The 1,153,433-nt window shown below is 45.9% G+C and overlaps 3 protein-coding genes across 5 annotated transcripts; 1 reads left to right on the top strand and 2 right to left on the bottom strand.

Moving 5' to 3' along the window:
* Window positions 1-13,712: 13,712 nt before the first annotated feature.
* CYFIP2 (cytoplasmic FMR1 interacting protein 2) lies at window positions 13,713-293,545 on the bottom strand. Of its 2 annotated transcripts, none has more exons than XM_069653932.1 (31): window positions 293,442-293,545; window positions 246,119-246,284; window positions 225,467-225,556; window positions 207,116-207,193; window positions 205,796-205,897; window positions 205,380-205,561; window positions 200,555-200,651; window positions 200,261-200,389; window positions 177,482-177,586; window positions 173,630-173,721; window positions 171,092-171,209; window positions 169,658-169,777; window positions 162,242-162,367; window positions 139,708-139,874; window positions 138,322-138,469; window positions 124,515-124,668; window positions 124,262-124,418; window positions 122,898-122,994; window positions 120,335-120,411; window positions 118,666-118,774; window positions 118,024-118,143; window positions 117,457-117,656; window positions 83,770-83,857; window positions 81,835-81,978; window positions 80,396-80,486; window positions 59,101-59,231; window positions 58,373-58,445; window positions 46,886-46,980; window positions 37,051-37,289; window positions 35,621-35,768; window positions 13,713-18,236 (listed from the first exon to the last, which is right to left on the bottom strand). In XM_069653932.1, the coding sequence occupies exons 2-31, from the start codon at window positions 246,233-246,235 to the stop codon at window positions 18,069-18,071; spliced, it is 3,762 nt and encodes a 1,253-aa protein (XP_069510033.1). In that variant the 5' UTR covers window positions 246,236-246,284; window positions 293,442-293,545; the 3' UTR covers window positions 13,713-18,068. The 2 variants fall into 2 exon arrangements, with proteins under 2 accessions (XP_069510033.1, XP_069510032.1); XM_069653931.1 differs by having other exon boundaries at window positions 37,051-37,319.
* Window positions 293,546-426,827: 133,282 nt separating this feature from the next.
* On the bottom strand, window positions 426,828-923,379 carry ITK (IL2 inducible T cell kinase). The gene is made up of 17 exons (XM_069653933.1): window positions 923,177-923,379; window positions 848,189-848,293; window positions 794,916-794,997; window positions 719,156-719,284; window positions 646,753-646,793; window positions 623,459-623,610; window positions 621,098-621,163; window positions 592,906-592,960; window positions 587,419-587,498; window positions 584,580-584,713; window positions 576,843-576,917; window positions 576,461-576,632; window positions 574,896-575,112; window positions 499,696-499,760; window positions 498,688-498,806; window positions 449,518-449,675; window positions 426,828-432,649 (listed from the first exon to the last, which is right to left on the bottom strand). Exons 1-17 carry the CDS (start codon window positions 923,312-923,314, stop codon window positions 432,578-432,580), a joined length of 1,860 nt encoding a protein of 619 aa, XP_069510034.1. The 5' UTR covers window positions 923,315-923,379; the 3' UTR covers window positions 426,828-432,577.
* A 159,597-nt stretch (window positions 923,380-1,082,976) lies between these two features.
* Window positions 1,082,977-1,131,138, top strand: MED7 (mediator complex subunit 7). Of its 2 annotated transcripts, none has more exons than XM_069653939.1 (4): window positions 1,082,977-1,083,117; window positions 1,088,812-1,088,910; window positions 1,089,241-1,089,333; window positions 1,130,274-1,131,138. In XM_069653939.1, the coding sequence occupies exon 4, from the start codon at window positions 1,130,294-1,130,296 to the stop codon at window positions 1,130,984-1,130,986; it is 693 nt and encodes a 230-aa protein (XP_069510040.1). In that variant the 5' UTR covers window positions 1,082,977-1,083,117; window positions 1,088,812-1,088,910; window positions 1,089,241-1,089,333; window positions 1,130,274-1,130,293; the 3' UTR covers window positions 1,130,987-1,131,138. The 2 variants fall into 2 exon arrangements, with proteins under 2 accessions (XP_069510040.1, XP_069510041.1); XM_069653940.1 differs by having other exon boundaries at window positions 1,083,012-1,083,117; window positions 1,089,244-1,089,333.
* The last annotated feature ends 22,295 nt before the right edge of the window (window positions 1,131,139-1,153,433 follow it).

A 1,153,433-nucleotide genomic window follows, 5' to 3' on the forward strand; every position in this document is an offset into this window, starting at 1 on the left:
CCCGAACCCCTCTACAATCCTATGCAACATACCCACTGAGGCTAAATATTTCACGATGATCGAACTGAAGAATGCGTTTTTCTCAATCCCGTTACACCGTGACTCACAAGACCTGACGTCATTCACTTTCAGACAAATGCGCCTGAAAAGCACAAGGTTGCCACAGGGGTACTGTGAGTCCCCGTCTATATTCAATAGAGTCCTGCAAATGGACCTAAGCAATATTCGGGTGGACAGTGCTGTGTTGCAGTATGAAGATGACATTGTGATCTGCAGCACCACTGAAGAGCAATGCAGGCAAGACTCTGTCCAGCTACTAACTATACTGGCTGAGAAGGGATACAAAGTTGACAAGGAGAAGCTGCAGTACTGTCAGCCAGAAGTATTGTACATAGGGCAACTGATTTCACATGAGGGGAAGAAAGTGACCCCAGAGAGGTCTGAAGCTATCATGAACACGGCCAAGCCACGCACGATAAAACAAATGCAAAGCTTCTTAGGCCTGTGCAATTACGTCAGAGCATGGGTCTTCGACTACAGCTCATACAGCAAGCCCTTGCTTCAGGCCCTAAAAAAGGCTCAGGTGATGAGGGAAGATATCGAGTGGACTGAGGCAATGGAAAAGGGGTTTATAGAACTCAAGGGGGCAATTTGTAAGGCCCCAGTTCTCAGGATTCCTAACTATGCATAGGAGTTCTAACTGTTCTCACATACCGATGGTAATTTCATGACGGCAGTGCTCTCACAGCGAACCTCGCTGGGGTACAAGCCCCTAGCATATTACAGCAGCAATCTGGACCCAGTCATGAAGGCCATTTCCCATGCAAACAAAATCTAGCTGCCGCCGTATTCGCCATCGAGAAGGCGTCATCCATTGTGATGGGGTGCTCCATGACACTGTATGTTGAGCACTCACTGTTCGCCATACTAGAGAAGCCAAAGGGCACACTGACATCTCAGAGAGTATCCGCCTATGAGGTGATCATCTCTAATCCATCGATCAAAATAGTGTGATGTAAAAATGTAAACCCTGGTACGTTCATAGCTGAGCCAGTCACAGAGGGAGAACCTGTACACGACTGTGCGAACTATGAGGAATTCTATGATGAGATCCCTAGGGTGAAGGAAAATGCCCTGGCAAGTGGAGAGATCATCTTCATTGACGGGTCTTCGAGAATAGGCCAAGAAGACAGACAAAGGTATACAGGCGTGGCCGTGGTGAAACACCTGGCGAAAGGGGAGTTTCGAGTACTCGTTACTGCACAAATACCATCTCACTATTCAGCACAGGCTGCAGAACTATTGGCACTGATACTCGCCATTGAGAATCATGCAGACCAGGAAGTAACGGTGTACAGTGACTCCGCCTATGTGACGTCCACAGTGCATGCAGGCTTAGCACGGTGGAAGAGGAGGGGCTACCTCCGAGCAGACGGCACGCCAGTGCAGCACACAGCCTTATTGGACAGGCTGATAAAAGCACTACAGCTCCCAGTGGGCACAGCGGTTGTGAAATGCACCGCTCATACAAAGGGGATGGATTTCGTGTCACGTGGAAATCATGAAGCGGACACGGAAGCCAAGCGCATGGCATCCAAAACTGAAACAATCATGGACGTGGGGGTGGCACGTACCCATGAGCGGATGATGCTAGCGCGAGCCACACCAGAAGCTTATAGCAATATGGGGCAGACTCAGCTAATGGAGCTCCAGAGGGAGACACCTCAAGAGGAGAAAAATCTGTGGAAGCGTCGGGGGTGTTCTTTAAACGCCTCCGACGGGTTGTGGAGGCAAGACAGCATTGGTAAACCAGTAATGCCTGTCGCCCTTCTGAAAGTAGCACTAGAACAGCTTCACTACCCCATTCACATGTCAAAAGAAAACATAGCCGCAACGCTCGCAGAAGACTGGTTCACACCGAATTTAGCAGAGCATGTTGCATTTTTTATGGTGAACTGCATTATCTGCCAGCAGTTCACCGCTGGGCACACATTAAAAGTAGTGAGAGGAATCATTCCCAGACCAAATGGACAGTTTCAGCACTTACACATCAATTATGTCGATATGATTCAAGTGTGCAATGGGTACAGGTATTTAATTGTGGTGGTGTGTCCATTCTCTAGATGGATGGAAGCTGGTCCCTGCACACACCCCAACGCTACCTGTGCTGCCAAGTTCCTAATGAGGGAGGTGTTCCCTAGATGGGGGGTGTGCGAAGTAATGAGATCAGATAACGGGGCTCACTTTGTAAATTCAGTTTTCGAACAGATTAGCTTGTTGCTTGGTATAAAGCACAAGTTCTTGTCGGCGTATCACCCTGAGTGGAACGGGATATGTGAACGGATCAACAGCTTGCTCAAGGAGAGGATAGCCAAGTTGAAGCTCACATTAAAGAAGGGATGGCTGCACTGTCTACCATTGGCATTGTATGCACTTCGGAACCAACCAGGATCCGACCATCATCTCACGCTGCACAAGATAGTTACAGGCAGAAGGATGAGGGCCCCTCTTACTCCCCGAGATAGATCTAGATGTGATGCCCAGCCAACTAGGGAGGTTCTGGGAGCAGAAATGAAAGACTATCTCTGTCTGACATCCAGTGCCTCCGTCATTACAGACCAGCTGCAGCGACGGCGAAAAGGGGACAGCGCAACAGAAAATGCTGATACAGACGCAGCTCAAATCCTTGGTGTGCCCCTCGTCTTCCCTGATGACACAGTATTGGTGAAGAACCACACAAGAAAGAGGTGGGACGAACCAAGATTCAATGGTCCCTTCATCGTAGAGGACTGCACCCCGTCCGCTGTCAAGCTCAAGGGCAAAAGAGCCTGGATCTTCCTAAATGACATTAAACCCTACATAGGAGAAAGCCCTCCAGCTGCATCCAGTTGTGAAGAAGCTACAGACAATGGGAAAGAACCTCAGCACGTGCAGACAAGATCTATGACGAGGAAGAAGGACGCATGAGCAGAAAAGACAAGATGAAAAGAGCTCTTGTGAAAATCTTGACCTTACACCAAACTTTTACCCTAAGCATTGAAAGGGATAAAAGCAACAAAACGAACACTCTGTGCAGCCAAGGATACAGGGTAAAGAAGAGAATCGCGCACCCAAAGCCGCAGTAATGCTACTCATATAAATGTTTAGAGCCACATTGAACACTGAAAAGACCCTAAGACTCTGATAAGCGGAAAGTAAGACATTCCTGAGAACCAAAAACAATATCCCAAAGCAACCGGAACCAAGACTGTGCCACAAAACTCATGGTCTCCCCCAGTAGGAATATTACAAAGGATGTGCTTTCCTGTTTCCGATTAGTATTAGAGACATATGCATCACTCGTAGGGAGAGACACAAGCATCCCAGATTTCATCCAAAATCCAGCTAACAGGAATATAATACAGCAACTACTGACTGTCCTAGCAGAGGATTTTGCCAAAGTGCCAGAGTACTGGGAATAAGGACAAATGCTGCCACCTCAAGTGATCATCAATGAACTAACTTACACCCTATTTTTCCGAATCATAGAGGAGTGCCCAGGAGCTGTCGGGAGAACCACAGATACCCTAACCTTCATCAGAGACCCAAAAAACAACGAATTCCTTAACCAAGTATGGTACAAACTAAACTACATGGTTGCAATCCACGCAGCAGTAAAGTTTAAAAACTGTTCGCGTCAAAAGAAAGGATTGTGATCAGGACCCAGCAAACAAGGCAGATGCCTCTGTCACCCGCAGATACCCAGCTGGCTCACAATGTCATGCTCAGACTAGTCACAGACTATCTAGAAATGGTAGGAAGGCCTGCAGATGTTGATGTCAACACCTTCCTTAGAGATCCAGCCAAAGCCCCACACATGGGCACACTTCTCCATGGAATAATGCTCCAGGTGGAACTGTCCAACTTCCAGCGAGAATGCCTAAGGAGATTCCAGTGAGACCTTTCGCCGAGGGACAGATCGAGGAGACAAAGACTGTTCACGCTGCAAGAAAGGCCTGTGATCTAGAGACTCGAAAACAAGAGCAAATGCCGTTGACACCAGAAGACAGCAGATACGCATACCGAGTCTTCTTCCACCTCATTGAGAACTTTCCAGAACTAGTGGGTAGACCCAACAATGGTGACGTATCCACATTTCCCAGAGATCCAGTGAAGAACGCTCAATCAAACAGGCTTCTGAGAGCCATCGTAGCACAACTAAGAAGCAATTATGGACATCCACTGCTAAGGAGAGCCTTAGAAGGAGGAGATCCAAAATAGAACCTTTCATCATCTTACCGCCGTGGAGCAGGCAGAGGAAAGAGACACTGTTCTTCGACGTGTCGCCGAGAGACCGAACACAAGAACTTCACCATCTTATTTTTCTTTTCCTACAACCTTCCCATTTTTCTATTTTTTCATATGGTCACTTCTTATTTTGTGATTTTAACTTGTTTTTTACCTTTTCCATATGTTCATTTTAATTTTTTTTCCTATTTTTGCAACTCTATTTTTGCGAGTATAGCTCAGTTTTCCTATTTTTGCCACATGTACACTTTCAGTTTTTATTTTTTTGTTTGTTTTGTTTTTACTTTTTCAGCATTTCATTTTGTGTGATTTTGTAGCAGTTCCATCGTTTTATTCTTTCGCATTGAACTGTTTCCAGCATGTCCTCAGGACCAAGGCAAATCCGAGGCATTCATTGGGACCTCACCTGCTACAGATACGCATGAACAAATGTGAGGCACCAGATTGGATAGCCTAACCTTTCTCCATAGTCTAGCTAACAGAACCGTGCTGCATTCCCAGAGACTGTCATCATCACCCACAAGAGGGGGACACTTAAAAGCACTCGACACTTTCGTAATAATAGACCTTTTGAACTGTGAGATCAAAGCACGAAAAGAATAAATAATTAACTATGGACTTTATCGAAATGGGGGCCCAGAACAGTAACATAGTTCTACCCCCAGCAGAAGGGCGCCTCCACATCCCTGGAAGAAAATGCTGCAAATTATCGTTCCGAACGATAATGTGCATATGTACAGTGATAATTGTTGTTTTCCTATTATTAACAATCAGAACTGTTTTCTTTATTGGTGAGCGAAGTGTCCCACTATCAGTACGACCAGAGGATAATGAACGTCAGGGTCACACAAAAGCAGCCAGCCCCTATATAGTGATTCCAGTTCCAAGAAAAGCTAATGATGAAGCAAATGATTTGACATTGAATGTAATTAGCAGTGATAAGTATATACATAAGATAATGAATGGGGAGAAAAGCATGAGACAAGGACACCAAGAAATGAATGATAATGTAGCACTGACCACAGCACGCACCCACACACAGAGTGCACACAAACAAGGGCAAGTGTCAATGGCTACAAGGCTTCCGACGAAGGCAGCAGAAAAGGAGGGAATGCCTGCCAAACAATCGATTCCAGAAAACAAGGAAAATGCCCAGGAAAAGCCAAGTGAAAGTCTAAAGACAGAGGGAATAACAACATTCCTCAAAATAACAGAGATGGCCACTAAAGAATTCACAGAAAAGACACAGATGCTAATAAAGTATTTGTTCCCATTCATAGCCCAAGCAAAGAAACTGCACGAGGAGCTGAAGAACAGGACTATAGAAACTATGACAGCAGGCACACCTGCTCCAACACAAGGAACAAGCCGCAAGCCCACAAAACAGCCTCAGGTTGGGAGGTTTGCGAACAAATGGTGGTTAGGGGAAACTGACGACAGGCTACAAAAGGGAGGGAAAGGAAACGCAAAGCCTTCTCCTACCATAGCGACACAGTCGAGACAGCCTGCCCCACCGAGATACCCGAAGTGGAGAAGCAGCATAGATGCATTCAGAGACATAGTCATAGCTAACTACAGAAGAACGCTAAGAATCAAGAGAAGCCCTCGCGAAGATTCCAATGAACTTAACGACTACCTGGATAGCACAGCCCATCTTGGAACATGAAGGAAGTAGGACAAAGGCAGTCAGAAGGAGAATGCTTTTGTCTGTGAACTCCTGCCATACAGTATGTGAAAATCCAAGATCTTTGTGGCTGTAGAAATTGATGTCCAGACAGCACACTGTATGTCACACGTAGCAATGTGCAAGACCAGAGGCCAGTTCATGGGCAATGATGCCTCCCTGAAATGGGCAACAGTAGCAACTGACCCTGACGAGGATGATTATGTTCAGGACATAAAGACAAGAAACAAAGCCCATACTAAGAATCATGTAATCACATAAGAGAACCCTGGAGTGAAGGGAGCTGGAATTAGACGGGAAGTGAATCAGAAGCTAAACATTCAAGGAAAAACTCCAGAGGAGGCTCGAAGTTGGAAGAACAGAGGCCAAATGCAGATTTGGGGGACAGTGCTTTCACCAGACGGATGGGAAAAGGGAGTGGTGATCTGCAGAGCCTGGATGGTCATTGGTCAATACGAACCTACCCTCAACATAGTACGGAACAGAAGCAAGCCATTATGGCCAAAGCTCGCAAAATTGCTCACATGGGTCGAAGACAGAGGAGGACCCCTGCAGATGGTACCACTGGAAAGCCCAAGGTTCTTCTTCAGAAACATTGGTACAAGGAAGATGGGAGAAAATCAGAACTGTGGACGAGTCTTTGACGCTCCACGAATGGTACATGGTACTGCAGTAATAATGGATCATTACTGGGCATGTGGATCCAAAGCATATATAAGACTTCCGAAGAACTGGGGCGGCATATGCACAATAGTAAACGTCCACGTTCCCGCACTAGTGATCCCAAAAAGTGACCTGAATATTGACTGCTTCCCGAAAGCAGATGCTCATCTGAGGAAAAGGAGATCTGCAGAGCTAGTATCCCGAATGAAGAGAGAGAATTACTTTTCTACCAAATCGAAAGAAGCATTCAATGCAATCCCATACGAACACAGGCTGTTTAGCCTCACCTCATCAGTATTTACAACAATACTCTTGCCACGCATCCAAATACTAAATGGTTGCAGATAACCAGATGGGAATTACTGCAGACCATCAACACCACTGTAAAAGGATTCAACGCGATCAAGGAGGAACTGAGAGCAATCAGACTGATGACCCTCCAAAACAGATATGTGCTTGACATGATCACTGCAATGGATGGAGGTGTTTGTGAAAAAATTGGAGAATCATGTTGCACATTCATACCATCTCATGATGAAGAGAATGGAACCCTCACAGAGGCCATAAGCATGTTGACAAAGCTAAAGAATCAAATGATTGACGAAACGGATGAAGTGGACGATGACAGCTGGTTTGGGAACCTGTTCCCATGGGTCCCGCAATGGATGGCTGATATATTCAAGTTTCAGGGAGCCCTGCTAGTAATGATACTATTAGATTTCTGTGTGATCAAAATAATCATCACACAGTGCCAGAAAACAGCAAAGAAAGCCATTGGGATGAAGATTATGGTCGATGTAGAGCCAGGGTGGAAGCCCAGAGACCTGACCGATGAAGAGATAAAGGACTTTGTGAAGGCCAGTGAGTTTGCACCAGAAGGAACCACATTTGCATACCCTAAGAAATGAAGAAAGTATGAAGGAAAATGGATTTACTGCAGTCCAAATGGACAATGCCAGCTAATGACCTGGAGCTTACATTCGCTCCATCAAGACTGATGTCGTTTTTGATCTTATTCTATAACATTGGTGAGACGGGTATGACTATGGCGTCCCTCTCCTGCTGTGAGCCATCTGATTTTTGCTCACCTTTTTATTCCCTTTTTTTTCTCCCATTCCCCGGTCTGATCTTCTTTTCTTATCATAGTATATATGTGGTTGTTTTTATTTTTCTTGTATCTGAGGATCTTTCCTCTCTTTTTAACTCTGTTCTGGCTGCCTTTGATCAGACCTTCCCTTCCTCTCCCTCTACCCTAATGTATTTTCCGTTCCTGTCTCACACCCATCATGGGAGGCCCCAATTATATCAATACTACATCGGTTCATATTGTTCAGGCTTTGCTCATCACACTTTGGTTCGATCTTATCTCATACTTATTAGTGGCTCATATCCAGTCCCTACAATTACTTATTCATTTCAATGGTATTTAAGTGTGTGACTTGGAACGTTAAAGGTTGCAATAACCCAATAAAGGGAAGCAAGATTACTGCACATCTCAATAGACTCAAGCCATCACTGGCATGCATACAGGAAACTCACCTATCAAATACTGAAGCAATGAAGCTCAAGTCCCTTTGGATCAAAGACGTTATCTCAAGTTCGGCTGTGGATAAGAAAAATTGGGTTGCTATACTCCTAAACAAGAAATTATCTTTGAAAATTCAGGATCAAGGTGCCGATACCAATGGATGGTGGGTCTGGGTCAAGATTATGATATGCTCAGTCCATGTTTCTATCCTTAAAGTCTATGGTCCCACCCTACCCGACCCTGGCTTTTGGACATCCCCGTAACAAATGATTCTCAAAAATAACTTTACCAATCTTATTGTTTGTGGTGATGTAAATCAGGTTCTTGACCCGTTCCTTGACCGAAAATCTAAATGTATGTTCAAAACCTCAAAAACTCACAAAGACTTCTTGAGATGTCTTGCTGAGACTGGACTTATTGACTCATGGAGACTTCCCCATCATACGCAGTTAGAATAGACATTTCATTCGCCTCCACATGACACACTCTCTCGCATAGATTACATCTTTTCTTTCAAATCTCTTACTGACACTATTATTGACTCCACGATTTCTAATATTATATCGGATCATGCCCCGGTCTGCACCTCTTTAAGTTTGAAGACATATCTAAACCATCATCCAGAAGGACAATTAATAATGACTTTACAGGATCCAGAGTTTGTTCAATCTGTACAGTGATTCTTACAGCAATTCTTTGCTGAAAATCTTGATGGCAACACCTCTGTTGTCAAAAATTGGGATGCATTTAAGGCCATGCTTAGAGGTCATATTATGGCATACTCTGGGGGGAAAAAAAGAAATTACACCTTTACAAGTTTTAAAACCAACTTTCGACAGGCGAAAAACATTACTACCATGACTCCAGTTCCATGAATCTTCGACAGGTTATGGCCTTACACTTCAAAATCAATAATGAGCTCACGGAAGTAGCGGCTGGAACCTTACTTAAATACAAAACTAAGATATATCAGACTACAAACAAGGCCGGGAGGTCATTGGCCTCATATCTTAAAATCAAGAAGGAAAAAACATACATATCACACATTAAAGAAAAATATGGCACATTCCTCACTCATCCTAATAATATCCTTCAATGTTTTAAACAATTTTATTCAGAATTATATACTCCCGAAACCACGGTTCCCCCTGAAGACATTAATTATTTTCTTCACAGGATTAAGAGACACTCCTATTCTAAACTTGACTTATCACACCTAGAGGGTGACATTTCACTTCTTGAAATTGCACGTTCCATTAGGGGATTAGGTAGAGGGAAGGCCCCTGGGCCAGATGGTCTCTCTATGGAATTTTATGATAAATTGGCTCATTCCCTTACTCCTAAACTTAAAATGTTGTTTTCCTACTTTATTTCGCAGAAATCCTCCTCAGGATCTTTTTCGGAAGCTTTACTCATCTTATTGCCCAAAACTGACAAAGTTCCCTCACTTCCCTGTAACTATAGACCAATCTCTCTCATTAATGTTGAATGCAAAATGTTTGCCAAAATTCTGGCCAATAGGATTGAATCGTCTCTTCCAGTGATGATCAAATCTGAACAGGTTGCAAGATTATTATTTGATGCCTTCCATGCAATCTATAAAGATAAAAAAGACAAACAGGGCTATGCTGCAATTGTGCTTGACTCAGAAAAAACCTTCGACCGCGTCAACTGGGACTTTATGTTTCAAGCGCTTTGCTGGCATGGGTGTGGCGAGCAATTTATCTCTTTAGTACAACTCCTCTACTCCTGTCCCAAATCATCCATCATCATGAACGGTCAATCCTCATCCTTCTTTCCTTTATAAAGAGGCACTAGACAAGGCTGGCCCCTGTCCCCCATCCTCTACATTCTCTCTCATGAACTCTTGCTAGAAATCATTAGATCCGATAGACACATTCCTGGAGTTCTATTATCAAAGTTGCTGCTTATGCAGATGACATTCTTATCCTCATTAAAGACCCCAAACTCCACATACCTCACCTGCTTGATAGACTTCATCAATTCTCCCTTGTGTCTGGCTATAAACTTAATAAAGAAAAATCAGAGATGTTACTTTTTAATTCCTTTTGTGTTAAACATGAATTAGATGTCTTCAGCTTCAAATGGTGCAACGATCAATTAAATATCTAGGTATTCGCTTTGCACCCGTTGGGAGTTCAGCTGCATAGAACTGCTCCATTCCCAAAATCACAGGAGTCTATCGGGATAATGAATTCCTGACCTTAGTCTGGCACCTTCAGAACTGGGGCTCTGCACAATCCGCCCTTCAAATCCTGAGTGGAGGTTTGACAGACGGGGGTCCAAGTTACCTTTCTTGACATCTTTTTTGAAGTTACATTATTCAGGGGCATGGCAATGGTCTCATACCCCTTGATGAATGACCGGCAGAACCCCATGAGACCTAGGAAGGCACTCACCCGTGCTTGTGTGGTGGGGATGTCCCAATCCTTCATAGCATGTACTTTGTTTTCAAGAGGTTGTTTGTTACTTCCACCGACCTGCTGGCCTAGGTAAGTCACTGTGCCCTTCGCTATCTGACACTTCGTAGCCTTGATAGTCAGACCTGCATTCTGCCGAGCCTGAAGCTCTTGTTTCAGGTGGGATATGTGGTCCTCCCAGGCCAGACAGATCCTGGTTAACCGCCCTCTAAAAAGTGGCAGGGGAATTCTTCAATCCAAAGGGCATAACAGTGAATTGATGTCTTTCTAGGGTTGAAAATGCTGACCTCTCTCTTGCTCTGTTTGTCAAGTCAACCTGCCAGCTTGTATATGGGAGGCCCAGGATTGCCTGGTGGCTGCAGAAATTAGCACGATGCTCGATTGAAGACTTGACTTGAACAAGAAGCTTTGGAAAGACCCAGAACAGCATTTATCAAGACATACTCTAGGCAATCTACTATTTCTTTCTAACAGACCCAGATCGCAGCAAGGCCCTTTTTTGGAATCCACAAAATGCTCTCTACATTATAGGGACTGTGGTAGCAATAGGATCAATGTGAAATAATCAAAGAGGAAAAGACTGCTGCAGAAATCTGCGGAGTGGAAAGCTTTGCATTACCATAATATTGAACCCGCATTATCCTACCCCCGCTCCCTACTTACCTTAGCTTGTTGCACTTACCTGCTCTGCCGCCCGATCCTCCTGTTGCCCTTCCCCCTGCGACTTTTCTCCTACTCTTCAAACCGGTAGGGACTGCAGTGGTAAGGTCCTTTTTTATTTTTTATTTATTTTTCAAAAAAAGTTTTTGTTCCTCACCACACTCCTTCCTTATGAAGCGGGGGACACCCCTGCAGTCCCCTGACCCCATTATATCAAACCTGAGAAGTGGGCGATACCCACGCAACCCTCGATCGATATAATAGGATTGTTTATTTTCATGCCGAATGCGCATTTTTTGTGCATTCAGCCTTTCATATTCAACATTTTCGGTCAATTTGGTAGCAATACGCTAGGAATCTCACCCACACTGAGTCCCCTAACTCTAGTGGCCGGTAACCCAGATTTCCCACCAGGAATGCAACAGGAAAGCTATAAGACTTTGAAAACACAAGAGCAAATTACTTTGGCTGAGGAAGGACGACCCTTCACCGTTGAGCAATGTAAATTTAAATCCCAGATTTTGTAGGGGCAACAGTTCGTTATATACAGCTGCAACCATGGATTTCAGAAAGAAAGGAATAGATAGCTGAAACTAGACCATCTTGGGCCTGGTACTATTATGTCTGAGGGTACATGCCGGGGGGACCACAATTCACACTAGTTATTGGATAGCACTACAGTGGAGTAATTCCTTCAGTAAATTCTTGACTGGAAGACTATAGCGGTCTCTGAGGAGTCCTGGTCCTACATCTGACCTCAAGCACATAAAGCTCTGAGATGCACGTCTATAAAAGAATGCTGCTATAAAATTTGCTTTAGGGAGCACATGACTCCCCAGGAGCAGCAAAGAATATATCCAAATGTGTCTCCCTTATGCTTGAGAGGTTGCGCTCACATGTGGTGGGACTGTTCTAAAAGAACTCTTGTCTAAGGAGCTAAGCAAGATCAGGAACTGACCAGAGGACATCTGCCCTAGGTCAGGCCCCACAGTCACTCCTCTCTTAAATGCTGTATGCTTAACATGACTCACTTCTGGAAATCCACACAGGACGTGGTAATTACTCAATCGCCAGTGAGGGTCTGGGACGCGCGAGCCATGGAAAAGCTCCTAGCATTGACGTTGGATAGGTTCCAGTCTTATCTTAACACTAGGCGTAAAAGATAGAGAATATATATTCAACGAACCTGAGATTTTACCGTATTATACAAAGACATTGGGCCTCATTACGAGGTATGCCGGTAGCCATGCCGCTATTGGCGGCATGGCTGCCGGCAAAACCGCATCCGTGTCCGTGTCCTCGGAATGAGGATTTACCGGACCATTCCGAGTTCGGATGGCCCGGTAATTCCTCACTCGAGGACACGGACACGGTTCATCCCCATTCCCATTTCAGCCCCAATGGGCTGAATGGGAATGGGAGAGGGAGTAAACAACGGGCCATTACGAGATGGCCCGTTGTTTGCTCCCTCTTCCCCTCGCGGGACCCGGTATGCACGCCTGGTTTTCCCAGGCGTGCTTAACGTGTCCCGCGAGGGGACCTCGTAATGTGGCGGAACGGGTTGAATGGCGCCGCAGCCTTTTACGGCGCCGTTTAACCCGTTCCGCCAGGGTCGTAATGAGGCCCATTATCCCTCGGTTGGGGACAGGTAGTCGACAAGGACGGGGCATGCAATAAATGGTATGATAAGGCAATTATCTTTTGATATCACATGTATAAACCTACCTGAGTGGTGAGTGGCTGGAACTTCTCACAGGTCCAGTTATATTCTGAATATTTTAATTGATCCTACATCAATAGTCTATATTGATTTGTTTGTTTTGCATCTTGATAACTCTTTTTTGTTGTTAATTTAAATCAAAATAAAGCTTTGAAAAAAAGAAAGCTTTTTGAGAAGTAATTTCGGTGACTATGTTACTTTTGTGCAACCTTGTGACCGTTTTGATGGCCCTGTTACTTTACAAGGCACCGCAAAAAATTAAGATGCAACCCTGGCCATGGCCTGGCATCTAAGGGAAGAGCATTGCCATGATGTCCAACAGTGGCAACAAGAGGCAAAGGAGCAGATAGAGTACTGTCATTCTTACAGCCACATGCACTGAGTCACGTGGCACACCAGTATGTGGGAACTAGAATCTCGTGCAGATCAATCATTGACCTTATCACACCCACACCAGAAGATTACACATGTTGCTCTATCAGAGATACCCAGTGAGTGATGGGAAAGAGCTTGTCGTCCCACACTTAGCCTCATCATATGTTTATCTCTCACACTGGGATCCCACCAACCGGGCCCTGCATGCTCACCAGCTCTTCCCCCACCACAGACATTGACCACCACCAAAATACAGCCCCACAACTGCTATGCAAGACCACCCACCAGGCAGATACTGGGCCATCCACCAGGTCACTGCCCACTCTTCACATCAACACACCAGAGACACGTAACAAAGAGGTGGGTTTCCATTTTATACAATAACAATAAAACAATCATACGCAGTGGTTCAAGCACATTATACAGGGTTTCGGGGTAATCCTGAGGTCCCGCAGGGCCCCTATGTAACACTGAAGAACAGAAATTGGATCCTGAACAAACACAGTTTGCTAGGAAGCAGATTTCAAATAAATACTCATGAAATATACAAACTGAAATAATTAGTCTGGATCTGAACTGTGTGATTGTTCTTGAAGGATGGCCCCAGCCTGATCCATAAAATGAGTCCAAACAGCGGGCTGGGTTTTAACAGTGCATTGGGAGGTCTATTGTGGTTGTTCTAGAATTGAATGATGGGCCTGGCAGATGTGCTGGCCTGTTTGATTTGTTGGGTCTGCACCATGGGCTGGGCCTCAATGGTGTGTGGGACTTGAACATTGTTCAATGTATGAATGATGTACTTAGTAGGAGCTCTGCTGTTGGTCTGAATGATGCAATTACTTTTGAACGTTGTGCTTCGCCCAGATGGCGTGCTGTGCCCTAATGCTGTGCTAGGCCCAAATGGTGCAATTGGTCTGGGGGATTGGGGGTGCAATGGATCTGCAATGGTGCGATAGGCCTGAACGGTGTGATGCAGCGGAATGTTGTGCTGGTTCCGGGTTGGTGCAATGGATCTGAACGGTGTGCTGATGCAGAATGATGGGCTGTATGATGGGCTGATTTTATAGGACTCATTGCAGGGATAGCCCATTTGCCGACTTCTTTTACCAACAAATGGTTAAAGGAACAGCGATCGCCACTTAAAATCACACAAAGGGCATTCAACGCGAGGGTGGGAATAAGTAAACACCTCTGAAAGGGAAAAAAAGGTAGCCAGGGGTTGGTAGATGTGAAATAGGGCACCACGTAGGAGAGCATTGTATCTGGATGGGAGGAGTTGGGTAGATTGTTTGCACAGGTTTAAGAGTGCGCCTTTGAGGGTTGTATCGCGGATAGAAGCATGCTGGAGGGTCTTGGGTCTACCTGCAATGATAGGATAGAACTCCTGAGGCTCCACATGTTCACAGACTCACTGGCATAGACACTGCAGGGTCTCCGGTTCACCTGCACCAGTAAGAGAGTGCTCCTCAGACGCTGGAGTTTTGCAGGTTCAACGGTACAGGCACAAAGTCTCCTCTGACACAGAATTTCCTCATAGCAGGTTCGCCTGCACAAGCTCCTCGTGGCGTGGGAGTGACTTGGGTTCAATCCCACAGGTAGCGGAGCGCCTTAGGCACGGCAGGTCATGTGTAACAGAAGATATCTGGGGTGGCTGTTGCACCGTAGGCAATACTGACTCTCAGGAGCAGACGTAGGAAGAAGATTGTCCCCTGGGAAAGCATGTACTTGGATTGAAAGGGGGCCGGCCCCCCGGTAATGCAGAACCTGAGCTTTACCGGCACAAGTAGAAGAGATATCTGCAGGCACACGTGAAAAGGTTATTCCACAAAGACACAAATGAGATCCAGAAATTCTGCAGATCTCAGGGTCATCAGCACACGAAGTAGAGAGATCGGCAGACATGGCTGTTTTCTCAGAATGGGCCACAGTGGTGGAAGTGTGAGGTGTGTGGGTATTGCAGCGTGTTTTCACCTGCGGAGATAGAAGATAGATCTACAAGCAAGGTGGCTTCACAGGTGAACCTGCGCAGGTGGAAGAGAGATCTGCAGGGTCTACGTTCATCGGCACAGGCACACGAGGTCCTCGGGCACTGCTATCTCTTCAGATTCTGGTAGATGACACATCAAGGCTTCCTGGACACTAAAGGGTCTCAGGCAATGGCCCATTGAGCTCTGGCTGCCAAGCAACTACTCCTCTCATGACACGCTGTATACTCCGGAACAGAGTTTTAACAAGAGTCCTTTGACATACAGATGTTGCTCCAACTTGACTTCTTTGACTTCAATGAGGTTAAAAGGAAGGTCATGTCTGCCTCATAAGGGCCACACGTGAGCCCTAAGCCCTCCTCTAAAGGAGCCATTGATCATCTGACACCTCCATTATGTTTTCTCTCGCAACATTTCTGGCTATTACCTCCTCCTCACTTCCCTTATCTCCGGACTAACAATTCTTTCCCTACTTTTCCCCCAACCTCTGACCCACCAACTAGCAACCATTGTCCATGCTGCTCCTCCCCTAACCTCCCATCACCTTCTATTCCTGCATTCTTTCAGATCACTCTTCTCGCTGTTATTCCTTTTTCTGATCTTTTCCCTACCTCAATCATGAGTCACTGCCTCTACACCCTTTCATGTCACGCCGGTTCCTATGCCCCTACCGCCTCCCTCACTCAAACTACTTACCTTCACAGCCCCCGCTCACATCATTCACTTAAATTACATTGCACCTTACTCACCTCACTTTCCTGCTCCACTCTGACATCCACTCCCCACTCAGCTGAACTGCCCCTGTGCACTGCACTTCTCACGCCATTCATCTGCCCATACAATTATTCTACCTAAGAACCACTTATGGGACTTACTTTTCCCACCAGCCTTCATCTCAGTACCTCCTTTTCCCCTGCACTCCCTTCTTATGCCTATGAACTCCTATCCCATCACACTCATTCTTTGCCCTTGCACCACCTCACTGTGCTCATTCAATCCCTGCACTCTGCCCATCTCACACCTCTGTGTGTGCCTCTTCCACCTGGGACATAGTCGCCACACAATTATTGAACCCTTTTGCGCTGCTTCACTTGATTGTCTCCCTCAATTTGTACCTGCACCCACTCACCTTACTCCCATCCAAACACAACACTGCCTGTTTTGCACTTGCCTTTGAAAACCCTCACCTCAGTGCACACCACGGGCTTCCTGATAGGCGCAGTTTAAGATCTAACTACTCAGGACAACTGCAGACTCCTGAATCCAGACTATCCCTGGTGAAAGAAGGGTGCTTCCCTGTAGCAGCACCACGGCTTTGGAATGCACACCCCCTGATATGATATGATTGCTTATTTATAACGCGCTTCATACCCAGAGGTTTCTAAGCGTGGACCCAGGATCGAACCTGTGTTCCTCCATGTTGTCTTGCCTCCAAGGCAAGCACGTTGCCACTGAGCTATCCTCCTGAGACATCTGAGGACTTGTTCCTCTTTGTTAACGTTTAAACAAAATCTGAAAACTATTTTCTTTGAATGATTCTGCTCCTGCTCCTGATTCCAATTTTCCTTCTTATGTTCTGTGTGAGTTAGTCCGTCCTAGCGCTTTTATGCCTATGGGCCTTGTTCAAGCGCTTTAGAAATAAATTAAAGAAATAAACCAGAGCCCCTACTCTCTGATTCCTAACTCACGTGCTCTGCCCAACACAATCCACTCACTTAACTCTTCCCAGCAGCCCTTGTACACCCTCTCCCCCATTCAACAATTATCCTTGCACTACCCTTCACCTCACTGCCTTCCTCGATCTCATTTCAGTCCACTATACCGCGCTCCTCTGTCGGTTCCATGCACTTGACACACTTGCTGGACCTGCACACCCTATCCTCAGTCCCTTTTCTCAGCCACCTCCTCATCCCCTGACTGACCTGACCGTTCCCTCACCTCACTCACAGCAAATGCCCGGGAAAACCTTCTCACATTGGAAGGTTTAACCTTCCTATTGGTTCATCTGACTCACTGTGTAGTTCTGTTTGACTGGTATTTATCTCAGGCAGCTTACTGTTATAATAGCTACTTTGCAGAATAAACAAAACTTTCCCAAGAGCAATTAATCATTAATTCTCCTTTATAGACCTAGGACACCTGGTGATAACAACAGAGGACATCCATGCTAGGGGTATGCCATATATGGCGGAGGAGAAACGCCTTCTGGCCACAAGCCCCAGTGCCTGTGTCTCGCGTCACATGTTCCAGCTGATCAGATACTTTTGTTTCCTGCTCGGCTGGTGTTTCTTTCAAGTCTTTGAGAAATCTTTCTTCAGACATGCTCGCTAACCTCCTGGTGCTGGTCGTATTTGTTACAAAATGTTTGCAGCCATAGCTGGGTGGTTTTGTAAGGAGATTGCCTCACCTGTTGCTTAGTGTATGTAGGTTGCTTGGGTTGCTGAGCTGGTGGTTGGTATGAGAAGGTTGGAGGGATCATCTGCGATTTCAACGTGTGTCAAATTTGGCTGTGGGTATTAGGCATAAGGAAGGAATGTATGGCCCTAGAATGTTGTGCGCTAACTTTGTTTAGGGATAGAAATAAAATCAGTTGAACAAAAAAGTTGACCATGCAGAGGTGTCTACGTGTTCATCCACTGTGAGCGGCTCGTGACGCAGTATTAAAAGTCTGTCTCCCATAGGGAAGTCCTTATGCTTTGCCGGTGGCTCGAGGATGTGCACCCACTCAGCAGGTGGTGGCTAGCGATTGGTGGATAGGGGGCTGGAAGCAGCGCACATGCTCCACAGTAGAGCTGTCCGTCTCCACAGACTTCATGTACTTGTTGAGGATAGCAAAGATCTCATTGTTGAGGATCTGATACTTGCGGATGCGGTCGGCCATCTTCTTCAGGGGCTGAAAGGAAAGAAATACGAACATGACGTTATGGTCTTTGTAATGGGGTGCAAATAAACAGACTTAATTATGGCTATCCTATCTAATCACCACCCACCCACCTACACGGCTACAAAACAACTGTCACAGTCTAACAAACATGGGAATACATTCATGTTAATTGCATTTCTTTAAACCGATTTAAAAACTGTTTTGAAATGCTTATGAATTTGAGTCCTTGAATTTGAAAATAGGTGTGGGAAGAGCATTGAGTATGTCCTTGTTCCTTGCTCACGTCCACTCTATTTTAGCATCTGCCTGCCAGCCATCGGCGTGGTGGATAGGAAAGAAAGACACGTAAACTGTCTATCTAGTGTGCACGTCCGCTAAGGGACACGCCAATATGGTTTCCAGTACTGAAACATGACTTCCACTAAGGCTCTCTGCAGCTGGGAGCCTGTGTTTGTGAGACTCTTTACCACTAGGTTCCTTGCCACTGTGGGTCAATGCGTTGAGGTTCTCTACCACTGAAGGACTTTGACATTTGATCATTTTGTCACAAGCACCCATGCTTTAGACAAGGGCTCTGCAACCTATGGCTTTCCTGCTGTTTTGGACTACAACTCTCATCAGCCCTATCCACTATGTGCTTGAATAGTGTAGAAGGGGGCTTAAATGTCACTGTGGTCCTTCAAAATGGAATAAGGGGGAAAGAGTCTCTTTAAAATAGAGTAGTTCTTGTCTTTGGTTGCTTGACAGCATCGAGTTGGTCTTCTAGGTGCTATGACTGTGGTCAAACCCATATTGAGATGCTCGACTCATGCCGTCCCGCTGGCGAGTTGGTGTCAAGTCTGTTTCGAGAAATCAACGTTCGAGACAGTCAAGTCAATGGCTACCAACAGTTCAGGATGGCAGTCGAGTTGTTGATAAAACAATGCTTCTGCTGGGTCGAGGCAGTATTTGAAACCATTGAGTCGATGGCTTGCTACATGCAGGAATGGAATTAACGATTGGGTTGACCAATGCAGTCTGCAGCAATGGATGGAGCAGGCATCTGGGGGGCTCGAAGTGCAGCAAGTGGTTCAAAGGTTCGCACAGTGGCCCTGTGGCAGTTTAGAGTGTTTTGAGAGTGGCTGAGCTGCCTCACAGACATCTCGAGGTGATGAAACAGGGTGCAAGTTGCATCTGAATTTTTGTGTTGATGGGAAGCCCAATCCAGGCTCTCCAGGAAAAGAGGAGTCCTTCATTTCTGCACTTCCGATCCAGGAAATTGGATGGCACCTACAGATGGTTCTTCACCTCCAATGAGCATGATTCTGGCTCCAGTGCAACATTCATTACAGGGGCTTTGACCCAGAGCAGTCCACCCTCACTGTTCCCTGTGAATGGTCAGGGAACAGAGCTTTGCCTTGGATGCCTTCTGTTTTCACCTCTCTGGCAGAGGACTTTGCAATAGACTATTCCCAACAGAGGTCAAGTGAATCCTTCTTGTCATTAGAGTACAAAGATGAGACCGAGAAGGATTGTCAGAGGTGTGAGAAACCTGAAGGTACTCTCACATCTACTCCCCAGGAATCCTCTGTTCAGGTGGCCAGGGAAGGGCCATCGTTTTTGGATCCCGACACTAGAGGTGGACTAGCGAGGGTGAATCACCTTGGTGGAGGGTCCTTGGGGATTCGAGATATGGTACCTGAAGGCGAGACACGGTATCCCCCATTTCCTGACAGTGATTCGCCTTACCCTCCCTTAGCCTTTGCAGGATATTGCTGCCCAGATCCTACTTTTCCCTTGAAGTCAGACCAAGTACTGAGAAGAAGAAACAAACCCCAAGAGTAATGAAGATTACCTATGGAAGAGACCACTATAGTACTGAGATGAAGAAGAGGGAGCTGAAGGGTATAGAGCAGAAGGTCAGGCATATCCTGTTAATTGGACTAATTGTGGGCAGGCAATTGAACCTGGGATTTCATACCTGCAGCCTGTTAGAGACTCACAGGTGTATAATAGGTGGCGTCCACAAACACCAATGGCAGCAAGAAGACTGTGGATTGAGAGAGGAGAAGAAAAGCCTGCACAGCCCATGAGAAACCGGAGAGGAATGGAACGCTGGGACGCTGGAGAAAGTGACAGTATAACTGAGTGTCACTGCGTGGCGAGCGAGCCGTGTCTCCAAGGAGCCGGGGTGCATGAGAGAAGGGAGCCGTGGAAACAGGCGGTCCCTATGCTGTGTCAAGAGTTGTTCATTCCCTGACTGGAAGCACAGTCTAGGGGTGTCTGCGGGGCAGGCAGTGAGATCCTGATTGTACGAACTAAGAAACTGGGAAAGGACCGTTACGCGACAGGTGAGTGCCAATGAATGAGAGAAACCCGGTGCACGTTTGAAAGTTGGAGTGGTCGCGTGCAGGCAGCACATTCTCGAAAGCCCCCTGATGAAGACCGAATGATGAAATAGAGGAATGCAAGGCCAACAATGGGCTAATGAATAACAATGTTTCAACAAAGTGGTCAGGTTTAAGGAAGTATATGTGTTCAAAAGACTCTGAACAGTTAAAGGACAATTCTAAAGCAACGCAAGCTAGTGAAATTATGAGAGTTTTCGGTAATTAAGCAGCCGAGGGGAGCAGTTTAAGCTGCATTTGAATCTTCCAAGTGTGATTAACCCAACAATCCTAAGTTAAGGGGATAAAGTGCTTAGGTAAGGGCAACTAGTTGTGTGCCCTGTAGTGGGTAGACCGTGCAGTCTGTCAACTGTGCCTAGACCAGGGAGCCCCAACAAAATGACAAGGAACTGTACAAGCAACCGCGAAACCAGGAAGAGCGGAATATGGGTTTTGAAACAGTGAAACAAGCTTGGGGAAAGAGAAACCTAAGCTCCCACTGAATACTGTCAGATTATTGGTGAAGCAAGACTGTAAGCTTGGGGAAGGAAGACCAAAGCTTCTTGGGAGCATTTCTTCTAGTTGCTGTGTACCAGCACCTGTGACTTGGTGGAAGAGCCTTGAACCTTTTTTTGGAACATTGTGTTGTGAACCAGTGCTTGAAGCAAAACTACTGTAAGGGGTCCTATCCAGGCTGTCGTAATAAGTGCCCTTCCCCTTCTGGCATCATACCCAGAGTGTGTTGTCCCACAGGAAAAACAGTAAGTTGTAGAGAGCACTAGCAGAACTCCCCTCTCAGCCTACCTTGCTCCTCTTGCTACTTTAGTTTTGCCCCTTCCCACTGGACACCAGTGTCTGGCATTGTGGTGTCAGTTATGTTAGTGCTGCCTTTGAAGCAGCACCTTCTAGGAGATCTCCTGGGGAGGCTTCCTGTGCCCTGGGAGAAAGGTGTTGCCCTTCCTGCAGGAGGTTCAAAGAAGAAACTTCCGGGCCATTGTCCCACATGGCAGTAGTGGAGACATCCACGCAAAGTGGCTAATACACATTGCCCTGTTATACCTGAGACCTGCTCAGAAAGCTGACAATAGAATGGTATAAAATAGTTGTTGCTATATTAATAGTGTGATCCTATCAGTCGCCATGCCAGAACCAGGCATGGCTTATATTTAAGGTTTACTCTGCCACCAGTCGGACTAGGTTTCATAATTATTATAATTTTATATCAGAGATGCAGATAGTTACAATAAATCCTCCTCAGACTGCTGTCAGTAAGGCACATGTGGCCAATGAGTCTGACCTGTGTCACTGCAGGGCTAGTGCTGAGGGTCTGTAGACTATCTCAGCAAAGGCAAATGTTTGCACTATGAGTTTGGCCTGAGACGCTTATGAAAGAGGGGGTCTGATTAGCAGACCTCTCTTAAAAAACAGAATTACATGCAACATTTTAATTAACAGAAATCCCAAACGTGTGTGCTATCCCGCCCTCACTAGATGGCATTCTGTCATAGCAAGTGTCTTATTTTCTGATTACCTGAAATCCATTCACGCGTCTACAAGTGGATTGGTTTTCTAAAACCCAATTCACTGATTTCCTTTCTGTTTCCATATGAGATGGAATTATTTCTACTATTTGTACTTCCTACCTCCTCATGATCTACCTTGGTTTTGCCTACGCTTTTCTATACTAGGTTTTGGTTGGTGTTGGTTTTATTAGTGTTCTGAAAAGCCCTTCATAGCTCTTTTCGGGAGCATTTATATAGACTCGGTTAATTCAGCATTTGTGTTGCCATGTGCCTCTCATATGCTCAGTACAGCACACTTACGTTGAACTAAAAGTTACATGTGGTTTGCTTTTGAGGCTAGTTTCCTGTCTTCTCTTATCTGGGCTCTTTACTCTATCTACTACACCAACCTTATCGTGTCTGTCCTCTGACTTCCTGATAAACTGTGGTGTACCCTTGAAGCCATACTGACCACCCATGTGCCTGCTCCATCTTCTAAACCCTCAGCGCAGTTGATTTGCCAACTATTTCTCATCAAAACCCTCTGAGACCCGAGACACATACACTGTTCTCCTATCCCTCCCCCTTCTCTTTATATCCAACTAAGCACCTGCTGCCGTGCTTATGTTTCTTCCATCCCACAAAGCTTGAGGAAATGGCACCTCTGCCTCAAGCAGCAAAGCCCCATCTATGCTACTAACAATCCTGTTGCTCCTCAGATGATCACCACTCTAGCACCTTTTCCTTGCTATTTCCAGTCTAGCCCAGAAGCAGGTGGCTTCAGGACCCATCTCCACCTGCTTCAAGATAGTGATTTTCCTAGCCAATATAACAAATTCACTTCTGCAGCCCGCAACAACTTAGCCCGTGTCTAGTCAACTGGGCCACTATTGACAAGCACCTGGAAACCAACCAGAGTAAAGCTCAGGTTTAGGATCCAGCATAGGTTATGGCCATTCTTAGATTGTAATCTTACTTACTTTCCTTGTGAGCATTTCCATATTCTAGAGGTAGCCCCTAAAAATGACACCCCATTCTGAGTTGCATAAGGCCTTTTAATCACATGCAGTATCTTTGTATTGGTTTGGAAGAGGCTCAAGTGCTGCTACGAAAGTCAGTTGTCGCTCTCTAAGAGTTATCTCCCGAGCAAACAGTGCTTCCTGATTTATTTGTGTTTCATGACCTTTTAAATGGTTAGGTTGATAAGTTGCTTGCTGTTAACCTTTCATTGTGTATGATGTTGGCAGGAGCACTGCCTGACCTTTGTCGTTTTTTTGTGCACCTTTTTGCTTAGCATGCCAAGTTTACTAGTGCAGCTGCTAACAAGTTCTACAGAGACTGCTTCCACCAGTGGAAGATGATTGGCTCCTGATGTAATACTCGTTCTCGTCTCGGGAGGATAGCTCAGCGGCAATGCAGGTTCGATCCCCGGCTCCGCGCTTAGAAACCTCTGGGCATTAAGCGTGTTATAAATAACCTATCATATCATGTCATACCGGGCGCACTTGGGATACTCTGAATGGCAACCCATTTCCATTGCTGACTTTATCTCGATAGGTTTGGATATTATGTCTGCTTTGTCACAGGCCCCATTTCATAGCAGTAAAGGCAAACACATACCTGACATATTCCACCATAGGAGGTGTGCTACCCACAGATGTGAAGAAAGCTTTCTCCAGGCCTGCATATGATCTGCTTCCCTAAGGGTCAGCATTCTCCATAAATGAGAAGTCTTTGCCAAGAGCTCTAGACAGCAGAGGCCTCTATGGGCGCGCGTACCTTCTCACTGAGAAAGACGCTGCATGAGCTGAGCATAATACGGGTACCTGTGTGGTGATTGGTTCTTCTTTTCACCAACCAAAGCTTTACCCAGCACAGCAGACAATATAGGTCCCTATGGAGGAGGAGTCCCACCTCATTAAACTCATCTTTCTCCATAGCTACATTCATTATAGGTCCCTGTATGACTGATTGTGGTCAGGCACAACCAAGAAGAGTTTCAGGCAGATTGAAACAGCTAACAATCCTGTATTGTCAAAATGAGTGGCATGGCTTGTCACGATGCAGTGCGGAGTGAATTACCAGAGCTCCCGGGATCAATCCTGTAAAGATCCTTTGCACCTGGACCCTGAGGCTGATTTTTGACAATGCAGTGTCGGAGGTTCTAGTGCGCGACACTGCCAACTCCTGAGCAGTTTAAGCTCCTCGTTCAGCTGATATTTCTGGGTCTTTGAAGCGAGATCACAGCCAAGATGGCAGCCTTTGCCGGTCTCGAGCTGACTTAAGAGGGCGAGTCCGGCTGGCCTTGATACAGGGACCTGTGCCAAGACGCTGATGCCCTGGTGCCGCATGCATATCCATGCCGTTCGAGGTGCTGGCCTCTGCGCCTGCTGGGGGTTCTCCCCCGAATGACATCCTCTGAGCAGAGCTGTGAGGCAAGTCGGCGGGACCTGGCCTTGAAATTCCTGGGCGGGCTGCCTGCATTGTACCCGATGGCATATTAGGGCATGCTGCACTCCGCTAAATAGTGCCTGCCAGTGGATTCAGCGGCGCGACGCCGCACGCACAGTCAAATCGTACCCTGTGGAGCCCCTGATCCTACTGCGGGGGACTGCTACTGATGACACAGAGCACTGTACAGAGGCGAAAGAAAGTGGCCCTGAGCCCGGCTCCTGCAGATGTTTGCTTAGAGTGGGACTAAACGCTTGCTGACTACAGCCCTGGGTGTGAAGTAGGTCTGCACTGGGCATGCTGCATGACTACCTATGGTCTGTGAGGCAGAGGGGGGAGCACCCTGGTTGTGAGCATAGCTGTATTTGTCAGGACTGGCTGGGCTGAATTGGTGCAGTGTAATGGCCTGAATGCTGGGATCTCTCTTGCCTTTACCCTGACAGCGTGACTCTACAGGCTGTGGATACTTCAGCTGGGTACCCAGCTAAATTCTAATAAAAGTGATTGGAGCCTCCGCCCAGTGGGCATCCTTTCTCTATACGGAGTATTGTGCGACCCTACTAGTGCTGAGCAGATTGACTGGTGAGCGGGATGTTGGCAGAATCCCCCTTTGATAGCTGATACCGCCTTCTGTACCTCTAGCTACGCCTGCCTGCGCTGAGCTTCTTTGCTTCTTCAAGCCCACTCTCTACACCTTGCCGAGGTGACTTGTCCTCATGTATGCAGTGTGACCCTGCACTAGTACTTGGGTGCCACAACTGTACACACCTTTTGTGGGCTGATACCCTGCTGCGTGGCTACGCTGACAGTTCCAGAGGATTGCAGAAAATATGCTTTGACTGCCCCTGAGTGGTCAGTGATCCACAGGTCTTTCCTTGTACACGACATGCCGGAAACTAAGACAAAGGGGAACCAGAGGAAGACCATCCTGGGTTCGTTCAGGCCTAAGAGTTCCCAGAAAGATCCCTCTCAGGGGCGTGAGGTTGCCCCGCAGACCGATGCCTCTTTGCCACAAGAACAGGAGGATAAAGTGATGGCAGCGATTGCGGCACTGCGCACCTCCATAGAGTACAAAATTGAAGAGGTCAAGATAGACGTGAAACTCTTATGTCATGATGTGCAATCGCTATCCACCCGAGTGGCAGACAATGAGGAGCAGATCTTGCCTACGAAGGTGAATACAGAGATGCTGAAGGCCACGGTGGAGGAGCTGGTGTGTAGAAACCAGGTCCTGGAACAACATGCTGAAGATGCCAAGGGCAGGTCCCACCGAAACAATGTCCGCATACTGGGACTCAGTGAGGGCAAGGAGGGAACTGACCTAGATTGAGAATCTACTGCTGCAGGAAATTGGCCTTGGACAACTATCGCAGGGCTTCACAGTCAAGAGGACACACAGATCGTTGGCCCAGCGCCCGCCTCCGGGAACCCCTCCACGACCTGTTGTCACATGGATCCTTAATTTCCAGGACCAAGAGACAACACTTAAGTGCTCAAGTGAAGGGGTCACAATCAAACGCGGTTCATCATTATTGGCTATTTACCTGGACTACACCCCTCTAGTGCAAAAGAAGAGGAACATGTTTGTACCAACTAAAGAGAGGCTTTGCAATCTGGTACTCATACCGACTAAGCTCAAAGTTCTCTATAAAGGCAAGTCCTTATTTTTTTAATACCCTAGTGAGGCCAACCAATGGATGGACGAATGTGGCATGTCATCTGGACCTGCAGAGAGAAAGGGAGATCCCGAGACTGGCTGATTGACACTTTGTAGACAGGCACGTGGCCTGCCCTGCTATGGGACCTTGGTTGAATTCACAAGTGCATGGTGCCGTCTTGCTGAGGCTTAACAACGTCTCAGGAACAGGATATGAGATCTCCTGATCTGAACTTGGTACAATAAGATATGACACAAGCCGCCCATGACCCTGGGGCAGATGTGCCACTGGGGGAGTCCGTAATGGCTGCCTCCTGCTGGGACCTCTGGAGTATTTCTGTTCTTGGGGGGTGGGAAGGCTTGAGAGGTGTTACTCAGTTGTGCAGCTTGTTCTTATTCACTATTATGGTTTGTTCTTGTTCAAGTTCATTTTTGTTGGTTTTGGGCAATGTTATGGCGAGGAGGATTGAATAAGGGCACTTGACGTGGCTATGGGTGATTCATGAGGGAGGGGTGGGGTAGACATGAGTGGGGACATGGGCAGGACATGTTGGCAGTGCAGGGCGGTGACCAGGCGATGCCTATTCATGTGTTGCAGGTGAGTTGTGGATGCGGTTGGGCTCTTTGCTCCTTGATTGATGACTACGCTTAAGATTATATCATGGAACGTCTCCGGGGGATATCCACGCACTTGTTGGCAGAAGAGCTCACTAAAATCACTTCCAAATGGGGGAGGTGTGGGATATGGTTTGTTGTACTCAAAATACACTATGGGTGTTCTGGTGTGGGTTGCTGGATAGGTATCATTCAAGTTCAAGTTGGTCAAGGTGGAAACTGATGACCAGGGCAGATGAATAATTGGACGGGGCTTCATTGAACATAGAGAGGTCTGTATTGTGAACTCATATGCCCCAAACCTTGATGCCTCTGGCCACTTTCGCTCTCTGTACAAGAGGATGACACATCTTAGGGGTCTCTTCTGGATATCTGGGTAGGCGGTTTCAGGTTCTATGTTCTTTCATCGCCAGGTATTTCCACGCCTGCATTTTAAAGTGTATAAAATAACGAAAAAGATCATCAAATGTTTTTTTATGGGGCTCCACCCCTCTAAACCCCCCTCCCCACCTAATTTTAACTATACCTGACCCCCAACCCCTTATCTACACTTTCCCACCCCCCCCCCCAAAAATAAGTTTTGTTATTTTTTACACGTTTAAAATGCAGGTGTAGAAATGCCTGGCGATGAAAGGCCATTGTACCACGATTTTAATTGCACATTGGATCCCACATTAGACAGATTAGATTGCAGATACACTCAACACTACCCTGTGGCCAAGACCATGCATACCATGCTGCAGGATCTCTCCTTAGTCGACATTTGGCAAACTCTCAACAGGGATAGTCAAAGTTTCTCCTATTACTCTGCTACGAATTCACAGGGAAGCAATGTTTGATTGAGTTTGTGAGCACAACATACGCTGGCAAGACAATTTCTGATCATTCTCCACTGATAGTAACCTGGGTCCTTCTGGGCTCGATTACCCCGGTCCCAACCTGGCATATGCCTGCGAACGCCCTCTCTGATGACATATTCCAGGGCTACCTGGCAGATGTCCTAACGCAATACTTGGCTATTAACGTGGGCAGTGTGAATAGATGGAGTGCGGTCTGGGAGGCCCTTAAGGTCCTGATACAAGGCAAAGTGATTGCCAAACCCTGGGCTATTAGGAAAACTTTAACCTCTGAGGTGGGTAGACTGGAGGACAATATACAGGAGATTGAGGGGATGGGCAGTGAAGAGGGCCCAAACAAAGAGGTCCTACTGCCCCTGCATACTACATTCACTGAAACCTGGGAACGACTACGGAAATTTGACTATGGTACATACACTTCAAGGATGCATGACGAGGGGGACAAGACTGGTCGACTGTTAGCATGGCTGTGCAAGAATGAGAAGCCCAGGCATGCATTTACTGCAATTCTCAAAGAATGTGTTGAAATCTGTCAGTCTCAGTCAGCCATTAATTATGTTTCTAGTAGATACTATGAGGGGATTTATGGTGTGAGTATCAATGAGGTTCACTACACTGGCGCATGTCACTCTGCCTAAGATCATGGCAGTACAGGCCACAGCCCTGGAAAACACCCATAACTGAGGATGAGTTGCAGAGTGTCATACTGTCCCTGCCATCTAGCAGGACTCCGTAAAGCCTCTGGTGACAAGTTGGTGCCAGTGCTCCTCCAAGCATTTGAAGAGTCTTATAAGACGGGTATCTTTACCGATAGTATGTGTGAATCCACGATTGTACCAGTTCTTAAACCCAGGAAACCACACTGCCTGTGCGACTCCTATAGGCCTTTGTCGATGCTAAATCAAGACGTTAAGATAAAAACTGCACTATTGGCTGGTCAACTAAAGCGCGTCATTGGCTCTATAATACATTGTGACCAGACTGGCTTTTTCCCGAATAGTAGGACTTAATTGAATCTGCACAGGCTCCTGTACGTCATTTACAGGTCCCAGATGCACAATGCACCCTATGCAGTGGTCTCGTTGGATGCCATCAAGTCTTTTGATTCTGTTTATTGGCAATGGATGTATGCTGCATTAGATGGCTTCGGAATTGGCATGGGGTTCTCTCTGTGGGTTAAACTAATTTATTTTGCAGCAGTGACTAGAGTGCATACAAGTAAACATCTATCCATGGCCTGGAATATACATAGAGGCACCAGGCAGGGCTGTCCTCTGTCGCTGATGCTATATATATGATAGTGTATCTATATCGCGCTCGTACACAAGTGTTTCAGAGCATGAAACACAATGGCGCATACATACATACATACTGGTGTTGGAGCCGTTTGCAGTGTTTCTGTGCTCTGAGTTCACAGATGCCAGATATTGTTCGACGGGGCAAACCATTTGATCTCGTTGTATGCCGATGACTGTCTTTTATATATGCATGACCCTGCACATAATCTCCCCATGGTGCTGGAGGTATTAAACCATTTTGCAAAGCTTACTGGCATCTCCTTCAGTAAACAAATGTCCTCTATATTCCTGCTTGCTGGACTCCATACCTGTAGTCTGGAAGAACTCCCATAATTGGGGATCTGGTGGCAAACCCAGTCATTTTAATATTTGGGGGTCAACATCTGGCACCTGGCTAGTCATATGCAAGTGGATGGTGAGGGCTGTGCAAGGGACGTCGGCATCCATGAACATTTGGAAGCGATTGCCACTCTCGCCGATGGGGAGAGTTGCATAAGTCAAAATGGTGGTGTTGCCTCGACTATTGTACTTCTTTGCTAATGTCATGTTCCTTATCCCGCGCTCGTTTTTATAATTTTGAATATAATGGGTTTCTTTGGGGTGGGAAGAGGCATAGAATTGCACTATCTACGCTGAGGTTGCCTTATGAGGACGTAGGGCTCAATTGCCGTGGCTTGAGCTGTACTACCTGGCGGCTCAGGCACAGTAATTAGCTAAATGGTTGGAAGATGATCTAACATTGGACACCTCGCTGATGTGTGGCGCTATAAGGCTGGTCATTCTCAAGGAGACTCTGTGGCTTGCAGAGGGCTGCTTACCACATAGGCTGTACATATTAGACATGGGGATGATGATTTGGCATAGGATGAGAAGGGTCCTGGGGTTAAGGTGCCCATACTCCCCGAATATGTCTTCATCTGCGAGCCTATGTTGGGACACATGCGACTTGTCCTTATTTTGAAGATGGTGGGAAGGTCTGGGCCTTGCCACTTGGGGGGGTCACCTTTAAGGACAGGGTTATCAGGGACTTTTCGGAGGTGGTTGATGAGTATGGGATAAACAAGGGACATTTCTTGGGGTACATGAGGCTTACTAGCTTTGCCAAGGAGAAGTGGCCCATATGGCCAGTGGAACCCAAGTGTGATGAGGTACTGACCATCCCCACACCCTCTGGTCCCCTGTGATGTTCCCTTGTGCCCCCCACCCTTCTCGCACACAGGTGTTGCCTGTTTTGCTGGATCTTTCTACCCTGCCCCCATTCCCTCCTTCCAGCCTACTTCTGCAGGAGTCTGTCCTGATACATTCTGTATTCACCATCACAGTCATGCGGCCAATGCTGAATTTGACTTTTATGGACTTCATTGATTGTGTCACCCTTTCTCAACTCTCATGGTGGACTTCCTTTGCATCTTGTACTCATGGTGCCTGTGAATCATGCTATTCCCATCTTCGTCTTGTATCCTGGCTTGCAACATTATGTGTTACTACTGACTTCTGCAACTGTATTTGCTCTCCCCTCTTGCTTCTTCAACCTTTTTGACTGCTTACTCTCTGTTCTCTCCTCTCCCTTTCTCCCTTTTCATATCTCCTCTCCTCCTCCCCTTACTTTCTTCTATGCACTTACTCTATCACAATTGTACCTGGACCTAGTATGATAGCAGCCTCGCCTGTGTCCTCCTCCTCCCTTTACTTGTCCCCCCCAACTCCAGCACTATCTGAAATGTCATCAGGCCTAGTACGATAGTCGCTTCTTTTCCTCCCCTCCCTTTCTGCACCCCTCTCCCTCACCTTTTGTTTTTCTCCGGCTCTACCAGAAATGTCGTCAGGCCTAGTACGATAGTCGCCTGTCTGTTTCCATTTCCTTCCCACTCTCCCCCTCCCTTCCTTATCTATGTCTTAGCTCTTGCACTATCTGAAATGTTGTCATGCTGAGTACGATAGTTAATTTCACATCCTTACTGTTCATAGCCTGTAAGAATGTCATTGTATTTTCCCTTGTTCCCTCCCTTGCATTGAAGCGCTTTGAAACACATTGTGTATAGGTGCTATATAAACTATCATATCATATTATAAAGCTTGGAGGATGGTTGGAAACCCATGACACGCCTATATCAGAGTCTGCTTGTGGGTGCGAGTGTCTGAGCTGCACGAACCAGAGGTGCATGGGAGGCAGACTTAGAATGTGTGCTAGAGGATAGTGTGATGAAACCGAGATGATTCACCCAGAAAACCTGGCCTGGAACCCTTCTCATTTTGCCAGGGAAAGGCAGATGCTTTCTGATCCTGACCCTGGGGGCTGCAAAGAGAATCACATGGGGGGGACAGGCCAGGAAGAATCGAAAACCCACTTGTATAACTGTCCCCAAGACCACAAACTTCTAATGGCCTATTGTAAAATAGAAACTGTTAAAAAACATTGTGGACTTCAAGTCCCACAATTCTCAACATACTGGGACAAGAAAAAGGACTGCAGAGGCACAAGACTGCAAGTTTCAGCCTATTAGGGATAATGACCTCCACCTGAGGGCGACTGGGAGGCATAAAAGGCTGCCTCAGGTGCAGACCATTAAAAAGATCAGTCGAGAAGGTGGAGTAGTTTTGACATCTCCACAGGGCAGCGGAAGCAGCAGTCAGATGAGAGCTGAGACGTCGGGGCCACTGTGGTGTGTAAAACGGATACCTGTCCTGAGAGGGTCCCTTATACTTCAATCCTTGATTGGAGAGGTTGTGCAGCGGAAAGCGCACCATTTAACAGTTTTCCCCATTGTAAGACAAGCGCCGGTGGCAGGCGAGAACCGGAGAGCTGTGAGAGACAGGAGAGCTCTGCTGTTGTCAGACACGGAAAAACAGAAGCAGAGGACCTGGAGGCAGCAAGGCAAACGGACACAAACCCCAGACCCGGTGAGTTCCCTGTTAGATTGTGACCCCAGAGTGCTTTGTAACCACCCGCTGGCCAAGTGCAGGGGCCTTAAACTCAGAAATAACATAAGTCAAGTAAAATAGAAGAAAAGGAAAGTTTCTGAATACCAAACTAATGTAAAGCGGGCTAATTATTCTGTTGCAAACCAACCTGATTTTAAAAGAAGCAGATGGTAGAACACAAGCCTAATTATCAGACTAGAAGGGTGTGATTACAACATTTTGGGTCATATGAAAAGCCAACAACAACAAGAGAGGGCAATAACACAAGAAGGAAATGCAAACCACTGTTGCCAAAGCCAAAAGAGAAACATTCCAAGGCAATTTATAAAGAACTAGTATTGGTCAAACCAAAAGAAGGCAATTGAGAATGTCATTGTTTGTAGAGACTATTGACCATATGTAAAGGAAGTCATAAGAGGAAATGGCTTACACCTACATTGCCAAAGCCAAAGAAGCGTGAAAGTAAGACAGAAGCATCATCAGAATTTGGCTAGTGTGAAAGGGGAGAAACAAGATGCCAGGAAGGCTGCCCTTCTGATAGAAGGCATTCAGAAGGAGTGAAACCTAACCTGTATTGAGTGTGGCAATCACAGATGTGTAACAAATAGCACCAATGTGGTCTGCCCTGAAGACATTCTTAAACTTGAGGTTGTGGGGCAAAAGGCATTTCTAGCTGGTTTGAAGACAACCCTTACCACATAAGTTAGTAGTTTATTCTGGCCTCGCAGGAGAGTACACCAGGTCAGATATCTTTGTAGTATTTTCTTGTGTTCTGGCAGGAGAGTACACCAGAACTGAGAACTTTGTAGTAGTTGGCCTGGCAGATGAGTGGACCAGGTGTGAGCCATTGAAGTAATGTGGTGTGGTTTAAATTCTCAAAGAAGAAGTTGAAGAATCACTAAAGTGTTTTTGTGGATTAAAGCAGAATCATCCTGACAATTTAATATCACTGAAGCAAGTGATGTGAACTGCTGCAGAATAATGTTATAGTGTCAAACAAATGGTTTTGTGAACTGATGCAGAAATATCCTGATAAAGACCTTTTTGTTGAAATTAATGAAGTAAGGACGTATTATTTGTTGCAAGTGGAAAAGAGGAAAGCTTTGTTGAACACTTGTAAACTGTTTGTTGAATTCAAGTTAAAACATTGTGTTATCAAGTTGGAACAAAAAGAGAACTGAAGTGGAACTTTTGATATGAGACAGGATTTCCTTAGCCTTTTGGAACTGTTGAACAAACAAAATCCTGCTTGCATCTGGGGAAGGGGAATTCACTCAGATTATAAGAAGAGACAGTTGTCATGATGTGGACTTAACTGTTACATTTGTTGCTTTTGAACTGCCATATATTACCTTGTTAAGTTGATGTATGTATAAGTGCTATGAACAGAAACCTTTTGTTAGAGTGTTTCCTTATTTTAGGCAGGAAATTCCATGTCAGGGTAGGGCAAGTGAAGCATTTATCCAACCTTTTGAGTTAATAAAATGGGATCCTTTGAGAAACTTTCACAAACTTGTCCGCCCTACAGTTCTGACCCCTCACAATAGGATAGGCAGTGATATGCAGCATTGGAAAAAAGGTTTCTAGAAACACACAATTCCGTCTGCTGTAGTTGAATATCCTGCATAGGACAAACATGACTGCACACAGGGTTGCACGCTATAATGAAAGTGCGTCCACGGGATAACCATAGTGTGTGGGTGAGCCTGCATATTTCCTGCATAAGGTTTGGCTATGCCCTAAGGTGCGCTCCTTCTGGCTCCAAATTCAACATGCACTGGAGGCAGCGGTTGTGTGTAGGTATGCCTGCTGGGTGTGTACCCCCACCCAGACACATTTAAGCATGCAGTTAAAGTTATGGACCTGGCCTACATTCTTTCCAAGCGCAAAACTGCCATGTCTTGGAGGATGTGTGCAGGTCCCTGCTACACTGTGTGGTGAAGAGATTGGTTAAGGTGGTACAGGGCCTTGAAAAGTGGCATGAATGAGCCCACTCTAAAACTTGTTCGCTTGGAAAGCACTCCTGCAAGCGGTTACCCCGCTTCGAAGATAAACCCCTTTGAGCGATCAGTAATACATGCACATCTGTCTTTGGTATTTTATACATTGATTCACAGATTCATTTAATTTGTTTTGTGGGATGTACTGTGCTGAATCCCCCTGCAATGTGTGATTTAGATACCTGTGCCCATTCGTTTTCCGTGCCTATTATCAAGAAATGTGCTATTCAATGCTTATGTTGGCCTGTTAATAGCCCAGTTTTGGGGTTTTATTGTGTTTGTTTATGTTTATAGTGTTTCTTTTCGTGCTTATCCACAGAATTGTAATAAAAAGATTTTAAAATAAATGAGTGGCTTGCTGGGGACTGCCTTGTGCTTCTGGTTTCTGTCACACAGATCTACCCACTAATGTCGACTGCACGGGGAGACGCCCACTCGTCTGCTTTGCCCACCCCCTGCTCAGCCCCACACATGGGAGCCTCTTCTCTCTGCTGACATTACAATTGGCCAGCAACATTTCGCAAACTTGAAAGCAACTTTTTGCAGTGTCAGTGTAAGAAAATTGGAGAGTTACCAGAAAATAATGCATTTCTGAGTTCACTTTCTCAGGAATGTGACACGCCTACACAAACATCGTGTCTGTATATGTACACCTTTATTCTATGTCCCGGTGTTCCTCACTAACAACTTCTGCACTCTACTGCCAACAACTATATCCCTCTATCCCTATTGCATGTGACTAGCCAATAAACATGTATGCTGCCACTCTGGGGCCTCTACTACACCCTACGTGCAGATCTGCTGTTCTATTTCTCCTGGCCTATCTTTACTGCGTTCTGCTGCTCTTATTGGCCCCTGCTGATTCTTACTGCCCGGTGCTGACCCTGCCACACCCTTATGATTCTCAAGTGTAACCCGGGCTGTCACTGTCCAGCAGGGGAGTTGCTAGGTCTGGAAAAGATCCGGGGCTACACTGATGTTGGAACTCTTGGGACTGGGGGCTAGCTAGTCTTTTGGCTGTAGCTCCTGAGATTCTATCCGGGGCTACAACCAAAAGATCAGGGGCTATAGCCCCCGTAGCCCCCACCTAGCAACGCCCCTGCTGTCCAGCCCATGTGGCCCCTTTCTTTCTGAAGGTTTACTCAGCTCCTTCACATGCTCCAACGGATGTGTGTTCCTCACTGCTTGACCATTCTAGCACAGGGTGCCTTTTATTGCCCACTGATGCCGATTGCCACAACAGAGGCTGTCATAGCTGCTTGAAGCTGGCTCCTGCTAGCACCCTGCTGCTCACTAATGATCCCAACTGCCTCTTGCTTCATCTATTGGTCGGCTACCACTCCGCCCCTCTCACCTATTGACATCAATTACCCTATGCTAGCCCAAACTGCTCACTACTGATAGCCCCAGCATCACCCGACTGCCCACATTGGTCCGTTTCTGTCGACCGCTGCCCTTAATACCCTGTGATGCCCCTTAATACTCTCAGATAACCCAGACCATATCCTGCTACCCTTTCTATCCTCTACTGCATCACCTGTTACTACCAATGGGGCACTCCTGCTACCATTCTCCCTACTACTGCCAGCTGACACAGGCCTAGATGTACCAGCCCATGGCCCAACCTGTGTACAACAGCCACACCTGTGCAACTTTTGCCAGCCAGAGGTGGGAATAAAGGCCCTTTAGGGAGACCCAGGGTTGCTCAGCAGCCCCCATACTTACCACGTTCTTTATGATCTCGTCTTTGCCGTCCTGCCGCTGTACCTTCAGTAGGTGGTAACAGAAGTCAAACAGGTCAAAGCGGCGCTGCTGCCCAAGCAGGACTATGACGGCGCAGCCAGCCCAGTTCAAGCCATCTCCAAAACACTGCCTGTGGAGGGAAAGGGGTTATCAAACAGGTTCTTCTGGAAAGATGTAATGTGTTGAAATGAGGCGTATGGTTGCAGGGTTACACGAGGAGCTTGAGTGGCGCAGAGATGCTGCATGTTTCTTTGACACTGCAAGCAAAGGTATATTGTTTGCATTTATCTGTAATTAGGTGACTAGTTCCACTTTTAGGGCCAATATGGACCTACTGATGATGCCCTAGAAGATGGCCAAGTAGTGGTTTTCCCTAGAGGGACAGTGGCAGTACTAGAGGTACATAATGATCATGGGTGTAATTTTAGGGGGGCCAAGGGTGTTTATCCCACCACAAACGTTTGTGGCACACCATTTTGTCCCATTCATTTGGCAGGGGCCCCTTTCCTTTAGATGTCATGTCCCCCCAACATTTTCAGCACAGTTACTCCATTGATAATGATCAAATGGCAAGGGCTATACGGTGTGAGATAGGGGGAGGTGGCCGAGGAACAAGTGAGGCTGGAAAGTGTGGGAGATATTCAGTGTCTCAGCACCATACTTGCCAACATGACCCATTACAATCTGTAGGTGCGTATCCAGTCCAGTTTTCTTTCTTTGCATTCTCTGGTGGAAAACTGCCAGCTATTGTCACAAACTTTAAAATAGGCAGGATCTGAGGCATCTTGAACCCTGGCATTCAGGAGAGACTTTGTATTGGTCAGGTGTACTACTTAAGACAGGATGGGTGGCCTGCTGATACTTGGCACCTACGCATGATCTGCACAACACTTAGATGTTCGATGTAGGGAAGGATCTTTGCTCAGCAGAGAGGAGGCAGGCTGGGCAGGCTCAGTGCTTGACCCATCTGTGGCACTAGCCAGTGTGAGGTCACATTTCAATCCATGTGGTACCTCTGACCCCCTAGCACTCAACCCTAGGGCAGTACTGTTATGTATTGTTTTGGCATACATATGTATGAGATGTTGTATAGATAACATTGCATTCTGGAACTTGTAGTCCTGGATTTCCTCTTCATAAATCCAGGACCAAATGTTTCAGAATGCAAAGGTAAAATGAGAAGTGGACTAGCCTCTCCCGAATGGAATGGATAATGTTGACATGTTTGATGTTCGCATGGTGTGTTGTCCATGTGAAACAGAGTGGGTGCAGCAATGTAATGTCAGAGGCAGATTTTTTTTATTTTGGCTTTTTGTGAAGCCTTCACACCCCTATTAGTCCGCATCCAGTGAGAACTACTTACTCGGTATGGGGTGGTGATGTGGCTGAGGCAGCACATTGCTCCAACTTACTCTGCTGTGAACTCATTGGTTCCCACGGGGATGCAATAGACAAACTGCATGGCACTCCAGAGGCGGTGGAACTCCACGCACTCATCCACGTGCATGACGCCGTTGGTGGGAGGCGGACCACGCCAGATGGCGTCCTGGAGATAGCTGCGAATCCGCGTCAGGATCACCTCAAACATGGACAAGCCGCAGCACAGGCGCTCCTTAGTCAGCAGGTCCCCTTCTCGGGCAATGGCAATTTGCTGAAATTGGGGCGAGCGGGAAAAGAAAAACTGAGCTTTAAATCCAGGCTGTCTCTGCCCTTCTCACTACACACAAACACACACACTCATTCTCGCCCTCTGTTTCTCGCTCATTTCCCACTCTTACTTTCTCTCTCACTCTCACCTTCTGCTCTCTTTGTCTCCCCCTCGGTCTCTCTCACATAGGCTCTTTCACCACCCTCTTCCTCCAATGCAACCACTGATGAAAATGATAGGCGGGGAAGGGATCTGGGGCCGCATTACAGAAACTATGCACTGGTGCAGGTGCAAAGTTACACCATATTAGCACTAGGATAACGTTTACCATAGTGCAAAATTGGGGCTCGAATTAGAAAATATTTACACCATGACAAGCATACCTGCCTACATTTGAAAATCAAAATTCCTGAGATGTATGCCCTGCCCACAGCAACACCCACCTGTCAAATTTCAGCCAACAATTCTGTCAAATACTTTAGCTGGTGCATCTAGCATGACTAATATACAGTAACCAGCGCGGCCTGTAACCAGCGCGGCCTGAAACCGAGGCTGAGCCTCATTTACATCAGCGGTAACCGCCGGCAGGCGGATCACGCCGGCGGCCAGCTCCAAGGCCACTCTAAGGCCTGTTGGGTGCCTGTTCGGAGCCGTAGGAGCCAAGGGCCAGGATCTCTGCCCTTTCAACTCCAGGATCTCTCACTATCAGAAGTTGGAGTCGCCCTCAGCCGCATTATACTGATTCTAAACATGTATGGTACATTGGCCATGTACAGCACCATGATACCTATCAGCTTAACTGAACTGTTTTGGTGAGTAATGCTTAACTACATAAGACGGCTAAGTTCTTTTAAGAAATAACTGAAGCGATACACCTACATTTGTAATTGTTGATTTTCTAACAACAAAAGCGGTAACAATCACCAGCTGCGCAAATTCTGAGATTTTCTAACGTTAAACAAATTGTACGCATTTCTTAATGTGTGATTGGAGCTCTCTCACTTACTGAACAGCTATCATTCTATAGTACTCAAGAAGCAAGTACAGTAGACACGAATACATGTTTACTCATACACAGCAATGCCCTCAACACCACAGATCCTTCTTGGTATCATGCGCCCCCCCGACCATGTGGTAGTCTTTTTCTACTAACTGGTCCAACTTGCAGAGTTATCTATATGTCTGTAGCCATTTCTAGCCCAAATGTGATTACCGAATTTAGGTGAACCCCTTGCCTACTTGCATCTACTTGCACATGCCATTTTTAGCCTAAATGTGATTACTGTTCTTAGGTGAACCCCTTGCCTACTTGCATCTACTTGCACATGCCATTTTTAGCCTAAATGTGATTACTGTTCTTAGGTGAACCCCTTGCCTACTTGCATCTACTTGCACATGCCATTTTTAGCCTAAATGTGATTACTGTTCTTAGGTGAACCCCTTGCCTACTTGCATCTACTTGCACATGCCATTTTTAGCCTAAATGTGATTACTGTTCTTAGGTGAACCCCTTGCCTACTTGCATCTACTTGCACATGCCATTTTTAGCCTAAATGTGATTACTGTTCTTAGGTGAACCCCTTGCCTACTTGGATCTACTTGCACATGTCATTTTTAGCCTAAATGTGATTACTGTTCTTAGGTGAACTACTTGCCTACTTGCATCTACTTGCACATGTCATTTTTAGCCTAAATGTGATTACTGTTCTTAGGTGAACTACTTGCCTACTTGCATCTACTTGCACATGCCACCTTTAGCCTAAATGTGATTACTGATCTTAGGTGAACCCCTTGCCTACTTGCATCTACTTGCACATGCCATTTTTAGCCTAAATGTGATTACTGTTCTTAGGTGAACCCCTTGCCTACTTGCATCTACTTGCACATGCCATTTTTAGCCTAATTGTGATTACTGTTCTTAGGTGAACCCCTTGCCTACTTGCATCTACTTGCACATGCCACCTTTAGCCCGAATGTGATTACTGTTCTTAGGTGAACCCCTTGCCTACTTGCATCTATTTGCACATGCCTTTCTTAGCCTGAGTTGCGAACTCAGGTAAACCCCCTGTCTATTTACACATGCCAAACCGTACAATGTACCTCAGCAAGAGCCAAACAGCCACCCTACTGTATCTCCTCATACATATATTACACCTTACCATCTTCATTGCCACCATAACCATGTACCCTGCAGAAAATGCACCCTGTCCAACCCTAGAAAGAAACACTAGACTACGAGCCAGACTACCCCGTCTCTACGAGCCCATCTACCACAACAAGAGACCCACCCTGCAACACACCAAAATCCACCCGAGCCACATCACACCCTGCTACAACTCCACCCAACCCAAACTCATCCCTATAACAATCCAGGATACACCCAACACTACCACTATATCCGGAGCTTTGATCAACGCCAGATCGATAATGGCCCACGCCACAGAAATAGCAGACACCTTATCCTCAAACAACCTCGACCTCCTAGCTATCACTGAATCATGGCTGCACGAAGCAGCAGGCCCAGCACTCTCAATAGCCATTCCAGAAAATTACCAAATAATCAGAATGGACAGGCCCAACAACAGAGGAGGCGGCCTAGCCATCATAGCTAAAACAAACCTCGAGCTAAGACCACTGCCTCAAGCACCTCTCAAATCCTGCGAACTCCTAGTAGCCAAACTACCCATCTCAAACTGTCGCACCTTAACCATCCTTCTAATATATAGGCCACCCGGCCCCATTGGCTCATTCGAAGCAGACCTATCCAGCCTCCTAGCCAACAACATAAAAGACACCACCCAAATATTATTGCTAGGCGACTTGAATCTAGGACTAAACGACCCTGACGACAAATCAGCACAAGCTATAGCCAACATGCTAGATGAACACGGCCTAATCCAAAGAGTGCTCACCCCCACCCATAATAAAGGTAGGACCTTGGACTGGATCGCCACTCTAAACTGCGACACCGTCATTACCAAAACCACTCCCCAGCACTGGACAGACCATCACCTCATTGACTTCACCTTATCTCTCAATAAAGAAGTCAACAAAAGAAAAATCATGGCACCACCACTACCCACTAGAGCAAAAAAAAACATAACCCCTGACAACCTCCTACCACTACTACTGCCAACCCTCAATGCTCTCCCCGATAATCTAAAACCAGAACGCCTAGTAGAAAACTATAACAATACCATAAAAAAAGGACTAGACATCATTGCCCCTCTAAAACTGCAAAAAAGCAAACAGCAAGCCCACCTGAACACCTGGTTCACCCCACATCTGAAAGAACTTAGACTGCACAAAAGAAAACTTGAAAGCCAATGGCGCAACTCCCCTACAGAAGAGAACAAATCACAACTCAAACTTTATGCAAACAACTACAAAAAAGAAATTCTACTCACCAAAAAGAAACTATTCAATGAAAGAATCGAAAAATCGAGCTCCAACACCAGAGAACTATTTGCTATACTAAGGGAACTAGAATCCCCTATACCCCCACCAGACAATATAATTAAAGATAAAGTATGGTGCACCAGCGTCCAAAACGCCCTAACTAATAAAATCAAAACTCTCCAAACCAAAATCGCTCTGAAAAAAGACTCTCTCACCACCAATGAAGCATCTCCCAGCAACCACGACAAAACAGCCAACCGTCCAGGCCAGAATCTCTTCAGATTTACCAAAATATCTATCCCAGAAACAGAAAAAGTTATAGCCTCACTTAAACCATCTAACTGCAAAGGCGACAACTGCCCTCCCCAGATAATCAAGGATGCTGCTAGGGATCTAGCCCCCTTTATAACCAAGCTGATCAACGCATCCTTCTCCTCCAACACCATACCAAGTAACCTCAAAGAATCTTGGGTCCTGCCTCTCCTCAAGAAGCAAACCCTAGACCCCGCTATTCCCACCAATTACAGGCCCATCACCACGGTGCCATTCCTGTTAAAGATAATAGATAGAGTAGCATACCTGCAGATTCAGCAATATCTTGAAACTCACAAACTACTAGACACCCACCAATCAGGCTTCAGACCGAAGCACGGCACCGAAACAGCCTTAATCGATCTTAAAACCCAGATCAATGAGATTAACGACAAAGGGAACACTGCCATGTTACTACTCCTCGATCTGTCGGCAGCATTTGACCTGGTAGATCACGCAGTCCTGTGCGAACACCTGGCCTCAGCAGCCCACTTCTCGAAAGAGGCCATAGCCTGGATCCAATCATTCTTGGACAACCGAACTATGAGGGTCTTCTCCACCCTAGCCTCAGCAGACCCCATTAAAATAACCTGTGGGGTGCCCCAAGGCTCCTGCGTCTCTCCCACCCTCTACAACATCTTTACCAAGCCCCTATTTGACAAGTTGGACAGACTGGGTGTCTCATATACCAATTATGCAGATGACACCCAGATCCTCATACCCCTTTCAGGCAACTACGCTTCAGATACGGCCTTGGTAAACAAAATATATCTCATCATTCAGGCATGGATGGCCACACATGGTCTATGTCTAAATGATGAGAAAACCGAAATCCTGCTCCTCGGATCCAATACCAATCTCAAAAAACTCAGTTCCAACTATAAGGCCTTCAACATTGATGGCAACACCATCACAGTGGCCAAAACAGTGAAAACACTAGGCTTTCACCTTGATGCAACCATGTCACTAAAAAAACAAGTTAACTCACTAGCATCCTCCACCGCTTACACATGCAAGCTAATTAGGGCAAGTAGAGCCTTCCTCACCCAAGCTAGCTGCATCATCATAGCCAACGCCCTAATACTATCCAAACTGGACTATTGCAACGCCATGTACCTAGGAGCCAACAAATGCATAACCAACAAACTACAGACACTACAAAACAACGCTCTCAGAACAGCCCTCAACCTACCCTCCAAGGAACACATCTCCAACAAAAGGAGAGAACACAAATGGCTTAAAATCCACGACCGCATCTCCCTCAAAACGGCATCACTCACCTACAAATGTTTAAACAACGCAGCCCCCCCCTATCTCGCATTCAGAATAAAGAAAAAAACGTCCACCCGCCCCACCAGATCGATTAATTCCTACTGCCTGCAGGTACCCAATTTCAGACAAAAGAAAACCGGCGGCAGCAGCTTCCCTGTCTTGGCAGCCCAACACTGGAACGCCCTCCCACTCTACATTAGGACAGACCAATCCTACTATAGCTTCAGGCGAAACACCCTCACTTGGCTGCGGGCCAATGATCCTCACGACTAACCCTGCCATCTAATCTGATCATGCCAGTGCTATAACCTGACTACCATGCACAGCCTTAAATATGTAAATATGTAAATGCAACCGAACTGCCCCTATGCACAGCACTAATTATGTAAATTTGTAAGCTTTCGCTCAATTATATGTATATATGCACATCCCACACAATGTAACTGTAAATGTAATGCTCTTTTTCTCATGCCTATCTTATTCTGTAACCAAGTTTTTATGTAATCCTATCTTCCTGACCTCTGTTGCGCCCTGTTACCTCTGGGTTTTGCGCGCTATACTAAATAAATAAACAAACAAACAAACATAACCAGACATCTTGTGATCTTCCTGGTTTCCACGTTAGAGGCATTTTTGCCTAGGCGACTAATAATGGTAAACAATATGAGCAATGTTATACACCAGGCATGAAGAGAATATGAAGAGACAAGGGAGATTATTTCGGCGGCGCCGCCACCTTTTGCTTACTATAGCATTGAATGAATGCTTTTCAGGGCTATAGTAAGCAAAATGAAGGCGGCGCCGCAGCCAAAATAATGCTGCTTTCAATCCAATGACATGGATTGAAAGCAGTATTATCACAGCGGTCGGTGGTCGCATTGAGGCAAAGGAAAGAAAAAGTCAGAGAAAGCTGGCTGCCAGCAGCGGCCTCATATCGTGGTGCAGGCAGTGGGCACTAACATTTCGTGCCGTTTCCGGGTCCCGCCCACTTCTCCACCCGATTGGCTACCGGCGGCAGCCAATCAGGTGGAGAATATGACAGGACCTGGAAAGAACAACAACATTCTTGAGATTGCAGGGTCTTTTCCGGAGACCCGGAGAAATGCCTACAATTCCGAAGTCTCTGGAAAAATTCTGGTGTCTCTGGAAAAATTCCGGAGGTTAGGAAGGTATGATGATAAGTGCAATTTTACATGGTATAAGCACTAGGCCAAAAAAATCCTGAGTGCAAAAAACATGCACTTTAAAGGCATTTCGGCACCAGGGCAAAGTTGGCCCTAATGCTAATATGGTGCAACTGGCCCTTGCACTGGTGCAAAGCATCTGTAATCTGGTCTCTGATGGTGTGAGAAGTGAGCTGGCAAAGTGCATTAACAAATAAGAGACAGGTGGAAGAAAGGTATGGCGAGGATGGCAGGCGGAGGGCGACGTCACAGGCGACATGCAGGGAGTGGCTGTTAACATCACATGAGCAGGCCAGGGTAAATATTGGATGAAGTGACGGCGCAGGCCACAGCACCCGATCTGTAATAATTAATGTACTGTTTACTTTATTTTTAGGCGCTTATGCAATAAGACAATACTGTTTCAAAGCGCCCACAGGGCAAAGGAGGGGTGGGAATATATTAACATACATTAAAACCACAATGAAATAAGAGCAGTGGGGGGAAGTGGAGCAAAGGACAAACCTACTATGCCTTGTGGTTATTCAGAACGTGCAAGTGCAGCAAGGAAAGCGCACAAAGAAATGCACAAAAAACATGCCTCAATCAGTTACCAACCCAGGCAGCATACAGCCATGCTCTGAAAGTCTAGCACCAGCCCCTCAGATCCAGAAGGATGTCCCGCGTTGTTGTCTGGTCATGCAAACTGGCCAGCCTGGATTCAAGCTTGGATGCCGTGGACGGGGGTCTTCGGTAGTGGGGGAGCCCTTTTCACCCTGTCTCCCCAAATCTCAAGGATGACATTGGATGTGAGGGCGCAGGAAGGCCCCATTACCCCTTTTCTATAGACCACAGAGGCGACAGGGGTTTGTGCAGAGTAGGAGAACTGCCTTCAGTCTGGCCCGGAGGCCGCTAGAGCACTTTGCCGGAGGGGGCATATGGCTTCTCTTGGGGCAATGGTCAATACCATGTTACTAATTTACAAGTGGTGGAAGCTGCCTCAGGATGTTGGAGGAGCCCAGGGGGGACCAGGCCGACCCTAGCTCGGCTACTAATCAGGGCTCAAGGAGTGTCACGGTGCAGAAGCCCTCATCATTCTTGAGATCTGAGGGCCATTGCGGCTTCCATCATGGATAAAGTATGAGGTATTGTATTTACATTGTGGAGGTCTAGGTCCTCTGATAACCTCACATGTGCAATCACTTTGGATAATGTTGGAAATGGTGTAGAAAGTAATACATAGGTACAGAAACACATTTTAAGTATATTTCCGATATGCACAATACTACCTTCCTGATTAAATCAATGGTATCGCCAACAAGAGATACAGAACTGAACTCAGATGTCCTTGTGTAGTATATGACAAATATATGGCCAACTGCGACTACCTATCACTAAATCACTGCCGGTCTTGAGGTTGAAATGGTTAAAAGGATACAAGATGTATCATAATGTTCCCACCCAGGGAATGTATCAAATAGCCCTATACATTTAAACCTATGTAAGTACTATCAACACCTAAACGTATGCCAGAGCAGGACTAAATATGTGATTTAAATTATATTGATTTAATTAGTACAGCCCATTGTTTAAATTAAAATGTAAACACATGTATCAACAACTTCTAAACGTATGCTGTATGAAGATAAATATAAAACATCTATCTAGTTCATTAGTAGAGCCCAATTAGTGCAACATTTGCAATTAAGCACACTGTGCTTGCACTAATTACTAAACCCCCTGTCATAAGCTCAATCAGATGGTAGAATAAAATGCATTTAAATAAGTTCTAATGCATCTAGTCATTATTGATCGGAGCTTCACAAGAGCCATGGGATTGGTTAAAACAGAGGTCTTCAAACTGTGGGGCGCGCCACCCCAGCGGGGGGCGCGGCCGCATTCCCAGGGGATTTGAGGGACGGCGAGTCCCCAGCATGAAATGTTTTTTAAAAAAAGATATATATATATATATATATATTTTTTTTTAAATGGAGGAAATGGACAGGGGTGGCTCACAGGGTCGGACTGGGGCATACAACTGTCTTGGGCACCAATAAAAAAGTGTCCCACAGTTGCAAATAGCAATTCATTCCTTCAGTGACAGACTGTTTGAATAGTACCCAAGGTTTCTTTTTTGTTAAAATGTAAGCAAATTGTAATATTTAAGGAAAATGTGTTCAGCAACAATGGTCAGAACTACTAGCTGCATAGTGAAGTAACTCATCAAACTGGCCCAAATTGGCCAAAAAAGTGGCCCATTTAAGCCAAAAAACTGCCCAACACTAGCATTTTTGGTCCGGGCATTGCCCTATTGCCCTATAGGCCAGTCTGAGCCTGGTTACTCATCCGTAATGGGCGAGATGGCGTCGACCTAGTGGCCCCCTCACACATTATGGAGGAGCCAGCCCAGTGAAACAAACTGTCAAAGGGAAACACCCCCTTTGACAGTTCAGTTCCCCAGCCGCACATGATCACTGATCCATGCAAGGCTGGGGGAGTTTTGCTTCGCAAACCTTGCATAGCTCATTGGAAATGCTGGCTGGGGAACGGCATGTCTGTATGTGTGAGGGGGAGCTCCTGCGCCTCCTTGCACATATGGACGGAGCAGCCTGGAGCAGGGGGGAGCAAAGTGCTTGCTGTGTGAATTCTGTGTGAATGAGGGTGTGTTTGTGTTGGTCCATGGAGCTGATTTTGGCGAGTGTGGGGGGAGGAGGGTTGTACAACAAAGGCATTTTAAAAATGCCTTTGTTGCACAATTCCCTACCCACCTGCCAAATTCAGCTCTCTTTCTGAGGCTCTGTGGAGCCCAGGGGACAGGGATGGTATCTTTTTACTATCATAGATGTCCAGTAAAAAAATATCATGCCTGCCCCCTGGGCCACCCAGTGCCAATTGAGAACTGTTTGGCTTTTTACCCAATTTATTTAGTAAGTATGCACTAAACATTTTACATATATTTTACAACATTTTAACCCATTATTTAAAAAAATTCCCAGGGGGCTAACCCTAACCCCAACCCCCCATGATTGGTTTGTACTCCCTTGCTGCGCTCGGTCGCTATGGCATATCTGGGGGAAATATTTATGCCCCTCCACTTAATAAATTGACCAGCCGCCACTGGACCTGGGACTGTGCTGGGAGTAGGGTGGTGGAGCCCAGGTGCTTTGCTGGGAGCAGGATGGGCGGGAGCCATGGGATAGTAGTGGGAGCAGGGTGGGGAGAGCCCACAGTCTGTGGTGGGGTGGGGAGAGCCCAGGGACTGGGTAGGAGTGGGTTTGAAGGAGCACAGGCACTGTGCTGGGAGCAGGAAGGGGAGCCCAGCGACTATACTGGGAGTAGGGTGCGGTCAAGGTTTGCGATAGTTCATAGCCATTTGGACTTACTGTCCATTTGGTATTTTTGGCCATGCTGACATTCCCTCCTTCTGCACCGCTCCCACACCTCATTCCTTACCTGTGGTGTTCCCAGCCTTTCAATCAGCGGCACCAGATGCAGCGGGGCGTACTTGGCTTCCAGCCGCTTCATGCGGACCTCCAAACGCTCCCCTTCTGCAAACAGCAACAAAATGCAACAATATATGAGAACTGGCATTGTAGGAGCCAAGCACATGATTGCCAAAACTACTGGGTCTAAAGGTCTGTGTACTCAGTGTCAAACCAGTAGAATCTGCTGTTACCAGTCCTGGATCCGGGGGTTGGGGCATCTGTGGGCAGGAGCAAAGGGAGAAGATCGCAGGTGTCTACTGCTCTACAGGCATTCACGCATAGCACGTCTCCAGACAGAAGCAGAGTAGCCACGGCTCAAGGTTCTGTTGGCCTAGACCCTATGCAGAAGGTCAGCAGGTAAGAGCACCATGGCAGAGCGGGGACGTACTAGCTAAACCGCTCCAGAGAATCTGTTGATAGGAGCAGACTAGCAATGGTTCTAGAGTCTATCGGTCTACTGCTTGCCCAGCTCAGGGCATCTGAGGACAGTGGCCTCATGGCCGTGGCTCCAGGGTTTAGTGATCTACCATCCCAGCGATGATTGGGGCACAGAACCATCAGTAATAATGATTCATTAAAGAGACAAGCTCAGAAGATGATGGGTGAGAGGGAACGGGCAGTCACAAGCAGTAACATGTAATGAGGAATGCCAGAGGTCGGGAGACACTGCAAGGGTCTCCGAGAACTACTGGGCAATCTATGGCCTTTACTGGAGGTACTGCAGTGAGCGGTGTCTATGAGCGATACATGTAGTAACTACTGATGCCAAGTAGTGGTAGTACGCATGTGAAGCATCTCTGCTATAATGAGCCGCTTTTTGGCACTGTGCTAACATGAGGTGATAGATCAGGGTTAATAGCGCCTCTGAGGCGATGGCTCAGCCTGGCAATTGGTCAGAATTCACAAAAGACTATGGCTAGAAATCTGACAACCAAATCTAAGGAGAATGATTAATTATTCAATAGAATGACTTTCGGCATTTAAATGTGTATATCAAAGAGTGAGTGATTCATAACGTTTATGTAGCGCCAAAGCTAACCAACCTGTCTCTCGATATTCCGAAAAGGAGCATTATCAGGAAACTTAACAGGAAGGACGCTTAGGTTCGAATGGGAGGCTCAGATCACCAGCGCAAGTTGGTTCCAAGCTTGTGCCCTCCATGTTGTGAAACATCTACCACTCTGCCAGCTCCTTTTATAAGTTGGAACTTCAAGCAGTTTTATACCACTGGGTCTGAGCCCAGCTGCAAATTCACCCAGGTTACCAACCCTCTAAGGGTGATGCTTAGTGACACCCACCAACACACATGAATGAGATCCGAGCTGAAGAGTTCAAATACAATGCAATTCTTTCTTTCTGTGGTGACTGAAAAATGGGCAGAGTGACCACTAGAAATCAGTTTTTCAATAACATATTATACCTGGCTAAAAGCATGGTCCTGAAACCCGGCCATTGATGACCAACGATGTGACCAGAAGGGCCATACGTACCTGTGCATGCCCTGCGTGGTCCACAAGCAGGAGGACCAGAAGGACCACAGCCCAACATGTCATGATGGACTAGTCTGGAGAATGCCTACTGCATCGAGCAGCATGGACCCCGGAGCTATCCGCAGGATCACGTGAAAAATGATGTTGCCCCTCCCAGCCCGACCTCACATGTCTGTATAAACAATGTATCAGAACTAAAGCTTTCAACTGCCTAGGACTTAACATTTCAAAACACCCACAGCACAGGATTTTACAAACCCAGAGCTTCAACTGGAGACACTTCACTCAAACACACTCAGCACCCTTGACAGAGAAGCTGCACCAAAAGGAAACCGGAGATTGAAGAGTTCAATAAATGATACCGCTAAGATTTTTCCAGCATAATAAACCTGTGCCCAGAATCTAAGCTGTCTACTCAGCAGAACAAACACTGACACACAGAATATTTTCTGTATGTCCTGCGAATTTGGGGGAACCATGTCAAGGGCTAAAGGGTATCTGTTGGTTCAGGACCATTCCTTTCTAACGTATTAATATTAATCTGCAGTATCGCATGAGAAATGATTGCAACCCCACCACCTCACATGTCTGTATACAAGATTTATCAGAACTAAACCTTTGAAAATGCCTAGGTATAGTCATCTGTCAATCATTGTCTGGAAAACAAATGTATAGGTACATTGAGATCAAAGATCGAACCCTAAATAAAGAATTGCTGCGCATACGGTAATAGGCATTTATAAATGTTGAGATCAACTCAGCGCTAGGAAAGAAGGGGAGAGTTGGATCGTGTAGAGAGAAAAAGAGGTGTACAGTACTCCGTTTTTTTGACTTTTTTAATCTTGTGCTGTTAATGTTTAGGCTGTGCAATAATTCTTGGGAGAAACAGGTGCAGAATTTTACCTTTAGGACATATTGTGTTTCATGGGCGCATCTACACCATATTCGGTTGCCATGGCCTCAACGGGCACGTGCAGTTACCCTTTGAAACATTAGAGGGGCATTTGATATGTGCATAAGCTCGTACCCGAAAGACAGTACTGACCCTAGAAATGCCAAAACCTCTGTGACCAGAGAGGGCTGGTCAGACCATGTCGCTTGGTAGCGCCTTTCCTAGTGCAGAGGAGTGATGGTAAAGCAGGTGGAGTCTAGGCAGCCTTTAAACTCGCAAAGAAAGGAAAAAGAATAGATTGAAACTAACATATCAATGTCCCAATGCAATCACCCAGGCACGAGACACAAAAATACTAAAAAAATAAACAAAAAGAAGCAGAACCCACTCCCAACAGCTGTAGGCCCGTTGCCAAGCAGATGGCAGCGGGTAACACTTGCGTTACTAGGGGGCATTAGCCAATGGGGCGCTCTCTATTAAGTGCAGTAAAAGCTCTAGTTCACTAGTGACATCATATGTGCTTTTCGGCAAGAACGCCGATTTGTGATGTTTTTGTCTTCTAAGGTGTTCCAATAAGACTGCGCATGGACTTTCACGGATTGCCGGAATCGACACCGGATGGGATGCAGGTGATTGGACGTGTATTTTCTTTTATGCCCATTGATCATGCCACATAATGTTGCTTCTGTATGCATAAGAGCACCGTGCATTGTCGAAACCTGGCTTTGTGTTTGACAGGAAGTATTTGGTATGCCTTTGTGTAAGTAAACACAGGGGAAATGTTTTTTTGTCAGCTGTGCGTGCCGGGCTTACGCTCTCTGTTGACATTATATGTGAGCTCAGGCATGGGAGTGTACAGTTACAAGAACAGTGTTTACCCCCACATTGTAGTCAGGAGCAAAGTATAATCTTGTTGCACTAGATTGACAGGCCAGGTCATTACAATAAGGGCGCCATGGCCATACGGTGTTGTGTACTGGATTGACGTAACCCAAGCCACTAAAGGTAACAGGGCCTCCCAGGTTGGGGTTGGTGGGTTGGACTAGTTCATCCAGTTCTGTGTCATTTTTCTTCTTGCCATTCTGGTTGCATTGCAATTGACAGAACTGAATGAGCCACTCACACCAGACGAGAAACAACAGTAACGGAAGCTTTGGGCTCGAAAGAATTGGTTGAATCCGATTTAATCGAATTTAAAAAAATGATTTTTGCTCCAAATATATGTGGGGTGTGGGTTAGGGGAATATTTGATGTGGGGAGATTAAGGCAGGGCTGATGGGGGACGCCTCCCACATATATTTGCAGCAAAGTAAAAAGAAAATTTGTTTTCGAGCAAAAAGATTTGACCAGATCACATAGAACGAAAACAACGTGAGAGCTCTGAAATAGATACGGGCAGTACACACCTATGAATAGCGCGTGTTAAACGATAGCCTAGTGAAAAAAATAAGTCTAGCCAAAATCACAATGGTTCATATGAATCCCATGCTAAACAAATGGCGATGGGACACCGAGCACATGGAAACTTGGATCTATGTAATTTCCTCGAAGGGATTTCACCGAATCCTGTTTCACTGATTTTATTTTATAGAATTCTACCGCAATAAAATGTGGGGGAGACCCCCACACCTTCTCAACTCCCCTCTCCGCCCCCCACGCATCCCCACCTTTCTAAATAACTAACCCCAACCCCCATTTACATATTGGGTGTAAAATACAGTATAAAAAAGGTTGGTGGAACGGGATTCATGAAAGTGGCCAGCGATGAAAAGAAGTAATACCAGAAACTTCACTAGAACAAAAAGGAAATGCTACACAAAAAAATGCATATCACATGGTGCAGCAAAAAGAAGGATGGCTTCATAGGCGCACCCGAACATAAGGAAAAGAAGGCGGAGTCAGATGCGTCAATGTAGGCAAGTGGGCAGAGAGCCCAGACAAGATCACGAAGCATTCCTCTAGAAAACCCCAGCTGGAAAATCAGGAACATGCGTTTCCCATCATACTCTTCACCACAAGCAAGCGCCTGTGGAGAGAAGAAGCCCAATTGGACATACAGCACGCCATAAAACAAGAAATTCGAAAACAGGTTCAAGAAGAAACGAAAAAAGACCCCAGTGTAAATTCAGCCAATGAGAATTGTGGCGAGTGGACGCCTATTATAGTGTCGGGCTGAGCTAATCAAACACCAGATACAAGCGGCATGGCGCCGGAGTCCCTGAAGTCACTCCTCATAGTAGCCAGGATAAGAGGCATACGAAGGGAACACATGCATAGCGTTGGCCATTGACGACACTATGGGGCTCATTGCGGGTGTGCCGGTCTGGTAAAAAGGCTGGAAAAAATGCTGCAATTTTTACCAGACTGTCACGCTCCAAGTTTGCAGTTAGAGGCTCTGATCCACCAGCAGGCCTGATCTGCTGGTAGTTTTGGCCCCTACCGGCAAATAATTGCCAGTAGATTTGTGCCGGCGATTGCAGCAAACCCATTCCATGGGAATGGGAACTTATCGCCGTTGCCGGCACCCGTAATATCTCGGTAATACTAGGATATCGGGCACCAGTAATAGTAACAGTAAGGCGAGTTTGCCGGTAACCCACCAGAATTTCCAGCGGGTTAAAGGCAAACCCGTAATAAGTCCCTATGTGTCTCTTTACCACACCAATGAGCCAAAACTGAAAAAAGGCCCAACGAAGCAAAAAGGGAAAATGGATGCCCAACTAGAAAACCACAACTAATAAGACTTCATATCACACGGAAGGAAAGACCCTCAAACACGAGTGTGAAGGTCCGTCCACATAAGGGTTCAGTTCATGCCAACGCCAGCCAACCTGAAGAGTAAAGGAAGCTGGCAAAGTGGAGGATCTCTTTTGCTTCAAGTGAACACCAGGAAAAACATGTGTAAAAGCCCGCCACATTAAACACCAAAAATACAAGGGGCCATCCAGGTGAGCTACTTAAATTCAGTCTATACCATTACAAATACAAACTACCACACCAAACAAAGAATATGCGTACAATGGATAACATCCCTACGGCACAATAAATGTTCTAGATACTTTAAGAACATAAGCAAATAGACACAACATACCCCATTCCTATCAAAGGCCAGGTGAAATGTGATGGTTAACAGCACTTTCTGACTCCGTCAAAATAACCTCAGAGCACCTCAGAGCACCACAGACCTAAAGAGCAAGCGAGCAGAAAGGGACACCGCGATGCAGGTGATTACGTTCCCTCAGCCATGTATGGAACAGCAGGAGTGGCCAAGTTTCCCATTCTTCACCTCTTGTAAACCTGCTTCTCTAACGGCTCATTTGCATCATTAGACAGGATATACCCACTGGGTTACAACCAGTGCTTTAAATGGAAAAATAGAAGTACAGGTACTCACCAATGTAGGCTTTCAATGGGCCGGGGCTCAGACCCTGTAAGGTCAAAAAATTGCTCTTGTGCGTCTCCCCGCCCTCAAATTCTCCTTCTTCCCACCCAGTCACAAAGCTCTCTATGTGTCTCACCCGTTATGTGTGTTTTGCTCCTTTGTGTCTCACTATCTATTTGTATCACTTTCTTTTTGTCTCTCTTGCCACTTATCCCCGCTCCAATCATAGTTTCACCCTCTTTCTCTCTGTGTAAGTCCCTTTGTTCTGCTCTTAGGTCTTGGGACCCTGACACACTGAAACATCACAATAAGTGATTCCAACCAAAATCTCAGTATAATGGTGTACTTTTAAGTCATTCACTTGAAATTTGATTCTGTCAGCCTCAAGCATTTACCTCTCAAAGACGTCCATCAATCACAAACTGAATTTGTCCTGTTTTGACACAAATATTGCCATGTACAAAAGTTGGCAGGCTTTGAAGGAAAGGAGGGTCAGAAAGACAACTAATACCATTGAGTAAGCATGATCTATAGCTAATCTGGGGTGCTTAAAGAGAAAAGTGACTGATCAACTCTCACAATCCCCACTGAAACCTGCAGAGGGACGCAGGATGGCTGGATAAATGAAATCTTTAGGGTCTTTTTTTCCCGTAGGACTTTCAATTTTTGAAAAAAAGGACACAGTTAGAGTAAATGATTTGTCCATGATCACACACTTTGCTTAAGCGGTAAAACCAGGATTTGAGCTCAGTCTGCAATTTAAACTCTTGGCTACATATCTAAGTATGTGTTAAGGTTTGGGTTTGAAAAGATTACTTATTTTAATAGCAATACATTTAAAAGTACGCAAATTGCATAAAACACTAACTTGACATTAAATAAATCGTTTAAAAAACATGTGGAGCAAAAATAGGATAATAGCCTTATTTGACCCATCCTGACTAGAAGATTACACTAGAAGCGCACAAAGGTGTGTATGCTTTTAAAACTGTTTTCACACAGAAATAAACATATTTTTAATTTGGGTTCACAGTTAAAGAAAATGCAACACAATGCATGTAATGTTATGCTGCCCTCCCATGTATTAGTCACCCCCTTCCCCATTCACACCTCTTAATGGACAGTAGTCCTCCTTCAGGCAAGCACCCCTCTTCCTGGGCTATCAACCTCTAATTGCCCTTATTGTAATCCTTTGTTGACACAGAGCAAACTTCAGCAAGACCAGCTGTGCTTTCCTGCACTTTAAGACACAGTGAACTCCAGCTGGGCCGAGCAAATAAGGCACAGTGGCAATGAGTACCGGTACTCTCCTCGAGTTTGGAGAAGTCCTGGTACTCATTACGGCCAAAAATAAGAAGTGGGGTACTGAAGGCCGGATAGAGCCGGCCCATTTAAAGCACTGGTTACAATATCACCTGCAAAACGCGAGTGGCCATTGTCTGGTCTGAGGAGAGTTCACTTGCTCTTCCATCGAGCATTTAGTGACGCAGAGCAAAACTAGCTACACAATTACAAAGATGCGTTGTCCAACCCCCTTGCATTCATTAGAATGTATAATAGGCTCTCTGCAACCACGTGGTCACTGGTAGCGCATTTCACAGAGACGGGTCCTAAATGCTCATAGAAAAGCATTTTCATCCCTGTTTGGGAAATGGAAATGCAAGTGTGGCAGCTGTCGTTTTGAACCACGGCTGTCACACTTAAAGAACAAATCATGACCCGGCGAGATATGACCAGGGCATAATGATTTGCGCCCACCCCCCACGCATGTTCCCAAAATGAGCGCATCTCATTCCTGCGCCCCAAAACATTTTGAGAATCTGCCCCTTGGCTAGTTGGGTTCAGAAGGCGTGGCTAGAACTCATCCAGATCCATTCTTGTGTCATGAAGCATACCCAAGCATGTGTAAAGAAATACATTATATTTGCATTAATTCATTTTTAAACACAAGATATTAAATACTGTAAAAAATCATATTCATTAATTTCTTTTTGGATCATTTTTTATTCTCATACAAAAACGTATTGCACATTCGCACCCGGGAAGGGGGCTCAGCCAGTCAGTTGGCTGGAACAGTGGGCGAGAATACACAGTGTACTGCCCACTGTTTCCAGCCACCCGAGGCCCTTCCCCAGGTGGCACCATGTTAATTGTGGGGAGGCAACAGGGAGGTACTTCCCCACCCTCCCAAAACAAAACAAACCCCTTTCCCATCCCTTCCCTTCCTCCCCACTTACCTGCTGGAGCAGAGCTTTGTGCTCCAGTCCCAGCACTCCTCCCGCCCGTGGTATGAGAACTGGTTTGAGAACTCTGGGGAAACATGAAGGACTGACCAGGCGTGCAGAGCGGCACCCGCAAGCAGAACTCGTAATGTGGCGGTATGGTAACAACAGCGCTGGTAGCACTACCGGTGTCCTTGTTACCTTACCGCCACATTCGTAATGAGGTCCACTGAGTGTCTGCTTCGCGCAGACTGTAAATGCAGGTCTTTACTTACAAATTCAGGTCTGCTTTAACGTCCCACACCCATCTGAAGGAAGAACACTGGTATGGTCAAAACACTACATTTTAGCATTGCCACTCGCGTTCTGGAAGGGGAACTGTCATTTCAATGATAATTCTCACCTGCCCTGTGCTTGGTTACAGTATCAGAACATTGCACCAAATGTCATGGATGACCGCAAAGGGCAATGTTGGCCACTTACATGGACTCTTAGCACTGACAGCTGGGAGTGACTACTGGTATAAAAAAATCAACATTCAAACAAATCCCAGCTCTGGGGCGACCTGAGGAGGTGGCTTAGGCAGCCAATAGGCAAATAATGCATGAGTGTAAATAGTGTTTATGTAAACACTTCTGCATGACATACCCTAGTGACATGTCGTAAATGGCACTGACAGTTTTCTGTGTCTTTGGGAGGAAACTAGTTTAAGCGAGCCAGAGTCTAACCTCCATCCAAAGGTGGTCTAAATGGAATGTTTTGTGGCAGAGAATAGTGCTGTATCCAAACTAAGGCTCTGCAGAAAGTTGGGTCTCTGCACTTTAGTGCAAGAGAAACTACTACCTGAGAGGCTGGTAATGGACAGCGAAAGGGTTGTGCGTCCACCTTCTGGGTGAATCTATGTATCCTTGTATGATAAGCCTTAGATGTTATCTTCCCGACACAGTTTCATCACTTAACCAACAAGTGTTTGCGCTTGCAAAATAGTGCCTTCCATGATCAGAAATAGAAACACGTTACTAATGCTCTCACTCTCTTGTCTGGCTTTTTTTGTAATTTTTTTTAAATGTATTTATTTATATAGCGCCGTAGCCCGCAGGCATCAGGGCACATTACATAAAACATAATTAGAACAAAGACAAACACAGTAGACACGAACCACTGACACATACAAAAAAGCACATTTAACATAATGGCACTGGCCTAACTAAGCAGCGCGGTCAGAGAACATCTCTGAGAGATGAGGGTGCGACCAGGAGAGCGAGGCAAAACTGTAACAGTTAATCATTGCTTCAATTTATGGGTAGCTGTTGTCTTGTAGAGATAATACATATGTATAGAAAAAAACACTTTAATATATAGTGAGAACAAATGTCTATTCTAACAGATTAGCTGCCAAAAATGGCAATTCACAGCATAGGATAATTGTAAAGGTGTGCACTACTTTGCTAAGTATTTGTCGACAGATATGTACGGGTTGCTGTAGAATAATCTATACCCGGCCACACACAATGCTGACAGGCCTAACAATGTCATGTATCTGTTGCAACACCTATACACACATGTTCTACGAAACATCCTGCTGGAATAAGCCTATGCCCTCGCTATTTCCTGAGGTCTTCCTTTTCTCCTGACAAAGCATTGTAGCATCTGACAGGACACACTTTTTGGCGCATGGCAATTCATGACAAAAGGGGACTGCAACACGCATACATTGAGTACTGCATCTGCTCAAATAACGTACTGTACGCCAAATTCTGGGCTCTGCGAATGCTAGCAGTGGTGTTCCATATGAATACTGCCAGTGGTATTTCAGGTGGACTTTCGGCAGAAAGCCCACCTATTTTTACCGCCACCAGAGAGGTGCAATTAAAAATTACAAATTGGCCTCAACTTTGGTAAAACTTGTTTTACTGTCAGATGCCCAGTACTTCCTTTCAATACAGTAAACATATTTGCGAGGAATGGGCAATGGTAAGGGGTGAAATGGTGGGAATCTGAAATATGCCCTATCACAACCATACCCATGTGATGTAGAAGACCCTCTTATTCATGCCCATGTAATGTATAAGAGGGTCGCAACTGACCCTTTTGTGCATTAAAACATGTATAGTACTTTACATTATCCATATCCGTTTCCACATTGGAGGTGGAACTGGCACACAAATATATATATATATTTTAGAAAATACCACAAGCGGAGATGTTATTTCTGGAATATCTCAGAGATGATATATTTCATGAAAAAAACACACACAAGGGGGTACATTTACTTCAAACAAACCAAAGCAATATATTTCCCGCTGCAAAGCCCGTGCCAGTGGTAAATTAGGACATGGCATATTAACAAGAATGTGCTCCTCTGTTATGCACAGGGCGAAGCCTTCTCTGGAAGTTAACACGTCCATGTGAGGTGACCAGAGCTAGGGGATGCATTGTTGGAATTGAGAGATTCCCCTTGGCCCTCTCCTCCCTGTCCTCTACCCATCCCACCTCTTCTGCTATCCCTGCATCCAACTTTAACCCCTCCCCTCCAAACCCCCCCTTGATGTTGCCCCTCTGCACAGTGCTGCTTTGCTTCACAGCATATTTGTGCTTTATAAATGCCATACATATATACATAGCTACACAAAGTTTGGTAGGGCTGGGTCGAATCATTCGCGATGCATGGAGCTGACTCTAGGTCTGCGAACAGGCCTTTCGGAAACAACCTCCTGTGCTTTTAGTTGGACTTGCTGCTGGATGAGAGAGACAATGGGCCTCATGATAAGTTTGCCGGTCCGGTAATAACGGTACCGGTAAGCTACCGGTACCGTTGTTACCAGACCAGCAAACTAAGAGTTCTGCTCGCGGGTGCCTTCCCGTCCAGCAGATCTGACCTGGGGGGCATACCGGCACCCGCGATCAGAGCATGTCGGATGCACCGGCACCATTCGCGAATGGTGCCGGTGCATGCGACCTCGCCATTCCCATTGAGCTACATGGGGCTCAAATGGGAATGGTGAGCATTTATTTCCGGCGCCCGCGAATGGGCAATTACCGGGTCCGGCAAGGCTGTAATAACCCGGTAGTTGCCCATTCGCGGGCACTGGAAAAAAATTATACCAGCGGCAGCCGTACCGGTTTTACTGATATGGCTACCGCCAGTATCGAGATCAGGCCCAGTAAGAGCTATTGATAACTTCTCAGTATAAGTCCCAGGCAAAATGAGGGTGGAATGGGAACTTCCTGCCGTTGCCGGCACCCGTAATGTCCTGGTAATACGAGGATATCGAGCACCGGTAACAGTAAAGCGAGTTTGCCTGTAACCCGCCGGAATTTTCAACGGGTTACAGGCAAACCCGTAATGAGCCCCTGTGTTTCTTTACGACATCAATGAGCCAAAACTGAAAAAAAGGCCTAAGGCCCAACGAAGCAAAAAGGGAAAATGGATGCCCTACTAGAAAACCATATAGGTAGGAAGTCTTACCTTTGATGTAGACTCGTGGTAGAATGTTCTGGAATGGTGCCGCATGCAGCAGATCGCAGACTTCCTCCTGGGACTAAGCAGCGTGGAGAAATAAAACAAGGAAGCGTTTTAGGGAGCGCCCTCTATTCGTGGCCCGAATATATTACCATACAAAGAATCAGGTGGAATTTAGCAGGGAATAAATACATCAACAGCCTAAAGCAAAGGGTGTACGTTAGAAACGGCACAAGGAGGAACCCTGCATCCGCGAGGCGAGGATATAGGATCCCATCACACACCCTTCACCCTGGGATGGGAAGGTGAGGTAACCCATCCCAACCCAGTCTACACTCCCCATGGGAAAGGCAAGCAAAGGACAACAGCAGAAAGCCTTAGAACAGTAAGCATGAAGCACCCCAATGCAGACCTATCAGTCCATCGGGGAAGGCTGGAATAACCTATCACGGACCCAACACAACAAAAGGGGGAACGGCGCAACCCTGCACAATTCGATGCAGGAGGATGCAGCCATCTGCTCTGTGAGGAGATAGGGACCTGCCTGGCCGCACTGGAGAATGGCTGCACCCTGCCTTTAAATGAGCAGACAGAATGGCTGCTTCTCGCCTTCTGTAAGAGGAAACACCTTTAATCTGGTATACCCGGTAAGGAGACGGGGGGAGGGTTGCAGCCTGGCTGTTCTCTGACAGGAGTGCAGGGTTGGTGCTCTGAGAGGGGAGGATAGTTCTTACCAGCGCCTGCTCAATAAGAAGGCAGAAGAGAATAGCGTTGCCCACTTCCCTCAGACTCTGGAACACGTCCGTCTTGAGCTCCGCGTATTCTATGATATCCTTTAGCTGGTGATGGAAAAACTCCAGGATACCTGTGGAACCAAGCAAGAGAGGCTGAGAGATAGAAGACTACAACCACTGGGGACGTCCCAGCAGCACCAGAGAGTCTGCGAATGGAGACACATCTGACTGCAACTTCCAGTACCAGGACAGAGGAGCAAAAACCATAATGTAGACTGGGGCCATCTAAGGGTACGAACATGTGGGAGGAGACAGGAGAGGGAACATGGGAGGAGACACTGCATTCTATCCCAGCAGCCGTGAGACGTTTGTGAAAGGAGAAACAGGAAACATCAACAACCAGGACTAGGGGAGAGCAGGAAAAACATAAGGTAGCCAAACACCATCTAAAGGACACTGGAGAGGGAACATGGCAGGAGGTACCTCATCTGCTACAACCAAGGCCACCGCAGTGGCAACAGAAGGATAATGCAAATGGGGACATTAGAGATTCTAATCACAATACCAGCGGACAGGAGAGAAAACAAATGGTAGCCTGACACCATCCGAGGAAGACCATACAGGAGACGTCACAGACTGCAACAACTGAGATGCTTGCACCAGCTCATGGAGGACAGCTCAAAACGGAGTGCAACCACTCAGAAAAGTGGGACAGGACAGAGAAAACATATGGCCGCTTGAGACCATTCCAGGAAGGCAAAAGAAAGAATGTGGGGTACTTCAGAAACCAAGATTAGGGGACGGGACACAGGACGTGTGAGAGGGATGTGAGAAAATGGCATGGAGCTGCACTACCGGCACAAGAGGGAACTGGGGTTAACTACAGTGTAGTGAGGATAAACACGGAGCCGGAGAAGGTTTCAACCTTCCTTTATTATTCGCGCCAGCAATTGCCTAGCGCAGGTTTTCCTCTGCTGTGTCCACTCCCGGACAGAACATCTCCCCCCTTCGGGCAAACAAAAAGTCACTCACAATTTGTCCTCAAATCTCTTCAATAAGACATACAGGTCTTCTGATACACCTGGTGGACCTGGTCTGATGTTCTTCCTGCTGAACACTTGGCTCTTCTTCTTCTCTCATCTGCTCTTCATGTGTCACAGCAGCCCCTTCCTCCTCTTGATCTTCCTCTTTGTAGAGTTTGAAGTGGGAGACGTTTTGAGTAACCACTCTCCCGGGGGAGCAAGCAGTTATCATTGTTCCATTCACATGAGATATCGTCAAGTGTTCTGGACCAAACCTTGAGTCTGTTTCTTTATCTTGTAGTCTGCATACAAGCACCCTGTCATCTATTTGCAGGTCAGAGCTTTTTGCTCACCATCTGTTATCAGAGTACTCCTTCATCTCTTGCTTCTTACGGGCATCTACTTCTCTAATCTGCTTCACATTGTCGCTCACTTCATCCGTAAGATGAAGTAGTCAGGTGCGTGTCTTCCTGCCAAACTAGTTCTGAGGGACATTTTCCTGTTGTGCCATGTGGCGAGTTTCTATAGTCCCTCAGCATGTTGCACACAGCCAGGTTGAACGACATGTGTCTTAGTTCATTTTGCTGGAGAACTCTTTTCAAGCTGCCAATTCATCGCTCCACCCAGCCATTGGCTGGTGGCCTTAGTCGAGCAATTCTTCTGTGATGGATTCCCATGTACTGCATGAAATTTGCAAATCCCAGACTGCTGAAAGGTGGGCCATTATTTGACTTCAGGACTTCTGGAATACCCCACAAGGAGAAAATGTTGTCCATTACTGGTATGCCAGTGCTGGCTGCTGTAGAAGATATTTGATGCACCAGAGGAAAAAGAGAAAACTGGTCCATAGTGACCAGCCAATACTTGTTTTCTTCAAAGGGGGCAAAGAAGTCCCTTGCAGGGTGGGTCCACGGTCGTTCGGGCATGTCTGACATCACCAAGGGTTACACCCTATTTGGCATAGGTGGCATGCATTGATGGTGCACTCTACCATTTGGTGCAGCCCAGGCAACCACTTAGTCTCACTAATTTGTCTTTTTGTGGCCACAATTCCACAGTGACCTTTGTGTGCTAGATCGATGACAGATTGTCGTGGATCCCTGGGAATTACTATTCTATGTCCTCTCATGACAAGTCCTTCCACCAATATTGATAGTTCTTCTCTCACGTTCTTGAATGCAAACATTTCCACAGCGAGGTGGGTTTCTTGTACTTCACTGGTGCTGGACAGATCTCTTCATCTCCCGGGTCGTATTAGGTTGTGTACCTTCATCAGCGTGACATCTCGCTTAGTGTGATCTAGAATGGTTTCAGGTGTGATTGCTCTGGGAGGCCCATGGTATGTGAGAAAGTTAACATATTCTTCAGCTTGGCATTTGTCAGTGGAGTCGTCGCATGGTAGTGAGTGCCGCGACATGAAGTCTGCCGGGTTGTATTCCTTGCCCAGTTCGTGGATAATCATGAAGTGAAAGTCCTGTAATCTCAGGCCCCACTTTTTTATTCGGGAAGGTATCTTGCATTGAGAACATCCATAGATAGTCACCAGGGCCTGATGATCTGTCACGATTGTGAATGGTTTTCCCAGGAGAAACATTTGGAAGTTTTCACATGCCCAGAATACGGCAATACCTTCCTTCTCAGGTTTTCAGTACATGGTTTCCAACTCTAAAAGGCTATTGCTGGCATAGGCAATGACTGTCTGGGGAGATTCTTGTCCCGGTTGATGCTGTGCCAGAATTGCTTCCAGGCAGACTGGGCTGGCATCGACGGCCATTTCTGTGCACAGGTTCAGATCAAAATAGGCCATGCGTTCCGCTGATGCAATGTCATTTTTGATTTGTACAAAAGCGTCTTTGCATTGTTGTTACCATTGGAATGGCTACCTTGCTTGGTGAGCTCTCTGAGGGGTGCACTGGTAGTCGCGAAATCTCTGAGGCATCGGCCGCAGTATCTGGCCATTCCCAGGAACAACCTGACTTCATTGACATCTTTGGAGGGTGAGATCTTTGAGATGGCAGTGACCTTGTTCGGGTCAGGGCTCCTGCCATCTTGTGAGAAAATGTGTCCATAGAACTTGAGATGTGACTTGTGAAAGACACATTTATCTCTGTTGAGTGTCGACCCAGCTTCCACCTGTGCCATGCACAGTTTTAGGGCGTGATCATGCTGTGCCATCGTGGCTCCAAATGTTAAGATGTCATTGCTATAGTTGAAGCAATTGTTCACATGGTGAATCACTCTCCTCACACTCTCCTGAAATATCTGAACAACCGAGCAGATGCCAAAACTAAGTCTCTTATATCTGAAGAGTCCAATCGGCATGGAAAATGTGGTGATGTACCGTGATTGTTCATCTATCACAATCTGATGATATCCTTGGTTCAGGTGAAGTTTTAAAAACACCTTTGCATCCAGGTGCATTCCAGGATGCCTCTCGTGCCCTGTTGCCTTATTCGCTTGGCACATGTCTAGGCATATGCATATCTTGTTGGTGGATCCTCTCTTGGGAACAGCGACTATGGGGGAAACCCATGGAGTTGGGACCATCAGCGGGTTCTATTATGCCTTTGCTCAATAGCCATTGTATTTGCTCTTCCACAAGTGTTTGCAACGGTACCAGAATCCTCCTCGGATGTTGAGCAACCCGGCGGTACAGATTAATCTAAGTGGAGCGTCACAGGACTTCCTTTGAGACACCCAATGCCTTCAAATAAGGTCAGGAACATCTATCTGGCCGAGAACCTGGGCTGCATGTTGTATGTCACCGCTGTGTTCTCCATCTCAATGGCTGTGGGGTGACGTAGTCGGTTTCTCCCTCTCCGGGCAAGGTGCGCAATACAAATAAATAAATACAAATACATGGAACTCGGCTTGTGTACACTCCTCTTTATATCATAATGTTGTGGAGAAATGTCCCTGATTTTGTACGGGCCCTCTCGCTGCCCACTGGAAAACCTCCAGGTCAGAGGGATTTAGTCATGGAGGAGACATAATTTTGCGATATTCTGACACGCACATAATGTTCAGAGTGGCGCCAAGGTCAATGAGGAATTTGGCCTGGTGGACTCCTACCAGCAGGTTGAGGTCGCCACACCGTTCATCGTGTAGGCGTAATCACACTGAGTTGTTTCACTGGGGCGTGAGTGCTAAGGGGACCTTCCTGTCACTTGTCTCACCTCACACATGCATCTCCCCTTGGGCCACTGCTGCATGCCCTGATCTCTTGTTTGGATGATGTAGAGCTGTACCCCAGCGATCGTCCAGGCGAAGCATTGCAGTTGACAGTCAGGTGATTTTCCCGGCCAAATTTGGTGCACGCATGTCCGAATGCAGGACACTTCACTCCTTCTTGATGGGGAAATGCAAGACCACATGAATAACATCTTCCAGATGACACAGGTCCTTTGGAGATGTGGCTGCTAGCGGGCCCCCCTCGGACAGATGACGATACTTGGTAGATTTGCTCTCTCCCGGGCACTTTAGAGATTTCAATCTGTGAAGCTTCTGCGTCTGCCCTGGATTCTGTCCTTGCCATTTGCAATATGGTAGCTAGCGTGAGAGGTTTTTCTGAATGATGACAAACATCCCCCTTTTATTCTCAGTCGAATGGCCTCTTCATTCGAGAACGTGTGAAACTCACAATGTGCTACCGGCTTGCGGAGACGAGTTGCGAAGGCGTCCATCAATTTACCCACCAGCTGGCAGGCCATGTTGAATAGGTATCTCTCATGGTCAGTGTTACATAGAGGGTCAAAGTACGCACTCAGTGCTTTCTTGAGGCCTGGATATGTCTTAACTTCCTCTAGCGGGAACGTGGGTATGAGGTCTTCTACCTCATCTCCGATTAGATATACTAGCAACCTTCTAGCGAACTTGTCGGGTGCATTTTTGTAATGGGGCGTGCAAGTAATTTTTAAATCTCCTATCTATTTCTCCCAGTGGGGTCCTAGGGCTTGCTGATCATTCATATCAAAGGGCCAAGGTCGCTGAAAAGCTGCTGCACTGTGTGCAACTTGACATCGTGGAAAGTAGTTGTCCCTGTGAAGGCCTCAAGGATTCAGGTGAGAATAAACACACAGAGCCGCAGAAGGTTTCAACCTTTCCTTATCGCGCATGCGCAAATCCCTGCATTCCCATTGGCGGGCGCCTCTTATGACGGAGCTTACGACGCTCCATTAACTGTGTCCTCTCCAGGACACAACACCACTGACTGCAACAACTGAGCCTAATGCAGGGGAAAGCCTAAGCCACCGTCTCCCTCACCGAGAAAGAAGTAATGGTGTAACAGACCACCAACCTGATTCAGAAACACTAGCCAGCACTGAAAAACAAGACCGGACCCCCTCCAACACATGGGGACTGAAATACAGGAGCATCGGAGCATGCCAACAGCCCGAATGCTGTCCGAACCGAAGTGAGGGAAGCACCCGTGGAAATGACATGGCGTGCGCAGCAAAGACCTTCCCCCTGCACAATCCCCCAGCCTGACAATAAGCGGGGGGGGGGGGGATAAAAGCCAAGCTGCCACCCAGGGAAACAAATACAAAGCCTGCAAAACCGTGGCTCACAGGTAACGAGCCATGGCCTAACTAGCACACAGCAGTGCCCGCACTCACATGCACCAGTAACATAGAGCCAGCCCCACGCCCTGAGCCCCAACAAACAGCAAAGCAATAAAAGAACCTCTGCAGCACGCAAGAACGAGGCTACCGTGAGGGCTGAACGCCACTCCCAAGCGCAAAAAGGACTAAACAAAAGCGGCGATTCCACACAGCAACCTGTGACCGCCTCTCATACCATGTGAAGTGGAGCACACAACAAACTTTGTCAGCGCAATCAGAAACGCTGCCCCAACGCACAAACGCACGGCAAACACCCTGCACACCCTGGATCAGAGCACCAGGATCAGGCTGCACAGTTTCTGTTAGATGCCAGCGGACATGGAAACAAACAAGGCGGAAGACCAGCCAGACATACCCAGGGCAGACCAAGATAGTTCCACCAAAGTGGTCATATGACTCCTATTAGGGGAAATCAGGTCCATCAAGTCCATCCAACCACAAAAGTCACAGACCTGCAGTCCGCGATGGTTAAAGTAGAGGATTGCGTAGAAGCACTCGAAAAAAAACAACTATCAAGCGATCTCAGAGTCATGAGCAGCTAAGCCCGGTTCCAGGATCTGGCACTGAAGCTGGACGACATGGAAAACAGAAAACGCGGACAAACGTTTAAATCATGGGCCTCAGCGAGAAACCGGGCGAGTCGCCATCTTCCCTAGAGAATCAAGTAAAAGCCCTGATAGCCTCACTCTTTGATCCCCCAGCAGCCACGGAATTCGTGTTTGATAGAATGCACAGAGCCGGGGGTCCAGCAAATGGCCCGAGGTCAATCCTAGCCAAGTGTCACTACTACCAGCAAAAAACAGACATCTTGCAAAAGGTGAGGGAGAAAGAACCCATCCTATTTGAAGGATCTACTATCAGAATTTTCCAGGACCTTTCAGCACTAACACTCCTTAAAAGAAAGGGCTGCCGCCCGCTTACAAACTGGTTACAGAACAAGACTGCGCTACGGGTGGGGGTTCCCCTATTCATTGAACTTTGAGTACGTCGGAGAAGACTACTGCTTTATATCCAAAGAAGAAGTGAGAGGAGTCCAGGAAGGGCTGCGGACGAGCACACAGGAAACGCGACGGAAAGGCGCGTGAAAGATAAGGGGCCCCATGGACAAATTAATAGCCTCCTCCCAATCCAGGGGCCGTTCGCAGGTCTCAAGGATATCTAAATGCTGTAACACTCTGTGAAAGCAGTGGCAACGCTGGCCCCACAGAGAACTAAAAAGCTTGCTAACTCTTTATCGTTGGCTAGCCTGGCCTGAAAGGCAAGCTTTACACCCATGAGTAGGGATCACATTGGAAAGGAGACAGGGACGGAGTTTGAGTGAAGCAAGGGAAACTCAAGATATCATCCCCTCATGTTAAGGTCTACGTGATGTACTTAGAAGAATGGTTGGTTGGTTCATTGTTTTTGCATGTTTTCTACAGTGGTTTATTAAATAGCTCTGTGAGGGGCCTCTGTATTGTGGCCCTTACTACTTAAGGATGTCTCAATTAGTGGAGAAGTGCCAATGGAGGCACCTTTCAGAGGGAGGGAAGAGGGCTGGGGAACTCACATCAGAGACGGGAAAAACGTCCAACCCAAAGCAAAAAAACGAGGACAGTATAGGCAAAACAAGCGTTCTCAACACAGGAACTGTTCATTACCTTGGGTAAACACTGAGCGAACAGATCCACAGACAAAGGCAAAGGGGGAACATCTGAATTCCCCCCAAAAGCATTCCATGCTGGCTAGAGAATTTAGACTCTCCACGCTAGATGTGCTGTTTGTCCAGGAAAGAGAATTCAGGGTGGGGGGGCGGAGACCTAGGAGGAGTGCTATGGGCGTTAGGAGAGCACAAGAAAGGAGGGGTAGGAATTGTTTACAGGAAATCCTTAGATCTCCAAATCACACAGGTTCACAGAGAGAAGGAGGGGAGATACATAGTGGCTAATGGGAAGGTAAGAACATGCAAAGTAACTCTTTGCTCAGCCTATATGCCGAATCAAAAACAGCTGGCCTTCAGCAGAGACCTCTTTGCCTTTATATACAGCTGAAAAACGGGTTTGTTGATAGGCAGGGGGTGCGGGGGGGAGCTTCAATGTAATATCAGACCCTGCCATTGACTGGGATTCCATGAGACAGGGGGTGGCTCCCCGCCCTGTCCAGCCGGCGAACGATTTCCCGATCTCCTGCAAGCCAACTACCTGATTGACACATGGAGGGAGGCGCACCTGCAGAAAAAAAGCATTCACCTTCTACTCCCCTCACATCTCACATACACATGTATAGATAATATACTCCTAGAAGCAGCCAATGCATACACCATACAAGCAGCGGCCATTGAGATAACAGGATGGTCAGACCACGAAATCTGCTTATTAGAACTTGATGTACACCTCCTCTCCGCAAACTGATCATCTGTAATGACATGCTTTATAAAGACCCAGTCTTTAGGGACACCCCGGTCAAGGAAATAAAAGGCTACTCCACCAGCAATGATACAGGGGATCTTGCACTGAACACAATATGGGAAGCAGCCATAGCTACATTACAGGGCGTCCTAATGTCAGAGACAGCATTCAAAAACAAAAACAGGCTTCTAAGACAGAATGCAATAAAAAGGAAATTAGAGAAAAGGAAAGGCTCCTCCAAACCCAAATACTGCTCAAGGAGGAAACCCTGGCAAAAATTGGAGCACTCTGAAAGGAGCTGGGCGAAATATGGCATAATAAAGCGCTGACTCAACTCAGGTACCTAAAGCAAAGATTCTACAAGAAGGGTGACAAGGCTCACACCAGAGGCGTTGCTAGGGGGGGCTAAGGGGGCTATAGCCCCTGGTCTTTTGGTTGTAGCCCCGGGTAGAATCTCAGGAGCTACAGCCAAAAGACTAGCTAGCCCCCAGTCCCAACAGTTCCGACATCAGCATAGCACCGGGTCTTTTCCAGACCTAGCAACACCCCTGGCTCACACTATGCTAGCCACGCGCCTCCAAGATCAGAGAGCGGACAGAGCAGTCCTCAAACTAAAAGACAAATAGGGACAAGAGGTAACTCACCCAGGGGAGATAACAAAATGCTCAAGGAGGAAACCCTGGCAAAAATTGGAGCACTCTAGAAGGAGCTGGGCGAAATATGGCATAATAAAGTGCTGACTCAACTCAGGTACCTAAAACAAAGATTCTACAAAAAGAGTGACAAGGCTCACACTATGTTAGCCATGCGCCTTCAAGCTCAGAGAGGGGACAGAGCAGTCCGCAAACTAAAAGACAAATAGGGAAAAGAGATAACTGACCAGGGGAGATAATAAAATGCTTCTCCCAATTCTATAACACCCTATACAGCACGAAAGGTAGCAGCACCAAAGAGGGAACAGCCCAACACCTGAAGACTTCCTAACAAACCCAAATGCCAAATGAGACCCTACTATCATTAAATACCCCCATAATGATTGAGGAAGTCCCGGGCACCATATCCAAACTTAAGGCAGGCTCAGCACCAGGGCAGGACGGGTTTACCACAGCTTTTTACAAACCTTATAGCAATTCTCTAGCCCCATTCTTAATGAGATACTGGAGTCTGGCCAGGCCCCAGCCTCGTCACGGAATCCAGAATCATAGTTATTCCAAAAGAAGGCAGAAACAGCAGGGACTGTGCATCATATCACCCAATATCACTAATAAATGTGGACGCCAAAATATACGCTAGCATCTTAGCAGGTCGTCTTGCCCAAGTTCTCCCCCAACTAGAACACACAGACCAGGTGAGCTACGTGAGAGGCAGACAGGGTGCAGCCAATGTGTGTAAGACCCTAGACCTGATCACCTCAATCAACGACCGAAATGAGTTCTCTACCCTGCTGTTGATTGATGCGGAAAAGACATTCGATAGGGTGGAGTGGCCCTTCTTGCAAGCATTGATGGTCTGGGCTGGATTAGGGAGACAATGGATAGAGGGCGCACAGGCACTATATCGAGAAGCAACAGCTAGAGTAATAGTAAATGGCATTGCCTCAAAAGCCTTCCTCCTTACACAAGGCACAGGTCAAGGCTTCCCCCTGTCATCCCTTTTATTTGCTCTGGTCTTAGAACCACTCGCGCAAACCATCCGAGCAAACACCCACATACACGGAATGATCAGATCAGGGCTCGATTACGAGCTAGCATTATTTGCCAATGATATTTTAGCATACCTGACCCATGTGACAGAGTCTGCCCCAGCCCTCTTAACATCCCTAGCAGAATATGGAACGCTATCCGGATTTCGTATCAACCTAAACAAGACTGTAGCCCTCCCCTTAAAATAGCCTTTCGCTCTCCCAAATCACTCAATTACAGAAGGGGGATTTCAGCTGTGAATATAACATACATAATACTTAGGGATAGTGATCACTAAAGACCTTCCAAAGCTGTTCAGTGCAAGTTTCACACCCCTATGGAACATAATCAACGCAAACATGCAGAATTAGTCCTAAATAATGCTGCCCTGGACAGCGCGCTTCACATCCATAAAAATGAACATACTCCCAAGACTACTGTTCTTCTACCAATCGCTCCCAGTGGTAATCCAAGAATTGTTCCATACAGAGGTCAAACGTTCACTACTCAAGTTCCTGTGGGTGGTCCAGATGCCCAGGGTTTTCGTACAAGACCTTGGTGATACCCAAAGTGAAGGGAGGCATGGGATTCCGAGATCTCTCCGAATACTATAGAGCATCCCAACTACGAGTGCTGGTAGACCACTTGAGGGTTAATGTAGAAAATCAGTGGGTTGGCCTCGAAAATGAAATATTTACCCCAGTGACCCTGAGCGAATGGCTTTGGGTCCCCATCAGTTCTGTGCCACGTACGATCCGTGAACACCCTGTGCTCGAGGTGCTGTGGTACCTCTGGCATGCTTCACAAAAGAGGTGGGGGTGACAACCTGGCCATCACTACTCAGTTGTATATGGGCACACACTATAAGAGACTTTCTATTAGACCCGAATAGCTTTCAGCCCCAGTACGAGGGAGGTCCGGTAAGGGCAGGACAGATGTGGAAGAAGGGCACCTTCATAACAAAGCAGGAACTAGAAACTGCCCTACAGGGCGTCGCTATCTCACCACTGTGCTATCTGAAGCTTAGAAGCTTGCTGCTAGACTCACGCTGGGCCGACACCCTTAGCAGGCTACTCATCCCTTTAGAAAGTATCTTGAAAGAGAGTCAAACCTCCAGAGGGCTGATTGTGTGCTTATATTCCTCTCTAATCAACAGAGGTCATCTACCAAAGCCAAACACACAATGCAAATGGAAGAGCCGGGTCTGCAAGATAGCGAGGAAGCCTGGGCAACCATATACAGAGCAGTCTGGTCAACCTCAATCTCAATGCAGTACAAGATGCATAATGAGAGGCTACTATTGCGAAGGCACCTAACCGCACAAAGACTAGCAAAAATGTATCAAGGGGCTATGCCACATTGTTGGAGAGGGTGCTCTGAGGTTTGCAATTACTGGCACCAGTGGTGGAGCTGCCAGAAAGTCCAGACATATTGGAAGGACGCCCTAGGATGGATACAGGCCGTTGATGGAATACACAGAAACCTATCTGCACTGCTCCTATTGTTCGGGGTGGAAACAGAGGTGGAAGAGGTATACACAGTGCTGTCACACATGCCCAGAAACCTGTTGCTAGCAGCAAGAGTATGCCTGACAAGCCGATGGAAATGCAACATGCCCCACAAAAAAAGAATGTTTAGCCAAAGCACGCGACATTTACGAGATGGAAAGCATTACAGCCGCATTGCTAGAATCATACTCCCATATTGACATGACGGCTCCCCTTTCTTGAATACTATGCAGCACACAACAACACATAGGCACACAAAGCACCGTAGTAAAGATAAGGCGACACCTATCAGAAGATTATTTAGCTTAATAAGCATTGAAACCATGACAGGACGAGAAAATCTGATGGCAAGGTGTGTCCCCCGGAACTGTGCAGCTAGGCCTGCAGAGGAGTAAAGCAGACCTGGGAAAGAAACAGCGCCTGAACGAGAGCTCATACTTATTGGGCCCTGATGTGAGGAGCAGGTGGTGGGGTGGGGGAAGGGCAAAGAGAAGGGCATTTTGCAATTTCAGCCTTGGCAGCAATGAGCAGTACAGCCACTCAGAGTAGGCCGTGCATAGGATGCTTCTTTTGTACCGTTGCATTTATGGATATTTCATTTTGCCTCGCTATGCACTGTAACATTAAGTGATATCTGTCATGACTGTTCTGGAACGTGTTGTTCCAGTTTTCGCTGTTCTTGCTGTTATACCAGTGTTTGGTGCAAACATACAATAAAATCTAATGTAAAAGAACAACCTATAGACGGCTCTAAACCATATTATCCGAGGGACTAGAGGAGCTACCATGAGGCTGGAAGGCATTGCAGAATAAAAGACTGGAGACCAGAGAACAAGAGCTTGGACATAAGGCAGCTCATCAGGGAGTAGGAGACACGTGGGCAGGCGATACCAAAGAGTGCCGCATCTCACAACATTCAAGAGAAGCAGGAGACCTTTGACTGGAGGTGTGAGTGGGTAGTAGAGACTGCCCCGACCCAAAGCATCACAATGAATGTGAGCTACTCCAGCCTGAAACAACCTCAACTGGGACCCGGTGATAGGAGAGAACAGGATTGAACGCAACAGACACTGCAACAACTTACACTAGAGAACGAGAGAGTAGAACATGGAGACTGTCACTTGAAGGGGGTGCCTGAGCAAGAATCAGAGAGAAGACACACGCATTGGACAATCTCATCCTACGGGAATAGGCCCCAGCAGAAGAAAGCGGGCAACAGACGCTGCAGACCAGCGCGTTATGAGAGGATATCAGAGGAGACACTCTAGACTTGCATGAACCGGAGCATTTGAAGGGACACAAGAGAAAGTGAACACGAGTGCAGTGATACGGCTGACTCCACGCAGACTATCCAAGGGGAGCTGTAACAGGCCAAGCCTTGAAAGAGGGATAGTAAAAGGTGGTCAAGGGGGTGGACGCTCAAGGTCTGCAGCCGTGCTAGACTCTTGCTAACTTGCTCTTGCATCCTGAAGTGGATGGTTCCACGCAAGCTCAAACAACTGTGATCAAACATAAATCCCAACCCATACATATCCATGGATCCTGTGACCCCACACAAGTCATCTCCTCTAACAGCCTCCTGGCTGCCAGTCGCAGCTGCGATACTGCAAAAGAGCACTGATAAAATGTAGGATCTTCTACCTGCAGCCCACTCTTTTTCTCTGGAACCCACTCTCACATGGTCTAGCTGCCTGCACTGACTGTAGTCACACAAGGCTGGTGTATAAACGAATGTTCTCAATGTTAGTCTTCCAGATGAAGCATATGCAAATAATTATTTTTTATTTTTCTGCTTGAGGCTATGCTGCTTTAGCCCAGTCTCGATTGGCCTATTGCAATTTGGCATTCTTTGGCCTTACCAGAGGCGTTGCTAGGGGGGCTAAGGAGGCTATAGCCCCAGGTCTTTTGGTTGTAGCCCCGGATAGAATCTCAGGAGCTACAACCAAAAGGCTAGCTAGCCCCGAGTCCCGACAGCTCCGACATTAGTGTAGCCCTGGGTCTTTTCCAGAACTAGCAACACCCCTGGGCCTTACTTACCCAAGTGCATTGGCTCAGCACTCACACCATGATTATCTTCAGACTTTGAGTGCAGTATCCAAGACCATCACCCAACAGAGGGACATCCTCTTAGCTAGAAGGTTTACGCTGTGGGATCTCTGCTTTACTTTCTAAGGCCTCACATTGGGGCTTCGTGTTATAGTCCCTGGCTGAATGCTGTTCAGTCCTACTTCCCAACTATGGATTCATATAGAATGTGTATACATGTGTGTGAGTAACAGCTCAGGAGCATGTTGACGAGCGCTTGGCCTGTGAGTGTTCCGAATGTGTCACTTGGGGGCCTTTGCTTGAGTGCATTTGGGTGGCCTCTCCTGTTAAGTAACAGTAGATATGTATAACAAAGAGGCGTATAGCTGGGTGTGCCTGGGCTACCATCAGTCCTCTTTCGATTATTACACGCTGCTTTAAAGAGACGAGGCGTGGTGGCAAATGACAATGCATTACTTACCGTAAAAGAATTTCTGATGGATGTATCTGCTTAGATTCACATGCTGTGCATAGTTCGACATCCAGTGGTCACTGCAGAGTATTGCATTTTGTTTTTCGTAGTTGAAAAGTGGACGTCGACAAGGCGTGTCTGTAATACTATCCCTATAGTGACGTGCAGTGTACCCACAATCCCTCACGCGTCGAGGTCCCTCTGTTTGTATTTTTTCTGCCCTGAGGGAGCCTATTAGACGTGAGTGAGTACAGAAAAGAGAGAGAGATATAGGATGTCTATGTTCCTTCCATTCGAGCGGGGAGGAAGCGTGGGCGCATGTGAATCTAAGCAGATACAACCATCAGAAATGCTTTTACGGTAAGTAATGCATTGTCTTCTGATGTTTGTTAATCTGCTTAGAATCACATGCTCTGCATAGACTAGCAAGCAGTACCCGGAGTTGGTTTGTGAGAAGGAACAGTAGAAAAAAGATGTCTTAATACTGCTTGTCCCACCTGGGAATCAGATCTAGAGTGGGCATCTAGACCGTAGTGTTTTGTAAAGGTGTGTACAGAACTCTGGGTTGCCGCTTTGCAAATAGACTCGAGAGGGACATTTGCAATGAATGCTATGGAAGCCCCAGTGCCTCAAGTAGAATGCGCTCTTGGCTTGAAGGATAGTTCTCTCTTAGCAAGAGTGTAACAGAGAGTGAGGCATTGGACAATCCATCTAGATATAGTGGATTTTGAAACGGCATCTCCTTCTCTTCCTGCTGCCACCGAGACAAAGAACTGATTAGTCTTTCTCAGAGGTCTAGTTCTTTCCACATAAAACATGACAGCTCTGCGCACATCCAGTGTATGCAGGCTCTTTTCTCCCAAATTTGAAGGGTTTTGAAAGAACGTTAGTAGTTCTATTGACTGGTTGACATGGAATTTAGAAATGAATTTTGGTGCAAACCTAGGGTGTGTGCGTAGAACCACCTCCTCCTTGTGAACTGTTACGAAGTGGTCTAGTATAGAGAGCGCTTGTAGTTCACTCACTCTCCTAATGGAGGTGATAGCTATTAAGAAAGCAGTTTTAAGAGTGAGGTTCTTAAGGGATGCTTTGTGCATGGGTTCAAAGGGTGACCCCATAAGCCTGGTAAGTACCACATTTAGATCCCATCCGGGAGCTGGGTTAGCTATGGGGGGGGTTATCCTCTTTACTCCCTCCATTAAGGCTTTAATAACTGGGACTTTCCACCATGGCACTTTGTGTTGAGAAGTGGTGTATGCGGAAAGTGCAGCTAGAGGAACTTTAATAGAATTAAAGACCAATCCTGAGTCTTATAAGTAAGTCAGGTAAAGAACAATCTGTGTGGGAGAGCAGTCAACGGGGTTAATGCTCTTACCTCTACACCAGATGACACATCTCTTCCACTTGCTAGAATAGCAGTAACGAGTGTTAGGTTTTCTAGCCTCCCTTAGAATGTCCATGCATCTTTGGGGGAGCTGTAAATGTACAAATTCTATGACCTCAAGAGCCAGGTTGCTAAATTCATTGTCTGTGGGCATGGGCGTAGCGTCCCGCCCCTGTCCTGTGACAGCATGTTGTACGGGCAGGGTAGTTTCACCGGTGGAGATAGAGACATCTCCATCAGGTGAGAGAACCATGGCTGCCGGGCCCACATCGGGGCCACTAGTATCATGCTGACTGGTTCCTGGTGCATCTTGTGCACTATTTTGTTGAGAAGGGGAGTCAGGGGAAAAGCGTAAACAAATTTCCCTGACCATGTTATCCAGAGACCGTTCCCCTTGGATCGGTTCTGGGGGTACCTGGAGGCGTAATCTTGGCATTGGGAGTTCTCCAGAGTTGCGAATTTCTGGGAATCCCCATTGTGTGAAAACGTTGAAGACAATGTCTTCTAGTAACCGCCATTCGTACACTGCGGGCAGGGGGAAGTCTCTGCTGAGTTTGTCTGCTAGCAGATTGAGTTCCCCTGGTGCAAGTTGTGACAACAGGAACATGTTGTGTTTGAGAGCCCACTTCCAGATGTTCTGGGACAGCTTGGACAGTCCTGGAGAGTGAGTGCCCCCTTGCTTGTTCATGTAGTACATGGCTGTGGTGCTGTCTGCGGACCATCACTGTCTTCCCTTGCAGGTGCGCCTGGAAAGCCTTCAGTGCTTTGAAGACCGCTAGCAGTTACAGCAAGTTTATGTGTTTGGACGCTACACTCGGAGTCCAAACTCCATGTGCAGTCTGATGAGATAGGTGAGCCCCCCAGACTCTGAGGGATGCGTCTGTGGTTAGAGTGGCTTCCACTGCGGGGGTGGTGAATGGTTTCCCTATTACAAGGTTTTCCTTCGACCACCACCATAGCGGGAGAACCAAGGCCTGCAAGACCACCACTAGATCGTCCCATTGTCCGCTAGCCTGATACCACTGGCTGTTGAGCCACTCTTGCATTGGGCACATGCGCAGGCGCACGTGAGGTACCAAATATATACATGACGCCATCATTCCTAGCAAACGCATTGCTTTGCGTACCGTCACCTCTCGACCGGCCACATATTGAGGGATCTGAAACAGCATATTTTGGACCCTCTCGTTGGAGGGGAAGATGAGGCCGTCCTTTGTTCGAATTAGAGCCCCTAAGAATTGTTTGATCTGGCTGGGGTCTAGGCTGGATTTCTCGTTGATGGAGAAGCCCAGTTGGAAGAAAAGGACTACAGTCTTTTGGGTATTTGAGCAGCATGTCTCATAAGGATCCCCTGTTATGAGCCAATCGTCGAGGTAAGGGTATACTGGGATGGACAACCTGCGCAGGTGGGCCGCTGCCACTGCCAGTACTTTTGTGAATACCCTCGGTGCTGACGCTATGCCGAAGGGTAGCACTCTGAACTGGTAGTGTTTGCCTTCTATCATGAACCTGAGGTATTTTCTGTGCGCTGGCAACATTAAAATATGAAAGTATGCATCTTTCATGTCCAGTGTTGTCATGTATACTCCCTGTGAAAGCAGGTGGATTACTTCCTGTAAGGTCACCATAAAAAATTTTTGAGGTTTGACAAATTTGTTCGCTGGGCGCAGATCTAATACAGGGCGCATGGTTAAGTCCTTTTTGGGTACAAGGAAATACACTGAATAAATACCTTCCGTTACCTTTGATAGAGGCACGACCTCTATTGCTCCTTTTAGTAGCAGCAGTTCCACTTCTTGAAGAAGGATGGCGAGGTGCTCCGGTGATAGGCGTCGTTCCCTTAGGGGTCTATACGCGGGGGACCGACTGAATTCTATGCAGTAACCACGGGCTATAGTTGACAATACCCAGCGGCTTGATGTTATTCCCTCCCATGCTGGTAGGAAAATGTTAACCGGCCCCCGACCGGCGATGTATGGGAGGGGACCCGAACCTTCGGGTCATTTGGTGTTGGTAGCCGGGGAACCTCTGGGAGTGGGGCCCCAACCTCTACCCTTGCCACTGCGTTGTCCTCTTTGAGTGTATTGGCCACTGGTTCCCTGAGTCGAGGACCAGTTGCCTGCAGTGTACTACTGTTGTTGTTGTTGTTGACGATGGCCTAGAAAAAAGCTTTTGTTGCCGAATCCTCGCTTATTGGGAGGCCTTGAGATCTGGTCTAAAGTCTTTAGGGTGTCGAAATCCTTCTTAGCGGTCTCAAGTGCGTCGTCCACCTCTTTCCCAAAGAGGTTAGAATCCTCGATTGGTTTGCTTACGAGTGACACCTGGGTCTCTGGCTTTAAACCTGAGTTCCGGAGCCAGAGATGACGCTTCAGAAGTATCCCCTGGACTAAAGAACGGCCAGCCGTTTCTGCAGCATCAAGTGTGTTTTTAATGATGCTCTGGTTAACCAGAGTTCCTTCGGTTACAGTGGTTAACAAGCAAGTTCGTAAGGGCTCAGGGACTTCCTCAAGGTCTTGGCGTAACTTCCCCCATTGGGCATCAGCATAACTTGCCAGTAAGGTATTATTATTGGCAATTCTGATGGAAAAAGCTGCAGAGGCTGTAATTTTCTTACCCAGGGCGTAGAGTTTCTTTCCTTCCTTGTCCGGGGGTGCTTCGCTAGTTGAAAGCGGAACCCTTGCCCTTTTCCTTGTGGTAGTTACTACCAAGGAATCTGGTATTGAGTGACCCTTAATGTATAATGGGTCCGATGGAGAGGGAGCAAACAGTTTTTCAATTCTTGTGTTGACCCCTCTAACCAACGCAGGTGTAGACAGCGATGGGATGATTTGTCTCTTAACTGAGGCGAGGTGGGGAATGGTCTGGCTAGTGGGAGATTTTTCCTTAATGATTTTTTCTACAAAATCAATATCGGGAGTAATTTCCCCAGTCTCAATTTCAAAGTGTGCTGCTGCTTTCCGTAGTAGCGCTTTGAAAATGGGTTGGTCATCTATAGGTGATGGGTTAATGACCGGTGTGGTTTGAGGAGGGGAAAGGTTCAGGATCTCAGGGTCTGTAGACGCTGTTGGGGACTGCCAAGGCTGTGAGCCACCAACATCTGGGTCTTCTTCGAAGCCCCCCCCCCACCCATGTCAGGGTTTTCCTCAAAACCTTCTTCTTCAAGGTTCTGTTGGTCTTCAGAACCTTGAAGAAGAAGGATCTGTTGGTCACTATCTAAGAACTCCTCATCCTCTTGAAAGTGAGTCTTTTTCAGTGAGGTCACAAGTATTAGCCTCCTCTTGAAGGGGGTTAAATAGTCTAGGATATTTAGCACTGGGGTCCTCATGAAGTACCTCTCTTGGCCTCTTGGGTGTTTTATGTTCAGGAGTGAAACTGAGGTCGTGGTCGGAGACTTCTGAGACCCATCTCAACTGTTTGGCCACTGGCACTATCTATTGTGGCCCTACATTTTGATCGACCATTCTTTCTATAAACTTTTCTGATGAATCATATGTCATTAAATTCTTTTATAGATTTTATATTGTATACCCATTGGTGCTTGGTATGAGTGGATTGTTTGACGGATGCATGTGGATGAATGCTTGGACGTATGAATTTTACCATTTAGATGTGTTCTTACAAAGTTTTTCCTGCTATGTAAATTGCTGCTAGAAGTGTAGATTAAATCATGATTTGATTCATATATTTAAATTGTATCAGGTCTAATAAAAATCCTTGATACCAAATCATTGAATTGTATCCTCTGGATGTCTTTCTGTGATTAATTATGTTCAGGAGTGGACATAAATCTATCCAGCTTGTCCAAACATGATTGTAATCTCTCAAATGTCCAATGTGGTAACCCAGAACGGTCTGGTGGCATAAAGCGAAGCTCCTCCGCCTGTAACCTTCTAGATCTGTCCCATAACGTCGAGGATAAATTCCCTTCGCCTTCTGAGAAACCTTCTCGTAGGCTAGGGCCTTCCTTCGATGGCGGGAGCAGTCCCTGCCTCCCGTCCGGCATTCTCGGCGTCTCCCTGGCCTTGTGAGTGGGGTTCAGTGTATCACTCACCGCCCGTCTCTGGCCGTCAGTGGAAACTATACGAGCCAAGCTTTTGACGATGAATTTCTCTGTCGAGGGTTCGTCTGGCGTCGTGTTGGGCGGTGCCAGGTCTCTTTCGGCAACGGTCGCACTCTTACGAGGCACGTCGCCTGGCGTTTTGGTGGTAGCGCCCAGTCGCTAGTCGCGTCTGCGGTGGCTGGGAGGGGTTGCGACCCTTACGGTCAGTGGAGGACGCCGATAGGCCTGGCGTCTCCGTTGGCGCTAGGGCTTTCTTCGTCTTCGACGAAGAAGTGCCATGGGTTGTGTGCTTATGTTTATGTTTTCTGTGTTCGTCAGTGTCGCCGGGGTGTTCATCCCCATAAGTAGGGCGTGAGGCGAACTTGTCGGGGCCAGGGACAGATGCTGAGGAGCGGGTACGCTCTCTACAGAGGTCTACAACCTCTGAAACGGAGGTCGGGTTATCACTGTCCTCGTCACACTCGACGGCGGCTGCGGTGGTTGAGGAATCAGCTCTAGACATAGCGTAGGCTGCCCACCTCTTGACCCTGCGGTCCTTTAAAGTCTTTGGGCGAAGAAGCTTACAGGCCGCACAGCCATCCGCGTTGTGGTCGAGGGGTAAGCAACGGTTACACCGCTTGTGCTTATCCTTCCATGTGAATTTGCCCTTACAGCGTGGGCAAAATCTAAAAGGAGTCCTCTCCATAGCTGAGGATACAATTAAGAGTGATAACGACCCTGAAGGAAAGGGGGGTGAAAGAGAAAGGCATTGTTAGAAGAGACAGAAATGTCCCACGACCCCCACTCTCCCTACTGTTTTAGGCCGGCGAGGCCGGGCCACGTGTTCGGCAGCGCCGAAGGATCGCCTCCGTCTAAGTCACCGCCGTCGAAGTTCTTAATCGGCTGTGAAACAGCTTCGCCGTCGAAGGAGGGATCTGATGTAATATATAAGAAATATTTAATATTTAATTGTATTATAAGAAATAACGACCAAAGGGTCAAATAAATGTTTTGCAATTTCTCTCGAACGAGCTCCGCGTTGAGGCGACCAATATCTAGGCGGAAAAAAACAATCTGAGGGACCTCGACGCATGAGGGATTGTGGGTACACTGCACGTCACTATAGGGAAAGTGTTACAGACACGCCTTGTCGACGTCCCCTTTTCGACTACGAAAAACAAAATGCAATACTCCACAGTGACCACTGGATGTCGGACTATGCACAGCATGTGATTCTAAACAGATTAACAAACATCAGAAAACTAATTTACCAAACTTCTGTCTTGGATCACTATCTACTGTGAGCCTCCAGCTCAGGATTACACGGCTTTTCGTAGCAAGCATCCAAAAACCTGTCAATCTATGAGGTAATGGGTGCACTCCTCATAACCTTTGGTCTATCTTACTGCCAGGATACTCCGGATGATACAACAGTCTAACTTACACCGTGCATTCTTACATTCAAACATGCATACACGTGCAGTTTTCCTCATATTAACCTATGCAAATTGCGGTACCACAAACAAGTAGTCTTGCACACATTCAAACACAAATGCAGACGCTGGCATACTCACTCATGCAACCTGCAATCCCACACAACAGCAGTCCCTCACACATCCACTCGAGCAATCTGTGGTCCTGCCAACAAGCAGTCTCTCACACATTTAACCATGCAAACTGCAATCCACTCCCAATGCAGACTTTGGCATGCTCACTCATGCAACCTGAGGCCAGACCCAATAGCCCCCTCTCAAACGCTCACTTGATCCTGCATACATCATACATGCAGAGTGTGGCATGCTCATTAACGCAGCATGCGATCCAGACACTTGTTCTCTTGCTCAAAGAACCTGTCACGAGACACTTGTACACATTCCCATACACTCATTCTTGCAGTCTACTGTATTGCATTCAGGGAGGCAACCGCAGCAATGGATAGGAATGAACCCACTCTTTTACAGATGAATTAAGCATCTAGGCTATGATCCTATTGGCAGAGACTCCTGCACGTGCAATCATGCAGGTTACTGTGGCGAACTTATGCAGGCTTCAACCCACACACACATGCAATCTGTGATTCCACACCTGGGAAGACTGGTACACTCACATGCACAGCACAGGATCTTACAGGTGCACAGACTATTGTGCACTTACCTGGAGAGCCATACTCATGTCTTGGCAGGCGGCAGATTTTAGGCATAACCTCAATCAAGGTTTTCACGTATTGCAGAACTGTTCCCTGCAGCTGCAGAAGGGAAGAGTGAAGCCTGAATGTGATCACTGGCAAATATTACAGCAACACAAGAGCATGTAACCGACCATGACAGCAGCATTGTGGCATGCAACAGAACACAACTACAGCATAGAGGCATACAACGGCACACTACAGCACATGGGCATGCAGCAGAGCGCTACAGTAATACAAAGCCATGCAAGAGCTTAATATACCAGCACAAAAGCACACAACAGAGCACTACTACAGGACAAAGACACACAACAGAATACTACGAGAGCAAAATAGTGTATACACGGAACACTAGTGCAGAAGAAGGGGCGGCACAGAACATGCTACAGAAGCACAAGTGCATGCAACTGATCAACAAAGCACCACAACGCCATGTACCAGACCCCTGGAGAAATATCAGGGAACACAATAGAATACGTCAGCATCACAGGCTTAGTTTGTTCATCAACGCCACTCTTCTAGAGCACAAACTGTGACGGCTTCCCAAGCAATGGACATACTTGAAACCAACACCTGTCCTCCAATGCTGCCTGGAACAGTGCTACTCTGGGCAGACTTGGCAATGTGCCACCAAATACTGGGCGGGAGTCAATGAGGAGCGTGGCACAATGCTACTCTGGGCAGACTTGGCAATGTGCCACCAAATACTGGACGGGAGTCAATGAGGAGCGTGGCACAATGCTACGCTGGGCAGACTTGGCAATGTGCCTCCGAATACTGGCCGGTAGTCAATGTGGAGCGTGGCACAATGCTACGCTGGGCAGACTTGGCAATGTGCCACCAAATACTGTGCGGGAGTCAATGAGGAGTGTGGCACAATGCTACTCTGGGCAGACTTGGCAATGGGCCACCAAATACTGGGCGGGAGTCAATGAGGAGCGTGGCCCAATGCTACTCTGGGCAGACTTGGCAATGTGCCACCAAACACTGAGTCAATGAGGAGCATGGCACAATGCTACTCTGGGCAGACTTGGCAATGTGCCACTAAATACTGGGCGGGGAGTCAATGAGGAGCGTGGCACAATGCTACTCTGGGCAGGCTTGGCAATGTGCCACCAAATACTGTGCGGGAGTCAATGAGGAGCATGGCACAATGCTACTCTGGGCAGACTTGGCAATGTGCCACCAAATACTGGGCAGGAGTCAATGAGGAGCCTGGCACAATACTACTCTGGGCAGACTTGGCAATGTGCCACCAAATACTGGCCCTAAATCAATGAGGAGCTGTCTATTGGAGTGTTCATCTTAAAACTCATTGGAAGGTGGAAGCGGGTAGGAGTATGACCCCATTCTTGCTCAGGGGCTGCTGGGAATGGCTGGTAAGGATCAAGCGGCTCAGGCAACCTACCAGGCTCTTGACTATCTTCAGCAGCTCCTCCATCACCACGGCGATGCCCTGGTAGCCCAGGAGGCGGCAGATGGTCTTGAAGTGCGGCGGACCAACGAAGTTCCTATAGGAGCTGTAAATGTGACTGTAGGCGATGTTGAGAGGCTGAGAAAAGAGAACGAGAGGAGGGAGTCATTGCCCGCCATAGGCGATGGAGAACATGTTGCACAGATCCCATAGAGAGAGAACCGCTGCTCGTGGGGGGATACAGACCTTAGTGTACGCAGGAACCCCAGAGCCAGTCATGGCCTGCAGAAGAGAATGGAACTTGGTGGGTGCAGCAACCTCACAAGGTCACTGCGCATAGGAGGGAACCTAGATCTGTGTGTGCAGGGACCCCAGAGTGTTACTGCTACCAGGTTAGTGTGAGGCACAGTGCATGGTGATACACTACAGCCTAACAGTGTGATTTCTTAAAGGATTGTGAGAGATACAAGTGTGAACCGGGACATTTTTAAATGTTGTTTTATTTGTCATTGCATGATCTTTGGTTTTGGGGATTTCACCCTAGACGTTCGCAAGCTGGTAAGTAATTTTCTGTTATGAAGACGAGCTTGAATTGCTTCCTGTGACAGATGCTGTAATTAAAGCACTGGGGGCTTGCAATTACTGGGCCCAATGAACATAGCCAGTGGACTCTGTGTATGCCAGTGTGAGGCCATACAATTACTGGCCCCAATCAACATAGCCACTAGACTCTGTGTATGCCACTGTGGGGCCATGCAATTACTGGCCCCAATCAACATAGCCACTAGACTCTGTGTATGCCACTGTGGGGCCATGCAGTTACTGGCAGCCAGTGGACTCTGTTTATGCCAGCGTTGGGACATGCAATTACTGGCCCAAATGAACATAGCCAGTGGACTCTGTGTATGCCACTGTGGGGCCAAACAATTACTGGCCCCAATCAACATAGCCAGTAGACTCTGGACCACATTACGACCCTGGCGGTACGGAGTGAACGGCACCGTAAAAGATGCCGGCGCCGTTCACCCCGTACTGCCGCATTACGAGTTCCCCTCGTGGGACACGGTAAGCACGCCTGGGAAAACCAGGCGTGCTTACCGAGTCCTGTGAGGGGAAGAGGGAGCAAACAACGGGCCATCTCGTAATGGCCCGGTAAGTCATCATTCCGAGTACACCAGCATGGGACCATGCAATCACTGGCTCCAATATAGCCAGTGTACTCTGTGTGTGCCAGAGTGAGGCCATGCACTTTCTGGCCCTAATGAACATACCAAGCGGACTATGGGCCTCATTACACGGTAGGCGGTAGGGGATTACCGGCACCGGTAAGGGCACCGGTGCCGATAATCCCCTACCGCCCTACTACGAGTTACCTTTGCAGGTCCTCCCTTAACGCCTGGTTTTTCCAGGCGTTAAGAACAGGACCCGCAAAGGGACTTTAGAGCTAATAACGGTATCGCAAATTGTGGTACCGCTATTAGCACCTTCCCCATTCGCATTGAGCCCTATGGGGGCTCAAATGGGAATGGGGAAGGGCCCTGGTGAAAGGGGAATTAAAGGCCCCGCCAACCTTGGAATGGGGCGGTAATAGCTCCATTCACCAGGGCGGAGTCGGTAAGGTTTTGGAGGCTGCCATGGCGCTGTTAGCGCCATGGTTACCTCCTACCGTGTAATGAGGCCCAATGTGTAAACCAGCGTGGGGCCATGCAATTACTGGCCCCAATGAACATAGCCAGTGGACTGTGTGTGCCAGCGTGGGGATATGCACTTTCTGGACCTAATGAACATATCAAGTGGACTATGTATACGCCACTTCAGGTGTTAGTGGGTAGTGGATGCACTTCGTATCCAGTTTCATTGCCTTGATACATCACAGTCTATGCCTCCCTTACCGGTAACTCTGCATTTAGTGCGTGTGGTTTCACTGACCTTTGACCCATATAAGTAGTAGGGCTGTACGTTAGCGGGTTTGTCCCTCTGTGGTTCCTGGGTGAATGGTATGGCAGTTCGAACAAACCTAGAGAAGGAAATGAGGGTGCAGTTAGAATGTGAGAGAAGAATGCTCTTATACGGGTTGCCCTACCTCATCAATGAGGGGCAGCACATGAGGGAGCAGATATACGAAATCCTGTGCAAACACTACTAGGACAAAGTATGCTATCAAAACACAAGCCCCCATTTAGTGCTACCAGGCGAGAACCCGCAGGGTTTAGTGGTGTTAAGATGGGATTTCAACGGAAAATGCATACTGTGAAAAAACACATTTTTTATGATTTTCTTTCTTCTGCATCAGTATGATATGCAAAAGTATTTTTCACATAAGAAAGCTTTGGTAACGCGCTCTGCAGCACACATCGCAAGCGTCCACTTGCCGACAGTATGCAGGGTCTTCGAATTCCATAATGCTCCAGTCACCACTCTTTGCAGTGTTCCATAATGTATGCCCCACTTGTTGAAAAAGATTTCCAGAAGCCACCCTCAACACAGTGCAAGGTCCCAAACCCATCGGAGCTCATTATGCGCATTTAGTTATTGTTCATTTATAACATGCTTAGTATCAGCGAGCGGTTTCTAAGCGCGGGATGGGGCTTCGAACCTCTGTTGCACTGCGTCTCCTGCTTCCAAGACAAGCCCCTTGAGCTGTCCTTCCTCCGCAGATAACACTGTCACCCAGTTAGCACAGTTATAGCTCTCAAAGCGGTAATGAAGGTCCTGCGGCATTAAAACACTAGTCCAAACTGAGAAACCCACTGGAATGCGTTGGCTAGATGAACATTCTGGGTTATGGCTGGTGTTGCATTGTTATGAAACCTGAGAGCAAAGTAAGGCTTACATTATGAATCTCCAAGCGATGGGCATTTCAAAGCTTCAATTTCTAGGAAGGCAAAGGTTTGTCATCATCATGTAGTTTGGTTCATGCAGACCACACTGCTACTCATCCTGGTGGTGGGGTTGCTATTTTGTATAAAGATACTACTTGGTGTAGCACATCTACTCACTCCCTTAAGATAGAATGCTTTCTCATACATATTGCTACCTCACCAAAGTCTACTCACACCATCCTAGTAGGATACTGCCCCCCAGGAGCGGATGCCTCTTTTTCCACTGCCTTTCCCGAACTTATATCAGAGCTTATAACTAAATACCCCAATCTTTGGATTGCCCGCAATTTTAATTTATCACCTAATACTCTTAACCCTAATCAGGCTATGGCCTTCTTGTCACTTATGGACGACCTAGGGCTACCACAGCTGATTACTGAGCCCACTCATCAGCTGGGTAATATTCTCCCCTCCCCGTCCTCTCGTATGGTCTGATCATTCTCTAATTCTGCTTTCTCTTCTCCATCATCTTCCTATTTCCTCGGCCTGTAAACCTGTTTCTCTCATACGTGACTGGCGGAAAGTATCTAAATCAGAGCTTGCTACCACCCTTTTGAAACAACTCATTTCTGTTAGTTCTCCCACCCTCACCTCAGTTTAGAACATCTTCTTCGAGGTGGCCAGTTCCGTGGCACCTCTCGAACTGTTCAAAGGAACTAAGCATAAATCTGAGCCCTGGTTCTCTGAAGATCTTAAGCTAAAAACACTGGCCTGCAGAGAAGCCGAAACGAATTGGAGAATGCATTATTTGCCATCGGCTAAACTCACTTTTCGTACACTGCTGTCCAATTACCACAAGGCCATAGTTTTAGCAAAGAAGGCCGTCTTTGGATCCAAGGTAGAAGCTGCTATTAATAAGTCTAAGGCCCACTTGGAACTAGTTAGCTCTCTCTCTGCTCCGACAAAAACAGGCTCGGCGGTTACTCCTTCCCAAGATCTGTGCGACTATCATCTTTTTTCTCCTCAAAAATTGAAACTATTCGTGGTGACATTGCTAAAGTAGCCCCCGCTACTGGCGATCGTCCATGTTTCCCATGGATGCCTGTGCCTACAGCCCAGTGGTCCTCATTCCCTGTGTTCTCTGATCTTGAGACACTTAAGACCATTCAGGGTCTTAAATCTGCCTCTCCGGCAGCTGCATTCCACTTGCTATGATCAAAGACACTGCCAATGAGATACTTCCTTATTTTACCACTGTTATTAATGATTCATTCCAAACTGGCACGATACCCTGCCAACTGAAACATGCGCTAGTGCTTCCATTATTGAAGAAGTAATCTCTTGACCCTGAGGTAATGGCTAACTTTAGACCTATTTCTTTGTTTCCCTTCTCCATGAAGGTTCTTGAGGCCTTGATCTCCTCTATTCTCTCTTTGTTTCTTGAGTCTCGCGGGTTCTTTAATCCCTTTCAATCCGGCTTCCGCCCCGGAAGAGGAACTGAATCTGTCCTTAATTCTAAATGAACGATCTTTCTCGGGTAGAAAGTTGTTAGATCTGTCGGCCATGTTTGACACGGTTGACCACTCCACCCTCCTGGCTCGACTGTCCGATGCTGGTATCTCAGCTCAAGTCCTTGACTGGTTCAAGGCTATCTTATCCAATCGGACCTAGTCAGTATCTCTGCCACCTTTCTGCTCCCTTCCTAGTTTGCTCTCCTGCGGAGTCCCCCAGGGATCTGCCCTCTCCCCTATTCTATTTAATATGTATATCCGCCCTTTTTTGCTTCTTATTTTGTCGCATGGATACTACTCTTACGCGGATGATACACAGATTCTAGTCCAGCTTGATCTCACTAGAGCAGACACTGCGACTCAGCTAAGGAGCTGTCTGGAAAATCTCGGCACTTGGATGGCTGCAAACTGGCTGAAGCTCAACGGGTCGAAGACAGAGGTGCTGGTGGTTGGCACCTCCAGGACCCTTTCCTTTTGGACCCCTGAGTTCTGGCCAGTTTCTCTAGACATCTGCCCCACCCCTGCTGCCACAGTTAAAAATCCTGGTGTGACACTCTCCTCCTCTTTATCCAGGGCACCCCAAGTTGGTGCCGTATGCAAGTCTGGACAATTTAAATTGCGTGCACAGCGCAAGGTGCTCCATTTTGTTTCGACAAAATACCACGCTCCCATGGTAGCTGCCTTAGTGCTGAGCACCACAGACTACTGTAACTCCCTTTACTTGGGTCAGCAAGGCTACCTTACCAACTGCCTCAAGCTGCTGGAAAATGCAGCTGCCCGGGCGGTCATTCGTCCACCTTTTCGAGCCCACATGACCCCGCTACCTCAGGCAACTACACTGGCTGCCTATCGAGAAGCGCATTCTTTTTAAATCTATGTGTATTGTGCACTGCGCCTTCTACAAGCAGGGTGCAGAATACATCCAAACCAAATTTTCCTGCTATGCGCCGTCTCGTCCCTTGCGCTCTCAGTCTGCTCTTCTGATTTTCATCCCCCTAGTCAGACTCTCTCGCATTGTCTCCCACTGTCGCTTTGTGCGGTTGACAACCATTTGTCCTTTCGCCACGCCTTAAAGACTTATCTTTATTAGGTTCACCTAACCTACTGCTGCTCTTCTGTGTCACCTAGCGCCAATATACCTCCGGGTGTATGTGCGCTTTAGAAATGTATATAACATAACATAACATACATAACATCATAGCACCTGCTTCCGATGTTTGCGTCTCTTTGCAGTTGATTTAAGACAACTTCATTTTCTCTGTACCCCTTGGCTCTCCAGATGTCTTGGACTACAATTCCCATCCGCCTTAGACAGCATAGTCAATGGTGATGGATCTTGGGAGTCAAAGTCCAAAACATCTGGAAAGCCACAGTTTGCAACCCACTGTTCATGCTATTAGTTCTAGATGTGAAAAGGATTTCTATGCATTTGGTTTTCTTTCGTATTCTCCATGTCCACCCAACGTGTTTCAGCCACTATTCAGCACAAACTATGCAAAACACAATAACCATTCTAAGCAGAGGGTTTTCATCAAGTTATTTGAGCAAGAGAGTGGACTGGTATCGTGCAGCGCCAAGTTGCATTTACTGGGTGGGGTTGAAGTTTCTGGTAGATGAGCTATTTAGCTCCTGCTGGTAGTTCAGCAGAGCCTAGTTAGCTTGACAAGAACAGCAAACAAGCACTACTTTTGGCTCCCCAGGCCACCCACCTCTGACTAGCAGCATACCGATCTGACATTAAGTCTGTGTGCTTGGTAATGTCTACAAAGGAGCATTATGACACATGAACACAGAACGATGTTGAGGGACTGGGATGGTTACAATTCTTTGAAAATTGGGAGCTTGAAATGATCAAATTGTAGAATAGGCAGCGACTATCGGGGCAGACGTAACTGGAGAAACGGAGCAATGGTTAGCACGTTAGATTACATGTTTGTCTGCCCGGAAATGTTACTGCTTGTGGAAGATATGGTTGTGGCATCTAATACATGGAGTGACCATGCTACCCTAGTGTGCACATTATCTATTCCTGATGGTGGTAAGGAGTCTGGTGGTTTGGAAAACATAAAGGTGAACCACGCGGGTGCAAGAATTCGCTGGTCGGATAAGAATGTACAGCTAGCCGTAGATGCCCTGTCTGCGCATAGATACCCTAGTTTCTCCGAATTTCAAACGATGACCATAAATGCAATAGAAAGCTGGATTTATGCATTCTCTGGAAAACATGCGACTACCCCAGTAAGAGTCATGATCAGAGAACACGGAAAACAACTTCCTTATGACAGACAGATTCGAGATGCGAAGAGAAATCTGCTGAGGGCAGACATTAATCACAACGGTTGGATCATATCACGCGACTACTAGCAGAATTAAGAACGGATATCGAGCTATGATCAAGGCCAAGAGAAATATTTAACGCATTAAATCCTGGCAAAGTCTAGTGGAGACTATCTGTTCCAGAAAGTCCCGTAACATCTGGTCACTCCTTAGTGAAGCTAGGGGGTCTACGAAAGGACAGTTAGTGAACCTTATTGGTAGTGCTGAGTGGGTAAGGTTCCTTGAGAGTCGTAATGTATCCTCTAAGTTTGAGGAAACAATACTGGTGAGTAGTGTTCCCTTAGAACCTTCTATTGATATATTGTATGACACGCTCCTGGTCGAGATTAAATTGTTGAAGTCTTCTAGAGCCCCGGGGCCCAATGGGCTGGCTAACATAGTCATCAAGTGCCATCCCGAATTCTGGGCCACATTGCTCACCATCTTGTTTAAGAGGATTTTAGCTGAAGACAAACTGCCTTGCTCTTGGCAGACGGCGGTCCTAATTCCAGCATTTAAAAAGGGAAATCGCCTTGACCCCAATAATGACAGGTTACTCTCTATGTTGGACACGACCGGTAAGCTATTTGCCTCTCTAATACTTAAAAAGCTGCAGTTATGGGCGGATCAGGCAAACATCCTCTGTAAGTTTCAAAGCGGGTTTAGACAAGGTTATTCTACCACCCACAATCTCTTGGTCATGGACATTATGCGCACTAGAGTGCGGAAGAGCGGGCAACCCCCCATGTATGCGTTATACATCGACTTTAAGGCTGCATTCAACTCTATCCCAAGAGGTAAATTGTGGTCGAAGCTAAAGACGATGGGTTGTCCACAGGGTCGGACTGGGACAAGAAATAGGCCGGGTCACCCAAAAAAAAGTGGCCCACCCCTCGCCTCAAAAAAGTGACCCACCACTCGCCTCAAAACCCTTGACCTCTGATGACATCACCAGAAGTGATGTCATTTGACCACACCCCAAAGTGACGTCCCAGGAAGCGATGAAACACGACCTTTCACCACTTGACAAAACAGGAAGTGGCATCAAATGGCATTGTTCCTAAGTACACTAGGAAAAATATGGTTATGATTTCACTAATGTGATATACATTTCATACAAGAATGGATCACCATATGTATCATTAATATCTGTGTGTTTAGATCCATATGGTCAAATTAATGTGAAGCGAAGCAGACGTTCAAGGCCAAATGATAATATGTTATTGAATAGCACTTACGTGAAGCTCTTTTTTATAGAACAAATATGCATACAATATCACTCAACCTGTGTTGGTACTCATTTATCAACCTAAGAAGGATGAAAGGCTTTTTGTAAAAAAAAAATCGGATTTTTTTTTCTTTAGATTTTCATTTTTTTTCTTCCAAACCGGCCCAGTTGTGGCCAGAAACCGGTCCCCATGCCGCAAGGACGATTTCGGCCCGGCCACGGGCCGAAAGGCCGAGGGGCCAATCCAAAGCTGGTTGTCCAGATTACCTCCTCTATTATCTTTGGTTGTTACATCATAATACCACTGTGAGACTGAAATTAGATCAGGAAGGCCATATGACTGAAGAGGTCTCACAGATTGGACGGGTCAAACAGGGGTGTGTCACTGCTCCCCTTGTGTACAATTTATATGTCCACGATACCAATAATTTCAGCCAACAACTGTCCCGCTAGCATTGGCAAAGCTTCTTGTCCTGTCTGAGCTTACGCAGATGCCCTGATCATATTTGACCATACCATTAGTGGGCTATGTAGATCTGCCCTTGCGCTTTGGGAGTATTCTGAAAGAAACGGTCTCACTATCAATTTAGAGAAAATCCAAGTCATAAAATACACTAGCAAAAAAACTGCACGTGTCAAGCTTTTTGTTGGTAATGTTGAAATCTTGTATGTTCCGCTCTACAGATATCTTGGAATGGATTTCAAACCTAGCGGCGACTATTCCACTACAAGCAAAGACGCACTATTAGAGCTGTACAAATAACCGCACTGTTCAATAGTTTTACCATTAAGCAGGGTGGCTTTACACTGTGTGGAACCCGTCAATTGTATATCCAAGTATTGTCCCCCATGATGATATATGGCCTTGAAGCGCTGGTACAAATAAACAAACAAACTAACCTGGATTGGCTGCAGGTTATCGAGGGGACATTTTGGCGGAGGATTCTAGGTCTCCCAGCCTGCATTCCTATGGCTCTTATAAGACCCGAGCTAGGGCTGATCTCCCTAAAGGCACTAGTTCTGAAGAAGAGGGCTGAGCTCTATCTGAAAATTACATGTGAATCAGAAAATGCACTAGTTGCTGCAGTTTATCAGGAAATTAGTAGAGAAAGCACTACCTGCCTGTTGACAAGTTATATGGAAAAATTGTTGACTGATATTTGTTGGTCACGTAGAGGTGGGTGTTTCTCAGAGGCTATGCAGAATGCATTGGGGAGACAGGGAGACCTATGGGATTGGTTGGAGAATTTTGACCATCTCCATAGGCTAAATAAGTATAAATTTGTACAGTTTGGGGTCTACACATTTAAGAAGCCCCAGAAATACCTGAACCTATGTCCTTCCAAGAGGCTTAGAAGGTTCATTCTCTTATTAAGATTGGAGCAGCCCCCCCACTAAGACGACAACAGGGGTGATGGACAAGATCCCGATGGAACAGCGATCTTGTCGTCTTTGTAATGTTCAGGAAATCCCTGAGATGGCCAAGCATTTGCTGACCGAATGTCACGCTATGGCCGACGTATTTAAATGTTGGTAACTATGCACAACTGGGAAATTATCGGGGAGATGTCCTTTTGGACACATTGTACAAACACTGATAGCATGCACTTGCTAACTGCCCTCTATAACATCTGGCTTAAGGTAGAAGCCAAATTGGGTGTATCATTATAAGGGATGGGGGTATAGTCAATATAAGTTTATGCTAGTAGGAGGTATTTTAAACATCTCTGGGCTGGCTATTTTTAGCTCATGATGAACTTGTGAGGATATCATTTAAAATGAAACGGAGGGATGCACATAGCCAAAGTTAGCGAGAGGATTCTGAGCAGTGGTTTGACTGTATGTTTTTAAAAAGATGTTTGATGGCAATCACGATATATGCAATTTAAATTGTAATATGGAAAATGAAGTTTTTAAGTTTTCCGTTTCTGTTTTGGTTTAACTGTGTTTTATGGGCATATTAGTATAGTTTATCTTTATATTTTTCTTTATATATATATATTTTCTTATGTCCTTATGTGTAAAGTTTATTATGTAAACTAAATCACATTAAATATATTAATTAAATATGACACATTTTGTAGACATTTAAAGCATAATGGATCAGGCATTAGTGGGCAAAACTGCATAGCCTGTCTGTCATGATGAAGCTAGATTTGCCTCTCCGAGGTAACCTGCCAGGGGTAATTGTAATTGTAATTAGTTATTTATAACGTGCTTAACAGTCATAAGTTTCTAAGCGCAGACCCGGGGATCAAACCTGTGGGACTGGCCTACAGGGAACGCTGGAGATTTCCCAGTAGGCCTCCACACCCTTGTCTTCTTTTGTGTGGTAACCTATTTTTTTTCCACATTTTCTCATAGGAAAAGTGTTGGGCTTGCTGAAAATGTGTAATATGGGGCCACTTTGAACATTATATCCAGGGCCTCTTTTGGTTCCCAGTCCACCTGTGTAACCAGCTCCTCGTTCACCAGATGTAGCACCGCTTACCAGGAGATGCCAGATCCTAGGAGCTACAGGTGGCTGCTGCCCATCAAACCTGTAATTCGATGCCAGATACAGAATCTATTCAATAGCTTCTGGGATGGAGAGATATCGGTAGGAGTGTCAGATATTCACGTCAGTGGGATGGAGCCCTCTGTGCTCTCGAGCAGGATCCATGTATTCAGCTGTAGAGCATTAGGCTAGTGTAGAGTCAGAGGACTAAGCCCTAGGGGTAATTTTCCCCTGCACGTTTGGTACATTAAATGCACATGTTAAACAATGTATGCATGTTTTTACGCACTGTGCAGTTTTTGTTTGTGGACTTGCTTTGGGCAGCGGGGCCCGGATCACAATTGCTTTTTGGAATTGGTCTAAATATAAAACGGACCCCAGCCGCCGCCTGGATTTCCATGATGTACACACAACCAGTGACAAAATGGACGAAAACTGCATGGAGAGCAATGCCTGCACATATGTGCAATCGTAGGTTGCACCCTACATGCTATTTACTGGGCTATCTAAAATGACTACCCCCTTATTGTCTTGTAATTAAGAGCCTTTTTACAGAAGGGGTTTGCAGGTGTTTCGATGAAACCCTTTTTAGGGCGCTGTTAAAGCGTGGAATTTTCATCAGCCTCCCACTATATGCCACACAGATACAATATGTAAATACCGTGACCTATTAAAATGAACATTGTTAAAAAAAATTAAAAAAAAGAAAGATAAGGTGATGGGTTTGTGGGTGTCTCCAACATAGAAGGAGCGGTATTAGGTGTAAAACAGGAAAGGGAGTAGTGTTGTGCATACATTTGGGACCACCATAACATCACATTGCTTTCACTACATTGATATTGGTGACACAAGTGTGTGCCTTACAATGGTAGGTTGATGAAAAATGAATGACATTACAGAGTACCAGAAAGAGGAATTGATGAAAACACATAGAGCATCAGAGGCCTTCCTGAATGTAACCAGTGCTCCCTGGCATTCCAGAGGTGTCCTCAAGGTGGTAATGACCGGCTCCTAGAGCTAAAGTATGGTTGAAGAAATCTGATCGATGCTGAGGAATGTGTAAATTTTCTTGAGAAACGTAATGAGACTAGGGTTGTTAATCTCGAAACATCTGGTATACCTATACAAGCCCCGGTGCCATTTCAGGTGAACCTAGAAGAACTTATAGATAAGATCTCCAAACTCAAAGCCTCACGGGCACCTGGTCCAAACAGGCTTTCTAATCTCCTTATGAAGAAAAACCCAGTATTCTGGGCCAACCTCCTAAAAATCTCTTCGAAAAGGTGCTACAAGAGAGGAGAATACCTGAGACTTGGCAAAAAGCAATTCTAGTCCCCGTATTTAAGAAAGGAAATAGATCTGATCCGGGAAACTACGGTCTGCTCTCGATGTTAGATTGTTCAGGTAAACTATTTGCCTCTTTACTCTTACAGAGACTGCAGATTTGGGCAGAAAATTCAGGTATCCTGGACCGCTTTCAAAGCGGATTTAGAACGGGATACTCGACCACGCATAATTTACTAATTATGAATAGTCTCAGAGATAAATCCCTGTCAGCTAATAACCCTCCTTTGTATGCCTTATATATTGATTTTAAGGCGGCTTTCGACACTGTTAATAGAGAAAAATTGTGGAAGAAGCTGAGGGGAATGGCATGCCCTGAAGGAGTGCTCCATTACCTACAACTCCTGCACCAGAATACTTCTGTTCAGCTGAGGCTAGATGGAAGTGGATCTATTACCAGGGCGATAAAACAAATTAGAGGGGTGAAGCAGGGATGCGTAACTGCTCCCACATTGTATAATTTGTTTGTGTCTGATATCCCTGAATATTTGCGCGCGGTGCGTAACTGTCCCCCTAAAGTTGGTACCCAACATTGCTTAGTTATGGCCTATGCGGATGATGTGGTAATTTTTGACCACACGTTTAGCGTAATCCTCCGCTCGGCTGAGAGGCTCTGGGAATATGCAAAAGTGAATGAACTCACTATAAACCACACGAAAACAGAATTGATCCTGTATAGTCATGGTAAGGTGAGCCGCCCGAGAATGACGCTGAGAGGTATGGAAATTCAATATACTCATTGTTACAAATATTTGGGAGTGGAATTTGACTCTAGTGGGAATTTTCAATCCTGTGTGCAAAATCGTAAAATAAAAGCGGCCCAATTAACCGCTCTGATATGCAAGTTTTCTCATGATCAGAGTGGATATTCTATCTGGGCGGCCCGCCAACTCTAAATCCAATGTTTTGGTTCCTATGGTGATTTATGGATTGGAAGCCTTGGTCGATCTTAACCTTGATTGGCTCCAAATATTGGATGGTAAATTCTGGCGCAAGCTTTTAGGTCTACCACAGGGAGTACCAATGGCGATATTGAGATTAGAATTAGGCCTACTCTCATTAAAAGCACTAGTCTTAAAGAAAAGAGCTGACCTTTTCATTAAGATGCATATGAACAGTACCAATCAACTTTTGATGACGGTGAAAGAGGACATAACTGGGAACAAACAGATTAAGCTTGTGAGAGAAATGACCACTCTATTTGAGATGATCGAGTGGACATCCAACTGGGGTGATAACTTTGAATACTCGAAATCCCAAATGGGGGAGCGATTAAATATTTGGGACTGGCAAAACAACTTTAAACATCTGTAAAGCCTACACAGCTGTGGGTTTATATCCTATTTACTTTACACCTATAGAAGGGCACAAGGATATTTGAACCTATGCCCTTCGGATAATTTAAGACGCTTTATATTACTCTTGCGTATTAACCATTTACCTGTGTTAACTGTGATAGGACCTGAATGGGCCATTCCAAAACTAGAGCGATTTTGTAGGATGTGTAAGAACGAAGCCTCACCTGAAACGGCGAGACACGTCCTTATGTTATGTCCCAGGCTGAGTCTAATTTATATAAAATATAAAACACTATAGTAGTTATGTCCATAATTTAGACCACATCAAGTCGAAAGACCTTTGGTATATTGTTATTGTTATTTTGCATTTATATAGCGCCTTATATACCATTGGTATGGTCTGAAGGCGCTGGTAGGTTGAACGCCCTTGGGAACCGAAGTTCGGGTCAGTAGAGAGGGTGAAGAGAGTCAAAAGGTGCGTGTGCGCACAAGGTATGTGTGCAGCTGGTGCGGAGTTAATGTGGTAGCTGCTTCTTAGCGGTAGGTGTGGTGGTTGAGAGGTCAGGAGAATGTGTTCGCTCTGGCAGAATTTATCCAGCTCGAGTGTGGCTGCGTTAGGCCTGAGGAGAAACGCCTGGCTGGGGGTGTAAAACCAGCGGTGGTTACTTAGAGTGATGGGGAGTGAGCGGGAGATGTTGATATGAGAACAGTTATACCGAATGGTGTCATAGTATCCCTGTGTTCTATTTGAGTGGTGGTGTAAAGAGGAGAGTAGGCGTGGGGTGTGGTATGATATATGTTCTTTCAAATGTTCCCGCATACCAATGCATATTATGTACGTCACGCAATTTATGCGATCAGGTACACACTCGCGCATTCATAGTTCGTCTTGCGTGCTCTAGTCTATCCCTCATTTTCAGTGTGCTTCATGCAGGCTCTCATGTGTTCCATATGCATGCACTCCCGTCCTCCCCGCGCATGCACTCCAGTCTGCCTATGCGCTCATCCGGTCTGCACGCTCATCCGGTCTGCTCTACACAGGCATCGGCTCCATGCAGGCATCCGCTCTACACAGGCATCCGCTCTACACAGGCATCCGCACCACACAGCTATCCGCTCCACACCGGCATCCGTACCACATGTTCTCGTCCGCTCTACATACATTCGTCCGCTACATACAGTCGTCCGCTCCATACAATCGTTCGCATCCACACCCGTCCACACCCTCGTTCTATCCGCATGCTCATCGGATCCACACACTCATCTGGTCTATCCACTTATCGGCACAGCATACTACTCGTCTGCATGATATATTACTCGACCGCTCTACGTATTTGTCGGTTTCTTACATTCGTCCGCTCCCCTCATTCATCCGTTCTATGAATTCATCCGCTCTACGTACTGATCCGCTCCATGTATTCGTCCGCTCCACTTACTCGTCCGTTCCTCCCATTCGTCCGTTCCACCCATTTGTCCGTTTCACCCATTCGTCCGTTCCACACACAGACACATACACATCTGTTCTGCAAATTTATCCGTTCTACGTATTGACCCGCTCCACACACTTGTCGGCACCATATTCACTCACTCCAGATATTTATCGGCACCACAGACTCATCCATTCCATACACTCATTTGCTCCACCTTCTCATCTGTTCCACACATTTGTCCGCTGTACATACTCGTCCGTTCTATGTACACCGCTCTCCTCATCGTGCTCGTCCGATCCATTCGTTCATCCGTTCTACGTATTCGTCGGCTCTGTTCTACGTGTTCGTCTGTTCCACACACTTTTCTGCTCTGCGTACTCGTACGCTCTGCTCCCCACACTCAGCCATTCCCCACACTACATATACATATGTGTATTAATACCCTGAATGCAAGTTTACATCTGGCTCTATACAGAGATGGCATATGGTTAAGGGAAAACTCGAAGAATAGTTATTCCCCCACTCAAAGTCTGCTAAAGAACTACCGGTGATTGGTGATTGATGCTCAGTAACCCTTGCAAATAGGGCTGGGGACAATTTGGCTTTGGGGGACAGACTTTGTAAGAGAATGATTAAGGGAGTGATTGATTAATGGTTGGACTGATAAATTACATCACGGTATCTTTCTATCTATAATTTCATATAGCACAGGTTTATGTGAAATTAAGGTTAGTGAACACTTCTATATTGTATTTAATAGTATGAAAAATGAAATGAGTTATCTGATGAAGTTATGTGAAAGAATAGAGGATGATGAAACTTGAAATTTGATATTTGTATATGATGATGTTATTTATTGTATTGTGTAATTGGTTATTTTTATGGAATCATGTGTAAAGTTTTTGTTTATAAAACTATATCACATTAAAAATAAATAAAATAAATAAATAAAGTATGGTTGTAACATTCGCAAAGACTTGGAGTTTTAATATTTTGCCTTATTTCTATTACCTAAGGATGTGCTGTTCCAGTCAAAGCAGGGACCAGGAGTGGGAGGAGATGGAGAAAAGTGACAGGAGATGTTCAACCCAGATTGTATCTGAGCACTGAATGAGACTGATCCCCTACTTTGGGTTCTTCTGGCTAGGATTAATTGCATGCATGCTTGAGGCTAGGAGCTGGGTTGCGAGTGGCGCATGTGCATCACTTGGAGGGTGAGGAACATCGCTCGTCATTTTAGCCATTAATTCAGCCGAAGCACAAAGTCAAGGATGTTTCAATGGAGCACAGACATGCTTCCAGGGCTTGGCATTGGTCTTGCTTTCTGGCGAGTGTGCATATGTTGCTGTGCTCCTTCAGTGGAGGCATTGAAGAGGAGTCATGCATGCTGAAGATCTTGTGTGGACAGAGGCACAGGTGAAAGTGAAGAGGTAAGTTGGAGGAGCTGATGGTAAGGGCATAAGGGGAGTTGCTAGGAGGGGTTGACAGGAAGGAGGCAATTCAAGGACGGGAGGAGGCTGACACCCTGCTACTCAGGATCCTTAAGAGAAGTGGTAGAGCAGAGCTCTTACATCTACATAATCGAATCATGGGGCAACGTCCTGTAGCCACACAAGCCACACACACCCTTGGTCTGTCACTTCAAAGACATTTTGTAATGTCCTGGGTATATCAGACCTCTGCCTTTCCATGACCTCAACTGTAGCAGGTCAGGGTGACTGTGTCAGTGTAAGATTGTAGTTGGGTGACTACAATATGTCCGCAAATGCTTCAATGTTGGTGAGAGCATACGCAGATCTGTAGCAAATGGAGATTGTGGTGCGATAGTGTTTTTTTAAGAAGGGCTCTGATGACAATTTGTTTGAGGGGAGATGGGGAATTCCATCTTTGATTGGTATGTGGACGAAGGCAACTATTCTTCAATGTCAACTCAAACCCAATAACATCATAGCAATCATTAAAGCAAGAAAACACTATTTCATGTACCTTCCATATACTACTAGTGTTCTGCCATCATATGTCAAAGTTGCATTCATGACATGCCATAGATGCATTCATGATATGCCTGGTGGTATCCATGATATCCAAGGTCCTGACATCATAGACCAAAGGAACTGCCATCTAACATGAGATTCAGCCTCATATGACCAGGCACAGGATTCCTACATAGTGTCCATCTTGCATGCACAGTTACAGCTATCATATCCCAGGTAGAGTCTTATATGCCAATGTACAGCCTAATGCAACCAGGAACAGACAAACATACTCAGATACAGACATTGGATAATGTGCAACTTCATGTGCCAGGGAAAAGCTTTCATATGACAGGTAAAGCCTCACATGTGAAGAGGAGGTATTCATATGGCATGTTCATCCTTGTATGCAAGGAGTTGCTCTCATATGTCAGATGCAGCCTCATATCCCAAAGTACAGTCATTTTATGCCGCATTTACCCAACTAATGCTAATTGTATACTCAAATGCGGTAATTGCACAAAATGGGCATTTGTCTGGTGTGTTTACCCCCAGCTACAAGCTGGGGGTAAACATGCCAGACTCGAGATTGGGCGGACCCTTAAATGTGGCAGAAACATTGTTAATGTCACATTTAAGGACTACGACCCAACTCGTGATCAGGCCCATGTCTTGAACAGCCTCTAATGTCAGACACAATAAACATCAACTACCATTCACAGCCTCATTACACCTGTGCCCATGATGGAGTCGGTACAGGTGTATTTACCACATTCAGCCTTGTATACCCAGGCGCAGCCAGCATCTGCAAAGTGCAGCTTCATGTTCCCAGGCAGTGACATTATTTATCAGACAATATGGCCATATGCTATGACACACAATATACACCCTAGGACAGCCATTATATACCCAATACTAACTTGTATGCCTGGCACTATCTTGGATGCCCAGGAGACACCCTCATATATCAGATGGGGTATCCTATGCTTAGGTACAGAAACCAAAGGCCAGGTACTGCCCTGTGGCTATTTAATGCCACCTTATGTTTGCGCTCAGAACAGACAAAGGCTATGGCACTCACTACAGCATTAAGTAGAGACCACTGCTTTATTTATATTATTTGAGTACTAGTCTAGAAGCCCGTGTACACGGGCCAAAGTGCAGGATTTCATTAACACAGTAGGACCACTATATATCGTAAGGCAACCGCTCCTTCTAGAAGCGACAACAGGCGAAGGTGTGACCGCATCTGACAGTCAGGGGCAAACATACATCTGGCATTTTATTATATGGTTAGAAGATATAGTATCAATTATCTTCATTTATTTAATTCACGAGTAAATCACTTTGTATATATCGTGTTACACATAAGTGTGAAATCAAGATTTAGGGCCTCATTCCGAGCTTGGCGGTAGGGGATACCGGGCACCGGTAAGGAGACCGGTGCTGGTAATCCCCTACCGCCCTATTCCGAGGTCCCCTAACGGGACCCGTAAGGTACGTTTGGTCGGACCAAACGTACCTTACGGGTCCCGTTACGGGACCATGGCGCAAATAACGGGCTTGCCATTCGCGAGCCCGATATTTGCCCCCTCCCATTCCCATTGAGCCCTCTGGGGGCTCAAATGGGAATGGGGAATGGTTTGTACAATGGGGATTTACCGGTCCCTCCAGGGTCGGAATGGACCGGTAAGTCCCCATTGGACAACACCGGAGCCGGTACCGGTATGGGAGGCAGCCATGGAGCTAATTGCTCCATGGCTACCACCATACTCGGAATGAGGGCCTTAATGTTGTGCCCTGTTTCAATATAAAACTGACAACCTGCAGACATAATAAACATTAATCAAGTATCAAAATTACCCAGAATTCTAACAATTGTAACACATAATATAAACTGTGTAAGTTGTACATTTCACAATTTTAAAGTACCGACTTGGTGTTATCATGCAAACTGTTCTCATATGAATAGGGCTTTAAGTGGACCAGGGCTGAGCCCCGGGAGTCTCCCAAAACCGCCAGACTTATACTAATCACAACAGCCCAGACAGCTACTTTTATTGGTGTGGGGGATTCGACCAATGTCACATTGCACTGTGCTATTCCGTAGGTGTTGGGTTTCGTTTGTTTCATTTAATAGACTTATGTGTCAAGTAGTCTATTGAGTGAAACAAAAGAAATCCAGCTTCTACGAAATAGCCGGTGCTGGATTTCTTTTGTTTCATTTAATAGACTGCTTGACACATAAAGCCTGTAATGAGCTTTATGTGCCAAGCAGTCTATTTTTTATTGGCAACTCTTTTTATTGGGTATTTGCAAAAACTTGTTGTAGTAAACAACAGTACTCCCAGCCAGCCGAGGCACAGGTGGGGCATTAGAAATGGCCCACCTCCCGTCCTTCTCCCGCCTCCCAGTTTGCATAGTTGCACGTTCATAACATCCCGTTCTGTCCCCCCCCCATCTGTCACACAAGATACGTGGTCTTATAACAATTTGTGTTCGAGCCACGATAAGTCTTTACATGTATAACTGTTCGCATGTGGTATAGCAATGTCGCAATATTGTTCTGCATTTCCTACGTTCCCAGTGGTCAGCTTGAGAGTCATCATAGGTACCTGTATGTGTTTCAGCATAGACCAGGCCGCATGGGGTGTTCAGGTCTCATCCCCTAGGCTGCAGGCAGTGATCCGTCAGATATGAGTGTCCAGCAGTTCCCTAAAGCGATCAGAGAGCTCTATATTTCCCTCCATCAAGCAGAGTTTGGTGAGTAGAGCTAGCCATGCCTGTCTGATGGCTGCTTTATCTGCCTTCCAGTGGATGATCAGGAGTTTGCGTGCCGAGAAGCGGACTATGTTTGCTAGTTTCCTGACCATATTATCGGTATGCCAGTCATCGCCATCCAAGCCAAGAAGCAAGTGGCCCGGATCGAGTTCAATTGTGGCTCTGAGGTCTCTGGTGAAGTTATTAATCATTCTCCAGTATGCCTTGATCTGTGGGCACGTCCAAAGGATATGGCCCATTGTGCCTAGCGCCCCGCAATGTCGCCAGCATGCAGGTGATTGTGTGAGGCCCATCCTATAAAGTTTGCAGGATGTGTAATATAGTCTCTGGATCAATTTAAATTGTATTTCCCTATTACGAATATTATATGATATCGCAGGTATGTTATCAAAGAATGTGTATATGTCCCCAGGTCAATTGGTATGTTTAGGTCATTGGATCTTTGTGCTGCGGGTATTTGATTGCATTGCGAATTGTTCGGGGTACAACTTGTGTAAAATTATCGGAGTCGTGGGAATTTGGTTAAATTCTGTTCCAACTCCAGTTCACCCATTGTCGGGTTTGCCTGTAGTGATTGTCTGGTTGTGTTCGAACGGATCATCGCGATTGTGGTGTGGTAATGAAGCTATTTGTTGTGGTGTAGTGTTTGGCTAGCTTCGTGAAAGACGATAGGTGCATCCCCGTAAAAAGTGTCCATCATCCTGATCCCAGGCCAGTGAATGTTTTGGTTTTGGTGCAGTACATGGTCTAGACCAATTGAGAGAAGTGCACGGATGCTGATCCACGCCGGGGCTGCCCGTGTGTCTGAGCCCATAAGTGATCTCATCCTGAGCCATTGCAATAGCATCGGGCCTATTAGTGGGTGTGTCTTAATATGGTTAGGGAGTTTGCTTAGTTGTATGGCAAGGACTTCCAATGGGGCGAGCGGCGCCAGCAGGGACAACTTTACAGATCTCCAGCTAGAAGTGTCAGTCGTATCGAGCCAGCGTTTAGCCCAGCAAATCTGGGCAGACTGGTAGTTTGTCTGCCAGTAGGGTACCGGGAGTCTGCCATCATTTTTAGGGGTCTGGAAAACCTCCAGCTGTAGCCTTGCCTTTTTCCCCCTACACTTGAATTTAGTTAGATGCGTGTCCAGGTCTGCGTACATTTGCTGTGATGGGGCACAGGGGAGCATCATTGCCAGATATATGAGTTTGGGTAGGGAGTTCATCTTAAATGCATTGATGTGGATCATCGTAGATCTTTGGAATGGTTGGCGGATAGTTTTGTTCCGTGATTTCGTGAATAGTCGGGATATATGAATCCCGAGATATTTGATAGATTGCAGTTGGAGGCGGAATGGCTTAACCCCTCCCAGGTCCCATGGAATGTCGGGTCTGAGTGGGAGGATCTCTGATTTAGTCCAATGAATTATGTAGCCTGTCATGGGCGCGTAGTCATGAAGAATTTGGCATAGGCATGGGAGTGATACCATTGGTCTGCTAATATATATAAGGAGGTTGTCCGTGTATAGGAATACCCATTGTTCTTCCCCCGTATCACCCCGGTCCAGTCTGGCTCTGTGCATAGTTTTTCTGCAGGTGGCTCGATTGAGAGTGCATACAGAAGAGGGGAGAGAGGACATCCCTGTATGGTGCCGGAATGCAACTTGAAAGAGTCTGAGGTGATACTGTTTGTAGTGAGTGTGGCTGTGGGATTGGTATACAACAGCCGTATGCGCCCTATAAGAGTTGGTGGAAAGCCGTATTCTGTCAGCGCTCGGAACATGAAGTCACATCCGACTTTGTCAAACGCTTTTTTGGCGTTGATTGTTAGCATTAATTTGTCTGGGTCACATCATCCTGCTAGGATGTGCAAAAGACGCCTCATGTTGTCAACTGAGTGTCTGGAGTGGACAAAGCCTGCCTGGTCTTTCTGTATTGATTGCAGGAGACCCATCTCTATTCTCTGTGCTATACATTTGGCCAAGATTTTGACATCTGCGTTGATCAGCGAGATTGGCAATACGATCTGCAGTCCTCAGGGTCGTGGCCCTTCTTGTGAAAGACAATTATATTGGCTGTCATCATCGATTGAGTGATTTGGCCGTCCGATTATGATTCTGCATTTACCGCTTCTAGCAGTGGTGCGAGGCGGCCCACGATTGCTTTGCAGAGGTCAATGGGTAGTCCGTCCGGTCCGGCTGCTTTGCCTGCCGATAAAGAGGCTATGGCCTGGGTTATCTCTGCGGCGTCAAGTGGTTTCCCTAGCTCGGCCTTTTGTGAGTCATTGTTTGCAATCAGAGTTTTGCAAGGAAGATGTCTATTTGGGACGTTGATGTCGGGTCTGGGCAAGCATGTAGGTCACCGCAATATTCCGCAAATCTTTTGTTAATATCATCTTCGCCCGTCATTAGAGTTCCTATGCGGTCGCAGATAGCGGTGATACTTTGCGAGGCTTGTCTGGTGCGGAGGGCGAGTGCCATTAGATGGAGTGAGCGGTCGCCATCCTGATACTAGGCCTGTGACCAGCTGGTAAACAATTTTTGTGCTTGTTGTGTGGTGATTTGTATGAGGTCTGCTTTTAGATTACTGAGTTGGCTATTACTGAGGGAGACGGAGACTAAAGACCCAGGGAGACGGAGGCAACAACTCCAGCCAACCCTTACCATCCCCCACCGCCCGTACAGCCACAACTAGGTACCACAGGGCTGTGGAACAGACGAGAAACCACCAATCACCCCACAATCGGAAGTATGGACACTAGCAGCTGCGCTAATCATGTGGGGGGGGGTGAGGAGCATGCAAAGTTATTAAGGGAGCGGGCGGAGGGGACAGCTAAATCCTCAAACGGCCTCGATTGCAAAAACGGGCACATACCTCCTGAGGCACAGGGCGTACAAGCATCCCGTCGTGTAAGATTACACGAGCCCAACTGGCTCAATCCAGGATAGAGATACCAACTAACCAATACCACTAACAATTTCCTTCTCTGCATACACCTCTCAAACTCCAAATCAAACACAACCATAAACCTCTAGCGCAGCAAACCGCAAGAACTTCACTACACTGCAACAACAAAACAAAACACACATAGGGCCTCATTACGACCCAGGCGGTAAGTTACCGCCTGGGCCCTGACTTTACCACCATGGCGTAAACTACGTTTACGCCATGGTGGTTGGCGGACTTACCGCCCCATTCCGACCTTGGCGGGGCGGTAAGTCCCCAATCCCCATTTACCCTTCCCCATTCCCATTTTTGCCCCATAGGGCATAATGGGAGTGGGGAAGGCGTTAATTACGCCACCGTAAATTACGGTGGCGTAATTAACTCCATGGTCCCTTAGCGCCATGGATTTTAACACCTGCTAAAAGCAGGTGTTAAAAGCGCCATGGCGCTAAGGGACCTCGTACTCAGGCGGTAAGGGTCGGCGCTGTTAACGCTGCCGTAAACACCTTACCGCCTGGGTCGTAATGAGGCCCATAGACTCGCACATCAGCACACGACGACTACCGGCCGCATACACCCCAAGCCCAGCCGACGGAACCACCGGGCTGAAGCTGCCAACAGCACATCACTGCAATCTTGCACTTTTCCAGCCTCCACCCACTAACCCACCCCTCCCTCCCTCTTTCAGAGCCGCCAGAGCGCCAGGGGACCACTCCGGTGGTGATAGTGCGCGGTACAAATGACCTTTAACATTAACATTAACATTAACATATATTTGCGTACCTTGAGTGCGTTTGTGTAGGGCTCCAGTGCTTGACATGGCAGCAGTAATCTGTGCTTCTTGTTCTTTCCAGCCCTTCAATTTATAAGATCATCTAGAGATACATTGCCCCTGGAGGAAGGCTTTATAGGTGTCCCAGCATGTACTGGGGGGATATCCTGGGGTCAAATTAGCCTGCCAAAATAACTCTGTGTCTGTTTCGAGGTGTTCAAGAAAGTCAGGGTAAGCTAGTGCTCCCAGGTTTAGGCGCCAAGGCGGTCTCTTGCTTGACTTTGCCGTGAGGGTGATATGAAGGAGTACAGGTGCGTGGTTTGATACAGTTGTAGGAAGTATTGTGCATTGGCCTATTAGCGGTAGGGTGGATGCGGGGTCAGCCTGGAGTAGGTTTTGTGTCGATTTGAGAAGAATGTGTAGTCACAGCGTTGAGTGTGGAGGTCTCGTCATGCGTCCACTAGTCCAAGTTGTGCCATGAGAGTTTGCAGGGATGTGCATTTGTGTGGGGTTGGGAGTTGTGTTAGAGGTGCACACTGTCTGTCCAGCGTCAGGTTCTTTGTCGTTTTCCATTCTCTCCCTATAAGGGTAAAGTCTCCAATATACTGGGCGCAGTTTATGAATATGTGAGTAAAAAAAGAGGGTGAATCGGTATTATGAGCAGATGTTTAAGAGGGTCAGGGGTTGTTGTCGGATATGCCCCTGAAGCAGAACATATCTCTCTTCTTTGTCCACAGTATGGAGGGTGTGTAATGCAATGCGCTTGTGAATTAGGATCGATACCCCTTGTGTCCCCCGGTGTGGGGAATGTGCAGCTGTCCCGACTAACCCGTGGTATAACCTTCCCTCTTCGTGTTTGTCTAGGTGTGTCTCTTGTTGCAGAGTAGGTCTCGAAGGTGATGTATTATTCATCTTCTTTTAATAGGATGGCCTATGCCTTGTACATTAAGGGTCACCAGTCGTATCATAGACATCTCTTTGTATTTGGGCATTTGTGAGGGCATGTTTATATTTTGGGTGGAATAGCTATATTGGAGGTTCTTAAACTGACAGCAAAGTGTATACTTGTGTGTGATAACTATCCTCAACAAATCAACCAAAATTTCAAACATAGCAACCATAATATTAACATTGGGACCTTAGAACATTATCCCAATACTAAAACCTGAAAGCCCATTGCTCAGTGAGTAGAGGGGGAGATTAGGGATATCTCGCCCCCGCCCCGAGCATGCCGGTAGGCCTACACAGGGTCACGGTATTAGAAAAACTAGAACAGTGGGGTGTGGGGGACTAGGGATGGCCCAAGGCATTGGGTGGGATATTGTGGTAGTAGTCGCGTGATTGGAGCCATTTACATATGTGACAGGATGTCAACGGCCTATTCTGTTTCCAATATCTTGTAAAAGCCGGTTGCAGTTGGGTAAATCGTAGGTGTGGGTAGAGAGGTTATGACCATGGTAGGTGCCTCATCGTATATTGGGGTCACATTATTATGGATTTTATAGGCTGCCGACATTCAGGTTGGAGGTCGGGAGTCTTTTCGGCCTAGTCCACTTGGTCGCCTGCCGGACCGTATTCGTTTGCTCTTTGGTCACTATTGTTGGTAACATTGAGATGATTCAGCTTGATTAGGTGGGCCTACGTCTTCGATTTAGGCAGGAAATTCGATAGATAAAATATCGTGTTGGCCCAAGAAGCGCCAGGCTGCCTCTGGGTCGTCGAAGGACTATCATTTTTTGTCACTTTGGATGCACCAGATGGCCAGGCATGTTAGGTAGTATTTGTGATTTCAGCCTTGAAGTGCCTCGAATATGGGACCAAATATTTTCCCCTGTCGTGATACTTTGGCGGAGTAATCATTAAACAGGCAAACCTCTGTCCCTTCGGATCATATTATGCCTGCTGCACAATAGGCGCGTAAGATGCCCACCTTGTCTTGGAAGTTTAGGAGTCTCATGGTGATAGGTTGTGGCCGGTCTCTGGTCGCTGGTTTTGGGATAGTGGCTCTGTGAATTCTTTCAATTGCAAATGTCTTTGGTTCAGGAATGTGTAGGTGTTCATGGAGGAAGCGATAGGCATATGCTTCTAGGTCACGTCCTTCCACTTGTTTAGGCAGGCTGATGAGACAGATTATTGCGCCGTGAGTGGTTTTCTAGGCCCTCAATCTTGGACCCGAGTCATTGGACTTCCCTTATCAGATCGTTGAGTTATGTTGTTGCTACAGCACTGCCGTCTTCCGGTGCACTAATGTGTTGCTCATTGTCTGTAGTGCATTCTGCTTGAACGTTCAGGCGGGTCTGTACGTCCAGAATGTCGCGTTTAATTTCCTGGACTGTGGTGTTTGTTTCCTGGGTTCACTGACCTATGGCCCTCATTTCCGTGAGGATTGCCTGAAGTTGGTTTTGCACATCCATCTTGGGGTGTTGCCGTGCAGATCGGCGTAAGGATGCTTCACCTGGAATTATTTCAGAGTCTTTGTTATTGTTGCACTCTGATGAGGGTTGTGCCATGTTCACAGGGTGGGTGTTTTAATGGTGGGTTAGTTGTTTGTAGTGGGTTGTGGTCCGTTAGATATAATTCAATGTCCCAGGGTTGCCGTCTCACCCCGTAGGTGGGTATTTGCACCCGATCAGTGCTCTCTTGTTGGGGTATGGATTGTAAAATTCTGCAGCTGCCTGCTTATCAATAGGGTTAATCTCCTGTTTCCACTCTGTTCCCATGGGGTGCCACTCCTGTTGTAGTCGGGGTTGCCAACAGGGGGCCAGTTGGGGCCCTTCCCCCGTTAATCAGCTTTAAGTAAGTGCCCGGATGGTGTTCTCCTCCTCTGTCATTTGTCTATGCCAGTAAGGACTGAGGGGCCAAGTCGCGCTTGCAGATGTTTGGGGGACTTCTGGTGTAGCACATTTGTTGCAGCACCCGCTGGTGCTAGATAATGTTTGTTGGTGGTGCTTGGGGGGGGTGCCGGGGTATTGGAGAGATTCGTAGCAGGGGCGGGCGACTTACCGTAGTTCTGTGTCATGGTGTTGCTCTCCTGAGCACCCTGTGCGCTGGTGAGTGTTGTCGCCCTGGCTGGTTCTCAGCAGCTTGTGGGGTTCCATTTCGTAGCCTCTTTGGTTGTTGCTGTGACTGTCATGCTCACGAGGCGTCTCTCCTTCGGCCGCGTTCAGAACTTTGGTGGGTTGGTGGGAGAGGCACCTGGTGGTCCCAAAGCCTCGATCCCGTTGTGGTTGCTAGTCCACTCAGGTGGTGTAGGCTCCTGTAATGGGTGTCTGGAGTAATGTGATGCGTATTCAGCCCGTTTCCGATCGGGTATGAGGCTCTGTCACCACCTCTACTACGACGGCCTTCGTGGAGTCTTTCCAAATGGCGGTCTTTCCGTTGAATTTGCTGAATGAAGGAGCTACGCAGCTGATCCTTGCAACATGCTCCTGCTGTATATAGCAATGGATTTCCAATTTGCGCTGGTAATACGGCTTATTTCTTGATAGTTTTCCGTCCACGTCCGGAGCTCAATCACCTTGCCGCCATCTTGATCCGGCTCTCAGGTGCACCGTCCTCCTAGCAGTCTAGTTAATGAAACAAAAGCAATTGTGCACCTGTGAAATAGCAGGTCTCGGGTTCGAATACCCAGCATAGGACAATAAAAAAAGAGATTTTTATGGTGCTAGGGATTCGAACCCGGGCCCTGCCGGTGACAAGGGAGCGTCACATTGAACCATGCTATTTCGTTTGTGCTCAATTCCTTTTGTTTCATTCAATAGACTGCTTGACACATAAAGCCGTGGCAACCAGTCTTTTGAATGAAACAAAATTGAGCACAAGTGAAATAGCACAGTGCAACACTGGCTGGCAGGGCTCGGATTCAAATCACCAGCACCGGACAATAAAAAAAAAGTAAGACAATTTTTCTTTTTTATTGTCTCATGCTGGGGACACTTCAGGCCATGCCCATCATTTAGGCCTCCCCCCTTGTTGCAGCCCCCCTCGATTTCTCACTCTACCTTAAGCACTGTATAAAAAACCATGTAAAACATCTTCTATCTCTGTGTTAATTTATTCCCATAGTACTCCTCAATCTTTAGTGCTTTTCCACGCTCCTTTCCCACACAACTGCCATTTTATCTTCTAGAGGCTTTGTTGGAAAAAATTTCTTGAGGTGGCTCAGTGTTCAAGCAAATTCCTCTGCCCAGTGTCGGGTGCTATCTCCTATCACCTCCGGAAGTGACTGTGGCAAACAAGCCTTGTGGACTCGCCAGACCTTCACAGGCCATAAGTGCTTCTCAAATCAGCAATGTGCTGTGCTGAACTTGGTGTTGGGATGTAGCAACTGCCATTGTCTTGTGGCTGCTCTCCCCACCTTTGTTTTACTTTCTGGAGTACTGAAGTGGAAACAAGGTTTGACGTGACCCTATGTTCCAGCAAACTCATGTGTCTATGTTTGTGATCTACAGATGCAACTGTAAATTAGGTCAGCTCTCTCGCCCCTACTCAGTCAGGTGCTCTAGGGTGTCCTGTCCAGCTGCCTTTTGAAAGGGTGCAATTCTAAGAGTAGTAAACCACCTACTGCTAGATCCTGTTTGACCCTGGCTTACTCTGATGTAGTAAATAAGGTGACCTGCAAGAAACAATACCTGTTACTCTATACATCAATATACACCCCGCACCATCCACCACAGCCATGCAGCAGACACTGAGAGATGTGCCAGACCGCAAGAAGAGCCTACTAAGCCTCTTTAAGTCTGAAACCTTAACATGGAGCCCTGGGAAACTACTGAAAGCAACCTTGGACAACTCAACAGCACTGGTCCAACCTGCAAACCTACCCTGAAATGACAAGCACAACATGCCTCGAAATCAATGCACGTTCTGTCACACGCACTCCTTGGACATTTATTACCTTCTCTTCATCACAGAAACCTGTCTCTCAGATGATCAGACCCGATAATCCGCAAGACTACCCCATCAGGTATCAAGATTATCTGTGCTAATCACAAAAATAAGAGAGGATGTGGCAGTGCTCTGGTTCACAGAGACTCCTTTGTAGTCTCAACACCCCCCATTGACACCATCCCATACTGAAAATTGCTTGCTCCATCTCTCCCACAGTTACACTAAGCTTCCTCTTAATCTACAGACCTCCCTCCTACAGCCCACACTTTGCTAACAAACTTGACGCTGCTACTGCCATCCCGCCTAAAGATCGCCAACTGCTAACTATAATTGTAGATTTCAACATCTGTCTCTAGGAAGAAGACGACGCTATTACGAAGTCACTTGGAGTGAACCTTGCTGTATTACACCTCAGACAGATGGTTAAGCATCTCAACCACATAGCTGGACACACTCTGGATGGCATTTTTGTAATAAAAACATAATTTCTGTCTGCCCTCGAGTGCACTTCCCCTGGGGAGAGCACTCATCTATCCCGTTCAGAATGTTCACAGAGACACCACCCCACCCACTACCTGCACAATAACCATCAACCATGACCAGACCGTGGAACGAAATACACATCAACTCCCTACTAGAAAGACTAGAATCAACCAAACCCACCATCCCCACAGATGGACCAACAATCACTCTGAATGCAAAACTCTGCCACATTCACATCTGGATTATTTTTGTCTTGGACTGTATTTCCCCAAAGAAACCTTTAAGAAACTATCAAAAATAGAAAAAAGCCAAATGATTCACCCCTATACTAAATCACATAAAAAAGGAAAATCTTAAATTGGAGAAAAAACAATCTACAGACTTGCAAAATCGACTACCATCAACAGTTATGCCTTGACAGGGCTGAAGTATTCAAAATAAAGAAAGCGCACTACTCCAAATGCACTCATTCAGAGTATCACAATGAAGGGTAATATATAACATCATCAAAGAATTCAAAAACCAGACAGCCTGCAACGCAGCCCCTACCCCTACATAAGAGCTCTGGGGCCAGATTGCTGCACACTTAAACCAAAACATCATCAACACCCAGGATCAACTTGACAATAAAGGATGCTCCCACTCACATGCTAGCAACGAGATCCCACCAGCACCTCCCTTGGTGGTGTTTGATTGTCTGGCGCACACACCAACCCACCCCCCCCACTCCACTCCCCTACTTACCTGTTTGCACGCCACCTGGTCCCCTTGGACCCTGCAGCGTCAGATCCATCCCTCTAACACAGGTCAGATCCAACGCTGCAGGGTCCCTTTTTCTTTTTTTTACCGGTCCCCCGCCTCCCATGTTGAGGAAGCAGAGGACACCCCTGCAACCTCCCCAAGGCTAATACATACCGATCATAGGGAGTGGGGGACACACCCCTGCAACCCCGGCTCCACATGTTCGGTATGCATTATCCTAATTGTTCATTTTTAATCGGTCGAATGGTACAGGTCAAATTAAGTCAAATGTACCATTCTACCAAATAAAAACGAACAATTATACTAATACCCCTCCCATCACCTCCTCTCTATTGTCTTTCTGGCTTCTGTCTGCAGAGGATTTACACGCTACCATTGACTCATGCAAACCATCAGGATCTCCTGAGGATCCATGTCCCACCGATATTTAGAAATAAATCATAAAATCTCCAGATGTGGCACCCATCTTTCTATCCCGGATGACACGGTACCAAGCAGCATCCGAGTGATTAATGGAGGCATTATAACATGGGCAAGAGACTTTATTCTCTTCTTCGAGATGCAGATTTGTGCTTCATAATAAACGCTGGAGCTCTGCAGTGACCTGACACATTTATATTACAGACGTTTAGCAGAATAGCCTGTCATTTTCAGGTTCTTTGGAGATGACATTTGGAATAACTTCAAAATTATTTTCAGCGTAGTAGCTGAACCAGCAAAACTTCAATTAGATTTTTTTGCCTTGAAAAAGACCATAGAAGGTCAAAACACGTGTTGGCAAATCCTTCTGGCTGATCACAAGAATTTGAATACAAGATACTTTGGACATACACCTGCGTGTTTCTGTTTTTGTTGAATCACAAACAGTCTTCTTATTGACAGTTGCTTTTAAATATTGGGAATCTAGCAGCGCAACCTACTTAGTGGAGCCCAACCCTTCTGGGTTTTGTTACATCTTTCTATCCCTCCTCAACGACTCCATTAGTATCAGAAGAGCCCAGAGCTTTCATCAGAAAACTTCTGGAAACATTCATATATCATCTGGGAAACTCAGAGCGCACGCTCATCCTGCTAGACATCTCGGCTGCTTTTATCAGCATCAGTAATGAAATCCTCCTGTAGAGTACCCCAAAGATCCACATGCTCACCTCTACTTTTCAACATCTACATGACACCCCTACTAGACATCATCAATAAATCTGGTATCTCGTGCTACAACTACACGGATAACCCACACATAATCTACAAATCTTTGAACCACCCATCACAAACACTCCAGACATTTAAAATTGCCTTTAATATGTGGACACCTGGATGATAGCAAACAGACTCAACTCAACGCTCACAAAACCGTACTGATGCGCTGTAATCCTACATGTTCTAACTCCACCACAATCCCTTGGCCTGACGAGATGGGCCCTTGTCCAAACCCATCAACCATAGTAAGGAGTCTTGGAACAACAATGGACAATACCCTCACTCTTGATCCACAGGTCAAAGCCATTATCAGAAGCTGTTTCTCCCAGTTGCACATGCTATGCCAAATCTTACCTTATTTAACATTCACCCACAGGGCCATGGAATAATTTCTCTAATACTATCCAAACTAGACTATACAAACAGGCTCTACCTCAGACTCCTAGTTTACCTAAGGAGGAATATTCAAAGAGTTAAAAATGCAGAAGCAAGACTACTTCTCAGAATGAAGTGATTTGAATATATCACACCAGCATTACGTATTCTCCACAGGCTACCCATAAAAAAGGGTTCATTTCGTAACTTTGTGCATTGCCCATCGTTCATACCAAGGAGGGAGCCCTTCCTCCTTCAGAAGTAAGTTTCTACACTTAGGTTCAGTGATTCTGCACTAGTACCAATCCCCAACTTGAACAAGAAACAGCAAGGATGATCCACTTCTTCATTCCAGCCACAAAATTGTGTCTCAACCTACCCCAAACCTCTCCACCTGGAGGTGAACCACCTGAATTTCAAGAAACAGCTGAAGACTTGGCTTTTCAACCAACAACTTTGAAAGAAATTAAAAACAATAACAACCGACTAAAAACTGTGCACCAGAAACTTGGACTCATTTACAACAAGCAATTTTCAAAACTCTTGGCACTACTATCTGTGGGGAACCAATTTGATTCATGAAACCTGTGCTACATGACACTGATCCAACTTTAATCTCAGTGAAATCTACAACCAAGAGCTAGGAAGAGACAACTTGCTTCCTTCCTTCCTCCCCTTATACCTCAATTAACCCCTCACTACTAAAATCTTGCATCCCTACAATTCCAGAACTCCTTCTCCAGCTGCAGTGTACGTAACAGATTCAGACCCTACCCAGCTTCTATCAACAACCATGCTGTGAATTTTTGCACTCCACAATCCGGGGGCTGTCCATATGCCTAACCTGCCAGGTCAGTACCAACCACAAACAGCATAGAGATTTTCATGATGGCACAAAGGTAAAGGGTACTTTCAACTTGACCCATCAGCGACAAAGTTTACTGCATCTGCATTCCCACTATACAACTAACACAGGGACGTCATTTCACCAAAATGCCAGGGGTAGCAGAAGTGACATCACACGACCCTTGACCCCCTGATGACATCACAGGAAGTGATGTCATTTGACCCCACCCCGAAGTGATATCACGGGAAGCGATGGAACATGACCTTTCACCTGTTGACAAAACAGGAAGTGACATCACATAGCATTCATTGTACACTACGAAAAATATGGTTACAATATCACTATAATGTGATGTACATTTCATGCAAGAATGGATCGCCATATGTAGAGTTAAGATCAGTGTGTATAGGCCCATATTATCAAATTACTGTGAATGCAAGCAGACGTCTATGGCCAAATGATAATGATGTGTTATTATATAGCACTTACGCTTAAGCGCTTTATATAGAAAAAATATACATCCAATATCACCCAACCTGTGTTGGTACTCATTTATCGACCTCAGAGGGATGAAAGGCTGAGTTGAGGCGTTTAAGAACAGACTAAATCAGTGACTCACCCCCTGAAGTGTGCCTGAAATAAACCTTTAATGAGTCTAGCAATGATTGTATAGAATTCCAGAAAGACACATCATTTGGTTTCGTATTCCTTCATATTTAGGGTCAGTGCTGAAAGTGTTAGACTTGTGGCACTCCTGTTCTTATTTTTCTTATTATTTTTAAAGGGCCTGAACATGAAAGCCAGCCAGTCCAGGAGCTTGCATTACAAAAAACGAAAAAAAAAAAACATATTTTTTTTCTTCTTTTTTACAGAGGTCGCAGGGGAGACCACAGAGGTCGCAAGGGAGACCTCAGAGGTCGCAGTTGCGACCCCCAAATGACGTCCCTGAACTAACACATGCTGCCATCGTTTCTTACAGATCCATGCGCAGCAAGGCTACCATTATTAGCAGAAGGGCACTATAGAAGACTACTTTACATTACATTATATTAGGAATTGCAAAAATGGGTAACTGTGCTTCAATCTGCGTGAAAATGACCCTGGGAAAAAGCCTCCAGGTAGGTGATTTTTTTCCCTTGCATCCCAAAAAGCCTTACCCCACATATTCAAGCACGGGTATTATTTACTATTCTAACTCCAGCCATACAATAATTGGGGAAGTGCTTGATTTTCTTTGGAGTGCAAATTTGGGGAAATGTCACCCCCTGGCGACTTTTTCCGAGGCAATTGTATCACTGCATACCCTTCAAATCTACATGACATTTTGTACCATCTATAATTCCCAAAACTAAATTGATTGTGGAGTCCCAACAAACGCAGTTCCTCTAACACTGACAAGTCCGATATGGTGTCAATGGGTCTGCTAAACGCCCCCTCTCATAATAATATAAAATGCTTTATCTCACCATTATTTGATGTTGTATGAACATCTTCAACTGCTGGTGGCAGCAGAAACATGTCCTTTAGTTTTTAATGAGAATAGGCCTGCTAATTCTAAAGCAATTTGCAAAATAGAGGTGGAAAAAGAGGAAGGAGTGAGAGTTCTTTTGATTCTAAGATTGCTTCCTGGGCAATTACCTCTCCAGCAATTTGGATATTAACGTTGAAGATACAACCATATAATCTACTACAGGTGCAGATGCTCCTGCAATTACTTTTGTAATGTATCGTTCATATATGGATAATCTCCTTGTTCATATCAATTTCCAGTTTTTGTGAAGAATGTTAGGCATTACACTGAAACCTTATGTCATCGTACGATATCCATAAAACATCATTAAAACCAGCATGCAAAATGTGCACCACGATATATAAAACCATAATGCAAAATATTTATCAAGAATGCTGAATATATTCTTGATTTGAGTCCAACATTTAATAAAATAGTGAATAGAGGCATCACTATTACCAGTCATAAAGAGATACTATAAGGAGTCTATATCCCTTGTGCAATCCTACGGCAGACAAATATTTTTGTCTTATGCGGATCAGAGAAGGGCATTCCGAGTGAATCTTTAGAACTTTCCACACATTGCTCACTGCACAATCTACAGAGCCTTTCTCCTTTCCGGATGTTGTTCCAAGCACCGGTAACTTCTAATGTAGTGGTCGTATTAAAAGTTACTTTTAGGTATTCCCACACCGAATAGTTACCTAAATGGGCCTTGCTATACTTGGGTAAAGAGGTACGATCTGACATATACTGGACAAATAACTCCGAGCGATTCTTCGCGGCTAGTGATGATTTAACACAGTCTCATTAATTCTGTCCTTGAAATCCATAAGCTTTAAGCAGTGTCTGGCTGGCACACACATAAAGCTGGGCGACTTACTTTCTGTATTCTGTTCCCACCAAAGGTTGATTAAACTGTATTGTGGTATTTGTCCTACTATAAAATGTCAAACACTTACATCTAAACAATCCACTAAATTTAATTGGAAAATAAACTGGATGACTCACGATTGCTTCGCTGAGCATTATACCTCGATTCCTCTTTCTTGCTCCCCTCCTATATTGTGAGACCATTTTAACAATAAAGTGGTATGGGTTTGCGATAATCTAGCTCTCTTGCTTATTGTATAGATAAACAGAAAATAACCATTTATTGGAGTTTCAGGCTTTAAAAGGGCATGACAGACAAGCTGAATAGACAGAACCAGTTGTAAAACTCGTCTTACTCATGGCCGTAATTTTAGGGGGGGACAGGGGTGTTTGCCCCCCCAACTTTCATGGCACACCATTTTGTCCCCATTCATTTGACTGGGGAACCTTTTCTTCAGATGTCATGTCCCCCCCAACATTTTCAGCAAAGTTACTCCACTGGTATTACTAGTTATAAAAAAGCAAACACAGCAAAAAAAAACCCATGTGTCTGCCGTGCTGCTGTTTGCAGTGGGGGTCTTTTTCAAGCTACCCTTGTTGCACTGCCCGTTGCCTCATTAGTGCTTCTCTTCCAGACTTTTGTTGTGTATCAAAAAGGTCCCAAATGTACACAGCACCTCTCTCCGATGCTGGCCATTTAAAGGGGGATCTACCTTTCACCTCATCCCATCTTTCATCCTGCTCAGGGCTCTTGCAAATCGTCCCTTAGAAGGAGATGTCTCCCACTCCCCCCGTAGCTACATCTAAATTTGGAGAACTTTTGTTGTAGCCTACGGTTAGCCAGAAAGCTAAAAGGACTCAAATATTACATTTGAACTTTCAATTCAACATCCTCTTTGGACTTCGGTTATTAGAACAGCGTGCTTCGAGACTTATAAGGTGATCGTTTTTGGATGCTCATGCTTTCCTGAGGTTGTACTCAGCCTGCGATCCTAGGAGCATGACTGGTGCTCCCATGGCAGTGCTTACTAAGTGGTTGAGTGATTCGCTGTCAGCTAGGGCAGTGCTCAATATGTGTTTTGAGCCTGGACATGAGTGGTACTGCTGAGTCTCTGTTTAGGAAACCTCTGATCTATCTCCAAGGTTTTCTTCCAAAATGGCAGAATAAAAAATACTGAATGCGTGATTTGGCTGAATTTCGGCCGTTTGAAAAAATCCAACGGATGAAAAATTCAACCAAATCATGCATTTTGGGGGCTAGGGGTTGCAGGGGTGTCCCCCGCAGCCATCCCAAAAAAGAAAAAACGAAAAAGGCTGTGGGGGCACCCTTGCTCGCTATACTGTGAGCGTTAGTTGCGGGGGACCCTCCTGCAGCTGTTCCAAAAAAAAAAAAAAAAAAATGAAAGGACCCTGCAGCGTCGGTTCCCAATCACGGAAGTGAAAGGGAACATGCGTCGCAGGTACACAGTGAGACGGAATGTATGGTAAGTATGGGGGTGTGGGTAGGGGTGTGTTGGGGGTGTGAGGGTGTGGGTAGGGGTTTGGGCAATTCAGTAACGTTCAGAGGAGAAAAGACCAAAGATTATTTCGAAAAAATAATCTGTCTTTTCTCCCTCGAAAATTTCTGATTAGGTCTTTCAATCACAAACCTCCCAGGGACTAGAAATCCAAGACTAGTCTTGCGGACAACGCCCAGTATGTGTTTGGAGTAGAACGGATTACCTGGTGCAGTGCTGAGTATATGTTTGGCGTGCTCAAGAGCTAGCTATGCACTGACCTGTTGGTGGAACCATTGTAGCAGTAGTTCGGCAGGAAGTCAAAGTTGAGTTCCCAGAAGACGTGCAGGGTGTTGCGCCCATAGGGGGCAGAAACATTGTGATTGGCTTCTCGGAACATGGCGTCAAAGCTGTCCAAGGTGAGGTGCTTACACAGCAGGCGATGTGTCAGACGATTAATCTCCAGCAGCCACTCCAGCTCCTAGAGAAGAGACGGCCAACACAATGCAAATCACAAAAAAAAGAAGAGCCCTGGAACACTCCACCATGACTAAAATGCAGGGCTAACACTGCAACGGAGTCAGAGCACTTTCCCCGAGCGCAGAAACAAGAAGCCAATCCGACTACTGACCTCTGGACTCCCTCCAAAATCAAACCATAGCCAATATCCAACGACTGAGCCACATGACCAGCCTCAGAACTAAGCCACTCCACAGAAGGCGAGTCAAAGGGCACAGGCCTAAAAATAGAGCCTGACATCAAGCCCACTTTATTGAGAATTAAAGCCCTAATGTGGCCCATTTTCCCCAGGCTCCCACCACCAAGATGACACCCTTTGGAATTCGTACCACTATAGATGTCAGGTCTTCACTCTCAAAGCGGCTGATTGCTTGGTCCAACGATTTGTACATAGCGGCAGATATCCTTTGAGTGATGAGGCGATTCAGGTCAATTGATCTTCCCAGCAGCTGAAAACAATATCAGTAGATAGAATAGTGAGTGAACTAGCCTGCGGCGACCCCCCCCTCAGACAGAACACATTCTCAACCACTGTGAGAGCCATCCGTACTAAGAAAACAAGAAAATTGTGAGAACTGCACTTTACAAAAGTAGCCTATCATAACATAACTGTAGGATGAGAGAAAGAGATGAAACCTCAAAATAAAGAAGGGAATGAAAGATAGGAAGAGAGAGACATACAAGAAGAGTGGGGATGTGCAAGAGAAGGCAAGAGGGAGAGGGTGCGTGAGAGTAAATAGGACAGTACGTGTGTAAGAAATGACAGCATGAGAGAAATAAAAGAGAGGAAAAGGCCATTAGTGAGCATATGGAGTGGGGGAGGTGAGAAAACTCGAGATGATACTGCTCCATCTTAAGGGTATAGTACTGATCCCTCTATCCCTCTAGCTCATATCCCTCTGTGTGACATACTAACAGGTGTGCAATAACAAGGAGCAGGCAGCATCCCGGATTGGGTGACCATACAATACCTGAACATGTCTCTGCTTCAATAATGTTTCATATCGGTTTGACGGTGGGTAGGGAATGATCACTCCGTAGTTCTTACACTCTGCGCGGAAACGTTTGTCCAGCAGGACGCTATAGAGAAAAGAGCAGAGGCTGTATGAATTAAACCCAGGAACAGTGACAGTGTTGTAACAGGTTCAGCCTATTGCTTTTGACCCCAGCGTATTATTCCACACAGATGATCCAGCTTTCCACTACTATCCCTAGACCATACTCACACGCTGCCTTCCAATGACGTTTCCAGGGTAACCGTTCTTGATATGATATGATATGGCATTTGTAACGCGCCTATACACAAGTGTTTCATAGGGATGTAACGGTATAACGGTATACCGTTAAAGATACCGTGGACCACTTAATTGAACAATAATAACCGTCACATTGTTTATACCGGTATACCGTTTATACCGTTAAGTGTGCTTTTCAATCTAATTTGTAAAGGCTGCAGTAAGTAAGTGCTGCGCAGTCTTGGTCTTGCACTGTTGGATGTGCCGTCTGCAAAGTAGTTTCAGTTGGAGCAGTTTTTAATGCCATTCCATAAACCACACGTGCCTGACACAAAATCAATATGTTAGCAATAGGAAGAATAAATACAGTGCCAAGAAGGAAAAGGGTTTACTTTGGGTTGGCGGCTTTGGGGTTTATATATTTATAATGGATAATGTTTGCTAAACATATGACAATGGGGGATTTCCCTGGCTCTATCATTGAATTTACATATAAGTCACACTGCGAAATTCACTAATCTCTGTGGGTATTCCCTGCTGCCATACCAAAGGGTAACATGTCCGTGATTACTGAACACCTTTTGGCCCGTAAGTAAACTAAAGGCTGTAACGTAAAGAGAGAGTGTGTGTGTGTGTGTGTGTGTGTATGCGCACAAGCGTATACTACCATCCACCTCCATTGATCTGTGGCATGCAGGTTATCAAGATGGCAACATGTTCATCTTCAGCAGTAGCCAGTGGGGGAGCTAAAAGCCTAAATGACCACTTAAGAAAAGCTATTCAGTTTGCTTTGCCAGTCGCAGCAGGGCTCCCCACCCCCCCTCCTCCTCTCGACGCGTGTGTTTGTTGGAAGCAAGGGGTGGCATTTCAGTGAAAAGTATGTTGAAAAGCCCAATTCTGGCCATGGGTACCTGTTTTTTTTTGTGTTGTTAAATCTGACAATTTATGACCTTTTAGAAAATATTTGTTAAGATATGTTAACTCCACCTGCTATACCGCGATAACCATGATATACCGTCATTTGGCAAGAAGGTTATCGTACCGTCACAAAACTAATACCGTGACACCCCTAGTGTTTCAAGGCGCTTTCATTATCAACCCTAGAGAATATATAAACACAGCCTTCCTCGAATGTCCCATGATCTTACACACACAACCATCTGCCAACATTACAGGGTCTTACCATACCAGCCCTGCCACTACAACAGCCGGTCACAATCTACTCCACACTGTCAGGACCCACAGACCCTCCCTTAGGTCATCTCTGTCTTTGAAAGGGCCATGGAACCTTCTGAGGCTTTTCCCCAAATGATAAGGTGTACTGCACCTGTGTGATCACTGACGAAAACACGTTTCACACTCTCTCATATCTTGTGCTTCACTCACAAGGAAAACATTCTCGTACCTGCCAGACATGGCCTTGTAGTATGCAAATATCTGGTCCGATAACTTGTACACAAACTGATCGAAGCAAAGATTCACCTACAAGAGAAATCATAAATCAATAATCAATTAAGGCAATGCACATTATGGCTAGTTCCCTTTCCCAGATCTAGCAATATATAGTTACAAAAAGGCAAGGTCACATGGTTCAGTGAGAAATTCCTTAAAACTGAGCAAAAGTCTTGAGAATGCATTATAAAACACTGGGGAAGGATGAAATGTACACACAAACCAAGATAAGTGGGAATGGCACATCTGCGAACATAAGAGGTGGATAGTAATGATACAGGTTTTTAAATAGTGCTACATGCCAGATTCCAATTGCTTCTAAGCACTGCAATAAAAGCTGTTATATTGCCTAATTTAACCATTCTCAAGTTATCGACCTCAGAAGAATGAAGGGCTGTATTCAAACTTGCAAAGTGAAGGAATGCTCCATGTTAGGGGCAAGCTCATAACTAATAAGCTAGCCACCCGGGCTATTAGGCTGTGTGACACATAATGCTGCGGAAATAAACCCAAGAACCTAACAGAAGGATAATAAGGATATTAATTATAGCAATAACAGGTTCTGAAATAGTGCTTCATGCCAGATTCCTTCTACTTCTCAGCACTGCTATAATAGCTGCTATTATTGGTGAATGTAAAGGGTATCAAGTTAAGGACCTCAGAAGAATGTAGGGCTAAGTAGGCCCAGCCTGGATTCAAGCTTGCAAAGTCCAGAATGTCCCCATGCCATGGTCTAGCTCTTAAACTGTAAGCTAGCTAGCTGGATTAACAGGGTGAGTGACACATCACAAAACCTTCCGTAAGGCTGAGGAATTAACCCACAAACCTCAAGAGAAGGATGATAATGACAACAACAAGTTCTTAAGTAGTGGAACATGCCCGATTGCTTCTGCTGCTAAGCATTGCAATAATATCTGTTATCATTGCTCAATGTAACAGTTCCCAAGGTATAGTCCTACTCCTCAGGAGAATGATGGGCTGAGTAGGCCTAACTTGAATTTAAGCTTGCAAAGTGCAGAATTTGCCCATACATTGTTAACCCTTAAACTAACCGGTTGGACTGACAGGATGGAGGACACAACATGAGACGACCTTACAAGTGGCTGTGGAATAAACTCAAGAACCTAAGATAAGGTGCAGGACACACCACTAAAGAACCAACAAGAACAGAAATAACTTGCCACATCAGAGCACAAGAGAACATGAGGAATATACCACCACAGAGCCCAAGAGAAGAGGAAGGACACATCACAAAAGAAACTAAAAGAGGGTAAAGTGCACCCCACAAAAGAACCTAAGTGAAGGTGAAAAAGACACTGCACCTGGAAGAATGGTCAATGCGTGGTAAGTATACATTTTAGATGTAAAAGGAGTGTGGGAGGCCCTCTATTGAGAACAAACGTGGGTCAAATTCCCTGTTCTATGGAATTTCTTCTACTCAGGAGGGTCTACAACCACATGTCCCGCTCACTGCACCCTTCTTACCGCCAGTATTAACTCTGACTGACAAATCTAACACACCTCGCTTGGAATCATATTTGATACACAGACAGGTGGAGGCATTTGTAAATTACTGATTGTATAGGGCTGAGGAAATACAACCTACAACTCTAGATTTTAGAAGGTTATAATAGCCTATTTTGTCATTTTAAATGACTTAAAAAGCTTACATGGGCTCATGGCAGTCATCTTATTATTTAAAATCAAATCATTATGCTTTTTACATATCTAGTATTACACCTATGCAGTAAATATGCTCAACATACAGGGAACTATGAAAATAGCTCCTGAGGAAAGTTACACAATTATTACATAGGAAGAGAAACATGTTGAGCCTACGTCAGGAACATTGTACATATGACTAGAATGTATATTGTCTCATTTTATGAGTACTGTACCCTCGTGTTCACAGTGGTGTATGATGAAATACAGAGTTCAATATTCCCCCAGCATTTGCATATGGTCTTTTCCCTTTTGTAATGGCTTAGCAGGTGAAGAACCAGGTCTGCAGGGTTGCCCAGAGCAATGCCAGAGGTTAGGAGGCATTCTAAACCTTCCAGAAATCACTGCTTTTGTTTTGCAAGATACTTTTTGACCATAAAGAGGCTGAAATAGACACCGGGAACAATGAAGCAAGCAAACAGACACACTTTGGTTCCTGGAAGAAATGGAGGGACACAAAGGAGAGGGCACATAGCCTGTGGCTTTAGAGAAAGGTTCAGGACCTACCTCGGGCACCTAAATAAATATGAAGAACAACCATAATGAATGGAGTAAGTTGATAAACCCACCTGATGCTGAACCATGGACAAAAGGTAATGACACACTATTGGACACAGAACACACTTTCCTGGAGCATGGCAGAAATGCATAGGACAATTATTATGCAGACTGTGTCTCCCTCCTCTCTCTCCTGTTTTTCTCCATATAAATCCCCTCCTGGCTTTCTTTGAATCCCAAACAATAGTTGTTTTTGCCTAGATTCAGAAGGATGTGCCCCACCACAACTGCTGTACCTCTGCCTCAATTTCATCGTAGAGGAACTGCTTCTTGAACTTGGTGAGTGCATAGTATGCGCTGTCATTGTACAGGTCCAGGGGGTACAAGACATACCTAGGGAAAGCAAAAAGCGCGTTATTGGGTGCACACCAGGCATTAAGCCCCCACAGTATCAGCACACCACACAATTCTAGGGAACAGACAGAAAAGCAGAGGTGCCTTTTCATAAACTTGTGTTTCCATGGACATAGTATTAATACTGAATGAATCCCAGAAACAACACATCCACAGCATTGGGGTAACAGTTATCCAATAACAGCAGGTTTAAAGTTATTGCATTTAAACCTCATTTTTCTAGCTGGGTTGCTGCTTTTGTACGGTGCTGTCACTCATTGTAACACACTTCAGAATGTAAATTTCAACACAGTGATATGCATGCCAAGATGTCCCGCAGTCCCCGGTTGAGGTTCTTCCCCATCTGGGCAGGTTGTCCTTCTTTTATGTGAATAAGGGAAGAGCTACGACTCGAGGTAAGGAAGAGCAGGGACCCATGAAGGAGGAGTAGCAGGCTGGCAGGGAGGGGAAATAGTGGCGGGGATAGAGCAGGGAGTGTGGATAAGGCAGTGGGCCAACAAGGAAGTGAACAGAGCACCCAGAAACCTGCGGTGAGGGCAATGGCTGAATGGTGGCACCAGCGGACACCCAGAAGTGTGCAAATAGGTCAAAGGGACAAGAACACAGTGTTTGAAAGAAGTTTGCAAAACAAAGTGTGAGATACATATAGTACCTCACACCTGGAGGGTGGAACCATCCTGTGGCGTTTACATGCAATTAAAAGGGTAATTTTGAAAACTCAAGTACAGATTTGACTGCTTCAAAATAGGATGTTTTGAAAACAAAATTGTCATCAATTGAATGCAAATTATACATCAAGCTTTTTTACCGGTAATATCGGCAGGATACTGGGAAAGTGTCCTTACCATCTTTGCCGCCCCATATCCCAGTTTTACCGGGATATAATGGGTAGCAGACAGCCTGTAAGTTCCCATTCCCATCGGATGAGATTGCATGAATCACTGGCACCAGTATTATTGGTGATTCAGACATTTCTTTGTGGGTAGGTGCCTGATCTACCTGCAGGTGGAATTACTGGCTTTTTATGGCAGGAACTGCACACTTTTAATGTGGCCGTAGGTTTTCAAAGAGAACCACTCCATTTCCATAACTCCAAAAGTCTCCACCCAAACATTGAGAGAACCTGGACACTCATTCATCACTTTGAATAACCACAAAGGATTCCCCAACCATGAATCAAGCAGGAGCACATATGAAAACTGAGACCTCACTCACCCACCCCCTCAGTGACCCAAGGTATACCTACTCCATCATGGAAGGCTCCTTGGTCTCCAGTATGTGGTCGGTGAGAATCCAGGGCATGGACATCTCAATGGGGAACTGGATCCGCCGGCCCATGGTCAGCTCCAGGAAGAACTCTCTAAACCAGAGCTGGGACAGGTCACAGCACTGCTGCAGGGCTTCTGAAAACACACAGAGAGTTCACAGGCATCAGGGCTCATGGCGACATCCAGCTACCGACATTGGCTCTGAAGAAGCCGGGAGAATGACACACTCACCACTACAGTTCAGCAAGTGTGTGAAGAAAAAGGAGTGCTTGTGGAACTCCTCGATGGCGAGAACAATGGGCCCATCAAGGCTGCTCCTCAGGGTCTTTTTGGATCCGCTCTTGTCAGCGATGAGAGACTCCAACATTGTCCGCACCATGTACAGCTTAAAGCAGAAAACATAGATCAACATTGACGAGACACTGCCTTAACTGTGAGCGAAACAAAGTGCCCAGAGAACCTTCTCCGTTATTAGCCTGGGAGAACGCCCAAGACACAATCTTCAGGACTGCAGAATGCAAGACCTACAGAAGGAAGAGGCAGGCATGACATGGCACTAACGTATGTCACCTATTTCTGACACAACCAGATGAGCGGTACCCATTCCCCATCTGTGATGAAATGTCTGGAATGTGCCTTTGTGACAGACATGATAAGGAGATTGTGGTGGGCTTCAGAGTGTGTACTGCGCCATGCCAGACCCTAGCCTATTTCTCCACATGTATCGGCTGATTGAACTAATCGATGAATCACAGAAACCTTTTATTGGTTGCAACTAAAACCAGGAGACTGCAAACTGCTGCATTCCAGATGTTTTGGACTACATTGCCCATGATTCCTCACCTTACCAGATTCGACAATACAACTCAATCCGCTACAGACTATTATTTCATTACGAAATATCACTTTGGTAACTGTGTTAAATTAAATATGAACAAAAACAATTTTAGCGACCACTTTTTTCTAACATTGTTGATGACAGGCTATGCTAGGACTAGAAATATGCAACAGGGACCGGGCCTGGCTACCTTGAATTATCAGGCAAATGATGTATCGTGGTATGATGAAAATATAAAAGCATTTGCTGTCTATATGGGGAAAGTGTATCGGAAACATAATCGAGCCTGTTTCCCTGGGAGCTTCTCTGAATGTTCAGATATTCAGAGCTATGCCAAACAAGTCTCTGGTTGGACACAATGGGCCTAATTCACAGACGCGTTTTATAATGGCAAAACCCTCTCTGAATTAGGCACAATGTTCCTTCACTGACAGGATTATGGTTGGGAGAGCAATTACTGTGGAAGGCAGCAAAATATAAAAAAACAAGATTTCCCCATTAAATTTAGAAGAAAACAACTTAAAATATATTTTAAATATATCTTGCTTAATAGCAAGATGGTGGATGAATATATAAACTCAAAGCAGTATATTAAGCGACAATACAAATATTGGTTATGACACCATAAAAAACCTATATATCTAAATAATTGTCAGAGATATTGAAGATTCTTACAAAAAAATATACGCATGCTTTCTGGAAATATATTACTCTCCATAATGATCACTTAAGAAAAAACAGGGCATGCCTATTTTCTGAAGATAAATTGAGAGATTATAGTGAGGCAAATCATACCAACACAAGGGAGGAGAGATACCATAGGAATAGAAGAGAGTAAGTGTTAGGAAAGATTCTCTTTTGCAACTTTCCCTCAATAATTTGCTATGGCACCCCATTCATTTTGCTCTGTTTTTGATCCTGTACCAACATTTTAAAGGGAAGTGAAGCTTTCAGGTTCACTACCCTTGCCTTTTTCTGATATGTTATGGGGCAACTGATCAGTCCTTCACACTATCAGTACTGGGAAACTCTCTTTCCCTTTCAAATTCTTGTATTTTTATATTGTACACAGCATCTTACAATGCAATGCAATGGGGACACTTCTGTGTCACCTTATATTTTTACGCAGAGGATTTTTATATGTGCCTAAAGACAATCTGGTAACAGCAATTAAAATTGTACTATTTTTGCATTATTTTTGGTGTTCATATTCGTGTTAGCCGCATATCGCTACTAAACATGGTTAGTGCCATAAAATGGCCGTGCCACAAGACTTTCATTTGTTCTTTGGCCATTGTGTGTGTGTGTGGTGTGTGTGTGTGTGGTTACTGGCTGTTTGAATGGTAGATCCTTGCCATTGGTGGGCTTGGACTTACTTCCACCTCGGATTTAGGATAAGAAAAGAGGACCTCTGCACTATTCTTCAGATTGACGTTGGAGCCAAGAATCCCTCGACGAGGAGCAGCCAACTGAACACTCGAAAATGACTCCTGAAGTGGCCCAGCATCCCTTCCTGTGTCTGGCACGGTGAAGCCCTGTCTGATCGCTCAAGACCCTGAGTGGTGCTTCAGCCCTTGGACTAGTGGGACCATCTAGTCTCTGAGCCGTCCCGAGGATCCAGCCATTCAGAGCCTTTGGCAGTGTCCCTGTACTGCCCGGTGGACTAGCCAGCTCTTTTGTGGGCTACCTCACCAGAACCGTTACCATTGCGAAATGCAGTATGGAACTTTGGTGCTTGCCAACTTGTGCCACAAGTAGTCTTGTCCATGAATTTCATCATTCCACCTTCAAGGGGAGCTGCTCTGGAGGATATTGACATGTGATTTGGTTCCCTTCAATGACTGCATCTAAGTTACTTTCCTTCTTTTCTGACTAAGTTACCAGATGTATATTTGAACCTATGGTGAATTGTATATATTTGTATGATAGAGTATTGTGTGATAATACTACCTGTTAGATTCATTTGTCAGAGTATTCATAAGACCTATAATAAATAACTGTATTTTTATAATTGACTGTCTAAATTGAATGATTGCATGCCATACTGTGTGGTCTTATTGAGGGCCCATGCACAAACTCATGCTCACCTGAGAATAAGCGTTGTCTACTGTTCATTGCCACCTTGATTGGGTTTCGGTTAACCTCTCAGAGTCCCCTGTTCACTATAACTAGCAAGGCCTCCTAAAATCTGTCCACTGAGCCATATTCTAGAAATCCCATCTTAACAGTAAGGTGATCAAATTAGTTGATTATATTGAAGTTTTTTATGTAATCAACAGATTAAATACATGAAGAGCGCCAGGGCCGGATGGGTTGGCAAATATCGCTCTGGTAAAGCAACCTGCTCAATGGGCCTCTGTTCACGAAAATCTCGGAAACGGGGAAAGATGCCTTCATCCTGGAAAGATTCATTAGTGTTTCCCATTCATAAGAAGGGACCAAAGCAGGAGCTAAGTGCATATAGATTCATATCACTTTTGGATGCATTAAGCAATGTGTTAGCTAATTTTGCAAAGGTTGTGGGACTGGACAAAGAATAACAACATTTTGGGTTTCGAATGAATCGTCTTTCAGGAGAAATGTGCCAAGAATGAAAACTTAATGATATTAAATGCATCTGCAAAAGAAGTTACATAAAGAACAGTTCTCCTCCGTGTGTGGCCTATGTCGATTTCTCACGAGCCTGCGAAACTGTGTGCAGGAAATTCCTGTACAAAAACTATACAAATATGAATTTTGCCAACAACTGCTGAGATGCACAGAAGTGCTTCACACAGATACGACTGCTAAAGTACATCTAAATGGACGTAGCAATGTCATATGCAATCTAAAAATTGACGTGGGACTAAAACAAGCTTGTGTTTTTGCACCACTGCTCTGTAACATCTATATAGCTGATCTATTGGGGGCCTTGCAAGACGCATCCTCCTTTCCACCAAAGCTTGGTCTGTATGAAGGACATTACTCATCCTATGCTGATGATATTGTGTTAGACGATCAAATCCCGACAGGGGTTGCCAAGATCCATCGATGCACTCTCCCAGGACGCATCGACAAATCACCTAGAGATAAACACGTCCAAACCAAAATCATTTACCCCAAGAAAAACACTCCATCATAGTAGCAACTTTACTTGGTACCTGTTTAAAAATCCTCTGCAAGCTGTTCTGGAGTTTAAATACCTGGGACTTTCCAGGAAAAACAGATAAAATGTTTACAGGAAAGCGGTTTAAAAACTGTGGCTTTAGGAGGCCTTTTGCGTGGCATTGAAGGTAAACTAGGACGCTACTCACTTATTACAATGTTGAAATTATATAAGCAAAAATGTGTACCATGCATATTATATGGAAAGAGGGTTTCTGTTTCTGGCAACTGCACTCGTGGCAGCGTGTAGAATAAGGCCAATTCAATGCATTAGTGCCATTGGTATCACCGCTCAGGCCATGGCCTGGCTGACCTCCTTCCTCTCCGATCGACCCTCCCAGGTCCAACTCGGGTCCTTCCTCTCCTCCATCTCTCTCTCTACCTGTAGTGTTCCCCAGGCTGTTCAACCAATACCTGCCACTTCTTGCCACTTTCTGCCCCACCTTTCAGTGCTATGCGGATGACACTCAGCTCATTTTCAGGCTCCATTCAGCCACCTCTTCTCCTTCTCTTATCTCTGACTGTCTGTCCGCCATCCAGGAGTGGTGTGCCACCAATTATCTTTGCCTCAATGCCAGCCAGACCGAGATTCTCCTCATCGCCACTCCTGCTCCCTCCTTCCCTGTCTCTCTCTGGCCGGCCGCTCTTGGCCCTCTTCCTGCTCCCACCTGTGAGGCTAAAAACCTCGGGGTCATCTTCAACTCCACACTTTCCTTCTCTCCTCACATCTCGGATGCCTCCAAGAAGTCACACTACCAGCTACACCTCAGAGGTATTCTTCCTTTCCTCTCCTTCCCCCAGAAGCTCACTGTCTCCAGAGCCCTGGTTCTCTCTAGGCTGGACTACTGCAACAGCCTCTTTCTAAATCTGCCTGCCTTAACTCTACGCCCTCTACAACTCATCCAAAACAGGACTGCGAGACCTGTCCTTGGCCTCAAGCCCAGGGACCGCATCTCTCCAGGACTGAAATCTCTGCACTGGTTCCCAGTGCCGGCGAGGATTACGTTCAAAACCCTCTGCATTGTCCATAAGGCCATTTTGAGTTACCACCCAGGGGTGGACTGGGAACCAAAAGGGGCCCTGGAAATATTGTTCAAAGTGGTCCCATATTACACATTTTCAGCAAGCCCAACACTTTTCCTATGTAAACATTTGGAAATTAAACATTTTACCAGACAAAAGAGGCCCAGGGTGCAGAGGCCTAATGGGAAATCTCTGGAGTTCTTTATAGGCTAAGTCAACTCTCTGACCACCTAACATAAATAACATTGTTTCTTGTACACTTATTGGGCCTCATTCCGAGATTGGAGGTAGTCAGGCGCTATCTGCGCCATGACTGCCTCCAATAACGGTACCAGCACCGGTCTCGTTCAATAGGGTCTTACCGCTGTAGTCCGACCTTTGCGGGACCGGTAAGTCCCCATTGAAAAAACCATTCCCCATTCCCATTTGAGCCCCCATAGGGTTCAATGGGAATGGGGAAGTAGCTAATAACGGTACCGCATTTGCAGTACCGTTATTAGCTCTGAAGTCCCTTAGCGGGTCACATCCATAACGCCTGGTAAAACCAGGCATTGAAGGAGGGACCCGCTAAGGGAACTCGTAATAGGGCGGTAAGGGATTACCGGCACCGGTTTCCTTACCGGTGCCCGGTATCCCTTACCACCCTACTCGTAATGAGGCCCATTGACTTTTAAGCTTGATAAGAAGTTTAAGGTTTTGTGTGTTCTATCTTATATAGTAGGCATACTGTCAATGCCTGTGAAATGGCAACAAATAACCTCAAATAACAAACTCAACTGAGAGGCCATTGGTAGTCCTAACCTGGCTTCCAGGATTTTCGGAGTTTGTATTTGACCCCTTCTGATTAGCAAGTATTGAATCTCTAATGAAGATATATTAGAGTCTTAATGTGTGCTGTCCAAGGAACTAGCTCACAGGTCAACCCTTTACCTCTCATATAAAACAATATTTGACATCATGACTTATACTCCTGGCCTGGCCGACTCTGCACTTCATCCTTCTGAGTTTGAGGAATTGAGTACCAAGGCAATGGCAGTTTATTAGATACCAATTCATTGTTCTTGTTCATCAATATCAATCAGTGTTTTGCATGTGTTTTAAACTTACTTTGATATTTTAAACCTACTTAGAAATGAGCAAGTTGATGTATGCACTTTTCCACTTAGCCCCTGAGATTAGAGACTCAAGACTTCACCTCAGGTCAGAGGGTAGGGACATTCCATATGGCTACCCGCAAGAGAAGACCTGTTCTCCTATTATGATATAAAATCGGGGGTGTTTCCCACCGGCTATCATTATTTTGATTTTCTATATGCAAATTATTAAATGTATTCCCTCTACATATTGTTGAACTTTACCTAACGTTGTAGTTCCTTCACAGCCTGATCAAGAGTCACTTATGCACATCAATACATTACATGTGGCTTCTTTTATTTTGTGGTGAGGACTTATCTGTGTGGGCGTGCACAGACACACCCTCTATAGATCTCTCAAAATAAGATTGTGAACCTGTTTTTTCTGCTGTCAATTGGTCCCTGCAACCTAATTCCATCTGCACGCAGGGTGTAGATTCCGTAAGTATTTACAACTGAAACAAGCTCATACTTTTACTTTTATCCAGCACCAATCAGGATAGTTATCTCTACACATTTCTGTTGACAATGCCAAGCACTCATTAGAAGCACTCTGCAAAGCTGCTTTCCCTCACCAATATATTGTGAAGGCTACCGGGTGGGGGTGTTCCCAAACCCCCACCTCCTTTTTCTTGAGATAAGCTTCCATTGCCTCCACTCTTCCTGCTGTCTGACATTTGTTGGTACCTGGGCTATACTTCATGAACCAAGCTGTAAGAAGGAAATTGCCAAGCTGTGCAGCCTCTCAGTAGTGCTGGAATGCTATCACGGTTTCCTGCATGAACAAAGAGTTGCCCCAGAGTCTGGACTGGCATGTTTTGAAGTCCTTTGTGATGTAAGTACTGAGAGATTCCCTAAGAATCTTAAGGGTTGTAGATTTAATTTTCCTACAGGCTACCTCTTGCACCTCTTATGTGGTTGAAACCTGTTTGGTGGCATTGTTTTAGGCATTTAGTGCAGTTTTGTTTGAATACCACAGCATTGTGACACATTGTGGTGACTCTAATGGGGACAGCACTCTACGCTAATTAATCCAAGGCAGCTGATTACTGAATTGCATTCCACATGCTTGATGGTAGAGGTATCATTTTTGGGGAAAACTGAAGTTTGTCCATAACCCTCTTCATTAGTTCTTGGAAACGTACGCGCCCCTCAGTCAGCGCCACCTCAGTCACCTCACACCAGCACCATTCCCATAAAGGTGAACATCAGAGAGTTCTACTTTTCCAGCTGGCCACCGACCAATAACAACACAATCCTTTGTATTACCACATTGAACCACAGATAACCCTTTGTTAGCTTGGTTTGTGGTGCACAGCTAGAAAAGATGTTGTACTAGAATCTGTACCCACCTTAATTCATATAGGGCAGATATAGCAGGGATATTATGCGCAGTTGCTGTTCAAATAGCGCCTTATCTATGGTTGGTCAATGAGGGAGTTGAATGACACCCTGACCCCATAAATATACTAGCTCTGAGACAGTTCAACTGAATTCGGCCATGTACTGTTGTGATACATTGATCTCCAAGTGTGCCTCTTCTTCCTTGAAAATGGTGGTAGCTGGAACCGCCTTCCCTCTGGGTTCATGGAAATGGCTTTCCTCCCACATCTTCATTGGAATTGCAAAGGCTCAAAGAGATCCTGGAGGTGTGCTTGATGCAAGCCCTTATCCATCCACTAACCATTCATGATCCTGATTGAACAGCATGTCACTTAGTTTGCAGCTCCTGCATCACGGGCTGCAGTGAGGTACTGGCTAAAAGGAGGTGGGAAGAGTGAATCCCCTTAAGCAAAGAGACCCATGGGTTATTATTCTGTCTGGTTGATAAACACATCCACCTACACCTCGAACCCTGCACAAACAACCCACCGGTTTCCAGTTGCCACTCTGCTTTGCATAGCTACATGGTACCCTTTAGGAAAGGCAAAGCCTGCATACAAGTTTTCTTCTCGAAGGTGCAGAGACCGTAGCACCCAAGCTGCAAGTGCTCCATTCACCCACACCCCCACGGAATGTGATCACTGTATTAGACTTGCACCGATGCAAATGATAGACAAAGTGCAACATCAGAACCACAATGTCCCTATGCTTACCCTGCTAGCGTGCAAGCAAACACCCAACCATTCAAAGATACCGTTCCATTCGTGCATACAAACTAATCACTGCACAAAGTATGCCGCATATTTCCTGACCTGTTGTCCTTAGGAGAACCTCATATGTGTCACTCAGAGGGTCTCCAGGATCCCTCAACTGACCATGACTGAAACAATGGCTAGAAACATGGGCATACCAAATGCTTAATTTTTCAAAAGAGTCATATACAAAATGTACAGGTTATGTTTTTCTCAGTGAGAGAGCAGAAGAAAATATGTACCCAGTGTCACATCTAACTCCATGGTTTCTTGTGTGTGTGCTTCAGTGGTCTTGGTAGTGATCAACAGCACCCTGAGACACTCAGTTTCTTCCAACATTGTCTTTAACTTGCACTGATGGATAGAGAGTGTGATTTGAGAAGGGCTACCTACTAGCATAATATGCATTGTTTAGTTGGTATTGCTGCTTAACCTGGACATTTGTCACAGTATGCACAAAGAGTCATAATGAACAAAACATAGAAAATAACAAACACAGTTGTAGGCTCTTCTGCCTGGTCGCTCTAGTCCCTTCAAGGTCTTTCCGAACCCCAGCACACACTGAAGTGCCTATCCATTCTCCCAGCAACTCCACACATGCGGCCAATCAGTGTGATTGTGAGATTCCTGCAGAACACGCATAATGGTAACATATGTCTCCAAATACTAGGCTGGTCCGAACCTCAGCGGAAGCCTCTGTCATTATTGCTCTTATACTAACAATACCTATTAAAACACATTCTCCCACTTCCTTAAAGATATCTGGATTTTCTTTTTGTTTGAGTTTTGTAAATCTTTTTTATTAAATGTTTTCAAGGGAACAAGTAAGAACAATACAGACTGAGTACATTAGTGACGTTAGAACAATATCAATAATTACATTCTTAGATGTGTTTTGACTTACTCGTTCCCTCCCTTCCGCCTTCCCCCTCCACTACACCTCTTCCCCAAATGTATAGCCCTCTTTATTATTCAATGTGTAACTCTTTATAATGTTACTCCTCTCTCCTCCTCCACTTGTCATTTAAAACATATCTTGTGGAAGTCCACTATAGTACGGAAGAGGATGGCAACAAAACAATCAATAGTAAGAGCAAAGTGTGAGGAGGGAAAAGAGGGAGATGGAAGAAAAGAAAGGGAAAACGAAAAGAAATGGTAGAACAAAGAAAAAGGAAAAACAAGGAAAAGTAAAAAAAAGTGTTTTACAAATACAAATCATTGAAAACATCCCATACGGCACCATATCCTTCGATTGTACTCAATCTCTGATATGTTACTTTCTCCCTGCTTGAAAGGATAGAGAGGTCAAGTGGCCAGTCATCAACAGATGGTCTTGCATCACTCGTCCAATATTTTAAAATGTGCTTTTTAGCAACTATTGATGCTCTATATGTCCAGAGCAGAAAATCAGCAGACAACCGGAGATCCAAAGGGAACAAACCAAGCACACATATTAATGGAATATGAGGGAGAGAAAAATCTAGTACTAGGTCTATCCGCTTCCCAGAAACCAGCAACTTTTGGGCATGATCAAAACCTGTTCCAACATCTGATTTAAAATTCCAACAAGTATCATCTTGGATAAGTTGGCAACGTTTCATCTTTGAAGGGGACAAAGTATCACCCTCTGCTGAGTAAATCTCAAGTCTAAATCTATTTTATATCTATGTGGTCCTGTACAGGTCCGGTTCCATTCACTATCCAAAAGATCAAAACCTGAGTCCACACTCCATATTCCCCTTCCACATTCGGATGTCACATTAACTTCCGTTGGTGTAAGAAGCTTATACAAACTGGAGGCTGAAAGTGGTTCAATTTCAGACAAGTGCAAAATGGGGGAACACTGCGTATAACACTGTTCAGTGGTGCAAATAATAATTCGAAAATCCCACAAAGTACACAATAACGGCGTATTTCTGACAATTTCAGCTTATATTTAAATCTCAGGAACTCAAAACTAAGCATGGACGTCCGATTGAAAATGTGCCAATTTTTCCAGATACCCAAAGACTGCCAAGAAGGCCACGATAAGGAGTGATTATTAAACTGAATTGCTGAGTTCCCCCAGGTTGGTGACTCCAAGCTCAGAGGTATTTTATCCCTGATGTTTCACAGCTTTTCTTCCAATTTTTCAGGACATGCCAAACAAAAGGGGGAGATTTATCAATATTTAGTTTCTTATCCATACTTAGGAGACAATCTAGGGGAACTGGACTAACACAAGATTTTTCTATTCCAACCCAATTCGGAAAAGTCACCCCTCAGACAGAAGTGCAAGGTGCAAAGAGAAAAGGCACTTTGATATAAAGGGATATTTGGAAAACCAAATCCTCCTACGCATACAAGTTTAATTAGTATATCTCTACCGATCCTAGATCTGCCCCCCTGTCCCCATAGAAAGTTAAGAAAAACGTTGTCAATGTCATGTATTAAGCTTCCAATTAATGGGAATGGGAGCACACTAAAAACATAAAGTAGTTTTGGAAGTAGAGCCATCTTAATAACATTGATTTTGCCCCACAACGTCAGGTTCAGTCTACTCCATTTTAGACACCATATGGTTATTTCAGCAAGTTTAGCATGGATATTACAAGTCAGCAGCGCATTTACTTGTCTAGAGATTTGTATACCTAAGTATTTAAATCCATTATCTGCCCAAGAACTCCGTTCAACACCCAGGAGGTCTCTATGGCAATCAGGTGATATAGGAAAAATCAACATCTTGGAAACATTAATCTTGTAAATGTATACATGGCTGAACACCTGCAGAGTTGATACTAACTCTTTAAATGATGGCTCAGGGTCAGAAAGCAAGACTAGAAGGTCAACCTCATACAGTAGGACCTTTGAGATGCAGTCAGCCAACGAGATACCTTTAATACCATAATTTCCTCTAAAAGAGATGGCCAGTGGCTTGATCAAAAGAGCAAAGAAAAGAAGCGATAGGGGAGAACCCTGCCGAGTTCCATAATAAATTGGAAAACTATCATACAAGCAACCATTCACCAAAACCTTTGCCTCAGCCTCCTTATATAATGCATTAAAAAGCCTTAATACTCACGATCCACAATTAACTTTAATCAATACGTCGAAGAAAAGACCAACTTACTCTATCAAATGCCTTTCCCGCATCAATACTACCTGCTGCGTAAGGTTCCGGAGAGCCACACTTCAAATGAACTACATCCAAGAGCTCTCTTAACTTGCCTGGGCTATTGCTACCAAAGATTAAACCTGTCTGATTTCGATGGATCATCTTTGGCAACAATGGGTTAATGAGCACAGCAAAAATCTTTGCCAGAAGTTTGATGTCAGCATTTAGCAGAGATATGGGTCTATAATATCCACAGCATGAATGCTCTTTCCCAGGTTTAGGCATCACAGAGATCACTGCAGTTTTCATAGAATGGGCCAACTGTTCAGAATGAATAATCTCCCTAAATAGGTCAACCATAAAGGGTGCAAGTGAAGCACTAAATGCGACATAGAATTCGATCGGGAATCTATCCGGGGCTGGGGATTTGCCAGGGGACATCAGCCCCATTCAGTCAATAACTTCCTGTACTGAAATGTCTTCCTCTAGTGGAAGTCTATTACTATCATTTAATTCAGGAATACCAATACATTCTAGAAAATCAACTACTTCAAGATTATCTATAAAGAGGACTAAAACTTCCTAAATGCACCACAAATGTCTTCTTTTCTCCTCAAAAGGTTGCCATTGTATTGTTTCTATGTTCACGCAACTGTCATCAACAACTGGCGTGGCTACAGCAAACAATGAGTTATGTGAGGAGGATGGTTGGAGAGGATGGGCTGCAGGGGGTCTGCAGAAACCATCCTCCCTCCAAGGAACCCTAATGAGAACTGCCACTTCTGATTAGTGCTCTGACTGAGTAGCTCTCTGCACATCTCCACAAAAAACAGTGTGAATAATCGTAAATCGCAGATTATGAATTCAAATCAATGCAATAATGCATTAATGGTATGACTTGCATTTGGGCAAATATTTAATTTAGATGACTCAATTAACATTCCAAGTTACGCTCGCTCACAAACTGGAGAACATCCTATGCCGACCAACCCTGTCAGCACTGCCTAGACATAGTCCTATTTTTATGTTGACTGACACAGTCACATTGTGGTCCTATTTTTTTGTTTTTTAAATTTGAAAATCTGCTCACTCAGATATGCAGCCCTTGTTCGCCCTCTCAACTCTTTACAAAAGTCAGTGAGCCTCCTACCTCACTTCTTACACCACAAACTCTCCAGACAGCTACAGCCCTGCACACTCACTATGCCCCTCCTTCTTTGGCATCCTCAGATGCATTGTGGGAGAGGGGACTGTGGTAGCTCAGCAAGGCTCTAACACTAAAGCATATGCAGAGGGGGAGGAAGAGATAAGGTGAGAGGCTAAGAGAGAGAGAGTGAGAGAGACATATATAGCGAGAGAGAGAGAGAGAGAGGGAGAGCGTACACATGCTAGGTTAGTGCATGATACACTGGGTACTGTTGATTGTTTCTATTCTACGGAAGACATTTTACTTGATCAACATGTTTATTTATTGTATACTTTGCAGGAACTGGTGAAGACTCTTGCTCACACAAACCCCTTTGCTGGAATGCCTGATGCTCTTATACCCCCATAGCTCATAGATGCGGTAGTTTGAGCCATGACTCTTAAACATACTTCTAATCTCTATGCCCACTGCACACTCAGTTTCTCATGAACTTACTAGGTTTCAAAAGTGGCAACGTTACTATGTGACGAAGGAAAAGAACCTTGTTTCGGGGATAACCATGCAAGGTGCAGGGCAGGGATGTCATTTCACCAAAATGCCAGGGGTAGCGGAAGTGACATCACATGATCTTTGACCTCTGTTGATATCAATTGATGTCATTTGACCCCCACCTCGAAGTGATATCACGGGAAGCGATGGAACACATCCTTTCACCCATTGACAAAACAGGAAGGGACATCACATATTGTTACTAAGTACACTACAAAAAAATATGGTTGCATATCACTATGTTATATACATTTCATACAAGAATGGACCACCATATGCATCGTTAATACCAGTGTGTATAGGACCATATTACCAAATTACTGTGAATGCAAGCAGATGTCCAAGGCCAAATGATAATAATATGTTATTATATAGCACTTATGCTTAAGCGCTTTATATAGATCAAATATACATACAATATCACCCAACCTGTGTTGGTACTCATTTATCGACCTTAGAAGGGTGAAAGGCTGAGTTGAGGTGTTTAAGAACAGGCTAAATCGGGGACTAACCACCTGAAGCGTGCCTGGAAATAAACCTTTGAGACTAGCAATTATTGGATAGAATTCCAGAAAGACAAACTATGTGTTATTCCTATTCTTTCTTATTTAGTGTTACTGCTCAAAGTGATACACCTGTGGAACCCCGTTTTTTAAGAGGCCTGAAGAAGAAAGTCAGCTACTCCAAAAAATAAATAGCCACATGACATTGGCCACAGCCCAGGAGCTTACATTAAAAAAAAAGAAAAGTGAAAATAAAAACGTTTTAAAAATAAATAAATTCTAGGGGTAGCAAGGGAGATCATAGGGGTAGCAAGGGAGACCTCAGGGGTCGCAACTGCGACCCCTGGCAACCCCCAAATGACGTCCCTGGTGCAGGGTGTTCCTGTTGGTGTCAGAGTACTATATAAAATGATTCATTAGAAATCACTCAATCTGATTAAAGCCCTTTCGGAGCGGGGCACAAAAGACATACCTGAGTGCTTGAAGGTCCCACAGCCCGCCGCGGAACCTTAATGTCAAACCCTCCCTTGGGGTCCTTCTCCCCTCTTAGACACGGATCGTTGGAAGGCTCCCGGCTCCCTTCCCAGTCACAGATTGTCTTCCGTATTGCCTGAAGGACACTTGGAAAACAAGAAAGCCAATAACTTTGAGAATGACTGCATAAAATAAGAAACCAATACCACAGCAAAAGGCCTAGGATGCAAAAGGTGGTAGTTTACAATTCAAACAGCCATTATCTGCCTTCCTATAATTGTATTGTCATTCCATGAGAAATGCCATTCAACGTCCCCCAATCAGAGAAACATGACCCAACATCTTTATGGGGGTGCTTCACACTTTCCAACATTACAGGTTGGATGCATTGTGAGTTTACCACTTGTACACAATTTTAGGAAGGTTTCCTGCATTCAATTTGTGGCCCCTTCAACTTTGTTACAAAAATGATTTGTCCAGCTCCATTTGAGATTGTCTCACTGAACACCATCTAAAACCTGTGTAGCCCAGAATTTCACCATTCCATATTAAATACCTTTGCAGTGGGTCGAAACTAAAGCAGTCTAAGGTTTGTACTATGTTTGCTTCATGGCACAGGTATAAATCCTGCCTTTCCCATTGAAAAAGTAGACTAACATATCTTTTGTGTTTCTTGTTGCATAAGCCTCAAAAATGTAAAGCCATTTTGGGTGCTCAGTTCTCTTGCCTTGATTCAATACATTTTGCAATAGTGTCTGAGCTAAATTTGGAGAAAGCCCCTTTTCACCATTCCCTATCACACTCGCAGAGAAAATGGCAAAACCATTTCACTCCATTTAAAAATATTTAGATAGTATCGACTGGGGCAAAAACTGTTTGCTCCATTCGGATCTACAGCAACAGCAGAACTGTGACTAAGGGCATGGCCTCACATTTCTTTTAGCACCAGTGCAACCATTAGATAATCTGGCCTGTGGTCAGCTTACTGCCCATAATGCCTGAATCCCACGATGCTCTTCTGCCCCATATAATGCAAGCTAAAAAGTCTACCGAAGTACGGCCTGGTCCTACGTAATGCCCTTCTTCCTAATGCAATGCTCGGAAACCCTCTCTTCTCCTATACTCCTCTGTGGTACTCAATGCACCACAATTCCCCATCGCGGTGTGGCTTTAAAGTTCCAGAGACAGGCTTCTCTCAGGTGTAATCGGCAACCCGCCCCCTTGCCAGTAGGTACAGTTCTATGGTTAGCAGCAGCACGTGTAATCGCTATTGGGACTCTACAGATGGAGATACTACACAATGCCCAGGGCTCAAGCCATGGATCTGCTGGGCTCCTGATTCTGGGAACCCCTACTCCAAGCACCACCAGTTCTCTTTACTCACCTGATCAGAACGTTCTTCTTCTTCCGGACGGCCTGCCTGAGAGGCTCCCGCAGGGTCACTTGGGCGAAGTCCTGCAGGGCGGCGTAGATCGTGTTTCTGATGGCCTGGTTAAAGACGCTCTCCATCCTACCCATGAGCACCTGCAGACCTTTGATCATGGCAATCACCTATGATAGGAGACAAGGGGCACCATGGTTACTCATTGGACGGAAGGAAAAACAGAGGTACTAAAGGACAATGTAAACCACAAGGAAAATTAAGAACCCCCCCCTCACCCTCCTCTGTGACGCCGGAGATCGGAGCTCATGGCAGACAAAGAGAATGAGGAAGGGTTCCTTGTAACAGCACTGCTAGAGAACATCAGGGTCAAAGAGGGAATATGGAAGGCCCCAAATCATTGGAAAAGCCAATAACTAAGGTACCATGAATTGGAAAATGTTTTTGCGAAGTGTGTAAGTGAAGTATTTGTGAATGCAACAAGGAGTAGTTATGCAAATTAAACATTACTTCTGTAGTATTCAAAAGGGTAACTGTTTGTAAATGCCGGTCTTTATGTTTTGCATCTTTTGTTGGTAATATGTGTTGCTGAGTATGACACGGTCAGAGGCCTTACTCTGCCAAGAGGCGATAGGGACCCCTCTTAGCCTGGGGTGCGAGGCCTATCACAGGGATTCCCAGAGTCAGTCCTGCCCAGAGGAGGCGTGGTGTGGAAGTTGGGAGGGCCCCGTCTCCAGCTGCCCCCATGTATGATTTGAGTACCATGGTCAATCATCCGACAACTGCGCGTACCAATTCTGCCCAGTGCCTTTCTGTGTGTTCCACAGGACTGCCATTATCAGCAGCAGCCTTACCAGTGGAAGAGACGATTAACAACCCTACCCAAGGAGAGACACAGCCAAGCGGACGAGACACAAAGAAGACTGCGCAGCAGGCAGAACACACAAAGTGGCTGAGCATCTCGCACGAGGACACTGCCAGCGCTAGTCAGTGCGCGGCGCGTGCCAGCATTTCTGACACACTAAGTGACATTAAACTCACCTCGGAGCAGAAAACTCACCAAACCACTATCTTTATAACCCATGGATAGTAGGGAGAGAATGAGTAGGTGAGTGGGGAAGTGAAAGGAGGATGACTGTGGGTGAAGGTGTGGGTGGAGGGAGAGTAGTAGTGAGGAGAGTAGCAGTAGTAAAGTGGAGACGGGAGCATATAAATAGTGTGGAAAGGGGAGAGTAGTAGCAGTGTACAGGGGATGGGAGTAGTGTTGTGGAGAGGGGAAAACAGTGGTAGTGTGGAAAGGGAAGATTAGTGGTGGGGTAGAGAGGAGAGGGGAGTGGTGGTGTGGAGAGGGAAGAGTAGCAGCAGTTTGGAGAGTAATAGTAGTGTGAAGACAGCAGAGGGAGAGTAGTAGGGAGTAAGATCGGATACCCCAATGATTGCAGGGTGGAGGTAGACAGTAGAGAGAAGAACACCAGAGGGCTGGAGGAGGAAGTGTCTGAGAGAGATAGAGAGGGGGAGAGAATGGGTGGAGTGCGAGGGAGGCGAGTAGGAGGATGAAAGGGCGAGTGACACAGAGGCATAGGGAGAGGATCATCATAGCCTAGAAGGATAATATGAAGTGGGTCCTGAGTGTTTGGGAGGCACACGCCGTTACCTTACGTCACATTGAGGAATTTAGAGCAGGGGCCACTTATACTGCTCCCAGAAGGAGATTTAGATAGATTTGGCGTTTGCTTTTAGGCCACTACTTTTAGATAGATAACTGTGTAGCTAGTAGGGGCTACTGATAATTAGTGACAAGTCTTGGCTTGGGGGACGTCTGTGCTAGGATAGAGAGAGGGGCCCCTTCGCAGGCCCCTTGGCTATTCTGAGAATAAGAACCCTTGCACCTCTTGGAGAGTTGCTGTGCTCTTGAGGACAGCTGTGACATAATGTAAGTCAATGTGTAATCCATAACATGCACTTCCAACACTGACATGCCTTTGGATCACCAGAACGGACACCTGGATCATCAGGCGCTTACATCAAATGGGCATATGCAGCAGTTAGGAGGGGGGCTCTATGGCAGAGGCCAACCCACAGTAAACCTCCAGGGCTTCGCCAATAGTTAGAACACCCATCCCTGGCAGTGGGACATAGCCTTTAGGCAACACTGGCTTAGGTTACAGATCAATCACAAGGGAGACCAAGTCAAAGGCCACCCACACTGCTTATACTGTACAATATATATGCATTTTTATGTGACAAGAAAAACTGTGCTTTGAGTTTAAGCTTCACTACAAGGTGACACTAAATATATATACATAAAACACTAAGACGTCCAAAAAAGACACCGCCCAGTAGTCAGATAATGGCTAGAACGCATTTCAGACATTACAATGTATAAGGCAGGCCAGCAAAACTGACTTGAACGGTCCATCCTGAACCCTTCAGCAAATCTACAAGAGTCACAGGTAAGGAGGCATGTATTTCAGGAGAGGTGGAAATCGATACGAAACGTTCTCCCATACCATACCATAACATAGTGCAACGACAATAAGTACGTGTGGTTAATGCTATATAGATGTATATATATATGTATATATAGATGGGCGAGTATTGATTTACAGGTCCCTTGAGGAAAGGATATCAGACACTATTATTAAGAGTCAGAGGGACCCACTGCATATTTCGACATCCAGGTTCCACCACCACAGATGAAGGCCAGGAATGGCTGCAAGTAAGGCCTCTGCACACTTTGGAGATTAAGACATTTATGCACAAGTATGCACAAGAGACCTCCACATGAGAATGGCAACACGTCCAGCTGAGTCAGAAGACCTGTGGAATACTACTGACGCCAATGGTTGCAAAGGAAATGCTCCGCGCCTGTAGTTGACTTCAGGATCCTGGCTAAGGAAAGCTTCTGCGTGATGTCCCAAAGTGCCGTGAAAGGACAGACGATGCAACTGGCAATGAGCAGTCTTCAAGTGACCCAGCCAGGGCATGTTGTCAACGAGGAGGAAACAAAGGACTTCAGCTCCAATGGGCTAACGTAGCCTGGAGGCCACAGGCAACAGCAAGTCCATGAAGAATATGTAAGAAGAGGATGACACAGAGCATGGGGAGAAGCAGGTGTCCAGATTCAAGCTGAGGACCCCACTCTAAATGTGCAGACCATCCTGGCAAGCCTAGATCGGTGGGTACCACAAGCCAGAAGAGCATTCCAAACGCAGAGCAGGGTGTCAAACAAATTGCCCCCACAGTTTAAATAGAGGGAGGGAGACACTTTCAGTAGGTGTCATGATGCCTACCTCCAAGGAGCCAGACCAGGCCCAGCTACCCCAGAGGCAGACATCATGTCCCCGAGGGAAGTCTCAGCAGCCCCAAGTAGGGGCCCTTTGGACTCAGTCCTGGCGCCTTTGGCGCCAGGCTCATATTGGACAAGAGTCCTGGCGCCATAGGCGCCAGGCTCATAAAAGATGACTGTGTTTAAAGGTGCTTGGTGTAAACTTACCTGATGCAGACCATGCTGCAACATCCGGGCCATCTAGAGGCCTGAATGGGACTACTTTATCTTTGGGGACTACTTAACCACACGGGTGTGGCCAGAGGAAGAATACATACCTGGGAGGAAGGATACATACCTGGAACTACTTTGAAGGCTATTTAAGCCACGCCCAAGCAGCAACTCACGCTTCGCGTTGTTCTGCATCTAGCAGCTGGACGCTCACCGTGTCTGCTCCTGCATCCTGACTTCTGCCACGCCCTCCAGCATCCTGGAACACCTGCAAAGGGAGAAGAGAATAGGAGAAAGAAGAGTCCTTACCTGCTAAACTCTGCATTCTGGAGACATTTCGCCGACGATCCTGAAAAGGAAGACATTCATTTTAAAAGCAAATCGCGTCGATCGCTGCAGCGCCGCATTCCACTCACCTTTACTAGGCACCTCCATGTTCATCAGCGACCATCTGGATCCGCAGCCACATTTCAGCGCCTAGGGAGAAAAAGACAAGAACAAAGGTGAGCTAGGGAAGAGAATAAGAAAACCTTAATTTGCCATCATAAGACTTACCTGTTGGGTCATTCCCACTTCATTTCGGGTCGGTGCCGCATCCTGGCATTTCCGGACCCCGGCCCCTAACGGGAAAAAAGAGACATCAGCGTTAGTGAGCGAATGCTAAGACATTACCTGAACGCTCATTAAAGACTTACCTGATATCTACTGGAACTGCACCTCTCACTTCGGGTCGGTGCCATATCTCCGGCATTTCCGAACCCCGGCCCCTATGGGGAAAAAAGACACAAGCATTAGTGCATTAATGCAAGGACACTAAAGGAACCTCTCATCAAACAACTCACCTGAGTTTCCTTCGTCGGTTCCATTGCTCATCTCGGAATCTTTGTTCTGCACCTGAAATAGAGACAACGGACAATTATTATTTCGGGCTCATACTTATAAACAGAATTCTCACAGTACTTTACCGGGAAGGTCAAGCAAACTTGAACTCTCTACAATCCATGATCCAGTGAAGTAACTGGATTACAACGCGCCCCTGCATCAGAAGCAGGATGGAGAGCTCGTCCTTTCAGAGCCTAAGGTGAGGCTTCACGGGGAATCGCAGAAGGGTTTCGTGGAGGGTGAGAAGGGAGTGGGAGGCTTACACATTATCCCGCAGATTGTTAATACTCCCTTTTCACACACAGAAGGATATTTCTGTGAGCCAGACAAGCCAGATTTGAGGGGTTTGGTCCTGTCCATCTTCCGAGTCCTGCGCTTCACCATAGAAGAGGCAACAGCACTCCAAACCAGGCCTGCGCCTCCGTGGGAGTCAGGTGAGCGTAACAGTAGGCTTCACCTGGTCGAGAGAAGTTGAGCTTCACCTTACGGAAGTTGGCTTGGCCAATGGTACGTTTAGTAGTCATGTTTGTGTCCTTCCAGGTCTTGGTGATGCAGTAAAGACCAGTGGTTGACTGAAGAATGGCTCCCCAAATACATCAAAATGCTCAGCAGGCGGTGATCCTTGCCCACCTATCAGGAAACAGGCATGCATTCAAGCTCTGAGTGGTTATCCAATCCTAGATAATCAGCTCAGAGACACCTGTGAGGTAATTCAAGGAGAGGATGTTGAGTAGTGTGTCTGGACCAGGGCTGGACCAGCCTACAGGGAACTCTGGAGTTTTCCCGGTAGGCCTCTGGACTGTGGCCCTCTTATGTGTGGTAACCTATTTTATTTTCAAATATTCTCATAGGAAAGGGGTTGGTCTTACTCAAAATGTGTAATATGGGGCCACCTTGAAAATGTTTTCCAGGGCCTCTTTTGGTTCCCAGTCCACCCCTGGTCTGCACCCTATACCAGTCCTTACCAGTCCCAAGCACACAGCTGCCCTTACCTGGCTATTGACAGAGTCCACCAGGAGGCATGCCCATCTATTGGCATGTCCTACCCTTGAAAGGAGAAAGAAGACCAGCAATGGCAGTGTGTCCAGAGACAGGGCTTACACAACCAGGTAGCCCTTTTGGGTCATTGTGGTGGTCACGTTTGCAGTCAAAATAAAGATGCACAGAGGTACACCAGTAAACTATATAAAAATAAAGATGCACTGCCACCATCCTGCCAGGGAGCCAATATTAGGACATTGAGAAATACATTTGAGAGAAAATTAAATTCTCCATAAGGGAAGTAATACATAGAAACCTCACCTAGCCCTGTTGCCCCTTTCTCCTCCTCGGTAGTGTATCTTCCTGTTCCACCCGGTAGTACTCCACCTGTAAAGCCTCTCCCCTCTTTCCATCTGACTGCACCTGTGTGGCGCCTTACCCCCTCCACCTGGAGAGAGTCTCTGGTAGAGCCTCACAGGCAGTCCCTCCATATGTAGCATTTCCTCAGCTTCCTATGTCCCTGGGTGAGATTTGAAACAAGAAATACCAGGGCATCCTCTGGGTCTCTGCCCTTGTCTAGTTTGCAGGGCAACAGGCTTACTGGGGCTGATTGCAGCACAATGCAAACAGCAGGCTCTGCACATTCCCTGCAGCTCTGGCAGAAAAGCGCAGGGTGAGTGAAGGCCAAGGGCAGCGTAGGTGTAGGAACGGCACTCCTGTCTGAAACTATTTTGCCCACTGGGCTTTACTCATGTGGGAAGTGGATAGACCATGCTGCTTGTTCTGCAAAGACAGGAGTTGCTGTGGCTGTAAGCACAGCTGGTTGTGGCAGCGTGCCCCTCTGAATCCTCATACAGCCACCCCCTATATTCTGCCAGCAGGAGGACAAGCGAGCAGTAGCCGAGAGGGCTGTAGGAGGAGAGAAGGACACATTGAGAATAGTTCAAGAGGAGGATGGGTGGGTGGCGTACAGGCAGAAAGACCAACTAAAAACAGTTTGAGAAAGAGCAACAGCAACGGTTCTGAGGAGAACTAGGACCTCGTGGCATAGGGGAAAGGTGCCTGAAAGGCACTGTGGCTCAAAGAGAGAGGTTCAGGAGCTCTCAGCAAACTCTAGTCCATAGTACAGGTGCTAGCTGATCTAGCCAGGACAGGGGTACCCTTTGGCTCCTCTTAGCTCACTTAGATATTACAATGGCCGAGCAATCAGCAATGAAGAAAATAAACTAGAAATAAACCAGCATGAGAAAGGCAGTTTTCTGATTGACAGAGCAGGGGGTGCTGCTGATGATGCACAGTAACAGGGCTTACACATATGACCACTTTGGTACCTTGAGAAGATATTTCAAAAGGTCATACACCAAAGAGTTTGGAGGCCTTCTCTGGAAAGACTGTCAAATGCTTGGGTACCGGTTCTAAGTGACTGTTTCGACAGTCAAAGTTTCGACTGGTGAAAGTTCCGACACAAAAGTGTCCAAAAAAATTTTTTTTTTATTTTTTTTTATTTTTATGGGGGGTCCCCCCAAACCACGTTTTTTAAAAACACCTATTTAAGTATACCAGATTAAAATAAACCCTTTACTATTTAAAAAAAAAAAATCGAAACTTTGATTTCAGCACTTTTGTGTCAAAACTTTTACCTGTCGAAACTATTTTTTCGAAACTTTGACTGGACACCTTGGCTACCCTGTCTCGAGAATCTTACATGTTTTCAACTTGAGCTCTCTAGAACTCAGCTGAGAGGTTGCAGAGGCCTTGCTCTGTCAATCCAGCAACATCGATGAGCAGGCGTACAAGAGTCTCACTAAGAAGGAGCAGAACTGGGCTAAAGACAGAGTATTGAGACAATGGCAAAGGGCTGACGGGTCTGCTCGAAGGTGAACCCCCAGTGATGAAATGCAGCTGGCATACTCCAGCAATGGCCATCATGTAGGAGCGCACTCCAATGAACATAGGTACTTTTTTTCTTAGTTCTTGTTTTAAAAAAATGTTATTAACATATTTATGCAAACACATCACACGGTATGACGATCCACATAGCAGTTTCCCCAAAAATCTTCCTCAAATGTCCCCATACAGCCTATTTTTCCTCTGACATCTGTAAATCTCCCTTTACATAAGTGAAGGTTTGTGCATCTCCTCCACATAGGTTTCCACTTCTGGATGAGTCATAGGGCCTCATTACACGGTAGGTGGTAAACCATGGCACTGTTAGCGCCATGGTTCATGCCGGTAAATCACTGTTACCGCCTTGGTAAAAAGCAGGCGTTAATGTACCAACCCGCAAAGGGACCTCGTAGTAAGGCGGTAAGGGTTTACCGGTACCGGTAAAATACTGGTAAACCCTTACCGCCTACCGTGTAATGAGGCCCTAGAATCAACTTATTTGCCACCAATGCACCCCTGAACAGCCATTTTTTCTGTGCACTGGATAGGTCCTCTACCAGGCTGTCTTCGCCCAAAATTAGAGTCTCAAAATCATGGTACAGAGACACCCTCAGAACCTTGTTAAAAATCAAAATCAGTATACTCCAGACATATTTCACTTTGTTACCTTCCCAAATCATGTGTTCCAGGGTGCCAATCCTGTGAGCACACCCCCAGCAGGCATCAGTTTCATTAAGGCCCTGTTGTATAAGCGTTCAGGTGTCCAATAAACCCTATGCAGAATCTTGATTTTTCCACTAGGCTTAGCAATGAAAGGGAAACATTATTACATAAGTTTGACCAGAGTGTTTAAGACATCTCCTCAGACAACCTTGCTGATCATGTTTCTAATTATACCCTATTGCTCTATGTGTGAGATAATATGAGTGCATATACTTGATGTCCTTCGGTCTATGTTCTTAACACCATCTCAGCCGCATCGATTTGGCACATGTGTCCAATTTTCAAAACTGCCCTTTAAAGATAGCAATATTCTTGAACAGTACAATTAGCTATGCTTTTAATATCCTTCAGCTGCTTGAAAGTCAGCCATTTTCCATTTATCATGATGTCCCCAATCTATTTTACGTCACCTACAAACACTTTAGGCCAAAATAACATTTTGTTTTCCTTCCTTAATCAATGGATTAAACCCAATGGAGGAATCAAGTTGTCGATACAGGTCAGTCTGCATCGAGTTTAGAAACTTCTTCCAAGTCAACCTAAAATAATCTGTTAATACAGCAGAGGTAGAAATCCGGGTAGGTTTTGTAGACAAAATAGCCTTTGGCAATAGAGGACCATACAAACTAGCCTCTTCACAGGTCCAATCATCCGAAACAGGCCTCAGGAAAGGAGCAATGTGTTTGATACCGAAAGCCAGGTGGTAGGCTTGGAAATTAGGTACACCCAATCCTCCTCTGTCTGCTGGAAATTGAAGTTTCCAAAGCTTGATGCGTGGTGGTTTATCATCCCAACGGAAGCCCTGAATCAGCCTGTCGATATCTGCCCACACATTCTTTGTTGGGAATAAGGGTATCATGCTGAGAACATAATTGAATTTCGGGTCACTCGTCATTTTCAATGCGTTGACTTTCCCCCACAGCGGGAGGTTTAGTATCTTCCATCTCTCCAGATCCGATTTCAGATTTGAAACTACCGTTTTCATATTTGCTGACATGATTATGTCTACTGATCGTGTCAGCCAAATACCCAGATATTTAATGTTGTAGGGACACCAATGAAAGCCTAATACAACTATATTTGTCTTAGTACAGTATTTTGAAAATGGCATAGCATCTGATTGGTTACAGGTAATTTTGTAACCAGATAGGCTTACGAACCCTGGGATCAGATCCATCAATGTCAGTATGGTTGTCACAGCAGTTGTTGGCCCTGCCTATAGCAGCCTGACCCACCCTTTGAGATCTTCTCCAAGTTCAATTTCTCCAAGGCCTTGAATAAGTAACTCCATTCAATTCTGTCAAATGCCTTCTCAGCATCCAGAGACAAAACCACTGCACTCTGGTCCAACTGATTCGCTTGTGTAATTGTCTGTATTAACGTCTGCATATTAGTGCCTGCGTGACTCCCTCGCACAAAAACAGATTGATTCTGATGCACTAGTTTTAGCAAGACCTCTTCCAGTCTTCTTGCCAGCCTCTTCAGCACATTTTATTGTCATTGTTAATAGTTCTTCTTGTTTCATTCCAACATTTTGTTTGGCAGCTGCAGACCTCACACAGTCAGCTACCAGGAATTTCCAGTCCATTGCCCTTGCCTCTTTGTTGTACAGATCCACACAGGAGAGGTGGCAACCAATAACTCATTTAGGGAAGGTTGTTTGAGGCGTGCAACAAAACTATTGGGTACATTTGTATTGTATACTTGTATGTTTTTTTGATACTTTTCTTATCCCTGTACTGAAATTGTATTTTTAAAGAGGTTGTTTAGTTCTCCGCTGCCCCTAGTGATTCTTGCCTTACAAGAATGTAAAATAAATAAGTGCACGTATGGCTGCAACAGCTGTATCACTTTGGTCCATCAGATGAAAAATGTCTGGCACTGCTCTGGATTGTACTTCTGAGTCGGCTGGAGAATCATCCCTGGGTACTTCAGAACAGTATCTCCTTGAATTATGTAAAGGTTGCGTCACAGATGGCCTTGGCAATCCACAAACAAGAATAAGATATGTTTCACCGGGCTTTACTACGATTGGATAGGCATTTCGAGGATGCAGTAGTAATAGTAGTAGTAGTTTGCCATTTATAAAGCGCCTCTATTATTATTATGGCCTTAATGCGCTTGTGGGGGCGAACACCCTCGGGGACCGAAGTCCAAGGTATGGGAAAATTGGCAGAAGGGTTAGAATGCATGTGTGCATTTGACCAAACAGAAAAATGGGTGGTATGGCCAAGCCACAGTAAGCTACCCATGATGGTCAGGCCTGTGGATGTGTGCTGGCAGGTGGTCAGGAGAATGTACGAGTGCAAGAGACTTGTTATGTGTCCAGCTATACTTGATTTGTATTGTTGGACTTAGCTGTATTCTGATGGCAGACATGTTGTGCAAAGTGTTTTAGTCTGATGCATGGATGTGAATGCGTGCGGGTAGGCGGCCGTGCCAGCGGCTAGTTTCCACCAAAGTGGTGTGTGACTACGTACCTGCATCTTGAGCATCAGTTGGCATTTTGCTTAGAAGTGCCTGTGGAATCAGCTTGTCCGGTCTGCTCCGAGATGATACTATACCTTGTGTTCGAGCATATACTGGGCAGGCACAAAAACAAATTCATGGTCTAGGTGTTATGAAGGTAACTATGAGGTGGGAAAGGTTTGTCAGGAGGGAAGGGCCAGGTTTTGAGGGCCTTCCTGAAGGCGAGGTGATCATCTACACGGCAGATGCTGAGTGGATATGAGTTCCAGAGGGTGGGAGCTTGGACGGAGAACAAGGATCCTCCAAATCTTGTGGAATTGAAAGTGGGGATCACAAGGAGGAGCACAGAGCCAGATTTAAGGTTTCTAATTGGTTGTTTAGCGTGTAATGGTGTGTTGGAGGAATCCAGGGTCTGTATTGTGGAGGGCACAGTGTGTAATGCGCATGGCCTTGAAAGTCGGCCGTTGGCTGATAGGAAGCCATGGAGTACCCTGAGGGCAGGAGTGATATGTTCTCTGGGTGAAAGGGAAAGGAGGAGTTAAGCTGCAGAGCTTTGTATTGGTTGGAGCTTTCTGAGCTGAAATGCAGGGGCGCCCCGATTGAGGGAATTGGCATAGTCTAAGTGGGAGAGAATGATGGCTAAGATTGCTGAGAGTCTGTGGTGGTAGAAGAGATTAGGGAAGATTCATCTGAGGATGCAGAGGTGAAAATGGCATGATCTGGAGGCGGCATTGATGTGGTGAGAGACTGCTATATCTGAGCCCAAGGTGCATTCTAGGCTCTTTACTGAGCTTGATGCTGCTGGCAGGGTCAGGGGGTGGGTTGAGGAAGAGTTAAGGGTTGCCGCAGATCAGAATTTTGTTTTTTACCAGGATTAAGGAGTAGGTGGTTAGCCGTCATCCAGCGGTCAATTTCTGAGTGGCAGGAAGCAAGGTCGGGATGGGAGGAGGCCTGACATTTTGGAAATCTTGAACAAGATCTGGGTGTCATCAGCCTAGTTGTCGCAGGTTACGTTATATGCGCAGATACATGCAGGTTTGGGGCTTAGGTAGAGGCTGAAGAGGAGAGAGGACAGGGAGGCCCCCTTTGTGACCTCTTTGGGGACTGGGCAGGGGGCAGAGGAGAAGGGTGGGAGCAGTGTGACTTGTGAGCAGTTGGTGTGGAAGGAAGTGATCCATCTTATAGCGGAGTCCCTGATGCCTTGAGAGTAGAGTCTGTCCCTGAGGATGGAGTGTTCGATAGGGTCAAAGGCAGCCAAAAGGTTGAGGAGGATGAGTGCAGCACCACCTTCTGAGTCTGGCATTCTTATGATGCCACCCCAGATGGAGACAAAGGAAGATTCAGTTCCTCAGAGGAGTCTGAATCCAGACTGGGCAAGGTCGATATGGACTGACGGATACCCTGTTCTAGCCTCAACTTCATGTGGGTGCCCTCCACCCTAGCCCAACCATCCCTACTTACCCACAACAGAAATCTAAGACACAGTAACCCCTACGGTCTAGTTCTACATTAATCTAAGCAAGGGCTTAAAGGTTGTGGCCTTCTCTGACTCTCTCCCTCTGAGAATTTCCTAAAGGGATCCTATCAGTGATTTTGATATGTTAAGAAAAAAGGCTTCTCAGTTCTTCTCTCTATTCAGTCTCGATCTTTCTTACTAACTCTTTCTCCCTTTATGTCTCTCTGCGTCTTTGTCCCCTCCTATAGTCTCTTACTTCTTATCATTTTAGCTGGGGGGGACTGAGTCCACCCTCTGAAAAAAGTGGGTGGACTCCGTCCCCCCACGTGTACCCTTGACTTGAGCCCTGGTTATGGTTAAGTTGCTCAACTCATAGGAAGAGCCATTTTTGGGTGGCTTATAACGTTGCTCCCCCTGGACGAATTCTCACCAAACTTTGTAAAAAAAAGTATATGGCCCGCCCTGAATTTTTATGGTAAGTTTGGTGAGGTTTCGTAAAGGAGGGTGGGGGGTAAGTTATAGGGTGGGACCTACATTTTAGTTTTTTTTCCATAGACTGAATGGAGGAGAATTTGCCCACACCTACAGTTGAAACCGCTGGACGGATTTCACCAAATTTGCGGCAGGAGCAGCGGCTTGGTCCCGAAAGCGCGCTTTTGTGAATTTGGTGAAAATCTGTCCAGAAGTGTTTTTTTAAACAGGCAAAATTTAGGTTAAAACAAATGTGTGATATCTGGCTCCGCTCCGCGGACCCATTTCCCAGTTCGCTCCACAGACCGGACTCCGATTGGCCCAGAGGGCCGCGCCAAGTCTGTGAACATTCAACGCGCCTGCTGATTGGCTGGAGGGAATCGTGATGTGCATCACATTTTTCTGAAATGCCCGCCATGTTGTATCCGTGAGTATCCGTGGATATCCGTGGCTATCTGTGGAATAGCGTGGCGGCGAAAACGGCTGGAAAACATGTTTTGTGGCATCTGGTGTTGGGTAGAGGGGCTGCAAAGGGTGGGGGAGTGAAAGGGTGAAAGATGGTTCATATGATATATTTGTTTAGGTGGAAGAAAATATATATATATATATATATATATATATGATACATTACTCACCGTAGTCGTATTTCTGTTGCTTGTATCTGCTTAGATTCACATGCTGTGCATAGGCCGACAACTAGTGGAAGCTGCGGAGTATTACAGTTTGTTTTTCGAAACTCGAAAATGGGCATCGACACAGGGCGTGCCAGTAATACTATCCCTAGTGTGACGTCCACTGTACCCATGATCCCTCACGCGTGTAGGACTCTCAGATTGTATATTCCTGACATGAGGTAGCATGAGGAGTAGCGTGAGTACAGATTATCCAAGCAGATAGATAGATAGATAGATAAGACTACAAGCATCCATGCGCCTTCTCTCAGAGGGGAGGAAGGGTGGGCGAATGTGAATCTAAGCAGATACAAGTATCAGAAATACGATTACGGTGAGTAATGTATCGCTTCTGAGGCTTGTGGAATCTACTTAGATCACATGCTGTACATAGATTAGCGAGCAGTGTTAGAAGAAGGAGGTGGGATGTGAGAAGGGTCATGAGCGAACAGATGTCTTAGAACCGCTTGTCCCACTTGAGTATCTGTCTTGGAATGAGTGTCAATGCAGTAGTGCTGAGTAAAAGTGTGAATAGAGCTCTATGTAGCTGCTTTGCAAATGGTGTCAAGGGGTACATTTGCAATGAAAGCCAGAGTGGCCCCAGTGCCTCTTGTAGAGTGGGCTCTTGGCATAAAAGGCAGAGTTTTTTCAGAAAGGGAGTAACACAGTTGGATACATTTGACTATCCATTTTGAGATGGCACCTTTACAGACACGATCTCCCTCTCTGCCTGTAGCTACGGAGACAAACAGTTGGTCTGTCTTTCTTAGCGGTCTGGTCTTGTCTACATAGTAGAGGACCGCTCATTGTACATCTAGAGTGTGTAGTTTGACCTTAGCAGAGCTTTTGGGTTCTTTGAAGAAGGCCGGTAGCTCAATAGACTGGTTAATGTGGAATTTAGAAATGAACTTAGGTGAGCACCTAGGATGGGTTCGTAGAACCAGTTTATCCTTATGAACAGTAAAGAATGGATCCTGCACTGACAGAGCCTGAATTTCATTGCCCCTTCTCATGGATGTAATGGCTACTAAGAAGACAGTTTTATAGGTCACGTATTTGAGACTGGCTTTATGCATGGGTTCAAAGGGGGGGGGGCATGAGTTTAGCAAGCACCACATTAAGGTCCCATCCTGGTGGTGGGTTCGAAATTGGAGGGTGAAGTCTCTTTACCCCTTCCATAAATGCTTTAACCACTGGTACTTTCCACCACAACACCTTGTTATGGGAGGTGGTGTAGGCTGACAGCGCCGCCAGGTGTACCTTGAGTGAATTAAATACCAATCCTGCGTCGAGCAGGTGGAGCATGTAGGTGACAATACTGGAAGGAGTGCAATCAACCGGGTTGATATGTTTATTCTGGCACCAGATAACGAATCTCTTCCATTTAGCAAAGTAACAGTGTCTTGTGTTTACATCTCTGTGGTAGATTGAGATGGCCAAACTCTATGACTTCAGGAGCCATGCTGCCAAGTTCATTGAGCTGGGTTGAGGATGCACTGTCTGACCTTGGTGCTGGGATAGTAGGTTGTGCCAGCACAGGAGTCTGATGGGTTCGCACAATGCTAGTCTGCACAGGTGTGGAACCAGGGTTGTCTCGCCCACATGGGAGCAACTAGGATGAGCGTCATCGATTCTCTGTGCATCTTGTTGACCCCCTTCCTCAGAGGTGTTGGTTGAAAAGCGTAGGCAAACATCCCTGACCAGTTCATCCACAGGGCGTTCCCCCTGGAGTCTGGCTGGGGGAACCTGGATGCGAATCCTAGGCATTGTTTGTTTTTGCTTGTGGCGAATAGGTCTATAGTGGTGAAACCCGACTGTGAGAAGAGGTCTTCTACGACTTCTGTGTGCAGACACCATTCGTGTTCTTCTGGGAGGGGATCTCTGCTTAAAGCATCTGCTAGTGAATTGAGATTCCCTGGAACATGTTGAGAGGACAGGTAAATGTTCCGTCTGAGTGCCCATGTCCACATTTTCTGGACAAGCTTGGACAGATTTGGCGAACAAGTCCCTCCCTGCTTGTTTATGTAAAACATAGCTGTCATACTGTCTGTTAAGATCTGCACTGACAGGTTCACCAGGTGGGGTTCGAACGCTTGAAGCGCTCTGAAGACTTCCAGAAGCTCTAGTAGATTGATGTGATTCTTGGCCACTGTGTGAGACCAGAGACCCTGAGCTGTGTGGTGAAGGAGGTGTGCTCCCCACCCCGATAGGGACACGTCTGTAGTGACTACAGCCTGTATCTCCGGATCGAAAAAGGGTTTCCCCTTTGACAGGTTCTCTCTCGTCCACCAGTGAAGACTTTGTACAAGTGTTGGCGAAACGACCACTAGATCGTCCCATTGACCACTTGCCTGAGACCATTGTTTCGCTAACCATTCCTGCATGAGTCGCATGTGCAGGTTCGCGTGGAGAACCAGGTAAATACAAGACGCCATTATGCCTAGCAAACGCATCTCTTTGCACACCCTTATCTGACGACCGGACTGATATTGAGGAATTTGCAGTAGTATAATCCTAATTCTTTCCTCTGATGGAAAGGCCAACCCCTCTTGAGTGTTTAGGACAGCTCCTAGGAACTGTTTGGAGGTGCTTGGCACCAGGCTTGATTTTTTTCTCGTTGATAGAGAAACCCAATTCGAAGAGGAGGTCCATAGTTCTTTGGATGTTGGATCTGCAAATTACTGGGGTTTCCCCCGTGATGAGCCAGTCGTCCAGGTAAGGGTACACTGGGATTGCCTCCTTGCGTAGGTGTGCTGCTGCCACCGCCAGTACCTTGGTGAATACCCTTGGAGCCGAGGCTATACCGAAGGGCAGCACCTTGAACTGGTAGTGCTGACTGTCCACCTTGAAGCGCAAGAATCTTCTGTGCGCTGGGAACATGGAAATATGAAAATAGGCATCTTTCATGTCCAATGTTGCCATGTAATCTTCTCTTTTTAGGAGGGGGGATTACCTCTTGGAGAATAGTCATGTGAAATTTTTGGGGCTTGACATACTTGTTTGCAGGGCATAAGTCTAATACTGGGCACATTGTCAAATCTTTTTTTGGCACAAGGAAGTAAGTTGAATAAATACCCTTGTTTACCTGGTTGCCCGGGACAAGTTCTATCGCGTCCTTTGCGAGAAGATTGACGATTTCCTCGAGGAGGATCTTTTGGTGGTCCAGGGAATGTATCATTTGTCTTGGAGGGTGGTTGCGGGGGGGCTCCAGCAGTACGATGCAGTATCCTGCGGACACTGTGGAGAGCACCCATCTGTCCGATGTGATCCCTTCCCATGCCTGGGTGAAGTTGGAAATGCGCCCCCCTACTGGGGATGCGCGGGAAGGGACCCAGAGCGGAACGTCACTATTGGCGGGGAGGCGTACCGCCTATGCCTGGGCTGCCTCTTCCACTACCACGGCTCCTCTTGTTACCTCTGCCGTAACTTTGGGTAGTCTGTTGGTTGCCACTCCACGATGTACCCTGCCCCTGTGCGTAATTAGAGCCCCTTTGGGAATTTTGGCCGTGTGAGCGACAAAAATTACTATTCCCTCTTTGGTTCGTGGGCTTATTAGTCAATTGTCCCAGGGACTTTAGGGTATCATACTCGTCTTTGGCAGTTTTGAGTGCCTCCTCTACTGCTTTGCCAAACAAGACATTCGGTTCCACCGGCATGTCGATAAGGGTAGCCTGGGTCTCGGGTTTAAACCCTGACTGTCTGAGCCAAGCGTGCCTCTTAATGACGGTGTTCTCTGCGATGACCTGGCCTGCATTATATGCGGCATCAAAGGACGTCTTTAGAATGCATCCGGACACGGCCCTACCCTCCGACGCGATCTGGGCTAACTGGCCCTTTAGTGGTTCCGGTGCGGAGGCAGTGAGAGCAGCTATCTGCTCCCATTGTTGGCAATTATAGCTTGCCAGTAGAGTGGTGGTATTGGCTATTCTTGCTTGGTAAGCGGAAGTGGAGGCCACTTTCCTTCCTAGACTATATATTTTCTTGCTCTCCTTGTCTGGGGGAACTTCAGATGATGCTAGGGGAGTACCCGCTCTTTTCCTGGTGGTAGTGACTACCAGTGAGTCATGCTTAAGTTGACCCCTTACGTAAAGTGGGACGGACTGGGCAGCCCTGAACATCTTTTCAATTCTGGGGTTGACAGCCCTGGTGAGATTAGGGGTGAGGAGGGAAGGATCAATTCTGCATTGGATGGACTTCAGAATTGGAATGGCTTGAGCAATGGGTTTCTTGTCCCCCATGATCTCCTTCTTACGCCCCCTGAGTGTCTATGTGGAAGTGCTCTGCAGCTCTAGCTAAGACCTCATTTAGAAGGAGCTGGTTATCTACTGGTGAGTCAGTAACCTGTGGTTCTTTGCGAACAGGAGAGTCTATATTGTAGACTTCTGCCTCGTCTTCCTCCTCCCCATCCTGGCCCTCGTCATCTCCATAATAATTGACCCCTGTTTGATCGTTCAGTATCTCTATGTCTGGATATTCACCATACTGATGGTAAGGTTGAATGTAGTAAGGGTCTGAAATCAGGCCCTGAGCTGGAGTCTCAAACCGAGGTCTCTTACTAGGAGGCTGAGGGTCCTTGGATCCTGAAGGAGTTTTTTTGTCAGGGGTACTCTGATAGCTGAGAAAATGCTCTGGGTTGTTTCCGTAGAAAATTAGCCAAGGAAGACATTCTTCTCATCACCCTGTCTATGTCCTCAGTGCTCCATTCTCTGAAACTGGGGATGACAACCTCCTGTTGAGGTTCCTCTTCTATTCCCATATCCTGAGGAGTCGGAGGGATAAGTTTGGGCATAGTGATAGGGACAGGGGTCTTGGATCTATCTGAATACCTGTGTTTGTCCTTGTGTACCTGGGGTGCAGAAGGTGAGTGTGATGACTTCTTCTGCTGTTTTTCCCCTTCACCATGAGTAGAAGAGTGTTTCCCTGATGTTTTGACCTTCTCTGAATCTTTTGACGCCTTCCGTCGAGATTCGGGGGTGTGTATGGTACTCTCTGACTCTTTCGAGTGTGCACGTCGACTTTCGGAGGCAGATGCCGATCGGGCTGCCAGAGCCGACTCTAAGCGTGCAGCTTGGGGGTGGAGGTCGGAATCGACTTCTGACGACCATACCTCTGTGACTTTGGGGAGCGAGCCACTCTTGGCAACTGTGGACGGTTGCTGTGTGTCGTGAGGCGATCTCGACCTGGAACGCCCAGAGGACACCGATTCTGTGGACCGCTCTCTACGTGCCTCCTTCTTCCGAGAACTCGAGACGCGTGTCGAGTCTCGGCTGGGCTTAGTGTGTTTAGGTGTAGTAGTCTGGGTAGCGCTTGTGTCGCCGGGTGTGGTCCCCATAACTGCCCCGCCGGACAATCCTCCGCTTGGGTGTCTTTCGATGCCCCTGTGCCCTTGCCGTCCGAAAGGGCGATGTTGCTGCCATCACTGAAGGATCCCACCACTTCCATAGCCTCGAGCTGCCTGGCATGATGGGCCCAGCGTTTAGTGGAGCGGTCCTTTAGTGTCTTTGCCTTAAAAAGGCTACACGCTCTGCAGTTAGCCTCGCGGTGGTCCCTAGGCAAACAGAGATTACAGGTGGCGTGCTTGTCAACCCAAGGGTACTTGCGGTTGCACTTGGGGCAAAATTTTAATGGAGTGCTCTCCATATGTCACCTTATGGCAGCGGACTAGTGTATGTAGGAAATAATAACGAGTGTGTTTGTTTCCACCCCCACTCTCCCTACTTGCAGGGCCGAGGCCAGAGGCCTTCCAAGACCCGGGCGGAGGCCAGAGGCCATCCGAGGCCCAAAGTCTGTCATGCAGTCTCGACGGTTGTTTGTTCTTCGGACCGGCGTCGATCTTCGGAATCTCGACGTGGGGGTGAAAGAACGTGGAAATTTAAATGATTTTTAGCAAAATGGGAGAAAGCCAGGGAACTCCGCAACAATGCTTCCGACAAGTATGGCGGAAAAAAACAATCTGAGGGTCCTACGCGCGTGAGGGATCATGGGTACAGTGGACGTCATACTAGGGATAGTATTACTGGCACGCCCTGTGTCGACGCCCATTTTCGAGTTTCAAAAAACAAACTGTAATACTCTGCAGCTTCCACTAGATGTCGGCCTATGCACAGCATGTGATCTAAGCAGATTCCACAAGCCTCAGAAATATATATATATATATATATATATATATATATATATATATATATATATATATATATATATATATATATATATTACATATATATATTACACAGCCACGGTAGTTATGGTTAAGTTGCTAATCCCACAGGAAGAGCACTTTTTCGGGGAAAAGTTATAGGGGGGGGTCCCAAAATTTCTTTTTTTCCCATAGACTGAATGGGGGAAAAACTTTGCGCACGCCTACAGCTCAAACCGCTGGACGGATTTTCACGAAATTTGCGGCAAGCGCAGTGGCTAGGTCCCGAAAGTGTGCTTTTGTAAATTTGGTGAAAATCCCTTGTACAGACTTTTCATGAAAAGTAAATGCACATGTGATGTCATCAGTGATGTCATCAATGACATTTGTGATGTCATCTTTGATGTCCTGGGTGTTAGTCTTAGCAGTGCACGGTGATGGCGTGAGTTATGGTTGCTTAGCTGACCATAACTGGCGAATTTCAGGGGTTTTTCGGTTTTACTTGGAACCATAACGTCCCTTTAACAAAGTTTTTTACTGAATTTCATAGGTTCTTAGTAGCGCGCCTTAACCATAACGCCCCTTTAACAAAGTTTTTTTACTGATATATATATATATATATATATATATAAGGCTTGACTGATAGACAACTATTTTGCATGGCCCTTCCATACATCATACATCCTTCCAAAACTTGCCACAGCTGCTTTTCTTTAAGCTTGGCAAATGCGGTTCTATCAGAAACCCTGAAATATTTTAGGACTGTTTTTTAATATTCACCGAGTAGGGAAGGTGGGGTTCTTTTCTACATAGAGCCCACATAGAAAAATCTTGCCTGCCACATAGCTTGAGAAAGAAAGTCAGAATGGGATAATCCAAGTAGAAGTCCCATTTGCAGGGTCCCTGTTCCCCTTTATTCCACTTTCATTTTATGCACAGTGTCCTCCATAATCTCCCTGTTTCTTTTTGATGGGTGTATGTAGTGCTTGAACATATGCAAATGGATGAACTGTGGAAATGGGCAGAGCCTCTACATTGGGCCACAGAGAACCTCATCCTGATGAAGTAACGATTCTGACTCCGATATTTTGTATGTATGAGTTTGGCGATGCACTACTTTTTTTTCAACTTTTACATTCTTAAAGAGTCTGAAGGAAGGGTACGAACACGGATTGTAACAGATGTCATCACAGCATTGGGAAACACTACCAGCTTCCCCTGAACTCCAAGGGTACAGCCTGCCTGCTTCATGAATACCTGCTGGTGCAGTGTGGACTTCTTTCAAGCAGATCATGCCAGCAGACATCTCATAGGCCAGAGCAGAGGTGTAGCCAGGACAGTCTAACAAGTGGGGCCAGAAGACAATGTAGTTGGGTCCAACACAGTGACATTAACACCTGTAAATGCCTGCACACCACTGCTGCGTGGTCATTTACTGATTCTGGGTGGCCCTTGCCCGCTCAGGCCCTACTCTGGTCTACGCCTCTGGGTCAAAGTGCTGCGGTGAAATGTTTACCACTGTGCTAAACTGAATAGAGCCTAAACGTTTGTCACCTGGCTGCCAGCCTGCAGTGGTGTAATTGCTGTCCAGAGGTGCCTCAGAGTTGCCTAGGGTGCAGCATCCACTGTCGGCATTATGATGCTTCTGGGCAATAGACTCAGAATGGACTACAGATGCACACCGGTTCACTGATAACCAGGAAAAGGCCGTGGCGTCAAGTATATTTCTTAATTATTTTGCAAATTCATACATTTCCTGCAACTAAGAACAATGTATATGTGTTTCTCCAAAGGGGGAAGCAGCCTCACTTAGGAATGGTCCATGAGGTGGATCTGGCCTGCTCCCTTTAAAAAGATTATACTTTCATACCCAATCCATGATCACCCCATTTCCTTCAGTGTTACAGAGATATATAAATTATAGCAGTGACTGGCCTTTCATTTACCTCATTTGTGACATTTTTAATCCTAAGGTTTTAGTTCAATGACATGCATCGTAGTATCATAATTGGAGAGAATTGTGGTCCTAAGCGTGACTTGTAAAATTGTGCCGGCCCATCATCATCATATAAAAGCTTTTAGTGACTTGGCCTTCAACCAAACAGAGAGTGGGGGTACCTCACTAGTGGCATTGTCTTTTCTTTGTGTTAGTGTCCCTCGGTCTGCTATTGAGAGATATTTGTCATAATGATTTCTGAACTTAGTCCACCCTTGACCTTGTGGAGGGCTGATGAAGAACCTCATATACAGATACCTAAATATGAGGCAGTTGGGTAACCTAACACATATGCTTCAGAGTTAAGCACGAAACCTCACCCTTACTATCCAGTGTCAAGAGTGTAACCAAGTCCATATACTGGACATAAGGGTGTTACTTCACTCTTATCTTCCACTGCCAACTGTGTAACTCAACACTTACGAAATTCTAGAAGGAGGTGTACATCCAAGTCCTTAATTTTCGGATCTGTCTATCCGAACACTTGCACTTCAGAGCTAAGTGCACCCTTATTGCTCACATACAAGAGCTTAGTTTCCATTGGGACCTTGAATATCCACATCTAGGATATAAACTAACTTTTGCACTCCAGCTCCTAGTGTGCGGCCCACCACATACCATCAGGGGCCTAGACTCTTACAATGAGGAGATAGGTGTGAATCCCATCCCTTAGACTTCACCTAGGTGTGTTACCAGAACCCAATACTTCAGGCCTAAGTGTGTAACCTGATGCACTTCCGAGCTGTCTATCCATTATCCTCCAGTGCTAAGTGTGTAATCAATCACCTTACACCTCAGAGCCAAATCTGTAGCTTGTAACTGGGCCCTTGCACGCCATACATAAGCATGCAACCTGGATCACCTGGTCACCCACGCTTTACACAACACAGATAAGTGTATAACCTGACACACTCAAGAGAAGTGTGTATAACCTGACACTTACACCAATGAGATGTTTGAAGCCTGACAGTTATATTCCAGAGCTAACTGGCCCACCAGACATGCACACCTGGTTGCTAGGTTTGCAACCAGACTCTTACAATCCAGCACAAAAGCTATATCATGGCACATGCACTACCAAGCTAAGTGTGTCACTTGACACACTCTTGAGATGACCATATAAATACGGCCTCCAGGAAACACAATTAAATTGCATGTTGCTGCTATGTAATAAGGATAATTACTACATTATTAGTGCATGCCACAAACTGGAGTGCACTAATGTATAATGTATATAACCCTCTTTGTAAGTCAGTTAATAAGGCTCTGTTCTCTTTTAAAACAATTTGTTTCCATACCAGGGTCTATCTGATCTTTGATCATCAGAGGCAGGTGACTGGGCAAAGCGGATGGCACACAAACCAACCTCAACAAAGGCAAACTTCTCCTCGCTGGTGTAGTTATAGCGTGTGGCCCGTTCATACTCCTCGGCTGTGCCTGGACAATCCTTGTTACAGAATTTATCGGTAGGGTGAACAAGCTTCCACGAATACTGAAAAGAGAAATAAAGACAGATCGTAAATGAAATGAGAACTACTCTCCTCAAAGAGTTGTCTCTTCCTCCATATCACAGAACAATTATTCACAGCAACTCTGCCCATAAACTGTCATCTATCACCTTATGCTGACGCTTTCTCAATACCAGGCACATTCATGGGGTTCTGAGATCATCACCCATTGGAGGCAATTATGCAAGAGAAAACAGAGAGCATCTGTAGGCAATGGCCAATGGGGGTCTTGTATTGGTGCCTTCAAAGAACATCAGCTTCTAAAGCCAACATCACCTGCTGCCTTTCATGTGGCCCTCAAAGCAGGGTGTTTGTGTTTCCTTCTTGGCGATTCTACTACAGTATAGTCACCTTTTATTTCTGCACTGTCCACTGTACTGTACATGTTCCCCAATATGCATCTTTTGGACCCATTAGGTGGCCACTATACATGTCATTTGAGCCCACTAGCCAAGGCCTGTAGCCCTGGCCAGTGAGAAAGGCTTTTCGCCGTACTGTATATTTTAAAACACTACCGGGCCACTAGTCATGGCCTTTGTCTGTGTCCACTGTACATTTTCCACCAATATGTTTCTTTTGGACCCACTAGGTGGCCACGGCCTACATGTCTTTCGGGTCCACTAGCCAGGTCCTTCGGTCATGCCCACTGTATATTTTAAAACACTACCGGGCCACTAGTCAAGGCCTTCGCTGTGTCCTCTTTCCATATTACACCCCTCGACATGATACCCAAATGGGATTCATTGGGGCCCACTAGCCATGGCCTTCAGCCGTGTCCACGTTCCATAATTGGTTCCTTAAAGTAACCCACTTTCTGAATCATGTTTATCTCAGTGCTAAATTTTGGACGACAAGTGTTTGGTGAGCACCTCACAGCAGAGTGAGACATGCCTTTGAACTCCTGTGTTCAGCAGCTGGCTGTGGGCCCTTTAACTCCTCCAATTCTATTGTGTATTTAAACACCAAGCTCGCACGAAGCGCAGGTGAGAAGTGTGAATGATAAGTGTTTGGTGTTTGGAGTGGGGAGTGGGCTGTGATCTGAGAGGAGCTGCCTCTGAGAACTTTCATTGTTACTGTAAGTCAAACTACGTACTTTGTGAACCTTAACTGTAAATTGTGGTTTATATCGTTTCATGGTGCTGACATGCTTGTGTGACCCCACTGGAGCTGCTATACGTAGTAATATAGGAAGGTTGACTCCTTGTGTGGAAGTGGAGATTACCTGAGAGTTGAAAGGTCTGAAAGGGTGGCATGGCAAATAAGCCCAGCGCAAAGGAAACAGTGTATAATCTCTGTGTGAGTAAGAAACACAGTGAGAGCAAGGTAGTTGCTCACAATAAAAGCACAGAGGCACATTCTGAAGAACTAGCGGCTATGAAGAGCCTGTAATATGGGCAAACGGGACTGGGAAAATAACTTCATATTTTGCAGCTGTAAAAAGAGTTTACGAATAGTAACATGCAAGAGGGGGTGGGGCCGGGAGACTGTTCCAACGCCAAGGAGCAATTTGTAGAAATTGACAATCATTTGTTACTCAACTTGTGCTACTTGTTGCAGACAGAGATAGCGGCACAAGTAGTACCCTCTCCCTTGATTGATTTAATCACACTTATTATCTGTGCAGAATCTAGTGGCGTTTTACCTACAATGGCTCCATCGGCACTATGCCTCTTTTATAACGAGACTCTGCAAAAGCTGAGTAAATACACCAGAGTGGGGAGCCCTCTATGTATCTCGTCTGCTATTTCCACCGTGCAATTCACCTTAAATATCTGCTAAAGCTAAGGGGCAGAGTCAATGAAGAAATAAATCATCAAGGGACATTGTTACAGAACATTGAAGCCATGTTGCTGTCTGCTAATGACAATAGGCTGTCAGAGCTTAACTAAGGAGATAGCGAGAGACACAATGGCTGAGGGCATGGGGTATCTCCCCCACCTGAACAACTAGAGCTGGCCCAAAGGAAGATAGTGAGCATGTAGAAGGTGGATTTGGAGGACTAAGATAAATCTGAAGTATTTCTTAGTCGTAAGCAGCAACGCCAGCTGGAAGCTCAGCAGAAGCAAATGGAGAAAATGTAAATGGCAGTGGGAAAGACTACTGTAGAGGGCATATTAATGGGAATGTACGGTGGACCAAGAAACAAACAAACCGAAAGTCGAGGCATGAGGAGAAGAAAGCAGGAACCCTGACTAGCTGGCTGTTGAAAGAACAACAAGACTGTAATCAATGAGACACAACGGCCAGTGAAGTAGTGATAGGATCCTTCACCGACTCGGATACAAGCACAGAGTCGGTGATAGGTAGATGCTCCACCCCTGAACCCAAAGTTAAGATTTTTAAAAGTTGAATAAGAAACCCAAACAAAACGTATTACCTAGTACAAGTACTGGCAAAAGCTAGCAATGGAAAAATGCAGTAACCTGGCTATATCCAGCATGTATTCAAATAGAATTGATCAACCTACTAATCGATCAGTGTTTCTCAATTTGCTGCAACAAATTCCACCGTTGAGAGTTCTGAGCTGTACAGATTTGGACTTTATGGAAATAATGGAAGGGACATTAATGAACACCTAACAAGTCCTTTGTACTTCTCAGGAGGTGGCAGATCTCATAAGAGCTCACAAGGCCCATTTCCTGAAATTGGGTTTATATTGCATAATGTTAAACTGAAAAGTGATGGCAAGAAGAAAAGTGGAAATGGTTGGCAACATTTTTACCACAAGCTGCAATTAATCAAGGGTGAATTGGTCTCTTGCTTTGTAACACCTGCAGCTTTGGCCATCTGCTGGACTTGGCGGGCTCACTGAAACTGCTGTAATCAGTAAATATGTTTATGCTACAGGAGAGCTGGTTGAGGGGATAGCTGGTTGAGGGGAGAGCTGATTGTTGAAGGCTATGGGATATATCAAAATAAGACACAGAAGGGTCCCTTGTGGTGACCATTTGGGGGGCTGGTAATCGCAGTTAGACATGGCCTGATGGCAAGGGAGATAAACATGCCCACACCTCAGAAGAATGTACTGTCGGTGGAAATATGGACAGGCAGACAAGCTGGTGTACAAAAAATAATTCTGCTGAATGTTTATGACCCGCCAGGAGGAAATTGTACAGATGACATCTTTGCTAGCATCACAGATGTAGTTATGTCTTGGTAGTTGATAGATATAGATAGCATCATATTGGTAGGCAAACTAAATGCCAGGGATCCAGTTGAAGTGGAGGCCAGTAGGTGGGTAAAGACACATTCCATCCTGTCGCAGCCCAAGATTAACCGGGCTGGACACTGTTGGTCTGGTTTCATGGGGGACTGCTATATGGTGATGCTCAACGGACGGACTACAGGAGATATTCTGGGTGAAAACACATTGCACTTTGGAGTAAAGAGCGCTACTGCTGATAATGTATACTGTTCCCATGATTTAATTCTGCATGTTAGAAGCCTTAATATTGAAGCTAATAAGAATAGTGATCACCGGCCTTTGACATTACAGTTGAATCTGCCTTTTGAAAATGTAAATGTTCCTTTCATAACAGGGGCCATGGGTAACAGTGGTTGTAATCGGATACGTTTTTCCAAGCGTAATCTGAACAGGATGGGTAAACATATGAAAGATGAGGGGGATCTTAACCTGAAGTGTTGTCAAATAAAGCCCCAGATGATATTGAATTGTGGATTCCAAAACTGACAACTATGTTGGCTGGGTGAACGTACTGTTAGCATTTTACTCTAAGAGCATTGATTAAAGCAAATGCTTTGATAAAGATATTGTGCTGGCTAAGCGTATATCAAGACTAAAGATCAGGAACCTCTGCCGCAAAGTAGTGGACGTGAGGGAGCACCACATATGGACCAGAAGAGCCAAAGATAAACACATTAATTGGCTGAGATAACATAACAATGCGTTAAAATATATCCAGTGGCAAAATATTCTAAAAGTCCTTGCTGGAGGAAAGATAAAATTAGTTTGGGGAGCTCTGGGGGCATATAGAGGTAATCTTAAAAAGTGTATTCTGAACCCAATTCCAGGTTATAAGTGGATGATATATATAGAAAAGGGTTGATACAACACTCTCTCACATTTTGAGCTAAATTATGATAAAGCTGGCCTAATTATTCTAATACAAAAGTTGAAATGCTCACGAACACCTGATCCTAACGGTCTGGCAAATATCGCTTTGAAGGAAAATCCAGAACATTGGGCAGCATTATTGATGATTTTGTTTGGCAAAGTATGCACCTCTGGTGTGATATCCCAATCCCGGCGGCAATCACTGTTAATACCAGTATTTAAGAAGGGTTGTAGGGAATATACCTGCAAATTACTGCCTCTTGTCCATGCTGGACCTTATGGGTAAAATGTTTGTCTTGCTTCTATTGAAAGTTCTACAGGAATGGGTAGATGCAAGGCAGATACTGAGGACGTTCCAAACTGGTTTTAGAGATGGTTCGTCAACAGTCCACAATGTATTGTTGGTTGATACTCTTACTCAGAAAGCACTGATTAGGCTGCCCCACTGCTATATGTACTGTATCTGGCCGCTTTTCATACAAAACTAAACTATGGGTGAAACTCTGTAACCTTGGAATCCCCCTTAGCTTTTGGAGGTGATAAGACAGTTGCACAAATAAAGTTATGTGCAGTGGCTAGCAGTGGCACAACACTGGCTTTGTGAGTCATGACCGTAGGGTCAAGCAGGGTTGTGTGCTTGTGCCGCTTCTGTTCAATTTGTATTTGTGTGTCCTGCCTCACCATCTTGCCAGGGTAAATTGTTGTCCTCCGAAGCTGGGGGGAGGAGGGTTTCATGTCTGTAGTCTGTCCTATGTGGACGATATTGTGATATTCAACCATAACTATGTGGGTCTGCGTAGGGCAGCCACTGAACTTCAGAGATATGCGGCATCTAATAACTTGGTACTTAACTTTGAGAAAACAAACTTTCTGTGTGAAGAAAATGGCTGTAAGCATCTTTCTTTGGCTATACCCCAAGGTAACAAGTACCTGGAGCTGTAGATGGATAGGGGGGAAATATGTGGAAATGAAGGCCGAAAAGATACGTAAGGCTGCGTTGCAGACTATGCTCAATAAAAAAATTGCTAGCAATACAGCGTGCTATATCTATGCAGATGTCTTAAAACTCGATAAGCATAGCTTTTGTCCAGCCATGTTGTATGGTCTTGAAGTGGCTTACATGACCGATTTGGGTTGGTTAAAAAGAGTTTAAGTAGGTTCTGGAGATCTTTATTTGGCTTTACCCAATCTGTTCCTATTGAGCTGATTCGTTTGGGGCTCGGGTTGCCTTCACCTAGTCCTCAGGTCTTGAGAAAAAGGGATACTTTGCTGATAAAGGCATGCATAGACCCGGAGTGTACATTATTAACGCTCATGGTGCAGACTATGCGTAACCAGGCCAATGGAAATGGACTTCATGCATGGACAAAGTTGTCATTAGATTTCTTCGAACAACTGAATTGGATTCCTAACTGGTCATTGGACTTCTTTAAATTAAAAGAGGAGTTTGCTAATAAAACAGGCACGTGGCACTGAATTGCCAATTACTCTCACTTAGTACATCTTCAGAGATACCAGAGGCATAGCTGCTTTGCTATAAATACATGACTGCACATCCTTATCTACTCATACACACCACAGTAGATTTTATCTTCTGCTAAGATTGGACCATCTGCCAACTTTGACCACGATGGATCCTTGATCGGGTATACCTAGGGAGTCACGTACTTGTCGAATTTGTTTAAAGACAAAGGTGCATTTTGGAAAAACTATCTTAATTCTCATTGATGATTGCCTTATATAATGTATGGAAGGTAACAGTTGCAAAATTTGAAGAGGGATCAGCTCTCTAAAATGATAAGAAATAATGTTTTGTTTGGTGTTTGCAGTTTTTTTAATATATTTTGATAATATTTTTACATCTGGTACGAATAACAGTATTAATGTATATGTTCTTTTTTATGTGATTTTATGTGATATGTGAAATAGTTCTTTGAACTAATATACACATTATATTACGTAAAATAAAAATAATAATAATAAAGTAACCCAGTACCCATATCCTTCAGCCACACCCATAACCCGCCACCTCACTGTAGCTGTAAAATTTCTCTTTTTTTGCATTAATATAATTTTTTAAAACTTTTTTTAAAATACTGTTTTCCCTAACCGCTGTTATATTTGAAATTTACTATAAACACCCACAAATAACCGTGTTAATTTTGTGTGGTGCACTTTCATTCCTCATCCCGCTTTCTACTACAATCATGGTTATCCTCTGTATAAACCCGGATGCGAAAACGATAAAGCACTGAACTTTGTCCCCAGCCCCTCCGCTCCCCCAATTTCTTTTAGTGTCCTCTTTCTCCCTCCCCACCTCTAGCCTGGTGCTATTTCATACTTTGTCCTCCTCAAATGACATTTTGCCCACTTTTTTTAGTTTTTGGCTAACCCCGGTTATACCCGTTAACCCTGTTATCTCTTATATTGAACAAAACAAAATGACGGCTTCATTTTTGAAAGTCCACTGCTGCAAAGCACAATGGGACAAATGTGGCTATAATTTCTCCGTCAAAAATATTTCAACAACTACTGGACGGAATAACCCCCTTACCGGAAATTCAGTCAACACTTCATGCCCAAGTTTTTAGGTACCTGGTCCAATTCCATCCAGCGGTTTAAATCAAATATCTTAAATTTGCCTGTGCTGAGACATGAATATTTGCTAGAAATTACAAAAAATGAAGTGGGCAGTGTCGAGATACTTGTACTCAAATCAGTTTTTTTGTGTCTGTAGAACACCCGTGGAAAACACGTGTTTTTAACACCTTATCTTTGAACATTCATTAAATTTCATCAGGGCTGTCATGTCATCAGGTATTGCCAAACTGGTTGAGTGTTACAGAGGAAAACGTTTTTCTATTTCTCTATGTAAGGTTTCTTGTGTAACTATGATTTCTCTGGCTCATTGCCAAAGATATATATTGGATGGAGATCAATAGTGATGAGTAAAGAATTAGAAACTAAGCATCTACCCGAGTCACCAGTCATTGCGGGGAAGCTGAACTGTACATTTACTGACACGTTCTGAGAACAAACTATTTCTCCGAAGGACCATGAGGCAGCTCGATAGTCGGCTGACAGAAGGTGCACATTAGCTACAAACGCCATCTTCATAGTACAGGTTCTAAATCCTTACCCATCTCATACCTGTTATGCCAATGGACCCCCACCCGTGTGAGATGTGCCCACTGCTTACCACCTCCATGACATGCGCGCTCCACTTGGACAGCAGCTGGAGGCCACGCAAGGCCAGGTCAAAGAGCTCCCGGTATTCCTCATCTGACTTCTGGCTGTCAAGCCCTGATCCAGTCACCACCTGTGAACAGAGAACATGGCCCTAGGGCTGAGCAAGAATCACTTATGAATGTTCAAACAACTACATTAAGGCAGACTGCAACTAAGAGACCTCTACATGGGCACACTGTGACCAGAGACCCTCGAGGATGCACTGGAATCAGAGCCCTTCATTGAGAATCCACCTCAAACACCAGCATCCCTAGAGGATCATCCCTTCTCCTTCTCATGGACCATCTTTGCTCCCCTTCCCTCTGCCCTCTATCCTTTGTGGGCCATTGCACCTTGCTGTTGCTCTCCTCATGCCACCTTTACTTCCCACAAGGGCTCAACCATCAAGGGTTGTCCTTGAAGGACTGTGGCCTCTGCTTCTCTACTGTTCCCTCTTATTGCCCTAATGCCTATTGGCAGCCATCTTTTCAATGTTGTTTTTCTCATATCCTCAGTTTCTCCTCCTCATCTGCATGCCCTCTCATTTAGCCAAGGCCTTCCATTTCTCTGGATATCTCCCCCTTATCATGTTGTGCCCCCCGCCCCAGAGGCCGCCCTTAATTACGTCTTTGCCTCCCCCTACAGAGTCTATCACGTATTCATGCCCTGTCCCCTCCAACAGCCCCCCTTAGCTCTCTATCGCTGTAGCCCATTCCTAGTGACTCAATCATCTAGGGGTTGGAAACAAGTTTACAAGCCCAGAAAAAAATCTAAATGTTGAGTTTACAGATAGCTAACTTTTTGTACAGTTTAAGTTAATGGAAAATAGCATAAAGCGAGCCAACGTTCATAAACTGGGTGAGGAACGCAAGGTTGCATTACTTCAGTTTCACAAGTTTCATTCAAAGTGAAAAGAAAGTAAAGTATCCAATGGAAAACTATTTTAGCCACTCATACCTCTCGGTGGGCAGTGATTATATCGAATAGAAAACAACTAATGAAATTTCAACGAATGAAAAAACAACTAATACAAAAATAACTCATTTTGGAAAAAAACAAAAAATGGGGTTGGGAGTGGAAATAGTGGTTTTGGAGATGGGGGAAAAGTATTACTAAAAAAAAGGTGGTTTGGGTGGGGAATCCCACCAAAACAACGAAAAAGAAATGAGTTTCTTTGGTATGAGTTGTTTTTTATTTGTTTAAATTCAATGTGTTGTTTTTTCATTCGATCAAATCACATGTAACCATACCTCTGTATGGCTGCAGCTCCTTCCTAGTGCCTCACCTTTGCACTCCCACAGCATGCTGCTGTTTGAGCTTGCTCGTCCCTATGCTTTCTCCCCTTCAGGTTTACCTTACGGCCCCTCTAGAACCCATGTTGTCACTACCCCTAGAACTCACTCACCTCACTGTTGCTGTAGCGGGCCAGTTCGGAGATGAAGCGTATGTGGTCGTCTCGGATTTGCACCATCTGCTCGCAGATGTTGTACTGTGGGCTGATACTGCTCTGGGTGCAGGTCCACCTGGGCAGGAAAGCAACACCTGTAAGAGAGGCTGGGAGAGGGTGGGCGGTCGGTGGAACTTGCCTGATAAACAGGAATGAAGAGTATGTGTGGCTGGCAGGGACAATATCAAACTAAGGGGGGGCATTGGGTATCGAGGGGGCAGTAGAGACCCAGAGTGAACCCCACCTCTGGAGGGTGAAGGACCAGCTGGCAACACAGATGAAAAGGGGACAACACATGTCTCAGGCGGTGAGGGGTATGAAGAGACCTGGCGTGAAGCCCATTCGAGGGAGGCGAAGAGGGCCCATAGAGCAGGAGCTGGAAGGGTAGCAGGGCACAGGGTGAATCCAAGGCTGTGCCACGGGAATGAACCAGGGGGGGGGGCAGCTGAGGAGGTTAGAGGGGCTTACGACCATTCAAGGCAACCGTAGCCAATCAGGGTAGAGGTGGTAGTACCAAGGTAACACCAAGAAAGGGCACCAGAAGATCACCAGTTGAAAGGGATAAAACGTCTATGGTGAATGTTAAATAAAGATGAACATAAGAGCCCCAAGTGGTGGGAGGATGAGGGGGATACAGGGGACTGCGGGTCAAAGAAGAAGAGGGGTATACACCGAAGATGGGTTGAAAGACCACAGACAAGACCAGGGAACAAGAAGCTGTTCTGAGATTCACAACACAGGAGGAAGAAGGGTTGATGGCAAGGGAGACTCTGCAAAGAAATACACAGAATGCAGGCAGGATGATGGCAGCTAAGACCTCCAGGTCAGGATATGCCACCCGCTCTCAGGGTGATAACGAGAAGAATATCCAGTGATGACACAGCAATTGCTCCAGCATGGCCCAGCAGCTGCCACTATCTGCTGGAATAGTGCCTGTGTCATTCACCCTCAAAGCATGGATGGTCATAGCCCTGCACCACCTCAAAACCAACCCTCTCCTCCCACCCGGGTCTGTTAGCACATAAAGAAGTGGTCTTATGCCTGCAGCTCTCCAGGCGGCTTGGACTAAAACACCCATGATCTCTCAAATTGAATATGCTGGCTTGGGCAAAGGAACATCTAGAGAGCCAAAGGTTTGCATACTCCTTCCATAAAACATCAACATGAGGGCAATACTTCGGACCTTATAATTGTACCCTCTACACCCTGCTAAAAGGAGTTTTACCACCCTGTAAAATGATTAGGTGGTAACTCTCCAAAATCTGACAATCACAAAGCTCTCATAAAAAGCACCCCTTGAAAGCACTTGTTCACTTACCTTACCCTCATCTACCACCCCAATCCTCTTATATCTCACCACCTCCCTCAAACCACAACCACCCCCCTCAGCCAACAGGAGACATCTGTAGTTGGGCAGCTGCCTTGTGCTCATTGCTATGAACAATATCTTATTCTGAGATTAAATGGAGAACAAGAAACTGCTCAGAGCAACAACAAAGGCCTAGTATGTGTACACACACATGCACGGATATGTACACACATACATGGTATATACAGACACGAGCACGAATATGTACACACACAGGAAAATGCACAGAAGCTGCCATGGTTACACACACACACACGCAAACACAAACATACCCTCACACATGTATGTAGAAAACGTACAGATACATATACATATAAAAAGGGAAATATATAATGGCATTGTCTGCACACACATACACACGTGGCCACACACAAACACACACACACACACACACACACACACACACACGCTTGTTCATTACTCTCCTATACTTGTTCTGACCAAACTGACACACAACCTTCTAAAAGGACCGAGATAGGAAAATACTGGACATATGTTTGATGTTTTGGTGTCTACTTTGCTCTTTTCTTTCTAATGAGACGTCTAAGGACATACACAGACTACACTTTCGGCCGGATTCACAGAGCGTTTTCCTATGGGATTGCGCCATCAGAAAACGCTTCGTTGAATCAGGCCCTTTATCTATAGCCATGTACACAAAATAAAAGGGCAACAGAGCAACAATTTCTTTGCTAAAAGAAAGAAATGCTAGGTACGTAGGTAGGAATTCCAGTATACACATGCACACACTTGCCCCACACACAGGCTGTCTGCAATGGGTGTCTGCAACCTGCACTGCTCCTGATGAAGCCCAGCATAAAGCGGGTACAGAGGATGACACACAGAGGCCACACAGCTAACCTCCTACAAACACACACACACAGGGTTTCCGTCACATGCAGAGCCTGTGTCTCACTCTTAATACAAGCCTCGCATATAGAGCCCTGCCTATATGCAGTCCTGCCCTACACACAGACCCTTACACCTTGCAGACATAACCTATGACCTGCACACGTCCTCCTGTTACACACCCCAATGCCCAGCACACACGTGCACCACACACACCTCAACAGCGTGTCCTCCCTAAGCTCCCAGAGAAGCCAAGAGACATTACGGCAGGCACTCACTTGGACTTGTTTTCCTCATAGTGAGCACTGGTCTTAATGTATCTGGCCAGCTCTATCTGCATATCCCCGAACAGAGGCACCACCTGCAGCTGCTGCAAGAGAGAAGAAAAGGACCTGTCAGCACCAAGCTTCACCCGCAAGCAAGAGGGTATTTCCCATCCCAGACACACTTTTCCCAGGCTTAAGAGACTGCCATAGCAGCACAAGGACTTTCATGTGTCCTACACTCTACCTGTCCCAGGGTATAGAGATCACATTGTTGCCAAGCTGCCCCTTGCCGCAGCAGAGGGACGCCCATCTGAGAAACAGTGTTTTCCATCTAACCCCTGCAGGGCAAACCTCCCTCTCAGCGCCACGCATGACTTGGCAAGATGTAGGGTCTTCATTTGTAGGCACAGTATCTGCCCCAGGACAGAACGATCCCCTCCAGTACCAAGATTCACCTGCCAGTAAATGGCACTCGCACTCCAAACACCTAATTGTGTTGGATACTACTAGGCCACACCCTCTGTGCTCATGACCCGTCTAGACTGGGCCCAGAGTCAGTGGGAGCATGTAGACTGACACAAGACACATGGTAAGGGAAGGACGTGTGCAAAAAGGGCTTCACATGAAAGTGACTGGAAGTCACATCACGAGCACTGTAGATGGCTTGCCCACAAATGAATGCGAGGAGGAAGGGGCAGAGGCAGGCCTCTATCTCTCCGGGGAGATCCATGTGAGACTGCTGGCTCTAAACAAGCCTTATTATTCCAGTACAGGAGGTGTGGATTGCAAAGGTGTGCATCCATTTGCCTCTGTACATCACTCAATTATCCATCAGGAACCATGACTAAGGCTAGGCCTAGATATAGCCAGCATCTGCGACCTTAATGTACTCTTCACTTGCCTGAAAACCAATTTCATTGTGTGATTTCATTATTATCTGCTTCTTTGTCATTGTGGTTGTGTTGGGAACCTTGAGCCATAGAACAATACATGATGCTGTGTTGTGTGATCCCTTTCAATCATGGGAAGGGGTTTTATTGATGCATTTCCCTGAGCCTGAACCTGCCACTGTTGTTTATTAATGATCCAAAAGGGACACATCAATTAAAATCGTATGTGATAGTCAAATGGGCCCTACATCGGGCATGCCTGGTGGCTTTCAGCAAATGATGCAGCTTGTAAACACTAGGGAGAAAAGGTTGCCTGGATTGTTTGTTTATTTATTTATTATGCTCGCCAGACCCGAAGGTATCAGGGCGCAGGACGGCAAACTGCTGTTACCAGGGGCATGAAGTGTTGCCTGCTGCTTTCTCTGCTATTTAATCAAACCTGACACTGTATATGCTGATCTTTACAGCTGACGGAAAGCATATGAAAGCCTGATCGAGGGTTGTACAGCCTTGGAACCCACACATGTAATCATTAAGCCTTGCAGTCCCTGCAGCCAGTCACTACTCAGTATATTAGGGGCACGCCCACTTTGCAGGACCAAAGGAACCGCTACGAGGGACAGGGCCACCAGCAATGGGAAAGCAGAGCACCACACGCAGAAAGGCCACCAAGCTCATCACTGTAGGGCTGTCCAGCTTCTGAGGATGCAGTCAATTACCTTCAAAATGTCCATTATACAAGGGCGAGAGAAGAGAGCCCCAATAAGTTTGGCACTAGTTAAATTGTAGTATAAATAAGGCAAGTATCACAATATAATGGTCCAGCTGCATTCCCAGGCTATACATATATTGATAGCGCTATCACCAATTAGTACATGGAGTGTGCTGGAATGAATAGGCTTTATGACCATGAGTGGAGTAACACAGCTGGAAGAGGGCAGGTAGAGAGAACATTTTCCAGGCCTGACCTCCATAATGCTAGGACAATTAGGCCTGGAACATCTGTAAACTCTTCCCATGTTTCTATTATTAATGTAGGAAAAGGTTTAGAAGGGACAATATGAATGGGCGTGTAGTGCCCCAGTTAGATATTTGGGTACGGAATCAGAGAACCTAAGGAAATATCCGTAAAGGTCTAATGACTGAAGAGTTTGATGATTGGACCCTGAGAGATCCACCAGAAGGTTGGCGGGATTCCGGGGCCATCTTGAGAAGGTATTCTCTTTGATCCAATCTCAAGAGCTATGAAATGGGGCATACAGTGCTGACTGACTAGAGGTCCTGCAGCTCATTACTCTTGACAATTCCATATGGCACCCTAGGTTTTAACGAAGAGAAGTCAGGGTTAAGGAGAGGTGTGTAAATAGTATGTGAGTGACACATCTGGAAACAAGGATGGTTGACAGAGCAATGCGTATTACTTATTACTGCAGGTCTGCACAGTCTATGCACTCAGAAAATGTGAAAAATAGCTTGGTTCTGAGAGACCTGTGGTCAACCAGTCCTCGGGGAGGAATTGGAGTATCCTCGATCCAGCCATGCACAGTTATCCCTATTGCCGCCTCCGGCCACGTACATACTCATTTCACAGCCTGACCTGAAGTACAGAGGAACCACTGTGAAGCTAGATTCAGCCAACACTAACTACAAACTGCAATGAGGGTAAGGCGCCATATTCCATGGGCTCCGAGCACTCTTGAGAAGGACAAACTTACAGTGAAAACAATTGGCCATAAGCTGTTCCCCTCTCCGATCGACCGGAAAGAGCGATGCCTCTTATTGAAGACTTTGTGCAATATTCATGGTGTTGGGAAGATTTTGGGTGGCCATTGCATTGAGATTGGTGGGCAATGCTATTCCTGTTGCACTGGCCATGTCTCCATAAATGACAGCGGGGGATACTTTGAAAGTGGGAAGCTTTAGTGATGCAACCGTTTAGGAGGTATAGGGAGTTAACAGAATATTGCAGTATATTTGCTGTTTACATAGTTTAGACGAGTCCAGGGACATGGTGATAAATGACCTAAAGGGCCTATATTTTCAGAATGTCTATGACTTATATGCTATTGACTCTTATCACCTATGTAATATTGGTAAATTGCATGCCTTTTAATATCAAATGTGAACCAAGACCAATAATGTGCATGTGTTTGTGATGACCAATAAGACAAAGAAGCTAGAATAACAAAGGAATGCCAATAATGTCAAAGGGACCTTTTTTGCATAAAGAACCGCGGGTCCTTCTAACAGAGATATGCAATGTGACTCACCCCAGTGCAGTCTGGGAATGGCCTGCCACTTACAGTGAATAGTGCCTGGATCATCCAGGACCACAGTGAAGCAGATCCACTGAGGCCAAAATGCGACTACTCAAGAAAATAAAACGGACCAATCCGTGACATGGGGCCTGTCCCAGAGATCCTGAGGTGGGATTGGCTCATCAACACCCAGCCTCACCTGGCGGGAAGTGGAAACCCCCAAGGGACGGAGGTCCTACCCAGAGATGAGGCGGTCCAATCAATCTTAAAGTTCATCTGTCGGGAATTCGAAACCCCAATCTCAGAATCAAAAGGTGTACCCCACAGATGAAACCGGCCAATCAGCATTGATGTCCAGCTGCCATTGAAGAATAAGCCCCATATCAGATGCAAGGCCCAGCCCAGAGAGGAGAAGCACCAGCCCGTGCTGGGGTTCACCTGCCCGCAAGGGGACGCCTGAATCTCGGCTATAGGCCCCAAAAAGAATTAAATGAGAAAATAAGCAGTCAGGAAAGAAAGGCACACAGTAAATAGAGATATAGAAATACACAGGGTCCAATCAAGAACAGGAGAGGCAGTATAGACATGGGGAAAAGTCCTTCGAAAATATCAGGAGCAGAGAGAGAACATGCAGACAAAGCAGCATATGCAGCATCTTTACTTTAAGGCACAGTTGGCTTTGGAGAATATTCCGGAGCCCAAACGTCACCCCTGACCTTAAAGAACTTGTCGATCTTGCCGAGGTTGATGCGCTTTTTGGCGTCCAGCTTGTAGATATTACTGATGTTCCCGTCCATGAGATAGAGACCGAAGCCCATCACCTGTGGAGAGAGTAAGTTACACATCACACAGTGTGCAATCAACCTCACCGCGGGCCGATCTAGACCCACTTCATGGAGACCTACATTCACCCCCAATGGGCATCATGACTCCGAGTCAACTTGCTCATGCTTCATGCTTAGCTTGAACTCAAGATTTATTTTAAATGGCCTCACCTCGCATGGGTTCAGAATCACATCAAATGCACTCATATAGTTCACATCATATGAGTGCAACCTCGCGTTGAACGAGTTTACACTCACTGTGCACACCACTGCGCTAAAATCTCAGCACATTCCCATCTCGGAAATTAATCAAAATTGAACCTTTTTTCACACTTCGGCATTGTAGTGATTATTTTATTTTTTCTGGGACTTTCATTTTGAATTTTTTGGTGTTTTGCAACACACTGCATGCATTAAAGGATGCTTTGGTGCAGAAAAAAGGGGGTCGGTAAAGGGAAGAGGGAAGGAAAGAAATGTGACAAAGGAAATAACATGAAGGACTTTGTTAAAGGCATTGATTAGGTGATACATTCCCAAGGTCCTAGAAAAGACAATCTGAAAGTCAATGAGCAGAGACACGGGTTGTCTGGTAGAGATGATGAAACAAGGTCGTGACATGGTAGAAATCCAAGATGGGAGCCTTGCTGGATAAGGAAATTGCACCAAAGTCAATATGTACAAACGCCTGGCCTCAGTGGGATTACTTCCTGCAGTGTAGTCATTCTGAACTTTTGCGGTTTGACAATTTTGTTCACGGGGTGCAAATCTAGGACATGACGCATGGTGAGATCCTTTTTGGGTACAAGGAAGTACACTGAATAGATACCCTCCTTTACCTGATGAATAGGGACGACTTCTATGGCGCCCTTTTCTTGAAGGATCTGCACCTCTTCCAGCAGGAGATGCAGGATCTGCAGGTGTGCTGGTGATAGTCGTCTGCTCTTTGGAGGATGGTATCGAGGTGGCCGGTGGAACTCGATGCAATAACCGTGCGTGACGGTCTTGAGCAACCACTGGTCTGAAGTGATCCCCTCCCATGCGTGAAGGAATGATGACAGCCGTCTCCCAATCGGGGAGGCATGGCAGGGGACCCGGGCTGGCGAGTCACTTTGGTGCGGAGGTCAGGGAGCCTCTTTGGGTGGAGTTTCTGCCCCTATCCTTGCCCCTGCCGTTTCCTCTTTGTTGATAATGGTGCCAGTTGAACCCTGTCCGGAGGAGAATGTGTTACCCCTGAGCTGTATTGTCCATGTGGAGATCTGGAGGAGGACTGCCCCTGAAAGGAACGGCGAGAGTTAGACCCTCCCCGCTGTTGAAATGGTTTGGCTGTTATTTGATTGAGGGATTTCAAGGTCTCATGTTCCTTCTTAGCTGTTTCTAAGGCATCGTCCAAAGCCTTACCAAACAAGTAAGAGACCTCTACTGGCTTGTTTATCAATGAGGCCTGGGTCTGCGGCTTAAACCCTGAATTTTTAAGGGAGGCGTGCCTCTTAAGAAGAGTACCCTGTGCAAGGGTTCGTCCCGCTGATTCTACAGCATCTAACGTGTTCTTAAGGATGTTGTGGGTCACTTGCTTCCCTTCAAGAAAGATCGCCAGCAGACGTGATTGCACTGGTTCAGGGACATCTTGGAGGCCTTCTTGAAGCAGGTTCCACTGCACATCACTATAACTTGCAAGAAGAGTAGTGTTGTTTGCTATGCTTGTCGAATACGTTGCTGACGTGGTGATGCGCTTGCCAAGGGCATAGAGCTTCTTGCAGTCCTTGTCAGGGAGGGGCTGACTGCAGTAGATAGTGGCACCCCAGCCCTTTTCCTGGTGGTGGTAACAACCAGCGAGTCTGGCGTGGCATGCCCCTGAATGTACATCGGGTCAGATGGAGAGTGGTGAAACAGTTTATAAACCCAAGGGTTGACAGCTCTTGTGAGTGAGGGGAGAGTAAGGAGGGTGCAAGGTGCTTCTTGATGGAATTAAGCAAGTTAATAGTTTGGCTTGTTGGAGGTTCTTCCTTTAGAATATCCTCTACAAAATCAGATTCCTGAACAGCTTCCTGAGTGGCGATCTGGAAGTGGTCTGCTGCCCTTTTTTTACAATGGCATTGAAAGCCATTTGGTGGACTATAGGTCGACCGCTGCCTCTGTTGGGCAAATGATGCCTCGGTCATGAGTCGGGGTGGGTGAGAGCCAAGGTACTTCACCTACTGGCTGTTCCTGTTCCCAATCTGGGCAATGGTCAGTTTCATCCTGACCAAAAGGATTGTCCTCATGACCATCTGGATCTCCATATGTCTCCTCTGGGTGTGACACTCAACTACTTCTTCAGGGTGAGTTTGAGTTGGAGTCATTTCACCATGACAACCCTTTAACGGCCTGTCTCTGGGAAAAGCGCTCCCAGCAGGTGCCGATCATATGCTCCTGCGCCCTCCCGACATGAATGTAGGCCAGGGGCCTGGACAGCACATCTTTGCGCTACAGTTCAGCACCCCCCTGACCTGAGCACTTCTGAAAATAAAGCAAATGAAATGTGCACATTCTCTGCTCTCCTTTTATTTGCACTACTATTTGAGACTCTGGCTCACCATGTTCACCTTCTGATTCTTCTGGTCGGGGTTGCCAGCACCTCCATGTGGCACATCGAGGTGCTGATGCTTGTCTCTTTTGGAGGGTGGAATGAATGTGCTCGATCTGCAAACTTTGACAAAATGGCCAATTCTACCGCACACTGGTGCCTTTCGCCCCATGTGTTGGGCACCGGTCTGGGTTGGATAGCAGATCTCTGCAGTAGTTACACATCCAGACGGTCGATGGGATATAGGGTGGTTCTCTCTGCTTTTGGGTGGAGATCTGGCTACGTTCCACTAATCTTCGACGGCCTTGTTTCGCTATAGCCTGTGCTTCTTGGACGCTTCAATTAGAATGCTGCCTCAATTGTCCCGGCCCTCACTTCTGTGCAATTGTGTGAGTGGTCTAGCTCAGGAATATGCTGCAGAGTGAAGCCTGGCTCCTAAAATATCTGCCGGAGAAGCTTATTGGAGTGGCAGCCTTGAATTAGTGGGAACCTCACCCCATCGGTCTCATCTAAGCGGATGCATGGTGATGGTAGGTGGCGAAGTCTTGCATGAAATGTGCCGATGAGCAGAAGTGCTGTCTGCCCGAATCAGTGTCGGCTTGAGGGCTGAAACAATCTGCCCGAGTTCTCTTGGCCTCACCATAGGAAGCGACAGCAGTATTTAGCATTTTAAATGTCTTGTGGATGCCTGGCCCAGCACAGAAGAGCAGGGCGGATTTTCCCTTTGCGTCTGCTTCAGAGTCTTGGGCGGAGTCAAAATATAACTCGAATCTTTCAACCCATCAAGTCCATGTGGGCCCTAGAGCGGATGGCACCCCTTGAGTGTCAGATTCCTGGATGGGATGGCCGCTGTGGCGTGCTTGTTCTGGGTGCGGGGCATTGGTGGGGCTTTCAGTGGGGCCTCACCTTCCTCTGAATTGCCCATCCTGCCTTTGTGACAAGTTGTTAAGCTCTACCTTGGTGTTGGGGGCTGGTGGCAGGGCCTAAGTGCCCCCTCAGACTGCTGGACACTTTCCCAGGAGGTATAACTATATACTGAGCAACCCCCCAAGCCCCCCAGAACGCAGGAACATCAGAGGGGAAGCCAGATCACTGCCACATGCACACTAGAGGCTCAGCCGCTAATAATACCCCAGGCTATAACTAATTACCCAATGGAGCTCTCTGGACGGCGATGAGGCCCTGTTCCTTTTATTGACGTCGGGATGCTTTCCCACTTCATGAAGTGTTATCATGGGTGTGTGCGGGTCTGCTCGCGGCTCGTGCTGTCAATGCACAACTGTGGGGTGCAGGGCAGCAGAACGTTGAGCTGTCACACTTGGCACGCACTCAACTCTTCCTGCATTGCATTTAAATTTCAGGAAAGGCGGGTAAGTTGTCATTTGATGCTGCCCAAGCAGACAAGACATCCTTTCTGTAGCGGCATGTGATTTTAACAAAAAAACTGCTTATACCTGTTCTGCTAAGAATGCCACGACCGTAAATGTTCGTGACACCGAACCCAGAGATCAATATCATACACAGTGAAGCCTGATTTTCACCAATCATATAGAGGGGGATGGAAGCTTTTCAGTGCCACAGAAAAATAAGGTGGAGCACAACACATGAGTTGGAGTGCGTATGTTTAGATGTACCATAGAGAGGGGAAAGCCTTATAGTGCAACCTTTGACCCAGGTGATGTCATGGGAAGTGACATAATGGGGTGAAATCACAGGAAGTGACATCACTGACCCGTGTCTGCGAGCAACACACTGGCTATGTCTTTTTTTAACGCGTCTGCTTTCCAGCAAAACTAAAATGTTGTGATGAAAAGTTTTAAAAGAATCATAAACAGTATCATTGCTCTGGGCAACCTTCAATACGATAAACATGTTAGCCCACATGCACGGCTACAGAAGGCAGACGAGCCATCGCAAACCACTCTTGGTCCTCTGCTACCAATGTAGGGAATAGCCATTTATACTGCACTAATGGAGCAATCCAGTCAAAACGTCTGGGGAATGTCCCTTCTGCAGAGAAACACAAGCAACCCCAGACATGTTTGGAGCATGATGGACCTAATCAGTGAGGTGTAGCTTGATAGCCAATGAATAGCAAGCTAGGGAGTCCACGTGTGTGCACCTAGGGAGACATGATATGATAGTTTATTTATAACGCACTTAATACCCAGAGGGTTCTAAGCGCGGACCCAGACTTCCAACCCGTGGTGCTCCTTGTTGTCTTGCGTCCAAGGCAAGCATGTTGCCTCTGAGCTATCCTCCAAACTAAAACCTGAAAGTGGTGGACGGAAGGCGTTGTATCCATTATAAAGCCTGCCATTGATCTGGGGAGCCTTTCACAGAATGCAGTCAGCCTTGATCTTGCCACCGAAGCATAGTGCCTTCTTTGGCCCTCCCCGTGACATTACAAGAAGCGACATCAAATGAAGTGGATATATAACATGAAGAAAATGTCCAGGAATTCAAACAAATAAAAATCAAAGTTGCTCATATTTATATGGGCGCTGTAATGCTAGGCCCAGGTGAAGGCTTTGTCCCTCCTGCTGATTGCATCTGCCTGCTAGTAACTCATTATGAGCTCCTGCGGCCTCTTAGCCAGGCTACCTTCCCTGCTAATCCAGAAGCTGTAACCTGATGATCTGTCCTGATCTCAGCTCCATCTCTCTTCTAGTCTGCTCTCCTTCTTTACTGGAATACAGTCGATTGCTACTTTAAGGGTGCAGAAAAACGAGGCTGACACACAGGTGGCATGCTGGTTGGTATTCTGAGGGGTTTCCCAGTCTCAACCAAAACAAAACATTCCATCAGGATGCCAGTCCAAAGCAAATAGTCCACCACCCTGTGTCAAAACCTATTCATGTCCCTTACAATCTAAACTAAACTAAGAAAAGTGGTGACCAATGTTCATCTCCAGATGATGAAAACTCAAAGTTCTTCACAAAAGGGTTCAATCAAAGGTTTGCTCAGGTTGTTTCTCCTCAAAGGCAAATATAACAGAAAGTGTCTTGTATTCACAAATATTATGGGGATAACTCCCTATCCCTAACCCTCTTTAGGTTATTCAATGGGTTTCACATTGTCAAGGGGAATGACAAGCTTCCCCTAACTTTTATTAGTTTGACAAGGAACTTCAAATTGCCACGGGGATGTCTCCCTTCCCTTGGCCTTTCTTAGGCCCATTTAGGTAGCCTGCAGAACCAGGTGCTATGACACCCTTCCACAGGCCTTTCTCAGGCTTCAAAGTGCAGTTTGCACTGCCAGGGGGAATGACTCCCTTACCCTGGCCTTTCTTAGGCTTTTCAATGTAATTCGCAGCACCAGGGAGGGATGCCTCCCTTCACTTGGACTTTCTCAGGCTTCACAATGCAGTTCGCAATGCCGGCGGGGGGCAGGGGGAAATGACTTCCTTCCCCTGACCTCTCTCAGGATCCACAATGTAGTCCACAACGCCAGGGGGAATGTCTCCCTTCCCCTGGACTTTCTTTAGGCTTTGCAATGCAGTTCTCAATGCCACAGGGAATTACTTCCTTCTCCTGGCCTTTCTTAGGGTTTTGGGTCATAGACCCAGGTTCTCCTGCTAACTCGTTTGGGTAGAACGGGTTCACTAACCTGCCTGCTATTGCCACGAGTATGAAGCACCAAGAAGGCGCTCCTCTAACTTTTGTTGCAGGTCCCAGAACTGGCGGCCTTTATTATACAGCTTTCTGAGTTTATCCGGTTCACTATTCTGCCAGGTAACGACTTGTATGGTAGGGCTGCATGCCGTTTTCAGAGAATGTCTCACATCCCCCTGTAAGACCTTGACAGCCCCAGTACCTTCTCAGCATCCTCTGGTGCATCTCTGCCAGTCTCAGGGTCCTTGGCGGTCTTCAACGACTTCCCCATTGCCTCCCCCTGTTCGTATATCGTGCCTCTGCAGTCTTCTTTGCAGTGCGCCTGGCATGGCCTTCTCGCGTTGCGTGGTTTGCCGGCACCTCTTACTGGTCTCTGTCTTCTCTTCCTCAGTGTTTGCTTCTCCACGGAAAACCAGACACATACACCTGAACCTCCGGGTTCGTGTCCCAAGCAGTGGCTTTTCTCCAAGGAGGTTCTGCTTCAGCTGCTAGTCCTTCTTCTCTCGTTATACTCAGCCTACTGCTTTATCTAGTATGCTGAGTGTGACTTGGTGGATGATTCTCTAGGGCTCCATGTCTCTCCCTCATCACATTATTTTTAGTTAAGACTTTCGGTACGTCATCCCAGATCTTCCTTCTCTCAGTAACAATACATGGCAGAGGGTAACACAGATGGAGAGTGTGAAGGAAAAGGAGAGGTGTGAGTATGTTGTGGGTACCGCGCTCTCTCGTGATGTCCTCCTGCTATCTCAAAGGGGGAATCCCTCCCCATGAGATCCATCCGCTGAGTATCAGGTAGCGGCCTCACCTCTCTGGCCTCTTGGGAAGGGTCTCCCACTCGGGGAGAAGGGACGACATCATACGATTCGTCACACTACCCTACATGATCAAATAAAGTGTGTACCTCTCCAGATGCTTCATCTCCAAGCATCTAGCCTTATACTCCTTGTAGTACCTCTATGCAACACTGTCACATCCATTAGTGAATATGCAGAAATGCTAGAAATGTGCTGGCCAGGTAAAAACTCACTGGTGACGAGCTCAGATACAAGCATTTTGGGTGCAGATCCCTGCAGTATCAAGGTTTCTCACTTATGGGCAGGTTTCCATCGCATATCTCCTACGCCAGACCAGCTAAGGTTCAGAACAGTCCATGTTCTTCTTGCCCTACATTAGTCAAAGATGATGTGTGGACACCACAGTTATTCTTTGTTTATTATTATTTATTTATTGCAATATGGCTTAAGATAAACCTTTCGCAAATACAACTTCAAACAAATAACAGTCAAACCTCAATACATCTTTTATTTTTTTATTTTTTATTATTTGGTTTATTTGCAGCGCAACTTTTCAAATATTTATACATATATAAACAGTAATTAATCATATATACATACATCCAATAGCGTAACATAACACAAAAGTATAAAACCATACTAATAAATCACACTAGGGTTCAGGATACATTCATCAATTTCATTACCCCAGCTGAAGGAATATTCATCGGTACATAATTACAAAATAATACCGCTACCTCACACACACATCCATTCCCACTCTATGTTAAGAACAAAATGTAGCGACGTACTTAAATACAACCACAGGTCATACATAACCCATGACTTAATCTGAATTACAGATACATGAATATACCACCGGAAATGATATCAATCTTTGTTCCCAATGCCTTTATGAGTTTCTTCGACTCGAGGTAGTACCATTTTTAAGAATTGAACTATCACTATCTGTACCCTCTTCCTTGTATTCGAAAACAACATTTGCCATATTTTATCATTTGCTACCTCAGTGTGGATTGCAAACACATTATCAAAGCACCTTGCCCGAACCTTCTTTAGAGCACAACATTCCACCAACAAATGTTGTAGGGTTTCCCTTTTTTCCGCTGATAAACAGTACCTACAATAATTTCGATCCATTGGAATCAGTTTCCGCCTACACAGGACGTCGCGGGTATCCCATAGATTAAATCTAAACCTTAAGTAGTCAGCCCGAACCTTCGGTGAAGGACATTTCACTAAATACAGCGCCATCATTCCATGACGTTTTATTCCAAATGTCCAGATATTAAAATCTTTATATTGAGTACACTTAGCTAAATTCCTAGCCCAGTCTGATTGAAAGAGTTTCTCTTTCGCACGGTCAGGGTTCGAAATCAACAGATCAAGGGACACATCAACCTCAGCCAAGTAATCTAGCAAATAGTTCAGCCATGTCTTAGGGAAGACATTTCTAGATTTTAGCAGATTATAACCAATTACTTCTAGAATAGTTCCGCCTTTTACTCCCAGCAGGCATTTGTGTAGAAAAGCGCATTGTCTCCACAAAGCCTGAGCGTGAAGGGATAGCAACCCAAATTCATGGCGTATTAGAGCGATTGGGACTGCATTGGGTAGGACTAAAATCTGCTTCCAGTACCTTGCTTCCAACACCTCCCAGTAATGGCATTTATCGGGCAGCCTACCCTCCACACCATATAGCATAATTGGCAACGCCTTCATTTTATAGAAGGACACCACGTGCATCAGGGAGAATTTCCCAAATTTATTAATTAGAATTCTAGACTGTGAAATGAAGTGCTGCAATTTGTTCCCGGCAGATGCCACCTTGGCAGAATTGATTTGTCTATTGGTAATGTCAATCCACAAATATTTGTATTTGGACACCCTTAATAATTTGTATCATATCTTAATAATAGATCATTAACAGTCCCTTTGAAATAATTTAAGAGCAATGTTTAAAAATTGTAAAACAGCAATATACATAGTGCGATTTGTTCGAACTTAACATATTAAACCAAAGTTGATCAGTAAGAAATATTGTTCCATAATTTACACATCTCAAAATTATTTGATGTCTCAATTAAATTAAATATAAGGATTCCATTATCAAATGTTCCAAAGTCTCCACATTTCCCTTGCAAAATCTATATAACCTTCCCAATCTAGGCACCCCCGCTCTAGCGCCGACAACTTCATTAGTTCAAAAAAAGTTCAATTGAAACCATAAAGAATGCATTCTAAACACACAAGACTGGTGTTTGATTAAATACCTGGGTAAAATGTTAAAAGATCTAATATAGTGAATACCTTGTTTGTATACTTAATAACCACATATCTTCTTGTGGTTCTCAGTTCAATCCATTTCAAACAACTATTGTTTAGCCTCAACAGGGCAGCACGTTAGTTCATCAACATTAATTTAATTTTTCGCTAACAGAGTCTTACACTCGTCTTCCCGCTTCATTAACGCTTTACAAGAATTGAACCCTAATTGGGTTCGGATTATGCAAAAAAGGGAGTTATTAGGCGGAGACAAAGTTTTGGCATAAAGCTTTAATTCTTGCCAAATAACTCACAGCATTATTGAGACCACGGCTATTCATCTTCCTGTGGTGATTTCTGATAGGTCTATCCTTTTGTTCACGACACTGAATTCTCCCTGTCATCCTACAGGGGGCACAATTGCACTTGAGAGTCCGAGAGCTAACCCTTTCCTGTGTATTGCTTTAGAATGGGTCAAATACATATTCTGGAGCTGTGCTTGTGCTTGGCATGTGCAGCACACAAGTGCGCTAGTGGTGGGAGCTGCGTACGGGTGTTAGCATCGGGTAGCGTAGGCCAAGGGTGCTTCACAGGAGCGCAGGGCACAACAATTCTGCATGGACAAGTGAAAAAAAGTGGCTGTTGTCACTGACACTTTCCACCTTAATCCAAACGAGATTGAGGTATTACTGTGTGCCTTCAAGAACCTACAAACCTGCGTATTCATATTTGTATTGGAATAAAATCCCGAAAGTATGCCTGTTTGCCCCATGAAATTATGCTCCGAGTTTTAGCTTATTCACATTTTGTGCACTCTGTAATTGTGATTTTCAAAACTATGTTTATGTATCTAAATGGTGAGCAGGTTGATTTGCAAACCTTTTATGTAGCTCCAAACACACACCCTCTTGCCGCCTTTTCACTGATAATTGGATGTCTGCTAATTGGTAGGCTAGACAGTTGGTAGCATAATCATTTCAATGGCTGTGGGAGCTTATTTCAATTTCGGCTGCACACCTGTGTCTTTGGGACAGAGGTTGAAAAAGGAAACCCCAGTGAGTCCCTCTGCCATGCATCCTACACTCAGGAAACCAGGGAGATAAGCCCCTTTCTATTGCCCCTCTCGGCAAAGTCAAGTGGATGCGTCTCCTCCACCCTCTCCAGCTCCAGTTCCTATGCCACTGGTCCAGTGATAATGTTTGAAGTGCTTAGCAATCTGTGCATAGGTGGTGAAATATCCTGGTGTAATTTGCAGACTTTCAAATGTTTTACTTTCCTGTTCTAAAATTATTCTTCTGACGGTGCAACATGTTATTTGCCCTCCAGTGTGGGGTGCTCAGACCGGATGCACTTGTATAGTTAGGTTATTTACAAGCATGCATCTAACAATATAATAAAAGGCCAGATGTATGTTTGTCCCTGTATATTTGTCTGATGCAGTAGCTTTGCCTATTGTTACCGCTAGAGGGAGCTGTTGCTTTAGGATATATAGTGGTCCTACTGTGTTAATGTAAACCTGCACTTTGGCCCGTGTACATGCAGAGGCGTAGCCAGGATTACATGAAAAGTGGGACCAGAAGCTAATGTAGTTGGGCCCACCGCAGTGACATTGAGATCTGTAAATGCCTGCACAGTGCTGTTGAGTGGGGATTTACACATTTTGGGTGAGCCTTGCCAACTCAGGCCCTACCCTGTCTAAGCCTCTGTGTACACAGGCTTTTACACTAGTCAAGATATAAAACATGATGGCAATTCATCATCATCGTTAAAAACACACATGTACAACAATGTATGAGCTAACATGATAAATTATATGGAGGCCCTGCTACTTAGGGTTGAATAAAATTACAGCCGGCAAGGAAGAATAGACAAAATTAATCTAAAATTCTGGATCCCCTACCAATTTCGCTTTTTTTAAGTGAAATCACCTTTAGGTACCTTTTTGATTTTGACAAATAAATATTTCACTAAATTAGGAGTTTTCAGAAAACCTTATTTGTGTGAAATATATGCGCGGCTGAAACAAATAGTGGTTAATACAATATTTTGCATGCTCAAAACAGCTGAAAATGCCCAATTTGTTGAACAGGAGGAATTGCCAAATCAGCCGATTTGGCCCTAAACTCTCCAGGGGTGGCTTGTCCATACCGGGCAAATGGGCATCGACCGCAACCATGCTGGGCGGGGAACTGCAGCCCTCAATGCATACAAGGCACTCCCATACTTCACTGCACATTTAGGCATCCAGTGGCGGTGTTGAGGAAGTGCTCCGGCTTCCCTGCACATCCAAATAGCAAAATGGAAGCTCTCTCTGCTTCCTGTTTCCTGTTTGTGCTGCACGGTAGCTGGAGTGCCACTGTAGCAGGGGTCATCGGGACCAGGCTACAGGTAAGGATAGAATGTTTTATTTTGTGTATGTATGTATTCTTGTATGTCTGTATGAATGCGTGTATCTGATTGCTTGTATCTGTAAGTGGGTGCAAGTGAATGAGAGAGGGCCTGTTGTATATGTGCACGAGTGGATGCGAGGAATGAGTGGATGTATAAATGAGTGTGTGAAGGAGAGAAATGAAAGAATGAATTCATGTTTCTGAATGGGAGCTTGTGTGCCAGGAGCGCTCCTGCCACTGATTGTGCATGGGTGACAAGGAATGCAGAAGGGCTATCAGCAAGGACATGGCATGTTTATTTTCTTACTGTGGCAGGGCATGATTTCATTGGCATCAAGAGCAAAGCAAACATGATGAGTGTTATTACATGGCAAGACTGGATTATTTTGGTGGGTTAATCTGGATCTATTTTCTTACTGTGACAGGGCATGATTTCATGGGCATCAAGAGCAAAGCAAACATGATAAGTGTTATGACATGGCAAGACTGGACTATTTTGGTGGGTTAATCTGGATCTATTTTCTTACTGTGGCAGGGCATGATTTCATGGGCATCAAGAGCAAAGCAAACATGATGTGTTATTACGCTGCAATAAAAGCCTTAGTATTATTACGTGGTTAGACAGGCCTACTTTGGTGCAACTGTTCTGATTAGTTGGCATTGCATTTTTACTGGCATCAAAGGGAGTTTTCTTATGTGGCTAGACTGACCCATATTGGTGCAGTCAGTCGTGACTTTTTTTATTTTTATTGTGGCACAGATATTTTCTGGCAAAGCCAGCAGGAGTATGTTCTTACATGGCATACTGTACATAATGGCAGAGCCAACAAGGACATGTTTTCTTATAGTATCGTTACTGGTATTATGCACAAAGCAAAAACAAATATGTTCTGTCATAGGAATACTGGTAGATGTTGGTGCAGCCAGCATGAAAATGTTTTTTTATAGTAGCAAATATTGTGGGAAAAGGCATCATGAAAATGCATCAGAAAATGCTCCTGTGCATTGTTGGTGACTTGGATCTATTGCATTTTTTACCCTACACAACCAATTGCAACTGTATGGCTTTTTAGCCACATTTTCAAAAATGTGCACTGCAAGATGCAGTTTTGCATTATTTTAGGCATGGGTTCCTTTAGTTGGTTCAGGTTTTTTCGCTACGATGGGTCGCTCCAATTCAAAAGTTCACAAGCCATCACTGAAATTCACTGTTTCTTCTGCCATTTCCCTCACACCTAGCTACAGCTCCAACCTCTATGGAATGAATCTTGTTGGACGTTCTCTTTCCCTATTTAGGCACAGCAAACCGCGCTAAAACGTGTTCAGATCCTTTACAAAGTTGCAACGCTGACTTCACATCTCGCAATCCAAACAATTTCAATGCAGGGACAAGTCACTTTGCCTGGTCGGTTGCTTTTAATGGCAGGAGAAATAGGAAGTCTTAGAACAGAATTTTCCTGCAAGGTTATCAACCGATCATAGAACAATGCTGCCATCTGTAGGGATGAGGGAAACTTACACTTCTTGGCCACGCAATTTCCCTGCTGAAACTCATGGACACTGCCAGAGTGCGATCGAAGGGAAATGCACCAAAATGTCGAATTCAGTACGGCGACTTTGGCGCATTTCCTTTTACCGACTCTTATTATTGCGCCCGAGCGAAGGTTGCAGTGGTGTCCCCCTCTCCTTGGACGCAGTAACGAGAGTCCGGGGTTTGGGGTGGTGTCCCCCGTTTACCAATCTGGTAAGCGGGGGACAAGAAAGATTTTTTAAAAAGCACCCTGCGGCACTGCTTGTGGTGGGAGGGCAGGATTTTTATTTGTCCGACAGGTATTGTTGAAAGAGACTCGTGTTTTGTCGAACTGGAGGGTGTGGGGGATGTCATCCCTCTGCCTGGATTGAGTTCCAAATGGGGTTGGCATAAGAGGGGAAGGCGTGTTTGCGAGTCTCTATGTGCGGCCACCCCTTAATACCATCAGTTTGTATTCATTCATACATCTACTCACAATGCTGCAAGACACCCACCCCAGGACTTCCCCCTATGCAAATTTACTGCTGTCTGGACTTTTTTGTCAAAACTCTTTACTGCAATGCAATAAATACAAATAGAATATGGGGGAGTTGGCAGGCAGAGAGTGTCGAGAAAGGGTGAAGAAAAGACAAACAAGGGTACAACAGCACAGGTCGGTGGGGGTGGCGGGAAGAGAGGAGGAGTAACAGGTCTGGAAGTGGGCAATGCTGCATTTTTGGATAATATGACATTTAGGGGCCTACCCGACTGGTAAATGTACAAGGCAATAGCAGTGAGGTAATGTTAGTCGCGTGTCAGGCATACCCGACTAAGCCTTTCATGCTTCCAAGCATGATGACGAGAACCACAGGATCGGCTAATATTGATTAGGGGGTATGGCCCCATGCTGGTCACGTCGGAAGGCCATTGGGGCTGTGACAGAGTTTTCGCATGCCATGTCTGTGTGTCGTTTAACCTTCTATCACAATGACACGAGTAACGCTAAGGTGAATAATATTAAATGGGGCAATATCATTACAGAGGGGTAGGACTGAAAGACCAGCAGTGCAAGAGCAGTCAGCCGTGTGGCATGTCTGCTTGAGTCAGTCCTTTAGTCTTTGAATCCTTTCATTAACTGCGCGTCCATGAGGAATGAGTTCTAGTGCAGGTTTCTATACTTAACAACAATGTAGGTACGCCTCTGTGTCTCAGTCATGTGTGGCAAAATATGAGCGCACAGAAAATAAACACCTGCAGGTATTGAGCCCTATAACAATACCTGTAAATGTACTTTTTACATATAGATCAACGTCCCCACTGCTGGTCTGTCCTTGTATCAGTGGCAGCTCATTATTATTTTTTTTGGATTGTTTAATTGGAGGGTCATAAATGATTCTAACAAATATAGGGGAGCAAATGAGCTCAGTGAAAGAGCCCCAACCAAGGGTGGGTCAGTAAAAACATTTTTAAATGAATAGGTAAAGATTGTGCCTTTTTCAGCACACTTCCCTTGAAAAAATGGGTAAAAAGCAAGTTTGCAATCGCATTTGTAGGGTGATACATGAGAAAATCCAATAGGTGCAAGTGACCAAAAGTTCACAGCAGCATTTTCCATGGCCCTCATTACGACCCTGGCGTTAAGGGATTACCAGTACTGGTAAGGGTACCGGTACCGGTAATCCCTTAACACCTGATTACGAGGTCCCTTTGCGGGTCCCGACCTTAACGGCTGGTCTGTACCAGCCGTTAAGGTAAGGACCTGCAAAGGGACCTTGAAGGTGATTACGGTACCGCAATTTGCGGTACCATAATTACCGCCTTCCCCATTCCCATTGAGCCCTATGGGGCAAAAATGGGAATGGGGAAGGGTCAATGGTAAATGGGGAATTACCGCCCCGCCAACCTTGGAATGGGGCAGTAATTCCCCATGTCACCATGGCAGATCCGGTAAATTACCGGCGTTAACCAAGGCGCTAATAGCGCCATTGGTTAATGTCAGGGTCGTAATGAGGGCCATGGTCATGATGTCTTTACTCACTAAATATGCCGGTATGTTACATTTGTGCTGGCCGTGCTCACACAGGTTCTTGCAGGTTTTACAGATGGCTAAAGACTCAGAGCTTGTTCAAGGGTTTTTATTTGATTTGTCAAGGTTCTAGTTCTATCCCTCTCTCTCGTCTAGAAAGCACAAATCCTCAATAGTGCAGGTGTCCCTACTCCCCAAGTTAGTATATACCATAGCACAGGTTTCACCTTAAAGTGTAAGTTCGGACTTAGGGCATTGGATTGTGCCTTTCAAACACTCAGCACGATTCGGTCTCTTTCCTATAATGACCACGTACTCCTCTCTCTCCCTTAATTCCTGAGATTCTCCCTTACTACTCTTCTCCCCTTAACTCCACCCCTAGTTTCTTATTCTACTTCCTATGTCTTCTTCTCTCCCTCCAATCTCTTTCATTCCTTTTAAGTCTCTCCTCCACCCTTTGATGTTACTACTCTCTCTCCATGACAGTTCTACTCCCTTCTCTACACTACTCCTACCTCCTCCACACTACTCCCTCCTTCACACTGCTCCCTCCTCCAAACGACTCCCTCCTCCACACTACTACTAAAATGCCATTCACAATCTTAAAAACCCTCCTTTCACTCACACACACACTTCAAATCCACTCCCTGCACTCTCTCTCTTAAGCACACGTGCCACTTTTCCATGCACCCCCACAATGCAGTACCACTTGCACTCACTAGCCAATGCCTGAACTGCTCCAACAATCACCCTGCACTCCTCTCCAGCATCCTTACTTCGACTGCTCTCTTGGTCTGCCATTCCTCACCTGACCTTACCCAAACAACCCACAACTTCCTTTTTCCTGGGAGTCTCCATTCTGGCAGCAGCGGCGCCTGTGTATGAGATTATGTGTGCAGCTTGGCTGATTTTCTCATGGGGTATGACTGCGTTCTAAAGACTGTTGAGGTGTTCATGGAGTAGTGTAGGTATGTGTGCAGCTAAGCCGAATTGATCGGGGGGTATAGCTGCGTTCTATTGTTTGTTGGTGTAAAGGAGAGAATGAGCATATTGGTATGAGTGAGTGTCTGCTTAATGGTTAGAGACCCCTATTCCTGGTCACTTTCCGGAGCCCACTGATCTAACTGTGTCTGTCCTGGTGATTCGGGGTAATGGATCTCCGAGAGAAATTCCATGACTAGTGCCGAGTATTTTATGATTACCGGGTTAGAGGATCCTTGTTTGTGAAGCTCGATTGTAAGTGCCGGATGGCCCATTTTCCGGTTCCCTGGTCATTGTTTACAGCGGGTGGATGGGTATTGCTGACAAGATTATGGTTTGAGTTGTAGAATTATATTGCATCAACGTTGATCCTTCCGAGAGCAGGCGTGCTAGAGAGCTCACTAGTTGGAGGATGTAGTGTATATTCTCAGGAGATAAGAGCAAGTCCAACCAAGCATAGAATGGACGGAACGGATGAAGTGTGTGGAGCGGATGGAATGGATGAAGTATGTGGAGCACAAAGAACGGATGAAGAGTGTGGAGCGAATGGAACGGGTCAAGTATGTATATAAATGCCATTCTGTTCTGTCTGTTGGAGAAAAAAGCAAAAAGCAAAAACAAAGAGGTGATGGCTGGCTGAAACGTTTAGAATTAATCTTAACCTCTGTCATTAGTCTGGGCAACCCTCCAGACCATCGTCTGGTGTGGGAGGCCTGCCAGGGAGGAATACAGAGCCAGTCCTACCCCAGAATGGGACGGTGGTAGTTTGGAGGGACCCAATTCCTGTCCCATCCCCATGTTCCAGTGTGTTTACATGCAGTATCTATTTGCATCACTCCATGTCTAAAACTCCAATATTGCTTTTGAAAAACACTACAGACACAGGAGAATGGTACCTGCAAGTAGGAGAAATAGCGCCCCACTGAAAGTCGTTGTTACACCCTGCCAGAGAGGGAGAGACACCAGAGACTAATAGCCTTTGAGCACTGTCTCTTAGTCCTGTGCGAGTGGCAGGTCAACACCACCAGAGAAAAGGGAACTTCTGAGGAAGGAGAAGGAGCACCTATATGGCTGTCTTCAAAGCCACGCACCAAACGCCTGAAGGAGACAGATGGGGCCCACTAGACAACCAGGGACATAACAGAAAACCCCATCACATAAAAACTGAAATTACCTTAGTGGCGGCAAGGCCAGGCCTCCCCCTCCAACCTGGCTGGGACATTGCACAATATGAACCACCACCATCATTCTGTGATGGCCCAGAGCGTTGAAAAGGGGCAGGGCCTAAGGGACTACATAAAGATTTCCTTGTACCTTACAGCTCCCAGATGGGGAAGACAGAGCCACATTGTTCAGGGATAGGTGACCAATCAAGGTACAGGGAGGGCGTTAAAAGAGATCCCAGGAATAAACTCTCATTGAATGAGGGATGACACCCTAGGAGAGATGCAGTCATGACATCTTAAAGAAATGTACTGAAATGGGGAAGATCCAGGGAGTGCGGGGACTGCGGAAGAGCACCACGAGGAATCACAGTGAGCAGACTAGCCTATTCTATCTAGCCAAACCCAGCTATAGAATAAAAAGGAAAGTAGGACTTACAACGAGGACCAGTCCACCCAGGATGAACCGTGAGGAAAGGCACAGTGTCTGACGTACACGGGAGAAAGCGGGGATGCCCAAGATGAAGGTGAGTGTTCCAGAGATGCAGGAAGGGATGGCAGACTGGTGGACGTAGGTGACAGGCAGTCCCAAGGCTTTGGAAGTGCAATGTCTTCCTGAAGGACGTTTGGTGCTGCGGTGCCGTGCAGACCAAACAAAGCCTTCGCAAACACATTGAGTCCTGTGGCTGACGGAGGAAGCTGGGAGAAGGCAGACGCCCTTGCGAACCAAGAAAACAGGTACACAAAGGGGCTGAGAGACACTGTGAACCTGTGAAAGTGGTGGCAAGCAGAAAAGGGGGAGAAACATACCAAACATAGGGTCTGGGACCCTGACAAACACAGAAAGTTTTGGCAAGTAGAAAAGGGGAAGACATACTCTGAACCTATGGTCTGGAACTCAGACAAGCAGAGGAGGTGGTGGCAAGTAGTAGACGGGGAGAAATACTGCAAACCTAGGGTCCGGGATCCTGAGAGTATGAAGAGGTGGTGGCAAGTGGAGAAGGGGGGTAAATACCCTGAGCTGGTGGTCTGGAACCCTGAAAGTGATATTGAAGAACGTTTACATCTATGATCATATATGGTAGTGCTTGGCAAGAGAAAAAGCCAAGCCTCCCATGAAAGACAAGAGCCAAAGACACCCATAACAGAAATACACCAGTTGCTCATCTTCATAGTTACAGTACCTGGGAGGAAGGTGAACCAGGTTGGCTGTGCAATAGGAAGTACTTGGCAGGAAAGCACACCAAGTTACCTAGAAGGAGAACCGTTGAAACCAGGGGAGTCTGGGACTCACATCCATACTAAGGGCAGTTGTTGCAATAGGTAGTACTTCGCAGGAGAGTACACCAAGTCCACCTAGAAAGAGAATCGTTACAACTAAGCGAGTCTGGGACTGGCACCCACATAAAAAGGACAGTTGTTACTCCTCTTCATAGTCACAGTAACAGGGAGAAGAGTGAACCCGGCTGGCTGTGCAAAGGAAGAGAAACCTGCAGAAGGGAGACAGCCCCTCGGATTGTGAACATTGTGGCTCTTCAAGGAAGTGGAAAAGGAACCAAGGGAAAGAGGTCATTCCTGTGGGACTTGTAAACACTGTGAGAAGTCAAGAGAAAGGAGACATGAGAGAGGAGACATTCTCTTGACCGCTGTGGAACTTTGTTTTTGCACCATTTGGAACTTTATGTTTTGAACTTTGAAAAGAACTATGAAAGATCTGCTGAGAAGACAACCCCTTTGCACTATATATTTAGTTGTTAATGTTGAGGGCTACAGTTAGGGTTTTTGACACGACGGTGGACTTATCTTTATTTTGACATCCTGACGGACACATTTGAGATTTGTGTTGAGGCAGGGAAACTCCTCTTAGCATTAGTGTTAGTGGGGCCTTTCCCCCCAACCCTATTTTGCTTTAAATTGAAGTCTGTAGCCACAAAAATGCCACCTGTGTGCCGATCTCTCACTACTGCACCCTCACATTCCTACATATTCGCTCTCTCATTCACACACGCACCCATACCCCACTCATACATATTCACACGCATAAACATACACCATTCATAAACTCTCTCATTCACACCTGCACCCAGACAACATGCATTCTCATATTCACATGCATTCTCTTATTCACATGCACATGTACAGACAAAACCGTGTATGCTTGACTACACGTACATATATATACGTATATTCTTATCTGCAGATCCGGTCCAGACTCTGCCTGCCAGGATTGCCCTGCATCTTCAGCACAGTACGCTACAGGAACCAGGAAGTAAAAAGAGATTCCTCGTTCACAACGACATGAGCATTGGAGCCGGAGTGCCTCCTTCATGCCACCCCTCATGCCATGAATGTGCCAGGCGGTGCAAGAGTGCCCACAATGCACATTGAAGTCTGCAGTATCCCAGCCTTCATTCCCAATGGGCCATGCAAGCCTGGAGAAGAAAAATGCTAACTGCATTGTATGGTAAATTGGGCATGCATGCTGGTGTATTCTAAACTGTCAAATGGAATCCACGTTTCCTGTTGACAGTTAAAGCCAGACAAGGAACACTCCCTCAGCTGCAACCAGCAGGTAAGCGAGCACTCCATATTTTCACTCTACTGACTTGGCACATGCAAAATAAGTGGCTAGTTGACAGCCTGCCGCCCATTATGTACTAGCCGCCCCTGCCTTTTATGATTAATAAACAATCTCACTCTTTCCCTTCACGGCAATGTAAGGTTAAACATGTACCCCCTAATTTACTTGTAGCAAGGGTTTCAAACCTCAGCCTGCATAACATTTCTCATAATAAGTGGAAAGATGTCCAAAAATGTCTTCAAAAATTGCACGGCAAGTTAACAAAGCTGCTACCTTGACCGGTTCTAATTGTTTCTTTCAAGTTGGAATTATTTCTGTGATATATATATATTTATTTGAAAAAACAGCGTTTTAACAAATTGAACGTGATACCAGAAAACATGAAATAACCGGTGCCTCATTTAGTTGAGGGGGCAAGCTCTCTACATAATTGCTAAGTTCTTTGGATGTTGCATTTCACTCAACCTCTTGAGGCAAAAATATGATATTAGTGAAATGATGGAGTGATGCCACTGTCATACTGTGGACATGGATCAAAATGCTAGACAACTGCTCGGTTTGAATTGCACTGCCTTTTTTTTAATTCTTCAATCTCGCAGTTCAACCACGTATCTCTAACATAAACAAATAGATCAAACCTAAGCAAAAGTTCAACCTAGGCTTTCCCCCAATACTACCTCAGGCTGACGGCTGGCACTCCCCTGTCCTCTCCGTCTACCACAAAAAGGGCCAAAGAAAATCCTTCTCAGAGCAATTTCTAGGATTACCTTTCACGGTTCATTATAGTTCTCAATGGAAACCAATGTGCTGCCATAGTCTCTTCTCATCAGTTGTATCAGATCAAACAATGAAAGGGAAAGCTCTCCTTTTGAAAATCCCCTGAGATCTTGTCATCCTTCCCAGGTTTATCAGTTCAAAAGTCTTTAGGGTAATTCCCCGGCACACAAAGTCTCTCTCTTGCTGGTACAGACTGCTTTGTCCTTCCTTAAGTCTCTCACTGGAATTATCATGTGAACAGCTCTGGTCTTTCTTGTAATATCAGTAGATATCACTGTGTCTCTGCCACTACTTGCAACAACAGCTCTGGTTTTGGGGTGCGGGGTAGGGAGAGATAGCCCGGCCTTCCAGTCCTAGTTTCCACACAGGTGTTCTAGAGAGTCTTTCCACCTTCCCTTCCTGCGTTCATGATATATAGCCTCTCTCCTAACTATCGCCTGAGGCTCACCCTGCTTGATGCCATGCCGCATGCTCTTTCCTATTCCCTCCATGGGGTGGGCTCAACCCCTTCAGGTCAGTGCTCCATCCCTAAGCCCTGCCGTGGGGGGTGCATGCCCCTTTGTGCCTTCCCCTCTGACTATTTCTGGAGTCACCAGTTGAAGAAATGCCTTTCTGTTTTCCAGCTTCCTCCTTTTGATTCCCACCTACTTTCTCCTAATACCTGCTTCCTGCCACCGGATCTTCATCTCCTTTCTTCTCCTTGGGCTTTCATCCTGCCCCCTGAGGTCTTGAGCACCTAATGTTCAAGGCCATCCACCTCCTTGTACTTTTCTTCAAACACAAGATCTTCGCCTCCTTCATTCACCCTTGTCCCCCTCTCACCTGCAGCCCCCTCCACCCCCTCCTCTCTCTCTTCAGTCTCGTTCTCTCCTGAAATGCACACTTGTTCCAAACTCAACTCCTGCCTTACTCTAAACACCCAGACTTTGCTGTTCTCCTCGCAGGCTTATGTATGCTGTTATTCCCTCCTGGGTTAAGCTCTGCTCTAGACGGTAGTTTGACTTTGGTATCTGATTGGCACTTGTTTAATATAGTAATTGTTTCAGGTGTGCTAAAGTTGTTCCAGATTCTCAGGTGGAGCGCAGCTTCAAGAGCTGTGTCCACCATCTTAGATCTGGACAAGGCGTCCCTGTCATGCACATGCAAGTCCAGCTCTGAGAACGGAATTGTGCTCTGCCTTCGTTGCCCACAGTTGTTTCTGCGCAGATGTATGATAAAATCATATTATATATGAATAAATCATATTATGTGATCTGTGAATGCTTTTTTGTTAAAGGGCCAGTGACAGTCTATTGGTAAACCAGGGTGAGGGATGGTTGAGCCTTTTAGCATGAGTCTCTTTCTGTTAACGGCTTAGTAACAGTTGGCTGTTAAATGTGACAGTTCAGTGCCCGCTGTTGGGGCCCGTATCCCCCTGGTCCCTATATCCAGTAGGTGGGGAGGCAACCGGCCCCCAGCATCATGACACTGGAAGTCCCCAAAAGGAGAGCTAAAAGATATTTAAGTGTTCTTTTCTTTATATTTCTTAGTTTCCCACCTCTATAGTTTTCAAAGCATGTTCCTGTCTGGTATTATAAAAAAATATATATGAGTGTACGACTTTAAAAAAAAAACGTTGTCTGTGAGACTTTCAACACTGATAGCTAATGTATAACCCCTAAGCACACCTGCATATGGCATGTACCAAAGAGCAGGCATGCAAGTAAAAGAATGATGCCCTCATCCTTGACTATTTCTCTGGGCCTTTGAAAAAAAGTTGCTGCTGTGCGAAGGGAGAGGCCGAGTAAAGTGCTTGTCAGCCACGTGATCACAGTCCCAGACCAGAAAGGCTGATACGGAACAGGGTTCAGGTGCACTGGAAGTGATGACTCGGGGGACGCTTCCTGGACTGTGCGTGTTTGTTACCAGCAGTTGCCAAGTCATTGGCTTCGTGAACCCCTATAGTGTAAATGAAAAGATCCACACGTTTATTAAATGCCAAGAAACGTAATTATGACCTCTCACCTTCAGGAGCATGTGTTTCTCGCTCGGTGTCAGGTACATCTTGTTTTCATAATAATCCACACAGATGTTAACAATGTCGGCCAAGAGCTCTTCATAGCCAGCAATCACCTCCAGCTGCTGGTGCAGGCACTGTGAAGAAATCAGTGTGAAAAGTGCATTATCCTCTGTGTGCAAATAGCGAGCAGGTCCTTACATGGATCTAGCATAAATCATGACACAGAGCTTGCGAATAGCAAGCAGTCTTACTGAGAGCACCCAGGCAGCGGGGCTGGTCTAGGCTGTACAGACACTGACCTGGGTGATCCGGTTATGATTTGCCAGGAACATGGAGAGGTTCTGGGACTCTTGGATGGACTGCGGGTCGGCCATCTTCCTCAGAAACTGTGCCGCCCTGCAGTGAGAGAAACCACACATTCAAATAGATCAAATCCAAGCAATGTGTTTAACCCTAATGTACAGCGGGTAATGGGATGGAGAGCTCAAGTTATCTAGGGTGGTGTGGCAACCCCTGATCTTTTCACTACGATGAGAGTACCCCGATTTATTTTAGTTCTCCACTCTTCACTCTCCCTGCCACAGAACTCTGAATTTCGACTTGTGTTCTTTTTTTACATTTTGAAATGTTTCCACTGCTTAGTCATGTATGTATGCATACCTCAAAACATGTGCCACATTGCTTTTTAGCTGGCCTCAAAAGCAGAGCATCAAGGGGTAACGGGAGGCCAGAGATTATGGGCATGTGAGCAGAGCTGTGTCCACATGGAATGCGAGATGGCTTTCTGTCGATGTAGCTCAAGGGGGACGTGAATGCGGTGGTGTTAGATAAGCTGAGCAGATGACAACCTGAAGATGCACAAAATGCTGATCAATGACAAGGCCATTCGTATTGTTTGTTTGTTTATTAATTTGTAAAGCGCACAAACCCAAAGGTATCTGGGCGCATTAAGTACAGTTGAAATCGTTATTTTTAGATACATACATTTTTACATTTTTACATTCAGGAATATAATGTAAGCATAGTGTGACAATAACAGAGATAGGTACAAAAGAGAGCGGGCAAGTAGATATGTGTTACATAGATAATGGCTAATAACAAAGAAAGGCATAGTATATGATGCTAGGAGTGCAGGTAGGAGTCAGGTACGCAGGAAGTGTACGACACGTCAGTATCAGTTGTCTTTAGTGGCAAGCCACGTTTTAGTGTTTTTTCTGAACCATAGGAAGGTCTGGTCGGTTTGGAGGTGCAGGGGAAGGGTGTTCCAGTGTTGTGCAGCTTGGACAGGGAAGCTGCTCCCACCTGCTCTTTTTAAGTTGAATCAGGGAACTCTAATACAGCAGGAATGGTTAACCCTTGTGAGGCGAGTAGAGGATTTTCTGATGATTTTTTATTGGAGGTACTGTGGGGCAGCATTGCTCAGGCATTTGTGGGTAATATATACTATTTTAAGTAGAATCCTGTCTTTGATGGGGAGCCATTTAGTTTCTCTTCTAGCCTCTGAGATATGTTCTCTTCTCAGGATATTTAGTGCTGCTCTCAGAGCGTTATTTTGTAATATTTCAAGTTTACTCAAGATCTGTTTGTTGGCGCCTACATACAGAGCGCTACAGTAGTCGACATTTTACATAATTAAGGCTCTGACTACAGTAATGCAGCTCTTAGTTGAGAGGGTTTACAAGCATGGATAAGCCTGCATGTGTACGCTGTTGCGGAGGCTGTAGCATTTACTTATTTACCCATGTATCAGGTGGAGTCTAGATAAAAACCTAATGTGTTGGTCTCTTTGGCCACTTTGATGTTGATGCCATCAATATTGGATGCTGTGTATTGAGCGTCAAGTTTGTTGATATGGGCTAGTACACCTAGGATCAGGATTTCTGTTTTGTTGTCATTCAGGCATAGTGCATGGATAGCCATCTAGGCCTGAATGACCAGGTATATTTTATTCAGGAGGGCTAGATCAGTGTCCTAGTCTCCACAAAGGGGAAGGAGTATCTGGGTATCATCGGCATAGTTGGTGTAGACGATACCCAGATGATCGAGTTCATCAAAAAGAGGCTTTGTGAATACGTTATACATAGTTGGAGAAACGCACGAACCCTGCGGGACTCCACATTTAATTGGGGTTGGATCGGTCGCAGCTGTCTGAGAGAAGACTCTCATCGAGCTGTTGTTGAGAAAGGATTGAATCCAGTCCGAGGTTTCTAGAAGTTAGCTGTCGACGACAAGTGTTTGTATAGGACAGTGTGGTCTACCAAGTCAAACACAGCGGACAGATCTAAGAGTAACAGCAGGGCACATTGCCTTTTATCCTTGAGTAGGTCAATTTGCATTTTTAAGTCAATCAGTGCCGTTTCCGTGCCATGCAGTTGTCTGAAACCCGATTGTCTTAGTGCTAGGAGGTTATTAGTCTCAAGGTATTGCTGGATCTGTATGTATGCATCTTTGTCTATGATTTTAAGGAGGAATGGGACCGTAGTAATAGGCCTGTAGTTGGTCGGTATGGTGGGGTCTAGTGTAGTTTTTTTTACAGGGGTAGGACCCAGTCGTCCTTTAAGTTGGTTGGGACTTTGCAAGTGCGGAATGAGGCATTTATTAGTTTGGTGACAAATGGGCTAAGTCTCTGGCGGCTTCTTTGATTATTTGGGCAGGACATATATCGCCTTGGCATCTGGAGGGCTTAAGTGATGCAATGATCCTTTCAACCTCGGTAGTAGAGACTTGTGAGAATTTGAATGGAGGAAGGCAATTAGGTAGATGTATTTGGGGTTTAGAGTCTAAGTCTGTATTGGTAATGTTGAGTTTTTTGGCTGCGATTCTGTTTTGGAGGGTAGTAATTTTGTTTGATAAGGCATTTTGTATATCTGTACACCATGCCTTATCCTTAATGCAGGGATCTTCTAGGGCTATGGGGGATTCCATTTCCCTTAGAATCGTAAAAGGTTCCTTAGTGCTGGAACTGGCATTATGAATCCTGTCACTGTACGTTTCTCTTTTAGTCCGTAGAATTTCAGCTTTGTATTTACTAGATGCTTCAATCAGGTAGATTGTTTTTTCTTTGGATGGTAAATTTCGCCACTGGACTTCTAGTTTCCCTTTCTCTGCTCGCAAAGCTTTTAGTTGGGGGGGGGGTGAACCAAGCATTAAGGTGGGCTTTTGGTTTACTTTTGCTCATTTTGAGTGGGGCAATAGCGTCTAGGGCTCAGGTCATAGCGGAATTCTATAGTTCAACTAGTTTGGCTGGGTCAGAAGTGTCTGGAGAGGAGTTCAGGGTAGGTATAAGGAGAGGCAGGAGCTTGTCTGCAGTAATGTTCCGTTTGTTCCTTGTGAGGAGAGGCAGAGCTATCAGCTTAATGTTGGAGTCTGTTCTTTTGGTGGAGGTAGAAAAGGAGATAAGATAGTGGTCGGTCCAGGTCTGGGGTTGCACAGATAAGATAGATGTCTTGCAGTTGAAGTCTGCTACCCAATCAAGTATTCTGCCCTTTTCATGCGTCAGTGGTTGACCTTTTGTGCCAGTCCTAATTCAGTTAGTGTGTCGGATCATATCTTAGCCTAGTGGTCATTAGGGTCGAGATAGCCCAGGCTGAAATCACCTAGGAGTAGTATTTTGGAAGTAGTTTTAGTGTTGTCAGAAAGTATGGAAGTGATGTCTTCCTCGAAGGAACCAACAGGGCCTGGAGGACGATAGATTAGATGTATGGTTAAAGTACTGGTCTTGGATGTGGTGATTTTGACTGTTAGAAGTTTACAGGATGTGAAACTAGGTGATGTAGTTGCTCTAAGGCCTAGGCTAGATTTTGCAATGATGGCAATGCCACCTCCTTTCGTTGAGGTTCTATCTGCCCCCACAATGGTGTATGAATCGGGTATAGCTAGTAGAAGGGAGGGTCCAGCCGCTTCGTGTAGCCATGTCTCTGATACTGATTGTGGTATTTGAAGTTTGTAATGAGGTTTATGTTCAGGTTTTATTTGCTTCTGTCTGCCTACCCAATCTCTTTTATTTCTGATGTTTCTACTCTGGGGTTTCTTGAAATAATGAATACCTTTGGACACTTGCACTCTAACTTCACACCTTGCAGTTTTCCCATAGATGATCTGCTCCCCAGGGATCAATCTCTCCAGAATGTGTTCTCTCTAGTCTTGTCACTCCCTCGTCCTTAACTCAACCCTCTAGCTTCCAGACTTGGCCCCCATGCCCCAGATCTCCCTCTCTTCTGAATCCTCCCATCTGAGTTCTACTTCTTCATTGGATTGCATATCGGAGGCCTCCCCTCTATGTAGGTCTCCATTCACCAGGACGTATCTCCCTCCTTATTCCTGACACTGTGAATTCCCTCTCTTCATGGCTCTCTGTGCTAGCTGTCTTTAGTTTCCACTTCCTCAGGCTTTCCTCTCTCCAGGTGTCCATCTACGAAGCTTTCCATTGAAATACCTAACTACAGGTTTAGCTATCCTCAGTGTTACCTCACCTCATGGCATCATCATCACTGATAATCACTCCTCTCCCTCTTCCTATTTCTCGGCAGAGTTCTCTCTCCCTAAGGCTCCCTTTCCAGGCCTCCTTCTCCCCCTGGTTTCAATTCATCGCTAGATCTTTAACTCTGCTGAGTTTTTCTCTTGTAGATCTCCTCCTCTACACTTTTACCTCTCGCAGTGTGCTCCAGGTCTTAGGCCTCAGTGCACATCTCTTCAGGCATCCCTGCTTCTAGGTCTTCTGCAGCCTATTCTGTAGGTTTCTAGCCCCCCCGATCACTTGGATCCCTTCTTGAGATTCCCTAAGGTCATCTTCAACCCACATTTCCCATCGTCATGGGTCACTTTCACTAGGCGTTTCTCTCATGGTCTCCCGTTTTTCTGGTTTCATTTACCACAGGTCTCTTTCTTGCAGAAACCTTTCCATTTCCCCAGGTTTTCCCCATACTCACAACCTCTCCCCCTTCCCCTCTCTATCCATCTGGATCAGGTCTTTCTTTTGTATCAGGTCCTTCTCACCATATGTACCGCTAGACAGGTGTCCCCAATCCCTTCCCCCTACATCTCTCTCTTGCTAGGGTGCCCATCCCCCAAGTCTTGCTCACTCCATTTCCCACTTTCCCTCGGGATTTCTTCTTCCGCCCTTACCTCTTGTATGCAGAGTGGTCATTCTTCACGCTGCATTTCATGTTCTTTAGCTCGTCCAGGACAGCAAACATGTTGATAAACTTGCCCAGAGTAAGGAGGTAGGCCTCAGAAACAAAGTCCTTCCTACGTTCGGCATGACAGAGCCTTTTCACCTCATTACAGAAGCGCTCAATTGCCTTACGCTGCCAAAAGAGAGGAACAGGTGAGAGATGAGCATCGAGTAATAACCAACTGCATCCTCCCGCTCCACGGCTCTCTCCTTCTCCGCAGCAGATGAACCCCAACCTACCATCCTGCCATTGTTTATACAGTCTCACCCTGCCTACTGTTTGCTCACCCCTAGCCACTGTTCTTCTCAGACCATCTCGCTCTGGCGCCCCCCGCCTGCCATGCATTAGACTCCTCCCATTACTGACCTGGAAGTACATAAATCTCATCAACTTGTTCACTTCTGGCTCCAGCACCTCTACAGTCTTCTCGTAGATCTCGACACGGTTTGGCTGCTCATTGCATTTCACCTACAAAGCAAGCACAGGTTCACTGGGAATATAACGGATGTCACTTCTAGGCAATGGTGGGATGACTGATAAGTAATAGCAACATCAATTCTGGGCAAGTGTGATGCCAGTCATGTGTAAGTGTGATGCCAGTCATGTGTAAGTGTGATGCCAGTCATGTGTAAGTGGGGCTCTTAAGCAGTGGCAGAATCTCCCATGAACAGCAAGAACTGCACTCAAGAGTAAATGGGACATCCTTGATAGATAAAACAGAGGGGCTCCTGGGTGACAGCCATCTCCGTCTCTCGTGTACAGCAGGCATGTGGCTTATGGGTGACAAGCATAGTACTTCTAGGTCAAAGGGACGGCACTCATGATGAACAGGAAAGGTGTTCACTGGCAAAAGCAACTCCACTTATGGACAAAAGAATGATGTCACACACAGGAAAAAGGGTTGTCACTCATAGGAACAACAAACATTAATCAAGATCAGCAGTAACATCACTCGTTGGTAATGGGCAGTATCTGATAGAACAAATGGATATTTTTCATATCCCAAAGGGCCATCATAAATTATCAAAGGAAATATCCCTCATCAGCAACAGGCACGTCACTAAAGGGCAAAAATAATATCACTCATTAGCAAACAGGTTGTCATGTATGGGCAAAAGTGCATTACTCAGCGACAACAGAGAAGCTACTCATAGATAACAGGGATATTGAAAGGATGTCATTCATGCACAAAGAAGGATGTCATTCGTGCACAAAAAAGATGTTAATCATGGACAAAAAGACAGCCACCCATTAGAAATAAAAACATTGGTCTTCGAAAAAAGGAATGCCGCTCATTGCCAACCCTTACATAACTGAAGAGTACCAGGGCTCTAGTATATGGGCACCAGGGCCATCACACATGGACAACAGCACAGTAGCACGTGGGCCATAGGGATGTAATTCACTGGCAATAAAGGCATCAATCATGGGCAACAAAGACACATGTCACTCATTGGAAACAGCGGCACCTGCATTGCTCCTGTTCAATGAGAAGATCATTACTAGGCAACTGGTTTATGGAGTAAAAAAGTATCAAGGGTGAGAAAGACATCACTCATAAACAGTCGGTAGGCCACTCATTAGCAATGGTGACAGCTGGGCAGCTATATTAGCCACACACAAATCGGAAATTGATAACCAAGTAGCAGTTCCAGATTTGTGAACACTTGGGCATCTCGCTCATACCTGTGGGATGGCTCGGGAGCAGCTCCTCCAGGTGTACAACATCACTGCATACTCGTGGCCTTCCTCCAGCATCTCATTCTGAAAGACACAGATAACAGACTTGCTAGAAAAAGCATCATAACTGCACGGAAAAAAAGGCCTTCATGCGTGTGTGTGACAGATCTAGCTGTGGCCACTGACAAGAACGAGTCTGCAATGTCACAAGAGGAAATGCGTGACTATGACAGCGATAACATCACCATGCAAAAGAATACATTTTAGGTACCTTCCTTTACTTGAAGTTTTCAATATTATCCTTTGCTTTTGCAACCTGAAAGGTTGTTCGGCGTATCCTGCATGTTGTGTTCAACTGCAATGTGATATGCTCGAGTGTTAACCGGCTTGCAATAGAGGAATGCCCACATACCATTGCCCTAGAAAGCGGTTGCAGATGTAAATAAATATACCTACGAAGTGCATGTCAGGAACCCTGCCACAGGCTCTATGAGCAGTTGCGCATTTGCACATTTTCTTCTGAAACCCAGAGGCATGTCTGCATGGTTCCTAGAGTTATCCCTGTCCAGGGAGGTAGTTTCAAGAAACCACAGCATTCAAACAATCTTGTCTCAAAAGCTTCACCTTTAAGCCTGTGGATAAGGCTCCCAAATGCAACGCTTGAGCCATTAAGCTAATTTCCGGATCACATGGGCTAGGCAACTGGAGGGGGCGGGGCAGTGGAGCTCTTCCCTGTAAGAAAACTGCCACCTACCCACAAACAGATATACATTTCTCTAAAGTCCTGAGCAGGAACCGTGATAGGAGAACACAGGAAACCTTCGTTCCTTCTAAGGCAATAGAGGTAGGAACTGCAGGAAGGCAGCGCTTTGGCAAATCACGTTTTACCAACTGATTCTTTTACTTCTCTCCCAGGTAGGTCTCCCCAGTGTGTCTCAGATTTAGTAAAACTCTTTCAGGATGCCCCGCAAATGTGTGTGTTTTTGCCCTACATGTGACTGAACCTGGGCGTAGAGATATTGATTCCAAGTAGGAAATGGAAAGGGTGCCTCCGAGTGTCTCCTTTCTGAGTCCAGGATCCTTCTCACACAATGTCAATAGTCCCCCTGCTGAGAGGCCGCGGCCCTTGATGAGTCTTCTGCATAGACTCCACTTAACAATAGCGGGAATGGATGCCGCTTTCATGCCCCTGACACAACGCCGGGGCTGTCTGCTATTCCCCACAAAGGGCAAGATTTTCATGAACAGGAGTTTAAGTCAGTGCAGCGGATCCGGTGGCCGATGTGTGCAGATTTGTGGCGGTATGTGGGGGGAGACCCCTTGCTGCAAGTGTCTGGACATATACTAACAATTCTTGGGATGCTTGCAAAAGAAGACTTCTTCTGTCAACCTTGTGAAAACATTTCTCAACCGTGCCTCTTGGTGCGACTAAGGTAAGAAGATCGGGGAGGAAAAAGGCTTCTCCAGTATAACATTTCCCTAAATCAATCGAAGCGCTCCCATAGAAATTGTTTTATCTTATCGGGGGACACCAACGCTCGAGTTTTAGAACCAGATGCAAGTGACGATACAGCAGCAACTGATGCAGTGGACAATAGTTAAGACCTTATTGTTTGAGGTTTGGCCTAATGAGGAGGGACATGTTTTGCTATTATTTCCCAATGGCTGCGGGTTACGGCAAAACAACTGTGGTGTTCATTGTGATAGATCCGCAGGCTATACTTTCAGGCTATACTTTCTTTTTCTCCAGATCATGATCCTGCATCGATCATCTGTTGGTGGATTTAGTAATTACCACACTTTTTAAAACAATTAAAAAAAAATATTTGTATACAGGCTTATTACAAACCTTATGCACAGAGCAGTACAAAAGAAAAACAATTCGATATCAAATACATCAATTGATTAAAATAAAATATTCATATTTCAAATACAGTAATAAAAACATTAATACAATCCTAAACATCGAACATGTTTAAAATACATCTTTCAGTTTCATAAACTTTAAAAAAAACAATCACTCTAATTAATAAAGTTTTAGGCTGTCCGCGCAAAATCTAACTCCCAAAAAGATCAGAATTCAAGGAGTCTACATCGTGTACATACGTGACAAATAAGTCCTCCCTTTTTTACTTTGAAGTGTGGACATGTTATCGTCAAAAGCTTTAGTGTTTCTGAATTGCCATTACAGAAGAGACATATAGTTTGCGTAGCACCTCTAATATACATCTCTGGAGTGTGTATAAGGGTAAAACGAATTCTTCAAAAAGTGTGCAAAACTCGGCGATCAGGACATTGATTTAAATAATTGGGTACACTTCCCCTTTTTTGTTTTCTAAACTCAAATCAGAATACAGTTCAAATGTTGTTCTCGCATCACAGGTGCCACTCCAGTCCATTTCAAAGAGTTGCCTTTTCACTAATACCGGGTCCGATGTCAGGTTTCCCAGAGTAACAATATAAAATTCCATAATTTCAATACTCTTCTTAAAATTCGTAAAACAACTAACACTAAAATCCTCCAGATGCTTACCCACCGCCCGATATAAAGATTCTGAGTTTGCACAATAGAGGTTCCTGTGTAATGTCAATTGCTTTCAGAAAACCAAACAAGACAGAGAGGTCAAACTCAGGTCATATCGCAGGATTACTGCGGCCACACAATTGGGCATCAACAGGACCTTATGCCAGATTAGTCCCTCAAAGCGTTCTAGTTTCAATTTCTCAGATAATGAGGAAGATTCCAAACCATATAACATGGAAGCAATCACTTTCTGATTGTAAAACAAGATCAGTGGTCGTAGCGAGAACCTGCAGTACTTCCTTGAAATGAAAGAGCATTTGGGCCCCAGTTGTTTGCATTTAGCCCTTATTGTATCTTACTAATGTGAACCCCAAATATTTTGTCGAATGGCTTTTGCCCATGAGCCATTTACAACTTATTGACTTGATCCTCTTTCCATTAAAATACAAGACATTGGATTTAGCCGGGTTGACCTGGAATTTAGTTAGTTTAGTATATTCTTTGAATTTCATCAATAGGCGCTGCAAGCCTATAGGTGTTTAATGCATTAGCAACACAACGCTGGCATAGCCTACCCAACAGCAGCGTTCCTTGGCAATTACTGGAGACACAAATGCTTCAATTTACAGGCATTCCCCGAGATCGGAAATATACAGGTTAAAGAGGCAGGGGGCCAAGACACACCCCTGCCTCAGTCCCCATGCATTCAATATTGCTTTTGTCACCTCCCCTTGTGCATTCAACCTCACCTGAATCGTTATGTTTCTATTTATGTGAATTTGGATATCCAACAGGTAGTGCAGGAGCTTACATCTAACGAGCTTGTTCCGCAATCTGGCTCGATCCGATGTATCGAATGCGAGGCTTAAGTCCATATTAGCGATATATAGAGGGTCAGTCCCATCATTGCAAGCGTGTTCTATTGACGAGATAATTACCAGCCTGTTTGCAACGGTCCCGATCCCCCACCTACATCCAGTTTGGATTTTTGACAGTATTTTATTTTGAGTTATCCAGCTTTGCAGCTCTTTAAGCACACAAAATGAGAAAACCCTACAGTCAGCGTTTAGGAGGTTAATCAGCCAATAGCTATGTGGGTCTTGGTGATCCCCTTCTTGTAAATCAGAATTATGTGTGAAGATTTCCAAGAAGGGGGTAAGATCTTACTTTCCAAAATACTTGTAACATAAGCCGTTCGGCCGTGGTACTCTGGACCCGGATGCTGCTTGGATGCTGCTACGACAATCCCTTCAAGTTTTTCAATGCTAATTTCTAAATTCCATTCTCCTTCAAAATCTAATTTGTAAAATTCAATAGAGATATCTTTATAGAGCTGCTTAAAATGGATCGCCCAAACTTTTTCTGTAATGGGGTTTGTTAATGCCTCCTGACAGCTAGTTCCATCACGATTTACAATTGTCCAGAAACTTTTCCCGTCATGCATCCAACATTGCCTCACCATCGCGTTGCATCAATAGATGCTTGTGTGACCTTAGCCAGTTTTGATAACGCAATTTCTCCTATGGGGCCAAATGTGGTGCCACAGCACTGCTATGTCTGGAGCTGCTCCTGCATTGCTTGCTTTCTCCACTCTTTACACGCAGAATGCCCGACAGCTCCCCACCAATTCTTGTGCCCACAGCAGAACGGTGGTGCAGGAAACTGGTGGGGAGCTTGTTGTGTTTCTACACTACTTTTCTCCCAGCCGCAGAATCAGGCCCTTAGGATCAGGAAGAAAAGACTGCCTTGTGTTTAAGACGGAAATGCAGGAGGCAGCACATCACGTGGAGCAACAGCTGGGAGGGCAGCTACACATGCATGGAGTCAATACAGGGACGTGATGAAGAGAATGCAATATATGTATGACTGGGGCTCAGACTGCACCTTACTGATTCTGCAGTAACGATAAGTCACTGCTGATTGGTGTGTACATGCTCAGTGGATAAAAATCAATCAACTATGAGAATAATCTCAACCAAGTGAAAATATTTGAAAAACAGCTAGTGCAATAGTTTCAGCGGTGGGAGGAAGACTATACTGCCATGCTATCAAAAGAGGTCTAAAGCAACCTCCATTATCAATGATTATTGCCGAGCCCTAAATCTGCCAACTAAAAGGAGCAAAACAGGACGTCATTTGGGGTCTCCCTTGCTACCCCTATGTTCTCCCTTGCTACCCATAAAAAAACATGTTTCTTTAGGTGGAAGCTCCGGGGCTGTGGTCAGCGCCATGTGGCTCTTGTTTCTGGATTGGCTGGCTTTCTTGTTCAGGCCTCTTAAAAAATCAGTGGGTTCCACAAGTTTAACACTTTGAGCAGTGACCCTAAATAAGAAAGAATAGGAATAACAAATAATTTATCTTTCTGGAATTCTATATAATAATTGCTAGTCATTAAAGGTTTATTTTAGGCACACTTCCGGGGGTGAATCACCGATTTAGTTTGCTCTTAAACACCTCAAATTCACAATGCAGACAAAAACTTCCAAAAAGCATTTAGAGTAGAATAAGCAACCATTTCGGACTATGTGTTTTGCTTTTCGCAAGTTGCAGTTATATCATGTTTTTTTCTGCCTTTTTTCTGCCATTGTCTCTGTTACAATCATCACAAGATATTTCATCTCGGTTTCCTCGGCCACTTTACAAAAATCCTTGTGGCTAAAAGCTTGTGTACAGTGTAGACATGTTTGACAATAGCATATAAAGTGGCCCTTGATTTCATTGTGCCACAATTAATACTTTTTTGCAATGTGTCTATCTTTCCTATCTCCATGGCATGCTGTTCAGGATGTTTGTTTGCTTGCATGTATGAGGTAATGGGTGCCCAAAGTATGGGAGGCCAACTCAGCCTTTCATCCTTCTGAGGTTGATAAATGAGTACCAACACAGGTGGGTGATATTGTATGCATATTTTCTATATAAAGTGCTTAAGCATAAGTGCTATTTATTAACACATCATTATCATTTGGCCTTGGATGCCTGAATTCACACTAATTTGGTAATATGGGCCTATACACACTGATATTAATGATACATATGGCGATCCTTTCTTGTATGAAATTTATATCACATTACAGTGATATTGTAACCATATTTTTCGTAGTGTACTAAGGAACAATACTATGTGTTGCCACTTCCTCAAGGAGTGAAATGTATTCGATCGCTTCCCGTGATGTCACTTTGAGGTGGGGTCAAATTACATCACTTCCTGTGATGTCATCAAAGGGCAAGGGTTGCGCGATGTCACTTCCACTACCTCTGGCATTTAGGTGAAATTACGTCCCTGGAGCAAAATACAAAAAAATCCTATGTACGTTGTTTTATTGACTTTCCCAAATGCAAATAGACAACTACAATGGCGAAGACTCTCAATATGGAGGTTCCTCCTTCCCTGATAAGATTAATCATAACCACTCCAATATCTGGGTTCAGATCTGTAGAAGGAAGCCTTGGGGATGCACAGCCAAGAGCCAAACATGCCAAGAAATGAAATAAGGTTGCCTTTTAACGCCCTTACTTTGTAACCAGATATTGTTGGATCGATCAAAAGATCTAAAGAAAGCTTGCACTTTCCAGCCTCAAACAGGCATGCAAAACACTCAGGCGTCAAGGTGGCATACTACACACACTGGCCTTCCGGGTGCTATTGGTCGGTTGGGTATTTACTGTGATTCAAATGTCCTCATTGTTAAATAGACGAAGACTTAATTTACTGTATTCAGTGCTACTCAATCATAGAGATGTTTGGGGGTCAAACATTGAAGAAGGTGACTCGTTTGGAATCATAGTAATACATGCAGCTGTGACATCCTAGAAGGTTAGCAGTATGCTGTTACGAAGATTTGTGCACAACCCTCAGGTGAGGGATGTGCAACCATGTAAGCCGGTGGTGAAACAGTAGTTCCAACCAAATGGCAATCCAACCCTCTCCAAAGTGGTATCTATGGCAGAGCTCAGGTGAAAAAGGAATGCTGGTTGTAAAGTTCAGTTAGTCCACACAGTAAACAAAAGAAACCCCCCCAACACTGGCATACTGAAAAAAAAACATACACTTTATTAAAGTCTCACAACTAATCTTTCACAGGTCAAAGTAAGACATAGCATGATGGAACCAGTATATATACAAAAACAGCAGGGAGCCATTACTAGGCAATAGTCCACCCCTATTACTAACATATAAGTCCGCTATCAGGTGAAAAATCATAATTGCCCGCAGGGGACCGTTTACGTTTGCACTTGTGTGCACACAGGTTCTGTCTAGGCAATTTCATTTTCAGCAGTGTGGAGTGCAAATGCAAAGTGCAAAGAGGCGGCGGAAGCCTATTTGTACCTCTCTTTTGCACTCTGCAGTGCAACTAGAGTAAACGCCGTCAGACATATATGCATGGCAGGCAGCGTTTACAATGATTTCTATGGAAGCATCCTGCTATTTGGTGGTGCAAAAAGCAGGAGTATTCCATTGGAAAACATTGGTTTTTATGCCAGCATGAAAATCTCTTGATAGAGGTAGCGATTTTTACACCATGCAATACTTTCTGCACACTTAACCCTGGGAGCCCCTAGATGCAGGACACAAACTAGAATAATGCGTGGCGTGTTACCCTAGGTGACACCTAGTTTCAGAGCGAGATATAATAAAATGTAATGTGCTTTGTCTGGGAGACCCAGCTGTAGGACACAGTAAGTAGCAATGTGATATCTTTTTGTCTGGAACACCTCGATGCTGGACAAAATACATAACAATGACTCATGCTTTTGTCTGGCACATAAAGCAGGGACACATAGTGGGTCTCTGCTTTGATTCATTAAATCAAAGGCCCGTTCACCAGCACGCTCACCATGCTGGTGAGAGGCTCTCCGATCGGATTCATCTCCAAATCAGAGGCCCACTCACCAGCACAGTGAGTGCTGTGGTGGTGAGAAGGCCTCCGATTTGGGGGCATACCCTTCCACCACGCCTCCAAATAAGAGGCCTCCTCACTGTGCTGGTGAGCGGGCCTCTGATTTGGGGGCACGGTGGGAGGAGGTGCATTATTTTGTACACATTCACTATCTCATTCATTTGTGCACCCAAACATGCAATCATTCAGCACACATGCAGCCACGCACACATTCACATTTATTTTTTACCTCAAGCAGCGCAGGTCCAGAATCTGCTCCTCCCCAGGTCCTGTGACAGCTAGCTTCATGCAACATGAACAGGTTCCAGGAAGCGCTTCCTAGTTCCTGCATGCAGAAGCGTGGATGCCCCCTGTAGTATGCCCGGGTAGCTCTGAATGTGTGGGAAGGTACAGGAGTGCCCCCTCTCACATTCAGAGCTGAAGTACCCAATCCTGCATCCCCAATGGGACATGCAAGGCTGGGGAAGCAAAATGCCCAACCTTCCATGGCCCATTGGACATATGCGCAGGGGTATGAACTGTCAAAGTAGAACCATGTTTCCCGATGACAGCTCAAGCTAGCCGAGGGGCACTCCGTCAGCTTTTTTTTGCCGCTGTGGGGGAGCACTCAGGGTTTTTACTGGACTGGCTTGACAGCGACTCATCCAAAATGGGTGGATCGATGCCCTGTCACCCATTATGGACGAGCCACCCCTCCTCTGCAATCCTGCCATTTTGAATGATTGGGGAGGCACAAACCTGTTCAGATCCTTGAGATCTATGATTAGCCTGAACCTCCTGCTATTGGGCTTGGGTACCATTAAGACTCTGGAGTAGAAACCCAACCATCTTCTGAATATTGCCTATTTTCAAGCAGCTTCTGAATGGTTGTTGTCATGTCCTTCCTCTTGAATCTTGTTCTTTGGAAATAGAATGAACACTTTGCCCCAATCAGTGGGAGAACTCGATCGTGTAGCCTGGGTGCACTGTACTCTTGGCCGAAGCATCTGGGGCCAATTGGTCACAAACCCTGAAAAAGCACATCAACCTGCCTCCGATGTGCCAACTGTGGTTGCCAGGATTTTTGAACTTTGGGAGGGGACATGGATTTCCTCATGTTCCAAAGGAACATGCCCTTGCATTGTTCACCACGAGATCTGGTAAAACAATGTTTCCATTGAGATCTGGCAGTGAGGGAACTCCCCTTAGTGGAGGACCTTTTTCTCAATTCTACATGTTTGTCCGCATGAAAGACCTTAATACTTCCGGCCTTCAAAGGGGAGTTTAAGGACTGTGGATTTCTGTGACCCTTCAGGCTTCCATTCCCTGATGTGAACATGGTGCCTTACTGAAATGGGTGCTTCCATAGCCATAGCGGTACACCGGGCACTGTCATAAAATAGATCCAGCATGAATTCTACTTGATGTTACATGTCAACAAGCACTGAGGCACAATCAGAGCCATACTCCATTGCCTCCTTGAGATGTTTTAATCCGGCCAGGACCGTCTCTGCAGCATAGCATAGGATCCATAGGTACTTGCCTGCAAGGAGAGACAAGTGCCAACATTAGGCAGGTGTACACCTTTCTGTCAACCTGGTCTCTGACAGCTGCTTTTTCCCCCAACATGAAAGACTGTTCCAACAAATTGGCCAGAATGTCATTGATCTCAATAGACTCTGGAAATCTGGATTTCACCCTTTTAAGAGGCTAAAACTAGCACATGAAGTGTGGCACTGGAATATGCTTTAGGTCTTTCCACTGTCTCAAAATCTTGTCCTTAATATCTGATATCATAGGTAGCCCCATCCTCGGAATGTGTTTATATTGCCATATATTAGGGTCAAGGGATGCTCCAACTCCCACCTGGACCTCAAAACCCATGTCCTCATAAATCTGCTCCACCACTTTCTCGACTTCCTCCCGATCTAGGTTTTTCCACTCACCACTTCATCATCAGAGAAGGTCTGGGGTATCAAAGTGGAGTAGGAAGATGACCGGCTCGAGGATGAGGAGGGAGAAGAAGGAGACCTCAGGGATGCCATTTGGGGGTCACATGGGATCGCAGCTGCGGCTCCTGTGATCTCCCTTGCTACCCCATTTTTAAAATGTAAGCTCCTGGGCTGTGGCCAGCGCCATGTGGCTCTTTGTTTCTGGAGTGGCTGGCTTTCTTGATCAGGCCTCTTAAAAAAAAACAGGGGGTACCATAAGTGTAACACTTTGAGCACTGACCCTAAATAAGAAAGATGAGGAATAACAAATAATTTGTCTTTCTGGAATTCTATACAAGAATTGCTAGACTCATTAAAGGTTTATTTCAGCCACACCTCGGGGGGGGAGTCACTTATTTAGCCTGTTCTTAAACACCTCAAATCAGCCTTTCATCCTTCTGAGGTCGATAAATGAGTACCAACACAGGTTGGGCGATACTGTATATATATTTGTTCTATATAAAGCGCTTAAGCGTAAGTGCTATATAATAACACATAATTATAATTTGGCCTTGAACATCTGCTTGCATTTACAGTAATTTGGTAATACGTGCCTATACACACTGATATTAACGATACATATGGTGATCCATTCTTGTATGAAATGTATATCAAATTATAGTGATATCGTAATCATATTTCTCGTAGTGTACTACGAGGGAACAATGCTATGTGATGCCACTTCATGTTTTGACAAGCGGTGAAAAGTTGTGTTCCATCACTTCCTGCGATGTCACTTCAAGGTGCGGTCAAATTACATCACTTCCTGTGATGTCATCAGGACTCAAGGGTTGTGTGATGTCACTTCTGCTACCCCTGTCATTTTGGTGAAATGACGTTCCTGCGTAAACCCAATTTGTTTTTGAAGGCGGAGGGCACACCGGAGACAGAAACGTAACTCTCGTTCTGCCCCCCACTCTCCGCCTTCAAAAACAATAAAATCCCTGTAGCGTGAATGGAGGCATTAAGACAGGCGTAACATCATTATGCCTGTTTTTAGGGCCTTCATGTTCGCTACGGGGACTTACATTCATTCAGTCAGTCATTAGCAAGTCCCAAGATGCCATACTAACAATTATTACACAATGCCTAACCCTCTAGCACATAGAAAAATGGTTGATACAAATGCAAACTACACACTGAATATGTATAGTTTAAGATGGAGAAATAGAGGTGGTTAAACTTGCAGCCAAAACGGCAATTTACGGTTTGGCATATAGCACTATCAACAAGGACTCATTAGAAAAGATAATGATACAAACGTTGACACAAGTAAAATAAGTCATTTTCGTATGCAGGAGTGTACTGCAGGACTTTAAAAAGGCAAATAAAATCAGGAGTGCGAGCCACAATTCTAGCCCTTGGCCTACAATACCTGAGACCTAAGGGGAACCCAGGAAAAATATCAATGTCCAGGTAAGCACCTGAAAAAATTACTTCAGAGGGGTTTGAGGTCAGTTTTAAAAGCTCTCGATAGGAATAACAGGACAAAGTCAGTAGGCAGATTTGCAGTTCTGGGAAAAAGGCAGGAAAAATTCCACTTCTACCCCACAGGTGCAAGGAAGACCGAAACTGGCCTTATTGACCACCTGAAGATATCCTCTTAAAGAGATCCAGTTTCAGCTTCAAGGTCCTTCAGCCCCAGGAATAAGAGATGAAGAGCGGGATTAGAGCCAATTAAAATGAATGTTTACCGGGGTTTAAGGTGTACTTGCACAACTCAACCATCCCAGACCAAAGGCAACCATGAGGTAAGTATTTTAAAAAAACAGGACCCAGTGGTAGGTACTCATGACAGCATCTCCTAAAAACGTGGCCCATGATTGGCTAAACAACCCATGGAGTAAATTCTCTTCCATTGCAGACGAAATGCAGGATCTAGTTGCACAACATTTTTCACCCCAGACCAACTACTATGCCAGCGGGCCAAAAGAAGAACAATTATTCTTCCTACGAGAGGGACCCACCAGCTATAAGTTAGAAACAATGGCAGAGATGACTGCAGAAGAATGGAAGAACCTAAACAGGCAGGTTCCAGTGGCTCGAAGGACAAAGAGAATACAGCAGAATACAGCAGAACACAGTCCAAGGGAGAGAACAACAGTGGGGGCAATCCAGGATAGCACAAACAAGCAGATACGATGGGGTAGTGGAGTCCCACCACCCTTTCAGGAGACAGGAGCTTGCAATACCTGGGTACATGGATCGGCCGAATCAAATGGGAAGCTGTGTCCTCAGCCAACCAAGAGAACAAGGAGTAGAATGAGGACAGCATGGAAAGTACGTCCAGCAGCCAAAAATCAACCGGAGGTAAGGACAGGACATAGGATGTGTGAGATATTCGACTATTCGCACGGTGGGTGTGCGCTCGCCTGGGCTTTTTTGAAATTTTAAAAATGTAATTGAATGATGGTAGATCAACTTCCGGAAAATGTGTGTGACTAATCCACACACATTTTCCTATGCTCAATGCACGACATACACATAGAACTGTGTACTCTGTATGGACACAGACTACAGGCTCCATACCCCCTGTCATCAAGGCATCTCAGCGGGGGAGGGCAAACCCTTCCTCCTGCCATGGCCAGTCTAATTAACTAACAAAGGCTCTATGATCCGCTCTTTCCTTTGTTAGCTGCTGGTGGCAGCCTCGCATACTAATCAGAGTTAATTAAAACAGGCCCGCGGGAGGCCTGGTCGCAGGACTAACAAAGGACAGTAAAACCCCAACAACCTTTGATATGCACTGTGTCAAATTGAAGCCAACTCCTGCCTCTCAGTATCAAGGGCAGTGACCTGTCATGTCTGGTACATGTGTTTACAGTAGGCAACCTCTAAAGGGGGAACCCATTTAGAAGGTAGAGGTATGTGATTTGATGGAGACAGAAAGTCTGTTCTCGCCACAGCTTCAAGGGAGACCTGCCGCTTTAACCAGGAACCACAGAGAGCTCAAGTAACCAGTGAGACCCTTTGATCCACAATGGCCTGGAATATGGGTGGGACTTAGTATTACATGTTTTTACCCCTTTACCTTTTCTGTTGCAAAGCCCTCTGGTTATGACCTCATGCATACAGGAGATTGCTGGTGGGGACCCAGGATTGGTTCATTAATGTAGGCTTAGCCTACACCCATTACTGTGGCCCATTTGGCTTTAAAAGAGGGCTGAGCCCCTCTTTTGGGAAGATCATCTAAAGACTTTGCAAGAAGTAACAAGAAGAAGACATTTGGGCCCTGACTGAAGTTACAGTCGGCCTTACAGCTTCCGCCAGTGAAGGAAGACCAGGAGTTCCAAATAGGGAAGCAATATCCCTCCCCTAAACATCTCCCAGGGAACAAAGGGAGATACTGAATCCAGAGGACCCTCCAGTAGCTCCAGAACTGGTACCCATCCAGCACAAAGCATGCCCTGCTAGGATCTGCAAGCAAGCTTCCTAGGCGGGAAGTGCCAGAGAGTCTCAAAACCAAACCAAGGACAAGGCTGTTGCCTGCAACACTCTCCTCAGCTTTGGGCCATCCACCTTAAAGGACAACAAGAGCCCAGTGAAGAAGCTAGGAGGAGTACATTGACAAGCATCAACCAGCAGCCACCTTAAAGGACATTTTCAAGCCCCTCGAGCTGCAACCGACTGCACCGCAGACTGCTGTCACGCCGCAGTCGCCAACGTCGTCTGAGACGCCTCGACCGGTGCTTCAGACCCGCCAACCAGTACCGAGAAAACGATTCCTGACCCCGAGCCGCCATGCAGGCCAGACTCCAGCCGTTCGTCCAGCCTCGCTCGCTGAACTGCCTGCTGCCTTATACCCGCAGCTGTCTCCCATCTTGAACTCTGTCGCACAAGCTGCAAAACACCCTGAAACTAACTCAACCTTGTCGAGCACCAAGGACATCTACAAGCACAAGGTATATTGTGGTTCTGTCCCCCTGGTCCTTCTCCGAAAGACCCTAGTGACATTTTACGACCCATTTCTCCCTTTGTGTTGAAACCAAGTATACTTGAACTATTGCGATTAATTACTATACCGACTACCCTCCTGTCAGTATCGGGAGTGCATCCCTTTTCCTTCTTGAAACTGTCTGTATTCTGCATTCCTTTACAGGGTGGGTTGTATTTTGTAGTTTGCTAGAACTGTCTGTAGTGATAATAATAAAGTAGATATTTTTATACAACCTTGACTGGACAGTCCCTTTTATCATTGGGTAATAATTCTATTTTCGCTGTGTTGCAACTAACCAACGATCCACGACCTTGCAGAGATAAAGCCTGCTGTTCCGTCCACATTACCAAAATTGGACAAGGAGGTTTATAATTTGCTTGTGTTTCCAATCTGTTTAGATCTCTGCTGGTGTACTAGAGGTGTGGGGCTGATTGATGGTTTAGAAACCGATATTCATCCTTGGACCACTGGTTCCCCGGAAGTTGATCCACACAGGGTGCAGCCAGTAGGCCAGATCTGGTCCTAAAAGTGCAGCAATAGCTTATCCACAGCAAAATTCCTTCAGGCTGTTAGCTAACCTGCTGAAATCCCCCAAATCTGAACTGAACTGAGTGGTGGATCAGGGTCTCCCCTAGATACCATCGACACCGGCCCTCGCCTAACCCAGCCCTTTAGTCACCCAACAGGGCTCCTAACAAAGTTGTTGTCAGTGAGGAAATCAGGTTGGCCCCAAAAACTGCCAAACATTCATGACAGCCCACACAGTTCTTGTATTGGCATATCTGGAGCTAATCTATACCAAACCACTTCACTGGGTGCAGGCCTGGGCTCAAAGTGAGCCCATGTGTGCCCAATGGCCATTTTAAGCCTGCCTCGTGGTTTCTCCAAGGAAAGAAAGACACAAGAAACAAAATAGCTGAGAGCAGGATTTTAAAAACTTAATTAGTATCCCAATGGCTAACAATAATATACATTGGGTTACTAAGGCAGTATATTAGCTCGTACTCTTGGTAAAGCCAAAACTAAATTATAGCTGCCTCCAGCCTACCTTATTCCACAAGGTGGAACATCAAATGCAAGGGAGGAGACGCTATTAATTAAGATTTGACAAGGTGATAATCTTAAAACAAAACATACTTTCATATAGCAATAGAGGTGATGAACTGGTACATCTGGAAATAAAAGGAGACAACTCATGCAAAAGCTTCATGTCTCAGGTTACACAGCTGCGGACATCCGTCAACACTCACAGCTCCACTCACTCTAGTGGACTGTCCATTCCGCAACTCACCAAGTCTGATGGCCACGAGGTCAAATCCAGCCCGAAGCCAAGCCACCAAAACAAAATAAAAAGGCTTAGCAGAGTGCCTCTCCTTTGTTGAAAGTGTGGGGCAGTGGAAAAATGTCACTATGCACTCTTGTTAAATAAACACCAAAACTAAACTAACTGCACAAGACCACAACATATGCTAGCATTGTAAGTCATTTTCATGTAGTTGTGGCCACAATCTACTTATACCAGTAATGGTCACTGTAAATCACTTCATGAAACCGCTGCATTCTATGTAAGCCACAATATTCAGTATAAATCCCGTTCATGAAGCTGTGGCCACAATCTATCCATGCCAGTAATGGCCAGTGCAAATAGGCAAATCCAGTTCCAAAACACCCAAACCACAACATGATACGTGTGTGGATGTAATGGGTTGGCAGAAAATGCTGCCAAACTCAGGAGTTCTATGCCTGGAACTCTCCTCAACATATTGACTGAGGATATTTTTATTTTTAATACTGTAACACGTACACGAGTGAAAATCTATCTGGCAGTTCTAAAATTCTGAGGAGCATTCAGGAGAGAAGATTTACAGAGCTGCCTAATCCCCAAAAATGTCCGTCAGGCAGTGGGAATTCACAGGACTACAGAACTTTAAATCTGGAGGTCCGGTGCCCAGAATCCCATGAAAAGATTATTGATGTTACTTTGGAAATTAAGAAATTAATACACAATTTAATCAGTCAGTAACTCACCTTCATTCAGTAAAAATGTGGTTCTGGCCCTGTATAATTAATAGCTTTTTCATAAGTGATCATTCAGGGTTTCGGCTCCCCTGCTGGCTGCATGACTCCTCATACTCTGGAGCTTTCAACCTATTTTGACCACCTCAATTGCTTTAGGATTTTGCCTCAGTATGTAGCAGCAAGGACGGGCTGACAATAATGAACATATTCCCTATGATGGCACCAGTCTTCCTATACTAAAGGCTGTGTCACTTTTAATGTGCTTTGGCTGGCCAAAGACAGACCTCTTTAAAAGGTGTTCACTTGTGTCCGACATTTGCCACCCTACTTTTAGCTCTTTGAGGGCAGGGTGTATACCTGGGCAATAATAATGTTCAAGGAAGGGGCTCATGTTATGCTCCTTCAGTGATAAACACAGAGAGATCACCATTCTTAGTTTGCATTGGGAAACACTCCCATTAGAATGTATGCACCACACTTCTACTTCAGAATGGAGGGTTAGCAGGTCTCCAACCATGATTTTGAAAAGGGCTGAACCGGCAGCACTGCATACAATGTTTTATTCACACGCAGACCTGCTCCTGCCCAACTGTAAAATGGAAATCTATTTCAGGAGAGTGCATTGCAGAGCTGCATCAATAGGTGCACGTGTTCTACTGCGAAAACCGCCTATGAGAATTCCTAAGAAAATTGACCCACAAAACAGGAAATGTGTATAATTCTGACTAAGGGGGAGTATTTCTTAAGGCAGTGAGTGTACATGATGATTCAACCGTTTGTTTTGCGCTTACATTTTTCTCATAGAAGTGCATTCACTAAATCTATACAACTGTTGCGCTTTGCTAATTTTTCGATCCTTATTTTTTAAATCTTTGCACAGTTTTTATAGGCCAGGAATCAAGCAAAATGCTTGAATAGATTAAAACAGAAGTTTGTGCAAACAGCAACCGTGCCAATTCAGGCAGGTAGCCTAGATGGAACCCTTGATTTAGCTTTGTGTGCCACGTGATCCTAACAAAGGGTGTGGCCTGACTGTGCTACAAAGAGGGAAACAAGGATTATGTTTTCTAAAATGAAACTAATAAGGCTGCCCCGGGTTGTCTAACTCCAGGCCTCAAGACCTGGAAACCTGACCGTGTTTTCAGGATATCCCTCATTAATATTCACGAGCAAAATGTGCATAGATTTAGAATAATTATATGCAAATGTATCTCATGAATATTATTGAGGGTATACTGCAAATCTGACATGGATCCGGCCCTCGAGGCCTGGAGTTGGACAACCCTTAGGCACAGCGTACCCCTGTGAGGTACTCTTGTTGAACATTTGGAGGACAAACAACAAAAGACTGAACTTTAAAAAGCCATAATTTGTTTACATTTTAATGAGCATGTGGGGAGAGTATACTTAACATGGGAGAGGCATATTTGCATAATGGAGAGCACAGTACACACACTAAATTCGTGCTCAGCTGCAATCATAAGGGCAGTGGGCACTCATTTCAATGTGATATCACTCTAGTGCTTAGCTGAACTTCTTTGTATCCTGGCAGATCACTCTCAGACTGTGAACTATTTTCACTATTTGTTGATTTTTTCCAAGTAATGACTTTAGATTTAAAGGGACTGTTTAAATGTTCCTTCACTACTTAGGGCCGGCTCGGAGGATTACTTGAGTAGCAGCTTCCAGCCGAAATCATCATCAACCATCAAGGCATTGTTGATGAAATGAAAGTTCCTGAGTGCACTACAAGGACTGTTGCGGGTCATTATTCATAATTAATGTATTGTTACAGCATAAGCTAGACCTGGTTATGAATCTTTTGTTCTTTGTTTCGATGGACGTATCTTTGGGAGGACAAGGGGCCGAAAAGGCGCGGTCAGTTAAGCAATAGTCAGGTCTGCTTTCATGTTGGATGGTTATGTCAAGCATGTAGGGTTCCATATCAGTTTCTGTGGCTTGAACCTTGATATTAGGCTCATTTTAGTGTGTTTATCAGGGTTTTCACCTGAGCCTCTCCCTTACTTTCTAATAATAGTGGAACATCCAATGGGAAGAGTGGCTATTCCATTTAACCTTTCTAGGATTCTGAAACCCTCAATTCTTCAATGAGGTTTTTTACTCTGCACATGCAGCTACGAATTCAAGGGTTTGGCTGTTCAGCGCATCAAGGCCCAAAACCTACCTTGTTGTGCAATTGTTGTGCAATTTAGTGAAAGTTGTCTGCATCAATCTGCTTCCTTGAAAATCATTTCACGAGTTATCGCTTTGTGAATGTTTCCTAATCACTGTGTCCTTGGTACCTTTAAGGGGGGAAGCAAGTCTTCCAATACTCTTAAGTCATCTGTACGCTACCCCCTCTCCCCACGCAGAGCATTCTTCTTCTGGAACGGGGGGAGAGCTTGAGAAGAGCTCCCTCTTGAAGACAACAATGACCAGCATTTCATCAGGTAAGTATTCTGAAGACCTACACCTGAGCTGCCTCTTTCAAGAGGGCCTGAGGTACGAACATGTTAGGAGGAGGAGAAACCTGAGCAGGTCATCCTGACTGGGAACTAGAGTGCAGCTGTCAGCCCGGCCCCCAGATCCCCCCCTGCCCTGCCAAGACCCTGAGTATTTTTCAATGTTACCTACTTAATCCAACTCCTAGCACAGCGGGTGGACTGCTATGGCTATTTTACAGGTCCATTCATTGATGCTCTCTCTCCTGCAAGTTCAAGGTATTAGGATAAAAGTGTGGGTGACCAGTGAACTCTAGCATTTTGTAAATTCTGACCTTACATCGGGTGCAAACAACTAAAGGAAATTAGTTGGCTACCTCAGCCAAGGAAGAGGTGTCTGTCTGCACTGGAAGACCCAGTCGCCTTTATTATACATCATACCCCACCAAGGCAACAGGCACCCCACCTAGTGTAGTGCGCGCCTGTGAAGGTAGTATCGCTGTAGTATCCATGAGAGTATTGGTATGCTGGTTTGCACTATTCAGTGTAATACTAGTGAACGACTCACCATGCTGGAGTGCACCGTTGCTTGTTCAATGTATCTGGCTATTCCTGTTACGAACGCGTTCCTGTCCTCGAAGTTGGTGTCAAAATTTGCCTGCAGAGGAACAAGCAATGAGATATTGGATCTTAGCAAAAGTGGGTTATTGTTTGTAAATACAAACACTGACGACCATTACTGTTATACACAAACAGAAATACTAGTGGAAAGTACTCATAAACATATACAAATGATGACACAGTATTGTTAAATGTATATATACAAAAGCATTCACAGTAAATTAATACACATTCATATACAGCAGTGTTATACACTGATACGATTGATGACACACAATACTACGCTTCTCTGGTACAAACACTGACACACATCCATTGAACAACTATTGACGCACGCTGCTGCACATCTATGGTACAAATGCTACAGTACTGTCAGAGGTAAGAGCCCCATTAGCTCTCCGTCCCTATTCCTCATCCATAATGATGAGAGTGAGTCACCCGGGATAGCAACGATGTTGTTTTTCATTGCCTTTATTGTTTTATTGCATTGCCTTCCAGACTGCCACCCCCTCCCCGCTCCCTCTTAAGGGCCATCTCATGTATCCTGGAATTTTTGGTTGTCCTAGAAAAAACTGTGCATGCGCGTACGTATGGTGCGTGTATCTATGAAGGGGCCCTCCGATTGGCTCAGGGCAAGAAGCCCTGCTGGTGCAGATGCCACATTGTGAACACACTATAAGCCAGCAGCAAGGGTGTGAGATACCCTGTGTGTGCGGGCCGTGCTGCTATAAATGCTGAAATGTTGGAAGAGGCTGGAAAGTCAGAAAAGAAGAAACAACTGAGATTTTACGCTTCCCTGCATAGGAGACACACACATAGTGGGGTCCTTTTGTGTTCAGGCTTGCTTCTCACAAGAAAGGCAGTGACTTGAGTGATGTGTGGAATGTTAACTTTATTTACATCTCAATAAAATACATGTATTATACAAGTTTGTCTAATGCGTTGTATCATTTGCAGTTGCCTGTCTCTTTCACTCCCCGCGTGCTTCCTGTCTTCGAAGCCTAATTCTCTCCTGCCTCCCAGCAGTGTTATTCACTCACAAGTCCTAGGTGTGCTGGGGCAGGTCAGAGAGGGGAGAGAGACTGAGCTCACCATATACCTTCTTTTCTAGTGACAGAAAGGAATGATTAGTACAAGGCACTGTCTCCGAGTCTGTTGCAAAACCTTCTTTCTCTTCTGGATCTGGGTGTTGTGCTGTGTTGTTCTGGTTGAGCGACTGTCATCGATGGAGGATCACCAGTTTCTTTGTGCACTTAATTCTCTTTGTTTCATTTAATGTCCTCACACGCCTCTTATCTACATCAGCATGTTGCTCTTCACTTCCGGGCACTGACTATGGTTGTACTAAGTAGCTGTGGTATTGTACATTATGTTGAACATACCTAGTAGATTTGTTTGGCTGACATTCTACGTGGCTAGCTTTCTAGAATAGTGCCAATCTTGCCAGGTTCCACATTTGTCCATCGTCCATCTTCTAGAACCACATCGTGTTTTTCCATTCTTGGGCACAATTTTCTATTTACTATACTTGAATGGTGTGAGCTGATCCTTAGCTGGCATTGGCACCTTTGCAAGATCTCCCACTTGAGTGGTATGTGTTTTGACTGAATGGGCTGAGATCATATGTGCTCTTCAATCTGTTCTCTTTTGTCTTATTTCATACCTGATGCTGTCAATGCCCTTTTCACCAGTTTATTTGTTGATTGGCATCTGTTGTGGAAACTGATGAGAGCTTACACGTCTTTCTATTAGTGATTCAAAAGGGGGATGCTGCCGTGGTATTATAAAGGGTCATTTGGTGAGCAGTTATTGCTCTGATTGCTTAAGTCGAAAATTCCATCAGAGATGCTGAAGAAGTTGTAAACTCTTTTATGAAGTATTTGCATGATCTACTTGCCCATTTGTTTGTGGGTGATAAAGCACTATTCAGCTGTGAGTGATGCCCTTTGCGTTACGATATGTTGATGTTTTATTGAGGTCAGTAGAACACCATTAATTGTAATCAATTTCTTTGGGTAACATTCCCTTTTCAATCTCTTCCAGTACTGTTATCATTGACAACATTTAGCTCTATTCAATTGGATAGGTGGTCTTCAAATGCTACTCCCTATGTTCCTTCTTCATTCATTTGGTTGAGTGGACCAATAAAGTCAAAGCCCACTTTTAAAAACCCTTTTGATTTAACCCAGGGTGCTTGGCTATTAAGAGGCACACTGACAAGCTGAATAGTGACTGACATGGGTGTCCATGTCAGTTTTCATTCCAGAAAAATACTAAAGCGAGACAACTGGCTACCCCACTCTATGTCCAACCAGGACAGGCGTGGTAATCTACAGAATTATTGTGGTAATTGCTTACACCTTCGAATTAAGTAAGCCAAGTTTATACAAGACATATCTCATACTTTGTGAAAGGGAATGGAACCATCCCACTCAATTAACACACACTAACAACATAACTATTCTTCAATAAGTCCACGTCAATTTATTACATGTTAAGACCGATTTAGAAAAATTAAAAAAGAGAGAGAGAGAGGGAGGGAACAACAGCATATATATTAATCATAGTACATCAAAAAAAGACATATTCTTCTCGCTCAATTCTTAAAAACAGTATGCTTTGTATGGGGTTCATTGCCTTAATAAAAACCACTATGTTCCCTTCAGCAGTTTACAGATACAAGACTATATTATTTGGCTAGTCTATTGTCAAGTGTTGACATGTTTCAGCCTTTTATGGAGATGAAACACTATCCCTAGTGTCTCTACGACCAAAACTTTTTACGGCCTTCTTCAGGACAGACAATTTCTTTCCAGATGATGGACACCTCTTTCAAATCCCCCGTAACAGGTAAAGCACAATATCCTGGTTGGACCTGAGCTTTACGCTAGCTTAATCCTAATCGTGGCAGGGCTTGATTCCTACCCTCGAGTATTCACGGATCAACTCTGGTTTATTCAGAAATTCCAAACTGTAAACACGATGGTTTGGACGCGTTCGCGGTGTGATGCTGGAGCTTGACTTAAGAATCAAGAAAATCGAGTGAGACGCATCGACATATACGCGTGTTGTCTGACGGTGCGCATTTCGAGCTGTGAAGCTTTGTGGTGCTGTGGAGCTCTCCCTGCATAGGGAAGCACGACGCAAGGAACGCTTTTGTTTTGCTTTGTGAATGTTCACATCCAGTAGGAATTGAGTTCCTAGCACAGTTTGGAATTTCCGAATAAACCAGAGTTGATCCGTGAATACTCGGGGGTAGGAATCAAGCCCTGCCACGACTAGGATTAAGCTAGCGTAAAGCTCAGGTCCAACCAGGATATTGTGCTTTACCTGTTACGGGGGATTTGAAAGAGGTGTCCATCATCTGGAAAGAAATTGTCTGTCCTGAAGAAGGCCATAAAGAATTTAGGTTGTAGAGACACTAGGGGTAGTGTTTCATCTCCATAAAAGGCCGAAACATGTTGACACTTGACAATAGACTAGCCAAATAATATAGTCTTGTATCTGTAAACTGCTGAAGAGAACATAGTGGTTTTTATTAAGCCAATGAAACCCATACAAAGCATACTGTTTTTAAGAATTGAGCGAGAAGAATATGTCTTTTTTTGATGTACTATGATTAATATATATGCTGTTGTTCCCTCTCTCTCTCTTTTTGAATTTTTCTAAATCGGTCTTAACACTTAATAAATTGACGTGGACTTATTGAAGAATAGTTATGTTGTTAGTGTGTGTTAATTGAGTGGAATGGTTCCATTCCCTTTCACAAAGTGTGAGATATGTCTTGTATAAACTTGGCTTACTTAATTCGAAGGTGTAAGCAATTACCACAATAATTCTGTAGATCACCACGCCTGTCCTAGTTGGACATAGAGTGGGGTAGCCAGTTGTCTCGTTTTAGTATTTTTCTGACAGTGTGTCTCCCGTTCTGAGATGCTGGCCCCCCGAAAACAATAAATTGAGGGAGATTACCTTTGTAGAGGTAACCAGTATTCATTCCAGGCCACCAGTATTCAGCAGAAAACCATATCATCATGGTGGTACTTAGATGGCCTTGATGAGATTTGTTGATAGGTTCATGTCTTATTACAACAGGTGGTATGATAAATGGTTTCTCATTACCATTTCCTGTTCTGCAGTCAGTTCACTTACAGTCTACCAGTAAAGTTGCAGGTATGAGGGTAAACGTCTCACTGTAGGCTACCCTTTGAATTATGGGAGTGTTCAATGCCATAAATGAGTTAATCTTGATTTGTGTGTTGCAACCACATTTCCTTACTAATGACACCTACATTTTCTAATTCCAAATCTTCCACTGTAGCCACTGTACAGTCATCATTGAGGAACTCTTCACTGAAATTGTGATCATGTGGTAATCTTGAAAGGCAATCCAATTGCATACTGTTTTATCCTGGGAGGGGTTCTCCTTCAAATGTAGATTCTTGAGGCTCGGCCGCCACAAATGCTCACCTAGGTGTAGCTGTTTTTCTCTTATCTTGCATCAGCATGCTGATGAGAAGTTTATGATTGGTGCCGAGTTTAAACGCCCTTGCCCATCTATATTTACAAAAGTATGCTGTGCCCAGGGATATGCCAGCATTTCTTTTGCTATGATCGATTAGTTTAATTCTGAGCAGGCAAGTGTTTTGAATGTAAAGGCTACTGCTTGTTATTTTCATTCTTTCAGTTGAGTGAGGGTTGCACCAATACACCCACTATCACAGAAGAACTCTTGAACAAACCTGGGCGTGGAAACTCAGGAGCAGCCTTCATTTCGGATGAGATGCCAGCTCACCCACTTCAAACTCAAGTTGTTACGGGACTGCCAGTGATGCAGGATGTCGAAGAGGTCCTTTCCAGAGTTCAAAGTTAAAGACCCTGATAAAACAGGTACCCCTGGGTAGCTCCCAAGCTGATACCTGCTAGTGGTATTGAAGGTGGACTTATTGCTTTGCTAATTCTCTAAAGGAAATGTCACAGGCCTCATGAGATGCTTTGCCTTCAGATGCAGAGGGCAGTAAGGTTGAAGCCTCATTAAGAAGACCACAAGCCTCAATCAACCTTGGAGTTAGGGCAGCTTCCTACACTATCTAAGCCATACAGTGACTCCTGGAGGACATTAATGCTATTTGTGCGGTGGTCGAAGATAGATCTGTTTGCACTGACAGCTCGCTAATGATGCACATACATAGTTCCTGTCAGATATAGCATGTTGTGATACATTAAAAGCTTCCTTGTCTGCCTCATCCCTCAAAGAGGGTGCTAGAAGGGATTGGTCGCTGAGATTCTTGAAAAGTTAATGCTGCTCAGAAGGCCTCTCTCCTGTGCTTTCCCTTAATGGGGGGAAAATGCTATTTGGATCACAGCTAAGTGGTCACTGAAACAAGCTGCTGGGTATAAGAACCTGTTCATTCCTACAAGACCACCATCACCCACGTAGTGATCCAGACCCTCCAAACATGACCGATTACCTTTCAGTCTGCCATAGATCCCTCCTAATGTAGGGCAGAGCAAGAGGGAGTGCAACGCCAGCTGTCAGGAATATGAATCCTAAACCACAACAGCAGCTTTCCTGGATATGTCGGATCTTGGAATGGGGCATGTCCTGTCTGGAAATAGAACTATGGGAGGAATAAGCCAACATTACTGTCAAGTTTTGAAACAGTTGGTGCCAGATCAATGGGCTCTGAACAAAATCTGCAGAGAATAGACTTCAGGGAGCTACCAGCTACTACATCTCATTTGAGACCCTGATTCCAGGAATGCTGTGAAAGCAGCTTTCTTGATGCAAGATGTACAAGATCTGTTATCCAAAGACAGATTATTTCTAGTCCCATGGAGGGGAGGCAGAGTATACTCTTTAATTCTCTTCTGTTGCTGTGGATCTTCTGTTGCTGGTGGAAAAGGCTTCTGATGTTCTTCACCCTTTACTCGAGCTGAAGAATATCAACATGTTCATCATAAATACTACTTAGTAGCAGTGCCAACCTTCAATAAAAGAAGCCCAGCGGATCCTTCTTCTCCTTCCTCAGAAGTAAACTTGGAATTCTATTCCTAGATGCTGGTGCATAGAGGGAGACCAGCAAATCCCAGAAAATATGGCTGTTCAACTCATACTGGCACAAACCCGGCACAACAACCTCTATGAACAGATGCCCACTCGCAGTTACATGCCCACTACAGTTAATAGTTAACGGAGGATAGCACAGGGGCAACGCACTGGTCTTGGAAGCAAGACCACGCAGAGCAACAGAGGTTCGAATTCCAGATCTGGGCTTAGAAAACAAACTCAGGTATGGTATTAGGCACATATAAAAATCTAATAAAATAAATAAAATAAAATAGCCAGATGCAACCTCCTCTACATAGAACTACGAACATGAAACAACATTACACACAACTCGTCAGTAAAGAGCTGTGGGTGATTGGTCTCATTCAGGTCAGTCCAATCATGCAATGGGCAAGCACACTATGAGGCAGCGAAGGAGTACGGGAGATCACACTCATTCAGGTTGATCACCCCACTCCATTACCAGCAAAACCATGTCAAGATAGTCCCCCTCCCCGCCAACATCTCATAATCCCAACTCAACAGTTAACACTGGCATATGACAACAAGCTGCCAAGTTCTTCACAGTGGTGATTTCCATTGCTAACTCTTGGGCTCTCATTTCTGTCTGAAACACACACCCAAGGATTCCCAGACACTAACCACCTACAATCACACCAACATCCAGGACTCGGTACTTCCATCCTGCAAGCATCAAGACCATAGGATTCACAGCTACCTTTTCCTCTTCCTCACTAAAAATCCCCCTCCCACTTTTCTTGCAGGACCACATGCAGTGAAGCCATCATAATGGCACATGTGTGCTATACAAAACCACTTTACATTATAACATTTAGAGTGGAAGTCAATTCAATCAACATGTGCTATTCTATCACAATGCATATTTATGCTATCGGGAGACCTGATGTGACTAGCAGACCATCGATTTCTGTGCTTTGTGGAAGCAGATCCCCACTATCCATTTCACGTCATGCCCTTTGGTCGCAAAATTGGCATGCGTATGTTGACCAAACTGTAAGCTCTTGTGGGGCTCTTCCATGCAGGTGATAAGTCCATCCCTATCCAGACAACTACCTTATCATGTCCCAGGCAACAGCCTCTTTCTTAATCTACCTGCCTCTACTCTCCACCCTTAACAACTTATCCAGAACAGGACTGCGAGACTTGTCCTTGGCCTCAAGCCCTGGGATCGTATCTCTCCAGCTCTGAAATCTCTCCATTGGCTCCCAGTGGATGCAAGGATTAATATCAAAACCCTCTGCATTGTCCACAAGGCTTTCTGGGGCCTGGGTCCAACTTACCTTCAGCTATTCCTCTGCAAATAGCTCCCATCTTGAGCACTCCGTTCCTCTACCTCTAACTCCTTCAGGGTCAGTCGTTTCTCAAAGCAACGAGCTGGGGGTAGATCTCTGTCTTCGGCTGGGGCCTCCCTCTGGAACAGCCTCCCTGCCACTCTAAAACTTGAGGAGAACCATCTCCGGTTCCTGAAGCACCTCAACACCTTCCTCTTTGCTTCTGCCTTCTCCTCTCCTCTCCCCTGTTGATTCTACTCTCCCTCGGCCCCATGCACCTGGCCACCCTCTGTCCTCCGGGCCCAGGTACCTGCTCATCTTGCCACCCTCACGCACTGCCTCCGGACCACCCCCTGCACTGGGGTGTGTATCTGTACCCATACAGCCCACCCCTTTTCTTCCTGCACTTTCAGACCTACATGGCCTGCTGCCATCAACCCAGCACTTGCCTTGTTGGCTGCACTCCCATTGTTTGTTGCCTTTTTATTTATTATTATTTTTGTTTTTTTTTTCCTTCTCACTCCGCACTCTCCTTTTGTCCCCCTTCCATGCACTTCTCCTCCTTCCCCCTATATCCTGCACTTGCACGTTCTCAATGTCACTGGGCCTAGTAAGATTGTTGTTTTTGTTCTCCCCTGTTTCCCTTCCCTTGCCTTGTCGCGCTCTGAAACACTTGTGTATGAGCGCGATAGAAATAAAATATCAATATCAATATCAACCCCATTTATTTTAGGATTACTGAGTGTTTGGGAGATTATCCTTAAACCCAGTGGTCAGGGTTTTACCGTGTATCTTCCTTACTTATGTACTAGTAATGGTTCCCTCAAGCTTACCAGGCTCTCCAAATGGTTGTCATGGCAGTGGAACCCAGGCATAATTCTCAAGAGGTGGAGTGGAATGCTTCACAGATACAGTGCACACTTTTCATTTGCACCCAATGATAGAATGTTCACAAGATATATCTTTATAAGAATACTAGCTGATATACCCGGCGTTGCTCAGGCTTTCATTCCCTCATGGGTACAGGCAATTCCGCAAAATTTGGTGCAGATTGGTGAAACAATGTGGAATGTATTTATTTTATTTTATTTTAACATTTGTATGATGCCCAGACTCACAGTTAACACAGCGTTTGTACAGTGTAGTGACAGAGTAAAAACTTTACGGATCATTAAGTCAGTGAGAAGTAGTACAGGCAAAGTAGGAGATGGTTCATCCTTAAAGTGTTAGTCAAACTTATTGAATAACCAAGTTTTCAACAGTTGCTTGAATGCTCGGTAGGAGAGCTCATTTCTTAAGTGTGGAGGTAAGGAGTTCCACAGGGCGGGGGCTGTGGTGCTGAAACTAACTAATTGTATAAGGAACAACGCTTTGCCAAGCCACAAACCAACAAACAAATGTTGACTTTTGCTGAAATCTAGGGAAAGGTGCGGGGTGTCCAAATCTCATGTAGTCATTAATGTCCGGAGGGTCCTAACAGGTGACTGTGCAAAATGTGGTGCAGAATGGTGAAACGGTGTGCAATTGTATAGGGAACAAACGAGAAGCCACAGACTCACACAATTTACACTTTTGATGAAATTCAGGGAAAGGGGTGGGTTTATTTATTTATTTATTTTAATATTTATAACGCGCTTTATGCCCATGGGCCTCAGAGTGCACATAAAAGACAAACAAGGGTCAGGACATCAGCAGGGTCAGTGATCAGGTGGAGTAGGCACGGCGGTTCCAAATTTAACTTGGGTTGAGGTTGAACAAGTAGGTTTTAATTTGTTTCTTGAATAATACAAGATTGCTAGTCAAGCGTATAATTCCGGGAAGTGAGTTCCAATGTAGAGGAGCCTGGACGTCAAATGATGTCCCCCCAAAGCGCGCCAGCTTGTATCTATGCTGGGCTAATGTGGGGAAGGCAGAGGAGCGGAGCTGTCTCCCTGATGTATGTGTCTTCACTCGACCCTTTAGTTATGTTGGACAGGTGTTGGTACAGCATTTAAATGACAGCATCAGGATCTTGTATGTGATCCTGTGTTGTACTGGCAGCCAATGTAATGTACTCCGAACATCGGATACATGGGCGCATTTAGGGTTGCCTGAGTGTCACGTAGCCATTAATGTCCGGAAGGTCCTAACAGGTGACTGTGCAAATCTTTGTGCAGATTGGTGAAACGGTGTGGAATTGTATAGGGAACATATGCAAAGCCAAAAACCCACAAACCCACACCCATATTTTCACTTTTGCTGAAATCTGGGTAAAGGTGTGGGGTGTCCAGATGTTATGTAGCCAGTGATGTCCATTGGGTCCTAACAGGTGACTGTGCACAATTTGGTGTGGATTGGTGAAATGGTGTGGAATTGTATAGGGAACATACGTGAAGCCACAAACCCACACCCAAATGTTCACTGTTGCTGAAATCCGGGGCAAGGGGTGGGGTGTCCAGATAATCTTTAAATCAGAAAATGCAAGGAGAAAAATCACCACACTCGCATGTAAGAAAATTTGGTAAAATAAAAGATACCACAATGTGTCAGGTAAGTAAAAACTGTTTCAGACGAGTTGGTTAGAGTTCAGATAAAGAGATTTTCCTAGAAGGGAAAATGCAGTAACAGGTATGTAAACAGTTTTACTATCTAGACCAGCACGTTTAGAGATGGATGCAAGGGTGACCTGTAGTGCAGATTATCTGAGAAAGTGACCACAAGGAGCAGTTCCTGGAGTTCTGGTTGAGGTCATGACACAGAAGACCATAGGTTAGGAAAAAGAGATCCAGAGATGATGAAATGCATAAAAAAAAGACTTGTCCGCAGCGCAGAAGAGGCAGGAGAGCAATACCCTGGTACCAAAAAAGCAGTTCTGCGTCAGTGTTTGGAAGTTTCCTGAGGCGGTTGCTGTGCACAGTGCTTGGCAACCCACTTAGGTTCAAGCAGTGACACATCGGTGCAGGAGGGACCCAAGAACCGTGGGGACTACAATTATTCATAATGTGGTGATCCCCAGGCTCAAGGTTGGAGCCAGAGGAGTGGAAAAATAAGTCAACTGTGGTCAGGGGTAGTCATCAATGCAGGGTTCCCATGTTGTTCTTGGGCATAGGATTCAACTTCTGAGGATAGGGTAGGTTTGGGGAGACTCCAAGCAAAAACACAATTCCAAAAAAGCTTGTGAAGTCACATTAGAGAGGCACCAGCCATGGAAGAAGAACCAGGAGGCAAGTTCGGCAGTGCAATTACAGGAATAAAGGCTTCACAGACCACTGAAACTTCCCAGTTGGGGGATATGGAGCCAGGGCACTTGCCTGATATCTTTGATTGAAGAATCTCCCATCAGTTCGGCAGTGAGAGTGTCTGGAGTCCTGCAGTGAAGGGGCACATGCTTCTGGACCCAGAGATGCAGGCACATTCAGGGGCTACAAGGAGACTAAGCCTTCATAGAAAAGGAGCATAGTCAGTTCCTTCTGGTCACTGTTGAGAGGCAGAGCCTCGACATCAGTTTCTTAAGAGCGTCTGAGGATGCCGGTGCAGTGCTTTGGTCCTTCCTCCAGCAGCAGGACTTCCAGAGGGCAGGTCCAGAGTTCCAGCAGTAGGCAAGGTGAGTGGGTCTGCTTTTATAATCCCTGGGAAGTAGCGAGTGAACACAGCACCCAATCACACACAAAGAATCATTCAAACAGAAGGCTGGTCAGCCAATGGCAGACCTTTCCCTCCAAGCACATCCATGCATTCTAGAGGGGTCACTCACAAAAAGGACTAAATCCAGACTACCCAAGTCAGGCATATGCAAATGCCAGACATAACTGGTTTCACGATGACTACAGCCCCAGTCTTGGGATACAGGCATCCAGTGGCCCAAGATGGCCACTTAATTTCACAAATACAAACAGAAACAAGGGATAGTACCGTAACCCTTCAGGTCTTTGAGGTAAACAAACACTGTGAGGTGAAATGGAGGGGTGAAAAACGACCCAGCAGGCATAACGGATTCCATCATGTGAAACCATACTACAAGGTGAAATATCCACCGCCAGCCTAGCCACATGACTAACAAAGAAGGTGCACCCGCTCTGGGAAACTATGGGGCACATTTGGGGTTCCCCTTTCTTAGGAGTCATAAAGGCTCTTAAGACAAGGCACATAAAAACAGTGCCACACCCTCGGTCAGGCCTAAGCCTGGTTGTGAGCAAAAAAGAAAGTGAAAAAATATAGAAAAGCCAGCTAAATATAGGAGCCTATTTACTCAGGACAAAGGTGGGCTTTCTACTTAACAATTAGCTTTAAAGATAAACCAGCATACATTAAGTTCTGATAATTCATCTAGATGACACAGCATGACCCCTGGCTTTGCTATCTGACAAATGCCATCCAGGTGTTTGTTCAGAGACAATACTCATAATCCTGTATGTAGCTCTCTGTGACAATCCCATCATTAAGTACAGGGGAATTTGAGGGCAGCATCTCAGTATTTTGACAACTCCCTTATGGACCAGACTTGGGAGCCCCAACGTTAGTCTGAGATCTTGTTTTGGGGTGCACCTCAGCAGAACAAGGACCTTATTATGAGTTTGATGGTATCTTGGTGGTAAATACCACCGGTAAACACCACAACAGATTTACTATTACTGACACTTGGTCCAGCAGAATTACCGCCAGTGTGTCAGTATGGCAGCGTTAGTCCCCATTTATGGAATCCATAGGACTACATGGGGATTTCTGCGGAATTACAGCTGATGGTAATTCTGCCAAAATGATTCTTTTTTGGTGGTAAGGTGTCGCAATTACCTACAGCATTTTGGTGGAGGTTTTTCCTCCACATTACCTCCAAACCCATAGTTAATCAGTGTAATAATGTGGCAGTAATGCAGTGGTCACAACTGTTTTTGACCACACAGCCAAACTCATAATGAGGCGGACTTCCAATGTTTGGTTACAGCTAAGCCCAATATTGCATGAAAATGTGAAGGGAATACATCCTGCACCGTATAGGAGATGGGGTGGGGGGATTAGCTTCAAACACTAGGCCCTGTGCTCCAATGGAGTGAATGAGACCCTTCCCAGGTATTAGAGCAGGCTTTTTGAGAGAGTGGATTTGATTCTTGCTACACAAATTATAATAAAAAACTATGCCAATATATTTATATTCTTCTACGTGATCCTTGATTTCTTAAAGAAAGAAACTAAGAATTTGTTGAGCACCAAGAGAAAATTTACAAGATTAATATTTTTTTTATAGCTTTGCAGTACACTGCAAATGATGTTCTAACACATGGTAGCCCAGTAGCGTCTGATCCAGATAATGGCGTTGACAGCATACAAGAGAGTTTGCCACTAGCTTTGAAGGCAATGCTCTAAAAGCTGTAAGTGATACCAGGAGATATGCCAGGTACAGAGAGAATACAATTTGAGTGAGGGTACACACTTGCTGCAAGTCTTTCTCTGTATTGATTGCAATACAGAGTTGGCCTGAATGTCCCATTTGGACACTGACCCAGGGTTTATGAAATGTCATTTGTTGAATATAGTGATGCAGATGTTGACACACACTACTATATTTACATTGACACACAACCTGATACTGAACTCAGGGAAATGATTGCAACCAGTGCTGTTACATACTGTTACCGAACAGGACGTTGATAAATCTTTCCAGCTCTGATGGACTATGGCAGAATCTATAGCCACTAGACTCTTGTCCAGCTTGGAAAGTCGGCCTATACCCTCTCTCATTGGGAGTAAGTTAAAACGATTTCTTAAAAACACATTTCTAAATTCAGCATTTGGGAACTGCCTCAAATAATTGGGAAGCTGGTTAAGAGCCTTTGTTTCACCTCCCAGATTCACAAAAGATGTATAATTGCAAAATAAATCCTGAGTTCTAATCCAATCAAGGATCCAAAATGTCTCTTTGGCTTCAAATGGGTTTCCGAATCACAAATCTATACGAATATCTGAATCCCCAATTTAATACACACAATTATTTTCCCAAGCTAGAATTAGACTGCCGCTTTTTGAAAGCAATGCATCCTTCATAATGCTGAACAGAGAATTGATATCTGCAGGCAGACACTTCCTATAAAAAGCAATTTTTTTCAATTGGGCCACAACCTGTAAAGAGAGTAAGCCTAACTCAAAATGTAATATTTGGATGGGAAAACGTCTCGGAATGCCCAGTACTTTCTCCCAAAAAAGACCCTCAAGGACAACCCATAACATCGCAGGCATGTTAAGCATAGTTTCTGCAAAGTAGGGACCACCTTCATTTTATAGAATTGGAGTACTAAGAATATGGAAAACCGTCCAAATCTATGATGCAATGCTGACCCTTGAGGGGCTAATGCTCCTGCTTTAGCACTAGGCATGCTGACGTTTGCACGCTCTTTCCCACTTTCATTCAAAATAAAACCTAGATATCGGAATGTGCAGTGGTGGAAATGGAAATAATTCGGAGGGAGATCTAAGGGGATCTAAGCTGCTCTGTGCGAGCGGACTCTGCACACAGGCTCTGTGTTCACAGTGCGCTCACACAGAGCAGCTTAGGTCACATAGGCGAGCCCTCAGGATCGCTGAGGGTCTGCCTTGGCTCATGCTGCCTGTGACATAGTTAGGGGGCGGAGCCAGAAGAGTGCTCATGGCACCAATCTGCTGTGTGCTTCGCCCCCCACTCCCTAGAGTTGTGCGGAAAGCGCTTTTTTCATTTTTTTTCTTTCTTTCTTTCAAAAGCCCTTTAGTTTGTGATGGGCTATTTGGCATTGAGGCTGGCCAGATCCCGAAATCCGGCTACACATCTGATGCCAGATCTCAGATCCGGCGAGAGCCGGCCCATTGGTCAGCGCTGGGAATGTGCCAACTCTTAAAACAAGGGATTTATACAGCCACCAACTGCAATTCCATTTCCTCTGAGCCCTTGTTGCGTTAAGCACCATGATGTTAGTTTTTGCAACATTAACCATGAGGCTATTCCGCTTGGCATAAATCTGCAGCACATCCAACTGCATTTGGAGGCCAATGGGCGTTCGATCCAGGAGAACAAGATCGTCTGCATTTAAAAGCCAATGGATCGGTCACCCATTTATGCGGTGGGGCAGGGAGTGTGTACTTCCTCCAATGCGTCTTTAAATCTAGAATAATTAAATTAAAAAAGGACCGGGGCAAGTATACACCCTTGCTAAATGCCAGTGCCAGGGCAAGTTTGCACCCTTGTTTAAGCCCTCTAAATGTTGGGATGCTTTTAGACAGTTTCACCTGCTGGTTTAATCTAACTTGTAAAGATGTACATCTATAAAGATCCGCTAAAATAGTTAACAAAAAGGCTGGATAATTCCAGGCAGAGGGCTTCCTCCATAAAAGCTCTTTAAAGCCAAGGCTAAATCTATAAAAACAAGATATATTCCAGTACCAGTAGCAAAGACTCTCTTCTTAAAAGGTTTAAAATGAAGCCATTTAATCCGGTACCAACTCTCTTAACAAACTTTGTCTGCTGTATTTCGAATTTAAAAGTATCCTTTACCCATTCATTCAATCTCACTAATACCAAAGCTGCAAAAATCTTTCCAAGGGCATCAAGTAAGGCAATGGGTAGATAGTTTTTAGGGCAGGTCCAGTGCCCTTTTTCAAACATAGGGATGACTATAGCCAATTTCCATGAAGTGGGTACCTTCTTATTCTTAAGGATTTGAGAAATATTTGGTTTAAAAAAATTATGTCCTCCTTCTCAATAACCAGAGACCATTCGTCTGCAGTAGGATAATGGTTAACCTTCCCCGCCCACTGAATTTAAGAAAGAATAAGGGAGAAGTGAGACTCCTATGCCTCTTCTAACACAGGGTTTATTTGCAAGGCCTCCTGTGATGAGCCATCACTCTGAATTATTTTCCAAACCTCCCCGTTTTTTTTATAGACTATTGGCTTGAGCATGGACTTTTCATCTTACTCCGGCATTGTTGCTCAATGGCTATGTACCCAATTTTAGAAGTTTAATTTTAGTTTCTTAATTTCCAAAAAACAAGTGGACTTGCCCACAGCGATTGTATTTCTAACCAAAGCTCGTAGCTCCCTTTTTATCTGCTGGACCAGAGCAGCAAAAGTGTATCTGCACTTATAATACAGTCTGTCCTCACCTCTTCTCTCCTGGCCTCCACCTCCAAGATTCTACTCCTCAGAGACTTCAATATTGACCTTACCTCTCCTGAAGTGGCCTCTAGACTCTTCCGCAACCTCTGTGACTCTCTTTCCCTCTCCATTCTTCCCTCTGGCCTGGCGGGCGCACTCAGCCAGACACACCTTGGATGCTCTCATCACAGCAGACATCTCCATCTCCAACCCTCTCACTACACCTCTCTCCTGGTCTGATCATGCTCTTCTGTCCTCTCACCTGGACCTCCTGGGTCCCCCGGCTAAGCTCCCACCCGCACTGCCAGTCTCCTTCTCCATCATTCGACCAATGAAGCAAGTGCCAGTGGCTGCTTTTGCTGCCACCTTCATTCCCCCTCCTACTTCTGTCACTGACTCTCACACTGACACAGCCCTTACTAATCTTCAAATCTCCATCTCCAACACTCTGGACATCCTTACCCTTGTCATGAGGATCCACATGAAGCCTGCCTCCAAGTGAAACTCCTGGTATGAATCCGACCTGGCCTCTCTGAAACGCAAGTACAGATCTGCTGAGCGGAAGAGGCAGCCTTCAAGCACTTCCTCGAACAGACTGGCCTACCGCCTGCTCCAAATGCAATACAGACCATCCATCCGCTCGAGGAAGAGGGCCTATATCCAAGCCCGCATCTCTGGGGCAACTAACAACATGGCTGAACTTTTCAAAATCTGCAAGGAACTTGCCAATCTTACTGTAGGCTCCATTTCTCCTCTGCCTTGCCTTGCATAATGCACTGGCCTATCATTTCATTAATAAATCTCAGGACATCCTGTCCTCCCTCGCCTCTACACCACTTCCTTCTCCCTCACCGGGTATCAGGCCTCCCCTGGTCCTCCTCACCCTTTCCCTCCTTCTCTCCTCTTTCTCTCTCATATCACCTGAGGAGTTCTCTAGACAAGTCCGCTCTATGAAAGTCTCATCTGACCAGGTGCTACCCTACTCCTCCAGGACCATGAAGGACAACATTGGCTCCCTTGCTCCAGCCTTGTCTGATTTATGCAATGATCCCTTTGCCACTGGATCCTTCCCGCTACTCCGCAAGCACTCCCTTGTTCACCCTCTCCTCAAAAAATCTTATACTGACCCCTCCTGTCTGGCTAACTACCACCCTATCTCCATTACCCCCTTCCTGTGCAAACTCTTGTAGAAGCTTGCCATATCCCAGCTTATCCACCACAGTGAATATGTTGGTTGTCTCCACGACCACCAGTATGGCTTCAAAGCAGCCAGAGGCATGGAATCTGGACTCCTGAACACCCGTGAAGACTTGCTCTCCAATCTTGATTTCAACTCTCCTTCCGTTCTCATCCTTCTTAACTGTTCCTCTACCTTTGATACAGTAAATCATGCCACCCTTGAAATTGGCTCTGTGATACCCTTGGCATCACAGACCTGACGCTGGGCTGGTTGACCTCCTTCCTCTCTGACCAAACTTTCCAGGTTCAACTTGGCCGTTTTCTCTCCTCCATCTCACTCTCCACCTGTGGTGTCCCTCAGGGCTCTATCCTCTCACCATGACTTTTCAACATCTACCTTGCCCCTCTACCCCCTTTGATCTCCACCTTCTTTCCTAACTTCCAGTGTTATGTGGATGACAAGCAGCCCTCCTTCAAGCTTTCCTCCACTGCGTCCTCTTCCTCCTCTCTCATTCCTGACTGTCTGTCTACTATTTAGTCATGGTGCACTGCTAACGATCTCTGCTTTAATGCCAGTAAGACTGAGATCCTTCTCATTGGGACCACACTCCCTCCTTCCCTCCTACACTCTGGCCACCATCCATGGGCCCCCCACCCTTACCCTCCTGTGAGGCAAAAAACCCTAGTGTCATCTTCGCCTCTGCTCTCTCCTTCTCTCCTCACAGACCTTGCAAAAAAGGCCAATTTTCAGCTGCACCTCCTAAGAGGCACTCTCTCTTTCCTCACCTTCCCCCAGAAACTCAATGTCTCCTGAGCTCTGGTCCTCTCCGGGCTGGACTGCTGAAACATCCTCTTCCTCCTCCCTTCGCCCCATCAAGTAATCCAGAATAGGACTGTGAGACTTATCCTTGGCTTCAAACATAGGGACCACACCTCTCCAGCCCTAAAATCTCTCCACTGGCTCCTGGTAGCTGCGAGGATCAAGTTCAAGACCTTCTGCATCATCCACAAGGCTTTCTGGAGCCTGGGACTCTGCTACAGCCAACTCTCCCTTCAGTCTTCTAGCTCCAACTCTCTGCAGATCAGATGCTTTTCCAAGCAGAGAGTGGGGGGTAGACCCTCCCCTCAGCGGATGCCTCCCTCTGGAATGGCCTCCCTAGCCCTGTTAGACTTGAGCTGCATCTCCTTAAGTTTCAGAAGCTTCTCGAGGCCCTCGTTTTCTCTTCCTCCTTCTCTCTCTCCCTCCCCTGCTAATGTCCCCCTCACCCTCTTTTTGACTGGCGGCCTGGTTCCTTCAGATTCTTAGAGGGCACCAGGCCCTCCTCGACCAGTCTACCCCTGCACTTGGTCTCCATTTACCTACCCCCCCACTAACCTGCACTTGCCCTTCTGGGCTACCTTCCCCTGCACTAGCCTCGCTAGGCCTGCACCCCTTTGAGCCCTTCCAGCCTGTCCATCACACTTAGCATGTGGACCTTCTTTCCCCTGCATCCCTCTGCATTCCCCTGACTTGTCCACCTGACCTCCCTTTGGCACTCGCATAACCCTGGGGCCCTTCCGCCCTAACCGGCACTTCTCCCCTCACCTCTGCCCTTCACTTCTTGTTGCTGTACTTGCACGATCTGAATGACACAAGCCCTAGTAGGGCTGTTTTTTTTTTCTTCACCCCTGTCCCACACCGCTCTTGTGTCTTGTTGCACCTTCAAAAACCTTTTGCTGTATAGGCGCATTACAAATACCCAACAAATAAAATAGAAAATAATAACATCAGGTCCTGAGGACACAAAGGAGTCGAGAACTGTGACATATGAGGGCGAAATCCCCCCTCAAATACAAATGCTGACACACATAACAGCTTTATCATGGTTTGAAATTGGTGGGAGCTAGTTAGCTCCTGCTTCTACCCTAGGAGAGCCTGGGTAGTTTAAAGCCAACAGTTACCAGTTACCAGGTGCTACTGTGGCTCCCAAGGCCAGCTAGTGCCTTACAAACATACATATGTGACATTCGTGTTTTTGAATTAGGACACATTTAAATATAATGCTTCATACATAATCGGCAAAAGGTTAAAGTGTGCATCTCATGTGGGAGTTTGATTGCAGTGCTGTGTGTACTAGCCCCACAGTGCTGTGTGTACTCGCTCCTCAGCAGTAGCTCCTTCCTACAGGGTGAGGTTTGACACCCAGGAGCTAGTTTTAGCTCCTGCTCATCTCATCTTAATTTCAAAACCCTGTATATAATGATGCAAATGCTGACACATTGCTGACACATTGCACTTGTATGCAGTAATGCAAAGGCTGCAATTTTGCACTTCTATACCATTGTACTAATGCTGCCACACACCTCTCTGATACATTGACACATATGCTAACACACAGCATTGCTACACTAAGATACAAATGAAGACACAGAGCACTGTCACATAGTTGTATAGCGTTGGCGCACATGACTTTTACACTCTTGACACAAATACAGACACACTGTAATGTCACGTTCCAACACTGAAATTGAACTATTTCAGAACCATGGGTGCTTTAAGAAAGGCAGAGTTGCTGAAACCGCACAGGATGTCAGAATAAGAACGACATTGCCCTGTTCACAGTCACACCTGACTCTGTGGTATGAAACGTCAAGGCTCAGATAGCATTACATCAGTCGGGTGGAGTGCGTGATAGACACAAACGAGGTGACTGAAGAGCGGTGAACCATGGCAAAGGGTTTATGCAGAGGAATGGGAACGTGAGCACTCATGCAACTGGATGCACCTGCAGCAAACAGCGCCCTACCCATAGGGCACTAGAGGAAGCAGCTGTGTCAGTGGGGGCTATGCATACTAACCACACAATGCAGCCAGTGCTCAGGAACTCTGCCCCAAGGCACACGGGTAGGGTGTTGCCAAGACTTCAGGCATCTATGTGTTCCTACTACTCAGAAATCCTTACATGCAACTCACCGGCATAGAGACACGCCCCCGGGCATTACAGCATGCTATGCTCAGGCATATAGAGATGCTATTGGCTCATAGACATGCTATCTGGAGCCAGGAATGCAACTCTCAGGCACTAGGAATGCATCCCAAAGGTCTCCATAAGCAAAGCAAACAGGAATTATAGCAGGCCACTCCTAGATCAAGGAGTGTTACTTACATTCATTCAGGAATGGTTGTAAGTAACACTCCTAGATCAAGGAGTGTTACTTACATTCATTCAGGAATGGTATGCTCCTGCATCTAGGCAGGCTACTCACTGGCACCCCAGACTCAATGCCATCCAACCATTTTTGCAGACATGTGTGCATGCTACTCCTGGGTGCATAACACTTTCTTGAGAGAAGTCCAAGCATGTTCCTACTGTGCCACCAGAGCCATATCTCACATGGATCCAAGGCAATTCAGACATAATACCCAATCACTAAGTAGTGTTTCCAATATGCATTCAGGTATGCCCGGCGGTCATGACACTCGCAGGCAGCCAAAAGTTCCTACTCACATACATCAAGAAATGCTATTCACAAGTTACTTGGAGCGCAATTCAAATGCTTCGATCAGTCTTTACTGACAGGCAAGCAGGCATCAATCAAAGGCAGCCAGGGGTGCTGCTCACGTCCATCTAGCCATGCCGCTCAGAAGCATCGAGGACTACTACTCAGAGGTGCCGTGTGCATTACTCTGATTAGTCGATCACTACTACAACTCCAGGCATGAGGATTCATACATACACGCTTCTTGGCCATAAAGTATGGGATCCTCATGGTGTCCCCACATTCACATGCCACTTCCAAGGAAAAGTATTTTCTTGAAAGAGTGGAAGTGGGGATAGTTGTATGCTTGAATAGGGATGGACTGCCAAAGGAAAAAGTGTGCGGCTTATGACGTAGCCAAAGTGGGAGCGGATATGAGGACATTACGAGGAGTAGAGTGTTTTTCACTCCCAAGTCCCTGAAGCCAAAGACCCGTTCCTACCTGGTACATGATCGAGGAGGGTGGCGGCTCGATGCATGGCTGCTGGTCTGGTAGCGGCAGTTCCTCCAGGAGGTCCACATTGGATAGCGCATCCTCCAAGGTCACATGGGTGGTCATGGTTCCTGAGTGCTCCTCTGCACTTCCAACCTCCCTGGGCAGCAAAGGTCTGGAAAACATGGAAATGTCAAGTCCCACCTCTGAGTATGAACAAAATGTGACGATGACAAAAAGCTCACACCTGAGATACACCGCGACCAAGAGTACACCTCACCCCAGAGACATAGAGCAATCAAATGGACAACATCTCTAAGAATGGCTTGTGATAACACAGCTACACCCACATATCCTGAGAATGATGACACACTTCACATTTGCTTAGACAGGCAGGCCTCATCAAGAAGACTAAGAGCCATTTTTCGTCTGGAGATGGGGACCAATGGCACCAAGCCAACTCCTTACAGCAAAACACAAACTCCAGCCCCTCCGCAAAGAAGGTGAGCGTAAACACACAGCACCGCCCCTGAAACTAAGAGCAATGATATAGACTCCAGAGACTCGGAGCAATCTTACAGGCAGCACAGAGAGAAGGAAAGTGAGAGAAATTCCTACCGCAGAGGTGGAGGCTCGTGGCAAAAGCCCGGCTCACTAGACCCCACGGCCAAGACCTCTGTCACAGAACCATGCCAGAGACAGAGTAATGGCAAACCCCACTCAGAGACAGTGGATGATGACCTAATTCCTTCCTAAGATAGAGTGATGAAACCAACACTACTCAGAGACATAGAGTGATGACTCAACTCTCATACAAGGTGTGGGAGTAACAACATTAACCCTTATCTAATAATGAAGTTGGGTACAAAAGTGCACCCCTGGAGACTAACCCCCACCACAGAGATTTAAAGCAATGGCACAGATCCCACACCAAAAATAAGCCCTAACCCAGGGAATAACCTTTCCCCTGAGACTGCAAGCTCTTACACACATTTCAACCCTCCTGCCCCCCCAAATTCTGGCAGTGCTGCTATGCCCTGCCTAGGCATTTTGCTCATAAAAATCTAGACGTGCTAGTTACAGACACCCTCTCATGTTAGCCATATGGATATGTGCATGCTATTACCAGGTATTTAGGATTCCTTAAAAAACAAAATATGCCAGATAACTCCTGGAAGGACTTACGCGATTTCCCCCAAATCATAATGGAGATACCTTGGCTCAGTGACGAAAAGTATGGGAGCAGTGGGTTACTAGCGAATCATTAGGGGCTGCAGTTGTGTCAGGTAGAGAACAGTAAATTACATCCCGCAGTAATGGATTCCCACAATGCCTTGATACTTTCCAAAAACCAGATGCCACTCAGCAGTGAACTTCGATTGACGTCAAATCTGTTAATCTGGCCACTGTGATCTACATGGGCAAGGATCAACATAGGCATTGTATGCAAATCATCCCCATCCCTCACAGTTTCTGACTACAACCTTATTTTCTATAACAAAGTCAGGAGACTGGCATGCATCAAGCAGACTCTTCTGATTTCTCTTTTAGTGCATTCAAGGAGGCCATTTTCCAGCCAAGAAGTGTTTTAGGTCTTTAAACCTGTTCATTTATGCTGGCGATCAAGATGCTGGTGGCAGCATTCCTGGTTAATCATTCCATGCAGGGGAGTAATGGGAAGGTAGCTAGATGGGAGGGATTGAGTGAGGGTTAAATGGGATATGGGTGGGCACTGGAATTATAAATAAAAAATAAACAGTGAATGTCAACTCTGGCATAAATGAACAGCCAGATTTTCATAAGTCAGACCAGGAGAGTACATAGTGCTTTAGTCAGTCCTAAAAGATGCACCATCGAAGGTGAAGGTCCACCACTGTCCTAGTTTCTTCTAGGTAGTGTTTGAGGAGTTTGTTTTAGCTCATTCTAGCAGGTCTTCGTGCAGACATGGCTAGGCCTCCTATGGTCCCAGATGGGCAGTGTTGGAATTGACAGTGTTTTATGTTATGTAGAGCCCGATACATATATGAACCATGGACTGAGCTAAGCCACAGCTATGTTTTTGGATGCCTCCATAATTAGCAGACGTGATTGGGGTAGTGGTGGAGTATGAGTGCTGATTGGTTGTCATGCACATGAGCCCATCGTGCTGTGCGTCTGTTACATCTTGCTTGGTACAGGGCTTAGGAACGCCCAATTAAGCCCCATCACTGTGCTGTTACCAGTGTATATGTCACAGCAACGTAAATTGGGTAAACGGCCTGGGAACCTGCACGAGAAAGCAAGTGGGAAGAGAGTTGCTGAGTCAGCAACCATTGAGTTATGTGGAAAGGCCCAATAGAGAGGTTACAGGGTTCATAGGAGCTGGGAGCTATTATTTAGCTTGTGCTTCTAGCCTGGGAGAGCCTGGTTATCTTGAAACCAAAAGTTACCAGGAGCTAGATTTGGCTCCCAGGCCAACTGGTGCCTTACAAACATGTGTATACATTAACTGTGAATATTTGAGAATGATAATAAAGAAGAATTAGGACACATCTAGTACACATATAAACATAGTGGATTCCACATAATGGGGAAAAAGTAAAATGTTGCCTCTGCAGGGGAATTTTATATTTGCTGTGTCCTGCGTACTCCCTCCTGATTCCACAGTGGTAGCCCCGCCTACTGCATGATGCCTGACACCCAGCAGATGGTCTTAGCACCTGCTCACTGATCCTTAATTTCAAACCCTGGGGCTGGTGTGTACCGTGTGGATATGCAAGCAGAATTGTACAGGTCCTGGATGGTGCTGCAAAGCCATGCCATGCTAGGCCAAAGGTAGGACGTTTGCTGTTAGTGTAACTGACTAAATGCATCATAACTGACCTTTCTGTATGAGGCTCATTCTGTAAAACCCTATAGAAACCATGATGTTTCTGTACTTTGGGGTCAGGTCCATCTGCAGCATGCCATGACTTCTAAAGGCACACACACCTCCCACTAATGCACAATCTCTGATGATGAGAATTTCGAAAATTGTTCCAAAGGTTCCCCACTGATGTTATGGGATTTATACCATGCAAGGCTGCTATTTACATGTTCTCCCAGTGTCCTGGCGGGTCCGAAATAGGGGTTTGCGGGGTGGGTTAGTGGGGAAAGAGGGAAAATGCAAATTAGATTTTCTGTTGTGATCACGAGTGCAGTCAGATGTACCCTGAGCTCTGCGTGCTAGTCAGCTTCTAGGTGTCCTGTACCAAAAGCATAGAAGCATTTGTGTCCAGAGGAAAGCCTTGCATTTGAGGATGGAGGTCCAAGTGTGGCCCCCGTGACTCCGACCTGACTCACAGCCTGAAGGCCACTGTATATACAGGACCACCCATATGAAACAAGAACCCCACAGGGGGCACCGGACCGAACAAACATAGCCTTGAAAAGGGCCTACAGGTCGAAACACGTGCCGGCTGACCACATGGGACATTAAGAACCCCACCCCCCCATATATACATACAACGGGTGTGTATAACCCAAGAAAATGAAACAAACCTTCTACAAAGCAGCACCTTAAACACAAAACTGTGTGGAAAATATATCATTTCATATATTTACAAAGACAAGGTATCCAGGTTTACTTAAAAAAAAAAAAAAATATATATATATATATATATATATATATATATATATATATATATATATATATATATATATATATTGTTGAAGCAGAAACAGCAAGATGCCAAGAATACATATATCCAGCTTGCACATGCTTAATTGCAACTAACATGGGAAGCCATAAGAACAAAGATGGAAGCTATAGGTGCGCTGAAGTAAATGATGAATGGGAGACAGACTTCGAATACATTGGGTGAGAATACATAGGGAGGTGCCACAGAGAATGAGTTTGTTGCAAAGGGCACCACCACGATTTCTTGAGGAAGACTTGAGGCGAGTACCAAGCATCCTATGGACCAACAGTCCATGTGACGTTGGTCTGTTAAAAGGGCTAGGAGCTGTCAAAATAAAGCTCAAGCCAAGGGCTATCCTAGCAAGGGCAAGACAATATCCCCTATCAAAAGAGGCAGACAAGGGAGTTTATGAGATGATCACCACGTTATTGAAGCAAGGTATTCTAGTGCCTTCGGAATAACACTGTAACACAGCTTTGTTCCCGGTGAAGAAGGCGCCAGCAGGATCGCAGTGTTTTATTCAGGATTTGCATCCTGTTGAGGCAGAATTTCTGCTAGTTCTCAAACCAGCGACAATTCTGTGAAGCATACTGCAGGAATCTACCCATTTCACGGTAATAAATTTGAAGAATGCTTTCTTCTCTATACCACTTCACGAAGAGTCACAGGACTTGACTTCATTTCTATATAGAAACCAGAAGTGGAAACACACAAGATTACCACATGAGTACTGTGAGTCACCCTTTATATTTACTAAGGTCCGCCAGATGGACCTAAGCAACATACAGATGGAGAGTACGGTCATTCAGTATGTAGATGACATTCTGATTTGCAGCAAGTCTGAAGAGCAGTGACGAAATGACTCAGTATACTTATTGACAGTATTAGCAGAGGAGGGTTACAGGGTAGACAAAGCAAAATTACAATATTGCCAAGAGGAAGAGTTGCACATTTTCTGATAACAGAGGAAGGCCGGAGGGTAATTCCAGAAAGGGCAAAGGTGATCTTCAAGACGCTAATGCGAAAGATAGTGAGAGAAATGCAGCAACCTTTGGGCCTTTGTAATTATTGCAGAGCCTGGGTATTTGACTACAGTACATACATGAGGCCACTATTAAGTGGGCTTCATGAGGCACAGAGAGGGGACGGTAACCTATTAAGGACACACAAAATGACTGAAGCATTTGAGGAGCTAAAGAATGCCATATGCACGGATCCAGTGTTAGGGATTTCTGATTATCATGGCAAATGTTATTTGTTCTCACACTCCAACAGAGTAGTGATGACTGCGGTACTCATGCAAAAGACAACCTTAGGACACAAGCCAATTGCTTACTATAGTGGATGTCTAGACACAGTGATGAGAGGACATTACCCATGCGAACAAGCTATGGCTTATGCCGCATTCGCAGTAGAAAGGTCAGTGAGTATCACAATGGGGTGCAGCACCACACTTTACATGGAACATGCCCTCTTTGCGATCCTCGAAAAACCCAAAAGCAGGTTGACTACCTAGAGAGCATCTGGATACGAGGTAATTATCTCAAATCCGGCAATAAAAGTAGTATGATGCAGAATTTTAAACCCAGAAACATTCCTAGCTAAACCAGTGAAAGAGGGAGACTATGTGCACAACTGTACTACGTACATGGAACAGTATGACAACATTCCCAAAGTGGGGGAGAATGCTCGAGGGGGAGAAGTACTTTATATTGACGGGTCCTCAATGATAGACCAGTCGACGGGGGAAAGACACTTTGGGACGGCAGTGGTGAAAATGGAATCAGACGGTACGACTGAAGTAGTAGCGAGCGCAAGATTGCCTTCACATTTTCCAGCACAAACTGCAAAATTAGTGGCAAAATTAGTGGCTCTCATAATGGCATTAGAAGCGAGCAAGGAACAGAAAGTCACAGTGTATTCCAATTCGGCCTGCATGACGTCTACCGCACATGCTGGACTGTCACAATGGCAGAGGAGTGGCTTCCGACGTGCTGACGGCACACAAGTGCAGCACGCACCCGAATTGGGAAGACTCATAGATGTGTTAAAACTCCCATTAGTCATAGCAGTCACAAAGTTACCCTGCACACACAACTAAACCACAGAAGTGAAGCGCACAGCATATCTTACAGAAATAAATTAGATTGATACTTCATCGAACACAAGTATCCGCATGCGGAATACGATCATGAAGGAGGGATATAGTGCATTACTAGCCACACAAATAATGGAGTTCCAAGGGAAAGCACTGGTAGAAGAGAAGGAGCTATGGGTGAAGAGGGGATGTGCAATATCCCCAACAAATGTCTTGTGGCAACAGGAGAGCAGAGGAAAGCTAGTGATCCCAGTAGCATTATTGCAGATTGCACTCATGAAATTGCATCATCCCACTTATCCAAGTAGGAACGTACTTGCCACACACATTGGGAAGAGTGGTTCTGTCCAAATATGGCAGAGCATGTAGCCGCATTTACGGAAAACGACTTGTTCGTAAGAAATTCAATGCAGGCCTTACTTTACGTGTAGTGCGAGGAGCAACACCCTGCCCAATTGGGCTTTCCAACACCTCCATGTAGATTATGTTTTATGTAACATGATCCAAGTATGCCAAGGCTACCACTACACCATAGTGGTTGTATGGCCATTTTCCCAGAATCGGAGCCGGTCCCTGTTCACACCCTGATGCTCTCAGAGCCACAAAATTCCTCATTAAAGAGGCATTCTCACAATGGGGGGTCTGATAATGGACCTCACTTTGTAAACAAGACCTTCAAGAATATCACGGCTCTACCAAGGATCAAGCACAAGTTCTCCTGTGCTTATCAACCATAAATGAATGGAATATGCGAGCGCCTCAATGGCCTGCTGAAGGGAAAAATCACAAAAATTAAAGCCACCTTAAAAAAGGGGTGGCTCGATTGCCTGACCCTAGCCCTATTCGCATTGTGCAACCATCCTGGATCTGACCACCACTTAACACTCCATGAGGTGGTGACAGGGAGACACATGAAACTACCACTTGCTCCTCCTACTAGAGCAATGACAGACACCCATAAATCTGCTGTTGTCCTAAGGGATGAAATGCATGATTATATTGCTTTGATGATGGCTAGTCTTCTTTAATCTCTTGACAGCTTAAATCCTGGCGGGAGAGGTCAAAGAAGAGCGAGGAAGACAACACCCCAGAAATAAATCAAGGGCTTTTAAAACCACCACTACTTTACCTATGGGAGACTGTTCTTCTATGTAATTTCATTCGACCTTGGTTCAAGATAAGGTTCGAGGGAACCTATCTTGTCCAGCAGGCCACTAACCATGGAGTTAAGTTTAGTGGCAAAAAGCCTGGAACTATATCAGAGATGTCAACCCCTGTCGAGGTGAGACCTACTCCCACCAGAACGAAGGCGATTTGATACAAGAAGAAGAACCATAAAAAGGGGAAGCACCACAACCAAGATTGACTCGTTCTATGGCTAAAGTTACGGAAGGACAAAACGCACAGTTAGACTAGGCACACTATCTTTTCTTCACACTAGGTTTTCATCGTGAAAGTAAAGGACTGTTTAAAATACATGATTCCATACCTGCACCAACCTTTCAAGGGTACTTTATTAGATTAGTAATTGAATCAAAGACTGAACAGATGATCCCACCTCGATTGTTCTTTCATGCTTTTATGCTTTACGTGGCACAGACATACCCAGAGTTGACCCACTGAGACCCATCTATTAAAGCCTTGCTCAGTTATACAAGAATACGGGTGGTTTGGGAGCTGTTGTTCTATGCAGCACTCTCACAATATTTTAGACAAAGAGCTTAACCTAACACACTAAAACGCTAATTGAGCATTTTTGAGGCTTTTTGGGTGAATTTTACAGATTGTCGGAGCATTCGGTACTACAAAAATGGGAAATGTAATTCAAACTGCTGTATTTATGTTTTGTGCCTTCTGTTGTGTCTACCTCTTTACTCTTGCATAACAAAGAATTTTATTTTCGCATGCACATGCCTTTACCCCTACTAATGCAACCCCTATCCATGCTTTTACGGAAGCCATATCTGGGCAGATGACAAGTGCTGCCAGAGAGGTAAAAAGACTTAAACGCAGTGCAGATGCAGACTTTGACCAGGGAAAGTCATACATCACTTATTCGGGCCATATTTCTAATAGCATGTGGTACAAGCACATGACCAAGGTAGGGCAAGAAACCACGAAGAAGAGCTGTTATGTATGCTCTCTCATCCCCTATGCCATGAGAACATCCAGGACATTCGTAGCAACTAAAGTTCCAACCGCTAAGAGCACAATGCCTCATGCATTTGTCACTCTGCACCACCAGAGGCCGATTTCAAGGGAGACGGGCCACATTAAGATGGTTGTCGTGGAAAACGTTCTTGTATGAAGATAGTGACATCAAGAATCATAAATGACTACTGGAGTACAGACAAAATAATAGAATACATCTCTGATGGTACACATAAAAGAGAAGCAAAGATAATGACACAAAAGGAATTTCAATTCCCCAGACACAAAAGGAATTTCAATTCCCCAAGATAGGACAAAGGGATATAGGAGGAATGCCAGGCTGCTTGGAAAGACCACAGTTATAATGTATGGACAGATTTACAGAGCAGAAGGATAGAAGGAATGAGTGGTTGGGTGAAAAGCACACACGCTCCTAACAGTTACAGTACAAATTGTGCAGAAGGAAAAAGACAACTGCCTTAAGGAATGGGAGGCAGGTGCAAATTTACTCACCTGGGTAGAAGATGAAGCAGGTCTTATGCCAATTCTAACACTCAAGAGTAATTTGTTATGTTTCCAGAATAAAGAATGCAAGCAAATCGTGAAGATACCAGGCATGAAAGTTGGTACCACAGTGCTCAAGGACTACTACTGGGCCTGCCGATAGAAAGGCGTCCATACAGTTGCCACCTGATTGGGGAGGGATATGTTCTCGTACAGCTAAATATACCAGCATTGGTATTGTCCCGGAAAGACATGCAAGTAGACAGATTCCCCAAGATGGATGCTCATTAAAGGAAGACAAGATCTGTAGAGCTGGCAAGAGTGAAAAGAGGGAACTATGCATCATCAAAAATGGAGGATGCATTGGGCGCAATACCACCAGAACATTGACTGCTCAGCAGGACCAAGATGTTCTTTGCATCCATCGTTCCAGCAGTTCAAGCAAATATGAATGTCAAATATCTCCAGATCATCCGCTGGGAGCTGATGCAGATGATAAATTCAACAGTGAAGTGGTTCAATGCCATGAAAGAAGAATTGAGAGCTGTCAGGTTAATGCCCTCCAGAACCGATACGTTCTGGACCTCCTCACAGCCATTGAAGGAGGCATTTGTGCCAAGATCGGGCCTTCTTGCTGTACATTCATACCTGCCCACGATGAAGAGAATGGGACCCTGACAGAGGTCATTACCCAACTATCACAACTGTGTGCTAAAATGGAAGCAGAAACAGACGCCATAGGGAAGGATGACGGTTGGTTATCATATATCTCATGAATACCATCATGGATGGCTCAAGGTACTGGTAGCAGGATTGGTAATAGGTTTAATCATCTTCTGTGTCATCAGATTAGCAATATTACAATGCAGGAAGACCACTGAAAAGACTGTAGGGATGAAAGTACTACTAGAGATAGAGACCGAAGAAGACGAAGAAACTAAGATGTGTGATGCACTGAAATCACAGTTGACGTAGTGTCCTCTGTTCCCGGCAGGAACTGCGTTTGAATTTCCTTTCAACACACGTGACTATTGGGGAAAATGGGGCTAGTGCAACCCAAGTGAAGACTACAGTTATCTGACTTGGAGTTTGGACGACCATGCAAAATATCAGGGACACCTTGGAGGAATAACAAAATTTTGGCTACTGGAATTGTAAGTGAAACGAGAGAGTTGTCTAAGTAATGTGGTCCACTCGAAGGCCAGAGAGGTATAGAGAACGGAGGTCTAAGTGCGGCCCTCATTACCCCCACCTGACTCACAGCCCGAAGGCAGAGAAATGACAGATGCACCTCAATCCTAGGCCATTCATCACCATTGTCGATGTATAGCAGATGTGAGAAGCGTTGCTCTCTCAGACAGCCATTCAAACCATACCCGACTGACGATATGGAGGAGGTAGAGTTGTCATCAATCGAACAGGTCGACTGACTGTAACTCGAGAAGTTAATAACATAATCACTGACATCATGAGGTAGGTGCACGTAGACATGAAGTACATAGGCATTCATGCACAAAATTATGCGAACATACATTAGATTATTGCAGGGAGACACGAAACAAATGCTTATGACTCACGCAGGTAAATGACGGACACACACTCACACATGATGCCAAGAATACATATCTCCAGCCTGCACATGCTTAATTGCAACTAACATGGGAAGCCATAAGAACAAAGATAGAAGCTATAGATGTGCTGAAGAAAATTAGGAATGGGAGACATACTTCAAATACATGGAGGTGCTGACAGCCTGATTCAGCCAGAGGCAGGCAGACAGAGCTTCCAGCACAGACACGGTGCACACCCTAGCCAAGGATGATATAGAACCTGAATGCCATAAATAAACAGGCCAGAGTGAATGTGGAATTCTATTGAAGTCTAAAGCCAGCACCGAAATGGTGATGTCAGACATGAGGCATATTGAACCAAAAACAGGCCTAAATCTCAAAGGAAAGAAAGTGCGCTTAAATCTCAAAAGTGCAAAGATATGTGCAATGCATTTCAGCAAGAAAAAGAAAGACATGTGGCTGACAATGCTGTTTTACTAAATCCATGGAAAGCTACACTTTTTACTTAAAGAGACAGATAGCAGTGTGTACATTATCTTCAATGTAATACCAGATTGTGATCCTGAAATCTCCAGTGAAACCAAGCGTCTTGCATTCATAATAAATAAAAGAACTCCCTTTTTCCTCAGCCTAAATGGCAGTATACAGAGAGAAGTGCCTAATTGGGTTTAAGGTGAACATGGTTTTGTCATATAAGTGCCCTATATATGGACTATCGAGCAGGGATACTCATGTCTTTTGCAACTGAGAGATTAAAGAAGTACATTAGACATGGATATAAGGCCTTATAAAATGTCATGTAAAATGCATTGTGTGTGAGTTAAAAGCCATTTCTTGCAGAATTCCACATGCAACCGGTCATTTCTTCTCAAATGAAACTTTAACCTCAAAGACCTTTCCTCTGCTGGTCCTCGGGAGTGGGGGTCTGGTTGTTAACAAACAATCAGGTCCATTGTTTAAAAAAATAAAGAAATACACTGCTTTTGATGTAAGCCACGGTGGAAATAGATAAAGCCATGCCTATCTTTTCAGCAAAAGTGACTTTGAGGTCATAACTCCCATAAATTGTGCATTAAAGCGGCAGCCAGGGCCATTACAAGGCCAGGAAGGGATAAGCTAAGATAAACACGAGCCCACATCTGGCTGGTAACATGCTTATGGGGAAATGCAACTTAAGAGAACAAAGGTGGGGGCCAGAGTGAGCGAGGCATGAAATGCTGGAGTTAGTTAATAGAAAAATACATTTTTATTGCATATAAAGGGCAGCATATATGCCACAACGCTCGTTCCAGACTTTTATTAAGGATGGCAGTAACTCCCTTTGAACAATGCCAAAACAATGTGTGTGTGATAAACATAACAGAGGTTATTAAGAAAAAGTTGATTTGGCCCTTCCCTTAATTCCGAGAGATTTGAAAGTTGGTGTGAGAATGAAGAACAACATTAACATGGGAACTATGAAGTGGCATATTTTTCACTGATACAGCTCCTGAGCAAACAAAGAAAAACCATATCTCTGCATAGGAAGGGCGTGCCGCCTTCAGATTAGTATCATCTAATTGGCCTTAAAATGTAGTTCTCAAAAATATATTCATACATATAAAGATTTGAAAAATTAGTGTACTTGCCATGTTGATTGATTTTTAGAGTTTGAACATGCCAAACCCACATGTCAGTTTGGGATGACAATGCTTTCTCCTCCCACAGCTTTTCAAACTCACCGCCCCCCAATCTCCTTGTCTTACTAGCACACAGGAGGGAGGTGGGTAGAGAAAACCAACCAATACCTTCTGCCGGAATCATGACAAGTTTGTGATGTAATTTGCCCTATAAGTAAACCAGTTTGCATCAGAACTGGGCTTTTTCCACTTATTCGGGAGGTAACCTGCTGCTAAACTCTTGCAAGAAACACCTAAGCAGAGAGGCCCCAAATCTTGCATTGGAGCCAGGGACCAGGAAACATAGACGTTGACTGGGAACCCTTGGAGGAGCCAGAGGGGACTATCCTTTACTGACACCCGTTCTGTCCCAGAGGTGCCCTGCTGTTCTCTGATGCCCATTACAAGGTATTTCATGCAAGTAAAGCTATCCCCAAGCCATAGATTGTGTAGGCGCTGCATTTTTAAAGTATTTTTCTAGTTATTTCCCCATAGAAAAATAACCTGTTTGTCTGTGTAGATCATTGGCATATTTACTTAAAGTAAATCAATTAATTCCCCTATAGAAATCATGGGATGTATTTTGTTAGCATTCGAAACTAACAATCTCCTCACAGTGTGTTTTGAGCCAGTATGAACATAAAGATTTGCCAAAACCCTGTTTCCAAGTGAGGGTGCAGGGTGCAAAACGAAATTCTTGCCTTGCATTTGCTTTGCATGTTTAGTGCGAAAAACGAAATTGCCCCTTTGTTCCTGTTGTGCTCTGACCCAAACCACAAAGCCCTGCCTTTTCTTTTTAGGTGTGGAAAAACACATTTTCCCATTGCTTTACTTTCCCTCACATTGCACCTGTGGTAATAAGTGAAAAAACAATGTTTCCCCTTGAATCTTTTTGCAAAGAGTGCATTCCTATCAGAACCCAAAACGATTTTCCCATTGTGTTCCCACTCTCTGTCACTGGTCTTCAATTCAGAGGGGTCAAGTCTAATTGATGTTTGGAGGGTGTGGGCTGCTGGGAGAAAAAAGTATTATAACCAAATCAGCAATCACTGGGTGTCTTAAATTGTTCTTTTTCTGTATTTGTGGGTGATTTGAAAAGAAAGCTGTGGGAGATTGTGACTGCATATCTCAGTATTATCTCTGTGTTGGTGCCATTACGAAAGTCATTTTTGTTCTTGTGTTGCCACAGCATTGGTGGCTGATATCAGTCTGTTTGTCAAATTTGGTTTAAATAAATCAATAAATATCTATTCTTACTATACACTGGCCTGGTTCCTAGTCCATTGTAGCACCGGGTATTTGTTAGGATTGGGTGTGAGACGGGTTGAAGGCCTTACCAAATTGAACCTGAATCAAAATCATAGAGATTTGATGTGCGCCATCTTGATTGGGGGGAAAGGAATCCCTGAGTTGAGTGTGACCATGTAATAAACCGTGACAAAACTGGGGGCTCATGCCAGATTGGCAAAGAGTTTTCACTTGTGACAGTGCATTATCAGCAGACTATTCATATGGGTGTAATTGCATTGCAGTCAATGGAACATTGTGTTGCAATGGGAAGGTGCCATTCAGGCCTGTTCCCTGGGTTTCAGGGTGGTGTGCAGATAAAACAGTGTTGATTTGAGCTGTCATTGTGAGTACAAACTAAGCAGGAACAGGGTTGAGATTTTGCCCTTTCATAGAGAGCCTATTAGGTGCAGAACACATTTTAGAATATGCACCGTAGAAATCAATATGGCCAGGAAGCACCTTCTATCCAAATTGTTTATTAAAGGTGAATGGGTAGAACAGGAGCATGACATGTGGCAAGCTAGAATGATGTAGGAGGTTACCTCTGCAAATGCTATGTGGCAGGATAATGGGCTGTTAAATCAGTACCTGACAGACTTTTATCTGACACAAACCAGCAGAGATGAGCAAATTAAAATGGCTCAGCTCCAGCATTTATGTACTTCCATATGATGATCTTGGAATCATGGACCAGCACCACGATGCCTGAGGGCTGCCTGTGCTCTATACAAATGTAAACAATAAATAAAAATAAATGGAAGAAGGATACCAGGATAGTGTAGCCTCTGTGCAAAACCAATCTGAGCTTTTGAATCAAGCACAGATAGAGTTGTAACAATTAGAGGAAAAAGCGCAATAGAGCCAACCTTCAGAGTTGAAATTAGAAGACATTATTCAGCAGCTAAAAGATGAGTTAGTGACACAAGAGCAAGCAAATTTTGAGCAAATGCTCAATTTTCTGCTATGAAAGAGGAGTATCAAGAAGGTGTTGAAAACCTCAGAGTGAATCAACACGAATTAAGTGAGCAAGTTATTCACAATAGACCCTGCATCGAGGACATTTTTGCATTTCAAAAGCAGATTAAACAACTGAAAGATGAAAATAGCCAGTTGATCATTAGGGATGTCAATTCCCAGGGGAATCTGAACACTCTGAAACAACAGAGAGAGCAGTTCAGAGACGAGAATAGCAAACTGTGTAAAGATAATAGTGCCCTGTGTCAGGAAGTGCATCAGTTAACGACGGACATGGAGAAAAGTGAGTTATGTTCTCAGGAACTGACTGACATGAGGATAGAAAATAAAAAATGAATGGAACATGTGAGGCAAGCAGAGTTTGACATGGAGTAGGCAACCCAGGCCAAATGTGCACAAAGGGAGGAGATAAGTCTCCTGCAAAAGAAGAGGTCAGAATATGCCCAGAAAATACAAGCCTCACATAAGGAAAATGAGTCCCTTTGTGAGGAGAACAAGGAACTCAGTGACCGAGTATTGGCACAAAATAAAGTGCTAGAAGCTACTCAAGCACTGGTATCAGAGTTGTAAACTCAGGCCTCTATATATCACCAAGCAGTAGGGCAGAGAAAAACACATCTGAGAGATTGGAAAAGGACATAGCCAAATACAAACAGGATTTGAGGCACCCCGTTCAGAATGGAAAAGCACCCTCCACTCACCTCTTTACCAGGAACCTCAAGCCAACTCACCACCTTATATGCACAGGGTGCTGCTAACTTCATGCCTGCCAGTTTTCAAGAACAGGGAAACATGAGGCAGCTGGACTCAACCAGACCTAGTCCAACTGAGCCAGAAGGCCAGTCCATATCAGATATTGATGGGTATTCATCTCTACCCAGATTTAAAAATACCCTAGCATGTACTTCTGACCAGGATGGCTCCTATGTTGAAACGATCAGGGAGTTAGACTGACAGAAACTAAAGTTACAAAGGGACCACATGGTCCGCTTTGTAGACAGAAAAGAACCAGGCCTCAAACAAGTATTTTAAAAACCTTCACACATTCAGGGAGGTAGGGGGAATTATCCACCATACCCAGAAGAAGGGATGAGGAAGACGAGTATCCCTCTGTGCGAAAAGGGGAGTACAAGAGAAGTGACACTGAGAGCCCACAGCACCACTGGGGAGAAGAGACCAGACCCTGTCATTCTGGGAAGGATTCCCAGTCTCATAGAGGTAGAGAGCCCCTAGAGGACATGGAGGGAACCACTAATAGTAGCAGCTCAGAGTCAGGGGGTGAGTGGACACAGGTGCAGAGGAAAAGAATGTCTGCCAAACAGAAGAGAGGTCTTGTGAAAGACCCAAATCGGCAGATAAAGGGCATAAAGTGCTTTCTGACTCCCTACCACAAAAATGCCAAATCACCAGAATGGGAGCATCTAGAACTTTATGACCAAATGATGACATCATTCGGTATCCAGAATGATAAAAGATTCCATGGAGTTCGTCAAATGGACATTATCTCTGGGATACTCCAGCTTATTTGCAGGGCTGGAGGGCCAAGATCACCAAAGATGGTCCACCTATAATATGACTACGTTAAAGCATTTCTCCATTCACCGGAACCCTCAGGAGGCCTGCAAGGTGGCCTACAACCTGCAGGGTGTGGAAGACCAAACACCTAGAGAGTTTGTGCAAGAGCCGAAGCGGGCATTTGCCCAGACCTCTAGGCGGGTGAACACAAATAGCTGAGAATTCATTAACACTTCCATGCGCTCCAGAGATACATTATGACCTAACTGGTAAGTGACTTCCATGAGCGTAGGACCCTGGATTGGGTGACAGAACAGTCCACCCAGATTTATGAAGTACAAAAGCTCTCAGAAAACAAAAATAAGCCTAAAAACCTCAAACCATCAACCACACCCACTGCTGCAAAGGTGGCGGAGGTGAAAAATACCCCCATATTGGACTTGGAAATGGGGGGGCCTAAAAATACTCCTCCCACTAAAACTAATAAGCAGAATGAGAGGCATAGGAGACCGTCTGATCCAACCCATTCGGGTGGTATCCAGACAGGGTATCCGACCAACACTGCATCTGACCCTGCCACATATATCAGCCCTAGATACAAGGGTAACAGAGCCATCTTGGGGTATGTATGGACTCCCCTGGCACAAGGGGGGGTCCAATCAGGTATGTACTGCCCCAGGAAACCTCCCTCAAAACTTCCCTCAGAATTTCCCTCTGGACGGAAGAAATACTCCACCCCCCACCCTAAGTTTCTTTCCCAGATACCCTTGAAACCTTAATTTCCAGAGCAATCCTCCTCTCTCTCCCCGGGATTTAGGACAATAGATTCCCACATCAGGGAGAAGGGAGACCAAGGATGCAGGGTTATCAGGGAAACTCTCAATGCCCGAGCTATTCTGGGAGAAGGGACAGCTACCCTTTCCGGGAGCAGCAAAGGTATGAATCCAGACCCCCCTACCAACCAGAAACGATGTCTCAACTGGAGCGCCCGGTCCAACATTTAACACAAATCCTGGGTTGCATGTTGAGGGATCAGCAGAGCCCTCAAATGGAAAATGCTGCCCAGAACAGCTCAACACCCGAGGCTGGTTCCCCGGAGCAATGACGGGAAGAAACCTCTTACAACCAACAGGTTCCAGAGGAGGGGGCCCTTGGAAGGGAGATGCAAAGCCCTAGAGGAAGCTTACTTTCTCACCAGAACAGAATCCCTTGGAAACCTCTGAACCTGAGCACAAATCTTCTACCCCCCCACCCCTGAAAATCTGGAACCTCAGGAACAGAGGGTAAGTATGAGAAGGTAAGTACGAGAAATCCTGAGCCAAAGAGAACCCACTTTGTCGAGGAAGTCTGCATCATCCCGTTTGAAGGGGAAGAATCCCTGTAGGAAATCTTCTCTTTCAGGGATGGAGGGTTCCCTCCCAAGGAAAGATGGGTCCCACAATACCCTGATTTAGACTGGGTAAGTATGAAGACTGATCTAGAGCAACAAATTCTTAAACCCCAACAATGTCACTCAGATGACCCTGAAAGCACTGAGGTATCCTCCCCCCAGACAGGTTTGGGTAACTTTCTTTGGGAAAAGGGCACTTCCCAATCCCACAGATAACTGGGTGCAAAATCTTCTTTACTGATTCCCGGGACCCGACACAGGAAACTATCCAGGATCACACAGTGTGGTAGTTCAATATAAACAAATTAACTTCCAAACGGTCACAAAATTGACATTTTCTTTGTCCCCTTGAAGAGAGAGAAGGAAGATTGTATGCCTCCATCAAGTTACAGGGTCAATATGCATTAGGAGTGCTGATGGATATTGGATCCCAAGGCACCATCCTGTCCAAAAAGGCCTTTGACCAACAAAATTCAGGAAAGGGGGGCGAATCACCAAATTCCCCTCACACCTCTTCGTGGACAACTCCAAAACTTCAATGGGAATGATATTTCTGTTGAAGGGACTGCGGATCTGGAGATCAAAATTGGGCGACATCGGATGAAACACCCGGTGATAGTCGTCACTCCAGAGGGAACACCTTGTCTAGAGGGGAAGGACCTCTTCGGAGGTTATCACCCCTGATTGACGGCATGAACAAGGTCCTTTGGAGTCAGACTAACCGGCCAATCTAACTAAAACAAAGTACAAACTATGTGAGTTTAAATGGCACCTGCCACATGATTGAACAACGGTCCGACAAAATAGAATTCCACTTTATGAATAATGAAGTCCCAGACATCACTGTCATCTCCGTAGGAGAACAAACTGGTGATGGGAACCCTTCTCCATTTTTCAAAAATTAACCTCCCTCCCAGTTTTAAGCGCCATTCCACACGCGAAGGAAATACTCAGAAATTGTATACCAATCCACAATCTGAAGAAATCCCAAATTCCATGATAAAAGATGATGAGAAACCAGCTCAAAGTTTGACCGGCATCCAGAGAAAGGGTGAACAGCTGTTTTTCCCCATTCAGGTAAATGGGGGTGGGGTGGGTGAAGCATTATTCAGGAAACTCCCAAAAGATCATACCATCCCCACATTGAAGTTGATTGATAAGTGGGAAATGGGACTGGAAACTCAAAATTCCAAACATCTCCTGCCTAGCAGGTATATGCTAAACATATCCATTTGCGACAAAAGCATAGAACATAATTGTTAGGTTGTGAGAGATGTCCCCTCCACCTTTTACTTTCAGTGACATTCTCAATTGATTCACAATTAATTTGGACCTAATTATTTACCGCGCCTGGTACCGACGGGGGGGTAACCCCATAGTCTTTGACAACACTGAGAAAGAATTTCAGTCAGCTCAATTGCTGCTGTATGTGGTTGAAGTTCAAGTGGGAGAAGAGGTCCCAGGACAGGTGCGACCATTTACAATTCCCCAAATGATTAAGCGTGGACAGATCCTCAAAAACAAGGATTCCCATATATATTTGAATTATCACCTCCAACAGCAAGGTTTGTATTTACATTTGACACCCCTAGTTGACCTAGACAAATACACTATTTGAATCTTGGTGGATAACAGCGACCCTAGAAGTATCACTTTGGGAGCAGACACCTTTATTGGAATGGCGGTTGATGTCCAACATTATTCTATTGATTTAGGTAATGAGATCATTGGACCAATTCCAAATAACGTTTACAATTTTGATGACGATTTCCCTCCGGAAAAGATTTTCACCCGGTAAGGGGGGAATTTCTGGATGTACACCTCCTACCCTTATGCTGAGGTGACCTGTGACATCAGGAAGGAAGAGGTGATATTTTGAGTCAACAGTGACCACCTCCCATCCTTGAAACCTCATGTCCAGGCCAACACCATAACAAGAGATCTCTCCATGAAACTGGAGGATACCGCTGAAATTGCCAAACCTGAGCTCTTTCCGGGCTTTAAGCAGATGGTCGAAGAACGAATCAATCTTGCTGATGCCTGTGAAACCGAGGAGCAAAAGCAAAAGCTGAAACAGGTGTTTTGGGATTTTTGTGATATCTTTGCCATGGATTTGTATGACTGTGGACGCACTGAGATACATTCACCCTCCATACCTACGGAGCTCGAGATGGCTCCCGCATATGGGAAGCAATACCAGTTGCCTCTCAGGTCTATGGAGTCACTCACGCAGATTATTAAAAACTTAGAATACCGTGGGATAATTGGTCCAGTCCACAGTACCTTTAACAACCTGGTGCTGGGGATATTCAAACCCAATGGCCAATGGAGACTTTGCACAGACCTTAGGGAGTTAAATAAACGGGTCCACATGTCAAGATGGCCCCTTCCCTACATCGATCAGGGACTGGCCCAGATCCAAAGGTCAAAGGTGTATACTGGACAGTACCCGTGAGTAGGGAAGACCAGTACAAGCTTGCCTTTACCTTCAAGGGGCAGCAAAACATGAGGACCCGAATCCCCTTTTGATACATAAACTCTGGAAACAAATTTTATATCTTCCTACATAAGGCCATGCCCGACTTTGGCGAAAGGGGAAACCTAGCCTATGTAGATAATGTGTTAATCAAGAGCTCAACTGTGGAGAAACACATAGCTGAAATATGCTATGTTCTGACCCAGTAGCAGAAAGCCGGAGCAAACCTGTCCTTTCAGAAGGCAAAGTGGTTTAACTTCTCAGGGCATAAAATCACCCCTTAGGGTCTCAGTCCTCAGCTGAAAAAGGTGGAATCATTATTGAAATTAAAAGACCCTACTACTCTGCGAGAACTAAGAAGCCTACTTGGACTCACTGATTATAGTAGAAAGTTCATAGAAGACTATGCAGAGGTCAAAAGACCTGTGGTACATTTATTAAAGGCCAGGGTCAAGTGGGCGTGGCGTTCAGAACAATCAGGGGCAGTAAAACAAGTAAAGAGAAGCCTTTCCCAAGTGCCTTGTTTGGCTTACCCCACAAAGAACAAGGAGTTCTTCTTGACAATGGGGTTCTCAGATACTTCCTTAACAGCAGTATTATACCAAAAGCATGACCGGGTCAACAAAGTAATCTTGTACGTGAGCAAGACTTTGTCCTCTATGGAGGAAAAATTCAACGATTGCAAAAAGGCACACCTGGCAACTGTGTGGGCGTTGAAGAATTACCGCACGTTCACCCAGGGGGAGCACATCATTGTCGAGACACCTCACCAGCCCTTGCAATATCTCCAAAGTGACCGAATCTGAACAGACAATGTGAGTAATTTTAGAAATTCTTCCTAGATTCTGTCCATGCAAGGCATTCCGGTGGAGGTCAGATATGGCCTAAACAAGATGATTCCCCTAGTACAAGGTTTGGCTGACTTGCATGACTGTGGTCAAGAAAACTGTCTTGAGGACGAAAGTCTAAAGACCAAAGACAATATGGAGGCGTACCTTACTTCCCTGCACAAAGCCTATGAGGAAGACACGTGCCAGAGGGTACCCACAGCTTATCTGGATGGATGCTCCCACCGTGTTGATAATCAGAGGGAAAAGGAACTAGTGGCTAGCATTGGGAATGCCTGGGTGAATAATGTCCCAGAGCCCTCTGCTGGGTACAAAATAGGTCCCCGAACTAGTTAGGTGGCAGAGTTCATTTTGGTACATCAAGCCATCCTCACTGCCATGGAACACCAACTTAAAGAACTGGTCATAATCACTGATTCAGATTATGTCAGGAATGGGTTAGTGGAGCACCTGATTAATTGGAAAAATCGAGGCATGATGGGTGTGAAGAACAAACCGCTCAAGCATGGGACATTAATCAAAGCAATTGATGATCTGGTCAACTCTAATGAAATGACCATCAATTGAAAAAAGATCAGAGGTCACTCTAAAATAGAGGGACCAGACAATACTGGAAATGACTTGGCTGACCAGTTGGTCAAAACCGGAGCCATCCACAGGGATCTCCTAGAAACCGAATCCCTGTTGGGGGAAATCCAGGTCGCTGCTGTCACCAGGTCCCAAACACATGTTAATGTTAATGTTAAAGGACATTTCTACCGCGCACTATCACCACCGTAGTGGTCCCTTGGCGCTCTAGCGGCTCTGAAAAGGGAGAGGGGGGGTTGAGTTAGTGGGAGGAAGAAGGGAAAATGCAAGAGAGCAGTGATGTGTTGTTGGCGGCCTCAGCCCGGTGGGTCCGTTGGCTGGGCCTGGGGTGTTTGCGGCCGGTAGTCGTCGTGTACTGTTGTGCAAGGCTATGTGTGTTTTGTTTTGTTGTTGCAATGTAGTGAAGTTTGTGCGGTTTGTTGTGCTGTAAGTTTTGGTTGTGTTTGGTTTTGGGTTTGAGAGGTGTATGCAGAAAGAGAAGTTGTTAGTAGGGTTGGTTAGTTTGCATCTCTATCCTGAATAGAAGCGCTCGGCTTGCGTAGTCTCCCCTGTTGCTGCCAAAAATTTACTCTCAACTGCCCAGTAGAGTAAAGAAACCACAGATGCTGATTTGATTACTGCACAAAAGAGGACCCAATTATTGGGAAATGTTATCAACATATTGAAGACCCTGTGAATTTTCCTCTGACACAATCCGATTATATTGGGAAAGAGGATCTCCGGGTGTTGATGAAGTTTTCCAAAATGTTCCCAATCGAAGACAGTTTGTTGGTACGGAGATCCATATCTGGATGTGACCAGTGGGTGGTGCCTACCTCATTCTGAAGCCTGATGTTAAGTCACGCCCATGACGCAACCATTGCTGGTCATAGAGGGTTTCATACAACCTTAGAAATCTTGCGAGAGGTTGCATACTGGCCAGACATGGGTCATGACCTTGACCTATACTTAAAGGGGTGTCTTTTGTGTGCTCAGTTTCAGTCAAGTTCCCTCACTCACTGAGCTCCCCTACAGAACAGGGGAATGACACTGCCTTGTTCAGATTTGCAAGTCAATTGTATTGGGCCAGTGATTCGCTCTTCTAGTGGAAATAAGTACATGCTGACCGTGACATGCTTGTTTACCAAGTGGATGGAATGTCTTCCGGACCCAAATTGCAAGGCAGAGATTGCTGCCGCCCTAATGATTAATGACATCTTCTCTTGTTTCGGCCTTCCCCAAAGGATTGAGTTGACAGAGGAAGTCATTTTACCAGGGAGGTGATGACAAAGATGTGGGAGATACTAGGGGTGAAGCGAAAACTCCACATTACCTACCACCCAGCCACGAGCAGGGGTGTTGAGAGGTACAATAAGACGATTGTGGGCATCTTGAAGATTTTTGTGGCGGACTCTGCACCTAGTTGGGGCATCCGATTACAACTTGTACAGATGGCCATTAAGTCTACACCATCTTCTGCAACAAAAATGTCTCAATTGGAACTCATGACTGGACGAAAAATGGTGCTACCTCAGCATCTGCTCTACAGAACTCAAGAGCAGACCCTGATCAACGCGTCCACGACTCATGAGTTTATTGAAAATTTACGAAAACGCGTTTGGCACGCCTTTGCATATGCTCAGCGAAATTTTTAAAAGTCAGCAGAGGGGATGAAAACCCACTACGACTTAAATACCACCAAGAAAGAGTATGAAGTAACAAACAGTGTCTACCTGTACAATTTCTAAAGGAACTTTCTCCCCCCCCCTCTTCTGGCTGTCTCACATCCTGACACAGCCCTGTCTCTGCTCTTCTCCTCTATTTCTGATACTCTTGATGCTCTTGCCCCTGTCATGAGGATCCGTTTGATGTCCAAAGCCAAGTGCATTTCCTGGTATGACTCCGACCTAGCTACACTTAAACGTAAGTGTGGGGTGGCTGAGAGGAAGTGGAGGGCTTCTTTCTCATCCTCACCTGCCAGGGAAGTCATTTAGGGGTCACGAGAGGTCACAACTGCGACCTCTGAGGTCTCCCTTGTGACCCCTAAAAAAAGAAAACTAAAAACAACTTTTTTTTTTTTTTTGTAATGCAAGCTCCTGGGCTGTGGCCAGCACCATGTGGCTCTTCACTTCTGGAGTGGCTGGCTTTCTTGTTCAGGCCCCTTAAAAAAGAAGAAAAATAAGAACAGGGGTGCCACAAGTCTAACACTTTCAGAACTGACCCTAAATAAGAAAGAATAGGAATACCAAATAATGTGTCTTTCTGGAATTCTATAAAATAATTGGTAGACTCATTAAAGGTTTATTTCAGGCACACTTCAGGGGGTGAGTCACTGATTTAGTCTGTTCTTAAACACCTCAACTTAGCCTTTCATCCTTCTGACATCGAATAAATCAGTACAAACACAGGTTCGGTGATATTGGGTGTATATTTTTTCTAAATAAAGCGCTATATACTAACACATCATTATCATTTGGTCATGGACGTCTGCTTGCATTCACAATAATTTGGTAATATGGGCCTATACACACTGATCTTAACGATACATATGGCGATCCATTCTTGTATGAAATGTACATCACATTATAGTGATATTGTAACCATATTTTTCGTAGTGTACAATGGTATGTGATGCCACTTACAGTTTTGTCAATCGGTGAAAGGTTGTGTTCCATCACTTCCCGCGATATCACGTCAGCGTGGGGTCAAATGACATCACTTCCTGTGATGTCAACAGGGGTCAAGGGTCGTGTGATGTCACTTTCGCTACCCTTGGCATTTTGGTGAAATGACCTCCCTGTTGCCTGCTCCAAAGGCAATACCGACTCTCTGTCCTCACCAAGAAGAGAGTCCACATTCAAGCATGTGTCTCTGTGGCATCTAACAACTCGGCCAAAATCTGCAAGGAGCTGGCCAACCCTGCTGCAGTCTCTACCCCTCCTGTTGCCTCCCAGGCTCTGTGCAATGCCCTTGCCTCTCACTTTATCTCAAAAACCCAGGACATCCTGTCCAACCTCTCCTCGCCTCCCCTCCTCTCCCCTCTCCGTCTGTGTTTGCTGACCCTCCTTCAGCCACCCCTCCACCCTCCTTCTCGTCCTTTCCTCTGTTCTCCCCTGATGAGGTCGATAGACAAGTCGGATCTATGAAAGCCTCATCAAAACAGGTTCAAACCATCAAGGACCACATTGATACCCTCGCTCTAGCCCTTGTCAATTTTTGCAACCACTCCTTTGCCTCAGGATCCTTCCCCTCCCCTCTGAAGCAATCCCTTGTGCATCCTCTTCACAAGAAACCCACAGCTCATCCTTCTTGTCCAGCTAACTATCACCCAATTTCCATTACTCCCTTTCTGGGCAAACTCCTGGAAAAGCTGGCCATCTCTCAGCTTAACCTTCAATCCGATTCTGTTGGCTGTCTCCATGACCACCAGTATGGCTTCAGAGCTACCAGAAGCACGGAAACTGCTCTCCTGAACATCCATGAAGATCTGCTCTTCAACCTTGACTCTAACATTCCCCCTGTCCTCATCCTAATATATCTCTCTTCTGCCTTCGACACGGTCACATCCTACTCAACCGTCTCTGTGATAACCTGGGTATCACTGATCAGGCTCTGGCCTGGCTGACCTCTTTCCTCTATAATCGACCCTCCCAGGTCCAACTTGGGTCCTTCCTATCATCTATCTCCCTCTCTACCTGTGGTGTTCCCCATTGGTCTAACCTCTGGCCCTGGCTTTTCAACCAACACCTGGCAACTCTCGTCCACTGCATTACCATATTCTGCTCAAATTTCCAGTGCTACTCTGATGACACTCAACTCTTTTTCAGGCTGCCCTCGGCCACCTCCTTTCCCTCTCTCATCTCTGACTGCCTAACTGCCATTCAAGATTGGTGTGCTGCCAAAACATTTTGTCTGAATGCCAGCAAGTCGCAGATCCTCCTCATCAGCACACCTTCACCGTCCTTTCCCCTCACTTTCTCGCCGACCTTACTTGGCCCTCCTCCTACCCCCACCTGCGAGGCTAAGTACCTCAGGGTCATCTTTGACTCCACACTTTCCATCTCTGCCCACATCATGGATGCCTCTAAAAAGTCAAACTTCCTACTGCACCTCCTCAGAGGTACTCTGCCTTTCCTCTCCTTCCCCCAGAAGCTCATTGTCTCCCAAGCTCTGGTTCTCTGTAGGTTGGACTATTGTAACAGCGCCTCTACTCTCCGCCCTCTGCAACTAATCCAGAACAGGACTGCAAGACTTGTCCTTGGCCTCAAGCCCTGGGATCATATCTTTCCAGCTCTGAAATCTCTCCATTGGCTCCCAATGGATGCAAGGATTCAATTCAAAACCCTCTGCATTGTCCACAAGGCTTTCTCGGGCCTGGGTCCAAAATACCTTCAGCTATCCCTCCGCAAATAGCTCCCCTCTCGAGCTCTTCACTCCTCTACTTCTAACTCCCTCAGGGTCAGTCATTTTTCAAAGAAATGAGCTGGGGGTAGATCTCTGTCTTTGGCTGGGGCCTCCCTTTGGAACAGCCTTCCTGCCACTCTAAAACTTGAGGAGAACCATCTCTGGTTCCGGAAGAACCTCAAGACCTTCCTCTTTGCTTCTCCCCTTCTTAGCGCGCTGCTTTTGAAATTGTCGATAAAATCTCACTGGTCGTCTATAAAATCTGCATCCCGAAAGGAGAATAGACGGAAGAGAAATGGGTTAATATCAATCAGTTGAAAAGCTGTCATCCCAGACAGAACTTGTGACTGATTGAAGAACCCAGTGAGGGAAGAGCCCAGCAACATCTGAAGAATGAAAGTAAAGAATGGAAACCTAATGGATAAAATCACAAATTTTCAGGGAGGAAAAAAACGTATATGTCACATCGCCCCAATGTTCACACAACATCACGGAGTAGCTCGCAAACACTCACAAGCTCACACGCAATTCTGCAGGCAGAAGCAACGGCCCCTTACCAGAATTACTGGATCAATGCTTGGTAGGTCGGGTGTTTATCGACCTTCCCTCCTGTGGCAGATGAAATGGAGGTACCCTTTCTGTTGGCGCAACCATTGGCGCAACCATCATCGTTAAAGAGAACTAGGCGTCACGTGATCACCAACTAGAATCACGTGACTCCTCTGCACGCCTTCCTTGCCTTCGTGACTCCATGACGTGACCACTTCTGATTGTTTAAATGCAATTGAAAACAAGGAAACAGTGCTTCACAGCTGCTTACTCGAGTACTGTTTGGCGCTTCGTTTCTATTGGATTTTGGAATTCTACGACCACGGACTTCTTTTTGGATTGATTCTGTCTTCTGCCCCTGAACTGCTACGTTGTCTTGGACATTGTGTTTGCCATCCTGCTACCGACCTCGGATTCTGCATTAACGGACTACCTTACGGATTAACTCTTGTCTGGAACTGCTATAAACATTTCTGGTGTGTGTTCCCATGGATTACAGCTTTGGTGTTCTTCATTAGTCTGCAAGTGATCACCTGTTCTCTACTTTCCATTGAGAACCTCTCACGCACTCTCTACCTGGCGCCAAGCTTTCCACGCATCACTTTCCATTTTTCATAACCATTAGGTAAGCAGTGTTCCACTTCTTCCTGTGTATCTGTTTACTGCATTGCACTGCTTGATTACTTACCCATTGCCTTTCAGCGCTCAAGGGGTCCTTCCGGCAGTTCCTGGTTCCATCTTTGATGACCTACTACACACCTGTGGCCTCAATGATTGCACAGGCAGTGGGTTTATTATGCCTGTGTGGTACTTGGGGATGGAGGTATTATATAATCTGCACGACCATCAAGTTTAGAACAGACTGTGAAGCCTTCTTGGTCGTCCGGATTATGGATCCCTCCGCCGGGGACCCTGTGACTGCTCTAATGCAGGCAGTTGTGGCCCTTAGGACTGACATGGCCGCAGCCACAACCGCAATTCATCATCGTCTTGACGCTTTGCAAAGTTTGCGCCACCCATTGCCCGCTGATGCAGAGTTTGGTGACTCCAGCCCCCAAGTCCAACCACAGCCCACTTCATCCACAACACCTACCCCAGTATTCCTTCCAACCTCGTTTCCACTTGCTGCCCCAGAATGTTACCAGGGTGATCCCCGAAAATACTGTACATTTATAAACCAGTGCAAATGACAAATCCGTTATTGGAAAACGATCATCCTGCTTTGTATGATTTTGAACTTCTTGTCACAGAGATGGCAAAGGTATTCGACACCAAGTACAAGGCCCAATCACGAGACCTAGAACTCTTGGATCTCAGGGTAGGCAATCACTAATCGAATACATTACTCGATTTAATCAACTTGCCGCAGAAACCTCATGGCCTGAAGAAAAAAAGGCGGTGGTGTTTTACAGAGGCCTCAGTAATGCCATGAAAGATGCATTATCTGTGGTTCCATCCCTTCCCTCTGTTTTCTCGGATCTGGTTGATCTAACCCTTCAGGTGGACGCCCGTAAGACCGAGCGTAAAGCAGAGACCAGTTTTTCCCATCAATCATCTCCAGCTATGGCATCTACTAGCTCAGAACCCATGCAAATCGGCGGGATTCGGAGTCCTATAACTCCGGTTGAACGGGAACGCAGAAGAGCAGACAACGCCTGTTTTTACTGCGGAATAAATGGGCATTATGTAAAGGAATGCCCCCGCCGGCCAAGAAATAAAAATCCGGGTTTTCAGAAGGCTCGCCCTTAACATCGGGGGTACGGGCGAGCACTTCATTAACCTCCATTGAACCCTTTTTGGTCCTATCAGACCTATAGTTGTCCAGGCCTTGCTAAAACCACCAAGGAAATTACCCACTCAGTACACTTAGTGATTGATTCTGGGGCCACTGGTTGCTTCATTGACATCTCACTAGCGCATCATCCCAATCTAACATTGATCAAGAAAACACATCCAGAACCCGTGCAAGCAGTGGATGGGACCTCTCTTGCTTCTGGTCCAATCATACACCAAACTGCACCGCTGGAAGTGATAATCCAGGATACCCATAAGGAAACCATGTCCTTTGACCACATCACCACTCCATAGTTTGGTATAATATTGGGCATTCCTTGGTTGAGACAGCACAACCCATTGATCAATTGGGGAACAGGACAGGTGGTATTCGAATCGGATATATGCCAACATTTCTGTCTAACAGAACCCGACTCAACCGCCTCTCCCGCCAGTATTCTCGGCGCTATGGCCTCTTCCCATATTGATGACATTGTCCCTGACGTCCCTACAGCACACAACGTTGGGGCAGTGATGGCTGGTATTCCCATTGAATATCATGACTACTTGATGGTCTTTGATAAAGCCACATCAGAAGGTTTGCCACCACACAGGACCTACGATTGCCCTATTGATTTGGTTCCTGATGCCCCTATACCAAAGGGTAGGATATATTCCTTATCACAATCCGAAGAGAGGGTTTTGAAAGAATACATTCAGCAAGCCCTAAGATTAGGCCATATCCGACCCTCTTGTTCTTTAGCTGCGAGCCCTATATTTTTCGTGCCAAAAAAGGAAGGGGATTTACGCCCCTGTGTTGATTAGACGGCTGAAAGCCATTACTATAAAAAACAGATATCCCATTCCCCCCATCTCCACGGTACTGGACAGATTGTCATGGGCAACCATCTTCACCAAGTTAGATCTGCGGGGAGCATACAACCTGGTCCGTATACGTCGGGGAGATGAGTGGAAGACAGCATGTTGTTCCCGACAAGGGTTGTTCGAATACCTGGTAATGCCCTTCGGGCTATGCAACGCCCCTGCTACGTTCCAACGTTTCATTAACGAGATATTCTTGGACATCCTTGACATGTACGTAGTAGTGTATTTGGACAACATCTTGATCTTTTCATCCTCTTTAGAAGAACACATAGTCCATGTCAAAGAAGTATTATCTCGCCTTAAAAGAAACAACTTATTTGCTAAAACAGAAAAATGTTTGGTTCATACCAGTGAGGTGGACTTTCTGGGTTTCCATATAACCCCTAGAGGCCTATCCATGAACCTGTCCAAAGTCTGTGCTATTACTGAATGGCCCGCCCCATCCAACTTGAAACAGCTACAATCGTTTCTTGGTTTTGCCAATTTCTACCGACGATTCATCGCCGGTTTTTCCGCAATTGTGTCTCCACTAACCGCCCTGACCAGTCCTCTTGTTCCGTTTTCTTGGTCACCCGAGCAACAACAAGCATTTGAAACACTCAAGTCTAGGTTCATCACAGCCCCTGTGCTACAACACCCTAACCCAGATCTCCCGTTTATCCTGGAAGCAGATGCTTCCTCCTTTGCCATGGGTGCTGTACTATCGCAGCCTTGTCCAACCACAGCCCGTCTGCATCCAGTGGCATACCACTCACGGATATTCACGCCAGCCCAGTCTCATTACACGGTTACCGAAAAAGAATTACTGGCCATCAAAGATGCACTTATGCACTTCAAACATGACGACACCATCTTATTGGGGCAAAACATCAGACAGTGGTTTACACCGACCACAAAAACCTACAAGATTTGGCTACACTAAAGTGTACAAACAGTAGACAGGTACGCTGGCACTTGTTTTTGCAGCCTACGATTTCGTAGTGAAACATAGACCCGGTCTTACCCATGGCAAAGCGGATGCGCTCTCCCGCTCTCCTGGGGGGGACTCATTGTCTCTGTTCCCTGACACAATACTAGGTAAAGGTCATGTCATTTTTGTCTGTACCCCATCTCCTCCCATGATATCCATTGTTAAACAATGGGTCTCCCAACACCCGAATGCATTAACAGAATGGTATATGGTGATTCAAGAGGGATTGCCTTTCATCCAAGGGAAGTTGTTTCTCCCCACATGTGAGGTTCGAAATCAGGCGCTTACTTGGTCTCATGATGCCGCCATCAACGGTCACCCGGGACAACAACGCACCTTGGAATTATTACAACGCTGGTGGCCGTCGATGAGGCGTGACGTTGAAAACTATGTAAACACCTGTCTATATGTGCACAGGGCAAATCACATAGGGGTCATCCACTGGGGTTGCTCCAGCCATTACCTATCCCCCCCAGACCTTGGCATACAGTTTCTATGGACCTCATTACAGACCTGCCCCGCAGACAAGGCTATAACACTATCTGGGTTGTTGTCGATTCCTATACCAAGATGGCCCGTTTTATACCCTGTACAGGGGTACCATCAGCCCCAACGCTAGCCCGCTTGTTTTTTTAATCGTTTTTTTGTCTCTTTGGCCTGCCGCAGGTCATAATCTCGGATCGCGGCAAGCAGTTCACATCCCGTTTTTGGCAGGCACTCACTAAACTCCTTGGTGTTGATTCCTGCTTCTCTTCGGCTTATCACCCAGAGAGTGATGGGCAGACCGAAAGAGTGAACCAGGCCCTCGAACAGTATTTGCGATGCTTAACCCTCCAGTATCAGGATTCCTGGCTCTGCTTACTCTATCTTGCAGAATTTGCTTACAACAATTTCAGACATTCCTCTACTGGCTTTTCCCCATTCTACTCCCTGTATGGCCAACATCCCGTACCCTTCCTCTTCCCGATTGTTCATTTACGTGAGGCCCAGATAGTGATGAAGACCAAGGCAGACAAGAAACGGGCGGAGGCCCCTGATTACCATGTGGGTGACCGCGTCTGGCTATCGACTCGTCATTTGCGTATCCCTGGCTGTCGCAAACTGCTACCGTGTTTTGTTGGCCCTTACAGGGTCGCCAAAGTTCTGAATCCCGTGGCTTTTCACCTTTCCATTCCTTTTCTTGGCGTATCAACCCTGTATTCCACACCTCTCTGCTCAAGCCTTGCCCTGCTCCTACCCGTCTCCTTGCGCCTCGTGCCCCTGTCTCTGTGTCCTCCCCGGATGTTTTTGAAGTCAATGCCATTCTGGGTTCCCGTATTCACAGGGGTCAACTACAGTATCTTGTGGACTGGTTGGGTTACGGTCCTGAGGATCGCTCCTGGGTCTCTTCCCGTGATGTCCATGCCCCGCTACTGGTTTCACGTTTCAATAGGGATAATCCCTCCAGCTCACTGGGTCGTGGGCCTTTGAGGGGGGACTCCGTCACATCGCCCAATGTTCACACAACATCACGGAGTAGCTCGCAGTCACTCGCAACCCAACAGAGCAGCAAACACTCACAAGCTCACACGCGATTCTGCAGGCAGAAGCAACGGCCCCTTACCATAATTACTGGATCAGTGCTTGGTAGGTTGGGTGTTTATCGACCTTCCCTCCTGTGGCAGGTGAAATGGAGGTACCCTTTCTGTTGGCGCTACCATCGGCACAACCATCATCGTTAAAGAGAACTAGGCGTCACGTGATCACCAACTAGAATCACGTGACTCCTCTGCACGCCTTCCGTGCCTTCGTGACTCCATCACGTGCCCGCTTCTGATTGTTTAAATGCAATTGAAAACACGGAAACAGTGCTTCACAGCTGCTTACTCGAGTACTGTTTGGTGCTTCGTTTCTATTGGATTTTGGAATTCTACGGCCACAGACTTCTTTTTGGATTGATTCTGTCTTCAGCCCCTGAACTGCTACGTTGTCTTGGACATTGTGTTTGCCATCCTGCTACCGACCTCGGATTCTGCATTAACGGATTACCTTACGGATTAACTCTTGTCTGGAACTGCTATAAACATTTCTGGTGTGTGTTCCCATGGATTACAGCTTTGGTGTTCTTCATTAGTCTGCAAGTGATCACCTGTTCTCTACTTTCCATTGAGAACCTCTCACGCACTCTCTACCTGGCGCCAAGCTTTCCACACATCAATTTCCATTTTTCATAACCATTAGGTAAGCAGTGTTCCACTTCTTCCTGTGTATCTGTTTACTGCATTGCACTGCTTGATTACTTACCCATTGCCTTTCAGCACTCAAGGGGTCCTTCCGGCAGTTCCTGGTTCCATCTTTGACGACCTACTTCACACCTGTGGCCTTAAAGATTGCACAGGCAGTGGGTTTATTCTGCCTGTGTGGTACTTGGGGACGGAGGTATTATATAATCTGCACGACCATCAAGTTTAGAACAGTATACTTATCCATAAATGTACCAAAAACAATGATCATGTTCTGAATTGTATACGTCAAGTGAAAAGTAATGTATAACTAGTTGTTTTGGTGTCAATTTGCATGTCAATTGTACAGGGGAAATTAGTACCTTATAAAATACTTTACCTCTTTTATATTCTGGGCAGATTAAATAACTCCTTGCCTCTATAGGTCGGAGGTGGAGCTACCAGAAAGGGAGGGATCCAGGACCAAAACCCAAAATCTGAAAAGAGTGGAGGGCAGACCAGAGCGCCACTCCATCGGGACAGGGAAAAGAGTGGACGTGCTCTGATGGAGATTCCTCGGATGAACCCAGGCCACAAGGAAACAGAATCCCAACTCTCTCCTTGCTCTTCTCTCTGTCTCACTGGAAGCAAAGTTCTAGGAGAGGGGATATGTAGGGTAAAACATAGCCCCAGAATGCCAGAAATAAAGAAGCCACAGTGATTGTGGAATCCAATTAAAGTCTAAAGCCAGCACAGAATTGGTGATGTCAGACATGAGGCCTATTGAACCTAAAGCAGGCCTGAATCTCAAAGGAAAGAAAGTGGGCTTAAATCTCAAAAGTGCAACGATAATGACAATGCATTTCAGCAAGGAAAAGAAAGACCTGTGGTTGACAATGCTATTTTACTAAATCCATGGAAACCTACACTTTTTACTTAAAGAGATAGATAGCAGTGTGTACATTATCTTCAATGTAATACCAGATTGTGATCTGAAATCTCCAGTGAAACCAAGCTTCATGCATTTATAATAAATAAAATAACTCCCTGTTCCCCAGCCTAAATGACAGTATGCAGAGCGAAGTGCCTACATGGGTTTAAGGTGAACATGGTTTTGTCATATAACTGCCCTATATATGGACTATCCAGAAGGGATATTCATGTATTTTGCAACTATGAGATTATAGAAGTACATTATCCATGGATATAAGGCCCAGGTGCCTTATAAAATGTCATGTAAAATGCATTGTGTGTGAGTTAAAAGCCATTTCTTGCAGAATTCTACATGTAGCCGGTCATTTCTTCTGAAATGAAACTTTAACCTCAAAGACCTTTCCTCTGCTGGTCATGGAGGGGGGAGGTCTGGTTGTCAACAATCAATCAGGTCCACTGCTTAAAAATATAAAGAAATACACTACTTTTGATGGAAATCACATTGGAAATAGATAAAGCCATGCCTGTCGTTTAAGCAGAAGTGACCTTGAGGTCACAACTCCCACAAATAGTGCATTAAAGCGGCAGCCAGGGCCATTTCAATGCCAGGAAACGATAGGCTAAGATAAACATGAGCCCGCATCTGGCTGGTCACATGCTTAAGGCCAAGAGAACAAAGGCAGGGGCCAGAGTGAGCAAGTCATGTGGTGCTGGAGTTAGTTAATAGAAAAATACATTTTTATTGCATAAAAAGGGCAGCGTATATGCCACAAGGTTCATTCTAGACTTTTACTAAAGGGGATAGTAACCCCCTTTGGACCGTGCCAACATTATTTTTGTGTGATAAACATAACAGAAGTTATTAAGAAAAGTTTAGGGTCTTCCCTTAATTTTGAGAGATTTGAGAGTTGGTGTGAGGGTGAAGGACAAAATTAACATGGGAACTATGAAGTGGCATATTTTTCACAGATACGGCTCTTGAGCAAACAAAGAAAAACATATCTCTGCATAGGAAGGGCATGCCAACTTCAGATTAGTATCATCTGATTGGCCTTAAAATGTATATGCATACATATAAAGATTTGAAAAATTAGGGTACTTGCCATGTTGATAGCTGTTCAGACTTTGAACATGCCAAACCCACATGTCAGTTTGGGATTTAAAAGCTTTCTCCTCCCATAGCTTTCCTAACTCACAGCCCTCATCTCCTTATCCCATTAGCACACAGGTGGGAGGTGGGTAGAGAAAACCAACCAATCCCTTCTGCAGGAAAAGTTGGTGATGTAATTTGCCCTATTAGTAAACCAGTTTGCATCAGAACTGGGCTTTTTCAACTCATTCTGTGCAATCCAATCTCTATTCCCTGCTTAATTTTATTTATGTGTTTATAGAAATCACTGGACAGCAACTTACAAAAACGCTTACAAAATTTGACATTGATAACAGAGTAGAGGACATGGGTCCTTGACAGCAGGGTGAGAGAATGGGATTTGAAGGCCAGATGTTGCAGGGGAAGATCAATTCTGAACTAAGTTTGAATGAGGATACAATTTAATTACAACTATTATTTTATTCAAACAGTATTCATCTTTATAAAGCCGCCATAGCTAGATTATAATTCATCAGCAACACATTATCCACACACTAAAATACAATAGAAAACATCACAAAGAACATACACAAAAAAACACATAGGGCCTCATTACGAGTTTGGAGGTAGCCATGCCGTCATTTCCTGCATGGCTACCTCCAAACTCGGGTCCAGGTCCTGAAAAAAGGGAATTACCGGGCCATTCTGACTTTTGCGGGCCCGGTAATTCCCATTTTCGGGACCCGGTACGTCCCCATTCCCATTTGAGCTCCCATAGGGCTCAATGGGAATGGGGAGGATGCTAACTACGGACCCATTAATGACGGGTCTGTTGTTAGCATCCTGGACTTTTCGCGGGCACCGGTATGCACGCCTCGCCAGACCAAACGTGCATACCGCCACCCGCGAGCAAACTCATAATGTGGTGGCCCGGTATGAACGGTGCCGGTACCTTACCGGCAACGTACATACCGCGGCCGCCAGGGTCGTAATGAGGGCCATAAAGTGCAATGTGCAAAAAGATGCCATAATAGTTCATATCCACCAGAAACGTCCTCAAGGTACGGATGTGCAAAAAAGGGGTAATATACACCCACTACTAACAGGCGTAGGTGGACAATGCTGTATTGCCTAAAATAGAACACCTATACATAAGTGCAACAAACAGTAATTAAAAGCCACAGTCTACTAGGCGAGAGCAACTGTCTTCTGAATACTTAAGGACATCTCCTGAAGGGTATAGTTACTTTCCCGTTCCTACTAGTTTCAACATCTCTCCCGCATAAGGAAATGTCTTCATCAGGACAGGCTATCCATGTTAATTTCTTTTTTGACAAGTGCATGGATCAAGTTAGTTCTTACAAGTCACTCAACAGAACAGTGCCTCCAGCAAATCATGGAAAAGTGTTTGGAACTTCCTCTGTTCCTGATAGCATTCATGGTCACCTTATTATCAATCCACTGATCGTTCACTCAGATAGCGTGGAAGGCCTATAGCATAATCCAAATATGAATAAATATATGCGGCACGGGAGCACCATGATGTGAAGGATGGTGGAAACATAATCCAGGGACGAGGACAGGACAGAATAACACAGGAACGGGTTGGTGGAGGAAGTACTAAATTAAGGATGGAGGGGTAAGGAGAGATGGAAACAGGCTGATAAGTAACGTAGAGTGCTAGGAAACAGGTTCTTCAGAAAAGAGAGGGGCTTTCAGGTTGGAGTTAAATAGTGGTATAGTTGTACTAGTACAGAGTGGGAGAGGAAGAGCATTCCAGAGTAGGGGAGTGGGGAGAGGGAGAGAGAAGAAACAGGAGGGAGCACAGTGGGCTCCAGTAGTGGAAAGGAGGTGAGCCGAGGATGATGGTAACGACCGAAGGGGAAGAGTACGGAGTGAGATGAGCAGATAGGTAGGGTTGGGAAGTCCATGGATAGTTTTGACAACGATGAGAAGAAGTTGATACTTAGTTCTTTATTTCATAGACAGCCAGCCAATCTGGTGACGGGCAGAGGAGGAAGAGTTAAAGCAAGAAAAGTTGAAAAGGGTTCAGACCGCTAAGTTGAGGACTTTGTCCAGAGGTGAAGAAGCATAGCTGGGAAAGATATAGAGAAGACTGGCACAGTAGTCAGATCTAGAAAGAACTAAGGAGGAGATTAGCTGTTTGGCAGTATTGAAAGGAAGACCATGACAGATTTTTCCGATATTGTGGAGGTTGAGTCTGTCTGCTGTGGCAGATTTGGAGATGAAGAGCCAGAAGTTGTGAGATGGGTCGAAGATGACACCAATGTTACGAGTGGAAGCAGAGTAAGGAAGGTAGTGAGGAGAGAAGAGAAGAAGAGGCGGGAGGAAGAGATAGTCTGTTTGGCTGAGAAGTAGAGAACTTCAATCTTAGTGGAGTTGAGCATGAGCGAGTGAGACACCATCCAATATTTGAGGAAGAGACGTTTGGACATTTTTAACACCAGCATAAGGCGGGAAAGGAGAAGATCTGAGGGTCATCAGCAAGAGTTGATAGGAGAAGCCGTAAGAGAGGATCAGGGGAGAAGTGGAACAAGGACAGACCCTTGGAGAACTCCAACAGTAAGGGGGCTGAGTGGGGAGATAATGCTGGTCTGGAATGCCTAAAAGTGTCTAGGGGCAAGATAAGAAACAAACCAAGCAAGGGTCTTATTTCTGATGCCAAGGGGGGATAATGTAGAGAGAAGGTCAGACTTGTTGACAGTATTGGAGGCAGCAGAGAGGCAGAGAATAGTAAGAATAGATGAACTGTTTGCATTAAGTGGGGAAGAGATTAAGTTGTTAAGATTGAGGAGTGCTGTTGGAGTAGAATGCAGAGGTCGGAAGCCTGAATGAAGAGTTTCCCAGAGGCTGTGAGTATCAACAAAGTGACTCAATTGAATACTACTCACTCTAGGATTTTGAAATAGTGTGGTAGCAGAGAGACAGGACGAAGGTTGGCAGGACAGTTAGGATCGAGACTAGGTTTCTTAAGGAGAGGGATGACAGTAGCTAACTTATAGGATGAATGAAAAGTAGCATTATCAAGAGAGTAATTGAAGATAGGAGTAAGATGTGGAGCAACATTGGGGGCTACGTGCTTTGCAATGTGCAGGTACAGTCGGTCAGCGGGGGCCCATGAAGGGTTATCCATGAGGAGTAAGGCAAGAATCTCATCAGGGTTGGTGGGCACAAAGGAAGATATTTGCCCTCATTATGAGTTTGCAGAATTACTGGTGGGATACCGGCAAACTTACCTACAATTTCCGCCGCCTGATGTCCCAGTGTTACAGAGATAATACAAGCAGCGGAAACACCAGTAAATTCCCATTATCGGACTCCATGGAGGGGATTGACATTATTTCCTGAACCGGTAATTATGGGGCATGAAATAACCACATTTATTTGCCGATGGGGGCCCGATTTACCTCCAGTTCTTTGCTGAAGGTATATCAGTGAACCCCAACTGGCAAACATGTGGTTTCCCAGTGCAGTAAAAGTGCTGGAATTACTGGCAATTTTACCGGCATTCTTCCTGCACATGGAAGCTTGTAATGAGGGCCATAGTAAGGGGAGAGGAGGGTAGGAGTCATGGAGAAAAGTGGGCAGGAGGAGGAGGTAGAAGGTAAGTGGCAAGGGTACTGTGAATGGTAGACATTTTAGAAGCCAAGGAGAGAGCAAGATCATTTGCAGAAAGAGTGGGGAAGCTGAAGGGTTTAGGAGATGAGAGAATTGAGTTGAAGGATTTCTGGAGGTGCCTGTGTAGGGAGGATTGAGATGAAATGAGAGAGATAGATAGAAGTCACATTTGACCCACTGAACGGCCAAGGAGTAGTTCTGATGAGCAGTGAATTAGAGTTGGAGATCTGAGGAGTGTCTTGTCCTTTGCCAAGTGCAAAGCCTTTTCTACATTGTTGTTGTCAGGATGAGGATGAGAGGTGGAATTCAAGGCCATGCAGGGAAGAATGTAGGAGAGGAGAAGGGAGTATAGAGAGCAGTGTTAAAGTTATTGAAGGCTTTTTCAGTGAATGGAAAGGTGAGTTCTGTATAAGAGGAGAGAGGGTAGTGTAAGTCAGACAGGTAGTCAGGGAGTTTGGAGGAGGGAACCTTGAACTTAGCAAGAGTAGTATTAGATGGAGAGAGTGAGGATGAAGCAGGAGTGGAGATTGAGGCAATGATGGTAGAGTGATCGCAGGAAGAATGACCTGTGGAGATTTTTGAGGCAGAGAGTTGAGAGGAATTGAGAATAAGGTTGAGGGAGTTTCCATTTGAACGGGTCGGCAGAGAGTGGACCGAAGAGAGTGAGTGGTTAAGGAAAGAGAGCTAAAGGCAGTGGATGAGCAGCAGAGGAAGAGGGGAGGTTAAAGTCACCAATGACAATGAGGTGGTGACCGGGAGGGAGAGAGTCAACTAGTTGGGAGAGGTTAACGAAGAATTGATGTACCGGACCAAGTGGCCGATAGAGGGAGATAGTATGTATGCCGTAGGGGGCAGTGATTGTGGAGATAGTGTGTTTGAAAGAGGGAGAAGGAGTGGGAGATAGGAGAGTAGGAGACCTAGGAAATTTGGAATATAAAATCAGTCCTACACCACCACCCCTGCGAGTGATGGGGGGAGAGTGGGCAAAGGCGTAGTCAAGGTCATGAAGGGAAGCAAGGGTTGCAGAATCAGAGGGAGAGATCCAGGTTTCAGTAAGGGTAATGAGGTCAAGAGAAGGAGAACGGGAAAGGAAGAAGTCAGTGGTAAAGGAGGTTTAATTAGAGACAGGCTGCTCATTACAAAGAGCAATAGAAAGAGAGTGAGATGAAGAAGCATAGCGATGATGACCCTGAGAAATAGATAGTCACTGGGATTATATGCTGAATGGAATGGGAAGAAGGGTGGCGTCGAGGAGAAGAGATGCTAGGGATGGGAAGAGATGGTTCTGAGCGGAGGAGAGAAAAAGTCTGGGATTTGCCCTTTACTTCAATGCCCTTAACACGTATAGGCTGGACGCCCATATGGAGCTTCGAAACCATGTGACAGGGCAAAGTCACCATAAGATGACTGCCGCTTTCGGCTCCAGGGCCCTGGTCATGTGATCTAAGACCAGTGCTACGGATTGCTTATTGAACGTCAGTTCTGCTTTCAATAAATACCATTCTATTTTTGATTTATTTCTTCTCGTTAACTTCCAATCTGGATCTTCTCCCACTAACCTTGACTTTCTAGTAAAGGCAGATGCACTTGAATTCCATTACACTCCTTAGGTTCCCTTTCCCCTGTCGCCTCTTGATCCCCCTTCTTGCTACACCTCTGAATATAAATTTGCTTCATTTTCTAAACTACATTGCTTGGCATTTTTGATTATCTATAGGTCCCATGGTTCTCTTTGTACTTTTTGTGTTGATTTTGACTCTCTTCTCTCTGTCCTTCTTTCTCTGGACTGTCTTTTCATCCTCTGTAGCGATTTTAATTTGATTTTTGATGTGATTTCATTTATATATAGTGCTATACCCCAAAGTGCTTCGACAACAAGAATGCAGTACAAATTGATTGCCAATATAGATGAGACAACCAAATCATCAGATGAGCAGATGACATTTGAGACGAGAGCAGAAAAGAGAAAAGGAGGATAGTGAGCAAAGGGGGGGAGGAGGGACAGAGTGTTCCAATGTTTTGGAGCCAGCAGAGAAAAAGAGAGAAAGTGTGAGTCAGGACATGGAAGACGAGGGACAGCAAGAAGAAGGAGAGATTTAGATCAAAGAGAGTGAGAAGGTGAGTAGAAAGAAATGAGAGAGGAAAGGTAAGTAGGATCCAGACTGTGGAGGCACTTAAAGACGAGACAGGGAAAATTAAAGAGGACACATGACTCAAAGGAGAGCCACTGAAGAGACGAAAGAGCAGAAGACATAGATTTGCGAGAAGATAGTAAAAGAAGGACACAAATAGGAGAATAATTAATAGAACGGAGAGGAGCCACATGACTAGCAGGAATGCCTTGTAGAAGGGAGAAGCAGTAAAATAGGCAAGAGAATATCAGAGAGGAGCCAAGGGTTTTAATGACATTTAATGAAAGAAAGGATCTTGCCTTCCGGACATTAAATAGCTGGAAGTGACAGGAATAGGAAATCATAGGAGTGTGTGAAGAAAAAGTGAGAGATGAGTCAAATGTGACCCGTAGATCTCTAGCAGATGAAGAGATTTTAAGATGGGTGGGCGGAATGAAAATGGACAGTGGAGGTAAAGGGTGTGGGGGGCAGTGGAAGCAGGAAAGAATAGAACCTCAGTCTTAGGGGGTTTAGATGAAGACAATGATTGTCCACCCAAGAATGGATGGCGAGTAGAGAAGAGGTGAGGCCAGAGTAAATGGAAGGAGAGAAAGAAGAAAAAGAAAGAAAAAGCTGTGTAAAAGTGGTGAGACAGACTGAAAGAAAAGATGACAGAAGCAAGAGGAATCCTATAAAGGGAAAATAGCAAGGGACCAAGGACGGAACCCTGTGGGACACCATATCAGAGAGCAGGAACTGAGAAGTATGGCAACCCAAGAGACAGTGAAACCAAGTCAAGACAGAGTCCCTGAAACCAAGAGAGGAAAGTGAGCGAAGAAGAAAAGCGTGGTCAGCTGTGTCGAACGCAGCCGACAGGTCGAGGAGTGTTTGGAGTAACGAGCAGACACAAGGGAGTCACAGACAGGAAGAGTAGCAGTTTCTATGGAATGCAGGGGGCGAAACTCAGACTGGTGTGGAGGAAGAAGAGAAAACGAGTTCATGTAAATGGAGAATTGGGAGTAAATCACAAGTTGCAGAGGTTTGGAAAGAAAAGGGAGAAGCGAGATTGGCTGCTAGTGAAAAGGAGAGAAAGGATCCGAGGAGAGTTTCTTAAGAATGGTGGCATACATGACTAGAGATGGAAAGGAAGGTCAAGTGAGGAAGAAGAAAAGGATAGGCTGTTGGAGGAGAGTGACAGAAGGAGCAGCAGTAGGATGAGCTTTAGAGAGAAATAATCACATGTCGGAGGGTGAGAGAGGAAGAAAGGAGGACACAAGGGAAGGTGGGGGACAGGAAGGGAAGGGAGAAGGAGAGGAGACAGAAGGGGGATAACGGATGAGACATCTTCATCTTACACCTATTCACACTTCCTCTTCCCTTCCCTCTCTGCTTTCTCCTTATCATCTGTTGTTCATCTAACCCTCATGTCTCTGGTCCCTCTCTTGACCTTATTTTCTCTCCCCACTCTCCTGACTCCCCTATTTCTGCCTCCAGCATTATTGGCTCGGTTTCATCAGTGACTCGGTATTGTCAGATGACAATATTATCCAGTATATCCCAGTATTATCAGTGACTCGGCATTATGTATTGCTCTGTTTTATCAACTGTTCAGCAATGCCAGTAGCTGATATTATCAAAGGCTCAGTATTGGAAATAGTGTGATATCTTCAAAATCCCCGTGCTATCACTGCCTCAACATTAGATTAACTCAGAGTCATCATTCAGTCAGAGATTGGGAAAGTTGGGCTGAAGTACATTTTGCTCAAGAAGGAGACAGGGAGAAGTTGGAAAGGCCAGGGAAGAGGACAGAGTCAAAAAGCATGAAGAGCTATAATTTGGGTAAAATGGCTCACCTGAGTCCTGGGCCGCATTTGAGGAAACATGTCGGTGTAATTTAGGATCGCTAATCTGCCTCTGTGTCCCAGCTTCCGGTGTCATGGTTTCGGGGCTTTTGCAATGCGACAGACCCTTAGCTTCCCGAATGTTATATTTCCAGTGCCTGGGCAGTATTCGAGCTCTCAGCCTCCTCCATTCCGGTCTCAAGGCGTTATAATATGAGTGCCTTCTGAGTACAGTGTTGAGAGGCCCAGGGCTGAGGCCTGTTGAAGTCCACAGCTCCCAGGGCGCTGGTCCTATACTGTTGGATAGATCCTTCAGATCGGAGTGCTGTGGACACTGGGACCGTGAGTCCTCAGCTACCAACGATCATTTAAGTCCCATATCTAAAACAATGGGTCCCAAGGCCTATGTACTGTAAGAGACAGTAGCGTCCAGTGTGGTAGGCCCAGAGCATGTGCGGCATCAAAGGCCCGAGTCCCCAATGCCATGGCCCCCTGGCCTGTCCAGAGTCAGGGTCCTCCACTCCCAGGATCTGCGTTCAGACGCTCCGGTTTGGTGTCAAATCCCTGAGCTCTCAATGTTTGGGTCTTGCACTGGCCTGCGTGGTGTCAGAGCCCTCAACTCCCAGTGTTGGGACACCAGGCCTGTGTGGCACTGGAGCCCTCCACTCCCCTTGTCAGGACATGAAGCCTCGGTGGTGGCTGTCCATGTCCTCAGCTCCCAGTGCCTGCCTCCCAGGCTGGCCTGTGTGCTGCCGGAGCCCTCAGCAACCTCAGTTGCAGGTTTAAAGGAAACCACTTACTTAACGTCCGCTGTCGTTGCGAAAGGGGGGCCTCCCACTACCTCGCTCTGAGGCAGGAAGTGCTTCACATCAGAGCACCGGGGACCGAACTGCTGCTCTACTGGGCACCGGTGAGATTATTGCGCTAGCGTGTGTGTGTGTTTGTGTGTGCGTCTGTACTGCTGCACTTGGGCTGACTAGTAGGGTTGACGCAAGGGCTCATGTGCGTGACTGTCTACAGATGTGACTGCTTGCATTTGCTATGCGACTGCCTGCATGTGAGTATTGTGGTTACCTCTGTGGCGCTGCTCTGTGACTGCTCGCAGCTGCTTCTCTGACTGACTCAGAGGGGGGTGCAGTGTGATTGCCTGTGAGTGTGCAACTGTGCATCTCTTTCTGTGTTAGGTGCTCTGTGACTGGACGGGATGCCGCCTTCTGACGACTACCCATGTGCGGCTGTTCTGTAGAGGGAGTTATGTTGTAGTCCAGGAAATATGACATCATCATAAGCAGGTGCCACCTGTAGGCTCCGTAACCTCTTCGCGTGTCTATTTGGCATGCAAAGACATCTTCTGGCGTCAAGGCCGGCCCAAGGATTTGCGGGGCCAGCCTGCCTGGGCAGCAAACGATATGTGTGGGGTGGTGGATACTTTGCATATGTAGTGACATCAGAGAACATGATCTCACAGAATAAGTCATTGGAGTGTGAGTATCATGCAAAGTTACATTAAAAGAAGTTGCCAGCAGTACACCAAGAGATAAATACACTCCGTGATGCCCAGGACATGAATGGTCACTGTTGTTATTAAGTGGCAATATCAGGAGTGAGTCCTTCTTGGAGTGACGGACAGCATGAGGCGACTGAGTTCTAGCACTTCTAATTTTGGCAGATAAGCCGCAGTGAGATGTAATGATTTGCCCGGGGGCACACAATTCGGTTAAGTGGTTAAGCCAGGATTTGAGAGCAACCTGCAAGTCAGGCACTATTATTTGCAACAGGTCTTTTGGCAAATGTGGTTTTAAAACGCTATCTGACTGTGGAATGCAGTGCAAAAATAAATGTGATTGCATTTTGCTACCTGAAATAAAGTGTTCTTTTGGCAGCAGTTTCATGATTGCCTTTATGTGTATGCCGAGCGTTAAGCCTGTAGTTATTTTGATGGTGTAAATATTTGGCCATGCTAGGAATACGCCTTTAATTCAGAGGAGGAATAGTCTGAATGTCAGAAGAAATGAATCTCCAGGCAGTGATTTTATTATTTTTACACTATATGGCCAGCTACATGCCTAAAACGGGTCTCCTGCTGTGACCACAGGTTCCAGGGACGTCAGGGCAGGGGCTGGGCCTTGGGCAGAGAGGGCAACATGCTTCTGCTGCAGGGCGAATGGCTTATAGTGCCATCTAAGTCGAACCTGTCTACCGGGAAGACCTCGGGGCAGCGAGAAGAAGGTATTTCACAGGTCTTCAAATGTTAACAGAATCAGCACATGGCCAGGACCAGGGGAAATAGCCTCTCCAGTCTCCAGTCCAACAAGCTCTCTTTCCACATCCCTGGCAAATCATCATGCCTCGCCCTCTCCCCTCCTGTCTCCCCCTCACCCCAATATTTGGCTTTCAGCAATAATGTTTTATAAGGATTACTCAAAAAGTACACAAACATAATAAAAGACTTTGACAAATATGTAAATACTTGTATGCATATGTTAATCAAAAAGAGTGTGATTATAGCATAATTTGCTTCCATCGTGAATAGAAGACTGCAAATACCAGAATGCATTCCAGTGGTAGGCTAAACAATGGCCTGTGGGTTTTGTAAATGTACTTCCAAGACTTAAATACCCACAACAAAAAGTTATGTGCGAAAAGGTAACTTGGTTATTTTTAATTGTTCGACAAAGGGATGCTTCATATGTGATATGAGGAAAATGTGGCATACTACAAAAAACACGTGATGGTGTGTCAAATAAAAAGACAGACATAAGAGTGATAGTTTAAACCTTTTTTGGGGGACACATTTCAGTTGTCTTGGGAGAAGGCATAGATTTGGGAAGCTAAAAGGTGCTTTGTGCTTTTACCGTTCTCATTACCAACATGTTAAGAATGTCCTTTATAAACAGCTTTCACGTTAAATGTTCTTGCAAAACAAATAGTGATAAGTGGTCAAGTATTTGGGAGGCTCTAGTGTGGATATAGGTCTCCAGAACGTCACGGGGTTTGGGGAGGTGACCACTCAGCTTCCCTGGGACAGACAGAAAAAATATCCTCCTGCCTGCAAGCAGCGCGGGCTCTTTAGAACACAATCCATATGACTTGGTACAGATGTGAAAGCTGGTGCTGGAGGGGACCCCATGAGCATAGGGCCCTGGGCGATGGCACAAGCTGCCCATGCCTAGGACCGGCCCTGTCTGACATTATGCAGAGCACCCCACTCCCATTCCACACAATAATGCAGGTTCACTATCTCTCCACCTTCCTGTGACAGAGTACGGCTGTTCCAGAGGATTGGGTGGTTGTATTCTTTCTGTTGGGCCATCTGAGCTTTTGCACCTGGTAATAATACATCAGACTTTGAACGAAGAACCAGCAGGCAACAACAATCAACTGGCAAGTGCTAAGAGGGAAGAAACAAGTAGCAGGCCAGAAAACCCAGAGGAGGCATGTGAAGGGAAAAGAAACTGGCAAACAACATAAAAGAATAAACTGAGGAGTGGCTAATGGAGAACAAATACTAGCAGTCTACAAAGAAATAACTGACCCCTGACCAGGAAATATGACCAACCGACAGGTCACGTGGTTAAATCTCAAGCCACAAAAGAACAGACTTCAGGTTAAGAAAAGAGATACAACTTCAATCCAAGTAGTCAAACTCCAGCCAGGAGAGCGAAACCAACCTCCCATAAGGATAGGAGAACCAACTTCAGATCAGTTATGTAGATCAGTTACGTAAATCAGAGGAAAGGAGAGGAGAATCAAACTCAGGGTAGGAGAAGAGAACACGCCTCAGACTAGGAGACACTGACTAAATTCCGGCCAGGAAAGGCATACTAACCTCGTGCCAGCGGGTAAGTATTAACCTGAGGCCAGGAAAAGAGAACCAACCTCTGTCTAGGAGAGGAAACCTACCCTCAAAGAAGAGAACAGACCTCAGACCAGGACAGAAGAAGACACTTTAGATAAGGCAAGAAAGATTAGTAGAGAAGAAGCAATGGTAGAACAGAAGAGGAGAAATACCCTCAATGCCGCCCCCATCTCAGGAGGGGGAAGCTGGCCACAGGAAATGAAGGAGTACAAACTCAGCTCAGACAATCAAGCTGTAACCAAAAAAGTGATGGGTGTAAAGTTTGAATAAATCGGAACCACTGGCAATGCTCTGGGCAAGCTATACACCACTGATTTCTTTATCCCATCTGTGCCATTAACAATCAAACTGAACACAGAGTGGGATCTGGGAAGTCCTAGCTTCAGGTCACAATATAATAAGTGACCTCAGGAGTTTTGACTAGACCCTATTGTAGAAGTGCCAAGACATGGAATGAGGCTTGACCTTAGATCCAGGGATAATTATACATGAAAGCACACAGGGAGGAAATGACTGCTCCAATTCTCAGGTGAAGGGAACCGCCCTGACCCCAGGACAGGATAAATGACCTTAAGCTTGCAGAGGAAAACGGATCTGAGGCTAGGTGAGGAAGGGAGTGACACCTCAGGCCGAGAAAGAAGTACTGGGAGCCGGGGGAGGGGTGGTCCTGTACCGGTGATGAGAATTGACCTCTTGGCAGGGAAACATAAACTGACCCCACACCCCTTTTGTGTAAATACTGCTCCTGAGCTCCCTTGCTGCCCCTAGGCTCTCTCAATGGCATAGATATTGCTTCCTGATAGGAAGGATGAATGGGTGGGTAACATTGCAATGTGTGTGGGGTGGTGGTGCGGCTGGGAGAATGGGCATGTGGATAACACAGCAGGGTGTGTGGGTGGTGGTAAACTGGGTGGGTGAATAACAGCGTGTCTGGGTGGTGGTGTGGGTGAAAGCATGGGTGCATTGATAACACTGCAGGGTGTGTGGGTGGTGGTAAACTGGGTGGGTGAATAACAGCATTGATAACACTGCAGGGTGTGTGGGTGGTGGTAAACTGGGTGGGTGAATAACAGCGTGTCTGTGGATAGCGGTGCGGGTGAAAGCATGGGTGCATTGATAACACTGCAGGGTGTGTGGGTGGTGGTAAACTGGGTGGGTGAATAACAGCGTGTCTGTGGGTGGTGGTGTGGGTGAAAGCATGGGTGCATTGATAACACTGCAGGGTGTGTGGGTGGTGGTAAACTGGGTGGGTGAATAACAGCATTGATAAAACTGCAGGGTGTGTGGGTGGTGGTAAACTGGGTGGGTGAATAACAGCGTGTCTGTGGATAGCGGTGCGGGTGAAAGCATGGGTGCATTGATAACACTGCAGGGTGTGTGGGTGGTGGTAAACTGGGTGGGTGAATAACAGCGTGTCTGTGGGTGGTGGTGTGGGTGAAAGCATGGATGCATTGATAACACTGCAGGGTGTGTGGGTGGTGGTAAACTGGGTGGGTGAATAACAGCGTGTCTGTGGGTGGCGGTGTGGGTGAAAGCATGGGTGCATTGATAACACAGCAGGGTGTGTGGGTGCTGGTAAACTGGGTGAGTGAATAACAGTGTGTCTGTGGGTGGTGGTGTGGGTGAAAGCATGGCTGGATTGATAACCCAGCAGGGTGTGTGGGTGGTGTGGGTGAAAGCATGGCTGGATTGATAACCCAGCAGGGTGTGTGGGTGGTGCTGGGGGTGGAAGGATAACATTGTAAGGTGTGTGGGTGAAAGCATGGCTGGATTGATAATACAGCAGGGTGTGTGGGTGAAAGGCTAGGCGAGCGTCAGGACCGGTGGACGAATGGGAGAATTGGCGAAAAGCATGGCAGGGCGGTTGGCGTGCCATCCAGATGGCAGGCGGGTTTCCTTGGGTTCATTGAGAGAGCTTCCCCGTGGAGGCTTCTGACTGTTAGGGTCAGCACGGTTCACTGTCTGCGGTTGTTCGGTGGAGGCCGTGGCCCCCGGTGATGGATTATTACGGTGCAGCCCCCCACCGCCGCCTCGGCCAGATCGGGGAACTGTCCAATGTTCTGAAATAAACGCACTGGGCGGAGAGAATATCCGTCGGATAGGGGCACTACTGGAAAACTGGCAGTCGTGGGGGTGCGGCGGGGGTGTGCAGCTGGGTGCTAGGGGGGCCGTCGACAAGTGTGCCGGGTATTGGGGGATGCGGACGAGAAGACTGTGAGACATCGGAAGCCCTGCCCCCACCGTCAACATCATAAAATACAGCAATGGAGACAGCAACATGAACCTTCATCAAACGCACACGAAGTAGCTGATCGTTCCAAAGGGGGAAAGGGCCCCCGCCCTTAATCAAGATGATCACGATAGCCCCCGCTTACCTGGGCCCGGATTGGGGGTGGGAGGGAGAGGACGGAGGATCCCGCTCGCTTCTCGCCTCTCTGCTGCTGCAGCCGCTGAGCGCTGGCTCCTCCCCCCACCATCACCCTCCCCACCCACTCACCCACTCACCCCAGCCCTTCCTGTGACACAAAAGAGCGGATCAGGCTGCCGACCCACCCAGCGAAGCGCAGAGCCGAGCAGATAGAAACAGCCGCCCGGCCCGGCCTATCATGAATTAATAATCACACAGACCCCCCAGACTGCCCACATTGTAAGCACACAGACAGCGGTGTAGATGCAAGGGTCCCGGTCCTCCATGTCCTAGGAGGGTGGTGGGGTGAGAGAGATGCACGCCATAAATACATTACTCAAATTGCAGCGCGAGATGCAGGCGCTCTGGCCCCTCCATCTCTCATCGCAAAGGAAATACATCATTATTTATTTTGCAGCGGGAGATGGAGGAGCTCCCGAACACTTGAAATTATTTGCGGTGCGAGATGGGGGCGCTCCAGAACCCCCATCTCGCGCTGTAAAGGAAATAATGTTTTCTTTTGGAGATGGAGCGCCTATAACTGGAGCCGCAAAGGAACATTTTTGCTGCTCGAGCTAGAGGCGCCCAGGCTCCACTGCGCACGTCAGGAACCAGGAAGCGGCCCTTGCTTCCTGTCTGCGCGGTAGATTCACACGTAAGCCAGGTCACTGGAAATCAGGTAAGAAAAGTTAACTTGTATGTGTGTAAGAAAGTGTCGCATGTTTATAATGTAAGGATCGGACCGGGGCATACAACTGTCTAAGGCCCCAATGAATAAGTGGCCCACAGTTGCAAATGGCAATTAATTCCTTTTGTGTCACACTGTTTTTGTAGTACACAAGGGGGAGGTTTTTCATAAAATGTGATACAAACTGTGCATTTAAAAAACGATGAAAAGATGTATTCAGTAACACTGGTCAAAACTACAAGCGGCACAGTGAAGTAACTTATCAAACTGGGCCACATGGGCAAAAAAGTGGCCCACTTTGACCCAAAAAACATCTCCACACTACCATTTTGCATTTTTGGTTAAGGCATTGCCCTATTGTCCTATACGCCACTGCGAACCTGTTTGTATGTATGATGCTTGCGTGCATGCAAGGCTGTATATTATGTATGTAATATGTGTGTGAATGAGTGAGTGTGTGGTGTGTAAATAAGGGAGTGAATGCTGTGTGAATGTTTGTTTTTGTGCTAGGCACAGAAGCTGATGTTGGTGACGGGGCAAATGAGGTTGAGGGTGGGGTGTGCTAATACTGCATTTTTAATGGGCACCCATGATAAAGCAAGCATGATATGTGTTATTACGTAGCTAGACTAGCATTTGAGTGCAACCAGTCTAGCCATTTCTTACTGTGTCATGATATATTTTAACAGGCATCTATAATAAAGCAAGTATTATAAGTGTTATTATGTGGCTAGACTGGCATTTTGGTGCAGACAGTCTAGCCATTTCTTACTGTGGCATGATTTTTTTTACTGAGCATTTATGTTAATGTTTAAAGGTATTTGTATTGCGCACCGTCACCAACGGAATTGGCCCCAAGGCGCTTATGATAAAAGAAGCATGATAAGTGTTAATACGTGGGTAGACTGGCATTTTGGTGCAGCAGCCTAGCTATTTCTTACTGTGGCATGACATTTTTTTTTACTGATCATCTATGATAAATAGAGCATAGTAAGTGTTCTTATGTGTCTAGGCTGACCTACATTGGAGCCAGTTTGGACATGTTTTCTTATTGTGCCATGTCATTTTTAATGGCAAAGCCAACAGGAGTATGTTCTTATGTGGGGGTACTGGCATACATTGGTAGAGCTAGCTTTGGCAGGTTTTTATAGTATCATTATTGGCATGCCCAAATCAAACATGAGTATGTGCTTATGTATGGGGCAAAGTCAGCGCACCGTCATTTTTGCAGTACGAAATGACTTTGCCTGACTACAGCAAAAATACACTTTGCACGGTTCCATGAATCAGGGTTTGTGTCAGCAGTGCAAAGTCACTTTTCAGCAGTGCAAATTCACTCTGAACTGGGCAAATATTCCATGAATCGGTCCCACATTGTCTTACCTGCACCGCCTCCCCCATTATAAATACACACTCATCATACACAGCTCTCTCATTAATACACTTGTACATAAAATCAGATCCATAATAAAAACCACCAGACCAACCAAACTGTTTCACACGATCAGAAGTGTGACCACTATTTGTTTTGGGGGGCGTGAGGGAGCCATGAAACATGCCTAAAACATTTCTGGAACACATGATTTTGGAAACAGCACCATCTGTCCCCAACACACAAACTCTGAGCAGTCAGTTGCCTCCCCTCCCCCCACACACACTTGCATTAAGTACTCTGCTGACAGAGGGGGTGGGTGCCTTCCAGCAAGGACTCTTTTACGCATGGTAAGCTGGTAATATTGGTCAGAACTAGATTTTACCATTAACGGTAACTTCATCAAAGACGATTTCACGGGGTCATCTGGGGTCACTCACCTAATTACATTTTGGGATGAGTGGTGGGAAATGGGAAATTTCCGAGCAATTTGAGCCAGTAACATAGCCCTGAACTTGATAGTATTTAAGGAATACTTTAGTGGGTGGCTGGAGGATAGAGGAGCACATTTAATTATGTTAAATTAATTTAATATAGCATGTCCAGATTGTATATGTCCCTAGTAACACAGCAGGGTCTGGTTCCAATTTTGCCAGATAACAATGCAAGGCCCGGCTCCTTTATTCCTTGTCAACACAGAAGGACCAGATTACGAGTTAACAAACAGGGCTAGCTAATACTCTCTGGAGACCGGACATGGATGGGGCCGATATCCTGTGGGTTAGAGGGTGAGGTGGTGAAACCAAAGACAATGGGCCAGATTCTGAAAAATTAGCACAACTGAAAGGAATGGAGAGAATGTGCCCTTTTCATTTGCGGTCATTGCTGAAATTGTCAGTTTGCCTTCTTCTCAAAGGTGACCGCAGCAGTTATGCGCTTGGAACAAACTCCTACGCCAAATTAATTAAATGGTCGAAAAATCAACACCCTTAAAAGCGAGACCAGGGTTTTTCATATAGCCTTTAGCAGATTTCCGGGAAATAATGACTTCACCTGGAATTTGAACCAAAAACCAGTGGATGTTGTAACACCTTTTGATTATGTATTTGTGGGGATAGGCCACAAACTAAATTGGAACGCTCGGCTGGCAAAAACGCAAATGAGAGTCTCCCGGCCGTTGGGAGCTGTTAGAACCTTTGCAATAAAACATGGGGCTACTAGATAAATTTGTTTATTTTTTTATTTTAATTTTATTGGTTTAAATTCAAACCTTTAAAATATTACACAAACAAGACAAAACAACAAATAACACAATTACTATTTGACCCCAACTATGCTCCTCCCTTCTCACATCCCATGTCATGGTATTACAAAAGGTTTCACATGACCGGATCTTTAACGTTACTGCTCGTCTATAAGTTTAGTTGACATCTTATGCTGGAGGCCGTTCAATTACATTTTTTAGTCTCTCTTCTATTACGGCCAAGAAGGAAGTCAGGGGCATAATTAATTTCATGTCCAATCCGTTCCACATTCTCTGCCACCATTCATCCGCGCACACAGTCTGGTGGGCATCGTACCACTGGCCCAGATGAATTGATCTTACATCCTTTAGTTCCGGACAGAAAAGCACTAGATGCTTGAGGGATTCCAGCTCTTTATTGCAAAAACGACAAGTGAAATTTGATCCAAAGTTACAAGCCCAATGGCTAGTCTGCTCCTTGGTTTTAATCGCATTTAGCCTGAATAACATGAATAGTCTTCTGGCTTTCGAATTTGGGAAGCGACTCAGGTATTTTTGAAGCACATTGTAGCCTCTTGCTTCAGCAGGAGAGTCTTTCATAGCGCTGGCAGAATGGCGCTCACTACATGTAGCGATCCAATCGGCTCGCCAAATCATCACTTTAGCTGCCGTAGGATTTGAGTGGAGAGTTTCCAAGCTGATGTTATTAGTTAGTAAGAGGTCTTCACATCGTTTCCACAGATTGTATCGCCTCACCAATGTCGGAAATGAAAAGGCTAAAAATTGCAGCTGCCAACGGGCAACCCTGTTTAACCCCTTTGTGCGTCTTGATTTGAGCTGACAGGGACCCTGATTGATCTAGTCGAATAGCAGTTGAAGTGTCTGTGTGGAGTTCTTTAATTGCCGCAAGCAAACCTGCCGGGCAACCCCACACTTCCATTTTTTGCCACAAAGCTTCACGATCAATCATATCAAATGCCATAGAAAAGTCAACAAAGGCAAGATACACGTTCGTGTTAGCTCGCAGGGCTTCCATTTTCAGTAGATTTAGGACAAGCAGGTTCAGAGAACACCCAACAAATTCCACGAAGCCTGCTTGTCTTTCATCCACTCTTTTAGCTGTTTTGGCCCAGGTGATCAATTGTGTTTGCAGCAAAGACATGTAAATCTTACCCAGCACATCAAGCAGGGCCACCGGACGATAGTTTTTCGGTGATGATCTATTTCCTTTCTTGAAGATCGGCACTACTATCCCTGTCTTCCATGAAGTTGGCACTTGTTTTCGCGAGTTGATTCTAGCAAATAGATCCAAACACAGGTCAGACCAAAGATCAGGAAACTGTTTTATCATGAAATTTGACAAGCCGTCAGGGCCAGGCGCCCTAGAGTTTTTCGCTCTCATGATTACCTCACGGATATCTTCCCTTGTAAAGTGTAGATTCCATGATGCTAGGATAGATGTTTCCAAGTTAGGAGTAAGATTTCTGTGGTATAAAGCAGTAAAATGATGCACCCACTCAATTTCTGGAACCAGGCATACTTGCAATGCCTCTTGCGGTGTTTCCATGCAATTAATGGTTCGCCAGAACTCGCCACTGTTCTTATTAGTTAGAGTCCTCAACATAGCCTCAGCATCGTTCTGGTGTATTACAGATCGATGGCTTTTAATCAAATTTTTATAGGATTGTTTGGCTATTTTGTTTCTTGCCGTTATTTCCTCCTTTGGGCCGTGATTGTTTTTCCGGATTTCAGCTCTCATTATTCTTTTGCGCTGCATCACTGTTAGGTCGAAACAGTGTTTGTTCCGAAATGACCAATTTTTCAGCCCGATATTTTTGGCTTTAAATTGCGACAATATAGGCACATATTCAATCTCCTCCAGCGTAGACTTGAATTGGGAGCATATATTGGCCACCTCATGTTCCTCCAGCCTCACACGTAGACGATTTGACTCCATCAGATCTTTTGTGCCCCATTTTTGGCTTTGCACGCCTCTTAGATCTTGAAATTTTAATACCATCATTTCATGGTCACTATTGACCATTGTAAGGATTTCCATGGTTTTTATCCTCGCATGCATCATATCAGAGGCAAAGAGGTAATCGATGATAGAGCTTTGGCCATCACGCTGCCACGTGGGCTTCGCCGGAATGTCCCCATGGGTACAGCCATTTAGCATTGAGAGACCTTGTGCGTTCAGTTCTTCTGACTAGGTTTTAGCTAATTGACCTTTGAAAGAACTCTGTGGTTTGAAAAAGTCAATATTTAGATCACCACAAACTATCAAGCCACTTCCACTGCTTGACTCTAGCAGGTTATCGATAATTGAGGTAACCTGATCGATGAAAGAATATGTCCCGGTCCATCGATGGTTCCAATATAAATTGATTATGTGGATCACATCAAGCGCTTTAGGTGTATCCATGGATTTCCGTATCTCGCAAACTTGAATGTAGGTTGTATAGTTTTTTTAATTCAGCAACCGGTAGCCTGAGGATCGTTTGATCATCGTTAAGAGTCCTGCTAACGGACGCCCCTTTTCCGCCTTGATGGCTGGGTTCAGAGCACATTCAAATCCTGAGATCACTGGCAAGTCGCACATCCAAGTTTCTTGAAGACAAATCAGTTGTAAGTCGTGTAGCCAGTCGTTTTTTAGGAGATGTATGAAGCCGCGCGTGTTCCATGAAGTAAAAAACATTCCTGAACCACACTATTCTTCAAGCGTTAGCTGTGAGTATTAGCGTTCAAATCTGAGGCCATCCATCCTTGCATAGAATCTTGTTCCATTAAGCTGCTTCTTTTCGTGGAAGAGGACTTGTCGGCTGGGCCACCATTATTTATGGTAATTTTAATTTTTGCCATTGGACTAGTTCTAGTTATCACATCTTGCTCTGCCGCAACTACACTTTGAGGGGTGAAAACGGGTTGTCGAACTTTGAGTACTGGTCCGTTCTGACCAGACTGTTCCTGCTGATTTTGTTGAAATACTGTAGTTTTTTGCAAGATCTCCAATGGCCTTAAATTACCCTTTTGAGCAAGCCATGCTTCGCTTGGTCCAGCTTTCATCTCCGCTCGTTTATGCCCTTCCGGGTTCATTACTTTATAAGTATCGAAACCCAGCGACAACAACTCTTCGTCTGCATCCAAAATTACATTCGCAATTATATTAGAGTTTACGTGCAGAATCACCTTATCGGTACACAGATCGTCCGGGAATTTGACAATTTTCAAATCTTTCAAACCAAGGGATCGCAGCCGAGGTACGTCATGGAGCAGTCTTAACACGTTTGTTCTGTTCAAGATTAGTTTGTCACTGCCTTCCAGCCTCTCCAGCATTAGTTTGATCAAAGGAGTCGGTTCCACAGGACGGGCTGTAACCTGACGGTTCCTAGTCTTCTGATGTTGCATCAACGTTTCTGACTGAGGGTGGTCAATTTTCAGGGGCATAGATTCTTCGGCAGGCCGCAACGGCCGCTGCATGCTCTACCTTTCCACTTGCAAAGTTCACCCCATTCAAAAGCCGCTGCCATGGACTACCGACCTCCTGGTGTCTCATCTGCACACTTGTCCTCTGTCTTTCCCATTTTGCTTGTAACGTGATGAACTCCGGGCTCTTGGGTTCTGGGCCCCCATCCCTTGTCTCTGCCACAGGGGGAACTAACTCACATAACCTATCTCTGATCTCTTGTGATATGTTAGTAGGTAATCCTTGAATCATTTGCAACATACCCAGTTTGGAGTTTAGTGCATCTATTACTGAGTTCTTATGCTCACTGATCGATTTTGAGTTCGTTGGCAACAGGGCGACTTTTTGGGTACAAGGTACTTCGAGAGGGGCTTTCGCAAGTTCAACTGCCACCTTCACAGGGTCTACATAGGTTGATAGGTCCATTAATTCCTCATGAATTGCCAGTCCCTCTTCGTTTAGCGGAATTTCCACAACTTTCATGTTATTTCCCCCTGTGTCTACGTGGGCCATTTTGTTCTCCTTGATTCTGTCAGCTAATTTCAAAGTGGTAGTGATAGCTTTATCGACAAGTTGAATCATATTGATGTTGCGAAGGAATTTTCGGGCTCCTTTTTGTTGAGATATTTTACGGGCTGCCATGTTCTTTTGTTTTTTCGTTTGGGGGGGATTTTTTTGGGCGTCCACATTTAATTTAGTTTGAACTTCAGCATCTAGACTTCCAAAAATGGGGAATAGGCCTGCAGATTTAGTAATGACAATAGGCACCTCTTTCAGATCAGAAGCCTGATCCACTCCTATCAAAGGAGGAGATGAGCCAGAAGCCTTTTGAGAGTCCAGTAAGGCTGGATTTGATGCATTTTTAGCTTGCAGAAATGCTGAATTAAACGACATTTCGAGTAAATTGGACTGCCCATCACTTTTACTCTGTGTCTCGCTGAGGTTCTTCGGATTTTCCCCCTCGAATACAACCAGAGGAGAGGCAACCTTAAGCCCTCCATTGGGTGAATTAGTCACTTCCGTTACAAGACTTTCGGATAGCATGATGGACTGGGAAGTCTGCTTCACAAGTTGAGGTGGCCGCGTTATGGCAATCGGTCTTCATGGTGGAGATAGCAGTCTTGGATGGAACTTGTAAGAGAGAAGTCTGATTTTTCCTTACCATGTCTTTCATGTTGCCAACCTTGCCCAACTCCTCTCCCCTTTGATCAAAGTGTGATTTGCGAAAGAGAGACAGTGCTTCCTTCGCGACCTCTGCAAACAATTTTTTATCAATCATGTCATTCCGTTTAGCATCGTTAGCTGATTCTATGCCTTCCAATATTTTTTGATTCGCCTCTTCTTGTTTGGTCCTTTGTGCACCATGCATTACTTCTAGGTGCATCAATTTTGAGTTCATCATAGCCAATAAAGTCGTGACACAACTTGGTGAAAGGTGTAAGCGAGATTGCCATTGCAGACGTTAGGGCTATTAGGAGGTCATTTGAAGGCACGTCTACGCAAGGGTACACAAGGGGCTGGGCACCTACCTCCAGCTTTCCCCTGTGGCTCTCGTGCGGCTCGTGCAAACCGTGCCCGTTCTCTCCTAATTTTTGGAAATGGACGCTCGACAAGTGACGAGTCCCTAGTAGTCGGGTCATCTGACGAGTCCTCACAATTAGAAGATTGACTTAATAGGCTTTGGTTTCTCATCCTAAGCTCACTCCCTACATTATTATGGGCGGGCAATCTTTTCTGAGAATCAGCCACCTTTCCCTCTTGTGACTGTGCTGATCCATCAGAAGACGCAATCTCTCGTGACTTGAGTCTTTTGTAATTGCCGGATCCCCAGATATCTCGATTTACATCAGTAACATTAATGCAGTGCCTTTTTTCTTGGGGGATTTATGTATCAATTCCTGAACTGGGGTAGATTTGGCAGTCCGTTTACATGAGCGGGATTTGTTTAAGTTGATCAGATTTTGTAATACAGAGGACACTACCTCCAAAGAGTTTCTTTTATCAATATGGGATGGATCGTCCCCTACAACCCTCTGCTCGCTTTCACTTTGTGATACTGTGTTAGAAGTGGATGCTTTGAGGTGAGGATCCATTAAGTTTGCATCAGGGGTAGGGGGTAGGTGTTTTCTGAGTGGAGGCAGAAGCCTCGCGATGATCAGCACGTAGCATTTCGTTCGAGTGTGAAATTCCGACCCTGGGAGAATCAGGAATTGCGCTTACTTCTGAGTCGTCATCGGAACCCACAAGGCATCTTCCACTAGACACAGCTTTCAGCCGCCATGCCGACTCAGCATGGGCAAGCGATCGGCTGATTAAACGCGCCTCAGCCAAGTCCAACTGGGGCTGCCCGGCTTCGGAGGCTTTGGAGGAGACGCCGTGCTCGCTCATGGACGCCGCACTTCCATCCTGTCCCCGCCCACCAGTGTCATCAGTAGCGGCCGCGGACAACATCGTGGTTTCCCGTGCCCGCTCAACAGCAGCCTGCATGCAGCCCGGCACCGCGGCCACCAACACAGCCCCCCCATCCCCACATGACGACCACGGCACAGCGACCTCACCAGCCGGTACGTCGTGATCAGTATCGTTGGCAGCCTTGTCAATTAAACTTATCGTACTTGTACATATCGTCTGAGACTGAGTCATACCCTCTGAGTAATATTGGGAGAAAGGGGGGGGCAACAAGGCAGGGGAAGAGGGTGAGTCTGGATGAACAGGGTGCACTAGTGTGTCACAAGTAGGATAGGAGCACTAGTCTGATCTTGAAGGTTCAAAAACATCTTCTACCATCACCACTATTGGATCGTCGGATATTCCTGTGTTTTCAGACACTGAACCGCATGAAAAATATTGGCTCACCTGTTGTTGTCGCGCTCGTTTTGCAGGGAGCTCCTCTAAATTGGCCATGCGTTTTACTTGGGCTCTGGTCCTTGAAATGAGATTAGATGGGTCCATCATTTGTGGAGCGCGGCAGGGCCAACGCCTATGTCACTCGCCAAACAGCCGAACAGTGAAGTCCTCAGCCCTTTGGTCCTCAGGGCTTAGCGCCGCAAGGGCGGCAGAGACGGCCTTTTGTACCAGGTGACCTGGGTCAGGTGACTTGGTCAGGTGGTCAGTTGTTAAGGGTACAGGCACACGCACCTCTGTCTCTACTTCTCCTCTCTTCCTGATAGAGACACTCGCCACAGCCAAACAGTGAAGTCCTCAGCCCTTTGGTCCTCAGGGCTACTAGATTAATGCAATCATTAAGGTTTATAAGGTCAAATCATCTCCTCAATGATGTATGGAGAAGAAGTTTGGGATGCTCAACATATTTTTGTAAAAAACATTTTTATTTGTATTTGGTTGTACAAAACCTATACAAAATAGCTATACAAAGTAGCTCAACATATTAAGAAGCTTAAAGTGCTGGAAAGTTATTGCTTTAAAACCATGGCCAGACTTCCTCGTAGTCTCCCTGTAGTTGTCTAGATGCAGAATTAGGCATGTGTAATCTGAGTTCCATCTTGACTTTCTGCTTCATTAACTTCTATTGGAAGTCATTATCATTAAACTTTATTTAAAGCGTTCGCCCTCTTGGCTTGGGTAGTGATTGTTCTTCTAGTTAATACAACAACTTCTGAATTAAAAGAATAAATGTTCCGAATATTGCAAGATTCAGTCTTCAAAGGAAAAATTGTTTTAAGTATACACTACCACTCTTTCAAGTAGATTTTCAACTTTAAAGAGATACCAGTGATTGTATTCCTATTCAATCTTGGTTTCAAACCCCTTTAATGAAATACAGTAGGTGACACAAAACCTTCATTTGATGATGCAATTCTTGTAACACCTTGTGAAAGTCAGCGTTATGTTTTCGGAATGGGTTATAACAAGTGTTTGCCTTTAACGAGAGACATGCAACCACTCCTGCAACAGCGAATCGCTCAACAATGGAAAAAATAGGCTTTTCCTCTTACGCGAGCACTATTGCTCTCAATATTGCTCTCACTAATAGTGTGCTTGATACATTTCCATTGTTAAGAAGTATTTCCAAGACAGTTTATACTCACTTTAGAGTTTACACGAATAACTTCTGAGCTGCTAAAAGTTACAAGCAAGCAGGGACGTCATTTCACCAAAATGCCTGGGGTAGCTGAAGTGACATCATGTGACCCTTGACGTCTGATGACATCACAGGAAGTGATGTTATTTGACCCCACCCCAACGTCATATCGCGGGAAGCGATGGAACAGGACCTTTCTCCCCTTGACAAAGCAGGAAGTGGCATCACATAGCATTGTTCCTAAGTACACTATGAAAAATATGCTACGATATCACTATAATGTGAAATACATTTCATACAAGAATGGATCGCATATGTATTGTTAAGATCAGTGTTTATAGGCCCATATTACCAAATTACTGTGAATGCAAGCAGACGTCCATGGCCAAATGATAATGATGTGTTATTTTATAGCACTTACGCTTAAGCGCTTTATGTAGAAAAAATATACACACAATATCACCCAACCTGTGTTGGTACTCATTTATCGACCTCAGAAGGATGAAATGTTGGATTGAGGTGTTTAAGAACAGACTAAATCAGTGAATCACCCCCTGAAGTGTGCCTGAAATTGAGTCTAGCAATTATTGTATGGAATTCCAGAAAGACACATTATTTGGTATTCCTATTTTTTCTTATTTATGGTCACTGTTGAAAGTGTTAGACTTGTGGAACTCCTGTTCTTTTTATTTTTTTAAGAGGCCTGAACAAGAAAATTATCCACTTCAGAAGCAAAGAGCCACACGGGGCTGACCCCAGCCCAGGAACTTGCATTAAAAAAAGAAAAAAGACATTTTTCTTTTTTTTTCTTTTTTTAGGGCTAGTAGGGGAGACCACAGGGGTAGCAAGGGAGACCTCAGGGGTCGCAGTTCCGACCCCCTGGTGACCCCTAAATGACATCCCTGCCAGCAAGGCTTGTATAGTGTACTGGCACCAGGAACACTGCTGTTGCGGGCTGCTTCTCTTCCCTCACTTCTTGAACGGCTACTACTACTTTGGGCACTCTTGGGACCCACACCCTTCTGCAGCACGGGTGTCTCTGGTCCGGACACGCTAGTTGAGAGTCTCCTTCACTCCTCTGTCCCTCGGCTTGCCTTCTACTACAGGCCTCTGGCTTCAGCACGGTCACAGCTCTGTGATAACAACTTCTAGGTGCACATGGGGAACGCTCCACTCTCAGCACGACTTCCTCTGTGCAGCCATGGCAATGCAGGATTTAAGAACACAGGACCCTTTCAGAACTTGCAGGTGAAATCTGCTGCCTCCATGCCCCGGCGTCCTTTGTGTGATCACATTTCTCTGTAAATTGGCAGCCTTGTGCTCTGCTACTACTGCTTCTACTACTAGCCCTGTTCCAGCTCTTTCTTCCTCTCCTTCTGCAGCCTTTTATGCCTCACAGGTTTAGCAATTAACTTCAGGTGTGAGCTATTGGTTTCAATTGCCTGACCTGTGCAAAGGCTATTAGGCCTAATTGCCTGACTACATCTACATGCATCTTCACTCCTCCTCTTTGTCTCAGTCCTCACAGGACTCCGGGACATGTAGTCCTCTTTATCAAAGTCAGGTTTTTCTACTTTTTTAATATCTTGAAGGGTAGATTTAATTCCTTAATTAATTGTAACACAGGGGTTGTATGTTTTAACTGTGCTAAAGGAAGATGATTTAGAGAAGACACCCTTTCCGGCATTCCTTTGAAGAGGGGGACCTAAACATTGCCCTTGTGGCACCTACCTGCTCTCAGCCCGTCTACAAAGAAACGAGAAATATAAATCGCTCGTGACCCCCTCCTCTCCTTCATCGATGATGTATTGTAGGTGTGAGAGATGCTATTCACTCAGACAGCCATTCAGACCATATCCTAATGACGTCACAGAAGAGACAAACCTGCATTCTATAGAGCAATTTGACTGACTGCAGCCACATGAAGCCGTTGACGTCACTACTGACGCCATGACATAGATGCGTTACACATGAAGCACACATACATTCCTACACAAATCTACGGAGACGTTTTAGTTTATTGATGATAGACACAAAGCAAATGTGAAGTAATCACGAACAAGGTAAGTGGTATACCTCACTCTTTATTTACTTCTATAACATATGCTTAATAAATATATTATAACCGGCGCCCCGCACTGCCCACATCCACGCCTACGACATCCCTTTCTAACTGTCAACCTCTCACACGTCACATACTCATCAACATTCTCTCACACGCGCAGGCAGGGGCCGCGAGCTACATAGTCGCGTGCTTAAGAGATATCATTAGCATACTACATCACCCCCCCTAAACATTTTAAACAGGAAATAAGAACTTATTTTACATGCAAGCATTTGTGATCAACTCAATATAGTACTACCAATATTATATAATATCTAATGACTTAAACTACATATACATTTTGCATACCATTAAATGTGGTAATGAAACAATTAGAATATCATTACTTATACATTTGTAATATATCTTCACATGTCATAATCTCTGGACCAGAACGGCAACCTTCTCTCTCTTGAACTACGCACACTCCCACTTCCAAACACTTCATCTCCTTGTTGTCGTTGATGTTTACTTCACCAACTTGCCTCACCAAGTCACCATTTCCATTTCCCATTCCATTTATAATATGGTCATCACCAAATAAATCACTCCATCGTCTCTCCATTTTGACTTGCATACACTCTTCATTCTTACCTTCCCACATCCATTTACTAACTCTATCCAGATTCCATACCGATCCTCCCATAACTCTAACCGCTCTCCTGAACACCTGTATCACCTTGACAGGCTTGCTGTATTTAGAGTCACCCTTCTTAACATTCCTTCCAAACTGGATTCGTACAAAATCTCCTGGCAATATTCTCAATTTAAACTTTTCTGAGGGCATGTTATGCATGTTATGCATTTCTTTCTGTTTATCAGAACTTTGTAATCCTGTAATCAAACCTTTTTTCCGATTAACCCATTCAGGATTTAATAACGCATTAGGAGCTCTCCCCCTCATAAGTTCAAATGGAGAAATCTCCATTCCTCTTTTAACAGACATCCTAGTACTCCATATCCTCTCCTTAAGTACTTCATCTACCGGCAGATTGTTGCTCAACGCCAATTCCACTGTTTCTACAATTACACGGTTATATCTTTCCACTAACCCATTGGTTTGTGGGTGGTATAATGACGGAAATCTCCATTCAATTCCTTTTTTCTTAGCAAATTCTTTCATTTCTTTACTTCTGAACTGAACTCCATTATCACTTATTATTATTTTGGGAAATCCTTCCCTTCTGCATATCTGCATTATAAATTTTATTATCTCATCAGTATCAATTTTCTTTACCGCCTTGACTTCTATCCAACCTGAATAATAATCCACTAATACTATCAGGAACTTTTTTTCTCCAATTAATCTTACATATGGTTCAATAATATCAATTCCTATCATCTCCCACGGTGTATCACCTTTGTCAATGTTAATTTGCTTGGACTTGACAATCCTGCAACTCTTGTCACTATTTTGACATGGCCAACAATTCCTGATAAATCTCTCAATCATAATATCCATGCCTGGACACTATTATCTCAAACGCACATTGTTCTTTGTGCCTGTAATGCCAGGATGGCCTTGGTGTGCCTTCTCAATAAGCTCACTCCAAAACTTTCGTGGAGGAATTAATTTATCTCCTCACACTAAAAATCCATCTTCCATGGACAATTCATCTTTAACTTCCCAAAATCTCCTACAACCTTCGCTGATTACCCTTTTTTCAGACCAACCTGACTCCGTAGCCAATTCCTCAATCTACCTTTCCTTGGACATGACCTCAAAAATGACCCCACTATTTCATCATCTAAATCTGCACTTGCTTCATCACTCTTCAATGGTAATCTGGATAAATAATCTGCAATGATATTTCTTTTCCCTGGCAGATACTTCACAGACAAATTGTAATCCTGTAATTTTAAACTGAGTCTGGCTAATCTCGGTGAAGCTTTATACATCCCTCTCACAGTGAGAACTTCTATTAACGGTTTGTGGTAAGTTTGAATTATAAATTTGTTTCCCCACAAATATTTTCTGAAATAATTCACTGCCCATGAACAAGCCAACAATTCCTTTTCTATTACAGAATATCTACTTTCTGTCTCTGAAATAGCTCTTGAAGAATGACTGATTATCTTCTCATTTGCATTCTCATCTATTTGTGTTAACACTGCTCCTAAACCATTTCCACTTGCATCAACTGTGATTTTAGTCATCCTTCCATATACAAATCCTCCCAATTCTACAGAGTTACAGATTCCTCTTTTTATGCATTCAACAGCCTCACTACATTCATTACTCAAAGTAAATTTTGCATCCTTTTTTAACAATTTTCTCAATGGTTCTGTTGTACTTGCAAAATTCCTTACACACCTGTTGTAATATTCACACAACCCTAAAAATGACCCTAATTCATCCTTGTTTTTAGGTTCAGGAGACTCCTTGATTGCTCTCATGGCATCTCTTTTGGGTTTATAACCATTACCATTCACTGTATGACCTAAATACTCTACCTCCTCCACTCCAAATTTACATTTACTATTTTCAATTTTTAACCCAACTTCTTCTAATCTCTTGAGTACTTCCTTCAACCTCCCATCATGTTCTACAGATCCCTTACCAAATACTATTATATCATCTTGATATACAAGGGTTCCACTCAAACCTTTCAACACATGTGTCATAATTCTTTGAAATACTGCTGCTGCAGACGCTAATCCAAAAGGCATACGTTTGTATCTATACAACCCATGTGGTGTTACAAACGCTGTAATATCTCTACAATCTTCTGTCAATGATATCTGATGATAAGCGCTGGATAGATCTAATGTAGAAAAAATATCAGCATTGTCAATACGATTCAACATTTCTGATATAATGGGAAGTGGGAAAATGTCTGTTATAATGTTCTTATTGACATCTCTCAAGTCCACGCAAATCCTAAGTTTGCCATTTTTTTTCAATGTAACTACAATGGGGATCACCCATTCTGAAGACTCAATTTTCTCTATAACTCCTTCATTTTCTAATAAAGTCAGTTCCTGCTCAACTTTGTCAGCTATGGCAAAAGGAATTGGTCTGGACTTTGTGTGTCTAACAGGCGTTGCTCCCTTCTTGAAGCGAATTCTGTGTGAAAAATCTTTTAATAAACCTAATTTCACTTTGCCTTGTTTCTTTTCTTTGACTTCCTTACTTTCTTGTGCTTGACTCTTGCTGGCAACTAGGATTTGCTCTTCATTACATGGATCTAACCTGATTCTCAGTCCAGCTTGATCTCTCCAACCCAAAACATCTACTCCTTTTTCTGCTACGTATATTTTCACTTGAGACCGTCTTTCCTAGAATTGAACAGTACTCGAGAACCATCCAATCATCTTGATCTTGGATCCTTCAAATCCACCCGGATTTAGTATATCTGATGCTTCTAACTTGACCTTTAGGCCACATTTTACCAAATCTTTCCAAGATTTCTTGGTAATAATCGTCCATGGCGAACAACTATCCACCTTCACTTTAAGTTTCCAGTTGTCTAAAAATACTTCACAACTCGGGCATTTAAATTCTCCATCAGGTGGTTCACGTATCAGGAATACCCTTTCTTCATCTGACTCTTCTTCTTCTTCCATAATGGCAAAGACTTTCTTTTTCCTTGTACACGTGACTGCAAAGTGACCTCTTATACCACAGTTTCCACATTTTTGTCCCAATGCGGGACATTGCTTTGCATAAGCGTAATGACCAGTTCTACCACAATTATAACATCTGTCTCCTTCCTTCTGTTGGTTATACTGAACCCTCTGATCATTTTGAGCTCTGGGTTCATTCTTCACCCAATTCTTTCCTCTATATGAACTCCCTCTTTGTTCAAAATTCTTCATTCTGTTGCCTCTTCCTGTATTGACTTCAACTTTATCTATTTTCCTAACATTTGTTCCACCTCTGTCTTTAGGTCGTATTACATTAACTTGAGCTTGTTCTTCTGTTTCTTTATCCTGAATCTCCTTGTTACTCTGGCTATGCTTCTGCATACTTTGCACGGCCTCTTCTTTCTTGCTCCTCATCTCCTTTGAACACAATTGGGTGTGTTCCACACGCTTGGCTATTGCTATAGTTTCCGGCAGAGACGGATTGCCAACCATCCACAATCTGTCCTGTATTATGTTGTCTTTTGAGTGGATGATGATCTGGTCTCTTATCAACTCATCTAGGGTAATGCCATTGCCAAATTGGCACGTTCTTGATAGAACTCTCAATGCAGACACATATTCTTCAATGCTTTCATTTTCTTTTTGTACTCTAGTATAGAATTTATATCTATTTATGGCCACATTGGTTCCTGGAGCATAATACTTGTCTAGTTGTCCAATAGCTCTATCATGTTCATCAGCGTCACCAGCTTCATCTATGGTCAATTCTGGTAATTCTCTAAACTTCCTTTGTCCTTCCAACCCCTATGCGTGTATCAGTAATAGTTTCTTTTTTCGGGATGTGAGTTCCTCTTGTTCTACAGCTTGAATATAGTTTAACCAGAATTCTTTCCATTCTGACCACAGGACCACAGGTTGACCAGGAGTTGGAAGGAAGCTTGCCGGCGGTTGTATGCTGATGCCTTGCAGCATCCTGTATTTATAGTTCTTCTATCTCCTTGTCAATTATTTTCTTACAGTACTTTTTTTTTTCTCCAAGTACTGTGAAGAGGATGAGTGGATCACTGCCCACTCCTCATTCTGCCCGGATGACAGGCAGATCACGTGACTGGGCATATTGCGGGTCCTTTCCTTCAATGTGCTGCATCTACTGCATACACACAGCTTGCAATGATAATCTGGGCCTATAGAGGGCGGGGCACAACTCAGCACAAACCAACGTGATTAGCACGTCAGTTCGGAGCACCAGCTCTTCGCTTTGGCCTAGCCGTGGACCCGACTTGTCTGCACAAACCAACGCAATCCAATGCGTTAGTTCGGAGCGTCCGCTCTCCCTTTCAGCACAAGCCTGTACAGCGCGGTGCAATGGCTCGGAGCATCCGCTCTCCGTTTATGCTGGGAATCAGCACTTCGACTCAGGACAGCTGTAGTCACCGCTCCTACTTCTCTTCGTCCGTGGGTTCTCAGGACGCTGGCATCCTCGTCGCCATTTGAAGTAATCACGAACAAGGTAAGTGGTATAACTCACTCTTTATTTACTTCTATAACATATACTTAATAAATATATTATAACCGGCGCCCCGCACTGCCCACATCCACTCCTATGACATCCCTTTCTAACTGTCAACCTCTCACACGTCACACACTCATCAACATTCTCTCACACGCGCAGGCAGGGGCCGCGAGCTACATAGTCGCGTGCTTAAGAGATATCATTAGCATACTACAAAATGCCTCGGACTCAGATAGTTAGAGGACTGACACACACACTTCTCATTAAGCAAAAAACCGCAAGACGCATAAGAATACATATCAACAGCTTGCTGAATCTCAATGCAACTAACAGGGATGGCCATGCAAATAAAGATGGATGACATAGGTACATTGGAGTGAATGGGAGAGGCTTTGAGAATTCGAGACACAGAGAAAGCTGATAGACTGGTCAGGCTGAAGCTGACAGAACAGGCCTCCAGTGCAGCTACTGTGCACCGACAGCCAAGGACACAGGGGGAAGGAACGTTCCCAGATAAGCAGAGATAATAGGACACCTGCAAGAAGCCAAAGCAGAAAATCCTCATCATTACAGACAGAAGAGAGTCATTTGGTGGTTCTCACACATGAGAACTGAACACAGTGGACAATGCATATTCATTCGAGCTAGGTAGAGATTGCTGTTCCCACTTTACTGAATACAGGGAGATACAAATGTATCACAGATTCAAAGACAAATGTTCTGTCTCACGGTGCAGGAGATCGGAGAAGGTAACTTATTGGGAACATGCAGTATCTTCGCAGTCATTCCCACTACCTTGAGTGTTGCACTTTGCCTGGTACCTGTCCAAGGCTCCAAGGCTGAGAAGACACTGTCTGTCCAATCCCTATTCACCTACTACGATGAGTTTATACAACGTTGCACTGGAAAACCACTTTTCACTAACCTGTAACTTTGTATTTGACACTTTTTGGAGGTGGTCTCAGGAGGAGCCACCAGATATGGTTAACCAATTGGTGCACTAACACACATAGAAGAGTTGATATAGTTCACCTTACTAGCCTATCACGTTATCACGTTCCCGTTAGGTTTTTTGGGATGTAACTGCATCTTGTGATGTCATTAGTGGAGAAAACCAGCTCACAACTAACAAGACACTGATAGTGAGTGTGGAGAATGTTACGTTGTTCATGCAGCAATCCCTGTCATTTGAATGTGCAATAAAGACAGTTGAATCTTGCTCAATGGCTCGGTCGTCTGTTCTTGGTGCAGGGGATTTCCAGGGCCTAGTTCCTCTTGTCTGTAAAACGGGAGGCTGCTAATAATTCCCTGACTCCTTTTACTGGGGGTAGTGAGAGGATGGTTGCGAATACCCCTCAGCAAGAAGACCACCTTATTCCAACACGTGCCTGAAGAACTGTGTTGCAACCCATGAGGACCAGACCAAAAAGACCACACATTGATGTTTGAGAGGTCGTCAGGAGCCGACTTGAAGAAATTCTTGGCTGCTCCCTGTGGGACCCCAAGCAGATTGGATGGCAGAGTGGCTGATTAGAGGGAAATGCGGTGTCCGGGGACTTCAGCAGATCAACGGAGTGTAAGTATAGACTCAGCCCTACTGCAAACATTGGGAAGGAAAAGTTGTTGTTTGTTGATTGTTTTGTGTGATTGTGAAGAAAAGAAACGAAGAAAAGAAAACCTGTATTCTAATTGCTTAGCTTGGTTTATGGATGAATAACAAAGAAAAGACATAAAATACTACCCGTTTCATGCAGAGAGGTTAGTTACGGAAGATTTACATGTGGAAATCCTATGTCTAGGTGGTAAGGTATATGTAACTGGAGGGTCAGCTCATAAACAAGTGGGAGGACTTAAGAGCTAATGATACTTGAAACAAGAGGGATGGCGTCCTGCCACTTACTTTAAGTCTCTTTACATATATATTTCAGTAAAGGCTATGTTATTCAGCATGCATAATATGGCAAAAGCTATTTCATTAAGCTAACTGTCATATGTATTCAAAAAGATGAGCAATTGAGCCCTTCAAGGGTGCACTGTAGCTTTTTATTTAGCCAGTGTTAGTAAATGCAGAGAGAATTTTCTGCATTTAGGTTTAACATGAAACATTTTCATTTTCTGGTGTACATGTGGATCAAATCACATTCATATTATTAAACAGATGCAACAAAGAATGAATGGCAAATGCTTAAGAAAAATTAACAAACAAAACAAACAGATGCACAATCATTGGTGGTTTGCCTAAGTGTGCAATGAATGCCAAGAAACATAGTATATTATTTAAACACAAGGCAAACACCTATATGGAATGTGTGGAGTCAAAACCATGTGTCAGAGAAAAGGCATTATTTTTTTCTGAAACTGGGTTAATTTATTGCTGGCTCCTAGAGAAAAGGGACCTAGTCGTTGGTCAACGTCTAGAAACGGATCGAATTATGGAGCGGGATTGGGGGAATGAAGCCCTCAAAATGATGTGGTCCCGTGACGTTTCGGCGGAAAGCCTTCTTCATGGGCCTCGACTTGGTCTCCCCAATGTGAGACACAAAGGAAAATAGAGAAAAAGAGAGGGGCTCAAATTGTTGTAGAGCTCATCTAGAAGGATTAAATCTGATGCTAGTAATACTGGCATGCAATAAAATCTAATTGGGACCATGTGGGTGAACAATGGTGTCATTGTTCACTGGCTTGCTGGCACTTTGTTACTGACCTGGACGGAAGTCAGAGGGTAGTGTTTTCTTCCAGTCCGTGTTGGCAGAGAACTGGGAGTGGTGTGTAGCGGACCTCTTCAAACTGTAGGAGGAGGTTCCTGAAGATAGGTAGCTGGTGTGCTGGATGCGCTAACGTATGGGGAAAATTATAAAAAACATATATGCATAGGCAAATGAGTATAACCAGAAATGGTAAAAAGCACTAATGTATAGTGGTCTGCTTGACTAGAAAAAATGGCATAAAAGTACCTGAAGGCACAGTCTTGCAGCCACTTGGAGATTCTTGGCTGTGCACGGTTGGGAAAATCCCTTTGAAGGATACTTGTAGATGGCGATCAGGCGGTGGCCCACGTGTTTGTGGGGCTCCCCGGTTTCTGGGGTCTGAATTTAGCCGTGCCTTGGTATGGCTACAGGACCCTAGAGTAGGAAACCAGGGCAAAGTTTAAAAGAAGAGCTAAAAAGATTTGTTGACGCTAATAACATTTCTGAAAGCAGGGGGCGAAAGGCGCCGGCCCGTGCTGTGTTGGTCTGAACCGTAGTGGAAAAGTGGAGCTATAAGCATGGATGGCTTCCGTGGCGGGGGCGATTGACCCCCGGTTTCCACGTGGCTAGGCCTGCAAGAGCTGGCGCAGGTACATTGAAAAAGCAGAGCAGTGTCTCGGGTGCGCACAGCGCAGGTGCAGGTATGGAGTGTCTAAGTCCCTGCGTATGCGCGATCAGTGCAGGCCCGGCGGTTGGCATGGTAACCGTTCAGTTTGTACGGGGCGCAATATTTCTTAAAGGAAAAGGAAAAAAAATGGACATAGAGCCTCTATCGTGTGGACTACAATTAGGGCTGTTGGACAAGTGGAGCGTGTACGAAAAGATTGTGGAGGGCACAGATGTAAAGACCCCATATGCTAGTGGATTCGTATTGAGTGAATGGTAAAGCAGTGTGTTGCTGCGGTGGCTGTGAGCTTCGTATTGTACACAAAATGAACAGTGACACAAGCATTGTGAACCCCAGAGTTACTGTGCACAGCATAAATTGGTTTGCATATGATGATACAGTATATATATGCGTATTCATGGGTGATACCAAGTAAAAGTGAACAATAGCACATGCAGAAAAGATAAAGTTGGCACAAGATGTAACACATTGCAAATACACACTTTTTGTGTACAACATTAATTGATTTGCATGAAATGATTGCGTGTACATTTCCGCGAGTTGTACGTAAGAAAGCACATTGCTAATTAGTGTTCCACTGTATAAAAGATGCAAAGCACCTGACAACAGGAAGACATGTTGTGTATTTGTGCAGTACTACAGCCTGAGTTACTGGCGGGTGTTGATGGCACACCTGACATATTGCTTAAGTACAACAACACAATCAGCTGTCCTATTCGTGTGGGGGCAGAGATGTAGTAGGTCCCCCAAGTTATTGGTTGTACGGGTAGGGACTAATCGGTCATCTGAAGGTGGTTGGCATGGCCTTGTTGAGACCCTTAGTGGTGGCTTTAAGTTTAAAAATCCACCATGATTCCTTATGGTTCAGCGCATTGGATGCATTGGTGGTATTGACTACTGTGTCTACAATCCACCAGTGTATATCGTCCGCACTGTGTTGATACTCCATATAGTGCAAGACTAATGGTGCTGTGTGGACTCGACATCGAATTCTAGAGCGATGTTCGCCAATCCTTTTGTTGAATTGCCTCTGAGTCTGGCCTACATATCTGAGTCCTCAAGGACATTCGATGATGTAGACCACATTTGTAGTTTTACAATTTGAGAAATGTTTGATCTTCCATTCCTTTCCTTCAATTTGGAATGATGTTGTTTTCCTGGTGAACCTGCACACATTACATGTACCACATGGGTGATGGCCCACTAGTTCCTGCATGTTCCAAAGTCTGGTCCTTTGGGATTTTTTATTAAGCCTGGCATGGGTCAGTATGTCCTTAAGATTCTTGCCCCGCTTGAGTGCCATTTTCGGGGTTGGTTCATTCGGGAGGCTCAGTTGTACCAAGGGCCAAAATTTCTTGATGATGGCCATGAGTTTAGTTGTATTTGGGCCAAAGGTAGTCACACATGCCATCAGTTGTTGGCTATCCATATTTTATATTTTGGGGGTAAGTAAGGTTTCACGTGGAGTATATTGTGCTCGCTTGGTAGCATTGCGAACTCATTTTTTTGGGTAGCCTCTGCTGAGAAGTTTGTTTTTCAAGATGCTGGCATGTTCTTTGTATTGTTCAAGTGTCATGATGCCTGCTCCCGGGGAGCCGGTTCAAGCCCTGCGTCCCCGAAAGCGGACATCCAGTCCCCAAGGAAGGACCCAGCAACCCCATATAGGGGCCCTTTGGACAGTGTCCTGGCGCCTATGGCGCCAGGCTCATAAAAGACATCAGTCCTGGCGCCATAGGCGCCAGGCTCATTATGGGAGTGCTTGGGTGCAGGAACTACTTTACCTGTGGGACTAATTTACCATCCGGGCGTGGTCGGGGAAGGATACATACCTGATTGGAGGAAGGATACATACCTGGAACTTCTTCCAAGGCTATTTAAACCCCACCCGAACAGCCACACGTGCTTCGCGTTGTTCTGCATCTAGCAGCTGGACGCTCACCGTGTCTGCTCCTGCATCCTGACTTCTGCCACGCCTGCCAGCATCCTGGATCACCTGCAAAGGAGGAGAAGAAGAGAACAGAAGAAGGAAAAGTCCTTACCTGCTAAATCCGCATCCCGGAGACATCTCGCCGACAATCCTGAAAAGGAAAACTTTTATTTAAAAGCTCATCGCGTCGATCGCTGCAGCGCCGCATTCCACTCACCTTTACAGGGTGCCTCCATTTTCAGCAGCGATCATCCGGATTTGCAGTCACGCCCCAGCGCCTAGGGAGAAAAAGACCAGAACAAAAGGTGAGAGAGAGAAGGGAATAAGGAAAGCTAAATCTCCATGTTAAGACTTACCTGTTGATTCATTCCCTCTTCATTTCGGGTCCGCGCCGCATCCTGGCATTTCCGGACCCCGGCCCCTAAGGGGAAAAGGAGACATCAGCGTTAATGAGCGAATGAAAAGACATTACCAAAAAACGCTCATTAAAGACTTACCTGATTTCTACAAGGATTTCACCTCTCATCTCGGGTCGGTGCCTGTTCCCCGGCATTCCGTACCCCGGCCCCTATGGAGAAAAAGACACTAGCATTAGTGCATTAATGCATGGACACAAGGGGAACCTCTTATCCAAAAACTTACCTGGAAGCCAAGCAAGTTTGGTTCTCACCAATCCGAAAATCCAGTGAAGTAACTGGATACCAACGCGCGCCTGCATCAGAAGCAGGATGGAGAGCTCGTCCTTCCAGACCCTAAGGTGAGACGCTACGAGGAATCACAGAAGGGTTTCGAGGAGGGTGAGAGGGGAAAGTGGGAGGCCGATTGCATTACACCGCAGACAGTTAATCCCCTATTTTCACCTACAGAAGGATACTTCTGCGAGCCAGACAAGCCAGATTTGGGGGCCCGGTCCAGTCCGTCTTCCAAACCCTGCGCATCACCTTAGAAGAGGTTATAGCAGCGCGAACCAGGCCAGCGTCTCTGTGGTAGTCAGGTGAGCATAACATCAAGTTCAGTGCAATTGCGTCTGAGCCGTAAGAATTGGCCAAATGGTAGATTGTTTCTGAGATTACTGGGATGATTGCTCCTTTAATGCAAGAGGGTATTTCTATCTGTTTCCTTCCTATATAGGGAGCAGATCATTTTTTCTTCTTTGGCACTCATTTCCAAGTCCAGGAAGTTAATCATCTGGTTGCTTTTGCAGAGTGTAAATTGGATTTCTTCTGTTTGTTCATTCGCCCAATGTAAAAAGTTCTCTACTGGGGTATCATTGTCCTGCCATATAAAGATGATATCATCGATAAAGGGGTACCGGTGAGAGATCTTGTCTTTGAATGGGTTATTAATGCTTAGGATGTGTTGTTGTTCGTATTCAGACATAAAAATAATAGCCAGACTGGGGGCAAAAGCCGCTCCCATTGCGGTCCCGCTCACTTGGAGATAAAAGATCTCATCAAATGAAAAAAAGTTGTTAGTCAGGGCCAATTCCAACAGTTCCACAATAAAGTTGACTGGGACCTTCTTTTGTGTCATATGTTGTGTGAGATGGTGACGTATACATTCCAAGTCAGCGTCTTGCCGGATGCTAGTGTAAAGGCTGGCGATATCCATGGTGACCAAAAGTTCCCTTGTTGGGTGGAAGGTCAGATTTTCAAATATGGCAATTGTGGCCATAGTGTCCCTCAGGTAAGTCGGTGTTTCCTGACTCAAAGGTTTAAGAAAGTGGTCGACAAACTTGCAGATTGGTTCAAGAATAGACCCACAGCCCGAAACTATGGGTCTGCCTGGGGGATCCTGTTGTTTTTTGTGAATTTCAGGTAGGGCATAGAATGCCAGGGTTCTGCCCTCCGACGTGTTGAGGAAAGTTTCCTCCTTGTCTGATATCCACCCTCGCTCAAAGGCTAATTTAGTTGCTTCCTGTATTTTGACCCTAATTTCCATTGTAGGATCTTTTTTTAAGTTTTTTGTAGTTGGTATTGACATCGAGAAGATTTCTTACCATGTCCTTGTATTGGATGAGATTCTGTACTACTATGTCCCCACCTTTATCGGCCATCTTGATGACTATTTGGTTATTGGAACAAAGGTTCTTGAGGGCTTTGTGTTCATCTTTAGTCAAGTTGGATCTTGTTTTTGTTGTTGTATCCTGTAATTTGGAAAGTTCTTTTCTGACGCATTTTTCAAAGGTTATGATGGAAGGCGCAATCTCATTTTCTCTTGGACTAAAGTTGGAGGGGACTCTTAATCCCGAGTCTTCAACTTGTTCCATGGGTTCCTTGTCTTGAAAAAATGCTTTACGTCTTATGGTTCTAAAAAAGGTTGAGACTTCCTGATCTAATTGGAACCAATTGGTTCTGGTGGAAGGGACAAATTAAATATGAACCGACTGGAAGAAAACACTACCCTCTGACTTCCGTCCAGGTCAGTAACCAAGTGCCAGCAAGCCAGTGAACAATGACACCATTGTTCACCCACATGGTCCCAATTAGATTTTACTGCATGCCGGTATTACTAGCATCAGATTTAATCCTTCTAGATGAGCTCTACAACAATTTGAGCCCCTCTCTGTTTATCTCTTTTCCTTTCTTTCTCACATACGGGAGACCAAGTCGAGGCCCATGAAGAAGGCTTTCCGCCGAAACGTCATGGGACCACATCAATTTGGGGGCTTCATTCACCCAATCCCGCTCCATAATTCGATCCGTTTCTAGACGCTGACAAACGACTAGGTCCCTTTTCTCTAGGAGCCAGCAATAAATTAACCCAGTTTCAGGAAGAAATAATGCCTTTTCTCTGACACATGGTTTTCACTCCACACATTCCATATAGGTGTTTGCCTTGTGTTTAAAAAATATACTATGTTTCTTGGCATTCATTGCACACTTAGGCAAACCACCAATGATTGTGCATCTGTTTGTTTTGTTTGTTAATTTTTCTTAAGCATTTGCCATTCATTCTTTGGTGCATCTGTTTAATAAGATGAATGTGATTTGATCCACATGTACACCAGAAAATGAAAATGTTTCATGTTAAACCTAAATGCAGAAAATTATCTCTGCATTTACTAACACTGGCTAAATAAAAAGCTACAGTGCACACTTGAAGGGCTCAATCGCTCATCTTTTTGAATACGTATGACAGTTAGCTTAATGAAATAGCTTTTGCCATGTTATGCATGCTGAATAACATAGCCTTTACTAAAATATATATGTAAAGAGACTTAAAGTAAGTGGCAGGACGCCATCCCTCTTGTTTCTAGGTGGTAAGGTAGCTCCCTTATGTCGCGCAAGGTAGTTTCTTAGTTTATCTCACAGAGATGTTATCCTATGCGATGGTATAGAAGAAGAACCATGTATTTGTTGGAAAACCCTGGTTGAAGGCATGAAGACGGTCGTATATATATTATGTTGTTCATGTTGTTGTGTTTTGAAGTACTATGAGGCTTTTGGGGATGTATTTTGAAGTATCAAGACCTTTCCCTTAGATTTGTGATGTCATATATAGAGTTCATAAATAGGACAGAGAGTTGTGGTGGAAGTAAAGACCTGTAGTCGGGCATAGACGTGGCGATAGCAGAGTTCAAAAGAAAAGAAATGTGATGGTGAGATGATAGTCCAGATGTTGGACAGCATTGTTCCCTATTGGGCGAGGCTTGATGAGCACATTAAAGAATTGTATGTTGGCCATAAAGGGCAGAGAGCACAGTGTGGGCGGTCCGTGGAGCATGCTCTTGTATATGGTGATGAGCCAGAGAGGTTGTTTGAAGTTTTGTGGATATTTATTGTGGCTTTGAGAGAGCTGATTGAACATTGATGGCAATTGAGAAATGTACGAATTTGTAATGTGTTCAATTCTGTCAAAAATGTCCGACTTGAGGTCAAGTAAGTATCAGTAGTCAGAAAGTACTGTGCCGCCATTGGGGACACACCCCTTCAACATTTGTGCAAATCCCTCCTGCAGTATCAAGACAAAATACGCAAGTAGAGCGCGGAATGAACTTGCGATACAGAGGGCAAAATGGCAATGCCATGGTCCCGAGAGGGCAATCTTTCCAAATGTGTGCTGCAACAAATGACCACGTATTTACATGCCACATACAAAGGGAAAACATTGAGTAAGTGGTTAGCCAGCTTGGAGGTTTGGAAAATCTTTGAGGACAGGGAAGAGGACCCACCCAAGAAAGAGTGGGTGCTGAGCCAGCACGATGCAGGGGGCGAAGCACCCATGGCTCCACCCTCCCCTCCTCAAAACGTAGACCTCACAACAGAAAGACAGGGATTTTATCCCTTGAAGGTCCTAAAAGCAGCAGCAAGGGAAAACCAATCCCGTTTAATCACCACCCGGGTACAGCCATGAGGACACAGTTAGTGGCACGAAGCAAGTGAGCAAGAGAATAGACGCTATAAGCAATGAGCGCAAGGAGCGCAGCAAACTGCAAGGGAAATTAGCCAAGAATGATAGAAGGGCATCAAGATGCAGTGGGGATAGCAAAGTGATGGTGCCTTCAAAAGAGTGGGTAGGAGGACAGATATTGCTCAAATTAGACAGGAAGAAAATACACGAGCATACAAGCACAGAAGCGGAAGCTCGAAGATGCAGAAGGAAGGAAGAAGAAGATAGAGAATGGGCAGAGATAATGAAGGAAGTAGAAAGTAGAGAGAAGGAAGAGAAAGAGGAACAGGAGCAACTGAGAAGGGAAAATAAAAAAGCGGAAGATAAGGAAAGAGAGGACAGAAAGAAAGAGGTAGAGGAAGAAGTTAAGAGAAAAGCAGAAGAGGAAAAGGAAAGACAATTGCAGGTGAAGAAAAAGAAAAGAAGTTTGGAAATTGAAAGGCTTGTCAATGAGCATTGGTGTAGAGAAGAAGAAGAAAGGGATAGAAGACAGGATCGAGAATGGGGCAGCAGTAGAGAAAGTAGCCTCAAGGAGATAGCAGACATTATGACAGAACCAACACAGTTAAATTATGTCGAAGAAGAGGGGATGCAGAGGAGAATAAGGGTACTGTATAGGAGCAGAAGGGATAACGCCTCTGCCCCAAAGCTAAGCAGAAGTATAGCAGGATTTCTGATGAGGGGGGACAACGGCTCAGTAGACAGAGGAACAGAGAAACGATGGGAGAAACATCTGTTAAGGAGCCTTAACTTTGAAGATGAGGGAGAATAAGACAGTGATGATAGTGGGGGAACTGTGAGATCAGATGAGGACATAGGGGCAAGTGACGATGACAAAGGGAGAAAGCCATGCCGCCTATCCAGGAAGATATGTCCTGAGCAGGAGACACTATGCGATGGAGATTAAAACATTGGGAAGAATAAGATAGGACCTGGCAGGCGCCTTGAGCGTCCCAAAGATACATTGCATAGTGCAGATGAGGTTATGCCATAAGCACAGATGTTAAGAATCTTACCCGAATTGAAAAAGAGTGCATATGATGAGGGCATTTGCTGACACCCAAAACCCAGGGAAGCACGATAGGGGAGTAGAAATGAGACCATTTCCACTGTTAGAGAAGGGTTGGGGACAACAACAATATATACCGTGGCAACAAATGGACAAGTATAATTTGAGGTACAAGCTCCCCTCATTGACCGCAGGTGCAGAGAAATGGATATACGAGTTAGAAAAACTGACAGCAGGGATGACACTAGCAGTGGGTGACATGAAGAGCTTACTCTCAGCCATTCTTGGGGAGGTAGCTGACGATGTGTGGAAATGGGCATGGTATCCTGGAGTGACAGCACAGAATACGGTGCATGACAGTGCACAGTAACTGCAGAAAAGCCATATTGTAGGCTCTGAGAGTACAGTATCCAGACACATCTGACATAAGCGTGATTATAGCACACAAAATGTGTGAGGATGAATACCCACTTCAGTATATTCAGGAGATACAAGAGCGCTGGTGGCGTCTTGAGACGAGGGAACTGTGGGACTAAACAGTTGGATTATTTTATCATATGTTGAGCCAAGGGCTACCAGAGCAAGTACAGAAACAAAGAAGTTAGAGGAAATGGAAGCAAAACCATGGTCAAAAATTCAGTTGACTATAGTACATTACTGCCGACTAATGCAAGAGAATGTGAGAAAGAAACGCGAGCAAAGGAAGTAGGAAGAGGCAAAATTATTACAGAGAAACTATCGAAATACACCATTGAAGGGGCTATGTTGACGAGTGGAGAAGGAGTAATCACTCAAAATATACAGAGCTGACTACAAATGGCAGGAGGACATTTTGCAGGAAAGGGGCATATCAGTCAATGGCCACAAGGAAGAGGGATGCCCCGGGGAAGAGGATTTGGATATTGAATGCAGCAGGGCAGAGACAGATTCAATGGGGGACAGCCGAGACCCATGAGGGGTCCACCAAATTGCTGGATGTCCAGGAGAGTTGGTCATATAGCAAGGCAGTGCAGAAATGGAGGCGGATGACAACAGAATGGAAGAGCAACATAGCAATTGACATACCAGCCTGAACAGTCAGACTATTATGCCCAAGATCACATGGAGATGCAGACATACGTGCTGCAAATGACACCAGCACAGCAACCATCGGGACAGCAACAATTGCACATGGGACACACCACAGACACAGGGATACACACAGCCATTGCAGACAACTCAGCAGGCACCAGTAAAGTAGAATGCTATAGACAAGAGACCCACAGACCCCACACTGCAGACTCCAGTAAGGAAACGGGGGGGGGCGACTGTGACAGGAGGCAACCCTTTCACAGGGTCAGGGATGACCATGTATCCACAAAAGAGCAGTCCACAGACTGACCTGATATGTTCATTCCTATCTGTTACACCTGATCCAAACAAGGGACCATGTGTAGGGGTGACCATAGCTGACAAGACATTCTCCTTTCTCATGGATACTGAGTGACTCGATCCTGTATTAGGGTGGGGAGATACCCAATGTCAGGCGTTGCCATGACCGTGCAGGGATTTTCTGGGGCTACAGACTTGGTTCCTTTCACAGACAAACTCCTGATTTCTATAGGAGAACATGACTATACCATACCATTGTTATACTCCCGACAGACATGATAAGCTGACTCAACATGACCATTTCATTTATAGAACAGGGGATAGTGCGCTCGACCCCAGGAATTCACTACATGAACGCACAAGAATGTATTGAAGCCTTTTGCAGACAGACCATGCAGGGGGGTGTGCCAGTGAACCTAGAGCTATTTCAATATGAAGTGAAAGTACTACTAGCATGGCTTTCAGGGACACAAGGTAAATTACTGTGCATGCCTAACAAGTTTTTCTTCAGGCCAGAGATCCCCTTAGATGAGAAGGAAGGACAGGTGTTCACACTGGAACTAGATGTAGTTATAGTAAGGGATGAGAGGGTAGTATTACACAGGACCGATGACTCAGGACAGGCATAGAGAACAGTAATTGCAGTAGAAGGACACAGACTGACTGACTTGACTGACAAAGAGTTATTCCGAGATAACTATTCAGACCTTGAGACAGTGTTCTGCATGAGCATTATTTACTGGGTGATAATTCACTACAGGGAAGTACCACAGAGAATGGCCATGTTGAAAAAAGTGCCAGCACCATTTCTCTGAGAAGATTTAGCATGAGTCCCGAGCATTCTATGGACCAACGGCCTGTATGATGTGGGATTGTTGAAGGGAGTAGGAGATTTTAAGATCAAGCTCAAGCCAGAAGCATTCTAACCGAGAGCAAAACAAAATCCTTTGTCCAGAGAGGCAGACAAAGGCATTTTTTAGACGATCCCTGCATTACTAAAGCAAGGAATGTTTGTACCCTCAGAATCACAGTGTAATACAGCAGTGTACCGAGTGAAAAATGCAAAAGGGGGATCATGGTGTTTTATTCAGGATTTACGTCCTTTGAACTGCATTGTCAAGGCAGAATTTCCACTAGTTCCCAAACCAGCGACAACATTATGTAACATTCCTCCGGAAGCTACTCACTTCACGGTGATAGATTTGAAGAACGCTTTCTTTTCTATTCCACTTCATGAAGAGTTACAATACTTGATATTGTTTATGTATAGAGACACCAAGTGGAAACACACACGACTTCATCAAGGGCAATGTGAATCCCCCTCCATATTCAATAGGGTGCTTCAGATGGAATTAGGGAAGATACAGATGGACAGCACGATTATCCAGTATGTAGATAACATCTTGATTTGTAGCAAGATAACAAAGAGCAGTGCAGGGAGGACTCTGTACAATTGTTGACTGTGTTAGCAGAAAAGGGTTACAGGGTAGACAAGGCAAAACGCAATATTGTGAGAGCAAAGTCTTGCATATCGGACAGGTGATATCCCAGGGAGGTAGAACAATAACCCCAGAAAGAGCTGAGGCAATTTTCAGAACGCAACCACAGCTGACTGTAAGAGTGATGCAGCAATCATTAGGCCTCTGTAATTACTGCAGAGCTTTGGTGTTTGATTTGACAGCACATACACAAGACCCCTTTTTTGGGGGCTCAGAGACGCTCAGAGAGGGGACGGTAAACTGACATGAACAAAAGAGATGACTTACGCATTTGAGGAACTGACAGGGGCAATATGCACTGCTTCAGCATTAGGTATTCCTGATTACCGTGGGGAGTGCTATTTATTCTCACATTGCAATGGAGTGGTGATGACTGCAGTGCTCACACAGAAAACAACCTTAAGGCACAAGCCTGTAGCTTATCACAGTGGTTGATTAGGCCCAGTGATGAGAGGACATTATCCTTGTGAACAAGCACTGGCTGCTGCTACATTTGTAGTAGAGAAATCAGCAAGCATGACAATGAGTTGCAGTATGACGTTATACGTGGAACATGTCCTTTTCGCCATTTTCTAAAAACTCAAGAGCACACTGACCATGCAGAGAGCCTCAGGATACGAGGTGATTATCTCTAATCCAGCAAAAAAGGTAGCAAGGAGCAGAATTGTTAATCCTGTAAGATTTATAGCAGAACCAGTAGAGATGGAAGACTATGTACATGACTGTGCTACTTATACAGAACCTTATGATGACATCCCTAGAGTAGGAGAGAACACACTCAAGGGGGACGAAGTACTCTTTATTGACAGGTCTTCGAGCATAGACCTGACAGCAGGAGACGAACATACTGGGATGGCTGTGGTAAAGATAAAATCTGAAGGGGCAGTTGTGAGACACTCTCACAGCCTCTCCCTGGGGATCCTCTGCTCTGGTGGAAAGTGAAGGTCCATTAATTTTAAATACCGACCCTGTGGCTAGACAAGCAAGGGAGTATCACCTGGGAGGAGAGTCCTTGGGGATTAGGAAGATGGTGCCACACGGCAAGATAAGATATCACCTCTTCCCTAACACTAACTTACCCACCCTTCCCTCAGCCTTCATGGGCTACAATCATTCATGCCCTATGTTTCCCTTTAAGTACCCACCAAGTATGGGAAGAGGAAGAAGCAAATATGAGTAATGCACACTTCATATTACCAACACCACTCTAGTACTGGGATGAAGAAGAGTGGTATGAAGTCATCCAATACCGAAGGTCAACCATGTCCCATTGATTGGGTTCATTTTGGTCAGGCAGGACAAGATAATGACTCACACCTGTGCCCCCTTAATAGGGCTCAGGTGTATAAAGGGAGGAGGCCCAAGCATGCAAGAAGAGGAGAACTGCCGTGATGGAATGGGACCTGGAGGTCTGGATGCTGGCAATGATCCCAGAGGACCTACAGGACCCAGAGCAAGCGAGTCGTGTGGTGGTTGCAGGACTGGGAGCCCTCCAATTCGAAGGCGGCCAGCTCAGCTGCCAAACAGCTGAGAAACAGAAGGGACGCAGTCCACGTCCATTCAGGATTCTGGCATGTGGAGAGAACTGCCTGGCGAGTAAGCAGAGCACAGGAGGTCTGCTTTCCGCTACAGCAAAGGTGAGCAGGTGCAGCAGGAACCGCCGCTGTGGAGCTGCGAACAGCCGGTGAGTGTCAGAGGACACAGGAAGACCGGAGCACTCCCAGGGGACCGCAGGCAAGTAACGGTCCATGAACCTAAATGAATATGAACTGTATTGAATGCCGAACAGAATGGAAATTGCGGTTTGAATGAAACCACGTTATATTGAAAACCGAACTGAATGGAAAGTGCTGTTTGAATATAATCACGGGATATTGAATACCGAACAAGCAACAAGCATTTGAAGTTAAACTGACATATTAAATCTCAGACTGTATGTAAGCAACACTATGAGCAGAATGAAAGCATATGGAAAATTGAACAGTCACTTGAGTATGCTAACAACCAATGTGAGAAAGAACCATACGTCTGTGGCAAGGCAAAAGACTGATGCAGAAGAGTGTTAGACTAACCAAACAGAATACAAGTGTGAGAAATCAGAAGCCCAAAGCAGAAGAGCCTGTGAAGGGGCCAAACAAGGCTAAGGGGAACTTATGGTTGCGCAACCTGTAATGGGTGGACTGTGTGGCTGACAACTGCGTCTAGACCAGGGAGTTCCCTACTGTGCAGATCATACATCATGGATCAAGTCCAGGAGAAGCATAGGGTTCCTGGTTACGTGACCTGTGGTCTGACAACTGCGCCTAGACCAGGGAGCCCTAAATTGAGACAAGCAAGAGACCTTGTGAGTAAACCACAGAAAACTGTACATTGAATGCTAAAGCTAGCTAGAAGACTGGTCAAGTGCACCTATTGTTTTCTTATAATGAACATTGAGCAAGATTGGAGCTGTATTAGTTCTGCAGTGAAATCTTGGGGAGGGAACCCTGAGAGTTGAAAGAACTGAGAAACTCTGTCTTGGGGAAGGGAACCTCAAGATCTCCTTTTTGTGTGAACTGAACTGTATTGAACTTGGGGAAGGCAACATCAAGACCTGACAAGACATTGTTGAGACAAACAGCTATTGGAAGTGTATTGAACTTGGGATGGGGAGCCCAAGAAGAACTTACTTTGAGAGCAGCTAAGACTTTACCTTTGAACAATATTTCTTTGGCTAAGAAAAACCTCACATCATGTTTATTTCTAGATGTGAGGGCAAGCCTAGGTGTAGACCTTTGATTTGGGTTTACGGACATAGAATTCCCTCAGTTTTCTTTATGCAGGAGAAATCCCTACCTTAGTTGTAGGGCAAGGTAGACATTAAACCATCCTGATATTGAAGTAAAACATTCTTTAAAACTTCAGTTCTGTTGTCTGTGTCATCTCTCTTGAATCCCTGCCTGTTTCAGACCACACGTTAAGGAAGGGACCCGCTGAGGGACTTCAGGGTAAATTACGGTACCGCTTATTTGCTCCTTCCCCATTCCCATTGAGCCCTAGTGGGGCTCAATGGGAATGGGGAAGGGCCTTGGTGAATGGGGAATTACCGCCCCGCCAACCTTAATTCCCCCATTCACCAAGGCGGAATCGGTAAAATACCGGCAGCAACCATGGCGCTAATGGCGCCATGGTTACCGCCGTCCGTGTAATGAGGCCCATAGACTCACTACAACTCCCATCAGCCATTGGAGTCGTTGAGTGCCAGGCACACATGAGGGAGGAGGACGGGATCACCCATGGTAAGGAAGCCGCAGACTCAGAAGGCAGAATGCAGCATATTTTACAGAAAGACAGAGTTTGATACCCCATCTAACACACCAATGCACTTTTGCAATTTTGTCTTGGCTATAATTAATTGCCCATTACCCAAATAATAGAGTTCCAAGGGCAAGCACCAATGGAGGAGAAATAATTGTGGATAAGGAGAGGGTGCATGATATCCCCTACGGATGCAGTGTGGAGACAGGAGAGCACAGGAAAGCCAGTGATCCCTACAGCATTGTTGCAGATTGCACTCATGCAGCTGCACTATCCCACCTTAGTAAGGATGTTCTTGCTGCACACATTGGGGAAGACTCGTTATGTCCAAACTTGTCGGAGCTTGTTGCCACTTTCATGAGTTCTTGTGTGATTTGTCAGAAAAACCATGTGGGCCGCACGTTTCGCTTAGTGCGAGGAGCAATACTGCGCCCTAATGGGCCTTTCCAACATCTCCATGTAGATTATGTGGATATGATCCACGTATGCCAAGGATACAACTACATGATAGTGGCCGTATGGCCATTTTCATGATGGATCAAAGCTGGTCCGTGTTCACACCCCAATGCCCAGAGTGCAGCAAAATTCCACTTCATAGAGGTGTTCCCACGATGGGGGGTTGTGCGTGGTCCTGCATTCAGACAATGGACCCCACTTTGTAAATGAGACCTTTGAGCACATTACAACCCTATTGAGGATTCCGCATACGGTTTCCTGTCCTCAAGGAAAACATCGCCAAAATAAAAGCAACACTGAAAAAGGGATGGCTCCATTGCCTGGCACTAGCCTTGTACGCATTGCGCAATTAGCCTGGATCCAAAGCCACCATTTAACCCCTCATGAGGTGATGACAGGACGCTGCATGCGACTTCCACTTGCACCTCCCACTAGAGCACTGACAGATGCCCACAGCACCTCTACTGTCCTAGGTAATGAAATGCGTGATTATATTGCTTCAATGATGGCTAATGCTTCTTTGTCTGGACAGCTCCAGTCGCCCCGGCAGGGGAGGACGAAGAAGGTTGAGGAAGATGATGCCCAATTAACAGACTCTGAACTTCTCAAACAGCCTCTATGGAATTGTACATGCACCTGGTATAAACCCTGTTTCGAGGGCCCCTTGGTAGTGGAGCAAGTGGCAGAGAAGGCCATGAAGCTAGCTGGCAAAAAGGCCTGGAGAGGTGAGACCTCCTCAGCCCAGCTAATAGATGATTGGATGCAAGAAGAAGAAACACAAGGAGAAGAGACACTACAACACATGCAGACAAGATTGCAGACTAGAGCTAGGCAAGAGCAAAAAGAACAGCTAGAATAGGCACACTGTTATTTCCTTACACTAGGTATTCATCGTGAAAGTTCTACTGATTTGTGGCTAATCATTTGTATACCTTCACACATCTGGAGATGCACTTTTCTAAGTTCATCACCACCTCTGAGCCAATTATCCTGTATAAAGTGTTTTTTTATGCTTTCCTTCTTTATGTTGCACACACCCATTGTTCACGGCCAGCGTTAACTTGAGGTAACCCATCAGTCATTGCACTACTCAATAGTAGGAAGATTAGATTCATTTTGGAGTGATTGTTTCTTGCAGCAGTTGCACAATATTATCGCCACAGAGCTTAACTAACATAATACAGCAATAATAATGTATGCCAAAGACGTTTTCAAATGGTTTCACGGACTCCATGGACAATATAAAAGAAATCCAGCAATACAGAATGCAGAGGCTGCCACAGGATTCATTGTGATGTTATTCTCTACCTATTTACCCTCCGTGCATTACAAATGATTGTGTTGTCTGATGCATGCGCTTTGGTACCTGCTAATACCACCACTACCCCTGCTACTGCAGGAACCATATCTGGTCAAATGAGTAGCACTGCCAGAGAAGTAAAAAGACTCAGGCCAAGCGCAGATATAGATTTTCAACACGTAAACGCATGCCTTTCTGATTCGGTCCATTTATCTAACTATGTGTAGTACAAGCACATGGCCAAGGTGGGGAGAGAGACAAGGACTGAGAGCTGCTATGTATGCTCCCTCATCCCCTATGCCATAAGCGCTTCCAAAACATTAATAGCAACAGAAATCCAAATGGCCAGAGCACAATGCCTTAGACACCTGTCCCTCTGCACCAGGTCGGGTTCAAGGGAAATGGGCTACACCAAGATGGATGTTTCAGAAGATGTTTCTGTATGAAGGCAGCTGCATCAAGACTCTTGAAATGATAGATCACTGTTGGAGCACTGACACTATGCTGGAGTACATCCCTGAAGGACAAAACAAAGGAGGGCCAGAATAGTGACACAAAAGAAGTTACAATGCCCAAAGACAGGACAAAGGGAAATAGGAGGAATGCCAGGATGCTGGGGGAGACCTCAGTTGCTAGTATATGGGCAAATATTCACAGAAGAAGGATGGAAAGAGGGAATGGTAAGAAGCAAAGCACATGCCCTCCTGACAGTTCCAGTTGAAATAGTGCAGAAGGAAAATGACGATTATCTCAAAGAATGTGCAGCAAGTGCAAAACTGCTAACCAAGGAAGAGAATGAAGCAGGTCCCATACCAATTAGACCACTTGAGAATGCTTCCTTATGCGTCCAGAATGAAGGTCCAGTGAAGTTTGGAGAGAACAAAGGATGCAAGCGAATATTGAAGATACCAGGCATGAAAGTTGGCACAGCAGTACGAATGGACCACTACTGGACCTGTGGATCCAAAGCATACATGCAACTACCGCCAAACTGGGAAGGAATATGCTCACTAGTGCAATTGAATACATCAGCATTAGTAGTGTCTCAGAAGGACATACAAATGGACGGGTTCCCTATGATGGAAGCACACCAGAGAGAGAAAAGGTTTGTAGAACTGACAAGAGTGAGCATAAGCAAGTATACCTCGCCCAAGATGGAAGACGCATCTGACTCGATACCATCAGAACACAGACTCTTTAGTAGAACTGTGATGTTCTTTGCATCAGTGATCCCAGGAATTCAGGCCAGTGTGAACACCAAGTGGCTCCAGATCACCAATTGGGAACTGTTGCAGATGATAAACTCAACAGTCAATGGGCTCAATGCTATCAAGGAGGAGCCGAGAGCTGTTTGGTTGATGACCTTACAGAAGCAATATGTCCTTGATATGCTCACTGCTATGGAAGGAGGAATTTGCAACAAGATCGGGCCTTCATGTTGCACGTACGTGCCTTCCCACGAGGGAGAAAATGGAACACTCTCCAAGGCATCATGCAACTATCTGCCCTGCATGCTAAAATGGAGGCAGTGAAAAAGCTGACAGAAGATGGCGGCTGGCTGTCATACATCTTTTCCTGTATAACATTGTGGATGGCTAGCGGACTAAACGTTCTGATAGCAGCTTTAGTGCTGGTCATTTTTCGCCTTCTGCGTTGTCAGGGTAGCAATGGTTCAATGAAAAAGAACACCGAAAAGACAATAGTTTCGAAAACCTTACTGGACATGGAGACAAAAGCAGACGGAGAAACACAGACTCTTGACGAATTTTAATCACACCTGAAGCAGTGTCCTCTATTCCCGCCAGTTACAATATTCTCCTTTCACCCAGATGCACGCAACTATTGGGGAAAATGAGTTTGGTGCAAACCTGACAGAGATTGCTGCTACATGACCTGGAGTTTGGCCGAACAAGTAAGAAGTGCCGGACACTTTGGGGGAGTGGTGAAAGTATGGATCCCAAAGCCGTACCTAAGCAGGAAGAATAGTTGTGGTAGTGTGGTCGACTTGTTGACCAGAGGGGGGATAGGAGAGGGGAACCTAAACATTTCCCTCATTGCACCTATCCCACACTCAGCCCGTTCACTGAGAAATGTACATCGCCATCGACCCCCTCCTCCTCTTCATCAATGATGTATCGCAGGTGTGAGAGATGCTATTCACTCAAGCAGCCATTCAGACCATATCCTGATGACATCACAGAAGAGCCAAGCCTGCATTCTATAGATTAAGTCATTTGACTGCAGCCACATGAAGCCGATCAAGTCATCACTGACACCATGACATAGATGCATTAGACATGAAGCACATATGCATTCCTGCACAAAGCTACCCAGACATTTTAGTTTATTGCTGATAGACATGTAGCAAATGCTTATGACTCACATAGTTAGAGGACTGACACATAAACTTCTCGCCAAGCAGAAAAACACATGACACATAAGAATTCATATAGAAAGCTTGCCGAAGATCAATGCAACTAACAGGGATGGCCATGCAAAAAAAGATGGACGACATAGGTACATTAAAGTGAATGGGAGAGGCTTTGAGAATTCAAGACACAGAAAGCCGATAGACTGGTCCAGCTGAAGCTGACAGAACAGGCTGCCAGCGCAGTTAGTGTCCACCGGCAGCCAAGGACACAGGGGGAAGGAACGTTCCCAGATAAGCAGAGACAATAGGGCACCTGTAAGAAGCCAAATCAGAAAATCCTCATAATGACAGACAGAAGAGAGCCATTTTGTGGTCCTCACAGAAGTGAACTGAACATGGTGGACAATTCCTATTCATTCAGGCTAGGTAGAGATTGCTGCTCCCACCAGACTGAATAAAGGAACAAAATGTAGCACAGGTTCAAAGAAAAATGTTCTGTCTCACGGCTCAGGAGATCAATGAAAGTAACTTATTGGGAACATGCAGTATCTTCGGAGTCATTTCCACCACCTTGAGTGTTGCACTTGGCCTGGTACCTGTCCAAAGCTTTGAGGCATTCTGTCCCTGGCGGTAAGGGGTTAACGGCACCGGTAAGGATGCCGGTGCCGTTAACCCCCTACCGCCGCATTCCGAGGTCCCTTAGCGGGTCCCACCAGGGCCGGGTGGTTTTACCAGCCACCCTTAGGAGGACCCGTTAAGGGACCAGGGAACTAATAACGGGCCTGCAATTTGCGGCCCGTTATTAGCTCCTTCCCCATTCACATTGAGCCCTATGGGGGCTTGAATGGGAATGGGGAATGGTTTTCAGAATGGGGATTTACCGGGTCCTCCAAGGTTGGAATGGCCTGGTAAGTCCCCATTCTGACTACACGGCCCCGGACCTAGGTTTGGAGGCAGCCATAGCGCAAATAGCACCATGGCTACCTCCAAACTCGGAATGACCCCCCCTGTCTGTCCAATTCCTATTCACCTACTCTGGTGAGTTTATACAACATTGCACTGGCCAACCACCTTTCACTAACATGTAACTTTGTATTTGGCACTTTTTGGAGGTGGTCTCGGGAGGATCCACCAGATATGGTTATCCAATGGGTGCACTAACACATACAGAAAAGTTGATATAGTTCACCTTACTAACCTATCCCAGTTCATGGTAGGTTTTTGGGATGCAACTGCATTTTGTGACGACTTTAGTGGACAAAACCAGCTGACAACCTCCTAGACACTGAGTGAGCGTGGAGAATATTATGTTTTTCATGCTGCAATCCCCGTCATTTGAATGTGCAGTAAAGACAGTTGAACTTTGCTCCCAGGCTGGGTCTTCTGTTCTTTGTGCAGGGGATTTCCAGGGCCCAGTTTGTCTTGCCTGTACATCGGGAGGCTTCTAACAGTCCCCTGACCGCTTTTACACCTTGGGCATTTAATTTTAGGTACCAAAAAGATTCCTTCTTTTGGCATACTATGTTCTGGTGTTACAACTTTGTATGCTGGTACCCCAGGTGTCAATGGGTGGACTTGCCCATGTCTCCCCACCCAATTAGCCCAACATCTCTCATCGCTCATGCCGTCTGCCATTCAGATTGTCTTTTAACTTGCCCTTGCAAAGTATCATTGCTCTTGAGAATAAAAGTGAGTATAGACACACTCTTATCATAGTTTAGGTTGGCACGCCCAACTCCTATTTCCATCCTTGACTCACGCAACAGGAGACTGTGTTTTGGCCTTTTACAGCATTTAAGTATCTTGAATTAATAAACTTGGCACTCATGGCGTTCACTGTTCGTCAAGGATAGATAACTGGTTCTTGGCCGCTCCATCTTTTGACACCAGTCCAGACAGCTATTCCAGGCCTTTCCTCGATCTTTGGCTGCTTTCTCACTGTAATACTGCTTTCCAATCCTTCTTTCTTCACAGGTCTGAGCTTACTAAATGTGGCGACACTGATGTCCAGATTCTATATAATGGCGGCCCCGCCTGCAGTTTACTCACTATGTATAGCTAGCCTTTAAGATTACTTAGTCTACTTGCGTTGCTGCATCTGTACAGTTATAAAATGGCTTGCATTTTCTGTGGTGCTCTTCACATGTGCCATCTTCATTCCGGATATGAAAGTTTACACTATTCTTTACTTTGTCATCAGATTCTATAAGGTCTATACATCTTCTTCTTCAACCATTCTTCTCAGTGCGTCGCGCTCCTTTCTTGTGTTGTCACAAGACTCTTTTTCTCTCATCTTCATATTCCTTTGGGGATCTCCTCCAAGAGATTGTCATCTCTACGGGGGTACATCATATAGGGTTTTGTCAGTGGATACCTTTTCTCGAAGTCTCTCCGTGGAATAGGCACCATCACTGGTGCGGTGCATGTTGCGATTTCCGGTTTCCAACATATAGGAAGAATGGAGGTGGGACTTCCTGCAGAGGCATTCAGCTGCTCCTCTACACTCCCCCACTCTGGTTGATTCATCAACCACTCCTTCATCAGTATTCACATCCTGGGACCTTCTCTTGAAGAAGTGCTTCTTCAGATTCCAGATCTTCACTACTCCCTTCAGGGATACTGCTGATTTCACATGTTCATCAACACTCTAGGTCATATAGCTGCACTGTCCATTCGGATTACAGTAGACCCACATACTTCCTGTGAATTATTGGATGCAGGAACTTCATTCCCTCAGGTGCTACAATGTTGGCTTCTATATATTTTCTGATCTCTTCAGCTGTCAACTTCTTGGGTCCAAACCCTGACTCGACATCGATCATGATCTTCATTCCTTCTGCCTTCTTTGCTGTCTTCTTCCACTGTGTAATTATTATCCTGGTCACACATAATCCAAACATCACATCACTAATCACCATCACTAACACTGCTCCCAGGAACTTGAAGATATGTGCCATCCATTGTGGAACCCATGAGAAGAAAGACACAAACCAGCTGTCATCTGCAATATCCTCTGCCTCATTTTCCATTTTGTTGTGTAGATTCATCAGCAATGTTATGGCCTCTGTCAAGGTCCCATTCTCGTTATCATGAGAAGGTATTAAACACTCATCATTCACCTTCTGTACTTCTCACACATATCCTGACTTCAATAAATGAGCTGCACAGGACATCAATCATTCTTCCCTTCTTTCTCTTTACTCGTCCAGAGACTAGCAGCTCAGATCATTCCCAGCATCCCGGCACCCACACTGTTTCTACTCTATCTGGACAGTCCATTCTCTTCATTTCCTTTATGACCACTTCTCTTGCCCTGCCCTAGGATATATGAGCATCTTGCTTTTCCATGCAGGCTCCCTTTCCATCTGCGTAGTCTTAATATAATCATCCTGCAATGGAAACTACCTTTTCAACCTCCATCGCAGAGCAGCCCAAGTTCTTTGGAATGTCTTCGAGTCATACATGCAGCAAGATGAACAAGACATCTAGCATCGTATTCTGGAATTTCGCTAGAGATGAAAGTTTAGGCAGCATTCATGGCATAAGGTATGAGAGCACAGATGTAGCAACTCTCCTTAGACATACTCTCTCCCACCTTTTTAATAGGCTGGTACCACATGTTGTGACCCAAATGTGCTGCACTATCTAGATAAGTGTTTATCCCATTATTGTCTTCCTCTGCACTTCTCCTGTGTCTCCTTAGTAAAATATTTGCAGCCCATCAAAACAACTCTAAAGCAGCTCTATGCTGGGTATACAACACAAGGGGCCTTGGCTCTTTGTTAATGGGCAAATCTACAAGAGTTCCTGGGGTTGGCAGAATCAAAGGGACCCCTGCCTTTTTTGGATCAAAAGTATAGAAAACGTGAATCATGAGAAACAAAAAGACACAAAGCATAACTGTGCATATGTATATCACAAACCAACATATTAATCCCCACAACTTATGCAATTCTGGAATCTCTTGGGCTTACTCATTCTCTGAAATCATACCAATTTCATCATTCCTCATTTTTACTGCAATTATAAGGAAGGAAAAACACTTTACTCCGGTGATTGCATTATATTGGATATCTTTGGTAAATTCTCTACTATTGCTAGAAGCAGCCTTCTGATTACAGGGCAATTTCTAGGATCCTGTAAAAAAGTGTGTATGTCCACATCTCTTCTAACAAGGGCTGGATAAGGTCGAATAAACACAAAAACAGTATGCACAAGACGATGCACATCACTTTCAGGGAGGACCATAAATTCAGCCAAACAAATATTCAGTAAGAAGCAAATCGGGGTAGTGTTCACGTTTCCAATTCTTAACCAAGTGTTGTCGTTTAGGGATAGTCGTGATATTTCAGCATTTCTCTAAGGTTCACTTTCAAAGATTCCTGCGGCTCAAGTAAAAGAGTTGCACGCCTACTATAATATCTATAAGGAGTGTCCAAGGGGAGCCACAGTCCGAATGCAAATTTGCATTTTTTCCACTGCCTTTCACCGGAGCCCTAGGATGCCTGCTCTTCACTTGTCTGTAACCTGATTGCATGCCAGGAGGTCGTTCCTGGCACTTCTGCTCAAAGGTAGGAGGATGTATGTGGCTGGAAATGCCACTGCATCTTTCTTGAATTGAAATGAAAAAAATTAAGAAAATAATTTAAAATTGCACTGAAACTTTGAAAATGCAGCATGTTTTTCACTGTGCTGACTGCACCTTCTTAATGCCCCACAGCTCTGTGTTGTCGTAATACGACTGGGATACGACTACTGGGGTGCCCTCCATACCACCCTCGTGGCAATTATAAAATGTCCGCCATATTTTGCAGGCTGTGATAGCAGTCTGATTGCCTCATGAACCGTTAGGTCCTTTTTAAATGAGGAAGCGCGTCATTACATGAATGGTGGTGCAGAATAGCTTTTACACCAATAACCAGACCGACTCAGGAAGTTGGCAAACAAAACGTGTTTTATTGTCAATTGTTTCAAACAGGGAGTACAAGGAACATCAACGGATGTCTCAAAGCAAACTCTCGAAGCATCACATGAAAAAACATCCTTACATAGCAAAAACCTGTCATAAGTGATGTCATACTATGTGGAAAACAAAAAAAAACTATTTTGGATTGGATTGTGATAGGTCTTTGGGGAACATCTAGGTATACTTTATGTAGGGGAGTGGATTGTGATAGGGTCTCTATAATCAGGTGGGCAACTTATGTCCACCCCTTGTGCAAGTCATCCTCAATATTTGTTTGATACACGCCACACCATTGGCTCTCAAACAATAGGGCTCTTCAATACATGACCCTCTATAATTGGTTGGCATGCTTGTTCCCTTCTGGAATATTCTACTCACTAGCAGCACGTAAGCTGGTACCCCAGGTGCTGGTGGGTGAACTTGACCATGCCACCCCACCCAATTAGCCCAACATCCATCATCCCTCATGCCGTCTTCCATTCAAATTGTCTTTGAACTCGGCCTTGAAAAGTATCACTGCTACTGAGAATAGAGGGGAGTGGAAGCACGTTCTTATCTTCAAGTCTCGATGCAGCTTGCCCCTTTCTTATTTCCATCCATCCCACGTGGCAGGAGACCGCGTTTGAGCTCCTTTCTTCGTATTTAATGATATTAGATGAATGAAACTTGGCACTCATAGTGTTTCTGTTACACCTTAACAGGAGCTCGCCTTGTTTCTCACGTTTTTTGTATCTCCTTGAATAGATAACCAGTTCTTGGCTGCCCCAACCCTTGACACTGGACCAGACAGCCTTCTCGATCCTTCCATGATTTTCAGCTGCTTTTCTCTACTGTGCCACACTTTCAGCCCTTCTATTTCACAGGTCCTGGCTTACTAGAGTTGCAACATAGAATTTCCAGACTCTACATATATATATATATATATTGCCGGCACCGCCTGCGTCTATTCATTACGTATAGCCAGCCTTCATGATTACTTGATTACTTAGTCTACTTGCGTTGCAGCATCTGTACAGTTATAAAGCAACTTATATATTTTTTTCAGTGTTCTCCGTACGTGCAATCTTCATTTTGCACATAAACTGTGACAATTCTTTATCTCATCATCAGTTTCCATACGATCTATGCATTCTCTTCTGTAATCATCCTTCTCAGTGCATCACTCTAATTTCTTGTGATGTCACCAACCTCTTGCATTCACTGCTTCACACATCTTCAGGGATCTCCCCCAAGAGGCTATCATCTCTCTGCGGGTACATCTTATAGGGCTTTCTCAATGGATACCTTGTTTCGAAGATCTTTGGCGGTATTGGAATCATGATCGGTGTTGTGCATGTCGCAATTTCCAGCTTCCAACATGTAGGAAGATTAGAGGCAGGAATTCTTGTAGAGGCATTTGGCTCCTCCTCTACACTCCCCACTCTGGTTGATTCATCGACCACTCTCCAATCAGTCTTCACATATAGACATCCTCATCTGAAAAAGTGTTTCTTTGGGGTCCATATCTTCATTACTCCTTTCAGAGGTCCTGCTGACTTTGCATGTTCATCAACACTCCACGTCATGTGGCTACATTGTCCATTTGGGCTTCAGTAGATCCATTGTCCCACATACTTCTTGTGGTTTCTCGGATACAGGAACTTTGTTCCCTCAGGTGCTAGAATACTTGCTTCTATATATTTTCTGACTTCATCTGTCAGCTCTTTGGGTCCAAACCCAGATTCAACATCGAACATGATCTTCATTCCTACTGCTTTCTTCGCTGTCTTCTTGCACTCTGCGATTATTATCCTGATGACACAGAATCCAAACATCATCACCAGTAGTGTGCCAAGAAACTTGAAAATATATGCCATCCATTGTGGAACCCATGAGAAGATCGATGCAAACCAGCCGTCATCTGCAATATCTTCTGTCTCATCTTCCATCTTGTTGTGCAAGTTTGTTTACAACGTTATGGCCTCTGTCAAGGTCCCATTCCCGTCATCGTGAGAAGGTATGAATGCGCAACATGATTCCCAGATTTTGGCACAAACACCTCCATCCATTGCCGTAATCATGTCCGGGACATACCTTTTCTGTAGAGTCATCAGTCTTATGGCTCTCAATTCTTCCTTGATTGCGTTGAATCCCGTTATGGTAGTGTTGATCATCTGCAGGAGCTCCCAGCAAGTGATTTGCAACCACTTTGCATTCACCATCGTCTGGATCCCTGGCATAAAGATAGTTGTGAATACTGCAGCAGTCTGACTGAACAACATGTGTTCATATGCAATAGAATCGAAGGCTTCCATTGACTTAGCTGAAAAGTCATTCTCCCTTCTTGTCCGACTGAGAAATCCAAATTATCGCCTCTTCCTCAGGGTAGCATCTGCTTTTGGAAACTCTCCAATTTTCAGGTCACTCTTCGGAATCACCAATGCTGGAACATCAATGAGTACTATGGAACACAACCCTCCCCAATCTCTGGGCAACTTCATAAAAGCTCTGGATCCACAGGACCAGTAGTCGTCCATTAACACTACTGTCCTATCCTTCATTCCTGGTACATCGAAGATTCGGCCACACTGCTGATTCATTCCAACCTTTCTTGTGCCATTGTTTCTGAAACACAGGGAGGCACTAGCTAGAGGTACTATCTGCAACGGTCCTCTCTTATCATCGACCCATGTCAGCAATTTCACAATTTTCGACCAATGATGCTTGCATTCATTCTCTGCATTATCTATGACTGGTTCATAATATCCTGTTAGTGCTAATGCATTACATACAATCAGGCCTTCAGCCCATCCATCTGGAGTCAGCACTGTTACCTTGATTTGCAGCTGACCTCTCTCCTTGCATCTTTGTATTTCTTCGTGGTTCTTTCCTTGACAGTTGAGCATTTTGTTTTCTTCACTTCTGATTCCTGCTCCGTTTATTGCAGGCTGTTCATATCTGATCTCTTCATTCCTTGTCTCTGATTTCTCGCTTGTCTTTAAATCTTGCACATAGTCATCTTCTCTGGAGACGTCTTCTCAGTCACCTATATCAAGGATGCTTTTTGACCCTGTAACTGACCTCTCGTCTGGCAGAGTGCAAGGTGTGTCAGGCAGTGAGCTTTTTGGACTGCTACTTCTATAGCTATGAATATCTAAGAAGCCCCCATAGCATAAGGTATGAGTGCACAAACATAGTAACTCTCTTTGGACGTTCTCACTCCAACCTTTTTCATGTGCTGATTGCAAACATTATTACCCAAGTGTGCTGTGCTGTCTAGATAATTGTTTAATTCATTATCTTCTTCACTTGTGCTTCTCTTGTGTCTCCCCCTCGCAATTTGAGTGCTTGCATAATACTCAAGAAGCATAGCAGTAATTGTCCTTCCTACAGGGGAAATCATAGGAACATTCGTTTTAGCAATATGCAACCCTACACGAGCTACTGGCGTGGGGAAAATCGCAAATGGTCTCAGCCTTTCAGTGATAGATAATTCTGCATGAGTCACTGCATGAGTCACTGGAGTGGGAAGAGTCACACGTACTTCCTCTTTGCTTGTACCAATGAAGTAAACAGTATGGATCATACTTGAGCATGCATATATTATACACCAATACATTAATCCCCACCATTTACGATTCTCTGAACGTCATTGGGCTTGCTGAGCTTCCAAAACTGTACCATTTTCAAAATTCCTCATTGTGCCCGTGTACTACTTTAAGGAAGGAAACCACCTTTTTTATCAGGCAATTAAATCAGGTAGCTGCAGGATCTGTTCAACTATTGCCAAAAGTAGCCTCCTTATCGCAGCGCCATTTTTAGGATCATGCAGAAAAGTAGGTATGTTGAAACTGCGCCCAACAAGAGCATGATAAACTCTAAGAATAAATATGAAAACATCGATAAGGATCCTATGAGCATCGTCATTTGTCAAACCCATAGAGTCAATCAAACAATTGCGTTGTATGAAAAGAATCAGCATATTGTTCATGTTTCCAATCTCATATCAATTGGCGTCGCTCAAACATAACCAAAATCTGTCCACATTTTCTAAAGTTCAATTTTTAAAAGATTTCTGCGGCTCAAGAACTGAGTTTGCACTCCTGCTATAATATCTATAAAGAGTGTCCGGTGTGAGCCAATGTCCAAATGTACACTTGCATTTATTTAATCAGCAATCTTAGCATCCTTCTTCCTCGTTATTGACCGGGTCTGCACGGGCTGTACTTCTTCTCCTTGTCTTGCTTCCGAAACAATCATTAGTGGTGCATCGGCATCGATAGTGTATGGCTTTACGTCATTCAAATGGATCCAAGCACGTCTCCATTGGACTATCACTGCTGAGGGAGTAACATCCTCCACTAGATAAGGTCCACTTAATCGTGGCTTGTGCCACTTTCTGGTAAAGTTCGGAATTAGAATTTTGTCTCCAATAAAAAGTCTAGGTACAGGTAGTAATTCTGAAATGCTGGTTGCTGAATGGTCTTCGTCTGTGTTCTGAGACCGACACCGCTGGCGCTGGAGTTGATCCGAAATGACAGATATACTAGCGGTCATACATGTCAAATACGCACATTTTCTACAGTTTTCTGGGCATCACTTCTGCTCCTCGATGGAGGAGACAAAGGCGTTCTCATTCGCCTCCCTGTCACTAACTCGTGGGTTGTGAAGTGGTGCTCTGACCCAGGCTGACTGCTTAATGCAAATAAGGCTGGGGGTAGGCAATATAGCCATCCCTTCTTCAGTGTCAATTTAAATTTTGCGATCCTTTCCTTAAACAGATCAATGAGTTTCTCACATATCCTGTTCACTTGATAAGCAGAAGAAAAGTTGTGCTTAATATTCAATATTAGACTAATCTGTGCCAATACTTCATTAATAAAATGTTGCCCATTATCGGATCTCAGCAGCTCACACACTCCCCATCTAGGAAACACTTCTCGTACTAAAAACTTTGCTGTGCAAGTGGCATCAGGGTGTGTACAAGGACCTTCTTCAATCCACCTGGAGAAGGGACATGCCACCATTATCAAATACCGGTATCCACTAGATACTTGCAGCATATCAACATAGTCAATATGTAAATGCTGATCCTCTAATCATTCACAGTGTTTGCCCAGCAGTACACTTTTGACATACGATGCAATTTACTACATAAAATGCAACATGTTCTAACAGGTTCAGTACAAACCAGTCCTCCACAGTAGTTGCTGTGAGGGCCTCCCTAGTTACATGCGCAGGGTAGTGCAGCTGTTCAAGCGCTGCCTTTAATAATGCTATTGACATCACTGGCTTTCCAGTGCCGTTTTGTCACTATAATGCTTCGGAGAGGGATAAAGAACACCCCCTTCGTTTCCATAACTCTTGCTCTTCCTGTGGTGCACTGCCCTTAATTTCCATCAACTGTGTTCTCAGTAAATGATTAAACCCTTCATTTACTACCATAATCGTGACTACGTTCTCCTTTACATCGGGAGTATCAAAACTTGAAATATCTGGTGAAGATGCAACCTTTTTGGCATCTACGTCTGCAGCTTTGTTCCCGTGAGAAACAAAGTCAGTTTGCTTAGTTTGTGCTGTACATTTAACTATCGCTATGGCTACTGGGATTTGTAGTGCCTTAATAAGCCTGTCCAATAACGCTGCGTGCTGCACTGGAGTGCCATCCGCTCGGAGGTAGCCCCTCCTTTTGCAACGTGCTAATCCTGCGTGCACAGTTGACATCACATAGGTGGAGTCACTGTACACCATCACTTCCTGCCCTTCATGATTTTCGAGTGCGACAATAAGCGCCACCAATTCTGCTGCTTGCGCTGAAAAGTGAGACAGTCGTCTTGCACTTGCCACAACCTCGAAATTCGCCATTTGCTATTTTACATCTGACTATTTTAATTGATGGATTTGATATGATCACCTCATATGCTGAAGCTCTCTGAGATGTCAATGTACCATTAGGCTTCTCCAAAATGGCAAATGAAGCATGCTCCACAAAGAGTGTCATAGAACATCTCATCACAATACTGGTAGACTTCTCAAATGCGAAGGCGGCTACTGCCAGCGACTGTTCGCAAGGGAAGTGCCCCTTCATAAATGGATCCAGAATCCCACTGTAATATGCCAAATGCTTATAACCTAATGTAGTCCTCTGTGTAAGCACTGCTGTCATAACTGTCCCATTGGTGTGCGAAAATAAGAAGAACTCCTCATCATAATTGGGAATTCCTAAATCTGGAGCTGTACAAATTGCTTTCTTCAATTCTTCAAGCCCTCCGTCCATTTCCTCAGACCATTTTATTTTCTCATTGTTTACCTGTGCTTCATTTAGAGCTTGCAAAAGAGGACTTGTGTATGAATTATAATCAAACACCCATGCTCTGACATGATTGCATAGCCCCAAAAACTGCTGCATTTGCTTTACCGTTTGAAGTTTTCCTGTTTTCATAATTGCATGAGCTCTGTTATGTTATGTTATATTATGTTATGTTATGTTATGTTATGTTATGTTACGTGATTTTATAAAGCGCACGGTCGCCCAAAGGCATCATGACGCTAGAGAGAAAGGTGTCCACAATCCAGGCAAGGAAAAGCATCACGCGGCTCAGGAATCAGAACAAAAGTGTTTTTAGAGCCTTTCGAAAAGAGAAGGTGTTAGGCAAAAGCTTCAGTGAGGGAAGGAGAGAATTCCAGAGCTGAGTTGCAGCGACGGAAAATGACCTACCCCCCCACCCGGGTGAGCCAAAAGGACGGCACAGAGAGCAGACCAGAAGCTGGGAACATAACGCACAAATTTAGTGTGCAAATATTCTGCTCCCTGGTCATAAAGAACGCGGTGCACGATGCGCAAAGACTTAAACTGGATGCGCTGGGCCACCGGGAGCCAGTGCAAGAAACGCAGTACGGGGGTTATATGGGCCACATAAGGGGACCCGGTTGTCACCCGAGCTGCCATGTTTTGAAGGCGTTGCAGACGGCCTACCAGCCCCTTAGGCTGGGCCAGATAGAGAGAGTTGCAATAATCCACCTTGCTCATAATCATGGCGGCTACTACAGGAGGACAGAGTGTGGCCGGGAACAAATGGAGGGTCTTTCTGATTATTTTCAGCTAAAGATGACCGGTCTGGCAGACCGGTGATACCTGAGCTGCCATTGACAAGTTTAGTCATAAGCACCCCCACATTTTTAACTTTGGTGGAGGGCACCAGGAGTGGGCACAGAGAAGAGGACCAGAAGGAGGAAATCAGGGTGAAGGGACTGGGGGAGATCCTACCACCATTACCTCCGTCTTGGCCCCATTCAGTTTCAAACAGTTGTGGTCCATCCACTCGGCCACGGCTGCCAGGCACTTATTCAAGCGCGCTACCGCCTCAGCCTGATCAAGATCGAGACGGATCAGCACCTGGGTATCGTCGGCGTATGAATGGCATCTGATGCTGAGGGAACAAATGTGGTGCACCAACAGGAAGATATCAATATTAAACAGAATGGGCGACAAAGCAGACCCCTGAGGGACACTGCAGCTGAGGCGGCAGGACTTGGAAGTGAACGGAGGGAGAGAGAGAGTGTGGGACATATCTGACAGAAAAGAAACAAACCAGGCAAGTGCCTGACCTGAAACACCAATCTGGCTCAGATGGGAGAGCAGGACGGCATGGTCAACGGTGTCGAAAGCCGCTGACAGATCAAGCAGAATCAGGGCTCCGACACCGCTGCTGTCAACCAGCCTGGCCATGTCATCCTGAATGGAAACCAGAACACTTTCTGTGCCTCTGCCTGGTCAGAAACCAGACTGGGCGTGGTCGAGGAAATTGGAGGATTCGAGAAAAGAAGTAAGAATGGGGGAAACCAGTCACTCAAGAAGCTCTCTCAGATGTGACCCTTTTTCCCTCATGTGAGATCAACTGGCCTATGTACAATACCTCTTCTTGACAATACTGTAACTTTTCTTTGTCTACCTTATATCCTTTGTCTGCTAGGATAGTCATTAACTGAATTGTCTTCTGTAGTGCTACAAATCAGAATGTCATCCAAGTACTGTATCACAACGCTCTTCAAATCAGTATTGCCTACGTCCATCTGGAGGACCCTATTAAAGATTGATGGAGACTCACAGTACCCTTGGGGCAGACTAGTACGTTTCAGAAGAGTCTGGTGGAATGAAAAGGAACTCAAGTCTTGTGAGTCCTTGTGCAATGGGATTGAGTAAAATGCATTTTTCAAGTCAATCACCGTAAAATATTGCGCCTCTACTGGAATACTGCATATAATCATTGCTGGATTAGGAACTAAAGGAAACTCTGCCTCTACAATCTGGTTAATCTGTCTCATATCTTGTATGAATCTCCACAACCCCACCTTTGATTTCTTTATAGGATACACCGCGGTGTTGCACAATGATTCTGACGGTACCAGAATACCCTGTTCCATCAATGCTGAAATAGTCTTAAAAATCCGTCAATCCGCCTCTCGAGACATGGGGTACTGTCTTGCTCGAGGTAAAATTGCTCCGGCTTCAACTTTATCTTAACCTCCCCTATCCCCAATAGGCCTACGTCATAGGGGCCTGTAGTCCATAAAGCGCTTGGCACCTTCTCCAAGTCTACGTCAAAGAATGTTCATCAGGTATTCTCATAATCCTTCCCACTAAGCCGGGTGGCCATGTCAACAGAATGCATAACCCATAAAGAAAGACTTCTGGCTCTAGAGGCATTCCTCGCAGTGCCAATTGACCTGTAAAAGCCAATATAAATTTGCCCACGTTCATATAATATATAATATGCCACGTTCATATAATATATAATAGTAGAGCATACTATGCCTTCATCAGTAAAAGAAATTGTCATGTTAAGCTTTGTCATTAAATCTCGTCCTAGAATATTAACTGGTGTCTTCCTTGAATACAATAATGGAACATACATGTCACACTCTCCTATGGAGACTGATAATTTGTCACTAAAAGGAACTCGACTCAAAGCTCCAGAGAATCCCTGAACATTCATGGCAATCCCCGACATTGGGTATTTTCCCTCTCGTATACATGAATGAGTAGCCCCATTGTCTACTAGAAAAGAAAAAGATTTGCCTCCTATAGTCACATCAACCCTTGGTCCCTCTTGGGGGTCAGGTGTCACTGATAGTACTGAACACATCAAGTCGGCTTGTGAGCTGCCCTATTGTGGATACATGCATACCCCTGTAGATGTGAAAGGACTTCCTCCCACCACAGTGACACCCTATTCTATGTGTCAGTAATGGTCCTGTGTTTGCGTTCTGCTCTATCTGCATGGGTGCATACTGTGACTGCCCTTGCGGTGGGCTCAACGGTGCTTGCTGTGGCTGCAATGCTTGCTGTATTTGCGGCACTTGTGCCTGATACACTGTCTGATGTTGAGCGAACCCTTCCCTAGCTTGCAAGCTATGTGCTGGAGGATAAGCTGTCCCCCATCTTGAGAAATTGCCCATTCTGTACATATCCTTGACTCCCGCAGGCACTTGCAATGTGCCCTATCATCCCACAAGTCCAACATATAGGAGGAGCTCTTCTGACTAGTGCCCCTTGGTTAAATCCTCCTTGTGCACTCTTATTATCATTCTGCATATTCTGACAACTGCCTTGGTTATTCTTAAAAACCACCCCTTCCTCTGTAGCCCATTCCTCTGCCTCGCGGCACAAACCCATTCCCTCCTTGATCCATTTGGCACTGATTGTTAGTCTGCGATGTGCCCACTGCTTGCTGTATTCCTAGTCCCTCTCTGTTTGTCAATACCGCCCCTTCTATGGCATATTTTGACAATTTCTTCGGAAGTAATTTAGCTTCCTCAAGTTTTCTAGCCTCTTCCTTCTTCCTATTTTTCACCTGTAACAGCCGACAGTGATGCACTATAGTCAACTGTATCTCAGCCCATGGCTTTGCTTCCATTCCATTTGCTTCCATTCCATTTGCTTCCATTCCACTCAAGAAATTCTAATTTCTTGAGTTGCCTTTGTACCTGATCGGGCAACCCCTGACATAAAATGTGGTAAAATACTGCCAATATATAACACCTTTTCTTGACAGTTCTGTAGCTTCTCTTTGTCTAACTTGTATCCCTTGTCTGCTAGGATAGTCATCAACTGAATCGTGTCCTGCCTGCACTCATCTTCTATGATGCTACAAATTTCATCTACATACTATATCACAACACTCTTCAAATCAATATTGCTTAGGTCCATCTGTAGGACCCTGTTAAAGATCGATGGGGACTCACAGTAACCTTGGGGCAGGCTAGTGTGTTTCAGACGAGTCTGGCAAAACATAAATGAAGTCAAGTCTTGTGAGTCTTTGTGCAGCGGGATTGAGAAAAACAAAATTATCAAATCGATCACTGTGAACTATCGAGGTTCAACTGGGATACTGCATAGTATCGTTGCTGGGTTGGGAACTAAAGGAAACTCCACATCTGCAATCTGGTTAATCGGTCTCATATCTGGTATAAATCTCCACAACCCTCCCTTTGATTTCTTTCACAGGGTACACTGCGGTGTTGCATGATGATTCTGATGGCACCAGGATACCTTGTTCCATAAATGCTGGGATAGTCTTAAATATACCCTCATCCGACTCTCGAGACATTGGGTACTGTCTTGCTCAAGCTAAAATTGCTCCTGGTTTCAGCTATATTTTAACTTCCCCTATCCCCTTCAATAGCGCTGCCGCATTATCGCCATTCGCTGTGATATCTCCCTTTTCTCTATTCTATTCCAATATGTGATGATCATAAAGAACACTACTTCATCATCTGTTGGGTCGTCTCTAAACATGTCATCGTCAGTGACATCAGTCAACCTACACCCTTCTTCAATAGCTATCACTGTTCTCCATGGTCTATCTTCATCATCTGTTCCTTCGAGCATTGCCATTTCCCCTCATACTATGGCTGCATCTAATTCTAGAGGGATGGTCTGTCCCCCCTCTTTGTCCATTGGTATCTGTGGTCTAAACAAATATTCATCAGGTATTCTCATAGTTCTTCCCATTAAGCCAGGTAGCCATGTCAACAGAATGCTCACCCCATAAAGAAAACGCTCTGGCTCTATCGGAATGCCTTGCAGAGCCATTTGCCTGTGAATGCCAGTATGAATTTGCCCATATTCATGTAATGTGTTCCAGGAGTGGAACACACTATCCCTTCGTCAGTAAAAGAAATCGTAATGTTGAGTTTTGTCATCAAATCTCTTCCCAACATATTAACTGGCGTCTGCCGTGAATACAACAATAGAACAGACATGTCACACTCTCCTTTAGAGATCAGTAATTCATCAGTAAAAGGAACTCGACTCGTAGCTCCAGAGAACCCTTGAGTATTCATGGCAATTCCTGGCATTGGATATTTTCCCTCTTGTATACATAAACGAGTAGCCCCAGTGTCTACTAAAAATGAAAAAGATTTGCCTCCTATAGTCACATCAACCCTTGGTTCTTCTTGGGGGTCTGGTGTCACTGATAGTACTGAATACATCAAGTCGCCCTGTGAGCTGTCCTATTGTGGGCACATGCATACCCATGTACCCGTAAAAGGATTTCCTCCCACCACAGTGACACCCCCTGTTCTAGGTGTCAATAATTGCCCTGTGTTTGCATTCTGCTGTATCTGCATAGGGCCGTGTTGAGACTGCTCTTGCAGTGGATTCATTTGTGCTTACTGTGGTTGCTGTACCTGTTGCATTTGCAGCGTCTGTGTCTGATACACTGTCTGATCTTGGGCAAACCCTTCCCTAGCTTGTGAGCTATATGCTGGAGGTTAAGCTGTCCCTTGAGAATTGACCATTCTGTACATACCCTTGACTCCCACATACGCACGCAATGTCGTATGTCATCCCACAAGTCCAACATACAGGAGGAGCCCTTCTAATTAGTTCCCCTTGGTTGGACCCTCCTTGAGCATTCTGTTCTCATTCTGTGCATTCTGAAACCCACCTTGGTTATTTTGGAATCCATCCCTTCCTCTGTATCCCATGCCTCTACCTCATGGTACAAACCCATTTCCTCCTTGGCCAGTCGGGCGCTGATTATTCGCCTGCGATGTACCCGCTGCTTGCTGAACTCCCAGCACTTCTCTGCATGTCAATACCGCCTCTTCTATGGCATATTTTGACAATTTCTTCTGAACTAATTTAGCTTCCTCGAGTTTCCTAGCCTCGTTTCTCTTCTTGTTTTCTCCTGTAACATCTGACAGTGATGCACTATTGTCAACTGTATTTCTGCCCATGGTTTTGTGTCCATTCCCACTTGATTTTTCATTTGGCTCTGTACTTGCTCGGGTAACCCTTGACGTAGAATGTGGTAAAATAATGCCACAGTTTTTTCCCTTGGTTCTCTTGTTTCAAGAGTCCAGTGCTCTTGAATGTACTGAATGTAAGCAAGAGGATCGTCATCTTCTTTCATTTTACATGTCATGATTGCACCCATGTCTGACGTGTCAGGATACTGTACCCTGAGAGCCCTCCAGACATCTGGTCTACAATGATCAAACAGCGCTCCAGGTTGTGCTGTGTTCTGTGCTGTCACACTCAAATAGCCTGCTCTCTTCCATATGTCATTAGCTCTGGCTGTTAAGAGACCCTTAATGTCACCTACGGCTAGCGTGTTTCCGCCTGTCATTTTTTCCAATTCATAAATCCATTTTCTCGTTCCCGATGTCAAACTCAGGAGTTTCTATCAACAATTATGCTTGTCCATCTGCGGCCATGGAATACACTGTGGTCTTGCTCCTCCTTTTTCCAATAAGAGAAACTAGGTAAACAGTAACCCACAATCGGCTCCCATCGTCTGCCTATCCATAGTAGGGGCAATGGTTCCTGACCGCCTCCTTAACCTGCTCACATATGGCAGTGATTCTCCTTTCTCACTATACGGTTGTCCTTTGGGACACTCTGGATATGCTATGGGGTCTGGCTTTCTATGCTTTGATTGCTCTAGATCGAACCATCTTACTTCCTTGTTTGCCTGCAGGCTTCCCACGGGGGCACATGCACCTCCTCCCTCTTCCCCATGGAAGGATTCTCTTTCTTCGTCTGACATTTCTAGTCCCCAATTAGTGTTACTCTCATCCCATTCATCCTTATCTAAGGTCAGTGAAGAGGAGGTACCAAGCACAATTTGCACTTCAACCGCCCATTTTGAAGTACCAGGAACATTCACGCCGAAATATGTGACATATGATGAGCAAATAAACCAGCAGAGAGCCACAGTTGGGCTCTGTCAAGAACAACACCTGTTGAAGTACCGATACCTATAAGGTACCCATTGAGAAAATCATATCAACACGTGAGACAGAATGACGATTGTCAGAATGCAATACCTGAAAAAGCCAAGAAGATATTAAAAGAAGACGAATGGTGACATCATAAGAACCTGGACTGACTCACGTATAGAAGATATAATGACCTGAGAATGGTGAAAAAAGACGAAACACCATGGATACGTGACATCCGGAGCCTAGAGTGAAATAATTGATGTCAAGATGTCAGAAATTATGCCATATGCATGATGAAGATATTCAGTTAGTTTAACCGTGTACAAATGCACAGTAACCGCAAGGAGGACAGAAATCGTGAGGCTTGCTTATGTTAAGTACTAAGATAGATTGCGGCAAGCGCCACTTATACATATCTACCTCAAAAGGAGCACTTTATGTGAGTATACATCCACTATGCACAAGAGCAGAATCAACCAAAGGTTACTAAAGGTCTCAAGAGGAGAGCTTTGCAGCAAGCAAACCGAGAATTAAAGACAGAGAGAAACTCAGACGAAGGTAATCATACCAAGAAGCCAAGGTCGTATCGGCTGAAACAGACCAACAGTGGATACAATTAATGAGAGAAAGAACAGAGTATCCTGTGCAGAAAGGTCAAGATAAGCCACAGATGGCAGACGACTGGCAGAATTAAATCAAATACACAAAATTGCATGAAGAATAAGACGATTTCACAGTGTCAGAATCATGTGACCAGACCAGCAGGAAGGGATGAAACTTTCACTGCTATGCACGGACCTTTGCCATGCCCAGACGCCTTAACTTTCCCAGACCAGGAAGTAGACTCCAGGCCAACCACAAAGAAATAATTGACACATGACCACTGAGGTGATGATTGATTGTAGCAATAATTGGAGGTAAGCTGGGGGTACAGACGAACTCCCTGCACCTGGCAGGCTATTCTGCACCCTGCTAAGCAAGTGGAAAAGTATGAGTGGGGTTGATGCCAACCCAATCATAGTGGACCGTGTAATCTAGGGTCCTATAGTTAGTAGAACCAATGAGACGTTGTACTTATAGTGACGTCTACAGTAGCCATTTTGAAGGAAGGGCGTAGTGGGCCCACCTGACATTGCTTATCCAATCCCCTTTCCCCGTTACCATATACAGATATAGTGCCTATATTAAAGTTACCTTCCTAGAACCAATCAAGTTGCATGCTAAGTTTTAAGAGTTACACGTCAGTGATGACAAGTTTTTGATATAAATAATATTTTGTTTCTGAAATTAATTGGAGTTGAAGCGAGAAGGAAGATTGAGCGATTGCTGATATTCATGAACTCCCCGTTTTATGTACTTGTCATTAAACAGACTCCCTTTGCCAAACTATTGAGTTGTAATTATTGATTTGATGCAAGAGTATTAATCTCCATCCCCATCCATCTCAAGGGTGCTGCTACTCATCTTAAAGTGCTGTTTGGAAACCCCCAGTCTTATGGGCCAGCTGGGGTCCCTACTGCACACTTGGTTGCAGAGATTGATGGTTCGATTAGAATCGATTAGATAAGATACCCATTGACCGTTGACATAAGTAACTCCGGGTCCTCGGCAATATCACAAGTCCTTTGTCATCCGGATAAGAAGAATGAGAGGCTCCCCGTAGATAGTGGTTAGTCTAAAGTGAAATCCCTGCAGGGTCGGTCTGAAGGAACCTTTGATTTCCCCCATAAACCGCTTCTGACTTCTACGAGCAGCTAATCGGACAAACAGCAAGGAGAGGCGGTAACGAAGGCGGTGATCCCGAGCATCCAGAGAGGAAAATAAATGCGAACGGTGAGTAAAAAAGACTAAATGCTTTGGCAAAAAGTAAGGGAAGGTGTGAAAAAAAATAACGACAGAGTAAGAGTATAATATATATAAGGGGAAAATATTGACTCAAGGATACCCGAGCAATAGAGAGAGATACCGGGAGGATACCCGAGAACAGAGAGAGATACCGGGAGCATACCTGAGAATACAGAGAGATACCGTGAGGATACCCGAGCAAGGAGGATACGCCCAAATACCTAGGCTTTAATATAGCGCTAGAAGAAGCCTGCATTCAAAGTCCTGAAAAAATAGGACTCTATAGGAGACCAAAATGATTAAAGATGTTTTTGAAAGAAATGTGCTTACATTACATGTAATGACAGGGGCATGAGATTTATGAGATTTATGTAGCCGGCCGGAGTCTGTCTAGTCTGTCGTGTCTGTCTTATGTTTTTTCTTTTGTTCTAACGTCACGAGGTAAGAACATTTTTGGGGGAAATAGGATGAAAATTGTGCGATTGTATAGAAAAAACATTGTATGACATGAATTGATGTTGTTTGAAAAAGTAAAAGTAAAATATTTTTGTGAAAAAACGGGATTGGAACTTGCGATGATTGGTGCTCGCTCATATTGTTGATTTTGGTTGAGAAACGTAAAGCATAACAAAGTGTTATATGAGGAGAAGATAAACAGATTTAAGCATGGAAGACATTACGCCGTTAGTACACTTGTGCAAACAGTTGCCAAAACATGCACCTAAGCTGAAGAAGTGCAGTGCAGAATGGGTTAAAGGAACCGCCCACAAAATGTTTATGCCATGGCCCTAGGGCGGATCGCTATCTAAAACGGCCCTGCAACACATGGCGACATATTTGCACGCCACGTATACTGGCAAAAAGTTAGATAAACGCATAGCTAGTAGCTAGTTTAGAGCTTTGGAAGATGTACCTAGAGGAAAAGGAGGAGGAGCCACCATTAGATTGGCTACTTAACATATGCACAGAGGGGGGTGAAACAGCTTCTGCGCAACCCACCATGTCTGAAACAAAAAGCGAAGCCAGTAAAGACAAAGGATTATACCCGCTGACGAAACTTAAAGCAGCAACGGGATATAGCAACCCAGCATATGAGTCACCTACGCAAAGTAGTGACGAAAGCCAAGATAAGGACAGAGACAGAGATATTACCTCCAAAGTCCCGAGGGACAAGGAGAGGTGTGGGAAAGAAAAAGGAGACTGGGCACAGCAAGTACATCTCTAAACACAGCTAGAGAGGGAAAGGAGATGAGGACAGAACTGATGAAATGGCATTCACACAGACAGAATGGATCGGTGGGCAGATTTTATTGAAACTCAATGGTAAAGGCATTGAGGATGTGAGACAAAAGGGAGAGACAGACGATTCAAAAAGGAAAGAGAAGGAAAAGGAAAAACGATTGAGAGACGAAGGAATCAGAAAAAAGGACAGACAGAGACGAGAGCAGTTGTACCGCGAAGAGCAAGAAAGGAAGCGCGATCATAAGCCAAGAGTAGCTAATGATCAGGACAGGCAGGAACAAAGGAGAATAGAAGAAGAACAACAAAGTATTTGGGAGAAGAGAATAAAAAGACAAAGGGATGAGGAAATACGAAGGACAAATGAATGTAAAGATGCGAAGAAACAAGAAGTAGATAGGGTCAGAGAGGAAGCGCAGAAAGTTCGATGACGATATAGAACGCAAGCGAAGACAGAGAGCACAGGATCTTGAATATTTGGAAAGAGAGGTTAAAAAACCTGATCTAGTAGTAGACTGGGAAGACATAGAAGAATTCTTTCCTGAGTACGATTCAGTACCAGGCACGTCTAGGGCAAATATCGAAGATTACATCGACACCAGAAGCATCGGAGAGACGATCAATAGAATATATGATGAAATGGGGCTAGAACAGGTACCCCAAGGGAGAGGACAGGATGAGCGTCTGGAGAGCACTCAGTTGTATGACACTGAGGATACCTCCCAAAGTAGCATAAATAGAGAGCTGTCCCTAAATAGGTTGACACTAACCAGGAATGAGGAGGATGAGAGGAGTTGCATGAGTTGGGCACAGACAATATCAGATGCAGAAAGAGAGGAATATTGTTATGCTCACCTGGTATCCACAGGGACGCCACCAAGCCGGGTTACTCGCTGGTATGCTTCTCAGCTTTGCCTGGATGTGGTCTGCGGGGAAGGTTCTGCCTGAAAATGCAGGAGGACTGTGTTCAAGACTGACCGACTGGGGTAAGTATCCTCCCTCCACCCCCATATGATTTCAGTCCCTCTGGCGCCCTCTCCTCACCTTGTGGTAGAATTAGGCGTGCTCTCTGTCCTGCCTTCTTTGCAGGGGCGCGTTGTCTTTCATGGGCGAGTGCGGTCCAGTTACTTCACTGACGCCGGCCCGTTTGATATTGTTCAGGTAGGTCTTATTGCTGTTCTTTAGTTTAGTTGCTATCCTGCATGCCTTTCTTTGTTTAAAATGTCTCTTTTTTCTCCTTTAGGTATGTGGAGCTTCAGCGCGGCGAACTGGCTTGGTTGAGCCCCGCTGGTAAATGATTGTGCATTAAGAGCGCTATGATGAGGTAAATAAGCGCTATGCGCAGCACAGCGAAGTCTTGCCTTTGCTAACCTGTGTTTTCCTTCCTTGTAGGTCACGGTGTTCTTCAGCGCGAGTGGAATGTCAGGAGTGGTGCCAGCTGAGAAGCGACCAGCCAGGTAAGCCTTTTGAGCAGTTCGTAATTTGTAAATATCTCTACTGCTTTCTTTAATGTTGCCTCTATCTTCCTCTTTCAGGTTGTTCTGTCCGGGAGGCGTGCAGATTCAAGGAAGCTGTTCCCAGTAGCTGCGAGTGTTTAAAGATGAAGACTGCAGGTAAGATGCTGGTGCTAATGATGTTCCTTTTGTCTCCTTGCAGGTTCTGCTTCTCCGAGGTTCAAGGGAATAGCTGGACACAGTGAGCGTCATGTTGCAAGCTGCAAAGTAACGCAAAGCGTGTTGTCTTGCTCGGGTGTGCTTTAAATAGCCCCAACAAAATAGACCAGGTAAAGTAGTGCCTAGGCTACCACACCCAAAACACTAGACCGCATAGCTTGATTCTTAGGAACCAAGCTATGTGGATGCCTCCATGTTGGCTGACAATACAATAAAGTAGGTCCCAAGCACATTGTTTTTCATGGTGTATATGGCGCCAGGACTGGCCCCATGAGGGCTTTTGAAGAGGATGCTAGGCTCTAGAGGCCCGAGTCCTGACTCCACCTGGCCAATGGATTTGCCAAAGGGGATTTTGGGCGAGGGTCGTGACAAATATGAGGAAAAAGAAGATGAGAGAAGAAGCGAAAAATGCTTCTCTAGAGGAAAGGGAATAAGACGGTCAGATTCTAGTGGGTCTGTACCTAAGGCATCAGAATCAGCCGCACAGTCAGACCGACACAAAGAAGTATCTTATGGTCAGAGGGGGGTGTCTCCACCACCATATGTGAGCAGACAAAGGACATTGCCAGGTAGACAGCAATGCAGGAATATTACCCCTGCAGTGGATAGAAAAATGATGAGAAAGGATAAGGAGTGCCATATGTTACAATTCCTGTTACTCGAAAAGGGAGGAACAAGGCCACAATATATACCCTGGCCACACATGCATCGAGAAAATCTGAAAATAAGCTTCCAATGTTGACATCGGGAGCTGGAAAATGGATACATGAACTAGAAAAGATGACGGGAGGGAACACGTTAGCTATCGGGGACATTAAGGGTCTTTTAATCGTCATTCTTGGTGATAGAGCTGATGATGTGTGGACACGTTCAGGTTACCCTGGAGTAACTACAGTTAATACCGCTTATGATGGAGCTCTTTTTAACAATTGCAGAGCCGCGGTATGGAAAGCATTACGATTGCTATACCCGGATACCTCTGACATGGGAGCTATAAAGACACATAAAAGAAAGGAGTCAGAGGATCCATTGCAGAATTTCCAAGACTTATGGGTGCTGGACACTCGCAAATCTTGGGGGAAGTCCAAACCTGTCTTTTACCATATATTATGCCAAGGGCTGCCAGATCAGGTACAGAAGCAGCTCAAGAAATTGGTAGGAGTAGAGGCCAAACCGTGGTCAGAAATACAGTTGACCATAGCTCACTATTGCAGGCTGCTGCAAGAGAAAAATCGCAAAAAAGAGGCTGCACAAAAAGCTGAAGAGGCATAATTAGTGCAGAAGAAATTGTCGAAATATGCCATTGAAGGGGCAATGATAACTAGCACAGACGGATCAAACCTGCAGCAGGTCAATACTCAAGGGCAAGGTGATCAAGGCAATAATGAGTTTTAACCAAGGGGGAGCGGCCTTCATGTAAGAGGATGGCAGAGTAGTTAGGGAGGTTTCCAGAGTAATCAGGGAGGTTTTCAAAACATGTGAAATGGCAATCAGGATATGTCAAATGGGCAAATAATCAGACCACCGCCAATATGTTGGATGTGTGGAATGACAGAGCATCTAGCACGCACATGCAGAAGCCAAGGAATGGTGCAACATGACCAAGGAGCAAGAGTAGGGATGGTGAATCCACCTGTGTTTTTACAGCAGGGTGGAAATGGAGCTGCACAAAATCACACGGTGCAACAGCAAGCTCCGGGAGCACAACAAAGCTTGCAACCTCTGACAAATTTCCCATGAGGACAGTCTCAACAGTCGCCGAGCAACTGTTACAGACAACAAGTACAGGACAGGCACTATTCAGCTATTGACTTTATTGGCTGAAAAAGGATATAAAGTTGACAAAGAGAAGTTACAATACTGTCAACAAGAAGTGCTGTACATAGGCCAGCTGATCTCACATGAGGGGAAATGGGTTACCCCTGAAAGGGCTGAAGCCATATTAAACACAGCCAAGCCACACACGATAAAACAAATGCAGAGTTTTCTAGGATTATGCAATTATGTCAGGGCATGGGTCTTTGACTACAGCTCTTATACCAAGCCCTTGTTACAAGCCCTAAAGAAAGCACAGGGGACGAAAGAAAAGATGGAATGGACCGAAACCATGGAAGAAGGGTTTGTCGAACTAAAAAAGGCCATTTGCACGACACCAGTTTTAGGGATTCCCAATTATGCAGAGGAATTCTACCTGTTTTCACACACAACTGGCAGTCTTATGAAAGCAGTACTCACACAGAGAACCACTTTGGGGTACAAGCCCCAGGCATATTACAGTGGGAACTTGGACCCAGTGATGAGAGGTCACTTCACATGCGAACAAAGTTTAGTTGCCTCAGCGTTTCTCATTGAGAAGGCTACAACCATTGTGATGGGATTCCCAATGATGTTGTTCATGGAACATGCACTATTTGCCATTCTAGGGAAACCGAAAGGCACATTTTCTTCTTAGAGAGCTTCTGCTTATGAAGTGATCATATAAAACCCATCTTTTAAAATAATTCTATGTAAGATAGTGAACCTGTCTATGTTTATAGTAGAGTCAGTCACTGAAGGAGAGCCAATACATGACTGCGTGAACTATGAAGAATTTTATGATGAGATTCCCAGAGTGAAAGAAAATGCATTGGCAGAAGGAGAAATCGTCTTTGTTGACGGCTCTTCGAGAATCGATCAAAAGTATGGGCAGAGATATGCAGGCACTGCTGTGATGAAGCACACAGCGAATGGAGAGTTTTGACGACTCATTAGTGCACGATTACCATCACATTATTAAGCACAAGCTGCAGAATTATTGGCGTTGATGCTCGCACTCGAGAATAACGCAGAATAGGAAGTGACGTATACAGTGACTCCGCCTATGTGACATCAACAGTGCACGCAGGCCTAGCGCGCTTGAAAAGGAGGGGCCACCTCCAAGTGGACGGCACGCCAGTGCAGCAGGCAGCCTTATTGGACAGGCTGATTAAGGCACTACAACTCCCAATGGGCATAGCGGTCGTGAAATGCGCCGCCCACATGAAAGCGACAGATTTTATCTCACCAGAAAACCAAGCAGTAGACACAGAGGGCAAGCGTGTGTCGACGAAAGATGAAATAATAATGAATGTGGAAATAACTGATGTGCATGAGAGAATGATTGTTGCACAAAGTGAGCCTAAAGGTTACAGTAATATGGAGAAAACCCAGTTAATGGAGCTCCAAGGGGAGGCACCACAGGAGGAGAAAACCCTTTGGAAGTGGCCAGGGTGTTCTTTATACCCCTACGAGAGCTTGTGGTGACAAGACAGCACTGGTAAACAGGTGATGCCTATAGCCTTATTAAAAATAGCACTGGAACAGTTACACTATCCAGCACACATGACGAAAGAGAATTTAGCAGCAGCGATTGGTGAAGACTGGTTTATGCCAAACTTGGCAGAGCATGTTACATTTTTTATGGTGAACTGTATAATCTGCCAACAGTTCACGGATGGTCATACACTACGAGTAATTAGAGGAGTCATCCCAAGTCCCAACGGACCTTTTCAGCACTTGCATGTCGATTATGTTGATATGATTCAAGTATGTAACGGGTACAGGTACCTAATTGTTGTGGTGTGTCCATTTTCTAGATGGATAGAAGCAGGTCCATGTACACACTCAGACTCTACCTGTGCGGCCAAATTTCCGGTGAGGGAGGTATTTCCCAGACAGGGAGTATGTGAGGTCATGAGGTCAGACAATGGACCTCACTTTGTTAACGCAGTATTTGAACAGATCATCTTGTTGTTTGGTATAAAGCACAAGTTTTCTTAGGCGTATCATCCTCAAGGTAATGGTATATGCGAGAAGCTCAACGGCTTGTTAAAGGAAAGGATAGCCAAGTTGAAGCTTACTCCAAAGAAGAGATGGCTACACTGCCTTCCACTGGCACTGTATGCACTCAGAAACCAGCCTGGTTCTGACCACCATCTTACCCCGCATGAAATAGTGACAGGCAGAAGGATGCACACGCCACTTACACCCCGAGATAGAGCTACATGTGATGCTCAGCCAAAAGGGGAGGTGTTAGGATCAGAAATGCAAAATTACTTGAATTGCATGACATATTGTCTTACTGTAATTTCAGGACAGCTGCAGCATCTGCAAAAAGGGTGCAGGGCAGCACAGAACACAGAAGGAGATACTACAACAGACCAAGTTCAGGGTTTACGTGTTCCATAACTGTTCCCTGGGGACAAGTTCCTGGTGAGAAACCAAACGAGAAAAAAGTGTGACGAGCCAAGGTTCAACGGTCCATTCAGAGTGGAGGATGTCACTTCCTCTACAGTCAAGTTACAGGGAAGAAGAGTCTGGATCTTCTTGGATGACATCAAGCCATACAACAGAGAATACCCTCTGCCCTCACCCCAATGCGTAGAGACTACAGACGACGGGGAAGAACCACAGCACATGGCGAGGAAGAAGGACGCATGACCAGCAAAGCAAAGGCAAAGAACTTTTGTGCAAAGTTGTGGCTTAATTTTGGACATTTCCTCTGAGCAAAAAAGGGGATAAGGACATAAACACGGACACTGTGTGCATCCTAGTGCAGGGTGAAGAAGAAAATGACCTGTCTAAGCCACAGCATAGTCTGTTGAATTTGATCCTTGCACTGAGGCACACTGAAGCCTTGATAAGAAAAGGATATGCCAAATTATGACCTTGGACGCATAAATTGGAAGCAAATAGAGTATCCAGTCTCTTTTCATACAGAAGCCTTATTTTAACTCACTTATGGTGTCACGCAGTAGTGATATCACTAAGGACGTTTTGACCTACTTCAAGTTAGTATTGAGATTGTACCCATTGTTAGTGGGAAGGCTCACTAACATCACCAAATTTTTTCAAGATCCTGAAAATGAAAAGACAATAAGGAGGCTGCTCATTATGATTGCTGAGCAGTTTCTTTTGCTTCAGGAATACAGGGAAGACCAGACAAATGTCCCTGTCACCAGAAGATAGCAAACTAGCAAGCAATGTGTTTTTCTGCCTAAATGAGGACTTTCCAGAGCTTGTGGGGAGACTGTTACGCTCACCTGGTCTCTGCTGAGGCGTTGGGGCACGGTTGCAGCCCTGCCTGAACTTGAATCACCCCCTTAAGGCCTCTCCCTCAGTAGAAAAGTGAGCAGTGGTACATAGTGATACTGCTCCTGCGTGGAGATAAGAGTGTGTGAGTGCACCAATCTGTGATTGTTGTACTTCTCGAACCCTTCACCCCAAAGTACGGTTTCTGTGACCATACACCGGCCTATAAAGTTCACCTGTGAATTATGGAAGATAAGCTCTCCGTCCTGCTACTTCTGGAAGGGGCGTGTCGAATGGGATCTAGTTCCTTCACTGATCCCTGATAAGGATTAGTCCAGTCCAGCTGCGACTATGCTTCTCTTTATGATTGGTAAGTCTTTCTTGAGCTCTTGTAATGCTGTTCGTTCTGTTTAATGTATTTATATGTTGCTCCTATTTATTCCCGCAATAATGTCTCTCTTCTGTTTTCTTCCCTTAGATGGAAATGCGGCCTCAATGCAGCTGTGAGATGCGAGACGCTGCCGGATGGAAGATGGATGATACCGCAATGTTCGACAGCAGGTAAGTGATGGTTTAAGGAAAAGCGCAAAGTATGGCGAAGCGCAACCTTAAACTGACTGTTTTTAAGATGTCTAACCTTGTCTTCTGTTTTTCCTTGCAGGCGCTGCTGTCGACGATGAAGCGTGTCGTGCTGCAGTGCCAAGATGAAGATTTCGCCGTTCCGGAAAGTGTAAAGATGAATACTTGGTTCGACGAAGAGATGTACAGGTAAGAACAGCTTCCCCCAGTTGGTAAGTATGCTAGCAGGAAGCAGGATGTCCAGGAAGCAGGATCTTCAAAGGTAAGTCTAACCTCAGGCGATGGTGAGCGTTATGCTGCTTGCACGTGCAGAATAACGTGAAGCGTCTGTCTTGAGGATCGGGGCAGCTTATATAGCTGAGATCGTGGGCACGCCCATTAGGGCCGGTTTACCAGCAGCATCCTGCCACTCCTAGAGAGTGAGCACGTGTGAAGGCAATCCATTAGCAGCCACACCCAAGAATACACTTGGGACTGCTTAATGGATGGAATGTTCAAGGTTCATGCATCCTGCTTAAAGGATGGAATGTTCAAGGTTAATGCATCTGAAGTGCTATGTCCATAATAAAAGCTTTTTGGTGTTAAATGGATGTTCTTGTTTACTTGTTTTCATGAGCCTGGCACCAAAGATGCCAGGACAGTGTCTACCCAGGTCTCCTGTGCCTGTACCCCTGACTTCATGATCATGACAGAGACCTGCCAGCGTTGACGTCCTCACTTTCATCAGAGACCCAGCAAACTCTACAGAGATGAGCATGCACCTGCATTACAATACCATGCATCATTTTGGACATTTCCTCTGAGCAGAAAAGGGGATAAGGACATAAACACGGACACTGTGTGCATCCTAGTGCAGGGTGAAGAAGAAAATTACACGTATAAGCCACAGCATAGTCTGTTGAGTTTGATCCATGCATGGTATTGTAATGCAGGTCGAACATTCTAATCAACATCAGAATTTCCGGAGAAGATTATAAACTTTCCACCGAGGGACAGATCGAGAAAGTGATGCCAGAGAACTTCACTCCTGCTCATGCTGACAACGAAACAACATATCTTCTGGGGTGAAACAGATAAGAGTCATTGGCTGGGAGCTTGTTTATTTTGAACACGCAAACTAAGAGACTTGCTGAACTTATTACCTTATTTTGACATTTTCTTACACAGTAAAGAGAACTGTTTCCAGAGACAAGAGAGAATCTATTATTCAGGCAAAGAAGGACAATTGTTCCAGTATCTGCAACCTACAGGCAGAGGCAGCAGAACCCAGATATAACATTACCTAGAATGTATTAAAGAGTTAGTTTTCTTTCCTTAGATGACCGAGATGGGCAACCAGAATAGTAATCTTGTCCTCCCTCAGGAGGAGAGACGCTCGTTTTGCCCTGGAAATAAGTGTTGTAGGTTAACCTATAGAGGAATTATGTACCTATGAATTGTATTCATCATTGTCTTACTTTCACTGACGATTCGAACTGCACTTTTTATTGGTGCACAAAGTGTTCTGATTCCAGTGCACCCGCCTAATGATGTAAGCATGAGACCCAGGAAGGTGCCCAGACCTTAAATAGTAATTCCAGTTCCTAGAAGGTCTGATAGCGGAATGAGTGAACTTGAAATGGATGTAATGAGCCATAATACACATACACTTGTGGTAACAAATAGATTGAACCGCCGGAGACAGGGTCGGCAGAGCAAGCATGAGAAAAGGTTAATGAAAAACACACACATGCAAACGATGAGTGCACATACACCAGGTCTAGTGTCAATAACTGCAGAACCACAGTCCAAAGAAGGGGAGAAGGTTGGACAACCTACCATGAGAAGTTTCACACCAAGTGAAGCCAAAAGAAAAATGCAGGAAGCTGAACTTTTAAAGAGACATAAGGAGTTGGAGAATAAACAAACAGAGACAGCATTGTCAAACACGCCTGATCCAATGAAGAGAACAAGTACAAATCCTATAAAACTATCACGTGCAGAGATGATAGCAGAATCAATATGGCCGTTCATAACCAGAGCCAGGAAAAGACAAGAGGACAAGGAAAGAATTACCAGACTTTCTCCTAGTCAAAAGGTACAGATGAAAATGCCTGCAGCATGGATGGAGATGCCTGAGAATCCACAAGCAAGAAGAAGCGATATGGATTAAGGATGTGATGATAGCAAACTACATGAAAATCTTGAGTATCAAGAGAAGCACACAAGAAGACAACAACAAACTAAATGACTACCTGGACAGCACAGCACACTTGGGAAATAACATCTGGTACCAACATATGAAAGAAGTTGGATGACGAAATTCCGAGGAAGAATGCTTTGTGTGTGCACTCTTGCCATACAGCATGGGGAAGTCAAAATCTTTGTAGCTGTGGGAATTGATGTCCAGACAGCCCACTGTCTATCACACGTAGCAATGTGCAGGACCAGATGCCAATTCATGAGAAGTGATGCTTCACTGAAATGGGCAATTGAAGCAACTGATCCAAATGAAGACGATTATGTCCAGGACATAAAGACAAGAAACAATGGAAAAACAAAGAACATTGTGATCAGATATGAGAAGCCTGGAGTTAAAGGAGCAGAGATCAGAAGAGAGGCAAACCAAAGACTGAACGTTCAAGGGAAAACTCCAGAAGAAGCTTGGAGTTGGAAGAACAATGGTCAAATGCAAATTTGGGGAACAGTGCTTTCACCAGACGGGCGGGAGAAAGGAGTAGTGATTTGCAGAGCATGGATGGTCATCGGTCATTACCAGGGTACCATTGACATAGTACAAAATGGATGCAAGCCATTATGGCCAAGACTTGTTAAACTATTGACATGGGTCGAGGTCAGAGGAGGACCCTTGCAGATAGTGCCATTGGAGAATTCTAAATTGTGCTTCAGAAATAATGGCACAAGGAAAATGGGAGAAAATCAGAACTGTGGATGAGTTTCTGACGCTCCAGGAATGGTACATGGTACTGCAGTGATCATGGATCATTATTGGGCATGTGGATCCAAAGCATACATCAGACTGCCGAAAAATTGGGGAGGTATATGCATATTGGTGAATGTCCATGTTCCAGCATTGGTGATTCCAAAAAGTGATCTGAATATTGACAGTTTCCTGAAAGCAGATGCTCACCTGAGAAAGAAGAGATCTGTGGAACTGATGAACCGAATGAGGAGAGAGAATTACTTTTCTGTCAAATCAGAAGAAGCTTTTCATGCGATCCTGTATGAACACAGGCTGTTCTGTCATCCGCCACCACAGCGTCAATTGGCGGCTTCTTCCACGTTGGAGACTGCAACCCGGACGAAAGGGTTTTTAGTCCTTCCTTTGTTTCTGGTCTGGGCCCATTGGCCGGACGCAGGGCTGCCGGGTGTTATCTTCTCCGTCAACCCGGAAGTCGCTGCGTTTCACCCCCCTCGCTGATCTTGCTCCAGCGCTACTGGTTCTTTCGCTCTCTTGGGCTCCTCTTGATCCCTCCGCTTTGCCTCGGCTTACAAAGCGGATCTTGGTGCCTGCTAGTGTTGCTCTCCTAGCGATACTTTTCTTCTGTCTTTTCTCCCTCCTCTGCCGCTTCTTTCGCGGTACCCTTTCTCCCTCCGCTTCCCTCGCTGCCGCTGCCTCTGCGGCGTGCGTTTTTCTCCCTTCTCCTCCCTGGCCGCTCTCTCCCTCCTCGGCGGTAAAGTTCTCTTGCATCTTTTTCCTGCTGCCTTCCTCCTTTTCTGGGAACTGTTTTGCTTCCTTTCTCTGGGCCGTGTTCCTCGGTCTACTCAGTACCTACTAGCCACCTTTTTACGCTTGCCTGCTCCTACTTCGTTTAGGACTGTCCCGCCTTCCTACGGAGTTCTTCACGACCCCTCAGCTACCGGTCTCATCTTCGTTGGAATTTCTCTATACTCCACCGCACCTGCATTTTGGACTGTGCCTTCTCCAGCCTTGCCGGCGTGGATCTTCCAGACAGCAACGGTCACTCTGCATCCTCAAGGGTTTTTTCCCCGTGTGGGTTTTTTTTCCCTTTTCTCGGCTTGGTTCCGGAAAAGGAGTCCCGGAACTGCTGTCCATTCAGCGGTCACTGTGGCTTCTTTCCGTGACAGGAAAGTGCCCCTAAAAAAGGAAAGAGACTAACTGAGTCGGCGAAACCTTCAAGACACGGACAACTCAGGAAGTTCAGGTGAGGAGAGTGTGGAGATACAGGGGAGAGACGTGGTTCGACAGCACGAACAGTCACAGATTGAAACGCCAAAGGTTATCAGAATGTCTGCTGAGGACCAAGTACAGGAACTATGGAAGGCTTTCCAAGCAATGTCTCTGGAGTTACAGGGTGTTAAGACTGAGAACGCCCTCCTTAAACAGATGGTAGCAGCCAGGGAAGCTTCCCACCCTCCAGAACTACCCCCATGACGCTTTCGTCTGGAAAGTTTGATGGTTCACCCAAGAGAGTAATAGAGTTCTTAGAGGCCTGTGCCATCTACTTTACCTTCAGACCCCACATGTTTTCAACGGATCAAGCCAAGGTGGGGTTTTTGATCTCCAATATGACAGGGAACGCATTAACCTGGGCCACTCCCCTGGTGACAAGTGGAAATGCCATTCTGCAAGATTTCTCTGGGTTTCAGAGCCTACTGAAGCAGACCTTTGAACGTCCCGAATTATCTTTCACAGCCTGCGAAGATTTGCTTGACGTAAGACAAGGTTCTCTAGATGTACTGTCTTACATCTCCTCCTTCAAGATGCTGGCGGCAGGTACCGGGTGGCCCGAACAGGCGCAGTATGCTGTTTTCAGGAGGGGTTTGAGAGAAGAGATCAAGGATGAGTTGGCCAGATCTCCCCGCTCTCCCACTTTTTCAGATATACTGGCAGCTGCTCTTCACATCGAATACCGTCTCCAAGAGAGAAGGTCTGAACGCCGAAAACAAAGAGGATCGGGAATTCCAGTGGACCCCCCTTCACACTTATCCTCTGGGCGCTCCTCTTCTAACCCTGCCGACGAACCGATGCAGATCGGCGCCACAAGAGCACCCCTGTCATCTGCAGAAAGAAGACGAAGAAGAGAGAAGGGACTGTGTGCATACTGCGGTTCCGATCAACACGTCGTAAAAGACTGCTCGGAATTACCAGAGAAGAAGGCGGGAAACAATTACCCTTGGCGCCAATAGGGACCAGTGTCCGGGGGAATTCAGAATGTTTTCATCGTCCCTACGTTACTCTATCTGTGTCAGCATCAGATTCCCAAGATGATTCCAGACTGATAGTAATATCGGTTAGCCTCAACATCAAGGGTAAATCTGTAGAAACCATGGCCTTACTGGATTGCGGAGCGGCCGGAAACTTCGTGGACACTCTATGGGCAGATAAGATGAAACTGACCTGGATAGCCCGGAAGGAGGGTCAGAAAGTGGAAGGAGTTGACGGTACCCCTTTATCCTCCAGGCTCATTACTCATACCACCGAGCAACTGTCTTTAGTCATCAACAGACACACGGAGGTCCTTCAATTCGACATCATCCGGGCCGCTCATTTTCCCATAATCTTAGGAATCCCATGGCTTCGCAGGCACAATCCCCACATCAACTGGACCGAGAACCAACTGAGTTTCGGTTCCTCATATTGTGCTGCCAACTGTCTTTCGTCAGAAGCTAGGAAAGATCCACAGTCTGTCAGGATTCTCTCGATCGATCATGTGGGGATTCACACTCTCCCTAATTTCTGTGCAGAATTTACGCAAGTATTCCAAGAGAGCCTTCACGCCCGACTACCACCTCACCGGCCAGAAGATTGCTCAATTGATCTCGAACCCAATGCTCTGGTCCCATTTGGGCGAATGTTCTCGCTTACCCAGTCAGAAAAGAGGGTACTAAGGAACTATCTTGATACTAATTTGGAGAATGGGCTGATCCAACCTTCGAAGTCTCCCGCCGGAGCCTCCTTATTCTTCATCAAAAAGAAGGACAGCACCGACCGCAAACCCTGCATAGACTACAGGGGTCTTAATAAGGTGACCGTCAGAGATCGATATCCCATGCCACTCATAACCGACATCATCGAGGCGGTGCAAGGAGCTCTGGTATTCACCAAGTTGGATCTCAGGAACGCATATCATTTGCTCTGCATCGCCGAAGGGGACGAATGGAAAACAGCTTTTCGCACCCCTTACGGTCTCTATGAGTATAGAGTTATGCCATTCGGATTGGCGAATGCTCCAGCAGCTTTTCAGAGATTCATGGATAGGATGTTCTCAGATCTGCTTTCAGTCTCAGTCATAATCTACCTTGACGACATCCTTGTATTCTCCTCTACCATGAAGGAACACGTGAAACACGTTACTCAGGTATTGTCTCATCTCCAGGAGAATCAGTTGCTGGTCAAAGCTGAAAAATGCAGGTTTGCGGTTTCTTCGGTGCACTATCTAGGATTCATCCTTTCCGAAGAAGGGGTTGCTATGGATCAGACCAAGGTTGAAGCTATTCTCGACTGGCCGGCACCTACTTCCATACGAGAGGTACAAAGATTCCTGGGCCTGGCTAACTACTACCGAAGGTTCATCTCTAACTTTTCTGAAGTGGTGTATCCTATTACGCGACTGCTCAAGAAAGAGGCATTCCCGTTTTCCTGGTCAGACGAGGCCAGAAAGAGTTTCAGTCATCTTAAAAGTCTTTTCTGCTCAGCTCCAATTCTGCAACATCCAGATCAGACATGACCATTTATTCTGGAAACGGACGCTTCAGCAGTTGCGGTAGGAGCCGTTCTTCTTCAGGCTATGCAGGGTGTGGAACATCCGGTGGCCTATTTGTCAAAAACTCTTTCTCCCAGCCAACTCAATTACTCTGTGCTGGAAAAGGAACTGCTGGCCATGAAACTTGCCTGTGAAAAGTGGCGTCATCTGCTATTGGGGGCCAGACATCAATTCCTGATCAGAACTGATCACAAGAATCTCAAGGTTCTTCAAGAGATGGAGTGTTCAAATTCCAGACAGGCCAGGTGGGCTCATCTTTTTGCACAGTTCGAATTCCAGGTCACATATACCCCTGGATCCCAGAATAGTTTGGCAGATGCTTTGTCCCGCAAAGACCCCATTAAAGAGCACACAGCGATCAGGAGGGAGTCCATGTTTAACCGTAATCAGATTCTGGCTTGCATCGGATCTTTCCTTCAAGATGTCAAGACGGCCCTAGTTCAGGAAGGACCTCAACTGTCCTTACGCTCCACTTCCCCCTTTCAACAAAAAGGGGACTGGCTTTTCTACAAGAGAAGATTGTACATCCCTAAGGGTCCTCTACGCACTAAGGTCTTGAAGTGGAGCCATGATTCTCGCTCGGCCGGTCATAGAGGAGCCGATAACACTCTTGAGCTCCTTTCCAGAACTTTTCTGTGGCCCAACGCAAAGAAGGAGACCTACGAATATGTTAAAGCCTGCCCGATTTGTGCCAGAGCCAAATATCGCCTGGGTAAACCTTTAGGTCTGTTGACTCAAGTCGAACTGCCGGCTCGTCCTTGGGGACTAATCTCCACCGATTTCATAGTCGATCTGCCAGTCTCTGAGTCCTGCACTTGTATCATAGTTACGGTGGATGCTTTCTCCAAACTGGCTCATTTCTCCCCTCTTCCAGGTCTACCCACTGCGGCCAAAAGGGCAGAAGTTTTTTTCGAGACATCTTTAAGCTGCATGGTCTACCCGATAAGATAATTTCTGATCGGGGAAGCCAGTATATCTCAAAGTTTTGTACGGCATTGTGCAACCGGTTGGGCATTGAGAGGGCTCTGTCTTCGGGTTTTCACTTAGAATCCAATGGTCAGACGGAACGACTCAACGCTACACTAGAACAATACTTACAGTGCTACATCACCCAACACCAAGACAACTGGGTCTCTTTGCTTCCTACTGCTGAGTTCTCGTATAATAACACAAGGCACTCTGCCACCGGACTCTCTCTTTTTTTCTGTACCTATGGGGTCCATCCCCGTTCAGTGTTTCCAGAGGTTCCCGGGTACACCAATTCCCCGGCTGCGGAGGAAGTCCTAGGAAACATCAAGGAGGCTCAAGCTTCTGCTATCCGGAGTCTGGAGGCTAGCAGAAAATGGTCAAAATCCAGTGCAGATCGACACTGCAAGGATTGTCCGGCTTGGGAGCCTGGTGATCAGGTGTGGCTATCCACCCGGTTTCTGCCCAGATGGACACGGCCTTCTAAACTATCCCCTCGATTTCGAGGTCCCTTCCTCATTCTCTCCAAGGTTAATCCGGTTGCGTATCGCCTCCGGCTCCCTTTCTCTCTTCGCCGTATTCACCCTGTTTTTCATGCTTCTCTTCTCAAACCTTACTATCCTGATCTGCACCTTCGGCCCATCCCAAAGTCTGCTCCAACTCAGTCCCCGGAGTCAGAGGAGTATGAGGTATCTCGAATCCGCGATTCCAGGTTTTATTGCGGACGTCTGGAATAACGCTTGTCCTGGAAAGGATACCCTGAGTCGGAGGACTCATGGGAACTGGCTTCACAGGTTCATGCTCCGAGATTGTTAGCCTTGTTTCACCGCCGTCACCCAGGGAAACCCGGGGCGGTTAGGTGGAGAGGAGGGCATACTGTCATCCGTCACCACAGCGTCAATTGGCGGCTTCTTCCACGTTGGAGACTGCAACCCGGACGAAAGGGTTTTTAGTCCTTCCTTTGTTTCTGGTCCGGGCCCATTGGCCGGACGCAGGGCTGCCGGGTGTTATCTTCTCCCTCAACCCGGAAGTCGCTGCGTTTCAACCCCCTCGCTGATCTCGCTCCAGCGCTACTGGTTCTTTCGTTCGCTTGGGCTCCTCTTGATCCCTCCGCTTTGCCTCGGCTTACGAAGCGGATCTTGGTGCCTGCTAGTGTCGCTCTCCTAGCGATACTTTTCTCCTGTCTTTTCTCCCTCCTCTGCCGCTTCTTTCGCGGTACCCTTTCTCCCTCCACTTCCCTCGCTGCCGCTGCCTCTGCGGCGTGCGTTTTTCTCCCTTCTCCTCCCTGGCCGCTCTCTCCCTCCTCGGCGGTAAAGTTCTCTTGCATCTTTTTCCTGCTGCCTTCCTCCTTTTCTGGGAACTGTTTTGCTTCCTTTCTCTGGGCCGTGTTCCTTGGTCTACTCAGTACCTACTAGCCACCTTTTTACGCTTGCCTGCTCCTACTTCGTTTAGGACTCTCCCGCCTTCCTACTGAGTTCTTCACGACCCCTCAGCTACCGGTCTCATCTTTGTTGGAATTCCTCTATACTCCACCGCACCTGCATTTTGGACTGTGCCTTCTCCAGCCTTGCCGGTGTGGATCTTCCAGACAGCAATGGTCACTCTGCATCCTCAAGGGTTTTTTTCCCGTGTGGTTTTTTTTTCCCTTTTCTCGGCTTGGTTCCGGAAAAGGAGTCCCGGAACTGCTGTCCATTCAGCGGTCACTGTGGCTTCTTTCCGTGACAGGCAAGTGCCCCTAAAAAAGGAAAGAGACTACCTGAGTCGGCGAAACCTTCAAGACACGGACAACTCGGGAAGTTCAGGTGAGGAGAGTGTGGAGATACAGGGGAGAGACGTGGTTCGACAGCACGAACAGTCACATGTTCAGCCTCACCTCATCAGTGTTCGCAACAATTCTGATGCCAAAAGTTCAGGTTGGACAAATACTAAATGGTTGCAGATAACCAGATGGGAGTTACTGAAGACCATCAACACGATCATAAAAGGATTCAATGCAATCAAGGAACAGTTAAGGGCGATTCGACTAATGACTCTCCGGAACAGATATGTCTTTAACATGATCACAGATATGGATGGAGGTGTTTGTGCAAAAATTGGAGAATCATGTTACACATTTATAGCCTCTCACGATGACGAAAATTGAACCTTAACAGAGGCCATAGGTATGCTGACAAAACTACAGAATCAAAGGATTGATGAAGCCAACAAAGTTGACGATGTCAGCTGGTTTGGATCACTATTTTCATGGGTTCCACAATGGATGGCAGATGCATTCAAATTCCTAGGAGCCCTGCTAGTGATGATATTGCTCGGATTCTGTGTTATCAAGATAATAATATTTCAGTGCCAGAAAACTGCAAAAAAGGAAATAGGGATGAAGATCATGATTGATGTCGAGCCAGGATGGAAACCCAAGGACCTGACTGATGAAGAAATAAGAGACTTTGTGAAAGCCAGCATTTATGCACCAAAAGGAGCAAAATGTCGGTATTCAAGGAAACACAGAAATTATGTCGGAAGATGGATCTATTGCAGTTCAAGTGGACAATGTAAATTAATTACATAGAACAAAGATGAGCATGTAAGAACAGCAGGAAGCTTGAAGGGAGTCATAAATATATGGACCCCAAAGAGATATTTATTCAGGCCTCTATGTCTGGACCCAAAGGATGAAGTAAAAGCAGATCAAGAAGATGTAGCAAAGATGGATACAAAAGAAGAAGTGAAAGTGGTTGATGAATCGCCCAGAGGGGGGAGTGAAGAGGAGGTGCCAAGCACGATTTGCACTCCAGCCGCCCATTTTGAAGTGCCAGGAACATTCACACCGAAATATGTGACATATGATGAGCAAATAAACCAGCAGAGAGCCGCAGTTGGGCTCTGTCCAGTACCTATCAGATGAACAACACCTGTTGAAGTACCGACACCTAAGAAAATCTCCTGCACAATAAGGTACCCATTGAGAAAACCATATCAACACGTGAGACAGAATGACGATTGCAATACCTGAAAAAGCCAAGAAGATACAAAAAGAAGACAAATGGTGACGCCATAAGAACCCGGACTGACTCACATATAGAAGATATAACGACCTGAAAATGGTGAAAAGAGATGAAACACCATGGATAAGTGACATCCCGAGCCTAAAGTGAAATAATTGATGTCAAGATGTCAGAAATGATGGGATATGCACGATGAAGATATTCAGTTAGTTTAACCATGTACATATGCACAGTAAACGCAAGGAGCACAGAAATCGTGAAGCTTGCTTATGCTTAGTAGTAAGATAGATTGTGGCAAGCACCACTTATACATATCTACCTCAAAAGGAGCACTTTATATAAGTATACTTGCACTATGCACAAGAGCAGAATCAACCAAAAGTTACTAAAGGTCTCAAGAGGAGAGCTTCGCAGAAAGCAAATTGAGAATTAAAGACACAGAGAAACTCCGACGAAGGTAATCATGCCAAGAAGCCAAGGCCGTATCGGCTGAAATAGACCAAGAGTGGATACAATTAATGAGAAGAAGAACAGAGTATCCTGTGAAGATTGGTCAAGATAAGCCACATATGGCAGATGACTGGCAGAATTAAATCAAATTCACAAAATTGCATGAAGAATAAGACGATTTCACAGTGTTGGAATCACGTGACCAGACCAGCAGGAAGGGATGAAACTTTCACACCTACGCATGGACCTTTGACATGCCCATATGCCTTAACTTTCCCAGACCAGGAAGCAGACTCGAGGCCAACTACAAAGAAATAATTGAAACATGACCACTGAGGTGATGATTGATTGTAGCAATAATTGGAGGGAAGCCGGGGGTGCAGACAAACTCCCTGCACCTGGCCGGCTATTCTGCACACTGCTAAGCAAGTTCAAAAGTATGAGTGGGGTTGATTCCAACCCAATCATAGTGGACTGTGTAATCTAGGGTCCTATAGTTAGTAGAACCAATGAGACATTGTACTTTTAGTTACGTCTACAGTAGCCATTTTGAAGGAAGGGCTTAGATGCCCCTCCTGACATTGTTTATCCAATCCCCTTTCCCTGTTACCATATAAAGATATAGTGCCTATATTAAAGTTACCTTCATAGAACCAATCAAGTTGCATGCTAAGTTTTAAGAGTTACATGTCAGTGATGATGAATTTTTGGTATAAATACTATGTTTTTTTCTGAAATGAATTGGAGTTGAAGCGAGAAGGAAGATCGAGTGATTGTTGATATTCATGAACTCCCCGTTTTTTGTACTTGTCATTAAACGGACTCCCTTTGCCAAACTATTGAGTTGTCATTATTGATTTAATGCGAGAGTATTAATCTGCATCCCCATCCATCTCAAGGGTGCTGCTACTCATTTTAAAGTGCTGTTTGGAAACCCCAGTCCTATGAGCAGGCTGGGTTCCCCACCGCACATTAGTCTGCTTAAGGATAAGGCTCTATGCTCGAGGCTGAACAGATTTTCCTCTTCGCTTCATGATTGGAAGACCCGCGTGTGATCTCCCTTTCCTCGGCTTCCTGATTTACTACCTTCCCTTAATTCTTGATAGGCTTTACCTATCCTGTCTCCGATGCTTCCTATATAAAAGTTATTTTCTAACGCTACTCTAGATGGCCCTGATGTTGCTCCCTGTAACGGGAGGAACTCCTCTATACTGCCTCATTGTATTGCTGGGCTTGTCTAAATTACCTCCTTTTGAATGAGGTTAATATCGCTCTCTTCTCTTATGTTCTAGTACCTCATCTAGTTCTCTTCGCTTTCTCACCTCCCATCTGACTCTTTTGTCTTCCTATCTAATATCCTCTCTCCTTCCTCCTGCTCTCCTTTATTCCTCTTCTCTTCATCTCTGTATTCTTTTGTCCTTTAATTTCTGCACTTCCTCCTCTTCCCTTTTCCTTTCTTGCTTATGCCGTTCTTCTATTGCTCTCAGCCTGTTGTCATGCCTCCATTGCTCCTCTGCCCTTTATTCTTTCTTTTATTGCTCCTCCTTATACACCTGTTCTCGCTGCTGTCTCTTTTATGCTCATCTTCCTTTCATTTCTTTTCTCGTTCCCTGTCTTTTCTATCTTGTTCGTCCTGATCGTCTCTTTGCCTTACTTCCTCAATGCTTTTTCCATCTAAGCTGAGCAATATCTGTTCTCCCATCCATTTGTTCTGTACGAGCATTACCTTGTCAGCTTTATCCTTTTCTTGTTTCCATTTCTTAATTCCCTGTTCTATCTCTGTCGATATATTTGATTGCTCACTTTTGTCCCCATTGTCCTCCAAGATTTTAAAGATCTCCTCTTTTATCTTACTCTACTATGGACTATCGTCACTGCTATAAGCAGGTGGTTAGTATATCGGATTACTATAGCCCATCATCGCTTTCAGTTCGTTTAAAGGATACAATTGCATTTCTTCCGTACTATCGCTGTTTACTTCCAACAAGGTAAGGGGAGCTGAAGGCTCCACACCTTCCTCCTTACACTGATTAAGCATCCACTCTTCAGGTGGCAGATCTTCCCTTTCTTCCTGGTACATCTTCCAACACTTTAAAATAGCTAATCTTTTCTCTAATTTCTTTCCTGTGTACGCAGTGTGCAAGTATGTGGTCATGTGTTGCAATACTGCTTTCAACAGTGATCCCCCTTGTGGCCATGGCATGAACATCTTATCTGCCGTGCCTTTCACGCATTCCGCGCTATACTGTTGGAGCTTGGGCATATGCTTTGGCAATGTCTTACATAAATGCATCAGAGGAGTAATGTCTCCCATTGTGACGAGTCTCAATTGACTGTCAATACTTACCAGTGTTTACAAAATACCTTTATAAAAACAACAAATATGAGTGTGCTCCATCAATTGCCGCTGAAAACCTTTATCTCTCCAATTGTCTCTGTCTACCCCTGGATTGGTACCAACCACTTCTCTAGATAGATAGTATAACTTTTTAACCTCATCTCAGTTCTCATACAACAGTTCGTGTCGCTCCTCGACACCTTATTTCAACACAAATACATAAACAGACAAGTCGACTGTTTACATAAAACATGTTTCACCCAATCACACTTACTCTCTGCCCCTATCAATACTCTGATTTACAGAGTTTAGATTGTCACCTTATGGCTACCTGTACTGCATGTAGCTTAGTTTACTGCGATTGAACCGTGAGACAGCCTCCTCTAAAACCGATATCCGATCGTCCAAGGCTCTGGAGACAACAGGTCGATGGGTTGTCTAGAAAAACCATGCTCTGCTACCATGTGAACCCTAGGGGGTCCTAAAATCAGTAACACATCATACTCAGGATGGGATGCAGAATAACTCTTACACCAAATAATAAGACCGGCTCAGCAAGTTGGCAAAAAGTCTCTCCTGACTGTTTTATTTTCAATTGTCTAAAACTGGGAGTTAAAACGAGCATCAACAGACTTCACACAGCATTATCGCAATGCATTTCATAAAAAAAAAAACTTTTATAGCAAAAACTCATCATACGTGACGTCATCCTACATGTCAAATTAAGAAAACCTATGGGGGTTGTGATTGGCTTAAAGGGAACATCAAAGTATACTTTCTTTAAGAGATGGGTTGTGATTGGGTCTCTGCAGTCAGGTGGACAATTTATGCGCACCCCTAGTGCAAATCATCTTCATCAGTTACTAGATACACGGTACACCATTGGGTATCAAACTATAAGGCCCATTGTTATATGGCCCTCTACAATTGGTTGGCATGTTTGTAGCCTTCTGGAAGATTCGGTTCACTAGCAGCACTTAAGGTGGTACTCCAGGTGTCAGTGGGTGGACTTGACGGTGTCTCCCCACCCAATTAGTCCAACATCTCTTATCGCTCATGCCGTCTGCCATTCAGATTGTTTTTGAACTTGTCCTTGCAAAGTATCATTGCTCCTGAGAATAAAAGGGAGAATAGACACACTCTTATCATAGTTCAGGTCTGTACGCCCAATTCCTATTTCCATCCTTGACTCATGTAACAGGAGACCGTATTTCGGCCTGTTTTGCAGCATTTAATTTTCTTGAATTAATAAACTTGCCACTCATGGTGTTCTTTCTTACACCGTAACAAAGGCTTATTCAGCTTCTCACGTTCACTGTTCCTCAAGGATAGATAACCAGTTCTTGGCTGCTCCATCCTTTGACACCAGACCAGACAGCTATTTAAGAACTTTTCTCGATCTTTGGATGCTTTCTCACTACGACACAGCCTTCCGATCCTTCTTTCTTCACTGGTCTGAGCTTACTAAATGTGTGACACCGATGTCCCGATTCTATATAATGGTGGCAACGCCTGCAGTCTATTCACTACGTATAGCTAGCCTTTAAGATTACTTAGTCTGCTTGCGTTGCTGCATCTGTACAGTTATAAAACGGCTTGCATTTTCTGTGGTGCTCTTCACACAAGCAACCTTCATTACGCATATGAAAGTTTACTCGATTCTTTACTTCGTCATCAGATTCTATAAGGTCTATGCATTTTCCGGCTGCCCTCAGGCACCTCCCCTCCCTCTCTCATCTCCGACTGCCTAACTGCCATTCAAGATTGGTGTACCGCCAATGATCTTTGTCTGAATGCCAGCAAGACCGAGATCCTCCTCATCGGCACACCATCTCCATCCTTTTCCCTCACTCTCTGGCCGGCCTCACTTGGCCCCCCTCCGATCCCTACATGCGAGGCTAAGAACATCGGGGTCATCTTTGACTCCACACCTTCGTTCTCCGCCCATATCTCTGAGGTCTCTAAAAAATCAAACTTCCTACTGCACCTCCTCAGAGGTACTCTGCCTTTCCTCTCCTTCCCTCAGAAGCTCACTGTCTTCCAAGCTCTGGTTCTCTCTAGGTTAGACTATTGTAACAGCCTCTTTCTAAATCTACCTGCCTCTACCCTCCGCCCTCTGCAATTTATCCAGAACAGGACTGCGAGACTTGTCCTTGGCCTCGAGCCCTGGGATCATATCTCTACAGCTCTGTAATCTCTCCATTGGCTCCCAGTGGATGCAAGGATTAAATTCAAAACCCTCTGCATTGTCCACAAGGCTTTCTGGGGCCTGGGTTCAAAATACCTTCAGCTATCCCTCCGCAAATACCTCTCCTCTCGAGCTGTTCGCTCCTCTACCTCTAAATCACTCCCGGTTAATCGTTTTTCAACTAAACAAGCTGGGGGTAGATCTCTATATTCAGCTGGGGCCTCCCTCTGGAACAGCCTCCCTGCCACTCTAAAACTTGAGGAGAACCATCTCTGGTTCCGGAAGCAGCTCAATATCTTCCTCTTTGCTTCTTCCTTTTCTCCCCCTCTCCCCTGCTGACCTGTTGTCTCTTGGCACTGTGCACCTGGCCACCCTCTTTCCCCTGGGCCCAGGTACCTGCTCACCCTGCCACCCTGCTGCACTGCCTCCTGGCCACCGCTTGCACTGGTGGACTGTATCTGTACCCATAAAGCCCCCCCCCCTTTTTCTTCTTTTTCTGCACTTATGAGACTTACCCAGTCTGCTGCCATAAACACAGCACTTGCCACTTGCTGGCTGCACTACCACTGTTTATTGCCTCCATTTTCTATTTATATTTATTTATTATTTATTTATCTGCTCTCCTCTGCTCTGCACTTTCCACTCTCCCCCTTCCTTGCACTTTTTCCCTTTTGCCTTTCCATTGGACTTGCGCGTTCTTAATGTCACTGGGCCTAGTAATATTGTTGTTGTTTTGTGTTCTGCCTTGTTCACCTCCGTTACCTAGTCGCGCTCTGAAACACAAATAAAATAGCATATCATATCATATCTTCTTCGACTATTTTTCTCAGTGCATCACACTAATTTCTTGTGACATCACCAGCCTCTTTTTCTCTCATCTTCTTATTCCTTTGGGGATCTCTTCCAATAGATTGTCATCTCTACGGGGGTACATCATATAGGGTTTTGTCAGTGGACACCTTTTCTCAAAGTCTCTCCGTGGAATAGGCACCATCACTGGTGTCGTGCACGTCGTGATTTCCGGTTTCCAACATATAGGAAGAATGGAGGCAGGACTTCCTACAGAGGCGTTCAGCTGCTCCTCTACACTTTCAGTCAAGGATCCGCAGGATTCTGCACAACTTCTTTTTCCTTCTGTTAGCACCCCTCCAACCTATTCAAAGTGTCCATTCCCTTGCTACCATATTGCCTATTATAGATATTGCAGATTACACTTTTTTGTCCAAGATTTAAATCAATAACTAGACACCGTAAATCTGAACAATTTGTGTCCACCGGGTTAACCTGTGCATTCAGCGCACTACTAATCCAGGTGCATAGCCCACCACTTAAACGCCCCACCCACTTACAGATTTTATAGCAGGGATCATACATGAAGAATATCCCTCCAGCATGCAATTCTTGGTAGTCCAGGTATATTGAAAGCACAATATGTCAAAACTTCTCACAAATTCTACCCAATCCAAATCACCCAAATCCCTAGTTAGACCTACAATGTTCTAAGAAGTTTCTTTCAGCCCCCTACTTTTACAAACGTTCCTGGCCAATACAATTTCTCTATTTACAAAATTCAACTTGGCGGTGGCGGAAGATATCAAGGCAGGTTAACAGGCAGCCGAATACCTTGAGAAGGAGCCACTAGTTGACCTACCACATCGTCAGCAGCATATCGTCCGAGAGTGATCCTATTTCCTCAATCAACAAATGTACTTCATTTATGGGGGTAGTCAACCGCACACACCTCTATTGGGAGTGCGCCTCTGCTCTCAACACCGTAATTGCTAAAATTGTCAATGCACATCCAACTAATCTCTCTAGCCTTAGAGATACCATTATTGACCAACGAATAAGAGAAGCGAGTGGTTGGTGTTAGCGTATCTCCGTCGATTGTACTAGCGTTTTGTATACTAATTTTAAAATCTTGATCAAAAGAGTGATCAGTGAATATAACAATGAACAAGTACTGGTAGATCTGGCCAGCAAATCAGCAATTGGAGATTATATTCAGTATCTCCTCCAACATAAAATTGCCCCACCTTACCTGCTGGAATTCCCCAACAGCACTGTACTTCCAAACTACATGCAAATGAATGTTAATGCAGTAGAGTCACTGGAAGTCATCATGGCGAGGAAAAACAATTAGCAGAGCTTTATGACCATGTAGACTGTTGCACCAATACTGTTGAAATATATAAACATCTAGTAATCGAGTGTGAAAGTCTTGGTCTTATTCGTAGAAGCTATCTGCTAGCCTATGGTAACGTGGAGGTGGGATATGCCCCTAAGGAAGTAATATGGGACCTCTTCCCTTATGTGCAATGACATTTGCTTGTTCTACCATTTTACGAAATGTGGGCATTTTATTGAATAGCTATTAGATGAATGTGCGGATTAACTATTGTATTTGTTAATATTTTATATGCATCTTCATACCATTTATTCTTAGCACTTTGCTGTATCGTAATGTTCTTTTTATTGGTTTCGTTATCCGTATAAAGGTCATTTTGATTTGCTCCTCACTCTGTGCCTGTTTCAAAAGGCACAGGCAGATAGATGACCCTCATTTCCGGGCGTGTAAAAGCGCATCCTGTTTGTGAATTTGGGATGTCCTTTTAAATGCCCTGAAACTCCCCGTTGAGGGGGTATAAAGGGCATCTGAATGGGCCCGATTCTCAAAACATTGCACACATGGAAGGAGTTCAGAGAATGTGCTCCTTTCATTTGTGCAGTTCGAGTTCCCCTTCCACAGTTGTCACTATTTTCCAGGTCCTACATAAAGTTATGACAACACTTTCTTTTCTATTTTATTCAGACCGTTATAGATATATGGATACATTTGTGTGAATGTGCATTACAAAACTTGAACCGCTGATTGGGTACAAGCTCTGTAGTTCAGGGGAACTGGATGAGGCCCAAGGTGCTGAGCAACTGTTCCAAAGTGTGTGCTAAGAGAGGAAGCATACCTGAGGGTTGCACCTTTTCTGAAGACTGATCCCCCCCACCCCCTTCGTTCACACCAGACTGACGGCCATGAACTACAGTGTTGAGGCCATCCCTGAAGGGCGCTTTGCTCTGCCCCTGCACAACATGCTCAGCCTTATTTTGAATTGCCTTTGCAGCGACTGTGTGCCTTTCTGGCCTTTTTTTGTATGTATTTCCACACAGACTTTCTGCAAAATAACCTGCTCCGGGAAGTGTACAGACAGAGGGCCTTGGCTACTAACTGAGACTAAATATTTCCAGAAATAACTAAACCGTACAGCACCGTTTTAATGCACACCTGGTAATCGCAAATTGATTTAAGTGTAGACCATTTTAAGCTCATTAAAAAGGGGGCCTCTGGGCTTCTCCCTATTCAGTGACAATAATTCAAACACCTGAAACCCTTCGGTTTCAGTAAAATGCATAACCATGAAGTCCGTTCAAGTGTAAATACAAGCACGCACAACACGCCATGATATGTCACCAGGTGCTGAGCCAAAGGCTTGCACGTGGGCAGTGTGTTTCCATCTAGAGCATCAGCATAGAGAGTGCGGTGGTGTTGTGACCTTCTCTTCCGGTCTATGGGCAATTCCGAAGGGTCTTGAATTTGATCCTTGCAACCACTGGGAGCCAATGGAGAGATTTCAGTGCTGGAGAGATACAATCTCTGGGCTTGAGGCCAAGGACAAGTCTTGCAGTCCTGTTCTGGATGAGTTGCAGATGACAATAAGTAGAGGAGGGTATATTTGAAAAGAGGCTGTTACAGTACTCAAGCCTAGATAGAACCAGAGCTCTGGAGACAGTGAGTTTCTGGGGGAAGGAGAGGAAAGGAAGAATACCTCTGAGGAGGTGCAGTTGGTAGTTTGACTTCTCAGAGACGTCGTAAATCTGAGGGGAGAAGGAGAGTGTGGAGTCGAAGATAAGCTAAGGTTCAAGCAGGAAGAGGGCCAAGGGCAACCGGGCAGATAGTGGCGGGAAAGCGGGGCAAGTGTGCCGATGAGGAGGATCTCTGTCTTACTGGCATTCAGGCAGAGATCATTGGTGGCACACTCAGGGCTGGACTGAGGACCAAAAGAGGCCCTGGAAATAAAGCTCAAAGTAGCCCCATATGACACATTTTCAGCAAGCCCAATGCTTTTCCTATGAGAACATTTGGAAATACCACAGAAAAGAGGCCCAGGGTGCAGAGGCCCACCGGGAAATCACCAGAGTTCCATATAGGCCAGTCCATCCCTGGGCACACCACTCCTGGATTGCAGACAGACAGGGATGAGAGAAGGAGAAGAGGCGGCAGAGGGGAGCCTGAAGGCCAGCTGTGTGTCATCCGCATAGCACTGGAAGTTGGAGCGGAGGGCGAGAGGTGCCAGGTATTGGTTCAACAACCAGGGAGAAATGTTAGACCCCTGGGGAACCCCACAGGTGGAGAGAGAGATAGAGGAGAGGAAGGACCCAGGTTGGACCTGGCAGGGTTGGTCACAAGGGAAAGAAGTTAGCCAGGCCAGAGACTGATCAGTGATACCCAGATTATCACAGAGCAGGTTGAGTAGAATGGCTTGGTTAACTGTGTGAAAGGCAGAAGAGAGATGCAGTACGAAGAGAACAGAGCGGAGGTTAGAATCAAGGTTGGAGAGCAGGTCTTGAGGAGAGGATGCACAAGATAGTGCTTAAGGGTGGAGAGGGAGGGGAAGGTTCCAGAGGCAAAGGAGTGGTTGCAGAAGTCAGCCATGGCTATAGTAAGGGTGTCAATGTGGTCCTTGATGGAACAGGGAGATGGGTAGAATGAATAGGCAGATGAAAGGCTTCATTACGAGTTTGGTGGTATCCTGCCAGTATCACCGGCAGGATATCCCAAAATGGAATTAGCATTCCTGCCGCCTGATATCCTGGTATTTCCGGGATATTACAGGCAGTGGTAATGCCAGTAATTCCCCATTCCATATAGGACTCCATGGGGGGAATAACCTGTATTAATAATTCTGGTGATTTTTTGCCAGTGGGAGCATGATTTACCTCCAGCACCTTGTAATTTCCCGGTGTGAGAAAAGTTCCGGTGGTGGCATTACCCCCACTTTTACTGGCATTTCTTCCACACCGGGATACTTATAATGACTCCTTAAGAATGGGAATTGTTGAATATGAAAGTCAATCATTACACAATGTATAAGGACCCAGTTCTGGCGCGTGGGCAACAAGCTGGACTTTATTGAAATATTTCACATTCACGTACGTTTCAGCCGAGAATTAGACTTCTTTAAGGTCCGGTGAAATTGACCAATCCAGTCGCCTACTTTTCTATGCATTACCATACCAAAAACGAAACTGCAGACATGTGAAATGAAACAAAGAACGGGAGTAGATTATCTGCTCACATCAGGAAATCTCTGATTCAATGTTGTTTTCCATTCGCCAATGGGTTCCTTTAAACAATCCTGGTATTGGTCTGCATAAACATGATGACCTGATTAAAAAATTGCCTATCTCAGTAAGGGAATCTACCCTTTGCCACCATCTTCATTCAAAGAGAAAGGAGGGAGACAAAGTATCCGAGAATGCAGCTGTAAACCTTTAACCTGCAATGCCAGACTGGGAGCCGCGGGTACATTAATGACAGGCATTTTGCTGAACAACTTTCATGTTGAATGGTGTAGTGAATACATCGATTCCCTGGACCAAACATGCTGTTAATACAGCAGTGTACATTTGATCCCTAATAAGGGCGAACCCAGGTACGTAGTTGTTTGGCAGCCTGGAGAAACACCTGTCTTGGGTTGATAATAATAATGAATTTCTTATATAGTGCTACACACCCATAGATCTCAGAGCGCTGAAATAACAGAAGACATTATTATCCCATAGAGTGATACTCAATATATCGACTTCATGAGGATGAAAGGCGGAGTTGACTTTGTCGGCATTTGATCCTGCTGCAGCATGCACAGATATCAGGGGTGAATGCTTAGCTCACTGGGCTATCTGACTGGATAAAGGTACATATAAAGTTACCCTGCCCTGTAAGACAAGAACAATTTCTTACCGGCAGCAAAAGGGTTGCACTTAGGCTGATTTGCATACCCACAAGGCCTTGCTGATGTGGCTCTGAGCTGGAGGTGAAATGCCGGTGATGGCTTCTAGGCGGCATTGTGGCATATGTGACTTGGTTTAAATGGATTAACCTACTTTCACTGGAATCAGAGATGCAAATAGCAGGTTACAAATACGTCTCTGCAGCAGGTGCATTTAAGCACTGGGCTGCCTTGCTGACATTTAAACCTATGAAATGCAAGATAGAGAACAATGTCTTCAAACAGGGATATTAAACCACTGAACTTAATGCGTGCAATTTGAAGCTGTGACATGCCTGTTGCTCCCAGATGCATGCAGTAGGGCCATTAACCCACGGAACTAACCAGAAATGTAAACAGAAATCTACAGGTTTATTCCTGTGCATATCCACAGAGCCCCTGGGGTTAGAAAATGCGGCACATCAAAGAGCCGGCAGATTCAGCATGCACGGCGTATCCCTATATGGTTATGCTAGCCCTATCTGATACACCATATGTTTATCTCTTCAACCCTTCTCCAATAAAAGGCCCTGCAGGGACTTACTCGCTTAGCCTGCAAGTGACTGGAGACAGCAGTCTCAGTATACAGTGTATATATTTCAATATTACATAGCCCGCGTTAGCGGGCGTGTAGTTATGGTTAAGTTGCTAAAACTATAGGAAGAGCACTATTTGGGCGGCTTATAACTTCGCTTCCCCTGAACGAATCCTCCCCAAACTTTGCAAAAAAAATATATGGCCCGCTCTGTTTGGTGAGGTTTTGATAAGGGGGGGGAATATATAGGGAGGTCCCAAATTCCATAGACTGAATGGAAAAAATCTTTGCTCATGCCTAGCCTACAGCCCAAACTGCTGGATGGATTTTCACCAAATTTGCGGCAAGAGCGTCGACTTGGTCCCAAAAGCGTGCTTTTGTAAATTTGGTGAAAATCCATCCAGTAGTTTAAAAAAAAATGTAGGTCCCTAAAAATTAGTGATATCTGACTACGCTCCGCAGACCCATTTCATTGTTCAGTCCGTGGACAGTGATGTGATTGGACCACCGTCGATGTGAAGTCCGCGGACATCGGACACGTCCACTGATTGGATGGTGAAAAGCGGGATGTGCGTCAGATTTTGGAAACGCCCGTCATGTTGGATTTGCGGACTTCGGCCAATGTCCGTGGACATCGCGGTAAAACATATTAAAAAACACAACATTACACTTGTCAAACTTATCAAACAATCTCTGGTGAGGTGAGGGGTGCTGTGGATGGAATGGGATATGCCTATAAGAAGCCAAATAGCTGGTGTTTTTCACCGCAAAAGTCTGCAAACTGTCTGGATGTTCGCAAACAGTCTTGTGAAGTTCGGGGACACTTCAGATGTTCAGGAGCAGTTCTTGGATGGCTTATAACTTTGGCACCACTCAATGAAACTGCATGAAATTCTGGAATTCTATTCTAGATCTGGTACTGAAAGGCTTTGCAAAGTCTGGTGGGATTCTCTAATGTGGGGGCGAAATTAGAGTGGGGGTCCCAAAATAATGTTATTGATGACATCACTGATGACATCACATGTGAAAGTAATTTTGATGAAAAGTCTCTACAAGGGGTTGTGTTTATAATGTTGGTAACAAGATGTCAGGGGTGATTGTGTAATGTTAAACATGTAATAACTAGCTAACAATTCAAGACTTGCTACACACTTGTGCTAGTACAAACAATACATATGAAGATCCACAATGCATACAAATCAGAGGCACATACAGGGAAACTAAAGTAAGGAAGAAAGAAATAGCATCATCAGAAAATATTAATATTATTAAATATTGTCTTCATTTATACAAATGAATTATGTGTTTGAGGCCTGCTTTTGCCCCATGCATGTGCACCATGAGCTGAGATCAAACCCTAAGGAAAGTACTTTAAGAACATATGACAAGATTAACGTCTAGATATACAGCACCTTTTGAATTTTAATATTCTGAATGTCAATGAACAAAACCACCTTGCCTAGATATTTCAGTGAACAAAAATAAGTGAGCCAGATATGTGATGTCATCAGTGATGTCATCAATGACATTTGTGATGTCATCTTTGATGTCCTGGGTGTTAGTCTTAGCAGTGCACGGTGGTGGTGCGAGTTATGGGCGCTTAGCTTACCATAACTGGTGAATTTCTGAGGGTTGTCGGTTTTACCTGTAACCATAACGTCCCTGTAACAACGTTTTTCCATTGAATTTCATACGTTTTTATTAATGTAACTTAACCATAACGTCCCTTTAACAAAGTTTTTTCATTGGATATAATATCTGCATATCCATGTACAGTATATGTATGCATTTTAGTATGCTGCATATTGTATTTATGTATTTATAATGCGCCGGTAACTCTCGAGTTTCAGGGCGCAGAGACATGGACACGAGGACAAAACAGAAAGTGACATGACAGTTCCTAATAGAATCTCAAGATCAGTGGGTCAGGGGTACCGATCTCAGTTGAAGAGGTGCGTTTTCACTAGCTTACGAAAGCGTAATTAGTTTGGTTCTTTCCTTATGTGGACTGGCAGGCTGTTCCAGATACCTGCTGTGATGACTGGAAAGGATTTTCCCAGTCCGGACATGCCTTTGTGTGGCGTTACTGCTATTCTGTTTTGATCCATGGATCTTAGTACGCGGCTTGGAACATAAGGTCGTATTTTGATTTTTAGGTAGCCTGGTGCCTTCCCATGGATGCATCTGTGGGCTATTGTGAGAGCCTTGAAGTGGGTTCTACTCTCCACTTTGAGCCAATGTAATTCTTTCCTAAAGTTACTGATGTGATCGAATTTAGATTTACGTTTGATTATCCTAGCTGCGTTGTTTTGGATAATCTGGTATGCCTGTAGACTTTTTTTGTTGGCTCCTACCATAAGTGCGTTCCCATAGTCTAGTCTGAGCTTCTGCTCCTAGGGATGCTTCCATCATCATTCCCAAGGTTTTCACTTTCTCCCGTACTTTGATGTTTGTGTCTTCGATCTTAAAGTTTGCATAGTCGTGGGATAGTGAGTTTCTGGCTTTGGTGGATCGGAAGACCATCAGCTCGGTTTTGCGGCCGTTCAGGCACATCCAATTGGAATCCATCCATTGTTCTATGATGTTATATATTCTGAGGAGATTGTTGTTGTCAGTTTTGGGGTCTCCACTAAGTTCAGATACCAGCTGCGTATCGTCCGCATAGTTGGTAAAGAATAAATCTGCATGATCTAGGACGTAGCATAGATATCCAATGTAGAGGTTGAAAAGCAGTGGAGACATGCTGGCTCCATGAGGGACCCCGCATAGAATCTCCCTTTCCATGTAGAATTTATCTCCCCAATGGACTCGAGAGGTCCTGTTTTTTAGAAAAGACATTATCCATGTCTTTGCTGCTTGTGAGCAGTTTGCCGTTTTGCCTAGTGCTACTTCGAGCAGGTTATGATCCACTAGGTCAAAAGTGGCGCTGAGGTCCAGCAGGATGAGAAGTCCTGTTTTCCCCTTGTCCATGATGCTGAGCATCTTTGTCTGTAGGTCCAGCATTGCTGACTCTGTGCTGTGTGATGGTCTGAACCCAGATTGTTGAGGGTGAAGTGAGTCGGAGGTCTCAATGTGTGCTTGTAATTGAGCGGTGGTTACCTTGTCCATGATTTTAAGCAGGAAGTTACAGTTCGTTATTGGTCTAAGGTTGCTTGGGTCTCTTGGATCCAGGCCTGGTTTTTTATTATCAGGGGAGTTACTGTGACTTTTTTATGGTCTGAGGGACTAGCTGATCCTTGAAGGAGGTGTTAACAATTTTTGCCAGTGTGGGGGCAAAGATGTCTGGATATTCCAGAATTATTTTGGCAGGTAGGATATTTTCCGTGCAAGATGATGGTTTCATAGCGGCAAGTGTTTTTTCCTCTCTTCTGTGGTGATATACGAGAAGTTAAAGGTTTCTATGTTCTTGAGGGGCTCTTCAGCTGGCATTTTTATTGTTTTAGGTTTATTTAATTGGGCTCTTGTGATTTTGTCTCTAGCCTTTTCTAGCTTCTCGAAAAAAGCTTTCTGGGTGTTGTCGCATTCCTGTTGTGTGGGTGAGAAAGGTGGCGAGATGACAAGGGGTTTGTCTAGAGACTTCAGGATGTTAAAAAGTTTACTTGATACATTTTCTGCTGCCATGATTTGTTTATTAAAGTACTGTTTTTTAGCCTCTATGATTTCTTTCTTGTAGCATGTTTCAGTAATTTTCCATTTTTCCCATTTGACCACTATTAAGTTAAGATAGTTGTTTTCAGTTGGTAGGTGCTCAATCATTTCGCACCCACCACATGAAGATTTGCCTTGGAAGAGTGCAATAGAACTCTTAGCTATTACTGCAACTCCTCCTACATCTCAGTATGTAATGTTTATATCTCAGTGTACAGTGTACATGTTTCAATATATAATATATGCATCTCAATATACAGTATATGCATGCCAGTGTACAACGAATATATCTCAGTGTACAGTGTACATGTTTCAATATTCAATGTATGCATCTCAGAATACAGTATATACAACTCAGTATATAAAGTATGCATCTCAATATACTGTATATACATCGCAGTATATAATGTATACATTTCAGTAGGCAGTATATGCATTTGTGAATCTTGAATTATGTCCCAAAGCCCCCAGATATTCTGCTTCGAAGTTACACTGTCACAGTTTTTCCATATCATTCACACGCAGAGTTTACTGAAGAGAGTTGCATGCGCTGCAGTGAAAAGTGATCTGGCAGGACAAGTACAGCACTTAACAAATGTCCCAGATTAGCTCCTATCTGAAACATGCCGGGGGAAGGGTGGTGTCTCTCTGATGTCTGTTGTTCGGTTACACCAATTTGTGAGTATATGGGAGTAGAATGCCCCCCTCCCCTTCTTGCGAAGTTTGGTGTCTAATCTGACAATGTTGAATCTTTCTGGGGACCTTTAACCCTTGGTAGCTTGAGCTTCTCCGCCCGGTGCAATAACATGGCAGTGAATATGGCGTTGAAATTGGTGCCACTTACTGTGACACTTTTCTGTCAACTGCAAAGGACGTAACTCATGTGGTGAGGTAACATTGAAAATACTTTCATTACATATAATGTGAAGTAAACGTGAGGGGTTTCCTAGCCAGGGTACGTAGAAGTCACTATGGCCTACATAGGTATCCCTTTCACATCAATGTAGATGTACGCCACATCTGCCATAATATAACATAGTGTTCCATTAGTTTCACTCCATTCTTCTTGGACTTCGCTGTGATTTGTGGCGCTGGCTTTGGTTTCCCAGTATCTGTCGACTGTTTCTAGTATTTTCCCCAGTCTTGGTTACTCATGAGCTGTGATGTCAAACTGCCTTGCCGCGCGTAGCGCCAATGATCCCACTGCTCGCTCAGCAGTTCATATAGATTCACTTTACATGACTTAAGTTCTCTCTCAGCCATCTCACAGGCTTGAAACACATTATTCAACTTTTCTTTCAGTTTTCATGCGCTTGCTCTGGTGAAACTTGCTCCAACTTTGTTTCCCAGAATACAACAAATCAGGGTTGGAAAAGCGTGGGCAGCTGAGAGCTATTTAGCTCTGGCTTGTTGCCTAGAAGAGCCTGGTTAGCTTGATACCAACAACTACAAGGAGCTACTTTTGGCTCCCAGGGCCACCTGATGTCGAACACATTCTCCTATGTGAAATGAACTCTTCAATTTTGGTACATTTCGACATGTCTATACAACACTTAAAGCATAAGAGATCATAAATAACGGACAAAATAATATGTTTGCATCTTATGTGATTTGCAGACCCCTATGAGCAAGCTCCTCGTTCCACCGTGGTAGCTCCTGGCCAATGGTTAAAGCTGGATACCCAAGAGCTTTGTTTACCTCCTGCTTATCCAATCTAAATTTCAATCCCGGCAAATGATTCACTTTTTTGTTCATTCTTTTGTAGAGATGTGATGGGCTTGAGGGTTTATTTCCCAGCATGCAACATATGATGTACTTTTTCGTTCAATCTCTGATACTTATGCAAATTATTCAAGTCTTCTCTGACAGTCTCAGTGGGGGTGGTACTGGGAGATGGACCTTACTTCCCAGTATATAAGGATTCGAGATCACTCTCACTGTCTTAGACTTTTGCTGGGTATTGGGCTTTGTTTCTGAGACTATGACAAAGGCTTAAAAGTCTCTCACTACCTTTGTTAGACTTTGTCTGGTGGCCGGATTTAGTTTCCCAGAAGGCACTAAATTAGTCACGTTCTCACTCAGTGGGCCTCATTACAATGTAGGAGGTAGAGTGATAATGGCGCCGTTAGAGCTGCCGGCGCCGTTATCACTCTACCGCCTCATTACGAGGTCTGCTGGCGGGTGCCGCTAACGTCCTTAGCGGGACCCGCTAGCAGACCAGGATGCCCTTTGTTAGCATCCTCCCCATTCCCATTGAGCCCTATGGCGACTCAAATGGGAATGGGGATGTACCGGGTCCGGGTCCCGCGAAAGGGAATTACCGGGCCCGCCAAGGTTGGAATGGCCTGGTAAGTCCCCTTTTGTGGGACCCAGTACCCGGTACCCGGTTTGGGGGTAGCCATGCCGCTAAAAACTGCATGGCTACCTCCAAACTCGTAATGAGGTCCAGAGTCTTTCTAAGACTTCAATTGGCTACTGGACTTTGTTCTCCAGCATGAGCCAAATATTTCAAGCCCTCTCTCATACGCTTTACTGGACCTGGTTTTGGTTTCCCAGCATGCAGCAACTGATTCAAGTTCTCTCCCACCATCACGCTTTGGCTGGGTAGTGAGGTTCATTATCTAGCATGTGCCATATGATTCAAGCTCCATTGCAATATCTTTGTTAGACTTTGCACACATATTGGACTATGTGGAAATGCAGCCAATGATGCTACGTCTTTCTCGCTGTTTTCATTGAACTTTGGTACTGGACTTAGTTACGCTGTATGCATGGGCGTAATTTTAGGGGGCGACAGGGGTGTCTGTCCCCCGCAACTTTCATGGCACACCATTTTGTCCCCATTCATTTGGCTGGGGCACCTTATCTTCAGATGGCATGCCCCTCCCAACATTTTCAGCAAAGTTACTCCACTGGCTGTATGGACCAAAGTATTCACATTTGCTTTGGTGGCTCTTGCATACCGTTTCCCCAGTTATTTCCTGTCCCCTCCATGCCTCTCCTCTTGCTTGCACTTGTTGAACGAGCCTTTGAACCAAGAAAGGCAGCTGGAAGGGAGAGCACAGAGCAATGCAAAGACACCACCTCTGCAGCAGGACAGGACATAACACCTAGTGTGACCTGTAATAATACACTTAACATGTCCCACTTCACCCGAAGTTAACCCGTGGTCGATGTGTGGACCGTATGCAGTCAATAGGTTAGATCATCTGGCTTCTGGTTGGAACAGCGGCCCCAAGTGTGTTCTGAAGTGAGCACCTCTACATTGCAATTACTACTTTGGCATGAGATGAGAATTTCTTTAAAGGTATGAGGAATCCATGAGATTCCAGAATAATACATTCTTTTCTGTGAGTGGTGCTGCCTTCTGATTGGTAGTGAAATAAGACAGCCGGTTGTCTAGACAGGGATGAAGAAGGGTGCATCTGCTCTGCAGGACTCCCACTGAGGCACTAGGGATGAAGACTGGTGCCTCTGCTCTGCAGGACTCTCACTGAGGCACCAGGGATGAAGACGGGTGCCTCTGCTCTGCAGGACTCCCACTGAGGCACCAGGGATGAAGACGGGTGCCTCTGCTCTGCAGGACTCCCACTGAGGCACCAGGGATGAAGACGGGTGCCTCTGCTCTGCAGGACTCCCACTGAGGCACCAGGGATGAAGGCGGGGGCCTCTGCTCTGCAGGACTCCCACTGAGGCACCAGGGATGAAGGCGGGGCCTCTGCTCTGCAGGACTCCCACTGAGGCACCAGGGATGAAGACGGGTGCATCTGCTCTGCAGAACTCCCACCGAGGCGGCCAGAAACTTTGGGGCAGATATTAAGTCAAACAAGAGCACCCTGCAATGCAAATGAATCCCTTGTAGGCAGAACAGTAGACACCTCTGATGAGCTTCCCTTATGCAGACGTGACACTGCACATCCTTCAGATCGATGGACGCTGAACATTCCTCCATTTTGATGATAGAAACGGATCTGCTGCAGTTTTTCCATCTTCAAATACGTTATGGTTGGTTATTTATAATGTGTTTAAGACCAAGAGGTCTTCTAAGTGCGGACCCCCGGATTCGAACCTATGTTCCCTTGCGTCATCTTGCTTTAAAGGTGACCGTGTTACCCCTGAGCTATCTTCCTGGACCAGGTTTTCAAGACAAAACTATTGATTGCACTTAGGTGGATATCACCTTTACCACTGGAGATTCATCACCAAGCAAATAATAGAATAATCTTGTGGCTACCTTTCTTCTGGAGGGATGAGGACTACTGCCCCTTTCGTGACAAGGACTCAGGTACCCGCCTGGCAGTGCTCTACCTGAGTCTAATGCGCCAGAGATCAACCCACGGCTACATAGGGTGCAAAGGAAGGAAACTATCACACAGCCTTGTTTAATGACTTCCAGCAGCCAGCAGTCCCCAACCAGTGCCTCTTCAGTGCCTCTCCTTCTCCTAATTTCTCATGGGAACATGCTTACAAGCCACCACAGAAGTAAAATTGGCATGTAGAGTAGCTTTACGCCCATCTACATAAATGGATGTGGAATGCCCCTCCCCCCATGACAAGACTGAATATGTGAGAAAATATTCCCCACTGACTGAGTGGAAACAGGAGATGCTGGCCATGCAGATACAGAATGTGCGAGGAAATATTCCCCAGTGACTGAGTGGAAACAGGAGATGAGGGCCATGCAGATACAGAATATGCAAGGAAATATTCCCCGGTGACTGTGTGGAAGCAGGAGATGATGGCCATGCAGATACAGAATATGTGTGGAAATAGCTGCAGTGACTGAGTGGTCACAGGAGAAGAAGCTCCAACAGTCACCGTAGCTTCTGCATTCTTAGATCTCTCCAAACCCTCGGGCATGGAAGTAGTCAGAGATCTATTCTGGAAATCAGACAAGACAGGCACTCCCGCCTGCTCCCAGGCAATTCTGAAGGCTTTAGGCTTAATCCACTAGGGTCTATTGTCATCCGATTGAGAAGGGGTAGCAACACAGAGCCTAAATTTAGCAGCAAGTAAGTCCACTTTCCTAGCAATGGTCTCATCAGTGGGTAAAAAACAATGACTGCAACTGTGGAAGAGACCGAGAACTAGGGTCCATAAATAGTGACAACTGACCCCACTTTTGTCCCCTTGCTGCCATATAAAATGAAAGCTGGCAGTTCGCTCCGCTTCTTCCTTTCTGGACATGACATCACATGCTGACCTGAAGCGAGGCCTAACTCTTCCGAGCAGCTTGTCCAACTCCTGCACTCACCTGGACATACAGGGGCAAGTGGGAAGGGCTGAGGCCAAAAAGGACAAAGAGTAAATGACTCTCTGGTCACTGGGCCATCTTATTGGCTGATGACCGACACTCAAAGTATAGGAGGGAAGCGCACGGACAGACTTCCTCTTTGTGGCTCAGAAAGAATTTGCCACTGGGGATGAAGTAGCATCTGCCATTTTGTTGTACAGAGTTGCTAGTAGACAATTTTCTGCACCGGGTAAAGAAGGTGAAATGATAAGTGGAGAAAGGCTTGCAAATTGGGTAGTGCCAGTTGGTGCACTGGCTGCAATGTTATCTTGCAGGTAGTTGAGCCAAGCTACGGGCTGTCACCAGTGTCAGCACCTGCACACTGTTGGCAGGGCATGTGGAGGGGTACATGAGGATGAGTAAGGACCACTAGAGCATCCCCTACCCCCTCTACCCCCACCCAGAAAGAAACACAGAAGGGGGGTGTAAAGTTAAGAAAGGATAGAAAGTTGATGATGGGGCAAAGAGAATCAAAGAAACAGCACTAACAAGGGCAGGATATAGGTAAGAGAGGGGAATAAATGGAAGAATAGAGCTGTTAGGAAAGATTTCATGATTGCAGGTAATTTTCCTTCCATGTGGCAACCCCTAAACTTTTTGCTATTGTTTTTAACCTTGTTCTTGACTTTGCCAGAGAAGTACAGCCTTCTGCCGCACTTCTCTGGGCTTTCGCTCCTTTCTTACAGGGAAACTGACATGCCCTTAAGACAGTCAGTACCGGGGAACGCTGTTTCCCGTAGTTTCCTTTATCATGTTGCGGCTTTAGTGCAACATGACACAAGAGGGCACTGTAAGCTAAGTCACAGCTCTCTTGGGTCTCTAGCCTTCTACAGACCCCAGATACTCTTTTAGGATGGTATTTGATCGGTGCAAGTCATTCAGGGACTCGAATGGTGGCAGCGATCGTTTTGTTTATTTTGAGCTCCTTTTGGCGTTCTGAGCACGTTTTTCGCACTGAACCCAAAATGGTGGCCTGGCTCCCAAAATGGCCAGACCACGAGGCTCCTTTGTCTTGTCCACTGACCGTCTTGCTCCCTTCACCTTCCCCAGGTCGAGAGACCCGGGGCCTTCCTTATTTGGGCATGTACTTTCCCGCGAAACGTGGTTGCTTTCGCGGGCTTCTACATGTCGTTTGTGTGCCTCCAGGGTGTGGGCTGGGATGTCTGGTCCCAATACACATCCTGGGTGCCAGAGAGTCTAGGGTGGTGTGAATGCCTGGGACCACCGTGGTCCGTGATTGGTCCACGTATGGTATGTGTGTTGATGAGCGGATCTCCCATTGGCTCCCCTCCGTTTTGGCGCGAAGGGAACCGTGGATAAGAGGGGGCTGGAAACACCACTACCAGGTCGATCTCCTGAGTTCTCACGAACGAAGGAATACAGGAGCCAAGTATCCTGCAACCACGAGGCTGGACCGAGGAATCGCTGGTGACCCGCTGAAGGAATCCTCCTTTGCACTGCTGTCGTCCTGTGAAACCCTTTCCTCCTTTGATCGAACCAGAAGGCCTGTACTGGTGCTTCGACCTTTGGAATAGCAGGAACAGCTATTCCCGGCGACTTCATCAACTCCTGCCAAGTAAGCCTTCGGAAGTGTCTCTGGGCCATCCAGTTGACTGACCAGCTTACAAGGGAGTCCTGCTCTGTAACCGCCGCCAGGTTGTGTTGTATTTCGAGTCCTTGTCACTCTCCCACGCTTCGTACACTTGGCGTTCCCAAGTCTGAAGGGAGGAGTGTACATTTGGCTCGAATACACACGGCCGCTCCGTTGTCCTGCTGCGGCAACAAACTGTGCTGGTTTCGACGATTGGGACGTCTTTTTGCTCTACACGACTACGAGGCGTTCCCTGCTCTTCTGAACCTGCCAGCTGCTGAAACTAACGTGGAGAAGCCTGGGTCTGCTTGCTTCGGGGACCGGTGAGTAGTTTAGCTAGGATCTGGTCGCCCTCCTGCAGTATCCCATTGCTTTTCCCTGCTGTGTAAAAACAGCACCCTTTTGGCCGTACTCGCCCTCTGCTTCTGCCCGCTGTGGAGGCTGCGCTTGAGTTGCGGAACCTGTTCTCCTTCTGCTGTGCACTAACCCGAACTGCCTGACTTCCTCCGAAGAGCTTCCCCTTTTGCCCGTTGGCACCGGCGTGGCAGGTACTTTGAGCACAAGGCTCCACTCTTCGCAGGGCTCGGACTTCCATCTAGTTAGGTGTCTCTGAAGGCGAACTGAGTCTAAAGCGTTATCGCACTGCCTGTTTTCCTTCCCTTTCAGGTGGACTACATATTTCGTGCTTTAAACGCTTGCGACTGTGTATTTGTATATATATTGTGTTGATATGGTATGTGTTGGTTTAATATTGTGATATTGTGATTTTCTCGCTACGGTCATTGTTTTAAAGGCCTTAAAATAAATGTGTATCTATTTTTGATATAACAACTGTTTGGAGTAGTTTGTAAGCGCTCTTGCTTTGTGTGCTCATTGCGGGCTTTCAGTCACCCTCACCCCTCTTGAGACCTAGTCTTGACCGCCGCGATCGCTACCTTGATTGGTCTGGCTCGTCCAGAGGTTACCCTGTTCCAAGTAATTAGGTTGGCCTTCTGAACTTCTGCGCCACCAGGACAGAGTTCAGAAATCCGTCTTAACAAATTGGTGTACAGCGGTGGGATACGACTGAAGGTATCCAGTGTTGCGCTCTAACTAAGGCATTTCAGGTTATTCCAACCAGTACACGTAGTGAATTGTTGTAGTATAACTTTAAAAAGGCCATAGTCCTATCAAACAGTATGGAAACAAATACCTTGTTAACTTTAAATGCTTCCAAATCAGAAACGCTGAAAAAGATGTGTGCGGAGAGAGGTGTTTCCTCTCAAGGCACAAAATTGGAAATGATCCAAAGAATCGTGGCGTGGCAAGAAGTGCAGCTTGACGCTATAACTTCTGAGGACAGTGCAGAAGGTGGTGGGGCTGCTCTCACTGGCAGAACCGACGGTTCTGCCGCTGCACTGATCCATCGCGACCACGAGGACAGGGAGGATGTAATGTCTAATGTTTCCTCTGCCAGTGCTGATGGGGAGGCTATGCTTGAATTCAAGAAGCAAGAGCTGCGGTTTAGGCAGCAGGAGCTTGAATTCAGCATAGCCAAACTAAAAATCGAACAGGCAGAAAAACAAAAAGACAGGGATCACCAGTTGGAACTGGCCAAGCTTCAGGTTGCAAATGGGTCCAAGGGTCCTGGACATGGGTCTGGGGCTTCCTCTCATCCACGGTTTCCAAAAGATCTGCTCAGTGTGTATGAAGAAAGGAATGACATTATGGACTGGCTGAATGCGTTTGAGTATGCATGCGAGGTTCAAGAAGTTGACAATGCTGATAAGATTGCGTGGTTGCTCAGTAGACTGCCCCATTCTGGCTGTAGTGCCATTATGGAAATGTCGAAGGCTGAGCGGGCTGATTTCGCAATGTTAAAGCAAACTCTCATTTTAAAGTTTGGGAAGACTCCGGCCCAATATTTAAAGCGTTTTCGAGAGTATAAGAAAAAGGAAGGTGGTACTTGGGTATCTTATGTCGCTGAATCCTTGAAAAACTTAACTGGCTGGGTCGAAGGTTATAAGGTTTCTACCTTCGAAGGCATGATAAATCTTGTCATGCTGGAACATATTTTTGCTTCTTCTTCCCCGGAGCTTAAGCAGCATTTGGCCGATTCGAAGGAGATAGATCCTAAGAAGCTGGCCATTGCAGCAGACTTATGGGTGTCACATCGAGTGTCCCATAAGGACAAAACTCATCCTGGTAAGCAGGAGGACGGGAAAAAGTCCAAAGATATGGAGGGTGGGGAATCTGCTAAATCTTCTTCCCATAAGGGCCACAAAAAGAAAAACAAGGGTAAGACACAAGAGAACTCACAGGGTAGTGGAGGTTCGCCTCTGAAACAGAACTCTGGTTACAATAAGCCTCCCTACGTTAACAGACCCACTGGGGCTTGTTTTTCTTGTGGAGCAACTGACCATGTGAAGGGGGATCCCCGGTGTAAGGTTAGACCTTTGGGGGTCCACTCCGCTAATCTGGCCTTCTCCTCCTACGAGGAAGAAGAGATTACAGGAGCATCCTTCTCCTCAGACTCATTTCCCAGCGGAATAGAGGCTGAGGTAGTTTTAGTGTCCCTGGGTTCCTGGGAGCCTAAAGTCGCAGAGGCTTATGCTAGGATTCCGGATAATACCAAGCACTACTTTAAAGACAGTGTGCTGATCAATGGAGTGGATACTCCAGCTCTTAGGGATAGTGGGTGCAGTCGCACTGTAGTGGATTCTACCTTGGTAGACTCAGAGGAAGTTGCCAGAGCTACTCTGATGCCCACTAAGTTGGCTGACGGCCCCCTCCGTATGTTTCCAGTAATACCTGTAAATCTTACTTTAAATGGTACAGCAGTCAGGATTCCAGTGAGCATTCAGAGAAACGTCCCGGGAAAGGTCTTGTTGGGTAATGATCTCAGAGCTTTAGGGCTCGTAGGAGACACTGCCGAAAGACCCTACACACGGTCTCAAGCACGGGCAGCATTGGCCAAGTCCAATACGCCGCCCCAGCCAAAGGGGAAACCCAAGGCGAAAGGAGTCTACAAGTCAAAACGAGGGAAAGAGAATATTCCCCCGAGCTCGCCTACCACTGCGGTGGAGGAAGTTGGTCAATCGCCCGGGCCTGACGAGGAGGTGGCGATGCCTGAAGTATTCGACCCCAACGATCATCCTGAACTAAAAGACTTGTTAGTTGAAGGAGGTCCTGATAGGGACGAATTCAGTAAAGGCCAACGTGAGTGCCCATCTCTGGAAGGCCTAAGGAGACAGGCCTGCTCCCAGCTTGAGGGTGAACCTCCTGGGATGCATAGGATTTACCAGGAAGGTGGACTCCTGTATAGTGAGCCCACAGAGTCTACAGAAGGAGACCATAGGAGGTTGGTGGTTCCCCTTGCTGTTAGGCCCTTCCTCCTGCAGTTGGCGCATGAAGTTCCCCTTGCTGGTCACCTCGGTATGAGGAAGACCAAGCAAAGGTTATCCATGCACTTCTACTGGCCCAAGATGGGGGAGCAAGTAGAAAGTCACTGCAGGAGTTGTGCCTCCTGCCAGTTGTCTGGTAAGGTTGGCGCGACAATCCAAGCTCCGTTGGTACCGCTCCCAGTTGTGGGGGTACCATTTGAAAGGGTAGGGATCGACATGGTTGGTCCCCTTGACCCGCAAACATCCTCAGGCAATAGGTTTATCCTGGTGCTGGTCGACCATGCAACCAGGTATCCTGAGGCCGTCCCATTTACAACTGTAACTGCCAAGCCAGTTGCAGAAGCTTTACTCGGCATGTTTACTAGGGTTGGCTTCCCTAAAGAAGTTGTGTCGGATCATGGCAGCAACTTTATGTCGAAGTATAGGCAGGCTATGTGGAAAGAATGTGGGGTCACCTACAGGTTCTCTTCTGCATACCACCCCCAGACCAATGGTCTGGGGGGGCGTTTCGACAGGACGTTAACGAGCATGATTGGGGCTCTGGAGGAGCCCCAGAGAAGAAAATGGGATCTTCTTGTTTCATGCTTACTGTTTGCCTACCGAGAGGTACCACAGGAGGGTGTTGGCTTCAGCCCCTTCGAACTTCTGTTCGGTCATCCCGTACGGGGACCCTTAGCCATCGTCAAAGAGGGATGGGAGATGCCCACTCCCCCTGTTACTACCAATGTAGTTGATTATGTGCTAGGGCTCAGAAAACGGATGGTACTTCTGATGGGCTTGGCTAGTGATAAATTGAAGGCAGGGCAAGCGCTGGTGAAACATTGGTACGACCAGAAAGCTTCCCTCATTAACTTTACACTTGGTCAGCAAGTCCTGATCATGAATCTCATAAGGCCTCGAGCTTTACAGGACAAATGGTCAGGCCCTTACCCAGTGGTGGAGCCCCTGGGTGAGGTTAGCTATTCAGTGGACCTTGGAAGGCCTGGACAGGCTCTAAAAGTGTTTCACGTGAATAGGCTGAAGGCTTTCGGCCCAAGCGTCGAAATCGCAGCACTGCTACTGGCTTCAGACGTTGCGGGAGAGGAGTCTGAACCTCTCCCCGGCCTGTTCCCAAGCAGTCCTTCAGATAGCTCTTTTGAGGGTGTCCGAGTGGCCCCTCACCAAAATGGACAAGGCTCAGTGGTTTACCTTGGACATGAAGTAGGTGGAGGGAGGAGACAGCCTCTACTCAGTCAGGTACAAGCAGTACAAGACTGGCCTACCCCCACTACGCAAACCCAAGTGAGAGCCTTTTTAGGACTCACGGGGTATTACCGCACTTTTGTGGCAGACTATGGCACCATAGCTGCTCCTCTGACTGCCCTCACAACTCCGAAGAAACCCAAGAAGGTAACTTGGACCGACGAGTGTGAGAAGGCCTTCAATGGCTTAAAAGACTCCTTGTGCCAGGCCCCTGTCCTAAGGGCCCCTGATTATCAAAGACCTTTTATCGTGCAGACGGATGCCTCTGACACTGGGATAGGAGCTGTACTATCACAAGTAGATGAGAAGGGTAAGGAACACCCTATCGGTTTTATTAGTTGCCAGCTTAAGGACAGAGAGCTCAGATGGTCCACGGTAGAGAAAGAATGTTTCTCTGTTGTGTGGGCCCTAAGGAAGCTGAGGCCCTACCTCTATGGGACCCACTTCACTGTGCAGACTGACCATAAGCCGTTAAAGTGGCTAATGAACATGAAGGGGGAGAATCCAAAGTTGCTTAGGTGGTCCATAAGTCTACAAGGCTTCGACTTCACTATTGAGCATAGGCCAGGTGTCCAACATAGCAATGCTGATGGGTTGTCCAGAATGTTTAACCGACCTGAACAAGAGACTCATCCAGGGGTGGATTAGTTCCCCCTGTCCATAGTCTGGGAGGCGCGAGTGTTAGGAAAGATTTCATGATTGCAGGTAATTTTCCTTCCATGTGGCAACCCATAAACTTTTTGCTATTGTTTTTAACCTTGTTCTTGACTTTGCCAGAGAAGTACAGCCTTCTGCCGCACTTCTCTGGGCTTTCGCTCCTTTCTTACAGGGAAACTGACATGCCCTTAAGACAGTCAGTACCGGGGAACGCTGTTTCCCGTAGTTTCCTTTATCATGTTGCGGCTTTAGTGCAACATGACACAAGAGGGCACTGTAAGCTAAGTCACAGCTCTCTTGGGTCTCTAGCCTTCTACAGACCCTAGATACTCTTTTAGGATGGTATTTGATCGGTGCAAGTCATTCAGGGACTCGAATGGTGGCAGCGATCGTTTTGTTTATTTTGAGCTCCTTTTGGCGTTCTGAGCACGTTTTTCGCACTGAACCCAAAATGGTGGCCTGGCTCCCAAAATGGCCAGACCACGAGGCTCCTTTGTCTTGTCCACTGACCGTCTTGCTCCCTTCACCTTCCCCAGGTCGAGAGACCCGGGGCCTTCCTTATTTGGGCATGTACTTTCCCGCGAAACGTGGTTGCTTTCGCGGGCTTTTACATGTCGTTTGTGTGCCTCCAGGGTGTGGGCTGGGATGTCTGGTCCCAATACACATCCTGGGTGCCAGAGAGTCTAGGGTGGTGTGAATGCCTGGGACCACCGTGGTCCGTGATTGGTCCACGTATGGTATGTGTGTTGATGAGCGGATCTCCCATTGGCTCCCCTCCGTTTTGGCGCGAAGGGAACCGTGGATAAGAGGGGGCTGGAAACACCACTACCAGGTCGATCTCCTGAGTTCTCACGAACGAAGGAATACAGGAGCCAAGTATCCTGCAACCACGAGGCTGGACCGAGGAATCGCTGGTGACCCGCTGAAGGAATCCTCCTTTGCACTGCTGTCGTCCTGTGAAACCCTTTCCTCCTTTGATCGAACCAGAAGGCCTGTACTGGTGCTTCGACCTTTGGAATAGCAGGAACAGCTATTCCCGGCGACTTCATCAACTCCTGCCAAGTAAGCCTTCGGAAGTGTCTCTGGGCCATCCAGTTGACTGACCAGCTTACAAGGGAGTCCTGCTCTGTAACCGCCGCCAGGTTGTGTTGTATTTCGAGTCCTTGTCACTCTCCCACGCTTCGTACACTTGGCGTTCCCAAGTCTGAAGGGAGGAGTGTACATTTGGCTCGAATACACACGGCCGCTCCGTTGTCCTGCTGCGGCAACAAACTGTGCTGGTTTCGACGATTGGGACGTCTTTTTGCTCTACACGACTACGAGGCGTTCCCTGCTCTTCTGAACCTGCCAGCTGCTGAAACTAACGTGGAGAAGCCTGGGTCTGCTTGCTTCGGGGACCGGTGAGTAGTTTAGCTAGGATCTGGTCGCCCTCCTGCAGTATCCCATTGCTTTTCCCTGCTGTGTAAAAACAGCACCCTTTTGGCCGTACTCGCGCTCTGCTTCTGCCCGCTGTGGAGGCTGCGCTTGAGTTGCGGAACCTGTTCTCCTTCTGCTGTGCACTAACCCGAACTGCCTGACTTCCTCCGAAGAGCTTCCCCTTTTGCCCGTTGGCACCGGCGTGGCAGGTACTTTGAGCACAAGGCTCCACTCTTCGCAGGGCTCGGACTTCCATCTAGTTAGGTGTCTCTGAAGGCGAACTGAGTCTAAAGCGTTATCGCACTGCCTGTTTTCCTTCCCTTTCAGGTGGACTACATATTTCGTGCTTTAAACGCTTGCGACTGTGTATTTGTATATATATTGTGTTGATATGGTATGTGTTGGTTTAATATTGTGATATTGTGATTTTCTCGCTACGGTCATTGTTTTAAAGGCCTTAAAATAAATGTGTATCTATTTTTGATATAACAACTGTTTGGAGTAGTTTGTAAGCGCTCTTGCTTTGTGTGCTCATTGCGGGCTTTCAGTCACCCTCACCCCTCTTGAGACCTAGTCTTGACCGCCGCGATCGCTACCTTGATTGGTCTGGCTCGTCCAGAGGTTACCCTGTTCCAAGTAATTAGGTTGGCCTTCTGAACTTCTGCGCCACCAGGACAGAGTTCAGAAATCCGTCTTAACAAGAGCACATGTCAAAAGAGGTAATGTGAATATCCAGACAGCAAGGTCTGGACATGGAGGTGTCCAAACAATAAACTGTGCACCTGGTTTTGGGTAGAGAGTCTGCCACTAGCAGGAGGGCCTAAAGGGGAGAGGCACAAGGTGGTGGCTGCCACAGCATTGAAGAGTGGAAAGAGCCAGTTTGCCTCTTCCATGGACAAAGAAGTGTGCAGGTTGGCCTAATAAATAGTCAGATGCGGGCTTGTCGAAGTGTGTTCGTGCATTTGGGCTGCAGCCCTTCACTGTTGGGGGCCTCCTGGTGAGTAGGCGAGGGGCTTCTGTGGGAGCAAGGGAGGTGAGGACTGGATTCTCAGTGGAAGAAGGGGTCTTAAAAGAGGGCAACCGATGATGTCATAGCGTTACACCATGGACCAAGATGTACACCAACACCATATGTTATAATTCACTATCTTTATTAGGGAGTTGGCTCAAGAATGGCCAACCCATATGAAGTAAATGGGATGTTCCCTAATGAACAAAAGGTCAGGATGGTTCCCTTTAAATGGGATCTGTTGCCTTTTCCTTTGTAGAACTGCCCCTCATCCGGTGTCTTTTCTCCGGAATGAAGGTTCCTAGGCCTCCATGACCTCAGAGGTAAATGTCCCAACATTTACAGCTCATACATGGATTTCCGCATCCCTCCTGGTATCTGGGGCTTTAGGGTGATGCAAACCTTTGTTTTTTGTCTGAACGAGATGCAGGATTTCTAGGGTGCCATATATCCCACGACTCACTCAGTTTTGAGATCTTGTCAGCAAGTGGCCTGGGTTTCTAAACACTTCTTTTGCTCGACCTCACTCATCTTGCAGTAACCTCCCTGACTCCGTCTCGTTCCTGCTCCCCCATGTGGTCCTGCATTGGGCCATACAAACCTGTCAGAAACTGCCTTCTCTTTCTATCTATGCACTGGTCCTCTTTATTCACCTCAATTCTTCTCTTGCTACCTGATATTATTGTCTCTGCTTTTACCTCTTGGGATGTTGCCATTTGGTCCAGCCCAGCCTCTCTGCCCACTGAAGTTACCTCTATACCACCTCCATTCTCATCACTCTCGCGTCTATTATTACCTCCTTAATGACACTTCCACCATATGCTGTTACCACCTCCTCCTTGGCTACCACCCTACTCCTGGGTTTCAACCCAAGCCCTAATATTGAACACTTATCATGCAATTGTGCAACCTCTGATGTTATCCCGTCCTCTATTACTCCCTCTGCACACTCCTGCTCTATCCCACCCTCTTTTTTTTTTTTTTTTACTGCTCGGTATGACCCATTTCAAACACAAATTGAAATCACGCAATTGATCAGAAAAATAAGACTAAAACAGTTTTTTCAAGACATCACAGAAACAGAAACGGGGAAATTCACGGATCTCCGACCAGCCTCACAATTCTTCCCGCCCAGCGAGAGTAATACCCCTGAGTGCAACACCTTCGAACAAGCGCTCCTAAAAAAAGTAGAAACAATGGAAAAAGAAAACAAATTTACACACAACAACTACAGTAAAGCGGAAGCAGAGGCTCTAAAAACTCTGGCTAATGATGACACGATAATAATCAAGCCGGCTGACAAGGGAGGATCCACGGTCCTTATGGATCTACATGATTACCAGCAGATGGTTAATACCTTGGTGCATGATCCGACCAGCTACAGGGTTCTACCCTGTGACCCCACTCCATCCTTAAGAAGACTCATTGGACCAATAGTGGAAGAGGCACTTAATGAGGAATACATTAATGAAAAAGAAGCCTCTTTCCTCACACCGACACACCCAAGGTTACCAGCATTTTACGCATTACCAAAGGTGCAGAAAGGGATAACACCTATACCTGGAAGACCCATAGTATCAGGCATCAATTCAATTCTGGAGCCCCTGTCCCAATACGTAGATAGATTTCTACGCGATAGGATTTCAAAGATGACATCTTACGTGAAAGACTCCACGGCAATATTAAATCTGCTCACTGCACTTTCCTTCGACAGAACTAACCAATGGTTAGTAACAATGGATATCGAGGCATTGTATACCAGTATCCCCCAGCGGGAGACAGTCGAAATGGTAAAAAGAACCCTGAACAATGACCAAAGTATAACACCTGGAAATGCAGGTTTCAACACTGAACTTGCCGAAATAGCACTAACCAGAAACTTTTTCATTGTTGAAAATACATTCTACAACAGATCTCTGGAACAGCAATGGGCGCAACCTTTGCGCCCAGTCTAGCGAATCTCTATGTCGAACATTTCGGAAAAAGGAATTTGTGTATGCAAATACAAATCCCTTTCGGGATAAAATAAAGATATGGAAAAGATATATCGACGATGTCTTCATGATATATCAAGGGACAAACGAGGAATTAACAGCATTCCATCAGTGGCTGAACAACTGTAATGGCCATTTAAAATTCACCATCGAGGCCAACAGGACAGATACACACTTTCTAGACCTCCATATCACCAACCAAGGGGATAAACTGCTGGCACGGGTCTACAAAAAAGACACCGACAGAAACTCATTGATGCAATATAACAGTTACCATCCAAGATCCTTGAGGGACAATCGCCCCTTCGGCCAATTTCTCCTTTACCGCAGAACATGCACAAGACTGGAAGACTACAAAGAACAATCTGGGGCTCTCAAAAAACAATTGAGGAGAAGAGGTTACCCAAAAAGAATCATTAACGACACATGTAAACGGGCAAAGAATATACCGAGGGAAATCACGCTCCAACAACACAAAAAAGATGAAAAGAAAGGAGAAATACCGGCAGTAATGAGTTATTCTCCCATGTTCAACAACATCAAAAGGGAAATTAAAAAACTTTGGCCCATCCTAAACACAGGCTCCAGTTCCCTGGCCTTACCAACCTTCGCTATAAAAAGACGCCGAAACCTACAAGATAGTCTGGTGCATACTATGAAAGAACAAAGTGACCACGAGGCAGAGAACACAATTTGGGGAGCAACCAAGCCGATGGGACATACACCCTGTGGAGGATGTTCAATGTTTGCACAAACATCAAGAAGCAAGTCCATTGAGATTGGATGGCATACACCATGGCAACAAAGAAGCTTCACCAACTGCAAATCAAAAGGGGTAGTTTATCTTATTACATGCCCATGTACCCTTCGATATGTGGGCATGACCACAAGGGAAGTGAAAAAAAGACTGATTGAACACAAATCCTGCATTCGTACTAAAAAACTAACAGCCCCTCTTGTGAACCAATTTGTTGAAAAAGGACACACACAGGATGATTTCACGTGGACCATTCTTGAAAAACTAGCTCCACCAAGAAGAGGCGGGGATTTTGGCCAAATGCTTCTCAGACGAGAACAACTTTGGATTTTTAGACTTGACACAGTAAAAACTGGATTGAATGAAGAAATCCAGTGGAACAATTTGGCCTTAATGAGATAACTATAATGTGTTTGCCAAGAAGCACTGCTTGTACCACAGCCTGACAACAATGTATCTCCTGCACATGTGGAACCAACTTTCCGCAGTCAACCGGTGTTAGTGCCCTTATAAATATAAAACAATCAGATCATGTACCAGAATCATATCTAGACTCTCGGTCCTGATATTATATCTCAATTAGAAACACCAAAACATGTAGTTCGACTTCTAACACAGCACCATTGACGAAAAAAGTGGACGGATACATGTGTATGAGATACGATGATTGACTCTGTTTTGGAATACCAACCTGTATTTGTACTGTAAAATCTAGGGACAGAGTGATGCTGCATCCATTGGTAAATCATACGGTACTTAACACTATCTCATGAGAAAACCCCTAGCCCCAGGTCACTTCAAAATGGCCGACGGCAATGATGTCCAACAACACCAACAACGGACTGCTTATATGTGTCCCCGTTGCCGGGCAACTGTTGTCTAAACAGAACTGCGGCGTCCCGAGGCCAGATACAAGCGGCCGCTTGAGAAAACACACGGTGAGTGGCGCCCATGCGATTTCTCACGCGTCAACTCAAAGAGACACTCCCAATGCATACGGCCCGCGCACGAATGCAAGCAATGGGTTGCCATGGCTCCCATGTTTGAAATCGGTGCATTTCACCAAGCGAGCGCTAGCACTAAGACGATTTATGCCATCCCAAAAGGGCATGTAGCTCCCTAAGGGACAATAAGCACCCTCGATCGTGTGCTTCGGTCTGCCATCTTGACGGCCGCGTACTCGATCGGGATCTACACAGGGCACCCATTAACTCGAAAGAGACGCTCCAAATGCATATGGCCCGCGCACGAATGCAAGCAATGGGTTGCCACGGCTCCCATGTTTGAAATCGGTGCAGCTCGCCAAGCGAGCGCGAGCACACGATTTATGCCATCCCTTAAAGATAGCGCTAAAAACTAGAACCCAATGAACTTACCCCTGTGGTATTGGTATTTTTTGAAAACAGGACAGTAAGGGATCTCTGACATATGCCCCATGTTACCTTGCAGGACTCGAGAGACGTACCATCACAGGCAAAAAACCTGGCCAACAGCTTGCACACGCCAGAGTTTTTGGAAGGTAACCACCAACAATTAATGTCAAAAAAGTGTCATAAAAAGAGTCCAAAATAGCCAGAATGATCAGACTGTTCAGAAAATCCTAGTGTCTATTAATTTGTTCTAAATAATTTAAGCACTCCTTTATTTAGATGATGAAAAAGAAATTATAATGACCTCAAGACCCAAAACCCACTCTGGTTTTTGTTTCTCTTAGGTGAATGGGCCAACGGACCGCGTGCCCCTCACCTGCCCTTGATCACCTTGAGACATAAGAAAATTATGGTCCTGAAGAAGATGATAAATAGCCATCATTGAAACCGGTCGACCACCTTTTAACCAAGGATATCTCCGAAATTAACCAGGGATACCCCGTGAACTAGACCATAAAAACACTGTACTATGGATGAAGTTCCTTGTTTTTAACCACTTTTTACAAACAATCTGTTTGTTTCCTGAACCATCAACGAGTGATTTGTAACTCGGGGACCACACACTTCCTATGAAGGTAATTAAAAGAAGATAAAACAGTTCCTCTCTGAAATGTGGCTCCAAGTTCCTCTGAAACAAAACAGTTACCCTAGAAATGGGCAGAAGCCCCATACACCCCATGCCTAAGGACAGAAGCCCCCATATAATATGAGGAACCTTCTGTGAATATTGTTCTTGGAGGTCATCCACTAATCGGCACTAGAGCAAGAATCAACCTCCACACTGAAATAAGGTGGACCACCCCAAAAGTGTTCATGTGTGTTAAAACATTGTTTCAATTAACACTTTGGAAAAACTTTGAACCATTACTCATTGTTTCCCTGAATGTGATCCACTATCCCACCCTCTGTCATTGTCATCAGCTTCTTCGTTACCACCTGCTCCTTTTCTCGCTCACCTTCTGAGGCCACCACACCCTTCATTTATCGTTTCGCTCTCACAACCTTTTTCTGCTCCCGGCTCCTGCTGTCTGTCTAACATCCTCCGTCTCTGAAGGCTCTGCTTTTTCTACCACCTTACTCCAGCCTCTATAACTTGAGCTTCCTTCTCCTGCAACCCACGTCTAGAGAGCAACCGCGGCTGGCTGCTTTTATACAGTATTCTCCCCTCCTCTTAGTTGGAACTTCCTGTCAGAGTTTGCACTTGTGGTTGGTAAATGGTTGATGGCTAGGATTGACTGTTGTCTTTAAGGGCTGTTGTGGTTGCTTTGGACTCAAGGGCAGGTCGGACTGGGGGATAAAATTGTCTTGGGTACCAATGAAAAAGTGGCACACAGTTGCAAACGGACATACATCCCTTCTGTGACCGAATGTCTGAGTAGCACACAAGGAGGAGGGTTTTGATCCAATGTGATGCAAATTGTGCTTTTTAAAGAATATTTATTCAGTAAGACTGGTCAAAACTACTAGCCGCATGGTGAAGTAGCTTATCAAACTGGCCCACATAAGCCACAAAGGTGGTCCACTTTGACCAAAATAAATGGCATTTGGATGTTTTGGTTCGAGCATTGTCCCTTTTGGCCAGTCCGAGCCTGCTCAAAGGGCTGGACCAAGCCTATAACTACCAGTTCATTATCTTGTATTCTAATCTTCCTCCACTGAAACTCCTTTGTGCTGCTTGTTGAGCTCTTCAGTGTTTCCAGAGTGTGTATTGGAGACTGTAGACACACTGGATACGTTTACATAACACTTACCCTCACCCTTTATGTCTAACCTGTGTGCGCAGGGAAACAGAAACATTATATCCCAGATGTGAGCCTTTGCCGAAGATTTTTATTTTATTTGTTGGGTATTTATAATGCACCTATACAGCAAATGATGTTTCAAGGTGCACTTGCCGAAGATCAGTACGTCTGTAACTTTGTATTCGTCAATCTTTAGGAAGTCACAGATTTGCAGCAGTGAATTCACAGTACCGCAGAGCTCACCACTGGTTTTGTGAACACTAGCAAAGGACTTTTTTAATGAGTCGTGTCAATCCGTAACTTTATCACCTCTAATTGGTGAGGGGGTTCACCAGTGTTGCCTTACAAGGGTCCACGAAAGGTTTGTGCTGGGTTGGAGCTCAGAGGATAGGAAGGGGCGAGGCTTCACGCCCACGTCTTCCCTGTGGAATGGCAGGGTTGCCACACATGGCCATTACTTCAGCCTCTACAAAGATCCACATGCAAACACATTTTTTAGCTATCATTTTAGGCATGGAAATGTTAATAAAACGTTGATACATTTGGCACAAGTTGTTGGATTTGGCCAGATCAGTTGCATGCCAAATTTGGTGAACCTTCATGAGTGGGAAAATAAGTTGCAGAGGAAATCCTGTTTCTCTTGTGTAGAACCTGGCTCTTTAATTAGCAAGTCTACCCTACAAGAGGAAATACAACAGATTTGTGGATAATCTGCAGGTCGGAGATTGAAAAGGTGAGTAATTATTGGTGCAAATAAAAGCGAGATTTTCATACATTTGCGGGTTGGAAAACTGTAACAGTAGAAAAAAACTTTGTAAGGAGTAGATATTTCCATATTTATGGATTCGGTTCTGTTTTCCTTTGTATTTATGTACAGAAACTAAACGAGAAAAGAAAAGATCCTGCCCTAGATGAACTCCAGCCACTGGAAGATTTGCAGATGAGATGTATAGTCCAATATGTAAACAATGTTTGGTAATATATATATATATATATATATATATATATATATATATATACACACACACATTCATGAAGGATGCAAGATATGCAGCTCATACATACATACAGATGATGGGCACTTACCTGCTGAAAAATGTTATTTAAGAGAATAGTTAGCAATACTGATATGCCTTTTTCTGGTTTGCTTTACAGATTTTGTGCCTGGTGCGCCTGGCTGGTGTAAGTGTACATATCAATGTTCTCCATTTGGACAGATCAAATCAAATAATGGAGAAGCAAATTCAAAATGTCTCAAGTGTGCAAAGGATAAATGTGAAAGTGATTCAAACGGAGAAGAAGATTCATGAGTTACTTGATGCCAAGGCAAAATCCCAGCCGCAGCAGGCACAAAGAAACAGATTCGAAAAGCCTTGAGGACAACCCAAATACAAACTGCTCAAACAGCAAATATCTGGAAATACTTGGCTAAAGAAATACTGAAGATCTCTTTTTCCTGCCTATTGGACACCTATAATGGAATGGACTTATTGACAACATGTTTAGTTTAGTAGCAGTGCCAAAACCTGCTTCAACTTTAAAACAAATTTCAACGTGATACATAATGACTCATCAATGGAGAACGATATTCATCAATCTTTTTCTGTTTATGAATATTTCGCTTCTGTCAGGAAACCAATGACACATGGAAACACCTCACGAAAATGCATATGTATAATATTGCTAAAGGAGATATGCGTTTCATAATGACTTGAACATGAATAAAGAAATCAACAAAACTGTGTTTGAAAAATGATTATGTGCTCGTACCCCAAGCACATGCACCAATGTCAACAATACTATGACTTATAATAATACAATGGTAGCTGCTAGTTATTTGAATTATGTTATTAACCATTTTATTTTGCAGCTAGCAAAATCCAGCTAGCAAAATCCCAGGGTGGAATGTAATGCATTTAAAACATGTAATATCTTTGACTCAAATTTGGAGTCTAGGTGAAATGCATCCTTGGTGCACAAGTGACCATTTGACTTCAAGCCTCAGTGAAAGCTCATTTGCTGAAGTAGTAGAAAAACAGCTTGCTGTGTGTTCAGGCAAAGCTTGTTTTGCATTCCGCAGGGAGCTGAAACCAAGTCCTCTCGGCTCCCATGCGAAACACAAGGTGTTTACGTATCTGTGAAACTGTATTGGCTGTCAAACTATCTGGAAAAGTACCGAGTTGTAATTGTGTATGTCAGAGTGGGAGATATCAGATAAGGATGGAAAAGAAAAAGTCACTTTTGCTTCTGCTGGGCTGAGACCTATCTTGTTATCCAGTTCGTTCCTGTGGCGAGTGTCTCTTTGCCAACCTGGGGTTTTGAAAGCTGTTCAGTGACACTCTTGGCAAAAGATGAAGTCGTGCATACAAAGGCCAATGGTGATGTAACTGATTCTTTAATTCTATAGTTTTATTCTTTAACATTTATCTGAGTTAACGTCCAGATAAGTGCCAGTTTTATAATCTAATTGACAGTTGACAGAGTAAGTGAGTTCTTGTGTTCCAAAATGCACACTGCTTTCCTGTTTTTGTAGTGCATTAGGGAAACTCATAAGCAAACTATATATCTGAGCACTGGGATTTGGAAGAGCAAAATAATCATCTATAACAAAATACAAAATCAGTGAACATTTCATCAATAAGTGACCAAGGAAAGAAAAGAAAAAGAACACCCAATCAGTACAAATTTCCTTCAGAAAATCTTTTATGAAACCCCAAATTGTAGTTAAGTGAAAAATCAAGTTAGAGTCATTACCTATCATAAGGATGTCCCAAATGTTGCCTTTTGTTCCCTTTATAACTTCCAAATTAACATATGCTAGGGCGTGTTTGCTCCGTATTACAGCGAGGCTGTCACGTTACAAAAGCAAATACATTCCAAAGCATTACTACCACAGAGTCTACAAGATCTTGCAGATCTACTTATTTTTTCTCACTTCCATTTATTTAATGATTCAGCGAGATTACATTTTATTCTCATGTAATCCCAAAGAACTTTGTTGTTCAGCAAATAATATAAGTAGAGAGACATAGTTGTTCGCTTAAGAAGATATTCTTTGTAATATCCACTATTCACTTTTGTTGCCAGTTCTACTATTTTTTGCTCTTTGTTACGGTCATAGATTGCTTTTTTAATCAAGGTTTTAAAGGTAATTGTGGACAGTAAATGATATACAAGGACAACAATCTTGAACATTATTGATTAGAAAGGAGTGATGTTCCTAGCAGCCATAGAATGAAGATAGGCAGGAGAAGAGCCTAATTTATTGTTTTGATGTTTAGAAATAACTGTTTTAAGCTCTTTTGAAAGATAGTTTTTTTAAATGAAAATGATGTTATAAAACATACTCTATGTTATCTAAAGTTAGGACTGCAAGTAAACCAGGCCTGCAAGGAGAGGCTTTGTTTGAGATTGTTTTTTATATGACAGCCATTTGACAGTAAGAACACTATGCTATTGCTGACAAAAGGAGAATGCTCACTAAAATACATTGTTTCTCTCACAACTGAGCAGTGTCAAAATGGCGGACATCTTGGGATAAATAAACCAGCCTTCCTCGGTTAATACAATAGCACACATATCTTCTACCAGGTTGTGTCTTGTAAAAAGCCAGAAACTTCCACAACCACCCCAATTGGTGAAAATGCAGCAAGGCCCAAATGTCAATTATACCTGTGCAGCACATCACCATAATAGCTCCTATCCCATGGGCTGCAATGCGAGACCCAGCTCCGAAGGCCACCAGGCTGGGCTTGATGCCCAGGCATCACAATATGCACAATATACCAGTTGTTTATATACCCTGGCAGCCAGTAGTGATGGACAACAGCAGAAAGGGGGTAGATCTGTGGATCCTGTTGCCCATTATGGTTGGCAATCAGGCAGCATTGGACCAAAAAACCAATAGTGTGTCCCACAGACAGAATCCAGGCTGATGGCTGGTGTGCAACTGCAGCCGTCAGCTATGCATGCATGACCACATGTCAGTGGCTTGGCACAGGATCCCCTTGGACAACAAACATCGGCTCCAGACTCTGTAGCTGAGGTACTGATGCCAGGGAGGAGGATGAAATGCCTGTCATAGTGCCAGTGGCATTGGGCCTGCCATAGCTTGCTCCATCTGCTCCATCTGTCAGTACCATTTCATTGCAGTCCCCTTTACATCCTTCATGCATGGGCTACGCTGCTTCACCAAAGAAAGGTGTGCACCCTTGAATATGGTCGGTCACGGTGCCACAAATCCTGCTCATGATGTTGAGGGGCTAACAAGGCTTGTTGTGGTCTGTCCTGTGCATTCATGGGCACCTGAGGTAGGTGTAATCCTGATGTTGTCCCTGCATCTTGACACTTAAATCCTGTTGTGCAGGGCAGATGCCATTGCTTGGACCACTGCCATGCCACCATCAAACTAGGGTTTATCTGTGGCAACACAGTCCTCCCTACCACTGACTGGACCAAACCCATAGTAGGCGGAGAAGCCTGAAAGCACCACGACACAGGCCCATTGAATGACATGCCTGCGCCATGATGTGGGTGCCCATGACACATTGACTAGTGAGACGCTATGTATGCTGACCGCAGCTTCCATAGTGCCTTGCTTCAAGGTCACACGTACAGCTGTTCTTGCCAATTCACTTGCCCATACCACTTCTCAACTATGTAACATCCTTGCCAGATCATGACGCACTTCCGGTTACCCAAAGTGAGACATTTGCACAGTTGGAATCAACCGCACTCATGTGCTTGCATGAAGAATCTAGCAGTGGAAGTGTCTATGCATGAGGTGTACAGCATTTTTTTAAACTGTGTTAAGTGTATTTCTGTGTTGTACGTGTTCACGTGTGCATGATGCTCTGTTGGCATTGGAAATCACCTTTGTCTATGACAGTGTGGCCAAAGGGCCCTGTTGGGATATATTAGGCCATCTGCTAGTAATGCGCTAGTTTGCTTAAGTCTTGGTCTCGGCATCACAGGTGCTTGATTGTAAGCGATGCTCCTCGTGAAGATCTGGGGGAGGTCATTGAACGTTGCGTCAGCTTTTTATCCTGAACGACGTACATTTGCCATTAGGCATCCTCACGCATGAAGGGATTAGGGGAAGAACCGCTCCGCCTCACGATTGAGGACTGCCGGATCCTGATCCTTTCGATGCAGAAGGGCAGTGACACGGCCTGTGTGTTTGGGTGAAGGATCGCATGCATGTCTACATGTAGGGCCCAAGGCATAGCGATCTTATGCAACATTGCAAAAGGTAGCATTGCACCCCATGGGTTTTGTGTATAGGTGCATACCAGTTTTGTGACCTACCTTCCAGAAACGTGTCTTCAAGTCAAAGGTCTGTTCAGTGGTGCCGCTGGTGGACACATGCACGGAATGATGCCTAGGCTGTGGAAGATGGCTGTGGTTATGGAAGGCATCCCAGGACACGGATGCAGAGACATACGCTGAGAAATGCTGGAAAAGGTCATGTCACTGGGTGACCCCTGTTGACATTCCAGATACAAGCACTTTGTCAATTTACATTTGCCTGCAATGTCTTATGTGTCCCTTGCAACGTTATCATGTGCAAATGGTTGTCAAGTGATGTCATGTCAAGCCATTTCATCTAGGTTTGCTGTGTGACCACATATATTTCCCATGTGTATCTGTCTGGGAACCCTCAATTTGATGCTGGCAATGTTAAATGTTTATCTAATGACCGTGGGCTACCTAGGAACATTGTCAGTGTTACCCCCTATTGAGGATGTTCATGCGCTGGGGATGTACTGACCAGGCACGGGCGGTGTTTGTAATCTTTAGCCTGCAACTATCCTGCAGCTGATAAGCACGGGAAAGCCTAACGGTCATGTATGGCACTAGGAAAGTTGGTAGCAATCGTCAATCTAATGCCATTGCCAATCTAATGCCAATGCCCCTGAATGCGATACAGGTGTTCAGGTCAGACGGGTGCCTGAAAAGCCACATGTGAACAGCCCAGTGATCCAAGCAATACGGGAACACGGGAATCATTGTAATGCTACTGCCCATTCCGATGCCTGGCCTGCACTAACCGTGTAATGCTGCCTGGGTCATATAAGGCGTGGTAGCAATTGGTGCAGGCTCCAACACTGGCTAGCTTCTAAAATTCCACTGGTCTGCTAGAAGGATCCAGTTGCCAGGAAAAGCATGGCTGCTAGAACTTGCACATGTGCTGGCATTGCATGTGGGTTCCTAGACTCCACCTACCCGGCTATAGCAGGACTCTATTTGGGGGTAAGATGCTCTCCGTTAGAGGCCTACAACTATGGAGCAAGCTTTCCAAGATTCTTCGCAACGAAAAATGCCATCTCAAACACAGGGAGGCATTCAAATGCTTATTTTCGGTGAGGCATTGCTGAACTGACCTGGTAGATCGGCGCCATTCATTACATATTGTTGAAATGTACATTTGTCAGCTGTGAAAGATACCCGCCTGTTTAGCTGCATTATATTTTCCCATCCCCCTTACCTCCATTTCCACTTTGCCTTTCACTTTCCTTCTCTCGCCCCCTTCGATTTTGGGGCGCTGGAGCAGCGGAATACGCTTGTATGCATCTGAAAAACATACACGCAAATAACGTATTCTACTTGTCCACTAGTCTATCACACATGGCGGAAAGCTCTGCCTGCAAAGATGGTGGACATTTTTACAGAAATACTCTCGCCTACCTTCTCCTCCAGTTCCATAGCAGTAGAGATAAAACACTTTGAGCCGCCATTTTCCACGGAAAACCGCAAAGGAGACTGGTTGTTTATTTCATTCATTCCGTCTCCTTCTCGGAGGGGTGAACAGGTGCACATTGATGAGTGTTGTTAGTAGGTTGACCACAGGGCTGGACTGGGAACCAAAAGGGGCCCTGGAAAATATTTTCCAAAGTGGCCCCATATTCCGCCAAAGGCGCAAGCACAGCGTGTGAGCCCAACCCTTCTATGAGAGTATAGGGAGTATCCCCCAATTAAATGTTGGATAAAATGAGTCAAAATGAGTGCATTTAAAGTATGTTTTAAGCATAAATGAGGTGCAAAGACTGGCCCAATGCGGATTATGTAATAGTGACCAGGTTTAGATGTATTGTGAAGCACAATATCTCCTCACAGAAGCACACAAGATGAACAGGCCATTCTTCAGCAGAATGTTCATATGGATGACATATCTGCCTTAAATTGGGCTTCCTGAGCCCCAAGTCATGCCCGTTTGTCTCATATTAGGCACATGGAAAAGATGTCTGGGTCCATTAAATAAAATCAACATCATTTTCACATCATCAAGAAATGTAGACAGGACATGGGCACTGCTGAACCTTTGAATAAAAGAACATGTGATTGTGGACATATCAGTGGTGACATCACTGGGAAACTTCTAAGCTTTTGTTTATTTACATGTTTATTAATTTTATATTCTAAGCTTTGTGATGGTCTTAGGACTGCCATTAATTCATCTATATATACAGAGCAATGGGAATTCTAAGGAGAGCTACTGTATATTCAGTGTCAAGGCGCTACTTAGCCGTACTACTTTATGTTTAATGGGAATTATTGGTGCTTAAGGGAATTCATATTCATTGATGGCAAAAGATGCAGGCCTTCTACAACATGACTGCTATGATGGAATCATACATGAACTTCTCAGCAGCACTGCTGTACTTTACATGAGCAGTAAAGATACATTTCAGCAGGATTGTGACCTTTGAACAGAAAAGTGAAGGCGCTTTCAGCAGAACTACTATGCTTTGAAATTTCCCGGACTCATACTTTGCAGCAAATTGCTAGACTTGGAATGTGAAAGTACAGGAACCTCCGAGCAGGGCTGCTATACGTTAGAGGGCCAGAAATGTCACTGCTGTGAAGGACAACCTTACTCTGAAAGCGACAGTACCAACATTGTCAAGCATAACTGCAATACATTGCAAATCCAGTACTGGCACATATCAGCAGAAGTGATGATGTACTCCAAATGGAAAAGTGTTGGCACCTGTCCCTAGGACTGCCATACTCTGAATGAGGCAGTACGGGCACTTGCTAGCAAGATTCCCATGCTCTGAAAGCAATCGTAACATCACAGCTTCGTAGCACTGGCATATTCAATGTTCATGTGTTGGCACTGATGAGCAATACTCCCATGCGCTGAGATGGGCAGTACATTGTTGCAGCAGGATTTATATACTTTGAAAATCAGAATACTAAGGTATTATAACAGCACTGTTGTGTACTCAAAAACAGCAAGTGTGAACACAATCTGCTACAGCTCACCTCCTGCCAGCCTCCACTATAGTACAATTCCTAAGGGCTTGGTGCGCTATATAAACCGCTAAATAAATAAATACATGCTTAGATCCCAGCCATCCCAATGCTTCACGTTATCCCTGCCTTCCCTCAGTCCTATCCCGGCACCACAACAAACCCTCCCCTTCCACACCCATTCATTTTTCATTGGTGCCCAAAGCTATTTTATACCCCAGTCCGACACTGCATGCACAGACAGAGCCAACGGTTCTGCCGGTGGGCCGCAGCCCTCAGTGTTGGTTTTCTGGTTTGTTAAGTAAAGTGCTTTCGTTACGAGGCATAACCCCGGTTGAGGTTAATTGCCCCCACCACTCCTATTTTTTGTGTGCCACCTCTACATGCCTGCTTCCCAGAAGACTCTGCCTAGTTGACGGCACAAACAGGGTATCAATAGGAGGAGACCGGCTTTGTATTAGCACAGCGTTGAATTAATTTACTCCTCCAGATGTATTCCCCCCTTTGAAAATGTTTTGAAAAGTATATTGGAGAACAATACTTTAAAACACTGAGCCTGATTTACAAAGGTTGTTCAATTTCAATGGGTGCATCTCATTATCAAAGGCTTTGTGAATAAGGCCCTGTGTGTTTATACCTATGCAGACATACCAGCAGTCTTGGGCCGATGCACAAAACATGGCATGGTCCGTGGCGAATGATAGCACAGGCGTAGCAGCAGCACCTAAACCAGTAAAGCATCAGAACCACATGCCTGTATGCTCCACAGATTTCTCTAGAGAAATATCTGCCTCTGGCACGTCTCCACCCTCCTGCACTCTCTCCCGCAGTTCACATCCCCAGGCCAGTAGCAGTTTATGCTTCAGGCACCGTTTTCCTTTCAAAATCCTACCGAACCAGGCCCTTGGTTGACCTACTGAACTATAATCTGCGCGCTCTAGTATCATCATTGTTGCATAGAAGCACATTTCAAAACAGCATTCCGTAGCCTAGGCTTTCTTTTCTTTCAGCAAAGTAAAATGTATATCTATGTGTGCGCAAAATAATAATAAAAGACCCAGAGCGAAAATACTCGCTGACCATTTTATGTTTAAACCGCAGATGCAGTCTACTCAAGGAAGCCCTACGAGGCTAGGGTCTGCCAGCAGTGCCGATCGTGCCGCAAGCACTCACTTAATTAAAACCAGAATTACAGACATTTCCTCTAGCCCGGCAGTTGCAGATGGCTTCTACATTTTGGGGTTTTGAAGATTGTTTCTACTAGATCCAGTTATGGTATTTTTTTTCTATCGGAAATGGAATCATTTATGTCCGGAGAAAAACAGATCGTATCTATTGGTTACATTCAAATATCCAGCCTACCCAATATACATCATTTAACACAGCTAACCAGATCCAATGGGAGGTTCACCAAAGTGCCATTTCCATGCTCAAAAGTGTCAGAGTTAGGCCACTCGGCCTTCAACACTGAGTGGCGGCCAAGGCAGGAGCAGGACCGTCACTGTGCAGCCAGTCTTAGGCTGAGTAGTGTGGGTTCACTTTGCTTCTCTTACCAGGTCCCTACCTAAGTAATAAATCACAGACAACTTATGTGTATGGAAAAGTTGTAGGCCGTAGGCATTTTACACTGCCATATGCTTTTGGGCACATTGTGTCCAGTCCCGAAGTTGCCCAAGGCTCCTCCTGAGTCCTTGTTATCCCTGGGCCTTCATTCCTGGGCACATGCCACCTACGACGTGTCTTGGACCGTGTACCAAAAGAGTACTCGGCGTTCCTTCTTCCGCCTGCTCCTTCGTTTCTTGGACTGTGTACCGAAAGAGTACTCGGCGTTCTTACTTCTGCCCGCTCCTTCTTTTTTGGACCGTGTACCGAGAGAGTACTCGGCATACCGGCTCCTGCCTGCACCCCTCTTCTTCCGTTATTCTTGTAGGGTGGGTTGGGTGGCAAACGTTTTTCCTTCCCCTTCTCCAGGCACTAAGAGCCTACCCGAGAGAGGTGAGCTCTTACCTGGTTTGTGCCGCCTCTCCTTTTCCAGGCTTACTTATACCCCCCCGGCCCTTTGTTCCTTCCTGGGGGCGGCCGGGTTACCCCCCCGACCCACTGCTGTTACATTTCGCACCTTCCCAGGTGCTGTTTCCTGCCCTTCCTGGGCTTTTGTTTCTTGTGGCGCCATTCGGACGCCCCTCCCTATGCTTTCGCGCCGGTTTCCCCCACCCCGCGCCTAAACTCCCAGACCCACTATCATCCCGCATTTCATGCGGCCCGGGGACTGGGTCATAGGCTGAGTAGTGTGGGTTCACTTTGCTTCTCTTACCAGGTCCGTACCTAAGTATTAAATCACAGACAACTTATGTGTATGGAAAAGTTGTAGGCTGCAGGCATTTTATTTTCTCACAGAAAATACAACACAACAAAATATTTACACTGCCATATGCTTTTGGGCACATTGTGTCCAGTCCCGAAGTTGCCCAATTCTCCTCCTGAGTCCTTGTTATCCCTGGGCCTTCGTTCCTGGGCACATGCCACCACACCTGAGCGGGTGTTCCTTACGTCCGCTCAGGTCCCCCCCAAAAGCACCTTACCTACAACCCCGTTCTTGGAGTGCCCTAAAAATGTTGTTGGAGAAAACCCCCATCCCTTTCCTTGATAGGTGCACCCCATCCTGGTGAAACATGTCCGTATTGTTCCGGTGTAAGCCATGTCTTATGAAATGCAGCCCTGTGCTCTTGCAGTACTTTTCTACTGATTTATTTAGTTTCTTTCTGGCTATTTCAATTGCGTGGCTCTTCTGTGCCCCATACCAGACCCTTCTTGGTATTATCTCTGACATAAAAATCTCGGTTTTCCACCAGCTGCGGGCTATGCTATGCAGCTACTCGCAGATGTTCGTTTGTAATTAACCCCTGTTTGTGCTCACCAGGTCGTTCCCCCCGAGATGTATAACCAGGTACTCGGGGGGGGTCCTTAAAAACCTATCAGGTCCGACAGCCTGTCGTGGCTGTCCTCCCAGTGCATCCCCGGGAGGCCCCACCAGGACGTAATTGTGTTCCTGAAATGTAGTCCTTGCTTCACCTCTTCCAGCCACCTGCCCGCCCCGGTCACGAAAGAGTGCCCCACTATCCATGCCGATTTGTATGGTCCGGCCTCCGTCTTGTATGTCAGGGCATTTCTGGTCAGCTTGTCGAGGACCCTTTCTTTTCTCCGTTCTTCTCCCACTTCTTTTGAGTCGACCTTGTGGCCAACCGTGCTTTCCTTTCTAGTGCCTCCAACGGGACCCATGCCTTCCGCGGCGTGGGCGTTCTTTCCTTGTCGGCGTCCGGTCTCAGCTCCCTGAATTTCTCCCACTGAAAGCGAGAGATTGCATCAGCCACCACATTTTCTTCCCCAGCGATATGCCTCGCCTTTATGCATGTATTCATTTTTAGGCTTTCCAGTGTGATTGCCCTCATTAATTCTAATACTATCATGCATGACGCACTTCCTTTGTTTAACACGTGCACCACCGCCATGTTATCTGACCATACTGCCAACTCCTTGTTCCCTAGCTCTTCTCCCCATGCGCATAACGCAACCCATATCGGGAAGAGCTCCAACAGCGTTATGTTCTTTGTCCATTCCGCCACTTGCCACGATTTTGGCCACTTGCCTGCACACCATTTTTCCCCCAGTATTGCGCCAAAACCAAAGCCACCTGCTGCATCGGTGAACAACACCCTTTTACCTTCCTCGTTCACCGGTGAGCGCCATATTACTGCCCCCTTGAAGTTTTTCAGAAATTCTGCCCACACTTCCAGATCTCTCTTGATTCCTCCCCCTAGCCTGACTCTGTGGTGCCCCTTGGTAGCAACTCTCGTTTTCAGCTCGATACTTCTCTGGAACACCTTCCCCTGCGGTATGACTCTTCCTGCGAAGTTCAGTTTTCCTGCCAGCGCTTGCAATTCTCTCACTGTCGCTTTGTTTCTTCCTTGTAGTTCCTTTATTGTCTTCAGCAGCTCTGTCACCTTGTCCTTCAGGATCCGACACCTTCCCCTGTTTGAGTCAATTTCTATACCTAGGAATTGGATAATATGCGTTGGGCCCATCGTTTTCTCCTCCGCCAGAGGGAAACCCCACTCGCTTGTTATTTCCACAAATTTGTCCAGGGTTGTCCTGCATAGCTCTGAAACTTTGGGCCCGACAAATAAGAAATCGTCCAGGTAATGTACCATCATGGACTCCCTCATCTCCTGTGTTACTGCCCATTGTAAAAATGAACTTACCCTCTCGAAATATGCGCATGAGATGGCACACCCCATCGGGAGGCATTTGTCGACGAAGTATTCCCTCTCCCAATGCATACATAACCACCTTTGTGATCCGCTGTTGACTGGCAACAGGCAAAATGCTGATTTAATGTCTGCTTTCGCCATCCATGCCCCTTCCCCCGCTTTCCTGACCAGTTCCACTGCCTCCTCGAAGTCTGAATATGATACCGTTGCCTCGCTCTGGGCGATGCCGTCGTTCACTGAGGCCCCCGGGGGGTAGGATAGGTGGTGTATCAGCCTGTATTCCCCTTCGTCTTTTTTCGGCACCAGCCCTAGTGGTGAACATATACATTCTTCGAATGGTAAGGCCGTGAAAGGGCCCTCTACCCTCCCCAGTTCTACTTCTTTCCTGATCTTACTGGTCACTATATCCCTGTTTTCGATTGCCGATTTTAGATTCCTAGGAATGTCTTGCGCTCCGTGCCCTGTAAACGGGATGTTAAAACCTTCTCTAAAGCCTTGTCTGATTCGTTCTGCCGTTTCTTGGTCGGGGTATTTCTGGAGCCACCTTTCCATCCTCTCGATTTTTACCGGCATTGCCCCTTTCCCGCCCCAGTTCTTATTTCCACGTCTCATCTCTTCTGCCGCTTGGATCTGCGCCCCTTGTGCACTTGGAGCTGCTGTGGTCACCCTTGCATCTCTCGCACTTGTGGCTGAAATTGCACTTCCATCCCCAGCTACAGGGTACCCCCTTTTCAAAGCTCCTGCATTGACCTGGGTCTGCTCGTGCTGTCCCCGTGCTCCCACTGCCCCCCCCTTGTGTTGTCGGGGGCAGGCTGCTCTGCCACCCTCTCTGTGACCCGTAATTTCTGCTCCGAAAACTCTGGTCTTTATTTCTGTCATAGCTGGATTCGTACTTTCGGATCTATAATCCGCTTTGTAATTATCCTGCCAATACTGCCTTCTCTTCTGTCCCCCTGTGCTCCGCTCCTTGGAATCCCATTTCTCCTTTAGCACGTTAAATATGTAGAGGTTAAAGTTTTCTTCATCCCAGCCCATATCTGGAAAGCAGTCCATCTCCTTTCTGAACTCGTGGTCATATTCCAGCCATGCGTCCCCTCCAAACGCTGCGTGGACCTTCAGCACCCTCTGCTGATACGCAACAAATGCTACCCCGTCTTCCGGGAATTTTTGTAATATAATTGTAGACATTATGGTGAAGGCCGACATCAAGTTGTCGAAACTCCTCACCACTGGCCCCTTTTTTAGTAAGCTTTTCTCGTCCTCCTTCATGTCCTCTAGGGCCACATTCATCCCCCTTTTTTGACAATCTAACAATGTAAATATATCAATCAATTCCTTCCTCCATATTTTTTCCTTTACTTTGTCATTTATGTACCAAGCCATCGCTTTCATCGACCTGCCCTGTGCGTCTTTACCCATGGTTGGCCTGCCATATTTCGTCATGAGTGGCCCCTCATTTTCCGTCGCTGCCACCGTCGGTGCTGCCCCCGGTGGTGTGGCCCCTGCCCCAATGTTTGGCCCTGCCGGTGCTCCTTGTGGTGTCGGGATAATTGGTGCTCCTTGCGGCACCGGGACTACCGGTACCCCTTGTGGTGCCGGGACCGGGGTTTCCCTTGGCTCTGCTGGTGCCCCCTGTGGTGCCGGGACGGGGCTTCTCTGGGTTCTGCCCCTCCCCCCCTGCCCCTCTCTGTCTTTCCCTGCTCACCACTCCCCTCCATTTTACCCAAGCCCTTAGATGATCCCTTTCTTCGTCATCACTGCTTGATTCATCTGATGAACTCCCCTGCTGCTCCTACCTGGATTTCTTCCCCCGTCTGCTCTTCTTGTCATTGGTTCTGGGCGACTTACCCGAAACCGTGACGTACTTTTTTAACATTTTTACTATTTTATTCCCACCATTATTATTCACAGTACCTTTCTTTTTATCTTTTTTCTATCTCTTGGTCGGTGCCTCCGTCTGTCCCTCTGATCTCTTCGACTCCGCTCTTCCCCTTTTCTGTCCTTGCGGTACCTCGTCTTCTCCTTCACTGCTGCTGGGCTCTATGAACAGCAGAGGTGACGCTGAATTTGCACTTTCTTCTTTCTGCATTACTTCCAGCACCAACTCTTGGGCCCTTTTCGCTCTTCCTTCCGCCATCCTTCTCGTCTGAATTCTGTCAGTCACGCTTCTGACCACGGCGAAAGTCCTTTGTTCGTTCACAGTTGGTACTTCTGGGTTGCTCCTGCTCCGGCATCATTGTAGCCACTGCAATCAGAATGAAATTTAGAGAGGTAGAAAAGTGCGTGAGCCCGCAAGAGCAAACGTTTTTCCTTCCCCTTCTCCAGGCACTAAGAGCCTACCCGAGAGAGGAGAGCTCTTACCTGGTTTGTGCCGCCTCTCCATTTCCAGGCTTACTTATACCACCCCGGCCCTTTGTTCCATCCTGGGGGCGGCCGGGTTACCCCCCCCCGTCTACTTGCTGTTACATTTCGCACCTTCCCAGGTGCTGTTTCCTGCCCTTCCTGGGCTTTTGTTTCTTGTGGGGTCGTTCGGACGCCCCTCCCTACACTTTTGCGCCGTTTTCCCCCACCCTTCGCCTAAACTCCCAGACCCTCTACCGTCCCACATTTCATGCGACCCGGGGAATGGGTCAGAGGCGAGCAGCTCAAAGTCGGAGCTGCCTGGGCAGCCTGGCTGCTTCCTCCAGCCCAGGCCAGCCGGCCAACATAATGCTACACTGTACACCTGACCCACCCCTACCCACCGGAACTGTAACCACAAACATGTGAATGTAAACGGTTTGAAAAAAAAAGCATTTATTATACGTCGATTAATAAAAACATTTTTTCACACCCCGTTCTGGAACTGCCACCAAGCGCTGTCATTGTAATATCACTTGAATGCCAGTGCCACTCGTCGGAAATCACTGCAGGCCTGCTAGTGCACATTTACTGCCTAACTGGTGCACCTGCGCACTGTGTGACTACGAGAACGCACCACCGGCTGCTGCCAGCATCAATGCACATGCCCCTCCTCATCATGTGCAGACGCCGTGTGACCCGCGTCGTTGTTAGGTCAGCCCAGCCCTACTGTGGAAGAAAATAAATGTGCAGCGTGAATGGGCAGCCAATTCAATGCAAACCACCCAGCCTGGCTGGATGTTTGCAGCACGATTAGATCCTCTGTATCCTTCCACTTTGCCAAAGAGGCCTATACCCCGAGGCCTACCGGGGAACATCCCGGTGTCTCGGTGGGGCAGTCCAGCCCTGGTTGACCAGGCGTCTTAGTTTTGCTGCGACTGTCCCGGAATAAGGGCCTCTGCCCACCTTTTTAATTTAAAAACTCCTGTCCCGGTTTTGTGAATAGGCAGGGCGGCCATTGCCAGAATCACGGGTGTGACTGTAAAAGTCCATTTATCGAACAATTATAAACCAATAGGTTTGATATTTTACAGTAAGCTGTCCGGCGACAGCCTTGAACTCACAACCTTTTAGATAGTAGTACGATGCATAGTGATAGTGCTGATGGGTATTCAAGGTAGTCAATTTCAAATTAAAGTCCCATTTTTATGTTGATGCCCTGTCCCAGTTTTTATTTTTAATATCTTATCACCCTAGTTCAGGGGCGTTGCTAGGGGGGGGCAAAGGCGGCTATAGCCCCTGATCTTTTGGTTGTAGCCCCGGATAGAATCTCAGGAGCTACAGCCAAAAGACTAGCTAGCCCCCAGTCCCAACAGTTCTGACATCAGCTTAGCCCCGGGTCTTTTCCAGACTAGCAACTCCCCTGCCCTAGTTTTTGGCCTTGGCCCTTCCTCTGTACCATGTATCTTTAGTGGTGGTGGCTGTGATTAGTTCTGCATTTACTGAGCCACACCTTGGTCTCTCCCCACTGCGCCCCGCTTGTATATGCAATGCAGGGCTCATATGCTCTGTCCATGGTTGCAAATTCATGTGCAGTTTATGGGCACACACTGCCAGTTGTGCAGTGGCATGCTCTGTTTATGCAACCAAAAAAGGTTTACTTGGCCTGTTGTGAAATGCCTGCATTTGGTGCATGCCCAAGTGGCGCTTGAAACCGTTCACAAGTGACTGCCATTGCGCCAATTCTGTTTAGTGAAGGTGACCCCCTACTGTGAAGCATGAAGCCCACATTGCAACCTTAATTTTCTTCTCCTAAGAATACCTTTGCATATGGTCCCCGAATGCTCATCATTCTCTGCATGACTGTGGCGCATAAGCAGCACATTCCCCTACAGCATTCTATTCTTTGCATGGCCCAAGTCAACTATCTTGGAACTATATTTTAACTTGTAAGAAGCATGCTCAGTTTATCATACATCTTAATGTTGTCATTCGCTTCAATCCATTCTAAGACCTATATTTCTTTGTGAGTTTGCTTTGATGTTTTAATGTTATATATTATTGTCAAAGACATTGCTGTTACATAGATCGATGGTATGTGCTGATTGACAAATAAAGCGAGCTGAAACTTTTCTCTGCAAAATTTGTGAAAATGTTCATTACTTAAAAATGTAAATGGTGACGCTTTTTGAAACATTGAAACATTCTTCTTTTTCTGCCTGGAAAAGAAATGGGGAAGACTCTCCGCGCCCATTCCCTTCGGTAACAATAGTGGCTTTCTATGTCCTCCGATTCTGTCCCACCAGCACCTGAGTGGACATCCAGGCTTCCTGCCCATGCCCAGTGTTTCTGTTTGTCTTCTTGAATGTTTGAACGTTTAAAGGTGTTGTTTAACCTTTCCGGTCCAGGCCACCCTCCCCAAGGGACCCTTTGCGTTTCTGTCCAAGGACACGCCACCTCCACTTCGGAGGCCCATTCCTCCTCCGCCAGCTCAATCCTTCCATTGGCTGACTCCCCTACTTTCAAGACATAAGATGGAGACACCACTGCCGGAAGTGGAGGAGACGGCCGGGAGGAGATGAGCCAACCCAGAGGTGAACATGTTATGGAATAATTACTACATTTTCTGGCACCAGATGATTTCCTGATCAGATAAAGGTGAGGATGACTGCCTACAACCTCCTTTCCTGATTCTAATTTTATATCATTCCTAACCCATGGTGGTGGAATGGAGATTGGTTGGTGACCCTAAACCTCTTAGTGACAGCTATAAAGACACAGTTACATTGCTAATTACTCTTCTGGGTGAACATTGGCCAAATAAATCAGTTGTCAAGCTGCTCTGGCCACTGATGTGCTGGGCCTTCCCTCTTTCTCGTCTTCACCTGCATCTGTTGTGGAATGTGGAGGCGTGGGCACTGTACTGTGTGGAGCACCTCGATGGCCTCATTGGAGAGATGCTAAGCAGACTGCTTTTGTTTAATGAGTTCAAGTACATTCTTGGATCACATTTTCTAATGAGGTCTTGATATCGTAGGTAACGCTCTGCTTGAAGATCAGAATCGTGTGCATTCATTTCTAAAGAAGGCTGGGGCACGTCCAGCGCATGGTTTCCTCTCGTGTGAATGTTGTGTCATGGCTCAACACCCTTCTCTTTGTAACCTTTTCTTGACCTCTTCCAGCATCCTGGCTGCCCATGAGGCTTCCCAAATAATGTGTACAGCTCACCAATGGTTTGCTTCCCAGTGGGTCCTACAGACCTCCTCACCAGTGGCAGAGTAAATGATCACCCACCTCCCACCTATCTAGCCCATATCAGGGAGGGCATTTTAGGAGTGCTGGCACAGTGTTCACGATGGACCTGGTGAACCTTAAACAATAGGTCTCATACCAAGGATTTCCAAATTCAAGGATTAAGGAAGAATATTGAACAAGAGGGAAGGCACATGTAATCCTGTAACAATATAGGCTCCTTCAAGGGATGAAGATCAAAATGACACCTGGAGGACGATCAAAATGACATGGAATGACAAACTTCCATGGAATGACGAGGAAGTAACTGAGACATGTTCAGCTGGATCGTTAAGGCTTTTGAAACGGGACTTCAACTCGAATTTTATTCACCAAAATACATTTTTTAGAATATTTTGACTCCAGGTAAAGCATGCATACTTGCAGTTTAACAGTCCATCTTTTGCTGAGCTGTCAATCAGGCCCTGAAGATCGGAAATATCTTCTGTGTGACTGTAGAAGGCTGGTGTCTTTTTGGCTGGGTGGGTCGGGCGGGCTGGCATTCGTTTTTATCGGCCTGCACCCATTATTTGTCCATGGCATTTGCCCTAATCTTTACTAATTCATCGAAATGTAAAAAAGATGTTGTCCCGAGCTGTCCAGCATTGGCAAATAATGACATTCGGTTAATGGGCTTCAGTAAACAGGCGGCCTTGGAGAGAAATGTATTCAACAGCAGAGTATCATGCGATGTGCTGTCTTCTTTTTATGAATATTGTTTTACGGGTAGTTTGGATGAAATTCGGATACCTTTATGGACTTTTTTATGTCACGTGTGGTAATGTAATGGTGAATAACTTTCTCATGCCTGAGTTTTGCAATTTGGATTAGATTATTCGAATGTACATTTAGAGAAAAAAATGATTAAAATGTGATGTGTGGTAAAAACTAATTGTGTGGTATTTCTGGAAATAATTTACTAGGGGATAACTGTCTGGCACATTTTATTGCTTCAAGGTTTGTTTTTCCAATATCAGATAGTAAAAGGCACTGAAAATATTACTTGGGCGACCCGTTCGCCGCACTGTAAATTGGCTACAAGGTTGAAATGCTGGCCTCCAAAATAAACCACTTAAGGAGATGTTTGGAGGCTTACTGGCAGAATCGGGCAAGAACAGTGAGTTTTCTATTCAGAATTATAGAGCTGAACCTTTACACATTGCCACTGAGCAGGTGCCTCGCTGCCGCAAAAAAGCAGGACATATTTGTAATATGAGAGGTTTTATTTACACATAAGGTACAAAACTAAAGAAGAGAATTCACACTAGCGCTATACACACATAGTTACGCGAGAACCGAATAAGTTATACAGATGATAAAATACATTTCACATTGAAATATACAATTCTGGTCTAGTCTCACGGTGATGGAACAGTTTTGGGAAGCTACCAAAGGTATGATCATTTGGGGGCACGTGCGCTCCTGCTGGTGGTTATCTTAGCTCTCTGGTTGCAGGCTTGCTGTCTCCTCCAGCCAGCCCTCCAGGTGAGAACGGCACCGGTCTGTTTGCACTTCCTAGCCCCGTCAATATTATGGTGGGTTTCAAAAAATGCAAGGAAAAATATCCTTCTACCACGTAATGACATGTGTGACTTGTGAACTGAAATGGCCTATTTTACTCCCGAAAATTAGGGAAGCTCTCCCAACCAAGAACACAGCAAGTAACACATACGCAGGTGCCTGCCTCTTGCTGCCGCCGTTCTGCTGCGTTAATGCGCTCACAGTGCAGGCTACACTCAGGAGATCTGCTATTGCGCTAGCTGATATCCACGAGTTGCACACGTGGATCTTTCATCCATGGTGATTATTGGAAGCAAAGAAGTATTACAACAAAAATAACTTTTTTTTAATTCAATGATAATTCTACTTGCCTACAAATACTCCAATCAACAGTGAGAACTACATCTTAACTCCCTCAAAAAACACTTTCGGTCTTAAATGACTAAATTAAGGAGTATAATACTCCCATCTCAAGGAGCGGGAAGTTGGGAAAAGATGGTGTATTCTCCAGGACACACAAACAGTGCTTTCCATCTTACTAATAAACATGCTCGCATCTCCAGTGCTTAATGTGTACATTAATAAATGCCAGGCCCACATATTTTCTAGCAAACCTGTGCCATGACTGGGTGGCAGTCCGCTGCTCACAGCTCCCCTTCCACCACAACATAATTTGGACAACAGCAGCAACAACCACCGGCTCTTTGGGTAGTAGTTGTGTTTTGAAATATGACCACCATTTTTTAACTGCTTCTTTAAACACATCATCCTCGTTGCCATTTTCCCCTGATTCTATCGATGACAGGAGGAAACATTATGACCATCTACTCACAGAAAAGAGAGAAAAGTGCTTTCTTCTTGTAACAAATGCAGACACAATCATTCCTAAAATGGTTGACTTTTGACTTCTGCAGTTGTATTCGCTCTCCCCTCTTGCTTCTCCACTCTTTTTGACTGCTTATTCTCTGTTCTCTCCTCCCCTCTCCCTTTTCCTATTTCCTCCCTTCCTCCCCTTACTTTTTTCTTCGCACTTACTCTATCAGAATTGTCCCTGGACCTAGTATGATAGCAACCTCGTCTGTCGCTCCCCCATTCCCTTACTGTTCCCGCCCCCTCCAGCACTATCTGAAACGTTGTCAGGCCTAGTACGATAGTCGCTTGTTTTGTTCCTCCCCTCCCTTTCTGCACCCCTCTCCTTCAACTTTTGTTTTTCTCGGGCTCTACCAGAAATGTCATCAGGCATAGTAGTCGCCTGTCTGTTTCCATTTTCTTCACACTCTCCCCCTCCCTTCCTTATCTATGTCTTAGCTCTTGCACTATCTGAAATGTCGTCAGGCCGAGTACGATAGTTAATTTCACATCCTTACTGTTCATGGCCTGTAAGAATGTCATTGTATTTTCCCTTGTTCCCTCCCTTGCCTTGAAGCTCTTTGAAACACATTGTGTATAGGCGCTATATAAATAAACTAGCATATCAAATCATATTAATGTAACCGTCAACCAACTCACCAAGATATTCTGTACGTCTACACTCAGCACAGGAACTCCTCCTTGACAGTGCCTTACCCCTGGCCTGGTGATGATCCTGTTGTTGTCCTCTTCATACAGAGTCCCCACCTGCCCCACTAATGGCACTGACCAGTAAGCAGCAGTAATTAGTCATGTGCCCGTGTGTGTTTAAGACTCAGTGAGTTAGCAGCCTCACACGCGCCTTTGTATTGGTGACTGAATGCTGACTGCACACCTGAAGAAAAAGGGGAAGTGCCCAGCTTAACACTTGAGCTTAACTAGTGAGATGCACCTGGCAGAATGGCTGCTGCCTGCACCACACACCTGAACTACCTAGCCTGTTGCGGCGAGGCTGCCAGTTACTACAATAGCACAGTGGCGTTACTATCATGCAGGCTGACTAAAGCAGTGTGCTGGCATGAGCCACCAGTGGTCTAACCTTCTGGTTCATTGCTATTCATGAAACTGGATATCTAGCACATTAGCTTTGCTGTGGCACCAACTGCTTGTTGTGTGACTAAAACTGGCTGACATTTAAAAAGCAAAGTTGCCAAAACACCACTTCATAATTGAACTGAGTTTGAGAAAATACGTTCAGGTGCTCAGCTCTGTTAAACACCTGAAAACATCAAGAACTGCTGAACTCCCTGAGAATCTACCCCACACCATAGGCTTACCACAGATGGCTGGGCCTTGCTTTGTGTTGTGGAGTATGTAATCCCTTACAGAGAGCCTAAGAAGTGTTATGATCTATCTATATATTCTTCAGACGGAAGCGTGGACAGGCCAAGATTGCATCCTTATTAGACTGTAAGGTTTGTCTTATCGGTGCCCTTTATATGCGTGAACAGATACAAAGAGGCATCACCAGACAAGCACTTGTAGACAAGAGAGTGTGTCTTATGCTGTACTCTTTGCTCCTCAGGGAGCCAGTGTAACTTCCGGCGAGCCTCTGACACATGCGCTCGTTTCCTGAGACCACATACCGCACCAACCGCTCCATTCTGCGCGGTTTGCTGTTTCTTCATATTAGCCTGTGAAGTGCCAACCAGCAAACTGTTGCAGTAATCGAGCGTCACAGTGGCAGATGCCACTACTGCCCTATCCTGCCCAGATAGGTAAGGACTGCCACAGGAATGTATCCATATATGAGCATGATGAGCTCAAATACGCTACATGCTTATATGATGTTAGTTGAGAGTCTAAGTAGACTCCTAGCATTTTAATGTGCTGGTCAACGGGAATATTACCTGCAATCAGAAAATTACTGTATTGGGGATTCATTTTCTTTAACTTGGCACCAGTTCCAATAATCAGCAACTCAGTCTTCTCATTATTAAGTGCTTACGAGTTTCGACCATCCACAACTTGATGGTATGCAGCATTAATAACGAAAAATAAATAACAACAAACATTTTCAATGACACCTGAATAACGACAAAAAAGTCTAATGTTTTAGTAAAAGTATATATAGGGTGGGGTTACGGATTAAAAGGGGTAGGGGTAGTTGGGGGAGGTAAACAAACTGTAGAAACACAGGGTTTGGGGACCCCCCCAAAATTAAAAAAGAGAAACAAAATATTAAAGTGTCACTGAAAATGTATGTCGTGATTTTGGTTGTCGTTATAAACACATGGAACTCACTGGATTGCTGAGAAGACTTAGCTGTCCCTTTCCACATCTCTGGAATAAACCTCAGAAAGTTCAAGAAGAATCTGGGTGTCGTCCACATAATTAGCAAACTGTACACCCAGACTGTCCAGTAGGTGATATAAGGACTTGATGTAAATATTAAACGACAGGGGAGAAAGACAGGATCCCTGTGGTACACTGCAGGTCAAGAGAACAAGAGAAGATTGATTGTCCTTCTTTAATTCCTCTTGCTTGTCTAGGCCCAAGAAAAGATCTGAAGCACTTTGCGGCACTGTCCGAGCATTTCCCTATTGGGACCAGACAGTCAATCAGCAGCTCATGAGCAACCAGGTCAAAAACGGCTGACAAGTCGAGTAACAGGAGCAGTCCAATTTGACCTTCATCACCAATCTTTACAGTGTTGGATTTTAAGTTCAATGGTGCTCTTTCCGTACCGTGTTTTGAACGAAACCCCGACTGGCCAAGTCCGAGTATTTTGCGTTGCTCAGCAAATTTACAGTACTGATGATAGGCAATGTTGTCAAGGAGTTTCAACAAAAACGGTGTGTTGGTTATAGGTTGGCAGCTAGAGCTGGATCCAAATTATCCTTTTTTTTAGAGAGGAGGAATACAAGCTACCAGCAAACATTTTGGCACCTGGGCTTCAGAAAAGGACATATTAATACATTTTGTCACCCAGGGTAGTAATGGGAGAAGACAGTCTTTGAACAAGGAGGCAGGGAAGATGTGTCCTTTACAGGAGACCAGTTTCAAGGCTTGCACAATGTTTTGAACCTCAAGTTCCGATAATTCCTTAAAGATAAAAGGTATCCTTGAAGTAGACGATTCTAGCGTAGCAGTCTGTGGCTGGGGTTCAGCCACTTGTTCCCCCAGCAGCATAACATACTTGGTAATAGCATCTTGGTGGCAGGCAACTTTCTGAGACAACTCGTCTTGAATGTGCTGACACCAATCATCATCCACCGTAAAACTAGATCTTGTGGTTTTTCCATCCAATTCATGCAGGATGGAAAAGAGTTCACGTATATATTTTTTGACTGGCATCTTATAAGCTACAAGTGTGGATGTGCTGGAGTTCTTTCACCAGCTCCGTTCAGCTGTTCTTTTGTTTATTTTAAGAAAATTATCTTAGTACTGTACCAATAATTATGCTTAGATACCTTTTTTGGCCTAATAGGACGTAAAGGGGCCAGAGTATCAAAAGCAATATTAGTAATTGTTCTAAAGTGCTTTGTACGGTTTTCCAGAGACATGTAATTAGGGATACTGGCCAATAGTGGAAGCACCACGGAAGCAAGCACTGCAGAAGTCACGTTCCTAGTATTTCTTACCATAAACGGTTTCATTACCTCAGGAGAACAAGAGATCAAAGAGTGAGGCAGTAGAAGATTAAAGAAAATACCTGAGGGTTCGGACCAGGGACAGGCATCCACTTTTACATGTGTGATGCTGATGTTTCTGGTTAATATCCAGTCCAGGATATGTCCTCCACTATGTGTAGGAGTCTACAAATTGTGTAAAAAGTCAGATTCTTCCAGTAAATTCAGCAAAGACACTGCATCCAAGTCCAGAGGATTATTTGCCCAGAGATTAAAGTCCCCCACTACAAGAACATGTATTGATGGAAAGCCATAGACCAGTTTACATTGGATGTTATAGTGGGACAGATATCATCTAGCAGGGACCATTGGCCTGAGATGGAAGACTGAAGGTACTAGAACTGCTGGTTGTGTACAGAATAAAAACAGAAACTAGGTGAGGAAGCTCATCTCGTTTCATTGCATAATGGATGAGCCCCCTCCTTCCTGACCTGTGCTGTGTTCGTGTCTTGCACATTCATGGGTGCATTTGTGTGTGTCTCTCTTTCCCTCTCTCACACACACAGTCACACACATGCCTCTTTCCCTCTCTCTCTCTCTCTCTCTCTCTCTCTCTCTCACGCACACACACGTGCGCGTGCGCGCGCATGTCTGTCTCTCTCTCACACACACTCTCTCTCTCTCTCCTCTAGCAGCACTGCTCTGGTTCTGGGACTCTGATCACAAGACACATGTCAGTTGAAAGGCTCAACATTCCCCACGGTAGAGTCAGTGCCATCTCATGCCCGTGGCCAGTTCCTCGTGAAGCCTCTGGGTTTTTGCCTCCCCACCTCCAGAGCCCGTGGGCTATTGTCTTAAACATGGTTCAGTACAGCATGTCCTGGAGTGTGCCTGGGCGCACATGCGTTCCGCGAAGCTCTGGAGCCAGGGGCCTCATCTTGTTTCCTGAAGGTGGTCGTCTGAACAGGGAAGCTCCAGGCTACTGTTCGCACTCGGGCATTTCATTTAGGTGGCAGAGCAAGTCCGAGAAAGATGGTCTCTCTTCTGGTTTCTGGGGTGAACAAACATAAAGAATTATACATCACAAAAAAGGAAACTTTGAACTGTTGCATATTAAAGACCAAATGTGCAGGGACATGTGATGGAGAGAAAGACAGCAAGCACTGTGCCTGATGAGGTGAGGCAACTCAACTGTCACGCCTGCGTTAATGTTGTGTGCCAAGCTTCAGTGAAGAATTCATAACACCGTTTCTTTATTTTAAGCAGGGTCCCACCCACTTCCTGTGTTCACTGCGGGGTCCTGTGGGTGTCATAGTGTCACTGGGCAGCTGCAAATAAACACACCTTATGTGTACTCAATGGGCTGCTAGGGTCCATTTAAACCAAGGAGAAGAGTCTGGGATTGCATACTTGCCAACATGACCCATTCCAATCTGTAGGTCGTTATCCAGTCCTGATTTTATTCTTTGCATTTTGACTTGTAGTTCCACGTTTCCCATTATAAAACTCAGACTATATGTCTCAGAATGCAAAGAAAAAACCAGGACTGGATAATCACCTACAGTTTGCAACGGGTCATGTTGGCAACTATGGATTAGGGCGCCTATGGGTCAAGCGACTCTTTGTGTAATGGTTATATTCTTCTCTCTACGTTCCACATGCTTAGGTACATTTCTGCAAATAAATCTACTTTACAGAGGCGAACACAGATTGTATGTCCATACCTGACGGTCCTGTGATATGATATGGCATTTTTTGACAAACAAGTATTGTATTTTATTTATATAGCGGGTCGAGCCCTGAGGCAACTGGGCACATTTCTTGGGTACATATAAGGTGCATATTTACAATTACAGGCATGGTACATAACATAGTTTACAAGCATAGATTAACAGGTAATACAGATAGTACACACAGTTTGCAGGCATAGATAGTACACAGCAGTAAGTATATACAGTATAGAGAATTAGAAACCAGAGTATTTACAGCTAAGGAGTGGGTTAGTTTTCGTTCAGACATAGCCAGGTTTTGGCCTCACGATGGAATTTGTGGATGGAGTGTTCTAACCTGATGTTGGGAGGTAGTGCATTCCAAGTTTTGGCTGCTAGGGCTGGGAAGTTTTTGCCCCTGCCTTTTGCAGTTTGAACTTTGGTATGATGAGATAGTTGGAGTTGGAAGATCTTGTTTGTCTTAATGAAGGTTGGAGTCTGAATTTGTCGCAGAGGTATTTGGGTGCTTGATTATGTGTACATTTGTGTATGAGGGAGAGAGTTTTGAAATTAATTCTTTGGTTGTTTGAGAGCCAGTGAACACTGTGTCTCAACTGTGAGATGTGTAGTTTTCTAGTGAAGTTGGTGGCTGCTCTTAGCGCATTGTTTTGGTAGATCTGTAATTTATTTAGATTGTGCTGACTAGTGCCTAGGTAAAGAGCATTGCAGTAGTCTAGCTTGGTTAGTACGAGCGCCCTGGCCAGGGTGTTGCAATTTGCAGTTGTCAGGAAAGGTCTGCATGCGTTGATGAGCTTGCATGTGTAAGCAGTCGTAGAGGCGGTAACGTTAATTTGCTTGCCAAGAGAGATGGAGGAGTCAATGTTCATACCTAGAGTTTTGACGTCTTTGGATACTTGATGTAGTTGCTGTCAATATTGAAGGTGTCAAATTTGTTGTCAAGTTTGTTAAGTCTGGCTTGGGTACCTACGAGGAGAAGCTTGTCTTGTCATCATTGAGGCAGAGCCCGTGTTGTGCCATCCAGGCTTGGATGATAAGGTAAATGTCGTTGAGTCGTTGTGAGTCTGTGTCGTGGTTGCCTGTGATGTGTATGAGGATTTGCATGTCATCAGCGTAGTTAGTGTAAGAGATGCCCAGTTGGTCGAGTTTGTCAAAAAGAGGTTTTGTGAATATGTTGTAGAGTGTGGGGGAGACACGGGAGCCTTGTGGAACTCTGCAGGTGACAGTCGAAGAGGGTGCAAAGGCAGAGGGTGCGAACACTCTGGTTGTTCAGAAATGACTGGATCCAGGTGATCGCTTCGTTGGAGAAGTGGGCTGCTGAGGAGAGATGATTACAGAGGATTTTATTGTCGACCAAGTCAAACGCTGCTGATAGATCTAGTAAGAGAAGGATGGCAAGATTGTCTGATTCCTTGATGTTTTCGATTTGGGTTACTAGATCTATTAGGGCTGTTTCGGTTCTATGTCTGGGTCAGAATCCGGATTGGTGTAGCCCTAGCAGATTATTGCTTTCAAGGTGGTGTTGGATCTGCAAATAGGCTGCTCTGTCTATGATCTTCAAAAGGAAAGGTACGGTGACGATGGGTCTGTAGTTGGATGGATTATTGGGGTCCAGGGATGGTTTCTTGAAGAGTGGCATGACTCACGCGTCCTTGAGGTTTGTGGGGATGGTATTGGATTTGAAGGAAGCATTGATAAGTGAGGTGATAAACGGGGCAATCTCCTTCACTGTTTCTTTTATGATAGGTGCTGGGCAAATGTCACCCATGCATCTGGACGGTTTGAGACTTAGTATTATGTCTTCTACTTCTAAGATGCTAAGTAAGGTGAATTTGAAAGTGTTGAGATGGGCAGAGGGTGGTATAGTTGTAGTGGTAGCAGGCAGGTTATTTGTTATATTGGCTTTTTTATTTTCAATCTTTCTTTGTAGGAGCTTAATTTTGTCTGATAAAGCCTTTTGGATGTTCTGACACCAGGTGGCGTCCTTCAGACAAGTTGTAGGAGGAGGTGTGGGTGATTCTAATTCTTTGAGTATTTTAAACAGTTCTTTGGTATTAGATTTAGCGTTTTGAATACGTTTGTTATAAGAGTCTGATTTGGCTAAGAAAATGGCAGATTTGTAGGTAGTAGAGGCTGATATGAGGTTTTCTTTATTAAGAGGTGATGGAGTATTTCTCCAGCTGGATTCTGCTGCTCTTTTGATTTTCCGTAGAGTTCTCAATTGTGGGGTGAACCAGGTATTGAGGTGGGTCTGGGGTTTGACTTTGCGAAGCTTTTGAGGTGCTATTTTATTGATGGCATTTAACATGGTAGTGTTGTAGAGGTTTACCAGGTGCACTGGGTCTTCATTAAACTCGAGGGCTGTGTTTGCTTGTAGGAGCAGTTGTAGAAGTGGCAGTAAGTTTGAGGCTGTTATGTTTTGTGTGTTTCTTGCTAGTCTCGGGGGGGCTGTGGATTTCTCATGGATATGGGGAACTATTGGAATGGAGACGAGGATGGCATTGTGGTCTGTCAATGCGAGAGGGTGGTTAGACATGATAGAAATGTTGCAGTTGCAATCAGCGATCCAGTCTAATTGTCGCCCTTTGGAGTGTGTGGATTGTGAGAGCCTTTGAGTGAGGCCTAGAACGATTATGCTGTTGCTGATCTCTGGTGCATTTTTGTCATTAATATCATGAAGCCCTAAGTTAAAGTCTCCAAGGAGGAGGGTTTGTGAGCTTGGTTTAGCCTTGTTTGGTAGCAGCAGTGATAGGTCTTCTTTCGAAAGAGGAGAGTGGGCTGAGATGGTCTGTTTAGGTGATAGCGGTAATTTGAAGGCTAGGTGTTAAGTCGATGGGAGGGTTTGGCTGGGGGCCTTTCTGATGCCTAGGTAGGACTTAGCGATAATAGAAACGCCACAACCCTTGGTGGATGTTCTGTCTTGCCTGATGATGTTGTATTGGTCTGGAATGGCCAGCAATAGGAGGGGACCTGAAGCAGAGTGCTTTTGTGAGTTTGTCTAATATGTTTGCCTTATGTATGCAAATCTAGTTACTGAATTCTTTCTGAAACAAACTTTTTCAAATAAATAACAAAACGCCATTATAGAGTACAAGGTTGTCATCAAGTCTCTCCTTCTGCCAAGCAAGGCCTCTCACTCCCGAACAGAACTACCCGGTTCGGAAATCTGACCTCTCATTTCTGCATAGTGTTAAATTCTTTCTTCTTTTTTTCTGTACAACGTGTTAACGGGTATTATTTACAATTGGTCGGTTATGTTTTCTGTGTGAAGTTGGTTGGGTAGTTGCCAATGCTTTAAGTGGGCTGAGAAATCGAGGGGGTGCTGTAACAAGAGTGTGTGGTCTAAATGATGGGCATGGCCTGAAGTGTGCTGTTCATGTCGGTGCAAGGTGTGGAACCCAAGCATTTTGAAAAATGTTAATGTTCACCAGCACACATTAATAATTAACAAGCAAAATATCATAAGTCTTATGCTATATTGAAACATCGCAAAACATATCAGTTTGTGCCCAAATGTATGGTCTTAATAGAATAAAAGGGAAAGAAATGCCCCAACTTTGACAGGATTCTGGGGACAGCTAAAGAGAAACACAAAAGGCATCCTACCAGAAAACATAAATCCACATATTGTTTAAACTGCCAATCAGGATATGTGTCACGATCTATGCCCCTGACCCCCTCAGGTATAACAGCCCCCTGGCAGCAGTGGGGCTAAAGCCCTTCAGACCGGCCCCAGGGGCCTTAAAACTCCATAAGAAATATACATGGAGTCAGTCCTGGCACCTTTGGTGCCAGGCTCATTATCAGGAATAAAGCAATACCAGTTTTAGCCCTTAATCTAACATGAAGGCCTATTACATAGCTCAGTTCTTTATAATCAAGCCATGCGGTCTAGTGTTTTGGGTGTGGCTGGGCCTGGAACTATTTGGCCTGGAACTACTTTACCTGGGCTATTTAAACCACACTCAAACAGCAGAACACGCTTTGTGTTATTCTGCACTCCTGCAGCGTAACGCTCACTGTGTCCAGCTCCTGCTCATCTGCTTCTCCGGTGGCCCGATCCTGAAGCCCTAGATCCGGATTCCATTAATAACCTGGAAGAACAAGAACAGCATTAGCGAGCAAAAACACTTACCTGTGAAGTAATCAGCCTTGAATCCATCCTGCGCTTCGCTTACCTTGCCCATCTCCGGAGTTCGCCTCAACCTGTAAATGTAAAGAAACAAGGACAGCATTAATAACAATTCTTACCTGGGCAAGCAGCGAGTCCTGGCAGCACCCTGCACTTCTCTTACCTCGTCCATCTCCGGGTTTCACCGCAACCTGCAAGGGAGAAGGAACAAGGTCAGCATTAACAAAGCACTTACCTGGACAAGCAGTGCTTCGATCGCTCATCACTCCGGAACATCACTGCAACCTGTACAAAGAAGAGAAGAGAACACAGGTTAGCAATTAACACCAATAAACAGTGCAGCGCTCCGCGCATCAATAGCTCACCATGGTCTTCACCATTGGCGGGGCAACTCCGAGATCACAACCATCCCTGTGAAAACAAAAAGAGACATTGTTAGGGAACAGCGTAGTGGAGCAAGACGCCGAGAAGATAGAGAAAACAGAGTGAAAGAAAGAGACAGAATAAAGACGGCAAAGACATTATAACTCACCTGGAAGACAGCAAGCAGAGTCAGAGATACAGCCGGTCTGGACCCGACATAAGGGTACACGGACCAGTGAAGCAATTAGGTCCACGGAACGCCCGCACAAACCACGCAACCCTGCACAGAGACGCAGGACGGAGAGTTCAACGCACAAAAACCTAAGGTGAGAAATAACCCCAAGGGAGTGTATTTGGACCAGAGGGAGGTGGCAGTCCACCCATCACAGAACCAGTATCTTAACCCTCCATTCTCCTGTTATAGGCGCTACCCAACGTCTGCCACATAACCAAGCAGAGAGGGGTCCAGGATAGCGCTTAGACTTCCAACCAGTATCGTGTGGCGCCACCGTGGATACCAGGTGAGCGTAACAGAACACAAAGCCTCAATTAAAACATCCAGCTGGCCGTCATGGAAACATCAGAAACTGACCAACTAGCCCAGTTACTGGGAGAATTACGGGCCAAGGTGCACTCCGCCCGGCAAGAAACCAACGCCCTTAGGTGGGAGTTGATTGTCACCAAGGTCCGCACCGATGAATTATCCAGACAATTTCTCCAAACACAGGCTGGGCAGGCTCCGTTGCCAGGAAGTATTCTGTCAGTTCCAGCCACATTCGTCAATCCAGTGGGGGGACCCATGAAAATATGCAGTATTCATCAACCAGTCCTGCTTCCATTTCCTTGTAGACCCGCAGCCTTTCCTAACGATCAGTTGCGGGTTGCGTTCATTCTGTCATATCTGAGTGGCAGTGCCGCGGATTGGTCCATACCGTTAGTAAGCCAGAATGACCCACTCCTGTGGGATTTCAGGGGGTTTCAACAGGAGATGGAGAAGCTGTTCGCCCGACATACCCAGGGCCAAGCTCTGCATAATGAACTTCTGTCCCTCTGCGAAGGCAGCCAAGATTTGTAACATATATCGCCACTTTTAATAGACTTGTCGTTGAAACTGGCTGGCCTGAGGAGAAACGAACAGTGTTAGTCCATCGAGGATTACGGGGGGGATTGAAAGACGTCCTAGCTCAGGTGGTAAACCTGCCAAAAGACTGTGCAGAGTTCATCAACCTAGTGGTGCAGGTAGACCACAGGCTGTAAGATCGAAGGACAGATCGAGCCAGAATGGAGAATCGGACTGTGTATGTACGCTCAAAGGAGAACTGTCCGCGTTCATCAGAAAAGACTTCGGAACCCATGCAAATTGGGGGGTGCGGAGCCCATTAACCAAGGCCGAAAGAGACAAAAGGAGACAACAGCAATTATGCCTGTACTGTGGGAAATCAGGTCATTTCCTCAGAGAATGTCACGTAAAACCCCCTCTGTGAACAGTTGGACGAACAGAGAAAGAAGGAGGAGAGCAAGAGTCGGAAAACTTCCAGGCCCGGCAAGCGTAGAGGTCTGTTTGTCGAGCGAAGGAAAAGTGCCACAGACCTCACACCTTGCCCTGACTGTGATTTTGATCAGTCACCAACAATTGTCTCGGATGCATGCTGTGGAGGCATACATAGACAGCGGAGCCGTTGGTAACTTCATAGACCAAGGCCTGGCAACAAAGATAGGGCTTCCCCTCTGTCAGAAAATGACAACTGAGAAGGTCACCACTGTCGATGGCACGGAGATAGCTTCTGGTCCTGTAACTCAACGCAAAGCAGAATTGACCCTTCTGTGCCAAGACGGACATCAGGAAGCCATTGCGTTCGACCTTATAAAGGCCCCTCAGTTCTGGGTGATTCTAGGAATGCCGTGGTTGGTGGCTCACAATCCTAACATCGACTGGCAAGCCAAGAAATTAGCCTTCTCCAATGAGTGTGCTCATGCATGCTACCAAGTGGAAATGCCATCATCTGACCCATAGATACCTGTCCAAGATAAAGAGGCATTGGTACTAGGTGTAACAAGTACACTACCAAGCGAATACCACGATTTCCAAGACGTTTTCCAAAAAGAACAGGCTAATACCTTACCCCCTCACAGGCCATATGACTGTCAGTTCGACCTCTTAGCTGGTGCACACATCCTGTGTAGTTGAATTAATGCACTCACCGAACCTGAAAATCTCCACTTGACATCATATCTGGACCAATACCTGGCAAACGGTTTTATCTGCCTGCCCAAATCCCTAGCAGCCTCGCCCCTATTCTTCGTACCCAAGAAGGAGGGGGACTTGAGAACGTGCATCGACTACTGCGCACTAAACCAGGTAACAGTTAAAAACCGTTATCCTCTACCCCTTATCCCTGCAAAGGTAAAGAAACAAGGACAGCATTAATAACAATTCTTACCTGGGCAAGCAGCGAGTCCTGGCAGCACCCTGGTCTTCCCTTACCTCGCCCATCTCCGGGTTTCACCGCAACCTGCAAGGGAGAAGGAACAAGGTCAGCATTAACAAAGCACTTACCTGGGCAAGCAGCGCTTCGATCTCTCATCACTCCGGAACATCACTGCAACCTGTACAAAGAAGAGAAGAGAACACAGGTTAGCAATTAACACCAATAAACAGCGCAGCGCTCCGCGTATCAATAATTCACTGTGGTCTTTGCCTTCGGCGCGGCAACTCCGAGATCACAACCATCCCTGTGAAAACAAAAAGAGACATTGTTAGGGAACAGCGTAGTGGAGCAAGATGCCGAGAAGACAGAGAAAACGGAGGGAAAGAAAGAGACAGAATAAAGATGGAAAAGACATTATAACTCACCTGGAAGACAACAAGCAGAGTCAGAGTCACAGCCGGTCTGGACCCGACATAAGGGTACATGGACCAGTGAAGCAACTAGGTCCATGGAACGCCCGCACCAACCACGCGCCCCTTCACAGAGACGCAGGACAGAGAGTTCAACGCACAAAAACCTAAGGTGAGCAATAACCCCAAGGGAAGGGATTTGGACCAGAGGGAGGTGGGAGTCCACCCATTACAGAACCAGTATCTTAACCCTCCAATCTCCTGTTATAGGAGCTACCCAACGTCTGGCACATAACCAAGCAGAGAGGGGTCCGGGATAGCGCTTAGACCTCCAGTATCGTGTCGCACCCCGTGGATACCAGCTGAGCGTAACAATATGTTTTATTGCATGAGTCAATTCTAAATTTTTCACAGGTGAAATAGCACAAATTATTATACTACATCTTTAACATTACGATTCAATTAAATTATTTTTTTTGTGATTTTTGTAATCATATTTATATTGTAGAAAACACAATCATGGTTACATATTAAATTAATGTATTGTCTTATTGAGACATAAATAGAACATGAAGATCAAATATCAATCGACCAGTTGTGATGAGTCACAAGATGAAAGTGACAAACAAATAGAACCTAACTTTTAAAATTTAACAGAACTAAACACAGCATTCTAAAAAACTGTGCAAATGAGTTGCGAAATTTGTACAAGGTCAAGTGGTAAGAAGATATATTTGGCACTGACTCATATGTTTTTCTATCTCTTTTGTGTTGCTGCACCCCCCTCACTCGCAGGCCCAGAACCAGTGGCTGAAGTGGAAAAAACAAAAAAAGTAAAGGAACGGGCTAAAAGAATATGCATTTAAATGTCTACCTTTAGTGTGTCATTGTTGCCCATGGCATGTCGTTTTTTGATGCAGCCTTCACTTCTGAGGCTGCATAAAACTGCATGCTGTGGGGGACAATGACATATTAGTGGTGGTCATTGAAATGCAATCACCCACCACATGCACCCCCACAGTGAGAAAAGACACTTTTTCCCTTTCCCCATGCTGGGAATTCAACCCTAAACCCTGCCGGTGACAAGCCAGGGTCACATCGCACTGTGCTATTTGGTAGGTGCTGGGTAGCTTTAGTTTCATTCAATAGACTGTTTGACACATACAACCTGCACAGGCTTTGTGTGTCAGTCTAATTGAGGTATGTAATTTGTTCTCATAATGGATTCCTTCCTCCCACAGATTCCTCATCAATGATAGACTCCCATAGTAGTAGCTAGTTCTGGAGGTTGGAGGTAAGCAAGGACACCAACTAGGTCAGAAACTTCTGGAAGACTGCCATACCAAAACAGACGTCCTTACCTGAAAGGGAATCTAACAAGTAATGTTTACCGAACATGGGCAGAGATGCCCATGTTGCCACCTGGCAGATATCCAGGACAGGGACTCCCCTCTGCAGGGCAGCGGTCGCAGCCACACCTCTGGCAGAATGAACCCTGAGAACAACATGCCCATGCCCAGCCTTACCAGCCATATTATAGCATTCCGAGATGGAGAGAATGATCCACCTTGACAGTATGTCCACAGCCCTGCTAGCAGAGCGCCAGCATAATCAACGAAAGCTGGTCATCTTTCCTGGCCTCTCTCGTCTGAGCGATGGATTTGCTCAGGGCCCACACCGGGTCCAGCCGAAGGAATCATTCTTCTCCCTTGGAAGGGTGATGCAGAGGAAAAAACACAGAAAGATGGATCTTTTTAGAGAGATGAAAATCTGAGACAACCTTTGGAGGGAAGGAGGAGCTCACTCTCAACGTCACCAACCAAAATAGAGTCAAGGCATTCTTTGACAGTGCTGATCTGCAGGTGCAACAGCACAGCAAGAAATTCAAAACAGGGGATAACGGGCAGGGTTAAGGGTACAAATCCCTCTTCGGGCACCAAGCCAAAAATGTACAACACCTGTAGGCATAATTGGACTTCGTTGAGGGTCTCTGAACTGATCAAGGACAGTGTCCAACAAGTCCCACTCCCTATATCTCATCCTATCAGTAGCCACGCATGAAGGTTCAGGCTGCTGAGGTTCGGGTGGTGGACTCGCCTCTCCAATTGGGATAGTAAGTTGACTCTCAGCGGGAGGCACCAGGAAGGGCGGGTGTACAGAAATTCCGGGTACCACATCCTTCAGACCCAATCCAGAGTGATCAGAATCAATGTGGTTCCGAACAGTCACAATCTCCTGAGAACCAGTGCAATGACAGGGATGGGCAGGAATGCATAATGTAGGTTGAATATCCATTCTACCATTAGTGTCTTCCCCAAAGCTCTCTGGTGAGCAGAACAACTCGCACTTCCTGTACACACTGGAAGTTAAACGATCTACTTGAGTAGTCACCCCCAGAAGGAGAAAATCTCCTCTATTACTTCCTGGCATAGCGCCCACTCATGAGAGGCTGAGGTTTGTCTGCTTAAAGCATACGCCGTGACATTCTTTCTTCCAGAAAGATGAGCCGCCGTCAGAGAGACATTTTTCTGTAGAACCCAGAACCACAGTCGCATTGCTTCGCTGCATAGCAGAAAGGACCCCATTCCACCCCGCTTCTTGAGGTAGTGCATGGCCACTGTGTTGTCAATCAGGATCAGCACAGTATTGCTTTTCACAGAGGCGAGTAAAGTGAGGACCTCCAATGTCAGAGATACATCAGTGAACAACGTCACTAGGGGCCTGGAACGGATGAAACAATGCGCCTCTCTGCAAGTTGTCTCTCACGGCCCACCACACAAGGTCTTGAGCCACTCGGGTAGAAACCTGCAGGAGGTCTGACATGTGGTCCTGAAATTGTGACCATTGTCAACGAGGAGCCACTGAAGTGTTCTCATGCGCAGCTGATCCTCCAGCAACCACTAGGCCTAGTAGGTCCAAAAAGGCTGAGGAAGGGACTTGTCATTGGGATTGGAGGACCTTTACCATCCGCGAGATGTTCACCACTCGGTCCTCGGACAGGAAAGCCCTGCCCAGGGGAGTGTCCAAGAACACCCTGAAATCAAACATCATGGCACACTGAAATCTGAGACTTTTTGAAGTGCTGGGAAAAGCATCCCTTGAGGCGACCCAACACCACTGCTAGCAGCGTGGTGCAAACGATAGGACACAAAGAAAGACCGAATGGCAGGACCTTGCACTGGTTGTGATGCTGTCCCACAACAAACCTTAACTACTGCCTGTGCTTTTGATGAATTGGCAAATGGAAACAGGCATCCTGAAGGTCCAGTGAAACCAACCAGTCCTGCAATTCGAGGGCTTGCAGTATCTGGGCTAGAGTAACCATCTTGAATTTGTCCATGCATAGGAACCAATTCCGTAGCCACAGATCCAGTGTTGGACGTAAGAACCTGCCTTTCTTCTGCGGAACCAGAAATAGGTGCAATAGCACCCCTTATCTCATTCTGAGTGAAGTACTGGTTCTATGCTTCTTTTTGTGAGAAGCTGACAGACCTCCTCCAAGAGGGTGGAATCCACAGGCAAGGTGCTGCTGTTAGGGAGACAGTAGCCCTGTTGGATGACCTGTAAGATCCAGTCATTGGACCGAGCTGAAAAGAAAGTCTCCCCGCTATCTCTCCAGAGGGAGTTCGTGGTAGAAGAGGTTTTGCACAGATGGGACAGTGGCCACAGCTGCTCCACCTCTGGGGGCACCTGTACCCCTTCCCCTTGGGAAGTGTCTGCTCTGATATCTGGATCATTTGACCTTGCCTGTGAGGGACGTAGGAGGCTGAGGGACGAAACCTCTGACCCCTCGAACAAGGAGCAGAGGGCTGTTGAACAGCCAGACCCAAGGACTTTGCCGTAAACGTTGAAGGCTAGAATTTCTGAAGAGCCGTCATCGACCTTAGCACCAAACAAAATTCTGTCAATCAAATGGCATGTCCAAAAGCTTAGCTTGAACATCATGCACAAAACCTGACGTCCTCATCCAGGAGTGATGCTTGATCACTGTTCTTGTAGCCATGAATCGCCCAACAGAATCTGCAGTCAGGACTTGACACAGATGATTGTAACGAGTGGCCTCTCTGCTGCCCTGGACCATTGACAAGTAGCCCTTTCTCATCTTCTCTCTGGGATGTGGTCCACTGCATTGGCTACTGTGGTTTGCAGCCTGAAAGAGAATTTCTCCAGGGTACAAGAGGCATTGATTGCACAGAGGACAAGGCTAGCCAAGGATGCAAAAACCTTCTTCCTCCAGGCGTCCAGGCTTTTACTCACCCTTTCAGGGAAAGAGAAGGGAGGGTGCATTATTTCAGATTCGCAGTTGAGGCCTGTAGCACCAAGCTCTCGGGGTAAGTGTGAGTGACAAGAAGGCTGGATTCAAGTGCCAGGGCGGTGCATCCTAGCCAGTTACCTGGCAACTGCAGGTGCAAAGATGGACCTTTCCCCCACATCCAATAAGGAGGCATCTACTGCAACTTTGAAAGGTAGCAGGGTTTCCAGCATGTCCATCAATCTAAGCTGAATCTTAGGCCTGGGTGGAGCAGATAACTTCAGGGCATCACCCACTTTAGTTATTAGTCTCTGGAAGGATGCATGAGGCTTACCAGGGGTGGGGCTGGAAAGATGTCCAGGTCGGGGTAAGTGTCCAGACCAGAGGCCTCCTGAAAATCATAGGCCAGCATCTGGACAGCTTCACTTTCCCCATAAAACTCCTCCGGAAAGTCTCTCTCTGCTCTGGAGACTAAAGGTTCCATAACAAAGGGCACCTGATCTCCCTCTTTATCATAGATTTCATGCATCTTTGACATGAAGTGTTTCAAGGGGAAAGGAGCATACTCTCGGAAGAGCTCCTGCTTCCGCAATGCCAATTGGCACTGACGACGTTGAGGACAAAGTCATAGCCGGTGCAGAGACTTGGGCCGAAGGTGAAGTTTAACAGCGCTGGGGAATTCTTCCCTCTTTGGGTCCAGGCCGGAGCCTCTAGGCATGAGGGAGTGATACCGTGCGGAACCCGACTTGTCCCAGAAGACATGGTGGGTCCCGTTGGTGCTGAGGCTGAAACTACCGGCACCTTGGCAACAATGTCAAACACCTTGAGGTGAAAGTTCTCCCATTAATACAGGTTGGATGATTCGGTCAGAAAAGGTACTTCAGCCGTCTTTTCTGGGTATTCCTTGGAGCGGTGGCTTTTCTTCTAAAAGGAAGAATGTCATTAAAAGAATGCACTCAGGAAGCGAGACCGCTTGAAATGTTTTTTGTTTTTCTCTTTCTCCTTTCCCTTCTGCAGGGGCGATCTCTCCTCGGATCGACATTCCACGTGGCCTCAAATGGGACTGCGCAACTTCACCCTCAGTCTTCTGGACGTAGGTGAAAATCTTTGCCACCCTTTTCCAGAGGGCCTGTGGATGCATGGACTGGCTGGACGCGCAGTCCTGGATGTTGTCATCCTTGCCCAACAGTAGAGACAAATCCTGTACAGATCCGATACTGACATCAGCCGGCCGCAATCTGCACAATGTTTGAAACTGAATGCCTTCATTTGATTGGGCATGATGACGAAGAATCATTTTGAAACATCAAAAAGTATGTTCCTGAAGTGAACAGCGTGCACAGAAAAAATTAACCGATATATATGTACTTGTCCCAACGCCATGTCTAAAGAACAGCTGCTCTGTGGATAGGATATCATAGATGAGGAATCAGTGGGAGGAGGGAATCCATAAAAAATGTGGCTCATATAGATCATGTGTACTGAGAGTGCTTTAGTTAGAAGAAAGTTTCTCTTTTATTTTTTCTTGAGCACTATACATAGGCAACAACCTCTTCCAAGGGCAACATTTTCCTTCAAAAATTGATAGGTTTTGCTCTTTATCTCTTACATTACCAGAAGTGTCTCGTTTAAGGGTCTGCTTTTAAATCAGTTCCCCTGAATAATAAGTAACTGTTCCTTGTAAAGTTCTTGCCAATATTGCTGACCTCAGAGATAATTCCAAATCAAAACATGATTTCATTTAAAAATGCATTTGCTGGGAGAGCACCTGATTGCACGCAGGCAGATTTGGTGGGTAATGCAACAACAGGGCATGACTTGGTTCCATTCGGCCAGGAGAGAAATAGCATTGTGGGCCTTCCCAGGCAGAGGATACCATGCACATATTCGGAGGTCAGCAAGTGACTCAGGGAATCCAGCATTCGACACCATACAATTGAAGTCGACTAAAAGGTCTTCTGGAAAGATTGTTGAATTGCATTTAATTTCAATATGAGGTATCTGGTCTTCAACACACAATACTGATTAATGATGTTTTACATGTTGCTGTTGAGTACATTCAGTAAATAAATAACTGCAAATAGTTTTCAGCTTCGTGTATAATAAGAGTTCCTTTTCTAGATACTGAGGTTGATGGGTAAAACATGTTACCAGGCCCTAAATGGACTTGGTAACTGAAGTAGCCTGTCTCCATGCCCTAGATATGGGTTTGCAAAGCCATTGGGTTACCAATTCTTAATGCCCTTGCTCTAGAACAGGGGTCTGCAACCTTTGGCTCTCCGGGTGTTTTAAACTACAACTCCAAGCTGTTCTACCCAGTATAGCCAATGGGTATGTATCAAGGTGGTAGTAACCCATAACATCTGGAGAGCCACAGGTTGTAGACACCTGCTCTTGCTTACCGGTGCAGCCAGTCAAAAGGCCCTTGATATGGGCAGAAGAGGTCCCTTGTTCTGATTGTCAGCAGGCAAATGATTATAGGAGGTTGAAGTCTCAGAGTATGCCTGTCTTCAAGCACTGTTTTTTAACAGGCCGAGGTCTAAAGCTGCATGTCACCAGGCCTTGGTGTTGGAAGAGTGAGACTCTGTTTGTAGGTGGGTGCCTTGGTTAGGAGGAGTGATGTCCATGTTTTGGTTTGTAGCCAGTCACTGAGTATGGTTGGGTAAAGTGTCTGGGTCAGTATGTATCTATGAAGAAAAGGGGTAATGGACCATATGTACAGATGAACGTTTGAATATGTAGTAGATTGTACACTCTCATGAGTAAAGGACATGTATATATGAACATGTGTAACACTTAGTGTTAACATTCATGATTATGACTAGCAGAATGCAATAATAAGACTGCTATAGACAGACCTAAATCGAGGCACTGTGAATGTTGGAGAAAGAACACGCTGATCAAAATCATTGTGGGGTATTGGACTGAGACGCCATTGAAACAGATAATTCCCCTTTTTAAACAATAACCTTTTTCAGCAACAAACATTCAAACTAGGGAGATCATTTGCTTTATTAGATTTGCTGTACCTAATACATCTGACACAATTATACAATTGCACACATTTAATAGGGCTTCATTCGGTATATTGTAACTAAATCTACAAGCACAGGCCATAATTTGGAGCGCATAAGAATCATGGCACGAAAAAACATTTGTTTACAATCGGGATGCCATCGGCGCCATAACGCGATTACGTCACTACGGCAATGCGGCATGTCAGTATAACTGGTGGCCATTTTGCGGCTATCTGTGTTTGGCATTTGTGAACTCGGAGGCGGCCACAAGCTCACAGAAGGATATACTTCCATTTCATTAGAGCCAAGTAAGTGCAGACTAAAATATGACATGATTCACTATACATTGATCCACGTATTGTGATCATAGACTGATTGGGGAACACTTACCTCTAGATATAACAAAAACGTTGCATGACATAATTAGGGAAATACTATCTGGCAGGTGAACCACTGGATGTCCACAATTGTGACCTCATACTGAGGTGAATGGGTTACTCTCATGTTTTTAATGAAATTATCATTCAGGTCACAAATATAATACAAGATAATCTATGAAAAATTACAATATGTCTAGACATTGGTGTGTTTACTCCTAGAACAGAAGTGGAACTTAGTTTAGGGGACTATTGAGGAACTCATCATGTCACTCACTGCCAGTTGAAGCACAGGGTCTACTTAAAGTTAAGTGATGTAAAATTAGGGTAATGATCGCTAACAAAGTTAGAAATTGTATGCAATCTAAAAACTTAGTAAGGAGTCTGTCTCTACAGGTCAAGATATGGATAACATAAAGGACTTGAACGGATATAAGATGCAGGTGAGATAGCTCAAGGTTATCATCCTTTGCCTTACACATGCATCAATTCATTTTTGAAGTTTCTTTACAAACCGTCAATTTGTGTTATCTGGTTAACAACAGGAGCAAAAACAGTCTAATTGAGTGACTAAAAAGGCAGCATAGTTTTGCACTTTGAAATACCCGGGAAACTACGAGGTACTTATGTCAGAAAATGTATTTTTATATAATGAATATTTCACGAAACTGTGTTAGCAACATATCAAGGAATAATTGGATACCTATTTATACCTTGCTCTGGATTATTTATAAAAACATTTATTGAAAATTACCCCTGATGAAGAGAACAATTCTCAAAACGCATCTGCCCTTTTTAAACATTTTAAATCTTTTTCTGTACAGGTAAATGTTTGCGAATGAATGCATATTTAATTTTTATCTGAAAATTTCTTTATGAATATAATTGTCTTTGAATACAAGCAATAACTGGGACCTACTTATGTAAATTTGTTTGGCGTTTAGCCTAAGATAGTGTGCAGGGGACGGGAGTTCCCCGTATTGGGCACTCACACAATTTCATGTATGTATGTATACCGTCTATGTGCCAGGGCTGTCTTCTCACCCCCGCACCTTGATTTCTCATAAATCATAAACCTTTAAGGGACTAACAAAAACAATAACTAATTATCTTCAAAGTAAGGGTGTATGTGGTGCAAAATATCAAGCGTCAGTATGTATCTAGAGCCTAGTTTTGTATGAAGGGGATCTCCAGGCCCTCATCCTCACTCACCTCCATCCAGCAGGCCTTCATTAGCCGGTAGGTGTTGTGCGTGGCCAGCTTGGGTTTGAAGAGCCGAAGCCCAGCAGAGATATCCTCAACCACTTCTGCATTACTTCTATTCTCAAAAGGGATCTTCCCCTCTGTGAAAACTTCCCACACCAGCACACCTGTGGGAAGAGATGATCTCAAATCAGACAGGGGCAGTGAACCCTGGCACATCGATCACTTGTGGTCAGAAGCAGTGCACAGACCACCATCTGTCAACAGACACCATCACCCACAGAGAGACACACAAACAAACACACACACCAAGGCCAGCAAAAACACACCACCTCCATGAGGGCCCCCACACCATACCCATTGGTGTTGTGTCTCTAATTTACATGCCTGCAATATATGCATCATGGTAATGAGCACACCATTCTCTCATGTGTATTTTCTATTGCATCCCACACCACCTTGCTCCAGTTAACATCCCTTCTCTTGGATTGCATTTTTTCTGATTAAGTATACACTCATCCCAGTGATCACTCTCACTCACCCTTACGTTTTAATTCCTCCTCATGTTGTGAGTTATGTCTGTATGTTTTTGTCTCCCTGGATATTCCCTCTTTTCCTCTTTCCCACTGTCCTTGACCCCATTTCCTTTTCACTGCAAAGACCAGAATCTGGCTGCCACCCTGAGGAGGGTCAACATTTACATGGACAAGACTCTGCCCTTTAAAACCATTACGGTTGTGACATGCACAGTATAAAAGACAAATAGCATGGTACAACGCTCTCAAGGATTTCCGTACTGACCACAGATATGTAAGACTGGTGTGGAAATGAAAGTAAAGGCATGAGAAGAACTGGGGGTATAGGGCCAAAATAGAAATAAAAAACGCTGCTAATATGTCATGGAGTTGCAAAAAAGGGAAGTTGACATTTCTAACATAAAATCAAAGTGTTTAAAAAGCTGTCTAGTGGACTGACGGGCGCAGAATGAGATACATAAATAACATATATATATGCGAATTCGGGGATGAAAAGTCCATATGCCTATATCCGGTACCTGTGCATCGGAATATATTGTTTATGCACTCAAATGTACATGCAATAAATGGTATATAGGGAGCATCAAATGCAAACTAAAAATATGAATTCAACAGCATGTCAGAGCAATAAAAAATCGAGATTTCGCATACTCCATAGCCAACATTTTTTGGGAGAAACATGAAGGGAAGTTATGTGACTTTTCGTTTTCTGGACTATGACAATTTAACATTGGACCAAGGGGAGGAAACAGGGAAAAACTTTTGAGGCAACAGGAGACGTGTTATATCATCGATTTTGAGAGCAAAATCCCATCTGGACACAATATCGATGAGGAACTGTATACCTATCTGCGTGAATAAAACAACATTAGACCCATCGATCAGACATGCAGTTTTTATGATTTAGTCCATTTAAGGAGATATGATATCCAATTTCACGTTTCTCTCAAGTCCTCTGGAAGATATGGCTTTCATCAGATATATGCATTTTAGATGAATGGGTGATTTTCAGGAAGAGGTTTTTCATCTGTACCTATGAAGCATTTTTCTTTAATTCTCTCCCATGGATATGAGTCCGGGAAAGAAATAAAGGTGTGTCCATTGTAAAGGCAAGATCATGTGACCAAGCTACGAGTAGTATCGAAACGCGTCATCCATTGCTGGTTTTCCGCTGTTTGTCAGGCTGGGCGAGGGCTGGAAGCAATAACAATTTGAAACCATTTTTGGAATATTAAAGGAAATTTTAAATCTATTGGACTGTGGTGCAGTGTGTTTGACATACTGGAACTTTATTCTACTTTCCACTTCGTGAGTGCTGCTCAGGGCTACGCCGACGTACTGGTGTAGAAACGTTTGGAAAATATATAGAATAAACAACTCATTTTACACAAACTCTTTTTTCTCTTTTGTAGCCTCTCCTTTAATGCTTTGAGGTAGCGTAAGAGCCTTTAAGGGAACTGCACGTATGTGTCATGCGCCACCCAGCCGATTGGCGGGTACTTCCGCGATGGAGGCTCCGGCGCCGACCGTAATTCCAGCACGTTGTGTTGTTTGCGTGAAGTCACGGTCTAGTCTTCCTTCAACATGGCGATCGCTGGGAAGTATATAAGTCCTCCTCTCCCATCGATCAATGCGTTGCAACCCCCGTAGCTTCCGCTTCAACCTTTTGGGTGAGACGCTAGTTTTCCGCCTTGCAGCTTGGCCGCTCTGTCTTTTCGCCTTATCGCTCCTTGCGATACCTCTTGTTCTTCCGCTTCTCTTTCTCTTTACCTTTCTGGTTCTGGGTCAGTTTCTCTTTCAGTTCCGGCGGCTCTCCCCGGCTCCTCAGTCTCTCTCTCTCTCCCTCTCTTTCTCCTGGTTCCCGTGCTTGAGCTGCCCTTTTTGTGAGAGCGCTTCCTGGTTTCCGTCGCCTTCGGCTCTGCTCCGCCACCTCAGCCCGCAGTGGCCGTCCATCTTCACTTCTTCGACTGTTGGTCTCTCGTACTTTCCCAAGAAGGACTTCTGTCTCGACCTCCTGCCTCGCAAGGGTTTTTTGTGCCAAGAAGGCTTTTTCCCTTGTCGCCTACTACGGGAGAGGAGTCCCAGGACTGCTTGTTTCAAGCATTCACTGTGGCTTCCTCTCGTGGTAGGCAAGTTTCTTCATCCACAAGAAGAGATTTCTGCGCTCGTTGGCGTCTCAATACAGACGAATTGGAGGATTACCACTCAGGTGAGGAGGGGAAGGGAAAGGAATTGGACAGATTGCAACGCCCAGAAACCAAGATGTCGGCGGAGGAACAGATCCAGGAACTCTGGAAGGCGGTTCAGGGGTTATCACAAGAGTTGCAGACCGTCAAGACTGAAAACATAGTTCTACGACAGCTTGCCACTACCCGAGATGTTCCGCCTGCCGAACTACCCCCAATGACGCTCCCCTCAGGGAAGTTTGATGGTTCACCAAAGAAGATAAAAGAATTCTTGGAGGCGTGTGTGGTGTACTTTACCTTTAGGCCTCGTGCTTTTGCTACCGATCAATCCAAAGTTGGGTTTTTGATCTCAAACATGACGGGCAATGCCCTTGCTTGGGCCACCCCATTGGTTACCAGTGCCAACCCCATTCTACACGATTTTTCCGGGTTCCAGGGTCTACTGAAACAGACATTTGAGCGACCAGAACTAACTTTCACTGCCAGCGAGGACTTGTTGGATGTAAGACAAGAGGCCTCAGATGTTCTTACATACATATCTCGATTCAAGGCTCTGGCCGCAGAAGCGGGTTGGCCGGAACAAGCCCAGTATGACATATTCCGAAGGGGCCTTCGAGAAGAGATCAAGGACGAGCTAGCCAGGTCCTCCCGACCACCAGCCTTTTCTGATTTGCTGTCTTCCGCATTACAGATTGAGTACCGCCTTCAGGAACGCCGAGCTGAACGCCGCAAGCACCGCCTCACGACGGGTTCTCCTGCCTCCACTCCGTCTACGTCCTCTTCTTACCCTTCCTCCCATTCCTTCGAAGAACCAATGCAGATTGGGGCTACCAGAGGCCCTCTTTCGTTTGCTGAGCGAAGACGGAGAAAAGAGAAAGGACTGTGTGCCTATTGCGGGTCAGAGCAGCACCTACTTAAGGAATGCCCGGTGGTACCAACCAAGTCACAGGGAAACGAAATTCCTCGGCGCCAGTAGGGACTTGGTTCCGAGGATCATCTTGCAATTTCCTATGTCCCTACGTATCTCTCTCTATTACTGCTCCCAGCACTTTGGAAGATTCCAGGCTAATGGTGATTCCGGTATGTATCGAATCCCGGGGGAGATCCATAGATGCCCTAGCCCTCTTGGACTGTGGGGCTGCCGGAAACTTTGTGGACACTCTGTGGGCTGAGAAGGTAGGCCTTCATAGAGTAGCCCGTAATGAAGATCAAAAGGTTGAAGGGGTGGACGGTTCTCCCCTCTCTTCGGGCCTGATAACGCATACCACGGAGGAACTAGGAGTCACCATTTTCCAACATACAGAGGTGCTCAAGTTCGATATCATCCGAGCAGCCCATTTTCCGATCATACTAGGAATAACTTGGCTGCGCAAGCACAATCCTCAGATAGACTGGACCTGTAACCAGTTGAGTTTTCTGTCTCTATTTTGTAAACAGCATTGTTTCTCAAAGTCATTTCTGAACAAACACCAGACCGCGACGATATTGACAAGTGATCATGTGGGTATTCACGCTTTGCCACATTTTTGTGTACCCTACCAGGAGGTATTCAAGGAAACAATACCGGCGAAGCTGCCTCCTCATAGGCCGGAAGACTGCTCTTTGGAACTAGAACCAAATGCTTTGGTCCCTTTCAGCCGGATGTTCTCTTTAACCCAATCTGAGAGACGAGTATTAAAAGGGTATTTGGATACTAATCTGCAAAACGGTCTTATTCAACCCTCCAAGTCTCCGGCAGGAGCTTCTTTGTTTTTCATAAAAAAGAAGGACTCCTGCGATTTGCGTCCTTGCATCGACTACAGAGGGCTTAACAAGGTAACCATAAAAGACCGTTATCCCATGCCCCTCATTTCTGAAATCATAGAGGCTGTTCAAGGGGCTCGCATTTTCACCAAACTGGACCTACGTAACGCATACCATTTGCTTCGCATTGCCAAGGGTGATGAATGGAAGACGGCATTTCGCACCCCGTTCGGGCTATACGAATACAAGGTTATGCCATTCGGATTGGTAAATGCCCCAGCTATATTTCAGCGGTTCATGGATCGATTATTTTCCAATCTGCTTTTGGTCACGGTCGTCGTCTATCTGGATGACATTTTGGTTTATTCATCAGATCTCGATTCCCATATGCTTCACGTGACTCAAGTACTAGAGCGCCTTCAACATTACGAACTTCTGGTCAAACCAGAAAAGTGCGTGTTCTTGGCCTCCTCAGTGCATTATCTGGGATACGTTCTCTCTGGGGAGGGTATCTCCATGGATGAAAGCAAGGTCGAGGCCATACTGGGTTGGTCCTCCCCTGGTAATGTGAAGGAAGTACAACGGTTTCTTGGTCTCTCGAACTTTTACAGAAGGTTCATACCAAACTTCTCTGAGGTAGTACTTCCCATCACAAGTCTCTTGAGGAAAGAGTCAGGGCCTTTCCTGTGGTCACCAAAAGCTGAACAGGCTTTTAGGAATCTGAAGAGATTGTTCTGTTCCGCTCCGGTTCTTCGTCATCCAGATCAAAACCTACAGTTCATTGTTGAAACAGATGCATCTGCCATGGCTATCGGGGCAGTACTTTTGCAAACCTACAATACTGTGGAACATCCAGTCGCCTATCTCTCTAAAACATTATCCCCCAGCCAACTCAATTATTCGGTTCTCGAAAAGGAACTACTCGCGATGAAACTGGCTTGTGAGGAGTGGCGACATCTACAGATGGGAGCACGTCATCCCTTTATCCTCAGGACCGACCATAAAAATCTCAAGGCCTTACAAAACTTGGAGTGCGTGAATTCTAGACAAGCCAGATGGGCCTATTTCTTTGCCCAATACGACTTCCATATCACTTATGTACCTGGCACCTCTAATAAAGTGGCGGACGCCTTGTCTAGGAAGGAGATTCCCGGGGAGGGTGCCCTTTATCCTCGGGAGACCATGTTCAAAAGGAATAAGATCCTGGGATTTATCAATGTTTTCTTTCAGGAAATTAAGACCGCTATAGCTTCGGAAAGGTCAACATCCTTGAGACCACAAGGAAAGGCATACACCGAGAGGGAAGGTTTAGTGTTTTTTGGTAACAGACTGTACATTCCGGAAGGTCCTTGGCGCAAGAAGATCATTCGGTGGTGCCATGACTCATTGACTGCGCATTATAGAGGAGTGCTTAACACAACCGAACTCATCGCAAGGAGATTTTTCTGGCCAAAGTTGAAAGGTGATATTAAGGACTACGTCAAGGCTTGTCCGACATGTGCCAGAGCGAAATACCCCTCTGGGAGGCCTTTAGGTTTGCTTACCCAACCAGAAATGCCAACACGCCCATGGGGTCTCAGATCGACCGATTTAATTGTGGACCTACCGGTGTCTAATTCCTGTACCTGCATCATGGTGACGATTGACACCTTCACCAAGTTGGCGCACTTTTCTCCGCTGCCTGGATTACCTACCGCCACTCAAATGGCAGAGACCTTTACAAAAGATGTCTTTAGACTGCACGGCCTACCAGATAAGATCATTTCCGACAGAGGTAGTCAGTACGTCTCAAACTTCTGGAAGGCTTTGTGTTCTAGGGTCGGCATAGAACGGGCACTTTCTTCTGGTTTTCACCCTCAGTCAAACGGCCAGACGGAACGACTAAATGCCACCCTAGAGCAATACCTGAGATGCTATGTCAACCAACATCAGGATAACTGGGTTTCTCTATTACCCACAGCGGAATTTATGTACAACAATTCCACCCATTCCGCTATAGGTCTCACTCCTTTTTTTTGCACGTACGGAGTGCATCCTCGATCCATTTTTCCCCTGATTCCAGTGCCCACCAATTCTCCTACTGCAGAATCAGTGCTCCAATCCATTGGGGAGGCGCATAAGACAGCTAAATGCAGTCTGCAAAGGAGCAGAATCCGGAACAAGGAACAGGCGGACAAACGCAGGCAGGATTGCCCCGATTGGAAACCGGGGGATAGAGTGTGGCTCTCTACCAAGTTCCTACCTCGATGGGTTCACCCTTCCAAACTTTCTCCTCGTTTTCTAGGACCTTTTTCCATTCTGTCTAAAATCAATCCTGTTTCTTTCAAATTGAAATTGCCTCCTCCTCTCAATCGCATTCACCCTGTTTTTCACTCCTCTCTTCTTAAGCCCTTCACTCAAGATCCCCACCAAAGACTCCTTCCTCGTCTTCCTATGCAGGGTTCTGGGGGTGCTAAGGAGTATGAAGTTGCGGCTATCCGTGACTCCAGATACTACAGAGGTCGATTAGAATATCTGGTCTCGTGGAAGGGTTACCCGGAGTCGGAGGACTCCTGGGAGCCGGTCTCCCACATACATGCCCCCCGATTGCTGAGAGGTTTCCATCGGTGTTTCCCGGGTAAGCCTGGGGGTCCTCGTTTTGGAGGGGGGCATACTGTCATGCGCCGCCCAGCCGATTGGCGGGTACTTCCGTGATGGAGGCTCCGGCGCCGACCGTAATTCCAGCACGTTGTGTTGTTTGCGTGCAGTCACGGTCTAGTCTTCCTTCAACATGGCGATCGCTGGGAAGTATATAAGTCCTCCTCTCCCATCGATCAATGCGTTGCAACCCCCGTAGCTTCCGCTTCAACCTTTTGGGTGAGACGCTAGTTTTCCGCCTTGCGGCTTGGCCGCTCTGTCTTTTCGCCTTATCGCTCCTTGCGATACCTCTTGTTCTTCCGCTTCTCTTTCTCTTTACCTTTCTGGTTCTGGGTCAGTTTCTCTTTCAGTTCCGGCGGCTCTCCCCGGCTCCTCAGTCTCTCTCTCTCTCCCTCTCTTTCTCCTGGTTCCCGTGCTTGAGCTGCCCTTTTTGTGAGAGCGCTTCCTGGTTTCCGTCGCCTTCGGCTCTGCTCCGCCACCTCAGCCCGCAGTGGCCGTCCATCTTCACTTCTTCAACTGTTGGTCTCTCGTACTTTCCCAAGAAGGACTTCTGTCTCGACCTCCTGCCTCGCAAGGGTTTTTTGTGCCAAGAAGGCTTTTTCCCTTGTCGCCTACTACGGGAGAGGAGTCCCAGGACTGCTTGTTTCAAGCATTCACTGTGGCTTCCTCTCGTGGTAGGCAAGTTTCTTCATCCACAAGAAGAGATTTCTGCGCACGTCGGCGTCTCAATACAGACGAATTGGAGGATTACCACTCAGGTGAGGAGGGGAAGGGAAAGGAATTGGACAGTATGCTGCATAACAATATGTGCATTAATTCCCCGTCTCTGTGAATACCATTCCACTCCTCGCCTCAGCACGTGGAACTGGCTAGCCTCAGAGCTAGGCATCCTCACTATAGCAGTGCAACTAATTTGTTCCACTTGAGGCAGGACGTAGCATTTTGCTATGAAAAGTTTTAGCCAACACTGTTGGCTGGAGGCAAATTATACTTTTGGCATTGTGTGTGTGTGGGTGGATGGGGTGTGTTCTACTTTCTTCCTCCACCATATGCAGAAATGTCGGCATGTCTAACCTGGCTGCCTCTGGAAACCCCCTGAAAAGAAATAGGTGTATTCTAAAAATGCACTTCTTTATCAGGCGATAATGTGCAATAGTTTGTGCTGTGTCATGCCATATTGAGCCTGGCCCAGGGCTTTGCTCCCAGAGGAGCCATGGTTCAAACCCACCCTTATTTACAAGTGCCCAGATTTCCTGACAGCTTCCCTGTCTGTTGATCTGGGCCATTCTGTTTGCGCCGCAGGGGAAGTGTAAGGGCTTTGCCTGCCTGGTTTATTTGGCTTGGTTTCAAATTGCCTGGGATCACTATGGCACCCTGGAACCGTAGTAGACCTAAAGGCCTGATTGCTTCCAAGCCAAAGACAGTGCTCAGTAGCCTTAAATATTTTGCACAAACAGAGAAGCTTTCAGAATACTGTGGTGGGGTGGTTTGGCACAGTATAAAAACTTTGTACTTTAAAGATGATGAACTGGAGGCTTGCAGCCCTTTAAGATGAGCAGCTGTACCCTGGAGATAGATGGGGATGCAGATTTTATTCATAAATCAATAATCAGGATGACACAAATAGTTGGGTAAAGTTTGTCTGTTTTAATGTTAACTATCTTAAAACAGGGAGTACAAAGAACATCAGCAATCGCTCGATACTCTGACTCTAACTACTTCATTACTAAGTTGGGTTCTTATACCCATAATTGGTCATAGCTGACGTGTTGACTTGCATTATTCCAATGTCATCCGACGTGGCCAACTACAGAAACTTATCGGGATGTGGGATTGGTTCTAAGTGAATAACTAAGCATAGGTTATATATCTGTATGGAGTAACGGAGAGAGGTAATAGGATAGTTAACATCAGGTGGGGCAACTAAGCCCTCCCTTCAAAATGGCCACTATGGACGTCATTAAATGTATGACGTCCCATTGGCTACACAAACTATAGGACCCCCAACTACGTGGTCCCCTACGATTGGTTGTCTACTAAGCCCCGTCAGTGATTTTCCACCTATGTGAGCAGCACGCAGACCGAAACAACCAGGTGCCGGTGACCTTGTCTTGATACCAGCTTCCCACCAATTAAAAATGTAATCCATCATCACCTCAATGGTCCAGTGTCAATTAGAACTTTAAAGTTGGCCTTGAGTCTGTACTTTTCTCTGAGAATTTTGAAGGAGTATGGGCACTATCCGGCTTCCGTGCGTAGGTGTGATCTTCTCGTCCGTCCAACTTTCTTCCATCACGTGACTGCACACCATGAAATTAAGTCTTTCTGTGTATTTTATTTTATTTTTGAGAGTCTTCTGACGTATTTTGTTTTTGCTTGACCTTTCTGAACAGGAGCTTCTGTTCTTTCACATTAATTGTATCTAATGTCAGCCAAATCCAGTTTGACAAGACCTTGGCCTTCTTGGCTCAGTGAACTCCTTAGATGCATTTTTTTTTATTTGATGGATTTTCTCAACTGCGACACTAGAATGAGGCCTTCCTCGCTGTTCAGTACTGCTTTTTACGTAGTGGAAACATCCATCCTTTACTTGTCCATATGTATCTATGATGTATACATGTATATGTTGGCGCTTGCCGCGATCTAACTATTTTAAAAGCAGGTTTCTAGCTTCATGATTACTTTGCTGCTTGCATTACATTGCATCTGTACACGTTTAAACTAGGTTTCTTCATCAGCTTTTTGACATAAGTTTCTTTATCCTGATCCGAAGATGTCACTTATCCTTTGTATTTCTCTGTTCTTTATAAATCCTCTGCCTCTCTGGTCTGGTTATCTTTCTATATGGGTGTCGATTCAGCTTTGTATAATGTCACCATTCATCCTGGTCATTCAGCTTCTTTGCTTCTTCATCAGGAATCTCGTTCAAATGGCCATCATATTGTCTTGGATGCAGGTATGGTTTCCTCAATGGGTACTTTACCTCCCATATTCTCTTAGGTATAGGTATTCTTATGGGTACTGCACAGAGTCCACGCTCTTCTCTTTGCTGGTTCACCTGTTCGGTATACGTCACATATTTTGGTTGATACGCTTCAGGTAATGTAGGCGGGGCAGGTGGAGTGGGGGTACTTGGCCCCTCCTCTACAAAGGGAAACAGCATGGGCAATTTTGCAAATTTTTCAGACAGTGGCACATATGGCAAATTTGCATTTCTGACATACAATCTCTCACAAATGTTTTCATGAAAAAGATTTGCAGGTGAACAACATGCACAGATCAGTGGCGTCGGGTTCTGGGGATTTTCCGGGGCCATGACACCAATTGGGAAAACCCATCTGCACTGTGCAAGGAAACAATGTGTATACACTTCCTATGCCACTTCCCTATAATCTAGGCAATGGCAACCCCTGGGAAATTCATGAATTGGTTTTCCTGGTGCAGATCACTGTTTCTCCTGCTGTGAGCCCATTTTGGAACACAGTTACTTGGGTTGCATGCCCATTCTCTCCGCTTTGGCTTGTTGTCTGGCTGCTGGGGAGCCCCTCAGTGCTGATCTCTAGGTGCACTGGTGTTCATACTGTTGGCTGTGACTCCAAAGTCCTGTGAGGTGACCTTAATGCAGCATAGAGCCAGTGCTGTACAAGCAGCAAAGCATGTTCTAGCCTTAAGGTAACAGTAAATGCACAGTAACATACATAATAGAAGGGTGCCAGACTATTACTGTTCAGAATGACAGACATCTCGCCCTTCTCATCCTACCTACCCTGTTTGTACCACATCCACCTCTGCGTTCCCCACAGTCCAATGAACTAAGCTTGGGCTATATTTTCTCTCCATAGATGTTATGTATTACCACTAATACCAAAGACTTTTTTCCACTATGCTCAGCAGTGCAACACTAAATTTGTATCCGATATGAAAAAAAGTTACTGCATTCACTTATTCACCAGTGCAACACTATATGCAATATAAAACATGCAATATAAAACATTTCTGATGCATTAACTCAATGTTGCAGACAAGTGGACATGTGTTGACTGTTTCTTTGACATATTGATGACCAATAAACCCAACCAAAACATTGGAAAGGAAAAAAGACTATCAAGACCAGACGAGGAAGCAGTGAGACTGCTGGCAGGGCAGACACTGACTGGTAATGTTTTTACTTAAAACCAATGCTTGGTGTTATTAGCTCACCCATTGCTGGCACCTGCATTGGTTATTTTCACAAGGGAACCGCCATAGCTGCTGGTAAACGTAAGCATCTCATGTTAGTGGATGCTTTGCAGCTATGCATGTCATATGCCATTTACTCAGTGATCGAAGTGAAGCGGGAACAGTCGGGAGCGGTGTTCCACTACTTTTTATTTTTCCTGTTTGCCATTCCTCTACTTTTTTTACGACCATATTCTCCATTCTATACAGAGGATTTGTCCATTCATGTGCCTGTGCAAGTGTAAAGTTATAATAGGAGCCTTAGTTACTAGTCACTTAGATTACTGCAATGCCCGGCCGTACCACCTTGTCACATGTGGCACAAAGCTTCCGCCTACCCTCTCCAATGCCGAGACCACAGTTCCACTACTTTTTTCGGTAAACAGATAACAATGCATTTACTACAGGGTACTAAATGTTAGGTTTTCGTCTGCAAGACACATTTAATGCTGAGGATTGTGTGCGTCTTTTCACACCCATCTCTGCTAAGAACTTCGTTAACCCAGATCTGGCTCTAATATGTGGGTTCCGTAGACCAGAGCAGTAGGACTCCAATGTGGAGCAATTTAGTTTGTGTCCCATGGTTTGAGTTATACAGGAAGAGGTAGGGCCTTCTCTTTGCTGCATATCGTCAGGACTTGATTATGCAATTTATATTTTGCATGTTTTGGCAGCAGGTTATTTGAGGTAGAGGGGTAGAGGGGACAGCAGTTGATTTTAAAGTCATTAGGGTGGCTTTCTAGGGAGTAACTAGATAGCCTTCCTGACAAGCCCAAGCTTCCTTCTGTCCCAACCAGATAGTCTCACTCGGCTGGATCCTGTACCTACCTCGTGTATTCTCCCAATGCTTTGTAGGGTCCTGCCCTGTCCTCCCCTGGGTTCCCTAACGTTCAATGGTGGGATTCTTTACTTATGGCTGGGGAGAAAAACCCTGGAGCCTGGGGAATCCTCCATCTTCCTCCTACAGGACTTACAGCACAGAGTGGGTGGTGGCACCCTTTTCGCAGGGTCAGTCCAGTCTTATTACCCTACCTAAAACATCGGAAGGGTCTGAGCAGGCAAGGGCCACCCAAAATCTGTAAATGACCACTCAGCAGCGTTGTGTGGGCATTTACCAGTGTTAATGTCACTGCGGCGGGCCCAACTACATTAGCTTCAGGCCGCACTTGTTAGACAACCCTGGCTACGCCTCTGTTGCAAAGTAGTCTTTAGTAAGATGTGCTGATACCCCCTAATCAAAGGAAGCTTAGAAAAGGTGAGAGCTTCATTGAGCAGCTGTACATGGCATTGATCATGGGTGGAATGTGCCTTTTCCTCTGAATGGCCTCATTGGGAAGTCTGATGTCAATGCATATGCTATTCTTTCCATTGGAGTCCCTTCTCAGCACTAGAGCTATAGGGGACACCTAGGAGGCGTGACCACTGACCGGCGCAGTGCTGTCCTGGTCAAGCGATGACTATAGCTTATCTTCAACTTGCTTCTGAACCATGAACAGCAATCCAGGATACTGTTTGGCTACTACTAGTTTTAAGGATTCATCATTGTGTAACTTGATTTGGCACCCTCTCAATGTTCCTAGATCATGGAGTGATGTTGGTGAAAGCTTCTCAACAAGTCTGAACTTCTCTAAGGTTTCCGTTGTTATATTTTAATTGGTTATTTATAACGTGCTTAATACCCAGAGGTTTCTAAGCGTGCACCCGGGGATCGAACCTGTGTTGCTCCGCATCATCTTGCTTCCAAGGCGAGCGCGTTGCCCCTGAGCTATCCTCCCGAGAGGAGCAAAAGAGCTCACACCATCATTCTCAGTTAGTAGAAAAGATAGAGACAACTTTATTATCTAGTTAGAAAATCCACAGAGCTACATGTTCCCTCTAGAAGAACAATCTTACAACAACCTGACCCACGCACCGACCTACACCTTTATAGCTTCTAACCTTGTGATCGAAAGGGAAACCTGCTGAAGATGCTTTGACAACAAAGATTCATGGTCCAGTCTCTCAGATGAGTCCTCTCTCCCTGCTCAGTTATTTCTGGAAACAAAGACAAGTCTGACGTAGATATAGGTGTCTCCACTGCGCTGATCGCCTGAAAGAGAACCTTCCAGAAAGCTCTTGCTTAAGCGACAATCAGGATCGCCATCATCCTTTCAACACAAGGTTGCATCTTTCTACTGTTATCTGCTCAAACCCTCAGTCTGGATGGCCTTTTCCATGTGACACCGTTGGTGCCCCGCACAGAACAGATGCCCTGGCAGCTTCATGGCTCAACTCAAAAGATGCTATTTAGTCGCGCATGTGAGTTTAACAGAGAAATACATAACACAACAATAACTGAACCATTATATAAAAAGCCCATTATGATTAGCTGTAAAAGGGAGATTGTTAGAGTGTCTATTCTGGGCACTGACATTAGAGAAAAGCACAAGTGACATGATAAGATCATGTGACCAAACACCAATAAAGAAAACATGAGACATAATAGATCAGCACCCACACTGAGTACAATATGGGGATCGGGCCATTTGCATAGCAGATTGGAAACAGAGGGCACATCCACTGTGTCCCTCTCGTTGCTCATGACACATATCTCAGAATTGCCCATATGGACTTCATCACAGGGTTGCTTGATCTTTTTCTTCTCCTGGGAGGATTTAGTCAGACCCAGATGATATAGGTCCATCTGTGCTAGACTCAGCTCAGGTCGACCTCTCCTGTACACGCAGGTCGCTTCCCCCAAGATGTTATCCGTGGTGGTGTCACCTCATTATTTCGTGGCCGTAAATGCAGAATTTTGAAATGTGCATTTCAACGCATTTATATGTGGGGGTGGTGGATTAGGGTAATACATATTGTAAGAGCAGTATGTTGGGAGTTGCAGCGGGTCTCCCCCGCATAGAAGTGCATTGAAATGTGTGGGGGGGTAGGTATTTTTGGCTACAGTATTTTATTTTCAAGAAAATCGCATAGATCCATCTGTGGCCCTTCAGTTGATGAGGAACTGTGTAAGGTACTAACACAGCATGAACCCACTAATGTCTGTGGCTGATTTCTCCCCTATTGCAATAAATGTATCTACTTAACTGATGGTGACAAGAAGGGGACAGAGAGATGGCAGCAGTGTGTTCTTCTGTCACCACCTGACACACTCTGTGTGTGATTTGGTACAACATTCATCCTGACAGCTGAAGGGAACCGAGTTCCTTCCTTTCTTAGAAGATCTTTGCACCAATTACAGCTTTGCCCTACCAGTAGTAATAGAGAAATCTCTATTACACAAGTTGTATGTGTGTCATTTGAGAGCCACCATCATGAAAAAATGGCAAACAGCCACATGCTGGAGGGCTGCCATGGACACTGGCATCGAAGTGGCCATGCACAATGGCAGCATTGTCCGTTCGATGACAAAAGACTGTTAGCCCAGAAAACTCCCCTACATAAAATGAAGTGCCCTGATCGTCGGTGGTACAGGCCTGTTTTGGACTTTGTAGGCCCTCTCAACCGCATGCTGGAATCTGAGAAATATGAATAGTCTAATAGAACATTTGAAGCATTGATAGAACAGTACTTCTTTAGTGAAATCAAAACCACATCGACATACGAATTCCAGCGGAAATCTTCCAAAGAGAAGGATGCCCAAGTAAACTCGTAAAACAAAGAATATAGATCAAATCCCACAAGATGAAAAACAAAAAACACAGCAGTCACCCTCTTTGACGCTGTTATATGTGCATCTCACAAAAATATACATATTCTCAGAATTATAGTATCATATATGCTTTACAGTATATTTACATTAGGAATTACCATATAAGGATTTGATCAACTGTTGAGCAATGCATTTTACAGAAGCTCAAAAATAACTGTAGTTCACAAACATGTTTATGTATCTGTTAAACAACATTCACATACATGTTATGGCCACATGCCACATTCAAACTTATATTTTTTGTTGTTGTTGCCATTCATGTGCCAAAGCAATGTCAACATGTTCTTTAGTCACCTAAGAAACATAGCACCTTCTAAGGTTCCATAACAGTGTATATGTAAGGAAGCATCCTGTTCAGGTGAGCAGATTCATCTTGAACAGGAGGGCCTTCGCTTATGGGAATACATACTTATGGGAAACTTACCTGGACTCTTGGACGTCCTTTACTTCAGAATGGCGATGAGCTGAGCCCCTGGAGGACCTCCTGCTCTTTTCTTGCTTCATACTTGCTGCCTTCTGCTTCTTCATCAGAACGCTCCATGGTTTCGGCTCTTTGTGCTCTCTACTGCTGCAGCATTATCCTGGCTTCCTGCTACCCTGCGTTCCCATAGGCTGAAGAGAAAAAATCCCTGTCTGCTTAACGTGGTCCTGAGGTGGATCATCCGTTGCTCCGGAGCGTTCTCTGAGTAGAGGACCCATTGCCTTCCTGCTGCCTGTCACCTGAACTTCGCTATGTGGCCTACGTTTCTGGCGCAACCTACCTGCCTTGCCTGATACCAGCTTAAGCAACTTGCGCAGACCCAGTTGCCAACCACGGACCTACTTGCCAGCCACCCTCCCAGCAAGCCCTGCATTGGTGTTCTTTTCCGGCTCTCCCACTGAGAACGCACCAACCCTTAATGGAATTGTGGAACCTCTCCTGCTTGCATCTAAACCTCCGCGTGTACCTGCCTGTGCCAGTCTCTCAGGAACATTTTGACTTGCCAGTAAGAGAACCGTGACCCTGTGGATTACCCGACGCATGTCGGCGACTGCGTGAATGTACTGCTCTGCTACTGCTCCAACAGGCACTTGTTTGAACGCTTTGATAGTATTTTATTTTATGTATTTAATTGCTACTCCTTATGCTCAATGACAACAGCATGCTTTGCTTCTTACCGGATCTGTTGACTCTATCCTGTAGAGCTGTAGTACTCTTTGCTAAACGTGGTATTTGTCAAAGGTCCACACCACGCACACGGTCTCACTGCCCCTTTTATTGGTTTTATTTCCACATTAGGATGAAGGCTTGCAGGTGATAGGATTCCCTACTTTCCCAATTACCAGAATGTATTGCATATTGAATTCACATGGTGTTTTATTTATCTATCTTCTGCTATTTAATTACTACTTCACATTGTATTCTGTTCTCTCACATACAAACATGGAAAACCTGCCTCCCCATTTTCTTCAATCTCCTGGCGAGCCACTGGTTCCATGGGAGACATGGAAAAGTGACGTTACAGCCATTCATGGTCCAAACCTTAATATGCAGAGGCTGAGAGCACTCTTGATGCACTGTTTGTGCCATGAGGCCAGGAGGATTTTAAAGAGTCTTCCTGATTTGTCTCCAAACCCCCCAGGGGCAGGTGAAATTTCGAGTTGCCCTCTGCTTATGATATTATTTTAAAAAGATTAGATAAACATTACGAAAAGAAGGTCAGTGTCATTTTACAGCAATATCATTTCAGTTCAAGAGAACATGCCAAGGATGAGTCCATTGAATCCTTCATTACTGCCCTTAGGGAACTTGCGAACACTTGTGACTTTGGTCCCTCCTATAATGAGCGTCTTTGTGATTAGTTCATGTTAAAGGTCAAGGAGATTCAGATAAGAGAAGAAATCTGGTCAAGAGGTGACCATAGCTTGGAGGAGGTGTTAGAAATTACCAAAAGAGTTCAGCATATGTTGACATGTGTTATGGAGTTAGATACTAGAAAACACAAAGACACCATCAATATAGTATCTTCTCAAAAGTCAAAGTCAAAACCACTGAAAAAGAAACCCTTGATGAAAAGAGATGATAAGGAGGCAAGGGGTGATAAAAAGCCTCTAGGCCATAAACCCTTAACTTCTCCATGTCCTAGAAAAGTGCTTCTCACTTAGCTAATAATCCCACCTGTGCAGCAGACAAAGCTCAGTGTGGGAAATGTGGCAAGAAGGGCTACTTCACCAGGTGTTGCCAAAACATGTCACGAAAAGTTGTGAAGGAGACTCATATTTGGAGGACGAATATCCAGAGGAAATTGTTTCTGATCATGAACATTCTGGAATTAGTTGGTCTGTATGTAAGGTGGGGCCTTCTAGAAATCTTGATGTGAAGCCTCACTCAATTGTACCTGTGAATGGAGTGGCGGTAAAAATACCTATTGATTCAAGATCAGATCATACAATCATTAATAGGGATACTACGCAGTACAAAAGTTCTAATGTTAGTCTCAAATTAAGGCCAGTGCCTATGGTGGTTCAAGAATAACAATATTGGGGTGATTTATGGCAACATTGGAGTGCAAAAACAAGATTACTAGGGACAAAATGTATGTCTCTGACAAAGGTGGATGCCTTCTGGGATGTTATCAGCAATGTGATATGGGTTTGACGATTAACCCCAAGGATCCTGGCTGTTTAGCCACTATTACTCCAAAGCCCAAAAACAACATTCCTTTTGTGTTTAGGGAAAGGTTAGGCTGTTTGAGTAGGACGTGTCACAAAATTAAACTGAGAAAGGGGTCCATACCTATAGCTAACAAGATATGTTCCACTTGCTCTTAGAGAAGAGGTCTCCAAGGTAATTACCAGGTTGATTAATGAAGACATTATAGAGCTGGTGGAGGCTTCTGAATGGTGCTCCCCAGTGGTGGTGAGGAAACCCAATGGAAGTGCCTGCCTTTGTGTTGGCTTAAGAGCTTTAAACAAATGTGTTGTAGTCAATCGTTTTCCTCATCCAAACATTGTGGAGATGGTCAGTCCTACGGTGGGTGCTAACATATTTTTCACACTCGATTTATCATCAGACTATCATTAGATTAGACTCCATCCTGAGACCTCACCACTTTCATCACACAAGATGGCACCTTTAGGTTTAAAAGGATGCCTGTTGGTTTAATTTCTGCAGCAGCATTTTTTCAAAGAATGATGAAGAAAGTGGTGGGTAATGTCTTCTATTATCAAGATATATTTATTTTTATGTCTTGAGTATTTATAAAGCACCTATATAGCAAATGGTGTAGCAAGACAGGGAGAGAGGGAAGGAAGAAGTGAAAAGGAGGGTCTTGAGACGCTTCCAGAACTTAAGGCGATCCGGCTCAAGCCTGAGAGGGGCAGGGAGACCATTCCAGAGGGAGGCTCCTGCCAAAGAGAGTGATCTAACCCCCATTCTGTGCTGGGAAAGGAGCCTGATCTGCAGAGAGTTGGAGCTAGAAGACTGACGGGCTATAGCAGGGGGGTATTAGAGTTGGACATAGCGGGGTCCCAGGCCCCAGAAAGCCTTGAGGATGATGCAGAGGGTCTTGAACTTAATACTTGCAGTCACTGAGAGCTAGTGGAGAGATTTTAGGGCTGGAGAGATGTGGTCCCTGGTCTTGAGGCCAAGGGTAAGTCTTGCAGTCTTATTCTGGATTAGTTGACGGGGCGAAGAGAGGATGAAGGCAGATTGAGGAAGCGGCTGTTCCAGTAGTCCAGACTAGAGAGGACCAGAGCTCTGGAGACGTTGAGTTTCTGGGAGAAGGTGAGGAAAGGGAGAACGCCTCTGAGGAGGTGAAGTTGAAAGTGGGCCTTCTTGCAAGGTCTGCGATGTCCGGAGAGAAGGAGAGAGAGGAGTTGAAGATGATACCCAGGTTTTTAGCCTCAGAAGAGGGTGAGGGGGTAGACCCAAGGAGGGAGGCTTGAGAGTAGAAGGAGGGAGCAGGAGACCCAATAAGAAGGATTTCAGTCTTACTGGCATTAAGGCAGAGATCGTTAGCAGTGCACCATGCCAGAATAGCAGTCAGTCAGGAATGAGAGAGGAAGAAGAGTAGGCAGTGGAGAGAAGCTTAAAGGAGATCTGTGTGCCATCCGCATACCACTAGAAGTGAGGAGAGAAGGTAGAGTTCAAGTGGGCCAGAGGGGCAAGGAAATGTTGAAGAGCCACAGTGAGAGAGAGCCCAGAGGGACGCTGCAAGTAGAGAGTGAGGTGGAGGAGAGGAAAGGCCCAGTGGAACCTGGGAAGGTGATTCAAATAGGAAGGAGGTCAACCAGTCTAGTGCCAGGTCCATGATACCAAGGTTATCTCGTATCTGATTTATGAGGGTGGCATAATTCAAAGGAAGAGGAAAGATTAAGACGGATGAGAACGGAAAGAGAGTTGGAATCGAGGTTTGAGAGCAAGTCTTCACAGTGTTCAGGAGAGCAGTTTCCATGCCTCTGGCTGCTCTGAAGCCAGACTGGTAGTCGTGGAGACAGCCAACCGATTCAGTGTGGTGGATCAGTTGGGAGATGAACAACTTCTCCAAGAGTTTGCCCAGGAAGGGGTAATGGAATTAGGGCGGTAGTTAGCCGGGCAGGAAGGGTTGGCAGAAGGCTTTTTAAGGAGAGGGTGCACAAGGGAGTGCTTGAGGGGTAGTGGGCAGGAGCAAGTGGCAAAAGAGTGATCGCAGAAAGAAGCCATGGCAGGAGTGAGGGAGGTAATGTTGTCCTTGATAATTCTGGAGGAGAAGCAGAAAACCTGTTTGGAGGCGACTAACATAGAGAGGGCAAGCTTAGAGACCTCATCCGGTGCTATGGGACAGAAAGAGGAGAGTAAGAGCGAATGGGAGAGCGGGGCCATGGGAAGCCTAAAAGGTGGTGAGGGAGGGGAGTAGAGGAGAGTGAGGACAGGATCTCCTGAGTTTTGGTTATGAAGGGGGAGGCCAGTGTATTCTAGAGGGACTGGGATGGAAGAGGCGAAGAGGAGACTGCATGATTGGCGAGTTCCTTACAGATTTAGAACAGTTCAGCTGGGTTGTTGATGGAGGGGACCAACAAAGAGGATGCCAGTGATAGTCTGCCTGGAGGAAACCTTGACGTAGGTGTTAGTGATGGGCAGGCCTGTGTTGGAGACCAGGAGATCTTTCTTGGATGTTTTTCTTCCTGTCTTCAAAAGAGAGGTAGGATAAGTGATAGAGTAGCAGTTAGAGTTCATAGGGGAGAGGGAGAGCACCATAGAGGGAGAGGGCTGAGAGAAGGAAGTGAATGAGAGACAGATAAACTGCACAATGCACAAAGAACTCACCAGGTGGCCTAGCAGAAAGCATTAAGGATTAATTGGGTACCTGATTCAAAGGAAAAGATGAGCATATACAAGGTTATGAAGTTCGGAAGCGGTTGTGAACCTGTGTGCACCTCTCAGGTGCGCTTGGGCAGAGCAGAAAGAGAGGTGGAAGGAAGGCGAGGGAGATATGCCATGTGAATCCAAGTGCCCCCTGGCGGAGACTGAAAGCAAGATGGCGGGCGCAAAGTGATGCGAACAAAGGAGGAGAACGGGCACTTGTGGGATTAATGGTGCCGGCTGACTTGAGGGACACAGTGAGGAGTAGCTGGGGGATGCGCTGTCAATGAGGGCCGAGGGGTGCAGTGGAACAAAACATCCCAAAAAAATGAAAGAAGAGAGAAATGGATGCAGAGGTTCTGTTCGCCCAGCTACGTGGAGAGAAGCGGAATGACGGTGGTTCTGTGGTTCTCCGGTCTTGGGCACAGTGATCCGTGCAGGGCAAGTGCCGCGTGTGCACCTTGAATCAATGATGGGGTTGTCAGGCCCAGTGTCAGAACAGATTCCTGTGGTATCGATTGTCGCATCCTCGCCCCAGGTTAGAATGAATATCCGCATGTACTGGGAGGCCAGTGGGGTGGCTTTCATAGGGGATTTTTTGCAAGATACTGTTTTCATACCCTTCATAGAGCTGGCACAGCAGGCGGGTGTGCATGGAGGACAATATATGTTACATAGCACTATTAGGAGAGAGATTACAAGTAGGTGGCCTGCATATGGTGAGTTGATGGAGAAACATTCTATAGTGGACATCCTATATAATCTAGCTGAGGGTGGGCATACCACATCGCAAATATACGACCTCCTACTGACCAATGGGTTTGCCTCCCCTCTGAAGATAAAAAGAAAATGGGAAGAGGATTTAGAGGTGACTTTTGCAGAGGCACAATGGGTGAGGATACTAGGATACCAGAAGACGGTGTCACGTAATGCGAGACTGCAGCTCATACAATTGCTGGTGACGCAGAGGGCATATTTGACACCTCTGTGGATCTCTAGACTTCCAGGGGCAATAGCACAAGGTTACCGCAGGTGTAATAAATGTGATGGATGCGGGAATGCTTCACATGTTCTGGGCATGCCCAGTGGTGGGATTATTCTGGCAGGGGGTGGTGAAGAGAGTACAGAAGGCAAGGTTGGAATTGGATGCGCTTTCCCCCGGTGCATGTCTGCTGGACTGCTTCACACGCCACAAGGGCAGAACACATGTTAGTAAAATGAAGGGTTTGGCGTGCATTTTGGCTAAATGCAGGATAGCCATGGCATGAAAGTCGTTTAGAGACCCAGGAGTAGAAGAATGGTGGAGGGATCTGTATAGGTGGGGAGTAGCAGAGACTGCGGCTTGGAAAGGAGCGTTGCAACGAGATGAGTCAGATGCCTTGGGAGGAATTGGTGAATGGGAGGGTTTACAAGACACCTTGTTTGCCAAGACGGATGCAGAGGCGGATGACTTCAGAAACAGTTTATGTAGCTCCTACCTGTTCGGAATGCGATGTGCTTACAATGTAAATGAGATGCAGGCAAGGGGGAGGAGTTTGGAGCTTGGAGGGGGGAGAGGTGGCAGGGTAGGTTGGCGTAGTATTTAGCATATGTTATGAGTTGATGTTTGTTGATATGGCGTTTGTATGTGTGGTGTCAAGTTTTTATTTGTGTTTTTGGAAAATGAATAAAGCAAATGTAAAGAAAATAGTGCAGTAGTCTAATGAAGTGTGGAGTGACCACCCATGGGAAGGAAGAACAAATGACCAAGCTTCAGGGCCAGGGGGGCACCTATAGGCGGCACAGAGAAAAACAGCACAGGAGCACGCCAGCTCTAATTGCCTTCAGTCATCTGTCTCCACAAGAAAATCGCGCCCGGCAGGAATCAAACACAGGGCCATCGTAAATGATACATGACCAGAGATGCAGACGGTCATAGTATTCACTGTCAGATAGTTCCAGGGCAATACTTTGTGTTCAAACAAAGCAGGTGATTTGGCTGTCAAAGCTACGCCTGCTTCCAGGTTGCAATGTTCTTTGGTCCATCTTCCTCCAGGCAGGAAATTAGGCAGACAAATTCGGTGGAGATGTTAACCGGATGATGCAGAGCAGCAAGCACGTTAAAATGCTTGGGCAGAGCTCTTGTAGTAGGAATTTAGCAGGATAACGGGTGCAGCTGCCGAGCTCTGGGTTGCTTGAAACTGGATAGGGAGAGCCGCTGGTAGGTGAGTCTGGCATGGCTGCGTGATCTGGCTCGACACTGAGCGCACCTTGGCTGATTTACATTAAGGAAACAGATGGAATGAGTCCATCGGTTCCTACCATAATCTGGCAATGATGGACTCTCTGCTACACCCACCGTTGCTTCTGTAACTCAGGCCACTGATGGGATGGCCTTCTCTGCCCTCTCCATAGAGGCAATGCCGGCACTATGCAATCTGGGCGGGCACCACACTCCACCCCTCTTCTTTGCCTGGTTGCCCTGCTCCGATGGGCTCTTCGCGCGGAGGACACTGCAGACTCCCGGTGCGCCAGAGTATTAAGTGGCAGACGCCCGCTCCAGAGCAAAACCGTAACCACCCAGAATCCACTAAATGCTGCCAGCTGCACTCTCCGTACCTCGCTGTTCAAGGTACCCATCTGCCAATGCAGACCTCGGTCATCCCGCGCAACAGAGGGTTCTTCACCTGAATGCAGGTCTCAGGAGTTGGGTCCACCGCCTGGTGTCACAGTGTCTCCCAGCCCTCCTCCCTAATAAGTTGGCATATTAGTGATGGGCTCCTCTGTCAAAGACCATGACATAAAGTTAAAAATAGAATTATTAAAGCTTAGTCTTGCCGGATTAACTTTACAGAAGTCTAAATGTTGTTTTAGCACTTCACAAATTGACTTCCTTCAACATTCCTTGTCGTCTCTAAGAAGTCACACTACCAGCTGCACCTCCTCAGAGGTATTCTTCCTTTCCTCTCCTTCCCCCAGAAGCTCACTGTCTCCAGAGCTCTCTCCAGGCTGGACAACTGCAACTGCCTCTTTGTAAATCTGCCTGCCTCTACTCTCCGCCCTCTGCAACTCATCCAAAACAGGACTGTGAGACTTGTCCTTGGCCTCAAGCCCAGGGAACGTATCTCTCCAGGACTGAAATCTCTGCAATGGCTCCCAGTGGTGGCGAGGATTAAGTTCAAAATCCTCTGCATTGTCCACAAGGCCTTCTGGGGCCTGGGACCTGAATACCTTCAACTCTCTCTTCCTAAGTATCTTCCTTCTCGAGCTCTTCGGTCATCCGCCTCGAAATCCCACAGGGTTATTCGCTTCACCAAACAGCGAGTTGGTGGTAGATCCCTTTCTTCTGCTGTGACCTCCCTCTGGAACAGTCTCCCTGCCTCTCTGAAACTTGAGGAGAACCATCACCGGTTCCAAAAGCATCTCAAGACCATCCTCTTTGCTTTTGCTTTTTCTCCTCCTCTCCCCCGCTGATCTCCTGCTGAATCTGATACTGCACTGATTACCTGGCTACCCTCTGATCTCGGGGCCCAGGAACCCCCCTCCCCTGCCAGTTGCACACCTGCACTGCCCCTCTGGCAACCCTTGCACTTGGGGACTGGTTCTGTATCTCTACAGCCCCTACTAGCACTTGACACATGATGTCTGCACTAGCCACCAGCTGGCTCCCATTTTTTATTTGTTGTCTTTATTTATTTTACTGTTTTCCTATGTACTGCACTACCCCCTCCCCTTCACCCTGCACTTTTCCCCTTCCCCGTTCTCCTGCACGTGCGCAATCTCAATGTCACCTGACCTAGTAGGATCGTTGTCTCTGTATTCCCTATGTTTCCCCTCCATTGCCACATCGCTCCTTGAAACACTTGTGTATAGGCACGTTATAAATGCCATATCATATCATATCATATCATATCATATCATATCATTGCCTGTCAGGGGATGGGATATCTCGCAGAGAAGGTTTAGTTTCAGCCATTCTGCAGACTTCACCACCCAAAGATAAGCATGATGTTATGTTGTTTCTAGGAGTAGTTGAGTACTACTCAAATTGTGAGAGGAACATTTCTGACAAACGTATAAACTAAGAAATCTTTGCAAAAAGGGACAAATATTTGAAGGGATTAAAGAATGTGATTCAGAGTTTGGTGACATCAAGAATTCCATTGTTAATGCATCCATTCTATAACTATTTGTTACATCCAAAGATATCTTCATAATGGCTGATGCCAGCAGGACTGGTTTAGGTGCAGTCCTCATGCAATCTGATAAAGAAGGTGACATGGTGGTTGCGTTTTCGCCTCCAGGTCACTAAAAGATGCTTAATGTAGGTATTCAGTCATTGAAAAAGAGGTGCTGTCGGAGTCGTGGGCAGTCAGGAAATTTAAATCTTTCTTATGGGGCAGAACATTTTCCATAATATCTGACCACAAACCTTTGGTGGCAGTCTTCGTGTCAAAGGGGTTTGATGGAATTTCCAGATGAATAATTAATTGGTTGACAGCCGTACAAGGTACCGATTTCGATATTAAATATCCTCCGGGGAAAAGATAATGTCATAGCAGATTGTCCCTCATGAAATTCAGTTGACACATGCAATGAAGACATAGACAAACAGGTGCAGGATGTCTTCTGGATCTGCAAGGAATCTATTTCACATGATGGCTATCTGACATGGGTTTAGGAGCATTCTGCAGAATAAAAGATGAATTAGGAATAGAAGACTCACACTTGGTAAGAGCCAGTCGAATTATCCCTCTTTCTGGGGTCATGAAAGAAATTATTAGAGTTAGCTCAAAATAGCCACATGGGCATATCTAAAACAAAAGGTATCCTTCCCTCATAATGGTGGTTAGGACTAGATTCTGAGGTAGAAGAGATGAGAACTAACTGTACCATATGCACTTCATCTGACAAGTTCTTAAACACATTTTCAATCACCCAAAACCATAGACCTACCAACATTTCCATGGGAATAAATTGCTTTGGATATCTGGGTCCAGTGCTCCAGATAAAAATATTAAGTGGTATTTTACTTTCTCTTTCTTAAAGTTGGGAGTAAAGTAAAAAGAATGTTTTTAGAGAATAAAAATGAAAGTCTAATTCCCAATGGGAGTATTTTATAAGCAAGTAGAGATGTGCTTTAACTGAGAAATGGAAATGTTTTTGTAATAATAATTTCTTTGCACCTAGTTAGTGTTACGAAAGATTTCATCAATGTGTCATTTTCCCCCCATTCGTGGACCCTCCTAACTGCTTGCTTTTTGATTGGCTATCCTATCCTGACTTTTGCCAGTACCGGGGTTTTTGCCCACTTGTTATGGGGAAACTGACACGTCCTTCAGACTGTCAGTACTGGAAAACTATGTTTCCCTTAGTCTTTGACTATGCTGCCATCCTCAAAGGATTTTTGGTGTATGTACAAGTGTGCCTGGGATGAACTGGTGGCAGCAGTTACTTTTTATAAGTGTTTTAATTCTTTTTACAGGATCACATCGTTTTTACCGCATTTGGTTCAAGACTGTGGCCAGGTCCGAAAATGGCCGAGCCATAAGGTCTTTTGTTCTGTCCCATGGCCATTTTGTCTCTTGCTTTTACCCAGGCCGAGTAACCCAGGTTTTCCTTATTTGGGCATGCAGCCTCTGGCAAAAACCGATCTCTTTTGCAGGCTTCTGCATGTCGCGTGGGTGTGCCCAGGAACAGGGTTGGGACTGTCTTTTCCCAATCTACACTATTGGTGCCAGGATGTCTGGAGTACCTGAATGACTGGGACCACCATGGACCGTGATTGGTTCATGACTGGGATGCCTGCATGAGAGCAGATCTTCGATTGGAAGTCCTCGATTTTGGCGCAAAGCTAATCTTGGATAAGAGAAGGTGCTCTGCATCCATTCCATGTCGATCACCTGAGTTCTCCCTGAACTACAGAAGGAGCCAAGTATCCTGTACGAAGAAACAGACTTGTGAACCCACCGGAGACTCATTAGAAGTTTTGACACCTTTTGCCCTTTGCTGTCCCATTGGCCCCGTTTTCTTCCTCGATCAAGAAGGCCTGCCAAGGCAATTTGCCCCTTTGGAGTAGTGGGAACACCTACTCTCGGTGCTCTCTGCTTACCCACTGGACAAGTCCCTTCGGAAGTATTCCTGGGCCATCCAGTGAACTGTTCAGCTCTACCTCAGGGTATCCCGCAGAATTGCCGCTGTCTTCAGTTGAAGCCCGGGACTTGGGACATCGCTTGCTTGTCGTCCCATGCCCTCTCCCATCAGATTTTGCAAGCCTAGCTCCTCTAGGCCCCGAATTAGGAGAGTGCGTAACGCTGCCCACATCTGTGGTTCCTGCATTACTACCTGTTGGTGACGGTCACTTAGGTGCCTTGCTGACCTGCTCTCCTGTGCCCTGAAGCCTAGTGCACTGGAATTGTTTTTGTATCTCCTTCCGAAGCTAAGAAAAGGCAACTGTTGCATCAAAGATGATTGTTTTATCCCACAGCCGCTGAGAGCCGCAGCACTGAGAAACTGCAGGACTCGAACGTACTAGTGACCTTGACTAAACTGGCAAAGTTTTGTCCAGACTGTGCCGAGGGTCGGTGAGTACTTGCCTCATTTACCGGTGGCCCTCTGGCACAATCGATCTCTTTTACGCACAAATATCCCTAAAAAGGTATTCACTTTTGGCTGGGTTAACCTGTGCTCCCTAGCTATTCTCACCTTTTGAAAGGGCTGATCCTACTCAAATAGTGGGAACCAATTCTTCATCGCCTCAAGCCCCTTCCTGACATGCTACAGCTCTCCCAAGAAGACCTGCTGTTTGTTCTGCCTGCACAATCGTACAGTTGAGCATAAGGCTTCCCACTTCTACGGTTGGACTCAAAAGTTAGGGAACGACTCCCAAGAATTGTCTAATGTTCCTAGTGTGCTAACTGACCACCTTGTTTAAAGGTTGTTGTTGTGTTTTACTCCTTTGTCGCATTAGGAAACATATTGTATATATTTTATTTAGTAAAAATATTTGTGTGGCAATGGTTTTTATATAACTGAAGTTTACTTGTGTCTATTTGTCCAGCCCACAATAAATGTATAGATATTTTTCATATACACTTGTCTAAGAGTAATTTGTGGTCCATAACTGTGTGCACTCATTGTGGGCTTCCGATCACTCTCACCCCTCCTGAGACATAGTCTTGACCGCCTGCCAAGCTACCGTGATTGGTCTGGCTTGTCCAGAAGGTTCACCTGTTCCACTACACTAGGGTGGCATCCTAAACCTCTGCCCAACAGGTCAGAGTTTAGAAATCCACCTTAACAGTTATTCATACACATTAAAAGATACATGTTTACTTATTCCGATCAGGCAGTAATAATAGTAATTTCTGCCTGTGGGACTACTGCGCTGCTGGTCCAAACATATCCATGGAGCTGTGTGAGTGATTGCAGGGGCAGAAGGTCATATGTGTCTGTTTCCCATTTTTTGTTGGGAGTATTTTTACTCCCTATTTTTATTTTTTAGGAGTGTTTGCCTGTTTCTATGGATAAAAGGGCCTGATACACCCCTTATCTGTAGGGCTGACTGGGTCCATTAAGGTCCAAAGTGGGGCAAAATAAGTATGTGATAGTCATGATGGACATGTATTCAAAATGGGTAGATGTAAGATCCGTTAGTGAGGCAGACCTCAGGGCAGTAATCAAATTCATGAATGACATTTTCCGAAGGGAAGGTATCGCAAAGAACATATAAACTGACAATGGTGTCCAATTCACCTCTAGTTTGATGAAAGATTTTTGGGATAATATGGGGATTGACATCAAGTCTTCTGTATTTCACCCTTCAACTTACAGAATCATTGAGAGGTTCAATAGAACGTTAATGCAAAGAATGCACTTGTCTATTCATGCAGGAAGAGAGAGAGTAAGGTTAAAGAATGAAGCCGCAAAAGGTGTGTATGACAAAAAAATGTATCTTACACTCACAAGGGTAGATCGTGGAGATCAGGTCTAGATACGATGACCAATGGGAGTATTTAAAGGTGAGAGCAAATTCAGTGGTCCATTCACAGTGGACAAAGTACTGAACGATGCAAAAGCCTAAAACACGGCTCTTTACCTAGAGCAACAATGTTCTCGTTATGCCTACTGTATGTGTTTACTGTAACCACAGTACTTCGCCTAGATGCCTCCAGGTTTTGCGCGCTCTAAAAATGAATAAATAAGTGATGGACGCACATGGAATAAAAGCAGGATTGCCTTAAGGCCTCACTTGGAGTGAACTACATATTTTATAATTCATCCACAGGAAGGGAGCTGTGTTATATGTGCATCTCACAAAAATATTCATATTCTAACAATTATAGTATCATACATGTTTTACAGTATATGCGTATGGGGAATTACCAGAAAAGGACTTGATTAACTGTTGAGCAATGCATTTTACAGAAGCTCAAAAATAACTGTAGTCAACAAACATGTTTATGCATCTGTTAAACAACGTTCACATACATGCTATGGCCGCATGCCACATTGAAACCTATACGTGTTTATGTTGTTGCCATTCATGTGCCAAAGCAATGTCAACATGTTGTTTAGTCACCTAGGAAACATAGAACCTTCTAAGGTTCCATAACAGTGTATATTTAAGGAAGTATCCTGTACAGGTGAGCAGATTCATCTTGAACAGGAGGACCTTCATTTATGGAAATTAATTCTTATGGAAAACGTACCTGGACTCCTGGACGTCCTTTACTTCAGACACCCTAAGCCAATAGGCAAGTTTAGATGGCAAATTGCTTTATAAATAAAAGCCTACAGTTGGCAGCCGTGTCAGTGATTGATAGGAATAAAATTGCCCTCATGGCACTTCTATCCCACAGAATGGCACACACTCTATGATGGAGTAAGCCCCTAGGAACTAGTGAGGTGATGGCATGCAAAATCAGAACTGGTACGCCCCTAGATATCTGCCATTAGCGGGGCCCCGAGACAGCAAAGAAGAAAAGAATTGCAAGATGCAAGACATGCACTCAGAGCACCGACAATACATCGAGAGGATTGCCTCAAAATCAATCTGCTGTCAGGAATAAAGAAACCCATTCAAAATATAGCAATCCACAATGGGTGGCGAGAGTGCGGCAAAACACATACCCTGGGTATCTCGGAGTGGGCACTGGACTGGCTGACCTCCTTCCTAAGTGACCGCCCGTCCCAGGTTATTCTGGGCAACTTCTCCTCCCCCATCTCTTTCTCCACCTGTGGTGTCCCCCAGGGCTCCAACCTCTCCCCTTGGCTTTTTAACACTTACCTTGCTTCTCTGGCACTCCTCATTTCCACCATCTCCCCCTATCTTCCAATGCTACACAGATGACACACAACTCTTCTTCAAACTACCTGCTCACTCTTCTACTTCTTCCATCATCCCAGACTGCCTATCTGCCATCCAGTCCTGATGCACTTCCAATGATCACCGCCTCAATGCCAGCAAGACTGAGATTCTTCCTATTGGGACCCCTGCTCCCTCTTTCTTGCCCTTACTCTGGCCATCCTCTAAGGGCTCTCCCCCTTCTCCATCACCTGAAACCAGAAACCTTAGAGTCATCTTCGACCCTTCTCTCTCCTTCCTCCCTCACATTCAGGACGCTGCCAAGAAGTCCCACTTTCAACTCTTCCTTCTCAAAGGAATTCACCCTTTTCTCACTTCCCCCAGAAGCTCCAAGTCACCAGATCTCTGGTTCTCTCTAGGCTTGACTACTGCAATATCTTCCTCTTGAATCTACTATCTTCCCCCCTACGACCTTGCAGCTAATCCAGAATAGTGCAGCAAGACTTATCCTTGGCCTCAAGCCCAGGAAACCACATCTTTCCTGCCCTAATAGCTCTTCCTTGGCTCCCGGTTACTGCAAGGATCAAATTCAAATCCCTTTGCATCATCCATAAGGCTGCCTGGGGCCGGGGACCACGCTATCTGCAACTTGCTTTTACTAAAAACTCTCCCTCTAGACCTCTACATTTCTCTCGTACTAACTCTCTGTGTGTCAAGCGTTTCGCTAAACTGAGGGCAGTTGGGCGATCTCTTTCCTTAGCCGGCTTTCTCTTATGGAACAACCTTCCCCTTCCTCTTCATCTTGAGACGGATCTCCTCAAATTCTGGAAGCTCCTCAAGACTTTCCCTTTCACCTCCTCCTTCCCTTCTCCACTCCCCTGCTAATCCCACAGTTGCTGAGAATGGTGACCACGGGGTCCTGGCCTCCCACACCCACTCGCTTTCAGCCTCCACCTGCCCGCCTTGGCACGATTGGCCGACGCCACTGCAGGCATGCACTTACCGATTTATTTCAGCCTACCGTCCCTAGCACTTCCTACATTGGTCACTTACACCTTCTGCTGATTCGCGAGCACAGGCACTCCAGCACTTACCCCCACTCCCTCTACCCCTCTCTTTCTCTGCACTTGCACGTTCTGAATGCTCACAAGGCCTAGCAGGTCCGTCTTTACCCTCCAGTGTAATACTTTGCTTCAATACCAAGTTCCCTCCCTGTTGCCCTGTGGGCACCTTGAAACACAATTTACTTGTTGTATAAGCGCCTAACAAATAAATAACAAGAGTATGACAATGGCCCTGCAGCCCTTACTACCAGCAGCTTGGGGCACAGTGAGGATGAGGAGGATCACTGCGAACGTCGAGAAACCACATTCCAGAGGGATGCCAATCTATCATAGAAGATGGAAGTCCCTGGGGTGGACTGGGAACGAATAGAAGCCCTGGAAATAATTTTCAAAGTGGCCCCATACTAAACATTTTCAGCAACCCTTTTCTAGTGAGAGCATTTCGAAGTAAAATAGGTTACGAAACAAAAAAGGCCCAGGGTGCAGAGGCCGACCGAAAATCTCCAGAGTTCCCCCTGTAGGCCAGTCCAGCCCTGGGAAGACCATCTGCCCATAATGAGGCACAGGAGCATCTTCTGAAACTCCAACGACCTACAAGAACACACATACGTCTTCCCCTGATATAGCGAGCATGTGTTTGTTTAGTGTGTACACCTGAGCACCTGTGTGCATGAATTCTGCCTTGGCAATGAGGACAGGCCTTGAGAATAGTTCAGTACAGGTGCACCGTTCAGTTTGGGGCTGGCTTTTGGGAATGGATGCCGGGTTCTCCACACCTTGCCCTGTTAACTCGAGCATGGGTTGGCAGGGGCCTTTTGATGGTATCAGGTAATATTATCCCCGTATGTATGGTCGCCGTAAATATCGCATGGAAAAGGTTGTGGCGATATTATTTGGGTGACCATATATATGGGGACAGGGGATATTGTTCCATGGAATAATGTCGCCACAAAAAACGGCCATTTTTCAGCGATATTTTTGTATGGCGAGATTTTTGTGGCGAAATTATTACACGGAACCCTTTTGATCGGGTGCTGCATCTGCAGTTACTGTGGCCAAATTTCCATGATGTAGTCAGCTGATGTCCGAGAGCTCATGTCCCACTAGCAGCCGTAGGGGGCCTGCCAGGGAGAAACACGCATAGAGCGTCTGGCCTCACGAGGGGGGCGAGGAATGTGCTGCGTGCACGCACGAGGCTTAGATGGATGGATAATCTCTCAGACGGGGAACAATGGCGTGCGCCACTGGCAGCCAGGCTCAAAGCAAACACCAGCGGGGCCCCTCTAGTCCACAGACGTGAGCAGGGTGCTATTCGGGGCACGCTGGGATTTAACTGCAGGCTTTTAGAGAGGCCGCTTTAATAATGTGTCAGATCCCAACTCAAATTCTGCACACCCCCCAAAAAACGGCGGCAGTATACTCCAGAGTCCTGCCTGGAAGGTCCCTCCAATCGGATTTAGAAATCATTGCTCCCAGTCACAGACGCCCCCCTCTTTATTCTCTGCTAAAAATACTTCTCATGACTTTCAACGAATGCAAAAGTCCGGGTGCATACTTCTCATCGCGTTTTATACTGTTTTTTATGGAAAATTGAGATGATTTATAATCGTATGAAAATCCAATGATGTATGGCAGGTGGCATACGTCACGCTCCTTCGCCTGTCAGATGGGCTCTTCACTGTTGTAAATGTTGAATTGAAACTGAGGTACTGCACACAACCACTCACAAACAGAGCCACGGACAGACTCCCACGACAGAACAGGAGTGGCCTTACACAGACAGGGAGTTGTATACCTTGTGACGCACAAGAGCAAGTGCATGGAAGGGGGTACATTAAATCCTGGGTACTTTACTACTCACACAACACAACCCACATTTCTGCAGGTAAGAACAGCAGAGTTCAGCCCCTGTGGAAACAGGTACAATACTTGATTTATTAAAACCACCAAATAACACCAGTTTTACAAAGACAGTTCGAGGTAAAACGCCAACGGATTGTTAGTTAGTTCACATATCGCAAAATAACAAAAGAGAATTTTCAAAAATGTATTTATTTTACTGAAGAGAGTGTAAAAGTGCCTCACCAACCAGCCCACACCATTCTCAGCCATTTAGAAAATGGCAAATGCGTGCAAGACCTCAGAGAGTCTCACCTTGATAATCGTTAGACAATCGTTTTGTAAGGCAGAGTGCAAAACTGAAGATGAAAACCTGGCAAAATCACCTTTATTCATTAATTTTAAGCTCTGTCTTGCAAAAATGTAAGCACTGCCTGCAAATTACACTGTGCAAAAGGCGTTTATTGATGGATTCCAATGGAATCCAACTGCTCTTTCAAATCGGATGGCATTGGAATCCATTTGCATTACGCCGGCATGAAAATCACACGCAAGCGTAATGCGTGGTACTCTTCCAAGATGAAGAAGGAAAATGCAGGGATGATGCAAAGTAAGTTTTGTGCCCCTCCTACTACTTGGAAGGGGATGAAAATGGGCTGGGCGCAAAATCAAGGTATAACGCATTGCACCTTGCCTTTACGCTTTCATTGTCTGCTCCGACCTATTTTTAAATGAGCCCCTTACTGTTAACCTATGATTTTGAGACAACAAATGAGAAGGGAAATCCTATGGAGTCTCCATGCCATGCCTCCCCTTGCTCAGGAAAGTCAGGCTGGTGGATATGTACATCGGTACCCCCAAGCCCACCACACACTGTGAATTGGGGGTGGTAAGTCTCTCCCCTGCAATCTGCGGTTCCTATAACCCGTGCATTTATCCATTTGTCCCAATAAGCCTTATCCTTGCTCGTTCTTCAGCTCCTTTCATTTCCCCTTAGTAAGGAGACAGTTCTTCATTTGGCAAAATTGGCCGCAGAAAATAGTTCTGACGGTGCGGCGCCTGCTATGTGTCCAACAACCTGCTTCACCCTTTTCATGCACAGAGTCCACAGTAGGCCCAACTCTCCCAACCCTTTGTGCCTGAGCCCCGCCTGCCCTTGAAGGTGTTCGTGGGTGGGGAGAGCACCGTTTCTTTGGGGGAAGCTGAGCCTTTATTGTTACCACCAGACGCCCCTGCCACTTAGGCTCCCAAGAGGTGCTGGTCCGAGAAGAGCAAAGACCCTTCCGGCTTTCTCTTGGCTCATTCGGAGTCTGTCTCTTGTGATTGGTCGCCCAAACACCGCCATGCCACATGTGGGTTACCACCCACCGTGGCTCCCTCCTTTCCATCATTTACAATTCCAAGAGCTTTGCACACACATTCCAAATAAAAGAGATCCATCCCCATTTCTGACAAATGAACTCTGTCTTTTAGATAATATTCCGGGGATTTCAAGTTAATGAAGCCATGTCTGATTTGTTGGAAGCCTCTGCCCCTGCAGAATTTCGACATAGTGCAATTCAATTTTCTCCTTGATCTTTCCACTGCAGCGTGGTTCTCTGACCACCTCCATTCCTGCCTGGGAATTATTTCAGACCACACAATCTCGGTCTCACCCAGCTGCGCCAACAAATCCTGCAATCAGAACATCATCTCTTTCAACAAAGCCCCCTCCCCAGGCTTGTCAGGTCATTCCCGCTCAGGTGGATGACCAACACCTCTGGCTTTTTCTGCTTACCCAGCAGCTTGCGAATATGCCCTTGCAGCTGGGCCCATTTCATCCCGGGCACCCCATGCCACCATATCCGGTATTCACCAGCCGTCAGCTCCTCCTGCTTTGGCGGCCAGCTTGCCCGGCCCTCGATACAAAGGAATGCCCTAACACCCAGACAGAACGCCTCCACCTCCTCTGTGCTGCTGCTAGTGGGAAGGAGATGAGAAGGCAGCAGGGTAACTCTACATTTTTTCAGGCCTGATGTATCTTTGAAACACCCGGATGTTCACCTCCCTATTCGCTTGATTTCCTCAGACACTAGGCGCCCTGCTGCTGCAGAAGTGGCTGCCCGATCCTAAAAGAATGTGTCCCCGGACACCCCCTCAGTCAGCCCCATTTTTTCCAAGGCCATATCCATGAACTTTCTAAACTGAAAGCGGCTCAACGCCGACCCATCCCTGTGCACAAGCAGTGGAAACCACACCTCAGACGGCCGCCTTTGTTGGAGATAGTTCGCGAAGGCCGCCACTGGGCAGACTATACTCCCCTGGATGGCCTGGAGTGTCACCACAATCCCCATCCCTTTCTGTTCGTTTTTTGACCTTCTCAAGTGAATGTTCACCCGAGCGTTCGAGACCTAGACGTCACCTAATCGTAGAAAACCGGAACCCTTGCCCTCCTTGTTCTCTGGTACTAGATCTCTCACCCTGAAGGCCCCAAAGAAAGCGACTGTGAAAGCTGCTGTGAACAAACCCCTCTCCGAATCGTTTCTGCATACTACATTTAAGCATTTAATCAAACCATGCAGTTTCACAATGTCAATGGGCCGCCTGTCATCTGGTTTCTTCACCACCTGCTTTGCCCAACCTTTATAGCCATAGCAATGTAATGTTCCTTAGTGGGGTCACATTCACCACGTAGCTTAGCATAATGCGCTATCGCTGCCAAGTGATACGCCATCCAAGCTCTGGTTTTTCCAGAACGCCAACACCATCCCACAAAGGCCGCACTGGTAAATCCTTCTGCCCTTCCGACAGAATTTTGCTCTGGAATGCCCAAAACCGCTCCCAGCAGGCCCTGTATCTTATGGCTGTGCCGGGTGCTAGAGCTGTGTGTATCAGAGAACTTAGATCACCCCAATCATGCCCCACCAGTGATCCTTGAACCGAGTCATCACCTTCCTTGCTTCTAGACAGTTCCCTCGGAACTTCTCCCACTGTAAACGAGAGAGAGAATCAGCGGCTACATATTTGACCCCTGGAATATGCCGAGCCCTGACCTCGATGTTCAATGCAAGCAAGCTCTTGGTGAGTTCTTTAAGCAGTTACAACACCCTTGAATTGTTGGATGACACCTGATTGATGATCTGGACCACAGCTAGATTTTCCGATCATAGCGACACCTTTTTGTTCTTTAGCTGTTCACCCCACATTTTAAATGCTACCACAATGGGCAATAGCTCGAGCTCCACAGTAGTACACCATTGAACTCATCTAAAAATGTTTCCCAAATCCTGAGATCATCCTTTACCTCGGGCCCTAACCGGACATGTTGGGAGGCATGTTGCAGTCCCATTGTTTTAAGCTCGATACCTCTAGCAAATACTTTCCCAGTAGGGATGACTGTCCCCGCAAATTTGAGGTTACCAGCCAGCGACTGCAGTTCCCTCAGGTTTGCTTTGTTCTTACCTTTCAACACCTTGATCGTTTCTTTCAACCTTTGCACCTTGTCCTAGGGGAGCTTGCACTCGCCCTTGACTGAGTCAATTTCGATCCTCAGAAATGTCAGGGTTGTGAATGGACTCACTGTCTGCCCCTCTGCTAGCGGGACCCTCATAACCTCCATCAAGCCCTGGAATGTGCTCATGAGAGCCCTGCACTCCCCGGTCCTTTCCTTGCCAATGAACAGGAAATTATCAAGATAGTGCAAGACCCCGCCCTTTTGTACCCTCTGTCTTAATGCAAACTCCAGGAAGGTGCTGAATGCTTCGAAGTATGAACATGAAATAGCACAATCCATTGGTAAACATTTATCATAGAAATACTTGTCCCGAACCTTGAACCCCAGCAAATGATGACTCTCCTTGTGGATAGGTAGCAACCTGAAGGCTGACTCGATGTCTGCCTTTCCGATTAGGGCACCCCTCCCTGCCGATCTTACCGTCTGTATAGCATCATCCAAAGAGGAGTAATGTACCCGGCACAGCTCCTCCGGTATGCCATCAGTCACAGATTCCCCTTCCGGGAAGGAGTGGTGATGGATCAAGTGATACTGGCCCTCATCCTTCTTGGGAACCAACCCCAACGTGACACCACAAAATTGTCCATAGGTGGGCATGAAAAAGGCCCGCAACTCTACCCAGTTTGATTTCATTCCCCACCTTTTGTGCCACCACCTCCAGCATCTGTAATGCCGACCGCAAGTGGTTTGCTTCCTTGCCACCCAGTTTTCCTGAAAAGGGGATCTTGAAACCCCACCTGAAACCTTCCCACAGCAATTTCTGCATGGGCGGTAGATTATTATTCCCGTTTTGGCTTTTCCTTGGGCTTTGCGCTGCTCTTATGTTTCCATTCACTTGAAGAGGAGCTGCTGGCCCCAGCGCTTCCACCCTTTGTATGCCTATATCGACACGCCTTGCCAAAGGGGCAGTCCCCCTCAGCAAACCTCCAGAAATCTGCTTGCTCCCCCTCTACCCTCTCTACCTCTCCATACTTGGGTTTTCTCCCCTTGAGGCTTGACCCCAGATTCTCTGGCAGGCACCATCTTATCTATGTATCCCCCGACGTCCACCTCATCCCAGGACATAGCAGGCCAGACTTGCATTTTTAGCCTAAAATCCTGGTCTTATTCCAACCATCCCTCGCCCCCATATTTCAGGTATAGGTCGTGGATATATTGCTCATACGCGATCATTGCCAATGCATCCTGTGGGAATTTCTTCAGCATAATGGACATATACATTCTAAATGCCTTGAGCCAATTGTGGATGGTGGCTTCCAACTTGGCTCTCTCCCTTTCCCATTTCTCCTTCTCTTTCTCTGACAGGTCCTTCAAGCCCTCCTCTAACGGTACCACCCCCACCAGGTCGAAGATGCCAGTAAACTCTTTCCTCCAAAACTTTTCCTTAGTAGCCCATGGGATGTGCCATACCAAGGTGTTCACTGCCACTCAAACCGGTGCAAAGCCTGGCATTGGTCTCCCATACTGGGTTACATTACCCCAAACTCCACCCTGCCCCAGTTTGGATGGGGTTGCTGCAGCTGATTGCGACCCTTGGCTCTCCCCACTCAAAGTGTGGACCCCGGTCCCTTGCCCCCACCATGACAGCCCTTGTTGTGATCCTGCTGGAGATGCCACCTGGGGCAAATGGCTAACTCCTCCTAAGGGGCCAGCGCTGGGTAAGGCAACAGCCTGAAACCCCCCTGCTGGAATGGCCCCCACCTGCGGGAAATGGCTAACCCCCCCTATGGGGGCTGCACTGGATAAGGCAAAAGCTTGATACACCCACATCCCAGGACCCCCTGGACCCTGATTCAGCACTTGACGGTTTATCATCTCTGCATTATTTACTATATTCTTAGCAATATTGTCATTATCACATACTGCCTGACCATGTCCACACTTCCCCCATGCTTGCATGCACTGCATGAACATACCTTTCACCATCTCTAGGGATGTGGGTCCATCCGCAGTTACTTCCACCGGTCTGGTTACAGGAGTGCTGGGCGTACAACCACGGTTCCCTGGAGCCTCAGCAGGTGCTGGCACCGGTAGGGCTACATCCTCCTGCGCCCTCCCTTTTCCTCTGGGTTTCTTGCTGGTCTTGGCTTGTTGTTTGCTTGCTTTGGCCCTCTCAGTCTTGGTCCTTTTCCTCTTTGATGACTGTACCTCCTCTTCCTCACAGTGTTCCTCTGCTCCTTCTTCCCATACTTCCACCTCCACTAATGCCTCTTCACTGGCACTGTCCTGAAACATTAGAGGGGAGTCCCCTCTTTGGCTGGGACTCGCTGCTTCCTGCCCCTTTTGTAGGCCCATTGTGTCCATCCGTTTGGGCCCATGTATTGCAGCTGCCAACCTTGCCATGCTCAGAAATGCCTCAGATCCATCCCTCTATGACAAAAGGTCCCCCAAGTGGCTTGGGATCCTAAAAGGAGCTATTCCAATGCTCCGCTGCTTCAACCAGGCGACCCCTCCTACTGTCTTGCCACTTCACTGTTCGATGCGGCCTGAGGCCGGAAATGTAAGCAAATCCTCTGTGGTTTCACCCAGGCGGCCCCTCCTAATATCTTGCCACTGCACTGTTCGATGCGGCCTGAGGCTGAAAAAATAAACAAATCCTCAGCGGTTTCACCCAGGCGGCCCCTCCTACTGTCTTGCCACTTTTAATTGCTCGATGCTGCCTGAGGCCAAAAAAGTAAACAAATCCTCTGCGGTTTCACCCAGGCGGCTCCTTGGACAATAGACTGCAACAACTGTTTCACCGCTCGCGGCCCAGATGCAGTCACAAGTTTTAATTTACAGTTTCACCCCTTGGCGGCCCGGGTTTAATGTTCGGTAGTCCTTTCCCGCTCCTTCTTATGCTTCTTTGTGTGCTCTTCCTCCGACTCACTCCGCGTTCTTCCCTGCGCGCCGACCGCTCTGCTCCGCTGCACCGGCTCTTAAGGTGCTTTCCTCGGTCCCACGTGGAGCCTCTCCTGCTCTGCTACCGCTGGTGATCGCCGGCCATCAGCTCCGTGCTCCTCCACAGCAACGGGCACCCACGTGGCTCCTCCTCAAATGCTAGGCCTCCCAATGGTTGTGCAGCTCCCTCTCCTGAGCGGCGACCCCTGGCACCAGCACTGCTGATCCCTCGAACATCTCCTCGTCAAGGCTGCTGCTTCCCGGCTTCCCTCCTTCCTCCCACGACGCATCCGGGCAGCACTTCGGGACCAACTGCAAAATGCTGCTGCTTCCCGGCTTCTCTCCTTCCTGCCACAACGCATCTGGGCAGCACTTTGGGACCAACTGAAAAACGAAATTCCTCCTTCCTCTGTGGCGGGTGTCCTACTGCAGGGGCTGGATGCTTCCTGTAGTAGGACGCCCGCCGGTTATAAAGGGGTTACCCCGCCCCTTTCTTTTGTTAGCCCTTTGCGGGCTTCTGGACGCTTTGCCGCTCTTTTGGCCGGTCCCCTCCCCCTTAGCCAAGGGGGAGGGAAGAGGAGGAGGACCCTTCCCGGGTTATCGGGGTGCCTCCTCCATTTTTTGGATTTCTCGTTGTCACCTTCACAACAGTTGCACAGGGACTATGTTATGTTTATTTTGAATCATAGCGCACGCACTGCAAAACACATTTGCTTCTTGCCGCTTCAGCGGCATGTTCTTCAGAGCAGTCCAATTCTAAATTTCAGGGGTGCTCGAAAAAGGTTTTGAGCGCAGCCGAAAATGCCATGAGTCTGTTTGTGTGTGTCAGGTCCTTTTGGAGACTCTTCCGTAAGCAGGCAGCTGAGCCTGTAAAATGTCTCTTTCTCCTCTTTCTGCATTTAGTTTCGGGTCCAGCAATTGATGGTCTCTGCCCAGGGTTCTTGTAAGGCAGTGGCAGTTTTTTGCAGGTAACATCGTTTTATTTTAGCACAGGCATTTGTAGGCCAAATACTCTGTCTAGGATCATGCAGGAAGGAAGGACTTAAGCCATGCGGCGGCTGTGGTGGCGCGGCTGCATATGCCTTGTAGCAGGTGCATAAGGATGTCGAAGGCTTTGTAGAGGTTGAGCAAAATAAGCATGACTAGGTGTTTGCACTCCACTGAGTTTCGTAGGTCATCCCATGCTGAGACCACGGCTGTGTTGAGAGTGTGTTGAGCAGTCCAGGATGTTCTTTGCTTCTATGTGATCTCAGCGTTGTGAAAATACATTTTTCCAGGATGCTTGTACTCCAGGGGAGCCCAGAAATTGGGCAGTAGGTCTTAAAAAGCTGTTGAAAAGGGAGTGTGTTAGGGTGAGTACTTGGACTGAGTAAAGGAAGCTGTAGATGATTTTACTGGTGTGGCTGCACAATATGGCTGTGTCAGCGGCCCGGTGCAGGGATCGCTTGAATCCTTACCGGGTTTGGGACACTGACATGCTCTCTAAGAAAATTAGTTCTAATCTTAAATTGGTAGCGGACTCTCTCGCACCCATGAAAGCCAATACAATATAATCTAAAAGGAAACCCTCCAATCCTTGGTTCTCCTCTAAACTTCAATCCCTGAAAGCTGCCTCTCTTAAGTTATTCTACTTCTGGAAAACTAACCAATCTCCTATAGCACTATCTAACTATAAAGTAGCCGCCCATAACTACAAAAGAGCCATCACTGAAGCCAAGAAATCTTACCTGGACTCCAGAATACTACGGCCACCTTGAACTCTAAGGAATTATTTAAAATTCTGAAAGAACAAGAGACTGTTCCTGAACCTGCAGTATCGATGATCATAAAAAATGACGACTGGTGCTTGGATATCCAGAATGCCATGGCTAACAAACTGAATGGTATCCGTGAATCCATAGCTACCAAAAAAAGTTCATTTGACACACAAGGCACCCATATAGTCAATAACACTTTTACCAGGGATCCAGACATCCCTATCTTTGACTTTGCACCCATATCAGAAGAGGAGCTAGCCTCTATTATCAACAAAATCAAAGCAACCAATTGCACAGGTGATCCATGTGCTTCTACTATCATTAAAACATGCCCCCCCCCACTATGGTACAGGCCATATGTAAATTTGTTAATGCCTCTCTTCAGAATTGCACGGTCCCAGATGACCTGAAGCAAGCTTGGGTTACCCCATTATTGAAAAAACCCAATTTAGATCAAAATGTACCCACCAATTACAGGCCAATAACTAACACCCCTTTCCTTTTAAAGATATTGGATCGGGTAGCTTATAATCAACTGGCTCAACATCTTAACTCCCACCCCATCCTCAACCCCTTCCGGTCAGGGTTTAGACAAAGCTTCGGCACCGAGACCTCGTTATTGGATCTCAAGTCGCAATTACTTCAAAGGATGGACAATCAGAAGGTCTCGCTCCTTATTTCTCTGGACCAATCGGCAGCGTTCGACCACGTCGACCATGGCATATTGGCAGAAGGGCTTATGTCAGTAGCCAACTGCTTGCAGGCCGCCACTAACTGGCTACTCTCCTTCCTATCTAATAGATCTAGTAGAGTTTGAGCCCATAATGCCAAAGCCCCGGCAATCCAGATACACTTTGGCGTTCCTCAGGGAGCCAGCCTGTCACCTTGCATATACAACATTTTCATCACTCCTTTCTTTGCCCACCTTGCCTAGGAGGGCATTTTATTCTCTAACTACGCAGATGACACCCAATATGTCATCCCTCTCACTGGGCAGCATGACCAGGATGAAAAAGAACTTAACCATATTTTCACCATCATTGAACTTTGGATGATGTGGAATAATCTTGCTCTTAACTGTGGAAAGACGGAACTTATGATAGTGGGCTCTGATAGCATCTTGGCCAAATTAGACCCAGCCTATAAACACTTGCAGCTTGGAGATGCCTTGATCCCCACTCTTCCCAAGGTAAAGATTCTGGGGGTGTTCTGGACCAATCGCTCACCATGAACTCTTATGTGGCCAGTACTGTGTCTTCCACCACCTATTATATTAAATTGCTATCCCACTTGCGACCACTTATCTCTCAACCTAACGCAGAGTCCATTGCTCGTGCGATTATAGGCTCAAAATTGGATTATTGCTGCACCCTACTAGCAGGTGCCAGCAAAAAGACCATTAGCCGCCTTCAGGTGGTTCAGAATGGAGCCGTCAGAGCTATCTTTGGTCTTGCCCATAGAGCACATATATCTGAGGCACGTCGCGCCTTGCACTGGCAGCCCGTGGAGGCGCGTATTACCTTCAGACTTATGGTCATCACCTTTAAATGCCTTAAGGGCACTATGCCTACCTACCTACAAAGGTACATAGGAATGAAACCCAATCTCAGAAATCTGCGCTCCAATAATCAGAACATGCTTCACCAACCCAAATTTAAGACCAAAAAAGCACAATGGGGTGCTTTTGTCTTTGCAGCACCGGCCATCTGGAATACCTTACCAGGTCAGCTGAGAAACTCTGCAGCCCTAAGCAACTTCAAGAAGGACCTAAAAACCTTCATCTTCAAGTAGTAGTATATGATTCTCAGACTTTCTTCTCGGTTCCCGGTTCTCACGGTCTCTTCTTTCTGTTTTTTTGTTCTTGTCCACGCCCTTACACCTATGGGTTTACGGCTGCGCAATATAAATGCAATAAAGTAAAGTAAAGTAAAGTGTGAGCACTTCATCTTCTTAGGTGTTGGTGAAGGCAAAGCTGTTGGCTTGGCAGGGCAGTGGGGCGGCCTCTAGAGTGATGCGAGAGTGCTACCCTATCACCTTTTCCTCAATGAATGATTGAGCGTCTTATTCTTTGCTCCTTTGCTGATAAATATCTGGCAAGGCCTTGAAAAGCGTTTAGATCCGGGGCTTTTAGACCCGGATCACTTGGGGATATTAAGTGCTTGAATATTTTCAGCAGCTCCTTGGTGCTGTTGATAGCTTCTTGGATTAAGTGGGAAAGGTATTGTTTTTTTCCCTGAAAAGATGGCTATTTGGTACATGGGTCTATTGTATCTTTAGTTCCAGCAGTGGCATGTCCAGGGAGTGGCCGGTGCTTCCCCTGGAATATGATTGGCCAGCCCAGGTGCCACCCCATTATCCAAAACTATGATTATTATGTGTGTGTAAGCTCGGACTTCATGCCCCCCCTGCATAAGTCAGTGCCCCACTTGGGCCACCCCAGTCAAGAGTCAAGAGTCTGGACACTCCCCTGAATTCCAGCAGTGCCTTCTATTTCTGCACCCTATTTGAGTTACCGGGCATACCATGGGCTTCTGCAGGTGCACTGGGTTCCTTTCTGGAGTGGCTGCAGGAGTCACGCGTTTGTGCTAAATGGCTGCAAGAAGAACTGGATGAGGCCTTGGGAGCAGTTGTCCATCTGTGTGTCTCTGAAGAGGTAGTGAAGGAGTTTCTTGACTGAGTCCTACTATACTGCTTTGTTCTAGAATTTGTGATTCAGGCAGGCTCATAGTAGGTTAATGGGAACAAAATGGCACAATGAATGGGCCATGTGACCCAGGGGTGGTGGGATAGCGAGTACAGAGAGGGGCTTTCACCTGTCAGTGCTGGAGGAGTTGCACATGTAGGGCCACTTCTTGTGCCAATTTCTATTAGATTGAAGTATGTTGAGGTTTTTGCACTTCATTGAACTCCTTGGACAAGGGGACAGTGTTATCCACTAGCCAGAAGTTGAGCTCCCCCATGATAAAGAGGTGCTTGGAGGAAAGACAGAGCTGTTCAATGTGTGAGGAACTCCTTGGATGGGCTTGAAGGAGATACTAAGTGACACGTGGTGCAGGTTTCTGGGGACAGTTCTCATCGATTGCCATAGTGTTCACAATTGTTGCTCAAGGGTATTGAAGAGGGGAGATGGCGAAGGGGTTTTTGTAGACTGTTAAACCTCCCCCATGGCCTTTGGGTCTGTTGATGTGAGGGAGTGGGTCGTTTTGGTGCAAAATGCTTTCAAGAAAGGGGGCTTTGTGGAATCCTGCCTCTATGAAGAAGGGCAGAACAAGGTTTTGAACAGGAGAATGCACGATTTGTCTTTACAGATGTTTTGGACGACAACCCTGTTGTAATGTTTGTGCAGTCTTGTCCTGTCCTGCTGGTCATTGATGTATGCTGACAGAATGTTGGTGAGTGTTATGATTGACAGCTCAGGAGAATGTTGGGTGAGTGTTGCATCTGAAGGTTCCATGTGTATCAGCTGGGGGCCTGGGTTGGTGATGTGAGGATGGCCAGTGGGAGTACTGCAAGTCTACTTACCTGTATCATAGTCAAGAGTAACTGGATCTATATACTTGTAAATATGTACTGTAAAGTCTCCTGGAACTGCAACTGAGGCTCCACAGCTCGTCTATGTGTGAGTATCATAGTCAAGAGTAACTGGATCTGTTTACTTGTAAATATGTACTGTAAAGTTTCCTGGAACTGCAACTGAGGCTCCACAGCTGGTCTATGTGTGAACCATTGAGATCTCTACCATCAACCACAACAAACCCCACCAGCCCTAGCTAGCACAATAAGTGGTCAGGGATCATGGGAAGTGTAGTCCAAAATACGGGGTGAGTCACAGGTTGCGGACCATGGTTTAGGATTATGCTGATGGTGGATTACTGATTTTTTCCTTGAAAAACGAGCTCTAGTAGAATGCTGAAAATTGGCAGGATTTTCCACTTGCAAAGATTTCTTTCATTAACACAATTATGGGTTCATGCAATTTGCCTTAGATAAGTGCAAAATAGTAATATCTCTGCAAAAGATTTCCAGAAAATCCTTCTTCTGAAGAAGTTTACGTCCTTTGACGAATTTGGAAAATGTACATAAGATCATTAGATGGGTAGCTATCAACAGCAGGGATATAATCCTCCCAGGGCCTTTGAGTGGCACCTGATAGACAATGAGCAGAAGCTCGAGAAGCCCATGAGGTCGTTAGGAACTCAGAAGAGAAATAAATCCAGTGGTCAGTGGTTGAAAGCTACCCATCTACATTTTTATATTGTGCGTGCCCCCCCCTGTTTAGTTTTTCTGCAGGGCTAAGACAGCCCATGTGGTGCACTCACTGAAACTGACATGCTCGGTGGACATGTTCCGGGGTGTAGAGGAGCAGCTGAGTGCCTCTACAGGAAGTCCCGCCCCTATTTTTCTATGTGCCGGAAACCGGAAATTGCGACATGCGCAACACCAGTAATGGTACCTATACCACGAAGAATCTTTGAGATAATGTATTCACTAAGAAAGCCCTATGTGAAGTATCCCCGAAAGACTGATGAACTCCTAAGAGAAGCACCTGAAGAAGTGTGAAGATGTGAAAAGGAGACGTTGGTGACGTCACGAAAAGGTAAGAGGGATGCATTGGGAAGGATGACCAGAGAAGCAAATGCATAGGTGATACAAAATTTGATGGCGACGAAAAGAATCGAGAAGGCTTTTTTGTGCAGAATGTAGATTGCATGTGTGAAGAGCTCTGCAGAAAACACAAGCTGTTTTATAATTGTACACATGCTGCAACGCAAGTAGACTAAGTATTCATAAGACTGGCTATACATAGTATATAGATTGCAGGCAGTGCCACCAACATATATGTATATAGAGTTCTGGACATTCGATTGTACATTTTAGTAAGCGAGTCTCCATGAACAAAGACGGATTGGAAGCTATGTGTGTTGCAGCAAAGAATAGGCTCAAATTCGAAGCAAGACCAAAGAGGCTGTCTGGCTTGATGTCAACGACTGGAAGCAGCCAAGAACTGGTTATCAGCTGCGACGAACAGTAAAACGCCGAGGCATCCCTTGATAAGTTGCAAAGAGAGAACACCATGAGTGGCAAGTTTCTTTATTAAAGACAATTAAAGGCCAAAATACGAGCAAATTCACAGTCTCTGATCACGTGAGCTGAGGGTGAAAATAGACAATGGGCATGGTGCACCAGATTGAAGATATTGATTGCTCACACTCCCTTATATTCCCAGAGGCGAGAAGCTACTATAGACAATGTGAATGGCAGGCGGCATGAGTGATGAGAGATGTCAGGCTAATTGGGTGAGGACATACGGTCAAGTTCACTCACCAGCACCTGGGGTACCAGTTTACGTGCTGCTAGAGCATCAAATGTTCCAGAAGGGTACAAGCATGCCAACCAATTGTAGAAGGCCGTATAACAAAGAGCCTTATAGTTTAAGAGCCAATTTAGTGTTGTTTTTCTAATTATTGTCGAAGATGACTTTCACAAAGGGATGGCATGAGTGCCCACCTAATTATAGAGACCCAATCACAATCCTATCGCATATAGAAGGTATACTTAGATGTTCCCCCTTCAGCAAAACACAATCTCCCATAGGTTTTCTTAGTTTGCCGCGTAGTATGATGTCATGTATGATGGACATTTAGTATAAATGCGTTGTTTTTCATCAAATGCTGTGAGATCATGATGTGCGAAGTCTGTCGATGTCTGTTGTACTCTCTGTTTTAGACAATTGTTAATAAAACAGAGTTATTTGCCAACGAGAGATGGTTTTATTATTTAGTTTGAGAAGTTATTCTCTGTCCCATCCATAGTACGACATGTTTCCTTGAGTAAAAGGGCCTCTAGGGTTCAGGGGACATGCTCTGGGCTTCTGCGCTGACAGAGTTGCACATTCATGTAAAGAGGGATCTGGGCCATCATGGCTTCCATCCTGTCTAAGATGATGAGGGGGAAGCAGAGCTAGGGTGACCAGACATCCAGGTTTTGCCGGGACTGTCCTGGATGTGGGTGCTCTGTCCCCCTATATCAAGAATATTTTTCAAATGGAGAATTCAGTGGTCCCGGTTTTTGGTAGTAGGTCTTCATAGCTGGCAGACAGGAATGCTCAATCTCGCACAAACGAAATGCTGCATTTTACAACTTAAGATAGTGTTAGCTTGTGATAAATTAATTATAATATGTGTTTATTTGAACAGTAACACTTAAGCCACCTTCTCCTGCAACCACTATTGAAGTGTAGTACCTGGACAGCCACTTTCGAAAGTTAGTCCTACTTTTTTGTTAGTTGCCCTGTAACAGTTTATTATTTCTTAAATCTGGTCACCCTAAGTAGAGCAAATGTTATATTTCAATACCATGATGTCATTGCAGTTGATTATGAATTCAATAATCCTCTGCTGTGACATCTCAGTAGGAACATGTGGCCTTTTAACACTAGTTCAGTCGCTAAGGCCATAAACAAACAAGACCTATATACAGGGGTGGAAGGGATGAGGGCACATGCGTACATGAAAAGGGAAGACCGCAAAACACATATGCAACAGGAGAGACATATTAAACATGTTTGACAGGCCAGTCTTGCTATTTTTTTTTTCATATTACAGCCCGGCATATCAGAACAATTCCTTACCTATGAGGGGGTTCAATATATACATTTATGAATCTTGAATCTTGAATCATGTCCATTGCTTTAGTGGGGTAAGAAATTGAGGGGACCAAACAAATCCAAAGCTGTGTATTGCTACCCAGCAAGCCCAGATGCACTCAACAGGGACAATAAGTACCCTCTATTTTAAATCAAAATTCATTTAAACATCTGAGTCTCGGCTCTTGTATCAGCAAGGTTAGTGACTTTGACTCTTTTCACTTTGATAATGGATTTCTTACAAACTGAAGAGTTCTACTGAAAAATCTTGTTTCTTTTACTACTCCACAGAGACTGTGCTATGACTTAATGGTTATGAATATGAAAAATGAAGTCTATCCCCTGAAGATGGTTCTTTGAACCGAAACGCGTCGGCCTCTTTTGTTATATCTAAATATGAGACTTCATTTGTAAATTGTTGAATGGTTGAACCTATGCATTTAGAGCTTTGTAAACTGTAAACTGCTATACAGATTTGCAATTGTGCTGCTCTATACAAGCTGTTTTCTATCTACGCCGTTTGTTCCTACTTGTGTTATATGGAACACCCACAAGTGCTCTTTCCATATGTAAATAGAGTACACTGATCGTACTACTTTTTGTTTATTCATGTACGACTTATTGGATTAAGAGGATTAAAATCCAAAGTTAACTCTAATGTCTTGGTTCTGATTGTTCCATTCATGTCACACCTGTGTTTACAATTTATCCTTATTAACACCGTTAAATTGTGTAATGACATTTTCTTTTGGAAACTAGAGAAACTTAGGCGGTGTTTGTACACCGTAGAATTTACGCCCTGTTGGCGCAAAATGTTTAAATGAATTTTGATTTAAAATAGAGGGTACTTATTGTCCCTGTTGAGTGCATCTGGGCTTGCTGGGTAGCAATACACAGCTTTGGATTTGTTTGGTTTTCTGTGTACCAAGTGGCCTTGTGACGACAGCCCGGTTGCACCAGAAGTCTTTGTATAACATTTGCACACTATTTCTTGTTGATACATTCTTATTCACAATCCTTCCACTCTCAAACCTTTATTTAACTTGGCTGTGCACCCCTATACTTCTCCGTTTTAAGAAATTGAGGGGGCCATAATTTGGGGGTGTGGCTTCCATGATGGGTGTGGCCAGAAAAGTGCACAAACCATAGTAAAGTATGCAAGCAAATATATAAATGTATGTAAGCATTTACATATTTGTATGCGTACCTTACTATGGTTTGTGTGTTTTTCAAGCCATCTTTTATAAACATAGAAATAGGTAACATATTTCTATGTTTGTAAAAGTTGACTTGAAAAGTACACAATTCAAGGCATCTTTTATAAAGCTTGCCAACGGACAAAGACTCCTCGGACTCGGTGATCTGTGCTCTGCTCTGCAGAGCAGATTAGATCACTGAGGCCAAGGCGTCTTTGACCCTCTGCAAACCTGGGGGCTCCGTGACCTAATCTTCACATTTGATCACAGAGCCCCAAGGTTTGCCGAGAGTCAGTGACCTGCGGAGGGGGTGGAAAAACAAAGGGAAAAGAACTTCCTCTCGTGACTCCTCACGCGAGGGGTCACAAGAGGAAGTTACAGTGACTGACAGAAGTGCCAGCCAGCCACAGCGTTGTTGAAACTGCAACTTCCAGTTTCAACAATGCTGTGGCTGGCTGACACTTCCTTCAGTCACAGATTGTCTGACTTTAAAATGGCGGCTACATCTCGCGTCGTGGCTACGGCCGTGGCGGGATAATGTGTCCCGCCATGGCGTGGTGTGCCCGGGATGCTCCACCTCACTTTTTGGAAACTGCCGGGGCCCGGCTCCGGCTTGCCCCGGCCCACTTAAACACTGATTATGTACCAAACAGCCCCCATACCTACCGAATGACCAGACATCTGACTTGCTGCTGTACCGACCATACCGGAAAACCTCTGGAGCTGACCATTTAACTGGAAACTTGCTGCCAGTGGAACTGGTGTACTGGTCATCAAGGACAAACCTAAGAAGACAACACGAAAATGGTATGGATGGGAATGTGGGGTCTTGCAACTGGGGTGTACAATATATGAATATTACTACAGCAAACAGTAAACAAACAGTAAACAATGGGAAAATATATGTTCATCATGTCTTGCATGGATTTATTTACGACACAATGCACAGGTTAATTCACTACACAAAAATTGATTAATTTTCCGCAAGTACACAGTCTAACTGAGGGATCTGCAACAAGCTGCTCTCTAGATGTTTTGGGCTACGACTCCCTTGATCCCTCTCAGATATTTATGCTGGCTATGGCTGATGGGAGTTGTAGTCCAAAACATTGGGAGAGCCGAAGGTTGCAGACACCTGGTCTAACTCATCATCCACCATACAGCATAACGTCTTGCACAGACAGGTTAATACTTAATCACACGTTATCCAGTGCACAGCCTGACTGATCACACCACAGAACACGACGTGAGCCGTTTAATTTGCCACACAGTTCATGGCTTATAGCATAGTACATAGTCACCAGAATGTCACCAAACTGCACACTGTGCACACATTAACATACCACATACTGCGCTGCTTGGATCACAACAAAGCACACGAGACAAACCACCATAGAAAAAACATGTATCGCATGTCTCGGTATGTCACACAGGCAATTTTAAACCAACACACAGCACAAAGTGTAACTTTCGACTAAGTGCGCAATTTCATTCAGCACATTGGGTACAGTTTGACTCGTCACAGGGTGCACAGTTGACTCTCCAGTCTCCACCCAATGCATGGTTTAATTTGCCACACATGCTTGGTGAGTGGCTCAGATCAGCAAGCTGTGCACAGTACTCAGATTACGTCATTATGCAATGAACGTGAACATGGCAGAAGGCGCAGTTTACCTCGTCATTCCAAAGTCTGACACCTTCACTACTTGTGTTTCTCCAACCAGACAGTTGCGGGCAGCCTGCAGTGGGCAACAAGCAGAAGATAAAGGAAAGGGTACTTACTAATGGCTATGACACAGACCACACACAACTCATGCATTTGTATGTATTGAAATCTCTTGGCATTTTGAACAAAAACTCTGCACATAGGACATATGGGAACATAGCTCTCACAGGGGTTGCTTAAAACGATGAAGGATTGAGAAGGGGGGAACATATGATCGGCGGTAGTATTGTGTAGAGGTACAGAAAGAGGGGACAATAATAGCAGGATATAACAGGACAATTACAAAAGCCTATTTACAATGTTATAATCAATAATTACACTATTACTTACATGTATGGGTGCACATAGGGAGTGGGGAAGAGAGGGAAGTGAGGAGAGTATATGTGGCAGTGGTGGTGGGAAGGGGTGCTCTCCAGAACGAGGACATGCCTTTTTAGAGCCATCTTGAAAGCACCCGACGAGGAGGTAGCCTTGATGGTAGGGAGTTCCAATTTTGAGGAGCAAGAAGAGAGAAGAGGCTCAAGTGTGAAGTAGCAGAGGGGGGTCAAGGAACCCAGAGGTTGAGTATGGCTAGCAGTGGATTTAAAGACTAGTAGGAGACATTGGAAGATGGAGTGGTTTCCCATTGACAGATACCACAGTAGGAGTCACTGGTGGGAGGTGTGAGCTGAGCTGAGATGAAGGAAGGTGTGGACCGCAATGTGAATGAATGACCTTGTCTAAGGGGGTGAAGGAGTAAAATGGGAGGCCCACCTGAAGGCTGGAGCAGTAGTTCAGTTGGCTATGGGTAAGCATGGATACAAGCGTTTTGGCAGAAGGGAATGCCAGGTGGGGTTGGATCTTGCACATGTTCAGCATGTAAAGCCTAGCAGACATGGCAGTGGAGGTGATGAACTGTTTGAGGTTGATGAAGAAGGGGTGCCTGGGTTACAAGATATGGGGTAGGAGGGCGGTTGTCAGAGGGGAGGATAGTCGGCAGAGGGGGCGAGGAGTTCAACATGAGAGAGCAAAGTGCCATCCAGTGATTTGTGGTGGACAGTCAGATTTTGGTGGTAAGCTCCTGGGTAAAGGAGGGGAATGAGAACAAGATTTGGATTTCATCAGAGAACAGATGGTAGGAGAAGCCAAAAGTAGTAATGAGTTTGCCCAGTGAGTAGGTGTACAGACTGAATGTGAGGAGACACAAGACTGGCCCCTCATCACTATGACAGGAAGAGGAGTGTCTGATGACTCATTCCACTTTACAGAGAAGCAGTGACCAGACGTGTTAGACGCAATCCAAGTCAAGGCAGGGCCCTGAGAGCCAATGTGGGCAAGATTTGGGAGAAGAGAGTGGTGATTGACCACGTCAAAGGCTGCTGAAAGGTCAATTAGGATTTGCATAGATGACAGTTAAGAGGGGTGGGCACTTGTGAGTAATTTGGAAACATGAGTGAGGGCTCTTTCGTGGATTAACTGCTATGAAAGCTGGACTGGAGAGGCTAATAGAATCCAAAGGTCTCCAGTTTAAAAATAAAATGTTTAACACTTGTATTTGTCATTTTCATCATACAGCACATTACTGATCCACACTTGTTCCGAGTACAATATTTCTGGCTCGTACATTCAAATAACATTACAGTCCTTCGACAAGGGGGGGCCAGCCCCACTCCCAAGAGCCCCAGCTCTCCACCTCCTCTTGCTCCCCCCCTTCATTCTACCCCCTTCTCAAGCCAGCCACCCACTCCCTGTGAACAATCAAGACCCCCCACTCTAGAGCTTCAATCTGGGTCACCTAATGATCTGTGGTGAAGGTAGGTCCGATCGTGCTTCGAGCTTATACCAAACTTCATGCCACACCATCCCCTGGTGTGTGCATCCATGAAGCACAATCCATTTAACCCTGCATCCACTTGCAAATCTCCCTACACCACTCCCCTATCCTGGGTCCAGCACATGACTTCCAGGCCATTGCAACCGCTCTTCTGACCAGAATAAGACCCAATGATACCAGTTGGAAAATAGCCCTGCCTCACATACCCTTCCAACTGAGCCACAGCCCCAGTATACAGTGCTGGATCTTGAGTTGGATCCGGGCGCAAACCAAGTCAAATATCTCTTCACAAACCCCCTTCCCAGAACCCCTTTACCCAATCACATACCCACCACATGTGCAGAAACGTCTAAGTTGTTCCCCAACACCTCCAACCAGCTGGATCCATTCTCTTCACCCTTACCAGGTTGACATAAGCCAGCCTCGCAATCTTGTATTGTGTTAATTGAAAGCGCACATTCCTGGAGACCTGCTTCACATGCATGAGTACCCTGTCCCATTGTGGGATGTCTCAACCCACTAGTCCAGGCCCTGCAACATTACTGTGCATTGCTGGCAGCAGAAGCATCAGAAATGGCCACCAGAAAGCATGCTGCTCGCTAAAAATCACCAGAAAGTGCGCAGTAAAAATCTGAAAAATAGGCCGCCATCCACTTTTGCCTATGTCAGTGGTAACACAGGAGACCACTGCCAAAACCCACCATTGGGCTACCCACAAAGTAGCCTGAAATCACTTGAAAAAGCAATGTTGATTGCCAAAAAGAAACACAGAACTGTTTGGAAATCCGTTTTTTCTTGATTGTCAAACATGTGCAAAAATCATGGCTCACAAACCACCTAAAAGATCCAACCTCCTTGTTGGGTGTTCCACATTATTCTACTGCAAGAATCCACATAAATACAAGCAAGAATCATATGTTATCAGAACAAAATCCTCTTTTAAAGATACTTGATGGAAAGAAAGCTGTCAAAAATGGTTGCAGTACCGTTACTCGCCTCCGACAGGTGCTGCCGATCTTTAATTCTGACAAGAGAACTGGTGTTTCAGACTTTAAATATGCCAAAGAAGAGAATTCCATCAAAATGCCACATAAGAGTGCCACACATTGATTTTCATGGTGAAAAAGACTGGAAGTAAACATATGTTTGCTTATTTTAAATTTATAAATGTATTTTTTTTTCACAAGGAACTATGTTACAATTGACCACAAGGTAACCTCATTCAGTTAAAACTTCCAAGAGGCCTTCTTCCCCTGAGGAACTCACACCTTGTTCATTCCCACCAAAAGGAGGATATCGCATTGGCATGTTAATCAGGAGGGGAGGAGATTTCCTCTGCTGGCCGGAGAAAGAAACAATGGGTTCCTTGGGTTGAATAGAAAATGCTAATTCGGGTGTAACTGACAAACAACTGTTCTGGCAGGAAGGCAAGCCATGTGATCCTCTGACTCAGCCCAGCTCTGGTGGCGGGCCAGACTGAAAATGTGGATTGAAGTTGGAGTAAATGTATGTTTTGGAAAAATGCTTATAGCAAAGTGTACTGAACTGACAAAAATATGAAACTTAGAGATTGTAAAATTAAAATTTCACTCACAGTTTAAGACTAAGCTGGAATCTGTGCAGTGTTCTGAGACTGAACCCCAGAAATTATTCATATTGTAGCCATTGTGTTTATGTTAGGAACATGAAAAATTACAGAAATGTGCCCAGATGGGATGTGCATGCATATATAAACATTGGTGCAGAACTAACATTGAGAAACCCACCAAAAGCATGAAAAAGTTGTCATTTCTGAAACAAAGCTCGAAGGAACATGGGACTTGAACAGAGACGTGCCTTAATCTGTGATGTGTATATGTAATATCAACAAGTTGTGCATCTTGGAAATGTGTTGTGTGGGTAAAATAGATTTCCTAAGTAAAGGCAAAGGGGAGGGATTTCCTTTGGGCCATAAACACAGTGTCACTCTGACACATATGACACACTGCTCCTGTCTCAAATCAGGAGAGGGGAAATCCTCTGACCTATCAGATCCTTAGAGGGTTGGGCATAGATAATCAGCCTCCCCAAACACTTTAGAAATGGATAAATAGGGACTGTTGAGGACCCAGAAATACACACTTTCCACTCATCAACTGATTTCTTGGCGAATCACCCTGCAGGAAGAACCAGGCTCCAGACATAGTTCCAGAAACCAGACTCTAGAACCAGACTCAAGAACTTTGAAGCAGAAAGGCCCAACCCAAAAGCTGAACTCTTCTCAGCTGGCCTTCGAAATCTTAAGCAACCTGATTCTAACCCCTAAACTTCTAAGGGGTACCACAAAATCCAACAGCCTGGCTGAGCTGTTTTGCTATTCTAGCTAAGAACCCCGTGCTAGAACCAAGATCTAGATCCGCATAGCAGAGCTGTAACCCAGAACCCGTCAGATCCAGTCCAAGAGGCTGCGCTGACCAGAGTGCCTTGCAGAGAGCAGAGTCCAGGTGCCCTGAATCCTGTCCGGTGGCGAGAGAATCCCAGCCAAACCCTTGACCAGATCTTTGATGGGCCCATTCCATTCTAAAGCCATAGGAGTGAGTACTTAGTCTAGAACTGTCTATAGTCATCTCTTAGTTTAAAGTAATCCTATTCAATCCATTTCAACCTGTCCAGAACTGCATTATAGAATCTTGTGTCCATCCTGAATTCTTCTCATTATATAGTCTGTGATAATTGTAGTGATAATCATCTGTGCGCTGATATTTTCTGAAGAAAGTCAGGTGTCCTGGCGCACAACAATCAGAGTGGAAGGCGCCCTGTTCTGGTGGTTGTCCCGTTGGGTATCTTGTACTTTCATAGCCCCTTAGTATAAGTCCATATTGGTTCCTAAATCTTTAAAGCGCATCTGTCTTTTTTGAAATCTTGACTCTGTTTCTGAAAAATCTACCTTCACAAAAACCTCTGTGACGTTTGAACCGCACGTCCTAGAAACGTCATCTTAAAGTTAACATCTTCAGCTTTCCAACGAACCCAACATGACCTGCCAGTTCCTTATCGTTTTGCTGTAATCGCGTTTCCCGCATGCGGAAAAGCTGCCCCGAATTTGCCATTTGGCTCAATTTCACTTCATAGAAAAACTGCTGTTTCTTGATTTTAACTTCTGAATTTCGTTTTCCATTTGCTAGTCATTCTACAATCCTTGCTAGTGTTGACCTGAACCAATCCAAAGCCACTCTCACTAGTGCTGAATCGCCTTTAGCGAATTGAAATCATTTTTGCATTTTCCCATTTATTGCAAATCACATTCAAAAGCATTTTGACCTGTTTTTAAAGCTTTCCTGTTCTCTCTAAGCTTGCTGGGGGAAAGTGGGATTGAAACTGCAATTGTGGATTGTTATTCCTGATACCTCTGTGCCCTCATTCCATCCCTCCATATTGCATAGTGGGGGGGAGTGAGTAATAACAGGGGGAAAGAGTGATCTCATTGTCTTTGGTTGAAGTCATATCAAGTTTTATTTCTGTGTTGCATTCTTTCCTATCATTGCCATTTCTTGAACCCATACAAAGTATTCTCTGATATATATTTTTTTCCTATTCCTACTCCTAACTGATTAAACAGATTGTTGATATTGTAATATTACCCATTGCTGATCATTGTTCATATTCATAAGTGTGATATTCAGATATTATTGATATTTATAAAAGTGTAATCAATATATATTGTTCAATTCTTCAAATAAATCTTTTAAATTGCAAAACAAACCTACTTCTTGGCTCAGTGAAGTCGGGGGAATTCAAAGAGAGGTGGGTTATATAAGGGTACATCATCCAGAATTAAATGAACTTTTGACATAAAAATATATAAATAAGGGTTTCCATTGGGCATCCCATACCAGGCATTGACTTAGTTGGAGTGTTGGATTGAAATCACTTACACCATTCACCATCCAAAAATTGCCCCTCATATCCCTTGCCCATTTATCCCCTCAAACCCATGTCTACCTGTTTATCAAAGGTGGCTACTACCAACAATTCTCATTTTGTAACTCTCATTATACCCAGATACTGAAATACACCCTCAAGGATCTCCATCCCATACTGCACCAGCTCCCTGTCCACCTCCGTTGGTAATGTATACATCACAGATTTGGATTAATTAACTACCAACCCAGAAAATATGATGTCTTCCCCCTCCCATATGCAAGCCCACAGCTCCATGCCGCTTCTGGACTACCCTTTTTAATGGTTCAATGACCAGTGCAAATATTAAGGGAGACATCGGGCACCCCTACGCATACCCTGCTGCACCGCCCAAGGATGCAATATCACCCCATTAACCTGCACTCTCGAGGCAGAGTCCCCATATTGCAGCTTCACCCATTTGGTAAATTCGGCCTCCAACCCCATCCTACTCATGACCAGCCACTGAAAGCCCTAGGCAACAGAGTCAAAAGCTTTGTATGAATCTAGGCTCACCACTGAAACCCTTTCCGATGCATCCCTGTACTTATTCATGATCAAAAGCAACCGCCTCAGATTACATGAAGTGGACTTTCCTGGTATGAAACCTGTTTGGTCCGGGTGCACCAGCCCCTGTATAACCAGTGTCAAGCTTCCTGCCAATATCTCACACAAGATCTTGACATCCACATTTGTCATGGACAAAGGATGGTATCAGACACAGTCCCTGCCGTCTCTGCCCTCTTAAGGTAGGAGTATCACCAGGGCCTCCAACATCAATTGTGGGAACCTACCCCGCTCCTTAGCCTCCAGGAACATTTCCAAAAGCTTAGGCAACAACAGCTCTTTGTACACCCGTTAAGCTTCCACCATAATACCATCCATTCCTGGAGTCTTACCCGTACCTAGTCCCTCGACTGCTCGCTCCACCTCGTGAATATCTTCTCCCCCAACAGTACCTTCTGATTCTCTGTGATCCCACTAAGGGCCACTTCCTCCATCCACTGCACTGCAAGCTGTGTATGAAAACCGTCCCTATCTCCATACAGAGAAGCATAACATTGCTTAAATACCATTCATATACCTTTCCTTCTGGTGATCAGTGTCCCCTTCCGGTCCCAAACGCCATCCAATCCCATCCCCGCTGCCCACTCTCCTTCCTCACCAACAAGGCCAGGAACTTACTGGCTTTGTCCCCCTCAGAGTGCTGCTGAGCTACATACTCTGCATATGTGTGTGTGTGTCCAACCGTTCCCTTGTCCCCTGGAGACCGCTTCATGCCCCAACCACAGTATCAGCAGGCATCCTCCCCCTTGCCAGTTCCTGTTCCAACAAGGCTACTTTCAACTCAAGACCCCTCACTTTCTCCATTAGGGGCCAATGCAAAATGGCTGAGATGCACACCCCCTAATAAACACCTTCAGCATCTCCCACTACGTGAACCTATGCGTTGTGGAGCCCCAATTATCCTCCAGGAAGTGCTGGATCTTATCTCCCAGCGAGGTCTGGAAGGTACCGTCCAGCAGCATCCGATAATGAAAACCTCCATATGGGTATTGGTGGTCTAATATTTTTCCTAACCAGTCCCACAGTTAAGGGTGCATGGTCTGATAACGTTCTAACGAGAAAGTTTGCCGATAAGATCAGGCAAAACCCCTCCTTCCCCACAAGGATGTAATCGATGCACGAGTAGGACCCGTGCACTGCTAAGAAATAAAAATATCTGAAGGCCCCGCCATTCAACACCCACCATGCATCCCATAGACCCAATTATGCAGCTATCCGTAATAGTGTTTTAGTCTCCGATCCCAGTGGTCGAACCGTAGCCCTCTCAACATCCCTTGTGCAGTCCCTCACACAATTAAAGTCCCCACGTTATAGAAACCACCAAGCCATCCTGTGTTCTAGTATGCGATCTTGCATCTGTTGAAAAAATCAGCCTGGGACACATTCGGGGCATACGTTTCCAAAAGAAATAGGGACGTCCCAACGCTCTCACTTCAACCGCCACATATTTCCTCTCTCCATCAATAATGGTGTCAATGACATGCAGCCTTGTAGAATCCCTGATCCATACCAACACCCCCCTGGAGTAGGACAAGAACGTCGTACCAACTACTGTACCCTTCAATGCCCCCAGCATGTTCAACCCCTGAGCGTCAAGGTGAGTCTCCTGTAGCACAGCCACATCCACTTTGTGTCTAATGAGATAAGAGCGAATCGTTTCCCTTTTCACTACATTATTTAATCTTCTAACATTCCAACTGATTAAATTCAGCGCTGCCATGAGTAAATCTGCACTTGCATATCTCCAAATCCTCTATTCCCAGAGCCTGGAGCAGAACCTATATGTGTATGACAAATTAAAAACAAGCAAACCCCAATACCCCCCCTCATCCCTTCCCTGCACCTAATAACCCCAACAATGGGTGCAACCCCACCCCATCCCAGAACCCCCAACAATCCCCTCCCTAACCTGTCAATCTGAGGTTCTACCACTACACCCCAACCCGGCTATATGGCCAGCCGCGAAAGTGAAGGGAAGAACACTAGAGGTGGGCTTCGCCTGCCACCCCAAGGAAGCCATTCCAACATTTACACCCCAAAATGGACATCCATTCCCCCCTCCTACCTCTCCATGGAGCAACATTCCCAAGACCTGAACTCACCAGCACAAAACGTGAGCCCCTAATTCAATGCAGATGCACTGCCCAAAAGACACTCCCTCCGTCCCATTAATACCAGTTCCAAAAAGGCAATTGAAATAAATAGGGTCTGCTCCTACACCGCCCCACACAGAAGCGGCCGTCCCCTGCCCAGCCCATCTCTCAACCAATTTGCTCCAGTTCCAGCATTATCGGATGAGTGCTACCGACCGCATCAGCTGTGCAGTCACCACCAGCTCCATGGGGATGCACCTCATTCACCACAGCCAGTTTGCTGTCCTTACTTGTCAAGGGTTATGACCCATGTTGAATCCTTAGACTGGGTAGATGTGGGGATGAGCTGTCGCCGCCCACATTCACGCCAGAATCCAGGAGAACTGCGCAGTTGGCACAACACCACTCCAAAGATACAACCTTCTGGTGGGGGGTTCCACATCACCACTCTACTGTAAGGATGCCATCAAAACAATGTTAAGCAAGGGTCCTATACTATCAAGCAAAAGACCACTCTATTGAAATGCAGTAATTCAAGACAGATCCCAAAAATGGATGCAATACCGGTACTCACCACTATCAGAAAGCCGGCGTTTTAAAACCACCAGACTTTTGTGTAAAACTGAACAGAGGAACCCAAACCAGGCCCAGGAAAGACTTGCTGAGAGGTGGATACAATGTAAGACTATATTCTGAAATGACTTGAAGGAAGTAATTATTTAATGTACATGTAAAAATTGTAAGTTTTGATTTAAACTGGGAACTAAAGTGACATTTAGCTGAATTCTGCCTGACAACAACCCCCGACAGGAGTTGAAACTTGATCAAACTGCATTCCCAGGCCTGGCTGCCTCCTGCTTCCCCACCAAAAGGAGATGACACCTCTCTAATTAGATTAGGGGAGGGGCACCTGCAGGAGGTTGAACAAAGCCTTGTCCTGGACTCAGGCAAATGTTATATTGGGGGGGCCGTAAAGTGGCTTCCTCTTGGGAGAAGTGGGAGGGGCAGTGCCTCTGCTAGCAGCTGAGCTTGGGGGAAGTGGATAAACCAGTTATTCCACCCTGTGATGTGGGAAGCCACACCCCTTTTTGACCAGGGCATCATTTTAAAAAGATAGATAACTCATAGTGCGGACTGGTCAAAATTATATAAGTAATATCATTATTCTTGTGATTTTTCTGTGCACGTTTTAAGAGGTGTTAGGACCCTGTGGTGTATTCTGGGGGGTTGCTAGCGGAAAATAGGGTATTACTCCAAATGTCTGCATGTTAAAATCTGACACGTCATCAATTAATGTCCATACTCCTTGCGCACATGTGTGTAATTTTTGGTAAATGTCCGATATTGGGAAACCAGTCAAAAAGCGCAAAATGTTGTCATTTTTGAATGCAAGCCCCCAGGAAGATCAGAGGCGGACAAGCGTGGACCATAAGGAATATATGTGTACATGTAATGTCAACCACTTGTGTATCTGGGAAATATGTATTTGAATCAAATATAGATTTGTGGGCAAATTGACCAGGGGAGGATCCTCTGACCCATAAACAGACCTCATCATGATGACAATCCATTTCCTTCCCCCAATCATGGGAGAGGGGAGAATTGGGCCAATGACAAGTAGAGAGGGGCAGGCTCAGTTATGCCACGCACACACCCACTTCCAAAACACATAAAAAGAGACTTCTGGGACAGGTAGAGACATTCAATTCCATTTGCTGCGGAGCATGCTGACCGACGACTTCATATCCAGAGATCCAACATTTAGACTTCCAAGCTAAACAGAGACTACAGAAATTTGAACCAAGAAGGCCCACTGCAAGCAAAAGTATTTGTCAGCAGGCCTCAAAATCTTTTGCAAACTATTCAACAGCCGGGCGAGCTGTTTGAATTCTTTGCCAAGAACTTTTGCCTGAACCACAGACCAGACCCAGACCGCTGTGAGTTGAACCAGAGATCCGGATCGCTGTGAGCAGAACCGGTGCCTGATTGACCCGTCGAGCAGAGAGAACCGCCGCTGGACGTGCTGACCAGATCCGTGACGAGGCCCATTCATTTCAAAATTAGGAGTGAGTATCCGCCAGAACTGTGCAGAACCCAATCTCTTAGTTAAAATAATCTAATCCAAACTATTTTAACCTAATTAGAACAGCCTCCTAGAAATCGTGTCATCTGCCATTTTTAAAGCTGCACAACTGTCACCTGTCGATTCTGCAGCTGCAAGCTGTCACCTGTCATTTTGAGTTTTACTTTAAATCCGAAAATCTACCTTTATTAAACCGTCCGTATCTCTGGAACCGTTTATCCTAGGAACGAGATTTAACTTTCCTCTGAAAGCTTGGAATCTAAGCTTGCCAACAAGTCTAGAACTGACTTCCTACTCCTTATACTTCTACGCACTCGCGAAATTTACCGCGATTTGCGATTTGGCTCAATTTATCCACTTGTCAAAATAGCAGCTCCATTCCTTCCTTTGTTAAAATCCGTTTGCAACCTGGTAATAACTCATAGAGCATTGCTAAAGTGAGCCTGAACTAATACCAACAAGCATCTCTCACTCACCCTGAATCTCTAGAGGGAATTAAAATCAGTTAGCACATTTTCCCATCCATTGCCATCACATTTAAAAGCATTTTGGGCCTGTGTTTCAAACTTCTACCTGTTTCCTCTAGGCTTGCTGGGGGGGAACTGAATTCCGTATTGTATTTGATTGTATTCCTGAAGACTGTGTCGGTTACTTCCATCTCCTTGCATTGCATATAGGGGGGGGTGAATTGTGTATGGGAGGATTGGTCCAAGAGACCCCCTCCCCTGCACCCCCTTCCCCCTTGTGAAGTCCATGGCTCGTTGGGGTTTCCCCCTGCCACCAGGGCCCAGGTGGTGGGTGGGCCACTGGCTGAAGACATTGACCAAACATGCTGTATTTAGCCAGGCCCTGGAAACCATTTTGTGAAATAAAGATGGTTTGAGCCCTGTGCACCACAGCGCGGCCCCCACCCTTGGAGAGTCTCACTTATCCCTGTGGCTGCAGCTGTCTGGCATATCCGCTGAGAGCCCGTTCCCACACACAGACAGACATGAGCTAGCGCTAGATGCAAACATTGTAACATTCACCTTCCGCAGTGTATCACTGTTCTCAGTATGACCCAGCCAGCGGGGCCGGGGTGGAAAAGAACTGTAAAATGATCCCCTGACAAAAGCAGAGCCCCCAAAAACTAATGAGCAAACTACTTGTGATGAAACCCTTCTCTCCATGGCCTTTCTGACTAAAAAAACTGTAACCTCCATGAAGATGGCAGAATGTGTGCTTATATGACATTCGGGATGAAGTACCCACATCCCCGTAGCTATGCGCAAATGGTAAAAGTGTCCCGGGGTTTTCATGTTATATGTTTCGCCGAGAAGAGTGCACCCCAAGGTCCCATGCCATAACTGAACTAATGCGGCTAGAGTGCAAAGGAAGACAAATACAACCCTATTGGGAGCTCATGTAAGTGGTGCACGAAAATGCACAATATGTATGTCCAAGCTCACTATGTGTCACTGCCATCAGTCTTATTAGCGGGTTGTTCCTGCGTGCTCCACCAACCTTACTACTACCTCGCTTACCGCACATGTATAGAAATGTAACAAAATGGTGTGGGTGTTAAATACTTAGCGTATAGGTAACGCGTTTGAAATGGCCATGTGAAAGGCACTAACAATGTCAAAAACATAAGCTTTGAAAAGACTCAATGAGTATTGTATATTATATGAATGTTTATGCCTCTTCCACTTAAATCTGCAACACACGAGGAAAATACCTTTGTGATCATATGCAAGGCCATTCCCCCTTCCTCCCCATTGAAGCCTGCCAGACGAAAAAAGCAGAGGCCTGTGCTGCTCTGCTCCACCTCCCCCAATTCGGCTGGAGTCGCTTCAAACATTCACATTCCCCCCGCAGCACCCAAGGCCACGGCCTGCCACCTGAATTATTTACAACCCAGCAGTAAACCCCGGCCTTAAAACACAGATCCAAAGGCGCCCTTTCTTAGGCTCCACGACCCACCGGCTCACCTTAGGTTAATGGCCCCTGTAAAATTAGGACACCCAATATTATAGCAACACTACAGGAACACATTCATAATGACTTCTAACGAGACATGATAACTCGGGCAGCCCGTCCCTTGCCCTGAGACCCAACCTCGCGACCTATGATACCCGTTCAACAGGATGATGGTAGCCATGTATTGATGTATCACCAAAAGACCCCACTCTAGGTGCATTCCTCCTGTGTTGCATTAACCTGTAGAATAACCTATTGGAAGATTTATCGGGGAAGATAATATTGCAATGTTGAATGACTGCGGTGTGCGTGGCCTTAGGGCAGAAAGCCAGGGAAGACGTTCATCACTGACACTGGTCACGGCTGGCACAACAACACCGTCCGAATAAACCCAGCTGACCCGCCCGGCCCAGCCCAACCCACGAGGGTAACCAGTGACGTCCACCGACCACGGCAAACCACATCGCAGCAGCACCTATAGTTAGTCGTCGCCACCCAATCCCCACAAACTTGTGCCCCCTATAGCATGTAGGTTCTCATGACATTTTCTGTAAATATATACCCCTCTCTTTGCTATTGTCAGACAGAGCGCTCTCGGAGTTTGCAGACTCCTTTGCATGCCCTATTCTGATTGATAAACTCCCATTTAAGCTCACCCGCACTTTGTCCTAGCCTTATTCCCATCTTGGGAGAGTCCATTATTGTCTCTGATTGTGGGGAGGATCGTGCTATCTGGGGGACGCTCGCCTTCAGTGATGACCCCGACAGCGTGATAATTATTTTCTGCTAACATATATATATCCCTGCCGTCCCCTTTGGCACGAAAATCTCCGGTCGAAAAGGGATACGCACGGTGCGCCGGCTCCGAAAGGCTGCCCGCCAACGGCGACCGGTACGCTCAGAAGTGCGCACTCAACAGACCGAGGGTACGGGATCCCGGTTGAAAAATCCCCTTTGAGTACCGCTCGCCAGGGCCGGGGCTGACCGTTGAGCATACGGCAACACTGCCTGGACGGACCCAGTTTCGGAGACTCTCTGTTCAAGACGGGCACGTGAGTCTTAAGTGCGAGCGACCATAAAGGGAGTAGGGGAGGAAAAATAGGACAGGGAACGAGGTTGGTTGAAAGGGGACACTTTGTTACTACTAAGAACCACTCTAGACTTTCTTTACTTTTTCTTTGCATATGGCCATTAGGATTAAGAGGTGAAAAGAGATAAAGAGACGGGAACCTAGCTCCGCGAGGGGGTAGAAGGCGGCGCCACATAGTGCTATCTTGACTAGTACTGGGAATATATGAAGAAGCGGAAAATGAGATAAAGGTGTCTGGTAAAGGAAGACACAGTGAATAAATTAGTGACTGCTATTCCTTCTATTTTTCTCTCTGGGTTTACGAAAAAAAAAAAAAAAAAAAAAAAACAGGGTTAGTACAAAAAAAAGAAAAGATAATATAAGTAGAAAGACGAGTTTATATCAAAACTACAAGACAAATTCATATCAGATTAAGACGGAAAGGGACAGCTAGCAAGGGAGGAAAGGGATTACAAATTGAGCTGTGAATAGAGTGTTGCCTATGGGTGTGTAAGCGTCACATGCGCCAGAGCGTATTTGTCACGATGAATGTGTAAAAGTGGTCATAAGTGCATAATTATGGTGTGGTAATGGCAAGTGTGACCAGAAGAAATTTTACAAGGAAGAGCGCAATGCAGTAAAGTGACTGTTTCTTTTTGATTTTTGGGTAAATTTGCTGAAGATATTGATGGTGTACGAAGGGAGGTTTGCTTTTGTATGTGCCCCCGAAAGTGTACAGAATAGAGGCTGTGCGCGGCCATTCTTGTATTGTACAGGTGGCGGAAACACACGCAGGTCCCCACGCGCAGTGATACACAAATACTTAGATATATCCGGTGATACATCTATATAAAGATATATGAGAATGCATTACTTACCGTAAAAGCATTTCTGATGGTTGTATCTGCTTAGATTCACATGCTGTGCATAGGTCCGACATCCAGTGGTCACTGCGGAGTATTGCATTTTGTTTTTCGTAGTCGAAAAGGGGACGTCGACAAGGCGTGTCTGAAACACTATCCCTATAGTGACGTGCGTTGTACCCACAATCCCTCACGCGTCGAGGTCCCTCTGTTTGTATTTTTCTGCCCTGAGGGAGCCTTCTAGACGTGAGTGAGTACAGAAAAGAGAGAGAGATATATAAAGGAAGTCTATGTTCCTTCCATCCGAGCGGGGAAGAAGGGCGGGCGCATGTGAATCTAAGCAGATACAACCATCAGAAATGCTTTTACGGTAAGTAATGCATTCTCTTCTGATGTTTGTTAATCTGCTTAGAATCACATGCTGTGCATAGACTAGCGAGCAGTACCCGGAGTTGGCGGTGGGTTATGAGAAGGAACAGTAGAGAAAAGGTGTCGTAATACTGCCTGTCCCACCTGGGAGTCAGATCTAGAGTGTGTATCTAGACAGTAGTGTTTTGTAAAGGTGTGCACAGAACTCCAGGTAGCCGCTTTGCAGATGGACTCAAGGGGAACATTTGCAATGAATGCTATGGATGCCCCCGTGCCTCGAGTAGAGTGTGCTCTTGGCCTAAAGGGCAGTTCTCTCTTAGCAAGAGTATAGCAGAGAGTGATGCATTGAACAATCCATCTAGAAATAGTGGATTTTGAAACTGCATCTCCTTCTCTTCCTGCTGCCACCGAGACGAAGAACTGATTAGTCTTCCTCAGTGGTCTGGTTCTTTCCATGTAGAACATGACCGCTCTGCGTACATCTAGTGTGTGCAGAGTCCTTTCTCCCAAATTGGAAGGATTTTGAAAGAACGTTGGTAGTTCTATAGATTGGTTTACGTGGAATTTAGAAATAAATTTCGGAGCAAACCTAGGGTGAGTGCGTAGAACCACTTTATCTTTGTGAACTGTAACGAAGGGGTCTAGAATAGAAAGAGCCTGAAGTTCACTTACTCTCCTGATGGAGGTGATAGCTATTAAAAAAGCAGTCTTAAGCGTGAGGTGTTTAAGAGATGCTTTGTGCATGGGTTCGAATGGAGAGCCCATGAGTCTGGTAAGTACCACATTAAGGTCCCATCCGGGAGCTGGGTCAGCTATCGGGGGGTGTATTCTCTTTACTCCCTCCATGAAGGCCTTTATAACAGGGATCTTCCACCACGACACTTTGAGTTGGGAAGTGGTGTATGCAGAAAGTGCCGCTAGGTGGACTTTAATGGAGTTAAACACTAGACCTGAATCCAATAGGTGGGTCAGGTATAGGACCACATGTGTGGGAGAGCAGTCAATAGGGTTGATGCTTTTACTCCTGCACCAGATGACAAATCTTTTCCACTTGCTAGAATAGCAGTGGCGAGTGTTCGGTTTTCGGGCTTCCCTGAGGATGTCCATGCATCTTTGCGGGAGTTGTAGATGTCCGAACTCTATGATCTCAGGAGCCAAGCTGCTAAGTTCATGTTCTGGGGGCATGGATGCAGAGTCCTGCCTTTGTCCTGAGACAGCATGTTGTACGGGCAGGGGAGTTTTACTGGGGGGGATAGAGACATCTCCATCAAGTGAGCGAACCATGGTTGTCGTGCCCACATTGGGGCCACTAGTATCATGGTCACTTGTTCCTGGTGCATCTTGTGCACCACTCTGTTGAGAAGGGGAGTCGGGGGAAAAGCGTAAACAAATTTCCCTGACCATTGCATCGACAGACCGTTCCCCTTGGATTGGTTCTGGGGGTACCTGGAGGCGTAACTTAGGCATTGTGAGTTTTCCAGGGTTGCGAACAGGTCTATTTCTGGGAATCCCCATTGTGTGAAGACGTTGAAGACGATGTCTTCGTGCAGGCGCCATTCGTACTCTATGGGCAGGGGGAAATCTCTGCTGAGACTGTCTGCTAGCAGATTGAGTTCCCCGGGTACATGTAGTGATAGTAGGAACATGTCCTGTTTGAGAGCCCACTTCCATATATTCTGGGCCAGCTTGGACAGGCCTGGAGAGTGGGTGCCCCCTTGCTTGTTGATGTAGTACATGGCTGTGGTGCTGTCTGTAAGGACCATTACTGTTTTGCCTTGTAGGTGTTCCTGGAAGGCTCTTAGCGCCTTGAACACAGCTAGTAGCTCCAGTAGATTTATGTGTTTGGATGCTACGTTCGGAGTCCACACTCCGTGAGCAGTCTGATGGGATAGGTGCGCCCCCCATCCTGTGAGGGATGCGTCTGTGGTTAGAGTGGCTTCCGCCGCGGGTGTGGCAAAGGGTTTCCCTTTTTCCATGTTTTCCTTTGTCCACCACCGTAGCGAGAGAACTAAGGCCTGCGAGACCACCACTAGATCCTCCCATAGTCCGCTGGCCTGACACCACTGGCTGTTGAGCCACTCTTGCATTGGGCGCATGCGCAGGCGCGCGTGAGGTACTAAATAAATACACGACGCCATCATTCCTAGCAAGCGCATTGCTTTGCGTACCGTCACCTCTTGACCGGTTACATATTGAGGGATTTGAAACAGCATGTTTTGGACCCTCTCTTTGGAGGGGAAGACGAGGCCGTCCTTTGTTAGAATTAGAGCCCCTAGGAATTGCTTGATTTGACTGGGGTCTAAACTGGACTTCTTTTCGTTGATGGAGAAGCCCAACTGGAACAAAGGGTCTACTGTCTTTTGGGTATTGGAGAAGCATGTTTCGTAAGAATCCCCTGTTATGAGCCAGTCGTCGAGGTAAGGGTAAACTGGGATGGACAACCTGCGCAGGTGGGCCGCTGCCACTGCCAGCACCTTTGTGAATACCCTTGGTGCTGATGCTATGCCGAAGGGTAGCACTTTGAACTGGTAGTGTTTGCCCTCTATCATGAACCTGAGGTATTTTCTGTGCGCTGGCAACATTAAAATATGAAAGTATGCATCTTTCATGTCCAATGTTGTCATGTAATCTCCCTGAGAAAGCAGTGGGATTACTTCCTGTAAGGTTACCATACGAAACTTTTGGGGTTTGATAAACTTGTTCGCTGGGCGCAGATCTAATACAGGGCGCATGGTTAGATCCTTTTTGGGTACAAGGAAGTACACTGAATAAATACCTTCCGTTACCTGAGATAGAGGCACGACCTCTATGGCTCCTTTTTCCAGCAGTTGTTGTACTTCTTGGAGAAGGATGGCAAGATGTTCCGGTGTCATGCGACGTCCCCTCGGGGGTCTGTAGGATGGGGAACTGTTGAATTCGATACAGTATCCGTGGGCTATGGTGGAAAGTACCCAACGGTCTGACGTTATCTCCTCCCATGCAGGAAGAAAGGATGTTATCCGGCCCCCGACCGGTGTTGCATGGGAGGGGACGCGAATCTTCGCGTCACTTGGAGTTGTTGGGGGCTTGGGAGCCTCTGGGGGTGGATCCCCGACCTCTCCCTTTACCCCGGCGTTGGCCTCTTTGGCTGTACTGCCCACTATTGGTCTGGTAATTGGTGGCAGGGTATTGTTGATGCTGACTTTGTTGTTGTTGTTGGCGTTGGCCACGAAAAAAGCGTTTGTTGCCATAGCCGCGTCTGGCAGTGGGCTTAGAGATTTGGTCAAGAGTCTTGATAGTATCGAACTCTTTTTTAGCCATCTCTAGAGCTTCATCCACCGCTTTCCCAAAGAGGTTAGAGTCTTCCACAGGTTTATTTATTAAAGACGCCTGTGTCTCCGGTTTAAACCCTGAGTTGCGCAGCCATACGTGGCGTTTTAGGAGTATTCCCTGCACTAGGGAACGTCCCGCTGTTTCTGCCGCGTCCAGAGAGTTCTTTACAATGCTCTGGTTCACCTGGGTTCCTTCGCCAATAGTTGAAAGTAGGCGTGTACGTAAAGGCTCCGGTGCTTCCTCGGCGTCCTTGCGCAGTTTGGCCCACTGCGCGTCTGCATAGCTAGCAAGCAAAGAATTGTTGTTTGCAATTCTTGCTGAGAAGGCAGCCGAGGAAGTTACTCTTTTTGCAAGGGCATATAGCCTTTTGCCCTCCTTGTCAGGGGGTGCCTCACTGGTGGAAAGTGGTACCCCTGCCCTCTTTCTAGTATTAGATACTACTAGGGAATCCGGAATGGAATGTCCCCTAATGTAGAGCGGGTCTGAGGGAGAAGGAGTGAAAAGTTTTTCAATTCTCGGATTGACCCCTCTGATCAATGCGGGAGTGGCCAGCGAAGGGATGATTCTTCTCTTCACTGAAGCTAGGAGGGGAATGGTCTGGCTGACCGGGGGTTTCTCTTTAATTACTTTTTCCACAAAGTCTAATTCTGGAGAGAGCTCCCCAGTGTCCAGTTCGAAATGTGCTGCTGCTCTGCGCAACAGTGCATTGAAAGTGGGCTGATCGTCAATTGGAGACGTGTTCCTAACCGGTGAATTGTCAGGAGGATTTAGGTTTAGGACATCAGTGTCGGAATATACTGATGGGGATTGCCAGGGGTGCGAAGGTCCTTCTTCAGTGTCTTCTCGGAAGCCTTCTTCTATAATGTCTGTTCTGTCTTCCAGACATTCCTCCTGGTTCTGTCCTTCATTGTCCATGAAATCATCTTCTTCCTCGAAGTATTGTTCCTCCCCAGTGAGGTCATATACATCTTGGAAGTCTGAGGCTGTGTCCTGCAGGGGATCGACTAGCCTCGGATTTTTGGCCCTGGGGTCCTCCTGAGGCCCTTCTCTAGTCCTCTTGTGAGTTTGAGAGGCCTGGGTGCTCATGAACCTTTCCATCCTCTCCATACAGAGGTGGAGTCTTTCCATTGTTTCATGGGGTACCCCAGAGCGGTCTGGCGGGGGAAACATAGGGTTATCTAACTCGAAATGGCTCGACCTCTCCCAAAGCGTCGAGGAAAGTGTCCCGTCGCCCTCCGAAAAACCTTCAGGTGTGTCGGGTGACTCCCTGACTAAAGGGGGTAGTCCCTGCTTTCCTTCGGGCTTTTTCGGCGTATCCTTTAACTTATGCGTAACGCTCGACGTAATCTTCGGCGTACGCTTTTGGGCGTCGGCTACAGCGATCCTCGCTAAGCTATCGGCGACTCGCTTGTCGGCGACTTGTTTGTCGGCGGAAGCTTGAGTTTTCGACGCTATGGGTATCGAACGCTCTACGGCGGTCTGCGCTTTCTGTTGATGCGCACCGGCCGATGGTTTGGTGGCAGCGCCCTTGTTTGCCGAAAGCCCAGTCGCAGGTCGCGGCTGCGGTTGCGAGAGGGGCTTCGAACCCGAACGGTCCGAGGAGGCCGCCGGTGGAACCTGCGTCTCCTTGGGCGCCGAAGCTCTTTTCGACTTCGTCGAAGAAGAGCCGTGGGTTGTGTGTTTATGTGGATCTTTGTGTGCGTCTGTGTCGCCGGGGTGTACATCCCCATAAGCAGGGCGTGAGCCGAGCCCGTCGGGGCTGGGGACAGACGACGAAGCGCGTAAGCGCTCCTTAGAGGGGGTTTCGACTTCCGTAGCGGAGGTCGTGTTATCGCGTTCCTCGTCACTGTCGGTGGTAGCAGCGGCGGGTGAACCTTCGGCCTTCGACATCGCGTAGGCCGCCCACCTTTTAACCCTTCGGTCTTTTAGAGTTTTAGGCTTAAGAAGCCGACAAGCCGCGCACCCTTCCTCCTTGTGATCGAGGGGCAAGCAGCGGTTCAACCGTGAGTGCTTGTCCTTCCAAGTGAATTTGCCTTTACAAAGTGGGCAAAACCTAAACGGTGTCCTCTCCATAGCCGAGGCAATAAATTGCGATAAACACCCCAAGGGAAAGGAAGGGGAAAGGGAAAGGCATTCTCAGAAAGACCCAGAGATGTCCCACGACCCCACTCTCCCTACTGTATATGGCCAGCGAGACCAGGCCACGTGTTCGGCAGCGCCGAAGGATTTCCTCCGCTCGACCCTCCGTCGAAGATTTTGCTCGGCGGAGAACAGCTTACAACTGCGTCGAGGGAGGGATTATTAATATTATGTGAAAAAAACGACCAAAGGTCGAGGAGTAGCAATGTCTCTCGAGGAGCTCCGCGTGAAGGCGACCAGAAGCTGGGCGGAAAAAAACAATCTGAGGGACCTCGACGCGTGAGGGATTGTGGGTACAACGCACGTCACTATAGGGATAGTGTTTCAGACACGCCTTGTCGACGTCCCCTTTTCGACTACGAAAAACAAAATGCAATACTCCGCAGTGACCACTGGATGTCGGACCTATTGTCAGGAGTGGAGCTCACCTGTATCTCGGTGTCTGATTCACTGGAGGATAATTCCGATCCGGGTAGTTCTGTTGTGTCTTCGGAATATCCTTTTTTTGAGAAGAGATAGGGTCTGTTTCGGGAATGCGCCACAATGGTTGCCTTAAGAAACAGACTGCAAAAATTATGGCACCCTCCCTCTACAGCCCAATATGGGGGAAAAAGCCAGTGGCATAAAAAACCCCGGTTGTATTCAATTCCGAAACTGAAGGAGGAGGAGTGTCTGAAGTCTTGGTTTTGAGATTCCAGCTAACAGTACATAAACAAAGGCAGAGCCGAAGATCTCCGTGGACGTTCTGAAGTAGAGGCTGGCAGGAGAATTCCAAGTATGTAGTCTGTAGAAACAGGAGCTGAAGATTTCACAAACCACCTGGGATTCAGATGGAAGGCAAGCCAGTGACAAGGAAGCCAAAGGAAGAAGGGCTTCAGGAGGGCGAATAAGTGGAACACAAGTAAACAAAAGATGGAGGAAAGAAATGAAGGAAGAAAAACGTACCCAGAGAAAGGATACTACCAATCTTATGAAATGAAAAAGAAACTCACCGAGCCGTTATGAAACCGGAGCCTTAGAGGTAAGTGTGTATAACGAATATCGTGAAACACTTAAGCAAAGGAGAAAGAGCAGGGGGAAAAGAAAAGGGGACGGTAAAGGCGATAAAGATGGCAGAGAATTGCCGGTAGCAAAGAAAAGTATAGAGATAGACCAAACGCAAGTCTGAAATAAAAACGAAAGATAACACAGCGAAATAGTAAGACCGAAAGGAACTGGAGTCAGGAGGACAAGGTAGGAAGAAAAAATACAGGAGGGGGGGACGATTCCAAGGCTGGAAAAACGCTAGGAGGACTGGAGTACGAGGCTTCAGTGGAGCGAGGAAACGAAGATTGTTGCAACGCACTGAGGGGGCGTGGCTAACCTCGTTATGAATGCTCCAGAAACGTAACGACTAGAACGGCGCAGGAGATGCCGTATTGTGTAAGTTAATGGTGCTTCCATCGGGACCATAGCTTCCAGCCCCCCGCCCTCATGACAGTATGCCTCCTTCTTGGGGTACCGACCCCAGGCTTACCCGGATAGAGGGTGTGAAACTGTCGTATACATCTGGGAGCTGAGAGATTATTCACAGGTTCCCAAGAGTCCTCGGCTTGAGAGTAACCTTTCCATCTCACTAAGTACTGGAGTCGACCTCTGTAATATCTTGAATCCATTATCCTCTCCACTTCATATTCGTCTGCCTGGGGATTAGTGTCTTTTAAGTGAAAGGTTCTTCTTTTCCTGTGGTGTGGGTCTGGGATGAACTTTTTCAACAGAGAGGAGTGAAAGACCGGATGTATCCTGCTGAGCTGAGAAGAGAGTTTCAATCGGAAAGCCACAGGATTAATGCGAGCAGTGATGGTATAAGGGCCCAGATATTTGGGAGAGAATTTAGAAGGATGTGTCCAACGAGGTAAGTATCTGGTTGAGAGCCAGACTCTATCACCAACTTGCCAATCAGGATTCTGGATCCGATGTGTATCAGCTTGATGTTTATATCGAGCTCTACTCTCCTGGAGGCTGATAAGGGAGTTCTTCTGTGTTCTGGTAATGTTTTCCAAGAGAGAGTCTATCATGGGTACACATGAAGCCTGAATATCACCCAGGGGAAAAGAACGGGGATGATGACCAAACACACAAAAAAAAGGTGTCATTTTAATAGCCGAGTGAAGGGTATTATTATAAGAAAATTCGGCCATTGGAAGAAGAGAGACCCAGTTATCTTGTTGTTCGTTAACAAAACAGCGAAGATACTGCTCCATAGTGGCGTTGAGACGTTCCGTCTGTCCATTAGACTGAGGATGGTATCCTGAAGTGAGGGCCCGTTCTATTCCCAGTAGATCACATAAGGTTTTCCAAAAGGTTGAAGTGAACTGAGAACCTCTGTCCGAAAGAATAGTTTCTGGGATACCATGGAGTCGGACGATGTCCTTTAGAAATACCTGCGCCATCTCAGGTGCAGACGGCACTCCTTTCAGCGGTGAGAAATGGCCCATCTTACTGAAACTGTCTATGGTTACCATGATTGCTGAGTATCCTTGAGACTTAGGGAGATCTACCACAAAGTCGGTAGAGACATGTACCCACGGAGTTGTTGGAAGTTTTGGTTGGTGCAATAACCCAGCAGGTTTTGAAGTCAGACCCTTGCTTCGGGCGCAGATAGGACAAGAACCTACATATAGATTAATGTCAGACAGCATGTTAGGCCACCAGAACATTCGTCTAACCAGGTCGGAAGTGGCAGCTAAGCCCTTGTGACCAGCAATCCGTGATTCATGACCCCAATGAAGGACTCGTGACTGTAGCTTGGTGTTGGGAATGAAAAGCTTTCCTTTGTAGAACCACAGTCCTTCTTTCTTGATTAATTGCTCCTGAACCGGCTTGGAAAGAGGTAGTATAGCAACCGGAGTCGCTTCCTTGACGTCCTGTAGAAACCTTGAGATAGTATGGACAATTCGGACCTCAGGTAACAAAAGTTCCCCCTTAAAGGGTGGATTGACCCAACTGGAAGGGCTACGAGATAGGCTATCCGCTAGGATATTCTTGCTGCCCGGGAGGTATGTAATAAAGAAATCATATTGGGCAAAAAAGTAAGCCCATCGGGCTTGTCGAGTATTCTTACACTCCATTTGTTGTAGCACTTTAAGGTTGCTATGATCAGTGCGGATCTCAAATGGATGTCTTGACCCTTGGAGGAGATGTCTCCATTCTGAACATGCCTGCTTAATGGCCAGTAGCTCCTTCTCTATAACAGAGTAGTTGTTTTCGCTAGGCGTAAGCGTGCGAGAAAGGTAGGCTATTGGATGTTCCTTACCATCGTGTTCTTGTTTGAGAACAGCCCCTATTGCCCCTGAAGATGCATCAGTTTCAACCACAAAGGGCCTTCGTTGGTCTGGCTGTTTGAGAATAGGAGCCGAACAAAATGCCTTTTTTAATCCTAGGAACGCTTGTTCTGCCTTGTGATTCCAAATAAAGGGAATATCTTTTTTGAGAAGTGCTGTTATTGGAAGAACTTGCTCAGAAAAGTTAACGATAAATCGTCTGTAGAAATTTGAAAGACCCAAAAAGGCCTGTACCTCCCTTACCGAAGAGGGGGCTGGCCAGGAGAGAATAGCTGAGACTTTTTTTTGATCCATCTCGATACCATGTTCCGATAGGATAAAACCTAGATAGGGTACCGAAGGTACTGCAATCACACATTTTTCCGGTTTAGCCAAGAGTTGATGGCGTCTCAAACGTCCCATGACTTCAGTGAGATGACCCTGATGTTGAATAGGGTTACTCGAAAAGACCAAGATGTCATCTAGGTATACTATGACTGAGACAAATAAGAGATCAGCAAAAAGATGATCCATAAACCTCTGAAACGCTGCTGGGGCATTGACCAAGCCAAATGGCATTACTCGATATTCATACAGCCCAAAGGGTGTACGAAACGCCGTCTTCCATTCGTCCCCCGCCTTGACCCTTAAGAGATGATAAGCACCCCTAAGGTCTAGCTTGCTGAATATACATGATCCTTCAACTGCCTCCAAGATATCTTTTATCAAAGGCATTGGGTAACGATCTCTCACTGTGATCTTGTTTAAGCCCCTATAGTCTATACATGGGCGTAGTTCACTTGTGTCTTTCTTGGCTATGAAGAATAACGAAGCTCCTGCTGGAGACTTGGAAGGACGAATCAATCCGTTTTGGAGATTTTGATCTAAGTATGTCCTCAAAGCTTGTTTTTCTGGTAAGGTTAAAGAGAACATGCGTCCAAAGGGTACAGTAGTACCTGGAACGAGATCGATAGCACAATCTTCGGACCGATGAGGAGGCAAGTCTTTGGGTATTCTATCTTCAAACACATCAGCAAACTCATGAAAAATGGGGTGAATGTTAAGAACCCGAAGGGAACCAGAAGTTCCGGATGGGCTAGAGATCACGGTTGCTTCCGTCTGTTTAGAAGAGCAGCAGTGTTGGAAACAGAACTCAGAGTCGAATTTTATAGTGTTAAGGGACCAGTTAATAACAGGATTGTGTTGACGAAGCCAAGGGATTCCCAATATTATGGGAAAATGTGCTGCTCTTATCACATCAAAGGTGAGGGTTTCCTGATGAAGAGAGATGCATATCTTGATGTCGACAGCAGCTTGTACAATAGGTCCTGAACATAAGGGACGGCCATCCACCCCTTCCACCTTCTGTTCCTCTGTCTTATCTACCAGAGGAATACCTTCTTGTTTAGCCCAATTGATGTCTAAGAAATTACCAGCCGCCCCACTGTCAATGAGGGCTAATGCATTCTTTTTTGGACAGTTCTTGCACTGGAGTGACACTTGAAGGACCATCAGTCGGGCGTCTTCTCCTGACATCTGAGCACAATGTGAGCCTTCCACTGAACCCCGGTAAGCGGCTCCTTCTAAGACCGGGGTCCGTCGTTTCCCCGACGTCTCGGGGGAACCTCCGGGCAATCCCTGAGGAGGTGTGCATCTGACGCGCAGTACATACATAATCCCTTTTCCTTCCGTCGGTTTCGTTCTGTGGTTGAAAGAGGACCCCTGGTCGTACCAATCTGCATGGGTTCTTCGCTGGAGCGATATGACCCTTGGGTGGAAGTAGGTGACGGTCCAGGGATCGAAAATGTCTGAGTTCGGGTCTTTCTTTTCTCAGATCGTCTTTCCATGAGTCGGTAATCTATCTGCAGGACTAAAGTGTACAAGTCGGTTAATGTCGCCGGTCTAGGAACTCGGGCCAATTCGTCTTTTAGGTCGTCATGGAGACCTCTTCTGAACGCCGTGTATTGCACTGTGTCTGGCCAGCCCACTTCCGCCGCCAGCTTCTTAAAGGTAGAAATATAAGACATTAGGTCCATCGAACCTTGTTTAATATCAAACAAGGCTTCTCCAGCAGAAAATCCAATCTCTTGTCTTTCAAAGGTTTGGCGTAGCAGGGTTGTGAAAGCATTATAATTTTGTAAAACGGGATTGTTGGATGTGACCAACGGAGTTGCCCAGGCAAGGGCATTACCGATCATGTTGGATATGAGGAATCCTACACGAGTGCGATCTAGAGTATAAGTAGTAGGTCTGAAGGTAAAGTATATCATGCACGCATCCAGGAACTCCTTAACCTTTTTGGGTGAGCCATCAAACTTTCCTGCTGCCAAAGACAATGGGGGTAAATCCGTCTGGTGGGCTTCTCTGGCGACTGCCATTTGACGGAGAACAGCGTTTTCTGCCTTAACTCCCTGCAGTTCGAGGGAAAAGTTCTGAACAGCGTTTATTAGCTCCTGGACTTGTTCTGCCGTAGCCATTTTTGGGCGTTGCAATCTGTCAGGAGTGGAGCTCACCTGTATCTCGGTGTCTGATTCACTGGAGGATAATTCCGATCCGGGTAGTTCTGTTGTGTCTTCGGAATATCCTTTTTTTGAGAAGAGATAGGGTCTGTTTCGGGAATGCGCCACAATGGTTGCCTTAAGAAACAGACTGCAAAAATTATGGCACCCTCCCTCTACAGCCCAATATGGGGGAAAAAGCCAGTGGCATAAAAAACCCCGGTTGTATTCAATTCCGAAACTGAAGGAGGAGGAGTGTCTGAAGTCTTGGTTTTGAGATTCCAGCTAACAGTACATAAACAAAGGCAGAGCCGAAGATCTCCGTGGACGTTCTGAAGTAGAGGCTGGCAGGAGAATTCCAAGTATGTAGTCTGTAGAAACAGGAGCTGAAGATTTCACAAACCACCTGGGATTCAGATGGAAGGCAAGCCAGTGACAAGGAAGCCAAAGGAAGAAGGGCTTCAGGAGGGCGAATAAGTGGAACACAAGTAAACAAAAGATGGAGGAAAGAAATGAAGGAAGAAAAACGTACCCAGAGAAAGGATACTACCAATCTTATGAAATGAAAAAGAAACTCACCGAGCCGTTATGAAACCGGAGCCTTAGAGGTAAGTGTGTATAACGAATATCGTGAAACACTTAAGCAAAGGAGAAAGAGCAGGGGGAAAAGAAAAGGGGACGGTAAAGGCGATAAAGATGGCAGAGAATTGCCGGTAGCAAAGAAAAGTATAGAGATAGACCAAACGCAAGTCTGAAATAAAAACGAAAGATAACACAGCGAAATAGTAAGACCGAAAGGAACTGGAGTCAGGAGGACAAGGTAGGAAGAAAAAATACAGGAGGGGGGGACGATTCCAAGGCTGGAAAAACGCTAGGAGGACTGGAGTACGAGGCTTCAGTGGAGCGAGGAAACGAAGATTGTTGCAACGCACTGAGGGGGCGTGGCTAACCTCGTTATGAATGCTCCAGAAACGTAACGACTAGAACGGCGCAGGAGATGCCGTATTGTGTAAGTTAATGGTGCTTCCATCGGGACCATAGCTTCCAGCCCCCCGCCCTCATGACACCTATGCACAGCATGTGATTCTAAGCAGATTAACAAACATCAGAAATAAATATACATTAGTATCGAGCAACCACGAACTATGGGGGCAGAAACACCATTAGCACATATTTGTAAGAATCTACCTGGGTACGCTGAACTCATTAAGAAATATCACGATCAGTGGATCACAGAGCTGAAGGGGGAAGGATTACCCCAAATATGTCCCGAAGGGGGATCATTCGACAAGAGTGTCCTAGATATGGTAACTACATGCATTTGTTTGAAATACAAGGGGAAGCAGCTACATAATAGGAGAGAAATATTAGACCTATGGAGATTGTTTGAAGAAGTACCACCACCTAAGAAAAGGGAATTAGCTACTGATCTACCATCTACCACTGACAATCCATTATTGATACCAAAAGACGACAAGGTGGTGCCAGAAAGGGAGTCACCGGTAGAGGTAACTAAGTTGTACCCAATACTAAATAAGCCAGTGCCCGCAGAAGGATACAGTGACCCAACATATGTACCCCCAACAACAGTCACTACGACTCAAGGGCCAACAGCACCCCCACCGTATGAGAATCATAGAGAGCGAGAGCAGCTAAGTACACCAATAGTGAACATAGAGAAACTAACTGAAGACCTAGAGTCCAGGCTCTCCATAGCAAAAGATTAGCTCTCGAGGATAAAAAGTATACGTGAACAGACTGCAATTAATGCTGCTAGGTCAGAGCTCACATCAAGAGCGCAGAGTCAGGATAAGATCATTGAGGAGGGGTGGAAGAAGGGGGAGATATTGTTCAGGATACAAGAAGAACCGGCCCGAATAGTTGAAGTAGGGGAGAGGGAGGAGCGCACTGACGATGAGATAAGGACTACAGGAGGTAGAGAGGAGCTATTGTGTGATATAGGAGAAGACTTAGAGGAAAGTGAAAGATTAAGTATGGCAATGGGAGGAGAAAGTGAGGTGCTAGATGGCGCATGTTCAGGGAGGACCATGGAAGAAGAGTGGGCAGGACGACTAAGGAATAGGTTGGGGAAAATGGCACCACTAGGAAAGAACGGAGTGAAGGTGAGTGTAGACAAGACAACAACGGGGAGATTACAACTCCCACTAATACACAGAGGAGGAGGGAGGCCGAATTACATACCCTGGGCTCAGATGGATAAGGCCAATTTGTTAAAGTTATTGCCCCCGCTATCAGGAGGGGCAAGCAAGTGCATATATGCATTCGAGAAACACACAGCCGGGGTACCTCTAGCAATAGGCGATGTGAAGAGTCTGCTAGTATCAGCAGTCGGGGATCAAGCTGACAGAGTATGGGTAAAGGCTGGCTTCCCGGGAGTAACTTTAGATTGCGATCGCCATGATGGCGCCTCTTTTAACACAGTACGTGCCAGGGTGTGGGACGCCTTAAGAGAGACGTTCCCAGACACCCCAGATTTGCAGTCAGTAATGCAATGTACAATGAACGACGGGGAAGGTGCTATGGATTACATTTTTCGGGTCCAAGAGATGTGGAGAGCAGAAACGGGCACGCCCTGGTATCAATCAACATCATTATTCTACTTCATAATAAAGAGGGCTCTCCCTAAAGAGGTACAAAAAGCACTTGACAAAATCTCAGGTATTGAAGCAAAAGGATGGCCCGAAATACAGAGCATAATAGTTCACCACTGTAAACGAATAAAAGAGAGGGAAAAGGAGATAGCGCAGAAAAGATTGGCAGACGAGGCAAAATTAGTACAAACGGAGCTGGTGAACGTCGCTGCAGCTGTAGCCGCGCTCCCACACAGCAGGGAGGGAGAAGAGGAGGAGGAGGGGCTGGTAGCGATACAGGGGAGGATGGCAACGAATTGGGCAGGAGCAGGTGAACGGCAGTGGAACGAGCAGGAGCAGAGTGGAGGTCCGCAGTGGCAAGAGTGGGCCCCTCGAGGGGGAAGAGGTGGGTACAGGGGTTGTAGAGGGGCTGGACAAGGGTACGGGGGAATGGGAGGAAGTGGATGGCAAGGTCCCAGAGGTGCTCCGGGAAGCTGTTGGAACTGTGGGAGGTGGGGGCACTTTTCCAGAGAGTGCAGGAGTAGAGCAAACAACGGATTTCCAGAGATAGAACACTATGGTAACCCTCACCCGGGAAGCCCATATAGTCTTCCAATGGGGCGACAACAGAGGGAACAAGAGCAGGGGTACCCAGAGCAAAGGCAAGTGCATCACTACAGAACACAGAATCACCCACAAAACAACGACATTATGCACTACACCCCAGGAAACCCCTTGGCAACGAACGCCAATGGAGCACCAGCACCAGCCCCCTATAGTGGTGTGTCAGTAGTATCAGGAAGTGTCTTCAGCCAGGGGGGGGACAACGAGACAACCAGCATAGGACAGCCCACAGAGAACACTTGCGTGTCCTGTTCTATCTACAACCTACGATGCAGCGGAGGAACCAGTGGTAGGGGTGCAGATGGGAGACAAGCAGTTTATATTCATGGTGGATTCGGGAGCGGAAAAATCATGTATTCGGGAGGGCTGGTTTCCGTTATCTAACCGGAAGTTAGATACGCAGGGGTTCTCTGGGGCTGTAATTGAAGTTCCTTACACAGAAGATTTGGACGTGACAGTGGGGGTTAAAACGGTAAAGACACCCTTACTGTATTATGAACAATCACCAATAAACTTGCTCGGAAGGGACCTTCTTAGCAAGCTTAACATGACAATATCATTTACAGAAAGAGGGATAGTGTGTTCGACACCAGGAATATGCCCATTACGTGTAATGCTGGTAGTGCAGGCTTGGACAACAGCACCGGAAATACGTGGCATGCCAGTGGACGGAAGAATGTTCGTCGAAGGCTTCAAAAAGCTGGCCCAAGTAGGCCCGAGCTAAAAAAGTTGGAGTGGAAAATACCCGCAGAATTCATATTCCGCCCAATAGTGCGCCCAGACATAGCACCAGGGTCAGTGGTATCCTTAGACCTGCATGCTGTCCAGGTATCAGCAAAAAGGATTGCAGTGATTGGGATGGACATAGATGGGTGTGATTGGCGCACTGTACTGTGCATCAACGCTAATATTACCCTACGGGACTTATCTGATGAGGATCTCTTTTGTGACGCGGAAAATGATGGTGAGATAATAATGGAAATAGCAATGCACTGTGACATTTTGATTCAGACTAGACAAGTTCCTGTCCAGTTGATGGCAGTGGTGGGAACGCCACCGTCCTTTTTTGATGATGACATGAGACTGGTGCCAAACAATTTGTGGACAACAGGCCCCCATGATGTAGGTTTGTTGCATGGAGTGACACCAGTGGTAATAAAGCTCAAACAAGGGGCAATTTTGCCCCGAGTGAAACAATATCCATTGTCCCGCGAAGCTGAGGAAGGGATAAAAGAGACAATAAATGCATTGTTAGCACAGGGGATAATAGTGCCTTCAAACTCCCCATGTAACACATGTATCTACCCGATCAAAAAAGCAAAGGGAGGGGCTTGGAAGATGATCCAGGATTTACGCCCCCTAAATGATGTCATACAGAAAGAGTTCCCTTTAGTCCCGAACCCTGCTTCAATATTATGCAGCATCCCAAAAATGGCATCACATTTCACAGTGGTTGATTTGAAAAATGCATTCTTCTCCATCCCCTTGGCAGAAGAAAGCAGATACCTGACAGCATTCCCATTAGGGGGAAAGAGATACGAGCATTGCAGATTACCTCAGGGATACTGTGAAAGTCCAAGCATATTCAACCGCATACTACACGAAGACCTGGTTAATTTATCAGTTGAAAGCACGATCATTCAGTACGTAGACGATTTGCTCGTCTACGCACAGAGTGAAGAGACGTGCAGAAAAGACTCAGTAACACTTTTGACGCTGCTGGCGAATAAAGGGTACAAGGTGGACAAGGGAAAGCTACAATACTGTCAGAGAGAGGTGCTGTAACTGGGACAGCTGATATCAAGAGACAGGAAAAGAATAATCCCTGACAGAGTGGAAGCAATAAGGTCAGTGAGAGAACCCACAACAGTGAAGGAGATGCAGAAATTCTTGCGAATGTGTAACTTTTGTAGAGCATGGATATTAGATTATGCGGCCTACACCAGGCCATTACTGCAAGCACTCAAGAAGGCCCAGCAAGAGAACAGGAAAATAGAGTGGTCAGAAGAGATGAGTGACTCGTTTAAGTCACTCAAAGAGCTGATTTCGAGTGCTCCAGTACTCGCCAATCCTGATTATGAGCGCAAATTTTACCTGTTCTCACATTGTAAGGGAACCCTTATGACAGCTGTACTGACACAAAAGACTTCCCTAGGACACAAACCATTGGCCTACTATAGTGGCACATTGGATGCGGTGATGCAAGGCCACTTCGCGTGCGAGCAATCTCTCGCCGCCGCCGCGTTCGCCATTGAGAAAAGTGCCACAATAGTAATGGGGTGCCCTGTCACGTTGTTTGTGGAACACTCATTATTTGCAATACTTGAAAGATCAAAAAGTACTCTGACCACACAGCGAGCAACTGCTTATGAAAAAATATTCTCCAGCACCAATATTCACGTGGTACGGTGCAGGACAGTAAACCCGGTAACATTCATCACAGAACCGTGCACACTAGAGGACATGCAAGAACACAATTGTGCAACTTACACAGGGGTAACAGGGGAGGACACGGTGGTGTGCGAAAATGCCCTGAGCGAGGGGGAGGTGTACTTTGTGGATGGGTCAGCATCGATTGACATGGACACAGGAGAGAAACACGTGGGACTGGCAGTAGTGAGGATAGAAGAAGGTGAGTATGAAGTACTAGTAAAGTATCGCCTTCCATCACATTTCTCAGCACAAGCAGCAGTACTTATTGCCCTAATAGAAGCATTACATGCAGCTAAAGGTTGTGCAGTAACAATATATATAGATTCAGCCTACATGACGACAACAATACATGGAGGTCTAGCCAGGTGGGGGCGGAGAGGGTTTCGAAGGGCAGATGGGACCCCAGTGCAACATGCTGAACTACTGAAAGAATTGATTGAGGCCCTAAAAGATCCAACAGTGGTAGCAATAGTGAAGTGCCAAGCACATACGTCCAACACAGACGTTGTGTCTTTGGGGAACGCGGCAGCGGATGCTGCTGCCAAGGAAGCCTCGTATTTTGAAAAACATGGAACAGGTGAGTACATATTACAGCACAAGACGAACGAAGAACTCCCAGAAGGATACAATGCCATGCCCATATCACAAATACTAGAGCTGCAGGAAGGGGCCAGTGGTGATGAAAAGATGGTGTGGGAAAACAGAGGGTGCAGCCAATCGGCAACAGACCTATTATGGCGACAAAATAACTCAAGAAAAGTAGTAATGCCCATCAAACTGTTAGAGATAGCATTTCAGCAATTACACTTTCCAGCGCACAACACCAAACAACACATTGCAGCAGAGATACAAGAAGACTGGTTCGTGCCATGTCTCCAGGAGCACATATTTAGATTGACAATGGAGTGCACAAGGTGCCAAATATACAACTCTGGAATGACGCTACGAACCCTCAGGGGGACAATTCCAAAACCCATAGGGCCCTTCAGAGAACTGCACATTGATTACGCGGATATGGGGGAAAGGTGTAATGGGGCACTCTACATGATAGTGGTTGTATGCCCATTTTCGAGGTGGGTGGAAGCAGGCCCATGTGCGCGACCTGATGCTAAAAGCGCTGCAAAGTTCCTAGTAAAGGAAGTGTTCCCGCATTGGGGAATTTGCGACGTAATTCGCTCAGACAACGGCACTCACTTTGTGAACGAGCTCTTCAAAGAAGTGACCACGTTATTGGGAATAAAACATTAATTGTGATCGATTTATCATCCTCAAAGTATTGGCGTTGTCGAAAAGATGAACGGACTGTTAAAAGGGAGACTGTCTAAATTGTGTTTTTCGTTAAAGAAAAACTGGATCTACTGTTTACCCCTTGCGCTGTTTGAGCTGAGGAATCAGCCGAGCAAGGACCACCATCTGTCCCCACACGAAATTGTGAGGAAGACGGATGCACACTGCACATTCCCCACTACGCCAACACTCATATGCACATAGAAGCGCCACGATATTGGGAGATGAGTTCACAGAATACCTGAAGAAGCTAACTAGGGCAGCGCGTCTAATCTCAAAGCAGCTCTCACCACCATTCACAAGGGAAGAAGGAAACACGACAGTGTCCCATGCAGAACATGAAGTACAGGGACAATTAATGCCAGGAGAGTTCATTTATGTCCGGAGCTTTGTGCGCCGGTGGAATGCCCCAAGGTTCCATGGGCCGTACGAAGTGGTATTTTGTACCCCTACAGCTGTAAGAGTAAAGGGGCTCAAATACTGGATACATTTGACAGATGTGCGAAAGGCATATAATAGTGTACAGGAAGAGGTGGATGAGGAGGCACAGACAACAGCAAACAAAAATGATGAAAATGATGAGTGAACGTGAACAAGTGAATGGAGGAGTGTAACTGACAGATAAAAACGATGACGAAAGAGATTATATTACAGGTTAAATAACGATGTGAAAAATATGTATATTGTCTGTTCCCTTCTCTGTACATCAAAACACCCCCCCCACTCCCCTACCCAACCCATCTCCCTTCCATGACCTCCTGGCACAAATAGTGCCAACAAAAATGTTTACATGCACGCACTTAATGCACTTTTATATCTCAAACAGGAACTACCATGGCAACAAACGGGCAGCCTGCAATGAGTAGATTGATTAGATATAGAGAAGTTTTATCTGAAAGATGTAGATATTCGTATGAGTGTGGGTTGTCTATATGCATTACATTATTCTTTACAATACTGTTTGGCTTGGTTACTTATTGGTTTGGGACGGATCTAAACTGGTATGGGGTTATTACACGACACCACCCAATGTTGCTATCTCGCCAAATGAAAGATTGCAGGAAAAAATGCGAAACAGCACAACTTCCCCGCCAAAAGCGTCTAATTACAATGCCCATAGTTTAAATGATCGTAACCCCTCTGTTATATCATGGTTGTACAACACCCCCACCAGCGTGCCCACTCCCGCAACAGAAAACACACTGCTAGATAGTATGAAGAAAGAGAATGAAAAAATGACAGTGAGATATGAAGCATTATACAATGACTGGGGAAAGGGGGGCGAAGGGGAGAAAGGGGGGCCCACACTGTTCCTCGCCCATGAAGCTGGGAAATATCTTAGAAATAACAGAAGGAAAAGGGAGGCGGGAAAGAGAAAATATGACGAGTATTACGGGTTGGGGCTGGACAAAATGGAAAATCCACGACACCTCCACCAGACAAATAAATGGTATGCGGACATGAGTGCAACAGCTAAGCAAACAACAAATGAAAGCTGTTATGTCTGCTCCCTCATTCCCTATGCTTCAGGTACACCCAAAGTACTGCTGCCCAAAGAGTTGCCTATTGTCGATGCCCAATGTCTCCTTCATCTCACGTTGTGCAGGATTAAGAACACCTTCCAGGCACATGAGGTAACTTTTAAAATGCTGCAGAATGAGAAGACATGTTATCCAAAGGCGGTAGGAGTGATATGTTTGGAGGAACCATTTTTTATAATACAAGGGACACTGTTTTCAGAAAATAAGTGGAAAGATGAAGAGATAATGTGCAAAGCCGAAGCGCTGCGAGGTGTGGCACCAGAGAAACTGCAATGGATAGAAAAAACTTGCACACCAGTCTGAAAGGAGCACATCTCAAAATTGACTTGGGTAACGGCCATTGAAAAGCCCTTCAAGCTACAGAAAGAAATAAACTATGAACTGTGTTTCAAGGGAGACGGGAAAATCATCATGGGGGTAAACAAAAATTGCAACAAGACCCTCACCATCCCAGATATGAGAAAGGGGACAGCGGCCCTCATGGACACTTATTGGGTATGTGGCAACCAGGCATACCTGCACCTCCCACAATCCTGGGGTGGCAGCTGCTCATTGGCCACCCTACACTCCGCACTAATGGTGATACCGGAAAGCCACATTGATGGGAGCAAGAAAATGCGAGAAAGAACTCATCAGAATGAGGCCCGGCCAACTGCAGAGTCACAAGTATATGTCCTGTCTTCCGGTAACAAGGAGGAGGTGCTGTCACGAAACAAACGATCATTGAACTACATATCAAAAGCATCATCAGAGCTACTGGCAGAGATCCCGGACAGATATCGATTATTCAGCTCTGCAGAAACTTTCTTTGCCTCACTTATCCCTAGCATCCAGGCACGGGCAAATGCTAAATGGCTCCAAATTACACGCTGGGAGCTGATCCAGCTGGCGAATGACACTGAAGAAGGATTTAACGTAATAAAGGTGGAACTGCGAGCACTGCGGTTAATGACTATGCAAAATAGGTACGTCTTGGACCAGCTGACAGCAATGGATGGAGGAGGTGTTTGCCGAAAAATTGGAAGTGCCTGCTGCACTTTTGTACCTTCCGAAGACGCAGATAATGGTTCCTTGTCCCATGTGATCGAAGCCGTACATAACGTAGGAGAAAGAATGAAAATGGAAGGTGGAGCAGAAGAGAGCACATGGTTCGACAACATCTTCTCCTGGGTCCCATCATGGCTGTGAATGACTGTTAAATTTTTGATGCCGGCAGTAGTGTTCCTCCTTTTTATTTTTTGTATGTGCCAGGTGGGTCTTCGATGTTGTGCTAACGCGGTACCAAATGGTGCAATGATGATGGTGACAATGGGCAACGCCCGCGGTACGATACAAAACATGCAGGAAGTACCGGTACAAACAGGAACAGATAACACGCCTAGATTCCAGATAGTGCCCATATACCACAGCGGGGATATAGTAGATAGGCTATGGCACACTACAATTAGAGAGCCCCGTGAACTTGAATGGTATGAGGAGGTGTGGGTGGACTTAGAAGGGGACAGTGGTTGTATATATCTGACCTGCACCCCGGACGAATATGCTAGGAGAGGAGAAAGCCTGCGAGGAGTGTGTAGGGCATGGATGCCCATAAAAGGCTCCCCTGCATGGGATGAGGCTGTAGTTGAAGAGGAAGAATGCAAGAGGTTGGAGGATTTAAAGTATTTGTTACTTAAGTAACGAAAGGGGGGAAATGTATGGGAGGATTGGGCCAAGAGACCCCCCTCCTCTGCAGCCCCTCCCCTTGTGTAGTCCATGGCTCGTCGGGGGTTCCCCCTGCCACCAGGGCCCAGGTGGTGGGTGGGCCACTGGCTGAAGACATTGAACAAACATGCTGTATTTAGCTAGGCCCTGGAAACCATTTTGTGAAATAAAGATGGTTTGAGCCCTGTGCACCACAGCGCGTCCCCCACCCTTGGAGAGTCTCACTTATCCCTGTGGCCGCAGCTTTCTGGCAGATCCGTTGAGAGCCCGTCCCCACGAACAGACGGACATGAGCTAGCGCTAGATGCAAACATTGTAACATTCACCTTCCGCAGTGTATCACTGTTCTCAGTATGACCCAGCCAGCGGGGCCGGGGTGGAAAAGAACTGTAAAATGATCCCCTGACAAAAGCAGAGCCCCCAAAAACTAATGAGCAAACTACTTGAGATGAAACCCTTCTCTCCATGACCTTTCTGACTAAAAAACCTGTAACCTCCATGAAGATGGCAGAATTCGTGCTTATATGACATTCGGGATGAAGTACCCACATCCCCGTAGCTATGCGCAAATGGTAAAAGTGTCCCGGGGGTTTTCATGTTATATGTTTCGCCGAGAAGACTGCACCCCAAGGTCCCATGACATAACTGAACTAATGCTGCTAGAGTGCAAAGGAAGACAAATACAACCCTATTGGGAGCTCATGTAAGTGGTGCACGAAAATGCACAATATGTATGTCCAAGCTCACTATGTGTCACTGCCATCAGTCTTATTAGCGGGTTGTTCCTGCGTGCTCCACCAACCTTACTACTACCTCGCTTACCGCACATGTATAGAAATGTAACAAAATGTTGTGGTTGTTAAATACTTAGCGTATAGGTAACGCGTTTGAAATGGCCATGTGAAAGGCACTAACAATGTCAAAAACATAAGCTTTGAAAAGACTCAATGAGTATTGTATATTATATGAATGTTTATGCCTCTTCCACTTAAATCTGCAACACACGAGAAAAATACCTTTGTGAGCATATGCAAGGCCATTCCCCCCTTCCTCCCCATTGAAGCCTGCCAGACGAAAAAAGCAGAGTCCTGTGCTGCTCTGCTCCACCTCCCCCAATTCGGCTGGAGCCGCTTCAAACATTCACATTCCCCCCGCAGCACCCAAGGGCACGGCCTGCCACCTGAATTATTTACAACCCAGCAGTAAACCCCGGCCTTAAAACACAGATCCAAAGGCGCCCTTTCTTAGGCTCCACGACCCACCGGCTCACCTTAGGTTAATGGCCCCTGTAAAATTAGGACACCCAATATTATAGCAACACTACAGGAACACATTCATAATGACTTCTAACGAGACATGATAACTCGGGCAGCCCGTCCCTTGCCCTGAGACCCAACCTCGCGACCTATGACACCCGGTCAACAGGACGATGGTAACCATGTATTGATGTATCAACAAAAGACCCCACTCTAGGTGCATTCCTCCTGTGTTGCATTAACCTGTAGAATAACCTATTGGAAGATATATCGGGGAAGATAATATTGCAATGTTGAATGACTGCGGTGTGCGTGGCCTTAGGGCAGAAAGCCAGGGAAGACGTTCATCACTGACACTGGTCACGGCTGGCACAACAACAATGTCCGGATGAACCCAGCTGACCTGCCCGGCCCAGCCCAACCCACGAGGGTAACCAGTGACGTTCACCGACCACGGCAAACCACATCGCAGCAGCACCTATAGTTAGTCGTCGCCACCCAATCCCCACGAACTTGTGCCCCCTATAGCATATAGGTTCTTATGACGTTTTCTGTAAATATATACGCCTGTCTTTGCTATTGTCAGACAGAGTGCTCTCAGAGTTTGCAGAGTCCTTTGCATGCCCTATTCTGATTGATAAACTCCCATTTAAGCTCACCCGCACTTTGTCCTAGCCTTATTACCATCTTGGGAGAGTCCATTATTGTCTCTCATTGTGGGGAGGATCGTGCTATCTGGGGGACGCTCGCCTTCAATTGCCACCAGGGGAAAAGTGAACATATTATCTCTTGTGAAACCATATCAGTTTATTTTCTGTACTGCATTTATTCCACCTTGCATTTCCTTGAAACCATAAAGCATTTCAGCTACCTCATCCTCTATACTACTTCTAAATAACCAAATCAGTTTACCATTAGAACATTATCCATTGTTGATCACTGTCAGCTTTTAAGTGTGATATCTAATATTAATTTATTATAAAAGTGTGATAGATATATATTGTTTTTTCTCAAATAAACCTTTTAAATTTGCAAAACAGACCTACTTCTTGGCTCAGTGGGGTCTGGGGGATTCTAAGAGAGGGGTGTTATATAAGGGTTGTCATCCAAAGTACATGAACTGGACCTAAAAATATATCAATAAGGGTTTCCCTCAGCATCCCAGACTAGGCATTGACTTAGCTGTAGTGTTGAAGTGAAGCCGCTTAACAAAGTGGGGGCTCGTCCGGGATTCTGGGTTAGATCTATCACTTGTGCAGATTAATACAGTGTGCTAACTGACAGGAGACATGGATCCGGTCGGATCACCACTCTGTGCTACGCTGTAAAGCACTCCTCAAAGGAACGCTCTAAGGAAACGGTCTGTTTTGCAAAAATAAAATACAAACTTCTGTAAATCAGGAAGGAACTCAAATTCCAGAATGACGACACTGGTAGACATCAAAATAGCCAGAGAGCACTTCTTACATAAGCTATTTGTGAGAGGTGAGTGGACTCATCAGGACCAAACGGTCTGGTTGCAGGCAATCGCGCAACAGGTCACTGAAACAGGGTCAGATTTATGGAGAGATCAGGGTCCCCTACATGTGGCCCTGAGTGAACTATATATGGCCTCTAAAGCCAAAGATGAACATAATAAGATTGCCAGGATAGCGGCATATTTGTACCTATATATGGGAGCCATGCAGGACAAATGTGCTGAAGGCCAAGATCTGGCAAATAGGCAACAGATGGCGTTAGAGAAGGCCCAATCTGATCTGGACTCTTCTGAGCAGAGGCTGCTCAGGAGCCAGGAGTCAGAAAAGGACAGCAGACAGTACATCACTAAAATAAAGGAGGATATGGATGTGCTGCAACAGGAAAAGGCGGACCAGGATACCAGATTTCTGGCCTTGCAGAAGGAGTACCAAGAAGGTTTGGACTCCCTACTGCAGAGCCAGAAAAAGCTGGAGCAACAGTTAGACTTCAATAGGGCATGTGCTGAGCAGGTAGTCACCCTGCAAAGCCACCTAGATAGGGAGAAGGCAGAGAGCAATAAACTGATGTTGAAAGACCTGAATACCCAGGCAGAGTTTGACCAGGAGCGCCAGAAAGCTGGTGCCTTCCAAAGGCAAAGGGACGACCTGGCGGCCCAGATGCAGGCTCTTAGTCAGGAAAGGGATACCTTAGGCCAGGGAGTCTGCCACTTAAAAAGGAAAATGGAAGAAAATCACCTGGCCCTCCAGGGACTGGGTGACCTCCAAAAAGAACACCAGAACTTGTTATAGCACACCAGGAGGGTGTAGGATGCTCTGGCAAGAAAGGAACAGGCCAATAGGGACACAGCTCAGGAGGTAACCCTGCTGCAGCAAAGACTGGCCCAGTACTCCAGGACCAATCAGGAGGCACAGAGAGAGAATGAGGCTCTCTGCCAGCACAATGATAGGCTCTAGGAACAGGTAGTGTTGCAGGAGAGACTGATAGAGTCTTGTAAGGCCTTAACTGAGGAACTGAAAGTGCAGGATCTTGCATAGCAACAGGGAACAGGGGTGGATAGAGATGAGGTTCGCTGGGAAAGAGAAACTCCTGAGCATAACCTCAGGAGCCCTAGTAACAGAGGCCTTCATATCTCCCAGTCCCTGGACTCTGCCACCCCCATGTCCCCTCGCGCACATGAGCCCAGGGCCATGGGGATGGCAGATTACTATCCAGCTAGAAGTATGGGACTCATAGGCCAGTACCTCCCAGGAATGGATGGGCGGGCATCCGGGTATGGGCACCCAAGCACAGTGCAATTTAGTGGGGAACCCCAGGAGAGTAGGCCCATTAAGGGCATCCTGAAAACCTCTGCCCAGTTAGGTCAGTGGGGGCGGTACCCATCAAATCCTTGCAGCAAGGAGGGATCTGAAGACTCCTCTGAGCATTACAGGACACAGGAGACCAGGTCCCCACATTCTGCGAGCCATTCCCAGGCTCGCAGAATCCGGGAAAACCTGGAAGATCAGACGGGCACCTCTGGGAGCAGTGCTTCTGAGTCAGAGGATGAATGGACCAGGGTTACCCGAACCAAAAAGGCCAATAAGGCAAAAAGGGCCTTGCTTAAGGACCCATTGAAACAAATAAAGGCAATAAGGAGTGTCATCACGCCTTATCATAAGAACGCCAAGTATTCTGTTTGGGAACACTTGGAGCTCTATGAGCAAATGATGGAGACTTTCCATTTGAAGGACAGCAGTAGCTGCATCCAGTATGTCAAATGGACCTTCTCACCAGAATACTCCAGTTTCTTTGCAGGGCTGGAGGATCAAAACCATTCAAGGTGGTCTACATGCAGGCCGGCCATCTTGAAACATTGTTTCTGTGCACAGAAATCCTCAAGAGGCTCGCAAGGCAGCCTACAATTTGCAATGTGGGGAGGATCAGGCCCCACAAGAGTTTGTGCAAGAATTAAAGCGTGCTTTTGCGCAGACCACCAGAAGGGTACGCACGGATAGCAGAGAATTTATCAATACGTTTTTCCATGCCTTACCCAAATACATAATGACCCAGCTCGTGAGAGATTTTCATGAGAAAAGATCTTTAGACTGGGTCATTGAACAGGCTACCCGGATCTATGAGGTGCAGAAGCCCATAGAAAATAAAAGCAATACCCAGAAAAATCCCAAAACCAACAGCACCCCTGCTGCTGCCAAGGTGGCAGAGGTAAAGGTTGCCCCCGTTTTAGATTTGGAGATGGGGGGGGCCTAAAAACCTGCCTGCAACAAATAATTCACAGCCCAGAAGGCACTCGGGCCAGTCGCAGACAGGGAGTCGAGGAGGTAGTCCCACAAATGGGGTCCCTCACTCCCCTGATAATGTAAGTCCCTGCTACAAGGGAAACCGACCCATCTTGGGTTATGTGTGGACTCCTCCAGCCCAAGGGGGGGGATCCAGCCAAGCACCTGACCCAGGGAACTTCCCTCCTAACGGCCCCCAGGAGGGCAGAAATTCACCAAATCCTGGGCAGAACTTTTTCCCCAGGTATCCACCCAATTTCCAGGCCCAAAATCATCCATCCTTCTTTCCCCAATTCCCTGAGCCCAGACAACCTAATCCCGGAGAGGGGAGGCCAAGGGTGGAGGGGTACCCGAATCTTCCCAACCCAGGGTATTACCAGAGAAGGGATAGCTACCCTTCCCGGGATCAGCCCAGGGGAGAAAATAGAGCCCCGTATCAGCCTGAGCGTGTTTCCCAGTTAGAGCGCCAGGTCCAAAATATGGCACGGGATCTGGGTCACATACTGAGGGCTCAACAGAACCCTCAGATGAGCATGCCACAGGAGAATGTCCCAAACTCTGGACCTGGTGCTCCAGAACAATGACGGGGGCAGCACCCCAATAACCCACCGGTTCCCAGGGAGGAGGCACAAGGGGAAGGGGGGTGTAAAGCCTTGGAGGAAATTTCCTTCCCAACTTGTAAACAGCCCCTGGAAAACCAGGAACCGGAAACAAAATCTCCTGCCCCTGAAAGCCTGCCTCCCAAGGAGCAGAGGGGGGTAGGAGAAACAAAGGACCCAAACAGACCCACTTTGTGGAGGAGGTACAGGTCTTCCAATTTGAGGGAGAGGGATCCTCAGAAGATCCTGGGAAAAGGATCTTCTCCTTCAGAGATGGGGGAACTCCTCCCAAGGAAAAATGGGTCCCAAGGGATGCCAATTCAGACTGGGGAGATGTGGAGACTGAGCTACCGCCGCCCATCATCTCATCCCAGAACCGACAATACCAAAATCCCCTGGGTCAAACCCATCCTGATGACTGCCTCCAAAAAGGATGGGGCGGCCCAGAACCCGAAACCATTTCCAGTTTCCAACTTTTTCTTTCAGATTCCCCAGGCTCTTCACAAAATTCTGCCCAAATCTCTTCGCTAGCTATGTCCAAAACCAGAAAGTTAGCCCACCAGTTGTCCAAAAATGTGCATTATCTGTCCCCCCTTGAGGAGAAGGAGGGAAGATATTATGCCCCGGTACAAGTACAGGGGCAGGGTACAATTTCGGCACTGGTGGACACTGGATCCCAAGCTACCCTTCTGTCCAAAAGGGCCTTTGATGAACTGAATGCAGGAAGGGGGAGAATTACTGTATTCCTCTCACCTCTCTTCCTGGACAACTGCAGAACTTTGACGGGAAGGAAATTCCTGTCGAGGGGACTGCAGATTTGGACATCAAAATTGGGCGACACAAGGTGAAACATCCGGTCATAGTAGTGACTCCAGAGGGCACCCCTTGTTTACTAGGGAATGACCTCCTGAGAAGGTTTTCACCCCTAATAGATTGTGTAAACAAGGTCCTCTGGACCCAGACTAGCCGACCAATAAAATTAAAACAGTGTCAACCATGTTAATTTAAATGGCACCTGCCACATGGTTGAACAAAAATCTGACCAAGTAGAATTTCACTTCCAGGACAACCAAATTCCAGACGTGACAGTAATAGCAGTAGGACAACAGACTGGTGATGGGGGGTCCTCTCTATTTCTGAAAATCAACCTTCCTTCCAGTTTAAGGTGGTATTCCACACTGGAAGGAAACACCCTGAAATTCTTTACTAATCCACAATCAGAAACTCCCACTCCTATAGTCCAGAAAGATGTGAAATCAGCTCAGAGCCTGGCTGATATTCAGCAAATTGGAGAGCAGTTGTTCATCCCTGTTCAGTTAAATGATGGGAAGGACTCTGTTCTCGCTCGAGTGTGTGTGAACAACGGTAAGAGCTTCATCAGCGAAGCCATGTCCTGCCAACTCCCAAAAGATCCAGCCATTCCCACATTCAAACTGATAGACAAATGGGAAATGGACCTGGAAGCACCTAATTCCAAACATCTCCTGCCAAGCAGATGTATGCTCAAGATCTCCATTGGCAACAAGAGCATAGTCCATAACTGTTGGGTCGTGCGAGACGTCACTGCCGCCTTTTACTTAGGCAGTGACATTCTCAATCGCTTTGCCATTAGTTTGGACCTAATAAACTTCAAAGCTTGGTCCTGATTAGCGGATAATCCCATGGGCTTTGATGATCAAGAAAAAGCATTTAGGTCAGCTCAATTGCTACCTTATGCAGTTGAAATTCAGCTAAAAGAGGAATTCACCATCCCAGAAAGAACCCGACAATTCTCCCTGGAAGTGAAAGTTAAAAGAGGACAAAAATTGAAAAACCCTGATGCTTATATTCATCTAAATGCTTCTCTCCAACAGCAAGGGTTAGGGGTAAACCCAACACCCTTAGTCAACATAGAACATGACACCATTCCAATAGAGGTGGATAACAGCGACTTAAAGAATATTAATCTAGCCGCAGGCACCATTATTGGAATGGCGGTTGATGACCGACATTTCTCCATTGATTTAGGAAATGAACTGTTAGGACCGATCCCCAAGGACTGTTTTGACAGTGACAGTGAGGACAATACAACACCAGACAGGATTTTCACCCGGCATGAGGGGAAATTCCTGGTGTACACTTCTTGCCCTTATGGTAAGGAAGATGTGACTTGTGATTTCAGGAGGGATGGGGTGATTTTCCAAGTCCATGCAGACTGCCTTTCCCACCTGAAGCCTCCAGTCCAAATCAGCACTCTGACCAGGGACTTCTCCACCCAGCTGGAGGAGGCCGCTGAGATAGCCAAACCAGAAGTCTTTCCAGGCTTCAGGCAGATGGTGGAAGAGAGGGTCAACCTAGCTGGTGCCTGCGTGACTCTGGAACAGAAGCAAAAGTTGAAACAAGTTTTCTTGGATTTCCAAGATCTCTTTGCGGTAGACTCATATGACTGTGGTTGCACCGACATCCACACCACAACAATTCCCACGGACCCTGGAATGACTCCAGTGTTTGTGAAGCAATATCATTTGCCTCTCGCATCCATGGAGTCCCTTACTGAAATAATTAAGAACCTTGAGTCCCGGGGAATAATCCGTCCAGTACACAGCACCTTCAATAATCCGGTGCTGGGAATATTGAAGCCAAACGGCCAGTGAAGACTCTGCGCCGACCTTAGGGAGCTCAACAAACGGGTCCATACTTCCCGATGGCCTCTGCCCTACATTGACCAAGGGCTGGCCCAGATTCAAGGGTCACGAGTATTCACTGCAATAGACCTGACCAATGGATACTGGACCGTGCCTGTCAGTAGGGAGGACCAATACAAATTAGCTTTTACCTTTGGGGGCCAGCAGTAAACCTGGACCCGGTCTCCCTTCGGATACCTCAACTCCGGCAATGAATTCAACATTTTCTTACATAAGGCCATGCCCGACCTGGGTGCGAGGGGTAACCTGGCTTATGTAGATGATGTCCTCATCAAAGGTTCATCTGTGGAGGAACACATAGCGGAGATCCGTTATGTTCTGACACAGTTGAGGGCCGCCGGAGCAAAACTTTTCTTTCAGAAAGCACAGTGGTGTAGAACCCGTGTTAATTTCTTGGGGCATGAGATTACTCCTCAGGGTCTCTGTCCCCAAGAAAAGAAAGTGGAAGCACTCCAGAAACTGAAGGATCCCACAACTCTGCGGGAATTAAGGAGCCTCCTTGGACTGACTAATTACAGCAGAAAGTTCATTGAGGGCTACGCAGAGATCACTAGACCCCTGATTCATCTCCTGAAGGGGGGGGTCAAGTGGGAATGGGGTCCAGAACAATCCGAGGCAGTAAGACAACTCAAGAGAAGCCTCTCACAAGCGCCTTGCCTAGCTTACCCTGTCAGAAACAAGGAGTTCTTCCTGGAGACAGGGTTCTCTAATACGTGCTTGACGGCAGTATTATACCAAAAGCATGACAAGGTCAATAAAGTAATCTCCTATGCGAGCAAAACTTTATCCTCTGTGGAGGAAAAATTGAACGATTGTGAGAAGGCACTCCTGGCAACGGTGTGGGCATTGAAGAATTACCGCCCGTTTATCCAGGGGGAACACATCATAGTTGAGACACCACACCAGCCTCTGCAATATCTCCAGAGTGACAGAATCCGGGCCGGAAATGTGAGTAATTCCCAAATTACTTCCTGGATTCTGTCAATGCAAGGCTTTCCTGTGGAGGTCAGATATGGCCAAAACAAGAAGAGTCCCCTCGCGCAAGGTCTGGCTGACTTGCATGATTGTGCCAGAGAAAACTGTCTCAAGGACGGAAGTCTAAAAATCAAAGACAACATGGAGGGATACCTTAATTCCCCACACAAAGTCTTTGAAGAAGACAAGTGTGAGGGAATGCCCACTGTCTATGTGGATGGATGCTCGTACCATGTTGACAACAACGGGGAGTAAGAACAGGTGGCCGGCGTAGGGAATGCATGGGTGAATGAGTCCCCAGAACCCTCCGCTGGATACAAAATTGGTCCCCGAAGTAGTCAGGTGGCAGAATTGATGGCTGTGCATCAGGCCATCCTCACTGCTGTCCAACATCAACTCCACAAACTGGTCATAATCACAGATTCGGATTATGTACGGAATGGGTTCGTGGAGCACCTGGTTAATTGGAAAACCAGAGGCATGTTATGTGCTAATAACCAACCCTTCAAACATGGGAAGTTAATCCAAAATATTGATGATCTGGTCACATCGAATGGGATGACCATCTACTGGAAAAAGATCAAGGGTCATTCCGAAGTAGAGGGGCCAGACAAAACTGGAAATGATTTAGCTGATCAGCTGGCCAAAACCGGGGCCATCCAAGGGGAAATCCAGGTCACTGCTATCACTAGGTCCCAGACAAATGCTCACAATGATCTTTCAACTGCACAATGGAGTAAGGAGACCCCTGATGCTGATTTGATTACAGCCCAGAAGGGGGATCCAATAATTGGTAAGTTTTACCAACACATTGAGGACCCTGAGAACTTTCCCCTGACGGATACCGATTACATTGGGAAAGAGGACCTAAGAGTGTTGATGAAATGTCCAAAAAGGTTCCGAATCCAAGACGGGTTGTTGGTAAGGAAATCCCAAGCTGGCCATGATCAGTGGGTGGTCCCTACCTCATTCCGAAGCCTGATGTTAAGTCACGGCCATGATGCGGCCACCGCCGGTCATAGGGGGTTTCACACAACACTGGAAATCTTAAGAGAGGTTGCATACTGGCCACACATGGGGCAGGACCTCGACCAATACTTGAAGGGGTGTCTTGTGTGTGCACAATTTCAGCCATCATCCCTCACACACCGTGCGCCTCTCCAAAAGAGGGGGATGACACTGCCATGGTCAGATTTGCAAATCGCTTTTGTAGGCCCGGTAATTCGCTTGTCTAGAGGAAACAAGTACATGTTGACCGTTACATTCTTGTTTACCTAGTGGGTGGAATGTCTCCCAGCCCCAAACTGCAAGGCAGAAACAGCAGCTGCCCTGATGATTAACCACATCTTTTCCTGTTTCGGTCTACCTCAAAGTATTGAGTCAGACAGAGGTAGCCATTTCACCAGCGAGGTAATGACAAAGATGTGGGAGATACTGGGGGTTAAAAGGAAGCTACACATTGCTTACAGGCCAGCTTCTTCTGGAGCAGTGGAGAGATACAACTGAACCATTGTGAGCATATTAAAAAAGTTTGTGGCAGATTCTGGGCCAAGTTGGGATATCCGATTACCTCTGGTCCTAATGGCCATCAGATCTACCCCTTCATCTGCAACTAAAATGTCACCATTTGAGTTGATGACCGGACACAAGATGGTGCTTCCCCAGCATCTGCTCTACAGGACCCAAGAGCAGACACTGGTAAATGCCTCCACAACTCATGAGTATGTGGAGAATTTAAGGAAACACCTTCAGCGTGCTTTTGCCTATGCTCAGAGGAATCTAGAAAGATCAGCTGATAGCATGAAAACCCACTACGACCTGAAGAACACCAGGAAGGAATATACTGTGGGGGACCGGGTCTATCTATACAATTTCCAAAGGAACCAGGCCAAACAGCGAACATTTTTGCCTACATGGAAGGGACCCTTTGAAATTATAGACAAGATCTCCCTGTTGCCTACACAATCTGCATCCCAAAGGTAATTTGGCGGAAGGGGAAGATAAGTGGGTCCATATTAATCAGCTGAAGTGTTGCCATCCCAGGCACACTCTGCAACAACTGGAGGAATCCACTGGAATCCCAGAGGGGGCCGCTCCAGAGTAATTCAGTTCCAACACTAAAATATCCCACATATAGTCTCTAAAATATTATGATGCTTGTAAGCCACTGTCTCTGAATTATATCTTGTTTTTCAAAATTGGAATGCTATGTCTATTAAAGTATAAAATGTATATGTCGCCCCACTATATCAATAGTGGGGGAGAAATGTCTATGAATAGGTAATGCCGCTTTTGCTTTATCATCCTAGGAGAGAGGAAACCATGGAGACTGACCATGGAGGACGACTGGGGACCGGGAGCAGAGACCCGAGGGGCCCGGGGTACCGGCCAATATTCCCATCAGGACCTGTGAGGAGAACCGATCGATCCAACTGGGTGGAGGAAAAGATGCTGAACTGTGCCATCTACAGAATTGGAAGAAGATAATGCGGACATACCAGCACAGGGCTCAAAACATCCTTGGCACGCGACTTCCCCTCGACTCGAATCAAAGCGCAGTCGGGCGGGGGGCTTTGTCAAGGATTTTGACCCATGTTGAATCCTTAGACTGGGTAGATGTGGGGATGAGCTGTCGCCGCCCACATTCATGCCAGAATCCAGGAGAACTGCGCAGTTGGCATAAGACCACTCCAAAGATACAACCTTCTGGTGGGGGGTTCCACATCACCACTCTACTGTAAGGATGCCATCAAAACAATGTTAAGCAAGGGTCCTATACTATCAAGCAAAAGACCACTCTATTGAAATGCAGTAATTCAAGACAGATCCCAAAAATGGATGCAATACCCGTACTCACCACTATCAGAAAGCCAGCATTTTAAAACCACCACACTTTTGTGTAAAACTGAACAGAGGAACCCAAACCAGGCCAAGGAAAGACTTGCTAAGAGGTGGATACAATGTAAAACTATATTCTGAAATGACTTGAAGGAAGTAATTATTTAATGTACATGTAAAATTGTAAGTTTTGATTTAAACTGGGAACTAAAGTAACATTTAGCTGAATTCTGCCTGACAACAACCCCCGACAGGAGTTGAAACTTGATCAAACTGCATTCCCAGGCCTGGCTGCCTCCTGCTTCCCCACCAAAAGGAGATGACACCTCTCTGATTAGATTAGGGGAGGGGCACCTGCAGGAGGTTGAACAAAGCCTTGTCCTGGACTCAGGCAAATGTTATATTGGGGTGGCCGTAAAGTGGCTTCCTCTTGGGAGAAGTGGGAGGGGCAGTGCCTCTGCTAGCAGCTGAGCTTGGGGGAAGTGGATAAACCAGTTATTCCACCCTGTGATGTGGGAAGCCACACCCCTTTTTGACCAGGGCATCATTTTAAAAAGATAGATAACTCATAGTGCGGACTGGTCAAAATTATATAAGTAATATCATTATTCTTGTGATTTTTCTGTGCACGTTTTAAGAGGTGTTAGGACCCTGTGGTGTATTCTGGGGGGTTGCTAGCGGAAAATAGGGTATTACTCCAAATGTATGCATGTTAAAAATCTGAGAGGTCATCAATTAATGTCCATACTCCTTGCGCACATGTGTGTAATTTTTGGTAAATGTCCGATATTGGGAAACCAGTCAAAAAGCGCAAAATGTTGTCATTTTTGAATGCAAGCCCCCAGGAAGATCAGAGGCGGACAAGCATGGACCATAAGGAATATATAATGTGTACATGTAATGTCAACCACTTGTGTATCTGGGAAATATGTATTTGAATCAAATATAGACTTGTGGGCAAATGGACGAGGGGAGGATCCTCTGACCCATAAACAGACCTCATCATGATGACAATCCATTTCCTTCCCCCAATCATGGGAGAGGGGAGAATTGGGCCAATAACAAGTAGAGAGGGGCATGCTCAGTTATGCCACGCACACACCCACTTCCAAAACACATAAAAAGAGACTGCTGGGACAGGTAGAGACATTCAATTCCATTTGCTGCGGAGCATGCTGACCGACAACTTCACATCCAGAGATCCAACACTTAGACTTCCAAGCTAAACAGAGACTACAGAACTTTGAACCAAGAAGGCCCACTGCAAGCAAAAGTATTTGTCAGCAGGCCTCAAAATCTTTTGCAAACTATTCAACAGCCGGGCGAGCTGTTTGAATTCTTTCCCCAGAACTTTTGCCTGAACCGCAGACCAGACCCAGACCGCTGTGAGCAGAACCAGAGATCCGGATCGCTGTGAGCAGAACTGGTGCCTGATTGACCCGTCGAGCAGAGAGAACCGCCGCTGGACGTGTTGACCAGATCCGTGACGAGGCCCATTCATTTCAAAATTAGGAGTGAGTATCCGCCAGAACTGTGCAGAACCCAATCTCTTAGTTAAAATAATCTAATCCAAACGATTTTAACCTAATTAGAACAGCCTCCTAGAAATCGTGTCATCTGTCATTTTTAAAGCTGCACAACTGTCACCTGTCGATTCTGCAGCTGCAAGCTGTCACCTGTCATTTTGAGTTTTACTTTAAATCTGAAAATTTACCTTTATTAAATCGTCCGTATCTCTGGAACCGTTTGTCCTGGGAACGAGATTTAACTTTCCTCTGAAAGCTTAGAATCTAGGCGTTCCAACAAGCCTAGAACCGACTTTCTCCTTATACTTTTACCGCAATCGCGATTTACGCACTCGCGAAATTTACCGCGATTTGCGATTTGGCTCAATTTCACCACTTGTCAAAATAGCAGCTCCATTCCTTCCTTTGTTAAAATCCGTTTGCAACCTGGTAATAACTCATAGAGCATTGCTAAAGTGAGCCTGAACTAATACCAGCAAGCATCTCTCACTCACCCTGAATCTCTAGAGGGAATTAAAATCAGTTAGCACATTTTCCCATCCATTGCCATCACATTTAAAAGCATTTTGGGCCTGTGTTTCAAATTTCTACCTGTTTCCTCTAAGCTTGCTGGGGGGGAATTGAATTCCGTATTGTATTTGATTGTATTCCTGAAGACTGTGTGTGTTACTTCCATCTCCTTGCATTGCATATAGGGGGGGTGAATTGCCACCAGGGGAAAAGTGAACATATTATCTCTTGTGAAACCATATCAGTTTATTTTCTGTACTGCATTTATTCCACCTTGCATTTCCTTGAAACCATAAAGCATTTCAGCTACCTCATCCTCTATACTACTTCTAAGTAACCAAATCAGTTTATCAGTAGAACATTATCCATTGTTGATCACAGTCATCTTTTAAGTGTGATATTTAATATTAATTTATTATAAAAGTGTGATAGCTATATATTGTTATATTTCTCAAATAAACCTTTTAAATTTGCAAAACAGACCTACTTCTTGGCTCAGTGGGGTCAGGGGGATTCTAAGAGAGGGGTGTTATATAAGGGTTGTCATCCAGAGTACATGAACTGGACCTAAAAATATATCAATAAGGGTTTCCCTCAGCATCCCAGACTAGGCATTGACTTAGCTGTAGTGTTGAAGTGAAGCCGCTTAACATACTGACATATACCCGTCCTGTATAGGCCTCCACTAATGAGCCTCTCAGTTGCTGAGGAGTGCCTCCACCAAACGGTTCGTGCCCACACCCCACTCCCCTCTTAGGGGCTGGAGTACCGGGTGGTATAGTGTCCAACTAGTCCCACATCTCACTTGGTCGCTGAAAGAAAAAGGAACGGCCCTCCATTAGCACTTTCAGTCGTGCTGGCAAGAACATCATATACTTGTATCCGAGGTCCCTTAGCCTCCGTCACACCACGTCGTATGAATTACTCTTCTTCAGTACTTCCTGTGTGAAATCAAGGAAGACCAAAATCCTCATGCCGCCCACCTTATATACTGTGGTTCTTCTTGCATCTTGAAGGATCACATCCCGATCATGAAAATATAACAGCTTTGCTACTATGGCCCGTGGCAGCGCACACACTGGGGGTTTCCTTCCGGGAAATCTGTGTACCCTCTCAATAGTGAACCACATCAAGAGACGCCTGATTTCCAAAGTCTCCACAAAGAGCTGGTTCAGGTATAACTCCATGCTTGGGCCTTCCTCTCACTCTGCAACCCCAAATATACATATTTTGCTGTGCCGTGAGTGGCCCTCTGCATCTTCCAAACGAAGTTCCAGTGATCTTGTGGCTGCTGTAAGTGCATTGATCCGTGATTGCAGCACTGTCACTGTGTGCCCACGGATACTGTTTGCACTTTATTCTCCAACGATATTCTTGAGTCTTGTATATCCTCCAGAAGCCATCCCATCGTCACGCTTTCTTCTGCAAATTCCGGGCCTCTTTTGTCATCCACCGGGGGCATTTATGGTGTAGGCTGATTAGCTTTGCCACCATACATTGTTCCAGTTTCTGCTGTTGGGCCTTAACCATCGTCTGGTTGCAGAGCTACTGTGCCTCTTCCACCTGTACTATGGATCACACCCTATCAGTTATAGACAGACCACAGTCACCAGCAAGTTGTCACCACTTCACTCTCCCTTCGAGTCCACTCTGACCCTTGACGAACCACAGACAGCAGAAATGTCCCTCTTCTTCCAGTACAGGCCTGCAGTAAGTTCAACCTGCTCTTTGGAGAAGGGGTTCCCCTTGGTCTGTTTATAGACCTCCTCGTGGCCCGTTACTCTGGAAAGACCATCACAGTGCACTTGCTCGTCCACCTCCCTCATGTCTCCAGCACTACAACGTAGCCAGTTTCCAGCAGCCCAGCGAACAAAGAGGCGCCTCACTACTCTGTCGGCCTCTCACAGCCCCTGCCAGCTGAGGCAGATTGAAAACGTGTACCCGCTCTTTTTCTCTGGAGTCACAGCGGGCCACCAACAGCACACTGCCGCCTCAACGGGCCCATAGACCCCACCTTCAGCACCCGTGGCAGCCAGCACCTCACCTTTCTCAACTCAGTGCTCCAGACCTCTCCTTTGCAAAGCAGAGCCTGCAATGCACATCCAGCGCCCGCTACGTGTCCGCTCAGACCACGGGCATAGCAGCAAGCACCCAGCGGGGCACGTACAGCAGCGGTCTCGCTGGGACTGTCGCTCGGGATCCTTCTCTAGAATTCCGGTTTGAGCAAGCGTTGCACACCATTTGCCGCATGCCCATTCAGAGGTCCAAGCCAGGAACAGACAGAAGGCGTCATCAATTCTCCCATGTTCACACCAACCGGGGCACAAAACCTTCAGGGGCTCATCGTCCATCGCAAGTTGTGTGAGGGTGCGGGATATGTCAAGATATCTAGGGATGGCTCCCAAGGTGCGACAGAGCTCAAAGAGAGGCGGCCATGATGGTCTCCAGGTTTGAGCTGATTTGGTTGAAGACCACACGTTCATGTATGGAAGGCATAAAAGCCTTCTGTCTTCCATACGTTAACTCCTATGGAGTGCATGTTCCATTAGGGCGTAACGTTAATGGAAGTCATTAATGGAAGGGTAAAAAAGCCTTACAATAATGACATGCCCCTTTTCCATTCATTTGTATGATGGTGGTGCTTTTACACCTGCCATTAACTTTACACTCAACATGAGCTTTTAAGGAGAGGGAGGGAGTCGGCAGAAACACAAGATGGTTTCTCCCCTCCTCTTCGCTATACAAATTAATGAAAATTGGGCATGACGTTAATGAAAGGCGTTAATGGAAGGTGCTTTTAAACTTTTACTTAAGGCTTTTACACCTTTCTTTAACATCACGCCTTTCATTAACATCACACACCATTTTTATTCATTTGTATGGCAGAGAAGAGGGGCGTAACGCAACTTGCGTTTCTGCTGCCTCCCTCCTTCTCCACCATAGACATGCCACACTGGGCCTCTCTATGGAGCCTGCTGGTTTAATGCACCAGCATAAATCAAACGGACTCCATAGGGATCCATTGTACTCGCAGATTGCCATGCTTGCATGGCAGGCAGTGTGTACAATTAAACGCTGACTATCATGGCCATAGAGCAGGCAGCATTTAATTGTAATTGTAAACACTGTCTTCCATGCAAGCATGGTAGGCAGAGTTTTTTCATTTGCACGGCGGAGTTTAAATGTGCAGGGCAAAAGGCGGCGTACAAGCGTGTATTTTCAATTGACAGCATTCCAATCCCCCATCAATGTCCTGAGTTTTTCAGGGATCTTTCAATGAAACTGTCGCCCAATGCAGAAGAATAAGCATAGGCATCCTTCTCCCAAAACCTATCAGTGGTGGTATAACATTTCCAAACAATCAAATACTGTAAATCATCTCCACAAGCATGTGAACAACTCAGTGCCTCAATCAACATATTATCAAAAGAATCCAATTTAGAAGGTTTTTACTGAGATGTCTGGAAAACGGGCTGGATCTTCCATGCACTATGCAACTTTAAATGAGTGGGATTAATAATCTGTCAACCAAAGAAGGGCAAAACAATTGAGCAAGGCTTACATAGTGACTGACCGAGCTGCCAAAACGTAACAATTAAATCTTATTACCAACTGCCTATTTGAAGAGATTTTCTCCAGGACCAATCAGTGAACTCTTTCAAAGCCCTTCCACATTCCTCCAAATTAAGAGCCACTATGTCACCAGCACCATACAGGCCACCATAAACGGCGTGGAAGTGGGAGCCAGCTGCTCGAGGGGAATCACTCCAGGAACAACGTGTGGATGGAACCCACACAAACAAACGAGAAGCTTCAGCTCATTAGCAGAATGCGTCACATTTTTACAAGCAAACTCTGCTTTGGATAGCCACATTTTCCAGTTAGATCCACAAAGCACTGCAGATACTTCTCTAAAGTGTAATTGAAACTCTCTTTGTAGGTCTATCGGTTTGTTGGGAACTGTCAGGGGAAACAACCCTTTCCACTCCCAAAGCTGTGCATACCACTCCCGAGCGTTTTGTAATACATTGAAAACTTCCATCAGGAATAATCTTACATGATATCTCATACAGGCAAAACATTTTAATAAAATTATTCGAGCAACTTCCACATCTGCAGGCAAACCCTTCCATGAAATAAAATGTGCTATCATGGAAATTGTTATGATGTGTCTTGGTAGTAATGCTATGGGAACATGGAACGCCACTGTGGAATGTATACTCTTGTGTTGTTACTCCAGATTCTACTGACAGCAGTTTGCCGATTGGAGCTGAAGGGAGAAGGCTGACGACGGCACCAGCAAGGTGGAAGCTGTCTGCTGGATGAACTTTGCATCAGCAAAGTAAGTGATTGCCCCCTGCAGAGGTTACCCTCAATGAAGCAATGTGCATGCGTATCGGCAGCGCTCCCAAACGCTCCATTTATTTGTATTAACGGCCATAGCAGGAGCTTTCGCTCTGAAAAGTAAACAAAAAAAAAGGACCTTACGACGTTCTCCGGCATGCATCCATTTCTGTTTTTCAGTGTTGGGACAATGCTTCATCGCGCGTGTGTGCGTGAGTGACCCGACGTGTTAATGTGATTCTGGTTGCCTTAACAACCACCTTCGCAGTGCTCTACTCTACTATAAAGCTACCGTATCTCACCTCTCTTGAAGTACAAGTCTACAGTGTCACCAATTGAAAAGGGGTTACAGGCATCCATCACAGCCTGCAGTGCAATTCCATATCACAGCATTTAAGGAACAAAGGTTGCAAGTTTCCCAAAGAAGAATAAAATGGCAATGCCTGGCGTACCAGGTCCTCCTGTGTTTATGGCTTCATCTGGTCCAGTTTAAGTAAAATGGGCCCGATGGAAGAAATGTTTTCTTCATTACTTAAAAGTTGCATGTGGAGGCTCTTACTCCAAAGATAGAAAACATTCTTTATTGATGCATTTTTTTAGATATTAGGGGCAACATATCTCTGATACGCTCCCCCCATTAGTTGCGGATGGTGGAGGTGACTCTGCAAATGAATTGGATATAGCCCTGCGTATGCTAGATTTGCATTTCAATCCTAAAACAAGCACTATTTTAGAGTGGTACAACTTTGGTGTGCAGATTCAAGAACAAGACTAAAGTGTTGAAGTATATCTAACAGCTTTGCGCCATTTAACATTGTCTTGCAAATTCAGAGACGCTTTTGGTGCACACATCAGAGATCAATTTATGATCCATTGCAATAGCAACAAAATTAGGGAAGAACTGTGGTTAAAGGACAAACCCACCTTGGATGAAGTGTTGGACATTGCAAAACGTGAGGAACATTCCTTGACATGTGTGGCAAAATTATCAGAACATGAAAATAAGGAACCCAAAGGAGTAGCAAGCCTCGTCTGAAGGAGAAGGAGATTGTCACATAGAGAGCATTGCAATTAATGTTATCCAGGATGTTGATGAGGAAGAGCGTGAGAGTCCTTATGCCAGTATTGGTGTGAATGGTAAAGAGGTATCGATGATTGCAGATTCAGAAGCAAAAATATCGCTTATGTCTAGAGAAGTGTTTGATGTGGTGGGAGGTGATGTGCAAAATTTGATTGAACCATATGTGAATCCTGGTGGCTACAATCTTGACAAGATTGAATTATTAGGATACTTCAATGCCCAACTTGACTTAAGGGAAGAAGCGCCTAAGCAAATATGTGTGACAAGAAAGGGCGCTGCATTGTTAGGATGGCGTGACCAAAAAAGGCTGCATATTAGGCTTAAATCCAAACACACAGGAGCAAGTGTTACACATAAATAATTATATTTGAGAGAAATACCGGAAGGTATTCAGGAAGAGCATGGGCAAAGTAAAGGGAGTGAAACATCAGATCAGCACCGTTGGTATTGAGAGATAGTGTAAAGAAAGAACTCGATAAACTGCATAGTTTAGGTATAATTGAAAGAGCAGGTGGGGTCCAATGGATAATGTTAATCTGTGGAGAAACTGAAAATGAACATGAAATGATCCTAGAGCATGTGCTGGAGATTTTAGAAGAAAGGGGTGTGACTTTGAGGGAAAGAAATGTGTTTTTAGAAGAAACAAAGTGGAGTACTTGGGCCATGAAGTATCAAGTGATGGTATAAAGCGGAAATATGATATGGTGGATGCTATAAAAAGGATTGAAAGGCAGTATCTAAAGGTGAGCTGGGTTATTTTTTGGGAATGGTAGAGTTTTACCAAAAATGTGTTGTAAATGTTGCGGATAGGGTAGCGGAAATGAGGAAGTTGCTTAAAAAGGGAGAAGAATTTGTCTGGAGTGAAGGGTGTGAAAAGGAATTCTGTGAGATTAAAGACAATGATTTGGCACGTGCTTTCAAAAGTTTTGATACACATAGAAGGAGTATGATTACTGTGGATGACAGTGATAAAGGCAGTGGAGCTATTTTTTTCTCAGCTAAGGAGAGGGATGACGAGGAGATAATCGCTCATGCTTCAAGCGCATTAAACGGATCCCGTGAGGAATTACTCTGTACTGGAGAAGGAGGCGTTAGCTTGCCATTGGGCTGCTGAGAAGTTTTGCAATTTTGTTTGGGGTACAGATTTTGTTAGAAGGACTGACCATAGACCACTTAAAAGTATATTTGAGTTGAAGGATTTAAACAAGGTGTCGTTGTGTGTGTTACGACTTGGTTGACAAGAATGCAAAGTCACAAGTTTGAGGTTCACATTATTCCTGGAAAGGAAAATGTCCTGGCTGATTGTTTGTCAAGTTTGGGTGGACAAAAAGATGAAGGCGAGGAGGTTGTTTCAGACATGGTTTTTGTGACCCATGATGGGATTGTGAGTAGAGAAGAGTGGCTAGACGCTGTGAATAATGAGACTTTGGTACGCGTCAAGGATTATGTTCAATCAGAATTGCTGGAAAAGGCTGCACTCAGTGAGGGATAGAGGCCTTTCTGGGAGGTGCGCAATGAATTATGTGTGGTCAACGGATTATTATTTCGATGGGAGCATGTAGTTGCCCCTTTATCGATTCGGAAGAAAATTATGGATTTTGCACATGAGGGTCATGTAGGAGTGACACAGACCAAGGAAAGCTTCAGAAGTGATTATTGGTGGCCAGGTTTTGATCGGCGGTATGTGGAGAAGAGTTTGGCTGGTTGTATCGAATGTTGTAAGCTAGGAAAGGGTGAAATATCTAAAAAGCAACCAATGGTGGAAGTAAACACACCAATAAAGGTTTGGAATGATTTGGCAATGGACATTTTAGAGCATATGGATTTAGAAGGAGGACCAGCAAAGTTTATCATTGTTCTAATAGATGTGTTGTCACGGTCGACAGAGTTTAAAATTGTGCATAAAACTAGTGGGGAGGCCATTGTGGAATTTGTTCAGGAGGTGTTTGCTAAAGAAGGAATTCCAGGTAGTATACTTACTGATAATGGGACACAATTTACTGGAGGATGTTTTGTGGATTATGTAAAGAGGTGTGGTATAAAACATACAAGGGCAGCATTATACCATCCAGAAGTGAATGGCATGGTGGAGAGAGTGAATAGATGCATCATGGATGCCATTTGCATGGCTGGTATGGGTGGCAAAGATAAGATGTTTATCCAGGAGAGATTGTACGTGCTGCGGATGTCTCCACATGCCGTCACAGGGATCAGTCCCCGTGGCTAGGAAGGGCCAGACGGACGTGTGGCGGATGAACTAAAAGGGAAATTAAAAAAGGACAAAGTGGGGTGCGTGATCAGAGAGATTCAAAAGTGCAGAAAGAAGGAATTGAGGGTTGAGTGTGGTGATTGGGTGAGGATCAAGAAAGGAGTGGTGAAGAAAAAAGGAGATCTGTTGTATTCTAAGCCAGTGCAGGTTTACGCCTTTATAAAAGGTGAGGTGAGGGTGAGGGGTGGCCAAGTGTGGAACAAGAACAGGATTGCATTGATTAAGAGGGGATATGTAGGATGAAGGAGAGGAGATGTGTTATGATGTGGCTTGGTAGTAATGCTATTGGAACATGGAACACCACTGTGGAATGTATATTATTGTGTTGGACTGACAGCAGTTGGCCAATTGGAGCTGAAGGGAGAGGGCTGTGCTGGGGGTTATTCCTTGTTATCTTAATAAATGCTTTCTTAAGAGCTCAACGTGTAGTATCTTACCTTACATCAAAAATGTATCCACAGTAAACATTATCATGGTATTCTCTTCAGACCAAGTAAACTCTACTATAAAATCAGTCGAAATTATATATCCAGGGTGGAGGCACCATCTAATGCTCTCAGTAGTCCAGCTGGGGATGGGCAAAATGATGACCTATGGTCACAGACCTGAGAGCCAGAAACATACCGGGTGAATATGGTCACAACCGCAGCCCACCAGAATAAACATCATACTCCCCCTAATGCTACCTTAACCCCATGATAGCCTGCAGTAACCATAACATGACACATCCCAACTCCTTCTTTCAAAGCTCATCACTGGGTAAAAAACAGTAGGTGCAAATAATTCAGTCGATCCTTTCCTGCCAACATTCTGGAGGATGGCAATGAAGAAGCTCAGTTGTTATATCTTTAAGACCCTGGTCGCTGTGGTCCTCCTGGAGGATTACGCCGGGATTTCTGGGCGCCATCTTTTCTTCCAAGATGGCACTCTGAAGTCACATGCGGTAGGGGAACGAGCATTCTAGTGGTCCTGCAGTTATCGGCGACAGCATAAGCTGTGTTTACTAAATCAGAACGTGAACGCTGTTCAATGCCTCTCAATGCTCAGTAATACTTTAACCAGCTCAGCCCTCTGTTTTCTCTGGTACTCTGCCTCTCTATCCTTCCTGGTGCCACTCTGTTCACCCTTCCAAATCCTCCCTTCTTTTTTCCTTCCTTGTGGAGGTTCCATCCCTGATCATTTGCCTGCATTCATCTGGGACTGCCCTTCTTTGAATCTGCCTGCTGCATTACTTCTTCAGAATCCTGTTCTTTTGGACACCAGTCAGCACGATCCTGGACTCATCCTCTATGCTGCTCCACTCAGGTTTTTACTTCCTTTTGGAAGTTTTTTTTTTCTGGGTTTATCTGTCCGTTCCTCCGGAGTGTTATACAAAAATGAGACTATTGACTACCCCACTCATAGTCCAAACAGGCTATGCTTGGTGGTATATGTTATCTACTTATTTTGTTATTGATGCCTTCCAGATTGGTACCACATTAACAATTTTCAAAAATGCATTTTTTGCAACAGTTATCAACAAATGCCGCATGCTATTGAGACAATACATAGAACCATATCGCTTACACACCCTGAAGAGTGAACACTAAAAATCATCAATCATAAATGAGTCCATATCTTATATCAATGAGGCTTTTGACAAAAGACTTACCAACTGTTTGAAGTCTTGTATCTAAATACTGCCTCATTGATATAAGTCAGTTTTCATTAATTCAACTAACCCCTATAGTTGACTCTGTTTTTAGGATTAGATTAAGTCGATCATGCAGCATTGATTTGTGACATATAGCTGTATGTTCTGCTTTCTCTCTTTTTTAACTTTTCTAAATTTGTCTTAATAATAAATTAATATGGACTCATTTATGATTGATGATTTTTAATGTTCACTCTTGAGGGTGTGTAAGCGATATGGTTCTATGTATTGTCTCAATAGCATGCGGCATTTGTTGATAACTGTTGCAAAAAATGAATTTTTGAAAATTGTTAATGTGGCACCAATCTGGAAGGCATCAATCACAAAATAAGTAGATAACATATACCACCAAGCATAGCCTGTTTGGACTATGAGTGGGGTAGTCAATAGTCTCATTTTTGTATAACGCTCTCAGCTTTGTTCTCCCGTTCCAAGACTTTGACTCCCCGTAAACAAAAATTGAGGGCGATTACCTGTTTAGAGGTAACGTTCCTCCGGAGGTCACCTAGCCTGAGGTTTCCTTACAGGCAGAGTGGCGTCTGGAGAGGCTCGCCCGTATCTGCATGACACCTGGTCCAAATGGAATATTCACCAAGGAAAGGTTCAAAAGAAGCCTTCAATAAAGAAGCCACAGGTGAGAAAATCTGTTGATTTTGAGGACCCTGACATCAGCTCCTGGCAACCACCAACTTCTTTTACTTGAGTAAAAAAAGTTTGACGCCGCCACTTCGAAGTTATTAGATCCAAGCATGCATCTAATAGATCTGTCACACTTTCCAAAAAGGTAGTCCCATCGGCTAGTTTATCACAGGCTGACTCTGACAAAGCACTGGAGGTTTGTGATGGGCTGTAGGACTCTCAAAGGGAAATATGCTCCCAACTACAAACACCTTCCCTATGTACAGTTCTGTTTCATTATTAAAAAAGTTCTATTTCATTAACTGACTGGTTCCTCTCTCAAGTTGTTAATGGACAGCAGACATAATAAGTAGGCTGCTCACCTTGTCGTCACCCTGAAGCTAAAGTAGGATGGTACCTATTGCCCAGTCTGGAGCCTTCTTCTCAACCATGAATGATTCAGAGTTTTAAGGCCACAATTGGAAGATTGATCAGGGCTCTAAAAATCCCAGAGAGCCTCTTCATTTATAGCAACAGAGAAATCTTCGAAAGAAATGGCATCAGTGGTTGATGAATTGTATATACAAACTGCCAAAAGCCCACAAATATCAACTTACCTCTATGGACATTGGCACAGACCACTTGACCACAGTCCTCAGTTACAGGACAGCGTCATCAGAGTGCCAGCAAAACCAGTCTAACCACAGGGAGACAAGATAGCACGAAGAGTTGCAGCCAGTGACGCAACGGCCATTAGGCAAATAGGGCTTTATACCCTCAAACCTTTGGGTTGACTTGACCTGGCTCGCCTACAGCGCTGTGGACAGGCAAGACAGGACACAGGTCATAAACGGTGCCTCGAGCAGGACTGTGAACAAAGACCCGGCAATTACTAATGTAAAAGATGTCATTGTTAGCAACTGTGCTCGTATGTTAGGCAATCGAAATAGTGATGTGATGTTAACACTTGCATGTCGGGGAGAGATAGGAAGGGTAGGAGAGGACAGGAGACAGCTCGTTCTGCATTCTCACAGCAGTCCTCAAGCTTTTAACATTGAAGCTTTACCAGAAGAGTCTCTTTAGATGCATCCCACACAAGTCAGTTTGCCCCTCCCCCAACAGTCTCTGAAATTAGTTGGTTGCCGCTCAGTTTCCTTCATGGTGGTTCCTATGAACCCTGCTGCAAAACCACCTGATCAGAAGGAAGCAATCAGTATAAATGATGGCAGGCATCACAGAGTACAAAAGCCACCTCAAAATGCACTAAGCAGATGCAAGGCACAGACACAAGTGCCAGTGACAAGTGAAGAGGGAAAATAGGACGATCCCTTTCCCCGATTCCCGTCCAGCCATGCCCTATGATGTCACGACCTAAGCATCCCCCGCTGGATGAGTTCAGCCCTTTGACTGCTGCCCCGCACATCAAGATTTACCATGGCCACTCCCTGCACCCCCAGGCCAGCTGCGCATCATCCAAAGGACGTGGTGGGACCTCAGGTGGGGCTGAAACCGACCATATGGACCAACTCGATTAGACGTCACCCATCAATATCGCCATCATTAGAGATAACATGACGACATAGCCAACGGACAAGAACACACGTGCCACCAAGCACCTGGATCAGACACACACCAACCCACACCACACGAAGAACATACTCATTGCTATGACGTAGAGGACCACTCACACTCACACACATACATCGTTGTTATTTCTCACATAGGCTAACTACTGCACCGCAGAAATGCAAGATGCCAGAAGAGCTTGTGTACATGCTTGCAAAAGCTTTTTTGCTACTAAAACCATGTCACCCTGTAGATGGACTAATGTATAAGGACCCAAGTCGCACCTCGCGACTTCCTTATTATGAACTATACGCCACCATCCATAGACTAGGCCAAGGTAGGCAATAAACCAGAGTCCCCAGGCCCTGAGCAGCTCGGACATAGCTGCAAGGTGCTGATCATGCAGAAAAAACCCTGACGAGAGCCCCACAGCCAAGGCCACGAAGTTGCAATCTGCACGCCACGCTCTCAGCGCCAAGGTTACACCTGCCACTGCTAAACACTCCTCAGAGCAGAAATACAAATCAAATCCCCATAATTCTGCTTCAGCCACGGTCTCTTTACACGTGACCAGGCCGATCTGACATGATGGCAAGCTCCAAGGACCAGAGAAGCTCTGGGGTCTCACGTCTGGGAGCCGGACTGCAATAACGAAGTTACAAGTTGGACACCGGCGGCGATGGCAAAGGAGCACCCAACAGCCAGTAGTAAGATCTGTCCATTGTCCGCCACTGACACATAGTGATACATTGTTGCAAACACCAGGTATATCGTGATATGGGGACGACGATGGTCCCAGGCTTTGGGGCTTGCGGATAAACCAATCAGAACACGAGGGGCTAATTACTGACGACACTATAATTCAACCAATTACTAACTTTCTCCATGTAACAAATCTCATGTAGCCATTCTTAGGGATGACCCAAGCGTACCAGCTGACCTCTTCTCCACCACTAAAACTCTCTCCTATACTGATCCATACTGATCCTACCACTCGGGTAGCCAACCCGGGGTAGCGTTAGGTTTAGGGGCAAACTTTCCCAGGTGACGCACATAGTAGAGTCATCTGGTTAGAAAAAGGGCCTGCGAGTTCATCACTACTGAGATGTTCCTTGGGTACCTATGCTCCTAGAACCTGTCCCTGTCTGTTTTGTGCAATAAACAGCAGTAATTCGTTGCTCTTGTGTGTGCCTCATACTCCTTTGGGATGCAGGGGGAGTTGGGGCTTCCCAACCCCGGAGGTCTGCGAACGACCCAGCCAACTCCAGGGAAATCACCCCGACAAGTTGGAGGCACTGCTGAGATTGATGGTGAGATAGACCACAGCGAGACTGTTTGCATCAAGGTGGCCCGGCAACATGGCCCCCTCTGCCGTTGCCCCCTTTGGAGGACTGCAGGACCATCGCGGAACTGCGAGACGACCGGACAGCGCAATCTGGAGATTGGCCATTGGGAGCCGACTTCAGAAATTTCCTGCCCGCGGTTGGCGAGTGTCTGGACGTGGTCCAGACAAGGGGAGGTGGCAAGCTGATTGGGAGGGGTGTCTGCATCCGAGCGGCACCGGCAGGCGAGAGCCCGATGTGAGTATGGCACACAGAACCAGCATGTAATGTTGTGTGGGTGGCGGGAGAAACTGTGAATAGGTTGGAGGGTGGTTTTACAGTGTGTTAAGAAAAGATTTTGGTCATTTAGCGGCGATCGATATGTAAGGTGTAGTGGGGAACGGAACGAAAGCCGTCCCTTCTGGTGTTCGGAGCGTGCTGGGTGGGGCAAAGAGCTCCCACTTGTTGACTGGCAGATCGCACTGATTGGTCTAGATCGTGGACACCTGTACAGGGGGTGTGGCATTCCTATGAGTTGGCGTTGTAGGTCGATGAATAGATGAGGATTCCTATTAATTGAGTGTTTTAGCTTGGTGAACAGATGACGTATTCCGTACCACCGGACCTCTTCTCCACCACTAAACTCTCTCCTATACTGATCCATACTGACCCTAACACTCCGGGAGCCAACCCAGGGTAGCGTTAGGTTTAGGGGCAAACTTTCCCAGGTGACGCACATAGTAGCGTCATCTGGTTAGAAAAAGGACCTGCAAGCCCATCACCGCTGAGATGTTCCTTGGGTACCTATGCTCCGAGAACCTGTTCCTGTCTGCTTTGTGCAATAAACAGCAGTAACTCTTTGCTCTTGTGTGTGCCTCATACTCCTTTGGGACGCGGGAGGAGTTGGGACCTCCCCAACCCCAGAGGTGCGCGGACGGCCCTGCCGACCCCCAGGAAATCACCCCGACACAAGAAACCCGAGAAACATGGTGGCAAACATGGGCACATTTGCCACCCAACACTAACGGCCACAAAGTCAATGATCACTGCCAATAGGTCTCGCCCGATGCACGCCATTCACCCCGAGCACATGACAATGGGCCTCATTACGACCCGTGCGGTAACCATGGCGCTAGTAGCGCCATGGTTGCCGCCGGTATTTTACCGATTCCGCCATGGTGAATGGCGGAATTACCACCTCATTCCAAGGTTGGCGGGGCGGTAATTCCCCATTCACCATTGGCCCTTCCCCATTCCCATTTTTGCTCCCATAGGGCTCAATGGAAATGGGAAAGGCGGTAGTTACGGTACCGCAAATTGCATTACCGTAATTACCTCCAAGGTCCCTTTGCGGGTCCAATCCTTAACAGCTGGTAAAACCAGCCATTAAGGTAGGGACCCGCAAAGGGACCTCGTAATTAGGCGGTAAGGGGTTAACGGCGCCGCCACCTTTTACGGCGCCGTTATCCCCTTACCGCCTGGGTCGTAATGAGGCCCAATAACTCTTTCAAGAACAGAGCGCTCCTGTGATAATAACTGTGTAAAGAATGCACTTAAGGGGAACATGAAAAAAGGAATTACTGATGCTGCCTCTCATTCTAACATGAAATATTTTCGGGGACTTCCATGTTGTTAACAATGTCACAATCATACGCTATGGTTTTCATGGCGAAAAAGGAACATTAAAGACTTTTCAGTGTCTCATGGTAGTTGCCTGTCAAAAGGAATACAATGGCCCTCATTACGACCCTGGCGGAAAGTGACTGACCTGACCGCCATAGCGTAAATAGCGTTTCCGCCATCGCACGACGGAGCAAAGTGCGGCCAATTCCGACCCATCGGGCACGAGCACTACGCCATGGCGGAAGTGCAAAGTCCGCGATGGCGGAAATGTCCCCAAAACGCGCCTCACCGCTGTCGTACGGCGCCCTAGGTGCAATTCCGCCACCCATCTTAGCGGTCACCGTAATGAGCGGCAACCGGAAAGTACGGTGACCGTAAACATACGGAAACGGAAGTAAAAACATGGGCCCGGAACGGGAAACAGCACGCCGTACACCTATAAAATCAGAATTCCCACACAACCATTAAAAATACTACCCTGAGAAACATCCCAACCCGTCATCCACCCCAGTGAAAGCAATAGAAATGGGAAAAGTAGCGAAAAAAGCGTGCGACCGCAAGCGGCAGGTCCACTTCTCCCGTGAGGAACTCACCGTGCTTACAGAGACCCTCCAGGAGAATGCTGCCGTCGTCTTCTCCACGCAAATGACCAGGACGGCACTTGCGAACAAGAAGGCCATATGGGCCCTGGTGGCACAGCGGGTAAGTGCGGTGGGGACCGCACCCCGCAACCCACAGCAATGCAGAAAGCGATGGGACGACCTGCGGATACGCGTACGGAGCATACTATCCGCCAATCGCAACATTGCCACAGCTACCGGGGGAGGATCGGAATCACCCATCAAGTTGACCCCCTGGGAAGAAATCTGTGCCTCCACCATTGGAATGGAGGGTATAGAGGGAGTCGGAGGGATGGAGAAAGGAGTGCAGACATCCGAAGAATCCGGTAGGTGGGCCAACTAATACAATGCCAAATCCACAATGTCCAATCATGTGAAGTACCATGTGTCCACATAGTGCAACAGTAACACATGTCCAGGAGAACGTCCACATACATTGGCCTGACAGCGCACTTTAAAACTCACAATAAATACATAAATAATTAAAAACCCTAAAAACACCCTCTACACGTGCAGCAGGCACACCCTAACTGCAGGCTGCAAAACAACTGCATCCTCAATCCACACAAAAATGAAACCACCTCCAAGGCCCCGACCCAAATCACCCTCAGGTACCACCCCAATGCATGTGATACATTGCCATTCCAATATCAACAGACCCATGAATAACGCTCGCCCTCCTTTACTCCACCACAGGGTCTGATTCAAACGACGAGCTCCAGGACACCCCTACCAGCACACCTGCAAAGAGGGCCAAGACCAACAGCCAAAGACCCTCCACCTCAGCTGCACGGATCAAGACACGGCAGCAGCACAAATCAAGTGGCAGCACACAGGAGGGAACATCAACAGGCACCCCAGCAGCCAGCATGCCCACAACAGCACCACCACAGGTCCCCCCAATGGATGCCACAGAAGGCACTGCCTCTGGTGGCAGCAGCACCATAGGTGACACTCCATTAATGGCAGCATGCTCCGACACAGAAGACGGGGATGTCGAAGTAAGATCCATCCATGACCTGTCTCAATCCCCCTGTTTGTTTCATCCCGTACACCATGAGGATACCACGCAGGGGCACCCACAAGACGACGACTGGCCATCCCCCACAAGCCCTGTGGCAAGGCAACAGGAGGTGACCAGCCCCTCTGTGACACCACCGCAAATGGCCATGGCACAGCAGAGGCAACAGTCCCTCGACCAGGTGATCGTGCAACAGCAGCAACTGGCCACGCTCCTCAAGGACCATGCTGATGAATGTGGGGGTACTAAGGCAGCCATAGAAACAGCAACTGAGACGCTTAGGGCAGAAATGGAGAGAAGCACCGAGAGCCTGAGAGTACAAATGGAGAGAAGCACCGAGAGCCTGAGGGGGGAACTGCATGCGACGTCCAAAGACGTATGTGCTGAACTTGCCGCTGTGCGCCGTGTGCTCACTGAGCTCTCACAAACCCTTAGGGACATGCATGGACGTGAGCAGGCAGAGACATCATCCGTTGCAAGTTCCGTCCAGGGCAGCCCCCAACGTAGATCTGGGAGGAACCTGCGCTCCACAGGCAGGGGTGCCCCTGATACCCGGAGAGGGGGCTTGCAATAGCGTCTGCCCACTGACAATGAGCATCTTTGGACACTGGTGTTCGGGGGGGAGGTAGGAGGGTGGAGGGGGTGTGTTGGGCTTACTTGGGTGGCGGGTCGATGGGGTGTGTAACATAATTTCACATATGCTATAAACATTGCACAATCATCCAATGAGATGTGTGGACATTGATCTTTGTGTACGAGGCCTTTATAGGCGTACAGTCCATATTGTGCATGTTCCAGACACACACAGTGCCACAAGTCCCGTGTCCATGTATCAGCCACCAGGCGTGAGTGCTAGAAGCATGAATCTATGAGAATCTGACGAATTTCACGGCCCTCCTGTGCCTCGCGGACTCCTTGAGGTGCTGCCACATCCCCACCCTCATCATGACCATCTTCAGGTGCCTGCAGTTCTGCGTCAGGGGGCATGGGCACATTTCTACGTACGCACATGTTGTGTAGCATGACACATGCCATGACCATCTTTGCAACCTTCTCATGGCGGTACAGGAGTGCCCCGCCAGACCTGCTGAGGCAGCGGAAACGAGTCTTCAGTAGGCCGAATGCCTGTTCTATGACTACACGGGTACGTGAGTGGGCATGGTTGTAGTCCTCCTCATGCTGGTTCTGTGGGTTCCGGAGTGGTGTAAGGAGCCATCTCTTCAGTGGATACCCGGCATCACCTGTATGTGGACAATAAAGGATGTTTGTGGAATGACATTGCTACGTACGCACCCCCCCCCTTCCTGCCAGGTCATTGCCGCATCACATACCCCACATTATCATGCATGAAATGAGACTCACCGAGTAGCCAGGATCTGTTCCCTGCGTGTCGCTCCATGTAGCGTGGTATTGTAGAGTTCCTCAAGACCATAGAATCATGGGTTGATCCAGGAAATCGGGCACAACAATGTGTAATGATCCTGTTGGAGTCACACACCATTTGTACATTAAGAGAATGAAATTGTTTTCGGTTGCGGTACTGGGCCTCCATGGCATGTTGGACGACCAATCCCACATGGGTGCAGTCGATGGCACCAATGCAACCCGGTATGCCGCCAAGTGCATGGAATCCCACTTTTGTGTTCGTAATTTCCTGCTCCGAGCGTGGTAGAGAGATGTAGTCGTCTGCGTGCTTCAGGAGGGCATCGAGCACTTGCAATAGTGTCCGTGAGAACAGTGGCTGTGAAATGCCATGCAACTGTCCGACTGTGTGCTGGTAGGTGCCTGTGGCCAGGAAGTGGAGTACAGACACCACCTTCAGTAGGGGTGGGATGGCGGTTGGGCTATCTATCATGCTGACAAGGTCAGCCTGTGTCATGTCCACAATGGCGGTTATGGTGTCCCGGTCCAAACGGTAGAGGGTGTGGATCTGCTCATCCGTGAGGTTGAACGGATGTGCTCGGAGGCGTGGGATTGCGGGCTGCCTGCGTGGTGGCAGTGGCTGTGCTGGCGGGCCTTGCTGGCCCTGCCTTGCCCTCCTCCTCCTCCTGCGTCTCCTCTGTGCGGCCGGTTGTTGTAGTAGTTGGTGTTCGTCTTCTTCTTGAAGTTGGAGTACTTGCAGTGCTATCAGGTCCCCCAGGGCCAACATCGCTAGTCCTGCCGGTAGCATTTTGGAGTGGGTGTGGTTGTGGGAGGGGGTTGGGTGTGCAGTTTATGTGTTTTCAGGCTGTATAGCCTCCACCTGTGGTGATTCATTCCACCTGTGCCAGCTGCAATCCCCTTTGGGCGAGCACCGTACCGAGGTACACCGACGGGCGGGGCGTCCCATTTGTGAGTGAAGCCAGTTGCCATTTTCACACACTGCCGCACTACATGGATGATTTTGTGATTTCAAGCGGTCACAGATGCCTTTTCGACGTGATGTTGCAAATGTGGAATTCGAAGGACAGCGCTTTCGGTTTTCAGCTAGCGGCGAGGAGACGCCCACAGGTCTGACTGCAAATATAACGTTCTATTGTTTAATGTCCTTGGGACAGGGGCCATGGCGAGAATGCTATGATTGATATGAATAGTATGGGATGCGCAATAGCGTAGTGGACAAAAAGGCAGGACGTTCCCAAATACATGTTACTTCACAACACTAGAATTCCGGGCTGGAGAACAGTGGATTTTGCAGACTGCATTACGCACAGACTCCATGGAAGTTTCAAATGTGATGTGAGTAAATAATCAGGCGTTTTCATACCGGGATGAGGGAATGATGTATGGATGCATGGATGCATGGACAGATGATTTGATGGAGAGTTTGCCATGTACAGGGCTTTTTGGAATCTATCCACCTCCCCTGCGCTATGTCATGCAGAGCTGCCATAGTGGGACCATCGTCTTTCTGCCCTTGTTGAACCCTCCCTGTCTCGACGCCCCTTCAGGCACTTGTGTCTATGCACGTTACTCATCCCATCTAATGGATTCTGTCTTCACAGACGCATGCACACAAACACTCGTTTGTAATGGTGTTTTCACCTCGATTTTCATGGTTGTGATTCGCAAGTGATTTTTGGGTGGGTATAATCCTTTTGAGTGGGCTAGCATGCATATGGCTGTAGATTTAGTGTGATCATTGAAGTGAGTTATACAAATGTAGTTCTGATGGCCATACTATTCTTTTTCATTTCATTTGGGTGACAGGTATCTCCTCCCCTTTTGCCGCTGCCATCTGTACGCCACTCCTGCAGATGGCTTTTACTCCCGACACCTGCTGCTTCGTGTCAATCAGTGGAGCACCATTACGATCTTATGGGACGATCGCCAATGGGCCACATGCCCTTACGCAGTGCTAGTGGCTAGGAGCAACATATCGTCCTTTCTGCTGGACTAGTGCCTACCTAATGGGACGGCCCTGCGGTTCTAGGCGCTTCCGTGTTGCCTTTTTGGACGTGAATGTAGCCCCTGTGTACCATGATGGAACAGGGCGTCACACAAGCAGAAGCTGGTCATTTATTGCGGATGCAGCCCACAATACTGGAATGTATTTTGGAGTCATGACCTAATGGCTGTATGGCCCTTGGTGGTTTTGTGGTGCAGTAAATTTCTATTCTGTTTTTGTTTGTCTCATTTTTCTGCTCATGTTGCTGTACTTGGACCTTCACATGCCTGTGCTGCATCAGTGCGGCAATGGTGCCATGGCAGATATGGATGCCCACTCACAAGGCACTTGGAGCCCCTGGATTCATTTGTTAGTTGGCATGCATGGGTGACTTGTACATTTCACTGGTTGCATTGTGTGACTTCATTGCACCTACGAGGAGTTGTGCAATGTGGCCAGGGAGTGGTGTACAGGCACTCAGTAGGGCCGTTTACGGTTGATTCGCGATGCCGTACTTCTCACCATGGCGGAATGGTACTTTCCGCCATGCTTGATGGCGTTAGGTACATGTCCGCTAGGGTCGGAATTGCACCAAGTACGCGCACGCGCGCCATGGTGGTAATTACGGTTTGGCATGGCGCGCGTGCGCGTACTTGGTGCAGTTAGCGTTGGCGTTCACTACGGTGTCGCTAATGGCATCGTACTTTACGGTGACGGGTCATAATCGCACCGAGCGCTATTCGATGGCGGTATTGCATTTCCGCCATCGTTTTTCGATTTCCGCCAGGGTCGTAATGAGGGCCAATGAATGTGGGCTTACACAGAGAGACACTATTGCTGTGGGTTACATAATGTATTACACTTGACGCAATGGTCAAAAGGAGAGACCCTCTACTGCTTTATTGCAGGAAGGAGATCAAAATGGGAAACTGTGTAGCGGCAGGCATTTAAGTATGCTCTTCTAAACCTACTGAACAAAATAACCTGTAGTTTGAGGTAGCTCTCATCCCAAAAATGCAGTTAACAAAGTCTCTCTCATTTCCAATGTCCTAAAAAATTTGGAATCGCCGCATATTAATATATGACCAAAGAGCTAGTGAAATAAAAGAAGTGTGTCATAAAAGTATGGTTGAGGCCCCACTGCATCCAGCGAGTAGGCAAGCAAGCTAAAAACACAAAAAGGCATTATGGGAATCTCATTAATCACAATTTGATGCAATTACCGTTACTCCCCAACACGATCATTTACAAACAAACATTAGGCAATTACTTGCAAGTGAAACAGGCTAGCAGCCTATTTTAGAACCACTAGCTTTCTGCGAAGGAAGCAGTAGAAGATGGCAAGATGGCGGCCTGCCAGAACAGGACGATTAACTGCAGACAACTTCTAGCATTCCTAAGAAATTGACATGCATGCATCGTCATTATTTCTTAAAGCAGACCTTTGACCTGATCCGCCTTCAGGCAAGAGGTATATTTGAACAATTGGCTACTATTAGAAACAGGATCACAAACTGTGAAAGTTGATAAAAGTTTCTAGCAAGGAGGAGTCTGGGACGAATGTGCAAAGCACACATACATTGTGGGGGTAGAGGGCTCTGTGTGGCATCATCTTTTGAAAGTTGCCCGAGGAGCCTGGGAGCCTGATATCCTTTTCTTTCCATGGTAGCAGCGCGTACTCTCCACACCAGCAGGTATGTCAGGCTCATGATGGGTTCCCTCAAAGGGGTCTCCATTGTTTCACAACGAACTAACACTAATTACAGAAAGTCCTACGGTAATGGGCATACACGAAGGGGCACTCCATCCGCTTTTTGATCCTGTTGCAGAAAAAACCTAGGATTAAAGATTCCCTGTGCATGGAACTGGAAGTCACCATATTTACGAAAGCTGGACTTCTTGCAATGAGCCGGGGTTCCTGGCATGGAGGAGGCATGGCAGTACAGCGTTCCCCAGGATGTCAAGTTAGACTCGCCCACAGAAATACCTGAGGGCAAGAATTAGCAAGTAATGGCAGACTGCATCATTATGGAGGGTAGAGGGGAAGGCATCTAAAGGACCCTCAGATGTGCTACAAGCATGCTGGGAGCGTCTATATTTGGGCATCTTACAGCCTGAAACGCCCAAATGCCCAAATGCTTCTGGCACACCACCTGTTCCCTAAAGTGTGGAAAGGGTGCCCTCATTGCTCCCAACCTGTGTTATTTAACGTGTGTCTCTTATAAAGTCACCCAGATGATTGGACTACAGTAAGACCCTTTGGAAGGCTAACACATTTTACACCTGTATTCTGCCACTCTGATAGAGAGCACTGAGTGAGTGACAGGTGTTAGAGATGTGACAAGGAGCAGAATTCCTTCAAAAGAAAATAACAGTCTACAAACCAACGAGACCCCTCCGATCGAGCAACGAAATCCGCCTGGAACTCAAACCATACCTCAAGAAAAAACTTGGAGGCACCTCCTTCTACCACTTAGCCGCAAAAACCTGGAACAACATCCCAACGGAAATAAGAAACACTGAAGACCACCTAAAATTCAGGAAATCACTAAAAACCTGGCTCTACAACACCATAGACTAAACCTGGAAAACGAAACTGGTAAAAAGGATAACTAAACTGGAAAGACACGGACATCCCTGTCCGGGGAGAGTAAAGCCCACGGCAGCTGGATGGGCGACATCGACAGGAACACAGGCGGCACGCACGGAGACTGAGTCGACTAACCCCGACAATCCCACCAACACTTTCGCCCGCCCGTTAATTTAAATTACCGCCAGGTACCACATTGGTGTGGAATTATCGAGACACTGGCAACCTCCCCCACTACCCGAGAGGTTGTCATTGGCAGGCCCACTAGAGTCTAAATGGAGGATAAGGGGAGCTATCAGAGAGCATATTAGAGGCGGGGACTAGAGGCGAATGGAACCTACATGCCAGTCAGACCCAGATCAGGACCGAGCCGCAACAGGGTAGACTACGCAAGCCGAGCGCTTCAATTCAGGATATAGACGCAAACTAACCAACCCTAACAATTTCCCTTTCTGCATACACCTCTCAAACTCCAAACCAAACACAACCAAAACCTACAACACAACAAACCGCACAAACTTCACTACATGGCAACAACAAAACAAAAACACACATAGCCTTGCACAACAGTACACGACGACTACCGGCCGCAAACACCCCAGGCCTAGCCAACGGACCCACCGGGCTGAGGCCGCCAACAGCACATCACTGCTCTCTTGCACTTTTCCTGCTTCCTCCCACTAACTCATCCTCCCCTCCTCTTTCAGAGCCGCCAGAGCGCCAAGGGACCACTACGGTGGTGATAGTGCGCGGTACAAATGTCCTTTAACATTAACATTAACATTAACATGTGTAGATGTCCCATGTCATGTCTGGAGTAGGGCATTGACTGTTTACATGTTTGCTTTTCCCAGTCTGGAAACTGATTAAAAATGAAAGGCAGGGCTGGATGAACCACTCCCCCCTGGCAAGGGAAAGCTTGACTTCCCTTTAACAGGGTGCACCAAAGTGGGATTACCGGCCGGGGGTATACGTGTATAACCCCAGATTGAGTGCATGTGTGAGACCAGGCTTTTCCTAACCAGGCATGCTGAAGGCTGCCTTGTTCTTTGCCCCCTGTCACTTGCAGGTCAATGGTTTCGATTCTGAGGCTCGACTGCAGTAAATAAAGCATGTCAAAAACCTCGACATAAAAGCCTCATCAGAACTCTATCTCGACATGTCCATAAATGTGCCATCCTTTTTGGTCAGGAGTCTAAATCGGGATACTTCAGTTTTTTTCCCCTCTCCCTTTTTTCTTATTCTCTTGATTTTCTATCTCATGTAATCCTTTCTCGCTCTCACTGTTGTTTTTCTGTCTCTCTATTCCCTATCAGCCTTTTATTTTTATTGCATCTTTCGTTTCTCATTGTGTTACTCTTTAGAGGAGGGAGCATCACTGTTTTCAAATGTTTGCTTAAAGTAAAAGTGTGCAATTGATTGAGTGTTAAGAATGCAATGTGTGTGTGTGCAAGAGAGTTTGAATGAGTGTGTGCATGTGAATTAGTGAGTGAGGCAGTGAGTGTGCATGTCTGAATGTGTGAATGAGTGTGTGTGTGAGCGAGGAGTGAGTGTTTATCCACCTGACTATGTGTAAGTGTGTGTGTGTGTGTGTGTGCGCGCGTGTGTGGTGGGGTAGGGGATCTGCATAGGGAGCATTAATATCATTCATGAAAGTATTTCCTTACAGTGGCACTACTGGAAAATATCAGGAATAGCCACCATGACATTGTTTGTCCAGTAGCATACTCTCATATTTGTGACATAAAAAGCATAAAGGTGTGTTTTTACAGTGGAATGTCATGCATGCTGCCACTGCAGCACCTCTTCCCCACCAAACACACACATGTAAATAGGTTTTATGTTTACGTGCTGTCGTAAATTGGCAAAGGCAGTATTGATATGTTTAGAGGGCAATTAAAATCATGTATCGGGCTAGGGAGCTGGCAGTCCAGACATGTTTTTTTCAAGACAATGCTAGCATTTATTTGAACTAGACATTCATTTACAGTGGCATACTGTCATATATTAGGCACAACCAGTGTATTCCTACAGATGCAATACTGGCATAAATGCAGCACATCCTTCATGAAACTGCCACCTTGATAGCAGCCCACTATATATTGGGCACACCAGCATAAACGTGTTTTCTAACAGTGGCACTACTGGCATATATTAGCTACAGCTGCCATGAAAATGTTTGTGTGGTGGCATGCTTTTTGAAACAGGTAACAGGAGTGTGTCCTTACAGTGGCAATGCCAAGATATATTTGGAACCGCTAGCATGCAAATATTTGCTTATAGTGGCAAAACTGGTATATAATGAAGGCACAAGCATCATTAACATGTTTACAATGGCAATGCTGCCATATATAATGTGGGCACAGGCATAATTAGTGTGTGCTATACAGTTGCAGTGCTGGCATATGTTGGGGAAACAGTCATGAGCACGGGTTTTACATTGGCAATGCTGACATATATTGTGAGCAAAGGCATCATGAAAGTTATGTTTTACAGTGGCAATGCTGGCATATATTGTAGACATGGGCATCATGAAAATGTGTTGTAACATACCCCTGTGTACTGTTGGTGACCTATCATCTAATGGATTTTGTCTTGTGTTGCCCTGCAGAGGCAATTGTGCATCAGATGCCATTTCCCAGATTTGTCTTCAACAATTGTGGTGTAAAATGCACAATGTCAACAAGTTCTCCCTGACAGCTTACCAAGTCTCGGTGGATGAAGAGGGCCCGCTCCAGGTACTCCATGCCTTCGCACACATCTTGACACATGCCAAGCAGTATTGCTTGAGAGAAGGAGCCTCTTTGGCTGCGCAGGTGGTCATACAAACATCCATGCTCCATAAATTCAAAGACCAGACTAATAGGGGCTGGCTGCAGACACACTCCCAGGAGTTGTACAAGCTTAGGGTGTGAGAGTTTCCTGCAGGACAGAAGAGTATTGTCATACACTTTGATTTGATATGAATGTAATCATTTGTAACGATTATAAAGAGCCAAGCAGAACAAACTGCTTCTGGGCACAGATGGAAAACAATATTAGATGTGTATGTAGGTACTTGATATGTACATAGAGGGATCAAAGAGAGGTTCGGTCTTATACAAAGAGGGTAAGGAAATGATTTTTCTCAATTGCAGAGGGAGGGAGTTTCATCAACTGGGTCCAAGGACAGAAAACGACCGATCATCAGTAAAAAATGTATCTGGAACTCGAACGATCAGCAGACATTGATCTCGGGAGCAGACAGATCTAAAGCGGGCAGAGTTTGACTACCAAACAAAGCAACCTAATCTGAATTCTCTGGCTATCTGGATGTCAGTGCAAGGATTGTCGGGGGAGGGGGTTTGGGGGGGCAGGCTCGGACTGGCCTATAGCTCAATAGGCCCATGGCCGAACCAAAAACACAAAATGCTGGTGAGGGCCCGTTTTTTTGGTCAACGTGGCCCACCTTTTTGGCCGATTAGGGACAGTTTGATAAGTTAATTCACTCTGCGGCAAATAGTTTTGACCAGGGTTGCTGAATAAATATTCCTTAAAATACATCATTTACATCACACTATTAAAAAAACACTTGGTTACTATTCAAATAGTGTCACAAAAGGAATGAATATGTGCAACTGTGGGCTATACCTTTCCTTTGGTGCCAAAGACAATTTCATGACCCAGTCTGACCCAGTCGGTAGGAGTTGATGGGAATACATTTGGGGATTTGAAAGATAAGTCGGACAGCCAAATTCTGCACCAACTGCAAAGGCGAAAGTTGATATTCAGGAATTCCTGCTGCGAGAAGAGCATTGGCTTAGTCCAGCTTAGAAGGTATTAGAGACCCTACCAAAACGGAGTAATTATCTTCTGAAATAAACGGGACAGCTTGGCGCAAAAGTCGCGGTTGCACCAATGGAAGGAGGAAAACCTGCATGAGCAATGACTGTATTGCACCAATGCACCGGTGCATGAGGTGACATCTTGTTGGTGGAAGAAGGTACATTTGCAAATCAATGCACTAGGGTAGGGTGCTAGGACCGCCTATGAGAAGAAAGAGGCATGGCAGACACACGCTCAAAAACCAGTGAAGGAAGACCTTACTTCAGTGTTGCCAAGGAACGGTTGCCTAAATGAATCTCCACATTGTGGATATGTTTTGGGGATGTTTGCATAATTGGGTGTTAGGTAGATTCACCGTGAGACATAAGTGACATATAACATCTATGGGTAAGGTGGTAGTCAGAGGAAGCACACTGCCTGTCTAGGCTGGGAGGGGTTCTCTTACATTACCACCTGCGCTTCCTCGACAAAGTCATCCTCCGACATTGAGCCCTCGCGAATGGTCTTAATGGCAACCTTCATCTTTCCGAGCAAGTAGCCCAGCTGCACAACTCCAAACTGGCCCCTGCCAATCTCCTGCACGATGCTCAGCTCGGACGAGCTTATTTCCCACTTTCCTGTTAAAATAAACAACTGGGAGTGTAATTAATGTACCACGTGTCATGGGAATGAATTCATTTGCACCTCACGTGAGATGAAGACAATTTCAAGTGCCTGCCTGCAAAGTCCTAGACTGTCTGTAAATATGCAAACTGCACTTTGGAGAAAGGGAACTTTAACTCCCCTTAGATCCAAAGCAAAAGAAGGCACTGTGCAGCCATACTCACCATAACTCAGCCCGGCAGTAATGGGAGTCGATTCTCGCCTTGAACAGACAGGGTACCGCAAGCGGGACACCAGACCTTTGGTGATAAGACAGAGACAGAAATTACATCAAAAGCACTGATGTAATTCTTCCATAATAAAGCAGTCATGTGGACCCTTACATATCACCCTGCATCACAGATCTCCCCCAAGGAGCTTTGGATGGAATTAAGGTGGCAGGAGAGCTAGACCAAAACAGGTATTTAAACAGAAAAAGGCATTGTCAAACTGAGGTCTCTCTGCTGCAACAGCAGGATGCATGGTAGGTAGCTAGAAGATGGCGGCTGGTGCAAAGGGAAAGCTGTGGAGTGGATTCAGGGCAGGGTCAGTCTGATACTTATTAGTGCACTCTGGAATGCCATAAGGGGAACACTCCCCTGCTAAGCAAGAGTAGTAGTAGTATCAGATGAATACATTTCCATAACTTGACATGTTTCGAAAAGGTTTGACTTTTTATGGTTTAGAACCAGTGCTAATGAGCTGAATATCGAAGAGGATCGGAAGACCTGGACGTTTTGGAACCCATCATTAAGCTGGTCAATAATGTAGGTTATCAACCCATCGGTAAAGGTTCTGGAGGACCTATTTGGGAGTAAGTAACAGGCAATAATCCAGTTCCGCTATTTATTCCTTTACCATTAGAAGCAATAGCACACTGTAATAATGGAAGACATTGTCCAAAGATGCTCACTGTGTAGGCTTACATAGCGAAGAATTCAACTTACTTTGTTCAGATTCTTGCAACTAGTTTCCGTCCAGGTGTTAGGGAAGGAAAGGAAGGCACATCAAGGAAATATCCGGGTTCGATGCACTCCCTCATCAGCCCACGTCTAACTGACACTAAGAGGACACTTACAAAGGTTGCGCACTCACAGGATTCCAAGTGACACCGCACACGCCATGTAATACACAGCACCACCCAAGCACATCCACACATGACATACCTTTGATCTTCATTCCTGAACCACCAAATCAATACTGGCCCTTGGCATCTTTATGAATTCCCCGCCAGTTGAGGAGAATCTTAGTGGCCTTTTTTGTTATTAGTAGGCGGGGCACGCCATTTTCTTTGCCCACACTGTGGGAAGCCAAGCAGACAAGCACCAGTACATGTGTGGTATGATGGGGGATTCCCATGGGGTGTAGTGACACTGCTAATGTGTAAATGACTACTGGGCCTGGTATTTTAAGACTAATTCTCAGACTTCTGTATTATATGTCCTTTGAGATGCCTTGCCGCCTTCCCTTTGTTTGTCCTGTCATAGAATGAGACACGAGGCATCGTCAGAGAGCGAAGAGCTGTTTATGCAGCAGCCCTGTGAATTGCTGTCACATTGCTAATAACTCATTGATACTTGTAGCTTTATTATAAAATGCGTTTCTGAGGGCATCATTTTTTTACATCTCGTACCTTGCAGAAAATAGAAACTGGGGTAATCAGTCTGAAGAGATTCCTTACCTTCTTTCACCTTCACCCCACCCCCAGAAATCAAGTGATTGCCCTCAGGGTTTCTAGTCACCGGGCTGCCATCGTATTGTGTATATAACATTTTGCACTAAGTGGGCCCTTGAGAGATTGCAATAGTTCCAGCAATTGGAATATTGGTCTTTTATCCAGCTTGAGTGTGTGACCAGCCCCCTGCCTGATAATGGGGACTTCCAGTGGAATGACCAAGGCAGCCAGGTGCCCTCCTGGGGAAGAGGACGATGAACCCAGGTGTGGTCTAGGGAGGGAATCAAGGTCACGTTACTGTGACCCTACCCGCTGTGAATCCGTTCCAGGCTCTGTGCTGTTCTGCCATTTCCCGGGGACCAGCCATCTATTTCCTGAAAAGTCACGTGAGTTCAGTTGACAAAGCTTCCATTTCCTTGACAGTGGCTCAATCCTGCCATTCGATGTCATTCACTGGCGACATCCCGTAACCCATTTCCTTGTTTAAATTCCCTCCATGTCACCTCCATGACCCTCAAATTGCTTCTTCAGAGGCTGTCATGTTTCCAAGCCCCTCCTCCACTTCCGCTACTTTCAGCAGCCCCGCTCCCTTACAAGGCCAATCCTATTCCCCTAACAGTGCCTGGTTCTTGATTTTCCAGAGAATGACGACTCTTTCCAGGTTTGTAGATGCCCCTGCGTTCCTGATCATCCTACATTGTGTGTTGGAGGCTGCTGCCTTCAATGCCCCTGTTTTCCTGATCATCCTACATTGTGTGTTGCAGGCTGCTGCCTTCAATGCCGCTGCGTTCCTGATCATCCTACATTGTGTGTTGCAGGCTGCTGCCTTCAATGCCCCTGCTTTTCTGATCATCCTACATTGTGTGTTGCAGGCTGCTGCCTTCAATGCCCCTGCTTTTCTGATCATCCTACATTGTGTGTTGCAGGCTGCTGCCTTCAATGCCCCTGCTTTCCTGATCATCCTACATTGTGTGTTGCAGGCTGCTGCCTTCAATGCCCCTGCTTTTCTGATCATCCTACATTGTGTGTTGCAGGCTGCTGCCTTCAATGCCCCTGCTTTCCTGATCATCCTACATTGTGTGTTGCAGGCTGCTGCCTTCAATGCCGCTGCGTTCCTGATCATCCTACATTGTGTGTTGCAGGCTGCTTCCTTCAATGCCGCTGCGTTCCTGATCATCCTACATTGTGTGTTGCAGGCTGCTGCCTTCAATGCCCCTGCTTTCCTGATCATCCTACATTGTGTGTTGCAGGCTGCTGCCTTCAATGCCCCTGCTTTCCTGATCATCCTACATTGTGTGTTGCAGGCTGCTGCCTTCAATGCCCCTGCTTTCCTGATCATCCTACATTGTGTGTTGCAGGCTGCTGCCTTCAATGCCCCTGCTTTCCTGATCATCCTACATTGTGTGTTGCAGGCTGCTGCCTTCAATGCCCCTGCTTTCCTGATCATCCTACATTGTGTGTTGCAGGCTGCTGCCTTCAATGCCCCTGCTTTTCTGATCATCCTACATTGTGTGTTGCAGGCTGCTGCCTTCAATGCCCCTGCGTTCCTGATCATCCTACATTGTGTGTTGCAGGCTGCTGCCTTCAATGCCCCTGCTTTCCTGATCATCCTACATTGTGTGTTGCAGGCTGCTGCCTTCAATGCTATGAGCACCTTACCAAGGACCAAAGGAGCTCTTCCTCTCAGCTTTTCATATCCTTTCAACATCCTTTCCTCGCTGTGCCCTTTTATTATATTATATATTTATTTAGCAGGAACCCAGCTCGGAAGAGTAGAGATTTGGATGGATGGGTTATGTCCCAAGAGGGGTTTGATGCTACTGCTTTGGTGCTCACTTAGCCAGAGGTGCTATGCCCCCAAAAGCCGACAGAAGATAGGCGCAGGTGTGTGGATTGGCCATGAAAATATATTCTGTACCGTTTATTGTAAACTGGCCGAGTACGCCTCAGCTGTGGTTATGCTCCCGATTGCCAGAATGTGAAGCATGTGCGCAAATAGCGATCTTGCTAGTTTAGTACTTCAAATCGGGGTTCTATTAAGGCAGGCAGGCGAGTGCGTCAAAGCTGCTTTTTTTCGAATACCCGAGACCCATCCAGACACTCCCATCCTGTCACTCCCATCCTGACACTATCCATATTGTGATTTGAGCTTCAAATGATGGTAGCGTTATTTACGAAGTTAGTCTGTTTTGGGGTTCCGATCTGGGTGTTACTGGTGGCACCGTTTTTGAAGGATGATAAGGTGCAACGCCAGTCATGAAAAGAAGACATACCAACTTCAGAAGCAGCCTATTAATGGAAGAAAGAGAAGGCAGGGATGATCATGGCTAAAAGGATAATGGAGTGAAGGACTCTGGGACTTGCTGTCCTGGTTATGGTGTACGGTGTATTAATAATACAAAGATTTCTTGCTGCTGTATGAAGATAAAATGTCTTCATAAAAATCCTGACTTGATGTCAGGAACTAGCCAAATCGCTACGTTATGTTGGAACGCAGAGATATAGGGCAAGCCATCACAGTTTGCACCCTGTGAGCCCTGATTGGCTTTCCATGTCTTTCTGGCCTTGCATCCAAATATACAGAAAGAGAAACCTGAGGGGAGACAAGGGCGCGGGATGTTAGCTGGAGCCCGGAGAATCTCGTCCCTGTTGCCGTTGCTGTCCTGCTGGCCCCTTCTATCCGCCTGTGAAAGTGTTTAAAAATCCCTTGTTCCCCCGTGAAGGGGAAGCCCGCAGGGAGACCAGGCGCAGGGTGTTTTAATCCTGCAGGGGTGTTCGCGGCACGTAGGGGGGTGCATGCTTTATCTCCTGGAACTCCAGCCACCAACTCCTACATCGGCCTCGAGATCCTTCTTTTGTTGCCACCCGTTGATCGAGAGTAACTGTGCCTATTTTCGGGGACCACCCTCTGCTCTGCTGCTTCGGCTTCTTGGACTCAGGAGGGAACTCCATAAAGTGGGTAACGTTGCTGTCGGAAAATCCTCTCGATAAGCTGTCATTTTTTGTCTTGACATTTACATTGACATTAAAACATCGGGAACATTACAACCCATCCACTATATCTAGGACCCCGGAACTGGTTCAGGACTCTGCAGAGACATCTATTCCCCTGCCCATCTTTGGCCCCGGACTCGGCCTCGGTTTTGGCCTTGGATTGGGGCCCAAAAGAGAAATCCTGTCCTTAAAGCGAAACAAACAATCCCTAAATTTGGGGAACTCCCCTCCTGACCCTCCCAGGCGATGTTGATCCTGCACCCTCAACTAGACCTGATGCTGTTGGCACTGCTGGCACTTTTGGGAACGCACATTTACCAATTTCTGAAATCCAGCAATTTCTGGCAACTCCCAATGTCATCGCCAGTTTGCTTAGATCCTGCTGTTGTCATTGATATTGTTACTAATGGTCCTGTTTGGGTCGCAATAACTCCTGGTATGTCATGCGCTTTGGTAACTGCCGCCAGGGGCAGCTTGACCCCCACACATCCACCGGGATCCTCTGGTCCGAAATCTGTGCACACAGGGCCTCCCAAGCACCCAGGGTCTGGTGGGACGTGCTCCATCCCAGATTTGCTGCTGTCCCAGACCCTATGCAGAAGGCCCTCATTACATCCAATCCTGCGATGGAGGCCCTTTGCACCCTGGCACAGGTTATAACCCAGCCCTCTAAGTGGGCAGGAGGTTAAGGAGGCTAAGATACCAGCGACAGTGACCATTGACGACATGACCAGCCAACCGCCTTTCCGCTACCTGCATGTATGGGTCCGGAGCATGTGAGGTGCCTGGCAAGTGCTTTTGCAGCAACCTATGCAGATCTGTCGGGATTTGCCCTCAGCTCAGTACCTAACACGAAAGAAGCCTCTAGCGCCTACTCCCATGTTATCCCTGTGACTAAAGGGGAGGGGAGCCCAGAGGGCAGGCGGAGTTGCCTTAGCTGTAGCTGTAGCTTGGTGCTGGATGAACTCTTGTTGCTGAGAAATGTGCTCCTGTCCCTTATGGAAATGATCGGAGAGAAAACAGATGTAGTTAACCCTGTTGTTTCCCTAGAATGCCAAACTGAGTCCCTGGTCAGGCCCAATGCATTGAGATCAGTAGGACCTCTTGCCTATGACCTTTGTACCAATCTCCCGGAGCTAAGCAAGGGAGCTAAACGATAAGGAGCCAATTCGAGAACTGCGGATTGATGAATCTCTAGGGGAAACTAGGATACCAGTGAATGTAATCAGGGGGCAACCCAAAGAGCTGTGTAATCTTTGCCATACATCTACTGTCTCCCTCTCCCCCTGTTCCATATTCATGACTGGTGAACCAAAACCACCCTATAAGCGAAATGAACCAAGGGAAGTGCTCCGAAACAAATGCTTACACTGGTTGCGCATAGTGAGGGGGTGCTTTTTTCTAACCCTGGACCATATTGTGGACTGTATTAGGATATCTAAGACTGTGGAGGATGATCCTGACTCTGTTAGGATAACGCTAAGAAACCATAAAAGTGGCCAGGGACATATTGATAGAAAGTGCTATTGTAATGAGTTCTAACCTCTGTGGAAATCTGCTCCAGGGACTGTCCTGACAGGAGGGAATGCTGTTCTATTGGGGGCATGGCACGTGGGGTTTCCTCGGCCCATGGTCACTAATGGACACTACAACAACTTCACCTGAAAGAGTAACATTGGTAGCAGCTTAAGATGTCCTTGACCATCAGACACATGTGTCATAGGCTATTTATTTATGTTAACAACCTTTCTAGGATTTCAAAGTCTACAGAAATAATGTCTTCTAGAGTTTACTTACAAAATAACACAAATTGCATAATAAAGCCACATGACAGCATGTAAATCCTTATAGCAACATGTTAAGCCAAAAGAATACCATTCTGGCCTTAATTTTCACATCCTGAATGCTACACTATAAGTCCCAGAATTCAAGAAAATGCCAACCTAGATTAGTTAACCGCACAGGACTTTCAGCGAGTTAAGACATGTAATAAAAGAAGTTGTGTAATAAACAAAGATGGATATGCAGATTCTTTGTCACAAACTTCCAGCTCGCTGTTATTCATGATGTTGAAAACATTTGATTAGTGACTTAAAGCAACTTTATTTTTTTGCATGTCAAGATAGTAGGCATCCTGGATATAAACACATCTTGAAATGGGTGCTTTGTGTTGCTCACTTTAACTAGCACATGTTTGCAAGGTAACCAGTGCTTTGCAAGCTCTTTGAGTTGGAAATGTTCCATCATGCATATGAAAGGCTCTGCCACTGATAAAAGAAATGTGTTTGCAACCTCAGCACCTAAACGGCCTGCAGAGCCATGGCTGTGTGTGTACGTGTTTGCGTAGCTGAGACCTGGGAAACTGTCAGTGCTTGAATGTCCGGCCTGAGCCGATTCTATAACTGACTCAGGAGAAAGAAAAAGTGTCCAAACGCGTTTCTTGTGCCTTTGAACTAAAGGGACGCTCTGTAAAAAGCAAAGGAACTAGTGGTACGGCAGCATACCAGTGAGCTATATTACACAACAGATCCGCTTTTAGAGGAGGAGGGAGGAGCCTATCTCTATTCTCATTTTAGCACATAGTCACTAACACTAGAGCAAGTACTTATTATTGCTGGAAGGATATCCGTGCCCTTGGTTTATGTGAAAGGTGAAATATCACACCTGCAAATAGTAAATACAAAAACCCACATTACGAGTTGGGAAGATTTTGTAACATTACTGCATGTGGTAATTCCCGCTACCAAACAGGTGGGAAATCTGCCTCCTGTTCCTTACACCACAACGGTTGTTCCCAGGATAATCAGTTGGATGATAACATCGTGTGGTATTTCAAATGCCACCAGTTTTTACTGTTACTGGCCAAATAGTAATGCGGGCCTAAGAAGGATAGACTATATAAGCTACAACTCCAGCCTGGTCCCACACTCGCCTGTTGAAACGTATCAAGAGAGAGGTGCAGTCCCGGCCCGTCCCTGTCCAAGGGCAGCCTCAGCTTTGACCTCAGATTACATGAATAGTAAAACACTGGTGATAGGATCTAATCTGGCTATGGATGATGAGGTGATGAAAGGCACACAGAGAGTGAGTGGGGTGTGACATTATCATGAGGCGAGCCGCCTTGTTCTCACAATGGGTTGCATGGTCATTGATGTGTAAGAGAGAGCCCATTTTCTTAGTGGCCGAGAACATGCATGAGGTACTGTGTTGCCTGCCATCCCTCTCACCACCCTCCCTGCTGCAGCACACTCACCCGCTCCGTTGTGTTGATGGTAGGTGATGAGCTCTGGGATGGACTCGAAGATATGCTTTTCTGCAAGGTAGTAGCGCTTGGGGTCATCGCTGGTCTCCATAATGTGGTAGTGCTTCACGGTGGGATTCTTCTCACTGCCAAAAGCAATCATTAACACACACAAGCAGACAAGGCAAAGGACCGTGCTTACTTTGTGAGGGTGTTTGGCAGACTCACTTTAATTATGTAGTGGTGATAGTCAGTGCATCCATCCATCAATCGCAATGAGCAAGTGCAACCTGTGGGGAGCAGCTATGGGTGGTAGCAGCAGTGGTGGGTATCTGTCTGCCAGCAGTGTCACAGGAGTGCAGATATTATTTGGGCCCTGGCACTTATTTCTTTACAAAGTAAGTACTGCACAGGATTAGACGGTGATCTGAGCATGAAGGTCTACCTCCGGAACAGCTTGGATAATAGCTAGAGATACATCCATAAACTGCTGCAAGCCGAATGAACGGAGTAACCGGCACGGCTGTGTAATCAGCTACCTGAGACCCGTGCAATAACTAGGGCACAGTCGTCCTGGGTGCTCATGACTGCTATCTGTGGCCACTGTGGGAATGGCTGGATCCATTCAGACCAGGTCGCGCGGGACGCTCCCCACAGCCCTCATCTTGCAGCACTGCGGTGGAACTGATACTACTCTGCAAGGGGACTACTGAAGCCTGCTTGCAGCTCAGAGTATCACAAAGATGCCGCCAGCCTAGTGGCTCGTGGGATATATAAACTATGCACTGTGAAGCAAGGGATCACATACACCACCCCCAGCCACTGCAGGTGTAACCACACATGTGTAGGCTTTATTTTAATGGTTGTAAACACTGGGGTGTTGTGTGCTTGGCCATGCAATAAACATTGTCGGAATACCTAAAAATAGCCAACCTATCTCACTACACCATCGAGGCAGCTCAAGAACCACCAGGACAAACCCCGGGAATACCCAGCCCACCATGCGCAGAAATCCCCCCATAGCCTCTGAGGAATAACTAGTTAAACCCAGGCTGCATCCAGGCCAGGGGGAGCAGTGAACCTCCCCGCAGCCCACCTGTGAACGTTTGGATGTATACAAAAGGCAGTGCATAAGAGCATGCTTTCAGGACCTCCTTCAAAGACCTGGAGATAGCTGCAAATATGGATATATCCAACAGATGCTTATGGGCTTAGCCAACATATAAATACATCAGTCAGCTCAGGCCCTCCTCCACACGCTCTCCCCAGAGAATGTTGGGTACATACAATGGGTAGCACAAAACCTCGGATCTAGAAGCTTGACAGAAACATTTGAAGCCCCCAGGGAATAGCTGGCCATATCAAATGTGTGAAGCCGGATTTAGCAGCTCAGTACCCCCTTGCAGCTGCCTAATGTTTTCTGGCTGGTTAACGCAAACTAGTAATTCACGCCGCACGCATGGCCGCGGTCATAGCTGGACCAAACACATCAGAGGTTTTGAGCATCAACCCATTGTGCTGAGAACCCCCTTGCAAGTCGGATATTACTTGTAGCATCTGCTAGTTGCCTTAATCCATGGAGAGCCATGTGGTGACTTTCAGGCTACCCCTGAGACCTACTGTTTGGAAATGTAACAAAACATGACACACGAACCATGCACTGGGAATTCGACGGTTACTTCAATTAAAACTCTGGCCACAGAGTGAGCTGCTAAAATATACAAATGGAGATCTGCAGCACACACGCCCACCTAATGCCCTTGGATGTGACCTCAAGATGGACACAAAAAAAGGGTTTTGTACCAAGTGTTTAAGAAGCCTTTCATGTCAGCCCAGACAAGTGTGAAGAGAGTGACAGAATTGTTGTGTGCAAGGGGTGCGACAGCTGGGACTGCACTGCTCAGAATTTAAAAGCTGGCATGGCGAAAGGAAAGTGTGCACGAGATTGCACAGTATAAGCAAATTGTGCAAGAGCAGGTACCATGCGTAGTTGATGTGTAAGACAAGAACACGCGTGAACGGAGCCATGGCTCAAATAGGCGTTTAAGAGAGGGCACCACCTACATAGGTTTTTAGTAGATGAGACTGGTCAGGCAGGTGTTCAGGAAGTGGTAACGATGAAACAGTTGAGTAATAGATGGGACAGCTTAGGTAGGTCTATGAGAAAAGTCACTGCTCAGTGTTTAAGGGTTATCACAATTTAGAACCGGTTAACAAAGGCTCATCCAGGTGTGTAAGAGTTGTTAGTTCAGAAAGGTGTCAGACAGGTGCACCTGATGTGCGTAAGCTGCGTCGCACAGTAGGAAAGGCGACATTTCTCAGTCACGTGTCTGGAACAGCCCGGAACTGGTTTGCACGAGATTCAGATCAGACATGTTTGTGAGAGATGGCACATCCCTGGCAACGTGTGCAAGAGCGAGTAGATCACAAACAGGCATGTTAGGGGAGCACCTCCCAACTAGATGTGTAAGGGGGACATGATCACAAAGGTGGGAAAGGTGGGGCACATCTCAGATAGGTGCATAAGAGGTGTTACAGCTCAGATGACTGCGTAAAGCTCACTTGACTTTGGCTGTTGTGCAAGGATTGGATGACCACAAACAGATAGGAAGTAGCAGACTTTAGACAACCACATAATGCGTGCCTCATTAAAGCAGTAGTGTAACAAATGGCCAAGAGAGGTCTTTAAGGGGCACAATACAGACATGTGTTCACGTGGGGGATACCTCTGCTGCCTAGGCAGTCACGGTAATGGTGATTTGGCTTGGACTGGTGTGAAAGACTGATGACCCATCCTAAGCTGTGAGGGCACCTTCGGGTTGGACTAGAGAAGTTCTGAGGGAGGTTTTACCTTAACGCTTTGCTGAAGACAGAGACCGTGTATGTCCCTGGCTGACGCGAATCCCGCACCATGAAGGAACCTTCCTTGTCCTGGGAGAATGGAGGAGACACAGAAAGCGGAAATAGGGAGAAACAAAAGAGACGGGGGATTAGGAAAGCAGTAGCGAGGCACGCGGAGACGGCATGACAGGAAGCACACATTACACGTGGTTTCATTTCAGAAGCAGAAATAATCTCGTAAAGATGCACACATTTTGAAGGCCTACTCAGCAAGATCAGGGGATGGTGGAGACCTCGTGCACACAGCCCACTCACTCTAGAACAGCAGTGATAGCCTCATCCTGGGATGTGTAGGTGGGAGGTGGATGAATGAAGGGGAGGAGCTTTCTAACTTGTGTGACCATACTCACATGTCGAGTTGAAGTACAAGCCATCAGAACATAAGAAGGAACAGGATCACCCAGCCATTTTAAGGCTACTATCATCAAGCCTCACCTGTGACATGAGTACCCAGGGCTACTATCATCAAGCCTCGTCTGTGACATGAGTACCCGGCTATCTTAGGGCTACTATCATCAAGCCTCGTGTGTGACATGAGTATCCAGCCATTTTAGGGCTACTATCATCAAGCCTCATGTGTGACATGAGTACCCGGCCATCTTAGGGCTACTATCATCAAGCCTCGTCTGTGACATGAGTACCTGGCCATTTTAGGGCTACTATCATCAAGTCTCATCTGTGACACGAGTACCCGGCCATCTTAGGGCTACTATCATCAAGCCTTGTCTGTGACATGAGTACACGGCCATCTTAGGGCTACTATCATCAAGCCTCATCTGTGACATGGGTACCCTGCCATTTTAGGGCTACTATCATCAAGCCTCGTCTGTGACATGAGTACTCGCCCATCTTAGGGCTACAATAATCAAGCCTTGTGTGTGACATGAGTACCCGGCCCTCTTAGGGCTACTATCATCAAGCCTCATGTTGACATGAGTACCTGGCCATTTAGGGCTACTATCATCAAGCCTCGTCTGTGACATGAGTACCCGGCACTCTTAGGGCTACTATCATCAAGCCTTGTGTGTGAAATGAGTACCCAGACATCTTAGGGCTACTAGCATCAAGCCTCGTCTGTGACATGAGCACCCGGCCATTTTAGGGCTACTATCATCAAGCATCGTCTGTGACATGAGTACCCGGCTTCTTAGGGCTACTATCATCAAGCCTTGTGTGTGACATGAGTACCCGGCCCTCTTAGGGCTACTATCATCAAGCCTCGTGTGTGACATGAGTACCCGGCCATCTTTGGGCTACTATCATCAAGCCTCATGTGTGACATGAGTACCCGGCCATCTTTGGGCTACTATCATCAAGCCTCGTCTGTGACATGAGTACCCGGCCCTCTTAGGGCTACTATCATCAAGCCTCGTGTGTGACATGAGTACCCGGCCATCTTTGGGCTACTATCATCAAGCCTCATGTGTGAGTCTTTCACTGTCCATCACACACACTACTGTACATTGGTTTCTGATTGAAACAGAAGCTTCTTTCAAACTTCACTCAACTACTGTGCTCAGAGACAGCTCCTAGCACACCTCTTACCTTGCACAGGGATGACACATGGCTGCATGCCCTGGGTAAGGTCAGCAGCCACAACAAATAACACAAGCATACTACTGCTGGCCCACTACACTTCATCCATGCAGCTGCGGCCCCTACCTTGTATGAACCTACGTGCACCAATGTCTCCTGGCTTTTGTGAGCCTCGTGTCCTATTCAGTGCTGGTCACCACCTCTATATGGCTACTACCCCCAACTCTGACCGGCCTTAGTGCACCCACAAGGGGCCGCTGGCCTCACCAGTCTGTCTGCTTAACCACGGGCAGCGGCTGGCTGCGATCCAAGTTCTCATTACTAAGCAGTGGTGAAGCCACCTCTGATGCATGTCACCAGTGGCCCACGGCCATTGTGCCAGCTAGTAAAAAGGCAGAGGGGGGCCAGCCGTGCTTCTCCTCCCAGGCTCCTCATGTCTGACCTTGCATTGCCACCACACTGTGCCTAGACCTTCTATCACATGGGCCTGGCCCTCATTAGTAGCTCAGCATCCAGCTCTACCTGCAAAGGATGCCAAACCCAACCTGCAAGGTAGAAGCCAGGTTAGACCACAGCAAACCCTCCTCCACCCACCACTCATGATTTTAGTGCCCACTACGTGCACCGTGCAAAGCTACACAATTCCTTTAGAAAAACAGCATTAACTACACAGCACAAGCCTCATTTGCACCCTGTGGACAAGGCAACCACCAGATCAGAGCAAAAGCAGACACTGTTTTATTTTTCAGGATATCCAAATAAGGTAAGGGCACTTCTGAAATCCAAGAACTGCACACATGGACCAAATACTTTGAAACCACACATGACCACAGGTGGCCTACAGGGCCCAGGGTCCCATGTGACCTACCAGCCGGTGGACCAGAGGCACTCTAAATGCAGTCCGTCTGATGCAGACCTCATGGCCCATCAGAAGTGAGTCCAGAAGCAGCTCATTAGATGCATACTCATTGTTGGTTGATCAGGGACAGGACCATGAGCAGCCCATCAGTTCTGCACCACAGGTTATCTATCAGATGCAGGGTCACAGGTGGCCTAGGAGAACAAGGCAACAGGAACCCTAACAGATGGAAGCCCACAGGCAGTTCACCTTGTACATCATGCATAAAGACACAGGTGGCTCATCAGATGGAGGCAAAGGCCACTGCCAATCAGACGCAGGCTCACAAGCGGCCCATCAGACTAGCACCACTGGCTGCCCATCAGGTGGAAGTACACAGATTAAAGCTCATGGGTGTCCTGGGCACATGGACTGATGAGCAAGCTGCAGAAATACAATTCACAGATGTGGACAGCCAACATTTGTGCCAACAATGTGAGCACGCTCGTAGAGTGAGCAATTATTTTGCAGGCATCTACACACAGTCGGACCTGCAACACCTGACAGCCTGTGTGCTTGAAAAACCCCAACCGACATCCATACCGAGTCCTTAAACCACCAAAATAGCCAAAGTGGACACCGCCGCAGAAATGGTTTCCACCATACCACAAACCTAACAACCATCCAACATGACAGGACTAGCCCCATTCTTGCCTCGTCACTCACCACTGACATCAGGTGGTTAAATGGATGGTTCTAATTGGAAGGGCTTCTCAGACACAGCAGATGAGTTTCACCATGAAACCACCAAACAATCAGTCACCAAGTACTGTGGCGCCTCAGCAAACCCAGACCATTAATATGCTCAATTTTAGGGGTGTCCAGGCTCAATAAGACACTACTATCAATAAAATCTTAAGCGTCCTGCTCTTTTAGTAATACATGCAAGGGCAGTCAATTGCAAGCAAAATATTCACTGCTGCCACTCTGCGAATTCCTAGTTCTGTGCAAACCCAGGAACTCCCTGCAGATGATCCGAGGCACCACACATGCACAGGAACTATCCAGCAAGCAAGCAAGCCAACCCTATAGAGGCTCAGGCCCAATGTCCATTCCTCAGTCATGTCACGGCCAGCTTGATGTACAACAAAATTCCAGATTGCACTGGTTAGGCAACCAAATGCACACATGCCTCCAACCATCTGGGTCAACCCATGGCCTTGCTGAGCACTGCCTCACAGTGGCAGTTGATACCCCACAGGTTGGCCCCTGCCGAGTCAAACATATGTGGTGCCGAACATGCAGCAAACTCAATTGCCTTGCCATGGTCTGTCCAAATATTCACTGATACGCATGACCAAGAGTTGGCCCTGTACGCATATGGTGCACGCTTGGATTGTGGTGACCCCTCCATGGCATGCTAGATGCTAGCGAGAACCCACCAGTCACCTCGAGCATCCCCATGATGGCTCCTACCTCTAACCTTCCGGCTAAGTCCTGCCTTGCCAATCGCTCAACCAGCGTACAAACCTGACAAAGGAACACCACAAACAACAGCACTGATACACCAGCTTACAAACCCTGAACCTGTAACTGCAATCCTAGCACCCTGGAAGCAGCGCGTAAGACATGCCATGCAGCCCGCATGCACAGGTGTGTGAACCAGAAGAATGAAGGCCAAGAGGGTTGCCTTGCCACCCTAGGGTCACCCCGGACAAGACTATGTATGTATGAACCTCATCTTTTCACTGCCCTGCATGAACACTGTCACCCACTCAAACAAATTGCAATTGCACCAAGAAATATGCATCTTTTCGCAAGGCGCACGATTCATTTTTAGATACTATTCACACCCAGCAGCAGTAGGGTTTGGGGGGTGTTGTGGGTTGGTAGAATCCATAAATAAAATTTGAAGTTGTATTTCAATTCGGTTAGCTGTTTAGAAAGTTGACATTTCAACGTGCTTTATAACATCTTATGTGACACTCATTTTCAAGAAAAATTCAGCCTCAACCCCAGGTCCCACTTTCATTCGGATAGCCATGGGAACCGGCACCGAAGGGTCCTTTTTTTGTCTCCTTTGTTTAACTTTGTTATGATGGTTGTGGGGGAAACTTCTGCAACCCCCAATGTGATTATAGTGAACAAGGGTGCGGGGGACCCCCCATCCTACGCTCCCCTTTTTCACTGTATTCACACCGAATGGCAGATGTTTTCGAAATTTTCGGCTGTATGTGACTGTCGTACAGCCGAAATTTGAACATATCTACCATTTTTTATTTTTTTTATTTTGGGTATTTTGGACGGATACCTTTTTTATTCTGATGTTTTTTACTTGGGGCCATGCCCTTCAAATATATACTCATGGCTGTGTGCCTGCTCAAGACTATTACACCTATGAAGGCTCATGACACATGAACAATTCTCCAAACTGAAAGAGGCGGGAAACCATCTCACTGTACACACATGGCAGGCAAAGAACTGCTCCGATTCCAGCGTCACCCGGAAAAGCTCCTCTGATTGGTGAGTGCACTTTATAAACTCATTTAACTGAAACCGCTGAGGCATACATTATGGCAGCGCGTAAATATTGGTGAGTGCACCGCAGCACCTCTATTTGGTGCATGCATGGCAGCAGTTTATCTGGATGGTGAGACGCTTCAGCGTCTCCTACGTTTGGTGTTTGCATAACAGTAGCAGCTGGGGGTTAGGCAGTGTGTACACTATCACACAGCCTCAGATTGGAGGCTGCCCTTCAGTAGCTTCTCTAATTGGTTTATACACTTTTCAACACCCCTGATTAATGTGTACATGACAGCTGAATTCACCAGTAAGGGAATTACAGCAGCCCCTCTGGCCTCTGATTGGTGTGTGCAATGCAGCAACTGCTGTTGTTAGTTATGATTGGAGCACACTGCCCACTGAAGCATCCGTTTTGATTGGACAGTACACTACAGCAGTTGCTGTGAATGTGGTCTGCCATTTGGTGACCTGCTTGCAGGAAGTAATACGTGTGTTGCAGAACCTCAGCAGCCTTGCCACAGGCCCTGTTCATGTACTCACCTCGCTGTACAGCAGTTGCTCAGCCTTACTGCGGTTAATATTCTTGTTGTACCACCTAAGAAGAAAAACAAAACGTTCAGGCTCAGTCACACAACCTATATCTCGGGTCAATTCTACAAGGGAATAGGTCAATTCTAGACATGAGCAGTAGGTCAGCCCAGGGCCGGTGCAACAGTAAAGCACGTTCTGGGTGCACGGCCAGGCCATCACCAGCAGAGGAGCACTAAAGGGTATTACTTGGTCCCTAAATAATCCAATCACGGGGAGGCAGGGCAACATGACTTTTCGTCTGGGGCGGCATGAAACTTTGCACTGGCTCTGGGTTAACCACACATCAAACCATTTACTAAGTGATACACCAGTGTGATTATTCTGTGCTGGAAAAGAGAAATGCGCTGTGACAGAGCAATTACTCATTGCAGGAATTCAGACGGACATGGGGAAAAACCAAGAGGGCTCCACATTTAAAAAAATTAAATAATTGTGAATGATCAAGAAGTGAGGTTAAATGACAAGAGCGTGTTCCTTTAGTCAGCCACCATCTACGCAGTATGTGGAAGCAGTTGCACTCTTCTACGGTCGGGGCTCACGCCACCCATCAACGTGATGCTTAATGTTAATCCTAACTTGCTGCTCACTACCTACTTAAAACCCAAGCCAAGTTGTAGGGTTTTATGTGCCTACGAATCCAATGATTTCTGTGCCCAAATGTCTATTTATTTATTCCTGTGCTGTTTTTTGTGGATGGGCACCTAGGGTCGAGGGACATGCTAGACGTGCAGACTCCCCCACAATTCGTCGGTGAGGTGGCCCTAATTGCAATGAGCGAAAAATATTCCATAGGCGCCCCTATACGAGAACGAACATGGCTAAATGACCTGTTCTTTGGGAAGGTACCCACTCAAGAGTACGCAACCACACTTAAGCTCACTGTACCTTTCATAGAAGGGAAAATATCCATTTGCATATCAGTCTTTGTCCCGCCGACATGGGCAGTCCAGCACCAAAATGCTATGGCAATTCTCTTCTGAACAAGTGTACCAACAGCAATCCCAGACATGTGTTTCAGCCTTGTTGGGCCTCATCAGTGAGGTGGAGCTGTGCCAGTCTGAGCGTATTGAGCAAGGAATCCACACCTGGATGACCATAGGAAACTTAAGGTGACTAAACTGAAGTCCCTTAAACAATCAAAAAATAGTCATAGGCACCCCTCTGTGAGAATGAACATGGCTAAATGACCTGTTCTTTGGGAAGGTACCCACTCAAGAATCCACAACCACCCTTTAGCTCACTGTACCCTTCACAGAAGGGAAATATCAATTTGCATATCAGGCTTTGACCCGCCCACAAGGGCAATCTAGCACCAAAATGCTATGGCAATTCTCTTCTGAACAAAAGTACGAACAGCAACCCCAGACACGTGTTTCAGCCTTGTTGGGCCTCATCAGTGAGGTGGAGCTGTGTCTCTCTCAGCACAGTGAGCAAGGGGTCCATGTCTGGATGACCCTAGGAAACTGAGGGTGTCGTGTCTGGGGTTGCTGTTGATACTTTAGTTCAGAAGAGAATTGCCTTAGCATTTCGGTGCTGGACTGCCCATGTGGGCAGGACAAAGATTAATATGCAAATGGTTCTTTCCCTTCTGTAAACGGTACAGTGAGCTAAAGTGTGGCTGCAGACTCTCAAGTGGGTACCTTCCCAAAGAAGAGGTCCTACGGTTAGACAAATCCATTTAGATTGCCAGAGCGTCAAATTAGACAAGAGACAACACTCAGAAATGATGGGAAGCTTGCAGAGTGCAGAGGTCCCCGCCATTCAATATCAAGGGAACAGAGAAAGGACAGTGAATGACACCAGAGAAGGGAGAGACAGGCAAAGGGAACCTCTGAGATGCCACAGATGTGCTAGCACCCGACATCTCTTCAATGATAAAGCATGCCTGCCTGATCAAGGAGATGGAAATGAAACCAGAGTGATGGCAGATTTGGGGTCAGATTTGAGAAAACTTCTCATGTGCATCTACAAAGAAATGGTGGTAAAACACAAAGCGGAGGTTTGCAAGACAAAATGCCAACTGAAGGTGTTTGGTGGTGCCACCATGCACCTCTTGGGGTACATTAAAGGAAGTATAGCGTTCAAAGTCAGAAACACAGTAATGAGTACAATTCTCAGAAGAGAGACCAGCACTGCTAGGTTGGGATGACCAGGCGAAATTGAATATCAAGCTGGACCCCAATAAGGAAAATCAAGTCCTCTTCAAAAAAGGCGAATCGCTGTCCAGAGAAGAGTTGCCGAGAAGAGTGTTCTCGGAAGAACTGGTAAAAATAAAGATCTAGTTGAGAGAAGGCGCTGTGTCAGTCAAACACAAAGTTAGACCAGTTCTAGCTACTGCAATATCTGCATTGCTAAAGTTGAAGAGACCCACAATGTAGTGCTGAGAAATGTGTTGAACAAATTGCAGGATGTCAGAGTGAAATTGTGATATGTGAAGTGTATGATCAAGGCAAAGGAGGTGGACTACCTGGGGTACAAAATTCCACAAATAGTCATTAGCCCCAAGAAAAATGTACTGCAAGGAAAGATCAATGCACTTGCACCAACCAATAAAGAGGAACTGAGGTTGTTTTTAGGCTTTGAAGAGTATTTTGCTAAATGTGTACCACGATTCTCAGAAATAACACCGCTGTTGAGGGAACTATTGAAGAAAGGGGTGGAGTACTCATGGAAAATGGAGCAGAAGACAGCATTGAACCCTATGTGGGAGACCTTTATCACCACAGATGCGAGTGCGTATGGGTGACACTTAGGGCCTCATTACGAGTTGCCCGGTAAAACCGGGTTCATTACCGGCATGCCGGAATGAGCGGGTCCATGCTCGTATGAACCCGCTAATAGCGGGTGAATACGAGTGCGCGAGCACGCGCGTCCCCCCATGCCGGTAGTGGCAATACCGCCATGCCGCTAAAGGGCCTCCAACTCCCCTATACCGGCATCGCGGAACCCGCCCATAGCGGTACCGCCTCATATCAACCCCTAAATACTGGCATGGTAATACCGGCATGGTAATACCGTGTTCACCAAAAAACGGACCCGGAAATTACGTCATCGCGCAGGAACGGGAAATGGGCCGGCGGCCATCTTTAAAAACACAATCCATTGCCATCCTCCATAACCACCAGCCGATACTCGGAGAGCACAGTGGAAATCCATAGAGGATGTCAAAGGCTACCAGGAAGACCATCCCCCGGCTGCGTAAACAGCGTTACTCAGACGCAGGGCTCACCATATTAGCGGACACTCTAGCTGCACATACAGACACAATACAATCCCACGACAAGAAGCGGAAGGTGCAGCAACAAAAGAGGCAAATCTGGCAGGAGGTAGCCCGCAGGGTATCAGCCGTAGGTCCCACCCCGCGCAGTGTGAGGGACTGCAGGAAGTGGTGGGATGACCTCCTGTTGAGGGTACACAATATCATGGCCACCAATCGGAGGGAGGCCATGGCCACAGGCGGGGATGCCTACCCCCCTGCCAAATTGATGCCCTGGGAGGAGACGGCCAGCAGATTCATCAGTCCTGAGTCCATCGAGGGATTATGCGAGATGGAGACGGGTGCGGCATCAATCGCAGAAGGAGGTGAGTGACCCTGCAGGGGAGACCATGAAGTAGCACAAGTGAAGTGGTAGAGAGTCTAGGCAAGGCAATGCATATCCCAACACCCACATGACCATACCCAAATACAGATGGCGAGCCAAACACTGCCACACTGAAATGCATGCTGAGTGCCCATCCCTTAACCAACACACAGCCAACACACCTGGAGCTTGCCCATGTGATACTTCACACAAACCCATACTCAACGGCATGCCACCTGCCATGCAGTGAATGCTTACATGCCCCCTCTGAATACCCTGCGTGACACACCTGTAAGACATGAAAGAATGATCAAATGAATAATGAATAGCACCGCCACTGCCATGTCACACGATCACTGATGCCCTGCATCTCTTCTACCCCCCCCCCCCAGGCACTGATGAGGAAGAAGCAACCCAGGAGACAACTGCAAGGGCATCCACCTCACACCGTAAGAAGAGGGCAACCACCACCACCACCTCCGCTGGAGACAAGCAGGCCACACCCACACCTGTCCAAGGGGAGTCCCTGGAAGCACCCGCCTCCACTGGGGAAGAACTTGATGCCAGTGTGGAGCCTGAGGGAGACACCGAGGTGACATGCCCGGCCATCCCGAGCCCCGTGCCCACCCCCTCCCCCCAACACCTGCAGTCACCCACCTGCAGTGAAGTTGATCCCTGCCTCCGTGACTGTGACCTACCCACCTCTGAGGAGTCCAGTCCCGAAAATGCCATCCACGTGACTGCACAACCCACCTCTCCAGCCCCCTCCAGAACCCTGGAGACACGATTGTCGATGGTGGAGGCCCACCAGGAGGCCATGTTAGACCTACTCCACCAGTACATGGCGGATGGGGAGGAAACCAGGCGGGGTATTGCCACAGCAATTGCAGGGACCACAGCGGCCATCGAAGCAAACACAGTCGCTGTCAATGCATCGGCTCGGCTAATGAGGGACTGCCTGGGGGCGGTGACACAGGTGCTGACCTCAATGCTGCTTCACATGCAGCGGCCACAGCTTGCAGGAGGTGTGGAACCTGCCAGCGAATCACCTACTACCTCCACACCAGCTTCATTTGTCCCCACCAGCCCAGTGCGCCACACACGTAGGAGTGCAAGGCACACTGAAATGCCGCCTCTGGACAGGAAGAAGTCCTGGAAGTAGTGTGGGGGGACAATGGTAGTGGGACACAAGGTTGGAGGTGAAGGGGTGCATCTTGTGGAGTCTATTGGGGGTGTTGGTGTTTGTTGGGTGGGTCAGGGAGGGGGGAGTGGGCACATTTTTGCTGTTGTAAATAATACACACGTTGTGATAAAAAAAATCCATGGCTGGACATTGTTATTTTTGTGTGCATCCATTTAATGTGGTACGGTGTTCAGTGCCCAACTCCCAACATTCCCTGTGTGCATGTCCACATTGGCCCAGTGTCTGACTGACACAAGTCTTTCATAGTCCCTGTGTTTCAGAAGTATTCGTGAATTAGTGCTTGGCATACAGCATGGCCATCCCGTGCATCACGTACTGGCAGGGGGGCTACTTCACCTCCGTCTCCATCCTCATCAACCTCACCCAGCCCATGCATGTCAATGTCAGGTGGCAGTGGTACATTTCTCCGGACGCACATGTTGTGCAGCATGACACAGGCCATGGTGATATTTGCCACCTTTCCAGGCCTATATAGGAGTGCCCCACCCGACCTGCTGAGGCAGCAGAACCGCCCCTTCAACAGGCCAAAGGTCTGTTCAATCACAACACGGGTACGGGTGTGCACACGATTGTACTCCTCCTCATGGCTGTTCTGAGGGTTACGCACAGGGGTGAGTAGCCACGGCCTCAAGGGATATCCTCCATCACCTGCAAGCAGATTCAAATAGGTGTGTGTCACTCTGAACTGCCACATTCAGGGAGCACAGTCATGGCGGCAGCTATTTGGTGTGGCCATGCACATGTCCCTGTAAGCATGAAAAATGTTATCTAGGTACAATCTATACTGTCATGAGGTGTGGTAGTCTGGATGGTGTTCAATAGATGATGCAGGGTGTAATCATGCATGCTGAGGCAGATATGCTGTGGTAGTGCAACAATGTTTTGACTCCAATTCATGCTGTTCATTATTTACTATGCATGGTCACACTGCCCACATTGCCACACTTGGCATCCTGTTCATTCATGCATTGCTTGCCATCACCATGGTGGCCTGCTTGTGCCTCTTACTTGTTCTCATCGATATGCATTATTTGTGATATGTGGCCCAGTGAAGTGTCATGTACCGTTTGACTGGTTCAGGTCAGGAGTGTTTGGCTCTGCATGCATTCTCCAATCACCGGCTATTCCCACCCAGGTGCAGTATTCCCCCCCCCCTTATCCATCCCCACACATCAGTACCCCAAAGCACTGCCATGTGACGGTTGTGCAACTCACCAAGCAGCCAGGCACCTATTCCGGCATGTCGCTCCATGTGATGGGGTAGCGTGGAATTACCCAGTATCATGGCATCATGTGTTGATCCAGGAAATCGGGCGCAGCAATGGGTGATGATCTTCCTGGAGTCACATACCATTTGCACATTGATGGAGTGGTATTGCTTGCGATTGCGGTACACCGCCTCTATGGCATGGGGGACTACCAATTCCACATGGGTGCAGTCAATGGCACCGACACAATTGGGCATGCCTACCAGTGCATGGAAGCCTACTTTGGTTTCGGCTATCTCCTGGGCAGTCCGTGGTAGGGATATGTGGGTGCTTGCGTGCTTCAGGAGGGCATCCAGCACTTGGTTCAGCATGCGTGAAAATAGTGGTTGTGAAATGCCATGCAGCTGGCCCACTGTGTGGTGGTAGGTGCCTGTGGCCAGGAAGTGTAGCATAGACACCACCTTTAGTAGTGGGGGGATGGCAGTGCGTATTCCTATGTGGCTGGCAATGTCGTTCTGTATCATGTCCACTATGGTGGTGATGGTGTCACGGTCCAACCGGTACAGGGTGTGGATCTGCTCAGGGGTTAGGTTGAATGGGCTGGGTCTGGTGCGAGGGATTGGTGGCTGCCTACAAGGCACTGGTGGCTGCGCTGGTGGTAATTGCTGGGCCTGTCTCACCCTCCTTCTCCTCCTGCGTCTCCTCTGTGCTGCCTGTTGTTGCTGCTGTAGTTGTTGTTGTTGCTGCTGTAGTTGTGGTTGTTGTTGCAGTTATTTCCGTTAGTTGTATTAGTATAGGCATGTCCTCCAGTGCCATGATTGCAACTGCTAGTGTTAGCATTTTGGTGTAGGAAGGGGTGTGGTGTGTAGGTGTGCTCCTTTTGTACCGGGCCACTCTACATTGCCTACACCTGCGGGGGGGGTTGTGGTGTGTGGGTGTGCTCAGTTTATACTGGCACAGCCTCCATTGACTCCACCTGTGGGGATTGTGTGCACCTGTGGCTGCTGCCTTGTATACTGCTTGCTGTTTGCGGGTGGTCTGAGATGCCTGTATGGCCGGCATCGTGCAGGCCGTGATTACCGGCTTCGCGATGCCGGTATTTGCATGTATGCATGGGTTGGAATTACCCCCTATTACTGGCATGCCAGTATTTGCTCCCTGAAGGGGCGCGTGTACGTGCCTATGCCGCTATTAGCGGAACCGTTGTTTAGTGTGCCGCTAATACTGGGTTTGCGGGTCGGAATGCAACTGGACGGTAAACGATGCCGGTATTACCACACCGGCATCGTTTTTGCCTTACCGGCATACCTCGTAATGAGGCCCTTAGACAAAAAAGAGGTGATGTGGCGTTTGCATCTAAAGCACTATCCGAGGCCGAGAAAAACGATTCAACTATAGCAAAGGAGATGCTTGCGTGCAAGTGGGCAGTGGAGTATTTCAGGACTTGCGTCGGTAACCAAATTTCATCTGGTTACAGATCACAAGCCCTTGGTGCACATGCTGAACCCAGGAGGTTGTGGGGGGGGGGCACAACGACATACACTCCATGGCTAGCACACATAGCAGCCAAGCAGCAGGAAAAAACAGACAAAATAATGCACATTCCCGTATGGAAGAATTCTGATGCCGATTGCATATCTCGCCTGCCTGAACAAATTGATAAAGATAACAAGTGGCTTCAGTTGGTGCACTATGGAGCAAGGAGTTTCTGGAGATGAGTGAGTGACACTGGTTAGAGGAACCAGCCAAAGATGAAAGGTGTCGAAATTGACTAGATAGGTCAAGAATGGATGAAGGTGCAAAGCTGTTCTGGGGGATGTCGGGGGAAGGCATTTCTCTATATTGCGGGGAGTGTCTTAAGGGATCTTTGAAGACATAATAATGTACCTGCGGTACACTACAATGACTTGCTCATGCAAGTTTGATGGGCTCAATGGTTGAATAATGTATAAATGCACACTGTTGCTTGCTATAAAACAAAACAATATAAATAAAGTAAAAAGAAAAAAGAATGGATGCAAGGGCATTTCCAAAAGGCCTGCAACCATACTGGAAAGTAGCAGATGAGATACATGAAGAAATAGGATATTCAGAGATGATTGAGTGATAATCCCCACGGCACTAAGAACAATCATGCTATACAGGGCATGCTCTTGGCACTTAGGGAGCAACATGACAAGATGCAGGATTAGGGAATCATTCTGGTGGCGCTGCATGGACCAAGATATGAAGAACATGATGGAAAGATGTCACGAGTGATTAAACAATGACAAAAGATTGAAAGTAAGGCAGGCACCCCTTGTTCTAACTAAGATCCCGCAAAGTGTATGGCCGATGTTGGGGTTGGACTTCATAGGCCCCTTGGAAGCCATGACTCCTGATCATAAGTATGGAATAGTAATCATAGACTATTTGTCAAAGTGGGTAGAGACTGAATTTGTGCCTGACATTACCACAAATACAGTGATCGACATCCTCAAGTTGCTGTTCCAAAGAGAAGTGCTACTGAAAGAAACAGTGGCCGACAACGAAGTCTAACTAACATCAACTGAGATGACCAATTTTTGCATGACAACAACATAAGGCAATTTAAGGCGGCCTTCTACCATCCTCAAGCTAATGGGCTAGTGGAAAGAACACATTTATTGGTAATAGGAGCCATTTAGCTAGCCATGGCATCAGGCATGAACCCACACAAGACAGTGAAAGAGGCAGTGACCAATCACAGACTCACTCCAAAATGGAACCACCATGGTGGCACCATTCCATATGGTTGATTCTTTTTTTAAACTCTGTTTTTTGCCATTTTTATATATTCACATTACAGAAATACATAAATGTATCATTCTACCAATACCAGAAGAACTGACATAATAACAAATGTGCAACAACATCACAGCAGTACAATATACTATCGAGAGAGCAATCATCAAAAGCAGACCCATAAGCATCACATGTGTAGGTTGCAATGAGGAACATATCCCGGGTGGGGGGGAGTGGGGTTTGCAGGGTTCTCAGTACTCTCAGGGTGAAGATTTCACGTGGAGGTGTCACACGCAGACAGCCTCCACATATCAGCTAAACATGTAGGATTATGATCCATGCAATCAAGGAGGCATGTCGTCTGAGGAACTGAACATTGCTTATAGGAGAGCATTCCATGCCTCTATATTAGCAGTGGATTACATGGCACTATATCATGTTAACCCTTCCATATGTTGAGAGGCAGGAGAGTTGCATCTACTTTTATGCCCTCATTGCTGTCCAGAGTTAGGAAGGACGACACAATACATATTGAAGAGGTAGTGTGAAGGATCAAGAAAAGGATCACAAGAAGAAGTGGCATGACAGCAACAGGGTGGTTCAAAGAACTGAGGTAGAAGAGGGAGATCTGGTGAAGATCAGACTGCCTCAGAAGGACCGGATAACAGGTTCCCGCTACAGTCAACTCATCAAAGTAATGTGTAAATCTTGTGTGCACCCAAGATGGTAAAGGTGGAATTTAGAGAGAGTAGCGGTGTTCGTAAAAGGTAGTGGGGAGACAAGCATTTCACCACCTCGTGCTCAAGCAAACAAATAGAGAGTGTTTCAAATGGAGAGGTGTGAACAAGGGCTGGTCTGAGAACAGATGGACAGAGATGTAATGCCGGGAGATCCTAGAGAGGTGCAGGTGGAGCCAAGTGACATGGCACAGACGGGAAGCAGTGCAGGGGGAGATGGAAGAACTTACACCCAATGAAGTGAGTGATAGTGACAGTCTGCAGCAGGTGAAAACGATGCTAGCGAGGTACAATTATTTTGTAATGGATTAAGGACGCCACCTTTTTCAAGAGAAGCAGGTATGTGGGGCATCAGTCTCGTGAGATCGGCTCCAGACGAGATCTTGCAAGACTTCGCCCGCACAATGAGGGGATGTCAGGGAGTGGAGGAGATGGAGCGGACTTCAGAGGAGAGTGGTTGCACCCACGGCACTCCTCCTGATTATGTAATTACATATTGATTTAAGACTGGCAGAACATTACATGTCTTATAATAAGACTTGAAAAATGCAGAAAGTACATTCAACTGTCTTGCTTGTGTATAGTCTCAGCATCAAGTTAAATAAAGCTTTATATAGCAATTGTGTGAGACACTCATCCTTGCCAGGCCACAACAATGAGCCAAAGCTAGATGACCCAGCACTTAAATCAAATGGTGGATTGGAATATAGTCCTTGGAAAAATTACTCCAGCTGTTTGCAATCTTGAAATCACATCAAAGGATTTCCCCAGGAGGCATTTGCAATGGTGATTACACTTCTAATCAATTGCCAGTGCTTCACGTGCCATCTGAAAATAGGGCTCTTCTGTAAGTATCAGCAAATTACTGCCTTAAGACACACTGTAGAGCCGGACTTGAGATCTTGCTTGTCTGAGGAGAGCATCTAATCCCCCATGAACAGGTCTGTGTATTTCAGCAGGTCGAAATAAATGAACACTGAAGAACCCACGAAATGGGTAGAAAATTGTTGCATTTCTACCCATTGCCACTTCCTGGACATTTTCATAGGATCTCACAGGGTTTGAGTTATTGTAGCAAAACGTGTGAGGAGTGCTCCTTAAGTAAGACAATGAAAACAGCACAACACTGACACATGTATCGGCTGAGCTGCCTGCTGAATTTCCTAGACCTTTCCAGAGCCTGGGGTCACACTCTCATCCGAGAAGATGAAGTCAAAAAAACTTGACAGGCAGTTACAATAAATCACATTTGTAACAGTTTGGGTGTTTGTGTGTGCAGAGGGCTGCGAAGGGGACCAGGGGGATTAAAACCCTTTCTGCTTTTGCCCTTGATCAAAAAGGTCTGCAATGTCCTCCTGGATATTGCTGAAAATACCTAAAAGGAAAGAGGTATTTAGATATGTTTTGAATGAACTAAAATACTTGTCTGTGATTCAATTTTAGAGGAAATAAATGTGTGTTTTGACAGGTTTTCATGCATGGCCTCCTGGATTTATAAAGGGTTTGTGATGGGTTTCTATGTGTATCAGCAGTCCAGATCACCATTTCACATGCCTGCGGGAAAGTTGCCAGAAGCCACCTAAGAGGGACCCAGTCTTCACAACAATAATCCCCACACATTTGCCATCAGGGCACATTGACCACTCGGGCTGCAGCCTCAGTGCAGAATTCTCAGCAGGGAACGTAGACGCTGAAGGCCACCCTTACAAGGACATGTCTTAAGGATCACCCACATGTCTCTACTATAGAATTGTCCTTTCAGGACTGAGAGACCCTCTTTTTCTAGACCTTGGGGTACACTGGTGTTTACGTTGTTTGCCTACAGCTTCAAAAACGTCCTGTCCGATCTTCTCTTCCTCAGCAGTGAGAGGTGGCCTTGCTATGGCATAAAGTGTCTTAACTGGCCAGTGGTGAATGGCAGTATAAACGACCCTCCTCACCTTACCGCTGCGAAACGTTACACTACGTACTGGTTTTGGGTACAGTCATACTATTTTCTTATGCGTTAGTAACACTTGAGAGGCTTTACACTAAGACCCTTCATCAAGGCATCCATCCTTGTCATAATTCTACCAGGTAAGCGTCACCCATTAAAACATGTTCCACAATAGGGTGCGAGTCTATAACACTTCTTAATACTACGGTACAGGGCTTTCACTGCATAAAGATGGAGGGACTCATATCAAATTCTTCTCTTCCCTGTATATTCAAGCTTTATAGACCTCACCGAGGGCCATATGGGAAGGTAAAAAGCAAACACAGCGCAGAGCTGAGAAATGTCACTCCAGTAGTTACAGATAGTTAAAAAGCAAACAGAGTGCAGGCTTCAGCAATGCCAATCCAGTAGTTACAGGTAGGTAGAAGGCAAACACAGCACAGCTGAGCAATGTCAAATCCAGTAGGAAGCGTGACTGGTAAAGCCACACCTCTTAATATGAGGGGCTACATCAGAAGCAGAAATAGGCATGGGATGCAACCTTAGTAGTGTCCCTTAACTGGACTGGTTTCCCCATAGGGAGGCTGAGCGAGTGTGGGATAAACAGGTAGCATTGTAAAATTGAGGTTCTTCAGAGATAAAGTGGGGGACAGTTAACGTGAGTTAAACATACATGTAAGCAGATATTACAACAACCATTAGTTGAGAAACATGGTGGAGAAGGATAATAGTCTGGAACACATCAGATCTGGTGGGGAGTGACAAAGGAATGACCTGGAGGATGCTGGAGTGAGCCCCACCCTGTAAGACAGGGGGATGCGTCGGCAGCAGCAAGGGTTAGCAAAGGGTATCGGCAAGAGGAAGTGCCAGAGGTCTGGCAGTGCTAGCAGGTAAGTATATGCAAGAGATAGAATTAAATAACGGTGCAGGGGAAGTTGAAGCATGCCCAGGAACACAGTACAGAGGAAGTGAAAGTAAGTGAGGTGCATATGATGCTGCTTAGGCGCCAGCTGCTTCAGAGTACGGCAGAGTAGCGGGGGGGGGGGGGTGAAAAACAGGTCCAAGCAAACAACACATATGGGCAGGACAGGCGTTTCATGATGATGATAGCATGGCAAGCACATCGGGGATATGAAACTCCCTACCTTCTGGAATGGGAGGTTTGCCCAGCTCTGAGAGCAGTGGAGTTGATGAGTCTCTGTGCGAGAGCAGAGTTTCCTGATAGAATGGAAGCGCATAGGTAAAGTGCAGATATACTGAATATGGGCCGATGCGTCTTATGCACCCGGACTGGCCCTTAAACAAGGCCCTTGGAGGGGGCCTCCTTCCCCTGCCGGCTCCCTGATGACACAGAGGGAAGCTGATTTGCACCCAGCAATCCGCCAACTGCAGAGGCGGGACAGTGCAGGCGGAGTCCCCCGCAGCATTAGGAATGGCCATAGCAGCCATCTTAGCCTGGAGCCAATGCTCTATACCAGATGGGAAATCCCAGCAACTCTTACTTGCATGGGGAGAACTCTGGCCTCCTGGGGGGTCGCTGTGTGCGATGGATGCACTCTTGGTGTAGTGATAGAAGCTTGGCAAATGCAGTATTTATATTCAGCGGAAATGAAATGCGTTCCCTGATAACATAATGTCTCCATCATCCATCGATAGGTTCCCTTGAGCATATGGTGAATCGTCCCATTGCTACACTACAATGATTTACACCTATATTGTAGTTTTTAAATCTGGCTTCATGTAACTACTCCCTGCTACTAAAGACACCTTTGAATTTATCTTCGAAATGTCGTCCATCTCGACCATCCATGTTGGCTGGATGAACATGCACTCACACTATCAAATAACCATCTTTCTGTTCCCTTTAACCTACAACACCCCCATCCACGCTTTATTCGCTGTTTATTTAATCTTTTCCCTCGTCCGCCTACGCCTACACCACTATCCCTTGTCTGGATACTACTGGTGGGGGCCCAGTACGCTCACTTTCAGACAAGCCACAGCACTCTTAGGCAACTATGGAGGGAATTTGGTACAGTATAAAAGCTCTGCAACATAACATACCCGTTGAAAGTAAGTTACATATGATGAATCCTCTTTAGCGTCACTTTTAACCAGGAGTGATGGCCTCCCCCCATTGCAGCACGAATCAGGATGTCGTCGCAGGTGTAATGGTAGTATCACCCCGAAGTGGGGCCTCTCTAACGGAGTTGTGGCCTAAAATAACACCATACATTCAAGTCTAAGTCTAATTTAGATAGCAATCAGGCCATACTGAGCACAACAACAATTTCATTAGTCATAGATGCAGTGTGCCTTGCCCTCCATAATCCAATTTCTCAGGCCGTTTATGCTTTTTTATGAGTGAAACCGATTCGTGGATTCCTTTCCTTCTTTTTTCAACTAAATGAGATGGTATTCCTTATGGAACCAGTATCGTGTAGGTTTTCTATGTTATTCATGAGTTGCCCTATCATTCAATTCTTGCTATCAATCTGGTTTTTACTGTATTGTAAATGAATAATGAACACTGTCCAGTGTCTTGATTATTTTCCAGTCTTTTGGGACCAGTTGGCATAGACCAAACAAATGTGACAGATCAAATTTCGTGAATTTGCAAATGAACGTGACGGTGCTTAGCTTCCACCTAATTCACAGAGCAGATCATCAAAGCCTTTAAGCACTGCTGGTAGGCTCGCTCAGTGAGATAAGGTGCAGATCTGCAGCTGTTGCATATCTCAGTAAGTTTCAGCATCTATTCCTGCATTGTAACATAAACTGGGATTGATAACTAAAGGACATTGTGGCATATCATCGCCTTAAGGCCTCCTCCTAGTGGCAGGGAAGAGATACCTATGTGGCCTTCAACTCCAGCTCGCCATGGAAAAGCCTTCTGAAATACCCTGACCAGTAAACAAAGGAATTAGGGAGAATAAGGAAGCAATTGGCTTATTTATTAATTTTAATGACAGGAACTTTATATCAGATATTTGTATACTTGTAAGAGGGGATTTAAAAGGCTAGGCTTAGACCTTTATCAAATCTTTTTATTGGTATTTTAAATGGGGTTGGGTGTTTAAAATTGTAATATTGTCTTTGTGGTCTTATGTTGTAATATTAATTGTTAATGGCTAATGCTGAATACCATATGTTTTCCGTCCTTCCAGACATGGGTTGGCCTTGTTGGGCCTCATCAGTGAGATGCAGCTTGGTTCTCTATGGTATAGCATGAAGGGCCCATGCCTGGGCATACCCTCTTTCACATGGAGAGACAAACTATAACGCAATTGGCATTGCTCTGAGACATCTTCCACAGCACTGCCATTTAGCCTGTCTGCCCATTCTAGAAGGGCCAAGGTTTATGCAAAGCAGTCTAGTACTTCTCTAAGGACAAAGTCAAGCATGACCTTCTAGGACAAGGCCCATTTTCAAGAAAACATAAGCAACCCCAGTCATGCTGTGTGTCTTGTTGGGCCTTATAAGTGAGAGGCAACTTGGTTCCTATGGTGCAGCAATCAAGGGACCCACATGTGGGCATGCCCTCGTTCACAAGGGCAAACAAACTACAACCATAAATATGCTGGGTAGAAGGTTTGTTAAATAATCATAACCACTGGCAATGCGCTGGGCAACCTTCTACACCATTTTCTTCAGCCTTTCTGTAATTGCAGAAGGAGACAACCCATATGCAATTCAGACTTGTACAGCCAACAATGAAAGCAGTCCAGCACCAAGTGCTGGGCACACCCCTTTTGCATGGAAACACGAGCAACCACAGGCCTGTTGCCATATTGATGGGATCTTCAGTGAGGTGCTGCTTGGTTCCCTATGAGGCTGAAACATGTTTCGGGCTGCTTGGGTTCATGCACAGTTCAGGTTGGACTGCCGCTTTTGCAGTTGGATCAATCTTCATTTTCATGGCAGCCTAAAGAATGATGGTCTGGAGGACTGCCCAGAGCAACTGCAGTGGTTGGGATTTATTCATAACCTTCCAGGCATCATTCTTCAATTGTGTAGCAGTATCAAACAGAGATATGGTATCTTGCCCAATGATATCCACAATGCAAAGTGGGGGCCCCAGTAGTGCCAGATGTTGAACGGATGCAACACCTATCACCATCATGCGTGCCCAGCATGGGGATTCTTCTAACCTGAGACCACAAACAAGTCCTCTAACACTTCTTGCAATTATTACCACCCGGCAGCCTCTGGCAAAATTGTTATTTTTAGTACAGATTTGATAAACAACCCCTTCAGAATGACACGCTGCCTTAGGATGGTCAGAGCTGCAACAACAGCCACAACCCTTGGCCCCATAGGCTTCATTGAAGCAGAGTGTAGCACCAGGGGTGTAGGAGACACATACAATGTGGGGGGGACAGGGGCTCCTTGGGGACTTTGCTTTATTTATTTATTTATTTATTGTGTTTTAGTCAAAGAACTCGACTTTTCCCAAAATTAAAATTAAAATAGCAGTATGTATTAAATTACAAATATCACCGTATAAAACAAGAGAAAAAAAGAAAATAGAAGAAAATTAAACATGTCTTTATATGTTGCATTTCTGGATCTGTCATCTGACTATGAGCTCATGGTAAGAGAGAGGAAATAACAATTACTTCCAGTGGGCCACAGCTAGGACGCCAGCTCGTTAAGAGGTAGATCACCTGTAAGTGGATTCCTGCCAAATAAAGGAGTTGCAGCCTTTTCTACCAACTGCAAGTCGCTACTTTTTTTGTGTGGGGCAAGGAGGCGTGTGTGTCTTTTGGAATGGAAGGATGGGGTTTTCAAAGAAAGAGGAAATCTTGCTTGTACCTCTGAGTAAGCCCTGTTATTGGAGTAGAAGGACCAGGTGTGTGATGTTGCTGCTTTGACTGTCCTCCGGGGGCTGGGGGGTACAGCAAACAAGGAGGATGAGTGATCGCAAGCCCACCCCCTTATAAGCACTCCCCAGGTCCGCGGCCGGATGTGTCAGACCCAGGGGATGCCTAGTAGGTGGGGTGTATGTGGACCCAGGGGGCTGGCCAGAGGGGCAGCCCGCTATAGCGCCCCTGTGAGGGCCGGGCCAGCCTCTCACGATGAGTCCGGTCCCTCTTGTTCCATCTCATGCTGGCTTTAGAGCCTAGCCTTTCTTTGCCTTTGTTATTCTGAATGCAGAGCTGGACTCTCTTCCTTTCTCGTTTAACATTTGCTACAAAGCCCAATCTATTTGATTCTCTCATATGTTACTAGGAAGGCAGAGCATGGGTCCTCTGCCCTGTTACACTATTCAAAGAGCCCCTCTGGCCTTTCTTTGCCTCTCCCTTGTCTCACTGCTTGCTTGCTTAATACATACCTCCTTGTTTGAACACTCAACATATTCTCCCTAACACAGCAAAGGCAGCTGCAGTCTCTCTTAACTTCTGTTTGTTCTGTGTCTTGAATTGGCCTCTTATTTCCGCTTTTCTGTCTGCTGCAGGGGAAAGGCATTTGCCAGTCACTGCTATGATGGTTCTATCTGGCCATAAGAGGGCAACAGCTAGCCAATATTGGAAGGACATGGGCATATTATGCTAGAGGCTGGCAACTGCCTTCCTAATGCCTACACAAGAGACACAACTCTTGCCTTTGTTTCTAACAGTAATTCAGTGGATGAAGAAACGTGAGAACACACATATTGCTTATAAATGAAGGGGATGATGTCACACTTGGTTAAGACATTTTGATCACACCAGGAGCTAATTTCCAGATGCAATTAAGCGATTACCTTTTAGACTTCTGGCTTTAAATAATGTTAGTATCACCTGGAAAGCACAGTGGTTGCTCAACAGGGTTCCTGGAGCACGAGGGGTTCCCTACTCGTGGGCATGGATGATTGGAGGGCATTCTTGCCCTGGTTTGGAGCCTGGTCCTTACAGCCATGATGGGGGGAGGGGCCTACTACTTTTGGTCATACGTACCCTTTGAGGGTGGGCAGACATTGCCTTCTGCTTTAGCCCACTAACAGCTCTGCTTTGCAACTTTATCACACATACCAGGTCAGGTGGCATGTAGCTCAATGCTACTAATGTTATCAGCCTCGGAAGTCTGGAATTCTTTGCCACATCAACTAGGGTACAGGCTTGCCACCTGAGACTTACCCATGTCTGAGTTGGGATCTGTCGCCCTGTGGGGAAGACACACACAGAAAGAGCAGGGCACAGTGCCCTTGTGGGATATTCACACTTCTTCCTCAGGGTGGGCACAATTCACTCCGCAGAGAAAGTGGCACATTCTAGGCAACATTCTCCCACTTTGACAATGTCACCCAAAGAGCTAAATTGGCCATTTGAAATACCTCTGTCGACTTATTATTGTGCAATCCACACTGATGGGTTTAAGCACCTGTGTAATGTGAAATGGCAATTAAGGGCATTTGCCAACGCACTCAAGAAGCACAGGACACCCTCTTACCAGCGACATGCCATGCTCACTCATTCTGTTCACGAATTGCCATTTATCTGGGGTCATGTTAAATGTATTTATTTATTTATTACATGTGTAGCATCACGCAAAACCCACAAGCATCAAGGCGCAAAGTAAACTGCATGGAGTGGACCACTTCCATTGGCGCATGTTTTTACTTTTCTGCCACAAAATGGAAGATTTTAGTGTAAAAGGCAGGTGAAATTGCATTGCTTTTCCACCCTGGAAGAGTGTAAATACCTTGTGCAATTAGCGATTGCTGGCAGAATTGACAATGGCTTCCTCTGGACTCTGCCTGCTTTTACAAGGTTTAATTTCCAAGGAGATCCCAGAGGAATCCCTTTCCTTATCTTCAGCATGAGAATCCATGCTGGCAATAAGGCCGCATTTGTCTGGTGGAGCGGGAAATACAGGGGGTCATGGTGTGTCCACTCGGCTCCCGAACTCCACCCAGAAAATGCACGGAAATCTGGCCAGTTAGAAAAAGCAACAGTAGTAGTGTTTTCCACCACTTTTTCTGAACCAATTGACCTGGAAAATGCTGTGTTGCATCGGAAGCTGAATGCATTCACTCTCCATATTGTCCCACTGGAAGATTAAGCCAGGTGCTGAACACAGATGTTACATATTCCTGTGCACAATCTGCATTTGGAGCATTAACTCACTGAGCTACCTTACAAATGATATCTCTTCTGGGGCTTTACCGTCTTAACCCCTTAACTGCCATGGGTATTTCTGCCAAGTGCTTTTTTGGTGATTTCGGTATGTCGCCATTCAATCCCTTGTAACATTTTTGTTACATAAGATATCTCTGCCAAATTTGGCCCCTTTTTTCCCCAAATGTAGGCGGTCGTAATGTTTTGGACTTTGCCGGGTATTGTGGCTAATAAATTCTGGGGCAATTCGCGCAAGTCAGACCTCTGTGGAATCCCACGGGTGTCCTTTTTTCGGAAATGCATGAGGTCCCCTGTTTTCCTTGGTGGCTTCCACACCATAGGCCCAAATCTGTATGTCGTCCACATGAGCAAAATCTGCTCTGCCGAAAGGCTTGGGGTTACCAGTGGGTTAGCCTTTTCCATTTGTGCCCAGGTAGGTGCACCCACACATGTGAAGTACCGTTTTCGTTGGGACACCTGTGGGAACGCAGGATGGTAGGACATGTGTTGTTGGCGGCGTGTTTCTGTGGGTCTCCAGAGTGAAATGTCTGAAAATTTAGTTTTTTCCACCAAATTTCAGAGACATTTCCCTCTGCCCACCCACTGAAGCACGCCGCCAACAACAGATGTCCTACCTTCCCGCGTTCCCACCGGTGTCCCGACGAAAACTGTACCTCATATGTGTGGGTGCACCTACCTGGGCGCAAAGGGAAAAGGCTAACCCACTGATAACCCCAATCTAGCAATCTGCCCCCAGGGAGGGATACATGAGATGCCCCCATCCATTTGTGGTGGGTCGAGAGGGCCACCCCCTTTCCACTAATAACATCCATGGTGGTTCAGTGGCCCCCACACCCACCCAAAACAAGTTATAATTTGTTTTATTTTAGTTTTGCCCCTTTCCTAGGGGCAGATGGGCACATATGTGTGGCCATCTGCCCCCGGGCAGGGCTAAACTTACTGCCCCAGGCTTGGGGGCTGTATCTGCAATATTTGCAGTGGCCTCTCCCCTCCACCCCAAATGGATGGAGGGCATCTCATGTACCCCTTCCTAGGGGCAGACATCTGCCCCCAGGGAGGGCTACATAAGGTGCCCCCATCCACTCAGGGTGGGGGGAGAGAGCCACCCCCCTTTCAAACACAAAATAAACCCTGGTGGTCTAGTGGGTCCCCCCGGACTCCCCATCCAAAACAAGTTATAATATATTTTTTGTTTATCCCCTTCCCTAGGGGCAGATGGGCACATGTGTCTGGCCATCTTCGCCCAGGGGGGCAAAACGTACTGCCCCAGGCTTGGGGGGGGGGTGGCTCTGACAATATTTGCAGTAGCCTCTCCCCCCATCCCAAATGGATGGGGGGCATCTCATGTACCACTCCCTAGGGGCAGAAATCTGCCCCCAGGGAGGGCTACATAAGGTGCCCCCATCCACTCAGGGTGGGGGGAGAGGGCCACCCCCCCTTTCAAACACAAAATAAACCCTGGTGGTCTAGTGGGTCCCCCCGGACTCCCCATCCAAAACAAGTTATAATATATTTTTTGTTTATCCCCTTCCCTAGGGGCAGATGGGCACATGTGTCTGGCCATCTTCGCCCAGGGGGGCAAAACGTACTGCCCCAGGCTTGGGGGGGGGGGGGGTGGCTCTGACAATATTTGCAGTAGCCTCTCCCCCCATCCCAAATGGATGGGGGGCATCTCATGTACCACTCCCTAGGGGCAGAAATCTGCCCCCACGGAGGGCTACATAAGGTGCCCCCCCATCCACTTAGGTTGGGGGGAGAGGGCCCCCTTTCAAACACAAAAAAATCCCGGTGGTCTAGTGGGCCCCACCGGGCCTCCCACCCCAAACAAGTTATAATAATGTTTGGGTTTTTTGTTGTTTTTCCCCTTCTCTAGGGGCAAATGGGCACGTTGCCCCTAGAGATGTGTGGCCATCTGCACCCGGGGAGGGGGGGAGCAAAACATACTGCCCCAATCTTGGGGGTTGGTTCTGCCAATATTTACAGTGGCCTCTCCCCCCACCCCAAATGGATGGGGGACATCTAATGTACCCCTTCCTATGGGCAGAAATCTGCCCCCAGGGAGGGATACATAAGGTGCCCCCATCCACTCAGGGTGGGGGGAGAGGGCCACCCCCCTTTCAAACACAAACAAAACCCTGGTGGTCTAGTGGGTCCCCCCAGACCTCCCACCCAAAACAAGTTATAATAGATTTTTTGTTTATCCCTTCCCTAGGGGCAGATGGGCACATGTGTGTGGCCATCTTCCCCCAGGGGGGCAAAACGTACTGCCCCAGGCTTGGGGGAGTGGCTCTGACAATATTTGCAGTAGCCTCTCCCCCCCACCCCAAATGGATGGGGGGCATCTTATGTACCACTTCCTAGGGGCAGAAATCTGCCCCCACGGAGGGCTACATAAGGTGCCCCCCATCCACTTAGTTTGGGGGGAGAGGGCCCCCTTTCAAACACAAAAAAATCCTGGTGGTCTAGTGGGCCCCACCAGGCCCCCCACCCCAAACAAGTTATAAAAAATGTTGTGTTTTTTGTTGTTTTTCCCCTTCTCTAGGGGCAAATGGGAACATTGCCCCTAGAGATGTGTGGCTATCTGCCCCCGGGGGGGCAAAACATACTGCCCCTATCTTGGGGGTTGGTTCTACCAATATTTACAGTGGCCTCTCCTCCCCCCAAATGGATGGGGGGCATCTCATGTGCCCCTTCCTAGAGGCAGAAATCTGCCCCAAGGGAGGGCTACAAAAGGTGCCCCCTCATCCGCCTAGGGTGGGGGGGAGAGGGCCACCCCCCCTTTGAAACACAAAAACTCCTGGTGGTCTAGTGGGCCACCGGGCCTCCCCACCCCCACCCAAAACAAGTTATAATATATATTTTTGTTTTGCCCCTTCCCTAGGGGCAGATGGGCACATGTGTGTGGCCATCTACCCCCGGGGGGGGGAGGTTCAAAACATACTGCCCCAGGCTTGGGAGGGGTGGCTCTGCTAATATTTGCAGTGGCCTTCCCCCACCCCAAATGGATGGATGGATGGGGGCATCTCATGTACCCTTTCCTAGGGGCAGAAATCTACTCCCAGGGAGGGCTACATAAGGTGCCCCCATCCACTTAGGGTGGGGGGAGAGGGCCACCCCCTTGCAAAAATCCCTGGGTGGTTAGTGGCCCCACCCGCACCCACCCCCACCCAAAACTATGTTTATTAAATAATATATATATTTTTTTGTTTGCCCCCTTCCCTGGGGGCAGATGATCACCAATCTGCCCCCAGGGTATTGCCCCCATGCTTTGGGGGTTAGGACGGAGAGGGCTGCAGCCCCTCCCCCACTTCAAAAACAGATCCCTGCACTACACACCAACATATTCTGGGTGGGGATAAATGACATTACATCCCCCCACTTACAATTGTGGGGGGGATTTGTCCACCCTGTCCCCCCATGTCCTACGCCCATGTGTAGCACTGCAGGCCGGCCGTTTCAGACTTGTCGTCATGCCAGTCTTTTGAACGACGCAATGCATGATCCACTGACATGGCCTGCAAATATCCGTGAAAGGATCTGACCTGCGTGTCTGAAATATTTTGTCATATCCGTAATCCCGGGTTTTATCCAGTCACGTTTTATGCTCATTCAATATTTGACATCTAATATTTTATGAGTGAAAACCGGGTAGGACCGGGCCATGAATCTCATCTTCCTCCTCCTTGAGGGGACACATGCTGAAGCATCAGTACAGATGCGCTGAAAACGAGTCCAGGTGTGTAGTCTTCTGCTGAGCCCCCATGCAGACTTTACTTCAACATTACACTTGGTGCATTGCAGGAAATGTGCAGTCAGTTCTGCCATTGCCCTTACATGTTCGCTGGCCATCGCTGTATTTGGCAATGACTTAACTCACAAACCTCAGAGCCTACCAAGGGAAGCAGCAAGTCTCCTTTCCTCTGGATCCAACTCTTGTATGCCTTTAAAGAAAAACGTCCCAGAGATTAAGCCATGGGGTGAACAGCTGTCTGACTAATTAAATAACTGATTAACCTGAATGGTGAAGTCACAGGGAGCAGTGATTGAGGAATGGCTTTTGGATCAGTACTAGCATGTGGTGGAGGCACTGCTGGCCAGATCAGGGAAAGCCCGAGAGACTGGAGAGGCCTGGCGGCTGTTCTCTGAACCCGACTTGGCACAAGGATACAACCCCACCAAACCAACTGCCAGTCAGGATGCCCCAATGTTGGAATTGCAGATATAAGGGTTCGGGACCACTTACCACCACATTCAGAATTTCATAGAGTGGGTGGGAGTCACATTACCAATACTCTCCCTCTTACGTCAGTCTCTGGAGGATAGCTCAGGGGCAAGGCGCTCGCCTTGGAATCAAGATGACGCGGAGCAACACAGGTTTGATCCCCGGGTCTGCGCTTAGAAACCTCTGGGTATTAAGTGCGCTATAAATGACCAATTATAATTATAACATGGATTAGTGTGAAGGGGAACCACCACCACCCCAGATGATGCCTTGAGGTCAGCCAAAGCATGTGTGAGGGCATCTGCCATGCCTGTGCCAAACTAAACACTTGAAATAAATACATGTTTTCATTCAGCCAGACTGGTTACCGGGAAGGGACTGTTCGGTCTGGAAAATAAATCAATTTGTTTATGATTCCGCAAATTGGAGCCCCTACAACGGAAATGGGACCTTTCGGAAGATCTGGATTGTATACATTTGTGGATTTTTCTGTCACAACAATAATACCAACACTTTCTCAAGCTTGATCCCCACAGAGCTGACCAGAAACATATCCTCTGTCGGGATTTCTAGTCATCGCCACAAATGGTCCCCCAGGAACTTTATCAGCTCCCCTCATGCTTTATATATTTATTTATGTATACTTGCTTCAGAGTGCATAAGATCAAAATAGCCGTGACTTTGAGAATGCAACTGACTTGTTTAAGAGGCCTGAGAAAAGGCAACAATTCTTGAGAGACCACCAGAAGCGGGTATAGTTCTCTTTGTGACAAAGGTAGGAGAGTAGTGAGTTCCAGAGGAAGGAAGCTTTCACAGCAAAATGCCTGACTCCCAGAAATTGTTCAGAAGATCTGGCAGTGTTGAAGAGGACAAAGCCTGATGAGCTGTGGGTTCTTGATTGTCGGCAGGTCTTGATAAATTCTTTGATGTAGAATGACCCTTAGCCATGAAGGGATTTGTGAGTTAGGCAAAAGAGCTTGAATTTGATTTGTATGGCGATGGGTAACCAGTGCATTTAGCAAGAGTTGGTGAGGTGTTGTCTGCTTTGCGGTTAAAGATAAACCTATCAGCTTTGTTTTTGCTTTGTTTAAATTGCGCCAGAGAAGTGTGCAGAAGGCCAGATTAGAGGGAGTTGGCATAGTTCATCCTGGATAATATTATGGGTCTGATAACTGAAGTTCTATGAGAAAGGAAGAAGAAGGGCGAAATGTTATAGGCTGATATGCGTTTGAGGTTTGCATGGTTTCATTAATTGGTTGATCTGGTTATGCATGTTTCGTTTGACATTGAAATAGAATCCCAGACTGAAGATTGATTTGGAGGGAGAGGGCATAGGGCCAAGCAAAGAATCCAGGGGGAGAGAGAGGGAAACAGGATGAGGATGGCACAGGAGTAATATTTCAGAGTTGTCCCCATTTAGAGTGAGTTTGCTCAATTTCATCCAGCTCTGAATTACTTTAAGACAGCGACAGAGGGATTCAAATGGTGAACATTGGGAGTCAGGGCTTTGGTTAGTCGGGCTTCTAGCTCTTGCCCCCATTTCTATGTTATTAGCATACAATTAGAATCTAGGTTGAAGGATGTAATGATGCTGGCTAGTGGCTTCATGTAGGCATGGAAAGTGAGAGGGGAGACTGATAAACCTTGGGGTACACCTCAGTGTAGGTTGGTGGAGTGAGATAGAAAAGGGCTAAGCTTCACTTAATAAGATCTCCTTAAAAGGAAGGATTTTAGTCAGGGGAATGCTGGGCTGGTGATACTGAACCAGTCGTGTATATATGTGAGAAGGGTTTGAGTGGTCGACAGAGCAAAAGACAGCTGTGAAGTCCAGTAGTAGAAGGATGAGAGGTTGGCTAGAATGAAGTCCCTCGAGGGTGTTCCCTGACGTTCGAGCTAGTTTACGATGGAGATTACAGGAATCTTTTTGATGCCATAAAATGGTTGGATTCTGGATTGTTGGGAGTCCAGAAAAGAAGATGTTCTTTTTATAGCCAGTTTTGAAGATAGATGATATAGAGTTTCTTCATGATTTTGACAATTCTAGCGAGGTTTGAGATGGTATGGTACTTTGTAGGCAAGAGAAGATCAAGCAAAGGTTTCTTGTGGACGGGTGCAAATGTGGCATGCTTCAGTTGTAATGGGAAGATGCTCTGCTCAAAGACCCTCTAGACAATGAGGGATTTATCATGGATGAGGTGTCTGGCTACACGAATGGAGATAGCAGTTGGGCAGGGATCAGTAAGGGAGCCAGAATGGCCTGTAGTCTTAATAGCCTCTAGTAAAACATTGGTCTGAAATTCTCAAACTGTTATGTAGGTGGAAATGAGGAAATGACGGAAGATTGGAAGGTGGAGTGGAGGAAACATTTGCTCTAGGAATCTGGATCTTGGATACAAAGAAGTCCTGAAGCTGGTTTCAGAGGTTTTGTGAATGGGGGAGCGGATACAAAGGAGAGGTAGGTTTGATGTGGTTTTGATAGATTTTGAAGAGGGATCCAGTGTTGTTTTTTGCACTGTCAATGGCTGGGGTAAACTACATTTTTGTTTTGGCAATGGCTCATTTGAAACCTCTTTGGTTTCTCCGACATCACTTTTAGTGAACCAAGCATCCGGTTTTCCTCCATTGTCATTCTAGTCTCTTGTATGATCTCATAAAGGTTTTTCAACCATTTATATTTTGTGGGACCAAGAAGTTGAAAAATGCAGAGAGTGTTGCCATGTGCTTGTCAATCATTGGTTCAGTGTTTAGTTATAAGTATGATGGTCAAGTGGGGAGAAGTCGGACGCAAATGATGTAGGTGAGAGGCTGTAAAGTAATGGCAGATGGTGGAATGTTTAGAAGAGAGTGTCAAAGGTTTTGAGGAAAGAAAGGTGGATCATTAACAGACAGTGATCCCAGTAGGAGATAGACATAATGGAAAGATCATTGATTGTGATGGGTGAACACAAGGTCTAAGGAGTGTCCTTTATTGTGGGTTGGGCCACAGGGTGTTGAGTAAACTGAAGGTTGTCGAAGATGTGAAGGACATCAGGTGAGAGGGTCATTATGGTTTCAGCCCAAATATTGAAGTTGTCTACAGCAATGATATTGTTTTATAGGAGTAATATTGAATCCATGTGCTTTCGTAGGTCGATTGTGAATGAAGCTATTTTGCTAGGTGGTCTGTAGATTACATCAAATGCAGCTGGAGTTGATGGTTGTTGAGGCCTTTTGAGGTGATATTTTCAAAGGAGTCAAATGATCTGAATGACACAGATTGCAGTTGGAGGTGAGAGGGGGACATGATAGAAACACAGCCTCCTCACTTGTTTCGATTTTGGAAGAGACATATCAAGTTATTCAGGGAAAGGTGCTGTAGTTAGTTATGGCAGTGATGTTGTGTTTATTTTCACTTATCAGTCTGGGGATGAGAGACTCTTTGTTGGTGATGATTCTGGTATTCGGTTTTAGTGAGGAAGATGTAAACCATTTTTTACAGGAATGGTGGTTGGCGAGAGGAGGGCTGGGGAGATAGTGCCAATGAGGACTCTTTGCTAGGATGTTGATGGACTTGATTTTGGTTAAGGTTTGACTGTTACTGAATCCTGGGGAGGAGGCAAGAGCTTCAAGCATGGAGGTATTATAGAAGTAGTGTATGGACTCTTCTTGGCAAGGCAGGTCTGATATTTTGGCAGTAAGATGTGTTCTCAAGGACAGCTGGTTTAGCGTGGTTCAGGTTTTGCTCTTTGCTTGTATAGTTGTGCTAAATCAATCACATGTGCTTTGACAAAGGGTTCAGTTGTTCTGTGGCTTTGGGGCAGAGGCTGGAAGTGTTGATGGAGTAAAGAATGGGAAGAGTGAATGATGTTAGGTCACTTCCACGCCTAGATTTCTGAGATGTAATCCTCTTTGCTTTCTTCTATATTTGTAGCTTAATTACTTTCTGGATTCGTGTGGCTTTCCTGCATTTTGGATTTTTGTGGCTTGATCCTCTTTGTTTTCTTGGATTTATGCAGCTGTAACTTTGAATGTGTTTTGGAAAGGAGTCTGACAGCTCAAAGCAGTCCCTGATTTAGTGGTTTAACCTCAATGGAATGGTTAGCAAGACGTTATACAATTCTGGTATAGTCCACTTTTTATTTCAGATAGGGAAGTGATGAGGATTTCTGGTGGGGTTGATTATGGATACAATCCTGTGAATTCCTCTTTCTCTTTTCATTTCTTGGGCTCTGTGGACATGGGGCAGTGGCGACACTTCGTGGTGGAAGGAGACCACCACAGCAGAAGGGCAGCTAGCTGCAAAGCGGGTCCCAAGCACGTGGCACAGGCCTGCCAAGTCAACAGTGTTGGTGGCACAAGCAGCAGTATGGCCTAGGACAATGCCCAGGGAGAAACAGGCGCAGAGTTACTGCGATATACAGTGGTGCTGTTGCCAGAGGCAACAGCACCACTGGAGGGGCTACTAGAGGCCTGGGCACACATCAGTGGCACCATGCCACTGCTGCGCTAGCCACATCAGCAGCGTACCAGGGCGAGACTAGCACATGACTGAGGCATGTTCCACACGAGCTAGCTAGAGCAGCAGTGTCGACATTGCTAGCGGCCCTTGTGGTGGAAGGGTTGCTGTGTTTTGGATTGACAAGGGATGAGATCCCATTCCGGACTGAAGACACCAGGTACCCTGAGAAGCCCATCAGTAGATCCAAGGGGCTTAGGAGAATGGCTGGGCAGGTGAAGAGACAGACAGGGGCAGGCACAGGCAGTAGGGCAGAGGAGCATCAAGTGTCTACTCCCTCATGGCCGCCCACTTGTTACACCTTTATGCTTTGGTACCACTTTATGCTATGTGTATTTCATTTTTTCGTATAAAACATGTTAACTATAACACATTTTTCTTTGTTTTTTCTAAATTTATGGTGAGGTCTGTGCTCTTGCTCGATATTACAGCTTTAGGGAGAATGTTTTGCTTGTTCACCAGCATCACATTACCATAACGACAGCATCCAGACCCAGGAGACCTACACAATGCTGCCTGTTTCACAGTCTGCAGGCCCTCACTGTGCCTGCTTTGCTATTCCACTCTCAAAGATAGGAGACAGGATTACTGAATATATCCTAAAAGTGGAACCCTAATAAAATGCTAACTAAAGTGATTGGTCAATGAAATACAAGTGATCAAAAGGAACTAGTCAGTTATACAGCAGATAGTTATGTCAGTGGTACATCACGTGTATTATTCAGTGAGAAACCGTACGGGCCATTCATTAATACAACTGGACAATCTGGCCTGTGGTCCAACAGAAAACAACATTTATTTAAAGCAAAGTGATGCACAGTGACGTTCCCCATTGCAAAGATTCATCTAAGTACTACACAGAGCATCTACTCACTCGTAGTTGAGCAGGTTGTTGGGGTTCTTCTCCACTAAGTAAGTGCTTGGAACATATCCTTCATGCCTGTAAAAATAAGACTGTATTTATTTATGATCTCTTAGGCCCCCGGATGCTTTTTGTAGGTTGCCTCAGGTCGCCAATAGTGATCTATGCGCCTGAAGGCTCTACTAAAGGTCACTTGGATAGGTAGCTTGAGCTGTAAGGGTATCTTCATCAGACCAATGTTAGGTGATCCTTGTAGTTTAGTCAGAAGCTATATGGCTCTTTGAGGATTCAGCTGGAACTGATGAGTCAGAAGTTGGGCTACCAGCCTTTAAAAAAAAAACAAGTAAAAGATGACTCCCTCGGGAGTTGGCAACAGCTTTCAGAGACCTCGTCCTTATAGAGTTCACAGAATCTAAAGAAGACAATTGTGGAGTGAGTAGGAACTATTGGCGAGATCTTGTGAACATAGCAGAAACTAGAACAACTCCTCTCAGAGTTAACATGAGCTGTCATTCTTGTCAAGTTTTTGGGAGGTAACCACAAGGAAGAGCTAGAAGGATCAATGTGAGATCCTCTGGAATCAGGGGGGCGTTGAAGGGCACGCATCTTGTAACATGCAGGAGCATCAGCATCACAGGACTATCAAGGGGGTCAGCAACAGAGATAGTATGGAGAGTCAGCGGGTTCCATGGGAGGGAGAGGCAGGAGAATAGCATACTTCAACACTCATTTTAATTATTTCTTTGGAAAACATATTGATCTTCAAAAATAACCATCCTCTCTAATGCATTTCGATCCAATATTAAGATTGGACCAGTGTGTCAGTGTAACTCGACTACCACTGCCATATTGAAAGGCTGTCACTAAATTAAGGAGAATTTGTGGATAATACTAGCCCCCCCGACCCGTAGTCAGTGTGGATCATCATTCTCTTTGGGGGGCAGTCTGTTCACAAACCCATAGTTCGCCCATATACTACTCAAGTGCTCCTGATTGTCTACCCCTTTACCTAGATGTGGTCTTCCAGTGATTTCCCCCTTGTCAGAGTAAGTCTGGCACTTTCTCCCATGACTGGTCCCAGCACCCCAGTTTTTCTAGTGCTTATTCTGGACCCTGTGTTTACCCTGTGCATGATCCCAGCTCTTTCATTCCATTCACTAGATGATCATTTAAACACTTTTTTCTTTGGAGTTGATATAGGTACCCATCTTTGTCCTATGACCATCTTTGTCGTTATTCTCCCAATCACCCCCTTTAATACAAGCTTGCCCAGTCACCTCTATTTGATGTTTAATTTTTCAGAAGCTTCTTATTTGACCTGTAATGGTCTGAGACGTCCTTCATAGCCTAGAGTTGATTAGAATCCCCCACTTCCATCACTAGAAGTCCAGACACTCCCTCTTTAGGCTGTAGTTAGTTGGTTAGAGTATTCACTTACTAGTGGTTCAGCAGCCCCACCTTTCACCTATATTGGGACACAATCTTTCCACTTTTGCCCATAATTGGTTAGAGTCTCCCACATTAATATGCAGATGGCAAGCACCACTCCTCAATATCATGTAGTGGGCTGTGTCCCCTCATTGACATTTAGTTACCCCAAGGTGCTTGCTATAACCTGTGATTGGCTGAGTCACACTCTTTCCCTGTAATTGTTTAAGAATACTGGTGAAAGGTTACTGAAGTTTGTGGTCAAGGTGTGAGACCTCCTTTTAACCTTTAATTGGTCGTAGAACATGCATTTGAAATTTGTCAATTTAAAACCCCTTTTTCCCAGTAGATGGCCTGCACCAGATCTTTCATTTGTCATTGGACTGAGACCACCACTTCATCACAGAGTTTAATCAATACCCCATGTTAGCTTTCTTATTGGTCCAAACTCTCTTTTCATCTTACTTGTAAGAAAAAACAATATTTATGATGATATTAACCATTTATAAAGCGCAGACCACAAACTGAATAATTGGCGCCGATAAGAGGTGTTATTATTGCCTCACTCAGTAGTACTCAAATTATCAAGGAAGGATGAAGGCCTGTGCCAGCCCTGCCCGGATTCAGACATCTGACAACACGTTTTAGAAAGAAATAGGAGGTGAGCGCTTAACTCTCTGAGCCACCTATCCAACTAACGTGTCATCTCTACCTTTTATGAAATTAAAGCTCCCTCTCTAATCCCTGGCTTTCCAAGACCCTTCCCGCCACCCTTCCATTCTGGATGACCCAACCTCAGTTCTGTCTCAGTGTGCATGGAGATACCTCCTCTGTTCTTCCAGTAATTTGTTGAGCCTACCCTTTCTTCTCTGTCGTTATTGCATTCGCTCCCTGATAGGTAACCTCCATGCCTATTGTTTCCCTTTCATTCCCCATACTTCCTACCCGTTCTTGTCAGCCACCTTCCACCAGTGCGGATCTGTGCAGTCCTGCAGTAGGTACTCCTCGTTGCGCTGCAGCATCAGTTCATGTGGATTTTGGGCCTCAAAGTCATACATAGCCAAAAGGAGTCCTCGGTTGGGTTCGGGCAGAGATTTCTGTGGAAAGAAGGGGCCTTTAGTAAATGTGTCATGTAGCAGGTTAACAAGAGACTGCAGTTCTCCCTACAGCACCCACCTCATTCCCACACTGAATTCAGATCCCGTGAATGCAAAGTCAGGAATTGTGCTAGCAATTGAGATGGGCGTTACAAGCCCACATGCCCAAATCTCAAAGTTGTCAAGTCTAAGGACACTATACAGACCACTGTGTCGATATTTGTGGCCTTATGGTGCAAATCAGGATTGGCTTGATATGCCAGAAACAGTTACTCACCTTCAGTAACGTTCTTTCTGATGTGTATCTTCCTCCCACAGATTCCTTGTATTGAAAAGTTCCCAAAGCAGCCCCACAAAACAGCATGGTAGGTAATTATGAGGAACCAATCTCTGGATGAGATATTGCTGAAGGAGTGATCATCCCCAGCCAAACATTTAAGACAGTAAGGCTTGGCTAAATCCTGCAGGGATGCCTAAGTTGCAGCCTGACAGATATCTAGCAAGGGAACACACCACTTCAAGGTGGAAGTAGCTGTGTATGCCCTATTGGAGTGTGCACTCACGCTTTTAGTGAATTTATTATTCGTCAGGTCATCTCGCGTCTTGTGGCACATATCAATCCATCTGAAGGTTGTTGGTCTGTTAATGGTCTTGTCTGTCCTAGGTCAAGGAAACCCAAAGAACAGATGATTGTCAGTACAGTACTCTTAGACCTGGATACACAGAAGTTGACAGCTCTTTTCGGGCTAAAATGGTAAAATCTTTGGTTTGTCTGGGAAGGATGAAGAGTCGTCGAGAACAATGAAAGATGTATCTTCTGAGAGAGATAAAACACAGTGATCACCTTTGGAAGAAAAGAAGGTGTCGCCCTCTGAGTTGCAGTCCCCTATTGAGGTACCATAAAAGCAGGGGGCGCAGGGTTATCAGAGGTGTTATAAGAAAAGATTGTGTAGACTGGCAGGTGCCACTATCAAGAAAGTCAATACCAGGTTCAGATCCCAAGAAGGAACCGCAAATGTCTTCGGGATTAGGATTTCACCAAGCCTAACAAAATGATGTTACCATCAGAATGGCAAAATACTACCTGCATACTACGGTTCTCTTGAACATGGATGTGACAGCAAAATGGCCGATAATAGCGTGTAACTAAATTGAGGCAACTTCTTGCCAATGACAGCAGAAACACTAAAGCAACAGCCATGGGTACAAAACAGGTATTTGTATTTTTAAAGGTACAAATTGATAAAACGTTTTGACCTAGAGGCATAAATAGACTTAGTGGATGGCTGGATTGCCAACAGCGCCACATCAGTTATATCCAGAGATAGATGTCAATAGCGGTACCTGTTCCTCTTAATAGCCATGCATGAAGGTTCAGGCTGATCAGGTTTGTGTGAAAGATCAGAACCTTTGCCTTGGACAGAAGAACCTTTTTGGTGGGAGGCTCGTTTTAGGATCTTGAAGTCAAATGTCCATATTGCCCAATATGGGACTAAAAAGCTCAAGGTTGTCTTGTACTTTGTCAGTGGTCACTGGTGAAGAGGAATCAGGGGAACTTCCGGGAAGATTGAAGTGTCATCCGACAACCAGGTCATGCTCTAAAGACCCTTCAAAGAGAACCTCCTTGAGATGAATGGGGGCATTTATGGCTTTGACTGAAGATAGATAGATCAATGTGAAGGTGACTCCATGTTGCAAAGATACACTTTGGTTGTGGAGTGAAAAGGACTTTTTTATTTTTTTGAAAATAAAAAAGACTGATTTAGAAAGACCCACTGAGACTGCTCAGAGTGGTCTTTCTAACTCTAACTGTCACGCCCCTGCCGCAAATGAGTGCACACAGGAGATGACAGGCGTGGATGGGATAGAAGACGGAAGCTGCAGGTGTATTAGGTACATGTATGTGTGTGTGTAAAGGGGGAATGTTGTCATGTGGAAGGGAGGGGTCTTGGGAGAAAGAAATTTTACATGCGTTTGTGTGGGTCAAGTAGGTGTGTTTGTTGCGTGGAAGGGTGGGCCGGTTAATGGGTGAGTATGTATGTGGCTGTGGGTGTGTGTCTGTCTTTGAGGGGGTTGGGATGCTTATGGTGCGGGGGCTAAGGGAAGCTTATTGGTGAAACCCCCCATTGTAAAGGGTGAGTGGGGCGGGGATTGGTTTGTAGGTGGCAATTGGGGAGGTGAAAAAAGACCTGCTCCCTCAGGGCCCAGGAACAAACATCCATGGCCTCAAAACACAGAGGCCAAGAGCCTACTTCACCTCTCTTGTTGAGGTAATGCATCACAGTGCTATTGTTCATCAACATCTGTAGAAATGTCAATATCAGACTGACACTCTCCTGTTTCCCTGTGTATATTCCCCCCAAACCCAAACAGACCCCAAAACTCAGGATCGTTATTAACTACAGTTTGGAGAGCAAAATCCCTTCTAACAATCCTTACTGGATGCCACTCCTTCAGCTTTTTCTCAACCAGATCAGGACTATCCAGATCTATATCAATCTCAGTCTACGGATGCCATACCATCAAGTCAGGGTTCATGAAGGAGACAAATGGAAAACCACTTTTGGGACCTGGTCTGGTCTTTTTGTGTATTCAGTAATGCCATCTAGTCTATGCAATGCCCCGGTGAAGTTCCATTATTTCTTGGCGTTGGCTCTGCAAGGTTTGTTAGATGTCTGTGTGGTCCATTACAACATTTACTCAAATTTGGAAGAGGAACATTGCATATATATGTGAGGAGTCATGCAGAGACTGTTTGAAAACCAGCAGATTTGTACATCCCACAGCAACATAGTACTGTTTCTGGAGAACAATATCACTCCAGAAGGGATTCAGATGGACTTGAACAAAATTGTTACCTTATTTACTCCCGGGGGATCCTGACTATCACCATTGCTGTTTAACATTTACCTAAAACCTGTACGTGATCTCCTGGAGCAGGTTGGAATTGTTTTCCAAATATTTTGCTGACTAAACCAGCTCGCCTTTAAGCTTGGCAAGGATCATCAGCTTAATACTACTAGAATTCAATATATCTTTGCCAAGGAAAACAGAGATACATGAAAATAACGTGTCCTCTGCCCTCCTCTATAAAATAAGTAGAAACTCTTTTAGTGTTTGCAAATATTGTACTTGGTTGATTGAGAACATTTCAGGAAATATCATCACCAGGTCGTTACAGATTTAAATGGACAATAGAAGCAGAAGAAATATGTTGGGGTTAAAACAGGAATTTTCCAACTGATCTCATACTGAGTCATACCGACATGACACTGCCATTGATTGGCGAAACAGATCAACTCGTTTACAAATTAAGGGCAACCATGTCTCAATGTGATACAAATACCGGTCAGTGACACCTGGTTGCATACTACTCTCCCATGAGGACAGCAGCAGTGGTAAATTAAACCAAAGCGGGACATGAGCTGCCGGCTATTCAAGTAGCATTTGAGTTGAGGAGGCCTCAACTGAGGGAAGCATGTCAAATATTCACCATATGGACTGATGACTGCAGACTCCAATTCTTTAACTTATTAAATAATTCAGCCCTAGGTAGTTTGTTATTTCGTTATTTACTTGTTTGGTGCTACCATCCAAAGGAATCTCACCGCTCGACCAAGGCCAGGCTACCAGGAATCAGATCTTATGTACTGTATTTAAAATAACATGGATCTGATTTTTCTCCAAAATGAGAGAAGATCGCCAATGTCATGAACACTTGACTTGAGGGCGTCCCAGTGACAAGCTGCAATAGTAGAACAAGCGCGACCTAGTCCATGAGAAAGTTTAAATCTGGGAGTACAAATGTAGTTAGTGAAACTCAATTTTAAAGGCCGGCTGGTATATATTTCTTTAGTCTATTCCTAAAATATAAAGTGTCTAATATTTAATTTGCTGACATTGGTCTAAATGTCAGGATTTTAAAAGCATTTCTTGCATTTACCGGGAGCCAATGCAGCTTCTTCCGCACGGAAGTAACATGCATGTAACGAGGAGTATTAGATTCTACGCAAGCGGCTGTATTCTGTACATTCTTAAGCTATTTCGTTGCATATATAAGGTTGCTTTCCAATGTGACTCTGAGAGAGGAAGACATAACTCTCTTTGCAACATTAGATACAAGTAATCTAAGCTGATAACAAGAGTTTATTTAAGGTCTCATGGAAAGAGTGGAGTCAAAAATGACTCCAAGTGTCTTTATTTTTTTCTGAATAGGAATGGAGCGGCGTAAAATAGAAATGTATGGATGCATTGAAATGACTGAGGGTAGCCATGTAGGAGAAGAAATAGTAGGATCTCTGTTTTGTTTGAGGTATACCCAAAAATAGTCAGCCAACCATCTTTAAACCTTGGCAGAGATATATTGAATTCTAGTAGTATTAAGCTGTTGATCCTTGGCAAGCTTAAAGGCGAGCTGGTTTCGTCAGCAAAATATTTGGAAAACAATTCCAACCTGCTCCAGGAGATCACATACAGGTTTTAGGTAAATGTTAAACAGCAATGGTGACAGTCAGGATCCCCCGGGAGTAAATAAGGTAACAATTTTGTTTAGTTGTGATGGTCTCTGTTTTTTTCTGATTTGGACTATATGACGAGCTGTCAATCAGGACCTAATGAACGTGGGGTCAATATCTTCTCATGTTGCCACAAGTTACCAAAACCCACTAGCGAACCCTCACATGTAATAGGTAGTGTAAACTGAGCTCTGATGCTCTTTTGGATCATTAGACACAAGGATATTCTACACTGGAACAAAAGAATGGTCTCAGAAAGGGGGAAATCAGAAAACATCAGCGGTCTTCCAGACAAGGATTCAGCCAGATTATCAACCAAAATGAGGATTTACAGCAATTGCCAATGGGTTGGTGTCATGACCATTTGTTGGCTTTCCACTCAGGTCTTCAGAAAATACTGGCACTAACCGGACAATATTTTGGTGCACATGTATGCATTGGGAGATACATACATTCAGACATGCAACATATGTGCCAGAGAAAAAATAAACTTACTCATGCTAATCCAATAGAGTAGCTACATCTCTTGATCCCTCCTTGACCATGGCACACTGTTAGTATGGATTATATTACATATTTGCCCAAAGTACAGGGACACACTTAAATATTTAAATTGGTTGATGCATTAGCTAACATGGCCCATTATATTATCTTCAAGGGTTTAGGGTCTTCAACTGCACTGTTGTTGATCAACATTGTTTGGGGTCTTATATTGCATAGCTTTGGACAGGGGAACTTGCTTTTAATGTAGATAATAGCATGCATTTTGCAAAGCAATTGGCATGGAAGTATGCCTCACTGCATGCTTTCACCCTTAGACAGATTAATAGACAAACTGGGTAAACAAGACCTTAGATCAATTTCGCTGGCGCTCGAATCACCAGACATCACAGTCCTGGTCAGATCTTGTCTAGGCAGCAAAGTTTACTTACAATAACAGTGACCATTACTCTACCCATAATCACCTTTATTTGCTTTGTAATGGACACATCTATAAGCAGTTCCCACTTTGGTGGTCCCACTGTAACATTATCTGAATTAGAAAATAGGAACACCCACCTACACAACATTTCATATGCTGAGCATCAAAATGCTGCAAGGTCAAAATGGAGTAAAAGAGTATGCAGCTAGGAAAAGTGTCATAGCACTAGTACCCTCAAAGGGCTGGGGTTTGGTTGTCCACCCAGAGAGCAATGCCCATAATTATGAATAATTCTACAGCTTCCAGACATCATCCTTGAGCTTTGCTTATATCACCCTAAGTGGGACGGGTTTGTGCAGATGTGGGTCTACAGCCTGCTGGGCCTACAAAGCTTACTGATGAGAGCCAATATGCCTCAAACATGTCTGGCGGTGCTTGTGGTCTTGGGCATCTCTGGGGGTGCTTGTGGTTGTGACATAGCAAGTGTAACTGGACTGCCCCATTTGGGGTGGGACCAAGCCTGATTTGCGTATGGTCTCTCTCTTCGGTAATGGCTTTGCAGGCTATATTATGATGGGCTGGAGTGAGGGGGGAGGACTGGCACATTTTGGCCAGGTGGGAAGGACAATTCAGCATCCCATGATGCAGTCCGGCTCCAGCCACCCCCCCATTTCCCTGACTCCCGCCCCTAGCCAGGGACCTCCATGTGGCTTAGGGTTCCTTTATTTCACATTCAAGCCCTCTAAACATGTTTGCACTAACTTTCTGACCACCACATTTGCCTTTAAAAAATGTGCATTCTCTTTCACATCAAATTCCATATTTAAGGGTGAAAAAACATCCTCACCATTAGTGGATACGTAATAGTGCTCTAGCAAACAAATGGTACTTTGACTGTCACATAAAAAGAAAACCTACAGCCACCCACATGGCAACCCCCCTACCTTCATTAGGACAATGGGGCTCATTTTGGAGTTTCCGGCAAAATACAGCATGGCCTGTTGCATTTCCACTTTAACGTACACAGGCAAAGTGCCACAGGGGAGGGCAGTTCGTCGCCCTTTCGCAGTTCGCTGTGCAAATGAAGTAAACACTGCCTGCCATGTAAACATGGCAGGCAATATTTACAATGGATTTCTAAGGAATCCTCCTGCTTTTTTATACAGTCATGTATGAAATTGAATAAGAGTCACACAAGCCACACTTCAAAAGAATTTCATTTAAGACTACTCTGATAGATTGATTGATGCTAACATTTAGGCATTTATAATGATCTATTACTCATAGAGCGTTTTCGCCAAGGCACTCTACATGAAAGACTCATATAAAATTATTATTACCAGGCAACCAAATTGTATAATCAGTTCTCGACCTCGGAAGGATAAAAAGTTGATAAGACCTTGCTAGGATTCGAACCTGTGACTTGCAAATCATACATCGATCCCAGCAGTGAGCATGTAACCTACTGAGCTAGCTAACCAGCTATTTCTGCTTCAATGTGCATAGCACAGCATTTGGTAATGTATTGGTTATGGGGGTTTCATTTCTTATTAACATAAGACTTTTTATTACAGTGCTTAGGAGCAGGAGGAAACTGTCATGGCCCACTAGTAAACTTGATAATAGCAGTGTTTTATTTTTTTTAAACGACTGTAAGGGACAGTAGAGGGTACTAGGTAGGAATCCTAATAAATGTTTCTTTTTAACTGCACGGTTCATTGAACCGCATACTTGTGTCTCTGTTCGATAGCTCAGTGAGTTTAAATCTCAACTCTGACATTTGCCAGCCTTTACTGTCCAGGTTCATCTTTTAGCAGGATTGAATCAGCCCTTCATCCTTTGAGGTTGATACAATAAGTACGGTTACATTTGGTAGTAATAAAACCTATATTTACAGTGATTAGAAGCTGGAGGAGTCAGAGATGAATCACTACATACATATATAACATAATAACTATTCTACCTGGATAGTTGGAACTCTAGGTCATAGTGACATCAAAATGTGGAATTTTTTTTGCACAAATGGATATACCTCAGAAACATTAACCAGTCAAGGTGACTCTAAATAAGAAGCTCTGGGTCTGGGGCATCCAGTCTGAATGTCCTATATAGACAAGCATTGCCCTCCTGCTGTCCCTTTGTGAATATAGCACATTGAAGAAAGTCAAAACATAAAGGCAATAAGGAAGGCTTCCCCTTATTTAAAGGGGTATTGAGATGGAAATATCGTATTTTGGGTCACATTAGCTGCCATGTGCACAGAGTTTATCTCACTATAGTGCACACGCTAGGACCATGGTTAATGATCCTAGAGACTGGTGCAAGATGACATAGATTGACCAACGATGGAATTATCTTTGCAAGGTTTTCAGTGTGTGCAATCTCCAGATTTACCATGCAAACCCTTTTGATGGTAAGTGCAATGGTCGGGACCAGACCCTTGGCCCTTCTTCTCCGCCCCGTCTTTGAGGTTTCTTTGGACGTGCATAAGAAAAGCACCCGATTCAATGTCAAGTCAGAATTGGAAGAGTAAAATGGATCGTGCAGAAGTAATGATACTTAATTAGTACCCGGCGAGAGTCAAGCAGAATGCAACATGCAATCCTTTGATTCTCGTCTGGGATTCCAGCCGCCTCTTGTCCTCGGCGGGGGGCATGGCAGCCCCTCAGCCAATGAGGAGGCTGGAAGCAGGCCCCCCCCCGCTCTGACCCTCTCCGCGGCTGAGAGGCTGCCTTCGCCCCCCGCAGGGGACTAGGGTAAGGCTTTTTTTTTAATTCTCTTTCCTCCCTCCTCCCCGCCACCCCCACTTATCTTCTTGTTCCTGCTTCCCCGGCGAGGACCGAGGGAAGCCTCCAGCCCTTTTTTTATTCCTGTCCCACTCCCGCCCTCCCAACTCCACATACCTTCTTTTTGATTCTTTTTCGGGAGCGGAAGCGCTGGGAACACTTGTGTTCTCAGCGCGTCCGCTCCCGGTGGCCGCCATGGAAAGGGAAAATGGACTCCGTTTTCCCTTTCCATGGCGGCCATTTTCTTGGTTGTTTCTATTTTTTTCTGTCCCGAAACGCTGCAGCGTTTCGGGCCAGAAAAAAATGCTTTTAGTGCCCCTGTCACGCACATAATGCAGGCCGGGGTACTAATAGCAATATGACCCTTGCGGCAGGGGCATTACCGACTATAACTATGGGCCCCGGGGAATTACCTGTGTCGGTAATGCCCCCGCCGCTCGGGTCATATTTCTTAAATGTATCACAGTGAAGAATATTGGTTTTGAAGATACAGACCTTGACGGTCTAATGACTAAATTCCCCAGGACCAAACTCTGAGAGACTCTATTAGAATGCCCATCTGCAAAATGGTTGATTGAGAAACTTGTCCTGTTCAAGGTCTAATACTTAACAATCCTCAGCGTTTACCTTTAGGACCAATGTATGGAGTAAATAGAGTGAACTATTTTCCCTTCTGGAACAGGAACAACAGCCCCATTTTGGAGAAGAGCCGCAATGCCGTTTATCGGGGTCCTGACATTTAATGATCAGAAGTCGGAAAGTCTTTCTTATTCTGCAGTCTGCAAGACGATAATCAAAGTCGATTTAGTAGTCAGTCCTTACTTCTTTAATGTTCCTATACCAGTTACGGAAGACTCAAAACAGTATTAAAATCAGGCAACATACTCTCACCTGGAAATCTTCAAGAGAAGGATTTAGAGCCTGAGCTTCTGAGCATAGACAGCAATGTCCGTGAAGGTCTTCACTGAAATTGTCTTGGCTGCCCAGAACTTTGGAATGGTTCCATGGGAGGTGGAAAGGAAATCGGCATCTAGAGGAGGGTACACTGTCGTTTTATCAACAGTAATTTTTAAGACTGCCTTTTTTACATGGACACTATTTCGAAAAAATCATCGAAATTTTGGGGGGAGGTGGGAAAAGTCAGATAAGGGGTTGGGGGTCGGGAATAGTTAAAAATAGGAGGGGCAGGGGGTGTTTGGGGGAAACCCTACCAAAAAAAGATTTCAATGACTTTTTTCAGAATAGTGTCCACGTAAAAAAATGCAGTCGTAAAAATGACTGTCAGCGAAAAGACATGGAACCCTAGAAGAGAAGCTAATCCAGTCTCAGAAAGGAAAAGCTAACCTCCAGTGCTCAGATTCCCACTTAAGAAGGGTATCAGGTAATAGAAACACGGCAAACATGTTGCGGTAAAAAGATATTGCGGCAAAAATGCCACCGTTTGACCTGGTAAAAGTGTTCCCCATTATAGCATTTAAGGGGAGCGAGGGTTGCGAGGGTGACCCCGCTCCCCTTAAATGGTATAATGGGTCCGGGGGTTGCAGGGGTGTCCCCCGCATGTTTTACATGGACTGCGGCGCAAAAAAGGCAGCATTTTTGCAGCGATATTTTGTTACGACGGCAATTTTTGCTGCGATTATATCACATGGAACCTTAAGAAGCTTCCCTGCTGTACAACAAACACGTTCAGTCACAGGAAAGGCAGCTTGCAACCGGGGTTACCCTGAATAATTTAGAAGTACTCCCAAACCTGGTGTTTCTATGCAAGGGACACCTCTAAAAGTGAAGTAGCACTTTATCCACCAAGTATGACATTAGAGAGGACATTGAGCTGCTTCTTCATTGTTGCCAGGAAGAAGGAACATATCTCTCCTCCCTAAACCATCAGAAATATTCTGCAATTCCTTCACTGAGCAGGCTATGCTGCATGTGTTTCAGCCATCAGAGCAAAAGTCATAACTGCCTCAGTAAATATTAGGGCAGTATTCACCTTTTAATAACTGTGGTCCAAAGAGGAAGAATGTGTTGTAGCCACTGCTGAATACCTGTCACAAAATTGTAAGCAGCTGCCCTCTGCAATGCCTGGAAAAAACGGGCTGGAAATTGCTTAAGGGTATCTATTTTCCGAATAATTTGGAAAGTTATTTTGGCTTCCCTTTACTGATCACTGGACCCATGAGGAGCGATTGATTTAAAAGGAGGGATCAGCTAGAGCTGTTTAATAAACTCTTTGTCTCCAAGCTGGGAGAGAGAGGGATATGTGCACTCCAAGTTGCTCCTCATATACTACACCCCCGAGCAAGGTATTCTTTTAGGATGTATTTGCCTGAGACCTCTTGAACCGTGTCTGCATTTGATAACTTTTCTTCTGAAATAGACCATGAGTGAAGGCGGGGAATTCACTTTGACGCAGATGAAGCTTCCTGGGAGCAGGAATATCCCACACCTGTTTCGTAAAGACGGAGAAGTTGGCCCCTAAGTCTGGTGGCATAGAGAGGTATCCATGAGTGGTATGCCAATGAGGGTCATTATAGGTTTACCGGTATCCCACTGGTAATTCCGGCGGGACACCGGCAAACGGTATTACCGATCCCGCCCCCTGATATCCTGGAATTTTCAGATATTAAAGGTGGCGGGAATACAGGTACATCCCTATTCCATGGAGCCCCATAGGACTCCATGGGGAGAATTTCTGGTGATATCAGTGCCAGTAAAACTGGTTGTTTTTTGCCGGTGCAGGCCTGATTTAACTCCATCATTTGGCTGGAGGAAAATCAGGTAACCCCCACCGACAAACTTGTAGTTTGGCAGTGCGGGAAAAGTGGCAGTCACAGAATCACTGCAATCTATTTCTCGCACTGCCAAACTTATAATGAGACCCACTGTCTCTTATGGCTAGGCACAGTCAGATGTGCAAACATGATTCAGCAGCAGAATTTACTGATTTTCTTGATCATATGACTAAATGATATGATACTGCACTAAAAGCAGCGTTAATTGTGGACAAACCTGTATGCAGTACTTAAGATAATGTATGTCGATTACATTAGCTCGATGTGTTTTTTAGTTTCATACATTTTGATGTGTCGAAATGATTGTTTTTATATGATCAATTTTTCTACTTTTTTGTATGTGAAAAGTTCATGGAACTAAAACACATTTAAAAACATGTCTCTTATGGCTAGGCACAGCCAGATGTGTCTGAGAAGAAAATACACCTTCACCGAAAAAGTGATCCTTTACTGGTCCCTGAATAGGATTTTGGTAATGTTTTACATTTGTGTTCACATAAGAGCCCCTTCTCAGCTATTAACTGTTTGCTCTCCTGGAGTAGGAATTTGGCCACCAGCTTCTTTTTATTCCAGAAATACTTGTGTGGGAGGCTAGTGTCTGTTTTATCCCCATGAAATACCCAAATGCTTCCTAAAGGGACCCATCCACGTACATCTTTCCTCAGTATACAGTAGACCCACCAATCAGCTCAGCCTCCATGCAAAACCCACCTCAACTGTGTCACACATAGTGGCTCTTACAGGATCAAGCAAAACACCTGCCTTTCATAGCCCTCAAGGGTGTAAGACTCTAAAAAAGGCCAGAGGTTCCCTAGGAGCTGCCAGGACTAGAGTTTGGCAGTGAGCTCATCACTGAGGGCCATAGAAGGATCAAGCATTCAGCCTGACCATGCTCAGGGCATCTGCTGCTTAGACAGAGGCGTTGGATGTGTGCTTAGTCCCCTGCAGCCATGCTGCCCAGCTTCCGTCACTGGGTGTAGACCCAAGTGGCACCAGGGCATTGGATGAGGGGGGAGAATATGGCATGTGCGGCCCGGCGAAGATATGGGAATGACCAAGAAGAATATCAGCCATGCTGCTTGTAACCTAAAACTTGTGTCCTAAGCATTTCCATCCAGTGCCTCCACCTGGTCCACACAAGCAGGTTACAGATGAGTCCTGTAGGATAAAGAGCACCTCACATAAAGAACACAAACAAGTGGGCTATCTATTAACTACATAATATTGTTTATCACTTCCACTCGCTTGTCCTGTATGATACAGCTGAAGAGTGGCATTCATTGGAGTCCTCCAGAGTACATGGGGATTTGTCCTGCTACAGTGAGGCACCTGATGCCATTTTAGGACAGGAAGCTAAGGTTTGAAACGTTGTTGGGGAAAGTGAGTTTATGTGTCAGTGACCACTAAATATTTAAGGACTGAAGCTAGGAAGAGAAATGAAAAGAGAATTTCCCATTCACCCATGTATCACATATGGTCTTAGGAATACCAATACCCTAGAGGGATTGTATTTTACACAATTCAAATGAGACTGCCGTTTGTTTGTCTGTAAGGGCATTAGGACACTTTAATGGCTGTCCCTCTGTTATCTCCTGTGTCTTCCCATCTCCCAACTCCAGGCTTCCGAGCCCCTTTATTGGCAAGTAGAGATTGGTAAACGCTACTGTCTTGAATAGTAACTGCACTGATGGTCTAAACGACCCAGCTTTCTCTCTCCCTGTCCCTCCAGGGTTCTTTTAGGTGGAACCTAGCCTAATCTCCATGCAATATATTGGTCTCACAATAAGATGTGGTGCCTTCCTCAACAACTCTGCTCCACTTGGTCTCCCTCTTTTGCACCCTCGTATTCCTATCCCTGAATCCCTGATGTTCTATCATTCTCTGTCTCTCCTCCCTTCGCCTTCCACTGTCTATCTCTCCCTTTTCTCACTCTTGCTGTGCCTTGGGTGGTCACATGACTGCCTCCTACTCTCTTTCTATCACCCCCACTCTCCCTTCGGCCATCTTGCGCTATTTATCTCGACTCTCCTATACTCTCTATTACTCTCTACTCTCCACACCCCGGTACGCTCTACTCCCCTAATCTTTACCCTGCACTACCCTCCTCCCCCTTCCCTCTCCTCTCTACTCTCCACTCTACTCAACTACTCTCCACTCTGTTCCCCACTATACACTACTCTACTCTCCACTTCACTCGACTTTTCTCCACTCCTCTCTTCTCACTTACCCTCAGCCTTCTTTCACCCTCTCATCCTCACGGCTCACCCTCACTCACATATTCTCGTACTCTCTCACTAACCTGCACTTGTCAGCACCCTGGTGGACTGGTGGTTGCTATGGCGCCTGAGCACCTCAGGGAGTTGGGGAAACTACAGTTCTTCACACGTACTTACGTCATTCCATTACACACACCAACGCAAGTGGATGGGTGCTGCAGCGGAGAGCACCATCGCCAGAATAAGAAAAGGGCTGAAGCACGTGGGGCGCTTCTGTATAGTCATCCATGTTGTACCTGTGAGTAGCGTTTGTTTATTTTTCTGATCTCCTGCTGTTGATCGCAGCCTACTTCTCTTGTCTTGCCTGCATCGCTCCTTTGAAACTGGTTGCCTAGCCTTTGACTAACTGTGCACCTACATGGAACTGCTAATGGATTTGTACTGGTGTGAAAAGTTCGCCCGTCTATTCTGCCTCCATGTGGACTAACCTGGAACTGCTTTTGGATTTTCTCCTGCGTTTTGTCCTCTGGAACCTTTGACTGGGATCCTTGCTGAACTGTGTATCTAACCTGAAATTGTTCTCTGGATACTCATGACTTCTCTGTCTTAGCTGCTCCTCGTGCCACCTGCGTAGGGATAATTCTGCCTCCTCCCTTTCAGCTGCCTGCATTATCTATAGGTTTCCCAGAAATCCACTCTTTGATTTAGGTACACACTTTATCTAGGGGAACGGGGGAAGGAGCGAGTACTGTTCCTGAATTCATACCTTCCTTTTTCCCATTCAGGCGAGGAGACTGCAGGCTGTTTCCTTTTGGCCAGTCGCAGCCTTTTTCTCCATCTCTCCACCCCTGGGCTGTATTAATCTTAGGCGTCAGTCAGGGTGGGGAAAAAGTTCTCCTTGCAGGGGTCATTGCTGCATTTGAAGGGCCTGAACACACCCACCTCTTTTCTCTCCTTAAACACACTCTTCCACCCAAGAACCACTTCTCTTACAAACCAACACCACACCTTTAACATGCTCTCTCAATCTCTTCCATGGTGCGCTCCACCGTACTTCCTCTGCCTGCTCTTTTGGTACACCTCCTTTCTCCTTGAACTCACCCGAACAACCCACGCACCCCTGTTCCGCTTGTTCACTTTTATACTGTCTCATGTGTGATTTTGCCTCTTCCTCCTGCTTCCATTGGCTATCCTGCTCACCTGGCTCCATGGGCCAATCTCTACCTGGCCTTCCCCCAGGGGCTAGGTTATCCAATTGTGAGATTACAAAATTCCCTTCAAGTCCCGCCCCCTTTCTCAACATAGGTCCGGCTGTGTGATGCCTGCTGGGCATACGGATTGGGAATTTCAGAGTTTGTTTCCTGTGACATTAGGGCGTCTTTGCTGTCAGTAAGTAGAGCTTAATGTACTGATGCGTCAGTATTCTTTTCTGCATCTCTTTCTCATGGGGCGGGTGTTTCACCCTTTATTGCAAGGGTTTCTGGTCTTCATAGTTCTAGAAAGGAAAAGAGAGTACACTGGCCAGCATGTTGTACTGCCGGCATTAGGTGATTGATAGTGGTACTGCCCAGCTGTAATCAGGCATAATGAGTGGCAGAGACTGGGGCCCTCCCAACTCACCCATCCCACATCTGGGGCAAGACAGGCTATTTCAAACACCCTTTTATGCCTCGTACCCGAGGTTGAGAGGGGTCCCTACCACCCTTTGATAGGGTCAGTTGCTGACCCAGGCACACATGTCTTTGCCAGTCCAAGGAGCACAGTCCACTCCCTTTGTCTTTCTTATCCCAGGATCTGTTAACATTAGACAGCCACAGGTATCCGTCGGGGTGTCTCCCTAGCCTTCCCAATACATGGAATTCACAAATGTTTGCTTACTTTTTGCGGAAGTCTGGAAAACGGCAAATTCACATTTCTGAGATACACCCACTCCTGATTCGTGTTATTAAGGTTTCCAAACGTATCCTGCACAGAACACCATTTGCCTCACCTGTGTATCCATTTTGGAGCACATTCACTTCTTTTTCATTCTCATTCTCTGAGCTTCGGCTGGCTGTCTTGCTGGCTATCTAAGGGGCCCGTGAGTGCTCACCATTGGGGTGCACTGATGTTCACGTTGTTGGCTTGCAGCCTGAAAGATTCCCCCCTCTTCTTCAATCCTGCGAGATGCTATTCATATGACATAAAGCATTGTACAAGCAGGAAAGGGTGCTATAGCCTTTTAATAGCCATCAAAGCATAGTAACATAACAGAAGGGTTCCAGACTTTCATGGCATAAAGGAGGACAGACAACTGGCCCTTCTCTCCCTACCTGGCACATTTACCTTCACCTTTCTCACAGTCTAATAAACACAGCCTGCACAGGGCGCTCAGGCTATATTACAACAATATATATATATGGGATACATTACTCACCGTAATCGTATTTCTGATGCTTGTATCTGCTTAGATTCACATGCTGTCCATAGGCCGACATCTAGTGGAAGCTGCAGAGTATTGCAGTTTGTTTTTCGAAACTCGAAAATGGGCGTCCACATAGGGCGTGCCAGTAATACTATCCCTAGTGTGACATCCACTGTACCCATGATCCCTCACGCGTGTAGGACCCTCAGATTGTATTTTTTCTGACATGAGGTAGCATGAGGAGTAGCGCGAGTACAGATTGTCCAAGCAGAGAGATAGATAAGACTACAAGCATCCATGCGCCTTCTCTCAGAGAGGAGGAAGGGCGGGCGCATGGGAATCTAAGCAGATACAAGCATCAGAAACACGATTACAGTGAGTAATGTATCCCTTCTGAGGCTTGTGGAATCTGCTTAGATCACATGCTGTGCATAGATTAGCGAGCAGTGTTAGAAGAATGAGGTGGGATGTGAGAAGGGTCATGAGCGAACTGATGTCTTAGAACCGCTTGTGCAACTTGAGTATCTGTCTTGGAATGAGTGTCAATGAAGTAGTGCTGTGTAAAAGTGTGAATAGAGCTCCATGTAGCTGCTTTGCAAATGGTGTCAAGGGGTACATTCGCAATGAAAGCCAGAGTGGCCCCAGTGCCTCTAGTAGAGTGGGCTCTTGGTGTAAAAGGCAGAGTTTTCAGAAAGTGAGTAACACAGCTGGATACATTTGTCTATCCATTTCGAGATGGCGCCTTTAGAGACGCAATCTCCCTCTCTGCCTATAGCTACGGAGACAAACAGTTGGTCTGTTTTTCTTAGCGGTCTGGTCTTGTCTACATAGTAGAGGACCACTCTTCGCACATCTAGAGTGTGTAGTTTCACCTCAGCAGAGCTTTGGGGTTCTTGGAAGAAGGCCGGTAGCTCAATGGACTGGTTAACGTGGAATTTTGAAATGAACTTAGGTGAGAACCTAGGGTGTGTTTGTAGAACCAGTTCATCATTATGAACTGTAAAGAAAGGATCCTGCACTGACAGAGCCTGAATTTCACTGACCCTTCTTATGGATGTAATGTCTACTAAGAAGGCAGCCTTATAGGTCAGGTGTTTGAGACTAGCTTTACGCATGGGTTCAAATGGGGGGCCCATGAGTTTAGCAAGCACCACATTAATGTTACACCTTTTCGGCATTGGCAAGTCCGACATCGTTGGTCACTGTGTGGAAGTCTGCTCCTGGGTCCTCCCAATAGGGTTGTAGGGAACCATTGCAACGGTCTAGTGGTTTCACGTTGCCGGCAGAAACACGTGATTGACCACATGACATCTCTTAAGGGTAGCAGAACACCGCGTCGAGGCGTCGCTTCTGTTGTATGTGATGCTCCGTAAGTTCGGAAGGGTTTATTTAGGACATTCTACTTCTTTAATATGCTTGTTCACTCTTTTGTCTAAACCTCTTTTCTTCCCTTGTAGTACCGAACCCCGTCCTTTGTTTCCCGCCTGGGTGCCCTCAGGTTCTCCCATTGATTCTCCCGTTTCTACGGGTCGGAAGTTGTTCCACACACCCGACCCGATTCAAGACCAGAGTCCGCTGTGCGGAAGTGAGTTCCAAGCCTTTAATTCAATTCCCGTTCATTCTTCTTGCGCAATTACTCACCCTTCTTTCCGTTTTAAGCGCATTCATCCTCCTGGGGAGTCCGACGCTCACAGCCACCCGGATGGTTCAAGGCGAAGGGTACCATTCTCAGAATCACTGTTACTAAATTCCTTCCTCACTCTTCTGCTTGAGAAGAATCCATCTTCCAAGAGGGATCGTCCAGGGTCTCCTGCGTCACCCATCCAAGAAGACCGTTCCCCGGCATACAGCGTTTTTTTTACCCCAGAGGGTTTCCCTGGGGTTCGTGCTACCCTTCACTGGTCCATATTTCCCAGTGATAGGGGCGAGCAGGGACTTCAGGGTGATCTTTCCTTTCTGCAGCTGCTGTTTCCGTCACGTCAAGGCTCGATCAGGTTAGTGACAATCTCTACAACATTCATCAGTAACAATTAAGGTCCCATCCTGGTGGTGGGTTAGAAATTGGAGGGTGGAGTCTCTTAACCCCTTCCATGAATGCTTTAACCACTGGTACTTTCCACCACAACACCTTGTTATGGGAGCTGGTGTAGGCTGATAACGCTGCCAGGTGTACCTTGAGTGATTTAAACACCAGCCCTGCGTCCAGCAGGTGTAGCATGGAGGTGACAATATTGGAAGGCAATCAACTGGTTTGATCTGTTTATTCTGGCACCAAATAACAAATCTCTTCCATTTATCAAAGTAACAGTGTTTAGTGTTAGGTTTCCTAGATTCCTTTAGGATATCCATGCATCTCTGTGGTAGATTGAGATGGCCAAACTCTATGACTTCAGGAGCCATGCTGCCAAGTTCATTGAGCTGGGTTGAGGATGGGAGAAACTAGGATGAGCGTCATCGATTCCCTGTGCATCTTGTGGGACAACTTCCTCATCAGAGGAGTGGGTGGAAAAGCGTAGGCAAACATCCCTGACCAGTTCATCCACAGGGCGTTCCCCTTGGAGCCTGGCTGGGGGAACCTGGATGCGAATCCTGGGCATTGTCTGTTTTCGCTTGTAGCGATTAGGTCTATAGTGGGGAAACCCCACTGTGAGAAGAGGTCTCCTACGACCTCTTTGTGTAGACACCATTCGTGTTCTTCTGGGAGGGGATCTCTGCTCAAGGCGTCAGCTAGTGAATTGAGATCCCCTGGAACATGTTGAGATGACAGGTAAATGTTCCGTCTGAGTGCCCATTTCCAAATTTTCTGGGCAAGCTTGGACAGATTAGGCAAACAAGTCCCTCCCTGTTTGTTTATGTAAAACATAGTTGTCGTGCTGTCTGTTAAGATCTGCACTGACAGGTTCAACAGGAGGGCTTCGAACGCTTCAAGCGCTCTGAAGACTGCCAGAAGCTCTAGCAGATTGATGTGATTCTTGGCCACTGTGTGAGACCAGAGACCCTGAGCTGTGTGGTGAAGGAGGTGTGCTCCCCACCCCGACAGGGACGCGTCTGTAGTGACTACGGCCTGTATCTCTGGGTCGTAAAAGGGTTTCCCCTTTGACAGGTTCTCTCTTGTCCACCAGTGAAGACTTTGTACTAGTGTTGGCGAAACGACCACTAGATCGTCTCACTGACCACTTGCTTGAGACCACTGTTTCGCCAACCATTCCTGCGTGGGTCGCATGCACAGGCGTGCGTGGGGAACCAGGTAAGTACATGACGCCATCATGCCTAGCAAACACATTGCTTTGCGCACCCTTATCTGGCGACCGGGCTGATATTGAGGAATTTGCAGTAGTAGATTCTGAATTCTTTCCAAGGCCAACCCCTCTTGCATGTTTAGGACAGCTCCTAGGAACTGTTTGGAGGTGCTTGGCACCAGGCTTAATTTATTCTCTTTGATTGAGAAACCCAATTCGAAGAGGAGGTCGATCATTCTTTGGATGTTGGAACTGCAAATTACTGGGGTCTCCCCCGTGATGAGCCAGTCGTCCAGGTAAGGGTACACTGGAATTGCCTCCCTGCGTAGGTGTGCCACCACCACCGCCAGTACCTTGGCGAATACCCTTGGAGCCGAGGCTATACCAAAGGGCAGCACCTTGAACTGGTAGTGCTGACCGTCCACCTTGAAGCGCAAGAATCTTCTGTGCGCTGGGAACATGGAAATATGAAAATACGCATCTTTCATGTCCAATATTGCCATGTAATCTCCCTTTTTTAGGAGGGGGGTTACCTCTTGGAGCGTAGTCATGAGACATTTTTGGGGCTTGACATACTTCTTTGCAGGGCGTAAGTCTAATACTGGGCGCATTGTCAAATCTTTTTTTGGCAAAAGGAAGTAAGTTGAATAAATACCCTTGTTTACCTGGTTGCCCGGGATGAATTCCATCGCGTCCTTTGCAAGAAGATTGACGATTTCCTCGAGGAGGATCTTTTGGTGGTCCCGGGAGTGTATTTTTTGTCGTGGAGGGTGGTTGTGGGGGCGCTCCAGCAGTTCGATGCAGTATCTCGCAGACACTGTGGACAGCACCCATCTGTCCGAGGTGATCCCTTCCCATGCTTGGGTGATTTTGGAAATGCGCCCCCTTACTGGGGATGCATGGGAAGGGACCCTGAGCAGAGCATCACTGTTTGCTGGGAGGCGTACCGCCTCTGCCTGGGCTGCCTCTCCCTCTACCACGACCCCTCTTGTTACCTCTACCGTCACTCTGGGTACCTTGTTGGTTGGACCCCAGGATGTACCCCGCACCTGTGAGTAATTTGAACCCCTCTGGGAATTTTGTCCGCGTGAACGACAAACATTATTATTATTCCCTCTCTGGTTCTTGGGTTTGTTGGTCATTTGTCCCAGGGCCTTTAGGGTATCGTATTCCTCCTTGGCAGATTTGAGTGCCTCCTCTACTGCTTTGCCAAACAAGACATTCGGTTCCACCGGCATGTCGATAAGAGTAGCCTGGGTCTCGGGTTTAAACCCTGACTGTCTGAGCCAAGCGTGTCTCTTGATGACAGTGCTCTCTGCGATGAGCCGGCCTGCATTATCTGTGGCGTCAAAGGTCGCTTTTAGAATGCACCCGGACACCGATCTACCCTCCGATGCAATCTGGGCTAACTGGCCCTTAAGTGGTTCTGGTGCGGAGGCGTTGAGGGCAGCTACCTGCTCCCACTGGTGGCAATTATAGCTGCCACTAGAGTGGTGGTATTGGCGATTCTTGCTTGGTAAGCGGAAGTGGAGGCCACTTTCCTTCCTAACTCATAAATCCTCTTGCTCTCCTTGTCTGGGGGAGCTTCAGATGATGATAGAGGTGTCCCCGCTCTTTTCCTCGTGTTAGTGACTACTAACGAGTCGTGCTTAAGTTGACCCCTTACATAAAGTGGGTCTGACTGGGCAGCCCTGAACAATTTTTCAATTCCGGGGTTGACAGCCCTAGTGAGATTAGGGGAGAGGAGGGAAGGGTCAATTCTGCGTTGGATGGATTTCAGAATTGGTATGGCTTGGGCGATGGGTTTTTTATCCCACATGATCTCCTCTGCAAAGGCCCTCTCTTCCTGAGCCCCTTGAGTGTCTATGTGAAAGTGCTCTGCAGCTCTAACTAAGACCTCATTCAGAAGAGGCTGATTATCCACAGGTGAGTCAGTTACCGGTGCTTCTTTGTTCTCTGGTCGTCCTGGTCCTCATCGTCTCCGTAATAATCAACACCTGCTTGGTCATCCAGCATTTGTATGTCTGGCTCTTCAGCATACTGGTGATACGTTTGAACAGAGAATGGTTCTGAAATCAGGCCCTGAGCGGGAGCTTCCATTCGAGGTCTTTTATTGGGAGGATGAGGGTCTTTGGATCCTGAAGGAGTAGAGTTGTCAGGGGTACTCTGATAGCTCAGAAAATAATCAGGATTTTTTCATAGAAATTTGGCAAGGAAGACATTCTTCTCATTACCCTGTCTATGTCGTCACAGCTCCATTCCCTGGAACTGGGGATGACCACCTCCTGCTGAGGTTCGTCTCCTATTCCCATATCCAGTAGAGTGGGAGGGATAACTTTAGGTTTTGTGACAGGGTCAGGGGTCCTAGATTTACTTTTATCTGAAGACCCATGTTTGTCCTTGTGGACCTGGGGTGCAGAAGTTGTGTTTGACGACTTCTTCTGTTGTTTGTCCCCTTTACGATGAGTGGAAGAGTGTTTCCCTGATGGTTTGGCCTTCTCTGAATCTTTCGACGCCTCGCACCGAGATTCGGGGGTGTGCAGGGTAGCTTCTGTATCTTTAGAGTGAGAACGTCGAGACTCGGAGGCAGACGTGGAACGAGCTGCCGGTGCCGACCCTAAGCATGCAGCTTGGGGGTGGAGGTCGGATTCGTCTTCTGACGACCATACCTCTGTGACTTTGGGGAGCGAGGCACTCTTGGCAACTGTGGACGGTTGCCATGTGTCGTGAGGCGATCTCGACCTGGAAAGCCCAGAGGACACTGACTCTGTGGACCGCTCTCTACGTGCCTCCTTCTTCCGAGCACTCGACACGCGTGTCGAACCTCGACTGGGGTTAGTGTGTTTAGGTGTAGTAGTATGGGTAGCGCTCGTGTCGCCGGGTGTGTTCCCCATAACTGCCCTGCCGGACAATCCTCCGAGGTCGGGGACTAGCGCTTGGGTGTCTTTTGATGCCCCTGTGCTCTCGCCATCCGAAACAGCGGTGTTGCTGCCATCACTGAAGGAACCCACCACTTTCATGGCCTCGAGCTGCCTGGCGTGATGGGCCCAACGTTTAGTGGAGCGGTCCTTTAGTGTTTTAGCCTTAAAGAGCTTACACGCTCTGCAGTTAGCTTCAGGGTGGTCCCTCGGCAAACAGAGGTTACAGATGGTATGTTTGTCAACCCAAGGAAACTTGCGGTTGCACTTGGGGCAAAGTTTAAATGGAGTACTCTCCATATGTTACCTAATGGCAGCGGGCGAGTGTGTGTAGGAAATAAAGTGAGTAAATCTGAGGGTGCTACACGCGGGAGGGATCATGGGTACAGTGGACGTCACACTAGGATAGTATTACTGGTATGCCCTATGTCGACGCCCATTTTCGAGTTTCGAAAAACAAACTGTAATACTCTGCAGCTTCCACTAGATGTCGGCCTATGCACAGCATGTGATCTAAACAGATTCCACAAGCTTCCGAAATATATATATATATACCCACAAGTAAGACGCCACCTTGTCACACTATGAACTAAAATGAAGTCTAGCATGACATGACAGAGAAACAACTCTTAAAAATAGCCCTTTTGACAAAAAGGTGTAGAGGCTTTTCAATTGTATCATACTAGTTGGACTACTCCATTCCCTTACCATGTGTTATCAACTACATACACCTTTACACAGGTTCTATTCTTGACTATGCCACTACTTGCTCAGGCATGGCAGTTACAGAATTAGCATTCTGAGCTTGACCTGGGGCGCAACGTATAGAGTTGCATGGGCAAATAAGCTATCAAACTTCCAGGATTTCCCAGTACACTTTCAAGTCCCTCATGCATTAAACATTCACTGCACACTAACTTACAATTCTCCAAAATTATCGTGGAAAAGCAACACAATTATCATAACTTTAGGACATGCCCACCTCCTCCCTTTTGCAGAACCACGGTTCACCTAACAAGGCTAGCATGCACCCCCTCCCTGTGTTTGTAGCATCCATTTCCAGCTTCCTCATACTCTTATATTCACCTCACTCATTTTCTTTCCACAAACATGATAAGGTCTATATATCCTAGCAGAAGTACAATACGTCACTTCACAGACAAGCTCAGGTGCTCTGTAACTGCTATGGTGGTGATTTGTCACTGTTGAAGAGCATATTAACATAGCATAACACGCATGGAGTTTTGTCTGTTCATCTCACATAAATGCAGGTGCACATACTTATCTGCACCACACTCCATTTATTGTAAGCCCAAATATCATTGCATTGAATACATACACACACACTCACCAAGATGTCTTCTGGAGTGGGAGGAAGAGGCTTCTTAGATGCTAAAAAATGATACATACACAGAATTAATCTAAATAAACTGACTGTTATAAAGAGATATCAAGATATATACGAATACAAAGCAACTGTTAAAATGATAGTGATTTGTTACAAACAACCATATCAAGACACCATCAGATGAGCTTTGAGAGAAGAGCGAAAAGATAAAAACGGGAAGCTGCACAAGTAGGCTTGGGTGTAGTAAGAAGACAATGAGATTTGGATCACTGAGAGTGGGTAGGAGCATAGAAGGAAACCAAAGAGGCTAAATATGGAGGAGCCAAGCTGTGCGTCAATTTAAAAACAATGCACAGAAAGTGGAGCACCAGGCAAGATTCAAAGGAAGCCCACGCAGTCAAGGAAGCCCGCGCAGGCAAAGGGTGCAGTGTTGTGTGCTGCAGCTGTACAGGAGACGCAGCCTGACTGTCAGTCAAACGTCCGCTGCGTACCATGCAACGCAACAATCGTAAGATCTGCCTCCACCCTTTAAAAACAGCCTACCAAGCCCTCTGTATTGAAGCCCACCCAGGTAAAGGGCGCAGTGTTGTACGCCGCAGGTGCGCAGGAGACGCTGCCCGACCATCCGTCGAGTGGCTGCTACATAACACACAACGCAACGATTGTAAGACCTGCATCCACCCTTTAGAAACAGCCTACTGAGCCCTCTGCAGTGAAGCCTACTCGGGCAAAAGGCATGCTGTTGTGTGGCACAGGAGATGCTGCCTGACCATTCATCGATCGTTCGATAAGCACCACGCAATGCAACGATCACAAGATCCACCTCCACCCTTTATAAAACTGCCTACCAAGTCCTCTGTGGGAAAGCCCGCGCAGGCAAAGGGGGCGGTGTTGTGTGCCACAGGTGTTCAGGAGATGCTGCCCAACCATCTGTTGAACATCTGCTACACACCACGCAACGATAGTAATAAATGCCTCTACCCTTAAAAAGCTGCATAACAAACTCTCTGTGGTGAAGCCCGTTCTAGAACGTACACTTGACTGGATACTAGACCATAATTGCAATACCACCGTCCTCTCCAACATCCCCTGCGCCTGTTCTAATCACCACCTCATCACATTCACTGTCCCACACTCTGACCAGCCCCTGCCCCATCCCATCCACCCCACCCCACCCATCATCTCGCGCTGCACCCACAACCTCTCCAGAAACCTTCTCCAGCCACTGCTCGGAAACTGATCCTCTTCCCTCAACATACTGGACATTGACAATTTAGTCCAACGTTACAAAAACATCCCTCAATTCAGACATTGATGCACTTGCCCCCTTCAGAAAGTGCACCCCCAAATGATCCACACGCTCCAACTCTTGGTTCGCCCCTGAACAACACACCTTGCATGCCAAAAAGCGTTCTAGCAAATGCACCTGGCACCTATGCCCATCAGCAGAAAAAGAATCTTGCTACACAGAACTCTCCAGAGCATACAAAAAAGCCATCCAAAGGGCCAAAGCGCCCACTTACAATATTCGGATTACTAACCTTAAACTGACCACCATCAGCACTGCCTCCCAGACCCCCACCATCCCGACACCTGTCCTGCAGCCCATTACTCTATTCCACTTCCACTCAGTCTCTGTGGCAGAGGTGACTGACATCGTAAAGGGCCTTAAACCCTCCAGATCCACAGCAGAGATTTGCCCTGAACGGCTCATCAAGAATGTGCGGACCTCTTACTGCCACAAATCACTAACATCATCAACGCCTCATTTACCTCCTGCTCTGTCCTCACCTCATTTAAAGAATCCTGGATAACACCCCTCGTCAAGAAACCTTCACTCGACCCATCAATCACAACCAATTACCAGCCCATCACCACAGTTCCCTTCATACAACAAATCATAGAACGGGCTGTCTATATCGAGATTCAGCAACACTTTGAGCAGTATCACGTCCTTAGCCTGCATCAATCTGGCTTCCGCCCTGGCCATGGAACAAATAAGTGCTTCTTGACCTAAAGAACCAGCATAACAACGCCAGAGACTCAGGAAACTGCTCCCACCTCATGCTTTTGGACCTGTCCGCAGCCTTTGACTTGGTTTACCACTCCATCCTATACCACCATCTGAGCACTTCTGCTTCCTTTTCTCCAGATACTACCAAGTGGGTTGTATCCTTGCAGGCCGACTGCACCTCAAGAGTCTGCGCCAGCAATAACTCCTCCTACAGATATCCCTTGCAGAGTGCCACAAGGATCCTGCAATGTCTACACCAAACCCCTCTTCGACCTCCTTGACTCACCCAACATCAAGTACACAAACTACGCTGATGACACCCAGAGCCTCATTCCCCCATTGGGGATCACCACCTGGACCCCAAAAAATCAACCAAATCTACAAAACCTTCCAATGCCTGGATGGCAGCCCACCACCTATGGCTGAACAACGAGAACTCTTCCTGGTAGGCAACCCTGAACACCTCGTCAAACTCAGCCTACTCTAGGGATTGCACTTCCTACAGGCCCATTTCCTTGCTCAATATAGACACCAATATTTATTCCAAAGTACTGGCTATCGCCTATCGACAGTCCTGCCTAAAATAATTGACCCAGACCAAACTGGCTTCATATTGGGAAGATCAACAGGGGATAACATTCGGCAGGCCTTGAATTTGGTGCGGGTAGCAGCCTCAGACCACTATAAAATGGCGCCACTGGCCATGGACGCGTCCACGGCATTTGACAAAGTTGACTGGTGCTTCCTGCGACAGGCCATCAAGGCCTTCCAGATCGGCCCACTATTTGGCAAAATGGTCTTGGCCAATTATTGCTCACCAAGAACCTCTCTGCGAGTTAATCAAAGACTAACGGTGCCCATACCACTGACCTGTGGGACCAGATAGGGATGCCCTCTATCCCCCTTACTATTCGCCCTAATAATAGAGCTGTTAGCTCAACAGGTTCGGAATAACCCTGCCATTGAAGAGCTGCAGGTAGGCCCTAAAAAGCACAAACTATCTCTCTACACAGACAATGTGCTGCTCACCTTAATGAATATCCAGCCCTTGCTGGAACATTCCGTTCAGGAATTGCATAGGTTTGCAGGGCTCGCTATTAACTATGGGAAATCTTCAGCCTTTGGGGTGGGCTTGAATCCACAGGAGATAGAGTCCCTCAGCCCCTTTGCCCTATTCAATGGAACAGGAAATCCATAGACTACCCAGGGGTGCATATCCCAGCCCTACTGGTTGAGGTATAAGCAGCAAACTTTCCCCCCTTTTTAAAGAATTGGAAAAATACCTAGAAAGGTGGTTCACCCAGGAGATATCACTAATGGGGCAGCCCACTAAACACAGCCTGTAAAATTAACCTGCTTCTGCGATTCCTCCACTTCTGCTCCACTCTGCCCCTCCCAATCCCGCTATCCCCCCTCCTCCGCCTACAGCAGACAATGCTCCAATTTATATGGAAAGGTAAGAAAGCCAGTATCCCTAAAAAGGTAATTATGGGCAGCGCTCACTTAGGAGGACTGGGGGTCCCGAACCTACGCAAATACCATGTAGCTTCACAGCTGGCGCGATTCCAAGCATGGCTTTCCCCAGCAGATCCCCCGAAATGGGTGGATATCGAACAATCAAGGCTGCTGCTACCCCTCTGTTCCCTCCCTTACGTTTCCCCCCCTGCGCAGAAATTCTGGCCAGGCATACTCTCCTCCACAAAATGCACAGTGAGAATATGAGAATATGGGACTGGGCAATGAAATCTAGAGGCAGTCCGAGTGGCCTTGGCCCTTATATCCCGATCCTTCATAACCCAACCTTCACTCCAGGTATCCATCCCACAAAATTTAAGAATTGGGCGAGGGGTGGGCTACAAACCTTAGGAAAGCTATTTGAAAATGGCCAACCACGTACATTTGAGAGCTGCAAAACGACATTCCAGCTGGCAGAGACGGACAGATTTTTCTATGCCCACCTCTGTCACTGGTACACTCACCCGCTACAACGACAAAGAGCTACACGTGACCTCGATCCCATCAAACTCACTTTGCAGGAAACACTTCCAAACTTTACAAATTGTTGCAAGATGACATGCTGACCCTCCGCCCAATATATATGACACAATGGGAAACAGACCGGGGATACTGGCTCAAGCACCACACCTGGGTGGACATGTGGACGAGAAGCTACTCCTCCTCGATGTGCGTAACAAACAAAGAATGTGCCCTTAAATGACTTCTTTGTTGGTACTACCCCCTAGTGCGACTTCACCACATTCAGAACTCGTTATACCCGCACTGCTGGCGAAAGTGTGGGTCGCAAGACACTTAACCTGCACACGTGGTGGGATTGCCCCATTGCTCTGGCCTTCTGGGATACAGTTCTCTCCGCGATTGAGACCATCACTCAGGTCAAACTACCAGATAAGCCCAAACTACCGGATGATCCTCCTAGGTACTCCAAGTCAAGGGGTTTACCCAAAATCGGGGGCGACCGCCAAACTTATCACTCAGATGTTCCTCACAGGAAGGATCACGATCGCTCGCACCTGGAAAAACCCTGAGGGACAGCTGATAGCCCTATGGTGGGACAAGATATGTGACATCCTGGTGGTGGAGCAGGTCACAGCAGCTCAGAAGGGCCTATTGCACAGATTCACAGGTGTGTGGCCCCCCCAATCCGAGACTTTCCAGCACAAACCTACAAGCCCTGGCTGCAAAGCCTGGTCTTATGGGACAACACCTAAAGAGGAATCTCCCTGGCCTATTACTACGGAGACCTAGGGTGGCCAGGGCAGAAGGGCGATAAGCTCCCATGGGTGGGTAAGTGGAGAAAATCCTTCACAGTCCATTCTGTCTTGTTATTGAATGATGATATGCATGTAACACTATACTACTCAACCCATGAATGCAACCGAATAAAATAAAGTTGTTAGAAAAAAGTGAACATCTGAAGTTTGGCTTACCCAATTTTTGAATGTTTGAAGCATAGACAATCTCCATTTCAGGAAGTCAGGGGAGGAAACTCTCCAAATTATTAGCAGTCAATTTTGAGATCTGCACTCTGAAGGCATGTTTATTTTTGGTCCACAGAAAAAAAAATGGTGCAAAAAACTGCTTTTTTAACTTTATTTATTGATATGAAAATGTACATGAACGTTAACCAGATTTGCCATTCATGTTTGGATTTTCCCAAACATGTCATTTTGTCAAATGTGATGATTATTCACGCTTTTGGTGAAACGATTACTGAGGAAAATGAGTTCTCATTTTCCTATGAACAGAGTCATGTAACCTTAACTATGGTGTTGCATAAGCAACACCAGAATATACCTCTGACACTCGATACACACACACACACAAGACCCCCGATGCGCACACACACACATGTGAATACATGTATAGTGAGAGAGGGAGTGGGAGAGAGAGGGAGAGAGATATCGAATGGATGGGGAGAGGGTTAGGTACCAGAGACATGGAGAGAAGAGAGGAGAATGAAGGCAAAAAACCCTGGTAATTGTCTGGAATCCTTAAGATTTTATATGATAACGTGTGCAGAGAGCAGCTGATTCCAACCTCGGGGAGCAGTCTCTATTGGTGTATAAGAAAAGAGACCGGACTATGCCGGATAATTACAGGCTGCTGTCACGCTTGGATGCCTCTGAGAACGTTCTCTATATTTGTACTCGGGCACTGCAGAGTTGGGTAGCAAGTGCACAGCTACTGCACTTTACTCAAACAGGGTTCCGCCCTGGATGTAATACAGTACATAACCTGAGGATCATGGATGTGTTCTTTCGTGAAGCTTCTGCCCTTTGGGGGGTCCACACTATATGTCACTTTCGTGGACTTTCGGGCAGCCTTTGAGAGGGTGAACCGAGGAAAGTTGTGAGCCAAAATGGAAAAATTGGGGTGTCCAACATGGCTTTTGAATGTCCTTAAGGGATTGCACCTAAACACCCAAGCCAGAGTCTGGTTGGATGACCAGAGAGCCATGACCCAATTGCTGCAGACCTTTAGGGGAGTTAATCTGGGCTGCACCCTGGCCCCTTTCCTGTATAACCTATACATGGCTGACCTCCCCAAGTGCTTTAAGTCAGGGGCTGGATGCTTCCCTAGAAATGGTAATTGCCTATCCCATGCATGTTACATGCAGATGATTTGGTCATGTTTAATCGCACATTCACGGGTGCTCGAGCTATGTTTTATACCCTAATTAGTTAGGCAAATGAGAACAATCTAACAATTAACATGGGGAAGACGAAGGGAATGATAATCTTGTTAAGATGTAAGCGCCTGACCTTTGATACCAGTCTAGGGACCCTTCAATATGTGGACTCATACCCCAACCTTGGTTTGGAGATGTGTGCAAATAGGACCTATACTGAAATTAAAGAGGCAAAGGTTATAAAGGCTCAGCGCTTGACCTCACTAGTAGAAAAACTAGCCATTAAAACGGCTGGTTATACATTAGAGGAATAATCGCCCTCTACACACAGTGCTTCTGCCCAATGGTGTTATATGGGTTGGAAGCACTGAGTATGGGCGATTGGAAGTGGCTGCTCCACCTGGAAGGATACCTTTGGAAGCGCATTTTAAAACAGAGTCCTTCTACCCCGATAGAGTATCTCAGATTGGAATTGGGGCTGGTCTCTTTGAAGGGACAATTGATGGTGAGACAAGGCTTATTGTACATAAAAGGTAACTCCCACCCTTGCTGTCAATTATTGGCCACAGTAAGGGACACAGATGGACCTCGCTCTAGGCAAAGTGAAGCAGAATATGGTAAATTGATGTCCAAAACGTGGCACTAGGGTCCATATACTAAACCAATTGTTTAAAAACAAACTGAGGAATTGGGATACCCTACGTAGCTATAAGCATGCAGCTGATGTGACACACACATACCTACAAACACAAAGATACCTGAGACAATGTCCATGCCCTGCAATGCAGACCTTTTTACTGAGACTGCGGATGAACCAACTGCCTCTGTTCATATTTCTTGGCGCTAAGCTTAAGGTACCGGAGGCAGACAGGACATGTGGGATATGTATGGTACCTGGGGTTTTGGAAACGCCTATGCATGTTTTTACTGAGTGTCAACTACTTGGCCCAGCGTATATGACAATAATGGGCTGTTTTGTGTAGGACTACGAGGCGATAAAACAAGATGATTTCTGGGACTATTGTATTTATACTGAGTCAGAAAGAGTCAATTTAGCCTTGTATCGCCTGTGGTGTTATATTACAAAAATACTACCTGGCGTAAATGCAGAAAGGTCTGTTGAAGAATCTCAGCTGCCGGGCACAATGTAAGTTAAACTGAGTTATCTTGCATAGGTGTAGGGCAACAGAACTCCTACCCGTAAACTTGTAACTACAGTGCTACACTAAGTACTTGAATATTGAGTATATACTGCTTGGCTGCTTGAAACCTTTTAGTAATTTTTATAGAGTGTTGACTTACATGGACCCTCACTGATTTTAATTGTAAATCATTTGATATACAAATGTATTCTAATTTTCAAATTTTAAAGATACTAACCTGGTAGCCAAGTAGTATGGTACACGCACTGGTTTTAAGGCACTGTGAGGTGTTGAACTGTTGAACTGTGCTGAAATATGCTTTGTAACTTAACTGTATTTGCACTTGTGATTGTACATTTTGTGTTTATGTTTATTTTCTATTATAAATTGATGTGTTTTGTAAAAACCTCTTTGAACTATATACAAATCATAAATAATAATAAAAGGAGGGAGAGTGAGAGAGAGAGGGATGGATTTACAGACATCCAACACTGAACTGGCGACGGTGGCATTAAAGGAGATTGTCCAGTAATTATTTTTTTCATTTCAGATATGTAGTTGGCTTCTCGAGTTCAAGCAGGGAGAGAATTGCAGAACCCCCACACAGTGCTACAGTGTGGGCAAAGCAGTAAAGTGATGGATGAAGACACACAAATGCAGTGATCCTGGGCACTGTGACAAAGTGCTTACATTAGGCAACATAACACATGCATGAAAGGGCACTTATCTGTTGTCTATACACACAACCCGAAGTCGGTCACTTTCGTTCCCCTCAAAACAGGCGAAACAATTACCAAATTCATCAAAAGATGTATAATAATATGATTAAAAATAGCATCCTTAGGCCTTAAACCTTTCTTCCTAACATAGGATGACCAGGCATTTCACCCAGTGAATATTAGGGGGAAAGGAGCCGACTTCAAAACACTAATGGGGACCATAATAACAAGTCTCAAGCAAGGAGGGAATCGTTTTTTAAAAAATGTTTTTTCCTGGATATATAGCTAGGTGGCTTGACCCGACCTGCTCTCGCATCTATATAATGTCGTAGGGAACTTGGGACAGTTAGTCAGGATTTGAAGAGCAAATTCGCAAAGCCCTAGAGAGGGAAGGACATTTGTCGAGTTTGGGGGTAGGGCAGAGTTGTAGTGCACGTCAAGTTAAGAGTAGTTTGAAATGAATAAAAGGCCTCCAGTAGAGTTAGAAAATGAGGGTAGGTTCCTGGGAGTTTGGGGATTGGAGCATATTTTTTATTTGTGGGTTGGGATGCACCCCCACTAAAACATTCTTAGGCACATGTTCGTTTTGTAGGTAGCGGAGAGCATGTGAAGGCATTCTTAGACACATGTTCGTTTTGTAGGTAGCAGAGAGCATGTGAAGGCATTCTTAGGCACATGTTCGTTTTGTAGGTAGCGGAGACCATGTGAAGGCATTCTTAGGCACATGTTCGTTTTGTAGGAGCGCAGATCATGTGAAAGCATTCTTAGGCACATGTTCGTTTTGTAGGTAGCGGAGAGCATGTGAAGGCATTCTTAGGCATATGTTAGTTTTGTAGGTAGCGGAGAGCATGTGAAGGCATTCTTAGGCACATGTTCGTTTTGTAGGAGCGCAGAGCATGTGAAAGCATTCTTAGGCACATGTTTGTTTTGTAGGTAGCGGAGAGCATGTGAAGGCATTCATAGGCACATGTTCGTTTTGAAGGTAGCGCAGAGCATGTGAAAGCATTCTTAGGCACATGTTCATTTTGTAGGAGTGCAGAGCATGTGAAAGCATTCTTAGGCACATGTTCGTTTTGTAGGTAGCGGAGAGCATGTGAAGGCATTCTTAGGCACATGTTTGTTTTGTAGGAGTGCAGAGCATGTGAAAGCATTCTTAGGCACATGTTTGTTTTGTAGGTAGCGGAGAGCATGTGAAGGCATTCTTAGACACATGTTCGTTTTGTAGGTAGCGGAGAGCATGTGAAGGCATTCTTAGGCACATGTTCGTTTTGTAGGTAGTGGAGAGCATGTGAAGGCATTCTTAGGTACATGTTCGTTTTGTAGGTAGCGGAGAGCATGTGAAAGCATTCTTAGGCACATGTTCGTTTTGTAGGTAGCGCAGAGCATGTGAAAGCATTCTTATGCACATGTTCGTTTTGTAGGAGTGCAGAGCATGTGAAAGCATTCTTAGGCACATGTTCGTTTTGTAGGTAGCGGAGAGCATGTGAATGCATTCTTAGGCACATATTCGTTTTGTAGGTAGCGGAGAGCATGTGAAGGCATTCTTAGGCACATGTTCGTTTTGTAGGTAGCGGAGAGCATGTGAAGGCATTCTTAGGCACATGTTCGTTTTGTAGGTAGCGGAGAGCATGTGAAGGCATTCTTAGGCACATGTTCGTTTTGTAGGAGCGCAGAGCATGTGAAAGCATTCTTAGGCACATGTTCGTTTTGTAGGAGCGCAGAGCATGTGAAAGCATTTCATAGGCACATGTTCGTTTTGTAGGAGCGCAGAGCATGTGAAAGCATTCTTAGGCACATGTTCGTTTTGTAGGTAGCGGAGAGCATGTGAAGGCATTCTTAGGCCAATGTTCGTTTTGTAGGTAGCGGAGAGTATGTGAAGGCATTCTTAGGCACATGATCGTTTTGTAGGTAGTGGAGAGCATGTGAAGGCATTCTTAGGCACATGTTCGTTTTGTAGGTAGCGCAGAGCATGTGAAAGCATTCTTAGGCACATGTTCGTTTTGTAGGAGTGCAGAGCATGTGAAAGCATTCTTAGGCACATGTTCGTTTTGTAGGTAGCGGAGAGCATGTGAAAGCATTCTTAGGCACATGTTCGTTTTGTACGAGTGCAGAGCATGTGAAAGCATTCTTAGGCACATATTCGTTTGTAGGTAGCGCAGAGCATGTGAAAGCATTGTTAGGCACATGTTCGTTTTGTAGGAGTGCAGAGCATGTGAAAGCATTCTTAGGCACATGTTCGTTTTGTAGGTAGCGGAGAGCATGTGAAAGCATTCTTAGGCACATGTTCGTTTTGTAGGAGTGCAGAGCAAGTGAAAGCATTCTTAGGCACATGTTCGTTTTGTAGGTAGCAGAGAGCATGTGAAGGCATTCTTAGGCACATGTTCGTTTTGTAGGAGCGCAAAGCATGTGAAAGCATTCTTAGGCACATGTTCGTTTGGTAGGTAGCGGAGAGCATGGGAAGGCATTCTTAGGCACATGTTCGTTTTGTAGGTAGTGGAGAGCATGTGAAGGCATTCTTAGGCACATGTTCGTTTTGTAGGTAGCGCAGAGCATGTGAAAGCATTCTTAGGCACATGTTCGTTTTTTAGGAGTGCAGAGCATGTGAAAGCATTCTTAGGCACATGTTCGTTTTGTAGGTAGCGGAGAGCATGTGAAAGCATTCTTAGGCACATGTTCGTTTTGTACGAGTGCAGAGCATGTGAAAGCATTCTTAGGCACATATTCGTTTTGTAGGTAGCGCAGAGCATGTGAAAGCATTCTTAGGCACATGTTCGTTTTGTAGGAGTGCAGAGCATGTGAAAGCATTCTTAGGCACATGTTCGTTTTGTAGGTAGCGGAGAGCATGTGAAGGCATTCTTAGGCACATGTTCGTTTTCTAGGTAGTGGAGAGCATGTGAAAGTATTCTTAGCCACACTTTATTTTTGTGAGTGAAAGAAAGCACATCTAAGCATTGTTACATAAATGTTAATTATGTATGTGTGGGAGAGCATGCCAAAAGCATTACATTATTAGGCATACTTTATTTTTGTATGTGGGAAGAGAACATGTTAAATTATTATTTGTCACATGATCATGTTGCAGGCCGAGGGGAGAAAATGGCAAAACATTCTTAGGAACGCATACTTTTTGCAGGTATGAAGGGAGCATGCCAAAACGTACTTAGGCACACATTTATTGTACAGGAGGAGGACTGAGCACACCGAAGCACTCTTAGGTGCACGTCATTTGGGTAAGTCTTCAGACAACATTTTAAGAATACTAAATCACGTGTGATTTTATCGGCAGAGGAAAGCATGCCAAACATTCTTAGATGCACACCATTTTTGTAGGTGTGAAGAGACCATGCTTAAGCATTCATAATCGCACATTCATTTTCTAGGCAGAGGAGAGAGCCTACCAAAGCAATCTCACTCATGCATCATTTTATCAGCAGTGGGTAGCATACCAAAATATCTTTTCGACACAAGCCTTTTTGTAAGTGGGAATAAGCCTCACCAGAGCCTTCTTAGGTTCACGTTCATTTTATAGGCAGAGAAGAGAGCAGGCCAAGGCATTTTGATCATTTCTGAATCTGCTGCAGAATTCAAAGGTGATGCTAGATGGTGTAGGGACCAGAGGAGTAATGTACCTGCTGGGTGCATATCACTAGCTACAGTGGTGGTAGTGGGCAGTGGTGAAGTCCAGATAGTACATGGGCTTGTGGGCCAGATACACCAATCAAACCATGGCCGCAGCTCTCTTGCTCTGCAAAGAACAAAGACATCTGCCTCAAGTGATCCGGGATCATTGGCTAGAAAGGTCATTGTTCACCATTGTCACATTAGAAATCAGCCATGGAGGAGAACATTCAGGATATGGAACGTGTGCCCCCTCTATCCAAGGAACGGAAGAGAGAAGAAACGGCATGACCTCAGGAAGAAGGTTAGCAATCCACAAATGATGAACATTCCCTAGCTCTGAGATCCTTGGAATAAGGCGGCAATGCAAAACATTACAACATTATGCTCCATCCCATGATTCTAGCTTGAGACTTGGATGCCTCTTCTTTGATGATACTACCGATAGTAAGAGAGACAACGAGACAGATAAAGGGGGTACAGGCGTTATAAAAAACATAGACTTGTCAAGCGGTAGCACTGTACACATGAAGCAAGCATCAGTTCAGTGTCCAGTCTTTTCCAAAGACAGTCAGGAAACACTCTTGATAGTGGCTGTTCGTCTTCATAGACAGTAAAATCAGCCCCACTGTCATCAAAAGAACGCATAGAGCATAGACAGCAAAGTTCAGCAAGCAGACCACAAGAAAGAGGTGTCGAGATTAAGGCCTGCCTCAGCTCTTCAAAAGTCTGGTGTTATTTCACAGCTTAAAAGCAACAACCACACATTTCCATCTGAGTTCTATGCAAAAATGCATTGTGTGAAGGAAGCAGACAAACAATTTGGGCACCTCTTCCCTGTTGGCCCACACAAAACAGCATCATCCATATGTTTGGCAAAAGGTAAAGGGGACAGGTCAGCCTTTTTACGCCTCTACTCCAGGCGATGGGCGTTTGAGCACCACCATCCCACGCCATTACAACAGAGAATCTTGCAAATACACATCTTTTTAGAAGCTCATTAGGACCACCATACTTACTACCATCTTTAGGCACGCAAACACCACATTTCCCTCTCAGGACACCAGCCCACAGTACCTGAGGCTTTTGAACATGCTAAAAAATATCACTAAAACATGAAAAGCTTTAATTTCAATGACAACCTTGCTGTAATGTTGGCAATAGATTTGCTGCCCTAGTCCTTGTTCAAATGGAGGCTTCTGACAACTCGTTGGCCTCATTGATTCCTGCTAGAAAGTTCGGAGACGGCACTACTTCAAGCGCTCTACAGTCCTTTGCCTTTGCTCGCATGTTTTGGACGCAATAGGAATGAGACTGGACCAGTCTCAGGGTAAGGAAGACCACCTGATTATGGACACATAAATCAGTGGTCAAGGCATGAATTCACTTCACACTGGATCACCGTCCTTCATACCTCTTGCAGCCATTTGCCAGAACGCACCTTGTGTATGAAAGAGTTTAACAACAAGTCCCACAGAGGAGTCGATCTCTGGGTGATAGTAAAGAAGGTTGCAGCACAGTAGCTCACTGACCACGTTTTTCCGTATGCAGGAACATCTGCGAAAACAGTGCAATGCCGAGACCGACTACTACAGTGATCGCCAACCTGTAGCTCTGGAGCAACATGTTGCTCTCCTGACCCTACAATATTGCTCACCAGTTGCTCTTGGCAATGGTGTGGCGGCGAAGATGGAGGAAATGCAGGGATGAGACACCAATGGCAGTGTACCTGGAGCCAGCATTGTGTGGGAAGGCTAGCCTATCAGCCTGCTCCAGCTGACAGGCATGACATACTATTACTACTTGTTAACGCATTACCTGTGGAGGCATGAGTAGAGAGAGCTGAGCGGTGGGAAAGGCGAGATGGGTGCAGGGAGCAAGGGAATTGGCTGCTGCGATGAAACTGTTAGGGCTTCAGATGAGATGGGGACCAGTGATTGAAGAAAACCTAATGCCCAAAACGAGGCTAGACTGGTCGTTCATGTGAATACCGTGCTACTGCTGCTGTAATCTGAAGTAATAAAGACTTGCCACTGCACCCACATTTATTAGACCAGCCACAGTCGTCAGCACCCTGCAATTGATGTGCCCCTTGAAGCACTGGTACTCTGAGATGCACCACTGGCTAGACCGGGTACACAATCTGTATAGAAAATGTTGCAGTCAACTGAGCCTTCCCCTGCTGCATTCAGGCAGAGAGTAAAGACGCCAGTTGTTGAAGCTTGGCAAATGAATAGTAGGAAAATAAGTGATTTGAATGCCCAACTTCTTTTGCACATGTAAGATTTGTGTTTGTTGCCATAATCTAAATTTGCAATTTTTTTATCCAACATGTTCCACATGAATTGCATCATGTTTGTGAAGAAATGTTCATATTCTGAGTCTTTGTCCAGGAAGGAAGTGCATTCATTGTCAAAATAATCAAACCAAATGCCCATGTTTGTGTTCTGGGGAAAAGGTCCACCTTCTGTTCCTTTGTACAGCTGGTACCTACATAATGGACAAACAAGTGGCATTCATGCCCAAACATTCCTTTCTTAAAGAATTTGCATAGGCCAAATTCTTTACACGTGATGTTTTTGGACCCCATACATAATAATTGTCACAATTGTTACATAATTTGTCTATTGCAGAGCTTGGTGGGACAATTCCCATTGTAGGATGCTTTGCTTATCTGGCAATGTGGCTAATGGGCAATTAAAGTGAATGACGCACCGGTAATAGATATGTTTGCTTCAATATAGCATTTTCTGCTAGATCTGTCCTACCTATTTATTTTATTAGAATTTTGGATCAGTACTGGGTCTAATCAGAGGGTCTCGTAGCACCTTAGATGGTTCAAAGGTTTAAAAAAGGTGGGAGGTGAAATAGAAGTTACAAAATGTTTTCAAGACAGGATAGGAAGATTAGGATGGACAAGTGCTAGCAGAGAACGAGGGTAGGGTTGTGTGTGAGGAAGCAGGTGCCTTTTGAAGTACGTTCTCAAAGTGGTCATAGAGGGTGCTGTGCTGATGTGAAAAGGTTGGGTGCTCCATGTTCTGGGTGCCCACTGGGTAAATGCTTGTTTTTGTGTGCATGTTAGTTTGCTGAGAGGATGGCTTAGAAGATGCAGGCTGGCTTGTCTGGTGGGTTTGAGAGTGTGGTGCTTCAAAATGATGTAAGAACAGATGTTATTATTACCCAAAGCAATTACTTCATTTATGGACCTCAAAAGATGAATGGCTAAGTCGGCCCTGCACAGGTGGAGGCTGACCCCACGTCAAAAATGAGCACTTACCACGTCAGGTAGACACCCATGAACGTATAAGGCACAATTCAAGAAAAGCACCCACCCCCTTCCTTTAACGTGTTCCTCAACATTTCCAAGTTGTAAACAATGTTACTGTCCTACTACTGTGCTTAGAAATGCACCACTTAGAACTATATTTCCTAGACGATCGCCTGAGGAAAGAGTACCCAAATCTATCAGAAGCATGTTTTTCCTATTCCTAATCACTTATCTTCACTGTAACAGGCCTTCAGAGCTTTAAAACACACGATCAGACAGCACACATCACAATAATTCATAGGTAGATATCTCCCTACGAACCAAAGCCTGGTTGAAGTGATTTTAAAATTCTACAATATTCGGCCTAGTGTTAGTCATCCAATGTTCCTAAAAACGCAGAATTTGCCACTAAAGATCAATGTTTCTGAATAATGCTGCTGGTTTCATATCTCTAAAAATGCACCGTTTACCACTTAATTTACCAAACGTTCCATTTATATACCAACTTCATGTCAAATTATATTAAATGGCACTATGAATTGCCTGGATGAAATTTGAACCTGGATGAGATTACAATTAATTATTGGTCATTAACATGTTCTTTTGGCAATATTGAGCTTAGTACAGTTATGATTTATGTTGCAATCATTTTACCATCAAGTGAACGCTGATACATTACATCAAAGTACAGAGTTGCTCACCATTCCATCTGACATGGAAATGTTCCTCATTGCTAACAAAAGGTTGGTCACCCCTGCTCTAAGCAATCCATCAAAGAGGGCCGAGATTTTGGCTTGGAAGGACCTGTTTAGTTTATCGCCATCTACTGTCCTATTTACCAGGAGAGAGAATGGGCATTGGTGTTTCGGCTTTTACTGTGGATAAAAGAAGCATTTGATTAAGGCTTTCTCTACTCGCCCCACAGGGAGGAAGGAAAGAGAAACCCCCAACTGCGCCTGAGGAATGATTTGTCTGGCACTCGTAGCAATGTTTTCAGAGAAGTACAGTGATCGCCTGCGGGGATCAGAATGCAACACGTTTCTGCACACTTACAACAAAACATGTATAATTGCTTGGACTCTAGCATCACACAATCTCCCGTGCACATCCTGCCTTAAAAGTCATTTACAGGGCTCAACACATTTGCGCACCAATGCAAATTAGTCTCCTTACAGCAACCCGGCCATGTTCAAGAACAGCAACCCTTCCTACAAATGATGGGATTGTTCAATTAAAAGAATACCATCCCTATTGGTGCTGTTTCATTACATGTGTGGCAGGCTTGCTGAGAAGTCAAGGCACTCTCCCATTATTATTATTATTATTGTTATTGTTATTATTATTAAACTCATTATAATAACCCCTCATTGTGAGTACGACAGTGCAGTAAAAAATGGTGGCAACCTGGTGGTAATTCTCTTCCATTACAACCACATTATCGCTCCGCCGTACTATAGGTTTGGTGGCAAGGTGGAGGCTAAACGTCCAGCAAGATGCTGGAGGTAAATCTGCCACCTTACTGGCAAAAATCAGCAAAATCAGCAGAATTAGTGCCGGAGTAAAGCCAAACTTGTAATGAGGCCCATGCCCCTGAAGCGCACTGGTGGCCTGGTGGGATATGATGGTAAAACCCAATTTTAAGCATTATAACTCTACTGAGAAATGCTGGCACTGTCTAGTTTAAACTGCAGCAAGCATGTCAATGTGTGCTGGTACTGTAGCATTTCAACACAACAGATTTAGAAGAGCAGTTACTCTAATCAATAAGATATTTGTGGAGCTCCGAGGGGTGTCCCAGAATGGTTAGAATCCCGTGATAGACTTTGGCTAGTTATTAGTGGGAGGTTTCATTTAATTTCATTTTAGAAGCCATGTTGCTGTGGGATATAATGCTCTTCTTTCTATACATATATACGTATCTAAGGATGCTTGTACAGTGAGTACTGGGCATTTGCAAACCCTCATGTGCACAGACAGCTTTCCCCTGAGACAGGGATTCCCCTCTTAGACCCTCCTCTTTTAAAATTGAGCGAGGAGGGTTCTTGGACCACGATATAGTAACAGATGCAGCAGCCATTTTATTTTTATATTGAATCCTGAGGCTGTCTAAATGAGTATATCGTTTTATCACAGACATTTCTTACAAACATTAAGATCTGCGGTCATTCGCTTGCTCCTAAAATGTTCTAAATTATTTTATGCAAAGTAACCAGGAACCCTCATTGCTACAATTCTCCCCCTTTCACATAGGAGTATTTCCAAAGAGAACAATAGGACATTATTTATATTGTTATTATAGGTTTTACTCATGTGTTTTGCTCAGTAAGACAATGGTACCATGCTTATTATGATTGCAATATATACTGGAAGAGAGCACTACAAATAAGCACTGTAAAATGTTAAAAAGAGCCAGTTTACAATGTAAGTACAATTAACAAATGTCCTTTTTTTAATAGTTTCTTTTGCCAAGAATTCCCACCATTGTGTCTCCCAAATTGTCCTCCCTCATTGGGAAGGGTCAAGCTCAGATTAAAACCAGGCATTATGTACAAACACTAATAATTAACAAAAAATAGATAATAACAAATACAGTTGTAGAGCCTGCAGCCTGGTACCTTGCCTCTTGCAAAGTCTGTCAGGGCTCCACCCTCCCCCACAGAGCCTATATGCATCTTCCTCTCCTCCACTGTATAGACAATGCTCCCTCGGTGTTATGGAAATATTCCTGAAGGACACACACAAAGGCAATGTATGTCTCCAAAAACCAGGTAAATCCTCACTTTGGAGGATTCCTCGGTCCCTCCAGACCTCACCTTCCTTTTAATGATGAAAAAACACAGCACCCTCCCCCACCTCGAGATGTTTCTTTTCCACTGACGCTGCTGTCAGCAACGGGTGTTGTAAGTCTAGTAAACAGGAAGCAGGCAATGGCCTCATCACGAGTTGGGCAGTAGCCCTTAAATGTGGCGGTAACACTAATACCACCGCATTTAACGGTCTGCCCAATCTCGGGTTGGCAGTATTTACCTCCAGCTATAAGCTGGAGGTAAATGCGCCGGGAAAATTCCCAATTTCGGGCACAATTTGCGCCGAAACTTGGGGAATTACCGTTACCGCCCAACCCGTGATCCGGCAGTAATACCGCCGGAGTGTTGTCCTGTAACGCTAATACAGTTGGCCAGAATCCCAGTCGGGATTCTGCCCAACTCGTGATGAGGCCAAATGCGTGGAAAGAGGATGGAGAGGATGAAGTGCAGGCGGTCTGCAAAAACCACCCATCCGCCACATGGAACCCCGATAAGAACTGCTTTAGATTAGGACACCGAGGGCTCACTGTCTGCACATCTCCCCAAATGACAGAGCAAAAGCATCCATCATGCACCGCCAACACGTTATACGTTTAGTTCAATGCAACCAAGATTTAAAGGCATGGCTTGTAGTTTGGAAAACTGTTTTCCGAATTAAGATTACCTTGATTGGTGTTTGATGATATGCAAAAGTTAAAATATTACAAACTAGAGAACGCATTGTGGGTGCGACACATTCAACCCCACATTACTGAAGTGTAGTCCCACTTTTCTGTGGCAGTAGGTATCAAAGTGTAGTCCTACGTTTATGTCAATGGCCTGGTCCAGTTTTTGATTTTGAAAATTCTGGTCAGCCTACATATACAGTCACGCCCCCTTTCTTCCACTCTAAGCCAGTTCTTTTCCAAACATCAGCAAGGCTCCTTACCTCTGACGCAAACCCCAAGCGATTGGTAAACATAGGCTCACCAGACAGTTAAATCCATGATTCCCGTGATTGGCTTGCATCACAAGACCCCTTCGGCAAGAGGGGGAAAAGGGTAAAGTAAGGCTCTTACACTAAAGCAGACACAAAGGTGGGGGAGACATAAGAAGAATGAGTGAGAGGGGTGTAGCGAGAGAGAGACAGAGAAAGAGATATTGCTTTGGGATTCGTCGTTAGGTCTGACCCCTCCCCCTTGATTTCTAATCCTACTTAGAGCACTGACAACATATCTGCTAGAAAGAGACACTCTTTAATTATATTGTCTATCAAATCTTTTCAAATGAACAACTTATATGTACTTCCCAGATCATTAATGGATGCAACAGTCTCACAAAGGGTTTCCTCATTCCAGCTGTCACTGTATACATGCATACATAAACAACGGCCGAAAAAAGCTTGGGTGGCAGCACAGAGGCCCATTGGTGTTATAACTCAAAAGCAAGAGGGCTGAGTATGCTTTTTTACTCAAAGAGCTGTGAGTACAAATAAAGAAATCATTTAAGGACCCAGAGGGTATAGTAGGCTAACTGTAATGCAAAGAACCAGATTTTGCCTTTGGCCAACATGTACCTTCCAAATATAAGATTGGCCTTCATAATCCATGAGCCTTCCACTGAAATAATACATATGTTTAGCTTCTTAATTTATTTGAATTCATTTTGTTTATGAACGTTCTCTAATTGTAACCCATGTTGTTTCAAATTGCAGGGAGGGGTTCAGGTAATATTGGGGGAATACAGTATACAAGCATATTTATTTATTTAAATATTTGAAGTGCACGCCACTACTTCACTCTAGTCGGTCGAGAAGTGCTTAGAGAAGCAGGTGAGAGAGGAATAGAGAGTGGAACAGTTCAGTTGAGCAGTGAGTGGATGGGTGCTGGACGGCTCTTCGAAGGATAATGCCGAACACTACTTTAAGGACAGTGATCTAGGGAAGTGGTGCCCAGAATGTAGGAGCTCCTCTCAGGGTAGTAGGAGGGGTGTTTGAAAGAGAGAATCCAAGGTCGTCGAGTCATAAGGGTGTCCAGAGCGTGAGTCTGTGGGGATTCCAAGGTTAGGTAGCACACTAAGAAGGGGACAAGTAGAAGTGCGAGGAAAGAGGTGGGTTTTCAGGAGCTTCTTGTAGGTGAGGAGGGAAGAGTGTTACAGAGGTGGGGGGCAAGTATAAGAAGGCTCTGTTTTTGGTTTGGGTGACTTTGCATGTGAGTATGCATAGGAGGTCAGTGTTGGGTTGTTGGGGAAGTATCTGGTGGCGAGGGGGTACATTATTGGTGGAGGTATGTGTTAAGATGGATTTCTAAACTCTGATATGGTGGCAGACGTTTAGGAGGCCACCCTAGTTTGGTGGAACAAGGGAACCTTCTGGACAAACCAGACCAATCTACGGTAGCTTGGCAGGCAGTCAAGACTAAGGGCCTCATTACACGGTAGGCGGTAAAAATCGACAATTACCGGCATGGCGTAATTAGCATGTCCGCCCTCGCAAGAGGCCGCAAATTGCGTGCCATTACGAGATCGCGGGCACGAGCCTACCGCCATGCCGGTAATGAGCCTACCGCCATGCCGCAAAAGTCCCCAAAAAGTCCCTTAACGGTATCGTCGAAAGCGCTGTTAGCACTTCCGACCTGCTGCCACATGCAAATAGCGGTCTTCGCAAATAGCGATGACCGCCATTAGCGGTCACCGCTAATAGCGATTACCGTAATTTTGCGGAACCGGAAATAACGTCATCGCACCGGAACGGGAAAGAGCACGGCGGCCATCTTTAAAAACACAATCCATTGCCATCCTCCTTATCCAGGACACCTTACCAGGAACCACGTTGGAAAATACACCAAGGACACCTTAAAGATGCCCAAAGCCGTTAAAAAATCATCTGAGCGGCAACGCAAGGAGAAATTTAGCAAGGAGGAGCTCCTTATGCTCACGCAGACACTAGCAGAAAATGCACAGGTGGTCTTCAATAACGACATGCGTCGGGAGACCATTGTGAAGAAGAAGGCCATCTGGGAAGAGGTAGCCCACAAGGTCAGCGTGGTAGGCACCACAACCCGCACAGTTAAAGACTGCCGAAAGAGGTGGGATGACCTCCGGCTCCTTGTGCGGAACATTCTATCCGTTAACCGCAACCTGGCTACGGGCACAGGAGGAGTCAGTGAATCGCCAATCAAGCTCACTGAGTGGGAGGAGACGTGTGCATCAACTATCGGGGTGGAATCCATCGAGGGAGTTGGACAAATGGAGCATGGCGTGCCCATTTCGTCCGATGGAGGTGAGTGTATGCATGAAACAATGCACAGTGAAGTGTGATGTTCCCCCCAATCATGTGTCCATATGAATGTCGTGGATCCAGCCACAAACAAACGTGCATGCATCACCACATACCCGTACAACACAGAGCCATTCATGCATGACCCACCCAACATCCCCATTACCTGCATCCACACTAAAGAGCCCTAAATGCATAGAACGGCATGACGTATTTATTTAGCTCAAGGCAGGTCGACCCATGACTGATGGTTTTCCACATTTCTCACCCGTACAGGATCACACACTGACACTGAGGAGGCACGCACTTCCACACCTGCTCCCACATCCAGCAAAAAACCCAGGAGGAATGCCACAGGGGACACCGCCACATCCGCAAGGACAGCCAGGACGAGTGACCATGACCACAGGGACAAAGGCAGCCGGAACACCAGTTGCACGCATCCACAGGCCATGCCTGATCCCGTCATGGCACCCACGGAAGTGTGTCTCCCAGCAGGTGAAGGCAGCATTGAGGAAATGCACTCTGCTGCCACCAGCTCAACGGGTGAGGCAGCAGCCACTGCCCCACCTTCAGATGAGGAGGAAACACCTGCCATTGATGATGAAAGCCAGAGCCCCAGACCAACAAGCCCCTTACTGGCAAGCCTGAGGTTCTCTTCAGGTCCGTGTAGTCAAGGAGAATCACCCACCCCTGAAGGGCCATGGAGCCCCCAGGTATTCTCTCCTGATGCAAGTGCAATGGATCCAGGTGCATCAGCCATCCCACCAGCACCCACCATGCGACATGACCCCGAGATAACTGGCCTAGTAGGGCAACATGTGGCTTAGACAGCCCGCCTGAGGGAGGGCATTGCTACACTTGCACAGCAGACGAGGGAGGGCATGGAGGCATGCACCAACCGAATCTTCAGTGAAATGGCCCAACTGCGGCAGGCCATGAACCGCATAGCAGACGCAATTGAGCGTCGGTGCCCACTCACGGCCCAGGAAGAACCAGGCCCCTCCTCGTCTGGGAGTTCACGTCATACTAGTCCCCTACGCTGGTCTATGCGGAACCTGCGGCGCACCGCTTCACAACCACCAGATGACGATGCAGGCACTGGCAAATAGGGCCACCAAGATTCGGGTGCCACGTGGCGATGGACACATTCACGCCATGAGACTCACATGGGAGTGTTGAGGGGGGAGGGGGTTAAGGGTGTATTTGGGTGTGTTGAGGGGGGAGGAGGGTAAGGGTGTATTTGGGTGTGTTGAGGGGGTAGGGGGGTAAGGGTGTATTTGTGGAGTTGGGGTAATGCACTTTTTATCACATTATGTTCAATATACACTGTTCTGAGTTTGAAACCCAAGCGTGGTCTCCATTATTGTGTATGTGTCATTCATTGTGGACAGGGTCCTTTGTGGGCCTAGAAACATGCACCAGGGCAACAATACCCATCTACGTCCATGCTATTTCACCTTGGTGCCTGATGAGATTCCAGAATCAGATGCTGATGCACATCGTGTGCCTCCTTGGCACTGCCTCTTTCATGTCCTGCCGGGGCATTCCACCCGCACTCATCCCCAGCCACATCATACTCTTCTGGTGGTTGCATGTCAATTTCAAGTGGCATAGGCACATTCCATCATATGCACATTTTGTGATGCTCTACACATGCCATGGTTGTCTTTGCCACTTGGACACGGCCGTACAGGAGTGCCACACCCAGGCCGCTTAGGCAGCGGAGCACTGTCATTGGAAGGATGTGCAATATTGTTGTCCTCTTCCTGTTGGTTCTGGGGGTTCCGTACAGGGGTTAGGAGCCACCTCCTCAGTGGATAGCTGGCATCGCCTGTATGGTGTGAGGAATGGTAACCTGTTACGGCTCACTTCTGGTGCTGGCTGTTGTTGTTGGTGCTGCACTACTATCATGTACTCCAGCCCATCATGTCATGCTGCTGCTATTGGGACCATCTTGGTGTGGGAAGGGGTGTGGTGTGCTCTTTTGTGCTGCCTGTCTCCATTGTATACACCTGTGCTGATTGTGTCCACCTGTGGCAGATGGGTACACTGCTCAGGTCTCTTAACGGGTGCTTTTCGATGCCGTTATTTGCGCCATGCCGGTAAGGGGTTTTTAGGTGTTTTCCATGCCGCTAATGCCATGTCCGCATGGCTTGTGATGCCCTGGTATTAGCGCCATGGCGCTAATTCCGGCATGGGGGTCGCGCGCCTGCTGCCTTGCCGCTATTAGTGGCACCGTAATAAACGGGTGTGCTGATAGTGGTGGGTCCAGGTCGTGATTGGCTAGGGAAATTACCAGTACCGGTAATTCATTACCGGTACCGGTATTCCCTTACCGCACAACGTGTAATGAGGCCCTAAGTCTCAGGAGGGGTGGGAGTGATCGGAAGCCCACAATGAGCAGACACACTAAGACTCCACAGATTACTCTTAGACAGATTTATATAAAAAATACATTTATTAAAGGTCTTTATTATCAAAACACAATTAAACTGCAGTTATGAAGAAATAATACCACACACTATCATTCACTATCTAACATATATACAATTCTGCAAATAGCCTAGTACTAATGATGGGGGAGGAAAATAACCAAAACCTGCAACAGAAATGGGTTAGTTTGGCACAAATATAATGTAGGCAGTCCTTCATCAACAATCTTTTGAGGGACACACATGCGTAAAAATGAATTGATGGGCCAGGGGACCACTGGTAAGTTTGGAAAGTTCTCACCGACCCTCAACACAGTCCAGACAAAACTTTGACAGTCTAGCCCACTTCCCCTGTAGGTGTTAACCCTGGAGTTTCAGGGCGCTCCGTCTCTCAGCAGCTGCGGTACGGGACGATCGTCTGTGGTGGGACGTTTGCTTTTTCTCAGCCCTTGAAGGAAAAAGGATAGTTCTGGTGCAGCATGTCTCAGGATACGGTAGATAAGAACTGCAGGCACTGTCAGTGACGGTCACCATAGCGGGTTGAAGCAGGGACCGCAAATGCCCACATCGTGGCGCACTCTCAATAATCATGACCCAGAGGAGCTAGGACAGAGGGTGGGAGAGGGCCCAGGACCACAAGCTAGCGATTCCCGAAGTCTGGGGTCTCAACTCGGGATGGCAGCGTTCCTGTGCGTTACCCCGAGTTCGAGCTGGACAGTTCACTGGATAGCCCAGGAACACTTCAGAATAGGCTCTTTGCAAGGGTAAGTAGGAGAGGCTGAGAGTAGTTGTTCCCACTACTCCAAGGCCTTTTTGGTTCGATGAAACCGGTCCGACGGGACAACTGCAGGTTCAGGGTGCCAAACCTTTCTAGCACATCACCGGCGGTTCCTTCAGTTTGCTTTCTTGTTAAGGATACTTGGCTCCTTATGAAGTTCAGTGTCAACCTCAGTAGATCGACCCGGAATGGATGCAGAGCCCCTTCTCTTATCCAAGATTCGGTTCACGCTCAAATCACAGATAGCCAATCGAAGATCTGCACTCTTGCATGCACCCTAGGCGTGGCCAATCGTGGCCCACGTTGGTTCAGGTCATTCATGGCTACCAGAAATACTGGCACCAGTATTGTGGATTGGGACAAGACAGTCCCGACCCTCTTCCTGCGCACTAGAACACGTGACATGCAGGAGCCCTCGAAAGATGCGTTTTTCGTGGGAGGCTGCATGCCCAAATAAGGAATACCTGGGTCTCTCGACCTGGGGGAAGGCAAAGGGACAAAATGGGCAAAGGATAGAACAAAAGACTTTGTGGCTTGGCCACAGTCTTGGGCCAAATGCGGAAATTTGGTATGGTCCATAAAAATTAAGTAAAAATACTTTAAAAGTAAACTGCTTCCACCAGTTTGTCCTAGGCACACTTGCATGAACACTAAAAAATCCTTAGAGGGTGGCTAGGGCCATAAAACAAAAGGACCCCTATGCGCGGGACAGTAAGGTACTTAGCACAGAGATAAAAAGTTACCCAGAAATGGCAACATAGACGAAGACGAAGGGAAACATAGTGTTCCATTACTGACAGCCTGAATGACGTGTCAGTTTCCCCATAACAAATAAGCGAAAGCCCAGAGGAGTGCAGCTGAAGGCTGTGCTCCACTGGAAAAAGTCAGGTTAGGTAAGCCAAACAAAAGCAGAAAGTTTGGGGATTTCACGAATGGAGGGAAAATTGCACCTAAGGGAAATATTTCCTAACACGCGCCCCTCATAGACCTTAGGACAGGGGGACTTAATCCACCCTTGGATGAGACTCATGTTCAGGTTGACTAAACATTCTGGACAACCCATCAGCATTGCTATGTTGGACACGGCCTGCGCTCAAAGGTGAAGTCAAACCCCTGCAGGCTTGTAGACCACCTGAGCAAGTTTGGATTCTCTCCCTTCATGTTCATTACCCACATTAAGGGCTTATGGTCAGTTTGCACAGTGAAGTGGGTCCCACAAAGGTAGGGCATCAGCTTTCTTAGGGCTCACACAACAGAGAAACATAATTTCTCCACAGTCGATCACCAGACCTCTCTGTGCTTAAGGTGGCGACTAATAAATCCACTCGGGTGTTCCTTGCCTTTCTCATCTACCTGTGATAGTACAGCACCTATATCAGTGTCAGAGGCATCTGTCTGCACAATAAAATCATATTTGTAGCCAGGGGCCCTGAGGACAGGGGCCTGGCACATGCAGCTTTTTAAGCCACTGAAGGCCTTCTCACACACCTCATACCAAGAGACCTTTTTGGTTTTCTTTGGAGTGGTAAGAGCAGTCAAATGGGCAGCTATGGTGCCATAGCCTGCCATGTAATTTCAGTAGTACCCAATGAGAGATAAGAAGGCTCTCACTTAGGTTTGTGTAGTGGGGGTAGGCCATTTCCGTACTGCTTTTACTTTAGTGGGTAGATGCTGAATCCTCCCTCCACCTACTTCATGTCCAGGCTGGACCATAGATCCTTGTCCAATCTGGCACTTGCTGGCCTTTATGGTCAAGTGGGCCTTCTGAAGAGCCTGTAATACTATTCCCAGGTGTTTCACATGTTCTTCCCAGGTGGCACTGAAGACTGCTATATCATTCAGATATGCTAAGCAGAATTTGTCCAACCCATTTAGGACATGATTCACAAGCCTTTGAAAAGTATCAGGTGCAGTCTTTAATCCAAAGGGCATTACCCTGAACTGGTTAAAGCCATCTGGGGTTGAGAATGCGGTCTTCTCCTTGGCATGTTCTGCTAGGGCTATTTGCCAATACCCTGCAGTGAGCTCAAATGTGCTGAGGTACTTGGAGGCACCCAAGGTATCCACCAGCTCTTTGGTTCTAGGTAAGGGGTGAGCATCTGTCCTGGTGACAGCATTAATAGCTCTATAGTCCACATAGAACCTACCTGCCTTTGGCTCCGGAACCACAGGACTGGACCATGGACTACTAGAGGGTTCAATCACCCCAAGATCTAACATCTTGTTGACCTCTGTCTTGATGTAAGATCTCACCTTATCTGACATCCTGTACCCCCTACATTTGGTAGATACACTGTCTCCTGTGTCAATTACGTGTTTGCATCAAGGTGTCAAAACAGGAGTCAAGGAGAACAAGGACGAGAACTGCCTAAGCAAAGTCCTTACTTCCTCTTGTTGGGTAGGAGTCAGGCGAGGGGCCACATGCATACCCTCAATAGAGCCACCTGAAGGGCTACCTTGGAAGAAGTCAGGCAGAAGTTCGGATTCTTCTTCCTCTTGGTCTCATGCCAAAAGTAGTGCTGCTATTTCAACCCTAGGGATGAAAGCCTTCCGCCTAATTATGTGGAACACTTTGGGGGCCTGACCAGGTCTCCTATGGTCCACTAAATAGTTTACCTCACCCAGTTGCTCCACAACTGTGTACAGGCCTGACCATTTGTCCTGTAGGGTTCTAGGTCTTACAGGATTCATAATCTGGACTTCTTGGCCTGGGGTAAAGTGAACAAGTGAAGCCTTCTGGTCATACCAATGTTTCACCAGAGCCTGATCTGCCTTCAACTTATCAATGGCCTGAGCCATCAGGAGGACCATTCTTCTTCTTAAGACCAACACATAGTCCACTACATTTGGTAGTGGTAGGAGGAGTATGGAGTTCCCACCATTCCTTGACTATGGCCAGTGGTCCCCTAACAGGGTGACCAAAAAGGGGTTCAATGGGGCTGAAACCAACACCCTCCTGAGGTACCTGTCTGTAGGCGAAAAGTAAGCATGGCAAACAGGAGATCCCATTTTCTCCATTGGGGTTCTTCCAGCACCCCAGTCATGCTCTTGAGAGTTCTATTAAACATCTCAACTAAGCCATTAGTTTTTGGGTGATAAGCTGATGAAAATCTATAAGTGACCCCACACTCTTTCCACATGGCTTGCATATAGTTAGACATGAAGTTGTTGCCTCTGTCTGACACAACGTCTTTAGAGAATCCAACTCTAATAAAAATGATTAGCAATGCTTTTGCAACTGACTTGGCAGTCACAGTCTTCAATGGGATGGGTTCAGGATATCTGGTGGCATGATCAACCAGCACCAAGATAAACCTATTGCCAGAGGATGTCTGAGGGTCAAGGGGACCAACAATGTCAATCCCTACACTTTCAAATGGCACCTCCACCACAGGGAGTGGGACCAATGGAGCCTGGATTGCTGAACTACTTTTACCAGAAACCTGGCAAGTGGCACAACTCCTACAGTGGCCTTCCACCTGGACCCCCATCTTGGGCCAGTAGAAATGCATGGATAGCTTCTGCTTGTTTCTCTTGATCTCAAGGTGACCAGCTAGAGGAACTTAATGCACCAATTGTAGGAGGAAAGGTCTTACTTGAAGGGGCACCGCCATCCTCCTATGGTCACCTTCAGTAGACTCTGCGGGCTCACTGTACAGGGGTCCACCTGTCCAATAAATCCTATGCTTCCCAGGAGGTTCACCCTCAATCTGGGAGCAGACCTGTCTCCTAAGACCTTCTAAATATGGGCACTCATGTTGACCCTTACTGAACTCTTCCCTATCAGGACCACCTTCAACCAATAAACTTTGGAGTTCAGGATGGTCATGTCTGATAAGAATTTCAGGCAGCACCTCTTCCTCGTCAGGTTCAGGTGCTTGGTCAACTAGCTCCAGCTCACTTGTTGGTGAGTCAGGGGGAATATTCTCTTTCCCTCTTCTGAGTTTCCTGACTCCCCTATCCTTGGGTTTCCCCTTTGGCTTTGGCTCAGCCTTTGACTTGGCCAGGGCAGCCTTTGTGTGTGACCTTGCGCATGGTCATTCTGCTGTGTCCCCCACAAGACCTAAGTCTCTGAGGTCATTTCCCAGCAGAACCTTTCCAGGGACTTGCCTCTGTACACTCACAGATATCCTTGCTACTGTACCATTGATGGTCAGATTTACGGGCATTACTCGGAACGTGCGAGGGGACCATCAGCTAACTTGGTAAGCATCAAGGGAGCTCTGGAAAGCACTTCTTGGATTATCAATGTAGAATCCACCACAGTTCTGCTGGCCCCACTATCCCTAAGGGCAGGAGTGTCTAGTCTATTGATCAGCACACTGTCCTTAAAGTAGTGTTCAGCATTATCCGGAATACTTGCATAAGCCTCTGAGACTTTAGGCGCCCAGGAACCCAGGAATACTAAGACTACTTCAGATTCTATCCCACTGGGGAAGGAGTCTGAAGGGAAGGATGCCCATGTGATAATTTCTTCCTCCTCATATGAGGGGAAGGCCAGCCTCACAGAGTGGACCCCCAAGGAGTTACCTTGCAACTGGGGTCCCCTTGCACGTGGTCACTTGCTCCACAACCCACACAAGATCCACTGGGTCTTGGGACACATGGAGGCTTACTGTAACCAGTGCTATATTTGGGAGGATGACTCCCACTACCCTGAACATTCTCATGGGACTTACCCTTGTTATGCTTTTTGTGGTGCTTGTGGGAGGACATTTTATCAGAGCCCCCACCCTCCTTATCTTTGTGCTCTCTCCCCTCCTCCTGCTTACCAGGAGAAGGCTTGTCCTTATGGGACACTCTGTGTTACACCCATAAATCTGCTGCACTGGCTTACTTCTTAGGATCTACCTCCTTAGAATCAGCCAAGTGCTGATTAAGCTCTGGGGAACAAGAAGCAACAATATGTTCAAGCATGACTAAACAAATCTTGTAACCTTCCACCCAGCCAGTTAAGTTTTTCAAGGAATCAGTTACATATGAGACCCAAGTATTACCTTCTTTCTTTTTGTAATCCCTGAATCTTTTCAAGTATTTTCTTTAAGACCATGGTTTGCGTTAATTTTGCAGTCTTTTTCTATCAGCCTTAGACATTTCCATAATGGCACTGCAGCCAGGTTGGGGTAGTCGACTGAGCAACCATGCAATTTCATCAGCATCCACAACTTCTTGCCCTTCATATGCATACTGAAATGCAGACAATCAATTCATGATGTTATTCCTGTCATCATAAATACTGAGCAGATCTTTAGGGAACTTTGGATGAGAGGAGGAGCTGGACCCATTACCAGATCCTCTAGAGGAGCCATTGGCAGCTTTTATCCTAGCGTGATCCAACTGGGGATCCATGTCCTTCTGTTTCTCTGCTTTCTCCAGTTCTACCTTAGCCATGCGGATTCAAGCTCCTTCTGCTTCAACAGCAGCTCTTGTCTTCTGAATACCAGCATGGCCTCTTCCTCAGGGCCAGCAAAAGAAGAATGGGACTCTAATTCATCCTGATCATCACCTGTCCCCTCAATGAAGGCAGCAACAGTCCTGTCAGCACTGTTACTGGAAGCAGCCCCAGCACCTTCTGCACTGTCATCAGAGGGACGAGCTGAGATCTGGCTTTCCCGCCACTCCAAGACCTTTTGGATCATTTCAACTTTTGTTCCAGAAGCTGACAAGCCTCTTTCAGAACAGATCGTTCTCAGAGTTTCTGATTTGGAAGCATTAAAAGTTATGTTTGCAATTTCTTCCATGTTATAATTGAGACAGGGGGCTTACAGTTAATTTAACCTAAGGTCACTGTGTTTTCTGTGTAAGTACAACCTGGGTATTTCACAAGTGTGCAACACTGGGTCCCTCCGATCTTATCCCACCGCTGTACACCAATTTGTTAAGATGGATTTCTAAACTCTGAGCTGGTGGGCAGAGGTTTAGGAGGGGTGAGAGTGAGCACACACAGTAAAACTACACAGATTATTCTTAGAAAGATTTATATAAAAAATACATTTATTATAGGCCTTTATAATCAAAACACAATTAAATCACAGTTATGAAGAAACAATACCACACACAATGTATATACAATTCTGCGAATAGCCAAGTACTGATGATGGGGGAGGGAAATAACCACAACCTGCAACAGAAAGGTGTTAGTTCGGCACATATATCAGTGTAGGCTGTCCTTCATCAACAATCCCTAACATATGTAGTCCAACCCTATGAAGTGAGGAGCCGAGCGCTCAAAGTACTGTTGTGCGTTAACAACGCGTGGTCATGCGTAAAACAGAAAGCGGGTTCTCTTCAGGGGCTGTAGCTGCTCAGGAAGGGGCTTGAGGCAATGAAGAATGAGTTCATATTCCTAGAAGAGGGTCTACCCTTGCAGATAGAGTGACTTTCGGAGTTCGGGAATAGCTGGGGAGCGCAGGCTATCCCAGCCAAGGTGAGTATCTTTTGAGGGACACTTGTGCGTAAAAATGAATGGATGTGCCAGGGGGCCACCAGTAAGTTAGGAAAGTAGTCATCGACCCTCGACACAGTATGGACCAAACTTTGGCAATCTAGCCCACTTCGCTGTAGGAGTTAACCCTGCAGTGTCAGGATGCTCCTGCTATCAATAGCTGCAGTACGGGACAATCGTCCGTGGCGGGACGTTTGCTTTTTCTCAGCCCTCGAAGGAAGAAGAAGGATAGTCCTGGTGCAGTACGTCTCAGGACATGGTGGGTAAGAACTTCAGGCACTGTCAGCGATGGTCACCACTACGGGGTGACACAGGGACCACAAATGCTCATGGCATTGCACACTCTCGTAAATTGGGACCCAGAGGACCTAGGCGGAAGAGGGCTCAGGAACACAAGCTAGCGATTCCCCAAGTCTCGAGTCTCAACTCAGGACAGCAGCGTTCCTGTGTAATACCCTGGGTTCAAGCTGGACAGTTACCTGGATGGCCCAGGAAAACATCTGAGGAGGATCTTTGCGAGGGTAAGTAGGAGAAGCTGAGAGTAGTTGTTCCTACTACACCAAAAGGGGTGAAGCGCTATTGCAGGCCTTCTTGGTTCAATGATGAAACAGGGGTCCGATGGGACAACAGCGGGGTCAGGGTGCCAAACCTTCCCAGCACGTCACCAGCAGTTTCTTGAGCCTGCTTTCTTGTTAAGGATACTTGGCTCCTTATGGAGTTCGGTGTCAACATCAGTAGATTGACCTGGAATGGATGCAGAGCCCCTTCTCTTATCCAAGATTCGGTTCATGCTCTTGCATGCACACCAGGCGTGGGCCAATCGTAGCCTACAGTAGTTCCAGTCATTCATGGCTACCAGACATACATGCACCAGTAGTGTGGATTGAGACTAGACAGTCCCAACCCTCTTCCTGGGCACTAGTACACGTGATATGCAGGAGCCCGCGAAAGATGAGTTTTTTGCAGGAGCCTGCATGCACAAGTAAGGAATACCTGGTTCTCTCGACCTGGGGGAAGGCAAAGGGACAAAATGGCCAAAGGACAGAACAAAGAGCTTTGTAGCACAGCCATTTCCGGCACTGGTAAATGTGGCATGGTCCATAAAAACGAAGTAAAAATACTTTAAAAGTAAACTGCTGCCACCAGTTCATCCTAGGCACACTTGTACAAACACCAAAAAATCCTTATAGGGTGGCTAGGGCCATAAAACAAAAGGACCCTTATGCACAGTACAGTAAGGTACTTGGCACATAGATAAAAAAGTTACCAAGAAATGGCAACATAGTCAATGACTAAGGGAAACATAGTTTCCCAGTACTGACAACCTGAAGGACGTGTTAGTTTCTTCATAACAAATGAGAGAAAGCCCAGAGGAGTACAGCTGAAGGCTGTGCTCCACTGGAAAAAGTGTGGTTAGGTAAGCCAAGCAAAAGCAAAACGTTTGGGGGGTTCACAAATATAGGGAAAATTGCACCTAAGGGAAATACTTCCTAACAGTATGCCTGATGTGGAGCCAGTTTAGGTGTGTGAGTGCTGAGGGTGTGGTTCAGGCGCCTGAGGATCTGTCTGGCTGCAGCGTTCTGGATGGATTGCAGGGGCTGCAAGGTTGAGTCAGGGAGCCCAAGGATGGCAGATGTGGCCTAGTGCAAGTTGGAGTGCAGACGATAATGGCCTGTATGGCATTGCAGAAGTCAGGGAAGATGAGTTTATGGTGTCTAAGGAAGTGGGGTTGGAATGTGCAGGATCTGGCAGTAATAGTAATTTGGTGTCTGAGGGAGCGTAGGGTCTACTGTGCAGCCAAGTGATATCACAGGTTTGGAGCCAGGTGAGGGTGTTCTGCTTAGTGAAATTGCTTGCTCCCAGATGATGTAGAATGGGCGGTATGATCATGAATGATCAACCGTTCAACTTAAAAAAACCAATGCAGTTTATTGGAAATAAACAATAACAAGGCATAAGACGACCTACAGTACCACAACGGCATAAGTAAAAAAGACTTTCTCCAAATTGTACACAACGTTGGAAGTGGTTAGATTGAGTGAGCATGACATCCCCAAGTTGGTCTTTGGGAGGGACTTTCCTGTGCTCAATCTTTCGATGGAAGAAATCAGGAGGTCACTAGACCAGCAGAATCTTGGCAAGTCACTAGTCCCGGGGTTTATACTGGTATATCTATCTACTCAAGCATAGGCCAGATATATGGATCCCATCGCTTACTGCCTGTTTAACTCGATTTGTGCTTCAGACATGATACCAGCTCATGGTAAAAGGTGACTATCATACCTTTATATACAAAAGGAAGTGGGGAGGACCCAGGGAATTACAGGCCCATCTTCCTCCTTGATGCAACAGTGAAAATATATGCGAGCGTCCTTTTATCACACTTAGTGAGCTGGGTTAGTGACAATAATATAAGACACCTCCAAGCAGACTTCCAACCTCGTCTCGGCACAGTAGGTCAGTCGTTTAGATTATGCACATTTGGATTCATAAATATTTGATGTGGTGCCTAGGGCAGTGCTGTGGAAGAGGCTGAATGATTATGATATCCCACCTGCACTACTTAATGTAATACAGGGCTTATATAATAACAATATTGTCAACATACGTGGAACCTGGCCGGAGATGTCACAGCCACGATTAGCATTGATGCTGGGGCTTATGCAAGGTTGAGTGTTAGCACCCATATTGTTTTGAATATTTATCAATGAAATTACCAACACTCTAATCCGCCTGCAAACAGATGCACCAAAATTGAAATATACCACTTCTTCTAGTTGCAGACTATGAGGTTTTGATAAAAAGAAAAAAAAGGGTTTAATAAATTAATGACATCTTTCTATGAGGGTTGTACACATAGTGGATTATTGATCAAGACAAAATCTATGGGATTCAATGTTCAGGGTGCTAGGGATACACCCAGGCTTAGCATCGAGATTGGGGATCATTTAATAGAACATGTAGATTGCTTTGGTCATCTAAGCATACGATTTTCCGGTAATGGTAGCTGGGTTGACTAGATCAACAAAGCAATGTTAACCTTGCAACGCAAGAGTAACGTAATATTGAAGTTTGCAATGAAACATGGCAATGGGGCTTTTTCACGTTACAGTTATATAATCTTCAGGCACAACGTCTGCTATGTTTGGCACAGAAATTTGGGGCTTCACGCGCAGTTTGAGGCTAGGGGCCACCAAGAACAAATTCCTAAAAACGTAATTGCATTTACCAATATGCACCCCTAACACCACACTATGGTTAGAGCTCAATCAGCAATCAATCTCCAACACAATAGCAATTAATCCAACCCGGTACTGGCTTTTGGCTATGGTCCTCCAAACATTTGGGTAAATATAGGGAGGCAATGACTGATCTCCTTTCGCAAAGTGGCGGGAAGGAAATAGAATGAGTAAGCATGCAAGATCAATGCCCAGCCCCTTAATGCCCTCCATGTGCATGATGCTGTTGCCCGTCTCCTCCCAGTGACATTGCACTCCCTCCAGTGCTTCACAATGAGGCTATGGACCCTTATCTTCAGGTCGTCCCACCTTTTACGGCCATCCCTGGCACTGAGGGGGACAGTTCCCACAGCTGTCACCCTTGCCATAACTTCTGCTCATATGGCACTCTTCCTCTGCACACTGGTCTTCCTGTGCTTGCTCCCAAACAGTTTGTCAAAATGCTGTACGACAGCATCTGACAATGCAGGGAGTTCTGCCTCTGAAAATGTAGGCTTGCGGAGCAGGAGATTTGGTGCCTGGGTGTTCTTTTGCTGGGACATGTTTTGGCAGCACTCATGGGACAAGATGGCAGCAGGAACTGTGGGATTCAGGGTGGATTGTGTTTTTAAAATGGCCACCACCAGTCTTCCCATTCCGGTGGTGATGCTATGCCGGTATTACCGGCGGTTTGTATGGAAGTATCAGTAATACAGGCACTAATCTGCCTGTAACACTGGCAAATTGCTGTTGTCGCTGGTATCAGTTCATGCGGGAGATGTGCGCATGCACGCGGACTTGTAATACACCAATATTACCGCCGTTTTACAGGCATACTAGTAATGAACCCCAATGGCCTTTGCACTTTATTTTGTTGAACCTTTGTCATAAAAGTACCAATGAACTATGTTGTGTTACGATCCTGTGATAATGTAATAATGAATTTGATTTTTGATGATGAATCTGATTTTTAATGTTGTGGTAGAGTTCTGGCCTGCGGGTTGTAAGGAACGCCTGGTGGCAATAGTAAGACAGACACAAGTGATAGTTCAAGGGTGTTTATTACACTTTCACAAGGGTTCGATAAATGGCTATCTAAATTTAAATCTACAGATGGGAGCAAGCTACGACCATCAAATAATAATAAGGCAGTCCTAGTGGAGTCTTGTAAAAATAAAAGGGCCTATACTACAAAAACCTATTGACAATCCTTACCACTAATTTACAAATAATGTGGCGTAATGTTCATGAAAAAGAAAACAGTGCTCACAAAATGATAAGTCAGGATGTGCGGGCTGTTGGCCGCCCTTCCCCACATTTTCAGCACGGCGCAAGGCAGTTCATTCGAGCGAAGCACACACTCTGGCTTCTGTGGCACAATGATACACTTCAATTTTCACAGTTCCGGGCCTTCTGTGTCCAAGCCTCTTTGCTTCTCGCAAGTCTCTTAATTCAGAGGGCCTGGTGTACAAAAAAACAACACACAAATGTTCTTTTCCCCGGATCCCCCTCAGCCGGGCTCAGATCTGTTTCATTCACACAATTTGTCTCTTTCAGCTGGGCTTGGCCCAATTGTGATGTGTATTAAACTATCAAATACTTTTGAATGTACACAGGATTTGGCTTGACCCATTGCATGACCACTTCAATCTCAATATTCCTTTTCTCACACTCAGCATCCGTTCGATTCCTAACAGAGACATTCGAATGAGCACCCATGTGGCGCTGGACCACTATGTCCACAGTATCTTTTTCAATCCTCCCAAAGTTCAGTCACTCCGACTCACAAGCTCTGCTGTCTTTACTGGTGCTGATTTGGTGAGCGGCTCCTCTGCTTTCAAGCTCTCAAGGTTCACCATGAAGGCTTCCCTCAGCCGGGCATGAGCCTTCCCTCATGCAGAACAGTTCACATTGAAGGTTTCCCTCAGAAAGGTTCAAGCCTCCCTTTGCTATTCACAGTTCACTAAGAAGGCTTCCCTCAGCTGGGCTTGAGCCGCCTTTCAAAATTCTCAATTCACAAATAAAGGTTTTGGGATGTGTAGTCCCAGAATGTACTGGGCTAATTTCGCTTCCACTTCCACTTCACAGCTCGCCAAAAACAACAATTACTGGCTTTGGGATCTGTAGGAGCTAAAAGAGGATGTTGATATGCGGTCTGGGTCTCTCCACCTGGCCTTCAGAGACCTGGGTTCGCCTGCCTCGCCCAGGGGAGGAGTCTTGCTGTGGGTGCCACCAGACAACCCCAGCTGCCCCCGTTCTTGCCTTCTGGAGGTAAAGCTCCCTCTCCACAGTGCAGTATCCTCTGAACCCACATGGCCAGTGTCAGGGCGGTTATCCCCTCCTCCGGGTCTCCCAGGGTCTCTGCAGCTCTTTTGGTCTTCCTCTGGCTTTTTGCAAATTTCAGCATCCTCAACTCTCTCAAAGTGTACTTTCCTGCTCTGCCTTTTATGCTGCCTGGGAGAGTCAAGTTAAATCAGCTGGGAGTAATTACAATTAAGTGCCAGGCCCTGCCTGATCTCATTACCAAGAGAAAATGAGGGTGGTTGGTGGTAGTCTTTCCTCTGTGTCGTAAGGTGTTTCATACAGGTAATCTTTACTACTCCCAATTGTCTCTTTTTTTCACAGTACTATGTGAAGATGGGGGGGGGTTGTTTGTTTGTAAATGTTGAAAAATGGTAGAGGCGTTGTGCGATTATGGGTAACTGCAAGAAGGGGGATAACACGTCTCGCCGTCAGGTATCTCTGCCCCACTCCCTGAGGACCTCTCACTTAGGTGATCCTCTCACATTTGTCCTCCCCCAGGATCAGAATCCAAAGGCGATGGCCATGCCCTGGCCACCTGAGCAAAGGATCCCAAGGGTTTGGGCAGTGAAACGCCTTCCGGGTTTTCACAGGGGGCACATGTACGAAGGATTTTATTTCTTTTAACTTTCCATATCATGCTGTTTTTAATGAATAATCCTTCACTTACTGTGCAAATATTTGTGAATTGATGTGGATTGTAAGAGTATTTTATTCTGTCCAAAATGGCGATTCTCAAATGCCCATATATGTTGACACGTGTTTCGGGCTCACTAAGGCCTTTTTCAAACTAGGCTATAATGAAAAACAAAATCTGCTGAAGGTTAAATTCCACATCAACCTGGAAATCGCCAATATCGATATTCCGAATGATAGATATGAACCAAGTGAGATAACAAAAAAGAGATATTACAATCACATATATAACATTGTAAGACAAATACATATGAAAACAGACAGATATTGTAGGGTTGGCAGAAGGGTCGATTGGCAGGGAGAGATAGATAATAGCAGATCACAGTCAATGAGAGTTGACTGTGGCTTGCCATTGCTTCTGGTGACAGTCAGTCTATTGGTGCAATATCCGTTGTACACTTATTGCATGCTTTGAAGTGTTTAGGTATTCAAATCTCAGACATCTAATTTGATGGGTTTTGCATTATTGCTACCTTCCATAGTTATCTCTATGGGTGCTAATGAGTGCCTATAAAAGTGCTTAATTGTGCCAACGGCCCCCCATTAGGGCTAGTTTTGATCATGCATCAGCTATGGATGTCTGTACCTGCTATAGTTGCGGTGTAGTGCACCATGCATGCTCACCTTATTATCCTATTAGTTCACAGATCAATTAGAGGTGAAAATGTTAATCTCAGATTTAAATAAACATTTAAATAGACATGTCCTAACCACTGAATCGCAGTTCGGGGAGGCTGAGGATGCTCTGTGAGAACAAGGCTATGAACAATAATATCTCATACATGGTGATGTGGCAGGATTGTTAAGCAATGCTATGCTATGGTATGCTACCTTAGCTCTACCATACAGGTAGTGCAGGTAGGCCTCAGACCCTCCATGTCACCTCCCTCTGCCTCCCTCTTGTGAGAAACCTAAAGGTGTCTCACTCGCCAGTCCCCAGGGATCTGTCATCCAGGTGGCCAGGATACGGCCATCACTTTTGGATCCAGTTCCTGGGGCTGGACCAGTGCAGGAGGATCACCTGGATGAAGGGACCTCGGGGAGTGGAAGTGGGACACTGGAGGGTGAGAAGCTGCATCACCTTCCTTGTAACACCTTTTCCCCATCCTCCAGGTAGGATACCTAGGAACTCAAACCCCTCCCCTTTCCCGACATGAACACTTTTTCACAGACAGCTCACTGTTAGAGAAAACAGACGAACGCCCAAGCTGTATACCTGACATGTCCCAACACAAGGGTCAGGATGAGTCAGGAAATTACTGATAATTACACACACCTGACTTCCATCCATCACATTTCCCCACCTGGATAAAAGGCAGAGCATGAAAGCACACTCTGAGCAAGACAAAACACACAAGAAAGCAGCAATTCCGAGATGGCAGTTTAACACGATGAGAAAGATGGCAAGACCAGAAAGGGTTGCAAGGAGGGAATTGCCCTTGGCCCTTTCAGAGGAAGAGAACTGCTACTTTCACGAGCCCTCGAGAATAAGAAACATAAGACCAGGAATTAAAGCTGAAGAAAGGTGCATTGTGTGTCAAAGGTACCCGGGGCTCTCCCGCATCAATAGCTGAGGTGGGGAGGAGCAACTGCCGCTGTGGTACTGTCCTTGGCTCCTGCAACAAAGTCGCTCCAGCACAGGCAGCACAGCCGGTGAGTCGGGGAGACTGACAGCAGACCGATCTGTGTTAGAACCAAGGTTGCAAGCCGCAACATTGTATGAAGAAATCTGCAAAGAACAGAGTGGAAGGCGTATGTGATGAGCAACCCCAATATAATTGAATATCCAAGGAGTGACTGAACTTTTTAAACCAAGGTAGATGCCATATACAGAGTTGTACAGCGTCATGTGGGTGCTCATTCAAAGGTCTCTGTTAGGCATCCGACTGAGAGTGTAAAATTGTGAATTGTGAAATCGAAGGTGCCCTGCAACGGATCAAACCAAACCCTGGGCACATTCAAAAGTCTTCGATAGCTAATACGAACTGTAATTGGTCCGAGCCCGGCTGAGGGAGACTAATTGTGTAAAAGGGATCTGAGCCCGGCTGAGAGGGATCCGAGGTGAACCGTGAGTTACCCGAGAAAAGGTATTCTATAAGCTTTGGTGAAGCGAATCTGAGCCCGGAAGAGGGGGATCCAATCTAAGGATTGTGGTAAAAAAAGGCATCTGAGATCGGCTGAGGGGGATCCAGGGTGAAATGAGAATTGCCCAACTTGAATGTTTGTAAACAAACTTTTCATTGTTTTGATACATCAGAGCCTTTGAATAAAGGGACTTTGATTACGAAAGAGACTTGGGCACAGAAGGCCCTGATGCTGGTGATGGAACTGTGTGCTCATGCCCAAGAAGCCCAAGAGTGGGTGATGATCGAGTGAACCTTCTTGTCCCGTGTCGAAAACGTGGGGAAGGGATGCCAATGGCCTGTACATCCTGACTTATCATTTTGTGAACACTTCTATCTTTTTCATGAACATTTACCCACACTCTTTGTAAATTAGCGGTAAGGATTGGCAATAGGTCATTTAGTATAGGCCCTTTTATTTTTACGAAACTCCACTATGACTGCGTTATTATTATTTGATGGTTGTAGCTTTCTCCCATTTTTAGATTTAGGTTTAGGTAGGCATTTATCACACCCTTGATAAAGTTCAATAAACACCCTTGAACTCTGGTCACTTGTGTCTGTCTTACTTTGATACCATGCCTTCCTTACACTCTGCACACAGCAACCCGGTCATGCCCAAATGTGGGGTTTCGCTGGGGTTTCTACAAATGCTGCTTATCTATAATGCAACATGATGTCCCTCCAGGACTGCATCACAAGGTCACAAGTGAGATGTCGACAGTTCTTGCCAAAGGTCTGCAATATTGTGACAAGTAACACCCCATTGTGAACACCCCATTGTGAAAGTGCTGGAACATATTAGTGGTTGCCTATGATATGCTATATAATCAGCACTTTAGAGAGCTCCTTGTGCCGACTGCCTGAACACTTGCATGCTGTGTTCCCTGGTGATCACTCTGCATGCTGTGTATTTGCAATACAATACAAGAAGCTTGATTTACCACCCGTCTGTCTGATCTCCTTCTTTGCTGCAAACTGACACTGGCCAAGGGGGCCTTATCTTGGCAATCACAGAAATGATGCCGTGATCTCTGGTCAGGGCTGTGCAGGAGTTTTTCTGGGGCTGCCATCAACCACCACCGCAGGCCGACTACATCAGATCCTCGTCATACTGAGGGCGCTGTTAAAAAGAACGGCACACCTGTTATCTGCAAAGTTGCCAAACTCAGGGTTGTGATTGGGAAGTGGCCTCCGGGAAATCTCTGTCGCAGAACACGACTGTGAACCTGTTTAATTTTCCTCAGAAGGAGTGATAAATATCAACCTTCTGCTTATGGCACTGTGTTTTCTCGGCACTGCACATTCATTTTGCATGGTACAAAGTGTCTATGGACAGATTGCGTGAGAGTCAGACTGGATCGCTTAAAAACTCTCAGGCTAGGGTGGGGAAATATTTAGAGCAGTACATGCAGCTCTTAAAGGCCGGCTGGCAAAACAATAGACACACTCGCAAAACAGGCCTCTACCCAAGTGTTTCTGCAGACACTAGTAGAGATTCTGGTTCAGAAGCTCCAACAGTGCCACCTGTAGACCTTTTAGAGGAACTAGCACCATACTCGCCTCACCTGAGAGCACGCACACAACCTTTTTCCCCCACCACTACCAGCTATGCCAGCGCCAACTGCCACATTCACGCACCACCCTCCCCTGCCTCTCACAACCGCCTGCTTCCATGACTGATCCATCCACTCCACAATGACACTTGATGAGTTCTCCTCACGTTGTCCTGTCTCCACTTCTGCCACCAACAGCCTCTACTTACACGCCACCCTGGATCCGGTCTCAGCCAAGTAGGTTCTCACCTCAATGTACATCCACTCCCCTGCCTACGTCCCAGTCCTACAGGTGCATGTCTGACTCAATTTTCCAGAAATCCATTGAGGACATGCAAGCACTGTCCGACTCCTACACTTTTAAATCTAGGCAAGGACAACTTACCAGGCAGGTTATTCAATTGTCACATTAATCCAGGTCTGAGCATCCCTCGCTACACACTATGGATGCCTCCACATCCTCCGATGTGGCCACCACCATTATACCTATGCTCACCTTCCCTCAGGCAAATTCTGATGCGAAACCTATGCGAATTCACACTCCCTGGAGCTCCACTGACTTATACCATATGGCACAGCAATTCCCCACGTTGCCTGACAACCCCACTGCTTTCATGGAACATTTGAACACAGTGATTTCCTGTTATAATTCCACAATTGTAGACCTTAAACAAGTCCCATAAGCTGAGCTCAAAGACACTCTATACAAACAAATTATGGACAAACTGCAATGGCCTGACACACTGACGGAGGGGGAGGCTATTACTGCAAATATTACCACACTTATCGCCCTCATCAAAGAGAAATACCCTGTCAAAGCTGACTAGTCAAAGATCGCCAGATACAAACAAAACCAGTCGGAATCTCCCTCTGACTGCCTGGCTAGATTAATTGACTTTCACTAAATACTCCAGAATTGGAATGCTGGGGAACAAGCTAAACCTGCATTAGTTTTGTGAATGGTCTCCTTCCTGATATTTCAAACAATACACAGAATGTGCAAATTGGGTGGGAGGCTGAATCTATTGAAAAAGCACTGCAGGCAGCGCAACATTTCTATGAAAACTCAAACACCAGGAGCAAGATGGTGCTACATCCCTCATGGCTTTGGAAAAACAGCATGCTCAACAAAAATGCCTCTGGGGCCGAGGACGCCCAGGTAGCTCACGCCAGACCTATGCCCAACAGATTCCTCTGCCACCTTTTCATGAGTGCCACCTGCCACAACAGACTTTTGCACACCCATTTTTGCCCTTTCAACAACCCCTGCCAGAGCAACCCTTCATCAGCTATTGTAAGCAGACGGGCCATCTCATCCAGCAACATCCTACCAAACCTTCTAGACCACGGCAATATGGTCCCACTTCTCCTCTCAATGATTTCAGTCCTCCTAACAGTTCTAACGACTACCCGGCACCCACACAACCTGCCCCGCCATCTCCTATGTGGGGTTACCAAGACATTCAGATCTCCTATAGTCCACCATGACATTGCCAGAGGACCCTGCCGTGCTGTCTGCTGCTTTGCTACCACTGGACCGGTTTGGTCCCTATCTTAAATGTGACATTCAGGGGAAGAGCGAAAACTGTTTGATTGATACTGGGGTTAGGCGCTCCATGCTGTGAGCAGCTGAATTTCCAAATGTGGGTGTCTCAAAGGAAATTGTTAATGCTGTTGGCATATCTGGCACCACTATCCCAAACCCAGTATCAAAGGAACTGTCTGTGTCTATTGGTTCCATTACTGAACACCATGCCAATCTGTTAAGCCCTTGCTCACCTGCTAACTTGTTAGGTATGATGCATTGTACCATTTATTGTTCTCCTGCTGGTATTTATCTAGAGGTTCCGCAATCTAGGCAAGCTGAATGTTTGTTTCTCTTCCAAAAGCCCACTCACAAGGAGCCCTGTACAGGGCCTCCTTCTTTACTGACAACTGCACAAGCTACACAGGTACAACACCTTATTGACTCTGTGCCAGTGGCACTTTGGGCAGCACGTGCCCATGAGGTAGGACACATTCTCTCTACTAAACCTGTTTGCATCCCTTTCAATCTGGAAGTTCCTCTCCAGAGTGTGATTCAGTACAGAATATCCCCTCCAACAGAGGAAGGTATCAAGCCAGTCATCTCTTCCCTGATTGAACAGGGCATCCTCTACTACACCACCTGCCCATGAAATACTCCAGTGCTCCCTTTTGAGAAAAAGGACACAGGCAAATTCTGTTTTTCTCACGATCTGCGCACCCTTAATAAGGCAGCAATACCCTCACATCTGGTCGTCTCTGAACCCCTGACCATTCTCTCCTGTGTCCTGGCCCATGCACAATTTTTCACTTGCATTGATCTTGCCTCTGCCTTATTCTCTGTCCCCATCCACAATGACTGTCAGTATCGCTTTACGTTCACATACATGGAATGTCAGGTCACCTACAGGTCCCTTCCGATGGGCTTACTTGACTCCCCATCACTCTTCTCCCAGATTCTACAGGAAGACCTCCAGGATGTCACCTTCCCCCAGGGCTCCACTATGATTCAATACATGGATGACCTGCTATTAGCATAACCTTCCTTTCAGGTCTCCCTCACTGACTCTGAAGTGCTCCTCACTGCCCTGGCAGCAACAAGTCACAAAGTGAACAAAGCAAAATTGCAACTCTGCCTACCTACAGTTCGCTATCTAGTACACAACATTTCCCACAGCGTTTCGTGCCTTGCCCCCTCTCGAGTGTCCTGCATTTTACAGTGTCCCATGCCCGCCACTAATAGGCAGCTGCGCTCCTTTTTGGGAATGAGCAATTGTTGTCGCCCCTGGATCCTTGAATAGGCCTACAAGGTTGCACCTATGCAGGTGATGCTACATGACTCCCAGCCTGACAAGCTCACATGGTCTCCTGACGCTTCCACAGCCTTCGCCAAGTTCAAAACTGCCCTCTCCATTGCTCAGGCCCTTGCCCTTCCTGACTACGGTAAATTATTACTATTCTCCATTGTCTCCAGCTTCTGCAACCCTAGCTGTAAATCTAATGTAACTGACCAGTCGGTCATAAAGGCCAACCACTTCAATTCTTTTTTCACTGAAAAGATTGATTGTATCAAGGCCGATATTGTTCAGGCTACCTTGACAAGTCCACCTGTACTATGGGACACTCAAAGGCCTGCCATTTTGAAGGACTCACATAGTCAGATGGCCGTTTCTACTTTTAATTTTCATCCTGTAGGCGAAGAAGAGATACATCAACTACTGGCTACTCGTAAGCCTACTATTGACTCCTTGATACCTTTTACTGCATATGCCACAAAGCACTTTGCCCAGGATCTGACCCCTTTTATGACCTAATTTGTAAACAAATCATTATTAGAAGGGATTGTACCCGACAGTTTAAAACATTCTAGAGTTACCCCCCCTATTAAAAAAGCCAACGTTGAACACTGAGAAAAGGTGGTCACTGGCCAACTTCAGAAATGTGTTCAATACAAATTGTTACTGGATAAGTTCCAATCAGGTTTCAGACCAGGCTGTGGAACCGAGACTGCCCTTCTAGCCGTAAAGAATGATCTGTTAGAGGCTGCGGACCAGGTTGAACTCTCTTTATTGGTAATGCTAGATCTGTCTGCGGCCTTTGACACAGTGAATCATCACATCCTCCTTGAGCCGCTGCAAGGGTTATAGGTCAAAGAATCGACTACAAAGGATCGAATGGTCAAAGGATCGACGCAAAAGGTCCGAAAACAAAAGGATCGAAAAAATGTTTGGGTTTTTTTTACATTTTTTTTGGGGGGGGTCCCCCCTACCCCTGTTTTTGTGGTAAAAAACACTTTTTTCCCTAAACGAAAACCCCCAAAAAAATATATAATTAAAAAAGAAAATTTGATCCTTTTGTTTTCGGCCCTATTGCGTCGATCCTTTGACCATTCAATCCTTTGTAGTTGACCCTTTGACCGGACACCGCTTCAAGAAGTAGGAAAAGTCTCTGACCATGCATTAGCATGGTTTAGGTCATCCTTGATGAATCGTTTACAACAGGTGAGACTAGGTGAATTTCTATCAGATGTGATTAGGTTGAGCTGCGGTGTTTCGCAGGGTTCATCCCTCTCACCATTATTATTTAATTTGTACATTCGTCCCCTTCTGGAGATCCTAAGACGCCATGGGTTTCATTTCCACTCTTAATCGAACGACACCCAGATGTTCATTAGGGTTGTCAACTTTCAGAAATATTTATTAGACTGGGACACTGTCTAGAAGAAATAAGTGGCTGGATGTTCAATAATCAATTACAAATCAACACAGCAAAGACTGAACTTATTTTGTTAGGACCTAGACATCTTCTGACCTCAGCCAGGAAACTGCCCATCCCAACTTTGTTGGGAAAGAGTCTACACTTTGTCTCCAAGGTTAAGAACTTGGGCTGTGTGGGGCAAGATGATCTTGGCTGCGAAGGACAGATGAGGGCAAAGGTACATGTGGTGCATTTTGTATTAAGATTTCTAAGTCAGGCTCTCCCCTATATTCCCAAAGAAGATCACGCGGCTGTGGTTGGTGCACTGACCAGCGCACACCTGGACTATTTTAATAGCCAGATGTTGAGACTTCCTTTCAAACAGATCCTTCGACTCCAGAAAGCACAGAATGCAACAGTCAGGATGATTTTTAAGCTGAGGAGAACTGCCCACGTGTCATTTTATCGTCAAGAGCTACACTGACTACGGATTGAGCATCATATTAAATTTAAGGCATTCTGCCTTATCTTTAAATGTGTTAATGGTATCGCCCCTCAATATATGAGGGACTTGATCCATCCATATCAACCTGTAAGATCTCTGCGTTCTAGCGATCTTAATCTCCTCTCTATCCCGCCCTCAGCGTACAAGTCTCGAGGAGACAGAAGGTTTTCGGTGTTCGGTCCCCAGCTGTGGAACTCCCTACCACTTGAATTGAGGACCCTTAACTCACTCTACCAATTTCGCAGAGCACTAAAAACATTTCTCTTTAAATTTAGTTCTATCAAGTCTTTGGCTGTCTAGTGGTTGGGTTTAGCTATGTTCTACCTGCATCATGTCTTTGTCATCTGCTCCATTATATGGTATGGTCTGTTCTGTGCGCACTATAAATTTAAAAATACAAAATACAAATACATTATTCACCCTGTTCTGCGATGAGAAAGAGGGGTATGCCTTAGGCGTACTCACACATAAGCACATGGACCCACAACGCCCTGTAGCCTATTTTAGCTTACAGTTGGACCCTGTGTCTTCTGCATTTCACAAATGTCTCAGAGCGGTAGCTACCGCTGCCCTTCTCCGTACAAAAGCTGACAACATCACCATAGCACATCACATAAATGCACAGTACCACACTGTTGTATCACTCCTACACAGGGGTAAAACACAACACCTATGGGCTGCACATCTCACCAAAGAATAACTGTTCCTCTCTGCCTCTGACATCACTCTCATCAGATGCGCACCACTCAACCCTGCCTCCCTCCTGCCGACACCCAATGAGAGTCACCCGTACGAAAGGTTGTATTTCATCACTAAAAAAAGGAGGAAGCAACCTGGCTGATGAATGCAGAACGTGAAGGGCCCTCCCCTAACGACCAGCTATCAGACCCTGCTGACAAGCCCAGCCGAAAAGGGAAAAGAAGATCTGGCCAGGGTGCAGGCAGGGGTTGAGGAAGGCATCTGGTGAGATAAAGGACTAGCCTCTTAGCTACCACAGACATTACTTAGCTGTATCAAGATGTCGCTCTTGCACTTTGGAATTGATGGTTAGAAATATATTTTACCCTAACAACTGATCTTGCCTGTTCTGAAAGTGCTCATTTGTGGAAGGGGAACAGTTGTTGTTAAATAGGAGGAGTTTATTAAAAGATATGTCTTATTTGTGTGCGGCTAGTGTTATGGTTATCATTCTGGTGTCCTTCTGTGAGGGCAAACTAGTCATAGCATGAGGATTTGAAACAAGGGCAGACACAACTATTCTTTCTACCCCAGCAGATGGGGAGAACCAGCTTTCAATCCACAAAATACTGCTGCTTCTTTCACAAGAAGGGGCAGGGCAATACATTTTACTCCTACGTTCATAGTGCCTACTCCTGTATGATGCTGGTTTCTTCGTCCCTAAATCCCCAGAGCCTCAGACATCACACCTGGGCAAAGGTTCCCATCTGACCACGGTCCTGTCTCCTTTCAAATCTACACAAAACCTCCTCTCCCAGAAGCAAGGAGACCTTGGAAATTAAATCTTATGACCCTGTTCGAGGAAGCTGTATGATCCCACGTTGCGGATGCCATGTCCACTCCTTTGAGGGTAATGCTTCCACTGAGATATCCTGTATCACAATCTGAAGGAATGGGGAGGCTGTCATGTCATAAGGGGTTAATGAGTAGTAAGTAAGCAGCTTTTTTTTGCAGTTCAAAAGCATCAACCCCTTACATTCCTGGCAGACATTTTTAAGAAATGTGAATTTCAGAATAAACAGACTGGGTCCCAGAATTCACTGCGTACCATGAAGCTTGCCAGAAATCAACTCGAACCGCACCTGGTGGATCATACTGCACTCATAATCCTTTGAACTAAGCAATTCTACTCCTCAAAGGGAAATAAAGTTAGCCACTTCTTGGCGGCTAAACTTAGGAAAACGAGAGTGTGCAATTACATCCCAAAACCTCTGGATCAGGGAGGACAGTGCACATATGGGGAAAAGGGTGAGCTGAATTAATAGAAGCATACTATACAAACCTTTTGTGCAGGGGGCAATTGGATGTATACCTACAACACAGCTATTTAGATTCTCTCTCACTCCCCCAGTTATTGCAGTTGACAGAGAGATGTTGGTTGGCCCAATAATGATAAGCGAAATAAATTGAATTAGCAGTTCAATCCCTCTGGGAAACAAGGCTCCTGTCCCTAACGGCTTTACCAATTCCTTTCACAAGATCCTTCATAGTATATTGATCCCACAACTGGCCAAATTGTTTAATTCATTTTTAAAATCAGGAACAGTGTCCAAGTCGATCGCCGAATCTCTGGGCACAATGATCATGAAACCTGGCAATGACCTCTCTGAATGTGGATGCTATTGACCTATTTAAAGCCTGTAGCCCAAATTTGGCCCAGCTGGGTAGGCCTGCATGCTTGCCCTGTTAGGGAAATATAGAAATAATGACACAGATCCCAGGGTGTACGGAAACATATTTTATTTCATGTGTATGTAGAGTTTCTGTGTTTTCACTGAAAAGGACTTACTTGGACTGTACCATCCATCCCTTCATGGGACTGGATGGAACGTGGAGAAAGAAAATCAAAAGGACAATGATTAGCGCTCTCCTACCCAGGAATGGCTTGGGCAGGGGCGAATGAAGATTCAAAGAGAAAACGGTTGAGAAACAAACGTTGGGATGAGAGAGGAAATAAAACAGTGCAGACTGTAGCAAGTGGCTTCCTCAGGGGGGAGTGGCCTTGAGCGGCACCCCAGAGTTCAGACTCTTACAGTAACCGGGCTGCATGCATGTGTATAGCCTGGTAACTTAGGCATCTTCTGTGGTCCAGGGCTGCCTGCCCCGAGCAGCCCGAGCACTCACAGGGCTGTGTAGAGTTGACAGCCGCCCAGGGTCCAGACCAGGCGGGCCCAACATCAGAGTCGGGGAACACATGTGTGGGGCAGTCCAAGTGAAGAAATGAGCCACCCAGACTGGGCTGCTTGCGTGGGGTGGCCTGAACTGGGCGACGCAGCCGTTTTTCCGATCGGCCCGTTCTGAAGACAGTCGTACTGAGCCCAGAAGATAAGCCCTCCTCTGTCCTATGTGCCATGTACAGCCCTGGAGGTGTAGAGGAGAAGGAGGCACCATATGTCTGCCTTACAACATCAGGCGGAGTGGTGAAGCAGAATTCCCAGTCCTCCGGTTTCCTAGCGGCCCAGGTGAAGCGGAGAGCTATGGCATTCTGGGAAGAGACCCGGAAGTGTGCCCGCACCCCCTCTGCCAGGCTGGTGCAATGACCACAGGGGATGGGTCCTGCAAGATACCCAATGCACCACAATCGCAGTGGTGACTGATGGCTGCATCTCCATGACAAGTGGAACTCCGCATGAAGGGACATTGCGTGCTGGGTTTCAGTGGTGATTAGGGTGGCCCCCCGGGCCGGAGGCCACTGTAGTAGATCAACTGCACTACAAGGTGCCGCGGTGAGTGTGGCGGCCTCCCAGGGCACAGGGCCACTGCGAAAGATCAAGATTGCACCACAGGTGTAGCAGTGATGCCATCTAGGAGCCATAATATAATGCAGGCCACCCAGTGGTGATCCGGTGGCCCCATGTGGTTGACAGGGCCATCCATAAGAAATAACAGGAGTGGTTCTCTCGTGATTTGGGGCCCCCTATGATGCAGGGGCACCACCAATGTGAGAACTTTAACAGGGGGGGGGCAGCTCCATATTCCAGCTTGGGGCAGACGCCCCATCCACCAGAGACAGCACCACCACAGGTACTGAAAAGGGATGGCTGACTGCAGCACCCACCCCTATGTAACATAAACTATGTGTATGTGTTACTGTTTGTAGTGTATTTATTGGTGTATGTATTGGTGACTGTTGCAGTAAAAGAAAGTAAGGAATCAGGGCATTGCCCATGAATTCTATTTGCATGTGGCGCAGCACCTCTTCCTTCCAGCTGGTCTGGGGGATTAAGGTGGTTGGTTCCCATATGATGTGTCCTTGGTCTGGAGTAGGGAATGTGCGCCCTTGCTCCGGACCAGGGCACGGAAACCAGGGTCGATATAATTTTTCTCCTAAATTGTGATGCCAAGATATATGCTAAGGTGTTGGTCAGGTGCTTGTCTAATATTATCCCTGCCCTAATCGCCCCTGACCAATCAGGGTACATTATGAATAAGGACTCCCATCATAATATGTGCGGTGCAATCAACCTCGTGGAGCGGGTTAAAAGTGCTAGTCAGACATTTCTACTAGTCACAGTAAATGCCCATAAGGCCTTCGACAGTGTCAAGTGGTCCTCCATTCAGATCTTGCTTAGTGCATTTGGCTCTGGGCCTACATTCACCAAGTTATTTCTTGCAAATTTTCAATTCCCTCATACAAAGATAAGAGTCAATGACTCACTCGATTTCTATTTCAAGTGGCACATGCCAGGGCTGCCTGTTGTCCCCATACATTTTTATCTTGTCAATGGAGCCCCTGGCACGATGCCTACGGTTGAGGGAGGAGGTCCGAGGTGCCAAATACCAGGGAGAGCCCCAGAAAGCTGTGCTGTATGCTGATGATCTCATCCTACTCTTTGGCGAATCCCATATCTCTTTACCCGTGGCAACCTATCCAATACTCTAAATATAAGACCATGAATATCTCTGAAACCCCACATATTATCTCAGAACCGCAAGGTGTTTTCCCCTTCTCCTGGGCAAGGCACTATTTTAGGTTGTCTCCCACCTGTGGCCGAAGATTGCCCTGGTTACTGGTTACTTGACTTTAAAAAAAATAACTTTTGGTTGGCGACTGCCTCGGATATACCCCCCTTGTAGAAGTCTTATTGCTGCTTTTTTTGGAAATGGGTCACAGAAGATCATGGTATTTATCTTAACAAATTACTATTCTTTCTCTAGGAATTAGCCAAAAGACCCTATCAATCAATGTGAATCACCCTTCGACTGCTTGTAGGAGAATGTGTTTCTTTCCTCTGCATTTGAAAGTGCATTCCATATGTGAATTCAGGATGTGCTTTGAAATGGACTGAATCAGTCCAAAGGCATAAAGGTGGTCAAACAGGGCATCTAAAATGCGTGCATCTAGATACAGACATTTACAATAGGATAGGTGTAACATGTTTGTGTCACTAGTGAACAGGGAATCCTAGCTCATCTCCTACAGTTGTGCTAAAGATGTTTTGAGAATTGGGCCATAGGATGTACAAAGGGCATGTAGGTGGTGTGCTCCAATGGAGGGTAATTGTAACTTACCATCCTCGTTGGCTTAGAGGGTCAGGTGACATATTGTTAAATGGTTCTTCTCGGTTTGGCATAATCAGTGGTGGAGGGTGATATAAGAAGTGTTTCAAGAGATCACAGGCCTTCTCTGTACTTTCCCACCATTGAATCCGATTGAACTTTGATCCCTTAAATTGATCAGTCAGTTGGCCGCCAATGTTTGAAAAGTTCATTAGCACCTATGGAGAAGGCATCAGCCAATCACTTGCTGAGGAACGCAGGCTCAATTCCATGGTACAAGCCTGCATTCTATCCTGTTATCAGAACCTTCCTCCGCAAGTCCTTGCAAGCTCACAGTGTCGAGGTGCTCCGCCACGGTTCCCCGCCACCTCCTGATTGCCTGCCCCATTCCCCACTCACTCCCTCCTCAATCCCTTCATTGGCAATTACCTTCTCCTCCAGCCTCCGCACTACTCCTACCTTGTTTTCAGCTACCTGTCATATCATAGAAATGTAAAACAAGCTCTGCATTGGAGCCTGTCCTCCATTAATATGGCCAGCTTTACTGTGATTGGCACACACACCACAAGACACTTTTATTAAATAAAAACATGCTACCTGCACCTCGGGGCTCAGCTCCAAAGTGCTAATTGCAATAATACCTGCGGCGGGCTGTATCAGTTGTTAATGGCACCAGCATCTAGAGTTAAAGCCTGAGTGAATAACTTTGGCCAAGGGCTATTACCAGTTGATCCAGAGCACCTCCATTAGGTGTTATTGCTTAAGTATAAACCTTTGCTAAAAGCTAACCATACCCAAAAAGGCGTATAGTTATTTCCTGGTATTGGCAAAGGGAAGGTGCTGGATACATCTCACCTTAATAACTACAGCCTGGACAATTCCTTTACCGACACGAAAGCTCAGATACACAAGCAATGACAGGATAAGAAGACATTTTGTGGGATTGACTGCAAGTGTGGCCTTTCGGGGACTCATACAATGAGAAGCTTTACATGCTCAGCATAGCTGCTAGAGTAGATTTCAATGTCATCCAAGTAAGCCCATAAGAAGGTGGGATGGGGCTGTAGAAAGAATTGAGTATAGTTTGTGGTGGGCTGTCAGATCAATCATATAGGTAGGCAATAGAGCAGGGGAAGACTTTGTTGTGGTGCCAGGTTTTGAGTTTTATTTTGTAGCTTTTGTGGTTGTTGTAGGTTCTAAGGTCTTAAGGGTGTATGTTCAAGAGCTTTGAGAGCAGTGTAAGAAAGAACACAACCTTCCATTCTCATTTCCATAAAAATCACCAGTGTGGAAATGTTCCCTCTAGATGGTCTTAGCAATCTGGGTGGGCAGTAGGTTCAAGGTACTTAGAGCCTGTGGAGAAGATATTAGTGATGCAGATGCTTTTAAATTTGATTCTGGATTCAACAGGAAGATAATTCAGGACTCTTAGTCCAGTGCGATGGGATCTTGTGGTTTAGCTGTTCTATTTCAGATAATTTGCAGTTGATGTGTAGAGGAGGTCCCAAGCACGACTCGCACTCCAACCGTCCATTTTGAAGTACCAGGAACGTTCATGCCGAAATATGTGACATATGATGAGCAAATACACCAGCAGAGAGCCGCAGGGATGAGACATCTGTCTTAACTTTTCCAGAACAAGAAGCAGTCTCCAGGCCAGCCACAAAGAAATAATTGACACATGACCACTGAGCTGATGATTGATTGTAGCAATAATTGGAGGGAAGCTAGGGGTGCAGACAAACTCCCTGCACCTGGCCGGCTATTCTGCACGCTGCTAAGCAAGTGGAAAAGTATGAGTGGGGTTGTTGCCAACCCAATCATAGTGGACCAAGTAATCTAGGGTCCTATAGTTAGTAGAACCAATGAGACGTCATACTTTTAGTGACGTTTACAGTAGCCATTTTGAGGGAAGGGCTTAGATGCCCCACCGGACAGTGTTTATCCAATCCCCACTCCCCATTACCATATACAGATATAGCACCTATATTAAAGTTACCTTCCTAGAACCAATAGAATTGCATGCCAGAGTTTTAAGCGTTAAACGTCAGTAATGACGAGTTTTTAGTATAAATGATGTGTTTTTTCTGAAATTAATTGGAGTTGAAGCCAGAAGGAAGATCGAGCGATTGCTGATATTCATGAACTCCCCGTTTTTTGTACTTGTCATTAAATGGACTCCCTTTGCCAAACTATCGAGTTGTCATTATTGATTTGATGCTAGAGTATTAATCTGCATCCCCATCCATCTCACGGGTGCTACTGCTCATCTTAAAGTGCTGTTGGGACACCCCCAGTTGTATGGGCCGGCTGGGGTCCCAGTGCACACTTGGTAGCAGAGATAGGATTTTTTATCGAATATCGATTAGATAAGACACCCATTGGTCGTTGACATAAGTAACTCAGGGTCCTCGGCAATATCACAAGTCCTTTGCCATCCGGCTAAGTAGACCGAGATGCTCCCCGTAGATAGTGGCTAGTCTAAACAAAAACCCTGCAGGATGAGGTCTGAAGGAACCTGTGCTTTCCCACACAAACCCCTTCCCACTTCTACGAGCATCTAATCGAGCGAACAGCAAGGAGAGGCGGTAACGAAGGTGGTGATACCGAGCATCCAGAGAGGAAAAAAAATGCAGACGGTGAGTGAAAAAAGACTAAATACTTTGGCAAAAAGATGTATGCCTTAGAACAAGTAAGGGAAGGTAATGGAGGGAGGTGGGACAAAAATAACGCTTAGTAAGAGTATAATGTATATATATAAGGGGAAAGAAATATTGACTCAAGGGGGGCAGAGCTAGAGAGAGGATACCGTGAAGGATACCTGAGCTAGAGAGAGGATACCGGGATGGGTACACGAGCAGAGAGATACCGGAAGGATACCTGAGCTAGAGGATATGTCCAGATACCTACGCTATAATATCGCGTTAGAAGAATCCTGCATTCAAGGTCTTGAAAAGATAGGGTGCTATAGGAGACCAAAACGATTAAAAAGACATTTTGAAAGGGATGGGCTTACATTCCATGTCGGAATAATGATAGGGGCATGAGATTAATGTAGCCGGCCGGTGTCTGTCTAGTCTGTCACATCTGTCTTGTGTTTTTCTTTTTTCTGACGACATGAAGTAAGACATTTTTGGGGGGAAATAGCATGAAAATTGTGCGATTGTATAGTCAGGATGTTTTAATACATGAATTGTTGATTGTTGTTTAAAATTGTAAAATGACATTTTTTGGTGAAAAAACAAGATTGGAGCTTGCGACGATTGGTGCTCGCTCATATTGTTGCTTGTATTTGAGAAACGTAAAACATAAAGTGTTATATGAGGAGAAGATAAACAGATTTAAGCATGGAAGACGTTACACTGTTAGTACACTTGTTCAAACAGTTGCCAAAACATGCACCTAAGCTGAAAAAGTACAGTGCAGAATGGGTTAAAGGAACCGCACACAAAATATGCCATGGCTCCAGGGCGGATCGCTATCTATAACGATCCTGCAACACATGATGACATGTTTGCACGCCACGTACCCTACACTGGCAAAAAGTTGGACAAACGCCTAGCTAGTTTAGAACTTTGGAAGATGTACCAAGAGGAGAAGGAGGAGGAGCCACCGTTAGATTGGATACTTAACATATGCACAGAGGGGGGTGAAACGTCTTCAGCACCACCCGCCCCATCTGAAACTAAAAGTGAATCCAGCAAAGACAAAGGATTATACCCGTTGAGGGAGCTCAAAGCAGCCACGGGATATAGCAACCCGGCATATGAGTCACCTACGCAAAGTAGTGATGAAATCCCAGACAAGAACAGAGACAGAGATATTACCTCCAAAGTCCTGAGGGACAAGGAGAGATGTGCGAAAGAAAAAGGAGACCAGGCACAAGCAAGTACATCTCTAGATACAGATAGAGAGGTGAAAATATGGAAAGGAGATGAGGATAAGACTGATGAGATTGCATTTTCACAGAACGAATGGATGGTATGGCAGATTCTATTGAAACTCGATGGTAAAGGCATTGAGGACATGAGGCAAAAAGGAGCGCCAGATGATTCAAAAGGAAAAGAGAAGATAAAGGAAAAAGGATTGAGAGATGAAAGAATCAGGAAAAAAGATAGACAGAGACGAGAACAGTTGTATCGCGAAGAGCAAGAAAGGAAATGCGATCATAAGCAGTAAATAGATAATGATCAAGACAGGCAAGAACAGCGGAGAATAAAAGAAGAAGAACAGAAAGTATGGGAAAAGAGAATGAAGAGACAAAGGAATGAGGAAATATGAAGGGCAAATGAACTTAGAGACGCGAAGAAAAAGGAAGTAGATAGGGTCAGAGAAAAAGCGAGGAAGCGCAGAGAGTTTGATAACGACATAGAACGTAAGCGAAGACAGAGAGCACGGGATCTCGAATATCTGGAGAGAGAGGTTAAAAAACCCAATCCAGTAGTAGACTGGGAAGACATAGAAGAATTATTTCCTGAGTATGATTCAGTACTAGCCACGTCTAGGGCAAATATGGAAGATGACTTTGACACCAGAAGCATCGGAGAGACGATTGATAGAATATATGATGAAAAGGGGCTAGAACAAGTACGCCAAGGGAAAAGGGACGATGAGTATCTGGACAGCACTCAATTGTACGATACTGAGTACACCTCCCGAAGTAGCAGAAATAGAGAGCTGTCCCTAGATAGGTGTCACGATGCCCGCTCCCGGGGAGCCGGCTCAGGCCCTGCATCCCCAAAAGCGGACATCAAGTCCCCGGGGAAGGTCCCAGCAACTCCTTATAGGGGCCCTTTGGACAGCGTCCTGGCGCCTATGGCGCCAGGCTCATAGAAAACGTCAGTCCTGGCGCCATAGGCGCCAAGCTCATTATGAAAGTGTTTGGGTGCACTTACCTGATGCAGACCATGCTGCAGAACCCCGGCCTCCTTGAGGCCTGAAAGGAACTACTTTACCTGTGGGACTCATTTACCACCCGGGCGTGGTCGGGGAAGGATACATACCTGATTGGAGGAAGGACACATTCTAGGAACTTCTTCCAAGGCTATTTAAACCACACCCGATCAGCCACACGTGCTTCGCGTTGTTCTGCAACCGTGTCTGCTCCTGCATCTTGACTTCTGCCACACCTGCCAGCATCCTGAATCACCTGCAAAGGAAGGGAACAAGAGAACAGAAGAAGGAAAAGGCCTCACCTGCTAAATCTGCATCTCAGAGACATTTCGCCGACAATCCTGAAAAGGAAGACATTTATTTTTAAAAGCACATTGCATCGATCGCTGCAGCGCCGCATTCTACTCACCTTTACAGGGCGCCTCCATGTTCAGCAGCGACCATCCGGATTCGCAGTCGCGCTCCCGCGCCTAGGGAGAAAAAGACAAGAACAAAGGTGAGAGAAAGAAGGGAAAAGGGAAGCTAAAACTCCATGTCAAGACTTACCTGTTGGGTCATTCCCTTTTCATTTCGGGTCCGCGCCGCATCCAGGCATTTTCGGACCCCGGCCCCTAAGGGGAAAAAAACATCAGCGTTAATGAGTGAATGAAAAGACATTACCAAAACACTCATTAAAGACTTACCTGGTTTCCACAAGGATTTCACCGCTCACCTCGGGTCGGTGCCTGTTCCCCGGCATTCCGTACCCCGGTCCCTATGGGGAAAAAGACACTAGCATTAGAACATTAATGCATGGACACAAGGGGAACCACTTATAGAAAAACTTACCTGGAAGCCAAGCAAGTTTGGTTCTCACCCATCCGAAAATCCAGTGACGTAACTGGATACCAACGCGCCCCTGCATCAGAAGCAGGATGGAGAGCTCATCCTTCCAGACCCTAAGGTGAGACGCTACGGGGAAGAACAGAAGGGTTTTGAGGAGGGTGAGAGGGGTAAGTGGGAGGCCGATTGCATTACCCCGCAGACAGTTAACCCCCTATTCTCACCTACAGAAGGATACTTCTGCGAGTCAGACAAGCCAGATCTGGGGCCCGGTCCAGTCCATCTTCCGAACCCTGCGCATCACCTTAGAGGAGGTCACAGCAGCGCGAACCAGGCCAGCGCCCCCGTGGGAGTCAGGTGAGCGTTACAATAGGTTGACGCTAAATAGAAACGAGGAAGATGAGAGGAGTTGCACGAGCTGGGCACAGACAATATCAGACGCCGAAAGAGAAGAATATGAGGAAAAGGAAGATGAGAGAAGACACAAAAAACGCTTCTCTGGAGGAAAAGGAATAAGATGGTCTAGTGGATCTTCACCTAGGGCATCAGAGTCAGCCACACAATCAGATCAACACCAAGGAGTATTTTAGGGTGAGAGGGGGTGTCTTCACCACCCTATGTGAGCAGACTAAGGACATTGCCAGGTAGACGGCGATGCAGGAATATTACCCCTGCAGTGGATAGGAAGATGATGAGAGAAGAAAATGAGTGCCATGTGTTACAATTCCCATTACTCGAAAAAGGAGGAACAAGGCCACAGTATATACTCTCGCTACACATGGATCGAGAAAATCTGAAAAATAAGCTTCCAATGTTAACATCGGGAGCCGGAAAGTGGATACATGAGTTGTAAAAAATGACGGGAGGGAACACATTAGCTATAGGGGATGTTAAGGGTTGATTAATTGCCATATTTGGTGATCGAGCTGACGATGTGTGGACACGTGCAGGTTACCCTGGCGTGACTACAGTTAATACTGCGCATGATGGAGCACTGTTTAATAATTGCAGAGCCCCGGTATGGAAAGCATTACGATTGCTATACCCTGATACTTCTGACATGGGAGCTATAATGACACTTAAAATTAAGGAGTCAGCGCATCCTTTGCTTTACATCCAGAATTTCCAAGACGCATGGGTGCTGGAAATGCACGAATCTTGGGGGAAATCAATACCCGTGTTTTACCATATATTATGCCAAGGGCTGCCAGATCAGGTGCAGAACCACCTCACGAAATTGGGAGGAATTGAGGCCAAGCTATGGTCTGAAATACGGTTGACCATTGCACACTATTGCAGGCTGCTACAAGAGACAAATCGCAAAAAGGAGGCTGCACGCAAAGCTGAAGAGGCAAAGTTAGTGCAGAAAAAATTGTCAAAATATGTCATTGAAGGGGCAATGATAACTAGCACTGACGGGTCAAACATGCAGTAGGCCAACAATCAAGGGCAGGGTGATCAAGGCAATAGCGTGTTCTACCCAAGGGGGAGAGGCTTCCGAGGAAGAGGATGGCAGAGTAATCAGGGAGGTTTCCAGAGTAATCAGGGAGGTTTTCAAAACATGCAAAACGGAAATCAGGACATGTCAAATGGGCAAAACATCAGACCAGTGCCAATATGTTGGACGTGTGGGATGACAGGGCATCTAGCATGCACTTGCAGAAGCCAAGGCATGGTGCAAAATGACCAAGGAACAAGAGTAGGGATGGGCAATCCACCTGTATTTTTGCACCAGGGTGGAAATGGAGTTAAACAGAATCACATGGTGCAGCAGCAAGTGCCGGCAGTACAGCAAAGCTTTCAACCTCAGAATATGACACATTTTCCGTAAGGACAGTCTCAACAGTCGCTGATGCAACTGTCACAGATAACAAGTACAGGACAGGTACTGAATTCTGGAATGAGAAATAACACTGGTGATGGAGGAAATCCATTCACTCAGCATGGGACAAAGTTATATATATGGATTAGGACAGCTCACTGGGAAACCTGATGTGTTCTATCCTATCAGTGACACCAACCCTTACGAGGAACCAAGGGTAGATGTTGTTATAAGGGATAAAGAATATTCCTTCTTAGTTGACACAGGGGCAGCACGTTTGTGTATACATGAAGGCAAAGTTTTCCTTGTCCGGCGATGCCATAAATACTCAGGGCTTCACAGGAGCAACAAGTCGTGTTCCTTTCACAAGCGAACTTCCAGTTTCCATAGGAGAATGTGACATGAACATGCCACTACTGTATTCATGGCAGACCCCAGTAAATATATTGGGGTGAGACCTAATGACGAAGTTAAACATAACAATCTTGTTCACTGGGAAGGGCATAGTATGTTCAACTCCAGTAATGCATTATTTGAACATATGCAAAATGATTAGAGCATACGCAGGATAAACAACAATGAGAGCTGTTCCATTGGAACCAGAAATATTCACGTATGGAGTGCGAATACTAATGGCAGGGCTACCAGGCCTTGCAGACAAAACCATGAGAACCCCAGATGAGTTTCTATTCATGCCAAGAATACTTATGCATGAGGAAAAGGGACGAGTGTTTCCCTTAGCAATACACACAGCTATAGTACGAGGAAAGGTGGCTTTGATTGATGGTTGTGATGACAAAGGCAGACAATGGTGTGCAGTGATCGCCATTGAGGAAGGATACAGATTGACTGACATCAGGTATAGATGAAACAACAATTGAGGTTAATCATGTTTATTGAGTGAAAATGGTCAAAAGAGAGGTGCCCCAGAGAATGATGCTGGCACAAAACCATCCTGAATATTTTGATGACGACATGGCAAAGGTGCCTGTCTCAGTGTGGACTACAGGCCCTTATGACGTAGGCTTGTTGAAAGGAGTTGGAGAAGTAAAGATTAAATTGAAACCAGGAGCAATTTTACCAAGAGCACGACAGTATCCCATGTCTAGGGAAGCAGATGAAGGGATTTTCAAGAAATTTTCTGCCATAATGGAGCAGAAGATATTTAGTTAGTTTAGACGTGTACATATGCAAGGAACCGCAAGAAGCAAGAATTCATGAGGCTTGCTTATGCTTAGTAGCAAAATAGATTGCAGCAAGCGCCACATATACCTACCTCAAAAGGAGAATTTTATATAAGTATACTTCCACTATGCACAGGAGCAGAATCAATCAAAGGTTACTAAAGGTCTCAAGAGGAGAGCTCCACAGCAAACAAATCGTGAATTAAAGAAAGAGAGAAACTCAGACGAGGGAAATCATGCCAAGAAGCCAAGGGCATATTGGCTGAAATGGACCAACAGTGGATACAATTAATATCCTGCTCAGAAAGGTCAAGATAAGCCACAGTAGGCAGATGGCTGTCAGAATTAAATCAAATGCATGAATTGCATGAAGAATAAGACGATTTCACGGTGTCGGAATCACGTGACTAGCCGAGCAAGAAGGGATGAAACTTTCACACCTACGCATAGACTTGTGCCATGCACAGATGTCTTAACTTTTCCAGACCAGGAAACAGTCTCAAGGCCAGCCAGAAAGAAATAATTGACACATGACCACTGAGGTGATGATTGATTGTAGCAAATTGGAGGGAAGCTTGGGGTACAGACGAACTCCTTGCACCTGGCTGGCTATTCTGCATTCTGCTAAGCAAGTGGAAAAGTATGAGTGGGGTTGTTGCCAACTCAATCATAGTGGGCCAAGTAATCTAGAGTCCTATAGTTAGTAGAACCAATGAGACGTCGTACTTTTAGTGACGTTTACAGTAGCCATTTTGAGGGAAGGGTTAGATGCCCCACCTGACAGTGTTTATCCAATCCCCACTCCCCGTTACCATATACAGATATAGCACCTAGATTAAAGTTACCTTCCTAGAACCAATAGAATTGCATGCCAAAGTTTTAAGCATTACACGTCAGTGATGATGAGTTTTTAGTATGAATGATGTGTGTTTTTCTGAAATTAATTGGAGTTGAAGCAGAAAGCAGATCGAGCGATTGCTGATATTCATGAACTCCCCGTTTTTTGTACTTGTCATTAAACGGACTCGCTTTGCCAAACTATCGAGTTGTCATTATTGATTTGATGCTAGAGTATGGATCCTCATCCATCTCACGGGTGCTGCTACTCATCTTAAAGTGCTGTTGGGACACCCCAGTTCTATGGGCCGGCTGGGGTCCCAGTGCACAGATGTGGGGATTGGATAAACATTGTCAGGTGGGGCATCTAATCCTTCCCTCAAAATGGCTACTGTAAACGTCACTAAAAGCTAGACACTGTTGAAGTGTTCCAGATTAGAAAGCACTACATTTCTGGCTCGTTCAGTTTTTGAGTAATTTCTAGGGATGGGGTAATTTTACATAGCATGTGTAACTTAAAGTGGGATTTTCAAGTGATCGTGTTTACTTGGGGAGACAGGAAAGATGATGTCAAAGGTAACAATCTGATTTTATACTGAGGCTTGCAGGGAGGGCCCATAGATTCGTCCCAATTGAAGGGTAGGGTTGTCAGGTGGGATTCTGAAGAACATAGTTTCTATCTTATGCTCATCAAGGCAAAGTTTGTCATCAGCCATTCAGTCTTGATTTGTCTGTGGCAATTTGGAGATGGTGTTACTGCCAGAAGTGCTGTTCTTAAGGTTGAAAGTGATATGTGTGTCATCAACATACAATTGAAAGCTGGGTGAGAATGTTTCCATAAGAGCCTCAATATGTGTAGTGTATGCGTTCAAACAGCAGAGGGTTGAAGTGGAACCCTGTGGACACCCCTTGGTAGTTTAAAGAGGTAGATTTGAAGTCCATCCGTTTGACATGGGCAGATCTTACTCCTAGGAAGGCTTAGAGCGAATCCTAGGATTCCCAAGTTGGATTCTAATCCTTCAAAGAGGATGGAGGGATTGGCCACTTTGTAGGTTAAGGACATGAACAGCAGTATTTGTACTACAAGGGTGTTGTTGTCGAGACATTTTAAAATCTGTTGTCTTGCTAAGAGGGGGGCAATTTCAGTGATTCTGTGTGACGACACATTGATTGACGGTTATGGAATAAAGATGTGTCCTTGTTGATGGCCATGAGTTGGTGGGTGAAGCTCTTTTCCATGAAACTAGTCATGAGGGGTATATTAGAAGTTGAACGATAGGTACTTAGGTATTCCAGAACTAAATTTGGTTTCTTTAGCAAAAGTGTTATAAATGCTTACTTTAGGCACTCTGGAAGCTTTCCCATATTTATGGTTGAGGTGAAAATAAGGGAGATGTGACTGGATGCTTTCATTATTTTGATCGGTTCCATGCCATTTTGCAGAAACAAATTACTTTGAGGTAATTTACTTCGAAGTAATTACTTCTAAATGTTACTTCACTACTACCCTTACCCCAAGCCCCCTGCCCCCTTTTTACCACTTAACCCACAACTACATATATATTTCAAAGTCATTTCGAAGTAATCACTTCAAAGTAAATGACTTCGAAGAATTTCTGCTGTTGAAACCGTCGGATACCAATTTGATCATTCCAATGATAACTTTGGAAGCAATTTATAAGAAGGAGGTAATGAGAGAGGCAATATATTCTGGCAACATCTAGCCATGCGTTTGAAAACTAGCTTGCCGTTTGCGGACTATGACGTGGTCCATTCATGTTTCAGGTTTTGGATGTTGCATCTGAGGGTGTGGGGGTATTCATTGAATGACTTGTCTGCTACTTTGTGGGGAGTTTTGGCTGTTTCCTGATCAATCGTACCAGAATATACAGGCATTTTGTGAATTCCAGATTTAGAGACAGGGTGAGTTAATGGTGAGGGGAACAAAGTGCTGGGGATCAAGTTATCATTTGTCCAGGGAATAGGTATATGTCTCAGGTTGGGCAGGTACATATTGAAGGAGCAGATTTTGTGACGAGCGTATCTGTTTTATGTGTGGAATATGTTATCTAGGATTCTGCACTAAGGTTGTTTTGTGCTGTTTAGAAAACTCTGAGTTGGCTGAGACTTTTTGATATTGGGGCATATGTTGATCACACTTAGTACCATTATTGCAAACCTCAGTGTAATTACTAGAGGAGAGTTTAATGTTAGAAGAGATGTGTTGGCTATAAATCTAAAAAGATTGCTTTGCAAAGATCTTCATGAATATTGAATATATGGTATGTAGTAAACCCGGAAGAATGAGACTACATCGTCTACTGAGGAGTTCATAAGAGTAGCTCCTGAATAACCCATTTTTGTTACCTTTTTATATTTAGTTCTATTTTGGAAGCCATAAACGTAGATCAGCAGATTTCTAACCATTCACCAATAATGTTATTTGTGAGGAATTGGTAACAATAGATTCATATGCACATTAATCAATGAAATCTTGATAAACACTAATGTGCAGGAATCACAGAAAGAATTTTACAATGAAATATTCAGAGCAACAAATCTCAACTTAACACATTTCCCACCTCAAGAGGAGAATATGCCCTCTTTAGAATGAAAGAACACTGCTGGGTGTTGTGACAGGGTCTGGTATTGACCCTGTCAAAGAAGGGGGTGACTGTCGCGTAAACATCTGTTATTCCTTGAATCTTGATGTGGGCACCACCTGCTGTCACCCAATGCCTCCCAGTACTTGTTCTGGCCAGTGCTCTTTTTTGTGTGTTTCATGACAGCAGCTCCCTAAAGGCACCCGGGTGCCAATAGGAAAACCCCAACCCGAACCAGGGGAACGGAATCAAGAAAATGAATGGATTGGACTTGGATGCTTCCTGGCAAACAGAGATGGGAAATCCAACACCCGACCCACCAACCACAAACAGAGCTCAGGGGATTGGTGAGGTAACACAAACTTAACTAAAACTGAGAAGGGGGTGCAGAGGAGCAGGAGAAACAAAAATCATCCCCAGACCGAATTGGGGAGAAAACTCAACCAGCACATAAAGAAAGCAATGAGGAAAATAAGAAGCCTACGTCCTTTGCTGCTACCATACCATCAGAGACTGCACACAAACTTGCGCTGAAGAATGGGGTTGGGGGGACTTAGACAGTTTTTAAAGCTTTTCAACTGTGGGAAACGAAAGGCACAGAGTAGCCCACAGAGTCAGGTGAGTGCTACAACCAATGGAAGGGGTGGGGGAATCAGGAAGAGACCAGTATATAAGAGCAGTAAATGAGAGACAGAGTGTGGGTTGTTTGGGTGAGGTCAGGTGGAGAGGAAATGGACTAAGAAACCAGCCAGGAGGGAGAACTAGGTGAGAAGGAGGTGACGAAGGCTAATATGATATAGAGTGAAAACAAAGGTGAGGTATTGGTTATGAGACCGAGTGGTACCACGTGCTTGTAGTTTGATAGGAGGGGGAGGGTGTAAAATAGTGAGAGGGGGCGAGAGAAAGAACGAAACAGTGGGGAAGGCATGAGATGTGTAGTGGGAATTAAAGGGTGAGAGAAAATGGGAGAGAAATTGAATGGGGGAGGGTGTGGAGAGAGTGCAAGGTGGTAGTGGAAGTAAAGGGATGGGTGGACTGAAGCAGAAAAGGCAGTGGAGGTAGCGGTAAGAGATAGGCAGAGAGGGTGCGGTAAGGTGTAAATAGAGAATAAGGGTTTAAGGATAGATCAGAAGAGGGGTTTAGTGAGAGGTGAGGAGCGGGTTTTAATGAGAATTGAGGAGAGTGGTGGAATGAAAGGTAAGGAGAGGTGAAGGAGAAAGCTGAGGGGAGAAAGAGAGAGCGAGTGTGTGTATGAAGACCATAGGGACAGAGGAGGAAGAGAGGGGCAGACAGGTGGACGTGAGAAAACAAGAAAGAGGGAGCGAGTAGAAGATGTGTCTGAGTCTGGCATAGTCTTGGCAACATCATTGGATATCCGGGGAAAGAGTTGGATGCCCTCAGGAAGTCCAGGAGTGAGAAAGTATCTGGCCTTTAGGCCTCCACCCATAGCCAGCAGGCTTTCAGAAAGTAGCGGTTACCGGTCTCTAATGACCATCATCTTGGGGATTAGGGAAGTCTGGGCTAGGGTGGAGGAAGCCCTGAGGACGACAAGAGAGAGGGATGGGCACAAGCGGAACCCTCTTGAACTGTCTTTGAGACGTTGTGTGTTATTGAGGCCATCTGTGAGAGTACATTGCACTAGATGAAGGAAAATAAAGGACACATTAGCTACTAATCTGAGTGGTATTCCAAGTGAGTTTTTTAAAAACAACGAGAGAAGAAGTTATTGTGCTTCTAGAGGAAGTATCTAATGAAAGACTAAAGTATAGTCATTTCGATAGTGTGTTTGAAATGTCAACCGTGAGCTATTTTTATTGTTGCCTTTGAACTCATTGAAATAATGAAGGTGCGTCGTTGTTGGGAGAAATTAACTGTCATTTTGATGTTCAAGATTCACTCTTTGAGATGGAATATTCAGTGACCCAGCAAATACATTTAAAAAAGCGTAATTCTTCAGTTTCGAATTTCTAAATAGTTTACTCTGTATTTTGATGATTGATTGCTAGTATAAAATTGAATCATGAATGATTTCACTGATTACATCAATAGGTTTGATGCAAACTGAACGTAACAAAAAATAAGCATACGGCCCAGATTCCTGGTGACGCTTAGGGTCTACTTGTTGCTTGAGGTGGAGGGACTGGCTATCTCCTTTTTGATGGAAGGAAAGTGTGCTGAGGTTGCATTTGAAATACTGAACTTCCCAGCTGAGAAAGAAACATTTTCTCTTCTAAGTATGGTGGCATGTCAATATAGTTTTGCCCTATCACACCCACGTAGACCTTTAACCTCTTATTGCTTATGTATACCAGAATGGATATATGAGAGCAACTGTGTTTTTTACGATGCTGTCAGAAGTCGAACTGGCACTCACCTGTGCCTTCACTTTGGATGTCTTTTGCTCAGGAGACTTCTTATCTTTCTTCTTCTGAGAGCGTGAGTTGTGGGGATAGGTGCGAGACTCTCCTGACGCCACGCTGCCTGAATAGCGTGAGTCCAGGCAGGGTTACCCCCAGAGGATAAAGCCAAAAGTACTACAGGAGAAAACCCATACCCGAAGGGTAGAGGAAAAACCTGTATCAAACTCTTCTGAGAAGGTGTTGTTGTAGCAGAAGGGAAAGCCCCACCTGGGAGTCCAAGATACGGGATGGAACCACAGCAAGGTAGACAGAGCCAAATACAATGGAAAACAGAGAGGTGGATACAGCAGGATTGGAGAACACGGGAGCAAAGGAAGGGGAGGACAGGAGAGCCAGAGTATCAAGTAGCAAAGAAAGAACCAAAAACAAAGGGCAGAGTGAGAGCAGTACCAAGAGCGCTGAGCAGGGATGAAAACATTACTTGCATTGAGATGCGCTGAATCGAGTGCAACAGCCGCAGCTATGTAACTAAATCAGAAGAACCAGAACTGTTGCTGAAAGTGGTTTTAACTCTAGACTGCTGCATGTGTAATTGCATGTGACCGCAGGCGCCCTCTTGGGAGAAAACATTTCGCCCACAATATGAGGCACACGTCTCCAAGCTGACCACAAGGACCAGTAGTGGCGATTCGTGACAGATGCCCAACTGGAACGGGTTAAAGGTAAAAATGATCTACAAATCAACATGAATCAGAGTGTGGTATACATAGTATATATAGGATATCAGCAGTTCTTAGGGCGAATTCCCTGCCATGGCACAATCTCTCCCAATCTTTGGAGGCTCCAACTTCGTGCAATCCTTTTTGTTTTGGAAGACTGATGGGGGAACGGATTATAAAAGAAATGTTTATTCAAGCAATAAACCCTGACAGGTGGGGCCTTCACCAGGCCAGGTAATGCCCGGGCCATTTGGAAGCCAGAGAGAAGGCTTTAACGTGAAACCGACCACTGCCTGTCCCAGTTTAGTTCCCCCACCCAGAGGGGTTTATTGCTATTAGCATCCCGATCTTATACGGGATGCGAATCGTTTTTTTAAGTTGAGAAACGGCGTGTTTGTGCCTTGAATGTGCCGACAAGGGACAAAGAAGTGCCAGGTTAGTGAGGAATGTGGAAATTGCGTTGGGAGTGGCGGGCAGGGAAACGCGGTGCACACTTATCTGCTCTCCCGTTGCGGAAGATGTCAGTCGCCCACTTTGAGGAGGCTCCAAATGGGGGGGGGTGTTACCATTTCCAGCTTCCTGGTTGGCTGGGAGGCCCCTACCACCCCTCAAACCCCTGTCGAGTGTCACAAAAGATTGTGTAAATGTGCACATTCAGTCTTTTTCAGGGAGTAATCTATCTTTAGGGCTTGTAGAAAATGATCTATGGAAATACTTGGGAATGATGGATTAGTTACAGGTTTGCTTTGAACACATATTTGAAGGTATGACAGTTCCCAGTCCTATTTGAGAACCACATTTGAAAGTGTCCCACAGGAAATGTGTAATGCACATCTGCTAGGGGGCTTATCAGACAGAATTGTGCTGCCCCAATTTGAAGCGCTGAGGCCTGCAGGGAGCAATGCTCTTTCCATTTTGCATTTCCACCATCCAAACTGAAATAGAAAACCTTCATTTGCAGTGACAGGATATTTGAAGTAGTAGGAAAACTTTATTTCGGTCGTAAGACCATAACATCATCACATAATACATAAAATAAATAATAATTAATATACATTGCTCATTATTCAATACTGAAAACGATAAAACCATCATAACATGATGACATTATTTTAATCTTGTTGTGGTTTCACATGCACTAGGTGACTAGGGGATACCATGAGGAGAAGAAAACTCGCAGCCTCAAGGTTATCTCTCTATGCATTTATGCACCACTCTGGTCCTTTGAAGCAATGCTTTCTGGATATATCGAGACGTGCCAAATACGACACAGACACTTTGAGGATTGCTCGGGTATGATAGCGCCACTCTTGTGTGACGAATCCCGGCCGAAATTTAAATTGGTTTCGGGTACCTGCATCTCTACTTTGAGGTGTTTTGACAAATCAACCTGAAGTGCGTTACATTTTCTGTTGCTGCCTTGCACATTGGATACAGCGCAGACTACGGGGACTCCAGAAAGAGGTAGTGCTTGCAACCACCAGCGTTGCTAATCTAAAGCAAAGCTATAACAATAGCTGCCAGACTTATTAAACGAAAGTAAGCTATAACAGCTTTGGACAATCTGCAACTAACATAATCAAAACCACCAGACAATTTCAGAGCATCATGAATGAAATCAGACTTAACCAAAATCTAGGAAATAATGCCAGCATGCAATCTAACCTATAGTAAATAAAAATATTGTGCACTGTATAATCATTGTGAATAATAACAGGAGTAGAGCTGCCAGGCCGAAGAGAAAAATGTCGGCCAGAATGAAAACACTGCACCTGACCGTCAAATGCTTTACAGGCTTGCGAAAGCTTGGTGTACAGAATTACAGGTGGTTATAGTGGAGAACCCTTATTTAGTTTCTGTACCTCTGAATCAGGCACAACTTGGTAGCATGTCCCGTTTCCTTGCAACTTACCGTGAGGTGCCCCCATGCTCTTCCTTGGGTGAGACAAGTGGCCTTAAACTGAATGTGTGCAGGCAAAGGAGGCCAATGGAACATTTAAGCACTGTAATGATGCAGTGAAATGTGTAATGTTCATGTTGTTGAGCTTTTAGACTGCCCCAGCCTTAAAAAAAGGTGGCATTCAAGTGGAATTCGGTAAACCTATCAAGATAGAGTTTCCGAGTCAAGTCGCCAAACAGCAACAGATTGAGCCAAGGCACAGAAAATCATAGAAATGCGTAGGTTCTCATTGGAAGGATCTTTGCACCAGACTCACTCGGTTTTGTTTCTGGTCTTTTTCCAAGGTACTTAATAAGGGTAGAACCACCAGGTGGCAGTATGAATAGGTGATAGTAGGGGAAACACAGTTTGGGAAGATATGTTTTGATTTTGACCGCAAGGGAAGTGGAAACACATTGCAGTTTGCTACTGATGCTTGGCTTTCTTTGCAAAGGGGTTATTTTCTACATTTATGTCATCACTAACAATTTGGCATCATGTAGATCACTGCATGTATCAATCTCCAAGATGTATGCCGAACCCCTTGATAGGCAACTATGAAGCCCGTTCACAGTGGTTTCAATGTAATATCAAATGGCAAAGAAATAAATTAGGTGGACCGGATCCAGTCCTCTAAGGACACAGCCGGATGTTTTTTTAACATGAAATTATTATGTGGCCTAATTGTAGGAAATGCAGTTAATATAGATGGTACTATGATGACTGTAGGAGCTTAATTCTAGCAAACATTAAATTGAGGCGAAAGAACGTGAAACAACAGGAACAGAGAGCTGAACACACCATCAAAGATAGAGGACAAGGCAAAACATCCATATGAGAGAGAGGGAACACTGATAGAACAAAATAAGGGATAGAAAGAGACACACCGGGAAGAGAAGAGGAAAGAACTAACAGTGAGGCAGAGAAAAGAGACGGAGAAAGAGGAAAAAACATGAGAGAGAAGGGGGAGCTGCACAGAGGAAGAAAGCAAAATGGGGAGAAGGAGGACAATGATGGAAAGACTAAAGAAGAAGAGTTGGACGGACAGTGGAAGAGAAAGAGTGAGAAAGCAAGAGAAAAGAAAGTGACAATTAGAAGAGGAGCAAGTCAGATACTGGGAAGATATAGAAAGAGGAGAACGAGAAAGAGAAGACGTAGAGGCACCAAAAGGGAGACATCTTAAAGAAAGTGGGAGGCACAAAGAGGGAGAAGGTGCAGAGAAAAAAGTTGAAAAGGAGTTAGAACAAAACAAGACAGAGAGAAAAGGTGAGAAAAGAGAGAAATTGAGGGGAGAGAAAGAGGAAAAAAGAGGAGTGATAAAAAGTGACAACAAGACAAAGCGAGAGGGAAAGAGACATAATTATGAATACCAAATAGTACATTGAAAGAAAAGAGGAAACTGTAGAGAGGAAAGACTGAGCAAGAAAAGTAGAGAGGTGAAAAGAATATGGAAGAACAATAAGACACAACATCAAAAGAGTGAGATAAGTGGAAGAGGGAAAGATCAGGATCCAAATTAGAGACAGAGAACTAGAGACAGGATGTAAAAGAGAACGATAGACAGGAGAGTGGAGACCGAAAAAAAAATGAAAACTAATGACACAGACGGAGAAAAAGAGAAAGAAAGAAAGAAATACAGAGAGAGAGAAATCGAGAGGTGGATTAAATGGGGATGGGAGACAGAGAGTATGCTAGTTTAGATGCATTACACCATGAACGAAGCCTAACTCTGCACAAGGGGAAGACCCATTTCTAGTTGGTTGATGGATTCAAGTGGTCAGGACTCTTATCATCTACCGGTGGGATGGGGAAACAGACACCTGGACGTCTATTTAAGAATATTGAACCAGAAAGTGCTAAGGGGTGCTAATCTGGACTAGACCTTCCAAAGGGCATTGTGGGTGTGGCAGCCTCTTCCGCTGGCAGATGGGGCTAGAGGGCGAGGCCCGCAGTGTAGGCCTATTTATTTATTTATTTATTTATATTTATATTTATATAGCGCGCAAGCAGCCCAGGGGCATTGAGGCGCTGTTACTTGCAATAACTTAGTTACATGGTACACATGATAGCGATTGTTGACACATTATGAATACTACAAGAAATCATACTGTTGTTACAAATATTGCATTTGGTCGTATATTACAACATATATGATAAGTATTCGTGCTGATGTGTCGGGTCTTATGTGAAGAGGGTAGTTTTCAAAGTTTTGCGGAAGGTGGTGAGGGAGTCCTCACCACGGATAGTGGGAGGTAGGGCATTCCAATGAGTGGGCGCGAGATAGGGGAAGCTGGATCCGCCCACTTTTACTCTTTTTACTAGTGGCACAGAGAGCATGTTGGTGTACGGTGATCTGGTTGGCCTGGTAGTGGAGACAGGGTGGATCCTTTGAGAGAGGTATGCTGGAGCAGTGAAGTGAATGCACTTGTGGGTCAGTGTTAGGGCTTTGAATACAATCCTTTCCTTTATTGGGAGCAAGTGGGCTAGTTTTCTGGCTTCAGAGATGTGTTCTCTTTTAGCAATGCCTTGGGCTGCACGGAGAGCATTGTTCTGTATTACTTGTAGTCTCTCTAAGTTTTTGTTGGAGGTTCCTATGGACACTCCACCCCTCCACTGACTGGACAGCAGGATATCACAGGGACACAGAGGCTACATGCACTGGGCATTCGATAATTCTCATCTTATTACCCAGTGCTCAAGACTCACACAGCATAAACTTGAGTTGGCTATTCTTACAGTGCATATCATACAACACGTTTCTTTGGAGGTTGCCATCACCGAGACTAACTTCTGTCCTAGTTTGAAGTTTATTTAATGAACTAAACCAATGCATGTTTGTAGACAATACTGCTAGTCTTTCCTGTAGGAGCTAGTGTGAACAAATTGTCTTTGTTTCCAACGCGGGAGCAAGCCACATAAAGTTGACCATTAGAAAAGCATGAATCCCGTAAATCGGTTCCAGCTACTTTGAGTTGGAGTTTTGAGGTTGCGCAGCAACATTATTGGTGTCCCAATCTACAGCCGAGGCAGCAGCGACCTCAACATAAGTGCTGTACGTGTAGGGCTGAAGCGTGTAAGCTTCATACTGTTGAGATAGCATACATTCATCAACTTCCGTGGGAAATGAAGTTTCTGTAATAGTCATGAGAGATTTGCTGCGATGTGACGGACAACGTCATTGTGGACACTAGTGAAGAGACATGCACCGTTTCGTGTCACCCGCATTACTACAAAAGCACCATATTGTGTCACCAGCATGACTTCAAAATTGAGTGATGCTAATGTCAGCTTGAATGCTGATAGTATGGAAAGTATCTGTGCTGAAGTTTTCAGGACTGCTGGACTTTAGGAACAATGAACGTAGAACTACCGCAGAACTAGGGCGCACAGAGAAATAAGGCAAGGGTAAGCACTGCAGGGCCCTTAAAAAATGAATACATCAGAAATAGGTTTATTTTATACTTGTTACATTGTCTACACCATGGACCCTGCCCACATGCCAAATTTCAGGTTTTTAGCATGTTGGGAAGTATGCTGATAATTTCGAATTGACACACACATATCCAAGCATTGCAGACCTCAAAAATTAGAGAAACTGATATTTTATACTTTTTACATTGTCTACACCATTGTCTCGGGAGGATAGCTCAGGGGCAACGTGTTCGCCTTGGAAGCAAGGCGACACAGATCAACACAGGTATGATACCCAAGTCTGCGCTTAGAAACCTCTGGGTATTAAGCATGTTATAAATAACCTATCATAGCATATCATAACCTACCCACATGCCAAATTAAGGGTTTGTAGCATGTTGGGAAGTACGCTGAACATTTCAAACAGACACACGCACATATCCACAAATTTCCCTTTCATTTATATATATATATACATATATATATATATATATATATATAGAAGACAATGGAAGGCAGATTTTTGGACAGCCCAGGTGAGGGCACTATGTCCATAAGACCTGGACGTTTAGGAATGGGAAGACTATGAGATCATAGAAATAATAATAATAATAATAATACATGATAATAATAAATGGCAGATAACTGAGGCCTTGCAGAGGCTGGTAGGTATGCTACTGGGAGCTTTTTGGCTAACAGGTGGGGGTGACAGCATCAAGTAAAGGGAGAGATGAGGTCTGTACAGGTTGGTTTATATGCCTATTTTATTGCTTTTAGCACGAACCTAGCTCAAGTGCAGCAGAGCACTTTACAACAGTATTGTTCCAGAATTGGGCATGGTATTTTAAGCAGTAACGCACTAGTGTTGGTGGAGGGACAGGGGAGATTTTATGCATATGGCAGGTATTGCTGAAAGGGGCACGTTTTTAGTGCTTTGGGGAACTGGAAGATGTTAGGGGCATTTCAAGCATCTATTGGGATTAAATTCCAGGTGGTCGGGCGTGGCAGAACGGCTGCTTGCAAGTTTTCTCTTTGCGGGCTATCTTTTTCCAACCATTTGATAGCTTTGCTACATGGAGTGTGAGAGCCTCCAGAGGTGTGGAGTTTAGCCGCCAAGTGTGTTGGTGTTCTGTTTGAGACTGCTGTGCAGGTAATACATGCTTTTGGTAGTTTATGTTTGTGTTTGATGAGTAGGGTAGTGTGAGGCAATGTGCCAAGGGTTTGCTGTTTGCAAGATTGTTCTTGCTTCTGAATAAAGGAGTTTTTAATGAACATGTCATATGTTCGTGGGACTTTCTGCGCCACGCGCCTATAACAGAAACGTACCGTCCTTTGTGGCATCATAGGCTGTGCATCCTGGTGCCAGCTTCTCTGTTTGCTCACAGCAACGCCACCGGCCATCCGACCAGAAGTTGGGGTGATACTTTGACAGCAAACTGTTGTTGTTCCGGGTTTCTGAAAGAAGACCAGACCACACATTTTCCACATTACAAAAAATGGTATCTACCGTTTTCCAAAGCAATAAACAAACAACCTCCCACCTGGTCCTTTCTTCTTAAATCGAATTTGAATGCACCCCCATATATCTTCATGGAAAGGCCTTTGATGCTGTCTTTAACATTTATATATGCATTTATAGAGATGGGCATGATGTTTTTGGGCAAGAAACACATATATAGGTACACACAGTAGCCAGGGCAATCCCTCAATTGGTTGCCTGGCAATAAAACATGCAAAATAGAAACTGAACCAGGAAACGGTAGGGGTGAAATAGAACATGAACTGGGGATAATACAGAAAGACATATGAACAGGTAAATAATATTAACAGTGGGACGGCAATGCCATTACAATGATAGTAGTGGGGAGAAAATATGCTGGGATTGTAGTAGAGCCTTTGATTGTAAAGGAGATGGAGCTTGATCGCAAACATGAATACTTGAATGATCATTTGTTGTTTAATTTCAGGGGAATCAAAAGGAAGCACAGGGTGGTGTGTGAGGGAGGGTGAGATTGAGAAGGGTACTAGGTCTAGGATGAGTGGTGGGAAGCAGTAGGTAATAGAAGCAGCCAGGTAGGGTGGGCAAGCCCATTAACAGATTTAAGATCAGCAGCAGACATTTTGGACAGACCGGTTGTGCATAGAGAGTATAGAGTGCTCGCTGGCAGTGAGGCAGTGGAGAGGGAATGTGATAGGTGGGGAAAGCCCAAGAGGAGGTGTCAGCAAAAGCAAAGGCGAATAGAAGTGCAGATGAGAATGTTTGTGAAATGGCAGGCGAGAAGAGGCTTGATCCTTTTGATATTCAGAAGGCTGATGCTAGCAACGGCAGCAGAAGAGGTGAGGAATCGTTGGAGCTTCAGGTATCTTTGATTCCGTGACCCTTGAGGAAGGGTTGAGGAGGTCAGGGAAATCATATTGGGTAGGTGTGGAGGGTTGAAACATTCTGGTCAGCGAAATAAATGCCCATGGTCTTAAAGAAGTCGAGTATAAGACCTAACAATGCCATCCAGTAGCGCATGTCCAAGAATAAGTTAGAGATGTTGAGAGAAGGCAGGAAAAGAAGAGCTACCTGTATCCACAAAGAGGTTGCAGGAAACCCCAAATGAAGAGATGAGCTTAGTGAGGGAGGCAGTGTAGAGGGTGAAGAGTATTGGGCTGGAAACCAAGCTTTGGGTCCCCCACCAGATGGAGGTGGGTGTCATAGATTTCCATGTTCCAGGATCTGGACCATGTCCCATCAGAAAGGTGGGAGGCAATGCATATGAGTGCAGTGTCCTCGATAACGAGGTTTGAGAGGGTGAGAAGGAGAGAGGGGTCATTACCAAATTTGAAGGCTACAGAGAAGTTAAGGAGGATGAGGATGAAGGAAAGCGGCAGCGTTGAGTATGTTGGATGTTCGGGTCACTGTCCTTTCTCTGGAGTGATGGATGCAGTACCCAGATTAAATGGTGTCGCAGAGTCTGTTTGATTCCAAGTAAGTAGTTATCCTGTTGAAGACCAAACGCTCAAACGCTCTAGGATTTTTGAGTAATGGAGGAGAAGAGAGAGTGGTGGGTCGATGGTCAGACAGTTTTGGACAGCATAGGGCTGCTTGCAGATAGATGGAACATTGACAAACCTCAAGCCAGCATAGAAGAATCCAGTAATGAGGGGCGTGTTGAAAAGTGGGGCGGCATAGGAACAGGTTATAGGTGCAAAAGCTTTGGTGGCTTGTGAGCAAAGGTGTACACCAGAATGCACAACAGGTTCACTGTCTGAGAGTGGGAGCCAGCTCAGTGGTTAAGGCCAGGACAAAGGAGCAATGGCAGGGTATTGTACAGCTGAGTGGGTTCGAGAAACAGGAGTGGGTGGAGGAAGAGAGAGGAGAGCAGTTTGGTAGGCTTCTTGGTTTAGAAGTAGAGGGAAGAGTCATTAGCAGAGAGGGAGGAGGAAATAAATTGGGGTTAGTGTGTACAGCATGGCTTGAAGGGTATAGAACAAGTTACTTACCTGTAACTGTTGTTCTCCAGCATGGGTCTGGCATGGATTCACATGCTCATGAATATTCCCCGTCGTCAGGCCGGGAATCCTCGGTATAGAAAAAATCAGTATCAGTTTCGTTTCTTTCTTAGTAGTAACCAATCACTGGTCTCTGGGTCATACTGCCCCCAGCCAATGACTGCCCTCTCCCTAAGCCCCGCCTCTGGCAGCCATCCTCAGATTTGGTAGCACGTAAAGTGGCAGTATGACCAAGTGAAGAGCCGCAGAGGGGTAGGCGGGAGGGTTCGCATGTGAATCCATGCCAGACCCATGCTGGAGAACAACAGTTACAGGTAAGTAACTTGTTCCTTCTCCAGCATGGGGTCTGGCATGGATTCACATGCTCATGAATATAAGAATACATAGCAGTATACACATGCACAACCACGGGAGGTGGCAACAGGCTCAACATTAAGCAATACAAAAAACTCAACATTAAGCATCTCTTACCTCCTCACCAGGCTCACCTTAAGCGAACAGGTTTCGCAGCACTGCTTGGCCGACCCTGGACTCCTCCCTGGAGTCCCGATCGACGCAGTAGAATCTCGTGAAGGTGTGTGTCGACCTCCATGTCGCAGCCCTGCAGATGTCGAGCAGGGGCACACCAGATAGGAACGCCATGGTAGCAGCGATCGCTCTGGTCGAGTGGGCTCTCGGACGGCCGGGCAGCGGTCGGTTTGCCAACCGGTGACAGTGCATGATGCAGCCGGAGAGCCATCTGGAAATGGAAGCCTTCGAGAGAGCCTTCCCTTGATTCACAGGTCCAAAGTTTACAAACAGCTGTGATGTCTTCCGAAAACTCTTCGTGCGGTCCACGTAGAACTTCAGCGCTCTAGCTACGTCCAGCGAGTGCAGAGTCCTCTCAGCCGGCGATGAAGGCGATGGGAAGAAAACTGGTAACACCAAGGGTTCGTTGAGGTGGAAGTCCGACGGCACCTTGGGCATGAAGGAGGGGTGCGTCCTCACAACCACCCTCGTGTCGTGAAAAGTCAAGTATGGTGGCTTGCAAGATAGGGCCTGGATCTCTCCCACTCATCGTGCGGCCACGAGAAACGCTGTCTTCCACGACAGAAACTTCAACAAATGCATAGGCTTAAATGGGGCCCCCATGAGCCTGGTCAGCACCACATTGAGCTCCCACGCCGGGGCAGGGGCCTTCACCGGCGGGAATGCTCGGAACAATCCTTTCATAAATTCCTTCACCAGCCGATGAGACCACAAGGACGCCCGTCCCGTAGTTCTGGTGTATATTGAGATGGCGGCCAGATGTATCTTGATGGAAGTGTGAGCTAGTCCAGCCTTGGCCAATGACAGTAGGTACGGCAATACCCGAGGGGCCGTAATCCGCAGAGGGTTAATCTTCTGTGCACAGCACCAGACAGAGAACCTCTTCCATTTATGTAATTTATGTCCGTAGCACTTGAGAGTTGAGGACGCTCTGGCCTTTGCAAGAACCTCTCTGCAGTCGGCTGGGATGTCGTACCTTCCAAACTCTATTGCTGCAGGAGCCAGGCCTGCAAGTTCAGCGACTCTGGGTTGTGATGAAGAATGGCGCCACCTTCCCTGGAGAGAAGATCCGCGTCCGTCGGCAGCTTGACTGGTGTGGACGCTGACAAGTCCAGAAGGTCCAGGAACCAGATCTGTCTCGGCCACGCCGGTGCGACAAGGATCATCCTGCACCGGGACCGCCTGAGCTGGTTGATGAGCCGGAGCAGCAACGGCAACGGAGGGAACGCATAAAGAAATAGGCCGTCCCAAGGGAACGAGAAAGCATCGCCCATGCTCCTCGGCTGGGGGAACCTGCTGGCGAACCTCCGGCCCTTGGAGTTTGTCGCCGTCGTGAAGAGATCGATCTGGGGTTCACCCCATCATCGGAAGAGTCAATCCACTTGATCCTGGCGTAGTTCCCACTGGTGGCACGAGCGCAGCTCTCTGCTGAGTGAGTCGGCGATGGTGTTTTTTATTCCTGCCAGATGAAAAGGCACCAGAAACATCAACTTGGGCGACGGCCCAATGCCACAGATCCTGGGCTTCCTTGGATAGGGCAGGGGATCTGGTTCCGCCCTGCTTCCGGATGTAGAACATCGTGGTGGTGTTGTCGGTGAAGATCCTCACCACCTTGCCCTTGAGGGACAGAAGAAAAGACCTGAGGGCCCAGAACACTGCGCGGAGCGCCAAGATGTTGATGTGGAGTGACTTCTCCTCCGGGAGCCAAAGGCCTCTTGCGTGAAGATCTCCGGAGTGCGCTCCCCAACCTTCCAGGGAGGCATCCGTCGTCACCGTCACCTGGTGAGCTGGTGGTCTGAAAGTCCGTGCCCGCCGACAGATGAGAGCGGGTACCCCACCACTGGATCGCCTGACGGAACGTCTCGTAGAGTGGGATCCTGTCCTCGAAGCTGCCCATCGACTGGACCCAGCGGGCGTCGAGGAACTCTTGTAAAGGGCGCATCCCGAGGAGGGACTTGATAGATCTTACCCTGGCCATGTCCGTGGCCAACAGACGCTGCACCTTGCCCAGTATGGTCCTGGTCCTTTCCTCCGACGGCGAGGCCAGCCGCGCCACTGTGTCGAGCTTGGCTCCCAGAAACAGGGCGACTTGCGACGGGACCAGGTGGGATTTTGGAAAGTTGATGGAGAACCCCAGGTCTGTGAGCAGCTGGACGGTCTTCGCAGTGTGCTCCACGGCGAGCTCCCTTGTCCTTGCCCGGGTGAACCAGTCGTCCAGGTAGGGGTAGACATGGATCCCCTGCAGGCGCAGCCACGCCGCCACCGTTGCGAGGCACTTGGTGAACACCCTGGGGGCCGACTTCAATCTGAACGGGAGGGCCTTGAACTGGTAGTGCCGCCCTTGGACCACGAAGCTGAGGAACTTTCGGTGTCTTTTTAGAATGGGGATGTGGAAGTACGCATCCTCCAAATCCAACGACGACAGGAAATCGCCTTCCTCCAGCTGTCCCAGCACGTGCTGGAGGGTGACCATCCGGAACTTCTGTGGCTTGATGTACTTGTTCAGTCGTTGCAGGTCCAGGATGGGACGCCATCCTCCTGTCTTCTTCTTTACGAGGAAGTACCTTGAGTAAACTCCAGATCCCCGAAGCCTCTTTGGGACGAGCTCAAAGGCATCTTTCTTGAGCATCGCCCTTACTTCCAACAGTAGTTGAGGGACGTGATTTTCCTTCCTGGCCACGGGTGGAACGCGAGGGCACTTCTTCTGGAACTTGAGGGCGTGCCCTTGGGCCAGGGCGTCCAGCACCCAACGGTCGGTGGAGATGGACTCCCACACGCTGACGAACCTCGTCAACAGGCCTCCCACCAGGGTGCTTCGGCGGTGGCCCGACCCCACGGTAGGTTCAATCTTGTTTGGAGGCCGTCTTGCCTCCTTGACCTCCCTGTCGACGACGACGGGCACCACCTGACTTGCCACGTCCCCTGTAGGCCTCCTGAGATGAAGATCTTGCCGCTTGGCGGTACGTCGAGGAGCCACTGCCGAATCCCTTAGAGGCACCTTGTCTGCCTCCGGAACTCCGAAAGGACGGCCGTCGCTGTTGGAGCACTCCCAGTGCCTGGGCAGTCTCTGTGTCTATCTTGATAGCCTGAAGGGACTCATCAACCGCCTTCCTAAAACAGGTTGTTCCCGTCGAAGGGCATGTCCAAAACTTTGGTTTGTACGTCCTGGCGGAAATCCGTCGCCTTGAGCCACCCTCGTCGTCTCAGGCAAATGCCGTTGCCCAACTGACGCAAACCTGTGTCGGCGATGTCTGTTGCCACCGTGATGGCGTGGTCCGAAGCAATCTCACCTTCCTGTAAGATTTCGAGGACCTCAGCCCTTTTGGCGTCCGGAAGGAAGTCCAATAGAGGGGCGATTTTGAACCACAACTCCCTGTCGTAGTGGGCTACGATAGCCAGGGCGTTGGCCGCCTTGATAGTCGTCGCTGCGGATGAGATGACCCGTCGTCCCATCGTGTCCAGCTTCCTGCCCTCGCCGTCCAGCGGGGAAGTTGATGTCGAGGCCGATGCCCCCCCAGCTTTCTTCTTTGCCGCCGCCGAGACGACCGAATCTGGGGTAGGTTGCGCCCGAAGGCACAAGGGGGCAGCGTCGGGGACCCGGTACTTCTTCTCGTACCAGTCCCTCTATGCAGGCGCCGTGGCAGGGTTCTTGAGGTGGGCGAGCCCCTCATCCCAGATGTCCTCAAGAAGTGGTACGGTGAGGACCGTCTTCCTTTTAGCCTCGTGCCGTTGGTAAAGGAACCCTTCCTTCTTCATCTCTTCGGGGCAGAGCTGGAAGAGCTTGGATGCCCTGGAAATCATGTCATGGAAGGATCCAATCTCGTCGGACGGGGGACACGTCCCGTTGTCGCCTCCGTCATCATCTGTACCTTTCGTAGCCATGTCCGTGCCTGTATCATCCCCGTGGGTAGTAGACCGAGGGGAAGGCAGAGCAGGCCGCAGAGGTGGGAGAGGTGGCGGAGGATGCGTCCTCCTCTTCTTATGCGGTGGACTTTCCGAAGGTCCCGGCTCCGGTTCCCCCGTCGGGTCTGGCTCAGGTACCTCCGTCGGGGGGAGGGGCAACCTTCTCCTTATCTCCGAGCATAAGGACTGAATCGCTGACAAAATGGCCACCGAAGTGTCCTGCGGCACCGGAAACGACGGGCGCAAGGGCTCTTGAGGAACCTCGTCGGCGACACCGTTGCTCTCGTCGTCGCCCTCGTCGGGATCCCTCCCGATGGGCTGGGCCTCCTCTGCGGCTTCGATGAGCTCTTCTTCAGAGGTCTTGTCCGTATCCACGATGTCCACCTGCCCCTTCCCCTCCTTTTCCAACGGGGACTTCGTGGGGGTCTTCTCGATGGGCCTGAAAGACGACTCCCTCCGCGGGTTCTCGGACTTCCTCTTACCCGAGCCAGAGCGTTGGCTTGTGGTTGATGGCGCCGGGGAGGATGCGCCCTGCCTAACAGCCAAGGAGCCCGACCGTTCGGCGCTCCCGGTGCCTGCGGACTCGCGGTGCTTGGCCTTTTGTTGGGCCGCCGTCGCTGAGGTGCCCTCACAGGACTTAGAAGACTGCGCTGACTTCTTTTTCTTCTTCCCGCCTGATGGGTTCTTCCCTTCCAGCCAGTTGGCGAGACGGAGGTGGCGATCCTTCATGGTCCGCTCCGACATGTTCCCACAAAATGCACAGTCCTTCTCCACGTGCGTCTTGTCCTCATGGAGACAGTAGAGGCATAATGAATGCTCGTCCTCCTTGAACACATTCTGAAGCTGGCATCCAGGGCAGGCCCTGAACAGCTTCCCGGGCGTCGAGCTTCCTTTCTCCTGGGCCATGTCCGGGGTAGGCCTCGGAACTTCTGGAATCCTCCAAAAGCGTAACTCGATGAAATCTTCACCCTTGAGGGCGTAGAAAACTCCGAAACTGGTCCCCGTTGATTGGATGTAGAAACGGTGGAGCTTGAGGCTCTATTTAACCGAAAAATGAGAAAAATCTCCAGAAAAAGCGTGAAAACGCAGCAAAAGCTCGAGAGCTACAGCACGAGGACTCTCAACACTTGAACGTGCGGTAAAAATCTGAGGATGGCTGCCAGAGGCGGGGCTTAGAGACAGGGCAGTCATTGGCTGGGGGCAGTATGACCCAGAGACCAGTGATTGGTTACTACTAAGAAAGACAGATCAGAAACGAAACTGATACTGATTTTTTCTATACCGAGGATTCACGGCCTGAAGACGGGGAATATTCATGAGCATGTGAATCCATGCCAGACCCCATACTGGAGAAAGGAGTCTTTGCCGGAGAGCTGAGGAAATGAGGCCGGTGAAGTTGCTGCCTTTGCAGCATCCAGAACCCTAGTGAGTGGTCAGAGGCATCCTTTTGGGCAGGTAGAAGAGGAGAGGGGAAAATGTAGGCCCATGTTGGAGTTAAACAGGCGAATCTATAGGGCGATCCAGAGTTGTGTGCAAGGAAAGGGAAGTAACAGTGCAGTCTGTGTAGTGGTTCCTGAACAGGGAGCAGAGAATCACATTAAAAGCCTGAGCAATGGACGAAGCCTGAGGTGGGGCTTGAGCAAATAGGGTGGATCTAATTCCATCTTGGTAGTGTACCAAGGAGTCAGGTCTAAGGTTTTGTTTGCGAATGGAAGAAGAGGGGTTTGAGATGGAAGTAGGAAAAGAGACATTGTAGTGGAGGAGGGTGTAGTCAGCTATAGAAGGGTCAATTGGGATGCTAGATGTGGTAAGGCAGAATGATAGAAGTATGTGTTCAAGGGAGTTGCCCTGAGTGTGAGTGGGTTGTGGAAGGAAGCTAGAGAGTGATCAGATAGAAGAAAACGTGCATTTTCAGACTGTTAAAGCTCCTCATGAGAGCATTGGGGACATTAGTGGGATGGGTCTGGAAGAAAGAGTTATCAGGGTTAAGGGTCTGTAATTCAGTAGTATAGTGAAGGTACTGGGTGCAAGGAGTTTGGTGCCAGAGAGATTGGACTTGTTCATCAGGCAGCCAAGTTTACTTGCACACCCCAGGAGAGTGAATGAAGGCAGCAGAGTCGTTTAGGGCAGAGAGTGGCGTTGTCATGGGGGCCAGTTGTGGGAGTTACAGTGGGCAGCGAGGAAGATGTTTTTTTGCAAAGGGATTGGAAATTCCTTAATCCAAGTGTAAGAGTAGCAAAGGCGGGTAGATGATGTCATGAACCATCGAACTCGCCCCTTCTGGGCTTCCTGGTCCCTGTCACGTCGGGCCTTACACTCCATAATACTACCAACATGGCGGCCAGCTCAGCATGCTGCTCGCCAGTCTTCTCGTTCTACGCAGCGTCCTCTATAAAGAAGCCACACCCCTGCGGCCCCGCGCGTCTCAACGCTGCTACTAGCTGTGATCGGACGTGTATTCCGAACCTTCTCTAGTGCTACTTGCTATTCCCTGGCCCCTGGATTCCTTTCTTCCGACTTCTTCCCTCTTTTCTACTTCCCGGAATCCCTGTGCCACTTCCGCGCGCCCCCAACACCTTCTTGAATACTCCTAGAGTTACCCGTGATCCTGGACATCGAAGCTGAACGTAATCTGAAAGCTGAGGACGGCCGAGCGGGCTTATTTAAGTCCCGAACCATACGACAGAAGACTCCACCTAAGGAGGACATCCGGCAGCATAGACAGGTGAGAAGGGGGCAAACCTGTGACAGATTGAGACGCCACTGACCAAAGTCGATACAGACATGGGGGCGGCCATCCAGGATCTTATGCGTGGCATGCAAGAACTATCGACCGAAGTACTGAACTTGAAAGCGGAAAACGCTGCGCTGAAACAATTGGTACTCTCACACGACTCTGCCTCAAAGGACAGCGTGCTATTGGGCGGCATTGTTGACAAATATGACGGCTGTGCAAAAACCCTCCGAGGATTCCTGGGTTCTTGTTCGGTCCACTTTACCTTTAAACCTTATTATTTTTCCACCCCCAGGGCTAAAGTGGGCTTTATTATTTCTCACCTCTCCAGGAATGCCTTAGCCTGGGCCACACCATTAGTTAACACCGAAGATTCTCTTTTGGATGATTATGATGGATTCATTCAAGCACTAAAAACTATGTTTGACTGCCCAGAACAGGTCTTTAGTGCTCAAGAACGCTTACTCGATTTCCAGCAAGGCTCTCAGGACATGCTCACCTACGTAACTCGATTCAAGCAATTGGCTAAAGAAGCGGTTTGGCCTTCTGAAGCTTGCTTCACCCTCTTTCGAAGAGGGCTAAATGAAGATGTTAAGGATGAATTAGCTAGGGTAGCACGTCCTAGTTCTTACCAGGCACTTATGGATCTTGCTCTACAAATTGATTTCCGAATCCAGGAAAGAAAGGCAGAGAAAAGGAAGACCAAGTCAACCATCCAAAAAAATCCTCTTGTGAGCCCTTCAAAATCCGAAGATTCTCCTGCTCCTACAAATGAACCCGAACCCATGCAGCTAGGGGCCTTCCGTGGGCCCATATCCCCCCAAGAAAGGCTGAGAAGGATCCATACTGGCTTATGCATGTACTGTGCCTCGGACAAGCATTTAGTCAGAGAATGTCCCTTAGCCCCTCCACGGCGTTCGGGAAACGCCAGCTCCCGATCCTAGATGGAGCTCAGTTTCGGGAGAGAGATGCAGGCTCCACATCTATACCATCCTTGAACTCTCCTGGACAAAACTCCCTGGTATTCTTACAGGCTTTTCTATCGTCATCTAAGAAGGAATACTACCCCATTCTGGCACTGGTGGACTGTGGGGCCATGGGAATATTCATAGATCAGGAATGGGTCCTTAAACACCATATTCCTTATGAATCCTGGAACGTCCAGCAACCTGTAGAAGCAATTGATGGAAGACCTCTTTCTTCTGGACCCATAACCCTTCAGACTAACGAAATTGAGCTTGCTATAAACCATCACTGAGAAAGGATACAGTTTGACATCATAAAATCTGCCCATTACCCAATGGTTTTGGGAATGCCCTGGCTACAGAAACACAAACCATACATCAATTGGACAGCCGGTTCCCTGTTCCTAGGTTCCGAATTTTGCATGTCCCATTGTCTGCTCCAGGATCCTTCACCGACAACATCAGAAGAACATTCAACAACTCAGCAAGATCCTCTTATGGTCTCCAACAACATCCAGGTTCCTAAAACCTACCAGGAATAGGCCGATGTGTTCTCTTCTGCTATTGTCCAAGCCCTGCCACCCCATAGGACTGAGGACTGTGCTATTGAAACTGAACCTTCAGCCGTGATTCCCTTTGGAAGGATGTTCATCCTGTCTGAACCAGAGAAAAAGGCGCTTCGTGAATACCTAGATACTAACCTAAGAAATGGCACCATACGCCCATCCAAGTCTCCGGCTGGAGCTTCATTATTTTTTGTTCCTAAAAAAGACACCAAGGAACTCAGACCTTGGGCCTCATTCCGGGTTTGGAGCTAACCATGGAGTAATTAGCTCCATGGTTGCCTCCGAAACCATCCCAAATCCGGCATGGTGAATGGAGTAATTACCGGTCCATTCCAGGGTTGGAGGGACTGGTAATTCCCCATTCACCTTTTGCCCTTCCCCATTCCCATTTCTGCCCCATAGGGCTCAATGGGAATGGGGAAGGAGGTAATTACGGCACCGTAAATTACGGTACCGTAATTACCTCCGAGGTACCTTTGCGGGTCCCGTACTTAACTCCTGCTAAAAGCAGGAGGAAAGGAAGGACCCGCAAAGGGAACTCGGAATACGGAGGTAAGGGGTTTCCGGCATCGGCACCCTTACCGGTGCTGGTAATCCCTTACTTCCAACCTCGTAATGACCCCCATTGTCTTGATTATCAAGGTCTTAATCAGTGCACCCTTAAGGATCGTTATCCATTACCCTTGATCTCGATATCCTGGAAGCCGTAAGAGGAGCCGTAATATTCACCAAATTGGATCTGTTGGGTGTCATGACCCACGTTTGGACTATTATGCTGCAACATTTGGTGCTGTGGGCTTAGGAAATCCAAGAGGGCGGAAAAGCCCACATTTGCGCCAGAATCCTGGAGAACCGCGCAGTCTTTGCGCACAACAAAATGGTCGCCTGACCTGCCACCCACCAGTGTGAGCGTGAGGGACCGGAAGCGCCATGGGTAAAAGGTGGTACCCAATGAAAACAGCAGGGCCTGTTGGCTCAAAAAGCGCTTTGAAATCACCTTTGTTTCTCTGAAATGCAAGCTAAAAATGCCTATTTTAAACACTGCAAGATATTCAAAAATCTCACTGAACACCAGTAGACATTTGGCAGAATGTATTTTTGTGTGCATACTAAATCTGGAAAGAGAAAGAGCCCAAAACAATGTTTATAACAAAACTGGCTGAGCTGTGGATGTCAGCAGCTCAAGTGAAATTGGACTGAAAGACATTAAAATCTAAATGTTTAAAATAAATGAGTGACCTACTGTTGAGTGTCACATAGTTTGCAACTGTTAAATGTCATAGTTTTGAACTTAGAATCAGCGTTCTAGCTGCATGTGTAAAAATTGCAAGTTTGGTTTGAATGTAGAAAACTGGGAACCAAAGTGACATTTGGCTGAAGCCTGGCTTGAAGAGAGTGAATTCTGCCCGGCAACTACCCCCGACAGGAGTTGAAACTTGATCAGCAGCTGTGTTCCCAGGCCTGGCTGCATTCTGCTGCCCCTGCCAAAAGGAGATGACACCTCTCTGATTGAATTAGGGGAGGGGCACCTGGGGACTGCAGGAAACTAAACAAAGCACTGTCCTTGGCCCAGACAAATGTTAAATTAGGGGGGTGGTAAATGGCTTCCTCTTGGAAGGAAACAGGGAAGGGCACTGCATCTGTGAGCAAGCTGAGCTTGGTGGAAGTGGATAAACCAGAAATTCCACCATGTGCTTTGGAAAACCACACCCCTCGGGGCCAGAGCATAATTTTAAAAAGATGGATAATTCATAGTGCGGACTTGTAAAAATTATATAAATAACATCATCATTCTTGTAATTTTTCTGTGCACATTGTAAGAGGTGTTAGGACTCTGTGGTATGTTCTTGGGGATAGTAGCGGAAAAAAGGTTGGTACTCCAAATGTATGCATGTTAAAAATCTGACACTTTATCATCTGAAACCCATATCCCTGGTTCACATTTGTATAAAATCTGGAAAGGTTTAGAGGTTGTTATCTGGATGAAAAGGGGAGAATTCTGTCATAAGTGGACATGACATCTTACAAAGACAGGGATCGGATGGTTTGGTGCTACAGAAAATATGTTAACTGGACATATAATATTAGAAACATGGTACATAGATAAATAAGTATTTGGATCAGAAATAGAATTGTGTGCAATTTGACAAGGGGAGGATCCTCTGGCCATAAACCTACCTCATCAATCTGACCCACAACCCAGTTCCCCCAATCAAGGGAGAGAGGAGGAACTGGCCAATGATAAGTTGAGAGGGTTGGGCATGCAGAATGAGCCGACCCACCCAATTTCTAAACACATAAAAGGAGACTGTGCAGGACAGGTAGGAACATTCAATTTCCATTTCCTTGCGGAGCACGCAGACAGACGACTTCACATCCAGAGATCCGGACTGACTCCAGCAAGACAGAGACCAGAACTTAGAACTCTGACTCCAGAACTCAAAGCAGAGGCCTAACCCACAAGCTGAGTTCTCTTCAGCAGGCCTCAAAACCTAACCAAACTATTCACAGCCGGGCGAGCTGTTTGAATTCTTTGCCAAGAACTTTTGCCAGAACCGGTAGCAGACCCAGAAGGCAGAATTATCCCGTGAGACCAGAGATCCAGAGAGACCAGACTCAGACCAGATTGCTGAGAGCTGACACAAATCGCTTTGTGCTGAACCAGTACCCAGTGGCGAGAGAACCACAGCCAATCCTGACCCGATCCGTGACAAAGTCGCATTCCTGTCCAAAATATAGTGTGAGTACTCAGCCAGAACTGTGCAAAACCCAATCTCTTAGTTTAATATAATCTAATTCAAACTATTTTAACCTATTGAGAACTGCATCAAAGAAATCGTGTCCCTTCTTTTGATTCAAAGCTGCAAAACTGTCATCTGTCATTCTGAACTTTAAAATTTCATTTCGAGAATCTACCTTCACAAAATCGTCTGAAACTCCGGAACCATTTGTCCAAGGAACGAAATGTAACTTTTATTTTAAAGCTGTGATTCTAAGCTTTCCAACAAGCCCTACTCCTTATAGTGCCTATGACTAAATTGCCGCGATTTGACATTTTGCTTCATTCCAGCCACATGTGAAAACATTTATCTTTTGCTTCCATCACGGAATTCTGTTTTCAACTTGATAACCATCCCTGAATCATTGATAGGGCTGGCCTGAACTGATTTAAAGTATCTCTCACTCACCCTGAACCTCCTATAGGGAATTAAAAGCAATTTGAGTATATTTTTCACTCCATTGCCACCACATTTAAAAGGATTTTGCCTGTGCTTAAAATCATACCTGTTTTCCTCTAAGCTCGCTGGGGGCAACTGGAACTTTGTATTGCATCTCCTTTGCATCTCCTTGAAACCATAAAGCATTCTCTGATACCTTATTCCCCTGTTCCTAGTCATAAGTCACCAGGACTGTGCTATTGTAGGATTACCTATTGCTGATTACTGCTCATATTCACAAGTGTGATATCAATTATTATCTAATTATAAAAGTGTGATATATATATTGTTTAATTCTCAAATAAACCTTTTAAATTTGCAAAACAAACTTACTTCTTGGCTCAGTGGGGTCAGGGGGATTCTAAGAGAGGGGTGTTATATAAGGGTGGTCATCCAGAGTACACAAACTGGACATAAAAATATATAAATAAGGGCTTCCCTTGGGCATCCCAGACCAGGCACTGACATAGTGGGATTGCTTGATTGGAGTCATTTAACAGATCTTAGGGGTGCTTATTACTTGATTCATATTAGATAAGGTGACAAATGGAAGACAGCCTTCAGAACACCCTTTGGTCATTACGAATACTTGGTCATGCCCTTTGGACTCTCTAATGCTCCGGCAATCTTCCAACGCTTCATGGACCGGGTGTTTTCGGATATGCTATTTCTTTTCGTCATCGTCTACTTGGACGATATTTTGATATTCTCTAAGGATCCTCTCAAGCATGAAGAACATGTTAAATCACTGTTACAACGGCTACGCGAACACAAGCTTCTAGCAAAACCCGAGAAATGCCTTTTTCATGTTTCCACTGTTCACTATCTAGGATTTGTCCTTAGCCCAGATGGCATAGGCATGGATCAATCCAAGGTTAAAGCCATACTATCCTGGCCAACTCTGAGCTCCGTAAAACAGATCCAATCTTTCCCGGGCTTTGCCAATTTCTATCGGAAGTTTATACCATCCTTCTCCGAGATTGTTCAACCGATCATCTCCTTGTTGAAGAAAGATACTCCCTATCGTTGGACCCCAGCCCAGGAGAAGGCCTTCCAACGCCTAAAAAAAGAATTTACACAAGCCCCATCCTGGTTCAACCTGATATAAATCAACCATTCCTAGTGGAAACAGATGCCTCTAACTATGCCATTGGAGCAGTTCTGAAACAGGAACTAGATGACGGGCTGGAACATCCTATTGCCTCTCTTTAACGGACATTGACCTCCAGTGAAACCCATTACTCAGTCTTAGAAAAGGAACTTCTAGCCATCCGTCAAGCCTTCACCGAGTGGCATCATTTACTTATAGGAGATAAACATCCTGTCAGGTTCGGACGGACCATCGAAATCTCCAAGTGTTACAGGCCCTGGAATGCAGGAACAGCCGTCAGGCCCATTGGGCGTTCTTCTTTGCTCAATACCAGTTCCAAATTCACCATGTTCCGGAAACACAAAACGTAATTGCTGACGCCTTGTCTCGGCACCCTGACTATGAACCTCCTGATGACCGAGCATTTCCCAAGATGTTTCCGCACACAATAATTGTAGCCCAGGCGACCAGCCTCCTAGATGAAGTCCGCAGTCAGACTCAATCCTCGGAACTCTGGAAAGGTATCTCGGACAGGAACCAGTGGAAACTGAAGACCAAAGATGGTTACTTGTTCAAAGACAATGCCTTGGTCATCCCAACACAAAAACTACAGCAAAGGATAATAAATCTCTGTCACGATACTCTTTACTCCGGGCATCGCGGTATTACCAATACCCTCCGATTAATACAAAGGCAATTTTGGTGGCCTGGAGTGAAAACTGATGTACAAAGGTATATCCAGACATGCTCTGTCTGTAATCAAAACAAACATGACAACAAGAAACCAGCGGGTCTATTGCAGCAACCTCCACTTCCAACAAGGCCTTGGGAATTCATAGCAACAGACTTCATTGTGGAATTACCACCTTCCAGGGGATACACAACCATCATGATCACCATTGATTTGTTCACCTATGTGGCCCATTTTACACCTCTGTTCAAACTGCCATCCTCGTCAGAACTTGCTGGAACACATATTCCGACTGCATGGACTTCCTTCCAAGATCATATCAGACAGAGGGCCCCAATACATTTCTCAGTTCTGGAAACATCTTTGCCAAATACTAGGAATCCAATGCGCTCTTTCCTCAGGATATCATCCCCAAACCAACGGAGCCACAGAGCGCGTAAACCAAACCTTGGAACAATACCTCTGTTGCTTCGCTACCAAGGTCCAGGACGATTGGTCCCTCTTAATACCAGTGGCAGAATTTGCCTATAATAATTCGGACCACTCTGCTATTAAGACCAGTCCTTTTTTCTGTAGCCAAGAATTCCACCCTTCGGTTCTACCCTCCATCCTTCCTCATCCTACACCAGTTCCAACAGTCGATTCCTGGATTGAAATGCTCATTAATGTTCAAAGAGAAGCCAAAGAACAATTAGAAAAGGCCAGGACCCAGACCAAACTGTATGCAGATTCCAAACGAAGACCAAGCCCCTCCTACACAATAGGGGATAAGGTTTGGCTGTCCTCGAAACTGCTACCACGGCATTTGCGACCTAATAAATTGGCTCCTCTATATTATGGGCCATTCCTTATAAAGGAAATCATAAACCCAGTGGCCTACCGACTCAAGCTTCCAGACTCCTGGCAGAAAATCCACCCAGTCTTTCACACGTCCTTAATAAAGCCATATGTTCAGACCTCTCGAACTAACCTTCGGCCAAAACCAGTACTCATCAATGACCAACTGGAGTATGAGGTCTCCAGGATTTGCGATTCTAGATGTAGACGTGGCAAACTCCAGTACCTGGTGGAGTAGAAAGGATATCCCCCCAGTGAACGCACTTGGGAACCTATCTCAAATCAAAATACCCCCAGGCTACTCAGAAGGTTCCATCTCATACATCCGGGCATACCCGGTGGAACGAGTTTCGGAGGAGGCATGCTGTCATGAACCATCGAACTCGCCCCTTCTGGGCTTCCTGGTCCCTGTCACATCGGGCCTTACACTCCATAATACTTCCAACATGGCGACAAGTTCAGCACGCTGCTCGCCAGTCTTCACTTTCTACGCAGCGTCCTTTATAAAGAAGCCACACCCCCGCGGCCCTGTGCGTCTCAACGCTGCTACTAAATGTGATTGGAGGTGTGTTCCGAACCTTCTCTAGTGCTACTTGCTATTCCCTGGCCCGTGAATTCCCTTCTTCCGACTTCTTCCCTCTTTTCTACTTCCCGGAATCCCTGTGCCGCTTCCGCGCGCCCCCAACACCTTCTTGAATGCTCCTGGAGTTTCCCGTGATCCTGGACATCGAAGCTGAACGTAATCTGGAAGCCGAGGATGGCCGAGCGGGCTTATTTAAGTCCTGAACCATACGAAAGAAGACACCACCTAAGGAGGACATCAGGCAACATAGACAGGTGAGAAGGGGGGAAACCTGTGACAGATGAGGGTGTACCAGCGAGAGCAAATCAACTTATCACTAATCTTTTAAAAAAACCAACTGATAAGAACTCCCTATTACATTTTAACAGCTTTCATCCTTCTAGTTTACGACAGAACTTACCATATGGGCAGTTCTTACGTATTAGGAGAAATTGTTCCGAGAAGGATGAATTTAAGCTCCATGCAGAACAGTTTAAGGAGAGATTAGAGAATAGGGGGTACCCAAGAAGGTTAGTAAAAGACCAAATGAAAAGAGCTGAAAACACCAATCGTGAGATATGTTTAATGACACGAGAAAGACACAAGAATGAACGTCTTGTATGTGTAACCACATTCAATCCAGTCAGTGGAGATGTAAAAAGAATCATTAACAAACACTGGAATTTGGTCCAACAACCGGGATCATTAATGAAAAAACCTATGTTTGCGTTTAAACGCAACCAAAATCTTAGACAAAGACTGGTCCACACCTATAGAGAGCCAGCAAGAGATCCGACTATTAATGATCAATGGGGCTTACCGCCCATTGTCGCACATTATAAATGCGGCAAATGTGTTGCGTGTCCTTTAACTGAAACCAAACGAGAATTTTATTATGGTCAAAGAACCTGGAAGATGAATTGCCATACTAATTGTTTGACTAAAAATGTGATTTATATTATCAGCTGTCCCTGCCAACTTCTATATGTGGGTAAAACCACACGGGAAGTTAGACAGCGGATATCAAACATAGGAGCTGTATACGAAATAAAGTGGCGGATAAACCGCTTGTTGAACATTTTGTCAAAATGCAACATAAGGACACAGACATGAGGTGGTTTGTACTCCAACATGTTAAGAATAATATGAGAGGGGGCGATATTGGTATAGTACTACACTGCATTGAGCAAAAATGGATTCACACTCTCAACACAGTCCAGAAGGGACTGAATGTTTCAGTAGAATGGAATAACTTGGTTATGAAAACCTGATTTGTAATATGATATGATTGGTCAGTACGCTAGATCGACACAACAGTTGGGATACTATATGACCAAGTACTACATGACTGTGTTTATCAAATGTACATAATGCAGGCCCATTTTGTCTGTTAACATGATTTTCATCCTCTACCTGTATCATGTGATAATAATTCTCTAATCATGTTAGTATTAGATCAGTGTCTATATTTACAAATCAGTGTGTGAGATAATGGGGTAGTATTTTTAGAAAAGACCTTGACAACAACAATCAGTAGAGTCCTCATGCATGTTAAGTCGTTGGGAGTACCTACTTATATATCCACTATAGTGTATACAGTAAATTGATGTATCTGTCTGTATGGTGATATTGGCCCATTGACCCAGTTCCTGAAATCAGGGAGTACAGTTTTATATGTTTTAATCCTAGGTTTTCAGTACCAGGTTCCGCATATATTTATCTCTCGGGATCCTTCACTTAACACTCGGAGATGTTAATGTGTGGACCTTCTATGTCTTCTAGGTCCGTTCACTATTTCTGACGAGGATTAGGATAGTGGCGGCATGTGTGTCCATCCATAGTGTGTTGCGCTGCCGAGGTACTAGCAACACTAACCATACATGCGATTGCGTTGTATATATGGGTGCACATTAAGTTGTGTTCAACCCTCTGTGGAATTTTACATTGGTTGAGCTGGGCCGAGGTGTATTCGGTTCGCGCAGGTGAGACTTAGGTGATATGAATTTTATTTGTGTTTGCTATTGAGCATTACTCTGAAATAGTTGCAATATTTAGATATTTAGCTATCCTGTCTAACCGTCGGGCCAACGTTATATTGAAGGAGTGGTTTATGGGTGTATTTTTCATAGTATACCTTTTGAGACCCTGTCCTCTTTTTGTTTCACGTTTTATGCCTTGGGAGTGTAGTCCTTTTTCAGTGTTTTCGGCATCCTTAAAAACGTAGTCCTTTGACTATGTCTAAACTCGCACTGATATTTTGTGATGTGTGGTTTTCGGAGCCGAGCGAGGTACTGAGAGGCCGGTTCAGCTTCAGTTTTGTCTTTATGAACGGAGCCTCACGTTGTCTAACTTGGTAAGTGTTACTATTTGTGGGAGCGTGATTTAGTCCCATAGAAGCGTACGAGCCTTTGTAGTTTTAAATACATTCTGATTAGACACGCAGTGATTGGGGCGCTCCGAGGAGCGTTTTTATTTAATTTATTTACAACACATGGCGGCATTGTTTTTCCAGCATGTATAACATTTGTTGTGTCTGAAACGGCATATGGCACGCCATAGGAATATAGAGGTTTGTTCCTCTATTTATGTCAGTGATTGTTTGTTTGCATGGTGTTATGGTTACCATGTGGGTGGTGCCTATGATAGTAGGGTTGCCACACATATGGTGCCCATGTAACATGTTCTCCTCGTGAGGTGGTGGCCATGGCGAAGTATTCAGAACCACCGCGTGTAGCTTTACCACATATTATGGCACTTTCACATGTAAATGCAATATGACACAGGCTTGTAGAGGTTGTGGGGGTGTTCCACACTTTTGAGCCGGCTACATGTATTTACGGATTGCTACATAAGGTGAGACCCCCATTGAGGAGTTGTTATTTGTTTCCCTTGTAGCTTTGTGTATGATCAAGGGAGTGATATACCTTAGGAAGTCCCTGCTATTATCACACGGGCCCTGGGAGGATCCATTGGTGGTCCCATCTTCTTGAAGATTTCCAAGTTACACTATGGTGCCTGTAAGTGTTTGCATATATATATATCTTGTATGTTTTGCTTGATCATAGATATGTACACTAAGTATTGGTGTTTTTGCCGATTACCGAGACCCCTTTCCTTTGGTTTCACAGGTTCAACATATATATTGATTCCTGTGAAGGATTAATTTCCGCTGTCCCGTTCACCGTCCCTAGAGTTGGAACCTGGGGGTGAGTTGGGACTTATGTGTCTATTGAACTAGAGCAAAGTTGTGACATTATTAGTCACCGATTTCAAGAAATAGGGATGACATTATTGTTTTTATTGTGTTTTAGATTTACTATTGGTCCCTATACATTGAGAATAGGGCGGAGTACTTGCTCCATGCCCTACGTCCTGAAGAATGTCTCCGACCGAAACACGTGTCGACGCTTTTTTGTGAGAGACATCTGGTCAAGTTTGGTACCAGATATACAATGACACCTGATATTATGGACTGGGTCACTGTTTAATGTGACAATTGAAAAGAATTGGTGTAACAATATTTCCAATGCTTATTGATGCAGTAAATACTTTGGTGTTTTATATGTGAATGTCGGAATGAGTTGTGTATGTGGCTATGTTTGTGGGTATGAATTGATTGTTTTTTAGTGAATTTTTATAATATCAAGATTGATTGATTTTTCTTGAGATAAGTTTATTGAATAAAATTTGATATGTATTATATTTAGCTAGTGTCATCCCGTTCTACTGGTCCATTTTGTTTGATAACTGTATACTATACCTGAAGGATCAGGGACTTGAATGCAGGTTTACCCCTTTATTTATCCAGCGAGAGTTTGGGACAGGAGGTGGAATAGATGAGGTTGGAGCGCAATAACCGACTAGACTATCTTTTGTGGGTGATAAAAATGACACGAATGGCAATACAAGTGACTGGTGCGTGAGGTGGAAGGAGTAAAAGGGAAGTTCTATCATGGTGGGCCTTGAGACACAGGGATGAGGGTGGGCAGAAAGCTGTGAGTAGGAGGTTGAGGCTGTGGAGATGCACCATTGAGGCCATTTGCCACCCAAAAACAGTTTTCAGGGTTATTTGCAACAAAAGCATATGTTATAGGGTATTTAAAGTGTAAAGCACAATTTATAGGGTCACTAGTCACAAAGGCACAGATTGCAAGATTACCAGTCTAAGTGCCATAATGGGAGAGGCTGTGTTCTGGAAGAGGGCTGGTAGCAGCCAGCTTGAGCAAGGGTGAGAAGAACAAGCTAGGAAAAACAGGCATACACATGTTATCCAATTTCAACTATCCTTGCATATAACCTGAATAGCTCAGGAAATCCTTCTGGAAATGGCTTTGATGCTGTCCTGCATATATCATTAATACATCACTAAACCAGCATAGAAATGCCATGGCTTCTCTCCCTGCATAGAACCTGCACACCTGTAAATAACATGAAGGCCTACCCAAAAAGTATCGAAAAGCATTAGCTAATCTGCTACATTTAACCAAATTACCTCACTAAATCCTACATTAAACTCCTTATGTTCTCTCGTACTTCATAGAACCCACATACCTCCCTAAATCCTTTCTGAAAGGTTTCAGCTGCTCACCTTCTGCATAACTACATACATCCTCATGGGAACCCTTGCCTGCTTCATTCATGCATGAAACCTGCAGACCATCCTAAATCTCATTGACAAGCCCTGGCTGCTCTCGACTTGCATAGAAGAACCATTCCTCCATAAATCTTCACTGATACACCTTGGCTGTTCTCTTCCTGCATACAACAAGAATGCTGGCATACAATTTTATAGAAAAGTCTTGGATGCTCTATTCCAGCATAGAATCTACATACATTTCTAAATCCGCACTTAAACTCCTCACCTCCTCCCTTGCGGATAAAAACATAAATTCTTGCCTACATCCACATTAAAAATGTTTGGCTGCTCTTTTCCCACATGCAACCTGCATTGATTCTCATGGGATAGACACGGCTGCTCTAATCGCACATAGGACCTCAGCACCTCCCTAATTCCTCAAAGAAATGCAACTCGCTTCCTAAATCTACACATTACCTGTGGCCATCACTGCATCATCATGGGAAAGCCCTCTGTTGCCCTCATCCTCCCCAGATCATGGCGATATCCCTTTGGATGTCCTCAGTGGTATTATTAGATTGAGATATGCATCCTCCATCTTGTTACAACAGATTAAACCCCTAATCCTAGATTCATGTGGAGGGTGTGTTTCTATATCTAACACATGTTTACTTCTCCCTGGTGATCCTACAATAAAATCTAACTTGATTATTCTATGCACTTTCAAATTTCCCCAAACAATAGGAAATGATGATAGAGAGCATGTTTGCCTTATTCTTTTCCATGGACACAGCACTCTTGGATAGAAAACCGACAAGTGTAGATGGTCTTAATTTCCACTCTCAATGAAAAAACCTATCATCCCCTTATAATCAAAGTTTAACTAATTTATTTGGAATCTCATTCAGTTTTTTTCTGAGTTTGGAAGATCCATAAATGAGGGCCAATATTCCCACCCAAATACTGTAGTTCTTGTCAATATTCCTTTCAAGCAATGCCAGCACTGCATTATAGAGGTATGATAATGGTAGGGTGAGTGCCCACCCAGAGACAGACGGGTCACATGCTTCAATTATGGTTGGGCTAAATGCAGACCTTCATTTTTTCAGAGTTGACAAAATAAGACCATTGATTAAAACTATAACACTTCTCCAAGTGCATAGAAACAAATGGGTTTGTGGTGTGTGTGCTTTGTGTTTTTAAACACCCCTTCAAAGCTCCAGACAGATGCTTAGCGAAAGGACGTGGCCCTTCCAATAGATCATGGATAGACTTGTTGCTTGTATTTCTCGGGTCCATGTTATTGCATAAGATGCATAAAAGTTACTATTTCCTCACAGAAAGAGTATTGAACGCTTTCCAGGAACCCTCTGACACCTCATATAAAACCTCTAATTACCACCATTTGTGCTTTGTTTTTTATTGAGCAAAATTAAGTAAACTGTACACATCTTAGCATATAAATATCATATACACTACACTACAACATTCTATGCAATAAAATGTAATTGGAATTTTAAAAGGAGTTTAACAAACCTTAAAGTTGCTACAATCAATGAAATTTGATTTACTACAGAATTGCTCCCCAAAGGACTGCAGATTCGATTCTATCAAAGTTTATGACAGATTTTTTTACCAACTCATACATCAGTGGGCATTGTACACATAAAGATTTGACTTTAGTAGGGTCCCTGCAGAAATCACAGCAGTACTCAGCTTGGGAAAAACCAGGTCCTATTCCTAACATTTCATTGGTGGGAAGCAGATTAAATATAAATCCTAAGAAACAACTTCTCAGTTGCCACTTCATGATAAAATGTAAAACCTAGAGTTGATTTGCGCATAATTAACCACTCAAAATCTCAAATTTCTTTTCACTAACATTTGATTGATGAACAGGGTGTTAGATGAAATTCCCAAACTACTGAGGAGTTCTTCGCAATGATGCAAGAAATCCTTCAGAGCCTTATAGGATTTCATGGTGTCTTCTTCCTAAAGGATTTTATAAAGAGAAAGTGTAGGTAGATCTGAACATTTTCTGTAAAGCTGTAAAAGCTGCCATTTCACTATTGTTGACCATGGTAATAGACCAAACTCATATTTAACAATGAATATTGGAACACTATTCAGGAGAGCCAGGACTTGTCTCCCTAAGAAACATTCTAATTAACTAAGCATTTCCCATTTCCTATATCCCTAATTTCAATTTCGCGGCTGTAAAGAGTCACAGGTGTTACCTTCGCTTTATAATATTTGATCGTTGGCAGCATCAAACAATGGCCAAATGTATTGTTCATTCACCTTAATTGACCTACAAACATAATGACTTTGGATTTTAAACGTGCATATTGAAAACAAGAAGACAAACTCCTGTGCATACAAAATCCCAGATATGTGAACTGATTAACCAACTCTAGTTATTCTTTGCCAATAATAAGGGAGAAGCCAGGAGGTTTTTCGCTTTTGTAAGGCACATCACCTTCGACTTTGCTGTGTTAATAACCAGCTCATTATCAACTGCTTAATTTTGTGGACATGTTATAGAGCACAGAAAGCAAATTGGCGTAGAATGTAATATTATTAGACCAGCATAATTGAGTGCCTTCCTTTTGGATATATGGATCTTCCATGCAAAGACGCCAAATGAGGAATCAGTTCTGGTGCAAGAAGATGCTGGGATACTGACAAATGCTTCAAATATGTAGATACCCAAATCATCGAGCCGGGTGACTTCAATATTATCATAGATGTGAAAAAAGGGTAGTAAATCCAGATGGCTATCTCGAGCTGCATAGAAAATCCACAAAGCAATGTCCCTTCTTAATATTCTCTATTTGTGGCGTGCAAGGCATAACATAGCAGTGTTGCATAGCAATTTGCTATGCAAATTCTGTAGGTTTGCTACTTTAATTAACACTTGTAGCACAGCTAGCTATTTAAGTTACCATGTTCAATGAAAGCACAGCTCACCCTGCATTCCACTTGTGCCCTTGGGGGCCTCTCTACCCTCTTTTCTCTGTTCAAAAGCGGTTATGGAGAGAGTGCAGCAGTAATAATCTCCTCCAGTCTTAACTGCCAAAGACCTGTGTGGGAGTGCTAGGCAAAAATTAGTTATTCTTTTAAAAATTGCAAACCAGATGCAACCAGATTATACTTTTACTAAACAGACTAGTATATCATGTCTGGCAAGTTATTTTGTTTTAAACAGTCCTGTAATTCCATTCCTAAGTGAAGTTGTTAATGCATAATTATAGTATTTCTAATGTAAAATATTGCAACATCTCTAAGCTTTACAGTAAGGTTCACGCTAGTGTATCTAAATCTCAGTGTGAACTAAATTTCATTTTGTTGGGAAAGATGCATCACATTGACGAGTGAACAGTTTTGAAAATGTACATGATCACACGGCCAAATGCTTTTGATGACAAACCTAGTTCTGTAACCTGATGGTTGCATACATTTGTGCAACTGGTGATCAACCCATACGCTGATCCCATACCCCTTAATATTCTATCTCATCACCCTGTTGCTTTATACCAGCTACCCTGAAACTTAGATGGCCGCAAACTACAATATTCTACTTAGCTCGCCAAGTTCTCTGCCTGCTACTCCATTCTCATTAGTCCTACTTTCTTTCCTCTTACATAATGAATACACAAAGATAACTGATGTTTACACTAAGTAGTGATCAATAGTTCCTTCCAGTCTGTACATCTACATATCTACTGCACTACCATACACTGTAGTTAGCATTCAGAGCTCGCTTTGCTCTGATTATGATTGAATTATACATTAGCACCTGCTGGAGGGAGCTGGACAAACTTGTTTTCAGAGCCTTTTATCATATATATCTGTGTGCATTCATGCAGCTAAACCTTTACATTTTGCAGACACTCATCCAGGGCTTGTGAAGTCTACCTGCCTGCTCGCTTAGTCGAGTAGATTTTATGAAGGGTGAGCAGCATTTGCAGGGGATATTTGAAACTTTTTTTAACATTTACTTTGTTTGCAGTAAATGTCAAATAAAAGTTTCACTGTGCATGGCTGAACTCTGGCTGGCAGCAGAGTACCAAACAAAGTGAGTTTGCGGTGACATTCACCATTTTACAGAAAGCACATTTACCTTTTTTGTTATCAGTTGCCACGGGGCGAGTGCATTTCTCTTCGGTTGAGTAGGTAAACTAAGTTACTCGACTTGCAGGTGTAGAGGAATGTTAAAGAATTTTCAAGGCCTGACTCATCTCAGTAATATCTTACCTCAGTGGTACAAAATAAAGCTGTCATTTTATGTCGTGGGCACAATTAACTTCTGGTGACATAAAAAAATATTAGTACAACATTGCTTATCAAATGGGTGTGTTTGCTAATCAAGAACATTTTAATTAGCAAACTCTGTTAATCCATTTTTAAAAACTAATTTATGCCTTGGGTGTATTCTGAATCCGGAGGCACCTGACTTCTCCTTCTATTCCTCTGTCTATGTAACCCAATCTCATATTGATATGATACTACAACTTCTTCCGAGTTGCTCCACAAGACGACCAGTTGTATGGTGCTGCTGAGGAAGTTGTCCGATTATTCCCCCAAATAGTGTACTCTCAATGTCTACATTGCTCCGAAGACTCTGCCCCATGGAGGTTTAAGCCAACATCTTTATTAGACATTGCATTTAGAGCTGAACTTGATTCTGCCATCCCTTTTTTTCACACAATCTTAAGCTTGACCAAGCACATGGCCACAGTGTGGGAAACCTTCAAGACTTATATAAGGGTAATATGTTGAGCACTGAAACATGGGGCCTAAAGGTGATAAGGCATGAGAAGTCGACACCGGAAAGGGACATAAAAGAGGTAGACCAAGAGCATGCTCTAACTAAAGATAAGACAATGCTACCCCTCCTCAAGAATAAACTAGACCAATTTAGGTTAGCTGCTGGTAGGAATGTTTGCTTTCTTCACCTGACACTTTAATATCTACTTGGCATCTCTAGCCCATTTGATCTCCACCTCCCCTCCTCACTTCCAGTGTTATGCAGTTGACATGCAGCTCTCCTTCAAACTACCCTCCTCTGCTTCCGCCTCTTCCTCGCTCATTTCTGAATGCCTCTCTGCGATTCAGGCACGGTGCACTACCAATGATCTCTGCCTTAATGCCAGTAAGACAGAGATCCTTCTCATTAGGACCCCTGCTCCCTCTTTTCCTCCCACACTTTGGCCACCCTCCATGTGACCCCTCCCCTCACGCTGCTGCGAAGCAAAACACCTTGGTGTCATCTTCTACTCCTCCCTTTCCTTCTACCCTCACATCTCGGAACTTGTCAAGAAGGCCTACTTTCAGCTGCACCTCCTCAGAGGCATTCTCCTTTTCCTCACCTTCCCCCAGAAACTAATTTTCTTCAGAGCTCTGGTTCTTTCCAGGCAGGACTACAGCAACAGCCTCTTCCTCAATCTGCCTAACTCCTCCCATCACCCCCTTCAACCAATCCAGAATAGGACTGCGAGAATTATCATTGGACCAAAGCACAGAGACTGCATCTCCACAGCCCTTAAGTCTCCCCACTGGCTCTTGTTGGCTGCAAGGATTAAGTTCAAGACCCTTTGCATCATCCACAAGGATGTCTAGGGCTTGGGACCCAGTTACATCCAACTCTCTCTCACGAACTGCCTCCCAGCTGGAGCCCTTCGGTTGTCTAACTCTAGCCCTCTGCAGATCAGACGTTTTTCCAAGCAGAGAGTGTGGTGTAGATCTCTCTCCTCTGCAGGTGCCTCCTCATCTTGCACTTGCCCTTACGGGCCCCCCTGCCTGCACTTAACTGGGTGGCCTTGAGCCATTCCAGCCCCCTTAATCGCACTTAGCTTGTGGTCCCTCCTTCCCCTGCTTCTCTTCCCTGTCCCTGTCCACCTGGCCTCCCCTGGCACTCGTGTTCTCAAGGCCCCTCTGTCCTGTTCCTGAACTTCCCCCCTCCTTAGTTACTGAAATTGTAACAGTAATTGGTGAACTTCCAACAGCAAGCTTCCCTAGCTCTGAAAGCCTAAGTAACCAGTTTTACCACAAACATGCATCCAAACCAGCCCCCCATCTAGTGAAGGAATAAGAAGTAGTGCTGCTGAAGGGCAGCATGCCCAATTTCACAAACAAGGGGTTAATTGCAATACTTCTAAAACCAGGAAAAGCCTGAACTGATGCACCTTGTAGATGCCAATATTTTTACTGAACCTAGACACCAACCTCTTCCCTAAAGTCCTGGCATTGCACCTGCTTCAATTTGGCTCATCATTCTCAGTACAGCTGAGCCAATCAGGGTTCTTTCTCGTCAGATCGAATGCTCAGAATCTCCACAGATTATTTGTGGTGATGGCCAAAATATACCATAAGGTTCGAGCAGTAGCTGCCTTGTTAGAGATTGAAAAGGCTATTGATTCCCCATCATGGCAGTTTTTATTTTCAGTCTTAGAAAAATTGGTTTATCTGATATTTCCTTGACTGTGTTCGGCTCCTCTTTTTTCATCCATCTGCGAGGGTATTAGCTATGTCCAGAAAAGCATGGACTCTTTTGCCCTGGACATGTGCACCAGATAGGGGTGCGCCCTATCGCTGCTCTTCTTCGCAATTGTGAAGGAACACCTTGCCATTAAAATCCAAAAACTACACACGCATAAAGGGATGGTGAAGGGGAGCAGAAGGTAGACCGTTTCACTATACGCCAATGTCGTTCTATTGTATTTTAAAGACCCCACATCAATCTGGCACCCTTGACTCAGGAATCAACCACATTTCGCCAGTATTGAAGCAATAAGTTCAATTGGTCTAAATACCTCCTTTTACCAGTCAGCGCAAACATCTCACACCCACCAAACATTGAGGAATACAGATGGGAACCGACGTTGATCAGATACCGAGGTAAAACAGTGCATAGAGCCCGTAAACAATTACTTTCAAATAACCATTGGACTATATTTGAGTCCCTGCATTACAAAATGTCTAAATGCAAAAGAATCTCTTCACAGGGAAGGGTTTATCCGGAAAAGTTGTTTATGCTACCTAAGAAGTTATATCTGTTCCAAAATATCCTGGTGTGACGTGGCAGGGCCATTTTTGATTAGTTGAGATACCTTCAAATTCACTAGACATGGTGGCCCAAAACTCCTGGAAGAAAATTGAAGACTATGGTCCAGCCATTTGAGCAGGGTGGATTAGCAGCCCCTGATATGAAGCTATATTATCTAGCAGGACAGACTGAATTTGCATCCCACTGGATGCCAGGCTCTCTGCCATGTCCACACTTTTGAGCATAAAGACCCTCTACATATCCTAAGCGTTTAAAGCTCCATTAATGTCATGCAATGTGCAAGATGAGTGTAAACTCAACCCAGTTAGCTGGACCATAAAGGCCTATAAAAAGCTGCACCCGTGCATTAATATTAGTCTTCCATATGTGCCAGAATTCTCTACATGGGGAACCCGATCCCTATAACCAACATGTGACAGGTGGATCATAGACTCCTGGTTAAATGCAGGGATAGAGCAGTTTATGGATCTATAAACAGATAGCACTTTTGTAACCAAAGAAAAATGTATAGCCTAAAAGGCGCCAGGGGGGGACATGCATTCCTTCTTTCAGTAGAATGCTTGAGGCCTTCCATACATGGGATCCAAGTTTTTCCCGTCAACCAATGTCTTCCCCTCTCCTAAAGTATATAGTAGCCTCAGTGGGCAAAAACCCAATAACCTCCACAATATATAAATTTGTTCAGATTCTTCTGCCCCCACCTGTTTTGAACATTATAACCAGATGGGAACTAGATATGAAAATCCAACTGGATGACACAACTTGGAAAAGAATATGAAATCACACCAAAAAGGTATCTCTCAATATGAGATATGAGCTAATACAATTTAAAATCCTACGTCAGTCATATATTACTCCCCTAAAACAGACCAAGCTTCATCCCTCCCCCAATTGGACATGCCCTAGTGCAACGTAGACAAAGCAGGTTTATTCTATCTTATATGGTCAATGATGATCATTCAAAGATTTTGGTCAGAGCCCTAGCAACAATCAATACGATATTGTGCTTTGACATCCCGCTTGATACCCTTGTCTGTTTTGTAGGAGGGATGAGGGGCGTGTCAAAACATTTGTCAATAAACCTTCTTCTAGTGAAGACCTGGATCCTCCTACCCTGGAGGGCAAGCCCCAACACCCAAAGAAGACGGCTGCCTAAAAGACATGAAATAGAACTGTGATACTTAAAGAAACTATTCTGAACTAACACCTGTAAGCTCATGGCCCGGGGACATTTGGGCGCTCTTTAGACAGTCTCTAACTACAATATCTGATATGACATTGTGACATGTTGCACCCCTGGTAGACAAAAGAAGTCACATAAGCCATCATTATCTTGCAAGGTCATGTCACAACGAGTTCATAAAAGCAATAAGGAGTAAAATGTACTTCGTATCAGGCTATCCTCAGTTTGCTGCTAATGTATTTCTTATTGAACCCGTTATAACGATGCAAAAAACAAGGTCCTGGGAGTCCCTCTGCTGGACATTAGTGCCGGTTACGAGAGACTCTCCCAGAGTCTTTAGCTCACCATCTTTCACAGAGGAGAAATAGTCCAGCACCGAAATGCTAAGCAATTCTCCTCTGAACAAGAGTACCAACAGCAACCCCAGACACGTGTTTCGGTCTGGTTGGACTGCATCATTAGGGTGGAGCTGTGCCTCTCTAAGAATAGTGAGCAAGGGGTCCACGTCTGGATTCCCCTAGTAACATAGGGTGAGATCCAAAGTTACTAAAATATGCAAAAAACAAGGGTTATGCACATATCTCTGTGACCCATTTTCCCTAGCCGATTTTGAGCTACGGTGGGGTGTATGATCTCAGAAAACCATATAATTCATTTCTAGCCAAATTCTAGAAACAGCATGTATTTAGATGGGATGTTGTAAGGTGCTAAATGCATGCGAGGTGCTACAGAGCACTAGGAGCAACATAGTGAGCTCTGGGAGTGTGAAATAAGAGGGTATCATTAAAGCAAATTGTGAGCTTTGAATTCCTGAAAACCAACTCAAACATGTATGGAAGTAAGTGATTGAAAAAGAGAACATCGGCTAGTTAAACGACCACTACCAAGGCAATATAAACACCCAGAGGAAGGAGGAAACCCTGGGAATCTTGGGACCGTCGATTGTGAAGGCTATGTGGAAGAGAGAGGTGTTCAGGGACTTATAGATTCTTAGGTTGTTTGGTTACAGTCTGAGTTCCTGAGATAGACTGTTCCAAAGTTCCTGATCTTTTACAGCAATTCTTTTTCATCTGACCTATTTTAGGTCGTATGTTGGTGGGATCAGTTTATTGGCAGAGGCTGCTAATAGAGGTCTGCAGGGGATTCAATGTTTAAACCTGTGCGATAAGTATCTTGGGCCTTTGTGATCAACAATGAGAGTCACATTCCTAAATTAAGGTGATGCAGCGCCATGGAAGATTATGCACACAAAGTCAAAGCAACACTAACTTCTAAACCATGTGCTTGAATACTTCTATTAATGAAAATACAGATGAATTTCATTGAAATTAATCATGACATTTTCATCTATCCCATGTTGTTTAACTGATCTGTTTGCACAGCGTGTATAGGGAGAAAGGCATGTTATCTAGTGCAATTAAATTGTATGCACAGCACTTGATAGATCCACTTTTTCCCGAAACATGAAATACAGATAGACCGGCTAAACAATTTCGGGTGAATTAGAAAGAGTCCAAAGCCTTATATATATTTATAAAAGTGAAAATGTGTCATTTTGTTTATGGGATGGTGAAGTGTTTTTCCTTATACAATTCCACGCTGTTTCACCAATCTGCACCACATTATGCATAGTTACCTGTTAGGACCCTCCAGAAAATGCTGACTACATTACATTTGGACACCCCATCCCGTTCCCTGGATTTCAGCAAAAGTTAAAATGTGTTTGTGGCTTGGTGAAGGGTTGTTCCTTGTACAATTCCACACTGCTTCACCAATCTGCACCAAATTGTACCTTGTTACCTGTTAGGACCCTCTGGACATTACTGGTTACATGGAATTTCAGCTAAACTCTTAATTTGTTTGTGGGTTTGTGGCTTGGAAAATCGTTATTCCTTGTACAATTCCACACTGTTTCACCGAACTGCACCACTGTTTGCATAGTCACCTGTTAGGACCCTCCGGACAATACTGGCACAATACTGGCGACATGACATTTTGACACCTCACCCTGTTCCTTGAATTTCAGCAAAAGTAAAAATGTGTTTCTGGGTTTGTGTCTTGGCAAACAAATGTTCCTTATACAATTCTACGCCATTGCACCAAATTGCACCAATGTTTGCATAGTCATCAGTTAGGACCCTCGGGACATTACTCACTACATAACATTTGGACACCCCACTCCTTTCCCCGGATTTCAGCACCTTCACACATGAGACGATTTCCTGAAATCAGAGAAACATCAATGTGGTCGTAGAAGGACCGGCCCTCAACCCTAGAATGCATGGTTTCTGGGATATTTGCACAGCAATGCACTGCAACGTACTGCACCACGCAAGAGTTTGGCCGTGTTGTTAGAGGCCACAGAGACGTGGGCTTGGATATGGACCCTCTCCTTAGAGAGGACAGAGGGCATATATTGCCTTTGGAGTAGGCTGCAGGCCAGTTTGTCAGAGGAGGCGCCCGAAGCCCTCCACATCCTTTCAGCTGCCCTACACTTGTGTTTCAGGGTGGTGAAGTCAGAGTCGTAACAAGAGTTGCACTTGGAGTTAGGATTCAGATGGATTCTCATCACAGGGGCAAGGATGTACAGGGTGCGAGTCAGCTGCAGAAGAAGTAGAGGCAAAGGCATCCACTGACACTCGCTTTGTGGGCCGAATTACCGAGAAGGAAGGTGGCAGCGCTGGGGTAGGCTTTGCTTGAGGGGCAAGAAGATTCAAGTGAGAGAAGAGCAGACAGTGGATGTCTGAGGAGATAAGAACATCCAAGGTGTGTCCGGCAGAGTGTGTCGGACCAGAGGGTAGAATGGAAAGAGATAGTCGCATAGGTTGAGGAAGAGCCCACAGGAGGGATTAGAAGCATCCAGGTGGATGTTGAGTTCTCTGAGGAGGAGAAGTTAAGAAGTCGAGGCAAAGAGAGGAGATATCAGCCCATTCTGAGAGAAACAGGGTGACCTGGCCAGGTGGCCTGTAGGTGGTGTACACAGTCAGAGAGAGCCTAGGAGAGATAGAGAGCCTGCAGACTAGGCATTCAAAGGAAGAGTAGGCCTGCGTAGGAATGACAGAGGCAGGGATTCACTCTGGAAAGATCAGGGCCACTCCACCTCTGGGCTGGTTTGTTCTGGGCTCGGAGAGGATCTTGTAGCCCTCAGGGAGGAGAGTGTAAAAACTTGTGACAGAGCTGGCCATGAACCATGTCTCAGTGACAGCAAGGACATCCAAGTCAAGGGTTTCTAAGAGGTGGCAGATGTCAGAGGAATGTTTGACAGCAGAGCGAGCGTTGAGATTAGCTACGTGGAGCAGGGTGCCATATTTGAAAGGCTTCCGGGGGGGGGTGCAGGGGTGAGGCACACCAAGCAGAGGCAGTGGAAAGGCCCTAGAGTGGGCAGAGGCAGTAGACAGAGGTAGCACAGGGGCCCGAAAGGAGGAGGAGGAGGTTGGTGCCAGAGAGGAGGCGGAGGAGGCGGAGGAGGAAGGAGGTGATAGAGGGACCAGAGAGGTGTTGGAAGGAGTGGCACGAGAAGGGAGGAAATGGATGAGATGCGGGAGACACCTATCAAGAAGGAGGGGATTGGGTTGGGAGCCCTGGACCATGATGGTACCATTTAGATAGACATTGATGATGGTCTTGGAGCAGCGGAAGGGGGCCATGAGGACCTCCCACCGGGTGCCACCATTAATGGGCGAAGAGGAGAAAGGAGAGAGAACAGAGACCATTTGGGGGGTCCATAGGTCTGCAGAGGGAGCGACAAAGAGGATGTTAGTGAGAGTCTGGAGGAACGCTAATGTGGGTATGAGCGATATATTGGTCTATAAGATTGACAACAGCTGCATGGCCCGTCAAGGGGTGGTAATGGAAGAGAAATCTAATTGTATTCAGGGAGCTATACTAAAAGAAATGTGATGGGTGTGGTTTCCTGATTTTCAATAATTCTTTCATACTACTCTGCAAAGAGAAGACAGATGAACACACCTACCAGCCCATGTATAGGAGGTGAGGTGAGTAAATTGTGTTAGCAGATGGCTGAGTGCCAGACAGTGAGAAATGCTAGCATGACTGGCTGAGAAAATATGTAAACAAGTTGAATAAAAGCAATACAAGTGACAGATTTTTACAATGTAAACAGAGTATAGAACTAGGGTAATGATATAAGGGGGGGACTGGAGAAATGCGTGTTACTACATCGGCACAGAGAGGGAAGTGAATGCTTCCCAGGAAACTTAACACATTAATTAAAGGCTTGGAGATGTGATAGAGACAGTGAAGGTCACTGATTGAGACTACTGGAAGTGTGTGTAAAAATTAGCCCTTGATCAGGATATACGGTTCTGGAAGGGGAATACAGGGGACCAAGCCCATTACAAATGTTTCTAATTATAATAATAATAATAATAATAATATGAAGAATCTGTGTGCTTATGTAGCACGTCATGCTGGATTCCTCCTGCTTCTAATTACTGTAAGAACAGGTGGTATTATTACCTAATGTTCGGAAGGATGAAGAACTGGGTCAACACGCCCCCAAAGGTAACATTCAGGGGAGAAAGGATAGCTCAGGGGCAATGCGTTTGTCTTGGAAGCAAGACAACGCAGCGCCAAACAGGGTTGAATCCCGATCCTGCACTTAGAAATCACTCATTGGTATTAAGCACATTATAATTTAACAATTATGAATAATTATAATAATATGGGTCCCCCCAAATCTATTACAGTAGTCCTGACTGCATGCTTGGTTCCCATACTCCAGGACAAGTGTTCGCTGATGGAAACCAGACGTGCTGGCACTGTTACTCACCCCCGTGCAGACAGGCTGGGGCGTTGGCTCAAATGAGAGCTGTTCAAGATTCCGGAACTTCAGCCAGTGCTGGAAAAAACGCTCACCCGGGGAATTAACCAGGCCGGACCCCCTCTCACTGAGGGAACTTTTTTAAGCAATGGACCTTCCTGCTGTGTCAATATGAAAACAGCCAAGACGGTAAATCACCCAAAAGAGCGGGGAAACCCACACTGCTACACCAAGCTGAAAAGAAAAGTGCAGATGGTTAGCACAGAGTGGACAAAAGCAAAATTGAACACAGGCCTACTAATGGGACAACTACATGTAAACTGGTGGTGATAGGCTAGTTGAACCTACAGGAGAATGGAATAGTGAAAATTAGCTAGGGTCAGTATGATGTGCCTACAGAGAGGTGTTTAGGAGAAAGAACGAAACCTCTTACCCTCTGTAGTTTAATAGATCCCCAAAGTACAGAGACAACGATAGGACAAAATAAGATAAAGGGTAGGCTAGTACAGGGAACTCCTCAGACGGAACTAGGGCCGCTACTAGGTTTGGGATGGTGCAATGCAGGCAGCAGAGCATTCGTTGGATTGCACAAGTGATTCCAAAATAATGTCCGGTAGTAGCAAATGTGAACAGTTTCTGTATCAGGGTCTGAGTTGGAATAACACAATTGAGTTTCAATGTAAATCCTAAAGTGATAAGTAGTGTTAATTACACAGAGGATCTTGGTGTCGGGGCAACCCCAATTGGCAATATGAAGTCTCGGCCTTACGAGGTGCGAAGGGTCTGCGGCTGGAGGCTTCGGCCGTATCTGATTTCGCCAGATGATACAGCGTGTTGGAGACCGCGAAAGCAGCACACAACTCTCAGGTCTTGGTAAACAGAAAGTATGCTGAGAGCACGCAGACCAATGGTCGTGTCACGCTGGATGAGGATAGTTCAGAAGAGGAGCACATAACAGGATACACTCCAAGGGGAAGGCTGAATGCAGGGTCAAGAGACAGTCCTGGTCGGCAACAAGAGTGTCAAACTATACCAAGGGTGAGACAGGAGAATGGTCGGGTTTGGATATCAAAGGTCAAATTCACAGGTAACAGGAGTAGAAACTAGGTAGAAGTAACGCTAATCAGAAGCGCCACCTCTGGTGTTACGAGCACCTTTATTGACAGTAGAGCGTGAACTGCGGAGGCCTGTCGATCTACAAGCTGGCAGCGTTGAGGTCAGCTGACCAGTCACGTGATCTCCCGGGAACTGTCTCCGTTTCCCTAGCAACCTCCAGCGTTGCCAGAATGGAGCCGTTCTATGAAATCTTCGATCCTTCAGTCGTGGGTAGCGTATGCTGCGCAATGCAGATCGGACTGCAGGTGTCACAGCCACCATAGGAAGCATGTAAAACCAAAACGGTCTTCCTGCATTCGCCTCGAAGTTCAGTCAACCGATGGTCAATCCGGATAACGTTATTGATCATGCCCTTTAAGGGGTCCGGTTTGGGTTTGTGGACCTGTTAGTTCTTGTATTCTTCATGCAGCCCCCTGAAAAATACGGTTTGCTGGGTAGTTTTCAGCCATTGAGAGTCGGCAGCTAACTGGCGGGAATGGCTCTTGCAGGCGATCAGGCCCATTTGTCCCTGCTGACGTCCAGTAGTCAGTTCTGCGCAGTAGAGGCAAGGTTGGGTGACTCCCTGATGTGGGACGGGACCAACAGAAGAAGCACGTCAGAGGCAGGGGAGAACCGGGCAAGAACAAGGAGGCAAGAGAAAATCAGGCTGGGCTGGAGAGGGGAAGGAACAGAAGAAGAGCACAGGAACTGAAGAGAGACAGGTAGAAGACAAAAGGCTTCCTGAGTGCAATGGGATAGAGGCTCCTGGCTTGCACTGAGGTTGTCTTGGCAACCTGGAACACTAGCCAGAAGGTGCATGTGCACAGGCATGGGGCTGGAACTCCACGCCTGCATTGTCCCATCAAGATGGTGGCATCTACAATGCATGGAGCACCTAAGTGGCGAACCCTGATGCTACAGCACTTGCCCTTGTTGCCGGCCATGCCTGGAGCTGCCGAGCTGCTGCCGTCGTCATGGGAAGATGTGAAGCCACCAGCACTGACATAGTCTACAAGAAGGTAAGCAAGGGGTGGGGCGGTGACCAGGGGGCGTAACACATGCTATAAGTAATATTATGAGAATGTGGCACGTTTTGCATTCAGGTACTTACATATTCCTATCAAACAGTAGGTATTGTCATAAAATGACAATGGTTTTACACTACATAGCAAATATTACATTAAAACACCCAAGTCATCACGTCATATGCCAAGTTCTGAGCACAATTGCTCCTTCTCTTTTCTTTCTTCTTTTTCCTTGATATCGCTTACTCCTGCATCCATTCATCCTTGCTGTGACTTTTTCCTCCCGCTTCCCATTCTGTGTGTTTGCAAAGCCTATGCCTTCCAGGTGGTAGAGTCTTTGTGTCACGATTCGCTCCCTTCGCTCCCATTCCCGCCACTTGGGGGAATAATCTGGGGTTTATTCCCTACTGGATGTTCCTTCAGAACCTTATGCTACAGTGCTGTGGTGAATTAGGAGTGCTAAATCCTTATTTTCCATGCTCCTTCCCTTTGGGATCCATTGCAGGTTTTTGGCAAGCTGCATGCTGCTTTAATCAAAAGACTATGTTTCCCAGAATGCCTGGCCCACTGCTTCATCTCCACCCTTGCAGGACAATGTTGGGTGGAGGATAAGCAGCACCTGTGGCTGGCAGGTGCAGTAAGCAGCACACCTGAGGCGTGTGCTCGTTAAGCAGCTTTAAAAGCCTCAGTTTGGTTCAGTCCAGCGCTGGCCATTGATGCAGTGTTCTTGTTTGTGACTGGTCCCTTGTTCCTGGTTGTTAGATTAGTGTCTAGTTCCTAGTTTCTATTTTCTTGTTCCTTTTCCCTGGATTTCGAATTTAATGTGCTTATTAGTGATTTCTGCTTCCTGGATTCCCTTTCTGCTTCCTCTGTTTTGCAGGCAGCACTTCCCAACTTTCCTTTTTCTGTGCAGCCCCATTTGCCTGTGCTCTATATTTCTTTGACTTTGCTCTATTCTACTGTGAAACCTTGATCATTTAGTCTCGCCCCGTTTATAGATTTAGCATTTTGTCTTATTCCCTGGACGGGCTGGGGAAGGTTTTGACTTTGTATTTTCGTTTTGCCTGCTCCAGTTCCTTTACTTTCTCTTAGAATCTATTCCAGGTTTTCCCTTGCACTTCTCCATTTGTTTCCTATTGAGTTTTAGGTGTGGTGTGCTGTTGTAGCTAGCTCCTGTATGAATGCTTATGTTTTACTCACTATTCTGTAATCACTACTCCTACTTGCCCCTTGTCATGAGTCTTATGCATTCAATTATCCTCCCATTGCTGTTATAGCCTTTGTGGGTCCCTGTTTGATTAACAGGGTTTGTGGTCTTCGCTGACATTTCAGGTGGTATTTCTCGTCCTTGTGAGTATTGTCTTTAAGTTACCTTATACTATACCATCAATGGTGTTAGCTCACAGATCCTGTTGGTGCTTGCCCTGTATGTGGGCTTAGCTGTCAGTACATGTAACAGCAATTGTTAGTAAGGAGCTTGACGACTTTCTTTGTAATCTAAGGAGCTTCTAAGTGCTTACCCAACATCCCTTTTCATATATTTGTATTGCTATCCCACTCTACTTACACATCCTGGGCTTTAGTGTACATGTCTTGGTTCCTGTGTGCATGTTGTTTGACTCAAAGCTATTCACTGTGCAATCTTGTGCACATTTCCCTTGCCATATTCACTGCCTTTGTCGTTTCATGACAATTTGCCTGTGCAAAACTGTACAACGATGTGTGTATGGTTTTGCATGAAAACTGGCATTGCTGTAAGCAACCCTCCAAATTCATGTTTTTTAGCTTGCCATGCTATTACAGAAGTTGAAACCCATATTGTTTGCAAAAAATGCTTGGTCCCACTCTAAAATGGGCAGTCCAGCCTGAACTTATTTTGTAACATGCTTCATTGCTTCTCGAAGCTATGTCAGCGATCAACAAATACTGTAATATTATCATTGATGATAATAATAATAATAATAATAATGATATTATTATTATTATTATTATTAACTAATTGGCCAAATCCCTTGTGCAGAAGACCACAAGCAACCAAACTTATTTCGGCCTCATTGTGTGTCATCAGTGAGGCATATGGCTTGGGTCCTTAGCCACAGCAAGCTCTGAAAGGTCGTTTTAGACATAACCTGTAAATTAGGGTGACTTGTGCAAAATTTAACTGATGGATGGAATGTGTCGCCTGTTCGACAACCTCTTTTCAGAATTAAAACATATGAGCCTTTGCTTTTGCCTTTCTCCCGGTTGCACTTGTTAGTACCTCAAGCTTCCTGATTACTGTTCTGTGTCTCCACACTGTGCTATTCACCTATAATATATTCACTCCTGCTCCCCTACTGCTCACGCTACAACTTCCTTCTTTCCTATAACTATTATAAAGCTCACAACTCGAAACTCAAACTACTCTATCACTCTTCCACCTCCTTCCAACAAACAAAGCTGACCAGCTAACCATACCTCACCTCTCTTCCTCTGAGACTCAACTTCTCTACTTCCTTACCTCATCAACCGAACATTGCACTCTGGAATGCTCAGTTTGTATGGAACTAAACTTCCTTTATCACTGACCACTTTCACCCCAGCTCTCCCCCTCCTAGACCTACTTGCTATAACTGAAACCTGGATTTCGCCATCTGACAATGCCACTCTGGCCGCCCTACATGATTCCAAACTATCCTTCACTCACTCTCCTCGACTGACTGGCAGAGATGGAGGCATCAGGTACCTACTCTCTTCCCACCTCTATGTCTCACAAATCTCCAATGCCCACATCCTCTCCTACCTCTCGCCACCATCTCTACTATTGCTCTGCCTCATTCGGTTCACATCATCCCCATTTATCGCCCTCTTTGTCCCACTGGACCATTCTTTGATGATCTTGGACAACTCCTTGATTCTCTTTCCACTAAACATCACCACATTCTTTTAGGTGACTTTAACCTTCCCTCTCCAACCACTTCTCAGAAATCTGAACTTCTGTCTTTTCTTAGTGACCACGCTGCATAGCCTCCTATATCCATAACCAACCTACCCACTGTGAAGGCATCATGAAGCAAGACACAGACAACAGATTCGAAGTTCAGAATCAAATGGTTTAGTAAATCAAATGTGAGGATGTTTGAAGGCCTAACTTGCCCTATGCTAAGGTTAGATTTCCCTACCTGAACGAAGCTAAGGAAAGTCTGAGTCAAAAAGTTCAACTTAAAAGTAGTTCTGTGTCCAAACGCAATCCTTGTCCTCACAACTAAAGCTAAACAATTTGTAGGGATGTCAATAATCAAATAACTGGTGATCAAAACAAGGTTCTGACCTTCTTCCAGCTCTTAGCATCCTTTGCAGCTCCCCTTCCCCAGGTTCAAGAAAGTTCCCAAAAAGACTTGAGATTACCTTTCCCATTTCCAAAACAGCTCAACAAATCCTTGAGGTTCCCTTCCCCAAGTTCAAGGCAATACGGATCCACATAATCCTCTGGGTTTCCTTCCCCAAGTTCCAGGCAACACTGTTCACAAGAAAAGGGTCTTGAGGCTCGGTCCTCAAGACGACATTTGCAGTGCATCAAGTCTCAAGGTTGCCTTCCGCAAGACTTCAACGTAGCAACTTATACTTATTTGAGTCTCTCAATGTTCAACACAACTTCAGGTCAACTTGACCCTCCTTCTGGATTGCATCAATAGTTCACTATATTGTTTGTTCTTGGTTTGTCTCAGAATGTCTCTTGCTTTCACAATTTTAAGGCTCCTTGGTCTAGGCGCAGTTGTCAGACCACACGGTCCACCCATCACAGGTCACGCAACCAGCAACCCTATGCTCTACAGCCCACACATGTTCTCTGTATTTTCCCCTGTGTACAGATTCACATTCACTTAGCTTCTCCGTGTTGGCCTCTTGGCATTATGTGCACGTTCACACGCCCCTTGTTTCTCCTGGTGAGCCTTTTGGCTTTGCCATCACGTGCCACACCTCTCATGCCAGTCTTGGGCTTTGCTACACTGTATACATTCAGAAAGTTCACTCTGTGGTGGTCTCCTTTATTCTCCACCTTCCTGTCATGCTCTTTTCATACGTGCGCTTGTAGATTATTTTTAAATGGGCACTCTCTCTTTTAAATTTTATAAGCTAATAGCTTTGCCCGCAAGGTTTTCATGCATTTTGATATTCAATATGTGTGATTTCAAGTTTTAATTCCGTTCGGTATTCAATATGCGTAGTTTAACTTTGCTTTAAGTTTTCATTCAGTACGGTATTCAATTTGATTCATACGGTACTTTGTTACTTATGAGTAGACCCTAGGAGTGCCACAGTTTCGAGTGTCACTTCCCTGTACTCACTGGTCCTCGGCATTCCTTTCCAGCGGCCTTGCTGTTTCCCTTCAACTTTGCTGGCTGTCGGCCAGTCACTGAGAGCCACGCTCGCACTGCAGGTGCTTCCTTGCACACGCTGGCAGCTCCCCTCCACTTCTGCAGACACAGACATCTTCCCCTCTTCCTTCTCCCTTGTCCGCAGCTCGGTCTGTTTTCTCCTGACCACGGGGGCTCCCACACTTGTAGAAGTCTAACAGCCCAACTTGCGCCGGGCTCCACAGTTCCTCTGGGACTTCTGCTGGTGGCCTGACTTCTTCCCAGGTCCCACCATGGCTGCCTCCTCACATGCAGGGTCCCCTGCTGTTCTCTCCCACACAAGCCTCCCTTTTGGTCATCTTCTTGCTGCGCTGTGCCTCTCCTCTTATAAACATTCAACCACTTGACAAGTTGCAGGTGTGACTTCTCAATTGGATTTGCCTGACTGTAGTTAGAGGGACATGCCTGACCATCACAGTACTTTGCAGGCATCTTCCTCGTCCCAGTACTAGAGTGGTGAAAGGAATTACTAGTGTTAATTCCTATTCGCCTCTTCCTTGTCCCAGTACTGTCATAGGTAAAGTCTGGGAAAAAGAGGGGATATGTTTTAAATAGCCCATAAAGGTTGGTGGACGGTTAGGTTGGTTTTCAATAGGGAAAGGGGATACCATGTCTCACCTGTGGGTACCCCACTCCCAATCCCCAAGGACCCTCCACTCATGTGATCCTCACTTGCTTCTCCACCCCTAGGGTCAGGGTCCAAAAGTGATGGCCTTACCCTGGCCACCTGAGAAGAGGATCCAGGGGGAGTAGGAGTGGGGATAGCCTCAGTTTTCTCACACCACACAGGGGGTTACTGTTTGGATCTCTTATTCATCTCCAACTCTCTCGTAACCACTAATACTACTATCACACCATCCATATCTCATCACTCAATTGTTTCCACTACCATCTCCTTTATCACCCTCTGACATTTCATCACCACTTGCTTCACCTTTTACTAAAAGGAAATGTAAACCTTATGCCAGTCCCCCTTTCTTTCTGACCTACAGTTCTCACTCTCCTCCTTCACACCCAATGCCTCTTCCACCAACACTGCCTTCTACACCTTCCAATGCCTACTACGTGACTCAATGTTCTCTCGCTTCCCACTGTTTACTTTCACCCCTAAGTCTCAGCATCCTCAACCATAGGTCACCCCATTCATACGCTCTCTCTGCACAGACATGCATCAGCAGCTGCCCAAATGGAGGCGTACCCATTTGCATGAGGGCCTGCAACTCTATCTCTTTGCCCTGAACTCTCTTAAATCCACTCTTGAAAGAGCGAAAAGGGAATTCTACCTAACATTCATTGACTCTCAATCCAACCGTCCTCGACAGTCTACAGGGCACCCTAAACTGACTCCTCACTCCTCTTATGTCTTTGACTGTCAACTTCACTCTCACAGATAATTACCGAGCAACTTTGATGCAACTGTTTCCAAAATTACAGACTCTCTCCTGACCTTCCTCAAATTCCCTCTACCTACATTTTACACTCCACCTACTCTACCATCATCCTTTGCCTCTATCTCCCACTTTAGTCACACTAATACTGACGAAGTGCTATCGCTAATGCTAACCCAACCTGTGCCCCATCAGACTCTCTTGCTCCTCAGCTAGTCAAGCATATTGCCCCTTTAGTGGCCTCTCTCCTTGCTGAACTCGTCAACCTGTCCTTCGACTCTGCTTGCTTTCCCTCTGTTTTCAGAACAGCCACCATCATCCCACTCCTTAAAAAGCAGCGGGCATACCAAACCTACCGGCTAATTTTCACCCTGTGTCTCTCTTTCTGGACTACTCTAAAGTGCTCGAAAGGGCATTGTTCAAACATCATATCAATTTCGTAGACATCCACAACCTTCGATACCCCCTGCAAGCAGGTTTATGCTACTGTCACTCCACGGAAACTGCACTAATGAATGTCTCCAACTTCATTGCCTCTGCTAAGCACGCCAACCTATCCTCTATCCTTATTCTCCTTGACCTGTCTGCTGCCTTTGACACTGTTGATCACTCTGACCTCCTTAATACTCTCTTTCTTCTTGGAATTTGTGATCAAGCCCTTGTCTGCATTGAATCCTTCCTTGCACCTCGCCAATTCTCTGTCTCCAGGAGCAACAACCCCTTTCAATTCACTCCTCTAATTGTTGGCGTTCCACAAGGGTCCGTCTTGGGTTCACATCCGAGAAACAGTCCACACGGATTTATTCAAAACCAAACTAAAAGCCAACCTCCTCGCCTCCGAGTTACCCTCTTAACCTACCTCTCATCTGCCTGCTAGCTAAAAAAAATTCTTGCCTCTAAACTCCCTCTGTCCTTCACTTCCTCTCCCTCCACTCTAGGCAAAGGAAAGAGATGGAACATAAGTTGCATTGCTGCTTACAGGAGATGCAAAACTTGCAAGACTCAAAATGGTATCAGGTAATAATATCCCCATATATATGGTCGCCGTAAATAATATCGCCGGGAAAATGTCGGGGTGATATTATTTGGGTGACCATATATATGGGGACAGGGGCAGCAAAAATAAAAAGTAAAACAAAAAAAAAAAGTTTGAGGGTTGCGGGGATGTCCCCCGCATGTTCCATGCAATAATGTCGCCACAAAAAACAGCCATTTTTCGCCGATATTTTTGCATGGCGAGATTTTTGTGGCGACACATCATTACATGGAACCCTCAAAATGAACTAACTCACTCTACAGAAAGAAATGAAGAGTCCCTTGACTATTCTGCAGAAGAATTAGGATTCCTACAAACAAGAAGGCAGCAGGAAAGTACGAGCCAACCACCAGTACAGCCAATATTTCATATGCAATACATGCACAGTCAACATTGCACACAGAGACTATCAGGGCAAGTAAGAATCAGCATGAGATCTATGCAGCATGAACACCTATGTTCCTCAGACGTACAGAACACCAATCTGGGAGAAGAGGAAAGTCCAAGAGAATAACGATAGTAAGCAATAACACCAATAGAGTAAAATAACTCCACAACGGGTAGGAGATCATGAACTGTGTTAATTTGCCTTTGTTTCCTAACAAAAGGTGGTGATGTAATACGCTTCTGAAATGTGCTATACTGCATGTGCAACAGTGCCACATCACGTTCCTTTGAGCTCTCTGAGCTGCTGTAGAATGGCCAAAGAGCACAGTGGAGTATACCTGTTTGGCGCACATAACAGGCAGCTTGAGTCCTGTCGTAGCATGCAGCAGCCTTATTCTTTCACGCCCCTAGATTTGGATTCAGTGCTGTGTCTACAAATAGAATCATAAGTCTGTCCTGCCTTCTCACGCTCCTGCTTTGTTTGTGTTTCAGAAGGCAGGGCTCTGCACTCCATCTTTGAACTGTGTATTAATACAGCCATCTGGAGCATTAACTCCATCTGGGTATACTGAGGAGTGATAAGAAAAGTGCCCTGTTCATAGGCCTGAAAAGCACTTGTTGGGAGGTGCAACAACCCCAGATGTGGCCACATTACACACCCCTAATTACAGCTGTTCATGGACAAGAAGAGCATAACATCACTTAGCGAAACCCTTTTGCAAAGGATACCGAACGCGACTAATTAAATGACCATAATAAGATCACCATTAGTGGGTCAGTGTGTTCAACTTCAACAACATTGAATGTAAACTGTTTCCTGTTAAATTCATGACCACTGCAATTGTTGACTTACTTGACTGCTCCAAGGATGATTTTGCTTGCACCTGCAGAGACTTGGTTCATGAAAATGCTCAACACATTTCAGATATTCTTGGCTACTCAAGTGTTCTCTTTTACGAAGTCGGCATGTCAAGGTGGACCCACAATCATTCTAAAGATCAGCCTACATTTTTCTTAGTATTCAGTGTCCTCACTTAACAAGGTTCTGTTGTCCACCTCCTTTATAATATATGTATAGGTGATTTATCACCCTCTTGGCAATATTTCCGGTTGTACTGAGGAACAAGAGGACCTTATGATGACAGCCAGATTGAAATCTATCTTTCTTTGTAGGAGACTTCAAAATGCATTTAGATTACTCTTCCTAGACATATGTTTGTTCTCTGAATACATTTGGATCTGCCATGTTATTTGATAAAATTGCCATGTTTTTTAACAATATAGTCTGGAATATTGAAGAAGCCCTCCTAACTGGAACACCTGACCCAGATAATGATTATAGGGCCACTTGTTGGGGTAACCATACCTTTCTAAAGGTAATCTTTAATGTCAGCCTTTTTACAAATCTAGACAAAATCCGTGCAAATACCAATTGCTCTAAAACTGGCTAAACCCTGAATTGTTATTCTCCTCTAACGGAATTGATCAAATACAATCCAAATATTTCCCTAATCTCAGGGGTATTTCCCAGGAACTCCAAGTATGCTTTATAGATACTTTAAATGAAGAAGTCCAACAATCACCCTATTTCATGACTCTTATTTCTGGAAAAATTCATGGAGATTGCACTCATACATCAGCTGCAATATCATTTGGAACCCTCACACATCTTGGATTCTTTTCAAACAGGTTAATGTCCAAGAGTGGGAACAAAGCCTGTCATCACATCTGTGCTTAACAATATCTGGGGAATTGTCGATGACGGCCATGCACTGGTACCTTTGGATATATCTGCAGCATTGAACGCAGTTGATCAATCTATCCTTCAGGGCCACTTGCACAGATGTGTTATTGCCAACAGAGCACGGAAATGGAAATGTTTGTTTTTGTCAGATCTCACTCTAACAATCACTTTAGGAAATACTGAATGCAAAAGCCGGTTCTGCCCTATTTCAAAACATTGTTAAACTATATATTTAATCCTAGCATACCTTATGCATTCACATGGCATCATATATTACACCTATCCTGATAATGCACAGATTTTGCTTAGAATTGACAAAGATGCCACAACTACTGATCACAATTTTCACAGCATTTATGGCCACCAAAATTAATTGTATAAACAATAATCACATAGAAAACCAAAGTTTGATTTGTGACTGAAGAAAAGATATTTGAAAAGCCTCCATCTAGGCTGTGTCTTTGAACTCCCACCCATTCTTCATTCACTGGTTTGAGGTTTAGGAGTCCTCATGGGCTATGAAATTACAGTAGTTCCTCAAATACACAATGTCACACAGTCATGTTTTGTCAACTTCACTCGCCAAAGAAGTATCAACACTTCTTTCTGTTTACTCACCAAGTGACTCCTATGAACGACTTGCATTTTCTGGGCTTAGTAATTGAAATTTGGCCTACCTCGACCATACAAAAGATGCAATTAAAATGGGCAAATAATTCTAAAGAAGGCAACTAGATTTCTACTTAAACTCCAAAGGAAATCACAATTGACCCCTGAACTGGCTCTACGTGGAAAAGCTGATCCAATTGCAGACCCACTATTTTTCCCAGACGGCATTGGACAAAGTGGGCCTTGAGACGTGGTCATTGTATGCCAAACTTTGTGTCTTACACCTGTGAGGAACCAGGAATGAGACACAGACACAAAGACTGAGGGTTTTGGCCATAAACCCTTATTAAATTAAAAAGGGGTTGGGAAAATGCCTCTCTGACCCTGCCCTAAAAGGTGTTTCCCTACCTTACACAAAACTAAAAGTCTGTCAACGTCAGAATGTCCAAAGCAAAACCGTCTCATGTCAAAAGTGATATTCTGGCCCTCACATTCTAAAAAGATCAACTCTAAGGTGGAAAGGATAATGTCTTTGGTCTTTAGCAGTTCATAAATGTTCAAAAAGGAAAAGGTGTAACTCCAACACAAAGATTCCAACAGGTTAGAGTTCCTTGTTCCAGGGGGGGATTTCCCTTCCCCTGAATTTCTCTTCCCCCAGATGCTTATTCAACAATGTCAGTTCCCGGGGTTCCTCTTGAGCAACGATAAAGTTATTATACAAAACAACTAGGCTCTCTGCCTTTGTCTTGTTAGGCTACCTGGTGTACTCTCCTGACAGGTTTTCACTCCTCTTCCTTGAGCAACCACATAATTGATACACAGAATAACTTGGTTGTGAAGTCGTGTCTTTATATATCCTTCTCAGAACTAGGGTAAATGGTATACTCTCCTGACAGGTTTTCACTCTTCTTCTCGTGATCAGCACAACCCTTCTGATAATCCTGATACGTCTTTCTCAGGACCCATTTTTAAGCAAGTATTTCCTATACAATGTTTAACTTTGCCTGATGTATTTCCCTACCAGGGCTTTCTTAGATGCACACACTTGCAACTGCCTGGTATACTCTCCTGAAAGGGCTTTCTTTAGATGCGCATACATACAACTGCCTGGTATAATCTCTTGCCACGGCTTTCTAAGATATACACACTTGCAACTGCCTGGTATACTCTCTTGGCAATGCTTTCTTAGATACACACACCTGCAGCTGCCTGGTATACTCGCCTGCCATGGCTTTCTTAGATGCACACACTTGCAACTGCCCGGTATACTCTCCTGCCAGGGTTTTCATAGATACACATACTTGCAACTGCCTGGTATACACTCCTGCCAGGGCTTTTCGTAGGGGCACACCCTTGCAACTGCTTGGTATACTCTCCTTCCAGGAAGTTCTCATATATATGCCCTTCTTACACTTTTAATTTGCCTGGTATACTTGCCAGCCACGGCTTTTCTCAGGTGGGCTCTGGGAACCCCTCCAAAATTGATAGTCTTTTTTTCTGCTTTTTCACATATTTATTGCATACATTCACAAACAGGAAAGTCTTGTGTTTTTCTTCTGTTCTGTCTTCCAAAGAAATGCTCTTTCCCGCTTTCTCTCTAATGCTTCAAAAATACTAATTCGGTTTTGGCATGGCTGCCAATACACCCCAGCGTCCCTGCTTCTCCTGGGAGGACTCACAGGCTCTGGCTGGCATATTAACCTTCTCCTGCGGTAAGCCAGTGTTAGGAAAGATTTCCATTTATGGGTAATTTTCCCTACAGTTGTAAACCCCCCAACGTTTTGCTGTTGTCTAACCATCCTAGCCTGACTTTTACCAGTGGAGCACAGCCTTCTGCTGCACTGCGCTGGGTTTTCGCTCACTTTGTTATGGGGAAACTGACATGCCCTTAAAGACAATCAGTACTGAGAGGCTTTGTTTCCCTTAGCCTTTCACTTTGTTGCAAGTTTTCTGCAACTTGTTACCAGTGCACAAAGTACCTAACAGTACAGTGCGCTGGGGTCTTACCTTCATTTCTAAAGGCCCTAGATACCCTCAAAGGATTTTTCGGTAGAAGTACAAATGTGCCTTGGACAGAACTGGTGGCAGCTGTTATTTTTCATATATTTCTAGCCCTTTCTTGTTGGCCGTATGGCATTTACCCCAAAATGGCCATTCCACAAGGTCTGTCCTTTGGCCATCTTGTCCCTTTGCCTTCCCCAGGTCAAGCAGGCCCGGGAAAATCCTTATTTGGTCATGCAGATCCACGTGCAAACCGAAGCTTTCGCAGGCTTCTGCATGCCTTGTGTGTGTGCCTCCAGGATGTGGGGTGGACTGTCTATTTCCAATACACATCCTGGGTGCCAGAGAGTCTGGTGTGCTGGGAATTAATGAGACCACTGTAGTACATGATTGGTCCATGTCTGGCATGCCTGTATGTGAACAGATCTGCCATTATGTCCTCTTCGTTTTGGTGCAAAGGAGAATCTGAATAAGAAAAGGCTCTAAACACCCATACCAGGTCTATCTCTTCAGTTCACAATGAACCTAGGATAAGATCCAAGCATCCTGAAACCACGAAGTAGAGTCGAGGAACCGCTGGTGACCCGCTGGAAGGTTTGGCACCCTGAGCCCGCTGTTGTCCCGTTGGACTCTCTGGTTTCTGATTGAATTTATAAGGTCTGCAAAGGTGCTTCGACCCATTTGAATAGTGTGATCAACTATTCACAGCACCTCCACCTTAACCTAAAAGCAAGCCTTCTCTGAAGTGTTCCTGGGCCAACCAGTGAACTGACCAGCTTGCAAGGGACCTTTGCTCTAGAACCGCCACCATCTCCCACTGCGTTTCATACACCTAGGTGCTCTAGGTCTGGAATTAGGAGAGTACGCCTGAACTCGAGTGCATGCGGTCACTGTGTCGCCCAGCTTTGGTGACGAACTTCGAGGGTGCCCTGCTGCTGTGCCCCCCTGTGCCCTGAGACGTGCTGCAGTGAAGTCGAGTTGATCTCTTCACCAGGAGAAGAGATATCACCACTGTCCCAGCACAGAATCATCTCTGGAACTCAGCCGCTGGAAGCCACAGAGCCACATAATTGCAGCATTTGAACCCGCAACCGAAGTGAACTCGACTGCCGAAGTTTGGTCCGGAGTGTGCCTTGGGTCGGTTAGTACTTGCATCTCTTACCAGTGGTCCCTGGCGCATCCATCAATTTTAACGCACGAGTGTCCCCTGAGGGCCACTCACCTTTATCGAGGTAGCCTGTGCTACCGTCCTATTCCTAACTCTTGGATCCTGTTCTGCCTTCTTGGGGAGACCCTGCTCGAATAGTGCAAATTTATTCCTCACTGCCTCACCCACCTTCCGGAGTTGCTACGGCCCCTGCAAGAGACCCCGTTTTTCGCTCAACCGCACGATCGCGTGTGTCTACACTGAAAGTACTATTCTTAGGGAATGGACTGCCTCTTAGTTAGGGTTTGATAAGTGAAGGATTGCCTAAAGTATATTCGCACTGTATGCCCCCTTTCTTTACAGGTTGTGCATCCTTACTGTGTGCCATTCCTTAAGGCCATTGGTATCTGTATATATGTTTTATAGTATTGTGGTATTGGTTTAGGTATAACTGCTGATATTTGCTTGTGTTGGATTTAAAAGGCCTTTAATAAATGTATATGTATTTTTGATATACACCTGACTGAGAGTAATTTGTAGTGTCCTTGATTGTGTGTGCTCATTGTGGGCTTTCGATCACCCTCACCCCTCCTGAGACCTAGGGCCTCTTCTCAAATTGGGCGGTAACGCCGGCAGTATTAGCCCTACCGCCAAACCCCCCGACTCTATTAGCGCCAGATCACGGGTTTGGCGGTAATGGAATTCCCCACTGAGCCCATTCGGGAATGCCCCATTCCCCATTGGGCTCAATGGGGAATTTTCACGCTCTTACCGCTGGCAGATTTCTCACCGGCGGTAATAGCGTGAATTTTCGACGGATTTCCCCCCAGCTCAGAGCTGGGGAGAAATTCGCCGAAGCCCTGATTTGGCGGACCCTTAAATCCGGCGGTAATAGCGTGACTGCTGGATTTAAGGGTTACTGCCAAACTCGTGATGAGGCCCCTAGTCTTGACCGACGCCAATGCTACCTTGATTGGTCTGGCTTGTCCAGAAGGTTACACTGTTTCAAGAAGCTAGGCTGGCCTTCTGAACCTCTGTCCACTAGGTCAGAGTTCAGAAATCCATCTTAACAAATTAACAGTTGTTCAGCGTTTCCTCTGGGCTCTTCTGCTTCGTGTCTTCAGGTTCTGAAAAGGCGAAGGCTGCCTCAAAACACCTGTGAATGCTCAGGAGCCCTCTGTTGTCTTCTGGTATTCCCACAGTGTGTTTCTTCTCGCAGCTCTCTTCCCTGTCTCTGATTCCCAAGCCGATCGTCTCCACAGCCCTTTCTCCTGCCTCAAGGTCTCTCGGCTCGTTCCGAGAGAAGCAGCTTTCTCTCTCCAGCAGCACATTTCAGTCAACTGCTCCACTTGTTTAAATCTCCCGGCCACAGGTATGCACTTGCAACAACAAGAGTGCAACCTGTCTTCCTGGCCTTCCCTCATCTGCATCACTCCGTTTATCTTCTTCGTTGCAGTGTTCTGGTAGTTATGGGAATGGAAGTCCATTCTTGAAGTTTTACAAGTAGAGTTTGGATAATTGTTTTTTAAAGGTAAGTCAGTTGTAGATAACTTGTAGGTAGAGGCTGAGAAGGTGTTTGCCTTAGGTTTAGAGGGTAAGTCAGATGGTGATGTCTTACATACAGTTCTCATTAGAAGATCTTCAGCATCCTTCTTAGGTGGATGAGGGGTGGTGTAACAGTTTGCCATTAAGGCATTAGGCAGTGATGGGGTATCCTCAAAGAATAAGGGGGATACCATGTCTCATTCGATGGTGTCATGATATACTCCAAGAGGTTGTCTCCCCCCATGTGATCCTCCCTCATATAGTCGACCCCATGGTCAGGATCAAGCAGCAGCTGCCATCCCCTAGCCACAGGGGGAGAGGTCACTGCCGGGAAAGAAGTGATGACACCGTCGGATTCATCGCACATCTTTCTTTGTCCCATATGTGCAACCTCCCCTTTAACCCAGCTCTAAGCTGCCCGTGCCACTGTGCCCTTTTGAGCATAAGTTTGAGCTTTATAAATGTATACATTTGTATGACATATGACATGACAAAACAACACATCAGAGTTATTTCCAAATGGCACATTCACAACTCATTGTGAATAAATATCTTGGATTTGATGATTACTCTTCAGTGCTTTGATATTTCTGTTGTAACTGAACAGTGGTCTGACCATGATATTGCCTTTTTTCAGTTTTCCATTGTTTGCCCTCAAGAAAGGTGGGGCAGGTAAATACACCATTTATTCAGAAATGCAACATGCACGCCAACTCCCCAGAATCTTTATCTAGATGGCCTTTCTTCAATTCCCTCTCCTGTTGAGTGTGGTCTACCTATAAATAATGTATTCCTTATTGATCATACTCCAGTAATGACTCAAACACTCATTTTCATTCCAGGCACACTGCTCTCCTGAACAGGGGGGCAGCAGACGTATTCATGAACAACCAGTGACCTGAGGACAACAGGATACCTAGAGAAGCCGAGGAAGCCTACTAGACAGTCAAGAGTGTGGATGAATGCTCCTTAATTTCAGCACTGATTACTGAAAGGACTGTGCCCATATCGATGAGGGTCAACTACCATCTTGAGCGCTTATCCTTTGACCTTATTTGACCTTATATGACCCCTGATTCTAGGAATTCCATGGTTGCAGAAACACAACCCAAGAATAAACTGATCTACCAACACTTTGTACCACTATATAATGCAACAGTCCACACATCAGAGACCAACGAGAGACAGCTCGGACAGGCAAGCCCAAACCACACACAGTGTATTAAATTGGCATGGTCTATGTTGCAACTGCCTTTAACAAGTTTCTTGATGTATCCGAGAATAAGAGTCCTGTAGGGAACTTCCACTACACTGCCCAGAGGACTGTGCTATAGACTTGATACCCGGGCTCTCAATTCACTTTCGGCAAATGAAAACCCTCTCTATACCTGAAAAAAAGGTACTCCGGGAATACCCTAGTGCCATTTACAGAACAAGCATATTAGGAAATACAAGTCCCCAGTGGCGGCATCCCTGTTTTTTGTCCCAAAAAAGAACACTGAAGAGCTTTGTCCATGCCTAGATTATCGAGGACTCAACAGAGTCACAGTGACAAATAAATATCCTATGCCCTGATTAATGACATACTAGAGGCTGTTCAAGGTCCTTCACTTTTTAACAAGCTGGACCATCGTGGAGCCTACCCTCTAGTCGGTATATGAAAAGGGGATGAATGGAAGACCATGTTTTGGCACCTATCAAGTCATGCCATTTGGGCTTGTGAATGCGCCAGCACCCTTATTCTAGCCAAAACAGAGAAGTGTTCTTTCGAAGTCAGTTCAGTCCTCTACTTTGGGTTTAACCTCTCTGGCAGGACCATTGAGATGAATCCCTTAAAGACAGCAACTTTATTGCAGTGGTAACCTCATACATCTATCCAGGACATATAGTAATTCCTTGGGTTCGCTAATTGCCATTGTAAACTCATTGATCAATATTCCAAGCAAACCCTGCCTATAACCATATTGCTTAAGAAGCAGTCCAGTTTTGTTGGGGATGAAGAGGCTGATACAACCTTTTGAAATCTAAAAAAGCCCTTTTCTCCTGCACCTATTCTAGCCCACCCCAATCAGCAGAAACCCTTTGTTGTCGAGGCACACGCCTCTCATGGGTGTATCAGTGCCATATTAAAATAAGCCGTGGTAGACGGAGAGAGGAACACCCCATAGCTTATTTATCTTGCACAGTCACAGCTAGCAAATTTAACTATTTGGTGATTGAAAAGGAGCTACCCGGCACTATGCAGGCTTGCTCAGAGTCGAGACATTTGCTCTTGGAACCATGCATGAGCTTGAAACCCGGATTGACCACAGAAATCTGAGTTGCCCACAACAACAAGAATGTTGAAACAGCTGACAGGCCAGATGGTGTGACAAACCTGGACAATTCATCCCTTCTCCCCATAGGGAACCCACCCCCTTGGAGGCTTGGGAGGTGATCCCGCAATTCAAAGCCCTACCTAAGAGTCTGGGCAAGTGGGACCTCACTGGGAGGGCCTTCCCTCTTCAGGGCAAGGGTTCCAATTCCAGCAGGTAACTCCTTGTTGAAACCACTCTTTCTGCATACATGGGTGTTGGAAGAACCGTTGCATTCCCTGGTACAAATACAATGCACAAAGAATCTTCCTTGAGTATATTGGCTTCAGGCAATGGTGAACCTCACCAAGGTTAATACGCACCAAAGTAGAATCTAGTCCACTAGGGATGCATGTTATAGCAGGGACAACTCTAACTCTGTCAGTGTTTAATCCAGCATTTTCAATGCTTTACCCCTTTTCTCTTTTGCCCCTCGCTCTGAAACCAACATTTTACAAATAATTTCTTCCATGAAGACTACCTCGTGCCAGGGTGATGCCTGCCCCTTCGGCCTCTTCATTAACTGCATGGATGTGCTCTGCCCATGGGTTATGAAATGTATTAACCTCTCATTTGCGGAGGGGTCTGTTCTGTTATTTCTCAAAGAGGCTTGGGACACCCCTCTCTTAAAAAAGGAAAATATTGATCCCTTTTCTGCTGATAATTATTGACCAATTACAAATGTCCCTTTTTTCTTAATGATTCTCAATGAAGGTGGCATATACTAAGTTTCAGAACTTTGTTGAACAAAATGATATTCTTGTTGTTCATCAGTCGGGTTTCAGAATGGGGCATGGTACTGAGATGGCCATGTTGGACCTTAAAGCAGATTTATTGAACATCATTGACTATGGACAACCAGCAATGTTGATGCTTTGGGATTTTTCCTCTGCATTTAACCTTGTGGATCATGCATTATTAGAGGACAGACTCCGTACTTTTGTAGGCTGCTCGGGATCTCCTCTTTTCTTGGCCCACGCAACACCAGAGTGAGTGTTGGTGAGACCTTCTGAAAGCCCACTACTATTACCTGTGGTGTCCCGCAGGGATCGTGTCTCTCCCCTTGATATTTACATCATCCCCGTCTTGAGACTCCTGGACGGCCTCGGTGTCCAGTATACTAATTATGCTGATGATACCCAGGTCGTCGTAAAACTTACAGGTTCCTACTCCCAGGATTTGGCTAATCTTAACTCCATCTATTCTGCAATTCATGCCTGGTTGGCCACCAACTCCTTGGCGCTGAACACCAAGAAGACAGAACTCCTGATTGTGGCTACCAACTCTAAACTTAAAGTTCTACCAATGGAATACAAGAGATTTTCCATCTTTGGCACTATTATTCCCGTGGCAAATAATGTGAAGACCCTGGGTGTTATCCGAGATGCAGAGCAAACGATGAACCAGCAAGTTGCTCAGACTCATTCATCTTGTGGTTTGATCAACAAATTACTTTGTAATATTCAACCTTTTCTGGCACATGAAAGAAAATGCAGCAATTCTTGCCACCGCTCTCATCAATTCCCGTCTGGATTACTGCAACAGCCTCCTGAGTGGCTGCTCGCAGCTCAACTTGTTATCTCTTCAGGTTTCCCATAATGGAGCAGTTTGTGCCATCTCAAGCCTCTCTAGACGAGCTCATATAACTGCTTCCAGGCGGTATCTTCACTGGCTGCCCATGAAGCTTAGAATCACGCACAAACTACTTACATTGACGGGACAAATGTCTTCTCAATCTGCCTCCTAAATATCTTGCGGATCGTCTCTTGCATTATGTCCAGAGTCCGATTGCCTGGCATTCACTCCCGTAAAGCCTCAGAGCTATTCCAACAACTGTGGAGTTTAAAAAAAGGTTGAAGACATATTGCTTCAACCTACCCCCTGACTAACCTGTCTTGCCTTCGCTCCTTTCTTGCCTTCTGCCTCTGGATCTCTTGCCCTCTTCAAACTGCTTGTTTGTTTTGTCTTTTTTTTTGTGTGCGCACTCCGAGGCCTCCGGGCATGTGACGCATTTTATACAAAAAATGTATTAATAAATAATAAACAAATAAGGGCCAAGGACAAAAACGACCAACATAATTTCATTGATTCTAATGACGTATATAAAAGGAGAACAAACTGGTAATGGAGGAGGAACTCCCTTGCTGGGAGAAAAGCAAGTGCTACGCAGAGGTGAACACCTGGAGCACCAACGTCCTGGAGGGGCAGAGACACGTGAAGCCACATAGCCAGCTGTGACATGCTGAGCCAAAGACCTGCTAGCTAGAGGCTGGAAGGCGGTTACCTTCACCGAGCAACCGGCTCCAGTCAAGAGGAAGGAGAGGACTGAAAGTTAACCATCTTCGTGGGTGGCGTGACCACTGAAGAGCAGTGATGGACCTGGCGCCCAGTAACTAACGTTGAGACCTGAATGAAGAGAGGAGCCCAGGGTCTTGAGCTCCTGCCGACAAGTACCTTGCCTGCTGTGAGAGGTCCGGATGTAGGAACAGATGCTGCGAACGTGTGGAGGCGAGCAATGCATATAACTGTGGGTTTGCAGGAGGAATGAAACTGATGCAGGTACGAAGTACAAAGTGAATGTAACGGGCAATGTGATGTGATCCTGGAATAGCTGTAGAATGTGTGAAAAGTCATGAGAGTGTAATCGGCACCTGACCCTATTAATCCTGAGAAAAGGGATAGGAACACTGTAACGCTAGGCTAGAATAGCCACCAAAAGTATGAGAGTGGAAAAGATACAGACACGGTTTATCAAAGCTGAAAACCACCACTGCTACAAGTATCAAGGAAGCACATACACAGGGCCTATGGTGAAACAGAGTGGAGGGAAGGTGAATATTCTGTAACCATGACCACAGAGTGCTTGAAATCCCAGGAAGCTGTATTCCCCTTTCTTGGAAGGAGCCCTAAGGTAAAGTTTGTAACAAGGAATAAGACAATAAACCACAGAGCTACCAGACTTTGGGAAGTCCCAACGCTACAAAGGTGGGAAAGGAAGAAGTACAATTTCAAAACATCCTGGAGGGATTGGAACAGTTTTAGAATTAGAAACGGGTTCCTTATCAAAGGGAGAGGAAACCCAGACCGACAACATTTGTTAATTTTCCAAAAGGATTTTATATAAAAGCTGTGAAACCATCTGCAAAAACTGTGAGACTGTGAACAAGTCGAATACAAGGGGGCCAGGTGGAAGCCCACACCGAGGCTATTATACAAGCCTCCCTTTTCCTTTTAGTTAGATTTTTTTCCTAAAGTGATAGGTCTGTTAGATACTTAGGATGCGGACAGAAGACTTTTTTGTTTGGTCATTGATGTGCACCCTTAGTTTTACTTTTGATAGGTAGGGAACTTCCTACATTGCGATAGGGCAAGCTAGGAGTTTTTTAAAAACTATTTTTGAACATGTCACTAAATTGTCCGACTCCTTCTTCTGGTTCACAACAATGGTCTTAATTGTTCTCCCAATACACCTTCTTCATTACATGTATAACAGCAAGCAGTAACATTCTGGCCAATGCCCTGCCCTGTAACACTGGTACCACCTTCCGAGCGCTCAAGAATATCTAAAGGTGGGGCACTGATGAGCGGCAGACAAATTAGGTTGTGAGCTGTTCGAGCTCTGCCAAGGCCTGCCATTTCCTGGTAAAAATCCTCCTGTTTATCCGGCCCTACCATTGTGACACGGTTCTTTGTTTTAGATATGATAAACCAAGCACAGAGCTTGAGACAAACTTCTTTTCAATTGTTTCCCAGCCTCAGTTTGAGAGTCCCCCACTCCCACTTCACCCCTGCCTTCAATAGATGGACCAACATCTGGTGGTCATGTGTAATTCTCTATGAATTTACGGCTCTAGTTAGTCAATCCTAAGAGACTTCGTAATTGACATAGATGTGTGGGGTTCTTCAATTTCAGTAGAGCAGTCAACCTTCTTGTTCTAAGGCTTAAGACCCCCAACTAAGCTCTCATGACCTAGAAAATGTACCTTAGTTTAGTTTAGTTTAGTTTAGTTTAGTTTAGTTTAGTTTAGTTTAGTTTAGTTTAGTTTATTATTTGTATAGAGCCGCCTGGCCCTGGGGCATCTAGGAGCTTGACAAGGTTACATAGTTAATGCAGTGAGGTAAACATAGTTAAGAGCAGTAATCAATGCAATATAATACGGAAAGGGTTAATACAAAGCATCACATGTTCAGGTCGTGGAGATCTATGTACAGCAGGTGAAAGCATAGAAAATTATCCGGGAGGGTCAATATGTACAGGGAGTGGGAAGTGAATACTCCTAGTTGCCTATTGAGTATAGCTGTTGTCTTTCATTGGCAAGAAGCCATGCTTTGACTCCACTTCTGAAGCGGTAAAAGGAGGGTTCAGCTCTGAGCGTGGTGGGGAGGGAGTTCCAAAGCTTAGATGCGAGTATGGTGAAGCTGGTGCCACCTGCTTTTTGTAGCTTGAACCTAGGGATGATTAAGGTTTGTGTTGAGACTGATCTGGTTAGGCGGGATGGACTGTGGATCGAGAAGTTGTCTGATAGGTATCTGGGTGCTTGGTTGTGTAGACACTTGTGTGTAAGGGAGAGTGTTTTGTAATCGATTCTTTGAGGTATGGATAACCATTGATTAGCGCGTCTGATGTTTGATATGTGGTCATACTTGGGGAGGTTCAATGCTGATCTAAGTGCATTGTTTTGGATTATTTGAAGTTTGTTGATGTACTTGATGCTTGTGCCCAGATATAGGGCATTGCAGTAGTCGACTTTCGAAAGTACAAGTGCTCTGGCTAGCGTAATGCAGTTAGGGGTCAAGAGGTAGGGTCTACACGCATTGATAAGCTTACAAGTGTAAGCAGTGGCGGATGAGGTGGCGTTGATTTGTCTGCTCAGAGTGAGGGAGGAGTCGAGATAAATACCTAAAGTTTTGACGTTGTTGGAGGTTAGGATGTTGTTGCCGTCAATAGTGAAAGATTGGTATAAGTTGTTGAGGTTGTTGAGTCTGGTTTGAGATCCTAGGAGGAGCAGTTTAGTTTTGTCGTCGTTGAGGCATAAGCCGTGGTTAGCCATCCATTCTTGTATGATAGAGTATATGTTATTAAGTACAGCGTTGTCAGTGGCATAGTCTCCAGTTAGTGGTATGAGTATTTGGGTGTCGTCTGCGTAGTTGGTATATATGACGCCTAGTTGGTCCAGTATGTCGAATAAGGGTTTCGTGAAGACATTGTAGAGTGTGGGGGAGACACATGAGCCCTGGGGGACGCCACATGTGACCGGGGCTGGGTAAGCGGCTGCTGTAGGAGCGAAGACCCTCATGGATCGGTTATTCAGGAATGACTGGATCCATGCGTTTGCTTTGTCCGAGAAGTTGGCTGCTGAGGTTAGGTGTTGGCATAGTATGTTGTGATTTACCAGGTCGAAGGCGGCAGAAAGGTCAAGAAGTAGAAGGAGTGCTAGTTTGCCTTTGTCTTTGAGATTGTCCATTTGGGTCTTGAGGTCGATAAGGGCTGTCTCTGTGCCGTGTTTGGGTCGGAAACCTGATTGCCTAAATCCTAATAGGTTGTTTTTTTCAAGATGGTCCTGTATCTGCAGGTAAGCCGCTCTGTCGAGGATTTTTAGTAGGAAGGGGACGGTAGTGATGGGTCTGCAGTTTGTGGGAATGTTAGGGTCTAGCGTAGGTTTCTTGAGGAGAGGTAGTACCCACGAGTCCTTTAGGTTGTTGAGAACTATGCTGGAAGTGAAGGAGGAATTGATGAGCGAGGTGATGAACGGGGTAAGATTTATGGCTGCCTCTTTAATGATAGGGGCTGGGCAAATGTCTCCTTGACATTTAGAAGGTTTGAGGGAGTTTATTATGTCTTCAACCTCCTTGATAGTGATGGTTGAGAATTCGAATGGGTTGTTCTTGGCTTGGCAGGTAGAATTAGTAGGTGATGTGAGGTTGTTTATGAGGGGGAGGCTTACTTTTTTAGACTCAAGTTTGGATTGTAGCATGGCGATTTTGCCCAGGAGGGCTTCTTGTATTTTGGTGCACCAGGCAGTATATTTGGTACAGGTGTCGGGTATGGGAGACGGGGACTCAAGATCTTGGAGAATATTAAAGAGCTCTTTGGTGTTGGATTTGGCTTTGCTAATTCTGTCGTTATACATGTTTTTTTGTTGTTTGTATAATGGATGACTTGTAGGTGATGGAGGCAATTGAATAGGCGGTTTTGTTGTTAATGGAGGGAGATTGTTTCCAGGTTAGTTCGGCTAACCTTTTATTTTTGCGGGAGAATTTTCAATTCAGGTGTGAACCATGAATTAAGGTGTGCTTGTGGTTTGGGTTTGCGTAATTTAAGGGGAGCTATGGTATTGATGGCCTTCGTGATAGTTGAGTTGTAAAGGTCGACTAGGTCGGTGGGATTAGTGAGGGTGAGCGGGAAGTCGATAATAGGTTGGAGTAGAGGGATGAGGTTCTCAACTGTGATGTTTTTGCTGTTTCTTGTGAAAGTGGGTGGTGTAATGGGCATCAGTGTTGGAATTTGTTTGCCTTTGTTAATGGTGAAAGTGATGAGATGGTGATCGGTCCATGTGCATGGTGTATTAGCAAGGATAAGTGTGTTGCAATTCAAGTCTGCAATCCAGTCGAGTGTACAGCCTTTGTTGTGTGTAGGCTGGGTGACCTGATGGGTAAATCCTAGTTCAGAAATGGTACTTGCTACCAAGCTAGCTTTATCATCTTTCTCATCGTTAAAGCCTAGGTGGAAATCACCAAGAATAAGTATCTGTGTGTTGGGTTTGACGTTCGTAGAAAGTAGGAGCGCTATGTCTTCATTGAATGAGGAGATGGGGCCTGGAGGTCTGTATATGAGGTGGATGGTGATGGTGCTGGAATGAGTGGCAGATAGTTTAATGGTGAGTAGTTCAGCAGACGGTAGGGTTTGGTTTGATATATGTCTTATGTTGATCGAGCTTCTTGCTATGATTGCTGCACCTCCGCCTTTGGTGGATTGTCTGTCCGAGCGGTAGATGGTGTAGTTATTAGGGATGGCGAGAGCTAGTGTAGGGCCTGCCGCGGCATGGAGCCAGGTCTCGGTGATGGCTAAGAAGTCTAGATCGTTGAGCGAAATGATGTCAGCAATGTCTAAGGCGTCTTGCGTTGATTGTAGCGCCTTTGAGCGTATCAGTAATGGGTTGGCAGGTTTTTCTGGTGGAGGAATGAGTGAGTGCAGCAATGGGGTGGGGAGTGGTTTGTTCTGGAGTTGCTTTTGTATGTGGAAGGTGGGGGGTAGTTTTGCATTTCCTTACGCTCAGTATTGTGTTGGGCGTGTCCAGAGTGATGTGTGTCCTGGTTCTGAGGCGATTGCGCCTCGGAATGCCTGTGCAGGGAAGCGAGTTTGATATGGGATTGTTGTTTGGGCTGGGCAGTGGGTCGAGTGTAGATTCGATGGGGGTGTCTGAGTTTGTACTATTGGTAGTTTGATTGTGTCTGGTTGGGAATGGGGAGAGGTTGGGTAGGAAGGGTGTGCGACATGGGATGGGGAGGTGCCTGTGGCAGAATGGCCTGCTGAGCCCGTTGGGGTGTGACAGGAAGTGTGCTCCTGTGCATGGCAAGTCAATTAGTACCAGGCAGAAGGGAAACATAATGATGATGAACCAGACTGGCATGATTTAGCGCCAAGGTCTGTGGCCGTGCTGGATCTGGATGCAGGTTTGACTGCAAGGGTGGACAATACAAGCTCTGACGCTAGTGTGTAGCAAGAAGGGAGAGACCTAGATGCAGTTTTCAGAATGTAGTCGGTCTAAACAAGCTGATACATTGTCAGTAACAATATGATAGAGGTCACCTAGATGCAATTTTCAAAGTATAGGTAGTAGATGCAAACTAAACCCTTTGGAAAAACAATGGAATAAGGTCACCTAGATACAGATTTCCAGATATGGCCAGTGAATGCAAGCTAAAAACACTTTTGAAAACAATGGAATAAAGGTCGCCTGGAAGCAGTTTTCAGAGTATGGGCCGTATATGCAGGCTACAACACTTTGGAGGACAGTTGGGTAAGGTTAATCTAGATGTAATTTCCCAAATATTGGGCGAGAAGTGCGTGCTGTGCGAGTTTGCAAATAACTGGAATTGTCGTATTGAAGTCCACAGGGGCGACTGGCATCAGTGAGTCTCGCCTAGATTCGGTTTGCAGATTAGATTGGCAAAGATAACGTGCACATTGAGCAGTGTAGAGCAGCTTCGAGCACTGTTATCGGTGGCACCACACCTGGGTGTCAATATGCGTGGCTGGACAGTGTGTTAGTGATGCCTGAGAGTCTTGTCAGCCAGATCGTGTGATCGTAGAGAGCGGGGGTGATGCCGTGGAATGTTAAGGTAGTGGGGCTGTGATGCCAAGTTAGTATCGGCGATGACGGAATGAGGCTGCTTGCTGTCGGGCAGGCCAGTGAAAGCAGGGCACTGTTGCAACATGAAGGGGAGAATGAGGCGCTATGGCATTCTGTCAGTTGTAATGAGTAGTTGGGTAGGTTAGCATATACAGGGATGTACTCACGAAGCCCAATGGCGAACTGTGCAGCATGCCTGGTCGATGGTCCGGACGGCTCAGGCGAGGACAGGGGTCGGCCTTTCGTTCGTGGGCCTTCCGATCAGGTGGGCCGGCTCCGCCTGCCGGCTGTAGTTGGTGCCTCAAGAGCTCCTGGCAGCCAATCCGGGCAGGCTGTGGTGCTACTGGGCTTAGGCAGCAGATAGGAAGCACGGGGCGGCCATCAGTACGGCACCATTGTTCTTTTTGAAGAGATGATTTTGTACCTGCCTTTCTCAGTTGGGACAACACGTGGTAGATCTACACCAAGTGTTCCTTGACAGTTTTACATTTAATTAAGCTAAATACCCTCTTTCTGCAGGTCAAGCATGGCTTTTTCGCTGTTAATATACCCAAATTGAGTTTTTGTCTATGTATATTGCTGCACCTCATACACAAATGCAAGTTTATATTGGTGTTCGCTGAGAACCAGGACAGTACAAAATGCATTATTCGAACCCTGGATCTGTGCCAGTCCCTGATCAATATAAGGGAGAGGCCACCTTGAAATGTTTACATTATTGATTATTTCCCTTAGGTCTGCATTTTGCATCTATGGGATCCAGTGTTGAATGGGGCAGCGATGTTTCAATATGGCGTCTCCATTGAGAAATTTAGGAAGGGTGCATTGCTTTCCAATTTCCTGCAGCGCCGAACCCATATAAATGAAGGTAGATTTTGTGGTTGAGCATTGTTTGCTTGCACTTCACCCGCAGCTGGTTTTCGGAGATAGGCGTTTTGACTTCCGGGTCACTTTGGGAAGCAGCACGAGCCATAGGGGATTCTACACTGGACGTAGCACCGGGTTGACATTAGGAACAGTGCGCACCACGCTTGCAGGTAGGCAGCTTTTAACCCTGTAGGGGATTGCGTTTTACTACTCAATGAAAAATTGCAGTACAGTTCTTTATAATTTCTTTAACAATCCCTTAGACGTTTGACTTCTACGTGGGCCGTAAGTACAGATTATATGGGGATAAGATCGAGCCACAACGGCTGATGGAGTAGATCAGTATAAGGACACTCGCTTCCACTCCAGCGGGTTCTGAATGGTTTTATTCCACTTTGGATTGTTCATGAATTAGCTTGGCAAGTGATGTTGGGGTTCTTCTCATCTTTGGAGAAGGGCCCATGATAGACTTGTTATCCTTTTCTTTTTTCCTTTCGAGATTTTGGACAGGGTGCTGGGACACTGACTGTTACTTCACTATAGTAATACTACACGATTCTGGAGTTATGCATTATTCGCTTTTTTACTGGGAATTAGGGAGGACTGTCGTTAAGGTCATGATGATGCATGGGCATGGTTCTTACACAGAGAATGAGTTGCATTTTTAGGGTGTTTGAGGATTATCGTCTGAACACAGTTCTTTTTGTTTTTCGTTATTTTTTCTGGTGACCCAGACAGCGCTCCACACATTGGCCAGTATCTATCGCTTAAATATCTGAGGATTATTGATTCCCTCGTTTTCAGTGCGGGGGACGACTTGAACTGAGGTCTATCTGGTGATCGAAGTAAGATGTGTTTATATCTGCTAAGGTTGTATTTGATTCATTCAAGAAGCGGTTGAAAATTATATATTTAAATAATTGGGTTTTTATTATGTTTTTGTAGGTTTGTGAGGGTACTTTCCCTGAGGATGGTCAATCAAAAACTGGAACTGTATGAATATGTTCAAGATCATCTCCACTGATGATTTGTTTGTGATAATTTTATGAACAAAATTGCTTGCTTTGTATTCTGAAGTCTGGTATTTTAGGTTAATTCTATACCTGGAACTCAAGTTTGCCAACAATGTATATTACTATATGTTTGTAATGAACCTTTGAGTTTGTGACTTTGAGTCTTATTGCTCTCCTTTGCTTCAATGTATATATAAACATATATAGTTTCACTTAAATGTGTTGACAATATCATTCACTATGAACTGAAGAGTTGTAGAGCGTATTTTTCACACAATAGGTGTTAGTGCTGGGAGTGCTCTGGGCTTGACAATACCAGACATTTTTGTTTCTAATTTCTTTGAGGATTTGGGTGTTAACCCTTCTATTACCACTTCAACCACATTGAGATTTGTTAGGAGTTTTAGATGTATACATAATTATCTTTGACTGTTTAAATATTTGAATTATGTTTTATTTTTAGTACAGTCTGCATTCTACATGTCAATATAAGGGAGAGGCCACGTGACATGTGTACATTATTGTTTAGTTCCCTTAGGTCTGCACAGAGTTGTTAGTAGGCTTTCAATATTCCTAGTACTGGATTATTAAAAGTGCTGTGAATTGGTCAAATAATCTCATGGGATTCCACATTTTTGATCATCTCTTTCAGTGATTCCATGGGCATTAGTGGTAACCGGTATTGTCTTACAAACACTGGTGCCATATTAGGGTTCATCAGTATTGTTGTATAATGAAGGGGAGCATGTCTGAAATCATAGCAATCGACAGAAAAGATTTTTTGGGAATGCAGGAATACTTGTCTGAGTTGCTGTTTCTGTTCATTTTTTTCACGGGCACTGGCCATACTGATCTGTACTTCGACCATCTGACAAAAGCCTGGAAATATTTCTGGACTACAGATTTTTGAAGCATCTTCTAGTTGTGTTGCGAGGTCCTTGCTTATCCTGTCTACCTGAATGGATGGTTTATTGGTATCTATGCACTTACTAGTGACTCTGAATTGCTAACTCATCTTCTAGCATGTCACATGTAACATCCTCCATGCCATAAGGGCACAGGGAGTACACTATAAAATCCCCCTTTGTCGAGAATAAATGGTTTCTGGCATGCTACCGTCGGTATTGGTATAACAATCTTCAGGTATTGAGCTATTAATGGGGTTGGCTACATCCATGAAAAAGTGTTGATGATCAGCAGCCATTCAGATGGTGGTCTCTTGAGACAAAGTGGCGCTTTGAGGATCATTGTTGTCAACCAATATCAAAATAGTGTCATCTATAAGGTCTACAATGGAAGTCAAATGTAACGACAGGCTTTGCTGCTGAAGAATATTATTTAAACTAGCAAAAAGTACTCCTACTTGTGGATTCTAATTAAGAGGGCTGGGCATGTCGCTTCAGTTGGTGCTCATGGTTTCAGCAAGATAAACCCTTACCCTTCTCGGAAACCTTTGATACTTTCAGAGGAAGGGCTGATAGCTTGTGACTGAGACCCTTGGTATTCCAAGAAGAAGAGCCGAGCAGGGGTGGGACGCATGTCTATAGCAGAAGATATGCATTAGTTATGCAACCACACGAGCAATTTCCCCAAACTAGGCCACCTGAAGTTAAGGCAGGTGTGGTGTGTGTGATAACTATTAAGCTACAGGAATGAGTTTGCAATAAATCCTTTGCACGAATGAAGTCACGTAAAACAGGGCGTGCAACCAGCTGCCAATGACTATGCAGATTTTTGTCTTCACTACGTGCCAGCTATTGAATGCAATGTTAACCAAAATGTATATAAGATGTATGAATTTTGAATGCTTAGCTCACTCCTGCACAGTCTTTTGAGTGCACAGGGAGTCATGCCCTTTTGCGAAAACATAAATGGAATAAATGGATGACTTTACTTATTTGATATGAGTCTTATTGGTGGGGTCCCTTATACCAGGTTGGGGTGAGCAAAAGGTGTACCCTCATGGGTTCTGTAGAAAATTATAACACACTTACCAATTGTTGAATATTAGTGATCCTGTTGGTCGCTGTGCCAAGTCGTTTATCGCTTGATGTGCTTTGCACTCTGAAGTGAATTGCACAGAGAATGGGCGTGTGTGACTAGCTGACATACCGCAGAGCAGACGTGGAGGGGAGGTGAGAGTTGGCATGCTGCAGCATACTGGGACCGTCTGTGTGCTCTCTCAACCTGTCGCCTCACCCTGGCACGGTGCTGTGGTGCAAATGTCTTCAAAACGGTGTGTCCTAGGGCCTTGAAACGTGGATATTAAGGTATGAGTTTTGTTCCTCACACTGAGCCGCTTAAAATGAGCTCTGTCCGGTCCTTCTATGAACAGAATGATGTTTTGCCATTTTCAGGAAACAGTCTCATATGCGAAAGGGGCTGGAATTCCGGGGGAAAGGGTGAGGTTTACAAATGCATGAAGCCAATAATGTCCATCGGGTACTAACAGGTAACTATGCAAAATTCAGTGCACATTGGTGGAACGTGTGGAATTGTAAAAGGAACAAACGAACAGATTTTCTGCTTTATTTATATAGAAAATTATCAGGCATTTCCTGGAAAAGTAATGTATTCTTTTATTTTAATTTCTGCAGCATTAGGCAGCAAGTGTGCAGAACTAAATGTCTTTTCAATATCAATGAAGTTCATCAATTCTCTCTCGATTTTGGACAAAGCTTTGTTGTTTATAAACCCAAATTAATCGTAGACCGATGTAGTATATCATTACTGATATAAACGTCAGAAATGACAGTTCTAGTGACCCAACCATTGTGATTCATGGATTTGGTTCCAATGGAGATTTTCATCATACACCTGCTGGTAATCAGGTGCTTTGAATTCACGGCATCCAGACTAGATTCCCATTAATCTATCAGATTAAATGTGGGAATGTTCTGATCCCATGCACTTGCACATTCTCAATGTCACTGGGCCTAGTCAGATCGTTGTTTTGTTCTCCCCTGCTTCCCCTCCCTTGCCTTGTCGCGCTCTGAAACACTTGTGTACGAGCGCGATACAAATAAAATATCATATCATATATCATATCCTACTGTAGTTGCCTCAACAATTTCTCACTAATTAAACATCTTTCTTGGGTTAAGCAGACTTGGAGAGACAGACTCCTTACTCTCAGTAAAATGAAAAGGAAACTTTATGAGTTCTCCTTTTCATTGTAGGCAACTACATTGCTAACTGTATCTCCTGAGTTATCCAATGGTTGACTTTGACCCTCACAGGATGACCGTCATGGATACAATTTCAGAGTATTTCCCTACAGAGTGGAGAGCCACTCATAATTCGGGGGAAGATTTATTTTTGAAGGTTCCCTCCACTGTCATCATCGTCTTTCAAATATATGAGAGTGATGTCTGAATTTTGGATATTTTGGAATATAATTTCTTCTCAATCTGGGTGTTTTTCAATTAAATGATAGGTACTGTTCAAATTGACGCAATTGGTGTGTCTTTTTAATTTAATCAGTTGGTGAGTTTAAGTCCATAGAACCTGATTCATGCAATCTATCCGAGGCAAAAGCCTCCGAAGTAAATCGTTCCCCAGTAAAATAGGTGTACCCTGAAGAGCCATGACTTTCACCAGAGGAGTCTGTCAATGCCACCCTCTTTTGATTTCTACATAGGTGATCCCATCAGCTAGGATTTCCTTTCCATTGAAGTGTTGTAATTCTCAGAGGAAGGGTTGGAGGGTAATGCAGTGACCTTTCCCCCTTCCTTGGTTCAGGGTTTTAAGGGTTTCATTCAAGACTTTGGATGAACAATAACCATTATAACTGCTCCGGGGAGTGTTCTATTCCATTTTTTGCGTAGTGTGTGAAATTACAGAAGGGAACTGTGACAGGGCCTGTTCAAGTCTGTAGAAATGTAATAAAAAACCTCTGTATGAAAATTGGGCATGGCACCCTCTTAAGAATATATCTCATTTTAGCTGTTTGGGTTAATAAAGAACAAATGCTTTGCATGTTTTTTGGGGTTAGCTGCTGTGATATATCAAAGTTGTTTAAAACAAGGAAGAAAATAGGTTTAAAGTGTGGAAGTTTTAAAATGAATGGAAAAGAAAAAAGGATAAAACAGGTAGTATTTACTTTGAGCGGTGGCCATGGTTAACCTAAAGAGCAGAGCACCATGGCTGTTATACTGTCTGTTTTATTACTCTGCGTGCTGGCCCAGCCAATCTACTTTTCTTACTGAGTTTTGTTCATGGTTTGCTTTGTTTTTGATGCTATTTGTTTTTTTGATATGGGGATAATGCAGGTTCAGGAAATGAGGATTAATGGGTTAACAGGTGACGCGATTACAGGATGTTAATTCAATGCCGTTTGGAACGAGTAGCCCAGATATTTAGCATGTAGTAAAGAAAGTTAAATGTAATGTCCTTTATAGCATGCACGTGACTGGGGAACCTGCAGTTTTAAAACAAAATGCTTGCTGTAGGAATGGTTAAAAAATATATTTCGACCAGAAACGCATACATAGGAATACACTGCAGACATCCTGACAGTAGTGAGAATGTACCAGTTGACCATGGGGTAAGAAGGAAGAGCACATGGGTATGGTACAGGTGGATGGGGACAGAGAGGAGTATGTGCTGTAAGGGTACTCAATACACAGACATATGTACAATGGGACTATTCAATATGTGCACTATATGGATGGAGGCGGTGAAGGTTCCAGGGAGAAAATGTGCTGGGGGAGTGATGGGGCCCTTTCAGGCAGAGGTGATCAAGCTTGAGATCACCCTTGAAGAGAAGAGTTCTGGTGATGTTTCTTATTTCTGGGTGCATAGAATACCATTGGTTTTGGGGGCAAGGAGGAAGAAGGAGCAGAATCAAGAGGATACACCAGGTAGGAGCAGATTGAGAAGGGTGCTGAACTGGAAGGTGTGAGGAGGGAAATAGTGAGAGACAGAGGTATCCAAATAAGAGGGTAAGGCACAATAACTGATCTAAAAAGAAGTAGAAGTAATTTGAAGAGGACCCAGTGCTGCAGAGGCAACCAGTCGACATGGAGGCAAATGGGAAGATGGGCAAAGAGATGGGGAGGGTTTACACATTGTGCATTGCAAAGTTGAGAATCTTGTCTAGGAACGAGGAGAGTGGAAGGCCCATGATGAGGCTACAACAATAGTCGAATTGGCAAAGTGATAGGCAGATTAGTTTTTGTTGAATGGTAGGTGTGAAGGGGGTGGGCTACCCAGATGTGTATCAGGTTGTCCCTGGCAGCAATAGAGGTAGCGGTTATAAACTGATGGAATTTCAGATCACCGTTAAAGAAGACCTTTTGTTTGCGAGCCCTGGGTAATGAGGCTAAGAGCATAGAAAATAGGTCGGAGTACATGGAGAGGGTGATTCTGGGCAGGGAAATTAATTTCAGTCTTGGGGGAGTTACACATGAGATAGCAAAGTGCCATCAAGTGATGGATGACCAAAACAAAAAGTGGTGATCATCGAAGAAAGGTCCAGGTGACGGAGGGAAAAGAGAAGAAAATACGATAATCATCGTCAAAAAGGTGGTATGAGAATTCGAATTAAAAGATGTGCTAGGTGAGTGAGGAGGCATAGAGTAGTGGGCCAGGGACAAAGGCTTTGGGGACTTCTACTGAGGGAGGAGGGAAGCAGGGGTCTCTATGTTGCAGGAGATGGATAATTATCTTTCAGAGAGGTAGGAGGTCATCTAGGCAAGTGCACTGTCCTGGATTTCGAGGTTAGAGAGGGTCATAAGTAGAGATGGGTTGTCAACAGTTTTGCAGTCTTTAGAAAATTCAAGAAGGATAAGGATTGATTTGAATTTGGAGAGGTGGGCAAATTCCAGTGAAAAGGTTGGAACAGGACAGTGCTGTTTTTGGTGAGTGAGGGCTAAGGAATCTAGATTGGGGGACACAGACCCCATTCACCATTAAATAGGTGGTGATTCGGTTGAAGATCACATGTTCCCAAATTTTGGAATAATGCAGGAGAAAAGAGAGGAGGTCATTGTTGGGGGGCTTTTGGGGTCACCAACCCCCATACTCCTTCAATGCTGATTATGCTAATAAGTGCTTTTTGGGAGTTACAGGGCAGAACCTCTGGGGGCGGGGGGCACATAATGAGTAGCCAAGCCTGCAGCATCCTCATGTTTTATTCATACGAAGCCTGGTCGGTAGGTTTGGCAGGCGTTCAAGGTCCGCCTGTTAAGACCTGCTTTTGGCTAATGATTCTACTACCTTTCAAACATTCTTACCCACTGTAATATTCATGCAGCCTCTGGCAGTCCAAGCAGCTCCAATACATTTCTGTTAATAGAATTTAACTCAACAGCTGGGCAGAGTAGATTCCACGTGATAAGTTTGATCAATTGGCAGGGCTTACTGGAAGAATGGACAAAAAGGAGATAGATGTAGTTGGGTAAGGATTTATACCTACTAAGCAACACAAATATTGGCTGCCGAGTAATGAGGCCAGGCTCAACATTGTGCCTCGCATTGGCAATGTTGGGTCAGAGACAATGCAACATGTGCTGCACATGTCAAGCACTGTAGAGTTGAGAGTATTCATGTGGGTTCAGGGGTGCCCCACAAAAAGGACAGAATAGACTCTCACCGATCCTGCAGTGGGACTAAAATTTGGGGTTTATAGTGTGGGTTATAGGAGACATAATGAAGTTTAAAAGAAAGTAGCAATGCATTTTAGGATTTTATTCTGTTGATATGACAAAAGTAATCATTGAAATTTCTTTCGATGTTGAAAACAAGGTTGAAAACAAGGGGGTGTGGTCCTGGTCGACAGGTCAGCATGAACGGATTAAAAGGTATGTGGGTCTGCAAGATATGTGTGCTTCAGATCATTGATAATAGCATAATGTTCAAAGCAAGGCACTGCTTAAGCATTATATCATAAGATGTTCTGTCTCATTTCCATTGGAGGAGATGCCAGGAATTGTCCCCAGGAAGATGCCCGAAGAATTGTGGAGAAAAGGAGACTGACTACACTGGAGCAAGTAGAAGGGTCCCTCTTGCTATCCACCGTAGGGTTCTTTAAGAAGGAAAGTTAGAGATGTTGAGTGGTGGGCGGAACAGTGGTGTTCTAGGGTGGTAACTACTGAGGTGATATACATGGTGGGTCCAGTCACTGAGCTGCATATCGCCATTAGCACTTATGTAGTGCACTACACGGGTACTAAATGGTTAAAAACAAAAATATTCTCTCTGTTTACGGAACGCTTCACAGCGTCCCGTTCTCGGAGAGAAAATACTATACCAACATGCCCGCCAGGGAATTGGAAGGCGGGGATCCATACGGAACCCCTCTTCCATTTCCATGGTGGCCACACGGGGAAAGGAGCTGCGGCGGCGGATCCCCCCCACTGCAATCAGGTAAGTGGGATGGGGGAGGGAGATGGAACCAAAAAACAAACAGAGCTGGCAGGGGAAGATTGCGGGTGGGGGAGCCAGCCATCAGGTGGCTTCGAACGCAGACTTTCACTGGTAGTGTCTGCCTGCGTTCCTAGCCACCTGATTGGCTGGCTCCCCCACCCAGGGTGCTAATGAACAGAACAAAGCATATGTTCTTTAGATTTCGACAAGAATGAATGAGAGGGGTCAGCCTCTGGTGACAATAACCAGTAAGCTAGAGTGAATAGTTCTTTTTATTATAAGAAAAGGGCTTTCGGGGTAGGGGCCAGCAGCAGCTGAAATGGGCAGGAGAATTCCTAAAGGATGGCATGGGTAGAGGAAAAGTAAGAGGTGAATACATGGAGGACAAATATTTGGCCATCTGGTCATGCTCTCAGTGTATTATTAGAAGCATCCTACGGATATTAGGAAAATGGGACACGTATGCTGTTTTCTGTATTGAGGATTAATAGGGTATTTCAGGTATCAGCATTACCAGGTGAGTGTGCTGTTCCAGACTTGAGAAATGGAGCGTGGGAAAGTAGCAAAGAGGGTTTAAGCTTTAGCTGAGTAGATTGGAAAAGCAGTGGCATGGACCAGAAACATTTCTCAGACCATCAAGAAATAGGAGTCTACATATTGGGAGTCATCCTGGGAGAATGGGTTGGAGCAACAACAGAGACAGCTGGACAGGAAGGCCCAGACAAGGCAGTGGGGGATGGAGGTATTGAGGAAATGGCATAAGGGGTTGTGAGAAGCAAGCTAAATAATGTAGCACCCATTCATTTTGGATTGGGGCGGCCACTTCAGGGCAAGTATTGTAATGAATGTAGAAAAACAAGGGGATAGGCTTGGCCAGAAAGGGACAAGAAAATGCAACATGCTTTTCTTCTTTGCCTCTGTAGGTTCTAGTAAGGGGTAAAGACCATGACATCCAATGCATGTAAATGTGGATATTCATTTGTAACCCTGTTTTGAGCGACTGTTGCTACAACCTATGTACTGAAACAGTAGAAGGTTTACTGGCCATGTCTACGTGAACATCGTTGGAATCTGTTCCCCTTAGCACAGCCTTAGTTTAATAAAAGCACACAGTGCTTCCACTGGTCTGGGAGAGCAGGAAATGACCTTCTAGGAACTACATAAAATGATGTTAACTCCCCATCAAAACATGAACCTTGCTCATACTCAAATACAGGCGCCACTCAATTAGTCCACTGGACACTAAAATGTAATTGCAGGTCTTATATTAACCATATATTTGTTCATCGTTGGTTGACTTGTTATTATTAATTTCATCAGACTTTATTCACAGCTGCCTTCTGCAGAGACCCGGAATGTAACTGGAGCACACCACAGCTCAGGGGCTGTTACTAAGGACATTAACCTAACAGACGTCTGAGACAGAGAACATGGGAAAGCACATGACTAGAAGTATCAGGTGGCCCTTCCCCTTCGCTCTTTTTCTGTATGATGTAAATACAACTTGCAGGGACCAAAATTAAGACTGGATAAACAGGAGCTAAACGTAGTTCCTGGGTATTGCGAGGGGTCAGAAATTAAAGCTGGACACAAAGTTTTCATGTTTTTGGATAAAGACTTTCATTAACCTAAACGGGTTGGGAAAATGCCTCTCTGACCCTGCTCTAAAGAGGAGTTTCCCTACCCTCCAAAATCAAAAGCCGTCCTTGTGTCCAAACATTCCATCCTGACACTACAAACAAAATAACAAAATGAGAAGGGAAATATCTTTAACCTGGTATTGGCAAAGAGCGTTCATAAATAAAAAATAGAATAGATCAAAAGGTAAATGTTCTCCAAGATGAAAAAACCTTTGTTCCAGAGGGTGATTCCCTTCCCCTGGATTATTTAATGGTTTGGCAATGCCTCTTGGTCTAATAGTTCTTTATGTATTACTTGGCCTACAACAATCCTGTTAGACAAAAGGCTCTTTAGCCTTGTAAGTCCTTCTTTAACACAAGTTCCTTCTTTGTTAAAACTACTGGGCCTCATTTTAACATTACCAGTATCGCGGTAGAGCAGTGAGTATAGAAGCAAATGTTGTTACCGTTTCTGGCACCCAGCACGGCGGCATTGCCGCTGGATTATGGGTACCGGAGTGACGTGTTAATCCCTATTCATGGAGTCACATAGGAATCCATGAGGTGATATGACGGAAATAATGGCTTTTTTTGCCTGTAGGGTGCATGCCTTACCTCCAGCCAGTCCGGTAAAGTTCCGGTATCAATGAATTCTGGCACTTTTTTACCAGACCAGCTGACTTTGAATGAGGCCCACTTTACCCTTGTAGGTTTGCAATCTGCCTGGTATACTCCCCTACCAGGTCTCTATATGCACTTCCAACTGCCTGGTATACTCTCCTGACAGGATTTTTCTCTTGTACTTTCACCTGCTTGGTATATTCTTGGCAGGACTTATCTTATGCTTTCAACTTCCTGGTATGCTTCTCTTGCCAGCACTTCTCCTCTTGTACTTTCAACTGCCTGGTATACTCTTGCCAGGAGTTCTCCTCCTGTACTTCCAATTGAATGGTATATCCTTGCCAGGACTTCTCAATTGTTTTATCACAGTTCCGCTTTACTTTCAAAGTCACATATACCTTCTTTGACTTGGTATACCTATTTTAATGTTTGTTTAAGCTTCCCTCACATCTGCAATCCATGCGTTCATATGTTATTGGGGATTGGGTTTGAACTCTGTCCATTTGACTTGCAAACAATCTTCTTATTCTTCCTGTCTCTGCAGCTTTACAACATTCAACTTGTCGTTGGTGCGGTTGCCGAAATGCCCCGGGTCACCACCTTGCTTGGGCTGACTCACTGCTCTATATAGCCTCTTCAGTCCCATTTGTGCTTACGCAGCGATCCACTATGGCTTGCTTACCTCTCTGGGCTGCTCTGACGTCTCTCTGGCTTCCCCTGCAGCTCTGCTCCTGCATGTCTGCTTCCCTTCAGGTTCCAGTAAGGACAACATTGCCTCTTCGAGCTACTGAGTGCCCAGGAATCCTCTCGCAACTTCTGGCATCTCCACGGCACTTCCTACTCATGCAACATTACTTTCCTTCTCTGCTGGTGAGCTCTTCTGCTCCACCACATGCCTCATGTCTCCAGCGTTTGCACACCTCTGCGGAAGATCCAACATCTTCTCTTGAGCTACCTCTCATAGTTTGGTTGCTAGTTTTAAATGTCCCGCACACAGGTGTTTTCACCAAACAATTAGCAGGCTTAGTGAGCTTGAGGCTCTTGTTGCTCTGCATCAATTCCTTCATTCTCCTTGTCTCAGTACATAGGTGGTTGTGGGAATTGAGGTCCATTGATGTCACTAGATGCAAAGTATTTGGCGAGTCTCTCTTAACGTTTCCATATGAAAGATCAATTCTTCTTGAAGGGAAATTAGAATTAAAAAAGGTTTTCTTGGAACTTTTATTCTTCAGGTGATAGATGGGAGTTTGGCTTAAAGTGTGTTGGGAAAGGGGTTGTTTATTTTACAGAGGCATGACAACAGGCCATATAGGAGACATTGTAAAGGCAGTTCCAGGAAATTGACAGTTTGGTGTACCTATGGGGGCTAGGAGAAGGGTAGAGGTGTTGCCAATGTTTATCAAAATTAAAGGGTTAAAGGATGTCAGAAATATGTTAATTATACACTCTGGACAAGGGACAATCTGATGTAACACGCAGGGCTGCAATTGGTGAAAGGAATGAAAAGAAAATTTAAAGAAATATGGGAACATTTGACAGATACAAGGGTTGGATGGATGGCACGCCTGGCACAAGTGTCTCACAAGAGGCGTGTAGGCCATCAGCCATCGAAAAGGTCAGGCAACGGGAACTAGCCAGATTTTATCATGGGATCAGAGTCCACTGCTTGGTACATAAGCATGTGTAATTAATGTCCGTGGTATGTGCACACTGGATAGTGTTGTTGTGTGATCTCATGTGGGCATGACCTATATGTGATAAGTTTAAAAGAACTAGCTGGTACATTAAATGGCACTTTTAATACAATAGAGGAAGTGCTGGAAACTCTTCTGGGGAATGTTTTCCTGGATGCCAGGAACACCATCAGGAGTTTGTTTTGGTAATTATTATGTGAGTGGGTTTGGGGGACTCAAAGGACAAAGGTGGTGAATTCTTGTTTGGGAAGTGGGTGGGCTTAGACTAACTCTGGATTAGGGAGTGGATTTATTGTAAACTCAAACCTGGTCAAGTAAAATATAACCAGTGCTGTATTCCTTTGCCCCTTATCACTTAAAGTGCTCTTTAGCACTGCCTGTTGTTCTGCTATTCTTATACCGGGGCGACATAGATCTGCTAATGCGCCATAAGCCTAGCCCTTGACTTATCACTTTAGGGCTGAGGTTCCCCACAGTCCTTTTGCACCTTTCTGTTTGAATTCAGACTGCACTCGGAAAGTCTGTGGTTAGACCGCTCAGGAAGCACACACTCAATGTTCAGTCTATTTGCAGGAAACACATTAAACGATACAGAGAACAGACAGGTTACAGTGGTTACCTTCTTTCAGTGAGAGAACCCAGCGCTGACGACTGTCTCTGTCTGGGGCAAACACATACAGGAGATAGTTATCATGAACAACCTGAGAAGAAGGAAGAGACAGTCAGAGATTCCCAGTTAAAATCAATTTGTCAACTAAAGCATGAACAAAATGCTCCGTGCCTGTAACAGTTGATAACAGTCTGTCCACAACCTTGGAAGTCTGGCATCAAGGCCCTAGATGTTGACCCCAGTCTATTTCTGATTCATTGACAACATTCATCCACACCCTGGACCAAACAGTTGGTGACCCTAGCAGGCCATGCTTGAAGATACCATTGCACACCTAGAACTATTCCATCAAAAGCCTGGCTGGTGATAGCTGTCTATCCCTATTCATATCAGAGTGACACAAAGACTCTAGCTACTGATAGTAGTCATTTCCGGGCCAGAAGTGATTAAGATTCTAAACCGATTTGCTGATATAAACTTGTCTACAATCCTAAAAGCATGCAATCTAGGATCCAGCGGTTGCTAGTAATCTACCCTCTGTAAGAGACAGGCATCAAGAGCTTTGCTCCTAATAATGCTTGACTGTGACTGGCCCAATAAGACTCCCATGAACATCCTGGCTATTGTTAGCTACTATCCCTGATGCTTATAAAGTGCCAGCAAGACCTTGGGCCTCATTCTGAGGTGGGAGCAAAGGGATACTGGGCACCGATAATGGCACTGGTGCCGGTAATCCCTTTACGCCCTATTCCGAGGTCCCTTAGCGGGTCCGTCCCTTAATGCCTGGTTTTACCAGGCGTTATGGATGGGACCCGTTAAGGGATACTGGGGTCAATAACGGTACCGCAATTTGCAGTACCGTTATTGACGCCTTCCCATTGAGCCCTATGGGGGCTCAAATAGGAATGGAAAATGGCTTTTACAATGGGGATTTATCGGTCCCGCCGAGGTCGGACTGGACCGGTAAGTCCCCACTGAACGAGGGCAGACACGGTCCCGTTATTGGTGCTAGTCATGGCATTAATAGCGCCATGACTAGCACCACCCTCATAATGTGGCCCCTTGTGTGCCAATAGTGGTTTTCCATGACCTTACGGGCTGCCATTAAGACACTGCCTGCTGATGGTCTGTTCCTACAATCCTAAGGTCTATATGTGACCCAAAGGGACTGCTATAAAGACCCCAACTCCTGACAAGGGCATATGCACATTTCCCAAAAGACTATCATCAAGACCCCGGCTGCTATTAGTGAGATATCCTTGACATTAAGAGATTCTTGTTAAAACCTGACCACTGAAATCAGTCTGAATCCGAATCCAGGAATGCCTAGAAGAAGACATCTGCAGAGGGAGAGCCCCCCTACAGCAGCTTCACCACCCATGATGGTTTCACATAGATAACCATTGTAATAAGCAGGCCGTACTATGGCTATGACTGTCTGTTTGCCACGTTAATCTCAAAAGGTAGACATAAACACACAAGCATCATTTTAAGACATTGTATTACCCTTTCAGTGTACACAATAAATACAACATGCCAATTTAAAGAGATAACTTAATAAGCAAAATGCCAAAATGATTGTGACGCCACATTTCGGTATGTAAGTCTCTACAAGAGCTAGGATGTGAAGTGATGGAAGGGGACATTCTTGTACCAGAACAGGGTCCTCCCCTATTTCTACACAGGGGTTCCACCAAAGCAATACTCAGTCCATTTAAATTACAGAAAAGAATTTAGATAATCCCAATAATCCCAGCTAAGGGAAGGGCACAAAACAAAGTGTTGAAAAGTTCCTTTAAGTCTCAACCAAATGAAAAAAAGTCTCAATTCAAAGGTGCCTTCTCAAGGAGGATATTGTTACTACGACTTTTACCTGGGGTTGAAGACTTTCTCCAGTCATGATCCAATGGCTCTCTGGCAGACATATGCTTTTGAGGTTCCCCTGTTCACTAAACTCTAGGTGGTTTTGGCACAGAGGTCTTCTGGCACTCCAGCAACAACTTCCAACTAGGGTGGCTTCTAGGTTGGTGTTTCTGAGCAGATGTCCTGCAGCCCAGTGGAACTAGGTGGTGAAGGATGTCCCTACTCTCACTTTTCTCCTTCTCCTCTTGGGGTTCCTCCTGGGCTCTTCCCTTGCTATGTATATTTCTTTTTTTCCCTTTTTTTTATTTAAGTGCATTTGTTTGACTATTGTCACCTTTTACACTGTTAAACAAAACAATACACTACACAATATACAATAGCACCATATACCTCAATATTAATTTAAAAAAACAATTCATATTCCAACTTTGTACTGAGTAGCCAGTCTATACTTTGATACAAATACATTTACTAAATAAAAACTTCCCTGATAAAAAATTGCCATATGTAGTAAACCGATGAGAGAATCACCAATGACTCTGCACTAAATAGCAGGCTCCAGAATTGATCTGATGTGTGGAGAACACATTTACTGTAGCCTTTCTCGTATTCCGGGCTCAGTGCTTCACATTGGGTTAAAATATGACACAGGGACACAACTCGGTTCCCACATAGTCTGGGCAGTCGCTCTGTCCAAATGCCTGTGTTTTCTAAAACAGGAAGAGTGTACAAACGAACAGATAAGATGAATCTGATCAGAGCCGGTAAACAGTGCTTTGTGAGATAGCTCATTGGTTGATCAATACAGAAACCTTGATGTGAGTAGATCTCATATCTGCGCAATTTAGACAAATGAGTCAGAGCCTGGTCGGTGTCATGACGTCTAGACTTCTTTTCAATTTTAGCTAGGTTAAACTCAAGCCATGATTCAGGGACATGTACTACAATTTCAATAAAATAATGCATTACCATTCCCTCTAGCTCCCTAAACCATACACTTTTAGTGAATCTGCTGGCATGGGTAACTGCCAAGCTTAGTAGAGTATCTCCCCAGAGGCAACCATAATACATTTATGCCCAGAACTTGCACGCAAACATTTTCCAGAGTGAGAGAAGAGAGGGCAGACCGAGTTCCAGTCTTATAGCTTCTACGGGAACCCTCTCAAGGAGGGTAAGTAAAGACTGCAGTATTTTCTATTCTAACCTAGGAAACTGCCCTCTCCGGAAAAACTTCCAGGGCATATAATATGTCTGGCACAATTGATGTCCTATAGGCAATGATTTGACCCTCAATAGAGTGTCCTCCTTATGCATCAATGATCTTTTTGATTGTCAGCCACTTCTGCCAAGCTTTAGGCATAATTCCCTCAGCCAAATACGAGATGAAATGCTAACCCTGATACAGACGCCTAGATATTTATCTTCCTTGATCTACTCTAACTTGGCACCACCCAGGTGACAAACAAACGATGGGGCGATATACGCCCTTTTGCCAATCGTCATGTTCTTAGCTTTAATACCATTAGGGCTAAGACCATGCTGATGGGCAAATAAATGGAGTGCATCGAGGGAGCGCTGCAAGCCGACTGCAGTGTGATCTGATATAATGGCATAATTCGTGTGCATCAGGCAAGTGAGAAATTGACTTCCGTACTTCGGCGGGTGATTACCTGCCAGTGGTGGGCAACCCTGCTTAAGCCCTCTGTTTGTATGAAAGGATCTAGACAGAACCCCCTCCTGAGAAATGGAACTGTGACCTGTCTATCGTTATATAGCGCTTTATAAAAGTATAATAGAGGAGGGATATATGCCCCAATTTACCAGCTTTTCCCAGAGTATTGATCTCAATATGCTGGCAACAGCAGCAGAATAGTCTACAAAACACAGGTATGGTGCTGTGTCCGGATAGCCTTGTGTATCTGATGTTAGGTTTATAATCACCAAATCAAATGGGATGTCCCGCAGCCCTTTCCGGTATATAAAATAAAATATTCAGTAAACCACGCTCTGCCACCCAGGAGGATAAAAGATCCAACAACATGTTAGCAAAAGTCTTAGAACTGCAGTACAACATGGCCAGAAGCCGATAGTTTAACGGTTGGCATCTGGGTCTTTTTTGTGGACCGGGTATTAATATTGAACATTTCCAAGCGGAAGGGATGCTACCGGTTTCACATATCTCTAGAAATAGGCGTTGTAGCAGTTGAGCCCAGAACTGGGCATCACTCTTGATGACTGCATTAGAAAGACCATCAGGGCCAGTAGCCTGGGAGCCCTTAATCTTAGTAATGATAGCCACCATGTTCACCTCCCTAACATACGTGCATCCCAATGACTCACGCATTGACTTGGGTTCCTCATTTGGACTAAATTCTATTTCCCACCAATATGAAGTCTCAATGAAGAATCCCCATTCATCCCCTGGTATGCAACAGATTTCCTTGGCAATACTGCCCGACCTATAGCTACGAATAAGGTGCCAGATTTTCTTGCTGTCATGGGTCCGAATCAGATGTTTAATGAATTTCCAGCCAGCCGTGTTCTTCGAAGATGTGTACCGCTGCAGCCATGTCTTATATCTGGCCCTGGCATCCATTATAATCTCTGCTTTTACCTCCATGACAGAATGTGGCTTCTCTTAGTTCTCTGGACTAACGCATTAAGCTCTTTTTTCTTTTTATCTATCCCATGGTCGAACCTGACTCCTGGCTTACCCCTGTGTTTACTTTTTAGTATGTGCCTATACTCCAGGGAGGTATAAATATCCTTCAACTTCTCTAAGCCCCGTTTACATTCCCTCAGGAGTTCTACCCCTTCACACCAGAGCAGCCCAAGGCGGGTTTGAATTTTTGTATGTTGACTGCAGTCCACCGTAACCTGTTTCCCTCAATGCTAACCATAGGGTTTACCCTCAGTATTTTACCAGGTTTTGGGGGTGGCCCTGAGCACTTCATAAACAGCATCAGATGATCATTAGCAGTAAAAGACACATTTTCGAGCTCAGGACAATATCTAGCAACTTTAGAATCAGTAATCAATACAGCTACTATGTATTCCATTAGACCACGAAATCTGTGATTCTCCCTCTTTGATAAACAGGAGGGGTAAGATCAAACTCTGACAACCCCCCGCCTTTCTTTAACCTTAGTTCCAGCCAGACCCTTATTGCTGCCCCTCACATTCTTTTGTATAGTACAGGCACAGTAATCATTAACATCCCCCACCAGAATGATTCCACCCTTGGGATATTGGATGTGACCATTTCTAAATGTTTCGACTACCACTTCAATTAGCTAGGCTGTAGTGTCACCTACTGGAGGATTATATAGGCTTGCCACATGAATGGCACCTCAGACCAAACATTGAGTTGTTAATTGTTAGAAAAGATTTAATTTATGTGTACATTTTCCCTCCATTTATGGGGCCCCCAAAACTTTAGCTTTTTGTTTGGCTATCCTATCCTAAATTTTTACCACTGGAGTCCAGCCTTCTGCTGTACTCCCCTGGGCTTTTGCTCACTTGTTATGGGGAAACTGACACGTCCTTCAGACTGTCTGTACTGGTAAACTATGTGGCCCTTAGTCTTTGACAATGTTGCCATTTCTTGGTAACTTTTTTAAAAGTGCACAATGTACCTTCCAGTACCGTGCGCTGGGATCCTATTTGTTTTATGGCACTGGACACACTCAAAGGATTTTTTGGTGATTGTACGAGTGTGCCTGAGATGAACTGGTGACAGCAGTTACTTTTATCAATGTTTTACTTCATTTTGCTGAATCACATCGCGTGTACCACGTTTGGTTCAAGACTATGGCCAGGTCCGAAAATGGCCGAGCCACAAAGTCTTGAGTTCTGTCCCATGGCATTTTGTCCCTTGCCTTCACCCAGGTCGAGTAACCCGGGTTTTCCTTATTTGGGCATGCAGTCTCCTGCAAAAACCGATCTCTTTCGCAGGCTTCAGCTTGTCACGTGTGTGTGCGCCCAAGAAGCAGGTTGGGACTGTCTGGTCCCAATCCACACTACTGGTGTCAGGATGTCTGGAGTACCTGCATGACTCAGACCACTGTGGAACATGATTGGTCCATGACTGGGATGCCTGCATGAGAGCAGATCTTTTATTTTGGCACGAAGCTAATCTTGGAAAAGAGAAGGGGCTCTGCATCCATTCCAGGTCGATCACCTGAGTTCTCACTGAACTACAGAAGGAGGCAAGCCTCCTGTATGAAGGCACAGACTTGTGAAACTGCCAGAGACGCTTTGGAAGGTTTTGTCACCCTTCGCCCTCTGCTGTCCCATCAGACCCCTGCTTTCTTCTTCGATCAAGAAGGCCTGCCAAGGTGCTTCGCCCTTTTGTAGTAATGGGAACAACTACTCTCTGCAGCCCCTGCTTACCCTCCGAACGAGCCCCTTCGGAAGTGTTCCTGTGCCAAACAGTGAACTGTCCAGCTTTACTTCAGGGTATCCCGCAGAACTGCCGCTATCTCGAATGCAAACCCAAGACTTGGGACACTGCTTGCTTTTGGTCCCGTTCACTGTCCCACCAAGTTTTGCAGGCCTCGCTCTTCCGGGTCCCAAATTAGGAGAGTGCGTAATGCGGCCCCCATCTGTGATTCCCGCTTCACTACCTGGTAGTGACGGTAACTATAGGGCCCTTGCCGTTCTGCTATCCTGTGCCCTGAAGCCTGCTGCACCAGAATTTTCCTCATACCTCCTTTGGAAGCTGAGAAAAGGAAACTGTGCCATCATGGACAATCGTTCTATCCTGCAGCCGCTGAGAGTCACTTGTGAGCCAACGGCCGCAAAACCGCAGGACTCGAACCTACTCGCAACCTCGACTGAACTGGCAAAGTTTGGTCCAGACTGTGCCGAGGGTCAGTGAGTAATTGCATCACTTACCGGTGGCCCCCTGGCACAAACAATTACTTTTACGCACGAGTATCCCTTAAAGGCATTCAATCTTGGCTGGGTTAGCCTGCGGTCCCTAGCTATTTCTTGCTCGAATAGTGGGAACCAATTCTCCATCGCCTCAAGCTCCTTGCTGACTTGCTACATCCCTCCCAAGAAGACCCGCTTTTTGTGCTGCTAGCGCAATTGTGCGTTTTTACGCACATCTGTACTGTTGAGCACAAGGCTCCCCTCTTCTTAGGGCTGGGCTCGTAGGTTAGGGAACAACTCTGAAGAATTGTCTAATGCACCCAGTGTGTTAACCAACCCTCCTCCTTACAGGTTGTGGATATGTTTTACCACTGTGTCACATTAGGAATGTATATATGTTATTGAGTAGGAGGATTCTGTGTGGTAACTGCTTGTGCATAACTAAAGTTTACTTGTGTCTATTGGTCCTGCCGACAATAAATGTATATATATTTTTCATATACACTTGTCTAAGAGTAATTTGTGGTTCGTTGCTGTGTGTGCTCATTGTGGGCTTCCAATCACTCTCACCCCTCCTGAGACTTACGGCCTCATCATGAGTTGGGCGGTATCCCCGGCGGTATTAGCATTACCATCAAACCCCGCCGGATCATGGGTTTGGCAGAACGGTTAAGTCCCCATTCCCCATTGGGCCCAATCGGGAATTGTCACCGTTATTACCGCCAGCGATATTAGCGTGGCCGTAATAGTGCTGAAAATCTGCAAAATCACTGCGGATTTGCCCCCAGCTCAGAGCTGGGGGTAAATCCTGCCAAACCTATCATTTGGCGGACCCTTAAATGGGGTGGTAATAGCATTACCGCCGCATTTAAGGGTTACTGCCAAACTCGTGATGAGGCAGTTAGTCTTGACCACCTGCCAAGCTACCTTGATTGGTCTGGCTTGTCCAGAAGGTTCCCCTGTTTCACTAAACTGAGGGTGGCCTCCTAAACCTCTGCCCACCAGGTCAGAGTTTAGAAATCCATCTTAAAAATTATGCGAGCACAGAGCAAATTCCCATGTGATATAAATGCTGGGAATTCAGTGATGTTATCAGCCACTTTAGCTCCAATGCAAAGCCCACCTTTCGGCCGGCCCTTTGATGGCCGCAAAGAGGGTGAAATAATACAGCATAGCCATCTAAATAAAAAGCGGTAGTTAGCCACCTTTCCTGCAAACAACAAATCTGGGCCTTCATTATTATGGAGAGACGAGATTATCAAGAAATGACCTATGACCCCTGGTATTCCAACATAACAGTCAAATAGGACCCCCCCCACCTCCAGATGAACAGGTCAATAAAGCTGCTGTGTTACCTGGGACCAATATCCCTGCTGCGTCAGCAGCACCTGTATCACTGTATTCGACCTTGTATCCAGTGAGGACTTAGAACACTGAACACTTGCTATGTTTATTCCTTTGCTGTCCTTTCTGTCCCACGGTGTAATGGTGTCATCTCATTCCTCTTCTCAACTTTGTACTTTAAAATGGATCAATGTGGTGCTCAGGGCCCTCCCTATCTTCTCTACCAGGATGTCTGACCCCCTTTTCTGTATGTTTGCTCTGAGGGTTTAAGCCTATTACCCTGTCTACACTTTCAAGCCACCCTTCCTTCTTTCAGTGATGTCTGTCTTTCAGTTTCCAACTCTCACAGAACCTCCTGTGGTCTTCCTATTTCTCCTTGCAACAATCTTCTTCTCTTCTATGTTCATGACTCCCGTTCTCACAAATGGTATACTCGCAACTTGTCTCTCGTATACTTTCTCCCAGGGAGCTTGTCTCTAGAGTATCTACCTCTGACCCCTCTTCAAAAAAGTCACCCTTTTCCCTCTTTAAGCACTCAACCTTCCTCTGTCCCTTCAACAATAAAATCTCTCTGAACACTGTTATCACCTGCCATCAAAAAGGGCCAATAGGGAGCCGGTAGGCGAACACCGCCCCCCCCCACCAAAGGCCCACACTCAAGGCCCCTGTTAGTGCCTGTTTGTGCCAATGTGGCGCATGGGGCTCTTTGTCCTTGCCCTCACCATCTCTGAGGTAAGCCACTGCTCCGACTGCTCATCCATACAGTGCCTGATACCACGTGGTGCTGAAACGGCACACTTCCCCTCTTCATAACAGCGCTGGATGACTCAACAATGGCACACCGCTGTTGAGAACCATTATTAACATTAATATCTGCACCCTGACTGTGCCCGCCCTGATTCTTGCATCTAGCATATGCCATTGTGATATTAGCATCTAGCCTAGACAATTGTGATACTTGCAACCTGACTGAGCCTGCCCTGATACTTGCATTTAGCATATGCCATTGTGATACTTGCAGCTAGTCTATGCCAGTGTGATATTTGCACTTGACTGTGCCTGCCCTGATACTTGCACCTAGCATGTGCATTGTGATACTTCCATTAGCCTATGCCATTGTGATATTTGCATTTAGCCTATGCCATTGTGATAACTGCAGCTAGCCTAGACCATTGTGATACTTGCAGCTACCCTATGCCATTGTGATACTTGCATCTAGCCCATGCCATTATGATATTTGCACCATGACTGTGCATGCCCTGATACTTGCATCTAGCCTAAGCCATTGTGATACCTGCAGCTAGCCTATGCCACTGTGATATTTGCACCTAACCTATGCATTTGTGATACTTGTGTCTAGCCTATGCCATTGTGATATTTGCACCATGACTGTGCCTGCCCTGATACTTGCATCTAGCCTATGCCATTGTGATATCTGCACCCGACTGTGCCTGCCCTGATACTTGCATCCAGCATATGCCATTGTGATACTTGCATCTAGCATATGCCATTGTGATACCTGCAGCTAGCCTATGCCTTTATGGTATTGGCAACCAGCCCATGCCATTGTGATAATTGCACCCTGACACTAGCATACACCAACTTGAAACCTGCATCCTACTGTGCCTATCTGATATTTGCTCAACCTACCTGTCATTACCCACTACTGCTTGAGACAATATCTGATACATTACCATCTCTTACAAAAGCTCACGTACTACCTCACCAATCACCCAGCCATGCATATCAAACAGCAACCCACCACCTGCCACCTCAGACAACACCACCACATCAACCTTCAATACCACAATCGCACCTTCCAACCTTCAGAGAAATGAAAGACTCAGTAATAAAACCATAACCACTCATCACACTAGGAACACCCACCAATCCAAGAAAAGCAACATCATCATACCCGCAGCAAATAGGACCCACAACAAGCAAAAAGAAACAGACCAGCTCCCCGTCATCAAAAAAGGCTTCAAATGCCAGATCTCTCTCTCTGCACGCCCTAGATATATCAGACCTTATTATCGTCAATGACCTAGACTTCATCGCCATAACATAAACTTGGCTACATCCAGCAGCCTGCACATCCCTTGCGCTCGCCCTACCAGAGGGCACTTCATCATTAGAAAGGACAGAACCACCTCCAAGGTAGGCAGAGTTGCGTTCATTTCCAAAAAGAACCTGAGCATAAGGGAATTACCCAACCAAGCCTTCCCATCAGGGGAATCACTTTCAGCCAAAAATAACACTCTCCGGTACAGCTTCCATCATCCTCCACCTAATCTACAGAACTCAGGGCCCAACTTCTTTTTTCGAAGCGGACATATCCACACTACTAAGATCTGATCTCAAGCCCTCATCCAAGGCCATCATTTTAGGAGACTTCAATTTGGGCCTCAATGATAACAATGACACTCAAGCCTCCTCTCTATCCAACACTATCGAAGCACTAGGATTCTCCATTCGCTCTGCAGGCCCTACCCACATCAAAGGCCGCACCCTAGATTGGTTAGCCGATCACAACTGTACCATCAACATATCCAACAATGACCCCTGCCCAGGGTCAGACCACAACACAATACTGTTCACCATCAACACATCCACACATTCTAGCTTACCCACCATAATCGCGCCTGCAAACCAAGAGTCTTCTCCACCACAGCGGCTGCACCACCCTCTCCAGTCCCATGCAGGGTTCCACAAGGATCTTGTGCCTCCCCCATGCTTTACAACGCATTCACAAAACCGCTCTTTCATCGACTTGACAAACTGGGTGTCACATACACAAACAATGCTGACGACAACCAGGTACTCATACCTATCACAGGCAATCACAACGCTTATTCCAAATCCCTGAACGCCATCTATTCTGCCATCCAAGCCTGGATGGCTCAACATGAACTCTGTCTTAATTACAATAAAACAGAGATCTTGATCATAGGCAGCCAATCCAGGCTGAAGAACCTACCATCCACCTACATATCCTTTGTCATTGATGGGCACATAATCACAGTGCCCAAAGAGGTCAAAACCCTGGGGGTATACCTAGACTCTGCACTAACTCTCACTCGGCAAGTCAGTGCCATAACACAAGCCTCTGCTTACACAGGTAAACTCATCACCGCCTGCCAACCCCTACTAACCGTAGAGAACCGCATCACACTGGCTAGAGACTTGATCCTCTCCAGAATCGATTACTGTAATGCCATCTTTGTAGGCTTCTCGACCAAAAACACCACCAAACTTCAGATTGTACAAAACAATGCTATCGAGCGGCACTCAGTATCCCTAAATCAACTTACATAACTACTACTAGACAAAATATTCACTTGTTACCAGTCCGAGACAGGATCAAATTCCAAATACTCTCACTGACACATACATGCCTGTCCAACACTTCCCCTCGTTACCTCTCCAATCAAATAACCAAAGCTCGACCATCCAGACCTACCAGATCAGCCTATCTGGGTCAGCTAACCATTCAGATATACAAAAGACAAAAAGCAGGAGGCTCCAGTTTCCGGGTTATCGCAGCCAACTATTGGAATGCCATGCCCCCTGAGCTCAGGACCGACCCCTCACTCTGGTCATTCCGCAAAAAACTTAAAACCTGGCAAAAACAAAATGATGACTAAGCTTGAAAGTAACTGGATGTAATCAACTCTTATGCATAAGATTAAGATTAAGCTGAAAGTAACTGGATGTAGCCAATTTCCTCATGCTCAAGACCGATTGTACCTGACTGTAACCATATTCCTAAACACAAACTCCCAGATGCCTCAGGGTTAGGTGTGCTATATAAATGTAATAAATAAATAAATAAATAAATAAATACATACATCTTCTTTGTGATAACATCCTTTTCTCACCCTTGTCTAATATTCATAGCCTTCATGACTGTTGTCCTCTCTTCTTCTTCCCAGATAATATCTGCACAGCTCGCTCTCACAGGTGGTATGCCTCTGTTGTTGCTCCAAAATACTTTGGGCATCATTTCAAGTTTGCTGGTCTGGAAATGAGGGTGCCGGTAGCAAACAGGTCTGACCTGCCGGGCGCAACGGCCCCGGAAAGCAGAGTTGTCATGGAAGCACCGGCACCGGTAACAACAGTGTTGGTGCTTCTGAGTCCCCAATCTCCTGGAGTCCTATGGAGCTCCAGGGTAATGGGGATTTACCAAATCCGCTGCATGACTTCCAGCTCTGCCGGGGCTTTTAATGTCCCAGTGGCACCGGGAAGTCAGGCAGCCGATTCAGTGTTACGAGGACGGTGGCAACCTGCCGGTAGCACCGGCGGCTTACTGCCGTCCTCATAATGAGGCCCTTTCTCTCTCTGTCTTTGACTCAAACTCTTCCTCTGGGTTTTACTCAAACTTCAGAAAACCTCTTTCTAAACATTGGACCTTCTTGTCTTGTTCCCACATTTGTACTAACCAAACCTGTTCCTTTTTGCTCACACTTCAAAACATATTTTTGAGCCAAGTCTATTGTCAAACTCAGGAAACTCTCCCCTTCCTCCAGGTCCAACAAATATCTCATTGCAACATCTAATTCTCCTCATGCTTCTGTCACATTACCACACACAACCTCTTTTAAGGGCACCTCCTTTGACCCCTATGCTTGCCAAGCCTTCCTGCTTGGGGTCTCCCAAGATCTCCAATATTCCTGCTTGCAGTTTACCCACAAACTGAGACATCATGTTTGGGTTGCTGCCTTTTGAAGAACAGCCTCCCACCCCCTCTGCTTGGAGGTTATTCAGCAGTAATGGTTGCAGCTGGGCTTCATGGGCTAGTCTGCCTCCTAGTTGGTCCATATGTCCCTGGTCATGGATGCCTGTGCTCCCTAACACTCTTCCAAGAACGAACTGCCTCAGAAACAGCATACGATGTTTCTGAGGCAGTTCGTTCTTGGAAGAGTTTTAGGGGTTGTATTTACTGTACCCAACTGGATTATTTAGTAGTTTATAACTTTCCTGCAGGTTTCCAGACTTTTGCTGCACATTTGTGGACTTGTTTCCCATGTCCACAGACCAGAAGAACTGTGTGTCCTCGGAATCTGAAATTGTGGATCTATGCTGATCTGGAACCCCACAAAAGCTTTAAAATGGACATTGCAGTTGCTCTGTGGCTTGGTGCTCAATGTGGTAGTCCCAGAACATTACGACTGGCACTGTATCGTTTATCTTGACATAAGAGGCTGCATTCATCCAATTGATAATTTTTCCTTCACTCGACCAGAAAGCCACTTGAAGAAAATACAAATCCTACTGCATGCCACTGGCCCACCACAGTGTGGCACCATAATAATGTTTGATCATTCACAAGATGGATACTTCTTCACTGAACATCTGTGAACTCCAAGTCGGTGAACTGCCACTAGTTTTCTTACATTGTGCCACTATAATTATTAACACTGGTGTGGCAGACAGCACCACCTGATCACAATGTACAAAGAGTGCCACTTCTCCTCACAGTGACCACATTGCCTTAAACTACAAACTGTATTTAGCGACAAAACCCATTTTAAAGGTGTTTAAGTGAAGGGAAAGTTTAAAAACGTGTAAGAAAAGGAACTAAGAAGTCAAAGGGGCTCATTACGAGTACAGCTGTGCAGTAAAAACAGCAGTAACACGGTGGTAATTCTGTTACTGGTGTATTACCACCAAATTATTGCACCACTGAACTACGCGTTTGGTGGTAGGGAGGTAGAATTACCTTCAACTAAATGTTGGAGGTAAAACGTCCTCCCTACTGACAAAATTCGGCGGATTTACTATGGTGGATATACCACCAATGGTAATTCCGACAAAACCCTCATGGAGTGCTATGGACACCACAAATGGGGAATTGGACCGACTAACCACCGCTTGTAATCCCCCAGTAAATATGCATGCACAAGTGGTGGTAACAGTAATTTCGTTTGGCTGTATTTGGGCAGATTTATCACAGGAATACAGCCAATCTCGTAAGGAGCCCAAAGACTGTCGTAGATTTCACGGTGCAATACATGAGCTCAAGAGGTGTAGCCTTCGAATTATTTGAAAGATCCTTGTGGCATTTTTATTTTCTTGGGGTGCCTCCCTCCACTCGCCATGGCCAAAATAGGGCTTTCAGAAAATCAGTTGCTACTTGGTTTTCTATTTGAAAAACAAAATGTAAGATAATTCTACCTGCATTGTTACCTAACAACTGATTGCCATTCATAATGTTAGTCATTTACTCCCAAATTATCAGCATTGAAGAATGCTGACTTGAGCTCTGTGTCTGCCATTAATAAACCGACTGATCCACTTTCCCTTCAAATGATTTATGGTGTCAAATGTAAGACACTAGACATGAGACTAATGCAGCATGAGGCTGATGGTTATATCCTCTACAAAAGATCCATTACGCTGGTAGTGGAGAAGGTTGAGCCTGTTCACTTCCAATCGATCATACCATTCAATGGTGACAGATACCTTCATGGAAGGATGGAGCATTGTGGCAAAGAGAGCAATGACACACTTGACACAAAGGTTCAGAGTGATTACAGACTTAATTCTTTGTGTCATTAAGGAATGGTTGGATCAAATGCCTACTGGTATTAAGAGGTTTCTCCAGAAATGATAAGAATTACTAATTAAAGGATGGCTCACAGTAATGTGGTGTTTCTTAGTGTTCCACCCCGCCCCTACATCATAAAGGTCAAAATCCTAAACTTAAAGGTCCTTCCCCTCCTAGCACTCCTAATCTACAAAACAATTTCCTAATCGAAGTGGACAACCAAATACTTTGTGACCTAGTCTTTATAGGTCTTTAGCCTCCAGGCTACGCAATACTATTAGCATACATTTTCCAATCTTTCAAAAAAACAAGAGTTCCCAAACCTACTCTTAATTGTCCATCCTTAAACTACTCAAAAGAATCAAAAAAAGAAATGTTCCTTGGAAGGCTCCTTTAGGAGCTAATCACAGTCTGGACTTTCCGTCTTCCTTTCCCAGGTATACAGTTTCACAGCATCTTCTTTATAGGCTGATTCAGAGTAGACACAACCATCGCAAGGAAGCTTCTCCCTGCAGTGGGGTTTCCTTTGTCTTAGAAGAATAGGCGTTTCCTAGACTATATGATTCACCATATTCTATTTAGGATCCCTCCTGGACCTTGGATTTCTCAGAATTCACCATGGGTCCATCCTGGGTCTTGGTGTTCTCATGATTACAATAGGTCCTCCATGGACCTGGACTTTCTCTGAATTAACAACTGCCCCTCAGCTTTCTCAGGGTTCAGAACAGGTCCTCCCTCAACTGTAGCTTTCATAGGATTCACAACCGTTCATCCCTGGTCTTTGGCTTTCTCAGGATTCACAGCAGGTCTCTCCCATAGAACTTTGCTTCTCAGGACCTTTGCTTTTTCAGGATTTACAACATGTTAATGAGTATTTCTCTCCTCCCACATTCAGGGTCTTTGTCAAACAGTCAATGTTTCATCACCCTCCTGCCATATGGCAGGTTTCACTCCTTTCGCAGGTGATGCTGGGGGAAGCATAAGATTGTGACTTGCCAGTTCCCTTAGGATTCTCGGAGGTGCTGCAAGCAAGCCCACCACCTCGGGCCTTGCAGTTCTTAGCAGCTAACATGGTGTCATTCTATTCCCTCAGAGCTTGGACTGCCTTCCTTCTGTCAGTGCCTTTCTTAAAGTATCTTCAAATGTCAGTCTTTGATCAGGCTGTCAGCCTCTCTACTTTTCTTCCTCTGTCACCCTCCCCTATCACGGAACAGTGTTAGGCACACCTGCTTACACCAGAACGCTCTCATACACTGTAATTTCCATAGTCCTGTTATACACCCTTGGTTGGGTAGGGTTTTCTAGGTTATCATCTGATTGGTTATTCCCTATACCAATTTGCCAATTATTAAATTGTTATCAGTCTGAGTCAAATGTTGGTTCATTATCTGATGATCTAAATAGTCGTTAAGGTAGGACTGTCACTGGCATAGCAGAGGCCACTGCTGCCCCATGGTGTGCAGGGGTCTGGGACTAGAGGGCCCACTGAAGCTGGCCAATGGCACTGCAGTGGCTATGGGGCCCCTGGAAAACTAGTAGCCCCACAATCCAGACACTGGCAGTTTTCTTGTATGTGTTTCAGTGTTCTGGGCCTATTTCTAATTGGCTTTGGGCATGCTTCATGAAAAAGAAGAAGCAGCCCTAAATTCCCCTACAATAAGAACCAAAACACATGCAAACACTCAACAATGAGGAGAGGGACACCATGCAGATGCATGGACTGAAGGAAGACATCTGAAGCAACTATGTGTGAACTTGAAGGTGAGTAAATCTAAAGGAAAGTAAAAGAAAACAAGTGTTTCTCTTTGTGCATGTCTGAATGTATTGCAATGTATGTGTGCAAGATTTTGAATGTGTGTGTACGTGTGTATGTTTGTTGTTTTTATGAGTGTTTGTGTGGGCATGAGCATGAATGTGTATGGCAAGGATATTATTTCATATTTAAAGGGATGCAGGTTTATTTTGTTTGCTTAGTCATCAAAGTGCTGTAGTTGGAATTCTGCCACAGCTTTATGAAAGTGATTTACAGTGAACATAGTGACATAGATCGCAGCTACAGCTTCTTGAAAGTGATTGTCAGTAACCATATTGGAGGGTTTGTAGCTGGAGCTTCATTAAAGTGATTGACAATGACCTTATTGGCATATCTATTGGCCACATGTCACGCCCTCTCACACGTCCTTTCCCTCTTCACACCTCTCCTCCTCAGGCGCCTCACGCCGTAGTATTTCCCATTCGCACCACCAGCAGGGAAAACACGGCAGGCGGAATACCATGTTGGGCGGATCTGCCTCGTTTCGCCCTTTTCCGCGTTGGCGTCTGCCATGGCGCCTCTTGCACAGCCGGCAACGTCAGAGTACCAGGAAGTGCCGGCAGCTCCAATCGCTGGCCACGTTGCGCTCCATGCGACGTACGCGAGCAGTCACGTGATACGTCACGTGATACCACTCGCCCCTTCAAAAGAAGCCGGCAAACAAGACTCTTTGCTTCACAGCTATTTCTACTTCTACGGAGGACTGTCACGCATTACCCTTGCTCTTGTTTGCTTCGACCTTGGAACTCTTTTCGGATTTGTTATTGGATTACCCTTGGATTTTGGCGTGCTCTCTGATTTTCTGGACATCCGGCCCCTGTTATACTCTGGACTTGCTCTTGGATTGCCCTTCTGTTTTGCAACCTTCGGATTGCTTCAAGCCTTGCTACATATCTTGCCACACTCCACGAGGTACTGGGAAGGAGTGCCTATTACATCATTCCAGCTTGCCGTGGTTTTCCCTGCGTAGGTTATCTACCTACATTCCATCTCTATTAGGTAAGCTGGTGTCACTGCATCTTGTTTAACTCTTTCTATCAATTGCCCATTGCCATTATAGAGTATATTCCTGATTATAACCATTTGCCTTACAGCACTCAGGGGTCCTTCCGGCGTTCTCAATACCAGGCTGACGACAACACTCCTTCCTGTGGCCTCAAAGATTGCTCGGGCAGTGTTTATATTCTGCTCGAGCGGGACTTTGGGGACGGAGGCATTTTATAACTGCACGACCATCAAGTCGGACCCATCAAGTTAGAACAGACTGTGAAGCCTTATGGTCGTCCAGTTATGGATGTTTCAGCCGGGGACCCTGTGACTGCTTTAATGCAAGCAGTGACATCGCTTAGGACAGATATGGCAGTTGCTACCACTGCCCTCCGCACTGATTTAGCCTCTGCCACCACTGCACTGAACCATCGTCTTGATGCCATGCAAAGCACCCGACATCCCTTACCTGCTGACGCTGAGTTCGGCGATGCTACCTCATCCCAAAACACCCCCTTCACTCCACTTACTCTGCCAGTCCCGTCTGTGGTGGTTCAGACTCCATTTCCTCTAGCAGCCCCTGAGAGGTACCAGGGAGATCCTTTGAAATATCGCACTTTTATAAATCAGTGCAAACTACATTTCTTATGCCGACCTCAAGCTTTCTCTGATCCAGTCTCTAAAGCGGCTTTTCTACTCTCCCATTTGTCGGGTGTAGCAGCCACATGGGCTAATCCGTTTTTGGAGAGCAATCATCCCGCTCTGTACGATTTCGAATTATTGACTCAAGAAATGGCTAAGGTTTTTGACACTAGATATAAAACCCAATCCAGAGACATGGAGCTCTTAGATCTCACTCAAGGTCGATCTACTCTCATTGAGTATATTACCAAGTTTAATCAACTCGCCACCGAGACTTCATGGCCAGAGAATAAGAAGGCAGTGATCTATTATCGGGGTCTGTGTGGTTCCATGAAGGATGCTTTGTCTGTAGTGCCCTCCCTTCCCTCACTTTATCTTGATCTGGTAGATTTAACCTTGCAAATCGACGCCAGACGGGCAGAACGTAAGGGGGAAGCAGGGATATCCCAGAGCTCACCTTCAACCTCATCTAGCACCTTACCTGAACCCATGCAGATCGGCGGGGTACGCAGTCCTATTACACATGCCGAACGGGAGCGCAGGAGGGCAGACAACGCTTGCTACTACTGCGGACTCAATGGGCACTTTGTAAAGGAGTGTCCCCGTCGACCAAGAAACAAAACTCCGGGTTTTCCGAAGACTCGCCCTTGAGATCAGGGGTTGGGGCGAGTCCTATACCTAATACCTCTGATCTTGCTTTTGGTCCCGTTCGACCTGTGGTGGTGCAAGCTTCCTTAAACCTAGCTGCAGGAGTTTCCCATGCAATACAAATAGTGATCGACTCTGGTGCTACTGGTTGCTTTATAGACATAGCGCTAGCCAGTGCTCTAAACTTACCTCTGGTCCAAAAGAAACGCCCCGAACCAGTTCATGCAGTAGATGGGACGTCATTAACCTCTGGGCCGATCTTACACCAGACAGCCCCTTTGGAATTAGTCATACAGGAAGTCCATAGAGAGACCATGTCTTTTGACCTCATAGCCACGCCTCAGTTTGGTGTTATCCTGGGCATTCCTTGGCTAAAGAGGCATAATCCTTTGATTAACTGGGGTACAGGTCAGGTACTTTTTGAATCCGAAACATGTCAATACTACTGCCTGCTTGAGACACCTCAGGTTTCCAGTCCCGCAGACATCCTAGGAATAGTCGCTTCATTAGACATAGAAGACAGGTCCGATTCCCCAGACACACACATGATAGGGGCGGTCACAAATAACATACCTCCTGTGTATTATGAGTTTCGGGCAGTGTTTGACAAAGGCTCTGCAGAAGGCCTTCCTCCACATCGATCTTACGACTGCCCCATTGATTTAATCCCAGACGCCCCTATCCCAAAGGGGCGGATATACTCCTTAACCCAAACAGAGGAGCGAGTCCTTCAGGATTACATACAGCAGGCTCTGCGTCTAGGTCATGTTCGCCCATCAACCTCTCCAGCTGCAAGTCCCATCTTCTTTGTGCCAAAGAAGGAAGGGGATCTCCGTCCCTGCATTGATTACAGGCGTTTGAACGCCATCACAGTAAAAAACCGCTATCCTATTCCTCTTATTACCCCGTTGTTGGACAGACTTACTCATGCCACACTTTACACCAAATTGGATCTACGGGGTGCATACAATCTCATACGCATGCGAGAGGGAGACGAATGGAAGACGGCTTTCTGCTCACGACAAGGGCTGTTTGAGTATACAGTTATGCCGTTTGGTCTCTGTAATGCTCCTGCTACGTTCCAGCGCTTCATGGATGACATATTTGGCGATATCCTGAACACATACGTAGTAGTGTATTTAGATGACATATTGGTCTTCTCTTCCTCTCTCGATGAACACATCAAACATGTCAAGGAAGTGTTGTTACGTCTGCAAGCCAATGCACTATTTGCTAAACCTGAAAAGTGTATTTTCCATACCAGCCAGGTTGAGTTCTTGGGGTTCCATATCTCTCCTGGAGGCCTCTCCATGAATCAGTCCAAAGTTCGGGCAATAAACGATTGGCCGATTCCGACCACACTCAAGCAATTACAGTCGTTTTTGGGTTTTGCCAACTTTTACCGACGGTTCATAGCTGGGTTTTCTTCTATTGTAGCACCACTCACTGCGCTCACTAGTCCTTCAGTCCCCTATGTCTGGTCCGAAAAACAACAAAATGCTTTCGATTCTCTGAGAACTATGTTCACTACTGCTCCGGTGTTACAACACCCTGACCCTGAACTCCCGTTTGTCCTTGAGGCAGACGCATCCTCTTATGCACTTGGAGCTGTACTGTCCCAGCCATGTCCTGCCACTGGTTGGCTACATCCGGTGGCATTTCACTCTCGCAAGTTCACAACAAGTGAATTACACTACACAGTCACAGAAAAAGAACTATTGGCCATTAAGGACGCCTTACAGACCTGGAGACATCACCTTCTAGGAGCAAAACACCAGACGGTGGTGTTCTCAGACCATAAGAATCTCCAAGACCTTGCCTCCTTGAAATGTACCAATAGTCGACAAGTACGTTGGCATCTTTTCTTTGCCGCGTTCGACTTCGTGGTCAAACATAGGCCTGGTGTAGGGCATGGGAAAGCAGACGCCCTGTCTCGTTCTCCTGGGGGGGAAGTTCTACCATCCTTCCCTGAAACCTTGTTGAGTGAGTCTCACGTAGTTTGTGTTTGCACACCATCACCTTCATTGCAGTCCACCATACGACAATGGGTCTCCCGATATCCACAGTCGCTAACAGAATGGGATCCCGTTATGCAGGATGGGCTGCCCTTTGTACATGGGAAGCTTTTTCTTCCCACGAGTGAAACCAGGAATTTGGCGTTGGAATGGTCTCATGATGCTGCCATTAATGGTCACCCCGGGCAGCATCGTACCCTGGAATTACTCAAACGATGGTGTTGGTGGCCGGCTATGAAACGAGACGTACAGAATTATGTCAATACCTGTCCAATCTGTGCTCAGGGCAAGTCACGTAGGGGCCGGCCTTTGGGTCTTCTTCTTCCTCTCCCGGTTCCTCCACGTCCCTGGCACACGGTCTCAATGGATTTAATTACTGATTTGCCACGCACACAGGGTTTCGATACTATTTGGGTTGTTGTCGACTCCTATACCAAAATGGCTCGTTTTGTACCATGTAAGGGAGTACCCTCAGCCCCGGTTTTGGCCAGGCATTTCTTTAAGTCTGTCTTCTGTCTCTTTGGCCTGCCTCATGTTTTGGTGTCCGATCGAGGCACACAGTTCACCTCCCGTTTCTGGCGGGCCCTCACCTCTCTGTTGGGAATTGATGCTCATTATTCCTCTGCTTACCATCCAGAGAGTGACGGGCAGACTGAGAGGGTTAACCAGTCATTGGAGCAATACCTACGTTGCCTAACGTTACAATATCAGGACACTTGGCTTAATTTATTGCATCTTGCCGAATTTGCTTATAACAACACTTTGCATTCTGCTACTGGTTTTTCGCCATTCTTCGCTCTCTATGGCCAGCATCCTCGTACTCTTCCTCTGCCAGATTACTCCTCTTCTGATAACCCCGCTGCCTCGGCCTGCGCTAGGGATTTAGTGTCAGTACATGCCCAGACTTTGATCCATTTGCGTGAGGCCCAATCTTCCATGAAGTCCACAGCTGACAGGAAGAGGGCGGATGCTCCTGCGTACAAGGTGGGGGACAGGGTTTGGCTCTCCACTCGTCATTTACACATTCCTGGTTGTCGCAAACTTCTCCCTCGCTTTGTGGGTCCTTACATGGTGGCCAAGGTTCTGAATCCGGTGGCTATGCGTCTGGCGGTACCTCCTGCTTGGCGAATCCACCCAGTTTTCCATGTCTCCCTGCTTAAGCCCTGCCCTGGTCCTACCCGATTAGTTGCCCCTCCTGCTCCGGTCTCTGTCTCTTCTCCTGATGTTTTTGAGGTCCAGGGTATACTGGGTTCCCGTATACACAGGGGTGGGCTACAATATCTGGTGGATTGGCGGGGTTATGGCCCTGAAGATCGCTCCTGGATTGCTGCTCGTGATGTTCACGCTTCTCGCCTGGTGGCCAAGTTTCATCGAGAGCATCCTTCCAGCCCACGCGGTCGTGGGCCTTTGAGGGGGGGCTCTGTCACGCCCTCTCACACGTCCTTTCCCTCTTCACACCTCTCCTCCTCAGGCGCCTCGCGCCGTAGTATTTCCCATTCGCACCACCAGCAGGGAAAACACGGCAGGCGGAATACCATGTTGGGCGGATCTGCCTCGTTTCGCCCTTTTCCGCGTTGGCGTCTGCCATGGCGCCTCTTGCACAGCCGGCAACGTCAGAGTACCAGGAAGTGCCGGCAGCTCCAATCGCTGGCCACGTTGCGCTCCATGCGACGTACGCGAGCAGTCACGTGATACGTCACGTGATACCACTCGCCCCTTCAAAAGAAGCCGGCAAACAAGACTCTTTGCTTCACAGCTACTTCTACTTCTACGGAGGACTGTCACGCATTACCCTTGCTCTTGTTTGCTTCGACCTTGGAACTCTTTTCGGATTTGTTATTGGATTACCCTTGGATTTTGGCGTGCTCTCTGATTTTCTGGACATCCGACCCCTGTTATACTCTGGACTTGCTCTTGGATTGCCCTTCTGTTTTGCAACCTTCGGATTGCTTCAAGCCTTGCTACATATCTTGCCACACTCCACGAGGTACTGGGAAGGAGTGCCTATTACATCATTCCAGCTTGCCGTGGTTTTCCCTGCGTAGGTTATCTACCTACATTCCATCTCTATTAGGTAAGCTGGTGTCACTGCATCTTGTTTAACTCTTTCTATCAATTGCCCATTGCCATTATAGAGTATATTCCTGATTATAACCATTTGCCTTACAGCACTCAGGGGTCCTTCCGGCGTTCTCAATACCAGGCTGACGACAACACTCCTTCCTGTGGCCTCAAAGATTGCTCGGGCAGTGTTTATATTCTGCTCGAGCGGTACTTGGGGACGGAGGCATTTTATAACTGCACGACCATCAAGTCGGACCCATCAAGTTAGAACACCACAGATTCGTGGAAGTGGTTTCCAGTGACTATACTGGCATATATTGTGGGCATACCATAATGAAAGTGCTTTCTATGTCGTTAAAAATACTTTCTTTTGAATGTCTGCAGTTTGTTCGTCTTGTTTTGGTCAACTTGAATTCAACTTAACCTTTTTTGTTGCAGGGTCCACAACCCCTCCTCTGGCCCCATATCCTCATAACCCCCACCCCACTTCCCTATCCCCCTACTCCACCTACACATATACATGCCTATGTATATGTACATGTGTTTGGTTGAATCAACCAAAAGAGGTTGACCAAATCACAGACCGTCACAAGAAAATCTAAGTAATAAAGTAAAACCATGGAAGTAATTGACAGTGACCACACTGGCATAGATTGTGGCCACAGCTTCACGAAAATGATTTATAGTTACCATATTGGCATAGATTATGGGCACAGCTGTATGACAATGATTGTAAAATGCACCATTGGAACACATTATTTTACAAAATGTTCTCTGGGGAGAAGCCCCCCTTTGAAACCACTAAATTAATTAGATCTCTATTGCTAATCTCAGTAGTTTGCCTAAACCTTATTCTTTGTATGTGTGTGTCGGTTCTGGTCAAGCAGTGGTGAGGTTCTCAACTTGAGGCCTAACCTCAAAACATGGTTAAGACTTTTTCCTATTAAGTGGCCATTTTATTCCTGCGTCATTGCACTATTAAAGTGCACCCCATTGACTTGTTCAGGAGCTGCGTTAGAAATGGAGTGGATAGGAACAGCTATATGCATGTTTATGGACCATATAAGAGTTTAATTTGCTGTATGGTGTTCCTATAACCAAACTAAGTTTAAACAATTATCTGTGTCAGTGTTTGTTTGCATGCTTTATTGACTCATGTGTGCTCCATAGGCTCGTGAGGTTAGTGTAATAACACCGGCTAATGCACTATCATACTCAATCGATACACCCACATGCTCAGGCACTATATGCCGTAGGATAAAAAGCGCCACTGTCCTCTGCAGGGCAGCTCCATACACCACATTTTGCCCAATCACCACCACTCCGGAAAAAAGGGGGGTTGCACATGGTCATTTATTCATGTGTACACCACACAGGCACACTGAAACTCGGGGACCTTTGTGAGCCTCTTCCTGCTGTTGAAGAGCCATTCTGGTGAGTTGCAATGAATGCCCGTGGCATTGTGAGGGACTGTCGCTGGGCCCTACCACCATTGCTAGTGTAACTTCTTCAGTGTCAAGAAGGAAAGGCATGGAGGCTGATCTGTTCTGAAGTATTCTTCACTTGTTCCGGAGCCTTCTACCTTCCATTTCCCAGTCTCCTCTTCTCCTAAACCTTCTATTCCTGCCTCATCATCATTGGTATGAACTTAAGACAGTACATATGCCTTCAAAACGCACAACGCTCCCCCGACCGGTTTCTGTAGTAGAGATTGTGCTTCCTGTTTTTGAACCTGAGTGCTCCTAGAGTCCTTGACATAAAGACCGTGTCCTTTGGATTATATGCACATTCTGTGCTGTCTGGCCTTAAAACTGTTGGAATCTCGCAAGCCCTGACCACATGACTGCGAGTCTATTTATTGCTGCTTTTCTTCTGTGTGTGATTCTGCCGGATTATCTGGACTAATCCCTGGTTTCCCCACTGAGCCATCACACTTTTAAATTTCAGGTAGTTCCTGGTTAAGGGGAGAGGAAACATCAAGAAACAAGACGAAAGATGGCCGTAGCTCTAATGGTTTGGTAGATGTTGCATCCATTTTAGCCTCACATTTAAATCGTGAGGCTGACCTAATGAGTACATGTGGTTACAAACACTTTAATGTTGAGCATTGTGAAAAATGAAATGTTCATCAAGACCAGTGTTCATTATGTACTCAATGATACAAGACTGCAGACCTTAAATCATATATATTTGTCAAATATAAAGATTTGTGGGCACTCCTATGCTCCCACAATGCTTTTTGATTGTATACAAAAGCAGATAGGAACTGTTATTGGTGTGTGATATAGCTGAGTGGGAACCAGGAAGAAAGAAAACTTGCAGTGTGAAGCGAAATGTCCAGTACTGGAACGTATGTACCGGAGTCAAATTATCCAATTATTGATGTTTGGACAGTCCCTCATATCTGATGGCCCACACACAATTCAGAAACGTCATATTTAGCAGTTCAGCCCTGAGGAACACGAGACCGATGGCTAAACGTCAAAGCTAGCCAACACCAAGGCTGTATGAGAAATAGGATTATTTTAACTTGAGTATGGTAAGCACAGTGGCACTTTAGTATGGTAAAAGGGCACTGTGGCATTTTATTGGATATTTCTGATGTGATGACATGTATTTGCATACATTTGAGTTTTGTTGCATGATATGATAGTTTATTTACCTAGCGCCTATACATAATTTGTTTCAAAGCGCTTCAAGGCAAGGGAGGGTACATGGGACAGTACAATGACATTCTTACAGGCCATGAAAAGTAAGGATGTAAAATTAACTATCGTACTCAGCCTGACGACATTTCAGATAGTCCAAGAGCTAAGACATAGAAAAGGAAGGGAGGGGGAGAGAGGGAAGGAAATGGAAACAGACAGGCGACTACCGTACTAGGCCTGATGACATTTCTGGTAGAGCCGGACAAAACAAAAGGTGAGGGAGAGGGGTGCAGAAAGGGAGGGGAGGAACAAAACAAGTAACTATCGTACTAGGCCTGACAACATTTCAAATAGTGCTGGAGAGAGGTTTGGGGGGGGCTAAAACAAGTAATGGTAGTGGGAAGGAGACAGATGAGGTTGCTATCATACTATGTCCAAGGACAATTCTGATAGAGTAAGTGCATAGAAGAAAGTATGCATTGTGGAAGCAGTGCCTGTGGCCCTCAAGGCACCAAATCATTAAGTAGCTCCTCCCACATTTTCCCCGCTCTTTTCTGAGCTTGCTTGATGAAGATTTTGAAAGTATAGAGAGGCGGTTTTGTGTCGTGGGAGCATGTGTTTGTGATTTAATGTATGTGCACATTTTTTAAGATACTTTCTGTGTTTGTCAGGATTGGTTGCATTAAAGTGAGGGGTTGACAAGTGAAATGTACAATAATGAATTAAGTAATTCGTCATCACTATTAAAAAAGCTACGCATGTAAGGTGATGCCGGAACCAATAAAAATGATGGTTTTCAAAAATATTGTATCATGTATATTAAGTCATGTGTATGGGATAAAAAAAACGATGTGGTGAAAATTGTACATTGGACCATTGCCATGCAACCTTGTAAATTCATGTATCGAGAGTATGTATGTATGAGTGAGAAAGAAAAATGTAATAAGTAAACACTGGTTGATTAGCCCACGTAGGATTCGTGTATGCTATATTGTCTACCATAGAGTAGCAGCGTCTGCTCATGCTCTTTCCATCACTGCAGTAAATGACTGCATGCTGCTGTCAGGGGCATTTCTATAGGGTGAGATGAGGGGTCTATAGCTCCTGGTCTTTTGGTTGTAGCTCGGACAGAAGCTCAGGGGCTACAACCAAAAGGTTCCCTAGCCCCGAGTCCCAACAGTCCCGACATTAGCATAGCCCCAGATCTTTTCCTGGCCTAGCAACACCCCTGGTTGCTGTCCTCTGCTCTGATTGTGTTGGACAAGTGTTAGTTCACCTGCTGACCCACCTTCCAGGATGCGTGGTATCTGTGGTTTTGTTAGTGCAATCTCTTATCTGCATGCCTATTCTATTTAAAGAGCCTGTGTTGCTTATGTGAGCATGTGACTGCCCACTGCCTGATGACAGGGCTTAATTGAGGGTGACCAGGATATCTCCCCATAGCTCACTCAGACTCATCATACACTATCTTGGGGAGGTGCCTGGCCCTCTTTGTCACCCCATGAGATAACCCAAGAGTAAGGTAGGGTGCTTCATCAAAGATGCTTTTCGTGCCCTTCTTCGTTCTCATGGGGGCATTTCAAAAGAGAACAAATAATAATAATTGATATGTAGGTTTTGATAATGTGCTTTGCTCACTATGACAAATGTCGGTAATGGATCGCTGCCCAAGTTAAGGGTCCAAGCAAAGCAAAACTACACGGGTGCAAGGAGGTGAGGGTGAGGGAGGGGCAGGCAAGGGACTACAGCCCATATTCTGAGCATCCTGATTGGCCAATGCCCGCTTTCCAGGGGGCACATTTTTACTATGACCAGGATATTGATGGGAAGTGATCATTAGAAATTAAGATTTAAAAAATTTTAAAAAGTAAATTCACAATGTAGATACAATTAAAGGAGGCCAAATCAACTAATAAGACAACCAGCACACACAGTAAACCATGTCTTCAGCACATCGTTCCCGCCAATTCTCTTCACTGCGAATTGCTGCGTTGGCGATAAAGGGAATTGGCGGGCAGAATGTGCTGAAGACAAGGTTTACCAGACTGTGGTAAAGTGTGTGCAAAAAGGATGGCTGTCTGAGGAGCTGGAAGATGTGTTGAAAGTGTACAAGAGGATAAATGGCATTTGGGAATTTACCAGACAAAGAGGATGATTCAACAGTAATACTGGTGGCCGGGGATGGATGATGATATTGAGGGACTGTTAAAACAGTGGCAAAGTGCCGATTGCCAGAGCGCCACCAATGAATCTGGTGGAGCCACCAAGTGGATGTCAGGGCAATTATGTAATCGTAGCAGTGACTATGTTGTCAAAATGGCATGAAGTGTGTGTGGCTAAGGACATCAGCACATGCAGGGTCGTGCAGTTTTTGGAAGGTTTTCTGTGGAAAATTGGCAGATAATGGGGCCCAGTTTGTTGCTAAGAAAATGGGGGAGTTTCTGGAGGAAAATGGTGTACAGCATGTGATGCTGACTCTATACAAGGGGAATGCTGTGGTGTAAATATTTAATTGAACATTAATGTATGTGATAAGGATTGCTGTTGCAACAGGAAGAGGTTGGGCCTGTGCTGTGATGGAGAAGGTTGCACAGTACAGATTGGTGCTGCATCAAGTTACTGGGGCATCGCCATTTGAGGTTTTGAGGAGGAGGTCTCCAAACTCGAGGTTACATCCAGGGTGGATGAACAAATATAAGTGTGAAAGGTGGATTGTTCCAGAAGATGTGGTGAAAAGAAGATTTATGGATGGGCAAATCAAAGCCAAGGAAAGGTCTGCCCGTAAGTAACTTTGGTAAAGGTGAGACTTGGAAGGAGAGTGGAGAAGGGACTTATGAAGTATTAGACACTGTTGGGGGTAGAAGAGGATTTGGGTAACGCTGTACGGCTGGCCAATGTTGATAAATGGTGCAAGGATAGGGTGGCGGTTTTGAGTGAAGGTGGTGGTTGTTAGTAAGGAGTGATGAGGCGAATGATGTGTGTGTGTGTCCATTTTCATGGCGTCTTCACCAACCAGCTTTCTTTTGATATGTACATTGTTCCAGATTGTACATATTTCTCGATTCCTAAGGGTCCCCCAAGCTCAGTCATTTGGAATGTTTATGGCTGAATGTAGAAGATGGAGGCTGTAAAGGCTGGGAAAGCTTGGGGCCGCTGTAACGTATTTACTGGAGAAGAAGAAAAAAGAAGATAACGAAACTGATTTGTGTGGGCTCCTTACCGAATAACCGCCAAGTACCCATGACAGGAAGTTCACCACCATACATGAGCCACACAGCAATGTATCATGGGTATGCAAATTAGCTGAATGCCTTATTCTACTCACGTTCCAGGCAGAATGGTTTTGTTTCATACTTTTTTTAAACCCATCATAATATTAATGGTGTATGCCGAAATGCCCCATCTTTCACACGAGTTATCCCTCCACTCCTTGGTAAGGCAAGTGTCTGTTTCATCTATCTCTGGCCAATGTACATACCTTGAACCTTTAACTATTTCCCCTGAAACACCACAAACAACACCCCCTACTGTGAACACCGCCTTACTCAATGTGTTCTCACTCATCCATTTATTTTTTGATGTACCAATTTATTTATTTATAACAAAATGCAAGTTCAATCAATATATATGGGATGAGGCGTTATAAGGATATTGCAAGATACTGAGGAGTTCCGTGACCAAAAAGAGGGACGAGGCTGAAGGGCAAGTTCCTTAATACTTTCACAGAACTCGGAGTTGAACTAAAATATCCATTTTATGTATGGTAGGTGGTATTTTATTCCTTATAATACATTACCATCAATTTAGCATCTGTTTCGATTTTAAACAGGTAATATGCCCTTCGTATAAGTGTAAATATACAGGCCTCAAAACCAGTGTGGGCAGTTAGTCATGGGTGGACCATTTTTATAGATTACACAATGAGGTTATTTCTAATAACCTCAGGAATCTTTTTCTGGTGTTTCTAACTTAATCTATGAGAGTCGCCAGACAGGAATAGTACCCTCACCCTTGAATTCTCTATTGTAGAAGTCAATAAGGCAATAAGAAGACAAGAGCTCAATCTATGTCCTGGCCTGGATAGCATCCCAGTAGACTCGTTTTGTGACCTAGCCGATATGGGGGCTCCTATATTAACCATCTGTTGTAATATAATGATTAAGATTTGCAAGGTTCCAGAGAATTGAAAGTTGGCCTTGATACATCTCATATACAAAAAAGGCAAGAGAAATTATCCATATGTCTACAGGCCAATCTCGTTGCTTCGCTCCCATTTTAAAATATTTGGGAGAGCTCTGTTCATGAAAATAGAACGTTGGGGTCAAGAAAAACACATTTTGTCCAACATTCAATTGGCATTCCTCGCCAGACTGGGGACCTGCTAACAGGCTTTAAAACTCGACTTCGTTTTGCCGCACCCCTATACCTCAAACAGCAACCAGATTATTTGGCTTTTATGGACCTGAGTACTGCCTTCGATTAGGTCAACAAACCCAAACAATAGGAGGTGAACAGGTCACTAAATTGCCCGACTGATATTTTTAATGGTCTCATGAATCTCCATCAAGTTACAAGAGTGGGGGTAAAGGCCATTACACTGCATGTTTCCCAGTGAACCTGAGAGTACCACAAGGGTGTGATTTAGAGCCACTTTTGTTTTCTCTTTCTATCAATGGTCTTTATGATACCCTTGTACAAATTGGCATAGATGCACCCAAAATTGGGACTATGTTTTTGGCATATGCAGATAATACAGTACTCATAGCCCATACTCTCTGTACTTTACAATCATTTTTTTTTTAAACTTTCTTTATTGGCATTTTGTTAATATAACAACACAAGTACTCGGACAAACCGTTCGAGTAGAAATTAAAAGAACAATAAAAATGATGCAAGCCAGTCACATGTGCCATCCGGAATTTTCCCCTCCTGATACCCCCTCCATCCCCGCATCGTCCTCTCATCTGGCCGGTAGTTGGCGCCCGGTCGGAAGGTCCAATGCTTGTAATCACAGCTTTTGTAGGCCTTTACTCTGATATGGGATCTTGACTATTTGTCTGGGATAATGCTTGTGAGTCTGCCTCATCCACGGATGATATTAGGTAAGCGACATATGGTCCCCAGATGTCCGGAGGTCGCGCATGAAGAGGTAGTGTTTTTATGTAGCTGGTTTCTGTGTCTTGGAAGTATGTTATGTCTTTTAACCAGCGTTGTAAGCTTGGTGGTGGGCCTCTCCCCCAGCTGCATGCAATCCTTCGTCTGGCAAGGATCAGCAAAAGGTCTGTTAGTTTCCGGGTAGTGGCTGGGAGGTCTCTGGTCAATCCCAGCATTGTCAGCTTCGGGTCGTGGGGCAACACCACGTTGATTATTGCAGATGTTTTTTCTAAGACTGTGTTCCAGAATGTAGTGAGTGCGGGGCAACTCCATGCCAGATGTAAAAAGTCAGCTTCCGGGTATTTGCATCGGCTGCATTCAGCTGAGACCGATTTGTGCATGGAATGGAGTTTCGCTGGTGTGTGGTATAGTTGATGTAGGTAGTTAAAATGAGTTTGCTTAAATTTGATATTTATCGCCACTTTTGGGTAAGATTCAGTATATAGTTCCATTCATCTTCAGTAAGCTCGCTATTTAGCGTCTTTTCCCATTTTATTTTGGCTTTCATGTTATATGAATCTGAGGTTGATTGTAGCAATTTATAGATATTGGCTGTTAGGCGTCCTTCGCCCTGGGCTTGAATCGTGTTGTCCAAGAGTGGCTATACTATGGGTTGCTGCAGGAACGTAGGAAAGAAAGCTTGTAGTGCGTGCCTTGTCCTGAAGTAGATGAATGTATCTAGTGCATTGTTGCCGCCCACGTCCTTTGCCTGTTGTACTGAGGGAAACTCTCCCTCTGGGAATAGATCATGCATCGATTGGATGTGTAGTTTTTCTGTCCATTGTTGGTAGACTTTTTCTCCTGTGATGGGGATTCTGGGATGAACTTCGCAGGTAAAAGTGAGGAATATCTGGTCTGTATTTTTCCTGCTTTCGCCATTTTTTTCCAGATGGAGAGTGTTGCATACAACACATTAACCGGTGTTCGGGGCGTTGGGAACGTGCCCAGGATGACAGCTCGCAGTATGTGTGGGGTTGCTAAAGCCCTTTCAATTTGGACATGAGGCCTGACAGAGTCCTTGGTATACCAGTGGCTAAGAAATTGAGCCTGGGCAACACAGTATAAGTGTTCCATGTTTGGTAGTGCCAGGCCTCCCCGTCTTACCGGAAGGGTCAGGATGTTGTAAGCTACCCTTGCCACCTTTCCCGCCCAGATTAGGTCCAGAAGAGATAGAGTAGTTTGGGCAAGATGACCATCTTCACGAGTGACACTCTTCCCCGGAGTGTGAGCGGGAGTGATTTCCATCTGTTTATTTTGTGCAGTAGAGTGTCTATGACTGTTTCAAAGTTGTCGCGTAGGATGTCTCCGCTAGATCTTGACATGAAGATACCCAGGTACCTGACTTTTGTGTGCTGCCATCGGAAGCCAAAATCGTCCTCAAGCTCTTTGGTTGCGGCGGTTAGGGGGAATATTATTGATTTTGAGTTATTCATTTTCAGTCCTGGGCAGCGACCAAATGTTAGTACCGTGCGCATCACTGGGTTTAGGTTGTCACTGGGATCTCGGAGGAAGAGTGCGACATCATCAGCATAGAGCGATATGATCAGTTTGTGGGGGCCAAAGGTCAGGCCTCGGTGGATGTGTTGCAGTCTGAGGTCTGACGCCAGGGGTTCCATCACCAGGGCAAACAACAGGGCAGATAGCGGGCACCCCTGCCGCGTTCCTCTACGCAAGTGTATGCCCGTCGAGTGATTTGCCCCCAGGAGCATGTTAGATGTGGGGGCTTTGTATAGAATGGAGACTAGTTTTATAAATCTTTTGCCTAGGCCCATTCGTTCAAGGATTGCGTAGAGGAAGGGCCATTCGACTGAGTCGAATGCCTTTTCTGCATCTAATAGTATTGCAGCTGCTTGTTGTTCTGGGTCAAGGGCTTCGATTACTCTGAACATTCTCCTCATTCCTAAAGTGGTGTTTCTTCCTGGAATTAAACCTGTTTGGTCTGCTAGGACCAAGGCGGGCATCAGCGGGATAGACATTTGGTTAATATTTTGGCCAGAATTTTATTGTCAAGGATTATTAGTGATATTGGTCTATTTGATGCACACTCGTCTTTGGGTTTATCTGGTTTATGAAGAAGAATTATGTTGGCCATGTACAGTGTGAATGGTAGTTGTTCTTTTTCTAAAGCTTCATCATACACTTGTAGTAGTATTGGGGCAAGATGGTTTGCAAAGTGCTTATAGAATTCTCCTGTTAGCCCATCTGGGCCTTGTGCTTTTGTAGTGGGGAGCTCTTTGATGGCCCCAAGGATTTCTTCAAGGGTAATGGGTGCATTGAGTGGTTCCCTAAGTCCTGCATCCACCCAGTACAGCTCAATTGAATCTAGATAGTGTTTCAATTCTAGAGGATCTGCCGTGAAGTATGAGTCATACAGTTTCTGGTAATATTGCTGGAATGTTTCGACAATCTCTTTGGATTCATAGTTGGGTCTGCGCACGTGGTCCTTGATCGACTCAACCTCTGTAGGTTTTCTGTCAGCAGAAATAAGCCTGGCTAAGAACGAGCCAGGCTTTTGCTCCTCTCCATATTGTCGGATTCGGTAGTTGTTAGTCAGGAATTTAATTTCCCTCTCGGCGGCTGCCCTGAATGTTCCCAATTCTTCTTTTACTTTTGCATGTGTTTGAGGGTCGTCTGCAAGAATGAGTGAATGTTCAAGATCCTTGAGCCGTGTCTCAATTGAGTCCAGTTCTCTCCGTATTAGCTTAAGAATGCCATTTTCTTTAGTTAAGCAGACCCCTCTTGTGAAGCACTTTAGGGTCTCCCAAAGCGTCCCTGCCGAGACTACCAAACCCTGATTGGGCTCTATGAAGGATGTTAGTTCTTCCAATAGTTCATCTGCAAAAACTTGATCTTGTAACGCTCTAGGCTTGAATCTCCATTGTGGTCTGGCATTAGTTGTTCGAGTCGGAGTGTATTACAGGGTCACGGCTGAGTGATCAGAGAGGGATCTGGGAAGAATTTGGCAGTCACCCCATTGTTAGTGAGCTTCTTTTGACACCAGGAGATAGTCCAATCTTGAGCTTGATTTGTGGACCCAGGAGTAGAAAGTATAATCGCGGGTGTCCTGATGTTTTTCTCTCCGTATATCCGTGAGATGATATGCTCTACATATTTCTTTAACTTGTTGGCTCGCTTTGGAGCATGGGAGTCCGTTGCTGTATGATTTGTCTTTGTTGGGGTCAAGAGGTGTATTAAGATCACCTCCCCATATGATTGTGGGCCGTCGTCCTGTTTTTAAATGCGTTGTTACCCAGTCAAAATTGTTGGTGCCATCTACATTGGGTCCATATGAGTTTACAAGGAGTATTTCTGCTCCGTTGACCATTCCATGCACTAGTATAGATCTTCCTTCTGAGTCTTTCTGTGTTGAGATGAGTTTGAAATGTATCGTTTTACTAATTAGGATCGCTACCCCTCTAGCATAGGACGAGAAGGATGCAAAGTATCTATGGCATCCCAGTCTTTGGCCCAGCGATTCTCAGAGGAGGGTTGCAAATGTGTTTCTTGAATAAGGGCTATGTCGACTTTGTGGTGGCGCAGGTATTGCGTCATCTGCCGCACTTTGGCTGGTCGATTGCCGCCTTTGATATTCCACGTGGCTACTTTGAACTTACAATCGTTATGGTTCTGTGTTTACTGGATTTAAGGTGCGCCTTCCAGCTCCTAGTCCTGTGGAGTTGGCCAGGTATCCGACTTGAGAGTTTTGGTGAGGAGGTGCGGGGTGGGGTCCCGTGCGGGCCGGTGTGGCCAGCGCCAGGACATGTATAAGGTGGTGGGCTTTCTCTTGACTTGACATCGAACAACATATACAACTGGATCCCTCCCAACACACGAGCAACCCCCAACTTGCTTGTTTCTCTTTCCCCCCCCCCCATTAACCTTAACTGGTGAATGTTAACTTTGCTGTGCAAGGGGCCCTGGGAATTTCAGTTCGTGTTTTCCGCTGGGACTGTCAGCGGGTGTTTGAGATTTTGCATTATCTGTTGGTTATCTATGGTGGATTTCTTTGGGATCTGTCTCTCTGGGGGCGTGGTTGGTTAGCCAGTACGCTGCATCCAGCTTGGCTGTTTGGAAGAATTGGAGTCTTCCATTATGCTGTATCCTTAGTCGTGCCGGGAAGAGCATTGAGTATGTTATCTGGTTGTCTCTGAGCCTTTACTTAATATTCGTAAAGGATCTTCTTTGGGCTTGTACTGTGGGCGAAAAGTCTGAATTTGATCCCCATCAAGCTGCAGGTTCCCCTTTTCTCTAGCGAGGCAAAGTATTGTTTCGCAATCCCGGTAATTGAGCAACTTTGCAATAATTGGGTGAACCGGGGCTCCGGGAATGGGTTTTGTCGTCAGAATCCTGTGAGCTCTTTCTATTACAAACATGCATGTGAAGGCTTCGGACCCGAAGAGCTTGATACACATTTCTTCTACGTACTCTTCCATTTTTGCCTGTGGTTGGTGTTCTCTCACTCCCATGATCCTAATGTTGTTTCTCCTTGATCGGCCCTCCAAATCTTCATTCCGCGCATTAGCCGATTTCATTTGTGCCTCTAGCGATGTCACTCTGGCTATCATGCTTGCTGCTCCATCCTCTAAGCCAGATACGCGTTGTTCCACCTCTTGTAGGCGCTCGGTGTGGTTATCCAGCCTGTGTTGAAGCTGGTCGACTTTGGAGGAGAGGCCGTCCATTTTGTTGTTGAGGTTCCCTATTCAGGTTTTTAGGTCGAGAAGGAGCTCTCTAATATCTGTGGAGTGGGAGCTATCTTCTTCTTGGTTTATATCACTTGACGAGGGGTCTTGTTTATTGATCAGTCTGGGTGTTTTAGGAGCTGAGCCCATCTCGAAATTCAGTTTCCTTTGAGATTTATCTGTTTTCCCATTTTCCTTTTACGGAGGTGGCTGGCCTCGTGAGCTAGCTAGTATTTCAGGTGAGGGGTAATGTTTATTCTCGAAGTGGTGTTTGACCTCGCGCCTGTCGCCAAGCTTTTAAGTATGTGTAGCTGTCCTGGTTACTTCTGTTGGACTCGTCGATCGCTAATCTTCTCTTGATTCGTATCATTTATTCCAGCATGATGACTGTAAGTGTCGGCAGCCTTGCAGTGTTTATTGTGCCAGTGATTTTGAGGCTTTTCTGCACTCGTTTCCTGTATCGCCCTCAGGGAAACACTTTTACAGTTGGAGGCTCTTGCTGGATGCGGCGTTGAGGGTTGAAAAGGGGGTCTAATCAGCGCCTCTTGGAGAGTTCCGGAGGTCGGTGCTGTGGGTTATAACGACCAGGGAGGTGATGCTTGAATGTTCGCTGGGTGGGCGCGTGTAAGCGAGAGACTCTGCGAAGGTAGGATGTTGTGCGCTTGTCTAGTTTATTGTCTTGCTGGTTTGCATGCACTGTACCTGGGCTCCGGGGATTGCTTCGTGGTGGAAGGAGCTTCTGCAGTATTCTGCCCACCGGGCTTCCCTCGCTGGCGCCTGAAGAGCACTCTTAGTATGTCGGGACTCCGACTGCAGCACCACGGACCGGAGGGGGGTGATGGCCCGGCCGCGTCTCCGCCGTGTCTCTCCTGCCGCCAGGGGCCGCAAGTTCCGGAGGCGCCGGTCCAGAGCCGGCCCGACCGCGGGGTCCACGAACTCCACCCGGTGTAGGGTGCCCTCGTTCCATCGCGGCGACTATCTCCCCTCGGCACTGGCGTGTTCAGTCTCGTGCATGCTCTGCTATTTTGTCTGATGTGGGGCTGGCGGGTTGGCAGAGGTCAGGCCGCACCAGGCTGCACCAGGCCACGAAGGGGCCACCGGGAGTTTCGTCGGGTGACTGGGCCTCGTTCACCGTGGAGGTCGTTTTCGGCGCCTGGACTGTCCCATTCCGTTTTTTCTTTGTGCTTGCCAGTCTTTCACCTTTAATGTGTGAAATACCATTGGATGAGTGCGGCAGTCCCAGGAAATCAGCAGGATTTTACAGGATACATTCAGGGCCGCGCGGGAGCTCACAGAGTTGTGGCCATCTTGGTCGGCTCTCTAGCGGCCTCTGTTCTTTACAATCATTGATTATGGGCTATAATGCATTCGTGAATGACCTTGGGTTGCAGGATAATGCATTTAAATCTGATGTTTTAGTTTGCCACTTGGATATACAGGATATCACTTGGATACCAAGGTTCCATTGATGGCTTTTGACTTTGATTATCTAGACATACAGTTTTGTCAGGTTTATCAAGTGGCACCCATATCTCTAAGCAAGAGACCAGGATGAGAAAAGCATTGGAGACATCTTTCGGCTTCTGAATATGTGCAAGGCCCAGCCTTGAACATGATCCTGGAGGTCTAGAATTCTAAAACCAAAGCAATAGCTAAGTATGGAGCTTCCCTCTTGGGTTTTTCGAAAACCACACCTCTACAAACCATGGAGAATTACTTCATAAAAAACTAATTGTCCGCCCCCGGTGTGCAGCTAAATTTGCAGTTCATTTATATCTGGGTCTTCACTTCCTAGGACATGGTGTGCTTCTTGACCCGGCCATTCATTGCTAATTGGCTACATATTTGGAATAATAAAAAAGCCAAACTAACTCATCACATTATTAAAGCTGTCCCTGAGATACTTGAAACAACTAGTGACTCACGTACTGGATTGCCATGAGTCCAATTCAATAATGAAACCTTTTAATTATGGATTCATTGTTTCATCATTTAATGCCATCTATGCCATCTAATATTTAACTTGGACTAACTATCTATATGAGAGATGTATCATCACAAGGTTTAATTGTACTCATCTCAGGTCAGTTACAGCTGCGTACGTGGTCAGGCTCCGTATCAGATGAAAATGGTTTAATATGTGATGCACCATCTGAGGATCTTTTGCACTTCATGTTTTTTTGCTGGGTCTATTCTGAAATCAGGTCCAAAACAGTGACACCTTTATCAAGAAGAGCAGGTTTTAGACAATGTCGCCCAGGTTTATGTTACCTATTAAGGCCTGGATCCACAGTGATTGGGTGGTTGGTATAGCTGTACTTGAGACAGGTATTACAAATTAGGAAACATTATATCTCTTTTTAAAAGTTGTAAATTATTGGTATTTTGTATTTTTTACCTGTTTTTATTGTCTGAGAGTGTATGTGTTATTGAGAGTTATTATGGGTTCCAGCATTCCAAAATATACTTTATTTGATTGATTGGTTATATGCAGCTTTTAATGCATTGCAGGAAAATGGTTTAACCAGTTTAATAAAATGCATCGGAAACAACATTTCTATAACATGCACATTCTTGCTCACACGTGTTAAACTCCAGCAGTGCACGAAGTAAACATTCTACCACAAACAGTTCCTTGTCAATTAATGTCTGTTAAGTTTTACAAGCACAGAATTAGAAAATCGTGTAAGTGCTGCAGCGACAGCTTGCTGAAATTCTGCTCACTGTTAGCTCAAGGGGCAGGTATTGTGACATCACAACTGTATCGTAATATGGCATGTGTTCCAACGGCTGGAACAGGTGGTAACGTTAAAGACCCGAGCGAAGCAAGGGTTTTTAACGGAGGGCCCCAGACCTTACCATCCGTTGCAGCCCTTGGAGCGGGTGGTTAACGCTGTTAGCACCCGTCCCATGGGCTGGGATGGGGCTAATTCAAAGTATTTTCTTTCTGTGAACGGGTGGTCTCGGGGCGTCCCGTTCACGGAAAGAAAAGACTGTTTAAAGATGGCTGCCATAGAATGGGAAGGCAGTGCTCTGTATGGAGCCCTTCTTCCCCTTCCATGCCAGCCATCCGAGGCGGAGCAAAGCGGAAGGAGCAGCAGTCGCCACTGCAATGATGCAAATGTGGAGGGGGAGGATTGTAAAAAAAGGAAACAGAGGGTGGGGGAAGTTGGCGGGTGGTTGAACCGGCCGTCAGGCCCTTGACACGTGGGCTGAGCTTGCAAGTTTCAGCCCATGTTTCTGGCCCCCTGATTGGCTTGCTCGCCCTGCAGGGTGCCAATACCTGATTACGGAGCGGTGGTGATGTTATTTTCTTTTTGTAGGTCAGTTGTAATGTCAAACTAGGCTGTAATAAGAAATGTATTTGCAGGCTTTACTACGGATATGGCAGACTGCCATGCATTATTTGTATAATGGCTACGGAAAATGCCCCGATTGGACAATACTGACTAAAGGGGTAGGCTCCACAGACACTCGGGAGGATAAGAGCTGTCAGTAAAACATCTGAAAAGCCTAACAAAACTGCTGTTCACATGGAGAACCCCACGTGAGTGTTCAGTACAAAGGTGCGCTATGACAGCTGAAGAAAGTTTGTAATGTCTTACACAGTATACACTTTTTAAAATGTGCATCTGAGCCTGAAACACAGTAACTCCACTGCATGGTGGCTTTGGCTTCACAGCTTGGATGTGGTTTCAAAGTGTTGGATGCGGGAGAGCTACCCAACGTGAACATAGTTAGTTGTATGGTTTCAGAAACACCTCAGAGTTGCACAGTCCGGCATGGCATCTGTAGTTTACTGCAATTGGCCGAGGTACACTGATTGACTGAAATGTGTGCTATTTATTGTTAACAGATTAGCATTAAAAAATAACCAACTGAGATATAAAACTGAGATAGAAAATACATCAACTAGGATATAAAAATAGGGACTCGTTACAGGGAGTCTCTAAAAGGAAGGAGCAATAGTGACCCCCTGCGCACTGTGATTATGCAAGGCCAGCCTTGAGCGATCACAGCATCATTGTGTTACTGTGGCACCAGCTACTTTGATTGGCCCAGACATTAGAAAACAACAAAGGGAAAAAGAGGAAAAATAAGCAAGGGCCCAACTGAGCTGTTAGACTCTAAATAATATTAATAATAATGTAATCAGTTGTACAATGTATCAGTTTCCATCAATTTTCCATCCAAAGGGATGTTTGACTGTTTCATTTATAACTACTGTACTGTTGCATAAAATGCTTTTAGCAGAACACACTGCCTTATTGTAATTTGTGATAATGTTTGTAGAGGGAATACAAACAGAAATCGGTATTGGACATCTAGGGGCAAGAACTAAGACATTGTAGCCCATGGATGGACTAGCTCTACAGTTAAGCATTGGCTACCTAAGCAGAAAAACTAGGATTGGCTGACTCCAGCGCCCTTCCCCGGCAGTAGTGTGTTTAGGGGCTGCTCTTCAGTGACGTATCTTGCTGTGGTTCTAGTCTCTGTTCAAGAGCTCCTTTGTTTAAGATACAAAATTATACTTCGTGTAAACTGATCAGACTATTATGTGCTTGGTGCCATCTTGGGATGCCACGGAGTGCCTACTCTACCAGGTGATGGGGAATAAAGAAATATATTGGTTGAAGGCTGCTCGCTGAGACAAAGGGACTAGTGTTACAGGAAAGGGTGCATTACGTGTCAGCCGATATTAAATGCTGATAACAAGTGCGGTATGCTGTTGACACACCCTTACATTCTATTAATACAACTAACGCAAGTTGAAAAATATATACCTTGAAAGAGTGTGTGTGCAAGTGCACGCGAGTATGCTTTTTGTTTGGTGAGGAAGGGCAACGCGGTGCACCAGCTTCATGAAAATGAAATAGTGACAATGCAGATAAAAATGCTGATCACAGATTCATGAAAGTGAAGTACAGTTGCAAAGCTGAAATACATTATGGGTGCCACTTTATGAAAATCCAATATAATGACAATGCTTACATATATTGTGGGTGCTACTTCATGAACGGGATTAATCCTAGCAATGCTGGAATACATTGAGGGCACATCATCATGAAAGTGATTTGCAATAGGATTAATTTGTATATTCTGGGCGCAATTACATCAAATATGTCTTTAGTGGCGATACAGGCATTGTTACCTGGGCAGTCTCAAGAAAGTGGGTCAAAGACTGATATGCAAATGGATATTTCTCCTCTTTAAAGGGTGCAGTGAGCTAAAACTTGGCTGTGGACCCTCCCGAGTGGAAGAAATTCCATGGCACAGGGTATTTGACCCATGTTCATTCTCAGTAGAGGGGCTCCCACAATCCTTTTCAATTTTGTGAAACTTGGGGTTTCAACCTAAGTAACCAAGGGTAATCCAGACGTGGAGCCCTTGTTCAGTGAGCGTTACAGAGGCTCAGCTTCACCTCACTGAAGATGCTCAATAAGGCTGAAACATGTGTCTGGGGTTGTTGATGGTACTCTTGTTCAGAGGAGAATTGCCTAGCATTTCCGTGCTGGACTGCCCTTGTGGTGAGACAAAGATTGATATGTAAATGGATAATTCTCCTCTGTGAATCGCGCAGTGAGCGAAAACATGGTTGTAGACCCTCCTGAGTGGAGGAAATTCCATAGAAAAGGGTATTTGACCCATGTTCGTTCTCAGTAGAGGGGCTCCCACACTCCTTTTCAATCATGAAAGTGATATACAGTGACAATGCTGAAATATATTGTGGGTGCAGCTTCATGAAAGACATCGACAGGGGCATGGCTGATATATATTGTGGATGCAGCATCACGAAAGTTATTTACAGTAGGAATGCCTGCATATATTGTCGGTGCAACTTCATCAAAGTTGTTCACATTGATAATGCAGGCATATATTGTGAGCTCAGCATCATAAAAGTGATTTACAATGGCAATGGTGGTATGTGTTGTGGACACAAGCGTCATGAACATTGTTTAGAATGATGCTCCTGTGTGCTTCTGGCGACCTAGCATCTATTTGAGTTTTTCATGAGGGAACACTAAGGAACCAATTGCGAACTGTATGGCTTTTTACATCATTTTTCTAACACATTTTGCTGTAAAATCCGCCATTTAAATCCATTATTTAAAATGTTGTCATGGGATGGGGGAGGAGTACCTCCATAATAAATATATAAGATTTTGGGCTTGCTGTCGTGCATGCTGATTTGGGGAGAAATGTGTGCCCATACACTGAAAATATTCCCCAGGAATGATTGGCCATTATTATTTACAATGCTGGACATGTTGTCCCCTCAGGAGCCACACCTGGCACCAAAAGCTGCCTCTGCCACTCCTTCCAAGGTTGTGAAACCACACACCATAGAGTCCTGAGGCCTTTTCACACTGCTACAAATTAGTAAACAACTGTGGTAGGTTGCACTATATAAAGCAAGTTGAGTGTACAAAAGGCTACTTCAATTACCACTTGAACAACTGTACATTTCTTCCACATCTGTGCATTTCTTCGACATAAATATGACGACTATTAATACACATCTTAAGCCCTTGTAGAAATGCACATCGTCATACAGCTCCTACAAGCGTCACTAAAACAATTGCACACCCTGCCTTCATTCCACAATAGAACATTTGCATAACATCTACACAGCGCTTCCTCAATTCATGCTAAAAGAAAATGCCTAACAATTTTACATTGTATCTTTAATCAAAGACAGCCACAAGGTAGAACACCTGCAGCTTGCTTCTTTGATTCATGCTAGAACCACTGAATCGTCAATCTATGTTTATAAAAACATAAATTATCTGTGCACTGCTTCTTGAACCTATTCTTAATGCCTTACATCACGTATGCACACTGCTTCATCAGCCCATGCTTTGGAGTGCTGTAAAATGTCTGAATACAATGCCTGTAATCCATTCTAGAATGAATGCATGACATCTGCACACGTCCTCTTCAATACGTGCTAGAACCACTACAACCTTGTTTCTATTTCCGGCTTCAATCGATGCATAATGTATGCATACTAAGAGCCTCAGCACGAGTGGTAACTGAAAAAACAGGCTGGAACTGTATGACCTAAACAGAATAGCGCCTCCCCATGGTTTTGAATGAATCCTAACCTCTGTAGGTATTTTTGGCAACCCCCTAGGGGAGTCTGTCATAGAGTGATCTAGTGCTCTGTCTCTGTGTGGACAAGAGTTGCATTGTCAGCTGCATGTTTCCTAATACCACCTCAGCTGTTGCTGACAGCAGAGCTAGCAGAGAACAACCAAAGGTGTCTTGAATTGGGGAAGAGGGGTGCTGTGTTTTCTTATGTTTAAAGGTAGAATGAGAGCAGCAGCGACAAAGGGACCCCGACCTGGAGGCTGGCCTGTTACTCTGAACCTTACATTGTCATTGCCTGTGTCCTGTAGTGATGTTGCCACCAGGGCTTATTGTCTGTATGGAGGGAAGTAAGGGTGGTGCAGATCGACTCTTTGGGGGGTACTCGGTATTTGACAGACTTTGTAAGGAACCAGGGGATCGGGCTGCAGGGCCGAATTTACTATTTTTTGTTAATTGTTTGAATTTGTGCATGTTGTACCAACTAATAGATGTTATGCATGCAAAATGAAGCATTGCCCTGGTTCTCAAAGAAGAAACAGATTGTTGGTTTTAATATGAGTGCGACCTTTTCCTGCTAGGAAGGACATTCTATGCGACATAATATTGTGTATTTTCGGAAAGAGAAGCTATTTTAAAAAAAAAAAGAAAATGATTGAATTGTTTTAACATTGTAAACTGGCACTTTTTAAAATTACACAATGTCAATTTCTAATAATCACTTCCAATATATATTTTTGGCATACTAAGAAAGTCACACTGTTCTTACTGGGCAAAACACATTGCCAAACATAGAATAATGATATACATTATTTTCTGATAGATGGTGATTATTTCACACTTGTCAGTCTGACACACTCCTATTGATCTCTTTCGAAATACCACTATGAGAAAGTGGAAGGGGTAAAATACCACCAATGATGGTTCCTGGCTGCTTTGCAGAAAATCAGGTAACATTTGAATTTTTTGAAAAAGTGGTTTTGTATTGTCATATGGTTTAAATTAAAACTTAAACACATATCCATATGATTATGAACATATCATCACAGTACAAGACCCATAAAAATGTCCTTATATCTTACCAAGTATTACATCAATTTAATTTAAAACACGACACAGAGCAGTGACTAACGAGACATTCTTCCCCCACATAAGTCTGGACTGAAACAAATTCTTTGTAGAAGCTATACCATAACATTATAAAATATCTTTTGCCTATGTGAAAGTAGAGAGGGACATTCCATAACCCAGTGTTGTGCCGTCTCCAACAAGTCCATGGCCTTACAGAACCGAAGTGACACTGTGTTGTCTGGTAAATTTGTAGTAATCCAATAAATCATCCCTTTTCTTCGTATCCAGTCGTTTTAGTTTAAATTGCATGTATACACTACACCCAGTGTAGTGTCATCTCCAACAAGTCCATGGCTTTACCGAACCGAAGTGACACTGTGTTGTCTGGTAAATTTGTAGTAATCCAATAAATCATCCCTTTTCTTCGTATCCAGTCGATTTAGTTTAAATTGCATGTATACACTACACAGTTTGTTACATGGAAACCGAATCAGGTAATGTGAAAGTTGAAATCTCTTGTGTGGGAATTTCGCATACTCTGTGTACAAAGAAAAGGTGTGCAGCAATTCAAGAGTCTGCGACCAGTTGTATCTAAATAGCTTAAATTTGGTCTTTCCTGGATGTTAAGTTCGTCTTTGGAGGACTCGATGCATGTCAATAGGTCCTGCATCCTGGACTTAAAAGAATCTAGTGAGTGAACAGACAAGTCTTTCATCATTTTCTGCAAATCAAGGAGAGGGAGTTATCCAGAGGTTGCAACCTTTTTGTATAATTCAACAATTGTCTCCAGTCATATTGAGCTTTTAATGAGACCAAATTCAGTTCATGACGGATAATAGAGTTAGGTATAGAAAGAGCCAATCCCAAAACCTTTTTCCACAGTAGACCCTGTAGAACGTTCAAATGATCTCCCAAATCCGATATAGCGAAGTCCAACCCAAATAACAAGACCGGCTCAACTTTAGCAAGATAGTAATTCAGAGCTGGTGAAAGGGAAAATGTGCACAGCTTAGACAATAAACGTTTCAACTGAGGGATGGCGTAAGCTTTACTTTGAGGGAGGCTCTGCACATTGTAATGGAGGAAGAATTCGTTAAGTTGTATCCTAGGTACCTTACTGCAGGTACCCTTTCAACTCTCTCATTAACAATTGACAACCACATCGATTTAGGTTTCGTTCTTTTGCACAAATCACAACCTTTGATTTGGAGCCATTCCCCTGTAAGTTGTTATTTACGGCATATTGATGAAACAGGTTCAACTTTGACTGTAACCCCATAGGATACTATCAAAAAAGATTATGTCATCTGCGAAGGCAAGCCAGTGTATCCTCAGATTACTCATGTTACTGCCCCTCCATAGCTCATTAATGTCGTTCACATAAATGTTGTTAAGGGTGGAGGACAAAATACACCCCTGTCTAAGTTCCAATTCTACAGGAATTGCCCTCATCATAATCCATTCCTGTGTAATTCTGGTCTTAAGAGAAGTGCCATTTGTTGCATGGAATTTCAGGGGTACGTTAAAATTCAACATCTTTGACCATAAAATGGAACACACTACACAATCAAAGGCAAAGGACATATCCAGGGAAGCCATATAGATTGACCCCACACACCCCCGGGTGGTTGCATGTAACAAGTGAGCCAAAATAGTCGCATTAAGAGGTGTTCCCATGTTCTGTCGAAAGCCTGTTTAAAAACGAGACAGAATTTCAGAATGTCGCAAGGCTAGGTTGAAGTCCCTTATTAAAAGAATAGCGAAACCCTTACTAATAGCATTTAGAAGGTTTATCAATGGCCACTTTTTAAAAATCGGGATGATGATAGATTGGGACCATAAGGGGGGAATTCTATGAGATCTAAATATGTGGTCGAAGCAAGGTATTGAAAGCTCCAACCACAAAGTCGGGGGCTGCTTCAAAACAAATGGTGGAATGCCGTCTGGGCCCAGAGCCCTAAAAGGCTTCCGTTTTGCAATAGCCAATAGGATATCCTCCTCTCAGCATAAACATGGTCCTGACTCTATAGGACACTGTTTAGGATCTTCCAATACCCTGAGCTCCCTTGGTAGAAGGAATTTTTGGTTGAAAAATCCACTAATACAGGCTCCACAACAGAACAGTCTAAATGAGGTTGGGTACCCCCTATCCCTTGATTGATACGTAGCCAAAATTGTCGAGCATTCTAATCCAGTAGATATTTTAGAACAATTTGGTTATCATTCATATAGAAATCATGTCTCATTGATTTAACAAAGTTCTTGTGGCGTTGGCAGGTGGACCTTTTAGTTGAAATAAAGAAATTAGGCAATATCCCCTCTGTTTAAGGTGTTTTAGGCTCATGCGCTTATCTCTCTTTGATCTAGCAATTCTTGCATCATACTGATGGCAGATATTCCTTTTGGACAACCCCACACCCTCGCAGGTGATCCGTTTAATGCAAGACATTAAAATCAAGTATAAATCAGACAATTTAGAAGAAAGTGGCCTGGACACCTCATCACTCCCGCTGGCCTCCACCAAAGCAGCACTGACGAGATGTGTGAACTTTTTGCTCGATCTATCATTCCATCTCACTGTGAGGCCTCCCCTATCCACAGATGCCCATGCCAAGGACGGATTCAACTCATGTGTGGAGTGGGTAAAGCTGATATCAAAGTAAATCATCAAATGATCACCCGAGAGGGGATCAGGAATGAAAAGGGGCCCACATTTAGATGGTAATTGCAGAGACACAAACAAATAATCTATCCATGAGGATGCCAGTCCCCTATGCTATGTAAATGTGCATGGCAGCCTTGCGGGCTGCATCTCCACTTGGAGCAATTCCCAATCAGCCAAGAAAAAACCCCACGCAACCCCCCTATTGGAGGTAGTTTGTGTAGCCTGAGGAATAGCCCCAATGGAGTTTAGTCTCACCCCCTCCGCACAATCCAAGTTGAAGTCGCCCCCTACAATTATGGCATGCTCATGTCCCTCTAACAGCCAAGATTCAAATATTTCCAACAGGATCTCATGGACGACCATCATATTTTGTCTTACATGGTTCCAGTAAACATTGAACGACAATAGTTTAGACCTTGTGATATAATCAGTAAGAGTACCTGCCAAGACTCCCTTAGAAAGGTGCAACAAATCCGATTGCAGGTTTAGGGCACCATCAATAACTAAAACCAAACCCCCACTCGGTCACCCCTTGTTGGCTCGGGTGGGCGGAGAGGTAAATGTGCAGTATTCTGTAAGGTCAAAATGCAATATTGCCATTGTTTCCTGGAAAAAAAAGGACATTAGCCGTTTTCAACAATTCTGAGTTTACAAACATCTTTTGCATATTTGTAAATCCACATACATTCCATCACAGAAACTTGATGGAAGTGGGGTTAGGGTTGGGTCAGACCCTGTCTTATTACAGAAAAGGTCTTAAGTGCTGACTCAATCCATGACCAGTCCTGTCCGTCCCTAAAGATGTTCGGAATCTGGTCAATTGCCACTGCTGAGGGGGCCTAATCTGGATTCTTATTGTCAGAGGTTAGAGGCGTCCCTAGTAATCCCATTAAGGGAGTCCGTGTAAAAGACTTTGCTTCTTCCGCTGTGTTCAACTTGTGCAGTTCATAACCTAAAGATTTTAAGTTTGTACGCTGCTCCCAAGCCAGGTTGGAAATTATAATTGAGTGAAAGTAAGAAAACATTCTGTTGTTGGGTGTTACTGAAAGAGAGATAAAATCAATATCATCTGACTGTAGAGACCTCAACTGTTTAAAGATTCCCAAATGTTTGGTTCTATTTAGGTGTTTTATTCCCTCATTTTGTATGGTATATTACCAACTCATGATCTTCGAGGGGTAGCATTCAATAACATTTGAAACTTGTCCCATGTGTGCAATTACCACATTAGGGTTAGTAACATCCTCAACGGTTATACATTGACTCGGAAAACCTATTGAGAGACCTTCAGTGTTAACCTCCTGATTAGGTATGCCCCCAATTGCCCTAGTAGAGAAAGCACTGTTAGTGTAGGATTGCAAAAAATAGGTCATTTTCATTTGTTGGCCCTTCATGCGACTCAAGGTAAGTCTTGAAGTAGGGGGCAAAGAACTCAATAAGCCTGAGAGAGGATTTATTCTCTCCCTCCCTCTGTAGTATTCCCTCCCGAGAAGTAGAGTTAGAATTTGTGCTGACATCCTTAGTTGCCCGAAAGGGTACACAGCTGTCAGACCAATTGTTGTCTAGAACACTTTCCGCTGCTCCTGCCCCAGATTACTGCTGCAGTGAATCTCTCATGTTCTACTGGGACTATCCCTTTGGTGTTGAAGTGTGCCACAGTGATTCCCCTTTTGAAAAAGCTGACTCTTGGCCCACTTCTTCCTTCTAATTTCCACCCCATTTCTCTTTTACCCTTCTTCATGAAGTTACTTGAGTCCCTGGTGTTTTCTTTACTGGTCAAATTTTGCGAGTCCATGGTTATGCTCAACATGTTCCAATCAGGCTTTAGACCAGGCCGAGGCACTGAGACTGTTCTGGTCTCAGTGCTAGATGATCTGACGCTTATTGCTGATCAGGGTGGAGAGGCAGCTTTGATCCTCTTGGATCTCTCGGCCACATTTGACACCATAAATCACGCCATCCTGATCAGTCGGCTGTCAGCGGCTGGCATGACGGCTGCTGTCTTCTTGTGGTTTCGCTCTTTTTTATCTGACCAGTCCCAGCAACTGCTACTTCAACCCTTTCTTACCGCAGTTGCAGCTGTACTGTGTGGGGTTCCGCAGGGCTCTGCCCTGTCCACCACACTGTCCAACATCTACATTCAGTCTCTGATCGCTCTAATACGCTACCACGGCTTTAGATGCTATTCATAAGATGACGATTTACAGATCTTAGTCCGGCTTGACGTACCCCATCCGTCCAATGAAACTCAGCTGCTGGACTGCCTTTCTGCCATGGGATGCTGGATGAGTGAGAATTGGCTAAAGCTTAACGGTGATGAGACAGAGGTCATGATTGTGGGGGCCGATACTGTTCCCTCACTTTGGACATTGTCCTTCTGGCCATCTGCGTTGGGTATTTTTTTCCGGGGCTGGTCCCCACTGTTAAAAACATGGCTGGTAAATTATCGGCCCTGGCTTTCCAGGTTGGTTCGGTTTGCCAGGCTGCCCATTTTCAACTTAAAATACTCAGGAAGGTTTTGCCTTATATTCTGCTTCATTTGCGTGCCCCAGTAGTCTCTGCCCCGGTTATCAGTAGAATTGAATATTGTAACTACTTATATCTGGCACAGCCAGATGACCTAATCCATCGTTTATAGGTGTTACAAAATTCTGCTGCTCGCCTCTCCACTGATTCTCCGAACCGGGAGCACATTTCACCTGTTCTCAGGTCTCTCCATTGGCTCCCAGTAGCTAAGCGTGTGTCCTTCAAATCCCTCTGCTTAGTGCATAGGGATTTTTATGCTGCTGGTCTGGAATATTTGCAGTTGAAATTTCAACCCTATGTTCCTGCTCGTGCCCTGCGTTCGTCTGACCGTTCCCTCCTGGCTGTCCCTAGAGTCCATTATGCAAGACTGGGAGACTGTTCTTTTTCGGTTAGAGCTGCCATGTTGTGGAATGCCCTGCCGATTGCCCTTCGGACCTGTCCGATTCATATACACTTCAGGAAAGCTTTGAAAACCCTGTTTTCTAGGTCCCTGCTTTTGCTGTATCTTAGTTTCAGTCTTAGCGTCAGGTTGCCTTTTTGGTGTTGGTTGCGCTGTACCTCGGTACAAAAAAATTTAACATAACATAACACTTCCTTCAGACGCCCCCTGGCGAGAAGTTAGTGTAGCTGTAGCCTGGCACCCCTTTGTGGCCCCACAGATGACATATGCACTAAGTTGTTGCCCCTGTCTCGAATGTCCTGAGTATTCAGGTCAATTATTTCGTCAGACATAGGAAGTTTGTGTAGGCACTTGAGGGAGGGATTCCGGCTATTTAATGAAAGTGTCGGCTGATTTATTGACTTCTTTTTTTTCCCTGCCATTAGGCTTCTTTTTGCATTTATCATTGGTGATAAGGGGGGCCATAAAGCAAACTCTTTCCTCTTCCCATACACTCCTATTTAACACAGGGACAGGAGAGTCAAAGAGAACAGGTGAAGTGTTCAATCTGGAGACACATTCCAGCAACGGTGCAGGAGAATTAGGAGCTTGACTGATAATCAAAGAGTCCATCCGTAGGCCCTCCCCGTTCCCAGATAGTACATTTACATTATTACCATTAAGAGAAGCATTGTTCTACTGGCCAAGCAAACCCATATGGGGCCTTTGCCCCAAGTTATCCACAGCAGTTATCAAATAACTCTCCAAAGTAGAATATTTTGCTAAGTTGTTTAAGACAATGTATTTAATGTCACATAGTCTCAGATCAGAAGCGACTCTAGTACTAAATGTAAGGTCGAGATGGACGCCAGCCCTAGAGAATCCACCCTAGCAAGCAACTCCGATTGTCTGCTTAGATAGTATTTCTTGGCATAAAAAATCTGTGTTGCTCTGATTTTGACGAGTCGCCAAAGCAAATACTCTAACTGCAACCTGGTGCCAAGGTAAGGTGGCCGTGTCCCCGCTCAAATCCTTTGCAGATGCGAGGCCGTCTTCGTTGACCTGTGAAACCTCCATTGCCCTGCATAATTTCAAAAAAGATTCATCAAGGACCATTGAGTTCTCCAAGGACAGGGAAGGGTCTTGCTGTTGTCCAACCCAACAAACCTCCCTTTCAGTTAAAGATCCTTGTTTACCCGCATCTGATAGCGCTTGAGGGAATAACAATGCTCTAGGCATCTGTTACTCCATACGCAAGACCTGTGCCTAGGTAACCCCTTTATTAAGAGCCTCTGGTGCCACGGCTATGGGTGAAGAGGGGCACAAATCTAGAGTCACAGGGTGCAATGACAATGCTTCAATAGAAGCAGCCCCCAACGTGGAGGAAATCAATGCCTGTGCATGTTGACTGAATCCTCCCAGAGCAAGCACAAAGAACCTGCCTCTCTGTGTGCCACATTGAGGATAGAGAGGGTCTCCTGCCCCCTATTCCTGCTCCGCAGAGCAGCTGCCATCAGAGAAAAGAGGAGAAGGAAAACGTTGTACGTGTGCCCTCTATTACAAGAAAGTACGTGCACCTGGGCTATCAGTCAGACTCCTGACCGACAATCCCCAATACTGTAAAAAAAAAAGCAGACTAGTCAATAGCGCAAGCAATTGCCTTCCTCTCGTGTACAATCCTCCATTACAGGCTCTGTAAGAGTGGGTTTCACGCGTGTGTTAGTTTCTTACCACTTATAGTAACCGAGCTGGTGCAGCAATGACTCCAAGCCCCTTGCACCCTCCACCAAACACAAAACACACAGCTTCGCAAACCACACCATGCGCTGCACCGGTGTGGTGTCTTTATGTAACTGCACCTTATTATGAGAAGTACAGCATGTAGAAAGACTGGAGGGCTAGTGCTCTGTAGCGTAGATCAAAGCAAGTGCTTGTAACACTGTAACATGACATGAAACACACACCTTCGCACACCGCGCCGGTGTGGTGTCTTTATGGAACTGCACCTTCGGATGAGAAGTAGAGTGCATAGGAAGACTGGAGGGCTAGTTCTCTGGAGCGTAGATCAAAGCAAGTCCTCGTAACACTTTAACACGACACGAGACACACTGCGCTATGCGCTGGTGTGGTATCTTTATGGAACTGCACCTTCTGTTGAGAAGTAGAGCATGTAGAAAGACCGTAGGGCTAGCTCTCTGGAACGTAGATCAAAAAAAGTCCTTGTAACATGTTAACACACCACAAAACACACAGCTTCGCACACCACACTGGTGTGGTGTCTTTATGTAACAGCACCTTGTGATGAGAAGTTGAGCATGTACAAAGACTGTAGGGCTAGTGCTCTGGAGCGTAGATCAAAGCAAGTCCTTGAAACACTGTAACATGACATGAAACAGACAGCTTCTCACACGCGCCACGCTCCGCGCCAGTGTGGTATCTTTATGGAGCTGCACCTTCTGATGAAAAGTAGATCATGTAGAAAGACTGAAGGGCTATCCCTCTGGGGTGTAGATCAAAGCAAGTCCTTGTAACATTACACAAAACACACAACTTTGCACACTGCGCTGCGCTTCATGCTGGTGTGGTGTCTTTTTGTAACTCCACCATCTGATGGTAAGTAGAGCATGTAGAAAGACGACTGGAAGGCTAGCGCTCTGGAGCATAGATCAAAGCAAATCCTTGTAACACTGTAACTTGACAAGAAACACACAGTTTTGCATACCTCTCAAGGAGCATTTTGGGAAAATAAGAATGACCACAGATCTTTATAGTTGACAGATATGTCTGTGATAAAAGGGCTGTACATTGGAATCAAAAGGTACATAATGCACACTTGGCTCGGTGCTCATTTAATTTTTCACAACAATCCCCTTGATATTAAAGTATAACTACGAACCATATACACTCATTCAGACAACCTCAGCTAAAATGGCTGACATCTATTACGTCATGGAGTCCAATAGTCATCTTTCTGCATGTTTCCATATATAATGTGTCCTCTCTCCAAAAGTGAGACCCTTGTAGAATTTTAAAAGAGAAGTGGCTGAGAGGGGAAACCGGGTCTCATGCTAAGGATGTCTGTCCAAATAGGGTTGTGTACATGTCCAGTGCTTAATGGAGAGGCACCCACAAAGAATTAAAAATATAGGATACGTTTGAATGCAACCCATGAGGTTCCCATAGAATTAATAAATGCTAGGATCAGCCACATTGTCAATAAAGAACACTCAATTCATTGATGGTGGAAGAATGACAGGCTGAGTCAACCATGACAAGATTTAAACCAGTGATTTACAGGTAGCATATAAAGTTAGGCAACATCTGATCTCAGGGAGATCAACAAGCGTCACTTATTACGAAGCACATCCTTTCCTTAATGAAATGAACATCTGTCAGATGCTCACTGCCCTCCTTAGTGTGATGCCTACACACACTCAGTAAGATGCCCAATGTTTCTTCAATCTTACAATTAGATATCATCGAATACGCAGGGGACTGATGCATCTGTGCATAGTGGCGGCAGTGTTATGAATGGCTGCAAATTACTCTCACTCTGTAATCAACCCCTAACCTTCCCTTTCCAATGCATGCTTTGAAACCATTTGCTCTGGAAATACAGCGCGATACAAACATATAAAATAAATAAAACATTTGGAAAAAATCAAAAACACAAAGAAAGGAAACAAAAAAACAGATGGGAAACTGAAGTAAGGGAAATAGTAAGGGGACATATCAATGGCTATTGTGGGGTCACGCCTGTTTTCATAAGCAACAACGAGGGGTGGGCAACTTTGGCCAGAACTCAAACGAAATCTGAGTAGCTCTAGTTCCTGAGACTTTGAACTTTTCTCCAGAAAAAATTGAGGTCACCCATGGGTAAAAAATGAGGGTCCTGCAAGGGAGGTCAAGCTCCTTCCACCCCCAACAGGGGCCTATAACATGGTCCGCCTGAGGCCCGGCCCCACTAAGGCACTGGGGCATGTTATAAAAGAAATTCAATTTCCAGCAATCTTGGTCTTCAAATTGAAAATAGGTCTGAACCATTCATTGGCTGCTGGTGTTGGGGTAGGGTGTCCATTGGAAGCAGTTTCGCAGGTCACTTCCGGAAGAGTTTGCTCGTCCGCATCAAGAGAAAGTGAACGGAAAAAAAAGAGCGAACTTACACTTAAACAATGAGCAAGCATTAACGGGGTGCAGGTGGGGCAGGGGCATTGTCAGCCATTTCACTGATACTCATCCCAATCTTGCGATGCAACAGCTGAGAAGTCCTTACCTGAAATGGATACTTGTAGTTGCAGGGGATGCTCAGGTCACTCTTCACAATTTCAACGCACTTGATGTGGGACAGCTCAATGGAACCTTTCAGAGTGCGCTTTTTCTAATGAGGGAGAAACCATTCGCTAGTTACTCAACATAAGCTTATGCAAGAATACATATTTTCTTAATACACTATACAATAATTCATAGTAATTCATTAATCTTCATATTATATGTTAAAATCTAATTAGCTAACATATTAAATATGCGATTCAACATTTAAAAGATTCCTAAAATCAAGCGTTCAATTAATCGATCTTTTAGGTCAAAAGTTGCCACATATAATATAAATTACAGCTTACATCCACATTTTCTCCTGAATAAATATATGCCCAAGATTGGTCTTCCCGTATATTACCAAATCCCTTTAAACCACCATATCTTTTGTTGTAAATGTCTGTCAGTTTAGGGTAGCCCTTTAAAAGATATGTAGCGGTCTCTATCTCCAAATGGCATAATCTACATAACCTTTCCTGTTTGGGAATGCCCAGCCAGGCACCCAAGTAGGAATCTTCTCACCTTCACATTTTGAATGTTAATAATATACTTGGCCAGAGTGTCTATTGTGAAGCCCTGTTTAACATAGTTAACAAAGGTGGATGTTTCCCCTAGTTCTCTCAGATACGCATTTATTTGCACACAATTGCATTGTAGAGTTTGACCGCCTGACGAATGCCTAGGAGTTTCCACATCTTTCTTGTTTATATAATGTTTTATTGGTTACACGTCAATCATACAGTTAAAAAAAACACACATATGTCAACTAAAATAAACCTTTAACGTTCAACTCATTAAAAAAGATATTTTCTTCGCCGGACCTCACATCCTACAGATTATCTATGATCCCCCACCTTCAAACCTCTTCATCTATGGACAATAATTGAACCAGCATTTTCATAATAGCGATGACCAACCTGGTCTGGTCGCCAATCAACACCCATTCCCACCATTCATTCTTAGTCAAGGTTTCCCACATATGTCTAAATTCATCCAAAAAAAGGGATCTGATCTCTGATAAGGCATCACAATGCATTATTAAATGTTCCGGGGTCTCAATTGAAAGAGTCAATCTGCAGTACCAACAAGCTGCAGTATCCACCCCAGGCATTTTCCTTCTGCATTGGATTTCTCTAGTTTTTAAAATATTTAGGTGACATATAAGCAGAATGTCCGGGTATATTGGCGAGGGAAATTTCTTCAGATACCTTGGCAAATAATTAACCATCCCCGTATCCACCCGCACAAATTTCCATGATTTCATATCATTACATTGATCAACCGTGGAGATACAATCACTAATCAGCAATTTCTTCTTAGCCGCCATTGGGTTGTGCAGTAAAACCGTAAATACTATGCAGTAGAATTGGTACACGTAAAAGCATATTTCCACAAGCTACACATACACACTTGCTCCCTTTATCTGTCAGCTCCAAGACTATGGCACTCTCTACCCAAAATTAAGTCAGAGGGTTAACTTGTTAGCTTTCAGAAAGACTGTTAGTTTTAAACTGTATTTGTATTAAGGCAGTTTGCACTTACATTCTATCGATGTGTACTTCTTCAATGATGTGCACTGCTACGTAGGGGCATCCTTTTTCCGCTCCTTGGAAGGGCTGCTCCGAGACTTCTTGTGGGGCATCAATCGTTACAGACTTCCATTAGCAATTTTGTATCTACCCTACGACAAGGGCCAGATCTTGAAAGGTACTACCTGGTAGCGCAGCTCAGCCACGTAATTAAATGGCTAGCAGCTAGTCCAGCTCGGACACTGACCTACTACAACACCTAGTGGCTCCCATCAGACTGAAAGAAATACTGTGGATAAAACAGGAGGGCCCGAAAAACACACTCCACTAATGATAACACTGGGCAGGAAGGTCTGGAGGAGGGCGCATAACCTACTGAAACTGGCAAACCCCTACTCACTGGAGGTGCCGATAGTGGCTGACACATGCAAAGACACCACAGACATGGCAGTAGTAAGATAATGGGAAGAGATGGGGATATACACGTGGGGTAATATATATGAAGATGGGGTCTTCCGCGAATTCAATTCAATGCAAGAAAGGGAGGGGCTGCATAGCGGGCAATTCCTCTGGTACCGCAGAGTCCGGGAAATAGCCAAAGAAAGATGGGAGGGCTGGCCAGACGAACCACAGGAGAGTCCATTAATGACCCTGATGTATAATTTGAATGACGGCTGGAGGCCGACCTCTATGCTCTACTGTATGCTTATAGACACACCCAACGCCAAGGGACAGTGCTGAAAGAACAATGGGAGAGAGGCCTAGGTGCAAACATAACGGAGCAAGAATGGGAGAGAATACTGGGCTTCCCCAAGGCTGTATCAATGAACCAACGCTTCAAATTAATACAATTGAATGTGCTGTATCGCACATACATGACCCTGCACAGAATAGCTATGTTTAAAAAGGAAGCAAGTTCCCAATGCCTGTGGTGCAGCGGCGAGGATGCTGACATGCTACACATGTTCTGAGGGTGTGTGCGTGTGCGAAGTTTCTGAGCATGCATAGAGCAAGCATGCAAGGAGCTGGAATATGGAGGTGAGTGGTCAGTGAAAGAATGTCTGCTTTGTGCCTATCCCCGGATCAGCAAATACAAGCATGTGGTTAGGTTCATGGACCTGGAATGCATACAAGCCAAACGAACCATCGCCATGTCCTGGAAGCAGCTGCTGGGCCGCAATACGAAAAGTGGCGCAAGGAATTTGAAAGGTGGGCAGAGGCGGAGACCAAGGCGTGGGTAGAGGGAGCGAACAGGTCAGAAGCAGATGGTACGAATAAATGTGTGGCATGGAAAGCGCTGCTCTGGGACATGTTCCACCCGTTTGACGATAAGTCCCCATGCATGCACCAATTAGGACAAGGAAACACCTGAGATGTGCCCAATTAACCACTCCCCAACAACAAGTGACATTCCCCAATTGGGATACTAGAAGTGGGGGTCTGCCCCCCAAGTTATACATGCAGTGAAACTGGGTGGAAAAAAATGTGTTCTTTTGGGATTCAGTATTTTACTCTTCGAAAATATCACATAGATCCCTTGGAATTGAACTTTCAACATCAGGTGAAAAAGATGCATTGCAAGCTTCCCTTAGTAATGTGTGTACACTGGGCAAGACGACTTGTTTTAGGAAGCCCCTGGTGAGGCCTCCTTTGTCCCCCATCAAACTCTCCAACAGCATCAGAACACTTACCATTGTGTGCTTGGTGACCTTTGCCCTTGTTAGAGGCTCAGGCCTTTTCCACTAAACTGGGCAGCGGTTACCTGCCACACAATGGAATGAGCACTAATACTTCACTGGCACACAGCAGTCATTACTGACGTACCACAGCCAATCAGAATGTTTGGAATGTGGTCAATTACTTCTGAAATAGAGTGCATCCCAAGCATTCTGACTCTGCCTTTGCTTGGCTCCCGGCTGTCGTGTCCAATGCTCACTTACCTCTCAAATGAGGCTACATTTCTAGACGACTCCTCTTCGTGGTCCGTCATCACCATCAAATGCTTCCAGCAGCTTCTGCCCTTACTGTTATTTCACTACCGACATCAATAGTGAAAGATAGGCCCGAACACTTTAAACACTCTGGGCCTGATACACAGAGCCGTTTCCAATGGCATTGCGCCAAAAACATGTCTGCGCTTCAGGCCCTTTATGTTCATTGGACATCATTACGAGAAGTGGTAAAAATGGGGTCATTACCGGCATGGAGGTACTAGCGGGTCCGTGCTCGTTTGACGCCGCTAATAGCGGGTGATTATGAGTGCGCGAGCACACGCGAACCCCCATGCCGGTAATGGCCATACCACCATGGCGCTAAAGGCCCTCCAACTCCCCGATAGCGGCATCACGGGACCCGCCGATACCGCCTCCGCCTAGGAGGCACCCCTTAATACCGACCCGGTAATAACATCATGCTAATACTGGGCTCGTAATACTGGACCCGGAAGTAACGTCATCGCGTCGGAACGGGAAATGCGCTGGCGGCCATCTTTAAAAACACAATCCATTGCAATCCTCCCAAACCACCAGTTGTGTACAGGAGAGACAAGTGCCAATCTATTCAACATGTCTAAGGCTACCAGGAAATCAAACCCCCGCTTGCACAAGAAGGGCTTTTTACGGACGAAGAACTAAACATGTTGGCGGACACCCTTGCTGCCCATGCTGAGGAGATTAACCAGCACAACCTCAAAAGGGAAGTGCAGCAGAGAAAAAATTAGATTTGGGAGAAGGTAGCCCGCAAGGTCTCGGCAGTCGGCACCACCCCGCGGACAGTCAAAGACTGTAAGAAAAGGTGAGATGACCTCTGCCTCCGTGTACGATACATCCTGGCCAGCAATAGGAGGGAGGCCATGGCCACAGGCAGGGGTCCCCACTCACCCACAAAACTAATGCGCTGGGAGGAGACATGCAGTACCTTCATTCAGATGGAGTCCATCGAGGGCTTCGGGGAGATGGAGACGGGTGCCACAACATCTGCAGATGGAGGTGAGTGACCCTGCAGATCCCAGTGGGGGAAACCATGACGTAGCACAAGTGATCTGGAATAGAGTCTAGGCAAGGCAATGCATGTCCCAACACACACATCAACATATCCTTGTCCAGATGGAGGCCCGAACCCTGCCACACTGAAATGCATGCTGAGTGCCAATCCCGTTATCAACAGACAGCCAACACACACAGACCCTGCCCATGTAATAGATCACACAAACCCCAATACAACCGCATGCCACCTGCCATGCAGCAATCCTGAATTGAGCCGTCACGGCTAATGCCAAGATGCCCCCTTCATACTACCCTGTGTGACACACCTGTAAGATATGAATGCATGATGAATGAAATTCTCAACAGCACCATATAATGCATCTTGCATGTAACACCATCACTGATGCCCTGCATCTCTTCTACCCCCCCCAGGCACCGATGGAGAGGATGCCAGTGAGGAAACACCCACAGGGGCATCCACGTCCCGGCACAAGACAACTCACACAGGCAAGACCACCTCTGGGGCAGCCTCGCAGGCCACACCAAAGCCCAGGGCGAGTGCCCAGGCCATGGCCGCACATAAGGGCCCCACATCTATGCCTGAGACTGGGACCACAGAGCTGGCAACACCAGTGGAAGGCGAGGCCAGTGGCACACATTTGGCAGCAACAAGTTTGGTGGACGAGACAGCTGCCACTGCCCCACTGAGCGACATTGAAACTGCAGAGGAGGAGTATGTGGACAAGGATGGACTAACCCATGTGGCATGTCCACACTCCCCAAGCCCTGTGGCCACCCCCCAACCGCACACTCAGGCCACACCTACCAGCAGCATTGCAGATTCTTTGGTCCACGATTCAGACCTCAGCACCCCCCCCCCTACCCCTGAGCACAGCCCTGCCAATGCATGCCCGGTCGCAGCACCCTCAACCACTGCTGCTCCATCCAACCTTGAGGCATGGCTAGCAAGGGTGGAGGCTAGACAGGACTCAATGCTGGACCTTGTCTGACAATATGTTGTGGAGGGAGAGGACGTGAGGCGTGAGATTGCGCAGGCCATAGTGGCGAACACAGCCGCCATTAATGCCTCTGCGTTGATGATGTGAGACAGTCTGGGGGCTGTCACGCAGGTCCTCACCTCAATCCTGCTGCACATGCAGCAGCAGCAACCCGCACAAGCCGTGCCAATCACCACGGCTTCCAACCTATCCACCACACCCCCTTCCTCCACACCCGCTTCCTCTGCACCCTCCAGCCCTGTGCGTCCAACAAGACGGAATGCGAGGCAGTCAGAAATGCTGCCCCCGGACAAGAAAGCAAGGAAATAGTGTGGGACAACAATGGGAGTGGGTCAGATGGTGTCGGTGGTGTATAGGTGTATTAGGGGGAGTTCATTGGGGTGTGGGGTGTTCACTGGGGGGAATGGGGAGTTAATTGGGGGGGTATGGGGTGTTTTGGTGTTGCGGTGGGGGTGGGGGATAGCACATTTCTGTAGTTGTAATTAATACACCCGTTGTGTGAAAAATCATTTCATGCCTGGACATTGTTAATTTCGTGTGTATCCATTTTATTCATGACAGTGCACAGTGCCCAACTCCCCAGATACCCTGTGTGCATGTCCACATGGACCCAGTGCTCAGTGTAGCTCTGACACATATCCATCAACGTCCCTGTGGTTCAGAAGTATTCGTCAATCAGTGATTGGTGTACAGCACGGCCATCTTATGCATCACGTACTGGCAGGGGTGCTGCTTCTCCTCCGTCTTCATCCTCATCATCCACACCCGGTGCATGCATGTCAATGTCAGGTGGCAGTGGTACATTTCTCCGGATGCACATGTTGTGCAGCATGACACAGGCCATGGTGATCTTTGCCACCTTCTCAGGCCTATAAAGGAGTGCTCCACCAGACCTCCTTAGGCAGTGGAACCACGCCTTCAACAGGCCAAAGGTCTGCTCAATCACAACATGGGTACGGGTATGAACCCGATTGTACTCCTCTTCATGGCTGTTCCGCGGGTTCCACACAGGGTTAAGTAGTCACGACTTCAAGGGATATCCTCCATCACCTGCAAGCGAATACAAATAGGTCTGTATGAGTCACTCTGAGCTGCCACCTTCAGGATTCACAGCCATGGCCGCAGCAATTTGGTGTTGACATGCACATGTCCCTGTACGTATGGACAAATATTATTTAGATGCACATATGCAATATGGTGTGGTAGTCTGGATGGCGTTGTACAGATGATGCAGGGTGATTACTTGCATGCTGATGCGGATGTACTGTGGATGCAGGACGATGTTTTGCCTCCCATTATTGCTGTGTATACTACACTGTGCATGATCACACTAGCCACATTGGCACAGTTGCAATCATGTTTAGTCATGCATTGCTTGACATACCCATGGTGGCCAGGTTGTGCGTCTTACATGTTGTCATTGATATACGGCATTGGTCCAATGTGTGGCAGTGATGTGTCATGTTCGGGTTGGTAGGTTCAGGTCAGGAGTGTTTAGCTCTGCGTGCATTCTCCACTCACCGCCCATTCCCACCCTGGTGGCGTATGCATCCCCCCACCTCACGACCCCGATGCACTGCCATGGGCCAGTCAGGCAACTGACCAAGCAGCCAGGCACGTCATCCAGCATGTCGCTCCATGTGACGGGGTAGCGTGGAGTTACGCAGCACCATGGCATTGTAACTCTCACCTGATTCCCACAGAGGCGCTGACCCGTTCTGGACTGCTACCAATTCTTCTACAGTAAAGCGCAGGGCCTGGAAGATGGACTGGACAGGCCCCCCCCCCCCGAATCTCGTCTGTCTGGCTCGTAGGATAATTTTTCTGTAGGTGGGAAAGAGGGAGTTAATATCTGCTGGAAAGAGTATCTGCTCCCCCCTATCTCACCCTTCTAAATCCCCTTGTCGCTAGTTCGGTTTTTGTGGGCTCTCACCTTATTTTCTGTAAGGATGAGCCCTCCATCCTGCTTCTGGTGCAGGGGCGCGTTGATTCCAGTTACTTCACTGGGGTATTTAGTGGGCGCGATTCCTCTGGCTGTTCGATCCCACTTCAGGATTGCCGTAAAATGTAGTCTTTAGATTATATTAAATGTCTTTTCCACTTTGGGGCCGGGGTCTAGAAAAGGCAGAAAGGCCCTTCCGACCCGAATGGAGGATTGAGTTCAACCAAAATCTGGTAAGTCCTTAGGTGAGTATTCCCTCCTGTATCAAGTCCGATGCTCACCTTCTCCCCTTTTGCAGGAGCCTATTAGCTGCCGGCGTCGAAACCGCTGTTGTTCGTGGTAAGGCCTCGTAAAGGTAAGTGGAATAGGTGTGGCACCGGGTGAAGCGGAGCGCTTCTAATCGTGTCTTTCCCCTTTTTGCAGGTGCCGAGGTGCTGCAAGCTTTGTAGCCGTTTCTGCACGTGGCGCGGCCACGATAAGGTAAGAGAAAGCGGCGCTGCGGCGAGCGTTGTGGTGCGCTGCTAACCTTGTGCTTTTCTTTTGCAGGATTGTCGGAAAAAGGTTTCCCGAGTGCAGGATTCCGGTTAGTAAAGCTTTGGAAGCTTGTCTTTTCTCTCCTTTTGTCTTCCAGGTGTTCCAGGAGCTGCAGGCGTGTTAGGAGCCAGGATGCAGGAGCCGACTCGGTGAGCGCCCTGCTGCTGATGCAGAATAACACGAAGCACGTGAATTCCTTCGGGCGTGTTTTAAATAGCAGAGGAGTGCTTTCAGGTGAGTATCCTTCCTCCGGCCCCACCCAGGTAAGAAAAAGAGTTCCTGAAGAGGAAAAATAGTATCCTCCAAGCCTAAATGGCTGGAGACCTCAGCCAGACTGGATTGCTCTGGGTGAGTAAGCAGCATGGTCTGCCCCAGGTAAGTCCACCCAAGCATTATGACATGTTTTGACCAAATGAGCCTGGCGCCTATGGCGCCAGGACTGAAGCCTTTTATGAACCTGGCGCCAAAGGCGCCAGGACGTGGTCCAAAGAGCCCCAGTAGCGGTCTGCTGGATCCGGTGATGTGGGTGATAGGTCTGCTTACGGGGACGCTGGGCCTGGCCTGGCTCCCCGGGAGCAGCCATCATGACAGGCATCATGTGTAGATTCGGGATATTGGGTGATACAATGTATGATGATCTTGCTGGAGTCACATACCATCTGCACATTGATGGAGTGGTATTGCTTGCAATTGCGGTACACCGCCTCTAGGGCATGGGGGACTACCAATTCTACATGGGTGCAGTCGAGGGCACCAACATAATTGGGCATGCCTGCCAGTGCATGGAAGCCTATATTGGTGTTGGCTATCTCCTGGGCAGTCCGTGGTAGGGATATGTGGGTGCTAGCGTGCTTCAGGAGGGCATCCAGCACTTGGGTCAGCATGCATGAAAATAGTGGTTGTGAAATGCCATGCAGCTGGCCCACTGTGTGCTGGTAGGTGCCTGTGGCCAGGAAGTGGAGCACAGACACCACCTTTAGTAGCGGGGGGATGGCAGTGCGTATTTCTATGAGGCTGACGATGTTGTCATGTATCATGTCCACAATGGTGGTGATGGGGTCCCCGTCCAACCGTTACAGGGTGTGGATCTGCTCTGGGGTTAGATTGAATGGACTGGGTGTGATGCGAGGGATTGGTGGCTGTCTACGAGGTACTACTGGCTGCACTGGTGGTAATTGCTGGGCCTGTCTGACCCTCCTTCTCCTCCTGCGTCTCCTCTGTGCTACGTGTTGCTGTATCTGTAGTTGTTGTAGTTGGTGTTGTTGCTGTAGTTGTAACAGTATAGGCATGTGCTCCAGCCCCATGATTGCAACAGCTAGTGGTATCATTTTGGTGTGGGAAGGGGTGTGGTGTGTGGATGTACTCCTTTTGTAATGGAACAGGCTCCATTGACTCCACCTGTGGTGATTGTGTGCACCTGTGGCAGTTGCCTTGACTGCAGGTTGCTGTTTACGGGTGGTCCGCGATGCCTGTATGGCCGCCATCGTGCAGGCCCTAATTACCACCTTCGGGATGCCGGTAATTGGAGGCTCGCGTGCGTTGTGAGGTCCTCCTATTACCGGCATCCCGGTATTTACTCCGCGAAGGGTCGCATGTACGCGCACATGCCGGTATTAAGGGGCACGGTACGGGCGGTGGCGGTATTGGCGGATTGTCGGGTCGTAATGGCTCAGACCCGTTAACGATGCCGGTAATACCATTCCGCCATCCTATTTTCATTACCTCCATTCTCGTAATGAAGCCCATAGTCATTTGCACGGTGTAATCTTGGCTTGTGATTGTTTCCATTTTTTCACCCTATTTTTCACTGTCCCACACAGTGTCAGAGGGAGAAAACTGTGGGCTAAAAGGCATTGCAGCCCTAAGGAGGGATCATCACGGCTCAAGATGATGCTCTTCCTATATGTATAGCCAGAGGCAAATGGGTTATGCATTTTCATGCGATAATGACTCCTTCTTCAGTCTATCATTCTGACTTACTTTGCAATCATGGCTGGGTGGGCGCATAGGTTGTGGTGAAGTCACAGCATGGGGTGCAATTGTCTGTGCAGTAAAAGGAGTCTCAGAGGAAAGAGTGCGAAAGAGGGGGAATTCCTGTAACATAATGTTGTCACATAAGGGATTTACTGAGTGAATAAAGCCTGCAACTAACATACAAGCACATCATGTCTGTCTTCATTGGAGTTGGGTGGTCCCACAGAAGGAGTACAGAGAGAACCAAGTAGCAAGAGACCCCTCAACAGTGGATACCATTTAAAGATTATTTTTTCTTTGAACAGTATGGGCCTCATTACGACCCTGCCGCTAATGGGTTAACGGCGCCGTAAAAGGCTGCGGCGCCGTTAACCCATTAGCGCCTAATTACGAGGTCCCTTTGCGGGGACCCGACCTTAATGGCTGGTCTAGACCAGCCGTTAAAGTAGGGACCCGCAAAGGGACCTTCACGGTAAAGTATGGTACCGCAATTTGCGGTACCGTACTTAGCGGCTTCGCCATTCCCATTATGCCCATGGGGCAAAAATGGGAATGGGGAAGGGCCATGGGGCGGTATTTCCCCATTTCCCCATGGCGGACGTTACTATACCGGCACCAACCATGGTGCTAATAGCGCCATGGTTTAGCGCTGTATCGTAATGAGGGCCAATGTGTTTTATTTCAATTTTAACATGTTAATCACTTACAAAGGAACACAGAAATATACACCTACGTACATGTTTTCAAGCAAATGTTGAATTTTAAACTTAATATCTTTTCTATACATATGTACATTTAGAGTAACAATCACTTTTTTTCAATACCCAAGTATGGAAATCTTAAAATATATCCTAATACATAGTTGGTCCTTGTTCTCATGCCATTTAGAAAATGATAAGTGTCTGTGGTGTGTCACCCCTTCCTGGGAGCATGGCATCTCCAGGGCTCGTGCTATGGTCACATGGTGTTGACCATGTGACTAATATAATAAGAGGGATGAGCCAGTTCCGGCTCGTCCGTTGATACCATGGAGCTCTGCCTGCTGTGTCTGTGATTGCAGCAGCGTGATGTTGGCGCTGCTTAGCAGGCAGAAGGCCTGCTTTTGCAGGGCCCTCCACCTGGACTGTGCCCCTGCTGGGCAACGCTGTGCCTGATGGTCTCCCGCCATGTCCATAGAGCCCCCGCAGAGCCCCTGCTGGGCAACCCTGCGTAGGGACACCGGTGCCCCTGCTGGGCAACGCGACATTGTCTCTGGTGTCGGCCTGGGTTCCCCCAGGCCGTGGAAGAGCCTGTGTGCTCAGCTGATTGCAGGCCAGGACATAACATTGGCGACAAGGAGGTTGGCCATGTGTCCTGCTGTGAATGCGGCATCCGCCGCTGTTGGAAGAGCGCCCGTGACAGCTGTGGCTGTCCGGCTTCTTTGCTGGGCCCCGCAAGGGTTCTGTGTGGTGCTCTGTGAGGGGGCGCTGCCACAAGGCTGGCGCAAAGGAAAATGAGGGTGCCCCCTCCCTCCGCAAGCAAGCAGCTGATGAACACTGCACGGCTCTGATGCGTGGAGCAAGGAAATGGCTGGTTGCGTCACGTGTCAGACTCATGCGGGGGCTAGAGAGGAATAAGAGGTGCCCCATGACAAGGGGGTATCGGCATGACACTTGCAGTGCCGTCAGAGCCCCCATTGTGATCCTGGGCCAGCCGGCAGTGAACGGGTGTGTGTTCTGGAGCACACTGGGGAAAATAAATGTATATGAGGGTGCGCGTCAGTGTGAGCACCCTCGTCGTGGCTCCCGGCCCATCAGCTGTCACGCAAAGTTGCTCCGGTGTCGGTGTGGCAAGGGGTGGTACTGCATGTACATCCCAGGCCTCTGGTGGTGAAATAAAGTGTAGAGCTCCATGCAGGCGCAAGAACAGTAAAAGGTATGGGTCATCCAAAACAATCCCTGGCCAGCTGGTGATTAGTTGTAAGGGTGGAAAAAAATGCAAATGGCCTTCCTAACATCCCAGGCCGCTGGTGGCGAATTAGGCAAGCTGCCGATCAGAGCTCTTAAAATAGAGGCCCTGCAGTGTATCATCGATCCTGCGCTGCTGGGCAGGGAACGATGATGTGCTCCGGCCTGTAGAGAAATGGAAAGTAAAGCACTCCATAGCAGTGCTGTGAAGCTAAATGGTACACTCTACACCGGGCATTAAGGAGGGAATGTAGAAAGCCCACTGAAGACCCAGGGCCCATCGGCGGTGATTTGGAAAAGATAATGAAGGTGCGTGTACAAACTGCACCCCCCCCCCATACAAGAGTTGGGGGAAAACTGCACCCCCCCCCATACAAGAGTTGGGGGAAGGTAAAATGGAAGTGGAACTAGTGGAGAGTTGCAGCACCACGTGAGTGCTTGTGCGCCCTCCACTGTAGCAAAGTGAAACACTGTTGCCTGGGGGAGACCTCCAGGCACTGCTGCTTGCCCCCACCGTCTATGGAACAGGCCGATGTGGCCCCTGATGCTCCCCAGGTGCGGCTTTGCCGACCCTTCCCCACCATCTATGGACTAGGTCGATGTGGCCCCTGGTACCCCAGGTGCGGCTTTGCTGGCCCCTGAACTGTGAACTGGACTGTCCTGAATGGATGTCAATGGAAGTCAGACTGGTATCCTGCGGACCCGCAATTGCGTAATATGGACTCAGAAGCCATCCAGGACATAACAGTGTCCACATTTCTCTTACAATAAAACATTTGAGTATTTACATGTTATTTTAAAATGTCAGAAATCATAAGGGTTCATTCAACATGTGTCACTTTCTATACACCTATTATATACATATTATAGTGCAGCGTTCACCTCACTATAGTTAAATTGAGTATCAAGTGTCATAGGAAACCCAAAAAATGAATTGCTAATAACATTTGACTCGTATGAGGGGTTATTGCGTCTAGTAGTTTTTAAAATATTTCATGGAGAAGGGGGTGCCCATCTTCTCCCAAAATTATAGTGATATGGTTGCAGCAGAGAGGTTTTTCAGAAATGAAAAAGCTGCCATTCATTTTCGCTCCATGCGAGAGATATTCGCAAAAATTCAGGGTTATCTGAAAAGAAAAGGTTGGGGATTTGGGGGGGTCCAGAGACAAAATGTAGAGCTTGAACATTTTCGCAAATAGTGCACTATTTTTTGCATTTTGTTTATGGCAGAAAACTGAATCGGAAATAAAAATGCATTACATGTATAATAACTGCAAATATTTTTGAAACATTCAACTTTATTTATAGTCCATTCTTAAAATAACCACAGTTATGGGAAACAAGCCAATGGCCATGCCCAGTGACCCGGTAGTGTTTTAGAATATACAGTGGACTCTGCCGAAGGCTGTGATCACTGGCTAGGGCCGAATACCCTGGGTAGTGAGCCCCAAAGACATGAATAGTGGCCACGGGCAAAGCCTGTGGCCACCTAGTGAGTCCAAAAGAAGCATATTGAGGGTAAAAGTACACTGGACAGGGTCAAAGGCCATGACTAATGGGCCGTAAAAAAATGATATAACAAAACACTTGAAATTCACTGAGTTGTAGTTAAGTTGCACAGATTTCATGCAACAAAATGTTATGATGCCTGCCCCCGGAAGACCAGACCAGGCCCAGCAGCCCGGGAAGCAGGCATCATGCCACTTGGAGCATGCCCAAAAGCCCCAGTTAGGGGCTGTTTGGGTGCAGTCCTGGCGCCTATGGCGCCAGGCTCATAAAGATAAAGTCAGTCTTGGCGCCATGGGCGCCAGGCTCATTATTGATAACTTACCTGAAGCAGACCATGCTGCATACTCACCTGAGGCAGACCATGCTGCATGAAGACTCAAGCCAAATGAGGCTTAGGAGGGACTATTTTACTGAAGGAACTATTTTGTTACTTGGGTGGGGCTGTGGAAGAATACTTACCTGGATCTTCTTCCAAGGCTATTTAAACCACGCCCAGACAGCCACACGTGCTTCGCGTTATTCTGCTTGCTGCAGCGTAACGCTCACCGTGTTTTCAGCAGCTCCAGTCTTCAGCCACGCCCGCTTCAGTCCTGGGACTCCTGAAACAAGAAGAAAAGAAGGATAAAGGTTAGAACAGGAGTTTTAACTTTAATCCTTACCTGAATCCTGAACTGAAAGACAGAAGTCTTTGAAGCATTGCTTCGCATTCCTACGGCGCCGCGCTGAACTCACCTGCTTGGCGGTACTTCAGCATTCCATCTCGCTCTCTCCATCTCGCAGCCGCCCTCCGACACCTAAGGAGACAAAGACAGCAAGGTGAGCAAGGGGACTCTCTAAGGCTATACAAGCTACCCCCAAGGACTTACCTGATTTACCACGGGAGGTACTCACCTCATCTCGGGTCGGCGCAGTCAACTCTGCTTCATCGCCGTACCCCGGCCCCTAAGGGGAAAACCACAATAGACTTACCTGAATCTTACCAATTGCCATTTGGAAATCTTCGAGTGGATTAATTGGCAACCTGCAAGGAATCGGACAGAGTGAAGATCAGACGTTTGAACTCTTATGAACAATTGGACTTTAGAGTCAATACTGGAACTCACCAATTCCTCTACGCCAGTGAAGTAACTGGTCATCAACGCGCCCCTGCGGTCGACGCAGGATGGAGAGCTCATCCTTCCAAACCATCAGGTAAGACTAAGGAGGGGACATCAAGAGTGATCTGTGGGAAGACAGCGGGAGTGGGGAAGGTGGGTTGACACTCAATTCCACTGGGTGGTTAATTCCTCTTCTCCTTTGCAGAAGAATATTCTTGCGAGCCAGACAAACTAGGCTGAGCGGGTCAGTCCAGTCAGTCATCTCGGCGCTACACGTCACGCTGGTGGGAACAACAGCGGCCCAGTTCCAGTCGACGCCCCCGTGGGAAGCAGGTGAGCGTAACACAAAACCCTTGAAATTCAGCGGATGTGGAAAGCCATCACCAGCTTAACTCAGTGCAGTCCCATTGCAAAGCCCATGAGCATATATCAGGGGTGCTCTAGGGCTTATAATAAATAAGTTACCTCTAGTAGTCCAAAAAGGTGCGCACACTGGGCAAAAAATAACGCTGTTTATACAGCTGGGCAAGCACAAATCAAACAGCACAGTGGAACAGGACTGGTTGATGAGAGCCGACAAACTGGCACACAACAGACATAATTTTAATACTGCTAATACAATGTTCATGGAGTTAGAAACAGTTGCACTTTGAACTTCACGTCTTCGCAGCTCCCACAAAGCTAACGGTTCAGAATACATAAAACCCCAATAGCTAAGCATACGGTATTCAAACATAATTGGAGTAAATACACCTGTTCTCTTCCAGCTCATCTCCTCCCACGTGGCGCCACATGGCTTCCCACTCCAGCCGCAGACAGTTTGCCATTAGTAATAACAGGGCCTTTATTCATCTGCAATTGGTCAGCACCAAAGAGGAAGGAACACAAGTCACCCTGAACTAGTGGGAAGGGAGACATTCACACGGCATCTGCAAGATGGCAGCCTTTGAAAATACTGTAGTGCATACTCTGGGGGCTGGTCACTTTTTAGGGACACCAAAACTAACCATCTGATTGATTCTGTTTGGAAACACGCCTCCATTCCACATCCTTGTTCCCATACCCACTGGCCAAGGGTCAATTTGAAACCTCCTTGGTGCCATGCAAGTGCTGCTCTAGGTCAGGTCGATTTCCCCAGCTCCCACGAGTAGTCATGGGGCTGGCTCGCCGGCCTTGATTACATCACCTGCTGCTGTTCCAAGCGACTGCGGCCTACTGAAGACGAGCAACCTGAGCTCAGCTTTTCCCCTTCCCTTAGCCACGGTGCACAGGCCATGTGTTAAGGGTGGGCCTACAAGGTGAGGCCCAACTTGTGGTGCTCCTACAATGAGCTCTTTTTTGCAGTTTCACTTTCCTCGCATGTGTTCATACAGGTTCCCTGTGTCCATGTTATGTCATGTACAGAGTATCCCACCTCATGTTCCTTTTCATGCCTGGTCCGGGGATAGCTACATCTTCCAGTATCCCCCTGTTTCCCCTTCTTGACCTAGGAGGAGTCCCAGCCCATCCCGCCTATTCCCACAATTGGTAGGTGCGCCTCCCTGCCTGGCACTGAATCAGCACCTTCATTACAAGCACATACATATTATAAGAGAAGTATGAGAAACCTGAGGGCGTCCACACATCTGCTCTCCTGGGGTCCTCTTCTCAGGTGACCAAGGGAAGGCCGTTGCTCTTGGATGCCAACCCTGGTGGTGGAGAAGCAAGTGAGGATCACCTGGGTGAAGGGTCTTTGCGCATTGGGAATGAGATGTCCTCAGACGAGAAGCAGTATTTTGCATTTTGATTGCAGGAAGAGCCCTCTATCCCAAAGGCAGTTATGGGGTATTACTGTCCCTGTTCAACTGACCAGGCAAAGGCTCAGAGATATTAGCACTCTAGAAGCACAAGAAAGAGGGGGAAGAAGAGAGGGGTCAAGGGTGAAACAGGAGAGACATGATATTCCCCTTTCCCTATTGAAGACCAACCTAACCCTCCCCCAGCCTCCATAGGCTACTGCAAGCCAGCTCCCCTCATTTTCCCACATTTTATCTCTGACTGTACTGGGACGAGGAAGAGGCGACTGAGAGTAATGAACACTAAAAACCCATTTCACCACTCTAGTAATGGGACAAGGAAGATGCCTACAGAGTACTGTAAGCCTTAGGCATGTCCCTTTAATTATAGTCAGGTGAGAATCCACACCGGCAACCTGTCAAGTGTTTGCCGGTGTACCAAGGAAGAGCCAGAGAACAGCAAGGAGAGCAACAAGGAAGCCTGTGTGGGAGAAACCAGCAGGGGACCCTTTTTGTGAAGAGGCAGCTCTAGTGGGTCCTAAAAAGGAGTTAGGACTCTGGCCGACATCCGAGAGGACCTGTGGAGCCCAAGGCAAGTTGGCCCGGTAGGCTGCCACAGGTGTGGGAGCCTCTCTGTTGGAGAATGAGCAGCTGTAGCTGTGAGCAGAAAAGAACAGAGGACGCCGTCTGCATCCGTGCAGAGGCAGTGGAATTGCTGGCGTGTAAAAGACGGCACCTGGCGTGCAAGCAGGGCTCGCAGAGGCCGGCTTGCTGACCTGAGAAGCAGAAAGGAAGCAGCAGGAGCTGCCGGAGAGGACCGCTGAGGACCGGGGTGTGTTGGGGAAAGCCACCCAAAAGCCGGGGCGCTCCTAGCAGGCTGTGCATAAGTAACAAAGTACCAAATTGAATGAAAACTTGAAACCAAGTTGAATTATGCATATTGAAAACCGAACTGAAAGAAAACTTGAAACAAAGCTGAATTATGCATTTTGAAAACCGAACAGGATGAAAACTTTAAACAAAGCCGAATTATGCATATTAAATTCCGAACTATATGAAAACTTGAAACAAGCCGAAGTATGCATATTGAATACCAAACTGAATGAAAACTTGAAATTAAGCATATTGAATACTGATAAAACTTTATGGGCAAAGCAAATAGCAGATGACAGCCGAAGGGAAAGTGACCATGTGAATGCAACCTACGAAAAAGAGTGCAAGTGTGAAAGAGTGCTATAGACAGGAGGGACATGAACAAGACCACCACAAAGTGAACTTTATGAATGGATGCAGTGCGGCAAGGCCAAAGACTGGCAAGGGGTGTCTGGCAGGTTATGGCAAAGCCGAGAGGCTAACTAAGAGAAGCCAGAAGAGTCTTAAACTTCACATAAAGCCAAGAGGCCTACAAAGAGAACTAAGTGAATTTGACTCTGTGTACAGGGGTAAATACAGAAGGACCTGTGTGTGCTGAAGAGCCTAGGGATCCTGGTTGCGCGACCTGTGATGGGTGGACCGTGTGGTCTGACAACTGCGCCCAGATCAGTGAGCCCTATACTGTAAAAACCTAAGACATTGTGAAACAAACCAAAGAGAAGCACTGTAAGTGAACTGGTGATGCAATTCAGAAGGAGGGTCAGGTCGACCTAGAGTTGTGTTGAACTTTTGAAAAGATTGAAACAAGTACAAGTGGCTGAGTTAAAGTCTTGGGGAAGGGAACCCTGAGACTTGAGGAACTGCACATTCTGTATTGAGAACAAAGCCTCAAGACCTTTTTCTTTTGAACTGTGTTGCCTGGAACTTGGGGAAGGGAACCCCGAGGATTGTGTGGAACTGTATTGCCTTGAATTTGACAATAGTAATCTTGAGACTTTTGTGGAACTTTCTTGAACTTGGAGAAGGTGAGCTGAAAGAGAAGCTAGTAGCCGGAAGAAGCTCTGAACTTTGTGTTAATCACTATTTCTTTTATTATTGACATCTCTACACATTGGTTAGCTTTAGTTGTGAGGGCAAGGATAGGATTTGGACACAGAGGGACTTTTAAGTTGAACTCATTGACTAAGATTTTCCTTCGTGGAATTCTCACTTAGCATAGGGCAGGTTAGGCCTTCTACCATCCTGACATTTGATTTAATAAATAGTGTTATTTTGAACTTTGAATCTGTTGTTTGTGTCTTGTTTCATGATGCCTTCACAGAAGTGTAGAGAAGGAGAAATACACATCACTCACGCAGCCCACACCCTCACCTCTGTCATATAGGAAAAGGAGCAAGAAACCACTGTGCATGACACCTGGTATCGGGCAAAAACCGCATCAAAGATATCAAAGACGTTATGTGCTCAGACAACCGTACCAAATGTACCCGCAAACTGAAGTGGTAGAAGGAAGTCTGCAGACACCACCAGATGTAGAAGAATTATAAGTATAGTCTAGCAGGTGTAAAGTGACATCATAAAGAGAAGACACAATGTCATACTGAAACAGTATGTGAATAATCAAAGAATAAAGATGTAATTGAAGTAACAAAGTAAATGAATATATAGGTATGAAGAAATCATATAATCATATATACTGAGAAGATAACTAAGAAGAGATGCAGTAAATGTATAAACGCAGAAACGCAAGGTAGATAAAAAATATAGAAACATGCTACAGTAGAAAATAAATATAACAGGGGTAAGCAGCCATGTTGAGAAGATGTATGTTGGCTTTGTGCAATAGTAAGCTAAAAACCCCAAGGAGAGAGACCAAGGCTGCAGAGCTGACAGGCACTGAAATACAAAATTGTGCAAGAACAAAGAATATTTGTTTGGCCAAGGATCAAGGATGCCAAAGTGAGAAACAACTGTAAAGTACAAAAGGAGTTGAAGAGGATAAGCCATGTACTTAAGACATATTTCTGTTAGATTAAGCAAAGGAGTAAACATTTGCAAGTGCCAAGTATTGTACAATTAAATATTAAGAAAGCATATGCAAGACCAAGCAACCAAGTCTCTAGAGGCCAAAGAGAGCACTATCACCCAGTGTAATCAAATAAAATAGCACTAAATAAAAGGATATAATAGACAAATCATGGTATCCTCACACGTGGTTCAAGAACAGAAAACAAGGCCTATTCATAATGCCCCAGACAAAGATAGCAATGTACCCTCACTCGCTTAAAAGTTCCGGGGACGAGAACAGTCAGCAAGGTCAACTACAAAGATGAGGCCTTGGCTTATTGCCTAACTGATGAGAGATGGTAAGGTTAATTGGCCAAGTGGGCAGTTGTTAGACATTGTTCCCCGGACCTGAGTTTCATTTTGCTTACGTGCTGCTAACGAGCCGAATGCCCAAGCTTGGATGGGGGCAAGAACCAATCAGGATGTCCTATGTGATGATGGACAATACATTGTTGCAGAAGGCAGTCTGCTACTGTTAATGTACTTTTATCTGTATTTTTATTTTTTTTTCAAATTTATTTTTTTATTGAAATCCCGGATCACATAAAGTATAAATCCATAACAAGCAAACATAAAGCACTATAGCTGTTTAACATTCATATGTCAGGACTTCGTTTTTGTTTGATGTAACAATACAACTGTTGCTCATAAACTTGGTAGCAATTTCTTATAAAGCAGTTTGAACAAAATCAATTAACGTTGAGTCTAGGGTCCGTTCCAGGGTAATCAAGGGGGAAGAGGGGAGAGAGGAAGAGAAAAAAAAAAACGCATAATGTCTTCTTTGCTTATTCAAAACAAACAATGTATACAAACTCGGGTCGTCGTCAAGGGTTCAACAAGAGTTTTACCAGTCTTGGTTGAAAAAACATATGCTCCTTTTCTGCCACATATTCTAGGAAAGGGCCCCACATATTCATGAATTTAGGGAGCTTCTTATCAATCGTGGCTGTCAGCTTTTCCATGGCAAGTAGTTCCCAAATTTTGACCCACCGATATGCTGTGTGTGGGCCCTCTGCCTCCTTCCAAAATCGGGCACGTGTGAGCCTAGCTGCCATAAGAAGGTGGGAGATTAGTATGGCTCTGGGCCCGACATTGGATACGAGCCATCCTCAGGAGAGTCGCCCAGCAACAGAATTTGCGGGTTCATTGGAAGTATTGTGCCGCAATTGTCTTTGATTTTGGATCTTATCTCCAGCCAGAATGTTTGTATAATTGGGCAATGCCACCACATGTGGCCTAACATTCTCCGCTTTCCCCACATCCATGCCAACACGTGTCTGGAATCTCGGGGTTCATTGCGTGAAATCTATGTGGAGATAGATACCACCGGTAGCATAGTTTAAGAGGTCCTTCCCTAATTGCCGTGCACTGTGAGGTTTTATGGGCCCTATTCCAAATCTTCTGCCAGGAGTCTAGGGGGACTGTAATCCCTAATTCGTTTTCCCATGCAAGCATGTATGGTAATTTCTCATCCGTTGGGGGCATTTTCCAAAAGGCGATAGCAGGTAGCTATTCTATGGGCCTGCTGTCCCTCTAACACTGTTAAATCTATCCCTGTCGGTGATCTATTAGCTGCTTGTTTCACGGTCGGGTGTGTGATCCAATGGCGCAACTGCAAATATCGGAACCTATCTGTTTCGGGGATCCCAAATTTTGACTTGCATTGCTCAAAGGTCAAGGGAGTAGAATTTTCATAGAGATCCCGTAACCTTAGGGGTTTCCCCTCCGACCAATTGTGATATGCATTGAGTTGGAGACCCGGGGTGAAAGACGGATTCTGAGTGATAGGCGATAGGGGGCCCAGACCTGCCGGGATGCCTTGTTGTGCGCAAGCTTTCCCCAGCAATGAAGTGTATTTTTCGTGGTTGGGAGGAGGGTGGTTTGGCGGGTAGGTGCTTCTTTTGGGAGAAATGGAAGAAAGTGTAAGGGGGTGGCAGATTCAGCCTGTTCGATTTCACACTATTTAGGCCAATGCTCAGGCAGACCTAACCAGCCCAGGAAACTTGCCACCTGTCCGGCTCTGTAGTATCTCGAGATGGAAGGGAGACCTAGGCCTCCCGACGCTTTCCCCTTCGTAAGCAGTTTGCGTGGGAGCCTCGGTTGTTTCCCTTGCCATATGAACCTGCCAATTTCTATTTGGAGTTCAAGGAGCTCACGTTCTGGGATTGTTATATGAAGGGCATGAAAAGAGTATAGAAGAGTCATTTTGACCGCATTGATACGCCCGAGCCAGGATATCTCCTGCGCAGTCCAACTGCGCAGAGAGTCCTTGGCCTCTTTGAATAGATTGGCAATGTTGGCCCTCTGCAGGCCCTCTACGATGGAGTTAACCGGACCCCAAGATAGGTGATATGTGTGGAATTCCACTGAAATGGGTATCTAGAATGGAGAGCTGCCAAAGAGGCCTGAGATTCCGTCAAGCCCATTCCCATGGACTTCCCGAAATTTATCGTGAACCCAGAGATCATAGCGATCCAGGCCAAAGAATCTACCACGGTGGGTAAGGAGCTATGAGCGTCTCTAAGGAAGCATAGAACGTCATCCGCGTATAACGCAACTTTATGGTATTTCCCTTTATGCTCAAATCCCTTGATCCCTGGGTGAAGGCGTATATGTTGAGCTAAAGGCTCCATCGCTAATGCGAAAACTAACGGCGACAGAGGGCATCCTTGCCTGGTGCCCTTGCACAGGGCTATCTGGGCAGACCATTGCGCGTTGTCAGGTTTCATTTATTATTACCCCTTTATTGGTGATTTATAGATTAGTCTTGTGTGGGTAGGAAGTTTTCTATTGTGGTTGGTTTGGCCTTAACTTCTTAATACAGAATCCTGGTTCTGGGCCAAGGCAAGATGGAGTTTCTCAGTGACAGCTCTGATTGGCTAGAGAGTACAGCAGGACAACAATGAACATTCTAAACTGTCACTCTTTGCCTTTCATCATCTAAGCCCCAGCTGAGAGGACGTGTGTAGTAGCTGCTCCTGCTGAAGTCTTGGGCCTGGTGGAATTAGACTTTCAGGCTCTAGCAGTCGAGCAGCTACTCTTCAGGGGTTTCAGGAGAAGATCCTTGATTTGTCAGGAAAAAGTTCTAAAGACTGGAAATCCTGAAGTTCTTTGAAAACCATTCTGAAGATAAGTGACTTTCAGTGCGTGAACTTTGGCGTTCGTTTTGAAAGTAAGCGCAAGGTTTTACGTGTGAGCGCCTCGTTCGTAACACGTGTGACATGTTTGCCTTTGGCGTATGGTTGAACTCCTGCGCGTGCAAAAACTCTTCTACTGCTACGAGTTTTCTTCAGCGCGTGCGCGCATCAGAAATTGCTACAGAAACTTCAACGCAGGGGTTTTTCAGCGCATGTGTTTTGTAAGCGCGTGTGTATTAAACGCATGAGTTTTCCAGCACGTGTGTTTTCAAGCACATTAACTCTTCTGCACGTATACTCTTCAGCGCGTGTGTTTTCCAGCGCAAGTGTTTTCAAGCACGTGAACTCTTCTGCACGTGTAATCTTCAGCGTGTGTGTTTTCCTGCGTGTGTGTTTTGAAGCACGTGAACTCTTCAGCGCGGGTGTTCTTCAGCACGTGGGATCTTCAGCGCGTGCGTTCTTCAGCGCGTGAGTTCCTTTTGCGCACGTTTCTTCAAAAATCCACGTATCCTATCGCATTATGAACTTGTTTAGAACTAAAAGAAAAGAATGAGGAACAGAATTCATTAAAGCCAACCTTTACTGGAACTATTTTCAATTTTAAAAAGGCAAAGGTCAAGGCTTCCCAGGTTTGCTAAATATAAAGAAGTTGCTGATGACTTCAAGAGACTCAAGTAAGAGAGAGAAAGATTTTCAGCAACTTCTGCAATCTTCTCTAAGAAATTTTAGGAGAAGAACCAGGTATGATTCTTTACACTTTAGTTACGGATTTAAAGTCTTTATAAAGCCCTATGTTAAGTAAGTAATGAGAGGATTTGTGTCTGTTTATGTATTCACTGCAGGTTCAGCATCGGCTAGTCTTGACGCTACCAACCTGGTGTTTTTATGTCATCCACTTCCCCCTTTCCCTTAGGGGTGTGGTTAACAGAGCCGAGTTGTATTTTAGTTCTGAGAATTACACTTCAGGGGGATTGTCGGGGTTCAGCAGCTTCCGCGGACACAGGAATCCTCTCAGCCTGACACACGTTAACCCGCACACGCGTCGATGGGGTTTGAAAATTTGACAGTATTAGTCTAGAAAATGTAGGGCCAAAGCCAAAACCCCTCAGAACTACCTGTAAATATTCCCAGGACATACTATAAAATCCCCTGTGGGCATCTAACGAGAGGAGCAAGAGAGTCCCAGGGATTGATGGAGCCAAGGATCTTAGGTTTATCTCTCGGCGAATGTTATCGAACGCCAAACGGCCTTGAATAAACCCTGTCTGATCGCAGTCTATAACCAGCGGGAGAACCTCACCCAACCAACGGGCAATAATTTTGCTATAAATCTTCGCGTCAGAGTTGAGGAGTGCTATCGGGCGATAGGATGCGCATTCTGCTGGGTCTTTTCCCAGTTTTAAAATTAAGGTAGTAGAGGATTCTGCCATCATCTGTGTGACCGATCCTTCTTCCCATAAGGAATTAAACAACTTTGTAAAATGAGGGGTTAGTTCAGATCGAAAGGTTTTGAAAAATCTATTGGAGAGCCCGTCAGGGACTGGGGCCATGCCAATGGGGAGGGCCTTGATAGCATCATCAACCTCTTGGGCTGTAATGGGATCTTCTAATGCAGTGCTTAAGATTTGTGGGATTTGGGTGAGCCGCGCATCTTGTTTAAATTGCCTGGCAAAATGTGTGTTCCCAACATGGGAAGCCACTTGTTCTTTAAAGAAGGCCTCCACTATGCAGAGTTTCCCCTCCTCAGAGAAAATAGCTCTGCCCAAGTGATCCCGAAGGGAGTCTATCCTGTTCCGCTTCGCCTGATTTTTGAGCTCTGCCACCAACAGCCTGTTAGCCTTGTTCCCTTTCATGTAAAAATATTGTTTTACCCGCAGCATGTAATGTGCCGCTCTAGATGTATGGTGCGCCTCTAAAGCTTTTTGCGCTATGCGGAAGTCCCTCAGGGATCGGCGTGAATTCTTAGTCTTGTGTATTGCTTCACACTTCCGAACCTCTCTCTCCAACTGGGCTTGCAAAATCTTCCTGGCCCTCCCTCTCAGTGTCGCTTGTTCAATCAGGAGACCTCTGATAACCGCCTTTGCAGCGTCCCAGACTACCCCAAGGTTTGTGTCCCCTGTATCATTCTCTTGAAAAAAATGTTTAATAGTTTCAGTTATATGGGCGCGAATCACCTCATCTTCCAGCAGGAGGTCGTTTAATCTCCAAGGAAGCCTCAGGGAGCGGCTGCTTCGGGAGGAATTAGTGATAAGCGGACCGGGGCATGATCTGAAAGGGCTTCCGGAAGGATCTCCACGTCTGTTGTCAATGAAATAAGGGTGTCAGAGAGGAGGAACATATCCAATCTGGAGAAGCCCCTATGAACCGGGGAGAAGTATGTATAATTTCGCTCCTCCGGATGTAGGAATCTCCACGCTTCAATAAGGGAGTGCTCTCGCAGCAGGGTAGTAAAAGCTAAGACATTTTTCTTATCATTTGCAGTTGGGGGAAGGGTCTTATCAAAGAGAGGTTTAACCACTGCGTTAAAGTCTCCACCTAGAACTTTCTTGCCCTCAGCTTGTTGCTCTATAATGTCAAAGAGGGAGGCCAGGAATACGTCTTGCTTGGTATTAGGGGCATACAACGAAATCAGTGTCATTTTCAGCCCCCACAGCATGGCTACTATCAGCAGGAATCTCCCCTCCCTGTCACGTATTATCTTTAGTGTTTTCAGGGGGATGCCCTTACGCACCAGGATGGCTACACCACGTTTCTTCATGCCACTAGAGGCGAAATATCGGATTGGGTAAAGTCTACTGTTAAGGCGGAATTCATCTGCAGGTTAGAGGTGGGTTTCGTGGAGGAATAGGAATGCTGAGTCCAGTGAGGCTAATATATGTAACAATGCATTGCGCTTTAGGGGGGAATTCAACCCCTGTACATTAAGGGTGATAAATTTACACTCTGGTGTCACCATTCCAGGGACATTCAGGCTGCCCTGATGTGCTATCCGCCCTCCTCCCTTCACCCCTTTGGGCTTCCCGTTCCCCAGCCGACAATCCAGGAGAGAGTCATGTGGGTGAGCGGGATCTTTCCCCTTGGGGAACAGGGGTATGATGTTGAGCCAAGATCGACCGAAGAACATTGAAATTGTGGAGAAGACATGTTAACCAAGTAAGCCACCAATGACTGATAAAATCAAAAAACATAAAGAACCAAAAAATCAAAATAGAAGGGGCATCTGATAGCCCCAGTTTCAATTTCAAACTCAACAGTCCGTCGGCAACAATGGGCGTAATCCACTTAGTCGCCCTAATTCAAAAACTGGTTCAGTTTTGCAGAGCAGTCAATTCCCTTTCAGGAAATGTGACCCGCAACCATATCCAGGCGATCAGTCCTACGGACCCACCTCCGGGGAATGACCCAGCCGCTCGAAGACAGACCCATTAATGTGCTTCTTCTCGAGAGGGCCCCTGGCAAGTTCGATGAGGCGTTCCTGAGACTCCACCAATACAGTTTCCCATATCCAGGGTGTTGGCCCTCGATTGTCAGGTCGCAGGAGGGACAGATACCACATATATCAGAGTGTGGTTCCCTTTTATTTAGGTGATCCACCGGCCAACAGAGTGCCGCCTTATTCCTGATTGTCTTGCAGGTCGTTTGGTGAGAGGCGTGTGTGGGCGTCATCTGTGCCCTCTTTCTCGCGAAGAAAGGGCCCGCCCATTCGCCGGCAACCTCTGGGCTTTCTTTTTTTATCCTTTGGAGTTGGGGGGAAGTCATGAACCAGCTCCATCTGGGGATCCTGGCTCGACATGGATTCGGTAGTTCCCTCTGCCATTAGCTCCCTCGCCTCTGCCTCGGAAGAGATCGCATAGTGCTGGTTGTAGTAGTCAAACAACAGCTTGCAGGGGAAACCCCAGCGGTATCAGATCTTCCGGGCCTGCAACCATGCAGTCACCTTCTATAGTCGGCGTCGACAGGCCAGGGTGTATGGAGGGAGATCCTGAAACAGCTGGATGGACGCACCATGGAATTGTATTGCTTCTGATTTCCTGGCCGCTGCCATCATTTCCTCTTTCTGGCGGAAGAAGTGAATCCTGGTGAGGACATCCGGAAGAAGATTTCTCCTCTGCTGAGCTGATGAGTAAACACAATGCGTCCTGTCCAGGATCAAAGCCTCCGAGGAGGGAAGGCTCAATGTACTCCGTAAAAGTTTGCTTACATAATTGACCAGCTCTTGGTCCGAAACTAGTCGTGGAATCCCACGAAGGCGTACGTTATTACGTCTGGATCTGTTTTCAAGGTCCGCCTGTTTACCCCAGATGTCCTCCAGGTGTTCTTCAATCGTCCGCATCCGCTCCATGAGGACTTCCATATTGTGTTGTTGCTCACATGTAACGTTCTCTATGTCATTGACCCTTGCTTCGAGGCCTCTCCGTTGAGTAGTTAATTCAGCCAAAGATTTAGCTAAGGAGTCTCTTGAGATGGATATGTCCGTCTTGATCTCCTGGGGAATCTCTTGTTTGAAAGCTTTTAGTAGCTCTTCAAAGTCTGCTTTGGAGAATGTCATATCCAGGGAAGGCTCTGTGGCAGAGGGCGGGTGAATGTCCACTGTCACTAAATGACTCTGGATGGTGGGTGACACCAGGGGTGTTAGAAAGGTTTTTATATCCTGTGCCTTTTTCTTTGCTATCACTTTGGGCATCGCCAAGGGCTCCGGGCACTGAACTGCAATAGCTCAGAGATGGAGCAGGTATTTATATAATTCTGGTGCTGTGAGTTGAAAGGTAATGGAGTCTGTCAATGATTCAACAGGAGAATTCGTAGTGTTCCAGAGCGTCGTAATAACAAGAGAAGCAAAAGCGCCTAAAATGGTAGGGCCGGGCCCGAGTCTTCAGTCCCATCCCACTCCTCCCATTTGCCGCCGGTGGGCGTCGCCAGCTCCCAGGGGCCTGTATAAGGGACAGGGGTGGCGGTCACCGCTCGAGTGCAGAGACATGCACAAGTCCGCAACTCAGGCGAGAGGCAGTTTCTTCCCCTGGCGCAGCTACGTACCGGGTACCGCTCTCAGCAGTGCGGAGGTGGAGCCGCAACTCCTCCGCTCCTCCGCACAACAAGGAACTCCTGGGCTGCACACCCACACGGTGGGGCATCCCCACCTTCGGGCCCCAGCAGAGTCTCCTGACCCCGGAGATCTCCCATGATGGCGTGCCCCTCCTCCTGCCCCGATGGCGATCCTAGACATGCGTCCCTGGGACCAGCACCCATGCCATTTCCGCAGCAGACGCACTTCCCACCCGTGGAACTGGAGCGCCGCATTCGAGGCTCTCGGACGCAGTTCAGGCCCGACAGGGTCCTAGGAAGTCTCTGCGATAAATGGCGCAAGCCGCCATATTGCCAGCAACGGTCCCAGGGACCTCGGGGGAATCTCAGCGAATTCCGCCAGTATTTCGCTCCAATTTTTGCTATGACCTCTCAGCAGGGGTCCACCCCATCTTCCGTCGATAATCTAGTTAGTTTGTGATCGGGGTATACCTGCAAGACGCGATAATAACGCTGAATAGGGCGACTTTCGGCAGAGCTCACAGCAGGCACGTCTTCATAGCGCGCTGCCTAGCCACGCCCACTTTTTTATCTATAAAAGGGGAGGGATTATATTGCATGTGCATATAGTGGGGAAAATAATGGGATTTGATTAAAAGAGAGGGCCGTTCCTAATCTGGAGGAGAATAGAAGGGACCACATCAAACACCAGAACTGAGTATTATATAAGGGATTCCTGTGGCTATGAGATACTCCTGCTAGAGAAAGTAAGGAAGACAATCGTGGAAAGTAGTGTGCACATTTCTGTTTGGGGTTGTGAAATATTAGTGTAAAAAGTTAACATGTATTGTATTAGTTATGATAATATAGGTTGTAGGCTGAAACTATAAGACAAGAGTGATAAATTTGCTTGGTAATCAATTAATCCGAGGAGGACAGGAGTTGAAAAAATAGAATAAAATAAGATTCTTTGATTGTCAATAATAAAAACAGGCTAGTGTAAGGAAGGGGGGTCATTTTGCCCCCCATACATTCAATATGAAGGAGATCATCTGCTCTTGCAATAGTGGGGGGACGCCTTCCTTGCCCATCCCTTCCCTGGCACCAAGGGAAGAGGGGTTACTGCAAGATACATTTGGACTCAATATTGTACACCCCAGACTGAATTTCTGGACTAGGCCACATTCAAGTTGCTGTGAAGCCTCTTCTCCCCTCAGCAGCGCCGCGCACAGCGAACACTGACAGCCCCCACTTACTCCTCCCCTGTCTGCATGGCCCAACGTAATTTTTTCACTGATGTTATGGCGCGAATTGTTGCAAACAAACAGTGTATTCTTTTATCCTTTCTCTGAGCTCACTGCCCTATGTGTGACCGGGCTGAATCTTGACTTGTGGGTCATCCGTCTCCACAAACCTGCTCCTGCTCCTCGCACCCCCACCTTTGGAAAGGTTATTGCCTGCACAACCTTGTGCCCCACCAGTCTACCATTGATGTAACAGAAGTGTGACCCTTCCCGGCAGACCACCCTAGAGTGTCCCCCAACATAACTATTATCATGTCACTATATATCCTGCACTGAACCAACATCTATCAATCCATTCTCTCAAGTTCCGGAGGGAACCATGATAAATAAAGCTCTGATTCAGCCCACTGATAAAGCACCTGGAGGGCAAGACCCTCATACCCGTCACTACAAAGCTCTAAAGCGGGAATGTGTAAATAAGTCTTTGAAATGTATGGGTGTTTTTGCCTTCAATGCATAATTTATATTTTGTATTATTCATTACATGTTTAAAGATAGTGGGCCTGATCACGACGTTTGGCGGTAACCTTTAAATCCGACGGTAGCGCTATTACCGCCGGATTTAAGGGTTCGCCAAATCAGGACTTCGGCGGATTTTGCCCCAGCTTTGATCTGGGGGAAATCCGCCAAAAGTTTGCGCTATTACCGCCGGCGGGAAATATGCCGGCGGTAAGAGCGTGAAAATTCCCCATTGAGCCCAATGGGGAATGGGGCATTCCCGAATGGGCTCAATGGGGAATGGGGATTAACATTACCACTGAACTTGTGATCCGGCGCTATTAGCGCCGGGGAGTTCGGCGGTAGGGCTAATACCGCCAGCGGTATTACCGCCGGCGTTACCGCCAAAGTCGTGATCAGGCCCAGTATGTAGCTTAGATTAGACAGCATGACCTCGTCCTGTGGAACCGACCTGGCCTTCACACCACCCAGATGAGCTCAGCTGACCACGTGCTGCTTGAAGTAACAGCTCAGCATCAACCTACCATGTGGAGTCATCCCGTATACTGCCATACTGTATCCATGTTTTCCTCCAATCCTAATGCAACTTGTATTACCTATAGGGAATCACTAGTGACGATTCTAAAGGATATAATGTTCTTTACTCTGTAATGTTGGCAGAGTGCTCTCAGAGCAGCAGAGTTCTCTGTATGCTTATTTTTCTATAAACCTTTTATTACTCACAACCTCTCTCTTGGTCTCATTCCCTACTAGGCTGTGTCCTTTTACTTCTTATTGCATTATTTGGGGAGTGAGCACCTTCCATTGGTGACCCCGGCTACGTGACCGTGCGAATACTCAAAGCATAAAGATGTAACTGAAGTAACAAAGTAAATGAACATATAGGTATGAAGAAATCATAAATACTGAGAAGATAACTAAGAAGAGATGTAGTGAATATATACATGCAGAAACGCAAGGTAGAAAGAAAATATAGAAACATGCTACAGTAGAAAATAAATATAACACAGGTAAGCAGCCATGTTGAGAAGATGTATGTCTGCTTTGTGTAATAGTAAGCTAAAACCCAAAAACCCCAAGGAGAGAGACCAAGGCTGCAGAGCTGACAGGCACTGAAATACAAAATTGTGCAAGAACAAAGAATATTTGTTTGGCTAAGGATCAAGGATGCCAAATTGAGAAACAAATGAAAAGTACAAAAGGAGTTGAAGAGGATAAGCCATGTACGTAAGACATATTTCTGTTAGATTAAGCAAAGGAGTAAACATTTGCAAGTGCCAAGTATTGTACAATTAAACATCAAGAAAGTATATGCAAGACGAAGCAACCAAGTCTCTAGAGGCCAAAGAGAGCACTATCACCCAGTATAATCGAATCAAATAGCACTAAATATAAGGATAGAATGGACAAATCATGGTCTCCTCACATGTGGTTCAAGAACAGATAACAAGGCCTATTGATAATGCCCCAGACAAAGATAGCAATATACCCCCACTCGCTTAAAAGTTCCGGAGATCACAACAGTCAGCAAGGTCAACTACAAAGATGAGGCCTTGGCTTATGGCCTAACTGATGAGAGATGGTAAGGCTAATTGGCCAAGTGGGCAGTTGTTAGACATTGTTCCCTGGAATTGAGTTTCGTTTTGCTTGCGTGCTGCTAACAAGCCGAATGCAGAAGGTTGGATGGGGGTACCAACCAGGATGTCCTGTGCGATGATGGAAAATAAATTCTTGCTGAAGCCAATCTGGTACTGTTAATGTACTTTTATCTGTATTCTACGTAGTTAGAGGTTGTTGTAAATAAACTATACGCTTATAAGTTCCCCTAACTTATCTCTCTGCCTGATAGGTTTTTACTATTTGCCACATAGGATGACGTCATAGCTGGCGCAGATTTAGGTATATAGCCATTGTGTAATGGAAATGTATTTGAGACTGAGTAGGCTGCGATTTGTTATGTTTGCCAGACTTCCCTGCTTTATTGAACTGATAATAAAGTAGTACTTTGCTATATGCTTACAGTCTGTCCAGTTATTTGGGCCTGTAATTAGTTGTAATCCCGTCCAGCAATTGATACGCTCTAGGTGCTACGGCACATTTTGGTAGTATTGCGGATGGCTCAAGATCCAGACCCTCAAATTCTTGATGTATTACACCATCAGCCAGAAGACAGCAGAGTTTGCTGTGGACAGCGAGAGAAAAATACACGTGTAACCAGAGATGGTCGGCAGGTGTCCCTTTGCAGAAATTCCAGTCCGGCCCCTGCAGGCGCCCCGCGGACATAAAACGAAGTGCTCACTTGGGGAAGAGTTGATACCAAAGGGCTCGATCTGAACAAACAGATGTAAGTAGAAGCATCAAAAGTGGCAAATAAAAGGGGAGGGATTATATTGCATGTGCGCATTGTGGGGAAAATAATGGGATTTGATTACAAGAGAGATACCGCCATTCCTAATCTGGAGGAGAATAGAAGGGACCACATCAAACACCAGAACTGAGTATTATTTAAGGGATTCCTGTGGCTAAGAGCCAAAGAAGGGTGTGTGACAAACTCAAAAATGTTGTAAAATAGAGATGAGATACTCTTGCTAGAGAAAGTAAGGAAGACAATCATAGAAAGTAGTGTTCACATTTCTGTTTGGGGTTCTGAAATATTAGTGTAAAAAGTTGACATGTTTTGTATTCGTTATGATAATATAGGTTGTAGGCAGAAACTATAAGACGATAGTGATACATTTTCTTGGTAATTAATTAATCCGAGGAGGACAGGAGTTGAAAAAATAGAATAAAATAAGATTCTTTGATTGTCAATAATAAAAACAGGATAGTGTAAGGAAGTGGGGTCGTTTTGCCCCACATACATTCAATATGAAGGAGATCATCTGCTCTTGCAATAGTGGGGGGATGCCTTCCTTGCCCGTCCCTTCTCTGGCACCAAGGGAAGAGGGGTTACTGCAAGATACATTTGAACTCAATATTGTAAACACCAGACTGCATTTCTGGACCAGACCACATTCAAGTTACATACAGAAATACAGAGCATTATAGTACACCACTGTAGGAGGATCAAAGAAAGAGAAAAAGAAATTGCACAGAGGAGGTTGGCAGACGAAGCAAAAATTGTACAGAATACGTTGGTGAAGGTCACGGCAGTAACAACCACCTTACCCATTGAGAGGTAGGGGGATGGGGAGGAAGGGTCAGTGGCCCTACAGGGAAGGATGGCAGCAGTGTGGTCCGCAAACAGACAGGAGCAATGGACCAGAGAGGAGCAGTACGAGGGGCCCCAATGGCAGGGAAGGACTGGAAGAGGACGAGGTGGGTACAGAGGACAGAGAGAAGGGTACGGAGGACAAGGGCTTCAGGGAGGGGAACAAGAGACATGTTGGAATTGTGGAGGGTGGGGAGATTTTTCAAGGGAGTGTCACGCTTGACCCATGGGATATTATCAAGGTACACAACGATTTGGCAATGAGCAGCAACTTGGTCATCCTCACCCGAGCAGCCCGTATGGATTGCCCATTGGAGGTCATGGGAAACAGGAGCAATATTGTAACAATTACCAACAAGGGCCCCAAACGATATAGCAAGGACCCCAAGCACCAGAGCAGGGCATGCAACAAAAATTAAAATGTCAAAATTCAATGGGAAACACACATACAAATCCCTTCGCCAATAGAGCGAATGGCGCACCAGCGCTGTTCCATGAAATAGCCATGGTCGTGGAAAGTGTTTTCTCCTTCCCAAGAACAAACACACATCCAGATTAGGACAGCCCACAGAGAGCACTTGCGTGACCAGTTCTATCAACTACCCTATGTCCAGACGAGGAACCACTGGTGGGGCGGAGATAGGAAACAAGCAGTTCATCTTTATGGTGGACTAAGGGGCGAAAAAGTCATGCCTTGTGGAAGGCCGGTTTCCGCTTGGGACATAATTTGGAAACACAGGGATTCTCTGGGGCAATGTTAAAGGTTCTCTACACTAAAGAGTTGGATATAACGGTGGGAGGAAAGACAGTGTGAGCACCCCTACTTGATCACAAAGACTCATCCATAAATTTGCTACGGAGGGACCTCCTTAGTAAACTCAATATGACCATCTCCTTTACAGAAAGGGGCATAGAATGCTCCACCTCAGGGTTATGCCCACTCAGGGCAATGTTGATGATCCACACAATGACAAATGAAGTAGCAGTGAGGGGGCTGCCCACTAATGCGGATATGTTTATTTATGGAGTACAGGTTCTCACCAGGGTGGTGCCAGAAATAACACAAAAAGAATGGAGAGTACCCTCTGCTTTTGTTTTTCGCCCAGTAGCGACCCCAGAGATTGTGCATGGTACAGTGCTTTCCTTAGATCTTCAAGGGGTACAAGTGTCAGCTAAGTGTATAGGGCGATAGGACTGGACACAACACACACGGATGTCAATGGAGAACAGTGTTGTGCATAGGCCCAAACAGAGTACTACGTGATTGTCTTACTGACAGAGAGTTGGTCACTGACAATTACAATTATGGGGAGATCATAATAGAAATGTGCATACCCTGTGACATAATGATTCAAAAGAGATGAGTGGGCAACCCCCTCATGGCCAGTGTCAGTGCACCACCCTCAATTTTTGATGAGGATATGAAACAGGTATAGGTATGTACTACAGGGCCCCACAATGTAGAGCTCCTACAGGAAGTGACACCAGTAAAGATAAAAGTTAAACCACGTGCAGTATTACCCGGGGTTAAATAATACCCCCTGTCCCGAGAAGCGGAAGAAGGCATAAAAGAGAAAATACATGCACTACTGCAGCAAGGCAGCATCGTGCCATCAAATTCACCTTGCAATACGGCAATTCATCCTATTATAAATTCAAGGGGCAGGGCTTGGAGGATGATCCAGGACTTACGGCCACTCAATGGTCTCAAATCCTGCGTCCATCTTGTGCAGTGTTCCCAAAGACGCAATGTGCTTCGCAGTAGTGGACTTGAAAAATGCTTTTTTCTCTGTGCCACTTGACCCCAGTTCCCAATACCTGACAGCATTTACCCCAGGGGGGAAAAGATATGAACATTGCAGATTGCCCCAGGGATATTGTGAGAGCCCAAGTATTTTCAACAGGATCTTGCACGAAGATCTTGGCAACATTGGTGTATAAAGCACAATCATTCAGTACGTGGACGACCTCTTGGTCTGCAGTGAATGTGTAGAGCAGTGTAGAGCTGATTCCATAACACTATTGAATTTGCTAGCACACAAAGGGTACAAGGTGGACAAAGGAAAGTTACAATATCGTCTAGCAGAAGTGCTATATCTAGGACAGCTGATAGCAAAAGATGGTAAACGAATAATACCAGACAGGACGGCAGCCATATGTGCAGCATTAATGCCCAAAACTGTAAAGGATATGCAAACATTTCTCGGCATATGTAATTATTGCTGAGTATACATACTTGATTACACAGCCTACACACGACCCCTGTTACAGGCACTCAAAGAGGCCCAAAAGGAAGGAAAGGCTATGATATGGACACAAGAAATGATGACAGCCTTTTATAAAATAAAAGACACCATTTCAGAAGCACCCGTTCTGGCAACCTCAGACTGTGATCGGGATTTCTACCTATTTTCACACTGTAATGTGACCCTCATAACTGCAGTGCTAACACGAAAAACATCACTGGGCCACAAGTCATTGGCCTATTACAACGGCACCCTAGATTCTGTTATGCAAGGGCATTTCACGTGCAAACAATCTCCCGCAGCAGCTGCCTTTGTAATTGAGAAAAGTGCCACCATAGTGATGGGGTGCTCGGTGACATTATTTGTTGAGCACTCTCTGTTTGCCATACTTGAACTATCAAAATCAATGCTTACTACACAGAGGGCTACAGCATATGAAATTATAATATCCAGTCCAAGCATACATGTTGTATGTTGTAAAACTGTCAACTCAGCAACTTTTATCACTGAGGCATGCACAGTCGAAGACATGCAGGCACACGATTGTGCCACATATGAGGTGGAGGGTGACGATATCCCCAAAGCTAGTGAAAACTCCCTAGAGGAAGGTGAAGTGTACTTTGTGGATGGGTCCATGTCCATTAACACAGAGACAGGTGAAAAACATGTAGGAGCAGCAGTGGTGAGGTTAGAGGGAGAAGAATATGAGATCATTGTGCAAAAACGCCTCCCCTCTCATTATTCAGTCCAAGCAGCTGAATTGATAGCGCTAATAGAAGCGCTACACCCAGAAAAAGGATGCGCGGTAACGATCTACTCAGATTCGGCATATGCCGGATTGTCACGATGGCAAAGAAGAGGATTCATGAGGGCAGATGGGTCCCCAGTGCAACACGCACAGTTATTAAATGATCTCATAGAAGCGCTAGCTAAACCCTCAGCGATTGCTTTGGTAAAATGCCAGGCCCACACCAACAACACTGATGTCTTTTAAGGAAACATGGCAGCGGACGCTCCCGTGAAAGAGGCAGCATACTTTAACAAACCTCAAGCTGTAGAATGTATATTGATAAACAACATGCAAGAAGATAAGGAGAAAGGATACAACTCACTGCCCATCACACAGATAATTGATTACAGAAACGCGCACCAAATGATGAAAAGGAAATATGGGTGAAAAGACGATGCAAACAGTCACCAACAGACATCCTTTCGCATCAGGAAACAACCGGGAAGGTAGTAATGCATTTCAACAGCTTCACTTCTCGGTGCACACCTCTAAACAACACATAGAAGCAGACATCCAAGAAGAATGGTTTGTTCCAAACCTTCAGGAGCACCTGACCAAAATGACAATTGAGTGCATCATATGCCAAACATATAACTCTGGAATGCCACTTAGAACACTGCAAGGAACACTCCCTCGCCCCCTCGGGCCCTTCCGAGAGTTGCACATAGATTACGCAGATATGCGAGAGAGTTGCAATGGAGCAAGATACCTTAGAGTTGTGGTGTTCCCCTTTTCTTGCTGGGTGGAAGCAGGACCTTGTGCACACCCAGACGAGAAATGTGCGGCAATGTTTTTGGTGAGAGAAGTGTTCCCAAGGTGGGGAATTTGTGATGTTATACGAACTGATAATGGAACACATTTTCTCAATGACCTTTTTAAAGAAGTGACATCTTTGCTAGGGGTAAAACATAAAATGTGTTTAATTTACCACCGGCAAGCGAACGGAATGGTCAAGAAGATAAACGGCCTGCTCAAAAGCAAACTTCCCAAGCTGTGTCACACCCTAAACAAGAACTGGGTATTTTGCCTGCCCCTAGCACAGTTCCAGCTAAGAACGCAGCCAAGTAAGGACCATCATTTGTCCCTGCACGAAATAGTGACGGGAAGACGCATTCAAACACCACTGTCACCAGTGAGATGAGCATCGGATGCACACAGAGCTGCAACAGTACTGGGGGAGGAGTTCAGGGAATATCTGACCCAACTCACAAGAGCAGTAAGAAGCTATAGATAAAGATAGTGCCCCTATTTACACGGGACGAGGAAACAGACACAAATACCCCCGCCACTGACAGTCCCATGTCTCAGTCCCATGTCTCAGTTAATGCCAGGAGAATTTGCATACGTGCGCAGCTTTGTGCGGAGATGGAATTCTCCCGGATTTCATGGCCCTTATGAAGTGCTATACTGCGCACCTTCTGTTGTAAAGGTTAAGGGCCTGAAATATTGGATGCACCTCTCTGATGTAAGAAAAGCACATAGCAGCACACTGCCCCACAGAGAACAGTCACAAGAGAAGGAAATGGCTGTACCATGATCCAAGGGTACAAACAAAAATGGCTAAAATGAGAAATATCAGTACCAAAAGGTCAATGTAAATATTACTGCAATGTATCGCATTTTCCAGTATATAAAAATGTTGAAAGGTGATTAAATGCATGAAAGCTCTCTCTCTCTCTGTCTCTCACTCTCTCTCTCTCTCTCTCTCTCTCTCTCTCTCTCTTTCTCTCTTTATCTATCTCCCCTTCTTCTTCTTCTTTTTCTCTCAACCTCTCTCGAATAGCTTGCCTGATAAGAAAAGAAATTAACAGTTTATCATATATGTTAAATGTTAAATGTGATATATGTGTGTACTTAACCCATTCATATCGCCCCTTCTGGTTCAAACATGGTGGAAAAATGAGGGCCCTCACTGACAACGCCACTGATGTAGATTGTTGTGTCTCGGGATGTACTGGAGTATGTCTTTTATTATCGAGGGGATAAAAGAAGGGGGGATGGGGTAAAACTGGTACAAGAGAGAACAGCCCGTATTTGGAATGGGTTTAAAGTAATCTGGGCCCATAATGCTTCCACAAACGTTAATCTCACCACCCTGCACAAGAACTGCACTGCCAAAGCACCACTATTTACATATTCTGCAATGAATTATGATGACGAGGTCACAAATGATTATAATGTTGATAGTTCAATTTTTGATTTATCGGTACCGCCACGTGTACACATGCAAGCCATTGACGAACCTACCTCAAATGGTGAGTACTTGCACCTTATGCCCCTAAATTCAACCCCACAAATGTGTTCCACTACACAGTCTTGGCAGGTCATTGTTGAATACAATGATGAAACATGGACAGGCATTTTTCCTATACGGTATCAAAGGGTAATAAAGTTATACAATGGTTTAGGGGGGAACAGATGATGGAAAAGGGGGGCAGAGCGCAAAAGGTACAATGTGGATCATGGTCTGGGATTAGACACTGTAGAAGACCCCCGCCACCCTGATCAGTCTAACAAATGGTACTCGGATATGAGTGCCATGGCTAAGCAGGCAACAAACGAAAATTGTTACGTGTGCTCGTTGATACCCCACGCACTTTGATGGATGCCCAATGTCTCGTTCATGTAGCACTTTGTAGAATTCGGAGTACCTTCCAGGCACACACCATAACAGAACAATTGCTGCAAAATGAGAAAACCTGTCATAGCAAACCTCAAGGAGTAATCTGCATGAAGGAGCCGTTTTTGGTATTAAAAGAGACAATGTTTGCAGAGAACCGGTGGCAAGAAGAAACAATAACATGCAAAGAAGAAGCACTGCAAGGGCTGTCTGAGGAGAAATTCCAGTGGGTCAAAAATACATGCACTCCAACTAGGTCTCAGCACATCGCCAAACTGACATGGGTAACAGCTCTTGAAAAGCCCATCAAGATCCAGCGAGAAATACATTATGAACTTTGCTTTCATGGAGAAGGAAAAATGTCTATGGGCTCAAACAAACACTGCAACAAAACACTCATCATTCCAGACATGAGGAAAGGCACAGCAGCCTTAATGGACACTTACTGGATATGCAGCAAACAAACGTACCTGCACCTCCCACCGTCATGGAGAGGTACCTGCACCATAGTCACACTGCATTCGGCCCTGATGGTGATCCCAGAAGGCCATGTCCATCGGGAGAGGGTGCCCAACGAAGAATCTCTGGCACCCCAGTCAACAACTGAAGAACCCCCTATATATGAAATTGTGCTGGAAGAAAAGCTGCGGGACAGAGTGTCCCACAAAAGAAGGTCATCAAACTGTATCTCCAGCAAATCCTCACAACTTTTGGCAGAAATACCAGACCAGTACAAGTTGTTCACACTGCAGAGACATTTTTTGCCTCACTAGTGCCAAGCATCCAGGACCGAGCAAACGCCAAGTGGCTGCAGATAGTGAGGTGGGAGCTGATCCAGTTGGCCAACGATACTGAAGAAGGCTTCAACGTTATTAAAGTGGAACTCAGAGCCTGCAGTTAATGACCATGCAGAACGGCTACGTTCTGGACCTCTGATACTGAAGAAGGGTTCAACGTTATCAAAGTGGAACTCAGAGCCCTGCAGTTAATGACCATGCAGAACCGCTACATTCTGAACTTCCTCACAGCAATGGACGGCGGAGTTTGCCGAAAAATCGGGAGTGCATGTTGTACTTTCGGACCTTCTGCAGACGCTGACAATGGGACCCTATCACATGTGACATCTGCAGTCCTCATCCCTATCATAGTTTTTCTGTTACCGATTTTTTGTGTGTGCCAGGTAGGCGTTCGATGCTGTGCAAAATCAATGCCTAGTATTGCAATGATTTATTTATTTTAAAATGTGTTTATTGGCATTTTCAATAGCATCTGTTACATATATCCATGTTGTGCCTTATTCTTGTACAAACCAAAATACATTTTAATATTAACTTTAACTAACAGTAACAACTGTCTCCTTATGGTGTTCGCGTGAATCAGCTCGTCTCGCCCCTGGGGTTTGGGGGTGTTTGAGAGGGGGCATTCGTGTTATTTGCAGGGTGTAGGAGGGATGCTTCCCAAAGGCCCATAGCGTCCCTTATTAGTTCTCGTCTGGTCTTCCTTTATGTCTTGTAGGCGATCCCGCACTGAGCCGTTGGTTCAGGGGGGCTTGTCGTCTGAGGGGAGAAACATATGTCTAGTGAGCTCCTTCCATGCTTCCAAGGCTCTGCTGGACTCTTCAGTTGATCTAGCCACGCTATCTTCCCAGGCCCTAGTCTCAGCTGGGAGCCATCGTTTCATTTCTCCATGCCATGCTCTATATTGTGGTCCAGCTGTTTTTTCCAAGACATGGCTATGGTTCGTTTGGCTAATATGCACGTCATGTTCATGAGTCTGACTAGGTGCTTCATCTTGGCCAATCTGGGGTAGGTTCCCAGCAAGCACTCCTCCGGCGTCCATTTGTATTTGGTCATGCCTGCCCTCTCGCATTGTTGTTTCACCCTTCCCCAGAGTGTTTTCGTTTTGGGGCATTCTTCCCACATCATGTGGATTAGGTCTGCTTCCTCCCTGTTGCACCAAGTGCAATTTGACTGCGTTTGCTTGCTAAATTTGGCTATCCTTTTCGGGGTTAGGTAGGTTCGGTGCAGCACATTCATCTGTATTTGCCTGAACCGGTGGTTTCTCGACACTTCCTTGGGGAATGTGAGCGCCCGGTTCCACTCCCCCTCCGACATCTCCCTACCTATATCCTTTTCCCATCTCCTTTTCATGTCCATGCTTCGGGGGTTTGGTGTGTTGCTCAGTTGTCTATATATTTGGGATATTGGCCTGCAGCCCTCCCCCATGTTGTATAGCAGTGTTAATAGTGGATCAGAGTCCGGTTCTTCAGGCCATGATTCCCACTTGCTTTGCGCTATGGCGCGGATCTTCTGGTACAAGAGAAACTGTCCCGAGTGTATGCCCTCACTGTCCCGCAGCGTGTCAAATTCCTTGAATGTGCCTTCCTCGTATAGGTCTCCCCAGGTGTAGATCCCTTCCCTTTCCCATAATCTGATTTGTTTCAGGTCTGTAGCTGCTATGTATAGGTCTGCTATCAGTGGGATCTCTGGTGAGTAGGCCCTCTGTGCATGGGCGAGTGTCCTCGCTCTGCGCCAGACCTCCCTCCTCAGGGTGACTATGTGCGGTGCTTCTACCATCAGTTTCGATGGTGTCCATATCAGTTCTTTCAAGTGATGAGGGAGGCTCGTAGTCTGTAGTAGGGGGTTTTCTTCCGTGGGTTCGTCTGAGAGCCATTTAGTTATGTAGCTGAGTTGTGCTGCTAGATAGTATTTTTCTAGGTTAGGGAGCTGAATGCCACCCCTGGCGTATGGCAGGGTTAGTGTTGTCAGTGCTATTTTGTGTCTGTTTTCTCCCCATATGAACTCCTTTATCAGCGTCTCCAGTAGTCTGAAGAAGGGTTTTTTGATATAGTAGTGTACATTTTGGAACCCATATAGGAATCGCAGTAAAACAATCATCTTAATTATGGAGGCCCTACCCATCATCGACAGGGGGAGTCGCGACCAGAAGGTCATGGACTTGCGTAGGGTCCGGATCGTCATCTTTGTGTTGTGTTCGTGCATCAATGTGGGGGTGTGCATTATCTGGATTCCTAGGTATCTGAATTCGGTGGTTTGCCATTTTATCCCTACCTTCGGGAGTGCCTCCTTCTCGACACGTTTTAGGGCCGCTAGGGGGAACATACAGGACTTTGACTTGTTGAATTGGATCCCAGATACTCTGGAGTAGTTGTCCAGGACCTCCAGCATGACTGGTACATTGAGGTGTGGATCTCTAACATATATAAGGACATCATCTGCATAGAGTGAGATAATGTGGTCCACCCCTCCGAGTCGTATGCCAGCGTCAAAAAACTGCTTTCTAAAATAGATCGCTATGGGTTCCAGCCCTAGTATATACAACATTGGGGATAGTGGACAGCCCTGCCTGGTCCCTCTCTGTATGTCCCAGGCTTCTGATATGTGTTTCCCGGATTTCACTCTAGCTCTAGGTCCAGTGTACAGTATCTGAACCCATCTAACGAACCCGGGTCCGAAACCAAATTCCTTAAGTACTGCCACCAGCCACTCCCAATAGATGGAGTCAAACGCCTTTATGGCATCTAAGGACATTAGTGCATATGGGTTCTTGTCGTCATTGGTTTGGGCCATAATGTGTTGTAGTCTACGCAGGTTTATTGATGTATTTCGGCCCGGTATAAAGCCGCATTGATCGCTGTGTATTATGTCCCCTATTATTCTGGAGAGTCGCTTGGCTAGTATTGTTGTTAAAATGTTTGCATCATAATTTAGCATTGCTAGCGGGCGGTAGGAGTCGCACAGTTCCGCCGGTTTGTCTGGTTTAAGGACCGGGACCACCAGCGTTTCCCTCATGTTTTCGGGCAGCACTCCCCTCTCATATGCTTCTTGAAATACCTCATATAGCAGAGGTGCGAGGGAGGGTTTGTATGCTTTATAGAACTCTGGGGGCAGTCCATCAGTGCCAGGTGTCTTGCACGTTGCCAGAGACCGGATAGCTTCTGTTATATCGTCTAGCGTGATTTCAGCATCTAGCATCAGGGCTTGGTCGTGTGGTATCCTATGGATTCCTATCTCATCAAGGGTGTCTGAGATCCGTTCTGGAGGGACCTGTTCCTCATGTGAGTAGAGTTTTGTGTAGTAGCGTTTGAAAGTGTCATTTATGTCCTGCTGTGTGTGGTGTACGTTCCCTTCCTCGTCCTGCAGCGTGGTAGTGGTGTGTCTAGGGTGTTCCCTTCTGCATAACCAGGCCAGCAGTCTGCCCGGTCTGTCCGCCACTGTGTGTGCCCTGTTTGTTTTGGCCGCGTGGTCGAGCTTTTCCAGCCTGTTCCACGCCGAGTCGTTTTCCCCCCTGAGTTTCCAAAGTTCCGTTTCCCTGTTCTGGCCGCCTATGGGGGCTGCCTCTAGCCTCTCTATCTTTTTTTCCAGCTGATCTAGTTCTTTCCTGAGCTGTCTCCTGATTCCCCCGGCCTTTGCAATGATTTCCCCCCTTATCACTGTTTTCAGAGCATCCCATACCGTGCTGCTGTGTTCTACGCTTCCCACATTGTTGTCTATGTAGCTAGCTATGGATTCTTGTAGCTCCTCCCTAAAGCCTGGATCTTTAAGTGCTTCCGTTGGCATTTTCCACATGGGGATCGGGGGTCTGGGGCCATTGTGGTTCCATGTCACCATGAGTGGGGAATGGTCAGATATGGTTCTTCCTAAATACTGCGCTCCCTCCACCTGGGGCAGGTGTTCTCTGCCTATGAGTATGTGGTCTAATCTCATGTATAGTTTGTGCGGTGATGAGTAGTATGAGTAGCCTCTCTGCGTTGGGTGCGTTTCACGCCACACATCTGCCAAGTCCAGCCTATCTATCATTGCAGTCAGTGCCATTGTCGCCGCAGATGGCCCCTTCGGGTGGGGGATGGATCTGTCTATTACCGGATCGCATACACAGTTGAGGTCCCCTCCCCAGAGAAGTAGACTATCTCTATGCTGCACAATTTTGGGGTATAGCGAGTCCAGGTGGGCCGGTATATTGCTGTTGGGAAAATAGGAGTTCATTATGCATATTTCTGTCTGCTCTATGTGTCCCCACAGCATCATCTACCCTCCGGATCTATCTCTGTTTTCTCAGGCGGACAGGGAGCTGTGGGTGTATCCAGGTATACACTCCCCTGGCGTATTTGGAGTACGCAGTGCCAAAACCCTGCCCCCCCAGTGCGTTTGGAGTTTGGCCAGTGAGTCTGCCGTGCAGTGGGTCTCTTGTAGTAGCGCTATCATCACCCCTTTTCTATTCAGGTAGGTCTTAATTCTGTTTCTGCGGATGTACGTCCCCAGACCTCGCACATTCCATGTCAGTATTTTAACTGCTGTTGTAGTCATGGTGGTTCAAGGTGGGTATAGTGTCCGTTCTGCTCCCCTCTTGATGGTTTTCGTTTGCAAGATGCAAGCGTTAGTGGCCCCTCCCCTGTGTGGGATAAGTAGCAGGTTTCCTCCTCCCTCATTTCAATTTCTCTCCCCCTTCTGTTCATTCTTGGAGACTTACCAACAGTAGTAACTTCCATTCTTTTGAATGGTAACAGCAAACCGTGTAACTTTGAACTGCCCCAGCAGTTGCCTCCAACTTGCAACGCTCGGGGGGTCCCGAGCCTTCCAGGCCACTCCTGGCCTTCCGGATCAGGGTGCGTGTAGGTGAATTGCCTACACAGTTTCCGTGGGGGAGGGTCGTTTTCCCGTGCTCGTGTGGTCCTTCGAGTTTCTGTCCGATTCTGCAATCTGCTTAGTGGTGTTCTGCTGGGATGTCGTTGTCTGCCTTGTTTGCCTTGTATGAGGGGTTCTCCCCTTTCTCATTATGACGGTGGGTGTGATGTCATCCCATATCCGATGTCGGTGGACTATCTGTGCCTTCAGCCATGTTGTTGTGTTCCAGCCACATGTTCGCTGCAGCTGGTGTCTCCAGGAATGTTGCTCTTCCTTTATAGAGGACCTTGAGGCGTGACGGATAGAGTAGCATATACTTTAAGTTGTGTTTCCGTAGTTGCGCTTTTATTGGGATGAAGGAGTTTCTTGCTCGTTGCACAGTGGGCGTGTAGTCCGGGTATATGACTATCGTTGATCCGTTCCGTTTGATTTCCCCTCCTTCTCTTGAGTACCGTAGTATGGTTTCACGGTCTCGGAAATTCAGGATTTTAGCTATGATTGGTCTTGGGTGTGAGCCTGGCGGTGGACGTTTTTGAAGGGATCTGTGGGCTCTTTCCACTGAGAACCCTTGGGAGAGCTTCCCTGGGCCTATCTCCTGCAGCAGTAGCGTCTCGACGAAGTCGGTCGGGTCCGGGCCTTCCATGTCCTCGGGAATCCCTAGTATGCGGATATTATTTCGGCGGGCTCGTCCCTCGGCCTCCTCGGACCGTGCTTCCAGCCTTACCACCTTCTGCTCAAGCTCCTGGACTTTCGTTTTCAGTTCTTGGGTGTCCTCCACAGTGTCTTGTAGTACGTTTTCCGCCGCCGTGACCCTTTCCGTGAGATTGCGGGCATCCTGACGCATGAGCTGTATGTCCGATTTCACCTCCTCTATCTTCCCCTCCACCGATGCGCGGAGGGCCGATATTGCCTGCAGGACCTGCACGTGTTTAAGGTCTTCTTCCTTCTGAGAGGGTTCCCCTGAAGTTTCTTGGTCCTGTTGGGGTTGTCTTTGGGGTCCAGCCGTCGTAAATGAGTCCTTTGTGACCAGCTTCAGTTTGCTCTTAGGGGCCGGCATATCCCTCCCAGGATCCCACTCTGACTCCTGCACCGCAGGTTGTGTGGTTCTGGCGTACCGCCTCCTGGTAATGCTGTGGTCCCGGCGTTACTTAGTGGGGGCCCTGAGCGGGGTTCCGCAGTCAGACAGTATCTAGTAGCCCCAGTAGTTATATAAATCGCCTCGCCTCCTTGGTGGGTTCGTCAGGCTGTGGTGGTTACCCCGTCTCGGTCTTGCTGTTGACTTCGTCCCGGTGGGTGTGCCAGCCCGCTAGCCGGGCCCAGCGTGTAGTTGGGGGAGCCCCCGGCCTCCTTGATACAGTCTCCCTGGGGGTATTTCGGTCGATCTTGTGTCCCTCAGCGGTCCGTTAGGTGCAGTTACCGTGCTGCCTGGCAGGCTGTGGCTATAGGAGGGGGCCCCTCGCGTTATCCAGCCTCCCGGGGCCCGGGTTGGGTTGGCCTTCCATTCCAGTGTGTTGGAAGGTCTTATGGGACAAGGCCCGGTGTCTCGTGGGGTCTTCGCCCCGTGCGCTGCGTCGTGCTGGGCCCCGTTGCCTCCCGCTGTTGGTCCCTCGGTTGCGATCTCTCCCAGTCTCACCCGCGTTCAGGCGGACGCGGCTCCGTGCCTCTTGCTTAGTCGGGCTAGTCCTCAGCAGGCCGCGCCCGCGTTCCTCTTCTCCAGCGTATGGTCGGTAGAGCTGTTGCTGGGGTGTATCCGGGTGGTTGAGTGCTCACTCTCAGCCTCCGCTGCCTGCTTTGGGTTTGGAGCCTGGGCGAGGCTGTGGGTTGCGTGCCCCGGCTCCCCCGCCGGTATGCGAGAGTACGTGTGGGTGCGTTTGTTTGCGGGGCCGAGGATTTCCCCACACCGCAGGGCCCTAGCAGTCTGTGTCCGCTCCCGCCTTTCAGGATCTGCAACTCCTTCCTCGCCTGCTGCGTCGGGCTCGTAGCGTTCCGCTTTCTCAGCCGCTGGCGCCGAGAGGGGATCGATTGGTCCGACCAGCCGGTCATTGCTGGGGGCTCCGCGGGGCCTCGAGCCGGCTGTTGCGTCAGTCGCAGCTCGCATCGGGCGGCGCCATCTTGTCGTCTCCGGGGGCTCGACTTCAGGCTTCGCGTTTTCTGTGTTCTCCTTTGCGATTCGGCTCAGAAGTCGGGTCGAGTGGTGGGGGTTGGTTCCCCTACAGGATCGTGCAGTTAAATCGCGTGCAGTAGGGCTAGTTCGGCATTAATAGTTCTTTTAGCAGGATCTCGGACGGAGCTCCACGGGAGCTTGTCTCTACGGCATGCGTGCAGCCTAGTATTGCAATGATGATGATGACTATGGGCAGTCTGACAAAGGTGCAAACGATGAAAGATGCCCAAATACAAACTGGGGAGAATAAAGAACCCACATTTCGTATGACAGCAGTATACCGCAATCCAGGGGACAGGGTGGACCATTTGTATCATACAACTATCAAAGAACCCCTGGAGCTGGAGTGGTATAAGGAGGTGTGGGCGGATCTGGATGGGGCTGGGGAACTATACATGACATGCACTCCCAATGAGTATGCTAGACGGGGTCAGAGTTTACGAGGTGTTTGTAGGGCATGGATGCCCATAAAAGGAAATCCCACCTGGGACGAGGCAGTGTTGGAAGCGCAGCACTACAGGAACGCTAACAATAATAAAGAATAATTTGTTACTTTAAATGTAACGAAAGGGGGGAATGTAAGGAAGGAGGGGTTGTTTCCCCCCATACATTCAATATGAAGGAGATCATCTGCTCTTGCAATAGTGGGGGGGGGCGCCTTCCTTGCCCTTTCCTGGTTCCAGTGGAAAGATCCCTGGCACCAAGGGAAGAGGGGCTACTGCAAGAGACATTTGGATTCCATCTTGTACACCCCAGACTCCATTTTTGGACTAGGCCGCATTCAAGTTACTGTGAAGCCTCTTCTGCCCTCAGCAGCGCCACACACAGCAAACACTAACAGCCCCCACTCCCTCTTCCTCAATAGTTTCAAGTAAACAGTGTTTTCTTTTATCCTTCCTCTGAGCTCACTGCCCATGTGTGTGACCGGGCCGAATCTTGACTTGTGGCTGATCCGTCTCCACAAACCTGCTCCTGCTCCTTGCACCCCACCTTTGGAAAAGTTATTGTCTGCACAACCCTGTGCCCCTCCAGTCTACCTTTGATGTAACAGAAGTGTGACTCTTCCCTGCTGACCACCCTAGAGTGTCCCCCAATATAATATTATCATGTTACCATATATCCTGCACTGAACCAACATCTATCAATCCATTACCTCAAGTTCTGGAGGGAACCATGGTAAAAAAAATCTCTGATTTAGCCCACTGATAAAGCACCTGGAGGCCAAGTCCCCCATACCCGTCACTAAAAAGGTCTAAAGCGGGAATGTGTAAATAAGTCTTTACAATTTATAGGTGTTTTCGCCTTCAAAGCATAGTTTATATTTTGTATTATTCATTACATGTTTAAAGATAGTATGTGGCTTAGATTATACAGCATGGCCTCATCCTGTGGAACCAACCCGACCTTCACACCACCCAGATGAGCCCAGCTGACCACATGCTGCTTGAAGTAACAGCCTAGCACCAGCCTATCATATGGAGTCATCCCATATACCGCCATACTGTATCCACGTTTTCCTCCAATCCTAATGCAACTTGTATTACGTATAGGGAATGACGATTCCAAAGGATATAATGTTCTGTATTCTGTAATGTTGGTAGAGCGCTCTCAGAGCAGCAGAGTTCTCTGTATGCTTATTTTTTGATAAACCTTTTATTACTCACAAACCTTTCTCTTGGTCTCATTCCCTACTGGGATGTGTCCTTTTACTAAGACTTATTATTGTATTATTTGGGGAGTGAGCACCGTCACTAGTAAGAGTCGAAAGAACCACAAACAAAGAAGTAAAAAGAATAATATTTTGTAGGCTTGAAAATGGTTTGGAGAATTGTTTTGGGAAATGGGCGGCGATAAATGGTGCTTGCCCCAAATTGATTGTTGTGTTGTAATTAATCAAAGTAATAACAGAATAAAAGAACCAGTAAGTATTGACAGTCAAAAACGACTTGTCAACATGGTGGATACTCCCCTTTTACACATGTGCAAAATATTACAGAGATACACACCTAAGATTAGGAAATACCATGCTGTGTGGGTAAAAGGCACGGCCGACAAAAAAAAAAAAGAGCTAGTGGAGCGGCAATAGTACAGAATGGGTGGATGGGAGGACAAATATTACTTGAATTAAATGGAAAGGGTATTGACGAAGTCAAAGAAAGAGAAGAACAGGAAAAGAAGGAAAAGGAACAAGAAATGGTATATAACGAGGAGAAGGAAAAAGAGAGGAAGCGATAGGAAGAACAAAGAAGGTATGAAGAACAGAAAAAAGAGAAAGAGAGAATAGAGGAGAAGCAACGTGAAGAAATAGAAACACAGGGATTGAAAGAACGTAGGTTGTGAAGAAGACGGGAGGAAGAAGAGAAAAGGGAGATGAGAAGAAGGGAAGAAGGAATGAGAAGGAGTAGGGGACAATGGGATGACAAAATAGATCACATTGTCAATAGATGTATAATACCAACTGAAGCACAAGAACGATGGGAAGAAGAGAGAGAGCATCACAACAGCCTCGCAGAGAGAGCTGCAGGGGATACCGAGAATACAGACATGGGCTGATGAGCATGATGCAGAAGGCGTAGGGAAAAGGATTGGGGATCTTTATAGGCAAATTAGAGAGAAGGATGGTTACAAGACGGCTGGGAGCATTGCAGGATCTCCACCGAAAGAAACAGGAGATTGATCGGATGACATAATGATGGCAAGCATAGGACGCTGTCCTTAAGCATATTAGATCTTGATGATGATGAAAGGGACAAAAGTCATGCCAGTTGGGGAATAATGATGTCAGATGAAGAAAGGGAAGAAAACGAGAGAGCATGGAGGGAAGGTGCATGCAGTTTTTTGACAGATGTAAATGTGGGGATAGGGGTAAAGTGGTCTGATTTAGAGGACCCAAAAGAAAAACACACCAAAACCGATAGCATATTCTGAACGACCACAAGTACGGTCACCTAGTGCAGGGGATATATCCTGCCTCATGTAAGTAGATTAATGTCACTGCCAGGATGAAGACCAGTGGACACAATTAGTCCTACCTAGAAGACAATGAGCATAGGTGGATATGATTGTGGACCAGGATTCATACAATTCTCATTATTAGAGAAAGGGGAAGAAGAGCACAATATATACTGTGGCCACAAATGGATAAAGAACATTTGAAATGCAAATGACCTAGCTGGACTGCAGGTGCGTGTAAATGGATTTATGTGTTAGAAAGAATGACAGCGGGAATGACGTTAGCAGTGGGTGACATAAAAGGCCTACTAGCAGCTATCCTAGGGGAGAGAGCTGATGACATTTTAAGACGAGCGGGATATGTGAGTGTGATACCACAAAACACAACACATGACAGAGCTCCATTTAATAATTATAGAGCAGACATATGGAGGGTGCTCAGAGTACAATATCCTGATACATCAGATATGGGTTGCGATCTTGACAAGGAAAATGGGTGAGCACGAAGATCCTGTTGCTTTTATTCAGGAGATTCAAGAACGTTGGCATCTTGAGGCAAGAGAACCATGGGAAAAAACAGTAGCATTATGTTATCATATTCTATGTCAGAGACTGCCCGAGCCAGTGCAACAGCAGATGAAGAAACAGGTAGAGATGGAAGTGAATCCATGGCCAGAAATACAGTTGACTATCGCACATCATTGTCAACTATTTCAAGAGAAGAATAAGAAAAAAGTTGAGAATAGTAGAAAGCAGGAGGAAGCAAAATTGGTTCCGAAAAGTTTTTGAAGTTTAACATAGAAGGAGCAGTATTGGCAAGTGGTAAAGGTGTGGTCACACAAGAGTTACAGCCAGCGCAGCCAAGTAATGCAGGGTACCCTACAGAACAAGGTGGGTAGAATTTTTAGCCATGAGGTAGAGGGACTGGATCTAAATGACGATGTGGATTTCAAAATGCTCAAGGGGAGGAGGATTTTATGGAGGACAATGGCAGGAATGTTGGAACCATGGGAGGACAGAACATATAGGCCGCACATGTAGAAGCATATGGAGCATGCAACAGAACTGGCAAAATCCAAGTGGGGGGATGGGCTATTCTCCACAGTATAATACAGAACCGCAGGAGTATCATGCCCAAGATCACACGCAGTATCAGACGCTCACCCGGCAAACACAGAAAACACAGCAGATCCTATACAAACACAACAACTGCAGATGCAACAATCAGAGCATGCTATGATGCAACAAGCACCAGTGCCACAATGGAGAGCGAATACAGAAGTCCCACAAGTACCCACACATAGGATAGGGAGTGTGACCACAGTGGGAGGAAATCCTTTTACAGGCACAGGGATTCATTTGTATCCAAAATAGGGGAGCCCACAGAGTGACTTGATGTGTTCAGTACTATTTATGACACCAGCCCCACAAGAGGAACCCTGGGTCAGGGTAACGATAGGAGGCAAGACATTTTCGGGAGCAACTCGTTCCTGTGTACGAGAGGGAAAGTACCCAATGGCTGGGATTGACATGAATGCGCATGGATTCTCTGGGGCTACGAGTTTGGTTCATTTTACTGATGAATTACCACTTTCCATAGGAGAACATGACGTGTCTATGCCACTATCGTATTTGCGGCAGACACCAGTCAACAGGTTAGGACGTGACTTGATGACAAAACTAAACATGACAATAATAATAATATAGCATTTATATAGCGCTACGAACCCTCAGGTATCTGAGCGCTGCTTATTATTACCCACGGTGTGTGGTGCTCATGTATTGACCTCGGAAGGATGAAAGGCTGAGTTTGGCCTTGCCAGGATTCAAACCTGCATCAGCAGGCTCTGCACAGATGTCAAAGCAAGTGCTCTATTTGCTGTGCTATCGGATCAGACGATATCTTTCACTGACAAAGGGATAGTGTGTTCCATTCCAGGTATACACTACATAAATGTAAGAGAATTCATATTAGCATTTACAGGCCAAAAAGCATTACAAGGGGTTCCTTTAGACCCAGAAGTATTTTTGTATGGAGTAAATATTTTGTTGACATGGCTTCCTAGACTGGTAAGTAAATTGTTGAGAATACCTGATGAATTTTTGTTTAGCCCAGAAATAACTATGGATGACGAGGAAGGACAGGTTATCCCCTTAGAATAAGGAGCAGCAGTGGTAAGAGGGGAAAGGGTGGTTGTTCATGGGACAGATGATGAGGGGAGAGGATGGACAGCAGTAATAGCTCTTGGTGAAGGATACAGACTAACAGACCCCTGACAGATGAACAATTGTCCAGAGATGATTATTCAGATGATGAATTTGTATTTTTCATAAGTCTTACTTATTGGATTAGAGTTGAGAATAGGGAATTACCACAGAGAATGGCATGGATGAAAAAGAAACCATCATTTTTTCAGGATGATTTAGAAAAGGTGCCAAGCATCTTATGGATCAGTAGGCCATATGACGTGGGTCTATTAAGTGGAGCAGAAGCAGTTAAAATAAAACTCAAACCAGGAACATTTTTGCCATGAGCAAAACATCCCATGTCCAGAGAAGCAGATAAAGGCATATTTGAAACCATTTCTGCTTAAATACAGCAGGGAATATTGGTACCATCAGAATCTCTATGTAACAAAGCTGTGTACCTGGTGAAGAAAGCAACAGGGGTGTTGTGGAGATTTATTCAGGATCTTCACCCTCTAAACAATATTGTTGAAGCAGTATTTCCACTGGCTCTGAATTCAGCTACAATATTATGTCGCATCCCAGCTAAAGCCAAATATTTTATAGTCATAGATTTTAAAAATGCTTTCTTTTCAATTCCCCTTCATGAAGACTCACAAGATTTGACTTTATTTTCGTATAGAAACCAGTGCTGGAAACATACAAGATTACCTCAGGGGTACTGTGATTGTCCACCAATCTTTAATAGGGTTCTTCATATGGACCTAGGTAATTTACAACCTGAGAGCACACTAATTCAGTACATAGATGACATATTAGTGTGCAGTGACATAGAGGAAAGATGCATTGAAGATTCAGTTAAACTAATGACAGCACTAGCAGAAAAAAAGGTACACGTTAGACAAAGAGATGCTACAATATTGCAAGGAAAAGGTCGGACAGTTTATCTCTCAATAGGGGAGAAAAGTGACACCTGACAGAGCAGAAGTGATTATAAAAACTTCACCACATGAGACAGTGGGGGAAATGCAACAATATTTAGGCCTATGTAATTATTGCAGGGCCTGGGTTTTTGGTTACAGTACACATATCCGGCCACTTTTAAAAGGACTCAAGGATGCACAGATAGGCAAAAGTAAAATAACATGGACAGATTAGATGACTGAAGGATTCGAAGAATTAAAAAGGGCAATCTGTACAGCCTCTGTGTTAGGAATTCCAGACTTCAATGAGGAGTTTTACTTATTCGCACATTCAAATGGAGAAGTAATGACAGCAGTACTCACACAGAAAACAACATTAGGACATGGACATAAACCATTAGCTTACTATAGTGGGATTTTGTTGATCCATTAATGAAAGGACATTACCGTTGCAAACAAGGGTTAGCTGCTGCTGCTTTCGTGTTTGAAAAAGCTTCAAGTATTACAATGGGGTGTTCAATGACGTTATTTGTTGAGCATTCATTATTTGCATTTGGGAGAAACCCAAAAGCACATTGACTACACAAAGAGGGTCAGGGTACGAGGTGATTATTTCGAATCCAGCAATCACAATTGTTAGATGTAGAAAAGTGAATCCAGCAACATTTATAGCAGAATTAGTAGAGAAGCGTTGAATATGTACAGGGCTGCACAATGTATACTGAGGTTTATGATGATTTTCCCCATGTTAGAGAAAATGCTCTCAGAGAAGTTTTATTCATTGACAGGGCTTCGAAAAATTATCAAACGATGGAGAAAAACATACAGGATCGGCAGTAGTGAATTTAAACTGTGCTGGTGAAGTTGAAGTAGTGACAAGTGCAAGATTGCCTTCACTTCACATTGTACAGCACAGGCTGCAGAATTAGTAGCGCTTATCGCCGCACTTCAGAGATATGTGGATAAGGAAGTGGCAGTGTATTCTGACTCCGCCTAGGTGATGTCAACTGTTCACACAGGGCGGTCATGTTGGAAAAGGAAGGGCTTCTTTCATGCAGACGGCACACCAGTGCAACATTCACCTCTATTGGACAAGCTTATAAGGTACTGAAGCTCCCATTGGTTATCGCAGTGGTGAAATGCGCAGCCCACACTAAAAAGGCAGACATGATTTCTCGCAGTAACAAGGCCACAGACGTAGAAGTCAAAAGAGCAGCATATTTTCCAAATATTTCTAATTTTGAAATAGAAGATGTTAAACAAATATCAGAATGCTGCTTGTTGATGAAGGTAGGTTTTAATTTGTTAACTATTGTACAGTTAATTTAGATGCGCAGTCAAGAACAACAGGAAGAACAGGATTTATGGAAGAGATGAGGTGTTCTTTGTCCCCCACTGAGGCTCTACGGAGGCAGGAAAGCACTGGATAGCCAGCTATGCCTCCAGAATTATTGAAAGTTGTGGTTGATCAGCTTCACTATCCTGTGGATTTCACCAGAGAGAATCTTGTTGCAATGTCTGCAGAAGACTGGTTTTCACCAAATTAATTAGAACACGTTGCACAGTTTATTGTGAACTACATTGTTTGCCAGAAATTTACAGCAGGGCATACATTGCGAACAGTGAGAGGAGCAATTCCCAAACCCAATGTCCCTTTTCAGCATCTGCATATAGATTATGTGGATATGTTGCAAGTATGCAATGTCTATAGATATATGTTAGTGGCAGTATGTCCCTTTTCGAAATGGATTGAGGCAGATCCATGTACGCACCCCGATGCCTCATGTGCTACCAAGTTTCTTGTACGTGAGGTGTTTCCTAGATGGGGTGTGTCCGAAGTCTTGTGGTCTGATAATGGGTCGCATTTTGTAAATGAATTGTTCGAACAGATAACTCATCAATTAGGCATAAAGCACAGGTTGTCATCTGCCTATCACCCACAAGTGGCTACATTGCCTACAGCTTGCTCTGTTTGCCCTGAGGAATCAGCCTGGCTGAGATCACCACCTGACTCATGAGGTGGTGACTGGACGCCACATGAGAGTATCCCGTGCTCCTCCCACTTAAATAAAAAATGGATACCCATAGTGCAGCGAAGACAATAGGGGATGATTATTTAACAACTATGACCGCTAGTGTTTCTTTTATTTCTCAAAAGATCATAAATCGGAGGGAAGGGTTGAAGATTGATGAAGACAGTGAAACTGTTGATCCTATTGACTTGCTTAAGCAATCTAGTTGGCACCCAGTGGACCAAGTGCGTGTACAGAGTTTTGTATGCACTTGGAATAAGCCCCTATTTGAGGGACCGTACCTAGTAGAGGAGGTCACTCCTACTGCTGTGAAACTCAAACAAAGAAGAGCCTGGATACATTTGAATGATGTAAAGCTCTACAAAGGATAGACACTGACCACTCCTGCACCTGCTGACAGTGAAGCAAGAGAGGAAGTCCTGCGCTTACAGACGAGATTGGCTACCAAAACAAAGAACAGGAAACAAAAACAATTTGAATTACAGACTATTCCCAAGTTTGAAGGGAAATAAGTAAATCAATGTTTGTGGCTTCTGAAGAACTCTCTCAGTTAGGTCAAAGAGACCATGCATGCGTTAAACAACAAAGAAAATGAAGCAACAAAGAAAATGAAGATTGCACATTACACTTTATGTTTACTGATATGTTATATGTAATTCTGCATGCTGTTTTTGTGTACATACTCCGATCTTACCCAGCTTTAATAAGGCGACATGTCGATATTGTCAAATTTTTGGGAAATCCTAAAAACAGTCTTATTATGTTCAGGATCATCTTTACAATCATATTACAATTTCTGTTATACAATTGTGGTTAATAAAAGTGACAGAAACTGAACGATTGGATAAAAAAATAATAGGAATCTTCCAATGTATAAGATACACATTGGTAGTAAAAAGTCGGCCTACTGTACTGGATATAATTCGACACATGGACATTCTTCCAGTACTTCTTGTAGTTACATTTTGCACAGTGTAACATTTCCCTAAATGATGTTTTATAATGCAGATGGAGGGGTAAGCAATAAAACATCTATTTCTATTTCTATTCTAACAGAAGCACACCTGATATTTTTCCTGATATTTCCAAGCAAATTATCCGACAAAAAAGAGATGCTGGGGAAGATAATGAGGATATAAACTCATATCATCATAATTCAGCTCTTTTAAAGAATATCATATGGTACCAGCACATGAAGGAAGTGGGGAGGGGAACATCAGGCGAAAGCTGCTACGTGTGCTCTCTCACCCCTTTTGCCGTGAGCACAGCCAGAACATTAATTGCAAGAGAAATACCTATCCATGATGTGCGGTGTCTCAGCCATCTAGCAGCATGCACAACAGCCTTGAAGGAAGATGGGCAACCCTCCGATGGATGTCGAAAAGAACGTTCCCATATGAAGATGATTACATAAAAATGAAGAAAATGGAAAGGACTAGATTGGCAAAGTAGAATACTCCAATATTCATTCAGTGGTATGACTGGAGAACAGATAAAGACTGTTGAACAAAAGAGACTGGGTTGTGCAGATGTATGGGAGACACCAGGAATGCCAGGATGCTGGGAGAGACCTCAGCTATTGGTATATGGACAAGTTGCCACTAATACAGGATGTGAAGACATAATTTTGGCATGCAGTGCACACTTATTGATGGCAGCACCAGTACACATAGTGCAAATAGTGAATGATGAATACCTAAAGTAATGGGCCAAATATTACAAATTATTAACATGGGTTGAAAATGAAGCAGGACAACATGTCCATACTACCAAGCAAGAATGCAACACTGTGTTTCAGAAACAGGGGACTGATCCCAGTTGGAGAAAATAAAGAATGCAAGCAAATAATTGATGTCCCAGGAATGAATGGAGGAGCTGCCGTGCTAATGGACCATTATTGGGCCTGTGGATCCAAAGCTTATATGCAGCTACCTAAGAATTAGGGAGGAATATGCTCTATAGTGATAATACATGTTCCTGCATTGGTAATTCCCCAAAGTAATCTCCATATCACCAAATTTCTGAAACAATGGATGCACAGCAAAGGAAGAATAGATCTCTCAACCTCATCCGACAGAAGAGAGAGAACTATTTCTCCGCTAAATCAGTAGAAGCTTATCATGACATTCCACATGAGCACAAATTGTTCAGTAAAACAGCAGTGATATTCACAGCCATGTTCATGCCAGGAGTTCAAACTACAGTGAATGCCAAGCGGTTACAAATCACTAGGTGGGAACTGCTACAGAAAGCAACAAAACAATAAAAGGATTTAATGCAATTAGAGATTAATTGAGGGCTTTCAGGCTCATGACCCTCCAGAATAGGTATGTCTTGGACTTGATTACAGCAATGGAAGGAGACATTTGCACTAAGATTCAGCCTTCTTGCTGTACTTACTTCCTGCCCACGATGGAGATAATGGAACCCAGATGAAAGCGATAACTATGCTGTGGACCGTGCATATGAAAATGGTGGAAGAAGTAGATGAGACCGAAGATGAAGATTGGTTTTCGTGCCAGTTTTCATGGGTTCAAAACTGGATTGCAAATGCCTTCAAACTGACATGAGCAATACTAGTGTTGGTGTTGCTAGGATTCTGTATTGCAAGAATAATCATAGGACAGTGCAAGAAGACAGGGAAAACATCTATTTACATGAAGACAATGATTGATGTAAATGCTGTAACTGACGAGCATACAGAGACTGAAAGCACCACCCATTAGCACCTTAAAGGAAGTCCTCTGGTACCTCCATGAATGATGTTTTATTATCCCAAGGATCATAAAAAATATATGGGACTTTGGGTATGCTGTCAATCAACTGGAGAGTGTTCCCACATGGCCTAGGGTGTGGATGAACATATAAAGAACGCAGGTGACATGAGGGGGGTGACAAAGATATGGATTCCGAAGAAACCACATTGTGAAGAAAAGGTGAAGAGGATTGAGGAGGTGGTCAAGGACTCGACCAGAGGTGGGAATGTAGCGAAGCAGATGTACACGTCACTCCTGGAGCCCACACCCTCACCTCTGTCATGTTGGAAACACAGCAAGAAAGCACTATGCATGACACATGGTTTCGTCTCAATACCACATAAAAATATGAAAGATGTTATGCGCTCAGACAACCATACCAAATGTACGCTCAAACTGAAATGGTAGAAGGAAGTCTGCAGACACCACCAGACATAGAAGAATTATAAGTAAAGTTTGACAGGTGTAAAATGATGTCATGAAGAGAAGACACAATGACACTGAAACGATATGTGCATACTCAAAGAAAGAATATGTAACTGAAGTAACAAAGTAAAGGAAAATATTGGTACGAAGAAATCATATATACTGAGAAGATAAGTAAGCGATGCAGTAAATGTATATTCACAGAAATGCAAGGTAGATGAGAAATATAGAACATGCTACAGAAGAAAATATTACATGGGTAAAGCAGCCATGTTGAGAAGATGGATGTCCGTTTTGTGTAATAGTAAGCTAAAAACCCCAAGGAGATAGACCAAGGCTGCAGAGCTGACAGGCATCGAAATATAAAATCGTGCAAGGATCAAGAGTGTCACAGTGAGAAGCAACTGCAAAGTACAAGAGGATTTGAAGAGGATAAGCCATGTATTTAAGAAATATTTCTCTTAGATTAAGCAAAGGAGTAAACATGCCAAGTATTGTACAATTATAAATGAAGAAAGCATATGCAAGATGGAGCAACCAAACATCCAGAGGCCAATGAGAATAATAACACCCAGTACAATCAAATCAAATAGCACTAAATAAAAGGATAGAACTCCCTGGCTCCTGCCCTGGCTGATTTCTGCAATCACTCCTTCGCCACTGGAGTCTTCCCATTCCCCCGAAGCACTCCCTTGTGCACCCACTTCTTAAGAAACCCTCTGCCGACCCCTTCTGCCCGGCTAACTACCGCCCAATCTCCATCACTCCCTTCCTGGGCAAACTCCTGGAGAAACTGGCCATCTCCCATCTTAATCTCCACACCGATTCTGTTGGTTGTCTTCATGATCATCAGTCAGGCTTCAGGGCTGCTAGATGCACGGAAACTGCTCTCCTGAACATCCGTGAAGACCTGCTCTTCAACCTTGATTCCAACACCCCGTGTGTCCTCATCTTGCTTGACCTCTCTTCTGCCTTCGACACTGTCAACCACACCATCCAGCTCAACCGTCTCTGTGATAACCTGGGTATCACAGGACAGGCTCTGGCGTGGCTGACTTCTTTCCTTTCTGACCAACCCTCCCAGGTCCAACTTGGGTCCTTCCTCTCCGATATCTTTCTCTCTACCTGTGGTGTCCCCCAGGGATTTAACCTCTCTCCCTGGCTGTTAAACCAATACCTGGCACTCCTTTCCCACCGCATCAGCGCTCTCTGCCCCAATTTTCAGTGCTATGCGGATGATACCCAGCTCATCTTCAGGCTACCCTCGGCCTCCTCCTCTCCCTCCCTCATCTGCTATCCAGGAGTGGTGCGCTGCAAATGACCTCTGCCTTAATGCCAGTAAGACCGAGATTCTACTCATAGGCACACCCTCTCCCTCCTTCCCTGCAGCTCTCTGGCCGACCTTTCTTGGCCTTCTTCCTGTTCCCACCTGCAAGGCTAAAAACCTGGGGGTCATCTTTGACTCCACGCTCTCCTTCTCTCCTCACATCTCTGATGTTTCTAAGAAGTCACACTACCAGCTGCACCTCCTCAGAGGTATTCTCCCTCTCCTCTCCTTCCCCCAAAAGCTCATCGTCTCCAGAGCCCTGGTTCTCTCTAAGCTGGACTATTGCAACAGCCTCTATCTAAACCTGCCTGCCTGTACTCTCCGCCCTCTGCAACTCATCCAAAACAGGACTGTGAGACTTGTCCTTGGCCTCAAGCCCAGGGATCGTATCTCTCCAGGACTGAAATCTCTGCACTGGCTCCCAGTGGCTGCAAGGATTAAGTTCAAAACCCTCTGCATTATCCACAAGGACTTCTGGGGCCTGGACCGCTTTACCTTCAACTCTCTCTTCCTAAATACCTTCCTTCTTGGGTTCTCCGCTCATCTGCCTCCAACTCCCTCAGGGTCAGCCGCTTCTCCAAGCATCGAGTTGGTGGTCGATCTCTCTCTTCGGCAAGAGCCTCCCTCTGGAACAGCCTTCCTGCCTCCCTGAAACTTGAGGAGAACCATCTCCGGTTCCGGAAACACCTCAAAACCTTCCTCTTTGCTTCTGCTTTCTCTGCCTCTCTCCCCTGCTGAAACCCCCGGCCTAACCTGCTCTGGTTACCTGGCCACCCCTCTGACCCTGTGGCCAAGTCCCACCGTTTGCACTCCTGCACTGCATCCCTTGGAACCCCCTGCACTTAGGGACTGTTTCTGTATCCCCTCAGTCCCCCCCACCTGCACTTCTGCTCTACCTTGCACTTGCCACTCGCAGGCCTTTTCCTACCGTATCCATTCCTCCATCCCTTGTACTGCACTTCCCCTCTCCCTTCCCCCTGACACTTTCCCTTCTCCCTTCCCTTGCACTTGTACGATCTGAATGTCACTTGGCCTAGTAGGATCGTTTGTCTGTCTTCCACTGTTTTTCCCCTCCCCGCCTCATCGCGCCTTGAAACACTTGTGTATAGGCGCGTTATAAATACCATATCATATCATATCATATCAAATGACAAATCATGGTCTCGTCACACGTGGTTCAAGACCCGAAAACAAGGGCTATTCATAACGCCCCAGATGAAGATAGCAATTAACCCTCACTCCCGTAAAAGTTCCAGAGAAGACAACAGTCAACAAGGTCAACTAAAAAGAAGAGGCCTTGGCTTAGGGCCTAACTGATGAGAGATGGTAAGACTAATTGGCCAAGTGGGCAGTTGTCTGAGGTTGTTCCCCGCACCTGGGTTTCATTTTGTTTACGTGCTGCTAAAGCGCCGAATGTCCAAGGTTGGAAGGGGATGTAAACCAACCAGGATGGCCAATGCGATGATGCACCATACATTGTTGCAGAAGCCAATCTGCTACTGTTCTTCTACTATTATCTGTATTATATGTAGTTAGAGGTTGTTCTAGGCGTGCTTACCAGATAAAGGGCAGCCAATGATGTTACTGTAACGCTCACCTTGCTTTCCCACGGGGACGTCTTCTGACACACCAGTGGGCTCCTCGGGTCCCCTCGCCAGTCCCGGACTCTGGATAAGCGGGATTTCACACTAGAAGACAGGAGGGGCAGCTTAGTTGCGATTCCTTCTTCTCCACCCTCCTCCCGTGTTCGCTTGTAGATCCCCAAGGGACGACTCTCACCTTATTGAAGATAATGGTGTGCTCTCCGTCCTGCCGAACTGGGCTGGGGAGACTGGATTTTGGCCCTGTTCCGCCGAGTTACTGCACTGGCGAGGGCCGGAGTTCAGACCGGCTGCAACTCCTTTTCCAGGTAAGTTTTTAAAGATGAGAGCAATGTCTTTATAGATGAAGTTTAGTCCTTCTCGACTAAGCAATGTCCTTGCCGATGATAGTTATATCCTTGTCTTCTTGTTGCAGGTGAGGGAAGTTGTGGCGACTACCGAAGACTGGTTCGAGCAGGTAAGGTGACACGCCGAGCGGCGCTGAGAGCGTCCTTGCAAATGTCTAACCTGCGGTTTTTGCCTTGCAGACCATAACAAACTGGAGAAGGGGCCATCCCAGCAAGTGTCTCCTATGCCAGCAGCGCCAGGACTGGGTTCGTAGGGGCCCGTGCGCCCTTGACAGAGATAAGGTCGTGACAGTTACTAACACCTAAATAAACTATAGGCATATATGTTCCCCTAACCAATCCCACTGCCAGATAGGTTTTTACTATTTGCCACGTCGGATTACGTCATAGTTGATAATGGAAATGTATTTGGGAGTGAGTAAGCTGTGATTTGTTATGCTTGCCAGATTTCCCTGCTTTATTGCCATATTCTTTGAGTCTGTCCCGTTATTTGGGCCTGTAATTAGTTGTTATGGCAATCCCGTCCAGCACTTGACACACTCCAGGTGCTACTGTACAGAAGGGATTCACAATATCATACAAAAATGTCCATTATGGGGGTCATAGCATTATGGGGGACATCAACGGGAATGCACTGAGTGAAGCTGATCATTACGTCCAACACCCGCTGAATTTCAAGGGTTTTGTTACGTTAAATTTGCACAACTTAAGCGCACAATCACAAAGGTTTTTTCAGTGAATATATGTATCTATATATGTATTGGGACAGAGCCTATGTGAAATGTGTGTTGTTCTGTAAATCCCTGGCTCCTGCTTTGCCCTGCCACACCCATGCTGCTCCATGTTCCACGCAGCATCATGAGCAACATGCCGTTATGACATGTCACTGAGCATGCAATAAGCACAGTAGCAACACTACATCATCCCCAATCATGATTAATGAAGTTCATACTAACTGAACCGTTCAGAAGTACGTCTTCTTCTTTTCAGTGTGTCTCCTTCTAGTTGAGTGTATGTCGCTCTCCTATCTCCTTCAGTGTCCTTCCCATTTTACCTGGGATCCCCTTCACAAGCATGTGCAGTGTCTCCTTCTTCGGTCGATAAGCTGTTTTTTCTGTTGCTTCAGGTCGAGGGTTGTCGTAGTTCCTTGTTTGTGAATGTTCATTATCTGATTCAAATCTTTTTCTCCTCTGGTAAATTGCTACCCTGGCCATGTTCCATGTATTTGCGCCTTTAATTGTTACAGTGTCATTGTTTACCTCAGTGACTGTTAAGGGTTGACAGTATCTTGAAGAAGTGTTCCATTTTCTTCCAGGGCATTCGTATCTTCACTATATCCCTAAAGTTGATCTATCTGACTGATGTCGCACTTCATCTGTTGAAGGTTTCTCTTTGGATTTGTTGAATGTTCTTCACCATACTCATGATTCGTGGTAGTCTATCAATTGACCATTGCTCTTGGAATGTGCCCAATCTGGATTCAATTTTGTGTTGGCCTTTCCTCCTCTGATCAATTTGATCAGTTATTGAAGAGCATTGTCTGCTTGTAATGCTGTAACCATTTGCTTGCTGAGATGCTGTGACTAGTAAGTTCTTGCACATCTTGAACAGTTGCCACAACACAGTTGCTTGCATTCCATTTGTCACCTGGCTTGTGGGATAGTGTGAATTTTGTCAACCTGGTACATGTTCGATGGCAAATGCGCATTCCTGGCGCTTCGCGGTGAGCCTGGCCAGTCTCAACATTACCTTTTTTGTAAAGTTTCTCATCTGTGCGGAGTGTGAATGATCTTAGGTCTAAAAAGTGTTCTGTTGCCCACGCATTTCAAGCATCTCCTTCTCAATGATGTAGTCATTTCTGTGAGTGCCCTAGATGCAAAAGCCACAAATGAATGCGCATCTTTCTCTTTTTGCATCATGGTCTCTCCTAGACCATATGCACTGGCGTCGGTCGTGATGATTGTATGCTTGTCAGGTACAAATGGACATAGTGTAGGAGCACTGAGGATACTTGATTTGATTGTGTCTAACGCATTTTGGCATTCCTGTGTCCACTCATAAGGTGCATGCTTTTTCAGTATGACTCTTAGGGGTTTGCTTTTTGCAGGGAACGCTTCTATGAATTTTGTGCAGTACTCTAATAACCCCATAAATGAGCACAGATGTTCTTTTATGGTCAGTTTGGAAGATTTCATGATAGTTTCAACCAATGAGACTGTGGACAAATTCCTGCAGCTGAAATGGTGTAACCCCGATATTCCACTTCGGACTTCCCGAACATGTATTTCTCTTTGTGTGGAGTGAGCCCACTCTCTTCGAGTGGGCATAAAACCATGGCGAGGGTCGCAAGGTGAGATTCTTCATCACGCCTATACACCAGGATGTCATCTTGGAAGAATGTGACATAAGGTATGTCTTTAAGTAAGTTGGTGATTCTTTTTTGAAACACTGCAGCTGCAGATGAGGGATCAAATGGCATCCGGGTGTATGGAATGTGCCATCTGGGGTCACGAACGCTGTGAGGTAATCAAGTTTGGATGAAGACGAATGTGATGATATGTGCTTTTCAAATCAGGTTTTGTGAATAGCCTTGTGTCTTGTGTCTTGAACTAATATTAGCAGTTCACTAGAGGACACAACCATCTTTTCTTGGAAAGCACCAAAGAACTAAAAGAAATTGACATAATATGTTTGCAAGAGACATGGCTGACTTCAGAAGTAATCTGTGAAGGATATGTCACACATATGAACCCTGCAATACAACCGCAAAAAGGGAGGCCATCATCGGGAATGCTGATCTTAACCAAAATAGATCCAAGACTGGTCAATAATAACAAAGAAGAACCTGCATCCCATGGCCCAATACCTGATTTTACATATGAAGCAAACAGAGACTAACCAATGTTCTAGAAAGCCTTGAGAGAAACATTTAGGAATCTTCAACATTTATTGGAACCCGACTGCTATGAACGATAACCAGTTCATCGACTCATTATGCAACGAAATAGACATTCTGACAAGCAAGTTCGGCCAGATCGAATTCATAATTGCTGGGGACTTTAAAATCCATTTATTCAACCCAAATGGAACACCAAGGGACCTGACTAACCTAACCCCCTAGAGCGAGAAAATGGGTTAAGGAAATAGCCATTTGCCAGCTAATTCTGACGGGAAACCCGATAGCGACCAAGGGCAAATGCAACCGACATGGACACGCGCCAATACAAGAGCCATCATTGACTACATATTCATTTCAGAGGGATTATCTCAAACATTGAGAACCGCAACCAATTACCCGCAAGAGAATAGCGACCATCATCTATTCACAATTGCTTGGGAGAACGCACAAGACCATCTGATGTGAACGAAACTCCCAGAATTAGAATTAATCAATGGCATGAACAAACTCTGAATAAAACAACATCAGATGCCTACCCTATTAAAGAAATTTATATTCACGACTAAATCAGAAAACGGTAAGTTAAACTATGAATGGATATTACATGAATATCAACAGGGCACTGCAAAAAAGGCAAAACCAGAGAAAATTCACAAACATCATTATAGCTATGAGATTAATCAGATGAAAAAAACCTTACAGAAAAGACTATTCACCTTAAAAAAACAGAACACACCAATAGCCAGAAAAGAAATCAAAAAAGAAAAACAGAAATATACGAACAGGATAAAAGAAGCAATAGCCCTAGTACACCAAACAGATGCAAAAGCAATCTTGGCAGCCCTGAACCAGAGAAACACGAGACAACTATGGGAACTCCTGAACCATAATAATAAATCAGCAAACTTGATGATTCAAGAAGTCAAAGAACAGGATTTGACACAGCACTTTACAAACATGTACAAGAAGAGGACTGACAGCATCACAATAGATACATCCAACTTGGCCCTCTCGTGGTATCTTAAATGGGAAATTGAAGATATTGCAATGACAATTAAGTCCCTGAAAACATTGTGAGCGCCGGGGCCCGATGGTCTTTCGGACGCAGACTTAAAATCTGCTCCAGAAGAGTGGGCAATAATATTTGCGCAGCTGCTCACATTGATCAATCGTACGAAACAAATACCAACCAGTTGGAAATGCGCAACACTTATCCCAATCTTCAAACAGGGTGACCGGAAAAAGCCAGAGAATTACAGACCCATTGCACTCCTAGACTCTCTGGGAAAGCTGTTTGCCTCCTTCCTCCTGAAAAATTTGAATCAATGGGCACTTGCTAACGAAAGAGTGGTGAAACGACAAACTGGATTTGTCAGAAAAGTAGGAACCAACATCAACCTATTAATTCTAAATATGATCAAACAAGAAGCTACAACAAAGAAACAACAGGTATACGCAGTCTTTATAGATCTAAAATTAGCATTTGACACAGTTAACCGGCAAAAACTATGGGGAAAACTAACAGCATGGAAATGCCCCGAAGCAATTCTCAACCCGATCAAACAACTTTACTCAAACACCACGATTCGAGTCAGAGTAACAAAACAGGGAACGGTCACTGGCCCAATACACACTTGGAACGGACTAAAACAAGGAAGTCCACTGGTAGCGACCCTATACAATCTCTGCACCCAAGACTTTGTTGAACTAATCCAAGACGCAGCAACGAATCCCCCGAAGATAAATGATGAACCCGTCCAAACACTGATGTACACGGACGACATCATAATCTTAGACAAAACAGTGACTGGCTTTCAAGTCAGCCTCGACAAACTAGATCAATACATGAAAGACAATGAGTTACAAATTAATATGGCGAAAACAAAACGGATGACGTTGAGAAACCAAAAAGGGAAGAAACAAAGAACTCCAGCAGTCACACTTAGAGGCGAGCCTATTGAAATAATTAAGAACGTTAAATATCTATGTGCAGTGATTAATCCATCTCTCAACGAACAGAAATGGAAAGAACACTTAGAAACAAAAGCCCTATCACTTACGCACCAAGGTCGATTTTTTCACAGCAAATTTGGCACATTTTCAGTCAAACCCGCTGTAGCTCTATTCAAACAAAAGTAGTTCTGATACTTACACTGGAGAAACTTTAATCAACCAACATCATATCAAGTGGCATCTGTACAAAGTGATTTTTTGGAGGAAAACATTAGCATTACCGTCCAATTTTCAGATGCTGAGAATTCGACACAAACTTGCCTTACAATCACTCGAATCAATAATCGAGTGGAAACAAATCGATCTCTACAGAAAAATCATTGCAAATGAAAAAAATCCCCACAATCGAGATACTTCGGAAAAAATAAAATAATGCAATGCATGTGACTGCACTCTTCCAGTGGTCAACAGGGATCGAGAAATTGATGCAATGGGAAGAAATCTCTGAAGAGATGCTGATTCAGACACCTCAATATGCTAAACGCAAATTACAACACAATGACTGGATCAAAACTCAAGCTCAACAAATGCACTACAAAAGATTTCTCATATGTGAAACGGAAACTAGAGCCCTAAACGAACTTCCAGAATATCTAGCTCGATTTCCCGATCAAAAGATCTGAGATCTTTACCTGTATTTTCGTCTGAATATACTTCCAACGCGGGTGTACTAGCACAAACTAAACAAATTGACATGAAGTATTCACACTGCAGATTTCGTAAGCAGGAAAACACCACTGAAACTCTTCTCCATTTAGTGATGACATGTTCTGCATTGACAGAGCAACACAATCTGTTCAGAGACTTTTTTGGCATCTCGAAGAAACAGTTAGATATGCACAAAAGATGGACCCAAATTCTCAGTGGCAAAGACAAAGCTCTAATGTTTACTATCATCAAATTTTGGATAGATATTATGGAGTAAAAACAGCCCTATGAAAGAAACGAGAGACAGAAAATTGAGAAGATAATGAAAAGTTTGGATACCAAACATACCATAACAAAAAAAAATAGCAGTTCAGTGATATTTGGTAAGATGTAAGAGTCTGAGTCAATGTTCATATTCAGGATGCGATGGTCTACACCAATACGCATCATTAAGCTCCCTTGATTTTTTGTGAGCATGTATTATGCAGCCATTCTGTGACCTCTACTGGTCCAATGACGACTTGCTGAAGGAGTTTGCTGTGTAGCTTGAGTTCTTGGCGCGCAGTCAGGGGAACTAGCACCATTTAATGTTTCACAGGCACAGTGTCAGTGCGTGAGAAAACTTTCTGGACGTACTGTTTGAGCATTCCAGGTTTCTCACAAAATTTGTATCTCTGAGTTTTCAATAAGTCTGTTACTGATTGCTGTTGAACAGTGAATACCTTTTCTGGGGAGCATGGGTCCAATTTGATCTCAAGAAACCTCTGGTCATCCCACCCCAGGACAGCCAGGCCTTTTTCACATACATACACCATGACAATATCGGTGCCCTCCTTGAAGGAGACTGTGCTTCTCCTGTATCCTATTAAGTCGATTTTGTGGTATCCATAGGATCCTGGGCCGAGGTCTAGCCAATGAAGGCACCCTCTGCGCCTCGGGAAACGGTTCAAATGTGTTTCCTTGTGTAAGATTGTGAAGTCGTAAACAGAGTCTTCTAGCACTTTGGCTCTGGTTCTATCAATCTTTATCCCATAGAAGGATTTCTTACTTGCATTCCCTTTACCTTTGATGCTGAGAACCAACCGTTCAAACTTTTCACTTGGCTCTTCATAATCTGAAATCTCCTGCACACGGTGGTAAAGTGCCTATTTTGTGGCACATCGCACACTCCTTTGCGGTTGCTGGACACAACCTATCATTGGCTATGTGGTTGCAATTCCCACATCTGAAGCATTCTTGACTCCTTTCCATCCATCTCCTGCCTGGAGGATGTCTCCTTGGTGCTTCTTTCCATGTTCTGTGTTGTACGGGAGTTCTTTCTCAGTCGGGTTTCTCTGATTTTCTTCTTACTGTGCACACTTCTTTGACATTTACTTGGTTCACTTCTTTTATGGAGCAAAGTGATCATTCCATTGTCTTGGTGATGCTGATTGTTTACGTTAGAGTGGGAGTCTGCTCATCTTGAGTCTTCGCATCTCGACAATGCACTATAAGATGATCCATGATGAGCTGATATGCCATGTTGCAAGCTCTTTAAGGGTGGTAACACAGTCATTTATCGACTCTGATGTTGTTTGTAGCCTAGTGTAGAACTTCTGATGTACAAACACTATGTCATGGACTCTTCCAAACCTAGATTCTAACCTGGACATCGCCTCTTCATGTGCATCATCATAAACTGATCCATCTGGTGTCTTTGCTACCTGAGCTAGGGTGAATAAACGTTGGCCTCCCGTGCCATTGCATTTCATAAAAGTGCAGACTTCTTCTCATGGTAAAATTAAATCCTGTCCACTGCTTCTAAATACATGTGGAACTGGGACTTCTATGGAATTACTCCTTGCATGTTGTGCAGCTGGAGTTTGCTGTGATTCCTTCCTTCTCTCTCTCTCTCTCTGTCTCTCTCTCTCTCTCTTTGGGTGCTGGTTCTAGAGGGATACAACGCTGTCTCAATCATGTCATCCTCGTCGCCATTATGTGATTTCTGACACATAAATAAAGCTGGCTGGTTGTTTTTGCTTGGGTGTTCATTATGTGCATATAACTGTTATCATGTGCAGAAACCCAGTATATATGATGTATGGTTTGGAGCCTCTGAACCACGCATTTTGCTCTGTTGATCCCTGGCTAATCCTTTGCTCAGCCACACCCAGACTGCTCCATGCTCAGCACTCCACGTTCCATGACGTGTCATGAGCAGTGTGGCGTCATGATTCGTCACGGAGCGTGCAATCAGCAGATGCGCAACACTACACCTGGACCTAATAGAAACAACATTTTAGGCAATAACCATCAACGCATGGGCTTAACCATAGTGACTGGGTTGGGGAGGTCCTTTGACATGGTCCAAGCCTTACCGGCTGGTAAAGTCCGCCGCTAAGGGCGTTATAGCTATTAGTACCCTGGTACTACATGAAAGGGACAATGGAGTCCCACGGTACTAATTAGGCAAAGCAGGCCCTACGTCACTTGGCACGAACGCAGTGAGATTGACACTTCAACAGGAAGAATGGACTACGCCAAAAGAACACTGATTCCAGCATGGATTTTTTTTTTTTTAAAAACACAGAACTGCATACTACAACACATGAAGTGAGGACGGGGAGAGTATACAGACAGCAAAGAAAATGAAAGGTTGATCATGATACCAGAAAGGCAATGAAAATGGGCACGTTTGCAGTAGAACACTGGGCAAAGGTGTGTTTGGTCTATGATGACTGAGGTAATTTGCCGTGGTTTTGCCAACCCATGTGGATATAGGACGTACATAAGCATACTTGCCTTATTATTTTATTTTTTATTTATTAACGTGTTCATAGTCATATAAACATTTTAAACACTACACAAATTATACATCAATATATAAAATCTACATCTTTCTTTACTTGCTTTATACAAAAATAACCAGGACATGAGCAACAATCAATGGGATGCTTGCAAGATGTCTTCAATGCAAGTAAAGAGATGGAGAGAGAGGGAACACACGCTACTGCAGAATAGATGGGTAGGGAGACTCACTTTGGGAATGCAAGGAGGAAAAGCAACAAGGAAGAGGACAAGAACTGAAGCAAGCGGAGGAAGAAGTCCGATAGAAAACGAGGACTATGAGCCAGGTTGATGCAAGAACAACAGGAAAGTATAAATATTTTCAAGTGCATGTTTTTGGACTTCCTCACCTTCCATTCCCTAAAAGAGAAGGTGATGCATTGATCATGGCTGGCTGGGTCTATGGCTGCGTCAATTGATATAACTGGGAAGCAGAAGAGAGCAAGGAGAGGGGAAAGGGCAAAATGAGAGTAATGGTGCATAGTGGAAAGGAGAAAGTATGTAACTAACATATGAGCAAATTATGTATTTCTTCATTGTAGTAATAATTTCAAATTGTAAGACAAGATTGGCAAGAGTTTAAGAAATCAATGCAGGTCATGGAAACTATATCTGCAAAAAAGGTTTTTGCAGGAATTAAAAAAGAAAAACCCACATTTAAGTTAAGGCCTTTGATGTGATAAGACAAGTACAGTGTTAAAAGGAGAGTCCTTTAAGTACTGCCTGCTCTCCACCAACTGTTCTCTGTTAAAAAAAAAACTAGAGTCCAAGGACGCTTGCATTCTAAAGAATCATGACAGGCAGCAACAACTTCAGTCTTCCATAAAGCGCTAAGCTGTGTGGGAAACCAGAAGGTGTCTCACCAGCTAATCCCCAGTGGGGAGCTGTCATCCAGGTGGCCAGGACACCTCCATCGCTTTTGGATCCAGTTCCTGGGTGTGGACCAGTGTGGGAGGATCACCTGGGTATGGGGTCTTCGGGGAGTGGGACACTGGATGGTGAGACACGGTATCCCCTTTGTTGTAACAACTTTACCCCATCCTACCCAGTAAGTGGGTCTGAGCCCGGCGGAGGGGGACCCAGGGTGAACCGAAAATCACCCGAGAATTTGTACATGTGAAATCAATTTGAAAAAAGGAACTTTGATGTTTTTTCGTGTTGCATCATGCCCTCTGAAATAAGAGACTTTAAATGGCAAAGACACTTTGGCACAGAAGGCCCTGATGTGGAAGTTTTTAACTGCATCCTCGTGCTAGAGAAGCCAGAGACTGTGCTAAGCGCGAGTGTGCCACCTTGTCCCGTGCTGAAAAACACAGGGAAGGGAAGCCAACTGCTTGAAAATTCTGACATATCATTTCTTGAACACTTTACTTTTGCATAAACATTGTTTCCCACACTATTTGTATTTAGAGGTAAGGATTAGCAACAGGTTTATTAGTATAGGCCCTTTTATTTTGACAAGACACCTCTTAGACTGCATTATTATTATTTGATGGTCGTAGCTTGCTCCCATCTTTAGATTTAAGATTGAACCCAATTGAAGTTCAATAAACACCCATGAACTGTAATCACTTGTGTCTGTAGAACTGTTTGATATCATGCCTTCCTTACAGCTGTCATACATTTGCCCCTACTGACCCATACCATCTTTAACTATACACAAAGAATATGGAGGTTACTGTAGAGAGCAAGTGCATGAGATGAATGGGGATTTCCTCGCACTGCCCGTCATGTGCCATACTATTCCTGGCGATTCCTGTGTTGAAACCTTATGTGGGGGGCGATCCTCTGGTGCAGAAGCAGAGATGCAGTAGTTTTACCCCCACACTCCTCAGTTAACCAAGTACCCTTGCCAGTTGCCTTGTATATTGTAACCCATAACTCCTGCGCTGATGGAAGTGGAGGAGCTGCCCTCAGATCAGTGTAGGTTCTTCATTTCCCCAGTGACCCACTTTTTGTTATTATATTCAGTACCATTTTCTAGCCAAACAGCATTACAGTATACCTCGTATACATGGCATGAATTTGGAGTTCACTTTCTTTGTGGGAACTGCCTCCATGCCGTTACACATTTAATCTGGTCGCAGCACATGTTGGATCTCTCCTGCGTTTGATGAATCTTCTGTCTTATTCCGTCAATAGTGACATCGTTCTTCATTGTCTCCATGCTAAGAAAAGCCGGGTTGAGTTTGCAATCCTCTCTCTGCCCTTCATTAGCCTAAATGGGGAGACACCCGTTACTGAGTGTGGCGTAGTACGCATGCACCACAGGAGTGCCTTCAGGATCTCTTTCCATTCCAATGGCCTGATGCAAATTTTCTGTTATGACAAGTTCCAGCCCCTCTAATAGAGTTGTGATGGTACATAGTTGAGTATGTCCATGTAAATCGTCTTTCCTTTCAGTAAATATCAATGGCCCTGGCCCTAAATTGGGGCCCATTGTCACTGACAACAATCTTGGATACACCACTCTCCACAATGCAGTTTCAAGGAACCCTATTATCTTATCGTTGGTGACCAACTGTGTTACCATGATTTCAGGCCACATGAAGAATGGTCAGTCATGACTATCAATAACTTGTCTCCTGTTCCCAAAGTTCTCTATTCTCCTATCATGTAAATGCTGAATCTGATCCATAGCCCACTTGGAGCTTCTATTAGGCACTTTTTGGGGTTCTTACTTCCTTGTCAGCATTTGCTCAAGGCCAACATTTCCTGACCCGCCTCTCTACCTGGATGTCCATCCCCCGGCTACCAGTAGTTTCTCCTGACCTTCCTTTTTGGTGAATGTTATGCCAGGATGACCTTTGTGAGTATGTGGATTATCCTGTCCTTCTCAGGGGGGAACCGAGTGGTGATCCCATTGCATAGTCCCCCTCTATGCAGAGTTCCGCCAGCACTTCATAGAAACCACAGTCTTTTTCCTCCAACCTTCGGCTGTCTGTCAACCTGCTGTTCATCCACCCCGTCACAAACTTAAATAGGGGACTCTGGCAACTAGCTTATGACCATTCAGTAATTCCAATGACACTTTTCTATGAAACTTATAGCCAAGATACCCTCTTGTAGCCAAGATACCCTCTTTGTCATCGGCTTCCTGGTGTCCATCCCTGCCGGCATCCTTGGCAGGAAGTTTGCAATGCAATTTCTCTTGCTGGAAAAAAGATCCAAAGTGTAGCAATACTCTTGCAAATGTATAATTAGTAAGACTATGCATGGAGTAGCTCTCATCATGCCCTTAACTGATAATGCCCCCACCAAGTGTTTGCAGTCAGTGCATGTATTGAGCGGATTGCCCCACATATACTGCCTGATGTTTTCTGTACCCCCAACAGGCTAGGAGCTCGCTCCCCACTGAATACTGCCTTTGATGCAAAGTATACTATTTGTATACATTAGTTTTGAGAAGATAACGCCTACAAGACTTTTGTGCTGGTTTTTACTTTAATTATCAATATATTGCCAGGATCAAATCCTCCCATCAAGGTCACTTTTCATATGCCTTTATTAAAGAATATTCACACTCCTGTGAATAATCAGCCAGTTTGCCCCCACACTCTAGTCTTGATCCAGAAGGAAAGAAGATGACGTGCAGCCCCATGACATTGAGTCCTGGCCTCCCCATGAGACTGACATTAAAATGTGCCAATCCATGCCACGGTGTGGTCATTGCTTGTCTGAAAGAAGTGTGGTGGAGATGGCAAGGACAGCGACTCTCCTCGCTGCCGCCTCCCCTGCACACCCGGTTATGTTTCTATTATTTGATTAATTTAAAATGTTCAGACCCCTTTGGGGTAGACTGGGCTACGGATGCTCTGCTGTACAGTTGCACAGAAACTGCGATTTCTGAGCGTGAAGAAATGGCAGATGATTTCATCCCGTTCAGGGAGCTAAAGTGGCTGTCCCGCTGCAACAGAGCGCCAAGGTGAGGGTTGGAGTCAGACCACACTTGAGTACACAAGGTTGACGGAACCAGAACCACAAGGCCAGCCATTCAGTTACTTGACTCAAGCAGGGTACACTCAGAAACCGTTCCGGGCCGCCTAGGCAACCCATCAAGAAGCAGGCTCTCACATCTGGTAACTCTCAAGGATTTGAGCCCATTCTCAGCATTGCAGATACAGAGGCTCTCTCTAAATATACCAGAAAATTATTGCATTTCCACCAGCTAGGTGATGTTTCATGGGTACTACATGCATGAACATGCCATATTCATCGCAGCTGCGTATTGGGTGGCGTGAATTCACATTAATAAGGGGTGATAAGGCACTTGTTCGTGATTCGCTCTAGAGTGTGCAGTATCTTTTCTATGAAATCACTCAGTGTTATTATGTTAGGAATAACGGAATCCAAGCATTCCGAAGATGTGTATTGCACCTCCTGTGTGCCTCCAGTGAACTCTCTGCTTCCTTGAGTGGCAGAGACCCGTCTCAGAAAGGCCTTTCACCAGGAGCGAAGTCCTTGACTGACACCAGTCCCCCCAGGAAGTGAGACACAATAAACAGCGTGTCCCCCCCTAACAACACCTCATCCTCCAGAATCCTCATTTGCGTGGGAATAGTTACTAGTTGTGCCCAAATAGATACATGTGACAGAGTGCCTGAACTTGACTGCACACACATGGTAGGAGACATTGTGCTCTCGAACACAGATGGCACGGATGGCAACACCAGCAGATGAGGCCGTTTCAAGAACCAGAACCAAGAACAAGGTTGACAGAAGGAGCTACACCTATGCATTACCATTCCAAGAACAGGGGTCCCTAAAGGAACTCAATGTATTCATGGCCATTCCAGAAACACTGACCAGAATGCCTTGTAACAATGGGAATGAGACAGCCCTCCAAATAAAAGCACGTGACCTGGGACTCTGACTAGAAGCTGAACCTAACAAGAACCCCCATGTAACCCATGAATACCCTGTAAGTCTGCACCGCTGAGGTAGCCGAGAGCAAAAGATGGTGGTGAATGGAATTTACAAATTACAAAGAGCCACTGCAGCCAGTATCTATGCTTAGGATCTTACAAGGTGCCCAAAGAACCCATGACTGGTCTCAGAATAGCATCTTCCGGAGAAGCAACTCGTACAGCGTGGCCATAACTAGGCCTAGGCTCAAGAAACCCAGCCAGCGGTCCCCAGAATGGGCCCTGTGTACCAGGGCGTGGATTCGAACCTGAAAACCTCAAGAGGCCTAACGTGCCTCTTGAGGTTTTCGAGGCCTAACGTGCTCAACTCCCAGTATTAGAACGCAACCATCCGAGGAAGCAACATGTGCAGCTTAAACATGGCTAGAACCTTGATCTCACAAGGTTAGCAAAGAAATCAGGAAGTCTTAAACTATGGGCCTCATTACACGGATGGCGGTAGGGATTTACCGGTACCGGTAAAATACCGGTACCGGTAAATCCTTACCGCCTTACTACGAGGTCCCTTTGCGGGTTGGGGGATTTAGCGCCTGCTTTTTGCAGGCGTTAAAATCCAACCCGCTAAGGGACCTCGGAGCTAATTACGGCACCGCAAAATTGCGGTGCCGTAATTAGCGCCTTCCCCATTCCCATAGAGCCCTATGGGGCAGGAATGGGAATGGGGAAGGGCAATGGTGGAAGGGGGATTTACCGCCCCTCCAACCTTGGAATGGGGCGGTAAATCCCCTTTCCGCCAAGGCGGTGCCGGTATTTTACCGGCATGAGCCATGGCGCTAATAGCGCCATGGCTCACCGCCTACCGTGTAATGAGGCCCTATGACTCCCCTTGGAGGTCAGAATAAGAACCAATCAGATATCTAAACATACCTAGGGTCAGTCGAAACTTTGGACAACGACCCGAACCCTGGCCTCAATATGAACCCCATACAACGGGGGTTAAAACCTTGTCACCAAAAGCAGCAACACGTGTTGATCCAGATTCCTATGCCCGGAGCCACAACTAAAGATGATCCAGAAGTATTAACGCATGTGGTGCAGACCTGACCTAGTTGGAGCCCTAGGCTATACACAAACACATACAGCGATTAGAACTTGGACCCCTGAGGGAGAAAAAAAACATAAATGCGTGGTCAAGGCTACTACACCGCGTTCACGTTGGCCCAAACTCGAGCAAGAACTTTGCCCCGCTTTCCATGCATCTCAATGTTATCCAGCCTGTCCAGTGAAGGCCACTTACCCCATGGCGATGCTCGAAGTAGGCCAGCTTGGAGCCTGTGAGCACGAAGAGGCGCATTTTGTAGTTGGAGGGCGAGGTCCGGCGTTTCTGCTGGGATTTCTTCATGAGCTGCTCCTCCAGGAGGATGGGATTATTCATGTTGTGGAGGGCCAGGCCGCTCCGAGCACAGCCCCAAGCCCATCAGTTCCTGCGATGGTCTCTGTGTAAAAGTGCGAAGGGCTGCGGGAGGCGGATAGGTATGTGAGGGGAGGGTGTGGGGAGGGAGGCAGCGTAGGCGCCAGAGAGCAACCTTCGCCGCCGCATCGCTGCGCGTCACACAGCTTCCTCCCCATCTTAAAACCCCACCGCCACATCCTCTGCCACACTCATGGCACTCTGTGTGCACGGAAGATTTACCCACTGCAGCCCTCGCGCACCAGACAAAAGAAAACACACTCGTGTGCAACACACAGGCAGCAACAGACACAGGCGTGTACAGGCAAGCACGTATGTTACATGCATATTATATTCCTATGTACAACTATGCATAGAGAGTGCGCCAATGTGTCCCAGACGCGCGTGGCTTTGTTCTTCTGAACGAGGCTTGTTTCTTTCTGACCCAACATTGATGCGCACTCTCGCCCTCGACGTGACCAAACAGGCCCCCCCTTCAACTTATGATTATTTGTAAATCATAACCACACATGTCGTTGGGTGCCTTGGTCTTGGGCACGATGTGCACAATAGCATACCCCCACGCTTCCTTTTGGTAAAAAGCCACATTTACTGGAAGTTGTCACAAACTTACAAGTTCCACATCCCCAGCTGAATCGCTGTATAAACAGCTAATGCACTTCAGTCCTCCACCCCTTTTGCCAAAACAGCTGCTGGCCCTGACATCGTGGTAACACAATTCCTGATCTTTTTTCCATGCCAGACTTCTGGCCCAATTTCGGCCGAATGAGCACCCCCCTTCCTTTGCTGGCCCCCATCAGGCTCCTCCTGGCCTATAGGACAATGCCCGAACCAAAAACACAAAATGCTAGTGTGGGCCCGTTTTTTGGGGTCAAAGTGGGCCGCTTTGTTGGCCCATATGGGCCAGTTTGATAAGTTACAACACCATGCGGCTAGTAGTTTTGAGCAGTGTAACTGAATAAATATTCTTTAAAATGCACAATTTTCATCACATTTTATCAAAAATCTCCTCCTCGTGTACTACTCAAACTGTCTGTCACAAAAGGAATGAATTGCAAGTGTGGGCCACTTTTTCATTGCTGCCCGAGACAATTGTATGCCCCAGTCCGACGTGGCCCCATGCCACCTACATATTTCATTCCTTCCAAGATCGACCCTGTAAACAAGCAGACACCTATGATCTCCTCTGCAAACGGCATGGGTGACCATGTAACCCGTCTGTACACAAATGACACACGTGACCGCATGCCTCACTTAAAAACCTTTAAATATTAAACTGGAACACCTCAATTACTGTACTGTCCCACCACCCCCTTCTGGTGATATTCCTGGAATAACCTTGTTTTTTGACGCCCTTGTGATCTCCGTTTGCACATGAACCCAAGTGTTTTTTAATGTTTCTATAAATCCTAGCCGACATTGGTTGAGGGTACTCCCAGAATTGGTGGCATCTGTCAATAATGGCTCTACTCTAAAACCCCAGTGATGAAACATGTGCTGTATAACTCCCAGCCTCCATCTTTGGTCTGTGCCAATTAGGCGCAGTCTTAACAAAAGAGCCTTCTCTTTCAACAGAAACATGACGTTATATGCGGGGCGGAGCTCTCTAATAGGAAGCGCACATGTCGGGGAGCTGCATGTAATTGGGACCCTCAGCGGTTACCCCGAGATTCAATTTAACAGCGAATGAACAGCGTGATGGTCGCTGGGCAGAATCTGCAATGTGACTAAACTCTCAACTTCTTTTCATCCGACGTGACGTCCATCCTAACAGCTGACCGAGGCTGCTGGGCAATTATTCGGGAATACCAGAGTATCTCTGGCCCTGGAGACAGTTCTGGAAGTACATGGGATGGTTGGGTGAGGCAAAATCCTGCTCCATCACCACATACGTTCCAATGAAAGGACTGGGCATTTGCAAGTCGAATACTGCCTGGTTTGTGGGCAGGATGTCATCAGGAGTGGATGACTCACTGAGAAGTGTGGGAAGTGAAACCGCCTGGCAGTGCTGGCCAATATTTAATTTCTGCCCCAGGAATAAGCCTTGGTTTGTGGTTTGGGATTGGTCCCAAGTGGAAATTATGGATTTTGAAGCCCCCCCCATGACCCCCCCACCACCCACAGTTGCTGTGTTAAATAAACTGAATCATGGTCAGATCATGTTGGTTGGGAATAGGGTATTTTGGGTGAGGCAGTGACAGGTGTGTAGTATTTGTTTTACCAACAGAAGCAGATGTACATTTTTGCAGTGCATGCTGAGACAAAGCAGAATCAGCCTCATTACGAGTTTGGTGGTATCTCAGCAGTAATACCACTGAGACATCACCATACGGTATTGCCATTACCACCAAGTGGTCTGGTTGTATTACCACTGATTACAACTACTGATAGGCTGGTGTTAGTCACCATTTATTGGATTCCAGAGAACACCTTGGGGATTTTGGCAGTATTACCCATTATTACAACCAGGGGCATTACCACCAGCGGCAATACTTCTGATTTGGCCGTTTTTGGACAATAAGGCAGAGAACATCCGCTGGAGGTGTTTGCTCTGCCTTACCTCATTACCACACCACCAAACTCGTAATGAGGCCCAATGTGTTCTGGCCTGCAGTAGAAAGAAAGGTTGTGATGGTACACGGGCAGTTTTTTAAAAATGATGTGTATTTATGATTTTTCCAAATACACATGTGTAATGAAGTTTCAATAACACACACAATATACCAATTAAACAAAAAGTGAACATTTGCTTCCAAACATAGACAACAGACATCAGAGTGTGTCGCTTTGGCACGGCTGTGCCCATTATGACATTGTATAGAGATTCTATCTCTCTACCTATGTGTGTTTAGAGAGCGCCAAAGCCCTCAGGAACCCAGTCGCTACATAGAAAACAGACAGCATAACAACGAACACAAATTACAAAACAATGAGCTAAATCAATGGCATAGGAATCCTAGAATACACAGCTGTGTGTTACTTATGCTCGTCAATACTACAGTCATCCGAATGGTAGGTGCTCACTTAAGTTATCTTCAGCTGCTCACCAGAGTATTATAGCAGCGCCCTGGGGTCTGATCCAGGGGGGCTGCAGATCTGATGGATATTCTGTCATACAGAAATCTGTGCCAAATACAAGACACTGTTTCCCCTCTCTATGCAGTGGCGCACCAGCACCCCCCTACCCTCTCAAAATGTGAGTTGAGGGGCAGAGCGTCCACACTTTCTTTTTGTTATGCAAAGAGGGGAGGCCGTTCCTGAAACTTGCGGCTTTCAATGCTTCCCCCGTCTCTCTGCTTAACACAAAACAAGTGCTCCCATCAGCCCCCTCCCCTTGGATGTGAAAGAGCACATAACATTGTTATATGTTGGCTCGCATCCATGGGAAGGGGGCTGCTAATGTGCACTTGCTTTTTGTTAAGCAGAAAAGCGAGGGAAGTCTTTCCTGAAACAGATGGCATAGCTTAGGGAGGATAGCTCAGGGGCAATGTGCTCACCTTGGAAGCAAAATGAGAAGGAACAACACAGGTTCGATCCCGGGTCCGCGTTTAGAAACCTCCGGGTATTAGGTGCGTTATAAATAACCTATCATATCATTAAAGTTTTACTGTGTTTGTGTAGAAAAATGTATTTGCACAAAAGCAGCAAAACTTGAAAGCTGCTAGTTTCAGGAAAGACTTCCATCAACTCTACCTAGCAAAAATCAAATGCACACATCAGCCAGCCCACGCCCCACGGATGCGAGCCAACATATGACAACGTATGTGCTCTTTCACATCCGAGGGGAGGGGACTGATGTGCGCACTTGCGTTTTGTTAAGCAGAGAGGGGAGGGAGCACTGTTGTATGTTAGCTCAATATGTATGTATGCATGTGTGCAAGGAGTGTGTACATGTGTTATGTAGCGTGAAGGAGTGCATGAAGAATGGGAGACTGGGTGTGCGTGTGAATGAGCGAGTGTACAGGGAATGGGGCTGTGAGTGAATGGTATGTTTAAATGAGTGAGTGAATGTTGTGTGTGTGTGTGTGCACGCTTATGTTTAATGCTTGGCCGAAGAGCTGATTTTGGCAGGGAGTCGGTAGGAGTGGGGTTGCGGGGGGTTTATTGGGAGAGGAAAGGGTGGTGGCACATTGAACTACCGTCTGTCCCCTGGTGGCCGCTTTTCCTTAAAGGGTGATGCCGGATCGGATACCTGGGCTTTAGATATAAAAATGATCAAAACAACCAAATGTGTATGCTATCTTTAAATCCAATCACTTGGTTATTCTCACTAGCACATTGCTCTTACTGGGGCCCCATGCCGGACAACCCTTGGGTTCGAATAGAGGAGACAGAGCCTAACAAGTTTGTCCCACCCAGTTTCTGAAGTGGCCCCTCTCATCACCAGTTAGCCCCCCCAGACCCCAAAATGTAGGTTTAGTTGCGCCCCTGTCTCTATGTTCCCGTTTTTGTATTCTGAGGTCCCATTCCACCTCACCACATTTCCAAAGGTCCCATTTTCAGTCTGCTAGCATGGGAGAGTAGATTGTTTCCAACCCAATGCATAATCAATACGCCTTTTTCCCTAATACCAGGCGCACCAAACAAATGTTCACATTCATTTAACCTCACCTCCAGGTGGAAACAATCCCAACAGACTGAAACCAAGAGACCTCCTTAGTCTTCATGGTAAGTTCCTTTAAGCTTTATTAGCATTTTCTGAAGTTACATTAGCTTGACTTCTCAGGAACAGTTACATAGGACAGACAGAACAGACACTGGCACCCATCACCCAGGCAAGGTCTCTCCAAGTGCCTGGAACCCTCACCACAAACATTCTATCATCCACACCATAACATCCACATTACCTCGCCAGCCCCTGCACACACTAACAAGCACATCACAGCACACCTCCCCTTCGACTTAAGACACCTCATACACAAACATATAACAACACATCTCCCTTTCTACCAAAGACATCACATACACACACTCACCACAACGGTGCACCTTTGAAGAGACACGCAACTCTGTAAGAACAACTATAGAAGGCATGACCCCCTTAATAACCTTGGAAGGAACTACAATCCCAATCCTGACCTAAACACTGGAGCGAGGCATGACCACCCTATAAACCTTGGAGGGAACTTCCAATCCCATCCCTGACCTTACTACTGGCGGGGCATGACATCCTATAAACCTTGGAGGGAACTTCCATTCCCAACCCTGACCTTAACACTGGTGGGGCATGACCACCCCATAAACCTTGGAGGGAACTCACAATCCCAACCCTGACTCAAACGCGGTGGGAGGCATGACCACCCTATAAACCTTGGAGGGAAGTAAACAATCCCCAAACCTGACCTTAACACTGGCGGGAGGCATGACCACCATTATTTGCATTTTTGGGATCTACCAATCCAGACTTCTTATCTCAGGTGGAAGGCATGACCTCCCTTACACTGGCCGGAGGCATGACCACCCTTATCTGCTTCTATGGCAACTACCAATCCCGGCTTCTAATCTCAGGTGGAAAGCATGACCTCTCTTAACACTGACAGGCGGCATGACCACCCTCATCTGCTTCTATGGCAACTACCAATCCCGGCTTCTATCTCAGGTGGAAGGGATGACCTCTCTTAACACTGACAGGAGGCATGACCACCCTTATCTGCTTCTATGGGAACTACCAATCCCGACTTCTCGTCTCTGGTGTAAGGCATGAGCCTCCTCTACCACTGACAGAAGGCATGACCTCCCATCAACATACCAGGGTTGACACCCTCACCACTCCTTCAGTGACATATTCATAATTATTTATGGGAAACTTCAAACAGTACTTAACATCTGTGTTACGCTAAAATTCCATGTTGCGTTCTGGTAACCTAATGCTGCAAATCTTCCAAATTAGTTATGCCTAACTCCACACACAGCTCAAACTGCAAGCATTCACTAGATATATGTAGTATTCTATAGGCTTTATGATGAACATCGTGATCTCATTTTAATATGAATACAAATGTAACACATAGAAAAGCCAGCCGCCTGCATCTGCGTGCCCGGAATGCTTGGATTGAAAGTGAGATGAAGGTTCGGGGGAATGCGAGAGAGAGGAGGTGGAAGTGAGAGTCGGATGGAGGCAGAAGCAGGCCAGGCACCGGGTCTTATAAAATAATAAAGCTTACTTGGAACTGCACGTCAACTTGTGATTTGCATACTTCAAATGGCGACGAGGATGACCCGGTGCAGAGAATTCACGTACTATTGAGAGTTGATGCTCCGGATGGGCTTTAACGTCCGTCTGTGCTGACAAACGGGAGGAAATTCATCACAACACTCTGGAGATTTCCTTGATTCAATATTGATTCAGTAACTGTCTAAGCACTCTAAGCACATACAAACATTGAAAATATTAAAAATATGCACTGCATAACAAGTGACATTTATAAAGCATGCAGGGCATCAGCATTCAGCCACCTGCAAGTTTTCTACCAACCCCAGGTCAGCCAGTTGTGGTGTGGTCTGAATGGAAAGAATTTTGGATTAACTACATTCAGACAGTCGATCAGGAGGGTTTAACCCCTCAAAAGAACAAAATATTGTTACTTCACGCTTTGGGCCTAGAGGGCCAAAGGAAGTATAGGGAACTTCCGGGAACTGACAGGAGATGAAGCTGGAGATATTGATGACCATGAAAAGGCTTTGAGGCAATTGGACAAATACTATACGCCATAAACGAATGTAGCAATAAATAGTGTAGGGGAGGACTGGTCCAGGAGACCCCTCTCGCCTGCGTTTCTTCCCCAGGTGAGGGCTATGGCCCATTGGGCGTTCCCTCATGCCACCCGGGCCCAGGTGGTGGAGGGCTCACCCACTGGAGACATTGCCCACACGTATCGAGTGCCCACATGTATTGATTACAACACAAATTTAGCTAGGCCCAGAAACCATTATTTGCCCGGTAAAGATGGTGTGAGCTCAGCACACTGTAGCGCGGCCCCCACCCTTGGAGAACATCCCTGTTGCCGCAGCACCCTGGCAGATCCGCTGCGAGCACGTTCCCACGAACACGACGGACATGAGCTAGCGCAATACGCTAACATTGTAACAGTTCACCTCCCGCAGTGTACTATCACTATCAGCATGACCCGGCCAGCAGGCCTGAACAATGAGAAGAACGGCAAAATGGTCATCTGATGGCAGACAGTCTTTATATATATGTATATATTAATGTCAAGACCTCTTGCGAAGTATGCTTTCTTTCACAAAATCTCCTATATTACAAACGCCTGTAGAATGTATTAAAACGAGAGAGCATGCTCCCATGATATAAGCAATGGCGAGTTCACACCCTTGCAGGTGGATACCAATAATAAAGGAACGCTCCAGGGATCTGTTTGTTGCGTATATCACTGGGCAGCCTACCTCCCATGGTTTTGCACCATAACTAAAGCTAATGCTGCTAGAATACACGAGAAAGCGAATGCAACTATACTATGAACTCATGTAAAGGATGCGCGAGAATGCACTTATAATGTGTGTATGTCTAAGCCCCTTATGTGCCACCACCGTCACGTACAGTGGCGGGTCGTTTTCTATGTACTCCACTGATCTAACTACTACCTCATTTACTGCGAATGTATATGCATGTAACTAAAACACTGTAGCTGCTAGAATATAATGTACAAATATGGTGCTCGGACTGGGTATAAACGAGACGCATCCAGCAAAGGTTAAATGCATGTTTTGAAGTGATTCTAAATAAGTATTATAGAAAGTATCCAAATGTTTGCGATGTCTTTACCTATATTCGGCAACACACGAGGGAGATACCTTTGTGAATGCGTACAAGGTCTCGATGTATCCCCCTCCCTCCCTGCGAAGGCTGCCAAGACATGAAAACAGAGCCCCGCTCTGCGTTATCACGCCTCCCCCGACCCGACTGGAGCCGATTCAAAGACTTGTAGCCCCACTGCAGCACCCAAGGCCGCGGCCAGCCACCTGCATTATTTACAGCACAGCAGTAAACCTTTGTCTAAACTCAAGCGCCCCCTCGTAAACCCCACAACCCACCGGACTGTCTCAGACTTATGGCCCTGTGCAATCAGGACACCCAACACTTTGACAACACACAGCGAAACATCCATAACCACTTCTAACAAGACAGAAAGACCTGTACCACCCGCCCCAGTCCCCGAAGCTCAGCCCCTCGACCTATGGTCCCGGTCAACAGATCACGAGTAACCAGGCCTCGATATATTACCTCCAGACCCCTCACAAGGTGCATTCCTCCTGTGTTGCATTAACCTATAAAATAACCTATTGGAAGATTTACTAAAGAGAATAACACTGTAAATGACTGAATGACTGCGGTGTGCATGGCCGAGGGCAAGTAAGTCAGAAAAGGCATTCATCTCTGCCACAGGCAGCATTGGCACACCAACACCGCCCGGATGAACTCAAGCCGACCTGCCAGGCCCAGCCCACCACGAGGGTGACCAATGACGTCCTCCAGCCAAGACCAACCACGCCGCAGCAGCACCTATAGTTAGTCGTCGCCACCCAATCCCAATGAACTTGTGCCCCCTATAGTATGTAGGTTTTGATGACGTTTTTTGTAAATATATACGCCTGTCTTTGCTATTGTCAGACAGAGCGCTCTCGGAGTTTGCAGAGTTCTTTGCATGCCCAATTCTGATTGATAAACTCCCATTTACGCTCACCCGCACTCTGTCTTGGCCTTATTCCCATTTTGGGAGAGTCCTTCATTGTCTCTCATTGCGGGGAGGATCGTGCTGTTTGGGGACGCTTGCTTTCAGTGGTGACCCCGATAGCGTGATTTTTATTTCGTCCTAACTCCTTATAACCGTCTCCTTTTTGGCACGAGAATCTCCGGTCGAAAAGGGATACGCACAGTGAGCCGGCTCCGGGAGGCTGCCCGCCAACGGCGACCGGTACACTAAGAAGTGCGCACTCAATAGAGAGGGGGTACGGGATCCCGGTTGAAAAATCCCCTTTGAGTACCGCTCGCCGGAGCCGGGGCTGACTGTTGAGCTGACGGCGACACTGCCTGGACGGACCCAGTTTCGGAGACTATCGGTTCAACACGGGCACGTGAGTACTGAGTGCGAGCGATCTTAAAGGGAGCGGGGAGTGAAGTGTAGGACAGGAAACGAAGAGGGGGTACGCAGATCTACTAAGGATCATCTTAAATTTTCCTTGCTTTTTCTTTGCATATGGCCATTAGGATTAAGAGGTGAATAAGAGATAAAAGTGACGGGAACCTAGCTCCGAAAGGGGGTGGAAGGCGGCGCCGCATAGTGCTATCTTGACTAGTACTGGGAATATATGAAGAAGTGAAGTATAAAATAAAAGTGTTCAGCAAAAGGGGACACTGAGAGTACATTAGTGACCGCTATTACTTTTTTCCTTTCTTAAGGGTAGGGGGGGGAGAATAAAGAACTGTGATTAGCACAACCTTAGGGAGACAGTAAGAGAAAAAGAGTCCTATTAGAAGGGGGAAAAACGGGTTAATATCTACATATATATATATACGCATCTAGATATTTAAATAAGACGAACAGGGACAGCCGGCTAGGGAGGAAAGGGAGGGCAGCTTGAATGGTGAATGGTGCCAAGAGGTGTGTGCACCTCGTATGTGATAGAAGAGATTTTGATGTTGTGAATGTGTGGGCGGTCATAAATGCATAATAGTTAAATGGTTATGATAAGTGTGGTCGGATAAAAAATTTTTTTTATAGTGAAGTGAGTGAGTACCTTTTTGATTTCCAGGTTGACATTGTCACAATAAAGGATGGGTTGCTCTTGTATGTGCCCCTCAAAGAGAGCAGAATAGACATTGTGTACGGCCATTTTTGTATTGTGCAGTCAGGGAGGGGAAGAACCCAAAGGGACCCAACATCGAGTGTGAAGTAAAATTTAAAGGATAATATTGATACTACATTTACATTGTAGTTGCAAACACACTGAGACACACCAGCATTAGGAGGGCACAGAGATGGGGGCTGAAACACCCTTATCACATATTTGTAAGAATCTCCCGGGATACGTGGAGCGGATTAAAAAATATCACGACCAATGGGTGACCGAGCTAAAGGGGGAGGGGTTACCTCAGATTTGGCCCGAGGGAGGGTCGTTTGATAAAAGTGTCCTGGATACGGTGGCCACATGCATTTTTCTAAAATATAAAGGAAAGCAGCTGCAAAATAGGAGGGAAATATTGGATCTCTGGAGGTTATTTGAAGAGATACCACCGCCTAAGACACCAGCACTAAATGCTGATCTCCCGTCCACCACAGACAATCCATTACTAATACAAAGGGATGTCAAAGAAGGCTCAAGTGTAACGCCACCAGTAGAGGTAATAAGTTTGTACCCGATAATAAAGAAGCCTGTGCCCGCAGAGGGGTACAGTGACCCCACTTACATACCTCCCCCTAAAGATGATACACCCCACCGCCCCACGGCACCTCCGCCATATGAAAGCACGAGGGAGCGAGCCCAGGCAGGCGCACAAAGGGTAGATATAGAGAAACTCACAGATGATTTAGAATCAAGACTGACGATAGCAAAGAATGAGCTCTCGAGGATAAAAGACATATGCGACCGAACAGCACTAGATGAAACTAGATCAGGGCGTACGTCCGGAGCGCCAGGTGAAAATAGAAAGCCCGAAGAGGGGTGGAAAAAGGGCGAGATTCTGTTCAGAATTGAGGAAGAACCAACTCGAATAATAGAAATAGGGCCCAGAGAGGGAGATGTTGTGAGCGAAGAAAGGCTTGGGGGAATTAGAGAGGAATTGCTGTGTGATATAAGGGATGAAGTAGAAGAAAGCGACAGGTTGAGTATGGCGATGGGAGGGGGAAGCGAAGGAGAGGAAGGTACGTGTTCACTGAGAACCCTGGATGATGAGTGGACGGGGCGACTAAGGAACAGAGTGGGAAAAATGGCATCACTGGGAACATCAGCAGCCAAAACGGGTCCGGACGGCACGACAAAGGGAAGGCTACAGCTCCCGTTGATACACAGGGGAGGAGGGAGGCCTAACTATATCCCATGGGCGCAGATGGATAAAGCCAATTTATTAAAGCTATTGCCCCCGTTGTCAGGGGGGGCAAGTAAGTGGATATATGCCTTTGAGAAACATACTGCTGGGGTACCCCTAGTCATAGGAGATGTAAAAAGTCTACTCGTATCAGCAGTGGGCGATCAGGCTGAAAGGGTATGGGTTAAGGCCGGTTTCCCGGGAGTAACGTTAGACTGTGACCGCCATGATGGGGCATCCTTTAACACAGTGCGTGCCAGGGTGTGGGATGCCTTACGCGAAACATTCCCAGACACACCGGACTTGCAGTCAGTGATGCAGTGTACAATGAATGACGCGGAGGAGGCTATGGATTACATTTTTCGGGTCCAAGAGATGTGGAGAGCAGAAACGGGCACGCCCTGGTATCAATCGACATCTTTGTTTTATTTTATTATAAAGAGAGGGCTCCCAAAGGAAGTGCAGAAGGCGCTTGACAAAATAGCAGGTATTGAAGCAAAGGGATGGCCAGAAATTCAGAGCATAATAGTACACCATTGTAAACGAATCAAGGAGAGGGAGAAGGAGGTGGCGCAGAAAAGATTGGCAGACGAGGCGAAGTTAGTACAGTCAAAGTTAGTGAAGGTTGCAGCAGCAGTAGCCGCGCTCCCACACAGTAGAGAGGGAGATGATGAGGAGGAGGGGCTGATAGCACTCCAAGGAAGGGTGGCGACTAATTGGGCAGGAACAGCACAGCGGCAGTGGACTGAGCACGAGCAAGGTGGAAGTCCGCAGTGGCAAGAGTGGACCCCTCGAGGGGGACGAGGTGGGTACAGGGGCCGGAGAGGAGGCGGACAGGGGTACGGGGGAATGGGAGGAAATGGATGGCAGGGTCCCAGGGGCCCCCAGGGGAGTTGCTGGAACTGTGGACGATGGGGACATTACTCCAGGGAGTGCAGAAGTAGACAAAACAATGGGTTCCAAGAGGAGGAGAATTATGGTCATCCACACCCGGGAAGCCCATATGGTCTCCCAATGGGACAGCAGCAACTAAGAAACCCCGGCCAGGGTACCACGGGCCAGCAACAGGGATACCAGTATAGGACACAGAACCACCCCCAAAACAATGACAGTATGCAATACACGCCAGGTAACCCTTTCGCGACAACAGCAAACGGGGCCCCCGCGCCAGCACCTTACAGCGGCATGTCGGTAGTTTCAGGGAATGTCTTTAGTGAGGGAGGGGCGACGAGATACCCCGCATAGGACAGCCCACAGAGAACGCTTGCGTGTCCAGTTCTATCCACCACCTACAATGCAGCAGAGGAACCATTGGTAGGGGCGCAGATAGGAGACAAGCAGTTTATATTCATGGTTGATTCGGGAGCGGAGAAATCATGTATCAGAGAAGGCCGATTCCTGTTATCTAACAGGAAGTTAGAGACGCAGGGGTTCTCTGGGGCTGTAGTTGAAGTTCCTTACACAGAAGCTTTGGATGTAACAGTGGGGGGTAAGACTGTGAAAGCACCCTTATTGTATTACGAACATTCCCCAATTAACTTGCTAGGGAGGGATCTCCTGAGTAAACTCAACATGACCATATCATTTACCGAGAGAGGGATAGTGTGTTCCACACCCGGGATATGCCCCTTGCGTGCGATGTTGGTAGTGCAAGCCTACACAACCACGCAAGAAATACGAGGGCTGCCACAAAATGAGGAAATGTTTATCAAAGGGCTGAAGACTCTGGCCCTCATAATTCCCGAGCTAAGAAGCATGGACTGGAGGATTCCGGCGGAGTTCCTCTTCCGCCCCATAGTATGTCCCAACACAGCACCAGGATCAGTGGTATCGTTAGACTTGCACGCTGTGCAAGTGTCAGCCAAGAGAATCGCTGTGATTGGAGTGGACGAGGAAGGGTGTGAGTGGCGCACAGTGCTGTGCACAAACGCCAACATCGCCCTACGAGAGGTAACAGATGAGGATCTCTTTTCAGACACGGAAGGGGATGGTGAGATAGTAATGGAAATAGCGATGCCCTGTGACATTTTAATACAAGCAAGGGAGACCCCCGTCCAATTGATGACAGTGGTAGGAGCACCACCGTCCTTTTCTGATGATGACATGAGGCTCGTACCAAACAACTTATGGACAACAGGCCCCCATGATGTGGGACTGTTGCATGGAGTACAGCCTGTGGTAATAAAGCTAAAGCAAGGAGCAATTTTACCACGAGATAAACAGTATCCTCTGTCTCGTGAAGCTGAAGAAGGGATAAAAGAGGCATCACATTTCACAGTAGTGGATTTGAAAAACGCATTTTTCGCTATACCCCTAGCTGAAGAGAGTAGATACCTTACTGCCTTCACACTGGGGGGTAAAAGATATGAACATTGCAGATTACCACAAGGGTACTGCGAGAGCCCAAGCATCTTCAACCGCGTATTACATGAAGACCTAGGAAACCTATCAGTTGAGAGCACCATTATTCAGTACGTAGACGATTTACTAGTCTGCGCACGAAACGAAGAGACATGCAGAACAGATTCCATAACATTACTGACTTTGCTGGCCAACAAGGGGTACAAAGTGGACAAGAGAAAGCTACAATACTGTCTGGCAGAGGTCCTGTACCTGGGACAGCTGATTTCAAGAGATGGGAAAAGAATAATACCAGACAGGGTAGAAGCCATAAGATCAGTAAGAGAACCCACAACAGTAAAAGACATGCAGAAATTTTTGGGAATGTGCAATTACTGCCGAGCATGGATATTAGATTATGCGGCATACACCAGGCCCCTATTACAAGCATTAAAGGTGGCCCAACAGGAGAGCAGGAAGATGGAATGGACGGAAGAGATGAGTTCCTCTTTCCAGACATTAAAAGATTTGATTACAAGCGCCCTAGTACTCGCAAACCCTGATTATGGACGCAAGTTTTACCTATTCTCACACTGCAAAGAAACACTGATGACAGCAGTTCTGACACAAAAAACGTCCTTAGGACACAAGCCATTGGCTTACTATAGTGGCACTTTAGATGCCGTGATGCAGGGCCATTTCGCGTGCGAGCAATCACTCGCTGCAGCCGCGTTCGCGATTGAGAAAAGTGCCACCATAGTAATGGGTTGCCCGGTAACATTGTTTGTGGAACATTCATTATTTGCAATACTTGAGAGATCAAAAAGCACACTGACCACACAGCGGGCGACCGCCTACGAGATTATACTGTCCAGTGCCAACATCCATATAGTGAGATGCAAGACAGTGAACCCCGCCACATTCATTACAGAAGCGTGCACGCTCGAAGACATGCAGAACCACGATTGCGCAACCTACACAGGAGAAAGAGGGGAGGAGACAGTGGTGTGTGAGAACGCTCTAAGCGAGGGGGAAGTGTACTTTGTGGATGGGTCCGCATCAATTGACGTGGACACGGGAGAAAAACACGTTGGCATGGCAGTGGTGAGGTTAGAAGACGGTGAGTATGAAACACTGGTACAATACCGTCTCCCATCACATTACTCCGCACAGGCAGCAGAACTGATTGCGCTCATAGAAGCACTACATGCAGCAAAGGGTTGTGCAGTGACGATATACACAGACTCAGCTTACATGACAACGACAGTACATGGAGGACTGGCAAGATGGGGGCGTAGGGGATTTAGGCGGGCAGACGGAACACCAGTACAGCATGCAGAATTGTTGAAAGAGTTAATTGAGGCCCTGCAAAACCCTACAGCAGTAGCAATAGTAAAGTGCCAAGCACATACATCCAACACAGATGTTGTGTCTTTAGGGAACGCGGCAGCGGACGCTGCCGCCAAGGAGGCTTCCTATTTTCAGAAAAATGACACAGGTGAATACATGCTTAAGGACAAAACAAACGAAGAGCCCCCAGAGGGATATAATATGATGCCCATACCACAAATAATAGAATTGCAGGAAGGAGCCAGTGCAGAGGAAAAACTATTGTGGACAAAGCGAGGGTGCAGCAAGTCAGGAACAGACCTGCTGTGGCGGCAAAATAACTCGGGGAAAGTGGTAATGCCAATACTGCTATTAGAAATTGCATTTCAACAGCTACACTTCCCTGCACATAACACCAAACAACACATCGCAGCAGAAATACAGGAAGAATGGTTCGTGCCCTGTCTCCAGGAGCATGCGTCTCGATTGGCAATGGAATGTACAACATGCCAAATATACAATTCAGGGATGACATTACGCACTCTACGGGGAACAATTCCTAAACCCATTGGCCCATTCAAGGAACTGCATATAGATTACGCAGACATGGGGGAAAGGTGTAATGGTGCACGGTACATGATCGTGGTTGTGTGCCCATTCTCAAGGTGGGTGGAAGCAGGACCTTGCGCACGACCGGATGCCAAGAGCGCCGCCAAGTTCCTAGTAAGAGAAGTATTCCCACGCTGGGGAATTTGTGACGTGATTCGCTCAGACAACGGCACTCATTTTGTGAATGAGCTTTTTAAGGAAGTCACTACATTATTGGGAATAACACACAAATTATGTTCGATTTATCATCCTCAAAGTAATGGCGTAGTGGAAAAGATGAACGGACTGTTGAAGGGCAGGCTATCAAAACTATGCTTCTCATTAAAGAAGAATTGGATTTACTGCCTACCGCTTGCGCTATTTGAGTTATGAAATCAGCCAAGCAAAGACCACCATTTGTCCCCGCACGAGATCGTGACTGGGAGACGGATGAACACAGCACACTCGCCACTGCGCGAACACTCAGACGCTCACAGAAGCGCCGCGATATTGGGAGATGAGTTCACAGATTATTTAAAGAAATTGACAAGGGCAGCGCGCGTGATATCAAAGCAACTCTCCCCACCCTTCACTAGAGAAGAGGGAAATGCAACAGGCGCTGTTACGGAGCCGGGGCAACAGCTACAGCTGATGCCAGGCGACTGGATTTATGTCAGAAGCTTTGTACGTCGGTGGAATGCGCCACGATTCCATGGCCCATACGAAGTAATATTTTGTACGCCCACGGCAGTGAAGGTTAAGGGATTGAGGTACTGGGTGCACTTGACCGACGTACAGAAAGCATATAGCAACGTACAAGAGGAGGTAGATGGGGAGGCACAGACAACAGCAAACAATGCAACTGAGCAGAATGACTGAATATGAACTTATGTGTATGTGCTGGTGCTAAACTTGAATAAGTGCACAACTGATAAAGATATTAACTTTTACCTGGTTGAGTGTATATACAAATACACATATATATGTGTGGTTAATGGAATGCCAAATTATAGCCTGTATACACCCTTGTCTGTGAATACCCCTCCCTGTCTCCCCACCCCTTTCCATTCCCCGTCACATGTATATTGATTGGCACTGATGGTGCTAACAAAATGTTTACATGTATGCACTCAATGCACTTTTATATCTTAAAACAGGAGCTTCCATGGCATCTAACGGGCGGCCTGCAACGGATAGATTTACTAGAATTAGAGAGTGGTTAACTGTGAAATGTATATATTCGTATGAATGTGGACTATCTGCGTGCATTATATTGTTTTTTACATTATTATTTGGTCTGGTTACATACTGGTTCATAGCGTTCATCTCTATCGAGATGAACGAGGGGGGAGGGAGCAACACAACTACTGGGACCAATACAACTGCCAGTGTCAATGCAACTACACGGGAAGGTGATTTTTTGATATGGGACGGAACTAAACTGGTGTGGGGCTACTATACTACGTCATCCACTGTTGTCATCTCACAAGATGGAGGGCCAGAGGGTAAAAGGAAAAATAACACACTGTCCCCACCTGAGATGTCTAATTACAATGCTCACAGCTTAAACGACCGAAACCCCTCTGCCATATCCTGGTTGTATAATACCCCCACCAGCCAACCTGCCCCCACGGCCATAGAGAATCAAAGAATGAGAGAAACACATGAAATATTATATGATGACTGGGTGAAGGGGGGCGGGAATGAGAAAGGGGGTCTAGTTTGTCCCTTGCCCAGGGAATCGGGAAGTATATGAGGAATAAGAAAAATAGACGGAAGAGGGAAGCAGGGAGGAGGAAGTATGATGAGTACTATGGGCTAGGTCTAGACAAGATGGAAGACCCACGACACCCCCACCAAACAAATAAGTGGTATGCAGACATGAGTGCCACAGCTAAACAAACAACAAACGAAAGCTGTTATGTTTGCTCCCTCATCCCTCACGCATCAGGTACACCCAAAGTACTGTTACCCAAAGAGTTGCCGATTATAGATGCCCAATGTCTCCTTCATCTCACGTTGTGCAGAATTAAGAACACCTTCCAGGCACATGAAGTGACTTTTCAAATGCTGCAGAACGAGAAAATGTGCTACCCAAAACCATCAGGGGTTGTATGTCTGAAAGAACCATTTTTTGCAATCGAAGGGACACTTTTTTCTGATAACAAGTGGAAAAACGAAGAAGTAATGTGTAAAGCTGAAGCACTGAGGGGTGTGGCACCGGAGAAATTGCAATGGATAGAAGAAAAGTGCACACCCGTATGGAAGGAACACATTTCAAAACTAACCTGGGTTACGCCCATCGAAAAGCCTTTCAAGTTGCAGAATAAAATAGACTATGAACTATGTTTCAAAAGAGAGGGGAGAACGTCCATGGGAACGAACAAGAAGTGCAACAAAACCCTCACTATCCCAGACCTAAGAAAAGGGACAGCGGCCCTTATGGACACGTATTGGGTATGTGGCAACCAGGCATACCTACACCTCCCCCCGTCGTGGAGTGGCAGCTGTTCATTGGCCACACTGCACTCAGCTCTAATGGTAATACCAGAAAGCCACATCGATGGGAGCCAAAGGACACAGGAGCGCATGCAGCAGAGTGTGGCCCAACCAACCTCAGAGTCACAAATATATGTCCTGTCTTCTGGAAGCAAGGGAGAGGTGCTGACCCGTAACAGACGAGCATCAAACTATATATCAAAGACATCATCAGAACTATTGGCTCAGATCCCAGACAAATATCGATTATTCAGCTCAGCAGAAACATTTTTTGCCTCGCTCGTATCAAGTGTCCAAGCAAGGGCTAACGCAAAATGGCTCCAGATAACCCGTTGGGAATTAATTCAGCTGACAAACGACACTGAAGAAGGTTTTAACATAATAAAGGTCGAACTAAGAGCCTTGCGACTGATGACCATGCAAAACAGGTATGTCCTGGACCTGTTGACGGCGATGGACGGCGGTGTTTGCCGAAAAATAGGAAGTGCCTGCTGCACTTTCGTACCTTCTGAAGACGCAGAGAACGGCTCCCTGTCCCATGTGATCGAAGCAGTCCACAACCTAGGAGAAAAAATGAAGATGGAAGGCGGAGCAGAAGATAGTACATGGTTCGATAACATCTTCTCCTGGGTCCCCTCATGGCTTGGAACAACGATGACATTTTTGATGCCAGCTGTGGTGTTCCTCCTTTTGATTTTCTGCCTATGCCAGGTGGGTCTTCGAGTCTGTGCTAACGCAGTACCAAATGGTGCAATGATGATGGTGACAATGGGCAACTCACACGGTACAATAAAAACGATGCAAGAAGCACAAGTACAAACAGGGGTAGACAACACACCCAGGTACCAACTGGTGCCCATGTACCACGACAAGGATATTGTAGATAAGCTGTGGCACACCACCATCAAAGAGCCCCGCATACTAGAATGGTACGAGGAAGTATGGGTAGATTTGGAAGGAGATGGTGGGTGCATATATCTCACGTGTACTCCAGATGAATACGCCAGGAGAGGTGAGAGCTTAAGGGGGGTGTGCAGAGCATGGATGCCTATCAAAGGAACTCCTGCATGGGATGAGGCGGTGATGGACGAAGCAGAATGTAGGAGGATAGAGGATTTAAAGAATTCGTTACTTAAGTAACGAAAGGGGGGAAATGTAGGGGAGGACTGGTCCAGGAGACCCCTCTCGCCTGCGTTTCTTCCCCAGGTGAGGGCTATGGCCCATTGGGCGTTCCCTCATGCCACCCGGGCCCAGGTGGTGGAGGGCTCACCCACTGGAGACATTGCCCACACGTATCGAGTGCCCACATGTATTGATTACAACACAAATTTAGCTAGGCCCAGAAACCATTCTTTGCCCGGTAAAGATGCTGTGAGCTCAGCGCACTGTAGCGCGGCCCCCACCCTTGGAGAACATCCCTGTTGCCGCAGCACCCTGGCAGATCCGCTGCGAGCACGTTCCCACGAACACGACGGACATGAGCTAGCGCAATACGCTAACATTGTAACAGTTCACCTCCCGCAGTGTACTATCACTATCAGCATGACCCGGCCAGCAGGCCTGAACAATGAGAAGAACGGCAAAATCGTCATCTGATGGCAGACAGTCTTTATATATATGTATATATTAATGTCAAGACCTCTTGCGAAGTATGCTTTCTTTCACAAAATCTCCTATATTACAAACGCCTGTAGAATGTATTAAAGCGAGAGAGCATGCTCCCATGATATAAGCAATGGCGAGTTCACACCCTTGCAGGTGGATACCAATAATAAAGGAACGCTCCAGGGATCTGTTTGTTGCGTATATCACTGGGCAGCCTACCTCCCATGGTTTTGCACCATAACTAAAGCTAATGCTGCTAGAATACACGAGAAAGCGAATGCAACTATACTATGAACTCATGTAAAGGATGCGCGAGAATGCACTTATAATGTGTGTATGTCTAAGCCCCTTATGTGCCACCACCGTCACGTACAGTGGCGGGTCGTTTTCTATGTACTCCACTGATCTAACTACTACCTCATTTACTGCGAATGTATATGCATGTAACTAAAACACTGTAGCTGCTAGAATATAATGTACAAATATGGTGCTCGGACTGGGTATAATCGAGACGCATCCAGCAAAGGTTAAATGCATGTTTTGAAGTGATTCTAAATAAGTATTATAGAAAGTATCCAAATGTTTGCGATGTCTTTACCTATATTCGGCAACACACGAGGGAGATACCTTTGTGAATGCGTACAAGGTCTCGATGTATCCCCCTCCCTCCCTGCGAAGGCTGCCAAGACATGAAAACAGAGCCCCGCTCTGCGTTATCACGCCTCCCCCGACCCGACTGGAGCCGCTTCAAAGACTTGTAGCCCCACTGCAGCACCCAAGGCCGCGGCCAGCCACCTGCATTATTTACAGCACAGCAGTAAACCTTTGTCTAAACTCAAGCGCCCCCTCGTAAACCCCACAACCCACCGGACTGTCTCAGACTTATGGCCCTGTGCAATCAGGACACCCTACACTTTGACAACACACAGCGAAACATCCATAACCACTTCTAACAAGACAGAAAGACCTGTACCACCCGCCCCAGTCCCCGAAGCTCAGCCCCTCGACCTATGGTCCCGGTCAACAGATCACGAGTAACCAGGCCTCGATATATTACCTCCAGACCCCTCACAAGGTGCATTCCTCCTGTGTTGCATTAACCTATAAAATAACCTATTGGAAGATTTACTAAAGAGAATAACACTGTAAATGACTGAATGACTGCGGTGTGCATGGCCGAGGGCAAGTAAGTCAGAAAAGGCATTCATCTCTGCCACAGGCAGCATTGGCACACCAACACCGCCCGGATGAACTCAAGCCGACCTGCCAGGCCCAGCCCACCACGAGGGTGACCAATGACGTCCTCCAGCCAAGACCAACCACGCCGCAGCAGCACCTATAGTTAGTCGTCGCCACCCAATCCCAATGAACTTGTGCCCCCTATAGTATGTAGGTTTTGATGACGTTTTTTGTAAATATATACGCCTGTCTTTGCTATTGTCAGACAGAGCGCTCTCGGAGTTTGCAGAGTTCTTTGCATGCCCAATTCTGATTGATAAACTCCCATTTACACTCACCCGCACTCTGTCTTGGCCTTATTCCCATTTTGGGAGAGTCCTTCATTGTCTCTCATTGCGGGGAGGATCGTGCTGTTTGGGGACGCTTGCTTTCAATAGATACAATTTTTACACGCAAGCTCAAAAGGAAAAAGAGAGCATAGAAGAATATGGGCCTCATTCCGAGTACGGCGCTAACCAATGGCGCTATTAACGCCTTGGTTGACGCCGTACCCGGACCGGCAGCGCCTTGGTGGATGGCGGAATCACCGCCCCATTCCAAGGTTGGCGGGGCGGTAATTCCCCATTCACCAAGGCTCTTCCCCATTCCCAAATGAGCCCCCATAGGTCTCAATGGGAATGGGGAAGATGCAAATAACGGTGACCGTTCATTACGGTCACCGTTATTGGCTTGGAGGCCCCTTTGCGCCCTCGACTTTAACACCTGCTCAAAGCAGGCGTTAAGGGCGAGGGCGCAAAGGGAACTCGGAGTATGGCGGTAAGGGATTACTGCCACCGGTCTCGTTACCGGTGGCCGCTATCCCTTACCGCCATACTCGGAATGAGGCCCTGTGTATCGGATTTAAGACAATTGGCTCGCACATGTCAATTTGGACATGGTATTACATTAGATGAACTCATAAGAGACCAAATAATTATTCATACGAGAGATGCTTTGATTCAAGACAGATTGTGGATGGTGGAGAATCCATTATTGCCAGAAACAATTGCAATTGCTAAGAGAATTGAACACAGCCAGTTATGCTCAAAAGAAGTGAAATGTAAAAACCAAGAAGTCACCCATAATATGCTACAACTCAACAACAAGATCTCACAAGAAGCAGAGGAACAAGGTCTAGTGAATGCAATATGCACGAAGGAGCGGTTTTAAGATGTCTCGGGTAGATATTACAGAACCAAGGTATCAGAACACAAAGAACCAAGAGGAAACTCTAAGAAGTTTTGGACGAAAAATGACTCAAAGAACTATCTTCCACAAACGAAAGAAGGAGATAGATGTTTCAGTTGTGGCAGGTTAGGCCACTATGCAAACTCCCGAAATTGCCCAGCTATTGGACAAACATGTGGAAATTGTGGGATGAAGGGACATTTCGCAGTTACTTGTAGACACAAGAAAAGGGTATCTACAATACAAGAGGAGGATGACTCAGACGAAGAAAGAGTTTTTGTGATTCATGAACCGCCTGGAGGAGAGTTTAAATGTCCCAGATGTGAAGTCATTTTGGACAATTGGAAATTAGTTGTCAAAGTGGATAGTTGTTCACCGTATACCATTATTACAAGGAAGACATGGCAAAAACGTATTGCTGATAGTCTCAAATGTAGCTTGAAGACAACGGACATAAAGAATCCAAGTGGATATGAAGGCTCAAAAAAACAGATCAAAGGCTGGTTTTACAGTATCATCCAGTTGAAAGATCGGCGTGAACAGGTAAAGGTTTACGTGGCAGAGAAAGGAGTAAACATAATAGGTTGGAGGGATCAAGCTGCATTACGTATAAGATTAGACCCGTGTGAGGAAGAACAAGTAATGATTGTGAATAGCAGTATTGAGCAAATGGGAAAAACAGAGTCAATTCCAGACAATGGGCCTCATTACATGGATGGCGGTAAGGGTTTACCGTTACTGGTATTTTACCGGTACCGGTAAATCCTTACCGCCTTACTACGAGGTCCCTTTGCGGTTGGGGAATTTAACGCCTGCTTTTTGCGGGCGGTAAAAACCAACCCGCAAAGGGACCAGGGAGCTAATTACGGTACCGCAATTTGCGGTACCGTAATTAGCGCCTTCCCCATTCCCATAGAGCCCTATGGGGCAAAAATGGGAATGGGGAAGGGCAATGGTGGAAGGGGGAATTACCGCCCCGCCAACCTTGGAATAGGGTGGTAATTCCCCTTTCCACCAAGGCGGTGCCGGTATTTTACCGGCATGAACCATGGCTAATAGCGCCATGGTTCACCGCCTACCGTGTAATGAGGCCCAATGTATTTCAAACCAAATTGGGTCTGTTGAAAAATGTTGCTCACAGAATAAGACTAAAACGGGGGGCAATTCCTGTGACACACTAATATGATATGATATGATATGGCATTTGTAAGTGTTTCAAGGCGCGACGAGGCAAGGGCGGGAAACAAAGGGAGACAGACAACAATCCTACTAGGCCAGGTGTCATTCAGATCGCGCAAGTGCAAGGGTAGAGGGGAAAGGGAGAAGTGCAAGGGGGAAAGGGAGAGGGGAAAGTGCATTACAGGGTCAATAGCATACAGAAACTAACAAGGGCCAACTAGTGGCAGTGTGAGTAAGTGCAGATAAGTGCTGGGAAGGGGGGGCTGTGGGATACAGACACAGTCCCATAGTGCAGGGGGTGCCAGGGAGGCAGTGCAGGGGAGAGTGGCTGGGCCAAGGACCGAGTACAGCGAGTGGCCCAGTTGCAGATTCAGTGCAGTTTCAGTAACTTTAGCAGGGGAGAGGGGGAGAGAAAGCGGAGGCGAAGAGGAAGGTTTTGAGGTGCTTCCAGAACCGGAGATGGTTCTCCTCAAGTTTCAGGGAGGCAGGGAGGCCCCTGCAGCGGAGAGAGATCTGCCACCAACTTGTTGTTTGGAGAAGCGACTGACCCTGAGGGAGTTGGAGGCGGATGAGCGAAGAGCTCAAGAAGGAAGATATTTAGGAAGAGAGAGTTGAAGGTATTTTGGCCGAAGGCCCCAGAAGGCCTTGTGGACAATGCAGAGGGTTTTGAACTTGATCCTCGCAGTCACTGGGAGCCAGTGTAGTGATTTCAGTCCTGGAGAGATACGGTCCCTGGGCTTGAGGCCAAGGACAAGTCTCGCAGTCCTGTTCTGGATGAGTTGCAAAGGGCGGAGAGTAGAGGCAGGCAGATTTAGATCAGTGGTATTCAAACTGTGGGTCGCGACCCCCTAGGGGTCCGCGGGTGCATCCCAGGGGGGCCCTGAGAGCTCAGCATGAAAAAAGATTTTTTTTTTTTTTAGATTGGAAGAAATGGGCAGGGGTGGCCCACATGGGCGGGCTGAAGCATGAAACTGTCTCAGGCAACAATGAAAAAGTGGCCCACAGTTGTAAATGGATATTCATTCCTTTAGTCACAAACTGGGCCTCATTACTACTATGGCGGACCAGTAACAACGGTGCTGGTAAGCTACCGGCACCGTTGCTACCGTTCCGCCATAGTAAGAGTTGTGCTCGTGGGTGCTTGACAGCCCCCGCCAGGTCTGACCTCAGCTCGTCGGATGCACCGGCACCGTTATTAACGGTGCCGGTGCATCCGAGCTCCCCATTCCCATTTGAGCCATATGGGGCTCAAATGGGAATGGGGATCTACCGGCACCTTCGAAAGGGCAATTATCATGTCCGCCTAACTCGGCATGACCTAGTAATTGCCCATTCGCGGGTGCCAGACCCGGATGCAACTCCAGTGGCAGCCGTGCCGGTTTTACCGGCACAGCTACCGCCAGAGTAGTTATGAAGCCCACTGTTTCAATAGTACCCAAAGGGGTGCTTTGTGTTAAAATGTAAGTAAATTGTGATATATTCAGCAACAATGGTCAACATTACTAACTGCATAGTTAAGTAACTCATCAAAATGGTCCACATTGGCCAAAATGGTGGCCCATTTTGATTGGCCCAAACTAGCATTTTACATTTTTGGTACAGGCATTGCCCTATAGGCCTGTCCGAGCCTGGTGGCTCATCCATAATGGCAAGAGGCACCCACCCAGTGGCCCCTCACCCATTATGGAGGAGCTAAGGAGCCAGCCCAGTGAAACAGTGAGCACTCCCTCAGCTGCTTTATCCAGCTAATGGAGTGCTCCTGGGCTGGCTGAACTGTCAACGGGAAACACTGTTTCCCTTTGACAGTTCAGTTTAGTTCCCCAGCCGCACATGCTCACTGAGCCATGCAAGTGCTGGGGCGTTTTGCTTCGCCAGCATTGCATAGCTCATTGGAAATGCTGGCTGGGGCACTGCATGTCTGTATGTCCGAGGGGGAGCTCCTGCGCCTCCTCGCACATACGGACAGAGCAGCTGGAGCAGGCCGTTTCAGCACCCACACACAGGCCAATGCAGAAGGTACGTTTATGTTCATTGTTTTTATTTAAACATGTGTATGGATGCGTTATGAGTGAGTGTATGGTGATGGATGCTCATGTGAATGATAGAGTGATTGCTGTATGAATGTGCAGCGACTTGCATATACACATAATCATGTTCATTGTGTTAGGACCAGTGGGGCCCAGGGGACAGGGATGGTATCTTTTTACCGGACATCTATCATTCAAAACCCTCTGCCTTGTCCACAAGGCTTTCTGGGGCCTGGGTCCAAAATACCTTCAGCTATTCCTCCGCAAATACCTCCCCTCTCGAGCTCTTCACTCCTCTACCTCCAACTCCCTCAGGGTCAGTCGTTTATCAAAGAAACGAGCTGGGGGTAGATCTCCGTCTTCGGCTGGGGCCTCCCTCTGGAACAGCGCCCTGCCACTCTAAAACTTGAGGAGAACCATCTTTCTTCCTGCACTTATCAGACCTACCCTGTCTGCTGCCTTAAACGTAGCACTTGCAAATTTCTGGCTGCACTACCACTGTTTGTTGCCTTTATAATTTATTTATTGTTATTTATCTGTTTCTCCTCTGCTTCGCACTTTCCACTTCTCCCCCCTTCCATGCACTTTTCCCCTCACACTTGCGCGTTCTCAATGTCACTGGGCCTAGTAAGATTGCTGTTTTATTCTCCTCTGCAACATTTTAACCTATTATTTAAAAAGAAATTCACAGGGGGAAACCCCCTCGAACCTCCCCTTAATGCCCCTCCACTTAAAAAAGATTCACCAGCCGCCACTGGCCCTCAGACTGTGTTGGGAACGGGATGGGGGAACCGAGGGACTATGGTGGGAGCACAATGGGCGGGAACCATGGGATAGTGATGGGAGCAGAGTGGGGAGAGCCCTGGGTGTGTGATGGGGTGGGGAGAGACCAGCGACTGGGTAGGAGTGGGATGAGGGAGCCCAGCGACTTTGATGGGAGCAGGTGACGGCGCGCAATATATACTGTCCATTTGGCATTTCTGGGGGGTCCCGACCTGCCCAAATTTTGCTCAGGGGGGCCCTGGCCAAAAAAGTTTGAAGACCACTGATTTAGATAGAGGCTGTTACAGTAGTCCAGCTTCGCGAGAACCAGGGCTCTAGAGACAGTGAGCTTCTGGGTGAAGAAGAGGAAAGGAAGGATACCTCTGAGGAGGTGTTGCTGGTAGTGTGACTTCTTAGAGATGTCAGATATGTGAGGAGAGAAGGAGAGTATGTAGTCGAAGATGACCCCGAGGTTTTTTGCCTTGCAGGTAGGAGCACTAAGGCAAGACCAATACCCTTTGCTTTAGTCAGTAAAGTAGAACAAGAACTACGACGACTTGAAATGGAGGATGTGATTTAGAAAATAGAATCATCACAGTGGGTGAGCCCCATTGTTGTAGCCATGAAGAAAAATGGGAAGCCAAGAGTATGCGTGGACTTACGAGACGTTAATAAGAACATTGTTGTGGACGTGTTTCCGTTGCCAATAATTTCAGAAATGTTGAATTGTATTGAAGGAGCAGATATTTTTACAACTTTGGATTTGTCGAATGCATGCCACCAGATATCTCTCACAGAAGACTGCAGAGACATTACTCCTTTTGTAACACCATTTGGTTTGTATCGATACAAACGCATGCCGTTTGGGTTAGCCTCCGCAGCAGCAGTTTTTCAAAGAGTCATGACACAGATGCTAAAAGGATTAGTTGGGGTTTTAGTATATCAGGACGATATAATTGTGTATGGTAAAGGTGCAGAAGAACATGACAAAAGATTGAATGAGGTTTTATCCAGATTGGAGATTAGTGGTTTAAAGATAGAGCGTAGTAAGTGCAAATTCAAAGTGGAAGAAGTGGAATATTTGGGACACATTGTGAATGGAAAAGTATACAAACCTAAAGTAGAGGCCTTGAAGGCAATCAAAGATTCTCCTGATCCCACCACAAAAGATCAACTCAGATCTTTTCTTTGCTTATGTGAACATAATAATAGATTTGTTAAATATGTTGCTAGTGTCACTGAACCATTAAGGAGATTGTTCAAGAAAGATGTGAAATTCAATTGGGATGATGAATGCAAGGTTGCAGTTAGATGTATCAAAGATGGGATTTGTGGAGCTGTAGAGTTAGGAGGTTTTGTGTTTGGTACAGTGACCAGACTTACAGTAGATGCCAGTGGAAGCGGGTTAGGAGTGGTGTTATTTCAAGTCACTGATGATGGTCAAGAAAAGGTCATAAATCATGCATCCAGAGCAATTACCAGTACGGAAAGTAGATATTCAGTTACTGAAAGAGAATTATTAGCGTGTGTCTAGGCAATAAATTACTTCAGGAAATACTTATGGGGCAACAAATTTGTGGTACAAACGGATCATAAGCCACTGGTGGAAGTATTAACAGTTCGTGGCATGTGTAGAGCCACTCCCAGATTGGTAAGATTGAGTCTTAGAATACAAGATTATAATTTTGTAGTGAAGTATGTTGCAGGAAAAAAAGAATCTAGAAGCAGATTTTTTGTCTAGGTTGCCGTTGGTTGATCACGATGCAGATACCACTGAAGAGGAAGAAGTAGTGGCGACTGTATTAGAAGTGACGTCCAAAGAAGGTTAAGTGAACTCTCTAAGGATCAAGTTTTGTTCAAAGTCATGGTTTTTATAAATTCAGGATGGCCTGATAAGAGGGGTTTAGATGATGAATGAATAAAATTCTGAGAAACCAGAGATTAATTTTTTGTGAAAAATGATTTATTAGTGAGAGGAGACAAATTGACTCCCCCACTGGCATTGCGATTGGGTTTGGTCGAAAAGGCACATCAAGGACATCCAGGCATTACAGGGACAAAAAACAATGTAAGAGCAAAGTATTGGTGGCCTGGCATGGATTTAATGGTTGGAATATTTGTTAGAGATTGTTGGCCGTGTCAAAATTGCGATAAAACTTGTAAAAGTTTTAAATCAGAACCAATCAACATAGCTAAGGTCGGAACACCATGGGATAGAATAGGAATTGACATTGTGGGACCATACAGAAACATCAGGCAATACAACATGTTTTCAATTGTTCTGGTGGATTACTATTCTGGATGGATGGAAGTTAAGTTGGTTAGCAAAGTTGACTCTAATGAGATAATGAAATTTCCACTACAAGTTTTTAGGAGGGAAGGATATCCCAAGGTTATTGTAAGTGACAACGGAGTACAATTTAAAAGTAGAGAGATGAAGGAGTTTGTTGAGCGGTTGGGAATAGATTGGAGATTCTCTGCGTACTATCATCCTCAAACTAATGGTTTAGTAGAGAGATGCAATAGAGTTCTAGTAGAGACTATTGAATAAGTGATAAGGAATAACATGCCCATAGAGGAGACACTCAAAGAAAAAGTGTGGAGTAGCAGAGTTTCAGTCAGCGAGGGCACAGGCAAATCTCCATTTGAAATGATGAGGGGCAGGGTACCCAACACATTGTTAAATCCTGTCTGGGTAAATGATAGGGAAAGCAGTAAAGTTGAGGAAAATATTCAGATGGAGAAAATCAGATTGAAAATTAGTCCTGGTGATTTTGTTAGGATCAAAAAAGGGCGTGTGGTGAGGAAAGATGAATCTAAATACTCAGATCCAGTTAAGGTGATGCAGATGTTCAGAAGGACAGTCAAAGTTAAAGGTGGATCAGTCTGGAACATGGATAGAATTAGCAATTGGAATTGGATGAGTAGAGGAGGTGGTAATGAACAGGTGAGAAGGAGAGGCAATAGAAGAAATGTTGGGTTAATTGAAGATGACATGTATATGAATTCTGTTAGAGTGAATGAGCAAAGTGGTAATGATGTTGATGGTGGTGAAGTGCATCGAGCAGAAGTGTCTGATGGTACTGATGGTAGGAGGATTTCTCAAAGTACTAGAGTTAGGAGGTGTCCAGTATGGACCAAAGACTATGTTATGGATAAATAGGTTTGAATTTTGATATGTTATTTGTTATATATTTTACATTCTGCATTCATACATGATTTGGTTTTCAACATTTTTTTGTGTTATTCTTTAATGTCATTTTCAGTTTGTTTCAAGGAAAGGTGGATAATGTAGTATTCTATAGGCTTTATGATGAACATCGTGATCTCATTTTAATGTGAATACAAATGTAGTACATAGTAAAGTCAGCCGCCTGCATCTGCGTGCCTGGAATGTTTGGATTGAAAGTGAGATGAAGGTTCGGGGGAATGCGAGAGAGAGGAGGTGGAAGTGAGAGTCGAATAGAGGCAGAAGCAGGCCAGGCACCGGGTCTTATAAAATAATAAAGCTTACTTGGAACTGCACTTCAACTTGTGATTTGCATACTTCAATATACTTCTATATCTTCACTCTTCGCATCCTAAAAGAATATATTCTGAAAGGCTTTATCCTGCAATTCTTCCAGAAAGATAAAAAGCTAAGACTTAAAATAATACTGTGCACTCTGTCAGTCTTACAGACCCATTTCCCTTCTTAACGTAGATGTTAAAATTTTGGCCAAACTTTAGCGAATGGGTTGTCTAAGTTGTTCCCCTGTTTAGTCCATGGGGATCAAGAGGGGTTTATTCCCGGGCGTCAAGGCTCGGATCACATTTGGAAAACGCTGGGTCTTATATATGAGGTGTCCAAGTGGGAGTTAGAGGCCTACCTCCTCTCGTTGGATTCTGAAAAGGCCTTTGACCGCGTTGAGTGGCCTTACATGGGGAAGGTGCTCCAAAAGATGGGTCTTGGTGATAGATTTTGTGGTTGGGTCTCAGCCCTGTATAACGGTCCCTCAGCGTGGGTACTAGTTAATGGTTCTACTTCTTCAGCCTTCTCGCTCTCGAGAGGAATTCACCAGGGATGCCCCCTTTGACCCCTTTTGTATGCTCTGGCAATGGAGCCTTTTGCCATAGCGGTTAGACGCGACAGAGGGATTGCAGGGGTACGGTGTGGGGACTGTGAATTTAAACTGCCTCTTTTTGCAGATGACATCTTAGTGTATCTGTCCGAGATTCATGACTCTCTCCCCTCTCCCGCGGTTGCTGGACTTAATTCATTGCTTTGGGGCGTTCTCTGGGCTTAAAATTAATGTACCAAAATCCTGCATTATGCCTATGAGCAAGCTTGACCAAGAGACTAATGGTAGAACGGAGGTGTTGAGAATGAGGGTAGAGAACTCCTGTACTAGACATTTGGGTACCAATATACCTAGGGATCTGGGTAAGATCTATGAGTTGAACTTCTCTCCCCTGCAGGTAAAGATTTTCAATGATCTGACTAGGTGGGCTTCTCTCACATTGTCCTGGTTTGGGTGTATGGCCACTGTGCAAAGAATATATTCCCTCATCTTCTTTACCTCTTTTCAGCTCTCCCCTGTAACATTCCGGACTCCTTTTACAATTCTCTGCGATTTCGCCTTCTTCGTTTTATTTTCAACGAAGATAAGACGGCTAGAGTGAAATTCGATACCCTGACCCTTCCTAAAACGCAAGATGTGTATGGACTTCCGGATATTAAACTCTATTACAAAGCAGCTCAGTTACGAGTGATGCTAGAGCATCTTTGTGACGACCTGAGGACGTACTGGACATATATTGAGGACATGCAGGTCCACCCATATAAGGTCAGGGATTTTCTTTGGATTCCTCTGCGCTCTTTACCAGCGGTTGCTAAATCCCATCCGATTCATTCGGTTCATTGGGCATTGTGGGGGCCGAGTAGAGACAACAAGCTCCTTTCATCTTGGCCTCCCCCCTGTCATCTTTGCGGGGCCCGCCGATCAATTTTGGGACCAGGGGATTCCATGGGACTCAGTCGTGGTTGGACCAGGGGCTTGAGAGGGCGTCACAGTTGTTTCGTCAGGGTTGCTTTATTGACTTCGCCCAGTTGTCAGAAGCACTTCCGGAAAGGCCAATCTCTATCTTTGATTATCTGCGGCTCAAGGGCATTCTCACGCGGCCGGATTTGGCTACCCCCATCTCCCATCCTTTGACCTCCTTTGAAAGAGTTTTTGTGGAGGACAAGTCCAGGAAGGGCTCTCTTTCTAAACTTTACAGAGTGCTGGTGTCAGACAATCTAGAGGGTAGGCAGAAGTTTCGGGGTACGTGGGAGGAGAGGATGGGGGTGGCCTTGGACGACCGAGCGTGGGAATCCGTATTTAGGGCAACTTTTGAGGGGAAGCTGTACACCTCAGCCATGTAGCATCATTTTAAGGTTTTACACTCCTGGCATCGTCCCCCTGTCGCCCTTTCCAAGATGTTGCCTGGTGTGTCCCCCCTATGTCCCAGGGCGTGTGCAGGCAGAGGAACGTGGTTCCACATGTGGTGGGAATGCCCGGTTATCCAGGTCTATTGGGCGGAGTTGGATCAAAGAGTGCTCCTCCCTTCACCCTATGGAGATTCTGTTGGGTACTATGAAGCCTGATTCTGAGTCGCTGCTCTTCTCTAAGGTGACGAGGGCTATGTTGAGGGCCGGGACAATGGCCCTAGCCCAGAAATGGAAAATCCCACAAGCCCCAACAAAAGTGGAATGGTTAAACAAACTTTTAGCAATTTTCAACTATGAGAAACTTGCGGCGATAGCTAATGATAACATGTCTTCTTTTCTACAGGAATGGTCAATTGTGTTGTTTAATGTGGACTGTGAGGCCTTCAAGCTTTAAAATAATTGAGCTTGTGTTGGGACTCGAAGATGGGATTGGTTGAACTGGGGCGAATCTTTGGGACCCTGCCGCCAGAGAGGGGTTATGGGAGGGTTACGGAAGAGTTTCCTCATGAATATGGCCTTTGCTCGAACTCTAGTGCACGTTTTGACTGTGTTTCCTGTGTAGCTCCTTGTTTGGGGGAGGGAGGGTATCGGGGTGGTCAGATGTTTTCTGATGTCTGTTATTATTTGAAAAGTTTAATAAAGACAAAGTGGAAAAAAAATAATAATACTGTGCGCTTTAGTGCTATAACCTTTAAACCCTTAAGGCTCTCTACTTCACTTTTCTCCTGTAGTCAAAGCGCAATGCTCCTCTTACCCAAATTTTATTTTAAAAAATGCCTCTGTACCGACAGCACTTTTTATTTTATTGTTTAACTCATGAAATGCAAACAAAATCATGGTATTGCAATCTACTATGAACACATCCAGTGTGCCCACACTTCCCTACTGACTTTACTTCTTCGTATCGCCGCCATCACTGCGTTGCGGTGGGGAAAACACTCGATTGTCCAGCACTCACTGATTACTTATTAGATCTTCGTAGCATTCATACTTGGCTTTTGGTCGCTGTCGCTTCCTCAATACGCTACAATGCCAACGAAAACTTCACTTCAAATATACGGCGGAACCGAGTACTTTCCTTTATTCTGAGCGCTGCATACCTTGGGGAAAGTCACGTCACTCTGACGGCACCAGGTCCCTTCATTTAACCCTGGAGTAAGTGGGAGTAACTGTCTCTGAACGCCGTGGATCGGACATTATAAGCAATCACCATATCCTGTTTCTCCTACGTGACGTCACTATTCTGATGCAGTCAGGGGACAAATGCATATCTCTGCTGGCCAATGGCCCACCATGCCAGCCCATTCACCATACGACAAGGTGCAGCTTTCCCATTGCCTATCTCGACAGGACAGGCATCATGGCGCTCCAGAGTGACTGCCGTTCTGGCACTCTCCCATGCCGCAGCACTTCCACGGCCCTCCTCTTGGTGGAACAGACTTCGGAAATTGCTGCACTCTCTCCCTCGTTACTAACGGGTACTTTGGTGGGGACGCTTGTTAGCTCAGTCACATGTGCTTCATCAGCTTTCAGAGGCCTGCATAATCCTCTGACTTCTAGACCCTTACCTTGCGCGCCCCACAGTCCTTCCTCATGGATATCCATGACTAAGCCCCTCTTTCATTATTATTATTATTATTGCACCATGCCCTACTCCATTGGCCATCTGATAGTTCACTCCAAATGTCGCGTTCACCCTTAGGCTTTACTGCTATCTAGACCTGTTGAGTTTCACTTTCTGTTTCGCACATATTTTATATAACGTGGATACTCGTCTGGTGTAGCCTAATAACATTTGGTTGATTTCCTGTACTTCTAGCTCCAGCAGAAAGTTAGGCCATAATGTACATATGTGTGCAGCATACTAGGCGGTGCTTCCGATTTGTCATTTTAGGCAAAAGTCTGCGCAGCTTATAAACCTACAATTCTTGTATATCTGTCCAATGTTTAATGGTGCTTCCTCAGTCTGAGATCGCGCAAACGTAGCTTAGACGGCCCGGCGAGAGTATGTTACCCCCAGATGGGCATGGCTGGGATATACATTGCCTTATATAGGTCCGTTTGAGCCACGCTGGCCCAATTCGCTACAGTTCATTCAAAGACTCTAGTATTTTTAGTGATAGTTAATACAGGGATATCATGCAGGTGAATCGGTGAAACTAATGCCTAAGATCGTTCTGTGATCAGGTCAGGAATTTCATTGCAGTTAGGCAGCTCTGTGGTATGCCAATACATTCAGAGCTCCTATCCCCCGTTGGTCGCGGGGGAGTGGTATGGTTATCAGTCCGATACTGGCCGATTTACCTTTCCCATTAGAGTTTAAGAGGGAGTCTAGCGTAGCAAAGAGAGAGCCAGGAATTTGTACCATCATGGACTAGAAATAGTAAAGAGCTCCCGGAAGAAGTATCATTTTAGATGGTGCTAGCCTACCTATTAGGGACATCGGGACTCTGAGTCTGAAGTCAATTGATCTTTCAAAGCTGAGCAACAGAGGAGCAATATTCCACCTAAGTATCCTCTCCTTTAAGTAGCTTACATTTATGCCAAGATATTGGAGTGTCTCGTCCACTACTTGGAGAGGTGACCCGGCCAGCCATTTGGCTTTGATGCTGGGCACTGGGTACAGAACTGACTTGGACCAATTGACCAGTGGACACTGCAGGAAATCGCTGTAGCACTCGCCTGATATCCACGGGGACGCCACTCAGCCGGTCCGGACTTCTGACCACTTCGAACCCTTCCCTGGACTTGCTCAACCAAGCACTGGACCTGAAACACAGTATTATCAGAGGATAATTCCCTATTGGTCTTGCTTGTCTGGCCCCCCTTTTCTTCCCTGGGTCCCAACCTTCCCCCGGACCTCTCCTCACCTTGTTTTTTGATGTGGGGCACTTTCCGTCCTGCCTTCGATGCAGGGGTGCGTTGGGTGATGCGGGCTGGAGGGTGCCCAGTTGCTTCACTGGCACGGGCCCGGCGGACGGGGCTTGCTCCGGCTTCAGCCCGACCGGTAATTGGAATGAGTCTTACAAAAGTTCTTATGGCTCTAGTCCCTTTAATACTGTGTCTTTCTTTCCTTAGGTGATGAAGATCTTGAGGATGGTGATGCGCTGCTGAAGTAAGTAGGAATGCGGAGCGTGATGCTTATTGGCTTCCTTAGCACTAACCAATGTTCGTCTTTTCTGTGTCCTTTTAGGTGCCGCAGTAACCCAGCATTGAAACGAGCTGAGGAGATGAGCTGCAGTGAGAAAGCGCGATGTGCGGCGCCTCTTAAATGTTTTGCGCTAACCTGATGTGTCTTTTCCCCTTTTTCAGATCTGCGGGATGCTCTGGAGCAGAAGTTGTCCGATCGACGGAAGTTCAGGTAAGGATTAATGTCTATTTGCAAATTCGAGAGAGCTAAGTATTGCAGAATGCTTACTAACGTCTTTTCTTCTATTCTTCTCCCCTTTGGTAGGGCGCGGCGTGCCGAGATGGAGATGACTCTGCCGTAGGAATCCACAAGACTGGGAATAGCTGGACAGAAGTTGGATGCTCTTCGAGGTGCGTATTGGCAACGAAGTTCTTATTCTTGCAGGTGCACTGGCGCTGAAGAAAGGAGTGGGCCTCTTCAGGAGATCCGAGCATGGCGAGTGTCACGCTGCAGGTGCAGAGAAACGCAAAGAATGTTTCTCAGGCCTGGTGTGGTTTAAATAGTCTGTAGGTATCCCTGGGCTGAGCCACACCCGAAAGACTAGACCGCTCATCCAGTTCAAGGAACTGAATTGCATGGGGGCATCCATTGCCCCATAATACATTGCAAGTCCAATACTAAGTGGATCTCAAGACTGTGTGTGAACTTGGTGCCATAGGCGCCAAGTCTGAGTCCAATTAGGTGTCTGGGGAGACGGAGAGGCCCTTAAGGGCCGACTAGGTGGCTGTGACCTGGCTCCAGCATGATATGCCGGGGGGCTCGGGGTAGAAATTGTGACAATCGCTCCACTCTTTTGAGCATCTACCTGAACATGATAATTGGCGGTGTACGTTTTGTGTTATGCCTTCGGTATTCAACGAGATCACATGTTGTTGTTGTGTGACAGTGAATCCATCACCTGCAAATGTATTTCTCATAATGCATGCTAGTGGTTCTATAATTAATGCAAAAACCATTGGCGAAAGCGGGCAATCCTGTCTTGTCCCCCTATTTATCGGCCATCTTTCTGATATTTTCCTATTCATCTTAACTCTAGCAGTGAGTGAAGTGTATAATAATTATATCCATTTTATGAATTCTGTGCCCAGCCTGAATCTGTCCAGGGTCTATCGCATGAAGAACCAATCTATCAAGTAGAAGGCCTAATGGGCATCCAGAGGTACTATAGCATCGTTTTGTTCTCCCCCGTTAAAGTGCTCCAACAGCAGGAATAGCCTCTGTAGGTTCAGCATTGTGTTCCTGCCTGGCATGAAGCCCGCCTGGTCATGGTGGACAAGGTTATCAACAACTTTTAGCGATCAATTGGCCAAAAAGTTACCTTTTATTTTGTTGCCCAAATTTATCATGGACAGTGGTTGATATGACCCATATTCCAGTAGTTCTTTACCAGCTTTAGGGAGAAGCACAATCTTCACCTCCTGCAGTGATTAGGGTAGTATACCATTTTCCATTGCCTCATTGTACATTGCTAACAGACTGGGTGAAAGGAAGTCTCTTAATTCTGTATAGAATTATGCCAGGAATCCATAACTACCAGGAGTCTTCCCAGTTTTCAGATTCTTCATGGCCCATTTGATCTCAGTCACATCGAGGGGCTCTTCCAACATCTTCCTGTCTTCTGGTGCTATCCTGGGTCCCTTAGCTTATTCGAACAGTGCTTGTATCTGGGTGGGATCAGGGGTGGGTGGCTGGTGGAAGGGCGCAGGTGTAGGAGACAGACACAGGAATGTTGGTTTACTTTGTTCACATTTATTCATAGTAAAACAAACGGGAGTATTGGGGGAAATGCCCTGTTAACCCTTACACTAAAAGGGGGTTCCCTGCCTCAACAAAACAAACTAATGTCAGAGTCAGAATGTCCACAATAAAGTTCTCCGTCCTGTGTTCAAAACCTAATCTGTCCGTCACTCTTTAAACTCAACAAAATGTGTAAAAGGGGAAAATGTCTCTTGGCTGGTCTACAACCTGTTTGTCGCTTCCAAAATGAAAACGTTCCAACAAGAAAAGCAAAAACAAAGTGTTCCAAAAAGGAAGTATCACAAACTCAAAGGGGTTGCTTTCCTTCCGTTTAATCATAGTTAATGTTCCCAGGAGCTTTGCTTCTCTTTAATTAATTTTAGGCCCGACGCACAGCTTTGGTTTACTTTCTTGCCAAGGTCTGTGATCCTCATTCATCAGCCAAATATACTTGGTTCACTAGCCTGCCAAGTATATTCAGTTGTGTCCCAAAGCATTGGGATGAAAAAAAGAATAAGGTATGCATGTCCTTTTTGTAGATACAAGTGTCCAGAATAGACCCATTTATTTATTGGTTTAGCTATCTTTCCAGCAAGAGTGGGTATACTCTCCTGCCCACTTCGCCAGTCACTTCTTATTCGTAATATTCAATTTGTTATATGGATACCAGTTTATTATTCCCATGCTGCAGTGTCAGCACTTTTCCGTTAGTGCCCAAGCCCGCTCTAACCCCTGTAGTGCCTTCTTGGATGGCTCCACAGCATGGCTTGTGTCCACGCCGTTTATGTGGTCCCAGAAGGCTTTCAGCAATACTGACGTTTTTCTTCTATTCAGTGCTGCAGGCACCCGCTGATGAAGCTCCTCTTTCCCAAAATGCTGGCATGTCTCTCTCTGTTGGCAGGGGTACTGCAAGTGTAAAGCAGAACCCTTTCGGCTCCTCCTCCATCCTCCCGTACTAAGTGGAGGTTTCGGAGTGGGTTACCCTTCCCCAGCCTGCCTTCCAGTCTTCATTCTGTTTCCCATCTCTCTCTCTCCTGGCTGTGAACCGTTGCTGCAATTCACAGCTACCTCTTGGCCACTTGTTTCTCTGCATCTTCCCCTCTTCAGCCTTCACAGTCTGCCTCTACAACCTCGAGGTCTTCTACTCCATCTACTGTGTCCTAGAACTTGTTGCTCTTCCCTTTTCATGTTTTGACTACTTTGAGATTATGGGAAAAGACTACAGTGCAAATGATGGTTCTCATGTCTTCCTCTTCCATCCGCATGGGGCCTCCTCGTCCCAGTTATACTATCAGGACCTTCGTTGTTCTTCCTCATCCCAGTACATTTTGTCCCACTTAATGGTGTTACTCTACATACGTGCATGAATTTAGGTAAGGTTGGGGGACTTTTGACGAAACACCTAGCTTTGGGCATGGGGGTGGGATTTCCTCTCCTTATTAAAGGGTAGAGGAGCAGATGTACACGTCATCTCTAGCTCCCGCCCCCTCACCTCTGTCATACTGGAACAGCAGTAAGAGCACTATGTGTGACACCAGGTATCCTCCCAATACCGCATAGAAGATACGAGAAACGTTATGCACGCAGACAACCATATTGAATGAACATCTGAGTTTCGTATTGCTTTATGTACTGCTAACAAGTTAAAGCCAAGGTTGGAAAAGGATGCCAACCAATTATAAAGGTCTATGCAGCAGTGTGGTATACATTGTTGCATAAGCCAATCCGCTGCTGTTATTCTGCTATAATCTGTATAATACGTATTTAGAGGTGGTTCAAGGTGTGACTACCAGATAAGGGGCATCCAGTAATGATACTAACAATTATATGATATATAGGTACATATGTTACCTTAACCAATCTCTCCCTTCAATAGGTTTTACAGTTTGCCAGATAGGATGACATCATAGCTGACCCATATTGAGGTATAAATGCTTTGTATAATCAGATTGTTATTGTGAGTGTGTGGACTACAAACTGTTGTTCGCCAGATAGTCCTGCTTTATTGAGCTGATAAAAAAGTCGTATTTTGCTTTATTCTTTGAGTCTGTCAGGTTATGTGGGTATACAATCATTATTGCTAATTCCATCTGGCACTTGAAACACTCCAGGTGCTACTGCACAAAAGGGACGAGATGTGGTGACTCATCACATACCTTTCCCCATACGACAGAAGCTCCCTCATCTAAGCCTGACGATGGACTCCCTCTGGGAGGGCTTACAGATGTTCTTTCCCAGGACCTAGTAGGTGTATCCTCTCCCAAATCCTCTTCTTCCCAATTATTAAATGAGGAATAGGTGGTTTGTTTAGGGTTAAGTTCATGAAAAATGTATACAAATTTGGGAAATCTGTCCCCATTATAGTCTCCTCGGGAAGCCTTGGCATAACTGCAGTGTTAATTATTTCTGCCTGGTCCCAGATTTTAATCATTACTGGGGTCTGATGGTATACTTCTGGATCCCCATGAACACAGGTGATTTGAACTGGTTCCTGCCTACTACGTCTTCGGGGTAAAAAAAATCAGGTCTTACGGCAGTCTGTTTACTGCCGGAATCGATCATTGCGATTACCGGTATGCCGGTTACCATTGTGACAACTGTGAGATACTGTGACAACTGTGAGAACTTTGAGAATACAAATACCTGGTCTGAAGCGGGCAATTAATATGTCCACTGGAAGATGATTAAGGACGCGCCTTGGTAAACACTTGCCTCCTGAAAGAGAAATCTAGGAGGAGAGTAATCACCAGGCCAAGCCCAGAAATAGGGGAAAAGCACTCTGGCAAAAAAAAAAAAAAACGTAGTTCCGTTGTACAGTCTGGCTTCTTAGATGAGGGCTTTGAGTCCAGAGAATGAGTTGAATGTCCTTGAAGTGAATAATGGGGAAGGCTGAAGGTCGTAGGTACAAGAGAATGATAGAAAGAGAACCCTACAAAGGAGCGAGTGGTAGAGAGAAGACAGAAGAGAATCCAATGCGAAAGCCGAGAAGAATAAAGAGAGCAGAGAACAGAATGGGAAGAAAGGACAGAAGAAAGAGCTAGCGCTAAAGAGGAAGCGAAATCCCAAGCAGCTCCAACAAAGAGGAAATGTGATTGGCTACGAGAAGGGAGAAGCCCAACCCAACAAAGCTGTGCCAGAGGGAAGATAGGAAGGCGGGTACTGGAGGAGCCGGGACCCAAGGAAGGAGAAGGCTGCGAGAAGGGAGAAGCCTGACCCAGGTACGAGAGAGAGGGTGACAGAGGAGCCGGCACCCGAGCAAGGGCGCAAGGTAATTGAATACCAAAAAACAAAGGGGCATGGCAACAAGCCTGACGGGGCCAAGCAACGCAACAGGCTTACCTCCCGGCCCTCTTAAGTAAGCTGTGCAGCGGGTACAGTCGCCATGGCAATGGACGGCGGTGGCCATATTGGGGGAAGTATAGAACATTGCTCGTAGTGACAAACATTCAGTTGATGAAGCCCCATCTTGAGGGCCCAAAGATTACATTTGGGCGTGTTCGCCTCCATCGCTGCCACAAGGACCATGTATTGCGACGAGTCCTAACAACCATGGCCTTTTCATGGGTCTTCACAGGGATAGGTATGGGGAGATAATTAGGGATGCTATCTGTCTACACCTCGTACTGTTCCTGTAGTGCACCCTAAGGGCCTCCCATTATCCATCCTTTTTCCATAGACTCTTCCTTACAGTTGGCGGGATAATGTCTTGCTAAATGCCTTTTTTCACCACAAGAAAACCACAAGACCGGTGGATGTCTTATTATCTTTTGTTCCTCAGCTTTTCCCATTACCAGTTGTTTAGGGGGAAAGTACTTCTTCTCTTCTATTACCTCTGGGCCTTGATTTAAAGGTTTGGGGAATTATCTTGCGGGTGTAACCCTTAATTCCCAGCTTTGATTGTGCAGTTGGTGTAGGGCCCGGGCCAGGTTTTACTTCCCTTCGGACCTCATCCGTCTTGTGTAAAATCATTATATGTTTGTTAGCCTATGAACAACTTGGTACCTTTTCTACAGCAATGGTTAGTGTCAGCTTGGTTAGCTGTAGAACTGCTTTTGTAGATATGGTGGTACACTATCTACAAATTGTTCCAGGGCTGGGGTTTCTAAGACTCCACCAAGGGGTTTTGTCCCTAACCAAAAGGTACAAGGTGTTCTGTACCCAGGCTTCTAACTCTACTGGGGTTTCTCCTGGTGCCAGTATGAGGTCTAGAAATGTATTTCCCATTAACATTTTCTATTTTCCCCACTACCCGCAACAAACCCTGCTTAATCTCATTGAAGGTAGTTGTTCCCAAATGATTTAGACTTTGATAGGCAGTCTGTAACTCTCCCTTCAATAAGGGGGCCAAGTAACATGTTTTTACCTCCTCAACCCAATGGCAATGGTGGGCGAAGCATTCCAAGTTCAGGAAAACATTTCCTAAATCTTGTCCGTCCTCATATGGCTGTAAAATTCAATGGGGTAGGACCGCTAATTGTTGGACGGCTGCAACCCTCTCTAAAACTTCTTGGAACCTCAGTTCTGCCTGTATCTGATGGTCCATGAGGCATTGGATTAAAGCCTGCAAGGTGGCCATGTTTTTGGGTTTCTGTTCTATGGGCTCTGGGTCCGGTTTGGACCAAACAGGAAGATTTCTTATTTTAATCTTTTAGTTAGCTCACTGGTCCTGCTAGGAGATTCTCCACACTGTCCCCTTCCTCAGTCAAAAGGGAATACCAGGACAATTTTCTCTGTTATTCTGGAGGGTCTCCTCAGACTGGGTTTGATTCCAAACAAAACCATTGGTGGGAGTTTTTCACTGGTCCTGAAAACAAGATTTAATTTTCTATTGGGTCCTATGGCATAGTCAAATAACCTGGCCGCATCTGCTAGAGGTCCGTCCTTATAGAGCAGCCTCTGATGACCAATCAGAATTTGGGATCTTGTTAGTATCAGGTGTTTAAGACTTAGTATAGGCTCCCTTGGTGAGACCTCGACCTGAAAGATTTCCCCTTGCAATTACTTGATGCTAAGAGCATAGATGGCTTGTTTTAAGATGTATACAGACATTTTAAGGGTTCCCCAGTTTGTGTCAAGTAGGCCGCATACCGCTCCTGACACCATATCTAAGGGTGCAGAAGTAGGAGACAGACACAGGAATGCTGGTTTACTTTGTTCACTTGTATTCAAAGTAAAAGAAAAGGGAGAATTGGGGCAATGCCTTGCTAACCCTAACATTAAGAGGGTAATTTCTACTTCAACAAAACTAACCAATGTCATAGTCAGAATGTCGAAAATTAAGTTCCTCGTCCTGTGTCCAAAACCTAATATGTCCCTCACACTTTAAACTCAACAAAATGTGTAAACACGGAATCATGTCTCTTGGCTGGTCTCATACAGCCTCATTTTGTCAAACAAGAAAAGGAAAACCAAAGTGTTCCAAAAAGACAGAGTCACAAACTCAAAGGGGTTGCTTTCCTTCCCTTTGATGGTGGTTAATGTTCCTGAGGTCATTAGTAGGCCAATTCACAGCCTTGGTATGCTCTGCTTCCAAAGTCTGTGTTCCTCATTTATCAGTCAAATATACTTGGTTCACTATCCTGCGAAGTATATTCAGTTGTTTCCCAAAGCATTGGATCAAAAAAAAGAATAGGGTATATCATTTTTTATTTTCTTTTTCTTTTTATTGTGTTATAGTTTATTACAAAACTTTTTTTTACACATAAATGTATCACTCCACAAACCATTTGTCCTTCTCAGATTCCCAAAAAAAGAACAAAGTAATTTGCCTACTTTTCTGCTTGTATATCGAGTTATTGCCTATGCTTCTTGCCTCAATCCTCCAACAGTGTATCAAAGCCCCATGTCGGGCATACAAAACATATCGTCCAAAAAATGTACAGTTGCACATGCAGGCAATTTGTTCTCGCCATGTAGGAGCAAAGTCCGCCCGTCGTCCAAGGTTAGAGTGCTTGCATTTGTAAAGTAGTTTCCTAGATGTAGTTGTTTCTGCATCCTCACAGCTGGACATGTGAATATCAGGTCTTTGATCGTTTCAACTTGCTCAGCTAATTTGCAAAATCGGTAGCTTTTAGTTTCCAAATTCATTTGGTTCCGCCTATAAAGTACTTCCTTTGTATGGTACAGATTTAATCTTATCTGTAGGAACTGGTTGCAGTGATATCTACTTGGGAATTTCTGTAGATATCGCGGCACCGTATTTAATCTATGTGGTACATTAGGATAGTCACTTAGCGTTTTGTTGTTGGATCTATGTTCAACTGTTTCGATTCAGTCTCTCTGTTGTACCTTTTTTTTTTACAGAATCTGGATTCGCTATCAGTCTTTTCGCTATGTAACCCTTTATTATGCACTGTACCTTCACTAAGTCTATCTACCTGGGCGGCTTCACTCTAACCCTTAAGCGATCCTTCTTTAAGCACTGCTATAGCGCCTCGATGCCTGTTGGGCTGTAGTGCGCTCTACAAATACAAATAAATAAATAAATAGTGTGTCTTCATCAGTGTTTAGGTCCTCAAGATGTTTTTGCCATGACTCATTCCATTTGTTCAGCGGCCAAGCTCCTGGGCTGTTCGAGGTGGTATTTAGAATGCGCTAAGGAGCAGCTGCATCAGTCATTTTAAGCTTTCTTTTTTTTTAATTTGTTTTTGTTTTTGGCTACACAGTAGCCTTTACAAAAATAGAAATCTTAGATAAAATTACATAAAATTTCAGTACATAAAAAATACAAATACACATATTGTAACACTTTCTTCATCAAACAATTTACACATAGAACCTTTCTTCACACAAGATGTTTCAAGTTTTATATCTCAGCAAATTTTGATGCTCAACAGATGGTTACAGTTGAAATTAGGAACACAACTTTTTCTTTACCCATGATGTTTCATACTACATTTCTTGATACCACTTAGATCCTATGAACAACCAAATTCTGACATGAAGATTTAGTTAATAGTCATCCATTAAACTAATAATTCACATTTGATTTTTAGAAAGCGCATTACCGCCAATTGTAATCCGACCCTAGAACCATGTAACATGTTCATCCAGAGTGCTTCAAGATTGACACATTCTTGGTTGGGCATGTATTTAAGGAAGTATTCAATATGTGCTGGTCTAAGTCACGTACATTGAATCAGCAGGTGCTCTAGTGTCACATCCTCAGAATCTAAGTTGCAAAATCTACATTCCGAACCTGCAGCTTGCGAACCTTGCCTTATACTCAGAATCTGACCCGTCACCAAAACATTAAAACAAAATCTCATAATTTCCTGTCTAAGCAATTTGCTTGGGAATTTTATGAGATATGGTTCCATGGTACCCATTTTTTTGTTGTTATTTGCCAAATGTGCATACAATTTTTTGCTGGAAATTATACTGACCGTACGATTCCAATCCGCTTGCTGGAGCATCTTAACCTTCATGGGATTATTAATAAGGAGATCTTTTGAAACTCCAACTTCTCCAAGTGATTTTAAGCTTTCTGTATAGTGACAGTCCTTTCCATAACATTGTTGCATATAATGAAAGCAGTCCAAGTTCGTTTCTTATGAGACTCATGGAAACACCTTATAGGAAGTGCAACATGCTTTTGCAAAAGACTCCTTCTAACAGCGTCCAGGTTGACCATTTAATGCCTAATACTGCTTCAGCACTGTAGGTTATTGTTGATATCACATTTTGTTTATAAAACATTAGTAATGGAAGCATAGACATTTACCATATTTAGCAGGGATTATACAACTCTGTGAGGCAAGCATTTTCATTTGTATTTGTAGCGTGTTTATGTAAATTATATCTGCAACTGATTTATTAAAGTGAATGCCCAATTATCTAATGGAGTCACATAGTTCAACAGTTTCATTTCCGAGCTTCCATGAGAAAGGCGTCTTCTTCTTGCTTCCCTGAATCATGCTTATTATTTTTGACTTTTTCTGGTTGATGATTAGGTCATTTTGAGACATGTATGCCTCTAAATGCATCAATTTGCGCTGCAGACCTATTTGCATACAGTCTATGATTACAAGATCATCCGCGTATAATATCCAGGTGATGTGTTGGCCATTGATTTTAGGTGGAAAATCTGCAACATCTCTTAGGGCTATAGGCAAATTGGCTAAATATAAATTAAACCATGTGGCTGCAAGCGAGCATCCTTGGTTCACGCCCTTATCTGTTTGTATTTCTGACAAGTCGCCTTCTTTGTTCAAGCGTATTCCGACAGATGTGTTTGTGTGGAACGCCATGGTGATTTCAAGCAATGTTTTGGGGCACTTCCATGCGCACAATTTATTCCAAAGTTTGGACCTATTCACTGTGTCGAATGCTTGTTGGAGGTCGATAAAAGCAAGGACTAAGTTGGATTTGTTTCTGATGGTTTGTAATTTCAATGCATTCAGGATAAATAGTTTAAGATCTGTACCTGTTCCCTTAGAAAACCCCTTTTGTCTTATATCCATTATTCGGTAGTCAGTGGTCCGGCGTACAAGTTGTTTTTGAGTGTGAGCTGCGAGAGGTATTCCTATAACGTCTAGCAGGGCAATGTGCCTATAATATTTTGGGTCCGATTTGTTGCTGTGCTTGTGTATAGGGACTATGATGCCAGTTTTTCAAGAAGTAGGCAATTTCCCAGTTGTTGATATTCTCTGAAAGATTTCGTGTATGTATGTTGCCCATTCTTCCAGAGCTTTTTATAAGATGTTATGTGTCAGCCTGCTAGGCCCAGGTGTGTTTGATGATCTTAATTTCTTCATGCATTTGGTTATTTTAGATCGATTGCAGGTGATCTCCCATGGAAGATGGTTTGCCAGCATCAGCATAGCCTTCTTGTTTTTGTCTGAGAATACACCTGTATAATAAGTTATCCATTCCTTTTCCTTTACGCCATTACCAAGAATAGCGCGTTGGTTGGCCGTTGTTTGATTTAACAGAGTCCAGGTTTCTTTGCCTTTCGTTTTGCAGATTGCTCGAAGCATTGCTTCCCCTTGTTCTTGATCTCTGAGCAATTTAAATGACTGTATCCAATTTCTATATTGTTGTTTGCTTTGCTTTAACAACCCAGATCTAAGAGGTTCCGTTGTTTTCTTTACTTTTTTAAGGTTGATCCTCAAGAGGTTTTTTTGGTGAGCTACTTGCATGCTATAGGCATAGTTTGGCTTCTGTATCGGGTACTTAAATCCTGTTTGTGTGGTCTTGTAGACTGTCAATAGAGGCACATATCTCTTTATTGTGTTTCCACTTCGATTCAGACTTAAATATAGTGCTGTTAATTCTGTAACGTCCTTAGTTGAGAATTTCAATCGGTTTCTTCCTTGATTTATTGTAGGGTTGGACATATTACATTTGACACATCTGGTTTTCCTCAATCTCCAAGTCAGTCGGAGAGGATCATGGTCGCTCAGGCTTGTACATAGAATGTCCAGTATTTCTATAATGTGATGAAAGATTCCCAAGCTCCATATATAGTCTATTGTGTATGCACTGCTACTACCCTTCCAGGTGGTTTTACCGGGCATATCGCCAGTTGTCTGGCCGTTAGTCATGTAGCAGTTACGCATTACAAGCTCACAGTGCCAAAGATAATCCTTTGATTTCTCTAAGGACTCAGTAATAGACTTGTAGTCTTTAGGTCTGCCTTCAGTATCAATATTTATGATATTCAAGTCGCCACATATGAGTATGTGACAATTTGCCAATTTTAAGTAGGAGTCATCGATTATTGTATTTATGTTACCAATACATTTTTCATTTGAGATGAGCCTGGGATTCCAGTGAACATTCAGGATTACTGTATATAATGGTGATTCTTCATCAATATGCGTGTGATGCATAATCTTCCTCTGGACAAATGGGTAAATGTTGTCACACTTCTCAATTGTGAGTCCTAAGGTGCTTTTGATCATTGTTAAGAGGCCTCAATAAGGTCTTCCATGTGCTCTTTTCGTGCTGGATTTATTAGCGTGGTGTATCCTTCGCACATTGGGGTCTCACGCATCCAAGTCTATTGTAGACAGATATTTCATGGTATTCTAGTTGTAGTTCATGGTTTCCATGTAAATGTTTGAACCCTCTGGTGTTCCATGATATGAGGGTTCCCATATCCGTAAATCCATTGTTCTTGTGACTAGTCATGGTATTTGTTTGCAAGAACTCTTGGAAGCCAGTTCCAGTTTGTTGTATTTTCATCCATTTGTCTCAATGTTTTTGCCACATGTGTCTTACTACGAATTGGCCTGGTTTCGAGGGGTTACAGTCAGACATTTCTTCTCGTGGTCTGTTTTTGGCATTCATTGTTGCTGTTGATCTCTCTTCCAGCTTTTTTGGTTACGTTTTGGTTCTTTTCCTCCCCTTCGTGAACCATCGTAGTTACTTAACTGATTGGGATCACGTATTTCAAACCAAAATTTGAGAATTTCAGCATTTGCTGTTAGAAGTACATCTTTTGCCAAATGGGATTTCATGTGTAAAATCACACAGTGAACTCTATACTCTTTGACATATTCTATTATCGCAATATCGTCTGAGCTGACAGTTCTCAGGGTAGGCACACAGTGTAGCAGTTTCTGCACGTTCTCTCTGTTCATGTTTACCTTGTTTTTTGTTGTTAATATATTTTCAAGTACTACTTTATTATTATCTCTTTGTTCAAGTGGCAATGGGTCTTTGTGTCATGCGCCCTTGTTTGTTACTTTTGTCCTGGGGTGGCAGGGTTGTTTTCCCAATCAGGCCGATCTTCTGCCATATCTCGAATCTTGTTCCTTTTTTGTGCCAAGGTCAAGAATCCTGAAAGGTTACTTGCATCAGGGTCGACTACACTGAAATCTTCATAGTTCATTCGATTGGCACTCAGACTTTTATGCAGAGATCTTAAGGCAGCACTCAGTGGGTTTGCTTTCTCACTGTTGTGGGTTGTATTACTTTCATCACTAGAATGCGCAACTTCATTCTCTTCTAGAAGCTCTGACATGTCTTCAAGGGGATCATACTCTTCCTCTCTGTTTACCTCGTGGGTGTTACGCTCACCTGGTTCCCACAGGGGCGTCGATCGAACCTGGACAGCAGCGGCCTCCACCAACGTGAAGCGTAGGGCAAAGATAGCTGTCTGGACGGACCCACCTAGTCTCGTGTGCTTGACTCATAGGAATATTCTCCTGTAGATGGAGAAAGGAATTTAGTCCTGTGGATTTGAGTGCAGACCCCTCCCCACTGCTCCCGCTCTCCCCGCTGGCCACCTCTGATATTCCCACTTAGTGTCCTTACCTTATGTTTTTAATGGATGAGCTCTCCATCCTGCGTGGCTTGCAGGGGCGCGTAGATACCAGTTACTTCACTGGTTTGGGGTATTGGAGATCTGGAAGATTATTTACTCTGGAGTTTACCAAGTTTAAAGAGTTCAATATGTCCAATGCTCACTCTTGTACCCCTTGGTGATTTTGCGGCGACAAATACTGTCTGGAGGTTGCTGGTGGCGTTCAGGTAAGAGTCTGTATTACCCAACACTATCCAGTAAAGTTGCGTGAGTTTAACTTGTTGTTTTGCCCTCCCTTCATAGATGCGGTGTAAGAAGATGCGGCGTATTGAAGGATAATGCCTCCGGTGGTAAATCAGGTAAGCCTTGTGGTAAAATGATTGTCTTTCTAGTCTCTCTAGGCTCACCTCGCTATTCCTTTGTCTTTTTTCCCCAGGTGTTGAAGATTGCCGAAGAAAATGATGGAGGCAGCGCCGAGTCGAAAATGCTGTGGACTGGTGAGAATGGAGCGGCGCTGCAGCTGCGAAGCGACGCGTGTCGAAGTAATGTCCCTTCAGGCTCGGAATGGTGCAAGATCCTGAATCAGGTAAGGAATTAGATTAATGCCCGTAACCTAACCTCTTCTCCTATATTCCCCTTCCTTCTAGGAGCTCCGGATGCGAGGCGGGCGTGGCAGAATACTGGATGCAGGTTTTCAGGCACGGTGAGCGTTATGCTGCAGAATGCAGAATAACGCGAAGCGTGTGTTGTAGATCGGGCGTGGTTTAAATAGCCTCAAAAGTAGTCCCAGGTAAGAAGTCCCTAGAACCACACCTGAGTAAAAAATAGTCCTTGCAGAAAAATAGTACCTTCCAGGTCTCACGTTGGCCTGGATGCATGTGCAGCATGGTCTGCCTGAGGTAAGTGATGACTATGAGCCTGGCGTCCCAGGCGCCAGGACTGATTGTTGGAGTTAGTTTCTGTGGTCAGACGTTGCACTGGAAGGTGTACATTTCTCAGAAAGGCCTGCGACCCATTTGTTCTCTGTTTGGTTTTGGCTTTGATATTTGTTGGTTTACCTTCAGTAATCTTTCTTGTTCTGTTTGTTACTCTTCCTCGATATCTTTGGTCTTGAAAGTTGTTTAAAACTAGATCTTCTTTACCATTTTGATCAATCGTGTGCATGCTCAGGCCAAATGTGACATTGTGCTCAGATTGTACTGATGTTGAGGATACATTTAGCACAGATATTTCGTGTCCAGAGGGTGGTATGATCTATAATCCATTGCTTTCTTGTGCATCTACGTTGGTTATTTGTCCAACGTGAGAACCATGGATCGAAAGCGTGCCTGTGTTTCTTAAAGGTTCTTTCCTTGTGGGCCCGTTGGGTTGCACTCTCTGATCCATACGTTTGCACATGTTCACACTTTTCCTTCGATTCTTTCCACGTTGCAGTGGCATGTCTGATGTTACCATGGACACAATCTTTGAGGTTTCTTGCGTTCTGATGTCTGCTGTAGAGGTCGCATTTTTCCTTATCCATTTTATAGCTTCCAGCAGGGCTTACATCATGCTGTTTTTTTCTAAGTGTTCTCCCTGTGCCATATCACATGCAGAAGATCTAGAAGTTTGGCGTGAACCATGGCAAGTATTGTGTCATAGTCTTTTAGGCAGGTGTGGATGTCTTCATAAAGCTTTAAGAAGGGAGCTGGAGATATGGTGAGAGCAGTAATAAGGTTGTTGTGGATTTGTGCTGCTGCCTCGCTCGACATACGCCTACTTTGTTGGTTAAGATCACTGTTCTCAGAGTGGTCACTTAGCGGCGAGTATGTTGGTGAGCACTGCCCCGATGGTGATTCACGGGTAGTTATTTGCAGAATTTCCCCGTGAGCAGGGCTGCACTCTTCTTCATTTAGACTAGTAGCCGGCGCACTATCCATCTGGTTGCCAGTTTCAAGTGTGTCCTTGCTCACAGCGTCATATCTATTTGGGGTTAACTAATTGGGAAAAAGAGTCTATGCCAGCTTAAGGAGCTGGCTTACATATACATTTGTTGGCATTCCTGTGTAGGTGCCTTTCTTCGAGTGAGCACTGTTGCGAATCCTCACATATTCATTCTTGCATGTGTGCAGCCTCTTCCCTTAACCTTGCAAGAATCCTTGGTTCCTGCGCAGTCAAAAGATACTGTGATCTATCCAATATCAGACAGTTGTTCAAGGATGCCTCCTGCAAGTCAGAGCTCTTCACACCGTCCGTGGCACTAACATTTACCGCAATCGAGTGATGCACTTCTCTCACGTTCTCCATGTCCCTGTGCTTCACGTTGGTGCTGATAGGCACTGTTCTCACGTTGCTTGCTGCTCATGTTCTGTTTCTTTGTTTATTACCAGGGTGATGGCACGTGTTGGCAACGCATTCATGTGCGGCTCGTTGGTTTGTGAGCTGTCAGTATATATCTCACACACTCCCATGGGCACTAAGCCTTTAATCCCGAGTGCCAGTTGTCAGGCGTGTTTGCGCAGATTCACTCATCAAGCCCGCCCGTGAGAACTACCCTCAGTGTCATGCTTCGCTATTTGATCACTAGTGTTCCTTCGTATCACACTTAGTCCATCTGTTTCTTTGTGGCAGATATCATGCGCTTGAGATGGTAATGTTATTTCAGTGTGATTTTGCCTCGCAAGTGTCAACGCTTCATCTGCCTGCAATAATTCAGCGTCAGTTACATCCAATGCGGATGTATTTGAATTCCAGTTCGAGGTTGCAGGCTCTGCCAGTGCAATGTTTTCCTTTTGCACCGTGCCGGCGAGTGATTTTGCTCCGTCTCTCTTGGGTATTAAGGGTGTTAAGGGTATGTGCTTGAACTGGAGGCTGAGTGGCAATACCCTGGAGATGGGTGGGGATGCAGATTCTACTCATACATTAATAATCAAGACAAACCAAATAGTTTGGCAAAGTTCTTCTGTTTATATGCAAGTCTTAAAACATGGAGTGCAACGAACATCAGCAATCGTTCGATACTTTGACTCTAAATACTTCATTAAAAAGTTGGGTTCTTATACCCATAATTGGTCATAGCTGACGTGTTGACCTGCGTCATTACCAGCGTCATTCTACGTGGTGAACTACAGAAACGTATCGGGAAGCGGGATTGGGTCTAAGTGAATAACTAAGCATAGGTACTATATCTGAATGGAGTAACGGAGAAAGGTAATAGGATAGTTAACATCAGGTGGGGCAACTAAGCCCTCCCTCCAAAATGGCCACTATGAAGGTCACTAAATGTATGACGTCTGATTGGCTACACAAACTATAGGACCCCTAACTGCGTTGTCCCCTACAATTGGTTGGCTTCTAACCCGCGTCAGTAATTTTCCACCTGCGTGAGCAGCACGCAGACTGAACAACCAGGTGCGGATAAGATCGTATTGATACCAGCTTCCCTCCAATTAAAATGGGATCCATCATCACCTCAATGGTGTAGTGTCAATTAGTTCTTTTGAAGTTGGCCTTGAGTCAGTACTGTTCTCTGAGAATTTTTAATGAGTATGGGCACTATCCGGCTTCCGTGCGTAGGTGTGACCATCTTATCCGTCCAACTTTCTTCCATCACGTGACTGGACACCATGAATTGAGCCTTTTCGTGTATTTGATTTTGTTCTTCAATAGTCCTCTGACGGCTTTTGTCTTTTGTTTTTGCTTGACCTTCTTCACAATGAATTGTATCCAATGTCAGCCAACTCCTAGTTTGACAGGACCTTGGCTTTCTTGGCTCAGTGAACTCCTTGCCTGAATGGATTGTGTTTAACTCAATTGCTTTTTGTAACTGCAACACTAAAGTGAGGCCTTCTTGCGTTGTTCAGTACTGCTTTATACTTAGTGGAAACATTCATTCTTCACTTAATCCATATGTATCTATGAGCTATATAGGTATATGTTGGCGCTTGCCATGGTCTAATCTATTTAAGCATGTGGCTAGATTCATGAATGCTTTGCTGCTTGCGTTTCATTGCATCTGTACACGTTTAAACTAACTAAATATGTTCATCACGTTTGTGGCATAAGTTTCTTTATCTTGATCCCAAGATGTCACTTATCTTTGGTACTTGTTTGTTCTTTATAATCGTCTGCCTCTCTGGTTTGGCTATCTTCCTATCTGGGTGTCGATTCAACTTTGTATGATGTCACCATTCATCCTGGTCATTCAGTTTCTTTGTTTCATCAGGAATCTCATTCAAATGGCCATCATTTTGTCTTGGATGCAAGTATGGTTTCCTCAATGGGTACTTTACTTCCCATAATCTGTTAGGTATAGGTATTCTTATGGGCACTGTACAGGGCCCTCTCTCTTCTCTTTGTTGGTTTAACTGTTCAGTATACTTCACATAGTTTGGTTCATACGTTTCAGATAATGTAGGCGGGCAGTTGGAGTGGGGTACTTGACTCCTCCTCTACACTCCCCCCTCAGGGCGATTTATCAACCACTCTCACATCTTCTTCTATATCTAGAAATCCTGGTCTGAAGAAATGCTTCTTAGCGATCCATATCTTTATCACCCTCTTCAAGCATCCAGCTGATTTCACATGCTATCCTTGTTCCATGTCATGAGCATGCACTGTCCACTTGGACTGCAGTAGATCCATCTGCCCACATACGTCTTATGGTCCTTTGGATACAGGAACTTTGTTCCCTCAGGTGCATGGACACTGGCCTTCACAAAGTTTCTGATTTCTTCATCAGTCAGATGTTTAGGCTTCCATCCTGGTTCAACATCATTCATAATCTTCATCCCTATGGCTTTCTTTGCTGTCTTCTTGCATTGTGAGATTATTATTTTGATCACACAGAATCCAAGCATTAGTAATAATATTAAATCTCCTAAAAACTTGAACATATCTGCCATCCATTGTGGAACCCATGAAAAGAGTGATCCAAACCAGCTGTCATCAGCAATGTCTTCTACCTCTTCTATCATCTGGCCATGTAGCTGCGTTAGCATATCTAGTGCCTCTGTCAAAGTTCCATTCTCATCATCATGAGAAGGTGTAAATGTGCAACATGATTCTCCAATTTTGGCACAAACACCTCCATTCATAGCTGTGATCATATCCAGGACATATCTGTTCTGCAGGGTCATCAATCTTACAACTCTCAGCTCTTCTCTGATTGCATTGAATCCCTTTACGGTAGTATTAATCATCTGTAGCAGTTCCCATCTGGTGATCTGAAGCCACTTGGTATTTGCTCCAACCTGGATCCTTGGCATGAAGATTAACGTGAACACTGAAGAAGTCTGGCTGAACAGTCTATGTTCATATGGAATAGCATCAAAGGCTTCTATTGATTTAGCTGAAAAGTAGTTCTCCCTCTTCATTCGATTTATTAGTTCCACAGATCTCTTCTTTCTTAGATGAGCATCTGCATTCGGGAAACTATCAAAGTTCAGGTCACCTTTAGGAATCACTAATGCAATAACATGGACATTCACCAATGGCCAGATTCCTCCCCAGTCCTTAGGCAGTCTGATGTTGGCCTTAGATCCACAAGCCCAATAATGATCAATTATTAATGCTGTCGCAATATTCATAAACAAAGAGGTGATGGCTGGAAGGTTTAGACTGAATCTTAACCACTGGCATTGCTCGGGGCAACCCTCCAGACCATCGTTCTTCGCCTGCCAAGCCATTACAGAAGTTTTTGCTATGTCGCAATATTCATTCCTGGTGCATCGAAGATTCAACCACATTTCTGATTTTCTCCCAGTTTTCTTGAATTATTGTTCCTGAAGCACAAATTAGAACTATTGAAAGGGGCCCCTAGGGGTCCCTAACGTCTATGGAAACAAGGCGAGTCACCACACACGATAGATACGCAAGACACAAGGTTGTATTCCCAAAGCTAGGGTTTATTGCAAAGCAAAAGTCTCAGTTGGCCAACTCGGTCTCACGCCCGCGACGTGTATCTCTAGACCTCGAGGGACGCAAGAGAGTGAATTACGTACATCAGTTACATATATACAAAATGCATATCAAACAATCAGCTAAGACATGTTTAACACCCCCCTTCTATTGGGTTTCTTTGAACTTGGTGTGATGATGGACATCTCCGACAACTATGACACCCTCAAACATCTATTCTAGTAACAATTTGCAATTTGTGAGTGCAGAGGCATATTTCAGTTGTTGAATAGAACACAGCGCTTCTGTTCTTGGAAGCGAGCTACATACGGGGGGAAGAGTTGCATTCCGGACCTTGCTATATATTAGGTGCTATTCGTGTCCTGGGAGCCGACACGCTCTAGCGTGGCTAAGCCAAGGGGGGCCGTAAGAAAAGCATAATTCAAGCCTTTAGCTGTATTATTCTAACATATTCTACCATATAACGTGACTGGCTGGCAGCTGCAAAATGATTAAATGCCCTGCAGCTCTGCTTCAAGGCTACATTCGGGAGGGAGCTGGGCATTCTTGCTGGCGCTGCCTACGTTTCGTTTCAACAAACTCTTGTTATCCTCACGGCCCTGCAGCCTTGTCCTTTTTGCGTGTAGACAACGTTTTACAGTCAAGCAGTGTAAGCAGAAAATATACTGGAAAGCAATAGGAACAGAAAGCAATGAGCAATGGTTAGAAAACAAAATGGCGATTCTTGTTACATCAAAATGGCCGTTCATTGGCAAACTCGGAAACCTATATTCTGTCATATAGTGCATGAGACGGTTGGCCCACGGCCACCAAAATACATTTGCGGTCACACAGTAGAGGTATCCATTTTCCTAGACTGACAAACCCTCCTTTGGCCGTATGCCAAACGTCTCATCTATTTATTGAAACCTTCTCTAGTGATGATGAGTCTGAAGTACTTATGTATGAATCTTGCATGCTATCGTAAACATCATTGTCTTCATCAATCTCTATTGCCATCAACTCTTTTACTCTTTTCATTTCATTTGGGTCTTGGTCAGCTCGACCATGAGGTTGTTTTTTCTTCGTCATCATATGCATCCATCCTTCCGTACATCCCTCAGTTACCTCAGCGCAAACTATTGGTAGGCAATGTATGCAACAACAGCACGTTAGGAATATTCCAATCACCACTACTAATATTGAAATCAACTTCCATCCCCAAGAACATAGTATTCCCCAAAACCAAGACCCTATTCCCCAGCTTCCTTCTCCAGTAGGGAGTTCAGAGCTTAGGATAAGCATTTTCTTTATTGCTTCAAAGATCGTAGGGGAATAGTCATCAACATAAACGCAACACGCTGATCCCACTATTTTGCAAATTCCCTCACGATCAACCAGAATCTCATCGAGAGGCATTCTATTTTGCAGTGTCATTAACCTGATTCCTCTTTCTTCCAACGTCATGTTAAATAGTATATCTGTTGTTGTGTTTATGGTATTTTTTAGTATTCTGGACAGCTGCCTTATATTATAGGGATTTCACTATCTGCCCTAAGAATGGAATGAATGATTTTGCTACATCAGTTGCTATCAAAACACCCTTGTCAGTCCTTTTGACTCTAGTTCTGGATAGTCTGGCCATGTCTGCTGTTTCTAAGAGGAATACTCCAGGGAACAGTAGACCTAGGTAACATGTACCTCCCCAGTTTCTGGGCAACCAAGGATATGCTTTCGCTCCACATACAAAATAAACTGGATCACCTATGTATACTGGTTCTATTTCCCATTTTAATACCACTGTATTCATGCATCCAGTATATGTTTCGACTGAAAAAGAGCCTTTCTTTTTTAGACAAAAAGGGACAGTTCTTGGACTATAATTCACCGTGTAAGATGGGGGGATTGCATCTTTGTCCCCTTCTGTTCGTACACGAAACGTCATTACAGATGTCTTTTCTGGTGGGGACAATCTATCTCGTCTATTTTGTCGTGTTATCTTTCGTGTTCTTTTCCTCGTGGGCTCTGGGGCTATTACTTGCGCTTTATGGAAAATGGAACAACCCACAGGCTTTATTTATCTCCTCAAACTCATTCATGTTGGTTCTGTCTAATTGACCCGTACTACTCTCATTCCATTTCCCATAGAACATTGCACCTAAAGATGCACTACATGCAGAACTTAATGGTAATGGCTGTACATACCACCCTATTCCTTTCCCAGCATGCTGTGGTAAATGGGCACATACCCATCAATTTGTTTTCTTCAGAATTGCATGTGTCATGTTCATGATTAATAATAACGTATTATTCCCAAAACCTTCCCTGTGTCTTTCTTCCATTGGGGGCAGGGTATAAGTAATCACCTGAACCGGGCTTTCAGTAGTGGATATATTAACTATTGGTAAATACATTTCTAATGGGTGTACCGCTTTCACATACCATAATATTAGGGCTGTCGATATTGGTGCTACCACGCTCATAAAGCACATTATTATTGTCAGTGCCAACATACAATTCGTTTTACCATGTGTTTTTCTTAAGCTTACAGTCTTTATAATTGATTCATTCTCAGCAGTGGTGGCGCAGGAGGAGGCTGGAACCGGTCCCGGCATGTTTCTCGTCGTTCTTCTTCTTCCTTATCACAGTTCGTTGTGGATATCTCTCTTCGTCGCGCTTGCTCTGATGTCAATAAGTTCAACGGAATTGTCACAGTTCAGTTCTGCCAGTCCTTAATAGCCTGGATTTGTTTATTTGTTTTAAGGCAAGATCACTTGTTCTTTCTCATACTGCTCAGAGGACCTTTGATCAGTTATCTTATTGCCTTAGTACCATGTGCGCCCAGCTTGTCCGCTCTGGTTCCTGACACATGTACTTTTATGCTCGCACCGAGGAGCCGCGAGTCTTGAATTGTCCGACTTGCACAATTCTCACGCTTCTCTCCTCTACACCTCTAGTTCCTTCTCCGTCCATGAGCTGAACCAGAGGTTGACATAAACACCAAAAAGAACTGCGGATCACTTTGTCTTTCGAGGCCGCAAGTTGTATCGCCTTACTCCTGGTATCGTGTGATCCATGAACAGTGCCGGTGCACTTCCAGATTCAGGCTCACAGTCAGCCTGTGGCGCTACTGCAGGTGCTGGTGTGTGCCGCGCCAATGATGCAGATCCATTTTTTGCCGTGCTGGCAAGTGCTGGTGGGCGCCAAAGGGGTACACGATTTGTTTCTGCTGGTATTTGCAAGGCAGATTTCGTGTCGGCCAGCAGTGATGTCGATTCTGCTGGGCAACGTTGGGGCACTCTTTGCCCTTCCCCCTCTTTGGCAATCGTCTCAGGCTTTGTTTCGAGTTTCACTCCTCGTTTTGGCAGATTTGGTGGCTGCTTACTGGCAACAGTTTCTTCCATTTCTGGGACCGCTGTCTCTTTCCGGTCATCTGGGTCAGGCAAGTCTTTCAGTGAAGTTGGAATCTTCTTGGTATGGGTGGCATGGATCCACAACTTCCTTCCATCCACGCGTATTGCCGTCTGCGTCGCCAAGAGTACTTGATAGGGCCTGCGCCACCTGGGTGCTAACGATGACTTTCTTTCAAAATTCTTTAGCAGCACCCAGTCTCCTGGCTCCAGCGCGTGCCCCGGACCGGTGTATCTCACTGGTAATGCCTCCTGCACCTGCTGATGAATCAAACGCAATTTCTGCATTAAAAGGCCACAATAAGTACTAAGCACAGGATGTTCTACCTCACTAAGTCGTTTTGGCTGTGGTGCGCACCATACATTTGCCGGCTTCCCAATTACGATCTCGTACAGGGAGAGCCCAGTTTTAGCCTGTACAGACGTACGCATGCATAATAGTGCTATTGGTAATGCATCCACCCAACTCAACTTGCTTCCCGCACAATTCTTGCTAATCTTTGATTTAAGAATCCCGTTGTGCCTCTCCACAAGACCGGCAGAACTCGGATGCCTTGAACTATGGAATCTCTTATCAATCTGAAGACCAGCACATATCTGTAACACCACTGCGCCCACAAAATGTGGTCCATTATCGGACCATAGGACACGGGGCAAGCCAAATCTGGAAAAGTATTCCTTAATCATTACTTTTGCCGTGCTCATTGCTGTGCAGTCCTTCAAGGGATATGCCTCCACCCACTTACTGAATGCACAGATCACCACTAAGACGTATTTTAAGTTTTGGCATCCCTCCATCTCTATGAAATCAAAATGGATCACCTCAAATGGCATAGAGGGTGGGCCAAAACTGCCTATTGGAGTCACTGTTCCCTTTCCTACATTTTGTTGCAAACACGTGATACAGTTCTGCACCAACCACTCTGCATTCTTTTTTATGTTTACATTCTGCCATACTGTAGAAAGGTGCTGTATTATCTTTTTTGCACAGATGTGAGTAGGGCTGTGGGCCATTGTGACCATTGCAGTCACATACGAATTTGGCAACATCCAGTTTCTAGTTCCCTTGTCCACCCAACAACCCTCCAGATCTAACTCAGCAGAGCCCTCTGCCCACCCTTGTATTTCATCGGCCGTAGCTTCGGCCTGCCATTCTTTGACAGTGGCAACTCCATTTTCTATCATACAGGGTACTTCTCAGTCTGAACCGTCATCATTTTGGTATTTAAATCAGTGGCAGTTTGTTTTGCAATTCTGTCTGCAAATGCGTTTCCTTCTCCTACTTTGCATGTTACCTTTTTATGTGCCTCGCATTTCACTATTGTTAGGCGCTTTGGAAACGTGAGTGCAGACAGCAATCGTACAATCAAAGGGCCATGTTGAATTCTGGCGCCATGTGATGTCAAAAAACCTCTCTCAGCCCAGAGTCGATCAAAGTTATGAACCACCCCAAAAGCATACTGGCTATCAGTATATATATTCACATTCAAATTTTCAAAGATCTCGCAGGCTCTGGTTAATGCTATTATCTCTGCGGATTGTGCCGAATTGTAGGGAATTATTTTTCTCTCTACAACGCTCTCTAGGGTAGTGATAGCATATGCGGCAGTTGTTGGGCCGTCTGGTCATTTAAAAGGTGAGCCGTCACAAAATAACTCTCCATCTGGCTCTTTCTGTGGGGTATCACTTAAATCAACTCTCCCCTTGGTTTCTTCCTCAGTGACCATTAAGCAATCGTGGGGGGGGGGGTGATTCATTCTCCCCAATTTCTTTTATGGGTAGTGGCATTAATTCTGCAGGATTCAAAGCGCTACACCTCATAATTTGGCTATTGGGCACGAACAAGGTAATCTCATATCTTGTCAATTTAGCAGAGGTGAGGTGTTGCGTCTGTGTCCTATTTAATAGAACGTCTGTGGAATGTGGCACCATCAGAATTAAAGTGTGCCCCAATACCATCCCTTCCGTTTGTTTCACTGACGCTGCAGCCGCCGCGACCGATCGCAAACATCCTGGTAGTGCGCGCGCTACAGGGTCCAACGCAGAAGAAAAATAGCCGCATGGCCTATTTCTTCCACCTTGTTCCTGTGTCAAAACCGCCAATGCACATCCTTCACTTTCACACACAAACAGTCTAAAAACCTTCTGATAATTCGGCGTACCCAAAACTGGAGCCGAGCATAATGCAGTTTTCAATTCATCAAATGCTTTCTGACATTCTTCATCCCACTGTAATGGCATAACGGCATCTTTCTTAGTTAAATTCACCATCGGTTTCACAATTAACGCAAAATTACCAATCCATTGTCGGCAATATGAAGCCATGCCTATTATGGCTCTGACTCCTTTTTGTGTCTTTGGAATAGGCATACAAGAAATACTTTCTATGCGTTCTGGCGTTAGTCTTCTCCCTTCTTTCGAAAGTAGGTAGCCCAAATAGGCCACCTCCTTTTGATTATATTGACATTTCTTCAAACTAGCTTGTAGTGATAAAGAGAACCTGCACCCCCTGGGATCCAGCCCTTTGTGCAAAGTAAATCACTCCTAATTACCTTCCCACACGAGTAAGGTTTATGACGCACGATGAACTCAGTCTGGAAGAAATCCAATCACACAGAATATATGATGCTTGCATTTATTATCTACAGTGTCTAATGAGAACTAAGCAGCAAATTACAATAATATGGAAATAGAAAGTGCAAGCTGTATAATGCCAATTGTCAATCACAGATGAATATGCAATTATTTTGACTTATGCTCCTAATAAAATGTAGATGAAGGTACGATCAGATCACACCCGGGACCCTCGCTGCTACAGGTGCCCAGCACTCCTCGAGAGAGGAGGGCAGGACTGGCCAAGCCCCCACAGTCCTACACCAGAGCGGGGTGTGATGCTAGGAGTCTCGGCCCAGATAGTGCACAGCTGGTCGTCCAGGCACTGTTCCTCTTGGTACGCGCGTCTCACCAACAGCCCAGGATGAGTCCCTACCTCACTGGTCCAAGTATAGTTCTCTTATTAGGGGCTGCACGTCAATCATCATGACGTATCAGCTCTTCAAGAAGCTTCTAGACTCACCCTTCCGGGCAGTAAACATGTTTTCGCTTGGAAAGTTACAAGACTGGAAACAGCCAGTCTTAGCTCCCAGGCTTCGTGCACTGTGTTTTGGGAAGATCTGACATTCTTGCCTTATCAGTGCACCTGACTCGCAGAGCGAAGACGAGCAAAGCTGTGCAAAGCTATGCCTGGCTCCCAAGGGCTGCGTAGAGCCTCTTGCAAATGCTAGATGTTTTATGTCTTCAGGAAAGGCCTTCGCAATTAACCCCTTACAAGCATGCAGGTTCACCCAGTTCGAGAGGCCTGGTTGATGTCAGCATTTTCCTCCACACTTCGAATAGGCTCTAATACACACAAGATAGCTCAGTGGGTTAGTGCAAGTGCAGGTTACTGCAAGCGCCTAGAAGCTTATCACGACATAGCTTTATGGCCATGTGCCGCTAGGTGTGACAGTAGTAATACAGTGCTTTCTTTACAGATCTCCTCTGTGTCTGCAACTAACAATAGGTCTATGTATTGCAAGAGTACACAACCCACTGGTAATTAATTCTAGCATGTCTAGCTGCTCTTTTAATGCTCTACTGTAAATACTTGGACTTTCCGTGTAACCTTGCGCAATCCGCATAAATGTAAATGATCGTCCTCCTAATGTGAACGCGAACAAATATCTGCTGTCCTTGTCCACTGGAATGCTGAAGAACGTGTTTTTCAAATCCACTACACTAAAATATTCTGCTGAAACAGGTATCATTGTCAATATTGTAGTGACATCTGGCACTAAAGGAAATTGTGGATCTACTACCTTGTTTAATGCGCGCAAATCAATTATAAAACGGTATGGTAATTCATTGCCTCCTTTTTTATAAACTGGAAGAATCGGGCTGTTGCATGTACTGCCTGTAGTTTCCTCGATTACCCCTAATTTCACCAAATCTGTAACAATACTCTTCAATCCTTTCTCACCTTCAGCCGAAATTCTGTATTGGGGAATTTGCGGTAGGGTAACACCTTCTTTCCAAATGATCTTTACTGGCTCTATCTTTAAGCATCCTACATCATTGTCATGCATTGCCCATATACAGGTTGGCACTTTACTTAGTTCCCCTGGTAAAGTTTCGGACATGAATTCTGACACAGGGGCATCGTGTGGCCAAATCATTAGGAATACTCCGTCAGCCGTGCAGTGTATAACGGAACCTAATTTTTTCAACAAATTGAATTCCAACAAGTTCTCCCCACAATTTTCTGTTAAAAGGAAAGGACAATGTTCAGTAAATGGTCCTATTGTCACTGGAACTGGTTTGGACACTGGGTTTATGACTGGTGTACCTGCGAACCCTACGGAAACATTATTTTGCCCTGACAGTGGTATATTCAGAACCAAGTGGTGGTCTATTGAACACTTCTGCGCTCCTGTATCTACAAGAAAGTGTTGCTCCTCATTCCCGACTCTCATTTCTACGTAGGGTCCTCTCTGATTCACGGGAATAGACACTGGTTCCGACCCCTGTCCTGGGCTGTCATATTGGGGAAATAACACATCGTCCGATGTGTAATCATTGCTGTTACTGTAATATGTGTTTGGCTGTGTATCAAAAACGTTCCCACTCTTTCCTCTATTTCCCCCACTCTGGTTTCCATACTGTTGATTTTGCTGTCCCTGACTCTGGTTTGGGGCATTTTGGTTTTGGCCTTGGTTTTGATTACCTCTGTTATTGTGATGCTGCTGCATACTATTCCTATTTGATCCATTCACTCCTGGGTGTCCTCTATGCTGTCTCCTCTGACCAGACCCATTTCTATTTTGCAGATGCGGACATTGCGCTCGCCAATGTCCTTCCTCCTTACAATACGCACACTGATTTGGTCCCACTTTACCCCCATGCATATTCAAATTACTCCTTCCTTGTGCGTTCCCTCTCCCTCTATTATGTCCTACTACTTGCTGTAGTAGTACCTGTGTTCTCAATAGACATTCTTTCAAGTCTGCCCCCATCTGTTTTAGCAACGATAATTCATTCACCATCTCCTTCTGCCCCGGTGATGGTGACTGCTGCCGTTTATTATGTGACCCCTTTTTCCCCTTCCGATGTCTCCCGATATTCCTACTCCTGTACCCAGGTGTAGTAAACATTTCGGCATAATCATTATTTAATTAATCTTTAAGTTCAAAAAGTCCATATACATGTTCTCTCACTTCTTCATCCCTCTCCCTACAGCGTGCTAATGCATTCAAATCTAACAATCGCTGCAGTGGTAATTTCCCAATTAACTGTTTCCATTTCTCCACCAAATATTCACCCATGCATTCCAACACTACCTGTCTTTCGTTGCTTCTTCGGAAGTCATACATCGAAGCCAATGCTGCCGTCCCATCATTCCCGTCTATATACATCTCTGCCTGTTGCTGCAATTCCACCTTCCTTTCTTTGCTGATCGCACTGCGAGTTACCCTCGTGCATCCCCGTTGGTCAGTCCCACCTCTTGCCCCCGCGGTTTCAACTTCAACCCCGGGAGGAACGGACGGTACCGAGTCTGTGTCTGAGGCGGGAGGTGCGGATGGGACAATGGGAATAGGGAGTGTCTGTTGTGGGCCTGGTTGGCTAATAGGAAGTGCTACGTGCGCGGTCTGTGGCTGTGGGAGGGCTTGAGCTACCGGAGGGAGAACTTGGGCTACGGGCGGTGTTTGGGCAATAGCTACTGATGTGTCTAGCCTCACTTCTGATCTTGGGCCTTGTTTTGTATGGGTCAATATGTTTTCTATCAATTCATCTGCTATGTGTAATTCTTGTTGTGGATATATTTTTTCTATATTCAACTGGTCACGCATACCAGTCCTTCTTAGACTCTCAGTTCACTCCTCCTCTTCTTTCTCTTCCGCTACTTCACCTTTCGATTTATTCCTTCGCGCATGCTTCGCTCTGCTTTTAAATCGGAGCATTGCTTTCTTTCTCCAGTCTTTAATAGTCTCAAATGCTGCAGGACGCGCTTTCTTTCTTATCAACAGGCTTCCAAGTTATCTATTCTCGCTATCTCAAAACTACCATTAATCGGCCACTGATGGTCTTGTTGCTTTCTGGTTTGCCTATGCCAAGTCTCACAGAATATTATCGCACCCACTCCATACTTCACATACATCTCATACGCCGGCGTTCCCCCAGGTGGTATAATTTGGCCATCTTCCAAAGATTGTCTACCACAGCGGAAAAACCCTGCTAAGGTGGACAATACCCCAGGCATGTTTCAACCTTCCCCCTTGTTAATCAACCTTACCTAGGGTGTTTGATTTTGCAAAGTCAACTCTCAACCAATATCAGGGTTACTTTGAATCGGGGAATGACTCACCTGATAGATCAAGTCGTTTGTATACTGACGCACCAAATGACGTCGTGTCTGCATTTCTTGGCTTCCGCCTCGTTTCGGGACCCTCGCCTCCTTGTTCTCTAGCCAGGCACGTCGATCAGGGATCAGATGTGTGCAGATCTGCAAAGGAGGCTCTCATCACTTCTACAGGGCGCCCCAAACACCTCTTGATCTCGGCTCGATCGTCCCGTCCTCGCCGTTCTCCGCCTTACTCAATTACAACGTTATGCAATGGAACAAGTGGGGGAGGGTCCCTATTCGGGCACCATCTTGAAAGGGGCCCCTAGGGGTCCCTAACGTCTATGGAAACAAGGCGAGTCACCACACACGATAGATACGCCAGACACGAGGTTGTATTCCCAAAGCTAGGGTTTATTGCAAAGCAAAAGTCTCAGTTGGCCAACTCGGTCTCACGCCCCGCAACGTGTATCTCTAGACCTTGAGGGACGCAAGAGAGTGAATTACGTACATCAGTTACATATGTACAAAATGCATATCAAACAATCAGCTATGACATGTTTAACACTCCCTTTTTATTGGGTTTCTTTGAACTTGGTGTGATAATGGACATCTCCGACAACTATGACACCCTCAGACATCTATTCTAGTAACAATTTGCAATTTGTGAGTGCAGAGGCATCTCTCAGTTGTTGAATAGAACACAGCGCTTCTGTTCTTGGAAGCGAGTTACATACGGGGGGAGAGTTGCATTCCGGACCTTGCTATCTATTAGGTGCTATTCGTGTCCTGGGAGCCTACACGCTCTAGTGGGGCTCAGCAAAGGGGGGCCGTAAGAAAAGCATAATTCAAGCCTTTAGCTGTATTATTCTAACATATTCTACCATATAACAAGACTGGCTGGCAGCTGCGAAATGATTAAATGCCCTGCAGCTCTGCTTCAAGGCTACATTCGGGAGGGAGCCGAGCATTCTTCCTGGCGCTGCCTACGTTTCGTTTCAACGAACTCTTGTTATCCTCACGGCCATGTGGCCTTGTCCTTTTTGCATGCAGACAATAATATTTTACAGTCGAGCAGTGTAAGCAGAAAATATACTGCAAAGCAATAGGAACAGAAAGCAATGAGCAATGGTTAGAAAACAAAATGGCGATTCTTGTTACATCAAAATAGCCGTTCATTGGCAAACTCGGAAACCTATATTCTGTCATATCGTGCATGAGACGGTTGGCCCACGGCTACCAAAATTTGTTTGCGATCACACAGTAGAGGTATCCATTTTCCTAGACTGACACTATCTGCAGGGGTCCTCCTCTATCTTCGACCCATGTCAGTAGTTTAGCATATTTTGGATTTATTGGCTTACACAACATTTGTGCATTCTCGATTGTTGGTTGGTAGTTAGCCATTATTACCCAGTCTCTGCAGATTATTACTCTGTCTTCCCAACCATCTGGTGAAAGGACAGTTCCCCAAATCTGCATCTGTCCTCTGTTTCTCCATCTGCGGATGTCTTCTGTGGAGTGTCCTGGAACTTTCCATTTTTTTATTTAGTTCACTTCTTACTCCAGTTCCTTTTACTCCAGGTTTCTCATATCTGATCACAATATTCTTTGTTTTGGCACTGTTTCTTGTCATTATGTCTTGCACATAGTCATTTTCATTTGGATCTGTTACTTCAGTTGCCAATTTGAGAGAGGCTGTTCGACCCATGAATTGGCCTCTGGTACTACAGAAAGATAGGTGCACTCTGCAGTATGCCGTTAGGACATCTATTTCAATAGCTATGAAGATCTTTGACTTCCCCATGCTGTATGGCAGGAGTGCACATACAAATCATTCTTCATCTGACATCCTTTTTCCAACTTCTTTCATGTGTTGGTACCTGGTACCATATGTTATTTCCCAAGTGTGCTGTGCTCTCCAGATAATCATTCAGTTCATAATTATCTTCTTGAGTGCTTCTTTTGGTCCTCAAAGTCTTCATGTTGTTACTTATAACTAAATCTTTGAATATATCAGTATAGCTTCTTCTGACTGGTCGATTTGCAGGATCATCCGTCCGGGTTCCGTGCGTAGAAAAAAGTTCAGCAAGTCTTTCTTTATCCATCTGTCTTTTTCTGGCAATAGCAAAAAAAGGCCATATAGATTCTGCTATAATCTCTGCTTGTGATCTTTCTGTGGCACTTGGGCTTGGGCCTTTCGTTGCTGGACCAGGTGTCTCTGTATGCATTATTTGTGTAGGCCCAACCTTTGTCAACCCCTTATTTTGCCTAATCCGCTGACCCAGTCTCCGACGTTAAAAGGCAGTGTTTGAAACAAGTGCTGTGTGTGATTTATTACTGACAACATCCATCTCAAGCTCAGATATCTATCCATTTTTTCTTGGGACTTGAATAACTATGTAGGGTCTAGGCTGCTTTTTAGTTGCCATGCTCACTGTTTCCCTCTGCTCAGAAACATATACAGGAATCTTTGCATCATGTGCTCCTATATAGAAAGCACTTCTCACTGTCAGTGAAAGCAATATGAGTATGAATATAATGCATGTGTAAATAATACAGTGGTAGGTGATGCAACAGCATCTACTTCTTGGACAATTTGTACATCTGTCCTCATGGGGCAACACAACGTTGCTTGTTGAAATTCGCCATCTCGATCATTTGATGCAAAGGAAGGAAAAAAAATCTTTTAATGGCTCTGCATCTTTAGATTGTTTCTGGGAGCTGTTTTCTTCATTCAGCATTCATCCTTCATCAATTGTCTGCTTTCTGGATGCCTTTACGAAGTGACTTTATCTTTCTCTCTTGAACCAGTTTTTCCCCAATCAGGATGAAAATGTTCCTTTATCGTGAAGAAAAAGGTCCTTGGTGAGCCTCTATGAAATCTGCTTCATTTATTAGTTCCCAATCAATGCCTCAAATATGCTTCTGTCCAGATGACATGTTGCTTCCCTGTCAGCATGACCAAGGAGTTTTGTCCTTCATTCAATTCTTCGATCTGTCCCTCAGAGGAAAGTTTCTAGACAGCTCTGATTTCTTTCAGAATAGATTGCCACCTGGTTGATAATTCCTTCCAGGATCACATTCAAGTTCAAATTATTTCTTGGATCTCTTAAGAAAGTTACTATGTCTGTGTGTCTTCCAATGAGATGTGGGTATTCTTCAATTAGACGAAAGAACACCACACTGACCAGTCTGTGTGCTGCGTCAGTTGACAGGAGCATTTGTGGTTTCCTCGCTGAACTCAGGAAACTTCAAAAACTCTTCAGAGATGATTATGAGTCTCTCCTTGTCAGGATCCTGGATATATGCTGGAATACAGCAAGTTCTCCCCACTAACGTAGGATAAGAACATAACACCCACTCAAGATATGTGAGTACAAACCTAGAAAGGTGTAACGCTCACCTGACTCCCACGGAGGCGCTGGCCAGGTTCGCGCTGCTGTGACCTCTTCTAAGGTGATGCGCAGGGTTCGGAAGACGGACTGGACCGGGCCCCCAAATCTGGCTTGTCTGGCTCGCAGAAGTATCCTTCTGTAGGCGAAAATAGGGGATTAACTGTCTGCGGGGTAATGCAATCAGCCTCCCACTTTCCCCTCTCACCCTCCTCGAAACCCTTCTGTGATTCCTCGTAGCCTCTCACCTTAGGGTCTGGAAGGACGAGCTCTCCATCCTGCTTCTGATGCAGGGGCGCGTTGGTATCCAGTTACTTCACTGGATTTTTCGGATTGTGAGAACCAAACTTGCTTGGCTTCCAGGTAAGTTTTTTTGATAAGAGGTTCCCCTTGTGTCCATGCATTAATGTACTAATGCTAGTGTCTTTTTCCCCATAGGGGCCGGGGTACGGAATGGCGGGGAACAGGCACCGACCCGAGATGAGAGGTGAAATCCTTGTAGAAATCAGGTAAGTCTTTAATGAGCGTTTTTTTGGTAATGTCTTTTCATTCGCTCATTAACGCTGATGTCTCTTTTTCCCCTTAGGGGCCGGGGTCCGGAAATGCCAGGATGCGGCGCGGACCCGAAATGAAGAGGGAATGAATCAACAGGTAAGTCTTAACATGGAGATTTAGCTTTCCTTATTCCCTTCTCTCTCTCACCTTTTGTTCTGGTCTTTTTCTCCCTAAGCGCTGGGGCGTGAGTGCGAATCCGGATGATCGTTGCTGAACATGGAGGCGCCCTGTTAAGGTGAGTGGAATGCGGCGCTGCAGCGATCGACGCGATGAGCTTTTAAATAAAAGTCTTCCTTTTCAGGATTGTCGGCGAGATGTCTCCGGGATGCGGATTTAGCAGGTAAGGACTTTTCCTTCTTCTGTTCTCTTCTTCTCTTCCTTTGCAGGTGATCCAGGATGCTGGCAGGCGTGGCAGAAGTCAGGATGCAGGAGCAGACACAGTGAGCGTCCAGCTGCTAGATGCAGAACAACGCGAAGCACGTGTGGCTGTTCGGGTGGGGTTTAAATTGCCTTGGAGAAGTTCCAGGTATGTATCCTTCCTCCAATCAGGTATGTATCCTTTCCCGACCATGCCCGGATGGTAAATTAGTCCCACAGGTAAAGTAGTTCCTTTCAGGCCTCAAGGAGGCCGGGATCCTGCAGCATGGTCTGCATCAGGTAAGTGCACCCAAGCACTTCCATAATGAGCCTGGCGCCTATGGCGCCAGGACTGATGTCTTTTATGAGCCTGGCGCCATAGGCGCCAGGACACTGTCCAAAGGGCCCCTATATGGGGTTGCTGGGTCCTTCCTTGGGGACTGGATGTCCGCTTTCGGGGACGCAGGGCTTGAACCGGCTCCCCGGGAGCGGGCATCATGACAGCACTCCCCCCCAAGGCCCCTCCCAAGGTTGTTCCCTCCGGGGGTTTTGGTTTGTCTGGGAAGAGTCGGTGGAATTTCCTGACTAATCGAGGTGCATGCACATGGTCGCTGGGTTCCCACGTCCTCTCCTGAGGTCCGTACCCCTTCCAATCAATTAGGTAGAACAGTTTTGACCTAAACATTTTTGAGTCTAAAATGTTCTTCCCTTCGAATTCGGGCTCCCCATCTATTAGAATAGGTTCTGGAGGTTTGAGTAGTCGGGTTCCGGGTACCACTGGTTTCAGAAGTGACACATGAAAAACAGGGTGAATTTGCATACTAGCTGGTAAATCAAGTTTAACAGCCACTCGGTTAATTATTGCCGTAATAGAATAAGGTCCCAGATATTTTGGGTTAAAAGTTTGAGGCCCTTTGAGTGGTAAATGTCTGGTAGCTAACCACACTTGATCCCCAATCTGATACGGAGGTGCTTCACTCCGATGTAGATCAGCATTCTCCTTGTATTTTCTCTTGGCTTGTTGTAAATGCGTAGTTGCCTCTTTGAAGGCTTGGGTAATTGTAGAATGCAGATGTTCTACTGCAGGCATTCCGAGGTTCTGAGGTGAGTCAAGGTTTGAGGTTCGAGGGTGATGCCCAAACAAAGTATAAAAAGGACTGTGGCCAGTTCCAGAGTGTACCGAATTATTATATGCGTATTCGGCTATCCAAAGAATGTCTTTCCAGTTGCTTTCAGATTGCTGTAACATACACCATAAGTATTGCTCAAGGGTCTGATTTGTCCTCTCGGTCTGACCATCGGTCTGAGGGTGGTGACTGGTCGATAATCTTACGTCGATCTGCGCCATTTGACAACATTTGCGCCAGAAGTGGGAAATGAATTGGCTTCCCCGGTCAGAGATTAGTATAGATGGGAATCCATGTAGCCGAACAATATTTTCGAGGAATTCTTTGGCTAGGACAGAAGCTGAAGGTAAACCTTTCAAAGGAATAAAGTGGGCCATTTTAGAAAACAAATCCACAATTACCAGAATAGTATTGTACCCCGAACAAGGAGGCATGTCCGTAATAAAATCCATTGATAGGGTGTGCCAGGGTGATGGCGGTATGTCGAGAGGTTGAAGGAGACCGGCTGGTCTTTTCTTTTGACTTTTATTTTGGGCGCAAACACCATGGGACATCACAAAAGATTTAACATCTTTTCGCCAAGAGGGCCACCAAAATTGTCGTTTCACCTTTTCCTCTGTCTTGACAATACCGGGGTGTCCCTCTATTAATGCATCATGATAACCGGAAATAACTAGTTCGTGTAATTCCTTTTGTGGCAGGAATAAGCGTCCTTGGAAATAAGGTAAACCATTATCTATGGTAAAGTCTGATCCCTTTTGTATCCAATCCTGTAAGGTTGTAGGGTCCAGGAGTTGTTTCACTCTGGCTTGAATGTCTTCAAGCGTCTGTAATGAAGTCATTCCTAGAATCCTCTGTTCGGGAATTATTGGTACTGGTTCTGAGTTTGTATCAGATTCTCCCATTCCAATTCGGGATAAGGCGTCTGCTTTGCCATTCTTGCAGCCAGGTCGATAGGTAATCACGAAATCAAATTCAGCGAAAAACAAAGCCCATCGGAGCTGCCGTGATGACTGAGCCTTGGCGGTTTTCAAATACTGTAAATTCCGGTGATCAGTGATCACTGTGATGGTATGTCGAGCGCCAAGCAGATAATGCCGCCAGGCTTTAAAAGCGGACTTAATGGCTAACAGTTCTTTGTCCGTGATTGCATAATTAACCTCGGGGGCCGAGAATTTTCTGGACCAAAATGCTACGGGATGCAGTTGGTTAGTTTCGGGATCTCTTTGGGACAGGACAGCTCCCATGGCTAGGCTGGATGCGTCAGTCTCGACGACATAAGGGAGATCTGGACGCGGGTGTTTCAATATAGGTGCAGAGGTAAACTTAACTTTTAAATCCTGAAAGGCCTGCTCGGCTTCTTCAGACCATTCAAAACGTTTATTTTTCCTCAAGAGTGCAGTAATGGGTTGTACCACGCGTGAAAATTCCAGGATAAACCTGCGATAGAAATTGGCAAAGCCGAGCATGCTTTGAACCCCTTTTACAGAGCTAGGTGATGGCCATTTGAGGATGGCATCCACTTTTCTTGAGTCCATTCGGACTCATTTGGGTGTCAGGATGAAACCTAGAAACTCGACTTCTGTGGTATGGAAAACACATTTCTCCAATTTGGCAAATAGTTTGTGTTGGCGCAGTTTTTCAAGTAATGCCCTGACGTGTTTTCTGTGATCAGATTCCGAAGAGGAGTACACCAGAATGTCATCGATGTATACGACAACACAAACAACGATGAGTTCCCGAAGGACATCATTCATGAAGTATTGGAAGGCAGCCGGCGCGTTACACAATCCGAAAGGCATCACTTGGTACTCGAATAATCCGTATTTAGTACAGAAGGCAGTTTTCCATTCGTCGCCTTCTTTAACTCGTACCAGATGATAAACCCCCCGGAGATCTAACTTGGTGTATATGCAAGCGTCCTTCACCTGGTCAAGGAGTTCAGGGATCAGAGGCAGAGGATAACGGTTTTTAACCGTTATCTGGTTCAATGCGCGGTAATCGATACAAGTTCTAAGGTCGCCTTCTTTTTTGGGCACGAAGAACAAAGCCGAGGATGCCGGGGACTTTGATGGACGAATAAAACCATTAGCTAGGTATTGATCCAAATATTGTCTCAAATGCAGATTCTCAGGTTCGGTAAGGGCATAAATCCTGCTAGAAGGGGGTTGTGCACCGGGCAACAGATCGATTTGGCAATCGTACGATCTGTGAGGAGGTAACGTGTTGGCCTGTTCCTTTTGGAAGACGTCCTGAAAGTCTTGGTATTCCGGAGGTAGTTGCATGGAGGCAGAGGTTACAGATGCTAGATTAATCTTCAGGTTTTCTGGGTAGCAGGTTTGTGTACAATCCGGGAAGGTTATTCTCTTAGCTCGCCAATCAATTCGAGGATTATGTGTCTCTAACCAAGGGATTCCAAGAATAACCTGAAACTGTGGAGCCTTGATTACATCAAACACAACACCCTCCCGATGGCCGTCGGGACCAATAAGAGTCACCTCAGTAGTGGAATGTGTTACCGGTCCAGAGGCAATTTCAGTTCCATCGACTGTGGTGATGACATCTTTGTTGGTTTAGGACGGAGAGGGAGGTTAATCCTAGAGACCAATTCACGATCCACATAGTTTCCAATAGCCCCACTATCGATGTATGCCTTTATTGCATGCAACCGCTTAGGCTGTTCTGGATCTACGAGAACCATTGGCACAATGAAATGCGAGGTCTGAGAGTTAGTTTTCATGCTCGGCAAGCAGACCCCTACACTTGTCGGGCGGAGTCGTTTCCCGAAACAGAGTCTTCATGGTTTTTATCAGCGGCTCCTACCACCTTTCGGGGTGGTTTTGCTGGGAAATCTCGTAGAAAGTGTCCAGAATTCCCACAATAAAGACACAATGTTAACTGCCGCCTCCTTTCACGTTCCTTTTGAGTTAAGGGTCCTTTAACCCCTGCAATTTGCATAGGCTCAGAGACATCAACTCCCTTGGGATTAGCATAGGTCTTGACCAACACCCGGGTCTCAAACCTGGACCGATCTGCTTTTCTGTTTTGAAGTCTGTGATCCAATTGGACCACTAAGTCTATATACTCTGTGCATTCTTGGGTCGGATTTACAACTTGGGCCAAGACATCTTTAAGTTCTCCGCGTAGGCCTCGATAAAACAACGTGACTCTTTTATCCTCTGGCCATCCTGTTTCCACAATTAGTCTATTAAAGGTTGCAATATAGGATAGGAGGTCCTGATTGCCCTGTCGCAGGGATAGAAGTTCGTCATCCAGAGCCTGCCCCTGAGAGTGTCGAGCAAATAACCTTTCCATGCTTGCTTGAAACCTTTGAAAATCACGGAGAATCGGGTCATCTTGAGTAACCAGTGGAACTGACCAATCGGCAGCGCAGCCGCTGAGATATGACAATACAAAGGCTACCTTGGTCTGATCATTAGGGAAGGCCCAGGTCTGCATAGGAAGTGCAAACGACACTGATTCATGAATACGGCGAATCGTTTGGGGTCCCCAGCAAAGCGTTCGGGTGGGGCCAGCGGCATGTTTCCAGGTAGATTAATCTGCACAGGGTTACTGGAAACCACAGGAGTGGGGTTCCCTCCGGAACCGGGTAGAGGAGTTTGCCCAGCTTGACCTTGCAAAAGCTGTCTGGCCAGGTCATCAGTTCTTTCCTTTGATATTATTAATTCCCTCCTGAGGGCATTAGTCTCTTGACGAGCGGAATGTACTTCGGCCCGTAATTCCCCCAGTAATTGGGCCAACTGATCAGTCTCAGAACTTTCCATAGCGCCTGGGTGGGAATTTGTAGGAAGGCTTCGCGTTCTGTAACGCTCACCTGACTCCCACGGAGGCGCTGGCCAGGTTCGCGCTGCTGTGACCTCTTCTAAGGTGATGCGCAGGGTTCGGCAGACGGACTGGACCGTGCCCCCAAATCTGGCTTGTCTGGCTCACAGAAGTATCCTTCTGTAGGCGAAAATAGGGGATTAACTGTCTGCGGGGTAATGCAATCAGCCTCCCACTTTCCCCTCTCACCCTCCTCGAAACCCTTCTGTGATTCCTCGTAGCGTCTCACCTTAGGGTCTGGAAGGATGAGCTCTCCATTCTGCTTCTGATGCAGGGGTGCGTTGGTATCCAGTTACTTCACTGGATTTTTCGGATTGGTGAGAACCAAACTTGCTTGGCTTCCAGGTACGTTTTTTTGATAAGAGGTTCCCCTTGTGTCCATGCATTAATGTACTAATGCTAGTGTCTTTTTCCCCATAGGGGCCGGGGTACGGAATGCCGGGGAACAGGCACCGACCCGAGATGAGAGGTGAAATTCTTGTAGAAATCAGGTAAGTCTTTAATGAGCGTTTTTTTGGTAATGTCTTTTCATTCGCTCATTAACACTGATGTCTCTTTTTCCCCTTAGGGGCCGGGGTCCGGAAATGCCAGGACGCAGCACAGACCCGAAATGAAGAGGGTATGAATCAACAGGTAAGTCTTAACATGGAGATTTACCTTTCCTTATTCCCTTCTCTCTCTCACCTTTTGTTCTGGTCTTTTTCTCCCTAAGCGCTCGGGCGTGACTGCGAATCCGGATGATCGCTGCTGAACATGGAGGCGCCCTGTTAAGGTGAGTGGAATGCGGCGCTGCAGCGATCGACGCGATGAGCTTTTAAATAAAAGTCTTCCTTTTCAGGATTGTCAGCGAGATGTCTCCGGGATGCGGATTTAGCAGGTAAGGACTTTTCCTTCTTCTGTTCTCTTCTTCTCTTCCTTTGCAGCTGATCCAGGATGCTGGCAGGCGTGGCAGAAGTCAGGATGCAGGAGCAGACACGGTGAGCGTCCAGCTGCTAGATGCAGAACAACGCGAAGCACGTGTGGCTGTTCGGGTGGGGTTTAAATAGCCTTGGAAGAAGTTCCAGGTATGTATCCTTCCTCCAATCAGGTATGTATCCTTCCCCAACCATGCCCGGATGGTAAATTAGTCCCACAGGTAAAGTAGTTCCTTTCAGGCCTCAAGGAGGCCGGGATCCTGCAGCATGGTCTGCATCAGGTAAGTGCACCCATGCACTTCCATAATGAGCCTGGCGCCTATGGCGCCAGGACTGATGTCTTTTATGAGCCTGGCACCATAGGCGCCAGGACACTGTCCAAAGGGCCCCTATATGGGGTTGCTGGGTCCTTCCTTGGGGACTGGATGTCCGCTTTCGGGGACCCAGGGCTTGAACCGGCTCCCCGGGAGCGGGCATCATGACAAAAGGTCACCGCTGGGTAACACCATGAGTAGAGCTAAATAAGAACTCTATGTAAAATGAATTAGGGTATTGTGCCCTCTTTCAATTGCAATGTCCACGATAAAAAAATTGGCATATCCTTATTATTATCAAGGCTTAAGTCTGCCTTAGTCCAAAGTCAAAAAGCTACTGTGGCTTTCAAGAATGCAGATCTTCCCTTAACCGTGCAAATAAGATGCAGAGTGTTTGAATGTGTCCTTTTACCCTTTTATTTGTAGCTGAAAAGGGAGTGTCCAACTTAAGCCACAGTCCACTAGTAGGTTCCTTTCTTTCCACTTGTCGGGTTATGCGTCCTTCTTCTTCGTCATAGATCTCATCTGCATATGTTATGGTTCTTCCCCGATGTTTGTAGTTTCTTCACGGTGGGGTGCAGGCAGAGGGGTCTCTCCGGAGTAGATCTTGTATCTCCCAGGAAAATCCAAGCTCGCCTACCCTGCAATTTGACAGCAGGTGGCATCACGTCCTCAACGACTAAAGGTCAGTTGAAAAGAGGCTCGTCCCACTTTTTCCTTGTGTGGTTACAAATTAGGATTTTATCTCCTGGGTAAATTTTTGGAAGTAGAAATTTGTGAGTTTGGGTTGTTGAAACATCTCCTTCTGTGTTCTGTAATGCCTTACACCCTCGTCTCTGCAACTGTCCTGAAATCACAGAAAAACTAGATGTTAAACAGTTCAAGTAGTTTTGCAATTCAAGTCCTAGAATTTCTGACGTTGGCTGAGCATCACTTCTAACTTGGGATGGAGGCATTAAAGGTATCCTCATTCGCCTGCCTGTCACAATCTCGTGCGGCGTAAGATGGTGGTCAGAACCTGGTTGGTTTCTCAATGCATACAATGCCAATGGTAGGCAGTGCAACCACCCTTTTTCAAAGTAAGCTTCAATTTAGCTATTATTTCTTTTAACAGGCCGTTGAGCTTTTCACAGACACCATTTCCTTGTGGATGATAAGCTGAAGAAAACTTGTGTTTTATACCAAGCAGTGACATGATCTGCTCGAAAACTGTATTAACAAATTGAGATCCATTATCTGATCTCATTACTTGGCACACTCCCCATCTGGGAAATACTTTGCACACTAAGAACTTGGCTGCACAGGTAGATTCTGGGTGCCTGCATGGACTTGCCTCTATCCATCTAGAGAAAGGACATATTACAACTAATAGGTATCTATATCCATTACAAACTTGTAACATGTCGACATAGTCGATATGCAAGTGCTGAAGAGGTCAACTAGGTCTTGGGATGACTCCCCTCACTATGGGCAGTGTATGCCCAGCTGTGAATTGTTGGCAAACAGTACAATTTACCATAAAAAAATGCAACATGCTCCATTAGGTTCGGTACAAACCAATCCTCAGCAATGGTTACAGCAAGATTCTCCCTAGTTGTATGAGCTGGGTAGTGTCGTTATTCTAGCGCCACCCTTAATAAGGCTATAGGCATCACTGGTTTAACAGTGCTGTCTTGTCGCCACAATGCTTCCAAGGGGTTTAAAGAACACCCTCTTCGCTTCCACAAGTTCTTTTCCTCTTGCAGTGCCTCTCCTTGAAGCTCCACTAGTTGTGTTTTAGACATATGATTATATCCCTCATCCACACTCATCATCACAGTTATCCTTAAATTCATGTTTATGGTTTCAATATTCATTCTCCCTGTATCTGTATTTGCTATGCGCTTGGCTTCAGCGTCTGCTGCTTGATTTCCATGCAAAATCTGTCCCTTTTGTGTGAGCTGCGCATTTGTCGACTGCTATGCCCACCGGGAGTTGTAGTGACTTAATGAGCCTATCCAATAAGGCTGCATGCTGCATTGGCGTGCCGTCCGCTTGGAGGTAGCCCCTCCTTTTCCAGTGCATTAATTCTGCATGTACTGTCGATGTCACATAGGTGGAGTCACTGTACACTGTTACTTCCTGGTCTGCGTGACTCTCAATTGTGAGTTTCAACGCCAATAATTCTGCAGCTTGCGCTGAATAATGAGATGGCAATTGAGTACTCACAAGCACTCGAAATTCTCCATTTGCCAAATGGTTCACTACTGCAGTGCCTGTATATCTTTGCCCATCATTTTGATCGACTGTTGAAGACCCGTCAATGAAGACAATCTCTCCCCCTGCGAGTGCATTCACTTTTACTTTAGGGAGCTCATCACAGAATTCTTCATAGTTTGCACAATCGTGTATAGGATCCCCTTCGGTAATTGGCTCAGCTATAAACATGGCTGGATTCACTATTTTACATCAAACTATTTTAATCGCTGGAGTTGATATGATAACCTCATTGGCAGAAGCCATTTGAGTAGTCAACGTGCCTTTTGGTTATTCTAAAATGGCAAATAATGCGTGTTCAACAAATAACGTCGTGGAGCATCCCATCAATATGCTTGTAGCCTTTTCTATGGCGAACGTGGCAGCTGTCAAACGTTGTTCGCATGGAAAGTGACCTCTCATTACTGGGTCCACAATTCCACTGTAATATGCAAGGGGCTTGTACCCCAAAGTGGTTCTTTGCGTGAGTACTGCTGTCATTAAAGTACCATCTGTTTGCGAGAATAAAAATATTCCTCTGCATAATAGGGGATCCCTAGAACTGGAGCTGTGCAGATTGCTTTTTTCAATTCATCAAACCTTTCTTCCATCGCTTCAGTCCACACAGTTTTTTATTTTGTTGCCTGTGCTTTTTTCAAGGCCTGTAAAAGGGGCCTCGTATATGAGCTGTAGTCAAAGACCCATGCTCTGACATAATTAAATATTCTGTCCGAAATAAAGGTTGGGGCCAGGGACGGCGTGCTATGCACTGGAAAAGGTGCTGAATAGGAAAAAAAACTACACTTCCCAGCATGCTTTGGGACTGGGTGTAGTTCTCTGTTTTCGCTCTGAGCGCCAGCTGGACAATTAGGGGCTTTCTTAAGCTGTTAACCACCCGTGCTCTGGTGCAGATAATTAAGGTTATCAGCACGGGCGGCGACTGTAAACATGTGATGAAGGAGACAGTATGAGAGGATAAGGAACGTTTACACAGACCCCGGGCCGCGGTGGTGCTATGAACCGGCTGATGCGCAAGCTGTAGGAGAGCCTGGGCCGCTGCAGTGATTTTACGAGGGAAAGCATTCCTCGTTACAGGCGTCATTCTCCAGGGTCCGGGTGTCCTCGTGAGGCACCCGGACCAGCAGATAAGTGCTGCACTGAAGGCATTTGTTCTTGATTTTCACTGCTCTCTTTGTGTTAAAGACATTCATTACAGACGCATGCTAAATGCGCGTATGGTTAATCGCTGCTGAACTTTGCTTGAGGCAAATCTTGTCCTTATGTTACATAACACACTTGTTTGGTTAAAAGAATTATGAGGACTAGGTGATCTGGAACGCAATTGCTAATCTATGCTATTACAATTACTGATCGGATTCGAAGATTGTGGTAAACATTAGAAAAGGGGCACATTTACATGAAATAAGTGCTATGTTTGTTTGTCGCTTTAATGTGCCCAACGGGCCAGGAGTCTTGTCTTTCATACAAGGGTCATTCCCTTTGTTCGTGCCATAATGTTTGCATTGAAAGTCACGCTTTTCAGAGAAACACCTCTCATGTTTGATTCAGTGCTATGTATGGTTTGGAGTTTCTAACACATGTTTAAATGTGCCTTTATGTTGAGACTGGGGGCACCCTCAGTGTATGCTATGTTTATTGGAATAACTGCTCTCAGTAGGATTAAAGGGGTAGTCCCGCTTTGGTTTAGGAGGTCAGGATAGGATTACAGACGTAAGGTACAGGTGTAGGCGCAATAGAAAGTCTTTGTAACTGTGATTATGTATATGCATGTTATGTTTACCCCATCTTCCCTTTGTCATTCCACCCACTTTCCCTAACTCTGTCTTCCCCTCATTGGCTGCCACGTGGTTCCCTGTGTTATTCTATTCAGGCGCCCGTGCCAACCACGGTGGGAGGGTCGATCTATTCGGCTTCTGTGGTTCGGGAGAGGGGGTTGAAGCCCCTGTTATCCCATTAATAGTTTTGACATAGTCCTAGAAAACTCTGCATTTGTTTTACTGTGTGTGGCTTGGCTGTTTTTAAAATGGCCTCAGCTCTTTTAGGGGTGACCTTCTTTCCCTCATGTGAAATCAATTGGCCTATGTACAACACTTCTTGTTGACAATATTGTAACTTTACCTTGTCAACCTTATATCCTTTGTCAGCAAGTATAATCATCAGCTGAACATCTGCACTCTTCCGCTGTGGTGCTGCAAACTAGCATGTCATCTACGTATTGCAACACAACGCTCTATAAAGCAATATTGCTCAAGTCCATCTGGAGGACTCTGTCAAAAATCGATGGGGACTCACAGTACCCCTGAGGCAGCCTTGCGCTTTTCAATCGCACTTGTCTAAAAGTAACCAATGTCAAATCTTGTGAGTCTTTGTGCAATGGGATTGAGAAAAATGCATTTTTCAAAACAATCACTGTGTAGTATCGCGCATCAACAGGTATATTACATAAAATCGTAGATGGGTTAGGGACTAGAGGGAACTCGGCCTATACAATTTGGTTTATTGGACGTAGGTCTTGTATTAAACGCCACAAACCCCCCTTAGATTTCTTGATAGGATAAACTGACGCATTACATGGTGACTCTAATGTCACTAAAATACCTTGGTCCATTATGGTGGAAATCGTTTAGAAAATACCTTCCTCTGCCTCTCAAGACATGGGATATTGTTGTGCTCGAGGTAAAATCGCACCGTGTTTCAATTTAATCTTTACTTCCCCAACTCCTTTCAGTAAGCCTATGTCATAGGGGCCAGTGGTCCATAATGAAATTGGCACTTTTTGCCATATCTTCAACAAGATATTCAGGATGCTTTTTTGCTAGCATCATTCTCTGCGGAACTTCTCTCTTAATCGCCTTTACCCAATAAGTAATGCACATTTCAAATATCACAAAATCGTCAGATATGTCATCTCCAAACAAATCCTCATCAGTGACATCAGTCACTCTGCAACCTTCCTCAATGGCATTATTGTGCTCCATCGTCTACCTTTATCATCAGTTGCATCAAGCAAAGCTATATTTCCTCGAACTATAGCTGCTTCTATGGCAAAGGGAAAAATTCGCCCCCGCCTCTTCGTCCATAGGTATCCGAGGTCTAAATAGAAACTCATCTGGTATTCTCATGGTTGTGCCTACTAGACCTGGCAGCCATATTAACAAAACACGTATCCCATAATGTAACACTTCGGGTTCCAACGGTCTCGCTCTAGGTGCTACTTGCCCTTCGTATGCCCTGATAATTTCGCATATGTTTAAATAATGAATTTACGGTGTTGATCATACTATGCCATCATCTGTAAATGAAATGGTCATATTCATTTTTGTCATTAAATCTCGTCCTAATATGTTGACATGTGTTTGCCTCGAATAAAGTAGTGGCACTGTAATATTGCATTCTCCTATGGAGAGTGGTAATTTTTTTGTAAAAGGAGCATGACTAGTTGCTCCTGTAAAGCCCCGAGTATTCTTCGCATCGCCAGACATTGAAAATGTACCCTCACGTATGCATGAACGTGTTGCACCCGTGTCCACTAAGAAGGAAAAAGCTTTGCTGCCTATAATTACGTCTACCGTTGGCTCCTCATGATGATTCTGTGTAATAGATAGGACTGAACATATCTGGTCTCCCAGTGAGCTGTCTTATTTCGGGTACAGTCTCACTCCATCATCCGTGAATGGATTTCCTCCATCAACAGTAACACCTCCTATTCTACGTGTCAGAGTCGGAACTGTGTTTGTGTTATGCTGAAGTTGCATAGGAGATTGCTTCGATTGTCCTTGCGGTTGATTACCTGTTACTTGCTGTGATTGCAAGCCTTGCTGCACTCTCAGCGCTTGCTGCTGTACTATCTGATTTTGCACAAATCCATTTCCGCCCTGCTGCGAATATGCAGGTGGATTTGGCATTCCCTGGGCCTTATTCCGAGGTTGGAAGTAGCCATGGTGCTATTAGCACCATGGCTACCCCCTTACCGCATACCAGGTCCGAGTTCCCTGAATGTGGACTTACCGGGTCATTCCAACCTTGGAGGACCCGGTATTTTGCCATTCAGGGAAGCCACCCCCATTTCCTTTCGAGCCCCCATAGGACTCAATGGGAATGGGGAGGGAGCTAATAACGAGCCCGTTATTAGCTCCCTGGTCCTTTAGTGGCTCTCGCTAAGGGTGGCTGGTTTTACCCGCTAAAGGACCTCGGAATGCAGCGGTAAGGGGTTAACGGCAGCGGCATCCTTACCGGCGCCGTTAACCCCTTACCGCCGCACTTGAAAATTGATCATTCTGTATCATCCCTTGGCTTCTACACATACGAGCTATGTGCCCTGTCACCCCATCTGCCCATATTGCATGTTCTGATTACCATTTTGCATATTCTGGAACCCTACTGATTAGTCTGCCAATACCCTTGATTTCCTTGCCAACCTCTCGCTCGATATCCCCTTCCTCGTGGAGCATATCCATTATTTGTCTGATCAAAATGTCTTTGGTGATTTACTTATGGCATGTGCACTGCCCGCTGCGAATTTGATCCGCCTACTGATCTGGCATACTTAGATAGCTTTTTCTGCACTAATCTTGCTTCTTCACCTTTTCGTGCATCAACCTTTTTGCAATTCTTTTCCTGCAGGAGTCTCCAATAATGTGCAATGGTTAACTGGATTTCCGACCATGGTTTTTGCTTCAATCCCCACTAATTTCTTGAGCTGTTTCTGTACCTGCTCTGGCAGCCCTTGGCATAATATATGATAAAATGCAGGTATGGACTTCCCCCAGCCCTCCCGTGTTTCAAGTGCCCATGTGTCTTGAAAACTTTGAATGTAAAGCAACAGATCCTCTCCTTCCTTCATTTTTCTCGTCATTATAGATCCCATATCGGACATGTCAGGATATAGCACTCAAAGCGCTTTCCAAATCGCTGCTCTACAGTTATTAAACGGCACTCCATTGTGCGCAGTGTTGACTGTAGTCACATCAGGGTAACCTGCCCGTGTCCACATGTCATCAGCTCGCACAACACGCATGGCAATTAGAAGATCTTTAATATCCCCGATAGCTAATGTGTTCCCTCCCGTAATTTTTTCTAGCTCATGTATCCATTTTCCAGCACCAGAAGTTAAATTTGGGAGTTTACATTTTAAATGCTCTCTGTCCATCTGGGGCCATGGTATATATTGCGGCCTGGCCCTTCCCTATTCCAACAAGGGGAACTGTGATACTCCAAACTCATTCTCATCTCTCATCATTTGTCTGTCTATCTACCGCTGGGGTAATATTTCCACATCGCTGTCTATCTGGCAGTGATCTTAGCCTGCTTAAATAAGGCGGGGACTCCCCCCTCTGACAATAGGGTTGCCTCTTATGTCAATCTGACTGTTTCAGTGGCTCTGGTGCCTTAGACCTAGGTATTTCTGAATCTGAGCATCTTACTCCCGTATCCATAGATGAACATCCCTCTAGACCACATATGTCACTTCTCTTTTCCCTCGGGAAGATTTCCCTTTCTTCGTCTGATACTTCTTCTGCCCAACTCCTGCAACTTCTCTCCTCATCATCTCTATTTAATGTTAGTCTGTCTAAAGACAGCTCCTCATGTCTTGCACTACAGGAGGCTTCCTCCGTTTCATACAACTGAGTGCTCTCAAGACGATCATTTTTCCATTCCCTTGTGATTCCTTCTGGGCTTACATTTCATGGTATATCTTATCAATCGTGTCCTCAATGCTTGTGCGTCAAACTCGTCTTCTAGATTTGCTCTAGACGTGCCTGGTAATGTCTTGGACTCGGGGATGAATTCCTTTATGTCGTCCCATGCTACTCGTGGATTGGGATTTCTTACTTCCCTTTCCAAAAACTCGAGATCTCGTGCTCTCTGTCTTCTTTTACGTTTCATGTCGTCATCAACTTCTCTATGCTTTCTCACTTCTTCTCTTCCTCTTTCTTTTTCATATCCCTTCGTTCATATGCCCTTCGTATTTCCTCATCCCTTTGTCTTTGTATTCTTTTCTCTCTTATCCTTTCCTGTTCATCATTTTCTATTCTTTTTCCTTCTAGCCTTTCCTGTTCATCAGCTGTTCTCCTTTTATTATCGTGTTTTCTTTGCTCTTCTGCTTTCTCTTGTTTTTTAGCTTGCTCATCTTGATATAACAGTTCTTGTCTTTGTCTATCTTTTCTTTTCGCTCCTTCATCTATCAATCATTCCTCCCTCTCTTTGTCTTTTCTGTCTTGTTCATCTTGATCTCCCTTTTGTCTCACCTCTTCAATACTCTTGCCATCAAGTTTAAATAGAATCTGATCTCCTAACCATTTGTTCTGTAAGCGCACTATCTAATCAGTTTATTACTTATCTCCTTTCCATCATTTATTTCTCTCCTTATGTCTGGAGATGTGCTTGTGCAATCATTTCTCTCCTTATTGCGTCTCTCCTTGTCCCTCGGGACTTTGGAGGTTATATCTTTCTCTGTCTTTTTCTGGGCCCTCGTCACTACTTTGCCTATGTGACTCATATGACGGATTGCTATATCCTGTCGCTGCTTTAAATTCTCTTAATTGGTATAATCCTTTGTCTTTCTTAATCTCGTCTTTCATTTCAGACGGGGTGGGCAGAGCAGAAGGCTCTTCACCCCTCTCTTTGCATATATTGAGTATCCAATCTAAGGGGGCCCCCTCCTCCTTCTCGTGTTCATATATTTTCCAAAGCTCCAGACTCGCTAGGTGCTTTTCTAACTTTTTTCCTGTGTACGCAGCATGCAAATATGTCATCATATGCTGCAGAACTGCTCTCGATAATGGCCTGCCTTGTGGCCATGGCATAAACATTTTATTTACGGTTCCTTTAACCCATTCTGCACTGTACATTTTAAGTTTAAGCGCATGCTTTGCTAGCTGTTTGCAAAGATGCACTAATGGCGTAACTTCTTCCATTTCTTAACCTTTACTTTTCTCTTTGCTACTACTTGCTTATGCTTTAGTTACAGTTTTTTAATTTGACGTCTTAGTCAACATACACTCATGAACAAGCACCAACCGTGGCAAGCTCCAATCCCGTCACAATACAATATTTTTACTTTTACGTTTTTTAATCACTTAAAACATTTCTTTTTTCAACTCTGACGTCATCACACCTTACAACCACATAAAACAAAACAGACAGACTTGACCGGCCACATGTATGTACTGGTACGATCTTCTTCCAAGACTCGTCTTACCCTCTAGATCTGCTCCGATTGGAACTTAAGCTAATTCCTTTAAGAAAATCTTTAAACTAATCTCGTCTCCTATATGTCCCACATAAAAGGGGCTCTGAATTAAAGCTTCTGCTAGCACTCTTTAAAGTCTAGGAACAGGGTGTATCCTCATAGCGTGGCTACACTCACGACTATTTTACCTCATATATTACTTGATCATACTCAAGTCAATAAATATCTTGTATCCCATATGCATGTATATTACACTCTTACTCTTGCATTATATTGTATCCCACTTCCCTCCATTACTCTCGTTATTTACTACGCATGCATCCCTTTGCCATACATTTTGGTCTATTCACTCACCGTTCACATGTTTTTTGTCTTTGGACCCTCGGGATCACCACCTTTGTTACCGGCTCTTCGAGACGCTTTCCGATCCGCTTCTCGTAGATGTGGGAGGGGTTTCTATGTCAAAATACGGGTCCCGTCAAACCTTTTCCTGCAGGGATTTTTCCTATACTAACCACTATCTACGGGGAGCTTCACGTCCTGTCAGCTGAATGGCAAAGGTCATGCGATAATGCCAAGACTCTAAATTACTTATGTCGATGACCAATGGTATCTTATCTAACCATCAATCTCTGCTACCAAGTGAACTGGAGGCTTCCAGCCCTTTAAGATGAGTAGCAATACCCTGGAGATGGGTGGGGATGCAGATTCTACTCGTACATCAATAATCAAGATGACACAAATAGTTTGGCAAAGTTTGTCTGTTTTAATGCAAGTCATAAAACAGGGAGTACAATGAACATCAGCAATCGCTCGATACTCTGACTCTAACTACTTCATAAAAAAGTTGTGTTTGTATACCCATAATTGGTTATAGCTGATCTGTTGACCTGCGTGATTACCAATGTCATTCTACTTGGTGAACTGCAGAAACTTATCGGGAAGCAGGATTGGGTCTAAGTGAACAACTAAGCATAGATACTATATCTGTATGGAATAACTGAGAAAGGTAATAGGATAGCGAACATCAGGTGGGGCAACCAAGTCCTCCCTCCAAAATGGCCACTATGAACGTCACTAAATGTACGACGTCCCATTGGCTACAAAAACTAAAGGACCCCTAACTGCGTGGTGCCCTACAATTGGTTGGCTTCTAACCCCGTCAGTAATTTTCCACCTGCATGAACAGCACGCAGACTGAACAACCAAGTGCGGATAAGCTTGTCTTGATACCAGCTTCCCTCCAATTAAAATAGGATCCATTATCACCTCAGTGGTCTAGTGTCAATTGGTACTTTTGAAGTTGGCCTCGAGTCTGTACTGTTCTCTGAGAATTTTTAAGGAGTATGGGTACTATCCGGCTTCAGTGCGTGGGTGTGACCATCTTGTCCGTCCAACTTTCTTCCATCACGTGACTGGACACCATGGCCCTCATTACGACCCTGGCGCTAAGTGAAAAACGATGGCGGTAAATTTTTACCGCCATCGTTTTCCGCTAGGTCCGATCATGACCCGTGACCGTTAACTACAATGCCATTAGCGGCATCGTAGTTAACGCTGCCGCTAACTGCACCAAGGACGCGCGCACGCGACCTCCCACACCGTAATTACCGGCATGGCGCAAAGGTATGCGAATGCCGACCCAAGCGGACATGCACCTAATGCCATCACCCAGCCCGTTAAGTACCTTACCGCCATGGTGCTAATTACGCCATCGCGAACCAACCGTAAAGGGCCTTGTGCAGTGAATCCAGCTGCCACAGGTGCACAGAATCAGCACAGGTGGAGGCAATACAGACTCAGGAAGTAGAAAAAGAGCATACCCAACCCCTTCCCAGACCCAGTCACACTCCACAATGATACCAATAGGACTAGCAATGTTGGGGCTGGAGGACCTGATAGCAATACAAGTGCTACAACTTCAACTACAACAACAACAACAACAGGCTGCACAGACGAGATGCAGGAGGAGAAGGAGGGCAAGGCAGGGCCAGCAAGCCCCACCAGCACAGCCAGTGGCACCACGCAGGCAGCCCCCAATCCCACGCATCAGAGCCAGTCCATTCAACCTCACCGCTGAGCAGATCCACACCCTGTACCGACTGGACCGGGACACCATCACCACCATTGTGGACATGATACACAACAACATCGTCAGCATGATTGAAACACCCACCGCCATCCACCCCCTACTGAAGGTAGTGTCTGTGCTCCACTTCCTGGCCACAGGCACCTACCAGCACACAGTGGGGCACTTGCATGGCATATCACAACCATTATTCTCACATACACTGATCCAAGTGCTCGATGCCCTCCTCAAGCACACAGACGACCACATCTCATTGCCAGGGTCTGCCCAGGAGATTGCTAACACCAAAGTGGGTTTCCATGCACTACCTGGCATACCTGGTTGCATTGGTGCCATCGACTGCACCCATGTGGAATTGGTGGTCCCACATGCCATGGAGGTAGCGTACCGCAACCGTAAACTATTTCACTCAATCAACGTGCAAATGGTCTGTGACTCCAACAGGATCTTCACACATTGTTGTGCCCGATTCCCCGGATCAACCCATGATTCAATGGTCCTGAGGAACTCCACAATACCACGCTACATGGAGTGACATGCAGGCCCAAGATCCTGGCTACTCGGTGAGTCTAATGTCATGAGCATGGAAATGTGAAGTGGGTAGGTGATTGACGTACCAATGCATACTTCACCTGGCAGAAAGGGGGGGGGGAATGATGCATACTTCACCTGACAGAAAGGGGGGGGGATGATGCATACTTCACCTGGCAGAAAGGGGGGGGTGATGCATACTTCACCTGGCAGAAAGGGGGGGGAATGATGCATACTTCACCTGGCAGAAAGGGGGGGGGAATGATGCATACTTCACCTGGCAGAAAGGGGGGGGGAATGATGCATACTTCACCTGGCTGCGACTAGCAGTAGCCAGATCATACCCTGAGGCAGCACTTACGTCATCTGACAACTGTATACATGATGCCTGACCTAAGCAGCCCTAAAATGGGAATGAAGGTGTCTCCCAACCATGACACAACCATCTGCAAGTGCATTGTACAAAATGTGACCACATTGACTCCAACGAAAAGCACCTGCATGCACGTCACCAAACACCATCAACTGAAAGGCCTGTCCCCCATAACTGCGCACAAAGGAGGCACATGACGGACAGGAACATCAATACACCACAACACAGACAGCAAGGCCCACAAACTGTCCCTATTGACATCAGTATTGTTCACTGGGGTCATAATGAGGCAGACAGCAATGTTGCAATCATGTGAGGGTTGACCTCACAGGACACGTGCCAGGTCACCTAAAGAAACGGCCTGAACGGACACAGTGGATGGGCACTCACAAGGCACCCTGCATTGTGTCTTGGCATGCAAAACTGTACATGAGAGCCATGAACATATACCGGTTGCATAGTGTGAATCCAATAGTGCAACTGAAAGTGGTGCAAAGTAACAGTTGAATGCAAGGCATGGTGGCACGTCATGTTCAGAAATCAATCTCATCCCTGACACATACATTGTTGCCCACTTACAGGTGATGCAGGCTATCCCCTGAAGAGGTGGATCCTTACACCAGTCCGGAACCCTCAGAACCAGCATGAGGAGGACTTCAACCGTGCCCAGGCACGTACCCGTGTGGTGATTGAGCAGGCATTCGGCCTACTGAAGGCACGTTTCCGCTGCCTCAGCAGGTCTGGCGGGGCACTCCTGTACCGCCATGAGAAGGTTGCGAAGATCGTCATGGCATGTGTCATGCTACACAATATGTGCGTCAAACGAAATGTGCCCCTGCCCCCTGACGCAGAACTGCAACCACCTGACGATGAGGATGATGAGGGTGGGGATGGGGCAGCACCTCAAGGAGGCAGCGATGCACAGGAGGGGCGTGAAATGCATCAGAATCTCATTGGCCAATGCTTCTAGCACACACGGCGTGTGCGTGTAACATGGAGACGGCACTTGGGGCACTGTGTGTGGCTGGGACATGCACACTGTGGACTGTACAACAATAAAGCACACATACGCAATGAGCAATGTCCACACATTTGATTTGTGCTAAACGAAAAAGTGTATTATGATTGTGAAAAGGTATGACACACCCACTCCCCCCTCCCCCCTCTCCCCTGAACACACCAACACACCCACTCCCCCCCCTCCTCCCCCCTGAACACCCCAACACACCCACTCCCCCCTCCCCCCTGAACACCCCAACACACTCACTCCCCCCTCCGCCCTCCCCCTGAACACCCCAACACACCCACTCCCCCTCCCCCCTCCCCCCTGAACACCCCAACACACCCACTCCCCCCTCCCCCCTGGAATCCCTACGAAGGTGTGAGTAGTCTGTGCAGCAGTGTGTGATGCAGTAATTCTCCACTGTCCAGCCACTAATGACAGTCCCCTCCCCTGGCCCCTGGGGCACCCCTGCCCGTGCTGCGCAGGTTCCTCCCTGATCGTCGGATGGGGCTGCTCTGTGCCGAGCTGGTTGACGAGGAGGTTCCTGCATGCACATTTGGACGCATGTCCCGAATGGTCTGCACCAGTTCTGAGATTACGTGCCGCACAGCGGCGAGTTCTGTGCAGATGTCCTTCGTGGAGGACTCAATGGCAGCCGTGACTCTGTCTGCACATCTCTCCATTGCATCCCTTGCCCCCCCACACTCTGCAACGTGCTCATTAAGGAGCGAGGATAGTTGCTGCTGCCGGGTGACGATCTCATCCAGGGTCTGTTGATTCCTCTGGCTCATGACTAATGGCATTGGCATACCCATTGGGCTGATCACCTCCGGCAGCGGGGATGGGGTGGCTGGCCAATCCTCGTCCTCTAACTGCCCCTGTGTGGCATCCGCATGCAGGCTGCTTAGGGATTTGTAGGGGGAATGTAGGTGGGCAGTGGGGCTTGCATCCTCAATATCCTCAATGATCCCAGCTTCACTATCGGAGGAGGCTGCAATGGCAGCGATTTCGCCAAGAGTGCTGCTTGCAGCAGAGCCTGTCCCTTCGGTGGGCACGATTTGTGTAATGTGCGCTGCTGCTGCTGATTCTGTGGTGACAGTTGTGGTGGCTGTCAGTGCCCTGTCCTCTTTCCCTGGCAGGGATTGTGGCTGCTGTGGTGTTTTCCTCGGGACGGCAGAGGTGGAGGCTTGCGGTCTTAGCACAGTTGTCCTGGCCCTCTTGGTGGCTGTGGAGGCAGTGGTGTCCTCATCCTGAGGGTCTGAATCTGAGCCTTTGGTGGAGCAAAGGAGTGATAGTGTTATTGATGGGTCTGCGGACATTGGGCCTGCATTGTGACGAATGGCATCTTATCAGTTAGTAGATGCAGCACATTTGAGGCAGGGGCATACAGGTTGTCTGCCTTTTGTGTGGAAGTAGCATGGTGGTATGTGGGTGCCAGCAGTTAGGGTGTGCATGCTGCATGTGTACAGGGTGGAGATCGGATGTGTCTGTGGGCAGTCTCCTGCTGATGTGTTGCATTTGCACTATGGGGCAACATTGTACTTCACATGATTGGACTTTGGTGAATTTTGCATGGCTTGATTTGAGCCACCTACCTGCATCTCCTGATGTCGGTACTCCTCTCTCCATCCCTCCTACTCCTTCTATGCTCTCCATTCCGATAGTGGAGGCACAGATTTCCTCCCATGCTTGCAATTTGATGGGTGATTCAGATCCTCCCCCGGTTTCCGTGCCCAGGTTCCTGTTCACCGAGAGGATGCTCCTGACGCGGAGCCTCAGGTCGTCCCACCGCTTTCTACACTGCTGTGCGTTGCGGGGTACGGCTCCCACCGCACTGACCCGCTGTGCCACCAGGCCCCATATGGCCTTCTTCTTGGCAATTGCCGGCCTGGTCATTTGCGTGGAGAAGACCACCGCAGCATTGTCCTGGAGGGTCTCCGCAAGCATGGTGAGTTCCTCACGAGAGAAGCGGTCCTGGCGCTGCCGATCGCAGGCTTTTTTGACAGCTTTTGGCATTTTCAAGTTGGTAAATGGGTGGGTAATGGGTTTTGACAGGTCTCAGGGTCGGATGTGGAGTGGTTGGGGAGGATGGCAATGGATTGTGTTTTTAAAGATGGCCGCCGTGCTCTTTCCCGTTCCACCGCGATGACGCTACTTCCCGTTCCGCTTATTTAAGGTCACCGCTAATTACGGTCACCGCTAATTACGGTGACAGCTATGATGGGTGGCGGAAGTGCACCTTGCGCGGCGTACGATGCCGGTAGGGGCCGTTTTGGGGTCATTTACGGCATTGCGTACTTTACATTACCGCCACGGCGTAATGCTCGTGCGCGATGGGTTGGAATGTGCCGCACTTTACGGCATGGGGCCAGGGCGTAAACGTAAATTACGCCATGGTGGTAATGTTCGATACTTACCGCCAGGGTCGTAATGAGGGCCCATGAATTGAGCCTTTTCATGTATTTGATTTTATTCTTCAATAGACCTGTGACGTCTTTTGTTTTTGCTTGACCTTCTTGAACAGGAGCTTCTGTTCTTTCACGTTAATTGTAACTAATCTCAGCCAACTCCTAGTTTGATAAGACCGTGGGCCTCATTACCCGGTAGGCGGTGAGCCATGGCGCTATTAGCAGAGACTGAGACTCTCTATGCAGGACTCGCACGCAGCGCTACGTGCCAGGGAACAGTAGAAGTAGGTAGAGCCTTGTCATTAAAGGAGCAGTAGCAGCTTCTCCTCTCCACGCCACAACTCCGACACTGCTTAGCACACAGGATAGGGTATACATGTAGTTATTCCAGATTAGACCTGTTTATTTATTGGTTTCGTTTTGTTCTAGCAAGAGTGGGTTTACTCTCCTGCCCCCTTCACCAGTCGCTTCTTAATCATAATATTCAATTTGTGATTTGGATACCAGCTTTTTATTCCCATGAAGTGTCACCAATTTTTCTTTAGTGCCCAAGCCCACTCTCCCCCCTGTGGTACCTTGTTGGATGGCCCCACAGTACAGCTTGTCATCATGCCATTTATATGGTCCCAGCAGGCTTTCAGCAATACTGCAGTTTTTCCTCTATTCAGCGCCGCCCTCACCAGCTGATGAAGCGTCCGTTGTCTGTTCTCCTTTTCTCTTGTCGAGCTTGGTACCGGCATGAACCGGATGAGCAATGGTTTTGTGTGCTTTCTTTCCGCTCTTCAGAAATGCCAACGTATCTCTCTCTGTTAGCAGGGGTACTATAAGGGTAAAGCAGGACCCTTTCGGCTTCTCCTCCGACCTTCCGTACTAACTGGAGGTTTCAGAGTGGGCTACCCTTCACCAGCCCGCCTACCAGTCTTTGTTCTGTTTCCTGTCTCTGTCTCTCTCTTCTGGCTGAGAACCTTTGCTGCAATTGACAGTTTGCACTTGGCCACTCGTTTCTCTGTGTTTTCCTCGCTTCAGCCTCCACGGTCTGCCTCCACCACTTCCACGTGGATTTCGGTAAGGTTGTGGGACTTTCGATGAAACACCTAGGTTGGGGCATGGTATGGGGGTGGGATTTCCTCTCCTTATTAAAGTGGCGAGGTCCTCCAACTCAACACACTGGGCATATAGGTGTTGATAGGATTCTTCATATACCTTGGTAATCTCGCTGTGCTCATAAGTTATTTTGCCCTTCATGATTCTAATCATGCCTATTTTAATTTTTTTATGTTATTGTTTAAAGCACGGACCTAGCTTGAGAGTAGTAGAGCGCTCTACAGAGTGTGAGATGCCAGCATTTGCGTGGCATTTTTTAACACTAACCTGTTGTGTTGTCCCCAGTCTCCCTTCGGGATGGGGTCCCCACATTGCCCAACGCCTAAAAACAAAACAATGGGCCTCATTACGAGTCCGGCGGTAACTGAGCCGGAAAAACCGGCAGGTTACCGCCGGACTCGTATTACCATTCCGCCTCCGTGATTCCTGGAATTACCAGGGCATTACGACACCGGTGACCCGGGAATTCCAGAGGCGGAATTCTGTAGGTCCCCATTCCCATGGATTCACATGGAGTCCCAAAGGACTCCATGCGAATGGGGACCATGGAAACACCGACTCCGTCTTTGACAGAGCCGGTGTTTCCATGTCTGCCTGCAGGCGGGTGGTGTTAAACCCGGCAGATCAGACCTGGTGGGAGTGACACCTCCCGCCTGCAGGACTCTCAATCAGCCGGTCGCAAAGAACGGTGGCAGCAGTTTTACCACCACCGTTCTTTCTTGACGGGCAGGGTCGTAATGAGGCCCAATTTCTAATATTGAAAACAAAGATCAGAAGCTATGTACAACCCCCACTGTATATGTTGTACCAAGTAAGTATGAGTGTGTCTATGTGGCAGCCGCCCTAACACAGCGTCACTATGAGTAGGTGGTTGGAGACCAAGCATCACCCCTAACCCCTCAACCCTACCAGGCACTATGTCACTAAGCAGCCACTAACCCATATCTTGGAGATAGAGGAGACTGGAGTTGCAAAAGCTGGGATTAGCAGAGCTTTTTCCTCCCAGAGTTCGAGTAACACTTATTATCTGGCACCACACGTCTTCCAAAAGGTGGGCCACTACATGTTCTGTTGACTGCCAATGTCAGAGAATCTGTGCAAATATGTTCTGTATTGCTGTCATCCTGTTGCCAAAATATTACTGCTGTGACCCTGCTTTGGTCTATTTGTCTGTTCCATATGCTTAGGGTAATGACTAAATGTCATTACCCTTCATGCCCTTCATGATTCTAATCATGCCTATTTTAATTTTTTTATGTTATTGTTTAAAGCACGGACCTAGCTTGAGAGTAGTAGAGCGCTCTACAGGGTGTGAGATGCCAGCATTTGCGTGGCATTTTTTAACACTAACCTGTTGTGTTGTCCCCAGTCTCCCTTCGGGATGGGGTCCCCACATTGCCCAACGCCTAAAAACAAAACAATGGGCCTCATTACGAGTCCGGCGGTAACTGAGCCGGAAAAACCGGCAGGTTACCGCCGGACTCGTATTACCATTCCGCCTCCGTGATTCCTGGAATTACCAGGGCATTATGACACCGGTGACCCGGGAATTCCGGAGGCGGAATTCTGTAAGTCCCCATTCCCATGGATTCACATGGAGTCCCAAAGGACTCCATGCGAATGGGGACCATGGAAACACCGACTCCGTCTTTGACAGAGCCGGTGTTTCCATGTCTGCCTGCAGGCGGGTGGTGTTAAACCCGGCAGATCAGACCTGGTGGGAGTGACACCTCCCGCCTGCAGGACTCTCAATCAGCCGGTCGCAAAGAACGGTGGCAGCAGTTTTACCACCACCGTTCTTTCTTGACGGGCAGGGTCGTAATGAGGCCCAATTTCTAATATTGAAAACAAAGATCAGAAGCTATGTACAACCCCCACTGTATATGTTGTACCAAGTAAGTATGAGTGTGTCTATGTGGCAGCCGCCCTAACACAGCGTCACTATGAGTAGGTGGTTGGAGACCAAGCATCACCCCTAACCCCTCAACCCTACCAGGCACTATGTCACTAAGCAGCCACTAACCCATATCTTGGAGATAGAGGAGACTGGAGTTGCAAAAGCTGGGATTAGCAGAGCTTTTTCCTCCCAGAGTTCGAGTAACACTTATTATCTGGCACCACACGTCTTCCAAAAGGTGGGCCACTACATGTTCTGTTGACTGCCAATGTCAGAGAATCTGTGCAAATATGTTCTGTATTGCTGTCATCCTGTTGCCAAAATATTACTGCTGTGACCCTGCTTTGGTCTATTTGTCTGTTCCATATGCTTAGGGTAATGACTAAATGTAATGTATCACTGCCTGTGGCTCATAGAAGAAGTGTAATTTGCCCTCGAGTCTATGCAGAGCGATGATGGGCCCAGGAGCACATATGGAATCCCCATCACCCTGAGGAGCCTCTTCAAAAGGTCTCCTACGTCTTTGTGTCTCAACCTCAAAGTCCGGATAGAATAGCACCTGTTGCCATCATAGGTAATCTCTCTTAGATTCCTGCCTGATGACAAGATCCTATGTTTTTTCTGGTTTCGCATTAGCCTCATCATCACCATTTTGGACACTGCACGGGGGATCGGTTGCTACAACTGGGTTCTGGGTCTATTTGTAAATCACAGAATGAGTCTGTCTCATGCAATATATTGGGTATGAAATCCTGTAGGAAAGTCTCAATATGTTCTTTCTCAGTCCCCTCAGGAAGCCCCAGCATACATGCATTATTATGCAGAAAGCGGTCTTTCACGTCAGTTTAGCCACATGCTGCTTGACAGTTGCTTTTAGTGCTGCAAAAGTTGAACTATGCCCCGCCGCTGTGCCTTCTAATACAGAGGTATGGTGTTCCACTTCCGTCATACACTCCCTGAGCTTCACCATATCTCTTATGATGTGTGATACAGTGATCGTCAGTGTGCCTATGTTGCCCTCTATCCGGTTGTTGCCTTCCAATATTATGATATAATAAAATATGTCATTTATAACGTGCTTGTACGCAAGTTTTTCTAGGCGCGACAAGGGAGGAAGACAGAAGTATGACAAGACAAGCGATCTTACAAGACCATGTCCCATTTAGATCATGCAAGTGCTGTGACGTAAAGTGCAGGGGGGAAGGAAATAGGGGGAGTGCCATGGAGACGGAGGGGGGTGGTGCAGCCAGGGCAGCACACCTCTGAGTAAGTGCAAGGAGACAGGGGACTGTGGGTAACAGTTGTAATTGTAATTGATTATTTATAATGTGCTTAATACCCAGGGGTTTCTAAGCGCGGACCCGTGGATTGTAATTGTGTTGCTCCGCGTCGTCTTGCTTCCAAGACGAGCATGTTGCCCCTGAGCTATCCTCCCGAGTTACAGCCCCTACGTTGCGCAGTGGCCCAAAGCAGTGCAGGGGAGGCTGATCATGGAGTAAACTGGTACCCAGTGGAGTCTGAGGGTAGCCAAACAATCAGTCGGCGAAGGAGGCAGTTAGGTCAGCAGGTGAGAGAGAGAGAGAAAAAGCAGAGGAGAAAAGGAAGGTCTTGAGCTGCTTCCGGAACTTCAGGTGGTCTGGCTCAAGTTTGAGAGGGGCAGTAAGGACATTCCAGAGGGAGGCACCTGCACAGGAGAGAGATCTACCCCCACTAACTGCATGGAGAATCGACTGACCCTCAGAGAGACTGCGATTGCTGAGCGAAGGGCTTGAGATGGAAGGTATTTTAGAAGAGAAATTTGGATGTAGTGCGAGCCCGAGCCCGAGCCCCAGCTCCAGCCCCAGCCCCAGAAAGCCTTGTGGACAATGCAGAGGGCGTTGAAATTGATCCTTGCAGTCACCAGGAGCCAGTGGAGAGATTTCAGGGGTGGAGAGATACGGTCCCTGGGCTTGATGCCAAGGGCAAGTCTTGCAGTCCTGTGCTGGATTAGTTGCAGAAGGTGGAGAAAAGAAGAAGGCAGATTGAGAAAGAGGCTATTGCAGTAGTCCAGCCTAGAGAGAACCAGGGCTCTGGAGACAGTGAGCTTATGGGGGAAGGTGAGAAAAGGAAGAATATGTCAGGGGAGGTGAAGCTGGTAGTTTGCCTTCTTGGTAAGGTCTGTGATGTGAGGAGAGAAGGAGCTGCTTGTCCTCTACCAACACTGACTTGTCGACCCCTATGTCCTCCGTGGTGCTTAGTTTCGGTCCGATGGGGTCTAAGTCTGGTGGTCTCTGAGTTCCATGTGCAAAGTTTTTTGCAATGAACCTCTTCTGTCCATCAGAAACGCCACCACCAGCCTTCTTCTTGTTGTTGTTCATGTTGGCTCACGTAGTGTAGTATGTGAGCCAGTGTGGGGTAGTGGGCTGTTTTGTGTAAGTGTGGATGCCCATTTACTTGTCCCTTTTGCAGACTGTGCTTTGGGCCCTGTCCAAAGGGGGACAACTGTTATAATACAGGTTTACGGCTGCTCCTTCCATCCAGCCATGCTGGGGAGCAAAGCAGACAGCTGCTGCCAGAGGCCCTGAGCACCAGGCGACCACGGAGGTCTATCCGTTAGGTTATAACATTGTGCAAGAGGTGGGTGCTCACAGCATTTGCTGCTTACTAATGTTCTCCTATGAAGTCAGGTCTGCTGCCACTGCTGCCTCATCCACTGTCAGAGCTGAGGGGTAAAACAGATGGAGGCAGCCACAGCCCAAGGGTGCTACTCCTAGTACCCAGCCCCAGGGGGCAGCTGCCAGGTGGAAACTGGAGGTCAGACACATTCTGCCATGTCAGATCTTGTGGGCTGACATATTCTGCCGGACATACCTTGGATACTATCAACTCCTCTGACATTCATATTTCCAACCTTCACACTACTCCTCTCTCCTGGTCTAACCACTAACTCCTGTCTTCTCATCTGGTTCTCTTAGGTCACCCTGCTATGCCTCTGCCGGCACTGCATGTCTCTTTCTCCGTTGTTCGACCAATGAAGCGAGTGTCAGTGACTGCCTTTGCTAACACCTTCATTCTCCCTCCCTCTCCCCTACGGACACCCTCACTGATTCCGTCATTGCTAATCTTCACCTTTCTATCACCAACACCCTCAATATCCTTGCCCCTGTCATGAGGATAGAAAGAAACCTGCCTCCGATCGTAACACTTAGCATGACTCTGACCTAGCCTCTCTGAAACGCGGAAGTGGCAGGCTTCAGATGCATCCTCTGACATAACAGATTCTCCATTTGTTCTAAGAAGACGACTCAAATCCAAGTTTGCATCACCAGAGCCTCTAACAACTCTAGCAAATTATTCAAAATCTGCAAGGAACTCGCCAACCTTGCTGCAGTCTTCATATCTCTCCTTCCTTCCTTGACCCTCTGCACCTCTCTGGCCTCCCACTTCCTTTCCGAAACCCAGGACATTCTGAACTCACTACGCTCTACCCCCTCCCTCCTTCCTCCCCTGCTATCATGTCTCCCCACACCTCTCTCCTCCTTCTCTCCCGTAGCACTGGATGAAGTCTCTAGAGCAGTCCTCCAAGCAGGACTATCAAGGATAACATTGCCTCCCTTGCCCTCCCTTGGCATATTTCTGTAACCACTCTTTTGCCACTAGCTCCTTCCCTCAACCCCCCAAGCACTCCCTTGTGACCCCCTCCTAAGAAAGCCCTCATCTGACCCTTCCTGCCCTGCTAAGTATCGCCCTATCTCTATCACCTCCTTCCTGGGCAAACTCCTCAAGAAGCTTGCCATCTCCCAACTGACTCAACATTCCGACTCAGTCGGCTTTCTCCACAACCATCAGTTTGGCTTAAGTTACTGAACACCCGTGATGACCTGCTCTCTAATCTTGACTCTAATTCTCCTTCCGTTCTTATCCTCCTTGATCTTTCTTCTGCCATTGACACGGACAAACATACTACCCTGATATATCAGCTCTTTGACACCTTTGGCATCACAGATTTGGTTTTGGAATGGTTTACCTCCTTCCTCTCCAACAAACCGCCCTAGGTCCAAATGAGCCATTTTTGATCCCTATCGCTCCACCTGCGGCGTCCCTCAAGGTTCAATCCTCTTGCAGTGGCTTTTCAATATCTACCTTGCCCCTTTGGCACATCCAATCTCCTATTTCTCTCCTCACTTCCAGTGTTTTGCAGACAACACTCAGCTCTCTTTCAAACTTCCCTCTCCTTCCTCCTCTCTCATCCCTGACTGTCTGACTGCCATTCAGTCATGGTGCGCTGCCAATGATCTCTGTCTTAATGCCAGAAAGACTGAGGTCCTCTCCATTGGGACCCAAGCTCCCACCCTTCGCTCCCTCCCGCTCGCCACCTTCTATGGGCCCCCTCCCATAACCCTCATTTAAGGCAAAAAACCTTGCAGTCATCTTTGATTCCTCTCTCTCCTTCTTTCCTCACATTACGGACCTTGCCAAGAAGGCCCACTATCAACTTCACCTCCTCAGAGGTATTCTTCCTTTCCTCACCTTCCCCCAGAAACTCGACGACTCCAGAGCTCTGGTCTTTTCTAGGCTTGACTACTATAACAGCCTCTTCCTTAATATCCCTTCTTCCTCTCTTCATCCCCTTCAACAAATTCAGAATAGGACTGCAAGACTTGTTGTTGGTCTCAAGCCCAGGGATTACATCTCTCCAAACCTCTTTTCCCTCCACTGGTGCCCGGTTGCTGCTAGGATCAAATTCAAGAACCTCTGCAGCATTCACAAGGCTTTCTGGGGTCAGGGACCCCGCTATATCCTTCTCTCTCTCCCTAAATACCTCCCTGCTAGAGCTCTTCGGTCTGCTAGCTATAGCTCCTTTCAAATTCTTTGCTTCTCTAAGCATAGAGTGGGGGGTAGATACAGTATGGGGTCGCAAATACTCAGCCTGTGGATGCATGAACCACTTCTTTCAGGCATGTCTACAAAACAAATATTTGCAAACAATACCTGGTGAGGGTCCCCCTGGCATCCAGAGACCCAACATAGCCATGGTATCAAACAATAATCTGTGTAGGAAGACAACATTAGAATTACCTTTCCAACAATGTGCTGACCATCAACGGACCAGAATAGGAAGCATGTCCACTGAGACCCACCACACATATAGTAATAGTGGAAAAATCCCTGTCTCTCGCCTCAGACTTAGGGTATACTTACGCAGCGATTCCAGAGGAACTTTTCTACAAACATTACATCAGGAAGTTGGTTAATTTGCTCCTATGTCCTTCTTCCAGTGGCTTACTGAGGGTGCTATATGCACATTTGTGGGTATCTTCGAGCACTAGTAAAAGGCAGTCCACAGTTAGCATTATATATTGTGAGGGGTCAGAAATGAGAGAGAAACACACGGTTGTTGTATTCTTGGGTAAAGAATTTTTTTTATTAAAAAGAAATGGGTTAAAAAAACGCCTCTCTAGCCCTATTTTGAAGAGGAACTTCCCTACCTAGAAACTGAAACTAAGGATCTGTCTATGTCAGGATGTCAGAAACTGAAAAGCAGTCCTTGTGTCCAAAACAACCTATCCTGACCCTCACACTTATGAACAAACAACAAAAGGTGAAAGGAAATGTCTTTAACTTGATGTTAGAAAAAGTAATCAAAACCAAAAGTATAAGAATTACTCAAACGAAAATGTTCTCCAATGCAAAGACCCTTGGATTTAGAAGGTGTCCCCCTTCCCCCTGGATTCTTAAACAGGATGGCAAACTGTCTCTTTAACTAACGGTTCCTGTGTGTCTTCACTGGACTACACAAAGTTCTTGTTCAACCAAAATGTTCTGTTTCAACAAAAATGTCAGTAATAGGCTTTCTGTAAAAGTTCTTGTATATTTGCAGATTACCTGGTATACTCATGTGACAGGAATCTTTATGCAATTTCCAGCTGTCTGGTGTACTCGCCTGCCAGGGCTTCTCTTATAGACTTTCAGACTCCCTGGCATACTCCCTTGCCAGGAATCTTAACTCAATTTCAGCTGTCTGGTATAGTAGCCTGACAGGACTTCTCTTTAGGGTTTTCAGATGACATGGTGTACTCTCCTGCCAGCAATCGTACAATTTCAAATGCCTGGTATACTTGCCTGCCCAGAATTATTATGTGTTTCACAGTTCCTTGATACCATTTCAGCTGCCTGGGATATTCAACGGTGGGAGCTTGTATGTATTTCACAGTTCTTAGATTCAACTTCAGCTGCCTGAGGTAGTCACCTGTGAGGGTTCTTATATGTTTCACTGTTCCTTGATATAATAATTCAGCATATACCATGTGGTGCTTGATATATCGATCTATGGTAATATTTGCTCAAATGTACTGGCTCAAACTTCTCCCCCACATAGGCATCCCATGCATCTGTATTTGTTTGGGTTTTGCTTTTATATTTTGTCTTCATTCAAAATTCTTCTGATTGAATCTTGCCTTTGTAATTTGCCTTGGCTGCATTCAAACAAACTTTGCCTTTGTATATTTTCTGCATCGAACATTCTTCGTAGTTAGGTATTGAATTTGTACTTTGCTTTGCCTGCATTCAAACAAACTTTGCCTTTGTTCTTTGTCTTCACTGCATTCAAACACACTTTGCTTTTGTATATTTTCTGCATCAAACATTCTTCTTATTGGGTATTAAATTTGTACTTTGACTTGACTGCATTCAAACAAACTTTGCCTTTGTATATTTTCTGCATGATCAATCTTGCACCATTCAATCACTTGTTGGTGTGGTTGTTGGAACGCCCTGGCGCCCCAAGCTGCTTTGGGTAGACTCACTTTTTTCTTCCAGCATCTTTGATGCTGCTTGTGCTTCTGCAGTATGGCTTCTCCACCGTTTTACAGTTTAGAGTGAGCAGACGCTTCTCAGGTATCCAGCGTAGCTCTGCGGTCACCCACCAGCTTTCCCTTGCGGCCCCGGGCAAAGACTGCTGTCCTGTCAAGCAGCCTGACGTCCAGGAGCTTCTGCACTGCTCCCAGCATCTCCACAGCCTTCCTTGTTAACACGTGGCATCTCTCTCCCTGTCCCGTCAGCCTTCTCTGCTTTTCCAGCTCTTTCGGTATGCCTTGTGTTCAGGAACCTTAGCATGGATGGAAACATCTGCTTCTGAACTGCTTGCTGCACCTCTCTCCTCCGTAGTGCGGAGGAAAAATAACTAGTCTGCATGTTGTAGTTCAAGCTCCTTATCACTTTGCACAAACTCCTTTGTCTTATTACTCGTCTCAGTACCTGAGTGGTTATGGGAGTTGAAGTCCATAACTTTCTTAGGACTTTTAACTCCTGGATGGTGTTTCTCATGGATCTCACAAAAAGGCACATCCAGATCAAAATATGCTATGTTTGAGTTGTGGGTGTTTGGATGAAAGGTGGGGGCCTGACATGAATGACAATAGGACATTAAGAACTCAGGTATAAGGGGTGTTTTCACATGGGAAAGGGGGGAACAGTGTGACTCCTCCAATTAAGTCATAACATCTCCTTGGTAGTTGTCTCCTCCCATGTGATCCTCCCTCATAAAGCCACCCCCAGGGTAAGGATCAGGCAGCAGCTGCTGTGCCCTGGCCACATGGGAGGAGATCAACGCTGGCAAGACTGTGATAAATCCATCGGATTCATCACAATATATAGTAGCCAAATGTCTGCCAGTCCTCAGATGGAAATGTCAAGCTGCCCCTTGTTTAACACTCTGGTCAGGTAAGGACCAACAAATGCTGATGGTTGGAAAACCTAGACTCAACAAGCCAAATCAACTAACGCTAAAAGAATAGTTAGTGATGCAGACCCCAGATTTCCGATCTCAGCATGATTCGAAACAGTGCTCAAGGTTTACTGAAGTCTCGTAACAATGATATGCCGCAGAGTTCACCACCGGCGTTCCGAAAATCAAATACTTTAAGCATCGCGTCATGCTCAAATATAAGATGTGTAACCAGTCAAACGCCAGGTGCGTAAAGTGCATAAAATGCCATTCAGATTACAAGACCCGTTACAGACACAAATTAAAGAAATATTGGAGGCAGGCATCATACAAGGTGTCCAAGGTACCAAATGGCTAACACTTACAGTCTTAGCCCAAAATGGACAGACATTAGAATGTGTGTCGACCTTCACAGTATGAATAACACACATCCATTATCCAATATTTCAGAGATGATAAGCAAAATCAATGGAGCCAAATGATATCCACTCTGGTTCTAAGGTTGATGTATGATCAGATTGAACTGACAGAGCACTCAAGAGAACTATCTTTGTCAACCCTTTTGGATCCTTCCAATTTTTATGTATGCCGTTTTTCGCACTAGTGTCCATGGCAGCTGTCTTTCAAAGACTCATAGACCAGTTATTTAGAAACATTGATGGGGTACTTGCATTTCAAAGTGATCTCCTGAGTCATACTGAATCCACATAGAAACACTTTGAGTCCTTCCGGTGTTTCCTAGAAATTATGAAGCAACGCAGTCTTAAGCTAAAAATCAGGAAATGCTGACTACTGCTCCCCAAAGTAGAATATTTAGGGCACACATTATCACAAGGTGTATGACCCAAAAAAAACTAACGAAAGCTATACCAGAAGCACCTGTTCCACACCAATAAGGAACTAGTGTCCTTCCTCAGACTCTGCAGGTTTTACACCAACTTTCTCCTAAATTTGCTATTGTTGTTGATCCCCTAATACGACTCGTAAAAAAAGGGCTACAGATTCTGTGGTCCAGCGAGCAACAAGAATCCTTGGAGAAAACCAAAAGCCTGATTACGGAAGTGCCCACACTACAACCATTGAACAAGATAAATAAATAAATCCTAGCACCAGACACCAGCACAAAAGGCAGTACTCTCCCAGCTCAAATAGGGCAGAGAGAACACCATATTGTGCACTTCTAGAGCCCTCAGGCCAGCGGATATTAATTATTGCATAATTGAAAGGGAAGCTCTAGCATGTGTGTGGGCAATTCAACATTTCCTACAGTATCTATGGTGAGCATCATTCATATTGTGAACAGACACCATGGGGGTCATTCCGAGTAGGGCGCCAAGGGAACCTGGCACCGTTAAGGACATTGGTGCCGGTAAACCCTTTACGCCCTACTACGAGGTCCCTTTGCGACCCCGTCCTTAACGCCTGCTTTTACCAGGCGTTATGGACGGGATCCGCAAAGGGACTTCAGAGCTAATAACGGTACCGTAATTTACGGTACTGTTATTAGCACCCTCCCCATTCCCATTGAGCCCTATAGGGGCTCAATGGGAATGGGGATTGACATTTTCAATGGGGACTTACCGGTCCCGCAAAGGTCAGACTAGACCGGTAAATCCCCACTGAACGAGGGCAGACACGTACCGGTAATGGTGCTAGTCATGGCGCTAATAGCGCCATGACTAGCACCAACTTCGGAATGAGGGCCCATCTATTGCTTCAAGTTCTGTCTGCAGAATGCACAACCAAAGTAGCTCTTAGACTGGCCAAATTCTCAGCTCTGATTTAGAAATAAAACTATACCATTGAATATAAGCCAGGTACGGCCAAACTGGCTGCCAACTGCTTGTCATGCATACCCATGAAGAACACCCACTCTAGAGCCAACTGATGCCATAGCTATCACTCACAAGCTGGACAGTACAACTGAGTATGCCAGTAAGGAGGATTGGGCTAAAGCACATATTGAAGTGTTGGAATTATAGGAAGTGAAGAGACATGTACGGAATTGACGCCTCTCCCAAGAAAATTGTTTTACATTCTCCACCACTATCAAAAAGTTCAGGATGAGCTATCCCTGTGCAATATGTTTTTATAGAGGGTAGATAGACTGGTTCCCCCAGCAAATGTAAGAGCAAAACTGCTTCAATTGTCCCCACCAAGGGCATTTGGGCACCACATTCTTGAAAAGAGTAAGCAACAAAAACTATTGGTGGCCCACAATTAAATTGGGCTTTGAAAGATGTGTATGACAATGTCTTGTGTTTTCTCAATCAGATGAAACACTAATCATCAAATCAACACAGATCACGCCCATAACCATTTCAGAGGGGCCATGGCGACTGCCGCCGTTGATATTGTGGGGCTGTACAGCACATTGCCTCTCTCTTACAAGTATGCTGTAGTAGAAATTAATCATTTTTCCAAGTGGCCAAAAGTAACATTTGTAGAGTTGGTCACTACGGAATCTGCCATATAGGTCTTCAGAGAACTCCTTGGGCGAGAAGACCTTCCAGAAACACTGATATCAGATAATGGAGCCAAATTAACAGTGGGGAGCATGCATGTTTTTTTTAAACTTGTGTGGGGTCACCCATCGCAAAACCTCCCTTTAACACCCACAAGGGGATGGCATGGTGGAAACGCTTAGTAGAGTCACAATGCCCACCATACAGATAGCCACACAAAATGATTTAGAACAACACATGCTGTTCACATAGAGGACCACACGCCATTCGACAACAAAGATGTCCACCTTTGAACTTCTGCTGGGACGTAAAACTCTTCTTCCCTTCGAAGCCCTAGTGGATATTCAAGAACAGGTCAAAGAACATGTCGTTTTTTCTGACCTCAAACAAGTTTTCTACAACTTAACTGCTCCCAAAACTCTCCAATATGGGACTAGGAAAAATCTGAACCGATGAAACCTGAGGGAGCCCTTAGAAACCAATTCATAGGTTATTATAGAGAGACCAATAAAACCACTCCACCTCTACCTACACTGGCCACAGACAATAAATGGAATATGCAAGAGTTATTGGACATCTCTCATCCCTGTTCTCTCCCAGGTCTTAACAACGAATAACCTGGACAAAGAACAGGCATATCCACCTCACATAGGGTAAGGGTATGTGAGAAACCTGAAGTGTCTCACCCATCAGTCCTCTGGGATTTGCCATCCAGGCGGCCAGGACATGGCCACCACTTTTGGATCCAGTTCCTGGGTGTGGACCAGTGCAAGAGGATCCCCTGGATAGGGGATCTTTTTGCAAGTGAAAGTGGCACACTAAAGGATGAGATGCAGTATCCCCTTCCTTATGAGACCTTTTTCCCATCCTAACAGGTAGGATATCTAGAAACTCAACCTCCCCTTTTCGGACATGAACACTTTCTCACAGGCAGTTCATCGTGAGCAACTACAGACTAACACCAGAGCCAGATACCTGACATGTCCCAACACAAGGGTCAGGCACAGTCAGGCAATTACTGATAACTACACACACCTGCCTTCATCACACTTCCCCACACGGATAAAAGGCAGAGCACGAAAGCACACTCTGAGCAAGGCCAAACACACGAGGAAGCAGCTATTCTGGGATGGCAGTTTAAACTGAGGAGAAAGGTGTAGAGACCAGAGAGGTTGACAAGGAGGGAATTACCCATGCCCTTTTTAAGAAACGATCATGACTTTCAAGAAGCCTGAAGGAAAAGAAACATAAAACCAGAAATTACAGCTGATGACCGGTGTAGCGTTTGTCAAAGGTACACAGGGCACTCCCGCAATGATAGCCGAGGCGGGGAGAAGCGATTGCCACTGTGGTACTGCCCTCGAATCCGACAGCAAAACAACGCCAAAGAGTTCAGCACAGCGGTGAGTTGGGAGAAACTGATAGCAGACCGGACTGTGGTATGCTCAAGTTTGCAAGCAGCAACATTGTATGAACAAAGAACTTGTGTGCAATTGAACTTTATGAAACCAATATAGGTACTGAATACAGAGTGGTCCGGCGCCACGTGGGTGCTAACTCGAATGTCTCTGTTTGGTACACCGAGAGCATGTAAATGTTGAACGTGTGAAATCGAAGTGGTCCTGCTGCAGGTTAAGTTGAATCCTGTGCACATTCAAAAGTCTTTGATTGGCTACAAACTGAAATTAGTCTGAGCCCAGAAGAGGGGGACTAATTGTTTAAAATGGGATCTGAGCCCGGAAGAGGGGGATCCGGGGTGAACAGTAAAACTCACCTGTGAAGATATTGTTATGGCAAATGTGAACCCAACTGAGGGATGCCTGCAAATTAAAGTTGGTCAGAACCCGACTTGGGGAGGCTAATTGTGAAAGAAGGATCCTAGACCACTGAGTGGGATCCCGGGCAAAAAGTAAGTCACCCACATTTTCTTTGTTGTTTCTGGTACATCAGGACCTCTAAAGTAAGAGATTGAGAACAAAAGAGACTTGGGCACAGAAGGCCCTGTTGTTGGTAAAAGGAACTGTGACCACGTGCCGAGAAGCCCAAGAGTGTGCTGTGCTCGAGTTACCCGTCTTGTCCTGTGCTAAAAACGTGGGGAAGGGAGGCCAACGTCCTAAACATCCTGATTTATCATTTTGTGAGCACTTCTTTCTTTTTGTGAACATTATCCCACACTATTATGTAGCATAGCTGTAAGGATTGGCAACAGTTTTTTTTAGTATAGTCCCTTTTTCTTTGGCTAGACTCCACTAAGACTGCATTATTATTATTTGATGGTCGTAGCTTGCTCCCATCTTAGATTTAGGTTTAGATAGGAGATTTTCACACCCTTGATAAAGTTCAATGAACACCCTTGAACTGTGATCACTTGTTTCTGTCTTACTTTGTCACCATGCCTTCCTTACATATGCTACACTTTAAATATCTGCCATATCTAAGTTAGGGTATGGTGGACAGTATTTCTCATAACAATTGCAGCCACATCCAATTGATATTACACATCAGCCCTGTGAGCCCAAATCAGCTGTGGAAAGAGTATGTGTATTCCCAGGTTGCTCTTTCTGTTTCCAGCAAGACTGTAGCCTTGGGGGGTGTCTCTCTTTGTACATTTGTGAGAACAGGTAACAACCTCCTCAGTAAGACACTCCACAAGAATCTGTACCGGGAACAGGAATCACAGGTCTGACCCATTTGCAAAAGGAGGAGCCTTACACCAGGGTGCTGCATAGCAATAAGGCTTTTGATTTGATTGAGTAGAGAATTGGGTGGTCAGTGTGCACAGAGGGAGCTCTTTACAGCTGGATGAAGGTTCCACCATCTTCTTTCTCTCTGCCTCTATCGTTACTCCCCCCCCCCACTTTCTGTAGAGCAAATAATGTTGGGTGCGATGTTAGGAGGCAAACTCCCCTTGATCCAAGAACAGGGATTGGACCCTTAAAGAGGGATAGCTTTAGTCTAAACGCATGTGGGCTTTTGCCTTTAAAGGAGGGGCCTCCCACTCCACTTAGATGCACTTTGATAGAAACACCTAAAGAAGAATTGTGTTGGACCGCTGCTGGGAGTTGACTTTCCATAGCCCTCCACCAGTCTGGTGAAAACTAAGGGCCTTATTACGACCCATGCGGTATCCTTTAAAAGTGGCTTTAATGGATTTGTTGCTGCAAATACCGATCCAGGTGGAGGTAAATGCTTACAGGTGGCACAAATGAAGCCACAGGTGAACCCAATCCACCCAAGAGGGCTACATAAGCCACACACCTTCTCCAAACACAGTTCCCAACACCATGCTGCCAGTACACATTGCGAGATGGGACATGCAGCTGCTCATGCTGTGCTCGGATTTACAGAGGCAGGACAACCAGCCCAGGGCACAGGGTGCAGAGAGCGGAAGGAGAGGCCAAGCAAAGCTTGCAAAAACAAAGAGGTGATGGCTGGAAGGTTTAGAATGAATCTTAACCACTGGCATTGCTCTGGGCAACCCTCCAGACCATCTGGGGATGCTTGTGGTCTCGTGCCTGATTTGCATATGGTCTTTCCCCTTTTGTAATGGCTTGGCGGCGAAGAACGATGGTCTGGAGGGTTGCCCAGAGCAATGCCAGAGGTTAAGATTTATTCTAAACCTTCCAACCATCACCTCTTTTGTTTTGCTTTTGTCACCCTGAGTGGGACGGGTATGCCCAGACGTGGGTCCCGTGCCTGCTGGGCCTAGAGACCCAAGCTACTCCTCACTGATGACGCCCAACAAGGTTGAAACATGTCTGGGGATGCTTGTGGTCTCGTGCAAAAGGGATGTGACCTAGCAGTTCAGGCTGGCCTACCCCTTTGGGGTGGGACCAAACCAGATTTGCATATGGTCTTTCCCCTTTTGTAATGGCTTGGCAGGCGAAGAACGATGGTCTGGAGGGTTGCCCAGAGCAATGCCAGAGGTTAAGATTTATTCTAAACCTTCCAACCATCACCTCTTTTGTTTTGCTTTTGTCACCCCGAGTGGGACGGGTATGCCCAGACGTGGGTCCCGTGCCTGCTGGGCCTAGAGACCCAAGCTACTCCTCACTAATGACACCCAACAAGGTTGAAACATGTTTGGGGATGCTTGTGGTCTCGTGCAAAAGGGATGTGACCTAGCGGTTCGGGCTGGACTACCCCTTTTGGGGTGGGACCAAGCCTGATTTGCATATGGTCTTTCCCCTTTTTTAATGGCTTGGCAGGCAAAGAACTATGGTCTGGAGGGTTGCCCAGAGCAATGCCAGAGGTTAAGATTTATTTTAAACCTTCCAACCATCACCTCTTTTGTTTTGCTTTTGTCAGAGTATTGTTCTTGGGCTTGTGGCCTGATGGATTATCAGCCCTCCATAATCTTCTGGGGGCAGCCGGTCTGCATTGAAGGCTGAGTGTACATGGGCACGTGGTACTGGCAGGGCTATTGTTGTGGGATGTGATGTGACACTTTGTGTGACATTGATAATGGATCAAACATTTTGCATTGTGGTACCTGTATTCATTTGGGTGTTGGTAGCATCAGCTTACCCATTCAGGTATGTCTGACATGTTCATGTACTGCGGGCTGTACTGTGGCATTGGGCAGGAGGTGGGCACGTTTGACTTGTACATTGACTTGTCATAGCATGCATTGTGCGGATTTGCACATGCACCCCCCAGGTGGTAAGATGCATTGAAGCATCTGTGTGCTGACACCTTTACTCACCCCTATCCACGTCCATTGTCCTTTGTGCATCTCCATGTATCCAGGCAGTGTACAGTTCTGTCTGACCATGGCTTTGTGGTTGGAACCAGGGTACTAGGCACAACAGTGGGTGATGTAAGGTTGGGATCGCAAGTCACCTGCACATTCAGTGAGTGGTAGTGCTTCCTATTCCTGTTCCGGTACACCACTTCGTGGGCCTGGGGGGCTATCACCACCACATGGGTGCAGTCCAAGGCTGCAATGACATTGTGCATTTGTGCAATGGCATGGAACTGTGCCTTCATGGTGTGCACCTGTACTGTGGGCAGTGAGATGTAGCGTGAGAGAGGTCTCAGGAGGGCATCCAGCACCTGGACTAACACTGCACAAAATGTTGGCTGTGCCATGCCGTTCAGCATGGCCAATGAGTGCTGGAAGGTGCCACTAACTAAACAACGAATAACCTGGACAAAGGTGCTGAAAGTTGCCACTAACTAAACAACGAATCCCAGGACTTTTCCCTGATGCCATGAAAGGCACCCACACACAAAATACACTGTGACTCATGGCTCTGCCTCTCTCCATGCAGGCGATTCTGGATACCCGCAGCTGCCCTGGCTCACAACACCTGTGCAGGATCCACAGACACCACAGGAGTTGGCCTACAATCACACTCACAACAGGACATGTGTCTGTATAGAGCATACCTTTGGCCTTCTGAATGTCTGTTTCCTCTGCCTGGACTGTGCAGGAGGTGCCCCAATGTATAATCCAGAAAATGTGGAGACAATCATGCTGGTGTGCGCCATGCTGCACAATATCTGCCTCCAGAGGAATGTCCCCCTACCCCTGATGTGGACATGCCACCCCCAGAGGATGAGGATGCAGTGCCTGTGGAAAAGACTTCTGCACGCATTGCCGGAGACGGCATTCACATGGCACATACCATGCAACACTGTGTTCCACACACATCGATTAACAAAGACAATGAGGAATGTCCTTGCATTGATGAAGGTTAACTATGTTTTATTTTTGTATTGCACAAACTATCCCCCACCCCCAACACCACCCCAGCAAACTACGCTGAACACCACTCCAACAAACTATACCCCTCCCCGTCCCCAATACCACCCCAACAAACTATCCGCCCTCCCCCACACCCCCCAACTCTACCCCAATATACCCACTGTGGGCAACAAGTGGGACACTGTCACTTGCATGGGCTCTTCTCCCTTTTGGTACAGATTGCGCTCAGACCGACACCTTGGTGTGCTGGGCAATAAACCCTCAGTGGGTGTGGCAGAACTTGAGGGTATGGACCCTGGCCCCCAGATGTGCTGCCGAGTCAGTTCGATACTCTGCTGCATGGACTCTGCAAATGCAGAGATTCCCTCCGTCAGCTCCCTGACACGTTGGCCATACATCGTCATTGCGGCAGTTGTTGCAGCCACCTGTGCCCGGTTGCACTCCATGGATTGGATGATCCTGTGGGTGGCTCCCTGCATACAGTCACGTATGGCCTGGAGGTGAAGAAAGTGAGTGTTAGCAATGGTCTCCATCTCAAGTTGCCGACTCTCAATGTCGTCCAGCCTCTGAAGGATGGAGTGGCTCAGTGTTGGGTGGGGTATGCATTGGGGGCTCCACAATGAGTCAGAACTGTAGCACAGAGAGCCATATTAAGGGATGCCCATGTAACCCGCAGGTGTCTGGGTTTGCTGGCGTTGGTGAATATTGTCAGGACTGTGTGGACGTAGATCACCCTGTGGCTGTTGGTTGGTTTCCTCCTTGGAGCCACTAGCACTCCTGCCAGCAGGTGTGTCCTCGGTCACAGCTACTGCAGCTGGCTGTATGGGTGCACTTGTTGTGGAGGTCCTCCCAGCAGGACCTGGGGTTGGCACAGGGCCTGCGCTGCCACCAGCAGGCTTGGTCTTGCTGGGGCCAGGTGTGGCATACTGGGACTTGTGCTTCAGAATCACCTGTGTCCGGCCTTTGGGGTAGTAGTGGGCGTTGAAGTCCTGGAGGCACCAGATGCTGATGGGCCTTCCCCCTCTTCCTCCTCAGCCTTTTCATGAGCTGCCAGAGTGCCTTTAGGGGACAAATGACATGCTGTGAGGTATGGTGCATTCACGTGGGTTAACATACAAGTGTCACATCCTATTGATCAGAGTGACAGCCCACCCATGTGGCCAACTGAGCATGGTCATTCGGGGGCCATTGCATGTGTTAGGAAAGTTTCCCATTTATGTTTAAGTTTCCCTCCTGTTTTGTACCCCCTCAACTTTTTGCTGCTGTTTAAACACCATAGTGGACTTTTGCCAGTGGAGCACAGCGTTCAGCTGCACTCCACTGGGCTTTTCGATCACTTTATTATGGGGAAACTGACATGCCCTTAAAGACAGTCAGTACTGGGAGACTTTGTTTACCTTAGTCCTTTCCAAAGTTGCAACTTTTCTGCAACATGTTACAGTTCTTGTCACTTCCAAAGGCCATAGACACCCTTGAAGGATTTTTTAAAAGTGCAGATGTGCCTTGGATAGGGCTGGTGGAAGCTTATCTTTTAGCATATTTTTAACCGTTTCTTGCCATGCAAACTGCGTTTACCGCGGTTGCCAAAGAAAGGTGGCCTGGCTCCAAAATGGCCATGCCAAAAGGTTTTTTGTCCTGTCCTTTGGACATCTTGCCCCTTCACCTTCCCCAGGTCGAGCCGACCCAGGTCAGTCCTTATTTCGGTATGCATTCTCCCACGAAAGGCCAAGCTTTTGCAGGCTTCTGCATGCCTTGTGTGTGTGCCCCAAGGATGTGGGCTGGACTGTCCAGTTCCAATATACATCCTGGGTGCCAGAGAGTCTGGTGTGCTGTGAATGACTCGGACCTCCATGGTCCATGATTGGTCCACATCTTGTGTGCCTGTATGTGAGCAGATCTTCCATTGGATCTCTTTGTTTTGGTGCGAAGGAGATTCTGGATAAGAGAAGGCTCGAAACAACCATACCAGGTCGATCTCTTGAGTTCTCACTGAACCTAGGATAGGATCCAAGCATCCTGAAACTAAGAAGCCGAGTCGAGGAACCGCTGGTGATCCACTAGAAGGTTTGGCACCCTGAGCCTGTGTTATGTTCCACGAACACCAGGGACGCAAGCTTGTGTAATAAATAAGTTCTTTATTCTTAAGTCTATGGGACGACCCCCGGGAGGGGCTCAACCGCCGTCCACAGCTTTGCCTTCTCACTGCTCCCCGCCGTGCCTGGAACCTGGAACCCCTGAGATTGAGGATCCACATTCCAAACACACATACAAACCGAAACACTGATGTAATATACATTACTTACATGTGTAACATTGATATCCTAACACCTCCCTCCTTTCTAACACTTGAAAACGATGTCTAAATCTCTTATGTCTGAACAAATGCTATTAATTTAAAATAAAGTAGAATTCTGATACATAACATATCTTGAATTGTACTGAGCTGGTGCCAGTAACTTAAAATGAAGTAGAACTCGAACTCTAAAAACAACATGTCTTAACATTTATACTGTTAGCATTATATGTCGACAGTGATGATAATGCCAGTGACTCTGTATGCATATCTATCACTCTCTTCCTTTGATGCACTTGACAATTGCTACTCTCTCCTTGTTCCAAATACCACCACCTCTGACCAATACCGATGAACCTAAATCTTTTACCACTTGTTTGGGCTCAGAATACAAAGATGCTCCTTTGCGTACTTTGGTGGGCAACTTAATTTTGATCCAATCACCTTCATTAATCTTAAATTCCTTACAACTGTTTCTTTGATCATATCTTACCTTAGATTTAACTCCTGCTTCAAACATTCTACTCCTCACTCTTCCCAAATCCACATCAACCATCCTGGATTTCCCCATCCATCCTGGACATAGATGTGAATTGGGTTTCTACCTCTCAACATCTCAAATGGCGTTAATCCTGTGACACTATGAGGCGTTATTCTATACTGGAATGTCCTTTCCATTGCCGTCCTGAACCAATCCCCACCAGTTGCTACTGCAATTCTTATGGCTTCCATCAACGTCCTATTGAAGCGTTCAACACAACCATTACTTTGGGGATGATAGAGGGAGGTGTTTGCCTGTTCAATACCATTCTTGTCCAAAAATTCTCTAAATTCCTTGGATATTAATTGGGATCCATTATCCGACAAACATTTTCTAGGAAAGCCTTCTCTCCAAAATAGTTGTTCTAAGAATTTTGTAACACTGCTGCTGGAAATGTCTCTAAGTAAACAAATCTCAGGCCATTTGGACAATAAATCTATGACCACCAGCAGATAACTGTCTCTGGTCCCTCCTATGTTAAATGGTCCTAATAGATCTATTGCAATCTCATCCCATGGTACCCGCGGGGTTTCCCTAATAACCATGGGTACTTTTCGTACACTCAAACCTTTGTTTCCCTCCAGGCACTCTGTACACTCCTTAACTTGCTCTTCAATCTCTTTATCAATTCCAGGCCACCAGAACTCAGATCTTATTATACCCTTAGTCCTAGCTATACCTAAATGTCCTTCATGGGCTAGTTCCATTACTTGTCTCCTCATACCCTGAGGAACTATCATCTGATGCCCTCTATATAGATACTTGTCATTGATCCATAAATCTCCTTTAACTCTGGCAAATCCACCCATATCACCTTTGTAATTCATTACTCTGTTTTCTCTCACTAATGTTAATATTTTCTGGTATATTGAATCTTCACTACAAGCTTTATCCCACTCATCTTTTTTTAGAGACTCATGTACTTGGAAAATCTCAAATGTTTCTTCCTGATCTGATTGCTCTAACTTGATGTGGCCATCTCTATGAACTGATCTTGACAAGGCATCTGCCACTACATTGACTTCACCGCTAATGTGAATCATAGTAAATTGCAGACCTTGAAGAGCTGTAACCCACTTCATTATGCGTCTTGATACACCTTCCAACCCACCTTTGGTAAAAATACCAACCAATGGTTTATGATCAGTACAAATCTCAAATTTCCTTCCCCACAGGAACCTTTTGAACTTCTCAACACCCCAAATGCAAGCAAGAGCTTCTTTCTCAACCACTGAATATCTAACTTCAGGATCTTTCAGTGACCTTGAGGCAAATGCTATAGTATGCAGCCCCTCTGAATCTTCTTGCATAAGAACTGCACCTATGCCATAGTCACTAGCATCTACAAAAAGTAGTGTGCGTTTCCCTTCTTCAAATGTCCTTAGAATGGGAGCATTAATTATGGCCTTTTTTATCATTTCAAACTCCAGCTTACAGTCTTCACTCCATTTAAATATCACACCTTTGCGAGTGAGCCTTCTCATGTGTCTTGACATGTCTGACAAATTCTTAATAAATTTGCCATAGAATTCAACTAACCCCAAAAACGACAACACTTCTGCTTTTGATTTGGGATCTTCCATTTTCCTTATTGCTTCAACAGCCTCCTCTTTAGGTTTGACTCCCTCAGCAGTGATTTCGTGACCTAAATAAACCACTTTACTTGCTTTGAATGTACACTTCTCTGATGCTATTGTTAAACCAACTTCTCCTAATATGTCTAACACCCTTTTTAACCGTCTGTCATGTTCCACCTCATCACTGCCACATACTAGAACATCATCTTGGTAGTACATCACCCCTTACTCTCCACCTAGTAATTTGTACATAATACTCTGAAATACACTCGCAGCTGACACCAAGCCAAACGGCATGCGTACACATCTAAATAAACCGTTAGGAGTGATAAATGCTGTTAAATCTCTGGAATCTGGATGCAACTCAATCTGGTGGTAAGCAGACTTGAGGTCTAAAATTGAAAATATTTTTGATCCAGAAACACCCACAAGTAGGTCATCTATCCTAGGTAGTGGAAACCTATCTGCCACCACCATACTGTTAAGATGTCTTAAGTCAATGCATATCCTCAAGGACCCAGAGGCTTTCCTGACTACCACTATGGGACTCACCCATTCTGAGGAGTCAATTCTTTCAATAACCCCTTCATTCTCCATTCTTTTTAATTCATTTTCTACACCCTCCTTAAGTGCCAGGGGAATGGTGCGCAATTTCGCAATCTTTGGAACTGCCCCTTTTTTTAATCGTATTTTGTGAACAAATCCTTTCATACATCCAAGCTTATCTTCCTTTTCAATCAATCCCTCACCACTCACTGTTAGGACCTGTTCAGGATGACCTGCTTCGAGTCTGATTTTTAGTTCAGCCTGATCACTCCACGATAGTAACTCTCCCCCTTTGTTGGCAACATAAATAGTAGTGGTGGCTTCCCTATCTTTAAACTGCAGTTTAGCGTCAAAGTATCCTATTATCTCTATTGGTTTGTCACCGTATGCATTCACCTTAATTTTGTTTTCTCGTAATGTACAGCAATTAAATCTCTCTTTCCATACCTGCACTCCTATTAATGTATAATCCGCCCCACTATCCATAAGCATCGATATTTGTATCCCATTGACCAACACAATGGCATATGGCTTTTTCTTCCTCACTTTCCCATCAATGGCATTCACCATGAACACCACTTCTCTACCATTTTCAATATAATCATCCTCCTCATTATTTACACTAACATCGAAAACTTGACCTGAATTGGAATTAACATTTCTACAACATCTGGCAATGTGTCCACGCATGCCACAATTGTTGCATATGACATGCACTGCAAAACACTCCTTGTCCGATGCTACATGTGAGAAACTCCCACACCGGAAACATCTTCTTGTCGTGGAATCTCTATTTGTCACTGCCTCTTTAAGGCCTCTGGAGAAGTTAGACTCTCTGGAGAAATTCCTGTTGTCTTTGACTAACCCTTGGCGATTCCAACTTTTCCCCACTGGAGGTCTACTCTCCTGTCGATCTTCGCCTTTTTTCCCATACTGCAACTGTCTCTTCGAAAAACTTGAGCCCATCCTCGGATTAACTTTTGATACTTTCTGAAATGCACCCTCTGTTCCTTCCAACTTGGGTTTCTCAATGTTCGAATGATTGTCTGCTTGAAGTAACTTTGTACATTTATCAGTGTGTTCCACCATCTTTGCAATCTCTATTGCTCTATCCAATGTGGGATCTTTCTCCTTCCAAAGCTCTTTCCTAATGTTGTCATTGTTGCATTTAATCATTAATTGATCCCGTATATGTTCTTCCTGACAGTGAGTGAATCTACATTTCACCGCCAATCCCCTCAGAGCTGTAATAAAATCTTCTATGCTCTCTCCATTCTTTTGTTCTCTGGTGGCGAATTTGTATCTCTCTAAAATGATGTTCTCCTCTACTTTGTAATGTTTGTCCAACTTGGCTAGTGCCTTCTCATATGGGCCTGTGTCTGGTGTATCTGTAGGTTCTGGTAATTTTCTTAGAACTTCCTGACCTGCTGTCCCAAGGCAATGAAATAATAAAGCTTCTTTCCTTTCATTGGAATAATTGGGGCCAAATACTGCTAACGCATATTTGTGGAAACCTTCCTTCCAATCTAACCATCGCACTCTGGGTTCTCCAGGTGAGGATAAGAAAAACACTGGGGCTGGGACATTTGCCATTGTCTACGGTAATACCCGTGACTGTGGTTATTACGCTGTGGTACGATTGGTATATATTGTCAAATTTCCCTCAATTAACCATGTAAATAACTGCGTTATTTGTAACTCACCAGCCGACTTGTAGCATGTGGTACTGTCTGCTTGTTCTGCAAGCTTTGTAAAATCCGTTGGATCGCACACTCGTCCGGCGTCCCACTGGATGCTACTCTGCGTTAATCATCTGGCAATGTCGATGAGCTTCCGCTGAGTCACTTTGTTCTTCGTTTGTTTACTTTCAGCTGCTGGTCCGCCTATGTATTCTCTTTTGTTGCGTGAAGACGTCGATTACGGCGTCCGTTACGCCGTAGGGTCCTCTTTTCGGTTGACTCCGTCACGTCACTTGGTCCTGTTTTCGAACGCTATTGGTGCGTATGGCGGAGTCGCATTGGAATGCACATACAGGTATTTTGAATGTAAACACTTTGCTCAATGTCACTTTCTGTAATTAAAGTGGTTATCGTCGATACCTGTGTTCAACCAATTCTTATCCAGTGGCTCCCGAGCATGTATCAATGCGTGGCCGCTTACTTCTTTTTTTTTTTTTTGATCCGTAGTCTTCTTAGTTAGTATTGTGCCGGGGGTCGTCTCTGGAAAGTCCTTTATCCTCGTCGCCAGTTGTTATGTTCCACGAACACCAGGGAGGCAAGCTTGTGTAATAAATAAGTTCTTTATTCTTAAGTCTATGGGACGACCCCCGGGAGGGGCTCAACCGCTGTCCACAGCTTTGCCTTCTCACTGCTCCCCGCCGTGCCTGGAACCTGGAACCCCTGAGATTGAGGATCCACATTCCAAACACACATACAAACCGAAACACTGATGTAATATACATTACTTACATGTGTAACATTGATATCCTAACAGCCTGCTGTTGTCCCGCTGGACCCCTCTGCATCTGATCGAACTAGAAGGTCTGCAAAGACGCTTCGACCCATTAGAATAGTGGGACCAACTATTGTCAGCACTTTCATCAAACCCTGCAAGTAAGCCTCATCGGAAGTGTCCCTGGGCCAGCCAGTGGGCTGACCAGCTTGTGCAGGACCTTTGCTCTGTCAACGCTGCCGTTTTGAGGAGACCCTTGAAAACTGGTACAATGCAAGCTCAGTGTTCATGGCACTCTCACACCAAATTTTGTACACTTGGCATTCCCAAGAGAGAGCGCCCAAACCGGAGTACACTCGGTTACTACGTTGCCCAGGCATGGTGATGAACTTCACAGGTGCCTTGCTGCGCTGCCCCTGTGGGCCCTGAAGCCTGCTACAGTGAAACTGGCCTGATCCATCCACCAGGAGCGGAGAAATCGCCACTGTCCCGCCAGGGAATCAATGCTGTAACTCTGCTGCTGAAAGCTGCAGAGCCACACAATTGCTGCATTTGAACCTGCAACCGAAGTGGACTCGACTGCCGAAGTTTGGTCCGGAGTGCGCCGGGGGTCAGTGAGTACTTTACCGGTGGCCCCTAGTGCATCCATCAATTTTTGATACTTGAGGGCCACTCACCTTTCCCCAGGTAACCCAAGCTACCATCCCATTCCCAACTCCTGGAACCTTTTCTGCCCTCTTGGGGAGACCCTCCATGAATAGTGGGAACTTATTCTGCATCACCTCACCTACCTTCCTGAGCTGCTATAGACCCTACAAGAGATCCCATTTTCGCCCTTCTGTACTATTATGTGCACCAGCATTTGGAAGTACATTTGAGCACTAGGCGCCACTCTTCATAGGGACTGGACTGCCTTTCAGTTAGGATTTGATTACTGCAGAATTGCCTAAAGACTATTCACACTGCTTGCTCCCTTTCCTTTTAGGTTGTGGACCCATTTCGAGCATTAACCCTTTATGACACTTGATATTGTATTTATGTATTGTAGTATGATTGTATTGGTTTAAAGGTATTAATGTTGATATTTGCTGTGTGTTGAAACACAAAGCCCTTGAATAAACCTACATGTATTTTTAATATATAGACACCTGACTGGGAGTAATTTGTAGTGTCCTTTACTGTGAGTGCTCATTGTGGGCTTTCAGTCACCCTCACGCCTCCTGAGACCTAGTCTTGACCGCCGCCAATGCTACCTTAATTGCCCTGGCTTGTCCAGAAGGTTACCCTGTTCCAATAAACTAGGCTGGCCTTCTGAACCTCTGCCCACCAGGTCAGAGTTCAGAAATCCATCTTAACAAATTGGTGTACAGCGGTGGGATAGGACTGAAGGGACCCAGTGTTGCACACTGGTGAAGACATTTCAGATTACCCTAACCAGGAAACAGTGACTTTAACAGTAAGTATCTGTAAAGGCCATAGACCTATCTAGAATAATGAAAACAATTAATAATATAACCTTAAATGCTTCAAAGTCTGAAACATTGAGAATGATGTGTGCTGAGAGAGACTTACCTGCTCAAGGCACAAAGAGTGAAATGATCCAAAGGATCATGGATTGGCAAGAGTTGCAACTTGATGCCATTACCACAGATGAGCTGCAGAAGGTGGTGGGGCTGCTCTCACTGACAGATCTGACAGATCTGTTGCTGCACTCATCCATGGTAACCAGGTAGATAGAGATGATGTGTCGTCCCAAGTTTCCTCTGCCAGCTCTGCTGATGCCATTTGGAATTCAAGGAACAAGAGCTGCTGTTGAAGCAGAAGGAGCTTGATTTCCACATGGCTAGGCTGAAGATAGAGCAGATAGAATAGCAAAAGGACAGGGATCACCATTTGAAACTGGCCAAGCTTCAGGTTCCAAATGGGTCCAAGGGATCTGGACATGGGTCTGGGCCCTCCTCTCATCCAGAATTTCCTAAAGATCTTCTCAGTGTGTATGATGAAAAGAATGACATTATGGACTGGTTGAATGCATTTGAGTATGCATGTGAAGTTCAAGAGGTTGTAAATGCTGATAAGATTGCATGGTTACTCAGCAGACTACCCCATCCTGGCTGCAGTGCTATTATGGAGATGTCAAAAGCTGAACGAGTAGACTTTGCAAAATTGAAGCAAATTCTCATCTTAAAGTTTGGGAGAACCTCTGCCCAATACTTGAAGAGGTGTAGAGAGTACAAAAAGAAAGAAGCTAGTACTTTGGTGTATTATGTTATTGATTCCTTAAAGAACTTGACTGGCTGGGTTGAACAATATAAGGTCTACACCTTTGAGGATATGATATGTCTTGTCATGCTTGAACATATTTTTGCATCTTGTTCCCCTGAGCTTAAGCAGCACTTGGCAGATTCAAAGGAGTTCATTCCTAAGAAACTGGCCATAGCAGCAGATTTGTGGGTGTCACAGAGTGTCCCATAAGTAAAAGACTCATCCTGGTAAGCAGGAGAAGGGGGAAAAGGCAACAGATAAAGAGGGTGGGGGATCTGATAAAACTTTCTCCCAAATAAGCCACCAAATTAAATTTAAGGGGTTAATCCCTAGAGCATGTTCAGGGTAGTGGAAGGCATCCTTTCAAACAGAAATCTGGTTATAATAAGCCTCCCTATGTCCCAAGACCCACTGGGTCTTGTGCAGCTTATGGAGCAAATGACCATTTGAAGGGGGACCCGGGGTGTAAGCTGAAAACCTTGGGGGTCCACTTGGTGAGTCTGGCCTCCCCCTCCTATGAATAGGAAGAGATCACAGGGGCATCCTTCTCCTCAGACTCCTTCCCAAGTGGGATAGAATCTGAGGTAGTCCTAGTTTCCCTGGGTTCCTGGGAGCCTAAAGTCTCAGAGGCTTATGCTAGGATTCCTGATAATTCCAAGCACTATTTCAAAGACAGCGTGCTAATCAATTGAGTTGATACTCCTGCCCTTAGGGGTAGTGGAGCCAGCAGAGCAGTAGTGGATTCTACCTTGGTAGACCCAGAGGAACTTGCCAGAGCTCCTTTCATGCCCACTAAGTTAGCCGATGGCCCCCTCGCAAGTTCCCAGTTATGCCTGTACATTTTACTATAAATGGTACAGTGATCAGGATTCCAGTGAGCATTCAAAGGCAAGCCCCAAGAAAGGTTCTGGGGAATGATCTCAGAGACTTAGGTCTTGTGGGTGACAAGCAGAACAACCATGCACAAGGTCACAAACAAGGGCTGTACTCGCCAAGTCCAATGCAATGCCCAAGCCAAATGGGAAACCTAAGGCTACAGAAGTCAGAAAAGAAAGAAGAGGGAAAGAAAATATTCCCCCTAACTCACCTACCACTGAGGTGGACGTAGTTGGTCGAACACCTGAACCTGACGAGGAAGAGGTGCAGCCTGAATTTGCTCTCACCTGTGCTGGCAGTCCATTGTTGGTTGCTGCCCGTGCAGCCTCTGACTCTGCCTCTTCCCCAGGTAGGGCAGAATGGGGTTGACTGCCTCTCATCTGGGCTCCGGAAGACATTTTACTGTTATGGAACTTTTGGAAAAATCTAATGTTAGCATTTATGAATGGTAGAAGTGAAAGGGCATGACTCACCTCCTGACAACTGGCTGCTGCCACCCGCCTTCACTCCGCCAACTCCCTCAATATTCTCCATGTCAGTGATACTGCTGCACTTCTCCATGGTGTGAGAACAAGGGGCTCTGTGGTTCTGCCTCCTGTTGCCATGGCCTCCTACTGGTGTTGGTAGAGGAGTCCCTGCACCCTGATCCATCTTTTGCGGCAGTCTTCTGCGTCACAGGGACTGTGCCTACAGCAGTTACCTTTTGACTTATTGCGAGCCAGATGGCAGTGTTACGCTGTCCCAAGGTTTTGTGCTGCCTGCTCTCATATAGCTCCTCGCAGTGTCCAACCACCTCATCTGTGTGGACTATTAACCCCCCTCACTAAATTTGGGCTTCCAGAGACGGTTTTCAAGCACCTTCCCTCTGGTCCGCACCAGTGACATGCCCACAGTGCCTTTTATGATAGGATGGCTGCAGGAAGTGGGGGATTCAGGGTAGATTCTGTTTTTAAAGATGGCCTCTGCCATGCTTCCCGTTCCGGCGAGGACACTATTTCCACCGGCGCTAATTGCGCTGGTACTAATAGTGCTGACGGAGGGCCAGCGGTAGCGCTTTTTGCACTGGAGTTTCAGCAGAGTGCCTTGTTTTGGCGCTAATTTCGTCTGCTGTTGGAACAAGAACTGGATCTCTGCCAGAGACACTGCTGTCCGGACCCTCATCTTGGTGAAGGACTCCTGGAAATGTGCATCAGTCTCCCTTGCACTGGGGGCTGAGAACAAGATGTCCCTGTAACCCCTGAGAGGGACTCTCAGCACCTGGGAGCCACAACAGACAGGATTCCTGAATTTCCCACTGTTGAACAACCTTGAATCTTGATTCAAGCCTGTTCGACCACTTCAAACTATCAGGACCCTCCGGATTAGCCATTGAACCGCAGGACTGCATGTTTGAAAATGTGCCCTGCTGTGTTATCTGTGTGCGTTATTGCCTCGGCCCAGAATACAAGCTTGTTGGCTCTTTATGGAATCTGCCGTCTTTGAACCACTTCTCACTCTGCCAGCATCTTTGCTGCCGATTTTTACCGCCAGTCGAGCCGACTATGATGGAACATCGAGCCCGGACCATCAGATGCTGCACTGAACCGCTCAAACCAAACTGTGCATCGGTAACAAGTGTTTTGGCTGGAGCAGATTCCACCAAAGTAGAATTTGTGGAATTGTTTTTGATGGCTTTTGCCAGAAAATATATGTGGGGGTGGGTTTAGGCTAATAATTAATGTAGGGGTGTTTTAAAGAGGGGAATGTGGGGACGGCAAAAGACACCTGTAAAAAGAGAAAACAAATTGGATGATATCTACTTCAATAAAGTCTTTTCGGCCAAATCACACAGGACCCTGCACATCAAGTATCTTCACCGTCTTCGACTTTAGAACAGACCCTGGTGCCCCTCACGACCCTCCATCGCTTCATCGAACAGATCTCGTAGACTAGCACTTCTAGGCACCAGAAATGTTGCAGTCGAACCGACCATCAAACCGATCCTGCTGGCCCTTTTGATCCACACAGGTATCCCCTTCGAACCGCAACACACTCCTGTTTGACACCTGCTCAACTATGCTCCCTGTCTAGAATGGGACTGCTGCACCCGAACCGCGTTGAACTGCACAAACAGCACTAAGAAGCTGGGTTTGCCGGGTAGGTACTATTGGCCCATAACTGTCCCCTGGTACATGTTGGGCCCTAGAGACTGGTTAGGTCACTTGTGCACCTTTTTTTTAATCAAAGACACATCTTATTAAAAGATTGTGTTCATTGAATTGCCTCTCACACCTGTATTCTTGCCCAAAGTGCTGCACTCTCACTTTTCTTGCATATTTATATTTATATTTATTTATTTGTAAAGCGCAACCCACCCCTGAGGCAACCGGGCGCTAATCTTACAAGTTACACAAGTATAGGATATACAGGGAGCATTAGACAGTACATGTTTCATAGATAAGGACTATACATATATACATCAGGTCATACTGCACGGACATGAAATTACAGCTATCCCAGAGGTCCCGAAGAGGGTGCATCGTTAACACTGTTTACACTCAGCGTTTTACATGTTAAGCATACTCGAATAAATATACATGAATGAGCAATCACTGCAATGGGATAATCATTACATGTGAGAGGATATGATGAGGGGTGTACTTGGAATAAGTCTGAGAGATCGAAGGCAGATACATACAGTGCTGATTAGATGAGTAAAGAAGTTAGGTAGGTTAATTTGGCTTAGCAGTCTGGTTGCTGTCTTGTACATGGAACCAGCTTTTTACCTTTAAGCGAAATTGTGTGACTGAAGGTTCTTCTCTGATGTGGATGGGGAGGTTATTCAATTTCTTAGCCTCGAGGACTGGGAAACGGACTCCGCCTGCCCGTTGTTGGTTAAAACTTGGGATGGAGACACTGCGCTTGGGCAGTTCTGGTAGGGCACATGCTCACTGTTCTTTCAAAAGGGCTGGGGTTTGTACAGTTGATCTACTTAGTTTTCTTGCAGATGGTGCACTCAATTAAATTATATATATTTTTTGTAGAACTTTGATTGGACATTCCATTTTTATTTTGGACTGTTATACTTTGCTGTTTGGGTTACAACTGAATCACATTCCCACCCCTTGTGAGAATATATCGTACCCTCCGCCCATGTTATCAGAAAAGGCAAAGGAGGTATATCTCTTAACTGTGTTCGTTTTACCTTGATGATTGGGATCTCTGTTGGTTTGTAAAAGTGTGAGGATGAGTAGGTGGTTTATTAACTTCTCACCCCTATACTCGTGCAGAGCAGAAGCAATTTCTTTACAGACTGGTCAAGGCTGGGGTCGCTCGTCCATCTGAGGATTTTGTCAAAAGTTCCATTACTGTAAGAATGTCTTCCAGAGCCAAGATGAGAGGCAGTCAACCTCATTCTGCCCTTCCTGGGGAAGAGGCAGAGTCAGAGGCTGCAGAGGCAGCAACCAACAATAGACTGCCAGCACAGGCGAGAGCATGTGCAGCTGTGTCGGCGGTCAGAGGAAGGCTTGTGAGGCATGTAGCAAGCTAGCAGGTAATATATAGTAACCCCTGGATTCTGGAGAACATTTAGGGGTTTTGCCTACACATTTCTGAGGCCCCATTCCAAGCTCGACTTCCCCAACTGATCCTTTTAAAAGAGGTGCAAGTTCGGGTTATGAAGGAGGTTTTCAAGTTGGCACAAAAGCAAGCTATAGTTTCAGCTTGGGGTTCACACAGCCTTGGGAGCAATCTGTTTCTGTCAAAGAGAAAACAGAAAGGCAGGCCTGCCATCATTCTCATGGTGCTCCACACATCATTCGTATAGTAGTATTTCAGGATACAGGGGGTTCATCTCTACAGGGACATGTTACATATGGTGAACTGGATGGTGTGTCTGGGCCTTAAAGATTCATACCTGACAATTCCCATACTTGAACGCCATCATTGTTTATTTCAGTTCAAATTGCTTGGTCAGATGTGGGAGTTCACCTGTCTCCCCTTAGGGCTTTCATCCACTCCTTGGTGTTTCACCAAGCTCACCAAACTGGTAGTAGAGAGGATCCTGAAGCAGGGGTCAGGATGATCATTCAGCTGGACAAACTGCTCTTCATGTCACAGGACAGAGAGTTATTAAGCTTGAATGTAGATTTATGATTTTTGATAAATTAGGAGAAATCTGAGAGTCTACCACCCTAGAAGCAGGAGTTCCTATGGTTTCTAGTTGAATTACAGGAGCGATCCCTCAGTATTCCACTGGCAAGAGTGAATGCCATAAGGAGGGATATCAGATCAATCTTAGCGAAGACACATATTTGCCTCAGATGTCTTGCGAGGATTGTAGGTCGGCTAGTCCCTTCCATCTAATCGATCTTCCCCAGTCCACTGCACTATCAAGTCATGCAGCACTTAAAAATCAAGTACAACGAGCTGCCTTCAGCCAGTTAGTTCCTCTTTCGGTGGAGGCGAGGATGGAATTGTCCTGGTAGCTCCAGCATATGGATGCATGGAATGGTAGAGTAATCTTTGGGATCGCCCCGGACCTAGTGATTGAGTCCGACACCACTAGGGGGGGCTTGGGTGCCCATTGCGGAATCTGACAATCAGGAGAGGGGAGGGGGGTAGTCTCAAAAGGAACTACATTTCCATATGACTGTCTGGGACAGCTGGCAGGTTCCTTCGCGATCAAATATATAACCCATCAAGGTTTTGTATCTTATGGAAGATGGTCACAGTATCGGTTGCCAGGTACGTCATTCAAGCAGGTGGTATAAGATTCAAGTTATTTGTGGAATTGGCCTTCGATTTCTGTCATTTATTTCTGGAGGGAGAGCTCAGTGACAGTTTAAAATTTGCCTGGACTGGCCAATGCAATAGAGGACTGGAATTTTACATATGTGAAGGATTCCAGCGATAGGCACCTGGACAGTGTGGTCTTTCAGAAGCTGATGGAGATGAGGGGCCTATGCCAGACAGCTCTTTTCACCTCGAGGCTCAACAAACAGTGAATGGTTTGATGTTATACTTGGTGTACGTCGGGGGTGTGTATTGGCCCCTTTACCTTTTACTCTATACATTAATGGGTTGTTGCAGGCACTGCGGTGGATTTCCTGCAAGTGGGGGGAAGGCCTTTTTTATCTGGTCCTGGCCTACGCCGACGATACAGTGCTCATGGCTAGAACGCCAAGGGCTCTACAGGCCCTGGTGGATGCTTATGCCTCCTTCATGACCGCTTAGGTCTCAAAATCAATTCTGTGAAATCAGCGGTCATGAGTTGCAGAGGGGACAGGATGTCAATTAAAATGGGCCCCATCACTTGTAAAGGTGATATAATCCTGAGGCTAATGGAATATGAATATAACTATCTGGGTGTCAGATTTTTGGGAGTCTTTGACAAGCAAGGCACATGTTATCAAACAGTCATTGAAACTGAGCCAATACCTGGGGCGTCTCGCCTGTTTTTCTGCAAGGTGCAAGGGTCAACACCTGGAATCGATTCTTAAAGTGTAGTCCCTGCAAGCCAAGGTGGCCTCTCTCTATGGAGCGGCGCTCTGGGGGTTCCACATGGGACTAGCACCTCACCATGTATATACAATCTTTTCATGGCACCATTTTTCAAATTACACCGATGACAACCAATGTGTGGTGCAGCTAACTGGTTCCCATGAACTAGATGAGCTGGAATTGAATAGAATCTTCAGTTTAATTGAAAACTGGATGCTGAATAATTATCTGGCTCTGAATAGACTGAGCTAATGATTGTGGGTTCCCAACATTCACTGAAGGTCTTAACTCATGCCTACAGCTCCTTCACGCTGGGGGATGATATCATATGCCCACTCCCAAAAACAAAAATATTGGGCGTTACCCTTGACCAGTCCCCAAACATGAAAGTACATGTGTCCTCGGTCGTGTCTTCATTATTATTATTATTTTTTATTTATTTATTTATATAGCGCCGACCACCCGCAGGCATCGGGGCGCTTACATGTAGACATGTACATAGCTCAAGGTGGAGCCTGAAGAATCAACAGGACAAATACATAAAACTACCGGTTGGCTGATTCATTGGGTCCTAAACATGTGTTACTTGAAAAGCTCTGTTTTTAGTTTTTTGCGGAAGACCAAATGATTGGACTCCAATCTAAGGTACTTCGGCAATTTGTTCCAGTTAGAGGCCGCTCGGTTAGGGAAGGCTCTGTCCATACCAAGTTCCTTCTTGTGTTTCAGAGGCGTTATGAGCCCATTAGCTTCTGATCTTAATGCCCTGGAAGGATGGTAAAATGCGAGTTTGGACTTCAAATAGGCTGGTGCCTTGCCATATAAACACTTGTGAGTAAGGCACATAGACTTAAATTGTATGCGTTCCTCTATTCTCAGCCAATGGAGATCCCGCCTAGCTTCACTGATGTGTTCACTTCTTGCTTTCTTTTTGACCATTCTGATCGCATTGTTTTGGACCAGCTGGAATTTTTGGATACTTTGCTTACTAGCTCCTACTAGGAGGGCATTACCATAGTCCAAACGTGACATGATGGTAGCTCTTGCTATTGTGGCACAGTTTTTCTCACTCAATAGTGGTCTAATGGCTTTAAGTAGCCGGATGTAATAATTACAGTTTTTACTCACATACGTTGCCTGGGCATGAGAGTTGAGGGATGCTTCCAACGTGATGCCCAGTGTTTTGACCTTATCAGACACTGGAATAAGAGTTTCTTTAATTTGGAAGGCCTGATATTCAGCGGGGAGTTTGGCTCGAGCCTGGATGGATCCGAAAATCATTCATTCGGTTTTATTGCCGTTCATGCACATCCAGTTATTGTCCATCCAATCTTCGATGTTTCCGTAGAGTGTATTTAGTATCGTACTATCCTTAGTGTAGTCCCCACTCAGTTCCAGGACCAGCTGAGTATCGTCAGCATAGTTGGTGAAAAATATCTGGAGTTGTTGTAGTAGCTCACATAGGAATCGGATGTACAGATTGAAGAGCAGGGGGGATAGACTAGCTCCCTGTGGTACCCCGCAGAAGATGTTCAATTCGGATGAGAATTTGTCCCCCCAGTGTACTCTGGATATTCTGTTTTCAAGGAAGGATGATAACCAACTTATTGATTCCTTGGAGCAATTACCAACCTTCTCAAGTGATTAGTATATTATGTTAACCTGCTATCACATCTGAGACCTCTGATATCTCAGAAAAGTGCTGAAACTATAGCAAGAGCGATAATAGGGGCCAAACTAAATTATTGTTGAAGCCTTTTATTAGGCATCAGTAAGTTGGCTCTACAGAAACAACAACAGGTTCAGAATTGGGCTGTGAGAGTTGTAGTGGGGCTTTCTAGGCGCGAACACGTTTCGTAAGCTAGGCGGGGACTTCACTGGCTTCCAGTGGAGGCTAGAATCTAATTCAGAACATTGGTAATAACATTTAAATGTAGAATGCTAATGATGCATCCATATCTTCAGTGTTACATCAATGACAAAGTAAACACCAGAGTGCTAAGATCTGGTGCTCACAATGTTCTGGAGCAACTAAGACCAAAAACATCAAAAGCGGAGAATGGGGCTTTTTCCTTCAAAGCTCCTATTCTGTGGAACCTACTTCCAGATTACTTGCACAAACATAACCTCCTAGCCATGCTTGAGAAAGAACTTAAAACCTTTCTCTTTTCATAAGCCGTCCTTTCAAGGGCAGCACTACATGGCAAGTATACGGCCAATAGGTTTGGTTTATTACGACCACCTTAGATAAGACTTGTTTAGGAGAGTATAGGAGACCCTGTCCGTTGTATGTCTTGTACATTTTGTTAGCGCCTTCATGCCTACGGGCCCATAGTGCGCTTTATAAATATAATGTAATGTAATGTAATGTTACCGAAAGCCGGGTGATATACAGGCTAAGGAAAATCGTTATTTTAAGAGGACACTGGGACTCCCTGGCTCTTGCTCCTGTGCATCATTGCACAGAGAATTGATGATGATTTTTCTGGAGGATGTGTGGGCTGCTGCACCTCGCTTGTTATGGCTCAGAATTTGGGGCAATAACAATGCTTTGCTGTGCCACTTTATTATTAAGGCAACTTTGAGTAAGGATCCGTGGCACAAAATACCCTGGCTGAAATTCGTTAGAGAGCACATGTGTAGGTGTAGGGTAAATCTGGTGGCAGTGCCTCCAGCCACCAGGGTGCTTCAAACGATGAAGGTCAGATCCCCAAAGCAGGTGGTTACCAGGGAATTTGCGGGTTTTCACCTTAATGCACAGGCTTGCGACGCAGATGTGAATCACCAGCCTCCATTCAGTCTTATCTTATTTAGGCAAGGGTGGGCCACCAGAGTGGGCTCATTACAAGAGCACAGGCTGATTGTCTGCGTTTGAGGGGTAACACAGCAAACTGGATAGGGTATTCAGATGATCCCTGTTGTCCAGTTTGTGGAGCCCCTGTTGAAGATCTGGTCCACTTCATTTTGTTCTGCCGGGGTATGGAACTATTAGAGAGCGGATCATTCTGCAGGTTCTAAGATGTACTGACCTGCGACAGTATAGACCTTCTTACTAAGGGCAGAAACGCAACTAACTGCTTGGGCTTTGTTATCATATTTGAAGGTTGCAATGTTTTTAAGAAGGTTTTTTTAAAGGGCTAGTAACCGTGTCTTAACCTTGTTGTAATATGTGGATGTATAATGTACCGAATACCTCTGTATCTTATTAATTTTTATGCATTATGTGATGTGTTACTTTATATGTACTTGTTTAATGAATATTTTTATTTGAATAAACATTTCAACGACAAACAGTTGGACAGATTCTACAGCTGGTGAGCAGATCCGTAGGTGAGAGCCACAGATGCCTTCTTGCAAGTCTAAGGATGACATGTGCATTTCCCCCGCTCTTGGCGATTGCCAGAATGTTGGGTTAGGCCATGGCCCAGGAGGCAAGTATGCCTTAATGGAGAAGTCAGTGATGTCAGTTGAGGCTCCAGTGCTTCTTTCCCTGAGGGCTCAGGCTCTGCAAAACACTCTGGGGCAAACTCACCTGCTCATGTTAGAGTGGTCGCTGAGACTCATAGCCTCATCCATTTTCATGGGTGTCTGGCAAAATTTAATTTTTCGGAAGAAACTGAATGCTTCACGTGATTGGGTGCCTGCCACAAATAATAACCACACCAACACTTAAGGAGAGTACAATTGTATCTATTATTTATTTTTTATATTTGTATAGCGCACTACCAGCCCAGAGGCATCGAGCCGCTGTTACAGGAAGTTGTACGTAAGCTTGATTCAATGGTTACATATGACACAAATGGTCTCTTGGTTGCAGATACATTGGAATAAACAGAAGTGAGAAGAAGGGTTTCATGATTAGCATACATTACAATAATGTGTGAGATCATTCTCCCAAGGTGCTAGCATCCGGCCGCAATACGGCGAGATGTACAGAGTAGACAGTCAAACAAAATGATTCTTGTCAAGTTCCCTGTTTGAGCAAAAGGCCTCCCTAAACATCAAAGAGGGGGGAGGAAGTAACCGTGGAACTTCTATTGCCAGATATCTTGATGGATCCACAAGAGAGTGATGAACAAACACTTGATTGTAGGAAAGGCAGAGCATGTCTCCTCAAATACAGATTGGTGGGGAATAAACTCAATGAGAGATTAATGGGCTTGCCCTAGAACATATAATTTGATAATTGCTATCCATAGGGGTTCATAAAGTTTGTTTGGTCCACTTGCCCCCAGAGTGGGAGTGGTGGTGGACCGAAACAAACTCATCGACATGCGTTTGATGAAGAAACCATGAGGAGGAAAAAAGAGCTGAATAAGAATCTAAGAGTCATCAAAAAAAGCAATGGAAACAGAGAGGCAATGGAAATAGAGAAAAGATGCCTCATTAAGAATTATCAAGCTTGGTCAGTAGCCAGGAAAATAGGGAGGCCCCAGCAGGATGGTGAACACATGCTAGAACTAATTGGGAAAAAGGATTCCAGAAAGTTCCGGAAAGCCGGCAATGTAATCAAGCCTCTGAAAGAGACTGGACTAACCATCTAGGACTGGTTTCGGGAAACCACAAAAAACTATATTCCAATATAACAAACAAGCGAGTTGGAGCCTATCATTTGATGAGACCGACATTGGAGATTTAATCAGGAAAGGCTCGACTTCGAAAGCCGCAGGCCCGAATGGCCTTGCATAGCAGGTTTTGAAAAATAATCCATCCTCATGGGCCAAACTGTTGAATTGGCTATTTAGAGAGATTTTGGTAAGAAGGGAATTGCCCCCTCATGGAAATCTGCAACATTTTCCCTTTGTTCAAGGGAGGGGCGATAGGTCGGAGGCGGCTAATTACCGACCTATCGCCCTCCTGGACATAGATAGTAAGATCTTTATGAAGTTAATGTTGGGGGAGTTGGATAGGTGGGAAAGAGAAGTCAGGATCTTATCTAAATGTCAAACAGGCTTTAGAAAGGGGCTGTCCACTGCTTTAAATGGTATGGTGCTAAACCTGATGAGTGAAAACTCAGGAATTAGTGGAGGCCAGCGACTGTTCGGGCGTGGGTTGACTTCTCCAAAGCATTCGATTAGGTGGATAGCGGGAGGCTCTGGCAGAAATTAAGGGCAAAGGGGATCCCAGAAGGAATTCTAGGAATGCTTATAGAGTTGCACAAAAATAATACAATCAGAGATTGGCTAGATGAAGAGGGTCACCTGTCTGAGCCAGTTGGAGTGGAATGGGAAGTTCATCAGGGATGTCTGGGAGCACGGATGTTCTTTAATCTTTACATAGCAGACACGCGATTGAAATACTCGAGAGATATAATAAAGTGTTGTGAAAGGCAGGGTTTAGAGTCAAAATGGTGATAGGGGTAGGACCCCTACCCTCTACGGCTGGTAAAGACTATGTAAAAAAGGGATGAGAGAAAGAAACCAGAGAGGGATGGATTTTTTTACTGTTTGGTCTCTAAAGGTAAATAGTAAATAAGAAACATAACTGTATGGATGGTTAGTTAAATGGTTTTAGTTCTAATTGAGTAAAAGCATGTGAATTATATTTTAATGTTTATATAGGTATTTTAATTTTGTGCAATTTATCAGTTTAAATATTTGCTTTTCTTCTTCTTTTCCATTGAAAGTAATGTTTTACGTGTGCATGATTGTAAAAGGTTAAGTTAACCAAATACAATAAAAAAAATAATAATAAATAAGTAAAGATTATGCCATCATGTGTCACACATATCTTGCTAGTCTGTAGCCTTGCCGCATTGCATTCACTCATAAAGTTTCATCTTTTTGGGGTAATTTTAAGTTTCCATTCTGTTCAGTAATTATGATGCATTCGCTATATGTAGTCTCAAGTTTCTGTACGGTTTGGTATTCAATAAGTATTTGTTGAACTTATTTTCACAGACTGTGGGCCTCATTCCGAGTGCGGTGGTAAGGGGTTAACGGCACCCGTAAGGATGCCGGTGCCGTTAACCCCTTACCACTACATTCCGAAGTCCTTTAGCGGGTCCCGCTAAGGGCGGCTGGTAAAACCAGCCGCCCTTAGCGGGACCCGCTAAAGGACCAGGGAGCTAATAACGGGCCCGTTATTAGCTCCCTCCCCATTCCCATTGAGCCCTGTGGGGGCTCGAATGGGAATGGGAATGGGGATGGCTTCCCCGAATGGGGAAATACCGGGTCCTCCAAGGTTGGAATGACCTGGTAAATCCCCATTCAAGGAACCCGGACCCGAGTTTGGAGGCAGCCATGCCGCAAACAGCGGCATGGCTACCTCCAAACTCGTAATGAGGCCCTGTTACTTATTCCCAGTCTATTAGGAGCGCCCCCGTGCACAAGTGTTCTTACTGACACTCACTGGCTGATTGCGGCTCCCCCTGACAGCTCCCACAGCTTCCTCTATGCTTATGAGGCCAGCAGGCTTTTTGATGCAAAGGTATTCTTCTCTGCTCGCCGGCAATCGGAGATGCTTCTCTCCGGACGCAGACAGCCTCCTCCCTCTCCTGTATGCACCCGCAGCTCCTGCTGTTCGCGCTCTGTGTTAGAGTCTCCCACACCTGTGACCACGATACGGGCCACTTGTCTTGCCCCCCCCCCCCCAAGTTCCCTGGGGCCTCTGCCGGCGACCTGACTCCTGCTCCAGTCCCACCTCAGCTGCCTCCACACCAAAAAGGGGTCCTCTGCTGGTCTCTCCCACGCAGCCTCCCTGTTGCTCTCCTCTCTTGTTCTCTGACCCTCTTTTTGTACACCTGTATCCAGTTAACAGGTTGCAGGTGTGTGTCGTTAATTAGGTTTGCCTGACCATGATTAAAGGGACATGTCTGACTCTCTGCAGGCATCTTTTTCATCCCAGTACCAGAGTGGTAAAATTAAGGAGTAGTGTTTATTACTCGCAGTCTCCTCTTCTTCGTCCCAGTTCTTTTAAATGCCAAATGTGGAGAAATGAGGGGAGAGGTCTTGCAATGACCCATACAGGTTGGGGGAGGGTTAGGTTGTTGTTACGACTGATTTTCTATGCTGTGGACTGGTGGACAGATGTATAGAAGGCCAACCTATATTGTGACAGGGACAACTTTGGGGACTTGTCGCCAAACCAGTTCAGGTAGCAGTGACAGGCGGTCTAGCCTAAGATCTTCAGAGGTGGTGAGCTGGACACACAATGGGAATCACAAATTACACTTAGATAGGAAAAAGGAAACGTCCGAAAATACTGTATCCATTCGTATGAATGGAACAAAAGACCGAAAGACCGAAAAAGGCCTGTACCATTCGTACAAATGGGAAAATTATGACCATGAGGAGCATGTGTTGCGGGGGTGTCCCCCGCTTCCCATGTTCAGCATTTTCAGATTTGGCGGTTGTGGGGGTGTCCCCCAAATAGGGTAAAAAAGAAAAAAAAGGAAGTAGGGGTGTGGGGGCAAGGGCAAAGTCTGCAATGTTCAGGGAGGGGGATTTTCAAAAAATAACTTTTGGTCTTTTCTTCCTCGAACATTTCAGCTATGGTCTTCCAACCCAAATCCGATAAAAATACAGTTATTTATTTATGGGCCAAACACACCATGAAAAATGACTACTAGCAAGTAGAGTTATCACACAAGACGTATAAACATAGATACATATATACAGTCACTTGTAAAAAGGACATAATATTCAACATAAACGCCTGCAAAGGAAAGATATGGTTATACTATGCACATATTAGTCCACAGAGATGATCCCTAACTAAAATTGCCCAGCCCTAAGCTGTCTGGGGCCCAATAGTTCAGGTAAATGTTCCACAGAAGTTATGAAGCAGGACAAATGCAGGTAGGGTCTCTGGGGTCCAGGGAAGGTTTCTCAGGGTTAGGCTACAAGTAAAACTAACCACTAAAAGTAGCCCCAAATTTCAGAGGTCTTGCGCAAGCAAGCAATGGCAAAGCCAATATTGTTTAAAGGGAGGTTTATTATAAGCCCATAGACATATAATAGGCGCATAGGGGTAGGTTAGAAGCTCTATAACTTACCCCCTGTACTCCGATTCATCCCCATACTTGGCAGGACAGAGGTTGCTTTTCCCGCCAAAAGTTGCAGACTTTGATTTGCAAGTTCAAGCTGATCTCCAGTTGGTGTTTTTCACTGTTGCAAGGACTCTCGAGTGAAGAATGCAGCAGACCTCGATGCATGACTCCTCTCAAGACTGGACTCGGGTCAGGTAAGCGATTTCAGATGGTAGTCACTGCAGCACAGCAACGCAAAGGGACTCAGCAGCCATGGTCGGACTTTCCCTCCTATCTTGGGTCCCTTCGATGCTACAACGGTTCCAGGGCACTTCTGAAGGTTTCCTTTGGCAGGGCGCCGAGAAGACATCAGGAATGGATGGTCCCTCCACTCCAAGGGTTGCAGCTCCTGCGCAGGACTACTAAAGATCACAAGCAAGACAGGGCTCCTCCAGGACAGCAGCAGAAGTTGGTCGACAGGCCTCCTTCAGTCGAGTCTCAGGTTTCATCGCGGGTCTCAGAGCTGGACAGGATACTTGACTCCTTCAGGTTTCTCCAGGATCTCTGAAGAATGGGTGCAGGGGTCCTCTTCTTATCCTAAAAGCCAGGTAAGAGTTGCTGCCCTCACTAGCTACTAGCAGGACTAGCCCACACACACACCCCAGCAGTGGTCCAATCAGGACCACTGGCGGGAACATTCATGCATACCACTCAGAAACACTGAAATCAGTTTGTGGATTAGGACCAGACAGTCCCAGCCCACATCCTGCCAGCAAACATACACAGCCCTCCAGTAGCCCGCCAAAAGCTTCTGCTTTTCCAGGCACTGGAAGTCTTTATAAGGCCCAGGAAGAAGGCTAAAGAACAAGATGGCAAAAGGACAGGTGAAAAACCATGTGGCACGGCCATGTTTGGACACTAACCACAGTTAGGAGCCAAACGCGGTATACGTAGCAAGGCTAAAACGTCCCAAAAAGTGGGAACAAGTCACTGCTGCCACCAGCTTACCCTTTCAACCAAAGATCCTCTGAGTGTTAGTTTAGGGCAAAACAAAAATGTACCCCATTGTACTGCAGTGTAAGCTGCATTGTGCAATGATAAAAGGTTACCACAAGTGATACAAAAGTAACCAAAAGTAGTAACATAGTAACACGAATAAGGGAAACAATGTTTCCCAGTAATGAAAGCCTGATGGACATGTCAGTTTGCCCATGACATATGAGCAAAAGCCAGTGTAGTGAAGCTTGAGGCTTCACTGCAATGCAAAAAGTACAGGTCAGATTCCAAAATAAAAGCAAAAAGTTTGGCGGTTCCATAAAGATGGAAGGAAAAGTGAAGTAAAGAGAAATCTTTCCTAACAGGTGGTCATCAATAGGGGTACCCCACTCCCACTCACTGAGAACCCTCCACCCAGGTTATCCTCCCTCGCTTCTCCACCCCAGGGGCGGAACCTAAGAGCGATGGCCTTTCTTTGGCCACCTGAGAAGAGGGTCCAGGGGGTTTAAGAGTAAGAATACCCTCAGGTTTCTCACACAGGTATAACTGAGACCTTTTTCAGGAAGGCTTTGATGGCCAAACTGACTCTACTTCTCTGCCTGGTCTATTGTTAAAGAGTCCCAGAAAGGGTGATCTTTCATATCTATAAGGACCTCAAAGATTCAAAGACATGAATCAGAACAGTTACATATGTGTCTTATTTGGAGAAGCATAAACTTCTGTCAGGTGTCTTGTGTCTTACAAGGCCACGAAAGAACAATTCAGGCCCGCCGGAGAGTTTCAGCTCCTAACAGTGCTTATAATAGCCTTTAAAACTGTTTCTTCTTCACCCTTAGCCATATGGGTGAGGTGGACTATGCAGAAAGCAGGCATAGTTGCAGGTAGCTTTGGAGCCCATTCATTCCAGGACACAGTTGCAAACCTTAATCATTCCAATCTATAGGTGCTTATCCAGTCATGTTTTTCTTTGCACTTTGGAACTTGCAGTTTGAATTTCATAATGGGAAAAGCAGAAATACAAGTCCCAGAATGCAAAGAAAAAAAATAATTACTTACAAATAGCAATGAATTGTGTTAGAAACTATGGTTCAGGGAGCTATGGCTTAAAAGGACTTCTGCCTCAAGGCTTGCCTATATGATACCCTCAGAGCCACAGATTGGTCAAATTAGTCAGTTATTAAGAGCTTTTATTTTAAGCTGACTGACCAGATGGCCTCTTTGGTGGTTTTCTTTAAATAATAGCGGCTGGTCTTGACACAGAATACAGATTTTTCATACCAATGTTGACAAAGATCATGGATTTACCTAGCTACCACGTGTCCCAGTTCCATGAGTAACATATTGAGCCAGTCCAGGTTTTTCCGAGCATATAACAGGGCTTGTAGGCCCATACTTACAATGGGAAAACGAAACTACAAATCCCAGCATGCAATGAGAAAATGAAGATATGTTCTAGTTGTCAATTCTTAAGGAGGAGGCATTTTCTCATGCACACCATGAAGTCCGGCAATTGTAACAGGTGAGCACTTTATTGTTCCAAGTAGTAGGTTACAGTGACATGCTGTCAAGGCAGATGAAATGTAGGCTAGTGGCACCACCACCCATGCTAGCACCTCCCTGGTCTAAAAGGACGACTTTAGAGACCATCCTGGGGTCATCTGAGGATCATCAAACTACACTAGCAGTCATTCCTACATCATCAGACGTCATCACGCTGTTAAAGTCATCAGCAGATATCTCAGAATGGTGAGTAATGATTTGGAGATGAATTTAGGATGACTTAATGAATATGCTAACATCATCCCTATTTTAGAAAACTCTTTGTTCCTGGTGCTTTTTGGATGACTTGCTGATCACTTCAAGGGATTGCACGTTTGTCCCTGATGATTTGGGGATGATTCTGGGATGACCTGCCGATTACTTCAAGAGCATTGCCATGAAACATGTTTGTTCTTGATGATTTGGGGATGACTTACTGAATATTTCAGAACATCAGAGTTTGAAGGATGATATGTGGACCAATACAGATTGCCATTCCGCTTTTGCTTAGTTGCACTTATACTGAATGACCCCCCAATGTGGCATGGGTAAAGCTTGAGTCTATGTTGGGCCACAGTGGAAGCCAGAGGCCTAAACATAGCATGCACCCGTGAGAATCCTTTGCCATCCCAGTCAAAAGCAGGCACCCAGCACCCTCACAATCTCGAATGTGGCATGGGTAAAGCCCGAGAGTATGTTGGGCCAAAGTGGAAGAAAGCGGCCTAAACATAGTATACACCCCCTGGGTGAGAATCCTTTGCCATCCCAGTCAAAAGCAGGAACCCAGCACCCTCAATACATTTCCATGCTGACTTGTTAGGTAAGAATTGGTGAAGTCCCACTGTGTGAGACTACACAACACGTCTGCTTGGTATTAGGTAAGCCCACCTTTTGGTATAGGTCTGTACTACATAGGTTGGCAGTGTCACTAAGCAGCCAGGCCTATCTCAACAGGGATAACTGTGAGCTGTACAAATGAAATCTCTAAATACAAGTAGCCAAGTAACACTTACACTCAAGTTTTCAGTTATAAATAGTTATTTATTTATTTAACATCACATTTTTAAATAAGCGTTCTTTAGCAAGGCAAATCATGTGACAATGTAAATATACTTTAAAATTACTTTTCAGAAACAGAGCAAGTTAGTAAATAATCTTTGGATGTGCTTCTTACAAAATTGCTACACCCTGGGGTGACTTCAATCACAAGTACAGTAATGGCCTTTATATATCACACTAGTTATACTTTGCAGATTCTGGTTGCAGAAAGGAAAGGCCGACGCCGCTCTCTGCAGCTCCGCTGCGAGGGCCTCACGCCAGGAACCCCCCCAGGAACCACAGCTGCAGCCCCCACCCCGCCGCCATTGGGATGCACGCGGCCCGGCCCGCGATGCACTTGGAGGAGCAGAGCCCCTCCCACACAGCGCGACTCCGCACAGCTGATCTGCCTGCCGCGCCCGCCAGCCCCTCCTCTCCTGCCTTAAAGGGAGAGGAGGCAGACCGGCAGGCGAAGCCGCAGTCTGGCGAAGGCCGTTGGCAAAGGCCGACGCCGCTCTCTGCAGCTCCGCTGCGAGGGCCTCACGCCAGGAACCCCCCCAGGAACCACAGCTGCAGCCCCCACCCCGCCGCCATTGGGATGCACGCGGCCCGGCCCGCGATGCACTTGGAGGAGCAGAGCCCCTCCCACACAGCGCGACTCCGCACAGCTGATCTGCCTGCCGCGCCCGCCAGCCCCTCCTCTCCTGCCTTAAAGGGAGAGGAGGCAGACTGGCAGGCGAAGCCGCAGTCTGGCGAAGGCCGTTGGCAAAGGCCGACGCCGCTCTCTGCAGCTCCGCTGCGAGGGCCTCACGCCAGGAACCCCCCCAGGAACCACAGCTGCAGCCCCCACCCCGCCGCCATTGGGATGCACGCGGCCCGGCCCGCGATGCACTTGGAGGAGCAGAGCCCCTCCCACACAGCGCGACTCCGCACAGCTGATCTGCCTGCCGCGCCCGCCAGCCCCTCCTCTCCTGCCTTAAAGGGAGAGGAGGCAGACCGGCAGGCGAAGCCGCAGTCTGGCGAAGGCCGTTGGCAAAGGCCGACGCCGCTCTCTGCAGCTCCGCTGCGAGGGCCTCACGCCAGGAACCCCCCCAGGAACCACAGCTGCAGCCCCCACCCCGCCGCCATTGGGATGCACGCGGCCCGGCCCGCGATGCACTTGGAGGAGCAGAGCCCCTCCCACACAGCGCGACTCCGCACAGCTGATCTGCCTGCCGCGCCCGCCAGCCCCTCCTCTCCTGCCTTAAAGGGAGAGGAGGCAGGCCGGCAGGCGAAGCCGCAGTCTGGCGAAGGCCGTTGGCAAAGGCCGACGCCGCTCTCTGCAGCTCCGCTGCGAGGGCCTCAAGCCAGGAACCCCCCCAGGAACCACAGCTGCAGCCCCCACCCCGCCGCCATTGGGATGCACGCGGCCCGGCCCGCGATGCACTTGGAGGAGCAGAGCCCCTCCCACACAGCGCGACTCCGCACAGCTGATCTGCCTGCCGCGCCCTCCAGCCCCTCCTCTCCTGCCTTAAAGGGAGAGGAGGCAGACCGGCAGGCGAAGCCGCAGTCTGGCGAAGGCCGTTGGCAAAGGCCGACGCCGCTCTCTGCAGCTCTCCGCTGCTCGACGGCGCGCCAGGCGCTATTATGCTGCCCCACACAAGGTAAGGCCACTTGCCTTAATATTTGCTTGTCCCCCCCATCATGGGGGAAGGCCCTCCCTACTACTTTGTGCACAGTGCCGTGCACCTTCAGAAACGCATGACTCTGGTCGCGCACCCGCCCCTCTATCACCTACACCCCGAATATTGTTGACCGTAACCTAAAGGTAGGTCTCAGATGTCTGCCGCCGTCACGCAGGCACAACTTTAACTCGACCTACCCGGATAACACTCTTGTGCCCCACAGGCCTGCCTGCACCATGGCACCATCGTACACTGAAGCCATTGCACCTCATCTCCGCCCAAACTCATCAGACGCCCAAATCAAAAGGCCCATTACTAACACTGTCGCGGAACTACCATCCACGCCCAGGCCAAGTGATGCTTACAAGCCCAATGTTGCCACTACTGTCTCTGCTGCACCTATACCTCATGTGGATTATGTACCGCCTGTTATGCCTTGTGATGCTCCCATGCCAAATGTTGATATTGTTGACACTGCTGATACTGCTGCCCCTATGCCCAATGTTGTTTCTGCACTGCCTGTTATGCCTAGTGCTGACACCACGACCAAGTCCAAAAACATACTACCCCCTATCCCTGACCCACCCACTACCCCCCCCAGACCACCCACCTCCACCTCACCTTCCACGGTCCACACCCTTAGTTGCGCCCTGCTCAACGCTCGCTCCGTACCTGCCCACGCCCTCGACATCAATGACCTGATCATTTTTTTTTTTTTTATTTTTTTTTTTAAATGTATTTATTGGTTTTAACAGATTAACAGAATCAAGTATACATCACTTGAATATCAGACGAATAATCAGAAAGTAACGTAACCCACCCACCCCCACCCCCCCAACTCAAGACCAAGTAAACATTATTGTCCCATTACGATAGGCCAGATTGATGGCTAGGGAAGTCCGATCCATCCGAGGCATCGTCAGAGTTATTAGGATGCAGAAGTGGCTCAGTCAAGGCCACCCAGCGTTGTAGTTCTCCGCTGGAGTCTAGCCTTTGTTCAAGGATAGCCGTTTCCCACGCGCCAGTCTCCGCCATTATCCATTTAGTCAGGTCCCCCCACCACAATGCCTCATGCGGAGCCCTAGGGCTCTTCCATCCCATGGCTATGCGCCTCTTCGCAGTTATGTAGATCAGGTCTTTGAGCTTGTTCAGAGGTTTGTTTTTTTGGTTGCGTTTGTATCTGCCCAGGATGCATACTGCGGGGCAGTTCACCTCAAGCTCGATGTCTGCGTCCGCCACCCTCACCCGAACCTGTGTCCAGAAGTGGCGTATCTCCGGGCAGCCCCAGAACATATGCGTCATACCCGCCTTCGGCTCCCTACATTTGGGGCACAGCTGGACCTCGGCTCCCCTGAAATTAGATATAGCCTCTGGTGTTAGGTAGGCTCTGTTAGTGATGTACAGTTGAATGAGCTGCAATCTGGCATTCCTGGAGACTTTTTTATGGTAGTGGGTTATTTTCTCCCATTCGGCATCCGTGAAGTCTAAGCCAAATTCAATCTCCCATTTTGCTCTACATTTAAGCTCGGTGTTAGTCGTGCCCTGGAGCAGGGTTTCATACAATCGCGAGGTTTCATGGCCGCCCTCGGCTGTGTTCAATAGTGTTTCTATGACCGTATTTTCCGTCATGGGGGTGGTAGCCTCCGGCCATCTGACCCTAATGGCGTGCATCACTGCCCCATGGAGCAAAAATTGGCCAGCGGGTAATCCCGTAGTTTCAGCAAGATCAGGAAAGGGCATGATCTCTTCATCCCGCATTAAATCTCCCAGTGTGGCCACTCCGTAAGGTTCCCATTGGGTGCGTGATTCGTGAAAGCCCCATGGCTGATGAGCCATAATTGCTGCTATAGGGATTTGTGGTGAGAAAGGATCAGCTGGCCGAACAGTTTTGCACGCTCTGTTCCAGAGCTTTATTCCAAGTCTAATTAAGTATGGAAGGGGCTGTATGAATCTGCCCTGTGCCCACAGTAGGTCCCTCAGGAGGAGGTTGGGTAATGCAGGTTGGAGGAGCCTAGTGTCCGAGGAGGTCTCATCGGCCATCCATCGCATCACATGCCTTAGCTGGCTCGCCAGGTAGTATAATTCAAAATTAGGGACCTTAACTCCTCCCCTTTCGTAAGGTCTTTGGAGTGTGTCCAGCGCCACCCTGTGTCTGCCCTCCTGCCAGAGGAACCGTCTGCATAGTTTGTTTATGTTTTTAAAGAAGGAGGTGGGGATATTGTAGGGAACGTTTGTAAAGTTATATAGTAGGCGGGGGAGAGCAACCATTTTGAGTAGACCGGCCCTACCGGCCATCGAGAGCGGAAGCTTACCCCAGAATTCCATAGATTTTTCTAGAGTGTCTTTGGCTCTCACCGTATTAAGTGTATGTTCCGTGAATGGGTCCCGGTGTATGGTGATTCCCAGGTATCTAAAGGAGGTCGCTTGCCACTCCAGATCTAGGGAGGGGAGGGATCCAGGGCCATCTTTATATAGGGCGGCAAGAGGGTAGAGGCAGGACTTATCTTTGTTAATACGGATACCCGTGTATCTACTGAATCCGTCCAGTGTTTCTAAGATGTAGGGCAGGAGGTGTTCGGGGTTATGTAAGAACAATAGCGTATCATCCGCATACATAGAGACGAGGTGGGTCACTCCGTCGATTACAATACCCCCATCTCCGTATTCCTGCCTAAGGTACGTGGCTACGGGTTCGGTGGCGATGATGTATAGCATCGGGGAGAGTGGGCAGCCCTGGCGAGTGCCTCTGTGTAACGCCCATTTGTTTGAGAAGGTCCTATTCGTGCGCACCCTAGCGGTGGGGTTGGTGTAGACTAGCCGGGTCCATTTCAGGAAGACAGGTCCTATCCCCATTTTAGCCATGGTGGCATAAAGCCATTCCCAACGCACTGAATCAAAGGCCTTGGTGGCGTCTAGTGACGCCACCGCGTATTTCTGAGGCCTCTGCTCCGTGCTGTACATAATATGGTGCAACCTACGCAGGTTATCTGTTATGGAGCGACCGGGCACGTAACCCGTTTGGTCCTGGTGGATCAGGTGGGGAATTACCCTTCGCAGTCTACTAGCTAGCAGGGAGGTTAGGATCTTGCAATCGACATTTAACATGGAGAGGGGTCTATATGAGCCGCAGTGCGATCCGTCTTTCCCGGGTTTCAGGAGGGGGACAATCACCGCCTCCCTCATGGAGTCGGGGAGGGCACCCCGCTCGTAGGCTTCGTTGAACACCTGTGCCAACAGTGGGGCCAAGGTCTCTTCGTACAATTTATAAAATTCCCCCGGGAGGCCATCAGTACCTGGGGACTTACCGGTCGGGAGTGACCTAATGATTACCTTGACCTCATCTGGGGTGATGGGTTCGTCCAGGGCGTCCGTCATATGGGGCTCAAGCCTGGGGAGATCTATGTCGTCCAGGATGTCCTCCATGTCGGAGACATCCACGGGCGGGGGTTCGGCGTATAAATCGCTGTAAAAGTCAGAGAACACCGAATTAATTTCAGTCTGGGTGTGCACTAGGGAGCCATTTGGTTTGAGTACTTGGCAAATGGGTGTTCTGGGGGCTTCTCTCTTGTACAGCCAAGCTAGGAGTTTACCAGGTTTGTCACCTAGGGCGTGGGTACGTTCGGTGTGTTTGGCATAGCTCAGCCTACCCAGGGACTCCCAGTGCGTGAGACAGGTTTGTTTGAGGTCAATCACCTTCTGTAAATGTTCTGGGGATGGGTCTAGTCTGCCTTCAAGCTCCCCCAACTCACTCTCTGCATGTTCTAAGGAGGAAGTGATCGACCTCAGTGCTCCGCCCATGGTTGCAATCATCTCCCCTCTCAGGACCACTTTGTATGCCTCCCAGGCGGTGCCTATGTGTTTAACACTGTTGAGGTTCCTTTCCCAGTAGTCTTCAGTCCTATCAGCAATGTGTTCGCGGAGGGCTATGTCTAGGAGAGCTTCAGCCCTAAGTCTCCAGGTGGGGACAGGGGGTCTAGGCGGGTAGATCTCCCAGGTGGCTACTAGTGGGGAATGATCGGACAGTACTCTGGGCTGGTACTGAGCACCGCCAAACGTTGCCTGTTGTTCTAGGCTCACGAAAAGGTAGTCTATCCTAGTGTGGACTGCGTGAGGAGGGGAGTAAAAGGAGAACACACGTGCGTCTGGGTGCTGTTCTCTCCACAAGTCTCGGAGTTGTAACTGCTGTATCAACCTTGACAGAATTTTGGCAGGCGGGGAAGGGCATGTGTGCTTATCGTCCGACCTATCTTTCAGGGGGTCTAAGGTGCAGTTATGGTCGCCCCCCCATATCATGGTTTGGTCCCTGTAAGGGCCGAGGCGTGGATACAGGGAGTGGAAGAAGGTGGTTGCATCATGGTTGGGTGCATAAGTGCTGATTAGACAAACCTCTCTCCCTTCAATGGTGCCACATGCAATTGCCATCCTGCCCTCATTGTCTGCTTTGGATCCGACCAACCGGAAGGGGACAGAGGGGTCCACCCAGATCAGGACACCCCTGGCGTAGGAGGAGTAGGAGGAACCTATCAGGGTACCACGCCAGGCCTTGGCCAATGCTTTCAGTTTGTCCGACGTAAGGTGTGTTTCTTGTAGCAGGGCTATTTTGGTTTTGCTTCTTTTAATATAGGAGAGTATGCGCCGTTGTTTCACGAAGCTGTTCATGCCTCTGACGTTCCATGTCAGGATTTTCAACGAATCGGCCATGTGAGATTTGGGATTCTGGTGGCTATGTCCAACGCCCCCGGGAGCACCACCAGTGGCAGGAGGATTGTGGGGATCGTGTGGTTTCCTGGAGATTCGTGCATGCGGGTCTCAGCCGGGTTACTTGCACCCCTGAACTTCTGCTTCAGTGGCTGCCAGCCTATCCAGCGGAGGGTAGGTGCCTCGTCCGTGCTGACTGAAATGGATGTTGGCGGTCTTGGTTGTCCCTGATTCGGGCACTTAACAACTGTGCCAACTTCCCCTATCCCACCCCCCCGTAACTGTGAACTTCCCCAACATAAACCAGGTCGAGTGAGGAGCTCCTCACTATGACAGACCCGTTTCCGCTCCTTTAGACCGAAGGACGGTCGCATGGTGCCCTACGGGCGGGTAACGAGTACCCTTAACAAGAAAGAACTTCCAGGGGTAGGAGAGTGTTCGTCCGGGCGCCTCGTGTTATGAAATCCAGTCAGCTGCGGCGTAAGTGGCCGTTCCATGGTGGGGCCTCCGAAAGGCCCCGAGGCCTTGGGAGAAGGGGCTCAGCGGAGTTGTCGTTTCCTGACTTCGACATCTGGGATCTGCTCCTTGTCCATCCAGTCTCGGGCCTCTGCCGGGGTATCGAAGAGGTGAGTTCTGTTGTTTCGTATCACCTTCAATCTGGAGGGGTAGAGGAGCATGTAGCGTAGGCCTGCAGCCTTCAGTCTTGCTTTGGTGTGTATGAACTGTGCCCTCTTCATTTGAACCTGAAAGGTATAGTCAGGGTAGATGGATATCTTGGCTGAACCCCTGCAGATCTGGCCGCCTGACCGCGAGAAGGTGAGGATGGTTTCCCGGTCTCTGTAGTTAAGTACTTTTGCGATCACAGGTCTGGGTGGGCTGCCAGGAGGGGGTTTCGATGTGAGGGATCGGTGAGCCCTTTCGATTACAAAGCCCTGAGAGAGTTTTTCTGCTCCAATCTCCTGTATCAGGAGATTCTCTACGAAGTTCGTAGGGTCCGATCCCTCGATGCCCTCCGGGAGCCCCAGGAGGCGAATGTTGTTGCGGCGTGCGCGCCCCTCTGCCTCTTCGACCCTGTCTTCCAGGTTTTTAACTTTTTGTTGGAGTACATCGACATCTTTGAGGAGCACTGTCTTAGCTTCAGTGTTCTCGCGGACCTGGGCCTCCAGCACCTCTGTTCTGCCGGCCAGGGATCGGACGTCTTGGCGCAGGAGGTTCAAGTCTATGGCGACTGCGTCTATTTTGTGCTCCACGGCTGCCTGGGAAAGTTTGATAGCTTCAAGGATCTGTGTGTTACTAGGTTCCGCTGATGGCCCCAAGGGGTCGGGTAGGTCTGCAGCAAGAGTCTCGCTCATGTTCTCTGGCGCTGTGGGCCCCGCCGCCGTGAACGTGTCGATGGTGGTCTGACGTTGCTTAGCCCTTGCTCCTTTGGTAGACATGTCGACCGAGCCTCCGGGCTTCACTGTTACCGAGGTGGCCGAGGTGAGCCGCGATGGAGTGGCCGAGGAAGCCGTATCGGGCGGGCCGCGATGGCGGGTCGCTGTATGCTGTGGGCGGCTCCGTAGGCTCAGGGGGGGCGGATAGTGTGCGCCGGGGCCGCTTCTTCGGGTTACCAGGCCGGGCACGCCTGTATGTGTCGGTTGCGTTGGTCCCCCCCGCTCACCTCGAAGGGCCTCCGAGACCCTGGCTCCCGGTTCAGTGGCTGGCAGCGCCCTCGTCCGGTACGTTCCCGGCTGGTCGTCCCGTTAGCACCCTCCGTCGTCCGCGCTCCAAGCTTCACGGGTGCCCCACAGGACCCTCTCGTCAGTCCAGCTGGGCGTTCGTGTGTCTTCGGCCCTTAGCTGAGTGTTACAGCGCGAGCGGCTTTAGAGTGCGGGCCGCCGCGTCTTGCAGGGCTCGGGAGCCGCCATCTTGGCCCTGGTCCGCGGGATCGTGTCGCACGGTCTATAAGGCGAGGCCGGTCCTCCAGGGCCACAGGAATCGACCCGCAGGTGCAGCAGGATGTCGGCCCTCGATGAGGCGGTTCGTGGGGTTCGGGGCCCCCGAAAAAAGTAGTTAAAGCAGCTTATAATGGTCGCATCAAGCAGAGCGCAAGGAGCGAACGTCCTCTTCACATGGCGGTTAGCCACGCCCCCTATGACCTGATCATTAAGGACAATCTTGACCTCCTATTCCTCACGGAAACCTGGCTCAATGAAAGTTCAGGCCCGGCACTATCTCTGGCTATTCCATGTGGGTATTCCATTTTCAGGAAGGACCGCACCTCTCAGAGAGGTGGTGGCGTGGCCCTCATCGCCAGGGAATCCTTTGCTATTAGGGAAATGGCAGGGCAACTTGACCACAATAGTGACTACCTCCCACTCAAAATGTATGTTTCTCCTAACTGCACCATAACAGTGCACATTGTCTACAGACCTCCGGGTCCTTGCACTGACTTCCATGACACCATCATCTTCACCATCATCTTCGCACTGTCCAACAACATCAAAAAGACTTCCCAGGTCATACTCCTGGGCGATTTCAACCTGGGGCTCAATGACCCCAAGGACCCCCATGCCAAAACCCTCAAGAACGCCCTGGGCTTTGCGCAATCTGTCTCTGACTCCACCCACATCAAAGGGCGCACCCTCGACTGGATCAGTCAACATAGCTGCTCACTACTTGTCACGGAAAACACGCCCATCCCATGGTCTGACCACCATTACATCCAATTCAACCTTCGCACCAAAAAAGAGACCAACTCACCTCCGGCACCTTGCCCAGCTACTCTCGCCAGGAGCTCCCGCCAGCTCACAGTCGAGAATTTAGCACCCTACCTCCGCAACCCGGCCTTGCAGGCCCCATTCTCCAATAACCCAGAATCCCTAGCCAACACTTTCAAAGAAGTCATCACCCAAGCAGTTGACTCCGTTGCGCCACTGACCCTCAAAAAAGCCAAGAAAACCAAACACGCTAACTCATGGTTCTCCAAAGAACTTCTTGAACAACGCGCGCAAAAGAGGACTGCCCTCTCCACCTGGAAAGCTAACCCTTCAGAAACCACCAAAAATGCGTTCAAAGCCATCTCTAAATCCTACAAAACTAACATCACCACAGCCAAAGCTGCCTCCTTCAACGCTAGGATCTATGACGCCAAATCGGGGTCAAAGGAAATCTTCACCATATTCAGGGAACTGGAAAAACCATCCTCTCCTCCTCCCGCTCTCATCAAAGATGACAACTGGTGCAATAGCATTCAATCCGCAATGCTAGACAAGCTTAACACTCTTCAAACTAAAATTCGTGGCCACCAAAAAGCCCTTTCCCGCCTCATAACCAACCTGCATAGTCAACCCACCACACCCTCCACCACTAATCCCTCTCCATCTTTTGACTTCAAAGATATTACTGAGCACGAGGTCATCGCCCTGCTCAAGTCCATCAAACCGTCCAAGTGTAAGGGAGATGCTTGTCCAGCTAGTCTCATTAAAGACTCAGCACAGATCCTAGCTCCATTTCTCACAGCATTCATCAATTCATCCTTCCAGTCCGGCCACGTTCCAACGGGACTTAAGGAGGCTTGGGTTCGCCCACTCCTCAAAAAACCGTCGCTGGACCCCACGGTCCCGGGGAACTATCGACCTATCACCACTGTACCCTTCCTGCTGAAAATCCTGGACAAAGCAGCTTACCTGCAAGTCCAAAAGTTCCTTGAAGAAAACCGTCTCCTCGGCCTGCGGCAATCTGGCTTCCGCCCACGACACGGTACCGAAACGGCTCTCTTGGACCTAAAGAACCAAATGGACGATCTAAGAGACGCAGGGAAACCTGCTCTCCTTCTGCTCCTGGATCTATCCGCCGCCTTTGACCTGGTGGACCACAACACCTTGTGTCGCCATCTAGCTACCCAAGCTAACTTTTCCCCCAAAGCTTGCGAGTGGATTACCTCCTTTCTCCAAGAAAGGGCCATGAAAGTCTTCTCCGACTCAGCCTGTGCCACCCCTAGCCACATCACCTGCGGTGTGCCTCAGGGCTCATGCATCGCGCCCACGCTTTACAACCTCTTCACGAGGCCACTGTTCAGCATCCTTGACTCCCTGGGCATCTTGTATACTAACTATGCGGATGACACCCAGGTCCTCATCCCACTCACAGGCGATTACTTGGCGGATACTAAAACTCTTACCACCATCTACTCCACTATCCAATCATGGATGGCAGATAACTGGCTATGCCTTAATAGTGAAAAAACCGAACTCCTCCTCATAGGAGCACCTTCCACGCTGGGGAACCTCGGTGAACAGTACACTTCCTTCACTATTGATAACATTCCCATTAAGGTCTCCAAACATGTGAAGACACTCGGAGTCTACCTAAACTCCGACTTGTCAATGGATAGACAGGTCAATGCCATTGCCTCCTCCTTAGCCTATTACTCGAAAATCCTCAACGCTGCCAGACCTTTCCTGTCACGCCAGAATTGCCTCACCATTGCTAGCGCAATAATTGGATCCAGGCTGGACTACTGTAATGCCCTACTCGTTGGGACCTCCAACAAGAACCTGGCCAAACTTCAGCTAGTTCAAAACAATGCACTTAGGGCGGCCACAGGTACCGCTAGAAAAGACCACATCTCAGAAGTCAGAAGACAGGCACACTGGCTCCCGGTGAAAGAGAGGATTGTCTTCAAAACACTCGCCCTCGCCCACAAATGCCTCCATGAACTTGCTCCACCATACTTGACCCAAAGAATCTCCAAGCACTCTGCCACCAGACCATTAAGAACGTGCTATTCCAACACGATTGTCACGCCCAAATCACGCAAGGTGCGCGCTGGCGGCGCCAGCTTTCCCACTCGGGCCGCCACCCACTGGAACGCACTGCCACCTCACATCAGAATGATTGAATCCCACCAAGCCTTCCGCAAAGCTGTTAAAACCAAGCTCTTTGTATGAAACGTACCTGAATGCATTCTGTTACTGTATTATGAATATCATGCCTCACCTGCAAGTATGCCTGTAATTTTGTATCCATAAGACCTCTAGTCTCATGCATATCTGCTGAATTAAGAATCCAACACTTACTTGTAACAGCGCCTGGATGTCCATGGGCTGCAAGTGCGCTATACAAATGCGAATAAATAAATAAATAAAAGGATTATGGAAGGGAAAAGGTTAAATAGGTTCTCGGTATATGTGAGGACAACTAAATCTTCCAATGACATCTAGACAAGCCTTTCCCAGCAATAACAGTCTAAAACAGGTGACTACCTATGAGGGACAAACAATATCAAAGTCAATGGGCTAGAAGAGTCTGCAGGCACCAGGCCAGCCAAAGTCAATTTGAAACAGTCTATGGAGCTGAGGCACTTCTTAGAATCAAAGGTCTTGCACAAAGTTAGAGAGTTTGTTAGAAAATCATTTGTAGGGTCACAAGCTGTGAAAACAGAGTTGAAATCAACTCTAAAAGTAAGCCACTGCAATTCACAACTGAGAAAAGCAAGGCTACAAGAAAGTGAGGTAAGTACCCCAAGTCTAAACAGAACCTCTGGTTTGAAAAAGAGTGGTCAAGCTGGCTTCTGTCCTGCTACAGTGATGCAGACCCAGTGTTCCTGAGCCTCAGTCATGGGGACAAGAGGGAGGACATCTGTAGGGCTCCTGTGGCGGTACTTGGGAGGTCGTCGGCAGCTATGGGCTCTTTTCGATTCAGCGGCACTTCACGGTTTCAGCGCTTAGTAAACAGCACTTTTGTGGATCTTTGGTACCGGTTGGGCTTCCTTCACTTCTTGGGTCATGCACTCTGGTGAGGGGACTCTAGCTCTGGTCATCCTGCTTCTGGAGGGTCCTTAGGAGACTCCTGGAGCTTCTAGCCGGATTACAGACGTTTCACTCGATTACGGATTACTCGACCCCTGGCGCTCGGTTCTTGCAGCAATGAAGAAGTACGGCCAGACAGGGAAGATGGTACAGTGGAGTTCGTCTTTGGGTTAGTTGGTCCCACTATCCCAAGGAGAGAAGTCGTCCATTACGGAACTTCTCTATCTAATTGAAAAGGGAGTTTCAGCAGAGGGCTTCACCGGGCAATTCAAAGGTCCAGGAGGATGCAGCAAGCTTTGTTCACAGTTTCTTCGTTGGGCGTTTCTCCCAGTGGTCGACACTACCTCAAGTTCCAAAACCCTCTCTTTTTAAGCAGGTTTCTCTTATTCATGAACATCTTAGGCTGTCAATCACATAGGATCCAAAAAAGAAGCAATAAACAAACGGAACCACAAAGTTCCATCAACCGAGGTCTCAACTACCCACAACCTACAAAATACAAGCAACAACAAATCACAAACAACAAAGACTAAACCCAAAAGACCACAAAAAACACCAATCGAAAGAGGACGCCCACTAAGGAACACAACCCACGCTTCATGTCTCGCCACAAGAAAGACAAAGAAGCCAGAAAAGATAACAGAAATAAGAAATCCCAAACCACTCCAGAAGGCACGTACCAGCCTGATCCCACAACCCCAAAAAACTCGACAAACATCTGAGATGTCCAAGGACACATATAAATAACAGAGAAAAGCAAGACTACAATGCTCGCTACCTGTCCACATACGACAACGTGGTAAAGAAAAACAGCACAGCAACAACAAACCGACAGCCAACAAGCTTCATGAAAACAGACCTAACCAGGACACCAAACCGAGCATGACAACTAATAAACCATCCCAACCCGGTCTCCACCATGGACAATACCCCAACCAGAACAAGGAACAAATTGGAATCCATTGTGTTACTCACCGGTGAGATGAGTGCGTGGAACCGGGGAGTATCCAAAACCCAGGAAGTTGCTTGAAGAGCTTTGGGTAGGGCCTCTACCCAAGCCTCCTCTCTGTGAGGGAATAAGACCTTCAAAATGATATGACCACTTGCTGTATTTAACCAGACAAGGGGACTGATCACCCAGAAGGGCGGGGAGAAAGCGCACCGCCACGAACCAGGCTGTAAAGGAAGAATAACAAGTGAGTAACACAAAGGTAACAGTTGTCCCCTGTAAGCCTTACTAACTGATGTAATACCTGGGCTTTTTCCCCCCGTAGGATAGAAGAGCAGCACAATTCGGGAATCACCTAGGAATATAACAAGACTTAGTATCTAACTGGCTTAAACTAAGACACAATTCAAGAGGTGGACAGGATCTTACCAGTGGAGAATGAATGGAGGATTTGAGTAGCTGAGAACACAACGACAGGGATAAAATAAGAAAAAGGAAATGTTAGTAGTAGGATGCTAATACCCGGGCGGCACGAGAGTCGCACTGGATTCGGGATGGTGCACAGCTGCAGAGCGTCCTTAAGTGCACGGATTAACCAGGGGCTTTCCAAATGTTCCGTTTGTGAAGCAAAAAGTCTTACCACTGATGAACGAAGAATGATGACAGCAACCAGTCGGGATGGTAGTTCCAGGGAAGGATTGTGGAAGGCAGGTAAGGTTTGGCGCGATGCAGAACAGCCAGTCGGGATGGCTATTCCTGAGATAGGAAGTCGAAGGCAGGCAAGGTCTGGTACACTAGCGGACAATAACAAAGACAAACTTTTTCTAGCGGGGTCCGTGAAGCAAAAACAGGTTCGGTACACGGGAAGGCAGTTCAATAAGGGTATTCCAAAATAGAGGGTCCAGTAAACAGTCCGAGTCGAATCCGTAAGAACAAGGAGGTTTTCAGCAATTGAAGATGGAGCTTCTAAATGCCGGGAGTAGCTGTAAACAGAAGCGGCGCCCTGGCTGTCTCCATGGACTACATCAGTGAGAGAGGCGGGGCAAGCCAATGCGAGGCTCTACCAGCAAACTACCGTACGGAGCCAGGTTTGCTGGGGAATGTAGTTTTCGATTCGCTAACTTCCACGGCAGCTGCCATTGTGCACGAAATGGGGCAGCATAATGCCGAATTCTTTTGGGGAGTGCCACAAATCTCCCCTTCATTCTGGTAGTTGCACTAGGAAGTCGAAGTGCTAGAGGTGCAGGTGGCTGGGTTTTGCGCACAGAGGGGGGTGAACGACGACCCATAACAGCATCCGCCCCCAAAGACGGCGGCAACCCCTTGCGGGCATGGAAACGCCGCAGGAGCACAGGTGAGTGGATGTTACACAAGGGTTCCCAAGACCTATCCTCAGGACCATACCCTTTCCAATCGACCAGATAAAAGGGCCGACCCCTGCGGAGCTGGAAGTCCAATATATCGGCAACCTCATATTCATCCTCGCCATCCACGCGAATAGCGCAAGGTCGCGTAGGTAGACGCGTGGAAGGAAGGCAAGGCTTGAGGAGACTGACGTGGAAAACAGGATGCAGTTTCCACGAAGTTGGCAAAGAAAGACGCATCGCCACAGGATTCAAAACCTCCGTAATGGGAAAAGGACCCACAAACTTCGGGAGCAGCATACGTTTGCCAGGAATACGAAGATTACGCGTAGACAGCCAAACTTTCATGCCCACTTTGTATTCAGGAGCTGCAGTCCTATGCCGGTCAGCGTATTTTTTCGCTCTCTCCTGTGCAAGAATAAGATGGGATCGAACACCCTCACGGACTGAGTCCAATTCTCTTACACAAGCCTGAGCGGCCGGGTTGTCAATGGGGAGTGCCGGATCCAAGGGCAAAGAACGTGGATGGAATCCATACAAGGCAAAAAACGGTGATACACCCGAGGCACAGTGTACCGAATTATTGTAGGCAAATTCGGCAGGGGCGAGCGTCTCTAACCAGGTAGACTGAAATTGGAGACACAGGCATCAGAGGAATTGTTCAAAAGTGGCGTTAGCCCTCTCAGTCTGTCCATCGGTTTGCGGATGGTATGCAGAGCTGAAACGATCGTCGATGTGCAATGAAGAAGTCAAAGCCCTCCAAAAGCGAGAAGTAAACTGAGGGCCACGGTCCGATACTATGATAGAGGGAAGTCCAAAGAAACTAAAGACATGTTTGAGAAACAAAGAAGCCAGGACGGGGGCCGAAGGTAACCCCGAGCAAGGAACAAACAGAGCCATCTTGGAGAAGTAGTCGATGACAACCCAGACGGTATCATAACCGCTTAGAGGAGGCAGATCCACGATGAAATCCATGGAAACCATATACCATGGTTTATGTGGCACCGGAAGGGGTCGCAAAAGGCCCACAGACTTGGATCTTGAGACCTTGCATTGAGCACACACTGAGCAAGAGGCCACGTAATCGATGATGTCCCGGGACATCGACGGCCACCAAGCCCAACGTCGCAACGCCTCCAACGTCTTTTGCTGCCCCGGATGGGCCGCCATCAAGGAATCGTGTGACCAGGCTAAAGCTCGAAGACGTGCTTCTCCAGGAGGTATAAAGAGACGACCCTGAATATAAGGTAAGCCTTGTACGATGTCGAGATTCAAAGATTCACATTCCTCATCATTTGAGGTCACCCAAGATGATATAAGGGCACGGAGCGAAGGCTGAGGAGTGCAGGCACAAACCACCCTTTCAGGTAACAGCAGGGGACGATCAGCCTTAGAAACACAGGAACCGTGGGATAACCTTGAAAGAGCGTCAGCACAGGCATTGAGGCGAGCCGGTCTATATGTGATGACGAAGTTAAATTGGGAAAAGAATAGATGCCAACGAGCTTGTCGAGCCGTAAGGCACTTCATAGATTTGAAGGCAAGGAGGCTACGATGATCCGAATAAACGGTAACCTGATGACGGGCCCCCAACAGATGATGGCGCCATTCCGCAAAGGCGTCTCTAATGGCTAATAACTCACGTTCTTTGATAGGATAATTGCGTTCATAAGGGGTCAATTTCCTGGAAAAATATGCCACTGGATGGATTTCTCCTGAATCGGGACATTCTTGTGACAGTACTGCCCCAACAGCTGAACCTGAGGCGTCTGCCTCCACTAGGAAGGGAAGGAGAGGGTCTGGGTGTTGCAAGACCGGTGCTGTCGAAAAGGCGGTCTTCAGAATTTCAAAGGCCCTCTGTGCCTCCGGATTCCATGCATATGGTTTCTTGGAGCTGGTCAGTGCTTTTAAGGGAGAAGAGATCGACGAGAATGAATGGATGAAACGTCGATAAAAATTGTAGAACCCCAAGAAGGACTGCAGTGCTTTAACTGAGGCAGGAACGGGCCATTCCAGAATCGCCTTAACCTTAGAGTGACTCATACGAATGCCATGACTGGTCAAGTCATAACCAAGAAATTCCACCTCGGCGGAATTAAACACACACTTCTCTGCCTTGACGTACAGGTGGTTCTCCCTCAACCTCTGTAACACAAGACGCACATGTACGCAGTGATCTTTCATAGAGGATGAGTAGATGAGGATATCATCTAGATAAACTACGACAAATTGATCCAGATAGTCATGGAAGATGTCGTTCATGAAGGCCTGGAAGGTGGCCGGGGCATTACAAAGTCCAAACGGCATCACTAAGTATTCGAATAAGCCATACCGTGTCTTAAAGGCAGTCTTCCACTCGTCCCCTGCTCTAATCCGAACGAGATTATAGGCCCCCCTGAGGTCAAGTTTAGTGAACATCACTGACGAACCAAGTTGATCTAGAAGCACTGATATCAGCGGGAGAGGGTACTGATTTTTTACCGTAACATTATTCAATGCCCTGTAATCTATACAAGGGCGCAGGTCCCCCTCCTTCTTAGGGACAAAGAATAATGGAGATGCCGCTGGGGATTTGGAAGGCCTAATAAAGCCCGTGGCTAAGGCTTTATCTATGTATTCTTTCAGAACATTGTCTTCTGGTAAGGTAAGGGAATAGACTCTTCCGGCTGGTATCTTGGCCCCAGGTAACAGGTCTATTGGACAATCATAGGTCCTATGAGGCGGTAATTGATCTGCCCTGCCCTTATCGAACACATCCCGAAAGGATTCGTATTCAGAAGGGATGTCCTTACTAGCGTCACGAACGATGGCACCTATGACAGACAAGGAAGCCACCAGAGCTTGACAGGAAGACTCCGGGCATACATATGTATCCTGAAAGCAGTTTTCATTACACTCCAAAGAAGGGAATCGAACGCTTTTCTTTACCCAATCAATAGCAGGGTTGTGGTGTTGCAACCATGGAATACCCAATATGACCTGGTATTGAGGAGCTTTGATTAGATCGAATGAAAGCGATTCCACATGTCCGTCTTCGGTCTTCATGCTGACAAGGGAAGTGTTCTGTGTAACCAAACCGGATACCAAAGTTGTACCGTCCACAGTATGGACCCTCTCGGGTTGAGCCTTTGGTAGAATGGGCACTTTGTTTTTTGCAGCGTAGTCAAAGTCCATATAGTTCCCCGTAGCTCCGGAGTCTATAATAGCCACGGAGGGGAACGTAGCGTCTTCGGCCGTGGTAAATAACACAGGAAGACTGACAGGAGCAGACAAAAAACCCTGTGAGTCCAATGAAGACACTCCCGGCGTAGGGACTCTATCTATCGCCGGGATTTGGCGTTTCCCGCCTTTTTGACCGGTCTTTTGGGACAGTCTTTCAACTGATGTTCTGAAGAACCACAATACATGCACAAATTATGTTAACGTCGATATTCACGTTGGGCTTGAGTCAAAGGACCCCTCACCGCCCCTATCTGCATGGGTTCTGGAATCGAAAGAGGAGGAGTAACTACATCTGCTGGAACGGGGGTAAGGATTGATGTTTTACGTTCTCCTCTTCTTTCAGACCTTCGGGCATCTATTTGCAACACCAAATCTAATAATTCACCGAAGGAGGTCAGAACGACCGGTACTGTGGCTAGGATGTCTTTTAATTCTTCGGACAACCCCTGGTAGAATACGGCTGATTTCTTCTCTTCAGGCCAGTCTGTTTCAGCAGCTAGCTGATTGAATCTGGTGAGATAAGAAAAAAGAGAAGAAGAGCCTTGTCGTAGACTCAACAACTCCAGGTCCGATGCTTGAGATTTGTAACGGTTATCAAAAACCTTATTCATGGCCAATATAAGTTCGTCACAGTCATAGAGGACGTAGCTGTTGGACTTAAGTAAAGGGTTGGCCCACGCAGCCGCTGTACCCCCGAGATGGGAAAGAATAAAGGCTGCCTTGGTGGTGGAGTTTGGAAAGGCGGTGGGCCGACACAAAAAATGCAATTTGTATTGATTCATGAAGGTCCGATATTGTTTTGGATCTCCCGTAAAGCGTTCCGGAGGGGCCAACGGGAATTGAGTGGCCATCAAAACCGGGGTCGCAGAGAACCCAGAGGTGGAAGCTGAAGGTAGACCGGAACCTGAAGCGGCCGCACCCGCCATGTCTACCCCGAGTGTCGGGGGGTTTTGAATACTCCGTAAGCTGTCGATCCTTTGATGCATGGCGTCATGAGCTAATGTCATGTCAGATCGTAACTCAGACACCAAACGAAACAAAGCAGCCAAAGGATCGGCTTCATCCATGGCTTCTGTTTTTGTTACTCACCGGTGAGATGAGTGCGTGGAACCGGGGAGTATCCAAAACCCAGGAAGTTGCTTGAAGAGCTTTGGGTAGGGCCTCTACCCAAGCCTCCTCTCTGTGAGGGAATAAGACCTTCAAAATGATATGACCACTTGCTGTATTTAACCAGACAAGGGGACTGATCACCCAGAAGGGCGGGGAGAAAGCGCACCGCCACGAACCAGGCTGTAAAGGAAGAATAGCAAGTGAGTAACACGAAGGTAACAGTTGTCCCTTGTAAGCCTTACTAACTGATGTAATACCTGGGCTTTTTCCCCCCATAGGATAAAAGAGCAGCACAATTCGGGAATCACCTAGGAATATAACAAGACTTAGTATCTAACTGGCTTAAACTAAGACACAATTCAAGAGGTGGACAGGATCTTACCAGTGGAGAATGAATGGAGGATTTGAGTAGCTGAGAACACAACGACAGGGATAAAATAAGAAAAAGGAAATGTTAGTAGTAGGATGCTAATACCCGGGCGGCACGAGAGTCGCACTGGATTCGGGATGGTGCACAGCTGCAGAGCGTCCTTAAGTGCACGGATTAACCAGGGGCTTTCCAAATGTTCCGTTTGTGAAGCAAAAAGTCTTACCACTGATGAACGAAGAATGATGACAGCAACCAGTCGGGATGGTAGTTCCAGGGAAGGATTGTGGAAGGCAGGTAAGGTTTGGCGCGATGCAGAACAGCCAGTCGGGATGGCTATTCCTGAGATAGGAAGTCGAAGGCAGGCAAGGTCTGGTACACTAGCGGACAATAACAAAGACAAACTTTTTCTAGCGGGGTCCGTGAAGCAAAAACAGGTTCGGTAGACGGGAAGGCAGTTCAATAAGGGTATTCCAAAATAGAGGGTCCAGTAAACAGTCCGAGTCGAATCCGTAAGAACAAGGAGGTTTTCAGCAATTGAAGATGGAGCTTCTAAATGCCGGGAGTAGCTGTAAACAGAAGCGGCGCCCTGGCTGTCTCCATGGACTACATCAGTGAGAGAGGCGGGGTAAGCCAATGCGAGGCTCTACCGGCAAACTACCGTACGGAGCCAGGTTTGCTGGGGAATGTAGTTTTCGATTCGCTAACTTCCACGGCAGCTGCCATTGTGCACGAAATGGGGCAGCATAATGCCGAATTCTTTTGGGGAGTGCCACAAATCTCGCCTTCATTCTGATAGTTGCACTAGGAAGTCAAAGTGCTAGAGGTGCAGGTGGCTGGGTTTTGCGCACAGAGGGGGGTGAACGACGACCCATAACACATTGCACTGTACATCCCCTATATCACCAAAACTGGACAACAGAAGGGTAGCTACCCTATTTACCACCCAGAAATGAACCAACCCTGCCTTTTTGGTCTTACTCGACAAAGCAACTGACCAACAAAGAACCACCCCGCCCAAAAGACTCAACCGGGAAAAACACACCTGGAACGGAAATCCAACCAACACCACACTGGTCAGAACAAACAATACAACAACACGAAAGGGAAATCAAGCAAACTATACTGCAGCCTCCTCAATGTTAGATCCATGGCAAAACTTTCAACAGAAATCAATGACCTCCTAAGCGAAGAAGGCACAGAGGTGCTGTTCCTTACAGAAACCTGGCTATCAGACAACTATAAAGCCATTGCGAACGAAGCAATACCCAACAATTATGAAATTAATACACGCCAACAGAGAAAACCGAAGAGGAGGCGGAATCGCAATTATACACAAAAAACACGCCTGAGAATCTCAAATCATCACAACCAACGCGGAAGACTATGAATCCCTCCTAATCAAGGTAGAACTCAACGACCAATCCAACATATTATTCCTCCTGATCTACAGACCATCTTCTTATAACTTCAACTTTGCAATAAAACTGGAGGATGAGGCCGCCATGCTATCAACCCACCACGACAACCTAGGCGAGAGAGATCCCACTGATACAAACATAGATACAACAGAAGAAACTCGACAATTGGATCACCAAGGACCTTGATCAATTAGCACCAGTTAAAACATTCAAAGAAACACCAAAAAAACTGGCAGCAAAATGGTTCACAGTAGAACTGAAAAAAACACTAAATGGAAACAAAATGGAGAGAACAATACACCAGACAAGACTAAATAAAATACCAAAGACAACTCAAACTGTACAAAGCAACAGTCCTCAAAGCAACTACGCCACAAGAATAGAATCGGCAAACAATTCACAGAAAGAACTCCATCACGCAAACACTTTGTGAATGTCACTTACACCAGAGCACTGTCTGTGTAGTAGCTGAGCAGCAGTCACTGCTTCTGCGAGCATTAGCCTGCGCAGGTAGTATTATATATGTAGTCACTTACACCAGAGCAGGGTTTGTTTAATATCTACATAGCAGTTACTGCCTCTGCGGGGATTATCCTGCGCAGGTATTATTATATATTTAGTCACTTACACCAGAGCAGGGTCTGTGTAGTAACTGCAAAGCTGTTACTGCGTCTGCGGGCATTAGCCTGCACAGGTATTATTATATATGTAGTCACTTACACAGGGTCTGTGTAGTAGCTGCACAGCAGTTACTGTGTCTGCAAGCATTACCCTGCGCAGGTATTATTATACATGTAGTCACTTACACCAGAGCAGGGTCTGTGTAGCAGCTGCACAGCAGTTACTGCATCTGCGAGCCTTAGCCTGCGCAGGTATTATATATGTAGTCACTTACACCAGAGCAGGGTTTGTATAGTAGCTGCACAGCAGTTACTGCATCTGCGAGCCTTAGCCTGCGCAGGTATTATATATGTAGTCACTTACACCAGAGCAGGGTCTGTGTAGTAGCTGCACAGCAGTTACTGCGTCTGCAAGCATTAGCCGGCACAGGTATTATATATATAGTCACTTACACCAGAGCTGCACAGCAGTTACTGCGTCTGCAAGCATTAGCTGGCACAGGTATTATATATATATATATATATATATATATATATATATATATATATATATGCATATATATATATATATATATAGTCACTTACACCAGAGCAGGGTCTGTGTATAGCAGCTGCACAGAGCAGTTACTGCCGTCTGCAAGCTTTATCCTGCGCAGGTATTATTATATATGTAGTCACTTACACCAGAGCACGTCTGTGTAGTACCTGCAGAGCAGTTACTACATCTGCAAGCATTAGCCTGCAGAGGTATTATTATATATGTAGTCACTTACACCAGAGTAGGTTCTGTGTAGTAGCTGCACAGCAGTTACTGCATCTGCGATCCTTAACCTGAGCAGGTATTATATATGTAGCCACTTACATCAGAGCAGGGTCTGTGCAGTAGCTGCACAGCAGTTACTGCGTCTGCGAGCATTAGCGGGTGCAGGTATTATATATATATATATATATATATATATATATATATATATATATATATATATATATATATATATATATATATATATATATATATAGTCAATTACACCAGAGCGGGGTCTGTGTAGTAGCTGCACAGAAGTTACTGCGTCTGCAAGCATTAGCTGGCGCAGGTATTTTATATATGGTCACTTACACCAGAGCAGGGTCTGTGGAGTAGCTGCACAGCAGTTACTGCGTCTGCGACCATTATCCGGCGCAGGTATTTATATATGTATCAGTTACACCAGAGCAGGGTCTGTGTAGTAACGGCACTGCAGCTATTGCATCTGCGAGCCTTCCAGAGCCTGAACCGTACCATAAATGAGCTTCAGAGCAGCTACTGTGTCTACAATACCAACAACAACAGGCTGCCCTGTGTAATTTCAAAACTAGATGTTCAGAAATGCACTTACTTACAATGTTTAGTTTTAACATGTGATAAGTACAATACAAGGAATTATAGCTTCAACGTGCATTCCTTGAGGTTGCAAAAGGGCTCCTCTAAACAATATAACAAAGGTGTGAGAAGCCTAAGTAGATGGATGCTAAAAGAAATGCATATAAAATGCACTCACCTGATGCTCCCTCAAAATGGGACATGAGCGTTTCGTAAAGGGTAGTTCCCATCCGAAAAACGTCCATAGCAACACTCCGCCTCCACTTCTTCGCGTGGGCTGCACTGCATCACTTGGGCCGCAACGTTCACATTTCGTATAGTTGAATGTTAATGGTGCTTTTTTTTATTATTTATTTATTTATTCACAAGTATATACAGAAACAACATTATATTACAGAAGGAAAATAAAACACCAAAGTTAAAAGAAATCATTATACATATTCCAGATATTATTGGTGCTTGAACTTGGTTTCTGGTAAGTCTTCACGTTATCTTATGTTTGTTACTTTAATGGAGAGCGGCAATATTGGGAAGGGGGTATTTCTGTGTATTTTGGTGGTTTGTAATGTGCATTAGGGGTGAGATTTACGTAAAGTACAGGCGGATTCAGTTTTCAGTTTTGTTTTTTCTTTATTTCAGTGTATTTTGGGGATATGTAATGTGCATCACAGAGATGAGGCAATATTGGGTTTCTTGTTAAATGTGCATCGGGTGAGATTTACTTGAAGTACTGGCGAATTCAGTTCTGCGTGAGAAAACCACAAAACGATGCGGTATTTGAGGGGGGCTGGGCAGATGTGGTTTGTGGGGCGGGGCTCAGTGCGTTCCTCCCTTCCTAATGGGACTTCCACTGTACCAGTGAATAGTTATTTATCCTCCCCGCTGAAGGGGGAGCGTGGGGGTTGGAGAATTTGTTAGGTGCAGCAGATGGGATATGTGTTTTATGCAGACAGACGTATTTGGATGCGAATTTACAGCATAAAAGTTCTGTTATTGTTTTCTCCTTCATGGGGGGCGATTTGGCATTCCCCGCGGAGAGGGTTGTTCATTTTCCCCTTTGCAACGTGTGTCAGAGAGTGCTAAACGGGAGCCTTGTATTGCTTTCGTTATCAATAACACATAAAGTCTCTATGACACCCAATAGCATTGTGTGGTCGTTTAAAAGTTTGCCGATAATTTCCGAAATGCCTTTACGGCGTTATGACGTTTCTGGTACGTCGTCGTGACGTTTACACGTGGGACGTCTACCTACCAGCTTAGGAAGAGGATCACGGAGGAAGCAGCGCTCCATGCCGTACACCGGCAGGTATTTATTTTTTATTGCGCATTTGTAAGGCGCTTATTCCTCTCCGAGAAGCGCCAGGTATATTTGGGTGCCGGTGGATTTGTTTTTCTTATTTTGATTTTAGTTGCAGCAACAGCGTATCTTTGTGTTTCTTCTTGGTTGATATACACATCCTCGCCCCCCCCCCTCCCATCCCAAACAGAAGTGATTCATGGCGGTGCTGTGCGCGCGAGGGAATTTCAAGGTATCTGCCAGCAGCAAATCGGATATACGCCATTTTCGCCCGTATTCGCGCAACACGGCTGTTATGGCCTTCCCCAGGCCAGGCAGACCAAGGCTGGGGTCATGTAGCGTGTTGATATACAAGGATCACCCTGCATATGTCGGGTGCATCCGACATGACACCCAGCGGGGGACAGACAGCTGTCGAATGGGAGCACCCAGGCCTGCTCCAACACCCAACGCCGGCGTTGCCTAGCAGGGGCACCGGCTTCCGAATGTAGAGTTGCTGGCAGGGGCTCTAAATCCATGGCATGCTGCCATTGGGAGGGAGGGAGGGAGGGAGGGGGGGGCGCAGTGTTGGCTTGCAGGGACAATGGTGGAGGGCCCTAGGCCCTTTGCTAGCTACGTGTAATAAGGTCGGTCTGTACACCAGGTAAGCTACACCAGGTAAGTACATCATCAGCTTTATTGTCCAGTCCTGTGCACCACTAAGAACCACACGGGATGGTAGGGAAGACAAAGACACCATGTATACAAGGAGCGAAAACACTGCGATCCCCACACCCATCCAAGCAGCTTCTTGGTGGTGGACTGGCCAAAACGCTGATGATATACTTGTACAGACCCACCTTATTACACTACGCTGCACCAGCGTGATGCTGAGCAATGAAGACACAGCACACCATCTTCTGTCACTCTGAAAACTGCAGAGCGGGGAAACTGCTCATTGCTTTATTACTCACCATCACCAGGGGGTTCCTGCCCCCGCTCTCCTCCCCCCCCCCCCACTCCTGCTGACATCAAATCAGTTATTGTAACCCCCATCATCTACCCCCCCTCCTTTTTGAGTAAATTGTTTTTCATACTGTATCACTGGTTTGTTTGATGTTTGTAAATATGCTTCTTTCATTATTGTACCTACTTATACTGTAAAGTGCTTTGGATTAAAGTGCTATATAAACTCAATAACATAACTTAGGTCACGTGGTTCCTGACAGCAGAAGCCCAAGCTTCCAGGAGGGGCAACACATTACAACGGCTTTCACTGTTAAAACAGCAATGAGCTCAGTACGATGGCATGCAGTGCCCTTGTCGTGATTTCTGTAACTTTACTGCCTTTACGCATACCTGCCTACATTTGAAACTAAAAAACCCTGAGATTTATGCCCTGCCTACAGCCACACAATCTGCCACGCTTCCCACACACAGCTTGACTACATGTCAAAATGTGCAGTTTGCACTTTTCAGTGGAATGCAATAAATTGTATCAAATTGGCTATTCATAACCACCCAAATTGCATAGGAAGAATGGCATACACCTTCCATAAAATCAATGCACACACAACACCAAGAGAGGATATTTTCTTAAAATAGTGTTTTTGAAAACGTTTAAGTACCGCAATTGGACATTTCACCTTGGTTGTTTTTCGTCAGCGTAGTGGTGGGGTGTCCAGCATGCAACTATCCTAATAGCTGTGGTTCAATCCCTGAGGTCGGCATAAATTCAAAGAGGACCATCAGTGTGTCTCACTTTAGCTGGGGTGACAGTCCACCCTCTTAAAAAAAGTGGGTGGACTCAGTCCACCTGCGTGTTCCCTCGATTTGAGCCCTGGTAAGCTGAAAAAAATAATAAACACAGAATACTGCTTTCAATCCGGTGTAATAACACTGGATTGAAAGCAGTATTACCGTGTTTATTTTGCTTATGCTTTTATTCTTTTTGGCCAGTTTGCCTTATGTTTTAGTCGCCCTTCAATTTAGGGCGACTAAAACATAAGGCAAACTGGCCCAAAAGAATGAAAGTGTAAGCAAAATAAACACAGTAGTACTGCTTTCAACACCGGATTGAAAGCAGTATTGTATGTTTTTATTTTGCTCCAGTCTGCATTCTTTTCTTCCCTGGAGAAGAGGCTAAAAACCCATAGTCTCTGGGGAAAACCTGCAAGTTCGGCAGGTATGCCTTTCCGAGGTTAGGGGTTCTGAACGTTGCAGGGAGATGTGCCTAGCTTTACCTCTCAGTGCTGGCAGGCAGTGCATTGGGCTGTATTGGCCAGAGTCTGTCTATACCAAAAGATGACTTTCTTGACCATTCCTCCCCCTCCTCCCAACCCTGCAATTTCTTCCTCTCTGTATAGGACAGACTACCTTCATTTCCCTGCAATGGATCACTGACTATGTGCCTGCATGTTGTTTTGCTAGTATACAGTGAACATGCAAACTTCTGGTAGTCTTGCCAGCAAGATAACATTTGAGTATTTAGCCCTAAAAATTAGCCATACTGTAAGCAGAGGTCTTCAATCTTTGGGGCATGTGATACAGGACAGTGAGAAAAGAACTTTTTTTTTTTGGCTCTCTTCATTGCATGGCGAACCACTGCCCCCCCCCCCCCCACACTCCTCATGCACATGCTCAGTCAGTGCAACGTGATGGGGTGTGCCCACGAAACGGGAAATAAATACAACCAGGATGTGCTCTTTCCTGCATTTGGATTGCACGTCCATGCTGTGTTGTTGCTTCCTGCTGGTGCCGCCTGCGTCTTTTTGCCTGGTAAGTATGCCGCTTCTCGGCTCAGCCTGCCACACCACAGTTGGAGGGGGTGCCGGGAAGCAAGCTTGTCAGGCCTTTGTCAGTCCCTCTGCTTCCCTCGCCCCCTTTGGATCCACGAAGGCAAACGCGTGGGGAAAGGAGGCAAGCAGGGGGCCCGGATCACTCCAATGCAGGTCCCCCTGCGCCCCTCTTGCTCTGTGCCCCCACTTTGGTGGCCGCGGGGGAAAAAGAGGCGAGCAGGGATGGAAGCATGCATTGCCGGTGTTTTGATATCTCTTCCCCCACGGCAGATGGCTGGGCTTTCCAGCAACCTGTAGAGCAGTCCTGGCAGATCAGTGTAACTCGGCTCATCTTTAAGCTTCCCGTTGGTTATGGTAACCAAATTGGATTTTAAAACAAAACACAGTAACAAGTAGCAATATGGCAGCCTATTGGTTATGAAAACGTGCTGATGTGAGTGTTGAATTTCGAACTGAAACCACTCCGTCCTTCTCACTAAGAAACTCGCCGTGACGAAGGACGCGGTCTGAAATGCATCGGCAAGAGATTCTGCCATTATGATAACAATAAAGAGAAATTTGAAAATAACGATGGATAAATGATTGAAATATAACCAAACATGCGTTGATCTATGGTAGATTGACTACTAACAAAGTGCCACTAAACAAAATTTGAAAGCTTAACTGCAATACAATTGAAGTAGTATTTACTACACCAACAGGTGTCTCCGAAGCTCAGTGGAAGTTCCACTGAGCTGTTCTTTCCTAGAGCCAGATATCATACAACACCGGCCCCCACCTTTGGCTGCCCCTCTGATTCGTCACACCTCTGGTCCATGGGAGGGCTCTGGCTGTGTCCAAGATCTGGCATCAGATGTCTGGTAGGATCTCGCGACCTGGCCTGCCTTGGGCATGACCAGGCTTTGCCAAGCCCCCATCTTTGCTTTGGGAAGCTTGGGGCTCAGTGACCTAATCTTCGCGGTCGTCTTTCCCCAGCCGTCACTCGCACATTTCCTGGCTCTGTCTGCTCCTCCCGTTTGGTTTTATTGTCCTGAAAGGGACACCACGGAAATCAATGGGCTGTGAACATCACTGTGGCGGGTAGGGAGTTGGTCACTGTTGAAAGCAGGCCTTCTACTTGCTGGAATTATTCTTGTTCAAATGTGCATTTTACACACTCGTAGGAACATTTCCAAACTCTTAATCGCTGCTGAAACTTGTGTTCACTATTTTTATTTATTTATTTTTTGGGGTCAGAGTACCACACCAATACTTTTTAATTTGTGTGCCCCTTGCCTTGTGTTTTAGCACAGGTTATATTTATAAAGATGTTATGTTACAAATAAATGCTTCCGTTGCAGTTATTACGAAATTAATGTGTGCCAAACGGAGGCAGAAATTGACCAACCCATCCCTTGGCCACTTTATAGCACTTCCTTTTTTATAAGTAATTGCAGAAAGTCATTAAATTACCAAGTTTGGCATATATTTTTTGTTTTCATAGTTTTGGTTAAATTCAACCTTAAACACATTAAAAGAAACAACAATATATCAATACACATAATTATATTTTGCATATATAACGTCTCGGGAACGGTCTGTCAACCTGCTGAGCTGCCCCGGGAGCCATCTACTATAGAGCAAGTCTTGATGTGATAAAATCACTGCATTACCAACAGTACTTTGTTTGTTTACTTTGGGTGCACTGCTGTCATAGAAGTAATTTAAAGTGGAATTCATGTACATCTTCCGGCTGTGCCTTTGCCTGCATGTGGCACCATATGTTGCAGAGAAGCCAGCGGCCCTCTTGTCTGGCATGGCAGCCAGTGTAGTCTGCTGCTATGTCAGTTTTGTCGCCGAACTGCAGTATGTTATGTTACTTGGAATTTATATAGAGCCTTATGTATCATTGGTATGATCTCAAAGCGCTGGTAGGTTGAACGCCCTTGGGAACCGCAGTTCAGTCAGTAGAGAGTGTGGTATGGTGCGTGGGCGCACCGGATGTGTGCAGCTGGTGTGGTTGTTGCGCGATAGCTGCTTCTTAGCAGTAGGTGTGGTGCTGGGGAAATCAGTTGGATGTGTTCAGTCTGGAGGGTTGATACCCAGACAAAGTTCTGGCTGCATTAGGCCTGAAGAGATGCTTAAACTAGCCGGAATGTGATCAGCTAGCTGTGTTTTATTAGGATGATGTGGAGTTCGTGGAGTCATGTTGTTATGAGAACAGCTAGACCGAATGTGTCATAGTACGGCTGTGTTCTAGTGAATGATGGTGTATAGGGGAGAGTAAGCGTAGTAGTGTGATATGGTGGTTATCAGTAAAGCGCCTGCGATCTAGCATCAGATCAGGACAGGGGGGCGTACATTAGTCACAATTTCTAAGTTCAACAGTACCGCAGTTACGCTAGATTTCTAGATTGAGCATTTAGCACAGCAATGATATTATGCACACTTTCTAAATTCAAACTTTGGCAGAGTAATGCTATTCTGCACGCCTTCTGAGTTCAACTATACCACAATGACGCTATAAGCTACATATTACTCAATGTTTCCGAAAGTTAGCTCAGTGAGTGAAGAACTACCATGTCATATTCTATGTAAGATATCTAGATAAATGATTGGAATGCCAGCAGGCTGGAAGTCTCAATTATTCTAGGCAGGGAATAGAAAGGGTAAAATATAACAAGCTGATGCTCTTTCTCTCACATTTATTTTTGTCTGTGACTGAGCATGAGTCACGTTGCCAGGTATGTGCTCTGACTGCTCTGTTCTCTCTGCCAGCTGGGGTGGACTGGCCTATAGGGAATTTTGGAGATTTCCTGGTTGGACCCTGCACCCTTTTGTGTGCTGGGGGAGGATGTGTGCCGACTGGCAATGTAGTGTGCAAATATTGGTACAGTCAATCTGGTACGTCTATAATATTTCTTTTATTGTACTCTTTCAATTGCAGGAACACAAATTGGCTCTATCGTCCCATCTTGGACAGCAAAGTCCCCAGCAGCAATGGCACCATAAAAAATCCTGACATCTGCAGTAGGACTTCCCGACGGTAAGAATGTCTTTTTTAAAAACTACTGTATTTTGCTGTGGGTGATGGTGGGGCAGTTTTAGAGGTATAGTTGGGAGTCACAGGGTTTTCAAACCTATTTTTGAGTCTGTTCCTTTCTCGTCCAGTTTGGGGCGGTACTGAAAGTTCACGTCTCATGTGGGAGTTGCATACAGTGCACTGTGTACTCTCTCCTGGTTTCCCAGCGTTAGGCATCAGCTAGTAGGCAGGACATAACACCCAAGAGCTGGTTTTAACCCCTGCTCATCTCATCTAATCTTAATTTTGAAGTCTCGGGTAGACCAATGTATCCTTCACTGTTTTTCATTGCAGCAGCATTGCTCCAAGCATCGGTGTGTCAACCCTTACCACCTGTGTCCCAGCAAGAAAAATCAAGTGAAGCACTTGACCCAGTCACAGAGGCAGGTAAGGATTTCTTTTCCCTATGTAACATTGGTTGAGTAGAAGTGTTAAAGGTTTATATCGGCCCTGTGCAATGTGCATCCAGGTAAGGTATATCTGTGGCTTAGTCCAGGACCACACTAATTAAAAAATTTTTGGCTAGAACTTCACGATCTGAACAGGTAGTCTTCTGAGGCTTGTATCAATGTGGTATTTGAATCCAATCAGTATTTCTGACCCATTTTTTCAGAGTTTTTCTCCCCCAAGCTATTCACATGGTTTCTTTTGGGCACTTTTTTTCCCCCCAGCCTTTTCACATGGTTCGTTTTAAATCTTTGCATGTGGTGTTTGTCACATGAACACATTTTTGATAACTTGAAATGGTTTTTAAAAACTTAAATTGACATAAATTAACGTGGGCGTTTGCAATGTTTTCACAGTCGGGCTCCTTTTTTAGATGGATCGTTGGTACGAAATGAAAAGATCTCTTTCGCTGTACTGATTGGAGGGGGTTGGGGTGTGATTTAGAAAGGCCACTCCATGACCGCACAGAGCAGTCTTTCTAAATCGAAGTATCGTGCTGGTAAAAAAAAACCCTGTCGTGCAAGAGTGCGCGCAGTGGCTGACGGGCACTGTGAGCCCCAGCAGAGTTGTCACAGAAGGCAGAGGTGAGTTTTGGAGTGTGTGTGTATATATATATATAATATATATATGCGTGTGGTGGGTGGGGAAACTGGGGTTTCAGGGATTCCTCCCCTGATTGATGAGTTAATGAAACACTTGTGTATGAGCGCAATAGAAAAATAAAATATCAATATCAATGAGTGGGTGCGGAAGGAGTGAGCGCAGTATGTGATTTCCGCACTTTAAAGCCAATACAAAATCAGCTGGAAAAGAATCAGTCTTTTTTTTTTTTGTTTTTTTTTTTTTTGTTCGGGCTTTAAAATGCAGAAATAACACACAGAACTGGATCGTTATCCTAGTGCCGAAAGATGGAGGAATCTCGAGCTAAAAGTAGAAGGAGAGGTGGAAACGGAAAAAAGAAATGCAAAAACACAGAAATATGTCTTATTTACACTTTGGGTTCACATGGATTGCAGATGGTTTGTGGCGCTACATTAGCAAGCCTAAACCCAACACAATTAAGGCTGCATTTGTAAACAAAACGGGCAGATTAAGCAAAAAAGACCAGGGTTTTGTTTGTACGGCAGCTGCAAAGCATACACAAGCAACAAGACAATGTTAAAAACGTGGCCTCAGTACCTGCAAATACATTGGAAGCTTCTTACCACTTTATCTGGGGGTGGGGGGGGGGAGCCCTTACAGATGCTGAGAGTAATTCAGCCAACATTTTTCGGTGTCAACCGGGTAATGCTTGGTGATGGTGCAGAAGAGAAATTCAAAAGTATCCTTATATCTGACAACACAATGTTCCGTTGCCTCACTGACCTGTCCTCTGATGTCAGTACATAATTGATATTGTGCTTGAAACAGTCATTTGCCCTACAGTTAGATGAGGCCACTGACATTTCAAAAGAAGCACATTTGATTACTTTTGTGAGGTACTGCTGTGGAAAAGAAATATTGACTAAATGTTTTGTAAAACAATTCAGGGTAGAGCAACTGCATCTATAGATTTTGACATTAACTACTTCCTAAGTTCCCACTGCCTAAAGTGGGAGGCGTGTGTTGGTATTTGCATGGATGGTGTTCCTTCAATGTGTGATGTTAGAGCTGGGTTAAAAGCAAAAGTGTTGGCAGTATTGTCCACAATATATGTGGAGCACTGTGTGATGGCCCGGGGTAGCTATGCCTGTGCTTAATATGGGGAATGGACTCTCAGAGGTGCTGACTGCTGTTGTAAAGATTGTGTGCATTCGCACAAGAGCCCGTCTGTTTGCCACATTATGTGCAGAAATGGGAGCTGAACATGATGCTTTGCTGTTTAACACACAGGTCGGGTTGCTCTACAGGGGAAACAAGTGTTAAGTCGTGTTTAGGAACACAGGAAGAAAGTGAGACACTTCTCCTGGGTTTAGACCAGACGAAAGGAGCTTGTACTGGTTTGTACTGTTAGCGTACCATGGCGACCTAAAGCTACATTTTCTAAATCTCTCCTTACAAGGCACAGAAAATAAACCATATAATTGGCTTTGAAGGCAAAAATGTCAGTACTCCAGAAGAAGCTGGAGCTTTGGAGGAGGAGGGTTGATGTCTGCATTCCAATGCATTTCCATTATTAGCAGATGCTCTTGAGGAGGCCGAGTAAGGTCTTTCATGTGTTGCTGATCTAATGGGAAACCATCTCCAAAACGCTCTAGTACTTTCCAGGGGACAATTGTAGCATCAGTGGTTCAGCCTTTCCTAGCAGACTTATGGGACCACCTCCCAATACACCTCCAGGAGGAACTAATGGAGCTTCTAAGTGGCCGCCTACTGGACAGCCAATTCAAAAAAGTGTCCTTGGGTGGACTTTGGCAAAATACATTGTTTCCAACTTAATCCAAATGTGCAGTCAATGTACTGTTACCTTTCAGAACCTCGTACCTCTGCAAGATTGGATTCTCAGCACTTGCAGCCCCAAAAACTAAATAGTGGTCAAAGCTGGAAGAAAACCAGTGGTTGGCTATTGCAAAAAATGTAACCCAATAGTGATAGGCTGACTGCTGAAAGACAGGTGCATCCGTCACACTAGTTCTCCAGTATGCCGCTGTCCAACTTGCAAGTGACGCGTCAACAAGAAAGTGTACCGCTGTGTGGTTCTCCGGGGACGGAAAGAAATAGTTCGCTCAGTCGGCCCTGCTATTTATGAGTCGTACTATCGGGTCCCTGTAGTTGGAGATAGAGTTGTCACACTCACCTGTGTCTCTGCAGGAGCGATAGACGAGCCTCCCTTGACTCAGTCTTCACTTCCCCTATTTCACCCGGAGGAATACCTGTCAAATACAAGGTGTACACTCAGACCTGAATTCACCTGATTCCCCTGGGCCCTTCCCCTCCCTTTACTATGTGCTTTGACGTCCCCCTACGGGCTTACCTTGATCTATAGTAGGGTGTGCACTCCATCCTGCATTTGCAGGGGCGCGATTCACTCATGTGATTGGTGCCAATGTCTGTAGGCGGAGTTCAGATGCCAAACGCTGTTTTATGCCTTCACAGCAATGCCGAGTGTTCAAGGTGTCAGTTTCTTCACTGGCTAGGACGTCCTTCCCACAAGTGAAGGTTGCGCGGAGAATGTTGAGTGTCCAAAATTGTCCGTATTGTCTTTGTTTGCTGGTATTTTTGTGGGTGAGAACGCTGCGTGTAGAAGCTAGCTGCTGGTAGGTTTGCGCAGCTCCTTCAATTCGAGCACACCTCGTAATTTCTCTCCCTTTCCCTTGCAGGAGAAATTATGTGGTATTAGCGCCTTGAGTCCAGGCTTAGCACTACGGGATACTTGGTTGTTGGGTAAGTATACACGGAGGCTTTTGGTAAGTATGCACCGCAAGCGCAGTATGCACCGCAAGCGCAGTGAAATAAGTGTCCATGTTATTGGGGCGAGCGCAATGAATAATGTCTCTTCTTTCTTTTGCAGGGGTTTGTGTGTTCGTACAACTGACCTGGATTGCAGTGTCGCGGGAAGATTTGGAGAGTATGCGCAGCGTTACTGATGTGCGTGTGTTAACGCAGTTCTTCTTTGTTCCTACAGGTGCCGGTGTAGAAGTCCCCACTTGACTGGAGATGGCTGCGGCGTGGAGTAATACAGAGGTTCTTCCGGAGCAGGTAAGCAGGATGATCCGGAGCAGGTAAGCAGAAGCTGGCTGATCCGGAGCAGGTAAGCAGAAGCTGGCTGATCCGGAGCACTGCAAGTGTGTTGCTGATACAGCTCACAGTAAGCAACACGAAGCACTGGAAGAATCTTAGGTGTGGCTTATATAGCCAGCCACACCCAAACACTAGAGAGTATATGAATCATCATGCACTTCCTGTTTGGCAACAGGAAGTGGTAACCAGGAAGTTATTACAAACACTACCAAGGAATTAAAGGAGGGATTTGCTATGGGTTCTTTGTGTGCCTATGCCAGGCCTGCCAAGCCTCCACCCAGCTTGACCCAACTACCTGCCTGATACCCATGAGAAGAGTGTAGTTCTAGGAGTACCTAACACTGGTCCTGATAAGGTAGGGATTGCAAAAAAGTCAAAAGCAATAAAATGGGATAAATATTTTTGTTTTACTTCACCAAAAATGGTTTGAAAAGAGAAAACATGAAAATACAAGCCACAATTGATTTATGATTGTTTTTATGTCAGTATAATGATCATTAATGTTTGATAATCAGTTGTCACTTTATATAAATCATTTAAGTGTGCAGTACCTAATATGAACTCAAACTTGAAGATCTTGTATTCTAGTAAAAGGAGGGAGAAAAAAATCAACAATTTGAACACAAATGTGTGTTACGTCTTATTTTTGAACCATGAAAAAAGAGCGCATAAAAACAACCTATAAAGCAGCTAATTCACAATACTACTTTGTGTCAGCTTTTTGTAGAAATCACATTTATACACCTGCCCCAGATGTGGGCTAGTTCGCTGAACACATTTTTTCCAGGGCCTTTGACACTGGAAAGGTTAGGGTCTTACTGCTACCATAGGAGCAAACTGTAATTGGTGAATAAATGTGGTCAGGGTCTATTAAAAAAATATATTTTCATAGCCATTGTGGAAAGATCTGACTTGCAAGTGACTGCGTTGATAGTAATCATGTTGTACTTAATAAACTGTTGCTGTAGGAAATGCATATAATACATATCCAACACTACTTTAAGTACTCTGTACCAAACAATTCTGAATGCTGTGTTTACAAATATTTGCTCTCTAATTTTAGTTATTGCAAGCAATGATTTTGAAAGAATTTGTTTGGCACCCAGACCACCATTTGCGGCACCATTCTACACCAGTTAAATATTTTGGAGTCCATGTGTATAGAGGGGGCAAAGCCAGGTACCATTTTTCTTAGGGGGTTTCGAAGGGTCAAAAGAGTTTGAAGACCACTGCTGTAGAGTGACTATCTTGTTATCAAGAAAATAAAAAGGCAAAAAACCCAATTTCTATCTTCCTGGCACCGCTATATGTTAACATATTTTGATTGCTAATTTGGAAGAGCACTTACCCTCCCCGGTCCCTAGGGGATAGTGCACGTGTGGGCTTCAACGGCAGAAACTTAATGTACTGAAAAAACCTTTGCAAAATACCTGGTTGCTTTTTAAAGTGGTCCATTATCCATGTGCTTGCTGTGCCCTTGTGTGCTACGTTGCTATGTGTCCGGTAACATGCATATACAACTTGTACACATGGCCACATTTTAATTGGGTGTGAGAGAAATCATAAGTTGCCCGACAGCTGCATGCCGATGCACAGACACCTGTTGCCATAGATTTACCTTGTGTGGGGATTGTTGATGTGTGGCTCGTGGGAAGCGTATGTGACTTTCGCAGCATCTTTAATATTGCTTAATTCTGAAGCAGGGTGCCAAGTGGCAACGTTTTGTTTGGCTGGCATGAAGGCTGGCTACGTTTTGGAGTGTGTGGAAGACTGTTTGAGCCGCTGTGTGGTACGGGGTGTGCTGCACACACACCGCCAAGTGTAGTCTCAGGCTGGGGATAGTTGAAATGCCCTGATGAATGCATTCTTTGATTCCTATATTCTTCCTTCTGGTGGCACAGGGTGCTTTGGGCTTTACTTTACAAAAGTTCCACATTTGCTGTTGTGATTCTGCACACCGAGAACAGTTGCAGATATTGGCCATCCAAGCTCTCATGAAGAAGGGAGAGAAAAGGCTCCTCTAACCAACAGTAGACAGATGCCCCCCCCCATTTATCTTTTTGTCTTAACCATGCTTGCAACCTGATTATTGCTTTCACTTAACCTCCGCGCCCCCCCCAACCCCCCTGTTCTAGCTAGGGAAGTTTGTTCACAGTATGTGCACCAGTTCAGATTTGTGTAATGTGAAAAGTGTACAGGGCAGGTACTCTGAAGTTCAAGGTCAAAGCACCCCTAAAGAGGTTCTGTGAAGCTGCCCTCCCTCTCTTTCCCCCCCCCCCCCCATAAAAAGCAAACTGCCTGGCATTCAACGACTGTCATTTTGTATTGTAATGCTCTTGAATATTCTTTCATTGCTGGCAGTTACAGATGCTATACACGTGAGGCAGAGCTTTTTACGCCATGTATTTTAAAGAACACCTGTATGGCTTGTTTACCCCCGTTTTCCATTGCTTTTTCGGTTCACAGTAGGGCTAATTGTGCCAGCTTTTCTGCGCAGGGGACAGTTTTCTAATTCTCCCCATGACTTGTGCTCTACTCCATGTTTGTTTTAGTTTGTTCAACGCTTTGGGGATATCGCTGCATGATTTAATATTTACAAATGTACGTTTCAGGGACTCTGATGACTGCATGTTCTAGTTATACTTAAGGAATAGTGTGCTCAAAAATATTGTCCCGAATGTTCGGGCACGTGGTTTTTAGCAAACTGTGAACTATCATAAAAACATTTCCTATGCACCATACCATAGATTTCTGCACTTTTACACATGCGAATCAGGCAGCGAGGCGGGGCCATGTTGTGCTAATCTTCTCCGTTGCCACTGCCCTAAGTTGAACTGCCCCTGTGGCAGAAATTCATATCCCCTGAAGCTGACATCACTATTCCTAGCGATATTCTCCCCCTATTTTCATGATGTTAGTGGGCAGCGTAGCCAAATGTGCCCAGTCATCACCTATGTCTTAACGTTAGTTGACGCAGAACTCAGAATATCAACACACACATCCTCTCGCAGCACAGCGCGTCCCAAATTGGAATAGAAAACGCTATTTTTAAAGGTAACCCTAATACTCTGCAATTTATAGTGTGCTTTTATTTCACAATAAACACTCTGAGACCATCAGCCAATTTCCATATTTAACCAAATTGTTGACTACTTTCAAATGTCAATTGTTTATCATGAGGCACACAGTGTTAATTTCGGTAGAAGAATCGCATTGGACGCACCGTGAATCGCAAGACTTCGGTATCAGGTTCTTGTTAGACCACCCTAAACTATGTCCGGTTGCTCCAGGTCGCTGGTACCACGTAAGGGCATATCGGCCCGGGGCGAGCGTCCAACAAAAGCGTGATGGTTAGCCAGGCGTTTGGGTGCATCTGCCACTGCCTGCTGAAGAAGCCATCATTTGGTATCTGGACACGATGACATTCGCAGAATGGTAGGATGTATTTGTGTAAAAAACATAACAGAAATCTAACAGAAATCTCTCTCAATAACTGTCCTTTATTCTAATTTATCCATTTAACCATTAATCCTGCACCGTGTGAAAACTAATGATCACAAACCAGAAACAATGGAATCACAAAACATTGCAGAAAGTTTGAGTACACAATTTGTTTGAGAGGTTAATGCTGTGCAGTATGTTTAGCTCGCAATAGCATGGGGATGCGTTATCATTGTTGCAGGTATTACAAACCTCCCGTCATTCATTCCAAAGCGAATACTCCATTTCTTCCAAGGACGAACAACAATTGAGCCTTCATAGGGGCGCCCATGCTAACTTGCCTTTTGGTGAAGGAAAGCCACAAATCAAAAACATACTGTACATGATGCGTCGGTGTGAACAGGCCACAAGCAACTTCAAATGCAGTGACCTTCACTCCCATGGGAGCGATTAGCCCTGCCTGCTGACTAACGTTTAATTTGAAATATTTTCGAAAAACAAATTGTTTGCTAGCATCCACCAATGCTGCGCTACAGTGAATACTATTTTAATCTTCTACATTGATAGTGATTTTCGTTATTGTCTGACAGCAGTTCATTATTTTCCTCCCCATTGTCACATCTGTGTGCGCTTTGTTTTCGTGTGGGAATGTTATTTACCCCTGTTTTCTTGATTTTCTGTGAAACCGTGGTCCTCTCTGTAACGACGGCACCAGCAAGCTGGTAATTCCCGACCTTGTACACATTCCTTGAATAGAACATTGATTTAAAAAAAAAAAAGGGAATCAAACATTTTTTAAATTAAAATCTTTCATCACTCATTGCTTACATAACCTCGTAAACAGTGTACGCCATTTAGTTAAAATATACATTTCGATTTTAACCTGATTGATGGCAAATGTACTCGATCAGAGATCACTGCAAACATAGTGATTCTAATGTTGCCCTCAAAACATTTTGCAATGTGTTCAGCATTGGGGAGAATTGGTAACGTTGGGACTCGCATGGTAACAGTATGAAAGAATGCACGTTTATATGAATGTTACTGTCTGATAGGATTTACTTTCATTCTTGGGGAACTGTCAGTATGCAGCTGGACAAGCTCCAAAGGATGATGAGATTGTAGTCAAGGTACCAGCATCCCCCTGTAACACAGTACTTGTTTCAGTATGGATGAAAACCGCGAGATGGAACAGACACAATTGGATGCAGACAATGGAACCTATAAAGAGAAACACTTCAATGACTTAGTGCAAGGCATAAAATAAGCGGTATCACATCACACTTTGCAATATAATACCATTGAGCTGCTTTTTATTTGTTTACTTATGTCGCACTAACTGCGAGATGATTTTTGGAGCGAGTGCTGAACTCCACTACTGCTAAATGCATGGATGGTGTTCAGAGCTTGTGGCGCATGGAGCAGGCGAGGCAGAGGCCCGGGCTTTGATGAAAGATTGTATCATTTCATGGCCATGGCCAGTGCCTGCACCCATGTGTTGCTGCTGCCAATGGTATCTATCTGCAGAGGTAAGGTCGCATCCCATGCTGCTGACTTAGAGATTCTATGTGTTCATTCTTGAAGTTTAACACACAGTTTTAAAGATTTACGGCCGCAGGCTGGAGGAGTGAGCGGCTGTTAACTAATCACTCCGGAGTTTGAGAGTTTTACAAGGCAGATGATTGCACAGGGCCCTGGATCTGAGAGGGGAATAGACATGGTGGGGGCTTTTGTTAAATGCAGGAAGTGTGGCGTTCAAGTACAAAATAAGACGGCGCAAGTTCTGCCAAGTCTTTGTACAGATCATGCTGGGGGCTGGTGCAAGGGTGAAATACTGTCTACTGCTGTTGTGTTCATTTCCAAATTGAGTTTTCATTTACAGTTTACAGAGCGTGCATACATTACAATGGAAACTATAATGTATGCTCGCTCTATTAAGTAGGTTTCCTTGATCATGCCTGTCATGCCACCTTTCACTTACCCCATCAAGTAAAGGATTTATGCGGAAAAGACATAGAAGTAGTCAGGTTTGGTGCAGCACACATTTAATTGCCAGTTACAGGCATAAGAGCACTGCTCCGGCACAAAGCACGTGTCCTAGTAAAAGCCTGACTCCCCTCACCGCCCAGCCTTCATCAAAACTGCATTTTACAGCACATTATCCCCAAAGAATTAAAAAAAAATGCTGAACCATTTAAAAGGCAGCTCTGAACATGTTGTATCCCAGCACTAGTCACTCAACCTTCAGAGCTGCCTGTACAGCTTTCCGCTCCTGCAACAGGGGCATTGTGCATGAGTCTTGTCTCATTTAGTATGTACAGTCACTGAAATCTGTGAAGATGTATACGTGGGGTAAGATGGGTGGTAGAGTGAGGTTCTACGCAACACTAATTGTGTTTACAGACACCCCCTCACCCCAAAGTTATTGGGTGTGCCTAAGCACCCGCACACTTTCAGAGCCCTCATGACCATGACAAACTTCAGAGGAAAACTGTGATCCGAACAGTCCCTCAATTAAAGTCTTAGCAGGGGCTATGTGTGAAAGGTTGGGCAATTGGCATTAAGATGAAACCTCCAACTGAAAGACTCCCAGACATCTCGTCTTACCTAGCAAATCTGTCTGCTTCCGACACACTTGGAGTGAGCAACACAAAACACCTTTTGAAACATTCGTGTTTTTTTCCAGTCTACTAGCATCACAGGCAAAAAGGTTTGCATTTCTGTCAAACACTGTTAACAGCAGCAGAATATCGACAAGCTGGAAGTTTGTGACTCATATCTATAGTCTGGTAGCCTTATTACATCATTTATTTTAATGTGAGTCTTAGTGGTAAATGTACAATGCTGAAAAATATTTTTTCAGACTTCCATTATTTTGTGTTCTGGGACTTGTAGTTTTCCCATTCAGGGTGTGGAAAATAAAAAAGTGCAGTGATATTCTCTTGGCTTAACCTCTTTATATATGAATGTACATATGGTCCGGTTGCTTTGTGGCTTACTTGGTCCGACAGTCCCCGTACTGTGCGCCTATGAACAACCTTAAAACAGTTATTCAGCCCCTACTAAGAAAGTCGCCCAGCACAGACACTATCTGGGGACATAGGCTCACACAGCAAAAATAAATGACTTCCAAACACAATGCATACTGCCTTAACAAGTAACTAAAACAGCTAACATGTAAGATGCATGTACTCATCTTCAGTAGATTACTGGGCACTTTACACAAATGTCATTAGAATCTAGGCTGACAAGCACTTCCTTTTTGTTCTTGGACGTGAGTAATACCACATCTCTGGATGGGATTTGAGAAAATGAATGCAAGTAGTTAAGACCTGGGTCAAAAAAGAGTCAAAACCACATAATACCTTGAAACTAGAACACAAAGTAAAGCCATATCAACCCCATGGCTATTTAGGGACAAAAATATGTGGCATTCCAAACACACAGACATTGAATGGAAGAGCTGCACTGGTTTATGAAAGGCAAAGAGCCAGCAGTCACAAGGTACGACTAGAACCAAATCCACGACTAGAACCAAATCCACATCGAGCTAAAGTCATGGCCTCCTGTAGAAGCCCATGTTTAAATATGTTGTGGCACAGACAAACCGGGATTCCAGCAATTTTAAAAAAATGCTAAGACGGTTCTAATTGTTTACAATCTGTGCCGCAGAAATAATTATTGGCAACAATCAACCTCTTGCAGAAACCTAAAATTGCTGTGCATCTGTTTTCTGCTTCGAACATATGACCAGTGTCCATTACTTGGGGATCAAAGATGTTTGCCCCCATGTTTAACATCTGAGGTCTGCCACTGCAGTATAGAATAACAAAAAGGGCGCATTTGTCAGAGTGTAGTCATGAACTGCAGAGCATACACAATGCCTTTATTTAAACAACATTGTGTGCCCCCTTTTGTGTAAACCATAGTACTTTAACTTCAGGAGTGGGCAGAGCATGCAATGATTTCTTATGGGCATTCAGAACGAACGTAGATGCCCTTATCACTTTAAGGCAGGTTTCGACACTGGAATATCGGGTCCTGGACTCCAACACCCACCTTTTCCCTTCAGACCCTTCCTCTGGCAGTTGCTAGCTTTCAAGAACAAAATGGGCATCATTATGAAATAAGTTAGCCTAATAAAGTTGTCACCTATGCAATATTGCACTATTTATATACACCCACCCCCACAGTGGCCTGCCTCTCTTTTAAAAATGATGACCCCTCTCTCCCTCCACACACATACTGTCACCTGTAAAACTTCATACGCAGTCACTGACCTCATTTCAAACTGCCTGATCCCTTTTCTTAAAATGGCCTTTATTACGAGGATGCCTTAATGTCGCGGCATATGTACATTCTTGGAGTTAATAGTAAAAATGTAGTTCTCGCCCCATTGCAAATGGTGATGCAAATAGTTGCTAGCCATTTAGGTTGAATTGCTAATCAAAAAACAATTATTTAGCAATTTTCACTTATCAATTTTGCAAAATTAATTTATGCCTTGTAGTGTAACCGACTGGATACATAATTTCATATTTGAAATTCAAAGCATAATGCATACTCGTAATTGAGAAAACAATAACTGGTAGGCGCTAGAAGCTGTTGTTGACGCATGAAAAGAAATGGATGCTGTTTCTTGCGCCTTCATTTTCAGTGCATTGTCACGAAGTCGCAAAAGGGAAAATTTGATTAGACATGTGGGAAGATCCAACTCTTGATATATCCTGCAAATTTGTAGGGCTCACCATTGGTATACTGGACATGTCAGTGTTGTCACTTGCGGGGGTCTGTGCTCCAGTCAGTATGCTCTCCAAAAAAAAGACATGTCAAGCACACAATTCCAAATGCTTCTTTTGAAGGGCACTATGGCATTGTTTTCTATGGTCCTAATTCCTTTCTATAATGCTCCATAAACCAGGGACAGATGTGTAGTTACAAAGTAATAACAATATGGTAAATATGCAATTCATCATCCGGGACTCGCCTGAGGTAGCATGTGCATGAATAGAGTTGGAATTGCATTGGAAAGCAATTTACGAGACGTTCTGAGTCAATGCTTTTTTGTGTACTGTGATTGGTTGTACATTTCCGGGGTAAAGTGCAGGCTGCATATGCGGAATAGATTGGCCCACAAGTCTTCCAAGACCTCCTCAACTCTACTTTCAAGCTCGTCCACCGGAAATCCACAACATCGAACCCATTCTCTTATTAAATCGATATTAATTGGGAATTTATGCATGATGGTGCCCATACGTTTGACATGGCTCCTAGAACCGAAAACCATACAAGCAGGCATTTTTGGAAATATAAAAAAAGTACACATAATTACAAAAATAATTCTACACAATACATGAGATTGGTGGGATTATATCAAACCTTTCTATAGACATGGTTCGAAAAAGATGCTATTCCATCACTTTTGACACTGATTAAATTATCGAGATCACAACACTTTAAACAGACAATGGTAAAGTCATTCAGATGAATGAACATTACACTACTAGGTACATTCGTCCGAAATATAGACATTTTGAGATCAGAAGGAGCTTATTAGGTGACCTGCCCTTACCTTGACTAACAATTTGATTCAGCAAGCTGGGTAGTTAGTAGCAGGAGAACAGGTAGCACAATCGCAAGTGGACTTCCCGTGCTCACAGATGTTCTCAGGATAACTATTAAGGGGTTTATGAAGAATTAGAAAAGTGGGTGTCTGTGATGCAGAAAAGGGCCGGAACACTGCTGAAGGGAGACACACTTATGTGGATTGTAGGGGCGCGGCCTGCTTCAGGGGAGCCTGGAGACACTGGATCTGCCTAGGCCATGTGAGCAATGGCCCCTGTGCGGAAGATACCTTTTTGAAGTGCACATGGTGTTTGGAACTTTGGCCGTTCCCGCCCTGCCAGCCCTGCCAGGACAACTGAGCGTGTCCTTGATTCAATTAAAAAGTTAAACAACTATTCATAAAATGTTTTTTTTCCCAATTTTATTTTGTTGCTGATTTTGATGGCACAAATGTACTACAAATTCTATACTTCGGGTTTCAGCACAGTGTGGGAAAATCCCCTGTACTGACCGCTGTCACTGTGGAATTTGGCTCAAATGGCACCAACGACACAGGCGGGTATTACTCATCGAACACGATATCCAAGCCTCCCATGAAGCCACCATGTAAACGGACGATGAGCCACCAGCCTGTACCACCTGTGGAAGAGGAACATGCAAACTGTATTTAAATGAACATGATCAGTGTACAAACCTTAGTTGAAAATGCAATCTTGTATCCTATGGCATAGTTGCAAGTACAAATTTGACTTCATGGATCAATCGACTTGGGCTTTAAAGTGTAGAGTGAACACGCATGCAATCCATAACGTTTGGGGGACAGAAATATTGTTTCATGGCTGTACGTGAAAGACACATAAGATGACCAGTCTGATGTCCCCAAATCGCGAGTGATGTATGGATTTGTGAGAAAGTTACGATAATATATCTAAAATGTTAGGTTTCCTAAGTTACATCAGATCTAGCATACTCGAGTTAATTGGATTGCGAGGGCGAACTGTTGTGTGCGAAGTTCTTGCATAAGCACCATCATAATCCTCAAGACGGACCTTGTGAGGCAGGCTGCCCTGAATGTCATGCAGCTGGGTAATGCATAGCAGCTGTCTCGTCTTCTGATATGTAGGCCAAGCATCCAGAGTTTTCTCTGCAGCAGCAATTCGCCTCCTCGGTTGGCATGACCTCGCACTGATTGCAAGTACCACCAGGTGGAGACGTCTTCCTTGCGACTAGGCTCTGGCTCAGGATCCAGTGATGCGTCCTCCCAACTGTGATCCGATGCCCCATAGTTTCCACACCTTTCTCTTTCAACTAATTCCACCTCGGACTACTCTCGCTTGTACTGGTAGGGCTGGTAATACAACAAAATTAAAATCAATTAGTAATGCTAGTATTAGTATCGGATCGAACAGGCTACGAGGATAGCTGAACAGAGCAGAAACGAGTCACAGGATATACAAAAAAAGACAGTGAAACGATTGAAAAAGCAACTCTGTTGTATGATGAGAAACGGTCTGTTTATACTTATTGAGGAAAGAGGCGTCCTGCCATTTCCATGGAGGCGCGTCATTAGCTGGTGCACAGAGAACGGTGACGTGAGACGTGCATTCACGTTGTGAAATGGGCCGTACGCGTCTAGTGATGTCAACTTCAGGGGTGGGAGATACAAATTAGTGCCTCAAGGGCAGTTCAACTTGGGGCGATGCAGCAACGGATAAGATTAGCACAAGATGGCCACTCGCCACTGCCTGATTTCGCATGTGTAAAAGTGCGGAACACGATGGTAAGGTGCATAGGAAATTGTTTACGATCGTTCAGTTTGCTTAAAACCACATGCCCGAACGCTCTGGACAATACCATTTTTGAGCGCACTATTCCTTTGTCACATTCTCTATATAGGTTGATGAGGTTCCCGTAGGGATTTTATTGCCCCTTAATGCTTTTTTTTTTTTTTTTTTTCTTGACCTCAGCAATTAGATGGTTTGCCTGTACTTTATTAAATGCTTGCTAGGGATAGTGATCCATGTCATTAATTTTGAGAATATTTCTTTTGATCATAGTTTATGATGATCTGGGGTGAATGCGTTTCATGGTGATGGTTGTGTGTCTCTAATGATGGGAACAGTTCATTCTTGTTAGATGTCGCGCGTGGAGCTATTTTCTTGCTTGTCTGCATTTTTCAGCAGTCATGTGTATCAGAGGACTGGCGCGGTAGCAGGACCTTTCTGACCTGGGCATGAAAGGAGTGCCTTTTAAATGCTTTGCTATTTGAAAGTGTGAGGTCACTTTATTCCCTTAAGGCAGCGGTCTTCAATCTTTTTTATGCTGACCCCCCCTTAGTAAAATGGTTTCTGCCCCTCCCCCACCACAAATGCTTATTTTATATTAAAAAGTCACCATAATCCTTCAAGCCCCCCAGTTTGAAGAACTCTGCCTTAAGGCACCTTAGCTGTTAAGCATACCAAGCCTCCCTTTTCAAGCCCCCCTTTTCCTGGGTGGGGCGACTCCCTCCCAGTTCCACATAATGACTGTTTACTGATCAGGCTGATCGCTTTCAAACCGTCGCCAAGTAGGGAATAAATGCTCCTACTGGCTGCCCCTCTCTGGCTTTAACACTGTTGTTGCTCTACATTTATCCGGCCGTGGTGCATGTGTGAGACACCATGCCTCTGCAAAATTTACCCATGGCTGGGTTTACTTTTTTGGAGGATTTTTCCACTTCTATAAGCACTGCACTAGTTCTGCAGCTGTGGTGCATAATTTATTGCACATTAGCTATGCTTATGGGGCCGGTGGGAGACTTCTGACACTTCCTGAGAATAGTGCTTGGCTCATACTAGCAAAGGCCTTCCTGCTAAGGTGTACTAGTTTATTTTTTTTTGTTCCCCCAGTAAAGACCCCATTGGTCATGGGTTCTGTCCCTGCATATCCTCCTATTTCCTGACCATGTTGCTGTCTGCAAGCTGGGACTCTGGTTGATATTTACTTTTAAGAAACTGAAACGGGTACTTGTATTTTAAAGGACACACACAAAATGACTGCAGCATTTTAGGTACAAGAACTCTGCAGATAAGAACGTACTGCCTCTCAAGAACACCCACCTCTAATTTTATTAGCGAGCAGATGCAGCTAGTTAAAGCCCAATGGGTAAAAGTCTTGGAGGAAGTTAACCAAGCACCAAGAGACGCTTCACTCATAAATCGGGACACATCAGACAGGAACATCCATAGCAAGCCCCCTATAAATTAATGGTTTTGGGTACAGACCTGGTTCAGAAATACTTGGAGCATACTCAATTGACTTCTTTTAGGCAATAACTCAAATCATGCCACTGTTTAGTGTGCTTTTCTTTCTTGATTCTGGCAATTCTCTGTGCATTTGAAAGGATGGGCAATTTGAGCCTTTGTGATTCCTGGTGAAGTTAATTGTAAATTGCTGATTGATGAAAGAAGAAGAGAAATACGTGAGAGAGTATTTCAAGGCAGTCGTGCTTTTCTATTTAGGTAAACGATGTATATATTTTTTTTGTTCATCCTTGATGTTTGTGGGAGGGTACATCTGACATCCATACGCAGAGGTGTTCCCTTATTTTTAATACATACAGAGGAATGCTGCACAATGCCCACCACTCATTTACAGCATCTCTTTCCTCTAGAGTAACTCTCTATATAGATGGTCTACTGATTTGTTATTGGCAAAAAGCTATAGGTTGAACGTCCTCGGGGACAGTAGTCCATGTCAGAGTATGTGTGCAGCTAGGACAGAGAATGGATTGGTATTGGCGAATCCCGCTCTACCTCCTTAAACTTAGGTATGCAGTCTTTTAGAAGGAAAGTAAAAGAATATCCTTAATCTGTAGGTGAATTGATTCCCATAGTCGGCCAACACGTGTTTCGACCTTAGCCATTTACAAGGCCTTGAAATTGAATACTTGGTATGGTGACCAGGTGTGGAAGTTGATTGTGAAAATATCTTTAAACAATTTTCTGATAGTACTCGAGTACTTGATGATAAAGTGAATCCCGAGGGACCTGTCAATTTCTGGCGCGTTGTGCTAATAAGTCTGGCATCCTGCATTGGTTCCTCAAATCGAAATTCCTAAACCATCTTTTATTTGATTTTTTTTTTAAAAAAAAAAAAAATATTTTACCTTAGTTGCAATCCTGAAAATTGAGTCCACGGGTTGGGGAACCAATCCAGGATGACCAAGGGAGAGCGTGATTCGCCAATACCAATCCATTCTCTGTCCTATTCATTCAAGGTCTTTATGGGTAGACCTTGTGGAATTGGTGACACAGCTCGCCACTATTTATAAATTATAGTGGTCAAAGCGCAATCTCAAGGGTATGTACCCATACGCACTTTTTTGTGTGCAGCTAGACTGAGTTGTGGGTAGCTACATGGGAGAGGGAAATCGGCAAGGAGAGCAAGAATAAGCAAAAATCCAAGGGGACGGATAGGATCATGCTTAAGGGGGGGCCACCGCAGTGTACAGCTTAAGCAAAATATTTGTTGTATTGGTAGTCACATTATGAAGTTTAAACTTGCCCTTTTCATACCCGCAGCCAAGGAATTCTATTAAAACGCAAAACTTTTGATGAAATAATGAAAACCTATTCTGATGCAGAGGGACTAATTGAGGCTTTAAAAAGAAAGGTAGAGGAGAAAAAGCAGCTACTGGTGGAATCTGATGTGAACTACAAGCAGACGCTTGTAGAATATTGTAAAAGCTGATGGGTGAAAACGGACTATTCCAAAACGTGTCAATGGCTGGTCACAAAAGCTGGAAAACCGAAGTCTTTTGGCAGGGATGGCTAGTGTTGTTCATTCCTTCTACATTCCTTCCTCAGAACCCGCCTCTTACTTCACCTGGACAATTGATAGACACAGCATTAAATCTGCAGATGTCTGTGTAATGTTGCAGTTCCCAAAGAGGTAGCTGCGCAACAACTGCAAAATATTGGACTATTAAGTATGTCAATTGTCTGCTGCAAATGTTTTGGCGGACAGATCGGACAGATCTAATTTGACAAGCTCAACTCTATGACCACGTCTTCTCAACAGTGTGTCCTTGTTACAGTATGATGGTCATGCCTGTTTGGACCGTGAAGTGAAACCTACACGTTCCCACACACATGTGCAATCCTTCAGATTACGTTTTAAAAAAAAATATGGACGTGGAACATACCCACAACAGAGTTTGGTTGCTACGCCAGCCCCTGCTACTAACGTACAGCATAATTGTAACTCGCACGCTGCTCTGTGAAACTGAAGATGCAAGTGCTTTTGTGCGTAGAACTAGTATAGTTGATCTGGTCAATTTGTAGGTTGGTGCCAACTTGTAAGCGTACATGTTTTTGTGCTATTGGATTTCTGTTGGGGAGTTGGCTAAGTGTGCTGAATGGTCAGACTAATTGCTAGCTGCTCATAGTGATAGTGGGGAAGTGATTGGCAGTCTGTCATGCAGGTAGACCTTTAACGGATTCTGTTTAGTTCACTGAAAGGGTGCATTTTAGTGCAGTGATATGAATTGTTGGCGTTTATTCGGTGTGATGCCACGTTAGCTCGAGGTGAGAAATAAAATGAGGGCGTTTACAGGTTGGTTTGTGACATTTTGGGGTGGATTTGTAGTTTTGTATACTAAATCAGCAAACCTTAGTTAATGACTTTTGAGTGCTCTAGCAAAGAAGCCAAAGATAAAGTACGGCTGCAAACTCAATTGAGAATTTCCAGTACACTATCATTAAGTCTAACTAGACTCACCATATAGTAATACCACCCATCTTACATACAAGGAATACAAACCCTTTTCCTAAATCATTTAGAACCAACATGAAATGACTCCTCCTGAAGTTGTCTGCAAAACCCATCCTAAAGTTGTCACAGGGTCATCCTGGAGTAATTTCCCCCCCCCCCACCCCCACCCCCACCTACCTATCCTGAAGTTGTCATGGGGGTCATCCTGGAGTAATACAAGATCACTGGAAGTAATCGGACTCATCTTGGAGTAGTTTTTGTGATCACTAGTCCTCTCATTTCGGCCTATATGCATACTTCAGGATGGTTTTGGATGATCTCCCTGAACTAGCCATGGATCACTCTAGGATGGAGTCACCGGATGACTGCAGAATGATTCCAGGAAGATCTTCCTTTTTAAAAAACAAATTGTTTTATTGAGTTTTTGGTTGACAACAGACATAGGCAACATGCAATTATCGTTTAGGTCAACAGTTCACAATATAAAAAATTAACAGCATCTGATATATACAAATTGGTCAAAGCCTCACTTTGCATCTCTGGTCCCATCCCTCGATAACATTAGACCACTGGCTCGGGTTTGTTACACCTTGTAAAAGTTCTCCTAAAAATGTTGATAACTCACAACATCTCAATTGGTTACACAGCATTAGGCGTGCAGGCTTTCTTGCAGTCATTGTAGGGTTAATCGTATTCCTCAGTATCAGGCAAAGTCTGTATGATGGTTCAGTGTTCATATTTTGCACGGAATTCGCCCCATTCCATTTCAGCGGAACACCTTTCCCCATAGATGGCAGCTGTTAGGGAGTACATGCGGGATAAGTTCCGGGCCACGTTGATCCACTCAGTTTTTGCTGGGAGAGTCTTCCTTTTCCAGCATGTTGCTAGTCATGCCCGGGTGGCTAGAAGTAGCCATGAGCCATCTTTGGTATTTTTACGAGTTAGTCGTCAAGTTCCTCTAGGCCGAATATTATTAGTGCTGGTGTTTTCTCCCTCGTTTCCCCTTCTAATTCTCTAATCCAACTGAGGACTTGTCCCAGTATGCCTAGAAGGCTGTACAACTCCACCACATGTGCCAGTAATTTGCTTTTTCCCTGCTTTCATGCCAGCATAGGGGACTCGCACCTTGGTACACTTTGTCCTGTCTGACAGGGTTGTATTGCCACCTGTGGAGGCGTTTGATGCCGTAAAGTCTGTATTGGCAAGCGATGGATGTTTGCGCAGTTCTTCTGCAAATCTTGAGCCCAGCTTTCGAAGATGATTCCCTCCCCAGGTCGACCTCCCTTTACTCTTTTAGTTTCCTGGAAGGGGCGTTATTTGTGTCTAAGGGCTCTATACAATGCACCTATTAGCCCTCTGGAGCCTGTACCCACGTCCAGTATTTTCTCAAAGGGGGTGAGCTCTCTAGTTTATTTTTCCAGACTTCTCTGGTCACGATTCCATTCAGTTGTTGGTATAGAAAAACTGGAAGTGAGCCGAAGCCCAGAGCCTCCTTGAGATCCTGGATTGTAATGTAGGTTTCCCCTTTCCATAGGTGGACCCACCCGCTGCAGTCCAGCTTCAAACCATGTCTGAAACTTCTCTGGGTTTGGGATAGTCCCTAATTCCTGGTACCCCTATGTGTCCTGGGGGGATGGCCATGTCGTGACCCCCTACATACCTGCTCTTGATCACCATATATCCCAGGGGTGTGTTCTTAATCTCTTAAGTAACTTTGGTCTTAGGTGTCCCTGTGTTTTCCCCAATACTTTTTTCAATGATCCTCTGCAGGAATCTTTTCTTCCCCTGATTCCGTGCATAAGAGTGTTGCAAGGGGTGACCTTAGTATTCTGGATTTGACCTAACATCAACAGGGCCATCCCCTCGGCATCCTCCCATTTCTTTGTTGCCTCCATGCGTATCCCTTCCCTTAGCAGGATACCCACCCCTGCCCTTTTGAGGATCCCCGAGCTCCAGTACGTGCCTTCAATTTGACCACTAGGTATTCTGCGTTCTTTGCCTTTTTGGTATCTAGTCTCTTGTAGGAATAGGATGTCAATTCCTGATCTTTTGAATTCTCTGGCTAGTAGCGATCTTTTTGTGGGCAAGTTTAAGTCCTTGACATTTAACGTGCATATTCAAAGTTTGCCATCTCTATGTATCCCTGGCATGGACGGCATCTGTGGAGTTTGCGATTTTTGTATTTTTATTTATTTATTTTCTTGCCCTCATACGCCAGCTGGGATTCCTCAGTCTAGTGTTCCTACGTCTGCTGTGCATAATGTTTCGGGCCTTGTTTATTAGGTTTTCCTTACGGTTCTCCCCTCTTCCCCGCCCTCTTTTCCTGTCAAGGCGCCCGGTCTCTCCAGTTGTCTTGACCACCAGGGAGTTCTCTGTCCCAGACCCCTGCACCTTACGTCAACTTGTCGGGTGCCCCCCCCCGTAGTCCTTTACAGGTTATATCGTCCAACTATAACAGCTTAAACATTGTCAGCATTATGCAACTACTACGGGTTCTTCTGCCTTCAAGTCTTCCCCAGAGATCATTTGACGATTAGCATCTTCATAGTCTGTGAAGCCTGCCTCTCTTCTCCACCAGTGACTTTCCGGCTAGGTCATCTGTGCGTGTCTCCTTTCCTCAGTGTGTCCTTGATTCATCACTTCTTTATGCTTGATTCATCACTTCTTTATGAAGCATTAGGTGAGTTCGCAGTGAGTTTCATACTTTCTTGATACGGGTATCCTCCTACTGTTTGGTCCCTTTGCTTGCCAACCTGTGTCTCTCTTCCAGGTGCTATTCGGTTGTCTGGATTATGTTCTTCTCCTCCAATTAGTTCCTGTATGGTGTTGGTGATTTCCGCTTCGGTTGCAAGCTTGTCTTTGTCCCTCAATTCGATTGTGATCCTTTCGCCACTTGTGACGGCAGTGTTTCAGCTCATGACGGTACTGTGTCTGGTTCTATATCCTCGTGGCAGCGGGTACACATCCTGGACCGGGGGCCACCGTCCCGGGGCACCCCCCTATTACGTTCCTGGGAATTTACGTAGCGTTCTTGAGTGAGGCGGGCACACACCCCTAATGAGGGGGCCCACACCTCTTGCTACGTGTCCAGGTGATTCTTTTCGCGTGTTACTATGTTTAGCTACAATGACACTTGGTTGGTTGCCCCTGAAGTGCTTCAGCCGGGGTGATTGTGATAGGCAGGCACACGCCTTAGGTCGGGGGGGAGCCACACACCTATGGTGTCTTTTCCGTGTCGTATTGCAGGTCGGCCCTCAGTTTGATTAGCGGTTCGTTCTCCTCCTTCTGCGTATGTTTTATCGCCACCTCTGTGGAGCGTTATTAGTGTGGGTACTGTTGCACTCCGATTGCCCGGCTAGCCCCTTCTGCTCTACTAGGCCCTGTTATGGTACGGGGGCCCTGTGTCATGGTGTTGTCACCCTTCGTGGGCTGCTTATGTTTGTGCATAATGGAGCCTCATGAGGGAGCAGGGGCAGCAGACTTCAAAGCCCAGATTCAGTGACTGTCTCCTCTGCAGCGCGTGTTGGGGCAATCCTATCCTGTCTGTAATGTGTGTGCGCACCCCACGGTTTCCGTAACGCACTTGGGGTCTCTCCACTGTACTGTGCCTTTTTGTCACCCATATTGTTCAACCCCTGACATCCTATGTTCAATTCCTCGGGGTGAGCTGGTTGGAGTTCTTTGTGCCCTACTGCCTGGCCACAAATCTTTGACCTGCCAGCAGCACCCAGCGGTGCTGGCAGGGTGCCGTCTCTTTGGCTTCGCTCTTTTGCAGTGCGTATGGTGGTGTTGCCAGCTCTCCTTGACGCGAGTGAGCTTCGGGTGGGCGATCCCGCAGGTGTGCATATATTCACCCGGTGAGGCGCACTCCTTGTCGATGTGGTGTTTTCACTTTGTCCTTGTGGCCGAGGCAAGGGTTCGCCGGATGCACCTTCCGCCATTGTCCCTTCTTCGTTGCTTACCCCTGGGTTCCCTCTCGTGGGTAGTTTAGTTGGTTCTGGGCTGGAGGAGAGGGGGGGCTGGGGCTGCCCGCTCCAGCTCTAGGCTGCACCATGTGTGCTAGTTTCCCCCCGGGCTCCCCGTTCTCCCTTACGTGCTCGTTTCTGAGGTGTGCGCGGGTGCCACTTTGCTTGTAGCTTCCTACCTTTGTCATGTATCGCAGGTCTGCGCCTCTCGATGTGCAGCGTTGGTAGTCTTGGAGGGTAGTGGGGGGGTTTGCCACTTAGTTCTTCATCCAATTCTGGTACCTGAATTAGGGCGTCCTCGAAGTCCCTTGGATTCCGGACCTCCGGCACTTGCGATGTGCTGCCTGTAAACAGCCCTACTGCTCTGCATCCGTACAGACCTACACTGCCGGTAGGCAGGCCACTGTGCATGCCCTTTTTTCGCAGTGCGTAACCCGCTCTAACCTCGGCAGCGTTTCTCTATGAATTCTTCACCGAACAGAGTATGCTTTGTTGGTTGCTCGTCTTGTTGGATCGTTTAATGCAAAGATCTTGGGGGCAAAAGGAGGTGCCTTTTTATTCAAGGGGTCTGGTAATCAGAGGAGCTCTATCCTTTGCGCTCCATCCATGCGCCCAGTGTTCCAGATAAGATTTTGAGGTGGGAGTATTTTACTCCCTATTTTTAAACTTTGAGAGTAAATGGGATTTTAAGAGAGTAAAAATTACATTTCTCCTTTGCAGGAGAGTAAAATGTATTTGACATCCAGCTTACGTGTGCAAAAGCTGTATGGAAATCATTACGATGCGGCAGCTTTCTGCATTGCGGCAGAATACACCTATCATTATTTCTCTAGCTTCAGAGAAATACACTCCGTTTCAGAGGCATTTATCCCTGGCTTGCAATTACATCCATGCAGATAAAAATCAAAAGTAGCCTTCTGGTTTCTTTCAAGTAACCTGACCCTTGCACTGCCCTCTGCTCTAAACTTGTGTATAAATGTACACAGGAAAATAATAATGCTGTCGTATTTACAAGATTTTCATGCGTAAAAAGACAAGGTACGCACCTTATCTGGAGGGCTGCATGCGCCCCCTCGTGGCCGATCCCAAGATCTTCCTTTTTGACTTCTCTGTAGCTAATCGACAAATCTGGAACCTTTTCACTTAACCTTTCTCTTAACCATACCCTAACATTCCAGGGCTGACATGCTCATGACATCACTGGACAGTAAATTGGGGAACTTGGCAGCACTTAGGTGCAGGTAAACAAAGGTGCCATTATGTTGAAAACAGTAAATTACCACAATAGGAAGTTTCATACTTTTGTACACTGACAAATCATGATAGTTACTTATTCCGTATTTATAAATGCCCCAAAATAGACTATAAACATACATGCTCAGAAATATATCGTTCGAGCACAGCAATAAAACAAAGGGCTCTATGAAAAACCTCTGATTTCCGTTAACATTCCATTTCGCTTTGTCCTTTTTATGAAACGTCATATTGCCAGATCCGCCTTTCCCTATATCTCTCTATGGCACTTGAGACTGACACTTTGTGATGTTTCATTCAGATATCCGGTAGGACCGTATATTGTTAGTGACGGCAATCTGGAAGACCCAAAGAGAACCGGGAGGCGGCAGGTACGGGTCAATAAATTAAGAGATAGTGAGGAGGTATGGGACTGGCTGCGGTTTGCGTTATTAGACCAAGAAAACAGCCACACCCTTTGGCATTGAGGGGTGTCGGGGGAGTAAAGCACCATGGCTTTAGTATAATGGTAGAATCGGACACTCTGGGTGAGGTGACAAGGAGGGTGTGTTGGGTTTGATTGGAAAGAGGTACTGATGACGGTGAGGGACTAGGAGTTTCTAAAAACTCTTTTCCCTCTGGCTTAGTCTTTCTTATCCCAACCCATCGGTGTATCGTGTTTCATATCTACCTGTATGGGTCCGGGCCAATCTGAATAATAGTGGCCACCGCAGCAGCTTCTTGTCATGGCCCTTACCCCTGGCCCTCACTGGCAAGTCAGCCTTCCAGGTAGGGCCAGGTCAAAGGCCCTAAAACCTCATCCAAGACTCTCTTGGAGTCAGTCTTGGCGCCTTTGGTGCCAGGCTCATAACCATCATGAAGACCAACATTAGAATGGGACTATTTACTTAGGACTATTTAACTTGGGGGGTGGCGGGGAGTTCAGCCAACATGGAGGCACACGCTTAGCTCAGTTACAAGGAACTGAGATTTGCGGTCTAGTCTTTTGGGTGTGGCAGGCATGGGACTACTTTACCTGGACTACTTTGGGTGTGGCAGGCCTGGGACTATTTTAAGTGGACTACTTACCTGAGACTATTTAAACCACACCCAAACAGCAGAACCTGCTTTGAGTTATTCTGCTGTGGGGGTTCCATGTGATATTTTCGCCGCAAAAATATTGCCATATTTTTGCGGCGAAAATAACACATGGACCCTGCGGGGGACACCCCCGCACCTAATATTTTCGCCACCAAAAATATTGCCTATGGCCATTCCTGACAACCATATGTTCGGGGATATTTTTGCTGGCGAAAATATTACCTCATACCGCTGTGGGCAGCGTGCTCACCGTGTCCAGATCTTTGATGCCAGTTTGCCTGACACCAAAGACCTGCAGAGAGAGAAAGAACACTACGAAACTTACCTGGAACAGTATCCTGTCTTCAATCCATCCATCGCCGACTTCAGTTCCACTCACCTGAGGCAGCCCAGCCCTGCTACTCCCTCCCAGTGTTTTGTAACACTGACTGCTGTGGCGCCATGGTGTCGCGGGCTGTAGCAGTTGGCCGCCGGCCCGCTGCATTCATCAAAGAAAGGTAACACATTGGTGTTAGCTTTCTTTGATGCATGCAGCGGGTCTATGCCGGTGGGGCCACAAAGGATCTGTAACATGCAGATCCTTTGCAACTTTCGTATCCGACGAGGCCCTGTGGGCCGGTTCCTCAAGCCCAACGCCTAGGCCGGCCGATGGGCTCGTCATGATTTCAGCCCGAATGGCGGTTGGGCCAATCCGACCCTGCCACTGACGCCACAAATTATAACCTATGCGTGCATCACTTCCCTGTGCAGTGACGCGCCTATTTCAAACAGTGCAGTGCCCTGTACAGATAAACCTCTATCGCATTCACTAATGTACACTTGATTTTGACAATCTCTTGCGGCCGTACTCTATGTTGAAATTAGGTAATCTCGCTTTCTTTTGGGGACAGTGCTGGCCACCACGCATGTCTGGAATACATAACACTATTATGCAGTGTTTTGTTCAGAGCACATCTCCAGCATCACTTCTCCCACATACAAACTGTAACTACATCTCTACATGGAACTCCCACTTGAGCTCCGATTGCACTCTGTTGGATGGGTTTTGCCAACCTCGTACAGGAAGTCTGGGCACGTGGCATTACATAGCTGAGCCCTAACCAACATTGCACTGGGCACCCTGAGCATGCTCGCATTCCAGCTTATCCGCTCAATCTAGCCACATCATGGTTGTAGCTACAAATTGCTTCCCAACTTCTGTGCACCCCTGACTTCACTGTGCTAGTCACTAGATGAACACAATTTTATCCCAAGGCACCACTCGCCAAGCCTCAAGTCTGTTGGACACCCGAACTCTGCTGACTGCATTTTAAGACTAGGATGCACCATACCAGGCTTGTGAAATTACAGCAATGCTTTTTGTGTATTTGGTTGATGAGTTTAGCACGTCAACCAGAAGTGCCATACACCGGTCATACTACGGATTCCGCCTTAAAGGATTTCTTTTTATAGTGCTTTTCGGCCAGGTGCTGTAAATATATTTTACATAGTTATCACCCAACTGAAGGTGGTACTCATTTATGGATCTCGAAAGGATGACAGGCTGAGTTAGCTTTGCTGACCCTGTGACCTGCAGATCACATCAAGATTCCAGTAGCGGACGCTCAAATTGCTGAGCCTTCTTTACGTGGTTATCGTTGGAAATATGGTCAAACTAAAGCTTTAATTTAATGTGGGCTGTGGTAAGCAGACTAGTACATTAAAACATGAAATGGGGACATTATACATATTCTGTACATTTGGGCCCCCTTTCAGTGGGTAGGCGAATACGGTATGGGAGGGAAGAGGTGGGAGGGAAGAGGGACCCCGTTGTTGGCATTCAGATGGAGGTACACAAAACGCGTCTAATATTGTCATTATGTATGGACCAAAACTATTGTCAATTTAACCGTTATTTATGGCAGTCGTCTTTGTAAACCACAGACTGCCATTACTTTAAGGAGCTCTCAATTTTGGCACATAATGAAAATTAGGCATAGTGAGTTTTGAAGCATGGATTTAAGCCCCGGTCTTGTGGCACCAATCTCCTCCAATATTCGTTTTTTAATGCTCGGGGCAATTGTCTTGAACAAACTGAATTAGTTATGTTATTTTGCAAGCATTTCCTGCCATAGCTTATGGTGCCGAAATGCTCTAGCACGTCAGAGGGAATATAGGAGTATGATGGAACATTCAGAAGTGTTGGGGGTAGTAGGGAGGAGCAAAGTCAGGAATGAGGGTGAGGGGTCGACGAGATGTGCAGGAAGGCATGGCAAGGAAAATGTGGAGGAGCTATGTGTACCATTGACAGAATTTATCGTAGGACTCAAATGTATTCTAGGGAGTGCATCGCCGAAAGAGCGAGCTAGAGAAGGTGTTCGCTGCACCAGGGAATGTCTGGAATGTACTCATTGCATGTTGAGCCTGGGCATGTTACCGACAACACAGATCAAACCACATGCACTTCACTACACTGCAACAACAAACCAACCACACATAGCCTTACACAACAGCACACAACGGATACGGACCATACCGCACCAAAAAAGCTCAGCAAATAGTGTTAACCGAACTGAAGCTGCCAACAGCACATCACAGCTCCCTTGCTCTTTCTCCAAACGTTCTCCTACTAACGTACCCCAAACAGCACTCCCACCCCCCTTTTTTTTTTTTTTTTTTTTTTCTTTCCAGATCCACCAGAGTGCCAGGGGACCACATCCTTTAACATTAACATGTTGAAGCCATGTACAAGAAAAACGGACGTCAAAGCACTTCTACTTACTTGCCTTGGCCCCCAACATCATTTGGGTGGGGTTATATGTCAGACATCCCAAGTTTCCAATTTTGCAAAAGCTCCTTAAAAAGTGAGCAAAAACTCACATTTTTTTGTTTTTCTCATTTGTCATTTATTTTGCATTCGTAAAGCGCACTGAAATCTCAGGCATCTGGGCACTGGTAAGAATACATACATACATGAAAACAAGCAACACTAGGCATTAAGAACAATGATGGTATACATTGTGGTCTGAGTCTTGTGTGAAGCGCCAAGTGTTTTTTTTTTTTCAGAAGGACCAGAGGGATGGGTCAGATCTGAGTGATAAGGGGCGGCATTCCATTGTTTGGCGGCCACAACTGGGAAACTGCAGCCCCCTGCTTAACTCTTTTGAATTTGGGCCTAGTGAGGAGGTGTGAGGTGATGCCTGAGTGGGTCTGTTGGTGGAAAGGTTTGGCTAGAAGTTGGAGGTGTATTTCGGGGCAGTGTTAGCTAATCATGGTTAACAAAACTTTAGGCTTGTATGCAAAGTGCTTTAGGACACAAAGCCGGTCTATGGTTTAGCCGTGGTCTGACTTTTGTGCCTTCCAGTGTCATGAGTCAAGGCAGGTAGATGCCCCAAATAACAGCATGCCCCAAATAACAGCATACAAAGCCCCTCTGCTAACTTCCCTCCAGGTTTTATGGATGGAGAATGGATTAAAGAAATATGGGCACATTTAACTGAGGGTGGTATTTCGACCACAGATATTGGGAGCACAAGCCCCATTCTGGCCTTGGTTCCCAAGTCCTCCTAGGGCCTTTAGTTAGGGTAATGGTTATATTGTTGTGTGAGGTAGGAATCCTGTTAGCGTGGTTTACATGATCCAGATGATTAGCCTTCCACCCTGAGCTGCAGTTACTTTGTCCTGTTAATACAGGGCATCATGCAAATATTTGGTCAAAACTCTGGTGTATTGTCTGATTAGCAGATTAGATTTCCAGGTCTACCCTTCTGGTTTATCTTTGCTGTTGTGCCTGTTTACGGGCTGCTGGCTTATTGGTGCTTTAAAGGCAGTTCAAATAAGACATTGTAAAGAAACCCATTGTAATGAAACCTTAACAACATGACTTAACCAGCTCATGTAAAAAAGGAAACCAACCTATTCTCCCCCTCACGAAGGTAGTGAATGAGCTTTGAGGATTGAACACATTGATCCCAGCAAAACAAGACATTGCACAACATGTTTCTACAGCTTAAGGTATGCCGCAGAGTAGCATACCAAACCTAATTTGTAGCACTTCAAAACAGGGCAGGACGTAGATAATCTAGCTCAGTACAGGCACATGGCAAAACCTGCGATCTCTAGGCATCCCAAACAAATCATGATTCAACCAAGCAGAAACCGGATTGCAAAGGTAGTGTCACACCTCTGCTAATAGTTTCTTTTTGGGGCTCTCTGCTGCTCTGGGTTGACTGCTTTCACAATGTAAATGGCCAATGCCCAGAGTCTTACAAGGTAATGGAGTCCACCCTTCCTTCACTCTGCCCTGGGCCAAATTGCTGTTTCCTTTCATTTAGAGGTGCCACTCCTCTATTAATTAAGATGTGCTATCTCTTTTGTCCAGAGGAAGGAACATTTGGCCATTTTCGGTGGGAGTGTGATGGTTCATCCTCTGAAACAACTGGTGGCTTCCATGACTGGAGTTTTATTTTAATTGATCAATGCCCGGGCTTGTGCTTAAGGACACACATCATGTCATTGGCTTTGCATTGATCAGACTTTGCGTCTTCCACAGTGTTGTGGTGAGCATGAGCATGTTGAAGCCCTACCAAGGAAACGCAGGCGAAGCCCTTCTACTTAATTTCCTAGGGCTCCCAACATTTGGGAGGCGTTGCATGTCAGAAATCCAAATTTGCCAGTTATGCAACAGCTCAGCAAGCAACATAATCTCAATGTATTATTCATTGGAGATTATTTGCAAATGAGACATGAAAAATCAACCTCCTAGAAATGTAATAGGCAATGGTAAAAAAGCTCGAACCTCAGAGGATTAGCAGCACTGAAGAGAATACATCTTTTTAATAGAATTTTGGGATTCAGTGAACTCTAACAGATATGTGATTCTGCTGATGTAACCACGCTGGGCGGCATTTATGCCAACATGTTAGACCAGTCTAAATGCTGCTGCTCAACATCTTTATCTTATGTTTCCTTTCCGGCAGGCCTGTGCTTCTTGCATTCATTTTGTCCACTCTTTTAGTGGATAGGGTGTAGGTTCTGACCCCACCCAGGAAACTCTGTTCCCGTCCCAGATTCGCCATTGTACGCCACTCTTTTCCCTGCCTGCTCCCCCACTTAGCCTCAGTTTGGTCATAACTGTCACTGCTTCTGAGACTGCTAACTTTTACATCCCTCTGCTGTTTGTGCACTGGTCTATCAGTAGGCCAGCATGTTGCATCTCTTTTGTTCTCCATAGTTTATCAAAAAATCTTTTTTTATTTTTAGTTCAAGACAAACGCGTTGCACCTAAGCTGTCTTTCCTCCCCAAATAGTTATGTTGCAAAGGCAAACGGTGCGATGCACCAAATTAACTAGACCGTTTTTTAATTCTACTTTTCACATCTTGTATGGTAATGTTGCTTCCACCTTCAAAAGAGGAGGCACAACAAACGTAGCAAACAATGAATGTATAGTTCACCACAGATTCCTGTGTGGTTTCTTTTTCTTTTGTTTTGAAATGGTTTATCCTTAAATGGTGGTCTTACAGCTTAATCAATGTTCGAAGTCTGCAAATTACATCTTCAGTTTAGTGATAGTGTTTTCACTATATTTGTGTCTGTGTCGATGTTGTTAGTGGTGCAATATGTGGTACTGTTGCCCCTGGAGCAGGAGATAATTTTGTTTCACTGGCCTACTTGCACTTCATGTTGCAGGACCGAGAGCTGTTAACCTTACATGTAGACCTAGCAGTGACACTATTTCAGGTTGAGTTTCACCTGTTCCCCGAGCAAATATTTCCTGTTTCCAATTGCAGGAACTTGTCTTAACTGGCAGGATCTCCCTCCTGATGGCACCTACTTCGATCGATCTTCGTAGAGACCGATTTCCCTCCGTGTTCTCATGATGGTGTGACTGGCCGTCTCCATCCAATCGATCTGTCATTTGGCACATACAAATCCTTCACCAGAGAGTAGCTTTCAGCCAACTACCACCTTTTCTGTTGGAGGCAAGGTCTGAATTGTCCTGATAGTTCCATCATATGGAGTCATGGAAAGGGGGAGCTATTTTCAGGTGTTCTCCAGACCTATTGATTTAGTCTGATGCCAATAGGAGAGACTGGGGGGAGAGACTGGGGTGCCCATTGTGGGGGATCCGACAACCAGGGGAAGAAGTTGAATTTCCACAACTGTAAAGATAGCTGGCGGGTTCCTTGCCCTCTGCAATCTCTGTTCCAGTCGGGTATACTGCTTGATTCTTTGAATGCACAAAACCCCAGAAAGTTGGAAGACGGGGCCACCCTGAACCAAGTACCATTGGCAAGTGGTTTCATCCCGTACCATAAGCGCAGTGTGTTTATTTTATTGTTTAAAGTACAGACCTAGCTCGAGAGCAGCGGAGCATAGTACAAGCGTTGCGTGTTGCCATTGTTTGGGTTGGTATATTTTTAACAGTAGCACAGTACTGTGAGTTGCGTTGGTCGAGTGCTGCGAGTCCCATTTGAGAAGTATGGGAATTGTTGGGGCATTCCGAGCAGATACTATGATTAGTTCCAGAGGAAGGGTGCGTGACGAGAGATTGTTTGCGGGTCCTCTTTGTGGATTAGTTATGACTCGAGTAAGTTGGTCGATTTTTGCTACGCAAAGGAGCGTTTGCCACCGGATGTTTGGAGCTTAGCTGCCAGGTAAGATGGTGTGCTGCTCATGACTGATTTTGTATATAAAGCATGCAATCTTGAACAGTGTTCTAGCCTGGCGTGGAAGCTAATGTAGCTTTCAGGTTGATTCAGTCAAATTTGCACACACTCATAATAAAGACCTGCTGCAGTGTGGTGGACTGCTTTTAGGGTAGCCGAGTGAGCGGCATTTCCCACATCTTATGTGCGAGATCACAAGGCCCTGCACTATGGTTTTGAAGTCCTGTGACGGGATGAAGAGTTTGGTATGGTTTTTTTTTTTTGTAAAATTTTGTTCAATTTTTTTCTTTTGGTGTTTTTGAGGGTGGGGTAAAGGTGGAGATTTGAAGCCAGGCTATTTGCGCCTTCTTGGCTATACGTTTATGAAAGGGTAGTCTGCGAAGCCAATGGCTTTTGCTGAATCCGAGAGTTGCGGATCAAATCCCTCGGTGCATATCCTTCAGCCATTGTTGTTCAATGTGGGACCAATAAGGACTTGGTTGGGTTAAGTTTGATGTAGGCCGTCGACGTCTTGGACTGGACGATCGTTGGGTAATCTCTTCGATTACTGGTCTCCTGTGGGCTATTCACTGTGTATTGGTGAATGTCTATAACTGAGTCTTTCAGAGTGTACCCATAAAGGTTAGAAAGGATTGGCGAGAGGATGGAGCCCTGGGTGGGGGGGGAGGGATTGGACTCAGAAGCATGGGGGGGGGAAACTACACAGGAGACTAACGTGTTAATCTGAATGACCTGATGTCATTCCGAGAGGTAGGAGGTAAAACAATTCAGTACAGTGCTAGAATCCCATCCTATTAGCAAGGAAAATGCAATAGTCTACTGTGCCAAATGCAGTCAACGGGCAAGGAGGATGAGGCACGAGTTTCTCATCCATTATTTGAAGGGCACCATCCACCACCTGGATAGTGGCTGTCTCGATGCAACAGTTGGGACGCAACTCTGAGTGGTCTTTTAGCAGGTGAGGTTTGTAGTTGGCCAGGTAGTTGGTATCTAGGTTCGTTTTTTCCAGGAAGTCATTTGAGACCAGTCTTGAAGGTCTCTGGGAGTGAACCTTCTGTAGGGAGGCATTCATGATGCTGAGGAATGTTTAGCGTGCAAACTCCCTAAATCTCCTGTGCATGCAACCATGTATTTGAGCTTCTGAGCCTACTGCCTAGCCACAAGCATCCCAGGATCAAGGACGCCTCCATCCCCAATGACAGGTGGTCATATTCGTTTTGACACCAGTGCAGTTTCTAGGAATATTGTGAGCTCTAGCTGGGATTCCCTTATGACCGTTTTATGTATTGAAACGTTTTTTCCTCAACTGTTGAAGTCTTCCTGTTTCTCAAACTGTGCTAGAAATTGATAAAATACTGCGCACCCCCAGCTCGTAGGACTTCTCATTGGGGTTGGCAGTGTTGCGCAAGACTGACTTTTATTGAAGGTGGTTGGTCACTTAAGCTCTAGCTTACCATCTCAAGAGATTAGTATTGTCCTTTGTGAACACACTGGGCTCCACAGCCACCTCTAAGTGAACACTTGCAGGACACTGGCACTGGGGTGAGTAAAGTCCCCAGCACGAACCATTAATGGGAACTACCACAGCTTTCAACAAGCAAGCTTTCTTTAAAAAAATCAAAAGAAAACCGATCGGCTTCTATAAAACAAATACATAAATACTTAACACTTACCTTTCAGTGGACAGTAGCAGCGCTTCTCATATGCTGTGCGAGCTAGTAATTACTATTGTTGCCCCATTTGAAATCGTCTAAATTAATCGAACGTTATGAAGATTTGAAAGCTATAATTTACAATTGATGCATATTTTATGTAGCATTTTGACACCGTGCTAAAATAAAACTATGGTGTAAACAAATACATGAGATGTATGAATTGGTAAAATACATGAATATAAATTTGGGGGAAGAGAAACGCTTTGAGGTGAACAGACAGAGGAGCCTCACCTGCTGATGGTGACCGAGAATCCCAGTGCTTGGGTGTGAGGAGTAAAAGAGCAAAAGTAAGACTGGGTACACAGAGGCTTGGGAACTGCATGAAGAGACTTGAGCTCAAAGAGTGGGAAGATGTAAAGGGAGAAACGAGAAGAAAGATGGAGCAAGACTATAATGACCTTTAAACACCATGCAAAGGAAGTGAAAGAGAAGGCTAGTAACGCACCAGAAAATGAGGAAAGTGAAGAAGTAACAGGAGTAGAAAGGAAAGGCAAAAAGACCCTCGTATTGAAATTATATATGGCACGTAGAAGGGGGAAGTTCATAAGACGAAAGTCCAACTAACTGCAATATTCAAAACTAGAAATAATCTAAGTGCTACGTAGTTAGCCTGGAAAAAAGGGGAAAGGTGCAAAATACCAAGGCAAACTTTGTGGATATTATACAGGTAATGTCATAGATATGACAAGAAAAAGATTGTCCAGGGTCAAACGTGACGCCCAAATTGTGGACATACCTGGAGAAAGGAAAAGAAAAAAGCAGGACGTGGTCGAGGTGTAGCAAATAAAGAAATAAAAAATAGAACCACAGATTTGGTGTCCTTAAGATTGAGAAAGTGTTAACGTATCCAGGCATGGAGAAAATCTGAGAAATAAAAGGGGATATGGGAAACGTCTGCATAGAAGTGACAAAGGCAGACAGAACAAATAGATGAGGGGAATAGTATAAAAAGAAGGTAGAGGAGCAAGGGCTGAACCGTGAATACCATTTATCTGCCCATAAAATGGCATGTGCCTGGAAACAACTGCCACACCGATAGAGATACAAAAGAAAGAGGGGGGGGGGTAAACTGTCACGTGACAGAAAGCTTGAAGAATTGTAGATTGTTTGGATTGATGAGCCACCCAAACAGAATTGGTGACGCAGTAAAGAGCAGTAGAATGAAATGCACAAAACCCAGATTGTGACGACGGAGAAGTGTTGATCTTCAGTTGCAATTTAAGCATAGTCAACTTGCTCTAATGCTGTATGAAGGGAAGAGGAGGAAGATTGGGTGAAAGCTGGTGGAATGAAATAAATCTGTTTTTTTTATGGGATAGATAATTGCATGTTTAACGTTTGAGGGAACTTGGAAGTGGAAGGAGAAATGTTGCTGCAGGAAGGTGGGTAAGGGGGGTCACGGTTGCCCCGGTTGGCTGCAGAGGGATTAGCTAGAGATGGAAAAGGGGCCATATCTGAGAAAGCGATGCAAAAGAGGCGGTAACTGTTGATGGTGAAGGAGCAGTGGAGGATGGAGAAGAAGGCACATGGGGGACCTTGGTGGTAAAATAGTCAGAAAAATCACTAGCAGAGAGTGACGATGGAACAGGATATGAATTAATAGTTGAAGTGATGGAGAGAAGGAATGAGCGAGTGGAACCAATATATAAAACACATTTTATCTTGTCTCCCATCCACGATTACTGTCAGAGAACCTTCTCCTTCAATGCAGAGAAACCGTATTGAGGTGCATTCGGGTGGCGTAGCGAGAAATCTTTTATTGTTCTTAATTCCAAGGGTTCTGAATTTGACTACCTTGCATTAAATGTTTCCCCTCTTTGTTGTGTACCCACCCCATGTAGAAAATGCCTGTGCGTTAGTCACCTGCCATGAAAAAGACCATTTATTTGTGGTGTGTTCACTCCTTTGCCGTTTTTGTAGTTGAATCCCATGATGATGGGTTCGTTCCTGTTTCATATCCATTTCAGAAATGGGCTGTTGTGAGCTTGGTTAACAGTGGAGCAGGGTTACAAAATACGATGCATTGTACTATAAGGAACATGCTCTGTGCTTGATTTATGAACACATACTTTTGAGATTTGCGATCTAGCACTTGCCTGGATTGAATCCTGCCTCGCCAGTTCTTTCTCCTGGAGCAGCAACACCTCGCCACTCACTACTCTAACTGTTGGCATTCCACAAGGCTCTGTCTTGGATTCAGTCCTCTTTACACTCTACACCTTTGCTCATGGGGCACATATCTCCTCCTTTGGGATCTCGTACCAACTCTTCATGTAAGACAAATCTTTAATTTCAAATATTGGATGGCTTTGCACTCTGATGTTAAACTCTACTAAAATGGAGGTGCTCTTCCCTGACAAAAGCGTTCAGATCTGTCTGCCTATCCGATTCCCACCTGACACTTCTTCAGCTAGAAACCTCAGCATCATCTATGATTCTTCTCGCACCTTCTTTCATCTCCAAAACAGGAACAGCAGCTCGCTTCAATCTCCTAAAAAAAAAAAAAAAAAAAAAAAAAAAAAAAATATTAGGAAAGTCGTGCTCCTCCTTCCTTTTCAACACCGCCAAGCACCTCTTAACCACTCTTCTCTTCTCTAAACTGGACTACTATGCCAGCATCCTCTTTGGTCTCCCAAGCTATGCTTTCTGTCCGCTTGACAAGATCAACTTCGCTGCCAGAACTCTCTTTGAATTCCCTCACTTCACACCTACTTCCTTGTACCGTTACCAGACTGGATGGCTGACAATACAAAACCGGACTAGATTAAAATGTCTTCCTGGTTCAAAAATCTATGCACACTAAGGTACCACTGTATCTATCCAACTCTACATGCCCTCTCGTAATCTCTTCTGCCTCCTCAATTACCCTTATGGCTCCTTGCTCTCCCTGTGTTTCCGTGCTTTCTCTCTCCTTGCTGCGCTTGCATGGAATTCTCTTCCCTCAGACATCTGAGAAACAGTCCACATGAATTTGTTAAAACAAAAAAGCCCAGCTTCTCACCTGTTACCTTCTTAAGCTTCCTCTCATCTAGCTGCTAGCTAACATGTTTCCCTCTCCTGTCCCTCACTTCCTCTGCCTCCACTGTAGCATTTCACCCATCATGGTTACATCCCAAGCACAGCCGGCCATACCACCTATCTGTACTAAGAAATGTCCAATGTTGGTTATCCTAATCTATGTATTTTCCCCGGTGACTGTTCCATTTACTCCCCTACACAACCTGGTCAGAATGTCCCTCAAACACACCCCATTTTGTAAGAAGCTCACTGCTTCCTGTCAAAACTGATTTCTTATCTGTTGTACATTATTTTGTGATCAAAAGAGCATTGTTCCTCCTGTGTATAAATATAATACTATGCAGGACTTGTACTTTATATTTGCGATGTCCGGCTTCCATTAGATTACTGTGAAGGGTTTCAGTTAGTATCTAGCAAACCCTTGCTCCTTCTTTTCAGAGGTCCTTGAAAATATTGCACCATACCTCTGCTCTGAACAAAGGGAAAGGATGATTTAGAGCCAGATTCTTTTAGCAGCGTCAGTGCAAACCAAATCTAAGAACCACATATTTGAATATCAATGACTCGGATTAGGTCCCACACAGATAAACGTATATAAGTATTCTTTGTTGTGTTGCACGCACATGTAACCTTATTTTGGGTTTCAATCTCCCACACAGGATCAACGCCCAGTTTTAAGATTGACTCCCCACTCGCTGATCACCATGCAGTCTGTCGGCGTGCATTTGTGGCAACTCACTCCTCTTGCTTTCCTCTCTCAAGCGTTCATCCCCCTCTTTTGTGGCCCATTCACCTGCACGCCAACCATTTTGTCCTCTGCTGTATTCTCTCTTGATGTACATTTTGACCAGTCTCCCTATCTAAATCAAGTTTCCCAATAACCCGTGCAACACGTTACCCTCTCGTTTAATGTAGTTGCACTTACTACTGCCTCAGTATCTGATTTGTTACCTCTGATTATTTACTTTAGCTACCCTGCCATCCAACTAGTGTCAATCTTGCACAGCCTGGTTCAAAATGTGCCCCTGTCGCTTTGCTTCCTACAAGGAATCTTTCCATCCTTGACTCTGACATGCCATCTAGCACATAACATTGTCACTGCCTCTGCTCTCACCCCTTCAAGCTATTCGGGCCTCTTCCTCCCACCACTAAAATCTGAAAAGGCCACCACATCGCAATCACACCCTGTTCCCCTCCACCTCCCCAATGCACTTTGTTGCCTTTTGACATTCCCACCCACTACTCTGGCTGAATTGGCATCCATCCTATGCTCCTGCAGACATTCTGCACTCTCGGATCTGCAGTGGTCTCCCCACAGAAACCGTGGTTAAATGCATCTATCTTTTCTTTTTTTTTATACCTGCTCGTCACTTCCCCTGTCTTTTTACATATATATATATATTTTTTTGTCATCCTGCTTGAGCGCTCTCTTCTGCCTCTAGAAACTTTAAACCATTCTTCACAACGGTCATGCATCTTGCCTTTCAATACACTATCCTTGCCTGTCCGACTGCTCCTTCTCGATCACCTCATTGCTTGTATCTCCTTTTGGAAACTTCCCTTACAGTCTGGGGGTCTCAAGGGCGTGTCATTGGTATCTCTCATATTCACTCTTTCCATTGTATTTGGCAAACTTGACTCCACCTTGAATTCTCATATCCTTTCTTTGCTGATAACACATCTTCTCCCCACCCCATTTACCTAATTTTTACATACTGGCATCACTCTCTGCCTCTCCTCCCATATACCACTGGATGGCACTATTGCTACCAGTTACTCAACTCTTTCAAAACTGAGGTGTTTTACCTTCCAGCCACTGATGCTTCACCCATCTTCCTTGATCGTTATCCTGTCCCTGGGATACCCTCAACATCCCCAAGACACTGTGGCTTCTGAAACGATTCACAAACTCCATTACGGCTGCCAGGCTTATCCTGAACATCCGGAAGACCCACCCCGCCAGACTCCCCACCTGATTTTCCTCTCCTTCATAGAGAGCAGTGTGGACCACCACTCAATCCTCCTTACGGATACCCTGTGTACTCCCTTTACTACACTGGTCAAGGTACTGAACTTGTCCTCCTTCAGCACCCCCCCCCCCCCAACCCCGGGATAGATACCCAAGTACCCCTTCCATGTGGGTTTGCAGTCATTCATCACCTTTCAAATTCCTCTTCAGATCAGTTCTTGGGATATCTATCTCTACCCCTAGCCTAGCTAAATGCATCACTCGCTCACTCGCACAGCTTAAGATCTCCATAGTTCCTGTTCCCCTTCCACCCAGCAATACTGCCCCCTTTCTCTTCTTTACCTAGCTTGTGCCCAATTCCTGACATCAACTAAATTCACACTGCATCAGGGTTCATAAATGCCCTGGAACGGGATCTGCTTTCACTTGAAGGAACACCCAAATCGCTCTGCATGTGTGTACATTATGTCAGTAGAAATACTGTGTCATTCCAATTAACCTGTACCCTATAGTTGAGCACTCTTATGCAGCTGCTTTAGACAACTGCATTTCCTCGTTAAGGTTTTTCTCTTCGCTTTTCTCTCCCTTCAAATACATTCTAATGTAAAGTACAATTGTCATGCCTCCCTCCATAATTTTAATAGATGTTTGATAGTTGGACTGATCCCTAGAAAGAAATCAAATATTTGCTTTGCTTTCCTTGTGCGTAGAAGTGATTGAGCCTCTTCATTCATGCTGCATGTTTAGTGAGCCGATTTGCTGCAAAGTTTGAGACTTCAGAAATCCCTAGTAGAATGCCATTTTGGTGCATTCCATTTTCAGCCCTGACGCAGCAACTGAATTCCAACCAGTTGGATGCTTCATTTTAGAGCTTTTACATGGCTGAATGTTGGTGGATTCGTAATACAAAATGGGAAAGTTCCATGGTGGTGTCAAATCCCTGTCTCTATCTTTGTACTTTGAAGCTAAAACAGTGATCTCCTTTACCAACTCTAGATTGAATTCGCCCACCTTCCTCAATCGACCACCATGGTAAGTTCTCCCCCTGCCCTCAATGGAGGGATTCTCCCCAATTGCACAACCTGAAAAAGCCTCCATACCCCACTCAAATGGATAGCTTCTCGATATCCCTCCTCGCAACAGCTTTCTACAGCCATGCCTAAGTGGCATCCCTCAAACCAATGTGGTGACCACCCCCTCACATGTTGGGCTTACTCGCAAATGCATTTAACAAAAAAGGTTTTCCTCTCCTTAGAACCATTTGAATAATCACATGGAAAAGAAACCAGTACAACTGGGATCTAGAAAAGGCAGGGCTTTACCCAGTATATCTATAGTGAAATCCACATTTTCAAGTTAAAGGCATCATGTTTACATCATTGTACCTTGTGCAGGCTATGTTGGCAGACTACCAGTGCCACTCCTTTATTTCAGTTAATGCCATGTGGCATGCTCGACTTCTTCCCCTTCTAGAGAGAACGTGTGAGTTTAAAATTAAGCTTAATAATTCTGTGCAATGATAGCTGCACATTTTTAATTGTATAAATGGTTACCTTTGAAAGCAATTGTGTTTTATTAAGTCATTACCCACCTTAAAGTAGGGGGGGTAAAAATGGGCAATTTAAGGCTTCAAGCTTTAGTGAAGAAACCCATTTTAACTTTTAAATACACTGGGCCTCATTACGAGTTCTGCGATGTTGCCAAAAATGGTGGTAATGCATTCGTAATGGAGTTACCACTGCATTACTGCACTGCCAAACTATGACAATTCCTCCGCCTTACTGCCCAAAAACAGCCAAATTGCTGCTAACACTAATTCTACCGAAATCCCCATGGAGTCCTATGGACTCAAATAAATGCAAACTAAAACCACCTACCACCACTTATGGTGGTAATTCCGGCGGACCAAGTGGTCAACGGTAAATCTGTTTCATATTATGAAGTTTACCACATTTTTGCATACATAATACAAACTTTGTCAAAAAAATCCTAAGTGCTAGATAAAGATGAAGGCTGTCTCTGGTTGATCCCGATTATTGTCTGCCCAATATTCAAAAGTTATACTAATACAAGAGTGAAGTCAACATGCTGCGCCAGTACCCACATTTGTCCAAATGGGTGTGTGCTTTCAGATTAGAGAATAATAATAATTCAAGTGGTAGTAGGTTTGCTGCAGTTTTGGCTTTATTCAACTTGATGTTGCTCTTTTCTTGGCAATGCTCTATTGTACAGGTATAACATTGCTTGATCAGTACTTTCCTCATACTTGTCTTATTGTCTTGTATGTATGGTTATCCTCCTATTTGTCATATGGTTATCCCAATTCTCCTAAGAAAAGCCTCTCGTATGGTTTTCCCAATTCTCATATGGTTATCCTCTACACAGGTTTCACCATCCTAATTAGAATGGCCCTTCGGGAGGAGAGAAGAAATGCTTCTCTGATTTATATAGGTCCGGTGCCTTGTAACTTCTAATTGTGTCCACAGAGATTCATGGCCAGATATACCATTGGAGATTTTAGGGGAATCCCTTGTCGGGTGAAAATGCCCTTATAGTTTAGAATTGCTTGCTGGATTGTATTTCTCCAGCTGTTTGCTTCTAGAGTGCCGATCCTGTTTGATATTTCAGTGGATCTGCTGCCACCAAACCTGTAATGAGGCCCATTGTATGAAATTAATGCTATTTTCAAGTATGTTCTACTCTGCATCACATATTTGATTGCTAACCAATTTTGCTTTTTGTTATGCTAGGAGCATTGCCCTCTGCCATCATGGGTGAACCCCAGCAAGTCAGTGCCCTGCCACTGCCCCCCATGCAGTATATCAAGGAGTACACAGATGAGAATCTGCGCCGGGGTCTTGCCCCCAAACCTCCACTGCCGGTCAAGGACAGCTACATGATGTTTGGTAATCAGTTCCAGTGCGACGACCTGATCATCCGGCCCCTGGAGAGTCAGGGCATTGAGCGGCTTTGCCCGCTGCAGTTTGACCACAAGAAAGAGCTGCGAAAACTTAATATGTCAATCCTGGTCAATTTTCTGGATTTGCTGGACATCCTGATCCGGAGCCCTGGTACTATCCGGCGTGAGGAAAAACTGGAGGACCTCAAGCTGCTCTTTGTGCACATGCACCACCTCATCAATGAGTACCGACCCCATCAAGCCAGAGAGACGCTGCGTGTAATGATGGAGGTGCAAAAGCGCAACCGGCTGGAGACGGCAGAGCGCTTCCAGAAGCATCTAGAGCAGGTGGTAGAGATGATCCAAAACTGTCTGAACTCTCTGCCTGATGACCTTGCCCTCCCAGACGGTGATCTGCACCTAAAGACTGAACCCATGGACGTACAGGAGGCAAGCAGCTGCACTGCACGCAGTGAACCTTCTAAAGAGAGCACTGTGTGTAAAAAAGAGCCCAGTGTAGACAAGGACGCCTTGATGTGTGTTATTATCGATGAAATGACATAGGAGCAACACAGCATTGTTGCTCACTTGTAGAATGAGTGGTCAGGTTGAGGTTTTTTTTCGTTGCAGTTTGTATAAATTTCATAGGGCATTTTTGTATAAAGTTAAGATTATTTTTCCCGTTATAATAAATATTATATATTTGGTATTTTCAATGAATCACTTACTCTTCAAAGAACTTGTACTATGTGACATGGCCTTTTCTGTTCCGCTCTGAGAGGAAAAGCCCCTGTCGGGATTCTAACTGGACACTCGGATGGTAGAAAGATCTACAGCCCCTGTGTTTAATGCACTGAGCTGTTCAGTCATTAGTGCCATATTGGCGTTGGGAATGTGATCGGCAATTGAACTACTAAGGCTTTAGGAATACTATTTATATATTTCAGAACAATGGAGTGCCTGGTGCAAAAAGGTTTTCTTTTTTGTGGTTGCAGAGTAAAGGAGTGGGAACTCCAAGGATACAATGTTCTGTTTGTATGGATACCAACTGCACAAGTTACAGAGGACCCAGATTCCTGTATCTTGGTCTTGGAAGTGTTCCCAACGGCCTAATCTATGGATTGTCCTGACTCCACATACCCCTGTCTGGTCAATTACCCTGCAGGGCAGGGCAGGAACCAACACAAAATGTGAACATATTTATGGGTTGGAAGTGATTGGGTAAAGCATCTCTACGTTGGTACCATGTTTCAGCCGACAAGTATTTATGTAGGAAAGCAAGATAATAGTCCAGTGACACTAATGGTTAAAAGGCTAAGAAAGACCCAGTGTGCTGTGGGGAAGGGGGCGGGTGTGTGTGTGGGTGGGTGTGTGCGTCTGTCTGTCTCGGAATTTGCAGCTGTGCAACATGGTGGCATGTTTGGACTTCTTAAATGACCTCGTATTTTGATGGTCACATGACACTATTTAGTCTTCAAACTCCTGTCCTTGACATCTAATCAGTTTCTGATGCACTCGTGTGCCCACCCTCGCCCTCCCCTGGGCTCCATGCTCGCTTTTTCTCTGCTTCCCGCACAGTATTCTTCCCCTTATGATTGTAAAGCGCTCCATTGCTTCCTGAAGCTAGGTCCTCACTTAATAAATACCCTAATAAAAATAAAGGACCGACTTCTGGTCCATGTCAAGACCAAGTCCTGCTTCCCTGCTGTAGAGACTGCTCTGTACCTTCATGTGCTAGCTGGCCTTGGCCTTTCAGGTTTCTCTGCTGTATGGATTTGGCATATAAAAGGAAAGTATGATCACTCTAATGAGCTTTGCTGTTGGCAGTGAATGGGGAGAGGACAAGAGCATATAAAACGAGAAAGAAGAAAGTTGTTATTTCGGTAGAGTTTGAGGTGAATGTTGTGTACTATTGTGGAGAAGGAAATGTACGTTATAGTTGGCGTCTGTACTTTGAGATATAACACGCCCTTCCAGGCATTGGATCCCAGACCTTCACTCCCACTACTGATGTCAGCAGGAAGCCCAGCCCACATACTGCAGTGTCAAGTCGGAGAGGAAAGGTGGTGTATTCAAGCTGTATGAAGAACAAAGGAACATGGGTGACTAAGGAATTGCTCAAAGTGGACACTGACCGCAGCTAGCTTTGCCCTGTACCCAAACTCGACCAAAGTGAATTTCTGCCAATGAACCAAACGCTATAAGCTGCAAAAGAGTACAAACCGGAATGTTTAATGACTGATAGTTATTCCCATGACATAAAGTTAATTCTCATCCTAATGTATAACAGTCTGCCACTAACGAGTTTATATGCGAGAGAGACTGCACACCTTTGGGTAAGAGGTAATTTTGTTAATTTTACAAAATAATCAGAGCCAAAAACGCTCGCACAATTTATCAATCTTAAAGGGTGCCGGGGAGAAGAAAACTGACTCTGGTATCAGAAAGTCACATATATCATTGAAACAAACAAAGTTCCTATTGTCAAATAGGAACTCCCGTCCCCTGCACACCAATTGGTATTGGAAATCAAAATTCCAAACTATTTAAATGGCTTGAGTAATTCAAATCAGTTTTGTCTTTAGGTAACCAATTTTTGTTGTGACAATTGTTTTCAAAAACATTCAAGGATACATACAATCAAGAATGTTTTTAATCAAGAATCAAAATAGGAGTTCAATTCACTCAATAGTATCAAATTATATTAATCATGAGCTCTACGCGTTTCGAGAGTGAACCTCTCTTCTTCAGGGGCAATGCATCATATTTTAACAGAATAATTTCAGTGAGAATGTTTTAAACAAAAAAATTGAAGTTTCTTTTGACAAAGGAATTTTTGACAAATATTTTTATTCAATGGCTGCTTATTTTACATTTAATATAGACATGATTGCATTTTTCAACTAAATTGTCTTGTGTGTCTTCAAAAAGATCATTTCACTGTGGGGTAATGGAAACAATATCTCGTGGCACAATTCTCTGAGAATCTGTGGATAATATTAATAAATAATATTAGTATTGTGTAACTCAGCGGGAGTTCTACTGTTAGTCAGGTAAGATGTTGTAAGTACCTGTATGATGATACAGCATGTAACAAGGGAATTCAGATATCCAGACGCTTGGTTGTGCAAAATCTTGTCCTATAAAGGTAGATAAATTTGATATGTTTCTCTTGTTTACTAAGTGTTACTCAACATATTATCACATATATTATCATATAGGTGAACACCCTTGGTGGACCGAACTCCAAGATATGGGAAATTTATCATAGAAGCTCAGAGTGCGTGTGTGCCTTTTGCCCAATGCGTAATTGGGTGGGGATGGCCATGCCTCCGTTAGCTACACACGTCTACCTGGCATGGGGGATGCATGCTGTGAGGTAGTCTGAAGTGTGTGCAAGTGCAGGAGACTCATTGTGTCCAGCTAGACCAAACTTTTGTTTTGGGACTTGGCTGCATTCGATTGGCAGAGGTGTTGTGCATTGTTTTAAGGTGGCATATGGTAGCAGGGGCATGGGGATGGGTGGCTGTGACTGCGGCTAATATTCATCAACTTGGAATGTGATGCGTATGCTTGAGTCCCAGCTGGTTCCTTGTCCTCGTCGATGTGGTGTGGAATTATGTCTTGGAGTCTGCTGGAGTTTATACTCTACCTTGCTCTGGAGAGATCCTGAAGGAGGGACTATGCTGCCACGGCCTAATTGCCATGTGGGTAAACACAAAATGAGGCCAAGGTTCATCAGGTTGCAGGTAGCCAGGTCTTGAGGGTCTTCCGGAAGGCAAGGTGATCCTCTTAAGCGGCGGATACAAAGTGGAATTCAGTTCCAGAGTGTGGGTGCTTATATGGAGATGGAGGAGCCCCCCTATTCTAGTGGAATTGAAGGGAAGGATCACAAGGAGGAGTGTAGACCCTGATCTCTGGTTTTTATTTGGTTGGTAGTGGGTACGTTTGAGCTGAATGAATTCAGGGTCTGTCTTGTGGAGGGCACAATAGCTGATGCACATGCCTTTGAAGGTGGCACATTGGCCGATGAGTAACTAGTGGAGCCCCTCGAGGGCAGTTGTGATGTGCTCTCTGGGAGCCAGGACAGGGAGGAGCCTAGCTGCAGAGTTTCTGATCCGTTGGCGCTTTGAGTTAATATGCAGGGGCGTCCAGGTAAAGGGAGTTGGTGTAGCCTAGGCGGGAGAGGACGATGACCACGATTGCTGTGACTCTGATGGTAGGAGAGGTAAGGGACGATGCGCCTGAGAATACAGGGCACAATCTAGATGTGGTGTGAATGTGTTCAATGGCGCAACCCAGGGTTTTTACTGAGTTGGATGCTGCAGGAGGGGTCCTTCGGCTGGACGACCTGGTCACGTGAGACAATAAGAGCAGGGAGGGGGCTCAGATAATGGTGGAAGAATAAGGGGGATAGGTAGGGGCCCTATCGGACCCTGATGATGACACGCCGTGGGGTAGAGGTGGAGGGAGGAGGTTAACAAGGAAAGAGATCCATATTAGTGCTGTCTCTGATGGTGAATGAGTGGTGTCTGTCCTTGAGGATGCTTTAGTTGATGGTGTCAAAGGCTGCCGAAAGGTTAAGGCGGGAAAGTGCGGCACAGCCTTCTGAGTCTGTAGTTCTTTTTGGGTCATCCCAAATGGAGATGAGGGATGATTCCTTTCCTGAGGGGCCTGAAACCAGAAAGGGCAGGGAGTTTGATTTGGTTCACAGACAGAGCTTGGAGTGTGCTCTACGGCCAATGAGTTTGGCTATGAAGCGGTTGTTGGAAATTGGCCAGTAGGAGGGGGGGTCCAGGAAGGTTTTTATGAGTAGGGGTTTGACCTGCGATATTGTGGATCTTCGATGCTTCCTGCATAGGTTACAGAGTATATTCATCAGTGGGAGGGGGACGGGGGTGACATGGATCTCCTGGAGATCTGGATGGGTGGGCACTAGCAAGAAGCTTCAGGAATTCCAGATGGGAGATGGCAGTGAAGAAAGAGGATAGCGTGTGCTGGGGGAGGGAGTAGTATCGGGCGAGACCAGTCGGGATTGGTGGTGGGGTGCGGTGTGAGAGCTGCTAGCTAGTGCTGATGGTGCAGTTTCTTGCTATGGCAATGTTGTGAAAGTGGCATGAGTATGCGGTCCGGTTGGTCCAGATAAGTGGTCAGGGAGGGAGAGAGGGATTCGGGGGTAGAGGGTGTAGTGTGGAAATCAGATTGGAGGAGCTGAATTACGTCTAGGGTGTGTCCTGTGTGGAGGGGAGGGAGGTGGTGGGTTGGTACCCGAGTCCTGTTGAGGACTGCCATATTTTTGCGGCGTGCGCGAGTTATGGGATTGAGTGTGGCATCAAACCAAATGTTGAGATCTTGAGCATGATGAGGGAGGGGTGGGTGACCAGGATGGCTGCTAGAGAATCACTAAGAGCATCTGCAAAATTCCCGTTTTAGCTGAGAGATCTGCAAAGGAGTAAGTAGCTGTGGGTGAGGGAGGGAGTGATGAGGAATTTCACTATTGAGAGATTTTCTGTCTGCATTGCTTGCTTGTTGCTCGATGTGTGAGACTGGTTAAGGTGTAGTTTGCGGGGGATGACTTATTTTCCTGCTCTGCTAGTTGTGTTGTGCACGATTAGTGTGTAGCCTGTGGGGGTAGTGGCGGGGGGGGGGGTTAGGGGTTGGTATGCCTTGTGGTCAATGGATTTGAAATATGGTAAGTCATGTATAACTCGCCTGTACACAAGTGTTTCTAGGTGTGACAAGACAAGGGCGACTGAGGGAGGATATGACCAACGATCTTACTAGGCCTTGTCATTTAGATCATGTTGGAACTAGCAGTGCAAGAGGAAAGAGGGGGAGGGGGTTCAAGGTAGAGGAGAAGACTGGGCAGCAATGCTCAGAGTAAGTGCAGCCAGGGCAGCACAGCTCTGGGTAGTGCAAGGAGAACAAGGGACTGTAGGGTTACAGTTACAGCCCCTAAGTGCGTGATGGACCCGGATGCAGTGCAAGGGTGACTGATCAAGAAAGAGCCTGGTACCCAGTGAGACTTTGAGGGTAGCCCAGCAACTAGGCAGGCAGGGGGGAGAAAAGGCCAGGAGAGGGGGGAGGTGGAGAGATTGAATGATTTGCGCTGCTTCTGGTACTTTAAGTGGTCCGGCTCACGTTTGAGAGGGGCAGGGAGGCCATTCCAGAGGGAGGCACTGCAGAGGAGTGTGATCTTCCCCTACTTCTCTGCCTGAGTGGGGGAGTCGTGGGGGGGTAAATCAAAGAACCAGGTTTCTGTGATAACCAGGATGTGGACTTTCTGAGGAAATAAGGTTGAATATGCTGTCTTTATTTGGTGACTGATTTGGCGTTCATAATGTATGAGATTGGGTTAGGACAGCAGGAGTTGTTGGCCCTTGGAGAGGGGGGTGGTGGAGGACCGAAGGTGGGAGTGAGTGCCTGCAGGGTTGGGAGCTCCTGGGTGGTTTTCCACAGGGGGGTTTGGAGTTCCAGGGTGCAATTGGGGAGGGATGAGGGGGTGGTGTCTGGATAGAAGAGGAGGTGGGGGATGCTGAGCGCAATCTTGTGTGTGGGACGAGTTCTCATGGTGTACGGATTCTAAGGAAGGGGTCTGGTGTAGTGGGATCAGAGGGGGGTAGAAGAAAAGCTGCTTGTGCGATGGGGCTGAGGGGTCAGGGTGGTTGCTGAGGGAGAAATGGAGGAGGTGGAACTGGCCGCTGATGCTGGGAGGGGAGTCGAGCGGGCTGCATGCGGGTAAGTGCTGGTAGTGTTGGCAGGGGAAGTGAAGAGGGATTGTACTGGGTTGGGTGCGATAGGGGAGGTTGTGATGGAGAAGGGTGCATGCCAGCGTCTGGGTGGGAGTGATGGCGAGTAGTGCTGGGTCGAGACTGAGTTGTAGATTCTGTGTTTTGACGGGTTCTTGGGTGCCAATGGTGTATGTGAGGGTTGGTGAGGCAGCTGAAAGAGGGGTTATTGCTGAGGGTAGCCTGAGCAAGGTTTAGGGATGGGAAGGATTTGGCGACAAGGGGCGTCGGGGGGGGGGGGGGGGGGGGGGGGTGGCTGTGGCAGAGCTGGGAAGGTTTGGCAGAGAGAGTTGTGATGGGGGTGCAGACTGAACCCTCCTGATGGGCAGGGGAAGGTGTCGAGGGAGAGTAGGGCGGGTCCCCAAACACAATTTCCAGTGTGATGGCTGTGAAGGCGGTTTTTGAGAAGGGGGAGAGGGGTTGGTCGGGTTTCTGCGGGTCATAGTGTCCCTCTAGCGTTGGAGCTGCTTGGTATGATGGAAGGTTCGCTGCCTGTGCTCTGCTGGTTAGAATCACGCTTGCTGCCCTGTCTGCCCACTGAAGGCCAGCAGGATACACAGAGGTGGCAAGGATCAAGGTAGGGTGAGACTGGATTATAAGCTAGGGCAGGATTTAATGCAGTGTCTACAGTTGGAATGCAAGTAGGTACGGTGCAATAGCTACACTCAAAATTAAATGCAATTAGATCCATTACAGTGTCTACATCCAGTACAGCGTCTACAAAGTGATACAAGATTCAAAACATTGGCTACCCTCAATTTGTAACTAGTTGAATGCAATGGCTATCCTTGTGATTATTAACAATGGAGCTCAATTTGAAACAATTACTGACGCTCATAAACAACACTGCAGTAATAGTTAAGCAGCTAGATGTACAACTGTGGGTCACAGCAAGTTGTGAAGCGGTGGTTAACACTCTGGGAGTTGTATTATAAAAGTGAAGCTAGATGTGATTAGTACTTGTAAAGCATCTGGAATCGGTGTGTTGGTTACTTTCAGCGCAAATAGGTACAACCCAGAGATTAAGTAAATGCGGTCAGCAATGATATAAGGAGCTTGGGGAAGAGTATGGGATGCCGTTGTATGTGTGACTAATCAGAGGTAAGGCGGCCGCTAGGTGTGAATGGTTTCTACTCTTCGACTGCACCGATTTGTATTGAGGCTATACTTGCAGTGCAATTGGTTTTAGTACTGTGGAGGTACAGTGCGGCTGGATGTGACTCAGTGACGGGAACAAAGAAATGTGGAATGAGAAAAGCACAGTTTAATGTGAAAACGGATGCTAATGCTAGGGATGCACCACAAATAAACTGGGCGGTACAGCTAAGGCGCCATCCGGGTTAAATATAAACAATGTGGGATGTCGGACAGCACACTTGTTCTCACCAACTTGGAGGCCTGAGAGTTGTTGATTCAATCAACGATGTAAAATACATGTTTTGTGGCCATTGCCTGTAGCCCATGCCAACTCTGCCTAGACTCAGACAGGACACTTAGTGTAGCACCAGAATGGTCAAGCAGATAGTACACAGCTCGCTCACGAAATCCAGTCATTTTATTGCAAACAAAACAGAGTGCTACATAACAGAGTGGACAATGACACTGAAAAACACTAAACAGATTAAATGACTATATAAAGGGTAGTGGGCAAGGGGTTAAAATGAGATGGGGTTGGGGTGGCTTTAAAAGGGTGAAGACAAGGGGCAGGGGGGCCCAAATAAAGTTTTTTTTTTTTGTCCGCCCTATTATGTACCACTGTTTTTATGGTCTGTAAGATCAGATATAAACCTCCCTCACACCTACCCACAGGAAAACTATTGAATAAAAACAAACCATATAATGGCACAAAGATAGATAATTATGCCTGCCAAAAGCTCCAGATCCACAAATATGACTGTGCAATTTAAACGATACAGCCAAATAACTATTATAACCATTACAACATAGTAACTGGAAACTGTACTTCAAATCTTTGTTTAACCATTGTAACCTCAGGCAAAAAGCGCTTTGACATCTAAGGCAGGAGGCGCAATACAAACGCAAGATAACACAGCATACCTTGCTAAGGTAAGGGTGGGTGGGTAAATGCTCCTGGTGTTAGAGCAAAGATGCCAGTTGGGCCAGAGACTGACTCTCCAAAACAGAAAAACAAGTAGCTGATGTTCCCCAGTACTCTAACCTGCCCCTGGCAGGGCACAGTTTGCTTGTGGGATGTCTGTCCCAGTACCTGGAAGAGAAGGGATGTTTACGCTGCTGCTGAGCCAGCAGCCCTATTGTGTGAATCAAACATAATCTTTTGTAAGGTGCCAACATAGTAGAATTGCATGTTTGCGATTCTCTGGACCACTTTCTGGTGCCCAATATTTTTTTTATTTTTTTTGCAGGATATCTTTTGTTATATAGTAAAGTTCTAGATCATAACTTTGCGTTTGTGGCCATTTGGACTTCCTCTACGTTCCATTTTTGGTCCCAGTATGGTGGTATCACCCTACAAGTGTTTTGGGCAGTAGGCTAGCTGTCATTTCGTTTTGGCTTCATTAGGGGTTTCTTTATTTGTAACAAAGATGGCATTTCATACATGAAGGTCTATTGGGTACAAAAGAGAAGTCATAAGGCGGCTAGTAGAGAAACAGGAAAGAGTTGGGAGAGGTTAGGAGAACCTTCTCTCTCTAGTCTGGACTTGGAGATCATTGGATTTAAACCAGTTGATAATGTTAAGTCTGAAATGTAGATCCATTTGGTTCTCCCTAAGGTGAGGAGGGAGGGAGATCCAAAATTGGGGGGTTTTGACAGGGAAGCTATTTCTGTAAATAGTTGCTCGTTTGAATGGAGGGGCTGTCAGACAGTTAGTGTAGGTTGCTGAACCTCTCAGATAAAGAGGTGCTGAACATCTCAGATAAAGAGGTGCTGCGTTATTAATGGATTTGAATGTTAGGGAGACGGGTTTGTCTGATTTTTATCAAGAGTAGATGGCCAGTTTGCATGTCTCCTAGCTGTGGCGATATGATCTCTTTTGGTAATTCCTAGCGCTGCTCTCAGGGTGTTATGTAGTATTTGAATTTTCTTAGTGATCTGTTTGCTAGCTCCAATGTAAAGGGCATTACAGTAGTCCAACTTAGATGGCACAAGTGCTCTTGCCAGTGTGGTACAACTGCTAGTTTAGAGGAAGGGGTTAGCCGATCTAATCAGTTTACATGTGTAAGCCGTAGAGGATGCCATAGCATTCACTTGTTTTGTCAGGGTGAGACCAAAATCAAGGTAGAAACCTAATGTTCTTACCTCCATCACCTTGATCGTGTTGCCATCTATGTCGAAGTATATTTATGGCCAAGTTTGTTAATATTAGGTGTGGTCCCCAGGGTAATATGTTCCGTTTTATCATCATTCAGGCATAGACCATGGAGTGCCATCCATGCCTGGATGATGAGGTATATTCTATTCACCAAGGCCAAATCCTGATTGTAATCCCCTGCAAGTGGGAAGAGAATCTGAGTGTCACCTGCATAGTTAGTGTAGGTGACACCAAGACAATCCAGATCATCAAAGAGGGGCTTGGTAAATATATTATACAGTGTGGAGGAGACGCAGGAGCCCTGGGGAGCATTTAATGCATTAGTAGCACAATGCTGCAGTAAGATGGTCCTTGGTGTACTAATGCATTTCTTAAGCCCTACGGTGGCCATTTAGGCAAAGGTCTACTGGAGGATTGCAAAGGGTGACGAATGCATTGATTAGTGCTTTCTCTCTGTGCATTGTCCTTGAGGATCCCAAGATTCTTGGTTAATTTGAGGATTTTATACAGGTATCCAATGTGCTAGGCCACAGTAGTGTTGCTTTTAGTTTCACATTGGGTGATGCGATCCTGATTTCTGTTCTGTCCAGATTGAGTTTTCAGATGTTGGTCATCATCCATGTGCTCACTTGTTCAAGGCAGTTGGTGAGGGCAGTGTTAGTGTCATCTTTGCTGGTCATTTCTCCCCCCTTTTCATTGGCTGCAGAGCTCAACTGACTTTAGGAACCAATCTGTGCCTGTCTTTTCCCCAAGGGCTGGGCTACACAGCTGAGAGCCTTTTAAAACCCTCTAAACCCTATCCCTTTTCCAGCATGGTTCTGCTTGCAGGTTCTAATTGTGTGGGCGATCAGGCTGCTCATTCTTTGTGGCTTTCCTCAGGTGCGGGTTAGTTTTGCTGCCAGTTCGGTTTGGGGATTGGCTTTGTGTGTCTCCCGTTTCCCTGCAGTCTCTCCTCACTCCCAGTTCCTTTTCGATTGCCCCACTGCTCCTTCTGGCATACATCTGGTCTTAGTAGGTCAGGTGTTTGAGTGTCTCCTTTCTGTTTGGCAAGGAAATTACCAGTTTGTTTCCTGCCTGTTTTTGATCCCGTTCTCCTGGCTCCATTATGGATTTTCTTGTATGCCACTCTGGGTGTTGGAGTTCTAAAACAGAAAAAAACACATTCAAGGCTCACAATTGAGGGCAACAACGTCTCCTGACCGGTACTGGCTATGTACCTGATGCCCCAACTGCTCCTACAGCAGTCCCCACGGATGAATTTCAGACCTGCAGCCTTGTGATAAAGGAAGCCACCGACCAGTCAAAGATGGCCGCTGCTGCAGCCTCTACACCCCTTACTCACTGCAAAGCTCTGGTGAGCAAATCAGGTCCACTGTTATCTAAATTGAATTTGCTGTGCTATTAGTGGCCATGTGCACCAACATTATCAGCTGATGTGAGCGGCAGGCCCACAATCAAGGGCAACAACATTTCCTGTCTGGGTATGGAGGAAAGGGAAAGCCATCCCCCTTCAGCACAAACCGGCACTCAAGTTCCTTCAATCATGCGCAACCTAAGTAAGTGTAATTGCATGCGCCCTATTGTGAAATTGTTTTGCACTAGTTAGATCCCTGCTCCACTGCCTGCGCCCTTTCTCTCACTTTACACCCTGCTTCCCGTACATCAATATGCCATCTATCCTAGGGTGCTGCCCAGAGTAAACTGCACACAACTCGTCTGCTAAACCCCTTCCCCTACCCCTTATCCCGCACTCTAGCAAACTGCCTACTGTACACCCGATATGCTAATTGGGTATGCAGTACACTATCCACTTCCAATTGGGCCCCTGAGGCCCTCTCCAATGCCAACAGGGCATAAGATGCTGCTGACACCTTTAAGTTAGGCCCCTGAAGCCCCCACCAATGCCAATGGGGCACGGGATGGCGCTGCAACCTCCATCGGGTCACTATCCATGCCAATTGGGCCCCCTGCAGCCCCTACGTATGCCATGAAGGCCTCTGAGGCCCCCTCCCATGCCAACATACCACTGGATAACCTTGCCACGGCTAGCATGGCCCATGATGTCCCCCCAACTACCAGCAGTGCTCCTGCTGCCCAGACACACCACTTTCCTCCAGCCACCAACAGATCAGCCCCCTGCACCAATCTCGCCTCTGTTGTACTCTCCATGACACCTAATCCTGCCCACGCACCACCTACCCCTTGTTCGCATGCCAATGCTCGCTCACCACTGGCGCGACAAGTCTCGTCCAAGTCCACCCTTCATCTGCGGCTAACCCTCCCCTTGGTAATCATCAGTACTCTGCCCAGCCCACCTCCTTCATAGATTCCAATCCAGCCATACCCTGTGCTGGCCTCCTCAAGCTTAAAAATCTACATGCCTCTACATCCCAGCTTCCCGCACACCAGACACCACCCCCTCACGTACAACCAGCACTGGCCCAGCACCCAGAACACCAACTTCTCACCAGAAGTCGCCCACGGCTCCACCACCCCACGGTATACCTGTAAATCCTCACACGCACACTTTGCTAATCTCCAAATCCAGCACCATGAAGCGCGCCCTCATCAAGGCATGCTCCCTCGGCGCTCACGCCACCGACATCCACAATGTTATACTAGATAGCAATCTTGAGCTCCTCGCAGTCACAGAAACATGGCTGTACGGCAGCTGTCCCTACACGATCATTCACCATCCCTACAGGCGCCATCATCCTCAGGTTTGACAGAGCAGCTAAACCAGGAGGTGGCACCTCTCTCATTACCAAAGCGTCCCTACCCATTAGAGAGAGCCTCTCCACTACCACCCATTTCAAGGCTTAAAACTCCTGTGGAGCCCAGTCCGCAAACCAACATAAATATTTTCATACTCTACCCTCCCCCCAATAATCGCAACGCCTTACCCCGCTCATCAAAGCGATCACCAAATCCATTCTCCTCAGATACTTTAACGTAGGCTTTAACAATACCACAGATTCTAAGTTCACCGCCCTCATGGCCTCTCCTCAAAACATGAGCTTCACTCAATCTGTCTTCCCTTTTGGTAATGGCTTGGCAGACGAAGGAAGATGGTCCGAGGGTTGCCCAGAGCAATACCAGAGGTTAAGGTATATTCTAAACCTTCCAGCCATCACCACGTTTTTTTCCCCTTTGCTATTGTCACCCCTACTCAGTACAAAGAACACCCTGCTCTGTATCACCTCTGTGTACCCTGTTCCTTGGATAGACCATCCCCATATCCTATTCAGCCTCCCTTTAAAATTGCACCACTACCTGTAAAGGTGCCAAACAACCTAATCTCCAGACACACCCATCAGAACATTTATAACCCACCATCTTGTCCTTTCTCTTATCCTAGCCTGAATGCCACAACCCTGATGCCATTATTGCCATTTAGAATGCTACCTAACACACACTTGACCTCCTTGCGCCTCAAAGCAACAAAACAAAAAAGACAAATGGTTCTCTGAAGTGCTTCTCAAACTTCATAGACACGAGCACGCCCTTGACTGCCTCTGGAAAAAGAACCCCTCTATAGCTAACCAAAAAAACCTACCTCACCTCTGTCAGAAACTACAAATAGGCTATAATCACAACTAAATCTAGTATCTACAACACTAGAATCTTGGAAGCCAGCTCTAACAATAGGAACTATTCAAAATCCTCAAGGAGCTTGAATCCCCTGTGCCTCCCACCTCCAGCTTCACTAAAGACAACACCTGGTGTACAACTATACAATCCACATTGGCGGACAAAACCCATAAGTTAAGAGATAAAACAATCCTTGAGGTCTTTGCTAACCCCCAAAGCTCCTGCGCTTCTTAACCAAACTGTATCCACCTCAGCCACCCCTGCTCCCATTCACTTTACTCCAGTCACCCCTTCTGACATCCAGATCATCATCCAGCACCTCAAACTTCAAAGGTGACACCTGCCCCTCCCACATCATCGAACATTGCATCCAGCTCTATCCCTTCATCTATTAAAGAAGCCTGGGTCACACCCTTACTCAAGAAACCATCCCTTGACCCCTCCTTCCCCACCAACTACCGCCTCATCACTACAATGCCCTACCTACTTAAAATTCTTGACTGTACAGCCTATACTCCACTCCAAGCCCACCTTGAGCACCATTGCCTGCTCAGTGCCCATCAATCTGGTTTTAGACCTAGACACAGTACCAAAGCTGCCCTCCTTGACCTCAATATCCAGCTTGATGGTATCTGAGACTCGGGAGATCTTGCCATCCTTCTACTCCTTGACCTATTGGCAGCTTTTGATCTGGTTGCCCTCTGCCAGCATCTCACTTCCAAATTTAACCTTTCCAGAGAAACAGCTAGCTGGGTCAAATCTTTCCTCAGTGAGCGCACCTCCAGGGTATTCATAGGTCCTGAGGCAGCAGACCCCATCCCTTTGCCCTCAGGGCTCTTGCATCTTTCGTACACTCTATAACATGTACACAAGACCCCTGTTTGACCACCTTAACAAACTAGACAGTCATACACTAATTATGATGATGACGTGCAAATCATTCTAAAAATCACTGGGAACCACGCTCTAGACTCAGTTACCATTAACCATGTCTACAGCATCATTCAGACCTGGACGGCCGAACACCCTCTTTGTCTCAGTGATGACAAAACAGAGCTTCTCATTGTGGAATGCCCTCAAACTACTGGACCCTGCCTTTGCTTCCTTTTTACGTTGACAGCAACCTGACCCCATCTCCAGCCATGTTGGGCGTTTACCTTGACGCAGAACTCTCCGTCTGCAGGATATTCCACAAAGCTGATCAACCTCAGCAGAACATTTCTTAAATTTGAAAACTGCCTCACCCTAGCTAGGGCCATTATCGGTGGCAAACTGGACTTTTGTAACGCCCTCCTCTATGGCACCTCCACCAAAAACATCTCTAAACTACAACTGATCCAAAACAATGCCTGCTGTGCTGCCTGGGGTATGAAACATATGGATCACATCTCAATCTGGGTGGGATTCCATTGGCTACCAGTTAAAGCCTGTATTGAGTTCAAGATCTTGTTAATCACGCATCACTGCATCCACAACGCTGCACCCCCTGCCTCATCTAGCACATATCCAAAAAAAGCTAGACTCTGCTGTCTTCGCTCATCATCCTCCCATGTCCTATTTACACCCAGATACAATAGAAAGCGAGCAGGGGGAGTGAGATTTCCTTTCTCTGCACCCACATTGTGGAACACCCTACCGCCATACATCCAAGAAAAACCATTGTATACCCTCTTCAGGAAATATCTGAAGAACTGGCTGTTCAGTAAATACGATTGACTATGCCAGCACTACATTGTATACCCTTGTCTGACACACTTTGTTTCTAATGTTACCAATCCATGTACTAGTGCTCCGATACCTACGTGTCTAGGCACTGTAAAGAAATGAAATTAATCAAATAACTAAACTGACCATACGAAGTACTGGGAGAATTCATGTAACCGAGGTGTACTGTCGGTAACATGCATGCACATGGGAGAAGCAGGGACTACCCCTTCACCCCCAAATCCCTCTTTCCACTTCTGAGGGGCACCCCCACCCCAGCTGACAGGGTCATAACCCTGACCCTGTCACAATAGTGATATTAATTTAGTTGCAAACTGAAATACTCTAGCTACACAGTGAAATTGATGTAGATAACACAGTTGATTAATCTACCAACACAAATGGGGACAGAACTGGCTGGTCTTGATCCCTGCACTAAGGGGCATGTTGGGGCAGACTTCTACAAGGGGGCAATTGGAGCTGAACTGGGTATGAGGGACACAGGACTGGGCACTTTGGTGTACATTGGGAAAGTGTTCACTACGGAGGGGCGACTTGGGTGAGATGTCTGCAATGAGGGCCAAATGGAGGTAACGTTATCTTGCTTTTTATTCACATTTTCTGAATGGGTTTTGAAAAGTAGACGTCCCTAGGGAGGGGCAAAGTGGGGCAATTGCGCTGCCCACTTGGTGCCCCCCCCCTCCAGTTGCTACGCCGCCCCCCAACTGTAGCTAACGATAGTTTCATCAGCTTTACTGGTTAACAGTCCCTTTGTTTGCTTAGTATTCCTTTCTTTCGGCCTAAAGCAGACACCACAGGGATATGTGTGCCATGAATATCGCTGGGGCAGGGGCCATCTATTTTAAAAGCGGGATTCCGACATGCTGGTCACACGGTCGTCTGGTAAATCTGATGCTTACAATTTAATATGAACCAACAAAAAAGGCATTTTCAAAGTGAAAACATTTTCTTTAACCTACAGCCAACCTATAATTTCTTTAATCTGTGTTTATTTTGTATGCTTTCAAAAATGCTGCTGGCTTGCTGAACTGCTCAGTCTAAATTAAATGCTTCTATTTTGCTGATAGCAATAATTAGAACATTGAGTTGTGGGTTCCTGTGTGCTAACTTTTAATTTTCACAATGGGATAGAAATTCCTCCACCCCACAATGAATATGAGTAAGTGACCTTCCCTTGGTCATACAGGTAGCTTTAAATATATAACATGTCGGAAACCTATGCTCAACCTTCTGAGCTATCTTGGTGCTTTCTACTTTAGGATATGTCACTATACTTTCAAAGAATTCAACCTTATATTTGGACCCCTGATTGTGCTAAAAACCCTGTTTTAGCAATAGTGCAATTCAGGTACATGGCTTCAAAGTCAATAGTGTTTAATCTCCAGCCACACTGACACTGCACACAGATTCATTTTAAGACTTGTGCAGCCAGAAAACCTGCAAACATCTCTATGGCGGCATAGTGATGTTATGAATTGATACGATATTTATAAACGCGCCGCGCCTGTACACAAGTATTTCTAGGCGCCACAAGACAAGTGAGGGGAGGCGGAGGGGAGAAAAGACGAACAATCCTACTAGGCCTTATGACATTGGGATCGTGCGAGAACGAGAGGTTCTCGGGGAGGGGGGAAGTGCGATCAGGACAGAATGCTCTGATTAAGAGGGGTATCTCTCACACACCACCTGCTCCACAAATTTGATCCAGTATTGCATTAAGTATGTTTAATCGTATATCTTTAAAGTCCCGTAGGACAGTCCATGTGATAACGCGTGTTTCGGCATGTCACGTGCCTTTTTCAAATCTGGGCATATATTTTTTCAAAAACATACATTGCTTCATTATAAAATAATTTCAACATATTCATGCACATTTCAATCATGACAGATGAGGGAGTGGTACAGGGGAGGAATATTAAGGTCAAATAACATGCTTTGACAAACAACAAAAAAGAGAACACAAAGAAAAATAATTCTCCTAATTTTTCATTCTCAAATGCATACTGCATCATGTCCTTTGGAACATATCACCTCATTCCAAAGCACATTTCTTTACTTCTAATAGGTCTCAATTTTCTCTCCTTTTTAATCATTTCATGCTATATTCCAAAACTATCTTCTATTCAATCTCATTGTTTAAGTTGTTGGGGCCATCCCTTAATTGGATACTTCTAACTAAGATCCTCATTCCTTACATTTTAATTAAAGGACATGAAGTACATACACATTAGCCTCTCACCATACATGTGTGTTTTTCTTTTTTTTCTTTCAAGTTGTTCAATACAAAAATCAAAGGTTTAATCCCACCTATACTACATAACTTTTCCTCATTCAACTGAACCTGGTGCGTTATTTGTTTCATGTCCTCTTAGCAACCGTACACGATTTTAGATCGGTGTTCTCTACCTCATTCTATGGGTTATTACATGTGTAGCGCCAAACTACTGTTTCTAAACGTGGTTAGTCACCCAATTTGGTTATTGTAAAACATATATAAAAACCCTGTCCTGCTTCTCGCGTGTATCTAATTACGCCTTACTTTCACTTTCCACCAGCTACTCACTGTTTCAAATACAAACATACTGTCGAAGTGCATCTTTTCTCTACCGTCGCTTACTTCGACAATCTATTCTGCTGCCCCTGTGTGTCAGTTTCCTGATTGTGCGCGAGACGCCAACTCGTATACCTCGTGTATGCTCGGGTTACCATGGTTGCAACATACAACTATCTTTCATTTCGAAATCGTGATGTATACGTGCACATCCTGAACAACCATACTAACCTTTCCCACACGACTAAACCATTATTTATAGAATCAGTCCTGATATCCCTAAACAGCATTCCACTGATGGCACTTAACTTAAAACCATAGTCTCAAGTCCCTGCTGGTCGGCTCTCCGAATGAAGGAGCGGCGCTGACTCTCAATTCTAATGTGTACTTGGGTTGCCATGGTTATCCTGTGTGTCCGTCTTTCCTTTCACTTACCTGACACGAACATGTGCTAACAGGCACATTGTTACAAGTGGCATATATATGCTTATTCCCATACCTTGTGTCCTCTTATTAAAATGAATAATTTCACTCATATACTCAACACGTCATTCACAATAATCCAACCATTAAATTTACATCTAAAATGATTTCAAAACTGCACTGTAGGAATTCCGAAGAACTCACATTAACTCTTTCATAATTATCAAATAAAAAAGCCTTCTACATTCACACCGTGATTGGAAAATCCATAATTGGTCTACTTAAAATTGAGCTGTAAGTGCCTAAAGTATTTCATTCTGCTTCAAATCAATATATATTGAATTTGACCAAGTCACCCCATGCATGTATGCCTTTTACTACCCATCCATGGCATGAATCGGACAAGGTTCAACTAAGACATTGATCGATATTGTTTAGAGTCAGCGATAGTTCAAGTGCCGATTTTTATCACAGTTCCTATCATAATGGGCTCATTGAACATCTACATACCAGAGAATTCCTTGCCTCTACTTAAGAGCCCCCATGTTAAGAGGTCCTAAAGCATATCCTGTTTTTCAATTTGCCTGATGGGTAATGTCAATGGATTAATAAATTCCTAAGCACCCAAGAACAAATACTTTGTATCATGTAATATCTTCTGTACTGTGGCAATACCGCTTGCTCATTCAATTAAACCTTCCTCACATTTATATTTTAATCAGTAATTATCAATGATTAGCATCATGATCATGTACTCCTTTTAATCTTCATTAGGATCTATAGAAATGACACCATCTCATTGTCCTTGTTTAAACCAACTTCTGATGTTCTGAATCTTCAAATGAGCCTTGTTTCTGCTTGTCTTAGTAGTACCTCTCTGTTCCCACCTCTCCTAGCAAGTGTCACTCGTTGCAGGCTGATACTTTCTGTCCTTTTGGTATTCGTTTTGCCAATCTTTTACAAGTGGCAGTGTAGCATCTTGACTTCCAATTCCTGACAAATGCTCTCCTATTCATATTCTCATTTGTTATTGTACTCCCTATGTAGATGACTTTACATGAACAGATTATAGTGTATACCACACATTTTGACCCGCAGTTAATGTTCGCCTTGATTTTAATTCTAATACCTGAAACATGTCTGTGCTATCGTGTGCATATTTACATAATGTACAGGTACCACATTTCCTGAAACATGAAACGTCAAACCTCTGCCAGGTTTGGATTGGTATGCTTGGCTCCTCTGGGAGTAGAGCTGGACTCAAATGACTTTTCAAAGTCGTTGCCCTTCTATAGATTATTTTCAGGCGTTCCTCCACAAATTTGGATATTTCTGGGTCCATAAGGGGAAAAAGCCTCTACATGCATAAAATACCCCTGACTGCTAAGGACGAGGAGCAGCTAAGAGTGTCCCAAGAAGAAGCATAGTGAAGTCAGCACCACGGAGGACCCTTGCAGTAAGTAATTTCCAGGTCTGGCTGTAGGAGATCAGAGACCAGTGAGAGCAGCAAGGAGCGATGAGTATCCCAGAGAAAATTAGTTGGCAACCCAGCGCGAGTGTAATGAGATACAATCCTAAGGGATACCAGGAAACCGAAACGGTAAGAGAGGCAGCCCAGAGGTAAGCAGGCGAAGGGAAAGACAAATGTTGCAAATAGGAGAACAGCGAGAAAGAGAGAATGCTAGCAGAGCATGCAGGGAAAAAACAGCCGCTGGCAGGGGCGGAAGCCTGCTGCGAGCAGGAGCTAGCCGGAGCAAAGGCAAACTACAAAGGTGGAACAAAACAGGCGGTCAAAGGCCGGCAGAGAGAAATAGCAGCGTGGTAACCCAAAGAGAAAACAAACAGTGTTGCAATGTGCCGACTCCTGGGAGAGATGGGAATAAGAACCTCCCGGCGGTGGCCTGTTGGAAACAACTAGACTGCGCTGTCAGTGCGGCGAATAGCGTGATGGCACGATCAATGGAGGCGAGTCCTCCATTGATCCCACAAGCGCCAGCCACAAGGGCGCGTGACAGTATGCCCAGTCTTACTTCGGGGCTTCCCGGTTTACCAGGGTGTCTCTTCTGGAGCATGCACAAATGACCCAGGTTCCCAGGAATTCTCTGAACTAGGATAGCCTTTCCATCTCACTAAGTACTCCAATCGCCCCCTGCGATACCGTGAGTCGCTAATATGGGCAACCTCATACTCCTCGGGTAACTGCACAGCCTTGGTGCGATTGCGGGGAATGGGGCGACCAGCCGGATCGGTCACCACGGGACGCAAAGGGGGAAGAATAGAACACCGGATGGATGCGTCTCAATCTCCTGGGAACATTGACTCGAAAAGCCACTGGGTTTATTTTGGAAAGAATCTTATAGGGTCCCAAAAAACGAGGTGACAACTTGGAGAGACGAACCCAACGGGGGAGGTATTTTGTGGAAAGCCAGACCTTGGAAACAACATCCCAATCGGGGCCCTCCTCACGATGTCAGTCTGCCTGAGTCTTGTAGGTTCTTCTACTGCTTTGAAGACTTAGTTCAGCGGTCTTGTGGGCATCCGTAATCTGCACTAAAATGTCCTTGATGGATGGTAAATTGTAGGAAAAAGAAAACACAGGTAGGATGCTGCGAGGGAGCTGACCGTAAGTGCAGAAGAATGAGCTCATGCATATAGCGGAGTATAAGGTGTTTTTGTAGACCTATTCCGTGGTGGACAACAGGTACACCCAGTTGTCTTGTTGCTGATTGGTAAAACAATAGAAGTATTGTTCAAGTGTACTGTTGAGGCACTGAGTTTGTCAGTTGGTTTGTGGGTGGAAACCGAAGGACAGGGCCCTTTCGATACCCAATCTGTCGCAGAGGGCTTTCCAGCATTTAGAAGTGTATTGATTCCCTTTGTCAGACACTATCCACTCTGGCAAACCATGTAGACGGAACACGTCTCTAATCAACACTTCTGCCGAAGGAACCCCGGAGAGAGGAGAAAAATGTGCATGCTTAGAGAAAGAGTCTACTGTAACCATGATACAGGAACAACCTGTGAGTGAGAGAGTTCCACAATGAAATCCGTGGATATGTAACTACAAGGACGAGAAGGCAGTGGACCTTGCTCAATGAGCCCATTGGGTTTTTGAATACGATGTTTGCTTCAGGCGCAGGCGGGGCTCCTCATGAGATCCAGGGTACACCTCTTGCTGCGGTGACCAGTGATGCGGTTGTCATGACACCACGAGAAAACCGACTGGCTTACGCTGTTATTCGATACATACAGTCGCTGGTTGACAAAGAGCAGACCGTCCTTCTCTTCTAACTTGTCCTGGAGAGCATTCAGCCTTGGTACTTGACTCCGAACTGTGCCTTCTTTAACTTCTTGGAGAAAAGACAAGACCAACGACACAATCCTATTCCTCGGAAATAGATGTTCCGGTGTGATGTCTGAGGATCTATCGAGTGTGGCGGTGAGAGAGTGCATCAGCCAAGGTATTTAGACTCCCGGGGCAGTTAGGTAATCGAGAAGTCATATTGTGCGGAAAAAATGGGCCAACCTTTCCTGGCGTGAATTCACACACTTCATCTGTTTGAGTACCTTCAGGTTTTTATGGTCAGTGCATATGAGAAAAGGGTGGACACCTCCTTGGAGCAAATGCCGCCATTCTTCACAGGCCAGTTTCATGGGCAATAGTACTCTTTTGATTACTGAATAATTGGCTTGGCTAGGAGTAAGGGTCTTTGAAAGGTAGGCTATGGGGTGCTCTAACCCCTCGTGTTCCTGTAGTAGGGCCGCTCCCACCGAAGCGGAGGACGTATCTGCTTCCATGATGAAAGGTCTTGTCTGATCGTCTGATCAACTTGACGAAGTATGGGAGCCGAGCAAAAGAGTGCCTTGAGTCAATTCCAAGCAACCCCAGCCTCTTTTGTCCACTGAAGCGGTGTAGTCATCTTCTTGAGCAGGCTTGTTATGGACAACACAATATTGGAGAATTCTGGGATAAACTTACGATAGAAATTTGCAAGACCCAGAAATCTCTGGACAGACTTTACTGAAGACAGGGTGGGCTATTCGATGATGGCGGAAACCTTCTTGGGGTCCATCAGGATACCCTGGCTAGAGAGGATGAAACCCAAATATGTGATTGAGGAAGCTCCAAACAGGACTTTTTTGAGTTTTACCAGAAGTTGGTGGGACTGTAGTCTGTTGAGAACTTCCCACAAGTGAGATTGGTGCACCTGCGGTGTTGTGGAGAAGACCAGGATGTCGTCCAGATCTATGATGATAGAGTGAAACAACAAATCAAAGAAAAGCCTGTCCATGAATCTCTGGAAGATAGCCGGGGCATTAACTAACCCAAACGGCATAACCTTATATTTATAATGCCTGAAAGGGGTCTGAAAGGCCGTCTTCCATTCATCTACCACGTGTATTCGGAGAAGATAATAGGCGCTCCTCAAGTCAAGCTTGGAAAAGATGGTTGCCCCCTGGACGGCTTCTAAGATGTCATAGATGAGTGGCATGGGTAGCGATCCCGGATGGTAATTTTGTTGAGTCCTTGAAAGTCAATGCAAGGTCTCAGCTGCTTGGCATCCCTCTTGGGAATGAAAAAGAGCAAGACTCCAGCAGGGAAGCGGGACAGTTGAATCAAGCCATTGGTGAGATTGGCAT

Source organism: Ambystoma mexicanum, chromosome 3q (genome assembly GCF_040938575.1).
Source record: "Ambystoma mexicanum isolate Mex_15411 chromosome 3q, UKY_AmexF1_1, whole genome shotgun sequence".
Classification (NCBI taxonomy): Eukaryota; Metazoa; Chordata; class Amphibia; order Caudata; family Ambystomatidae; genus Ambystoma; species Ambystoma mexicanum.

What these genes read in the sequence shown, in the direction of transcription:
- CYFIP2 (XM_069653931.1), bottom strand. Translation starts at nt 246,235, where the DNA reads ATGACCACCCATGTGACCTTGGAGGATGCGCTATCCAATGTGGACCTC. An exon ending in TATGAGGAAAACAAGTCCAA is followed by an intron (nt 171,210 to 173,629) that starts GTGAGTGCCTGC and finishes TTTCCTGCCCAG; the next exon opens with GTGGACCTGCACCCAGAGCA. An exon ending in GCGCGCATGTCATGGAGGTG is followed by an intron (nt 162,368 to 169,657) that starts GTAAGCAGTGGG and finishes TTCTCTTTTCAG; the next exon opens with TATTCGTGGAAGCTTGTTCA.
- ITK (XM_069653933.1), bottom strand. Translation starts at nt 923,314, where the DNA reads ATGAATAATCCCATCCTCCTGGAGGAGCAGCTCATGAAGAAATCCCAG. An exon ending in CTATGATGCCACAAAGGACG is followed by an intron (nt 646,794 to 719,155) that starts GTACGTTTCTGT and finishes ATCATTTTTTAG; the next exon opens with CATCTAAGAAGCCTCTTCCT. An exon ending in TCTTCATCCACCGAGACTTG is followed by an intron (nt 499,761 to 574,895) that starts GTAAGCTGTCAG and finishes TGCCCACTGCAG; the next exon opens with GCTGCCCGCAACTGTCTGGT.
- MED7 (XM_069653939.1), top strand. Translation starts at nt 1,130,294, where the DNA reads ATGGGTGAACCCCAGCAAGTCAGTGCCCTGCCACTGCCCCCCATGCAG.